This window comes from Bombus vosnesenskii, unplaced genomic scaffold (assembly GCF_011952255.1).
Source record: "Bombus vosnesenskii isolate JDL3184/JDL3185 unplaced genomic scaffold, Bvos_JDL3184-5_v1.1 scf7180000013340, whole genome shotgun sequence".
Classification (NCBI taxonomy): Eukaryota; Metazoa; Arthropoda; class Insecta; order Hymenoptera; family Apidae; genus Bombus; species Bombus vosnesenskii.
This window is the reverse complement of record NW_022882977.1, coordinates 19,932-1,089,604: the sequence shown is the minus strand read 5'-3', so window position 1 is coordinate 1,089,604 and position 1,069,673 is coordinate 19,932. Positions and strand designations below refer to the sequence as shown.

Genomic DNA, 1,069,673 nt, shown 5'->3' with positions numbered 1-1,069,673 from the left:
ATTGCTCTGAAAATGATCGATACGAAAGAAAAAACATAATTCTCACTCTTTGTTGATTATATACACGTATACAATTCTAGGATTATACCTTTAAAAATTGTGCTTCTTTCAATTATTTACTTATTATCTATCACATGCTTTCTAAGCTGATTACTTAAGACTTAAAACCAACCATTAAGATGTATCGATACTTTATTTGTGGTTATAATAGGGTTCGGAAATAATATATATACATGTGCATATATATATCGTAATAATAACAATTTGATTATGTCAAAGTTTCATTGCTTAATAATCTTTAATACAAGCATTAATAATAAAGTAAAAAAATTGGATTCCAACATGTTACTCAAATAATATATATCTACACTTCATTCGAATAGTAAATTATCTTAATATATGTATGTTGAAATTCTCCGTCAATAAATATTTAATCGGTATTGTATTTATAATAGAAGAAAATATATATTATTTAATCTGCAATTTTATATATAATTTTATATATATTATTTCATATGCATGTACACTAAGCGGCCAAGATAAAATAATTTTTACTTACTCATTTCCATACTCGTATCAAAATTATTACACAATCCAAATTTAAGAAATGAAACAAAATACAACATGCATTCTAATCTTTTGCTTCACAAATTACTAGCTATCATTTACATTCTTCAAACAAAAAGTCAACATTGTAGACAATAATAATAATAATAATAATAATAATAATAATAATAATAATAATAATAATAATAATAATAATAATATTAATATTAATAATATTAATAATAACAATAATAATAACAACAATAATAATAATAATAATAATAATAATAATAGTAAGAAGGAGAGCATGATTTCTTTGTCATACCAAAAAAATTTATCTTCCATGATACGTGATATATGCATAATTAATTTGAAACAATTAACTTGCATTCTATAAATGACTAAAACATTTCGACATATGTATGTTAATAATGGAAATACTCATTTTTAATGCGTGTGATGCATCATATATTTAAAAATATTTTATATGTAAGCAAGTTTCTATCTACAGCTTTATTTATAAAAAAATGCATGTTAATACCATACAGGTGTTAGTCCATTTGAAAGATCGTTGTTTTGACGATTAATGTAGTAAATAGTCTATATATAGTCTATAATATTCGTTACTAAAGGAAGACAACGTTTTTCTTTATCAAAGTTATTGTATTTAAGTAATTATTTCGTAACTTGAACATATATTTGACTTAGCTATAATTCAAATCTTCATTTTATCATGGACTTGAAAATAATTATTGTGTGATAATAGAAAAATATTATTAATATTATGCACGAACTTGGAAATTTTTCTTGCTTTCGCTTAGGACTATTATTGTCACATATCGTTAATTTGCAATGATGTATGAAATTTAGATTTGCGAATAGAAGTCTTGTCATTTTGTAAAATTTAAACGTTTTTTTACATAAAAATCTTACATTAATCTTTCAGTTGTGATAATATATAAAAGTATAAAAGGACTTATTAATGATATTTTTTGTATGGAGTCATATCAATTACTGGACATTTCTGAAATGTGGTCAGTATGCTAAGCTGTTTTTAGATCAAATCGATTGTGTAAAATTATAACAAATAACATAACTCTTCCATATCCTTTTAAAAATATTTTTACAGAGATATAAAACAAGATAAAAATTAGCGAATATACAATAAAAATACTAGTTTGAAAATTACTCGTAGCTTGTATAACTGTTGAAATTAAATTTCCAGATCAAACTACCAATTCAATGTTATTTATTTTGCATTGTATTCATTTACTTCACTTGTTCGACTAATGGGTGAAAAATCAAACATATTTAACACAATATCCATATAATACATAAAAATATACATTATCTCCTTATGTACAGTAATAGATATTGCAGACATATGACAACAATTTTATTTAAATATGATCAATGTAAGACGTTAGCTCAATTTATTAAGAAATACGTACATGAAAACAATGTTTTGAATCCTATTATGCAACAAGTTTGTGCTTTTGTATTGAAGTTATGAGATAGACGCTACATGAAAGAAATTTTCAGATAGGGTCTATTGCATTATAAGCATAATCTAAAATTCTTCAATGAATTGTAACACACTGATAATTATAATGTTCATGTAATAATCCATGTAAATATTTTGCAATTTCTTATTTACATGCAAACATTTTCAGAAAAAACTTTTTACTCATGGCATAATTATACAAATTCTTCTACTAGATGAAATTGTTCTTGATATAAATTCTGTAAACAAATACAGATATACATTCTGTATACAATTAACGACAATTAATTATAATAATAATAATAATAATAATAATAATAATAATAATAATAATAATAATATTAATAATAATAATATTGTTCATGATAATAAACAAATTTCATATAAAAATAAACAAACAAAAAAAAGTACGTATAAATCTAAAGCTGCCAAAATTTAACATCTTCTAGTGTCTTTCTTCTCATATGCAAAAGAAGTATTCTATATTTTATAACTATTTCATCCCACTTATTTATAATTACATCCCATTTAAATAAGCTACATTCAGCTGAAATGTGTAAAAATTTTGTACAATACTAATACTCTAATTTATATATTACATTGGATATCATTCAAAATGTAATGATATAATTTGTAGATCAGCTGTAAACTATATAAAAGAAAACTACAAAAGTAGTATCTTCAGGCAATAAAAGTACTAACGTTCTAGATATAATGAAGATATTACAAATAAAAGGATTATAAAGATATTGTAATTAAAACATAATGTTTATTAAGTTTTCATTAAATTAAAATATTTAGAAAAAATTTATATCTATTAAATTTTAGGACAATTTTGTGAAAAAGAAACAGACATAAATTATTATAAATCTGATAAGAAGTACAGTGAAATCATTACTTTTTGAAAGATATACTTATTAACAACGACATTTATAGTGACAGTGTTAGTTTCATTGGCCCTGGCACTTGAATCCTTTAATCACTGCAATCTGTTTGTTTTAGACTAGAATTTTTGTATATTTAGTAGTTCATTTGCAAATTACTATAGGAATTTACTGTTTTCTTCAACTCATTTACGATACTGGGTATTTACATATTTGCACATAGCTAACGTATAATCTGAAATAATGTGATTATAATCGGAGGAAATATTATAAACCTGCTATTTTTTCTTTTTAGATAATACTGATGTAAAAAATTAAATATTGTTTTGCTTGTATTTATTTCATACACGTATCCTTAACCATTTCATTCTATACTTAAAATTTCCTTCATTTAAAAAAATAAAAAGATTTGAAATATTCAACATTTTTGTGATTATATGGAACAAAGTTATTAATATAATTTGTTTTTTAAGTGAGCTTTAACGTATCTTGTCACTCTATTTCATATAGGATAAAAATTATTATTCATAGTTTGCTGCCTCATTTAGTCATATTATAATACGTGATATAAAGTATCACAAGTATTTCATCATGTAGCACCATTTTAAGTTATCTTAAACTTATTTCATTTTAAATAGGTATATTTAATACTTTGTTAATGCATTTTTTCTGGAAACTAAATAGTATTAACGTTTTTATGGTAGAGTTACAAAATTATGCAAGGGAAAATTAAATATATTGGCACTTGAATTATTTAATGGACTTAAAAGTAATTAGTATTACGTTATAAATGCGAGGCAGCTTTTCAACAAAAATATAAAATGCATAGTCTTTACTGATTTAGTAATTTAAGTACAAATATATTCCTATAGTTTTGAAATACAGTTTAAGGAAATATATTAGAAAGATATACATATTAATTTTAAAATGTTTTAAATGTTTTAAAATAAATCTCTATATACGTATACAGGGTGAATAAATAAGTATTACCACCTGACTCGTTATCTATTAACTTTATCGAAAAATGTTTGAAATAAAATTTGGTGTATTTGAGAAGACTGACCAGATGAATGTATTTTGATTTTTTGAAATATTAAAGTGACCTTGAGTTTCTCAAATGAAATGAAAATTTATGAAACGTATCGATGGTCAATTATTCAAATTCTCAAACAGATTAAAACAGGATATTAATAAAAAATGCAGTGTCATTTAAAACATTCTAAAATCGAAAATCAGAAATCGAAATATATTCATCTGGCCGAAATTTTCTCGAATACAAAAATTTTGTTTAAACCATTTTTTTTAATAAAGTCAATAGATAAGTTATTTCAGGTGGTAATTCTTATTGATTCATCCTCTATATCAGGTATCCATTACTAAATATGCTGTATTTTTACTTTAATTAAGTAATGAAGCTAATAATCCTTTAATAGATATAGAAAGATTTGGAAAGTTTATATTACATATGTTTTAGAAACTTTGAGATGTCATTAAAAGTAATATGAAAGTAACAAATAAAATACTTATAGTGAAATAAGATAAACTGACGTAAATTGAAAAAATGCTTCTTCAAGGAAGGAATGATATATGGAATATTTACTTAGTCAAATTAAATAAATACTGTTACCACATTAGCGAAACAAATTAAAAATGCCGCTACTAGAATGAATAATTCTAAAAATTATACAGTAAGTATACACTACTGTTCGACGATATTTATAATGGAAAATGAAATTGAGATTTTAGCAGCATTTTACATGAAAAGACATACTGTAGAATTTGTGTTGATTAATCAGGGCTGTTGATTGAAGAGACAGGAGGTACAAATTGTTCCAAAATTTGTCCCATTGTTTGTTGTAACATTGCTTGCTTTTCTTCTAAAGCAACAACCTGTTTCATGTAATTTTCAATTTAATTAGTAATTATAAATATTATATATATTTGTGGAACAAAATATTACAAATTAATACGAATTAAACATACATGGAAAATATTTAATAACTTTAAGCTAACTCTCTTACTATACTCACCCTTTCTAGTAGTTGATTGTAAAGTGCAAATGGGACATAAGCAGGAGGAGTTCCAGGAGTAGATGAAATTTGTTCAATATGCGAAGATGTGTCACATTTCTGGCTTTGACTTTTATCCTTCAGTCTACTTTCTTCACTTTCCCCTTCTAATTTATTAATACAATCAGCAACATTTGTCGTTGTTAATACTCTATATTAAAGTTGGAAAATTATATACAAATTAAAAACTTAATACTCGTACCATCATAAGCATTTATTGAAAAATGCAATTTTACCGTGAACTGGGGCGTTCTTTTTTTTCTTCGGATTTATCAATACGATCCACCGACACAATCTTTCTCCTTTCCAATTGATTCAATTTCAATTCCTCTACCTAGAAACGATAGTCAGCATAAAATACATTACGTGTTCATACGAGTATAATCATGGAAAATTATTATATTTATTATTACAAAATTTGTATATAGATGAATATGAAAGATACATATGTACATAAATAAAATATATAAATGGAATTACCCAAGGTGCTTTTCTTCTTGCTTTTGCAGCCAATCCTTCAGGTTCTTCTTCCCGTAATTGTTCTAATATAATGTCTGCATTACCGTTTGCTAAGTTATCTTCCTATTGTGAATAGAAAATTACATATTTTAAGTATTAACATTTTAGATATTACCGACACATATACTAAAAATTAAAATAGAGCCAAGAACACTAACAGGTGTCGTAGTGGTTGTGGTAATTGGTGGTCCAGTAACGTGGCGTCTTAAACGTTGTGAAGAAGGTGGACGTCGATGGGGTGCTTTAGCTCGAGAAGCTGTTAAATGCGAAAGCGGTGCACCTTCTCCTCGTTCTACGCCATCTAATTCTTCACCCAGAGCTATATTTGTATTTCCATTACCATTATTAGTTCCAACATCAGCTACAAGACGTTTTAAATTCGAGGTAATTGAATGTCCACTTATATTTTTCCTTTCTCCACCACTTCCTCCAATTCCTGGAGAAGTTGATGTCGTAGAAGATGCCCCTGTTGATATGGTTTTCTTAGTTACATCTGTAGTAAAAATATAACAATTTCAACAATTTATAGCAAAATAAACGATTTTATTTATAGTTTAAAATTTTACATGATTTTTGTTAACTAATTAGAATGAAAAATTAGATACCTGCATGTAGATCTTTTACATCCAAACTTTTTCTAGTGTGCACTTTCCCATTCTTTTTTATTTGATGAGAATGTTTTGTAATGGACTTCATAGATGCCTTAAGTTTTTGTTCATGATCTTGATGATCGGATGGAACATTTATTACTTCAACAAAATTATCAGGAAATAAGCCTACTTGGCCATTTAATTCTCCTATCCACCATCCCTAGAAGTTATTTTTCATACTCATGACATGAATACTCTCAAATTATAGTTTTCAAAACTTATTCATAAGAAACGGATAATACTCGATTTAAGTAATCAATACCTTATCAGAAGCATTTGTAGATAGAAGAGTTATTATATCTCCTTCGTTTAATGTCAATTCATCTATATTAGCAGCTTCATAAGGAAAAAGTACTTTACACAACCTTCTGCTCTCTTGATCTTTGTGTTTATCAGATTCTTCATAAACTGGAGGAGAAACAAAATTTGATGGAAAAACACCAACTCTGCCTTTAAGTCTACCTCTCCACCATCCCTCTTCTACTTCACCCAAAAATTCTATAGAATCTTGGGGTACTAAAGTTAGTTCATCTTTATTACATGGTTCATAATTAAAAAGCACTTTACAAAATCGTCTTTTAGATCCGCCGTTTTTTAAGGAGACATCTTCAGATTTAGTACTACCAGCTCCTTCGCTTCCTCCACTTCCTGTACTTCCAACCGTTCCACTTGATAAAGGTTCCAATACCTATATTTGATTGTAATTATTTATATTAATGTATAAAAATTTTACACCAGCATTTCTTCTACATTGGAAATGTATATAAACCTTATCTTTCAAATATTGTACAATCACCATATAGAAAATATATTAATATTAAAAGAATGAAAAGTTACCTTGACAAAATTATCAGGAAACATGCCCCGCTTATCTCTTAAAGTCCCTTCCCACCAACCACCTAACATCACTTTAATTTCAGTAATAACGTCTCCTTTCTTTAAAGTTAATTCATCAGGTTCTTGTGCTTCATAGTTATATTCTACAATTGCCTCCATATTTTTTATTCTAACAGTAGCTTGAATATTTTAACACATAAATATCACAACCTTATATCTGCAAGAAATACAAACTAATTTACACTAAAAACACCAAGGATACATATAAATTTACATGTAGATGTAGATAAACAGAGCACACGAATGACATATAAATGACAGAATACGAACTCTCGAATTAAGTCACTTTTTCTCGAATAAAAGTTTGATAGGTTAATTTATTTACGTGGGCAGTTAGTGTGAAATCTCTAGTCGTTCTCCTTGTAACGAGTTCTTGTTGCAAATGAACAAATTACTCGTTGTGAAAAAGCAGACTGAACACAGAACGTAGCATACGTATGAGTTAAGACAAACTGCACGTCCGTAAAAGTCATTTGTTCTTCGTGCATCCTCCACCTTTCATATCACTGCACGTATTTATTATATTCATTGTATTATAATGTCTAAGAGATGTGTCGGTGTAAACTGAAAATTTAGGCGTATCCCATATTCGGTTAACAGTTCGATATATCTGTCATCGCGGCCATCTTGGACTCCAAGCTCAAGTGAACTTCAAGATGCAATTTATGTGTGGTATAAGGTGCGCATGCTAACCTATCGCTGACTCAAAGAACGCGCCAAGCAATTTATGATTCATTTTCGCAATGTATAAAGCCCATCAATGAGTAGGCCATTACTCCAAGAGACGTTCAAGATTGTACGAACACGTTGGTGATTCATAAAAGACGCTGTTAACTGAATTATGATCGTTGCTTCATATGTATTTACCATTGATCTAGATATTTCACTTTCTGTAGATGTAGGTTATCTACCGATGCTTATCACATTTCTCGTGAGTATTTACATGTGCAAAGAGAACATTCATCTAGAAAGTTATATACCTTGCTGTATATTTTTAAGCAACTGATTCATATAAATCGGTTACCACTAATAATAAATATCCTCACGTATCAGTCAGATATGCGCAGAGCGCATACAAAGTTTCCTATGTATCTAACATTTTAATCATATGTAACGAGGTCATTTTATAAAACGTTACATAGTAACGTTATCTGATACAATAGGTAAAACAAATTTGATTTGGACGCGTAAGCTAAACTTTATCGTAGAAGCTAATTTCAACTGAAATATTTACGATATTTGGAAAAGGTATTGAAGAAATTCTTAATCGTAGATAAAGGGCATATATGCGCGATTTTATGATCGAATCAGATATTAAGTTGCACAGTTGCTCCTATAAATTCAAAAATTATAAATGTATATATGTACATTTGCATACATACATATATCTATCTGTCTATATATATATATCGTAGACCAATATTATCGATCAAACTGTTCAAACGAAACATATGAGATATTCTTATCGCTAATAATAAGGTGTGTACTGATAAAGGAAACGTGTAATAAATGTTCTCACTGATTATATTTTTAGTGAATGGACAAAATATTTTTTGAAAGCAGTTCTTCTATTTTTTATTATTTTAGTTCCTATTACTATTTTAAAGTGGACATCAATAAAAGAAAGTTTATCTTAGAAAGAAGAATTTTTATGTGACAAGTAAAAATTGTCTTTTTTGTTTTTATTCCTTCTTTAAATAAATATTTCAGCCAATTGGGAAGGAAGATATTTTCGTAAGATGTCGAAGAGGAAGGTTTTCTTTCGGAATATATATTTCCTAACAAAATATGGACATATAAGCGATTGTATTTATCGTAAGTGAAATATTGACTTTGTCCAAACTTTGGATGTTCGGACTAAAAGAAATCAGCGATTTTGTATTTTGCTGAAAAATTATTTACATGCAGATAAAGAAGGAGAGAAGTTTTTATTATTGAAATCGCCACCTAAAATGCATTTTTGCTTGCACGCGTTCAAACGAAGCGCTACAATACATACACCTGACACGACACATGTATTTTTCGTACTCTACTTCCTATACATTATTTCATTGTTAACTCTACGAATCGAATCCGCCACGTATTCTCATAGTGATTATCAAGTCGCATTAATCGAAAGTTGGGAAACAGGTGAACTTTACATGCGGTTAATAAAAGCATGTTCAACTAATGAGCATTTATTCTTTAATTAATCGCGAAAATAAATGACACGGTTTTCATAGTAAAGCTGTACTTTACATTTTGCATTTTGTCAATCACTTTATAGACGCGAAGTCGAAACATGGGAATAACGTTTGAGGTACGTTATCTTGCAAGTAGAAAGAGAAACGACGGCTTGCGAATATTGCGAATATAGTTTCCCGTATTTAGATTTCTCAACGTAACGACATCGATCGAACGCCATGCAACTTAACGCTTGTAGATCTTTTCTTACGGAACATTGTAAAAGGCAGAATCTATGCGAAAAATCAATACTTGATCAGACAAACTTTACCCCCTTTCATGCTCGATAATATGTACATCGTACCTTTTAAAATTATTAATTGACTATTAATTAACTAAATTATATTTGTTTGTTTGCAATAAAACTAACCTCTCAAATTGTAGTGTATTTTAGCTTTCGTCACAAATCATTCGAGAAAAAACATTTGATTCTGTCGTTAATAATTAATAACATACAACTGTTCTTACGATTCAGATCAAAAGGCAATTCAGCGGTGAGACACGAGAAAATGTGATAAGAAATTTCAGTAAAAGAGCAGAGATTGAAAGAAACAGTTTTTAGGGAGATAGTTGAAAGGTATTGTATTTCGAATACAATTCCCATGTTTACACTTTACGTTAAAACGAATAAGGTGATTATTAGTTTGTGAATATTTTATATATTTATGCAGATTCATATTTTCTGGATACAACGAAACAAATGGAATCTAAACAAAGATTTGTTTCACCTAGTAGATATTATAACAGATAATACATTTTAAATATATTAACTTTTATATATTGTTGCATGTTACATGCATCTGATGCATCTTAGATTGTCCCATAAATGCAAGAAATGATAATTGGTAATAATTTTTAAAAGATTCAAAGTGGGACACCTTTTGCAATAATCATGCGACTCAACAAAAACGACTCTTGTCAAACTTTTAGATAATAACGTATTCTAGTAGATAGCAGCGAAACTTACAACGATAATGGTGTATATTGCGATATTGTAAAAAATGCTCAGTGTCGAATGAAGATTAATTTGTTGTTAAAAGTCCTTGCCACGAGGTGCGCAATTCCGCGATTTAATTAAATATGATGTTTCTATGATCTATGTATTTATAAATACATTTATAAAGATTATGTAATATAACGAATATTTTGTCATCAAAAAATTGAGATGTATTAAAGAAAAATTAAAGACTATTATTTTTTTTTGCCTGGGAATAGACAAACTGGAAAATGAGGAACATATGTTTTGTCATAAATCTCTCAATTTTTGAATTGTTCGACTTCATTGTTGCAATATGTTATTAATGTTTAGCTTTGCCAACAAACAAAAAAGGAAACAAATGACTTATTTCCATCAATTTATTTATCGTAAACCGATATTGTTATGAGCCTTTCGATCGTAATCTTAATATATTTCAAGTACAAGAAAGTGACTAGCTTTTTTCCTTGAAATCGAATCCTTAAGTACATCGAACGTCTGTATGTCGGTATGCCCGATTTCGATGCAATTACAAATCACACACGCTTCTTCATTAATGGAAAAGCAATGGTCCTCGGTTAATAGCGTTGGCAATGTCGACATCTTTTTGCATGCGTGCCGTTTTATGGTGGCCATTGTGATATTAAACGCTTAAACGAAGTATCTATGTATGTCTTACGTCTTACGCGAATGAGATCGTGCGAATGCTCGAAGCAACAGGAAGATACTATATCAATAACATCGATATCTGTTTCTTTAGGCCTTGTGTGAACGTTAAGCGAGTTTATCCAAATGTTCGTAAATACATATTATACATATGTATTGCTTGCAGCTTGTAATATCCGATAGTTGCGCATATATGTGACTTTCAAATGTATTATTTGTAATTTGTAAATAAATTCGATTGAACCCTCGTGATTGAGCCATTTCAGATTTGAACTGCGAACGAAATCAAACAATTGTACGTATTTATAATTTTCATTATTCGATATAGTTTGGATAGTTGTATAGCGTCCTTGATTGTTGTTGCATATCGTGATTTATAGTTTTGTAAGTTGCAAAACATTTATGAACGACATTCGCTCTGTTATTTGTGTCTTCCTGTTCTTATCTAGTAAGGAAATTCCTTGAAAAAATTGCGTTACAAATACTATATAATTTAATTTTATATAAGTGTATGTAAATAATGTTAAATATTAATTCCTTTAATAATATATAAATATATAATTTTGCTATCAATAAAACAACGAAAAAAACGGGGGCCAGAAACTATGTATATACGTACGTATGTGTATGAGAGAAAAATGACTGGCTGTGGTGTCGTGTGCTTTGGCATCCGAGGGTTAATCAATCGTTAAATCAGAGAATCAACGACGATAACAAGTTTTCACGTACGATTTTCCGCACAACGCACAACTGAATGTGGCACGAGCGAAGAAAAACAATTCTGGAAACTTTTGAAACTACAACTATAAAAGATCAACAGTTAGTTCGAGTAAAACATATGAGTAAAATTGTGCAAAATTATTGCTAAGAAGCAATTTGTAACATAGTATATTTAATATAATAGGACTGTGTTTAAAATGTTATAAAACGTTTTTCTTGTACAGTTGCACCGTATGTTTCGCTGGTTAGTATGAACGAACGTCATACATATTTTATCGCAAATTTATTAAGTGCTTCAGCCTCTTTAATTTCACATGAACGTTATTGATTATTACAAAAGCTTGATGGGTGTTTCTTATGTTTTCTCCCGTGAGAAACGATCGTGACCGACCCACAGATGTCACAATATTATTTCGTCTTTTATTTAAACAGTCACACGCGAATTTCATTATCAACCATTTTCAAAGTTGCCCTGATGATTCACAACAGCGAACAGCTGTTCGTTATTTACTGCAGTTGGAAACATTGTCATTGCAAATGGATTCCTCTATCGTGCACGTGTATATCAAAGTTAACTTGTGGTTGTTTCAATAATTTGTCAAAAATGAAATAATCATATCGGCTTTTTAGTAGGGCATAAGTTGATATAAAGTACGAGTCTCTCTCTCTTTTCAGTAATAACAATAACGCTTAGCATAGTACATATATAATTGTGCTCTTGTTATGTATACGATTTGCGTTGCTCTACTCGTTAATACGCAGTACGTACAATCGTATATTAACGCGAATATTAGCGCGAACGATATATGCGTCCAACGAATTGTATCACTTGTTCGGCGCTTTAAAACCATTAGAAAAGGAATAGTGCAAAATTCACGATAATATTTGCAATATGGCTTGAAGTATTTGTGACAAGTGACAAGTCATTAGCTACACGGTAGACGTACATGTAATATCTAGCCTTCGATACAAAAATCTCTTTCTATCTCTTGCTTTCTCATCTTCTAGCCTTGCCTCTGCGAGGCTCGCGACTCCTGCCTTTCGTAAAATTTTACTCGACAAATTCGTTCACATCGCTGTAAATCGCATAGTGTGTAAAATAAGCTCTGCTTAGTTCGTGATACTTTTTCACTCGTCGCTAGCACAAAATTTAATTCGTTCGAAATTTAATTAAATTTCAATTTAGTGAAATAAACAATTAACACATAGCGTCGGTGTTCTAGTTTATATCATTCTAAAGATCAATTGACTGAAACCAGCGTGACGAGGTAACAGAGTGTTTCTTTGTCCTAAAAGAGGATTACATATTAGTGTAACTTTTAATATAATTAATGCTACTTGTTTATACATATATATAGCATTTATTTGCTGCTTTAGAAACTAACTAAAATATTAGAAACGTAATAGTAACCAAGTTTTTATTTCTTTTGTAATTACCACGAAACCGATAAGTTTCAGTAAAATGAATCTTACTTTTAGTTGATAGCACGTTCTCGATGCACCGCTACATTGTCAGGAACAAACGATCTTTGCCTATGTAATGTACGCTGTTAGTTACGACAATAAAGCTCAAATAAATATATACACTGTACACAAAATTAAATAGTTGCAAAAACGCTGTTAATAGATTAAATTGGTAGACTGTTACGCCCTTGATTCGGCTACAAAATACGCGAATGTTAACAGCTAATAGAAAAATGTTGAGGTTATCACGAACTTACCAGAGTTTATCCTACACTTACATATATTGAAATAACGCACTTCTTCTCCTTTTATTTTTGTGCGTAACCATAAAAGATAAAATCTTGTCCGGAGCAGATACTTCGCATTTATCGATATTCGAAGTATATCGTGTCTCGATATTATTCTCCATAATTATAGCAACTAACATGCGCACCTCCAAGGTTCAGCGGAAGGGACGGAGACCGAAACCGAGACGTGAGACCGTTCGTCAGACATAACTATATTGTTGGCTCCTTCTCTTTCGGAAGCTTCGAACAAACTAGCCTGAAATTCAACAATTCGTTTATAAATATCGTTTATTTAAATTAAAAACTAACGAATCGTATATATACATATATGATGCATTTTACGCGAATTCCTACCACGATACGATAATTATTATTATTCGGATCATCGCGTTTCTTGTATTTAAAAGCTATGACTCGCAATCATAATAAAAACGTATACTATACTTTTCTCCAATTTCGAAAATAAATTCGACTCACTTTTAATTTCAGTGCATAGTGTAGTACGATGTGAAGAAATGAAATCTAAGAGGAGAATTTAACTCGTATTCATCTAGCCCATCAAATGTGTTCAGCTCGTTTTTTGTAAATGAATTGATATTTAGTTTTTATCGTATGTTCTTTTTTTTTCCTTTATTTTTCTACCGTTTCCCTAACTTTAATATAGTTTCAAACGATATAAATAGGACCACATGCGTTTGTCTGGTATTACTTGCATCATAAAAATGTTTACATTTTAATTAAGAAAAAAGGTAAACAAGATAAAATAGTCCTGAGATTGTGTATGAATTTTGTAAGATTAGGCAAAGAAACTAACGATTGCACAATTCTTCACGCTTTTTTTATCTTCTTTTATGTAACGAATCCTACTAAAATAACGTAAAACGACAGACATTTCGAAATTCCGCGAATCGTCGATAACGGAACACGTTCAATCCTCTCATCGTCAAATAACGATGAAACTTACGTACATTGAATATATTTTATACATATGACAAAAAGCACGTATATAAAGAGCAACAATACCCGACGTCCTCGTTGCTCTCGTATTCTTCTAGCTAAAGTAAGGAAAGCTTCCTCGATGTTTATATTTTCCTTACAAGACACTTCGAAGAAAGGCATATCGAAATTCTCGGCTATTTTCTGCCCCCTTTCCGCATCGACAGCCCTATGCGCGGTAACGTCACATTTGTTTGCTGCAACTACCTTCACTACATCTGGCGAGGCGTTCTGCAAAGAAAAAGCATTCAAGAGTTTTCATCATTTTTATCGAATATCCATCGAAATTCAAGTAAAACTGTGTGGTTTCTATTCTTTTCTTTTCTTTTCTATTTTTTTTCTTTTTTATCTTTTCTTTTTTTACTTTGTATTCCAGCAAACAGGATTATTAACGAAATATTATCTCGTATTCTTACTTCTTGAATATTTCGTAGCCAGTAGGATAAATGATTGAAACTTTCTAAGCTAGTGACGTCATACATCAGAAGGATACCCATGGCACCGCGATAATAAGCTGTTGTTAGCGCTCTAAATCGCTCTTGACCAGCAGTATCCCTTAAGAAGTCGATAGTATATTAATAATAGTGATTGATAGAGACATCGTGTAATAACAATTAATCGTATAATAATAAGTTAGCGTATGCAATGCTTATATTTTGCGGTAGATTATCATTGTTATTAACACATTGTTAAGCAGCGATGAACGATAGAGAATTGATGAACAGTATGGCAAACAGTAATACGTAGAAAGTGGCAAAATACAGGTATGAAGTTCGCGAGGCAAGTAAAACATTATGAGAAGCGATTACATCGATAAAATCTTGTGAAAATCAATGCCAACATACGTAAAGGTGGTTATATGTAACCGTCGTATGGAAACGTTAGAAAATATTAGACGGTACGAACACATATTATGTAAATTATCGTTCATTTCTTTGCAAATTTATAATGCAAAATATCCGCTTCCACGGCCTCGGCCAGAGTATGACCACATCAGTATAATTAAATTGTGTACAAATAAAGTTAATGGAACTTATTATTGGTATATCAATTTATTTTAATACGAAGATAACCGATGACACGTATAATTTTTTGAATAAAATTGTCGCTGATATGCACTGATTTTGGGATAAAGTATAATTATCAATTATTGCGTTAGTTTGTCAGTAAAGTAGCTGGTCAACAATGTGTTAACGTTATGCCATAGAGTACTGTATTCGATGTATCCGTGAATGTGTTACAACCAATTACAGGTTGCCTGAACTTGCAGTCCTTGAAAATGACTATATATTTCTAGATATGTTACTCTAGATTTAGCAGTTGGATTGATTTATACATATGTATATCCAACTCGGATATACATTTTAACGTGTATGTTTTCACGTATATATTTTAACGTGTATATGTAGTACGAGATAGAAGTTTCAAATATGTTGCTTAAAGAAATTTCAAAAATCGTAGAAAATCAAAATGTGATAACAATCTGTCGAGTTCGTCACTTTTTCGACTTGCAATGACGATTGTAAAAGATGGTCCTTTATATCCATTATCGTCCTGAATGAAAGTGACATATTTGAAAAAGATAATCACAGGTATGGAAAAATTTAAGTAGGATCACTTAAGCTTATTAACAATAACAAATAATAGTTGATAAGTTATGGTTGTAGCAGTCGGTATTTAAAAATACCCAATTAATATCATTTTTATAAAAATTCCGATTTATAGATTTTAGTTTAAACCATGCAAATAGTCCAACATAATTTAATAAAATTTCTTTCGAGAGGAGTACCCTTACACATACGTAAAAGATAATTTAATATTATTTAAGCATAATAACAAAACATAATAATCTATCTCAGTTAAAATTTTCAATTTAGAGATTATTAAATTTACAGATTTCCGTATACGAATTTCGATGTTACACTACAAGAATGCTTTCATACCGACACAGAATACTATAATAGTCAGGTAAATAACGAGAGTCGGCTGATAAGTAACACTGATAAGAACGCTCCCCTGTATCTCGAGAACGAGAGGAGTTAGAGCCCCGTGTGAGCACTCATCTTGCAGCTACATTCTTTATTAAACATGCCAAATATCTCGATAAATTTACTTGACATAGTATCGTTGAGAGCGAGACTGAATATAGATGGGAAGTTTTTAACGACGGAAAACATTACGTCGATGGAAATTCATCGCCATGCCATTCATCGTGTCATTACATCAATACAACGAAGGATTTGCGAATTTCAACATTTGCTCTAATTTTAAGAATAACGATAGAGATTAAACAAGATAGCTTAAACAAGATAGGTATCCTTTGAGTCTCTCCTCACACACGGTCCAAAACTATTGTGACCGTGTAAAACAGTTCGAAAGCGGCTCACTTAACCATGATGGCAGGGAAATTATCGGCCGAGCCTTCGTAAGCGACGGTATACCGAGTCAAACTATAAAAACAATGTTAGCCCGACTCTTCGTTGGGACAGTACGAGGCGTCATTCTGCCCGTGGGAAAAATTCTGTTGAGAAAAATATCTAGAACTCTTCAAACCAAAAACAAAACATGTGATACGAGAAAGAGGCGATACGGCATACTGAATTCACACAGATCACCGATCTCTCTAATTACGCAAAACAATATTGGAAAGGACAACAGACTCGTGAATTAAAAATAAATAAATAAAAGAGAAAAAGATATCTAGGTCGAAATACAATTTTACATGGGATACATCACTCGTATTGAAGTATATGCAGGGTCTGCACTCATTAGACGACTTAACGTTGAAAAATCTAGTGTAGAAAACAGCGATACTAATAGTATTGTTATCTATCAAAGTCAATAATATTAGAGATATAATCGAACAGGTTGCTGAAAAAATGCTCTAGTTTCTAGAATTGATAAAATCCTCGGCACCAGGTCGTTTCAATAACCAATACTTAGTCTTCCAATGTTCGCAGAGAAGTCTGAATCATGTGTGGCGTCTACTTTATTCGTGTATTTAGGGAAAACTAAACACTTACAGAATAATTGCTACCTTTATCCAAATCTTTATCCAAACTTTTATCCTCTTTGGATAAGCCTGAGAGGAAGATGAAGTTGATACAAAAATCTTCTCAGCGCACTCGACACGCCACACGGCGATCTCTAGAGCTTAATAGGATAAGAGAAGCTCAAAAAAGAAGTATATATATACATATAATTATTAGACTTGTGATATTCAAATGAGGACTATGACCAAAGAAGAATGCAAAAATTCATAAATAATGATAATAAAAAGAAAGAAAGATCTTAAAATTACTGTCTTTGAACAACTATAATCTAGAGAACGAAACATAGAGGATCAAACGAACTTATTATGTAATACATGTAATAAGAATAAGTCACTTTCGTTTAGGCAATGTTGTGACATCTAGAGAACGGAAACGGAACGACGTGTAATCTTTTCGAACGAAGCTCTTCAGATATATAATTACGATTGGACTTCACCAACAGGTAAGTTCGTTTGATCGTTCAATCATATTGAAAAGGAAATATAATATTTTGTAGCTGATGAATTTCTCCATTTTCCATCTTTCATTTCCTTTTTGTTTCATTTCGGAAGAACTTTCGTTCTTGAGATACAGACGAGTGTGCATTGCTTAACAGTTGACTCTCGTACTTAACATAACTATACTATTTTACGGAGATTAACAAAAGCAAAGTCTTGTATATTATTTACAGAATATCCTTTGATTTTCTTTCCTCTTACCCTTACAATTAATATCAATTATCAATATGTGTTATTGTAGAATATAAAATTACAATAAAATGGAAAATTATACAATTTTAATATATATAAGTGTGCAGAATTCTCGAATGGATATATATATATATATATCATATTTCATTATAATATCAGTGTAAATTCTTTCGTAATTCTTTGTTTTACTGCTGTTTCAATAATTCAAACACTTTTATGTTATTAGCGGTCTTAATAATATTAATCTTTATATATAATTTTATATTTACAGAATAAAAAGTTATATTTATATACTATGTTTATGACTAGGAGTAATACATTTATAATAAAAGATTTAACCTTTATATTATATGTTATAAGGATTAAAAATATCACGATAATGTAATGGAGCACATAAATTCATTGACTTTTATCGATGAATTAATTTTACCAATTGATTTTAATAGAAAGCACGTTATATTTATATTTCGGAACATAAAAATATAAATATACGCGCGTTTCATATAATTCACATGATATTTACATAACAAATAGGAGAAATAAAAATATGAAACTCACCAAATTTGAAGTTTAATTGGCGTTCCATCCAAGTTAATTATTTTTTGCTTGAAATCGATACCTGTTGATTCATTATTCTTAAAAACCACAAAACAGACTTTTACTTTACTAAGTATGTATTAGTCAAACATTGTTTATGAAATTCGCATAACAAAAATGATCTACGTAACTATAAGGAAAATGTCCCGTTAGCAATATTGACAAAAAAAAAAAGATATCAATTTTCAAATTTTAACTTGATACTGTATGTTCTAATAAATCATACAAATTTCACCCCATTATAATAAACGCGATAAAACAACTTCATTCATATTATATATATTAAAGATTCTTATTGGGGAAGACTCGTTTCCCTGCAATCAGCTGATTGATGTCGTTAAACAGTTATTTTCTAAAATATCGCTTTATCGTGATAACTTTTCCAATAAAATTATTTCGCTCATCGTTTGTTTTCTTAAGCAAATGCAAGCAGACGCGAAAATAAATACACAAATATCTAAATTTGAATGTTGAATATCTATGCAAATATAAATAGAATGTGAATGTGAAATAAAACTCCATGGAACCGTTATACGTAAGAACATATCATATTGCTAAAGGTAACCATAAATAGATTTTTCGGCAACAAAATTGTCTAGAAAGTAAGAATATGTACTTGTCAACAAGCTCTACAGCTGAAGGATCGAAATATAACATCAATGCGGTCCATTCTTTCCTCTAACTTGGAATCACTGTATTTTCATTATCATCGGTGTTATGAATACGATTGGTAGTCGCAATAGCTTCATAAAACTACCGTAAACAGCTTGTTTTACAGCGATCCATCAGCTTATTAATTCTTAACCGTCGAAGCATATATCGAACACGAACGTAATACGCGAGGATTTCGACGATGCGTCTCACCTATCGTTGATATATAAGTATCGTAGTAACGTTCGTCACAATAACGATGCACGATGCAAGTTTTTCCAACGTTCGAGTCACCTAGCACCAGAACCTTGTAAGTGGCTGCGAAATCAAGCGCCATGTTTGCTTTCGAACTGAACTGTTGTTGAGTTGACAAGAGAGTCGTCGGCCGGCGGTTGTTCTTTGGATACTTTGGGGGTGGAGGATCGATTCGAAGCCTGCGCTTTTCTTCGTGCCGTTAAGGCTGCTCTCACAATTGCAACATCACGTTGGTCATGCGCGACAACCTTTGACCCAAAGGAAAATGCGTACAATATTACGCTACAATTGAAAAAGATCTTTTCTCCCTGCATTTTCGCTGATCTATAATAACAATATGTGAATCTTAACAACCTAGATAAATTAATAATTACAGGAGCAATACTTTATATATACGTTTCCTATGAAGGCTGACTACGCTATAGTGAAGCCTATAGATTGTAAATATTAATTAACAATATGGCAATAACGAACGCATTGAGACTTACCGTAAGGAACTTTTACTTAAGAAACTATCTACGCTCCTGTTCGTAAACGTTACGACACTCGCTGGTTTTCTAGGAAATGTAACGATCTAATCTTAAACTACCAAGGAAATGATTGAATGTAACGTAAGATTGCGATCCAATATACGTAGAAAACAGAAATTTGTTATAACTATTTAAAATTATCGTAACATAGTAAATTGTAATAATTATACGTTGACACGCACCTTCACGTCTCTAGTTTAATCTAAATCCTATTGAAAAAATTTAATATTAATTATTTCATTTAATTAGATAGGACACTGCAAGAAGTCTGATAAAAAGCTGAATCTGCACTGTAAAACTATCATCTGCAGTATACACAGGGTTAAATAGCCAAAAGTACGATAATAATATGAATATCAAAATTAATCGAAATAATCAAAGTACCAAAATATTGCAATTCTATATGATTTGAAAATTACAGGCAGATACTGATTTTATTATTGCCTATTGATTTTTAAGAACTAATAGTAGTCAGAATATTCCACTATATGTAGCTATGACAATCATAAAGAATAAAATCATTACAGTTGTAATTAAAAATTACAAAATACTTTTCAGCGTTAATGTACGTATCTACAATTCGATAATTCTACACATCACTGGATGTAATTAGTGGAATAAACAATTCATGTTAGTTTATGGTATAATTCTTTTTTGTACGAAAATGATGTTAAAATATTATTAAATAGGGGATGACGATTACAGAGTTCATCATTTTACATACGTTACATTTACTAATGAAAAATGAAAAGCATAATAACTAATACGTAATAAGTTATAAATCTGTTCCTCCGAATACGATATCGATTTGGACATAAAATCTTCCTGCAGTATAAAAATATGTTTTTAATTAATTAAATATATCAATTTATAAAGGTTGTTCGTATGAAACTCCAATTATACTGATTAAAATGTGCCAATGATATACACCTTGGATTTAAAAATTTGTTTAAAGAAACAATATTGTAATTATTAAGATGCTTTTATTAGTTTTTAGTCCTTATAGAAAATACTTTGGTAGAAAATAATTAACCTATCATAATGTTTTTTATAGTCTTATTTATGTCTTTTCACTTGAAGTTAAATTGTAATAATATATATTAAATTAATAAATTTGAATGAACTTAAATGTATACGAGTGAAATGCTTCTACGGTTGAAATCATCTTTTTCATTTGAGGTATAAGTCAAAAGTATTTTGAATCCTTCCGTTATTACGTTATCATGTTTATTCTGAAAATTATGAATAACAAAATCATGAAAAGTTCAATCGTTAAAATAATTATTAATGGTGTAAACTGCGAAAAGGGTCTCATGTTTTTGTTTTAATAAAATACTATTTCGTAGATCGAAGTAAAAAGGATATAAATACAACAAACTTTCGGGTAAATTTTATTTTCTTTATACATGTTCCATCAATCACAATTTCAAATACGATATTACATTTCGTTCATAGTATTCTTAATATGTTTCGAATACAATATAAATGTTGGGTCGATCTAATTTTTACAAAAGGTACACAAGAATAAAATAAATTAGACTCTCGTTTAAAATTAATACAATAAATTAGCAACTATTAGAAATATAATTTCATATTATAGGCCGCATCATTAACAATGATATTACGAGATATGATCACAAATGTTTGATATGACGAGAATAAATAAATACTAACAGGTAATTTCAGTAAGTACTTTCAGTAAGAGTTACTTTTAATCATTAAAAAATCAATTTGTTTCCTTAATTGTATAATACACGCAGAAATATAAAATTATCATTGTAGCAGATATCACTCAGGTTAGTTAGCATAAAGCATTGAACTAATGAATATTTAATTATTACTGAAACAAAGTCAAAGTTGTATATATTCAAAAACAGTTCTACTAAATTCTAGATAATACGATAATAAACGTTTATTGTGTACAATGTTATCATTATACAGAAATAAAATGAAATAAAAGTCTCTGAAGTAATTCAAATATTAATTTGTTTTTGAAATATGAAATATGCAACATACAAGCAGAGAGGATGGTACTGGACTAAATTAAGTTATACCTTTATAGTCCTGAAATATTTCTTCTTCTCTCTAATACAGTAAAACAATGAATAGTGCCAACTATTAAAAGTTTTTACTTTGAAATAAATTCTTAAATTAGTTACTTCATTATTGGTTTCCGTAAAAGATTCTTAAAGTCTTATACAATATCTATTATCACCTGTAGAATCAATTCGTATATTATAACATTAATTCAATGAGATATTAACGAAAATAATTCACATTGTATGTAGGCACTTTGTTGTGGCCTTATTCCTTAACAAGAGCACTGCTCTTCAAAACTGCCAATAATTATATTATACATTCCTTGTTTCTTTTATAATTATTTTTATTTTTAAGAAACGTATCGCGAACGTTGTGTATGATATGTTCCTTTCGTTGATATAATTTATATGTATAATCTTGAATGTTCCTCGTTTGTTTAATCACGATATTTAAATAAATGTGCAAAAAATTGCAAAGCTATAACAGTATTTCGTAATTACCTGGTATACACAATATACACAAACAATAATCACAAAAATATATCGATAAATATTTCGAAAACGAGAAAGTGATCTTATCCTTGCATCTAAACTAAACTTCTATAACTATTCTGACTAATATATCTAAATTAAGAACACATTCGTTAATATCAAAAAGTAGGCAATTTTCAAATGGTAATGTATACTACTACTTACTGTGGAATTTATTCTGATCTAAATAATTCGTTATTAAATTGATTAATTATTATCGATATAGCAAGAAAAAGCAATTTTTGTGACAAAAAAATGTGCACAATTTCATCTTTAGACAACTATCGTTGTTCGCTTATCGTTACAGTATACATTCCACTGATGTCAAAGATTAATAGTTAATCAATATCACTAATTATCTATTAATTATTATCGAAAAAGAATAACTATAAATATATTTATTTCAATGCTAAAAAGATATAAGTGATTAATCATAATTTCTCTACTTACATGTACTACTTTTTTGTTAATACCTAAAGTATATTTTGTTTTAGCAGATAAGATAAATAATTTGCTACTTTGCAAACGTAAAAGACACGAACAGCCTAAAAGGATAGTCTTCCTATTGTAAGCAACTTGTACTTTGTAGGCATTTTCAACTATATATATATACATATATAATATATTAAGAATATATAAAATGAAATAGAACACAGAAAGATAAAAGCTCTTCAAATGTGTAACATTGTTTAAGTAATAATGGAAACCACTCTGTAATGGAATCTATTAAATTAAATTGACTAATTGTAAGTAAATATTCTTTCAGCAAAAGTATCAGCACCACAAAAGGTATTATAAAGGTTTATAAATACAGGATGTATAAGAAAGTTGGAGAAAACTTTAAGAGTATGTATATAGTACTCATCAAAACAAGTAAAAAAAGTCTTACTAAACATGGATCCAAAAACTATTAGTTCTGGAATTATGAGATGTTTAGTGTATAATAGTACAGTTTTATAATAAACCAATGTAAGGGATAAGAAAAATGTCAGTAATTGATGTGATAGGAAAAAATGTGCCCAAGTGTGTGTGTGTTTGCATATGTAAATAAACAGGTGGCATATTGAACATATGCTGTAGAGTTAATATCTTATTGGCAAAAACATCTCGTAATTCCAAAACTAATAGTTTTTGGACCTACACTTATTAAAACCTTTTTGCTTGTTTTGATGAGTGCTATATGCTCCTGAAGTTTTTCCCCAACCTTTTGCACTTCCTGTATATGTGTACATATATATTTTTTCAATAATATTCATTTATAGATGTACATCTTTCAAAACTTGGTATAAGAAAATAAGATAAATTAAACGATCATTTCATCTTTAAGATACTATTTTTAGGCATTATAATGACTGAATTACAATATGGCACAAATGCATAATCCTATACATATCATTCCCAACATATAAGCTAGATCTCTTTTGATACTAGGATCTCGTTTGGCAGAACCAGGAAGATTATAAATATGTTTCCACCTAACTGTCCATAATGGAATAGCAACATGAAGAATATCCGGGATCATAAATCCAAGATCACGTACAACCTATTACATAAAAAATTACTAACTAAACATTATAATTTGTATATACATATTATGTATTGCATATTGTACACATATACATATTCATTCATATATAAATGAATTGATGCAAATGATTGTAATATGTTACATTATAAATTGCATATAGTTATTATGATTATGACACATGATTCCTTAAATACTATTACCTGATGTGCATGTCCTTCTCCTCTGAAAACATTGGCAACAAATTGATCCCAACCACCTGCTAAAATATGTAAAATAGCTATTGCAGCTATACCAAATGCTTTTCTATGAGTTACTGAATTTTTATTATCTGCCAGATGAACAACCAGGAAAGTAGAAATCAGCTCAGTGACAGAGAAAAACAATTGATGGTACCATTGGGAATAGAACTCATCATTCCAATAATTCATATAAACCCACCAAGTATAGTAATGTGAGAAAATAGCAGTTAAAAAAAGGATCATCATAGAAAGTCTAAGGCGATTATGAAAAGCTAGCCATGTTAAATGTTTCACTACTTCATAGAAAGTAATAATTCCAATTACAATCGTAATCCATATTTTTAAAGTATTCGATGTGGCATTAAAATACATATGTTTATAAGAGGCAATGCCAGACTCATATGATCCTGCAATAATATATCAATAGTTTTTGAAAACTAATTGAATGTAGTTCTATAACTAGTCACATAAAATATATAAACAAGATTAACTTACCCTTAAATACTGTGTCCCAACATGAACAAGAACAATACTGTTTGTCTACGTCTCTTGAATATTCTTGCCAAAAGTAGTACAAAAATGCAATATGCAATGGTGGGATTGTTAATGGTGCTAGTATTCCTAATATTTTAGAACTGCACGATGCAAAATTTGCATACAGCATACGTTTTAATATCTTTGAAAAACCCATATGTACAAACTTTTATTCACATTGAAACTCACTTATGTTAAAAGAACATACTTAGCAATCATTTCATAATCGGTTTTTTATTAAATAATTTTTACTTATAATTCGTATTAAGTAAATAAATTATATAACATCTGCATTGTACACAGTATTTTAAAATTATTGTGAAGTGAGATAATGTAAAAACCTTGGCAATAATTCTTTGGTACATATAGAAATAAAATAAACTTATATCTTGATCTCTCACTATTTATTTTAATGTATTTCATTAATAAGATTCTGCTCAAAAATGTATTATAACTTTTTTAATCTTTCGGCTATTCCAAATTTCTTAATGATTGACCCAATTATAAGTCATAATTCTATAAATATCCTCTGCATTATTTATAGATCATGCTAGTATAACATTGCAATTACTTTCACTTATGTCCTTTAATCTCTTTTATAAAACTAGTAGCAAGTAACCGATTGTTTACAATAATACTGTTAATTTCAATAACAATCTTGTCTTGCATTTAGTAATGAAGTAATTACATAAATTAGAGTAATATATTTTGTTTCATAATCAGTCTTGTCGGTGCTCAATTCATATAAATCACATAGAATTCGAATCTATCACTTTCTTATGTTTTAAAGTAAAATATCATAAAAATTAATTTTTGATTGGATCCTTGTAGCATTGTAAATGTCACATACAATATTTAATAAAATTCTACTTTTATATTAACATGACACCACGTAAAAATATTGAAATTGGCACAAATGTGTTAAATGAGAACTACAAAATAATGTTTCCATTCTTACTGTCTATCGGTTTTGTTAGACGAAGGGCTTTGCCCCCTCTGAAGATTTCTCGCGCATGCGCAGATCCTGTTTCCATGCGAGAAACCACATGTAAATATCTTTTGTAGGCTCGAATTGTTCCGATTTAAACAAAAATAATAAGTGCATATTACAGGCTGCTAACCCAATTAAATAAAGATAAAACGTGCTGTAAAAGTTTATTAAGTTTAAATTGTGTAAAACATAATGTATGTAATTCTGTATCGTTTTAAATACTACACAAAAGCTTCTCGTTTAAAGTTTGCTTTAACTTTGTCAAAGTATTTGTTAAAATTGTAATAAATATGAATGTGGCATGATATTGATATTGAAGTTAACAAAAATGGAGAAAAATGGTAAGTATATGAATATTGGCTTATGTGATTTGTACTTGCATAAGAGTTATCTTTCATTGTATAATAGCTTTGCCCAATATTAAATGAATCTATTCTTGTTTGAAAAATTTGAAATATAACATATAGCCAATGAAAGTTTGTTATATTCAATCAAAAAATTATAAAATATTAGAAGAATGATCTTATCTTATCCGAAAACAGTATTTACTCTTTAGAAAGTATTCCTATTGAAAATTATTACATATTCTCTTTCTATTGTTACTTGTAATACATACATATGTAGGGTTATTAGAATTCTATATATATTCAGAATTTATTTTCACATTTGAATGTAGAAGATTCATATTAATAATTATATTAATGAAAACAAATGTATCATTTTGGTTATTATTTTTATTAAAAGCAGTTAATTAATTAATTTAATAATAGCAGTTAATTTCATATATCTATTTAACAATAAGACAAATATATTTTAAGCATTGCCAAAGAGAATAAAAACTGAAACTATAGAATAACCGAACGAAAGTATTTTACAAACAAGATTATACTTTGCGTAGAATAAGAAATGATCACAAGTTTGTTCATTCGTAAATAGACTTAACGATTTCTTGTTTTTGCGATTACTGCCCGAAATTTTTCATAAATCATTCCAAAATTTGCTAGATAAGTCATAATGATGTTACATTAATTAATGCACAAAATATACGTTCTAAATAAATTTAAAAACGTTCATCTAAATAAATGTATTAATGTTAGTGAATCGCACTCTTATTAAGAAGATAAAAATTGAAAAAAGGGAATAAATGACTATCAAAGATTTAAGCGTTAACCAATTTCGGGACAAGATATGACATCACAATATAGCGATGGAAATATAACTTATAAATTCTATCCTTGAGTATTATTATAGATATAATATCAACATCGGCAGATATCAATTTCCAAAATTAAATCTAATAAATATCGTTCTATATTTACTATATTTACTGCAATGTTTATCTTTTTATAGAGTATAATATTTTTGTATGAAGTATATATAAAAAATACATTGTACATATGGTGGAAGTGTCTGAATATTTCGTTGAGATTCTAGAGTTTTTAGGATAAATTTAACAGTTTCTCACATATGTTTAATATCAATGGCAGATTCCTCAGTAGTAAGTGGTACAGTCTTATTTGTAGGGATGATCGAGCGGATGACTATTACGGGAGGTTGAAGTATTGTTTTGTTGCTAGGTAAAAAGAGACATTCTCTCATACTCGTTGTTCCGTTTGTCTGCGCTCGCTGGTCCATATGAAAGTCCGATCTACCAGATTGATATAGACTGTACATGTATTTATCCACAGAAGCAAGATTTTGGTGATTTTTTATTCTTTTTATTGGTTTTTTCTTCTTTCCATTTGGCGTAATTCGTCTATTTAGGTTATCGATAAATTGTATTGCAAGTTTATGAGTCACAGTACCTACACTTGATAATATGTAATTAATAATTGATTTGAGAATGCGAAGATGAAAATAGAAAAGATTAAAAAATTCACATTTTTGTTTCAGATATATGAAGTTACAATTTAATTTGGAACTAGTTAAACGAATCATTAACTATTATTATTTTGATAGTGTGTAACGTATACATATGTGTAGTGTACAGTCTTTTATTTTTTAATGGTGTGTAATACTTTCTGAAGTATTGTAGAAGTATAGAATTCTATACTCCATTGCGATTGTAGGATATCCTATTCTATATTATGGAATATCCTACTCTATATTTTATTTATAATTTCATACGTGCAAGAGTATGTATTTTTAATTCAAACCAGCACTATACCGAATCGGTAAAGTCGCATGCGATACGAAAATGGTATGGGTGATCAGATGATCTCCAAAACGTGGAGCTTGAGAAAGCATTGAATATCATGTCTATTTCTGTATCTCGTTTATGGTAATGGTTTAAATTGAAACTAAATTTTCCTGTGAAATTAAAAATAAGTTATCTGTGATATTTACTGTGTTGGCTGTAGCAAATCGCAGAGGGCGTAGGAAATACTCAAATTTTTTCCAAACTGGTATTTCAGAACCTGGGATACAAAGTCCCACTTAATGTCACGTCTATTCTGTCCTTAATTAATGATATCAACACACCGACAAGGTAGTCAATGATGTCACAATGTCACATCCAATGGTTACGTCCATCGATCATGTCTATCAGTCACATCTACAGAAGTCAATGGTCACGTCTACTCTATATATATCTCATCTGTGGTATAATCGTAGCCGAATATAGGAAATATAGGAAATCTTATAGAATTTTATTCCACAGGAATTAATCATAGATAGTTTAAATTCTGAGTATAGATGGCATCATAATATTATTTTCTACTGTATCGGCAACCGTAGAAACGATACAAAGCTTTGCTGAGTATAATCATTGACTAACGTATCTCGTCTGTCGTACGATAATTTTATTTCATATCAAATTTGATTCATTTACACGAATATTATAAAAACTTTAAAACGTAAAAGGCGCAAAGCATTAAGAAGGCATTGTAATCGAAAGAAGAATGTAATAGTTACGAGTATCAAAGTTCAAAGATTTTAGAGTAGTTTATAACTTTTAAACGAGAAGTTGACATTTTCGACGATACTTCGTAAGAATAGAATTTGTCGTTAGCTGGATTTCTGCGGATACCATTTAAGAAATCAATCTCTGTAATGATTAGGAATACAAGGGTAGTGAGAGAAACAGTGAGAGAAACACGATACTACGTGAAAGTGCTTTATTCCTTTCGGAGATCGTTCATCGCAGACATCGGCGTCGGGAATGCCGCTCTCATTTTTCTTTTTTTCATATATGTGTACATATATGTATACATATACATACACACATGTACGGATGCATATGTGTACATATATATTATATCTTATGTACGTACGTATGTATGCATATATACATACATATATACTCTAATAAGCGATCCTAATTATCGAGTAAATTACCGTCTGATATTAAAAAATACGCATGTATATGTACATGTACAATTACAACACACGCCAGGACGGCAAGAATCCTGGTCCAGTGAGATCTTAATGATGATTTTAAAACGAAGGTTGAATGTACAGTATACACATTTACACTTATCGTTTCAGCAACAACAATTTTATTGTACGTAGATTGCAAAAATTAAATAAATAATGACAGTGGTACATTGCGTATTGGACGGAAAGGCCCAAAACACTGCGCAAAGGTGTGAGAGGAAATTATAGGTTTAAATTCGGTCGAGGTGCGATTGCTTCTTCATCTCTCTCTTGTTTTCTTTCTTCTCTCTCGTCTTATCATTTTTCACACACATTCTGTTTCTCATTCATTTCCTTTCTGTATTCATTTTTTCCTCATCTTTGCTTCTGATCGCACTAATGCACTTTATCTTTCCTCATATTTATTTTCACGCTCTCTTCTTCATATATTACCAATTTTATCACTCTCTCTCTCTCTCTCTCTCTCTCATTCGCCCCGCCTTTCACTCTTTCTGTTTCGTTCACTCTCTCTCTCTCTCTCTCTGTTGCTTTCTCTCACTTTCTCTCTCTCTCTCTCTCTCTCTCCCTCTTTCGTTCGTTCGTTCGTTTTCTCAAGTAAATGCGGTCCACATTGCGAAAAACAGAAACGGAGAGAGTCAAGTCTCGAATATGAGAATATTCAATGAAAAAGGTCGGAAACAGATTTTTGCGATTTATAAAAAATCTATTTTGAGGCATGCCCGGTAATACCAGACAAATAGCGTCGTTATCCGTTTCTCTGTTCTCCTTTAAACACCATCCGTTAATTTTCATTTGAAATGCTCCTACGTAGTAATAATGGTTTGGTTTTATCTTTTTCATCTTGCTCTTTTCTTTATATTACAATAATTAACATCGTCACATACAGACTTATACACTAACGATATGACTACAGCTCCAAACCAGCAGAGCGTTCATCGATGGAGAAGTGAGAATTAATTTATTTACGCGTCTTTCTTTCTTTCTTTCTTTCGTTTTCCTCTCGCTAGCATTCGCTCCCACTTTCGTCCCTTCTCCGACTTTTCTTCCTTTTTATTTCCGGAGGGAAGGTTTCCTCTCTTTCGTTCGTTTCCGATTGATAAAGTCGATATGCCAATTTATTTATAAAACGTTACAAAATTATTCGTGAGCGCAGCCGTGTGACCTTTCGATTCTACATATACGAAAGTCTCGCGTTCCTATAAATATATTCATAATCGCTGTTGCCTTCCTGCTGCGCAACGGACCAAGATTTTTCTATCGTAAACACCTCTCGTACCTCTGTCGAGCCTCCTATGATCTTTCCAACGCTCTCTCCAACTCCATCGCTCTCGCACATTCTCTCCACCTTTCTCTCTTCGTTCATCCCTCTGCCTTTGTTCGCGATTTTAACGTTACGAACGCCAGTCAACCCCTCATGCGAAAAGAAACGCTCCGTACGCGTACATCCGTTCAATTTTCTTCTCCTCTCGCGGAGGGACTTTGTCACGCTTTGTGCATCGCGTTTCCACGACCGGCCAACCCAACGAACCTATTCAGCGATATCAACGCGTATCGAGTAAGGCATAGGAAAGTTCGTCGGTGTTTTAGCGGATCTTCACAATACAGTGAATTTCCTTAATTTTAAATCGCAGCAACAAATGATCGCAGATTTTTCTGCAGACTACAATTTCAAGATCAAATAAATAAGAAACGTTATGCATGAAATTAGATTTAGTTGAAGATCGATGTAACGCAATGGTATACGCGCGATTCGAACAGAAATCGAAATCAAACGATTCCGTAACGATTTAAAGTTTAATCGAATTTCCGATGAATTAAGTTTTACGATCTTTTATTTTATTTTTACATTTTACGATCCGCTAAACTCTTGGCGCCGATCGCGTGAAAAATTGAACGGATAAAGGACGTTGTCGCGTGTTACAATTTTTCTCAAGGAATGTTTCGATGATTTCGAAGATAATGCATGCCAATAGAAAAGTAGTTAGGGGATCTCGTTGACGGGCGCGTTATGGCTAGTATACATTATATACGTAATAAAATATTTCTTGTCCGCTCTTTTCTTCATGGAAATTAGTTCGTTCGCTCGCTATCCTCCCTCCCCCCTCCCTATTCACCTTTTTTTTTTCTATCCTTCCATTATCGTAAATCGGCGCGATTTTTGCATCTCTTGTGTGTACGCGAATTGCCGACTCGATTGTACGAAGGCATCGTGTAGGGAACTATTGAGATGTATAATATAATTATGCGTACGTCTATATACGTAGTTTCAATGATGTTTTTTTTCCTTTGCATTCTTTCATTCTGCTTTCATCTTAACGAACGATTAACCGATCGATCGATATTCGAGTAACGTTTAAGTACATCGGTTGACACGGGTGGAGCATTCTCGTTTGTATTTGCCTTCCTCTTTTAGTTTCATTTTTACGTATCGTCTCTCTCTCTCTCTCTCTCTCTTTCTCTTCTCGGTTCATCTTCTTCTTTTCTTTTTTTTTTTTGCTTTTTTACTTTTCGTTTAAACACTAGATTGCGGGGATTCCGGCACAAACAAGGAATGTCGTAGTACATTATATCAACATTTAATAAAATATCTGAAACATTAACAAATAGACTATATGAGTACTACATATCTGCCCTTAATAATGTTTTATAGCTAATCGATAAGTAGTAATCATTTTTTTCTCTCCTTCATATTGTTTCCGCTTTTTTTTTTCCCTTTTCGACTGGTGAATTTTAATCGACAAATAGATAGTAAATTCTGTTTATCATTGAATGCCTATTTCTCTTCTATCTTCCCTCCTGTCGTTTCCTCCTACTACCGTAACGCCGTTTCCCTTCCTATCTGGCGCGAGCTTCTAAAAATATTACGCGCGATCACCGCCTTTTCCTTCCTCTTCTCTCGTTTCGAGCACCCGATATAATTAATCTTCGCTTACGAGTCACACTCGCAGGTATCTCGATCGTTTCTCAAAGACTTTCCTCGCGTCTGCTTATCTCGCCTTTACCGCGCCTTTATCTCCTCTTCGCGGTTCGCGTCGTCTATTACCTTCTCCCTCCCCACAGCCCATTTCTTCCACGCTTTATCGAGAGAAACCAATTATTGTGATTTTTACTTTCAGTGACAAACGGGCTTCCATTTACTACGGTAGAAACTTGTATATGCAACGACGATAGGGCTGGCTAGTGGACGCGAACACGCTGCAAGACAAATAGCGTCGCATCGAAAGTACGTCGCGTTTAGAAGATTCGCCGATAACGCGAAGCTCGTGTCACGAGATCCAAGCGTTTCGTTTGCATTCCAACGAAAATATTATCGCCAGATTTTCCAACGATACAGGCAATTTCGCGAATGAAAATTAAAATTGCTTTGTAGAAAAGTAACCGAACATCACGCTCTTTTAGCTTCGTAATCGCGCGCAGCAGTCAGCCACGGGGGAAATAAGTTTCCATTTCCACCTATGTACTCCGTAATCTCTATATTTGTATATATATATATATATACATATACATATATATATACATATATATATATATATATATATTTATATACTTATTTTTTTATTCAAAATGTTATATCTCGTTTAGAGAAGGCGACGCGCGTCGCCTTATTTATTTACTTTGCTTTTTTTTTTTTTAATGCCTACAAATGCATCGTTTATATCTTTTCCGGCATCATGGACATACAACGTAAATAGCCTAGATCATCGTACAAATAAGTTGATCGATATTAATCGTTGCCCTGAGTGCCTTGGTACCCGGCTTGCGAACGGAACTCGGTTTCCGTGCCTCGTTAAGCACGTTCGAACCTCAAACCATTCCCGCTATCCTGTTCGTTCTCGCGTAAACGCGCCTCCCGGTTCCTCGCGCTCCTGTCGTCCACCGTTTCCATTATGCCATTGTTTTCCACTTTCGAAGCAGCTAAAGGAAATATTGTTAAGCGTCGCAACGCGTCGATCGGCCGCCGATCTCGCGCCATCCGCCGCTCTATCGAACAAGCGTGTGGCATTTCGTTGGTTCGCGGCGATTAATCGACGGCAATCAATTCGAAATCCGATCGTCGAGCTGAACCACGCCTGTGTCTCGTTCTTTCCTTCCTCCTTCCGTTCCCTTGCCTCTTCCCTTCTTCCCTTTCTTTCTCTCTTTCTTCCCACACGCGAAAAAGTGAACGCGAATTAGTGTATTTGTAAACTGTACAAAGAGGAGGATGCGTCGTGCAAGCGCATCGTCGATTGGCGATTTGAATGAACGAGCGGGATGCGGTTCGGCTGGACGCTCGAGCGCGTTCGCGGAGAAACTGTCAACTCGCGAGTAAAAAGTGGCAGTCGAATCAGACAGCTCGTTGAAGCGAATTCCGGTGCGAGAATGATGCGAGTGTGAGGCGCGTGGGTGTGCGTGGGCGCGCGGGTCGCGCGCTGGACAAAAATTCGGATTAGATGCAGGGGAAAGCGAAGAGGTGGTGTTTTGAGTTCGCGTTCGCGGCCGACGAAATGTCGCCAAGCTTTCAACAACACGTTTGTTTTTCATTCGGCATGTACTCGGTGTGTCGACGCGAGCCACGAGGTTCGTGCGGAGATCGGCCGACGACCGCGGTCTCTGCTGTGCTATCGTATTTTGACCCTTTCGCAGTTGCAATTGCGCGACACCTTACAAAACGCTTGAATGTATAGAAATAGTAGATTAGATTTACAAAACTCTCATCGTCGGCGGAGGACGATTAGGGGGAAAAAAAAAGAAAGAAAAAAAAAAGAGACACCGTTTTGCTGTCGAGGCTTGCGGTATGTTCGTTAGAAAAATTAGCCATTCTTTCTTTCGTTCCCTCCTCGTTAACGATACAGTACAATTTACGTTATAGAATCACTTTGCTCGGGCGAAAAATAGATTATTATGTGTTTCTTTCTCTTCGTTTTTTTTTTTTTTTTTTGGTTTTTCTCTTTTGTCTTTTTTTATCGTTCTATACCCTTTCCGCGTATGTATACGAGTTACTTTTATATGCGTTTCTGTTTCGTACGAGTACGTGTGTGTATATTATATCCTGTGTGAACGTGTGCGTGTGTACGTGTTCGCGCGTGTATGCCGACTGTGTACTGAGACTTTACGGTAGTATTTACGCGTTTAATCGACTTTTTTTTTTTTTTTTTTTAAATATCTTCCTTATGTTGTCTGTTATTATCGTGTCCCACTCTGTAAGGCGATCGGTTTAGCTTTTCTTAGCGCTTATAAACGTAGTATTTTTTTTCTTTTTCTTTTTTGTTTTAATGCAGGCCAGGTGGCTCTTAGCGTAACCCGGGGCAACTCGGCAGGATGTTTATCTGAACTAGTACCGTTAAGAGTATAGTATTTTGTTATTTATACATCTTTTTCTTTGCTCGTTTAAATATATCCTGTAGTAATCCTTGTTTTCATTTGTTAAAATGCGTACAAACGGAGATACGGAATTATAATATGTATAACGTACCGAGGGAGATGTAGCGTTCATTACTTATCGATTATTATTATTTTTATTATTATTATTAGTATTGTTATTATTACTTGTTATTTAATTACACATTAATTATTACTATTGTTAGTATTAGCGTTATTATTACATATTAGTACTAATGTTGTTGTTGTTGTTGTTGTTGTTATTATTATTATTATTATTTCCCATTACTTCTTATTTATTGTTGTTGTTATTATTATTATTATTATTATTATTCATTATTGTTAATCATGGTTTCATCTTTGCTGAATAACACTCTCTGCGCGTGTAGATATATTTTTATTCGGCTTTCGTGTCTAGTATTTTACGGTTTTACTTATGAAGTCATTATCATTATTATTATTATTATTATTATTATTATTATTTCTATTATTATTAATATTGTTATTCATTATTTAGTTTATTTTCCTTGCGTCAGAAAAATTGTCGAGAGTGATTATGCAAAGCCAATACGATAAATTACATCATTTTTTTTGTTTTCTCTCCACCCCTTTGAATTACTTCGGTTGAAGCTTCACACAGCCAAAAAATGAAAAGCACTTAAAACAGTGCTCCACACTATATAAATGAGTTCTCGATTAATTAATTAATTGAGTAATTAATTAATTAATAAAACAAATCCCGATCAACTAGAGTGGCAGAGGCAGCCGCCACCGCATTGCCGCCCTCGTTTCCAATGGACATTTCTTCTCTTCTCTTTCCCTTCTTTCTTTCTCGTCCGTTCAGCTTTCCTGATTTCTCGCGTGGCCTACTATAATATAGCTTAATCAAAGTATCGTTCGTGCCCACTGTGTGTATACATGTTTCGTGTGTGTCTGTGTATGTATGTATGTGTCCCTGTTTGTTCGTGTTGCTATTGGTGTCTGGTTCTTCGTCCGTTCGTCTCTCCACGTATTTACGTATGCGCTCGTAAACGTACGTAGCAACGTTACTTTATCACTTTCTCGTTAAAAACTGATTTCTCAGTTGCTCGTATGTAGTCGCGAGCGAGATTTCTCCTCCAATTAGTTCTTCGGCCTTCGTTCCCATCTCCGTCCAAGTTACGTTTTAGATATACGTGCACATAATTCCTATTTGCTTGTTCCTTCCTCTCATTCTACACGGATAGACGTATATCGCGCGTGTAACGCAGAAACGAATTGCTATCCGGCGTTTTCGTTGGAGCAATTCAGCGCACGATCCGGCTGAAGTCGATGGAACTGTCGCTGACAACGAACGTTAATCTTTCAGTTTCTAAAATTATCACGGCGTATCGGATAGTTGCCTCGTTTAGCGCCAATTGTAATATCTAACTATACCACTGGAAAGCGTGATTCGCTCGATCTACGAGTGGTCTTCTTTCTATATTCTTCTTCCTCTTTAAACTATAATACGCGCCATATGCCATGCGACCATCACTCGACCATCCCCTGTTTTCCTTCAAATTTCCCTGCCGCGAGCTACGCTCCTTTTTACAAACCGTCAAACTCTTTTAAACTTATCGCCGATTATTCGCGTAACCGTGAGCAATTTTATCAAGGAATATGAAATGGAAAAGCGATGGAGATTTGTCCGTGACAAGTGCAGCGTAACAGGGGATGCTCGACGAACCTGTCATCGCTAATAATTCGTACAACTGTTTCGTTAAGTTAGTAAGCTCTAGCCCAGGCTGATCGCGAAACCACGGCTTACTCGGCGTTCTTGCTGCGAAAAGAGAACGTGACGGTGTGCATATCTATCGTTTCTCGCGTTAAGTAGCGTTAAGTTTAATAAGAAATTGTTCGTTCTCTACGGCACGACGCGGCGACAGCGGAATATAGGTAACTAGTAGCTTCATAGCGGACTAGCTCTTTCTCTCTCTCTCTCTCTTTCTCTAGATTAATTTTCAGTTAGTTACATTGGAATGCATGCTGGACTCTTTTGTCTCGATCGTTTCAGTCACCCGTCCTCCTTGTTTCACGCTTCCTTCCTCACAACTCACGCTCCTCCTCACTTTCATCTCACCCTTTCTGAGTCTCTCTCTCTCTCTCTCTTTCTCTCTCAGTCATTCGTTCTCAGTCTCGCTCTGCCTTTTTACATTTTTCCTAGCACCAGCAGCCGGTTGCCAAAGCCGGACGATGCGAAGAGGAACGGTTGGACGAGCGACGATCAGCGATCGATCCGACTAATAGCGATATGCAAGATTTGCCGGAGTGGAGCCATGTGAATTTGGCAGAGCGACAAGTTCAACAGTTGGCATCCCTTTGCAAGCACGCAGGTTCTAGCACGAAGGAACATTATTTTTTCTTGTTTTTTCTTTTTGCTGCTGTTTCTTTTTTTTTTGTTGTTTTTTTTTCGCTCGTTCGTTTCGTTCGCATTTGCCGGCTAGCGATACCATCCATTTATTCTACGCGAGGAAATATACATGGATTGTTGTACAAAATGAACAGCATTCTCGCTAACGACTTTTACGCTTACGCCGAGAAGGTAAAAGAAGGCGAGGTGTCGGCGGCCACCTGCACTCGACATACCGTTCTCGCTGAATCGCTACGTTGCATCGCCACTCTTGTGCAATACTAAATGGAACGCAGTGTAAATATCGTAGGATCTTAATTAACACGGATTTGATTAGCTTCGTTTCTTCTTCTGTTCTGTTTATTGTTGTTAAACGTGGATTGATTGGTTCGATCGGTCTTTCGGCTCTCAAATTAGTTACTAGACACAACGGAATGCAATGGAAGTTCGAAAGATTGTTCGTTTGTTTGTTTGTTCGACTTGTGGCAGGTGGGACGCTTGATGTCGGAGATCGATCAATTTTTCATATCGACCACGTGCCGAAGTGGTTGATCATGCCGAGAGAGAATCGACTCGTTTGCTAGACGCGGTTATCTCGCTTCAAGAGAAACGCAGCCTCGAGCGTATTCAAGCAAAAATGGAGAAAGAGTGTTGGTTAAAAAGCTGAAAATTCTTAAGAAAACGTACAAACGATCGTAGAAAGGTTTGTTTTGGCCCGCGATCTCCGACGACGAAACCCCGATCGAGGTGAAAGCTCATCCTCCCCTTCGTCAAGTTTTAGTTTTACGGACGACAAAAGTCTGCCGATGGCAACCGAACGGAATAACAACGCATTGGCTTCTCGAACTCGTGTATTTGTAAAAGTATGTATGTGTGCGCGTGTGTATATGTGTTGGCATATCACCGATCCAGTCTAACATACAAAACCAGCCTCTTTCGCATATTGATCTAAAAAGGAATCGGGAATTTCATAACGATTACTCGATAATTCCACTTGTAACGATACCATACCTTGATACCGTACCAACTACCTAGCTACCTATCTATGCTCTATTTATACCTCTAACAGCTATGACCGTCTAACAGAGTAGTTTCTCATCTCGTTAACTAAATATCATTTCGCCATATTCATCTTTCTCCTCACGTCGATAGTAACAGTAGTAGTTGTAGTCGTATTTAGTGCTAGTATCAGTAGTAATAGTAATAGTAACAGCGTACAGTATTGGTAGTCGTAGCAGTAGTAGTAGTAGTAGTAGTAGTAGTAGTATCAGCAGTTGCAGCAATAATAGTAGTAATAATAATAACAGACGTAGATAATAATAACAACGGAAATAATGGCCACACTACTGTTGATAGTTAGCAATAATATGCAACAGTAGTAGTGTAACGATGACGGTAGTAATAGTAGTAGCAGCAGCAGCAGTAGTAGTAGTAGTCGTAGTAATAGTAATAGTAGTAGTAGTAATAGTGGTAGTGGTAGTAGTAGTGGTAGTGGTAGTAGTAGTAGTAGTAGTAGTGGTAGTAGCAACAGCAGCAGTAGTAGTAGTAATAGCAATAGTAATAGTAGTAGTAATAGTAATAGTAAGAGTAATAATAGTAGTTACACTAGCAGCAGCAGTAGTAGTGGTGATGTTGGTAGTAACAGTAGTAGTATCAGCAGCAGGAAATGGAAGTGCTAACAGTACCAATAGCGGTAGTTGTCGTAATAGTAATAGTAGCAGTAGCAGTAGTAGTACTAGTAGTAGTAGTAGTAGTGGTAGTAATAGCGGTAGTAGTAGTAGTAGTAGTTGTAGTAGTAGTAGTAGTAGTTGTAGTAGTATAGTAGTAGTAGTGGTAGTAGTAGTAGTAGTAGTACAGTAGTAGTAGTAGTAGTAGTAGTAGTGGTGGTAGTAGTGGTAGTAGTAGTAGTAGTAGTAGTAGTAGTAGTAGTAGTAATATAATAGTAATAGTAGTAATAGTATTAGTTAATAGATTTATAACAGTAGTACTAATTTTAATAATAATAAATTTATCTTCCGCGCAGTTATTTTGCATTTTTTCACTTGTTGGATTTAGCTAGGCTGGTAATTTATAATGCGCGTCTTAAAATTTTCCTTTTTCTAACTAAAGTAGCGAGGCGAAAAGTTCAAGTATCGTAATAAAGGCTCGTAACGTAAATCTCTGTATAATTATTGTTTTTTTTTTTTTTAAATCTGTCTCACTCTTCTCGTTACACACGCTCCTCGATCATTCGCTTTCATCGTCACGCACACGGAACTTCGCTCACACGCATTTCCGATTTTGAATCATCGACACGCGCTCTTCGATTTTCCCTTAAAAACTCACGTGCAATTACACTGTCATTTTCTCATAGCCATTCTCGCGTTCTCTTTCTCCCTTTCGTACACAACGTGAAAGTCTCGCTTCGTCTAGCCTTTGCTCGTTTCGTCTAATAAAAGATAGATGAAATATTCCTCGGTAAAACTCGCATCTAAGATCTAATAAATCGAGTAATGGAATCGCTTTTTTATTTTTTTTTTTCTTTGCTTACTTGCGTCTTATTACTTTGTTCATTTTGTTTTGATAGATCGCGCGTTACGATATATTATTCTTTCCTTTCTTCTTTTTTTAATTAGCTTTTAATTTACATCTAATGTGTTCACTTTTGCGTTGCAACGTCAGACTTCCTCCTTCATCGTAGTCGATTATCCGTAGAGATAAGTGTGGGTCGCGTTCCGACTTCTCGAAGAAATGTCTTTGTTTATCGGTTTAGAATTAACGATATCGCCCCGTCAGCTGGTACGTACAACGGTAGCCGAGATATTTTTTTTTTTTTTTCAACGTAGAGAGAAAATTGCGCGTTGCGATCCACTCGCCGCTAAAGAGAGAATCGTCGAAATTAACCTTTCGATTCGTCCTTTCGTTTAATCGGACACTAATGGCATCGAAACGTCACGCTTCCTTGAACGGCGAACTTACGTAAGTGTATCCGCGCGACGACTTCAACGCGGATAGATTCTGACGAATCGACGGGTTCTATCGCGACTTACAAAAACAATCGTGACCGTTTCTCGAATCGTTCGGTCACGAGGATACGGCCCGTTGTACGACGCGGCAGTTGGAAGGGTCGATCTAAGCGGAAAATGTTCGAGCATGGACGATGTTCTCGAAATAATCGTGGATATCGTTACGCGATGTTCTTTTCTTCTTATTTCGTTTTTACTGAGAATGGTGAAATGGCAGTCTTTGCGATTTTGTGATGCGCTTTTTCCACCGGGAAAGAGGCGAAACATCGAGACGACAGCGAAGAGATAGGGAAAGTGTTGTTGCTTCGTATCGAGCACCGACTGGCCTATCAATTCGTTTTTCACCAACTCGCCCCGCTATTTCCTTCCTACTTGTACCGATTTCTCTCGCACCGCTCTATTTCTCCCCCTCTCTTTTGCGCATTCCTATCCTAGCCACTGTCCTTTAATCCCTTGATCGCTTCATACTTTTGCCACTTTTGTAATAGCAAGATAACGGCGAAACAAGCCAGCAAGAGAAAACAATCTCGATCGTCGAGATTAGATTCTCGTTACTCGTCGTTCTTCGTCCCTTTCGATCGTCTGTTCGTTTCGTAAGTGGAGCGATATTTGTAAAGATAACTTGAAATACTGCTTTGCAATTTGGCATTCATCGAAACTATTCGATATACGTGTAACGACGGACTTTATCACCGTTCTATAATTCTATGTTTTACAGCTGGGCGCTCGACCGAAAGGGCAAGAATTTTAGCGAATTTGCTTGCCGGAACGCAAACGAGAGAGTCGGCAAATCTGCGTGTGCGACAGAAAAAGAAACGAAACCCGGAAATTATCGGCTTTAATCGAACCATTAACGCGCAATTACCACTATCTGCTGTCTCTGTCTTGCGTTTTATTTTCCTCCGCCCCCTAATCTGAACACAAAATCGAATTGGCGACTCGATTACAAAATGTTGGCGAATTAGCCTCGCTAAAACTGAATCTCTGCGTGATACTGCTTTCGATACTACTCCACTTTCTCTCTCTGTCCCTTCACAGTTGGTGACACTCGTCGCGAGATCGGCACCATGAACACGATAGTACGCACCATCGGCAGACACGTTTCCGGCCATTCGTCGCAACTTTCCACCTATTGCTAGTCGCTTTTCTTCGTGCAAGCGCTATCGTTTCGAGCTATCGGTTTCGCAAACTCGTCGCGTCACCGACATCCTACGACAAAGCGGAATCCCTCATTCGCCCATACGAAAATAATTGTTCGCGGAGCTTTTTTAGTCGACTCGTTCTCCGATTCGCGCGTATCCCGAACGTGCACGAAGGTGAACGATTCGTTCGCCGCAAGCTTTAGAGGAACATCGGTGCAACTATCTTTCCATTGTAAATGCTACGACAATTTGATGCAATCGCGTTGGAAAGCGCGGCCACCGATGTAGCGTAAAACTTGAAACGATCCCACCGTTCGAATCTCTTCGTATGGCGCAGTTATTCCGCGTTATCTGTGTGTGTGTCTGTGTTGTTACTCTTAGCCCGTAAATCGTGCACGATCGACGGCTACTTAATGGTTGAACGAGAGCAACGCGCGCCTATTCTCCGAAATTGTACAAACGTGGCTTGTGGTCGCGCTACTAACTTCGTACATGTATATATCTGCGTGTTTGTATGTGTGTGTGTGTGTGTGCACGCGCGCGTGCATGTTCGTGTATGTGTTATCCGTATGCAGGTACGAGTAGAGTGTTACGCTCCGAAAAACGAATTGCATTCCAACGGTCTCTCGGATCGAAGTACGTGCGACTGAATGCCGCTGTACTTTGAATATTTGTCCTCGGTGAAAAATACTGTTTCTCCGCTGTGAAACACACTTTGTTTGCTTAGCTGCTCGCCGTGCAACCACCTACCGATATCGTCTTCAAAAGTCTGTCCTCTCACCGCGAGCACCATCGCCATTTTCCTTCCGTTCTTCTCTCCCCTGTCTTGTTCTCCTCTTCCGCTCGATCGTGGCTTCGTCCGTTTTCGCGCAGTGTTATAATCATTAAAACGAATATCTTTTATTTATTTACTTGTTCTGCTTGTTTAGCGTACCTTCGCCTACGTGTACTCGATATAATTACATCGATAATATAATTAATTAGTATTATCTGGTACGATTCCCCTGGTTTCGTTGCCGGCCGATCCCCCTTCGATCCGCCATGCTGGCATGGCGCGTACGCGAACATCGCAGGAGGCAAGGGCTCGACCACGTTCTCTTATGTATTTTTTTTCTTTTTTTTTCCTTTTTTTTTCTTTTTTCTTTCTTAATTCGCGAAGCCGCCGCGACTTAATTCTCTTCCCTTCGTTTCATTTATACCGTTTATTTGTTACTTTTTATTTATTTGTTACCATTTGTATTGAACACTGGAGTCGGTGGTGTGGGGAGTGGACGCGCGACTGAAATATCCTGCTCCATCCCCTTATTAGCACGTAGGTCCCTACGCGGGGTGCGTGTGTATCGTGAACACCTCCGAAACGGCTGTCCTCTCGTTCTCCACGCACGGTTCCTCCTCAAAACTATCGCCATCAGTTTCCTCGTTCACCGCTTTTCCACCCTTGTCACGGCCTTTCATCGTTACGCCTACAGATACACGTTTAAACTCGCTCCTCCACATTTTCCCTTTCTCTTCCCTCCTTGCCTTGTCACGTTTCTCTCTTATCTTTCTCTTGTTCCGCCGACGGGTATCTTCGATTTTCGCGCTACGCCGATGGAAGAAATTACGTGGCAGCCGTATTAGTCAGCCGATTCTTGGTCGTTAAATTTCTCCGTTATTTCTCGTCCTTTCTTATCTCTCGTTGACACGTGGTAATGGATTGGAAGCACCCCTCGTATTGACAGACTATGGACAGACGGCGGGTTGGCGCGCACGTGCGCGCATGCGCAGCCGCGTGCAATCCAACAGCCAGCGCGCACGCGTACACGCGCTATCGCTAGCGCTCGCAGCTAGCGCGACTACGACGACGTGTGAAGGAGGCCTACGTCAGGCACCGTAGCAAGCTGCAGCTGTTTCTCGATAACCGTTCCAGCATTGGCCACCACGTTGCCACCGTCTCCTTCACTGTAATCACACGAACCTTCTTTTAATATTCTCATCCTTCTTCCAATCGTTTCGATCGTAGATAGCGCGTCTAGCGTGCAACGCGAAATACCGTCAAAGTATCGTTAGGGTATGCAAACTATAGTTAACGTTTATGGTGACCCGTTCCATCGTGTTTTTTTTTCTCAAATCAGACTCTTCAGATTGTTATATGGTTAGGGAAATCTCAAACGGTAGGACGAGACGGAAAACCGATGATCGATCAAAGCACCCACCTAGTAGTCAGACGTCAGTCTCGATGCTCATACAGGCTGGATTAATATTGTTATTATGGCGAGGGTTGCAATTGGGCTTCTTCGTAATCTCAGGATGAGTGAGCAGTATGCCCTCTTCCAGCTCCATTATCTCCGACGACGATTCCGACATCGAGCTCTTCTTCAAGTGTTGACCTGCGAAACACACGAGATACAGTTCGACGAGTTGCATCCTCCGCTAGTTGCGAAAACCGCTGCACCAGCACTGGGTAAACTCTGAAAGTGGAGCTTAAATCGCCTCTGCGTGCTTTCCAGATAATCCTGCTCAAGTGTGTTCTCGGTTAGCTGTAGCGCCGACCGAGCTATTCCCCGACCTATCAATTTCTCTTTCATCGTTTGCGTTCAACGTGCTCGAGACGAATCTCGGTAAATCGTCGTTCGTCGACGAAGGCGCGAAAAATTTACCGGCCAAGCGAGCTTGCTCCTAAGCGGATTAAAGTCACGGTAAACTATCAGCGATAGAACAGACACGCGACGTCGGTACAGACTTTCGTTGGGATTTGCCAGCCTGCCGGCAACTTGAAAGCAGAACCACGGCCGAGAATTCCCAGCAAACGCTGTCCTTTCTTGCTGCGCTTACCGATTGATCTCGAACCATCTCCTCGACCAACGAAATATTACATAAATAAAAAATCTTGCCAGCTTCGCTTCGTAATCGACCAACTTCAGATTTTCTCTTTAAATACCGTTTCGCGTGAATCGTTAGGGTATCGCGTTATCGAGTTCACGAGCAGCACGTACGTTGCGGTAATCGACGAACGCGAACCATTAAATTAGACCGAAAGAAAGATCTGTTGCACACGACAGAACGTTAGGAACCTTCGTGTCTCGTGACCGACACCCGCCTTAACAAATAACACGTCAGGTCGCGTTGTCAGGGAACGATCGCCCCTTTTAAAATTCAAATACCGTCACGGTAACATTAATCGGTGCAGCCTAGCCATCGATCGATAGTGTAGTTAGTCCCTGTGACTCTGTTCGAAAGACGCTCCCTGAGAGACGAAAATCATATCGACAAAGTATGTGACTGGAAGTTTGCTCGGAGGATAAAATAGGAAGCTCGTACCAGGGAGATACGGGCAGCTGGTCACGTGATTGAAGTTCTGCGACTGCATCTCTTCCTGGTCAGTCTCACGATGGTAGAAGTAGTTGAAGTTGGAGACGATGACGGGAACAGGCAGGGCGATTGTCAACACACCAGCGATCGCGCACAGAGAGCCCACAATTTTTCCCCAAACTCCGACGGGCCTGAAGCAGAGGCAAACGAAGAGTTTTATTCGCGGCCAGCCACTGGCTCGAACGTCGATAGCTTCGTTCCTCGTCTAGAAACTCGGTGCTAGGTGTGGTGTTTCTATCTTGTGTGAGTTTTGCCGTGTCGAGTCGAGTGTGGCGCTACTTATGCGGTACTGGAGGCTCCTATAGATATACACGGACCGTCTGCGTGCGTTCTGCCGCGTCGCAAATAGACATTGGCCATGATCGGAAAGAAAAATGTTCGATCGACCTCTCGTTCGTTACACTTTTACACGGCTCTTTTGTATCTTTCCTCGCGTTCTTTGCTGCTTGCTCAAACCACATGAAACCGGCGTACGTTGGTCGAACGCTGCATAACCGCAAAACCGTGTATACTTATAGTGATTCGCGTGTCTAATAAGAAGCGGGCTCTCTAGGCTAGACTAGGGGACTAACGTGACTTTCTAAGAAAAGGCTCTTCTTTCGTGTGCCGATGCACCGTTCCAAACAAGCATCGATGCCATTCCGTTGCTGAGATCCGATCGAATTTTCTAACGGTACGGCATGCAGTTCTCTACGCTTTCGCTCTCATAACAGTCGACTAAAACACATTGTCTGTAATCGAACTCGAGTTCGAAGGTGCGGATAGAATTTCGCGATCGTTTGCATCGCCTTCCGTCGAGATGCTCGCACCACCTCGTGCTGCGTTTCAACGCGGCCGCAATAACACGCGGCTGAGGGACGACTGTAAACGTGTGACTAGAAAATTATCGCGTCGAATCGGAGACATAATGAGCCGAGCGACGATCAGACCGCGTTTCGTCCAATTGAGAGCCGGCCGCTTCGATCTCCTCGTGGTCTTCGAACGTTCCGCATCCTTCGGCAAACCAGCGACGAAACGAAATTTTGAAATTACCGTTCGGCTATTCGATTACCACGCGATAAAGAGAAAAAGAGAAGGAAACGAAAGGAAGGAAAAAACGTCCGACTAGAGTTTCGTTTACGACCTTCGACGACGTTGAAATTCAATACCACGCGTACGCGTCTGTTATGCACACTATCTTTTCTAACGCGTGACAAAAATATTCCAACGAGATACCAATTAATCGTTTAAATGGTAGAACGATAAAAAGCTTTCCTCTCTCAATTACCAGATTATAGAACGTAACGGTGCGGTTATTGCCGGCTAATCTATGGCTGCGAAATGATGCATTCTTTGCGGCCGAGTCTAATTGAATAACTGTCGCTGTATACGCGAACAATACCGGTCGAGCTGAAAGGCGGTAAAGAAGAATTCGCCGCTCGTCACGCTCATTCACGCTCGCCCGATGAATACGTTTTACCACAAATCTTCCTCTCGTCTTCTCTTTCTTCTCTTTCTCTTCTTTTTTTCTTTCTTTTCTCTCTCTCTCTCTCTCTCTCTTTCAAAGCCATCGTACACGAGTCGTTATTGTTTCGGAGCATGCGAATTCTTCGGACCGCGGCTGTTGCCGCGCCGTCAAACGTCGCTTCGCCTAATCGTCGATTGCAATCACGCGGATATGCTCGCGTCTCGCGCGAGCTACGTCCATACGGCAGCGACCTCGGTAAGTCCGAGTGTGATCTCTAGTTTTAGTGAGTCATATAATATCATATCGAATTAGTTGCAAAATAACAAATCATTCTTATGCAGGTGTCACTGTACTATGGGCCTTTGTGATCCATGACTGATGGTAGTAGCAGTAATGATAGCGTTGTGAGCGAAAATAGAGATTCGCCTTCCCGGGCTGGTAACGATGAAAAGAACATGGAGTATGTTTGGTCGTGGACAGCCATGCAAAAACGTATCGGGAGTAATCCGGGAAATCGGAATTCGGGACAAATGTTAGAAAAGAAATAGAAGAGCTGAAACGTCAGCTCTGCCTTGCCTGATGTTCCTAACTAGAAACCGGAATTGTTGCACGTGTTAATTGCTATGAAAATCTGATCAGAGCGTAGAACGTGGTTTCGAGATCGTTTCGGTTTCGAAACGCAGATGGAGCCACGCGTTTCTACCGATATCGATACCTTGGGATGTAGAGCGGGCGCAAGTAGCAACAGGCGAAGGGTTTCAACGAGAAACTGCGATCAATCGCGGTAATGGGAAGCGAGAATCGACGTAACGAGACGCGACGTAGCCGAGGGTGGAACACTGAACGATGCAAGTTGGTTGGACACGAGAAACCAGCTTCGATGTAGAAACGTAGAGGAAGCGAGTGACGCCGGTGTCTCGACAAAGGAGTCGAACTCGATGCGTGTATCGCAATGGGAAACTAGAACGGGCCTCTTGCGTGTGCCGCGCGCGACGAACACTGCTCTTATACCGGGTGCTCTACTCAAATATCAGGATTTTCCTTTGAACATCGTAGTTACACCTTGGCAGGAAGTTGAGCTATGCCGATCGAGTTACTTCGCTTTGCTTGCATTCTTCCGCAGATTTGGCAAACACACCGATCCACGTGCAACGCGGTCTTTGATCAAAGTAAAGAATATTTTAGCTGTCGTTTCTACAAATAGTTTTGGGGTGTGCAACCTGCGAAACGTCAAACGCTGCGTGTTTATCGCCTTACGCTATAGTCAGCGGTATAGGTGGACGAAGCTCCCAACGAGTTTCTTCTTTTACACAGGTTTCCACGTCGCGTTCATTGCACCTGTGCGGTTATTAGCGACGCGAAAAGAAAGATTTACTAGTCGCATTCCCGTAAATAACGATGTGCCTTTCGAAAGGGTGAAGACACTTGCAACTTTATTTTTATCGCACGAATTTAACGTTCCTTTCGCCACGAATGAAACACACGAACATCGTATCTAAGAATCTGCGTATATTTTTCATTTAATATTTGGTACACTGATAATTTAACATTTGATAGACGACAGTTTATCGGAACGCACGCATCCGCTATATTCGTTTCAGAATAACATTGTCAAAAAATAAATAAAAGAAGAAACGATAAACCCTGAAATTGTTGGGTGGGAAATATGTAATTGAATTTCACTCGAACGAGGCATACCAGCAATGACAATGCTAAATAGGACACCCTGTACGCAGACACGGTATTTATATGCGAGAATAATCAGCAGTCGCTTCGGTTTCGTTCCCATTTGTTGAATTTCAATGGGACAAACGTGCCGGCTACCTCGCCGTCAGCGTCAAAGTACAACTAGCTCAACCTTAGACTGCAACTTGCAAAGAACCGAGCGTACACCTAGTCTCTGTAATAGTTGAACAATAGACGTGCCATGTAATCACGATCCTCGGCTCATACGTATAACCAATGGTCGAACCAATCGCTCGTCCTCGAACGCGTCGTACCGATCTCCGCCTCCAGTGTTTCCGGTGAAAACGCCGCGCTACCCTTCGCTGCCGTAACGCGTTTATCGCTGCGAGATCCGAATCGTCGCGATCTGTCGGCCCTTTGGGCCGAGGGCGTTTCCAAGAAACGAACCGTACCGGTTGCCCGAGGACACTTATTGATTTACGGCAGGCAATTGCTGAAGAAGCCCCTTCGGTCGCAACACTACAGATCTCGAGTCTCTCTCGACCGGGGCTCTTCAACCTCGAGAGTCTACCGTGAACCACGAAACTACGCTATCGATGTGATAATCGCGGGCTAAATGCGATCCAGTGCGTTGCCATTTGTTTCCTCCGCTATTTTGTCTCCTCGTTTGGTATTCCAAGTACCAAGTGGAAAAGGCACGCGTCTAGTAGAGCGGCGAGCAACAACACGGTATACGTGTCGGATGAATTATCGATCTGTATCATCGGTAACGTGAAACAGATGCGAATAAAGAGACGGAAGCCTTGGGGGCTGGTGAATGACGCTGGTCCGTATCGTCAACAGATCGTGTTCTATAAAATGTAACGTACAAATTCTTTGACGGGCTGAATGGCGAGGAGAATGGAACCGAACGAGAACTGTATCACAGCATTTTCCTCGGATTCTCCGGTATAATCGAGTTTGCAACGTCGCTTTGACTCGCGCGTACCACCCTCTTCGCATTCTTCAGCCGTCAATTATTCTTGCAAAGGGTAATTTAAGCGCGTTAAACGCGTCACTCGCTTCGATCCACAGACGTTTCAACTCGCAGCTGCCGCTTCTCATCTTTTTCCTCCGCGAGATCGCCCGGAGGCTTCGCGAACGGGAAACAGAAATTTCGGCAGAATTCGGGGCGACGAACGACGAGTCGAGTGATCGTCGGCTATGTGATAACGAGAAGTGGTAAGGTCGTGGCGGAAGGAGAGAAAAATGGGAGTGGAAAGCCGGGCGAGCGACTGAATCAGCGCGAACACGCTCGAGGGATATGAAGTGTTCTAGTAGAGCGAATGATCGCAAGAGGCTGTATTTTAAGACGATTCTCGAGAAAATGAGACAACGAGAGACGTTCCCGTGGCTGCGTTGCTGCTGAGACGGAGAGCGTGTTCGTGGGAGAATCTCGAATTCTTCGTTATGATAATACGAACGGGAAGAAAGCGAACGGACGACGAGGAGGAAATAGACGACGACGAAGAGAAAGGAGAGAGAAAGATGAAGAAAAATAAGAAAAAAGATTGTCGATGTAGGAATAAGTGGGGAAGAGAATGAAAACATTCCGATTGCATGGAGAGAAGTTAGAGCAGCTGTGAAGAAAAGATGCGGTGGTAAAAATCGAAAAGACTGAAAACTAGCGTGTTCAAGTTTATCAAGCGCCAAGTAGGTTGACAAATTTCAAACGAAAAACTAAGAAAGCGATCAAACAGAGTGAGAGGATTGAGAAGGGTAGGGGACGTGGAATGGAGGGGACGTGCTGTAAGGAAGAAGAAGCTGAGAAGGGATACGTAACAGGGAGAAGAATAAATCGAGTAGTTAAAAGTAGTTAAGTAAAGTATCGGAGGAGAGTAAGTAGTATGTGTTCGTTTGTTTGGCGGGCATTAACTAGAGTCTTAAGTGAAAGTGAGTACATCATACGTCATGTCACCATAGCCCACGGTCGTCATCGTGACAACGGCCCACCAGAACGCGTCCGGAATGGACTTGAAGAACGAATTCTCGGAGCCGGCCTCCGCGAAGTATACCGCCGATGAGAATAGCACCACACCTGCAATGCAAGGAAGAAAACACCGGTTCAGTGGGTTTAACGCCCCCGGTGGCTCTGTACCTCATGTCCCCGTAGCCCACGGTCGTCATCGTGACCACCGCCCACCAGAACGCGTCCGGTATCGATTTGAAGAAGCTGTCTTGCGAGCCCGCCTCCGCGAAGTAAACCGCCGACGAGAACAGCACCACACCTGGAACGCACACAAGAGGAACAGACGCTTCAAGACACGCTACTTTGCCGGCCTCTAGCTCTTAGTCCGTTTAGCAGTCCTCTCCATCCGCGTCTACGTCCACTGCCGTGACTCCTTCTCGTGTTCTCGTATCGTCCTCACGACCCTGCATACACGAACCGATCCATCGACCGATCAACCGATGGATCGATTGCCACGCCACGCGCCATTCTCTTCCAACTTTCCTCTTTTTCCGCTCAATCGACCAAGATCCACGTCTTTATGGGTCTGCTTCCATTACGTTGATTGGATTTCCAGTCTTCTTGCAGATACGCCACGATCGGCCATCGTTTTTCGTTACCTAGAGATATCTTCGCGCAGCCTTCCACCGACTGCAGCAATACACTTTCAAAGGATTCGTCTGTTCCCTCGCTCAAACATTGGACGCGAATCTTTCCACACATCCGGGCAACGACTCGTCGAGTGCCAGCGAATCTTTGGCATTCGTGCGATCACGAATATGGAAAACTTACGTAACCGTTTGTCGTCCCTTAAGGAAAACCGACACGTTTCTAGAAAAATCGACGAACACAGAGTTTAGAACTCTTCCGGGACCCGAATTACGAATCGATAGGCGAACGAGCCTGTAAATCTGCTGGTGGCAGGCCACCCTCCGAACACACAGAAATCCTCGTCAGCGGAAACTGAAAAACCTCGGAGAATACGCTTCCGGTTTTCGACGAAACGATACTTTTCACCAGACGATACCAGACTACCGTGTTATTTTCGCGGCGACGAGAAGCATCGAAGATTCGGCCGATTAAATTGCAAATTTCTGGCTGCCGGTCGGCCCCTCAATTTCACGCTCTTAGAATCCACCGTGCAAATAAACGGCTGTGTCGTTGCTGGGACGCTCGGAAATCGACTAAACTTCCATGGACCACGTAAACACGTTCGACGCGAGGGAACCACTACATCGTCGCTCAGAACTTTCTATACGCTTGAAAAAACCACGCATGACTACTTCATTTGCTTGCGACTATCGTGAATCGTTGCTCGATCGAGCATCGATCCTGATCTATCGAAACCGACGTCTAAACGTTCCAGCGACGATGCATTGGTTGGTCGGCAATTAAGCGATCGCGGACTTTGTCAATATGACCTAATGACAAAATCCGCAATCACTTAGTTGCCAACTAAATAGCTACATCTTTTGGAATTACGGAAAGTGAAAGAGTCGTTTAATCGATAGGTTGCTGCTGCCGAGCTGGTCTCCTATAGAAGTCTAGTAAACGAAGAGACAAAGCAAAGAAACATGCAGAGAATGGTAAAAGGATAGAAGATAAGAAAAAGGTAACTCACCGATGAAGAGGAAAAAGATGAGCAAGCCGAGCTCCCTCATGGAGGCCTTGAGCGTACGACCGAGGATCTGAAGGCCTTTACTGTGCCTGGACAGCTTGAATATCCGGAACACCCTGACGAGCCTGATCACCCTGAGTATCGCCAGGGACATCGCCTGGTTCGTACTCTTGTCCTGCGGGCTTACCGGCGCCTTTGGTTCATCAGGCGCCTCCTCCTCCTCGGCCATCACGGTACCGAGCGTGATAAAATACGGAATGATGGCGATGATATCGATGAAATTCATTACGTCACGGAAGAAGTTCAGTTTATTTGGACAGGCGAGGAAGCGCACCGATAACTCGAACGTGAACCAGATGATACAAATAGTCTCTATTAGGAAGAACGGGTCGGTAATGTCCGGCACTTCGTCCTCCTCGATCTTCGTGCCGTTCGTTGTCGTGTTGAAGACCTTGTAGTGTTTGAATTCCGGCAGGGTCTCCAGGCAGAATATCACGATCGACAGGAGGATCACGATCACGGATATTATGGCGACTACCCGGGCGCCTTGCGAGCTTTCCGGGTACTCGAACAACAGCCAAACCTTCCTCTGCAACTCATGCGATGGCAGCGGCTTCTCCTCTTCCTTGATGAAGCCCTCGTCCTCCCTGTTCATTTCATCAACATTATCTTTCGCAGTCTGCTCGCTCGCATGTCTAACGTTTACGGTTGCACGCGTAAACGTAATTGTTTAATGGCGCGCCTTTAAGCACAAGCGTACGTCTACTACGTACGTCGCCTCTTGTCTTGCCACGGAAGATGAAACGCACTGAATGAGAACGAACAACTGTCCTCTTTCCTTTCTGTTTTTCTAACCGAAAAGCTGACTAAGCTCGGCAAGCGAGACATCTTCGAGCAAAGCTGAACTTGCTTCGAGTACGCGGGTCATTCGACGACCTTGCAATTTTTATGTTTTTATTTTGTAATTATTGCGTTTCATCTTGTAGAGAATATGCGCGCTATCGTTTAACGCTAGAACTACCGATAGTTAACACGAAGCTATTTCTACCAAAACCAGTGAAAATGACTGGTCTTTAAAAAATACGTAATTATAAATACGTACTACGTAAATACGTACCTATGTAGTACATTTTTGGTATTATATAATTCATCTGGGACCATCATCCCTAAACGAGGGTTGACACATTTATAAAATTGTAGAACCAGTCATTTTGACTGCTGTGGGATTGCTAGTGTTAGCGATCCAGCGATCTAGCTATCCAGCGATCTAGCTATCTAGCGATCTAGCGATCTAGCTGTCTAGCTATCTAGCTATCTTGCGATCTAGCAATCCAGCATTCTAGCGATCTAGCGATCTAGCAATCCAGCATTCTAGCGATCTAGCGATCTAGCAATCCAGCATTCTAGCGATCTAGCTATCCAGCGATCTAGCTATCCAGCGATCTAGCTATCTAGCTATCCAGCGATCTAGCAATCCAGCATTCTAACGATCTAGTGATCTAGCAATCCAGCATTCTAGCGATCTAGCTATCCAGCGATCTAGCGATCTAGCTATCTAGCGATCTAGCTATCTAGCGATCTAGCAATCCAGCATTCTAGCGATCTAGCGATCTAGCAATCCAGCATTCTAGCGATCTAGCTATTCAGCGATCTAGCTATCTAGGGATCTAGCTATCTAGCGATCTAGCAATCCAGCATTTTAGCGATCCAGCGATCCAGCGATCCAGCGATCTATCGATCTATCGATCTAGCTATCTAGCTATCTAGCTATCTAGCTATTTAGCTATCTAGCGATCTAGCGATCTAGCGACCTAGCGATCTAGCTATCTAGCGATCTAGCAATCCAGCATTCTAGCGATCCAGCGATCCAGCGATCTATCGATCTAGCTATCTAGCGATATATCTATCTAGCGATCTACCTATCTAGCGATCCAGCGATCTAGCTATCTAGCGATCTAGCGATCTATCGATCTAGCTATCTAGCTATCTAGCTATTTAGCTATCTAGCGATCTAGCGACTTAGCGATCTAACTATCTAGCTATCTAGCGATTTAGCTATCTAGCGATCTAGCTATCTAGCGATCTAGCTATCTAGCGATCTAGCAATCCAGCGATCTAGCGATCTAACGATCGATCTGGAATTTTCCTGATAATTGATATCGTCATATCGAATGATACGCAGTAAAAATTTGAAAAACGTGTGGGAAGTTGTAGAAAACGAGGAAACTGGTTAATTGGGGTTCGATAAACAGATCGCAGAATCCTTTTATACTTTGACGAATACCAGACATTTTCACTGGTATTTTTATATAGGTAGCCTTGATACAAAATTATTTTCAGTTTAAATACATAAAAGACAAAATAAGATTCATTATATTATTCTTTTAGTTATCGTTGCGAAAGTCATTACATCATTGCGGAAAAAATATAACATGAAGTAGGAATTTAAAAATAAAATTGTAAAACCAGTCAATTTGACTGTGTGGTAGTTCTAGTGTTAAAAGAGATATTTGCTTCTTTTTAGGCAAGACACTATTTAATTGCAGAATTTCGAATAACATTTTATTAGAATCACGCTATCTTATGAAATATCGTTTACTGATCGACGAGAACGATGTCGATTCGTACCTGAACTTGTTGGTGGCCAGCTCGCCCAGTTCGTAGAACTTGATTTCCTCGGAGAAGACATCGAGAGGAACGTTGACCGGGCGACGCAGCCTGCCACCGCTCTGGTAGTAGTAAAGTATCGCGTCAAAGGAGGGCCGATTCCGGTCGAAGAAGTACTCGTTGCGAAGCGGATCGAAGTATCGGATCCGCCGATGCGGATCGCCAAGCAGCGTGTCCGGAAATTGGTTCAGCGTACGCAGCTGCGTCTCAAACCGTAGCCCGCTCACCTGTCGAGATCGTCAGAATCGATTATTGGTACATTGGTACACCGCAGTCTATCCCTAACCGTAATCCTCATTCGATCATTCGTGCATTGCTAATTACGACGACGCGCCTTGCCGACCAGCTTAACGCTTTACCAACCAATAGCCGATTAATCGGTTTTTTGATGCCGACAATCTTTCTCATTATTTGAACAGTAATTTGTTATTTAGTGCTAAGGTACCTTGCTCAGTTACGTTGCTTTGTAAGATCCCACAGTTTTATACCAATTTGAAAAACTTACCGTTCGCGATGAACGAAAAGAATGATATTTGAGGGTCTAAACCGAAACAGAGCCGATGCCAGGGAAAATCTGCGTCTGAGCTACCGATCGGACGTGCGTATGCTGTTGAACCGCTAACGGTCGGTAAAGAGTTAAGCAGGTCACCGAACTTACCAACCTGTTCATTGCACATCGCTAGTCTTGTACGCGAAACAAAATCCATCTGATTTCGCTTAATCTTGAATAAAGTTTGAATAAGTTTCGCGGTGCACAGCTATTTATAGTAGCCCGGAGAGCGATCAGCTCGCGTGGGAGTCTATGTTTGAAGAATGTTAGGAGAGCGGATAGATAGGATGGGTCAGTGAACCCTCTCGGAATAGTTTGCTTCGTTTGACGAGTGGTTGTTTGAAATCGTACAACTTGGAAGCGTCGGACGAGGCGAGCTAGAAACAGCTCGTTAACGCGATTCAAACACCTTCTTCGAGAAGATTTGCGGAGCGTTCGCGGTGACGACCGGCCGATACTACCACGATTCAACGATGATCGTGGTTAGACAGTGTGCGGCAACGTAATGTCAATTACGAGGGGGAAAAGGACAGCTCGGGTGCGGCTGATTTGTTTTGGCTCAAAAACCAACCACTTTCTTTCGATGCTGCTGGCCGCCGCGGAAAACTAATAAACGAAACTAGGCTAATTGCGTGCTGCCATTAGCACGATTAAGAAGAAAAAGAAGAAGTATCGGTTATAACTGTCGCGGAACGACCAGCTTTATCGATAATGTCGGTCGAAAGACCAGCGTCGCCAGTGCACGGCTACACCGTCGCTGTTCAACGATCGCATCTCGTCCAAGGATTGGCAACTAAGTGATTGCGGATTTTGTCAATACCACTTAATGACAAAATCCGCAATCACTTAGTTGCCAATAGTTCTCTTGGCTTCTGGCGAGGCAAAGGCGTGTGTCTCGCGAAATTATTGAAATTGCACGAACAGACGTTTCGTTAAATATCGAGGAGAACGAGCTGTCGTGATTTCCCTTTCGTATCGGTAATGAGGATCTTTCGTATCGACTGAGAAATTTACCTGCTTTATCGTTATCGATGGAATCGCGAGCTGCATTTGCGCCGGTACACACGGATTCGAGGGAGGAAAGTTGCATGGGCGTAGGGGCTTTAGGCGGGGCATAAAAATCTATTATTTCGAAAGTGCAATTAGTCTTTTTGAAGATGATAGCGTGCGATTGGATTGAAAGGACGGGACCGCGGTGCATCAGGATGACGAGCGGCCCGTCGAGAACAGAAATTGGATTGGATCCGCGAACACACGCGCGTGCATCGTCCACCGACTGCACCGTTCGATATTTAGTCGCGTTATCGAACGTCCGTGAGTGGTCACGATTTTTCACGGCGATCGTTTTCTGTGCTCCGCGCGTGTCTCCAATTTGCAATTACGTGGCGACGAGAACGAAACCCGACGAGGATGAACAAACGGTAAAGATACGATGCACAGTCTGCTGGTAATTTAGAGAACAAAGATCGTAGAATACCCGACGAAACAAAGAGCGATAGTCGATAAATCGGGTTTTCATAATTTCGCACGCGCTGTCAATTCGCGTTCGCAACACGCGACAAGGAGACGAGAAATATGGAAGGAATGGACGAGGCCGGTGAACGATCGGCATGGCGGATTTTTCCACTGACGATCGAACGGTTTTACTGTAATTGGCGCAATGCAGTCGTGTCATCCACGAGGACAGATAATTTCGTTCACACAATACGACCTTGGTACTATATTGCCCCTGATTCCAAGACGAACTTGGACGACTGCCAAAATACGGTCTGTAGGTCACTTCGTGTCTTCAGATAATCTTGCCTAGTCGAAAAGAAAAGAAGTATACGGAGGAACGCGCAGCGAGCAAACGGCGCCAGTCGTTGACTGAAAAACGCGTGGAAATCGATCTGAATGCGGCCCGAGCTGGCTGGTTAACGATCACATCGCAACTAACGATATATCCTATCACGACGATTGTCGAAGCGAATCCAGAAACCATTTACATCGTTCTCTTTCGTTCTTTCTCTCTCGTCTACGCTTTTATTTCTTTCCTTTGACATATCGCGACAAGTACGTTTCGTTATTCCGGACAATTGCGATCAGATACGGGCGGCAAGATTTTTCTGTGAGGCTGACTTGCAGCTCGTAGTTACGAGGCTATGAATTTCGACTGCAATTATCCGATAAACCGGTGAATGGAAGAAACGTGAAAGGTAACTGGCGCCGTTTATCACTGTACGTTGCAAACACAGCGCAGAAGAAAGCGCGACGAAATTTACATTAATTCGATCGGTTCGTTCGAATCTCCGGAGTTTCAGCCGCGTCTTCCATACCTTGCGCTCCTCGGTATAGTTTCATAGTCGCTATGATAGTTAACACTTTGACTGCCACGTCGAAATCACGCGTTTCACTGAGGACGCCACGGGAGTATTTTTATTATTCAAAGCATGTAATGGCAAAAGAATAATAAATTGACGATGTAAGACAACATTATTCCCCAATGGACCGTTTATCTTATTGGTGATCACGGGTGACCACCGTGGCGTCTTGGTAACTATTGATAGCGACATATTACAACAAGGCTTCGTTTATTTCAACAAACCATTCGCATTGGTTATTTCGACGTAAGCAGAACGTGCGGGATATATTGTTGAAACGCGTAGAAGATATTAGTAAACGGTATTATGATTATTTTTATGATTTCGACGAAACATTCGACCGAAATGGTAGAGGTCCGGAAAAAAAATTATGTTTCTGATAAGGCAATGGTAGTGGTAGATTACAAGAGAGGAAAATGTGCTGTAGATTTATCAGATCAAATGATAGTATGTTCTACACCACATAGAAGATCCCTCGAGTGGTATATAAAATTAGCTTTAGAGTTATTGTTAAATACATCAATTTCAAACGCGATGATGCTCTATAAACAAGCAACAAAAACAAAAATCGAGGTATCGGATTTTAGAATGGCACTCGCAACGCACCTTGCACAGTGCCATTCACCAGAGCCGTCAAATATACTTATTCGACAAAGATTGCGACACGAAATGCAGAAGAAAGAAGGGCAAGCGTACCTGGCACGAAAATTTTGCAGAGAGTGGTATAAAAAAATGTTAAACAGTTAGGATGAAAAATTGCTAAGAATCGGACCAAAAAGGTGACCACCTATCGTCCAGATTGTATCGACGAGCCACGTTTATGTTTAAAGTGTTTTAACACAGTGCATCGTTAGATGCGACATTTGTTCTCATTTTTTTTTATTGACGTTCTAGTAAAAATGTTTAATCGTTCAATGGGGCACTTTTTGTTTCAAAGTATCTTCTATTTATCAGTTATATTCAAAATGCCCCAACTGTCAAATTTCGTACAATTTTTACAATTGTAAGAAGTTGAATATGCGTGGGCCATATATGGTCCACGCGGCAGTCAAAGCGTTAATCGTATTGGAGAATGGAAAAGAAATTGGCCAAAATGTAAATCGTTACTCGTCAAGAATCGTTCCTGCTCATCTTTCTTCGTACACTGATATTCCTTTGATCTTCGCGAGGGAAACGCGACAGACGTTCGACACTCGTCGCGGAAACACATTGTAACAGCGTATCCGAGGGGAATCCGAGTGGAATCGTAAGCGAGTGCTACGTGCAGTCGCCACAAGGTGGACAAGAGGCAGTTAAAAGAGTGAAGATGCTCACGTTAATGACGACCCTCTCGCAAAAGTCATGATCGTGCGGTATGGGCTCGAACTGCGTGACGCCTGTGTATTGGGTGTGTGGGTTCGGCCCATCCTCGTCCTGGCTGCTGAGTTTCGGCAGCGATCTGAAAAACAAAGACAGCCGCGTGGTTAAAGTGTCCGCGGATCACGGCCAGCGATAATAAATACATATGTACATACACGAAACACGCTGCTTGTATATAAGACGTACAAACGAAAACTAGGTTGCGCTACCTCTGCACTGCTAACAGCCCCTATACCCAGCTATTCTCTTAATGAGCTACTAGACTGGTAAGCCACTAGGTCGACAGCCTAGTAGACTGCGATAGCTTGATAGATCGGCAAAGTGACAGATCGATCAAGAATTAACACCGATCGAGCTACTCGATCGCTAAAGTGGATCAATGGAATACATAGACACACAGACATAGAGAACAGGAAGCCGGTAACATCGGCTATCGATGGCCTACGTTCGTTAATTAGCCGTCTACTGCAGTGGAAAATCTAGGGGCCAGGGCTAATGCGATTCGACAGATCGTCGACTGAGAGACAGAGAGAGAAAGACGCACGTAATTGCAGTGGTGAACGAAATCCGAACGACTACGTTTACGGGCTCACGCGATGTTCCAGGGAACGTTGACAGGACGCGGGGAATTTTTGCCCCATAAATCGGCCGGATCGTCCGGTTCACCGTCTTTTCTCGAAAGAAGTTCGCGTGACCCACGCCGTGGAAGAAAGCCGCGGATCCATTTCGAGCGGAAGTTCGAGGACCGGTTGTCGTGCGACAGGCAACGCGCCAGTTGGTTACGCAAATCTTAATCAACACTCGCCCATGAGCAATTGAAATAACGAGTGTCAGGCTGCGAGCCAGGAATCCGCGTTACTCGACAATCATTGTTTTTCAGTCGTTCACTGCGACACAGGTGTGACGAATATTCTTTCGCGAGCGAAGTTCCATGTGGCTCGGATACCCCGTTCAAAGTTAAGTCTATCTCGAGCTTCGAAAAGCTTGCGATCGCGTTTCCTTATTTCGCTGCTTCCACGGTGACTTTAATCGTTCGATGATACGATGTTTCACGGATGATCGTTGATTATACGATTACAAAAAAGATCATCTGGAAACCTTTAGCTGAAAATTTTCCTCTTTCCAAGGAACCACCTTCCATTGGGGTGAAATGAAAATGTAAAGATATGGTGAAACTTACGGCTCGATCTACCGCTTCGTACGAGATTCTACGTAGCTTTCGTAGCATCGAGCAGATTGCACTTGTCTCGTTGCATTCGCACAACCATCGTAAGAGAATGCTATATGCGTCGTTGCGATTAAGTTGAAACGAATGTGACGATGTAAGCGAAACGAGCGAACGTTTCGGAAAAGAATCACCGAGCTTTCGCTGAATTTCCTTGTGGAAGGGGAGCGAGGATGGTGAAGAGGCGGCGTCGAGGTGTTGCACGAGCAAAGTGGGAAGGCGCGAGAAGAATAAAAGCGAAAGAAAACGGAAAGTATGAGCGAGATGTGCCGCCAAACAGCATCTCCACGCTCCACTTGACGGGGTCGCGATGGTCCTGGGTCGATTCCCGACATTCTTCTCGCTGTTGCGCACCGCTTTTTCCTTTGAAATGTCTTCTGTTTTAAATCGTTTCGTTGCATTGGAATTCTCCGATTTTTTTTCATTGCCACATTCACGGAACAGCGTTGGTGTTAAACTAACTTGTTTAATTGTTATCGCGCCACGGACGAGTTCTCGAAGACGATGGCGGTGTTCTTATCGCTCGCCACAGGCGAGCATTGTGCTCAAAGACAAATGTTTCTTACTCGCGCTACTCGTCGTAGGTCGGCAGCGATTCCGGCGCGAGATAAAGGACAGATTAGCTGAGGAAACGCAACGATTCTGCGAGTAATGAATCGTCTACGGGCATCGCGCCACGCCGAACAAAGGCGAGCTTGGTCGGACGAATTTTCCGGGTTGAAAGCGCTTTGTTAGTTAGCTGCGGTCGCTGCTCGATGCCAGATGCTGTTCTCGGACCTTTCGTAAATTCCTCCTCAAAGCAGCTTTCGTCCAAGTGTTCCACGCTTTCTATCCACGGTATCGCCTAGCTGTCTCCTCATCGAGATCGACGAGAATATTTCTTCGATGAGGAGATTCGACGAAGAAACCCATTTGCATGAATATCAAACCGGTAAGTTTACGCAATTTCCGGCTAACTATCTCGATGGAACCACAACTATTCCATTAAAATACGATTTTCTCGCCGCTGTCTACGTTGACTTCTCAGAACGTAACGTAGCTACGAGTTGAGAGATGCGAAATTTACAAACTGTACCACACGTAACATACGTCGTGTCAAATATGGAAAATATTAATTATCAGGTGAGACGTGTGTGAGCACGTGAACCTATATGTTAAGTTGTCCGAGAAGTGTCTTTCTTTCGTAAACGTGTTTTTTAGAAGGATTCACCTTCCTTTCGGCATTTTCTACAAGAAACAACTTCAACTTTTATATATAAAAAGGACAAATGTATTAAGTTTTCCGGAAAGTGTCTTTCTTTCGCAAACGCGTTTTTTTACAACAATGCACATTCCTTTCGGCATTTTCTACAAGAAACAACTTCAACTTTTATATAAAACAACTTCAACTTTTATATACAAAAAAGGACAAATGTGTTAAGTTTTCTGGAAAATGTCTTTCCTGTGAAAACGTGTTTTTTACAACGATGCACCTTCCTTTCAACAATTTCTACAAGAAACAACTTCAACTTTTATATAAAACAACTTCAACTTTTATATACAAAAAGGGACAAATGTATTAAGTTTTCCGGATATCTTTCCTTTGAAAACGTGTTTTTTACAACAATGCACCTTCCTTTCGACAATTTCTACAAGAAACAACTTCAACTTTTATATAAAACAACTTTAAATTTTATATACAAAAAAGGACAAATGTATTAAGTTGTCCAGAAAGTGTGTTTTTTTCGCAAATGTGTTTTTTACAACAATGCACCTTCCTTTCGGCAATTTCTACAAGAAACAACTTCAACTTTTATATACAAAAAGGGACAAATGTATTAAGTTTTCCGGATATCTTTCCTTTGAAAACGTGTTTTTTACAACAATGCACCTTCCTTTCGACAATTTCTACAAGAAACAACTTCAACTTTTATATAAAACAACTTTAAATTTTATATACAAAAAAGGACAAATGTATTAAGTTGTCCAGAAAGTGTGTTTTTTTCGCAAATGTGTTTTTTACAACAATGCACCTTCCTTGCGGCAATTTCTACAAGAAACAACATCAACTTTTATATACAAAAAGGGACAAATGTGTTAAGTTTTCCGGAAAATATCTTTCCTTTGAAAACGTGTTTTTTACAACAATGCGCCTTCCTTTCGACAATTTCTACAAGAAACAACTTCAACTTTTATATGAAACAACTTCAAATTTTATATACAAAAAAGACAAATGTATTAGGTTGTCCGGAAAGCGTCTTTCTTTCGCAAACGTGTTTTTTACAACAATGCACCTTCCTTGCGGCGATTTCTACAAGAAACAACTTCAACTTTTATATACAAAAAAGGACAAATGTATTATGTTGTCCGGAAAGTGTCTTTCTTTCGCAAACGTGTTGTTTACAACAACGCAGCTTCATACAAACGTGGAACCAAGTCTGTGAAATGTCGTGGTGTTTATCTCAACAGAACAAAATCGATCGTACGTGATTCGACATAAAACAAAAACCATTTTGCTTCTATTATTCCCTCATAAAACGATAGAAACTTTTCGGACAACCAATACACTGCGTAGCGTGGATGGGTTTTCGAGTAGATTCAGTCAATTGGCATCAGACGCTCGAGCCTGACACTGCTCTGATTACACGACAATGATGAGACACAAAACACGAACGTTTCCTCGAATAAAAAAAGGAAGAGCCTCGTAACGGCGATCGATGTGACGATACATTCGGCCTGCGACCGCATAAAATATCGATATTTCAATTTTGTCGTTTAATTACCTGCCACTACAGCCAACTATTTATCAAAGTTTGTCGATGATGTAAGTGATGGGGAAACTTGACGCTGCGGTTCCACGCAACACAGAAGAAAATATAGAGCCGCACATGTAACGTACGAATTAGTTCATTGCGATGGATATGGTTTATTCCTAGAGCACCGATGACAGTCGATGCACTCTGTGCAGTCGGAGCGTAACTGAGAATAGCTTGATGTGTCGCAAAAATAGATACGCCGTGCCGCCACGATGCATCCACGAGCACGTGTTTCCTCTCGTTCTTCGGTTACCAGAACCGACCGAAAAAACATTTAGTCCGTTCACGTCAGCTGATCCTTTGGAGAACCAAAACCAGTGAATGAACGATGTAGCGTTGCTTGCAATTTTTATTTTCTCATCGAATTACTTTAATTCGAACGATTAACCCTTTGCAGAGGCGATAGTCCCTGTTTATGTTAGATTTCGACATCTTCAATCGATGAGATTGCAACATTGTTTCGTACATTGGTTCCTTAGCTCTTTGTGTTCTTTGTTGGCAAGTGTAAAGTGTTAGACTTTAAAATGGAGATAAAATATTTAATCCCATATCCCTGCGAAACTATGGTTCAACTATGGTGTCGAAACAACGTCTTCGACGTTAGTTCGGATTCGACGATCATGGCAAAAGTATTGTATAGTTTAGAAACCCTAAAGAAGTGGTTTTTGGAAGTGAAATTCGTTCAAACGAAGATGAACTTGATTTTGTACTGTTGAGAAATGTTGAAAAATGATTAATTATATCAAGAATGCATCTTGGTGAATGCTTTATAAGTTATGGTATAAATAAAATGGAAAAAAATATCGTACAAAAATATAATGATTTTGCAAGTTAATTTGTATATGAAGTCAATTCACACTAACTGTAAGACACGCGTCACGTATGCGCTAAATCATCCGGAGTAGCTGCTACGCCCGGGCGAAAAAGTCGTCGAGTGCAAAGGGTTAAAACTGATACGCCTTGTTGGTCACTCGATTTGTAAATACATAAAAAAGCTCCGCTCTCCAGCGGCTTAAACCCAAAAATTGTATTATACAACGAAAAATGTAAAGCGCCGACACATAATACAGCATGGCTACGTCGTACCGCCGCGTATCGGTACAAAAATTCACCGTTTATTGTGAATATGTACCTAAAACTGTATTCTTGGACTCAATAAACAAAAAAAAAAAAAAAACAGACGTTACTCCATTTTTGTAGTTACGCGACTCTTCCTGTCGACAAGGAATTTTCCATTTTCGCGATTCTACACCTATCGACAGGATTTTCTTTAAAAACCTCTCCGATCTCCACTGGCGGGTCCCCGCTATTACAGCGAACATGCTAAATTCGCAAAGCGACCGTAGTCGTTTCGACACTGTGTTCGAAGAATTTCATAGTGCACGCTTTTCACGCGATGTGCAGATATATTTTGCTGAAAGGATTAATTCGGATCCGCTCGTTAATACGCAGCGCGTATACGCAGCACAATGGAGGCATTCTACCGAGCGGTGGATCAACCGAGACAAAAATAAAAATAAAAATCCAGCTCGGCGAATCATTGTTGTCCGCGCTGTTACAACGCTATTGTTCTTGTCAGACGATCGTCCATAGAAGTCAATTAACAAGCACTCGAAGGGACCGCAATTAATATTCTCAACTTTGATGTTCCCTAATTGGGGGAACAACCGTATTCATCGTCCCCTTTCCCATCCACCGGATCGTATTTCCGTTAAGATGCAGCAACAAGGAAGAGTGCAGCGGGTTGAATGAAAAGCCATTCGCATTGTCAGCGTCGCGAAGAACAGTTTATTTCCAGTCGTCAATGGGAACGAGCGAGCGAGAGAGAGAGAGAGAGAGAGAGAGAGAGAGAGAGAGAAAGAGAGACGAGGGAGAGACCGCGGGGAAAAGGACTCGTTTCGAAGCCCACGTATCCGAAGAGCGACTGAAAATAGCGCGTCGCTTCGCGGAAATAACGAGTCGGACGTCTTGTACCGTGACCCAGAAAACATGTGCTCTGTCGTTGTCCAGCGAGCTGAAGCGCGCGTGCAACGACACCACGTCCCACCACGAGAATATGAACGGCTAATTAACAGACACGCACCGTTCTCGTTTCACGATCGGCTGCGCGCTGCGCATTCTGTGCCCGTGAAAATTCCAATTTCTGTCCGTCGCCTTCGTATCGCGAAGTTAATCGCACGTTTCCTCGTTTCCCGATCGCGTCCTCCCACAACGCACGGTGGTCCTCGGAGAGAAAAAAAGATCACACGCTCGTTAGACGTTAAATGGAATCATACGACGTTGATTAAACCGCGCGTTGAAAAATTGGTCGGGGCAAACACTATCGGGTCTGGCAATTAAGTGATTGCGGATCTTGTCATTAGGTAGTAATGATAATACCCGCAATCACTTAGTTGCCAAACTCAATAGATGTTACACGACGAAGGCTTTGCAACTGCACGCGTAACGCGCCCTTCCGATCCGAAACGGTGGTCGGTCGGCTATCATTTATCCGCGACGAAAGCAGAAACTACGTAATGTAGATGAGCAGGTCGTGAAAACAGGCGTCAGTGGCGAAACATCTGGCGAAACGTTGCAGGTATATTTCAAGTGGACGAGCCTCGCATCCGGAAGCCTCGGCATTAATAGAAACACAGCTCGTGAAAATCGAAAGAGCACGGAACGTTGGCAAGTTTGTTTTATTTTCTGCAGCATTGTTGTGTTTCGAAATGCGATATGTTTGCGTACGACTGGATCCTGCTCGGCTGCAGGAAATCCAGCTAGTTTCACTAGGCGGATTTAAAGCTTGTAAATGTCAAGACGTCACTCGGGGTCCTCGCCTTTTATATTTTCGTCCGTTTACTCGGATACGTGTGACTGGATAGAACCGTTTTTAGACGCAACTCGTCGTACGAACGAGGTGCGATCGGTTGGTCAGAAATAGCGCGATATTTAACGAGCGAAGCTTCGCGTGTTTGTTGACGCGTGTTTTGTATTTGAAAGGCAGGGCACGCGGTATAACCGCCAAGGTGCCATAAACGTTTCTATCTTCGAAACTGAAAGGAAAACACCGTTCCGAAGATACACGGCCGATAAAGAGTTACTTTTCGCAACAATTCGCAGATCGATATTAAACAACCAACAGGACGCAGTCATCCCGAACCCGGCTACGCTTTGTTCTCGAAATTACATCGAACGTCTGTCTGAAGGATTCTGAAACGTGGCAGCTCTACCGCTGTCATTTAAAATGACACGATGACCGATGGAAAAATTCAATTACAGCTGAGCGGATTTCTGATAGTTTCGAGATGTTCTTCGACATTCCGAAGTCCTATCGGTTCCTTACTTCGCACTCATACTCCACACCATCGATCGAACGAACACTTAATTAGATGTTGCACTACACGTAACTACGCGATCTCGCAGACGCCAACGAAAGATTGGCCGCGGTCAGTCGATCGGAAATACGGCCGAATTGCCCTTCATCCTCTCCACGATACGCGAATACTATTTCAAAATTACGAGCCGAGTAGTATCTTTGGGAATAGGCGAGCTATCGAGGCGAGTAACGACTCTGTTCGTTAGCCTAACCGGGGCAAAAGTCGCGTGATGGAGAAATCGAATACACGCGGCTTACGACCCACCTAACTGCCATACGTTTTACGTAGATCGTTGCATATCGTTTTGCCCTGTTACATCGACCGAGTCTCTTTCGTCGTTTCTGCTCGCGAGTTCGAATGGTCAGACGACAACACGGCCGAGTTAATCCACGGAGATTCTACCTTTGCCAACTGATATTCTACTTTTCGCTGCAGACGCTGTAATCACTGGGCGAGTCAGCAATGACCCCACGGCAGCGTGTAGGATTACGTGGAACACGGGTCTGTTGGCATCCGGCGAAATGAGAAACGACGAAAGTCTGGATTCTTCTTACACGGGGCTTTTATCAACGAGCATCGTAGCGAAACAGAGAATCGGCTTCTCATATTTGTCCGACTTTCTGCAGCTTTTTGTCCGACGTAATAACGTTACAACCTGGCCTTTCTTTACTCGCCGTGGAAACCGGTACAATTGTTAGGCTACAAATGCCTCAGGAAATCATCGACTGCGAGATACCTGAAACCGCCTTCTTTCCACGGAAGCGTAGTCTCGTTTCAAGTCTGTTGAACATCTGAGAAGAAATCCTCCGAGCAAACCAATGTCGCTCCCGCTTCGGTTATTGTCAATTATTTGCCATTAGGTGGTAATGACAAAATCCGCGATCGCTTAGTTGCCAACCTAATAGTATACACGTACGTACACTTTAATTTCGTGGAAATCAGCCGACAGGTTTCCTATGAAAACCGACGAGACATTCGCGAGGGTCGCAATTCGGATACGGTTTGGCATAGGTCGGGTAGAAAAATTCTAAAAGCCAGCCTCGATAACCATTGGCCTAGCTTCCATTGCAAAGCTACAGCGTACCTACGAAATTGCACTTGTCACCCATATTTGGGTGACAGGAACGTCTTTGGTAAGGCGGCGTCACCCAAATATGGGTGACGCTTATTTCACTACTTGCGAAGGATCGTCGGAAGTATTTGAAAAGATATTTCAGAGGAAGTAATAAAACTATTGAATTGTTATAAAAGATATACGAAAATGGTTTATTAAGAGAATTATTTAGAATGTAAAACTTTAAAGAAGAAAAAACTCGTGCCGTGAAAACGCAAGTTCCCGAGCTTTCTCCGCGCACTTGCAGACGGAGGCCGCAAATAGAATTAACTTGCGGCTGAAGGTGATGGTCGGCTCAGGTATTATCAATTACACGCTGACACGTCTGACGTTTGTCTTCTGCCGGTGACTGCAGTCCGCCTTAATAGGCATCGAACGTTACCATTACACAACGTACAGAACATCAGGAATATCGTCGAGTCGCTATAAATTGGACAGTGACAGGCAAAATTGGTGGCGTTGGACCGCGAGTGCCGACTGTGCCGCAGGATATTTTCCCAGGACGCCTGTCGGTGAAGATATCCGGATGAGAGGGAAACGACGAGTAACAGAGACATCGACTGAGGAAGAAGTTTTAGTGGCGGGGGTTTTCACGAATTCGTGTCGAATTGTGCCATTATTTATTTGCGAGAAATGCCGATCGACGCGATCGCGCTGCTCTTTTTTTCCTTTATGCAGGTGGTTTAGGATTATTTGAAAGAGTAAAAATAATTACGAGAAGAAAATAATTACGAAAAGATACGGTTCGCCACAATACGCGAACAGCGCCACGGTTAACACTTTACAGACCGATAGCCGATTAATCGGTTTTTTGTCACCGACGCTTACCGACCCATAGCCTATTAATCGGCTTTTTGTCGTCGATAATCTCATTATTCGAGCAGTAATTCGTTATTTAGTACTAAGGTATCTTGCTCAGTTGCGTCAGTTGCGTTGCTTTATAAACTCGCACAGTTTTATACCAATTTGAAAAACTTACCGTTCGCGATGAACGAAAAGAATGGTATTGAAGAGTCTAAACCGAAACAGAGCCAGCGCCACGGAGAATCTGCGTCTGAGCTACCGATCGGACGTGCGTACGCCGTTGAATCGCTAGCGGTCGGTAAAGTGTTAAGCACAACGAGGCTTTCGCTGAACGCGTTGAACGGGTTCGATGCTGTTGCGATCTTTAAGACGAAAATCTGAATTTCACTGCTTGGAAGATTAAAAAATGAAGAAGTTAGTAGGTAATATTTTAGTCGCGGTTGCACGAGGAACGTCGACGGACACCTCGTCCGCGAAAATAGGGTGGCGCGTAAATTGCCGGTCATCGGAAGCGTCGATAGTTTCTGCCGCTACAGGCCGCCACGGTCGCCCCGAATGGCCGTCTTATGTAAACGCTCGTTATTTTCTTAGCTGGATGTTGCGTGGTTCTCGTCTGATTCGCTGCACGTCCCAGGCAATTAATGAGCCGCGTTGAATCGCGATTCACGGCCACGTTAAAGAAGCTGCGTACACTGAACGACGTACACGACGTTTGCCTGCGGAATGGTCGTGCCCCTTGGAGCGCGGAAAATGTTAGATGCACGCGAACTGATATTAAGGAATTTATGGTCGGGCGTTCAGAGAAGCTGTCGCCATTGCTGCATCCAATTATAATGCGTTTCTTTGAGAAAATGTACGCGTGATGTGCGTTCCAAGTGCGGAAGCGCTCTCCTTCGTTTACTCATTGGCTGGTAAACAGCTACCCTATCGTTCCGAGCAAAAATAGAATACAAGCGTCCTCGATATTAAAGCGTGCATTCGCTGCTACAATTATATATCCGAAGAAGGAGATGCTGACAAACGTGGCGGACGTTTTTCAGCAACGGAACACGCAAGCGTGACGGACGTTACGGCGAACGTTAAACCTATTCGGTTGGCAACTAAGTGATTGCGGATTTTGTCATTAGGTGGTAATGACAAAATCCGCAATCACTTAGTTGCCAAGACAATAGAAACTCGTAGCTAGCCGCGTTACCACGTCAACCTCTTGCCATACTTTTACGTGTGTGAGCCGTAACGAGAAATTTGAGCGAAACGAGTGAGGCTCGTGGTCTAATCTCATGTCAAACGCGAATATCTCGAGTCTCACCCGTAGTGTTAGCCTCGGGCCAAATATGAACGTATCGAATGTTGCTTTTTTCTAAACTCGGCCGCGGTTATCTACTCAGTCGCACGATCTCACGTTTCAAATTCCGACACTCTGTCTGCGTCGCTTCGACTCTTTTCCTGACCATTCGGCCGTAACGTTCGGGCCCCGATTTTTGCTAGTTTAAAGTTTTACATTCCAAATAATTTTTTTAACAAACCATTTTCCTATTACTTTTGCAACAATCCAATAGTTTTATTATCTCCTCTGGAACATCTTTTCAAATACCTACGACGATCCTTCGCAAGTAGTCAAGTAAGCGTCACGCGAATACGGGTGACGCGGCTCTACCGTAAACTTTGCTGTCACTCGAATACGGGTGACGCGTTAACGCTTTGACCGCCACGCCAAAATCACAAGTTTCGCTCAGCACGCCATAGTGTTTTAACACAGTGCACCGTTAGATGCAAGATTTGTTCTCATTTCTCTTTTATCGATGTTCTAATAAAAATGTTTAATTATTCACTTGTTATTTCAAATTATCTTCTATTCGTCGGTTACATTAAAAATGTCCTAACTGTCAATTTTCATTCAATTTTTACAATTGTAAGAAGTTGAATCAATGACCACCGTGGCGTTCACGAGAAACCGTGGGTCATATATGATCCACGCGGTAGTCTAAGCGTTAATGTTACGGCAATGGGTTAACGTTTCCTCATCGGCTGTTCGCTTTCTGAAGCCCGTGCGACCAATTGCACGCTCGCCGAATTTACAAACGCGCCCCGTGTTCCCGATGACCTTCCGTCGCTGTTGCCGAGTATCCGTGGCGGAGACCTCGTTTTGAAAATCGTGCGCGTGCATTCGTGCTGCAGCATAATCCAGTACAGAGTTGACCCACATTAAGAGAGATCAGCGGCGAAACTGTGAGAACGACGAAGAGAAAAGCTGACATCGCATGCATCCCCTAGGCTCGCTCTAACGTTCCCTAGCGGACGAGATAGATGAATCGAGGTACTAACGACGTCTTCGTCGACCCCTGAGATCGTGCGTTCTCGAGAACCGCGATGGTCATCGAGGGCATACTCTGTCAGCTCGCTTCGAGTCATTAACGGTTCGAGCTAGCTGTTAGACGAAAAGGCGGCCTCCCGCCGCGCGTCGCCTGATTTCCTCGAGCACTGCACTTACTTGGAGCATCGAGCGTTGCCAAGAGCGGCGGAAAATTCGATGCTGCACATTTTTTCCACGCCATCGAGTGATCTGCGCCCTACCAGTGCTTCGATCCATCATCGAACTTGCACTCGTTTCAGCTTTCCAAACGCTAAGAAGTCGTTCCTTTCTTTTTCCCAATTTTCAAACATTTTGCCGAATTCGAACGAGGGAGGACGAGGGTGGAATTTTCGAACAGGCAGAGCGTCGTCATTCGTTCGACGGAGACGCTGGATACGCTGTAGCTTGGTTCGACGTAATTAGCAATGCTGAACTCGGCTAATGCAGAAAGTCAAAGGCTAGGGAATGCAGAACACTTGCTTTTGTTGGAAACCTGTACGAGGATGTAGAATAATTGGTAATCGTAACGAGGTTTACGAGGCAAAACGAACAAACGCGAATGATCGATCCGCCGACAGGATTTTGCATGCGCCACACTTAAATCGCCGAATTCGTTCCATTTCGAACCATTGTCCGGAATGAAATCGCGTTTAACGATGCGTTGTCTGTCTGTCATCTGTCTTTGCGCTTCAATGACAAAATTCGCCGTCTCGTTAACCAAGAATAACATACACGACAGTTTCGGTAGACAGCTTACAGAAAAACCGTACATGAAACGAGCAAAAACGATGTTTGAACCAGCGGCTAATATTTCCATAGTTTTTCGAAAAATTGTAATTGCCATTTCTTTGCGCAACTTTCTCTACGTAAACGTGCCAGCCTCGCTTTCGACGTCAATTGCGCCACTTATTCTCGTTTACCTGAATTAGCTGAAAAGCAGTAGCGTATTGTCGTGGAGCACGAACGCAGCCTAAAATTTATCGCAACCACTTTGCGGTTCGCACGGTCCGCGGAAGCTGAAGACTGGCGAGGCAAGCGAGCATTTTCCAAGAGCTTCAGGGCGGTTGGTTCGGCGAGGGCAGCACACACGTGCCTCCGCAGAAGCACGCGACCACTGGAACAGGCTTGTCACAGGGCAAACATTGGCGAGTGCGGCCCGCCTACGCGCGTTCTAACGCACGACGCGAAAAACCGAGCAAAAAACCGTCACTCGACCGAAGGCGAGAACAGCCGCAGCAGCCACTTTCTGCCGCGTGCATTCCACCGTGATGCCCTCGCAAGTCCGCCATCCACCTTCTCCTTTGAAAAAACTCCCCGCTGCTTCAGCCTTTTCCCCTCCTTTTCGCGGTTCGTCTCACGAATCTCGTTCGAGTAAGCAGATCTCCGTATGCGACATTAGCTTCGTTTCCGGGCCGAACCCTTTCTCACTTCGTGTGTCACACACGAGCGTAACAGACAAAGATAATACGCTGTAATAAATCTGACAATCACAGTCGTTGTCACATTGTCATCGTGCGGCAATTTGGCCCACAGCCATTCGGATAGAAAGTCGTGTAATTTGTTGCTGGAACTTTTTTACTTTCGTACGTTGCATTTCTTACGTTTGTAGAACGTTTGTCGAAGAAATTCGTGGTGACGCGATCGTTTCGAGGAAGCTTGCGCAGGTTCCAAGAGAAAGTCAAAATTACCTCGTAAATTAATTCGATTTAATTCGTCCTGTTACTTGAGAAAGCGTGGACTTTGATCGATTCCGTTAATCGAGTTAGCCTGGTCGATCGTAATTTTCGCTATTGTCTTCTTCTTGCCCCCCCCGCCCATCTGCTCCTTCCGTGTCCGACTTTTCCATTGCGAATTTTCCTTCGAACGCAAAACTCGCGCGAGCTTGAAAAAGTAGTTTCGCGAGTTTCCGTTCGGTTACACGCAAACACCTGGCGTCGCTTTCTCGCTCGTTAGTTCGTCTTCGCGTGAGAGATTCGTAGGCAAATGGCGATCCATCCTACTGCAACGATGTGAATGCAGCGCGATACGCGATCGCGACCAAAATTATCTAGCGAAACAGCCACCGCCCCGGTGTCTATCGAAACGCCATTACACGTACGCGCCCCACCGCTGGGGTTACGTTCATAAATATTTATGCAAGTAGTGGTCGTAATGGACCCATCAGCGAACACGTCGAATAGACGGCAGCTCTCGTTAACATCGTTTGTCCATCGTAATCAATTACAGCGAACGCCACGACGTTCCACGCTCTTCGATATTCAACGTAGGAATCGGCTTCGAGGCTAAAAAATGCTGGCGCGTTGAAAATCCGACAAAGAATAGCCGCCTGGCCACGTAAATTCCAGTCGAGTTTCTCGAATATTACCGTGTTGTCTTTGGAGAAGGACGGAAAGCGAGTTCTCACGTATACGCGACACGCGGAGACTAACGCGCGTTGCGCGTGCAACGGATGCTTTGCGCGGTGTCCGAACGTCGCTGAGCAACGTCCGGTTATTTTTAGAGACAGCCGACCTTTCCAGCAGTCGATAATTTCTGGCGAAAGTATTAGCGTAATTGGTTCGCGCGTCTCGGATCTCGGTGAAGAGGAGTCGAAGGAGCGGCGAGGCGTTGCTACATAGCTGAGGTTTATTTTCTCGAACACGAGTCCGACTCTTGTGTAACTTTCGAGCGCGTTGTACGAAAGGAACGCGTGCGTTTAACGAAAGGATGGACCGTTCGCGAATTTCGATTGGGAAAAGTCGATACGGAAAGTGGAATTGTCTGTCGTTGTTGAAACGAGCTATGACGAAGTACGTGACGTGGACGCGTTGTCGAAAAATATCGCGACGGAGCGTGGAAATTTGTCGCGCAATTACGCGCACCAACGAAGGCAAAGGGAACCGGAAAGAAAAACGGGGTGTAAAAATCGAACGAAATAGAATATCAAGAAATTCTGGCGTGCTACGGAAATGGAAAAGAGAAACGAGGCGACGACAGAAAGCAAATATCGAATGTCAATATGCATTGCCGGGTATAAAATTGTTACATGTATTACGCTTCCGGATCGTTGGTCATTTGTTCGCCTCCCTTCGGCCATCAGCCTTTGCCGTGTGCACGGTAGCGGACACGTACACAGGCAGGAGCGAGAACGCGGGCACAAACGAGGCGTGAAACACGGGCCGTCGATCACGCGAATCATGCCACCAACCGTAAACAGGAATAGATACGGCCACGTTCTCGTAGAAAAACGAAACGAGCGGATGGAGATACGGTTGTCGGTATCGCGGCCGTATCCACCCTTTTTCCTTCTCGCCATCGCCTTCTCCGTCTGTTTGCTTGTGCCGCACTTGAGCCCGAGTCGTAAACGTATTTTAGTGGCGATAGCTGCGCAACGTCCCGTTGCCGAGATAAACTCGAGTTACACGTTAGAACACGCCACGTTCCGGACATTCGGATACCTCGTTTTGTCCGACCGTAGCCATCGCGTGAAAGCGAAACGTTCGATTATTGTGTGGCGATCACGCGCACGTTCCTATTCTTGGATCTGCGGAATCGCGATCGCTACGGCAGGCGCATGGATCTCGGTGTAGTAAGAGAAACTCGCTGAGAAGAAGATCTAAAGAAACCTAGTCTAAGCATTCGCATCTACGTTCGAGCGATCGGTAGTGTCTAAAATAGCAGCTGTGGACTAACGAGCTATCGCTAAGTGGCTACGCGAGCTTAATAACTGAAAGGGATCGCGTACAACGTTTAAACCGTGTCAGTCTAACTGCACTACGCTAGATCATGAACAAATGCACCGTATTGAACGGTGGCGGACGATCGGCGGTTTTTCATACCGCGTGTAACATAGTAACGATATTTAACAGTAACATAGTAACAGTATATAACAGTAGAGAATGGTACAGAATAGTACAAAGTGATAGAAAGAACGTAAGGTGTTGTTTGGAAGTTAATAACGCAGGTCCGCATGCAAAAAAAGGTAACTTCTGACGATCGACCGATCGAAAAGATAGAGAACGAGAGACGTGGATGGCTAGTGGTCGTACCTCGTGTCCCCGTGTTCCTCCGCACTATTCCGGTGGGGGCGTAGGTCCTGCCTCGGTTTGAGGACAGGGGTCAGCCCCCATTTCTCGATGAACTCGGTGCGGGAAATCTTGGCGCTTCGCGGCGGTTACGAGAGGGGGCGGATCCCCCTCCCGAGCCCCATGCCCCCGAAGAGCGGTGCACCCCCGCACAACACGCACCCGATGATGCTTCTCCACTCCTCTCCACTTCGCTCTCCTCCTTCTCCTTTTACTTCTCCTTCAACTTCTCCTACACCTTCTCCTCTTGCTCCTGCTCCTCCTTTTCTCCGCCACCTCCTTCTTCTCCGCACACCACTACCAACTCACGACTCTGCGACTCGCAACCCCGTAGTACGTGTGTTTCGGTACACCGGTAGTTCTTGGCTCCTCTCGAGTTCTCCCTTGCCTTTTTCCACCTCCTCTCCCCTCCCTTTCCACCTCCCTCGCGCTCCTCTACCTTTCCTTTACTCGCCGCCCCCAACCCGCCCTTGCCTTGTCTATCGCATACCCTCCTCTTCTCTTCTTTCTCTTACCCTCCCTCTGTCCCTCTCGTTTCCTCCTTCCCTCCTCCCTTTCGCTTCGGCCTTGTCCAACTTTGTTTGCTCTCTCGCACCAACACCAACGGACACCGACACGAGACCGATCCACCACGAGGAACCAGCACGAGCACTATGAAAAACGATCACTGTGACGCGAACACCAATGATCAGCGACGCTAAGAGGCAGCACCAGCAGCGCAGTCAGTAGCGGCAGCAGCGCACAACACACAGCCACCTATCAAAATGGCTGCTCGCTCTCTCTTTCCTTTCCTTTTCCCTCTTTCTTTTCCTCTTTCCTCAATCCCACCGAAAATCCATTCTCCGCCGTTTTCCCTTCTCTCTTCGTTCTTTTTTTTTCCCTTCTCCTCGACCGTCCTCCTGCGTTTCTCCTTTCTCAACTCGCCGTTCTCCTTCTTCTCTCTCTCTCTCTTTCGCTCTCTCTCTCTCTCGCTCTCTCTCTCTCTTTCTTTCTCTCTCGCTTTCTCCCGTGTTTCCCTTCTATCGTTCCAGTCGTTTAACGTTTACATCTCCATTCGCACTCGGTTCGCTTCTTATCGCCTATCATTCGCTCACACGCTCGTTCCTCTTCGCTATAATAATACCTGGCACCCTTCTTTCAGCAGCGCACTCGCACGCTTGCACACGCACCCTTCTCGCTCGATCCTCCCTTTTACCGTGACGGCGCGTTCTTTTTATCCGCGCACAACAGTTCGCCAGTCTGCTCGCCGCGTTTCGATCGAAAGAGAAAAGAGCAACGGCGGACTGTCCAAGGGAGGAGAAAGAAAAAGAACGAAGAGATACGCGACGTGGCAAACGGATAGGAGAGAATAGACGAGAAGAGATGAGACGAGAAGAGAAGACATACAGGAACCGTTAACTGACGCGGTACGTTCCGTTACTCTGACGCATCGTTCACTCGCGATCACTGACGGTGGTGGTGTCGGTGGACGGGAGAAGCGAGCGGAACGAAAGCGGGGACGACGACGACGACGACGGCGGCGACGACCACGACGACCACGACGACGAACGAAGGTACGAGAGTGGAGAGGCGGGTCGAGCACGGTGGCATCCACGGCGCACGAGCCATCGAGATCCGTTCGACGCGTAACTACGGCCAGGCGAACGAGACCGAGTTGTCAAGGACGACAACGCCTTCGGTCACGGGGACGACCACGACGACGGTCATAAAGAGGACGACGAGCTACGGAAGGACGCGAACGGAGGCCGCGACACGCGTCTCGTCGTCGCAGCAGCGCGGAAAATCTCGATCAAACGGATCGCGGCCGGCCGACTGAAGCGCCTCCACCGGGAGGCACCTATCATCTGAACGCAACGTTCGGTACACTGACACACTGTGCGATCTTTCCGCGGGTCTCCTTCCTTTTCGCTTCCCTCCTCTTTCCTCCCTTCCTTCCTTCCTTCCTTCCGTCCTTCCTTCCTTCCCTCCTCCTTCCTTCTCGCCTCTTTCCTCTTTTCCTTCTCGCTCGCCGTTTCGGATCGCCACGCACGTACCCGTTTCTGTCCGATCGCCCCGCTCGCGCCTGCCCCCTTTCGCTCTCGGCCTCGCTCGCACGCGCGCCTCACACCCGACCACGAGGACCACGGACCGACCGACAGAGTAGTTTTCCGTTCCGTTCCACCTTTGCGCTACGCCGACGAGAACTCGTCTGAGAAACCTACCGCCACCGCTTTACCTTCCGCACACGCTCGCTCCTTCTTTTTCTCCCTCCCTCGCTCCCTTCCTCCTTCCCTCTCTCCCTTCTCACTCTCTCTCGCTCTAGCTCTGTCTGTCCGTCTTTGTCGTATCCGAAGCGCCAGTGGAGGATACGCGGTGGAAGTTGGCGCCGGTGGAGGTGGGCCTCGTTCGTAATACGGTGGTGGCGGTCGCGCCGCTGCTGCTGCTATCGGTGGTGGTGGTGGTGGTGGTGGTGGTGGCAGAGAAGAGATCGCCCTGCTGCTGGCAACTACCCGACAAAGAAATATCGCGAATAGAAGGCGCGGTGTTGCAACAAAAGCTCGCTATAAACGCCAGCCACATCCGTTATGCCTACTTTTCTCTTCACCGCTGTTTTTCTTTTCTCCGTTCACCCTGTACCCGACTCTACGCGTTCTCCCCTTCTATTCCTCCTCCCCTCCACTTGCTTACAAACCTGCGCTCTTCCACAAATACCTCGTTGCCTCTCTTTCCCTCCCCCTAGCGCTCTCTCACTCTCACTTTTTCACCTGCACGACTCTCCTTTCTCGCTCGCTCCAATCGTCCCACCCCACCACGCTCCCCACCTACCGTTTCTCTCCCTCTCGCCTGCCCCTACTACCCGCCTGCTCGCCTTCTTTCTCTCTGTTTCGTCGTTCGTCTCACGAAACCATACGCATCTGCGAGGCAACGAAGTTCGTCGGCGGACTATCGCGCGCCGATTACGCGCTTATCCGCCAACCTCGACGAGCCACCCAACGTGCGACTGACGAGCGCGTGCATTGGCCCGCTGTCGGACCTGTGCTAACGTGCGACGAGAAACGTCTGTCCGATCACACGACGAACAAAGGAAAATTCGCTACGCGATGATCGTTGGACGACCAGCCAGCCTCGCGGCAGCGTGAAATTTAGCGAGTGGAAGCGCGATACGCTGTCCCTGGAGAGGAACGCGACTTAGTCCGGCATCGTGGGGAGCACGAGGTTTCGACTATAGGCACGAGGAGATCAATGGCTGTTGCGTAATCATGCTGGGCAACGAGGTGTACCCTCTGCCACCCTCCCCTCGAGCATCCTCGCGACCCTCCGCAACCCCACCTCGGCCTCCAGCCCCAGTTCACGGTCCTCCTTCTCCCCCCTCTGCGGATAAGGCAGACCGTTGGTCGCGATCGAGCACGCTGGCAAAAAGTACTCGTTTCGAATGGTCTTTCGACGACCATGACAAATCGGGCCGCAGGTCATCCGGCTGCTTGCAGATACGTTCGTAGCCTAACGACGTTCGCAATAACAACGACAACGACGACATCGACAACGATAAAGACGCTCGTCCTCGTGAGTTCTCGTATCCGTTCGTCGGCCATGCGCCATTTGTTCAACGCGCGCGCTCAAACACGACCGCGCGCGCACTCCTCCCGTGCCGACTTAGTCCACCGCCGCGCCGTTCCCTTTCTTCTTTCCTGCTGTCTGACTTTTTTCCCTTTGCACCACTTAATCTTGCGCCCGATCCTTCTCTCCTGCCAGCGATCGCTATTTCTCCAGGGGACTTTTGCTAGCGTTGATCGATAGTAGTCGCGCTTCTCTGTTCGCCCAACCAAACACCGACGATACCCGATCCTGCTCGCTTTCGAATTTCCTCATCGACCATGCAATTCCATGATTTCCTCACGATTGTTGTATCTTTCGGAATTTCAAGGACTTGCGACTATCTTCAAAGCAACGTTAACATACCGATCTCTTAACCTGGTTTCGAGTTGTTGGAAAAAGTTACACGAACGTAGAACAACGATTGTGTATCGTTTAGAACGTATGCCCGTGTCACGTGCTCGATCAGCTTAATCCGTCACGTTGGAAGCACGCATTTTAGCCTACGCTACGAGCAATACTCGGCGAGAAGCGAACGTCTAATCGATATTTCCGTTCATTAAGAGTACTAACGATGAAATACGAAGTTGTATCATTAATGGATACAGGCGTTGTATTAGTTCCCTTAGCGGGCAACGACTGGCTGCGCGAATTCCACACTTTTCGTGATACGAAAGCTCGTGCTTTTGGCGTGGCCGTGGAAATTTGATAATTTTAATGTCAGATGTAAAACTGTACATGTATTGGTCGCTAAACGCATAACCGTAAGCGCGTTCCCAAGGAATATCGATAAGTCACGAATGTAGAAAAGCTGGCTGTGAAAAATGGAATTGCGGAACGAACGTGGCTTACGTAAGAGGACGATCGCGCTCCAGCGCAAAGCATCGGCGAACAGTAACGAATCGCAAGCCGTAATTCGCACGATATTTCCAAGGAAATTGTATAACGCTGACGTCAGCGAAGACATGGCACGTAAGATATTTCGGTTTGCAGGCGCTCCAGCCTCTCGATTCGTCGATTTCTTTCGGCCCGGCGATGCAGCCCGCGATTCCCCTGAAATTACGAAACCCGATCGGGTTTCCCCTTTGGCTCGCAAATCGTGCGAGCAACGCGCGCCTGGAAGGGTTACAAAGCGGCCCGACAATCTGCCAGTTCATCTGCGACTTGGCGCGTTATTTGCCGCGAATAGAGCGACACGAGAACGCGGAGAAAAACGCCAGTGGCGATCGATCGGAAAGCTGCGGAGTCGCGCGGATGAATCTCGCCGTTTCGTTTCCATTGCTTTCTCGGATTTTCCATGCGACAGAAATCGACGACTGAAATCTACAACGCGGCCGCGTTGCTCGATCAATGAAGTCGAACTCGGCCACACTGGCGAATCTACAGGATTCTCTTTTTTTTTCTTTTTTTTTTTTCCGTGTTTCATCCTTGGTTGCCGTGGTCCCTCTACTTTTTCCCGCCTCGCCTGCACGGTCTCGCATCGATTTACAAGATGGAGTACGTCGTAGTGACACCGGATAACGTTGGCCACGTACTCCGCTAGCTTTTCATACGGTTGCCGCACGATATTTCGCAGTTCGCGTTACTCGCTAACGAGTAAGAGGTATTGGTGCTACATATTCATGTCGGATTATGAATGAGTGGCCCACGCGTGCACCACTGCTATATTCTGCCTCGTACTACCTGCTACGCCATCTACATTTCTCCAACAGTGCTACCATTCCGTTGGTTAAAAGTGGCTGAGCCAGATACGTGTTAATACCTGACGATTTCCAGCAGACCTACGCACACGCTTTCGCTGGCTATCCGTTCGTTCGATCGATCGCACCCATTCATTGATCGCCGCTGTTCTTGTATTTTCCTGTCCCTGCGCCTTTCGCTATTTTAACGCGTAAACACGAACTTTAGCCAAACGATCGTTCTTCTTGAATCGGTGGCTGCGACTTGAAGCAACTCGGCCGGACAAGTTCGCAGAGTCTCGAGAGAAGAGACGAGCGAGCATCCGAGGACGAATTGGTTGGTTGGTTTACATGGTCGCGCGAGTTATTCGCCCGACGATTCGAGACAGAGGAGATGGGCCGTAGAGGATCGCGGAACGCGAAGCGAACCTCAGCATCGCTGTGCATCGTGGCTCGCGTCTCTGACAAAAGATATTTTCCAGGTAGTTTGGACTCGAGATTTCTGAGTGAAAAATACGAATAACGAGCGAGTAAACGGTCCGTTGGTGGTTCAGGCAGAGAAAAAAATTGCCTCGTTGGCTGGTTAATATCTGGCACGAAAGGGATACGAATCAACTGGAAAGTTCCGTCGTGAAAATAGAATTCGAGCGTCCCTGAATCATTTCCGGAAAGCCTATTCTCCGAAGGGATTTTCCAATCGATAGCGTAACAAAAACAACTTCGAACTCGGCCTAACGATCGGTGACGCTTAATTAATCCCCGGCAAACGTTTTTCAAGCCGGCGTTCCCCCGTGTAACGAGTTTCTAGTCCGTGCTGCAGGTTCATTCATCGAATAAGAAAAAAAGGCGTGCAGCTGGTCGGGTAAATGGGTGGAAATCAATGTCGGCGGCCCATTGATCGAAGAGGCGGTTCGATCTCGGCTGGTCGGTCATTGGAATTCGCCCGTTCCTCCTTCGTGACTTCCATGACACCATCGTACCGACCTACATCGCTGCGACGCGACGTACCGTTCCATGTAAGTAGACGAACCCTCCGTGAAACTTCGGGTCGCGCTCGACCCGGCCGGAAGGAAATGGAATAGCATGTGGCAGCATTGCAGTGTAACGGCATTGATCTCACTTTCTCTTTCTCTCTCTCTCTTTCCATCTTCCCTCCTCTTCGCGCGCGTTAAGAATCCCAATAACCAGATTATGCGATTGCCAGCTGCGTCACCGGCCACTTCTCGTCTCGTTCTCCTCGCTACGCGTGTCATGCCGCGCCATAACAGATACCAGCAACATCCAACAGCGGTAATCGAAAAGGATTACGTCTTTGAAGAACGTTCTTGCACTCTGTACGATACCTTTTACCACGCTTGGTATCTTCCTCTGTCGTTCTTTCTCTTCGCGCGCTATTATCGCGCTTCCTGCCTTTCGAACGTTTAGCCTACTCGTCCGAACGTTGTTAGCCGGTCTATCTTTCTTTTCGTTACGTTTCCAACGTCTTATCCGTCGCGCGATCATCTCCTATTTTCCGGCCACTTCCGTTTCTCCCTACGTGACCCGGCTCACCGTTTCTTCCGGCTTCTTTATTTCCTCCTCTCGCTTTATGCAAATGCCCCCTGGCTACCACGAGCGTAGTCTGGTTCCTAGTCTTCCCGTCTCTCGTTCTTCCCTTTTTACCTTCGCTGTCCACCTTTCGCCTCGCTCCTTATCTCCGCGTCTGTTTCTTCTGCTATAATTCAAGTCCCCTCCTCATCCCCCTCCTCCGTCTTACCTTACCAGCTCCCTCTCGCACCTGTACGAAACTCCCCGTTGCACCCACCAGCCTGTGTTCGCGCTGTTCGTCTCTCTCGCTCTCTTTCGCTCTCTCCTACAGCCCTTTCTACTCAGCCTGTGTTTGTCTCTGTCCAACACACGAAGAACCCTCCTCGTCGCACTAACCGCACGCAATCAATACATCCCTCTCTGCCGACCCTCGCCCCCCTCTACGAGGGACCAGCCACCCCGCCGTCACCCCAACAGCTACTCTTGATCCTGGCCCTTCACCGGCAACTCCCACTTTCCAGTTTCTCCTTTTTCATTTGCCCCTATCCTCCCTTTCGCCTTGTCTCTTCCTTTCTCTCTCGTTTTTTCATCTTTTTCCTCTGCTTTCGTTTCCACGCGCTTTCTACCTTACCATTGGTAAGCTCCTTCTTTCTCCTTTTCCGCCATGTCCCGTCAGCTGATCCATCTACCGACAGCGTGCTCGACCACCATAAAGCCAAGGTCAGTGCATGTTGCAGCAGCGCGTGCCGGACCATGGAAGGCGCTCTACTACTTACACGAAGCGTAGCGTTTCTCCCACTGAATCATCGCGCGCATTTTCATCTTCCGATCGTTTCTTCCTTCGTCCTGTGAGACTCGTACGAAGAAATCCGCTGCGATACTCGGAGTCGAGGTAGAGTTTCAAGCCAACCTCGAAGCGAGATAACGAACGTAAGAGAGAAGCTACCTTTCGAAAGAAGCAACCGATGCAAAATACGAATAAACTGAAGGTTTCCGTAACCTGAACCCCCTTAACGAGATGCCAAGTTTCGTCAATTCTAATTTTTCGATTCTTTCGTCCTCGAAGGTCCGAGATGTCGAGCGGCCAGACCGCTGCGAACGAACGAAGAAGCGGCAGAAAAAGCCGAATTAAAGAGTTTATCGGTACCTTGGGCGCCCCTCTTACAAATTGGCAAAGTTTCGTTGAAATTCAGGTCGGCCACTTCCCTCGGTCCGAGCTTCTTTCTCTATCCAGGTCGGACCCTACACATGGAGACCTTGCTACTTGCCTCGTGGCTGGCGGCACACCTTGTACAGATCTGCGCTACTTCAATTCGCCGATCAATTCATCAGGCGCATTTGACATTTCAAAATAAATAGAATATCACGACCTTGCCACGAATTTGAAATTATACGTTTGAAACTTTCGCCATGGCGATTGACCATGATTGGACCGAGGATCACAGAGTGGGAATGGGACGAAAGGAAAGAGCGAAGAAAAAATGGCAAATATGGTCCAAGAAAGACGTTTCGTCGTTGTAATAAAATGATCTCCGAAACTTCTTGCACTATGCCTTCATGCTTCATTCCGCGATTCTTCTGCAACATCCTGACCTTTGCACATACGTTCAAACGATACCATAGACTCCATGTCTTCCCATTGTCAGAGATACAAAGTTTGCTGTGAGGTGGACGTTGTTCGTTACGTATTTCTGCGAGCAAAAGAACCGCGCGCAAAAGTTTATCCGAGTTCCGTCGCGTGCGTTACGACAGTTAGTCAGATCGTTGGACAAACCGATCTAATTCAGGCTTCCACCCGGAAACGGGCGTTTTGCGTAACTGCGAATAGATTGATTAGAGTTTCGCGTTACAGAAATCAGAGAATAATTCGGCCAGGTAAATATTTCCGACTGGGTGTATCCTGTTTGTTTGGGGGCGGGATCACTGGAAGCAGCTTCGTTTCGCGGCCGGATACGACGCTACACAATTACTATGCTAAAGGACACGATAAGATTGAAGCGTGGCTGGAAAGCGGCTCGAGTTCTAGCGCGGAGCACAAGCTACGCGCAACACGAGACTGCGTCAACTTTTAACGTTAAACTTTAAACCTTCTAATTACTTCCAGCTAAAGTGTGTTTTAAACGTTAATTATCCGCGATTTCAGCTAATTAATGAACTTTATGAACGCTCGCGGCAACACCAAGTTGAACGCAGCTGTTGATAAAGTCGAGTCGAATGTGGCCGAGCAAGATGCGACATGGAAGAAAAATGTAAAGACAGATAGCGTAAGAAGATCTCGCGAACAGAGACGATGTACCGATCGATGATATCGATCGAATTTCACGTCACGTTGCGTGGGATTCAACGCAGAAAACTTAACACTTTACCGACCGATAGTCGATTAATCGGTATTTTGTCGCCGACGCTTACCGATCGATAACTTATTAATCGGCTTTCTGTCGCTGACAATCTTTCTCATTATTTGAGCAGTAATTTGCTTATTAGTATTAAGGTACCTTGCTCGGTTGTGTTACTTCGTAAGCTGCCACAGTTTTATACCAATTTGAAAAACTTAACGTTCGCGATGAACGAAAAGAATTGGTATTGGAGAGTCTAAACCGAAACAGAGCCTGAGGTGCGTATACTGTTGAAACGCTAGCGGTCGGTAAAGTGTTAACAACGAATCTCTTGTATAGAACGATTTCGGTGGAGAAATTAGAGAGAAAGCAGGGACGAAGCGGACTAATTGGTGGCCACGACGAAAATCGGCAGCTCATAGAAAACGTGGCCGATAGAAGGAAAGTTGCGCGACAAAGGCGACTTTTCTCGTAGTTTCGCGATGAAAGTTGCAGCCGAGTCGATTCGAGGCAAGTTTCCCCTCGCGATCCTGCGAAGTTCCAAGTCGAAAGTTAAGACACGCCAATAAATATCTGTGTATATGGGCCAGCGAAATACAACCGCAACGCGACGTGGAGCTAAGCCAACGACGCGGCTCGCATCCGCAGCCTGGCCGCCCTATTTCCAATTACACCGCACAAGTTTTCATATCGAAATTCGTTCTTTGCGCCGCTGCAATAATTCGGCCAATTGATACACGACGTTCCTATCCGCCACACCGTCTCCCAATATCTTCGATACATCGATTAGCCGCATCGTCGCCATCCGATCGCACCGAAAACCTCTATACACGTTCATCTTCTAGTTTCTGCTTATTCAACGATTGCACGAATTCTCGCCACTTTGCCAACCGTCCACAAATTATCGATCCTCGAGAAACTCGATCGCAGCGCGTGCTACCATCGAATCGACTGAAATTCGATAAACGAAACGCACAGCTTACGAAGAGCGTGAGCCTCTCTGAGAGGAAACGTAAGATGATCTGATGTAAACGTAAGATGAAACGAAGCTACCTCGATCGAAGTTGCGATCGGTAAAGCAGGTTAGCGAGCGCCACGATATCGAGCGAAAAAGAAACACGCGATCACGCAGCTGATCCTGCGGATGGGCAGATAAAGCGAAAAAGTTTGTGCATGTGCCGATGGGGATGTTGGCGACGCCGCACACACCGGCTACGCCACTCGAGAGTCTTGCGGCCGAGGTATTAAACTCATCGTGACAAAGCGTTACCACCAAGGAGACCTCGCGTCAAAGAAGACAATGGGAAGCGTACCAGTGGGTACTCTCAGTGATTGATCTTACCAAGTGCTTCTTTCACCACGAGAACGCCCGCAAGATCCACATTCGGAGCAACAAGAGATTAAACGAGTCGAGATATCGAGGGGTACAACCTGTTAAAAACTTTAGCAACCCGCTAAGGATTCCTTTTGTCGATTACCAGTTAGTTTTAAACAACCGCTCCACCTTCCGATAGTTTCCTCTAACTTTTTCCCTCTGGAAACATCTTCGATGGTCAAATAGAGTTTCTTCTCATTTTGAATTTGCCTACTTACTCGTCGATATTTTATCGCACCAATTATTTCGAAAAAAAAAATCACAGCGTCTGGTTGTTGGATTTCGTGGGGTTTGGAGAAAGACGATCGTCGAGAAGACGGAATAATTTAAAGCGTTGCATCACGTTCGACGTTTCTACTTTCGCGACTATGCCGAGATCTCCTTCCACCGCCATTTGTTCCTCGAATTAACGTTGGCCCGCCTCCCATAGCCCGTCTAATGGAAACCTGCTAGCTAGCGAATTGGAAATCTATTATTGGCCGCGTCTCGCAAATTACATTTGTCGATAATCATGCGTTAGCTCGCGAATTGACTTTTGCCAATTCGCTATTTCCTATTACCTTGTGTCGGGCAATCGGCCGCTGTGCATCGCACGTTCGGAATATCGCGCAGAACGTGTCTATTATCGGTTGGTAAAAAAGTGGTTGACACGGGATCCATATCGCTTTGGAAATTTTATTTCTATTTCTTTAGTTCGAGAAACTTGATCGTTTCACTCGAGAAACTCCTCTGTGAGAGCAAATGGAAGAATTTTGATTTGAATAGAAAGCAGGCAATTGTGTACGTCCGTAAGCTGATGCCAGAGAAAAATATCCGGCCAGCAGAATACCCGAAACTAGAAATAAATCCTTTTATTTGTTACGATCCTGAAGGATATGGCAACGATGGAAGCAGACGTGCCGCGGGATGTAAAACTTTCCTCGTTAACGACACGAGCGAATCTGCCGTGTTGAACGAAAAACCGGTAGAGAAGGTAAAAAAATCTTGCAATTTTTTGTCCACGTTTCCGTCTACGGTAATTGGAAAAAAAATCTCGAGAAATACTCGCGGAGAATCCGCCGTCGCGTACTTGTCGATTTTTCTAGACAACCTCCGTTTCCACGTTTGTCTTCTTGCAGTAGCGTACACGGTCATAAATCTAATGGGTCGAAACTTTCGTCGGTGGCGCAATATTTTCGCCGTACGTTGCAAGATACCAGATCCGAGAATAACTCGCATTGTAACCGTACGACAGAGGACGAGACGCGATTATCGTTAACCGCGACGCGAAAATCGACAAGCTACGCGTTAAACTAATTTTTCGCTCGACCAGCATCAACCCATAATCTCCATACGACTTTCAACAGGAATTTTTAGCTTCCCCTTTTGAAGCTGCTCTCTCGCTTCCTCTCGGTCGTCTTAGTTACTCTCGTGCGTTCTTAACCTGCCAAAGACGTTCACGCGTGATTACCTCGAGACCAGTGCGCCATTAGGCACGGCAGTAAACATAACACACACATGATCGCTGGGCAATATGAAACGTAAAGGACATACAGAGATCGACAGGAATTGGAGATCGCGGAATGGTAAGAGGGCCGCGTTCTCGATGCTCTTACGTGAATCCTGGCCGGTTACGTAAAGGAAATAAGGTTATGGATTGAGAAAAGGAGAGACAGAGACAGAGTGACGGTTAGAGGGGGAGGGAAGGAGAGAGCAGTATGGTGTGTGCGTCATGTCGTTTCCATTCACCGGCTTCGGTGAAGATGGGGCGAATCGGGTCGTGAGCATAGTTATCTAGGTCAGCTTCCCTGCTTCTCATGGCCTCGATGGGAGTGGTTAACTCTGGTTACCCCGTGAATGTAGTGCGAGGCATCAATGAAACGTCCAGAATGACCCTGATCCGACGAATTGCCAGTAACAAGCCCGCAACTGCAGTCGATATGCCCGGCGACTTCTATGTCACCTGGCAAGCAACGTCGATACATCGTTGAGAAATTCTTTTTCCACCTCCACGTCTCTTTCTCGTTTCTGGTTTTTAGCGAACGAAAGAACGAAGGAAAAAGGTGATAATAATTTTCCATGTACGCGCAGTTGTCCGAACGCAATTCTTCTTCCAGCGAATAATCCGATCGCATATCTTCGGTTGTAGATTCGATTTGTCGAAACGTCGTATCGGTAGCAAGTTCGCTGGAAATTCTTCCCGAAAGGGGAAACGATCGGCAGGGAAAAGGAATTGGAGAAGTTTCCGTAGGAAAAATTGAAGTGGAAAGCGTTCGGAGATGGAAATGGTCAGCGGAGCTTCGTGTAACGCGGTTATTACAAGCGGCACGTTCATTTCCGTCGATAAGGAGGAAGCCTAGCCACGTAAACGCGGAAACGAGTGACGTGGACGTGCATCGAATTACTGACCTTACCCATGGGAACGGTTCGCGTCCTCTGGCCGCTTTAACGAGCTTATAAAGTAACCGTCCCAGTTCTCTTGATCCATAAACGGCTCGGTTAAACGGCTCAATTCCACTGGTGTCTGGTTCTCGTTCGGGAAAATACAGGAAGCGGAAAGAAAAAACAGAACGAAATAGCGAGGAAACAAAGATGTTAGAGGGTAAGTGGGGCGCGCTCGAGCGTTAAACGGCTCGTTCGGGGCGGAAACTAGTCGTCTGTTTGGAAGCGTAAGTCGATTCTCGATTCGAGAATCCCTTAGCCGATTACTCCGAGTACGCAACAGCGTACGTAAAGCAGCATTATCCATCGAGCTATTTAAGCTTCAACCCAGTGACCCAACTACTTGTCGAGTTTAAGGCAACCAATCGCGTGTCCATACGATTTCCAATAGAATCGCCGTAATAAACGAAAGCGTACGATCGGAAATCCATTTTTTCCAGTCAGATTCCGAGAGGAAATACTCGTTCGAGATTTCGAACGTTTTACTCGCGTGGAGATTTCATCGGAAAGTCACGACCCGTTAACGAAACTGACGAAAGCTGAAAATCTTCTGGTCCTTCGTTGCCGTGCGATACGCATCGAAGTAAACAAAAGTGAACCGACCATGTCAGCTAATTGGTTCGCGTTTCACGTGTTAGCCGAGCGTCGATTCGAAAATTTGTCGCGACTCGTCTCGTTCGTCGAAGATAAGAAGCTCGCGATACGAACACGAGAATCTTTCGCAAGATCGATCCGGCGAGAGTCGTCCGATAATCGTGCAAATTCTGCGAAGAAAGAAGGAACGAGGAAAGCTTCAGCGAATGGTATCTGAACGCGCGTTCCAATTGCGTCACGTCGCGACGTACGGAAATCGCGACTAACGGACGCGATACTCTAGGCATGCAGACGTTCTAGCGCCACGTGACAATTCGAGTGAAAAGTTAGCGGTGTTACGCAACACGCAATGAATTCACAGCAGCGTGGTTTACGGGAAAACACGTTGCAAAGCATTCGATAAAGCGTCCGACGAAGCGAAAGCATCGGTTGAAACCGATCGGTTGCGCAGATTGCAAATCGTAGCGTGACGACGATCTTGCCGTCGCGTAACACCGTTCCCTTTTCTTTCTTTGGTTTCTCCTCTCTTCGATGTTTATCAAAGCGGCTCCGCGCGAATGTTAGCTCACCGAAAGCGTAGCTGGCGTTCGAAGATATCAACGCCGTTCTATCTACTTCCTTTCTCACCCCATCTTACTCCGACCAGGCAACACCACATCCACATCCGTCAGCAAATCCACATGGTCCTTTCTGACAGCATTTTAAATCGTTGAACCGTAATGAAGCGGCGGCAAGTGGCCGCGTCTTTGGTCGGTTGCCGAGCCGAGCCGAACCCAGCCGAGCAGAGCCGACTCACAGCCGTGCGGAATGCGACGCGTTAGCGAAGAATCGGACGCTATCGTCCGAGTGCCGAAGGATTGGAATTCACTCGCGTAAACAAAGCATCGCACCCTGCACAGCCCTGCGAGCTGGCGCGCTGGCGTGCAGTTTCCCTGCCGAGTCGGACGATGATAATGCCAGGGCAGATTATTAGATGGCGCCAGCCATCGGCATCCTCGCTACCCTTATCGACTCTATTGCGTCAAGCGATCCTGTGCCGACTGCCGAGACTGCCACATGCATACCACTACCCCGACAAACCATACGCGCAGGGCGGAAAATATTTCGGCATGTCAGTCGGCCTGCCAAACAGGTCGACCAGTCGTCATCCAGCACGATTTTCGCCAAGCCGGAAATCCTTTCAGGGTCAAGTTAAAACGCGACCGAATACAATGCGGAAAAAGAGGGTTACGCTTCGTCGCGCGCCAACTGCGTCGATTCCGATTCTCTAGCACGCGCTCGCTTTTGTCGATCGAATTCGTCTTTCTTATCTTCGTCACCTGACATCTACACTTTGTTCCATACTTTAACTTTCTGAACGACCAGGCGTAATATTGGATTGGTAACTAAGTGATTGCGGTTTTTGTCGTTAGGTGGTATTGACAAAACCTGCAATCACTTACTTGCCAACCCAATATTTACACGTTTCGTTAAGCGGACTCGATCGCGTACTGGCCTAACGCGGAAAGACGATCGAAACGCTTGAACCGCGTTGTTGGAACGTTGGTCCTGGCGCAAAATCTATGCAGTGCTGAATTTATGCCAATCGAAATTTTTTTCCAAGCTGCTGTCACGGCTAAAATGCATGGAATGTGAACCGATAACACGACCGTAACACTTATAGTCGTAGCTGCAATTAGGTTAAGCAGAAACTTAGGAAATTTGTAAACCGCCAGAGTACTGGACACATGGAAAGCAGTTTCCATCTTTCTCGGTTGGCGATCCCATCGAACTTGTTCGTTCGTTGTACGGTTAACGCTGCAGATAAAGAAAGTACTCGGAACTGGCGTCGACGATATCGCAGTTAGACTTGTTGGTGCAGCGTTGAAGAAGCCAAAGCGACCGGTACAAATGGAACGACGAAGATGGAAGAAGAAAAAGAAAAGGAGAAACGAAGATTGCGGAAGACAAAGAACGATGGAGGCAAAGAGAAGAGGTTAGCGTCCCACACGACTACTCTGTTCTGGAAGCTTCGAGAGAAGAGCACGCGTTTTCTCATTTATTTCTTCTCCGAAGATTACTTGCCTTCTCGAATCTTCTCCTCCAGCGTATTTCGTGATCTTGCTTAACGAACTTGTTTCCATGCTCGAATCCCATATTCGCGAATAACGTTAGCTTCGATTAAACACCGCGACGTGCAACTATCGAGAATTGTGAGATAAAAAAGAAGGAAAAAATTTGCCGACGACGAACGTGGTTCGACAACTGGAGCAACCGTACGATTGCTTTGATCGACAGAGGAACGTGTTTGCGAAGCTTTTCCGCCAGATACAGGAAATCTCAAATACACAGGTTGAAATGGGAAAAAGCATTTGAACAAAAATGTCGAGGGATTCGGGATAGAAGAAAATTTGACGAAAGAGCAGTCGATTGATCGACGCGAGCAAACAGCAATTCGATAAACGAACAAACAAGCGGATGCGATCTCGATGAACGGAAACAGCGTCGCTATAGGCGAACAGAATGCGCTTTCAACCGCGTTTTCCACGATCGCTAGATCGACAGAGGCGACTGATCGTGAAACATTTTCGCGAAAAATTCGTCTGCCTCGGCAGACCCGATTCGAAGGATTTCGCTTATTCGTTGTCGAATGCTAAAGCGAGATTCGCGGATCTTAGGAATCGATCGTGCGATATTTTACGTCGTTCGCGCTATACCTCGATAATAACCATTCCGCTCGATCGCCATTGAATGGAAATCGTTTCGATGAAGCAGAGATTCGAAGATCCTAAGTGGCTCGTTATTTTTCCCTACGTTCGTGTGGCGCTTATAAAATTTGCATCGAGGGATGTTGGTCGAACGCTCGTGTTTTACGACGCAACGTTAAATTAATATGGCTCCGCGTCTTCGCCTTTTACGGCCGTAACGTGTGGCTACCCTATTACGCTTGCAGATGAAATAAATCGGTCCATGAATATAATCCTACCATTCTCCAGTAAATCCCAACGAAATTTAGAAAATTTCTTCTAACGCAAGACTAACGGTGCGACTATGCAACTTCCTTTCGGCATTTTCTACAAGAAACAATTTCAACTTTTGTGTATGAAAAAAAGCAAATGTAATAGGTTGTCCGGAAAGTGTCTTTCTTTCGCAGACGTGGTTTTTTATAAACATACACCTTCCTTTCGGCATTTTCTACAAGAAACAATTTCAACTTTTTCATATAAAAAAAAAAACAAATTAAGTTGTTCGGAAAATCTTTTTTTCGCAGACGTGTTTTTTTATAATGATACACCTTCCTTTCGGCATTTTCTAGCAGAAACAACTTTAACTTTTTTTATATAAAAAAAAACAAATTGTTGTTCGGAAAACGTCTTTCTTTTGCAAACGTGTTTTTTACAACAATGCACATTCCCTTCGGCATTTTCTACAAGAAACAATTTCAACTTTTATGTATAAAAAAAAACAAATGTATTAGGTTGTCCGGGAAGTGTCTTTCTTTCGCTGACATGTTTTTTATAACGATGTACCTTCCTTTCGACAGTTTCTATCAGAAACAACTTCAACTTTCATATAAAACAACCAACTTTTATATACAAAAAAAACAAATGTATTAGGTTGTCCGGAAAGTGTCTTTCCTTTGGAAACGTGCTTTTTACAACAATGCACCTTCCTTTCGGAATTTTCTACAAGGAACAACTTTAATTTCTATGTATAAAAAGAAACAAATTAGATTGTTCGGGAAGTGTCTTTCTTTCGCAGACGTGTTTTTTACAACGACGAACCTTCCTTTCGGCAATTTCTACAAGAAACAACTTCAATTTTTATATATAAAAAAAAACAAATGTATTAGGTTGTCCGGGAAGTGTCTTTCTTTCGCTGACATGTTTTTTATAACGATGTACCTTCCTTTCGGCAGTTTCTATCAGAAACAACTTCAACTTTTATATAAAACAACCAACTTTTATATACAAAAAAAAACAAATATATTAGGTTGTCCGGAAAGTGTCTTTCCTTTGGAAACGTGCTTTTTACAACCATGCACCTTCCTTTCGACATTTTCTACAAGAAACAACTTCAACTTTTATATATAAAAAAAAAATGTATTAGGTTGTCCGGGAAGTGTCTTTCTTTCACAAAGGTGTTGTTTACAACAATGCACATTCCCTTCAGCATTTTCTACAAGGAAAAATTTTAACTTCTATGTATAAAAAAACAAATTAGGTTGTCCGGGAAGTGTCTTTCTTTTGCAAACGCGTTGTTTACAACAATGTACATTCCTTTCAGCATTTTCTAGAAGAAACAACTTTAACTTCTATGTATAAAAAAAAACAAATTAGATTGTTCGGAAAATGTCTTTCTTTCGCAAACGTGTTGTTTACAACGATGCACCTTCCTTTCTGCAATTTCTACAAGAAACAACTTCAACTTTTATGTATAAAAAAGCAAATTATGTTGTCCGGAAAGTGTCTTTCTTTCGCAAACGTGTTGTTTACAACGATGCACCTTCATACAAACGTGATACCAAGTCTGTGAAATATCGCGATGTTTATCTCAACAGAACAATTCGACAAAATAATATAAAACAAAAAAACGTTGTGCGTCTATTATTTCCTCATAAAACGAAAGAAACATTTCCCAATACATAAAAATACAAGACGAAGCTGATAAAAATTTCTCCAACAGGAGACAGACTAAGTTATCTCGTCTTTTCTCAATGTTACACGTCCGTAAGTCTAAAGATTCAAGTTGAATTGACGGGTCGACACAATGCACCGTATGCGCCACTCCATCGACAGGAAGATCCGTCTCGCGGATCGTCAACCAACGTACGTACACTCGGAACGTTGATCTCCCGGGAATAGAAGGAGAGCGACACGGTCACAGGATCGATGGGTTGGTTTATTAGCCGAACAGTTCCGCCAGTTCCTTTCTTTGTTCCTATTGTTGCGCGATGCTGTGGCTGGCGTACGCACATGCACGACAGCAAGAGTTAACGATGCACGCGTTCATACGTGACACGTATTCACGGCATATGGCGTAACGAGGCGAAACCAGGAAGACAGAAAGGCCCGTGGGAAAAGGCGCGGAAGCCGCAGGGTGCACAGTGCACACGCACATGGAAAAGGTGTCGTGAATTGTCACTCGGATCGATCCACGCTGTGTTCTATTCGCTGGTTTGCGAGCGTCGTCGCACGATACGAATCATGCACGTACTTCAATGCGATGTTCCAACGATCGCCATAATAGCAATATTATTATTTACCTGTTTATCTATTTGCTTTATCGGCCGAGCAAACCTAATCAGATTTTTGGATTAAGCTAATCGCGCGTTCCGAACGTTTGTCGTCGTATTTAACTTGGTAACGAAAGATGTAATCGCTGGACTGCGTATGTTTTACGACTGTTAAAACTACAAATTAGAAACTGCAAGGAGATATTACATATAATAGAAAATAATATAATAAGATAATATAATATAAAAAGATGTAGAAATAAACCGAAGCAATGTACATGCTGTAACATATTACAGCTATAAAAATAGATCTGTTTCTAAGTTTCATTCGTTTATTTAGAAACATGAAGATACTATTAAAGCTGTTAGAAATATTCGTCGTAACGATCAGCTTTGAGATTGAATTATAAGTTGGGATTAAAACAAGGTTGAATTACAAGTTGGAGAAAAATTCTGCAGTAGGTTTCGAGAATGTGGGTAGCTTTAAACATAGTTACCAGAGATATTTTTAACATTACGCTGTATTGTCATCGCATTCTTCGCCATTCTATTTCGCTGTCATAATTATTACGTAACAGTACCTTGGAAATAATAGAAGGTAGAAATTCCCAACGATTGAATTTTAATGAAAATCGTCTGAATCGTCTCTCGACTACATTGAAAGAGAACCCGATTGAAATTCAGATCAAAGGCGGACGATAATTTTCTGCCGCGTCGAGAACCAGATCCCACGCAATCTTGCACGGCAAACGCATTTTCCCTATCCTTTGCGAACAATCCACGCAGATGAATATTTATCGTTTCGAATTATCGATTACGTAAAGGCGTTGGCAGAGAGGCCGACTGACATTTTACGGGATTTCCATGCAGCACGGGATTACCCGAACCTTAATGGAGTTTCCTAAAAGCTTCTTTCGCAAACGTTACACTTGCTGCCAGTTACATCCAATTTTCTTCGCTAATAGGACAAACTATTGGTCGACTACGTGGCCGAGTCACGCGGCGCAATCGTCGTGAAATATTATTATCGTTGTTTGCCGAGCAGCACGCTCCTTTCTTTCTTTTTTTTTTTTTTTTTTTTCTTTTTTCTCGCCCGTTCGCAACCATCGCTATTCTTGGAACAATGAAGCGTTTTTCTTTTTTAACAAGATTTCCGGATAATTCTACCTACAACTACTATACTATTATTAGCCTCTTATTAGCTTATTCTGGTAATTGCATCGTAATTACGAGGCTCGTATTTCCTAATGCTCGTTGGATAGAGCGTTTCAACGTCAGAGAAAATAAAGAGATAAGAAGCTACAGTCTGCTGAATAATCGCGTTCTACGGAGCCCGTTTCTACGCGTATTTTCGCCTTTCTTCGAAAACTAGCGTCGACCGGGTCTGCGCTGTGCGTGAAATTCCACTGAAACACGTCGAGTTCTCAACGGAGAGAATCAGGACCGATGATCAGGAAAAAAAAAAAAAAAAGAAAAAGGAAAATAGAAAAAGACGATAACAGAGAGAAAGATAGACGTACAATATTTTAAGCCGGTTGAAATCCACACGTTATAGGTCAGTCGCCTATTTCCGAGCCGGATCGATGAACGCCCAGTCACATGGGAATCACCATGAATCGTGCGTGCACGTTGCCAAGCTGTCTACAACCGCTGCTCGTATTTTACCATTTATGCGTTCCTCTGGGCTTGTTCACGCTCGTGTAAATTTCGCCAAGCGATGAAAACGATCTGGCGAATTATACGGTCGCTTCGTCCGATGCCACGTCAAGTTTATAAATACACAGATTTCGCGTTTCTCTATCTTTGCGCGGCGATCTTTTCAATTCGGCGAGAATATCAGCGAATGAGTTTCTTACGACCGTTCGCGGAGAGACGCGGTCGCTAGGAGAACGCGTCAGCGAGAGGCGTAAATTCTCGCTACGATTATGTTAACCGACGCCGCGAAATAGTCGTTCCCCTGTTTCGTTTAGGATAACAGAGGTGGTTTAATGAATGTAACACTCTATTAACAGGTTAACATAGAACAATATATTTTACAATAATATGATGAAGATGTTACAGAAATTTGACTCGACTTTGCGATATCTCTAGATAAATTCGTTTGCTCGTCAGATTTGTCGAAGTGTCACGCTTGACTCGTCAGAAGGAACTGCACGCCCTTCGATTATTTTCGTCTTTTCTGGAAGGCGACCCCTTAATGAACCATGCTCATGCCACTACAATGTTTGTTTGCCGGACAGCCGCGACGATCCGTCTGCGACGTTGTAGGACCGCGAGCGACGGTTAGAAAATACAGCCTTTGGTAAACCTCGTGGCGTAACAATAGGTAAATTTAATATATGAACTTTATAAATTGATGAAATTATTTTATTCATTTTTTTATCCTGCTATTATTATTAATTGGATATAGAACGCTGCTATATAATATTGATAGTTCAAGGAAAGTATTAAAGCAGTGAAAATTACAGAGTTGTAAGAAAGACGACGACAGAAGCAGTACAGAATCGCAACAAACGGACATTGCAAAAATAACTGTTGCTCCGCCTCCAAGGGTTTGCACCCCCCCCCCACCTGTTTTCAAAATTTCCTAAGGAATTATACCTGTCTGTATACCCCACCAAATTTTATGAGCGCATGGAAACATACATCTTAGTTTCCTACTTTCTTTCATACTTCCCCATTCCTATTTTCGTTGTTAACGAGTTAAAACTATTATTCTCAATGTACTGTACGTATTAATTTCAATTCAGTGTATCCTACTAATATTATTAATTGGATATAGAACGCTGCTATATAATATTGATAGTTCAAGGAAAGTATTAAAGCAGTGAAAATTATAGAGTTGTAAGAAAGACGACGACAGAAGCAGTACAGAATCGCAACAAACGGACATTGCAAAAATAACTGTTGCTCCGCCTCCAAGGGTTTGCACCCCCCCCCCATCTGTTTTCAAAATTTCCTAAGGAATTATACCGAGCGTTATACACGAGCAAATTTCATGACTGTATGAAAACGTACTTCTTAGTTTCCTACTTTCTTTCATACTTCCCCATTCCTATTTTCGTTGTTAACGAGATAAAACTATTATTCTCAATGTACTGTACGTATTAATTTCAATTCAGTGTATCCTACTAATATTATTAATTGGATATAGAACGCTGCTATATAATATTGATAGTTCAAGGAAAGTATTAAAGCAGTGAAAATTACAGAGTTGTAAGAAAGAGGACGACAGAAGCAGTACAGAATCGCAACAAACAGACATTGCAAAAACAACTTTTGCTCCGCCTCCAAGGGTTTGCACCCCCCCCCCCCACCTGTTTTCAAAATTTCCTAAGGAATTATACCTGTCTGTATACCCCACCAAATTTTATGAGCGCATGGAAACATACATCTTAGTTTCCTACTTTCTTTCATACTTCCCCATTCCTATTTTCGTTGTTAACGAGTTAAAACTATTATTCTCAATGTACTGTACGTATTAATTTCAATTCAGTGTATCCTACTAATATTATTAATTGGATATAGAACGCTGCTATATAATATTGATAGTTCAAGGAAAGTATTAAAGCAGTGAAAATTACAGAGTTGTAAGAAAGACGACGACAGAAGCAGTACAGAATCGCAACAAACGGACATTGCAAAAATAACTGTTGCTCCGCCTCCAAGGGTTTGCACCCCCCCATCTGTTTTCAAAATTTCCTAAGGAATTATACCGCGCGTTATACACGAGCAAATTTCATGACTGTATGAAAACGTACTTCTTAGTTTCCTACTTTCTTTCATACTTCCCCATTCCTATTTTCGTTGTTAACGAGTTAAAACTATTATTCTCAATGTACTGTACGTATTAATTTCAATTCAGTGTATCCTACTAATATTATTAATTGGATATAGAACGCTGCTATATAATATTGATAGTTCAAGGAAAGTATTAAAGCAGTGAAAATTATAGAGTTGTAAGAAAGACGACGACAGAAGCAGTACAGAATCGCAACAAACGGACATTGCAAAAATAACTGTTGCTCCGCCTCCAAGGGTTTGCACCCCCCCACCTGTTTTCAAAATTTCCTAAGGAATTATACCTGTCTGTATACCCCACCAAATTTTATGAGCGCATGGAAACATACATCTTAGTTTCCTACTTTCTTTCATACTTCCCCATTCCTATTTTCGTTGTTAACGAGATAAAACTATTATTCTCAATGTACTGTACGTATTAATTTCAATTCAGTGTATCCTACTAATATTATTAATTGGATATAGCACGCTGCTATATAATATTGATAGTTCAAGGAAAGTATTAAAGCAGTGAAAATTACAGAGTTGTAAGAAAGACGACGACAGAAGCAGTACAGAATCGCAACAAACGGACATTGCAAAAATAACTGTTGCTCCGCCTCCAAGGGTTTGCAACCCCCCCCCCACCTTTTTTGAAAATTTCCTAAGGAATTATACCTGTCTGTATACCCCACCAAATTTTATGAGCGCATGGAAACATACATCTTAGTTTCCTACTTTCTTTCATACTTCCCCATTCCTATTTTCGTTGTTAACGAGTTAAAACTATTATTCTCAATGTACTGTACGTATTAATTTCAATTCAGTGTATCCTACTAATATTATTAATTGGATATAGCACGCTGCTATATAATATTGATAGTTCAAGGAAAGTATTAAAGCAGTGAAAATTATAGAGTTGTAAGAAAGACGACGACAGAAGCAGTACAGAATCGCAACAAACGGACATTGCAAAAATAACTGTTGCTCCGCCTCCAAGGGTTTGCACCCCCCCCCCCCTGTTTTCAAAATTTCCTAAGGAATTATACCTGTCTGTATACCCCACCAAATTTTATGAGCGCATGGAAACATACATCTTAGTTTCCTACTTTCTTTCATACTTCCCCATTCCTATTTTCGTTGTTAACGAGTTAAAACTATTATTCTCAATGTACTGTACGTATTAATTTCAATTCAGTGTATCCTAATATTATTAATTGGATATAGCACGCTGCTATATAATGTTGATAGTTCAAGGAGAGTATTAAGCAGTGAAAATTACAGAGTTAATAAGAAAGACGACGACAGAAGCAGTACAGAATCGCAACAAACGGACATTGCAAAAATAACTGTTGCTCCGCCTCCAAGGGTTTGCCCCCCCCCCCCCCGCCTGTTTTAAAATTTCCTAAGGAATTATACCGCGCGTTATACACGAGCAAATTTCATGACTGTATGAAAACGTACTTCTTAGTTTCCTACTTTCTTTCATACTTCCCCATTCCTATTTTCGTTGTTAACGAGATAAAACTATTATTCTCAATGTACTGTACGTATTAATTTCAATTCAGTGTATCCCTACTAATATTATTAATTGGATATAGCACGCTGCTATATATATTGATAGTTCAAAGGAAAGTATTAAAGCAGTGAAAATTACAGAGTTATGCAAGAAAAGACGACGACAGAAGCAGGACAGAATCGCAACAGACGGACATTGCAAAAATGTCTTTTGCTCCGCCTCCAAGGGATTGCACCCCCCCATCTGTTTTCAAAATTTCCTAAGGAATTATACCTGACTTTATACCCGAGCAAATTTTATGACCGCATGAAAACATACTTCTTAGTTTCTTACTTTCTTTCATACTGCCCCATTCCTATTTTCGTAGTTAATAAGTTAAAACTATTATTCTCAATGTACTGTACGTATTAATTTCAATTCAGAGTATCCTGCTATTATTATTAATTGGATATAGAACGCTGCTATATAATATTGATAGCTCAAGAAAAGTATTAAGGCAGTGAAAATTATAGAGTTGTAAGAAAGAGGCCGACAGAAGCAGGACAAAATCGCAACAGACGGACATTGCAAAAATGTCTTTTGCTCCGCCTCCAAGGGATTGCACCCCCCCATCTGTTTTCAAAATTTCCTAAGGAATTATACCTGACTTTATACCCGAGCAAATTTTATGACCGCATGAAAACATACTTCTTAGTTTCTTACTTTCTTTCATACTGCCCCATTCCTATTTTCGTAGTTAATAAGTTAAAACTATTATTCTCAATGTACTGTACGTATTAATTTCAATTCAGAGTATCCTGCTATTATTATTAATTGGATATAGTGCACTGCTATATAATATTGATAGTTCAAGAAAAGTATTAAAGCAGTGAAAATTATAGAGTTGTAAGAAAGAGAACGACAGAAGCAGGACAGAATCGCAACAGACGGACATTGCAGAAATGTCTTTTGCTCCGCCTCCAAGGGTTTGCACCCCTCCAAATGTTTTCAAAATTTCCTAAGGAATTATACCTGGCTTTATACCCCAGCAAATTTTATGACCGCATGAAAACATACTTCTTAGTTTCCTACTTTCTTTCATACTGCCCCATTCCTATTTTCGTAGTTAATAAGTTAAAACTATTATTCTCAATGTACTGTACGTATTAATTTCAATTCAGTGTATCCTACTATTATTATTAATTGGATATAGAACGCTGCTATATAATATTGATAGTTCAAGAAAAGTATTAAAGCAGTGAAAATTATAGAGTTGTAAGAAAGAGGACGACAGAAGCAGTACAGAATCGCAACAAACAGACATTGCAAAAACAACTTTTGCTCCGCCTCCAAGGGTTTGCACCCCCCCCCCCCACCTTTTTTGAAAATTTCCTAAGGAATTATACCTGTCTGTATACCCCACCAAATTTTATGAGCGCATGGAAACATACATCTTAGTTTCCTACTTTCTTTCATACTTCCCCATTCCTATTTTCGTTGTTAACGAGTTAAAACTATTATTCTCAATGTACTGTACGTATTAATTTCAATTCAGTGTATCCTACTAATATTATTAATTGGATATAGAACGCTGCTATATAATATTGATAGTTCAAGGAAAGTATTAAAGCAGTGAAAATTACAGAGTTGTAAGAAAGACGACGACAGAAGCAGTACAGAATCGCAACAAACGGACATTGCAAAAATAACTGTTGCTCCGCCTCCAAGGGTTTGCAACCCCCCCCCCACCTTTTTTGAAAATTTCCTAAGGAATTATACCTGTCTGTATACCCCACCAAATTTTATGAGCGCATGGAAACATACATCTTAGTTTCCTACTTTCTTTCATACTTCCCCATTCCTATTTTCGTTGTTAACGAGTTAAAACTATTATTCTCAATGTACTGTACGTATTAATTTCAATTCAGTGTATCCTACTAATATTATTAATTGGATATAGAACGCTGCTATATAATATTGATAGTTCAAAGAAAGTATTAAAGCAGTGAAAATTATAGAGTTGTAAGAAAGACGACGACAGAAGCAGTACAGAATCGCAACAAACGGACATTGCAAAAATAACTGTTGCTCCGCCTCCAAGGGTTTGAACCCCCCCCCCACCTGTTTTAAAATTTCCTAAGGAATTATACCTGCTTATACCCGAGCAAATTTTATGAGCGCATGGAAACATACATCTTAGTTTCCTACTTTCTTTCATACTTCCCCATTCCTATTTTCGTTGTTAACGAGTTAAAACTATTATTCTCAATGTACTGTACGTATTAATTTCAATTCAGTGTATCCTACTAATATTATTAATTGGATATAGAACGCTGCTATATAATATTGATAGTTCAAGGAAAGTATTAAAGCAGTGAAAATTACAGAGTTGTAAGAAAGAGGACGACAGAAGCAGTACAGAATCGCAACAAACAGACATTGCAAAAACAACTTTTGCTCCGCCTCCAAGGGTTTGCACCCCCCCCCCCACCTGTTTTCAAAATTTCCTAAGGAATTATACCTGTCTGTATACCCCACCAAATTTTATGAGCGCATGGAAACATACATCTTAGTTTCCTACTTTCTTTCATACTTCCCCATTCCTATTTTCGTTGTTAACGAGTTAAAACTATTATTCTCAATGTACTGTACGTATTAATTTCAATTCAGTGTATCCTACTAATATTATTAATTGGATATAGCACGCTGCTATATAATATTGATAGTTCAAGGAAAGTATTAAAGCAGTGAAAATTACAGAGTTGTAAGAAAGAGGACGACAGAAGCAGTACAGAATCGCAACAAACAGACATTGCAAAAACAACTTTTGCTCCGCCTCCAAGGGTTTGCACCCCCCCCTCTGTTTTCAAAATTTCCTAAGGAATTATACCTGTCTGTATACCCCACCAAATTTTATGAGCGCATGGAAACATACTTCTTAGTTTCCTACTTTCTTTCATACTTCCCCATTCCTATTTTCGTAGTTAATAAGTTGAAACTAATTTGTATTCAATGTATCTCAAATATTATTAATTATAAATGATGAAATTAAGTAAATAAAATATAATGATGTAAATAATATATTTAAATTTGTATATGGGTATTCAATTATTTGTTTTCCTAATCAAGTAAGTATAATAAAGATATTAATAAATCATCAATAAAAAATTTTATTTGTGAAATAAAATTTATTATTTTTTATATTATTTAAATTGATTAAAGGAATTAAATATAAAATAAAAATTGATATGAAAAGTATAATTACTCCTCCTAGTTTATTTGGAATTGTTCGTAAAATTGAGTATGCAAATAAAAAATATCATTCAGGTTTAATATGAATTGGAGTAATTATTGGATTTGCTATTTTAAAATTATCTGGATCACCTAAAATATAAGGTATTTGTAAATTAATAAATATAAATAAAATAAAATAAAATAAAATATGTAAATATATAATGAAAAAAAATGATGCTCCGTTTATATGAATTAATCGAATTAATCATCCTGAGTTTATATCTTTTATAATATTTGAAATTCTATTAAATGCAATATTGATATTTGGACAGTAATTTATTGATAAAAATAATCCTGAGATAATTTGAATTATTAAAAATATTCCAAGTATTGATCCAAAATTTCATAAGTAATTAATATTAATTGTTGTAGGTAAATTAATAAATGATATAGGTGTTACGACCGTTCGCGGAGAGACGCGGTCGCTAGGAGAACGCGTCAGCGAGAGGCGTAAATTCTCGCTACGATCATGTTAATCGACGCCGCGAAATAGTCGTTCACCTGTTTCGTTTAGGATAACAGAGGTGGTTTAATGAATGTAACACTGTATTAACAGGTTAACATAGAACAATATATTTTACAATAATATGATGAAGATGTTACAGAAATTTGACTCGACTTTGCGATATCTCTAGATAAATTGGTTTGCTCGTCAGATTTGTCGAAGTGTCACGTTTGACTCGTCAGAAGGAACTGAACGCCCTTCGATTATTCCTTTGTCTCATTTGGAAGACGACCCCCACCATGCTCGGGTCACGCCACCGCTCGCGCCTATGATCACGTATACCTGTTCTTGTGTGAAAAACGTAACGGTCAAAAATCGACGTTTCTAGAGCTCGCTGCTTGGCGACAACTATGCTCTCGTCGATATATTGTATATGATCCGGCGAGCAGATAAGACGGTCTGCCTGCGACGTTGTAGGACCGCGAGCGACGGTTAGAAAATACAGCCTGTGGTAAACCTCGTGGCGTAACAGAGTTAAATATCGAGATCGGATAGCGACAAAAAGGGAGAAGGAAGCGGAGAATAAAGATAGCTCTTTGGTTATGGCGTTAATCTTACGTGGAACGAAAGTGGATTATAGTTAATGTCAATCTAATTGCGTAATTCGAATCGATATGACGATAATATCGAAGAAGAAGGCAATCTCTTGCCGCGTGAAATAGCAAACCGATACTTTCGTTCATGCGGTTCTTGCACGCGTTTCCGCCACGTTGTAGCGGAACACAATGTGATGGAAACACGCTACTATTAGGTCATCCCATAAGTTCGTGCCGTTTTTCGAGCGGTTATATATGTTATCTTTTTTAAACACCTATGAATCGTTGTCCTAGGTATTTTCAGAACATTTCACATCTCTTGAACTGTCGAACTTCGTGATTTTTCAACAAGATCCCGAATTTTATCTTCGTCTGTCTGAGGAGGACGCCCGCAGCGTTCCTCGTCTTCTAAACAGAAATTCCCAGCTCTAAAACGTTGGAACCACTTCCTACAGGTGCGAGATGAAAGCGCATTTTCTCCGTAAACAGCACATATGTTTTTCGTGGCAATTGTTACAGAACTTCCTTTCCAAAATTCATATAACACGAGATGTCGAAAATGGATACGCATTTCACTCGTGATTTTTTACTGTTAGAAGTCACTCTGTTCGCTATATTACGATCTTATACCCACGAAAATCTGCTCTAGCCTGTTCTCGATCAGCTAAGCTCAAGTGCATTGGTCCCTTATCGCTGTATGTTTATATACAAAAGTCGGCACGAACTTATGGGATGACCTAATACGAATATCGTTCAGCTTCCTCGGAATCTTCAGTGGATAGTTACGCTTAGCAGGTTAGAAGAGGTTTCGTGGAAGGTGCTTGCCAAAGAACAGAAAGTGCCACTTTCCTTCGAGATGAGTGAAAGGGGTGGCAACCGATAATAAGAAGGTGGCATTTTAATTGGCGTCTTCAACCGCATGGAAAATGCTAATTGCCAATTTGTCGTTGGACAATCCTCCCGCTGGTCGTTCCTCTTTTGCTGAGGCAACCGACAAGTTCGACAGATCTTGATCAATCTGCGCTACCAAGCAACTGGTGACAACGTCGCGTTTTATTCGATGCATTCTTCCACTTGAGAATAATTTCCTGCTTCTTTTGGAAAATTCGTTTTAGAAGAAACATATAGGAGATTTTTGAGAAAATATATATATAAGTAACATATAATTTTAATAAGTATAATATATGCAATTTAAAAAATATGCGAAGATTAAAAGTTTCATGTAATACACGTGAACGTTTGAAGAGGAATGACAACGTTCGATGATTATAATCGCGTTTTATTCAACGCGTTCTTCCACGCAGGAATAATTTCCTATTTCTTTTGGAAAGTTCGTTTTAGGAGAAACATATAGGAGATTTTTGAGAAAATATATATATAAGTAACATATAATTTGAATAAGTATAACATATGCAATTTAAAAAATATGCGAAGATTCAAAGTTTCATATAATACACATGAGAGTTTGAAAAGAAGAATGACAGTCTTAAACGATCATAATCGTGTTACATTCGACGTATGTTTCCACGCAGAAATACTTTCCTGCTTCTTTCGGAAAGTTCTAAAAAAGTTTAAAAAAAATATGTATATAAGAAACATATAATTTTAATAAGTTTGTATGTAAGAAACACACAATTTTAATAAGTTTGTACAATTTAAAAAATATTCGAAGCTTCAGAGTTTCATGTAATGCACGTGAAAGTTTAAAAAGAAGAACATCAACGTTCGACGATCATAATCACGTTTTATTCAATTCATTCTTCCACTTAAGAATAATTTCCTATTTCTTTTGGAAAGTTTAAAAAAAATATATATAAGAAAGACATAATTTTAATAAGTTTGTACAATTTAAAAAATATGCGAAGATTCAAAGTTTCATGTAATACACGTGAACGTTTGAAGAGGAATGGCAACGTTTGATGATTATAATCGCGTTTTATTCAACGCGTTCTTCCACTTGAGAATAATTTCCTGCTTCTTTTGGAAAATTCGTTTTAGAAGAAACATATAGGAGATTTTTGAAAAATATATATATAAGAGACATATAATTTGAATAAGTATAACATATGCAATTTAAAAAATATGCGAAGATTCAAAGTTTCTTGTAATACACGTGAAAGTTTAACGACAACGACAACGTTCGACGATCAGAACCGCGTTTCGTCGGAGACGTCCGATCAGTAGGAAGATTTGAATCGCGAGCGTTCATCTCGTGTGCCGTATCGCTGTATCAAACGCGGATATCCAGACGGTCGGTAAAGTCAAACCCGTGTTCCGCACTTGCCACACTGCTGTACCGTATTCAGAGATGCCGCTCCAACAACGACGCGCGGCGTTGCATTATCCCTACCATTGTCTACCATTTTACAGGAAAAACCATTCTTGTATCCGTATCGGATTAACCAACGATAGCAGAAACTTGTTTCTGCCAGCTTTGCAGAGCAACTCTGCATCGCTCGCATTTTGCATCGATGATCGTTCTCGAGCACGTTCGCGCACCATAGCCCAACTTTTTCACGACACTGTCGATTCATCGATACAACCAAACGCCAACAAATCTTTCGATTGCGATCGATCTTTACCACCGAGTCGTTGAAAAATCGACATCGGTTGTGCCTGCTATTTGAAAATTAGGTGTCAAAATTAATTGCAACGAACAGCGTGAAATCGTCATAACGACGCTTAAAACTACTGTTTACGATTAATTATCGATACGGTGCACGATCGCAGTTACCTTCCGTCGCCTCGTTATCGTTTATCAATCTTGGTCGTTGGATCGGCCACACATTAATATCGAATCGAGCGGATTTTTTAGACAAATGGCTGGTGGCGGCTGGCAAGACAATAACAAACGAGGCTCGAAGGCAGCCTGATAATTAATACGTCAAAATCACCGGCGAACAAACGACCAGTCGTTCCATGCACAACGCGCCTAACTGAAATTCATTTGCGCACCTATACGCGTACAGAAAAGCTGCCCGTAGCCATTACACTCGCAGCCTGACAAATTTCAACCGGGACACGCACGTGCAACTGGCAGCTCGGCCATTTCCACACTTTTAATCGATCCGATTCTGACTTCAGTCACTTCCCATCGCGCTCAGTCGAAAGCGGACAAAAGGGAAACGCGACCGGTCCCGTGTAAACCGCCGATCTCTTAACTTTCCGTATACCGTGGCGAAGGTCGCTGTTACGCGCGAGTTCTACCCGAAACTTGCCGATCGTTGGTATCGCGTCTGACAGGAACAGCGCGTAAATGGGAAGCTAGTCGAATGTGTTCGTTGCATTCTGTTCAATCGAAACGTATTGAAGAAACCTGCAAGTGTGAGGAGATCCATTGTCATACTGGGAACGAACGATCGTTTAGCATTTTGCGATCTAGTGATCGATCTGGAATTGTTTTGATATCTGATATCATCGTATCGAATGATACGCAGTAAAAATTGTAAAAACGTGTAGGAAGTTGTAGAAAACGAAGAAACTGGTTAATTGGGGTTCGATAAACAGATCGCAGCATTCTTTTACACTTTGATATGTACCAGCCATTTTGACTGGTGTTGGTATAAGTAGTCTTGATGCGAAATTATTTTTAGTTTGAATACATAAGAAAAGAAAAGAAAATTCATTATATTGTTTTTTTAGTTATCATTGCCAAAGTCACTACATCATTGTAGAAAAAAATATAACGCGAAGTAGGAATTTTAAAATAATATTGTAAAATCAGTCAATTTGACTGGTGTGGCAGTTCTAGACTAGAACTAACCTAACCTCAATCTAGTCTAAAAATACCACACAAGACAGAATGACTGGTTCTACAATTTTATAAATTTGTCAAACCTCGCTTAGGGATCACAATTCATATAATGAATTTTATTTTGTTTTTTATGTATTCAAACTGAAAATAATTTTGTATCAAGGCTACTTATACCAACATCAGTCAAAATGACTGGTTCTACAATTTTACAAATTTGTCAAACCTCGCTTAGGGATCACAATTCATGTAATTCATATAATGAATTTTATTTTGTTTTTTATGTATTCAAATTCAAAATAATTTTGTATCGAGGCTACTTATACCAACATCAGTCAAAATGACTGGTTCTACAATTTTACAAATTTGTCAAACCTCGCTTAGGGATCATAATTCATATAATTCATATAATGAATTTTATTTTGTTTTTTATGCATTCAAACTGAAAATAATTTTGTATCAAGGCTACTTATACCAACATCAGTCAAAATGACTGGTTCTACAATTTTACAAATTTGTCAAACCTCGCTTAGGGATCACAATTCATACAATTCATATAATTAATTTTATTTTGTTTTTTATGTATTCAAATTCAAAATAATTTTGTATCAAGGCTACTTATACCAACACCAGCCAAAATGACTGATACTTGTCAAAGCGTAAAAGGGTCCTGCGAGCAGTTTATCGAACTCCCATTAACCAGTTTCCTCGTTTTCTACAACTTCCCACACGTTTTTACAATTTTTACTGCGTATCATTCGATATAATGATATCAGATACCAGGGAAATTCCGGATCGATCGCTAGATCGCTAGATGCTAACGCTAAAAATACCACAGCAATCAAAAGATCTACAATTGGTTCTACAATTTTATAAATGTGTCCAACCCTCGTTCAGGTCGATCATGGTCCCAGATGGATTAATAATACCAAAAATGTACTAAATAACATGGAATTTATTCCGTAAGAAAGCAATAAATCAATAAATATACAAATATTCTATTATTACGTATTTTTTAAACACCAGTCATTCTCACTGCTTTTAGTAGAAATATCTTCGTGTTAACTATCGGTAGTTCTAGTGTTAAAGAAAACCTAAGGAAAAACGTACAATATCTATCGTCTATTTAACGATTTACAAAAATGGCAAAAACTAACGAACGTTTTGAACGCCTGGTGAGAGTAGCTTCGATCGATACAGGACAGCAGACGGCTGAACGAAATTGCAGTGGAAATCGAATTTTCGTTTCGAGCTTGCACCGCACGGCCTTTTGAATGCGTCGCTCGATTAGCAGAATTAAACGGGCCACCTCATCGGTAACCACGAAATGCAGCTGGCTAAGTGCTCGCGTTAACCGCAGGCAGGACGAAATGCGGCCAAGTAAGTAAAAGAAGAAACGAAACGATAAAGTCAACAGAGGAGAGAAGGTGGTTGCAAAATGCAATTAACTGGCGCCATTCACCGATACGGACCTATGAATTCTCAATCGCCGTTTAATCGGTACAATCTGTTCCGCAGTTAGCATATCGGTAGTTGATTGTGTGGGGGACACAGGATTGCGCTTGTACGCGGCTCCGAAGGCCGGTCAGTCAGCCAGCTATTGGAAATCAATTAACCCACGACCGTGGCACGTCTCAACTCTACTCCTCTGCACTGTCGCGACCGCCCTTCCGTACATATGTGTGCACCGCCGAGATTATCGATATACAAGCGAGCAATAGCTGGAGAAGAAAACATCGACACCGGTGATTAATCCGGTCGCGATTTCCCGATTTACGCGTGCAAACGCTTCTTCCAAGTTGGAATTTTCATGGCTCGCGGAGGTGGATGAGAATCAGCCCGATCTTAATTGCTAAGAGCTTCGGCCTTAATTGCTGACAAAGTCGATGAAATATAGGTGTTTCGGGTGGGTGGGGGGGTCGTGTTGCTGCTTGTTAACGTAGTTGTCAATTCACGATCATAATCGACCATTCTCTTCCCATCGACCGTGACTTTCGCGTATTTATACGTCTAATCGAAATATTACGTAACGGGTGTCCTTGTAAATGAATGTAACATTCCTGGCGGTATTTGCAGAACGAAAGATACAGCGACGGTGGAGAAACGTTCGGAAAGTACGGGAAGAGATAGCCGGACGTTGCGTAGTTTGCCACACGGAGAATGCAAATGCAACGACCAATTTCTACGACTCGTGGCGGTAAAAACTTTGCAACTGGGTCGGTGCTAGTCCATAGCCAATTTTGAGAAAATCAGCGCGCACAGCGGAACAAGTACATCCGCGTTTATATCTCGAAACTGTTCCAGCTTCTTTCTTCCAACGCCAATAAAATATATCGCTCGTAAAGTTAACTCCTGGCCAAATTGACTCTGTCATTTGTACTTTGCGATCCCTCTCGGCCCATGAGAAACCCTACGAATAATAGTTTCGTTGCAAACAGTTAGAAGAGGAAAAAGAAGAAGATAAATCTCTTCTATGCGGAAACATAGCTCGGTTCGATTCGATTAAGAAATACAGGGGAAAAGTGAGGGAAAGTTTATGTTCACAACAATATGCGTTTATATGGTTTCACCGAGTAGGAGGATCGATTGAACGTGTACATAACAAGAAGCGGTGTTTCGTTCTTCGAACGCAGCGAGTATAGGCGCAAAGTGATTGACAAAGGATCAGCGTAACCAAGTGACTCGAACCACGTGTCCTATTGCGCATCTGCATTATTCAATTACCAAGTTGCGAGTAAGCGTTACGGGAAGGCAGCTCGGCTGGAAAATGCGAGTTATACCATGCATCCGCCGACGCCAAAGAACTCTTCTCCCTTTGTAATTCCCCGTTCGACTCGAACGCATTTTACGAGCCAACTCTTTTTTAATCCCATCACCGGTGCCTTGTCTCTCTCGTTTACCACTTTTTTTTTATCGCCTTTAAAATTCCTCCTTCGAAATCAGTTTGAAATGAAATCGTCAAAAAATGTAGCGGTACATGGAGCCAGAGAACAATTCGAATCATGTTGTTGTTTTGCATCGGAGTATCAACATCGTTAGGACGTACACAATGTAATGATAAATAAACTCGACTAAGAAAATAAGAAGAAGACTAATTTGAATTTTCCGGCACCCCCTCGATCAGTATAAATAGATGACCATGTTCTCCAGTTTATCAGCCAGTCGTGCGAATCAATATCAGTATCTATCAGTTATGAATTAGTCTCGAACGATCTTATTAGCGATTTGTACACTGTCTTTAGCGAATCTGTTAGTACGAGCGTTGTAAAGGCACTCGACAGTAAACTTTCTTCTGACAAGATGATTGCCAGATTGCACAGAATATTTTCAGTTAGCCTAAGGAATAGGCTGATCATGATTAAATACTTAGACGCTATAACCGCAACATTTCCAATAGAAGCTGGCATAGCCCAAGGCAGTGTCCTTGGACCTCTGCTGTTCAACATTTACACTGTCGATTTGCCAACTTTAACAGAGATAGCCACAGCGACATTTGCTGATGATACAGCTTTATTAGCATCCCACTGAGACCCGATAATTGCCTCCTCGACTCTCCAGCGAGGTCTCGACTCTATGGAAAAGTGGCCCCACAAATGGCGCTACAAAATAAATGAAAATAAATCAAGTCATATAACCTTCACGCTGCGAAAACAATCCTGCCCACGGGTGACCGTAAATAATATTCCAATTCCAAACAAAGATACAGTCAGACATCTGGGCATGATTCTGGACAGAAGAATGACATGGGAACGGCACACTGTAGATAAATCCAAACAACTGAAATGAAATGAAAACTAAAAAAATTCTGCTGGCTTATTGGCAGACGCTCCGACTTAAACACGCAGAGTAAAGTAATGCTATATAAAGCCATATTAAGACCTGTTTGGATCTATGGGATCCAACTATGGGGAACAGCGAGTAATTCCAACATAGAAATTCTCCAGCGATTCCAATCAAAAACTCTAAGGTCCTTAATAGGTGCACCTTGGTATGTTGCCACAGTCAAAGAGGAAATAGCAAAATATAGCGACAGATATAGCGAAAGAGTCAACAAACATCGAAATCCCCTAATTACTGGATTACTTGATAGTCGGACCAGATCCGCAGGCTGAAGAGACACTACCCGTTAGACCTAAACACTAGATTTAATTAGATATTTATATTAAGTAATATTTACTTATTTACAATACTTACTTATAAATTATACTTATCTATAATAAAGTATTAACTTATTATAAATAATTAGCCATGTCACTGCGCCACGCCAGAGAAAATTACTGAAAATTCTCAATGCGAGAATTGATTGTAAATTTTAATAAATAAAAAAGAAAACCTTGGTTTTTTGCCAACGAAACAATACATCGCGACCTTAAGACACTCACAGTTAAAGAAGAAATATCCAAATTCAGTAACAGATATGGTATAAGAGTTAACAACCACCAAAACCCATTAGTTAGCCAATCACTTGACACGACGGATCAGATCCGCAGACTGAAAAGACGATACCCTTTACATTGAAGCGTTAGATTCAACTAGAATCAAACATACTATAAACTCTTGTAATCCAAGTTACAGTACCACGCCAAAATAACTTACTTGTAATTCCCAATGAGAATTGATTGTAAAAAGTCTACCAAATAAAAACAAAAAAAAGCTAGCCCAAGGACTCGCTATAAATCTGAGGATTTATTTAGCTAAGGTTCTCCAAAGGAACAAATAGTCTCTGTTTTAACAGTCCCTAAATCTATCACCTACTACGAGAAGATACAGAAAATCTGCTTTTCTCACGTACGATGCTTCCCGCTGGCAACTTTCTGTCAAGGGCGGTTAGCATCCTTCTCCAACCATCAACACAGAAATTAACCAATTAACAGCAACGTCAATTTCCCTCACTGTCCGAACCGAGGCTTTTCTCAACTAATCCGATGATCTCGTATCCTTAGACACACCCCATCATAGTTTTCGTCTGCAGCATCATCCTGACGGAAGGTCAGTCGTTAGACGCCTGTCCAAGTCGATAGTTGGTAGTTAGCAGTAATAATTGATTCGAGTTTCTCAACATCTTAAGCAATCATCATCCGAACTTGAACTTGAACCCGAAGTCGAACTTGTAATCGCGAATCCTAAGCAAAGTGTAAGTTGATAAATATATGTCGTTAAATATACTCGAGTGTTTCTTTCGCACCTAACACGACATATCCACCTCAGCATCTTAGCGAATATTGTCCGTTTTTATTTATTTGTTATCTTAAAATAAACTTGACGGTTTCCACAGCAAGTTATCTCGTTATTCAAACAACAAACCATCCTCTACATTGGTAACCCCGACGTGAGTTGAACACGACTAAACATCCTCTACAAATATCCGTGGACCAAACTGCAGCGCAATTAAAACTGCTTCGACCAGCCTCGACGAGATTCCCTTCATCCGTGCTAAGAAGTTTTGCGCTAATAAATTGCACGCCAATCGTCCAGCTTTCGTCCTGAACTCGCGCGAAATATCGTTTACCGTCGACTCGAGTTCGCAAGATTCGCGTTTACGATACGACGGCTATATTTAAATAAAGAACGTTTAAAGGTTGAACGTACTATGGCGAATGTTTGAATTGAAGTAGATGTCAGCGGAAGCGCTATTTTTCCAGGTGGAAGACAGTTCGGATGTTCGTTAACACAGTGCATGCAACGTAACCCGCATTCAAATGATTTACAGCCATGGAAAGTACGAAGGTAGAAAAGCGAGGAAAAAATAGGAAAGAAACCCTGTACGATGCAGCACGTCCCAAAGGAAGTTCTCATCCCGTCCGCTTTTTACGGGTCTTTCGGGAAAAAAAAAACGATCCGTAGAATTTCGCTAGGAATCTGTGCAAAATTTCATCCGCGGCAAATGTTGACGGCGATAACGCGGAATAATTCGTACGGTTCTTGTTCCTTTTCCCAAAAGACACGGCAAAATAGCGCGACAAAAGGATCGCGTGGCGTAACCGTAAGCGAGAAACGTTCAAGCAAAAGTAGTCTAAGATAGTTCGGGGCTATCGATTCGCTTTCGTCTTTCACGTGAAACTCACGGATGCTGCCGATGCTCGGAATATCTGACGTGTCGGTCCTCTGAGAAGCCATAGATGCCGGCTACCGCGGCCATACCTCAATCTCCACGGGCAACAGAGAACTCGATGGCCATTCCAGTTTCATAATACCTCGCCGAAGCTACGAGCGTGGATGATCCGTGTCCGGTGTCATGTCGTATCTCCGTGAAGCCTGGCGCTCTCTATTTTCAGCCCCGCTTCCCGATCGACCGTCTGCCCGTTTCGTTCTCAGCCGTAGGAACCGCTCGTCGTGCCGCTCCATAAGTGGCCTTGTCCCTCTTTTAAAATAATCCTCGAGACCAGCATCGACCAAGGTCGCGCATCCCCTTCGCTTATCGCCGATCGCCTGTACTTTCACACCTTCCCCGACTCAACTTATTTATTTTTTTTTTTTTTTTTTTTTTTAATCTTCTATCACTTTACCGTTTCGTCTTTTCTTTCACACATTCTTCGTTACGATTACACTGAATAGGAATTGGTTCGTACACGAGAAACCGCCAACTGCTCGACAGCACGAACGTCACCTTAGGTTGGCGAATCGCAGATGGTCGTAAGGCAGACGAACGTGCAACATCTATCGTCGATTCGTTTCATCGAATAAAAAGTAATGGTATCTCTTAACGCCGGTGAGTTACAAAGAAACTTTCGTTGCAAGCTTTCTGCAAGAAGGATTTCTTTTTTTTCTTTTTTTTTTTTTTTTGCGAACTAAGCGTAGTAGTCGAGTTGAAAGGAAGTTACTTAAGGGGATTGAGTTCTCCGTTAAGGAAGAAGCAGCACCGCGTGTCCGAGATCCGCTAGTCTCGCATTCTCTGTGTATCTGGCGAAAACTGAAAAACGAGGTCCCATTTTGCGAAAGAGCTCCGATTGATTTATACGCAGCGTGATCGCTAAAATTAATCGAGTGTCTCGCACGTGTTACAAATTCCAACTCTTTGCGTCCCGTGCTTCGTCGAGAGAACCCGCCGTGACCTGTTTACCAATTACGTGTTTCGCGTTACTATTTCAATTTTAACCCAACCGATAATAACCCAACAAGACCGTCGATAAAAGAAATTCCCCTTTGTCGGAGAGAAAAGAATTTCCCTAGTCTAACCGTCTTACGAGCGAATTTTCTGAAAAATTCTAATCGCGATTTCACCAGCAACGACGACGATCGATCGCCCCTTACGTTCCAATTCGATTCGAAACGAAGGAAAAAGCAGCTCGTACGAAACGTACGTTTCCGCACCGACGATTTCAAACGGACGAACGCGAAGAGCAATTCGTTTGCCGAGCTTTGTTCCATTCTCTGTCGAGCGAGTCGCACGATGCAGCATTGCGGTGTTGCAGCCTCCGTTACCGAGCGGATCGCGATAAACGCGACTTTTCGTCCATCGATTTCAGTCACGCGACCCTCGTTCAACGAAATAGAACGTTCGCGTTCCGCACCGCGAGTCAATCTTCCGCCATTGCTTATTCGCTGAATTTACCTTTTCTTTACTTCATTTCCGTTACCATATTTTTCTGCTCTTCCACCGAATGCAAAACGAAGTTACAATATCGGCGAACAACGACTATCGTTTCTCTCCAACGACGTATGCAACTATCCGCACTGGTACAGTTCGAGTAATATTGCCGAGGTTGGTGTACGAAAAATGTCACGATCTTGAACAAATGACGAGAGGTGACGTTTGTTAACCTCTTAGGTACTGAATTTTGCATGGGCCGTTTCTTTGTACGGCAGAGTTTCACCCGTAAACGATACGGCACTGCAACGTGTGACGGATCATGGTGTTGCCTACGCGAGCACATTGGAACGAAGTTTTTGATAATTAAATTATAATTTTTCGTAAAGATACGATGCGTATACTTGAACTTGAATAATTTACTTTAATAATCGATAATACAATCGAGTGTGATATATTTTAAAGCACCACATACACGTCACGCGTAAACGATACGGCACTGCAACGTGTGACGGATCATGGTGTTGCCTACGCGAGCACATTGGAACGAAGTTTTTGATAATTAAATTATAATTTTTCGTAAAGATACGATGCGTATACTTGAACTTGAATAATTTACTTTAATAATCGATAATACAATCGAGTGTGATATATTTTAAAGCACCACATACACGTCACAATTTTCACGCTCATAGCGCGATAGTGTTTTTCAAATTGCTCTTCGTTTTCTATTTCCAAGCGATATTTTCAGCTTGAAGATTCTACGAAATTAGAAGGAGACGGATCGGTATGTTAAAAGGAGCATCTAATAATAGTACGTTTATTTTAACGCAAAAAATTGATATTTGACACTGGCAAAAACAAAGACTATATATTCTGTCTGTATATCGTTAACATTGTCATAGAACGTTGCGAGAGCACAAAAGAGTGCGAAGCGAGACATTTGAAAAAGATCATTTAGTTGAAACGGTGAGCGAATGAGCGAGTAGAGTGAGCCACCATAGTGGCGCGTCGTAATATAAGATGACATTCGCGAAAGCCACTATAGTGGCGCGTTGTACCTAAGAGGTTAACGGGAGTATCCCGCAATAGGAAAGTTCGAGTCGTTGGCGGACCTTCTCTCGTTTTCACGCTTAACGAGTACTCCATTCAAAGCGATGCTCTCGCGACTCTTAACGATCACGACATCCCGTTGTTTATACACAGGTACTCGAGAGTGGAAATTCTATTCCTTTGGAGGCGTAGCTCGAACGTGCCTGATCGTCGGCAAAAAATCAGCCAGGAGCAACTTCCCGACAAAGAAACCACTGAACCGCCACACCACCTCGTTACCGCGACTAGAAACCTAATTATCAATTAATTTGTAATTATTATTTAATTACAAAAAATTAACGTAACGCAATTCAAAACCAAAGCCTTTTTCGCGAAGAAAGTAAAGTAATCGAACGTCAGATCGGATGCAATTGCGTCCAAGCTACAATTCACTAAACACACTCGACCAACCACTTTTCACTGCGTGCGATCGACGATTGACGCGAAAATCTTTGAAAAATTTGTGTAAGGACGACACCGACTCGCTGGACCGGAGAGCGTGACGTCAGAGGCTAAAGCGGCAGACCGCAATGTTCGAGTAATATTTATGCCTCTATTATCGTTCCAGCTACTCCAGAAATGGTAATCGATACTCCGTACGACACTACAGCACACACTTTCGCCGTGGCTCTGACGAATAACATTTCGAACGAACAGCTCATCGTTTCGCAGAAAACTTGTCGCGGAAACGTGATACCCGAACGAAACATATTTCTACTGTTTTTACGGCCACTTGCGTGGCAAACAGTAGGACACGTTGAGCGGTTATTTATCGCTTTCGATGTTTTCAAGATCACCGAATCGAAAGCGAGTAGATTCTAACTCGCGACGATATTCGATCGGAAGTCGCACTGTTCGATGCAAGTTCTTTCCGCGATATAACTCGAAACGACGCGGCCAGCCATGGTCACGAAGAATTGTCGGTTGATTCGCCTCGACTCGACCTCTCACTTTCGATCGTTCCGCTCCTCACTCGGATCCACTACCCGCCTCGTCTAAAGCTGCTGGACAATTCGTCACGTCACTATGAAATCGAACACCGTCTCAGTATTTTTCGGAACCACCAGCGCAAGTGTAAGTTTCCATCTTTCCCGATGGAACTCGGTGCACTTTCCGGCGATGAAACAAACGCACGGTTTAAACGACGAGGGAAAAGAAAACGGAGCACTGTGTCGATTGAAAGTTTTACTTTTTTTGCACACGAACGTGGCGGCAGTGTTTTCGCGGTCGAAGCGTGGAAGAAAATGAGTGGCGTGGCGCGTGCGACGCGCTACGTCTATTGTTGACAGGTCGAAAGGTAACTGCGGCACGTCCAGTTCTTCGAGGCAGCGTACCACGCGCGCCACGTGCTCCGCTCACTTGGCTCCGCCTACCAGTCGCTTGGCGGCCAAAGAAACCGCCGTGAATCCATAACGAAGCAGCTTCTGTTAAAGCCGATCTTTCATCGTTACTCGCGATCCTAATTGGACGTGCGCCGTGAATCAGTGAATTTATAGTCCCTGTTGAAAGTGCAGATCGCGCGAACCATCGGTATTTCCGAACGGAAGCGAGGAATTTCTGCTGAAGAGCAGAAAACAAAAGTTGGAACTGAAAGGAGCGACACGAGCAGCGTGGAAGCCGCAGGGTAAATCCATACTACGTTCCGTGGAAAGAAACGAGTTCCCCCAGAAAGTGCAGGTAATTCCTGGCGGTATCAAGGCCTCAATTAGTCTCGCAATCGCGCACGCCACCTTTAAAAATGTACACGTGACGCGTAACGAATTGTGGCTAGCAATTGCCGCCATGGTTTGACGCGCTGAAGCTTGTGTTCGCGCGGACAGTGTCAGAAGCGCCCTCGATCCTCCGATAATTTCCAGCTTTGTATTTTATGATCGAGCGGAGAAAGAATCGCCGAAGGATCGAGTGAATTTTTTCAACGAATTCCGTATCGAACAGCGTTCACGCGAGAAACGGTGGTAACGGTCGTAGGTTTACACGCCATGCTTATCGACGAGGTTTTTAGCGTGTCCGGGGGAAAAAAACCTAGCGTCAGCCATACCGTGCAACCATGTTCCTTTATCGCTATCTGCAGCGACAACCGGTTCGGTTCAGGATCTAAGTGCAGTATCGATGCGCAACTTCCGCACTGACTTCATTTACAACGCGACTATTATAGTAGCCACGAATATATTACTATGGCACGGATTAAACGTAGCTACTTCGATGTAGTCACACGATTCCGATGACCTCACGCGACCAGACGGTTTCAAGACAGATTGAAAATATTATTCACGATCGAACGATTAGCTTAACACTTTGACTGCCATGTTGGTCATATACGACCGGCCATGGTTTTTCCTGTGGCGCCACGGTGGTCATTAGCGACCGGAACGCCTCAACTTCTTACAATTGTAAAAATTGTATGAAAATTGACAGTTAGGGTATTTTCAATATAACCGATAAATAGAAGATACTTTGAAATTAGAAGTGCCCCGTTGAACAATTAAACATTTTTATTAGAACATCAATAAAAAAAATGAGAACAAATGTCGCATCTAACGGTGCACTGTGTTAAAACACTTTAAACATAAACGTGGCTCGTCGATACAATCTGGACGATAGGTGGTCACCTTTTTGGTCCGATTCTTAGCAATTTTTCATTCTAATTGTTTAACATTTTTTTATAGCACTCTCTGCAAAATTTTCATGCCAGGTGCACTTGCCCTTCTTTCTTCTGCATTTCGTGTCGCAATCTTTATCGAATAAATATATTTGACGGCTCTGGTAAATGGCACTGTGCAAGGTGCGTTGCGAGTGCCATTCTAAAATCCGATACCTCGATTTTTGTTTTTGTTGCTTGTTTATAGAGTATCATCGCGTTTGAAATGGATGTATTTAACGATAACTCGAAAGCTAATTTTATATACCACTCGAGAGTTCTTCTATGTGGTGTAGAACACGCTATCGTTCGATCTGATAAATCTACAGCACATTTTCCTCTCTTGTAATCTACCACTACCATTGCTTTATCAGAAACATCATTTTTTTCCGGACCTCTACTATTTCAGTCGAATGTTTCGTCGAAATCATAACAATAATCATAATACCGTTTACTAATATCTTCTACACGTTTCAACAATATATTCCGCACGTTCTGCTTACGTCGAAATAACCAATGCGAATGGTTTGTTGAAATAAACGAAGCCTTGTTATAATATGTCGCTATCAATAGTTACCAAGGTGCCACGGTGGTCACCCGTTGATTAATAAGATAAACGGTCCATTGGGCAAGAATGTTGTCTTACATCATCAATTTATTATTGTTTTGCCATTATATGCTTTGAATAATAAAAATACTCCCGTGGCGCCCTCAGCGAAACACGTGATTTCAGCGTGGCAGTCAAAGTGTTAAAAGCTCCAGGAACGTTTCTTTCCGCAATATCCCTCTATCGGTAAACTCATCAAGCTTCTTCCTTGGGGACATCTGTGTACATTTTAACATAGACACAATGCGCGCGGCTTGACTCGAGCGATTTGTCGATTTGCAACGGTGATAGGTAATAGATCGTCCGAGAAGTTTCTTTCGTTTTATAAGGAAATAATGGAAAACAGGGTTATGTTCACACCTGCCTGAAACAGCTGACAAACTAGTGTATTGTGGGAAAAAAATAAAAGGGAGAAAATATCGTTCTTTCTTCCTACGTCACGTGAATTTGTGGATGAAAAGCTGTTTCGGAAAAATTGAACTTTTCTTGCTAATTTCGAGAATGAAAGAATCAAATTAAACCTCTTGATGAGCTAAGAAAAAATCCACCTTGGCTTCATTAAAGAATGCAGTTATGTATAAAAGTTAGATTTCTTATCCACCGCGGAGAAGAAACTTAGTTGCAGCGTAAAATTTTCCTGTAGAAATAAACACGTAATTATTAGGTCGCCCGAAACGTTTCTTTCGTTTTGTAAAGAAATAACGGATGCACTACATTTTCTATTTTATATTATTTTATCGAATGATCCATTATGATCCATTTTGTTCTATCAAAATAAAGATCACAACGTTCGACTGATCAGATTTCATGTTTGTATAAAGATGCATCGTTGTAAAAGACGCGTCTGTCAAGAAAGACACTTTTCGGGCAACCCAATACAACGTTAGAGTCTGCAAGCCAGCCATCGTCTGATTGTCAATCAATTTATAATTAAATCAGCGTGTAATTAAAGTCGCCAAATTCCTGCGCTGCACTCGTGAAAACAGCCGATGTACATTCCCTTAAGTTGCAGCAGGCATATCACATCGTCATCGACGTATCGTAAAACCTTCGCATCTGTCTTTACGTCCAAAGCCGTTAACGTAGAGCAAACGAGCGAACAGCTCCATTAGATTTCTCAACCGGTTTATTTAAAAGGCACCTCTTTGCGAGAGCTCGTATTTCCACCGAAAATAAACGCCTTGGTAGAAGCTCGCTGGCAACTTACGGGGGACGATAAAAGCGAAAATGGTGGGGGAGGGGGGGGGGGCAAAAGTTTGCAGCATACAACTCATCGAATATAATTCACAAACCACGTTGGACCGTATTAGATCGATCGCAACGAGTTATCGTCTGTTTTATCGACTCATCGTTAGACGCGAATTTCCAAATTTCTGGCGACGGTTTGTCGCGTGGGTCAGCTCGGCCGTCGATCGCTGCGATCGCTTGCGGCTGTGCCTGGAGGAAAATGCACGGTGCACTGGGCATCGCGTTAGGAAAATTCGACGGACGAGATTTCAGCAGCGACAGCTGACTATAGCTACAGCCGACGATAACGTCATCAATAAATGACGAGAAGTTGGCGGAGTTAAGGACAATTATTGCGCCAGCGTGAAATTCCGTGCCAGGTTCGCTATAACACGCTGGAAAGAGACGGCGATTTTCAGCTCGTAAGGAAACACGCGAAGCTGAAGTCGCCTCTGCTTCACAGATAATTTATTTGCTTTTTGATAGCTTTCTCTGACGTTCTTCGCGAGTATGAAAAAGTGCTCAAAGAAACGACGAAGTATTCTGTATCTCCTCTGATCCGTTGGAAGGAGATGACGCAGTTATTAATTAGTTTTTCACGATATGCTTCTCCTGGATGCGTCATCGACATAATAAATCAACCGTGGCAAATTTCCTTCGTCCTGATTCCAAAATATCTATACAACATGACCTTCCTATAGACGCACATGAAATTGAACAGGTCAACAAGATCTTACAACTGTCTTCATCCAAACTTCATTAAACTATACTATACGCTTCGTGTATATTAAAAAGTGGAAATAAATAACCAAATCGTACTACCACTCGATACATTTAATTTACCTTCAGGTTGAACGTTAACCCTTTGCACTGCTATGTCGAGTGTGACTCGATGTCAGATTTTATCTCAGGAGCTGCTTTGTCTAAAAATTAGAAAATACAACAATAGTGCGAATAAAACTGGTATTTAAGTGAATTTCTATCTTCCTTTATTTATTTAAATTGTCTTATTTTTTAGTCCAAGTAAATTTCAAATAAAACGCTTAAAACCGTCGCGAGCTGCTGCTAACGAAATTGAAGTAAAATTCCAAAGTGCAAAGGGTTGATATTTTTAATTTTACCTATATTTCTTTATACTTTTAATTTGACGTTTCGTACAAACGATGTATGAAATCGTAAAATAAAATTATTCCTGCAAATATAATTAACCACTTAAACAATTTTTAGACTTCTCTATTTTTCAAGTAGTGAATAGTAGTCCTCGATACTTGAAAAATTGCATGATGGAAACGTATAGCTCGCTGTGGCGCGCGCGGTTGGCTAAATGTTAAAGTCTAACACTTTACACTTCCTAACAAAGAACACAAAGAGCTAAGGAACCAATTTACGAACCGATGTTGCACTCTCATCAATTGGACATGTAGAAATCTAACATAAACAGGGAGAGTCGCCTCTCGAGTGCGAAGAGTTCAAACTTGGAATAGATAGCGTGCGGATCGCAGGATGACGGACGTAGTTGAAAGCGTTGCGAGCTGCTGCTAACGAAATTGAAATAAAATTTCGAGTGCGAAGGGTTAATCTCGTCGAAGGTTCGCGATATCAACCTATCGGTTGCAAACTGACTGATCGCTATTTAGTCGACCACTCTTAACGACAGGATCGCCATAAAAATACATCAAGGTCTGTAGAATCATTTATTCGAGCATTAATACAGATCTCCATAAAAATATAATATCGATCATAGTTGGCAATCTCCCTTTTTGGCAACATTTAAGCCACACGTAAGCAACGCTAAAATGATTGCAACGATCCCGCCATTATCGCCTGTATTATCTCTATATACGCGTATAAATTTCCCGACTAACGTTCAGAAATTGCAAACTGGCACCGGCAATTTTCTATCGCTGTAAGCTCGAGCCCCGAAGAAATTGGGCTAAGTATAAAATACAAGGGAAACGAATTCGGTCAACATCGTAGCTGGCGCGCGATACAGAAATTTACGATCGGTTCGTCCTTCTATCTCGATAAGTTGCTACATTTTTACCGCTTTTCGACGAACGTACTTGCAGGATTCGAAATGGGTCGCGGTCGATGCGTCCCTAATTATCATTTACAACAGCTAACGAGTGTTTTTCCATCACGCGAGCGTGTTTTTCGTGCTTTTTACTGTCACGAGCCACCCGACGCAACGTCGTACGTTTATCCGGAAACATTCGCATCGCTATCCGTATCTGTTACGTCCGGTGACTCTCTACACAAACCAGGCCCCACGCAAGATGGCAACTGGATGTCCACACACCTTTACTGCGTACCCTCAATAGTCTTAAGTACCCACCATAAATCAACATCTCTCTACTAGTCGCCTAGTCGTTAAATCGCTCAACCCATCTCTCGGTTCACGTCTTATTTACGATTTATACCTCTCGCGATACTGTAACTCACTACTTGCAAGTCACTTTTACTACAATTAACACTTTACCGACCGCTAGCGATTCAACAGCATACGCACGTTCGAACGGCATCTCAGGCGCAGATTCTCCCTAGCGCCGGCTTTGTTTATGTTTAGACTCTCCAATACCATTCTTTTCGTTCATCGCGAACGGCGAGTTTTTCAAATTGGTATAAAACTGTGGGAGCTTACAAAACAACGCGAATGACGCAACTGAAGAAAGTATCTTAATACTAAATAACAAATTACTGCTCAAATAATGAGAAAGATTGTCGGCGGCAAAAAGCCGATTAATAGATTATCAGTTGGTAAGTGTCGGCGACAATAAACCGATTAATAACTTATCGGTCGGTAAAATGTTACCAACGTGATCTTGCTAATAACTATTCGAGTCGAACACTTCTAACCTTATTGTAAACGACATTACAATTCGACATCGTAACCTTACCCCGCGAGTCTCTCCAAACATTTCTATAATTCTGAGACAAGTTGTTGGAATAAAGTATATATTATAACCTGTTAAACTCAGTGTTATACTAATTCAACCAGCTCTATTATCCTAACCGAAATAGAGGATCGATCAGTTTGTGGTGTCGATAATCTACTCGTAAATTATCGAATTTACGATTCCTGTTGACGCGACACCTCCGCGATCGGACTAAACAGTATCAGTGTCTTTATCGTGGCAATCCGGCGAAGTTTAGTTGGAAAACTCGTAATCTACACGGGAGAAAGCGGAACTATGCGAAAGTCGGATACACCGATGGAAAGTAGCAAGTTGCATAAACAAATAGAATCGGAAGAGTATCGTATTTCGTTGTCGACCTGTGTCCCATTAAACGGAACCAGTGGCACCGATAAATTTCGCGGATTAAACGGTTGCTGATAGAACAGAAGGCGAGGCGTGCATGCGTCGCCGACTCTATTGTTGCGCGTGCGTGCGCGAATTAATGCACGGACGCACATTTCGGCTGCACCCGTTCGTAAGATTAAATTATCATCCGCCTCGTTCACTCTCCGATTTTATCCCAACCGGCAACTATCTCGTCACGTCGATAAAACGCTTAAAATAAAAGGCTAAATTCGTAACAAAAAGAAAAAAGAAGAAAAAACCAGTCTAATCGCAAGGAATAATTAATCTTTGTTTCTCCGTCTATCGAATGACTCGACGAACCAACCTCGAATTCAATTAATGCTAACAGCACGACCAAAGCTTAGCAGAGTGGTGCGACCAAATTCTCGGAAATTTTTCCGGTCACCCGGTACAACGGTCCGGTCACGGGACAGTGGAGGACGCAGAGACGAAAAGAGTGGGCCGAGAGGATGCGGCAGATGCTTTCGGTTATTTGTGTGGAGAAAGAGAAGCCCGACAGGACTAAAAGTCCTCGCGGATAATCTATGTGCTCGCACGTCCCCTAATTCGCCTAATTCGGAAAGATCGGATTAATGCACCGCCACGTATCTCGGTTGAGCTTGAGTCGAGGGTGCAATTAAATTTCGACTACAGACGCTTCCTAACGATGTGATCGACTGTTGGAAAAGGAGATCGCAGCGAGGTCTCGCAAGATTCGTTAAGGATCAGATTAATCGCGTGTCGTCGTGACCAGCATAGATGATCGTTAAGTAGATTTTACAGGTTTTAACGCGTTGACTGCCGCGCTTGTTTTCAATGAAACCTTCTTCAGGCACACACACGAATGAGTTTCAATTTAAGCGTGCAGAGTAAAATAATGCTATATAAAGCCATATTAAAACCTGTTTGGACCTATGGGATCCAACTATAGAGAACAGCGAGTAATTCCAACATAGAAATTCTTCAACGATCCCAATCAAAAGCTCTAAGATCTTTAATAGATGCACCTCGATATGTTACCAACGAAACAGTACATCACGACCTTAGGATACCTACAGTTAAAGAAGAAATATCCAAATTCAGTAACAGATATGATATAAGAGTTAACAACCACCAAAATCCATTAGTTACCCAATTACTTGACACGACGGATCAGATCCGCAGACTAAAAAGACGATACCCTTTACATTGAAGCGTTAGATTCAACTAGAATCAAACATACTATAAACTCTTGTAATCCAAGTTACAGTACCACGCCAAAATAACTTACTTGTAATTCCCAATGAGAATTGATTGTAAATAGTCTTGTAAATAGATTGTAATAAATAGTCAAATAAAAAAAGGCCACGAGTGCCGCTGTACCAAGCGTACTCTGCTAGGTACTCCCACCGATATTTTAGTAACACTTAGTTTTTTAACGCTTATTTTAGTAACAATAACAAAAAATTCCCGCCAAAAGATATTTTTCATTGCAAACTAGGAAAAGGGGAGATGGTATCCAAAGAAGATGATAACGGGATTGTCGTACTCAAATGGAGAAATACACCGGATGTGAGAATCTTATCGACAAAACACGCTCCCATCATGGTACCAAGTACAAAAAAAAAAAAAAAAATCGTAGCATTCGTGCTGTTTCCGCAAGCCAACAGATATCTGCAACATTAAAACAGAATGAGGACCCTTTCCGAGTTATTTTCTTAAAAGGCGTTATAAGGTATGGATATTTTTATACAAATCGTTATATTTCGACGTAATACAGTCGAATTAAACGTTTATTTGATCCCTGGAAAGTTTTAAAAATTTAGTATACTACGGACCGATACGACCGGGATGTAGGGACTTAGAAAAATTTCGCACCGGTTCGAAGAGACCGAAGACCTTTTTCGAGTTATTTTCTTAAAAAGCGTTATAAGGTATCGATATTTTTACACAAATCGTTATATTTCGACTAGCTGTTGTTGAATATTGCGAAGGAAAGCGTGCTATAGATTATTTCGACCAAATGGTTTCTTATGCCATCACAATTGGAAAAGGAATCAAACGGTACCGAAAACTTGGCGTTCAACTCCTTCTGGGAATTTCTATTGTAAACGCTTTGACGGTTTACAAAATTACAACAAGGAAGGATATAAATATTAAAATATTTAGAGAATTATTAACTGGAAAATTATTAGGGCTGTTTGAAAATACAAAAAATTCTCAGCATAATATCAACATGCAAACTATGTTGTGCAGATAAAAGACGTCGAATGGACCGAACAAAGACACAAAGAAATTTAAAGAAAACAACAACTTATTGTCCAAATTGTCCCGATTAAACTCAGCTTTATATAGAATGCTTTAAAGTTCTACGTTCTAAATAATTTTCTTAATAAACCATTTTCGCGTTACTTTTATAACAATTCGATAGTTTCATTACTTCCTGTGGAATATCTTTTCAAATACCTACGACGATCCTTCGCAAATAGTCAAATAACGGGTGACGCAGCCCGATCAGAAACTTCCCCGTCACCCGAATATGGGTGACGCGGCAGTCAACGTGTCAAGGCACAGACTTTATCCTGTCGCGAATTTTCCCCGTCGTTGTTAGCCTTCGTTTCGATAGATTTCCATATCTCGTTCGCGAACTAGGCTGGCAAATTCTATACAAACGGGGAAGAAGAGGAATGAAAGGAAACGATTTGAGATTTAAAAATTTACGACTCGTCAGAAGAAGTTTCATTGTCGTACACCTGACGTGTGCGCGATATTTACAGCCGCGACTTTTCTAACAGCTAAGAATATCTACACCTGCTATTTACTACTCTGCGATAATAAAAAGTTGTTGCGTTTCTGTTTACTCGCTCTCAAGTATCGTTCTTCTGTGTTACTTTTCTTGTATCGTACACTCTATCTCCAGTGTTTCTATTTTAGGAGCTTTTTACGCACGCAAAACAACGTAAAGTGAAATCTCTACGCTCTCGTATGGCGGGAATTCTGCGTCGCAGGAAATAAAAAAGAAAGAAAAAAAAAAAAAGAATAGAAAAGGCGCGTTCTTATTTTCCCTGTTTCGAGCTCGGTTCCTCCACCGAGGAGACAAAAGAGACGTTAAAACAGCACGAAAGGTCAAGCCTGCGGTTTGAAAAAAGCCACTAACCATCGAACGACGTTCGGTCCGACGATCGAATCCTCGTTTTCTCTTTAATAATAGTTAGCCACGTACGCGGCCTGAATATTTAAGGAGCAACGCGGGAATATTTCAAGGGATCCGAAGGAGCAGTTGGCAGTTGCCCCGGATCGATGCGAGTCGCCGTTTAATTCAATCGGCTAGTGAAAAAATATCTGCCGGGATTATCGTGGTCGCGATCCTATTGGCCGATGCTCACCGTCGTCTCCAATAGTTTCTCGGCCGAGTGTCGTTCGCGTAATCGGTCACATTTCGATCACAAAGAATGTTAATTCTACCAAACTCTTCGATCAGTTTCCTCGATCCTGCACAAGTCAATCCTTTCCACGAAACGTCACCGACCGGAATTACCACGGTCTGTTCGAAAAAAATCTCACACTGGCCCGGCCGTAACTCGCACGAGTTCGACGACGATTCTCGATTTCGTAAAGTTTACGATCACGTGCCGCGATACGATGCGAGCTCGTCGTCCCGTGTGATCCGTCACTGTCACCAGGCTGAACGCACGACACTGGTTTTTTGTGCGCGCAACGCGAGCACCGCGGTCGCAGCCGCGAGCAAGGCGCGAGCGCAATAAAAAGAAGAAACGATCGGCAGCGACAAAGATGTAGAAACGAAGAAAGAACGGTCGGAGGACACGGCGGACCGCGTACCGCGTAAGTACGTTTCTGCTGGTCTCGTCCGCTGCTGCAGATATATCATCCTGCACCAAGGTCCGCCCCCAAACTGAGGCACATCCTCGTTCTGGTGCACGTCGCGCTACACGGCCACACCACTAACGATTGTTCCTTCGAGGAATGATTGTGACGAAAATGGGGCGTAAATGTAACTACCCCAGCGTTGCTCCGCCAATCAAGTCTCATGGCCTTTTTGAAATCGCGTCGTCCTCGGCGATAGTTGCGTTGTTAACCAATTAGAAAACGAATCGCGAGAATTCCGTGACGGTTGGAATTCGAATGTGTGCGAGTGGAGGGGAGCGAAGCCGCGTGAAGAGCGAAACTGTCGTTGAATTACAAGTTTCTGCGCGTAGCGAAAAGCCGAGATTTGTTTCCACTGCATCGCATTCATTCTCGCTGTTGTTTTCCATCCGACGTGTCTTTATCGTTCAATTTGGTCGCAAGACTCGGATCGATGCAAAAACGTGGCCACCCAGTGGAAATAGCTTCTGATCTACGAAATTCTTTTGCATTTTCATTTACTTCCGGTGGAGGAAAACAGGGCGTAAATTAATTAGGAAAGTGCTGGACCGCGGTATCGAGATATAGCGAACCGATAAAAGCGAAATTTTTTGCCCGGGAAGAAAACCGTAGCGAAATTCGAACGCGTTTAATTGAAAGCGACTGCTTCAAACTGCGACACGAATGCGCACGTTGCTGCGCAACTACAGAAACCGCATTTTAAACGAGACTCGAGATACGAGGTGCACGCGGTTCCCAATAACCGACAGGCCGAGTTCTTTAAATTTGAAACACTGCGACAGTTACTATAGAGGATTCTCCTACTGGAGACTTGGCAGCCCGCTTCGCCTCGTTACGACTAATTCATTGGCGACGTGATAATTTTGGTGGTCGAAGCGAGGATCACGACTGCGAAATGCAATCAGAAATTCGCCAGGGAAATTCATACATCGAACGACCAAGTGGCTGGTAGACGAGAGCCATTATCGAGCTTCGTAGAAAACAAGACTGCTGATGATCGTGAATTCTTGAAATGCACTGACAACGACCGTCTAATGGCTCGCTTACCAACGTAAATTCGTTGGTTGCGGACCATAACACTAGAACTACCGGTAGTTAACGCGAAGCTACTTGTACCAAAACCAGTGAAAATGACTGGTCTTTAAAAAATATTTAACAATAGAATATTTTTATAGTTTTTATATCGTCATATTGAATGATACGCAGTAAAAATTATAAAAACGCGTGGGAAGTTGTACGAAACGAGGAAACTGATTAATTGGAGTTCGATAAACAGATTGCAGGACCCGTTTACACTTTGACAGGTACCAATCATTTTGACTGGTATTGGTATAAGTAGCCTTGATACAAAATTATTTTCAGTTTGAATACATAAAAAAATTCATTATATTATTCTTTTAGTTACCGTTGCGAAAGTCATTACATCATTGCGGAGAAAAATATAACATGAAGTAGAAATTTTTAAAAAAAATTGCAAAGCCAGTCAATTTGACTGGTATGGTAGTTCTAGTGTTAGTCCAGAGAAGAAATATGTTCCTCGTATGTTCCTCGTATGTTCCTCGATTGTTTCATCGACCGAGTATATCATCGGCGAAATACGAAAGGTGGGTTTGTCGATGAAACTAGAACGCCGAACATGAGACGTAAAAAGACGGTGATCACAACGGATTTGCATATTAAAGTGGTGGAATGTCTCGGATCGACGAATCCAGTTGGCCGCGATCGCTTCTTTTCTACGAATCGCTGTAAAGAAGTTGGCTGGGAAACGGCAGCGAACATGTCAAGGTTAATGAAACCGAGCAATTGTTCGCGAAGACGTGGATTCTTCTTGGCCAATGAGAATACGCAGTTTCCGATCCACAAGCAACAAATTTCCATACTTCACGGGACACACACACACACACACCGACTAGTTTCGAGCAGCGTCGCGTTTAAATTTCATCTGAAAAGAAGCGAACCGTTCCCTTATCTCTCGTACACCAATTTCCTTCGAACAAGTGTCTATTCCAGTGTCGAATGCCGGGTATTATGCAAGGAACACGTGAAAGGAGAAACGAGGAACGGAGGAATACAAAGCTGAATATCAATGTTATCTCTTAGCAGGAAGCACGAGGGGAAAAACAATATCACAGGCAATTGCATCCCGTTTCCTTGCGTTCGTCTTCAACGAGCTACGAATGGTCAATAGACGATCTCGTTTTCTCTACTTCTCACTCCCCTCTTAGCCTGTGTCTCATTCTCTCGCTTTGTCACGCTGAGGATTCAATTAATCGAGAAACCAACAGACCAACAACGTCTACTGGCCGAAATTTTGCAGGAAAGTGAGAATGCAAGCTGCCTTCCGGCATGGTCGCGATTGTTCTCGAGATCAATTGTTCTTTGTAAAGAGTACGCGACACACTTTGTCGTGACGTCATACCGTTACTTGAGATTCGTGGTCGTTTGTCCAAAGAACGAACAACGTGGCGAATTGTGGGAAACGACTCCTCCGGTCGACGAAAAAACGTCCAACGGTTTTTTCCGCTCCAGTCGCGCTCCTTCGCGTTTCTAAACGTGCCTTTTACGCCCCGAGGCTTACTATAGGCGGCCGTGTTCCTAACCGTCTCCCTTGGTACTACAGCGTCACAGACAGATCGTCTTACATGACCGGCGAGATATACACAAAGTAGCGATAAACGCATAGTTGTCGTCAAGCAGCGAGTTTTAAAAAACATCGATTCCCCTTCGGTCCGTTACTTTACCTACACAAAAAAGGTGGCATACGTGATCATAGGCGCGAACGGTCGCGAGACCCGAGCGTGGTGGGGGTCGTCTCCAAGAGAAGACAAAGGAAGAAATCGAAGGGCAATCAGTATTACGCGAGGAGTCAAACCGAATGCATCGAGAGGTTCAAAGAAATAAAATCAAGGTCGCTCAGTCAAACAAATACGTCGAGAAATACTATAAAATTGAGTCGAATTATAATAATAAACCAGTTGTATCATCGTTAAATCATTTGTAACGTGTTAATTATAATTTTAAATATTGTTAAAAATAGAAGCCTATATTAACCCTGTTAATTCAGTGTTACAATCATTTGAACTACCTCTGTTATCCTAATCGAAACAGGTGAACGACTGATCCGCGGCGTCGACTATCAAAGTCGTAGCGAAAATTTACGCCTCTCGCTGACGCGATTCCTCGTGATCGCGTCTCTCTGCGAACGGTCGTAATAGTGCTGTTGACTCCAAATTGCTTGGAATTTTTCAACTATCAAATTCCACTTTAGTGCTATTGGGTTGGTAACTAAGTGATTGCGGATTTTGTCATTAGGTGGTAAAGTTGGCACTCGAAGATGCAGAAAATACATTCGCGTAACGTGACACTCGACGTAGAAGTAAATTTTTATCGATAACATACTTCAAGGATTTTGATCGACTTTCCCGCGAAAGTCTATCGATACGTTTGCAAGATTCTACGGAAATGTTTAATTGAGCCGGATTTGAAAGCTTCGTGCATCGACAAAAGCGCAGGAAGCAGCCCGGATCCTTCATAATCCGACGTGAATATTTATCTTGTAGCTGCTTCGCTTTAGAAACTTTGACAAGTGGAAAGAACACGTAGTCGATTGTCATCGATTCGCGTCGATAAAGGTAGCCGCGTCATCGGCGCGAAAATGCCAGCAAAGAGCAAAAGTCGGAAAGATGAACACGAGCGCGAAAAACGCGGTCCTACGTCGGCGCGATTTAGTCGTTCGATAAAAATCCGTCGCTTACGTCGATTGTCCAGCTACGGCTCCGGGTTATTCTGAAGCGCGAGTTTTCGCAAATATCGTTGGTAGGTTAAGTCGACTGGTTGCGACGAAAGCGCGGAAAACGTACGAGCCGCGCCGCATCGCGAACAGAGGGAAAGTCGGTTGACCGTGAAAGGAAAACTTGTCAAACGACAAGGCAGTTGGAGTGGGGGTGGTTCGAGGACGTTGTGCAGAGGTTGGCGTACGGTCGCGGCAATGGGGATAGCTTGAAATATTTATGATTCGCCGGAGTACAGAAATAATGTATCGCGTGTAAGTTTGAAACTTCCGCTCTCTCGATGTAATTCGTAGATGGTCATCGATTACGCTGTTTAGAGAATCTCGTCCGAACGAATTTGTACGAATCGTATATCCGGTGATGTGTTAAAAAAGTAAGCGTTCATGGAATAACGAAGGTTAGTATAACCTAGCTTCTACCTTACGTTGTTTCCTCGTAGCCGCGCGGTTCTCTTACCGTCCCCTAAATTCGTCTAATTTTGTAAATGAAGGCCATGCAACATGGAAAATAGGAAAAACGATGATTAATTATTAAGTCAGCCACGGTACCGATCGCAACGACCAACGTGTCTTACGGGTGAATTTCAATGGATATTTTGAAATATGTAGCACGCGATACAACGTAGAAATAGCTCGGAGGATCGCGCCTCTTCAATTATTCCTCGCGATATTTTAAACATTGGGGAAAACATTGCTCGTGCACGAGCGTTTCACGCCGAGCGTTTTCGGCGAAAAGAAAAGTTCACTGTTCCAGTTAACCGGAATTTTAGAACGACCCCTGGGGGAGGGGCGGCGCACCACAACATCGAAATAAAATGATTAATTATTAACTGGATGATACTACGACTACGATTACGATCGATGTGACGAAGGCCGAGCCTGGAGGCATCGGCGATACCGACGCGATTATCAGAGCGATGTATCGCTTCGATATCGGTGATTGCCAGGTGACAGAGCCGGAATGCCGAATATAACGAATTCCAGCCACGATTGAACTCCACTTTGACAAGCCAATGACGATGAGAGACGACCTGGAGACATGCTGCTACCGTGTCCACGTTTCGATCTGTCGTTCGTCTCTAGACTGTTCTACTCGCAATGCCTGATACCGTTGCTACTAAACCGAACGAAAACCAACTGTGAATTGCTCGTACGCCTGTGAAAATTACAAATTTTGTTACAAACTAATCCTTTTTTCACTTCGACGAAGAAAACCAAGATACGTAGAGTAACTCGAAATAGCAAGGAATTTTCCCGCAACGATCGGCCGCGCAAATTACAGACGTTGTTTTCCCCATTGAAATTCACGGTATCCGAGACACTCGTTTAATCCTGCAAACACGATGCGTCCTCGTTTCTGCCACATCCACGAAACACTCACTAGCTCGATTCGCAATTTCGTACGAGCGAGACGATCGAGGACAGCGTGGTGTGAACACTCGATGAAATAGCTTCGACGGTCGAGCAATCGGCGCGATTTCTTTTCGATCGAGCGAAAATAATAGAAAATTGAATGCGACAGGAGCTGGAATTAGCGAGACGCGCACATAAATAGATAGCCGATGTTGGTGGAAAATAGAAACGAGGAAACCGTCGTGGTACACTCGCGGACGCGACGTTTGGCGAAAGCGAAGACGAGCGCGGCTACGCGGCGCTTCCGCGGAAGCGGAAAGCTAAGAGCGTGACTCGGTTAGTTTGCGAAGGCGCGTGCCGCGGCATCCTTCGATTCGAAACTCCTCTCTCTTACGCTTAGTTTGTTGAAGCAGCGCGCGCGACAAGGTAGCCCACCCCTCGGTCACCTGCCATCGGCCACCCGCAACCGCCTTTCTGCTCTTCTACTCGCCCTCCCTTTTCCGCTCGCTCGAGACCCCTCGCTACTTTCCATCGCAACCACCACCGGCTCGATATTCTTTCCGCGCTCCTGCACGGAACGCGATCAACCGCTCCGGTGCGCGCCACTCGCTCCACGAGGCAATCTACTCCTCTTGCTCTCCCACCAGCTTCTCCACGACCGAGTCGCGTTTGCCGTAGTCGTCGTCGTTGAACACGTCCCTACCGTCGCGTCGACCAACAAAGTTAACCTACCTAAGCGAACTTACCTTTCCTATGGTTACGTTAACGTGTTAACGACCGTTCCGACCAGTCCCTGCCTCCTATGTTTCTTTTATGTCCTCTGATCGTGCTACTGGCTTGCGTTAATGGCGCCACCTGCACCTGTTCGTAAAACCAACCGATCTGTACAGCCGATCGACGTTTTATCAAGCAACGGTTCTTGCTGGGTTAATGTTATATTTTTGACAAAACAAAGCACTGTGCTTTTATCGAGTATAATCGTAGATATCGTAATTCCGATTTTCTTTTTTATCGATGAAAATCATCGATAAAAATGTGGTTGGTATTCGATCTTGACCTACCCTCAGCCTCTAGAAATTAATTAGATCGCAGTATAGAAAGCAGGAGTTTGCTGGCTTGCGTTAGTGGCGCCATCTGCATCTCTTCGTAAAACCAACCGATGTGTACAGCCGATCGACGTTTTATCAAGCAACGGTTCATTGATTCTTGCTTGTTGAATGTCATATTTTTGACAAAATAAAGCACTGTGCTTTTATCGAGTATAATCGTAGATATCGTAATTCCGATTTTCTTTCTTTATCGATGAAGATCATCGATAGAAATATGATTGGTATTCGATCTTGATCTACCCTCCGCCTCTAGAAATCAGCTGGATCACAGTATAGAAAGCGGAAGTTTGCTGGCTTGCACTGGCATCGATCAAACTTGCTTGTGCATAAAATCAGCAATTCTTTGCGTGAGGTATGTTGCCGGTGAACAGTCGTGCATCCCTGTGCTCGGTATTCCATCCACGATGAACACGATGTTCGGTTGACGTTTAAACGGAAACGGGTGTTTCTTGCAGCAACCAACAGACATCGTAAGATATACGTCGACTCGTAATTGTGAACGGAGAATGTAGAGAGTGTTTCGCGACACGCGAGACTCGATTCGTCTGATAAGCGAGCAGGTGGGCTATCTCGTCTTGCTTTCCAAGCTATTCTCTCCTTCCGGTAATTGCGTCGTGATTCGCTTTGTCTGGCTGGTTGCGAGTAATTGTCCACGTGAAAAGTACACGTCATTCGCGTAACTCCGACTAAATTAATGACAAGCCGTGTCGTCTTACGTCAAGCGTTAAAATCTGGCGTAAAGAGATGCTCGTTTCGTTCTCTTTCGACCCTTCGGGTATCGGGGCAACCGAAAAAAAAGGACTTTTTTTTTAAATGAAAATGGATCATTTTGAGCGCGTTTTACAACATTTCGTGCGGATAGCTGTTCAGACACGAAATATTTTACTTTATAGACGACCAAACGTACATAGGGTTCACCTCAGGGCCGGCGCAAGGCAGATTCGGCGCGTTCCCCGGAACCCGCGATCTACGAAAATTATCCAATTAAAAAACACCGATTTTGATTAACTTTTTACAGAATGATGATACTATTAACAGATGCAAGACATTTTTTTAGTAGCGATGATTCAGTTTAGAGGAGCTTTCAGAAAAATGTACTTTTTAGAGAAATTAAACTACATCAGTAATTTTTTGCAAAAGTCATACACGATTACAGATTTTGTACTTTCATTGAATTTTTTGCCCCTCGAAAGTGAATTATGGATGCGAAAAATTATTACCTGGATATGTTTCAAAAACTGCTTATAAAAATATATAATATGTAACAGTATTTGTAAATAAATAATTCCTCGTTGTAAAATTTAAGTGTAGAATTTGAATGTGTATTCAGGCCCCGCAAAATTTTTGAACCTGGCCCCGCAAAAGGTCACGCCGGCCCTGCTTCACTTTTCCCAGCTTATTTCGATAAGCATCGAAAAATTAACCTTATCGGGACGATCGTTTTCACGAATCAGCGTGGCAGCAAGTTCCGCGTGCGCGCGCATCCACGTTCGAAAATCCGACGCGCGAAACTCGCGGTCGCTCGCGTTTCCAGGCGAACAGCAGCGTGTCGATAAAATTTCGCGGAGGACACTGTAACGATCGTGTTTATTGCGAGTTACGTGATGGGCGCGAATGGCGTGCACGAGGAGGTATCGAGCGCGCCTGTTTCACCGCGGGCAAACGGCGCGCAAAAGAAAACGTCGCGATCGTCTAATGAATTGAATTTGAACGAGCGGAAGCGCAACGTCAACTTACCACGAAACAAGTCGCCGCTTATCGATGGGTTTTTTCGGGGCGTTACGGTGAGGTAACACCGTGACGGAAAGCAGCCGGGGCCGCGTTTCACGCGATCCTCGCCGCGATAAATAAGCAAACGCGGGGATCGACTCGACCCGGCTCGTGAATTAATTAACGTTTCGCGTGCCGTTCATTTTCCAGCGAAGCTCATTACAGTGGCCATCCGCTGTGTAATAATAATGATTACTCGCCGTGGAGTTTGTAACCATTTTATACAGGCGGAATAAACAAAATGCTGTCGGCCGCTGAAAATCAAAAGGGAGAAACGATCGAACGTTTTGTAATGAAATTAACCCGAGATGTTTCTAAGACGATTAATTCGCGGGTAACGCTATTATCATTTTTCCTTTTCTCACTCTGCTTTATTTTTTTGCCAAGATCTATTTATAAAGCCTGTTACGATAATCCTTCTTGTTCTCTGTTAATGTTAATGTTGTGGTGTTAGTTCTCTGAGAAAACAGACGATTAAAATATCAGGGGCGATGTTTACACGATTCGAATTATTATCGCGTTGAATAAAAATTGTAGCGTAAATCGCGTTTTCCTTACGCTCGGCTGACGTACGTACAGTGTACGCGTAAGCGTTCGATGACATGTGGAGTTGTTAGAGCAACAGGAAAATCAAAATAAATGCTTCGCTAGTCGATAAGCGATTTCAGTCGATAAATTGATTCCCTTAGTTTTCATTTCCTCAGAAATCATAACCGACAGTGGTTCTGTCTTTGATTCTGGCGAGACTGCAAGCAGAGTGCAAATGCCGAAATGAAAGATAGTGGAAGTTCGGCGCGTAAATCAAACCTTTCGTGCTTACAGCTATCTGTTTTACACGTACGCGAATACGCCCCCCACCTACGGCGGCTATCGATTCCTACGAACAACTTCAATAATTCGTTGAAATTTGAAATTTAAACCGATGCGATTGCCAAAAAGTAGCCGATCTTCCGTGACAAAGGACCACGTTAAATTTCACAAGTTTTACGAGTTTCCTCGTTCGATATGAGATTTCCTCGCAGACTGATATTAAGACACCGTTGTATTAGGATTTGGGATACCGAAATTTCCATCAATAAACTTCCATTGAAACACATAAAGAAGAATCGTGAAATATTATTATCCGCGTAGATTGTAACACTAGGGGAACGTAGTTTCGAAAATGGAACGTGAGTGGTTGCGGACGCGCAAATTGCAGCGGCAGGAAAATTATCGAGACTCGCGGTCGAGCGAATCGCTTTTGAAAAAACCAGGCACAAAAGACTATTTCGCTTCGTTCCCCACAAACTACACTAATTTTCCTGTACCGCTAGGCCATACTTGCTGCTATTCTATATTTCACCTCTTCGCCAGTTCCATGCAAATGTACCATTTTTTTAACAATATTTTGGAATGGAAAGGAAGAAGCTTCGATAGAACCTTGCTGGATTCAAACCTTACCTTGCATTACATACAATATTCAAATAAAAAATAGAAGATCCGGCGTTTGTAACAAACTGGCTTGCAATACGTTTATTCGCGGTAAACTTTCTGTATAAGCGTAGGGACCTTCAACACGGTCCCTAAGAAGCGTATGCTGCTTTTCATCCACTTTCGGCTGAATAAAACAGCCACTCATCGATGGTAAACGTTAAGCAGCTCGAATCGCATATTAGCGCGATCGACTCGGCTCAGTAACCCTCTTTACCCCCACCCCCTACCAGTGTCGCTATCTGGGAAATTCATCTTGGCTTGGTTACCATTATTACCGTTATCCACTTCCAATAAGCATTATGCCGAGCAAGTCAGGCCACAAGTAGAATGCGAACGTACGAGAAACGGTGCAACCTCGAGCTTTCCAGTCGGGATCTTCTTTCGGTAATCGTCGATAATGCAGTTACCGTACAGTATGCCGCTAGTGGATCGTTTATCGATCGGACTCGTCGTTGACCTATATTCGAATCCGGCTGAGAAAGCTTTCACGAGCGGATCCGTGGTCGTTCTTCGTTTCAACGGGCCGATACTTGGCTTTTGCCCGAGGAACCGGCGGATCCTGCTGCTGCGTTCTCACCGTTCGAACCTGTGTCACACGTTTTTATCGTACGAACGTGGTGTCGCGTCCTATCACGTGAATACGAAATTCTGACGAAACGACGAAAGGCTGTTGAAACGACGTGTTGGACGTTGTGAAGGATAACGCAGGGAGCGGTGAAATCGACCCGGTTCCAGCTGTTCTCCGTCGTCCTGCGGAAACTCTGCCTTGCCGAAATCCTCTTTATTCCGGAAAATCGATCGACCGAATTTCCTGACGTAGGTATACGTGCATCGAGGCGATACTGGAAAATCGGGACACGGACGCGGTGATTTCGCGGTCCGCGTCACGCCGCTCGCATCGATTTCAAAGAGAGTGAGAGAGAGAATACGTGGAAAGAGGCAGCAGAGACGAATTTCCAGAGCAACTTTGTCGATTCGTCCGCACGGCCTGACGAATTAAGCTTCGGCTTCACCAAGTTATCATTTCACCGCGTAATCGTTTCAGCAGCCGAACCAAGCGATTCGTCCGGTTGATTCGTCGAGGCTAACCGGTGACCTTGCAGAAACTCGGCCTGGGAAAACGTCCGATAATTTGAAAACCGATTACCTTCGATACGTTCGACCTGGGCGTAGCGTTTCGCCCGATCCAGCGACCCGACTCGGTCGAATCGTTAGCCGAGTCAACGGAACAACGAAGAGGGCGCGTGTCGCGCTTTTCTTAGTCCCGTTTTGCGTACTAGGCGCGGCAAATGCATGGATAAATAAATAGCGCAGCGGGAACAGTTGGCAGCCCGTGGAAATCGCAGAAAACAGGTGGACGCGCGTTCGTTGCATCCAGAAGTTGGATTAGCGCGAGCGAAACGGAAGTTTCGCGTTCGCAGTGAAAATAAATCGAGTGTACCCAGAACAGGAAAGTCACGCAGCCGACTAAAAATACAGCCTGCCGAAAGTATCACCGCGTCGATACTTCCTTCCTACCCCTAAAAGGATCGCGCAAAACCCATCGTTTTTCTCATCCAAATATTTCCATATGGAGAACGCTGAAAAATCGAAAGAGCTGTCGCGACTGCAACATCGCCTCTTTCCTCTTCTTCGCCGTTGTTTCGTGTTGTACCACGGAACCTGGTCGGTAAAAATAACTCAGCAGAGAGGTTCTGGCAGGAAAATTGGACGAGGAACCCTCACGTGAAAAGCAACGGCAATGAAAATGACGCAGCGGCCATTAATGCCGCATGAAAAATTACTCCCGCCCCCTACCTCCCTCCTACGTGTACTCTGCTTTTACGAATTCAACTGCCACCTCTTCGAGTATCGTTGCACGAATTATTCTAGCAGCGGAGACGTCGCGACCATTAGTTTCGTACAGGGCCAAGGAGAAACGCGACGTGGACGCTCTCAGCCCGCGTACATCACCTTCGCTCTGTAACCTTCGAATCTCGTTCGATCGTTCAAACGCCGATAAATTTACCGGGTCTATCCGAACGAGAAGCTTTATTTTTCCTAGGAAAATTATCCGACTGAATGGCAATGGAAGGGAAAATTGGCGCTGTCCAGGTTCGCGGACAGAAGCCAATGCAGAGAGAAATTTGTTCGTTTGGAGGAATTTCTAACCACTGTACGACCTTGGAAGCGAGAAGGACGCGGTGCAACGAAAGCTGCAAGCTCGTAGGAACGTAGGCTCGTTGCGGGTCCCTGGAGGAGATGCCACGTAAATCAGCGTAAATAGCGAGGAAATTTCCAAAGTTGAGGCGATTTCTCAGCTTGCGAGGCAACGAGAAACCCGCAACTTCCTCCCGCTGGCTATTTTTCCGCTCGCTAGCCGGGTCCCACGGTCTGTCAGAAGAATTTTCCAGCCGCCTACAATCCGTGGGAATATTTTCGTGTAATTTCACGCTAAATAAATTTCCATTCGTCGTCGCAAGCAACTCGCGAGTCGGTTGACAGGGCGGCGTGTAATCGACGCGCGCTGTTCATTCTGTCTGTTCGACCAACAAAAAATAGAACGCGGTCGGAGTCGCGATGACAACAAAAATATTTTCAATGGCGCGGCGAGTAATTGATTCGTCCGCTTAAGCCGGCCGATACCTGTGCCGGTTTCGATCAGACAAGGAGTTTATGTCAACGAACGAATAAGCGGCCGATCGTTTTGACCCGGATCTTATTTCCCTCGTAATTGACGTTCAACCTCGAACGGTAGGTTTGCTTTTGCAGAAGGAATCGCCGGTACCTCGCATTAAAAAAATTACTTACGCGTGAATGCAGAACAAAAGCAAGGGATTGTTTATCGAAGGGATAAAATGGCGTGGATACGATGGCGAGTAATAAACGACCACTTTACGCAGCAATGATATATCAGTCGGTAGCCAATAACGACAGGAAATAACGCGTTGACATACATTCCGGTTGCCTGCAGCATCGACAAGAGGCGAATCGACCGCCCGTTCCGCCTCATTTTCCACCAGAAGATTGGACGGTCTTTTTAACTCGTGCAGCAGCATGGTCGTCGAATGTGTACGTTGCTAAAGACATTTCGCCGTCATTGAACGACCCGGTCAAATGTTTTCTTACCAAAGAGGCAACCTCGCTGTTCCACGCGAATAAACGCAACAACATCGTCTGGTCGAAGTTATCTTTTGTGTGATATCCTTTGTCGAACATTTCCAATGGTTATTTTAAGCTATTAGATACGGTTGAATTTTGTGCAGAGTTTCACGCGAATTACGCGTAAGCGATACGGCACTGCAACGTGTGACGGATCATGGTGTTGCCTACGCGAGCACATTGGAACGAAGTTTTTGGTAATTAAATTATACTTTTTCGTAAAGATACGATGCGTATGCTCGAACTTGAATAATTTACTTTAATAATTGATAGTACAATCGAGTGTGATATATTTTAAAGCACCACATACATGTCACGCGTAAACGATACGGCACTGCAACGTGTGACGAATCATGGTGTTGCCTACGCGAGCACATTGGAACGAAGTTTTTGATAATTAAATTATACTTCTTCGTAAAGATACGATGCGTATGCTCGAACTTGAATAATTTACTTTAATAATTGATAGTACAATCGAGTGTGATATATTTTAAAGCACCACATACACGTCACGCGTAAACGATACGGCACTGCAACGTGTGACGGATAATGGTGTTGCCTGCGCGAGCACATTGCAACAAAGTTTTTGATAATTAAATTATACTTCTTCGTAAAGATACGATGCGTATGCTTGAACTTGAATAATTTACTTTAATAATTGATAGTACAATCGAGTGTAATATATTTTAAAGCACCACATACACGTCACGCGTAAACGATACGGCACTGCAACGTGTGACGGATAATGGTGTTGCCTGCGCGAGCACATTGCAACAAAGTTTTTGATAATTAAATTATAATTTTTCGTAAAGATACGATGCGATGAACTTGAATAATTTACTTTAATAATGCGAGTGTGATATATTTTAAAGCACCACATACACGTCACGCGTAAACGATACGGCACTGCAACGTGTGACGGACTTGCCTACATTAAGTTTTTGATAAAGATACGATGCGTATCTTGAACTTGTGTCGAATATATTTTAAAGCACCACATACACGTCACAATTTTCACGCTCATAGCGCGGTAGTGTTTTTCAAATTGCTCTTCGTTTCTATTTTCAAGCGATATTTTCAGCTTGAAGATTCTACGAAATTAGAAGGAGACGGATCGGTATGTTAAAAGGAGCATCTAATAATAGTACGTTTATTTTAACGCAAAAAATTGATATCTGACACTGGCAAAAAAAAGACTATATATTCTGTCTGTATATCGTTAACATTGTCATAGAACGTTGCGAGAGCACAAAAGAGTGCGAAGCGAAACAATTGAAAAAGATCATTTAGTTGAAACGGTGAGCGAATGAGCGAGTAGAGTGAGCCACCATAGTGGCGCGTTGTACCTGAGAGTTTAACGGAAGATTCCTTCGATCGCGCGTTATCTCGCGAAACACGCGGCTCGTAATTTGACCGCGAATTTCACTTCAGCTCGCGATAGGTCTTTTGTGCGTGTTAACTGATCCGCGCGAAAATTCCCTACACACAGTTCACGGAAGTGGAAACGAGAGGAACAGGTGACGGTCGTTGCTCGAGTATCTCGAGAGGCAGCGCGTACCTCGCTTAAGCTGTCGTTAGACCAACCGGAAGGGACCATTGTCTGCGAGTGGCGGTCCGCGAGGACAATCGAGTCCGAAGAAGCAAAGTACTTTCGCCCCGCAGCTTTCAAAACAATGACGCGCTTGTAGTAGAGCAGGAACGAAAACGTCGACCGAGCTCTTCGCCGAAAGACTATCGCCGTTGCCAGAGAAAAACGTTTTACTTTGTTTTTCACGGCGAAGGGAACCCAAAACGAGCGGAATTTTCGTAGAAACGAACGTTTATTGTGCTCGGTCGAACGGTCTCGAGCATTCGCGTGCAAAAGACGAAAGAACGTTTTCGATGAAATGAAAATAGAACTGCGGTTCGGGAAAAACTTCATTTTTACCAACGGGAATTTCTGAATAATCGAAGCGATCCACGTTGGAATTCGATGCAGCGGTTATACACCGCTTCTACGAAACTTAACGCGTGTTAGGAAACGATATTTACGAAAACAAACAAATCTGGTATCCGTAAGAAGAGAAGAGTATTTCATGCGTCTGAGACTTCTTGCAAAGTTTTTTTTTATTAATTATTTGAGGTGTAATGTGTAGTCAGTGATAATAGTGCTACTAACTGTTGGTGTAAATGGCGCTTGATAGGGTACTGCTACTTTTTTTCTCATTTAGATGTCGTGGAAAGAAAAATCGAACTACAGACGCCGGGATTCGAACTCGGGTCCCGAACGTTCGTAACCAAAGACGCTAACCACTGCGCTATCGTCGTTGCTGTCGAATGCCGCTAAATATTATTTAATTTGTACTTTACAATTTGTCCAGCTGGACATTTGGTAAATTTCTTGCAAAGTGAAACTGAAACTTCCTTTGTCTATAGCCCAGCATTTCTCATGCTGTTTCGCGCTCGACGCGATAGCACGAATCTTTACATCGGAACAGAAACGAGCTTTAAAGCATAAAAATCACAGCGATGAATCAAGATACGAAAGGATCGATTCGAGTACTAAACATGACACCGGCGGAAAGCCAGTGTAATCCGATGTATAAATGAACAGATGAACGAGGATTTTGTCGCTGAAAGAAACATACGACGTATCATCCGGCGTATTTCCACCGGAGTATGTCAAAGTTCGGATTCTTCGACTTGAACCACGAGACCGAACAAATCACCGAGAACGTAAACGCAGACGTCGTTTTATATTGACATTTTTAGGCAAACGATCTGTTTGAAAGAAGTTGAAAAATCGCGGTGACATTATCGATCGTGCACGTTATTAAACAAGAACGAACGAAAGTTGAATCATTGAACTGGAAACGCGGAAGTAAGTGTAATTTCGAACCGGAAATGTGGAAAACGGCCGAGCTTACGTAAGAAGAGATCAACTTTGGTTGCGAGGAGACTCGGGATTACATAACGCGGTTGCATAATATATCGTCTCCGTGGACTTTCAACGGCGCGCAAATTGATTACTGGAATCATCGTTCCAGCGAAAAGAATTCAATTTTCGCGTGTCGCTGGCACACGCGTTCTCGAAAAAACGCGACAAACGTGCGCCATCATTTCTCCACCGAACAACGTCTACGACCTAATTCTCGTTATCCATCGTCTTTCCCTAACGACTGCCACGCGATTGTTTACGGAAACAATGGTAATTACCGACCTTCTGCAGTCGGTGAAAGAGATGGCGTTGCAATCGAGCAGTACGACAAATTACGGGTTCATCGGGTTGTCTCGCGCGCAAAAAGCGGCGATTATTTGCGCTATCATTGTGAAAATGTTCGACTAATTACCAATTGGACGCGAATCGTCAAATTGAAAGAAACGGTCGTACGTTTCAAAAATGCTTGAAAAACGCTGCGAAATAGAAGGTAACGGGGCGGTAAAAATGAAACTGCAGCCGTAAGCTGGAATCGCAAGTAACGGAGGACGAGATCGAACAATCGAACGTTTTTGTTCGGGGATGACCTCGTAAAAGGAGAAAAAAAAAAAAGAAAGAAAAAGAATATCGCGCTCCAGCAATCGGGTAACTCTGAATGGTCACTTGTTAAAAGTTTCGTGTTGTACAACTCGTTTCCACACGAGCCCGAGTAATTCCAATTATATAATAATGCTCCGGCTGTTCGGAAGTTTTAAGGATAATTATAACTTTCTACGACCGGCAATAATGAAACGGTTGGGTATTAAAGCGGCCGCGGCTTCGCGTATGTTCGAACGAGCGCGCGCCGAGACATCGCGTCGCGTCGCGTCGCGTCACGTCGCCTGGGACGCGAATTTATCGGCTGCGAGTTGACGTTTCTCCGCGCGTAGCGCGCCGAGTCAATTGCTTCGTTGCAGCATCAGCGAAAGCTCGGGAACATGCCACGTCGCCTAGCAAGTCAGCTACGCTGAAACCAAACGCGAATCACTGCAACTGCCTACACTGGCAGCAGCTTTTCCAACAGCGAACAGTCGTTCGTTTCGTTATTGGCATTTAGCTTTCGTTATTTCAAAATTATATGCAGTGTGCGTACTTTAGAGACGTTCGATCGATCTCTACGTTACATTCGAAAGCAAATTAATCTTTGGAAACTACTCGAGTAACCTGCAACCTTTGTATTGGGAATTATGTCTCAGCGATGTCCGCATCGATTACCTCTATTTCTCTCGTGAAATCAGTTTGGCCATTTTTATACAGCCCGTTCCATGTATAGTTGTAATTTATTTATTTATTAACGGGTTAAAGAAAGAAGCCTCCGGTGTACAACGTAAATATGCAGCCATCGCAGGTGGCGTGCGAATAAAGAAAGTGTAGAACTTGGGAAAATTCATTAAAATTGAATAAAATGAGCATAAAGCTTATGATGCGATTATTATGGGAGGAAACTTAAAACGCTTTAAGCTGCGTCGAGAAACAATATAATTTGAAACAAGATAAAATTTCGCGATTTCTAACCGTATCGTTTAATATTTCACGTGCAAACAGCAGGATCATCGTAAGATCGTAGATGAGTAGTTATGGTTATCGTAGGGCATGGCGGATACCCAAGCAACTTATTTGAAAAATATTATTTGTGTAATTCAAATATTTCGACAACAGTGTGACCAAACAATAGAACGATACTCCTCGCTATAGCGTTATAGTAATATGTGATCCTTAAAGTATCTGTGCTCTTAGAGTACCTACATGAAACTACCATAAATGAAACTAAGCACTTTGAACGGTGTACCAGCAATTTTGATATAGATCAATATGACAATACAGATTACAATGAGATCAGTATAAATGAAAAATTATAATAAAGATAAAAATGGACTAAGATGTTGAGGTTGACTGATAGAGAAACGAGTGGATGAATTTGTAATAGAAAAATATATTGAAATAAGTATACTGATTCAGATGCTCACTCATACAGTGTTACAATACAATAGGAAGAGGTTATGTTAGGGAGCACGTTCATATATTTATAGCAAAAGAACATTACCAAAAATGTTAACCTTGTAGTTCTATCTGAAGGCTATAGAAATCTATTTATAATTCTTTTGTTTCTAAACCTTGTAATTCAAAATAAAATTTATATTCAACAGCACAATAATATGAACTTCCCATTATTTCCAATTTTTTCTTTCACTAAATTCTATCTTCTCTGCAACAGCAATCTTCAGGTCACGGATACACAAAAGAAAAGGTGTAGAGTTTTCCTTGAAGTGATTACTTCAACGTAAGATAAGCTGATAACCGCAAAGTGTCGAGCAGTGCTAATAGAGGCCACAGTGGTGCCCTTAAGATATAACTATATTATAAGAATTTATAAAAATATTATAAATATTAAAAATATTAAAAATATTATAGAATTTATAAATATATTATAAGAATATGATATATATATGTATATGGAAATATCTCTCAAGTGAGAGAAAAGGATAACCAAACATTTGGATTAATTTTGTCAGTTTGCACATGAGCTGGAAGACAATTTATATCTTGTTATTGTTTTGCCTCGGAGTATCAATATCGTTAGTATACACATAATGTAATAATAAATAAACTCCGGGCAAAACAATGTCGCCGCTACGTGCAACCGTCAAACAAACACGAATTTAAATTTCCCGCCTCTCTCCCTACCAGTAAAAATAGACGAACGGTATAGGTGACCAGTTTTCTCAGTTAGTCTCGAACGATCTTATGAGCAATTTGTACACTGTCTTTATCGAATATTGTCTGTATTTATTTATTTATTATTTTAAAATATACTCGACGGATTTTAACTTCGAATTATCTCGTCATTCTAACCACACTATGAACCATCCTCTAGACACCAGATGGAGATACAACATGGTCCTCCATGACACCAAAGACAAACACAGAAAAAACACAAAAAAATACTGGTGGATACAGAATCCATAATAAAATAAGAGAGAACATTAAACCGACAGAACTCAATTCTGACGCCGCATAACACAGGTGTAAAATGTATATACTGCAAATATTTGTAAATAAACCTATTTGACACCCCCCACCCCCGCCCCCTCACTCTCATCCCACCCCTCTCCAAAGTTACACAGCACCCAAAAAGCAAACTACCGAAGCGTCCTGTTTTGCGACCAAGTTTTCAGGACAGAAAGAAATAAAAAAAAATATGTAAAAAAGCTCCGCTCTCCAGCGGCTTAAACCCAAAAATTGTATTATACAACGAAAAATGTAAAGCGCCGACACATAATACAGCATGGCTACGTCGTACCGCCGCGTATCCGTACCTTTGCCTAACATATCGTTACAAAAATTCACCGTTTATTGTAAATATGTATCTAAAACTGTATTCTTGGACTCAATAAACTTTAAATCTCCTTAAAAAAAATCAACCATCCTCCACAGCACTATGATTCTAAGTTGAACAGATCACGCCGTATAAGTACACGTCTGACAGAGATGAAACAATGTTAAATCATCAGGAAATAAAAGTAAGAAGAACGAAAGTATTCCGATGCGTCGTTAGCGTAATAATAAATTCATTCGCCGAACGACAACAGGAAGAAATAGATGTGTCTGGGAAATAACTTTTCATCAGAGTTATACTGTTTCGGAACAAGTTTCGATACGATCAGGTACGAACGGACCTTGTGGACGGTAAATCGTTCGGCCATCGTCCGTTGCGTGCAAAACAAACAGAGAGAAAAAGAAGGTTGCCATGTCCGAGCTAGCGGAATATGAGGCAGCAGGAGCTGCTGGTCGCGGTGGTTTGGTCGATCGTTGGAAACGATCAATTCCACCCACTCGGCGAGTTTCGAGACTCTCGGGCAAGCAGTTCGAGGATCGAGCGTTTTCAACGGTGCAGCTTCGACTATCATTTGGAGAACGAACTGAGCGATCGCCTGGTTTCTGGCGAGCGTGGATTTAATTACGTCGTAATTAGGTCGACGGTTTCAGACGTCTCCATTTGCAAAGGCTTCGATACGAATTAGAAGAAGGTGTTTCGACGTGGAAACGTTAAAAATCACAGCGAGACGGTAACTGCTCTCGGTTGCCATTATGCTTTGAGCTCGCATCACGTTTCATAGCGGAGATCGTGAGCTGCTCTAAAAGTACACTTACGCGCAGAAACGATGCACTCTGTGGCAGCGTGGCCGTGCGAAGTTTTCGTTCGTCTGAAAGGCAGCATTTGATATTTTAAGCATCGAACGACCCAAGTACGGCGCGCAAAGCGCCTTTAACCCCACCGATTTTAGACGCCAGCCCATCCACGTTTCAGGTAAACACCGATCTTCTCTAAAATGGCATGCTTCGATTTGTGCAACAAGAACGAATAAATAGAATCAATAAACTTCTCACCTGACAGCCGATGCTTACGCGCGTATATCCGTCCGCTCGCTATCTAAATAAAGTGTCGCTGGTGAAACGGTAAACTGTTGCACGAGAAACTCTACAAAAATATATAGCACACTTGACCAACCCTATGTCGACAGAGTGGCGCTCGCGAGCAAGCGTATCATATTCAAACCTATCACACACGATACAGCAGTCTGTTGGTCATGCAACTTCGCAAGACAGAAGCGGTCAGCGTGCGTAAAACATGCGTGTACGCGCGTAAACACGCGTCCACGAGTTCGCGTTCCAACTTTTCCCAACGTAGTACGCGTCGTTGGCGCAAGAAACAGAGGGGCAAGTACGTGGACAGCCGCGAAGAAAACTCGAAGGGAAGCGTCGAGCCGGTCGAACGCGTCGCGTAAACAAATTTCCGAGTAAAAATCGAAGCGTGTGCGAGAGTTGAGCGGAAGTTGTGCGGAAGTACAGCTGCACCGTTGCGGCATCAGAGCCTATCTAGGCACGCGAAACGCGGAAACAAGCGGAAGGCAGCTGCCCGCGATCGATGCGGCATAGTCGAAACGTCTTCTCGGGAAAAACGCCCTTTGCGCTCTTCATACTTCCGAAGGAACGCGTCCGTTCGTGTTCGGCCGTGATTTGTCCTTTGGAAATGCCAAACGATCCTAACATAACAACCCGGCACACTTCCGAATAATCAAGTGGAATCGCCGTCATCGTTCGTAGTATCCCGTTGGTTTGCCTGGCTGATCCGTATTCCACGTTCGAGTCAAATATTTCCAGTCAATTCGACCACTCGTTCGAACACGTATTCTCATCGACCATTAACACGTTCAATGCCATGCCAGTTTCACAAAGTTTGACAGTGGCGTCACGATGAATTTTTTATTATGCGATACATGCAATGTTGAAATATTACCTACAAGAAATATGCTACGGTGTATAACCATCATTGATGAATTTATCTCACTGAGGTCGCCGGTGACCCCCATCGCGCTGTATTCGCTCGATTCACTTATTTTTTCCAATTATAAATTACCTCATATTGTTTGTTCGTGTTGCTAAATAATTATTCTATGTTGTTACGTCGCGGGACCTACCATAAACCATAATCCATCCCTCGATCATACATGTTCGGATCGGCAATAATCCTAAAGAATCGCCACAAGATTTAGCGTGTTTTACTTTACTGTCAAGGTCCTTAATTGCCATCAAACAGGTATCAAATCGAAACATTCCTTACGGTTATTGTTCATTATGGTAAAACACGCAAAAATCTGGTTTTTCCCATGTTTCACAGCCATTGGCCGGAGGAGCACGTAATAGATCTACATTTCATGTATCAAAAAACTATTTTTATATGTTTTATACTTCATTAATTTCGGCATACCATTGTAGTAACGATGGTAATAATAACAAATTTATAACTATTGACATTTGTTCAAATTATGTATTTCTATTAATCTTGGTGCGCCGGTCACCGGTGACCCCCACGGCGCCACGGCCAAGTTAAGCGCCGATCACCAGTGATCCCCATACAGCCACGGCCAAGTTTAGTGCCGGTCACCGGTGACCCCCAACTAGCCACGGCCAAGTTTAGTGCCGGTCACCGGTGACCCCCATACAGTCATGGCCAAATTGAGCGCCGGTCACCGGTGACCCCCAACTAGCCACGGCCAGGTTTAGTGCCGGTCACCGGTGACCCCCATACAGCCATGGCCAAATTGAGCGCCGGTCACCGGTGACCCCCAACCAGCCACGACCACATTGAGCGCCGGTCACCGGTGACCCCCAATCAGCCACGGCCACATTGAGCGCCGGTCACCGGTGACCTCCACGGCGCCGCGGCCAATTTTAGTACCGTCTCCGGTGACCCCCACACAGCCACGGCCAAGTTGAGTGTCGGTCACCGGTGACCCCCATGGCATTCAGCGTGTTAAGCACGCCTTGAATCGTGTGATGCGATTACGAGCGATTAGAGTCCCCTTAGAAACACGCGAAGGCGATATTTAAATCGGTGCAAGGTAATAAGCTTGCATAACACTCCGCTCTGTCAATCCATTTTTCCCCTTCGATCGCGCAGCTTCCCGGTAAACAATTTTCCCGGCGCTTTACCGGCCCCTGGTAAAATAAATCGCATCTCGACCAAACATCCTGCCCGTCGACTTAGAAATAACGAGGGTAGAAAAACGAATTCCCTGTCTGTTCGAACGCCACGTCCTCGCTTCCAGGCTGCCGAATAAATGGCATCCGTTTTCGTTGTCATCGATGCCGGCGCACGAAGGAAATTTTCGCTCTCAAGACGGACGCAGTCGCATACGCTGCGATCGATGCACTGTGTGATTTTTCCCAGTGGCCGAAAACCGAAAAGGAGTACGAACAAACCCTTTCTCGTACGAGCCGAGGTTTCTCATCGCGATATCACGCTCGCGAAGTACCGGAATACCGTGTCGAACGAGCGACTGTAAAATCGTACGATCTCGCAGGAAATCGAGGAGCAAAGTAAACCATGGCTATAACTATGGGGCTAAGGAAGGAATTTTACCGAGACTGAAACATTCGAATATTCAGTCAATACCGCTGACGCGACGCAACGCGTCGGATTACCGCTCGATTCGCTCAGATCGTTTAACCATTCGTCGGACCATCGCTGGAAGCTCAGAGCTAACGTTTAATTCGACTCGTAATTTATTCACGACGTAGCTGTTTGAAACAAAAAAATATAGCATACATCTGAGCGATTGGCAGCGAGATCCACGTGGTTATTAATAACCTTCTTTTCAAAAAATGATCTAATAGTAGCATGTATAATTTGGTGTATTACGTAACGCTCCCTAGATAACCAGGTTGAAAGCATTTTCAGATTCCATCCCAGAACAGCACAATTGCTATATTCAACCTTCGCCAACCTCTATCGCTAGATCGAATTATTTGCTCGACAGACACGAAATATAATTCACCACGATACACCGTACCGATTTATTATCGGAATTTATTATTATGAAGAGTTTCGTCCGGTATCATCGGTGTACTGGAAACACGCGCAAGAACGCGATCCTATTTAATACGAGCACGATACGTTTCACGGGTATAAATATCATTTGCCGGAGGAACAGAATTCCACGACGTTCCTCTCTCCACGGATATAAGCCAGGGAGAGAAAAAAAAAGGGGCGAGGTAGGCTGACGAACGAGCTGCCTGCCCCGTTTCCCCTCTCACGATACACACTATCACACCCCTAATTGCACTCTCACGTTCGAGCCATATCGGATGAGTGTAGCAACCCGTTCACCATACAAGAATAATTCTATGAATTCCCCTTAGACATGTTTGTCACGCGATCCTGCCACGTTAACGCGCGTTCCGTCTCTCAATTACCGCCGCGGATTATACGCCTTTCAACCTATTTTCCACCCTTTAGATCCGGCTGAAACAGTTGGCGATTATACAAGCGCGCGGCTATCACACGCAAATTCGCCTATTCGTCGCACTGCTCCAATCTTTCGGTCTCCTACAAACGAGACGACTCGGTTGGTCAACGAGTGGACGAAGTTCTACGACGAATCAGGCTCGCGATCGAAAATGGTTACGTAAGTTCGTTAATCGCGCGACAAACGGCCGATACTTCGTTCGTAGCAACTTGGTAGAACTTAATTCTTGACGAGTCGCGGTCGTTCAAGCATCGCATCGCCGAGCGAAATTCCTCAAAACGGACCAGGAGGATCAGGTTATCGTTCGATGTATCTTTGTTATCTTTGCACCGTGGCAAAGAAACATTCGAAATATACATCGCGATAAGCGAAATGTCTTTGTAATTGGACTACGCTCGTGAAGAAAATTAGTTTCGGACGAACGACCGAGACTATCGTAAGCGAGCGACTATGCTCGGATTGTCTGCGAAAAAATAGTGTTTCGCTAAAAGCGTTTACCCGTCGGCTAATTGCAAGCACGCAATCGATGTTCCGAATTAGAAGTACGAAAATAGAATCTGTGTATTCGTGCAGAACACGGGAATCGCGTTATCGTAGGTCGATGTACTCGTCTTAATTTCAGTTACGAGGCTCGATTCACAAAACGCTGTCGATAACCTTGAACGCCTGCGAAGAACGTAATCTGAGGAAAATCGTTTCTCCAATGCCGATATTCGATCCCTTTGAAGAGCGAAAGCTGCTACGGTGAACGAACAGCACCGTTGCAAAACAATGGACAAATTTCGAGCAACCAGACGGTAAACGGTGCGCGAGCGCGACGCGACGACTCCGGAAAAATGTACAGTTTCCTCGATGGCTGGTTGAGCAACAAAAGAATCAAACGACCGTTCACCGCGTTAGCTGGCTGCAGCTCGCAGCGCGCATCAGCCTTCGCTTACAAAGGGAAAAAGAATCGTCGTGCCGACCATTGAAATTACGCCAGGCACTGTATACAATTTACGTCGGATAGCGATAATTAACGCGTTGTTACCTTCCGCGTTTCCTCTATACAATTGCTTCTTCTTAATTTACACCGATCCTAGCTTCATCTGTCACGTCGAAAGTTGAAATCGAAATGGAAAAAATATTTCCTTAACTCATGCAATTTTAACGCCAATCGCTTATTTCCATTTTCATCGATCGAAGATCCACGCATTTTTTGTACGGACTGCGATCGAGATGTACGTACGTTCGAGCGATTAATTTCCGCCAAACGTTCATATGCAAAAGTTTCCAATCACCTGGTCGAACCGTCAAGAATTATGAAACAGCGTTGGTGTAACTGGAACGATTGATAGCTTGGTAAGCCAGGTCCTGTCGTATTTGCCGGCGACACGTGCGGCTGTACGAGACAAATTCCTGTACGCGTTACCCCTTGCTGTGCGAGGTGATATTTCAGCGGGCTCTGATCGCATGCCAAGAACAGGCGTTTCGAAGGCGGCAAAACAAAGGCTCGCGAGGAAAACGAGACAGCGATCGAAGACGAGTGTAAGAAAGAAGACGCGATTAAACAACGACAGTTTACACCGATAAACTGGATTCGTGCTCGTTTTGGCAGCGAACTGCGATTAAAAGGAAACGATGGAATGGGCAATGAACGGCGGCACGTGTAACCCGAATTTAACTCGAAGAAAAAGAGAAGAAGACGCGTTTCTAAATTTATTCCGCGATCCCTTGCAATCGATAACGAATGCAACATAAACGTTTCTCGTATATCAAATTCTGGCCTATTTACGATCTGCAGCGACTTAAGAACTTGAACTAGTTAATCTTACTGTGGAATATGTACGATTGCTGATAACTATATGAATTTGGACCTCAACCAAACGTACAAAGTTCTGTTTGCACGCGGCGCTGATTCGCAAACGAATTAGCGATGCCTTTCTCGCCAGAATAACGCGAAACTCGCGTGGATCGTTTCGTCTCAACCTAAAGGAGACGACGTGGCAACAAGACAACTTTCAAGGTCGTGCGAAAGTTGCACGAGTTTGTTAAAAAAAAAAAAAAGGCAAAAGTTACAGCAACAACGATAATCCGATATTCAGTAGATATTGCTCTGTCTCGTGTACTGTTATTCACCGATCTGAATTCGCAGTTCCCAGTGAAATATATACAGAATATCGCTCGAACCTTATCGATCTTCACACGCGATTTACCTAACGAAACGATTAAACCAAACGATAAAAGTACAACTAAATGCGAGAAGAAATTGCTGAAAGATAACGGTGCAAAGATCGCTTGGATTTGACAGTTACGAACGTGACGACGTGCGACGTAAACGACGATATATGGCTTACCGATAAATCGACGCAGGCAATATGCTTCTGCGTGAAAAGAAATAAGGCGACGTGACGTACAAATGACTAAACATGGAAAGGATTCGATCGCTTAACAAATCATACGAGCATCGTGAACGTTCTTCGTCTTGGCGTTATTAGGTCGCGAGCGAGTGCATTTGAAATTCAAATGTAGAAAGTTAGGGGAGTGTCAGCGGACACGCGGCAAACAATTTCCTCAGACGTTATGCAACATTTAACGGCGCAGGGAATTTCGCAAACGGCGCGCCAATTACCCTTCAATTTTTTTAAATCTTTCGTTCCCTTCGTTGTCCTACAGGACACGTATCCTCCGGCAGTTGCGTAATTCCGACGATACGCCGCTTCGTCGACAGTCATCGGGTTCAAGCAGAAAGAATTTTCGCTTTCGCAAGCTTCGCCATTCCCTTTGTCTCTGACTGTCGCGGGTCGTTCGTTGCACGCGCGTCTCGATCGAGCAATTTCTGCCTCTTGCCAGAGATTGCTGTAGGTTGGATGGATGAATTTTAATTAACAGGAACGACCGCAGAGGAATGCAGAATCATCGGTCATTCGATTCGCGGGTAACGCGTTGCACGAGATTCTTGTCGTAAGGAACGCGATCCACTGACCATAGCAAGTTGGTTCACGCATGTTTCAGATATCTGGCCGCTTCTACCTGCAGCCTTTCGAGACGTGGTCGATGACGTTTATAACGCGAAGCTTCGTGGTAGTTGGATCAACGGCCAAAACAGCAGAAACACCAAACAAACATACAAACGTGTAGACAAACGAACGGGCAGACGTACGAATGGACGGACAGACAGATGTACGACACAAACACAGAGAAGCCTGGCGGATCGGAGAGCTCCGATTAAATTGGCGACAGTGAGGGTATTACAGCGCTGGCGATAAAACAGATAGGAGGGAAAGGCAGAGGCAAGGTAAAGGGGTACACGTAGGATGTTGTGCGTGACAGTGCGTTCGTTGGGAGACTATGGTGGACTCACCCGCCAGCAACCAGGATCATCTGCATGTTGCATGGAGGCGGCCTCTTTGTCGCTTTTTCGCAGAGGGGGCAGTCCGCAGCGGTGAGTCCTCTAGTTTCGCATGCGGTGACAGAATATAGCTATAGAGTGGTAACTAGAGACAAACAGACGGACGGAAAAAGAAAAGAAAGTCGATGTCCTGCTTAAAGTATCCGATCTCTTATCGTGTTGCGCGCGATGCATCTCCGTGTCCATCGATGGGACAGCGTGGCGCTCGCGGCCATCAAAAATTCACGGTTGTCGGCGAGATCTTGTGAAACCGAGGAGACAACGTTTACGGAAAGTTTGAAAGCACCGCGGTTACCGTCCCTTGATCTATTTAGTCATTTCTCGCGGGAGAACACCGCCGAGATTCTCCAACTTTCGCCAACTTCCAAGCCATCGTATATTTTAAGCAGGGATAGAAAAGGAAAGAAAGATAGACAAGTATGGAGAAAAAAGTTGAGAAATACTCGCTAAAATATATATATATATATATAGATATATACGTATATGATACACATACTCTTATATATATTATATATTATATTAGGCTGGCAACTAAGTGATTGCGGATTTTGCCATTAGGTGGTAATAACAAAATCCGCAATCACTTAGTTGCCAGCCCAATATGTATACAAATATATAATACATAAATATATATATATATATATATGTATATGTATATGTATATAGGTATATACGGTCTAAGATAGTGGCGAGAGAAAGATATCGAGAGCAATGGAAATGGAAAGAAGTGAAAGTAAACGAGAAACTCTCTACGTAGAGTAATAATTACGTGTGAAGGGATGGTCGTGTCGGTTGTTCCGTGACGGATCAACCTTGAAACCAGAGGCTCGTTGGCCGTCCTCGCGAGTCAACGAGGAAATCGTTCAGAAATGTTGCCAACAAAGTTCTTTCGTCGACGAGATCGACCGTGCACCGAAATAAATACGGCGCGAAACTTTCGCCATTTTTCGTAGAACGAAGCTCGTTTGAGAAACGAAGACCGAGAACCAGATTCGCGGTAACCTTTCGATAAAAGACCGTTTACAGCGAAACGGTAATTCGAGCTAACGGCACAGGAACGCGAAACTCGAATCCGCCGTTATCTTGAAATAACGTTTTTTTCACGGCTCGTTGGTGTCGATACGCGTGCTACGGTCTTCCCACTTCGTCTAACTGTTTCCTTAAAACTTTCAACGATCCGGAAGGTTTACGTATTAATCCTCGATCGAAACGTTTTCGAACGACATGGTTTCATGTTCCAGATTCTCCGTGTTGTGTTTACCGTGCTGTTTATTTATCGCCGGACAAACAGAAATTCCGTTAACTGTACAGGTAGATGCGATCATTTTCCACGCGCTGTTAAATTAGTTCCTGTCTCTGGACGAAATAAACTCCAGTAACAGAGGCAACGCGATAAAACAGAGTTTTCGAATAATAAAAGTGCCGTGGTTCGATTAATGCAGCTGGTAAGCCAAGAATCGGAAGCAAATCGTCCAGGTAAAAGATGCTTGAACAGTGATGTGGAAAGAGAGTTTGCAAGGATAAAGGAAAAGACGATAGAGCACAAGTAGGATCTCGAGATCTTACGTAAAGGTAGCCTGAGCGATTTCTCGTTGCACTCGCGCGACGACCAACGACGAAAGGCTTTCAAATTGACTCGGAACGATCTTTCTGTGTGTAACTATATGCTTCGTGTCACGCAGTGCACGCGCGTGGATGTGTGCCTGTACGTGTGTAAATGTGTGTGTGTGTGTGTGTAAACGCGTAACAGCGTAAAGTAGATAGATAGAGAAGAGAAAAGTACAGTGGCTAACTGGCGATGGCCCAGCAGATCGCCGTGGCAGCCCGCACTATTGTACCTTCCCGCATGTTGCGTTTATTACCACGAACCCCCGTGTGTCCCACGCACGTCCTAGGACAGCCGGTGGTGTGTGTGTTATGTGTGTGCCACTTACGAATATTCTTCAACCACTGTCACACCGTACACTGCCGCACAACGGTCACGAATGGCCCGACGACGATGTTCGATAACGCGCGATCCTTTGGCCTGTTCATCGTCGGCGACCAGGCACAACGTTCATTATGCCGCGACAGGCGAGTCCACAAGATCCACAGAGTCGTTCGTACGGCGGAAACGGTCGGTCTATCGGTTTCAGAGAACTCGTGGCTCGTTTGCTCGATACACGATGGAGTTTCGAGACGAAGGATGGCAAAGGACGCGAGGAGTGAAGAAGCAGGTTGCGAGAAAGAATGACCGTGACTGTCGTCGGTCGTGTTCACTGGCACACGCGTCGGTGGTCGCCACGCAGTCGCGAAACACGGCGGTCCTGTTTCAACGAAAGTGCGAGCGGAACGCGAAAACTCGGCGAGACTGTGGCCGCCGCGCCGTGTCTCTGTGTGTATCGAGCCGAGCGGCGCAATCACTGTTCCCCGCGTCAGCTGATCGGCGACCGACCATCAGCTTCGCACCGCGTTCTCCGCGCCAGCGAACGGATCGTTTCGACGCGGCGTGTCGCGCGCGCTTCGAACTTTCTCCAGCAACACACGCACGCACCACCGCTGCACCACGTTTCAACCAGCGTCCCAGCACCACGGGAACAATTGTTTGGCAGCGTAACCTGACCAACGAGCAGCGACAAAGTGGGAGAAAAACGGTTTCAGTGGATATCGAACCGCGGCGGCATCGTCGGCCAGTCCGTTCGTTTCGTCGCGCTAGACGAGTCCACCTCGACCAAGGACGTTCCAGGAAATCCGAACGCGGTCGTGCAAGGCATTCTCAAGGACGGCGAAAGCATTCGAAGACGTTGGCGACTGACAGCGGGTAGTCGGCGAGGGGTGAACCGTACGGCGGAAGGATGGCATGGGCGAAGGCAAGGGAGCTGCAAAACACCGATAAAGCGCACCGTCACGCAATCATTTAATTTAATCGCGTCCTGGACACGAGTTCGCCTCGTGTAACCGTGTTCGCTTCGTCCTCGTCCTCGATTTCGTCCACTATCCGCTCGGTCGGGTTAACGAACACCGCGAAACCACCGCCTTCTCGATCGAAATTTAAAGCGGAGGGAAATACGGAAAGAAGGCGAACGCGATCCGATGGAAAAAGTGGAAGGGGCGAACAGAGAGAAAGGGCAAGGGCAAAAAGGAACGGACACAAAAACATTTGGCAAGCGCTGGTCACATTCTCCACCGAGAAAACCACTGCCACGCGGTCTGTCGATTCGATTAGCTCCGTTAAACCGTGTTTTTCGCTGTTTCAACACCCGCGAAATTTTCTCGCCTGCTTCCCCCTTGCCCTTCGCCCCCACCCCTTCCCCGTTAGTTTTCCACGAGTCGAACGAAGCACGCTGACGCTCAGACGAAAAACGCCAAGGTACGTTGGCGTCCGAGCGGAGTGTAGGTCACAGCGTGGCGTCACGCGTTCTCTTAATTTGCCCGCGCGAACGCTAGACGGGTCCACTTTAGCGCGTGATCCTGGCCAATCTGGAAAATCGTGGAAATCGGGTCGAACGGTAGCGATAAAGTGTCGCGGCCACCAATATCGTCGAGGTAAGTGTAGGCGTCGCGAGAACACTGACGAAGGTTTGTCGGCACCGAGCCGAGCTGACAACAAAGGGAGGGCAGGAGGGTAGAAACGTGGACGCGCGACACGGAACACAGGTGACACAGGACAAACAGGGAAACGTAAGAGGAAGAAGAGGAGGGACGGTAGAAGCAGCGGGCCGTAGAGTATTCGAGCACCGCGAGACACCACACACTGGCGCACACAGAGAGACGGTTGCTTCGACGACAACGACAACGACGACGACGACGCGACGCGACGACCTGTAGGCAAATTCACCTCGAACAACCACGTTTCCCCGCGTTTCGTAGGTTTCTGAATCGTCGAGCCGGACGTGCGTGTCGCGAGACCCTCGTAGATACCAGAAAAGGATGAAACGACCGACAGGGTAGGGGTGAAGGGGTAGGGATTGAGGGGCGGGCGGGAGATGGGAAAGGGAGGGAGAACAGCGGGAAGATGGTATAAGCCGAGGAGTACGAAAGGAACAACCACGGAGGATGGAGGAATGGAAACGGTGGTGGAAAGATGGTGGAACGACGGAAAGCAGTAGCTGGAACAAGCAGCTGCAATGAGAAAGAGAAAACGGTGAAGAAGCGCGTGAAAAGTGGCGGAACTACGAGGAAGGATGACCGCAGGCGTTTAAGCGGCTACGAGAGGTTCGCGTACGAGAGACAGTCCCGCGCCTCCGTCGAGTTAAAACGGTGAGGTGTTTGTGCGTTTACGGGTACGGACAGACAGAGAGACGTAGTAGGTTGGACCTGGTGGGACAGGGCGGTAAAGGACGGTGGAGGTGCCAGGCTTGCTGCTTGGAACCGCCGTGGCGCGGCGGCGTTGCACGGCGGCGCCACCGCCGCTGCAAAATCTCTCCCTCACGTTTCGCTTTCCTCGCCCCAGCCTCTATCCTATGTTTCTCTGGCTCTATCTTTCAGCCGCCCTATGCCTTCTCGCTATTTTCATCTCTCTCCCTCTCTCTATTTTTCTCCGTTCACCATGCGTTCGTAGTTTTCGAGCAGCGTCTTTGTTACGACGATAGTTGCGTCTCGCTCGATCGTACGGTCAGCTTCCAAAGAGCAAGCGAAGAGAAGTACGAAATGGAGAAGGGTGGGGTTTAGTTGGGCGTGCAACGTGTGGCTGTTGGCGTTCGCGGCACACGCTCACGCTCGATCCCCGTTACGCTCGTAGTCGCTGATTCGTGGCTGTGTTTGAGACCGGGTTTCACCGCGTTTGTATATGCCGAAACGGGTTCGTGCGCACCCGTGGGTGCGCGTGAATGTATGAACGGCGAGGTAGAATGTACGGCCGCGCGCTCACCGTCCCACCCAACCGGCCACCCACTCGACCATCTATCCACCTCGTCCCCGCCACACCGCCTCCGCTGCTGCTCGTGCGTGGAGTTCCAAAGTCGATATCTAGCCACACCGGCGACTCCAGTATTATCCTCGAACACTTTCCAACCGCCCTTCAGGATTTCCGAGTGTCTTGCCACGATTTATTCCGTCGCAATAGCCTTATTTGCTTCGGCCTCTCGATCAAGCTACGCGACACGACGTGACGCAACGCCACAGGGTCAGCCCGCTGCGCGAAACGGACCAATCCTCCCTTCGACGGGATGAAGGGATTTGGAAGGTCGCGCGGCGCTACGGCCAACCCGCAATGAATGGATCGTAAGAAGCAACGGTAGCAGTGTAGCCTTCGTGCAAAATGGTTGCTCCGTGCAATCCACTAGCGACGATACGGAGAACTTAGTCAGAATTCTGCCCGGAGGAGACGCCCGGCAGTTCTCGTAAATCTTCGCTGTCTTACGCATTTTCACATCGATCGCCGAAAAGGACTCGAAAGTCGTGCGAGAAGGAGGCAGTTGAGAAAGTTCGACTGGATAAAAGCATCGGAAGTTTCGATAAGCTACTCGTTCAGAGACGATACTTCTTTCTTCGTGTCGTGTGCTATTTTCAATTCGAATGAGCAGCTGCAAATGTAATTTTTGCGACGTCCTGCGATACAATCGACGAACAGAACGTCGAAAACACGTAATCCGTCTGCTAGGCCCGCGACAAGCTTTGTTTGATAATGCAGAGACGAAAAGAGATAAATCTTGAAATCTGGCGTACGACTGAATATACGTAGAATTCGTAATACGTGGCGACGATTTACTATTTCGCGATAAGCTTGGTCGTTGGGAAGTCGATAATGCAGGAATGACGATATATGGCGATCGATAACGAATAATCAAACGTTTGCCTGTTACGTTTCTCGTTGTTTATTTGACTCGATAGATTCGGTCAAAGCCCCGATGCTCTTCAGACGCAATTGCTTTGCCAACTTTATCGCGAGAATCGTAAGTTTGCCAAGCGCCAAACAACACGTTAAACGACCTCGAATTTCGGAACGATAATTTCTTTTCGCCATCGAAAAGATGGGAGAAAGTTTTCTAACCGTTTGATTTAACTCTCAATCTGCCAAATAACGACCTGTGATCGACTGAATAGATATCAGGCAGAATATTATTCGTATGAGCGGCGGTAACTCCTTGCGAAAGGACGTGACCACGCGATCGTTATGCACGCGTCGCAACTATTCGATATTACTTTCTCGATTGAACCTTAAACGAGGGTACTTTGCGCGAGCGCTGAAGGATGCGACGGTTCGATACGTACGGGCGTAGCAATTTCCCCTCGAATAAACGTTACTCGTTAAAGTGGCGTTCTTTGAAAAATTACCTGACAACGCGATCAACTGTCAAACCATCCCAATTATCTTCCTTTGTTTCGTTTCTGTTTTTCTCTTTCTCGCTGAATAAATCGAACGATCGAGATCGATATGGTGGCCGAAACGAGTCGACTGAAAAGATCGACGCACACCCGCGGAAAAAATATGCACGTTCATCTTGGAGATGGCGCATAATGTATAGATCGGTGCGTCGAAATCTTCGATATCGATGATAACAGGTTCGAACTAGCGTCGGCCACGAGGGAATCTAGGACACGTGAAAATCTTTTATCTGCACTGACCCAGACCTAATTCAGGATCCACGGTAATCAGAGCCCTGCACACGCCGGGTTGGTTCGATAGCGCGGTTTAACGCTAACAGCCCTCTCATCTAGTTCACGGCAGTGATCGATATCTGACTAATCGACAGCTACCAAATCGTTTCTATCATCCTGACCGATGAACTAGCGGCAATTTTCGAGCCCGCTGGCAGTTGCATCCTCGCCACGACCTACACTCTACACTAACGCATGTCGTAATTCCCAACGCAGCTGACCGTGATATCGTTTGACCTAATCGAGTGATCTCGATGCGCGTCAAGCTTGCCTTACAAAGTCCAATGATTAACGACGTTCCACAAGACGTGTAGCCTGTTCGGATAAAAATCTGCCTCCCCTTTCTTTCCTTTCTGTCTCTCCAGTGAGGCGAATAGAATCCGTTGAAAAAGAAATAAGTGTTTTCTTCCTTGAATTATCAGGACTCTCGAAGACCTCGATCCGATCTTCCTCTTTAATGGAAGGTTGAGCCGCCCTTTAATTAAAATCAGACAAAGCACGAAGAAAAAGGTCAGATAGCGCGCAATGATTAACGAATTTTCTAAGGGTCCTGACGATCTTGCAACGATAGCGTCGTAGACAACGAACGTGGAAATTGATTGAGACGCCGCCTGGCGAGAAGCTCCTGAACTGGCACATTCAACCTGAGAGCTCGTGAGCTCTGATTCAAGAAAGCTTTCGTATCGTTCGTCGATACCTGCATTACCAACCTGACGTTGAATTCAAGCAGGTTCGGCAAGAACGTGCGACGCGAATCCGCTGTGCTTGGGTATAAGCTTTCTCGCATCGTTTGGTATCTTTTATCGCATATTGTGATCGATCAGAGAATCGACAGACTACGAGTACAACACAAGCGTCGTAATTCTTCTGCGGAAGATAAACGTATCTACATCTATTCCAAAGTTACCATTTTTATCGATTGATACAACTCGTGTTAAAGCGATACGATACGATATGATTACATTACTCGGTAAAAATGATTCTTTCTAGCTACAGTCGACTACCAATGAAGTTTGCAATAGAAATAACTTATGAAATAACCGATTACTCAAATCAAGGGCTACTTATAATCGATACAGATTTTCCAAATGAGAAACTACTCGCAATCGATGTTTAATTACCGATACAGAATTCTAAACGACGAGCAACAGCTACGTTCTGGACGAATGTTTCAATCGATTTACAACGATAGAAAAATGATACAAATTAAAAGTGACAAAAGAAGGAATTTTCATCGATATTTTCGGTTTCTTCTTCTCTCATTTAAAACTTAGACGAAGCGTTCGTTATAATCTTCCTCGGAAGATAACACGCGCGTAAACCGCGACGACGAGTATTTGCTCACCGATTGCTCGGTGGCATTGTCAATTTGGTCGAGTTTCTTTCGAACGATAAAGTGACACTGATTGGTATATGTTGCTATAGAAAGGTTCACGGCCGCGGTTTACAAGCAGAAGCCCTGGACAACGCGATTCATAGTTTTCCGATGCAATAAAATTCCAGCTTTGCGCAAACTGAAAATAGTGAGCGTCTAATAGAGCGTACAAGGCAAGGGGTAGATAAAGTCGGACAGCGCGCAGCATTAAATTGTCACCGCTTTTTGCGTCGAGGCAACTGATTACGATGGTTGCCCTGTCCACCCGGAAGTATCACCAACGAGAACATTAATCTCTCGATCCACATCGTCATCTTCTGCGGCTCATTCGAATTTTCCCAGTAGTTGCTGTTTGGTAAGACATCGCGTAAAAGTTTTTCGTGCAAACAGCATCTTGCCTCAGAGCCTAGATTAAGAGAGGAATCCTTAGAAACACACCGCCAAATGTACTTCTTCGCCGGAATAAATGCAAACTGTAATTAACCTGTTTACCTACAGTCGCTACATAACCCTTTGCGATTTGATTTACTTCGATACGATCTGGCCGGACAAATAACTTGCTCGTACTACTTTCTGTTTCCTCGTTCACGCTAATATTATACATATTAATAATATGACCGCGTACCTCGAGTCTCCCATTGTTAACCGCGGTCCAACAATACGTTATTGTCCTTGCCCAGCCAATAACCGTGACACGTGCCATTACGAGGAAAGTAGTTACGGTCGTTCGTGTCAGACGCAAGACCAACGAGATTACAGCGATATTTGGTGGCGGCCGGTGACAGAAAGTAGTTTCGCCCGGTTATGGTCAGACCATGCGCGCAGTAACATTCCCTCATCCAAGTACAATGCGAAACAAGAGGCAACTGTTCGCAGATTTTTACAGCGTCGTTCTGTTTACGACGAAAGGCAGGTTAATAAGAGGGAAAGCTAATTAACCCAGGGAATAAACAATAATAAAGGCGCGTAACCAGCGAGCAGATTCGAGTGAAATCGAAAGTAGTCAGACCGCAAAAGGTTAATCTACTCGAATGACGAGACGCCAATCCGGTGCAGCCCATTTCGAGAAATAAGTACATTTGTCCGCGGATCGTAACTGGACGACGGTCGCACGGGACCGCGTCGACTTACGTTCTCGGTTTTAAATCGTACGAAATTCGATCGTCGCTCGCCAATGCTCGCCGCTTAATAAAGAAAAACGTCTGGTGTCGTTTCATTCGATTACGACAGCACGAACCAGAAAATCCAATTTCAATGTCCAATATTTCCATTTCGATTATCGGCTACCATCTAATCTGCATTTTCGTCTGCGTTTTCGTGCAGAGTTGGATCCAGCCAACTCTTTCTTTTTCCACGTCGGTGCATTCGCTTTAAGACTCTGCACTTTCGCCGATGCTTCGCTAATGATCTCGATTTCGATCAATTTACGATCGAAAATACGTCAAGGTCAAGGACTCTTAGGGATCGAAATACGTCGCGGAAAAAGAAAAAATAGAGTCATAGGAACAGAGCTGGTTGATGTTACATGTAACTAACTCTCGACCATGTGGAATTCTAGCCGATATTAGCTGGTGTGTAAAACTACAAGAACGATACTTACAAGTGTAATGTGCTGGCGATGACAACTGTTACAACCAGAGAATATGGCAGGCAGAGGGAACAAATTCCGATAGATCGTAGAACGATGTTGGTAAATATGAACAAAACCATAGAGTGTAAAACGAGGAGTCCCAGACCCATATCACACTAGCGACACATCGTCGCAACACAAAAATCCGCTGTTATGCTCGGAGCTCGCAATCTGTTAAGCACATTTCTGTTTCTTTCTTTTCTTTTTTTTCTTCTTCTTCTTCTTCTTCTTCCTCCTTCGTTAAGAGTAAAAATCGCCGATCGAGATTAAAGATTCATACGGCCGGAATGGCAACGATTTTTAATTCGAAAATGCGAGACTCGATTCCCGGACAAAATGACTCGAAAGATTATTCGAGTGTACGATCGCTTGATTCGATTTAACAGTTCGACGAATCTGTTCGAATTAAAAGTTAACACTAAGTGAAGCGCGAATATCGTTGCAAACTGTTCCACGAATCTTGCGCGTGCTGTCAGTTCCTCTCTACGTACGATGATATTGCGTTGGCAACTAAGTGATTGCGGGTTTTGTCAATACCACCTAATGACAAAATCCGCCAACCCAATAATTCTATTTTGCCGCATAATTTTCTGCCCATTTTCATTGCGCCATAATTTTACCGTGTGCGACGAGGATCGAAATTTCGTCCGATGTAAATAAATTTTTCGAGAAGACTTTCGCAAAAATGCGCTCACACGCCAAGTCAGGCAAAATCGGTCGGACAGGGATGGAAACGAAATATCACGGCCGCGGGCGCATTCTTTTCATATTTAAACTAATAAAGCTGCCATGGAGAGAGAGCGCGTAATTTCTGAAGCGAGGCGAGCTCCGATGCATAAACGCGCGTCACGAACGCGATCGTGAAATTCGCGAAAGACTCATGGTACACGCGAACAGAGACTGATGTTCACCAACGACGGTCTGAAGCCGTGCATACGACTAATCGCTAACTATCGTGCCAGCATTGGCTCGAGATAGCGTTAGCCTGTTCAATGCTACGTCGCTGTATCTTCAGTGACGTAACAATACTACTGACGATTGATTACATATTCCTTATGCGTGCAGCATAGATCCGAACGCGGTTAATTACGATAACAGAGAACACATTTGTTCCAGTAAAATAGATCAAACGATAATTTTTTCCATAAATGTGATAAACATTGGATGCAACAACGAACTAAACCGAGACGATGAATTCGGAGAAAATGTGGTACAGTATCAAGTGACACGTGTCGTACGACGATCGAAGACAAACATAGATCGATGAGAATTTGTTCTTTTCGTAAATATAGGACGATCTTTTGTTGCAGTTGTTGGCTGGAAATGGAGAAAGAAAGAAGGGGCGACTGTAGGAAAGAATGACGAGCCTGGCCCGAAGGCAATAGTTTACAACACAAACGCTTAAAAGGCTTCAGAAAGCTTGTAACCACTGAGAAGAAATACCACGAGTGAATGAAGGATCGTGTTAAAAAAATGGGCTTGTGGAAACGTGTTAGGTAACGCCAAATTAGATCTCGCCTTGACTCGAAATTAGCACCAATTACGATGGGCCACGGGACGCCAGGAATGCGCTATAAATGCAGAAATATGGCCGAATGAATCTCACAATGATACCATTTTAGGTAATCTTCTACCACATTTGTAAAGCCAAGGCATACAAAGCACACGAGTTTCAATATTCTTCGTCAACTACTCGGCTTTCAAAGGAGGACCAAAGACGATTGAACGTTTTCAAGTCACATAATGACAGTATGTCCTTCACATACACTCAGCTCTGATACTTCTTGCTATCTCTCTATCGTTATATCTTGCTATCGTTAACGATAGAACCGAATGTATTTGAACGACACAATCCAGATCTTACCATCAATTGATACATTTCGTAAATGATATCACCGATGCTCGATTCAGCGTAATTAACATTTTACCGACCGAGAGCCGATTAACCGGTTTTTGTTACCGACGCTTATCGACCGATATCCTATTAATCAGGTTTTTGTTGCCGACAATCTTTCTCATTATTCGAGCAGTTATTTATTATTTAGTACTAAGATACCTTGCTCAGTTGCGTTGCTTTGTAAGCTTCCATGGTTTTATACCAATTTGAAAAACGTACCGTTCGCGATGAACAAAAAGAATGGTATTGGAGAGTTTAAACCGAAACAGAGAGAATCTGCGCCTGAGATGCCGGTCGGACGTGTGTATGCTGTTGAATCGCTAGCGGTCGGTAAATTGTTAAAAACGACTGTAACTCGAGTCGATCTCTAAGCGTTTCACAGAACTTTGCACGTGCGTGCTAAGAGAAATATTTCACTTGCCGCGCTATTAATCGTACGCTTGCTTCGTCTTACGATATATCATCCGGTATTCCTTCCTTGCTAATTCTTTCCCCGAAAGAATTAGTTATCGAACGTCCGAAGCAAACGAAAAAGCGAGGAAATAAACGACGACCGAGAGAGACTCGATGTTCTTCGATATCGGAAGCGTTCGCTGCTTTAACGAACCGAGGATTTTCTTCCCGCTATCACTGTCCTTCTTCTATCATTTCCTTCTTTTCGCTAGATCCCGGCCGTTCGAGAGCGGCGCTGTAAATTAAATCTCCAGCACAAGCAGCAAATTAAATCTCCAACGCGAGCTACATACCTTTCTACTTTATCGTTACGGAACAGAAGTCGGCCACCCATCGAACCGACTGCCGTGAATCGCGGGCGACAATACGACTGACTATAGTCGGTAGAGTACGGTTGTTCCACTTCACGCGATGTGTATTATTAATCCCGGGAACGTTTAACTCGTCATCTGTCGCTCACGCGACTCAGCGCGCCCCCTCGTCCCTGCGAACGTCGCGCTATCTCTAACGTTTTTCGAGAAACTCGTCGCTTCGCTCTCGACGAAACGAACTAATACATTTTCGGATAAAACATTACGAAACGTATAGGAAAATTGTTCGGTTTCATTTCGCCACACATTTGGCGAAACATCCGCGATTTCGCGAAATATCTGTATTTGCAGAAACACGTGGGTGGAAGTTGAAAGGCTATTAAAGAGAGAAGAATAGCTCATTCATATTTATCGATCAAGCTGCCCTTACTTCCAATTACCAAACTCTGTAACTGACTGAGAATGCTCGATCGATCGGCCGATTCGAGACTCTCCATTGCGACCACCGGTATCCTATTCTCGTTTGGCGCCACCGTATACGAATAAAGAGCAAGAAGAAGTGGTACACTAGAGATACGACATGCGATATTTAATTGTAGTCGGGAATTCTAGTAGCAAAAATTGTTTGCAATTTTATAACGGGTGTCGAGATCGGGCGATATATATCAACACGATAGAAATTCGCAAAGAATTTTCAACGATGCACAAGTACGCGTGTACTGTCGATAAAAAAGCGATAGGTATTTATTGAAATATTTTCAACAACGGTACACGGATTCAAACGGTAAGAGGATTCTCGTGACGTTCGATGCAAATACACGTAGAAAATCGAACGATCCAGCTTATAGAAAATTCCAGGCCAACTCTTTTCACCGAACCAAGCGTACTCGATCACACGATTCGCTGATTAAAAGTTCGCCACGAACGTCACAACAATGGGCGAGTTGTTACACGGCAAAAAGTATTAATTGTCCATGGGAATATTAACAACGTCTGCCGTGTAGAATTTATAATTCGTAGGCGACATTTGTGACGGGTAGGTGGACGCTTCAGTCGTCATACCGTGCCTACCCTGTTTCAACCCCCATTCTCATGCCTATCCCCATCCGAGTCGACCATCTCCTGTGACAGTTTTCACGCGTAAATTCACACTCGTCCCTCATTTCAAAATCATCCATCTTGAAGCACACGTGCACATTTGATATAAAAAAAAACAACGCATGCAACGGTTCGTGGCAGCGAACGATTAAACATGTACGACCTGGTCGGAGCAACGAACGCAACGAAAAAAATAAAAGAGAAGGTGACATTTTGACGACACGATACTCCAAACGCTTTAAACATAGGGTGAAACATTCCATTGCGCACTGAGAGAGAAACCTAAAAATATATTAGTTTTTTTTTTTTTTTTTTCATTTTTCTCGTGTAACGCAACATACAAAGTTGTCGTGTCTCGTTTCGAAATTTATACGAATCGTGTGAAAAATCGTGCACAGACAACGACGATCTCTCTCTCTCTCGGATGAGGAAAAACCGTGGAGTAACCGTGTTTGCTGGGAGAACTCGTTTTCGTGAAAAATGATGTAAAGCGTAGTTCTTCGTGAAATCGAATTACACAGGCGGTGTGCAAATTTTGAACGTCGCTTTCCTCCAGAGTAGCAAGCTTCCCTTCAAGCAACAGAATTTTACAGCCAATTTTTCGTTAGCGTCGCGTCGTTCGACGCCGAAGACCGGCGCACGATTTTTCCCACGCCCTTGAACGAATCGTGTGACGTTATCCACGTCGAAACGTCTCGACTCTTCGATCCTACGATCGAACGAGTGAAATTACCATCGTGCCGATTTATTTGATTGCATGGAAGTACGATCAAGGGACAATCTACAGATCGCGATGGTTGGAACGGGAGTGGCAAGGTTTCTCTCAGTACACGAGGCGATTAGAACGATGGAAAGGAGGGCGGTTCCGGGACGTTTCGATTCCGATTTCCTGCATTTCCTCGCACATTTCTCGAGAGCAAGTGAATTTCTTTCAGGTCGGCACATCGAACAAAGCATTTCAGATATATTCGCGGCGAGAAACGAGAAGAGGACAGAGACGCGTCATCTCTCCAACGGTCCTCGCCGATAATCGAGTAGTGCGTGAAAGCTTTATCGTCCAAGGTGCAAGACTCTTCATTCCATTTCATTCCATTCCATTGCATCGCATTCCAAGCTTCGAAAGCATCGGGACATTGACGAGACCTGATATTATGCTGGTCGCGTATATTTTTGTTATATATATATATATATATATTCTTTTTTTTTATTTATTCTTTTATTTTTCCTTTACAATAATCGTATAATCTATGCGATCTATCGTGGCGACTCGTTGACGACGCATTCGTTCGTCCGATCGAACGACAGGAACCGTCGACTGAGGATGCAACGCATCGATTTAGCCGCGTTGCGTTACATGCAGCATAGGCCACGCAGCCTTTCGTCTTATCGTGTTACTTTTTGGTTCGTTCGTTTTATAATTTTTTTTATTTTTTATTTTTTTATTTATTTTCAGCGCATTCGTTCGTGACGGGGGTACAACCAGTAAGCGATCCAACATCGAACATCGCAAGCTTGTGTGTGTTTTAATGCCTCGTGCTGACAGATATATGTCGGGAGATGTCGGGGAGGTCTGTGTCCGGCGCCCAAGGTCACGGTGTGGAACATACAAAGCCTCTGTGAACATTGTGCATTCGCTGTCAGTGGAAGCTGTGTGAAAGGCTGGAACGCTGTGTTCCGGAAGGAAATCAGGGATCAAGGTTACGCTGGGATCATGCTTCGTCCAAGTTCCTCGTGTTTTCCGCTTGGCGCCCTCGAGATCGCGTCGCGCCCTACAAATTTCCAACTACCAACGCTATCTCACGCTAAATTTCAACCGGACGAAAAGAACAGTCAGCTACGCTGAACAATGCCGCTACTGTCAGCCAATCGATAACGAATCTATGATGTGCAGCGGAAATAACGTCGGGGAAATTCGTGAGTCATTGTCTTTACGTATCGGGCCACGACGATTTCCTCGAAACGAAATAATTATATCTGTTACACGTACTTCCAGTAAGCTGTTATTTCCATTGCACGTTCATCGGATACGTTGGGATTCTCGAGAGCGGGAAATCAAGAAGCCATCACGCGGATTCGAATCTCGGCACGAGCAGAGACGTCTAAATCATTGAAGATGAACCGGTTCTAGAAAAGAAATGGCAAACACGTTCGGAGACGGTAGACGACGGTCAACGGCCAGGACCGGCCGGTGTCCAACGGAACGGCAATTTGGTCGCGGAGACACGAGGATTCCAGGATTTTTGCAGCACCGGGTTATAAGGCAGAACATGAAAATAAGGTACGGGTGAGTTAAAGACATACGGAACGAGTTACGCAGCTTGCACGGCTTGGATCGTCTTCGTTAAAAGCAGAAAGATCAGCCTTTGACGAGCTCTAACCTTTTTACGATTCCGTTCTGAACGATATGGTCCGAGCGTCGAACGTTCTTCGCGAAGCTTTCATTTTTTGTCTATTCGATCAGTGAAACGAGCCACGTTAAAGCCGCCACTTGGCTCGAACGTAATCGTCTATCCTCTAGAGACAGAAGATACTGGAAGCCGTGGCAAGAACCGTTCTCGTTCCATACACAGAGACAAGGTATATAAACTGTATAAACGGCAAGGTGAACACGTAGCTCCGCTCGAACGGAGAAAATAGAAGAAAGGCAATATGCGAGAGAAACTCACCGTTTCGTCGTTTTAACGCGACGATAACGGCGATAGTCTGTGGCGTTTACGTCGTTGGGGTCGAAGCCCCTTCGATGCTTGGGTGGCGAGGACATGGTCGCAGCAGCCTTGGTACCGTTCGAGATCGCGTCCGGCTTGGCGCTAGTATTGTTGTTGCCAATGGAGGTGCAGTTGTTGACGGTGATGTGCAGCGAGGCGAGTGGCGGCGGCGAAGGCGGCAGCTGGGCGGGGACCAGGTGGCCGGATGCTGAGATCGCGCGTTCCGAACTCGAAGCCGAAGTCGGGTGATACGGACAGGCCGGTGGTGGTGGTGCTGGCTCGCCGATTACGAGGGTCCGATCCCCGTGACCGACGTCGCTCTTTGGCACCGCGTTCAGCTCGTGCCTGCTAACCCTACCGGCTCCCGGCCCACCCATTCAAATCCTCGATTATCGCCCGTTCACTCCACCTCTCTCGCTCTGCCTCCGTGGCTGCTCCTGCCGCGAGCTCCTCTCGCACACACGGCCACGCTTTGTTCCGATTTCCTCTCTCTCTCTCTCTCTGTGTGTGTGTTTTTCTCTCCTTCGCTTCTTTTCTTCCTTCTTCTTCCTCTCGCTTGCTGTTCTTGATCTGGCGAGTCGCTCGTCTATCGTCTTCTCGGCCCTTCGATATCCTACTTTTTCCGATTCCTCTGCTTCCGTCGAACGATACGCTCCTGGTCCAATCGCCGTCCGATGTCCTGCAGACGCGGCACATTCGATAAGGACGAAGATAACTCGGTTGTCTTAACTCCTGCCGACCTCGTGCACGCACGCCACCGATTCCTCGGTTAACCTTCCGCCTATCGACACAGCTCCGCCACTGGCGAGCCGCCCATTCGCGACAGACTCACGCACGTGCAACCCCATTCGCGACTCACACTTACGCGACGAGTGTCTTTCGTCAAGCAACGGAAAGCGTCCGACGAAAACGTGCCAGCGCACGGTAAACGAAGCAGAAAGCGAGCGAAGGGGGATAATTGGCGACAGAACGACGATGAGTAACACGATGAAGAAACAGGAGAATAGAGGCGGGAAGAGGCTGGAAGCCGTGACAACGCGTGTACAATAGCGTACACAGCAACGTCCAAACACGGTCTTCCTTCCGTTCCGCGATCACGCCGACTCACTTCGCGCACCACATCGCACGAATCTCTCGCCCTGTACGACTCGTGCTTTCGCTGAATACCACCTGGTGGCAGCACCGGTGCGCGAGCCGCGAGAAATTGGCAGAATCACGGGGAGGAGGAAGGTCGGAAGGTGGCAAGGCCACCGTGTGCTCCCGATACCGATCGGATCCCGCTAACCGATACGCCGAGCTAGAAAGCGGCCATCGAGCGTATCCGATCGAGCGACCCTTCGACACGGCGCGACCTCGCGCCCCGAACCAATCTCCGGTGTGGCGTGCTACGCTTCACTTGGGAAACGCCAACGGAATTCTAATAGGCATTCCGACCAATGCTCGGCTATGTTCGCGCCCTCGCGAATCCCTGGATCCGTGCCAACTTTCCCCCATTAGTCTGGCTATCGACGACATTCCCTAATTTGTAACGAAAGGGTGGAACGTTCGAAAAGTAGAGCGAAACTTCGCAACTTCTTAAACGATTACGTTTAAGCGGTTTCGCGCCTTTTCCTCTCCCTTACTCGGCTGGTCGTGGAACGCGACCTAAACGGTCGATCGTTAAACGCGAGAAAGAGTGAGCACGAGGCGGAGGACTACTCGAACCAGAACATCCATTTACATTCAATCTCACGCAGTCACACGTCCGACCAATTAACCCGCTATCCACGCCCTCCTCACCGCCAAACCAAAATAGATATAGTTGCAGGGAGTGCCGCGAGGCGGCAGCACCGAAAACGTCCCACGAGACAGATGCATCGGGAGATAAGCGAGGAATTTCGAGTTGAAAAAATTCGAAAGCACGGAAAAAAGGGGAAGAATACACACGACCGAGCCAGACGACGAAAGGAGTCGCGTTTGGCATGGTGCAACGCGGCGAGCAGAACCAGTCGGCGGTTACACCACGTGCTCGACCTACCGTGTCGATCGAGCTGGCGACCATCCAGCCTCGCACGAACTCACTCGCGACGATTACAAACGTCTCCCTTCGTGTGTATGACACCGCGAGACCGATGATCCAACCATCTCGGACATTTGCCTTCACGGAGATCGTTCACCCTCGCGTCGATCAGACGAGTCGTGCGACGTATCCGAGTTCGTTATTGTTTCGATTCGCCCAATCCTCTCCACTCGAGTGCACGGAACACCGTTGTCGCGCCTTCGCCTCGACATTGTCAGCGTTCGTTCACCTCGCGAGATGTCGCGAAATTTCTTTGCACACAATCGGTTGTAGATTACTGGTGCGTGCTTTTCTTCGCTGAAGCGATTACGAAGCCGAGTTCCTCACGATGGGAACGCACATCCCGATCGTCAATCACTCGCGTCAGTCGTGCACCTCCCTCCCGCCCAAACTCATTTTTCCGAACGGTGAGTCGAAGCTCCGAAAGATGGCGACGGCGTAGCACGCCACGAGCGCCCACCCGGTCAATACCAGAAAACGAAGAAAGGATCCAGAGGTTTGGCGGCACGCTAACCTCAATTCCAACGGCGCGCCACTGCCGCAATTCTTTATTGCCGCGTTCTTGCTCCCGATCCAGGGAACCTGCAGATCGATACGCCAAGCCCGTGGCCTTGAGCGCGGCAAACTTTTTAAACCATCTTTACGCGTTTACAAGATTCGTCATCGCGTCGCTTTACATTCGCAACTAAGCAAACTGTCGAAATCGATCTCTCGCCGTCAGTCGTTTTTCAAAATCGCACGGCGTAGTCTTCTCCGTTCGTAGCGACCCGTTTTTCTAATTTAATCGCGATAATGCACGGATACGGAACGGTGTCGGATTATTTTCGGATATCGAACGAAAGAGAGGGTCTGTCACGAAGCCATCGGCACTTGCACGTTTAAATCTCATACGGTACGGTTCGATGGTTGCTAATGACAAGCGTGATCCGATCACCAATTTCACCCGCACTAATCGCGCGTGCATTCAAACGGTAGTCTTCTGTTCGAGCGTTTTGACGGGAGAAAAAATAGAAAAAGGGGAAGAATAAAGAGAAATGAAGCGGGCCGTTAACGTGCTGTTTAATTGGAGGACGAAACGCGTCGAGAACCAGTCGCGTATCGATCCGCGATCGCGCTAACTCGATTCCAGAGGTCGCGTAATAAAAAATAGTTTTCTACTCCTCGTTACTTTTGCCACGAACATAGCAACCCACTTCGAAATCGGTTCCCTTCCAACTATAGACACACTTGCCACTTGCAGAACGAAACTTTCGAAGTGTCCCTCATTTGCCACATTTTCTACCCTAATCGAATTCTTAAACTCGTAGCACATAGCGCACCGACGAGTTTCGCTCGGTCAAAGCGCCGATCCAATTAATTTCGATTCCCCTGCAATACCAGACCCGGTGCGATCATGCGAATCATTCGGCGAAAACTAACGAGGAAACCATACCATCGAAATTAAGAACTGTACCGGAAACTGGTTATTTCCAGTGTCTTCAAGAAGATACGAAGTTGCAAGAATTTTCGCAGATTCCCAAGGGAACAATTTTCAAAACTTTGTCCTACATTCAGTTTCTACGCGGAGATTGAAAATTGACAGCACATTTTAAGAAGGAGATTCGAAGCAATCGACGACTGTTTCTAAGAAACTCCGCACTCTCCTGTTCGAAGATCTCGAGCGAAGCAGAGCGGATTCGAAATTACGCGCAATCTCACACTCGTACCGCCGTGTCACCGAGCTAATTCTCTCGAAACTCGAGTCTTCTCTTTGCAGACGATCGTGTCTCTACCCACCCGTCGTCCCGTGACGGAGAAATCGGCGTTGAAAGTGAGATTCGTGGCTATCATCCACGAAGATGAGAAGCAGAGTAGAATTGCCGAGAAGACGAAGACGAGTTTGCAGACCGATTCTGTGGTAGATCGGGTTTGCGTGGTCGAACGGTGTGTATGTTCGAGAGGAAGCTGTCGTCAGGATTCGGCCAATGAGTGACGCGAATGGTAGCACGGCGTCGGTATAACTGACTCTCTCTCCTGACCCAGCGTACACGACCTGGCTTGTGGCAAGCAAGCAAGTAGCAGGCGTATCCGTGGTTGGTCAGCCGGTAGAGACCGTTTGCTAGCGATGGACTTGATCCGATTACCGACTTTTCCCTGTCGCGATCGATTCGGTCGCGGGGCCAACCCCTCCGTTCACGATTCAAATAAGCCTGAATATTCTTTTGACGTATGCTGATACATGCGAAATATCCCGGTAGGAAGAGATCGTTTCCATAAACTATGGCTTATCCTTTAACCTAAAACTTTTCTCTCTTTTTTTTTTTTTTTTTATCTTACGATCCATTTTATTGGCGGCATAAAGTCACTGGTATACGTACATCGCTTTATTGGTATAAATTCTCCCTAAGCTGGAATAGTAATTTAATTCATTCGGTTGGTAACAACGATATTCTGTGAAATTGTTCTACCATCGGAAATTAAATTCGATTCGAGTTATTATGACGGAGGCAACTTCGCTTCTATGATACTTGGACCCATCGCTGCCCGCAACCCGCTTGACACGTCTGTCGACTTGCGTGCGTTCCATACCATGGGCTCTCGCAATAGCACACGCTGTTCCTTGCAGGATCGGTATCATTAAGAATTTGCTTTCGTCGCTTGCGCCGATGTCGCGTGTTACTCTCGTATCCAGGAAATTAGGTCGGTTGTTCCAAACAGGGGCAACATCGATTCCCGAACAAGGTCGCCAGGAATGCTCTCAAGCAACTCGTTTCAATTACTGCCGTTTCGTTTTCCCATTTCCAGCTAGTTCTTCCGCTTCACAGAATCTCGTGACGAAATCGAACCTGCGAACGCCACTCTCGAGTGCTGGCTAATTCACATTATTTTTACGATTATCAAAGAAGGGGACGCTCTTCGACAGCCTGATTTTTTTTTTTTTCGAGGAACAATTTTTAAAATGCAAATCCGAGGACACGATCTGCCGTAGACAGCAGAGAACTGACGTAACAATGTTCAAACAACGATTCTTCTAAAAAGGTCAATTAGGGGTTTGTTTGTCAAGGCTGTGCAGAGGATCCAGCAGAAAGCGTTCCCGCTATTTTCTTTTCACTTGGAGCAATGTTAAAAAATCTGGGCCGCTGGGTAGCGCACACCGTTGGATTTGAAGCAAAACGGCAAAGGCTCGTACACAGAGAGCGAACAACACGCTATAGACCATCGTCGCCACGTAACAGAAAGTTTACCCTGGGGGCGGTGGTTTGTGGAACGGTGGCCTGCAGGGCGTCGTGACGCTCCGTAACCGTATACCGCATGTCGCCGACCCCCACGTTCACCTGTTTAACGCGCCGTGCCCCAGTAGTCGAGTTTACCGGACATGCACGACACGTTCTGCGCGTCGATGCTGATTCAGCCGGCGATTAAAAAGATTCCGATTAAAAGACGCATGCCACCTCCAACCTAGCCGCAAATATCGTTTTTGCTTCTTCGATCGCCACTATACTCCACGATAGCGTTTAAGAAGATATTCGTTTCGTTCTATTTGCGTCGAGTTCACCATACGTTGGCGTGTAATTCCTGCCCGACTATAAACGTGGAAATAACTCGGCTTCATACGTTCCAATTTCACTGGTCGCAGTGGCGTTTACGGTTTCATAATCGTCAATGGAGGCGAGTGAACAAAAAGCAAAATGTTGGCCGACCTCGTGCCATGTGGAACACGTGCTAACAAGGTGACACGAAACGGTTGACAAGTCGTATACAGTTTCGCGTACGACGACCTATTGGACGGGTTGCTAGTCGGCCCGCAAGCCGTTTCAGTTCTATAGCTTAGTCGGGTTTCAAATGTACAAACATGCCGCTTGGTATTCAAGATCGCCTATCGAAACCTATTACTACAAAGGAACTTGTTCGAATAACCAGTTACCGACAGTAAGCAATGAAAATATATCTTTGGTTCGATTATTCTGACAGATTGTGCGTTCAATTTCCGAAGGTTATCGCGCGATTGTTAAATGATTCTTTTTACGGGAAAGTCGGGTAGCTTAAGCTGGCGTACGTTGATTAAAGCAACGCGCCTTGAACGATTGTCGAAGATATTTTCACAGCAGCGATTAATATAATAAGCAGCAAGAGGGTAAATATGTACGTGACATGCGTAGGGAGAATAAATGCACGGGTATGTTCGTTGCAGCGGTGCACGAGGGGGGAAATATGCGATTACTTGCAGGCGATTCTCGACCTGGGTCAATAGTGCACAGTTCAGTTGCCCCTTTTTTTCCTTAAACGGCATTCGTCAAATTGCCGGCCGCGACTTTGTTCGAACCGACCGGGATAATGTAGAAACCGTGAAATCGCATGCGGCAATGCGTTACTTCGACCGCTAAGATAATAAGAAGAATAGCGAAGGAACAACAAACGTAAAGAAAATATGCTCAACTGAATGGCTGCAAGCATTTCGCGTTATTCTTGGAACGAAGTTAGCAGATTTCGGGCGAAACGCAGCGCCGCGATAGAGGCAAATAACATTGTTTGCGAATGTCAAAGCCTACCTCGTAGCTCGTAAAACTTTTACGGCCGAAGGATATATATCCGTAGGTCGAATCGCGTGGAGTAGTTTAAAAGAACTGCATAGCGATTATGTTAACGGCCACCGTGACGCCGAGGTGTCTGACGCAGGTAATTTTGCGAAACGATCTACACGAAAGCAACGATGTACTCGAGCTTGTCCAGTAGAGCTGCCAGAACGCGAAAGTTGTTTGCCAAATTCTCGGTAAAGCGCATAGAAACTCTCGATCGGTTGGCGTTCGATTCGAATACGCCTTGTTCATCTCGAAGGGCGATCCTCCTCGCCGCTCGTGTACACTCGTACACAGCCTGAACTGACCGCAAACTATCCAATCAATTTCAGCCTGTATGCAAGTTGAACAACCTATATAGCGGTTGTCACGGTGTATCTGGTATACTCGGATCTATTATACGACCTGTGCGATTCTATCGTTTCGATTGCCAAGAGGCGATATGTGCACACAGTTGGACAAAACGTTCCAGCTTGTTTGCCAATCCGGGCGTACGTTTTTCTATGATCCTTTGTATCGACGTATATATCGATTCTTGCAAACGAGATGACGCAACGGTCTCATTTTTTAAGTAAAAATTAGGGTAAGTTATTAACGAGTCGGTCATTGAAAGTCGATCGATTATATTTTTTCTTTGAAATTTTCAATGAAAAACAAGTATCGCCAAGTATCGTCCAAATGCTTGGCGAATGAACACGTTGCAATTGTTATCTGGCACCTGCATTAGTGTCGACAAGGTCGGGCGCGTCCTTTATCGGTTTCCTAAAGTTTGCGTTAGATGGCAGCAGCTTCCCAAGAATAATCGTCGTACCACTTATCTTCCCTGACAATCTATATTTACCCAAACTTTAAAGTATTCTGATAATGAAAATGTAAGTGGGAGGAAACAAGTGTCCTTGAATTCCCTGCTTACGGTACAAAAGATATTTGAATAATATTAGCTAGTACCATTTCATTGAACAGCGGAAAGGGTTCTCGTATAAATCAAGGTTCGAATCTTTTCTAAAATCTCTTCGCTTTTCGGAAGCCATCAATATCTGTCTTGTAATGAATAAACCTTTAAATGATATTTTGGCGTATCTTTGCTCCTACGAAATCAAAGATATTGGCAAACTCGACCGATTGACAATTCACACGATTATTCTCAAACTCTTAGGAAGCGTCATCGCAAAGTGTACACTTTATGGAAACAAAAGCCGATCGTTACCTTTTTTTATTTTCCGAAGATATCCGTCGGTGTCGCGGTAACATCCTCATGCCGATGAAAGCGCCTCTCATGCCAGCATGCATCGTGATTAATCATTTAGTTACACACACCGGAAATTCAACGAAATTTGCACAATTCAACGAGCAAGGAGTGCTAGTAAGACGGGAAAAAATAAGCCTTTGTAGATCTGTGACGTCGCAAAGACATTTCACAGACAAAGCGGCCTGGAATGCCATGAAATATTCTCGGACAATTCGCTGAAAGAATAGAAACGCGACTCGTGAAACACATCTCTACTTCGTGTACTCGTTACTTGCCGAAAACGACCCTTTAAGACCGACCGAGCGAGAAATCGAGAAACCAGCTTTATGATTTCAAAGGGTCAAACTTTCAATATGATTTACCGTCGATCTCTTCACCGTACGATTGTCATCAATGACTCACTAATCCTTCACTCTTTGACCATACGACTTCCGACACCAAGTTCTTTTCTTTTATTCACGAGTATACACTTTGTAGACTACAGTCAGTGTATTCTGTATATCCAATTTTCAACGATGACAAATTTCGAGTAGATTTTTTTTCCATTCCGATTGTTGCGCATTGCCGATCGGGTTTCCTTCGCCGCTTGCTTATTTTTCCATCCTGTCTTTATATATCTCGCTTTCGATTCGTAATCGGCGACACTACTGCACGCGTCAACGAAACACAGGACCTTTCATTTTCAATCGAGCAAAGCCGAGTTCGAAAGGCGATGCTCGCGGCAGCAGCCATTAGGGTCCAGTGAAACGAAGAAATCGTTCGACACTGGATGATAGTTTGAACGACACATCGTCCGAGGTCCAAAGTCGTCCGTTGCTTTCGGCTGCAACTATACGTTGAAAGGGGGGGAAAGAGCAACAGAGTCTCGAAAATATCGCGTGCCCGGTTGCGGGAATCGCACAGTTCAAAATGTAGATTTCGGTGAAAGTAAAGTGCTTCCCTTCGTGTTAAAACGATATCCACGTACTTAATTTACGAGGGAGAGACAAACGGAAAACGAATAACCATCGAAACTGAATAACGATCTTTCTTAGTCGATGACACGATACTGGACGAATATTATGCGAAATAACGCTTCGATTGTTTCGCATTGCCGTGACCCCTCCGATGCACTCGTTTCCGCGCACAAGTTTTATTATTCTAAGCATAGTTACCAATGCAGGTGACGAACTCGCCGTGCATTCGTATCAGCAACAACCATCGCTTTATGTTAATTAACAGATAAGCAACACGATTTAATGGAACGTTGTTTCCAAACGGTCTGCTGCATATTTATGCACGTACGTATATATGGAAATATTTACCAAACGAATAAATATTTGACCGAGTTGATCGTTTACGTTTAATAATCCTCGCAATTTCGAACAAATCGTTCGTGACGTAAAACTCACGGGACCGTTGAGGCACGAACCGTCGGCAAAATATTGATGAAATGTTTTCACCCATTCGAACGTCAGTCATCTGCGCTCTATTATCATTAACCTAATAACTTACGAAATATTATTGGCACGTTTGCTTTCCTACATTCTCAAGTACCGCCAAGTTACAGTGTAAACTATATAGGCTGCAGGTTATACGGCGGTTAAGATTTTAATGGCCAGATAACAATCTTAATGGACTCTGCTAATCTTCCGCGAGAGGAACAGAGGAGTTTAACGTCCCAGGTGTCTATGTAGTAGAGGTCGCGGCGACGGCCTATAAATTACAGTGCCTGCATATACTACGCGTATATACGTAGATAGGTTCGGCCGCCTAGCGGAGCGATCGGAAGCAGCCTGAACGAGCAAGTGCTTTCTTGAAAATGAACGAATCGTCGCATGTAGCGATTTAACGGGACGAATGAAAAATTTTTCTGACCCGGTTTCTGCTCTGATAGATGATTAAACGATGATTAAAATTACTCCTCTGTATAAAACCTCTGCGCGATCTTCTCAAAGACGATAGCTTTTCCAATTTCTTCCCAATTTCTGTATTATTCGTGCAGAGGTTTGAATCGGCGGAAGAGAAAAGGTTGGCGATTCCTTAAAAAGCCGCAGTTCCGAATTAACGGAGAACGAATGAACGTTGAAAGACAGTCGCGTCTATTTCCAGACACTCGCAGGTGTGGTGGCTCATCGAGATTTTTCGTGCGACTTTTATCGTGAGAAGTAGGGGAAAGGAGAGGCATAGAGGGGTGTCGATGTGGCATCGTTACGCTCCTGACATATTTGAATATGTGACAGAGCGTGGGTAGAGTAAGAGCCAGTATATTTTGGAAACGAAGGTAGCGCTCTGCCTGGCAACGACAAGATGGAATGGCCACGGGCGAAACGCCAGAAACTACATTTCCCGTGGTAAATAGGGTAGACACTAGACGCGGCGTAGCCACGGCCGCCATTGATAAACGGGCACGATTCGACCCCGTTTCAAGGTTTTGCGATTCATAAGCATCGTTGGTGAATGGTTTAGATTCCCAGTCTGTTAATCTGTTAAACGCGGACTCACTTGATTCGAGTCGTTTTCCCTGTCTCCGAGTAAAGTAAACCGCTACCAGTTAGGCTCTTTTCAAAAACGATCTAAGCAATGCCGATTGCAATCTAACTTTCGAACAAATGCGATACATCGCGTGAAAATGGGAAGACCTCTTGTACAGGCAAATACGCGTATTTTTCTATTTAAATAATATTTCCTTATTTTAATCCTTTGTCCTACAACGAGTGAGACTCGTGGTAAGAAATTTCGGCGAAAAACAATAAACACGAGCCTGACTCGTATTTCGTTCGGACCAAACGTAAACAACACGAACCTGGCTCGTGACTCAGTTTTTTTTTTTTATTTATTTACATTTTACAATTTGTCCAGTAGGACATTTGGTAAAATATTATAGCTTAGTGGTATAATAATATAACACGTGGATGGCTACCCCCAGTGGGATACCATCTTCGAATTTGATTGATTTATTTCTTTAGTGTGGTGAGTGTTTGTTTGTTAGGTTATGTCCTTTGTGAGATCTGGGTGACTCAGTTGTCCTCAATATTTTCTTACTTTAGTTACGTGTAATTCTTCGTTACGTTCACACGTTTAGGATATAATTCTCTAAAAGAATGAAAAAACTCTTATACTTATCGTGTAAGTGAAAGGAAAATCTAATATTGTTGATAATAGTGCGAAGTATGTTATTATCGCGGACAGTGATTCGATAGATCCTTCCGATAATGTGACGGTAGCGATATTGTGTTTACCATTGTGTTTCATTGTTTCTAAAAATATCATACAGTTGAAGATTACTAATTTTCTCAAAACGCTATTAATTTAAACAAAGTATTAATTTACAAATTCTTACCGATACATCGCCCACTTTTAAATAATAAATCATTTTTGTTCACCGATCAGTCGATCATAATTACTTCCCAGACATCTTCAAAGTATTAATTGTGTCCAAACGTGTTTATCATTTCATAATTCCTTTCGTGTGTCAAAAACGCATACATTTTGCGCAAGATCGAGCACACGACTGAACAGCTAAATGACTCGACGCGTGACCGACCTTCTTGTTTACTGCGGCCGGAGCAATCGGCAGTTAGCGGGTAGGACAAAGGGATAATAACGTAGTATCGTGTGGAAGTTTCACATTCGATACGCGTGCAGAAAAGTTATTCCCATTTAACGTGGCATTCTTTGATAATCCTAAACGGATTAGACAAGGATGGCGATGCACGCGCACCATTTTGATAACTCGGTTCAGCCGCTCGATCGGTTTAGTGGGAAATCATCGCTTTAAGAGAATTTCAGTTTACAAGCTGCCGCGAGGAAGCTTTAAAAACAATTACGTCGCGTTTAATTGCGATCCGTGTAAGCGTTTACGGTATACGGAAGCGATTGGATCCGTTACGCTCGTCTGCGCCCGAAATTCCCCGGTAACGAGAGAAAAAACATAAAGGGAAGAGGCATAAAGTACTTTTACACGGGCGACCGATCAAATTTGTAAATCTATCACGTACGTTCCACGTGTTCCCGTTTGAATTTATGAAGCTGCGTTCCGTGCAACGACCCGCTGCATAAAATAACCCGCTATCACAGAGTGACGTGCTCGTGATTAAGCGTACGCAAACATACGATTCTACCTAGGGCTAATTTAAAAACAACCGTTCTCTCGCCTGCTGGTCTACGGGTTAAGAGAACAACGTGGAAGCCGTGTTTAGCCCTGGCTCTGATCGAAGATTACTTTCCAGCGGAAATGAGACAGAGGGTTCAACGTCTGAAAAAATAAACGACTAAAGACAAAGGATAGATTTCGTAAGATAAAATACAAGAAGGTACATGAATATGGATGAGCAGAAAACGTAGAAAATTAAATTTGTAAGGACTTTAGAAATCCTGGCGCTCTTAGAACCCTCTACGATTCTTTAGTTTTATCCCATTCGAAATATACCAGTGTATAGTCGATGCAAGTAGAGCAATGCTGTCGAAAAAACGTAGCGTAAATCTTTTTGCGTCTGCATTTCGTTCCCTTATTCGTCTTATGCATATTCGTGATCATAATTACGACCCCGTACTACCCGTAGATTGAACATGGTTATCGCTGGAAAACAGGAGACAGATTGCCGACATTTTTATCTTGTTTAAAATTTTATATAATTTCGTCGATCGCACTCAGCTTTCCCGGCTTATAAATTTTAGCGCGTATTCGCGGTCTTTGCGTAATGCTATGGTTTTCCGGGTTACTTTCTTCGCGTACGATATCAGAAACAGCAACTCCATTATCAGGGCACGTACACGTGTTAACGCATTATCGGATCACGTTCATCGCGTTTCTGCATCTTTTCATAATTTTAGACGTTCGGTGTTGACGATACGTAAAATTATTTAGAACGTAACATATTTCTCTATTTAACGACGTAGTCCTACTTCGCTTTGTTTCGCTCGTAACATAACCTTCAAAATTCTGCGACATTGCAACGCCTATTATAAACGTATATTTATATGTAATGAATAAGTATATAAATAAATAAATAAATTTGGTAATAATAAATAATAACAATACTCGTTAACAGCGATCAAAGTTTCCCGATAGACGGTAGTAATAACAGAGCGGAGGTCAGGTAACATTCGACGCGATAATCGAGCATGGCGGCAGCCTAATTAGCTCCGCGGCAGAGAGATACGCAGCCGGAGACCGAGTCTGGTGGACGTTCCATTCTGCGCATTCTCCACGTGCCAAATTCCAAGGTAATTCCCATTCTCTGACACAGGGACGCGTTGCTGGCTGCGTGCTGGCCGTTCCGAAGCCACGCGATTCCTGTTGCTGAACGACGATTGCCAGCGATCCACCGGATAGCTAGCTGAACCTTTCTTCCAACTGTGGGGGACCGAAATTTCGTCAGGTGCGCGCAATGACGTTAACTGGATGCAGTCGTTGCACGATCGATCACGCGGCCAGGCCGCACTGCGAAAATCGCTGCCATTGCCTCGAAACTTTTCGTTTGTTTTAAAAACATCTGCAGCCCGCGAAGAATGCCGCTGTATCGTCGGCGATGCGACGTACAAAACGTCAGCCATTCGCTCGACCGATTCCAGCGCCTTCGTTTCAGCGAATATGTAGTATGTATGTATACATCTAATTAGTCGTGTCATTGACGCGACGTCCACGCCGCAAATCGCTTGCCTCGAACATTGAAAGTGCCACGTGAAAAGTCACGTCGGTATTCTCTGCCGGAAGAGGTCGGTCAACGCTGGGTGACAGGCTAATCGCGGATTCGTAGACAGAGAAGCTGGAGATCGGCGAAAGACCATCTAACTGCAGCGCGAAGCGTAAGACGCTACTGTTGACGGTTATAAAGTATTCATTAGGTAATTTTCTCGACAGCAGTGGAGTTAAAGGATTGGGTGGAGAAAGGAGTGGTGGTACTTTGAATTTGACGAAATACCTTTTAAACTCTTGTTACGTAATCGGACATAATCGCAGCGTTAGAACGACGCCGAGGACGAAACGAATCCTCGCAAGTCAATAGCTACTTGATACCATTTTACGTTCTCCTTGTTATGACGCGTTGACTCGATCAACGAGTAAGACTTTACCTACCGAGAAAACCGATTCTTTCCGAGACCAGTACTATCGGACGATTTTACAATTGGTTTCTACAGAATTCCTGTCTGAATTCGTTTACTTATCGGCAGCCAGATGAAACGGGCTCTTCCGATAACTGCACTGAAAGAACAGTTGGTAATACCCACTTTCCGGTCTGTCTGCGAATTTATCGTTCTTATACGAGTGTTTTATTCGCTCGTGCGGATTTTATTCTCTATTTACCGACAGCTATCCTTTATTTCGATATTTCTCGCCTCAAGAGGCGTCTTTTTCGGGAGATTGTTTGGCATTGGAATTTCAATGGTCTTTCTACGGCGATTTCCATTATTGTTAGTCAAAATTCATGAGACCGAGTGAACGCGGTTTAGTGTCGTCGCACTCTTGAAAGGGGCGTCCTAGGACACGAGCGCGCTGGTGCACGTGCACTCGCGCCGGTGCACTCTGCCTCCCCACGCTAGAAAGGAAAGGGATATTAAAGCGAGAACACATTCAACGGAGCGTTGGTAGGCAAACCGTAATAACAGCAAGTGGAAACGTCAGAACGGAAAACTCGCTCGTTGTCAAGCGTCTATTCGTAAAGCGGTTTCAGCCTAGGCATTACCCGCTTTCTTCCGCGAATCCTCTTCCTCGTGGTTTTTCATCTAAGAACGAAACCGCGTTCAATTCGCATAGTCGCGAGTTACGTTACATTACTTAGAAACGCGTCGCCCTTCTCCAAATTATTCGAAATCTAAATCAAATCTGTATTATCGTATTCCATTTCATGCCGTTTGTATTTGGAGACGAAACTACATTTCCAAAAAAATAAATCATCGACGATCTTTCCTAAAGCACGCCGAATTCTCAATCTTTCCGAGCAGCTTTTTAAAGACACGAGAGGCGTAAAAGCGAATCCATCGATTCCGCGGTAACCACGAAGTCCGTGGTGGACGAGGGGTGCTCGACCACTCGAAAGAGAAGAGAAAAAAGAGCGTGCCGACTGTTTACCGGGGATACGCGCGAGAAGCGAAGCGAGGCGAGGCGAGTGCGAGGCGAGTGCAGGCCAAGCAGGAAAGCGGGGCAGAGGGATATGTCGCAATGCGTCTTGACGTCACCGGTGGGACGTCGTTGGTGGGATTCGCTGGTAGATCGGCCTGCAGCGGGGCGGTACAGGACGAAAGAGGGAGGAACGGATGCACGTGCACCCGATGCATCTACGCCGCTACGAACCCCGCCATCTGTCGAGAACTCTTGACAACCGAGTCACGAGTTCGTTCGCTGATAAGACCGATCCTTTTTATCGATCTGCCGTTTCCTCGCCGCGGTCGTCGCTACCTTTCCCTTTCATTCATCCTATTGCAATCACGAACGCGCCCCAGCCCTTGGTATTAATTTTTAGTAATTTCGGTGAAACGAGGTGATACCAAAATGGAAATCAGATTCCGCGGAAGAAGATCCATGAAATTTTGTCGAATAAACTTCAAGGGGATAGTGGAACGTAATACGTGTTTCTTTGCTGGAGTTTCTTTATGCTCTGTGGCGGAACGCAAATTGATCTATCTATTATTATAGACGATATACGAAATCGGCCGTCTAAATTGTGGTTAGAAGCGTTTAATGACACGAATTAAACGCCTAAGGAGAGTAAGGTCGCCGATTCACAGCCATGAAATAGCAGTGAATTACTTCCACTTTACGTTTACCGCGTACACACGCGCCTCGTCGTAATCTGTCGGTCGGGCCGTGAGTCGAAGTCAAAGGGATAGAAACGAACAGAGCGTGTAACGATATCGGATAAATATAAATTTCACAGGGCTCGGCGCGACGTTAACTGAGCGCCGAACGATTTCGAATTTTCAACTATATTTAGTTAGCCTTTGACACACAAGACAAGAGAGACGATTCGCACGTCCGACATTAATTTACCGGCTCTGGAATCTTTCACCTGAATATTTCGAAGCCGGCCGCTGCCTCGCTTACCGACTATGTAAATTCTTCAACCAGCACGAGATTTACACGAAGATTCTGCTTCAACCGCGTTACTAATTGCAAGCTCGTAATTCTAAGGGACGCGATGTACCATGTAACGGGTGCAACCGAGTAATTTTCGGCGAAACTTGCTAACGAATTTCCTTGGCTCTCCTGGGACAGCGCGTTTCCAGCGAGGCGATAAACATCCAGTAAATCTTCGCGAAGCTCGCGAGCTTGTGATTCCGTTAATCTCATCTTGGGCCTAATATCCTGAACGAGGGCGACCATGTAGGCCGAAAAACTGATCCAAGTGAATTATTATCGTCTCTTATGAAGGACGCTCACTAAAATTACTTGTTCTCTCGAACCTTCCGCTCGAACGATAATGTCTGGCGTATCTGCCTCTCTCTTCTCCTCATTTCCTTCTCCACCCTTCCCTCCACTCTCGGAGAAGATCGATGATCTCGTCGGTTTCTCGTCGCTTAGAAACTTCCGGCGAAGGGAATTTAAGCCGGCGAGGGCGTTCATCGCGACCTTAAAAGACGAGGCTATTTTTGTCCCGTCCTTTCTAGCCGGTATAAACGTCCGAGATGAGAAGTTTGCGAACTTTCCGTGGCGACCTTCTTTCCTCCGAGAATCGGGGTTACTCCTCGTGCGTCGCGGAGAGTTTCCGGCCGCGTGTGTGCGACCGTCGTGGCAGCGCGAGCGCGAGCGCGCCATCGAACGTCATCGAAAATCTGTTCGTGTGCCACGAGTCGGCTCCTAACTACGTTTCCAGATCCAACAAGAACGAAAGCCGAGAACCCTTCAACTTTTTCGCTCGCAAGTTATACGAGCTCGTTTCGATATGCTCGTTTCCCACCAGATGACGGTTATCGACGATCGGTTTCGAAGCACGAGCGGCGTCTCGCGACCAAAAAATCTATTAATTAATTCGTACTTCTTGCTTGAACGCGCGGCAATCGGTAGGAAGGGCCGAGGATTTCTCTGAACTGTCGGTAATTAAATGTTCGCGCTGACAAAAGCCGGACGGTTGCGTTTAAATAATCGAGAGGAAACGAAGCGTTCGTTAGCGAAACGCCTATCGCCTCGATGGAAGATTAAGAAACGATACAATTTCCTGAATATTCCACCCGATTGGCCCATCGTTGCCGTTAATAGCCTGATCGATACCCGACGATTCGTACGATCTCGATTCCACGGAAATAATGAAAGAGCGTACGGTCGAGCGGAAAAAAGTAACCCATTTCCGGCGCAAATTGTCTATGTTCTTTTTAAAGGCCTTTACGTCTTTGTCCGTCGGTAATTGGGCTCTCTCTGGCATGACAATTGCCACTCGCATCCCGGTCTAATTTCAAGAAAGAAAAGCACGTGTGTGTATGTGTAGCGGTGCCAATTAAAGGCAGCGAAACGATGGTTACGTCGGAAAGTAATCACAGACCTTTCGACCGGCTATACGCGTCACCTTTCGAAATTGTGAAAGTCGAGTGCCGGCTCTTGCTTCCACACCGTTCAAACACCGCTGTTATTACCGCGTAATCTTCTACTGAAATTAAGGAGAGCTTCTTCTTAAAATGATTTATTCTTGTCGTTAGCTTAAAAAAAGTTGTACGACGCGACTTCGAATACGTTTTAAAGTAGAATCGGCTGCAACTGTTCGGAGTCGAGGTAACGTTTCTAAAAATAATTTTTTCCACGTCGTTAATCTGAAAAACGTATGTAAGCAGATTTATCTCGTTATCGGAGAAATTTATCTCCGATTCAATTGCCGACGATATTCTCTACTTTTTCTCCTCGTTTTTCCCGCCCTTTTTTATATCACCGATGATACTTTTTAGTTTATAACTTTCATAAGAGAGCATAGATTCACCGGTGCGTGTCGATATCGACGAGCACCGCTTTCAAAGCAGGCACGGAAAAGAGCCTTTAGATCGCATACCAATGACCGCTCGTGTTTCACGCGGCTTTAAAAAGCGCTCCTCCTTTAGTGTCAACAAATGGCTCCGTAACTCGCCGTTGTCACAGTCGCGCGAAATAAAAATAACCAGCGTCGCCCGTAGTCGCGAACTAACTGAAATCTCAAAAATAACTTAGCGCCATTCTCGTCGGTAAGATCCCTAAAAATTCATAGATATGTAATCGACTATCGATCTGTCGTTCTAACGTTGCTGTCCGCGTTGCGATTAAAAAACAAAGCCTGTTAGCACGCCGATCGTCCGATCGAACAACGTCGATATGCCTCGCTGCTTTTTGTTTGGAACGTCGCGTAGAGACAGCAATTTTAAACGAATCTAGAGTTGATTTTCGTTTATTGCCTTTAAAAAAAAAAAAAAAGGGCGGAAAGCTATCACGAAAGAGGAATGCACAAAAGAGGCAGTCACGCTCCCGTATGCGGATAATACAGAATTATAGACAGCCGTGGAGATTAGTTTACCGAATGCATTGCGAAAGTTTCCTATCGAGACCAGTAGATGGCTCCACTCGTATGAGCCACGCCGACTCGATACACGTGTATCCTTAAGCACGACGTGCCGCGCTTTAAACGGACTCATACTACTGCGGCTGCTTAATACGATGCTTGTCTCCTCACGATCCTCGTTATTGAGATACATTATACCTCTCAAGCTAAACACTTGCTCGTGTTCACCGATCCACACCGATAAGGGATACTTGTTTTCGCTGTCGTGTCGCGAATAATACTGCAAATGATGTAGATAATTATCCGCAATTCTTTCTGTATGTTTATTTCCCCCGACAAATTACATATTACTATTCTTCCACTTATTATTATCCTCTTGTGTTATTAGCATCGTTTCCGTATCTTGCCTTTCAATTTTTGCCAAAATGTCTAATACCATGTAGATATAACATATACAATATCCGATATCCTTTACATTGAAAAACATGTAACTAACGATAATCGTGTTTCTAATCAAACAGCGTCGATTGTGCGTACATTACAGAACGAGAGACGAAGAGTGGTTGAGAAAACGAGATAATTTCGAGGAGAAATTCTGCGACGCCTTGGCCAAAGTCCGCATAGAATCATAGAGAGGCGAGCGTGCGCGCGCTCTCGTTTCTCTACACTTGAACCCTAGCGTCTGGAGCGCACGTTCCATCGATTCATCGTGAAAATCATGAATGAACGTAATCCCTTCGACGCGGAGCATGCAGTTTGGTTTCTCGCCCGGCAACAGTATCAGCATTTTGCGAAACGAATAAGGAAACACGAAAAGGTTTAGAAGATAGCGTAGCCTACCAGAAACATTCGTTTGAATTCTCCTAGGAATTTCAGTGCTTTGGCATTGAACATTTTCGTACGACTATTTTTAATCGCATTAAAAGATAAATTAAAGTGTGCACGAGGAAGTATCGTTTGATATTTATAATTAAACGGAATAGGAATGTCAAGAGCAATTTACTGGTTGACAGAATTTGGCGTTTAGAATTTCAGACGGAGACACGAAGTTAGAAGATTTAACGAAGCATAGTTGGACGAAACGATTACGATGAAAAATCATGCCGTCGCTTAAGGAGAAGGTCAGGAGCGTGGCGATGTTTCTGGGACACGGCGAGCTTAATCTATTCAGCCCTGATTTAAATGACCTTCGATTGTGGACGGCAATGAGTTAAATTTAGGTAGCCCTTTGGGATTCTAGTTCACACTCTTGCACCTTTTATCCCGTCGCTAGCTTTGTTCTTTGCATTTCTTTACCGGCATCGTTACCAAACCGAAACAGTTCACTGCCCAATAAATGTCTCCTCTGATGTACAAAAGAGCACGCTATAAATTACCCCGATAATTTTCAAACTAAGGACCTTTCTTCGATTGCAGATCGCTAACGAGTACAAAGTATATTAAGTAACCGTGCGTATCTTTTACTTTTAAACGCATTTTCCATTCAACTTTTAATTCGATAGTTTCAGCGATTCGAACTTTTCGTAGATGGATTTCTGGTACTTGCACGTTCGAAGGAAAATACGAGTTCGTGAACTGAATCCATAGTAACTGAAACTCGTAATCAACAGCCACGGCTGTTCGTTAGAATTTCAATGCTTTGCCAGATCGTTCATGCGTACACTCGGCGAGAAAAGTTATCTGGTTTTGCCTTTGCACGTTGTTCCCGACCAGCGATACGAGCACAAGCTTCGAACTGATTTCCCTTCGCAATTTGCCCTTAGAATCGTTCGACCAAGTAACTGGCCGTAAAGCTCGCAATGTGGCTTGTGTGCAAGAATAAAGATCGACTGGTCAATTAACGTTCCCTCCATTCAGCCTGCAATGCTGAATGAAAGTATCGTATCTGCGATATCTATACTCCAGAGGTGGCTATTACGGTGTCGTCGTTAGACGAACAATTTTTGCTAAAACGTCAGTTCCCAGTCACACGAAATACAACGAACGAGTCGATACTCGTAACCAGGCGTCGGAAGCAGGTATTCATGCAATTATCGGGTCCGACAAGCTCGATGCCAATTTCCGCAATGATATTTCCAAGATTAAGTACGCTCGGATCAATGTCGTCGTCGCCTCTACGACCATCTATAGTTCGTATAATGTATATATATTATACGTATAATACTCGTATAATATATACTCGTATAATACGTACTCTATAGCTCGGATAATATATATATATTATACCTCCCCCATATATAATATATATAATTATAAATGATAATAAACTAATTGTAGTAAAGATCCTACAATATATGTATATACCAATCTCCATGTATAATTTATATAATTATAAATAATAATAAACTAATTGTAGTAAAGATCCTACAATATATATATACCTATCCCCATATATAATATATATAATTATAAATAATAATAAACTAATTGTAGTAAAGATCCTATAAGTATATATATATCACGCATATATATATATATACATACATACATATATACATACATACATATATATATATATATATATATATATATATATATATATATATATATATATATATATATATATACGTCTGACGAGCTATAGATGGTTCATATATATATATACCAATCTCCATATATAATATATATAATTATAAATAATAATAAACTAATTGTAGTAAAGATCCTACAATATATATATACCTATCCCCATATATAATATATATAATTATAAATAATAATAAACTAACTGTAGTAAAGATCGTACAATATATATATATACCAATCTCCATATATAATATATATAATTATAAATAATAATAAACTAATTGTAGTAAAGATCCGTAAGTATATATATATCACGCATATATATATATATATATACACGTCTGACGAGCTATAGATGGTTCATATATATTGTAGGATCTTTATTACAATTAGTTTATTATTATATATAAACCATCTATAGCTCGTATAATATATATATATATAGTAGGATTTTTACTACAATTAGTTTATTTACAATAAACGGATTAAACAGATGTTGATTAAACAGGAAACGACGGTCGTTTAACGCGAACTAATCACGATAACGTATTATGATTAAGACAACTAGATAGTTAATTTGAAACTCTCGTCACCACGGATCCAACGCCTTCTCGATAACGCTAGCAATATTCTGTCCACAACGCAATTCGCACTCTCTGACGTCTCAACTCGCAATGACTGTTAATTCGTTTATGTCCCTTAGCAACCCCTTGTCTTTTATCTTAGCCGCATCACGCACATGCTCAACAACCCCTTGTTTATAATTCGCACGATGTCCCCTCCCAGGCCCCTCGTCCACGATACTACGATATATAGTAATAATAATAATAATAATTATTATTATTATTATATATTACAGATACACGAATCAGCCTGAAACTTTGCAGCCTGAGAATTCTTTTCGCTGTCGCTGTGAAATGACAGTTGGAAGTTGACGGGGAACGCGAAAGTCAAACACGAAGATAGGATCATGAAAAAAGTTGGAAAGCTGAAAGTTCCATCGACTAACTTTATTCCGTGCACGAGCTTCTTTACTCGACCGGGTATCTTTAATCGAATCTTCGAGTCGCATAGAGAAAGCTGGAATGCTGTAAAGATAAAAAAAGATCCCGCTTTCTGCAATACGCTATTATAAATGACGAACCGAGCTATTTATACGGAACGATGCGACTGAGGCCGTTACCACGAAAGCTATCTTAAGGGGCAGCATGGTTGTTGCCGGTATCGTCCAAGACACATCTTATTTTAGATGTTCAACTGCGATCTTGAAAATGCCTATGTTAGAGAGGATCAAAGCCGTGCCGATCGTCCTGGCTGAATTCCTCGAAGAATATCCGATGCGCATGTCGATCGAAGGGGAAGAAAAAGACGAATCGCGAGAAGGCAGATTCAGACTGGAGACTCGGTTTCCCTGACACCCTTCGTCTAACGCAATTAATACGTCCATAACTCAATGGCTCGCGAATTTTAACGAGATCGATGCAGCCTGCGCGGCGAAGAAACGCGGCAACGTATTTGTAAGAATAAAATATTCTTCGTGAAAGTGTAACGCGTAATTTCGATCGATTTAACGTACGTCTAATAATTTTCGCAATTTCGCAAGAAATCTCCGGGCGTGTCTTAACTGTTGAGAATGACTGATAGAGGAACGAGTGGATGAATTTGTAATAGAAAAATATATTGGAATAAGTATAGGTATAATGTATGCTGACCCAGATCCTCACTCTTATAGTGTTACAGTACAATAGGAAGAAGTTATGATAGGGAGAAGAACGTTCATATATTTATAGCAAACGACATTATCAAACATGTTAACCTTGTAGCTGTAGCTGAAGGCTACAAGAAATAGCAATAGAAATCTTCTTATAGCTCTTTTGTTTCTAGACCTTGAAATCCAAAACAAAATTTATATTCGACAATAATATGCACCTCTTCTCTTAATTTCGAATTTTTTCTCTCATTAAATTCTATTCTCTTCGTAACAGCGGTCACGGATATACAAAAGAAAAGGTGTAGAGTATTTCTTGAAGTAATTGCTTCAATATTAACACTTAGCGAACCTATACGCTGTCCACTCGCTGCTTGAAGAAGAAAGAAGTTTAAAAATTATTTAAGTGGCCAATTATATTTCGCGGTGATGATTTTGTTTAACGATTTCACACGTTGTTTATACGAAACATCAAATTGAAGGTTTATATTAAAAGTATAAAAGGTATAGATAAAGTTAAAAACATCAAAGATGACTAAAGATAAATAACACGGCTTGAACGGAATATTAAAAATTCATAAAACATTTACTTAGTCCTAACTGATGGTGTAACAATCAATGTTAACAATGTTAACAAGTTGAATCAATGTTAACACCACTCGATTGGTGTATTTTATTATATCACATGTTGTTTATACGGAACATCAAATTGAAGATTTATATTAAAAGTATAAAAAGTATAGGTAAAGTTAAAAACATCAAAGATGACTAAAGATAAATAACACGGCTTGAACGGAATATTAAAAATTCATAATACATTTACTTAGTCGTAACTGATGGTGTAACTTTTGAGTTAATTTTAATATCACTAAATTGGTGTATTTTATTATATCACACGTTGTTTATACGGAACATGAAATTGAAGATTTATATTAAAAGTATAAAAAGTATAGGTAAAACTAAAAACATCAAAGATGACTAAAGACAAATAACACGGCTTAAACGTGATATTAAAAATTCATAATACATTTCCTTAGTCGTAACTGATGGTGTAACTTTTGAGTTAATTTTAATATCACTAAATTGGTGTATTTTATTATATCACATATTGTTTATACGGGACATCAAATTGAAGATTTATATTAAAAGTATAAAAAGTATAGGTAAAGTTAAAAACATCAAAGATGACTAAAGATAAATAACACGGCTTGAACGTGATATTAAAAATTCATAATACATTTACTTAGTCGTAACTGATGGTTTAACTTAATACCACTAAATTGGTGTATTTTATTATACCACATGTTGTTTAACGAACCTAAACGCTGTCCACTCGCTACTTGCAGAACAAAGAAATGTAAAAATTATTTAAGTGATCAATTATATTTCGCTGTGATGAGTTTCTTTAACGACTTCACATGTTGTTGTATAAAATTAAAGATACACATTAAAAGTATAAAAAGTGTAGGTAAAATTAAAAACATCAATGATGACTAAAGACAAATAACACAGCTTAAACGTGATATTAAAAATTCATAATACATTTACTTAGTCGTAACTGATGGTGTAACTTTTGAATCAATTTTAACACCACTCGATTGGTGTATTTTATTATATTACATGTTGTTTATACGGAACATCGAATTGAAGATATACATTAAAAGTATAAAAAGTGTAGGTAAAATTAAAAACATCAATGATGACTAAAGACAAATAACACGGCTTGAATGTGATATTAAAAATTCATAATACATTTACTTAGTCGTAATCGATGGTGTAATTCTCGAATTAATTTTAACACAACTCGATTGGTGTATTTTTTCATATAGTGTACTTTATAAAAACAGAACAAGTGGCGCAATTAATTGTCAACAATTCCAGGTAAACAATATATAATAACGAATAAGAAACAAAAAAAGAAAGAAAACTTATTGCCAAGGTCAAAAAGGGAGATCTGGCCTTTCGATGACCACTCAATTGGTGTATTTTATCATATAGCGTGGCGCAATTAACTGTCAACAATTCCAGGTAAACAATATATAACAACAAATAAAAAAACAAAAAAGAAAGAAAACTCATTGCTAAAGTCAAAAAGGAAGATCTATCCGCCGTTCGGTGTTAAAGGAATACCAGTCGAGTAAAGTGGCACAAACGAGAAAGGTTTCCGCGTTAGCTGTGAACAGCCTCAGCCGGTGCTGCGTCACGATGCATCTGCATGTCGCATGTAGTCCGCAAAGGCGAAATCCAGTTAATAGTAGTAAACCAGCCCTGGGTAGTTGTTGCGACGATGTTGGTAACGAGGACAATGAAACGGCAATGCCGGTTCATTGTGCCATGATTGAACGACGATCGAATCCCGTCAGTTTTACACGACAGCCTCGTCAGACGTTGATCTCAACCCACCGACAAATTTTCCTAACTTGCTCTTCGTTTCTCGCAAAACGAAATTCAAAAGAAAACGTGTGAAAGGAAAGTTCAACGAACGATTCGAAGGACTGCTATTGCTATTGCTATTGCCATTGCTGAGGAGTGGAGGAAACCATATCCCAGCACTGGGCGGGTCCGAGATCGTTACGTAAACGCGAAACGTAAAATAATTACACGAAACGAAGTGAACAAGGCACGAAAGGCTAGCCCGATTTGCATAATCGTCACATTATTGCTTCGTTAACGTCAACACAGTCGGCGCGCGAGATTAAACGGATTAGAACAAGCCGGGCCGAAAGAGGGATTAAACTTCACGAGGCTCGAGCACGAGCCTATCTATCGTAGAGTAGATAGGGAATTACTATAATTTACAGCCAACGATTCTATTATACGTTTCACGGTTAGATGGGACACGTTGATCGTGCGCGTTCCGTGTCCATCGCTCAGATCCGATCAGACTTTGAACTTGCAACTTGCGGATTCCGGACGCTCCGCCATGTCAATGGCCAATAAATCAAAGCTATGTGTATTTTCCGCGACAAATCTACGTAACGGTACGTAGCATTAGTACAGTAATAGCATAGCTGCCGCTGTCTCGAGAATCAATCAGACGCCGCCGCTTGGAAATTGTTTGCGAAGACAAATTGAAAATGTAACAAAGCCAAGTCGTTCGTCCAAGACGACAGGATCTGGTAACAGATGTAGCAAAATCTAGGCTGTCGCGAGTTCAATGTTTCCACGATGACGAGACAGCGAGGAATGCGAAGGAAAGAGAAATTCGAACGTATCGCCACTTGGCGAAACTTTGCTCGATCATCGACCGATGTTCTCCTACGCAACAACTAGTCGATCAGGGAAAATGAAAGTAGCGTGGGATGTAGGATCGCGATCTAATCCGCCGGACAAGCGAGAAAGTAAGGAAAATTGGTTCGATCTCGCCTCACAGTCGCTTCCTTGGGAGCCATCAAAGGTTCGCGAAATCCGGAACGTTCTGCTCTCTGGAGACAAGGCGACTCGACTCCGAGTAACAAAACGACTCGACTTAGAGCAACAAAGCGACTCGCGGCCATCGACTATGCACGAGGGAACGCGTTTTCCCACGACGATGAAAGTTTCAGTCGGGTAAAGGATAGCTCCAGTTGCGAAAGTCGTTGGAGTAGCGGGCAAAAAAGCGAAACGGAAGAAACAGACAGGAAACTCGATTGGCCGATTTATGGGAGTATCGGGTATATGTGGCGTGTTGCGGTCGAATTTGGCAAGAGTGTCGTTCACGAGTTTGTCCCGCCAGCGAATTCCATTTGGCAACCTTTCAACGCGCGTCATTTTCTCTGAATTCCAACCGATCACCGGTGCGACGGCGCGCGCCCATTGTACCGGTCAAAGGAACGTGACACGCGTCGACCTAAGCGGAACGCTCTATATACGCGTCTCAGGCCAGCAATCTCTTGCTGCTATATCACCGATAAAAGCCATCTTATCGGTTGCCCGACTTTATCGACTTTTAGGGGATTTTGTCGCTGGCGAGGTATTCGGTTTGTCTTCGTCAGCCGAGGCGCTTGTTCCCGCCGTGTACATTGGTTCACGTCCGACCTTACGCGGACCCTTTCCACTTCAATCCGCGTGCCTTTAAACAGCGATCTCTGATGGCTCGGTTCGATGATCGTCCTTGCGGAAATCGTAAGAAATTTACAATCGTACAGATCGTTTACTAAATCGTAAGAAGTTTACGAGATCGTCGTTTTCGACTTGAGGAGTAAAACGATGAGATACGTAGACAAATTTCTGGGAAATCTGCAGACGAATTTGTAAAGTTACAGGAAACATGATGTACCGAGCATTATCTGACGAAAATGCATCGGCAATGTCAGAATTTCGTCGCCAACAAACGATCTTAACCGTCTGAGTCGCAAGCAGCGCAATCGCGCACTTTGGATTTTGTGTGGAAAAGCGCCAGTACGTTTGAACGATACGGACGACTGACGATATTTCGTATTTCAATGTTATCTTCTCAATAATTTTTATCGAACAAAACTTGAACTATTTATAAACTAATAGTCCGCATATATAATAATATAGATGTATTTTATAAAAATAAGAAATACAACGAGCGCTATTGTGCTGCTTGTTTCTCTTCGAAAGCGATTAAGACGAGCGCTATCGCGCTCTTTCGACCCTGTTTTTTCAATGACACCTGGAGCTCAAACTGTTAACATTTTGACTGCCACGTCGGTCATATATGACCCACTACGGTTTCTCCCGTGACGACACAGTGGCCATTAACGACCAGAGCGCTTCAACTTCTTACGATTGTAAAAATTGTATGAAAATTGACAGTTAGGACATTTTGAATATAACTGATAAATAGAAGATACTTTGAAATAAAAAGTATCCCGTTGAACAATTAAACGTTTTTATTAGAACATCGATAAAAAAAAATGAGAACAAATGTCGCATCTAACGGTACACTGTGTTGAAACACTTTAAACATAAATGTGGCTCGTCGATACAATCTGGACGATAGGTGGTCACCTCTTCGGTCCGATTCTTAGCAATTTTTCATTCTAATTGTTTAACATTTTTTTATAGCACTCTCTGCAAAATTTTCGTGCCGGGTACGCTTGCCCTTCTTTCTTCTGCATTTCTTGTCGCGATCTTTGTCGAATAAATATATTTGACGGCTCTGGTGAATGGCACTGTGCAAGGTGCGTTGCGAGTGCCATTCTAAAATCTGATACCTCGATTTTTGTTTTTGTTGCTTGTTTATAGAGCATCATCGCGTTTGAAATTGATGTATTTAACGATAACTCTAAAGCTAATTTTATATACTACTGGAGGGTTCTTCTATGTGGTGTAGAATATACTATCATTGGATCTGATAAATCTACAGCACATTTTCCTCTGTTGTAATCTACCACTACCATTGCTTTATCAGAAACATAATTTTTTTTCCGGACCTCTACCATTTCGGTCGAATGTTTCGTCGAAGTCATAAAAATAACCATACTACCGTTTACTAATATCTTCTACACGTTTCAACAATATATTCCGCACGTTTTGCTTACGACGAAATAACGAATGCGAATGGTTTGTTGAAATAGACGAAGCCCTGTTATAATATGGCGCTATCAACTGTTACCAAGTCGCCACGGTGGTCACCCGTGGCCACCAATAAGATAAACGGTCCATTGGGCAAGAATGTTGTCTTTCATCATCAATTTATTATTATTTTGCCATTATATGCTTCGAATAATGAAAATACTCCCGTGGCGTCCTCAGCGAAACACGCGATTTCGGCGTGGTAGTTGAAGTGTTAAGCGTCGAAGCAAACGACGAATGATCGTGATCTACGTTGCAGTTCGCGCGATGATCGTTTTATTACGCTCGTTCCCCTATCTCGTGAAAAAGCATCCGAAACGAACGAAAACGGTATTTAATTCGCGTTCTCGTTTGACCAGAAGCAACTAGATCCGCGTCGCTGTTTTGGAAAGTATCCAAAACGAAAATTGAAATACTCGGCCGCAGCCAGTCCACGCGAACAGGTCCTTTATATTGGCTTTCAAGAAGAATATTTTCACGCGTCCACCTCTCGCGTCTCAAAGCCACAATCGCCTCGCGAATCAATGTCGTACCGACCAGGTATATGAATATAGGAAATGATCGACGTCCTTCCATTTGCCATCGGCAAATTTCATCTTCCATCTTCCTACTACGCTCGATCGTTTCGCCAAATGCGATCTGATAGAGTTTATTCGACTTGTTCGATCGTTTCTCTCGCGAAAGAGCGACGCAAAGCAGAGAAGAAATATTACATCTGCAAAGCGGACTAGGAACAACGACTCGCTGAGGATCAAGACACTCGAAGTGTTCGACGCGAATAGAACGAACTCGAAACGAAGCATCGATACGACACGAGGCGGAAGGAGACAACGCGACGCGTAGTTACGAGACGCGTTCGTGTCGAGAGCTGCTTAGGAATCGAGCCGGCTGGTCGCAGCGACGTTCACGTCGACGTCGATAGAGCATTTTATTTCACGAGTAGCCATAATCGGCAGGAGAAAAAACCGATAATAACAGAACGCGTGGAAGCGCGTGCACGAGAGCCTGTGTACACGCGAACACGGCAGCAACACGTGGCAGGTTGTAACGTGTACGAGGGTTGGAGTTTGGGTCGAGCAGTGATTTGGCAAGCTCGTTCGACGTCTGGGAACGCTGGCGACGCTGATGGCGCACGATCTAAACTCCGCAGGAGGTTAAGGCCGAGGAATAGACGAACGAGGATAGCGAGTAATTGGATTAACCTGCCAAGGTTCCGGCTACGGTTCCGCCACTCTCGCGGCTCGCCCTAAACTTAAGACTTTGCCAACCAGCTGTTGTCCGCGAACCGCGTTCTACAGAAAAATCTGCATGAACACGTACGTGTGTGTTTCGCGTGTCACGTGCAGGCAAACTCTGTAGTTTGGTAGTTTACCCCATATTACCATAAATCTAATTTTATTTGCACGTTTAACGAATCGATGGTATTTTTATCAGAGTCGAACGCCACCGGGAAATGCCAAGTGTTTTCACAGCTTGCGGCTAATCAAACGGACTGTTCAAGTAACAGAACGCGCGTAATCACTAGCGATCAATTAGTTGGTTAATTGTCGAACGTCATGCTCTGCATCGCCGCGTCTCATTTGCTCAGAAAACAAAGAACATCGACGCGAGCAATGCACTGCTATTACTTGCACAATCTCGATTCCAGTACTTTCGCAGCAGCAATTAACAGGCTAAATATTAATTACACGTTCGTGAATTATCGAGTATCTGCTCTTTGGTATTCTTTTAGCTTCTGCGGAAGCTATATCGGGAAATAGATACGCGTAAGTGTAGAAGACCCATTGGCCGCAGGTTGCGAGCGAACGCTTGTACCTATAATTCAATGGCGACCGACTTGGGCGATAATTTAGCAGAATCGCCGTGCTCCGCGCAGTTCCCCATAAATTTCATTTCCTTTCCGCCGCTGGAGCTTCACGTGAACGGACACTGGCGCGCTTAAATCCATTCTAAGTACCTAGGATCCGGTCACGTCGAGTGTTAGTCAAGAAGCGATCCGATCGGCGCTTAAAATCAATCGATAGAAGCTCGTTAAATCGGCTAGAATAAGTGGCCACTCGTGCGGGTCTAGCTTGTAAAAAGAAGTGGTCGGTGGCGTTTAAGCGGAATCAAAGCTAACCCGATTTGCTTTAAGACGCTGCTCGCGAACTCCACCGGTGTTTGTCAAACCCATCCACGCGTCCGACAGCTTCAATGGATGTCTACATTCAAATCCATTTAAGACCGCTTTGGCGTCTCTTTCTCGGTGTCCACCACGTCGGATGCCCAGGAGACATCTTAATCCGGACCCGCGACTCGCTCTTCCCGTCACGCTCTCCCCACCTATCGCGCGCTATTTCTACCCTTCGATTTATCGGACCTGTCTGCTTCGTCTCGTTCTCGCGTTTCATCGCCACCTTCAGCAATTTACAATTCCGCTTCGACTTTCACTCGAGGGAATGGACGACAGTCGAATGACACTAGCAGGGCCGGCGTGACCTTCTACCGGGCCGGGTTAAGAAATCTTCCTGGGCTTAAATACACATTCAAATGCTACACTTAAATTTTATAGCGAGGAATTATTTATTTACAAATGTTGTTACATGTTATATATTTTTATAAGGAATATTTTTTCGCAGCCATAATTCGCTTTCAAGGAGGAAAAATTCAATGAAAGTACAAAATGATTTTTGAAAAAAATTATTCATGTAGTTTAGTTTCCCTGAAAGCGTCTGGATTTCTCTCTAAAGTATTAGGTTGTCCGAAAAGTGTCTTTCCTTCGCAAACCTATTTTTTAAAACAGTGCACCTTCACATAAACGTGAAACCAAGTCCGTGAAATGCCGCAGTGTTCATCTCAACGGAACAAAATCGATCGTACGGATTCGACAAAATATAAAACCAAAAACGTTGTGCGTTTATTATTTCCTCATAAAAGGAAAGAGACATTTCGGACGACCTAATACGAGCACTTTAACGAGTTACACCGAACTTTGATGATTTTTCTTACTCCTTTAAACCGCACCATCGCTACTAAACAAATGTGTCGCATCTGTTAATGGTATCATCATTCCATAAAAAGTTAATCAAAATTGATGCTTTTTAATTGGGTAATTTTCGTAGAGAGGTGGATGGGGCTCCGGTGAACGCACCGAACCTGGACACTAACTTTGGATGCCGATGCTCCACACGATAGTAATTTTTCATGAAACATCGATCGCGTTTCCTCTCGATCGTAACTTTCAATCTGCCATTGAAAATACGCGCATCGACGTATGCGTGAAATATTCCTGCGATAACTCGACCGATATTTCCCAAGTGGCACGCGTCATTTTCCGTATCATAGTCGATTAAAAATTCCGCAGATTATAAAATAGCAGGTGTCCAGCTCGGTTCGATAGCCGATAGAGCACCGGGTAGACGGCAAAGACGAGACTTGAGAACGTCCCGACCACCTAAACGCGACTCGACGACCAGCAGAGACGTAGGATCAAACGTTTCGTCGCGGTACAACCATCGGATATCCAACAGCTTTTATATTCGTTCGCTTGCAACGTACTTATCGTTGGTTGTGTACTTGCGCGAATAAATATTGACATAAATCCGGCCATCGCCTAGTTACTTGATACGAGCTGTTTAAACGTCCTTTAACACCTGAATGCATTAGAACGTGGTTCTGCTGCTACGATAATCCGTCTCCGCAGCAGCGCGTAAATCGAACTGCATCGGAACGTGGAATATCGAACGTGTCGCAGGAAAATGACTGTTCGACCGTGAACGTTATTACATACGCGTTATTGGACCGCGTTCACGGTCTATTCGAAGATACGAGGGTTCTGCCATTGGTCTTCGAAGCTCTTGCGATTTCATTTCTGTTTCTCAGTTCGAATAAATTTGTTCGTAACGTCGTAAGAACGTGACGCAATGCATCTGTTTATCGCAACAGACTCGATCTCGGCTCGCAATAATCCGCAACGATTACGTTGTACGAGGCTAAACTCGAGCCAACGTAAAATACGTCTAGGAAGATGTTTGAGATACATCGGGGGAAATCAGAGTCAACGTATCGTAGAAATACGGGAGACACGACGTAAGATGGAAAATCGAGGAGAAGCTGGCGAATTCGATCGGTTGAAAGCTTTTTTTTTCCTTCCTCGTGAGAAGGCAGTTTTTTTGGATGAGAAGAGAAGTTGACGTGAATGCAGTTGGCCGTATCGACTCTACAAGAACCTCTTTCCGAGAAGAGATTACATAGGAGCATTTACGGGTGAAAAAGTATTCACCACGCCCCCTTGTGACCCGAAAAATTCTCAGTCGGTACTTGGTGGCCGATAATCGAATGCGCGTCTAGTCGTGGAAACCAGAGCGACGCGACGCTTCGATGGACTTTTATTCGAGCGAAAATTGCTTTAGCGTTCACCGACCATACCGCATTTGCTCGAGCCTTCGAATCTGCCAGTTGCCGAAACACAAGTTGGCAAAAGTGTTCCGATAGAACGTGCACGATTATCGCGTTTCTTCGATTCCCAGTAAAACGAACGATTCTCAGCTCGTTCCGTCTCGTTGTCGTAAGTAAAATACAACCACGTGCCGATTAACGATTTCCTCGAGCAAACGTGGAGAAATGAACGTTTGTAGGTCAGAGAATCCATTGGAACGCGAGTTACGCGCGTTAGTCGGGGATGATAGATCTCTGTCCAATCTTTCTACATTTCGTCCAACTCGATTCTATGTTGGCGCATCGAGCCGTCTATGGGGAATTGTTCTATTGAAATATGTATAATTTTCTGTGCTACACTAAATTGGCCGCGTAGTAGCGACACACGTATGTGAATATGAGAGGGTGGAAGTATGTGTGTGCTCGAAAACAGATGAACGTAATTGTTCCGTTGACAGTGTGCTATGGAAGATGCTGAGACAAAGAAAGTGCTGAGACGCGAGCAAATGTATATCGTCGGAGATCCTGGAAATCGTTTATTAAATAAATCTAAAACTATTTTAATTTGAATTCTAAATGTAACCTTAGTGTTCCTTTACTTTTATTTCGGCAATTAAGATCCACAATTTTCAACATTTTCAAAACTTCGTACACTTTGCGTAGCCGTATTTTCCGTTAATCCAGGTTGGTCCGTGGTACACGTAGATTATTCCGGATGAACGAGGAATTATTTACGAAAGGACGTTCGCACGGAGTACGAGACGATCATGCAAGAATCGTGTTGCAAGCGTAACTATGCGAGCTGGCACGTCGCTGGAATTTCACAATGTATTCTTCTTCCACGTGCCTCAAAGCTGGTAAGACTTGTTAATGCTACACGCGAACAAGTACTTTAGAAAGAGAGGAAAACGAAGGGAAAAGAGGGAAACAGGGCGTACTACGATCGTCGTGTTTCGTTACGTCTACGACCAGATAGCAAGCGTTCTCATCCTTTGGATTATAACGTGCACAGTTTTATTTGGTCGCGTATTCTATAGTCATCTGATCAGCCCTGTCTCTCTTCAACAACGTCACAAAACTTTCCATGTATTTGACATTGAAGAATCAACCGAATGAACGAACGACCGTCTGACCTATGCCGATCCATACTACTAGCGTACTACGTGGAACCGCGAGAACGCGTTTGCTAAAATCGCGTTAAGCAGCGGCAACGCGTTTATAAAAATGCAAACAGCGTTTAATCCCCGTCGAAAGACTAGCGCCGCTACACACTAATCACCGCTGGTAAACAAGCTCTTAAATATTTACAAAGTCTTGCTAACTCGAACCTGGGAACGTTCGTTAGCCCGAGAGTGTAATCGCTGTAACCACCGCTCCTAACGTCGTTCGTCATCGCTCGCGCGAGAAAATATCTTGCAGAGAAATATTGCACCGGAAACTAAGTAATTGCGGACTTTATCAATACCACCTAACGACAAAATCCGCAGTCACTTAGTTGCTAAGCCAATATTTCACTGCAAGATATTTGTTTATTGGCAACTAAGTGATCGCGGAATTTGTCAATACCACCTAATGACAACGACAACAAACAAGGTTTTAAATATTTACAAAGTCTTGCTAGCTCGAACCTTAGCTCGAATAAACAAATACCTTGCAGTGAAATATTGGACTGGCAACTAAGTGATTGCGGATTTTGCCAATACCACCTAATGACAACAACAACAAACAAGGTCTTAAATATTTACAAAGTCTTGCTAGCTCGAACCTTAGCTCGAATAAACAAATATCCTGCAGTGAAATATTGGATTGGTAACTAAGTGATTGCGGACTTTATCAATACCATCTAACGACAAAATCCGCGATCACTTAGTTGCCAAGCCAATATTTCACTGCAAGATATTTGTTTATTGGCAACTAAGTGATCGCGGAATTTGTCAATACCACCTAATGACAACGACAACAAACAAGGTCTTAAATATTTACAAAGTCTTGCTAGCTCGAACCTTAGCTCGAATAAACAAATATCCTGCAGTGAAATATTGGATTGGTAACTAAGTGATTGCGGACTTTATCAATACTACCTAATGACAAAATCCGCAATCACTTAGTTGCCAAGCCAATATTTCACTGCAAGATATTTGTTTATTGGCAACTAAGTGATCGCGGAATTTGTCAATACCACCTAATGACAACGACAACAAACAAGGTCTTAAATATTTACAAAGTCTTGCTAGCTCGAACCTTAGCTCGAATAAACAAATAGCCTGCAGTGAAATATTGGATTGGCAACTAAGTGATTGCGGATTTTATCAATACCATCTAACGATAAAATCCGCGATCACTTAGTTGCCAAGCCAATATCTCGCACGGATGTGACAAAGGGAAGATACAGAAAGAAGAAGATGTTGAGAAGAGGTTAAAAATAATTGAAGAACTAATAAGGGAGTATGCGAAGAAATCGATGAACTGGCGGGAATTGGGAAGCGAGCGTAGCCAGATAACGAGTCCTTACGAGTTGATCCATAGAAAAAGGAAAAGCTGCAAAGGCGGCGCGTTGAAACGACCGACAACGTGCTGCTACCGCCGCCTATGCAGTCTATTAAACATAGATAGGAGTACCGCATTGCCGTGAATCGGCGTGGGGAAGTGTTAGGGGTTTGCTGCGCCGTTCTCTCTCTCTCTCTCTCTCTGTCGGTTTCTCCCTCTACCTCTCGCGTTCTCGCACTCTCTGTGCCTCCACGCGTACTAAGCTACGAACACCGCTATACCAGACACTACAGAACCTGTACTGAACCTGTGCGGGCTATACGAGGGATGAACAAACTGCAGCCCCAGGTCAGATGCGCAAGCTTCTCGCTGCTATATTTACTTTTACCTGTTCGCTTACCTGTGCGACATGGTCGGACGTTGGACGTCGCGTCGTCATGTTTTATTACGCAACGTGGTGGCGTTCGGTAATGTTTTTACGCGAAATTTCCCTGCACCGCGTCGTCTGTGGGCTTTATGGAAATTTTTGCTTTGTCACTTGCCAACACGCGAATTATTTGCCTACACGCTATTTCGCCATCTTAATCGCCGCTTAACTCGATGCGAAAGTTCAATGACGTTGCTTACGAGCCGATGAAGCACTCGAGGAAATGATCGTTGTATGCTTCGATTGTATGATAATTCCGCGATCGTTATAACACACACCTACACGCTCCTGTGGAACGGATAGGAACGCTGAAAGCCATTTTCCCGAAATACAGCAACCCTTTGTGTAAATTTCACGCGGACAGAGCAAGCTTTGAAACAACGAAAGGTGAGCGAATAATGTTCAACGAATTATCAAACACGTTTACGAAATATCAACGGATTAAAAAAAAAAAAAGTATTTGTAGGAGAGGCAGAGGAAGATTTAAAAGGGAAATGGAAATCGGCACATCTATGTATTTACCCATCTGGCAAACCTTTCGTGATCGAATCACCGATTTTCCAGCCCCGCTGTGATTTATAACTATCGTTCTTCGATGGCTTCTCCTTTCTCTTTTTAATTTGTTCTCGTTAAATTAATCCGCCGCGCGACAGGTCGCGCTATAATTGTTTATCCGGTCGCTTACGTCCGTGCCATATTTCCACATTAATGTTTCATTACCCCGTCTATTTTTATAGCATCGCAGCGGCCATGGTCGGCAAACTTTTCTCCTCTCGCGTTCTCCTTCTCGTTCCCGATGAAGAAAAAAAAAAAATACACGCCAGCAATAATCTGCGCTATCTCTTCTTCGTTTAACTCGCCAATCTTCCCAGCCATCCGTCCAATCGTTCCAAAGCGACCTAACGATTACCGAAAGTAGATTCATCGCTTCCCGTTAACGTTTCTTGATAGGCCAGACGCGTCGATACTCAATAACCAAACCCCCTATCGACGTTCCATTGTGCGCTATAATAATCGCTTTTGACAATTACCCAACTAACAGGCTGATCTAGCTAAATCGATCGATTAAACTACCAGCGAAAACGTAGAAAGCTAGCTGAGATCGTTAAACATGTCGCTGGGAATAATCCACGGTCAGTTACCATAAATTCCCTCGGTGGAAATATTTCATAAAACGGTGAAAACTTCGTAATCGAAGCAACGAGAAGGAAACCGTCTACCCCGCGGGCCGCTGAAACTCGGTACACCGCTATTTTCCTCTGGCCGAGGGAAACTCGAGAATCGTTCGAAAATGTACTCGATCTCCGGGCGGAAAGTTTTCAAAAAATACCGAACTAATGATATAACATGTTGACTGCCACGTGTGTTATCAATGAAATCACCTTCAGGCCACGAGTGTCGCTGTACCAAGCGTACTCCGCTAGACTGCCACTGATATTTTAGATAACTTAAAATCTCTGGCCTAATTCGTTAGAATGTCGAAAAGAAAAATGGAAAACTTATTTCTTAGTGAGCGAAATAGCAGTGAAAAAGAAAGCTTTTACGAGGCTTGCAGAAATTCGGATAGTAGCAACGAGGAAGAAATCAGATTTCCTAGAAACAGAAATATAAAAAGAATTACACCGTCTGATTCTGACTCGGATACTGATAAGTGCAAATCGTAGTGATACTGAAAGTAATGAAGGTACTGTTGACGAGATTGGGCAAAAATTGGTCATTGAGGAAGAAAGAAGAACCGATGATACCGAGGAAAGTATAATTCAGTTTGGCGAGTGGAATGAATCCAGTGGTCGGCAGAAGTAATTTTCTTTTCCTGAGACAGACGGCCTCATTAGGCAATTACCTGGCGATGTTAATCCATATGATGTGTTTAAGCTGTTCGTTGACGACGAAATAATAAACTTACTTGTATCAGAAAATTGTAACAAGGAAGTATGTAAATATTAGAAAATTTAGAGAATTGTTACCTGCAAAATTATTAGCGTTGTCTGAAAATACAAAAAATCCTCAAAAAAGCATAATATCGCCGTTGGGAAAAATGATTCGGGAAAAGGCATTAGACGCGCATGCAAACTATGTTAGGTAGATAAAAGACGTCGAACGGACCGATCAAAGACATAAGAGAATTTAAAGAAAACAACAACTTATTGTCCAAATTGTCCCGACAAAACTTAGCTTTGTATAGAATGCTTCAAACTTTTACATTCTGAATAATTTTCTTAATAAACCATTTTCGTATTACTTTTATGACAATTCAATAGTTTTATTATTTCCTGTGGAATATCTTTTCAAATACCTACGACGATCCTTCGCAAGTAGTGAAATAAGCGTCACCCGAATATGGGTGACGAGGCAGTCATCGTGATAGCAGCGCGGTGAAGTTTGGTAAAGTTAACGGTGTGCCGAATGGCGCTAGGCGGAGGGCAAACAGTGTCGGTTCAGTGTCACGTAATTTTTGCTCGGCCGAGAAAGCGTGACGAAACGTTTGAGACGATAATAACGGGACGTCGGGACAACGGAAAACCGGTGCCGGGTTACAACCTCGCTCTTGCCCTCGTCCTCGTTTGTTATTCTTAACGTCGTTGCAACCGCAGTCGAATCTACGCGTACCACTTGCACCCTTCTCCGCCAAACCCTCCCATTTTCCACACTTTTGCATCGCGCGAAATGGCTGTCGCCGTTTCATCTCCCCGCCCCATGTGCTCGTTTTTTTTCCGCCGAATAAAACTTCTATTCCACGACATAGCGTTTTCTGAAAGGCGTTTCATCGTCTGCCTGGCCTCTGCCGTCTCTTTAGTCCGAGATGGCCTTCAATTCCGCCGCGCGATCTTTGCTTCGCGCTGTTATTTCTCCGCGATTACACGCGGAATCTGCGTATCGCGAAACTACTGTATCTCGTTAACGCGCCGCGAAATCCCCTGTTAAAATCGTCGCTCGTTCAGCGACTGCCTTTTCACGCGAATTTCTTTGCTGTTTTGTTAATTATACGCCGTCGAATAGCCTTCTTTCTTGTATCTGTGATGGACGGTGAGACGTGTTGTTGGTTAAAGCAATAAGGAGACGAGTTAATTCAATGGACTATATTTACAGATATTTTAAAATGTAGAATGCAAAGTTAATCGCAAGGGTTGCTCGCTTGATGACATTCATTATGAGATTGCGCGATACCGCGGTACTGATTCTAATTGTTATGCCGATTCGCTGACTGATTCGTTATACTTATTCGCTCGACTGACTGACTGACTGACTCGATACTGATATTCATTCGCACGACTGACTGACTGACTGACTGACTGACTGACTGACTGACTCGATACTGATATTCATTCGCATGACTGACTGACTGACTGACTCGATACTGATATTCCTTCGTATGACTGACTGACTGACTGACTGACTGACTGACTGACTCGATACTGATATTCATTCGCTGGACTGGCTGGCTGACTGACTGACTGACTGACTGACTGACTGACTGACTCGATACTGATATTCATTCGCATGACTGACTGATTGACTGACTCGATACTGATATTCATTCGCATGACTGATTGACTGACTAACTGACTCGATACTGATATCCATACGCATGACTGACTGACTGACTGACTGATTCGATACTGATATTCATTCGCATGGCTGACTGACTGACTGACTGACTAACTGACTAGATATTGATATTCATTCGCACGACTGACTGACTCACTGACTCGATACTGATATTCATTTGCACGACTGACTGACTCACTGACTCGATGACTCGATACTGATATTGACTGGCGCGACTCTTGGAAAACATAGTCGTCTACTTGTACTAGTCGAGAGGAGGTGCCGGGAGGTTTGAACTTGTCGCCGATTGTGGGTTGCACGCAGCAGCGAAATTGCTTTGTCCAGAATTTATTTATTACATTATATGCGTATATATACAGTGTTAATTCTCTGTGGCAAATCAACTACGTGAGGTATCTTTGTATCGAAACGTCTTTTAACGCATAAGCCGCTACATATCTTTACTCGATGCGAATTTGTTTGAACGCATGCGAGCAGCGTACGAGAATGTTAAACGTAGAATAGAGCTAAAAAAATGACCATAAAGCAAGGATCGATCGCCGCGTTATTGAACTTTCTGCCAACGTGAGTTCGCATTTGACGCGTCACGTCGCCCTGACACCAAATCGACCGAAGAAGCGACGTCGTTTCGGCCTTCGCAGACACAAATCCGACTTCGTCGTTCGTATCGCCCATCGAACTTACGCCACTTCTGGATATAAGTATATGTATGTACACGTACTTGTATGTGTATCTGACCACATACATGTGTACATAGCGCGTATAACATGACGCGTGTACATAAGGAAAGCGGTAGGGAGCCTGCATCAGAGATACGTCTAATATCTTTATTTCTACTATCGTAACGAGCACGGTTTACATGCTGATTTATTTAAATGAAAGAGTTTTGCATTTCCAAGGAAAAAAGAAACGCAGATCCGCGCGTGACAATCTGTATAAATAGAATGGGCGTTTCAGTGGTCACTTTAAAAATATACCGTGTAAACGTTGACATGGTTGTAAATCATAAAGCAATAGGATTGTACGGCCAGTGAGAAGGTAGTACGTTTATGCGAGCCAATTTTACCGCGAATAATTACACGTCCGGCGGCTAAAAAAGGTACAGGACGGCACGGAAATATGGATCTCGTTAGAGAGAAAGTGTTACGATTTAACACGGCTGGAAAGGCTAGATAAGCGAGCGTTTCGAGTAATGAAAAGCCACCTATTGACCGGACAGAAATGAAGGAGCAAGGCGTTGCACGGTGAGCCGCGGCAGGGGCGAACGAGTCCGCTGCAAGCGGACAAAGTAGCCGAAACCAGCTACGCCTCGTCCCACGTCTGCTCTTACGTGTTTCTGTGTGGCGCGAGCTTGTAACCAGGCGTCGCTCGCAACAGGTGCTTAGACAAAGGATAGTGTCTAACGGTGCGCTATCAACTTCCGAGGACTTCTTTCTTTCGCATCGGTGATGGACGTAACGAGGGATCGGGTACGGACGGAAGCTTCACCGTCGAGCTGCGCGACAGACTTTCCCTTCCGCGGGATTCTTCTCTTTGCATTGCGTTGAAGCGTAACTTCGAACGCGATCCCAGCAGTCCGAGAACGTGGCCACTCCACGGAGAAACGCTGTGCGCGCAACGTAACGCGCGAGTATTCGTAAAACGTAATAGAAAAAAAAGGGAAGAAAAGGACCGCGGCGCGAATCGATGTTCGACCCGCAAAAAGCGAAGCACTCGTGGAACAATAGCGTGGACGGCGTGAAAGGGTCTAGCGTGAAATATATAGCCACGTTGGGTGTAAAGCCAGCACGCGTGTTCACAATTAAACGTTAAGTGGGACGCTCGATTGATGTCCGATTAATAATAGCACGAAACGAACGAGAGTTGCGTGGCCAACTATTAATCGCTCTATTATTGCGATCAATACGTCACGTCGTACTTGCGATGTATCCTGAGTCCGATAAACACGAGGATGCGCTTACCGGCCGGGGACACATCCTCTAGGCTCGCGGATCCTCCAGTTCGACCTTCGATTCTCGCGTTTCACAACAATCGCTCCGAATTGTTTGTTTCGAAAGAAACGCGTCCTGCGAATTTACGATCGCTTTTGACACACACGCGCGCTATTTCGCCAAAATCGTTGCCATTCGCTGAAACGCTGGTTACAAAGCGGAAAATCGAAGAGAAGGAACGTGAGATTGAGCGTTGAAACGTCACGCTCGCTTCTATTGACACCAAACCTTTCATTTGCAATTATTCTGTTTTTTTTTATCTTATATCGCGCGTTGGAGGAAACATCGTACGACGAGGAAGATCGAAATCTGTTCGCGGACTCGAGCAAACTGCTCGGATGAATCTGAATACGCGAATGGTTCATCGACGGTGGAGCTGTTTGTTTGGAATTGACAATTGCAGCCGAATTCGTGAATTCTGAATTCGCTAAACCTTCGTCCCCGCAGCTCTCACTTTTTCTTCCACGCGCGATTATACAGGGTGGTTGGTAAGTGGCGGTACAAGCGGAAAGGGGGTGATTCTACGTGAAAAAAGAAGTCGAAAATATAGAATAAAAATTTTTTATTTTTTTTTTTAATTTTTCCATCGAGACAACGATCTACAGTGAGACCCGTTATAACGTACAGCACGCGTACCGAGCGAAAATTCAAAGTCGATTTTCTCGAAAACAAAGCCTCAGACGAAAAATTTTTATTCTATATTTTCGACTTCTTTTTTCGCGTAGAATCACCCCCTTTCCGCTTGTACCACCAGTTACCAACCACCCCGTATAGTTTGTCCGAAAAGTTTCTTCCGTTTTGTAAGGAAATAATAGACGCACAATATTTTGTATCAGTTTATTGAATTATGCACGAACATAATAATAAAAATAGAACGAAATGGATGATACCTAATCGAATAAAATAATATAAAACAGAAACCTTATGAAACGACAGAAACTTTTCGGACAACCTAATATAAAACTCCGACGCTGTGGCAAATCTAACGTGGCTAATTCCATTACCGAACCTGATATTTACCTGTAACGGTAATTAGGAGCGTAGAACTCTGCACAGGTTCGCGAGAACTGTTTTGCCACGATCTACTGCCAAGTAGAATTCCTAGAACGTCAGACGAAACGAATTAGTCGCGTTTGAATGTGGCTGCGGCGTTTTTAATCGCTGGCCAGATTCGGATGTTTTCCTTGCGTCTCGTAAATCATCTCGTAAATCATCGATCAAGCAAAACCAGGAATGAAAAAAACGGAACGTAGAACTTATCGAGTTCGCGTTACGAGCTTTCCATCGGACAGATCCTGACCAATCGTTTTATCGTGCAAATCCGCAACCGGCCAACTCGTGTTTCCACGACGGACGAATGGCGCGTGTCAGCACGTTGATAAATGCATCGGCGAACAGCTTGAACGCGCCGCTGAAAAATCGAAGGAAACTGGGATGACCGAGCAAGTAGCAAGTCGAGAGCGAAATAATTTGCTCGCCTTTGCCATCTCTTCGCAATGCAATCGCAATTTTCAATTCGTTTCAGCAGCCTCTCCGTGAGTTTCTCACCTCTCTACCGATCGTATAATTATCACGATAGAATTAGAAGTCTTCTACGTTTCCAAGATATCCTCCATTCATATTCGAAGGAAAAAATAGCGCGCGATATCGACCAAGCAGCGAGCAACATTTGAACTGTAACGATGACGTCGTTTCTGAATCAGTAACGATCGCCAGATGCTGAACAACTCGAGATTCGAAATCAACACTGTTCTCGAAATTCGTCACTGAAAGCGGATTATACAGGGCAGGTGTACGATGGAACAATTATTCGAGCGATTCTGCGTGTGAACTGCAAGAGAATTTGAATGGAACATAAGAATGAAACGCACGGGCTAACGGAGGTCGAACGGTTGCGACTTAAGGGGATGTCCTGAATTAAAACGTTCTAGAACAGCGTCTTTTTGTGATTTTTTTTTAGAAGGGTAAGAAAGAAATGATGTTATTGAATTTTGAAGTATGGTTTATATGTATATTTAACGAATACAAAAAAATTTGTTTTAAAGTAAAAGAGAATATTATAACAGATTTGTGAGCCTATTTCATGGGCTACAGTTTTCAACGAAACTAAAAACCAAAAAAGGATTAAATTATTATATATTTTTCTTCTCGATGAACTAAAAAAGTTCGTCAAAAAGTTTATTTAAATAATCGTTATAGTACCTTAAAGTTAGTTTCTCTTTTTAAAAAACACATCTTGTCTTTAAACTCGACAAAATTTTTAATTTCACACTATTTTCTGCCTTTTTTTTTTCGTTCACCGAGAAGAACAATATATAATAATTTAATCCTTTTTTGGTTTTTCGTTTCAGTCAAGAATTACGAGATGGATCTTTCACGCCGATTGAAAACTGCAGCCCATGAAATAGGCTCGCAAATCTGTTATAATATTCTCTTTTACCATAAAAAAAATTTTTTTGTATTCGTTAAATATATATAAAACCATACCTCAAAATTCAATAACTTCATTTCCTTCTTTCCCTTCTAAAAAAAATCACAAAAAGACGCTGTTTTAGAACATTCTAATTCAGGACATCCCTTTAAACGTCCCAAGACGTCTGACCGAAACTGGGACAAACTACTGCCTAAACAGACGGACTCCGCATTATGTCTCCGCTAATAAATCTGACTAACTAGACACGCTATATATATATACGATGCAAGAATGACGACAGTTGCTGCAGATGTAGCATATTAATACAGAACAGGAGTGAAATCGTTCCTTCGTCTCCGTAGAAAAGCGTTGACAACTTGCTCGCCAAACTAAACTGTACTCGTAAGCGCATCGTCGTACAAACAATTAATTTAGCGTAATGGTCGCAAGCGTCCTAACTTGTCGCGGCTTACCGATGTACTAAATATGCCGATCAACGATGGAATTTTTTAATCCTACCATGAGAGATCGTCCGGGCGAATAGAACGAGTAGCGTGTGGAGTTGAACAGGAAAAAAAGAAAATGTTGTAAAACCAAGTATGGTACAGTGTGCGGCGAAAAACGACCCTAGAAGTAGATGAAAGAGGCTGGGCGACAACGAGAGCGTATACGATGGAGTGAGTGTTGTGAAGGATGAACGGTAGCTACATGATGAGAGGGTGTTTAAAGCGAGAGCCAAAGAAGAGAGGTTTGAAAGAGTATTAAGGAGCAGAACGTGTTAAGAGAGAAAAATTGTCACACGTATGTCTAACTGTTTAGAGAGAGAACTTAGTGAAATATCTTCCTGTAGCTGTGTATTCTGAAAATGTATAGCTTACGCGAGAGTAAAATTTCTCTATCTAATATTCTGTCCTATCGTGCAATACTCGTAATGATAATCACGCGGTAGTATATTTCCAATAATTAAATCATTTTCGTTATCAGCGTTACTGCCAGCTAGCCTAATTGATCGCTGCGATTATTAACGACAACGAAGTTATAATTACCTTCAATCGTTTTAGAGCATTACCGCGCGCTATCTAACGACAAATATTTATTCAATGACGAAACGATCACGCAGAAAATATTGCAAATATTTTTTAAGCGCGTGCTATCGAAGCGCGTGTAACCCTGCCTCGAAACTATCAACCGATTATGAACCGAGCGCGTTCGATATCAATTTTCCCAGCGAAGCTGAAATGTAATTAGCTCGTCAGGATGATTTACGAAACCGCGCACGATGCAGAAGCACGGGCACACTTTCCATCGGTATTTCCGTTTCTCCCATCGAGATTAATTCGCCGCGGCCCAGCCGTCAACGTTATTAGAATAAAAATCAACGGAACGGAAGGGAATTACGTAAAATCTTGGCGGTGCAGTTTGCAGAAGAAAATCTATAAACCAAAGTATCCAAAAATGTATATCTTTTTTTTTACTTGAAATTAATAAAGACGAACAAGTGGAGGCTAATGAGGGTTTTCAAAATTTAATAAAAGGGACGTGCTCGTAATTGAAAGGCAACAGCTTCCAAAATTGAGTGGATATTTCAATATTTTCAAACTTCTCACCGCGAGAAATTTAATCACGAGATAAGTTTAATCTAAGTTTAGTCTTCGTGAAAGAATGGACGAATATGCACACGCTTTCGCATTTTTCCACACAAGTAAAAGTGGCTGCTTCGCAAAAGTTAATTGAGGGTAAACTATGGGAGGACGAACACTCGGGGAATTTGAGCTCGTAGGCACGGACATGTACATTGTGAAAATGAAAAACCCTTCGCCGGTATTTTCTTCTCGCAGTTGAAACATATTTTCCTTCTAACTCGTCCCGCCCCTAATTTTCCCAGCAAATTTCCCTTTTTCCGACTCCTGCATCTCTCCGCAAGATACGCGAACACGTAAGTTGCGTATGGCAACAATTTTCACCTCTCGCGTTATTTTCCCTTCTCGCCGTTGAATTTCACACCTTCCTGAGCGTTCCTCGGCGACGACGCAGCGAGTACCGAAGCACGTGCTACCAAAGCTGTCCCCGCGTCGTTTAGCCGTCAGAGTCACGCGATTAAAATACAACTGTGCAAATTAATTTTCGCTATTTTCTAATATCGACCAGCCAGCATATTTCTTTCCATTTCTTTGCCGCATGTTCGCGGAAAAATACAGCGTGGCAGGCCCCATAAATCACGCCGACTTTCGGCACCAGACGACTATTCATAGTTGATCCGAGCGTGTGTAGGACCGTGCCTTTGTTGGCTCTGTAGCTCGCGTGATCTATAAATACATCGCATATAGGCACGAAACGTCGCGTCGCGTCGAAAAAACTTTCGCATTTCCACGCCGGCCGTGTTTTACGTCGGCCCATCTAACGGCCTTTTCCTCGCAAGAGCATCGTACGCGATTCGATACGCTCGAAGGGAAACAAATTCATTGGTTAGCCATGCGACAGGCTATTTCTTGGAACGCGCCCGGTGTCGCTTAACTACCTTCCAGCTTTCAGACCTGAATTGAATACTTTTTACGATATTTTTCCATTACGTATTCGTTGCTTATGAATGAATACGATGGTCATTCAAGATACATATGTGGTGGCACTCGACCACGGAACTTTGCAACGGCTTCGCGACACAAAGCGCTATACCTTTAAAGCGTAAGGTCGATATGCCTAATGGTACCATCGATATCCCTACGGTTTTTTCGCCGAATATTCGGAGGAATGCATACTGTGGCAGACATCTGATAAACGCGTGCGTAGTAGGGATATCGAAAAAAATCCGCTTGGTTTCGAACAAAAGATTCATTCTGCGCCGAGCTGCGAAGTGCGAAAGGTTTAGCGTCATAGCGAAGCGAACACAATTCAAGATACGTGATTCTTAACACTAGAACTACCACACCAGTCAAATTGACTGGTTTTACAATTTTACTTTAAAATTCCTACCTCGTGTTATATTTTTCCCCCGCAATGGTGTAATGACTTTCGCAACGATAACTAAAAGAATGATATAATGAATTTTATTTCGTTCTTTATGTACTCAAACTGAAAATAATTTTGTATCGAGGCTACTTGTACCAATACCAGTCGAAATGACTGGTACTTGTCAAAGTGTAGAAGAGTTCTGCAATCTGTTTATCGAAGGCCAATTAACCAGTTTCCTCGTTTTCTACAATTTGCCACACGTTTTTCAAATTTTTACCGCGTATCATTCGATACGACGATATCAGTTATCAGGAAAGTTCCGGATCGATCGCTAGATCGCTGGATGATAACACTAGAAATATCACACCAGTCAAAATGACTGGTTCTACAATTTTATAAATGTGTCAACCCTCGCTTAGGGACCATACTACGTAACATGGAATTGCTTCTGTAAGAAAGTAATAAATCAGTAATATTTATTACGTATTTTTTAAAAAAGATAAGTCATTTTGACTGGTTTTGGTAGAAATAGCTTCGTGTTAACTATCGGTAGTTCTAGTGTTAACTCTTGATAGTTAATCGTTAATCGTTAATCGTTAATTGTTGATCGTTAATTGTTGATTGTAAATTGTTGATTGTTAATAGTTTAATAAACCTTTTTCGTTGAACGAGAGTATTTCTTGTGGACACTTCCACCAACCACCTCACATACAACCGATGTTTCTTCGACCAGTCGCGGAGAGACGCGATTGCGAGGAAGCGTGCCAACGGGAGTCGTAAATCCCCGTTACGATGAGACAATCGACGACACGATTTGACCGATCCCCTATTTCGATTAGGATAATAGAGGTAGTTTAATGAGTAGAATGCTTGATTAACAGTTCAAAGATATTAGGTCATCCCATAAGTTCGTGCCGTTTTTCGAGCGGTTATATATGTTATCTTTTTTAAACACCTATGAATCGTTGTCCTAGGTATTTTCAGAACATTTCACATCTCTTGAACTGTCGAACTTCATGATCTTTCAACAAGATCCCGAATTTTATCTTCGTCTGTCTGAGAAGGACGCCCGCAGCGTTCCTCGTCTTCTAAACAGAAATTCCCAGCTCTAAAACGTTGGAACTACTTCCTACAGGTGCGAGATGAAAGCGCATTTTCTCCGTAAACAGCACATATGTTTTTCGTGGCAATTGTTACAGAACTTCCTTTCCGAAATTCATATAACACGAGATGTCGAAAATGGATACGCATTTCACTCGTGATTTTTTACTGTTAGAAGTCACTCTGTTCGCTATATTACGATCTTATACTCACGAAAATCTGCTCTAGCCTGTTCTCGATCAGCTAAGCTCAAGTGCATTGGTCCCTTATCGCCGTATGTTTATAAATCGACACATGAAATGTATACACAAAAGTCGGCACGAACTTATGGGATGACCTAATATTATACAGGGTGGTTGGTAACTGGTGGTACAAGCGCAAAGGGGGTGATTCTACGCGAAAGAAGAAGTCGAAAATATAGAATAAAAATTTGTTTTCTAATTTTCCCATCGAGATAACGATCTACGGTAAGATCCGTTATAACGAGACGCGATAAAGTGCACGCGTACCGAGCGAAAATTCAAAGTCGATTTTCTCGAAAACAAAGCCTCGAACGAAAAATTGTTATTCTATATTTTCGACTTCTTTTTTCGCGTAGAATCACCCCCTTTCCGCTTGTACCACCAGTTACCAACCACCCTGTATATTTCCAACAACTTTGTAAAGAAGATAGTTACGCTGGTGCGTAGATAGCAAAATAGGTGACTGATCTAAGAGTGGAAACCTGGTAAAGAGATATTGACTGTTCTAAAAATGATGAACCAGTGAAGTTCGGTGGCGATACTGTCGCAAAGGAAAACTATTATTCGATGGTGATCGCCCCATCACTGGAATCCCGGGAAAACCTACGTTTCCACAATTTTTACCTGATGGAGCAATAACCATAAGGAAACTCTTGACTCGAAGATGTTTTATGCCAATTAACGGCCTTAACAGTAAATCAAAAAGCCTTCCTTAGGATTATTACGCTCCACTTAATTCTATGTGCACAGCTGGTGGCCGCCTCGAACGTAAAGAGTCACCGACCTTGAGGTGTGTTACGACCGTTCGCGGAGAGACGCGGTCGCTAGGAAAACGCGTCAGCGAGAGGCGTAAATTCTCGCTACGATTCGGTTAATCGACGCCGCGAAATAGTCCTGTTTCGGTTAAGATAACAGAGGTGGTTCAATGAATGTAACACTGTATAGTAAGTTATATATCACCGTTTATTCTAACAACTTGTAAAGAAGACAGTTACGCTGGTGCGTACGTATAAGATGAGTGAGTGACTGATCTACGGGTGTATTCCCGGTCAAAGGATGTTGACTGTTCGGAGGATGGAAAATCAGTGCTGTTCGGAGATGATGTTATAGCGTAGGAAAGCTAAGGATGGGTGTGTCTAGCGCACGGGACCATCGGATTTGTTGGTGACGATTTTGGCTAAGAGAGCGAGGGAAATAGGCTTCGTTGTTGATTGGTTAAACGAAGGTTGGTGGACTAGGAAGGGTCTTAGCCGTCCTCGATAGAAAGTGGTTAGTAGGAGGAAAGTTGCATGGTACGTTAGAAAAACTAACTTTCCCTTGTCAAGCCGTAGTAGGCAATGGTCTTTACAAATGATTCGGAAAACAGATGTTTGTTCAGTTTGAAGGACCTCGACTAGAAAATTCCTGAGATTTATGGAAGATACTTGAGACTATTGAGAGTACGCAGTAAGTATCCGAAGACGTCTAGTTGCCATCTTGCCCGCGGTGTGTGACCTGGTCTAGGTAGAGTGTTACGCGACGTAACAAGGTGAAATATTCGATTCGATTAAGAGGGATATGGTGTAACGCATAATTTCTATAACGAAGCTGGCGGCTTAAATAAATGTATTTGACTCGTCTGGAACGCGAACCTGGAAAATAGTCCGGGTATTGGTGAGTGTTCGACACGCGAGTAGAAAGAACAATGAAAGCAACGCTGCCTCGGCTTCTTCCATTATCATTTATTTCCCTTAACACCAATGTATCGGACGTGCTCGATCAAATTGACCGCAAGCCATTGATTCTTACTCCCTCCACCGGCTCTTCACCTATACAGGTATCGTGTTGGCAGATAATATCGAGAAAGCTCGTCGATCAAAGTTCCTACGACGAAGAACGACGGAGTTTCGTCGAAGGTGCGAAAACGGAACGCCGCGGTATAATATAAAACTAAGTAAGCTACGAGCGACAGATAAGAATCGCAGCAGATACCAAGTATGCAAATGTCGTGGCGAAGGAAACACCAGCTAGAAAGATATTGCATCCGTTTAAACTGGCTACCATTTTTGATACCTCTTATCATCGATAAGGGTGAAACAAAGCCGAGAATCGTTCGATCCTTGAGATCATCTTCGGCCGCAAAGATGCTCCTCGGGCGAACAAAAGGCGGATCGTAATCGCCGATTTTACGTTCTCCGCCGATGGTCGTTTTCAGCAAATAACCTTCTCTTTCTCTTCGGACGCAACGCACGCCGATTTAACCAACGAGGCGATCGGCATCTCTTCAACGATCGCGCTACCAGCGATTTTCTATTCGGCTACGTTCGTAGATATTCGGCGTCTCGTTGCCAAGATTCAATCGGAGTATCGAAATGGGACGTCTGGACGAAAATCTCTTGGATGGATTTCGCAGCTATGGGAACTAGGAAAATCTATTTTGCACAGGTGGGCGAAAATTTCCGATTTACGTCCGGCAAACATGTACTTGCCGCGATGTACGTGGATGTATCGTTCTGGAAGGTTAGAGAGGGGCAGAAGGTGGAGGATAAAGAGAGAAATCGGAGGGAATATCCGCGAAGAGTTTGTTCTATTATTTAAATCGCTACAAACAAGCGCACGAGAATTCTCGAGGCAGGGAAAACAGTCCTCGCCGATTCTTTCGTCGAGGTATAAATTCCTACGAGGAAATAAAGCTCGCTGGCCTTTCCTCGCTCGAAAACCTTTTCTCGCGGAAATTTCAAGTTTATTTTTGCAAAGTAACCAACCGTGCGAATAAACCGCAAACTACCATCTTATGTTTACCAAGCCCCGATGATTCCACGATAAAGCTGTTCGAGTATTATTCAAAATAGTCGAAAACTCGTCCATTAAAAGAGTTAGACTTATATTTCAACGGAATGGTAGAAACCAATTAGACACACGTGCTATATTTCGCGATAACTGATACAACTATCGTGTGGGACAAGATCGCTGGAAATATTAATATCGTTCATTTTTCACGAGCAATACGAGCAATATACGAGATAGCAACGGGGAATTAAAGCACAGGCGATGTATCTGCGCTGCTAAAATACCTGCACCACGAAGATAAAATGTAAGAGGTTTCTCAAAGAAGCGATTAGAGTACCTGATCTTTAGTTCAAGAGCTTTTAGGTTCGAATCTCGTACGAGCTCTTTAATTCGTCTCTGGGAATTAATATTCTAACGTTCCTGGAAGGATCGATCGTCGATAAAAAAAAAAGTGAAATTGTGAAAAATTCTTAGACGATTCTCAGCTAACTTTAATATCTGGTGAATCTGGTAAAAAAATATATGCTTCGTTTCTATAATCGAAAGTGACTATTAAATCGACCGTTTCTTGGACGAGCGAGTGGTATTTAAAATGTTCGACAAATTCTGCAAATGCAGACTGTTTCTCGCGATATTAGTCTGGACGCAATTGGTCCGTAAACGAAACATTAGTTGCACGTATCAATCGTATGGGACATCGAATTATGTACAGGCATTCGTGCAAGGGAGCAGCAATTCGCGATACCAGAAATGAACGAGCTATTCGGTGCGATCACAAGGCGGTAGTTAATTCGGTTAATTTAAGGAAGATTTATGGAAACCTGGCTGCGCGCAGGAAACAGAAGATCGACATCTGTTGCTAACGAATGACCGAATCGCTAACGAATGGCTCCGATACTCGATACAACTTCGTACAGGAGCAACTCGTCGATCGATGTTACGATCAATGAGTAGCCTGCTTTCCGTGTTAGATTCATAATGCATTTAACAAACGATAAACAAAATCTTCCTGGCTATTTTAAATATTAAATCCGTTGTCGTTAATGGCGTACGATACGCATCGAAGAAAATAGGTAAATTTCGACGTGTCAAAACGGATCGTAGTTATTAATTACAAACTTTGTTGCTAGTATGAGTTAGTTAGAGAAGTGTGTACGACCAAGTGGTTGGTATAATAACTAGTCGTGCAATTCTCTATAAAGTGGCATGGTTAATAATGCCACAAGCCATAAGAGACCTATTCCTTTATTAACGTCTACCTTGAATTCGTAGATTCATCGATTTCCCTTTTTCTCTTAATTTTCCTATCGAGGGATTTGATCATTTTTCGAATAGCGAGACTTGTAGATAAGAAAGAAATACACGCTGGCATGGAATCGTCTGGAATAAGTAACCCGTTTCTAAAGTCGAAAAATGAATTTAACTAGGGCAAATAATTCTGACCTTCTCGCCGATGAAGTATCCCGAATCCGACAAACTTGGCCACAAACTCTTGGCCGAGAACGACATAAACGCGCTGACAAAAGCAGAATTATTAGTCGCAAGAACGAGATACGGGTAGAAAAGGAACGAATTTAAGATATAACCAACGAAACGTAACAAAGCGGTACGTAACAGAGATAATAAAAGAAATTTTTGGCACAGCGTGACGCAGCAAATCCCAATCGAGTTGCCTGGGAATAGATTTAGTTGGCACGCGTAACGCCATGTAAAATGTGACCGTGGGCCGAACAGGAAGCAAAAACAGGGTCAGGCCAAGCGAAGTTTGGCCGTTCGTCAGACTTACCAGGGCCACCGCGTCACCGTTAAAAACCTCCCATATCGAATACGATCGCCGCTAAGTGCGCCGACAAAAAGCGTAAGACTTTACGAACGTCAGTCGATTAATTTGTTAATAAAATTAATGCTGCCGCTTGGGAACAGATTGCCGCTTTCGTAGAACGAAAAACCATCTACCGGACGAAAGCGTCGATGCTACGGAACGCCGTAATAGAAAGAAGCAGCACGTTCCAGTTCCGCTTGTGCGGTTTTACTTTCTGTGCTGCTGGCATACGCAGATTGCTGTATCGCGTATTCATGGCCCATTAATCCCTTTACGGTCAACATGTTGTCATGTCCGCGCGATTCACCCTGGCTCCACTCGGCTGTTTTTTTTTTTTATACTAAACCGCGACTTCAGCAATCTGTTGAAACTTATATTAGCGAAAAATTAGCGCGATCGTCAGCAACTATATCTTGCCATATCGCGTAAAACTGTATTTGAAAATATTAATCAGTTGCGACCTCTTCAAATGTGTCGGAAAAGGTAAACGATGACGAGTATGCTCGTCAAGCACAGGCTGTCGTAACGTGGAATTAAATTGTACCGAAATGTCCGTTTCACTTTTCAATTTTATCACTGGGTTTTACCGCAATTGCAAAATCGCAATTTAAACAGCAAATTGCAACTACTTTTTACGCATGACGAGTATACTCGTCATAACGCAAAATATTGGCGTTGCTCCGTAACGAGTATACTCGTCATAACGCAAAATATTTCACTTTCCTCATGACGAGTATACTCGTCATAACGCAAAATATTTCACTTTCTTCATGACGAGTATACTCGTCATAACGAAAAATATTTCACTTTCTTCATGACGAGTATATTCGTCATAACGAAAAATATTTCACTTTCTCCATGACGAGTATACCCGTCATAACGCAAAATATTTCACTTTCCTCATGACGAGTATACTCGTTATAACGCAAAATATTTCACTTTCATCCTGACGAGTATACTCGTCATAACGCTAAATATTGCCGTCTTTTCATGACGAGTATATTCGTCAGAAACAGTTAATAACTGGGTAATGGTTAACGCGTTAAGAAGCGATGCTCCTGAATTACGTTAGATTAATGAGAAAAAGTACGTATCGTTTGGCTAAATCGATCGGGAAAACGAGCAATGTGACGAGCAAACAGTGTCGTAATTAGAAATACAATTATAGCGTGACAGTATACCATAGAATCGACGAGTGTATCCCGGTGGGCTATTACTTCCTGCTGGCACGATGGATTCGAGGTAATCCTCCAGTTTCGCGATTCTCGGTGAAATATTTAAACGACGACGTAACTTGTGCCACGGGACTAGGATTAGTAGGATAAATATAGCCTTAAAGCGAGTGAAAGTTACAAAGACGAGCCATATCGTTGATAACCTTCAATGACAATGCACCTCGACCACCGGCTATCCTATCGTTGACTTCAATCCACAAACAATACACAAAGCTATTACGAGTTAGCCGTAATACAACTGGCTTTTATTTGCGTCTACAGTATCCATGTAAATATATTTAGAGTTAGAAATCGTGCTGTTACACTACTGAAAGATCTATATCTCCATACATCTACCGATATACCTGTCGTTTGTTTAAATATTAAACGTTTGCCTTATCTTGTAGCCTAACGAGATGTCTGTCTTTTGTTTCTACAACCATTATCATCTTTTGTTTTATTTCATCCTGTTATAGAAAACGAGTAGAAAATAAAAAAAAAACAGAAAAAGAAAAGAAAAAAGGGAAGATCTGATTACTCTACCAAAAGTCGAGTTTCCTCTTACATATTCTCTTACGTACGAGATAACGAAAATTTGCAATTTTCCAGCATAACCGAGCTGCTAGCCATAAGGATTAACTGAAATAAACGTCTCAAGTTTTTGAGATATCTAGTTCGGAATTAAAACTCTCGCGGTTGATTGTGCAATCTGCATCGGAAAACATTCACCGGAAAAACGAATATCGCTGGAGGGGAGTTTGCGTTGCGAAATGAGGGGAATGAAAATTCGGATTCAACTTCGGATCGCCTTCACGTCGCCACAATAAGAGAAATTTTACGCGCGATCTTCTCTCGCGTTTCAGCTAGCGATCGATTTAACAAGCAAATAGAAAATCTTCCTTCCTCGCTTGAAACCCTAGCGTTCGTCTGCATATTCGTAACGCCTCTGCCGAACGGTCTTGTATCCCGTCACTTGAATATTTTCAGCAGGGCAAGTGTGATGTCATTAAAAGAAGCGGTTCGCGTCCTGAATCGCAGCGCATCAATATCGCGTAATTAGTAACCGCGGCAGTGCATAATTAACAGCAACGAAAGGTGTTTCGTCGCGTTTGTATGTCACGAACTCTGGCTTCGCGTAAATCGAAACTGCGTTTGCCAGACAAATATTACGCAGCTCTCTGGTCCTCTTTCTCGCGTGCGACAAGATCCTCGCGAATTGTACAATTGCGCGAACTTCTCTTTCCAACGCTCGGATTGATCGCTTCTGCGACGCGATACCGATTTTCTCGATTTCGATGACCAGACGCGCGACCACGCCTGTACCCAAAGAATCCCACTTTCGCTGCGATTTATCCAGCACTCGGTCGATAACGTAGGATTTAGAGCGGGTTAATGCGTTTCTCCGAATCCGGATCGCCATCGCGATAACATTTTCGTTTACAGTTTCGAGGAGCTCGCGGATTCCAGTGGCTCGATTCATCGTGATATCGGGTCGCGACAATTATTTCCAGACGATTTTACTCGGCGTCGGCACACGATATCGGGAACGTGTAATTGGTCGAATAGAACTGTATAAACCCGGCTGCATCAAACGTGTATTTACGCGTCGCCTCTCATACGAACATTCCATCGTTATAAAACGAAATTGCTTATGTCGGTGTTGGCGTGCGTATCAAATACTTTAGTAAACAAAATTTGCCAGTCGATATCGAATTCCAATAAGGAATATCGAGTTTGTAATTAACAGACGGATCAAAATAACAGTCGAAGATGCAAGGAGGGCGCCAGGCTCGCTCTTCCCCCTTAACCTAATTCATTGATCGAGTCATTTGACCAGGATAAATCATATTCGAACATTTCTCGAATTATTAATTACGTTCATTGTCCAAACGTGAGAAAGTAATATACTGTTCCATACGACGTGTACGACAATGCACTCGTGATAGAACGATGGTTTCTTAAATCAAAAGACAGGAGAAAGGAGGAGGATATTGAAATATGTATAATTTCGTGTACTAGACTAGATTGGCCGCGTAGTAGCGACACACGTATGTGAATATGAGTGTGCGGAAGTATGTGTGTGCGCGACGTCCCGAAAAACAGATGAATATGACTGTTCCATTGGCAGTGTGGTATGAAAGATGGCGAGACAAAGAAAGAGCTGAGACGCGTACAAATTTACATCGACGAAGATCCTGGAAATCGTTTATTAAATAAATCTATAACTATTTTAATATGAATCCTAAGTGTAACCTTAGCGTTCCTTTACTTTTATTTCGGCAATTAAGATCCATAATTCTCAACAGAGAGTTTCGCGTAGATTAATATTATCTAAAGTGGTTAACGCGTAGCCTTGTTTGATAAAGGAACGAGTGAATGAATTTGTAATAACAAGATATATTGAGACAAGTATATGTACAGAGATAATGTATGCCGATTTCGAACGTAGCTACAATACCAAAAGAATATCATAGGAAGCACGTTCATACATTTCTATCAACGGATGTTACCACAAGAAGTTAACCTTCCTGTATAACTGCAGTTAAAGTGTTGAAATGGAAAACTCCATACCTTTTTTAATCCAAATTTACCAAATATCCAGCTGAACAAATTGTAAAGTACAAATTAAATAATAAAAAAAAATCTTTTCTAATGTTTAGCTTTCTTAGTCCTCGAAGCCATTGAAAATTGTTTAGCGATAAATCAATTTGAAGGGCCTCTCAGCCTCATAGTTTTTTAGGAACATGCGTTGCACAGATGATAACCATGGATAACTATGGATAACCATAGACCCATGGCTTCGAAGCTCTTTCGTAAAGTAACGCTGCCAGCCTGCGATATGAACTAGCATACACATTGTACTTAAACATAAACTTGCTCAAATATATTTTTCTATTATACATTCATCCACACATTTTCTCTCTATCTCTCTCTCCCTTTCTGTTACGAGATAAAACCTTAAGACGACGATTACAAGAAACAGCAATAACAGTCTTGTAACTGAAAACAACGTCAGTATTAAAAAGCACAATAATATGGGTCTTTGTCAGTTTTGAGTTTTCCGTTTCAACTTGAAACTTTTCCTACGGCAATTGGCCGCTACGTATCAATGCAAAGTAAATGCACGAATAATTGCACTCAGAGAATTACGGGTAACGATAGATAGGGCGTACTGACGTGTTACAATACGATAGCATAAAAATCACCACGTGTTAGTTCGCATCGAATCGGCGAATGTATAATTCGATACTCGACGCGTATTGAATTATCCGCAGGGAGAAGATATTCTCAACTGCATTGAGAGTGAAAAATCAAGTTTCTGTAGGAACGCGTAGGAATCGGTGGATCGAAGAAACTGCAATTTTCAAGCTCCTTTTAATAATAAATACGTGATAAAAGGAATTCGCGAAGAGAATTGACCGCAGTACTCGACTTGGCTAACGATACGGACAGTAAGGCGAGAGAGGAAGGTCGTACGGAAACGGGAAAGAGGATAGCGAAGCTACGGTTACTTCTTCTTTAAAGCGATATTGCTTCTTCCGGAAGATCGTACTAATCGGGAATTCCTAATTAAAGTAGGCAACTGGAGAACATATTTCCCATTTTATACATTTAAATACAGTTCGCATAGTATCGTGAAATAAACGAAGTATTCTTCTAAGCGAAATTTGATAAATATTTCCAGAACAAAGTATTAGAAAAATTAGCCAAAGCGTAGCGGATGTACAGGGTGGAATTTGCATAGGAAACGCAACTGCCACTTGCAGCAAATTCGAAAAAGGAAATTAGCTATCCTTTAATGGCCCGTCCGGAATGAGTTTACCGAGCGTACCTTAGCATCCTTACGAAACAGGTGCTAAACGAAAACAGCCAAGATTTGTATATCGTAAAATGCGAGAAGCTACTCGAACCGGTTAACGACAACCACCTTGAAGAATTATTATTAGAAAAAAATATTAGAATTCTAATCTATCGTGCGGAAAATTGCCATTTCTTCGAAACTCTAGACCAAGCGAACCTGTTATACCTCGTTGGTATTTCTCCGCGTTTAACACCAGAACTATCACACCAGTGAAATTGACTGGTTTTACAATTTTATTTTAAAATTCCTACTTCATGTTATGTTTTTTTCCGCAATGGTGCAATGACTTTCGCAACGATAACTAAAAGAATAATACAATGAATTTTATTTTCATTTTCGTGTATTCAAACTGAAAATAATTTTGTGTAGAGGCTATTTATACCAATACCAGTCAAAATGACTGGTACTTGTTAAAGTGTAAAAGGGTTTTTCTACAATTTGCCACACGTTTTTCAAATTTTTACTGCGCATCATTCGATATCAGTTATCAGGAAAATTCCGGATCGATCGCTGGATCGCTGGATGCTAACACTAGAAATACCAAACCGATCAAAATGACTGGTTCTACAATTTTATAAATGTGTCAACCCTTGTTTAGGGACTATGGACCCAGATGGATTAATAATACGAAAAATATACTGAATTGAAATGACAAATTGCTTTTTTAAGAAAGTAAATCAATAAACATAAAAATATTCTATTATTACGTATTTTTTAAAGACCAGTCATTTTCTCTGGTTTTGATAGAAATAGCTTCGTGGTAACTGTCGGTAGTTCTAGTGTTAAGGAGCATCGAGATCCGCGAGAAGAAGGTCGCGTGCTAACAATGGGTTAGTCTTTCCAAAGGACGTTCAGGTTGGAAGACGAGCCAATGCGGAACACGAGGGAAATTTTTGGCTACGACTCGGTAGACGGCCTCTGCGAATACGATCGGCGTGGACGATCGAATGGAAAGATCGGTCGCAGAGCGACGAAGTCGGAATAACAGGCTCGAAATTCAAAGAGAAAGTATTTATCAGGAAACAAGTAGGTCTGGCGCATGGAGCTGAATGGAAAAAGGGGAGGAAGCATTGTGAATGGCGGAGGAGCGATGCCTGTGTCCCTTTCCCTCCCACGTACCCCTTGCTTGTTGTTTGCTTTGGTGGCAACCTAAACCCTTGGAGAACGAAAAACAGACGAATAGAAAGAAGAAAAGAAAAGCGAAAAAGCGTAGGGGTGGTTTTTAATCGTAGCAACACTCGCTCCGGCACGCGGACTCGCTGCGCCACGATACGACGTTTACGGGCTGCGTTTGTATGCAGCAGCGGTTGCGAAAGTGGTGGAGCAGCAAGCGACGTGGCATTGTTAGAGCGGTGCCGAGGAAAACACTCGGCGTCGTTGAAAACCAGGCGAAAGAGAAACAAAGAGGCCGATGCTTGTCCGCGGATTTTTCAAAATCGACAATGGCCCGATGGGCGTATCGAGGCAGAGGACGTGGAACCATCAAAAGATCCTGCAGGAGTTTTGTCGCTCGGGCAAATAAAGCCAAAGCCATTGTACACGGTTATCAGCTTTGTTCGAGACGCTTCCGATATCGGAGATATCTTTCGCCACCCCTTCCCTGCGCGATTCACCTTTAATCTGCTGTCCGATGCCAGACCACGAGAAATATTTCCGTGCGATCAACGCGGCAGGCTACCGCCGATAAGCTACGTGCATAGAACTCTTCGTCAACGCAAAGAGCAGTGCTTTACCCTCTCGTGTGCTCTTTTTCACTTGACGGTTTCATTACACGGCTGGACCAAGCTCGGTAGCCAGCGACCAAACGTGCAATCGATATTACGAACGCGTGTGAGCAAACGGAAGAGAGATTTGCTCGAGATCGTCGTCTAAAGACGATTCTCTTGAACAAGGACGAAACATGTAGCAGGATGCTGGTTTCTTTGAATCGAACATTGCGCGGCTGTATCGACGAAAGAAGCAGAGGGTGAGAGAAGCTCGATCCCGTAGCAGATGCTGATATCGCGATTGAGTTGTAATTTATTAAATTGCCGCGACAGGCTGTGCAATCCCCGCGAGAGGAGATAAAAAGAGGCCAGTTAAACGAGTGGAAAACTAATGTTAAATTATCCGCATTTGCTTTCGATTAATCATCGCCTGATAGTAAGAAACGTCGAGGTATTCTTCTAGCCGTGAAAGCTATCACCGCGATTTTCCTCGTAATTTCGATTCTCGCTTAAAACCTTTGAGGGGAGAAAGGCCTGGAAACTACGATGGCTAATTTGGAAAACGCGATTTCCCTTCTTCCTTATAAAAATGATTAGCGCCATATGGTCGCGCTTGTGCGGAAGTAAAACGGCTGTTGAATTCGAACTCGTAAAGCGGAGTAAACCAACAAACGCAGCGCATTCGAGTACTCTCCGCTGAAAAAGTATGCTGGACTCTCGTTGAATACGAACTACCTCGGGCGAGAGCCCGCTCCATTCGGTCGTAAACTAGAGTCGGTTCTACGGCGTAAAGTTGATCGCGCGCGCTAAAAACTTGCTCTATAAAAAGGAAACTAAAAGAGGTAAGAAAAAGATAGAAGAAGAAAGAAAAGCGTAGCAGTGGTATGACTCACTGATTGAGCGTCCGGTCGTTGCTGCCAGTAGTCGCAGAGCCCTGAACACCGGAAGCGGCGGCAGCGGCAGAGCCCGAATCGTGATGCCTCCTCTCCTTGTGGACAATGCCCATTAATTTCATCCATGGATTGTTGGCCGCATGGGCGCCCATGCCGCCGCTTTGCCACATTGCGCTCGCCAGTCTCGCTCCTTCCTAAGGAGCCCTTCCTGGGCTCCGCACGATCTTCTGGCCCGGCCGAAACCACTGCTCTCTTCTGCGGCACCACTTTTTCCCACCACCACTTATCCTCCCCCCTTGTCACCTTGTTCTGCTCGCAGCACCTTTTCTCGATCCGTAGCCGATCCGATACGCCACCGCCGCGTTCAGAATTCGAGCGTTCCGCGTGCTCGTATCCGCCGCCGACAACTGCACTCGCGGCGCCACGCGCCTCAACCTCGATCTCCAGCCTCCTCTGCAAGCCGAAGAGGTCCGCGCGACCAATGTCCTCGACGGGTAGTAAATTGGAAGCAAGCTGCGCCGCTTCGCCTGCTTTGGCCTGCTGCCGCGGCGAATAACAATCGGTAAGAAGAGCGAACAGCCTTGAAATTAAGAAATCATGGTGGAAAACAACGTAGGAGAGACGCAGCCGCTGACGCGGTTGCGAGTGTACTCTAGCGAGGACGCGGTTCGCAGGGCTGCCAGGCCCTGGGTAGGTGCGAGGTGCCTTGATCGGCCCCGTAGGCTCCCTAGCCCGCCTCTCCAGCACCTCCACCATCTAATCCTTAGTTTCTTCACAAGGCTTTTTCGGCCCCGCACCACCTTTGCCCGATCCACATTCCACGAACGAAAAAGCTCGTTGCCGAACCACCTGGTCGTTTCTCTCTTCGATTGCTTCTGCTATTGGTGCAGCTTTCCTTCGACGATACCTTCCTCCGTGTTTTACTCCTTTTCTTCTCTTTTTCCACTTGCTAGCTCTCGGCTTCGCCTCGTTCCCTCTTCCCTTCCGCCTCCCTTCCTTTTCCAATCCTACGTTTCTTCGTGGCTCCGTGTCGCCTCAGGTTTTTTCTCACGTGTTTTGCCTGGCCTTCGCTGCGAACACAAACACGCTTTTTAGTTTATCCCTGCGTCCTGCTTTTCTCGAGTCTAGGCAAAGTACGTTGCAGCGAATGCAACAAAGTTTTAACCGTATCGAGTCCGACTTCTGCCTTAGTCGCGCAGCTCGTCTAACTACCAGCCGAGCCTCGCGTCGCCGAAATACACCACTTTCGAACTTTGTTTAACCATCACGCCAAATCGTTCGCCGAGGCTCGTCAAACTTCGTAACGGTCGGCAATTCAATTTTACATACCGTATGCCATCGTATCGCAATCGAAAGTCGACAAACTGCTCTTGGATCTTACGGTTTCTGCAGAGAACACGAGACAAACCCGAGAGGCGAGGAGAACGAAGAGCGAAACAAGACGCCGAACCCGCACTCGATTCCATGAATTTTCATCAGTCGAGAAGCTACTTCGCGACGCGTGTCTCTTGACAAGAGCGTGCGTAATATTTCAGATTTTCCGCAGAGATACAAAAATCGAGGCTGGAGATTATAAGCCGTAAACAATGCAAGTGACGAACTCGAGTTCCAGGCTACAGGCAAAGGTTAGCTATATCTATTTACCTAAGGTCGTTCATTATAAAATAGAAGCCTCGAAGACAAAGAAGCTATTGAGTGACACTCCTACGAGGAGCGTTCATAAAATTTTCAGCCTCTTTGTAAACGGGATCGCCTCGTGTACCATCTCGTGTACCATAATCGACGCTAATTACTTTCGCACGATAGAAATCAGGGATACGATAATTCTCGAAAATTTCTAACGAACTTGCCACAAGATGTGCCAATTAAACAAAAATATTCGCATCGATCAGAAGTGCACGCGTTCGAATACGAAATATTATACGACACGAAGCGGAGTTTGAAACACGCGAAAGGAAAGGCTTCCGAATCAGGCGCGTGTGTTTCGCACTTGGCAAAATATCCAGAGATTCGCGCGATAATAATCAAAATTACAGCTTATGTTGCTTCGCTTATTTTTTGCACTGTAATAGAAATTCTGCTCGGAATATATCGTAACGGGCATTTTGCGTGGACGCGACGCGCTTGTCGCGTCCGACTAACCAGGAAATATTGAAGATTTTCAATTAACAGGCAGCCAGCGTGTCTTGGAATGCGACTCGCTCGATTACATCGATTACATCAGCTCGCGTTGAATTGGCCGCGTAGATGAAATATAGCAAAATCGACGAAGGCGAAAACAAGCAATTGTACCGCGATATAAACGCTAACCAGGTTCCGACGAAATTAATTCGTTTCTCCGTGGAATTAATGTCATTTCTGGCAGTCGTAATTCAGCTGGGACAACGTGGCGGAGGAAATGGCCAGACCGAATTTACGAGCCACCGACCGCTCCTATTTTCACGAACGGGAAAAATCTCGTTATATGCAGAGATTTCTTGTCGCGCGACAAAGGAACGACGATCTGGCCGAAGGGGGAACTATCAATTTGTGGGCGGATGGAAACTACGGTAGCACGGTTGACCAGCCAACGAACCGGCTGAACTTTCGATTTGCCGAGCCGCGACGAATTCCAATTCCATCGACGCTGCTATCGATCGAACGAGCAGAAGACAAAGCGAAGTGTAAGACAATCCCGGGCAAACTATGGTCTAATTCCGGCGGGAAAGTTGTCAAGATCGATGAGATTTCTCGGTGGCAACGGAACGTTTTGGCGATTAGACATCCACGGATCGGTATTCCAGCAAGTTCCGACTCGAGACAGCGCAATTATTTCACATCGCGATCTGCGAAATTTGCCGCAGAATTAGACGCAGAGTTCTCCTCTTCCCAGCAACCAAAAGGACGATACATTTTTCTAGATTAACGCGAAACACGCGACTCGGATGCTCGAAGAAACTGGATCGTGTTATTGAAACAACTGCACGCTATTCAAAGACCGGCAATGCAATCGAAAATACTCAGAACAATAGCAAACGCGCCCTGGTACGTTAGGAACGAGGACATACGGAAAGACCTGGGAATATCAACGGTCAAAGAGGAGATTAACAAAAGTGCAAGAAGGTACGGAGAAAGAATAGCAACGCACCCAAACCGGCTGGCAGCGGAAACGGTCGACACATCAAGCATAAAAAGAAGATTAAAAAGGAAACACCCAACAGATCTCACAAAGGACATAACCTAACAAACACGATGATGGTACCCCGCTGGGGGTAGCCACCCACATGTTATATTAGTATACCGCTATAATATTTTACCAAATGTCCTACTGGATAAATTGTAAAATCCAAATAAATAAATAAAAAAAAAAAAATTCAAAGACCATCGGTTGCTGGGAGAACGAGATGCTCGCGAACGTCTGTTTCTCGCGAACGTTCTAATACTAAAAGAACGGCAACAACTCGAAAGAAACGACACGGGACGAAAATCTACGAACAATGCAAGTATTTCGCGATTTGATTTGTTTCTCACGTGGGATTCTCCTCACCTTTGTCGGGCGGCGAAACGGTGAAGCCGAGGAGATAAGCGACGAAGCGAAGAAGAATACTGAGTGGTGCGGCGTCTCGTTGACGTGGAGAACGAAAAGAAAAAGAGAGTCGGCAGGTGGAATCGAGGGCTGCTGTACGAGCCACTCGGTTTCTTCGTCCTTCAGCCGCCGTCACGGCGTCGCGAGCGCATCTTGCACCGCACACGAGAATATAATCAAAAGCACGAATATTTCACTATGAAACGTCTTCGGTCTTCCTTCCTTACTTCCTCTGTCTGTCTTCCCTTTCTCTGCCTTCTGTTTTTCCACCTTCCACTTCCACCTGGTTTTCACGTTCACCCTTTAGCTAGATTTGTATTGGCCTGAAGCCAGCCACACGGTCGTTGTTCTCCACGACGAAGATCCGTAGCCACGCACAAGCTCGATTTCGATCTTCCTTCGCCTCTCGACTCGGATCGACATTTCCGCGCGAGTTTACTGCCGATTAGTTGCGACGATGCCCGCTGCTCGCCTCGACCGAACCACTGCCATCTGCGGGATCGTGAAGCAAGTTAAAGTAGTCAGTTCGCACGTATCCTACGTTTCAGTTAATTTTCCTCTAACAGGATATCGCTAAATCGTTGCAGAAAAATCGTTTGTAAACGCGTAAACGAATTTCGTGTGTTCGAGGGACAGAAGGAGAGAGAAAACGGCGAATCGACAATACCAGAGAGTCTATCGTTTGTGGGAAGGCGAAACAATAGTCTACTCGTACGAAAATTTTCGCAACGTATGACTCGGAAGAAGGAAACGGAAGAATTATCACGCGTTCCAAAGAATAGGAAGCTTCTTTGCGAAGTGGCGTTCGAAGTGGCGTTCCCGACGCCGCCTCAGTAATTATCGCTTTCACGAAGGAACAACAGCGTGACTGGCATCGCTAGAAACGCCACAGGTCGTTTCCTAACGTCGTCCACGGGCCGAGACACACGGAGACAAATGCAAAGAGACGAAGAAACGCGAAGGGGAAGATGGCAGCCTGTGGAATAAAAAAACCAGCTACTACGTGCCAGGAGGATGATGGATCGTGATTTCTGTCAAGAGTTGGATGCTCGCGATAGAGCCACCCCTACTGAATAATTAATTAATAAACAAAGTGACAAATCCAAACCGAGTAATATCTTTTCCCTAACTGTGGCGGAATTACGTCGTTCGCGTCCAATTGGCAAATTAATGAATTAAGGTCGATTAACCGCGCGATACAGTCAGAGGTGTTACAGAGATCGCGCTACTGTGGCTTGTGCTTAGTAGATAGGCTCTATCGAAGATAACGATTGCTCGGTATGTTGAAAAAGGACGAACGCGAATGTATAAACCTTCGTCTTCTGGCTGAATATATTTCGAAACTCCGTACGAGATACTTAAATGCGAATGGCATTTCGCTATAAACGAACAGCCTAAGTCGTTCCCCCGTCCAAGAACGTATCCAAGCTTCCTCGAACGTACGTGTACGTATGGCCGAGAAATTTCTACGAGATATCGCTCTTTCGGCAATACCGCTATCCAGCGTACGAGACGAACTCGAAAAGTTCTGACTCGAAATTTAAAACGGATAAATATAAAAATTACATAGAGGAAGCGATGGCGAGCATCGTAACAGAGCCCCTTAAATATAAAAAGAAGGAGGTGAACAGAGTGCAGAAAGTGGTCGAAGGGTAAGTAAATAAGCGTAGCGAGCCGAATAGAGCCGTAAAGAGGAATAAAAAATATATGTGTATGTGTGTGTATGTATGTGTGTGCGTGTATGTGTACGTACAATCTCAGCCAAGGTTATTGGCCAGGGTAGTAAAGATTATACGAGAATTTCATTCTTCGCGTTTAAACTGGTCTCGTGACCGCGTAACAGTCCATCTGGTTCGTGACGAGATAAAGCAGAGATAAAGGTAATGTAGAGAATCAAAAAGCGGAAGTATATAGACGGGAGAAAGTAGAGGAGAGACGTAAGCGTTGTGGGAGAATCACACACGACGCGCTTTAACGACACTTAGCAAATAGTCATAACGGTGTATTGATTGTGAAAGCGAGATATACACGTGTGGAAATCGTCAAACGAGAACTATCGGCTCGCGTGGCATGAAAAACTGCCGGTGCAGCGAAGTAAGTGGTCGCGTGAAGCAAAGCAGGAATCAACGACCTTGATTATGCCTTCCCTTTCCTACCCTTTGTTTCCCTTGCCACGTCCTTTTCCCGGCCGAGATAACCACACTCGATTGCTATCACGTATATCTAACGGGTTCACGTTTTAAACGAAAGCTTCGCGACCAGAACAACAAACAGAAATACCGCACTTTTGATTCGTGACGATGAAACGCCGCGTTGGAATTGCTCGATAGATGCTCGGTAACAAGGCTAAGTTTTACCATTAAGCAAACGTCGACATCGTGTATCGATGTTTAAAAGTTCAAACTGTTGGACGGTCGCGTGAGCGGCGATAGTCAACCATGATCGTTCCTTAGGTCGCGACGTCTAGGTTCAACGCGACTCGAGCGTATATTGCTTCCGCGAATAACGATACCCGATACGTCTTGAAACGCTCATAGAGTGGAGTTGCGATGGTCTCTCCGCACACTCGATCGCTATCGTCCGAATGATTTACACAGAGAAATCGTTCTACCGTTCACGCAATCGCACGATACGACACACAGGCACAACACCAACGACGGAGAAATATAAACACGGCGCATTACGCGTTCGTGATCGCGTTCCAACGAAAACTGGGAGGCCGGTTCTCGCGAAACGTATACCGAGAGACGATTACACGAGGAACGCGTTAAATTTGCAGGAGAACATCGAAGGAGAAAAAGAAGAAGAAACGGTCGGCGAAGATTGGGAAAACCTGCAGAAGACAAAGGAACGTTCGTCGAGGAGAAGAACTCGAAGAGAGCGAAAGGAAGAAGCGTGACAGAGAAAATACACGCGTACCCCTCGGTCAAACACGAACATCGAACTTGGACGTACCCATCGCCGACACCACGGCACGATTGCAGCCAATGAGATCGCGCGATCTCAGCCGCATTGGCGGTGCGTGAGAGAGGTCGCGGGCAAGAGAAGCACACGCGGCACCTCTGTTCCTCTGCTTTCAAGAAATCGAATCGTTTCGACCTCTCGATCCTCCTCGATCCACCCGAACTCTTCGATCGCGACCATTCCTCCGAATACCCTAACAAAAGTCCCACTGTTCTCCGCCCTTCGGTGCTACGCTCGTGGCACCTTGTTTTCTTCGTTTTTTACCTCTCACACTCTTTATATCCACTCGTGCAACCGTTCTGTTGTCGAGCCAAGGGAAACACATAGACGTAAATACATGTATGTACAACAGCGATATCACCGTGACCGTCTTCCAAGCACTGTTAACATTGACATTGGCAACGTCGCGGCGCGCTACCGGATCACGTTGCACCTCTCCCTTTCTTCGTTCACTCGGGACATCGAACAGCCACTAAACGAAACGCGATTCTTGCTTTTTTGCCACCGAGCGCCGAATTATATTGCCGCGACAAACGACACCGGCACCGACCCACCGATACCACCAATACGTCGCAATGATCACCAGGGAAACGCACGATATCCTCTTCTTGTTGAAAGAACCGTAACGAGATCGTGCACGCACCGAACACGGTATCATGTGGCTAGAGCCGGAGGTCACGCACCACCGGTCTTCTTGCTACGATCCTTCGGTACCGCAGCGAACTGCCGTTCACGGTGTCTCCGCGAGTATCACCGTCCCGTTTCGAGTATCCCGTCTCTATCCCCTTCTCCGTTTCTCTCTCCTCTTTTTCCCTCTAGTTTCCCTTCTGTGCGTGCTCTTGCAAATGCGATGCAATCAGCCTGCAAATCGCATCCCGGACCATCTCTCCACGGCTAATCTCATGGCGAACCGATGAGATCAAGGCAAAAAAAAAAAAAAGAGATCGGAAGAAAAGAAACGGAACCAGAAGAACGAACCGTGACGAGATCGTACGCGAAACGATCACGGCGATGAGTCGGAGCGAGGTACTCGCGTGCTTTGAAAATAGAGCGACAATGGGTCCGTAGATCTGCGAGGGCGACGAAAAGAGGGCCGGGGGTGGGTGTAAGGAAAAAGGCACCCCGACTTAAAAGAAAAGGCGGGCGGCCACGAGACTCCCGCGCGGAGCCCAACGTTTCGCCTCACTGCCGGGCTCACTGCAGGCTCTGACGCACCACCAGCCTGCCGCCCCCTGTACGCCGCCACCTCCGGCATCCCCTACCGAACACCCCCGACTCCCCTTACTATCCGTTACTACCCCTTCGACCGCCCACCTTGCTTCCTACCCTCGCCATCTGGCTCGCTGCCTGCATCGCTACCTGCCTGCCTGCCTGCCTATCTGCCTGCCTGCCTGCCTGTCTGCCTGCCTGCCTGCCTGCCTGCCTGTCTGCCTGCCTGCCTGCCTATCTATCTATCTACTCGCCTACCTATCTTCTCTCAGTTTCATCCCTACTCTTCGCTATCTCAACACCTACGGCCCACACGGCCCAAACTACACTTTATCCTATGTCGCTAACTCTCTCCTTTTCTCTCCATCCCTATGATTCGTAGTACCAACCCTATCTCCTTTTAGTGTGCCCGTACTGGCGTTCTCTCGTCGCTCTTTCGCGATCAAACTGGAGGGTTTCGTGCCTGTGTGCCGCACAGGCGCACCCACACACGCTTTGATCTTCATACTGTCGTTCTTTCGGCGCACACGCGCACCTAAGGCGTGCGGAATACCATGCCAGCGACCGGGCTACCGGCGCACACCTGCGCCGTGCCGTACCGTGCAGTGCTCTCTCCCCTCTACCACCGAAAACCTCCTGAACACCATACACGTTTTCTCTTTTTCTCTCTCTTTCTCACCCTCGGATCATCTTTCACCGTCTCTCGTGCTGTTATGCTTCTTTTCTATAGTTCTCCTCTTCTTTTCTTCACCCCGCTAGGTGCACCGATTTCTTCCTCACCTTTTGGCTCTCTCTTCGTTTTCACTTGCTCGTTTCACCCCTCTCCGATGCCCACGGCGTATTTCATCCACAAGTGTTCGCTAGCTCTTGATTTCATCTTCCTATCGCTTTTTTTACCCTTCTTCCTTCTTTCCATCGTTATCTTAACGAACATGTTACGTTCTCCGTGCTTCTTTTAGAACAATAAAGTTATTCTCGGTAGGAAGCTCCCTGCACATTCTCCCACGTAGCCGTCTCGGATAATACGAATTCGCGCAATTAAGAAATTGCTTTTAATTATGCCTGACACGTTCAAAGATATTCTCACATATCGTAGCTCTGTTAACACCGTTACCATATCTCTTCCGTTAGCTCTGCTTTTACCATTTTCCTATTTCACGTTTTGTCTCTCCTCGCGCTCCCTCCTGGTACTCCGGTATATCCTATATATATATATATATATATTCGTAGTCGTTACAGAATAGTCAGATTGATCGTAAATGCGAATAATTAATCTTCGTACAGATGCTGATAAAAGATCCGCTATGCTGTTCTGTCGCAGCATCTGTTTAAATATCGTACCCGATAATTCATGAGTGATAATTTGCCCAACCACTGAATTGTGTTCAGGGCGAACCGACGTTCTATCTGCTCGCTGTTTTAGAAACGAAGTAAACTAAGAAGTTTTTCCTTGCTTTGTTCCGGCGCAGACGCGTTGAACGTTCGAAGACAGCGGTTCCTAAAAGAAAATTTTTTGTCTTTGATCAAACAGCAAAACGGACGTCATAATTTTATGCAGCGTTGAATTGAAACAGTATAGAGGGCGCGCTCAAAGCTAGTATGTACCTTTCACAAGAGGTGCTTTATCTTCTCCAAGTAATACCGTTTAGAAAGATTAATCGGCAAGCAATTTTTATCCGAAAAGCTCGATAAGGGGAATAAACTCGCAGTGCAGTGCAATCGAATCGACTTTAAAGTTATATGTAACAGAATTACGGTGGAGCTTCAAGTCGTATTCGGTTTACGATGCCGGATCGTGGATCACGGATACGAGCGATGCGCCAAACGTGTGCTTTGCCCCAGTTCTCAAAAGGACCGAAAAAATTAATGAAATTTAACGGTACCGGAGAAGCAACGGCTATCGCCACATAATCGCGAACGTTTTATTCCGCTTGATGGCGTCGAACATTTTGTGTAGGTATTTTGGCACAAGCGAATAATTCACAATGATAATACAACAAACATATTGTTAATACTATACTGCTTTAGTAGCAAACTACGTAACAAACTGTTTCGACATACCGAAAACGGGAAGTTATTTTTCTACTAAACAATTTCAAAGCAAAATAATTTCATGTACAGAGATATTGTTGGAAAGAGTATTGAAGATCAATATCAAGTTCTTGAATTGAAATTTTTTATCTGACATTTTCGGATTCAATAATTAAAACCAACGAAATGTGCATTGACCGTGATTATAAATAATTTTAATTTCCTTTATACGGCTTAAAGGCAACACAATTTTAGAAATCTATTATTTGGACTAAATAAACTTTTCCCGCGTTGAAACGTTACCACGAAGTTTATTAATAGAACAGCAGCTCCGGTAGAAAAGTGGCATTCGTTAGTGGCGTTATCGCCAACCACAAGAAACCGATCCAAACTCGGAACCGCTAATAATTAAGCACTCTACGGCGGAGGGTAAGAGGCACTGAGTTGAGAAACGAGGCGAACCGCTTTTTAAGTTACTTACGCCTGCGGTTTTCCAATTTATTGGGCCGGAGAAAATATGCGGTTAATTCAACCAACTGTTTCTTGTTAAACTATTTCATTGCGTGCCCCGCTGTCACCGTCATCCTCTGTCGTTCTCGAACAAAATTTTAATTACGAAAAAATAAGCTAACTTTCATGTACATTTCGATCGTTGAAATTTCGTACGTAACGTTTATACATTTTTACATAATTAAAAAAAAGAGAAGAAAAAATACCAGATATTATATAGCTGTCTCCAAGATTTTGTTGGCCCAAGTGGCGAGCGATATTCGATAGGATCGAACCGAAGATCAGGCGTTATTCTGCTTCGAGCTCCTGTAGGTATTCGATTATCGACAGGCTCGAAGAAAGATCGAAAAATCTCGTGCAACTGTCGAATAGAATAACATCATAAAATCGACACAATTTGCCAGGCTGATTTTTAGACTGGTGAACGATAGGCGATGATGTGGAATCAGGAGCAATTCAGAGTTATTGCAGGGGAATTGTAATTTCCGGGTAACGTTCGCTTAATGTGGCGGGGCTAGTTGGCATCAGACTGTGACATCACGCAAATAGGATAAGGAATTTCTACTCTCTCTAGTCCGATGTTTCTGAACAACTACCATATCTGCTTTTGATTAATATTTATTTCAATGAATTACACGTCTCTTTTTGCTTTGTCCTTTATTTTTACATTATCAAATAAATCGCTGTTTTCGAATATGCATTAATTAATTTTCTATAAAGTAGACTTAAATTTGATTTACATTTAACAAAGAAATTTGACCACCGATTAATTTTCTGGACTAAGTATAATTAATTTTCTGATATAAGTATTAAAGTCAGAGTTTCGAAGCCAAGGAAATACAAGATAGATTAAAATAATTTGTGTGAAGGACGTTCTCACAACGATGATCGTTAATATATTTACCTGTACTTGAAGATAAAAAGCTTCCTTCAAAACTGTCAAAAGCGCCATACATCTACGGTAGCGCTATGCATCGAAGTTTGACAATCAACCACTGGCCAATTCTGAATGGCAGATAGTTCCATAAGTTGTAACATTTAACATTTAATAATTGGTATAACGCTTTCTCCAATAAAATACGAGAATAACGGTTACAATGAATACAAAAATAATAAGAAAATGGAGGTGAAGACAAGTAAGCAATAGATAAAGGCGAAATCTGTTTCATTCACACATGTGGTATTTCTTTTACGATTTGATTTTTCCAATTGATGTGAAGTTTAAGAATAACATACTGTTAAAAAAAAGCTATACAATTTTTCGTAATAGAATACCTACAATACAATTACCCTAAACAAATTTATTCAAAGTACAGTAATTTTATCGTTGTAATTGATTTTCTTGGAAGTTTTCACTATTTTTAATCCTGGTATCGACATCGTATACACAGGTAAGAGACCGGAATGATTTGGTCCAGTTAATACGCGATGATCCGGTCACTCACGGTAGATGTAACCAAAGATAACTCTGGTTCGATACCTCAACGTCCGGTACATGCATATATCTACATAGGTACATTAACCAAACGCCATATTTCACCTTTCATAAATCTTTGTAAATGTTCTAAACAACAAGTACAATCTACTACACTTGCTCAACTATCAGTTAAGTTTATCGAAACGTACCAGATATACAAATGTTAAAATCGTGTATATAAATTGTCTTTATACGAATATTTACTTTTCAGTTTCACAAATTATGAAAAGCAGAAATAAATACGGGGATATCCAATAAACGTAAGTGGTAATTCGTTTTATTTGTATATATATATATATAAATATACATGTAGCAGTCGTGAAGGTATGTACACATTTAGAGAATATTGGAATTATCGTAGACACAAAAAAGTTCGGATATCTATAAACCTACCAGTTCCATATTGCGAGGTCTCACACAAACTGCTATAATAATTGAAATTCATAAACTTAATTCTGACAATATTTAATGTGTACCTAAATTCATTTACCGAAATTACCTTGGTACTAATCGTAAATATACAAAAGTCCGAATCAACAAAGTAAAAATAATTGCATATAAATCAATAATCCAAATCTGCTTACCTTGCAATATCCTTACTGAGTATCTGGTCGCTGTAGATTCTACAGAAACTAAATACTCAATGTAGTCGATTCGATGTTACACTAATATCAGTAGGAAATACAATATATTATTGGCAATTGCGCTAATTCATCATGCCGTGCGTGGTAACGAAAAAGAACAATATAAGAGATATCATCGAGATCAATAGTCTTGTACGGAATCATAGTTATTGTAGGGAGGGGGATCTGGACGACCTTCAGGAATTCTGTATTTCTCTTCTACTTCTTGGTCATTATCATCTTCGTATTTTACAGCGGTAAAGTATGATCCAGACGTTGAGAAAGTGTTACTATAGTCAGGGTAATCTGAAAAATTTTCGTATGAAAATTAATATTCCAACGAATTAACTGATTTAAATGAGACTTGGCAATAGATTAAGAAAAATATACCATCCAGAGGTTCCTCTTTGATTCGGATTTCTTTCGTATCTTCATCCTGACGATCACCCCGATCTTTTCTATCTCTACGTTCGCGATCACGATCACGTTTGTCTCTCTTACGGTCTCTATCGCGATCGCGTTCGTTACTCCTGGAACGTCTTCTCTTACGATCTCGATCACGATCACGATCACGATCACGATCTCTTCTGTCACGTGGTCGTTCGTCTCTTTGAATCTCTTCAATATCCGGATCAGGTAAGCGATCACGGCTACGTCTACGTTTCCGATCGCGTGACCTACTTCTTGTCCTTCTTTTACGATCGCGAGACCTTCTACGTTCTCTATCCAAACGATCGCGATCTCTGCACAAAATATAAAGACATAACAGAATTTAGTACATTTCTATTCAAAATATTACAAATGTGTATACAGTATGAACGTTTACCTGTCTCTATCAAGGCGTCCAGAATTCTCCCTCTCTCGTTCCAAACGATACCGTTCTCGTTCTCTTTCATTGTCTTCCCGACCAGAGTGCTTAATATTTACGTCTGGACCACCTCTTCGCGTTCCTCCAAGTCCACCACCCAGCCTTCGCGGAAGCCACCCTTTCACGGTTCTGGCACGTTCGACATCCACCAACACTCTGCGACCATCTATTTTCTTACCATCCGCATGCTTATAAGCAGCTAGAAGTACCGATTGAAAATTACCATTTGCTCGCGATCCCACGTTCACTATTTAGTAAACTATGGGACTTCTATGTCCCAAGGAAATAAATCTGAGGTGGCAGAAAAGATTTTTATTCTAAAAAGACTTCAATCTTTAGACTTGACAGTGCGAATATCGCAACTAAGAAAATATCTTCTTCAAAAGGCTTTTTTCCACGGACCGTGAAATTTCAACAATTCTCGTTTAAGTACAAATGAAAAATATACAGACACGAATACAAGAACAGTCTGAGAATGCGATACTGAAAATACAAAAGAGATAATAAATCGAGTATCGAACGATGCATTCACTATATTACCTATACATGATTCTTTTTTTTTTTCCCGATATTATTTCTATTTCCGTCAGATTTCTTATTATTGCCTCAACGATATTATCCAAACTAATAGTTGTTACTATTTTTTCAGAAATGATTGAGGTCGTAAGGTATCGGCACATATTATTCCTGATTATACACGTACCAATTATAACGTGCGTTCTTTTATAAAGTAAAATGTACGTACCATCACGAAACGAGAATCCTCGAATCTGAGACTGGTTAATTTCTGTATTCACGAGATGTATATGTACATATATATGTATATATATATACAGGAATGATGAGATTGCGTTTCTTTATGTATAAAGCGTACAAAGAGTCGAATATCCCGAGATCATGTTCGCTACGCTTCTAGAAGAAGGTCCGATGCCGTACCGTAATGATCATTTTACCGTATAAAATCACGAGTCTACGTTATATTCGCGGGGCATGAATCAGTAATAAAATGTACGGATTTTTCGGTACCTTAAATCTACATTTGTAAAGTTCAAAAAGTATAGCAGATACAAAAATACCTACCGCGGCTACTTACGTACGGAAGTTAACACAAATCTTAGAAGTACGTTTAATCGTGAAATGAACTTGTAAGAGACTCGCGAGCATAGAGTAGGCCAGCGCGTATGCTATTCATTGGGAAGGTGCCCAGTCTTCATATGTTCGTTCAATCTCCGAAGAAGTTTACTTTGCATTTACCTGGTGCGCTTTTTTTTCTACTTACGACCAAACCGTGCGCAAGTATCGTATGCTTTATACTTTATATATTATACTGTGTTCTAATCATATATTAAATTTAACGTAACGTTAAACGGCTTGTGTTTTTCTCTTGTTTAACAAGGGGAACTTTACCTTCACGAAAAACGTTTGTTTACCTTTTGAACATACACGTATTATTTTCTATGCACGCTTTCCAAGGAATTAACTAATTCGAGATGAAAATCCGAAGCCAGATTTTTCGAATAAATTAGTATTCTATATCGAAATTGATATGTTCAAGGACTTAAATGTAAACAATTGATTGAGAAAGAATGATTAGATGACCTTCCAAATAAGATGATAACTAACTAATTTAAAACTTTAGTAAAACGAAAACAGCGACGAAATAAGATGCTCGAGACAGAACAATCATTTAGTTTGGAACATGCAATTTGGTACTAGACCTAACGAGAAAATATCTTTTGTCATAGAGTCCATTTATGATGCCCGACGTTCGCTTGGTACACGTTTCTACTTAAATTTTAAGAGAGAACAGTTTGACCTACAAGTACTTATGATAATATGCCCATTACAAGAAAAAAAAAAGTAGGTGCTACAACCAAGACACGATGAAGTGTATTGTATTACCCAATGATGCATGATTGTTAATGTATTATTGAGAGAGAATGCGGTTAAATTTTAGTCGAAGAAATTTAAACATTGTCTGTTCATGCCTATATATATATATTATACATATAATTTTTATATAATATATATAGATAGTTTGGTTATCACATTTGCAATCTATCTTTATGTACAGACGCAAAGTCTAACTGCTTGCAGAGCGTGTCCCTGAACCTTTCTCCTAAAAGCCCACCAATCAATTTCAATGTAGAATGCTAACTTTTGCAAACCGTATAGTTAAAAATAAAAGAGTTTCAGCCCAAATGGAAAAGAGTCCTGACTCCCAATATTTTAAAAGTATAACTATCAGCAACCCCCAGAGGGGTGGTACTCAAAAACCGCAAATATAACAAAATCAGATAAATAGGGTAAGCATAGACGCTAACAAACGTTGTTGTATGTTGGATCTTACCACACATACAAACCTATCATATCAGGCAGGTTCAGGGATTTTGCATGGAATAGTGAACGGCACTAGTTGCCGGCAGCGGCCACCACGCTGTACCAAGAACAAGATAAAAACTGCATTAATCAAGACAGCCAATATTTCTTTTTTCAGTTGATCGTTTACCATATATGCATTTACAGAATGGTAATCCTGCATGGATGTATGGCGGGACCCCCCATACCGTCTGGTTTAGTACCAATGAAAATGGGTAGCCTAACTATAGCCCTGCCCCACTATAACTAGCTGGAAGTGACGCTAAGTAAAGTGAAATTCCAGACTATGGACTCACTGAGGTTCTCAACAAGGGATTGATGTTTCTTGCGTTTTACTTACAGTGCATATCTCGTTCGTGCTCATATTCAATGAACGCATATCCCCTAGGTTTGCCATTTATTGTATTATGAATTACCACTATCTGAAATATTGAATAGAAATCTTAGTAATCTGTACAATTCAAAGCGAACTAACTTTTATTTACGTACCTTTTTTACTGGGCCATATACTTCAAATTCTCTTCTAAGTTTAGATTCTGAAGTATCATAGTTCTAGAAACAATGTGATAAGAACGTAAATAGGAAGTAAAACTTTAAGTAAAAGTTTATTGGCATAGTTGTATGAAAATTAGTCTTTACTCATAGGAAATACTTACTATCCGAGCTACGAAAAGAGTTTTAAAAGGATCTGCAGTTACATTTGGAATACCAGCAGGATCCCATACCGCGATTTCTTGCTCTAATTTATAAGCCACTTGCTCGGCGCGTTCTCTTCTTCTGCGTTCAAGGCGTTCTTCCCTCGTTTCCACACGCACTGGTGGTGGTGTATCTTTAGGTTCCTATAAAAAATGTACGTTATAACTTCGTTATTACATTTCATAAATCATTAAATGCTATTGATAGGCTATCTTTGAACAAAAAAAACATTTCCACAATACCCGTATGCATACAATATGAAAGTTTATTTCAATTTTTGTTACCTCGAAATATTTAAGAAAACCTCCAACGCCGATATAGCCTCCATTTTTCTTCTCATGCGGAAGCTTGCTAACCGGTGGTAAATAAGGTATTGGATCACGCGGAGCAAAAAGTGCTAACAAATTTGGAGGCAGAAATTGCGTCATTTTCTCAGGTACACGAAAAGTATGATATTAGTTTTAGTAAAATAGCGAAACAAACAGCATCTTCTCGTCTCAAACAACACCCCAAAATGGCGACAATATTCCTACCGTTCGAGTATGGTTACTACTAAACTTGAACACAGACTACGAATAGACGCCTTCATCAAGTTAGTAATTTTCTAACCAAACGGGAAGGTGAAATTCATATAAATTCCTCGTGCGCGCATGTGCATATTAGAGTATCTGAAAAGAACGTAAAATTGCTTTTTCATCGACATATATGATAAATTGTATTATGTAAAATGATGAACAGAGAAATATTTCAACTTCCATGTGGAAAATAAACATACATATGAAATTCTTTCGCAGACAAAAAGTCCTAGGCAATGTCGAAATAGTAATAGTATAGTATCGATCTTGAAACAGGGTTTTTCTTGTTGCGATATTGTCTGCAGTGATTTCACCACAAATGGTATCACTAATTCTTTTCATTCACTATCATTGATACAATCGATAGTCAGAACTACAACTAATAAGATATTCAGAACTATACAAGAAAAAGCAATAAAATTTCGATTTCCATCAACGCAATTAACTTTCTTACTGGATAAATCTCAAGTGTACAATATATAAGTAAAATAAGTGTTGTTTTCAAAACTTATTATAAGCTGCATGTCATTTGCTAACTAGTGGAACTCGAATGTCACTAGTCGATAGCCGATAGTTGCAGTCGCAGCAATCAAATTTTGTTTACACATATTCTGATTACACATTACTTGATCACACATATTCTGCATAAGCTATGACAAAGACAATAAGACAGTTCATATAGCACAGAGTTATATCAGACATCTCTGGTTCTATACGATGTTAGATTCATGCCATGCTTATATAAATTAAATACAATTAAATACAATTAATTATATAAAAACTATTTTTCACATTATCAACATCATAAAGTACACTTGAGTATATTTTGTATATGATATTCGCCATCATTGATATTGATATTTAAGATTTTAAATGACGGTATTTTCATTATTTAGTTAATATTTACCAGAAATTCCTCCAGATGCCTCTGTTTGTACGTGAAACACTAGATGTTCTGCTGTGATAAACAGTTTACATTTTAAAATCAGCCACAAGATAGCGCCGCCTATAGCTCAAACAGCGTTTGGTACGACATCAAACGGTAGAACAGTGCATTATTATTGTGACATTTACATTTCCGCGGGTTAATTATTAGTCGTTTCGTAAATTTTAGTTAAAATACCTTATTTCTTTCAATAACAAAGTGTTCGATGTTAGAATCATAGAACAACACGTAAGAGGCTTAACAAATGTGAGTACAAGTTTGAAATTTGATTGATCATAATGCATGTGTACAACATGCTGAGGGTACGAAATAAGTTCGATCGTATGGCTGCCATGACGTCATATCCGTTTGTTTAGGATTAGTGCACGTTACGATTAACTTAAATTACTCGTTGAATAACACACTTATGCAGCATTTTAGAACCTGAGTCCTTAAAATTTTTATTTTGAATAATAATATTTAGCCATTATAATACGTTTCAAAAAGAGGGAAAAATGAAATACGTTTCATGGAAAACGGTTTATTTACGTAACTTCTTTTTAAATGTTGTTCAATACGTTTATAAATAACTTAATTACATTCGCATACAGTTATTTAACGTCTAAAGTGGAAGCGTGAAACAAAGCACAAACTCTGAAATAAACGTTTATTTTATGAACAGATAGAAATGGAATTAGAAATAAAATTCTCCGATAAGATATGCGCGTTACATCACCGTAATTGCATCGCAAGTAGGTACACTTCTATGTCTGTAGTATACCAACTCGTACTAGACTTTGTACTTTCCGTCGAACAATTGCCAGGTTCTACCGTCTAAAGAATCTTCGTTGTTACAAACGCAATAGATTTTGTAGGAAAGAAACACTTTTCGTCTTCGCGTTATATTTTATAATTCCTTATAAAATTCCCTATCATACTACGCATACCTGATAACGACCATATACGCGTTACGTACACGTACTTACATAAATACGATTCTTCGTACGTTATACGCCTGGCCGAAACTTGACTTTAAATATATACATATCGAAAATTTCGAAATCGAAAGAGACTAAGCGGTAGGTGGAGCAAGAAAAACTTGCTGTGTGCATCCGCATGAGCTTACATCATCGCAATTAAAATACAAACAGAAATCATAGACGCTCGCACGCACGCTACAGACGAGCTCGTATTTCTGTAATACATCGGCTTGCCGCGGACGCTAAAATAATGTAAGATGAATTTGACTTTCGTCCAATATTCAACGGTGCCATATACCTGCTCACGTTCTCGCGCTCGCACGTTCCGAATAAAGAACGCTATCCGCGGCTGCATCCGTGCACACGCACGACGAATACGCAACGCGACTCCACGCAATGCATACGGACACGGATGGCGCGCGCGCAATGCCTTCGATGTTCGTGATTCCGTGCAACCCGCGATTTTCACGATTCGCTGTCCGTTTCGTTCTAACGTCGTACGATCTGTCTAATCGCTTGCAACGATCACGCTCGGGATTATTCGCCGGTAATAAAGTTTTTGTTTGTCTCGCTATTGTATAACGCGTAATCGTACGACAATTCCCGTCGGCACTGATTATTTCACTCGAACGCGACGATACCAACCGAGTAATTGCGCTCGTCTTTTTTCCTCCTGACAACTTGGGTTTTTTTGGATTCTTTTCTTCTTTTTATTTTCTTTTTTTTTTTTTTTTTGGCGTTCGGTCGTTGAACGAGACGCAACATTCTCATCGAATATCACGAGACGTTATCACGAGACCTTAACAAGGCACGATGTAAAATTTAGCGGAGCAAACTCGTGAAACGTAACGTATTGCTGCTCGAGCGAACGTTTATTAGAAGATGTAGCGGATTTAGCTGGAAACAGTCGGAAAATTTCCAGCTATCGTGACACGTTCGATGCACGCGAGTTGGGAGACGCTGATGCAACTCGGCCGGCAGCTGCATGAAAATTACGCGTTCCGATTTCCGATAGTCACCGCAAACATTGGCACGCATCGAACCGCGATGCTTGAAACGCGACAAGAGCAGAAGACCGATAGGAGGAAGATGGAGAGAGAAGAAGGAAGAGGTCGTGATGAGAGATGGCGTTGAATATCGGAACGCACCCTCGCCCAAGGAAAAGATTCGATTGCACAGGCGTCGGCACGTCTCCGTCGAGTCGTATGCCGAGCATACTTGTGAGAATGTGCCCGTTTCCCGACTGCCATCTTGCTTTTGCGTGATGTCACGGCGTGGCCTACTTCCGAACACTCCACGTGCAAGGGTCATCGACCCTGCTCTCCTCTAGCCCCCTTTTGCCTAGCCGCTACCGTTCAGAACCACGGATACCAAATGCTCTAGCACCACAGGCCCTCCCTTGCCAACCCAACCACCAGCCAGAATTCCCACCTATCCGGCTCTTTCTCTCTCTCTCTCTCTCTATCTCTCTCCCTGTTCACCTCCTGCAACCGTACCTTTTCCTCTTCCTCTTCCACTTCCTCTTCCACTTCTTCTCTTTTTCTACCTTGTCCTCGTTCCCACTTTCCTTCTCCGTTCAAATTCAGCCTAGCTTTCTCTAATTGGCGTTGCTCGTCGTTCTTCGTACATCGATTCACCCTTGATCGTAAACGTCGATATAGGAAAATTAATACGCTCGAACCTCTGCAGGTAAACTAACTCGATGATGTAAGCGAAATTCCATCCTTGAGTTTTACTACAGCCTTACCTTTCAATTTTTCTTTTTTTTTTTTTCTTTTTCGGGGAAGATATTCGAACGTTCGGTTTAACGAACGAACCGTACAGTGTAACGGCAATTTCTGTAGGTTTTTCGAAAAGCTAAAGTGATAAACAAAATAGGGTTCGGTGTTATCGAAAAGAAATGTTGCACTTTGCATATGAGAATTTACCAATCTAGAGCATTGAGGGAGAAACAAGGTTATTGAGCGACGTAGGGCAGTGATGTTTAGTCAACAGAAACAGTATCTGTTTTCATTTTGCGAAATTAGTTTTCAGTCGTATTCTCGTTACCTCATTCTGTCCGCTGCTATTGTCCAGCGAGTTCCAATTAGGCCACGTGCAAGCCGATATACAATTTTCTCTCTGTACGAGAATATCACGTATTTAGCTTACCATTGCTCTTACGTATTTACGGTGCTGCCACTACGACTTATGCGAAACTACGAAGCTTAACGATGTGTTTGTTTTCAGAGAAGGGCGCTCGCTCTGCGTTCCTCGATAGAGCAACCTACGTAGAAAATCGAAGGACGAACCGAAGAGACCGCCGACTCGCGTAAGTTTGTCTTACACTAAATGTTCCTCGTTTGCTAGAATTGCTCATAAGCGGGTAGCTCTGACTCGGGCAAGTATCGTGCGTACGCACCTGCTACTCTTCGCATCTACTAAAACTCCTTACGTAACAAAGGCATCGACCAAAACAACACATAGCAGATCGACTATGTCCATTGTTCGTTCCACGGATCGCCGCTTTCTATTCGAAAAACCATCTCGCTCGGCCTCTCGGTTCGTAACGAATTAGCTTTTTCGATCGAAGTTGCTCGAGTCGTGTTATCGTTAACGTATATAGACGGAAATTTTGGCGACGTAGAACGTTTTCGAACGACCTCTACGAATTTATCGCGCGGTTCACGGTTTCTAGATGGCTCTTTTTTTCCTACGCCTACGTATCAAGAGTTAAAATCACCCTTACCTTTAGACTAAATTTAGTAAGCTAAAAATTACCTGTACACGATGTGGTAATTTTATATAAAGTCGTCAGACCGATGTACGGTTTAAAAAAAGAGCGGAACACTGGCAGATTCATGAAGACGTATCCTGTTCGTGTGCCACAAACCAGGCTCGGGTCAACAGAGTTGGGAAACGCCGAACGTAACGCGGTGCCGTACCTTGGAATCATGTGCACGCACACGTACCGCGCGTACGTGTGTACACGCGTACACGTTGGTCTTCCGAGCTGAGCACGAGCAAGTCCGTACACTTTACGCTCGTCCATCCACTTTTCTCGGTGAGCGGAAGAATCCCAAAAAGGGTCAATGCTCGATTTACTACGCTACTTTCAATCTTACTGGACGTGTCTCTTTTCCGCCGTGATTTCTTACCTGCCATGCGTTTCTTAATCACCTCACCTTCGTTCAGGCTCTTCGTTTCTATTTATTTGTATTTGTACGGGGCTCGTATTACCGTGTTTCTGCGATATTTCTTCCATTCGAATAATAACAGATGCGTTGGTTTATCGTGAGAAAGGAAGAGCAGCTCGTCTCGAGAGATTAGACTTTGTTCAATCAGGTTGCATCGCTTTCTCCGATGCTACAAAACGAAAGGCGAAACGTCGCACGCGTCGCATGGAAATGATAGTGGAAGCTCGTGCATGAAATGAAAGAAATGAAACAAAGGATCGATACGGAGAAGAAGGCGTATTCGCAACGCGACTGATATGGCCTGTTAATCTGTCAGTGTGCGTGCGCGTATACATCGGGTAAAAATAATTTCCGACCAATCTAAATATTTCTAAATGTCACAATTACATTCTATTGGAAATAATACAACGTAGATTTTTTTGTTACCTGTGAAATTGGCAAACCCATGGCAAAATCTTTGTCACAACTGCGATCCACTTTTTCACATATCTCACACTGTTTACGTGGAAACTGCTTTTTTTAAAAAAATTTCGCTTTTTAAAATTGTATGTATAGGTCGCTGGGAAATTTTGCAGCTATTAAAGCTCGATATTTCAGAATATTTCTCCTTTGTTTTATACGTCCCTGTTGAACACCAACGACGCCTCTGATAGTTGTATTAACACTGGAACTACCACACCAGTCAAATTGAGTGGTTTTACTATTTTATTTTAAAACTCCTACTTCGTGTTATATTTTTTTCCGCGATGATGTAATAACTTTCGCAACGATAACTAGAAGAATAATATCATGAATTTTATTTCGATTTTTGTGTATTCAAACTGAAAATGATTTTGTATCGAAGCTACTTATACCAACACCAGTCAAAATGGCTGGTACTTGTCAAAGTACAGAAGTGTTCTGCAATCTGTTTATCGAAGGCCAATGAACCAGTTTCCTCGTTTTCTACAATTTGCCACGCGTTTTTCAAATTTTTACCGCGTATCATTCGATATGACGATATCAGTTATCAGAAAAATTCCGGATCGATCGCTGGATCGTTAGATGCTAACACTAGAATTACTACGGCAGTCAAAATGACTGGTTCTACAGTTTTATAAAGTTGTCAACCCTCGTTTAGGGATCTGGTACCAGATGGATTAATAATACGAAAAATATACTAAATTGAAATGAAAAATTGCCTTTTTAAGAAAGTAGTAAATTAATAAATATAAAAATATTCTATTATTATGTATTTTTTAAATACCAGTCGTTTTAACTGGTTTTTGGTAGAAATAGCTTCGTCTTAACTATCAGTAGTTCTAGTGTCAACACTATAACACTATATTTATTGATTTAATACTCTTACAGAAGAAATTCCATGTTATGTAGTACATTTCTGGTATTATTAATCCATCTGGGACCATGATCCCTAAACGAGGGTTGGCACATTTATAAAATTGTGGAACCAGTCATTTTGACTGGTGTGGTATTTCTAGTGTTAGTATCTAGCGATCGATCCGGAATTTTTCTGATAACTGATTGGCCTTCGATAAACAGATTGCAGAACTCTTCTACATTTTGACAAGTACCAGTTATTTTGACTGGTATTGGTATAAGTAGCTTCGATACAAAATTATTTTCCGTTTGAATACATAAAAAACAAAATAAAATCCATTATATTATTCTTTTAGTTATCGTTGGGAAAGTCATTGCATCATCGTGGAAAAAAATATAACATGAAGTAGGAATTTTAAAATAAGATCGTAAAACCAGTCAATTTGACTGCTGTGGTAGTTCTAGTGTTGATCGTATACGTAAACGCGCTAATTCACTCACACGGTAGCTAGGCTTTTTCCGTAAATCGAATTTGCCTACGTTGGAGAAACTTATCAAACGCGGTTTACGTTCCTTTTCACTTGTGCATCGTGTACGATCAATGTCGTAATTTTGTCATATTTTGATACATGTTCGTTCACGCTGATCACGCTTCAGTCTCAGGCTTCTACCCGTGTGAATAAATAAATAAATAAACTAGTCCGTCGGAATTATCAAACGTTGTAAATATAACTTCCATTTCGATCGCCCGACGTTATAAATATTTACGTGCCGAGCGTCAAAATGAACGAATACATCATAGGCGCGATTGTTAGAAACACTTTGACTGCCACGTTGGTCATATCCGACCCACCACGGTTTTTCCCGTGACGCCATGGTGGTCATATTGGTGACCGGAGCGCTTCAACTTCTTACAATTGCAAAAATTGTATGAAAATTGACAGTTAGGGTATTTTCGATATAACCGATAAATAGAAGATACTTTGAAATAAAAAGTGCCCCGTTGAACAATTAAACGTTTTTATTAGAACATCGATAAAAAAAAATGAGAACAAATGTTGCATCTAACGGTGCACTGTGTTGAAACACTTTAAACATAAACGTGGCTCGTCGATACAATCTGGACGATAGGTGGTCACCTTTTTGGTCCGATTCTTAGCAATTTTTCATCCTAATTGTTTAACATTTTTTTATAGCACTCTCTGCAAAATTTTCGTGCCGGGTACGCTTGCCCTTCTTTCTTCTGCATTCCTTGTCGCGATCTTTGTCGAATAAATATATTTGACGGCTCTGGTGAATGGCACTGTGCAAGGTGCGTTGCGAGTGCCATTCTAAAATCTGATACCTCGATTTTTGTTTTTGTTGCTTGTTTATAGAGTATCATCGCGTTTGAAATGGATGTATTTAACGATAACTCTAAAGCTAATTTTATATACCACTGGAGGTTTCTTCTATGTGGTGTAGAATATACTATCATTTGATCTGATAAATCTACAGCACATTTTCCTCTGTTGTAATCTACCACTACCATTGCTTTATCAGAAACATAATTTTTTTTTCGGACCTCTACCATTTCAGCCGAATGTTTCGTCGAAATCATAAAAATAACCATAATACCGTTTACTAATATCTTCTACATGTTTCAACAATATATTCCGCACGTTTTGCTTACGTCGAAATAACCAATGCGAATGGTTTGTTGAAATAGACGAAGCCTCGTTACAATATGTCGCTATCAACTGTTACCAAGTCGTCACGGTGGTCACCCGTGACCACCAAAAGATAAGCGGTCCATTGGGCAAGAATATTGTCTTTCATCATCAATTTATTATTATTTTGCCATTATATGCTTCGAATAATGAAAATACTCCCGTAGCGTCCTCAGGCAAACACGTGATTTCCGCGTGGCAGTCAAAGTGTTAATATTCCATTAGCCTATCGCGGATTGTCAACAATCGTAAAATCTAACATGGAAACGCGCCTAATTATTACAAGATCCGTAAGAAACGTCGAACACCGTGAAACAATTTCCTACCGAAAGAGCAGAAAATTTGTTCGAAATCGAAAAGTGTCGTGACACGCGGCGATCGTTTAAAACGACAAGTGTGTCGCTCGCTATTTGGCGGTAGACGAAGCAACCCTCGATAAATGTTCGGTGTCAGAGACGCGGAAAATAGTCTACCAAATTTGTACTGGCGGCTGGTACGAAAATATCGGCGGTGTCGGAGGATGAGTTGGCCGCGGTGAGCGACACGTAAATAATTAGTATTGGCCGGCAAAGTGTAAAAAGTAAAAAGAAGAGACAGAGGAGGAGCGAAGGCGTGGTAGTGGGTGTGATGACGCGAAGGTATGACGCGAATATAGGATGAAGAGTGCAGCTTTCAGCGTTGAGGACGAGCGTACCCGAAGCAACTAAATTTTCAATGGTGGGGTTGGATCGATGGAAAGGTTGACCCAGTGACCTGAAACCTGGTGCGCCGGTTAGTTTACGAACTGCAACCTCGATCGATCTGGATGTGCTGGATATCCAATCGCAATTACATTTCCACCAGCTTTCCGGTCAGCGAGCCAACGTTTTCGTATTTGTCGCGTTCCACTTCTAATTAGCAACTATCGGTAAGATTCGCTACGTTATCGTTCGACGGTGTATCGTACAATGCTCTTAAGGCAGCGATGCTCGTTTATCGAGTGGAAATGGCATTGTGTATCGCGTTCGTTTGAAACCAGAAATCGACGAGTTTGCGCTTGAAAAAGAAAGGAAAGAAAAAGGAAGAAAAAGACGAAGAGTAGGCGTTACGAAGAGGTCGATTACCACTTTTAGATATTTTTGATGAGAAGTTAACGATATGCCGCCAATGATTCGATACGATTTCGTTCGTAAGATTTGCATCGCATTCGCGTGTATCGCGCTGGAATATCAAATGAAATATCAAGTTGTTTCGCGATCCTCTTTATCGTATCGTGGTTCGAATTTCAACGTCTTGAAATATACAATCCGACAAATAACGAGCCTCATTATCGGTTGCAGCGAAACTTGTTGACTACGCGATTCCTTGCATTTTACATAAAATCGGCACTCGAGTCACCGCGATAACGTACGGAACGTCAGGTTACGATGGTCTGAAAGCCAGCACGGGCAAATAAAAGTATCGATTGTAAAACGATACAGCGAAATGTCAAGATCGAGGCTTTATCGAGCGGAGAAATTATTCTTGCTAACATATGCAAATCCATTTGTATAGTCGCCATCGAGAAGAAGTCTATCCTCGATAAGAACGTTCGAAGGATAAAAATAGGCAAGTTGCACGGATACTTGCTCATCTGGGTCACATTATTATATATAAAATTGCAGACAAAATGCAGCGGGTGACTAACGAAGAGACTTTGCATCTTTCATTTGGCTATCTCGCGTCAGACGCTTTTCTATGCTGCATTTTTAATAAATTGGAAATACCAAGTCCAATATGTCACAGTGCAATATCTACACACGTACATATTTCATCGATTTTCAAAAGTAAAATTTCCAGGCGAACTTCACGCCAATCCCTCGTGTCGATTTCACGCGCTTTTTAAACGCAATTATTCTCCTCTTTGTGCTCTTTCTGTCTTCACTCGTTGTGTCTAAGGTATAGGTCTGCTAGGTGACAACCTTATCGAAGGGTCCACACTAGCAGATCTTGGACGAAACACTCGCTCTTTCTGTCTTCTCATTGTAGAACAATTTTTACCAAGTTTTCTGACATCGACGCGCGATCATCGAGGCAACGTGAATTATCGATCTTCTCATTTCGCCATCGCGTCGATCTGATACGCAAGGGATCGAACACGAGCATCAAACACGATACATCGAATCTCCAACGAAGAAGAGTAAAAGACACAAAAAGAGGTAAATGAGGTGTACAGGTCGCGACAGTGCGAGATCATTTATCGCGGGCAAGGAACTTGGACGCCAGGTTTTGAAACGCTCTATAAGGAGAATAGAGGAGAGATGCACGTTAGAAGAGTAGGTAGCTGCGGGGTGCGAAGAGAATTTCGGTCGGAAGCATGCGCGCTCGGTTGCGATGAATCCAGGGCTCGATTCCCTTTGCCCCATTGAAATGTTGCTCCCTTTGCCTCCTCATCTCTCTATTGAGCTTCCACCCTGCGCTATTTATCCCCTCGCAGGAGGCAGGTGGCGTCGAGGGAGAGGATACAGCGTAACCGAGGGATACGCTGAAAACAGCAGGAACACAGGCAACAGGGGACGGATAACAGTAAATTGTTATTTTTGCAAACAGAATGATTTTATTTTGCCAATGCAGGAAAACACTGGCCGGTTCAGCGACTCTACCGGCTCGATAGGAAATCAGTCGACGAAATAGAAAGCGGTTCGAGAGTTCCAAATATCCTCAAGTTTACGTCCACATCACGACAATCTGCATTTTATCGAGAAATTTGGAAATAACGTAGCACGGTAGTGACACGCGATACGTTGGAACAGGACGAACGAAACGAGATTCTCCTTCGACGTGATTAAAATTGGTTCGACGAGGAAAAGTTGCGAGGGAAAATCGATGGTAATTTAGCCGACTATCCGTTGATCATATCAGCTTGACGACAGTATCGGCGATTAAAGACGCGTCGCGGAAGCTATATCCCGGTGAAAAGTGAGACGAAACGTTGTAGCTAGAAGCTTTGCAACAGGGGTTGCGAGAGGAGCCGGATCGAGGTGGAAGGTGTAAGAGAGCAAGGGAAGAAGGACGTACGAACGAAGGATCGTGGGTAAGGGTGAGCAAGGAGTGGGGAAACAAGAAGAGGAGAAACCAGGGCGCAAGTATTGATCGCAGCCTGGGTGGTTGACACATTTACCAAAAACTTGGCGTGGTCTAGTTTCGGTCTGAGGTCACGAAAGAAACAGCGAAGAAAATAGCTGTACAGTTTTTTCCCACCGTTGAATTTTCTACGAACGCGGCTGACCCATATTTCCATTAATTAAAGCTGAAACGGCGATTGATTTCTGGCAACAGTGCAACGTGGCTTCGATGCTCCAATTTCATTCGTAGCGTCCTTCGTTAAAGAGGACGCGGATAAGCCGGGTATTTAAGCAACGTTAGAATATTAATTAGAGCCGCTTCTACCGACGTACAGTTGCTGCCTTTTGTCCTTTGACAAAGATATCTCCAAAGTTCGCCAATTTTTTCCATTTACCCGAAATACCACGAATTGGAGGATTTACGTGGACGAGATACCTCGTGGCGCATCGAGTAAACGTTTGCCGTGGCAATGCGGCTTTCTAAATATCCGCTGCCTATTAAGCCGCTATCCAATTACGAAATACCTGGTATATTCGCATAATTCTTGCCTCCTGTGTCGGACTAATTGGAGAGCGAAGCGTGCCAAAAACGTCGTCCCACGCGATGTTCGACAAGAACACGCTGTCTACTATGACGATGATAGCGAACAGACCGCAGCAGCAGTTTGGAAGCTAGCAATTCTGATATTTACAGACGCATCGGTCATAGAGCAACCTACATAGCCTGCAAAAGCCTGCTTGCGTATCAGGCTGTTTCAAAGCGTCTTCGACGTATGGCCACGCACAGGCAGAAGTAGCAGCTCCACGATAACAATACGCGCGATCGTTTTCCCACGATGCTTCATCGTGCGTGAATTATGGGAAAGTAGAAATGGTGTAGGGTGGGCTTGGTGGGGAGTGGGGTAGAATAAAAAATGGAAAAATTAAATTGGTGATCTCATAGAGGGAAATCCCGTGGCCCGAACTCGGGAACTTTGCCAAATGGGTCAGAGCTCGTATCGAGCTGGTACAGCAGCTACATCGTTGTACTGCTGACCTCAGCCCTCCTTGCCCTTCTTCTGCCCGCGTCCTCGTCGCCCTAGATGGCGATCTACAGTGATTCTAGAGCGAGGCCACCGACACAGGCCAACTACATACATATTTTGTCGAGCTGCTCATCTTATGTCAGCCGTTCCTCTCCTATTGTTTCGCGACCGATGCCATCCTATCGAGCCTGCTGTCTCGTAAAAGTAATTCAATGAAAGTTAGCTCGCATGAGAGAGCATCTGCCACAGTCACTGGGCCTCTTTCCTTTCAAATTACCAGCGGAAAAATGTATCGTCGTTTGCTGGTGCATATTTTATCGCTCGCTGGCAATTTCCAATTTTCAAATTCGCATCGGTACACTTTGTCGAACAGATAACGCTTAACACTAGAACTACCGATAGTTAACACGAAGCTGTTCCTAAATCACTGGTCTTTAAAAAACACGTAATCGTAGAATATTTGTATATTTTATATTTCTTACAGAAGCAATTCCATGTTGTGTGGTACATTTTTGGTATTACGAATCCATCTGGGATTATCATACCCAAACGAGGGTCGACAAATTTATGAAACTGTAGAACCGGTCATTTTGACTGCCGTGGTATTTCTAGCGTTAGCATCCAGCGATACAGCGATCGATCGGGAATTTTCCTGATAACCGATATCGTCGTATCGAGTGATACGCAGTAAAAATGTGAAAAACGCGTGGCACGTTGTACGTAATCTGGTATTGTAAACTGGTTAATCGGGGTTCGATAAACAGATCGCAAGATCTTTTTACACTTTGACAACTGCCAGTCATTTTGACTGGTTTTGGTATAAGTAGCCTCTACACAAAATTATTCTCGGTTTGAATACATAAAAATCAAAATAAAATTCATTTTAGTTACCTTTGCGAAAGTCATTACATCATCGCGGAAGAAACATAACATGAAGTAGAAATTCTAAAATAAAATTGTAAAACCAGTCGATTCGACTGGTGCGATAGTTGCAGCGTTAAACGAGCGACTCGTTCCATCGGCGAACGAGCCTTATGTGTCCGTGTTAAATAGCTGGATGATCGATCGATAGACAGTGCCGCTAATTCACTCACTCGCTTTGTATTTATAGATATAGATTGTTCTAAAATCGGTCACATTTAACTGCAATCGTTACGCGTAATGGAAAAGAGGATCGCGTTTGTCCGTAAGAGAAATTCTTGTTATTGGCGATATTAACGGGTCAATGTATTTTAATTGCACGATCAACGCGTGTAAATTGAAACGAAAGAAGAAACGAAATCATCGGATGGACATGCGAAAAGATATAATTCTGGGAAACGTACTACGAATTGCGCGATACGATGGTTGCTGATCTCTAACGATTATCGTTGCTCAAACATAAATCTTGTCCCTTTGCTCTTGCACGCCATTCAGGTCGTTAAAAAGTCCATCTGTCGCTCGAATAATATTCAAACAAGGCGTTATACAACACAAGATAAAAACACATATAGCCATAGGAAAGGATTAATCTTACGTTCATTTTATCAACGATATCAAATAATTGCGCGTCTCCGGCTAAATCGCGATATCGTTCTACGTAACGTATTTGTTTCTTTTTTTTTTCCTTTTGCGCTTATTTTTAAATTTCGAAAACAAACTTGCCTTGGTAGGAGGATTTTTCTTAGCTTCGTTCGTTTCCATTGTTATTTACGTAGGTTGGAAACGTGTCTGTTAGATGGAAAACCGAGCGTAGAAATATTACACCTATGAATTAATCCCTCTCCACGTGTAATTATGTAATGTTAATTGCTTGTATCTTTTATCGCATCGCGAGATTGGAAAATGAGCTATTATCTTTCACGCAACTCACGCCCATATAATCCGCCAGTACATAAAGATAACGATATGAAAAACTTGAGAACTAGTTTCATCGTCTGCAATTTACCATGCACGTCTAGCGCTCGTTAAACGATAACATTCTCCATATTTTAAATTGAAAGCGATTTCCGAGTAGCTGAGATATCGTCGATCCTTTGATCCGCGTTGCACGGAATAAACGGGCCATAAAAGGCTGACCATAAACGCAAAAGCAAAGAAACCGCGAAAAAGCCTGAAAACCATGATTAATCGCGCTTATTGCTAATAACTTGCGATAATTAATAACACTGCGCTTGTCGTAGCATCTTCGTAAGCCTTCGTAAGTTTGCTGTACGCGTATACTACGAACGAAGAGCGGAGTATCGCAGTTTTTCGATTGGCAACGATCTTACGATCGCACGACTCGATTACGCCAATTACGTTCGACCTATCGCAAGACAAATTTTTCCGCTTCTACGTCTCGGTTATCGTTTTTCCTTCGTTTTCTCTTCTATCACAACAAAGAGCAGTGCAGAAATAGTACGCGATAGTATTGCGTACGAAAGAGAGGAACAGAGGGGGGGAAACAAGAGGCAAGGAGATTGTCAGAGTTGACTATTTACAGACTCCGGACGCAGTTTCAACCTCTTTCTTCGATACTGACACGGCCATAAATAGCGAATGCCAGTATCTGGACCGGTCCTGTTTCGTATTACGGTACAGTCGATAAAAGGAAATCGCGACGCGGTCGAGATAACACGGAGCCAGACGAAAATTTTAAGCGAAACGAGGTGAAAACAGAAACGAACAGAGATAAAAAAGGCAAAAGGCCGTTCGACAGTTTGTCGAATGCAGCACGTGGCACGGGGCACGTGCCTAAAGGTCGTTGCCCGCCTATACCGGATTTTGTTTGATCCCCACCTCCTCGCCTCCTCCTCGTTTCTCGCCTACATTCTGCTCTTTGCCTAGTTCTAGCTCGAATAGTACAATGCACATACGAAACACATATATCGATTAAAGATTTATCGAGCAAACGCACATTATCACGTACTCGATGCTTCGCCTTTAATCCCGTCCCTCTCTCTTTTTCCTCGCCCGCCTTTTATCCGCTTTTCGTGCCGCCGTTTAACGCGCTGAATTTCGCCATACGTTTTATACATAGAAACAACATGGACAACTTACTTCCTGACACAGTGTTCGATCGTCAGCCGAACGAGCATCGACATTTACGAAACAGAGATCGAGTGTCAGAGATAGAAAACAGGTGTTTAGGGACCAGTTTTAGAATTTTAGCGAGATTTTATAGGTCCTCGAGTTACCACCCATCGTCGTAAATTATCGTTTCGAAAGCGCTGCCACTGCGTTCCAACGTTTCACGGTTTTTCCCTCCGTACCGTAACCAGTGGACGAGTGAACGGACTGTGTAGTAAGATGTTCGCTAACTCTTTTATACTTGCACGGATATCATTACATAAGTGGATGTAATTTACAGCACGAATGATTTTTAATCTAATGCGAACCGCTGGCGAGTTACGCTAATTGTAAGCCAGTACACTGCAATCGCCGCGTAAACCACCCGCTATTAATAGGAACCAGCCGCACCTATTTATCTTGCATAGGAGAGTCAAGTGCAGCTGGCCAGCCAGCCGCTGTGCACGGCCGACAACCAACCACTCGATTAACAATCGAGTACTAGAATTCTATCGTCGCTCTTTTTTACTATTCTCTTTTTTCTTCTTTTTTCATATAGTTTGCTCTTTCTCCAAGCTCCTGCAGGGTCGAATCTTGCAGCGACGTTCGAAATAACATAGAAAGATTTTCATCAGATTTTGAAGAGCTTAAGCTGCACGCTAAGCTGCATCGATGTTTCGAATGTATAATGGCAAAGCAGGAAACGATGAAAGTGATAACCGCGTAGAACGTTCTTTTCGTAGCTGACGCACGTGTAAACCGATCGCACGCACGAATAAAACTACAACATTTGCTTTTATACTCATACACGTGTTGCCCGTGATAAGATAAAAGGTGACACATTCAAGAGCATGTGACGATCTATCTGGTACGAAATGTACATATCTGTAGAAAAAATTGATATCGGATTGCAAATGTTTAGAAACTCGCTTCTTCCTGGTAGCCTTAAAAGCTACCGAGAATATCTCATAATTCCCGTAAAACGTATTCTTCTTCTTTGAAAATTCAAGCTTAAGCATTCGGCACGCGAGATCGTACAATCGAAGTACGTAGCCCAGGCAGCAGTGTGCTAGCACCATCTCATGTTCCTTTTTTTCGCAATGCGACATTTAAGCTTCGACGTGTTTTTCGGCTGTCGCGTTCCGACTGCATCAACTTTCGTGGAAAATCCCACGTGATCTAGATACGTGTACGTATATACGCGTGTACTTAGGCGAGACGAGGCGGCTGCGCGGCTCCAACAAAGAACACGTTTCCACGCCTATGCATCCGAACGGACATACGTACGTACCACGTGTCCTATCCTCGCGTGACTAGGTACCGGGAGCACGTGGCCCCCCACCACGCGTCCCTTGGGTCCGTCAGACGCTCACGAAAAAAAGACGGACGTAGATTACCGTGAGGGACAGAAAAGCCGACCTAGGGGGAGAGACACGTTCGAGGCCAACGAAGAAAATTCGGGAAGAATGGGTGGCAACTTGACGAAATCGTAAAGAAGAAACTCGATGGAGAGGGACGGAAATAGATAGCGAGGGTAGAGACGCGCAAGATGCAGAGGGTTGGCGAAGGGGAAGCTCGAGCGAATCGCGAAAAAGAATGGAATTTTTCAGCGCGAACGAAGAACACAGAATTCTATATAAGCATGTGGGATTTTTTATATCTCGCGTCTCAGGCAAATATTCGAGTAAATCGGATGATCAATGAAAATTGGAATTTCCATAGAGAAGTGGAAATGTAACGTTAAACGTGTTGCCGGTGTTACGCGCTAATTACAAATTACGCTTTGGTTGCCAGAATAACGGAGATGAATGTATCTTCGTTCTCGGATTTGAAAACTTCCACTTATCGTGGTAATGTCGCAACGAGACAGAAAAATGTCGTATTTCATGTCACTGTCCAACCACGTAACGAGTACACGCTAACCAAGATAACGAGTATTCAAATAATTTAATAATCGAACTCTTCACGCTCCTGCTATAGCGTCCAAGCTATGTACGTACGTACAAAGGTTGACAAATTTCGTGGGATACGACAGCCGCACTGCGGAACACACTTTTTTTAGTCTTGGCTTTTCTTCAATCCGAGTGCCAGAAAATTAAACATTCATGTATTTAAAGATAGCATTTATGTATTTAAAAATATACAGACGATCTTGAAAAGAGAACACGATCTTGATATCTCCTTTGTCACACTGACCTCAAAACGGCACTTCACTTGAACGAATGAAATTTCAATAGAAAATTCTCATTTTTCCTATGCATCGTTTGATCCTAGAGATGATCGATCGAAGGGCACCAAATATTCTTTTAAGCGCAACGTGCAAGCTTTATTTTCATAATTGTCCGTACGCCAGTTTCTTTCAATAACGCCTAACTTTGACAGTGAGTACGTGACACAGGGGAATAGGTTCAGAGAGAAAGGACAGACAACAGAAAGGACGGAGGATGGAGGTTGTCAAAAAAGGAAGGAAGGAATAGAAAGATGGGGTTGGAATAAAAGAGACTGAGGGGAGCACGAGAGAGAAAAGAGCGAGTGTTCACCCAAGAAAGAGGAAGAGAGAGAGAGAGAGAGAGAGACAAAGAGACGGAGAGAGAGAAAGAGAGAGCACTAGAAGACGGAAGAAAAGGGGAGCAGAGCGAGAACAAAGTTGGTGGGGTCGATAGTTGGCCGAGTTGGCGAGAGAGCCGGTTGTGTAACAAAGGAACGAAGCAAGTAACAAGAGCCCCAAGGTTCATTCGTCGATTTACCTCGGCTTCCTCGAATGCGCGGCGTTCCGCTGATAAATCAGCAACGATCGTCACTTTCCAACTTGTATTTACTTGCGCGTGGTTCATTTCCAATCCACCGATAACGGCGAGATCGTGCGACGAGCCATTCCGACCATCTGCTCGGTTACCCTTCTGTCTTTCGCAACGACCATTTTACGCGTCAGAATATTGCAGTTAGAACGGGTCAATCGATATCATGCGCGATAACACGTCGTTTCATTCGACGAAACTGCATCCTTTCGCTTCTATAATATTCGTATTTTTCGAAATTTTCGATTGGATTCGAAGTTAACGATATTTTCAATACTACGTGTAACCTATCTAACCACGAGTAATACGAACGAAGAGAACTACGATCGCCATCGTGAAATATTTTACGTTTTTAACGACAGTATGAATCATGACGCAATTGTCCATGAAAAGATGCAGTTTACCGTTTCGATAAGAACACGCCTTTCGCATCTTCTGGCTGTTTCCAGCACGCGTCAGTCCACGTGACTATTCCGCATCAGAATACACTAACCAAACCTTCGCTATCTAAATCTTCTGAGCTCGGAACCGATTCGATTCCTAACCTCTTTTAAAGTAATGAACTTGTCAAAGACGTAACGCGTACTTTCGCGAACGATCGACTGTCACGAGAGAGAAAAATGGAGGAAAATATTCGAAAGAAAGGAAGCAGTGGAAAGAAATCGTGGGAGAAGGAGCTACGTTTCACAGTGAAATACTATTCTGAAGTGAAGTGTACCGAAGAAGAAGATTGAAACGTGGAGGGTGAAAGGGAACGCGAAAGAGGGAAAGCAGAAAGAAACAAAACGCGAGAGAAACGAAGGAGAAAAAGTTGCAAATGCAGGGAGAGAACGGAAGAAGAAAAAGGGGCGCGAAGCCAAGCAAAGGTTTACACGAGGCGTTGCTTACGTAAGTACGTACGCAGATAAGAATGTGCTTATCTGAAGAACGTTGGCATGCGAGCTACCTCTAACAACAGAAAAGTATGTGCGTTAAATCGGATCGGTACACCGCGACGCGACTTCTCCGAACTTTATTGGCCGTTGTAAATGGCGAACTATTTCGCGCATGTCTCCCGCTCATAAGTATATTTTTATTTGCGTTTCATCGTCAGTAATTCGTCGAAAATGTAAACTCCTCGAAGAAAATTAATTTGTAGAGTATCTCGGAACCGTATTCGATATTCTCTCGAGTTATAGTTGCCTAATTCATCGACCGAGACAATTTTCTTTCTTTAACATAGGTTATTCACAGAGGTTATACACACGATAGATATTTGTCAGTAACATTCGAACATCCTCCGCGTAGGTAGATCACAGCATGCATACACAACGTACATATTTATCAGATGTATATAATTCCTAATTTGTTTCTCCTCGCATTTACTTCATCATAATTGCTTCATTGTAGAGACGATGTATTGTTATTAAAGAATCGTGTTGCGCAATAGCCACGCACGATGGCGTGTCCAGCGTTTATCAAGAGGAGGTCGTGAATTCTTCGCGTCTCTCGCGCTAATTATTTCCATAACGCGGCGAAAAGTGTCGGCAGAAATTACACAAACCCGGTCGTTTGTTGAAAAAATTTGGGTCACTGCTATCGTTTATTTCCCCGTTGAGAAAAATGAACGCCCAAGGTCTTTGTAAGTAACGGCAATCATCGCACTGAAATCCTCGATAAATTTCTGCGAAACGCGCACGCCAAAAATACATCTGACAAGAATGCGTCGCGATTCGGTCGTACACGAGTAAACCAACACTCGATAATTTCCACGTATAAGAACGGAATTAAAATATAAGTGTTTGGTTGACATAGACCACGATGCAACCACCCTCCCCTTCGTTCCCTACCACGAGATAGGTCGATCCAATTGGGGTTCGAATAGCCTAACGTGGTGTCCTCCCCTTTGAGTTCCCGTTGCGATCAATACCCACGATGCCAAAGCTAACGCGGACTACCGACTTCTCACACAGGTCTCATCGTGAAGCGTCACTGTCCTTGGCTATACAGCGAATCACGAAGTCTGCTCTCCCATCAACCGCGCGATACATACCAACTTACCACAGAATGTGCTAGAATTCCTTGTAATCGCCGCACGGTTATGCAATTTCGAAGAAAAAATGATCGTATCGATTAACGCAGCGTTAATAATGCAAGTTACATATCCCATTCGGATCGAATTTCATTGAAATTTCATATACGAAGAATCGAAAGACCTATAGCGAATTCTTATATATATGTAATGCCTTTATTTCCCAGAGGCGATCTATTTTTTGAACCTATAATGCGATAAAAGCTATCGAATATTTTAATTTAAACGAAAGCAGCTGCTGGACGAATTCTTAATTGCATGAAAAACGTAGTTCGTTGTCGTGCAGTACCGTGCTTCCGCCGGCATATCCAGTACTTTATCTACATATGTACACGCACGTAAATGTACACACTCGCAAGCACTACGTGTCCGTGAATGCTCGTATGTACGTGAATTTATACATACAGCTGCGCGTTGCGTCACTCTCCGCAATTTCGGATACCCGCTTACCTACTCGTAATCGCAACGAGGAAGAGGAAGCGAAACTCCATTCCCCCGATGACCTTTCTCTTTCTGTCGATTATCATCGAGCGTGCGCATATGCGTCCACGAACACGCAGGAACGCATGACACGCGTGCTGCTCATTCTCCTTGAAAGTTGCACAACGCGCCGCCTTACCATTGTCTCGACCTCGCACTGTATCGCTCGTCCATCCACAGAATCCTTTACGTGCTTGATCAAAGAGCAAGATTATTGGAGCCTTAACCCTTCTCTCGAGAATCCACGCAGGTATATAATTTCCTTACCTCTATCGTGACACTTTCTTGAACCTTCTATCGCCGCGTTACGTAAGAGGAAATAAATTTTGTATGCGAACAGTCTCGCTAAAGAAACGATGCAAAGAAAGAATCGAACGTTTTAACGTACCTATCTCAGTCGCTGCACTGTATGGTTAACGTCCCTTTTTCAAACGAGTTAACGTATAAAAAGGTAAGAGCTTCTGGAAATAATTAATCGAAACAAATAAATTCATGTGGTAAAAGCATAGTAGAGAACATTGGACGCGATAGATAGATGACGTGAAGCCGCTGGCTCATTTTGCAGAGTGCATAGAGTAGTGCGTGTGAGCAATAGTCACGCACACGGTGTATTCATAAGAGAGCGCGTCTTGGTGTTCCGCGCGAACACACGCGCGCTCGACGAACAAAGAAAAAGCCCTAGCGACCAGCAATGCGGCAACGGTGAGCGCCTGCGCGCCATGCTATGTGAGTCAAGGACGACACGTGCGCTTGAAACGACCTACTTATATCCCCGTTGCTTCGTGCGCGATCGGTTCGCGGCACGAACCTTCCCGAGCGTAGAAATAGGACGACCAAGTCGAGTTCCAATGTTCTACCGAGCCACCACCCCTTCCTCTTCCCTGTGCGCGCGAGTTTCGTTAATCGACTAACCGCTATTCGCGTAGCACCGTTCTCTCGCATTTAATGTTTGGATAGTAAAGATCGACTCAATTTTTAACATGTCTAATCTTCTCTTCTTTGCACTTGCTAACGTCAATTGGCAAATTTTTATTTTCTCCGATTTCTCGTGTTCTCGGATAATATGTGATCATCGACTTTTCCATTCGTATAACGATATTACGCTTTTATGTTTTTAATTGTCGATCTGTTGTGTTTCAAACGAAGAGAAAAAACATTACATTATTTACATAATTCCAGTCGTTTTAAGGAATATCGCGCGTTACGTAACATCAACGATCGTGCGTGCGTCTAATGGTTACGTAGATCTCTGAAATTAGAATTACGCGATTAATGGTTTTACTTTTCGAATAAAAAAGGCGATGGATAATACACGTGATCAATGTGTAGGAGTTGAAATACCTGGAGGAACGAATCTTTGATGATCGGAGGCCATTACGGTGTGTCCTATATGCGAAACATGGAAGATCGATAGAAAAATGGGTCAAAGGTTCGACGGTGTTTTCAGCGTAAGTAGTAATAACAAAACGCGGTAACCTGGTTACTTTTGTTGGAACATCCTCGAGCGAACACTGGTAAGGAAAAAAGACAAATTCGCATAGACGCTATTAGGCTAAATATTTTTCATGATTTTGCGCATAGCAGGAAAAGGGATTGGCTGACGTCCATCTCCGTATTCACGTTTGAGAAGCGTATACTACAACGATGGCCTTTTGGACCTGTAGCATGGAGTCCAAAGGCGGCGGGTATAAAGACTGCCTTGATTCGTCGGTTTTCTTCCCATCGGCAGCATAAGTAGCGCGTTTCCGCGCGGCTTGTAGCCAGTTCCTGTTCGACCATCATACGACCGTAGCGAAGCGCGGGCGTGCGGAATCTTCCAATACATGCGCACGCAAAAATACGTCGGTGCCGTCTATACGTGTGCGTACAAAAGCTCGCAAGTAGTAATATACATGCACGTGTGTACAATATACAAACATGTACAGTTGTGTGTGTTTGTGTATGTGTACGTGGATAGTCGTGTGCGCGGTGTCCTCGCTGAATATCATTCGTGTAAGATCGAGAGTGGCCTCGTGTGCTTCCTACGTGTGTGTTGTGTGTCCCATGGATAGTGAACGCCGCGGGAATTCGTGGTGTGCAATCGACCAATGGCAGGCCAAGTAGCAACGGCTATGCACCAATCAGCGAGCAGAAATGCTTGCGAATGCGCGCCTCAGTTACCACCGGATGCCGATCATAGTTGGTAGTGGGGATAAACTGAGAGTGCGGCACAGGCTACGCGCTCGAGCGCATCCTCGTTCGTCGCTGCTCGCCATCGGAGTCGGTCGTGTTTAACGCTCGAATCTTCTCTCCGGCAGTTTTCCGAACTCGAAGATAGAGACCTCTCGTCATTTGCCAGAGACTCGACGCTATCGTGGTGTTACCACGTTTGCCATCGATAACGACCACGGCATTGTTCCTTCGTCTTTGCTTCTCGTCGTCAGTTCGGATCAAACCGCGGTCTGTGCTACTTTGTCGGCCTTGGTTCTTTGAAATATAAAGCGTTCTGCATCGTCGTGATAATAGAACTCGTGTCGCGTATCCGTTTGATTTTTGCTGTGCCGTGGCGTGGTCCGCAAATTGCGTGCGTGGCGTTTCACCGAGACCGAGCCTAACTGGAAACGAGCACCGAATTCCAAATGATCGACTGTGGAACCAAGTAACTGCCTTGGACCGTCACTGTGCACCACTTTATATCTTTTTTACTATTTGTCTGTATAAGTGATCGCGCGATCTCTAAAGGTCAATTATCGTGGTAATGCGCATTTGTATTCGACAAATGTTTTCCGGATATTTTGTTTAAAAATTTATCAACTAATAATTTAATTCATTATTTAATCCGCATTTCTATATTTCTTTGCTCGCAATTTGCAGTTTTTCACTTTCGTATTTGTATTAAAAAAATCAAATACGCCGTACATAATTTACCGTATAAAACGTTTGAACGCGCGATTGTCCGATTAGATTCGTTCGTGTCCAATCGTTCTACGTATATACATACATACATACATACACACTTACGTACGACGTGTGCAGTGAGCTCCAATAAATGCCAGCGCGGCACATGGAGGGTCCAACAGATCTCTCGCGGACTTAATCGTGAGAGCCTCCGAGGAGAAATAAAAATATGGAACGATGCGAGAAGATATTACTGATTTGGTGAATATTGATCTGACGATCAGAAACTTATCTTCCGTGCATATGACAAAAAAGAAAGAAAGGAAACGTTCATACGTCGACGGTGCTCGTGTCCGTATTCCTCTGGTCTATCAGTGGGTAAAGATGGCGGTCTCGTCGTTCGGTTGGTTCGTTGGTTGAGTGGTGAGAGGGGCAACTGTGACGCAACCTAACGTCACGTGATCAAACCGTGGCTCTGCTCTCGCTGGGCCAGTGTGTGATCTAACGTTTGTTACGGCAGTTGGTGGAAGATAACGTCTGGAGAGTGCAGGGTAGACAAGAAGGAGTACTTTTTTTCGACGTTGCTCTCGATGGTTCGCCCGTTGCCGACGCAACAACACCTTGATCTTTTTCTCGGTCGCTAGGTCAGTGGGGGTGAGAAACTGGCTTGGCTCTCTGTGCTACGATAGTCAGTCTTTTTCTCTCTCCTATCGACCTCGCGACACATCTCTATCAACGTCAATCGAACACGCTCCACTTTTACAAGAAGATATCACGTTACTTTCTCCTTTCGCACCTTTATATACTTTTTAAGATTTCGGAAACGATAGGGTATGCTGCAGGAAAACGACGAAGATTCTGCATACGTGCGTGGGATTATTCATTGGTTTCGTGGGCTCAGCAGTGAAAACCGTGTTCCCCCAGCTGTAATGTACTCTGTTAAAAAGGCTCTGGGATCATGGAAAACACTGTGCGAGTACTGACCATTCTTCAAGTATATCGTCGTTCCTATCCATCGTTCTGTCTTTTTTCAGCTGCGTGTATAGTCGAACGCAGCCGTGAGCGTACGCAAATTAGTCTTCCGCTCGTTTGAAGCGTAAAGTACAGTGCACATCCGTCGGCCGGAAAATTTCATTCGTAAAATCGCGTTCATCCTTACGTAGAAGCGTGGTGGAATTTTTTCAAATATTGTAGCGTTTAAAATCACGCACGTTCTCTTAACGGTAGGATTTAGATGAATATGTAGTAAATCGAATGGGTACACCTGCTTCGTCGAATTGTCTTACGTAGCAGCTGAGTAACGTGGTCTCGATCGTCGTTGCAAAGCCACTTTGTAATTGCTGTGCAATATCCCTGCCGTTAGAGCGCCGTTCACCTCGAGCCTTCTGTACTTTCTAAAACCGCTTACTTTCGTAACTTAGCAAACACCGTCGGCCTCGTACCGCGTACCGTATTGCTGTTGGTGATTATGGGCTTACATTTTTTCTTTCTTCGTAAAGCTCTGCGTTGTCATTTTTCATATACATAATAAGTGGATAAGAGCGTACCTTTTTTAACTCTTTATGGATGCTTCTTCGCAGGTTGAACAAGTTTATTGCTTCCTCGTACCGATTATTTCTTTTATTTTTGAGAAATTCGTTGGATGCATATTTTTAATGGTACGATGCAATAATTGTTTAAAAAGATTTCCAACGTGTAGTTCTCGTATGAAAAATCATAGAAAATAGTTTGAACGTTTAACTGTTTTGCGTAGATATACAAACACTTTGTTTCATTTATACATTTTAAAATGTATTATTTTCTTGAAGATCGTGAAAGAAAAAAGTGTTTACGATGTTTTTATCGGATCAGAGTTGTTAGAAGGGGACTACTGCATATCTTGTCACGATTCTCATGTAAAAAGCGTATGTATATACAAGCGAAAAGTTTGGAAAGTTACCACTCCTTAGGAAGAATGAACAGGTAGGAGACTATGATGGAACGAACGAGATATACCGTGTGCGCACGTACATGCTAGGAGGAAAGGGAAGTGGGACTGGCTTGCCTTGTGCTACTTTGTACACACGTACCGCTATCGAGATTGTAGTATCGATATGTATTTTGTACCGATATCGTAATATTTACCAGATTTGTTCCTTCTTTCAGTACCATCAACATTGAATCATTGCTATTACCGAACAATGTGCATTATAAATCTTTAAATGTTTGCACTTGAACCTTCTTTCCTTCTTTTACAAAACTTTCAAAGAAACTTTTGCTTTCGTTCGATCACTTGGTTATTACCACTTTAGCATAACTCGAGCATGATTGGTTCGTTTCGGACATGGTAGCGGAAGGAGGTACATAATTTCATTGGTCGACTTCGGAGGGTCGTAAAAGGAACTGGAAAATGGCCTTGGGAAAGAAGGATCCTAAGCCGTAAGTATTGGTTAAAACCCATGCAAAAACGCAAGTGGCGGGTGGTCAACAACCGCCATTTTATAGACGCCACCGCATTTCGGCCATCTTTTGTATAGTAACCGAAACGTTTCCATTTCCATTTGGGATTGCTCGATTGGCTCGAATTCCATTCACGCGCTATCTAATTTTACTCGTTGGCCTCGAATCCGCTTCGCCATGGCCTATAGCGTGCTGTTCTACCTGAGTCCGAGGAAACACACTTGGAATCAAAGTCGTTCGAATAGTTGAACTTCCCGATTTATTGCTATTTCTGTTGATTTCTACAATTTTCAATCTAACAACGATTATTTTTATTCACAAACCCGTAGTGCATCTCGATGTTGGCAAAGTACCGAATTTGTCTAATATCATTCGCTTGTTATTAAATATAGCGATTCCACCGGAAGTAATACGACTGTATATACGTGTATGTAATTACTTGTTTATATTTATATCCGTAGGCGTATACAGATTGTTGTTATAAGCAATACGATAAATATATACGTACATGTAAAGTAAGATGTTCTATGCATGCGCATGTAAGATAGAAAACAGTTGTTTTTTGTAATAAAGCGTTAGTTTTATAAACTTGAATCTTCTGCAACAATATTAAGAATAAACACATATATATATATATATAATCAGAAAGCTTCATTTGCTTCTTTTAAAAGACCACACCACTCTAGTTCAATCTGCGGCTAACATTTTTTTAGGTAATTCACGTATCAACATGGTAAAAGGTTATACAGATTTCTAGAACGTTTATACCCTCGCCTTGGTAATCTCGTTAACCGCTTCGGTAAAGGATTAAACCTCTTTACGCGCATCAAATACATAATCCGAAACAATGCCGGCTAGTGACTTGGCTCGTCTTCTTCGGGTTTCGACTTAATCCGCTAAATACGAGTTCCGTCCTTGCTGCATCTTTCGCACGTTCTATAACATCAGCGATGAAAATTCCACGCTACTCATTATGTACGCCAACTGGCTTTAACTGCCACAATTTTTAGGCGAAACATTTACGATAGTCGCACATCTGTTTATCTATATACATATGTGGAATATACATAAAAAGCACTCGTACCATAGCGACATCGTCGAGGCGTCAGACTTCATTTTCTACTTTCCGTCGTTTGAAAATTCTCGTTGCCTGCGCCAATGTTGTGGATGACATCATTGCGAAACGGTTGAACGGCGGGGAAAGGGGCATCCGTAAAGATCGTGGATCATCACGAAGAGCGGGTAAAGACGAAGAGTGTGTTGCGTGGCGGACAGGAGGGGGGTCGAGAATGAAAAGGAAGACATGGCTAGCGATGGCCTCGAGACGCTTCGAATTTTTTCCGCCACGCGGAACGGTACAAGTTCTCGATTAGTTCAAACAGCGACGTGTAGTAAATTTGAAGAAACGTAGTGCGCAACCTTGGTAGAAAGTGATAAATCTATCGAGCTGAAACCACGTGGAAAGAAATTATATAACGCGTCTCGTTCATTGTAGTTTCTTACGGTAAATTACGTTTATTCGTTCGTATATAAGCAGAAAGGGGAACATTTGTACAGTTCTCGATCGATCTTACGAACGATATCAGATGCAAGTTGTTAGAGAAATTAAGAGGCAGAATCGAACGACCAACGCTAGACGCACAGAAGTCCTGGGCGGCTAAAGAGCAAGTGGGAGGAACGGAGAATGGAAGAACAGCGAAGAGAGAACGACCGAGGTCTTTCTACGTAGAAAACTTACAGAGGGGGGAGAGGAGAACGAAACCGTGATGTGATATAAGTATGAGAATTCAGCGGTGGGGTAGACCAGGCAACCAGGCCTTGAACAAGCGAAAAAGAACAGAAAGCTTCGGATCCTTTACAATACGCTACACAAACTACCGCTTCATAAAGTTGCACGAAAATCGACTACCGCATCTTCCGTTACCAAATCGTCGTTTCCAATCCGTTTGCACGTCTCGTCACTGTGATTTTTAACGATATGGACGTTGTCTCGTTACGAGAACTAAAGACATGCCCAGAAATAGAAAGTTACACGTCCAAGTTCCTTTTGACTCGAATCACGCGCATAATTTTAAAACGGCTAAGTCGAGAGTTAAATTCGAACCATCGCTACTTCGAAGTTTGTATAAGCTGTCGCTGTGGGATTATCCGAGGCGATTAAGCCCACGCGAAATTTCTATTTTGATTACCTGAAACGAGCGTTACCCGGAGCGAACTTGAATTTTAATGATCGTGCACGCATCCGTAAAATTGGCGTTACGCAAGAAAGACCGACCTAACCAGCCTCGTTCACAAAAGTGTGCTTTCTAAAAGTGTCGTAACGAGATATAGTCGCTCAAAACTGGGAGATGCTTCTTCTACAAGTAAGCAACCATCGAGAAAAGCAGGCTAAGTTTCTACGACACTGGAACAATGATCGAGCGCATAAAGAATCATAAGGTAAACGTGACGCGTTACATGCGATTTTTCTACAGTTCTTTCTGCTATCGTCCGCCTATCGTTGGATTTTGCATTTCGATAACGTTTCTATCGAAGAAATCGGTTTCCTCGTATTTTACTCATCGAGGAATGTCAGTATACATTTCCATGCTTCTACGTGCGCTGAGGTTCGCCGTGCATCGAGCTTTCGCAGTACGGTTCATCGGAATTTACGTTGCAGGAACTTTTCCGGAAGTGCATCAGTAGAATACCGACAATGCATAGAACGGCAGTGGCAAGAAGAAAAAAAAAGAAGAAGAAAGGATGGCCCGAGGAGAAAGAGAAACAGAAAAATAAGAAGAGTATGGCTATCGTCGGAAATTCGATAACGCGTTGTATAACCACAAGTATATCAAACCGTTGACACGCCATCGGGATTCGTATCCTGTTTTGAGACACTCGACGAACGTTTGCGTTTTCCGTTCATTGGGCGTCATCGTAGCCGCGAAACTTTTTCTACCTATGTCGCGAACAGAAATGAGGAAGAAAAAGGGAGAAGCGAAGGAAAAATGTCTTACCTTTTAGCGTCACGATATTTACGAACGTCGAACGAAACACGTATCGCTACATCAAAGGTTGCTAGGCTCCGTAACGTTTTATCCGGACGATTACATTTATCCTCGTGACCGTGTATCGACCGTGTAACTTTACGATTGTCCGTACCGAAGTTCATACATTTTTCATCGGTCAGCTAAATTTTAAATATCGTCGATATATCGCGATATATAGCTTGTCTCTCGAACTCGGCAGAAATAAAGTCCTTTCCTGCTGTCCCCTTGCGTTTTCCTGGGACTAGATCCTGGCTTTATCGTCAAGCTGCGACTGTGTACGATGCGACACCTATAGAAGCGACAATTCTACGTCGACGGGTAAATTATTTTTCGATGCCGCCTCTGCGAGTACGGGATCCAATCGTATAGAAACATATAAATCTCGATTCGATTTATCCCCAACTTCGTATCTTCGTAAACTCGAGAAAATATGTTGAAAACAGCTGAAACAGAGATCTTCACTTTGATAAAGTGAAAAGTACGATAAACCGGATGGTGTATCGGCAAAGATGTTTCCTCGGAAGGTTGAAAAATCGGCACCATCTTCTAATTGTTTGAACCGATGAAACGTTCCTCAAAACAATAGTCGTACAATGAAAATGGTATCTACGCAGAGGCAAAAGCATTTGAGGAGACGAGATGAGTGATCGAAGCGGCGCGAAACGAAGCAACGGAGGAAAAGGAAAACGAAAGCGAGAACTTCCGGTGGGGAGAGAAAGAACGAGGGAGAAGAGAGCAAAGAGAAGGAAGTATTGCGAGGCGTGGGAGAGGGCGTCTCCTTTGACGGAGCGAGGCCACGCAGTGGAGAGAGGATTTTACGAAGCAGCCTGTTCGTGCTTCTATCCTCACCGAAAACCCACCCCAACTTTCACCCTCGCAGCACGCCCGGACGACTCGATGCTCAAAGATGGCCGCCTAGCTGGCTAGGAGGTCACCGGGTGCCTCGCTAGACCACGCCCTACACTCGCCAAACCCGACGGCTTTCCATCGGCCGATTTAGCTTCCACAGCCAGTATCAAGGGCGCTTCAAGGACGAATGCCATTCTGCTCCTTGAAGAAAAATCGTAGCTCCCTCGCTGCGATTGTTTCTTCCCGGAAATTGCGCAATCACGCCGCTCGTTAGCGTCTTGGTGTAGTCTTTCTTAATCGGCCTTCCTCGTTTTCCGTTACGTGACACGTTATTCTCGCGAAACGATGGAAAGTACCACCTTCTATCCATCTTCGTTAGGTCTACGAAATTCTTCTTTCCGTTTAGACTTCGTTTCCAAGTTTTCAATTCGAAGCGTTCGCGATTTCATATCTTTCTTTGATGTTACTTTCGTTTGGAATACGTAGCCTGTGATGTCCGACGTTCGTTATGTTTATTAGATATGGAAGAAGACGTTTATCAGCGGTATCGATCTCTCGCCTTTCTTTTCACGAGATCCTGTTACAAATATGGGACATGGCAGCCGTTGAAGGAACTCAACGGTCAAACAGATACGTGTGTTACGCGTAACGAATAATTACGGAATTCAAAGGAACACGACTGGTTATCGAAAGAAATACGTGTGCGCAGAGAGGCGGGCTGAGTCACCGAGACGTATCGCGAGCCCCTCCTCACCCTTCTCTTGTCTAGAACTAAATAGGTTTTTGGAGCGTGAGCTTTTTCGGGACAAAATCGATCGACCTGTTTCACTGGCCTAATTACTGGTCGACGTTCTACCGCCGGAGTTCTCGTTCTCGTACGTGTAAACTTGCCGCCTCTGTACATTCTGATACGCTCTGCAAACTCCACTACAGCGGCAAACGTGAGTGTGTCTGTATGTACCAAGTTCTCCACTCTGACAAAAGAGAACAGGATTTACGCTCGCTAATCTCGAAAGATAAGTAATTGGCAAAGTGTATCGCCAAGTCCGAGTACGAAGATAGTGGCGCCAAACGGAAAGATGCAACGCTCGCGTAATCGATGGTCGAACGAATAATGCTCACGCGATCTAGTGGAACGTAGCCTTGTAAAATTTCACGGCGACTATCTCTCTAAACATCATACGAGGAATTTCTCGCAGATACGTCTTAGACAACGTTATTTCCTCTACTAGGTTGCTCGTTCCGCGAAAATGAGACAATAAATGTCGAGCAACTTGATTTCGCGGAACAACGGCACAATTTACTCGCTATAGCCACTAAAATGTTTCCCGATAAACAGTCCCTCCATCTACCATCACGACATGTTAACTGGCTTACAGCGCTATCCGGTATACGCACTACGAATCGAACGATAAATAATATGTATGGATTCATTCATTCAACTGCAACCAACCGGTGTCCTTTTTTTTTTAATGAACGGCAAAAGATATTACTGTTTCTGCCTCGCGTAAGTAACAGGTTACAACCGTGTTTAATAGCAAGTGCATTTCCACACGTGCAAGTTGCACCTGTACATTCGACGTAGATGATACATTCGTTTCTCTTCTCCTTTTTCTATATCGTCCGAGTTTTTTTCGATATTGCTCCCATGGTACGTGGCGAATATTCACGCGCGATATTTTCCAAGTACGATAGTACCCGCGTCATTTATTTCGCAAACAACTTCCCCCGAGCGACACTGCCGAGATATCCCTCATTAGCACCCCTACGAGCTGTGCGTCTTCACCTGTCTTTCAATTATATCTCTGGCTTCCCTCGCCGGGATTGCTCGTTATCCTCGGAAACCGAGGCGGGTTACGTAATGCGTGCTATAATGGCGCGATTATCGTGTGTGTGAGATAGAATTTTTAAGAACCGAGGAGTTGGAAGAGGAAGAAAAGAAAAATAGCGCTGGACTAACGAGCGGCGCTGCTTCATCGTCGGTAAGCAGAAATTTCAAGGATACTTGAACGCTGTTTTCTAAGATTTTCTGAAAAGAAAAGAAAAGAAAAGAAAAGTCATTCGCTGATCGATGTAACTAACGAAATAACCGACCGTTTTGGGATCGACGACGCACGAGTATAATATAGTCTTGAATCGAGCGAAAGGAGGTGGAGCAGGAAACGTAAAAGATAGTAAAGGAGAGGGCGCGCTAGTGTCGGAGGAGGGACAGAGGTATTTCCGTTGTTGCAGAGTCTATCCATTTGGCAGGTTTATCAAAGGGTATGTGGACGCGCACGCGCGCTCGCATGTGCCCACCTACCTACTTACTTACTTACCTACCTGCATCTTAGTTTGCCTGCTTGCCAGCCAGCCTCCTCTCTAGCTGCTCTCTGGTTGCTCGATTCTCCTGGCCTGCCTGGCTGCTTGCCTGCTAGGCTGCCGGCCTACCGGTTTGCCTTGATCCCTTGAATAGCCAGGAGGTGGGTTGGAAGGTAGGTACGGCTTTCTTACGTAAGCGCTCCACTAGAGAGCGAGTTATCGTGGCAGGGTCGAACAGATGAATCGACACAGAGAAACAGATTTCCAGAGATCCATCGACCGAATTCTTTCTCAACGAGGTTAGACGCTCTTCCGAAAGATCGAAGAGAATCGTTTCGCTGTACCATCTGTGATATTCCAGGCGATCGATTTAACTTCGAAAATTCGAATCGACTTGACAGATCTATTTCGAAGGGAAAGCTCGAATTTGTTCATCGACTACGCGTCGGTAGGCAATCCGGTTGATTAGCAGGTCTACCAACGATGAAACGTAACGATGTCTAGTTATTTATTGATCAGCGGCGTGAACGATGAGGCAAACCTAGGGCGATTCATCGTGTACTGTCAAGGCCGAGAACTTCCTCCTTTCGTTCTTCGACTCGATTAATCTTGCGAAAGAAACGCTCAATCCGGAAGAATCGAGGCAGGAACAGCAATATCGAGACGAACGACGCGTATCGTCGATGGTGGAGCATTCCGCCGATGGTCGCGCGGTTCCTAAGCGGGCCAACAACATCGCTATGAATCGTACTCGGCCGGAGTACGGCGCTTGTGCCGTGACACAGATATCACGCCCTCTCTCCAACCCCCTTCGCAATATCCCTTGCTTTCATAGCCGCTGCAAACTGGGCCAGTGCATCTATGAAACGGACGCGTAAATTTACTGGATCAACTTTAACGTTCATCTCCGCAGAGCTAAATATTAGGGTCGTGTTCCTCGCTTCTCGCTAGCCGCGGCGTTTTCTCCACTACCTTTTTCCTCCTCCTCCTCCTCTCAATGTTCCCATCTGCCGTGCTCTGTAGTTTCGAGGCCAAATTCTTCCTTCCACGCGTATTTCTTTACCTTTGACCCTCACATAATGCACGTAACGTATATACAAAATACGAAACGAACGAGCATCTCGATGCACGGAAACGCGGGTAATAAAAGAGGAAGAGATCGCCAAACGTTCCGAAGATCGTTTCGAAGACGAACAGACACATTCATCTGGCCGATCGAGCCATGAAAATTTCAGAGCACGCGGATAGACCTGTTGGGTGTCCGTTGTGGCTAGAGCAGCGTTGCAGCCGTATTTTTCCATAACGAGAGTGCCGTCGCGTCGCATCAGGAGGCGCAATTGTGGAGGTTAGAATCACGCGTGCGCGACCGCTCGCGTTCTCTCGCGTATCCATAATTGCGCCGCTTCCTGCGCGTGAATACCGTTGTCCTACATTTCGGTAAGTACGCCTCCGTCGCGTTATTTTACGAACTAGGTCGAACGACTCGGCCGTCATACCGCGCAAGCCTAATCGTCGCGAGTCTGCTGGCCTACTGCTCGCTCCTTTCTTTTCACCGATCGACCGCCCGCTATTTTATCTCACCCTTATCACCGTGCCTCACCAATCATAAATGGTACACCGATCTAGCTAGAATATTCTTTCGTTCAACGATGCCACGACGGTTGGTGCCTGTCATCGAAACTCTTTCTTCTTCTTCTGCTTCTTCTTTCGTTTCTCCTGCGTGTGCGTATCTCTACACAGTTTAAAGGAAACTTCGTCTCAGAACGCCTAAAACGATACTGTCTGTGGAGATTAGGGTTAGGTTGGGGTTAGGTTTGAGATTCGCTTCGAGAATTAATATCTGAATCACGACAAAACACCTGCGAGAAATTGGGCGATTACGTTATTGCGTCGAAAACACTTTCAGACCCCCTTGACACGGGACTTGAAATCGTAGCGTAGGAAACCTCCTATCGTTATTGCGATCCGGTGTAATTACGGCTTACTCGTACTTCCGAGATTTTCCTCGCAGGAATTGCTGGAAACATTTATTTTCTTCATCCTCGATTGTTCTCTACGTTCTGTTGCTAAGACCAGTGTCTTCGGTCTCGATAGAATCTCGTAGCAAAAAAAGGAACAACGATTTCTACCTTCTGCAAGATGAAACACATCGAATTGAGTTGAAAGACGTGTCGTTAGTTTCGAGTTTCCTAACCTATATACCTGACAGTTTTCGTAAAGGCACGCGTTTGCAAGGTAAAAACGATGCATTACGTCATCGACTGTGAAAACATTCGCGTGTTCTCCGAGAGAATGACAGGTGCAGGGATAGGCCGACTCGCGAGCGTTCGTAACGAACGTTCTAAGCTGCGAATCTGCCGCTACACGGAAGCGCGGACCCTTTCAGAGGAAGCGGACTTTCGCCCTAGTGAATTCGCGCACCGGTAGATCATCGTTAATTTTAGAGGGCAGCAGCGGCCTTCGAGCAACGCAGCTCGGTCTCTCTTTTAACGAGCATCGATGGGAACGAATTTCTCTCGCTGCCTATTCGTCGTAATTATTCCACCTTTCGGTTTTTCTTCCTCCGTCCTTCGACCAACTTCCTAGCCGATATTAAACGCGCATCGACTTCGTTAACCCTGGCTCCCCATTACCGCGGCACTTCCGCTAAAAACGCTTATTTCTTGAAACACGCCTGATTCTAGCCGTCTCTTAAATACCGTGTATGCGTCGGCATTTCGTCGCTTCACGCGAGGAGGTCTGCTCTTTGGTTTTGCATACTATTCGGCGTGTCTGAGAGGAATCTTCGCGTTGGAGGAGTATTCGTCCTTGGTGAAAACTCGTTAAACAATGATTACTCTTGAGGATCTATACTTATCGATAAGGATATTTTGTTTTCTTACAGTAAACAAATATGATACGTTAGGAACTCGTATTATGCGTTAGCGGAATGACGTGGCGCTTAGGTTTTTTAATTTTCAATTTCAATATTTGGAATTCTAAATGTTTCAAAAATACGACGCACGTCGTTCATTTGGTTTTTAAAGGTAGGAATTGCGGCGGAGTGGCGATGAGCATATCTACGGTGAGTATGTTTTCGCAACGAAGATATTTCAACGACCGAGACGCGGTAAGATTTTTGTACGATTTTGCTCCGGCCACGTCGGACCTTTTCGGACTAATTCTCTGCCTGGACGTGAATGCGTACACACATATACACTCGCGTAAATATACACAGACGGTACTCTCTGGCGATTCTTACGTAATCGCAAGATAGACTTAGCGATATTTCGTTCTTTTAACGCCGCTGAACGCTCGAGCTGTTTTTACGTCGTGATCGGAGAAGCGATTCTCAAAATGCTGCGTCTGGCATATAGGTAAGTATACGTGTGTTCGAACGAACTTCCCGTGCGATGAATCGAAAATAACGATGAAATATTACTTACTTGTATAGGTATATTGTCGCTAAATAAATCCAAGTATATAATTTTATCAGATAAATTTCACTGTGCTGAGTTGCTGGTTTGTTTTTGAATCGTTCGTCCGATTAGAACTTGCTTAAGCCACTACCTTACTTCGAGCACGATAAGCAAAAAAGATTCTTATCGCGTTGTAACAGGATACGCGAAGAACATAAGATCAAGATCACCACCGGTTTCTGCTATAAAAAATTTTCCATTCGATCTTCCTGCCCTTTGGTAATAAACATTCTAATTTACTATATTTGTTACTTGTCTCGGTGTACGTATGGGTAATAAATAATCTCGAAACCAAGGAACAAATCATCGACAGAAGAAATTGTTCGCTATTGAAAAAGACAGGTGACCCTGGACAGAAAAATAGTCGAATTGTTCGCACAAAGATGTCCTGACATAGCGCTGCAGCCATGATGCAAGTACATATTTACTACATATCTACTACAAGCACATACCTACATACGCATTAAGTAGATACGAGTTCGTGCGTAAATACATACATTGGAACGACGAGACCACGCTTACAATTACGTTTGCTGATTTTGTGATCATAAATTAATACGATTCCAAATAGATGCGACACGACTACGTGCGCCGTATTCCATGGGAATATATGTATGTATGTATATTGAATACGCGTGTATACACCCGCCTCTGAAGGTAGCGTAACACAGTGGTACTCACCGCGAAAATTATCCGTTGCTACTCTACGTCTTAATCCGTCGCGTTAGTAACAATAAGAGTCAGCGTTTTCTGGGAAATGAGAGACTCGTTGATACTAAAATACGATTTGACGTTCATGGAAGCGGAACGCAAAGACTTTCACGGTGTGCAATTTCCATTGTCTTCGTATTCGAAATTAGACGGTAAACGTACCGAATAAATAATTAAGTATAACATTTTGAATATTCGTTCGACTAACGACGGTACTTTGAAGTATATACGTAATTTAAAATTCAAGTACGCACATCGGAAAGTCATTGGTTTCGTAGGAAGAACCGACTGAGGGAGACGGCGTCGTTACGGAAAGCAATTGGTCGAGCAAGTGGAAATATCCAAGATTCAGCGAGAAAGACGCGCGCGTTCGTTGTCTCGAATGACACCGATTTCCAAGTGGAAAAACCAACTGTTACCAACTGCGGTTAACGCATATTGCGTGCACATTCCATGATCGTTCGTTCGTGCGATGTACACACGGAGGAGAAACGATATTCGAAGAATCCCTTTGACCGTGGCACGAGCAAACTTTCGAGAATTTGATCGGCATGGCAGCGAAAGAGTGAGCATAGCTCGGTGAGTACCACTGTTGTAGGGCGATCATGCGCGCTCTTCCAGCTCTACGGCAACCAACCCCCGCGGCTTGCGTCGCCTATCTAGCCTTCTGTTAGTTGCGTAACGCTGCAGAGTCATGCGATAGGATAGTACTGTCGTGGCGCGACTCACGAACACGGACGAACATGGTCGAACGTGCACGAACGTGGACGAAGAGGAACGAGGAGAAACGAACGGCACAGAGGAAACGAACCGAGCAAGACGAACGGACGTGCGGACGTACCGATAGATCCAGAGAGAGGAAGAAGGAGAGAGAGATGGCGAGCGCGCGAGGTTAGGGGAAAGGAGAAGATGCTTCGTCTTTGGCGAGGACGAAAAGAGTGTAGAACGTAGAACGTAGAGTGTAGGTAGAGTGCAGAGAAGAGACGGTTCAGCCTTGAAACGCGCCGCGAGCGGCTTCGTCGCGAGTTCCGTGCACGAACGCCGACTCGCGGATCGTGTCGAATCGTTTTTTCCGATTTTTTTCCCACGTCTCGGCAGCTCGCCGTTGTTCGTGCCACCTGGTACCGTTACTATTGCCCGTCCTATCAGGATTTTCGTGTTCCCTTGATCGAGCAGCGTTACCTTCTATTTTACACACGTTTTATCTTTTCCCTCGCGCGCCGTTCGACACTTTCGAGACAACGTGAATCGATTTTTAATTCGTATATACCGTGAATTCTATCGTCTGCGATAGCTGCACGAACAATAGCTATTGGATAAACGGTATTGCTCGGTTTTCGTTTCGATGCGAAACGCGTACGAATTAGAAAGCAAGTTAAAAATTAAACGTGACGTTCCGCTATCCTCGATCAAGTCTTAGATCAAACCGAAAGCAACTTTCTGACAACGGTAACCGTAACCATTAACGTACCTGAAATAACGTAATTTATCGTTCCAGACAGTTTTATCTGGTCCATGGTATCGGGAATGAATAGCCCGCCGGTAAATTTATCGAGGAAACCATGAATCGGCTGAATGCGTATATCATCAATTCGATAAGGAGCGTATCGCTTGGGAATCCTCCATAGGCGATCTCTTTCGAGTTTTCCGATTGTCGCGTGCGTTTCGCAATCTTCCAACCTGACTTGTAAGATATTCGCGGTCGCGACTAGGTTTTCTCCGTAGAGCATCGAATGCGAAGTTCCGAGAAGTACCGCGATAGATAAAAATAGATAAAAGCGACGGCATCGGTGGCCCGTTGGCGTTCTGGGAACGCTTTCGTCAATCAGGGTCACGAGTGCACCGATGCGCCTCGTTATGTCTAAAAGCAGTTTCGTGTAACTCCGAGGAAACGAAGGTTTCGTTCAACGAATGAACGGCAACCGTACTGACCTAAACACGTTCTAGATGACAATGCTTTGATGGAAACGCATTAACCAACCGAATTATCGCGTCGGTTACGTGGTTTCCGTATTGTTCTTTGCTATCTCTACCTTGGTACAATGTTACCGAAGTTAAGAGTATTTCCCATTTGTAATCGATAGGTATATATTTAATCATTTCTGTCCCAAGCAGCGTGTCGCATATTTAATTCGTCGAAATAAGAAAGCTGAACTATCATTTATAACGAAGAGGAGAGTTCGTAGGTCGTTTGCAAAAGCCTCAATAACCGTCTCTCTTTCTCGCGTATACGTCGATCGAACGAGCTCGACTATCTTTCGTAACGATGAGGTGAAAAGAAAAGACAGGGTGGTCGCGTTGCGTTGGTGGAAAGATAACAGAGTGCGAGTGTGAAAGAAAACAGTGTGCAATCAACGGTATGCATATACGACACTTTTCGTATAAAGTTGCAAAATCGTGCTGCGCGCAAGCAAAAGCAAAAACTAAGCGACTTTTTTTCAATGCTTCGATAGCAGTTTGCTTTGTCGAACGTGCACGACTTATTTCTTAATCCACAATCGAGGGAACCAATGTTGAAACCAGGCTTTGCTAAGGACGCGCCCTATATTTTTGTATGTACGTACAAGTACGTTGTAAAAATATACGTATATCTGCAAATACGATTCGTTCTGATATAAACAAGATGGTCAATCATCGAACAGTCTTTTCGAAAAAAAAGATTGTAGTTAAAAAGCAGAAGAAAATACAGAACACTCGTCGAGTAAGATGAGCATGAGCGTAAAGAGGTTAGGTCGAAGAAGTCTGGGAAAGTAGAGCACAGGGAAATTGGAGGAAATGCAGTGAGAGGGAGAAAATGGGAGAAAAAAAATTGCGGGAAGAAGGGCTGGGACGACGACAAAGTGGAATGAAAGCGAGCGCGAGGGAGGCGGAAGTCGAAGGGTGAAGGAAGGGGGAGAGGAAAAACGCGGGCGTAAAGAAAAGGAAAGGAAACGAAGGGAAACAGAAAGAAACGCATGGCACGAGAAGGGTAGCTGGTTTCGACTTTGTAGTAGGCCTCGATCGATGCTGTTACCATGGTTACAGGGCAGTACCGCGGTGCTCTACTACTGATTATTTATGTCAAGGATCCCTCCCTGCTTCGAAGCTCGGAGCGCAAACTGAAACGCGAATCACCCTAACCGGAGTGGCGATGGTCTTTCCAGTCTCCCTCTCGCAAGATTTCCAACAATTTTTTCACACCGAGTTTACACGTTGCGAACGTTACTCAATTTTCATCCTAGAAACCCGAATTCGCTTTGTCGAATCAATCTTATTTTCAATTTCGTCTTCGAAAATTTCCTACCGACGAATCAGGCGAACGATAAAGTCTCGTACTTAAAAACTCCAAACTGAATCGAGTACGATGTTATCGAAAACGTAGAATCATTCGTTTAGATGGATCGATAGCTTAGTGATATTACGACTAAATTAAATGCGAATTCTTATACTATTTACACAATTTTTTAGAGTTGCTAACTTTGTGATCTATGTATGTAACTACATATGTATACATGTAGATAGAAAAACGTCTCGCGAAATCTAGCTCGAGAAGCAGAACGGGGTTTCTTCGAGCGATTCAACAGCCACGGGAAACCAATAAAAGTTAATGACTCGATTTAAGTGGTTTCACAGAACTTTTCCTTTCTTTCGTTTTTTTCTTACAATGAAAGAGCTTTAAGAAAGACGTGACTAAAACGGACATATTTATTTTATATGGTCTCTAAGATCGGTGTCTATCAGTTATCGAGCAATTTGTTTCTTTTACGAAATCCCTAAGTTTCCTAAACTTTTGGTAAATCAATTTTCAGTGCTTTAATCGTCCAGATAAATAAAAGTATACGAATTTGTACGTCGTAACCCAAGAGATAGGTTATGTCTATTCAACCATAATTTAAAAGAACTTTAACGTTACAAAAAGTAAAAAAGATAACATAAAGGAATAGGGGTTCTTGTAAGAAATGAGATAATAAGATTATCGGATTGGAGGATCATAAGCCACCGGTAAATTTTTTAATGAATCGTCTTAAATGCGTTGAAGCGAAGATTAGTTGGCATTTAAATGATGGTTATTATTAATGGCAAGTGACGACTGGAGATGGAGCTTCGGTGCTCTTTTTAGAGCGAGCAGGACGGAGTAGAATACGCAGAGGGAAGTATTACTGTTGGGAAGGATGCTTTCGACCCAGTTTCACCCTTCCATGGTGGTGGAACCGTCATGAGCAATCGATACTGCGTCAAGAGCCACGACGTCGTGCTCTATCATTATGAGAGATATTGCTCTACCTTGCGTAGAAACGACAATTAAACGCGAGTAAAATGATGTCATCTTTCTCTTTTAACTTCTCTCTGCTCCTTTTTCGACAAGTTCTTTTTCTAACTCCGCGGCTGCCAATATAACCTAATTTTTAGATTGTAATATTCGACTATTAGTTTAAAAAAATAATTTAACTCTAAAATACTGCCTCTTTCTCTTGCGCTCTCTCTTTTCCTTGCCAAGGTGATATACAGTTTATTAAAGTTAATTATTCGTTACAATCAGTAATATACTCGTTACCTATAACAGGCATCTTCGCCATTTACCGTATAGTTTCTTGAAAGTCGGGTAATTTATAATTTTAGCGTGTTAATAAATGTATGATTGGAGAATAATGTAAAAATTTTGTTACTGCTACTTTGAATATGCTGTACCTTTACATGAAGATGATTATTTGGTACATTATATACGTACATTCACAATGTACCTTTTACGTATTCGTCACGGAGTGTTTATAATGTACCATCATTTGCATCCATTTGAATGCAAAATAACCATATTTTTAAGAATTATGATAAAACCGTCAAAATAGTGCGTCATGAGTTACGATATAAAGACGAATCCGAAAACAATTTGTTACAAAAAATAATAAAGAAATCAATTTTCCTATGAGTTTGCAATCGTTCTAAATTAAATACGTAATTATATAATCAATGGTATGTAAGTGTACGTGTAGTCGTACAATTTCAAAGTGATAGTTAAATTATTTCAACTATGAATTCAATAATGAGATAATTTAATAATTTATTGACTTTGGTAAATTTATTTCAATGTTCTTCAAATGTTGAATTAATGTAAATCTACACAAATATGTTACTACCGTCTATAGAAATGAAAGTTTGATATTTGAATTTTACGTTTCACTCTACAGCTGCTAGTTCTTGTGCGATGTATTTGTTCGAGCTACATCCGGAATAGTAATTAAGAAACAGAGATTTTTAATGGTTACTTTTACATCTGTATGTTCGATGTAAATTGTGCGTAATGGGGACAATTATTCATTATCGAGAATGTGCAATGTTGATAATACACATAGTGGGCGGATGAGGTCATACATACAATAAATTCAACGAGACGTTACAAGCTGTTCTTCCTACTTATCTTAACTTCTCGAGTTTTAAACAAAATTTATTTCAACTTAAAAATGCACCTCCTTTCTCGTTTTATTATAAATTGCATAGAATAATCATATTTTGAATAAAGATAAGAAATTCAAGCAAGTTCTTCGTTCAAGCATTACCTGTATTTTTCTATGTGAAACTCGTATATCAAAAGACTGAGTAAAGAATTTCACAAAGAAAAAATCAATCTTACTAATCGCATATTCATCAGAACACACTCACAACGTAACAGCCACTTTCCTTCGAATTATATTTTTAATCATTTTTTGTTTATTCTATAGGCGTACATCTCAAAGTTTGCTACAGTCAACGTCTTTCGCTACCTCACACATTTCTTTAATCTTAACTTACGCACTATCAAACTAAAGCAATAACTAACAATTACCTTTTTCATATTTACACGTCTATCTCATTAACCAATTGTATATAATACAACTTGCACTCTTTGCTATCAGCGATTTCTAGCAATAACAAATTGGTGTAAGTAATCCGCTCCTGAACCTTTTTTTTTTGTGTTTCAATCTTCTTTTACGAGCCAATCATATTCGAAGTAAACGACGAATATTACTACAATAGCATAAAAAATAATCAAGGGAACATCTTCATATCCTCTTAACATTGTCAACAATCCACGCGTCAGAAACCTTCCAAATAAAGGAAATCGAATAAAAATACTAATACCAACTGCATATTTCACGTTAATAATACAAACGTTCATCAGTATACATACAATTGTGTACTTTATACAATGAAAAAAAAAAAAAGAAATTAGTCTTGTACATAATCCCACTCCAATTCAGGCTACATACGATATTACCACAAAGATGAACGAAAGGTATAAACACCTGACTATGAGAATTGTATTATATATATAAATAAGGTGAAAGATACGATGGCATAACATAATTATTTTTTATGACTCGTATGATACAATCCACAATTTTTTTCTTTCTCTGGGACATCAAATGTTTAATTGAACGTACGCGCATAACGTTATCCTGTGTAATCTAAGCTCGATGATTTATCATACAAAACAGTAAATACCAGAATAAACGGAATTTATATGAAAATTATATTTTTGTGAAATAGATTATCGACCATCTATTTCAAATGCTACGTTTTCGAAAAAGGGGGGAGAGAAAAACAGATGTGGAATTGAAGTTGTATAGATAAAAACATTCGAGAACTATTCTTAAGATGCAGTTGCTAGTAATTTTTGCATCTCAGTTTTGTCTACTGCTGACACATGATCAGGTTTTTCGCCTCTCGCGAAACGTTCCCACATCTTTTTGTACAGCATTTCCATGCCTACTGCATATAGCTTGCAATTGAATAAAGGACTTTCAGATCTTGCTTTCCATACTTTAGCTCGCGTTGCTTTCAAGCTTAAAAAGAAACAGTTGGTTAATTCACGTCGAAACTAATGATAATAAAAACTGAAAACAAGGGATAGAAGAAAACGATTTACTTACTATTCCCTGTCAGTACCCAAACGAATAGCAATATCCTGGTATTCTTGTCGTGTTCGTGCAATCAATTCAGGGCATCCCAAAGTATTCAACTGACTAGCAGCAACGCGAGACGCTAACGTTTCACCTGGTAGTGTAACCACCGGAGTTCCGGTCCATAAAACATCCATGCTAGTAGTGTGACCATTGCAAAGTGGTGTGTCCAAGCATACATCGGCTAACTGCCCTCGTCTAACGTGCTCTTCCTTCGCAGCAACATTACTAAACAGAATTCTACCGGGAGCTAAGCCTAACTGTTGAGCTGTTGCTTGTAAGTTTGGTTCACCAACGGCCGGAAAGCGTAGCAGCCACAATACAGAGTTTGGCACATGTTTTAGGATCTGAAATTTAGTATCGGTTTATAAATATAAAATACGTAATAATTTTAATAAAATAAGTTCGTTACGAAAAAATGAATGAACTTACATGTGCCCACATATGAAGCGTGAGCGGATCAATTTTATACAACTGATTGAAATTGCAATAAACGACTGCATCTTCTGGTAGACCATACTGTTGCCTCGTTGTGATCATAATATTTTGAGGCACTTCTTCACCCGTAGCTGTTTTATTGTTCACTTGTGTAGTGGCCATACCATTTTGAACTACAACACCATTTACGGACATTTGGCATTGTCCAGAAGCAATCATAGTTTCGATTGGAGTAGTGGTTGGTAGTTCTGCAACTTTCAGCGAAATTTCTACTGGTTTATTTTCAGCGTCCGGTACAACTACTTCGCGAATTTCTTTGACACATGTATTTTCAATCATTGGAGAAAGATCGGTGGCATTTATTACAGCTACGTTATCTGCTACCTTGCCCTTCATATTCAATTTGTCCGTTAAGATGAGACGTTCCTTTAAATGTGGGAACATTTGCCTGGAGAAGAAAATATATAAGATAGAAAAAAATGTTAATTAAATTTCATGTATAGTACGTATTTTCTCCATAATTGATCGAAAGTCGGGACTACTCGGCTGTCCTCAGATGAATTTTCATGTATAGGAGTTGATTGAATGTAACAGATACGATCCTCTGTTTTACCCAACTTATAAAAAAAGGGCGAATGAAAGAGGAAGAAGTCCGCGAGTGGATTTGATAAAAGAAAAACGTATTGGTTAGACAATCGTAACGTAGCAATAACAACGGAACTTTTTTATTTTCAATCCTTATTGAATAAAGCTTTAACCAATGTAATTGTGAGGTTTCCCTGATTAAAACAAAACTAAGCACGAAATAATTTGAGATATATTTACTTATTTACTGACATTAACTTATTTTCTTTCTATTATATATACATGTAAATATGATTTGAACTATATCGTGTTTGGTCTTATTTTAATCAGAAAACTCTCATAAATACGTTAGTAAAATTTTAATTAAAAGCAAATTAGAGATAAGAACGTTTCATCATTGAATAATTAGTATTGTTTTATAGAACTGGAATTGAATTTGATTAAGTTACATTACTCAGCTGTCGAACTCCGCGGTATGTCAAAGGGAACACTATAATTTCTTGAGGAGAATTCACTCAATAGTAGGGATGACGACTGATCAATTATGACAAACATAGTGGCAATCAATTATAGAGAAAATACTATATGCAACCGCATATCTTGTAGACTTACTTATGATCTCCAATAAAATACGTGTGTGGCATGTAAGCAAGTTTTTCGCTGTATTGATTAGCAAGTTCCAATGGTGATGTAACTTCATCCGTAATTAAATAATCCATGAAACTAGCTCCTGATGTTCCTGGATATCCAAGCCACATCACCTGAACAGGTGCTGGTCTCAGAGCGAATATTTCATTTCTCGCTCCTTTCGTGTATCCATTCATATTTACTAAAATATGAATTCCATCCGCGTTAATACGATCAGCTGCTTTTCCATTGCACGGAATCTGTGATAGATCTACGAAATGTTCAGCTTCTCTGGCAATCTTTGCTCGGAATGTGGTTCCGTCATCCGCACTGAGGGCGTAGCAAAAGATTTCAACATTCTGTCTCTCGTGCAGTCCTGGGATTGATTGCATAAGATGACTAGTAGGATGATTTCCAAAATCTGACGAGACATATCCAATCTTTAAGCGAGCACCGATCTCACGTGGATACTTGTATGGTTGTTTATGTAACACATGAATCTGTAACAGATATAAAACCGTCGTGAAACAAACGTATTTGCATTTTTATTGCTTCAGATAAACCGTGTACTTAAAAAATATCATTCACCTTCTCGATGCAAAGATTTGCATGCCTAGCAGCAATAGCCTTTCTAAATTCATGAGACAACGGATAGAGCATGGAATGGTGTGGGTGTACGCTAGGCAACCTATTCTTATCCAGTTGTTCAGCAACGATCGAAACTAATTTCTTCATTCGAGCTTCATAATCAGTCCAGTCGCAAACGATCTGAAGGCAATGCGCTAAGTTACAATATGCATCAGGGAAGTCGGGCTTCAGCTTTAACGCAGTTCGGTATGATTGAATAGCCTCAGGAATGTTTCCAGAATCCTTATGAATCGAAGCTAAATTGGAATGGGCGTCAGCGAAAGCAGGGTTAATTTGAATAGCTCTTGTATAGCATTGAAGAGCTCCTTGTATATCTTGCATTTCTTTCAGAGTATTGCCCATGTTCGAGTACGCATCCGCGAAAGTTGGCTGAATACGAATAGCCTCCTTGTAATGCATTAGTGCTTCATTTAATTTTCCTTGTTGCTGTAATACGGAAGCCAGATTGCTATGAGCTGCGGCAAACTCAGGGAATACTTCAAGCGCTTTCAGATATAATCGAGTTGCTTCTTCGATGTATCCTTGTTCACGTTTTATGTTGGCCTAAAATTCGGAATACATCGAATAACAAAGAGAAGAAACGTAATAATAATAAAAAGTGAAGACAGAAACGCGTTACACGTTATTGTCTTGTTCATTAAACTTTCCCACGGAATTTGAATATAAATATAAGTACCAGATTATTAAGGGAATCGGCATGTGAGGGGCAGAGGCGGAGAGCCGTATTATAGCAATCCTCAGCCTCGACCACTTGTCCCTTTTCCTTGAGCGCGTTCGCCAAATTGCAGTAAGCATCTGGGAAATTTGGTTGTAGTTCAATAGCACGACGGTACGTATCAATGGCCAAATCGATAAGCCTGTAAAACAAAATAAGTTAACGCACGATAAAAAATAAACAAAGTATATTCCCTCTGATGCTTACCCTTGTTCATAGTAGACACACGCCAGATTTCCATGTACGACTGCATTGTTAGGACTGAGATTCAAAGCACGCAGATAAGCAGCTACAGCTCTGTTACAAACAGAAAATTCGTATGTCATTAAAATTCATCACACAACGAAAGAAAACATTTAGGTCGTTTTCTGAACGAACGGACGATGAATCACAATATAATCGATTCCAATTGAATCAATAGTGTCGCATCAAAGTATACGTGGAATTGCGTAGAAAGTTCTTTGTTGGTTTCGGTTTTGGTAACAATGGTTGATGATACCACACCCGACGACACACGGTCTTTGGATAAATTGCACACGTGCTGCGCACACCGCCATACGGTGACGTGTCACGCCGGTAACGCTATACAAAAAATAGTTATAAATTAACCTTTTCACGTTATATTTAATCCACGAGATACATCCACGGGTTGAGGATCGTGAGAGAGCTCGTTCTAATTGCACGCGTAACGAGGGTGCGATCGTGGTCGAGGGCGAGATCACTGTATACACGACAACACACTGGTAGTCCATTCCTTCTCCATTTCCATATCTCAATAAATTAATTTGTCTGCGTGTGTGTGTGTGTATGTGTATGCGTGTATGTATCTTTTAAATATCAATAAACAAAATCAACAACTTCCTCGACAGATAGTAGACACGATACCACGAGCAGCTTTCCGCCGTGAAACTCGCCACGAGCTACGCGTTTTTGGCATATCCGTTAAGAACTTATACACCCTCCCACGGAGAATAAAAGGGGTTCTCTCTCCATCGTAGGGGCGGAGCGATCCTTGAAATCGATAGTTGCCCTCCAGTTTCTCCCGCTATTGTGCGTAACTGGAATTTAGATTCCAAGGATTCCGAACACTCGTAAATAAGAAAATGCAGCTCGTATTCCAGTGGTAATTTCGCATCTGTTGCCAAGCAAGCCCCATTCTCTCTCCGTTAAAGAGGCTGTGTGGATACGTACGTATGACAAGAAGGTCAAGATTCTCGGAAGGCGAACAGGACATGAATTCGCGACATGTGTAAATCATCTCTATGCTTGTTTATACATCGATTTTACGTATTATCGTTGTTTCTTTTTCATTAAATTTTTAAATATAAATATCTTACGATAAGAACCGATGATATCTCAAATATCGTAATAAATACGGAAAATCCAGAATAAATGGATCGTTTTTAAATTTACACATGCTGCGTAACATTACCAAAATAATAGAAAATAATGAAAGTCGCTAACACACCTAAGAAATTAGGAATTCGCGTAATGCACGAGTGAAGGTTGCCAGCGGGCATCGCTCTGGAGAAACGAAGGACGATGAACTTCAAAGGACGCTGTATGAATATCGATTCGGTGTTTACACGTCGGCTCATGCGCTTTGCTCGCGAATTCTTGGTAAACGTGTTTCAGAAACGGAAAACGTGTGAAACCTTCCGACCTCGTTCGTCTCTTTTCGCGCGGCAAAAGTAAAAATAGAGCACATTTCTCGTTCGAGCACGAAACATTTTCGTACCGAAAATACAGCAAAGAACTTTCGTGAAAACAGTCCCATTATATTGGCACAAAAATATATTGTTTGACTTGTGACTCTCCAATTAACGTAACAGTATTGAACATTAATGGTATAACTGTAAGTCAGATTTTTTTAGCACAGACTTTATAAACCGTCGTCTATGAGAAATTGAAGAGACGACGATCGATCATACTGTGCATTTTAAAATATTGTAGGAGCCGACGAAAAACGAGAAAGAGGTTTCATGAGAATCGAACCTAGGGCCTCCGGCTGGTAAGCCGGGACTCTATCCCTATCGCTAAGGCGTGTTCTCATGTTTCTCTTTATTATTATACGTCTTACTGTGAAGTTTTGTATTGTCGTATTATAACAACAAAAGAAGAAGATTTTTATATAATTTTTATATAAATCTACTCGCATATCGAATGATTTTTATTTTCTTGCCGAACATTGGCCGTTTCACGTACTATCGACCGAGAAGTTAAACGTTTCAATTGCAAGTTTTGAAAATACTAGTATTTTAAAGCAATATCACAAATTATAAAATTATTGTTACTAACGCAGAATTATGAATAAACATTCTATGTATTGTCAACGGTTGTTGCATTATTTCGCCGTTTAAACCAGTTCAACAAATTGTTGTGAAAATTGTCATGTATGTTAATATCCTATTTGAACATGCAAGTATCTACCTTATTTCAAATAAAATGCCAATTCAAACGTTCTAACGAAATGTACGAATATAGAGCCGCTAGAAATCAATGATTTAATCTCACCTATCAAAGATTCTAGCCTCTTTGAGTACATTGCCAAGATTGATGTAGGCGTCCAGGAAATTTGGGTCCAAAGCTACGGCCTTCTCGAAGTGATGGATCGCCAACCAAATCTCGCCTTGAGCGTTGAATACACAGCCAAGATTACTCCATGCGACTGCGAAGTCTGGCCGCGTTTCAATCGCCTTTAGATAGCAAGCCTATAGACATAAACAGAGGATCAGAGAAGATGTTCCCGTACTGTGAGAGACGCGCCGCGCGCTTTGCCCGGCCTCTCCTCGCCGCGCCGCAGCTTTCACACATTTCACCACCTTCGAGAAATTTCAGAGAATAAAATTATCTCTTCATACATTCGTCCTCCCTGTCTTGCTTCGTTATCTCCTTTTTCCTTGTTCTACATCCCTTTACTTTGAACAATTCTTAATGCAAATCATCCGCGCCAAGTATTTTGTTCGTAACAGAGTTGATATAAATACCTTTAAGAATCAATTGTATTCAATTTTACGTGATGAACTTTATCACATTTATCGATTGCGCGATTATTTCTTTATTACATTCTCAATATTCATTATTAGCGATCGATATTCGATGAAAGAATAGAAACTTCGTTGGTGATGAAGAAAAATTTGATAAACGCTTGGACATTAGATAATTTTACGCGATTTTGTATCTTGGTGCATTTAATGACATGTAAAATGCTAACGCGAGAGATTTATAGAATTTTGTGTAAGATTTGCTTTAGCTTGGGATATGACTTCTTTCGAAGAAAAACGAGAAAGAATCAGAAACAGAGAGAACGAGACCCATTTTGCAAATCATACAATGTGTAAGTGGATTGGAATCTAGTGTGAAAACAGGAGAAAAGGATTTAGGTGCGCGCTAGAAACGTCATCGTAGAAAATAAGCGATACGGGTGTCCTGTCTCGTGTCTATCGATTCTCCGGAATGCGTCCGGTGGACTCGACAGCACGTAGTACGCCCCTCGCCATTGTTACTTCAGTTCTGCTCAATTCACTTGGCCAATTCACCTCCAACATTGTCCATTCTCAGTCGACGAGCTTAAACAAACATTGTTCTTCATTACCCATATGTTCCCTTGATCAACATTTACCATCAATTAAATTTATATTATCGTTTATCCCTAGGAAAATATTTGTCGAAAATCTTCTTTATATGACGACGCTCCTAAGGGTCAAGCAGGGATGTGCATCGCGCGTGCCGAGAGGCGGGCTGCATTGTTATAAAAAACAGAGTAATCCGTACCTAAACAATAAGTAAAAAGGGCATTTACAGTCGGCCGATCTCTATGGGAAGCGGTAAAGAGAGGCTGGATGATAGAAATGAATAGGATTCGTAGCATCGGGATAACCGGATATGGATAGAAACGTTGAAGTTGGATGAGCTTTAACAGAGGATTCTCGTTTCAATGGAGAAACAGAAATGAGTCGTTCATAAGATCTTCATCCGTATTTCCGTGCTTCCGTATCTGCAATCGCATACGAACGTTGTAAACACAGATGCTGCTAAACCTTTCTATCCCGAGTTAAAATGATCCAACTTTCAATCTCTTTCGAAACAGCGGAGCCAATTGGTCTGATGGAATGTTCAGAGATCGGCCTTGGGAATTACTTTACCTGCAGTGTACCCTTTGGTAGGTTGACGGTAGGTACGGCTCGCAAGTTCTCATAATAAACTTAGACCGAGAGACAGTGTGTTACTGAATAACCAGATTCAGGTTCACCCTTTGACGAAGGAACCCATGGTAACCGACCAATCACATTGCTCCGACTTCCCCTCCTAGAGTTGATCATCCCATCCACAACAACAATACAGCTGCGTTAATGTCTCTTCACTGATACTCTTCGCCTCAACTTTGTCTTTTTAATTTTTTTTATCTTTTTTTATATTTTCTTTTCTTTTTTAAATACGTATACAGAGGTACCTAGTTATGCGTGCCGCTGAAAGACACGCTTCGCTGAGCTCGTCAGCCACCATATTATAATCGTGCAATTCTTATCCCAGTTCCTCAATATCGATCGTTAACAATTACATTGAAAATAGATTCCCCAATTAACAAGAAGGAAAGAACAAATTAAATCACCTTATATAAAGTACAACAAACGTCTTAATCTCGATCTCAATACATTAACGATGTTTTAAAAAATTATAAAGACCACGAATGAATGTGTACGTCGCTTTTTATAGCTATGAGCAAGAAAGATAAATTTAAAAAACCATTTTCCTGTTAAAATCAACTTTCATTTTATAGTCCCATAGACCAGTAGTTCGAACCGATATCATTCTGTAAATGTAACATTATTGGTGGCAAAACGTACTAAGCGAAAAACGAACAAGTGAACTAGAGAGCGCTTAAGAACGACAGGAAATTCAACGGAAGGCTTCTCTCTTTGCTGCAGTAAGTTCTGTCGATGAGTTTGATTGCAGAAAGTACAAAATATTAAATGAAGGCACCAATGGGTAATCAATGTAGATAAAGCAAAATTGTCAGCAATTTATACTGTCTGCAATTATTTCTACTCGTCGACTATCGCCGCGCCGCGCTGCTATTATGAAGTAGACCACTTGACTTGTTTATTTTTCTATGTATCATTGCAACAAATGAAACTTGTGGGAGTCAGAAAAGTCCCGTGAGTTTCCAAATTAAAAAATATTTTGATGCACAAACGGCTTACATAGATTCATAAAAAATTATCAACTTTTTATATTAGACATTACGATAGGTGTAGAAATGGTCAAGTGATCTCGCGCAATTATCATTGTACACACAACTTGTTTACTTTTAAAATTGGAAAGAGTAGAGATAGTGGAAAAGAAAGGTCGCATTTGTCCACGTATATGTAACGGATCAGTATACCTAAAGTAAATACACATTCAGAATGAGTTGAATCAAATGAGATGAGCTTAAATGCTACATTCGCGCGCTGCTGATCCTATTGTAGCTTGTAAGAAAAAAATTAATATCTTTTACTTAATCAATAATAAAAAAAGATACTGCTGTAATAGGATCGGCAAGTTAAACTTTGCAATAACACCAAGTAAAGAAATTTTGTTGTTACTCTTATCAGTGTTATTCCAAAACGCGCAATGCGAAGAGGGATTCTATATAGTTTTCAGCTAATTTTAAACTTAAACCCTCATGCTGCGTTTGATGTCTTGAAAAGAACATTATTTTGCTCCGAGCATCTTTGTTGATTCTCAATAAAAAGGCAAATAAAAACAAAGACACCAAACGCAGTGATTAGTTAATTAAATGGAAAAACACGCACAATGGGCAATCTACTACCAAAACTTAAATTTTCTGTTCATGCCTTTTTAAAAGCTAATTCTGATAGTAGGCCACCATGCGTCGCGCACATATCTTTTTTCACCGCAAAGAGAAAGAGCTTTTCGCCTCTAGTATATGGATACCAGTTGTTCCTGGTTGTTCTATAGAGCTGCCAACTAGTACTTGCGCACATTTTACGAAATGCATCTGTACCTTGTCAAAAAAAATTGTCAAAATGAGACTGCAAAAGTCAATATCCTAGTATTTGATTGTGGTATTGATGCATCCGAATATGTGCATGTCACGTTAAATTAAATTAATTTACAACAATGTGTAGCAGATAAAGAAAACCTACCTTGGCTTCATCAAGTCTTGCTAATGCTTTCAAAAGATTACCGAGATCGCTTCTCACACAGTAAAGATCCTGTGAACATATAAGAACATATAAAAACGTAAAATCTATATTGAATAATCCTATAAACAAGCAGTAAACAAGCAATCTTTAGAAAATAAGTCAAAACTATATTTAACATAATGTAATAGCGTTTAAACTATATGTAAAGGACTAGAAAGAAATATGTATTAATAACAGAGTGGATTTCTCACAGGGTTATATTGTAGAGCAGTTACATATGCTTGAACTGCTTGTTCCATATCTCCTGCAGCTACTAATGCAGCTGCTAGATTGATGTAACCATCAATGAAATCTGGTTTCAATCTAACAGCATGTCGATAGTTTTCCAAAGCTTCCTGTAGTTGGCCACGTTCCTTGTAAACATTTCCAAGATTGCTGTAAGCCTCTGCCAATAACGGATTCTGCTTTATTGCTAAGCTACTGTAATGTGCAGATCTGAAATGCAAGAACAGAAATTTATTACTACTGTATTTTATTTAAAAGTTACATAATAAGTGGAACAGGTCGCTTACTTTTCTAGCCTTCTACATTGAAAATGAATAGAAGACAATAATAGAAGAACTCCTGTGTTATTTGTTTCCTGCCTCCAGAGTTGCATACAATGTCTTTCCGCATTCTCATAATCTCCTGCCTGATATTCTCTATGAGCAAGTTCTAGTAGCCCTGAAAAACATTAACTTATGGATATCTAAGTAATCTTAAAAATTATATAAAAATAAAATTTGTCAATATTCACATAAATATAAAATGCAATAATGTGTAAAATAATACTTTTTACAGAATATAATATTTATCAATTTTTCATGTAAATTTAGTTATTTTTGCACATATTTAAATATATATATATATGTATGTATATATTGAACTACAAGTGCTGCTAGTATATCACTACGCCAATAAGAAATATGCATATTGTAGATGATTTACATGGAATATTCCTGTTTGAAAAACGTCTGAGTACTTAATACGATCTATTGTATATAAATAAAAATATAATTTAAGTGTTTTAATTTCAAAGTGCTTACTTCATATCATAAACTTCACAAAAGTTTACATAAATAAAATATACCTATACACGCGCGCAGAATAAAATATATCAATTTGTTTATCCGATTTTTTGGAAACTTAAAATAGCATGAGAAAAGAAAGTAGGAATTAAAAAATACGAACAATAGGAGTCAACTGCAACGTTAATGGTTTGATTATCAGTGATTGCAATTAGCTCTTTGCCTTGCGTATCTTGTGTAACAACTAGAAGATTCTGTCCATTTTGCCACTCGACGGTTCCATTACAAACGTCATCCGAACTATTGACCACGTTTCCAATTATGCCGTTCGAATTTTTTATTATGTTTTCTTTCTTCTCTGCCAGTTTTATACTCATTTTGTCCACGAAATTGTTCCAAACGCGTTATTCTCTTCTTCCCAATTCCGATACGCACACTGTTTTCACACAATCACCTCTGATACAAATTCGAGACTTTTCCACGTTTCAATATTGGTAACTCAATTTTTTTCTTCGGTAGTATCTGCTAGCTAATTCTAAATTAATTTTATCCTTCAGATTCACTTTCTTTGTGTGTACTATTCCTTCGTTATTTCAAGCAACGCAACGGTACCTATTATTTCCTCGTTTCTGTACACACCGTGGCCTCTGTGTTTCTATACAAGTTACGCTTTGGCCAGGTTATCCCCAGTCTCTGATAGACCAAGAAGCAACCTGATTGGTCAACTCAATGACTATGGCGGACTCCTGCATCGCTGGGTAAAATCAAGAGATGGGGGTAAGGAAGACACCCGGCTCAACACCGTAGATATTATGCTCGGTGCCCCATGATTTTCACCTTCTACATTTTGTCTCTTGCGTTTGATAATTTTGCTTTTTTATCATTGCTGATATAACTAATAGACGTTTATAGAGTTAATGTTAAGTTATTTTTAGTAACGAAAACGTAAACTATCTGATCTAACAAATAAATCTATGTTATCGTTGTTTTGCTAATTTTATCCTTGTTACAATCTTTCTATTAATGAAAAAATGTATCGAATATATATGAAAGTATGGTTATAAAAAAAAAACATGTAATACGTTTCAACTTATAACATTTTACTTATCAATAATAACAACTAATAATCAGAAAATCAACGCAAAATCTAATAAAGAGCAGAAAATTTGTATTTTCAATTTATGAACGAAACCAAACATCTTCTTCACATGCAATCAACTTTTACTAAAAATTAATTTCAAAGTGAAAATTATTTTTATAATGACATGGAAGCCGAATTTTTATAATGACATAGCCGAATATAAAAACTAAATTATAACGAATATAAAAAAAAATTCGGTAACTCCTAAGGCGCGTGTACATAGTACGTGGCTGGGGGCACACAAAGAAATTACAATAGTGGTTCTCAACCTGCATAAATAAAACTGACTTTTGAAATCGGTTGCCTATTTTTAATATCAAAATTTACATCTCAAAGGTCGAAGTAACTTTTGTAGTATTGCAATATTGATTCTTGAAACTTCATACAGAAAATTCAACAAAAAGTATAACATATGTTTGTTGAAGTCGAAACATATTATCACCTAATTTAAGATTTAAAATAATATTGATTCTAGAGAGAGAAATAAAATAGAGATATCATGAAATTTTGATATATGAATTGATACAGTAACCAAACGTTTAATTGCAAAATTATTACACTAACTAGCAAAAAAGAACCACTGGCGCTATGCGAAGGGACGGTCATCCCCACTCTTTCGAACGGAAAGCAGATGGTATAGGTACCGATACCGAGTGGAATATTCCACCGTCACTTTGATGAAGCGGAAACAGCGACTGAAGAGTAAGAGGGAAGAGTAGGTAGCTTAAGAAAGCTTCTAAACGGGAGAAAACCACACACAACAACGACAAAATAATAATGCTTCGATTCGTAAAGAAAGTAAAATGAATTCTAAAATTACCGAATAATGTTAAAGACAGCAATAATATATACATACATATATCAATAAATTTCTGATAGATTTGTAGAAAAGGAGAATATATACCTGCCATAGATTTATTAGGTTCCCGCTTATATGACGTTTTCTATTTTTTATTATATACCTATAAATATCATTTGCACATAGTTATGTATATACCTCTGTTTTATGTTATTACGGCACATTGCGATAAATTAAATGATGTATAAAATACATATATCATGCACATAAATTAAACGAAATATTGATGATGATTGTTTCTCTACTAATGTACAATTTTATTCGGTAATATTTTTTTTAAATTAAAATTTAATTCCAGTCAGATTATTAAGATTAACCAAATCGCGGACATATCGTGGAAAATCTTACAAATCATATCAATACATTAAATAAATGGATAAATAAAATACATAACAATAAATAAATCTGTATAATCTTTACTTGCCGATATTAAGCAGAAATTTATATGATATACTTTTAGTAACACGAATCAGAACATTTAAAAATCAATATCTGCAAACTCATTATTCATCTGATCGGACACCTCGCGAATACAATTTTGATTGTGAAAATGGAATGGTACGTAGTTAAAAATCATTTGACTACGTACCAACTGTCGAAAGCTGTTGTATCTCGTTCATCTTGAGAATGACACTGGTGCCTGCGATTTGTTGATGATTCTGCTGCTGTTGCTGCTGTGGCTGCTGCTGTGCTTGCATGATGACGACCACCATAAAAAATGATACATGAACAAGAACGGCGTAAGAAGTTGGTAATCAAGGGCCACTGTTCTTGCCAAAATCCAGTATCAAAATCGAAAGTTGTATATAAATGAAATCTGAAAAGGACTTTTTACTTTCCGGAAAACGGAAATAAAAACGTGCGGCACTTACATTGGTATACACTAGCGCGATCTTGTAGCGTGCGCCATTATGGATTTTCAAGCACTTTACTTAAACCGAGAATTACTAGACAATATGCAAATCACATAAGACACAAATTATATAATGATCAATTATTTTGTTATTCAAAAGTATTTTTTCTATAAGTTTTTATCACGATAGCTGAGTTCTTCACAAACGACGGCTTGTCAATTCTATAATAACTCGAACCACGAACGTAATACAGTCTGATACGAAAAACCAATCGATGAACGTATTCCGAGTCTCTAACTCGTTGCGTTCTACGCGCGGGAAATACGTCATATTAATATAACCGATAATCAACTTGTGCACACGCGGCTATTGTATTTCACGAACCCTGCAAATTCTTAATGTAAAAATCGTTTTTGATTGATGAAACTATTATAATATATGCTTTAAATGTCATATAACGTAAGAAAATTTGATGTATAGCTCAAATTAGAATTAATTAATAATTGTGTGAAATTTTTTAGCATAATAACAGTTCAAATTAAAAATTCTTGTTCGAAAATATAATCAATGAAACAAAATATTTCTTGATTGCATCGATTCTTTTTTCTATCTTTGTGTAACTATTACAATATTTAATCATATTATCGTTTTAAATTACATCCTATTTCACTAATTATAGTATAGTTTAAAATAAAAATATTTGCAACTAGAAATAATATGTTTATTTTACAGAAATATTATAAAAGATTAAGGGGAACTAAAACATTGAGCAGAAATTATTGTTACCACTCCTGAACGATGATACACGAGCGCCGTACGGTAAGAGTTCGAGAATGGCTTCCCCACCACATTGAAAGAATTCGAATAACCGAAGACCTGATTCTCTCCTTCGTTCTCATTCTTCCGGTGCTGGTGCCGGCGTCATATGGTTTTGTGCTCTGTATTAGTTTTACTTCGTTTATTTTGTAGATTAATAATGGCAGGAAATAAGGAACGTACCTTCCTTATGGTTAAACCCGATGGTGTTCAACGTGGACTCATTGGTAAAATAATTCAACGTTTTGAAGACAGAGGTTTTAAACTTGTAGCAATGAAAATGATACAGGTAAGTTCCTCTACATATGCTTACGTATCCGATTCACTCCAGAAAAAATATGCATTTTTTAGTTTCTAACAACCACGTGATTAAAAATTTTCATTTCGTAAGTACTTATCGTATTTTATCGATTGTACAATAAATGATAATTGTCGTGACCTTCATTACTAATCTCTGTGACATTGTATTATCTTGTGTCAAGATAATTAGCAGAAATACTAGTTTACGAGTCTTGTATTATATTCGTTTTATATACCATTGATGTGCAATAGATTTCGTTATTTGCATTAAAATTATGTTATTATTAAAGTTTCTTTTTTTTTTTAGCCAAATGAGGATTTATTAAAGAAACATTATGCAGATTTGGCATCCAAACCATTTTTCCCAGGTTTAATTAAATACATGAGCTCAGGACCAGTTGTGCCAATGGTACATAGTTGTTTTTTGTATAATACAATTAAAAGATATTATTTGTATGTTAATTAAATTTAACAATTGTTTTTCAGGTATGGGAAGGTTTAAACATAGTAAAAACTGGCCGTGTTATGTTAGGACAAACAAATCCAGCGGATTCTGCACCTGGAACAATTCGTGGTGATTATTGTATCCACGTTGGACGCAATATTATTCATGGCTCCGACTCTGTTGAATCTGCCGATAGAGAGATCAAACTCTGGTTTGGAGAAGAAAAGGAAGTTATTGATTGGGCATCTTGGTCAGAAAGCTTGGTATATGAATAAAACATGTGAAATCTTCAATAAAAATATTTATTGCAATACCTATTCTTTCATGTGCTTCATTCTGACTATAACATCAAAGATTTTTTATACATAAGATTGATTGAGAAGCAATAAATCAGATTTATACATAAATGTATGTAATTAAATAATAAAAAGATTTCAGTATATTAATACAAAACTTATTATTGATGGTAGTAGTATAGTCATTTTTAATTTACAATTCTAGATCTTACATTTAAAAAAATTTTCATAAAAATTTATAATATAAATTTTAGAATATTTGTTTATATACAGGGTGGTTGGTAATTGGTGGTACAAGCGGAAAGGGGGTGATTCTACGAGAAAAAAGAAGTCGAAAATATAGAATAAAAATTTTTCGTTTGAGACTTTGTTTTCGAGAAAATCGACTTTGAATTTTCGCTCGGTACGCGTGCGGTACGTTATAACGTATCTCACTGTAGATCGTTGTCTCGATGGAAAAATTAAAAAAAAAATTTTTATTCTATATTTTCGACTTCTTTTTTTGCGTAGAATCACCCCCTTTCCGCTTGTACCACCAGTTACCAACCACCCTGTATATAATATATATAGTATATGTATAATATTAAAATGAACATCTGTACTTGTTTAGCAGTCATATTTAAAATAGTGTTTAAATTTACAATTGAGTGCTAAAAAGTATAAAACGAGATATTAATACAATTACAAAATTGATTTAAAAGTTACCTTTCTATAAATTATATCGACAACTTTAAATTTTTAATCATTAAAATTAAGTTAATTAACCAATTAACTTAAGTTGGAATAAGCATCTACAACCTTATGTAAAAAATCTATGTTTTTTGGTCATATTTTCAAGATTATGAACACTTTAAAAAAAAGTATTTTATAAAATAAATGCGCAAAATATTGTTTATGCCTTATAAAAAGTCAGAATAATATATATTATATTATATATATATTATATTATATAATATATATTATATATATATATATATATATATATATATATAAGGAAATGGTTTTGACAATGTTACCATAGAATTAATTATCACTTTGTCCTAAATATGATCTACAACTAGGACAATAATGTTTTGTTACCAAACAACTATCCATGCAGTAAGGGCAAGGAACACAACACCAGCATCTAGAAATAATTATAAATATAATTACATCTTGTTCTTTTCAAAAATCAATGATCAATCATAATTTATAATTACCCTAAAATACATAGTCCTAATGCGAAGAGATGAGTTTTCATGTTTGCTTCCCTTTCAATTACTGTGAGCACATTTGCATGACAAGAAGGACATATTATATGCTGTTGTTCAGGACCAAAATTTAAATTCCTTATGATAACGGGACCTGTAAAATTATATTCTTGAAAAACAATATTCAATAATAATCACTAACATTTATGTAACAATCAAGATTTATTTTATAATAACAAAACGTATATAGGTGGAAAATATTAATAAATATTAGAACAACTTTTTATATATCTTAATATTTAATAAATGCTTCAAGAAGCAAACAGCATGGTCTGTAGTACTTTGTATGTATGAGAAATCTATTATATATGGTTGGGGTTTAACTGTAATGCATACCGAGCTTTTACTTTAGATTGACTTTGTTTATGAAAATATTCTCTCTAGATTCCATTTTCAGAACAGATGTGCATCACAATTTGCAATGTACACAACATGGAAAAATATTGTTCTGGAATTATTACAAAATGCAGCTACCTATTTGGGAAGCAGCTTGCTTAACAGTCTCCAAGTTGTAAAGCAACTAGCAAATTGTCCTAATAAATTTTGTTACATTTTATTACTGGTAAACCGCAATTTCCATATGAGGGTGGTAGTTGCAGCGGTATTAACGTATACATAAATAGTCAAACACTTCTAAATGTTAGTCATTAAATCACTTTATGCATATTGTTATTTTCTTGGCTTCCAGGGTACCTACTGATGCTATCTAATAATGAAAGTTATTGCATGATCTTATCATTTCAGTACTTATATATTTTTACGTACTTCCTTGTGGTTGCTCATATGACGGTGGTGGGACAGAATGACATGGTGGTGGTGGGATAAAACCAGGTGGTGGTGGTGGTGGTGGTGGCGACATTGTTGCACTTTTTTCCATGACAATATTTTAATTCTTATCTGAAAAACATTGCATCAATCATAAAAATCCATTTTCTTTTAGTTGTTATTCAGGAAATTGATGTGAATCGACTAGAATTGATTCTTTAATAGAATATATTAGAGTTAACTTTATTAATTATAAAAAACACTATCAGTTATCCTCGTAACCAATCAGATTGAGAATTTTTATAAGAAATCAGATATGTCGAATGAGAACATTTGATATTTTAACATTATGTTTCGTATATATCTGACCGTATTGATGTTGGAGGAATTAATATAATATAATAATTTAAAATTAGATATATAATATAAAATTAAATATATACTTAATACTATATAATGTGCCTGATAAACAGAAAAATATTTACTATATAGTGGCCTTTTATTTTCTCGTTGGAGTTACTTAAAATTTCTAAGAATTGTTTAATGACACAACAATTTATATTGTAATAGTTCTACAGCAAATACAGAAGGTTTCGTAACCATAATCTAATGTTGCGCAAGTTATTACCGAATGAGTTGCGGTGTCTAGAATGCGAGTATTCAAGTTATTTTATTTCATTGTATACGTGTCATATTAACAAAAAAAGAAAAAAAAGATTGGATTATCAAACTTGAAGAAATTTCTAAATACCGAAATCGATTAAATCAACTGGGAAAACATATTAAACGCGATTTCTAGCAATTTATTTGCTATACAAATTACATGCCATAAGGCACTGATAAAATAACTAATTATGAAAACGAGTTTCCATATAAACATCCTCACTATATGTTACAAAAAAATGTAATAAAATTGAACCAATGTATTGGTTGATTATATTACCAAAAAATTAAACTACCGACCGATCGATATTATATATTTAGTGTAATAAAATTACGCTAAATCATACATCACGATAAAACGACCACTCCAATGTTTTGTAAATATTCATACTCTTAAGATATTGATTTTTTCGTGACGAAATGTTTTATTTCTCGCTAAACTAAGAGTGTGTAGATATGCTAATTCATTTCTAATTACGTACACACGTACTTACCTCTTGCAACTATTGATATACGCCCAATTTATCACTAATCGATGATCGATATATAACGTTGACACCCAACTACTGAGGTTCAAGTTGGCATTCATAGGCGTTAAATTCACATATATATTACCTATCAGAACAGTAAAGGTGGGAGATTCTACGAAAAACGTCAAAAGATACGTAAGTTATCTATAGTTTTATCAGAATGATAAGTGAGATACTTTAATTAACGTGGTAAAAAAAGACGTACTGCTTTCCGGTTTACTAATTTGTATTTTTATTTCGTAAAAAACGGAAAAGATTGTAGAAAAAGTCGGGTAGTGAAAAAATACACAAGAAAATATATGTTTGCAGTTAATTCATTAAACAGATAATCCTTAAAATTTTTCTATTTTGGTTTCATATTTATTTAACATATAATCGTTCTTGGTTAACAAACGACTTTATCTATCGTTGGTAAAAATTTAAACATGGTCAAATCAATTAAAATCATTGATTTGTTAGTTGATGCAAAAATTTTAAGAATTTGTGTGATAAACAGTAAAACTTTAAACTGGCTATAAATGTCTTCCTGAGAAGCACTGATTCATCTATTGTTTTTCCATTGAATTAGCATTTTTTAATTCGTTATAAACTTCAACGATTTTTGCATTAACGTAACAATGAATCAGATATCTAATTTTACTTATTCCGTGAATTCATAAAAAAACTATAAATTGAAATTCATAAATAGCATATAGAAAATATATATAGAATATGTGATAACTTCATACAAGCAAAATTTAGGAAGAAATTCAGTAATAGTTGCTACTGAATTATTCGTTTAATAATTAAAATGAAGTTTCTAAGAGAAATTTGTTGTTACCCTGAATACGAAGTTGTTACGTGTTTGATAATCGATTATTAATGATATATTATCGGATGCATTTACGTATTATCGATTCCAATCAAATTCATTCAAATGTTCCTATCATGTATACGTTACACAATAGCCCGTAAAAGAAACTCGTTATCCAAGCGAACATTGCCTTTTTGGTTTTGATGTATTATTGTATACAAAAACATATTTAATTTCATAAGTGATGTTTTGCTAGAAACATCTTGAAAATTTCATTGGATACTAAAGTGAGTTGCAGATTTGAACATCTGTAATTCTACGAACTAAGAAATAACATTGCGATCGATCGATTTGGATATACGTATGTTATGCATACATATATTTATATACATTTATGTCTACGATATATACGTTCTTTGACTAGCAGAACAACAATCGCCCTAACAATAACAATGTAAGGATGATACAATGCGTCATAAATAATAACGTTATTTTACTCACAATCCAATAAAAAACAAAATGCCTAGAAATTTCAGACCCAACTCCAATAATCGTAAACAGAGTTCTTTTGCCTAATATCGTACGCTTTAGTTGAATTTGATCGATCGTTCGCAATAATAATCGTTGAAATTTCAATTCCTACATAGTGTGACGAGTATTAACAGCCGAAACTTCAGCCAAGGTATATTAGATATGAGAAAGTGAACTACTAGTAAAATGACCGTAATGATCATTTGCGAGGATAAGTTTCTATATCGATATAATTCGAAATTTGTGGTCTTTAATTTGATGTTATTACTAGGAAGAAATCCAGGATTGTATTACTATCAATATGCTGGCAGTATCGAATTGTTTTTTTAATAGTAAACAAATTCGTTTGGAATGTTTTACCGATCAAGCGAACAATCTCGATAGATCAATGACGGAGCTGAAAAAGGGAGGGAGCACTAAATTTCACGGTGATTTCGCACTACGTGTTCGAAGCACGACAACGTGCTTCTCAGTCTTGGCCTTTTCACGAGGAACGGTCAGGCGTGGGCTTGGTCTTTGGTTTTCGTCCAAGTAACTTGCGAAACGAGGAGGTCCACCTCGATCGACTAATTCCTGTCGTGCTCTGTTCGTCCGGTTCGCTGCAACTAAGCGACTCGCTAATTTTCCTGCTTTTGCCACTGCTGCTGCTGGTGCTACTACCTCCATTTTCATAACATCGTGATCTTCGATCTCCGATTTCCGAAGAAAACCTGAACAACGAGAAAATTCAATGCGAATAATGTTTCGCTATTTCTTACGTAACTAAAAGGTACACGAACTTGGTGAAATATCAAGACGAACCCTGAATCGGATGAAAAGGCTCTAGCCGTAGCTGGAGCGCTCGAGTTAGCCGATGAAAGCGATATTTCAGCAACAAGAGTACTCGGATATGCTTCATCGTCGGACGCGCTGTTACTACTTGTGGTACTGCTGCTGCTAGCATTGCTTCCACCGGGGCTACTGTCGACGCTGGAATCGTCGATGAAACTTATTTCTCGATCGGCTAACGGTGAACTGGTCCTCTGTCCACGCGACATCGATGTCGTGGACGTTGTGCTAGGTCGGAACCAGGTACGTAAATCCTGCAGCGGCGCTTGAAGGCACTTGAAAAGATTTCCACTGAAACGTTTGGAAATTAGATAAGTGTAAAGATAAAAGCCTTTTCTTCGTTATCGACTATCGGGGCTGGTCTGTTTACAGATACTCGTGTTTTTTCTAGGTTCGATTCACTTACTCGTCGCGATAATCATCGATCTCGGCAAAAGTGCGCCTCGCGTATAAACAAACGGAACACCGTCGTCGACGGCGGCAAGACGTAGCGTGTAGAGTCGCTGCACGAAGATGTCTCGCGGCGTGTCTCAATGTAATCGTTTCTCGAGTCAGCGCTGCGACACCTTCCTCTCGTCTACGCCTTTCCTCTCCCAGTTCTCCCTGTTCTATACGCAGCTTCTCTTTTAAAACTTCATTCTAGAGACACAGAATATACACAACATGATATTATAGCATAGATCGTCTTCATCGAAACAGATGCTGTTGCTCGAATTATCATTACCTCTCTTTCAAGAGCATCACGTTCAGCACGAATAACAGTAGCCTGTTTGACAACGTCCTGGCGAGCTCGTTCAAGAGTTTGCCTAGTAATCTCGTTTTGCGCCAGTTGCATCTGCAGACGGCGCAAAGCTACTTCCCGTTGCCTCTCCAGCCGATCCTTAGCAGCTATGCAACTGTCGCGTTCGGTTTTAGCTCTCTCCACCTCTTCCTCCAGACGAAGGCTTCGTTCCAGTTGCAGGAACAGCTCGTCCTCCTTGCCTCGCAGTTCTGCTTCGCAACCCTCCAGTCGCTTCTCCAACGACCGTCGAGTCTCCTCTAACTTGTCCCTTTCAGCCTGAAACAACCGGACAATTTTGTATTACACGAGTTTCTATCGTAATCCGATCTTTCCAATTCGTTTCAATAGTAACTCGAATTCAACTTTTGATTAAGATCGGCTCGTTCAAGAAATTCGTTGATATTTACTCGATAAGTCATCTCGGTAACTCTTATCTTTCGAGTTATATCTTTTTATCGACTGAGTCACGATTGTTTTCGAGTCTGTACAACTAACGTAGATAGATTAGAGAACAATACGAACGAGGTACATTCGTGTAGCAGTGGTTGTCAACCGATAAGGCGAACGAGTCCGCAGGCAAGCGTTAACGGAGATAATAATTCTAATTAAAAAAGAGAATGCAACCGAATGCTTCCAGCACTGCATCTGATTTCACGGTCGTCGCTTTTGGATGCCTCTGTTGCGCCTGCAAACGGCTACATGCAAACATCATCGGTATTTATTACGGAACCAATTTTGCAGCTCCAGATTCGAATCTACCGTGCTCGGGGTAGGATGTACGGATATTGAAAGCGTACATTAGTTCGATAAGACGTGTTTGCCGCTAAAATACGACCGAAATGACGTTCGTGTATCAAGGGTACCATCGACAGAAACGCTATTTATAGATCGAACACGGTACTTAGACTATGCGTTACGTTGCGTTGCTACGCGTGGCAAATCTATTCTCGCCGTTTGGTCGATTGCGTAAGTGCGACTAAATCGTAAATCATCGATTCTCCGTGTTGCTTCGCATACGAACGACCAGTTCGTCATTGAACGTTTCGACGTTGCTGGTCGAGCCGAGTGGAAGATCGGTAACTGAGCCGGCGGTATGACGTGATCCGGCCGATAACGCCGCCTCGGCCGCACCTCCCTCCTACGGCTGAGTCGCATCTAGCATCGCGCTAGATGCCACATTGTAGGTCAGCTTAGGCGGCCAAACTAGACTGTCGATGGTACGAGGTTGATGAACGGTAGTACGAGCCAGCTCAGCACGGGGCAGGCCGTTTCGCGGCTTCTACTGCAACGAAACTAAACGAGGAAAGGTACGAAAAGAGAGGTTACGGAAAAAACAGGCTGGAAAAAGCGAAGAAAGTCAAGAGGAAGGAAGACGAGGGGCGCTGCAGGAACGAGTTGAAAGACAAGATACGAAACCGCAGAGGGAAAAGCGGAGTAACGAAATGTAACCGTTTCTTCTCCACGATGAACTTTTTGCCATTCGCTCGTCGTTGCTCGGCTTTGTCTCCGCGGTTTTGCCACTGTACGGTTTACCACGGTCAATTTTCTCTGGCGGCCAGTGCATAAGCAGACGTACAAGTTGACGCGCATCCACTAGAAGGCCAAGGGGAAACCAGTGCCCACGGGTGAAATCGACCTAAGTACTACTTACACGGCCTTCCTCCGGCTATCCTGCTCTGCGTCTATAGACACGACACGACGCCTCCGCTCTTTCCTAGACCTCTTTTCTCCAAAGGCTTCGCGGATTCGTCTCTTCCTTTTACTTTCTTTCCTATCTTTGTTTCCTGCCCGATATTACAGACTGGTTGGATTCTACAACCGGTCACGGAAAAATCACGCTACGCTGGTTCAGTTTATCGTTTCTTCGTAACTTCTTCTAGAAACGATTTAATCGCAGGTACATATTTAGTCGGACGAAGCCTACATTCCGCTTATTTTTCCTTCGATCGAGGTCAAATCTCGACAGTCGAATTAAACCTTGGCGTGCCAGTTAAAGTTGTAGGCGACGGTTAATTGCATGTCGATATTTCGAGGAACGCGAATCCGGAGCACGTGATTAGATAAAACACTGTACGCACGAAGATGGAACGTCCTCCTTCCGTTCCCCCATCGTTCCCGCGAGAAGGTTTCGTCACAGAGCTGCCGTTAAATTTCTTCGAAAAGTTCAAAGAGCGTGCGAGAGCCATAAACGAACGCCAAACGGACACTCGACATGGGAAATCCTGTCTGTCAATGTCTACGGTTACAGTGACTGCCTGACTGGCATCGGGGCTATTCAAACAGGATTGAGAACGTGTAAAGAATGGAACGCGTCGAGCTGTACCGCGTACGGTTTTTTCAGATCACGACAATCACACGCAAGAACTTTTTTCGTCAGGAATATTCGACCGTCCCAAAGACAGAAAAAAGAAGAAAAGAAAAAGAGAAAGAAAAGGAGCTTGAACAGTCATCGCGGACCAAGATATTCATTGGGAAGTAGAATTTTTATGAACGCAGGAACTCGCTTTATGAACGCAGGAACTCGCTCGAAATGTTTCTCATCCGGCGAACGACGACAGTGACATCTATCGATACATTTTTGTAAATACTAAATAAGCTGCGTAGTACAAGAAGACCGTTTTCTCTCGCGCATTTTTACGGATAATATTGCAACAGGCGAGAGCAAGTTGATTTCACTCGCGGTACAAGCTGCCTGGGGCCACAGATACCATCGAGCACAGACTAACAAGATCGCGGAAGGACTCTGATCTTTGTTACAACCGTCTCGAGAATTAATTATACGTACGCGTTGCTTATCCCAGAGGCTCTCAAAGCTCAAGTCTCGATAGCAGCCCGCTATCGTGCGAAACCATTTTTATTCTCATCGAGATATAGATTACTACAGTATTAGGAAAAAACGAAGGTTACAGTAGATTTTTCTAGAGTTCCGTAATTGTCGAGATTGAGATAAGTAGCGCGAACTCGGATCGAATCTACGAAACTCTGACGTATATTATGCTGCGTACGTTCTTTACGCGATAGAGAAAACCATCGACGGCGTTTCTTTGGCTTCGTTACGTTTCATTGGTTACCAGTTCCGCGTATCCGATATTTAATGTGCTACGCGTTATATTTTTACTAGATTCGCCGACTATTCCAATAAACCGACCTAGATATATATCGTTTTCCGTTACATCCATTTACGATCGTACCGCGTGGAACAGCAAATTTGTCTATTTTTTCGAATTACAATAACACCGACGATTCCTATCGTTTATCATCGGCTGAATCTGCATTTGACAAGGTTCGATTAATTAAAAACGCTTACCTTCACCTCGTGATAACGTTCTTCCAAGTAGTAGGCGGTACCTTTGGCTTCCTCATATTTCGCCGCCAAAGCAACATATTTATCATAGTGACGCTTGAACAGCACGAACCTGAAAGCAGATAGTATATTAAATATTTATTATCTCGAGTAGCTGATTTTTCATTATTTTCCGAGAACAATGATGCGAGTGAAAATAAGTTTAAAGAAATGGAAGAAGACAGAAAAATTTCGTGGAAGAATGCTAGTCGTACGATACAATCGCCTGACATCTGTCCGCGATTTTATTCCCATTTATTCGTATCAAACGAAACTCTATATTTCAGACGTTTCACCCAGCAAGTCTGACTCTATCATTGTCGTGGACGAAGATTCGAATGGCGATTAAAAGCCGACATAATTCACAGGCAGAACAATGATTCCGAGACAGACAGCCTCGTTTCAGTATCACCGAATGCGCAACAATCTTATTGGCCTATCAACCGCAGCGGATTGAGTTCGTCGTCGACGAGATCTCTCGTTAGAGATCTGCCGTTTGGAAACCGGAAGCGTGCTCAGGTCCCACGCGAAGGCTGCACGTGTAACGAGCGATATTCGCCGCGACATCGAGAAGCTAGCGAGCAGGAAGCCGACCTTTCGGTCATAGCGTGGCCTGGTCGGGTCTGATGCGACCCGATGCGCTCGTCGGTTGCAAGCTGCTTGCAGTTGCTTCGCCAATCGATTTCTCTCTCTCTCTTTTTCTCTTTCTCTCTCTCTCTCTCGTTCCCTCTTCTTATTGATCGCTGCGAATCTGTTGCCCTCCACCGAAACTTCCTCTCTCCGGTTCTTTTTATCTTCATTCACTGACACTCGCACTGCCGTGTAACGGCTCGTCCATTCTCTCCGAGACTTTCGCTTTCACGATTGCTCGAGACGCGCGGTGCTCCCGCTTCGAGATCCAACAACGATCTTTGCCTGTCTTCCGGGTTGCCTGCCAACCAGCCCGCAGCCAGTCTCTACTCTGCTCTTCAAGAATCCGCCCGTCACGCCTTTCCGGACCGAATCTCCAGCGTCCTGTGAAACTGAAATATCGCAATGTAATTCTAGCCAGGTGTCGAAGGTACCGATCGCAATACGAGCCACCGATTATCTTCGGTTCTGCCTTTCGAACTCGCACACCTTCGAAGCATATACCGAGCGGAGGACAAAAGTTCAGATTCAGCTGCTGAACCGAGTCAGATTCACTTCAGCAGCTGAACTATACGTCAGTTTCCAGGATATTCGGCAAGACGATTCGATCGTTGACGATAGTCGTCCATTCGGTCGAAAGTTCGAATATCAAATATCGAAGATAACACATACTGAGGGAACATTGTTTTCGACGATTCTTGGTTTCGTTGGTAGAATCGTGGAACGGTCGTTCGTTGCTCTTTGTTAAGTCAGAACCAACAAAATTCGCGGATGTGGCTAAGTAACGGCAGGTAACAATTCAGTTACTGTAAGAGAATTCTGAAAAATGTTCCTGGTAGAAATGATTTTAGAGAAAGTTACTATTGGTGAACCTTCGTCCGGCCACAAAATAGTCCACGATGGCCGCAGAAATATAGTAGTAGTAGTAGTAAATAGTAGTCTGGTCGAATGCATATTTTTTTAAAGACAAATTGATAGTAGAAGTGTTTTTGTATCATATGATTCAGAACGATACGTAGTACAAAATAAGCGACATTTTTCATAAACGAGAAATACACCAATCTTTCTTACATTTCGTTTTATGTCTTGGAAACTATTTGTCATAGGTGAAAAAGTTTTGGTGGGAATTTATTATCTGTAAAATGCGACCTGCTACGTTATTATAAGCTCAATCGTTAGGTTGGAAATTAGTAAAAAGCGCGAAGAAGTCCATTTTCTCTCAGTCGTAAAGCTCCGGTTAGATTTGTGGTACAATGATGCAATCGTACAGTCGCACAAACCGTCGAGGCTCTGTGACAAACGAGTACTACTCATACTAAGACAAACGGAAAATTTTTTATTTGCAATAAAAAGCTTATTTCTCTTATTCTCCGAGCTTACACGCTATATAGGAAGACCTATATTTTGATATATAAGTAAACAAAAATATTGTCACTCAAATGGTAAAATACAACTTTTGCATTTTTCACTATATCGTAGTGGAACTTGTTCTACAGATTGCTGCAGTCAATTTAAAAAAAAAGCGTTTCTCTAAACTATTAAACATCAAGAAATGAAATAGGTCTGTTTACAGTTTATTGTTTGCGTTACATGTGGGTCTTTTTTGATCGGAAAAATATTTACGAAACTAAAAATTGTGACTCATGGAAAAAGTATAAAAATAAAGGAAACGATTGGTATCATCTGTTTCATTGTTGAACATTATTTAAAGTGTGAGATCGTACGATCGTACCATTGTATCGACAATTTTGATTAAAGTTGTAAACGATTGGAGAAAAAAGAATTTCTTCGCGTTTGTTGCTAATTTACAAGCTAACGATTATGCTTATCATAACGTAACAGGTCCCATTTTACAGATAATAAACTTTATTAGCCATAACTTTCTACTGAAACTTCTGCAGTCTTACAGACAGTTTCTGGGACGTAAAACGAAAAATAAGAAAAAGTTGTGTTTTTTCGTCTAATCGATATTTTGTTTATGGAACATCGAAGGAAAATTGTTTCCAAGTTGTTTACTTTCTTTCAAATATCGTCCCTAATCGCATTATGCGAAAACATTTGTATCGTCAATATGTTCCCGGATTTAACCCTCTCTGAGCTTAAGTCGCGTGGACCGTAGTATTAATCAGTCAGCCATCTTCGACGAGTATACTCGTCACGAAGAAATGACGATATTTCGTGTTGATGACGAGCCCTGTCGATAATGAAATGAAAAAATAAAACAGTCATTTCGTTACAATTTAATTCCATATTATAACAGTCCTAGCAGGGACTCAGTCCGATACCTGGGCATGACCCTGGACAGGAGACTAACGTGGAAGAAACACATCTCAGATAAAACGAAGCAACTAAAGGGCAAACTAAAAAAACTCTATTGGCTCACGGGCCGACGCTCCAAACTAAACATACAGAATAAAATTACCCTCTACAAGACCGTAATAAAACCTGTCTGGACCTACGGAATCCAACTATGGGGAACAGCAAGTAACTCCAACATCGAAATACTACAACGCTTCCAATCGAAAACGCTAAGATCCTTAATGGACACACCTTGGTATGTTACCAACGAAACCATCCATCGTGACCTCAAGATACCCACAGTCAAAGAGGAAATAGCAAAATACAGCGACAGATATAGCAAAAGAGTCAACAAACACCGAAACCCCCTAATCACTGGACTACTTGACACGACGGACCAGATTCGCAGGCTGAAGAGGCACTACCCGCTAGACCTAAACGCTAGATTCATTTAGTTATCCAAATTAAGCATATGCACTTACTTATAATACTTATAAATTACACCTATCTATAATAAGTATTAACTTATTGTAAATAAACAGCCATGTCACTGCGCCACGCCAGAAAAATTACTGAAAATTCTCAACGCGAGAATTGATTTTAATTTCAACAAATAAATAAAAAAAAATATTATAACAGTCACACTGTGTTCGACGAGTATACTCGTCATCGCTTACTTTTCCCTATACATTTTAGGTACACACTTTTCAAAGAACATACGGAATAGCACTATGGGGAACAGCAGCAATGAGCCATATAACCAAAATAGAGGCAATGCAATCTAAAATACTCAGAACAATAGCAAACGCGCCATGGTACGTTAGAAACGAGGACATTCGGAAAGACCTGGGAATATCAACGGTCAAGGAAGAGATTAACAGAAGTGCGAGAAGGTACAGAGAAAGAATAGCAACGCACCCGAACCGGCTGGCAGCGGAAACAGTCGGCGCATCAAACATAAAGAGAAGATTAAAAAGGGAACACCCGACAGATCTCACAAAGGACATAACCTAACATACAAACACTCACCACACTAAAGAAATAAATCAATCAAATTCGAAGATGGTATCCCACTGGAGGTAGCCATCCACATGTTATATTATTATACCACTAAGCTATAATATTTTACCGAATGTCCTACTGGACAAATTGTAAAATGTAAATAAATAAATAAAAAAAAAAAACTTTTCAAAGAGGTCGCAACAGCTAACTGGTTAAAGGCCAAGGATCAGTTGGCACACAGTTCAAGACACCTCAGCGCTTGTAACGACCATAGGCGTAAAAATTAAATAAAATTCTCCTGAGATATACCGATCGTGATACGTTCTTCTGTGAACCTTACGATGACGGATGTTTAACACGTTGAATGTGACGCCAGTTTTACAAGGTTTGACTATGTTGAAATACAGGTTGGTTGGTAACTGGTGGTACAAGCTGAAAGGGGGTGATTCTACGCGAAAAAAGAAGTCGAAAATATATGTCAGAGATGAAAAGACACCGGAGCCGTCCCTCTGGAACTTCGTGGAACTACATTGGGCGACCATCAGTCGCCGAATGTAGCCGCGGTCAACGCTTCGCCTAACAAAGGTGTGGAATTATAGTATGACCCTCGTTAAAAGAAATACCAATAGAGGTACTTGACAGTAAAACATTCCAACGGTTCCTTCGGACAATGAATACCTGATATTGAGGCACGTACACAGCACAAGTCCAGTTAGCCCAAGGACCTGCTATAAAACCTGGGTTTTTCCGGCAATTAAGATTTTCCAAACGGACAGACAGTCTTTGTCCCAAACTGACAAATTGACAGCGACGTCAATTTCCCTTACTTTCGGAACGAGGGCTATACCCGAGGAATCCGATGATCTCGTGTCCCCAGACACACCCCATCATACTTTTCCTCTGTGGCATCATTGGGACGAAAATTCATTCTTTCTTGAGATCCCACCGACGAAGGGAGCAGCACCTGACGATCAGTGAGTTTGAGGTAGAGCAAGTATTATCTTTCATCCCGTTGACCGTGGATTCGTCATGGAACCTAAGACCAACGTCACTAACATCGCAAGTGCCCAACCACCGCTGTTGATTGTCGAATCGGTAGTGTCTATACTCGTAGCATCAGGCCGTATCTTCGTTATCACACAACGATAGCCAACTCCAAGGGAGGTCTATCAAACTCCCACAACCCTGTTCCTGACTCTTCTCCGACATATAGAATAAAATTTTTTTTTTAATTTTTCCATCGAGACAACGATCTACAGTGAGATCCGTTACAGCGAGACGCGATAAATTGCACGCGTACCGAGCGAAAATTCAAAGTCGATTTTCTCGAAAACAAAGCCTCAAACGAAAAATTGTTATTCTATATTTTCGACTTCTTTTTTCGCGTAGAATCACCTCCTTCCGCTTGTACCACCAGTTACCAACCATCCTGTATTACATATAAAAGATATGTTACGGTAATCATTATTATAATCATCATTAATGAATTTATCTCACTGAGATGACCGGTGACCCTCATGCCATTCGACGTGTTAACTTGAAATGCCACCAGGTTGCAAAAATATTTTCCCGCGTACCTTCGCATACTCGATTAGCAGAATTTTTATAGATTTCAGGTTTTGAACCGCATGCTCAAAGCATTAATTACTGCAAATGTCGTAACCATCTATTTAATGCCTTAACACATTGTTGACCGGCAATTTTACTGAGAATTATGTCACTGTCTGTGAAGTAAAACAATATAAATTTTATTTATTATTCAACTTTTAATATTTCTTTTTCGTATGATAAACAGTGTAACAATCACCTACGTGTAATGGTACATAACAGCTTTCGCAAATATATCTAGTTTCGCTGCGTTTTCATTTTGAAGAGCATACTCTACACGCTATAATCGGTTTTGTTTCTCTGCCAGTGACTATTGTTTCTAAGACGTGGTCTGACGCTGATGCGAAAAAAAAAAGCGCATCACGAGTTTACGCTCGGCCATGAAACATAACGTTTGGCCATGAAAACACGAGTTAACTCGTGACCGGTCAACAATGTGTTAATATTAAGGGAATATTAGAAACGAGCAACCCACGAAATACATGGCGACTTTTCTACGAGTACCAACACAGAGATACACGTGGAAAAACATAATTCTGGAAAGCATTCGCTTAACTGTTCCGGACGAAACGCACTTTCCCTTCCTTTTCTATTCTTCTCTCTTTTCCTTCTCTCGTCGCAATGACACAGCAAATCTCGGTTCAGTTCTTATCGAAAAGATCAGTGGCCATTACAAAGAACACTGCTCGCTGTACGAGTCTCTGTCTCGTCCATCGATGGATATTACACGAGGTTTTAATTTAGGATCTCGATACATCTTGCGACCAGAGGCTGCCATACAATTGCAAATTTGGCTCACAGCCCAATGTGCCACACGTCTATTTAAATGGAAACTTTCGTCGATACGCAGCTCACAAAAAGAAGCGAGAAATCTGGACGCGTATTCGCGTGGCGACATTCGGCCGACAAGGGAAACTGCACGTATTGTTGGCGAGAACACGCGTGTTGCATAACACGAGAGTAAGCGAAGCGACCCGGTAAAGCTGGGACAACAAAAAATGTTCGACTTGCGTCGCTCGTAAATCGGGTCGTTCGTCGATGGAGAAATTGGCGTACGAATTAGACTACCGTTTATCACGAGCAGCGCTTCGAACAGTTTGCATAATAACGATTTTTCAGCGACTTTCTAAGCCAAGTATTCCAGTGAAAGGGTTAACGACGATGTGTATCGTCGCGACCAAAAATGGCGCAGCAACCACAAAAGGGCGTGTTATGCTCGTTTCTTGTCGTTTTTTGCCCCGAGCGGTGTGTGTTTTTTGCTGGGAGATCGAATATCTACTCTACTTCGCGATGTGCGTTAGCGAAAGAAAGCGAAGAGACGCGTCTTTTCGGGAACTCTGGTGAAATTTGTTTATGAAGCAAGCAGAACGAAACATCGTACTATCGTCACGACATTGGTAAAAAGATTTGTCGAAAGATTTGTTCTCGAGTAATTCGTACTTCCCGTTTATCGATAAAAATAAAATATAAAAATAGAATTAATAAATAAATGATAAACCATGGAACACGACACTAAATGCAGCTCTGTAACGAACTACATTCGTGCCGTTTAATTTCCAACGATTTGTTAATTGCAACTATTCCAATCGTCTACGTGGAACGACTAACTCAACCGGTTAACTGCGTTCGACGTGTATACGCGTCAATCCACAAGTTTATTTCGTTGCGGTTGGCGTGTATACTCGTCGTGCGAAAGAAAAAATTACCACTTATTGTAAGAACTGAAAATTTCGGTGAAAAGTAATACAAAGGACATTTAGTGGTATGTTTCCTTTATGTATTTTATAGATGAAAAATCATTTGATTATTCTCTGCTGTGTACAATGTATCGCTTTTTCTAAATTGAGTTGATTATTTTCCCCAATGTATCCCCATTCGTGTACTTTATTATTTTTTGGCAATTTTTAAGTTCTTAATAGCGATGCCTTTTTCAACATCGTTTGGATCGTTTCTTCGCAAAAATTAATGATAGGAACATTTGCCCTACGTTCGATGTGTGTCCTTGTTTGATTTTAACTACGCAACGCGAATGGGATTTTTTTAGATCAAACTCCGCGGTTTAACAGCTTAACTACGCACGGTTAATTATTTAACCGTAGAAATGTATATGGAATTGGTATTAACGCTAGCCAACTCAGCGAGAGAAACACAACAGCAAGGCGGAATTATTTTCCGACCGTTACCCGCCAAGACCTAGAAGCTAGCCTCGTTCCTTTAAAATACACTAAACTCTAAATGGTACAGTACATTTTCACGGTATGTACCTATTCTGCAACGAATTAAATAACCACGTACATAGTAGTTAGCTAGCCACGTTTTTTTCACGAATAAACAAGTAAATACCGTGATATCAATAAATCTTGCCAAAAAAAAAAAAAAAGAAAGAAAGAAAGAAGAAACCGGATTCCAATGCTTCTTTTCGTTAATCTCGAAGTTAACGAGCAAAGTTTCCAAGCAATTCGCCTGTATATAACGATCGCCGTTGGATATCTCGAAAATCTAAATAAAGATAACCTCACACCGCGTTTCTTTATTTCGCAAGTGACAAGGTTACCCCTTTGCAGACCACAGACTAATTTCTTAAATTGGTCGCTGTGACTTATATATCTTAATTGGTACATTTACAATATAATGACGCAATCGTTTCATCGATGGGAAATCGAAGAGATGGAGAAAAACGGGTTTGCAAAAGCTCGAAGAAAATGGAATTAGAAAGCGAATGCTTTTACTTTATTCGTTTCTCCGGGACTCGATCCTATTTTTATTGTAATACATACGTACGTATGTATTTCGGTTGACGTGGATGATACACAATGGAAGGATAACGAAGACGGAGAAACTGCTCTCAAATATATCGCTATCTTTAGCTCTGTTCTTTTCTGCACAATGCCTGAAGAGCCAACCGATGGCGCTCGACATCGGAGGGGCACGAGTCAACGGTTACGCATCGGAGAACTCGTTGATCGTCGATTCCGATATCTACATATATTTAGCTGATCGAAACGATACCGGTAGAACTGGAACTCGTGCTTTTTCCTTCAATGTTGTCAACTCAATGAGGAAGCCTCTCAAATAAAAATACGTGTGAATTTTATGCGATATTACACGTTCATATCGCTATTAAAATTGTATCGTTATTTGAGAGGTTAGGTCATCGACCAAATATCGATGAGACATGCCAAAGTTTAAAATCATAATGGCTGACAGCTCTCTAATGAAAATACGTGTGAATTTTGTGCGATATTACACGTTAATATTACTATTAAAATCGTATCGTTATTTAAGAGGTTATATCATCGACCAGATATCAATGAGACATGCCAGAGTTTCAAATCATAATGGCTGACAGTACTGTTTTAGTACGTATGCGAATCGCTTAATGCGTGAATATATATTCTGTAGCATATACAAATGACGACTGTGATAGGAGGTTAGCATGGGGCGTCGTGTTGCCAAAAATGAAAGTTATTTTTAACCTATTCACGATTCGTATTTTTACCATTGAACGTGCATTGCGCGTGAAATATTCGGTATCTGTTTCCAAGCATCTTTCGGGAGAATAAATTTCTTTCCGAGCGATAAAAAAAGAAATACCTAACGGAAAAGAAAAAAAGAATTCGTGCTCGCGCTTATGATTAATCATCGCAGTTTGTCTTATAAGTAACGAGGGTAAAAGAAGCGCAGCTATCTCTCTAATTACAGACAAAATTACTGAAGTTGTTGAAACCGAGGCGAGCTGATTAATTGCATTGATTAAATCGCGTTTTAAGTGGACGCCCGCTGGCTCCACTTCGGAGTCGTTCGTAATTTCCTTCGAAGCTGTTTTCATTGAGACCGTCTCGCGCTATTCTACGGAAGCCGCTCCTTCTTCATTAAAAATGAAACGCTCCTCGCTTTCCGTTTTTAAACACGTTGCGTGTCTGCTGCGTGCGCGCGTCTACGAATCAGATAGCTCGAATAGTTTGTCAATGATTCGACGTCATCGACTAAATCGAACTACATGCGACATAACACAACGTGACGCGACGCGACGCGACGATGCGAACCGGAAACGATCTTTCCTCTTCCGCGCGCATTTACGTGTACGCGTTCCGATCGACGATTTAAGATTTATGCTGTTCGTGATAAATCGAACAAATTCGTCGTCGCTACCTTTCGTAAAAGCACGTTCGCAAAATTCACGAGAACGTTTCTAAGTATTTTGATTATTCGCAAAGAGATATGCTTTAATCGTTTCTGTCGTAAAAACATCTAACCGCTTTAACTCGTCTTAATCTTGCCTTAACTAATTCTTCCAAATCGCGTAGATTGAAATCGAAAATATTCAACCAAATTAAATCGGTAATCCCGTGTTTCGAGAATTCGACAAAAGCGTATTAATTACGGGTAGTGGAAAATTACTAACGATGTAGAAATCTGTGCGATTAATTATCGAAAAAGAAATTGAATCGCGCAGCTACATCACTTTTTTCAAGTTTTAAACTCTCTCTTGTCTACCGATAAACAGAGCAATAATTTTATAGTTTGCTGGGGTCGAACATCGGCGTTAACACGAATACGGATGTTACGCATTTAATGTTTTAGGCATCGTTGCGAAGCATAGGATATCTCGTAAAGCTCGTCTACGTTTATAGTTAACATACATATCCCGTAGTCCCGGATCTCGCGCCCGCGGCACTTGCAAATCTAGTAATATCAGCTTCGAAACGAGCTCCTCGGGTCGTAAATTATCGAGAAGCCGGTACACGAGTATTTCATTGGAATCTTTGGTTTCTTCCATTTCGATCGCTTTTATCGGTGCGCTTATTATACGGTTCGAGTATTCGCTCGTACACGACCTCTATCTTTCGGTCGAGGAAAGTAGGAATCGAAGCGACTCGTTTCAGGAAAAGATAGCAAGCTAAAAACATGCGTCCGATATCGAGCAATTTATTTACGACTTTCGACAAAAACCAATTGCTTAAAGATAAAAATCGGTGATATCATTGACTTAAATATACAGCGTGGTACGTCAATAGGTAAAGTCGAGAGATCGATGTTCACGAAACGTATCAATACATGTGGCATAGAAGTATCGACTGACGAAAAAAAAAAAGAAAAAAATGTGCAAACACCGCACCGGCGAGAAAAGCGATATCAAAGTACAGAAAGTGTTCAAAGAAAAATTTGCTTGGGAAGGAACCTCGGAAAGAAGTTGCCTCGTCGACTATCGATCGAATCATTCTGAAACGTTTCTTTTTATTTTAAGTTACGTAAACGAAACAAAGAATGTTCTAGCAGGAAGCTAGCTCTGCATTAATATAAATTGTCACGCACGATAGCGACCAGCAACCTTACCCGATCTAATTGCACAGAATAAAGGATCGAAGGAAGAAAATGAGAAACGTGTACGAACCTGTAGAGATCATTTTCAGTGACGATGTCTCGGATGGAATCCTCTGGATCGATACGATCCGCTGGAAAACCCGCCGGTCTGGCAACCCTCGAGGACAACAAGGGACACGGTGGTTTTATGGTGGAGTCAGTGGCCTCGTGGAGGGCGCTGGCCGCAATAAGGTCGTCTTCAGAAGCGGTACTAGGTAGAGGCACGTTTGGACTCGGAGATCGCGAGCCGGAGATCACACCGAGTAAATCCTCGCTCCTGGAATGTCTCATTTCCATAGCACCGTATCTTCCGGTGGTTGTCGTCATCCTTCTACCGAATCACCGTAACACGCTCGATTTTTCCACGACCGCGACCCGGTTACACGTGGTCGTCCTCTTTTCCTTCGTTCTCGTTGCCACGACGACCTAGACAGCCCGAAGGAACCGACTACGATCTAGTTCTCGCTACTCCTATCCGGACTGGCCTCCTCTTACTACCTTTTAGTCGACTCCCTAGAGAACCGCGATCCACCGATTTTCATCTCCGAGATATTTTCTCTCTTTCGCTCCTGTTTCGCCACCGTTGCTCCTTCCACTTGGCGCGCTTCTCTTCCACTTCCACGAGAGCGCACGTCCTCCGATTCCTTCTTCGTTCGCGGCCAACCAGAATTCCTATCGTCTTCTTTGCGTTCTAGTTCATCGCTCGATCTTTCACACCAAGTGATTTCTCTTCGACGTTCCTTTCTACAATCTTTTCACAAGAGGATAGCATAATCGTCCAAGCAAAAGATAACGCTCGTCTAACTTTAAATCGCCGCTACACACTTTCTCGATCTCCAGTATGAACACGCGCACGTCGGCCAAGCATCAAATACCACTGAGGGTAACGGACTTTTGCGTCAACTATCCGTTACGTATATTCGCACGTTGGTACGCGCATTACCGAACATATCACCGATCGCGCCACTTTTTCGGTTTCTTCTCTTCCTTCGATCAACTTGCATTCGAACGTGTCCCTACGAGTTGCCAGGTATCACGTCGAGATACCATTAACAGGATCAACAGGACGTATCCTCGTCATGGACGAATCCACGTTTCGACGATCGTGCAAAGATCTGTCGGTCACGAAACAATCCACGAATCTAATCGCCGATCAGATTCAAGCCGCCATTTTTACTCGATTCTATGAATATTGTTGTATCGTATCTTTTAAAAAAACACCAGACACACAGTACACGACGATTATTCTGCTCTTTGTAATTAAAGTAATTAGAAAAAGAAGGGTGGTTCTTCTGGACGGACCATGCGCGGTAAACACGATGCACACAAGTACCTGGGAGCGTCCACTTTGCACAATAACAATTTTACTTCACACGATTCTTCCGCACACTGTGCTCGTTCGTAGATTTTTCTGCCGTTCCACCTTTCTTTCGCGAGCTACGACCAAAGTCTGCCGTAACGGGAACCGACGAAGCCGCTTTATCCTTTCGCAAAGAAGGGGCATACGAGAAAGGATATACCTGCGCTCTTGCGCGTTCGTCAGGGATATAAGCTGGCATTGACCAATAAACGTCCCTCTGAGGAAAACAGGTCACATGACGGGTCACAGGTACAAAATCCTTCAACCTTCTCCCTTTAATTTTCTTCCAGGTAGATAACTTGTGATTTTATGATCGTTCTTTTCAAAAATGACGCGCAATTTCATTAAAGCCATTGAAATGATCACGACATGACATCTAGTGTTCTCAATCGTTTTAAACGTTCTATTTCTTCGTTTCCCCGTAATTTTGCATATAATGTGGCCTTAACGAAAGGGAGGTTAGTCTCTGTTTAAATATTGCGTATGCTTTGCATTGTCTCGTGAAAAAAAATATGTTACACTGCGATGAAAATAAAGCATGAGATTGTTGAGTCGTTCAATCATTTGTACAAACAATACTGTAACAATATAATACTATGAATGTTCATCATGATTGCGATTATCAAACTTATAAAAAGTTATACAGGTTACAATACTTCGGTCAACGTCCAAAATTTTGATGTTGCTTTACCGACTTCCATGGTTGGCAAAGTTATGCATGTAATTTCCCTATATATGTATTTCCTAGAATAAGCGTTAGCAATTGGTACTTACAGAGAGGAAATCTCTGGTACTTGCACGGACAGAAGAATCCCTACCGTAAACAGTGGTTTCATGGTAAGGCGATCTATGAACGTAGAAATTCGTAAAAAGTACATCAAATACAAAATATCGTACAAATATCGAAATAATCTAAAGGTGGAGTAAACATTGCTATCTGTTTGTGCTTTTACGAGATTTATAGTACAATACGGTTTTACTTACCTACTTACAAGTTGACAAGTTGATACTAAATTCGAAATTTATGAAAATTCGAAAAGTGAAAAATTCATTCAGGATGTGTGATGGAATATTTCGGTGGTAGATAATCGCAAAAATTCTAACTTAATCAAACGATAGTATACATATAAGACTATCATTTTCTTACTATGATTAACAGATATTATTTGCCTACGCCTACACATGTTCTAGATTTTGGAACATCGATTGTATTGTTGCTTATAGCATAGATGGCACCTCGGTGGTGTTTTCAGGTATTATCTTATTCCCGCTATTTCTCGATGAAATAAAGAATAACTTGTGCTGTTATTTTTATTTTTAATTATCTTATATCTCACTAACGCTTTCACATTATGACGAGTTCTGTCAGTACAAATCCATCAACATTATTGCCTTTAGGTAAGATGCGCCTTGTTTACAAATTTATATTTAACCTCACTTTTTTGTTTTGGTTATCATATTATTAATAATTAATTTTCATTAATTTTCAGAATTAGTTGACAAATGTATCGGTTCTCGGATACATATTATTATGAAAAACGATAAAGAAATTGTCGGCACCTTGTTAGGTTTTGATGATTTTGTAAATATGCTGCTCGAAGATGTGACAGAAAGCGAAGCAACACCCGAGGGACGAAGAGTCACCAAGCTTGATCAAATACTGCTTAACGGAAGCAATATCACAATGGTTAATTTATTTTTGTACTTTTAACGATTTAAAATACCTTCTTGAATACAATTATTATTAAAACTATTTATCAGTTTGCTAGTTTTATATAACAAACCGTTTTTTTGCAGCTTGTACCTGGTGGAGAAATGCCTGACACGTAAAAAAGTAACTTTCTCTGGTATATTTTGTACAATAAAAATTTGATCTGTAATTTACGCGTATCTACTACAGAATATTAAAAATATCTGTCGATTAAGAATAATAATTCAAATAAATATTAAGAACAAAGTAGCATATCGATCTTGGTTATTACTTCGTTGGTTGTAATTCTATCAGTAGCATTTTGTGACCACATTTGTCTATACAATGTTTTATAGACACCTTGAAATTCATCATCGATATTATCATCTGCAGGGCGATGTCCCTTCACAGAAAGATAAATAATCGTATGACTGTGTAATCCAGCAAATGGCAGTTTTCTAAATAACATTTGCCAAGCTACAATTCCTAAAGAGTAAATATCTGCTGCAGGAGTCAGTTTATTTTCTTTTATTACTTCTGGAGCAGCATATCCTGGTGTGCCCTAAGAAAAAAGATCTTTTTCTTAATAAACGATATAAATGATTATATAGTAAAAACATACGTGAAATTTATTAATTCCATTTGACTCTTCTATTAATACGGAACTACCAAAATCTGTAAGTTTTGGTTGACCGTCTGCAGAGAGTAATATATTTTTAGGCTTGACATCTGCATGAATGACACCAGCGTTATGACAAAATTGCAAAGCACAAGTTATGTCCTTTAATACACAAATTCTTTTGGTTTTAGTTAAGACCGTTTCCTCTAGATATTCTTGTAAAGTAGGGCCGCATAACTCCATTGTTATTAAAGATAGAGAAGCACCTTGTTCTATCATTAGCACTTTCACGATATTAGAATGTCTTAACAAAGAAGCATGTTCTTCACCCTTCAATGTATTGAAACATTTTTCTGTTTGCATCACTTTAGCTGCAACTTGATCACCTATCAAGAATTTAGTATTCAAATGTGTTTAGTTCTGATAATAATTAATCAGAGAAAAATACTAATGACATTTTACCTTTATACAATGCTTTATACACAGTACCAAATCCTCCACTTCCTAGACATGTACCAGTTTTAGCGGGTAGACCATTTTTCAATATTTTTTGTCTATTGGGAGTATCGATATTAAAAGGAGACAATTGATTTCTCTTTTCAATACCTTTTCTATATGTCTCTTTTATAGGAGTCTTTGGACTTAGCAAAGTTCTATGATAATGCAACATGAAATGTTTTCTTTAAACAAGTGAATGCTTTATACAAGTGCTGCAAAGAAGTGTTGCTTTAGTATTGTACTACCTTCCATCCACGTTTTTTAATATCTGGGGTGATATGTTACAAAATTTCGTTGCCAATTTTTGAGGTGAAGCCATTTTGTACATCAGAATTACATATAGTCGCCTAGTTTCTTGATACTTGAGAATACAGTAATAAAAGTATATATTTTTTGTTTCCAATGTGTCATGAACTTTAAGTAAACATTAAGAGAATAAACAACAATCAAGTGACAATGAATAAGCATGGAAGTATAGAAATAATGTAGTATCATAACGATTACAAACTTGAATTTGAAATGCAAGGACGTAATTTTAAAAGGCTACAAAATGGAGGGGAAATAAGATGTTTTATTTGTTTGTTTTCTAATATAAGGCATAAACCATCTAATAGGAGCCTATTACTAATTATTACTTTTTAATACTGTATGACAACTAGATTATTTACAATTCTTTTATGAATTCATAACAATTCATACTTATCATGATAATCTTTCAATATAGGTAATATCAGTAGTATGTATATAATAACATGTTAATGTCTAGACATATCTAATGAAATTCTGTGTTATTTCATGCTAATAGTACATGCTCGTAAGTACTACTACCGTGTGTTTTTACAATTCTGGCCCTCTATCACAATTATGCAGCGCAATGTTATTGTTGATTCGTAGCTTTCGTACTTTTGTATAAACAAATAATAAGTAATGCGATTATATATATTTTTTCTTTATGGAAATATTAAGATTAGGTCTGAGTGTTATTTAATAAAGTACTTCAGCGGATTAGCAAAATATTTTAACCGATTAAAATAGAATGTCTTTCTTTTTTTTATAACAGCATCTAAAATATTAATTTTAGTAATTTCTTTTTATTGCATGTATTCAACATACGATGACATTATTATTATTATCATTATTATTATTATTATAGCTTGGTCTTGTTTAAAGTTTAAAAATTATTCATTTGTAACATCAACTATTATTGTAAAATTAACAATCACCACAAAATAATTGCCAATACTGATCAGTTATGAAATAAAGTATATAAGTAAAGGCGAACGTTTAAAGACTTCACCACTGGCGCAGTTAGGTCTCGTCAATGTTAATTTTGCTTATATATTATTTTTAAATAAATATACGACGACAAATTTAAACAAACTCTGTTTGAAATATGTAAAAATGGCTTAAAGTTGATCTAAGCTTTCTCAGAAATATGTAGAGTTCTTTTAACCCTACTCTACTAATCAAAATATTCTTTTCCTGAATCTAACAATGTTACACGATGCTTCTCTAGATGTGTGTTTGGAGTAGTTCTTTGTTTGCTTAAATAAATTTATGCTATTTTTAGAATCAAATATATTCAGCGAACAAGAAATATGAAAAAGATATTAAAAATTTTCAATGTCGTACGACATTATCACTCAAAAATATAGTAAAAAAGAATTATAATAGAACTAATCATGCAATACAGACAAATGTATAAATATTTTTTATTGCGTAAAAATCTACTGCCGCATTTTTACTCTTATTTATAATACGAGGGATTGACTTAAAGTGTTGCCAATGGCATACGAATATAACTTCTACTGTCTAAGAAACTACATATTTATGGAAAGATTTTCACGAAAGAAGAAAATTTTCCATGGGAAAAGAATCGATTTGTAATTGGCAGAACAATAAATTTGACGTTTAAGTACATATAGTCGAAATATAATGAAATCTGTCGTTATTTACGTTTGTAACATCCAAGTTCGTTTTTAAGTTATTTATAAAATATCGTTTTCATCTAGGAATAGTGATTAATATTGGAGCACATATTTAACGGATATTGCTAAATGATTGTAATTCTTCGCACGTCGTGCTAACGAGATACGGTCCTAAACAAATTGTAATGTAAGACTTTTAATATCGGTCGATGAGAGCAACTAATGACAACTATTCGAACATTTCCTTATAAAAGATTTAGTTTTCATTCGTCTACGTTAGCTCTGCATAGACGGACCAGCACCATTTTGTAATTTATGACCTTTTGATTTGGCACTCTCGCATCTCGTGCCTTTACGCCTAAATTTTCCTGAGCAACGTGTCGTTCATCACCGTCCTGTGTAGAGGCATTCAGAGGCACCTTTTTTCCCACCAAGTCGAAAAGAAGATGAAACGAATCTTGAAGTTTCCACTACGATTATGTTAGATAGTATGTAGGTATCGAATGTCGCTTGCATTTTATTTCCTACTCCGTAATAAATGAACTTTCTTCGACAACAAACTATACCGATTCTAATTAGTTTGTATCCAAACTGAAGCAATGACTCTCGATGGTTGTGATTTGATAAAATTTAGTTGTTCAAGTACCTACACATATCCGACGCAGGCGTGATAACACATCTTTTCGTTTCATCTTGTTCACATCATCCTCGATTATTTACAAATTTTGTAGTACAAAATAATCTTTACGAATTTAACGAGTTAACACCACCGTTGGGAATCAGACCCCTCTTATTTATCTCTTATCTACGTTCCCTCTTAATTCATTGGTATACATACATATTTGCTCTTTCACGAAAATAGACTCTTTTTTTTTCAAGAATTCGCGGTAGTATTCAGAGTCGCTCTGATACGTGACAGGAATTGGAAGTAACAGAAAGCACGAATAGATCCTTTGGACAGAAGGGAGAAGAAGAAAACGATGCGGGCGTGGGGATAGAGGAGGAAAGAGGGGAAGTATTTGTTGGACAAGTCGAATAAGGCACTATCTAACCAGGTAACGGAGCTTCCTCGTAGAAATCTGGCTCGTCCTCGGTGCTCTCGTGTTCCGATCCTTTGCTGTCGAGTGCCCTTAGCTCTGCGGCGGTAAAAAAATGCCTCATCTGAGCTCGTAGAGGTATCATGAGAATCAGGAAGAACGGAAGCGCCAAGGCCGCCCTGGTACTTTTCACGATCCACAGTATAGCCAGGCACAGAATTTGTACGAGGGTGAAGATGTGCATCTTGTACGTTTGTACGCGCCGAACGTAATTAGCCGTGCCATGGTGTTTCACCGGCATGAAAAACAATTTCACACGATCGAACAGTTGAACACCGTTCGTCGAGGAGATACCCATGTAGAGAAACACCCCCAGAAGGACGGACATTGGTACGCGTCGTAGAAGCGGCGCCATCAACACGCTTATGCCGATCAACACGGCGACTAATAGGGCGCTCACTCGTTGCTCCTTCACTTCGACGATGTGCGGTTTATCTCCGGGAGCGTGAGTGCGAGACATAACCGTCACCGCCGAGACGTGTGTCAGCGATCGAACCGAGGCAGCGCAACACCACGGGGCGCCCATTAAACCACAGCCGACGTTCATTAAGCACACTACCACTATATCCATGTGGTACCCGTTACCTTTCCGTAATTTACGTTCTTTCTTATCGATGATGAGTCTATAAAAAAGAAACAAGAGGGAATATTTAATAAGGCAAGGGGTTTATAACGGATCTGTTGGAAGAAGACGAAGACGACTACTTACTCGGAGATTTGAGTCTCCATGAAAACAAGAATATAAACCAACAATGCCGGCACGATGCAAGCCATAGCCATCCATAGAGGAATAGGTTTATGTATGCCAGCTGGTGACACGATCCAATCCCTATCGGGCATAGTCGGTGTTAAACCCTCCGGAACCAGTAGCTTCTCCGTCTTCACTTTGGCCAGATAATCGATCAACGCGAATACGACAATACTGATGGGCACGCCGAAGTCACCGAAAGCTCTTCTAGCACTTCGTCCGAGGTAATGACTGTTGCGGAAGATACGCAGGTAATAAGCACCGAGGAAAGTACCGAGACACAAAATAGTGCACATCAAGGCCGTGTTTGGTTGGTTCATTAATAAGCCAGCGGCGTTATGCGATGGTATCAGAGTTTGAGGTTTGTCCGATGAAATGCTAATTATTTCGCCGGTCTTTGGGGAAACGACCTTGATCTCTGTTACGTTCAGCTCTTCGTAAAACGTTTCGTTCGTCTCGGGGATGAAACTGTACTCGTCTAGCAGCGGATTCTTCACGAAGTAATTGTACAATTTGATAAACGTTTCAACGATATAAAGAATAGAGATTAAGCCCGTGAAGATCTCTTCGGTGAACCGGGTGAAGAGTCTGACCAGCACGGATCCCTCCACGCAGGCAATCGCCAAGGCTATGATGCCCATCCATATACCGACGTAGACTCTCACGGTCAGGAATTCTAGTCCGTTCGCGAGACAGAAATTGTACAAGCTTTCGTCGAAGAGCAACAAGGGGCCGGTCGTGCCGATGATGACCAGTGGCTGAGTGGAGAACAAAGCCATCACCACCCCGGTCCACGAGCCAGAAATCAATGTCTCGGAGATGCCGATAACGTTGTGCGTCTTGTCGCTCATCAAGCCACCGAACGTGATGGCCGTGCAGAGGGCCGCGAAGTACATGAAGATAGCCGCTGCGAGGCAAGACGAACTCAAGCCATCGGTGAAATCAGACAGATAGTAAGGATAGCGTCTCTTGATATCGTTGACGAGGCAACCGAACGGACGTCTGGTTCTTCGAAGCGGATCGTCGTCATCGGGAGGTTTCTTCTCTTCTTCGCCGGCAAGAAGAGCTGTGGCAAACAAGACGCGGATAAATCACGCGTGCCTATTCTTTTTCGCTGGATCTCGTTGGTCGAACGTTAAAGTCGTCTTACCTTTCTTCACAGCCATCTCGTTCTGAATCTGTTTGGTCTTGTCCTCGAGCGCTTTGGCCTTCCGCTTCCTTATGGCTTCGCTCTTCGCCTTCAGCTCGTTAAAGGGTAACAACGCCTGTCTCTCCCAATCTCCAGGAGGCAGAACGATCGAGTCGTCTAGGAATTCATTGATCGCGGACAGAAGCTCGCGTCTCTCGTTTGCTTTGTACGCGACTTTATGGAACGACGTATTGGCCATCAGCGTGGCGATCGATCTACCGATTTCGTGATAATCTAGGTCAGCGTTCCTCGGCCCCAGCAACGTGAACATGAATCTTACTGGTATCGTTACTTCCGTGATCGATGGAATGAACACACCCTCGGCGAGCCTGACGAACGCGATCGTCGGTTGGTCCAGAAAGTCGACCGCGCCGACCAGCACGACCGTCGCCTCGGCGCCAGCCGGGATCCTCTTCAGGATGTAGTCGTTGTGACTCTTTTTCAAGTCCTCGTTGCTGCTCGTGTACGTCAGCTCCTCCTTCATATCGACCACCGTGTGGTTGCTGTCCAAGGCCAAGTTCGACGATACGATCTTTGGTTTCGTGTCGTTCAGGTTCTACATAGAACAGGAATACAAGTTACAATCGTTCGAACAACGTCCCGGCCACTTGCAGTGTATGCATACGATGCGTTTGGACCAGGCAGAGGTTTTCAAAAAAGGATTTCCGTCCCTAATCGGACAAGCGAGAGAGAATTTTCCTCGCGCAGAGGCGGATGACGTGTTCTACGCGATCGTCCTTTCCTTATCCAATTAACAAAACGATCTGTCGGATCGCGTACCGAGTTCCATTCCCTCCGCCTCTGTTTTAAGCTCGAGGAAAAATCGCAGACACCCTGACAGACAGTCCGAGATACATACCGCAGGATAAAATGCTACTTAAAGTTCAACAGGTATATGTATTATACTAAGCGAGAATCCGTACAGAAACGAACAAAATCGTAAAAGGGACCATTAAACAGTTCTACGTAATGCAATAACGACACAAAGGAAACACATACCGAACGAAGAAGGCAAGAATTAAAAAAAAAGAAAAAAAACAACAAATAAAGAAAAGATTACTAAAGAGGATGAAAACAGAATAAAGAGAAACAGCATCGATCTGAAAAGTGAAATGCCAATGAATGAAAGTGCAATCGGTACGTAACGACCAAGCGTACGATGGTTACACCGTCCTGGCTCTGTGTGTGTCAACAGTGTATCCACGTTTGGTATTCGAAAATACCAAAAGAAGGATATTGAGAAAGCTCGTTGTGAACGACGAACGTAAGTGTGAAAAAAGAAAAAAAAAAAAAAAAGAAAGAGTCGCAAGCCAATGGTGGGACGACATATATACCCATGGACTTACAGGTGTTGCGCTAAATACAAATCGCACGGAATAAGGTAGAGTTCTACGAGTTAAACGGCGAGATGCCATTCTCCTACGACATCCTCCCTAAAACTAATTCGCGTTACTGCTTATACGCGTAAACAATACGAAACGCTATTTACCACGATCGATACTCTGCTATCTATGAAAATGGACATTGACACGATTTCTCCCGCGTAATGTACATGTGCATCCGCGTGTGAGACGTTTTCCCGATGCACACGATCAGACGGGAGAAGATAGGGAAGCGACGAGAAAAAATTGGGAAGACACACTCATTTCCCCTGTAAGTTCATGCCGAAAGATGTTAATGCGTAAATATCGGTACGTAGAATATAAAGTATAGTATATGTATGTATATATATATATATCATATATATGATCGATGGTGGGCAAGCCGTAAACTAGCGATAAAGGTTGAAAATTCTGCGTTTGTAAGTCGGGAAACGAGAGATTTACATGTTGGGTTACATGGTTCTCAGAGGCTTCCCGTTCAGCGTCCTCTTCCTCCAGACAGACGGACTGTGGAAACAACATTAGGGCACACGGTCAGTCAGGCCTGCCGCTTCTACGAATTTCTATTGATTATTTCTCACGATATAAAGTTTTCTTTAGCATCGTTCAATTATTTATATAGCGGAAACTTTAGTAATATCACAGCTTAAAATTGATCGAGCGAGCACGTTAATATTGCAGCTAGAAGCAGTCTATCGACTTGGAACACGCGTTCGCACGATAACGTTGCCATTAGCATCTTCTCTTTTTTCCTAATAGCTACGATCGTTCGGGTCTCGATCACGGAACGAAACGAACATCGAGAACCGTACACGATATGTTCGATACTAGAGACACGGCGCACGGTTATTGTTACGTATCGTTCGAGAGCGACCGTGTTCGAGCAGCTCGTCTAACGTGAAAAGGAGATTCTGGCGGCAAGAACAATTACCTGTAGACTGGTGTAGCTGGAATAGTTGCGTTTGCCGCCAAATCGGAAGCCACGATCGTGATCGTGAACGTGCCTGTGCCTGAGAAGCAGAGCTCTCATCACTACCGGCCTATCCTCCGCTAGAATCAGCTCCTCGATTACCATTTGCTCGACTACCCTATACGCCAGACCGGGCAGATCCTTCTCCTCGAGATCCAAAAGGACCACGCCGGTCTCCAGGCATCTACGTAGGTTCAGCAGAGAGTGGAAGCTCAAGGAGGCTACGTGGGGCCTGCCCCATCTGTCCGCGCCTTCCTCCACGTCTTCCTCGTATTTGATCCACCGAGCTGTTTCTCTCCATTCTCTCTCCTCGCCCATTCCGTACAGTTCGTCCAACTGAACGAACACCTCGTGAGGCGAATGGTCGTACATCTTCTTGAAAGTATCGTGAGGTATACCGCCTTCCTTTTTGCGGCCGATCTGCACCGTCGAATGGGCGGCCTTGTGCCGCCTCATTCCCCGCGGATCGTCGCTTCTGTGCGACTCCAGGTCGTCGATGTCCAATTCCTGCAGGGTACTCGCCTCTTCCGGTTGCACGCTCACTCTCCTGGTGAAGACGCTCGAGCCATCCGGGAGGCCGGCTCCCGATCGCTTCCTCCATTGCGGGTCCTCTTGGAGCGAGTACTTGCGCGACTTGTGATGGTGTCTTCTGCAACGTACAATTCAACCAATTTGTTACGCGTTCTGCCGCTATCGATGACGACTGCGTCGCATGTGCGCTGCTGTTATATCGCGATCGTCGGTCAGGGTTAGAGCAAATGTGATTTATGTTTCGTCAAGAGACGAGCGCAGCTACGAATAACGTCTATTTCGTTAACTCGGAGTGCGCGTGCCAGAACTGTTTTCGTGCTTTGTGCTGGCAGTTGGTCTATCTCGTCATCGACACAAATCAAGAGCAAGCGTTAGCCGCGGGACAATTATTCATCACCTGATATTTAAAGAGTGGGTGCGTGATTGTGACACGTGTAAACTGCGTTTCTGCGGAGTATTCGAAACGCTGCGAATCTTTAATAGCGCTGCACTATATATACATATATACACATATATATCGATGAGATCTGACTAGAAAATCGATGAGATGTGCCGAAGCGTTCGCACGCACGTCTATCGTATGTTAAGGGAAACTCAAACAAGTACTTTTTCATTTGTTCCACATGACCGATGTGCAGGGTGTAGCGGTCCGGACGATAATCGAAACCCAAGGACATGGCGGAAGAAAGAAGAGATCGTTACATACGTAGCACTGCGGTCACCGTGAGACGGAGACGCGATCGGATTAATTAGAACAGCACGAAGACAGTGGCCTCAAGCAACAGACTGTTGTTGGGCGCTCGCAAAGTCTGCGTGAAACTCTGGCCGAAGGCCATGGCATTAGACAATAATTGCAAATTGGTTCGCGATTCCTTCCGCTAAATATTATGTCATAGAACCGTCTAACGCTGAAAGCGCGCCGAAATGTCCCCACCCTCGCTCGCTTCGCGTCCTCTCTTTCTCGGTACATTAATCAAAGAATCGAATATCCGCTCCTATCAATAGCGTTTAACGTGCGCGGGTTTTTCTCTCGATTCGAAAGACACGTGCGGTACATAGTTAGCGAATATATGCGGCAATTTGCACGCGCCTAGACAACTACGCAACTGTGCCGAAGAATACAGAAATAGGACGGTACGGACAGCGTTTGTTTGGTCGTTGACATCGAGTACATGACACATATGGTCGTTATTAACCGACTAATCCGAGCTTACAAATGCGATATGAAAATCGTCGCGTTTGCGTTCCGACTAATTTCTTTGGCGGTAACGCGGGACCATCGCGGTTGATGCTTTCGTGTACGTAATTGCTGAAATACGATGTACACGACGACGTTGAACCGGCTTTCGTGCCGTATGAAAATTAGCCAGGAACGTCCGGATCGGTCGTTACGAGCAAATTATCGTCAATTCGTCCGACGTTTTAACGGATGATCCCTGTCGATTTTTCTCTCTGTTCGTCTTTCCACAAAATCCAGCCTTTTTACTTTCTACCAGCCTCTTTTACCTGTGTCACAATTGCGACCTTGCAAATTCATCGATATTCCACGCTTACGACTTACTTGTGCTCGTGTTTCTGATGCCTGCGACACTTGCGATCTTCGTCGTGGTTCACAGCTACACCTACGCTCGGTACCTCGTCCCTTTTGAAGGTAGGCACCTCCTCTTCCTTGATTTTTTCGAATTGTACTCGCGGACTGCCAATGGTGGGACTGTCGCTGATACCGGAAGCAGCCCTCTCCGAGATCGGCGCCTCGCTCTCGCTGCTCGCTACGTTCTCCGTTTCTTCGGTCGTCTCTTCATCCACGTTGTGCACACTCGACGAGTACAATCCGTTGTCCATCGTGTCCGTATCTTGTCCACCGCCATTTCCTGTCAACACCTGGCCGTTCTCTTCTTCCGGGCCAACCTCCGTCGTGGATCCTTCGCTGTAGACACGAAACACGCGCCATTTCCTTCACTGTTTTACTTGGCCATTTAATTGCTATTTTAACTCAAAGTGAAATCGCGAAGCTCGCAATATGATTCGTACGTAAACGTAAGACGCCGTCGTTATCAACGAGGCAATTCGATTTCTCTTATCGGAGGATGACTTACGGTGAAAGGTGTCGTCGCATAGACCTGGAATGAAGGCTTTTCAAGGGCATGTGCGGATGGGGATAGCTTCTTTTCCGATGCTCTGCAATAAAACCATCGAACGAATACGCTTTTACGCGAGCAAAGGTGTTGGCAGTTTGGTTAAGCGATTGCCCTAACATCCCACTGTCGCGTAATCCCCGTAAAATATACGTACAACATCTTTGATTTACGACACACGTACGAATTAACCGGGGAATAAAATAGGACTAGAAAGACGCAAGAATCTCGTTGGCAATATTATATAAAAGTATAAATAATGTTGCGGTGTAGCAGTATTGTTTTAACCTTGGACCGCGAGAAAAATTGATTTACGTAACTGTTTTCTGTGTGCCGGAATCGGAAACGATGAATTATTGCCATCGTGAGTTACGTGCAAAAGCTACAAAAGCTGCGTACGTTTCGCTGGTGAAATCGTGGCAGCGTAAAATATTCCGTTGGCAACTAAGTGATTGCGCATTTCGTCATTAGATGGTATCGACAGAATCCGCAATCACTTAGTTGCCAAGCCAATAAATGGAATTTCGACACGAACGAAGGTTTCAGAGGATCACGTACGGTTGAAGTCGCGATCTCCATATCGCGACGATGGTCCTCGTTCTCGATCTCGATCGGATCCAGCCGATTCGGAGGGTGAACCGAGCAGGGCTACGTCGAACTTCTCTCCGGTGTCCATCGCGAAAACCTTCTCCATTTCCTCGTCGAGCTCCGGTCCCGTTTCCGCGCCATGGCCGTCGACCTGGTACAAAAACAACAACAATATTATTTCAAATCCAGCTGTTTCCAATAAATCGTCTGTTCGCCTTTTCACCGTAGCCGAGAAAACACGACCGAGTTCGCTTCTATCCGATACAACGTCGAACGTGATTTCTATTTGAACAGGTAGACGATCGCATTTCGTCAAATTCTCATCAACTTGCTGCCGACGAACTTTCTTTTTAACGAGTTCGCTACGTTCAACGAACGACCAGCCCGTCGTTGCTTTCGTTACAGGTAGTTGCATAATATCGATCTATTCGGAAGGTGAGAATCTCAACACCTTCCAGTAACGACGTTTACTCTCAACGAGCTAATACAGTGACAGCTTTGCAACACGTTAAACGTCGTTACAGCGTGTACGTACGAGGAAAGAAAGGGTCGATCGAAAGGGACGGAGATCGGCACGTTGGACGGATCCAGCCGGCAAAACGATTCCGAGTTTGCGAAAGGGAAACAAGAGAGAAAGAGACTGTGTGGTGTGTAGGAACGAGGTGAAAAAACGATCGATCAAGTTGAAAAACCGGTTTCAGGCGGAACCGTGAAAACTTTGTTTGCAATTTTTCGAGCGAACGCTTCGATAAACGATGCACTCGAGTTCATCCCTCGTCAACGCCGTTACGAAATCGTTTTGTGTCAAAGACCCTGTGACGCGAGGAAAATTTTGATCGTTTCCGATCAAAGCGATCGAACCTACGCGCGTCTAAGAAAAGAATCACGTTGACGATCGGATCGGTCCAACCTAATGTCATCGATCTCGTGTCTCGAAACAGGAATCACCCTTTTACTTTCGATGCATGTTCCTTAAAAAGAAGAACAAGAAAAAAAAAAAAAAGAAAAAAGACGGCTGTTTCTCGCGCGATTCTTCCGAAAACAACACAGCGTCACATCGTTGGAAAACGATAGTCGCGATTACGAAAAGTTTATTCCCGATTACCAGTGAGATACGGAGGAAACTGGCTGGCTGGCGACTCGCGTACCAAGCGATTTACTTTCAGGACGGAACCGAGATATTTGAATGGCAGAGCGAAATTCCCTTTCACTGGTGCACTTGGTTTCCACTCTTCCTCGTCTTCCTTTCGTTTGCTTTATGCTCGAACCCTTTTACGATAATGGGAATTAGAGTGCGAGGAATTAAAGCGGGGAAACGGCGGAATGGCTATTAACGGAGAAACGTGAAATTAATTCCGCCAGCGAGGCAGCGCTCAGCTGTCGTTAACGACCGCCAACATCGGCTAACGTATGGCGAAGAGCCGCAGCTGGCAACGACGTTCGATTCAATGCACGCGTTTCGTGCACTGCGTAAATCACGTAAGCGAAACGGTTGTTTCCGCCGAGGATGCTGCGCCGTTTCTGTCCCAGCCTCTGCCCGGGTCTTGCTACGCTCGAATTACCTCCGATAATCCAGCAACGCAACATAAGAAAAGAAACTCGCCACTCGAGAGCACTAAAACATGGTCGGTGGCGGTTGATCGAGTCGTTGCAACACTCGGAACTATGTTCGTTAGAGGGCAATTCGCAAGCAGCCCGACTGGTCGAGACACGTCACGGAACAGCTCGATCCGACGATTGCTACATGCTGCAACGATGTTCGGCCAGGCATTGGCATCGGGTGGCTGGACGAGGGAAAAATGTATCGGGCGAACGAGTGCACTTACGACGCGTCGATCTCGCGTTCTAACGAACACGTCTGAAAGGAGGGAACGCCGCGATCGAAAAGGCAAACGATTTCACCGACGAGATCTGGTGCACGCCGAGTGTCGGCGATCAGGTGCACCGGTTGGTTCGCGTCCACACGCAGACACTGGCACGACCGTGCCACAGATATCACCTGATGGCTGGTCCGCAGGGAGCGGCGTAACCAACGGAGAACTTTGCCCGATGCCCGTTGAAGGAACGACTTCCCGGAGGAATTAGCGGCGGCCTCGGGCATGGCATTCCGGGCCGAAGTGACACTCGCTCGCTCGGCTCGTGCTTACAGCTCGAAAATCCAAACTGACGGAGAGGGTAGCGCAACCACCGGCCGTCAGACAGAGAGCCGCACATCCTACGTGGAGGGGATGCCCGCGCTGTTAGGGGTGGGCAGCGGGGAGTATCTCCGCCGGTCGATATCTACCCCATACGTCGCGGCCAGACGACGGATCCTTCGAAAGGTTACCCTTCTCCCTGCGACTCGGATCGCGCGCTGCTCCCGGGACGGGACCACGGCGGCTACAACGATCTCGCGATCCTACGTGCAATTCCCACACGCCACGCTGCGAGCCAGTGGCCGCGGGTTGGAAACGGTGTCGTTTCGATCGCCGCTCGAGAACGTCGCGTTAAGAAGGTCGTGGTTTCCGCGGTAAAATGATCTCCGCTTGTTCGTTGCTTAGGCGAGCTACCGTGCGTCCTACAGTTGCAGCGCTGGTCGGACGATGGACGTTTCGTCGTGCTGACCTTGGGAATGAAGGAACTACTGGCTTGGCAACTAAGCGATCGCGGATTTTGTCATTAGGCGGTACTGACAAAACCCGCGATCGCTTAGTTGCCAAGCCAGTAGGTTCGCCACGTCCCCCGGGAGGCGGCGGATTTTTCGGCCAGCTTCGGAGAGGAGCGTACGGAAAAACGACCGGCCATTGGTGGACGCTGTGGATGCAACAAGTGTCAGTCGGCCGTGAAATGTAGCCCTGAAGGGGCTCCTCCGCGAACCGATGAAAGTAGATGGCAAGAAGCAGGAAATGGCGAGAGGGAGGAAGATGGAGGGGTGGTCGAGGAGCGGAGAGCTTCAGCCGATCGGCCAGAGAAAGCAAGAGAGAGGGAGGAGAAGCTGTCAGCTGGCGGTGCAGCTGGCGGAGACGCGAACCGGACCAGCGCAACTTCGCCGAGGCCTAGGTCGTAGCGGCAGCTTATCGACCAACGGGGCATGTCAGCTCGATCTCGTGTGCCACGAGTTTGCCCGACAACCTGCTTCTGCGTGTCGATTCGAGTCGCCTGGAATGGCGCTTCGATTCGAAAGCGTGGTTCGTCGGTCGCGAACCATCCCAAGTATCGAACAAGTTGCGAGTCGCAAGGAGACTCGACGAGAGTTCGTCAGGCGCGTCCATGTCGGCCACCGAAGCTAACGAAAAGCAACGGCTGCATTATTGATCGATCTCATCGGCTACACAGCCACGACCTGATAAATTATCAAGTCGACAGACATCGCGACGTGAATTACGACCGATCAAAGAATCTGCCTCGATGCTCCGCCTCGAAAGGTTCCCGTTATTTCCGGAACGAGCCCACGCTTTTGCAAAATCCGTGCATCGAGCGTCAGCGACGAGGAAACTACCGAGCAATAAATCAACATCGATTTCATCGAACAATTTATATTTAACCACAGAGAATGGCAAAGTGTTACGCGTACAATACGAATTCTCGGTTCGTACGTAGCGCGAAAAATTGCACGCCTCTACCACGAGGACGTAGCAAACGGTAGAAATAATCGGTTATCCAGTGTTCGTCTACGGAGGATTGGAAACGTTGGAATTATAGCGGCGGATCGCTGAGACGAGGCGCCGCGAAGCGAGAAAGGGGTGGCTGGCATGTGGCCGAGGTGGCGCTGCGCCATCGTCGTCGGGAAAAGTGGAAGGAAAGAGGTTTTCCAGCATCGACCGGGCTTCCTCCTCGTCCACCGCTCGCTACGGCCTGTACTCACGTTCGCACGCACACGTATCTTGGTTCCTGCTGCCGCGACCTTGAACCTGAACCTACAAACTCGCACCACTCTGTCTCCCTCTTCTCTGACCTCTCTCCAAGCACAGAGAAAAGCTGCGTGAAAATCGATGCGGCGTTTGTTATTTGTGGCTTCGGGGAACGCGTGTTTCTTCCCCTCCGAAAAATTCTTCCCCTCTGCGAGTAGAAAGAATTCTTGCCATTTCGAGAGAGTCGACTTCGAGACCACTGAGAAAGCCAGAGTCACGTTCGACTCGATAGGATTCGGCGCGAGGAGCCGATCGATGGAAAGTTTAACTCGCTGGCATGATCGAAGCTCGGCTAAGGCGAGTTCAATTTCTCGCCGGACATCGAGCTGCGATCGATAGGTCGCCGTTATCGCGTTCCGATAGGTCAGGTCTGCCGACTGACGTCCTCGACCACGCACTCGATCGTCCACCAGGTTAACCGTGGACGTTACGAGTTACCGATCGTCCACGAGGTTAACCGTGGATAGTGCGAGTTACCGATCGTCAACGATTTAAGCCGCGTTAGCTTGGTGCAGGCGACAGTAGCCGGACGGAGGCGTTTCCTTCCTCGTGGGACGAACGCGAAGGTCGGCCAGAGCAAAGGTACGTTCGGTGGTCGTCGATATTTAAAAATAACTAGCGACTCGATTCGAGAGCTCGTTGACCTATGTCACGCCTGCTTCGCGATTGAACGTTCGCACGGTAACCGTGGCATTCCTTGTATTCCGATACGTGGACGAAAGCTGGCACAGTCAGCGTAATTCCATACGTTTGTTCGACCGATTCAGCGACCAACGTAACGCGTTAATAATTCTAAGCTGCGGCTAATCTCGCGGCTCGGCTTACTCTTGTTTCCTTTGCGGCGCCTTCCCGACTCTCCTCGTGGTCGTCGACTAGACGTTTCCTATCCTACACAAGGAGTATGAAAGAGCCGGCTGGAGCAGCAGTTAAAAATAACGTTTCTCCGACCATCCGTGTTCTCATTTATCGACCTGACCTTCTTAACAATCTTTTGTGCTGCACCTTTATTACATAGAGTCTGTGGCTCGATTATCGCAATCAGTTTCTCACTGATTTCACCGACGTAGTCGTAGCAGAAGGTACGGAACCTCTTTGCGATAAATTTCTTCCAAACATCTAATTGATAAAATAAAAATAAAATGTATATTTTTTAATTTTCCTCGTCTTTCAACGGAACAGAGAAACATTCGTCGACTTCAAATTTCCATTGGAATATTCGATAGCAGGCGAGTATCGTGTTCGTCCGCTTAAGACGACGAGAGGGAAAATATCTGGTAACCGAGAACGTTCGCGGCTTAAAGCGACGAGCCAGCGCAACGTATCGAGCTAACCCTTTAAACCCTGGCGATTGGTTGGCTGCAGGCAATTGTGGCGTTTTAAGATACGCCTTTGCGAAAGGAATTTGGTCCACACACCTAAATCTATGTACGTAGCCTCTAGACCTTGGACTTTACCAAGGCCTGTGACGATAATAGAAGACCCGCGATGACACCAGGAAACCATTCGCAATCGCAAAGAAACATACTCGAGAAATTAAGCAGGATAAATAAATAAATAAACAGAGATGGAAATATCAAGTGTCAGCGAAATTGACGACTAAAGTCCTTGGAGGACGCAGAAAGGACAGGAGGCGCGAAAACAATAACAGAAGAGACGAAGAAGACTGAACAGTTCGATAGAGATTAGCAGTAGAACTACTAACTTCTACTACAGTAGAAGCTATTTCTACCACAATTAACCAAAATGACTGGTCTTTAAAAAATACGTAATAATAGAATATTTTTATATTTATCGATTTATTACTTTCTTACAGAAGGAATTCCATGTTACGTAGTACATTTTAATATTAATCCATCTGGGACTATGATCCCTAAAGGAGGGTTGACACATTTGTAAAATTATAAAACCAGTCATTTTGACTGGTGTGGTATTTCTAGTGTTGCTATTAGGCGAGCTATTCGGAATCTTCCTGACGACAGATATCGGTATATTGAACGATACGCGGTAAAAATGTTAAAAACGTGTGGGAAGTTGTACAAAACGAGGAAACTGGTTAATTGGGGTTCGATAAACAGATTGCAGGACCCTTTTACACTTTGACAAGTACCAGTCATTTCGACTGGTATTGGTACAAGCAGCCTTGATACAAAATTATTTTCACTTTGAATACATAAAGAACTAAATAAAATTCATTATATTATTCTTTTAGTTATCGTTGCAATTGCATCATTGGGGGAAATGTAACATGAAGTAGGAATTTAAAAATAAAATTGTAAAACCAGTCAATTTGACTGGTGTGGTATTGCTAGTGTCAGCATCTAGCAATTTTGCGATCGATCCGGAATATTGAACGATACGCGATAAAAATGTTAAAAACGTGTGGGAAGTTGTACAAAACGAGGAAACTGGTTAATTGGGGTTCGATAAACAGATTGCAGGACCCTTTTATACTTTGACAAGTACCAGTCATTTCGACTGGTGTTGTTATAAGTAGTCTTAGTACAAAATTATTTACAGTTTGAATACATAAAGAACTAAATAAAATTCATTATATTATTCTTTTAGCTATCGTTGCAATTACATCATTGGAGAAAAAAATATAACAAAGTAGGAATTTTAAAATAAAATTGTAGAACCAGTCAATTTGGCGTGGTATTTCTAGTGTTGCGATCTAGTGATATAGCGCGCGATCCGGAATCTTCCTGACAAATGATATTAGTATATTGAACGATACGCGGCAAAAATGTTAAAAACGTGTGGGAAGTTGTACAAAACGAGGAAACTGGTTAATTCGGGTTCGATAAACAGATTGCCAAACCTTTTTACACTTTGACAAGTAGCAATCATTTTGACTGGTGTTGTTATAAGTAGTCTTGGTACAAAATTATTTTCAGTTTGAATACATAAAGAACTAAATAAAATTCATTATATTATTCTTTTAGTTATCGTTGCAATTACATCATTGGGGGAAAAAATGTAACATGAAGTAGGAATTTAAAAATAAAATTGTAGAACCAATCAGTTTTACTGGTATTGGTATAAGTAACCTTGATACAAAATTATTTTAAATTCGAATACATAAAGAACTAAATAAAATTCATTATATTATTCTTTTAGTTATCGTTGCAATTACATCATTGGAGAAAAAAATATAACAAAGTAGGAATTTTAAAATAAAATTGTAGAACCAGTCAATTTGGCGTGGTATTTCTAGTGTTGCGATCTAGTGATATAGCGCGCTATCCGGAATCTTCCTGACAAATGATATCAGTATATTGAACGATACGCGGTAAAAATGTTAAAAACGTGTGGGAAGTTGTACAAAACGAGGAAACTGGTTAATTGGGGTTCGATAAACAGATTTTTACCTTTTTACACTTTGACAAGTAGCAATCATTTTGACTGGTATTGTTATAAGTAGTCTTGGTACAAAATTATTTTCAGTTTGAATACATAAAAAACAAAATAAAATTCATTATATTATTCTTTTAGTTATCGTTGGGAGTCATTGCATCATCGTGGAAAAAAATATAACATAAAGTAGGAATTTAAAAATAAAATTGTAGAACCAGTCAATTTGACTGGTGTGGTAGTTCTAGTGTTAAGCAAAGCGCGAAACCTCGGTACGTTTGCAAACCGTTTCGAATGGCAGGGAAAACGAAGAATAAAAGAGTAGTCACCTTGATGATTGCGGGAGCTGTTACCATCGAATGGATCTTCTTTCGGCAGACAGATACGCAGCAGCATACTGCCATAAAAGCTGACCACCGTTCCGAGGCACGTTGCCGCGTGATCGACCTTTATGACACTGCGCCTACGATTCACACCGGTCTTGTAATCGAATTTACGGCTTCTGGCCTTGCGTAAGTGCTTCTCGGCACCGATCTATCCATCGAGCAATGCGCCGCCTGAGACTTAAAAGGGACGAAAGGGGACCACATGTAACTCGCTCGGTTTATCGTTTACCGCGTTAAAACGATTTTAACGTTCGATCGCCGCACTGCTGCTTATGGAATTTCTTCACTTTCATCGGCTTATCGATTGTCCGTTTCTCAAACTTTACACGCGTTTAAATGTCGCGTTTCGGCAACGTTAAATTCTCTCCCCCTCATCGATTTTCATTTTTCGCTGAAACTAAAAGCTCGCTCGGAGGCGAGCAAACCTTCGCCACTATTCAATTTTGACTTTCATCGGAAAGTCATAATTGTTACTGTAATTTAGGGATTATAAAAAAAACAAAAAAAAAAGAAAGAAAATAGAGTAGTGATTGCTCGCTTACACGGACCAGTGTATGCGATCGATTTGTTTTTCGACCATTGCGTGAAAATACAGGCAAACGATGGTTGAACGACGCCCTCCACGCAATTTCAAACGAAATAAAATGTACATTTTTTTATCTTCCTCGTGTTTCGACGTAACAGAGAAACACTGGTCGACTTCAAATTTCCATAGGAATATCACCAGACTAGCAGGCGAGTATCGGTTAAGATAACGAGAGGGATGTTCGTTTGGGTTTGTTGATCGACTGCTGATAAATTCGACAGCTTAGTTGGTATGTAATTGGAGACGGATCGCGTGAAATCGCTACCTGCCAGCGACCGTTAACGCGAATATCGATTGACGCCGATGGAGTTCCAGCAGAAATTCCAAAGTCGACGTGTCGCATTTCGTCCTTTTCTTTTTTCTTTTCCATCGTCGACGGGTGGCACGTCGCAGATGCAAAATAAACGTGCAGAAATGTTTATCTTAATGCGTAGCAAAACGTTTCTCGGTAGCTACTACGGCCGATCCCATGACTCGGAATTTACGTCCGTGAAACATGGAAATCGTCAGCAGAGATGATGAACGCGCGTCTACATTTAAACTCGCCGGCTTACGCAACGCATCCAACGAACACTCTGTGTCTGTCGCTCGCGTCGAACAACACGTTCCAGAGAAATTAGAGATTTCGCATCGGGCGTGGCTGCGACAGCCAGCAGAGAACCGAGATAGGCGTTTTATTTCCCGAGAAACGACCAAATCCTTGATAACGGACGTCGACTCATTCGATCGCGAATTCTCGCTTCGTAAGCTCCAACGCTTTCCATTCGAAGCAACGAATAAAGTTCAAGACTTTGACTTGCACACGATTTCCATAATTGCCAGTGTTTATCTGAACGAAGGCATTTCCTTTGGAAATACCATTGCACCGCTACAAACGTACAAACGTACAATATACGAATTTAAACCGATTAGGTTCGCAATCGAAGAGATAGAAGCGCGCGGATTATCGTTTCACCGCGGTTTTACGTTGAACTTCGGCATCGATTGGAAAAGCGGGACAAGCTCGTGCCGGCTGATTGGCCTGATTGCTGACGGTCGCAGGTCAATAACCATTTAACACGAGGACGTGGAGCAGTCCGTTGAATCGCACGACACTCGCCTCGAATCGCATGGAAAAACCAAATTTCTTCGTTACCAACCAAAAATTCGTTGCGTTGTTTTATTGCTTTTCTTGGCAAGCGGAAAATGCGCGTTCGCGCAACGCTCGTTCACTTGGCGACCCGTGCTCGAGACACCATCGCATCGACGGCCACGTCCCTCAAAGAGCCGCGCAACGTTTCAAGGACGACGCTTATTGCTCTTTGAAATCGCGCATTTATTTCTGACGCGAGTCACAAGTGTCGTTTTGTTTTTCCTATTTGACTTGCTCGCTCTTCACGACGACCTGCTCGCTACGGACAGATGAGACTCGAGGAACGCAGACGACCGCGTGAACGAGCACGTGGAGCGACGAAAGAAGTATTCCTCGACGATGATTTCAAGTTTTCGTTACCGTTGATCGCCTAAACGATAGACAAACAAGGCGCGTTATGCTATCGTGGGAAATATTAGTCGCAGAGAATGAACAACTCTTTGACTGCCACGTTGAAATTACATGTTTCGCACAGGACACCGCGGGAGTATTTTTATTATTCAAAGCATATAATGGCAAAATAATAATACACTGATGATGCAAGACAACGTTCTTCCCCAATGGACCGTATATCTTATTGGTGGTCACGGGTGGTGACCACCGTGGCGCCTTGGTAACAGAAGACAGCGACATATTGTAACGAGGCTTCGTTTATTTCAACAAACCATTCGCATTTGTTATTTCGTCGTAAGCAAAACGTGCGGAATATATTGTTGAAACGTGTAGAAGATATTAGTAAACGGTATTACGATTATTTTTATGATTTCGACGAAACATTCGACTGAAATGGTAGAGGTCCGGAAAAAGATTATGTTTCTGATAAAGCAACGGTAGTGGTAGATTACAACAGAGGAAAATGTGCTGCAGATTTATCAGATCCAATGATAGTATATTCTACACCACATAGAAGAACCCTCGAGTGGTATATAAAATCAGCTTTAGAGTTATCGTTAAATACATCAATTTCAAACGCGATGGTACTCTATAAACAAGCAACAAAAAACAAAAATCAAGGTATCGGATTTTAGAATGGCACTCGCAACGCACCTTGCACAGTGCCGTTCACCAGAGCCGTCAACTATACTTATTCGACAAAGATCGCGACGCGAAACGCAGAAGAAAAAAGGGCAAGCGTACCTGGTGCGAAAACTCTGCAGAGAGTGCTATAAAAAAATGTTAAACTATTAGAATGAAAAATTGCTAAGAATCGGACCAAAAAGGTGACCACCTATCGTCCAGATTGTATCGACGAGCCACATTTATGTTTGAAGTGTTTCAACACTGTTACGACCGTTCGCGGAGAGACGCGGTCGCGAGGAAAACGCGTCAGCGAGAGGCGTAAATTCTCGCTACGATTCGGTGAATCGACGCCGCGAAGTAGTCGTTCCCCTGTTTCCGTTAAGATAACAGAGGTGGTTAAATGAATATGACACAGTAGAGTAAGTTATATTTCACCGTTTATAACGAAGGCAGTTACGCTGGTGCGTATGTACGAGATGAGCGAGTGACTGATCTACGGGTGTGTATACCCGGTTAAAGGATGTTGACCGTTCGAAGGATGTAAAATCAGTACTGTCTTGGGAGACGATGCTGTGTCGGAGGAAAGCTAAGGATGGGTGTGTGTCTAGCGCACGGGACCATCGGATTTGTTGGTGACGATTTTAGTTAAGAGAGTGAGGGAAGTAGGCTTCGTTGTTAATGGGTTAAACGAAGGGTCTTAACCGCCCTCGAGAGAAAGTGGTTAGTGGGAGGAAAGTTGCGTCATACGTGAGAAAAACTAACTTTCCCTTGTCAAGCCGTGGTAGACAATAGTCTTTAGAAATTCTTCGGAAACAGACGTTTGTTTGGTTTGAAGGACCTTTACTAGGAAATCTATGAGATTTATGGAAGGTACTTGAGGCTATCGAGGGTACACAGTGAGTATCCGAAGACATCTGGTTGCCATCTTGCCCGCGGTGTGTGACCTGGGCTAGGTAGAGTGTTACGCGACGTAACAAACACAGTGCATCGTTAGATACAACATTTGTTCTCTTTTTTTTTATTGATGTTCTAATAAAAACGTTTAATCGTTCAATGGGACACTTTTTATTTCAAGGTATCATCTATTTATCGGTTATATTGAAAATACCCTAAGTGTCAATTTTCATACTATTTTTACAATTGTAAGAAGTTGACGCGTTTCGGTCACCAATGACCACTGTCACGTCCCGCGCTGCGCACGCGCCGTAACGTAGATTGAAACTACCAATAGCGCGAGTGAGCGTTCCAATTTGAAATTTAAATAAATTTTAACAATTTGTATAGAAACCAAATTCGAGCCTCGCAACCCCCACGGAACAACCCGTCACATGACGACCCCTCCACGGTAAACCTAAATATAAATAAGCGTAGGGACATAGAAGAAAGAAAAAAATAATTCCTTAGTTCAGAGTAATTAATTCCTGAGTTTTGTGTGATTAGTTCCTCAGTTCTTGGTGATTAATTCCTTGGTTCTTGGCGATCAGTTGCCCATTTCTTGGCGAGTAATTTCTTGTTCATAGCGATTAATTCTCAATTCCTTTAGCTCTTAATTTCTCAATTCCTTTGCTTTTTAATTCTCTAGTTTCTTAGTTTTTCAGCTCTTAATTCCTTTAGCTCTTAGTTTTTTGCTCTCAGCTTTGAAGTTCTTTGGTCCTTTAGTTATTTAGCTTTTAGTTCTTTGTTTCATTAGTTCCCAGTTCTTGTTAGTCTTGTTAATCGACGTGTTTGTATTTGTCAATTTGTAAACTATCGAAAATCTATCAAAGTTAAAATCTTGGAATTAAGAAGAGTGAAAACGTATTGCGAACGATTGTAACTCCGAGTATTCGAAATTTCAACGACAATTCTGTCAATATCCTCTTAGAATACGAATAAACATTTTTTTAAGAATATTTGTCTAATAATATAATAGGATTAAGCGAACATTTATTTTCACCAACTTTGATCCTCTCTCGTGCCAGTACTCCTGCGCGTAGCAGGTTAGCCGAAACGTGGAGTTTAATTGCCAATCGCATTAAATAACAGACAATACTACAATTTAATGTGAATTCAAAAATTAACGGCAACACAACCAAAACGGGCCAAACAAAACGTAACACCACCATGGCGTCACAGGAAAAACCGTAGCCGCTCGTAATATGACCAACGTGGCAGTCAAAGTGTTAATATCCGCGAGGAGCGAGACTCTAAGATCATGGTCTTTCCTTCGAATTAGTATCATCCATAAAATAATTTTCATGCCGAGGAAAGCTCTTTTGTAGCCAGTATAATTCATAGGCTTAATCTTATCAGCCTTGAAGCTTCAATCCACGGAACTTGGTTCTTTTCCATTGTTTTTCTCAAGAGTTTCCGGCTTATAGTCGTTCCTTTGATCCGAAAATACCGCGATAATACTAGCTGCATTTGACGAATGAAATCGCAACGTTGTTCTATCGTCTCGTTCTCGGAACTATTTCTCGTTCGAAGATAGCCGAAGGGTAATTTCGTCTGAATCTAAGTTTAACCGGCTTAACGCTACACAACGCATCTTCTAAGACAAAACGATTAATTTCGACCCACTCTGCACCAGGAAAGTAGTAATTTTCTATTCCGAATTTCGTCGCGTTGTTTCGTCTCGAGCGACGTTAACGCACGCGATAAAACGTTCAAAAGTGGCCTGTTTGAAAATTTGGACAACATTTGGCGGGAATCGCGCGTCGTAACGCGCCACGTGCCTATCGGCAACGGTCGTACGCGATCGCACTAATTTTAGATGCTAGGAGGAAAATGAAAATCCATCAGGTGTGGACGTGTATCGAGCGAGAGCCGGTTAAACGCGCGATCTCTGCGGCTCGATAACGACCAGTTTAACGACACCGTGAACTTGCACGGTAGGATACGGTGCACGAACGCGTGAGCAATCACGCGCGACGTGTTAATTAATTCCCTTGCGCACGTGGTACGTTGAGTCGCCAGCTTCGTAGCTGTCGTCGGCAACGGCAGACCGCGAGGCGATTGCACCGCGCCATCCTTCGCCAACTTGCGCGCTTCCGTCGCTAAACGCTTAATTCGGAACCTTGAAAAGTCAATCGAAAGTTTGTGATTCTTGCGAGGCAATTTCACCGACGGCCGAACCAAGCGAACTGCCACCGCTGCTGTACCGCGCACGCTGCAACGAGTGGAACGACGCGCGTCAAACTTTTTAATCCATCGAGCAACAACACTCGAAGGAGAGTGAAATCAGTGCTTAACTTTGCAACTGCCCCGCATGGGAATGAAAAGAACGGTCGAACAACTTTCGTCGTTTCGACGATGCGACGGTTGACGTTAAGCGATCTCGTCGCACGTGCCCCGCCAATTTCCTATATTTTGCAGAAACGCGTTCCACTTTCCTCTCGCTGGTCCTCGCCGATTTCACCAAAATCCGCGTTCATCTCGCGCGTCGTAGCAACAACGAGGGGCGCGCAATTCCGCACGCAAAATTCGTGCGTCTGACGGATCCGACGTGCAGTTGTTCGCAAATGGAAAATTGAGCAGCTGTGACGCCAGCAACGAACAATTCGGGCGTCACGCAAAGGCAGGTGGAAGGCGTAGCAGCATCGCGCTTTCACGTCACTGAATTCGCGTTCGTCGAAGCGACAGGAACAACCGAATGCAGCGATATTTTTACGTTTGCAACGTTCCATCGTAATCAGATCATGTCTCATTAGGGGAACGCATTTCAATTGATCGGTGTCAACGATCAACGCGAACATTAATCGTCGTTAATTTAAATCGCAATAAACGTGGTGTAGGCGCCTGCTTCAACACGTCGTTGGCACAAACGAGAGAGACGCGCCTGTTTTCACATCATTTTGTCCAACGAGGGAAAATTGGATAAAAGATGGAAACCGGTAATAAATTAACGAGAAATTACGGCGTGTCGGAAGAACGAGAAGCGGCACGACTTTAATCAATAGAAGAGTTGCTTAAGAGCGCAACAAATAATAATTGGATAAATACGGTAAGTGCGTTTCGTGGAACGTGCACAATACGTATATTGTCAAGGACGATATAGGTATATATAAAAAAAAAAGGAAAAGGAAAAAGAAAAGATGTATTGCAGTATCAACGGATTCCACCAGCAATCTTTCACGAACGATACGATATTTTTTTACTCGTCGTTTAATAAAGTCTACAGACTCGACGCTATAGCAGAAAAATGCTGTTACTTTCATCCGCTATCTATCATCTGCTATGTTTAGAACGTAGCGAGCTCGATGCTGCTACGTAGAAATAAAAATCCTAATCGCCGATTTTTCCCACTGATAAACGTTTAGACGCGAAACTTAAATCAAAGGCAATATGTTGTATGGAATTAAAAAACGCGCTATCGGCAAGTTCGTATTGTTCCACGTCTATCTATCTATCTATCTGTTTTATCGTGGTCGTGGTTGTTGAACGTTTGTTATTTCCGTCGCGTAATCATCGAACGTGCAGAGAATTTGACAAGCGACGCGACGGCTCTGCTTTTCTCCGATAGTATAGATTTTCCATTCCGTTCGAGTATATAATAGCAGCTTGACGACGTCTAATCGACCATGAATTTGTAAAGGACGTAACACGATCCGATCGTATAGCTAGAAGAGCCGTATCGCGCGAAGAAGAATGCAACACTTACCGATACCCTTTTACCAAAGCCAAGGAAAGACAGCTTTCTCTTGGTGTTGTCCATGTTTCACCGGTCGCGGTAGCTGCTGCGGCAGCTATCAGCTTAAGGTGTCGTCTTTTTCCTGGGTGCTCGGCCGATCCTGAGTCGGGACGGCGATGTCCACATGTGGAGGAGTCGCTGAGATGGCAGCTCCGTTCTGCTAGCTGTGCAAACACGAGCATACCTTTAGCCAGAATTTTGCAAATTCCATGTCGGATTATCGGATATCTTTATGCTACATTCTAAATAAACGTCGTCGATCGATCATTACGTGCTACGCTACTCTAACTCATTCGGTCACGCCTTTTTCATAATTCCTACGTCATTTAATATCGTCGGTTTATCGATCAGAAGGTGTCTTCTCTTTCTCTTTTCACCATGTCCAAGAGCGATTAAAACGGATTTATTTATACTACCTCCCTTCGTCAGGGCGATAAAAATACGGAAATACAGCGACCGGCGAAATTACTACGCGGCGATGTCGGAGATATAAAGCAGCAAGGTGCGATTAAGAATACAACGAGGAACAGGAGCGAGGATTTTGCTGAAATTCTTTCTGCTAAGATCCTCCTATCGAGAGAAAAAAAAGAAAAAAAAAAGAATCGAAGATGAAACGGAAATGTTTCGATTGAATTCCACGAGGGATGACATTAACCGCTTTCTTCAATCGAGTTAAAACGCACGGCGAGGGGAATTTAGCGAAGAAGCGAGAAAATGGAAAGTTAATACAATGGCAGAGATTACACGGGCGAGAAGACGAAGGGAGAAGGAAACGGACGAAGAAGGCCGGAGGATCGTGTACACACCGAGCGAGACGATACGGTGTGGCGTGACGAGGACGGAGATCGCGACGATGATGAGAATCGCGAGCGAACTCGAGAACACTTGTTCGCGAACTAAGGATAGTATAGATCAGTGCAGCGGACTGAACTACTATCGAGAAGGAGACGTGACTCGACGACAGTGACCGTCCGACTGACTTCGTTTCAGACTGCCACTGCTACCAGCAACGCGACGACCATCCACAGGCAACGATTCTAATATAACTTGACAAATAAGGTGCCGGCATGGCGTAACCTTGCCGGCATAAACAACCAAATAAACCGAAATACGCCTTCTTCTCGATCGTTTAGCTGCTTTCATATCAACCCTCGTTCGTCGTTGGAACATCTTCCGCAACGTGTATCGAACAACTTTTACGCTTTTCTTTGCTAGCTAATTTGTTCCGTACTCACCGAGCCGAGACACAGTCGGATTAAAGAAAAAAGAAACGTACAAGCGTGCGACCAACCGCGTTGAATCGATCTTCTTCCTCTCGACGACAATTTAAAGAGCGCAGATGGAATTGAAATACGAGGGGCCAGCGTCGCTCGTCTCTAATTACCGGCTCGCTTCCGATAGAATGACGCAACGAAATGCCTGTCGTCTGTTCGATTATCCGCGCGTGATACCTGGTGCCTAGGAAATTTAGTCGCACGTTCCAACTACATTCCCGGTGTATTCTTCCGCCGAGGATCATCTTCCACGTCCGCCATGGATAATGGAAAACTGGCATTAGCGGCGATTTTACCGGCCGATTCGTCGTGGCCGAATTTTTTCTCTATGCCAATTATCCGAAGAGTAAAGTAAAAAAAGACGACTTGGCAAAATCGACTTCTTACGTTTGTATCGGATCGTCACCGAGTTAGCGATCCTCCTCGAAGTTTCCTATAACGTGCTGCATCGTATTTCAACGAATTTTCCGGTTAACGATATTACGAGGTATATGGAGAAAAAGAAAGGTTTCATTCGGACCGCACTTTCTCAGCTACGCGAGTCGATTTACCACGCGACCCAGTGATTTACGACGCTCTTTAATGAACCTTCGATCCTACTCTTTATCTTTACGCTATTCTAATCCACGCTGTCTATCAGATAAATCTTCACCGGGCAATAAAGTGCCTGCATGCAGGGAACCAGCTTCCATCGCTTCTCGAATAAAACGGAGCATTTTTTCTCGTTGGCCGTGCAATTTTTCGTAACGGTCGTGCTATTGCGTCGCGCGTACGCGTCTCCGAACGAGAGAAATGGCTGATCGCTGTGAAACGTTGCCAGATCGAAGCACGTAATTTTCGGCCCTTAGCGGTAACGGCAGCCGAGCGACGCGCTCGCACGCAAGCAAAGCTTGAAAAACGAGTTGAACGGTTTCATTCGCCGTGTTTATCCGACTAAGCGAAGCGACTAGTTGCGACGAAACGTCGGGGAATGTTCTCTTATGACACGAGCAAGTATAGAATTCCTGTATGCCAGGATTACGAGGGAATTTCTAGAAATTGGAAACCAGCAAGTTGAGTAATATAAATACAGTTCGAAGGCAGATAACAGAGAAATCCGATATCGAACGATCGGCATGTTACGCGCACGTTTCGTTTGCTTCGTAAGTCGCCGATGTTTAAACGAACGAAATCTAAAACTACCAGTTGCCAAGGAGAACAGCGAACCAGTCACTCGGAGATTAATTGCCACGGAAACTTTCGATACCTGCTGTCCCATCCACGACTCCTGTTGCACTATTTTAACGCGGTACTTTTCCGATCTTCCACGATCACCGACATACGCGTCTAATTGTTCTTTTGTCGAATAATCGTTGGCGAGAGACTGCGCGACCGCGGAATTATATAGCGCTGATGGTGCGACCGGATCGCACAAGGTAGGAGGTTTCACAATGAAAATTCGTAGCTCGCGATTAAACTACTAGGAAAGAGACTAGCCGGCTAGTCGTTTATCGATCTATTCGACGAATACTTGTTCACGGACGAACGTCACGTCATCCGATAGGCAAGTATCTCGAAGCTGTCGGGATAAAAAGATCTCAGGCAAGTCTCCTCCAAGGCTTCATTCGCGCCTGTTTCACTGTACGGCTGTCCTTTGTCATCGAACCATCTGTCGTCGGTAACAACGCGACAATTGGCCTTTTCAAATGCCGTGTTCTTATGTTACGGCTTGATAACGCGCGATTCTCGCTTCTGCCAACTCGTCGCAGCATCTCTCACCACGTCGCCACGCATTCTTATCGTTCTTCGGTTCGAAATAGTTTGAAATCACTCAACCAGACTCCTGCCGGCCATTGTGTCACGCGTTTTTTCCTTCAGCCGCCATTATTGCCTCTTTGCGCGCCGGTAAAACCTCGCTATCTCTATCTTTCCATAGAAATACGCATCTGGAAATATTCTATGTATTAGGTTGTCCGAAAAGTTTCTTTCCATTTATTAGGAAATAATAGACGCACAATGTTTTTTGTTGTATATTAGTTTATTGAATTATGTACAAACATAATAATAGAAATAGAACGAAATGGATCATACCTAATTCAAGAAAATAATATAAAACAGAAATTCTTGTCCATCTATTATCATCGTATGAAACGAAAGAAACCTTTCAAATAACCTAATACAACATGCTTTACCGGCTAACAGAGATATTCGCGTATCACGCGCGTCGCTGCTTCTCCGATGCTCAAGTTTTCGAACGTAGCAGTGAAAGTATCTCGCGAGCTGACTAGAGATACGAACTCGCTGCTGACATAATTTAACCTTGTTTACATAGCGTGACTCGTTGCGAATTGTCAAATCCTTATTTCACGCCACCAAACCTGTTTCCAGGCTATTCGTGTATACATACGACAGGTATAAAACATAACCTCTCTTCCGTTCGCAGTTACAAGAGAGGTATAATTTGCTTGGAAAGCCTCGTACGCAAACGAGTCTCGAATCGATAATAAATTACGAGGATGATGTGGGAAACGTTAAAGGAAGGTAGGTTGTCAGAATTCACAGACTCTTGTACCTCACACGATCGGATATTCTTGTTTATTCTTTGTTCATTTTTTGGCAAGGTAAAAGACACGATAACCAGACTTTTTCCAACCTCTCCTCTCTCTTACGTAACGATATCCATTCCTTGAACTTTGTTTCGTGTGTGTTGCAGTTCTCGTGACAACGATTAAACGGTTAACGCGTGGATATAGCGTAATGCGGATCGACGTGCAACTTAATATCTAACGCGATATCTCGTTTAATTTCCTAATGGCGAGAATACGTAGCGCCGAGTTGCAGAGGGAAAGAAAAAGAAGAAAATTAGAAGGAACGACGCGTTACGAAGCAGGTTAAATGTTATACAGTGGATCGGGAGAAATTAGATTTCCATATAAACGAAGGAACACTGCGATTACCATTAGATATTAGGAGGAAATTAAAGCGAGCGTAGGACAATACAATATTCGTAAATAATTCAGCACGCGGATAAATATGACCCAGTAAAGGACGATGAATAAGTAAATTCGTATTACGTAGCGACATGACAGTCGGAAGTATGTTTCGTGCGCACCGTCAACTTTCATAGTTCGACTTGTCTGAAATATTCAAATGTCGTGGAACGAATAGTATAGACACGAGTATCAAAATCGAAGCAAAAGCCGCTTCTCTCTTATGGCGAATGTACTTGAAATTTTGTCCGCTAGAATCGCTTCGTGTCTCCTCCCTGTGTCCGGCAATCGACTTTCGTCTTATAGTGAACTGTTTATCATCGCTCGTTCTCTTCGCACGCGATACCGCCTTCTAATCTGAAGATCGAGCCGCTGCGAATACGAAATGGCGCTGTTCTCGTTACGGAAGACGCGACGCGCAGTCTTGCCATCGAAGGAGCAAATAATTTCGGTGAACGTTTCTCATTCATTCTGAGTCATTCGTCATTCGCGTGGTTACGAGTTGGCGCTACGAGATTCAACTCGAACGCGCCCACGAATCTCTGGTGCGCTATCGAACCGGCAGTTTGCTCACCAAACAAGGCAAGATAAATACCACGATGCTGTAGTATTACGAGGATTAAGCAAGTAATGGTAGTCACCTCTCACACGTTTCAGCGGAAGAAAAAGCGCAAATATTCCGCGTCTCGGAGAAGCGTGAGATTTTAAGATGACCGCTAAGCGTTTCGGTACAAAGGATGCGTCCGTGAATTTAGAGCTTATGGTGGTAACGGCTATGGAAAATTTTCGCGTGACTCACGATAAATCGTCGGCCAACAACGGAGAAACCTGTTTCTCTCCCTCTGTAGCGTAAAAGAAGGACAGGGAACAGGAGTCAGAAAGAAGGAGAAGCAAGAAAGAGAGAGAGAGAGAAAGAGAAAGAGAGAATAAAAAAGGTCGCCCGGAGCAGTGCAGCACGTGTACGGAGAAGAAAGGACATACAGACACACGCGTTTGCATGATGCGAGATATCGAAGATTTATAAAATCAGGTCGAAAACCTCGAATCTGCCTGCTTCTTGCATAACCTTGTGCCATAAAAGACACGCTAGAGGAGAAACCAACGTGCTCCTTTCTCTCTGGCCGACTCGAATAGTTTTCTTTCGACGAGACTTATCGATATCCTGGCGCGTCACGGCTCACCAGGCATTGTACAAAATCGACCTAACCTTTTTCTAAAAGATAAGCGAGGCAGCTGCTTGTGCTTTAAGGGAATCCCAACTCGGACCACCATCTATGCGATTACGTTCGACCAACGAACGCTGCAGGATCCGGCGTTTCGTCGTAGTTTGTACTTGTGAAATTTACCAAGCATCGTGCATCGAGACTATATTAACACTATAATATCTAATAACTATAATTAACACTATCGAGAAATATATTAACACTTAGCCAATGGAATAGGGAGATCCCCTTTTTTGACTTTAGTAACGCGTTTTCTTTTTTTTTTTTTTGTTGTTGTTATTATCAGTTATCGTTTACCTGAAATTGTTCACTTTTTCTGTTTTTATAAAGTACAGTATATAATAAAATACAGCAATTCAGTGGTGTTAAAATTAATGAAAAGGTTACACTACCGGTTATGACTAGATAAAATTATAATCGAACGATAGCACACTGTAAAAAAATATTAAAATGCATTATGAATTTTTAATTTCACGTTCGAGTCGTGTTATTTATCTTTAGTTATCTTTAATGCTCTTGACCTATATTTTTTCCTGCTTTTAATATACACATTTAATCTGATGTTTCGTATAAACAATATGCGAAACCGTTAAATAAAATCATTACCGCAAAATATAATTGACCACTCGAATAATCTTTAGAATTCCTTGTTTTTTAAGTAATGAATATTAGTACTCGATACTTGGAAAATTGCGTGGTGAAAAATATAGGAAATATACAGATATAAAGAGGAATATTAGTTTGTCTCAAGAGTTTCTTTCCTTTTATAAGCAGATGCACAACATTTTCTCTTTTATATTATTTCATTGTCTCATTACTACACTATACTACATTCCATTATGTCTGAATCCATTTTGTAATAGTAGAAAAGAATTATTTAACAATCTCGATAAAAGAATTATAAACAAATCTCTAGTTAGGTTCCGCTTCTTTAATCGTGTTGACAAATATAGGAACCTGCACGATCACGTCAGCGACCTATCTGTAGGATTAAAAATATAGGAGAAAGAGCGAGTTGGTGTGTGGTCGATAGGAAAATAAGGGAAAATCGGCGCGGCGAACTTCCCACGAGTGCAAAGCAAACGGAAGATCTAATGAGGCTGAAATTTTCGTCGTAGTGAAGAATCGCTTCGACCGAAGCAACGTCAGAACACGAGACTTAATTGGTTCAATTAACTGTACAGCATGGGCGTGATCAACGTCGTTATTAAACCGAATGAATGCGTGTATTAGCCGCGGCGAGAAATTCCAGTCACGTGGCCACAAGTCTTTCGCGGTTTTCACCCTCAATTGTCGCGAGTGCACGTGCTGCTTCATCTTCGTCGCCGATGACGCTTAATCGTGTCACATGAGACCGCGTTGTCCTACGATCGAGGGCAAACGCGGTGCGTCGATGCACGCGCGTTAAACGGACAAACAGTGGGAACGTTTAAGACGCCAGGCGACGTGACACGTCGCGTCGTAAACGGAACGCAACGATCGTTTATTGCACGCCTATTCGTCTAAAAATGTTGTCCGGTCGGTGCGCGACGGCACGTCTTACCACTCGACGATTACATTGGGTTGGCAACTAATAGCAACTAATGACAAAATCCGCAATCACTTAGTTGTCAACCCAATAGAAACTAAAACGTAGAGCATGGCCGTTTTTTTAACGCGTACAAGAAGGAAAAAGTCGAATATTTTACCTGCGGCGTACGATACGGTTTTCACGCCGAGTTTCCTTCCCCTTTTCCATTCTCTCGTTTAGTGACATTTCGATTTTTTTTTTTTTTTGATTTAACAATTATGTTATATCCAGATAATAAACGTTCGTGCAACGGTAAAGTAAATAACCTTGCAGGAAATTTATGAACTCGTGCTTAACGGTTGTCTAAAAGATTCGGGGAAGTTTCATTTGCATAAGCGGTAAATCAGGTGTGTCATCGAGAAGTAAACGTTTACTGGGAAGAATAAACATCTTTGCTCGCAATCGTAACGTCATAAACAACGTAGTATCTCCGTGAAAATTGGATCGCCGGAGACGTGGCGCGTGCAATGCAAATGATAGCGCTTTTGTGTCTTCGATAACGTCCTTGACGCGTCGCGTGTATGCAGGTGTGCCAGCGCGCCGCTTCCAAGGGATCCAGGGACGCGACGCGACGCGGCGCGTAACGACGCGCGTAATATCGCGCTCCTACTCTAAACAATTTCCTATGTTTTCAGGTCACGAGCCCGACCTATAACCAGCCAGGCAGTAGAGCAGAAATTTCACGATAAAAATTTCATTCCTAGAACTTGACATTCGTATGGTTCTCTGCATCGTTCGCGTCCAACCTTCTACCTACTCTCCTTTTTCCAATCGTTTCCCGATATAGCGTCCTCACCTTCTATCAGCTGTGTATATATACTTTCTCGTTGAACGTCATGCATTCCAGTTCTCACGACGTTGCCCGAGAGCCTAGTTATCCGGTAGAAAGTGTGAAAAAGTTGCGTCCATTGTTTTCCACCCTACCCTTCCATTTGTCGTACGTTACTACCCTAAGCAGCGAGCCACTTGCGGCTTAAAGCGCGTAAACAATTTGATGCAGACGAAGGAATTGCGCGTGGTAAAAATATGGGAAACAAGGATTTACGCAGAAAGTATAAGATGAGAAAGAAGAAGGCGAGATGACGCAGGGATCGTAACGGCGACACAAATAACATCGAGGCACCTAGGTCAGGGCTAATCGGATGATCGTGCACGGTGACGCTCTGCGAACCAAACAATGCTAAGGGCGCTGACAATGCTAAGGCTACCATCGATCCAACGTTGTGCATACACCTTTACTTCCACCTGTCGCTACTCGACCGTTCAATCATTCCCTTCCGACATTGTCCCCACGAGCTTTTCTCTCTATTCTCAGAAACGTTTTCCAGGTAGAAGAGACGTTTCGAATGGAAGCAACGTTTCAACGTGGTGTAGATTCCATCGAAGAAACGGTGCACGCACCTGCCGTCTTTTAACGTCTCTTTAAAGGTAACCTTGCCCTCCTCCTCTCATGGATCACCGATCATCGGCTACATAGAATTTTAAACGATCAGCTAATCGGTCGTCGCCATCATAGGGAAAGCACGTGATCCCGATCACTACTATTACTAAACTGTACTAAACTGTAACCGATTACTAAACTGTAACTTTTACGAAATGTCAGAACGTTTTGAGTCACGGTTAGACGTGGACGTCTAAAAATATCGACCATCTCTATTCAAGGTTGCTGTTCTCGATATTTAACAATAGCGTCAGCGAATAGGTGGATGAAACAGGAAGATAGGAAAACGAGCACGGTTCGATTCCTCCACCGTAATCCGTAAATATTTCTATGTTAAGAACGTAACGCATGCGCCAAGCTTTTCAACGAAACAACATCCACCGTGTTATCCGGATAATTTTGAACTTGTAGCAAGCGCGCTCTCAATCATCGACCCGCCTCGCGTAACCGATTTAAGCAGCCAAACACGACTAGCAGCTTTTTTTTCCAGCTTTTGCTCGGGCGGTTGTGCTCGAGCAAATATCGTAAAAAACTATTCAATTACCTTCTCTTTCCACTGGCATTTTCTTCGATCGACCTGACAACGGCACGCACGACAATCCTCCACTTCATCCACCGAAATTGTTCGTCGGATGGAACGATCGAGCAATGGCAGTCATCGGCAGACCGATAAATCTCCATTAACGCTTTATCGGAAATCGCTTATGGCAATCAGATCGCCACGATTGCACAACCAAGCAATGGCAGCAGCGACGTGTATTTGCATTTTTCGTGCGTGCTGGCAGCGCGAGCGCTGGCTAAAAGAAATCTCGCGCCGTTTAATAAATCACTGGAGATCCGCTCGGAGAAGTTGTCGTGACGATAAATGTAACCAAACTTTTGCACGCGACGAGAAGCGCCGGCGTTTTCATGCATTGAAACGAGACGGTGCACGGGACCGTGATATCGATCGGTGTAATGGCCCCGTCGTGAACGTGAGTCGTGACACGAACAAATTTGCATAAGGCTTTCGCCCCGCGTTTCCTAAAAACGTATACGCGTACCTGTTTGCGCGACTATCTGGTCTATTCGTTCTATTGGCTTGGCAACCAAGCGATCGCGGATTTTGTCATTAGGTGGTAATAACAACTGTAACAATAAAACTGCCCTCCCTTCCTTATCTTCGCTCGAATTCCTTGCGATTAAACCAGCCGAATATTTCGTCCATGAAAATCACTTAACACCTGTTTCAAAAATTTCTTCCTATTCCCAAAGTTGCTCGAGAATCGTAAAAGTAGTTTGATCGTGAATCAGGAAATTCCTGGTACGTAAACGAATTCATCGACGCTGAACGAACATGTCGCTGTTTACCGAGCGAGTCTGCGTTCTATGTAATTTCAATGGGAAACTCAATGGAGAACATACCGATAATTGAGGATTATAAAATCGTTTGTGCATTGTCGTCGATAGCCGCGCGACAAATAAAGTACATACAACGTCCGTTTAACGGCAGTCCGTTCGAATCGAATATTGCGAAAAGCAATACGAACCACCATACTCGAAATAATAGCTGTTATCGACCGATCGGAGATTCGAATTGCAAATACGTTGCATTGCTAACGCTCGAATAACTGTCACGCGTAACGCTCGCGTCGCTTTTACAATTCCACTCTACTCTTTTCTCGTGCTTTGCATTATGCGTTCGAATGGTAAAAAGTTTGCCGTAAGATGAAACATCGTTCGGTTTAAAGATCCATTACGTTCCGTTTCGAATTCGGATATAAATAGCAGTGGACAATAATTCTCTTTCTTTCGCTACTCGCGCTCTCGCCTGCTTTAATCCAAAGCCAAACATTTATTTTCTTTGCAAGCAAACCATTTATCTCATATGGATGCTCTCATTCTTTGATACAAATACATTTGATAGATTAATCGGCTCGTGATAGGTTCGAAAATTTGTGAAATACGTAATAGACGAAGAAGCGCTGACAATTCGGCATCGTAACGATCTAATTTTAGCTATCTTTTCTGTTACATCACGCGCCTCTTTTAACGTTTAACGATGTTCGATTCTCATTCTATCGGCTATGTTTTTCTTTTCGGTTGCCGCCTCTGGTAACCTGTAATCGTTGCCAATGTCGATACACGCGTACACTCGCTCTTTTCGACCCCAAAAAATAATACATAACTAAATATATACGTAATATGTATTCTTAAATAAATTAGAAAATACGAAGAACAGTGAAGCGTTTAGTGATACTTCGATACGACACGTAGCATGTGATGGTTAAAATAAAATTATTGTCATGTATATACAGCCGAATAACACGTACAAGCAGGTGCCAGGTGATACGTTATGAAAAGATAAGAACAAAATATGAAGTAAAATTGTTTCATTTAAAACTCAGTTTGCGAGAAAATCGAGTTTGAAAATTTATCGTGTATACTCGAACTGGACAGGACTAAATACAATAATCGACAGGAGGTCGTTCTAGGTGTGAATATAAGTGGAATATTCGAAATAAAAATTGTTCTCAAGAAGCTTCGTTTCCGAGAAAAATAAATTTGAAAATTGATCCAAAAGTGTTCCAACTTTATTATCTTGGAAACGAAGAGGCGAACGAAAAAATTCTATTCTACGCTTTCGACCTATCTTTACACGTAGAACAAACTCCTGTCAAGTATTCAGTATACTTGACAAATTTTCAAACTCGATTTTCTCGAAGACTAAGCCTTAAATGAGAAAACTTGATCCCACGTTTCCCTCTTATTTCTTCACAAGGAATCGCCTCGTACCCGCTTGTGCGTGTTATTCTGTCCTCTATATATTCGAAAATAACAACTCTGCCTAAATTAAAAGCTTCCGAGTTACGAGTTGCAATTTCAAGCTTCGTCGAGTTCGAGATTTCTCACCGATGACCCGAGCTGATCCTCGAGAATCTGGATCGACCTTTACCTGTCGAAGTACCATCTTCGAAGCGTATTCGTGCGAAAATCAGAGAAAAATCAAAAGTACGGAAGCAAAGAGCGAAAGATGGTGCAGCGAAGCGGACTCCAAAAGATTGTCTTTTCAGCGTAGCTGGAGACCGACCCTTGGCTACGTACCTGGGGAGACACGGCTCTCCGGGTGCGTTTCACTGCTTTTCTCCTATCCACGGTTCGATGTGTAGACCTGCGCAGGAAGAACGCCAGCGCGTAGAACGGCCAATCTATCGGACCTGATACACGACCTCTTCGTGAATCACACGTAGCCGACTACACGACCCGACTAACACAAGGAATGACAGCGCGCGTCAACGGCGATGCTTACGGCGACAGCGACGAAACGCGCGGTTGACTCGCGAGTAGAAAGTACTGTTCTCCCCTTCCTCGGATAGTAAATATGCACTTGGGCAGATACTCGGGCCCATTCTACTTCACGGCTGAATCGACTACCTGTGACCAGTCTGCCGATTATTAGTCGCTCGTACAACGATCGAACATCGCTACACCTTTGTGTTTATGCACCGGCCACACAGTGACTCTCAGCACTCGCCAGTGGTTCTTACCTAAAGCTCGAAGGTTTAGCAATTCCGCTAATGGCTAGGTTCTAGTCTCTGGTCGGCAGATCGATGGTCGAAGGGAAAAGAAGCTTACGGAACAGGGTACGTAATAGCGTTTATGCCGCAGGATTAATTTTAATCGAGTTTCAGTTGCGACGAGGGACAGAATCAATCAATGTCGCGACGATCAGCGATGTTCGTTATTTTGCAATTCGACGATAAGAACGTGCAACCGTCTTGTATACGTATGAAAGGAAGTTGGCGTTTTTGCACGGGTTTGTCCCTCGCGATGATGATAGAGCAGGATCGTTTAGCAAACGGCCGATGAAAGGTGGTTGAAAGGCACGTGCAATTTAAACGGGCTGCCGCCTGTGTATACTTACACCGGCGTGTATTTGATTAATCGATGCGCTGCTTTCTACCGGCCAACTATTTCGCTGTACATGGAAAATGGTTCGCCTAAATGAAAACTGTACAAGAATGCAATATCTTAGCCTTTTTCGTTCAGGTTAACGTTAGTCGGTTGACGAAGGTTGCAGAGAAAGAGGATGTCCAAGGTGACATGGGTCTTGCCCATAATCTTAGTTTACCTTTCTTAGGCCTTGGCAAGAGCCGTAAGCAACAGTATAGCCAGCCGTGTTCTCGTTTCGAAGATAATTTTCACGAAGCCGTTTCTAAATGCACAACGGTCCACTCGCCTTTTACTTTTCGGCAAGCAGACTGCCCTTGAAACGCTGCCCGTCACGCTTTGGTAATTCTCGTTGAAGGATCGACGAGTCCTAGCTACAATGGAAATATACGCAGGCTTTGGGGCCACTGTAAACGTCAATAAACACGAGTCCACTAAATCTTGGCGATCCGGACTTTTAACAACCTGGCGTATTAAACGCGTTGCCTCGGCGGTGATTTACTACGCGATTTCCTATTTAACATTAGAACTACCGATAGTTAACACGAAGCTATTTCTGGTCAAATACCAGTCAAAATGACTGGTCTTTAAAAAATACGTAAAATAGAATATTTTTATATTTATCGATTTATCACTTTCTTACAGAAAGAATTCCACGTTACGTAGTACATTTTAATATTAATCCATCTGGAATTATGATCCCTAAAGGAGGGTTGACACATTTGTAAAATTGTAAAACCAGTCATTTTGTTTGGTGTGGTATTTCTAGTGTTGCGATTTAGCGATCGATTCGGAATCTTTCTGACGACTGATACGCAGTAAAATCGTAAAAACGTGTGGGAAGTTGTACAAACCGAGGAAACTGGTTAATTGGGGTTCGATAAACAGATTGCAGGACCCTTTTACATTTTGACAAGTACCAGTCATTTCGACTGGTATTGGTATAAGTAGTTTTGATATAAAATTATTTTAAATTTGAATGCATAAAGAACTAAATAAAATTCATTATATTATTCTTTTAGTTATCGTTGCAATTACAACATTGGGGGGAAAAATATGTCGGAGATGGAAGGAAAACTTCCCTTTGCAATTTTGAGGAAGCCTTCTAATGATTTAGCCTAGATTTTATCATAACTGTAATTAAGCAATTGTCATTTGTAATTGTTTGATATTTGTGAAAGCGAAAGTGGGTTCGAGGTGACAACTGGTCGCCGAACGTAGCCACGGTCACGGGATAAACGTTTTGCCTGACGAAGGTGTGGATCGGTTGTATCGTTCTCCCTAGAAATCACATAGAATTGTACTTTAGAGATGTCGATATAATGGGACACACGTTGTATTAGGAATCAAACTCCAGACAGAAACTGCCTAGCAACGGCGTTTGGATCTTTCTCGATGTTTCCAAAGAGTATACAACAAACTTTTGACAGAAATTGCCTAGCAACAACGATTGGAACCTTCTCGATGTTTCCAGCGAGCATATAACAAACAAATGCAGTCGTATAGCGAAAAAGATTTTCATCAGATATTCATTCGTGCGATCGCCTTGGAAAGTGATACATCGAGCAATTTACCGAGTGTCTCAGCAATCGTATTTTTGTATTTAAAATTATTCTACGCATAGTAAAGAGTTATCCCGTTGACCATGGATTCGTTTGAACCCCGGAACATTATTAATAGCGTAAATTAAATTCATTATTCATTATTCCTAAAACCTATCAATCGTTAATCTCATTATTCGTTAAATTCATTATTCGTAAAACATATTATTCGTTCCTCTTATTGTTCGTTAAACTTATTATTCTTTAATCTAATTATTAATTAAACTTATCGTTTGTTAATCTTATCATTTATTAAACTCATTATTCATAATATTTTGTAAAATCTTGTTTATTCGCGTAAATATATTCTCTGTTTTGTAAAACAATGGCTAATTCAAACGAAGAATCATTACGCGCCTTAAATCCTAATGATGACCCGACAAATATAACATGAAGTAGGAATTTAAAAATAATATTGTAAAACCAGTCATTTCGACTGGTATTGGTATAAGTAGTCTTGATACAAAATTATTTTTAATTTGAATACGTAAAGAACTAAATAAAATTCATTATATTATTCTTTTAGTTATCGTTGCAATTACATCATTGGGGGAAAAAATATAACATGAAGTAGAAATTTAAAAATAATATTGTAAAACCAGTCATTTCGACTGGTATTGGTATAAATAGTCTTGATACAAAATTATTTTTAATTTGAATACGTAAAGAACTAAATAAAATTCATTATATTATTCTTTTAGTTATCGTTGCAATTACATCATTGGGGGAAAAAATATAACATGAAGTAGAAATTTAAAAATAATATTGTAAAACCAGTCATTTCGACTGGTATTGGTATAAATAGTCTTGATACAAAATTATTTTTAATTTGAATACGTAAAGAACTAAATAAAATTCATTATATTATTCTTTTAGTTATCGTTGCAATTACATCATTGGGGGAAAAAATATAACATGAAGTAGAAATTTAAAAATAATATTGTAAAACCAGTCATTTCGACTGGTATTGGTATAAGTAGTCTTGATACAAAATTATTTTAAATTTGAATACGTAAAGAACTAAATAAAATTCATTACATCATTGCGGAAAAAATATAACACAAAGTAGGAATTTTAAAATAAAATTGTAGAACCAGTCAATTTGACTGGTGTGGTAGTTCTAGTGTTAACAGCTGCCTAGTGCGCACCTCCGATCTGTCCGATGTTCTACGAAATCCGATGCAAAACAAACAGCCGAAGAAAGAAGCAACAGCATTGGTAATAAAATATCTGGTGGATTGACAATGCAGACATTCCAGGAATGAACTCTTATTCCATTCGTAGTCTTTTGTTGTTCCACGCATGATAACGATCTGACAAGGAGGCGATGTAAATACCATAATTAAGCTGTGAATCAACGGAAACGGAAAAAAGCGTAATCGTTCGAAACGACGTGATTGTGCTGTACAAATATACCACAATCTTCGATGGGAAAACTAGGGTACGTTACTCGATAAAGTTCGTTCGATCGATTCAAAAACAACACGCGCGTTCCGATTTACAAAGGAAATTTATGCGCGCAAGAATACACGCTGTCGAGTTTTATTAATACATCTTACGTGACAAGCATTGGCACCTGATTATACTCTGGGTACACGCGACCATGTAAATCAAAACGTAAAGAAGAATTTGAAATCGGTTGAATAGGATAAAATTTCGATATACGCGCTTGTATCGCTCTTCATTTTCTCGAGTAGTAAGTTCGGCGAATAGATCCGCCGGCGAGATGATAATTACAAAAATAGAAATAACGAGAGCAAATGCCGATCGGTCAGTCCACTGAGACTGAGATTATCGCGAGAAGCCAAGCGCGACAATTTTTCCCCCCTGCGATTATTACGAAATTTGTACGATCGGCCGTGTATTATGATAATGATAGATACGCGTACGTAATATCGGCAGTGCAATAAATCCGCCCCGCTATCGGACAGATAAGCGCTCTCATTAAACGCACGGAAACTCCTATAATAACAGGATAAATCAAGTTCACACGTGGTAAAACATCGATCGTGCAAGAAATCAATCAATGTTTCACGAGTTTGAAACAACTCGATAACGCATTGATTTTTACCATACATTTCAAGTTCAGCTCTATCATTACGTTACGGTTACCGTGTCGTTTGATTACCATGTTTACATTTCCAATCACATCTCACGTATATAAAAAGATACACACTGCGAGGTAGGTCGTTTAATTTACAATTCAATCGAACGGACGCGATGCTTCTCGACCAAAACGAATTCCAAAGATTCGCTGCGATGATTCATTCGAACGAGATGTCGCGTGTTGACCCACTCGATTAAGCTCATTGAAAGCGAGTTCGTAACTCGTGACTACGGCCGACTACGCGAACCTATAAAACTCGAATCAAACAAATTATTGTCGATAATCATTCCCTTGACGCGAACGTTAGCTCCGCTCGTGCCTCGGTCGACAAATTGTCGAGAATCGTCGCGCCTCTTTCAACCGACTCCACCGGCTACTTAGCGACGGCAAACATTGCGGGACAGCTTACGGTATATGTGTACATACAAGTATGTACAACTACACAGCCGAAATCGGTTCTCGAACTCGCGTGATTTATCGCTGCGTTCCGAGCTAGCGAAATCGCATTGACCGTAGAAGCTTCTTCGTCTTTCCACTGAGATCCGATTGAATTTTTCGATTTCTGTAAACGATGGAAATCTAATTTGCAGAGAACAGATTGTCGTCGACGCTCGAAACGTATAGTCATTTTTCCATTGATGATTTCTGTTGAGATATGTATAATTTTTTGTGCTGGACTAGGTTAAATGCGTGGTAGAGATGCTTGTATGTGAATATCAGTGTGTGAAAGTATGTGTGTCCGCAGCGTCTCGAAAACAAAAGAATGTAAACTGTTCAGTCGAAAGAAAGTGCTGAGACGCGTGCAAGTGTGTATCGATGAATATATAAGGAATCGTTCATGAAATAAATATTTCATTATTTTAATATTAATCCTCAGTACAGATTTAGCGTTCCTATAACATTATTTCGGCTTCAAAGATCCACAATTCTCAACAATTTCGAGAATGCGCACGAAAATATGAATTTGCTGGCGTAAAGAGAGTAGGACGTCGCTAACCGAAAAGCGATCGGAACGTTCTATTAGCCGTAGTAACTAGGAGAAACTAACGAAATTTCCGGCAATCCGAAGATAATCGAAGTCGTTCGAAGCACGTCGATCGAATACTTCGTTTCGTTCGACGAGATTTGGTCGAAAGAGAAATTTGTATTTACGAACGCCGGCTGCCGTAAATTACTCGACGGTTTCAGGTTTCGCGTGCACGTTTGTATTATGGCCACGAATTCGGCGCTTCGCTGTAACTCAAACAAATTACGACGGATGTGTGTCAAAGAGTCGAGGACTCGACCGAATAAAATCATAATAGACATATGCGCAACAGTGCACCGCGTTCCGAATAACTTACACGGCATATCGAACGTTATGATTATTCTTTGCCGAACAACCACGATTATAGTTGGTTTAACGTTTCGAGAGAAACGAGGGCTGCCCTTATTGTCGTTAATAGATGTTAAACATAGTTCTGTTTTACATCTAACGAAAGCTTTTAAAAGCTTGCAGCAATCTAACATTCCTACGCTACTGCTTGGAAATTTCAATAGCACATCCTGCGCATAGACTTTTGTAAGGACATTCTTCGTTAATTATCTGGCTTACCCTTCCTTTGGCACAGGGAATCTCGGATTCATTGTCGAGAGCAGGTAGAGAACGCAATAAAAGACGGCGGCGGTAAAGCTGCCACCAGCCAATTTGCCCACAAAAACATACTTAATTGTACGATGGCGTTAGGCCACGTGTACTATTTTGTTTGTGCTCGTGCGACGGAAGTAATCGTCCACCGGTGACTTCTTGATTTTTATATAAACAAGAGACAAAGCGTCTGTGATTAAGCGTCATGCAATCGAGCAACGATTCGAACAATGTTTCTTGCCATTGCGAAAGTGCGAACCTTTAACGTTACTTTTTTAACTGCGAGTAACATTTACGCCAACGAATTTTTTCCCAAGGCCATTGGCCACATGGCCAATTTCACTGGCGGAGCATCGATCTAAATCTACCTTAACGCGCGTTCCGGGAATACCGAATGATTTGTCGCAATCGTTTCGTTGCGCGTATCGAATATTCGCCAATAAGCGTGTCATTTATTATTTTCCATTGCGCAGCATGCGAAATGAAAAGGGTACTTCATGGCAGTGGGAGAGATATATTTAGACTACCGATTATTCACTGCCTTTCCACGTGCATCAACCGTCGGGATAGAAAGGTCTCGACAATCGTAAAACTGGAAAACTGTATTTTAATGGACTCGCACACCTGTCGTAGCTAAACTTGTCTAGCGATTAAAGCTCCAAATATTTCAAATGTTTTTGAAGTCTATCAGTCTATGAAACTCGAATTTACCTTGTGTGCGAATTTTGTATTTTGTATCTGGAGTTGTGAATTTTTAATGTCGAGGAACTTTTGTGCTTGAAAATTGCCAAAATATCAGGCTGGGAACATTCACAAGAGACTGGAACATTGACATTTTATCGATGGTTACTTGGTAACTGCGATAAAGAAGGAAATTTCAAATATTTACAATTGCTTCTAGCAGTTGGACGATATATTTTTAGAATTACCATATTGCTAGAAAAAAACGAACATATGTGTGTCTAGATTAAAATGGCGCACAGTCTCTAAGTTGGATCGTTAGATCACAATAATGTTTGTATTATTTTGTTTAATATTTGTTTGTTATACTACTTCTGTTATGTAAATTCGATAAAAAAAGTTAGTCAGTATATTTGTCTAAATATCGTAAGTAGCTTGAATTCTAAGAGTAAAATGTAAAAATAGAAAGCAAGAAATACTTGATTATACGATTCGTTACGAGACCAGTATACATTTCGATGTTTTCGCGCAGTCGATGTAGTGTATCATATATAACTGGACGATTCAGCAAATAAAAGTCTTTCACACAGTATTTCGTCCATACAAAGTCGATTTAATGATCAATTTCAAATCCTCGTGTAAGATAAAACACGTAGATGGAATTGTTTAATATCGTAAGAATGCATTTTGTAACCTACGCGCGGATGAATGTTCAAGAAATTTCTAACAAACGTTAACGACGAATACGGGATAAAATTTAGGTTTGTAAGCATGGAATATATATATTATATATATATTATATATATATATTATATAATCGATTATATATATATATATATAATCGTCGATGTAATTACAGCGATGTAATCGTCGCTGTACAGGTTAGTTTTTCACAGCGCAGGTCATTTTATTCATAACTGTTTAGTCTAGATGTAAAAAAGTATAACGAACCAAACAACACATAGCCACATTCGATATACAGAATTGTAAACGTCGCAGAACGGGAAACGCCTGCCGTTTCAACGGTTAGCTTTAAAATACGTACATATTATTATGTAAATTTCAGTACAGTTACCGGCTCTGTCAACAATACGTTAAATCGACCATTCTGCTTATACTTTCTCGTATACATATTGCCATAGTAAATATGTAATTTGGTGTATCGTTTAATTATGTGCGTATGTTTTTATATGAAAGTGCATATGTTCGCGTGGAAAATGAAAAAAAAATGTAGCATAGAGATTGGATATAGCTGTAGTTATGCACATGTGCACGTCTACGTATATTACAGCGTCGGGTAGACATCAGCGCATGTCACGCTTCAAAGTTTGAAAAATAAGCAAAAGAGCGTCGTCTCTCGACGCTTTCCGACATAGCCTTTCGTAAAGAATATGTTTCATAAAGTGAACGCCACAAAAATCTGACTACGAACGCTCTCTCCTTTTTGGAAAGAAACAACGCGTACAACATCTGTATAACAGTCCTATAACCAACGGAATCAGAGATGCGACAATCAATGAAACCTCGGAAATTGTTAATCGTGCACCGGCATACACATGTTATGTATGTTCGTTCTTAACCGTATTTTCGACTAGTAATTTTAAGCAATTACACGATACGCTCTATAATACGAGATCCCAATCGACAGTTGCTAAAACTAAATAGGAAATGTTTCACAGTAATTAATGTCACCGTACAAATGCAACGAGGTTTATCAACAGACGAAGCGTCGTTAATGATAAAAACTAAAATGGCCACAGAATTAGTCAGTCACCAATACGTATTATCAAATGAGATAAAACAACATATTTTAATGAGATTTAAAAATTAGCGACGACGTTGCACGTGAACGGACGGCTGCCACCGAAACATCAATGGAATTTTCGGAATTTGAAGGAACCCTATATCCGAGAACATACATAATGATCGATCGGGAAAAGAAAAATCGAAATGTTTACATACCCTTGCTCGAGATCGATACACGTCGAGCCGTTCCTAGAGGTAGTGTGGCCGTCTGGCCTCGATCAAGAAAAAAAAACGGTTCGAACGGTTGTCGGTAATTTGCTCGATACTTCTAACCACTGGAACGTGGAGTCATTGTCTTTAGGCGACACCGCGTTGCTAGGAGAGCCAGTAGAGGCTGCGTGTAACAACTTTTTTCAACCGGCGCGCACACGTTTACCAAGCGACTGGTACAATGATCGTGTTCACGAAACCACCGTCACTGACAGACTGTTCGGAACTGCTCGGTTCGAGGCTCTCTGGACTGAAGTCGTTTACGACTTCCCTGGGGAAACGTTACTCGGTCTTTCTTCAACGCGACGACCGGTGGACGCGGCGAAACCAGAAGAGGGATAGAGAGAAAGAAAGGGAAAGAACGAAACGGAATCAAATTTGTACGCCAACCAATCGCAGCGCTCCGTTGTTTATCGCGCGAAAACCTTACAAGTTATGTAGTTTTAAACACTGCCATTCCTCCAGACTTTGTTACACGTGGTAATTCATACGATTCAGACTACATAGTCCAAATGTATATCTTAATCGATGAAACACCACATAATTATTAGGGGATCGTTATCCGTAATTTTATTTCTGATTTACATTCGTCAGATTTCAGTTTACCATGCGTATTATTTGTCCTTGTATGGATGGTTGAATGAATATGTAGTGGTAAATGTTATAGTTCAATCGTAAATACCGAAGCCATTCGGAAGAAACAATTTAAAACTTCGAGTCATTCAATATCATAGTCAAGCAATATAATTGATGTTCAACTTGGAAATATCGTAAATTGTACACGAAATGAAACCTAAGTGACGTTAAAATTATGTACAAATTATGTAAATGCATTTGAATTACATAGTCATAATGCTGTTTGATGCACTGTTAATCTATGATTTTATGTTAGTTTCATGCTCACTGAAATGTGCGTTTATCTATATGCAACTGAACAGGTTGGTATGCACTTACCTTTCGCTCGTTAACATTTAACTCGAGAAGTCGATTATCATTAAGACAATGGTACACGGTGTTTCGATTTAATTTACGAGGTGAGATATTTGCAAGGATTTTCTTCCAATGGGTGAAATTAATGTATAAATAACGCGATAACGTTGTTCTCGAAAAATTTATACAGATGCGCTATTATGTAAGGCGACAGGCGATTATGCATACGTTAGAGTGCAAAAGACATCGAAATAAAAAGCGTGCGAAAAAGTTTCACGTTGGTACGATTGATAACGAAAATGTAAATATATTCGTCATCGATAAAAACTTACTTAGGTAGTAAGATTTCAATTTTTACGTAAATACTTTTTATCTGGACAATTAAATTTAAATAAAATGTAAATAGAGAAAAAAACGGAACAAAAATATAACTTTCAAACGTAACAGAATAGGAGTTCCGCTAGAGAATAATACGCGACACTTTTTTAATGTTTATTCTATATAACGAGGAGAGTAATAGGGGCAGCGTAAAACAGTGCGGCTCGTTGCAAAAAAATGTACATTACGTTTATTGATGGTAGCTCGCGAAGCTCCTCGTGAATATCGAATGGGTTACAAAGAGGCGCTTGGTTTTAAAGGTTCGAGTAATTTACGATGCAACACGTGGTACGATACACGACCGATTGTGTTGTTTCATTGCTTCCTTTTGTTCCCTCCTTCTTTTCCTTCCTTTTTGCTCACTTGAAACAAGGAAAAAGTCCGCTACGGACCATAGAGAAATTGCTATGATGTTCCTATAATTCCTGTGCTTCGATTTCTCGCGTTTATCCCGTTTATTTTTTCTTCTCTTTTCTGTATTTTTTTTTTTATCAATCCTTCCGCGTCTCGATCGAAGAGACGAGAAGGAATGAAAACGGGCTGGTACTTGGTACGAGGGGTGGATACACGAAATATTAATATTCTCGTCCGACTGATATAGGCAAAATGCTACGGCTTGGTAAGGACAGCGACCGTTTATATTATTACTCTGTGTGGTAATATTTATATATATATATATAATATATATATACTTCAACGTACAAACTATATTGTACCTTAGTAACCTCTAAACGCAATGGGTACAAGGGTAGTATTTACACAGCCTAGGACCATTAAACCAGGGTCCAGGATTACGCGATACCGTTTCTCAGAGAGATCCTAAGGTTTCACAATCGATCGACCTATCTTTTTTTTTTTTTTTTTGTTCCGAATCGAACGTGATAATACGCGATCGTTAACGGCGTGACAAGTATCTTCACGTTTCTATCAACTAGTTATCAACATTTATACATAATACAATCGGGTTGCTCGCACGCACGCACTCTCAGCCCCACTCGTAGGATTGCGTAACGTTCCTTCTCTTTTCGTTCGATCCTTCGATGACCCCATTTGCATGGTCCGTGGATTCGTGTGTATACGCATATCAAACAAATCGGCGCGCGACTCTAGCGCGGTACATACTCGTCAATGAAAATACTTTCTCGATAATGAAACTTTCGTGAAAAAACTCTCAATCGCTCTTTTCCTCTCACTCAGTTATAGCTCGGTAGAAACACTCTGAAGATGTACAGATCTGTACAGATCGTTGAATGGACATTACACAGTAAACGAACGAACCAGTCAAAAGTGAGAATACGATTTCGGTTTGTACTTGAAAATTAGACGAACACATTTTCTAAACAGATAGGTTAACAGGAACGAAAAGCGAAAGTATAGCTTTACTGCTATGTAATAAATAAAAAGACGGGGTTCTTCTTTTTCTTCTTTTTTTTTTTGTGTGTGTGTGTTTTTAGTCAAACTCGATAAAAACTTCCTGACGCTGCACATTCCTACCGTGATCGGGGTGCACCGCTGTATTTCCGGATCTTTTACGCACGAAGAAACAGTTTCGTCGCGCGCATCCTCATCTTCGCAAACACAACGCACGCTTCTACGTAGCCTAACGTTCCGAGAAACTCGGCGTACAGCTACTATTTAAATAAAATACCGGTGAATTGATATACGATCCTGTAGAACGGCGACGCGCGATTCTTTATTATTATCATCGGTGTCTCTTCGTGCGTAAAAGCGCGAAAGGATGTAAGATGACATGGCACGATACCTTAATCATTAAAAGAGAGAGAGAGAAAAAAAAAGAAAAAGTAATAAAGAGAGGGTCTATAGAACCGTATTTAACACCCTTTACGCTTGAAACGTTTTACATTTTCCTACTGTTGTACGTATCCGATGATAGTCACTGTTTCGTTGCTACCAACACAAAACAGATGAAACGAACAAGAGCTCGTAATTCGATATTCTCGCGTACGTTGTATCGCAACGAACATAAACATTGTGTCCAATACGATTACAGCAACCGTGAGAAATGTAAGACGTATCGAAGAAAAGGAGCCTAACTCGTCTGTTTCTATACGTATTTACATTTTGGCGCCTGTAAATTGGCGCCCGGAATATGGGATAACTAATTATTATTATAACTTGCGAATTATGCATATCGCGTCAACGAGGTTATCGTCGATGATCGGAGTCGGTTCCCGATAGACTGGGCTTCTTCAATTACGAGGCTCGTATTTAACTCTACTACTTCGTATTTATTATAGACACGCCTTGTGCGATTACTTAGTCTACTCGTATTCATTTCACGTATAACGTAAATAGTTTACGTTCTTACACTTCAACGATTCAATATTCTGAATTAGATCAATATATACGAGTGTTATTGTTGCCGGGAGAAACATTGCGCAAAATATTGTTCCGTTCAAAAATAGGCCTTGATATTCTTTTCTTTCGCGTGAAATTTCATTTTTCTGTAGAAACCGCCAATATTGTTAGCGTAGGTTATATCTCTGTTGTAAACATAACCAAATTGTGGAACAGGTTGCATCGCACTACCTACGTTCTTACAGTGCGCGATACAAGAGAAAATTACAATATGTAAAGCGAAGATAATACGCGCGTCTATTTTCGTACGAAGTTTAATACGAGTCTTCTAACGACGCAAAGAAAAAAGATGAAATTGACAAGTCCGCTTCGTTTAAATTGCAACACGTTTCTGGCAAGAGCCGATGCACGGTACCTCGAGGGTCGGTGCACGCCTCATAGTCGTATGCCATTATATTAAAATAAGAATATAAAATTATAAAACTATCAACAAATGTACACATCGATAGAAAACATCTCAAAAATAATAAAACTCCAATAAGAGGAGAAAGGACGCGATCGACCTTCGGGTTTTAATCGTAATTCTTCCCATCTACTTCTTTGCTTTTTTCTCTACTTCTCCGCAATGTTTGAGCAAAATGGCGTAGACAGTATACGTACATACATGCATGAGTAGATCTCTGCGCTTGCAAATAATTATCGATAGGCCAACAATGATCTATACGTTGCCAATATCTCGCTCGTTGTCATTTGAACCTGTTATGGAAATTGATACAATTTTCCAAGTAATCGAACTTTCAGTTATGACGCTCGATTGAAACTCTGGTCGGTTAACAAATAAAACTAAACGTAAATTTAATCGAATGTAAGAATAAGAAAGAAAATAAGTGATTTTAACCCGAAAGTCGATTATTGTCGTAGCGTTGTTGATATACGTAGATTGAGCTTTGATCAAAAAGACCAATTTCACGAAAAGAACGCATTTGTGCATAAAAAGGTAAGAAGAAAAGGAGAGGAAAGTTGGCGTATATTTAAATTTTTGGCGTATACGTTGACCGATATTTATAGTTCGAGGGTAACTTTTCCATATCGGCTAGAGAGATAAAAACTGCAGGGTCAGACGCATCGGCGCTACTTATTTCGACTACTTTCTTGCTTGAATTCTTTGTGCTATCATATTCCTTGTCTTCCTTTTTAAATGTCATCCAAAAAGAGTTGTTCTAAATAGCTTCTTCTTTTTTTTATATCATATCATTTGTCATAAATGATGTAAAACCCTGAGATGCAAATTTGCGTTAACGTCGTTTTAGTCTTTCTTTTTTATGGAAAAATTGTCTAAGTGATTCGGCTGATTTTCAAAGTGTACCCTCTCAGCACGCAATAAATCATTTTCATTCAAACTTTACAAACTTAAGAATACATATACACTACTTTGTGTTCATTGTTTTCGTCGAAATTGGAAGAGAGTAAACTTTCAATGGACGTGAGTATAAAAAAAGTACACTTTCAGAACATATGTAACACCGTATTCAGGGTTTACTGCGTGCTGTGAAATATAATATAAATACTTTAACGTATAAAAAGAGCGATGTTGTGCGCAACGCAGCTAAATGTAACGAAACCTTTATCGAATTGAAGTTACGACCACTCGGCCATGTCTCCAAATCGATTCATCTAAAAATCGTTGTAAGACACCAACAACGTAGAAACTTCCCCGAACGAAAATTAGATAGTCAGAGCGATAGCGAACTATGTATATATGCCTTTCCAGCAACGATATATTAGAAAAAATGTAGACAGTTAAAACTTTTTACGTTACAATAGTGTGATTACGTTAGCTAACCGTTACTTTATGTAGTAAAAAATTGTCAAGCTACACGAGTCTACGATAAAGTGTATCAAATTCTTTTACTTTTTCTAATAGACATCAGATAATTGTATATACCTGTACCTAGTTCGCGGAACAATCGTCCATTTTTTTTTAATGAAGTGCGATTTCTCAATGAAACTCACTCGTTAAAGTTACATCTTCGTTAAAATAACTTCTTCCATTTTCCTCTTATAAAAAAGCTCACTACCGTTCTGATGTCGTTGATAAATAATGACTGGTACTATTCGTCACTTTAATATTCAGGTAATACAATGTATAAAAGCATAATTTTAGCAAAAACAGCTGAGTCATGTCTGAGCTGTATATACTTGTCCGTGGCAGTCTCAAGTTCGAAGATGTTCAAGATTAATTTTGCATTTTTGCTTCTTCGCTGCGAGTTGAGAATCGTTGATGCTATACGAATGGTTACGTAAATCTCCTTAACTCTGTAAGCATTCATAATGCTTTCAGCATATCCTTCGACATTCTTCATCGTTTTAAGTAGAATTCTCGGTCGACTACTTTTTATAAAGTAATCGTTTGTCGACATTTCCTGTCTACAGCGGTTCTTTTATATTCTTCCTGTTTCTCCTTCTCTCCTAACGAGCGTTCACACTTGCTACTCACAACGCAGAAAGTAATGCTTCCTCTCATAAGTAATAAGTATCGATAACCAAGCGGTTGGAAATTTCAAAGTGTGACGAACTTTCTTACTCCTTTTAATACATCGACGAGATAAAAAATTTGAATACACACGTTATTCTTTCAAACGAAGGATATAAATTGTTTAGGGACGATGTTCGCTTTAAAAATACGTCGAGTCCTCGCAATATATTCCAACTTCTCCGTAGAGAGATCACCTCCTTTAACAAAGGACAAAAATTTGAAATGCAGTTCGCGACTTTGAGTCGAGAATACCTATGCGTCGGCATGGTAGTAAGGACATGACTGGAAAGTACGATACCAGTCTCTTGTTGTTCGTTATGTAATGCATTTTCTGCGTTCTCTGATATCGCTCACATGTTATACGCTACGTAAATCGGATCGAGCTGGTCCGCTAGGAAACCATCACGCAAGTGCATTCGTTGCTTCTCGCCACGCGAATTTATTGGAACTACTCCGGGATCTACTACGACTACCACACCGACTACCAGATGGTGTTCTTCTAGTACAGCGCTGGTAACTAACGCCACGAGATCTAAAGCTTCGCTTTCACTTCCGTCGAGTTCCACCACTACTACTAGGAGGTTGGTCCATGTGAATACGGCACTGTGAATCGTACAAATAATTTTTATCACAACCGAAAAGAGAACTATGTTTGAAAATGTGATGTCCATTTTCACATTGTTATTCTGCTTACCATTCTGCTATCTTCTTGTGACACCTCATTACGCTGTTTTCGATATCGATCGGGTGATATCGCATTCCTCTAAGTAAAATGGCTTCGTCGAGGGCGCCAACCACGAACACAGCATCGTGTAACTCAGAATCACCAGGAACCAGATCCGCCTCGGTAGATGTGTCACCGGGAATGTCACTGATAACCGACTGTTGAACGCTTTCGGTACGTCTTAGGAAACCGAGATAACCAGTTCTGGCGTAAACTTCATTCGTGTTTCCTGTTACGAGGCGAGCATTAAAATGATCCGCGTAGTCGCTCTCGTCGCCATATATCGTGAAATAGCCACTGGCATTGTGAGCAGACTGCACCCAAATTTCGCCTAAATGAGAATCTCCGCATTGACCTTTCGTTTCTGGATTGGCAATGATTACTTTCACTCCTGGTAATAATTTGCCTGATTCCATCAGGCACAAAGAGTGCGGACTACCTCTTTCAACCAGGGATACTCGGTCGTTGCGCAATGCGCGGAGATCAACGTATACCGTAGAAGGTTCTGGGCTCGATGCACCCTGCGTGTCAATCGTATTATTTAACATCGAGTAACAAAAACCTTAGGGAAATGTTAAATAATCTTTGGAAATTTGGAAGCGATCGAACCTGTAAGCAAATAGCGGTGTTTACTCTACATCCGAACGAGGTCGAGACCGCACGGGGACTCAGACCCAAAGCGGAGAAGAGTTTACTGAAGCTCGTAGTAAGTGCGATTCGCGGTCTTTCTTCAGCGACAACGACGCACGTTCTAACACAGGCCAAACTAACGCCTCTCGCTTTCAGAGCATGAACAGAAGAACCGAGACCTTTCGTGCACAATTCCATCACACCGTAAGAACAGAATGTATCTCTTACTCTGGATTGACTAACTGCCGACAGCCACAATGCCGGATTAGCTTCCACCTACAAACAAGAATATTAAAAGCTTCTTTTTCGTTCCCACGTTTACGATATGGAAACGAACCTCCGACGGTGGTATAAGTATGGAATGATGACCGCTGTATATACTGCTCAGACACCAAAGAGCGAATCCTAATCCAGAGTAGGGATCCAAGCATAGAGCGATGTGTCTAGATGGATACAATTCGCAGGCAAGTTTCATGGCACGACAAAGAGACGTCACCGCTGCGTGGGACATTTTAATTCCTGCGAGCATCCCCGTCGTCGAGACGCTGAAGTCCAAATAAGCCAGCATCTCCGCTGTGGGCGCTCGGTACATAACAGGTAGCTTCTTCTTTGGCATGTCGTCCATATCGAGAATCGTCGGCCAACTCTTAATGTCGACAACATTATTCGCTTCCTGTACAATAGCAAGGAAAATAGCCAGATTAATCATTCGTGAGATAGATTTTAACACTTTAACCGCTTTAGTAGAAATCCAAGGATAACTCAGGAAGATATTTGTCGAGCAACGGGGGGTAGAACGTAAAAGTTAATCGTCATGACCCGTTCAAGCTGAGCAGTTAAAGGGTTAAACACAAGATACTGATCGTGTTACGTAGAGTACATTAGAATCATAACGTATCGATGTACCTTTGTTTTCAACAGTTTCAGGATATTTTGATTCGTGAGCACGAGCACAGACTTACTGACGTCCACGATCATGCGAACGGTTGGTAAAGTGGTTTGGAGGTTTTGCGGGTGAGGTGGCCTAATCGTAACTGGCACGGCGCCAACATACAGGCAACCATAAAACGCGCATATCAAGTCAGTACCAGGAGGAAATATTAATGCCACGTGATCTCCGGTATTGATTCTTCCACGATCTAACAACAGATTGCCGATCCGTTCGGCTTTCTTGTGCAACTGAGAGCATGACAAGGAAGTTGCTACGGCTCCTTTTGCATTCAGCGACGTGAAAATAACATGGTCGGAGGTACTGACAGCACGCCATCGAAGTATTTCCGAAATAAATTGATACTGCAAATCAATAATATTAGAATGCAAATGGCAAAACGAGGATATAAAGTTAAATAAACGGAGAAATTTTAGTAACAATTATCTTTGAAAAGAAGAAACAATTTCTAGCAAAGACGAACCTTTTTAGCATTATCACTATCCTCGTCTAGGACACCCATGTCTCGTCCTTGGGCCGAAGCTAGTCTATTACCCTGAACAATGTTGCCCACCATGACACTGGCCGGACCAACGTCTGCAACAGAATCCCCCGCTACACGCCCCCGCACCATTCCGTTAGTAAACCAACACAAACACTCAACCCAATAATGAGTAGCTCACACACTCTCCCCTGACTGAGGCCGGAAAATCAAAGCTAGGTACGTGAACTGGTTCGTTATTGTCGAAAGGTGATTTACGCGCGTCCTTTATATCGACGTGCTCTGAGCATTCCATGGACTGTACATACTTATCAAACAAAAATCAATTCGGTGTTTCTCGGAAACGTGAACGTCTGGTGAGGTAGCGATGTGAAATTACAGGAAAGCATCGTGTAAAAAAGAAAAAAAAACATGGATGCAACCGATCGAAGGTAAAAAGGCAGCATTTTCTTTTCCTGCACGCGTGAAAGTTCAGAGTACTTGTATATACAGAGAATATCAAGAGGAATCTCACATCGCTAGAAACAATTCGTCTATAGGCTTGGACTACTACTAGGGTGTTCGGAACTCAGCCAAAAGAAAGAAGGGCAAAAATAATAGAATAACATGCTAAGCATTAAATATTTTTAGTGTTGGGTGGGTTAACAATACATGATATGTAGCAAGAGACAGTTATATACTTTGTACATTTGTGCTAAGTTATTGAAGCCTACTGATAACTTTGTAAGAAAGCGTAAGTGTTACGTTCCTTCACGTTAATGAGAATTTTTGAACAGAGCGATATTGTGACCGCGAATTAATTATAAAAGAACTGCTCATTCATTCTCCCAATTAATCATTCTCGTGTACATTTAAGCGAAACGATCCGACAAATTGGTAAACCTTCTATCAATACAGCATCGTTGTGCGCCGTTAAATGTTCAGCCTATCGAACCTTGTACCAATTTCTTGGGTCTTCGCTTAAATTATAATAGGCAAAGAAAAAACGAAGTAATGTTACAACAAAAAAGAACGTATATACGTCTTTGTACTTGCTGACATTCATGTAATTCATCGAAGGTCCGTAATTTTAATTGACACCTGGTTCGGGGATAGTACTCACAGGTGAATGTGCAATCTCTTACCTGAATGGACTTCGCGTGGTTTGGGTAGATTGGTAACACAAGTGTGCGGACAAAGAAGAACATTAGCCGGGTGTAGAGTACCCTCTAGGAAACGTCGTTTCGTTTCCGACAAGTGAATACCGCCCAGCGGTGTTTTCGGAAGGTAATTTGGCGGAACCAACGCCAGACAATATATTCCAACAGCGTGAATGGAATCTACCGCTTGAAGTACCCGGGACATCCATTGGAAACTCTGAGGAAATAAACGTCGTACAGATGTGTATCGTACATGTAGAATTCGCGTCGTGCGAATAACGATTCGAGAGTATCGTTAAAAACGTACTTCCTCTTCGCTGCAGTCGGGTCTTTGTTCTGCAACGACGCATATTCGCTCGTCCCTGAGGACGCGTACGCTGAAAACGGCTATTCTTCCACGATAAATGAACTTCATGGGTTCAACGGCTAACACAGTAGCAATGATATCGTCGGCGTTATGTTTCCTTCCCGTGACCGTCATAAGACCATCGCGCGAACCGCAAACGAACACAAGACCACCAGGACCCAGAAAACCCAATAGACCAGAACGGGTGTATTCTACGTCACCCAGCGGACTTCCATCGGCTTGAAGCGGGGAGACTTTAAACGTATTATTCGTCAGTCCCTGTAGTCCCCAATATTGGTTTCCAGTTGCCGAACTATGCACGCAGATCTCGCCTACTTCGTCGGTTTTGCAGATGAACGGTTGTCCTTCCATCTTGATCACAACAACGATACCTAAAGAAAAGCAACGTTTCCAATTTCGTTCTCTACGAATCGCTTAAAGTAGAACGGTTTGGCAATGTTGGCATAGAAACATACTTCCGGGCATCACTTGGCCGCAATCTTGAAGAGTCAAGGAAGTGAGAGAATTCTCTTGATCGACTCTGACAACGCCGTAACTCAGACCAGACATAGAGAGCACGCCTCGTCCAGTGGCGTTTACTCCAGCACGGCCTGGTCTTCTCACCGATACGGTGAGAGCTTCGCTGGAGGACGCGCACGGACACACGGCATCAGGCCGTAGACCTTTAGATTGGAATACCGAAAGGAATTGGTCGCAGGAAGAAAGTGACCAGGGATTGGCACCGTCCGCGACCAACAACAATCTCAGTGACGACAAGGAAATGTCCTTGTGATCTTTCGTGGCAAGAAGACCCCAGTGGAGGTCTCGCGATTTCACCACAGCCACGCTGGCACGATGCTTGGTGATCATTTGCATCCAGCTCGCGGGATTTACTTTCATCAGAGCGTACGGAATAAAGATCACGTGCATCCCGTTTAGAACGCTGGTGAGGGTGCTGTGCCACAGGCCAACCTCTCGTTTGAAGTCTAAAACGCAGACGGCGTTCTCTCCCTCCGTGTAGCCGCAGGCTTGCGTCAGAGCTCGACAATGTGCCAGCATCGCCGATCTCGTCACCGTCACTCCCATCACCGACCCGTCCTTGTCCGTCGTGTACTCAATGTACGCCGGAGTGTCGTCGGTTAATCGCGGCGGTGGCAGCCAATCTTTCGGCGTTTTGCCCAGATGTTCCGTAACGAACCAGTGAAGCTTTGGCCAGCCTTTGAATGCCACTACCTCGCCAGCCGCCGTTTTTGGCAGACCTTTCAGACAAGCTTCGCTGGTTAATGCCACCTAGAAACCATTTTCGATATACTTGGAGAGGAAATTCGGTAGAAATAGCAGAGCGAGATTGTTACTTTGCTCGTTGATTCACCTGAATTCCACAGCTGCCCAAAAGAAAACCAATCTGCTGGGAGCCTGCGTCTCGACGCGTCAAAGGGACTTCGATCGGCACAGGCACAATGCCGGCTTGAAGACAACCGTAAAATGCGCACATGAAGCTAATGGGGTCGTTGTTTGGGTAAACCAGAGCGATCCGATCGCCAGGTTTCAAACAACAATCCCCGCCGCGACTTAGAGCCTTGTTCAACAGCGTGTAGGCTATTTTATGAGAACGACTCAGAAGCTTTCCATAGGTGAGCGTTACGCAAAGCTTGCCGTTTGGATCGAGAACTGTCGCCACTGGCGCCTTATACGATGCCGAGCCATACCTGTGAAATTTACAAAAATGTACGTTTTCTTCAAAACTCTCCATCGTCGAATACTCTATGACCCAAGAAGAAGCAAAAGAAACAAACACAACAAAATTACAACCCTCGTCCGACCTGCTTACCTTTGTATGGCGGCCTCGAGCGACCTGGGCAATCCCGCGGCGACCGACAGTGGCTCGCCAACGGCGGAGGTCATAGAGCCGCCTTCCGGTTTCGGAGCGTTCGGATCTTTGGGATTGGCGGCGATTTCCAGCTCGATGTCATCGTCCTCGTAGAATTCAGGCAACGGTCGTCGTTTCGGTCGTTTCAAAGTATTCAACAACTGTTGAATCTTAGCGGATACTTTCCAGCGGCCGGTAGTGCCGGTGTTGTTCTGATCCTCGACCACGTGATAACGATTCACTCGATCAGCGCCAGGTCGCCTGGTCGACTGCTGTGCAGCCGGAGTGTTGCTGGTGTGCGTCACGTCCGGCGGCTGGATGTTGCAGTACGCGTGAGGCGTGTATTCCGCGATATCTGTGATGTCCGCGCAAGGAGGTCTCCTAGCCGGTGGTCTCGGAGGCGGAGGCGTGTCTCGCGCCGAACCGGTGCTGCTGGTATCCGACAGTCCTGTGCCTAAAATTCCCCCATGCAATCACTCCGACAGCCATGAGAATCACCTCTTCGTCGTTATTTCTCGATGGTACTAAACTGCTGTACCACGAGTCGCTTGTCTCGAGTATCTCGAGTATCACAACGGATTTGCATTAACCGTACGGAACGCAAGCGCTGCGTTCAATTAAAAAGTCGCATAACCTGTTCCATCGTTTGCCGCGTGCAAATAGGTAAACGATCGAGCTAGCTATACAGTGAGCAAGATGAAGGGAATTTATCGTAGCGATAGAAGGAGACAAGCGAAGGAAGACAATAACGATATCTGAGGATATATACCCGTTGGACCACCAGCACCAGGACTCTCTTCGGTGACGACGCTGTCCTCGTCGCTACTCGACTCCCCGCTGTCGCGACGCTCTCGGTCGGGACTCCTAGCCATCACGGAGGTTCTTTTCGATGGCATCGGCAACGACGGCTTCGGACGACCCTGCATCGCTGCCAAAGCTTGTTGCACCGCCTCCTGGCGCACCTCTGGGCATTCAGAGTCGATTAATCAACCGAACGAGCTCGCGAACTTTTCATAACGCATCGGCATTAGCTGCTATAATAAAGAAGACACGCGAAAAAATCTTGCAACGCTCAACACCATAGCCTAAGTCGGTATGCGGCAAAGCTTTTACGCAACTTGCATAACAGTATGCTTTTTCCTTTTTTTTTTTTCTACGATCACGCGTGTCCTTTCAATTCCTAACGAGTGTCTGCTCGGTATAGAGACACACATTGGCATTCGCATGGAAATTTCGACAATTTTCAAACTCGTTCCACGGCGAAAGAATCCAGCAAATTCGAAGTTTCTAGGCTCTCGTAGCTGGCTGCTGGGCTAATCTGTCGAGAATTTGTCAAGAACCAAGCGCGTCGAATTATCTTATTTCTAGCGGTACACGAGCCTGCACTCTCACGTGCAATCGCGCAATTGCTCCGCGTAACGAGTTGTGTCCCGACGTTAGAACGTAATAACGATAGAAGTATAGCTCGGCCGGAAATGCAACGACTTGTTCATCCAATCTACTCGTCTTTATTACGCTTCGTTATGCCTTTCGATAGATTTGAAAAATATCCTTCTTCCATACAATTAAAAATACCTGGAACAGCGTCGACGCGCCGAACAATAAACGCGACAAGAATCAAAGACTCTTCGGTCACCGAAAATAGCTGCTAAACGGGGAAGAGGATGCATACAGCGACTATTGTGATCTTTCGATCGGAGTTTCCGTGTAAACGAGGCGCGCAAATGTTACTCGGATCGACACGGACTTATGTTGCGCGCTCCAAGTTGGTCCTCTTCGAGCGCTAACGGTGCACCAGCTGCGGGATGTGCCGGTCAAGCATCTCTCTTCCTCTGTATAAACCAAGTTTCTACACGGAGTTTAACGCACAGAGAACCGTTCGATTTTCGTTCCGTTCCGACGACTACTACCGATATAGATACACGTACGTGTGTATACGTAAGAGGCTTCGATTCGCCAACATGCGGAAAGCCCGTCCGATTTCCACGTTCCATCGACGACGCTTACTTTCGACGTTAAGCGGTTTTTACTTCGCAACGAATTCGACAAAGGACACTTTCTTTCGACACATTTGCCAACGATCGTACGATACCAGGCTAGTCACATCGTATAGCGTTACGTAGTAGCTACGGGTTTTACAGTTTGCTTAAAAGTAATTGCCCGCATACACGTTCAGACGCAGCGAATGCTTTGTCAGAGTGGAGACCACTGGCACCGAAAGCGCATTCCTTGCACTCGCCAACCATGTTTCCGTGTACCGAGCTAATCGAGCTTTTCATTCATTTACACGCAAGTCACGATTTTCAAGCGTGTCCAGTGCAGCGGATCTTAATTCTTCGATTAATAATACCGTGTGATCGAGCCGCGACGCACCCTCGATCAATACGATTCTCACCGATAAGACAGAGCAGACGGGGATCGCGTGGAATTGCCGCGGCGTAACACGGCGAAACGTCAGCGTGGAATCTTATTGATCGAGAATTCGTCGCGTCCAGTTTCTACGATTGCTGGGTTAACCCTTGCGACGACGGCCTCCTTACTAATTCGTCCATTACGTTTGAATATGTTGGAGTGGCTGGCCGGCGGAGCTGCACTGCACCGAGCACGAATTTCAAGATCCGTCGTGTTCCAGCGAAACGACACGAAGCAGGTGTTATCTCCGGGGAAGAAAGGTAACGCGGATTTTAATTACTTCATCGAGACGTAAAAAGCGTGGACGAAGGAAGAGGAAGGAGAGACAGGGAGAACCAGACGTTTACGATTGGTGGGAAACGCGAAGGAGGAAACGATAGCGGGGAAAAAGGAAGATAAACTAGACGGGAAAGCAAGGTAGGATGAAGCCGGTTTACAAGGGAACGAGTATCGAGGGACGGAGAGAATCGTTCGCCGTTACGCTTTCAATAAATAAACGGTGGCGCATGTATTTCGTATCGCCGTCGTGCGAGGGTTAAGGACTCGTTAACGTTTCTTTTCGTCGCTTTCGATCGTTTAACACTAGAACTACCGATAGTTAACACGAAGTTATTTCTACCAAAGTCAAAATGACTGGTCTTTTAAAAAAAATACGTAGTAATAGAATATTTGTATATTTATCGATTTATTACTTTCTTACGGGAGCAATTCCATGTTCCACGCATGACCATGATCTCCAAACGAGGGTCGACACATTTATAAAATTGTGGAACCAGTCAGTTTTACTGGTGTGGTGTTTCTAGTGTTAACATCCAGCGATCTAGCGATCGATCCGAAATCTTCCTGATAACTGATATCGTCGTATCGAATGATACGCGGTAAAAATTTGAAAAACGCGTGGCAAGCTGTACGAAACGAGGAAACTGGTTAATTGGGGTTCGATAAACAGATTGTAGGACCCTTTTACACTTTGACAAGTACCAGTCATTTTGACTATTGGTATTGGTATAATTAGTCTTGGTACAAAATTATTTTCAGTTTGAATACATAAAGAACTAAATAAAATTCATTATATTATTCTTTTAGTTATCGTTGCGAAAGTCGTTACAGCATTGAGGAAAAAAAATATAACACGAAGTAAGAATTTAAAAATAAAATTGTAAAACCAGTCATTTTGACTGCTATTGGTATAATTAGCCTTGATACAAAATTATTTTCAATTTGAATACATAAAGAACTAAATAAAATTCATTATATTATTCTTTTAGTTATCGTTGCGAAAGTCACTACAGCATTGAGGAAAAAAAAATATAACACGAAGAATTTAAAATTAAAATTGTAAAACCAGTCATTTTGACTGCTATTGGTATAATTAGCCTTGATACAAAATTATTTTCAATTTGAATACATAAAGAACTAAATAAAATTCATTATATTATTCTTTTAGTTATCGTTGCGAAAGTCGTTACAGCATTGAGGAAAAAAAATATAACGCGAAGTAAGAATTTAAAAATAAAATTGTAAAACCAGTCATTTTGACTGCTATTGGTATAATTAGCCTTGATACAAAATTATTTTCAGTTTGAATACATAAAGAACTAAATAAAATTCATTATATTATTCTTTTAGTTATCGTTGCAATTACATTATTGGGGGAAAAAATATAACACGAAGTAAGAATTAAAAAATAAAATTGTAAAACCAGTCAATTTGACTGGTACGGTAGTTCTAGTGTTAATCGTCCAGCTGTGATGTACTCACCGGAATGATAGCGGCTCTCATTGCGCGTGAGTCTGCGATTGCCGCGTCTCGCAGCCGCTGAGTTCGAATTCCCGGTGTTTCCGGTGGAGCCGCCAGATCCCGGGGGACTGGCGATCCCGCCAGGTACTAGCCGGCCTCCTGCATGCAACACAACAACAACAACGCCACATAGACATAGAAAGGAGATCTACCAGGAGTGGCAGGGATCGCTAAATTTCTATCGTGTGTCTTCTACCACCGTACCCAGACGAACCACATTTCACCAACGTTCTTTCGTTTTGCAGGGCAGGCGTCTCGAGTACAGGGCTGTACTTGGACAGGACGAAACGAATGGACCTTTGCGCGCGCTACGATCGCCTCAAGTGTGGCATTTAAATTCCATTGGAATTTATTGGGTTGGCAACTAAGTGATTGCGGATTTTTTCATTAGGTAGTATCGACAAAATCCGCAATCACTTAGTTGCCAACCGAATATCATCGCCTGCTGTTCAACTTGACCGACGGTGGAGCACGACGAAACTGGGCAAAGAAAGGGCGGCATACGAACAAATTCGATCCATTCGTCTCGACGTTATTATTCCATGGTGGGTTTCTCTTCTAAATTGGGTGTGATCTGAACGAAGAAACTGGAAAGGGGTTGAAGAGAGTCGTTTGTTCGGGCAGGTTCTAAACGGCGCCGTCGATGATCGGTCGTTCCACCTTCGCAAGCTGCCACGACGACGATTTCACTTTTATCGATTGTTCGCAGCTGTGCAGTGGCGCAGGGAAGTCGGAAGAGGAGGTGGGCTGTGACGCGATTCGATCTCGCCGGCGGGACCACTTCCACGTAACTTGAATTCCAGTTGGCAGCTTTTAAAGACGCTTGGAATGCAACGCGACGACTAAGCACCAGACCAACGTGTTTCGCGATTTTACTATCGGCGAATATGCGGATAAATCATACCAGTCTCGTCTCGCTCGACTCGTAGATAGAAATCTTTCAACGTTTGCGAAACGATCCGAAAGGTCTGCGTGCAATTTCACATATTAACAGCTACGATAGCGCTAAATTTTCAACCGACTCTACCATAAATCGATAAAGTAGAGCTTCATACCAGATTCACCATTTTCTTTAAATCGTCTCTTTCCTTCGACCAAAGGCATTAAACAAGGATATTGTACGACTGCTGTGTTTTCTCTCTTCGTTGTTTCTTCTTTATCTTTATCTGCCGCGGAACACGAGTTGCTGTTATTACAAATTGTACAGTTTCTAAGGACATTGCTCTGTTCAGGGAAATTAAACAACTCTAAAACGATCGATCATTTTACAACGTCGTTCGGTTAAGTAACAGTCTCTAGAAATTTGGTTTCGTCTGTTTCGTAGGAACAGCGTGTCGGTAACGATTCGATCGAGTTGGTCGTAGCAACTCGCAGTCGCATACGACTTAACGGTCTTAGCAACTTTTCTTCATTATCGATACCGGCGTGTAGAAACTGCTGAACGCGTGTAACAGTGCATTTTAAAGACTGGCTATTAGTTTGAAAAAGAAAAGCAATCGGAAAAAATAATAAAAAAAAAAAAAGAAAAGATAGAAGGGAGGGAAAAATAGAAGAAAAAAGTAGTAGAAGAGCGTCTCGTAAGCCATCTTTGGAACGTTATCACGAATTTCCGGGATTATCATCCGTTTGAATAAGCAAGTATGCGGAAACACGGTTTCGCGATTGTTTACACACAAATTGTCAATGCTCGAGCGAGTCGACTAATAGCCGATACGGAAAAATCGAGATGTTGCGGGCAGATTCGCGAGTGTGTCGAAGCAAGTCGCAAGAATGCCAACGGATGGCTGGCTGCGATCTCGAGTCACCCGAAGGTGGAACAACCGGTCTCGGCTAAGTCGAATTACAAAGGTATCTAAGGTGTAAAAGCATCTCTGCGCGAATCGGTACGTACGAGGGATTACAAGCAAGCGAGCTACATCAAAGAAAGAACGTGATAACCTCTTCAAGTTCTATGCACCTTTAAATCGTTCCACTGTTCTCCCCTTTTTCTCTTTCTTTGTTAAATCCTACGATCCATCGACATTATCTGTCCGTTAGGGTCTGGAAAATAGCAATGGATCGGATAGCAGATGGTAAAATAAGAAACTTTTGCGTGCTTTAAATTTCTAACAATTGAATTAACGTACTTTGGTCGGTCGTTGTGGCAATATTTAACGTTATCTAAATTACATACTTTCAGAGAAGATGAACATGAAGAGGTTGAACCACGTGTATGCCTGTGATCACTACTGATGAGAATGATGATTTACGGATTACTAAGATTAATTACGGATGAATCGTGACACGTGAAATGATGATGGCTCGAGCGATGATTCGATCCGGCGATCCTCTGCGACTCATCTGAACAGATGCCGCGTAGGAACGAGATCGAAATCATCGGCAAAAAAAGAAAAAAAAAAAGAGAAAAAGCAAACGTGATCGATTAGATGAGATCAAAGTAACACGGAATGGGCTAAACGTATTCTCCGTTCGATCGATAAAGCACAATTAGACTGTTACTGTACATCATATCTACGTGCGTGGATAAAGATCTAAATCGTGCACACTTACGACAGACCATCAGCGATCGTGTTGCGGAACAACACGAATTCGCTGAAAATAATCTATGTTATCTACACGCGTCGTTGCACGATACTAAACTCGCTAATTCGTTAACATTGGGAAATTTCATATGTACAATACGATCGACTTTACGATATCTTACGATCTGACTTCCAGTTAAATCGACAAATACGTACTTTGTAACGACGTTTCATTAATCGGCTTGTTTGCACGCGTTCGCGTTACAAATCGACCGAGAACCAAGGGCCTAACGATTAATTCGATCGCGTTCGCGACAACGTGATTTTTTCTACGGTTAGCAATGGCACGGTGCAGAGAGATCGGATTCACGGGAAAAGCCAACGAGTGGTGGAAGCGCAGCCAGTGCCGTGAAGTGCGAAGCCCGAGGGGCTCGTCGCTTAATTAAGACGAGCACCAACGGCATCGCAATTATCCAACGAGTGCTCGACAGCCTGTCAGCTATTCAGCGATCCCTTTCTGATGCTTGCGTTCCTCGTAAATTTTTTTCCGCGTATAAAGACAACTCTTTGGAGGATATCGCGATTCTTGTACCTTCGCGAACTCTATTCTCCTCTCTTCTTTACGGCCCGACAATGCCGCTTTACCAAGCCCTCTGGAAATTTCTATCAAAGACTTTGCTTTACGTTATCTAGCGAACAACGTGGCGTTATATAAAGAAAAAAACGTAAATAAATAAATAAAGGCACACACAAACAAACACAGACGTGGTTGACGCGCACTTTTACACGTTCGATTAACTTCTTAAAAACAGATCGATAACGTTTTAATTGGAAGTCAGATTTCAGTCTTCTTAGCTTTTACCTTGCTCCTTCGTATAACGAACCGCATAGCGGTTAAATCAGACAAAGGGCCAGATAATCGGACGAAACGAAACACAAGTAGCTAGGAAGGAATTAAGAGAACTATTTAATTAATTAGGTCGGTATCGCTAAGTAAAGACAGACGAGGAAACGAAAAATCGGTGAGGAGAGAAAACTACACGAACAGTCGAAAATGCACACTGATTCGGTGAACGTAACAACATCGGATAACTAATGAAAATAATGTTTCCTACCGAAACGACAATCCACACATCACTAACAATGTGGTATCTCTAATGACTAAATGCTGCTCCGCTTAGTAGGTAAGTAGATTCCGCACGAGCCGCTGAGCTAAACTCTAATTCTCTAGGCGTGATACGAGATAAAGAAAATATATATATATATATGTATGTATGTATATAGGTAAATCTATCGTATATGGTATGTATATGTATATACGTTAAATCGTGCAATAGTTGGCGCTACCTGAATGATAGCGCTTCTCGTTGTGCGTGACACGGCGTTGCGTGCGACGTGCACGTGGCTGTGGTCGGCCACCGACGCCGACGCTGACGCCGACGCCGACGCACCCACCGACACCAATACCACCACCACCACCACCACCACCGCCGCTTCCATAACCCGTTCTCTCGACCCCTGCGATACCGAGGACGCCGACACCTCCTCCATCCTTTCCAGCCCCTGTGTGCCACACACACACGTGCATATGCAAAAGCCACCCTCCAGACTCTTCTCTTGTTTTCTCGTTCCGATTCTCAAAGCAGGGGAAACTCGCAGGCTAGTTTTTCACTGCCTCTCTTCTCTCCTACCCCTTTTTCCATCTTTACCATCTTCGCCACCGTTACCATCGGTTAGACGCGAACGCCTACGCTGTGTATAACACGTTCGAGCGGATTTCAACGATTGACAAATAATGGGCCGGCCGACACAAATGTCCACTTTTCTAGAATCCCGTCGCCGTTTGAACGCGTTCCGAGTTTTACGGTTACGGTCACGGTTTCTTCGATTACGATATTCGAGAATATGAGAGTGGAGGGAACGCTTGCGCGTACGGTCACGCTCCATGGAATTTAATAAGATTCGAGCGAACCGTGACAATATCGTAACCAGCGGTGTAAATCCAGCTCGGGTCGTTCGCTGCCGTGTACCATATTTTTCTCTCTAATGGAATCACGCCCATCGATAACCATCGCTGTAAACCAAGGAATCTCCATCCTTCCTTTTTTCCAATTGTCGCGTATTACGACACCGCGGTCCTGCAGCTTCCAAAAGAGTACGCTCGAGCATAGTTCTGCAAACGCGTTGAATATCGAAAACGAGATGCGGCGACATCTACGAACCTGCGACCCGCCGCGCTACATCGTCGCAAGTTATTCGAAAAAGGTAGAACGAGATGTCGCTGTAACCGATGAAGCAGCGAATACAATGGCGTGACAGGATAATCATTGGTTATACGTAATATATAGGTATTGTACGTCCTCAGGCAGAAGCTACCTTTTGTTCGCAGTTGCTAGGATAGTCGTGAATCAAAAGCGACGATAGATCGTTGAATGGGAGGACGAATTGCAACTTGGAAATATTAGGTTGTCCGAAACGTTTCTTCCGTTTTATAAGGAAATAATAGACGCATGATGTTTTCTTGTTGTATATTAGTTTATTGAATTATGCACGAACATAGTAATAGAAATAGAACGAAATGGATCATATCTCAATAAATAAAATAATATAAAAATAAATATTCGATAAAATAATATAAAACAGAAATTGTTGTCCATCTATTATCACCTTATGAAAAGAAAGAAACTTTTCGGACAACCCAATACCTGTTTGCAGACACCTAAGTTCCACGAGTTTTACCACTTATCGAAGTTTCCAACGATCAACCACCTTTATTTCCAAAATTGCTCAACTTCTCGATTTAACTAATATTCAAATATCAAATATCGAACTTTATATAAATCCGTGATATTCGAAGGATTGGTACGCGCGAACCTTCCAATCTCCTCTCTATTTTTCCATTTGAAATAACGCAAGGGAAGAAAGACGCGTGACGAAGCGAGTTAAGAAGAAGGCTCGTGCGAAACATCTGCGTTAGACACATATTTTATGTACTTAGAGACAACGCGGAATTCCTCGTGCCGATTCTTCCGTATAAAACCATAAGTTATTTCAGCTGATCGCCTGTTACTTGCGATTTCGTGTTTCCCTACCGGTATCGAAATTCCCGTGAAGATCTTGTCGATTATCAGCGATTGCTTGCACATCGAGACGTTAACTCACTAAGCGAACTGCTTTCTCTCGCTGCGAACAATTTGTTGGATCTGAACGCGACCAGGCAACTCGCTTCGTCGTGTTCGCCACTGGTACAATGAAAGAGGTTCGCGATAAATGGAATGGATTATAGGCAGCGGTGTGCATCGTGGAGATCGTAATCGAGTTAAAAAACGAAGAAAAAGCGAGAGAGAGAGAGAGAAAAAGAAACGGCGCCGCTGGCAGACACCTAACGAGTTTCCGCGTGCAGGAAAACGGTTGGGAAATCACGAATCAAACGTGACTCGAAGCAGCGAGAAAATTGTCTTTGCTTGGAAGCCTCGTGCGCGACAATAGCACAAGTACCTACGTCGCGTATAACGAGCGGATAACGCGGAAGTGGCTCTTCCGTATGCAAGTACAGTTAAACAGTATGTACATTGCGGCCGATCGCAGCGGACCGACCGATCGCAGCTGCAGCCACGAGCCATTGCCGAAGGCGCGGCCGAGCTCGTGATCGTGGCCAAGCTTTAACCGGTCCACACGTTGCGATCTCGCTGCTACACCTCAACTGGTCGCTCTTTATTTCGCAATTAAAAAGATGAAAAAGGCGTTATCGATAAGCTTGAAATCGAACTCGTCCGAACATCAAACTCACGTATCCCTTCAACGTGTCATTCCAACCAACTTAATTCCACGGTAATTGTAAACGAGTTTGTTGCCGCGTTACAAGGTCACGCGTTCGATTTTGCAACAGGCAATTCCACTTAGCTGTTCGTTCGGATGGAAACGAACGAGGCCCCGGTTGGGTCAGGGCGATTCTCCTATTCGAGAAAACCAGACAAAGTGGAAAGAATGCCGTGGCAAACGCGTTCTTCCATTGCGAAACGCAGATGGCATTGCCGGAAAAACGATACGCTGGTTTAAATCGGTGGAAATATCTTTGACATGGGAGTAGAACCAGCACCGGAGACCCTGAGCGCGCGATAAGGGGATTGCGTAAGAGAGGAAAACCGGTAGAAGACGACGAATGGAAAACGGTGGCCGGGGCGAAGAACACGCGGCCCTGTCCGCTTCGTTCCTTCTTTTATTCCCATTGCGATTGCGTGTGCCGGCATTGTGCGCAAAGCAATGCTCGTGTCTCTTGAGAATCGGAACGTGATTAATATTACGAACGACTAGAGAGAGAATGAGAGACTGGTTGCGTATGGATGTGACGCAATAGGCGCGCGCGAGATTATCGCGCGAGCTGACGCGGACCACGAGGACGAGAAGCTTTCGAACGATGCCGCCGCGATCCAACGAATCGGAATGTAACAACTGGTACGTAAGAAGTTTCCAGTTAATGCATATTATATTTCGACGAGTCTGAACGTGTAACTCGAGAGAAAACAAGCAATTGGTCGCAACTGCTTTCTTTTCGGGCATTCTTTCTTATCGGATTGTTAACGATCCTTTCGAAACGTTGAAACAGAGACCCCTCGCGTGTCGCTTAGCGTCTACTCGAGCAACGTAAAACGTGTTGCAAGTAGCGCCGACATGACGCAGCGAGAAAGCGAGATAGAGTGAAGCGGCTGTCGCTGACTCGCATTCGCGTCTTTTAAACGAGTCGATAAACGCACCAGCAGACGATAAATCACTGGTCGTTGTCCATGGTAAAAATAAAATGTCGGAGAACTCGGGCTAGGGAACAGCGCGTAAATCCGTACACGGAAGTGACGTAGAAAAGAGCCGCGCGGCTGCGATTCCGTCGCGAGCTTCTCGTCCACGCGCGATGTTCGCTAAGGATGAAACCACGATGACCATGACTTGTTCGCTATGATTTTTTCCGACCAGATGAAACGTTCGACTCACCCAACTGCTTCGACGCATACTGCTGCAGTAGACGCGTCCGTTTCTTTTCGTATCCCTTTTGTGTAATGTCCCCTGAAACAAGAAATCGCAACGATCAGTACGAGTTTGTTTACGAGCGATCTCCGCTGATATCGCCGCCTTACGCAAGCAGAACTTCGAACAGCGATTAACACTTTGACTGCCGCGCCGTAATCACATGTTCCGCTGTGGACGCCACGGGACTATTTTTATTATTCAAAGCATATAATGGCAAAATAATAATAAACTGATGACGTAAGACAACATTCTTCCCCAATGCACCGTTTATCTTATTGGTGGTCACGGGTGACCACCGTGGCGCCTTGGTAACAGAAGACAGCGACATATTATAACGAGGCTTCGTTTATTTCAACAAACCATTCGCATTCGTTGTTTCGTCGTAAGAAAAACGTCCAGAATATATTGTTGGAACATGTAGAAGATATTAGTAAACAGTATTTGCTCATTCTACATATAATATAATATAAAGGTATGTTCACACTTCTAACTTCAATTATATGATTATAAAGCAGCATTTACAATTATTTTCTAAGGTATGTTTATAATAATATTCGTAGATTACCCCTCAATGATATGGATGCAAACACAATGCACCGTTAGATGCAAGATTTGTTCTCATTTTTTTTTTTTATTGATGTTCGAATAAAAATGTTTAATCGTTCAATGGGGCACTTTTTATTACAAAGTATCTTCTATTTATCGGTTATATTCAAAATGCCCTAACTGTTAATTTTCATACAATTTTTACAATTGTAAGAAGTTGAAGCGCTCTGATCACTAGTGACCACCGTAGCGTCACAGGAGAAACCATGGCCGGTCATATATGACCAACGTGGCAGTCAAAGCATTAAAACGTTACCGACCGCTAGCGATTCAACAGCATACGCACTTCCGACCGGCATCTCAAGCGCAGATTCTTCCTGGCGCCGACTCTGTTTCGGTTTAGACTCTCCAATACCATTCTTTTTGGTCATCGCGAACGGTACGTTTTTCAAATTGATATAAAACTGTGGGAGCTTACAAAGCAACGCAACTGACGCAACTGAATAAGGTACCTTAGAACTAAATAACAAATTACTGCTCAAATAATGAGAAAGATCGTCGGCGAGAAAAAGTAGCTTAATAAGTTATCGGTCGGTAAGCGTTGGTGACAAAAACCGATTAATCGACTATCGGTCGGTAAAGTGTTAATATATTGAGTTGGCAACTAAATGATTGCGGATTTTATCAATAGGTAGCATTGTCAATACTATTACTTAATACAATCACTTAGTTGCCAACCCAAAGCACGGTTAGTGAAATGGAACGAAGTTGGTTCGACGATGCAACGTTCGTACGTTTGATTACCAATCGCACGTACACGAAAATAGGTAAATAAGAGGATGGCAGATTGCGCGTCGAATCAGTCTACCCTCGAACGAATGGCTAAATAAGAGAGATCAATTTCTCAATGCTCGTTGCATCGAGAGACCGAAAAAGGACGTACTATTTCGATAGCTCGTGGCGCGATCTCGTTTCAGGTAATTTCTTCGTGGCACGCAACCCGTGGAATTTCGAGGACGATCGGTGAATGCGTTCGTTCAAGAAACGGTAGAAATTGGCTGGACAATTCGCGGGGACGAGGTGGAAGCATGGAGACACCTGGTTGAAAGCGACCTCGCCAAACGAGACCAACGAAATCTATCGAGAAATGGAATTCCTAAAACGCTTCGAACACGCAAATTTCCCAGACCTGTTCTAGAACCACGTTCGCCGATTCACGTGGTGCTGTTCTATCGGCCAACCGTAGCTTAACGTAATTACGTAACCTATTGTAAATTAATGAACGCTGAGAACTGGCGAACGTAAATCATTTAATTTTGAATTTAATGAAAGATCGTAGGCAATGTAGTTTACTGCGTTAAAACTGTTGATAGGTGAGCAGCGAGCCGCTTGAGCGGCGCTAACGGCGCATTGTTTTCAGCGACGACGATTAATTTTATAAGGAAGAAGCGGTCTGACGAGTTTTTTCGTCCGCGAAATTCTAGAAAGGGTACGCGTTGTAAATTTCTGCGTCGCAACACAGCTTGCCCACGTGTCCCGCACGATGCGAAACGAGTTGGCATGCTAGCGTCACGCATCGTAACTCGAGAAAATGCATAGAATCGATCGGCTAACGGCCGAGACACGATTTTTCCAGCTACGAGCACCGACACGAAACCAAACTAGGTCATGCAATATTATCACTGAATTTATTTCAACGACCCCGAGTCTTTCGACAAACCCGCGCCGTTCCATTTTCTACCTAATTACCTGCGTGTTTATGGGCTCGCCAGCAGCTCGAAAACGCGGGTGCAGCGAACGATCGTTATCGATCCGGGAGAGACTCGATCCGTTTCTCTCGCGAACGTTTCTTCCAATTTTAATCTCGAACGAATCTCGCCTGCACGAAGCGACTCGTTGAAAATTCACGAAAAATCTTCGAACGATAAAGCGAGCTGAGTCCTGTCGCGTCTAACGAAGCAAATCGCACGATTGTTCGCAAGTAATTCGATCGGACGCGTCTTTCGGACATATCGAAATATTCAGTTTCAAATCTGTAATTGGTGTCCAGAGAACAATATCGAGCTACAATGGAAGGAGAAGGAGAAAGTTGGTGGCTTAATGGAAGAGCGATGTTCGTCCGGAATGATAATGGAATGTCTTATTGTATTGTAATGTATATCTTTTCCGGCTATCCAACCGCTAGTTAAAATTATCAGGACGCGGAACGACTGGTCCTTAGGGCAAAGTGCATATTGCGCACGCACCTATAGACGCGAACAGGTCGAAGGGAATTATTGCACGGTCAAGTTATGGTTAGCACGCGGTTCAAGAATTTCTCTGCTGGGGATACATCCGGCAAATCCTGCGCCTATTAAACACGCACGGCCTGCTTACCCCACAGCTAGAACGTTCACATCGATGATTAACCCTTCAGTCACGACACATACATACATCTATTCGTGTTCGTTTTTTTTTCTTCTTTTTTCTACACGTATCTAATTAACTTCCAACGCACCCTCTGCCTGCTAATTGCTTAAATATCACTTTAGCTTGAAGCAAAATCGCTTGCACGAAATACTTGGCCCGGTCGTGTATCACAATTAGAAAACGACGCTTTCTCGATCGATGGGAAGGTAAACGAGAGGAATGGTAAATAAGAAATTTCAGTAGTGCTGACAATGGTAATCCTTCTCGTTGCAGTCAGAATAAATAAGTACGTATATGGGCAAGGGGCAATCAAGAGCCGGCCGGCTATCGCGGTCGAAAGATTTCAAGAAAGAAATGGGAAAGAGGCGCGATTAGTGGAACGTACGTGCACGGATTCGGATCGAGTTTAACCGGTGTAAAAACAGCGGTGAAACCAAACTTGAACGGCGATTCTGTTACGTGATTAACGTCGATCACGCGGAATGCCAGATGAAAATAAGACAAACGCTAATCGCTGGCAGCTATCGCCCTAAAGTTAAAGTTAAAGTCGAAGAAGGAAGAGCTTGTATCGAACCGTAATTTCGCGCGTGTTATTTTCCAAGCCTATATCACGTCGAATAGCCGCGTCGAGATTATGCGGTGTAAGCTTTAAAGCGAATGTCCTAGGAATATCGATGGCGTAGAAGATGGTCGCTAGTGGAGCCTTACTGGGTCTTTTCCTCAAGGACGAGCACTTTCGCACGAGAAAGACTGGCTGGCCGGAAGCTTTTCGAAGCTGAGACTTTCGCCTGAGTGGCCTTCTTCTGAGTCCCGACCTTTGCCTCTTCAGGTATTGCTGCCTATGCATCGCGTGAGAGCTTTTCCTGCGCTCAAGACCAACACGATCGGACTCGTCCTCGGTTTCGCTGTCGGTAGATGAGAGACACCTGTAGTCGGCCCTCGTCCTCTCTTTGCCGATGAGGTTGCTCGAACCTTTCGACAGGAAGCTGAGAAACTGGTTGCTGGCGAAGTAGTTGGAAGTTATGGGTCGCCATGTGGTTCTTCGCGCGAGAACGCCGCTGGTTCGTAGCTCCTCGGAGAACAGTTTGTCTTCGTTGAAATCGCTGATCTTTGGTGCCCGACAAGCCGACGATGAGGAGGATGTTGCTGAAAAGGAACCCAACGAGGACGAGACCAACGAGTTCAAGCCTCCCTCTCGTCTATCGTTAAAGTCCCCTGAAAGCAACAGCTTCAGATCGTCGAACTGATCGTCCGACAGATTCGACGAACAGTCGTCGATTCTTTCGATCACGGGAATTTCGGTCTCAGGGAAGTATCTGATCTCGCGCCACACTCGTCTCTGACGTCTCGAGCGCCGCCTTTCCGGTGGTACGAACCACACGGGGCTGTTCGATCGTACCGGCTGAACTTGCAGCTGAGACTTCTTCGTCCTCTGAGACGTCCGCCTTCCACGTCGTCGAGAACTAGACCGCCTCGAGCTGTTCGTTCGTTTAAAGTAACCCTCGGCGCTCACGCTTGGCGACGGTTTGCTCGTCCTTCGGTTAAAGAAACCATTCCTCGTAGCCCTGAAGTCAGGCGATTATCGAGTTGCCGTCTACTTCGCAACCTTCGACCGATGAAATTGCCGAAAATCGCTTTGCCAGAAATGTGAAAGGTATCTCGCGTGCGTTCGTCATAATTTCCGAGCACAAACGCGACACGGCGAAACTCGAGATACTCGAAGCGGATTACGCGCTAGTCGAAAGCTATGTCTAGTCGTGAAGCTTTGCCGAACGATCAAACGAAAATTTGTAAATACGACTCTCGGTTTACTCGGACATCCGCAACCGGGTCGTCATTTTATAGTTGAACTTTCTACTACTTTCACGTTCCGCAATTTCATCGTCGACGAAGGCCAATTAACAAATACGAGTGATAGTAACCCTGCACGAAAATCGGCCAGCTTGGCGATTCTCAGAGAAAATCCGAACGCCGACGAGACGTCTTTGCCAGCCACGCTTTTCTCCGGAGCGGACACCGTTCTCGCTACGGTGGGTTGAGGCTTCCTCTCCTTCAGCGCGCTATCTAACGAGTGGTGTATCGACGAACTCGAGGACGAAGGGAAGGGCATCGGCACCGCGTCCCTCCATATTCGACCGAGATTGATGCTGACGCTGGGTGGTCCTTCGATCGACGGTTCCTGAACCTGCAGGATATCCTGATGACTATTCTTCTCTTGGATCGTCTCGTTGCAGACTCTGAACGGTTTCGAGGGCAACACGGGCGACGCGTCCAACTCGAGAACCTTCAGGTCCTCGGCCACGTGGTCGGCTTCGTTTTGCTTTTGAACCTTGGAAACGTTGTTTCTTGCTGGAACGTGTTGTTGCTTGTTTTGTTGCGTATCGCGATGCGCCTCGTCCAGTTTCTCGCGTGAAGACGAGCTAACACCCTGTAGCCATTCGTCGTAGCTGATCGATTCGCGAGTCAACGTGTCGTCCTGTAGCTTTCGCGGTTTCTGTTCCTTTATTATGGTCTGCTTCTCGATCGGCTTCAAGTTGGACTCGATGGCAGTCGGCGCGACTGTCGGCTCCAAGTTTTTCTGAAGCTTGTTACGTCGCTTGCCCCGATCCAAATAACTTTTTCTTATCGATATCCTTTTGAAGGACTCGCTGCGTTTGAAGGATGGCTCGTTGCGGTCCTTCTTGCGGCCGACGAGCCTCCTCAGGTTCTCGAAGGACAACGGCCTCATGAGTTCGGCCCTTCGTCCACTCTCCGCTCAAACAGTCGTCTTACGTTTCATCCTCCACTTTCTATTATCCTTTCGCCGTTTCCTCGACGCGTCTGCGAGACTTCTTCTTCGAATACCGCGATCTCATGTGTACAATTGTTCGGAAATTCTCGTTCGTTAGCTATTTAACATGCCTCGTTATCCACCGCGTTGCTTCATACTTTCTCGAATCGCGTCGCCTGCCCTTGGAAAGAAAATCTAACAAAAACGAGACGATCATTCTCCGTTTACGGCCCTACCCTCTCAACGTGGCTGGTCGTTTCCGCTGTTGTTTCTTGGCGAGGTTACGATCTCGTGCTGCGAGTCGAATATCCTTTGGAACGAGTGGCCGAAGGATTCCTCGCCAACAGAAGGCTCGTTTTGGTTGCAGGAGCGAACCACGCGCGTCCTCCTCGAGTCCTTACATCCTTACAGCTAGCCAGGGAGAAAGAGAGGAGAGGGGAGAGAGAGAAAGGGAAAAAGACAGAGGTTGCGAGGCTGCACTGGTTCTCCCGTTGTCTCTCTCTTTCATCTGTATCGTCGTGGTTCTTCTCCGTTTGGTCCGTGTCGGTCGCCTCGGCGAACGTGCACGCTTGCGCGTTTCTGCGATCTTAAGGTACAACTCCGAGGTCTTCCAGTCGCGAATCAGCGTGGCTTTCCTTTTTCGACCTGCCGTCCCTTCTTCCTCTTTCGCGTCTACCTTCTCTTTCACCCTTTTCGTACGGTCGCCCCTCCGTTCGGTGAGGATCCTGCGGCAAAAATCGATTCGGCACCGCGCGACGCCGTCAGCGAAATAACGTTAAACGGCAGCAGATTAATTCGAGTTAATTCGCGTTGCAGCGTTACCTAGCCAGCGAAACCATCTTCCTGTTACGTTCTGCCTGGAGGAAACTACGCTTCGATAGCGGTAACCGCGATTAATATCGCGAATCAACGTCCGCGCAACGTTTACGCCAAGTTATTCCACGTTTCGAAACAGTACATTTTTCGAGCTTGGTGAATGCTTGTTGCCGAACACGCGTTCCGTTCACAGCGGCCCAACAGCCGATACTGTTCTCCATATATGTGCCTCGTCCGAAAGCATCTACAATCGTTGAAAACACATTGGACGATACTTTCTCCGCCCTCCGACGATTACGACACTGATTTCACCCTTTCCTTCGCTCCACGATCTCGCAGTATTTATTATTTCGTGTCGACGAGCGACGTAGGCGCGCTGCCACACACCGATTCACTCGCTCGGCCAATCGCGCTCTGTTCGATGTTTCTCCAAAGTCGTTACTTGTTCGTCGAACGTCCGAAAACTTTCGAGAAACGTGATCGCGGGAGAAGAACCAAACGACGTAATATGATTCGTCGCACCGATAACGCGCGTCACTACGCGCACACACACTCACGCGCACACACGCACACTATAGTTGCGAATCGGTTTCGAGAAAGGCGATCCTTCGATCTTGTTTAATTGGTAGAGCGCACCGGCTACCGTGTCACGAATTTCGTGATACGCGTATTTCGCTGGAACGGTAAATCACGGTCACGCACCGGCCTCGAAAACACGCTCGACCGACCGCTATCGCTTTTGCAAATAAGGAAAGCGCGAACACGGTGATTTTTCACTCTTCCTCTCGATTTTCGCTGCAACGACGCGCACGACGCTCCTTTCCTTCCCGTTTGCCTTCCTATCGAACAGCGACTCGCGTTCTTCGGCTAGTTAAGCGCAACGGCCACGTAATCGAACACCGGTAAAAATAAATTACCCGCCAGTTTCGAAAGCAACGAACGATAGCGTGAAAGGAGAGAGACAACTCGGAGAATCGTTATTGTTGTTGTTCGAGGAACCTTGATCCGCCAACGCGTCAGCTTTGGATCGTGATACGTATTTAGAAAGATTTAGTTTGTTCGAGCGGAATTTTAAATAAAAGGCAGGCGCCGACCCTATACAATGGCAATGTCTGCCGGTTTGACGGTTGACGACAAGTGAATCTTTCTCGGTTGGCTCGTTGGTTAAAACAGTAAGATCAGCCCTACGAGATCAGGGGGAAACTTAGTCGCCTCTGTTACCGACCAGCTGCTCGCCCACGAGAACCTATTTCACAAGCTTTCCTTCCCTCGACCAGATTCTTTTTGCGACACTGCGCCGCCGGCAAAATAACCGCGACGGGTTACGGAATTCATTCTAAGCTGATAGCCTCGCTCGCCTCTGTCCTTCGATTGCCCAAGGAAACGGAGAAAAATGATCTGCGAAGGAAACGAATCGACATAGAAGGCGCGTTAATCGCGACGCGGTACCACCGTTCACGAACTCGTATCATCGTATCCTCGAAATGCACGCGCCGAAAATTTCCTAGTTTTGCGCGGCGAAACGTCTCGTTTATCGCCAGGCGGAGCGAAAGCAAAAAGAAATAGAAACGATCGCGAGGCGACAGTTGGTAATAGCGATGGTACGTAATGTAGAAACTCCGGCCTCCGATAATACCAATAACGACAAAGAAATAGGGGACTATGAGGGAAAAGAGATGGGAAAAAAGTGGAACAGCGATAGTAGCGGCACTAGTAGTACAAGCAAGAGTAACAGCGTGGCGCGAGTAGAGAAGCAAGGGTAGCGGCCGGTCGTGTTCGTAAAATAATGCGTCGGAGCGTACTCGAGGCGCAGAGCGTCGCGACGCGGGTCCACCCTTATCGCGAAGGGCAGAGGAACGAGCATCGAGAACAGTCCCCCTCGTCTCGCGAGGAGAAAAACTCTCGTAGTGCGCGTAGTTGAAGTCGCGTCGAATCACTGGCATTTCGCGAGCTCTCGACGCTGCACCTCTCCCTGACTCACGAGAGAACCGCCACGGACACGGAGAAAGAGAAAGAGAAAGAGAAAGAGTGAGCGTGTGTATGTGTATGAGAGAGAGAGAGAGAGAGAGGGACCGCGCGGTGGCCAGACGGAGACAGCGACCTCTGGGAAGCGGGCCCCGTGACAGAGACGGAGAAACGGAGAAACATCGAGGGGGGTAAGGAGCGGTAGTGGTGGTATGCCGTCCGTCCACTCTCGTCTGCACACAACTCTGTTCTCTTGCTTCTCTCGCAGCATCCCACTCTCCTTACCCCTTTTCTACCTCCTCTAGCGTTTTCTATCTTCTTCTTTCTCCCTTCGTTCCGAGTCTCCCGCTGCTCTCCTCCTCGCTCCTCCCCCGCGGCAACACGATCTTTCTCCTTTTCTCTCTCCACTGCCCCTTTCTGTCCCTTCTTTCCCTTCTTTCGTGTACGCTCGCCTCGCGTGTTCCGAGCCCAAGACCACGCTGCTGCCTTTCTTTCTCATTTTCGTGTTACACGCCGATCCTGCGGTCTCGCTCGTGCCCGCGAGATTTTCTACCTCCACCCATGCGCGTGTTCTTAAGGCGGACTCACAAAGATCGCGAATCGGATAGAGAATCCTCGAGCGATGCGAACGATGCAGACTCGCAAGCGGTATCGTAGATTTTTACCACAGCCCGTGTACACCTTTCCACGGCGTGGAGAGGAGACCCGTGGCTCGAATGCAAACACATCGCGATCGAACGCGTTCGATTCGTCACCGATACGTTTCGTATTTGACCTCCCTGAAACTTGCCGCGATCGTCCGCTCTTGCGAAACGCTTCGCTATTATTAATAGCATCGAAGGGTGATTCCACGAACGCTTTTGCCGTCAACGTCAGCTACCTACGCTTCATACCACCCTTTCCTCGGGTTATCCGATCTTCGCCGCCTTCATTTCCATCGAATCTTCCACGTCGATCACTGCTCGTATTATAGCTTACAACTATGCGATCCACGAATATGTTATCGAGAGCAACTTTTATTTCTTCCTTTCTTCTTCCTGATAGCCGCGCTGTTTGAAAGATACGTCGTCAGCGGAAGAATATCAGGGATCAAGGATGCCGCGTCGCTTTCGAGCATGGCGTCGATAGACGTATCGTAATACGACGTACATGTACAACTTTGGATACACAGCCTATTGTAAGCCTCAATTCTAGCGCGTAGCAGGTGAGAAGGTACCGCGGAGTCGAGGTTTAACGCTAGACGCGATCATTACGCGTTCTTACTACGAAAATCGTAGAGGGGGTAAGTAACCGGCGTACTTCAAGTTTCTATACATACGCATGTATATATCGTCTAACGTCGTAACTCTGTTCTTTAAGAGACTACTCGCAGAAAATAATAGACGATAAACGAAATATAAAATTATGTCTGTCGTTTCTCCGAATTGAGAATTCACCTTCGATCGCCACGATTAATTAATTTACAATTTTATAAATGTGCCAACTGTGGGTTGATAATATTAAAACTGTACTATATAAGATGAAATCCCTTTTGTAAGAAAGTAATAAATCAATAAATGGAAAAATATTCTCTTATTGCGTATTTTTTAAAGACCGATCATTTTTTCTTTTTTTTTTGCCATGTCATGATTTTGATAGAAACAGTTTCGTCTTAACAGTCGTCTGTTTCTTCTAACGTTAAGAAAGTAATATTTATTTCTGTTGCAAGTGCCGGAGGAACTCTTGTTCCTCGATTGGAATGGAAACGTGGTCCCTGCAGAGAACGCAAGCAACGACCATGGCAGAGAACGGGCAATATCGATGTTCGTTTTACGACGAAAAAAGGTTTAAATTGACGGGTTGATTGCTCGGTACTCTCCGACCTCCCACTCTCTAGCGCTAGCAGCGGCCCTTAACTACCAAAGAACCAAGAGCATCGCCGTGCGTTCGTACTTTCCACGAATACAACTCGAAACACCCACGCTCGATCATCCTGTGTAAGTAGCACGATCCCGACAAAATCAACGCTTCGTATAGAAAGCATGCAAGTCTTTAAATAAAACTTCGTCGCGTTTCGGCTAACCGAAACGTTTAATCGCTGTCGCGAAAGGCGCGCCGGGAAAAAAGCAATTGAATTTATGGAATTTACGAAAGGCTGGGAAACGAGGCGGCGAGTCGTGAATTTCGTGAAACGCAAACAAGCTTCGAAGGAGCTAAAATGCATCGTGTACGACGACGGACGAGGAAATATTAAGCGAATTACGAGAGAATCGCGTTCTCGAACAAAGTCGATAAAGATAAATCTTTATATCGCCGATGACATAGGTCGACTAAACGCCGAATCGACGATACAGAATTATACGATGATTTTCATCGAGCCAGCTGTCATACGCTTATTGCCGAGATAACGGGATCCTTTAATATTGCTGTTGGAAACCAATTTTTCGCAATATTGCTCTGTTGTTTTTCACGCTTACGAGTTATCCGATCTAAATTAATTTACGCTTTGTGCCATTGCGTCTATTTCGATACGTAGAAAACAAAAAGATTTTCAATAAATGGAGATCAAATTTTCCCTATCTCGAAATCCCTAGCAGAGGAGCAACGACTTAAAAAAAAAACGACTAGAGCGGCGTGCGTTCGACGCACAAGACGCGCGAGGAACAATAAAGGCGAGTGAAGAAGAAGAGTAGAAAAATAATCGAGCAAGTTCGAAACGAGATTCGGATCGATAACCGATAAAGATAATTCGAAGGCCCGGCTTGGCCGATCGATAAAGACGACACGTTGGACACGTAGCTTTCTACGATGCATCGGTATCGTCGGAAGGTGCGGAGGAGGGATATAATAGCCGATAAGCGTGTGATCTTTGGTCGTGGAGTATATGCAACGCGGCTCGGTGCAACGTGCAACTCAAGGCGACTTCAGGACGTTTACCCACGAAACCAGCGACCTTGATCTTACAAACGGTCCACGAACGAGCTGCGACAGCAGCTGCACCGACACCGATGGATGCATTCCACTAGAGTGCAGCCGCACCTGCGCCACCTAACCAGAGCTGCCGTTCTTCACTCTTGTCTTCTAGCGGACAATTCCTTCTTCTTCCCGAGAGTTCCTCTTGTTTACCAATTTCGCTGACCTCTCCGTCTTTTTTCTGGTCCGCGCTCGATACCCGGCAATCTCGTTTTATGGCTTGATTAGCCTCGGGATTAAGTTATCGACAATCGTAGTCGATACAATTCTTTCCACCTGCACTTTTTCTCTACAAATTACACTTTCCTTACGGAGGCAACAACGTTCTTGCTGTTCAATTATCTGTCGTACTTTTATCAGTATTGTGTTGTAATCGTGTTTCTCATATTGCTTTACAATTTTCTCATGCTACCGTTTTAGATACACACATATCTCGAATTCGCAGACTGGAAATAGTTAGCGCATTATTCACGGGTGTTTTATCAGCGCCGCTGTTACATAGCTGACCGATAACAAGGTCCCACGCGAAACTAATTAGCCGATTAAAAGCGGCAATGTCGTAAGATTTGTTTTGATTATGTAATAAGCGAATTCCAAGCTGTACATAAATAAAGATAGCGTGTATCTCTGAGCTTCACGAGTAATAAAGAAAGACACAGTTCCTGTTCTTCCTACAAGCGTAACGTAATCTCGATAACCTTGGTGGCTTGAAAACAATATCTGCAGTAATCCTGTATACCGGTCGTATCTCGTTTGACCCCCGATTGATTTATCGAATATTCGCTGGCGAAACGCTGCTCAAACGATGGAAGACGCGCGTTCGAGATCCTCGTTATCGTGAAACGTTCGTTGGGCCACGAAATACACGAAGACGAGAAAGGGCATCGATGAATCGGCCGTAGCGAACGTTGCCGGTGAACGTTGACCGGAAGTGCGCTGACCTCGGAACTACGAATAGAGGTCGAGGAAATCGCGGCAGAGTGCGAAGTCAGGTTGAACGGGAACGTAAATCCTCGTAACGACGTCGTAATCGAGAACTGACGTCAATAGAAAAATCAGAGGGGTGGCTTGATTTGCGCGTACCCTTGTCATTCGCATGAATTCCTGCCGATAGTGTGTCGACTAGTTGTAATCGAGAACCAGTCTGCACGCTCGCAGCGAATCTGACGCGAAATTGGCCTCGACTTCGACCGATACTTCGTCCGTCCGTGTCTGCGCCAGGTATCGATCCTATACGGTGTTCGGTTACGTTACGACTATGCGGTCGATCGACATCGGAAAAACACCATCGTCTACGAGCAATTAATTCACCGATATCGACGTTATCTGGCCGATCGAGACGATAATCAAAGTTAATTCGAACCGTATAAGATGGGCCGACCGGCTTCCGCGAGATAGGAAATTCCTTTTCGAGCAGGTTGCTCGGCCTCGAGAGGGCGGTGATGCCTTTAAAACGGCTTTTCTCTAGCTAGAAACTGGTTCAAGATTTTAGGCTCACGTTCGCTTTCTTAAGTGGAATTACGGTTTCCCAAGAATCTACGGCCGCGGTGGCCCTTCGCGCCGCCAGTTCGATGCCCTCTGGTTCAAGGTCATTCAAGGTCAAACGCCAGACAAATCAAACGATATCTAAAAATAATTTTACGCTCGGTAAATCGAGGGAAACGCGGAGAAAATTATTATTGTTCCGTGTATACCGTGTTTTGGGTTAAGATCAGACGAATATTGCGAAAAATCTCGCCGGATTAATTCGCGCAAGTAAATATTAACGTAAACTGAGAGATTTCGAAAGCATTGGCCGGCGCGTTTACGTTTCATGTAAAAATTACTAGCAAGCGACACGGAGAGAATGTGAGGAGAAGCGGCGATTTAACTTTCAGCCGAAACAACTTGGAGTAGGATTATTAGGTTACTGAACTCGCGTCGTAAAGAACTCCTAAGTAGTTTCATAATCGAGTCATAAATCCAGAAGCTGGTGGTTCCGTACGCGGAGCAACTTTCCGCCGTGGTCTTCTAAAAATACAGTTCAAGTTCGAAGCGAGATTAAAAATATAGACGCGAAGCAGGTCGTTCAGGTTCGTCGATGAAACAACTACGAAAGTGAGCGTTCGAACGATGAAAAATCGATCGGCCAGCTTAACCAAAGAGGTTCCTCCTTTCCTACGGCAGTCCTTCGCTGCCAATTACACGGAACGTTAATCAGTCGTCAGGGATTCGCATTTCGAGCAATCGGTAAAAACAGTTAAACGCAATTAACCTGGCACGAGTCAACGAATTATTCATAAGGCGCGCGAACGTAACGAGGACTTAATTGCTCGTTACTCGAAAAAACTACCGGATAACCTTCCCAGATAAAAGAAAACTTTTCATTTGCGTTCGCCCGTTTTGGGCAGTTTCCGGATTCATCGGCAATCACGGTTCTATCCACAGAAAGAAGCATTAGCTGCCGGGGCATTGAGCAACCACAGGTGCAACGATCCATGAGACTATTGAAATCACACAGATAAAGGTCCACCTTACCTTTAACCACGATAATAACATGGTTATTATGAAATTGTAGGTTAAGATCGCTTTCTATTCTTTTTACCTACGTCCAATTAGCTAACGGGTAATTTCGAACACTACGATCTTTTCACGGATCCGTAACTGATGCGACTGGTTCCTGCTCGTATTCTACAGGCTATCTGTCGTTCGAAAAGTTTCCGAATGTATCGACCAAGTATACGTATCGTCGATAATCGAAGAATCAACCGTTTTACGCTACGAGGTTATTCGTGCAATTGGCGCGTCACGAAAACACGCGTTTCGCAGTAAATGGGCGCGTAACTTCACTTCGTTTACGAGAAACTTTCAAGCAAGCCTATTCCGCAGTGGATTGTCGAAGCCTGTAAATAATCGATGAATCGGCAAACGAGAATAACGGGTCCGTTTGTTCTAGAATTCGACGTTTGGACAACGCATCTCTGGTTATTTGCCCACGGAACTTCGGTAAATAAATCCCTATTTCCTAGTGATAAAATTTCTATCTACTATTTATGGAACGATCGTCGGTAGAACCAGACAGAGTTACTGATGGCATAACCAAATAAATAGAAAGGGACGATGCTTTAGTGAAACATTATATCCCTCGAAACGGTCATCGTTCAAAAGATTCTTTTTAAGAGACGATGCTCTATCGATAAGGCAGGCACTCAGCCAGGTAAACTTAAAGGCGACACCCCGTACGATCCCGTGACGCTTTAATATCATTAAAGTCGAAATTCTCCTACAAATAACCGCTGGGAAACAATTACGGCGATTAAAGTCTAGTTTAAAGGGCTATTTTAATCGAATCAGGTATTCACGGATCGAGTGATTTTCCAAAGTTTCCGCTATATCGTTTAAGTGGAACGTTATACGTCGTTCATTACATCTATGTAAAGAGAATCCAAAGTTCCGCTAGTTGGCACAGCTGGAGAAAATCATTCGGCAATTTCGCATCATCTATGTCTGGTAGAGAAATACGCGTTGATCACGAAACTGATTGAAATATTCCACTGACGAACGAAGCGGTGAACGAAGAAAACAATTAGCGGGAATTAGAAAGAGCGTAAGCCCGATTCGTGCATCGTTCGACCGCTAGATAACAGGTGCTGGGTACGTGCCGACTAGAGCCGGCTTTAATGACTCATGCAGAAATCCTATCGTGGAATAAATGAGCCAACAACGCCTCGTTACATCATATCCATTATATTAACGCTGTCGATTACAGGCTCGATTAATTTCCCCCGAATGAATCGAGCCGTGATCAACAAACGGGCCGATCGAGATAGATCGTGCTAAACGAACAGACGCGTAGAAAAAGGAAGAAGCAAGACGGAGGAACGTTAACGCTTTAGGAAAACCAGAAAATCAGGCGCTCGCGATTTTATTGTCAAAGAAGTTTCCATTGCGATTACGTCAATCGAGCAATTATCGGGTGAAGTAACGCCGCTCTTGGTCAAAGCGAAACAACGTTCTCTAATAACGTCTCTGCTATGCTACGTATACTACGCGCTGTAACAAAAAAAAAAGGAGACTATGAGTGGAACGTGTTTTACTGTGCTTCGAGTGGTCCCACCGTTAATTTGCATGGAATTCGACGCGTGGAAACGATCAGACATCGCGATATTATCTCCAGTACATAGCGACAATTTTTTCTTTCACGTTAGACGCTTTCTTGCGCCGGTGTATACGTGGCCGTTAATCATAGCAGCAAGAAGTCACGCTTAACTCGAGTCTACCGACCGAGGCTGAATCGCTACCGTAAACGTTGAAATCCAACGACGCGCAGCGCATGATTCTGGAAACGAAATACCTTCTATTTAAACGATACTAATCTACCGAATACGCGAAATGAGAACACGCCTGCAAGCTCGGACGATAAACGGAACCGTGTGAATAAGCCACGAGCCGTAATTCGTTACACGCGACTACCACCAACTTCACCGAAACCTCTCTTACGATTACATTGCTCGCCAATTTCTAATTTACGTTACGTCGCTATACATCGCGAAAGGATTTTTCGAAAGGAAGGATCGAAAAACCACGAACAACCGCGTTTCCAAATAAACTCGATCGACTCGTGGCTGACGATTGATTCAACTTTTATATCGTACTAGTCTTAAATAGACTATGGATTATCGGTGACTAAGGTAGATTCAACTTCCGAAATGACCAACGCTCGCGTGTCCGCGTTTTGAATCGCATACCGAGCATACAAATGAAACGGTCAGGACTAATAGTGTCGAGGATTTCTCTCAAGACGGTCGTATAGTCGTGTTCAATTGAAATACGCACGAACGGGTAATCTGCGCAATTACCTCACATGCAAATAAAGCTTCGCGAAGATGGACGGTGACCCATCCAGTTGACGTCACGTTGCTACACGAGGACACCGTGTTATAAATGATATTATACGTCCCTAGTCGTACGTTCCGAATATCGTCGGAATAAGATAGACGGGATTCCACGACTGAGACCGTTTCCCATCGAAAAAGTATCGACCGATGATTCTCTATATTTAATTTGCCTTTGTCGAATATAAATCATAACCCATGCCCGTATCTCGATGTCGTAAGGAAAAGTTCTCGATTGTCGTAGCTGCCAACCAATTACTCCACCGAATTTATCCTACGTTCTATCATACACTGGCTCTCGCAGTTGATCAATTCCTTAACACGACATCGGCTCGCGTTTCGTTAAACCTCAACACGATACGTTGCAGCGAATTACGCTAAAAAACTGACGCGAAATCATGCGCGTATTTGTATCCTGTATTTTTCCAACGTGAAGTGGCTAAATTCACGGCGCGAGAAAGTGAACGGCCATGAGGCTAAGATCCCTTTAAATCGTAAATGGGTGACCAGCTCGTTTGGCAAAGGGGATGCAAAGAAGACCAGTCACAACGAACGCCGCGAAATCTTTCTAACTGCGAACGCAAACAAACCGATGGCCGTCGTTGATCAAAGGGAAGCGCAAAACGGTCGAAACTTCACACCTGTAACGTCGAATCGCGCTGACACTGCCACGAGACACCCGTGCAAACCGTGATCAACTGCTTCCCAACGAATAGCCATGTAAGTAGGTATATACGCACATATATATACACTCGTAACAACTTATAAAAGATATATTAAGGAGTCGTCAGTTCGTTTCGAAACATTCCGCTAGCCTGGCCTCGATCTCTAACTACCGTGTCATATTATTTATTCCTACGAAATTTCAGTCAATGCCTGATTAAATCGAACGTTAACCTCTGTCGTACGAATAGAAAATCATGGATAGCGAGAGGAATCGATCGAGTATGATTTGTCACCCATTGGATTCAGATAAATGTAGACTTCGTAGACCCGCTAATTTCTATACATCCGCGTGATGGATAACACGCTATCTTTGTCTGAAACGGTACGCTTTATTCCACGGTTTCGAACGAATAAAAAGGTCATGGAAAATGTCAAAATTCGGCTAAGAGTTTTGCGAAACGAATGTTTGATTTTATACGAATGACCAAATCGTAAAAAGAGAAACAAGAGATGGCTCATTAAGCGACGAATACAATGACAGATAAAATGTCAAGTATTCGGGGATGATACGAGAAACCGGTCGATAGCTTGTTATGAAAGACAGAACTTTAGATACAAATAAGCTTACGGGATTGCGTTTGCTTGCCAGATGAAATAGCAGAAAAAAGACCGGACGTTGCATCCTCGCAGCTTTCCTTGTAATATCACCGTTCAACGTCGTACGAGGCATCCGCTTTTATCGAGGTTAGAAACGTTTAATCGTACAAGTGGATGGACCATCGAGACATTTTTAAGATATCTAGGAATCCGGATTTTGATACGTGCGCCATGCAAAATGTCAATGACGTGTTCCCTGGATTTCTTCGAAAACGAGGATATCCTTTTAAAACGCCGATGTATTCCTCCAGGATTATTCATTTACGTTCTAATACCTTCTTTTTGCGAAAAAGAATATTCGCGATGTGGAATCCTGTTCCGATGAAATCCACACTAAACTAGGCACGCTTCGAACGGTGTATAAACAGATTTCAGGAGATTCGTTTCAGCGTTTAGGAGAATAGAAGTTTGGATTGTGAGCCAAAAAATGAAAATAAATAAAAAAAGGGGGTAATGTCGGTCATCGATTGTCCAAAACGAAAACGAAAAGTAAAGGACGTTACATAGAATGAGGCGCGGTCGATAGAGATTCGAGTGTCCATCGCGATTGAAGTAGAAGACTCGCTTCGAGGAATTCCAATCGTCTTTCGATTATTAATGTTTGACAGGATCCGAGAAAAAGCGTAGCTCGAGCGGAAGATGATATTTCGAAAGGTAATGTATGTAGTTACGGGGGAGTAAAATGGCAACAGCAAGGCTATTATCGATTTTATCAACGGGGACTAGGGGATTCTTTCTCTCGTATGCACAGGGTGAGTCAGAGAAAGGGTTTGCGTAGCGGCGGCGCATCGAGAAAAGCTACGTCTACTCACCTTCGGATAACTCGAGATCCAGCTCAGCAAGTTTCTCCCGTACGTCCTCTGGGAGCTTGCCGATGTCGATGTTGAACTCGGCCATCACTAAGCCATCCGCGCCGAGATCACCAATTCTCCAGCCGTACATTCCACGACCACCGCTCGGCCATCTTGCCTTACACTGATACTACAAACTCCCGTCAGCTGGCGACACCGTTCGATTAGACACCTATCGGGAAAACAGTCGATCCGCAATTGGCGATTACCTGTGGTCTATGATAACGCGCTCATCCACTACTTATCATGAAAACACTTGATCGAGTATCGTTTGTCGCATATTTTTGTTAATTTTTTGCAATAAACTTTTATAATCGGATTGTAATATTACGAACATTTTATTCGTGACATTTTTGCTTTCCTACATATCAATCTGATTAGATCGTAAAGTATTTCACTGTTTGTGTCATGAAAATAGAGGTATTTATTAATTTTCCGAAAGAATATTAATCATTTTTCTTTCATCGTCAAGTAAATGTTGACAGAATAAGTCAGAGATAAGTAGATTGACAGCGGGGCGGCAAGAGAAATACTCCCCTCTTTCGCTCCCCGTCAACCAATTTTATATATATATATATTATCTTATTTGTAGATGCGAAACTTTCGACCAATATGCGTGCTTATTTTTATGCGTGTATTGGTTTTACCAGAAATAACCAATCAGATCCACGTTCCTTCTTCGAATAGTTCGTCTGATTTAAATACCTACCAGTACCATAGTCTTTTTGTCAGTCACGAATCACGAATTACCGTTATTCTCGACCAATTGTTCGATTAAGTATCGTAACATATTTACCTTTGTGAAATGAACGTTTTAATAAAAATGAATTAAAATGTAAACAAGTTACACCAATTACATTTGCCATGTGCCCATTTTGTGAACAATTATCTTGTTTTCGCGATATTATTTCATATTACAGAAATTGTTTAAGCTAACCTATAGTTTTATAAATAATTATAATTTTTTCAATGTTTATGAAAAAATGGAGATACTATCAGACCCAGTGTTTAAAACACAATATCAAAAATATAAAAATCGTGTCAAATTATGGGAAAGTCATTTTACCGCGAAACATGGACGTAAGCCGAATAAGGTATTACACTTCATTTTTATGAGTCGTGACATAAAATTAATTCAGTTTCAATTATTTTCCCGTTACCAAGCTTTAATGATAATTCCTCTATTTTATTTTGTCATTGAAATAATCGCTTTTAGTTAAAGTTTTTCAGGAATAAGGTTCCTACTTTCATACATAATATCTATTTTTTTTATACGATTTTACAATTTTATATGGTTTTATACGAGTTATATGATTTCTTTCACAATTAGATTTGAGCGTTTGTTTTTATCATTTCTATTTGATGTTTCTTTGGGTACATTTATGGACATACATCATGTAGATATTTAGTTACTATTGTGACAAATGTCACAAGTATTATGAATTATGATAGAATAAAATTTTATATGTTACTATGATATAAATATATTTTTATTATTATAGGATGATATTAAAGAGGCTGACATGAAAATCAAGGAATCTTATAAAATGTATTGGAAGTTAAAAACACGTGCTTTAGAAGAAACTCTTATAGATATTTCATTTTCTGATGAGGCAGAAGATAATGTTACTAAAACTATAACGTGTACATCATCTGAAAAAATTAAAGATGATAATAAACCTCTAAGGAATGAAGAGAAACAAGTTTTAGAAATTATAACTGGACAAGATAAAAAAGATGCAAAAAACATAGATGAAAATAATGAAAGAAATACAGATTTAAAAAGTATAGAAAATATAGGCAAAATAGATGATGAAGATAGAGATCCAAAAGAATGTCAAAGTCAGCATACAGTTAATAGTTTGGCAGCAGAGGAAAATAAATATAAAAATGTAAAAGGTGTATGGGGTGATCATTTAAGTAAAAGTAACGAGCAAATACCCAAAAAGAAACAAACATTAACTATAGCCAGAGCATCTTCTTTTCAACTGTCACAAAATAAATTTACTAGTTCAAACTTTATAAAAAGAAATCCTAGAAAATCCTTGTCTGCGACAAAAGTAAAAAATAAATCTGAAAATCATAATGACGTTAGTACAAATACATTGGAAAAAAACACAAACATAGAACTAAATAGTAAAGATAGTTTTGATATTAATGAAGAAACAAAGTCTATATTTGGTAAGTCTATGAAAGTAACTTACATGGAGTCTAAGCCTGCTACTCAATCGATTGGTACAATACAACAATTAATCGAAGGACATACTGTTAGTAGAAATTTAAATCCTGGATGGTTAGACAGGTGTGCCAAACAAAGTAACTTGGTTTACCCAGCAGTTGAATTACAAAGACTTTCTGGAACAAGCGATTCCGGAACTGAATCACTGGACGCAAGTATTCATTTATCCAAAGAAACACTTGTGTCTGAATCACAAGAAACTCTTCAGATATCGGACGAAGAAGATTTTGTTTGTAACAGTGATTCAGAAGAACATAGAAACAAACGCATTAGAAATTTCAAAAAAAGATTCAGCGATCAAGAAAATCATCCTATCAAAAAAAGGTGTCATGAAAATTATACAAATGGCCTAATACCAAGTAAGACAACTTTCTGTGAAGAAAAATGTAACAACTTAAATATAACTAATATAGATTTAGTTAGGAAAAATTGTATAAATGATAATATAAATATTCAGACAAATTTGTCTAATAATATTGATAAATGTAAGGACAAAATAACAGATGTACTACAGACTGTAGATACAAACACACATAATGAAGAGAATGTAGAAAAATCATCTAAAGAAAAATCAGTAAGTTCTAAAATTCGAAAAAAAGTTAAATGTGTTTCATCCGATGACTCAGATCCTGATTTCAATGAAAGTGATGAAAAGGAGAAAAGAAGCAAAAAGAAAGTATCAAAAACAAAGAGAACAAGTACAACAAGAAAGAGTAAAGTTACCAAAGGATCAACATCAACAAATAAGATAAAACAAGCACCTACAACAAGAAAGTCTTATAGAAAAAAGAAGGGTATACAAGATGAAGAAGATGTCTTAGAAATTTCTAATGTAGATCTTGAAAGTACAGAAGATAAGAAACCTGAAATATATGGAATAGAAACCTTAGAAGCTGTTCCGCGTTTTGCAATGTGCAAAAGTAACCAAGGAGATCTTATTGAACAATTTGCTAAATCTATTTCTTCAAAAGCTGATGATTTAAGTTCTTCTCTTGAACCTAAGGGGACAACTATGAAACTAAAGGGACAATTAACAAGTAGAGAAAAATTGGAAAAGAAAGTAGCAGATGGAAAATTAAATGAAAACTTTGTTAGGATAAATTTAAAGAAAAAAATATTTGTGCGTGGTAAAAAGAATTTTAATTTTTCAAAATATAGGAAGAATCAATGGAAGGAGAAAAAGAAAGAACTTGCATCTAGCGAGGGTAATTTAGTAGTAGCTGATTTTGTAGAAAAGAAAGGTGCATCCAGTTGTTTTAAATGTGGAAATATCGGTCATTCTTCAAGGTATTGTCCAAATACAAAAAGCGATGATTTAATTCCGTTAAACGAGATAGATGAATGTTCGGAATTTCCAACCTTAGAAGAAGCTCAGAAAATGGCCAGTCAAAATGCAATTACAGCACATGCTAATAGAATTGACAGTTTACCGGAGAAACCATCATACTCTCTTGAAACAGAGTCTGAATTGACAGGAAATGAAACGGAGGATAAGACTGATGATAATGATTTATGGGAACCTATTGAAGACGAAGTATGTTCCTATATTCTTAATCTTTATATAACTTCATAATAATTATTTTATGTTGTATAAAATTTCTAGAATATTTTATGTGGCTATAAAATTCCCGAAGATTTAGTACAAAAGTTATTACCACCAGAAATTGGTACAGTACAGCCACTATATAAACTTAAAGAAGATCGGTCGTGCATAGGTAATTAATTTAAGATCTAATTCAATTCATTAATTAATTTTTATACTTATTACATATTATAATTACAGAAACACCATCTGAAGTTTTCAACACCTTGCAAAAATTTGGTCATGAAACATTTAGACCTGGACAAGAAAAAGCTGTAATGAGAATACTTTCTGGTCAATCGACATTGGTAACTTTATCTACTGGCTCTGGAAAGTCTTTATGTTATCAGTTACCTGCATATCTTTATTCTAAATACTCCAATTGTATCACTTTAGTGATATCACCACTGGTCTCCTTAATGGATGACCAAGTAACGGGTGTACCTTCATTTTTATCCGCAGCTTGTCTGCATACTAATCAAACGCAAAAAGTAAAAGATAATGTTATGGAAATGGTGAAACAAGGAAAAGTGAATATTTTATTAATTTCTCCAGAAGCTGTAGTAGCTGGAGAAAAATCAACTGGATTTGGTGCTTTATTAAGGCAGCTTCCACCAATTGCTTTTGCATGTATAGACGAAGCTCATTGTATTTCACAATGGTCTCATAATTTTCGTCCATCTTATCTTATGGTTTGTCGAGTTCTTAAAGAAAAATTAGGTGTCAAAACAGTACTAGCTCTTACTGCTACTGCAACAAAAGCTACTGCAGAAAGCATAGTAAGCCATTTAGATATAGAAGAAGGAATGGCAGGTGTTATCTCTGATATTCCAATACCTAGAAATCTGCTGTTTACAATTTCTAAAGATGAAAATAGAGATCAGGCTTTAATCAAATTATTATTAAGTGAAAGATTTAAAAATTGTAGCTCAATTATTATTTATTGTACTCGTCGAGATGAATGTGTAAGAATTGCGAGTCTTCTAAGAATTGCTTTCTCACAGGTATTTTGATTGTTATTTTAATGATTTAGTACCGTTAGCAGTATCGTTAGTAATGTATTATGATACACTCTGCCTTTTAATAGGATGGAAATAATTTCGAGAAACGAAACACCAAACTATCTTTTATCGCGGAAGCATACCATGCTGGTTTATCGGCTCATCGCCGAAAAATTGTTCAGAAAGCATTTATGGGTGGACAAGTCAAGATCATTGTTGCTACTGTAGCTTTTGGTATGGGTCTTAATAAGGCAGATATTCGTGCTGTTATACATTACAACATGCCTGGCACCTTCGAAGGATATATTCAAGAAGTCGGGAGAGCTGGTCGAGATGGACTTCCAGCCCATTGTCATTTATTTTTAAATCCAATGGTGCTAAAATTTATTCTATAATCAAATTTACTATGCGACTGATTTGTAATCATGTAAACATTTTTCCCCATTATAGGAAGATAAGGATAAAGTAGAATTACGACGGCATATTTATGCAAATGGAATAGACAGGCATACAATCAGACGATTACTTCAAAAAGTTTTTCTTCCGTGTTCATGTGCAAAATTACGTGAAAACAAAGGAGATCATAGGTGTCCTGGTCATGAAGTTGCTATTCCGATTGACGATACAGTTGCGGCTTTAGATATTTCAGAGGAAAAGATTTCAACACTTTTGTGTTATCTCGAATTGCATCCTAAAAGATTTATTACTGTTCTTTCATCTGTATATATCAGAGCTAGAGTTTCAAGTTATAACGGTCCTCAAGCGCTAAAGCAAGCTGCTCAAACGGTAAGTATATATAACACACATTTCCACAGAAATCTACTATACTTATCTAATATAAGATTTTCATGAATTTTTCAGTCACCACCACTTGCAATGGCAATAGCACTAGATTTACAAAACGGTATTTCTCATGAAAAGGATAACGTTATTGAGTTTCCGGTTGTGGATGTTGCATCTGCTATTGGTTGGGATAGTGGTGTAGTAAAAGGTCACCTTAAAAATTTAGAATGGAAAACAGGTTTGTTTTAATCAATAAATTGTAACCTATGTATAAAAATAACATTAAATGTTAATGCACTGTAATATTGTGGTACTCTCTGTACTTCTTTGATTAATATTTTTATCTTTTGCTTAGTCAATGGAGTTCTGAAGCGATCAGCTATTTCAGTAAGATATGATAAACTTGGTTTAAGGGTAAAAGCCCCAGGAGACTTGACAGAAGTGGAACTAGATGAAGCACTAGATGCTTTAGTCAGCCGCGCTCAATCTCAAGAAACTTCATCTTTACAACAACTTGAGACAATTAGTGTTATGCTACACAAGTTTAGTGTACCATCTATAAAAGAGTGCCTTATATTGAACGATGAAATGATTAACAAGTCTGATCAATTAAAAGACGTTATTCGCAATTACTTCGAGGGAAAAGTTCTATTAGATATCGATTTAACACAACAAGTATGAATCTTTTCATGATGTTTAACACCTATATTTTTAAATTAAGTTACATATCTTATAACAGATCTTATGAAAATTCAATACATGCATAATTCGTATTTTTTCAGAATGTAATGGAAAATGAAGCGCAAGTAGCCTGCGATGTACGAAATTTGATTGTAAGTTACCGTGACAACAATTTCACTGGACGTGCAGTCGCACGAATCTTTCATGGGATACAAAGTCCAAATTACCCTGCTTATATATGGAATAAATGTCGTTTCTGGAGGGCTCATATTTCATTTGATTTTAATGCTTTATGTCAAATTGCGACAAGAGAAATTTTAGCTTTACGTTAGAATGATTATTTCCAGATTCTACTATAGATTTAAGAAACTTTTAATGACTTTTTGAACGTTACTGTACTGTAACTGCTATTCTTATAACGTTAAAAGTTACAGACATCTTATATTATTATCTCTATAGTCTCTGAATGTATGAGGTTTGAGTTATGTATTTATAAGTTCTCCTGACATTGAGAATTTTATTTTAAAAAACATAAAAGATTAAAGATTATATAACGCTTTATTGTTTCCATAACAAATGACAAAATTCATATAGATCATAGTATACAAAATATTTACTCGAACGTGCCTTAAAAAGAGTAACTTATTTTTTTTTATATTTATAGAATAAACTTTAAATACTTTTTTAAAGAAAAGGTAATGCGATAATTATTTCCTTCCATCATTGTTGTAATTTTAACGTGTAACAATAATAATTATAAATTTATATGGGTACATTATTAGTTTCAGTATATACTATACATATCTCCAATATAAAACTTTGTTCCTGCACCGTTGTTATATTTAATTTTTGTATTTTTGTTAGTAAATTCAATTAATTTACGACAATAAAATCTAAGTGAAAAGAAATCGCAAATAAATTTGACACCTCTTTAACATAAAAATATAATACGATATGTTCTTGTCAAGGCGGGCTGGAATGTTTTGTTTTTCGCTTTTTTTTTCATTTTTTTCATTTTTTTCATTTTTAAGTTCTATATTCTTCAGTATTCTAAGTCAAAAATTTCACGTTACCACTCTTTTCATATAATTGCATTGTCGCAAAAACTTGTGCATTCGTATTTGCTGCATTTTTCCAACACGGTTCATGCACATTTCATTTTGGCATAGTGCGCAAAATTCAGACGATATTCCGTGAAATGGAGAACGGAAATAAACGTTGGCATCCTTTAACGTTTTATTTTTATGATGAGCCCAAATGTGCAATGACATCTCAAGGAACATTAATACAGGCAAGAACCAGCAGAAACATAGAACAGCAAGGAAGAACAAACAAACTGGGTTTACTTGACCAAACGTTGCTCCAGCTGGAACTGGCTCTAAATCCATTAGATTCCCATTTTTTTTAAAGGTGCGATCCTTAATTGACAACGTTTCCTTCACTTCTTTCGGAATCTAGAGAATTTTTATTAATTAATCTTAATTACATCCTCGGTATCATGCAAGAAACATTTAAAATATAATTAAAAATTTCAATTTCAGGTTTCCACAATTTCCTTCGATTATTTACATAATGCATCAAATTATGTAATTTACATCCATAGACTCATTACGATTTCATAATTCTACCATTTCAACATGTATTTTATGGTAATCATTTATAATCATTACCTGGAAGCGTGTTCTTCGACTTTTAGTAGTTTCTATTCCAACTATGTTGATCTCCGGTTCTCCCGTCTCGGCATTATTTATCGAACTAACGAGTCGTCGAATCTCACAGTCGGAATCTGGAAGACTAATACTCTCACCAGTTTCTTCATCAACGTAGATTCGATCCATTTCCTCGTTAATGTTAGGATATCAAAGAATGCGCGTAAAAACGTATTCGTTGTAGTCCCGTATTCGGTGAGCAGAGTTTAATGTATTCGGATATATGCTCAGGTCCTCGAGGTCACTTCCCGGATACAAAGCTTTGCTCGATTTTTTTATTCTAATGATTAGATAACTTGGTGAAAGTGTTTTCTGAAACAGATTAAATGATCCAATAGCCCGATTAAATGTTTATTATTATTTTTATTAAATAACCAAATTTGATAATAATAATATATAATATTAATAATTAATATGTCAATTTCATTTTTATTACTACTGTCCAATGACCTTGTTAAACGACGAACAAATAAATTAACAACTTTTTAACGTATCAACTGAAACACACATAAAATCTATTGTCCCACTCTAGTATGCTATAAACTGAATGGATTTTATCCTATTAAACTATATTGATATGTATTCACACTTCGCTACGTTTAGAAACATACAATGGTCAAATGAAATATCATCAATTAATTGAGAAGGTATGAACAGTTTTGCAAAAGATATATAATATTTCTCAATTATTAAAACAATTTTATTTTGTTATACTTCGAGATAATTGAAATTATGTATATATTACAAGGAATTCTATTCATAAATGTAGTACCAATTATAGATGGAACGTATGATAAATTGTAAGAACAATACTTAATTAATTGCCTTGAGCGCGCGAAGCATAAACTTTGATTCTTATCGTATATACTGTATTTTCGAAGACATAACATCGCAATTTAATAACATTTGAACAATGAAAACTTTTTTAAAAGCTATTTACTACTCATAAGATATTACACTTATTGTTAATCTCAATTTCTCATTGCATCTAAGGACTTAATTAATACGAACAAGTGCCGAATAAAATCATCATTGAGATAGTGAAGGTTAACGACAATAACACGTCACAGAGTGCACGCGAAGTTTGAAATATTACAAGTAACCTTTCAGAACACCGAGTTAATCGACGTACAACAGTTTAAAAGGTAGAATATTGCAGGGATGACAAGCCACGCTTGGAACTTTTGTATAAAATCGAACAGATTATATATTTATATCATGCTATTTTTGTATGTAATAGTAATTAGGTACTTGTTTAGGAAGACCAGTTATTAGAATTGCTGTCGTCGTCCACGTCTTGAAAACATCTACTCCAAGTAAAACCGCATTTTCTACAAGAATTTGCCACAACTGTACAAAAATACTCAAGCATACAGCACATGTTGCGGTATATTGCATATTATATATATATCATTATTATATATTATATCATTATATATCTCAAATCTCAAATTTGATCTGGAATTTGTAGGTTAATTGATTTGCAATTTTACTCGAATGAAGTTTTTCAATTAGACAAAAATATCGTTATCAATCGTTTGTTATTTAAAATATCACTTTACATACAATAAAACATCACTTATATTTTAAATACTACAACGATAGCGAAAAATGTTATGATTAAAGCCAAAAAATAAAATGCCTAAAGCCATTAAAAATCGAAGCAAACATCTTACATTTCAGTATCTCAAATTTTCGTCAAGGGCTAATCTCCAAATGTAATCTCATGCAATCGCGAATAAAGATTACACATAGGCTTAAAGACAGGATTTTAATACATTGTACAAAGACTCTTTATAAGACTCGTATCAAATTTCTAGTTTCGTTTAATTTGCGGTAAAGTTGCAAAATCTGTAATTAACTCGTAACTTGTTACGAAGTAAGGAATCATTTTATTGTCAAAGGGGAAAAAATCGTGCTTACGAACGAAAGAAACTGTCGGTAACATTGAAAGGTAACACGCAAACCTTTTAGTAACATTGGATTAAAAATACCGAGTGTTTCTTTAGAGAATATTCCAGATATAGAGTATATGGTAGCTATGCATACTAATAGCAGTGAGTTATAATTGCATAGTTGGAATATAGTTGGAATTTACGAACAAGTTTTATTTAAATCTTCAAAATTTACATTTAAGCATTGTATTGTTTGACAATAATATAAATTATAGAATTTTATCGTAATTCCACTTATTACTTATAATGATTTGTGAGTGATAATTGTTCCTCAATTAATATTTGTTGTTCATAATAATCTAAAAGTCGACAATATGATTTATGGATGCTATGATACTGTTAACAACGTATTAACGAGCAAATATATTTTGCATATAAAAAAAATGATCAACTGCAAATCGAACACCCAAAGAAATAAACAAAAGCAATAATATAAAAAATGTTTTAAATGTTTGATTAAATTACTAGAAGTGTGGTATTAATGGATTTGATTTATTAATGAATTCGTCAAATATAAAGCGTAATGAATGTATATATAAATTCCAAATTATATGTATAGTTTTTTAGATAAATAATAATAATACGAAGGTATTAATCTATATATAAAATTCTATTCAAGTAAATAAGATAGTAAAAATGTATTCTTGTACATTACAATTACCAAGAAAAATACATTTTTATTCGCATAAAAAATTAAAAATCCAGAATGTTTAACAATATATCAACCTGAGAAATAGTAATAAAAAAAAAAATAAAATTCAGTAACACATACATATATACAGGTGTTACAACGATCGTAAATGTGTACATTCGTTGCTAACGTAATAGATACATAATTGACTTACGATTTTGTGAGGATTTACGTTCCGCGGAGGAAATTTTACACTTCGACATTACGTGAATTTGCACTATATCGGAAAACAAGAATAAAATTTACGTAAATAGGATCATATTAGCAATAAAATATAACATATTGTAACGATCACAGCACTAACGCACATACAATTCCTCACGCATCTCTGATTCAACTGAAGGTGTTCGCCATGCCATGATAACCTGTAACTATCTAAATTGAAGATGGCCGTGCTTACCAATCACAGAAGAGTCGCTAGCATAATACACACATATTTCAATATTAGTTTTCCATGGTTCTTTTTCATAATAATGAAGGTAATTTCTTTCGTGTTTTATTCTGATAATTAACGATATGTTATTTAAAATTCATAGAAAGTTAACATAAATCTGCAGTGACGTAACAAAAAGATGGCAGATCTATACTTGGAGTTTTTAAAGTGAAAAATTTATTGCAGGGTATACTATATACAGGGTGGGATAGAAATCGTAGTACGACCGGGTAAGAAGTGATTCTGCATAAATAAACAAGAAAATAATTTAATGTTACGTTTCTTCATCCGTGGCTCTGTTTAAGCGAAAATCGAGATTGAAAATTTGATAAGCATACTTAAATTTGGCTAATTCTGGACTGAACAAGAGTAGATGATCAGAAGTTTAAACTACATGTGAAAATCAAGAAGGTAGAGTAAAATTTTTTCATAAGATGCTTCGTTTTCCTATATTAGGCCAATTCGTAATTAAATATGTTCAAATCTTATTTTCTTGAAAACGAGGCCTTAAGCAGAAAAATATTATTTTACATTTTTGATCGATTTTCGCACGTAGAATATTCTCCTGATGGTTGTTTCCTCGTATCGAGTCGGTTCAAACCAAGTTCAAATGTATTTAACAAATTTTTAAAGTAGATTTTCTCAGAAACGAACGATCGTCGTATGAAGAAATTTTATTTCGTATTTTCGACTTCTTTTTCATGTACTCTTTAAATTTGTTTCGATGAAATGTACGATTTTGTCACTACCTGTGAAAATAACGATACATTTTCGAAGTATTTAATATATACATTCCTCGGATATAAAAAACTTGTTAAATATTCATCTTACATTCATATAAGAACTACAAATGTAATGTAATGTCAATAATAAGAAGTTCGTAATGTTTATATAGATAAACTTTCGTCACCGTTAATGTCAAGCATAGATATAGACCGTGTATCTTACACATATAGGATTTTACGTCACGTGAGTTGGAATACTGACCTTGAAAAAATATATAAATTTTGTTGTATCCTCTAGTATTTGTAGAGATAAGTTCGTGCTGTACTTAACGTAACCGCCGACGTACTTAACGTAATATAACGTGTTCGCCCAAGTCAATAAGATCAGTAGACGTAGAACGATTCTTTTCCATGACGTTACATTAACGAGAACATATCACATAGTATGAATCATCCATTAATTAAAACTTAATATACTTTTTTATAACATCTTAACGGAAGTAAATAATATTGTCTTTTAAGAAGTAATAAAAATAACTTCAGTGACATATATATTAAGGAGGAGGATAATTAAAGCTTTGTTAGATTTGTATATTTAATAAATAGTTGATAGTTAATTTATACTTAAGCTCTACTATGTACGATAAATGTAACAGTCAATAAAGCTAATAATATTTTCTAGTATTGATAAGTTATGATACCATTACTACGAAAATATAAACGATTGCAACATAAACGTAAAAATAGAGGGAGTTGGAAATTTTCTCTTATTTAGTTTCCTTTGTTTAATCGATACGTGAACGATGAGAAGTCAGACGTTTTAACTATGATTTTTGCTGGCGAGTAAAAAAATGGATAGAAACGATAAACATAAATCAAGCGAAGAAAATATGCCAGATGTTTCCTCGTTTAAAGAATCGGAGAAGAATTCTGGATTATTTACCGTGTTCCAGTCTTCTGCGAATAAGTTACCCTTTAAATTGTGTCGACAACCTCCACGTAGTTACAAAACGTAATGAGTATTGTATGAATATTTTATGAAAATTTGTTACTCTATATAATAAGATATATTTTGTGGAAATTTTGATACAGAAGGAAAGATGAAATTCCATTTTTTATACCACATAAGAAGTTGCTCGAAAAGATCGAGTACAAACCGGAAATTCGAGAACCGCTGGTAAGGATTTATATAAGTTTTTATATTTAGTTAATCGTTATTCGTAGATATTTACGAACAATATTTCTGTAGACCGGTTTTAGCGCCCATCAAGAAAAAATTAGGAAACAGATCCATAAACCACGTATTTCGTTAACAAAAGTAGAAGAGAAGAAGGTACTAATAAAGGACGTCACTTCGGATACAGGCATAAGTTGCATTACAAATTTTATGGCTTGTCTCCTAACGTTATTTTCAACAAATATTTCTATTAATTTATCATTTTTTGCGAAATAGGTGTTGAATCAAAGGAAACAATTTCGTGGGCTTTTCAAAAATATAAAAAGGAAACAGATTTTGATGCTCCTAAGTTTATTGATCAGTTAGAGTTAATTCGACAATTACGAGAGGATCCCAAAGTAGGATTTTTTTATATGATTTACGCTGTGGGTCGATCATCGAAATATTTTACGCCTTACGCTTTAAAGTGAATAGCTCTATTGTGTTTATGGTCACGGAAAACTTTCAGAAACGCATGGATAATTTCCAATAATATTTTTTAGGGTTGTTCAGTATAAGGATGTAGGTAAAACTTATATGACCATCAGTGCCAGTGGTGTAACTCAGTATAGCCCAGACGAAATGAGTTTTACTCCTATCGAACATTGGGAAAGAGAATATATTTTTTACTTAAAGTTATTGAAAGTATGCATTTGTCTTCTGAATCTTTTTTATTTATTCTATAACCGAACGTTTCTCTCATTTTTCGATATTTTTACGATTTATATTTCTAGATAAGGACATTCATTATGTTTCGAATGTGGAAAGCTTTGTACGTTTGGAAGAAGTCAGTTAGTTATAAGAAATTCGTTATGGCAAAGAATTATTTAAAGGAAAATCTGTTTGTATCGGATTCGATTCTTAGTAAGGCACTGTTAGAAATTAAATCAATGTGCTCGGTTTTCCTTGATTCGAGTTTCTTTGACAACTCTATTCTTGAGAAGATTTTACTTTTTTATTTTGTAGAAAAACAGGTATATATCGGCTGTTTTAAAAAAAGATTTCTTTAAAAAAAGTATCATATACACTAGGATGGTATTAGGTATAGATGATTGATTATTTTGAACAGATAAGATTTTATACAGATGGAAAACGTTAATATCGAAAACGAAAGCCATCCTGATATATGTATACGTATGCGTGTATCTGTAATAAATATCATATAATCTTTAAAATATTTATTTACAGTTTACAAAACTAGAACTGCTTAGAAATAAGTTAGATGAGTTTAGAAGATTAGCAATAGATATTGTAAATAATGCTTGCCTCGGTGCTTTATTAAATGCTGGATATACTCCCGATGATTCCAATATAACAATAGAGCAAACTGCATATGGAAAACTTGGTAGTATTTTGAAAGGGGCATGTAGATGTTTTGTATTTTCTCCCATCACTTAGAATGTATTTTCTAATCTTATCTAATTTGCCGCCGTAACAGGTGAATTCGGCGTTGCGAAATTCAAAATGCCGAAAGATGGTATTCTTAAAATGAGTTACATCGAACAAGCACGAAAGAGAGAAAAGTGTTACAGGTTGTCTTGGTAAGCCATTGTTTAAAAATGATATTAAAGTTTTCATGAATATTTTATCCTTCGTACCTATATATATATATATATATATGTATATATATATATATATATATATATATGGAAAATAAATTTTGGCGATGAAAAACTATTTTATGATCCAGCTTCATTCATTTGGTTGATTATATGCAAACAAATATGATGCACGATCTTTTATTAAATACTTATCGAGAATTTATACAACTCTTAAAGATTTACACGGAATTTTTACCGAATGACGAATCAATAGATAACGATATAATTGATCTTCCATTAAAAGAAAATCGCCCACCATCGCATCGTATTCAGGTATAAAACACGATAGTTATTAAGAGTAACATGTAAGTACTTAAAAATACTGTTTTTTAGTTGCCATATTGGGTCGTGGATTTGCTTATTTTACCAACTTCAGAAATTATAATGGATCCGTCCGAAAGTATTCTCCTTTTCGTAATAAGAACTATACAAACTATGTGGGAGGAGAACTTATATGCTATTAAACCTTTGCTGTCCGATCCCTTCTTCCATTCTTTCACGAGGTACAAACGCTAGCTTTTATAGAAGTAATTTATGAAATAGTTTCTTCAAATCGTAAGGTTTTATATTTCGTACATTTATTCGAGGCCCATGATCAATCATAAGATAGAAGAGCGTATTTGCGGTTACCCTCCAGAAATTCAGAAAGTCTTGGAACAAGATCCGATCACACTAGCTTTTAAGACAGAATTGAAGGAAATTTTTGAGAAGAATTTAACCGCGATAAAACGTTATTGCCAACGATTCAATCAGATCAAACAGTTTTATTACGAAGACACGACGTTTGACGAAGATATTATCCGAGACAATCGAGATGTTAAATTATTTCGAGAATGGAGCATCCGTTACAAGAAAGAAGTAGATCTGATCAATAATGTAGTCGATTTTCAGCCATTCGGTCTCTTTTTCATTCAACTCGAACGATTTAAAGGCGCTGCTGAAACTGCTCCCAGAGGGAAATTAAGTGTTATTGAAGCTGTTATGCCTGGGTAAATGTAAAGAAGATATTTTTACGACATTGTACAGTGTATAGTATTGGTTCTAACACACGCTATTAGACTAGGAAAAAGTCGAGTTGACGCTTTATTAACGCAAGCGATTGACGCTATCAATTATCTGGAAACAGTTCCTGTGACGACTGAAGAATATGTTGCATACATAAAGTTTGTAGACCAAGCTCAACAAAGTGTAGATGATATGGAATCTCAGTTGGATTACGTGAAAGAGCTGTACGATACAATGGAAGAATTTGCTTTTCCTATACCGTCGATGGACATGGCAAATTATTTGGTAACGACCAAATGATTTTACAATCCTCTTACAGATATGTAATATTAACAAAAACTTTGTATTTGCGAAAACAGGGTATTGGAAGTCATTTTACTAGTTTGCGATTAGTCGTAGAAAATAGATTAGAAGAGAGGCCAAAGCTAATAAACAAATTCGATGCTCAACTTCAGAAGGATATCACAGCATTGAACGAAGAAATATCAGAAATTCACGATGAAATAATGGTACGATCTGACCAAATATATCTTTCGCAATCTCTGGTTTACCATTATCTATTTTATCGCTTTTATAGCAACCTTGGCTATTGGATTATGAAAGCGACGTTGACGCCTGTTTGAATACTTTGAAAGAACTCGATAAACGATTAGCTGCCTGTGCAACTAAGGCGGAAGAATACCGTGCCCATCAAAGGACATTCAAGGTACCGCGTCAAGTTACAAAATTTTATTAGCTTCCTGTAGTGCAATACATTATACAATTGATAATATTTTGTTTTTTTTTTCATCTCAAAAAGCTCGAACAAACGAGGTTCGACAGTTTAGACCAGGTAATGAACGAATTGAAGTTACGTACTTTATTATGGGAAAGCTTAACTTCTTGGGAATATGCTATTCATGAATGGTATACCGCCGAGTTCGATACCTTAGACGTCGAAGAGATCACTGCGGTTACAATGCGTACCATGAAACACATAATTCAGTTAGAGAGAGGCTTACCACCGAATAAAATTGTACCGAACTTGAAGGAGAATGTTGAAATAATAAGAAATAAGTTACCGATTCTTGGTTACTTGAGAAATCCAGACTTAAAAGATAGACATTGGGAGAAGATTGAGGAAATATTGAACTATACTTTCAAACCTGATGAGAAGAAAACTTGGACTCGAATGGAAGAGCTCGGTGCTTTCTTGAAACCTCAGGAATTAATGGAAGTTGCTGCCGCGGCAAGCTCCGAAGCTAACTTAGAAAATATGTTAAAGAAAGTCATAGATACATGGGAAGATCTTAAATTTATTATTGTACCCTACAGAGAGGGAAAAGATGTTTTCATCATAGGTAGTCTCGAAGAAATTCAGACCGCAATGGACGAAAGTAACATTAATTTACAAACTATCAACGCATCTCGTCATGTCGGTCCCATTCGACCTGTGGTCGAAGAGTGGGTAGAAAAATTGGATTTATTTATGGTTACCTTGGTACGAATATCTTTTTAAATATGATAGAATTTTCAGATATCTAGCTAATTCATATGTTTGCTATAGGAAGCGTGGCAATACTTGCAACAGCAATGGTTGTATTTGGAAGCAATATTTTCAGCTCCGGACATTCAGCGACAGTTACCTATGGAAGCAAAACTTTTTATCGAGGTTGACAGGTTTTGGAAAGATCTTATGAGACGGACTCATAAGGTTTGTCGCTAATTTCATCAATTCGATTGATAACGTTTGATTGCGACATCGAAAATTTTTAGGCGCCTTTGGCAATGCCAGCTTGCACACAACCAGGATTATTAGAACAATTTGAGGAGAATAACCGAATGTTAGACGAAGTAATGAAATGTTTGGAAGCATATCTTGAGACGAAACGGGTAGCGTTCCCAAGATTCTTCTTCTTATCGAATGACGAACTTTTAGAAATTTTAGCTCAGGTACCGATGAAACAAGGGAAAAGTTAAAAGTATTAATCAACATTATGTTTCACATTGAAACGCTTACTAAAATACCACCTATTGCACGGTAGACAAAGAATCCACATGCGGTACAAAGACATTTGCAGAAATGCTTTGATGCGATATACAGACTGGAATTTGCAATGAAAGAAACTGAATCCGGTGAAATAGTACTAACGACTGATATAGTTGCCATGATCTCACCGGAAGGTGAAAAAGTTTCGCTTGGAAAAGGTTTAAAAGCAAGAGGTAATGTCGAAGATTGGCTAGGTCGAGTCGAGGAAGCTATGTTTTCGATATTAAGGAGAAGAATGAAAGAGGGAATAAAAGACTTGGCTGAGAAAGGGCGAGAGCAATTCCTGTATATGCATCCTTCTCAGGTTACATGCTTTATTTCTACAGTAATTTACAATAAATATTACTTCGAAATATTTTTTACGACACAAACTTCTTACTGAAAATAAAAGTAAAATAAGGCGTAAAATAAAATACGATTAATAAAATTACGTACTTGTTTTCTTCTTACCTTCCCCAGATAATCCTCGCTGTATGCCAAATATTCTGGACCCGAGATATCCACATTATCTTAGATTCTACTGAGAATGTGATTGAGAAGATGAAAGCGTTCGAACAGAAATGTTTCGCAGTTCAGTATACCTATGCGTATCTGTAAAACTTATGTTAAAAATTTCTATGAGACAACCTTCCCTTTTGCTATATTATAGGATTTAAATGAATTGGCGACAATGGTAAGGAAAGAATTGCCACAATTGATACGCGATGTTATAATTAATTTGGTAACGATAGATGTGCACGCCAGAGATATCGTTACGACTTTGGTTGAAAATAGAGTAATGTCAAGGTGAACATTGAAACGTAACAATTTTTTAATTCAAAGAACCATATGTTAGAACCATTTTCCAAGAACCGATTACTTGTATTATAGTACAAGCTTTGATTGGCTAAAAGCGTTACGTTATTACTGGGATGAAGAACTCGACAATTGTTTAACGCGTATGAGTAACTCTAAATATCTTTACGGGTATGAATATCTCGGTGCTCAAAAGAGGCTTGTCATAACTCCTCTAACGGATAAATGTTATTTATGCCTTATGGGCGCTCTTCAGTTAGATTTAGGTATTAATGAATATCAAAGCAGAATTGCACGTTATCTTTTCAAAAAACTGAGAATACGTGTTTACAAATATTATTCAATAGGTGGTGCTCCTGCAGGACCTGCAGGTACTGGGAAAACGGAAACGACGAAGGATTTAGCCAAAGCAGTTGCTGTTCAGTGCGTTGTGTTCAATTGTTCGGAAGGACTCGATTATAGAGTACGCCAAATATTATCGCTTATTCATTTTCGTGGCAGTCGCTTGAAAATTGAAATAGCTAAGGATAATTACAACGGGAAAATTGCGTCCCACAGATGATGGGTAGATTCTTTTCTGGTCTGGCAACTTCTGGAGCCTGGTGCTGTTTCGACGAATTTAATAGAATAGATATAGAAGTGCTTTCCGTAATAGCTCAGCAACTAATTACTATCAGAAATGCTAAAATTGCTAGAGCCAACGAGTAAGTTGTTTCAGCTATAATGTTTAAATAAATCTAAATGTCCTTTTACCTTTTAGATTCATGTTCGAAGGAAGAATGATCAAATTGGTGATGTCTTGCGCAACTTTCATCACTATGAATCCAGGATATGCTGGTCGTACGGAATTACCAGACAATTTAAAAGCACTGTTCCGACCATTCGCTATGATGGTCCCAGATTATAGTATGATTATAGTAGTAATATAGTAAACTCCTGTTGATCTAGATATTTTTAAACGATACTAAATTAGTGTCTTTTCGTAGAACTTATTGCTGAAGTTACGCTGTATTCAGAAGGATTCGAATCGTCAAAATCGTTATCGCAAAAAATGACTCTGATGTATACACTTAGCAGCGAACAACTTTCCCAGCAGGATCATTATGATTTCGGCATGAGGTATCTATTAATGTTGTTGCAATTTCAATAGCTATATACTGTTTAGTATCAATTAACATCCAATTATTTCCCCATTTCTAAAGGGCTGTAAAAAGCGTATTGGTAATGGCAGGTAGTCTTAAACGAAATAATCCTGATAAACCAGAGGACGTAGTTTTAATTAGAGCCTTGCGTGAGAGCAATATACCGAAGTTTTTACGCGATGACGCTGAACTGTTCGAAGGTATCGTAGGAGATCTCTTTCCAGGCATTGAAATTCCAGAGGAAGAATACGGTATCCTACGGGACACAGCTATCGAAGTAATTTATAATTAATGATATTTTTAATCACATCCATATAACAAGCCCCAACTACATAACATAATTTTTACAGATAATGAAGGAAGCCGGTTTACAGCCAGAAGTTTGCATTTTGAAGAAAATTACTCAGCTACATGAATGTTTGCAAGTGAGACATGGAGTGATGTTAGTTGGTCCAACTGGCTCTGGAAAAACGACAGTTCTGAGAGTAGGTTGAATAATAGTTGGCTTCTTTTTATTGTAAACGGTGTAATTTTTGTCAAGATATTATTTTTATTTTTTTATATTATATATTACTTTTTAAACAAACACAAGAGCTATTAAATAACAGCTTTTTATTTCAGACTCTTGCAAATACTTACAGTCGACTGTATGAAATGGGTATACCTGGACCGTGTTATCAGCCAGTTCACGTATATCTAATCAATCCGAAAGCAGTTACGATCGGTGAATTATATGGAAAAGTAGATATAATGACCAACGAATGGCAAGATGGTTTAATCGGTTTTACAGTTCGTCACGCATGTTCCGTTAGTAGGAATCCTGGCCCGAGCAAAAGCAAAGGAATGCTTTTACGAAAAGTTAATAAATCTCATTTTCATTGTTCAGTTTACCACGGAAGACCATCAATGGATTGTGTGCGACGGACCCGTCGATGCCGTATGGATAGAAAATATGAACACCGTGTTAGATGATAATAAAATGTTGTGTCTGGCTAACTCCGAAAGAATTAAATTCACTCCTTATATGCGGATGTTATTCGAAGTTATGGATCTTGCCCAGGCATCGCCTGCTACCGTCAGTCGTTGTGGTTCGAAGACCAGCATTCTATCATTTATTTAATCGCCGATTTTATGTTTACGTGCCCTAACTTTTAATTCTTATATTTTAAGGAATGGTGTATGTCGATCCTACAGAGTTAAAGTGGATGCCTTACGTGAAATCATGGTTAGACACGCTTCCTGATGCTATCGTAAAAAACGAACATCGATTACAGATCATCGAACTCTTCGAAAAATATTTCGAAGAAGGATTAATATTCTGCAGGAAAAATTGTGTCTGCCCAATTCTACAGGTATACAATTTGTCCCGTCTTACACGACGATCGAAACATAATTTTTCCAACATCGTCGTTCCATCTACCAATTAGGTTGATATTAGTAAAGCAAGTATGACTTGTTCGATATTGGAATATATTTTAAACGAACCAGATGCGATAGAAAGAACTACGGAAAAGGCGCGAATTAGAACATTTTTAGCTCAGTCATTCGTCTTTGCCTATCTTTGGGCTGTTGGCGGTAACGTTAACGACGCCTCTCGAAACGTGTTCGAAGCTTTTGTGAGAAAACAATTTGAAGATGATGAAGATGCATTGTACAATCTTAAAATTAAATAGCGTTTGTATTCTTTTGTTTCTATACATATAATAGCGTACTATTCTCCTGTTTTGTTTCGATATGCAGTTTGCCGTCGATAGATTTATGGGAGATTTATGTAAACGTACAACAACATCGATTGGATTCTTGGACGGATATTATGCCACAATTTATATACGACAGTGAAGTGCCATTTTTCGATATTCTAGTACCAACTGTCGATACTGTACGATTTGGTTACTTAATGAAGAAATTAGTCGGAATAAATAAACCGGTATTCTTTACCGGAGATACTGGTTAGCAATATTTAACGACCTTTATGCTTTCTCTTACTTATACTTATACTATACGACCTTTATACTTACTTACTATACGATCTATAACTCTAATTGAAGGAATAATTTATAGGAGTTGGTAAATCGGTAATAACGAAAGTTGTTTTAAATAATTTGGAAGATAGTCAGCTTTGGGTACCGATCAATTTGATCTTCTCTGCTCAAACCAGCAGTGGCAGAACGCAAGAGATTTTAGAACTAAAATTGGAAAGAAGGAAAAGAACCGTGCTGGGGGCACCCATTGGAAAAAGAGTGTGTGTATTTGTCGACGATGTCAATATGCCAAAATTAGATACATACGGATCCCAACCACCGATCGAGCTGTTACGGTACTCTAATTATATTAAACGCCAGATACATTTCTTTCAACACAAAATTATTCATAATTGTCGAATCGCATAGACAATTACTAGATTTCCACGGTATGTACGATAAAGAGAAATTGTTCTGGAAGCATATAGAAGACGTTGTTTTCACTGTTGCGTGCGCTCCTCCTGGAGGAGGTAGAAATCCATTAACACCGAGATTTGTGAGACATTTTGCCATGCTATTTATCCCAGCCCCTATAGAACTGTCACTAAAAGGGATTTTCAAGTAAACCCTTTCCAACAGTAAATTCTTTATATCATATAAAATTGTTTCACGCACGACATAAGGCGAATTCCTTTTAGGGCAATTATGAACGGATTTCTGGAAGATTTTGTAGAGTCTGTTAAACAAATCGGCGATAGAATAGTAAACGCAGCAGTCGATGTTTATCAAAGAATCGCAACGGATCTTTTGCCAACGCCAGAAAAAAGTCATTACATCTTTAATTTGCGGGATTTGTCGAAATGTATACAAGGTATCATGCAAGTTGACGCGGCGGTCATTAAACAACCCATCGAAATGTACAGGTATAATCGTCACACTGTAACAGCCATGATGTCTGTTAGTATTTTGTAATGAAAAGAAGAGGATAAAAATATTTGTATTCTTTAGGCTCTTTTGTCACGAATGTCTTCGTGTTTTCCACGACCGACTGATCAACGTTCAGGATAAGAGCTATTTCCTTAAACTTCTAAACAACATATGTATCAACGCATTCGGTATGGAAGTGATGCGGCTTCCGGATGAAGAAATTATCGAGAAACCACCGATACTGTTATTTGGTGACTTTATGTCGTTCGGAGCAGCAAGAGAACAACGAATTTACGAAGAGCTTACGGAAATTTCAAAAGTTAGAAGAACTTTGGAGGTAATTACTATACCCCGCTCATGTTAATACCAATTTGATTTCCTTACTCATATCTTTAAATATATATCACAGGATTACTTGGAAGATTATCGTTTCTCCGTGGGAAAAGACATGAGAATTATTTTCTTCATGGATGCTATAGAACACATCTGCAGGCTTGCAAGAATTCTTCGTTCTGAAAGAGGCAATGGCCTTTTAATCGGTGTCGGTGGAATGGGAAAGCAAAGTCTGACAAGATTAGCATCTCATTTAAATGGTTACAAGTTTGTATCAACATTAACTATTCAATTACACAAATTACTTCTATCGAAACAATATGATCAAAGAGCCTACCACAACTGTCGAATGTTTTAAGATGTTATCAAATAGAAGTTACGCGTACGTACGATAAAAATTCATGGCACGAAGATCTTCGCCGATTTTATTTCGAGCCAGGTACCGAGGCTAAACATACAACGTTTTTATTCACCGACACTCAGATTGTGTTAGAAGAATTTTTAGAAGACATCAATAATACACTTAATACAGGTAGCTTTAACACAGTTCTGATGCGTTTTCCAAATAATATTACCGTCAAAAAAGTTATTCGACTGTTTGAATAACGTTAATCTGTAATAATCATCGACAGACATTCTTTTCAGGCGAAGTACCAAACTTGTACGAAGCAGATGAACTTGAAAAAGTTATCATAGCTACCAGGCCTGCGGCGAAACAAGCAGGGATTCACGAAGGAAACAGAGACGCAATTTATCAATATTTCATTGGAAGAGTTAGAAATCAACTTCACTTAATGATCTGTATGAGTCCTATAGGCGACTCTTTTAGGTCTGTTCTTTAAAATATCAATTATTCTTTGTATGTATATGATAACTGACCGCTCTCTTTACTTATTACTGAATCCATTGATTATATTTTATAATCTTTTATCATATAGATTGTATTTTATTATCTTCATAGACGTCGCTGTCGTATGTTTCCTTCATTAGTAAATTGTTGCACCATTGATTGGTTTACGAAGTGGCCGAATGATGCCCTTTTATCGGTAGCAGAAAGTTCATTGGCCACAATCGTTCCAAAGGATTCGGGAAAGCTTACTAACCTTAGTATCATGTGCGTCTTGATCCATGAGGTATCGTTTGCCATTATAGTAGATTCACTATAAAATAACATTGGAACGTATGGGGTTTGAAAGAAAATCATGTAAAATTATAGAGCGTGGAAGAAGTAACAGCTCGATTCTTCATAGAAATGCGTCGAAGGTATTATACCACACCGAGCAGCTATTTAGAGCTTTTAAAGCTATTTCAAACAACTTTAGAAAGGAAGAAGAAAGAAATAGAGTTGCTGAAAAGTAAAATTGCCAATGGACTCAACGTAAATACTATATAATCCCACATTCCTTCGAATGTTTAAAACGGTTTCTTTGAAAGAATGTAACTTCGCTAACATTTATAATACAATTCAGTGGATATTAAATTGATTAATACAATTACTTGGATAGAAACTGCGAGAAACCAATGAGATGGTTGGCGTAATGAAGGAACAATTGATAATTCTTGCCCCAAAGCTCAAAGCAAGTACCGACGAAGTATCGAACCTGGTGAGAATCCTTGCGAAGCAGCAAGTCGAATGTGACAAAGTGAAGTATGTCGTAATGGCTGAAGAAGAAGTAGCAAAAGTACGAGTAACAAATAAAGAAAAGAAAGTTTAACGAATAGATGATCTTATTTATCGAGTACATAATTTTATCTGTATCAGGCGAAAGCCGAAGAAACGGCGACTTTAGAAGCTGATGCTAGGCAAGACTTGGAAGCAGCAATGCCGGCTTTGCTGGAAGCTCAGAAGGCATTAGAAGCTTTAAATAAAAGTGATATTAATGAAATTCGCGTATTTCATAAACCACCTCACCTAGTGCGTTTTGTCATGGAAGCAGTAAATTTACTGTTGGGTGAAAAGTGAGTTTCATAGGATCGTTGAAAGTGATACTACTAGTTACGTTACATTTTCATCTTAGGACAGATTGGCCAACCGCAAAATTAGTCTTGGGTGACATACATTTTCTTGACCGCTTAATGGCTTATCCTAAGGACGACATAAGCGATAAACTTTTAGAAAAGTTACAAGAATATGTCCAACATCCAGAATTTCGACCAGATTTAGTGGCTAGACAAAGTAAAGCTTGTAGATCGATGTGCATCTGGGTGAGAGCAATGGATGGATATGCTAAAATCTACAGGGTGGTCGAGCCAAAGCGACAAAGGTAGATTATTTCTTCATAGTTCTTAAGAAAACTAAATAGATAATTCTCATAACGCATGGGACACGAGGAATTGTAATAACGATTAATTACACAGATTGCACAAAGCTGAAGAAGAATTGCGAGAGATAGAAGAAGTTCTTGCTTTGAAACAGCAAGAACTCGTTACGGTGGAGAATAAGATCAAAGAGTTACAGAAACAATACGATACAGCGATAGAAAATTTAAATAAATTAGAGGCTGAAATGGAATTAGCGGAAACAAGATTGAATAGATCTGGACGACTGACATCTGCGTTGGTGGATGAACGAGTTCGATGGGAAGAATTAACGCGCGTACGATAAAAAGTTGGATTCAGAAAACACGACGTGATGAATTATTATCAATTTCCTTTTCATGTTGTAAATATTCAGGGTTTTGACAAGCAAATTGTCAACTTGACTGGCGATACATTGGTAGCTGCTGGAGCCCTTGCTTATCTAGGTGCTTTTACAAATGAGTACAGAGAGGAATTAATACAAACTTGGTTATCCAGTTGCAAAGACTACGATATTAAAACTACAGAGAACTATAGTCTCATTGCAATATTAGTCGATGCTTATGAAATTCGTCTCTGGAATACGTATGGTTTACCACGAGACAAAGTTAGCACAGAAAATGCGATCTTTGTAACACAAGCTAGTCGTTGGCCTTTGATGATTGATCCCCAAGAGCAAGTAACTGCAGCAACTTTTCTAATATGTTTTAAGTTATTCGAATCTAATATCGTTTCCCAGCAATATTCTATTTGCATTCAGGCAAATAGATGGATACGGAACATGGAACAAGAAAACAATTTAAAAATATGCAAGCTGACGGATACACATTTAATGAGGATACTAGAAGCGTCCATAAGGCTTGGAACTCCTGTATTAATTCAAGAAGTAGGAGAAGTATTGGACCCAAGTTTGGAACCTATCCTACTTAAACAAATCTTTACTCTAGTAAATACGATACATCATCTACTTTAAAATAATTCAGATATGGTTTAAGTGATACGAGATAACAATTATAATAATATCATTTGATACGATTATGTAGGGTGGTAGGACATTGATACGATTTGGCGATATAGACGTCGAATATGACAGTAATTTCAAATTATACATTACGACGAAAATCGCGAATCCTCATTATTTACCAGAGATCTGTATTAAAGTAACGATAGTTAACTTTACCGTAACTATGGCAGGCCTCGAAGAACAGATACTCGCGTATGTACACTGTTTCTAGTAGTATTAATCTAGTAACACATATTTAATCGCGTAACACATATATTCAACCTCAAAATCCCCTACCTCGTTAAACTTCACACAGAGATGTGGTACGTCTCGAAAGACCAGACTTGGAAACAATGAGGAATGATTTAATAATAAAAATCAATGCGGACAAAGGTCAATTGCAAAGTATCGAAGACAGAATATTGACTTTGTTATATGGTGCAGGCGATGATATTTTGGACAATGAAGACTTAATAGAAACCTTAAATGACAGTAAAGAAACTTCTGCAATTATTGCAACGAGATTAATTGAAAGTGAAGCGACTGAGAAAAAAATCACAGTTGCGCGCGAAAAATATCGATCTGTTGCGAATCGTGGATCAGTCTTGTATTTCGTAGTTGCAAACCTCGCGAACATAGATCCCATGTACCAATTTTCGTTAAAGTACTTCAGTCAAGTAATTAATTGCACGATATATTTACGAATCTGCAAATATATAATTCGATATTATTGTAACATTCTTCGACATTTTATTAGTTATTTAACACGGTAATCGAAACCACGGAAAAAGAGGCTGATTTGCAGCGGCGTTTGCAGACCTTATTGAATGAAATAACATTAGCTATCTACACAAATGTTTCACGAGGTCTATTTGAGAAACACAAGTTGATATTTAGTTTCATGCTCAATATTGCAGTACATATAAACGAGCAGATCGTGTCTCAGGCGCAATGGAATTTTATGTTGCGGGGGCCAACACGAATTGTCGTGGTAAGTTATGTCTTTCATGATTTATTTACGTAACTCGTAACTGATATTTTTCGGTCGATTTGTAAATGTTTCAAATAGGAAGAAATTCCAAATTATCCATCTTTAACGCCTAAAATGTGGACTTCGATTAATTATTTAGCTAATACGTTTAAAAAATTTAAAAATGTTTTAAACGACGCATTTAAGAAGATTCCGTTAACTCTTGGATATTTTAAGGAGGTAATATATCATTCTTACATTCTGATTTTTATTTCCATTATGTATATAGCTTTACCTCTTCTTTTTGTAGGAAATTAATATAATCCCTACCAATCAAACAATCGCTATGCAAAATTGGAATGAGATGTTAACCGACATTGAAAAATTAATGTTGATAAAATCATTGAAGGAGGAGGTATTAATTTTTGCAATCACAGCCTACGTATCGAACAATTTAGGACCAAAATTTGTAGAATCACCTATGGCAACATTGCAACTTCTGTACGTATAAAGAAGTTATGTTCCACATCGCATTACTTCGTAATTATACAGATTGAATTTTTTATCGAAAATTTTCAGATTTGCAGATACATCAAATAAAATACCATTGATCTTCATACTTACAACTGGATCAGATCCCTTCAGTGCTTTTCAAAAATTCGCACATGATATGGGTTTTTCCGATAGATGTGATTCCATTTCTTTAGGTCAAGGCCAAGGTCCCATTGCAGAAGGACATCTACGAGCAGGCACCATCGAAGGTAGATGGGTGTTTTTACAGAATTGTCATCTAGCTGTATCGTGGATGATCAACATGGAGCAACTTATATTGGAGATTGCTGAGGAACCAGAGGGAATAATTCATAATGACTTTCGATTATTTCTGAGTTCGATGCCGAGTGCTGCTTTTCCAGTTTCCGTTCTTCAAAATTCCGTAAAAGTTACAAATGAGCCACCAAAAGGACTGAAGGCCAATATCAAGAGAGCATTACATGAATTGGACGAAGAATATTTTGAACATCATCGTAAGAAAGAGTTCCTTATATTAATATCCAAAACGCAAAATATATATCTTATTCTAATGAATTTAGGATTTCTTCTTTTCGTGTACAGATTTAGGCGAAAGCTGGCGCCGAATTATATTCGGAATTTGCTTTTTCCACGCAATTATTCAGGAACGAAAAAAATTTGGACCCCTAGGATGGAATATTCTGTATGAATTTAACGACAGCGACAGAGAATGTTGTTTGCTAAATTTGAAATTATTTTGTGTCCAAGATCGTATACATTGGAATGCATTAATATACACTACAGGTGTATAAAACATATTTCAAATTTATTTCTTGTGTTAGAAAGGATCAAATACATTAAACATTCACTATATATTCCATTTAGGTGAAATTACTTATGGGGGTAGGGTTACAGACAGTTGGGACTTAAGATGTATGAAAACCATCTTAGCTATTTTCTTTTCTCCTAAATCTTTGGATATCAGTGAGTAACTTAAAGACAAATTGTAATTAAAAATAACTTACAATATCTATAACTATTAATATATATTATTATTATAAATAATCACAGATTATGTCTATTCGCCATCTGGGAAGTATTATTGTCCTGTTTACAATACCCTACAAGAGTATCAAGATTTTGTAGAAACTTTTCCTATAATTGATGATCCAGAAATTTTTGGAATGCATGAAAATGCAAATATTGCTTATCAGGTAATCAAAGACAGTCAAGTTAGGAACAGGAAAGACTTTACATCCTTGTGATAAATTAAAATATAATTATATTAGTTAAAAGAAGCACAATTTGTACTAAACACCATTTTGGAAGTACAACCACAAGAATCTATCACAGATCAAGATAAATCTAGTTCAGATGTAGCATATGAAATTGCTGACATGATAAAGGATAGAATTCAATTGCAAATAGATATTACAAAATGTAACCCAGAGCACTTGAAAGTAATCGACAATGTTCACTTTATACTACTATTAATTATAAAGCAGATGTCATTATAAAATTATTACAGAGAGATTCGATGGGAAGACTTCCATCCTTAAGTACTGTTCTTGTTCACGAGGTTGATAGGTATAATATACTTCTAAAGAAGATACATATATCAATAGAAAATTTACAACGTGCCATCAAAGGTTTTGTTGTTATGTCTGAGGAATTAGAAAACGTTTTTGTGGCTCTTGTCAATAATCAGGTTTTATAATAATTTTCGACCTATTAAATTTTTGTCAAAGAATATTTTTAATGGTGTAATTGATATCAATATATTTAAATTATTTTTATACAATTTTTTTAATATTATATTATTAATACTTATTATACACAAATTAGGTACCACAAATGTGGCATAATGTAAATGTCTATCCATCATTAAAAACCTTAGGAAGCTGGATAAGGAACTTAGAGCTAAGGATTGACTTCATTCAAGTAAAAAAATTGTAAAATATAAAAAATAACTAGTTTAGTAAGTATTATACATTACAGATTTGGTTGATTGATATAAAGCCAATTTCTTTTTGGATTTCGGGTTTATCCTTTCCGCAAGGATTTTTAACTGGCATGTTACAAACATGTGCTAGAAAGTATAACATTCCTATAGACCACCTAAAGTTGGATTTTATTGCTACCAAAGTTGTTCTTGATCAAGAAGATATTGAAATAGAGCACAAAAAGGCTGAAAAGGAGGTCTGATCATTACAAATATTTTACCACGATTAAATATTACACAACGAAAGAATGATTCATTCAGATAATTGATATAATATCTTAGGTAATACAGGTATATAAAAACTTACAAGTACCTGAAGATGGAGTTTTAATACATGGGTTATTTATTGATGCCGGTAGATGGGATTTTGGATCCATGCTTTTAGTAGACGCAAATATAGGTAAAATATTTGAAAAAAATTTCAGAAAATATTACTCTTTAAATAATATATCATCACAAAAGGCAAATAAATGATCTATTTTAGGTGAAATGAATCCATCTCTTCCAGTTTTACATATAAATCCAGTATTAGAATTACCAAAAGATGATTCAAGATATGTTTGCCCTTTGTATAAAACAGCAGTTCGAGCAGGTGTATTATCCACAACTGGACATAGTACTAATTTTGTTGTTGCAGTTCTACTTGCTTCTGAAAAAGAACAATCATACTGGATTTTAAAAGGAACTGCTCTTTTGATTGAAATTGTAAATTAAATTTCCTATGTTATAACAGATATACTAATTCATGATTGAGATGTAATAATTAAAAACATAAATTTAAGTAATTCTATATATTTATATTTATGTTATATACATACTTCACAATATAAAGCTTTTAAACTAATGTTAGAACGACTGAATATATAACTTAATTGTAATGAACACAAAAGTTGATAACGCAAACTACTATGTATAAGTGAAAATCAGAATAATTCTCTTTGTTTTCTCTTCACAAGATTAGCATGATAATTGTAATCTTCCTTGTCAATAGTCCACATTAAGGTCATGTAAATTGAAAGTATCAAAGCCAATAATAATCGGTCTAATCTATAGAATATTAAAAACCAGTTATTTATTTACTACAAACAGTTTGAGTACTATAATATTGATATCTTGAATATGCCTTACGTCATATGAGGATATACCCATAAAATAATAAGAAATCCTGTAAAACTTGGATGTCTCATGTGTGAGTAATAACGTAACAATTCTTTTGACTTCATTAGCATAGGACTTGGTCTAAATGAAAACTTATAATATACTTGTTTTATTCCAACTAATTCAGATATATCCATCATCAAACATCCACTATAAATTATTGACCAAGCCAATACATGTAAAGCAGTAAATGTAAACCACAAAACATTATTAAAAGATACATTAACATTCCATAATGCAATAGATGAAATAGTTTGCCATTTGTTAAATAATAAATGAAGAGTCATAGCACTAGTAACATTATAAATACTTCTTTCCATATAATCCATATGTAATTTACAAAATAAATGTTTCACAACATTACTTGCCATAAGTGAATGTTGGAACATGAAAATGCTTAATAGAGACATGTTTATTATTAGCAACCATAATACAGACTCTGTATCTTCATCTGTAACATAATTTTGTAAAACAAAGTATGAATTGCAAACATAAATTGTTATGTACCTTATTGTTTGTTTAATCGACAAAGTTAAAATATTACTAATTCTTATTGCTGTTATTTACCCTTTTCTGGCGAAGTAATCGTTTCTTTATTTTTATTCGACACATTCGATAAAAAATATGTCAAATTACATAAAATATAAAAGGTGTATAAAAAACAAATAGTACAAACAACAACACTAATACATTTTACAAACATTTTTATAAATAACTAATAATTACTTAAGATAATGTATAATTATTTTACATTCTAATCATTATAAACCTAACAGTTGCACACGAATAATATGTTAATAATATCTTGATAAAAACTTGCACTTGTTTACAAATATACAGAGTTGTAAGAATCTATAATTATCATTAAATTTATAAAACCTAGATACGAATCTTTGTTCAAACTATCGAAGAGATATCTAGATAGTTTCCTGGCGCGAATTCATATTATTTCAAAATATTTGTCATTTACATTAGACGTGTTATAATATATATGTATGGAATACAGTAAACAGAATAATTTCATAATTATTTTATAAAGTATGATGTAACGATTTCCAAATAATTTTTATTCATTCCATTTTAGTTACTATATCGTAAGTTTTTCTAACTTGATGTAGCATAAAGTTCGGGCAACGCCTGTCGAGACGAATTGTCATCAATGACCGTGGTGTTTCGTATTATCTGTTTCATCAGTTTGGAATGCAACTTTCCGTTGAAAGGAGAGGTCAGGTTAACTTTCAATCTTGTGGTTTAGAGATTTGCACCTCAACCAGCTGGATTTTGAAGAAACTTGGATGGTATTTGTCTATATCTAATTTGTAAGTATGTGAGATATATGTCTTATGCACAAGCATTCTGCAAAGAATGCGAAAATATGGAGTAAGATATTTTATAATTTTATAACAGTAACATGTCCCTTTAATTGTTAATGTAATAAGTATATTTGAAACTTCCTGCAACATCATTATATCTAGTATCAATAAATACTTACAAAATATGCTACTAAATTATAATTTTGGATATTTTATGAATATTATTTATATCTACAAAAATAATAAACAGAAGCCTTAACAATAATTTTTTAAGTATTCGAATTTTCTATATGTTTAATTTAAATTTTATTGCATAATCTTTGTATTATTTAAGTATTTGTATATTTACTGTAGTTCATAATATATATAATTATGAAGATATAGGTAGTTAGAAATGAAATTGAGAAAACACATACAAAGATTTTGTTAATAATGTTTGTAATTAATTCAATAAGTTATTTAATGATAAGGTATACTTTATTAAGTACATGAAGTGTAATACTTTCTGAAAATTAGGTAATTGTTTAAAGATAAGCATAAAATAATTTAGGATTATTTCCTATTATATTTTTACAGCTGGTCCAAGATGTCAAATCCTGCTGAGCGTTTAAATTATGTTCAAGATAGTAGCAGTGATACTGAAACAGATAAAGAAACAGGTGGCAGGGGCAGGCATCGTATTTATAAGAATAGAATGAGGTACTACGTAAAAGATACAAATGAGTATCATGTTTGTCATAAAATAAAATAAAAGCCATAGGTATTTTAGATATTTTGATATTTATAGATATTTTTAATATTTTAGATATTTATAGATATGTTAGATATTTTATATTATTAGCTTAATTTCTTAGTTTGTTAAAACAAATACTTTAGATGAGCAATAGTATGAGAATTTCACTTGTAATCTATTGTATCCTTGAAACTTAACAGTTACATGTGGCATGTATCAAGGGATGTTATGCAGGATGTCATGCATGTCAGTTAATCTTCTTATCAAAATTTACAAGTTTATACTTTTTATAATTTTACACTAGATCAATCAATAAGCAGTGTATTAAAAAATAACATAATTCAATCCATATTTCACACTGATATATATCATAAAATTTAATTTATATTATGTAATTATATTTTGTTTTAGAATCATACCACATAGGCTTCCTGCAATCGTATTTGGTTTCATTCGTTTATTTATTTATTTTATATTAAAAAGAATAATATGTGTGTGTGTGTGTGTGAGAGCGCGCACGCGTGTTTGTATGTTGAGACAATAAAAAAGTTAAATAAACAACTAGAAGCCTCAATATTATATTACTTTGACAATAAAATTTGTATTTATATACACTTGTTCATCATTTAAATTATTTATTACATTAGACTCTGTAGATAATACACTATGCTTGTTGTCGAATGCAAACATTAGAAGGGTAATGTTGTTGTTTTGCATGTAGTTGTGGTGGCTCTTCCAAACCAAAATCTTGTTTGGTACAAAGAGATGGAAGCAATGAAAGGCACTGTCATACCTTCAATTCTGGCAGACAAAACACTAATGTTAATCAACAAAGCAGGTAATATTCACAAATGAATAGGAGACAGTAAACACAATAATGTTGTATCTTGTATCCAAAATATTTAATGATTTTAAGTTAATATCTGATAGTATTTATTAAAGTATTTAATTATCGTATGTTTTGTGAGTTGTATTTTTATTTCTTATATTATTGATACAAAAGTCCAGGCATCGTTATACAACAGGTAGGTGTTACATATACGTCAATTTTGTTTCATACATTGTGTTGCGTTTATTCCTTCATTTGAAGATGAACTCTTATAGTCAGATGACTAAAGTACCGATCCTTGCTGGAACTCCATAGATGTCAAGGAATCAAATCAGGCAGACTTTTTTACCAGAGAATTCAGCTGATGATTGGGACCCACTGGGCCGCCACAATTGAGCATCAACGCTAACATACGAGAGTCTGGAAATCCGGTAGCGGGAAACCGCGGTTGCAAGAAACATCTAAGAGGATAGTTGATCCAGCTGAAATGACAGCTGGTGTGGTAAAAGCTTCTAAAGAAGTAATTGTCAATGAACCCATTTGGCAAGATAGCCCCTTCTTCCAAAATCCACCCCGTGCGAAGGACTTATAGTCAGAATCCCGATTTCTTCACCTTTGCATTACTGCGTGAAAGAGTGTATGCCAATCTGGAAACAGAAAATTTCCGAATCCCCAGCGTGAGATGACACTTGTTGCTTTTCAGCACGTAATGACTAATATCTTGAACGTTGTAATCATCGATCACGTTAGAACAATTAATGCGAAAGACCCCCATGCATAACATTCCAGAGTACGCAATTCCCAATCCAAGGATTGAAGTAACTGAGAACGTATCTGAACAACCAGCTGGTGGATTTGAAGTGTGTGGTGCAATAATCAACGGTTATGAATGCTACGTCTTCCCTCTTGTGACATCAAGATTAATAGAGGCGACAGTACAACAGAATGAAGATAGGCAGCTTGATTCATGGTACCCACTTCCGGACGGAATGTCTCCACCCCATAGTGTGCTACTATGAACTTACTTGGCTATCGCCACCACGTGGAACGATTAACTAACGAAGGACTACAGATTTTGCAAAAAGTCACATCCCTTGATGATAGTGACATGCAGTCGCGATTACGACGAAGTGGCAAACTCACTGCTCGCGTCTTCGGAACACTTCGTGGTATAGAGATAAAATACAAGATGATCATGTGAAAGCCAACGCGAGAAACAAATACCGCTAATACGGTTGGATGAAGGTTGACATGGTGCCATGTAGCAAAACCGGCAACGCCTTTCAACAGTTATTGGATCGGTACAGTCATCCGTCGCACTTGTTATTCAGTGGCAGTTTTTGCCTTGCGTCGTGAGAGAACAAGAACTGCTCGGGGGGTTTGCTAACTGACAGCTCAGGGTCTTGCGCTCCCTAGATAGGTCGATACTATAACAACTTCAATATGATTGAATAACGACATAGTTGCGAAGAAATTATTTAGTTAAGAAAAGCTAGCTGCCCCAAAAAAGAATGATTCTTTCTTAGATTTAGTCTAGAAACCCCTAGCATAGGAATGAATTTTGTTACCTTAGGAATTCCTAAGGTGCCCATTGGAAGTCCGTGGAAGGCCCTTTGTATTAAAGGTGCACCTCTCGCCGTCAGTGCTGCTGAGGGCTATGTTGGCGAGCGAGAGAGGCTGGAGGGCGGTCGCCTCCTTCTGCGAGCAAGTAATGCTACGTAAGGAGGCGACCGAGTGAGAGTGCCAGCTCCAGGCGCAGCTCACGCTGGTCCCGTCCTCCGGTAGGTCCTAGGCGCTGACCAGTCCGACGCCGCGAGGCTGTCAGCTGCCTGGTTGGGGAACTAGGTTGCCTTGCACGGCGACTCCAGGGACAGGGCGCGGTGTGCTATGGCCGCATACCGCGTCATATCCACCCTCCCCTACTTATGGACGGAGATAGCGCCAGGGGACCTGAGATGCATGCTTTCGCGGTTCCAGGGCCCCCCTTTAGGCGGTAGGGACGGCCACCATGGAGGTTATAGCCGGTAGAATCCGGCACTACCCTGCGTCCTCTAGGAAGAGGACGCGGAGTGCCTATAAAGGTTTCCACCACGTAAAAAAAGAAAAAAATAGTGTTACTTATATATTTATTCAGTACTCTGCATTGCTTTATATGTTTATTACCCATAATTCTTTTGTTTTATGTAAGTATTAATATTAAATGATCTTCAGTAGTCACTTAGAACATATCTTTTTTCAGACTTTGCTCTGGAGTTAGTGTTGGAAAAAATCAACAAAGTCAAAATAGAGACAATTTACCATCATCAGGATCTATTAATAGTATAAACAATCCACAAGCTAGTGATGAACGCATTACTCTTATTGTTGATAATACTAGGTAAGTATTATACAATACATTTTTTACTATTAATATGATTATATTAAGTTACAAGATAAATTTTTGTTTTAGATTTATTGTTGATCCTGCACTCTTTACGGCACATCCAAACACAATGTTAGGTAGAATGTTTAGTTCTGGTGTTGAATATGCTCAACCAAATGAACGTGGTGAATATGAAGTTGCAGATGGTATATCTGCCATGGTGTTCAGAGCTATTCTTGATTATTATAAAGGTGGCGTAATTCGATGTCCACCGGCAGTTGCTGTTCAAGAATTACGAGAAGCTTGCGATTATCTTCTTGTACCATTTGACGCTAATACAGTAAAGTGTCAAAATTTAAGTAAGTAAATATAATTGAATTATACGGTAATGTGTATAATTCAGTACAAATAAAATTATCAAATATATTTGTCGGAGAGGGAAAGACAGCGGGATTTCCCGTCCGGAATGTTGGGAAAACCTCCAATGCACTAGTCCAGACTTTTACTATAGCTGCCCTTAAGTAATAAAAATAAGAAATAGTCTTAATGTTCCAATCGGACTTTATGACGATGGGTTTAGGCTCGAAGTGACATGGCAGGTCACCGGACGTAGCCACGGTCACGGGAGGGACATGTACCTGACAGAGGTATGAAATGATTATATGGCTCTCCTTAAAAGAAAGATTAACCCGAGAAGCGGGGACAGGAGTATATAAGGGCAGCCTCTTTTGGATTGACAGAGTTAGAGTGAGAGTTAGAGTCAGTTAGTTAGTTAGTGAGTCGTTGGACGAATTGCCGATTGAGTTATCGGGAAGTTACCCGAAGCGAGTAGCACGTTGATACTAATCCTCCCGTGGACCGTGGATTCGTTATCGAATCTGAATTCGTTGTCACCATCATCTCGACCATCCTATTACCATTACTCGTAGTGTCTGGTAGTGTCCACATTCGTACTGATAGAGATTGGCTACATTCGCGACGGTAAAGTAAGTAAAGGTTCATCGAACGCCCCAAAATGCCAACCTGACTCCGACATATTTATTATGTTAATGTTGCGTAACAAAACGTCCTCTAATTATTCCAAATTTTTTAATCAGGATCATTTGTTACTATATAAAATTATTGACTCGTTTCACAAATAATAGGTCATGATAACTCATAACTATCAAAAAGCACAATGCTTATCGTTAATAAATAATAGAAATTCTAAAAACAAGGTGATTTATTTCATAGGAGGACTATTACATGAATTGTCTAACGAAGGTGCACGATGCCAGTTCGAAGTGTTTCTAGAAGATTTAATACTGCCGCTAATGGTAAACAGCGCACGTAGAGGCGATCGCGAATGTCATATCGTTGTTTTATTGGAAGATGATATCGTTGATTGGGATGAAGAATATCCACCGCAAATGGGAGAAGAATATTCACAAAGTAAGTAAGCAAAGGATACTGCTTTTTACTTCCGCCTTTTTTACAATATCAAGGTTCAAAATATATGACCTTGCTACGGTATATTGGATGTATAAAATAGAAAATCGATAATCATATCGGTCGTAGGCTTGAACATTTTATTAGCTGTATTAAAACTCATTGCCTTCAATAAGAAGTTTGTGATTTATTTCACATTAAAGAAAGCATAATATTAATAGAGTGTCTTTCATTTTCCAACAGCTGTTAACAGTACTGCGATGTATCGGTTCTTCAAATACATTGAAAACAGAGATGTAGCTAAGCAGGTAATGAAGGAACGCGGTTTAAAAAAGATTCGTTTAGGCATCGAAGGATATCCTACTTATAAAGAAAAAATTAAGAAGAGAGCAGGTGGACGTGCTGAAGTGATTTATAATTACGTGCAAAGACCATTTATTCACATGTCCTGGGAGAAAGAAGAAGCGAAAAGTCGACACGTCGATTTTCAGTGCGTGAAATCAAAGTCTGTGACAAATCTTGCGGAAGCTACTGCCGATCCGGTATTAGATGCTGGTGGAAATCCGATAGCAATCGCTCTTTTGCAAGCTGAACCAGCGCCTCAACCAGAAGTCGTATTACCAGTCGGTTCGGATGCCGACGTTGAGGGTGCCATAGGTTTACCAGCTGATCAAGATCTTGGATCTATACCGCCTGACGAGTTACCATGAATGTCGATTGTAGAAGTTAGAACAAACAGACATGAACTTCGATTACCAAGTATTTATGGACTGCTTTCTTCTTGCGTCAATTTTTAAACCTGGTCAGACTTGCTTACCTCACAATATTCGCTTGCTTAAAAAGTTAAGCTTTAAATTATTGGTTTCCGAAGAATGAATTTCGTCGTGTTTTCCATATTTTTATAAGATAATAGCAGACGAGTGAAACTGCTTGAATATGATTACGCTTCGGATAAAATATGTAAGACATATGTATTTCTTGTGGATTGAGCAAGTCTGATTTTGACTCAGTCAAAATGATGTATAGTGAAGTTATCGCATCTTGTGGATGTTAAACTAGTTTAAAAATGTCCGCTGTGACTTTTTCAATTTTGTATGTAATGTTAAATGTTTCTCATAATTACATGTCAAATACAAAATACATAATGATTCATTAGGTATGGATTTGCGAAGAGTATTTCCGTTTTATACAATTAATAAAGTTGAATACTGTTTCCGAGACTGTGGTTCTTTGTTTTTCCATGTTATTTCAATATGTATTTTTACAAATCTTTTCCATGGTGTGAAATTATGCAAAATAAAGTTAACTCAAGCGCTTCGAACAACGTAATAACAAAACTAAAGACATTATAGCCTAAATGAGAGAAGTTTATTTTTAACCACTGTTTATTGAGCATTTCATGTGTAGCGCCTTCGCATTTTCACGGATTAAATAATTAAAAAATTCGAACAAGATATTGAAATATGTAGTAAAACGAATATGTCGAAAAGGGGGGAATTTCGGTTGATGTCAGTCGATAAAACACACGGAAATTCACATAGAAGAAGATGACGCCTCAAAGTATCGTGCGAGATCGGACACATCGGGAAAAGTCGGAAAAAGGAGAATGAGAAATGCCGAAGATGTAGATCAAGAGAACGCAGGCGCGTATGCGATCAATAAATAGGCTAACTCAGTCGAGGACAGGAGATCAGTAGCGTACGAACACGCAAGCAGTGAGGGTGGTAGCGCGTGGTAATATTGTGTCGGGTGAGGCGTACGAAAACAACAAGCACCCCTCCCCGGCGGACGGTGTAAAACGGGCTGCCAGCGGTGAGGCTGCAGAGCAGGCCGCTCGTCCAGCATGCAACCACCACCGAGAAAAGTAAGCCTGATATCTTGACATGCTTGAGAAGCTTGACATCTTCGCTGTCCAATTTTCTTCTATCAACTCCGTACGATCTTTTTTCTCTTGCACCCTCCTTACATCAGATTTTATTTCGTGCAATTGTATCGCAATGCATTTACTGGTATTTCTCCGAGAATTAATAAATCTATTTCCTGTCGTTAAACAAGTTAAAATGATCCAGCGCGATATCGTAAAAGTAGGGTTCATTTCTAAAGTGTCATATGTATCGAAGGAAGGTAACAGTTCTCGATACGATCGAAATGCATGAATTTGACCGCGTATCGATCTTTAGCGATATTTTACGAAAAAATTGACGTAAACGGCGTTCGAACGTTGCCACGATAGGAAAATCGATGCGCACTTCGGTCTTCTCCACGAATCTATATCAAAAGCTGACCTCAAAATGTATAGAACGGGCCAAAGACCCAGGTTAATATCTTCTCAGATCGAAACGAACGTGCATCCTACCGATAATGACTTCTACCCTCCTTCAAATTCCTTGCTTTCACACTGCTACCATTATCATCCTCTTGCGCAGATCTAAATCTCCTTGTCCCTGAAATTTCCGTCTGTCTCCTTTATTATATAACAGTACACTATGTTCTCGCCGAAATCGATCCCGAATTTTGAATGTAGGACGATTTTTAGGAGGCCATGTTTCTTCTCGAGAAACTTTTCGCAAAATTTATTTCGCCTTGCAATTTAAAGTTTACCACGAATTAAGATTAAGCAAGGGACAGTGTGGTGTTCGAAAAAAAAAAAAGAAAAGAAAAATGTTTAACTTTTCGTTCGTAACTGCCTTTTACTATGAAATGTTTAGTGCAATAATGACTCGAGGAATCGATAGATAACGAATGGCAAAGTACTCTTTTATTGTAGTTACAGCTAGTGATTTAATATGCACTTGCAATCTTTCCACGCCCTCAAACAAGACTAATGTGTTCTTCGCAGAATAATAAAATGTCCAAGGCAGACATTGCGTAGTTTTATGATTTGTCTATTAATTAATTGGACATCGATGAGGAAATAGTCGAAAGTCTTCTCGTTATTTAGTTAACTCTATTTCTTTAAAGACAATAGGATTCTTCGATCTATTTATCAAGGTAGCGAATCGGGCTTTCGCTTCGCTTCGTGACAATGAAGTTTCGTAGTTAAAGATCGGGAGATTCCTGACCCACTTCCACCTACCGAAAGCCAGTCAAATGATAAGAATCCAGAGTGATTCGCAAGAAGGGAATGCGTGTTTTACGCCTAAGACTGTTTGAAAAGTATACTTCCTTTCGGCGAAATTTGGTGCAGCTCGCTACGAATGCTCCTCTCTATTTGCTTTTCGCACCGGAAATTTCTCTTCGCGTCTTCCGCACAATTTTATGTTTACCCACTTCTTTGCACTCGACAATTTTCCTTTGACGAGAATAGAGCTAATGCTCGGAGAGCAAGCTTCCTATTTTAAAATTTTAACTACACTAATTATTTATGAGATCGAAGCAGCATAATTTTACACAACTTCGAGGAATTCTTTCCGTTTTCTCTCCTCCGTTTCAAGAATGTTCACCGAGTCGCTCGATCGAGAAGATATCTTTTCTAACAATAAATCGCCCTATTAGGAGTCGCGATTACGATTTTCTGACGACCCACGGATGCAGTTTAGAATTCATTCCCGTCTCATTATTATCGTATCCCGTCAAGTACATCCTAGACGGGTTAAAATCTGACCTTTCTGTCTCACAGGAAGTAAGCTGAATTAGAAGGAACTATAGTTCCCAAGTAATATTAGATAAAGTTCCGTTCTTAGAAAAGACACGGTAATTTACTTGCATGTAAAAAGTGACAAATTGACGGACTTATTGAAAATTCTCCTTTATACACCCTTTATACTTTGGATGCAAACGGATTGAAACAAAGCGGGAAGCTCTGTCCTGTCGTTACTTGATATTTCCATTAACGTGTTTGTCGAATCGCTGGAGCGAAAAAAGACTTGAAAATTTGCATTGTACTCGAACATGATGAAGTAGGTTTTATCATTTAACGATCTGCGTAACAATGCGTGATATTAGTAGTACACTTACACACATACATAACTATATATTTGTCCATAGACTATGAGCTTGATATATTTTTAAAATACTGGTAGGATCGATAAGAAAATCAATAAAATTCCAATGTCTAAAGGAAGCTTCATTGCCCCTGGATATTGAAGATTGTTTATCAGAGTTCATTAAGTCAATATGAGTGACGGCACTTAAAGAAGATATCGATATACAACAAAATTGAACTTAATTTATAGCAATCTTAACACTAATTAATTCATTAATCCTACACGTTTGCCTACCAGCCAATTAGTACCTCGCCAATGTATGAGAAAAGGACAGAAATATTTATTTTATCTTTGTTTTTTTTTGTATCCGAAGCTATGTGCTTTGTTTGAAACATACTCGATTGAAACTATAAAGGAAAATTTGAGGTATACGAACTATCTTATTTTTATTGAATACTTAACTTTACCAGTATTAAACAGATCCAATAGTCGAAGCCTGTAAAATTTTGTACATGGATAACTCTATCAATACTTGTAGCAACATACAAAAATGTACGAACAATCGAGCTATATATTTTTCTTAAAGCGTATATTCACTATCCTCCTATGTATAGTATTCGTTAATGTTATCGTTGCCAAGTCAATTTTTCGGCGCGACATTCTGGCAAAGAACCAAAGGATACGCCTCCATTTATTACAAAGATCTGCTCGTAACAAAATCGGGATATTACTACAGAAATATCGACGTGATTGTGTTTATTAACTGTTAAATCGGATCGCGTTATAACGTTACATTTTATTACTCATATGACATTACATATATGATATTAATTAGATCTAATGATAGAAACAATAAAAAAATACAGATTGACAATGTGAACATTTGCAGGGAAATTACACGAAATTTCTTAAGAATGTACACGCAGAGCAAGCGGCAAAATTACAAGCGAAAAACCAGCATGAATGTGACCTTCTGGAAGATATACGGTAAGTCTAAAACTTATGTAAAGGAGGATTAGATAAAAGCTCTTTAAACAACCTAAGCTCAGGTCATTTTATATCACCGATCTCGATTTTTTTTTTTTTTGACGTTACGCTTTTACCTTCAATAAATTTTATCTTATTCCACTCGTATTACAAATGAGTTAACGCCCCTTGATATTTATTACATATGTATTTTTGCTCTACAACTTTTCTGTAGCGTAGTGTGTCTAACATGCATCTCATTTTATAATTTTGTATTTGCAAATAAATCTTTTATTTAAAAGCATTCATTCACAGTGCAAATATATTTTTCAGCAACTTTACAATAAAAAAGTCTGCGATTGAAAAATCATACTCGGAGGTAAGAGAAATATCATTTTTCGTAGCGAAAACTGTATTTGCGAAATCCACGTTATCAAGTTTACGTTGTTACTGACCAATGATCATTTCAGGCACTTCTTAAAATATCCTCAGCATATTTGAATAAAAAGATACCAAACATTCCGGATTTGAAAGTGGAAGGTGGTGAAGAAAAATGGTACACTTTAATATTATACAGAATGTATTAAAATTATCTTAGCCAAAATTATTCCCGTCCCTCCTCCCAGTCGAAGAAAGTTAAAATATGTTGTGATGTTTTTCCACATCTTGAAACAATTCGGTTGAATTTAAATAATTGTTAATTTCAGGAATATGTGGAACGTTTGGCGAACAGTCTTAGAAGAAAACGAAAAATTGGCTAAAGCGCGACTAGCTGCTGTAGAAGTTTTTCAACAGCAAATTGCTGACGATGCAAAGAGTTTAAAGATGCATAAACTACAAATCTCTAAGAAGGCAATCGACCAATTAATGATAGTACAAAAAGAGTTACAATTGTGTGTACAAGATGTAGACAAAACAAAGAAATTGTACTTCGATGAAGAGCATAGTGCCCATGATGTACGCGATAAAGCAAAAGATATCGAAGAGAAGTATGTGTTTACACAGATTTGATTAGTAGACAGTCCAAGTTTTGCAATGAATTGAAGACTTAAAACCTGGTACTGATTAATTACAGACTAAAGAAAAAGAAGGGATCCTTCTTTCAATCGATAACGTCATTGCAGAAAAATAGTGCAAAGGTAGAGAAATGTTATGAGAGATATTAAATAATTTGTAATAATTCAGATATATTAAACAAAAAATGACTATTTCCAGGTGAGCTCGAAACGCGATGCTTTAGAAGAGAAATCAACAGGAGCTCGAAATGATTATTTACTTAGCCTCGCCGCTGCCAATGCACATCAAAATAGATATTTTGTGGTCGACTTACAAAGCACTATGCAAGTAAGTCACTTTTATTACGATATACATATATATATGTATATGTAAACTCTTTCTTTCATTTAAAATAAATAAAAAAGCCTTTTTCCTCTGTTAACAGTATTTAGAGCAAGATGTTTACGATAAAGTTGCGGAATATTTAACGCTAATGGGTCGTACAGAACTTTTGACCTGCTTAGCTACGCAAAATAGTTATGGCAAAATTCGTGATCAAGCGCAACAAGTGAGCACAAAAATTTTAGAAAAATTACCTTAGAAATTAATATGAATAACATAGATAATATAGATAAATTAATGTAAACTGTTTCGTTCATTTCTTATCTTTTACAGCTCACCAGAGAGTACAATATACAGTGCTGCTGTTTGTATTATCCTGTTTTAAAGCAACATATACAATATGAATTTGAAGCTTGTGACAACGATCCGATAGAGAGGTTTATAAATGATTTATCAGATGGATATACTTTGAAACGTTAATTTTTATGATACTCTAGAAAACAGATTTGTTGCAGGATAACGGCTGATCATTCTGCTGCAGCTACACTTGGAAAAGAAGCTCGACGCTGGTCGACGAGAATAGCTCGTGAAATAGGCAGCGCTCGAGAAAATAGTAGAAAATTACAAGTTCTTCTACAACTAAAAGAGTCTGGACAAAAGGTTAACGAAAGAACACAACTAGTCGCTACAGAAGTCTATTAAATTATCTCTCTTATGTTGTATATCCGGAATTGATTTATTAATACTTATACTTAACAATGATTATAGACTGATCCAAACGATCCACAAGGTCCAGATTTAGATACGAAAATCGATGAACTGAAACATATGATACGACGTGCAGAGGTAAGATATGTGGTCAAACGTGATTTACGTCAATTCCCTTCTTTACCTATTTACTTGTTCATTAGACAGCAAAGCTAAAGGCAGAAGCAAGAATAGAATGCCTTCGAAATGGTGGAGGTTTGTTACATATTTATTTTTCTGTTTACTCGAATGCAATTGTTATAACAAATCGTAACTTAACAATTAGTAATTGTATCGCTTTATATGTGTTATCTTTTTTAGTAAATGTTGATGAATGGCTACAGGAAGCAGAAACTTTGAGTGTCCAAGATATGCCACGTTCAGCTAGCTCTCTTTCTGTTAGAACTGATGCATCGGGAACGGCGGTACTGATATTTAATTTAAAACTAGTCAATCTTTTCTTATATAAAAAATTGTATAAAGTGTCGTAAAAAATCATGTATATGTTATACAGGAACATCCGTCCTCAGATTCATTTTATGATAGCGATGGCGATGGTGGAAGCGACTTGACGACTGTCGAACGACCGGGCAGTGCACGAAATGCTTCTCAACAAGAAGAAGAAACAACTAAGGAGAGGCAAAGACATGATAGTGAAGAAGTTGATGGTATATAAGGATTAATAATATATGACGTAAATCATAATATAAAACAGAACATTCCATTCAAAATCAAATTATTTGTATTGTCAATTGATAGCTTTACTTGAGCAAGAGAAGCAACGAATAGAACAACTTACTGTTGGTTGGGACGATCCGACAACTGTAGATTGGGATAACGAGGAAAAGGAAGAACAAACTGAGATTCGTGAAACATCTGAAATGCCTCCTACGCAGCAAATATACAAGTGTACCGCGCTTTATTCGTATACGGTGTGAACACTATATACTTTATAAACAGTTACTTATTGTAATAGAATTAACGTTTTAGCAAGAAATTTGTATATTAGAGAGACCATTTTTTCTAGGAAAATATTTATATATACCTTACTCTTTTAAGTATCTTTTACTTAAAATTCATTTTCTATAGGCGCAAAACCCTGACGAATTATCGATTGTCGAAAGTGAGCAACTGGAAGTAGTTGGTGAGGGTGATGGTGATGGTTGGCTCCGAGCACGAAACTATCGTGGCGAAGAAGGATTTGTTCCCCAAAATTATCTCGATGTTGAAAGGGATACAACATCCGGTCTAACTTCCCAAGGACCAGGTCTAGTACAACAAATATCCTTCTCCTCGGTAGATTACACAATCGATGATCATGATGCAGTAGATCCAGATGCTAATCTACAAGCTAATTTACCAGCATCAGAAACCATTGTACAAAATCATATAGGAGGTAAGTCTACTTTACATCTCCAGTGTTAAGTAATTTTTATTTTTTTCAAATACGAAACATTATATTAATTGTATAGCTTATGGCACATAATAATTTATGTAATACATATATTTTATAATAATTAACGTTATCAGCATCAAATGCCGGTATTGATCTATTTTTCAGAAGTAGAACAATATTGTATTGCCCTTTATGACTACGATGCCACATGCGATGAAGAACTTAGTTTCCTTGAAGGCGATATTTTAAAGGTTTTAAGAAAAGAACCACACGATGTCGACGATGGATGGTGGGAAGGAGAATTACGTGGACAACGAGGATTATTCCCATCTTTGATCGTAGAACCTTGTGCTGCAGACGGTTCACCTTTGACTCCACAGGTTAAATTTTAATTGATCAAAGATCCTTTCAATTATTAATATATTTATTTTTAACAATCTCTTCTACGTCTTTTATCATTAGGAAAATATAACACCGCCGAGCTCTGCACCACCAGTGTTTACACCACCCGAAGTTCCAGAATTTTTATTAGAAAATGAAATAACACAAAGTATGATGAAAGGTAAAACAAGCTTCTTCTAAAAATCTTCTTAAAAAAAATTATCGTAAAAAAGATGATGCTATTATTATATTAATATGATGTTATATTGTGCTATATTGCATAGAATCACAAGATGGAATCTCTAGTAATGCAAACGTTGAACAACAGCATCGACAAGAGGGTTTCATAATAAATCTTTCAAAGGACCAAAAAAGTCAATATGGCTCGCAGTTTGAAGGCGACAAATCCGAAGGGCCTGATATAGTAGGTAAGTTTCAAATCATTACTGTTATTTATCGCGTTTCTATTTAATTTAAATATCAATATGCACAAAACTGCTGCTTAGTTGTAGAAATATCGGATGAATCGGGAACAAAGGTAAGCAGATCATTAAATTGTAGTACAAAAACATTTATTTAATGATTGATTGTTAGGCAAGATCTAACTATGTATTTTCTATTTTTAGGTAGATGATGAGAAAACAAAGCAGCTGAACATTGACCAGTCTAAAGACGATTTCGGACTTGGGGTTGCGCAAATTGTAATTACTGCGGCAACACCAATGGAAGAAATTGAACATCCATTCCCGGAATTAGAAGAAACCGCTGATGACACAGTAAAATCGACGGAAAGTTCTGATGGTGATTTACCTTCAAGCACTACTACCGAAGTAAATGAAAGTGACTGCAAAGAAGCTACTGTAATAATGGATGAAAGAGAAGAACAAGAAATTACAGAAACGACCGAAGATATTGAAGAGAAATCAACAGTTGATGACTTACCAACTGATTCAGCACCATTTCCGATTAGTAGCAGCTCTGGTAGTGAAGGGGACTCAACATCCGGGCCAAGTACAGCAGATAATTCTCAATCTATACCATCTCGTGGTACCGTAATTGAAGTACAAGAAACAGAAGATATTGAGATCGTGCCAGAAAAAATGGTAATAGGAGGAAGGGCAAGTATTCCAGACGAATTACAACCTGACCAACTAGAGAAGCTACAAAATCTGAAAGAATCGAATGCCTAGGAATGACTAGACCTCGGAGATCCTGATTATCCTGCCTTATCAAATAAACTGGCTCTTCCGAAAAATCATCAAAATAAATTCCAGTATTTACTGAAATTTTGGAAATCTCCAGAGGTTATTGCAAAGAAAGACTAATGAATAACGGGACAACTAAACGATTTTTATGTTGATATCATGTACACAACTTTTTTGCTAGATGATACTCTAGTGAACTATTTAAAGAAAGGTGTTGCGACTTTTGCAACCTATTTACAAGACATTAATGTACAGTCATAAGGTAATAAAGAAAATTGTCGATACCTATAATAGATGAAAACTTTTAGTTGTTTGTGTACATTCTAAGAGAATTATAATGGTGTTGCATGTAAAAAAATTAACGGTTTTATTCATTTTTTATATATTTTTGTCTGATTTTATGTAACTTTTATTTATGACATCCATGTTCTGAAAATCCTTTATCCATGTTCCATGTTCATATAAACAATATAAGTAAGTAAATAAAAAATTGTATTCACGGTTGCATTCTGAGAGCACCATCTAATCTTATCACTTCTCCATTTAAGAGATGATTTTCAACAATATGTTGTGCAAGCTTAGCATATTCATCAGGATCACCCAATCTGTTTGGAAATGGTACTGTTTTCGTTAAATACGCACGTACTTTCTCTGGTAAATTTCCCAACATTGGTGTATCAAATATTCCAGGTGCGATTGTAACAACACGAATACCAAGCTTAGCTACGTCACGAGCTAGTGGCAAAGTCATACCAACAATCGCACCTTTGCTCGCAGAATATGCTACCTGACCGATTTGTCCATCAAATGCTGCAATGCTTGCTGTGTTAATTATCACTCCCCGTTGTCCATCTTTGTCTGGTGTATTCCTATACATCAGTTGTACAGATAATCTAGCAACATTAAATGTTCCAGTAACATTTATTTTAAGCACATTTTCAAAACTGTCCATTTTGTGTGGAAGATCTTTATTAGAATTATATATTTTGTGGGCGCAGGCTATTCCTGCTGCATTTACTGTGACATCCAATCTTTTGAACTTCTTACATATTGTATCTAAAGCAGCATTTACATCATCTGGTGATGTCACCTGTAAAACAAAGTTGCAAACTATCTATTAATGTATAGATTTCTTTTGCAAAAGTTATATATTTATAATATCAAATCATATACAACAAATATTTAATTAATAAGTAATTTAATAACATTCAATGTCAATTCATAATGGTTACTAATACTATTAATTGCAGTATACAATTAATACTATAAAGTTTTACATTCTTAAGAAATTGTTAGTTCTAATATAAATATGTTATAATCTAAGCAAAAATATATTATGTTAATATGTATAATTCTAGATTTCCTTAATTGATGTCTCTTTAATATATTTCGCTATTAATATACAAATTGGAAAATTTTATTTCTATAGATTGTTTATATAATTTTTAATACTATTACTATTAATAGCAATAATAATATTTATGATACCTATTTCATACATACATCCATTGGTGTAAAGACAGCAGACTCTCCAAGTTCATCAGCAATTTCATTTCCTCTAGATCTTGGTAAATCAGCAATAGCTACTTTCGCACCTTCTTTTATAAATTTTCGTACAACACCAAGTCCCAATCCAGATGCACCACCAGTTACAAGAGCAACTAATCCCTAAAATATATACATATAACTATAAATATATAAAAGTTTCTTATTTCTTACATATAAATATTTTTCTCTACCATATAATATTATATGTATAATACATTAATTAATGAATATAAGATATTCATTCAAACAAAAACTAATCATTTTTAAACTAATTATCTTTATTGTATTTTAGGAAATACACGGAATGTTTATTGTAACACATTTTTTAATTATCTAATTTTTTCATCTTTTCAAGATAATGCCTATTATCTCGAAAAGAATAAATTTTATGAAAAAATATAATAAGCTTTTTGAAATTAAACAAAGTCCAGTTTTTATTAGTCATAATCAATGACATTAACATTAGTACAAAATAACAAGTATGCAAAACAATTCAACATTGTACGTAATACGAGCGTTAATACTATTAGAAATGAAAGGATTCCACATGATTTCTTATGCTACACGAATTTATATTCGTAATTATAATTAATATTAATGTATATAGCGATAATATCATTAATACTTACGTTCATTGTTTAGGAAAATGTTAGAAGTATAAACAAATGTGTCATAGAACGATACACGCAAATATTAGCTAAGTCTCAACTAATACGCCTCAGTGGGATTTTGGACTTGCAGTTATGAAATAAAAGTGAAAGCAAACAGGATACAAGAATTGAGATAAGATTAAAACTATAAGACAGAGGGAGCCACCCAAGTTTAGTTTTTTTATCGGCATGAACTTTCGAATAATCATATCAGTATTCCATTCTGCAACTTTTTTATAAGCGACTCAGATAACAATATATAGATCCTATAAAAACAGAATAAACAATAGAAACCAGTTATTATTTAAAAATATTTCATTGTTATATAAAATGTTCATTATAACTACAAAATTTGTACTTAATGCATCTAATCAAGAATTAAGAAATTTTATGCATTCAATGTAATCTCTGATATAATACTATGTTATTTTGAACTACAAATCAACTTTTAATTATGTACCAAACAAATGTGAATTAATACTCTGTTAAATTAACGTTAAATAAAAAATGCTTTTCTCTGTATTTTATGATTTATTATTTTATCTGTGTATTTACATACAATTCATTATTAAGAATGACTATAGTAACAAAATAGGAAATAAAAGATATAGGTGAATATTTAACAAAATATTTTTTATCATTCACGCCAAAAGTTGATATAGTACAAGTCACGATTGTATAAATATACATATATTTACCATTTATACGATTAGTAAAATTTTATTTTAAGGAAACATGTATATAAGTATATTTAAATTTAATTTAAATCTTTTATAAAAATTTGTAGAAGAAACATAATAAGAAAGAAAATTATTTGTACATAATATATAATGCTTCAACAATTAAAAATTAGTTAATTTTCTATTTTTAAAAAAGGATTATTTATTTAATAGTACAATATAATAGCTCATTTGTTAAAAAGAAATTAATGAACAGTATCATATTACTGAAAACTATTAAGGGCAGCCAACGTAATATAAAGCTATTAATTCAAAACAACATAAAAATATCTGAATTTTAAATAAAAATTTACAATAAATCTTATTCTGTAATAAACATAAATCCAATTATATCTAACTAATGACAACCATTAACATTTATGATTACAGTGAATGAATAATTTGATGTTACTTGCATTATTGGTTATGTTTTTTTAAACGCATAAAATAAAAGGAGAAATATATGACATATATTTAATATATAATGAAAGTCATACAATGTAATACTTCATTACGCTTCAAGTCCTATAATAAATATTGCTGCAATAAGTTCTCTACTCAACAGTTATCAGGTATTTACATTTTTTGATCACCAAAATGTTAAAAAAAAGTAGTGTCTATATAAAGTTTATTATTATGATACCTCTTTCTAGATTTTCCAAAAACTTTTAATAGTAAAAAAATTGAACATGAATGGTATCAGATTTGGAAAGACAATAATCATTTTACTATTAAAAATAATGAAAAAGCAGCATTGAAAATGCTTTTACCTCCTCCTAATATAACTGGAACATTGCATTTAGGACATGCATTAACTGTTACAATTCAAGATATATTAGCAAGATGGTATCTTTAGAAAAGTTATTAATTATTTAAATGTTAAATCAAATAACAATTCAAAAGGTAATTTGCATTTAGGTATAGAATGAAAGGACATCCTGTAATATGGATACCAGGTTTTGATCATGCTGGAATTGCAACACAAATGATGATAGAAAAATATCTTTTTAAAGTAAAAGGTATTAGTAAGTCAGATGTAGGAAAAGAACAGTTCCTGTCATTTGTTTGGCAGTGGAAAAATGAAAAACAAAATAATATAAAATCTCAGTTAGAAGCTTTGGGTGCTAGTTTAGATTGGTCTAAAGAATACTTTACAATGAGTAAGGTATAATAGGAATTTTTCCATAAAAGGTATCTGAAGTGTTAAACAAGCAAAGTATTCTTTTATATTTGAAATTTCAGAATCATAATGTTGCTGTGATAGAAGCACTTGTCATATTGAACAATCGAAATTTATTATATAGGAAGAAAGATTTGATAAATTGGTCTCCTACTCTACGTAGTACAATATCGGATATTGAGGTAGAACGTTTATACATTACTAAAAAGACACAGCTCAAAGTTCCAGGATACAAGAAAATGATTACATTTGGTGAAATAGCATATATAGCTTATCCAGTGAAAGATTCAAGTATAATTATTCAAATATAATACTACCATATTGTATGTAATCCATTTGTAAGAAAATTTGTTTCAATTTTTGTTTTCTTAGAACATGAGATAGTAGTAGCAACTACTAGACCAGAGACTCTTTTTGGAGATGTAGCAATTGCTGTTCATCCAGATGATGAAAGGTACACAAAATATATTGGGCATCAAGTTTGGCATACTTTAAGAGAAACATACATTCCTGTTATTTCTGATCCTTTAGTTGATAGACAATATGGCACAGGTAATTACATTTTAATTATTTCAAACGTTTATTAGTCTGAATAGCACATTGTTATAAAAATAATTCTTTTAGGTGCAGTAAAAATAACACCAGCGCATGATCCTTTAGATTACCAAATTGCAATAAATCATCAATTAGAAATTATTGAAGTTATTGATGAATATGGAAATATAACAGGAATAGGCAAACAATTTAAAGTATATTTATTTTTTATTTAAATAATTGCATTTTTTACAAACTTCGTTTCAATATAGTAAATTCCTTTATTGTAACTTTTTTATTATAAATTTTAGGGTTTGCCAAGATTTATTGCTCGAGAGAAAGTTTTAAACGAATTGTCAAATAAAGGTATTCTAAAAAGTATTAGCGATCACGAAATGTACGTGCCATTGTGTTCACGATCTCATGATGTCATAGAATACTTACTCAAAGAACAATGGTTTATTAAATGTGAAAGTATGGCTCAGAAGGCACTACAAGCTGTGGAACAGGGACATTTAAAAATAATACCTAATACTTATGAAAAATCGTGGTATGATTATCTCAATAATAACAGGTACAAAAAAGATATAAACAATATATAGAAAAGATTGATAATATCATTTATTTCTTAATTATATATTTCTTTCAGAGATTGGTGTATTTCAAGACAAATATGGTGGGGACATTCTATTCCTGCATATTATTTTACAGTTGAAGGTAAAACTGAATGGATAATTAGTAGAACTGAAAATGATGCAAAAACTATTGTACAAAATAAATATGGACCAGATGTAAAATTATATAAAGATCAAGATGTATTGGATACTTGGTTTTCTTCTGCAATACTTCCGTTTGCAGTAATGGGATGGCCAAAGATGGTATAAAGCTATAATAATTGAATAATATGATTAGTAAGATATGATTATGTTAGAAGACATATTTTTAGACAGAAGATTTTAAAAGATATTATCCTTTAACATTAATGGAAACAGGAAGTGATATTCTTTTCTTTTGGGTTGCAAGGATGGTAATGCTAGGATTGGAATTGACTAATTGTATACCTTTTAATGTAAGATCTTCTATTCTTTGGCACGTATTTCTTTTAATATATAATAATATATGATATATAATATATAATAATCTATAATTGATATATAATAATCTTATAAGATTCATTTAACATTTTAATAACAATTGTTCATTCAGGAAGTTTTACTGCATGGTCTTGTATGTGATGCTTATGGAAAGAAAATGTCTAAAACAACTGGAAATATTGTTTCTCCAGAAAATATTATCAACGGTATTACCTTAAATGTAAGGATTAGTATGGGTGTTTTATTTGAAAAAAACGTATCTTCTTTATTTTAAATATTGTGATGTAAATAGGACCTGATTGCACAAATGAAAGAAAGTTATAATACAGGTTTAATTAGTGAATCTGTTTTAAAACGAATGTTAAATGCAAATAATAAACAGTTTCCTAATGGTATACCAGAACATGGTGCAGACGCATTACGTATGACATTATGTAGTCACAATATTAAAAGTTAGTACATATCAATTAAGAATATTTGCTCTTATTATTATACAGTTTTAATTATAATACATACAAATATCTTTGTTTAAATAGATCAACATATCAAGTTTGATATTATGGAGTGTCAAACAAACAAATTTTTTTTAAATAAGATTTGGCAAGCAGGCAAATATGTCTTACTGATGACAAGCGAACAAGTGTATCAAGAACCTACAAATATGACAATTATTGATCAATGGATTCTAAGCAGATTATCTCTAATGATAAATATAGTCAGTGATTCATTTATGCAACGAGATTTCCATAAAGCTATTGCATCAATGAAGCAATTCCTATATTATGAGTTTTGTGATTTTTATTTGGTAATACCATGGTTATTAAATTGAAATTACTAATGGAGAAATATAATTTAAAATATAATTAGAGATCTTATTTTATATAGGAAGCAACTAAATGGGGATATAAGAGCAAAGACATAGATGCACATATAAGTCATACATATAGCTTAAGAAAATGTTTAGAAGTATTTTTACGTATATCTGCACCTATAATTCCATATATATCTGATGATTTGTACAAAAGATTATCAAATGAATTTCCAGAATTTTTATCAGTGCCGTCATTAATGCAAGCACAATATCCAGTACCACAACAGGTGAGATAACATATTGACATTTTAATATGTTTCAAAACAATAAATTTATGTACATTGCAGTATAATGAATGGAGAGACGTTTCTCTAGATGAAAAAATAAATGATGTCTTAAATATTATATTAAAAATTAGAAGCATTATCGGTAATGTTAGCAAAAAATTAAATCCAGAAGGTAATTATTTATAAATTATATACTTTCATGGTGATACATGAAGAAATTAAAAAAGATTTTTATTTACAGTTCATATTGTAACTAGCAAATTTGAAAATCTTAAATTTTATAATGATGTCATAAATTTAATTAAAGGTGGAAGTAAAATTTTTAATATTTTTATATTCTTAAAAGATGATTATACAGAAGATAAAAATAGTGTTTTTTATAATTATAGTTCTGATTGTACATTATTTATTATCACTGAGGTAATTTAAGCAATTTTATATATATATATTTTACATTTACAATGATTAATGTTTATTACTTTTTTTATTTATAGAACTCTTCTATTTTGCAACAATTTAAGGAGAACATCTTGAAAGACACAATTACACAGAAGAATTAAAACTAAATTAAAAGAAATGTAATTTAAATAAATTACGTTAAAAAATATTTTAGGATGAAATTTGGTGATTGAAATCAGATTAAATATTAAAAATAATTTTTTGAAACATAATTTATTTAAGGCATTCTATTGTATAATACAATGGAATCATTAATTTTTATCAACATCCATCTGCTTGTCTATAGGATCACTCTCATTTTCATCACTGTCATCTGTGTGTTCACTGTCTGAACTAGAATCACTGGAATCATACCAAATTTGTGAAGACAAATCATCCCTTAATATTGTATTCCACTCATCTAATTTACGATAATCTATAAAAAGAAACGAATTAGAAACAAATTTTATTTTATAAGTTTCTATTGTACGTATTGTGCGTACTAAAATGATGATTAGAGTAAGGAATCTGATTGGATTGGATCTGATTGGTTATCTCGTATAGACTCAGCGCAATCATAAAGATAAGTATCCGCCGATACTTTCGCGTATTGGCCAAAAGCGTTAAATATATAAATGTTACATATATAAACAAAACAACATAGTAATGCGTGACGGTGAACGATCCCTGTACTGTTGTGCTGGTCATCTTTTCAGCAACGCACAATATACACAACATTTATCAAATTAATTACGTATATATAAATTATTACCTAAACTATAAAAATCGTTGAGTGTATATTGTCTGTTTTCATCCTCAAATAAGCCTCCATATAAATATAAGCTATTGTGCTTTACAACTAATCCAGAATTCATTCTTGGGGATGGAACAAACACATCTTTATATATGTTTTCTTTTTTATTAATAGTAGATATTTGTGTTGGTCCTATTGTAACTGTAAAGATTCCATCATCATCAATAACTTTAGATTCAACAGAAGTAGGGAGTGGTTCTTGCGTATCCATATGATTGTCATCTTCCATTTCGATATCATTTTCTTCCCCATCATCTTCCTTCAATTTTCTTCTTCGACGTCGTGTAGTTATATCTCTTTTTCCATTCAGTGTTACTGATGGTAAACAGTAATACATTTATTCTATTATTCTATCAAGAGAAGTTTTATACTAATTAATATATTTACCTATGTGCCATTGAAATTTTTCTAAATCTAAAGCTACTAAGTCATTGTAAAATATTCCACGAAGTTCCTCTTCATTATCTTCTTCATCAAAAACTCCACCAAATAAGTAAGCCAAATTTGGTTGAACCAAAGTGGCAGGTACGCTACATCGTGGTGATATTTTAATTCCTGATTGTTTTATAGGCACCCACTTCCATTTTAAACCTGACTGATCATTTTCTGTGACATAATATTTAATATTATTTAAATTTTAATATATGAAACATTTTATATAAAAAATTGCTTACTCTCAGGAGTCAATAAGAACATGTCACTATGAATGCAGCCTTTATCAACATCTTTTTTTATTCTTTCCTTACTATAACCACCATATACAAGAAGTTTATTGTCAGGTGTTGGCAGCAGTATACATCCAGATCTTGGAAACGGTGGAGTACCTGATTCATATGAGATATGTTAATATAATAATCTGCTTGTAAACTACAATTTTTATTTATTAAGATTTTACCTATTATATCAATTTTGTGCCATACATATGTTTCAAGATTAAATATATGTACATCATTGTAATATTTATAGTCTCTTAAGTTATCATGAAATCCACCAAATACTACCAACTGTTTTTTTATATGAGCCATTCTGTGGCCACTTCTGGCCGATGGCCCACCAGAAGATCTTAAAAGGGAATTAAAGGAGATAAGCAACTGAAAATTTTGACTTGCAAAATATTTAAAAAATATGATCAACATACAAAATTTTTTCCCACTTTTTCTCTCCAAATCGATAAACCCATAAATCTCTATAATGATAAAATTGTGATTCCGAAGGACTTGAAAATTCACCACCAAATACCCATAGTTCTCCCTTATTTGTACTTGTAGTTACAGCTTGATGACCACAACGTGGAGGAGGAGCACCAGGTGCTTTAATGATCATCCACTCATTTTTGTTTAAATTATATATAAACATATCTCCATAAACAAACGTCTGCAGATAAATATAAAACATATAAGAGAAGTAGACATTATTATTTATGAACTCTTATATTAACATATAAAACTTTTTAATTTACTGTTCGTCCATCATGAAATTCTCCACCAAGCATAATAAGTTCATCTTTGGAAGGATGTGCTGTTAAAGTAAAATTTACACGTCTGGATGGTGGATCTACTGCTTTTTCAATAACACGTTGTCTTTTAGTTTCTTCTTTTTCAATTTGAGCAATCACATTCTCTATATCTTCCTGTAATATATGACAATAAATCAATATCATTTCTGCACTATGAATTATGCATTATGAATCACATTTATAATACTTGGATAATAAATTATATTAAGACTATAATTACATGTTAAATAGGGATGACATACAATAAAAATATTTTTCTCTTATACTAAATTAAATATATTTCGGCGCAAAATCTGACTTTTTTAGAAATGTTTAGAAGCTTTATAAATATGCTTTAATTTCTTATATTTATGTATATATTTTCCTAACCTCACCAAGTGTAGCCAATTTTTTTTTTTGTTTAGCATTCAGCTTTTTTTCAGTTTTAAGTGCAGTTTTTGCACCACCACTTATCTTTTTTTTGTTTTTATCTTTTTTACCCATCTTATATGATAAGTTTTTTGAAGAGTAGAAAACACTTATGGCGAGCTACGCGACGTCAATACATTTGTCTGAGCGCCTCAACCTCTACATGCTTTGCGATCAAAATACATATGTACTTGTATAGTACAGTATTTAAAACTTATTTACATTTTGTACCAAGAAGATAGTAGTTTTTTCATTAGCCAGAAAAATTAATCAGATTTTTCTGAAAATGTATATTAAAAAATTATAGCCAATATATATAAGTTAAATTTTACTTTCTTTATAGGCGAATTTTTATTTGCAATCTTATAGTTTTCGGCGTGTAGAATCCGACTTGGGTATGTGGAATTTTTTTCAGATTTTCAGATTTTCAGATTCTACACATCGAAAACTACAAAATTGCAAATAAAAGAGTGAATAATTCTTAAACCCTTAAAGTAAAGTTTAATTTTATTTTTACTTCTATCTTACATATATAAGTACATATATTTATCTAGAATATCACAAAATCATACATTATTTTTTATTAACATTATTTTTATGATTTTTTTTAATATAATTATTCGATTTTTTACCACCACTGTATTTCTACTGTATCTAGATACATGTATATATCTATATAAATATAGAAACTTGTCTTGATTGAAATATAATTTATTTATATTCATTAAATTTTCATTTTTAATACTTAAATTTTAAAAAATATTATAGTATCTATTCGCAATGGAAACCGCGCTTAAATTTTGATCATGAAACTAAATGTTCTGAAATGAGTTACGTTTCTTCGGTTAGAAGTCGATCACAAGTATGTGCTTCTGCAGCAAACGTCAAAGTTGAAACAATTCTTAATAAGAATTTTTACTTTTCGAAGAAAAAGTGATATTTTGAAGATCATATTATTTAAAAAAAATTCTATTACTGTATTCCTCACAGTGACGCTGTGAGATAGTTGTTGCAATTATTCACAGCATTGTTACCGTTCTAATACGTTCATGCAATGTTAGTTGGCTCTCTGTCCCGCGAAGCATTACATTATTTTTTTAGTGGCCACTTCAATGTTGTGATTATTTTCACATCTGATTAATTGTATCGTGGTCGAGTAAGGCGAGGTACGTGGTCGCATCATGTTTTGGGCAAATAATTACGTGTCATCCCCTAATATCGAGGCTCTTCTTAACAAAGAGGTAAAGAAGTCTTTTTTCAGATAAAACTGTTTTTCATCATGATTTAAATTTTGTACATTAAAAAAGATTTGTCGAGAATCCAAGCCACGAATGTAATCTACATTTTACTCTTATATTTCTATCTTATTTCATTGTTTTACTTAACTCAACATTATGTCTATTATTTATTTTCTTGTATGCTATTATTCTTTCATATAGTTTCAGTATTTTTCCTTAATAAAAATTTGTAAAATATATTAATAATTTTTCAGAAATGTTGCAAAACATTAAATTTTTTATGACAGTATGTAATATCTGATGAAGAAAATGATTAGTGCTTTCTTGAAAAGCAATATTATGCTTAATAACTGTCATAAGATTTAAATATTTACTATTATGTTGATAGTATTTATATATTTTCTTTTAACCTTGTTCCTTCTACAATAATTTAGTAAATCATTTCATATAATACTTAAACTATCTTAGTTATGGTTTTGATACTTTTATAGCCTATAAAAGGAATAATGATGTCTTGTAATAATCTACATTTCAGTTTATTAAATATTTATTTTTATGCTAATATTAAAGGAATTAAATTTAATTTTTTCTATAATTTTAGGATGTTACGTTGCATGAATTGATGGATGAAGAGGATATACTACAAGAATGTAAAAGCCAAAATAAGAAACTTATAGATTAGTAAGTAAGATTAAAACACATTTCTATAAATATTAAATGATATACATATCGTAATATAATATTATTTATAGTCTTATAAGATCTGATGTAATGGAAGAGCTAATAACAATTACAACTAGAGAACCATCAACAGATATAGAAGAACGATGGCGCTATAAATATCCAAATGTAGCTTGTGAGCTACTAACGTGTGATGTTCCAGTCTTAAATGAAAAATTAGCAGGTTTGAATAAACCTATTTGAATAAACTTATAACAATTTAATTTTTTTCTCTATAATGTAAGAAATATATAATCTGAAATATGAAAAAGGATTTTAATAAAAATTCATTGTATTTTAGGCAACGAAGCATTGTTGGCAAAACTTTATTCTTTTATTGATACAGACCAACCATTAAATCCTCTGTTGGCATCATTTTTTAGCAAGACTATTGGAGTACTTATTGGTCACAAAACTGTTCAGGTGATTATAAATTAATGTATTAAATTTATTAAAATTGAATATATAAAACAATATAGAAAGTAGTTTTACATAATAACACTTTTTGTAATTAAAGTATAATTGCATTATAAGTATTAAATATCAAATTACCTTTCTTTTATTCCTTGATCATAACCTGAACTTTCAAATCCCATATTTCCATCTTCTCCACCAGAACTGGTATTCGTATCAGTTCACTTGTTTGCAGCTTTTAGAGTTTTTGAAAAGTCGTCAAACATGTGTCGATCTGCTTTTACAACATTTAGAGACATCTGCAATTATGGACTTAGTACTGAAACTTGTTAGTCAAGTTGAAGGAAATATGCGGCAAAATATATTAAATGTAAGAAGTTTGAAATTTTTATCTTTAATATTGTAGTTAATTGTATGCAAAATTTAAGTGTTTTGTTTTGTTTTATTGTATTTGACTATACTGTTGTGTTTCAAATTTTATGTACTTATTTTTTATTGGTTTAACAGTGGTTGGATAGTCAACAATTAGTGCAAAGAGTGGTAAAATTATTGTCCCCAAACTCTGAACCAAGTAAGCATGCAAATGCTGCACAATTACTTTGTGATATGATCACTGCTGCAAGAGAATATCAACGTACATCTACAGCACGTGCTGGTCCGGATCCTATTTTAAATACTCTTGAGTCGTAAGTATAAATAATAGAAATATAAAGACAATTTAAGATATTTAAATTATATTTTTTATTACAGAGCAGATACAGTAAGCCTGTTACTAGAGACTATTTTAACTGGAGAAAAACTAGAAAGTAGTATTCTTGGTGGAATTCAGGTACTTCTTACACTTTTACCAAAAGCTAACAAGTAAGGATGTAAATTATTTAAAAAAATTTTTAACCTCTTGCAAGAAAGTTTACATATCTTATTAACAGCTATGTTTGAAATTTCAGTGGAAGAAATGAGGATAGCGTTCAAGGAAATGGTATTGAAGATGACATCACGGACAGTGAAGAACGAATAAAAATATCAAATGCAACTTTGCCTTACCTAGAACAGCTTCATAAACTTCTACTCGATCCACCTTATGTAAATATTATATTAATATTATACGCTTTCTCTAAACAAATGTATATGGTTTATAATATTGTTTAATATTTTTGTAAAAACTAAATATCTTCGCGATGCATGCAAAAAATTATTTTATTTAATATAATTTTTCACAAACATATCTTTACACTACAGAAACCTCCTGTTAAGACAACTACAGGTGTGTTAGAATGTCCAGTTGGTATTACGCGTTTACATGTTGCAAAGTTGTTTACAACATTAATGGCAACTGAAAATGTAAAGGTTTATGGAGCCTTAGTAGAATTAGGAACATTCCAAACGTTACTTGTAAGTGAATTTAATAATCATTCAAAATTCAATGTTTTATAGTACTAAAGATGAATAAGAGATTAATTTTACTCTTTTTAAGGATTTATTTTTTAAATATATGTGGAACAATTTTCTACATACTCAAGTACAATTTTGCTTGGCTTTAGCTATTAATTGTGATTTTAAAGATACAAATGACATTATTTATGTTAATGTAAGTATTGCAATCAATAAGAATCAAAATATTTATTTTTATAATATATTATAAGTACAAATATTTTTGATTAATGTAATTATATTAATTTTTAGATATTTAACAAATGCAGATTGATAGATCGAATTTTGGAAGCATGGGACAAAAATGACAGTAAACAGTAAGTTAAATAGTAATTGTAAAAGAATATTGCATAAGTTTATATTTTACAGTAATACACCAATTTAAAAAAAAAAACGGACGTTTTTATATTTTAGAAATAAAGAAATTGAAAATAAGCAAGGATACATGGGTCATTTAATAAACATTGCAAATAACATTGTTAATCAACGTGAAAAAAATGAAAATTTAGATAAATTCTTGAAGGATAATTTGTCACCCGAGTGTCTTAATAAATGGGATAATTTTGTGAATGTTGAATTGACAAAAATTAACAAAACACATCAAATTCTTTTAGTACGTATATAAGTTATTAGATAAATATCATTTATCTTTTTATTAATATTAGAATTATCCATCATTGCTTAAGTTATAATTCGAATTTCTAGGGTGGAAAACCTCAAGCGTCCATGACAAGCTCCAGTGAAAATCCAGATGAATATAGTTCTTATCCCCAAGAAGAATTTCTTCAGGTTCAACGAGTCGAACAGGTTAGTATAACATATTTTTATGCAAAGTAAATATAGACAATAAAAAGAAAGGTTGCAGAAAATGTACATAAAATGAATAGATTGTTGTAGACTGAGAAAGTTTATTTGTGAGTTATAATATTTTATTATTTTTCATAATATTATACAACATAAATAGTTTTACACCAACTATCTGGGACAACATATGACAACACAATTTCCTGAAAATTTTGGATTCCACGATGATCAATTTAATGATGGCGATGACGCTCTTCAGTAAGTAAAAATATATACTTTACTACTAACACTTTATTGTTGATAATTATTATAATTGTATTTGTATATATGTCCATGATTACAAAGTTCTATGTTGCAAAACAATTAAAGAAAAATTAGGAAAATAGTACTATAATAAAAGAACATAATATGAAGCTACACATATCTTCACAATATCTCTTCTTTTTTATAAATGTTATTATAGTAATTCAGTTGATCAATTAACAACGATGAGCTTTACTATCAGCGAAGAAGATCTAGACAAAAGGGAAGATATGTTCAATAAGGTACAAGTTACGTTAATAAAATTTGTTCATGAATATTTCAAGCTTTAACTTTTAACGATTTTATATAGATATGTCAGCAAAAGCAAAAGGCCGATCTAGAGGATTGTAATACAGTAGTCGAATGGGGCGATGAAGGAGAACTCACTTTTCAGACGGTTGTAGATAAACGTGACTGGCCAACAAAGCAGCAACATAATGATTCTAATTCATCCGATGAAGACGATGAGGATACACGAGACATGCATATGGAAATTGATTCTACGGAGTGTATGGATTAATTTTCATAATTACTTTCGATACTTTCATAATTACATAAATACAAAAATTCTCAACACTTAATTTTTAAATTTACGACACTGCTGCATTAACATTTGTTATCTCAGCTTGGGGTTCAACAGAACCATTACCTACCAATACTACACTTCCTGAGGTGAATCCATGGGACATTATGCCGTCAGAACCAGTTGAATCTATTGGCTGGGCAAATTTTGATAACTTCGAAAACACTCTTAACATGGGGAATGCTGTGATAATAGATAATAAATTGTGTGATGATGGTAAAAAGGAAACGTCGAATATAACAGTGGAGAATAAAATGGATACTGCATTGGGAAGTAAAGCAACTCTAGAAGCTGTTGGAGCAGGTGACATGAAAATTGAAGATTCAGTTGATAGTACCGCTTCATATATAGAAACAAATATAAATCATCAAAGTAAAGAGAGTAATTTGTATTCTGGTTGTACTGCCGATAAAAATGCAAATCCAAGTGAAATTGTAGATAGCAGGTAAATAAAAAGCATTTATATATTTATAAGTATTGCATATTTAAAAATATAATGTAAAATATATAACATATATTTACGAACTTTAGAGAAATCAAGTGTGAAGGGAACATACAGAATACGGAAGTTGCGACTACTACGGTACAAAATGAAAAGTCTTCGAGCGATTATAAAATCCCATGTAACTTAAAAAATGTATCATCGGAAGCTGTATTATCGTCAACAGATACCAAATGAAAAATTATTTGTTGAGTATGGTATTGCAATAGAACAACAAAAAGTCATATCAAGTATAAATTTGTACGAATGATCAGAATATATATTACGTCCCTATATTTTCATTAGATCACATTAATTGTGCTTCATTGCGTTGGCGCCTGGGTAACAACTCATAGCAGGGTATAAGTATGGATTCAAAAGTAAAAGACTAACCGACGCTCAACTATGAATAGTTTATTACTTGATGTATATGTTTATGTTCTCGGATCGCCAAAGTTTCAATTATAAATACAACTTCGTGAAATACAATTTTCCAGATTTTCTTAATGGACATTGTTATTAAAAATTTCTTTAGGTTGTTATTTGTACGTAATTAATACAAAAATTTGATTAAATTGTCACACATCCTTCGTGTTGCAAATTTGGTATAATATATTAGCATGATGAAGTAGATAAAGTACAATTTGTACAAAATCGACGAATGCCAAGAAAATCTAACTTGGTCGCCCGATACCTGTTCTCACAAAAGTATTACATGCTGATGTGTGTGTATATATGTGAATGTACATACATACATATACACATACATACATATATTGTAATGTTTTAAGTGATACTGATACGAGGCTGCTTAAAAAGAATCACCGTAAATAATAATATTTAATAAAAAAAACTGGTGCTTTTGCTTCTTCGTTCGATAAGGCAAAGGTACTTACGTGCAGTGCCTATTGTTTGATTAAACGTTTGCTCGTGCAACGATGCGATATGAACAAGAAAGAAAATTATGTATTTTTATTACGTTGATGGTAGTGCTCATCCAATGTATACATATGTAATGTAGTGAAGTATTTCAATGACGAATGTACTTTCATTTGCATTCCAGAGAAGAAACTTTAGTAAATCTTAGTAACTATAATGTTTTCTCAAAATGATCTTCCAAAAAAATATAGTATTAAATTGCAAGGATCGAAATTTTAAGTAATTTGTATTTTCAATAATATGTATATAATTTTCTGAAACAAAATTTTGTGATCTGTTTTCTAATTGTCTAAGAAATTTTGTTTGCTTTGAAAATTTTTGGGTATAATAATGTGTTTATAGTACCGTACATGAAATATTGTACATAAGTAATAAATATAAGCAGTGTTCAAAATTAAAAAAAGATATTATTCTTAATACTTTTGTTTCATATTATTATGTAATATTAGAATTATAAACGTACTTCGTGATATCATATATATATCATAATTAAAAACATTGATATAATATCTTAATTCATTGATTTATAAATTATAAAATATTTTTATGGAAAATGCTATAACTCAAATGTACTGCAAACATGATCAAGATATTTCTAAATAAGAAAATAAAATCATAAAATTTCTTTATATTTTACCACATACTAAAAAAACATACAAACAGTATTTTAGTTATTTAATTAAATTACATGTTATCATAATCCAATGATAATGCTAAATGCTTGTCATATTTAAATATAGTATTTGAATACAACAAGAAAATGTTATAGCTTCTAACTTAATGAATTACAAATAATATTGTTCATATTAATAAAAAGAATTTAAAAAGAAACGACAAGGATTTTTATTTTTTAGTTTCTTATATAGAGCATACAACTAAATAGGATCACCTAAATATCTGCTTTATTTATTGTTATATGAAAAGCTTCTCAAGACAAAGTTACACTATTTCAAGGACCGCATGTAACCATAGAACTAGCTTCTTTTCATGATCATTTTTTTTTACAAGATTTCAAGTCATCAGTGTTTTCTTAAACAGAGCTCTAGAATTTGAATTTTCTAATTTTGCCATATACCGATTAAACATAATTAAATATTATATATATATATCTAATGTATATAATATTCAGACGCAATAATTATAATCCAGAGTAATTATAATTTAAAAAATATAATTTTGACGCAAATATCTCAAGATTAAATAACTGTAACAGTATAGTCATTAAGGTCGCCGAGTTTGTTTATTCACGCTCTACAAGGATATCGAAAAATAAATATAAGATTCTATTTAAAAAAATCGGTGATGACCTTGAAATTTCGTAGAAAAATGATCATGGAAGAAAGCTATTTCTATCGTTACATGTGACCCTTGGAATACTGTAACTTTGTTCTAAGAAGTTTCTTAATTGAGCAATAAATAAGGCAGACATTTATGTACAAAACTTTGCGTGTAAAGTTCATAAAATCTATATACTAAATTTACTATATAAAATATTCAAAATACAAATAACATTTGCACTGTTAATTTAATTATGGCAAGTAAAACGGTAGCTTATTATTTATCTTTCAAGAATTTTCATTGTACATTTAATAACTCAACACCAATCACTTTCTTTGAGAGAAATATTTTATCTGAATAGAACAGTTTTGTTTACATAAATTTCAAAATTGAATAAATTCCCGCAAAATTTCTCATAAGATAATAATTATAATAATGCTAACACAAAGTATGAAATATAAGATAGATTAATAGATTTAATAATTCCATGCATTTTAACATTTTCGTATCACACAATCTCGAGACACTAGAGACCTCTTTCTAAATAGTGCCAATACATTACATTATATAACGTGGAATTTTATTATAAATTTACAAGAATCTTTATGCAAGGATTGTTTACATTAGTTACGTAATTTTATAAACAATCTGGTGTTCTGAAACGGTAGCAACGTTTTCTAAAAGCATAATCATTCCTTGAAATTCTATAAAGTCATTAATCTTTTGCATATTTCATCTGTAAATCAAGTTTGTGTTACATCGAAAATGAAGTTGTTGTGTTCATGCTGCTGACGTCTTAAACTTTATTCGTAATCTATTAATCATAAGTATATATTTAAAATATTTATTCGACTGATATACTATTACAATCATATACATTAAAAAAAATATGCTAACATTGATATTTTTTATCGTTAGTGGTAGCTTAGAAGGAAGATTGAAGTCAATACAGTCAACTGTATTTTACGTTATTACATCATACTAGTGTGCATAGTTGCGAAGCATACATATCAATCTCCAAAAAGGTAAAAATTTATTATTACTTTTGTGTTCATATTTTATTCTTTTACATTATTCCATACTCGATTTTAAGAATGTGTGTAGCGATTTTTCTTTCGTCTTTGAAATTTACCATACTTATTAAATTATTCTCAAAATTTGCTTTTTGTTAAGTACTCTTTCTTATTTATTTTTATCATGTCATAAGAGATATTATGAATATAATTATGTTCTATACCTAATTGACAAAATATTATTTTCAATGTTTATCTTTTAGTTTAATGGAGATAGCCAGAGCCTTTCAAGTTTTTAGAAAATACTGGTTTGTGACATTTATTCCGACGTGCACTATATTTGCTATTTGTGCAGATTTGAGACATACATATTTGTGGAAGAAACAATTAGCTGCAGAGAAGCAACTAAAATCAAACATTTAAAATGCCAGCATTATCACCAGTGGCTCAACAAGCTATAGCAACTGTTATGTTTGTGTGTGTAATATACACTGGGCGCCAACTTTACAACTATGGCTCTGGGTTAATGATGAGTGACTATCGTGATAAATCAGCTTTATTTGGAAGAGAATTAAAACCCGGAGAACCTCCATCTTGGCCATAATTTACTTTTATATTATGTTACATTATATATAATATATTAGTTGTCTTCTAAGTACATCTGTATTTTAAAGATAACTATATGTATACAAAATAATAAATTAGTAAGAGGAAATAATAAATCATGTAAGTTATAATGGTTTCATTATTTGCTTATCTATTAAATAATTGATGTACAATTGTTTTCCTTATCAAATAATTCCTTATATTTCTTGTTTTTATTCTTTTTTATTCTTTTCATAAAGAAAGTATATATATTCCATATCTGTAGATATTCATTTGCTTAACGAATTTCCCATTTGACTTATCTTTACACATATTTTTCATTATAAAAGGAAATTAATTCAATAATTGTTAACATAATGTAATGTATCAATATTTATCTTACCACACACATATGTACACTCAATATTATTTAATATTATTTGTAGATCATGTATCTTCATGTAATGAAAACTTCTATCTCATATTTCTATTATTTCATTGTACTGAAATAGATATATTTTGTTAAACAAATTTTTGTTCCTAGAATATTTCATGTATTGAATGTATTTATTTACATTAAATTGTGTTTATAGTTATATATAAACATAATAATTAGATCATCTATTCATAGAATTAAATATCAATGAATTTTTATATTTGAAAATAAATCATCATTCTATTGCAAAAAATATATTTATCTCTTAATCTGATTTTGTTTTATGTTAAAAGGATATCAGATTTCACTAGTGTACTCATTTTTCAACGACATATATGTACTAATATAGGCGTACCTTAATACAAAAATAAAACTAGCAAAGAATATCAAAACGTTTTGAAGTTTTATATTAAAACTGTCCAGTAATTTTAATTAGCAGTAATTTACCTTCTTTGAGGCTATTGGAAGGAGTAAAATAAATTGAATAGAACTTATATAAAATATTGTACAGATTAATTACTAAGTTCTTGAGAATTTTGTAATTTCTGTAGTTTTTGAACCTATTTCAAAGGTTTCCCCTAATTTAGATATTTTCAATTTGCAAGTCTATTGTAAAGAGGGCGCTATTATTGATTCATTAATTCAGGGCCATCTAGATGGCGTTCTAAAGTCTCCATGTAAAATTACTTTTTATTTAATTTCATATTATTTCATTTTAAACGATATGATTTATACAATAAATATATAACAAATATTTTATGGCTCTTTCTTAAGGTGAAGTGTTTGTACATTTTCTATATTTAACCAGATTTAACGAATTAATATCTTTCCCCCTAATATGGAGTACATATCGACATGCGCGCGCATATTGATTTGACCAATGGTTCCGTACATTTTACTGAAACCAGTATCGTAGATAGAAAATGAACACCCAATAATATGCTGCGCGAAGAAATAAAATAATGTATGATAAAATTAGTAATAAAGTTGTAAATGTAATCGAGAAAAAGTACATTCGGGAACGTCATATTTAATTATTACAAAATTAAATATATGTTATTATAATTAATATACATTAAATTATTAAAATAACTGTCTCTTGAAAGTGAGACAACTTCTTATTTCGTTACTTTTTTGTCATTTGAATTCAACGTATTTGAAGTATAATTAATATTTCAATAAAGATGGACGTCGGTTTTGTAATAACAAATACATACATAACAAAAAGTTATTTTAGTCTTACAAAAGTGCATGTTATATGAATTAAAGTAAATATAGTTTAAATATTCATTAGAAACGATCATCGAAATATTTGAAAGACGTAAAATCAAATTTTTATGGTTGAATGAAAAGAAGAGAGGATGGGGGCGCAAGTGCGGTTTATACGGTAGTGTAAGTTGCGCCGTTGGCAGCAAAATGGTGAAGAGCAGAGGGGGTTAGGAGCTTGCATCGTTGCAGCGTTGCAGTTGTCCGCCATTGCTAGGGAGTTAACTTGAATACTAGGCTAGGCGAAGATCTCGGTGCTTACCGCGTGCCCCCCTCTCCCTTGCATCGTGGAAAAAACTATTTAGTGATTTCGTGTTACGATTTTGGGTATTTTGAGATCCGGGCGATTTCGAATCGGTCTTCGTTCGGAAGGAATGGAGAAGAGACAACCGACAATGATTACAACCAGTGAGGCGAGCTTACACGCTAATCTACTAACCACGACGGGCCAGCGTCTTACTCCAACAGGCAAAATCAGCCATGCCAAGACGCGTGTCTACACGCAACGGTACCGTAAAGAATGGGAACAAATGCCCGATTTTAAAGGTACTTTTTGTTATTGTTTATTGCTTATTTTGAAATATCACGTTATCGGCTAAAACGAATACGTTTCTTCAACACTTCAACACATATTCTAACGTATTGTGCTACGGTGAATATCTTCATATGTATTTAATAATCGTAGCTCCGTCGGTTCGTCACAGTATTAAGCAATGATGTTTTTGATTAGTAGCGGTTAATTATTTTTAGAGGAAATTATTGTCATGTGCAATAGTACAATCAACTTTGTTTCCTTTGGATTTCATCAGCGGTAGATACTTATTACGATTTATAACATCTTCAATTCGCCACAATATTCTTCTTGTATCTTATTTTCTTATTATAGTATACTTAGAAGTGTATATAACTGTCGTGTATCACTATTTCGAATTACGCATTATCAATCTTTGTAAAATTTAAATATAATCGTTTATATATATATAGCATAGCTGGTCAAATTCATCCATACTTAAATAACTCTCACTTGACGCAAGATTTTTTTGTAGAAATGGGAAAATTCAATGTGTTACGTACGCGACACATGACTGTAGTCCATTCAACGAGTCGAATCAATCGAGATAAATAAAACCACGTGATCAAACTCTAGGGGAAACATTCTAGGGTCGGTTATACAATTTCAATATATTACAAAATAGAAAATTGCATTTTTAAACATTAATCTTGTAAGTCTTTTCCACGGTCATATAAACAGACCTGGACACTCGCTAGGGGAAATTGCCCATTGAGTGAAGCCTGAAAAATCCACATAGCTGATAGAAGTAAGGGTCATTTTGCGCCCGATCATATAAACAAATCTAGTATAAGTATAATTGTAAAATTTCACTTTTGCGTATAAAAGTTATATACTCTTCTCAATAAATATTTCATTTATAATAGCATTTATTATTTAAGAGAATATTTTTAATATTTTTTTAATAATAATCTCTTTCAACATAAAATTTCTTGCTTATACGTATTTCCTTACTACTATTGTATTAGAGGTTATTACTAAACTTATAATTTTTTATCTTTCTTAATTTAAGAAATATATAACATTTCATTTTACTGCTTTTATTGTCTGGGTTTATTATGATTGTTTCAATAATAAAAGAAATGTGAATAAAAGAATACCTACCTAGTCAATTTTAATTATTCAAAATAAATCGTAATTCCTCGCGCATACACGGAACGCGCCTAGCTAGCTCTGTCGACCATGTTGATTTTTTAGCGGATAGATGCTTTTTTCTATGCTTTCGATATAGTATAAGATATAGTAGAAAAAAAACTGTCACATCCTCTCCGCATATTTAAATTTCATATCTTTCCTTTAGTTTCTGGAATATTTTTTAGCGAAACTTTATTTTCTTTTAGAAAAATTCAGATCTCTATAATTTTTATATTGAGATATATTGGATACATCGATCTATATAAAACACAATACAAAATAAACAGTGCTTTGATTGTGTATTCTGCAAGATATACAATCCTTTTTGCTACTTTCTAATTCTTTCAGATATCGCTAATTGGAAAAAGCAAGTGAAATTATGAGTTCAAATAGAAAGAACGTTATATGAAATATCTATAAGAAAGAACTAAAGAGTAACAGTGTCGAAAGAGTTCTTCCAGAGATAGTAAAAATAACTGCCTCTACCAGGAGTTACCTACCACAGAAGTTTCTGAAATAAGAATTGAATGATTATATTACCCAATTTTAAGAAGACTACATTTTATAATGTACTAAAAGATGAAATTTAAATGTATACAAATTGACCACGATAGTTTTCTACATGATACAGAAGACTTAAGAGTAGTAGCTATATAAATGTACAAGAAAGTGATTTTTCATTTTATAATATATCGAGATTATAAATGCGACTAGACTGTTTTCACTAGAATGTGTTTATGTAGTTATATTTACCTTGATTGACTCGATTCGTTGAGCGAAGCATAGCGTTAATAAGTTACCAGTAAAAGTATTACCAAGTCAACCTTCGATTCGATGTTACCATACAGTTAAAATGTGTTTAGTAACACGGTATATTCGGCAGAATGTTTCGTAGCCTTTCGAAAAAGAGAACAGTGCGCTTAAAATAACAAACAAAGAAATATTTAACATGATATTTTACCATAGGATGGTTGACGTCCGTGCCGTTCCAATCAACACGAGCTTATTGTCTGTATTGCAAGAAAAATCTCCATGCGCACCGACTTTCTTTGTTAAAACATACATGTACGATGAAGCATCAACGATCAGCTTTGTCACACGAAGCGGAAGAAAAAAAGAAGGCTGCAGCTCGAAAGGCGAACGCGGTAGAAGAGGTTGAAATAGAAGAAGTCGAGGAAATTGAGGTTTATATTCGTCCCATTTGTAATTAGCTTTATACTGCTTGAATAAATTAGATAAAATTAAATTATGTTCATGTTATAAAGGGATACATTACGGTAAACAATATTAAACAAATTGATTGAAGCATTTTTTTATTAGGCTATTGAACACACTCAAACTGAAATAGAAGAAAATGAAGATGAAGTGGAATATGTTGTTGAGAGATTAGAAACGGATGATGAGCTGGATGAAGCTCAGATTAAAGATCCAATCGAAGATGTTGGTGCTGAAGCTGAGGATGAAGAAGATGAGGAAGATGATGATGTAGAAGATATGCATATGCCTTCTGATGAAGAAGATGTTAAGCATTCGATAAAAAAGATTAAAATAGGGAGGGTGGTGAGTGATTCCTTTATTTGTATGGAATAAATGTTTTATAAATTAAATTCATGAATATTTCACATTATTGTAAACTAATTACATTAATTTAGGAGAACTGCGAGGATTCCTTGACAGAAGCTATGGATCATATGCAGAGTGAATATTTGGAAGAAAGTGATAATCAAGAAACTGTACAAATGGAAATAGTTGTAGAATCAGAAGATCAAAGTAATTCAGATATGCAAGTCGTATCGATTCTTCCTGATACTGAAGATTCTAGTAAAGAATCGTCAAAGGAATCACGCGAAAATGGAAGAGCGATTCGACGAGGCGATAGTAAATTAGATAGAAAATCTGCAAAATTATTGGTGAATGTATATAACAATATAAAAAATATACTATAAATGATATTTTAACAAAAGGTCCAAATAAAATATAAATGATGTTTTAGCAAGATGAATGCAAACAGCAAGGAGATTCGGGAATAATGGTGGCATGTCCGTTACCTATTTTAGGTACAGCTTATCAAATTAGTTCCTCGGTCGCACCTAGTACTAACACCATCGGTGTGCTTCAGCCAGTGAATACAATCCCCATTGCACCTGCGCAAAGTAAAACGATTACTTTGGCGACGGGTGGAAAAACTCTGACTTTGACAGGTGGTACATTCCAACCTGGTGCTCAGTATGTGCTGAGTAAATTAAAGGGTAAATTTCCTACGTTGGTAATGGCTGATAAAAAAACTACAATTGTAGCTAATCAAGCAGAGGATGCCGCGAAAGGTGCTCAGATAAACAAGGATCAGTTAGATGTAGCAAGTACTAGTTATCAAAGTCCGAAAAGAGTACGTCGATTTTTGGTATTTGCAAATTAATGGCATTTCTTGCCTTATCAATATTTAAACATTATGGTTCTTCTAGCATGTACTTTTAAAAACCGTTAATAATCCAACAATTAAAAAGCCTCGCATTTCAACTCACGTTATGGACACTAGTAAAGGTTTACCAATTGGAGGTTTGCAAGTTAGCCTTTATAAGTTAATGGATGGGAGGTGGACTTTTTTAAATGAAAGGTATAATACTGAAATCAAATATTTTCTGCATTTATCACACCAGAATCTATTAATTCTACAATAAAGTACGCAAGATCTATTTTCCTTTGTTCCAGTAATACGAGCCCGAATGGTCGATGCGTAGATTTGGTGGATAACATGAAAGTTAATTTCACAGCTGGACGTTACAAGATTCACTTCGATGTTGATAAATATTTTACGCTAAGAAGGATAGAAACAATGTATCCGTTTATCGAGATTGTTTTTGATGTAAAAAACCCTGCTGGTCACTATCACATACCAGTGCTTCTGAGTCCATTTGGTTACACCACCTACCGTGGTTCCGAAAGATAAACTTTAATCAAGTCAGTACGTGTTTATCAAGTATTTTATTTCTTTGTAAAGAAATTAAATTTCGTAAAAATAAATACGTTTTACGATTTAACGTGCAGATTAGGATTAATACGCAACAAACGTATTTTTATTATGGCTTATATGGTTGGTCATGTGGCGGTCTCAACAGCAAATACCACTACTCGACACTAACTAGTGTCGGACGACGGCAGCGCAGTGGTTAGCGCCTTAGGTTACGAACGTTCGGGACCTGGGTTCGAATTCCCGCAACCGGAGTTCCGATTTTTCTTCCACGCTTCTAAATTAGAAGAAAAACCGAGTAGTACCCCAGCAGCGACATCCACAACCAGCAGCTGCAATCATCACGGACAACACGCACACCTCAAATTGGTGGTGACCTCGACGTGATCCGACAGCGAAAAGAGGTGTGCGATCGTGATATCGCTATCCGAGACTTCGATCATCGCGAATCTAAGACCGTGGCAATCTGGATCTACCGCTACGACGCACACAGAACGGCCTTTCCTTCCTTCCTGGTGACTGGTGGATAACACGAGACGATGACCAAGCCAGGAGTAATGTAGCCATTGCAAAGTTCATGGACATCACCACCAGCACGTCATAAAAAGAGGAAGAGGGGCTCTATGACTGTACGCGGAAACGCTCCGCGCCGTACCGGCAGGTATCCATCGCCACATCGAAGACAACGTACAACATCTGCACGGGCTTGACAACAATCGGCTGACGCTTTACCACACTAAGAAGAAACGTTATCACTGGTAAAGGGGTACTGTGGCGGCACTCGACAACAAATACCGCCACTCGACATTAACTTCTACCCGACGATGGTAGCGCAGTGGTTACGAACGTTCAGAACCCGAGTTCGAATCTCGGCGCCCGATAGTCCAATTTTTCTTCCATGGCACATAAATGAGAAGAAAGCAGCAATATGTTATAGCAGTGTCTACATCAGCAGGAGCAGCAGCGAGCACTATCGTGATAACTACTTATTACACCTCAATCATGCAGAGGAAGTTAATAGGTGTATACGATGATAATAATAATGCCTTGTTAGTTTTACGTTCATAGTGTACATGCGTTGTTAATTTACAGCTATTATTTCCGCATACACCTAACATTTGTAATCTTGCATTCAACGGCGTAATGCGAATTAGAAGGGACAAAATTCATATTCTTTTATTTATATTTCTGTTAGTTGCATTTTATGAAAGAAATTATTAGTTGTATGTGTGTGTACCCGCATTTGCTATACGTGGAGAGAATGTTATGAAAAAATGGGAGGTGTATAATCATTGGTAGAATTGTTAAATTGTAATATCAACATTTGTGAAAAAATATATTTTATTTCTTAGTTTATAAAAGTTTGATATGTTCGAAAACGAATCAACTAGTTTGTCAACTATTTTGCGATTACTTGAATGATAAATCGAGACCGGGACTACTAAACTGCCTTAATAAGGATACATTCATCGACAAGTTAGACAAATAAAGTTGGAGGAAGCATGCAATTACGATAACTGGATAAAACTTTTATACAAGAGATCACGATGTTGAAGAAATTGTACAAAATATATCTTTTATATTAATTATGATATTAATGTAATATATATAATTATAATGTATATAATTATATATATAATTATAATATAATGTATATAATTATAATATAATGTATATAATTATATATATATATAATTATAATATTAATATTAATATATAGTATAATATTAATAACATAAATTTCCATAAATTATATTACAGGATAATGAGACAATTTTTTACTGAGATAATATTGGAGCATCGAAGATTTGTTAGTAATGTTTGATCGAAAAAAGTTCTGATGTTTCTCTATTGTGGCGGTAGGTAACTTCTGCCGATGCCTTTCGATGGTGGGTAGCCTTTAGATCCGTTCGGTTCCTGACCACCGCCATGTCCATTTTGGCCTCCTGATCCAGAAATACGACCAGCCGGGGACAAACTGCCACTACTTGCGTCGCCGGTACCAAACTTGAAGCTGGCTCTATTTCCGTTTTCGTCAGCCTCATACCTTCAAACGCGTACGAAAGTAAGGATAAATATTGAAGCGAAACAACAAAAACCCGCTACCAAAGAAAAATTGAAAAGTTGCCCCTTACTTGACAGAGATGGGAAGGCCTTCCGGGCTTTGGTAAGAGAAGCTCCCTTTTACAGTTCGCACTAGCTCACCGTCCACCAATTTCAGCATTTCCGTTTCTTCTTTTTGTACGTCGTCCACTGGCGCATTTACATTCAAATTCGGACGATTCCTAGCTTTATTATCCTCGAACGGCGTGTTTAAAGCCAGTCCGCCAGAACCACGAGCGAACAAAGGCGCCTTCTGATCGGGTGATAACTTTTCACCGGTGCAACGCCACGTGCCGAGAATCATTAGCCAGAGAATCTGGGATCAGAGAGGAATGATGTAAAATTCGATTAACGAGGACGGTTTTGGAAATGATTGGAATCATGAGATCAGCGTAACTCTTCACACACGTTACACAAATCACAGTGACATTCTCAGTTCTTTTCAGATGTGATTGTATTGTGTACGGTTTACAGGAATTAGCCGTTTTTCTCTTCGATGTATAACAAATGGACGCTTACCCGAGGTGAACTCGACTTTCGTGTCGAACGATTCGTGATGACCTCTTGACCGATGGGAACGTATAGTAAAAGTACGACTCTCGATTTTACGATCTGTTATCTCTCCTAATACGTATTACGTATTATATGTGCACCCGTATAAAAAGACACTTTCTATTTAATACTTTCCCTCTTAATCGATTTGAATGTAATCTTTTTTATCGAATTTCGTTTATTCGCTTCGAAGGGAAAAATGAAAATCATAAATAGCCGGTGTATTATCCGCGACGCACGTAGATATGTGTTGCGCGGGAATCTCAGATACGCAAGGGGTTAGGATCTCAAATTTCAAATTACTTTACCATGGTTATATTGAATTGAGTCGAATTGAAAACATACCAGCGACTGTGGCACAAATTTCCGGGTGGTCATCATCACCATAGATTAATCACACTGATGACACTTTAAATGGCATCCCCCAAGGCACTCGCGATGATATTGCTGGATTTCAGAAGTCACTAACGTCTGTGCATCTTCGCTCTGTCCGCTTTTATATAGCCGCCACTAGCTCTATGCAAGGACGATGCTTTTTTCCCCCTCTGAGACTGTCGATTGTCGCAGGGAACCACAGGGATCACGAATCTCGTTCGCTCGTACGTCCTTTCAACCAGACTCAGTTTGGTACTCATATTTTTTTCTTCTCTATAACTTCTATTGCATCTCACAGAAATCTAAATCTCCTTCCTTTTCGATCATTCCTCATCAAACTCCTCACCTCTTAATTACGAACTGTTCTTATATAGATTAGATCCTTTTTAAAGATCTTTCAATTCTTTAAATTCACTTCATCCAAAAGTACGCTGTCTTAGAAACGTGGAGCGTGATTTCAAGATTTTGTCCAATTTCTTTTATGATTACGATATGGTTTGCAAACAACCAAGTGTCAACATTTTCATCACTTAGCGACGATTAGTTTAATATAATAAATAGATAAATAAATACAAGGACGAAGTGGTATCAAAGGATGAGAAGAAACGGTGTTTACAAAGCGATACAAGTTACTTGGGAAATTAATCGAGCCTCTAACAGTATTTCGAAACGTAAGCGCCTATTCGACAGGGTGGATGAAGTTTTACAGTTTTTCTACGAGAGATTTGTTATCGAATGACGATAATGCATAGTTTCGAGGTAATAGAGGAATCCCACGGAAGGGACGCTTTGCATTGTAAATCTCTTAGGATACACGGATTGTTGCACGTTCTCGATGAATTGCTCGCATAAGACATATGCGGTCGCGCGTGAGACTCGCGTATTGGTTTGCGCTTATTTTCTCTCGATCGTGTGGGGACGCGGAGACGGCTGGATTTATCGTCATCCGTTTGCCACGCGATTCAAAGGCCAACGTCGTTACGATGGATGAGATTTCGCTCTTTTAAGGGCACGCGGGCAAACAATACGATCTCTGAACCGCTAATAGGATGCGTTTGCTCTTTTGTAGGTAGCAACAGAGTCGCGCTGACATTTTATCCTTTTATTCATTGGTCCTTTCGTACCGAACCCATCGCATTCCGTGTGCCCAGTAGTCAACAGTCGACACGACGTGATCATCATTCCGTTCTGTTCGCGACCGATCTCGATTCCGATCCTCGATCGAAGCAGTGCTAGGTTCAAAGATCGTCAGGTTTGCCCTGAATCTTCTCTCTCCTATCCTGCTCATAATCTACATTACTAGACACGTGGATCGCCATCTCGGTCTCGTTCTTCGAACTCGGATGAACGACAAATCGAACGATATCGAGGGAGGGTCATTGGCCTTTTGTAGTCGATCGCTGGCGAACGGCCAGGTTTCGATCGAGAACCCTGTTTGAAAGTACCCGGAGTTTTTCTAGACTCAACTTGGCTCATCTTATGTACCTCGAAGAGCGTCCCGATGGGACCTTCCGTTCTAATGCGCGACTCTGCACCAATCGTTCGTACCACGTAACGATTTCATAATCCAACAGCTGCTTTTTCTTTGAATGTACGAGAGAGAAAGGACTTTGTCGTTTGTAAATAAGATATACACGCGCGCATCCACGCGCTATCGCGTAATTCCGCGTACGTTATCGTATGAGAACAGATACCCACGCGCGTGTACTTTCTACGATACGACGGATTTATCTCCCGTGATTTACATCTGACTTTTCCCAGTGTTCTTTCATCTTCGAGATTCTTTGTATCTAACCTCTCGCCTGTTATCTCGCGCGTGTCCGATTAAAATGAGAAACGTAGCTAACGAAAGAACGATCAAATTCAATTTCGAGCAACCGTTCGATCGCCAACGGGATTCCAATGAACTATTTCGTGCAACAACGTAAATAAAAACTCGCGTTTTTACCTACTGTACGATCTTTCATGTTGCGCCGTTAGATCGCTGAACTTGGCTGGATCGTCGCCTTACGTAAACGGACGAAGGCTAGAAACCATATACAGGAAGGGGCTCGCAGAGACGATATCCTTCACCCGTATTTTAATTCTATTCTCCCCGAGTAAAAGATGAAACATAGAAGTAGGGAATGAGTGATAGGTTTGCTGGGTTTTGATATCTCTAAAGATGTTTTTACTCCGTTTTCTTTTTGTTCTTTTTTTTTTCTTAACAAGACATTTAATATTCGCTCAGTATCTGTAAGCTCAGCAAAATCAACATTTTGCGTGGGAACAGACGTTAAGAATTTCGGTGGATTCCACTCGTTGGTAACGTCGCATCTTCTCGTGCAACTCGACGACTCGCTCAACTCACCTCGATCGATTCAAAATATTTCGCCAAAGAGATAACCTCGAAGTATACCGCTCGTCTGTAACCAGGCTATTCTTTTTAACATTTATAAAGTGCTATCGGCATAGGTTCAGAGTTTAAAAGAGGCTGACAGGATTTTCGATGAACGCATCCTCGAAATCACGTCGTATCAGGACGATAAAACTCTCGTGCTCGATATTAACCATGGACAACACAGACAGCTATTAACTTGACCCTCTATTACGTAGTAATACTCATTGAGATGTTTGGAATGATTCATGGCCGCGAGAATAAGATTGCTTTCGATATCACAGGCAGTGTTAAATTTAGATTTGCGTTGAAATTAAAGGTGATCTCGCTCTCTAACGTAAACAAGCGATCGTTGAAATGAAAGAATCGGTCCTCTGTCAACATGACTTCGAACGCGTGTTCGCTTTAGGCTCTGAATCTACCCTTATAGTACTTTTTACAAATTAAAAAGATGCCGTACGTTGAGACGCTAATCGAACAAACTTGTGTACGGCGCCTTACATCCTTTTTATTCTTGAACACGAATGTGTACGAATTACCGTTTGCTCGTTTGTGTCACGTACATATGTATTTCTGTGAGCGCACACGCACCTACATTTTTGTTTAGTAAAATAATACCTTTAATCTTCGTTACTCAGCACCCTTCGTACCTCACTTTCTTCAGCATTACGTATAACTCGTATGATTGAACACCCGATTTCTCTCGATACAAAATATATTTAGGTACTCGATGAAACGCGCTAAGGCTTTCAGAGACCAAAACATTGCCGTACGCGATTCCAATCGACCGCGTCCTGTTGTCCCGTAACGGATATGCCCGTTGCTTCGCTCGGATCGCTCCAATTTCCGCCAGTTTTAACACCGAAATGTTTGTCAAATTAGCCTAATGTTCGTATAGAGTTCCTGTAGATATATATTATATAAAACGAGTATTAATAGTTTTGACGCGACACGAGCGTAAATCGGTGCGTTTAATCGTGCCAGATATCTCGGAGGAACTACCGGCACAAGAAAACCAAGCTTCGAGAGTTTCATCATCTTCCCGGTGGTGTTAACATGCCGTGTTTGTTCTTTCGCGACCGATCTTTCGAGGCGGATATTCGTTTATCGGCGAGCATGTCTCGGAGCATAGAATCGAACGAATCGATAAGAAAATATTTGCATTTTGCGGATAATCGGTTGGTTGTGTGTCGAATCGCGCGAAATCCCTACACCCTGGACGCGTCAAGACCATTAACATTCAAAAGATTTCCAGTGTAAAGTTTGAATATTCACGTAGATTTGATATTATTAGCTTGAGAAACACGAATCGGAGCGAAATTCGCGGAAAGGTCCTCGGAATTGTTCAATGTTTCTCCACGTTTCGTGTGCGTGTGCGTGAGCGTGTACACGCAAGTGTGCAAACGCGTAAATATACATGTATGTTTGTTTTAGAGATATACACATAGTATTTAATACTCTTTCCGTTTAGATTTCCTTGCTGGTACGTCACTTTCAATTACAATCTGCGAGGACGCGAGTAAATTATTCAGGATCTTCTGTTACTTACAACTTTATATTACACGCTTTGCCATACATACAATGCAACGGCGTACAATGAACGAAAATAAAGGAAATCTTATTCCGCTGGTGTCGGTCTCGTTCTTTCTTTCGCTCCCTATTTCATCATCCTTCACCATAGGATCGCATATTTTTCATAAATATCTTTTGCTCGGACGATCTAGAAAAAATATGCGGATATGTGTATTAAAAAATACAGGCACTCGTGCAGACACACAGCCACGCACACACGTACAACCATTAACGCGAACCAAGCACCGCTCGACACAGGGCGGATCCTTGCGTTCTTTCTGTATCTGTATACGCAATGGTTGAAGAACCGAGCAGTTTTCCACGATCTGGCGTTTTCTCCCTGTTACATTATTATTAATACGCATAAAACCGATCAACGGTTTTCCTTCCAACGAACATTTTTAGCATATACGTTTCATAAACGTGCCTTTTACTCATTTTAAACGAGTGTCTTTTTAAATCTCTATACTTTCGGAAAGATTCGCCTTGTAAGATACACGTTATACACGTATACATGGTTAAATAAAATGAATGGAACGTAGCGGTGAAAGGACACATCGAAGTAAAAGTAAAACGCATAAAATGAAATAAATAATTTGTAACACGATCATCGAATCGAACAAGTCCCGAGAAAGAAATCGTTCATTCGTGCGCCCTATCGTCTACGAGTTACCGTAGCGTTCTCGACGCTTAATTAATTTGTGCCGCTGCAGCAATCGAGAAACTAGAGTTGGAGCGCGGAGAGCAAGCCACGTCGTCGTCGAATCCGTTCGTCCGCACCAACTCGAATGGAACGTAACGCGTTCTCGCACTCTTCGGATCGCCGACAATCACACTTTGTTTCAAAAAATATCGCGATATTTACACATTTCATGTTTGACGATCCTGAATAGTTACTCACGCGTTTAAACTGGCGAGCGCCAGCTCGCTTAATTACAGCTTTCTCTTTCGATAGGTTTGCGTTTCTTTGATGCGAGGTGTAGAAAAGAATGGCAACAGAATAGAGAAGAAAAGATTGGTGTGTGAAAGTAAAGCGGTTCGATAGACGATATCTTCTTCGCAATAAGAGAAAATACTACGCGTTCTCATGCTTAATCGCGAGAAAAGAAATACGGCCGGCTTGACGTTTCTCTTTTCATCGAGTTGCGTCGTCTCTTTCAACGATCATCGTACGTACAGTTTTCGATAGCGCACATTCTACGCGATGTTAAAAAATTTCGTAAAAGTTTTGCCTATAGAGATTCTGAGTTTTAGTAAAAACGAGAGTCTATGAATAATCTGTGATATTATATCGATGTCCAACGAAGTAATGGCGTTCTTTAAACTCAGTAACTTTGAAACATTCTGTGCAACTGCGACTTTTTCTTTCACGCTCGCGTCTCGCCATTTTCACGCGGCAACGCGCGAAAATATTCCCGAAATCACGATAATTTTGACAGTAATTAACCACAATAATAAAAGCATATAAGCTATACAACTACCATTTCTGTATCTACAATATAGTTTTATGTGTATGTATATATATATATATATATATAATTTTTTTTTATTTATTCTCTTCTTTTATATAGTCTGTTACTTTATAGACACTCCACTGTCTTTCTGAAAGGCTATCAAGAGGCTCGGTGCTTTTCTACGCTCGTTCAGGTATCTTCCTCAGTGTCGCGTCATGTCAATTCGCTCGGTATCATCGTTGTTTCAACCGGTATCGGGATTCTCTTCTCATTCGTATCGACAACCATCGCTCGCGTTCTCTGTACGAATCTTCGATCCTACGAGTAGATTGATCTCGACGATTGACACGACCGATTCTTATCCTCGTCGTAGAAAAATCGTCGATCTCGTTTCGGAAATAGGAATACGACGCGTTCACGCGATCGCACATTTGCCCTGCGTATCTCAGTTCCTCCGTATCTCCGTGAAACTCGTTTCTACGGTAGGATGCAACAGAAGAAATTAAAATGTTTTCCACGGCACTCGTACAGCGACCATTTCGAAAAACGTGAACCGCAAAGTTATCGGCGACCAAGTCCCGATGCACCTTCAACGACGTTGAATCATCCGACTGCTGAGACATCCATGCGGTAGCTTGTATCCTTTCCATTACTGCAGAAGACAACATTTACATTTAGGCTTCTTCTTTAAGGTGACGTGTTCGACCTGCGAAGCGTCGCCTGGTCCCTGTGCCGTCATTCTGGCCACTTCGACGGTAGCTGCTCTCGATGCGACAACCTGCAAAACGTTTAATCACATCTCGTTACTCCGTATTCGAACGTCGTCGTGCATGATTTTTCTCGATGAAAAAATACGTTTACCGATGGGATTCCAGCCAGAACTCTGCTACGATAATATAATTCACCGTTAACGTTTCAGGTGACTGGCAACTTTTACGGAAACCACTCGTTTAACGGTTGAACAGTCGGCGGATTGCGTGACTATTCGACGACACGAAATGTTCGATTAAAAATGCTAATATATCGTTACCTTATCGTTGACAGATTGCTGGTTGTTGGCGGTTGCAGCTTTCATCGGTGTACCATGGGCGTTTCCATTTTCCTGGCCAGGCTTCGGCGACGAATTGGCGTGTCGATTCGTCGAGTTCGCTGAGGATTTCAACAGGGGACTGGAACTGGAGTCGTGGTCGACGGTGGTCTGCGCATTGCTGGTAACAGCGTCGCACCCTGGCAACGGAGGAGCAGTTTGTCCAGGGGTCGGTGTGATGGGTTTTCCACCTTTTATCAATTCAACTATCTCGTCTGCTTCCCTCGAAAGATCGCCGTCTGGTCTGAACGGATTATCCCAACCACTGTCCGTACTGAAAATTCATTTTTTCCCATTAAATTTTTACCATCGTTCGTAGACGAGCGTACAATTCCATTAGACGCTAAATTATACCGAACGACCTCGCGCAGCTAATCGCTTTTACACTGGAAACATCTACCTTCGAGTTTCAATGGTTTGATACTCGTTTCAAGCTCGCCGATAACGACCAACTTAGGTGTGCACGTATTTTTGTTCGTTAGCCTTCTTATTTCGTGCTTGAAACGTAACCATAAATTAGGCTTAATTATAATTGCCACTCCTGGTTAGCCGTGACATTGACCACGATATCGTATTCCATCTAATTGCAGCTTATCTTCCTCCCCCTCTTTGGTGTGCACGTGTAGCGAGTGCACACGCGATCATTCTCGCCAGCAGTTCGTCTAAGGTTCACGATTTTCATTTTATCAATTCGTTGTACTTTCCACATCTTTTATTTACTCGTTCAACGTTCCAAAGAAAATCAGACACAAATATCGGTGTATCTCGTTAAACAACGAAAATAAATCTTGCACGAGTTCGAAATATAATCGACAAAACGAGAGAATGGACGGTAAAGGATGAATAAAAGAGAATAAAAGGAGAGTATTCGTTCGGCAGGAAAAGTAACGTTAAATGGTTAGCGTTGGTAGGCTCGGCGGAACCGTTGGACCACAGCCAACGAGACTAATAATGTTCGATATTGCGAAACTAACAACGAGTGCCGACTCTCCCTCACTTTCCCTGCTGCGATTAATCTTCGCAGATTGCATTCCATCGCGTTTGTCCGCAGTTCCGCCATCGTGCACCGACAACAATGGGAGGAGCCGTGGGGATCCGCGCGGCGACAAACCGACCGCCTTTCACATCAACAGGGAACAAGGAAGCGATCGTGTTATTTAATATCGTTATCAAGAAGTTGATCAACGCGACAGGTAAACCAATGATCGACTACTGTAAATCCGCTTTGAGAGAGGAATCGTTTGTTGCACAAAGAAACTTTTTCTTTCAAGGACGTTGGTGTGCAAATTTCCATTTCAGAAAAATCTTCCTGCGTATAATATACTCAGAGCTAGTAAATATGGTCGAGTGTGTCTTATTTAACCCTTTGCACTCGGAATTTCATTTCAATTTCGTTAGCAGCAGCTGCCAATGATTTTAAGCGTTTTATTTGAAATTTGCTTGAACTAGAAAATAGGACAATTTAAATAAGTAAAGGGAGAAAGAAATTAAATACCAGTTTCTAATCACTCTATTGTTGTATTTTCTAATTTTTAAGTGTATGATATATCTTGAAAGAATTTCCAGGATGCAATGCTACTTCTCTTTCGCGCGTTTCACAAGAAAACGCGCACGTGAAAGAATGTCTGAGAGAAAAACTGACGTCGAGTCACACTCGACATAGCAGTGCAAAGGGTTAAAGCGCGCCGTACGTATTTGCTCTGCACCGAGTGGCTGTAAATCGCGCGGCAAATACGAAACGGACGAACTTGGGAAAGGAACGGCGAATGGAAAATTTAAAATCGAGAGCTGCCACGAGCCAATGGATTACGAATTTATCTTCGATCTGTCGTTGCGGTATCGGCAACGACTGTATGCGCGTACGTACGCGTGCCAACGTACGTAATCGTAACGCGATGTACGCAAAAACGAAACAGTTTATTTTTCGCGCTATTATCCTCTTCGACTCTCGATGGTCCACACGCCCGGTGGACTCCAACGTGTCTGAAAACTCGCGTCTTTCGTTCGATCGGTTTACGCGCGATAGTTCCGTTGGACGAGCGAGAGCTACTCCGGTCGGTTCGTTCCAATTGCGTAAATTTGAGGTGGAAAGGAGCGTGGGTGGAACGTGTTGGTCCGCAGCTCGTTCGCTTTTAAGCCGATTACCTTTCATTGCCATCCGTCTCCTTGGGCACCTTGATCACGTAATACACGTGGCCTCCGTGGGTGGTCGTCATTTTGCTCGCGCTTGCGAATCCACGTCGTTCGATATCAACATCGGAGATACGCGACGAGTTTACTCCGGTTTTCCGCGCTACTTCCCCGAACCAGGCACTTTATTACACCTGGACGTGGTAACGATCGCGATATCGATTCACGGAACTGTCCATTGTCGTTCTTCTCTCGATCGCTCTTCCTCTTCCTCCCCTTTCTCTCTCTCTTTCTCTCTCTCTCCCCCCTCTGTCTCTTCTTTTAACCGAACTCGATCTCCTCGTCGCTCGTCGACGTTTCGCCTAGCGGTTCAAGCGCTTCCTCGACCCTGTCACCGAGAGAACTCTTCTGTGATTTCGCACGGACCAACTCGAACACCGGCGTAAGACTTTATTTTTAAGCGGATTCGTGGCGGGAGATGTTTGCAACTACCGCTCACTGTCTCTCTCGCACGCCCGCCCCTCCCACCAATCGAGCTTCCACCCCTCTCTTCAACTTCCCCTTTCTCTGTTTATCACGGAACGTCGACGCAACCCGTTATTTCAAGCCACGTCCGCGTTCGACAAAGTATCCTTCGATCTTTTCCAACGTGGCTTTCCAAGCTGAACCGCATCCTCGAGTTTTTTTAGACCGCGAGGAGGACGCTCGTTTTCGATATCGCGAACCGCTGGAATTCGATCTCGGAATAAACTCGGGGATGACTCGTCCTCTCGAGAACGGAACTCGAAACCAGAGCGTGTCACCGTACGCTACTTCGCATTTGCACGGACGAAAAGACGGTTCGCGAGAAGTCGGCGTTAGTTTGCACTCGGACGGCAAATAAAGCCGATGGAAAGCCGGCAGTTCGTTTCCACGTCGATCGTAACGAAACGCATAAGCTGTTCATCGATCCGCCTCGCTCGAAGCTGACCTATTTCCTCAAAGTCCTCGACCTATTTACTCCGATTCCCGTGCTGTCTGTCGCCGTCCACCCCCACCCGCCCCCGTCAACGGGTTTATCCCGTTGCGGGTGCCGCAAAAGAGGCTGCTTTGCCTTTGTCGGTTGATTCCTTTTCCTTGGAAAAATTATCTGGCGGATTCCTCTGGGAACGAGGCAGCGGCTCTCACGGCGGGGAAGCACGTCGCGTGGACGGCGACTACCTGGCAGATCACACGACGACCATAGGTTTTCTTGTATTATTTACTCGCAATTATTTGCGCAACCGGCGTACGAAGGTAGCCGCGGCCGGCATCGATCCGATTCTGTTTATAACCGGTGTATCCTACACGTATGGCTTCCAGAGAAGTGAATTCTCAGCGATGCGCGATTCTTACAGACGGCCGCGATAACAAAGTTATCGGTGCCCTGACGATCCCATAGTTTCGTTCGATCGGAGCTCGTGGAAACATCTCGTTATCCCTTGATCGGTTTCCATCGGGCGAAATAATCGCTCGGGTGATACCTTTGCCCCCTTGGCGTTATAAATAGCCGCGAGTTCGATGCACCGAATTAAATATACAACGATGTTTTGCCTACGAGAGGCGAGATATTGCTCGCACGATGACAAGAAAACGCGCTGACAAGCGAAACTCCACACCTACTTCTTTCGAATTATCCAGCAATTTCCACGTGCACAACAAGCGTCGAATTGATTTACTTCAGCGGCTAATAGGTGAGACATGCAGCTCACCCTCGGCAAACGACGAGATTACTCGGCCCTTAAGGGGCTGAATGTCTCGCCAGAAGCAATTTGCTCGGCCGAATTCGTTACATATTTCAAGCGATGACATTTTCAAGATCTCGATTAACGAGCGGCACGACCTCGCGCTACGTGTGTGCTACCATCAGGGACGAGCGACTACGTGTGGTGGCTTCTATACACGCGCCATCCTCTCTCCTCGCATTTGTCTGGTCGCTGATGATTTCACCGATGGGGTTGGCTAAGGGTGACGCGACGAGGGTGAGTATATGGGTCATGGCTAGTGGCGGAGTTCTTGCGCGCACTGTTTTCCGCTCGCCATCCACCACTGGCCCACTACCGTCTTTGTCCACGCGTCTATTATTTCGCAACGGACGCACGTTCCTTTGGTCTTGCAATTTATTCGTGTTGGAGTGTATTACGAGCGAGAAAACGAAAGAAATAAATTACAAGGCTGGCGATTTTCGATCAGCCACGAGCAGATACCATAACGAAAGTGCGGCTAATGAGCGCCAAAATTAGAAAACAGTCTATTTTGCTGTATTCGTGGATGCGTTTACGATTATTTATGCTAATGGAATATACATTAGCGAAATTGGCCAAGGCGAAACATATTACGATAAGCTGTGCGATCGAGCCGAGTCTTTTTTACGCCTTTTAACGCGTGACATTGTTTTAAGGAAATCGAGTCGCTTTCACTCACGTTCCTCGTTACCGGCGTCCCTCTAACGAGCTCCGACTCGACCCATTCTCTCGTTTCATCTTCCGAGATCGTCGAGTCGATTTCGATAGATGCAACGAAAGGGGACTCGTAGTCAGAGTCGCAGGATGGAGCTTGGTGTGAGAGATCATTCCCGAGAAATTCCCAAAATAAAAAAGCACGCCCACGACCGTTAAAGTCTTGGAAAGTGGAGACGTCGGAATACTTGGTTACTTTAGAATTTAGAAAAAAAAAAAAAAAAAAAAGAGAAAAGAAAAAAAGATGATCAGGATGAGCGCGTGTGATCGCGACGACGAGTGTTCGAGTACATGGGATGCGTACAACTGCGCCATCGCGTAAGGCTGCGGTTGGTTTTTCCGCGACTGCGTCGTATACTCTTGTCGGACCAGGAAAATTCAGCCGGAGAAAAGGCGAGAAAACGCGGACGTTAAACGCGAGCATGAACGAGTCGCCAATATACCGACATGTAGGCCAGTGTGTTGGTCGCGACGCGACGCCACGCACCAATTGATTTCCTCCGCGGCAACCCACTGACTCGATCACAGACCACCGGCTCGTTATTCCATCCAATTTGCACCATCTATTTCATAAAACTGCGTACTAACACGCTACATGCTCAACTACGCGGTTCCAGCTTATGTCTACGACTGCATCGAGTACGCGACTTTTCTGCTCTTACGAACGTCGTTGCAAAGCTTACGAACGCTGCAATTTTAGCTGCACGCGACGTAAGCGAAATGGCTGGACGAATGGACCTTCCCGTGACAGTCCTTTCGGCTTCTCCCTTGAGCAACCTTGAGCAACCAGAGAATCTAACGAATTTGCCAGTGTACCGTCGTTAACTATTTATACCAAGTTCAAAGAAAATAGATCGATATAGGTCATGGTTCTCGGGGAACTCTTTCTTCTCTTTATTTTCTATCTTTGGTAGCCACGAAGACGGCGCAACGGTACGCTGGTCCGTTTCTATTTTCAAGGAGCCGCAGCTCCGTATTCGCTAGAGCTTCTGGAGCTTACGACTACCGAAACTATGCGGCCGACCTCTGCTACGAGTCTGTCGGAATTCTAGTTTCGCGCTACGGGAATAGCAAAGCTCGATTTCCATCATTCGCGTCGACTCTCCTCCTCCTCGAGGATGAAAAGACACAGGACTCTTATAGCTTATAATAACAGGATTCTTTTCAAAACAAACTTTTCAAAATGCTATATCGATGAATGACGAAAGCGAGCCGATATATTACAACGCACGCGAGGCTTACGAAGCTTGCGAAGGCGATCGTCGATCGTATTGCGCGATAATTCTGAAACAGCCGCTAAGAAGCGCGTTTCCAAGGTTCGTGTTATTTTCCATGGCCGTGGAATTCCGTGCGCCAGCTATTTTCAAAGGAAACCCGTGACGGCTGAGTTTTGACCGACAGACCTTTTCGAACGTGCAAACAGCATCTAAAGCGATTTCGTCGCTTCCGCAACGACGAGCAAGGGACGTAATCGAGATCGAACGGTGACACGTTCCGGCGCGGCGATTTTAACGGCTATCGCATCGTCATCGTGCGAAAATCCAGCGAACGTTGAAGTAGTGGAGGAAGAAGCTCGTGCGTATCAGCCTGACAGTAATCACCAGGGATCCCCGTGGAAGGAGGTCCGACGCATTCGGGCGCACGCCGTACACCGCACACTGCCGACCACGGACAAAGGAAAACGCGGTGCACTGTGAACCAACCGATTGAGAGCACGGCTCTTCGTTGGTGCAGCCGACAGCACAACTGGCGGCTGTCCTACCGCACCTCTGCACATCCACCCACGCTATATCGATCGTTCCTCCTCTCCCTGGCTCTCCTCTACCCACTTCCTTCTCTTCCTCTCTTCTGCCACTGTACTAGTACCTAGTATTCCTCGTGGTGGCGGTACTGTTAATAGTAGCATCGCAGATGCTATTTGTACATTGGCTATTCGACTACTATCAAGCGCCAACCACGCTTCTAATACGCTGCCTTGGCATCGTCGTGGCCAGACGCACATACGCCCTTTCGCCTTTTCCAACTTGCAGCCTCCGTTACGTTCGATCGCCCTCTTAGCGTTGCAGACGGTTTGGTAGACGATCTAACGCGTCGTGGTCAACGTTTTCTTGGTCGACAACAGGTGCGATCGACGTGAAAACCTAGTTATTGCATTGGCAACTAAGTGATTGCGGACTTGTCAATACCACCCAATGACAAAATCCGCAATCACTTAGTTGCCAACATGGGTAACGATCGTTTCAGACATTGCACGCCATCGATTTGCCTGCACTTGTGCAAAGGTGGAAATTTTTACTTTCAAATTAATACTTTACCGACCGCTATCGGTTCAACAGGATACGCGCGTCCGACCGGCAGCTCAAGCGCAGATTCTCCCTGGCTCCGGTTCTCTTTCGGTTTAGACTTTTCAATACCATTCTTTTCGTTCATCGCGAACGGTAAGTTTTTCAAATTGCTATAAAACTGCGCGAGCTTACAAAACAACGCAATTGAGCAAGGTACCTTGGTACTAAATAACAAATTACTGCTCGAATAATGAGAAAAATTGTCGGCGACAAAGAGCCGATTAATAGGCTGTCGGTCGGCAAACGTTGACGACAAAAAGCCGATTAATAGGCTGTCAGTCGGCAAGCGTTGACGACAAAAAGCCGATTAATAGGCTATCGGTCGGCAAGCGTTGACGACAAAAGCCGATTAATCGGCTATCGGTCGGTAAAGTGTTAAACCGTCGTTCCATTGGGCAAAAGAATTTCGTTAAGCTCGAACCGGCGATTCGATAAGGGCGGAGCGACTTCCGTGTCTGCGTCTCGTGAAGTTCAGCTTCCTGTTATTGCGATTTCATGGCGATTTAATCGCGCTCTGTGAGGAAAACACGTTTACTCGATTACTGGGAGAAGGAAGGAAAACGAGATTTCGTTAAACCGGTAGGAGAGGAGCAGAACTGGAGAGTTACGTAATTGGTCGCGGCGTAGTAGACGGCTGGTGGGACAAGGCGAACAATAGAAAAGGAAACGGCGGATGGAGCGTGGTTCCAAAATGTTTCCTCGTTGGCCGCGCGCTTCGGCTCTCGGTACGCAACGCATGTTTTGCAGGTAATACGCAGAACACTTTAGTTACGCAACACTCGTGCAACGAAAAGGAATCTCGTGACGAAAAGAAACGATTGTGTCATTTCGCGCAACTCTAATCACCTTCTCCAACCTTTCGTCGAATCGTCGGACAAAATTTTTCAGCCATCTACAACTAAATTTACAGAGCCCTGTTGGAATCACGAGCGAATAAATCGTAGCAGCAACGGTCGTTTCTAAAGTATTCTAGCAAACTCGTTTTTCAAACACTTGTTGCCCAGTTCGTTTAACCGCGATCGAACACGTATCAGCGGAACGAACGAGCAATTGCGATCATCAAATACGTAGATCGAAGTCAAGGCAGCGATCGTAACTTCGTAATGACTTGGTAACTTTCGATGCGCTTATTACGCGTGTTCGTCGCTTGCGTAAGAGAATCGTGTTATTTAAAAACGGGATGTTGTGTCGTGCAAAAAGGGTACACGTAAGATACAGCTTCGTATCGCGCGGGTACGTTGCACCCTGAATTATCGATCTCCAGATCCTACCCTCTTTTTTTTTTTTTTTTTTTTTTTAACCCCTATTTACGTTTTTCTTCTCGGCGCGGCGATCAGCTGTGTATCACGCGAGCAATCATTTTTATCGTGCAAACAGATACGCGACGAGCAGTCTCCGGCGTGAAAATGTACACCGAAACGTAAAACGATACGTCGAAGACGGATTACGATTTAAAGTGAAACGAAGTGGCGCGCGAGAGAGAAAGGAAAGAGATAGGGGAGCGAATGATCGGACAGCAAATGATTCATAAAACGATCGCGTCGCAATAAAGGCACGCGTGAATAGCGAATGCGTAACGGTTACTCGATCAACGAGTCTGTTTATAACGAGAGAGCTTCGTTCTGCGTCTGCGTAACAGTCGCAAAGAAACGTAAATTGGTAGCGCGATACCGTTCGATAGAAAAAGATAACGGCAGAAAGACGGAGAAAAGCGGAGAGACCGAGGGGACGGCACGTCACTTCCGGTCCATTAAGAGCAACACCGGGGTCACTGGTGTGTTGCTAGCAGGGAGCTAATTATAATTATAAGAAAGGTAGTGGTTCTCATTTGATCGTGTGCATCCAGATTTTTCGATAATTCTTCCAGATGCTTTAACAGCAGGGGCATCGTATTACAAAGAGATACGCGAGTTCCCAATGCGCAGGCAACAAAGCAAACGAACGAACGTACTGTGATCTACGGCACGTTCTCTTTGTTTACGCCTCGCAGCTAGTAAACTTTCAGATATATTTATATATTTGGTATTTGTCAATGCCACCTAGTGACAAAATCCGCAATCACTTAGTTGCCAATCCAATACACGCAGACTACGCCATGTTTTCCATTCGCTTTCGCAATAGCGTTCTTACACGCGTCCCTCTAAATCAGAGAAAACGATCGCATTCTCGGATGGTGATCAAGGTGACTGAACGAATGTAATACAGCGAGGCGATCGATAACTTGAAGACGTAATCGAGAAGGTGCTAGGTACGAAACCGAAGGAAACCAAGCGAAACGAAACGAAAGCAAAGGGAAGAGAGAGAGGCTTACCTGATTTGCGTGTGATAGGCGGGAGCTGTGTGTTCGGTGTGCGTAGTCAGCAGTTCGGCCGGAACGGTGTCCATGTCGATCGGTTGAGTCCTCGATATCGCGATAGGCTGCACCTGAAATACGCCGGGCGTTGTCGGTGAAGGTTGTGGACCTAACAACGACACGCGTACCATTTCCCTACCTTCGCTGTAAAAACAAACAGAACGAAAGATCGTTAAAATCGTGTCCAAGCGGATATTCAGGTTCGATCATCTTACATTCTAAGGCGAGCTACTCACACAGATCGCGGTGCATCCAGCAGAACGCGATACTTAAAAAAGCAAAACGTAGTCGTACAACGACGCAAGTAACGCGAAAGCAACATACGATTTTTACATCGAAAAGTGCCAGTACGTTTGAACGTTACGGACGACTGACGGTATTTTGTATATCATTGTTATCTCCTCAATAATTTTTATTGAACATTAATAGTACGCATATAGTACATACAGTACAAGCGGAAAAGGGGTGATTCTACGCGAAAAAAGAAGTCGAAAATATAGAATAACAATTTTTCGTTTGAGGCTTTGTTTTCGAGAAAATCGACTTTGAATTTTCGCTCGGTACGCGTGCACTTTATCGCGCCTCGTTATAACGGATCTCACTGTATATCGTTGTTTCGATGGAAAAATTAAAAAAAAAAAAGAAAAAAAAAATTTTTATTCTATATTTTCGACTTCTTTTTTCGCGTAGAATCACCCTCTTTCCGCAACTACCCTGTATAATAATATAGATGTATTTCATAAAAATATTGAGTTGGCAACTAAGTGATTGCGGATTTTGTCAATACAACCTAATGACAAAGTCCGCAATCACTTAGTTGCCAACCAAATAACAAATATGACGAGCGCTGTTGCGTCGCTTGTTTCTCTTCGCAATCGATAAAGACGAGCGATTTTTCGACTCTGTTTTTTCGAAGAATCCCGCGACTCAAACGGTTAAGATGGCGATCCTTCGCAGGGTTAGAACATCCAACATTCGCCATTTCGATTCGATGGCGGCGCGAGGTTCATTCCTTCGGAAAGGAAGAAGACAGAAAATAAGATTACGCTGAATGAAGAGAACGTTTCAACGAACCGACTGCATAATAACCGGTATCCATCGAGCGATTCATTATGTATCATCTACGACACGAGAACCGAATTAGTTAACGGTGATTTATCGCGAAATGCTTTCTTCCTTGGTGATAGTTTTTCGGTCGTTAAATATTTCGTTGGGCTCACGTGTTGCACGAATGGCATCGTGCCAAAGGATACGCTGACACTTGCCAATTTGTGAGATCGCTTGACAATCCAGTATGTAGATATACTAAAACCGGAAACATCAAAATGTCGTTAACTCTGATCGAAAATTGTTGTTTCTCGTTAACGTGGCGAATCGCGATCAGATAGAATCGATAAAAGCTTAGTCGAACGATCGAATTCACCGAAGCCGCTTCTAAAAACGATGCAACGCGTCTTTTGAAAGTAATTCCGTTCTTATCTTGTCATAAATAAAATTATCCACAGGTTATTTCATTTGTCAGGGGGAAAAAAGAACGCGTGTAAAATAACGTGGAGCGACCTTGGTTGGAAGACGGTAAAACGAGGAATTTGCCTCGGGACGGATCGTCGCCCCATTCGTTCAATGGCTGTTTGCCACCACCCTGTGGCGTAAACGGTGACCCTCTCACTTTTCAAGGGGCGCCCCACGGATTGCGGAGAAAGTGTTTAATCGATATTTTTCAACGGCGAAACTTTGCACGCTGGAAAATTCTACGCACGGATCGCTTCCGATTATGTCTCGCAACCGCAACTAACCGCTTTCGCTTCCTCTTCTTATTTCATTATCAATCAACTATCACGCTTTATATAGAAATGCAGCGACTGGTCCCTTTACTACGGAAATTCTAGTTTCCATTTATAGATGGCGAACGGAATTAAATATCGACCGAGCGTTTGTGCTCGCGATAAACGAAAGCGATTGGAATTAGATAAATTATTAATCACTTAACGATCTGGCGGTAAACATCTTATCGAGCGAAGCATTACTACAAATGTTTTGAAATGCATCGAATGGTTGCTGCGCCAGCTATGATCTTTTTGTGCACATTTATTACGGATTACCACGTTTGCCGGAAGTACGCGGTGTTCGTCAACTATCGCGTCAACACATTGTGCATCGATGCGCGGTTAATCGCGCGACAATTTGCGCCAGTATACGTTCCGTTGGTATAAACAACAATCAACGAATACGTTCGTTTTCAAATCGTTTCAAAATGAAGCTATGGTAAATGGAACGTGCTCGAATACTATGCATTACAAAAGCACGATTTTATTATCGAAACCGCGATAACGCGACGTATATCAAAATGACTCTCGATGTTATTGCGGTTACCGACCAACTATACACCCTCTGCTGTTATGACAACAAGACGCGATGGCTCGAAAAAAACCGACCTGTTACCGAGCGTAGCGAGTCATCCTCTTACGCAATCGGCACGTTCTTCCATGTCGACTTTCGCGTCCGAGTGGGGGAGGGGAGCAACGGGGGAAAAAAGAAAAAAAGAAAAAAAGGGAAAGGAAGGGAAAGGTAGAAGAAGAGGGTAAAAAAGAACGAAAGCGGAAAAGAAAAGGAAAAGAACAAGAGGCAGTTTTACGCAAGGGAAACGAAAGAAATCGAAAGGATGGAGAAGCAAAGCCGAGGTCTGGCTTGGAACCGGTTTTACCATTCCACGGTCACGCGACTTTTCATCCCGATGCAGCCGGTTACGAAGAAATCGATCTTACGACGATAATGCACGAATGTTACGCGCGTCCAACGAGAGAAATCGACCTGCGTATATATACGTAGATGCAGGCTATCGAACAGCACGCGAGTACATGCGGCAAATACGATCAGGAAAAAATAGAAATACGGAGAGTACGCGTGTTTACGATTATTTCAACGAGAGCGTCTCGGTCTGCTATACTTTAGCCTCCCATTCCCCGACACCCACGTTTGTCACGTTCGCCACGTTTCCTACGGTAGCATGCGGTCTGACGTCATGGTGCATTTAAACACCTACGCTATACGATTTAAACTTTAGACCTTGAGTTTGTGATATCCCGCGCCGATGATGATCTCGGTATGTCGAAATGTTTTTCGTAACTGTCACCAGACTGTACCCGCGAGCAAATACCCTCCGACCGTGCCTTTTATTTCAGTCGATATATTCAACCGGTCGATCGTCACGCCACTATTTAACACGCGTTAATTGGAAGCTCGACGTTCGATTTTCTTAAGCGATATCGACAGTGTTAATGTCATCTAATTCGTACGATCCATGTGCTACTTCAAACCGAAGCTATATCCAAATACGTGTAAATTATAATTAAGTAGGTACTTATTAAATTTTAACCCAGTTTCGTAGACGGGCGTCTTCTTGGTCGAAAAACACACTGGAGAGTAATGGCATCGACTATTGTACGAATAAGGGGCGGATGGTCGATGAATGATACGTGGGCGCCACTGCGTCTATAACCCTACGAGGTCGACTTCTCTATACCCGTACCCAAACGAGAGCGTCCAGTGATATCGAAGAAAATTGATATTTCCAGAAAATGAAATCAGGGATAGATGCGTTATTTTACCAAGAAACCGTGACAAACTTTACAGTAAACGGTCGACGCGCCAAGATTTAACAATGATTAGATGAGTAAATATTTTAGATTCGTCACGGGACGTGAATTATCGGCTACTGCTTCGATTGAGATTACCCCGTGTTTTCCATTTTCGGGTACGCCCATTTTGTTTCTACTCAGCGGCATATTTTTAACTTCTTACGCTCGCCAGAATCTATGTAACGATATATAGCACATGCGATCGGTTGTGCGCGATGGACGAGTGTGTGAAAAGTTGTACAGGATCGTCGAAAGACTTTGTATGACGCGGCACAAACTCCCACATACGCCGCGTCAATTTATATTCATAACTGAGAGGAATTTCTCGTTGGAAACCGGCTTTATTCAGCTCGATTTACGCGTGCTTCCCGCTCAAATTTTCCAAGCGGCACGGATGAACGAACGAAAGACGGATATCACGTCTTAAACGTTTAACCGTTTTAACCGTTTAATCCGTAAAAGGAGACACGCTTGAAACGCGATTCTTCGTCGTGAGCTCAGTGATATACATTACACAGGCTGATCACGCATGACCGACTAGAGTTGAGCTTCGATATAACGCCTAAAGTTAAATTGTACACACGAAATAAAAACCAGCAAACAAATGTTCCATTTTTTTCTATAGAAACGAATAATTTTCATACTACCGCAATAAATTACGAAATCTAACTTTTACGTCGGTTGCCACGCTTTCTTTATCGAGTTCGCTCGTTAGTGAAATCCGGAAAATAAAAAACTGCAAGTTAATCGTTGGAACGAGTGAACAAAGCACGTGTATACGTATCGTATGTAAAGATATAGAAAAAAATAAATGTTAGAAAAAATAAATGATAGCCAAGCAAAGAGAGATAACGTTATTATCAGAGTGGGCTAAAGATTCGACTGTATGTATTTCAATTTGTATTTCAATTGGCGATAACGACTTGAGCATGTTTTACTTTACGATGTTCTATTTCTTAAACAGAAACTTAAACGAACAAGAAATTTCGTAAGTGAATTTAGCAGCGTATTTCAGAAAGCTGATCTTTAGACGTTCGATAATTAATCTATCGACGATCGTAAAATAAAAATGTGCATTATTGTTAGAGATTGTACTTGCAACGCACTTGAACCGTATACGAACTACGCTTCGCCTCTAGCTTTAGCTTTAGAATATAGTAGTGGTCGGAAAAAGGAGGTAGTGTAGTATGTATAAGATGAACATTAAGTGCAAACTACTAGGTTAACGCGAAAACGTTACCTCCCCGAGTGGCGGTACCGGTTTAACAAAAGGAAGATCCAAAGATTCGAAAGAAAGGGTCCGTAGTGTGTCAAGATGGCTCGTCGCCATGGTAACTAGCCAGAGAGTACTCGGTCTCTTTTGCATTTTCACCCTCAGTAACTACCATGTTTCTCCCATCTCCACCTTCCCCTTTTACTACATTGGTTGGTTCGGTTTATAGACTTTTCAGAGAGAATCGATTGCACGGTAATACGCGTAATCATCGTCAACGAGTAGAACTAGAAGTGTACGCACAACTAGTCTCTATCATTGTGCTTAAAATAGAAACAAATGAACGATTGCAAGAAAACTATCGAGATATCTTCTTTCGATACGACTGCGTTCGAACGAATGGTAATTTGAACAGCGATTAATTTTATCGAAGTCACTGCTTCAATTCGTCATGCTCTACCAAGCAAACGAACGATCGTTCTGTTTACCAACGAATAGCCTAAAAAAAGAATCATACCTGACAGATGAGAATCCGTCAGCTTCCCGTGGCCGTGGCTCGGGAACAATGACGAGAAGCTCCTGTAAATACTCCTGGCATGCAAGTTCTTTCCCCTGAACTTCGATCAAGCTCAACCGGTATCACTCGGTAATGCTAGACACTCGCGAAAAAGGTACACAGGGCTGTCGACCGATGCCCAGGTACGACACGAACTAAACTTCGGCCTCCGGGAAACGAAGCTACGCGTCGCGAAATCGATCGTAAATCTTCCGCACCACGCCTGCGTTTATAGGCTTCCCTTGCTCCACCTTGTCTGGCTTTACACTGAGGACGACCCACGGCACAAGGCACAACCCGACATCGCGTCGAACAACTGCGACGGTGCTATGCTCTCTCGGCGCTTTCGCGAAACATCCCATTATTCGACGCGCGCTCCCGATCGTTCGATTACGTTCGGACCAGTTTTTTTTTACAATTTAGTTCTGTTTCTCACATGATAAAAATAACTCGATCTTTTTGAACGTTTGTCGTCGCGTGCATCGACATTAAGGCATCGTAGGTATCATTAATTCCTTTGCTTCGTTAGATGCGTATGCCTCGTTGGCATTCCTCAGATATGCATATACATATTATGCAACATAACATTAGATCCAATACTATTTCAATTGTATAGTTATTTGTATAGATTTATGTGGCATAACAAGATAGAACACATATAGACGCGCATAAATTCGTATTTGTTCATGTGCAAATTCTAAGGATGACATCATGCCTTACCCCAAGGCAGTTGGAGAATATTTTAAAACCTCGCGAATGATGTCAATATCATTACCTTTTATGTTAACCTACTACAGGTTATTTAAGGAATTACTCACCATACAAATATGTTAAGAGAACTTTTTACCGTAATTCGCAATTTGTCAATCGACATCTGTGTATGCATTATTGTGAGAGGTAACTTCAGATGGCATAGAAAATTAGACGTGGAAGATTCTGCGGAAACCTGTTTATTCAGCCTAAAACGAAATTTAATCCCGACCGTAATGTTGTCGAAAAACGACATTAAGTATTCCGTGCGTGTGCTTTGTCGTTTAACCGGATCAAACACGATAATGATCACACCAGGCAATAAGTAGAAGTCTATTAGGGAGATCGCGCGTGGGCGGAGGTGTCTACGTTACCAAACTACGGCTAGTAACGCTTGACTCCAACCACATCGATGAAATGCAGTCTCAAAGAAAGAAATACAAACTGTTAATTGCTTGTAATGACTATGTGGAAAGAAAAAGGTATGGATTACATAAATCTGTATCGTCGACTTTACATTAATACATACTTGTTATGTATTGTGACGATAAAAGAATTCTAATCGCTAAAAATTATACGCTTATCGAAAGATCTTATGTAAAAAGATAATGTTCCTAAGAACTCTTCATATCGATATTTAATGTTTAACGTATCGGATGACGTGACACATAACGGCACACGACATGTATGTATATATGTATATATATATATATATATATATATATATATATATATATATATATATATATATATACATTTTATATATATATATAAAAGTAAGTACAAGTGCAGCAGCACGGAAGGAGAAAGAATATTTCAATTACTTACTCGGTATCAGGTACAGATGCGATCATAGAGGGTATGCGGCCGTTGTGGTCCATAAACCGATTGATCTCCGGCTCTTCTTGAACAGGAGTCTCGTATACCAAAGTTTCTACCATTGATCCTTTACTCGAACCAAAGGAAACTCTAGAAAACCCAATATACTTTTTTAGTCTCTAATATTTAGAATTATGTTATTCTTATACATGTGACTGCGTGTATTAGCAACAAGATAATGAATATAAACGAGATAAAACAGCAGAGGAAGAACTATTGACATAAAAAACATTATTAGCCGCGCGGAAAGCCGAAAAAAATAGTTGCCGTAAACCTCAATTTCCTATCGCGTGACAGTACTCGAAGCAAGTGAATCGGACACTCGGCAACCGCAGGAGCAGGCGGTCCGATATCAAAATCGAAATCCCACGATCATGGGATCGAATTACAGGGATCGAGAGCAGTCAGGATTAAAACTGCGAGTGTCTATCTTATACAATGTGCAAAACACGGTGGCACCGAATTTTAAAAATATCATCAGAGGATAATTGCTATAATTTGTACACACATATACGTATATCACAGTTCTATCGATTATCGTCGAAATACAAGTATAGAATTTTTAATGACGAAATTTAACATTCTAAACTAAACTAACTAGAAATTAAAATATCCAGTATCTTATCCTGTCTATTTAATTTTCCTATTATGTATATACTCCGATTTTATCTTCTTTTGAAACATGGTTGTGATCTAGGCTGAAGCGGTTGTTAGTACGGTGCTGCCACATGACGACAGTTTTGCTCAACGAAACTATAGTCGAGAGGGTAATACAGAGATACATCTTATAGAAAGATGCTTAAAGTCACATGGTTGCATAGTCGTACAGTAACGTTCTAAATACTATCGTTGTTCTGTTCTCTAACGTACGTAGTTCCTTTCTACTTACTACCTTGTCTGTGTCACTAACCCGAATTTTTCTCGATGATGTAACTGACTCGTAATTGCTCGCCCACGCGTTGCTTTCTTACTTTCTTACTCAGAAAACTAAACGCGTTCACCTCAATTTTTTTATACTCTAGCGCGTTATAATTAATGCACAATATAATTAGTTCTTCCTAGAATTTGCAGAGAAAAGGAAATATACGATACGTTACGCTATTCGTATTTCAATTTTGTGCAGCCACTTTTATATCGTTTTCTAATAGCTCTTTCCGATTATTTTTTTCGTATTCTTTTTTCAATAGAAACTTATTTTGTAAACAACCTTCGGTTAAAAATGATTTTATGGCTGTACTAACGGAAAGAGGTTGGTATGTGTTAAAAGAACTGGATAGTTTCAGCAAACACCTAATTAAAAATACTGTTGAGTGGGAGGTTTCCCCTTTTAACGCTGCGTTATCGCGTGATAGTTGAATTTACCATATGTGACTTATCCGTCCATCCATCGTTACTAAATTAAGAAATTTCAGAATTAAACATTTCGATAATACGTTTTTATCTGCTGAAAATCATTGAATTTAAGACGTTATATCGCGGACTAAATAAATAAAAGCGGAAAAGGAAATACATAGGCAGACAATTTTTTAATGCTATTGTATCTGTAATGTCTGATATAAGGCCTGTATTATACTAAGGTTTGTTCAAACGCGGTCCATGAGACGTGGAACGACCGTGAGCTACCTTAACGTATAAATGTCACAGGAGTTCCAGCGACTTGTTCCGCAAAGCTTGAGTCATGTTTATTCCATTAAGTGGCGTTCAGTTGATAACGTAAATTTCTTAATACCATATATATGCATACGTATACACTCGCAAGGAAATCCTATCGCGAATTCAATCGCGAAAGAAATAAAAAGCTGCGATCGTAGGTATCTTTGTGTTTTTTAAAGCGATAGATACAATTTTAACTCGGTCAACACTTCCAAACGTTCCACCTTGACAGTGAAACGACTCGCTGCGATCTCCTTTTCCGTGTGATGGCGAGCGCCATTGAAACAGCGCTCGCGTGAACGTTACAACCGCCGCATCTTCTGCCTGTTGAATTTTTCTTGCAATTCTCACCGATACGTGTGTACTTCGAGCTTTTTCTCGTAGCAGAGAGAACAATGCGAGAAAACTACGTATATCGCGATCGAACAAAAATATCAATGACGCACGATAGATGCTTTCTATCACTACATCGAACGATAATTTTGATATAATAATAGCGCGTGTTCAAGGGTAAAAAGATAGACAATGACCGTGAATTACCAGAAATAGCAACGAATTCGGGAAAGTCGATCGCTCGTACTAGTTATGATACAGCAAAGGAAAGAGGTTAAAGACCGAATGAACCAATTTAGAAAGGTGATCTCGATATGACCTTTGAACTCTCTCTCTCTCTCTCTCTCTCTGCATCAACTTTATCTCTATCTCTAGCCTGGATATTCGTCGCGTTTGCCCCTACCTCTTTAGACTAGTGTGCTTGGCTCCGTTGAAAATTTTGTTCTTCCGATCGCTTCCGACCGTACTGGCCTCGCTGTTTATGCTGTACAGGCTGTCATCCTTGGTGACCTTGGACGTGTGCAAAGTCGATTTTTTCACCACAGTGCCATTGTGTTTGGGGCTTTCGGCCGACACTCCGTGTTGCTGCTGCTCGTCCTGCCGGTGATGCTGCTGCTGGTCACCAGCGTGCTCCTCGATCTTCGTCGAAACGATCATTGTTTTTCCCGTGTCAACGTACTTTTTCGGAGAAACGGTGATTACTTTGCCTGTCGGCTTCGAAGCGATAGGGGGCCGTTCTCTCAGACTCTTCTGCAACTTACTAGCACGGTAATTGGCCTGATTCGAGTCTCCCGGTGGTGGTTTGTCTTCGGTCGGCAGCATGTACGACAACATTGTCCTTTCTCCGTTCACCTGTGCGAGAAAAAAAAAACCAAGCGATTCTACTTTGCGGAAAAGGGAAACGATGGTAATTGGTAGGACAGATGGCTGGGGTAACCTGGCAACACAAGCGCACAAGTCGATTTCCCTGCGCTGGAAATCATTGGCGTATCCTCATGCTCGTGTCCGGTGCTAATCGAGCCACGAAGGAAAGAGGTTGCGCTTGAATTACCAATTGGAACTAATTACACCATCAGCCGTGAGTTAGTATCCGTTAACGCTTCAACGATCTCTATGAAACGCTTTCTTTTCTCTAACGGATCGACATTGGTGGTATTATAACTGTAGAAACGATGCGATCCGATAGAAACGCTTCTGTCATTGTTGTCGAATCGTAAATGAAAATTTCCGAACCGGCATCGTGGAAAAAGGTGAAACGAACGGTTCTTCGAAATCTATTGGCGGATTAAGACGTTTTTCAGGTTTCCAGTAAGAAGAGGTTTGGAACAAGTTCAAGCGGTTCTTTAACGTGCGGATTTTAAAGTGGAGAGAAAGGTACGGCTAGAACGGAGAAAGAAACGAGAGGATCTCGGGAACCGTGACGGCAATCCAAGACGTTAGATCACGCTTCACCACATTGGATCCCGTTCACTCTCAAAGGATGCGGTGAGCAAGGATATCGTGACTCACCGATTGTCTCTTGTCACTTTAGATTTCCGTATCGTGTATCTTGACGATCATCTCTGGCGAGTTCGTGTATGGATCCATTGGAACGAACAACTATTACTAGCAAAAAGTAAACTATGGTAGCGCACGCGAGTCTACGACCGATGCGTTGGCAACTAAGTGATTGCGGATTTTGCCAATATCACCTAATGACAAAATCCGCAATCGCTTAGTTGCCAACCTAATACATATTATTATACACTTATGCTCTTATTGCTATTATACTATCGCTATTATACACTCGTAATGCTCTTCCGTTTCTAGACGAGAGAAATATACGAAACAAGAAGTTCTACGGGCGAAAGACGGAAGAAAGAAAAAGGCGCGCTCGTCGAAGAAAACGGATAACGCGAACTGACCGACAGAACGTTAGAAACCTACGACGACCGAAAGGTTATGGAAGGAACGAGGATGTCGGACAAACCTCTTCGCTCGCGCTTCGTTCAAACTCCATTCCCGCCCCCTTTCCTTCGATTACGTCATCCTGCAATAGCAGGCTCTCCCTCGTCTATATCGGACCGGGCGCCGCCGCTTTTTTCCTATATCGACTGGCTGTTCCGCCAGCGCGAGCCAGGCGCAGCTTGCAAATCGCGTTTCGTTTCATCTTTGCCCGCCGCTTTGCGATGCGCTCCGGGGCTTGCCGATGCATTTCACGTATACGGCACGTACGCCATATACTCGATCGTTGCTTTTTCTTTGTCTTTCGTCGATTTCATCGAACGTCGTAGACGCAATAACGACGAAAAAAAGAAAAAAAAAAAAGAAAAAAAAGAAAAAAGCAGACAGCTAAAATAAAATCAATATCGGCGGCATTGTTGGAGCGGATTCAATTGACCGAGTAAAAGCCGTATATAGGAGCGCGGTAAATTCGGCGGCGATTAACCGCGAAACATCGTACGTATTCTCGAACGGTTCTGCCAGGGAATTCATGGAAGAGAGGAAGTGCATTGGAAAGTAATAAAAAGACATCGGATAGCATTTCATTCTTAGGATACTTACGCTGTGACCAAGGAGCCTTCGAGTCGGTGACTTTTAAAAGGCTGGCGTGCTGGACTGGCATTTGGGCTACCTGCAACACAAACGCGATATTTCGTGTCAGAGCATCGCCTAGAATTTGAACGAGAAGCCTATTTCGAGTGTCGAAGCTCGCGGTATTTTAACGCGAATGGCATGCATTCCAGCGTATCAGCAGCCTGCTCGGCTGGAATTTAAAGCTACAAGAAGAAAGAAATATCACCGAGGAAATATCAGCAAGAAGCGGCGCTCTGCATTTGCTTTGGCAATTCTAAAAATGCCATTAGTCGCGGAACCTGGAAATCTGTCGGTAAGCTGGGTTAGTTTCAACCCTGGCCGTCGAGCATCGCTCTTTTTCAATGGGCAATGCGTCAACATTGTCAGCAGGCGTGGCACGGGACGAAGCGGGAGCAAGCGATCTCGCTGGCTGAATAGGCACCTGTTTTCGCAGACAGGTGACACAAACGCGTACAACGCGCACTGTATGCAAACGCGTGAGAACCTCGGGATAGACCGAGGGCAATGACTGCTAGAACAGCGCGGGTGCGCCGACAGACGAACGTCTTGAAAAAAAGTACCACCTTCGACCGTCTGCCTGAGCCCTCTCGCTCGAGATTTCCACTGCCAACTGCCACGGACTTGTCTACTCGACAGACAAACCCTCCGGAGAAACCTACCATGTATTCGACGATGCGGGTTTTCCAAGTCGTGCGCGTCTTTCGCTTTTTCCTTCTCACCGCCATTTCCCACGCCGGCCAGAAACATCGTTTTATCAAAGATATGCGCCACTGCCTCGCGCGACATCTTTTCGTATGCAACGTATGAACGCGAAGAACGATAAGAGCGGATCGAATTCTATCGTACGTGGTATTTCGCAGAACGAACGATCTCTGCGACTGCGAGTTTATTTCCGTGGGATTATCGGCCTCCGGTAACTGATACTTGCAGGAACGGAGGTGGAAATTTAAACGAATTGTGCCACGCGTGGATGCGAGAAGTTTCTGAGTCGGCGATTCGTGAAATATGGATTTACAGGAAACAAATCAAGAAATAAAATTTGCCTACAAACACACAGCATATCTGGAAGATGCGGATTTCGTTCGTGGTGTGTAAACTGATCCAAACGGCATTAGAAAGGAAACTGGACGTCGACGAACTTATCAACCGTTTAAACTAGTTTAAAGCGAGCAAAGCGCAAACGAAGTTACGGATACGTGATTGCGTTTTTATCGTACGATTGGGTCGCGCGTCGTGCGTCGTGATCACGGTGCATGACAACTCACTGTAGTTCGGTGCATCGAGCCACTAAATTGATAAATTTGCATGACCCGCTATTCACGGACAACGTCGTTTTACGACGCAGCAATGATTGCAATCACGCTCTCCTTTCCAGTTACGACGATCGTACGCAATTTCTTTCGTCGCAGCGAGCATCCGCTTTCATCACTAAGGCTGAACGATTTAATTGTTGCAAACTAGTCATCCACCGTGGCCAAGGTAAAAGAGAGTCTGCTTTTGTTGGCCGCGAACGTTGCACTATCGCTGTCTGCTTTATCGTCTTTTTTGCAAAAAGCAACTCGCGTGTCATTTCTTCGCTGTAATACGATACCGACTAGTGTCGTAGTAATCGAGTTGCGTGCCTTCCCCAACACTTTCGGTTCGTCCAAAGTTTTCTAACATCCTTCGCGTATGAAATTTTGTCAACCAGCGACAGCTATCGATTATGAATAGCATTAAAATAACGTTTCTGTTTTACGTTCGGTAAGACAAACACGCGATGCTTACATAATTGCGAGACTCCAATGGAATTGTCGTAAACAGGGGGCTCTAACTTGTCACCGTTAACGTTAGCGCGCCTACGTTTCATCTCGTATGACCGCGTTATTTACAAGCTGGTCGCAATGTATGAATATAAAATGCTTTGACCAACCTTGGATACTAATCAATTCTGAGGTTTTACTCGCAATGTTGAATTGTAATTAGAATGGTCGGTGATGCGGGAAATTTGCTCAGTCCTGAAATCGGTCATCCCTGTCAACGCGGAACGATCGATAAAGCGTGTATCGTAAATATCCAGGCAAATTCGAATATATATACATATAAACGTATCCTAGGGAAAACACGATAACAGTTTCATAGAAAAGTCTGTACATGAAACGCACAGGCGTAACGACACGTTCGATGTTTATTTTAACTATGCTAAAATACACGCATCGTAATCGTCGAGCGTAGAAGCTCACGCATCGTTTGCTACTCTTTGACGCCTCCCTCTTACTCCCTTTACGCCAAACGATTATGCTTCGATGATAAAAGCGATTGAAAAATGTTTATTTCCGGCCACGAACTTCTAACGTTATATCGTACGAGATTTCCGGTACCGTGACTTCCTGTTGCTAACAGTTCCAGCGCCTCCTCAACGTTGAAGACGGTCGAGAGGCAGCGAGTGGGAAAATAAAAAACCGATGCTATTAAATATAGCTTTCACGCTTATACGTATACTAGATAGCAAAGTTTGCGATAGGAAAATCTTGTCACAGTAATTCTTGATTGCACGTTGCTGTGAAGATCAAGCTGAATAATTTGTTCTATACGTAAATCATTTGAAAAAGTATCGGCCTCTGCGTCGATCTCGATTTATGTTTAGCGTTTAATTTGCACGTGTGTATCATTGTCGCTAAGTTTCGTGTTTCGACACATTTAGGTAGAATATATTGTACGTACATCGGGGATAAAGTCTCTGTACGCTAAACGCGGGCTTGTCGACAACACGGACGCGAAATAAATGATTCTCACGACTTGTGGGAACTTTGTACGTCCGACGCGATTCACTCGTAAATTCAGCGGAGGATCCAGAAGCCTTTCTTGGGAAGAGCGGCGTATCGAAACGTGGAGAAGTATACGTGGGTACATTTTCGAGCCTTCTTCTATGAGATTTAAAATTTGATTGCAATTTACATTTTGATACCTTGTCCGATTTAATTAATTGATAAAATAACTAATTAAATAAGTTAATTATATACATAATATCTTACACCATCGTGTAAATTGAAAAGCTCGCCTCTGAAAATCTTCCGCTCTTTAAGTCGACGATAGATTTCATAGTTTCTTCTCGTTTTCTTTTGTTTCTCGACGAAACAACAAATTACACCAAATTAGCACTTTGCGAGAAGAAGATGCGAATTCGCGTCTTACATACTTCACGTGGTATCCTATAAAAATGTTAACTACTGTTAAGTAAAACAGAAAAAGAAGCAACGAATGCTATAGATAAAATGTTACGAATGTGTTTTTACATTGCATGCTTGAATAATACGGAACCCCAATTATATAACAGTAATATATAATACGAAAACCTAACCTAACTCTCGGGTAGTTCGTTCCGGTTTTTAAGGAATTTAATAAAATAATACAGTTTATTTAGTACCTCTCCATCGGTAAAATTGTTTCCAAGCATATCACGCTAAAAAAACGTTACCAGAAGTATCTTTAATATGCTCATTGATTTCTAATAAAATATTACACTTATTAAACGCTGCTCGGTATGTTCGTTCCGATTTTTAAGGAATTCTTAACTCTTCTAAGAAGAATTTTTAAGGAGAGATTCTGGAAGGATGGAATGTTGAAGTTGCGTGAAAGACGCAGAAAGGTTGTGGAACAGAACGGCACCTATATAATTCGACAAACGTATATCAAATCGAGATGTAAATCGGAAGAACTTTTCGACATTTCCGATCTTTTTAATCACTCCAAAAAATACGCGAGAATTGAGGTTATACGCTCGTCAGAGCATACCGCCCTCAAAGTGTTAGTAATTTCGTTCCTCCGCCGTTCCCTGTCCAATTTTCGTCCTTCGACGTTTCTCTCTTGCTCCTTTCCTTTAATTTTATCGGTATCGTCGTTCCACTCCACTTATCCTTATTACCGACGCGATTACTTTTAATACGATTCAATCGCTGTCGCTATCGTTACCCATCGATGCGTTTCGAGATCGTGCTCCTCGAACGACCAAACACCTTTTCTCGGGCCAAGTCGTGTCTCAAGAGAGAGTATCAAAGTGTGCATATCTCGACGAGGATGCTCAAAGGGAAAAAGAAGCAGGCTCGAGCCTAGGCTCGTCACGACGCGACGATCCGAATCGTGACGAAGAAAAGAGGAAAAGGTAACGGAACTCGGCCGGTAACATCCGTCCACGCGTGTTGCTTTTAATGGTGTACGCGGTGATCACGGACCAGGAATAGAAGAAGACGATTGGCCAATAAGCTGAACCAGGCTGAGAAGAGCGCGGGAAGTTTGCTCTCCGATAAGGAAGCACGTAATAATCGGTTAAAATATCCGTCCGTTACTCTCCTCTGCTTCGTTTTTCTCATCCTCTTTCTCGGTTCATCGCTTGACCGAACGAGCCAAGCCGAGCCGAGTGTCTCTCTTCTCTCGTTCCTTTTTTTCCTGCTCGACGCGTCTCTGTCACGGGTATTAACGTAACTGTAGTACCGAGCGAACCGTAATACGAGCGCGCGCTTCTTCTCGTATGCGTAAGAATCTTCGGCTACGAGTTAAGTCATCAGGATTACAGATGCCGTGTACATATTTCTTTGCGAATGCGACACACGTCTGTGTTCTGGATGCTCCGCTGCTTGTCGGTGCATGCCTATCTCTACCTACATTCTTCGTATGCACACACGCGCCGCTGTCCGCACGACACGACACTCCGTTCTCAACACAGGTCGGTGAAACGAGTCGTCGGATAATTAGATATCTGATATCGTTCTCCGTGGTTGACTCGCGCGATCTTTTCTTCTCGCCTTGAGCGCTCCAGAGATCGGTCGTGTCTGCGTTTGTCTGTGCGTTTCTGCTTTCTTTGCTCTACCTGATGAACATACAGTACACACGCTGCGAGGATACTTAGCTACTACGATTTAGATAGTAAACTGATTTCTTTTGCCAAAGACAACGTAGCAACGTAGAAACAATGTAACAATGATATCGACAATAGCAGTCGATTTGCTTCGTCATTCTATCAATTATCTTACTTAGTATTGCCTCAAAGTAGTTTCCACGTGATTGTTGAGTCATAGAGGAAATTCTGTTTTTAGCCTGTTAATGTGCAAATTTTTATCACAATGTCTTTTACCGTATGTACACAAATATCGATCGGTGTACCCACCGAACAGCTTATTAATTATTTCAATATACAAGTTCGTCGCCAACGATACTCGCCATATCCTTCCTTTTGTTTCCATCTATATAAACATGTACGTTTCTGCCTCTACATTTTACATTTGGGTTGGCAACTAAGTGATTGCGGATTTTGTCATTAGGTGGTAATGCAAAATCCGCAATCACTTAGTTGCCAACCCAATATCTCTCTCGATGGACGTTTTACAAACGTATCCTTTTTCCGGATCCAACGAAACTCTACGTAGGAAGAGAAATCCAAGTCACGATAACTTTTAATCTTCGAAATTGTTGTTGAAATCGCCAATATGCTCTGCTACTTTCTCCAGCTGGCAGAATTAGCCGACTTAATCCCGGCAGATTTCATAAACGTAGTAGCTTTCAAGCGCCCTTTTATCGCGAAATGCATACAGAAGCGAGAGCCTCGCGCCACCGAGGAAGAGCCGTTCGCTCTTCATTCTCCCTTGTAGCGAATAAGAGAGAAAATGATCGCTAATGTACGTACATGTACTTACACAGAGAGCGATTCATCAAAGGATACAACGGATTCCATGACGCGACGCGATTTTCATTTAATTCCGCGCCCTGCCAAAGAGAGTGCAGTTCTCGTCGTTTACCTTACGTTACGGCACGAACAACGGACTGTTGTTTCGTGGCCGAGGTTTCAACGTTTCCGGAAGCACAGATACGCGAAGCAGAAACGCTTTCTCGCGCAACGACGAACAAAAGGTCTCAACTAAATCGTTCGTGGCGAGGAAAGATCGACCAAGTTTACAGCTACTGGACGCCGTGGATACCGTTCCGAGTTACAAAGTTCAAGATAGAATTACCTGAAAAGTATCGGTAACTTTATATTTCCGTTTGCCGCTTGAAATTCTCCAACGACGAGTCCAATACAAATGAGAAAAATTAAGATACACCGTTGCGAAATCTCGGCAGCCTCGTGGGTCAGCCTGGAACCGCGCTCCGCTTATCTTAACCCGAATACAGTTGATCAGTTGTTATCGCGTTATTAAATAACTCCGGCGATATTCCTTGGCGATATTCGTCGTATCCGCGTCCGACACACAGCGGTTTCATACTGTCAACATCCTGGTCAATGCCTCACGGCGACTCGTTCGCCGCACGAGTTACAGCATCGAGTTCGACGTTAATCTTCTGGAGCCGAGCAAAGTTGCCCGGCAATTGTGAAATATCCGCGCAGATCGTCTACTCGGCGCACTGTACCGTGTTGCGAGGTCGACCTGTACGGATGAACCCGTACGGGTTCTAGCAGCTGGTTGGGTGCCAGCGCTAGCTAACGTCTATGCTTTCCGACGTTGTCCGCTGGTATTATAACCAGGAAGATGCGCGCGCCCGATCGGAGACGTAGTCTCTCTCCCTCTCTCTCCTATCTTATTGTGAAAATCGCTCGAGCCTCGTTACCTCAACCTCTGTCACCTTCCGGCTTATTTTCATTCCTCGGACCAGACTCGGATCGACGATGACGTATTGTATCCTCGTGGAACGTATGCGAGCGACCAAGTACGTGCATCGATCATCTTCTCTTTTCCTCTTTTCCCGATTTCCTCGTTGCACAGCAAGTTGCAAGGGTGGTTCTCGCGGCTGGCCAGAGGAACAGCGGTTAAACGTTCGACGCGTGCCTCGCATTCGCGAATGACGTTTTTCCACAGGCATAGCGAGGAACGAAGGAAGAAACAGAGGGACCAAGTGCGAAGCTGGTATGCGAATCGCGATTACATTCGTCGCGATCGTACGTGTACGTACACACGTACACGTATCTGTGTATATTATCGCACAGTATAATGACGCGTGCACGCGATATTCCAGCTGACCCTCGTTCGCGTAATCAAGCCCTCTGCACTCCTTTTTTTCCCGTGGCAGGCTGTCTTCGTGGCATTTGGTTTTGTCGCCGACTGAAACGCGACGTTTTACGTATGCGTTCACGCGAGAACGAGGGATCGCTTCGCAGATTTATTCGCCACAAAGGCACAGCTTTTCAATCTCGTTATTTATCTGTGCCGAGTCGCAGGTCGCGAAACGCCCCTCGCTACAGCCCTTCGTTCAACTCGCAGCGAGCTCGCAAGATCCGTAAAACGAAGTTACAGAATAAAACACGAAACAAATTGCTGTACATTGGCAACGACTTTTCAAGTATCGAACGAGCTTCACGTCTTGTCGTATTCCAAGCTCATCGTCAACATTTTGTTTGCAGAATAGCCGCTTGTCCGTGGTCATCCGTGGTATCGTCTCGAACCTACCTTTCCCTTTACTCTTCTCCTCTCGTGTGTACCTGCGATACAGCTAAACGTGGCAGCGAAAAAGCCATCGAAATTCCGCGCTTCAATTTGCCGTCGCGTGTCTCGCACGTTGCGAGCGCAGCGTTTCGAACAGCTGGATAATTTGGAATGCGGACAAAGTGCGTTACATAGGTAAGGTTCGTGGAATATCATCGACTGTGGAAGAGCGTAGGCGCGTAAAGAGTCAACCGTTGGAATTGAACGGGTCAAGTTACGACGATGTGCCAAGCGGTGAAGTAATCCAATAAACTCATTGTCAGCTGCCGCGAACCTTGCGTCCAGCTACTCGCGAAAACCCTTTTCTTATTCGATTAGAACTCTGCTTCCCCTTAGCGGACGTTCGCGCGGGAATTGTCGTGCGTGTTCGTAATGTCCTTCTTTTCTTTCATCTACGAACATTTCGATCGAACAACAACACATTCGAGCTTCCACTTTTAACGATTATCTCAACACTAGAACTACCGGCATTTGAGACGCAGCTATTTCTATCAAAGCCAGTCAAAATGACTAGTTTTTAAAAAATACGTAATAGTAGAATATTTTTATATTTATTGATTTATTATTATCTTAGAAAAGAAGTTCCGTGTTCTGAAATCATAAAAACTATGTAATAACAATTTTAATAATAATGATAATAAGTACAATGATGAAGAATATTCAGTACCAAAATCTTTGGTAACAAGAATATTAAAATAAATTTCCATTGGTAAATATAAGGAGTGTAATATAATAATAGGCGTAATAGAATAAATAAAATACGTAAACTTTCTTCTGCATGCATTTTACGCGTACGTATTTTTTACAAAGATCGCAAATGGTGGTGGTATTATTATCATTACAGTACCCTGTCTGACACCATTTGCGTGAATAATCTGAGTTCTTTGACATAATACTTTGTATCTCAGATGCTCTATGTTCTATCCGTGATTTTTCATTGTCAGCGGCAAGTTCATCTACTAATTGAAACACAAAATCCTTTCTGGACATCTGCTCACCTGTGGTTTCCTTATATAAAATCCAGGCATTTATGCCAGCTAAATCTAAAGTATCAAAAAATACTTGAAGTGGCCATCTTCTTCATTCCGACTTCACGCTATATTTTTTTGCCATTTGGTCTGCTATATCTACCCCAAATTTTCTTTTATCATAAAATTCGACCGTCTCAGGTAGGCCTTTTTTCCTGAATAAGCAAATCCAATGAATAAAACAAAATTAAAGTTTATTATATTATTCCCTTAGCTATTCCTGCAAAAGTCATTGCATCATTGCGGAGAAAAAATTTTGTTTTATTATAAAATTCAATCGTTTCAGGTTAACCTTCTTCGCTTTTTCCTGAATAAGGAAGCCCAATGAATAAAACAAAATTAAAGTTTATTATATTATTTTAGCTATTCCTGCAAAAGTCATTGCATCATTGCGGAGAAAAAATTTTGTTTTATTATAAAATTCAACCGTTTCAGGTACACCCTCTTCGCTTTTTCCTGAATAAGGAAATTCAATGAATAAAACAAAATTAAAGTTTATTATATTATTTTAGCTATTCCTGCAAAAGTCATTGCATCATTGCGGAGAAAAAATTTTGTTTTATTATAAAATTCAACCGTTTCAGGTACACCCTCTTCGCTTTTTCCTGAATAAGGAAATTCAATGAATAAAACAAAATTAAAGTTTATTATATTATTTTAGCTATTCCTGCAAAAGTCATTGCATCATTGCGGAGAAAAAATTTTGTTTTATTATAAAATTCAACCGTTTCAGGTACACCCTCTTCGCTTTTTCCTGAATAAGGAAATTCAATGAATAAAACAAAATTAAAGTTTATTATATTATTTTAGCTATTCCTGCAAAAGTCATTGCATCATTGCGGAGAAAAAATTTTGTTTTATTATAAAATTCAACCATTTCAGGTAGACCCTCTTCGCTTTTTCCTGAATAAGGAAGTCCAATGAATAAAACAAAGTTAAAGTTTATTCTATTTTTCCTTTAGCTATTCCTACAAAAGTCATTGCATCATTGCGGAGAAAAAATATAACATGAAGTAGGAATTTTAAAATAAATTGTCAAACCGGTCATTTTAACTGACGTGGTAGTTCTACTGTTAAATGACTTTAACTGAAACGTTCAAAAAAAAAAAAAAAAAAAGAACGTTTGGGAGTTGAACTGCACGGCTCGTGCACAGCTCGGTGTTTACAATGCCCCGAAACGACTGCAGTCACTGAAACGATTAATTAATAGTAGAACGTGGATGGAATAGAGACATCAAGCTCTACGATGATGTTTCGAACGTGGCGCGTAGCACTCGATCATTCAAGCCAAGGCGTATTCGACGTATCGTGTCCTGTGTTCCACAACTGTCGTACGTGAATTGTGTTTAGAAGCGTGGCTTGTAAGAGCGTACGTGTGTGTATATGTACACGTGGTTGGATACGTTTCGTATGGAAGATACGTGAACTGAGTCATCGCGTAGTCGGGATAGCAACGCGTAACGGAATAATCGTAAAAAAGGACGCACGAGAACGCCGACCCATTCACACGAGTCGCAGATCGAAAGGAAAGTTTGGAAAACGTTTACAAAAACTTAGCGTAAAAATTGAGCGAGCGTAATTACGTTACGGTGCATCGACGATACGTTCGTATAAATTGCAGGTTGCGTTCGAAGGGAGGAAACGAACGTTGGAAGATCGCTGCGGCGAATTGTCGATGCTTGAAAAACGACCAACTACGAACGAAAGAATCGCGAATGTGTTAAATAAAAAATCGAGCACGATTCGTCGTAGGATGCTAGCGAATTTAAAGGAACACGCGGCGGTGGTCTATCGAAGGCGAGAATCTCGCAGACAGAAAAGGCTAAAAGAGACAGAGGAATTGTAAAACAACGAAGTAAATTAGTTAAGAAGCGATGGCAAAGACAAAGAGGAATTTCGATGTTTCCAGGAAGCTACACGAGGCAAAGTTATTTCTATCCAACTGCAAACGTAGGTCAGCGCACCGAGACAATTTCCTGAACGGTTCATCCTACATACGAGCTATCCTCGTTAACGCGCTCTCGCTTCAACCGCATCTTTAACTTGTTTCGATGGAGCAACACGAAGCATAACCGTGGAAAATGAAATTTATTCAAAGTTTTAAGAACGTCCGGTTCGAATGGCGAAGTCGTCCGGAGCCGACTACCAGAGGAATTCTTTCGCCGTGTTCGAAGCAAAAAGAACTGAAAAAGGGGGTGACGAGCGCGAAGCATCGACGATTGTCGGCTTCCTCTCACGCGCTGGTAAAAACGCGCGAGAAAGACGAGAGGCAAGGTTTTTCTTTTTCCATTTCTCGAACGATCGTGTCAACAGCAATGTTCGCTCTTCTTTCGATAGCGTCGTTCCCATGCGGCACGACGCATCGAATAACCGAGTTGCAGCGAAAATATGCTTCGCGTGGTTCAGCGATTTAATTCAACTCTCGCGGTGCTTAATTTACGGTTGCGGAAGTGTACGGTACCGCGTGCTTCCCATGGCTACAGTTCTATCTATATACCGTGGATACAGCTCCGTTGCGAGAAAAGGGCCGCGAAATCTCTTTGGAATTGTTTCACGCGACGCGACTGTGTCTTTCCTTTGGAATTCCTAGCCGCAAATACATTTTCGCGTTGGAATAAAAATGAGAAATCGGACGATCGTAAAAAAGTTGCCCTTCGATTCCACCAGCGATACGAAACGAAATGACGCAACGCTGGACGAAGAGAAAAGGTTTGTAATTTAGGGTAGGTCGCGATTCGTCCGTTAAACGATGCCAGTTGCATAGCACGTGGCGCGTCGTTTAAACGTTGACCAGGAACCGTGCAACGGAGTTCGCATCTAACGTGCACGCGGCGGATCTCTGGCGTCAAGGGCAAACATTTTGATCGATACAAACGGTACGAGGAAAACGGTGAACGTGGAGGTACGACGCAAAATGGGTACACAACGTGCACCCACGTACCTACACGAATGTAACATACATCGCCGTGGAGTTAAGTCATTCGCCAGAATTAGAACGTACTGGCAAATGATGGACGTCGGTGTTTCAAATTCGATATACATATATGTATAATGTTAGATATACATCGTAGGCTATTTAGCGCTGGTCGACCGTACGACCGGTTGGTCGCGCTGCTTTCAAAACCCACCGCCTTCTGGCCGTATTCATATTTTATTTTCTCTCTGCCCTTCCCTTATTTTCTTTCCAGTTATTAACGAGATACCTTGCACCGCACTCGACTCTCGTTTTAACGATGCTACCGTGCGCCTCGAGTGGCATTCTCCCTCCTTCCTTTGTTCTCTTTTATTATCGAGCCATCGAAATCGTTTCGTACGATTACTCGTTTGCGCTCGCTTCCGTCTACGTAGCTTATGTAACGCGCGTCATCCGCGTGCACGTCGCACTACTCGCTTTTCAATCTAATTTTGACCGCAGCCTACGTTCTTCGTTCCGCGAGCTTATTCCACGCGCGAGAATTACGACCAACTGTTCGTCCTTTCCCTTCGAATCTTCTTTCCAATAATCTTCGATGATACCACGAAGCAGACAACTTCCTAACGATTCGAAAAGCTGTCGATACGACTTATAATATCGGCACTCGGACGAGAAAATGAATTCGAGAGACGACGCAAGCTTATCGAGAGATCCGAAAGGCTGGCACGCGCGGTGAGCCGAGTGGCTGGAGAAAGTTGCTTAAACTAAAATAGCCAATGATTCCATAGCGAGCCGAGGATTACCAGTTAATGAAAGTTAATGAAGAGTAGCGAGCGAGCGGAATAAATCGGCCGATCGCATTGCACGTAGATACCAAGCGGTTGCGTAGTCGAGAGCGGCAAAACGGCAACGGTAACTGCATCAGCGACAAGGATAACCACATATCCAGGTTTAGTCTCCGAGACGAGACGAGAGACAGGATGGGCAGGATGCATCGAATTTCAAGCACTTAACACAAAGATCGCCACACTTTCCCTCGGCACGACCCTTCCTTCCACTTCTCTCTCTTCATCGACTATCCCTGTCCGGCTTTCGGTATTGTCGTAACATCGCTGACCCGTGAACGCACCGATCCAATAGGTACGAGTTATCCGAGACTATCGAATTTCATTGTCACTGCACCCTCGAAAAGCGGTATCCGATCGGCCTACGGACAGGTGCGGCACGATTTACAGCCAATCTAGCCCGATTCGTCCGGTTAACGAACCGGAAGGATATATCGTCGCGAATGCCTTCAGAGAAATTTAACTTCGCCTACAGTTTCCAATTAGCCACCGAGATAATTTAATTATACAAGTGTATATATATACATATATCGTATGCTTAAGCGTATAATACGATAGGAACGGAAAGGAGATGGACCATAAAGTGGTGCAACCAGGGATGAGGCCAGAAACCGTCTCGCTTCGTCTGGCCAGCCATTTACGGTAGTCGTTATCTGTGCGAGTGGAGCAAAAATAAAATAGCCGGAGGCAGGGAATCGCAGAATTCGCGTAGCTGCGTTACAGTCGATGGTACGTTCGATGTGTATTCCGCGGAGATTAACATCCCTCGCGATAGTGATCGTCTGTTGATAGAAGAGGAAATGCTCGTAGGGCGGTAGGTCGGCCGTTTTACGCGACAAAGAGGTAGAGGAGGATGCAAAGGCAAAGGCAAAAGCAAAGGCAAAGGAAGAAATCGATACGACGCCTGCGCGTCGTGGCACCTAACCCCGCTCGAATCGGCGTCGTTCGTCCTACTCGAAGCTACTACGCTTTTCCCATCCTCCCTTACCGCCGAACTTGCCTTCCAACCGCTTTCGTTATCGAAACGGAGAGCACCCTCCTGGCCAGTAACTCACCACGTTTTATTGCCATCGAGCGACGGCTGCCGCTTCGTAGGGAGGAATCATCGATGCCAGGATATCCTGGTATATACGCTGTAGATACGCTGTGCGTATATGGGGTGGGGGAGAGGTGAGCTTCTGCCCGGCAGACCGCTGCGATCTTTTGCGTTCGCCTAATGTTGTCTAGACGTCCTCGTGACACAGCAAACTTTAACCCACTCGCTGTGTACAGCGACTGACCCGGATATTTTGGCTCGAGATTAAATCACTGCTAGACGTCCGTTCAAGATGTTTAAGAGATGTTAGCTTAGATCTATAGATGTACGTTCGTTTATGTACACCGAACTGCACTAACGCCGACCATCTGCCAGGCTATCTCGAAGGTTTACACGTGTAACCGTGCGACCATCGTTTTCGCAATAATCGCCACGTCTGTTTGTTTCTTCGCAGCTAAAGAAACGCGGAAACAGCGTCGATGGGAATGTCGATTGTCCTTGCAAATGTATCAATTCGATTTCACGGTATACGATCGCGTAATCGCGGTGGTCCACACAACTACGCAATTAGAACTATTGGGTTGGCAACTAAGTGATTAGGTAGTTATCAATTAGCTAGTAGTCATTAGGTAGTAATGACAAAATCCGCAATCACTTAGTTGCCAACCAAATATAACGAAGTTCGGTAACGAACAGGTACAAATACAAAGGACAGTATGGCATGCGATCGTCTAATCGCCTACAGCTTCACCGCAACCAACAACGATATGAAAGCGGTGTGGCTTAAACTCTAACGTAAATCGTGATCGCTTTAAACGCACGAAGCAACTTAAAAGCGATAGATGATTATTTAACCAATGATTATTATTCAAATCCAACATCGTCTCCGCGATAGTTTCGTACGAACCGAAAGATCGTATCCGGCGAATGAGTAAATACGTCACTCGAGGATCATACTTTTATAGATAACGTAATTATACGTCGTGTGGTGGCGATCGACGGTTCCGATAGAGCATACCGAATAGCATCATCGATCCCAGACTTATTTACCGCTCATCTTGGAACACGTTGGACCGGCTTCCACTCAAGGAGGATGTTCGACGAGTGGTCCTCGTTGTTTGTTCGCGTGTAGACTGACACAGTTACAACACACTATTGCTTCTATTCGACAACTTTACCCACACTATCAACCAGCGATTCTTTTCATCTTTTCGCTTGCAATTTCGCCTACATAGCCAGCGAGTAAATGCTTACTTGGGTCGACCCTGCGTTTCCTATCGAGACTCTACACCGTGATATTTGCGAATATCGGTCGAAAAGTTTAATCAACGTCGATGCCTGACGTACGAACGAAGCGAACACACCTCAGGCGATCGAATAGTTTTATAACAATCGTGGCTGTAGGAAAAACGTGACACTGTATCGCGTAAGGTTTCCTAGTATGATCTGGCAAACACCGTGAATTCTGAAAGTTGCAATTTTTGCGATTCAACGTCGCTGACTAGATTTTGCGAAATACCTGATTATACGTATAATTATACGTTTGAGATTCGATAGAATAATTCTATATGATTATATACAGGCACATTCGCAAATCCGTTTTATAGGGTATTAAGCACGATGAATTAGGTTATGTTCTGGTCGAACGAACTTGGAAGAATGTTACGCAATAAGGTGATCAATTTTGTAAAGCTATTAGCAGTATCGAACAGATGTTGGCTTTAGGTGTCTACCGTAGAAGAACAAGGTGACACGAAAGGAAACGGGGATTCGCGACACAGAACGTGAAATCGCGTAACAGATTTAACGTATTACTTACTAGTGTATCTGGAACAACCTGTTCGAAAACATGGCCGCGGATTAGAGACGTCCCTGACTCGTATGTAATTAGCCTGATCATACCGCTTCCATGTCTATTCGTTTCAATGGACACTTGATTTCAGCAAGAACAATCATTTTTGTGACTCGATTTTGTAGCACCTCGCACACATCGGTAATATTTTTATTACGCGCGCTAAAACTTTCGCTTCGCATTTGGCACGCGAAACAATATAGTATTTCGATCTGGTATTTCTATTTTTTGTGTTAAAACATCGTTGACGAATATTTCATAGTCGATCGTTTTAAAAGCGACTGTTTCAAAATAAATTTTTCAAAGTTGCGAGCATACGAGTTTTATTTCCTTATTATATAAAATAACCGAACCGATAAAACTAGCTCGTGAAAGTTCGTCGTCGTCGAACGAGGCAAATTAAATTCGTTCAATTTCAAGACTCGTTACATTTTTGTATTAATATTCTTATGCAGTCGTAGAAGCACGTTATGCAATATTAAAGTGATATGACCAGTTCGAGCATTGGATCGTATTACACCGAGTATATGCAACGCGCACGGTTCTGTATTATTGTGTTTTTATACGTGGTTTGAGAAAACTCATCGCACCGTTTGCCATTCTCAATTGCTCTCAAGCTGCAGTATTTTACCGATGACAAATCGAGTTACCGACGTACCGAGCCACGAAAGAATACCATTGAGTATTGTCTTTTGGAAATTAACGTTTCGAAATAAAGAAGCCCCTTATAATGAGACGCGCGAAGACACCGAGTTTTTCCTTTTGACAGCGCTCTCATCCACGGTCACGTGCTTCGTATGTTTATTGCGACACCGTTTATACCTACATTGTCTTTTTTTATTCGCGTTAAAGTACGAGAAAATTCGCACTCAGAAGTCAATCACGTTTAATTTGAGATACCATACTTATTCTATTTTAAAAGTAATATTTCGCGTCATTTAAAATTAAAATTTCTCAGCGACAAAGGAAGAAAGAAATACGAAGAAGAATTACGTTCCCACGTCGTTCTATGCGTATCTGTTGAACATCTAGTTGAAGCTAGGAAATATCGAAGTGATTCACGCTCGATTTAATCGACGATCGATGAGCGATGGTGTCGCAGAGAAATTCGAATTCGCGATACGTATTCGAAACGAGTGAGAAAACAATTATCAGGATGATTAAGGTGATAACGAAAGGATAACTATTTGAGAAGGGAGCAGACTCACCGAGGGTAGTCGGAGAGGTCGTCCTGGGCAAACAGCTGATCCGGCTGGCTCTGTGGGTGTCGCTTTCGTTCAAGTTTCTTAATCGTGATCGGCTAACCTCCAAAACTAGCTGCGCAATCGAGTGAACGGGGCGGGGATAACTGATCGCATGGAAGGCAGTTGGCGTTTCCTTTTCGCGTGTCTTGCCAGTGAAACTCAAAGTCCTGTTGCAGTTAAAGCGGCACGTAGAGATCACGAGGATCGCGGATACTAACGAAGGGTGGCCGTTGCGTCATATATCGTTGCCAGGCGAACGGGACGTAACCCAATTCGCGGCTGGCAGCTTCAGCTTCTGCTTCTGTCTCTCGTCTCATCTCTCTTGTTGCTGCTTCGATTTCAGGACATTCACTCACAGGGGCGAACTACGATACACGAGACACACCGCGAATCACTCTACATTCACCAAACAGTAAACACTCTGCGTTATACAGTTAGTGAATGATCGGACGATTAATTCAGTCCTTTTCGCGAGGAGATCGGCAAAAGCCGATGCCTCCCCGACTACACTGTCAACCACCGCGGATCCAGTAAATTTCGTCTAGGTATTTACTTCAATGGAACAACCACTGAGCAAAGACGCGACAGGAAAGGCCAACGCGAGCGGTAGGGAAGACGAAACCAAGAGACGAAGCGAAACCCGCACTCGCACCAGTGGAAATGATACTGCGGCTTCCTGAGACTTCATTCCGTATATACTGTACATAAACACCAATGCGCAGACGCGGAATAATCGCGCCTGTCATCTACCGAAATCCTTCTCGTCAATTTTACTTTTCCTTTACAGTCGTCACGAATACATCGATGCATGATTTTTTATTTCTCGCATTCCTGTCTTCGAAAGGTTTCTATTATTCATTTGTCGCATAAAATAAAGTTGATTGAACTTTTAAAATATCTTTGTCTCGCGTCAATTCGAACAAAAGGTCAAATACTTTGTCAATGTTTATTTTTTCCTATCTTGTCTATTAATAGAAGTAGATAATTTTTTTTACGTTTCTTGTGCAGTTGTCTGTTTCTATTTAAATTTCTATTCTTCTGTCTTGTATCGAATTGTGTTCAGTTGTAGTATCTTAAATATTAAATGTTATTGTTTATTTTCGCTGGATATGAAAGTCAAATAGAGTGGATGTAAAGATAAACGTCATGTTTTTAATGTATAATTCATTATTATATTAAAATATAAATACCAACTCTTTAACAACTATATGTTAATGTAGCATATAATATATATTACATATCGAATTTTTTCTATCGATTTTACAGTGATTGTAGTTCGTATTAAGATGTGAATTAATTTTTCTGTTCTTTATCTCCGTTCGCGTAGGTTGTATATATGAACATTTTGATTTGAAATGAATATGACAAATGTTCACGTGTTTTGGGACTTGTACATTTAGGACCTAGAGATAAGGCAGTTGTTCGACAAATAATATAAATCCTAGATTTTCAGTTGTTCTCATTAATAGAGGATATATAAAATACAAGTGATATTTGAAACTTTACAATTTCAACCATATTAAAAAGTGTTACACGCTCAATCAAACAGATATAAAGAACGGGATATTTCAAATTTTTCACTGTTCGTCCTTGTCTTTAGCACCGTGTTTTAAAATTCGGGTAAATTCTATATAGTCGAACATCGATCCTTTGATAGGTGCTTCTCGATACATTTCGTCCACATCGTCATCCGTAAATCTAGATACACAAAAAATGAACGATGAATTTCTTACTCATTTCAGTAGAATAATAAGGCATACTACATGCAGAAATAAAAATTACCTGTCTCCCATTGTAGTAAGTAATTCTCGAAGACGTTCTTCGTTTATGTGTCCAGTATTTTCTTCGTCGAAACAACCAAAGGCATTCTTAATTACATCTTCCGGATCTGTGCCCTGAAGTCTTTCGCCGAATAAAGTTAAAAACATTGTAAAATTGATAGGTCCTGGAGCCTCATTCATCATTCCCTCCAAGTATTCGTCAGTAGGATTTTTACCTGAAACAAAAATCAATTACCTTGTAAAATTTAAAAAATCGTCGCGATACGATAAATACTTGCTTAGCGTCTTACCTAACGAGGCAAGCATGTCGTGAAGGTCTTCTTTATCGATGAAACCATCGTGATTTTGGTCGATCATATTGAAAGCTTCCTTAAATTCAGCGATTTGAGCTTGATCAAACATCGCGAAGACGTTTGATGTTGCGCGTTGTGCACGCTTTTTGGTTGTTGCACGGCGTCCGGCTGTTTTACGCGAAGACATGTTTGTATTCCTAAAATTATGAATAAAAAAGACAATTACATCATTTAATTCATATTTTTTGTAAGTATGTATTAGTTATTATTTGCTGTATTTTTATAAATTGCTTAATTCATAGAGATAGCATCGCAAAGGGAGTAGAGGTTATGTAAATTTGACTACCAGTTAGTTTCTCATGTTGAATTAGAACAGTGTTAAAAAAAAGATAATAGCCACTAGACCTATCTAAAGGATAGTCTTTATTGAGCTACTATTTATTTTTAGACAATTAATTTAGGATATCACGACGTAACCAAAATCAGGATAAAAATAAGATCGTCTACGTGACGGTTCAACAAAGAGGACATTACACTCTACATCTATAGAAATCTATATAAAAGTACATATCCGTCATACAGTTCAATTTGAATTTTAAACTATAATTTAAATAACAAAATTGGGACAGTAAAATCTGCTGCACACTCGTTTGGATAGATGTTATTTGTAAAGTAATATTACACCTTACGTTTTCAGCTCTTCTCAATACGCTTACATTGTTAAGTTTTCTTCAATGAAATATCATGCTACAATTTCTATTTTGTTACTCTTTGTTTCAGAATTTTCGCTCAGCTATATTCGAACAGGCTATATTTGACTTTTCATAAACATTTATTGGTTATAATTGGAACTCTTATAAAATTGCTATACAAAGAATATCATTGTTTTTAAAGGACAAAAGGTATAAAAATAACTTCCTTAAGTTACAGAAATTGACAAAAAACGTATGCATATCATTCGAAGCGATACAATAACAATGGCCGTTCTTATAAGCAAAGTTGGATAGCTGTCAAATATTTTGTATTTTTCAGATTGTTTTCATATCTGCAAATCAGCCATTGGAAGTTTTCACATTGAAACGTTAAAGCAGACAAACGAATTTCTACCAACCTGATTTATAGCAGCTTCGAAACGAGAAGAACTCCAAAAAGCGTACAGCACAGATACTCGTGCACCACTGTGACTCACGTTACGCGTCACTCTATGGTTATTCACCACACCCGGGTAAGTAACGCCATCTAGTGAAGGATCATTTATCCATTACACGAGCCTTTTCTAGACATCCAAAAATTAGGCCACATGCAACGAAAAAAGAAAGAGAATTACGATGACCGAATTTTTCTTCGATATTTAAAATCCGTTAGTGCAATGAATATAATTTCAAATTCCACATATAAAAATTCCTATTACAAGAATAATAATCATTCTTAATTTTTACCTTCGCAAATTACAATGAATGTTATTTGATATTGTTTTGAAAACGGTCGAATTTATTTAAATATTTTATAGAACCGACGTAATAAATTAATAGCGTGTACTAAAAACGTTGCTTTATCCTCGAAAGGATACGCCATTACAGGTACCTTAGTTGGAGTAAATCGTTGACGGTGAAATCATTACCTTATAAGGCAATGAAAGAATCCGATATATATACATGTAGTTGACATTCATTTCGTAATCATATTTACAGTATATGTGATAAATAATGATACTGAAACGCATCGATCTGAATTGAAATTATTTACAAAAACGTCATAACTATATTTTTGGTATGTACTTCCCGTAAAGATATAACAAAATATAAAATAAAACAAGAGAGCATTGGTTTCTTTATTTTCATAACCAATGAACACACGAATTTATGTTACAAATTCATCGCTTGAAACTTACAAGTAATTCTAAATTAGGAGAACACGCTATATACATAATAATACATACATAAATTGAATCGTGGAAGTAATGTAATAAAGTTCGTTAATATTACACACTTTCGTCATTGGTATGGAAAAGATCGAAGTATTTTTTTCATAGACACTTCTTCATCATCACGTTACTTCTCTTTACTTATTTACATACATCGGCGATGCGCCGAATACAATAATATAAATAAAGATAACAAAGCTTCACGTATTTGTATCCTCCTATCTGTACATTGTACATAAATAATACCTGACTTTAAGAAACACACTCGGTTCTAATTGTCGTATTTCAAACTATCGCACGGATACTCCATTAATTGTAATGCCGTTCCTGTTTGAAACTGGTTCTGCTTCATAATGTCCCGATCTACCGTAATGTCTTCTCATATTGGTACCGTACCTTCGATTGAATGAAAACAATTTATCATCTTTTCTTTTTTCTACGAGACAAATTCCTAAAAGAAATACTTGTTTCGACTCACCCGTATGTACTGCCACTTAGACTGTAAGGACTGTCGTAGAGACCGTCCTCTGGAACATTTTCGTACATGGTGTTGGTTGTGCCATCGTTAAGAGTGGCATAAGACATAACAGCGGCATTTTGGTCCTCTTTTCTTTCAGCCGCTTGAACATTTTCCGTGTTCTTTACCGGCGTAGCTTTCCTCCTAAAAAGATACGTCATTTTAGCAAACTTTTTATTTAAAGATTAATCGTCAACGTTCTCGTAAATTCTACGTACAGTCTTAGATAGACGGGTCCAAGAATAATTAATATAAATATTATAACTCCAGCTCCAATACCAACGCTAGTACCCACGCCTTGTGCTTCAGCTACTTCATTTGGCATAACTATCGAATAACGAATATTCATGAGTGAAAATGCATTTCCCTTTTCCTCTTTTCAATATATCTCTGAATGTATTTCTTACATTCGCATTTGGGTTCCTCTCCACTCCATGAACCAGTATCTAAACATTTTCTTAAAAACGGCCCCACTCTTTCGTACTGTGGTAAACAGTGATATTCTGCGGTTCCACCATAAGTAGTACTTCCGTTTACCACTATCACTCTACCATTTTCTATAGGTTCCGGATGTTTGCAATCGACCGCTATAAATACAGATTTGTATTTTAATGTACTAATGTATTCTAGTTGGTTAATTTAAAGGTACTTAAAGAAGATTAAAACGATATGTATAATTACAAAAACAGGCTGGCGTGCTTCCACTCCAGGATCCATTCTGCAAGCATATTCTAGTTTCGTTCCCTTCCATGTAGAATCCACGCGGACAACTGTAATGAGCCACTCCACCTACGCTGTGAGTCGAAACTTGCGTGGATAACACTCCCTCTTTTTCGGGGTCTTTGCACCTAATTTCTGTGTGTACAAAGTGCAAATGAATGTAACGTAAAAAATATTTACTGAACATTTCAAAAGATATGTATCACATTCGTTGATACAGTTTACAATAAGAACACTATCAACACTTATAACGTAATCGCACGCATCACATTTTCTACTATACAGAAATTACCTCGTATAAGACTTTTTTAAAACAGCATTTATAATTTGAAATTAAATTCTAATCTAGACGATTACCCTTACAAACTGGGGTGTCGCTGCTCCAGGTGCCATTCTCGAGACACAGTCTCCTAGCAAATCCATCCAATTCAAAGTTACCGTCACACTCGTAAAGAGCAGCAGCTCCATAATAGGTAGCGTTCGACGTTAAAGTATATCTTCCATGTTGAATGTGTTCCGGTTTTCCACAATCGACATCTGAAAGATGTTTTTATTGAAACCGAATATTTCGCAACGGTTTAAACGCTACAATTTTTCAAGTTCCTTACAGACACATCGCGGAACCTCGCCGCTCCATTTTCCGTTGTCCTCGCAAGTGGATAGAGGTTCCCCGACCACCTTGTACCCTCTCTCACAACGATATTTTGCAAGTGCACCGATCTTGTAGGAAGTCGCACCGGTATTAGAATTCTCCGGAGTTCCTGTCCGAATTAGAGTTCTACCGTACATTCGATCATTGCCAGTCACAGAAAGAATTCCATGCTCTGCGTAAATCGGCTCCGGGCAGCGAATTTCTGCGAGAAAGAGGAAAGAGACATTATCCTTATTGAAATGTGAAATAAACTTTAAACTGTGTTTAAATAAAACGTGCAAGCACCTTCACACTTTGGAGTCGCGTCGCTCCATTGCCCGTTGTCTAAGCAGTATCTTCTTGACACTCCATTTAGCCTATAGTTTCTCGTGCAACTGTAGGTGATTTCGCTTCCGAGATGAGTCGTCCCATTCACGTATTCTGCAGCACCATTCAAGACAGGCAAAACTTTCCCGCAGTCCACATCTACGAAACAGAAAGTCGAGGAGATTGTCATCAGAGACTTTTATCGCCGCGGAATTAATCCAAAGAAATCGAGATTCCTTTGAAGGGAATTCTTAACAAATTTAACAACGGTGAAACTTACACTCGCAGGTCGGTACTTCTCCCGACCATTCACCGTCTTTGCCACAAGTATGTCTTGTTTCTCCTTGAAGTAAGTATCCTGCTTCGCAATGGTATTCAATACCACTGTGAACATTTAAATCGTATCCGACGACGTAGCTTCCAGCCGGTACTTCAGGTTCTTCGCAGGTGATTACTGTATCAATCGAAATAATCGAGACTCTCAAGTTACCTGTCGTTTTATATCGTTTAATGTCGTATGCGTTTTGAGAAAAGATTTAATTTGTTTACATTCGCACGACGGCGTGTCGTGACTCCATTTCCCTTCTTTGGTGCATTCTTGCTTCGCTTCACCAACCAACCAGTAATCTTCCAGACAAGTATACGCGGCCAAACTCTTAACCGTGGTGGTGCCATTAATTAGGGTCACGGAACCGAACTCAATTTGCGCCGGTGCTCCACAATCGACGAATCTGCATTGAGGCGCTTTACCTGACCATTCACCGCCGACGTCGCACGTGAGAACCTTTCGAAATTGATTATCGATGTTTAATATTCTATTCTCTTCTCAGTGTAATCGCTTAAATAAACAGCTTGCGCAAATCTTTCGCAAATCTTCTAAATAATAGCGTTGTAATCGCGGTGAAAGATATACGTAATAGAATATACGTTCGAAATGGTTGTACGCAGCGAGCATAATAAATGAGAGAAAAGCAAGTAGGACAAATTATGCGCAAAGTTAAAAGTCTAAATTGTATTTAAAGTTGCTTACGTTATCTCCGAATAGAATGAAGCCATTTTGGCAAGAATAAGTGGCTGTCGAGCCTGCTCTCTTTCCGGTAGTTGTCACAACTCCGCCGTTAATTTGAGGTGGTTCCGGACACCAGTCAACTGCAAAATAATAAACGATAATCTAAATTATGTAGATGTGTGGCTACGATTTATGATAATATCACTGTAAAATTGATCTCGCACATAAACACTGAGGTTGATGTCCACTCCATATACCGCCGTCTCCGCATCTACGCCTCGCATCACCGAGCAACGTGTAGTTTTCTTTACATGCGTAATCAGCAAGCGCTCCGTGAGTCGTTCTTTTATTGACCAACGTGATCGCGCCGTTTTCCAGTTCAGGCAGGGGGCCGCAGTCGACAACTATGAAGCATTTAAAAGATGACGTTGAGTATACGCAAGATGGTTACCGATCACCAGCTGCATCATTATTATCCGAGCAATTATGCAACGCGCGTAGCGACACGCGTGCGATTAAACTTACATTTGCACATGGCCGGCTCGCCACTCCAAAATCCATTTGGTTGACAGGTTCTACTCTTCGATCCTATTAGCATATATCCATCGGGACAAACGTATTCTATCGTTGATCCTATGGTTCGTTTGGTGCCTATAATTGTCGTGTTTTCGAACTTTTCTGGACTACCGCAAGTAGGTGGCCCTGGATAAATAAATAGAAATATATTTATTTATTTATTTATATATGCATTGCAATTTATAACCGAAATACTTGTACATGGATTACATATTTCCATCGTACTCTCCTTTAAATGTTCGACCGAATTAATTGTGTAGTTTTCCATGCTTATGTGTATATGTTTATGTATATCTACGTATCAATTACTACTCACTGCTTTGGCATATCCAATGCAAATAGTCAAGGTTACAGCCAACGTCATTCCACAGCCAGCTACGACCACCGTCCAGCACTACGCAATTTTGCTCGCCGTTATAATTATTTGGTTGATCTTTTCCCCAGGACGGTTTTTGCACAATCTCGCCTAGAAATAGCGGAAATTAACGCGATATATTTTACACGCCTCAAGGAAACTCGCTTCGCCAAACAGATAAATAAGAAGGTCTTTAACCTCATCGTAGGAAGATCGGCATCTAAAGCAAGCCTTTCGTCTGTTCGATCCAGACGCAACAAACAATTAAGAGAGATTATACGTTGGAACAGACGCTCGCGGGTGTAACTTCCGTTGATTTCCTCATAGCCGTAACTTTCACGTTCTATTTATTAGCACGTGTTATTACGCCGATAATCCCTGTCGAGATGATCTTTGATTTCCGTAGAGCACGATAACTCGTCGAGAGACGAATTTCGGATTAACGAATTCAACTCGTCGACGGAACTATAATTATCGTGTAATTGCGAAGCAAATTGATTGGTTCGTGCCGACGAATCTAACCAGGGTTGCTCAACCTCTCCGACCCGGTTCTCATGGTCGTTGCCGATAAATCGTGAGAATGGAAAAATCTGTTTTGGCTGCAGTCGATGAATAAACGAGATTCGGATACAGATCGAACAGACTAAAGAGCAAAATATTCACCGTCAACCCATCGCCATGTTCTCGCCGTTATCAGCGGTTCCTTCTGAGCACCTATCCAAACTAGTTGCGTTTTCAGTTTGTCCTTCCGCCTTTCGAGATTGTTTAGTATATACACCGAGGCTGCGCCCTGTATCGCAACATATACGAAGATTACAGATACGTAGAGTTCAGGATTGGAACGCATTCAACAACAAGATATCAGAGAGCCCTTGTTATAGAGGCTTGCTATAGAGACCTGGAAACCATGAACGAGATCACCGCCTCTTGTCCGACAATAATTTCTGGCCTCTTGAAAGGAGCCACCCTTTTTCACGATGAACTCGTAACAGGTGGAATTGAAAGCAGCCAGGTCAGCGTCAGCTGGCGTCCCAGTGTAAGCGCATCTGTCAGTTGAGAATTCTACGGAAAAGCAGGTAGAATTTTTGTACAAAAATTTGCCCCGATAGACTGTCGACAGAAATTCCTACTTTTCAGCTTTCGGCTTACCATCAACAGCAAACACTTCCACCTCGCACAAACTCAAGCTTCCCTCGACGCCGACCAGCTGCAGAAACACATATTGGCCGATCAGGGCTCTGGCGCATACGAAAGTCTTCGTGATTCCCTCCTCTGTAAGAATTAAGCGATCGACCAGAAATACGATTACGATCGTATATTTTAATAAGCAAACAACTGTTTACCAATCGTGCCAGGGAACCAGGCGCACAGGGGATTGCGTTGCAGCTCTACGCTGCTATTACCAACGCGTATTTCGATATCCTGAAGCGGTTGATGACCTGTTCACAAGGAGGAATTATTCTCATTTTCGATTCGACGTCTGACGGTCGAATAAAAGCATTTCTCCGAAGAAAGTTCTGCACACGCGTACAACATTATTTGCTCCAGAAGGAAAGTATTAGGTTTCAATGCGAGTTTTTAAATTTCACAAAACGATATCCACTTTATTCCACTTTCTATATATAATGAAGGCAAACATGTGAGAAGTAAGAGGAGACATTTACCGCAGCAACCTCTGGTTGTTACTCTGACCACTTTTACCGAATACGACTTGAGAAGGTCGACCTTCCACCAAGGGCTAGGCTCGCTTTGAGTCTCGGTGCATCTCTTTCCATCGTGTTCCGTACTTGAATCGCCGTCGTTTCCGTGGCTGGCGTCTCCGCCTCGTACGGTGGTCGATTGGTTGGTTGGTTTGCGAAAGGCGACGTTCGTGCCTGCAACAACGCGTATTTCAGCAAACACGACACGGTGACTAACTCGAACAGAGAGTAACGAATTAAAGAAAAAGGGAAGGGAAAGAGTAAACGAGCGGGTCGAAGCAAACCGTTGCAGAGTAAACTGCTTGGAACCGAACAAAGCCGAGAGACGATGTCACCAACTACAAGCGCGTAACAAAACGTCTATTACCGGCAGGATGCGTTTAGTAATAAAGAGAAACGATTATCCGGCGTCGTAGATAGTTTCACCGAGTCGTAGATATTTGAGGTTTAGGAATTTTCCGCATTCTCGATCAAAATAATTTCCACGCGATTCTGTTAACCGGGTGTCGCAGTTTAAGGCAACTGCCACCGAATAAATCGCTGGTTACGTAACACGTTTCCGCCGATACACGTTTTACCGCGCTGCGCAAACTTTCTTTCCATCGGCGTTTCAAACGGATTTTGCCAGTAAAAGTGAAACGTCGCAGCGAATGAAAAAAGCGAGACCAATATCGGGACCAAGGGTCGACGCATTTTAACGAAGCTGCCTCGTAGCATACGAAAAATCGCTTTCTAACGTACGCTCGTCAGAGTAATACCTCCGTGCTGCATTTTAAGAGGAAAGAGTTGAATTTCGTCGATCACTAAGTGCAATCGTCTCTTTTGCGAAACCGTGCCGATATACATATCGAGGAGAAAGCTGCGTACCATCTCGTTGTCAAGAGAAACGCGTAATCGAACGTGGTACGCTTGGTGAAGAATTTTGGATAAGAAAGATCCCGAACGAAGCTGTATATAAGATTAGCAAACTAACGCTTACCGCAGAATGGTAGATCCCCTTGCCATTTTCCACCAGCGTTGCATGTTAGGCTGCCACTGCTGAGCGAGTAATAGTCGAATGAAGTAAATCAGAATTCTCCGTTTCCTTGTAAACAATGCACGGCAAGAAAAGAAAAGGCCAACACGCGAGCAAATATCGTCAACCATACAAATTATAAGAAAACGGAGAAAGTCCGTAATAAGCGTTGCTATCGGCGGATATCGTACTTACTATACAAACGATCGTTTCACTCGCTCGTAACTCGAACACATTCGTACATATTATGCGAATAAAGTAACGTCCATTCTGGCATTCGTTTCTTCCCAATTTCGTTTTGCCGTGATTCCTTCGCCATGCACTGTTTGCTTTACTTTTCAAACAAATTCTTCTAATTTACTCGAGTACGATGCTCGCTGCTTTAAGGGGGTGTCCTGAATTAGAATGTTCTAAAACAGCGTCTTTTTGTGAGTTTTTTTTTAGAAGGGAAAGAAAGAAACGAAGTTATTGAATTTTGAGCTATGGTTTTATATATATTTAACGAATACAAATAAATTTTTTTAAAGTAAAAGAAAGAATTATAACAGATTTCTAAGCCTATTTCATGGGCTGCAGTTTTCTTGACTGAAACAGAAAACCAAAAAAGGATTAGATTATTATATATTTTTCCTCTGGGTGAACTAAGCAAAGGCAGACGAAGGTTTACTTAAATAATTCTTATAGCATCTTAAAGTTTATTTTCTTTTTTTAAGAAACACATTTCTTTTTAAACCCGCCAAAATTTTTAATTTCACATTTTTTTCTGCCGTTGTTTAGTTCACCCAGAAGAAAAATATATAATAGTCTAATCCTTTTTTAGTTTTCTGTTTCAGTCAAGAATTACGAGGTGGATCTTTCCCGCCGATTGAAGACTGCAGCCCATGAAATAGGCTTAGAAATCTGTTATAATTCTCTATTTTACTTTAAAAAAATTTTTTTGTATTCGTTAAATATATACAAAAACATACCTCAAAATTCAATAACTTCGTTTCTTTCTTTTCCTTCTAAAAAAAATCACAAAAAGACGCTGTTCTAGAACATCGTAATTCGGGACACCCCCTTAACATTTCACGAGATGTGAATACTCGCGAAGCCTCACTTACCCGAACAATTCGTATCCGGCGTCGCAAGTGTACGTTGCCAAAGTGCCTGTTGCTAAGGATTCATCGGACAGTGACACCTTGGCATTCATCGGTACAGCCGGATGTCCGCACTTCAATCCTATATTTAAGAAAATTAGATAGTTCAGCGGTGACGTTTTCAAAGTAAAGTTTTAGTAAATTCGTCGATCATTCGAAGGATCAACGTGTTGATGTTAACATCAAATCAAATATTAAATAGAAAGTTGATAGTCTCAACGCTATTATTTACGATAGACGCAAGGTAGCTAATTTCTCAGGAAAATAAGACGATTACTTTTGGTGAAACTGCAATCCTTACCACTTTCGGCTATTAAAGAGAGGAACATTCTGTCGAAGATTATTATCGGAACTTTCATGCTTTTGCCATGAACTTTACGTACGACAGAATTAAAAGAGACGTCGATCATTATCAGGACAGTAGCAATTAAATTTCAGCAACAGGAAATTTCGAATATATGTTGTTCGAATATCTTTGGCTCAAATGCCGCGCGGTAATAGGACAGAGGAATTTCTGATTACGGAATAATTGACACGACTTACTTTCCATTTAATGTGCCGTGATTTTCGTTATGTAAGTATATACCTGTTGTCAATTCGAAAGAACATGTCAAGGACGCATAACGCTCAAGTTTATAAGACCGTCGTGTCTCGCTCTTAAAATGTGACAAACAATAGCTATGACACAGTGATGCAAAGTGAAACTACGATGAAAATCCCACGCGTATCCCATTATTCGAATTCTATGAGCCGGGAAAAAGATTTTCTATCTTCTGCAAAAGGTTATAAAATTAGTAGGACGAACATAAAATAGACACAGTGCCATAAAGTTATGGACGGTTGGAAACGCGAGGTACGAGCGTATGAGAATCGGCAAGACCGTATGCGGCTTGAGGATTCTTGCGATGTAAAACTCAATGGTTGCAAGCTAACGATGGAAATTAACGCACATACATGTACGAACATTCCTCTGAGAATAGAACTTCGATACGTTAACAAAAGCTATCTACGTACGTATCTCTCTGTTCCACGTTCTCTTGAAAAAGCTTAAACCATTAAAAGAGTATTGTAACAAATGTTCGTCGTAGTCTGCGAGTTAATTTATATGTTTTCGTGTCTAGTATCTCTGTGAGTTAATTTACATGTTTTCGCGTCTAGTATCGATAGAGGAAGTTAGAACTAACTTCGAACTAGCCGGTTCAACGACAAGACAAGATTCCGGTCATCGAATCACACCTACGATATACATATTGTGTACGAACAGACGCATATTCGTGGTCGATAAGACGTTTGATCGTTGCAACATCGACATAAAAATGCGAAATGTCAGGATGGAAATAAGCAAGGAGAATAACATAAACTGCGCGAACGGTGCTCGTGTATACGAGCGATACAATCGTAAAAGTGATTAAAGAAGCGCAGTCGTGCGACTCATGGAATAAGTTTCCGGTGATATTTCAAGGCTGATCGCGAGAGATGGCCTTAAATTTTCGAATGGAGAATCTTAACGATTCTAATTTACGATCTCCTCGCCTTTGTGCCGTTGATTCTTTTCAATCGAGCGCCTGTGGGAATCCGTTAATTTAAATTTAAATCTTCGTGTGTACTCGATGGCCGGGTGAAAGCCAGCGTTGTCTCCTTTATTCGGTTCGAACTGCCGGGAACTCGGTGTCTCTCGAGAAACACCGAGTTACCGTTTCGTGCGAACGAGTTAATTAAAGCGAGTACAAACGCGTTCGCGCGTGCTACAGTCCACGATTATTTCGATTTGAAACACACTGTGTTGAGTTCGTACTATGTTGAATGTTTTTTTCATTCCTCACTTTCTATCTAATTACAGTCATTTCACCAAGATTTGAACCTAAACTTCTTAATTAGTCACGCAGGAATACTGTATATTAAAAGTCATCGAATGTTTACTCTGAATGGCCGTTATTCCTTTTTAATTAACTTTTGGTATTTCGAATACATCGACTTTTGGTATTTCGAAATTGATCGACGCGCGTACGCGTATTACTCGTTAAAATTCGGATGTTTTTAGGATAGTGTTGAATCCAAATATTTGGGAAAATCGTTAAAAATATGCGCACACCTTCGAAAGCTTCCAGATCTTCTTTTCTAAATGTAACTGCGGGTCGCAGGAATTCTGCGAAAGAGCGACGCTCGGTTCAGACCTCGAAGAAACGAAGAGGTCGAGAATTCCCGGTTAATTGTCTGCGTGCATACGTGTAAACACGTTGCTAGCTTTAGCTTGGTCTTTGGCATTCGTTGATCGCTTCATGGGTCTGGGTCACGCGGTAACAAAACTTTGAAGCCGAAATAACGGTACGACGTGGAGCTACTTCGAATCGAATCGAGACTACTATCGGTGAAGCGTGTCACGATACAGTTCTTGCTTTACCCATTTTTCTTGACTTTTCTTTAAATGGTTTAACTAACCCGCAGAAATATAGCTTGACGCATTCCCCATCCGAGATCACTTTTCCTTCCCTTGCAAATAATGATGATTCTTAACGAATCTATTCTGTTCCAACATTCTATCTCCACTTCTATTGCAGGTGCCAAAATATGAAGATCATACTTTGTTAAATTATTGAAAAATGGATGGCGTTGTACGAGCCTTTTGCTACACTTGTTTCAATGTCCGTAGGCCGTAGAAGAACAAGAGTGCAGCTTTTAACTGCATACTTCAAATGTTCTCGTACAATATTGCACGTAAGCGATTGTCAGGAAATGGGAAAGTAGGCGTGGCTGTTTACGTAGTAGTGTCTCGTAAAAAAGCAAGAGATCGATCGCCGGCTATTGAAAGATGAATTTGCTTCGAATCATTCTTCGAAGTTTCATTTTGCGTAAAATCTCGAGCTGGTGCTAGATAACAAGCGTATCACCGTGAATGTAATCTGTTCGTTTAGAATTTAAATCTGAAATACAAAGAAATCGTTAACGCATGTTTTAATCGATATTGCTGCGTCTCAGGAAGAAAGACAAAAGTACTTGGTCGTAATAACAGATGTTTCCAGTTATCGCGTTTACGTAAACGGCACATACCGAGAGCGAATTTTACAACTGCCTGGAGGGTATCAGTAGGGCATCGGGAAACCGGTTAACATCGTTATTCGGTTCTACGAAGAAAGATCCACTGGGAGGAACAGATGGTGAGCTGACCACCTTGGAATTCATAGCGCTTAAAATCTCTAATTTCCAATCGACCAACAGCATGGTAAAAAAACACGGATTGTTCGTTCTATCAGTTTCTATCGATACAGAACGATAGAAAGTTCTTTTTCGTGAGTTTCCTAATCTACTGTGCATGGTGGCAGAGCACGTGGCGTATGTGTCATCGCGATCGACGGTGACTTGCGACACCTCGCAACGTCAGGAAATGAAAACCTCGCCGCAGACCGTACACTTTCCTATCCTCGTTTCAGCGTTCGCACGCTTGCGAATCTGAAATAATTCAAAACATTTAAACGCTTGATACAACACCTCGAAAAACGTTCTACTAATTAATATAAAATCGTGTTTCGTAGACGCTGCCACCATCAAAATATGCAGAGTCCGCGTCGCGCATGTTGATCACCAGACAGAGAAAACAATTCGTTGTCGCCTGAAATTTCACCTGTATTGGTCGTCGAAGCATGGTGCCCCACCCAGAGAGGTGCGTTTATGGTAGCACAAGTTATCACGAGTTTCGCATGCCTTAGTTCAGCTAAATCGTCGACAGCTAAATGTTACGTCGGTCTCAGCTTAGAATCGTGCAAATCCACCACGTTCGACACGCTTCCTCTTTCTCGAGAACGAAAGAAAAGCGATCGCCTAGAATCTCGAGGACGCTTTTACTTCCCCACCTTAGCACGAGCTTCAACGCGCTACATTAGCCACACCGCGGTGCACCGGTTCGCTCCCCTGCAGATCGACCTATTATCCTATACTTTTATCGCTAACGATCTCCACGAGCCTCTCGAATTGGATTGGTCAGAATCGTGCGAACTGGTCTCTCTTAAGTATATTCGCTTTATACAACGTTTTATATTAACTTATACCGATCAATTTGTAGACCATTCTATTTATGAGGTAATCATGGGAAAGGCAGCTTCGTGTAATTTAATACAGTTTTTATAGCTTGTCTCGTTTTAATCGCAGATTTGGAACGCCTAAAGAAAATTCTTAATCGGGACAAATTTTTATCGAGGAAACACTTAGAGCGAAGAAACGAGAAAGTGGAAGAAGTCCGTAAGATTGACAAAGATTACGTCCTTCTTATGCGTTTTTGTTTGCGCAAATGAAAGTTCGCGTGAACGCTATCCGCGACGAAAATATTTCTGTACTTGTCGATGACGAAAAACGGACCGAGCGGCTCAACATTTACGAGGCCTTTGCCGCGTCTAATTCAAGTACAAATTCGAATCGAAAGTGTCTTGGGTGCCTCGTGCCGTACGGTAAAATGAAATGACAGAAAGAAGACGGTACGTTAAAAAAGTTCTCGCTGTTAGCACACGTGTTTCTTGTAGAGCTAATGATATATTACAAGTAGTTCTCGAAAAATTGTCGTGCATAGTGATATTATAGAGCCGTTAATATGCGCACACCAGAGGTGTAATGTCTAGCTACATAGATGTTTCATGTAGGTCAACCAGGAGAATGAGTTACAAAAGGCAAAACTCGCTTCGATTGACTGCCTCCACAACGAGTCTTGTTTCTTACGTTGCGCGACCAGTCTCGTTCACATTAAATTTAATCGAATAGAATAAAAAAATGGATCGCGGAGAACGCGTAATTTTAATACGAAATTGCTTGGAATTGGCATAGGGTTGACCAGACAGGAAAACGAATGCAAATTCGTCCTGTTTCCGACCGGCTTGTTCGATGAATATTTTTAAATGGTCCGCTGATTTTACGAATCGCATCTGCTGTTGGAACGAAGCGTTTCAAGGTGGTACCGTACACTATTTTTATCGTTAACTATCTGTGGGCAAAGTGATGGCCGTAATTAAAAACCTGTATGAAAAATTCGCAAGGTTTCAAGAAAACAAAACACGACGCGGTAGGAACCTGTACGTTTTATACGAGGCGGATACACCGGGTGACCTCGAGACACCAGAAAATCCGCGTGGACGAGAATCGAGTGGGCGGTACCTGTTTTGTACGCTTGTATTCCTTTCTTTAGTGCCAGGGACAAAACTCGAGAACAGATGGAAAATATCATATAGTCGCTGAATTTCAAATTTTGAAACGACTGATCAGCGCTCCTTTCTTATCGGTTCTTCGTGGTTCAATGAACTTCGAGATACATCGAATCGCACGTCCTACTGCAAAATGTGTTTTTCGGTCAAAAGGAAACGAACGTTCGATTCCAAATGATTAAAATTAAAAATAACTTGAATAACTAACATCGAAGGTTACCTCATGCAGATTAAACAGTCTTTACATTGGCCATTATACATAAATTGTTACTGAAAAGTTATGTTATAATATCGATTAACTTATGTTAAAAATACTTGCCTTCTGCGCCCACAACGAGGATTCCCAAAAGGGATAGGAGAATTTCTCGTCCCATCCTCGATATATCGTTTTCTGCTGTGGATAAAAGCCGGGATCACATCGAAAGTGCACTAACTTTGGTCGCGATCATTCACAAGTACGAGTATACGCTACAAGAGAACACTTTATCGTGCACCACGGAAACTTTCACAAGAAGTTTCTTTGTTCGATGCGTGGCACCGATGAAAACTAGTTTCGATAACAAAATATGCTTGTTCTTTAATTCACAAAAATTAAACAGCAACGCTACTATCGAACTCGCGCCAAAGTATAGTTCAAAGGTGACTCAGAAGATTCTTCCTGTTTTACCGTTCAATAAGCAGGTTTTTAGTCACCGTATGCGATCCGCAGATCAAATAATTGTTCTTCCATGGTTTCGTTAAGTTTGTTTAACTGTTATTCGCACTGCACGGAATTATTCGCCGTATTCCATATTTGGCCATAACTTTATTTTCGGTTCTTCATATTCTCGGTATTAGTGTCATTTCTTCAGTTACCAATACGGGGCGGAAATCGGCGGAAAAACGATTACGTTCGGAGAATACAATTCGAAGATCACACTACGACTTCGGTTCATTCGCGGCAAATTTAGTTCACGTTTAACCGAACACCGTTAAACGCAACTTTTCGACGGCATTTTCGCTGACCGTTTGGTCGAATGACGACCGAGTATGACGATCCGTTCCCTTCACTAGCTGTCCGTCGAGTGCCAGAGGCTTCGAGTCTCTTGTACTCCTTCGACATTATGAAAGTACAGTGTACTGTGCTGCATGTACCGTGCATCCAACTGACTACTGTAAAGGAACCTATGCTCTATGGAACTATGTTCCTCTCAACTTTTCGCTTTACGATCCACACCTTGCATATAGTATAAACCTAAGTGTCATACAAAGTTTGAATTGTTCATCTTACATGGATAATTCTTGTATGTGCACTGTGCACCTTTGATACTTATTCTTCAAGATCGAGAGGAATACCGGCTTGCCTGCGATTGTCAAGTATATACTTTTATTGAACTGTGTACTTGTACATTTATTCATATCTATAACGTTTCCAAGGTGAAGCAGCCAACGCATGATCGAGCAGCTACAACGACTTTTACCTGCGCATGATTATAAAAGTTATGTATTAGTGGGATAGTTCCGTAAGAGTAACGATTTGATTCAGAAGTAATTGCTTCCGTGTGCGTAGCTGGCGTGTAGGATCAACATATTGTGATAGTTAACTTCGTCAATATGCGAATCAGACTGTAAAACGACATTTTTTAATATTGTTCGGGTAAAATCGTACTTTACCAAAATTAGCAAGTGTTGCCAGAAATCATCAAACCCTGTCTTAGCTGCCCACGATCTTACGACTCGCTCCTTTCGAGAAACCGCGAACAGAAATTACTAGCGATGAAATGAATCTGAAATTACTGTAAATAATTACTTTTCATCCTCAAATTGTCGAACGATGCTCGACGTATTATTCCTGTTCATTAATTAGAACTACATAATTAAAAAATTCACAAGAATATAGAATATAGTTACCTTCCTGTTAATTCTATTGTCTGAATTATGTTTACATTGACATGTACAAGCATTATATACATATAATGTACCATTCATTCTTTCTTCCCTCGACTTTTCTCTTTTTATCCTTCCTCCCTCCACACAGCAATGCTGTTGCAAACGTAAACGGTGCCATAAACTAAGAAAACGAAAGTAAAATAATATCAATCGGTTATGTCCAATTTTGGAGTAGTCATTTACATATAATGAATGCTTCTTTTAGAAGTAAGATAAATTTACGAGTCCAAAAGCAGGTGCTTTCGGACACGCGTTTAAATGGATTTCATTGTTTCCTAGATTCCAAGTTCTATTATTTATCACCGACGGTAGTTCCCATACATTAAGAAACACCCCAGTGTAAAGATCGGGAGACCGCAAAAGGGTATTCATTCGAACATCAGGGTAGTTGTAAGGAAAAGAGGATCGAAAAACACGGCTATAATATTACACTGTTACACCAACTTTACCGTTAAACCCCTCCCTTCTATCCTTCTTACCACATCACCCTCCCCACCTAAGTCACGATGTCCCTCGCGCGCGATCGCGTTTCCACTCCGATCGGCTTCTCTCCTTGCAACCTTTCTCACCTCTTCCTTTCCTTCTTTCGCCTTCCTTCTGACCCATTGCTCTATCCTTTTCTTTTTTTATCAACGTCTACGTCACCACACGCTCGGGCCCCTTTCACCTCGCCAAGCGTCGTGTCTTCTCTCGATTTCTCAAATAAATGAAAGACATAATGCATAATTTGGATGATCAGTAAGAAAATAAGCAACAGGATTTAAGAAAGTTTACATAGACTTACGTGATGCGATTGAACGTTGAAAAATAATACTTGAGAATCCTTCGACTTTTTCTTTATAAAAATTGTATGCTGCCTTAACAACCATTTAATATATGTATATAATTTCAATTCGCATATTGTTAGGTATTGGCATATCAAGTAATTAACTTGTTCTATTTCTTTACATTTGTTTAATGATTTATTCAAATTATTTTCGTAATGTAAAAACAAAATAAGAGTTTTCTGTTACATATAACGAAAATTAGTATATTAATAAAAACAGAATAAAAAATTAATAAGTATAGAAAGTGTGTGCTAAAAACATGATACTACCTGTCCGAACTGCCTTGAATCAAGTTTGATTTACGATAGTGGTGTCCAAAAACTTTTCCAGTTAACATCTTAACTAACTATACCAGAATTATCTCATGTCACTATCATGTCAATATTAGTAAAAACTTTTATATTTTTCTCATAATCATTGTCATTATTTTTATAGAAATGTTTTACTATAGCATATAATATAAAAATTCGACATTATTACTCGCAGTATGTTTCATTATTTCAATGGTACATAAATATAACATTTCTTATAAAAAATATATTGTAGGTATACAAATGGAAATAGGTGATAATAAGAATGAAATAACATTACAAAAATGGTTTAAACTTTTCATTAGAAAATTTTGTAGGTTGCGCGTCACTAAATTCACTATGTTCCCTAGGTTTAGGAGGTTGTTCGATCCTTCGTACGGAACGAGTACAAATGGCGGCATCTAGTCAAGTTATTTCGTATTAAATGTTTTGTTGAAAAATACAACTACAGATGAGTGTAACCGTATTTCGGTTTTTATATCACTGAATCCAAATGATGAGGTATGCACGAGGCAGCTCACAATGGTGCCGGTAACTGTGCTTCAATATCACCGTCAAATTTGTGATTTGTATGTCTTCTACTAATCTAGTATTGATAATACACCGTCTAACGGAAAAAGCATGTAAGTGATCGATTTGAGAAACTTTTTGTTGTAAAATCGTTATCGTTTTAATTCTTACAGTCCTTTCTATTACAATAAAATTATCATTTCAAAACATTACCATTACTGTGTTTATTATTATTCTATCTCTCATTCTTGTTGAATAATTACTATATTTCGAATATCTTACATCATGTAAACATTAGTTTTTAGTAAGATTTTAAAGATAATCTCTAGCAACAAAGATAAAATCATAGATTTTACATTTTATTATATTAATAGGTGATTAAACTTGCTAATACAAGTATAAAACTTAATAGGATGTAAGTATGGCAGAAGGTGGAATAAAACCAAAGCACAGAAACATTCAGGTATCTAAATTTCAATTGGAGGTAAATGAGTGTCTTGGTAATTGGCTAGTGTACTTACAGGTTAGTGTACTTTTTATGAGTTTCATGTTAAAGTACGCAAAAACAAATTACTTTCTTTAATACAGACGCTTAATGGCCTGTGCACAGCGGGTACAAAATTGGCTCAATCATTACAAACACTTTTGTCAGCTCATGATACGTTAACACAATGCAGGTTAACAGGACAGTGTCTTGCCGGTTGGGAGGAGCTTACAAGAGCAACATGCATAGCCAGCAATACTGTGAAAAATCACATTATTTCTGCATTAAGGGATCATGAAACTCGAGAGAATGAAGGGCATAAGCATGTACATATTTATTTTGAGTTATCTTATCTCATAAAAAATTTGTATACGACAGATTTTTATATTAAGCAACATGATTTTCAGGACATACTTAGAGATAATTTATTGTCATTCATAAATCTACAGTATCAATTCTGCGTTGCTTGTTGCGAATGCTTAGGTGAGAATTAAATTAAATCTTATTTAATTTTTTATTTACTTCAATGTGATTTAGGAAATTATTTTTTAGGGGGAATGGCAGAATGCTCCTGTTCTCAGAGTGGTACAACTGAATGTGATATTGCCTCTCTTCAACAATGTTTTGAAAGACTGTACAGTTCACAACCACTAGTATCTTCGTCGTCAATGCAACAATCTGTACAAAATTTTCGTAGATCACCTTTACCATATCCCTTATTTCCTCTGCAGGTACAAACTTTGCAGCTCTTTTGTGACTTTCTTTTTTTCCTAATATTATATAGTGTTTGTATCGTAACATTTATACAATAGGTTCAGAGGAGATGGTCCGAAACCGCAGCCGTGGAAATGTCGGGTGGAGTATTAGGAAATACTATGAGAAGATGGTCTATGCCATGGGATTGTAAAAACATCACAGGCTGGCCGCAACAAGATATTATGTCGCAATTAAGAATACCTCATCAAAACAGAAGTAGATCTACCACACCAGATGCAATATGGAAAGCATCTACTATGGCTAGTCACGATGGCTTGCAGGAGGCAATTCAATTGTTATCTTGTAAACCAGGTATGTACAAGAGAAAGAAAACGTTGTCGGTTATAACGATTTATTACAATCTCGAATTATTTTAATATTTATATAGGAATTAGGCCACTAAATAAATTAACTGCTTACACAAATCAGCATATCCCAGGTGTTACATTAACAGCGTGCAATTTTGAGTCAAACTCCGATTCTATTATGTGGCCACCATCTCGCAAAAGTGGTTTCCCAAGGTATTGGCCACGTGGTTCCCATTCAAGTGACCATTCTGATCAATCAGGACATCGCGAAAGTGATCAGAGTGCACATAGTGGAGAACACAGAGATTCGGGTAGAGATTTGATGTATATTAAAATTTATTCGTCATTATTAATTGCAATAAATTATTTATTGTACGCTGTGCAGAACAAAGTGGAACTAATGGTAGTCACCGAGATAGCAAAGATAGCATTCATTCGCACAGTGATCATAGAGAAATCGAATTTGGTAAGTATACGCGTTAAGTGCAATGAATAAAGTCAATCACGTATAACGTTGGACTTTCCCATTAGGTACCGTAGATACACTACCATTACGTAAGAGCAGTTCTTCGACGGATTCTTGCATATCAGCCTATAGTCGGTCAGGTTCCGAGAGCGCGGGTGGTGGGGTAATGCATGATTACAGTTTAAAACAATTGTTGCTATTATTATTACTTGTGGTTCCTGTATATTAGCTTCGATCCATAAACGATTATCGAATAATTAATAACATTAGTAACATTAATAATTTCAGGAATGCGCGAGATCTCAATTATATTCTATGTGGAGTGGCAGTGATTTGCCTTTCATTAAATTGCCAGAAAGCAATGAAACGCAAGACGAACATCCGCCTGTATAAATACGTGGTATGTAAACATGTTTCATGTTTTTCTTTCAAGTGCTGCAACTTTTGTTGTATTTATAACCGCAATGCAGTAACGCGCGTTAATAATGCGTATATGAATTAATGTATGTGATTGTTGAAAATACGCGTAAAACGCGGCATTCGATGTTCAATATAAACTAGAGTTGAATGGGTGTGTTTGTACAATATATTGCGCGATAAATCGGTACATAATCGTTCAAAGAATGAAATATATTCAAAATAGAATTGTTTATAAAAATTGATTGTAAGATTTTTGATTGTCTGCGCTAGTTTATTTATGGACGATCATTTGATATTGGCTCCGTTTTCTCTGTCTAGTCTATCAATAGTTTTCAAGGAAAAATTGCTCATCGGTATCTTTCCAATGTAATTTCATTTCCGAGTTCCACTCTTAGTTCAATATGTTAAAACTTTAATGGAATCTCCAATTTTTAGTATCAATATTATGCTAATATGTTGTTATTTATATTACATATAACCACATGAATTGGAAATTGAAAACTTGAACATTTTTTCCTACTCGATCCCTTAAACTGTCTTAATATCATACATTGGTATAACCAAATGCAGTATTAAACCATATAGTATAAATTATATTTTCTACAATTTAATTATTCGCGTGTGCATAATATCATCAATCGTACAGATCGTCTCTGCTCCTCTAACGTGCGTAACCTCTATCATCTTGTTAATATCATAGTTATAGTCATAAAACTTCTTATCGTCATAACATTGGTCAAAATTAGTCGTCTCTGCTCTTCTAACATACGTAACTTCTGTCATCTTGTTAATATCGTATAGTCATAGAACTTCTTATCGTCATAATATTGGTTAAAACATTTTAAAATATAGAAAAGTAAACATTAGAGGAACACAGACAATAGGTTTTATTTGAATAATTGACGCATCGGATACGCGTCAATTAATTATGAATGAGTCGATACATGTACAACTTGATTCATATGGCACAGAAAAAATAAAACATTTGACACCACAGAGTTACTTACATGCATATTTAACATTTAAGAATGAGGAATGAGACTACATGCTATGCCGTTGAAGTCACACCATAAGCCAATCAGTTCGAAACATCATTAAATTTGTTTGTTGTTTTCTTGCGTTTGCTTAATTAAATCCAAACGCGATACCATTAGATGTATCGACAATCGATAGCTCTCAGCCTTACAGAACATAATGATTTAAATTATATTTACTAACGAACGGATCCCTTTTAAAGGGAACGATGTCCATCACTTATCGCATATTTTGTAGAAAATCGTTCTAAAAGGACGAGATAGTCGTCAGTCGTAAAGTTAGTTTTCACATAATGTCGAAACGATGAGTATCACAAACAAGTACAAACGACGTCACTGTTTGTAATTCAATTCTTGAAAGTATCATCGTCACTGAGATTGCACTCACCCATGACATTTTTAATTTTTATACATTTTAATACATACAGTCCACTGAAAGAAACAGGCTGAAGAAAGTACCGATAATATTAATCGATCTCATCTTCCACCAAATCATCTTCGTCTTGGCCGTAATCATCGTACTGATCTTTTAAGTCGTCCTCTTCTTTGTCCAAAGGACAATGTATGCATCTGGATTCGTTTATTCCATAATTAATACAGGTGTCTCCTATACATTCGCAACAACCATCGTGAAACCATCTGTAACTTGTAGCACCCATGCTTTGGCAAGACGCCCGACATTTGTTCCAGGAGTTACATTGAGCCATAAATGCAACGGTGCAATTCACTGTCATTACGTTTGGTTTCAATGGATGTATCTGTTCGTCAGCGGTATCTGAAAGGACCACAAATTTCTTCGTTTGAACGGATTTCATGTAAACGTATCTTTACAACAACAACAAAGAAGGGAAGTATAAATACATACGCATATGGTATTTCATTTCTTTGTCGTGTTTTGGTGTAAATAAAGACATGTCGAAATCCACCGGAAATGTGAATGTGAGCCAACGTTCGTGTGGATCCGGTTCTGCAGTTAACGCTTGGAACAAGCCTGGCATCGGTTCGCTAAAGTCCTCTACGTGAGACTTCTTGCTTAATGGATTGTCCGTTATGTTTGGTTTTGGACATAGATCTACAGACAACGAGATATACGATTAAGAAACGCAGCAGATATACTTGTGATTCGTAACGTTCGTTCGCGAACATAGAGAACCGTAGGAAATAGAAGCGACGGCTTACCTACGCATGAACAGCACTCGTCGTAAAGGTAACTAAGACAAGAGAAACACTCCTTGCAGCAGGTACATGTAACGAGATCGCATTTGCAGCTCTGCGTAAGCATACACTTACTGACAACACTGGCGCAAATCGCTTCGTTGCATCCTTCGCAGTGTTTGATGATTGCCGACAGAAATGAAATTTCAATGATAGCGACGACTAGCGTTCTGCTCCAACTCATCATCGTGTTCTAAAAAAAAACAGTACATCGGCGGACATTAATATCACACTGGCTCAACTGGTTTCAACGGTAGGCGAAACTTTTCCTTTGCGCTTGGCGGATCTTTGCGTCGATCGAACGAAATAAAACACGTTCCGAGGTCAAACTTCTAATGTACATAGCGATAGGAACAGCGGTATCAAGTTTACATGTACTGTAAGAAGGTTATCGAGATCAATTAAAAAAGCGATAAATTGGCGCCACTTCCTTCTAATGATGTAACATCGCGAAGGAGCAAGAACACACGCATCTACTATCAAGTCTACGGTGGACCGTGAATCGCGTATGTTGATTACGACCATGAAGCTCGATTAAGGTTATTAAGAATATTCATGAACGTGAGTCAGGATGTCATTAAGAGGGGGTCGTGTGCCGAAACAACGAACTTTTAATCTTCAGTGTTTCTGAAACACCTATCCTTCCTTCCAATAAACGACTAAAATCATCCATGGGAATCCACTGATCGATGCTACCCTATATTCAAGTTTATTTGTATATTTAAAACTGATTTTCTCTCATTCATGAAGATTTATCAATCGATAACTTTCATTCTTAAATATGCAAATAATGATATTAACCAAGCGCGTATGGTAATTAATTACACGTTAACGAAAAGTACGGTATACGAAATACGTAGCAAGATCAAAAAGCTAGCGTATCGAGTACGTGATTCTGCGAGATAGAAGGAGCGAAGGAATGATTGCAAAGACGCAATGCCCGATAATTCGATGCAAAATGATTGCACGCGTAATAATTATAGCTTTCAAAGACCCCAATTAAGTAGCTATTTATATTCTGCATAATCACGTCCTACGATGTTTCAAGTGAATTATTATCGGAAAGGAATTTCATTCCAACGACCTATTACATGCATGGATCCGAGAAAAATTGCGTTTAATTCGAGAATTACCTGGCTACTGTCGCTGTTTACGAGTTTCCAGTTTCAACACTTCGCTAATATCATTATTTACGTACAAGAAATTCTTCGCAAGCTACGAATTTCCTTGCCGTGTCGACAAACGTATTCGAGAGACACGTTCGATATTACACGATAGATTTCCTCACGAATTCCTCAATTTCACTGTATATCCGCACGCGATCCTTCGACGGTGATCGTCTTGGTGAAACGAACTTTAACCGAGTAACAGGATGGATATTAAAGCATTCTTTTTCATATAGGACCCCCCACTTTAATGTTCGAAAGGTAGCAGTTGTAAATGAATATCGAAAGGAGCGGTTTTATGACGACTCCTTTCGGTTATTTGATCGTTGCTTGACGATTCGAGTAACGTCGCACTACTTTTGACAAATGCCACTTCGTTAAAACCTAAGCTTTCTTCCGAGTCGGAACACCGAATGGAATGGCTCGCTGATTCTACAGGCTCATAACAAATATATATAGATAGATCTTTCGAGAAATTCCTTTCCTCAGCGTGTCCATTACGAGTTGCCTTTGCGTAAATATTCACTTTGGATGTTGATTGCTTTGCACAACTGTACACATATACGATACTTAATGCGCAAATACCTGGCGTTCTTAGAATTCGGTAAAGTACATCGTAATGGAATATCGAACTAACGGAAAAGCGCGACTAATTTCGACTTACGAAGCATTTTATTGCCACGGTGAACAATACGATTAAGAAGTTTGATTAAATCGTTTTAACGAAAGATCGAGTGTCCGCGGCACTCGTCAACAGAGCAACGTGAAATACGTTACAGTAGCCTTCGGAAATATTCCGCGTACATTATATTGGAAGAAAAAAATCCTCGTCCTGCTCGTTGCTTCTGCTCGATTGTAAATACACCGATAAACCGTGGAGAAACGGCTGCAAATTTTATTCGTCGAAGTGGCTAATTGAAATGCCGTGGATGTCCTATGCAACGAAGGAATCACGATGGAGGCACCGCGCGCATCGCGACTAGAGACTGAACAATTTTAGAAAAATTCCAACTGTATTGAAATGTAAACGTTCGTCATTCAGGGACAGACGTGCTTACAGCCTCGCCTTGTTCTGGCCCGAGGCAATGGAATAACTTCAATAACAAACAGCAATCGCCTTCGTGGAAGGTATCGTAGCGTTCGCATCGCCATTCAAATTTCTATTTCTTCGTACCGTTCTTTATTTCGGTAGCAGTTGTATCGAAATGATCGCGAATGGCGTAGCACGAGCTTCTTCTTTCTCTTTCCTTTCTGCTTCCTTCTCGCTTCTTTCTTTTCGCTCTGCTTGCACCGTTCCTCTCTTTCTTTAGCAGTTCTTTGACTTGTCTGGCGTTGTCGCTGCCGCGAAAACGCATATCCAATAAGAGGCGACGAATAGCATACGGATGCATCAACAATCGATTCAAACCGCGCGAGTATTTCTAGAAAGAAGCGTAATTTTCTGTGTTTTCTAAATACCGTACGTTAATAGTAGTTTCGTTGAAAAATTCACGAACATCTTCGTCTTTATCGGTACAGTTGTTTCGCGTTTAAACGGTTTTCACGTGTTTCGTCTTTTAGCAGGAATTTCTCGGCTGATTTTTTTTTTCTTTTTTAAGAATCTTGAAGAACGCGCAACGTATGCAAGATCTCATCGGACCAAAGGCTGCTCTGTTCGTATCGATGCTTTTAACCTGTCGTTTCTTCCTCGTTCTAAGAAGCAATAGAAAAGGGGGACTCGATCGATCGTGAAATGGCCGACTATAAATGCGTGCACGCGGCCAAGATAAACGTTTCGCAAGAATCCGATATCGCGTGGCAACGAAATATGTATATAGAATCGAGCATACTCGGTGAAGCAAGCGTCTCGCTAATTTTATAGAATAGCGAAACCGCGACAAGATCGACTCGATATCACCGCAACACGTCGGATGATCGAAGCTATTTGAATCATAGTAACTGCGCGAGTAGATCCATGGCGCCAAGCCTCACGGCTACGACAAACAACACGAGCGTCGATACTTTTTTCTTTCCTATTTTTCATCGCTGCAAGATCCACAGAAACAGAGATTCGCCAGTATGCTTTTACCTGACAATGCTGAAACGTATTCCAACGAGCAAGCGGTGGGTAGAGCGGTAACCTATGCACGGGTAACTATTTTAAGCACGCGCAACCGGTTCGCGTTGCGACTGGTACGAAACATGTTCTCTCCGTCAAACGTATCCTTCTTAACGTAAGAACAGCGTATTTTCTTCAGCAACTAGCAACTTGCAATGTTTTGGCTTTTCGCGTCGGATCCTCGGTGTTTCCAGAGAACAACACGATCTATCGATCTTATCCGTTCGCACGGCCCACTCTTGCTCGCACTAGCTGACACTTTCTCTGAGCACGATGTTTGTCCGTGGTTGGTCGCGTATTCGCGCGGACCGACCGGTTCGTAATATTCCGATCTCGGAATCGATGCGTCGCAAGAGCTCGAGGCAGCGCGGTACACACTACTGGCGAACCAGACGATTCCACCGAACCGAAGGAAGGTGGAGAAGAAAAAGTATCCTGAAAATGAAGACGAGCGGATCTATGACGGGTGCGACGAATCGAAGAGCGACTCTCATTGGACTGAATTAAGGAAGGACGTGGACCGAGAGAAACAGAGAAGCGGAAAGGGAAAGAGGTGTAGGAGGAGGAGGAGGAAAAGGAGGTGTTGGCGATGGTAGCCAAGCGAGTTGGTAGTGGTGGTGGTGCTGCAGCCGCTGCCGTTGTTACCGTAAGTCGTTGCCGAACACATTGGTGGTGGTGGTTACTGATAGCGATGGTGGTGGAAAAGGAGAAGAGAGCAGCGAGTCCGCTCCCGCAGTCTGCTAGACTCCAAACTACCAACCGACCGAGACTGGTTTCAATTTTTTCCCGACTTTTTGTTTTACCTGTTCCACTGCGTCTCTACCTTTCCCTCCGTCTCTTTTCTTCCTCTTTCGCTTCTTGTCCGTCGCTCTCTTATCCTCCTCCCCTCTCTGCTCCCTTCCTACCTTTCTTCTTACTCTTCTTCCTCCTGATCTCCTACATGTTACTTTTCTCTCTTCGCTCTTTTCTCCCCCCCCCCCTACGCTCTTCTCCCCCTTTCTGCCCCCCCCCCTCTTCGCTATGTGATCATCCCTTAACGCGAATGTCATACTCGAGTAGAAAGGTGGAGAGCACATTCGTTATTTGTCACTAGTCGATAGTTATCGTTAGACCCAGGTACCACAGATATCGCAGGTATCTGGAGGAAAAAGCATCTGAGAGTGGAGAACACGAAGGAAATGCTACTCGTAGCTCTCGTTCCTTTGAATCACCTTAACGGAAGCGATTTCTCATAGGAAGCGGAAGCCTCTCGATCGCTTATCCTTTATTTCAGATCCGTCGGAGATACGCTAAATGTCCGTTTACAACACAAGGTGTTCGGTATTTGCTAGTTTATCGTGTCTCGACGTGATTAAAAATTTTCGAACCGGTGTTTGGCCACGCGGTCGACGCTAAAGACTCGAAACGTTCGTTTACGTTCTCTCCGTTTACGCTATCCATCGATTCTTAGTTCGCTACTGATGCTATTTCGTTTCCGAAAAAAACAGCTTGAGAATTTTTTCGGTGAAAAATGATACGCCGCGACGGCTAAAGTAGCTCGGTTCACGAGGCTACGGTGTATTAGAGGGAGCGCGAATGAACGAGCCGAAGCGAGGTTTCGAGTTGGCAATTGGTTTGCGTTTCGATCGAAAGGAGAATGATCGTTCGTTGGCCGATTCGTGGAAGGACTCGCGTCGTTAGCCGCGGTCGTCTTTGGGAACGCTGGTTGCCGCGAGAGATATGAGTCCGTCGTGCAACCTCTCATTTCCCTCCTACTGCAATCAACGGCATTTAAGCCTGCGTTTCGACCGTTTAAGCATTTAGCTGCTTCCGTCATATCTCAACATATAGCGAGAATTTTTTCGCACTCCGAAGACAACGGCTCCTTGCAACCTGCTTCTCTAGCAAAGGAGCACGCTCGTGAAATTGTGTTTCGTCGCGTTCGGCCAACTCGCTAAAACGAACTGTACGCACTTTCGGAGGAGTATCGAGATCCGAAACGATAAAGAGACGTCTGTCGGAGAAAAAGTAAAATATTTGTCGTGACTCTGAAGTTGTGTACTTTAGCAAGGGAGAGACATCAACGCCCACGTAGAGCAGACACGTTCGAAGGAACAAAAGCCAACGTTGAAATTCCGTATTGGCAGGAAATAATTGGTTGCACCTAATGAATGAACGCTGTCAAGCCGAGGCAAAGAAGAACCGTAAAAAGGAGCTGAGTAAGAAATCGAGGATTAGTTCACGGAGTGTTCGCGTAACTGCACGATCTTGCGGATCGTTTCTGGGGGGAGGGGAAGGGGGCGGAGAAGAGACAGAATTGAATAGATAAAGAGGGCGAAGGAGAAAGAGAGACGAATAAGGAAAAGGCGGATACGTCAGGTATACCAAGGTCGTTAACTGGAAGAAAAATTAGCCGTTTGTCGAAGTTCCGTCGAAAGATGGGTCAATCAGATACGAAAACACTTGTCCGGCTAGGCATTGTTCCAAAGTAACAGGTCTCTGGACGATCGTAGACACAGGTATACTTTTGTCCTAATGACCGTTCGAGGAATTCAAAAGTTCACGGTTCCTCGAGTGTTCGACGGGGTGGTCACAATCGTTCACGAGCTCTCCTGCTGCCATTTTCCTCTTGAAAGCCCAGCGCGAGATCACGATTACATGCTATGGTATTTCTGTGGCGCTAGCTCTCTTCGACATACCTTTAACTTTATCTTCTGCCTTCTCTCGGTCTCAAGTATATCTTGCTCAACGTTGTCGAATAAATTATAATTTCTGAATCTTGGTACTACGAGCTTGCTCTAAAGCCACTTTTAAGTTTGTCCAATCTATTTTACCTGCGTAACAGATACCCAAATGCTATTCCTAACGTTTTTCATCTCGATCGTATACATGCATATATCAAATTTCATGCACTCTTCCTTCTTATACCTCAGTTTTGTCTTTATTCTAAAATAATATTTATATATCTCATGGACGGAGATTTACCTTATAAGTGAGTAAGCATCTGCTCTTTCGGTTGATATAATTACTGTTCTCGTTGTAGCAAGAAAAAAATTACCTGCAATTTTCTATTCTTTATATTGTTTGTTATAGAATTTTGTTAAACAAAGCGGACTTCGATCGATACCGGGGCGTGGTCATAATCTGTACAAGCATATGCCATTGATTTAGCACAGGGTGGTTTTAATTCAAACCGGTACTATACTGAATCGATAACGTCGCATGTGTCACGAGAATGGTAAGAGGGTCAAGTGACCCCCAAAACGTGAGCATACATTCTGTACGTCGCTGTGCATATATGTACATATGTACATATTCTATTGCAATGTATGCATTTGATCCTTTCACCGCCTGTTTAGACTGTTCCCACTTGCCAAGGTAAAACTGCTGTAACATCTACTTGATGATAAATTTGTCATTGATAGTGTATATAATGTTTGAACATGTTAAATTTATTTGCTACCTGACGTAAAAAAGCTAATATAGATCTGGCTTGTGAAAATTGAAGTCAATTTAGTATACGGTCATTGTGTTGCATATTTAAACTAACTTTTTCTATTTTTGTTCTATGTATCTATGTATTTTCATTTGTTTCTAATCTCTGTACTTTGATTTTTATTGTCCATACAATTACGTTTGTTATCTAACGAAAAATTGTCGATATACAATATATGCGTGATGAAATTAGGTTGGCGTTTGCATATATAATGAATTTGCTAAGAATTAACATCAGTTGAAAATCAACAGCAAGTTAAAGAAAAAAATACTATTTATTGGTAATTTTGATGTACGTATGTGTATATATTTGTGGGAACACGTGATAATGTAATAAAGTAAATTTTTTTAAATACAACTTCTATCGGTAAAGGCAAGAAAGAAACCCTTATAACGAAATGGATTCGTGTTGCCATCTATCGCACGAACTGTAGACTTCTACAATGTAATATAATTGTAAACGTATGAGACATCGACGGAAAAAAGATAATCTTGAATAAATCAGTACCTTTCGGTACTGACCGGTACTACATTCGATTGCGTTCGTCTGTCTTTCCTCATCTATGTACTGTATATAATGTATGTTTAAATCTTATAACTGTTGTTGCTTGGTGTTATAACTATCAGTATCGTGTTGTGTTTATACAAGAAGCGAATTTTAGTGCATTTTATATCAGTGATAATCCTGCTATCGAGATCACGTCGTTATCTTTATCCATTTACCCGTCGTTGCAACTACGTACCACGGTAATTTTTGTTATTTGCCGAGATTATTATTGGACTTTCAAATAATCGGTATATATTTCACTTTTATATATGTGTGAAGTATATAATGTTCAATATATTCTCACTTTTATCTCAACACTGATAGTTAATTACATATAATTATGATTACTTGTACACGAGGATCCACGGTTATTTATTGGTTAAGTTTTAAGTGAGAATAGAAAATCTTTCGTTGTGTGTCAGGTGAAAATTTACACATTTATACTTTCACCAAGGCGATCAAAGTAACAGTAAACAGCAATATTGAGAAGAATTCTTTGTATATGCACTTTTTTTTTGTATGTGGTCTCATTTAATTAGTGTGATTTCAAGTTTCTGAATATTCTCACTTTTATATTTCTGAAATATTCATTTTTATAGCTTTTTTTTTTGTGAAGAGTATTTTGACGTTGCAATTTTCGCGTGTGCAATTATAATATTAGAAATAAAGAGAATATAGTGTTATTTCGAGCTATCCCAACTGTTAGTGATGCAAGTATGTGACTCGACTTAATCAATATATTTTCCGCGTAAATACCTATTACGACAGCTTTCTCATTGAAACATCTGTTGCGCGTATGCTACATTAGTGGTTCATAGTTTTTCAACGAAACGTGGTAAATCGATAACATATTGTTTAATTGACTATACTATAACATTATTTTCAACTAATTCGTGTATTATTTTCATTCTTATTTTGTCAGTAAATAATCAATCGGTTAATAGTTTTTACCATATTTTCATAATTTTTACTTATGGTCTACAATTCTTTTTGGTAGAAAGATGAAGTACTTCCTGTTATTTCTTCTAATAACTGTGACAGTTTACTGGTCAGTTGCACCACCCGTTAATCAAAAAAGCAAAGATTATGATAATAAAAATGAAGTTGAAGACATAGAACCAATGGTAAGTTTCTTACAATAAAGATAATTTTTTATTTTATAAACAATATTCATAGCAAAAGTCTTTTACATAGGTAGACATGGAATATCGCAGATACCTAATGGAAGTAGTTCAGGTGTTAGAAAGTGATCCTGATTTTCAAAAGAAGTTGGAGAAAGCAGATAAAGCAGATATACGTGTAATTTGAAAGAAATAATATTATATTACAATTGAATTTAAAGAATACAATTCATGTTGCTATATGTATTTGTAACTTATTTTTTCATTAGACAGGAAAGATAGCCGATCAACTACAATTTGTGAACCATAATATTAGATCAAGATTAGATGAAATAAAGAGAGACGAACTAGAAAGATTAAGACATCTTGCGACAAAAGAAAATGAATTAAAGAATGGTTTAGATATTGAACATTTAAAAATACCTGAACATTTAGATCATACTAATACACGTACATTTGAGATCCAGGATCTAAAGAAATTAATTGCTAAGGTAATGCAGCATTAGTATTGTACAAGACAAGTTTATCAGACATAAATATGTTAATTGTTCTTTTATACAGACTACTGAAGATTTAGCAAAAGCTGATAGGATGAGACGTGAGGAATTTAAACAACATGAAATGGAGAAGAAATACGAAGAACAAGAAAAGATAAAACGTAATTATTATAAATTAAATGTGTATTGATTATTTATGATAATAATATATTCTTATGTATTCTGTTTTATTATAGATATGAACGACGCAGAAAAAAAGAAGTATGAACAAGATCTGCAAGCAATGAAGGAAAAGCAGAAAAAACACGAACCTGTAAGTTGTAAATATAAGTGATTTAGTATTCTACTGATATACACGTATTTCCATTGTCTTTTCCATTTTGCACTTTACAGGTACATCATCCAGGAAGTAAACAACAACTAGAGGAAGTATGGGAAAAACAAGATCATATGGAAAGCGAAGACTTTAATCCCAGAACATTTTTTTTCTTTCATGGTATTATATTTTCATTTTATAGTCTTATAAATTATGTGTAATTTATAAAAATTAATACCCTAGATATTGATGGTAATGAAGTATGGGATCAAGATGAAGTTAAAGCTTTATTTTTGAAAGAATTGGATAAACTTTATGCTCAAGGAGCACCTGAGGAGGATTTATTAAAGCGAGCTGAGGAGATGGAGAGAATGAGGGAACATGTATTCAATGAGGCCGATCTTAACAAAGACGGTCTTATTAGGTTTGTATATATATATATACATTTATTTTATATGTTTTGAATAACATCAGTTACTTCATGTTATTGTTGTAGTTATGAAGAATTTTTGGAACAAACAAAGAAACCAAATTTTCAACAAGATGAAGGGTGGCAGGGATTGGATGAACAACAAATTTACACTCAGGAAGAATTTGAAGCTTTTGAAAGATACAAGCAAGAGGAAATACAGAAAATGATTGCCCAAGGAATGGTAAGTATAATATAGTAAAAATCATTGTTATGATCAGCTATTACGTTTTTTGCAATGATTATGCATCTTACGTTGTCAATGCTTATTTATCCTTTTTGATTAACTTGTTTCTTTCTAACGTATATCTTCCATTAATACTATGAATGAATTAATGACCTGAGAAAGTTAAAAATAATTTCAAAAGATATTAATTTATATGGAAAATTTCCGCTTTAAACGAACACCGTTAAAATTTGTATATATTTTTCTTTAAAATAAGAATTATATATATATGTACTTCACCTAATGTGATGCAAGAGCATCTTACATATTGTATATGTATACATTATGTACATGTATGTAAGTTGCGGCAAAAGAAAAATCACTGGGTAGTGAACTGGATCGATTCTTACTTAATTTCGGCACTTAGAGTAATATGGTTGCATTGGTGGTGCCGAAAGCCTTAAAAATTATGGGAATGCCAAGACTATTGTCTTTGGTATATAATGTTACTTAGTCATATGCGGATGTCAAAGTTGTGCTATTGAAGGTTAGGAGGTGTCATTGAAGCATGATTAAAGCACGGTCCATTGAAGTAATGTCGTTGACAAAAGTCAAAAGTCAATTGGAGGTTGTGGGAGCAGTCGCAATCGTGCTATTTGAATTTGTCACTTGGGAATTTTGAAGTGGCATCAAAGTTATTTCGTTATCGCTTCTACATTTTTATACATATATAGGGTGTTCGGCAAAATGGTGTGCACGATTTTTTAAGCATTACCGTTAACAAAAAGAATGTTGTAACAAACATTGATTTGTTTCAAATCGGTTACAAATTGCAATACTTAAAGCCGTTAAAAAATGCTTCTTTCTGTAAAAAAATTAAGACCAGCTTGATTTTCTTAAATGGCATAGTATCAAGACGAGTACAACGATCTATAATATTATGACCTTTAGATGACCTTGAGTCAGAAATTTTAAATTCATTAATTCATAAGAACATTAACATGTGAAATTTGGTTTAATAAGGCGCTAGATCAGATGTTTACAATCACGTTTGTGCTCTCAACACATCTTTTTTATATTTATTTATTATTTATTGTTTATTTTTTATATTAAAAATTTTTTTATAGAAAGAAGCATTTTTTGGCGATTTTAAGTATTGCAATTTGTAGCTGATTAAAAACAAATCAATTTGTGTTCGAAACATTTTTTTATTACATTATCGGAAATGCTTCAAAAACCGTACATACCATTTCACTAAACACCCTATATATAATTTTTTAATGCTCTTCTACATAACATAGTATTTGCAAAAATGTATCTAATGTAATCAAAGAAGAAAGGTTAATTATATATATTTTTGCTTGATCAGAGTAATGAACTTAGAAGCCGCAGCAGTTTATACGTTGATACGTTGATGTGACAAATTGTTTATTGTAAAGAAAGCATTATGTAAGCAATTAATCCGCTTTTATTTGTAGACAAACATTTGTATAATGCGTATAATAGTATTTCCGCTTATTATTTTAACTAAATTTATAGATAGGAAGGAGTACATATATACATATACCGTAGTGTATTACGTTACCAGTGATTAGGTTTTATTCATTCATTTAATCTGTCTGTTTTTTAAAAAGCATATTGTTTGTAGTGTTTTGTAATTGATAATAATTAGCTTGTGCACTTTTTGTTGCTGTTACTAGCGACCACCACACCCAGGTAGTATACCGGCACAGTCCGAGCCGGTAAGTATTCTTAGTTTATCAAAAAAGAAGATATATAGTACATATATATATGTTTTATTTAAAGTAAATATAAAGTATGGTTTTAAAGCTTTTCTTTGACGCTTAATAATCTAATATAATAAAAAGAAACCTAAAAAGATATTATTTTAGCATGTCCAATTAGTAAAAATTAAAATTAGATAATGTAAATATATTGTAAAATTAATTTTATTGATATCTTTTAGTTTCCATCACAATATGGGCAAGGACCAGTTGCTCCTGGATTAGTTCCTCCCCAAGTAGATCCAAATCAAAATATGCTTCATCAACAATTCCAAGACCAAAGTCATCCACAGTATCAACAGCAGCCACAGATTGTAGTTCCTCAGCAACATGGTCAAATTCCTCAACAACAGCAACAACAGTTTCAAGGGCAGCTACCATCGAATCAGCAATATCAGGTACCTCAAAATCAAATCCCTGTTCAGCAAGTACACCCTGGAGCGGTACCGGTTCAACAAGGGCAGCAAAATCAGCCTTTAGTTCAACAGCAACCTCAAGCTCCAAATTTTCAACAACAACCTCAAGCTCCAAATTTTCAACAACAACCTCAAGCTCCAAATTTTCAACAACAACCTCAAGCTCCAAATTTTCAACAACAACCTCAAGTTCCAAATTTTCAACAACAGCAAAACATAGTAAATCAAGTACCACAAAATATTCAGGCGAACGCCGTGCCACAAAAACATAGTTCAAATCAAGCAGATTCACAACCCGCGCAAGCGCCCGCCCAACAAGAACTTAATAGAAATAAAATTTCAGTTCATGAGAAAGTATAATTGCGTCCTCAATTCGGCAAGACTGTAAGATTTACTTTGACAAGAGTACGCCTTCAATTTTTTAAAGAATTGAATTTTGTCATTTTAGAGTATTTTTTGTATCTTTCGCTGTTATTTTACTCACTGATTGTAACATTTGTATGATCGTACACACATTACGTTCATCACGGAAGTCGGATAACTTATCGTGAAATGTAAATAAATTATTTCCAAGAAAAATAGACGTATTAAAAAACATTGTTTATTTGCTGCCTTAGTACTTTACGAAGTAATAATTCATTGTCTTTTTGGTGCAGAACCTTCGTTTTTATCAAGAATATGTAATCGTTGGAACATCGCGTGCATCGAAAGATAAAGAATATAGGAGGGGTTGCTGTGCGATTCAGTGAAAAAGATCATATTTAATTTCTCATATTTATTATTGCATACTGTTTATGTTAGTATATTACTTAGATATATGTGCCAAATAGCAACTTAAATATATGATTGCGTGATTCATCTGTTTGTTTCACCCGTCAAGCACGGATAGGTAGGTAGGTGGGTAGGTAGGTAGGTAGGTAGGTAGGTAATGTAACGCTTACTCCACTATATATAAGGTGTATTTATAATTATAGCATATGTTGGTAGAACGTCATCTTACATGCTAATCGGTAATAAATAAAAGAGGAATTCGTAATTGGTGACGGGTTTTGCTTGCATCCGTGACTAAAGAAAACTATTTCCAAAGCCTCGTATCCGAGGTGTTTGGAAGAAAACGGAAACAAACGTCGCTTCGCGATTCGTCACGGGTACACACACATATTTCGAGCGTTTTCTTAAAGACACGCGCGCAACTATTCGTATAGTGTGTCGGTTTAATCAATTCGACTATCTACTGAAAAAGAAATACTTTGTTTTAATGTAAATAGAAACAATAGTAACTACAAACTATCGCCATCTGCAAAGAAACTTGCGCTTGTCGTCGTTCTTGGACAGCGAGCGTCTTCTACTGTAAGCTGCGCGACGATTTCGAACGAATCGATTGAGATTAGAAACTGAAACGAAGACAGTTAGACAATTCGGTTCGCAGAATCAGGCGATCGAAGCTGAAAGGCGATAGAAACGTGTATGTAACAGCCGTTATAACGATTCGGAGACATTCTAAATTTTGAGGTAAGAGCTGGTCGGAAATTGCTACGATCAACTTCGATCGCGAGATCGCATTACCTGATCCTTTTCGATTTCGCTCCTAATTATCGCGAGACACTGGTCACGTGAAGCCATACGCGCTCCACAACTTTATTTGCAATCGCTTTCAAAAATATTTATCGTACCAAAAGAACGCCTTTCTATCTGTTACTGCATCGACCAATGCCTCGTTAGCGCACTATGGCGGCAAATTCAAATGAAACAGAGGCTCGGATCTTAAATTATATAAAATACCTTTACGACCGAACAAATAAATATATTACAGGTTACGATAATAAAGATGAACTTTGTCGTATAATAATGTTGCATCCTTTCTATTTACAGTGAACGCGCGGTTGTGCATGTTTGTCGCGTAATATACTGTGTGTTCTCCTTTAGTGTACTTGTTCCAAGAATATATTCCTTTGCTTTCAATTTTGTTTTGTCTGTCGCTATTTCTCTTTCGTTCGTACGTGTACATCTTTCTTATACTCTTTTCTCATACTTTCTTCGTCTTTCTTATACCTTCCTTTCTTACTTTCTCTTTATCCTATCATTCAATAACTTAACTCTTTCCGTTTTCCCCCTGTCTACGTTTTCTTAGACGTTTTCTTAGACGTGTACGTAGACGTGTACGTAGACGTGTACGTAGACGTGTATGAGCACATGTACGTGTTTTGTGTCATGTGTGTGCGTGGCCGTGTGTGTCTGTGTGTGCGTGGCCGTGTGTGTCTGTGTGTATGTCTATCTGTGTGCGTGCGCGTGTATGTATGTAAGTGGGTGAAGTGGTGGGGTGCAGTTGTGTTCGCGGACGCGTTGTGTCGGATATTGGCTCACGGCCGGGGATGTATACGATTAAATAATCGGATTCCGAAAAATGTGCGGTTTCTATTGTTCGACTAATAGTTTCTGTAAATTAGGATGCCACTTAGTTTAGTCTCGAATGTTTAGCCGTTACCGCAGCAGAGAAACGCGAATCGAACCGGGCCGTTCCTTGGTGTTTCTCGATCGCGTTCCTTCCGCTGTCGTAACGTCCCTCCGGTAAACGCAGTTACGTGTTACATCCTGTAAACTAGTCGTAAATCGCGGATACGGGGATTACTACGCTTCATTATCGTTTTACTCTTACGGTTTGCTTGAATTCTCTTCGGTGTTTCCTTTTTCCTTTCGTGTACAAGTGTGGCGCGTATGTCGGGTCGATCGTTATTATAATAAGACATTACATCTCGAAGCTAAGGCGAAAATAAAGGAAAGATTCGGCGCGTGCGTAATACATTTCAGATCCTGTTTCGCATATTCTTTAACTCTCATAGAACGAACGTTGAAAATTTGTTTTACAACTGCAGCCGAGTATTGGTTGCCTCGCGGCCAAACGCGTCTCGCTCGCCAACTTTTCCACGCTCTCTTCCGTTCTCGAGACTCGCGTGGATCCTCGCTATATAAGTATTTCTACAGATGCGGATCTGCCGCCACTTTCCACCGTTTCGATCGATTTTACTGGCGGTTACATCGTTCCACACGGATTCGCAAAGCGTACGTTCGCTTAGGAAATCGGGAAACATGTACGCGCAAGACGGATCGAGAAGATGGAAAACTCGGGAGATCGATCGATAAGCGAGTGAAACGTACACAAGCCACGAGGACAAATGGGTGGAGGTTTTTATCGAAAGTAGTATACTAGCGTCACGCCCGTCCGTCCTTATGTTGCCTCGATAAAAATTCTAAGAGCTACTTTGTCTTCGACTCTAAGATCCTTACTTTTGTCTAACTTAATTCTCCCCGTGAACTTTTGTTTCGTCCTCGACGACGTTTGAACGGAAAACTGCATCATCATATCTTCCTTCAACGTAAAACGTATCCAGCAGCAATCTTATAGCGTCAATATATCAATTTATGTATATATATATTTTTTTTTTGTCTCATATATATTTACTTTACTTTGTGTCCTATATCAATAATAGCGTATTAGATGCATTTTTTTTCTTCACTTATACCTTATGTATGTAATATAAGTATCTTTGTTTTTCTTCATCTGTTCACAGATATATCAAAATGCGTAAACGAAAGATTCTCGAAATATCCGTTCCCTCTGATAATTCAGTTACACGCTCTCCCCTCCCCCCCCCCCCCTCCCCCAGCTCCCCACTCTCCGTTTAACCATCCATTTCCGTTCTTTCGTACAAGCGAATCGAAAAGAAACGTTTACGAGAATATGCCATTCAGGGTATTACCGGTGGTGGGTTGATCCAAAACAGAAATTTTGTCGGGTTTGCTTGTAGATTCTGTACATTCGCTCTACACGCACACAAAAGATTCGTAGACACATTGCGTAATCGACAGGAAAAATTTCCGATCCGATCCGATCCGATCCGATCCGATCCGACCCGACCCGATCCGAACTGATCCGATTCGACCCGAATCAATTTTATCGGTCGGCATCGATACGAATCGGTCGAGATCGGATCGATCGTACAGTTTGAAAGTAAAAAGAAAATTTTCGCAAAATATTCGAGTTCCTCCTTTGATTCTATCCTCGACTATAACCGTGCTGTTTAATCTTCGCAGAAATCGCGCAGCGTCGCCAAGACTTCGAGACGAGACGAAGAGAATATGTACGTACTAAGAAGAAATGTTTATTTTACGCAACGTCCCCACAAATAATTCCTTGTATCTTTATCATCTGTACTTTGTTTTCCGGTTTTCTTTGTTCCGTCTTTTTTTTCTCTTTTGCATTTCTTTTCCACTTCTGTCGCAAATGATTCATTTGGTGATGCGAAATTTCGAATGACTTTTCATCACGTACAAGTGGTCACGGTCTACGGGACACGTTAAATTTTTTTTGTTTGGAAGGCACTTGCTACTTTTTTTTTTATACAATATTAATTTTAATCTTTTCCACATTCTCGCCTGTTCACATGCCCCATCCTTTTCTCTCGCACACTCTCTCCCTAACCCCTCTGTCTTTCGGCTAATTCTTTCTCGCAATTTCGTTCGCGGCTCTTTGAATTATATTTCTTCCTTTCTTCTTCCAATCCCATCTCCTCGCTTTGACTCACGAATTTCTTTTGCTCCGCCCTGCCGCTGGTTTCGTTCAAATTTACCTTCTCGTTGAACACATTAAGCCTAAATCGTAATAAAATCTTTTAAATTCGCGATCCTCTTTTCCTTTTCTTTTTCCGTTTCATTTTTTTCCCCCTGAATCGATCGCTCTCTCGCGCGTCGTTCCGATTTTCACGAAAAATAAAACGCGTCCGATCGCACTTTTTCTCGTCGACCGAGCGCTCGAATATTTTCACCCAAAAATCTTTCGTATCAAGAATAACGCGTTTTAGAGTTTTCCCGAATTAATTTTCTAATCGCCGATAATTAACTTGCTAATCGATTCCTCCCGAAACTTTCGTACGAACCGTTTAAAGCTTTCGTAGGGGAGTGGCGCGAGAACAACGTTTTCCAAAAAGTTGCCTAAACAACGTATAACACGATGGACAGCCTATACGCCCCATTCTCTTTTTTTTCGAGCAAAAGCGAAAAGCGATGGTCTTTTCCTTTTACAGAAGGCCACTTCGAATTTTTTTTTTTTTTTTTGTTTTGTTTACTTTTTAATACTTACAAAGAGTCACTCCAGAACCAGTGTGCCAACTTTAAAAAATTTGCTTTTTTTCTTGTTTAGAAAGTTTCGTTCTCTCTGTCACACGCGCTCCTTTCTTTCTCTCTGTCTCTTCCGTTCCATTCGCTCTCTCATTCTTCCCCATCCTGTTCATTTCTCACTTTCTCTCTGTCTTCCCCCTCTTTCTGTTCCTAGGATGACTAGGTTCGATACGAACTCGCTCGTACTTAGACGTCGCACGAAATCTCTGAACGGCGGTTCGTGGCTAGAACGATCGAGGAGTAGACGCGAATCATTTGTGAAAGAAATTCCGAGCTGAATTGGCTTGACAGCGTGCGATCGACCGGCTAGAATTCGAACGATTCCGTAGAGGAATCGGTTCGTTTCGACGACTACTCGACTCGTGTCGTTCTTCGATTGTCGAGGATCGAGGGTGTTCTCGCGAAAAGTCGTACGCGTAACATGTAAAATTTTGAAAAATAGCACGATCTTTCCGAAAAAAACATTCACTCGCACGTATCACGCTCACACGTTCGATTCGCTCAGTCAGATGCTCGCGTTCGTCCGCTTTCAACGTTAACACAGGCGCACACACACGGCGCTCGCGCGTCTATCCACATTTTCTCTTGTTCCAAATTCAATGAATTTCACGGTAGTGTCGTCATTAATTTTTCGTTCCCTAATCTCTAAACCTTATAATTTTTATACTTGGCATACCCCAAATATGGCAGGAAGGCAATCATTACACTTAATAAAGTACAGCAATCGGTTTTGTTTTCCCTTTTGCGTGCTAACGCGTACGCACTAGTCGAACAACTTTTGTTTCTCTTTCGTTCCGTAGAGATTTAGAGCGTCGACGTTGTCTCGATCGACGAACAGTCGCAAAGCGAATTTTGTACATCTCTTTCGCTTTCGTAAGATTATTCACCGTTTTATTCTTCTCTTCTTCCCTTTTCTTTCTTTTTTTCATTATTCTTTTTTCTTTTTTTTTCACTTCGGAAGCGCAACGTTTCTCGAATCGATCGTCCGTTTTACGAACGGCTGTAATTCCACCAGTCTCGTCTTGCTTTGCAGCGTTTCGATGCGATCTACACGTGGAACCGCGTTACGAGAAATCCACGGTATTTTCTCAGTCCGTCTGTACGGACCAAGTTGCTTCCAACGTTCGGCGAGTCCCGACGAGCTGTATATGTCGACCCACGCGAATACTGGCTCGTGCCACGAGATCGCTTCCCAATTACTATACATTTGGCATATTAAACGTACGGTTATCGTATATGCATAGATATATAAATCTCGAGTGTAAGCGCGTGTCCGTGCAGCACACTCGCGTCCACGCTTTCGCGCGCAGTCGGTTGCTTCGTAACGAGCTCCGATCGAACAAAGTTAGCTACGGAACGTTTTCTTAAAATAGGCGGCCTTCGAGACTGCGTCGGAATCGGTCGAGCGATCACGATCGATGCTCGAGGTCGGTAGGGAGGATTTGGCTTGAGATTCGAGGATCGAGGATCGAGAATCATCGAGGATCAGGGGATCGAGCATCGATCGTGGCTGCTCCACTCGGCGTCGCATTTCCCATGGCTCCTTCTCTCTCGATCATTTCCCTTTCCCCTCCCCTCCCTTCCCCTCCCCTCCCTCCCTCCCCGTTTTGATTGTAAAACTCGAACGATCTTCGCGCGAGATCGCTCTGGTATACTGCGGTATCGTCGCGAGGACGAATGGTCGGAATACGGACCGTTCGAGGCTGGAAGCACGGCGCTCGATTCGCCGCCGCCGTGTCGATTACGCGATCGCGCTCCGACGAATCGATCACCGCGGTTATACTTTCGAATAATCCGTACAGCGAGCGTCGCCTCCTCGCAGATTCGCCTCTGCGAGAAGCGTCGACGAGAAGCCTTTTGTTAGGATCCCGATGGAAGTGAGACGCTGTTCTGCCGATCCAACGGGCAACGATCAGCTCGTTCGATTTCGAGCATGTCGCGCTTACTATTCGCAACGCGAGTCGGTTAGCGGCTCCAGCTTAACGGGAATTTTGTCTTTGTCCTTGAGTCCGTGAGGACTCTTTACGAGATCCGCGATGTCCTCCTGGAAGAGATTCTCCGGTCGTGGGCTGACGAAGCTTCGCGCCGGCTTGTACGTCATACCACTCACGCCGATGCCGACTTCCACGCTGCTAGGTATGTGTCCAGGATCCATCAGAGGGCCGAGCGGACTCGCCAGAGGACTCTCCATCGGGCTCTCTGGTGGACCGCCGGAGCCTGGACTGGCCAAGCCCAAATTTAGCGGCGAGTTTCCGTTGTTCCCGCCGCCTCCGCCGCTACCGTTGTTACTCCCGATAACCGGTGTACCGCTGTTGTTGCTGTTGTGGTGATGCTGGCTGGCTTGCATCGCTGCCTGTAGATTCGACGAGAGGCTCGTCGACAGATTCGTAGACAGGTTTGTCGCCATCATATCGTGTTGCTGCGAGTGCGCCGCCGCTACCATGCTGCACATTTGATGTCGCAGTCCTACGTCAACCGACAACCCCGAATATTAATTTTCTTTCATTTTCTTTCTTTCGATGGAAAGCTGCGCCACCAACACAATTAGAAAGATAAATATTAGCTTGTCCGCAAAGTGTCTTTCTTTCGCAAACGTGTCCTTTACGACAATGCAGCTTCGTACAAACGCGAAATGTCGCGCTGTTTGTCTCGACAGAACCAAATCGATCGTACGTAATTCGACGAAATAATATAAAACCAAAAGCCTCGGTGCGTCTATTATTTCCTCGTGAAACGAAAGAAACTTTTCGGACAACCTAACACATATACATGGTAGTCTATCGTTACCTTGAGCGACCGCAGCAACCGCGGCCGCGGCTGCCGCTCCGGGGCTGACCGCGCCTTCGGGACCGTTGCAAGCCGCGTAATTTGCCAAACTCGGATACATCGAAGTCGGCTCCTCCTTCACCATGTGCGGCGAGTGTCCATCGCGGAACACCACTGCTCGAATCACACCGCGAATGTGCTCGTCGGGCCAAACACCCAACAGAATCCTTTGCGGTCTGCCTCTGCCTTTCGGACGAAGATCTGACCAGGCAAAAAAACAAACCAATGGGTATACCGATGTCTCGGTATTTCCGGACAACGTCCGCTTCATCGCGAACTCTAGTTACGCTGATTTTCAAAAATCTAGGCGAGTAGTTTCGCCTTGGCGAGCAAAGGTTTTTTCAAGTTTGTCATCCGAGCGAAAGAATCTTAGAGTATCCGATTAATACTCACCGGCTCCTCCATCGGCACTCGGACCCAGCATATTGTGTACTCGATTCGCGTACAATACGAAGGTCGGGTATGGGATGTCGTATTTCCTGCAACAAAGTATCGGGAAGCGTGTGAAAATGAGAAGAGCTGTTGGATCGATGGTGTATGGTAGGATCGAGAGAATGTTTGTAGCTGAAAGCGGCAGCACGGCGAAATCGATCGATTCTCGTAAAGATTATCGGGTTCGTTCCGCGAAACGTTGCTCGATCGGGCAGCACATGTTCGCACAAAGGGAAACAGCCTTTAACGACTACGCGTTATTACGCGCGTGCGATACGCGCGTTTTACGACTAAGCTGTAAAAGTTCTTAAGTTGATCGCTCGCCGAACCCAACAGCCAATTGTTTTCTCTCTGTTTTAACCCATTTACATCCGACGCAGGTTATCGTTCGATTCTCGCAACTAAATCATTTCCACCGAATCGCTCGAAACTTTCGCCGCAGATTGTTCAGTCGCGACCAAACAAATTGCAACCTTTGTAAATTAATTTCGTTCAACCATTGCGCGAAACATCATCTGGAAAAACCGGTAAACCGATACTTTTCGTCTCGAACGATTAAAAGCGAGCGATATCATCGATGGCCCTCGCGAAACCACAACCGCGATAATCGCAGCCTGTGTAATCGAGTTTATCGAAAATCTCATTAAAAATTCGGCGTTTCGTTAGAACGGTCCGATGAACTTTCTTAGTTTAATTTGTCCCGTCGCGCCACGAATATCCGCCTGATAATGAAATTCTTCTCGCCACTTTCCTCCAGCGAGCAGGGCGAACGTCTGATGCAGATGTAATTCGGACCACCCATCTGGTTGAGCAGCGACGCGACGCCATTCTTTATTTGGTTAACGCGAGAAATTTGGTTTCGGTGATGGCCAGACGGAAGGGGAAAACGAACGACCGTGAACGAAATTTCGCGAACTCGCGACCAACGAGAGCTTGATACGTATATAGTTACCTTGCTGCTTGACTCAAGGACAATCCTTCTTTCAACACGCTGAAGATCGCCTCCGCCATGGTTTCTGGTCGCCAGGACTTGAGCGGGCCGCGTTCTCGAAAGCGCAGATTGTGCACCAGGCTCTGATTGGTGTTCCAGCATTTCTGCCACATCGATTGCAGCTGATACTGGTAGCTGTCTGTTTAGTTTACGCCCCCCGTGGAAAAAGAGAAAACAGAAAAAGCACGGCATTAGTAAGTGTCGGGATTTTCACTGGTCGAAGGAAGATGGGTGAATTTTAACATCGCGAGATCAACCTTTCGATCCATCTCTCTCTCACTCTCTCTCTCTCTCTCTCTCTCTCTCTCTCTTCTATTTCTACTTTTATGCATTTTCGTTGCGTCGTTGCGACGCATCGGTTTCGTTAACGCGATCGATCGATCGATCGATCGAAAAGCTGATTCGCTGTCACGCGAGCGTGTAAACGGACGCTCGTCGATTCGCGTGAACCAATGCAAATGCATCGAAAGAATCGAATTGAATCGAATCGTTTCGAATGCGACGATTCGAATTCGACGAAACGATGCAAGCGTACGACATATAAATAGGGTAAATAACCAGACGTAGGTAAGTCGAGCGAAGGTGCGAGTATCGTGTAGTTAGGTTCCTTTGTAGCTGCTTGGGCGAAGCGTACCTGCGAACAAAGTATTGAAAGGCAAGTTGCGGGCGGGGAAAAGTGGGAACGGGGAATAAACGCTGCGTGTCGTGTACGTTAATCGTATCGATTGTATTATCGTTGGCGTACAATCGTTATAGAATAAAAAAGACAGAAAGAAAGAAAGAAAGGAAGAAAGAAAGAAAGAAAGAGAGAGAGAGAGAGAGAGAAAGAAAGAAAGAAAGAGTTCTTAACGAAACAAGCTCGATCGTCGATAGAAAATATTTTTTTCTTAACTTTAAACGTTAATCGCAGGCTCGCAACCGTTTGCCTTGGAGCGCGCGAGTACCATACGACTCGAATACCGGCTACGCCACGAACGGTTGGCCTCAATTCGCAACGATTATTTAATAGTTAACTTATTGGGTTTAATTGAGCATCCTCCAATTTGACGATTAATACAATTAATTGGAAAGGAAGGCGCGCGTGCGCGCCTCGGTACACGCGCACGCGTGTCCGATCCAGACCGCGAGTCGTCCGGCTTCGTTTTCAAAAGATGCAGCGAGATCGGTGAACAACGAGTAACCTTATGGTAACCGCGATTATGGTATTTTGGTCGATTTTCCGAATCGCCGAGTTCCCATCGTTCGTAACGAAGAGACGACGCCGGTCGTGAATCGCGTTAACGTTAACAAAAAATCAATTAACGTTAGGTAACCGACGCAGAGCGTAGAAAGGGAAAATGAAACGAACATCGTCGTAGCGCTAATAATACGAGCCACGGTTTTTCCTTGAAATCTCGACGGTTCGTCGAGAGAAACGCGGTCTATTCGCGACGAGTATTGTACGAGGATCGGACAACGGGTCCGTGTTACAAAAGTAATCGGCCGAGATCGATTTAACGCTATTTCCGTCGTAATTAAAGCGAAACGATGCACGAACACCAGGTGGAAAATTAGCGCGACGAGTATATTTACCAACGGAGCCACGGCCTGACCGGGCGTTCCGCGATAAACGTTAAAAGGACGTGCCTCGTGTTACGTTACGCTGCAAAGTGTCGCTTATTCGCTAATTACGGCGAATGCTGGTCGAGTACACGGCGCTTTGAGAATTTCCAACATCTTTTTCGAAAATATCTTCAACTTTCTTAAGGCACGCGCCATAGTTTCGAAAGTATATTTAGAACGTGAAGACGCAAGTTGTCCGTCGGGCATAAGGTTGCAACGTTCTCGAGTTGCAGTATTTTTCGTATTCTAGCAATTTTTTTGCATACAAAAATATACAACGCAGGCTAAATGTCATCGAACCGCATTTATTGCGCAACGTTCGCTAATCGCGTCGGAATACCTTAGCAGCGCGGTTAACAAATTCGAACGATTTTCAACGTAGAAAACAATCGACGACGAGACAGGCGCGAGCCTGCGCTCGAGCAAAGTTGCTCGCTTCCAACGCTAAGCAAATTCGTACTAAGCAAATATCAAGCTGTTATAAAAGTTCCGTCGGACCATAGCCGCTATGCCACTCACATCGGCATCCCAAATGTTTGCTTTGTATTATTAGCAGGTGTTCCACTGCAAACACCATGCTATAGTTACTAATTGTTAAAAAAAAAAAAAAAAGAGGCAAACGATTCGACGTCATGGTCGTTTTTTCTTTTTTTCGAAACACCAAAGAAACCATGTGGAAATTAAAACGACCGGAATGAAATTCCGATCGATGGAACGTAGAACAGAAGCGATGCGAACGTTCATGGTCATGGTTTTGCATCGAACGAAACCTCTACGACAGCCTGACGCAATTTCGTCGTAACAAAAGCTCTTAACAAATCGTAACGATCAACTGTCTTTACGAATGGAATGATCGCAAGAAATCCGATTAAACGTTCCCGTCAAGGGTCTATGATTTACAAGCAGGTTTAATAAAATAACTCTTACGCAAATTTCAACGATAATAAATTCGTTGGTATTGCGATCGAACAAGATATTCCATAGAAACATCTTGCGATTTCTAGGATTAAGAGCTCGACGTTTTTATCGATCTATCCGATATTCGTGACGACGAGGCTCGAGTCGCAGCGACTAAACGTAAGAATCGAATTCGTTAAACTACGCGGATTGGAAGACGTGGTGCAGAAGGCACTGGATTATCGCTGGAACAATCGTTAGCCGCGATAACGCAATATATTATTATTGCTCTTGCTAACGTTCTAAACGTTACCGTTATCATTAATTCCTATCGCTTATTATGGTCCCATTGTAAAGGATACGCGTCAGTTCGAGAACGCCAGGCTTGGAAAGAATTTGGTTCGCGAACGAGAAATGGAATGCGCATGGAATGTGAAAAATATCGATCGAAGGGGAATCGCGGAACGCGATAAGACTCGCTGTTTCGTTGTTCGAAACAAACGTTGCAGAGTATTCTAACATCGTCTGTCGTCTGCGTTTCCAGCGATTACGTTCGAGCGTAACGCGCCGAAAGTCGACTCTCGGGGGAAAAAGGCACAGTTTTACAAGGCTTGCACGGTTCGCGTTGCTCGCAATGGCGAGACACAGACGCGGAAAGCAGCACGCTCTTTCGAGGAAGACGGATTTATCGGTTACTGATCGTTTTCGTTCTCGTCGTTGAAGTAAAGCGATACTATCGAGTGCTTTTTACAGAAAGCCCACCACCAACGGAAACCAGAGAGACCATTAAACACAAAGTTAGGGTCGCGTTTTCGCCTCAGCTTTTCCACGAAGTTGAGGATCGCGTTCAGCGACTTTTTCGTCCGACGATTGTACGGACTGACGCTGATGTCGCAGCAGAATTCGAGCACGGCCGTTTCCTCGCTCGAGTTCAGACCCGCTTCCTCCAGGACCATCATTCTCTTCGTCTTTCCCAGGATGTTGTCGTACAATGTGCCTTTCGGTATTCCGTATTTCGTGGACGCCTGGGTGAAGCGCATCTTCTGAGTAACCACAGCCTCGATCGCTTCCTGAAGATCGTGCCGCGTCCACGTGGGCGCCTTCAGCTTCAGCAGGGTGGAATAGTCAGCTAGAAAATAGTCAGGGATTTCGACTTTTTTCGTGATACCCTGTGGCTGCACCTATCCCAGATCGAACGATCTTGGAGGTAGCTGGCCGTCGGACTCGATACATCGTTATATTTTTCGCTTTTTTATTTTTTTTTTTTTTTTTCGCTGCTACACTTTCCCGCAAATACCATCCAAACTTGCCCCTTTCCTCGATCCCCTATTCCCACCCCTACACACAAGCATCGCTTGTGTCTTGTACTCCTTCGTCGTCTCTCTTTGCTCCGTTTGCGCATTATTCGTCGGCCACGTGATCCTTTTTCTGAGAATTTCCGTGAATTGCGAGAACGTTTCGGCGGAAGATGTGAAGATTTATCGCGCGCGCGACCCGCGAACAACAGTGGCGCGCGACGGGTGGAAAAGAAACGGAGACAAAGCGGCGGAACGATGAGACGCGGCACGAATCGCCGATAAAACGTTTAATCGCGGCGGACGTTTCGCGAACGCCACCGTTCCACCACACCTTCCACGAAAGCAGAAAAATCGGAACGAGTACCGAGAAGAAGAACCGGCATGAAATATGCTTGTAAAAGCAACGGAGATCGTCTGCTGTGTCGGCTGTGAAATCATTGGAAGATACTAATGGCGAGCGCATAAAACGTTCCGTTGCAACATCGTCGATATCGCGCGAGACTTACCAACGATACCACTAAAAAGACGAGAAGCACATAAACGAAGAGATTAGGTGGAAATAAAAACGGAGGATGCGAATGCGCGTCGGTAACCGTCGATGAACCGAGCTATGGTTCGCGTTGATTCGCGAGAGAAGAAGATTTTACCAGACACAGTTCGGTGAAGGGATACGTAGCACACAAGTGGGAGAACTGGCTGCAAATCGCGAGTACGTTATTGGTGCCATTAACGGCTGGCCCCTTGCTCCTCTATCTAAATTGCTTTCTATAATATATTAAAGTAACGCGGATTCTTGCGCTTTATTATTGCCAAGATAACGACACAGCCTTTTTCTTCCACCGCTATATCACCCTTCTCCTTCGTCCTCTACCCTCCTCCTCGTATTCTCATTCACTGCTAGAACTTCGCGCCCATTCCTCCGTCTATACTTTCGTTGGGCGTTCTCCTTCACCGACGTGTTCCCGATTTCTTCGAGCCGCGCCGTCTCCCACCGTAATTCTCCGCTTTTCCACTTCCGTTTCTTTCCTCCCTCGTCTTCTCGCCACTTCGTCCAAGTCCATTTCCGTTGTTATCGGCATCCTCGTCGTTTCGTTCGTCGACCATCGACCGAGGACGAAGATGATCGAGTCGGCAAAGGGGAGGAACCGCGATCGCGAGAATATGAAAACTCGCGGCAAAAACGTCATCGCGCGCACCATTTCTTTCTATGTACGTTTTCGTAGAGAATCTCGAAGAACGATCGGTTCGACGTGCAGTTACGTTCTAGTTTCCTGAAATGTGCTGTCGAGACAGCGAGCGGATTAGGTAGACGTGGAATGTGGCGAACAACTTACCTGCTATACTGGACGTGGAGGCTCCGAGCCAAGCGTGGGACGACTCCAACAACTTGGCCTGAAACAGAAGAAACATATCGCGTTAGAATTTTTAGCCATCTTTCGATCTCGATATCTCGATCGCGTTTCGCTAATCAGCCGCCACGATTACTGTTTTTCGACCATTCGCGGAGTCGTAAATTCCCGTTACGATTAAACAATCGAAATGATCGATCCCCTATTTCGGTTGGGATAATAGAAGTCGTTTAATTAGTATGACACTTGATTAACTATTCAAAGATACGTTGCGGCACTCGCCAGTAAACTTTTTTATTTTTCTATTTGGTAAACTGTTTAGAATCGATTCTCATTGAGAATTATAAGTAAACTATTTTGGCGTGGTACTGTAACTTGGATTATAAGAGTTTATAGTATGTTTGATTCTAGTTGAATCTAACGCTTCGATCTAAAGGGTATTGTCTTTTCAGTCCGCGGATCTGATCCGTCGTGTCAATTGATTGGCTAACTAATGGGTTTCGATGGTTGTTAACTCTTGTATTATATCTGTTACTGAATTTAAGTAAACTTTCCAACGGTTTCTGTCCCGTGGCTCGCTACACAAAGACCCTATTCTTCGGACAAGACGATTGCCAGATATCGATACGTCTTTACAGAATATTTTCAGGTAGCCTAAGGAACCGCTATAAATCTTAGGATTTATTTAGCTAAGGTTCTCCAAGGGAGCAAATTGTCCTAGTCTTAACAGTCCCTAAATCTATCACTTACTGTGGGAAGATACGGGAAATCTGCTTTCCTCATGCGCGATGCTTCCCGCTGGCAACTTTCTCTCAAGGACAGTTAGCATCCTTCTCCAACCACCAACACAGAAACTAACCAATCAACAGAAACGTCCATTTCCCTCACTTTCCGAACCAAGGCTTTTCTCAATGATTCTCGTATCCTTAGACAAACCCCATCATAGTTTTCCTCTGCAGTGTCATCGTGACGGAAAGTCAGTCGTTAGACTCCTGTTCGAGTCGATAGTTGGTAGTTTTTTTTTATTTGGTAGACTTTTTACAATCAATTCTCATTGAGAATTATAAGTAAGTTATTTTGGCGTGGTACTGTAACTTGGATTATAAGAGTTTATAGTAGGTTTGATTCTAGTTGAATCTAACGCTTCGATCTAAAGGGTATTGTCTTTTCAGTCCGCGGATCTGATCCGTCGTGTCAAGTGATTGGCTAACTAATGGGTTTCGGTGGTTGTTAACTCTTGTATTATATCTGTTTCTGAATTTGAATATTTCTTCTTTAACTGTGGGTGTCTTAAGGTCGCGATGTATTGTTTCGTTGGCAACATACCAAGGTTTTTTTTTATTTATTTATTAAAATTTACAATCAATTCTCGCATTGAGAATTTTCAGTAATTTTCTCTGGCGTGGCGCAGTGACATAGCTAATTATTTATAATAAGTTAATACTTATTATAGATAAGTATAATTTATAAGTAAGTATTGTAAATAAGTAAATATTACTGTAGTAACTGATGGTTTCTTAGAGTAAGGACAAGTGATTGCTGGTAGAGTTTAAAGTTTGATGTATTTTAACGAGTGATATTCGATAACAAAAGGACAGACTACGATATCGTCGCACGCCGACTCACACTCCGTGTCCGCTCAACTCGCCCTCTGCTTCTCGACTGACTCTCTGGCCATTGTAGCACTCTATTGCCTATTGCTGGGCCCACCGCACACGTGTTCTACAGACGCTCGTAGCCAGGGTCACGTAGGTCTTTTCGGCTATTTACCTATTTACCTGAAGGACCCGGTAATGCATCGATGGAGCCGACAGCGCCTCGGCTCTCGCGACATTGTGGTTAGCTCGACGTTTCTTGGGCCCTTCTTCCCGATACTACATTACTTAATATAAATATCTAATTAAATCTAGTGTTTAGGTCTAACGGGTAGTGTCTCTTCAGCCTGCGGATCTGGTCCGACTATCAAGTAATCCAGTAATTAGGGGGTTTCGATGTTTGTTGACTCTTTTGCTATATCTGTCGCTATATTTTGCTATTTCCTCTTTGACTGTGGCAACATACCAAAGTGCATCTATTAAGGACCTTATAGTTTTTGATTGGAATCGTTGGAGAATTTCTATGTTGGAATTACTCACTGTTCCCTATAGTTGGATCCCATAGGTCCAAACAGATTTTAATATGGCCTTATGTAGCATTATTTTACTCTGCGTGTTTAAGTTGCAGCGTCTGCCAATGAGCCGGTAGAATTTTTTTAGTTTTCATTTCAGTTGTTTGGATTTATCTACGATGTGTCGTTCCCGTGTCATTCTTCTATCCAGAATCATGCCCAGATATCTGACTGTATCTTTGTTTGGAATTGGAATATTATTTAGGGTCACCTGTGGGCAGGATTGTTCTCGCAGCGTGAAAGTCATATGACTGGATTTATTTTCATTTATTTCAAAGCGCCATTGATAGTTGTTGGTAGTTAGCAGTAACAATTGACTCGAGTTTCTCGACATCTTAAGCAATCATCATCCGAACTTGTATCGTGCATCGAAACGCATCGACCAGAAGTCGAACTTGTAATCGCGAGTCCTACGCATAGTGTACACATAGAGTATATGTTAATAAATATACAGGGTGGTTGGTAACTGGTGGTACAAGCGGAAAGGGGATGATATCTAAGTACGCGAAAAAAGAAGTCGAAAATATAGAATAAAAATTTTTTTTTAATTTTTCCATCGAGACAACGATCTACAGTGAGATCCGTTATAACGAGACGGGATAAAGTGCACGCGTACCGAGCGAAAATTCAAAGTCGATTTTCTCGAAAACAAAGCCTCGAACGAAAAATTTGTATTCTATATTTTCGACTTCTTTTTTCGCGTAGAATCACTCCCTTTCCGCTTGTACCACCAGTTACCAACCACTCTGTATATTGTTAAATATATTCAAGTGTTTCTTCAACGCCTATCACGACCTATCCACCTCAGATATTATATATGTCAATTGCAACTTTGCAATTTTTGAGAAGACTCCCAATACTTTGGTTCAGACCTTTCATGATAGCGGTACTTGAATAATAACACTTAGAAGTAGCTGTAATCCGATTATGTGTGCGCGAGAATTATGACAATAAGCTTGAGCACGAAATGACACAACGGGTCGCTGAACGTAGCCACGGTCACGGGATGGACGTTTTTACCTAACAGAGGTATGGAGTAATCGTATAGCTCTTCTTAAAAATATAGTCGACCCGAGGAGTACAGAGAGGTACGGAGAAGAGTACATAAGTGCAGTTCGACTTGGACTGAGGAAGTTAGTTGAGTTCTACTTGTGGACGAGTAAGTTGAGCTACACTTGAATTGTGGACCAGTGAGTTCAGTTCGACTTGCACTTTGGAAGAAAGCACATTTGCTATCCCGTTGACCGTGGATTGGTTATCGAGCCTAAGATCATTGCCATTGGCATCTCGAGTATATAATTGCCACGGTTACTTGTCAAATTCTGTAATAGTCATATTTGTACCAGCAAATATCTTCTCTACTCCATAACAACAACGTCTAATCCAAATGAAGATTCGTTACACGCCCGTAACCCTAATGATAACTCGACATATACTTGCAACAACTTCGTAGAGAAGATAGTTACGCTGGTGCGTAGATATAAATTAAATAAGTGAATGATCGAATGATTGAAAACCCGGTCAAGAGATGTTGACTGTTCTAAAGTCGACGAACCAGTGAAGTCCGGTGACGATGCTGTTGCAAAGGAAAACTACTGTTCCGGTTCCACCACTGGTCCGGGAAACATGGAAAACCCCACGTTTTCCCAATTTTCACCTGATGCAGCGGTAACCACAAGGAACGCGCAGACTCGAAGATGTTTCATGCCACTTAACGGTACATCAAAGATTCTCGTTCTACGACAGTTCCTTAGGGATATTGCGATCCGCTTAATTCAATGTGTACAGCCGGTGGTTTCCTCGAAGGTGAAGAGTCACCGGACGTAACAATTACGGATCGCAAGGTTCGCGAGAGAACGCAGAAGGGTTAACGCGTGGAGGCGGCCGGTGGAAAAAGTGAGACGAGGTCGGAAGATGCTCGGCGGAGACCGAGGGAGCGTACGGGTTCCCTAGAAGCGAAGCCTGCGTCTCTGTCCACAACTTTACTAATATGCGAGTTTTTCCGGGTCTCTATAAAGGGGTTGCGAGACGCGGCAAAAGCGCAAGACACACGCAAAGTTGGCTCATTTGAAAAGTTTCGGTCCGCGATTTCCGCAATACCGAGAGATCGGACCGCGCGGCCTACCGACGCCGGACTTCTCATATACCGAATCACTTGCAGGAGCCACACCACTCGGCTGACTTTGCAAATGAATTTTTAAGGGTCGAAGGGCTTCGCTGCTCGTTTGATACGCGCCTCGATCAAACTCGCAACTCCACCGTGCTTTCTCTCTCTCTTTCTGCGTCCATCGTGGCTATCGCTGTAACGCCGCGAGAATGCTACCGACGAGAGTGAGACTCTAAACTTTAGCCGGCGATAAACCTGCCCTTTTCCGAGACAACGAGCATTCCTTCGAACCATCCGCCGCGTGTTTACCTTGGAGAAAACGAATTTTCGTTGGTACGTTTGCGCGTTCCTCTGCGAACTGACACAATGAAAGCGGAAATAACAACGGTATAATAACGTAACGAGACGACAAAAGGGAAGATAAAGTAGGTTCTATTAAGAGTTCAAATCCGATCTCCGGAGAGACATTGTGTCGAGACGAAACAGTCGGCACAATAATAATAATAATAATGCTTATAATAGCGGTAGGTGCGGCTGGGTAGCGACTCGTAACCTTGAACGAGAAGATAAGACCTGCGATTCGTTCAACGTTGCTGCAAGATGACGGTGTCTAATTTATTCAAAGCGATAGGAGCGTCACAGCGAAACCCGACTAGACGATGCTCTAACACGTAAATCTATATCGTGTCTCGATAGCGGCGGATAAATAATTTGAAGATTCGCTGGTGAAACGATATCCAGCGGTTTGGTAATAAAGAAGAGGACAGCCGGGCGTGCACGCGTCTCGAGGAAACCACAAAACGTGTATCGGTGCGACAGGGAAATCGGGTTTACCACGGGAACAAGTCCATTGCACACTAATGCACACACGCCGCATCCTGTCATGCGTGCATTTTTCATCGTCTCGTGCGGCTGTCGCGGGCTGCGCCTTCAAGAATGCACGTCGCGGTGCACGCGACACGTCGTACCGCACGCTCGACCGCTGCATTAACGAGAAAATTGCTCCTCGCATTCTTCCGACCTTTTCTCTTCCTCTCCTCTGCTCGTCTCGTTTGACTCGTAAGACCGAGCCGACCTTCTTCGGCGCAAAGAATCTCTGCTCGAGACTCGTCCGGCTTGTTACGTCCGTCCGAACGCCGGGACGAAGCTTGTTCTCAACGTGCGTTGCAACAACCTACAGCTTAAGGAAGAAAATCCTGCGTCTGAAACGAAGCCTCCAAGGGATAGCTTTCTTCTAGAAGATTTAAGTTCTTGAACCTTGCAACCGGGTTCGCGTCGTTAATGTCACGACCGACGCACTTCAAAACCGATGGGCTGATGACGGGCACCCACCAGACGGCAAGGGAGTGCACGCGGCAGCAGGAGGTGCAGGGTTCAGACCCAACACCCGGGGGTCCTCCCTACGTCATAAGATAACCATTTGTGTGGGGATGCGACCGAATTGCGAGAGCTTCAGTCTTGGAAAGTCACGGCTGGAGTTCGGAACTAAACTGTCATTAGTGTAATCAAGGTGTTGGCAAATAAATTCTCTCGTTTTTCATTTTCATCGTCATTTTCATCATCGCAAGCGTCGGTGCTTTCGACGCGTGTACGGCCGATCCGTTACGAGTCGCGTCGCTGTTCTTGAAAGAAGATTGAAAGAAGAACTTGAAAAAAGATTTCGTTTTTAGAAATGCGATCGACTTTCGGTGAAACGGTCTGGTCGAATGCCGGCAACGTGATGCTCGGCGACTAGCGAAGCGTCACTTCGATTTCCACGCGTTCAGCAGCGCTTACGTGCGCCGACTTGGCTTGACGGAAGATGGATGGCCTAAATCCAAAGGGACAATGATAAACAAAAGTGAGAACAGACGCGGACGAGCGACGGCGGCCTAATTAAGAAAGGCTTGGAATTTCCGGTTTTCCGGACATCCTCGCGGAAAATCCTGTGAACCTTGCAACGCGAGGGATTTGCCAGCTAGTCGTCTATCGTTGCTAATTCCTGCAAATATTTGCCGGGCAAGGATATAGGCGTGCGCGAAATGAATAGGCGTCGGAAGGACGCGAGGGGAGACCTGATGAGAGAGTATGAAAGAGAGAGAGAGAGAGAGAGAGAGGGAGAGAGAGAGAAAGAGTGAATGTATGCACGGGGATTTGAGTGAATGCGAAGGGACGAGGACGAGGACGAGGACGAGGACGAAGACTAGTCGGTGAGCAGGCTCGTTCTCTCCTTCACCGGTGCCACAGACGCTCTACAGACGCCCCACCGACGCCGTTGACGTCGTCGAGGCTGCCGTCGACCGGCTGGAGTTTCACGCGGCAGAATGCACCGCGCCACGGCAAATTTCTAATCAGATTAGCGCGGATTAGCAAAGTTCGTTTGTTCTAATGAAATTCGTCTAAATTAACGTCGGAAGAGGGAACGCCGCCTGAGGAGGAACACGCCGAGATCGGGAGAAAAGGGTAGCGAGGGAACGAAGGGGAATCGGTGTACAGACTGCACGTTCAAGAACCATCCTTCGATCCCTCTCTCCCTTTTTCTCTCTTTCGCTGCTATTCGATTATCGCGCTCGCGTTACCCGTGACATCAATTTCGCACGGATCCTAAAGAAAAATACAATTTCACCTGTAACCGTTGTTGGCTATGCGCTGCGTTCGTGGCGAGAAATACGGGAAAACGCACGTGACGGCACGGTGCGAGCGAGCGCTGGAACAGCGGCACGGGACGACGAGATAAAGAGGAAAAGAAGGAGAGGGAGTGGAGCACGCGCGTTGATTGTCGTGGAAACGCGTTGCGGCTCGCGCGAAAACACGCGGCACCTGTGAATCTGCGCGCACGTAGGCACCACGCGCGTGTAATCTAGGACACGCGAGCCTCTCCTCCTCTTTCGCACGCACGCGCTGATATTTTATTCAGCGATATCGCGCGCAAACTATTCCACCGATAGTCAGCCGGTTGTCGCGCTTAAGTTTCCCTCTCTGTCGCCGGTCGTGCGTAACCGAACGCAAACAACGCGTATTTTATTCATCTGGTAGGTCGGATACGCGAAAAACATGGGGATCGTTGCGCGTCGCGTCGAATTACACGGAAACGCGAGAAACGCGCGTCGACTGGCCATCTTTCTGTCTCGGAGTTGTACTTCGTGAAAGATCGGTAAGCTTCGCTTTCTTCGGATCGTCAAAAGTGGGAACCGACGCGGGGAGGGCAGGGACAGACGAGGGCGGAGATCAGGTTCGCTTTCCAACGAGAGACGGGCGGCAGAGAGGTCGAGCGCGTAGTTGGAATTGTTTACAATTTACAGAGGCAATCGAAGCGACTAGGTCGGCGAAGAGAACGGTAGGAGGATGGATGGAGTCCTGTTGACGCATTGACTCGTCATTATCGCTCAACGAATCGTCCAGTTCGATCGGAACGACGCTTTTTAGCGAGTGGCTTTATTTGTGTCCGACCCGTGGACAGTCGTCGTTCAACGAGCAAACGTTCCTCCGTCCCTCTCTCTCCCACTTCTCTTCTCTGTGCCAACCCTGCCAGCCGTTTTACTCGTTTTCACGAGTCTCTTGCGCTCTTTGCCGGTCACTGCTTTTTCGTCGTTCCGTTTTATTTCCAGCCAGACTCTACAGGTAGTCACGTACGGGCGACGGTCGATGGAACTGACCGTTCCGATAAATCCTCTCGAATAGTCGCGTGGACGCGGCAAAATATGTTGCCATCCAGCGAAACACCACTCGCTTCCATTCTTCTCCCGCCACCGTGCTACGAATTTAACGCCAACTTTCTCCAAATCGTTTGTCCCCCGATCCGCCGCGTATCCAGTTCCTCTCATCGACTCGACTTATTATTCCGATTCGACGTCGATCGATCTACCCTGATGCTTTTCATCAGCGGGAACAAGATTACAGAACGCTGCGGAATCCTGTCGTACCTGTTAAATGCCTTGCAGTATCGGTTAGCCGCCGAGGGAATCACCGGTGATGCGTTGGCGTTCGTAACGTGGCTACCTTTATTTCCGACTGAACGGTGTTCTTGACTTCTCGCCAGCCAAACATAACGTCTGAATCTAGTCGGTTTAAATACGTTTCCTGTGTATATTATCGTATGGAGGTTGAGTGGCCTGGCGGATCGCGCGGTTCGCGAGAAACGCCGCGTTACCGTTTCCACTGATTGTCGGCGTTCGCTGATGCAGCGCGCGCGAAAGAAGCGCCGAAAGTGGGAAACATCGGCCGCCAGCATTTCGGCTAATTTCGTCCGCCGCGCAGCTCATTCGGCGTTCTCGCGATGGATCGTTCTCGGCCTTTAACACTTTACCGACCGCTAGCGGTTCAACAGCATACACGCGTCCGACCGGCAGCTCAGGCGCAGATTTTCCCCGGCGCCGGCTCTGTTTCGGTTTGGACCCTGCGATACCATTCTTTTTGTTCATCGCGAACGGTAAGTTCTACAAATTGGTATAAAACTGTGCGAGCTTACAAAGCAACGCAACTGACGCAACTGAGCAAGGTACCTTAGTACTAAATAGCAAATTACCGCTCAAATAATGAGAAAGACTGTCGGTGACAAAAAGCCGATTAACAGGCTATCGGTCGGTAAACGTCGGCGACAAAAAACCTATTAATCGGCTATCGGTCGGTGAAGTGATAATATATAAGGAATGGGTTATACGTTGAATAATGTGGCGAGTTGTGCTGAGCTGCAAGCAACGTCGGTGGTCGGCGAACGGGCACGCACACGTGCGTCGAGCTGCAATCGCCGTCGACTCACGGCCCCGTGTATGCGTAACCGTGTACACGCATATAGGCGTATAGGCACGCAATCACGCGTGTTGCGATGAAGCTACCTCTCTTCAGCCGGATCGGGGTGCGTTCGATGCTGCGCCGTTAGGAATAGGGATAGAAACGTGTACCGGCGACGATGGCAAGGGGGATGTGGAACAGTGCAAAGCGGAGTAGATCGGAGTAGAGTAGAATGGCGAAGAGAAAGGAGCGAGAGCGGCGGTAGGCAGCTAGACCGGAGGCAGCAGAAAAGGAGAAACGTAGAGAAAGAGAGAGAGAGAGAGAGAGAGAGAGAGAGAAATGGAGAAGGGGGCGGCGGGGGGAGGAAAGGTAGGTCGAGCTGGCCAGAGAACGGAGTTAGCGCGATGTTAGCTCGCACGTATGTAGATAGAGTACTGAACTATGTATTAGAGTCGTGTACCTTCCACATAGATATACCAGGGTTTGTATAGTACAAGATTTGCCATTGGCGGAGCCGGTCTGAAATCCTGCACAACGGGTGCTCTCGAAATCCGCACGTGTACCTCGCGACATCTAAACGATACTTTACGAGCCGCGAAAGCTGCTCTGTCGCTACGCCGGCTGGCTCCTCTCCACACCTATCGGGGATTAACCGATGCCTGGCGATGCTCGTAAATTTCACAAATTTTCTTGCTTCCGGTTGGAAGTGTGCACCCTCTCTCTGTTTTTCTCTCTCTCTCTCTCTCTCTCTCTCTCTCTGCGACGAAAAGTACACATCGCGGGGACAGCGAACGAACGAACGAGCGAACGAATTTATTTCGTCGGCTCGGATAGCCGGTCGGACGAATCTGCGCAAACAGCGATACGGAAACGGATAAATGGCGAAGAGCGTGGAGAAAGTACTCGTAAACTAAGTGCGTAGTATGAAAATACGGCGGTAAGGAGCGGAAACAAAGGGAACAAAGGCGAAAGGAATAGAAAGAAAGGAAACGGGTGGATGTAAAGAGCGGTGCTTCGCTAACGCGAGAACCTACCGAGGCGGCGCCGCGTCACTCGGCGACGATCATGCTCCGAAAGACGCTCAAAAAGCAGAACGTTCTTCTTCGAGCGGAAACCGAGGGGAACGTGGAAACCGGCCGAGAGAGAACGAACGAGCAACGGCGGCAGCATCTGATCGACTCGGGACACTGATGGAACGAGGCAAGGCCGAAGAATCCGGGAATCGTAGACGGTTCCAACGATAATTAAGATAAATAAAAGAGAGAGAGAGAGAGAGAGAGAGAGAGAAAATCGAGGACACAATGGAGGGTTACGCTCGTAACGCAAGAAAAACAAAGGCGGGAAAGAAGAAATAATACGCTCGGTTCCGCGTATCGGGCAAGCCGCGCTACGTTAAGAAAGAGAAAGCAAAGAGGGAGAAGGAAAAAAAAAGCACGAGCAAAGAGAACGAGAAGACCCATAGAGACGATAGGAAGGTTGAGAAGGATCGAGAAGCGGAACGGGGGAAAAGGGAAGGGAGAAGGAGGGGAGAAGAAGCGAGAACGGCGTAGCGGCGCGAACGACCGTAAACTTTAAATTTACGAAGTGATATACACGCCAAACATCCGGTAGATATTTAAACTCCGGTTTCACTAAACTCAACAATAACGTTCGCGTCTATTTCGGGCATAGCCGGCTCGATCCTCGCCAATCGTGTCATAACCGTTTCAACATTTCAAATATCCTAACCGTTTTTAATCGGATCGACGCGCTACAGGCTCGGGCACAAAAACTTTGACGATCCTTTCGAAAATCCACGTTATATGTCGTCTCGATGGCTGGCCCTTTTTTTTATAGCTTCGTTCGGTCGACCGTTCGCTTTGTTCCGTGTCTATAGTCGGACTTTTTCCCACGGATATCGAGAACGAATCCTGCCGCCTGTTACTTTAAACATCTTAAAGCAGCGCAAATTTACTTATCGCGTGGTCGGTAATCCCCTTGGGTTTCGTTTCTTCGGCGAAAGTTGCGCGATAGAAAGAAAAGAAAGGACACATCGAAGCGAGCAAACGACTCGGTTGAATATGCGCTCGTCTGCTGCAACTTTTTCTCCGCTCGACGATTAGTCGATACTTGGTTGGTCAGCAAACGGGTCACAGACGAGATCTGTTTTTTTATTTACACGAACATATCGCTGAGACGACTGTTTTATAAATTATCCTATTTCTATGTGCCTGTGTACGCGGACACGTCTCCCTCGGTTTCTCGAGTCCCGCGAATCAGATCGTATCGTATCGTGCTATGTTGTAATTGCTTTGTAACCCTTTATCCTGTACATTACCTACCGTACTACCACAATTGATGACGCATCGAAACAGACGGCTGAGCGACTAGCAGCGTTGTTTATGAAAATTTGAAACTCCATTCTGCTCGCAAGTTCTATAACCGTGTCGCGACGATGTAGATTATTCCGTTCGTTTGGAAATCGATCGAAATGGCTGTGCGGTGCTGATCGACACACAGCTTTTTGCTATCCTTTCTTTCCCAAGTTTTTTTTCTCTTGTTTAGGTTCACTGACCACCGCCATGCGGCGGCAACGGCAATATGTGCGACGCGAAATCGCTGTCGAAAGCGAGGAAAAATTTTTTACATTTCGGAAAAAAGGTGGCGTAAAATAAAAACGTAATTTAACAGGCAGTGCAGTTAACAGGCTGAAACGTTCTCAACGAGAAGGAGCCGAACGTCGACGACGAGAGAAACGACAGACGCGTGGAAAATGCGTAAGATCGCGACGTCCTTGTTCGGAAGTTCCGGTCGCGGCCCGCGAATTCCCAGCCAATTAACGTGCCTGATTCTAATTCGAGCCGATTAAAACCGCGACGCCCCGGCAATATCGTTCGAACGATTTAATTTAATGCCGGGGTACCGACTCGATTCAATCCAAATCGATTCCGGTGCCACTCGATTGCATTAATCCGGCCGATTAATTCGACAAAAACTAATTCGTTGGTCGAAATTATTCTAACCTCGTTCTGGGGCCAAGTAACCGTCGTCGGCGACGTCAACGGCCATTGAATTTCATCGCGACGAAATTTTACATTCGCAGTCGACTGTAGGAAGTTTAGAGACGTCGCGAATTCGTCTCGTCCGTCGGGACGACGAGTTGTCATTCGAAAACGATAGGTTCGTTGGTTGTCGAAGATATCCGAAAGAGGCGAAGTAATACGGCAGACAGCGAAGACGTAGAAAAGAGGAAAGGACGAGCGTTTCTCGGTAATTGGGAGCGTGGTTTTGTGCGTAGATTCGCAAAACCGTCGATTCATTATTCATTTCGGCGAGACGGACGCATCTGTTGTACGAACGAGTGGGATCGGAAAGGGCGATGGGTGGAGGGTGGCGAAAAAGGGTAGCGGGCGCGAGGGGTGGATTTCTAAATTCATCAGTGGACGAGGACGTTGCCCTCTGGCGAGTAGCTTTATATATTTTTTAGTGGAGCGAGTACCGCGATTAAAGAGTCGAGAACAAAAGTCACCGTGGAGGCAACGTAATTCCATCCTTATGAATCTTCTATGCTTCTCTTACCGCGTGCCTCGAGCCCAACCGTCATATTCCACGGCTGGGCGCACGATCGATCTCGAATTCTATAAGCCCGCATAATTACGCGCCTATTTTCGAATTCTCTTCGGTACAACCGATACGCATCGTGCTCTCAGCGTTTCCACCGATTTTCGTTCGTTAAAGGGAGAACACTGGCGCAAAGGGAAACGCGCACTCGCCTGTACCGACGTGAAGCGAAGCGAAGCGCGACTGTCCGCGACAAGAAGAGAAAAAGGACAAGGAACGATAGAAGGGAAAAACGTATCGGAAATGGCGTGACGCGTGCCGAGAAAAATTGCGAAAGAAAAAGCATGAAACGAAGAAAAGAAAGGGCAGAGAGCGGTGCGCATCAGTGACGCGGCGACGATGTCTCTGGTCGCGTGCTTTTTTCCTCTAGATCGCGCCAAGTCATCGGAAATAACGCGATTAACTCTCGAGCCCTTGGGGAACAAAACGGGGGAGAGTAGGATTTTTCCCGACCGCGCGTTGTCGTTTCCCGGTGATACCAATCGGTGCCGCATCACTGGCACGGTATTCAAACCCGATTCGCTTATCCCGCTCCATCGACGTTCCAATCGTCCTCGAAGAGCACTCGATGATACCATCCCTTGGAGAAAAGGAGCGCGCGGCGCTCTTCTCCTGCCAACAGTTCGACTCCAACCTATTCGATCCGATTCGATTCGATTCCACTGGATTCGATTTGATCGCGGCCCGCTTTGACCGCATCGCGAGCTCGTTTTCAGTCACGCAAATCAAATTTCTTTGCACGACCATCCACACCGCTCTGCCTTTTCTCCTCCGATAAAGACGCCGATTTTCCATCTTTGCCTGCGCTTTTCATACTTTTCACCTGGCTACGGACGCGCGAGACCAATCGTCCGATAGCTCGATCGTTCCAACCACTGATCGGCAAAGAACGATTATCGGTCACGAGTTCGCGGCTTATCCCTTGGAGGATAGCGGCGCGTGCAGGATAAAGCGTAGAAAACGCGTCGAAATTGGTTTGCACTGGGCGTGCAAAGGCGGAAGAAAGGCGTAGCGAAGGAAAGTGGAACCGCTTTTCCTAGTTGAGCGGGTTGGGTGGGCGAGTTGGCGGAAGAAGCGAGCCAGATTCGGACAGCGAAACGGTTTCGATCGACTTAGCGGTTAGAGGATAGGCTCGAGCATTATTCGTACGTGCCTGTGCCTCGGTTACGCGGGCTATCGATTCCTTGGTCGCTTGCCGGGGGTAGTAACGTTTCCCCTCGAAACACAAACACAGGACCTCGCATGCATGCGCGATGCAACCCCATGGTATGCATTCGATACGCACGTAGGTAGCTACCAAGAGGAAAGAGGTCTCCGCATCGCGCGATCGATGTTTGATTGCACTTTATATCGCGTTCCTCTCTTACCCTGCCCTCCCACTACTTTTCCCTCTCTTCCTGTCGTTTCGTTGCCGTTGCTCTCGCCGACCTCCTCCGTTTTCGTCGATTTCTTTCGATCCCGTTTCCTGCTCGCGATTTCCATCCGCCACGCGATACGTCGCTCGTCCACGTCCGCGACAATGACACGCCCAGCATCGAAGATCGTCGAAACGAACGGGGAGCAAAGAGCGCGCAAGAAGCGTGCAAGGAGCGTGGTGGAACGGTTCGATTTCGTTTTGGCCTTTGGCAGCGCGAGAGTCGGTAATTAATTCGATGGCATTAGACGCAGGCCGAGCAACGGTGTCGGTGATCGTGTCGGTGATGGTATCGCGCTGGTAGACGCGCTGGAGGTGGCAGCGTCGGCGTCGGCGGCAACGGCAAAATCGTTCTTCTTTTCTTTTCCTTGTTTTTTTTTCGCAGTTTCACCGAGACGGCTGATGGATGATCCTCCATATATTTTGCAGGCCGCAAGAAAGGTAAGACAGACTCGGCATCTATCACGTGCGAGTCTATACCTAGCGGTGGTTCGCGGCGAGCATCTGCGGGCTTCGCAGGATTCAGAGAGAAGAGGGAAAAGGGAGCAACGATGAGAGAAAGAAAAACGGCTATTAATAGCGAGAGGCGCGTCGGTGGTTGCTGTATGTCGGTAGATGGTGATATTAACGGCAAGGAATGTTTATAACTTTGATAACGTTCCCAATAATCTATTTCCGCGGGTAATACATTACGCGGCTGGATTTTACCTCGGGACACGGGGTGCGCGCTAATGGCAAAGTTCGGTCGCCCCGTTCGCCGATACGGACGCAAAACAATAGTTTGCAGGCGAATTTGGCCGCGCGCGCTGCTTCTAGCTACGCCGATAATCCGTCAGGATGACCGGTCGAGTAGTTGGACGCGTCGTCGAATCGCGATCGCCCGTCCTACTACGGTTTCACCGTCGCGTCGTCTGGCTGTGTTTTTCAACGAAACAGACCGCTGTTTCGGAATGGATTCGTTGGAAATCGCCTGGCGGTCGGCAACGCCAGGCAAACCAGCAGACATATCGCGCGACACGGACGAGAGGCTGGCGGAAAGGCGGGATTTTCCAGCGAACCGTATAGTCGCAAGGTTGCTCAACGCGGCGGCGTCGTGGTTTAATAAGGAGCTATCTATAGCGGAGCATTATGTTACCTCGATACATCCGTGAGATGAGACGTTGCAATATTAATGCGTCTCATGAAATATTCGTCGCCGTCTTGCCATTCATCTCGCTCGCGCTCCGTACATTATATAGAGGGCGCGGGCGCGGGTACGGGGGTGGCTGGGTAGGAGCGCGGAGGCAGCTGCAGCAGGAGGCTTCGCAGCGAAGGGTGAGGCAGGGCCCGAGGGGAGAGCGAGGAAAGCGAGCAGAGGCCGACCGAGGGGAGCATCGTCCTCCTCGGCCGCCGCTGCCACCGGCACCGCCGACTCTTTCGCCTCGCGGCTCCCAGAGTTTCGCCAACCGACCGGATCGCGATCGACGCATCTCGTCCACTCACCGCTACGTTTCACCGCCGCGTTTCCAACGTCTTTCGTAAGTCGTTAATCGATGGTGAAAAAAGCGCGCTAAGCGAAACCAAGTAGGATCCGATAGAACGTCGAGCGCGTCTTGCGAGTTGTCAGGCTGCTGCATCGGACGCGGTGATGCGCTCGCTGGATCGCGCACTCCGGCACACCGCGACCCTTTGAAATCATCGCTTGATCTTTGCATCTACGGGCGCATGCGTTCCCTTCGCCGACCGGATATTTCGCTTCGTTAAAAGTTTCTGCCACGCGTCGAACGGTTTCCTCGAATCGATTATCCATCGAGAAGTTTCCGCCTTTGTCTCGAAGCGTTTGAAAAATCACCTGGAATATACGCTGGCGACGAACCGGTTGCAGGCGCGAACGACGAATCGATCTTGGAAACGTCGCGATAAATTTTTCATCCGGTTCTTTCGTCGCGTTGTTCCCGTGCGCGTAACTCACGCGTGGTCTGGCAGAAGCTCGCGTCCGAGCAGAGAACGCGGTGTGCAGCCGGCCAATTCGAAAGAAAGAAAAAAGAGAGAAAAAGAGAGAGAGAGAGAGAGACTGGACAGCCAAGGGGAAACGGAACAGAAGGAGCGAAAAGAACGCGATGGTAAGGGCTGTCGAGAGGGGGTTGACGGAGACTGTCGACAGCGGGACCCGGTGAGCACGGGGGTGGGCAGGAAGAGCTGGAGGTGGGAGGAGGCTGTGCGAGAGCGACCTAGAGGAACGGCGAAGGGGCGACGGGTGGCACGGCGGAGGCAGAAGGAGGGGACGGGGTGTAGCAGGGGTAGCGCGAGGGCGAATGCTAATATTAAAAGTAATATTTCTCGGGCCGTCCGCGGCGCTGCGCCGCTCGAATCGGGCTCTCGTTCTCCGTGGTTCTATTTATTTTTAATATAAATTAAACAATTTATTTTCCGGCGGCAGCAGAGGGGGTGGGCCGCGGCAACGGCGGCGAGCAGCCGTGTTAGAGCAGAGGGGCACGGGGAACAGGGAACAGGGGAATGAGGGACCAGGGGACGGGGAACTCGCCGGCTACTGAAATAGAGAAATAATGCCGGGACTGCAATATCGAATGAAATATCGTCCGCGATCTCTCTGCTACGGCTAGAAGGAAAATACAAACGTATTCTTTCTGTACGTACGCGGAGGCTGCGTATGCTTGTAATTTCCGTCTTTCCGAGAGAAACGCTATTTACTTATATTCGTAGTCGTCTGTGCGACGACGTTGAAGTGCAGCCGCGAGAAAAGAAGGAAAAGGGGAGCAAAGAGAGGCGGGGGAAAAAAAAGAAGAAAGACGCGATGTCGCGCCACGCCGAGTTCGCGTCTCAGCGACGATAGCCGCAAAGGAAGAGGCGATTCGTGTCCAGCCGATGCGACCATCTCCACGCACACAGCCTTTCGAAACTTTCGTTGCGCGAAATTACCAGTGCTGGAAACTTTGAAAAATCCTGAGTCGTCCAACCGTCTTCGTACTTGATACATCTCGAGCGTCGCGAAAGTCTCGAGACGTTAAAACGTTGCGCGCTACGGCCGAGGTTATATCGCGTTTGAACGTAAGTAATGGAAGTAACGTAATTACCGCTGTATCACGGCGACTCGCACGGAAATTTAACGGGACGACGGATCCGGCTACAACTCTCTACCGGCCGAAACCATCGCCGCACCTTCCAAACTTCTCGCGTGTCGAAATTCGTCGAGTTCTCTACACGTTTTTACTCGTCGTATTCGAATCAGCTTTGCCTTTTTAAAGCACCAGTTATCGATTACACGAAATCTTTAGGTTCTCGCCGCGCCCTCGCGGTCGCCGCTACTTAAATATATAGACATCTCGCCTTGGCATTGACCCGCTTAAAAGGGAACGCCTGTGACTGTGTGCGAGTAACGGGGCCGCAAACAACGAGCTCGCTAATTCTTGTTAATTGCTACCGCGTCCATATCGATGCATAGCACATTCGCGCAAAGTCCGGTAGCCACGGAATCTTCTACCTGTTTTAAGTCGACGAAACAGCGAGCAAAGAAAGAAAGGAGCAGGTCGCAGAAACAATGGACGTGGAGAACCAGCGTGGAGGTAGTCGAGTCGGGGCGGCGATCTACAAAGCGAACCGTGGCGAGATTGTCCAGTGAGAAGGCTGGCTTGGTAGCAAGGTAGATAGGTTAGCAGTTAGCAGGCAAAGCAGACGAGCAGAGTAAGCTGGTTGGCAGACAACCAGGCAGGCAACCAGGCAACCAGGCAGGCAGACTGGCAGACAGGAGGAAAGGCAATGCACTTTATGATCGAATATAGCGAACAGCCAAGGGGTAGGGCGGACTTCTATGTATAGCGTGGCTGAATCATAAGCGACGCGGTATACCCGCTACCTAGCTGACGGGTCCGTGCGCTTGTGCGCATATATACATATGCTTTGGTTTTGTAGGATCGTGCAAACCTCTTTACTTGGCCCTCGTACGCCAAACAACACCACCGTCCGTCTATCGGTTAGCCTTGCGTCGATTCGAGCGTTCGGCTGCGAGTCGACCGAAGGTATCTCGGTACCCTTTGTTTCACGGTCTCCTCTCTGTTTGTGCACGGTCGGGCGAATCAGCGAGGCGATTAGTCGGGGAGAAGCGCGAATGGAGTAACGTCGGAGCGCGCGACTCGCGTTCCTCTCGTGAACTCGCTAGGTATAAATTTAACGCATTGCCGCGCGTTCTCTGCCGGTGCACGAATTCGATCATTAGCGGAAGCCTTCGAGCGAGACTCTACAGTCCTAATCTCTTCATTCTCGTGTTCTTTCGCTTCCTTTCGACAATGTTGTTAAGCCGTGTGACTTCTTCTCCCGACCTTCAAAGGCATTTCTTTCGCGTGTGCAACCTCACGGCGAAACTTTGTTCACGGACGTAGTTCCGCGATCCTACAAAAGTGTCCGTCGCTTTGTAATTCCGCTTTGAAAGTCGTGCAAGCTGCCTTAAACGGTGCGTGCGATAAACAACGAAAGCGTCTATGAAACCGCCGGAGTTTTGACCTTAAAGCGACGTTGTTTTACTCGGCGGCGTAGGGAAGCAAGAAAGATCGATGTTTGGTTGGAGTCGAACAAGTCCGATAGGAATCTAAAAAAAATCAACCTGGCTTTTGTCACCTAGTTGGAGGCGCGTGCCACGATCGCGCCCCATCGCCAAATGAAAAACGATTTGATCGCGAATCGAGAGCGTGAGCATGCCTTAACGCTTAGCGTGTCGCGTTTCTATTTTTTTCCTCGCCTACCGATAAGCACTCGACGAGCGTGTCGCGGTACACGTCGTAAAAACTCGCCAGGCAAAATACGACGACAGCGTTTTTAACCGGTGCGCTGTATCGCCGAGCGATTAGCGTAACGCGCGTTGCCGCGATCGCTAACCGATAACTTTATCTCGAGCAATTATTTTATTCGCGGATGTTGATCGTTCGTTAATGAGTCACTTCCTCGATTGTACGACTATGCTTGCGAAACAACCAGCAAATCTTCCATCGTTTAACGCGATTCGTATTTCTTATGCTCGTCGTTCTATCCTCCTTTGCCGTGTCTCTCTCTCTCTCTCTCCAATTCTCAACAATTATTCCAACAACCGAATGGCCTAATTATTTACGAAAACCTAACGTTGTAATTTTTCCCATAGAAATGCCGTGCGGAGGGGATGCGCGCGCGCGCGCGCTCGCGCCAACGCACGGTTCAGCTTAATCCGCGTAATTACGATGCGAGAACACGACCCGAGGGGTCGAATCAATTTATCGGCTTAATTCGACTACCGAATCGTTTTCCGCGCGAGATTATACGCGTGGCATTCTTCTACAAGCCGCGCACCACCCGCTTTGCCTTCTCCTCTAGACTCGGCTCTACAGTCAGAGTTCGTCTGCGACTCTCTCTCTCTCTCTCTCGTTCCATCTTTGCTCTCCACCTTCCGCCAGTCTCACTTGTCTCTCCTCTCTGCTGCGCCTCGCTCTCTTCTCGGTCGGTCTACTCTCATGCTAATGGTGTTGTGGCTATTACCGTGACGTGCTCCGCCTTTAATAGGTGTCGAGGCTCGTTTCTGAGCCACGATAATGTCCGCGGGCACCTTTGGCCGTGCGCGCTAATTACTCGACGATCGATCCGTTCCGGGATCGAAGCCAGGATGATCCGACGCTCGGACACGACCGGCCGGGGTTGTGGTCCCGGCGGACGATCGCGCGAACAAGGGAAATTTTATCGCTGTTTATTCGGCGGAATGAAAGAAAAGGACAGAAAGGAGAAGGGGGTAGAAGACGCGTGCAAAAGTTGCTGGCCGAACGGAAGAATCGCGTGTCTCGTTTCTTCCTCGTCTGCTTCTTTCGCTCGCTCCCTCCATCTCTGTCTTCCTCTCTATATCTCTCGTATCCCGGGACACTTGGAACCGTTTTTCGCGCTTATTGTTTTTGACTTCCGGCCGATAAAAGTCGATTCCGCCCACTGGGCAGCCCGTGCACCGTGCGTCCCTATCGGCCGCTTGGATCAGAAGCGAGCCGGAGCGTTCGCAATATCCCGTTCCCATCTGCAAACGACGCGGCGCTCCTTCCCGTCTGCTACAACACGCTGCTTGCGCGGTCTCGCGGTCCCTCGCTACTCGAAGAAATATTATTTAAGCGCTTCCTGCCATATAAATACTCCATACGCGATGATAATTAAAGTCTCCCGGGACGCTATCGGGACCGACGATCTATCTGTTCCGGTATACCGATACGCGTAGCCCTCCCTGCTCCTCTGCTTTTACTCCTCCTCCACGGGTGTTCCGCGCGAGCTGCAACTCATTTAAATATCGGCGGTGGTGCGTGCGAGGCGGCGGAGAACAATGCGCGTGCGACCTCCGATCGCGTATCGAGAGGCGGACGATCGCTCGGCAGCGACGCGGTGTCGCGACGCAACAAGGATCGAATACGGACGAGATCGATTTTCATGGACTCGTCTGGTTGTCGAATGGTCGGCAACACAGCAGGCTCTCGAAGGGATCGCAGGAGGGTGCGAGCAAGTGGACGCGGCCGAGGGGCGCAGGGCCGAACAGCAGAGAGTGGCAGAACGGAGGGTGCAGGAATGGATCGCTGAATTTCTCGAATAATTAAGTTAGACCTCGGTGAGCTAGAGGTGGTCGCTTACCTACCGACACATACTCCCATACATTATGTACAAGTGGTGGTACATGGCGAGCGCGCGCGCGCGCGCGCTCCTTCTCTCTCGTACACGCCAGTGTACGAGTATAAGCGGAATGGTAGAGCGTGGGAAGGAAAGAGAAAGGAAGATGAAGAGACCGAGAGAGATAAAGCGTGCTGCTGTGCGTCTGTATCCATCGACGCGTGGAAACGGAGTTGAACGCGATTCTCGTGTTCGTGTTCGTGTTCCTGGGCCTAGCTGACGCTTTGGGGAACGCGTACTTACGCGTAGGTAAGCGCGTACGCTGCGACGGGATGTTTGCGCACACCGGCACGACAGCACGAACGCTGGTGTATCGGGCTTCGTACGTCCACCCTCTGCGACTCCTCTGCTCTCCTCTTCCTACCTCGTCCCCGGCGTGTCGGTGAAGCTCGTGCGCGCTCCACACTCGCCGCTATTGGATATATACTTAATGAAGCGTAAATAATTGAGTAATGTGCTCCAGGCCGTTCGATCGACGTTCCTATTGGTCGGTATTAATCTATTCCGGCGCATTAGCGGCCGGTATCTCCGCGAACCGGCCTAGGACCGCGCCTAAATACTATCCTGAACTAGCCACCGGCACTGTTTCTCCCATCGACCGATCGCCACGTAAACCCGCGTTAAACACCGTCTAAACTAACCGACCATCTCCCTTCGCCCCGGTCTAATCTCGCCTCCTCCGCTTGTCTCCCGCTTTACACTCTTCATCGATTCCTCCTTCACTCGTCGCCATTTACTCGCCTTCCGATCGTTCGCACGGTCTACGCGTTTCTTTCTCCATCCTTCGGCCAGCTACGACTCGCGATTCCACAGTCTCGTAGCGAGCAATCGACGTCGTTAAGAACCGTCGCGTTCATCCATGGCGCCTTCGCATCGTTTAATTACGTTCCATCCGCTATATTCGGTGTCTTTATTCCGTCTCGCGGCCGTGTTATTCGCAGCGGTGTAACGTGGAAATTCGGGCGAATAACTCGGCAAAGATAGATGCCGATAAGGGCGTAAAATATGCTGGCGCTTACTTATTCCGAGGTATTAGGTGGTCTTGAAACTCGCACGAACACCAAGAGTTCGTCTGGAAATAGATATCGCGGGCGAAGAAGGCGCGATCGCGAGTCGAAGCAAAGATCTCTATTCTTGCGGATCGAGATTCCGTTATAGGATCCGAGCCAACTATTTTCGAGGGCGAAAGAATTTACGAGACTGTCGGGAAAGGAGACGACGGCGCGACGGGTCGAACAGGTAGCTTGTTGGAAACCGAGGGCGGAGGATGGCGGGTGTTGGGGGCGGTGCGACGAAGAGAGAAACCGAGAGCGAGGAGGATAGCTCTTACTATCTTTGGAAAAGTCGCGCGAATCTAACGAGCGGAGCCACAGGTGTTTTCCCCGTGAATATATATGGAGCTAGCGTCCCTCTCTCGTGGCTCGCTCGTTCCTCCGCTCTTCCCCGCTTCAACTTCGGCGTGCAGGATTTCCGATTCTAGCCGTGGTCCGTGAACAACTTCCATGCCGAACGAACTTTCTTTTCTTTTTTTTTTTTTTCTTCCCCTCGTCGTGTCGATCGAAAGCTCCGAATCCTCGTAAGGCAGAGCTTTCGTCTCACCGTCTAGACGCGCAAAGTAGCTTACTCGCCCGGGCAACTTTCAGCGTAGACGAACGCGGACGATCGTCGAGCGACGTCGATTATTCCGCGGACGATTAATATTATCACGAGCAAGATTCCGTTTTGTAGAAGAGTGCGGCGATCAGTTATGCAAGAAATGTGGTGGAATTGGCTGGGCGCCAGCGAAAGTAACGATCGTTCGATCCGCACGATGCCAAACGTCGACTGTTCACCTTCGGGTTCGCGTACATCGCCATTCGGCGTAAGATAAAACGCGATCCTGCCGCGCGTCATCGAATACCCTTGATGGGAAATTTCCAGCAGCGATAATATCTGGACGAACGATAGCGGCGCAGAGAGACGGCTAACTGCAGGATACGTGGTCGCATCGATACGCTTTATCAGAAGGACAGATATTTTCCAGGTATTCCATGCATCCGGTGATCCTAGATCATTGGCAACTGCAGGTGGAAACAGCGTGGACAACGAAGGATGGAAGATCGTGGTAGCTACGAGAGCCAGAGGGGCTGCGGAGTGCGAAGGTTCGACGCACAGAGGACAGAGGGACGCCGGTGCAAAATGCGCGTAGGCAAATGCGATATATTAGCCGGTGATTAATTATTAATAGTATCGAGTGCCTGCTAATAGATATAATAATGATATTGCACCGAAATCAGTTGTCCATGGACGAGGAGATCGAACCGTGAACGGTATCCATCGACCGACCTTCTAACCGTTTGAAAATTATTACGAGCAGCGGTTGGTGCGCGCGTCTTCCTTCCTTGCTTTCGCGTTTGCATCTCTTCACCGTCTCCATCGACGTCGCGTGGATGAACTCATCTCGAGTGCTTATTACGCGAGAAAAAGCAGGCGCGAACAGCCAAGCAACGAAGTTTAGTTCGTAAAGCGGATCCTTGATGACCCGGCGCTGTTTTTCCGGAAGAAACGCCGAATAAACGACGTTACCGGCTCGTTCCGAGCCGAGATACGCTTTCCCTGGAAAACTTTGCTGCTCGGGCTTCGACAAGGTCCCGCGACTTTACGCGTAAATCGCCTCGTTCCCCAGGGAGAGAACGGCAAATCGCATAACGACACCGCGTTTAAGCGACTCGACGAATTCCGAGATGATTTCCGCTTGTCGTTTCGCTTTGGCCACGCGCGTCTCGCTCGGCGTATCGACAGCGAGACGACACGCCAACAGCCAAGAAAATATTTGTCCGGCGAATCAAAGGCCGATCGAAAAGTAATTCGCCAAAGTTTTTGGATTCTCCTGGTCGAGAGAAGTTAACCTCGGGTTTTTCTCCCCTGGCGCGTTCCTTCTTTCCGAGCAAACGTCGGAAAGCCGAAAGGAGAGTCTCTCTGGAAAGAAAGTTAGCTGGCTGTGGCGGTATAATACGGAATACCGGTAGGGTTTTGTAGGAAGGTGCAGGAGAACGGGGTGGTGGCGGGTGGTCCCAAGGCACTTTCTTTGAAGCCGGCTGAGCCACTTGGAAAGGGTGGCACGGACTGCCGAGTTTGGGGCAGGTCGCACATCAAAGAGCGAAATACTTGAAGCCGAGATTCCCGCCCCCTCTCTTCCGTGCCCGTTCCACCGACTCGGCCGCTCCCTCCAACCCGTGACCCCGTGCCAGCAGCAGCAGCAGCAGCAGCAGCAGCCGCCTCCTCTTTACCGCCGGTTCTTCCTCGTAGTCGGCCGAGAGCGAGCGCCACCCACCCTCACCAAGGTATCATCCTCTCTGCGTTTCTCACCGATGACCTCCGTTCTATTGTCCGCTCTCGAGCAAAAACGCTCTCTTATTTTTTGCATGCACCGGAAAAAGTCACCACGCCACCGCGAGTCATTCAGTCGAGAAGGCAATAAGGCAGCCGCCTTAAAGCGACTGTGTCGCGCAACCAACCTTTTTACCTCGAAGGGTTTGTGCGTCGACTACTTTGCCGGCTGATAGACGTAGCACGTGTGTCGACGCTTTTCTTCTTAGCGGGAAAATCGTTGGTTCACGGCCAGAGATCCGCGTTTCCGTCCAGAGACGCGACGAGTTTCTCCGTGAACGGTCGACGAGGCTGGATAAGTCGATGGCCGCGTGACTCGGTTCGACGACGACGCGACGAGTGGGCGGTGGGTGGACGGCTAGCAGCGCTCGAGAACCGTTTTCCAACGTAATAATAAAGAGACCGCGGTTTGTTTATTATATTATATCGCGTTACGCGAACCGCCGTAACGACCGGTATTATTCCGGCTTATACGATGCTGGAACTTCGCTCGGGCAATTTTTATTATTACGCTCGGTGGTTGCAGCTCGATTCTTTTCAAGCGGCGGCTCGCTCGCTCGCTCGTTCGCTCGCTTACGTTCTTTCCGTCCGCGTCCCGTTTCGATTAATAAACTTTTAATTTCGCCGAACGCGCTTTTAAAAGCGGCAGCCTGACGCTTGTGTCGGCGCTCGAATCCGTTTTCGCGATACCAGAGAGGAGCGCGGGCTACACCGGCCGGCCGCCATGGTCCGCCGCTAATTCCAAAGAATAATGTTGTTTTTAAATTCCAATCGGAAACGAGCGAGCTGTACGCCGATGATCACCGGCTGTCTCTATTTTTTTTTCCACCGACCAGGTGCATTAATTCGTAATTGCGCGCCGTTTTTACGCGCCAAGTCCACCGATCGAAAAATAATTGTTTCGAGTTTGCCGATCGCGCGGATTGCCTTGTTTTGCGTTTTAGATGCAGCTACAGTCCGGCAAAAGCTGCAGAGGAAAAGAGTACGCGGACGCGCATTGGAAAACGCCGGGGGTGGGGCGGTGGCAATGGTGCGAGGCAGCGGATCGAGAGGGAAAGAGCGAGGACGCAAAAGCTGGCTTTTTCGTGGCTTAAAATTAATATGCATGGAGTCGACAGCGAAACGTTTATCTTGCCGGCTTGATTTCGTTTTGATACGCCGACAAATTGCTCGAGTCCGTTCCTCTGTCTACTCGGTGTAATCTAGTGTGTGGAAAAACGCGCGAAAACCTAACGGTCCCGTTTCGTTTCGAAAAAGAAGAAGGGAGCATCGACGCGAAGGTGAACCGTGCTACCGCTATGCTGAAATTTACACAGCAATCGCGAGAGAACCGAAGCGAAGGGCGAGGGGGAGGGGGCGGAGAGCGTAACGGGCGCGCGAACGGAAGAGAAGACAAAAACGAGGGGCGGCGGAGGAGGAGGAGGAGGAGGAGGAGGAGGAGAGTACGCCGGCCGTGGAAAAAATACAGCGACTCTTTTTTTCGGCGAATTTTCACCGCGAGACAATATTCGACATCTGGACCGAACGGAACGGCGATTAAAAATTAATAACGAATATCAACAGCGGCGGGGCCGGTGGCGCTTCATTACCCGAAATTAAAAATCGTCGTTCGAATCGCGAATAAAAACTGACCGTGGCAGCTTCGGTTCTGTAATTACAAATATCCACATGGCGCCTGTGGAAAAATCGGTAAACAGACTCGTGATCGATGGCTGCACCCCTCCCCCTCCCCCTCGTTTCAACCTCCATCGCCATTCGTAGTTTTTTTTTCCACGGTGCCACGAATTACCATTGCAAACGTCCGGTGCCTGTGAAAGTCCCGAAACGTATGGGGTTTCGATATGATTTCCAAAATAAAAAAAACATTCTCTCTCGCTGGGATACCGAAAGGGAAAAAGAGAGAGGTCAATCGAACCGGACCCTATTATATTCATGAATCTCCAGTTAGCCGCATCGACGATTCTACGCTCCTTTTTTTTTCCACTTTCCCCAGCCTCGGTTGCTTCAGCCGAACCTGCAGCTGCACCTCCTTCTCGGTCACTTTGTTTCTCGTTGGCAAACGAGCGTGACGATACGACGTTTTTTTCCGCGCGCCATCGTTTTTCCTTTCGCAGAATCGAAGCAAGGAAAGGACGGAACAGGAGGAAGGTGCGAAGATAGGAAGCGGATCGGGCCCGACGCGCAAATTGTCATTCCACATTTAGCGACACAACCACGCGGATTCAGTGGTTGTCGGTGACACCAATACCGTGGCGCGATATTAAAACGACGGCCGGTGCGAAAATAATTACATTTCATAATTGGCTAAAATATCAGAAATGAAAATTAGTTTATCGAGCGCCGCGTTAATAATTTCGCTTAATCGAAGCGACCGACGGTAGGCAGCCCGCCGGATGATATTCATGGCGCCTGAACGGAATCAGGTGTAACCGGAATAAATCATCTGCGAATCGCCGACTGGCTTCGTCTCGCGATTTTTCTCTCCCTCCCTTTTTCTCTCTCTCTCTCTCTCTCTCTTTCTCTCTCTCTCCCTTTCTCTCTCTGTGTGCTCGAACATCGAAGGAAAAGAGGATACTCCGATCTTTATCTCGTTCCATTTCTTTCCTTCTCTAGTCGTCCTGTTCTCGTTCCCTGTCGCTGCCAGGTCGTTTCCTGTCCCTTTCCCTGTTGCCCAGATTTTTCTCCCCTTGCGGACAGACGTTTAAATGTATTTACGAAGATAGGCGGTGAAGCGCGATCGCATAAAACTTGTCATTGCATCGAAACAACGACGCCGCTTCATAGAGAGGAAAAAAAAAAAAGTATTTTTACACAGCCCGGAGCTGTCACGTCGAAAAAGTGTAATTGCGATCTTGCGCGGCTCGCTCTTTCACACGTGTCACCGGCCCTTCGGCTTTTAATCGCGATTATCAATTTCGGTGCAGAAAATAGCGGTCGTTTAATTGGCGTATGACACGCTTACCGATGCGGTAATTTAACGTCAGCCTGGCGTTTACCCGATCCTGCGATCGCTGATCCTACGCTCGATTCGCGGCATGATCAAAGTTTCACGCGTGGTCGCCGTTCACCCAGACCAGATCGTCCCGGTTTAATGAGTTTGTTTAGTAATAATTACCGGCGCATGCCGCGACACGCAACGATCCTGCAATCTAGAGATCGCACCTTTTCAACACGCTCGATTAAATCGTCTCCTTTCTCAAAATCTCGTTTCATTCGTCTTCGCGGTGTTCGCGAAATTCATCGGCCACTCTGCCACCCCTCGACGCTACTTTTCTTTCTCTGTGCGCGCGTTCTTTTCCTTTCTCTTGCCGTTTCTGCCCGCTAGGCTTCTGCTCTCCCCCTCCCCCCTCTGTTCCTCTCTGTTTCTTTCTTTTTTTCCTTTTCAGTTGGATATTCGAACGATCGATAACGCCCCGAAGAAGCTTGGAAAATTGTCTTTGAAAATTTATGGGTTTACGGGTATAATACACTTACGGCGGTATATCATTTAACGCGGGTTTTACGAATACAATGGGGTTCATTATTTTTAATTAAATTTAAAATTATATCGCGCACCACCGGCCGAACGGTATTTCGCCAAACATGTAATTTATATTTATGCATCGCTGATTCATTTGCGCGATTTAAGTTGGCAGAATTTTTATTCCGCCCCTTTAATTACTCAAATACCGGCGCGTTTTGTACGCCAACCAAGGATTTGCAATATAAATTTCCTAAATAAATTAACTTTTATTCCTGAAAATTGAAAATACAACCGCCTCTTAAAACAACTGCAATAATCCGCCGCTCGTTTCCAGCCTCGCCGATCTGTCGCAGTCCACTGTCCCTTCGACGATCTTCCGAAAGAGAAGAGCCGACATCGAATTAACGAAGCTCTCGGCTGTAAGACTTTCGATGGCCACGAGGAACACGCGAGACTCGTACGAGAAAATAGGGGAACCTGGAAGGAAAGCAAGGGCTTGCGGCGACATTGGCGGCGATGGGGGCTGGGCCGAAAAAAAGCTAACGGTGATCAGGGTAAAAGCATTTTTAACGAGACTCGCGTGAAAATCGTTAGTTATTCAATCGGGCGGGCGCGCGGCCCGTAACGAGCGGATTGATTAAGCCTAAGCGATTCTCGTCCGGCCCGTTCTTCCACCCTCGTTTCTTATTTTCCTTTCCTCCTTTTTTCGTTTCCCGCGCCAATTAAACGCGCATCGAAAGTCATTAGCGTACCCGCAGTAGGTGCCCGAGAGAATTTGATCTCGAGAAGGCTGGCTGTAGGGACCGGAGCAAAGACCCGACACGAGGGATACGTTCTTAATTGGAGTAGCCTTCGATGGATTTTTCGTGAATTTATGCTCGCGTTCCGACGATATATTCCAACGTCGTGTTCCTATCTACACGTACACGCGCCACTATACGCTTTGTTAACGGAGGCGCGGCGAAAACGCGAACGCTACGGACCCGCTGGTTCTTCGGATTACCAGAAACACCGGTAGTAGATGGTAATCGGTTGTAACTGTGCCGATCCCTCGACAACAGAAAGCTCGCCGTCGACCGTACGTCCTTTTATACGACACGGTGTACGATCCACCAAGCAATTTCACGTCGCTTCCACGCTACGCAACGAGTCCAGTTTTTCCATTATATCGACGTTTACGAGGCTGCTTTACCGCGCGTGAATTTACATCTTGCGACGTGCTGGCGTTTACCTTTGCAATTCGCGTTCGCGTACATGCGAAAATAAGAACCGGTGGTGGTGCGTTTACGGTTAACGGCAGCAACGAAGAGGCGAGCGCGTGCGTCGCGATATGTTGGAAATTCAGGTTTCAAAGTCGTATTGCCCGGTGCAGAGCGCCAAGTAGGCCGAGAGGCGGCGTCTCGCGCTCTCGCGAAATAAATTCCGGAAGAATATAGACGGCCTGACAAAAATGCGAAAGTGCGAGGCAATTGGTTGGCGCTGGGGAACGCGCTCGAGCGCGCGCGCGCGCGCGCCTACCACGCGCGCTCGCGAGCGCAAATAACGGTCAGTATTTTGCAGTAATATTTCACCGGAGCAGTTGGTATTAATTCGTAATATGTTACCGGCAAACTATACGAAAGCCCACGGCCCACCCCCTTGCTCTCGGCTGCCTCCCCTCCAGCCAGCCCTCCCCTCGTACACCCCTCGGCCACCCCCGGCCACCCTCGCCCGCGATGGACATCGTCCCGCGACCACCCTAATATATGGTCCGGTATTATTGCAATGCAATGGACAGAATACTGTCAAAATTTATCGGCAGCCGTTTTTCATGCGCCGCGTCAAATGAGCCGAGCGATTAAAGCGCGTGAATTAGCCCCGAAATTTTCGAGCGCTGTCGCCCGACAAGGAACAAATGGAAGCGGAGCTCTAATAAACGAGCCAATTCGGAGGATCTCGACCCCTCTCGATCTCAGATAGACGACCCGGCGCGACCTTTCCTGCCTTGTACCGTCGTCGTCCCGCGCGTCTCTCGCCAACTCGTCGCGCGATTCTTCCGTTTAGCAATTTACCTGGACAAAAGTGTTTGACGACTCGAGGATGTTTGACGAGAAGAAACGACGGCCGGGCGACTATCTCGTACGACTGGAAGATCCGGAAACACTGGGATTAAAAAAACACTCGATTAGAAGTCGAAGACGGTTTTGATTTTCAACGTTTCGATCGTCGAAAGTTGACGGCGACGTTCGACACAGAAACTGGCTTACCGTTTATTCTACTTGAAAGCGGGTCTCGCGCACGGTTTCCAGCGTGGCGAGGAGCAACGATAAAGACGGTGAATTAAAATACGCCGTAATCGAGTAAAGCGAATTCAAAGAAACGGGATAGCGTTTAAAAACGGAAGGAGCGGCGATGGCGAGGAAACGGCGCCGATCTTCGTTTCCTCGCTGTTAGCTTGTCGCCATCGCCGTTTGCCCTTCCTTTTTCTCGCTTTCCGTCCCTCCGTTCCTTCTTTCGCTCTTCTCGAGGAGTTTCCCGTCGGTGCAATCTCAGGCTAAATTGCCAATCAACGGGGTATTATTTTCCCGTTAGCCTGCCTGCAGCAAGAGCAACGGTCGGAAGAGCCGGTGGTGGCCGCTGCGAAAGACGAAACGGCCCGTACACAAAATCACCGTAACGGGGCTATCGATCTTTTCGTTTTTCCGAATCGCAGCGAGGCTTCCGTCATCGATCCACGCAACGTTTCACATATTTCCATGTTCTTGGGAAATAGTTGTGGCGACACTCGACCACGGAACTTTCCAACGGCATCGCGACGCAAAGCGCTGTACCTTCAAAGCGTAAGGCCGACGCCTAACGTAAACTTGTGACTCGGATTAGAAAAACAAGAAGATCGAACCGTAACGCAACTATTAACTTTCTTTTTATTACACTTTATTACGCATTTAATAGTCACAATTGAGTGTACACTGAATCGACACGTATAAATTACACTTTACTCTACAACTTTATACAGGGTGGTTGGTAACTGGCGATACAAGCGGGAGGGGGGTGATTCTACGCGAAAAAAGAAGTCGAAATTATAGAATAAAAATTCTTCGTTCGAGGCTTTGTTTTCGAGAAAATCGACTTTGAATTTTCGCTCGGTACGCGTGCACTTTATCCCGTCTCGTTATAACGGATCTCACTGTAGATCGTTGTCTCGATGGAAAAATTAAAAAAAAAATTTTTATTCTATATTTTCGACTTCTTTTTTCGCGCAGAATCACCCCCTTTCCGCTTGTACCACCAGTTACCAACCACCCTGTATATTTGACAGTGAGGTGAGTAGTGATGACGGAGTCTACAACTATTGTACGAAGTGTCCAAAATCACGCGAAATGTGTTTGGAATGTTTTAACAAATACCATGCGACATAGAACAATGTAATATACTGTCCAGAATATAAATTAATAAAAAGTATGGTATAATGTATTTTTAACATTTTTATGCTGTATACCCTATATTTAGTTAACTCGAACAAGAAGAGCGTCGCCCATACTTTGGTGACGGAAGTATACCCGTGTCACATAGATATGTGTGACGTGGCGACGAACGTGTTAAGAGGACGTGGTCCTTATCACCGCGTGCGATCAATCGTAGGTGCAGCAAATGACATACGAATTCTTCATGGAATTTATCGAACAGTTACTGTTCAGAACGATTGGTGGACAATGCTACTTCGCAAACATCGCATCTTACATTCTTTATAACAGAGAAAAAAGGTAAGAATTATTTATTTAAACAAAATTTATTTAGATTAAGATGGAAATATCAAAGAGCAGCCGCAGCGCGCGGATTAATCCGCGCTTGGATGCAAATGGCCGAATCGTCGATCGTTGATAGTTAATCGTTAATCGTTGAGCGTAAATTGTTGATCGTTAATAGTTTAATAAACCTTTTCCGTTGAACATCAAAATTCTTGTGAGCATCTTCGCCAACAACCAGCTCGCAGCTAAGGACCAGTGCGAAAGAAAATCGTCCAGATGATCGACGATCGGCGCGCACCCGCCACGAATTTTCACACACGGATTTCAGCTTCTCTCGCCTTAATTAATCGTAATTACGATACTCGGGCTGAATTGCGCGCAATTCATATATCCGAGCGTAGGTAAATTTGCGGCGAGCCTGTGAAGAGTAGGCTGGCAACGGAAGAAGGTTTGACGGACGAAAGAAAGGGTGGAAAAGACGAGAGGGGAACGGTGGAGAGGATGGTACGACGAGAGGGAAAAGGAGAAGCAAAGGTGGAGGAAGAGAGGTGAGCGCGGAACACGAAACGCGAAACACGAAACGCGAAACACGGCAAACGAAGGATACAGAGACGCGCGCGTACGTTTAAGTATACGTACGTGCCTACGCGTCTTTTTATTCTCGTGGCTGCGCGACGGATAGCGGCAGAGGGACAGGACAGGGTAAACCTGCCTCTAGTGGTCTACAGAAGTCAGTACAGCGTGGTCTAGGGGTTTCGCGTTTCAACTACCCTCTTATATACTAATTATCATCGTCGCGCAGTCTCTTGATGTAAATGCCTGAATGCACCGGGCGTACCGAGAGGAACGGGTGTTGCGGGGCGGCTGCGGATACGATGCTGGCGGTGCTGTTGCCGTTGCTGGCGGCGGTGGTGCGAGAAGAGAAGCAAGGGTAGTAGGAAAGGGACTGGCACCGGTATTTTATATAAAAATACAGACGGCCGCTTCGTTGCTTCGAATACGCCAACTGACTCTCTTTACGACCTTGCTGACTACCTTGCTGCAACGCAACCGGCTCGTCTCCTCTTTCCACCGCCCTTTCGTCCTCCAGCAGCGTTTCACCTTTCGCCGCCCCACTGTCACCGTCTTCGCGCGCATCGCCCCTTCGCGTTTTCCTTTCTCGTTGCGCCAACTGCAAGCGGGTTAAGAGAATCCAACACTCGGCGGTTACGCGTTTAAGGCTAAAGAGGATATCGTCGTTTCTCGTCACACGCTACCGTCCTAAACGAAAACTGATCGTACCTGGATAAGAAAGAACGTATGGGATTTGCAAGCTACGGGGTTAACGCACCGATGAGCTGGAAGAAAAAGAAGAAGCGGAAGGAGAACGAGATTCGCGGTTCTGCGAAACGAATCGGTGAAATCGAACAGGCATCTGGTATACATAGGCGAGTAGAAATAATGGAAACGGAGGCGTCGAGGGATGGTGAGCGGCTGTAAATTACAGCCGATATTAAGATCTCACGATTGCGCGAAATCGTATGCAAAGTAATTCCGCCGGCCACGCACCAACGCTGTATCGCCACGCAACTTTACGGATCACCTCGCGCCTTCCTCACCGTACGCCTCCGGCTTTTGCCGGATACGTCTGTAGAGGATGGTTGGTCGTATGGTTTAACAGACGAGATCAGTCGATATTGAAACCGTTAAATACATTTTAACATTAGAACTACCATACCAGTCACATTGACTGGTTTTACAATTTTGTTTTTAAAATTCCTACTTCGCGTTATATTGTTTTTCCGCAATGATGTAATGACTTATAACTAAAAGAATTATATGATGAATTTTATTTTGATTTTTATGTATTCAAACTGAAAATAATTCTGTGTCAAGGCTACTTATATGAAACCAGTCAAAATGACTTGGTACTTGTCAAAGTGTAAAAAAGGTCCTGCAATCTGTTTATCGAAGCCCAATTAACCAGTTTCCTCGTTTTCTACAACTTGCCACACGTTTTTCAGATTTTTACTGCGTATCATTCGATACGACGATATCGGTTATCAGGAAAACTCCCGATCGATCGCTAGATCTACCACAGCGGTCCAAATGACTGGTTCTATAATTCTATAAATGTGTGAACCTTCGTTTGGGAACGATGGTCCCAGCTGGATTAAAAATACCGAAAATGTGCTACGTAACGTGCAATTGCTTCCATAAGGAAGTAACAAATATAGAAATATTCTATTAACACGTATTTTTTAAAAACCAGTAATTTTCACTGGTTTTGGTAGAAATAGCTTCGTGTTAATTATCGGTAGTTCCAGTGTTAAAATAATTAATAAATACGAAGAATGTTCGCTAAGACGCTCGGTACTAACCGATTCGCTAAACACTGCGTATTGATCGCTAATAAAATCGCTCGAGACTGAGCCTGAAAAACTGGTTACCTTACGATCTCACAAAGGATATAACAAACTGGGGTAGCCACCCACATGTTATATTATTATACCACTAAGCTATAATATTTTACCAAATGTCCTACTGGACAAATTGTACAATTTAAATAAAAAAAAACCTTTGAAAATTGAAATTTCACTTTTGTAGTAACCGATGGATTCTTGGAGTAAGGACAAGTAATGATGGTAGATTTAAAGTTTAATGTATTTTAATAAGCAATATTCGATGACAAAAGGAACATAAATAGAGTTTAGTGTAGTTTAAATAAGCGATATTCAAGAACAAAAGGACCGATTATAATATCGTCGCACGTCGATTCACACTCTGTGTCCGCTCAACTCGCACTCTGCTTCTCAACTAACTCTCTGGCCGTTGTGTAGCATTCTTTTGTCTTTTGCTAGGCCCACCGCACACGTGTTCCGCGGACGCTCGTAGCCAGGGTCACGTAGGTCTTTTCGGCGAAACTATTTATTCGAAGGACCGATAACGCATTGATGGAGCCGACAGCGCCTCGGCTCTCGCGACATTGTCTATAGTTAGCTCGACGTTTCTTAGGCCCTTCTCCCCGATACTACACTTTGTTTCGCGGTTGTAGGTAGCGGCGACATTGTTTTGCCCGCAGTTTATTTATTATTACATTACGTATGTCCTAACGATGTTGATACTCCAAGACGAAACAACGACACGATTGGAATTGTCCTGTAGCTGATGTGCCGCTACACGTCGTCCACGTGACTCTGGCGAGATGTACATTTCGTTTGGGAGGCTCGCGTCGAGTGGAAATTTCGATCCACAGAAGCCGAGAAACCACGTTATCGTCCAAGGTATAATTCGAATCGAGACAATGGTCGTCACGCTAGCTTCTTCGTATTTCAAATTAACCGTACAAAGTTAGCTGGAAGTCGGCTTCGCGAGTTCGCCAGTTACGCCGAGTCACGGATATTTCTCGCTGGTTGCACGCGTTTTAAATATAAAAGGTAGAAAATCGGTGGAAAGTTTAGTCGTGATTGGGTGTGCGCGCGTGACTACGTTCGAGCTTACGGAACGCTTGATTTTCCCAGTCGGTTACGATTTCCATGCGAAACTCGATCGTACCGTTTGGACAAGTGGCGAGCAAGTAGAGTCGCTATAAACGCACGGTCAGTTTTATTTTCGCTGGCCGGCAAGTTAAATGACCAAAGATAAAATTATCGTATGTGTAGTACACGCGCTACGTTTTCCCAACGAAATTCTTTTTCGTTTCGCCGCGGAAAGTTGAAATCGCGCGAGACGCGATTCGATTCCGATAAAATCGATAGAGCGACGCGACGGACTTAAAAGCCCGATCGACAAGTACAGTGAGAGCGCACGATCCGGATCGTTAATAATCGGAAAAGTACAGGCGTATCGCGTCGACGGCGATAGTATTTCCAGGTAATTCGATTCCAGAGAAGCCGACGCGGTATAGGTATTTAACCGTTTTCGAAACGATTCGATCGATATGCGCGATCCCGATCGTAATCGACTGCGCGCCCAGTAACGGACATCCAGGTATCCTTCGTAGAATATTTATCGAATGCCGTGCGCGAAATACTTGCGGAAACCAGGCGATCCGAGTTTACAAACGGTGGCCGATTCGGTCTGCTTTTCATCGAATTAACCCAGACCCAGTTCCAATCCGATTCCCATATTTTCTCGTCGTTTTCTCCTAACTTAGTTTGCCTTCGCGTACGCAGTTCACCACCCTGTGCTTCTACGTGAAATCTCAACCTGGCAATAAGTTCGCAGGTACATCTATTGCAAGTTGTTCGTAGTCTACGAGGCGCCTACTTTCTATCTCCAACGTCCGACAAACCCAAGTGTTACGTCCGGTGACTGTTTGCATAAACCAGAATCCATCAACACGGTCACTGGCTGTGCAAATATAATTAATCGGACAGCGATGATGCTAAGGAGCAGCGATAAAACTAAGCATTTTTATTTTATCGCCCTTAATTGTTATAAAAGATCTTCAAGTTCTAATATCTTAAGACGTTGCTTATGGTGATCGTTCAATTAGATGAAAAATGGGATGGTCGGGTTTTCCCATGTTCGATGTGATTATGGTGGAAACTTCACTGGTTCCTCGTCCGTCGACAAGCGATCGTCTTCACTGGTTTTTCATACGGCGATCGGTTTAACCACTTGCGCTATCAATAAACTCAGGTTGCGCGTGCCGTGCGCTACGATACAACGCGCGTCTGCGAGTGCAATCTTTTAAGCAGCGCCTGGTAGGGTTGGTAGGGTTTGACATAGAGAATTTTACACGCATATGAATAAATACTCAGGGCAATAATAGTATTTTATTTATTAATAATTTACTACAGTATGGTAGATTTGAATACATTTTGGAACCGTAGCTCGACAAACGAACGATCTGATTGTTAGCCGACGTGCAACGCGCGTCATTTTTATTCCTGCGACAAATTTCTATTGACGCGATACACACGTCGTTGGCGATTTTGGAACAAAAGCATCTGGCACGTGCTTCTAGCACAAGTGGTTAACTTACTATTAGGTTGTCCGAAAAGTTTCTTTCGTTTCGTAAGGTGATAATGGACGAACAAGAATTTCTGTTTTGTATTATTTTATTGAATTAGGTATGATCCATTTCGTCCTATTTCTATTATTACGTTCCTGAATAATTCAATAAACCAATATAAAACAGAAAACATTGTGCGTCTATTATTTCCTTATAAAACGAAATAAACTTTCTCGGCAACCTAATATTTACACGTCGTTGAGAATACGTGTGCACGTAAGAGTTGTTGCAATAAAGTGTATATTTTAATTTGTTAACCAAGCGTTAGCATCAGTTCAACCACCTCTATTATCCTAATCGAAATCGGCGTAGATTATCACTTTGACTGCCACGCCGAAATCACGCGTTTCGCTGAGGACGCCACGGGAGTATTTTTATTATTCAAATCGTATAATGGCAAAATAATAATAAATTGACGATGTAAGACAACATTCTTCCTCGATGCACCGTTTTTCTTATTGGTGGTCACGGGTGATCACCGTGGTGCCTTGCTAACAGAAGACAGCGACATATTATAACGAGGCTTCGTTTATTTCAACAAAACGTTCGCGTTCGTCGTTTCGTCGTAAGCAAAACGTGCAGAATATATCGTTGAAACGTGTAGAAGATACTAGTAAACAGTATTATAATTATTTTTATCATTTCGACGAAACATTCGACTGAAATGGCAGAGGTCCGGAAAAAAAATTACGTTTCTGATGAAGCAATGGTAGTGGTAGATTGCAACAGAGGAAAATGTGCTGTAGATTTATCAGATCCAATGATAGTATATTCTACATCACATAGAAGAACCCTCGAGTGGTATGTAAAATCAGCGTTAGAGTTATCGTTAAATACATCAATTTCAAACGCGATGATACTCTATAAACAAGCAACAAGAACAGAAATCGAGGTATCGGATTTTAGAATGGCACTCGCAACGCACCTTGCGCAGTGCCGTTCGCCAGAGCCGTCGAATATACTTATTCGACAAAGATCGCGACGCGAAACGCAGAAGAAAGAAGGGCAAGCGTACCTGGCGCGAAAATTTTGCAGAGAGTGCTATAAGAAAAATGTTAAACAGTTAGGATGAAAAATTGCTAAGAATCGGACCGAAGAGGTGACTACCTATCGTCCAGATCGTATTGACGAGCCACGTTTATGTTTAAAGTGTTTCGACACAGTGTACCGCTAGTTGCAACATTTGTTCTTATTTTTTTATCGACGTTCTAATAAAAACGTTTAATCGGTCAATGGGGCACTTTTTATTTCAAAGTATCTTCCATTTATCGGTTATATTCAAAATGCCCCAACTGTCAATTTCCATTCAATTTCTACAATTGTAAGAAGTTGAAGCGCTCCGGTCACCAACGACCACCGTGGCTTTGCAGGAGAAACCGTGGCCGGTCAAATATGAGCCACGTGGCAGTCACAGTGTTATCAAATCGTACAGGGAATTTGGCTCGAACTACCGTTTCTCCGCGAACGGTTGAAGAATAACCAACGATATCTCCGAGACACTCGACCGATTTGTACGTGGCGATCGTGCGAGTAGCTGACCGAGTGTGCGAAACAGCCGAAGGGAACAGCGCAACGCACGCGTCTTAAACAACGAAGAAACTGAAAAGCGGAGGTGGTACGGTTGCTCGGTCGTTATCCAGATGTTATTATCCGCGCTAGACAATAGCCGATACACATCGATCCGACAATGTCGGACGATAGCGGAAAGGGAGGCCGCGCGTAACAGAGCTGTCTCATTAACAACTTGTAATGGAACGGCCGTATCTATTGGTAGGTTTCTGTGCGTTGCAGGAGAAACGGTGCACACGCCGCACCGCCCTTCGTTCTCACGCGTGTTTCACAAAACGAAACGGCAAAGGATAGGGAGAGCAGCGAGCAGAGAAAACAGGAAAGTGGAAGGGGTGAAAGGAAGAGAGCGAGCGGGTGTGGTGTGTGCGAGACGTGGAAAGCGAAGGTAAACCTTCGAGAACAGACGATACGAAAAGCAGCCGAACGACCGAGCGCACGTTGCGATACGAGTGTGCGAGCAGAGACCGGCGAACGAATGCGCGCACGTCCGATGGATGCAACTTCGCCATCCGCGCATCGGCCCGCATTGTACACGCGCCATTGAAAACAACGAAACAATGCGTACAAGCTAGGTTTTGTCCCGTGACTTCTCGCCCGTTTCCAAGCAGACCGCAGCCTGAGAAGGAGCGTGCCGCTACTCACACCACCCGGTTGCGCGCGATACCCCGCCGATTCGTCTAGCCGAGTGTGTCTGCATTACGCGAAATCCCCAGCGACGAAAGCTCCATCGATACGACCATTGTTGCCTCTATCTTCGATCGTCTTTTCAATTTTCGTGTTCGGTCACTCCCCTCTGCTCCTTGCAGCGGCTACCTTCTCCACCGTTGCATCGCCGAGAAAACGACGGCGACGCGAAATTGCCAGCCTGACCATCGTCGTATCGTTCGCAAAGCTTTCCGCTCGTATGAGACGCCAAACGTACATTTCTGTCTTTCTATTTTCCATCTATTGGCGGATGATTGGCGGATTAGCAGAAGTCGGGGCACGGCGATTTGTCGCGAGGAGGATCGCAGTTGGATAAAACGGCCGGATTATAAGCGGCCGATAAACTTTTTTATTTTGTTCGCGCCTCGCACGAAAAATCGAGCGTCGCGCTATTGCTGCGACCGTTTTTTCTCGCCCGGTCGCATTTTATTTATTTCATTGGCCGCGGCGAACCAGCGATTTCGATGGCTATCGAGAGCAGCGTAATTGGTCGTCATTTGCGGCGAATTGGCCGCAAAAAAGGAACGAAGCGAAAGAACGAATATGGCGATACGCGTGCAAGAAACCGAGGGAAACGTGCGGCCCACGAGACACCACTCGCTTCTCGTCCGTCCGTTAAATCGCGCGTGTTTACAAACGCAGCTTCTTCTCTTCGATCATTTCTCGCAAAAACTTGGTTTCTACGCGCGTCGAATCGAACAGAGGCAAAGACGATCGTAAGAAACGTCGGCGCGGAACGCGTCACGACTGGCGTAGGTGTGAAAATCGGTGGAAATCCGGTTAATCGAGACTCGAGCGGGATGAAAGGACGAGCGCACGACGACGCGACGCGGCACAGGGTTAACGGCGAATTAACGGCGGCGCGTTATCGTGGCAGCTGTGTACATACGCGCCGGTATATAGACCGGAAGCTTCGGCTCCGACTCGTGACGGCAGAACTCGCAAACGGGCTAAAACGCCAAACTGTTTTACCGCGACAACGTGCTAACGATTAACCCACCCGGCACACGTATCGTCATACCGCGCGCGATACTACGTTGTATACGCGCGTACACGCTCCCTTCTCTCTCTCTCTCTCTCTCTCTCTCTTCCACCTTCTCGTTTTCCCTCGCTTTTTCTCTCCCTCTCTATTCGCATGTGATCTCTGCCACTGTCCGGCATAAACGCGCTTCGCGTCTCTGTCTACGGTTCGCGCGACCTCACTCTGCCAGACCAGCGCGCGATCGTTCGTTTTCTCTCCTCCGGTTTGCACGCTCGATTTTCGTCTCTCTTCGGTCTATCGTCTCTTTCGCACCAGCCGAAGCGTGTCGCCCTCGCCCAATCCTCTGTATCTCGCCACTCCTGTGCGCCATCGGTCTCCTCCACCTCCTCCACCAACGCCACCTCATCCTCCTCTTCCTCTCTTCGATTCTCTCTGCCGGCCTCTCTTTCACCCTCCAGCGGATCTCTCTTTCTCTCTCGACGCCCCCGACACCCGATACTCGACACCCGATACCTAATTATGTTAAACGCTTCCGGATTTTGCGGCCGGATTATGCGGCCTCGTTGCCCTCGCGCGGCTCCTCTCTCTCCGCGCTTCTCTTTCTCCATATTCTCTCGCTCTCGCTGCCGTTCGTCACCTCTGCCCGTCATTTTCTCTCGTTCTCGCGCACGCCTGTCTCCAAAAAGGATTTGCAGTTACGAGCGTTCACGCAAAATCCTCGAAAATCGTCGACTCCGGCTCTGTCGCGCCTCTCATTCTCTCTTCGCGTTTCACTGTTTTTCTTGAAAATCGCCAGATTACAACGGACGACGAAGGAAAAAGGGGCGGGGGAAGGTGCGTGGTTGCGGAGAGTAGCAGATGGAAGAAATTGGGAGAAAGAAAACGGAGATGCGACGACGCAGGAAACGCCAGGACAGAGGCGGTGCGAGGCAAACGAGAAACGCGTGACACGCTGTTGCGAAAGAATCCGCGGAAACGAAGGGGTTGGCGCCAGCGTTTTAATTTCTCTGTAATCGCGAGGCAAGTTTGGCGCGTGCCAGATTCCACCCTTTCGACGCGACGCCCGCTCCATTCGTTGGTCCTCGACCGTCGAAACCGACATTCCGCGGAGCTGCGATTTTCCTGCGGAGTTTCCCCACGCATTCCGCGTCCTCGCCGCTCCGGTTCTTCCTTTTCCTCGCATCGGACGAGTCTTCGATTTTCTGCGCTCGCATGCAAGATCGTTCTCGCTGTATTTTTATTCCTTCGGAAAGGATCGAGCCATGGGACGAAGGTTGGCCGAAAATTCAGCTATTCCTTTAATGCCGTCGATGTATTCCAATTTCGTAGGCGATGTTTTAAAAATGAATGGAGCTTTAAAGCGCGCCCGTTACATTTTTCCGAGGAAAGATCCGAGATAAATGTTGCAAGAGGTGTTGGCGAGTAAATCGGCCTCGTCCTTGAAAGTAAAATAACGTATTTAACCGAACCAGTTAATAAATAAGATTTTGCCGGCGTGCCATTTATCTACTGCACTGACCTACATCCGTCAGACGTCGATGCAATCAAATTCTTTAATATTGCATCCTCTAGTCGATTCCACTTTTTTCTCCCCTCGCTGTCTATTCGATTATATTGGCCTGGCAACTAAGTGATTGCGGATTTTAGCATCGGCTGGTATCGACAAAATCCGCAAACACTTAGTTGCCAGGCCGATATAAATATTCCTCGTTCCTCGTGTCATTCTTTCGAGATCGTCGTTGCATACGTTGCATACGTTGGAAAATTGCTCTTTCGACCAAAGCGGTCGCGCTAATTCGGAAACGTCGATCAAAGTTCAGCGACCCGGCGAGAAGAAAACGTTCAAGCGATTGCCAGGACTGGTCGATCTGCGACCTTGCAGGATGAAAGGAAAAGAAAGGACTGGCGTGTTGCCGATAACGAATCGAGAACGCTGGCGAATTTACGCTGCGAATTAGATAATTCCATTGACACGTTGCTGTGCAACGATGATACGCGTATACCGTGCGCGACTCGCGGGATTATCGCCACCGTTTCGGTTTAGTTTCGATGCGGCTTGCGATACGTTTAACTCGCTCGCGTTCCCTATCTTTCGCATTTTGTTCTCTGCTTCTCTATGGCTGTCGATCGGAATGGCGACAAATCTGGCGGAAGATTCACGCGTGTGCGCGTGCAAATGAGAGATCGAGGGAAATGCGACTGGCAAGGCAGCGGCGGTATGTTTGCAGGTGGTGGCGCGGCCGCACTGCTTTTTTAAATATTTCTTCTCGCATTCTGTTATTCGCGACTTAACGTCATAAAGCGAGCGGGCAAAAACGCGTCTACAGTGGCTTGTACTCGCAAAGTGTTGAGGAATAATTAACATTTGTTTTACAGCAGCCGCGTGTAAAAAGTTTCCCGGCAAACGATTCGTCATCCCGATTTCTACTTATTTATTTACCTACTTATTTATTTATTTGTTGCTACACGCTGCGAACTCTTTCCGGAGAATGAATATGTATTTTACAGTAAGGAGAGCAAATCATGGAATCATATTGCAGAATTGGCCTAACGAATAAACAATACAGTAACCCGGGGCCGGCTGTATCCTTCAATAATGCACATGTTGTTTGAATAAGTTGCAAGGATCTAAAGGCACGAAGGATTATATTTTTACAGCGCTGGGCGAAATTTAGGTTAACGGAGGAAAGAATTCCAAGATTCTGCATCGAGTTAAGAGACCGTGCAACGGTACTGTCAAGAGAACGATTAAACGTAATTTTCTTTACGACTAAATCTTATAACTTTGCATCTACCTAAGCTGCGCAATTATTTCTTTGCCGAATGCCTACCTTCTTTGCAGTTTAAAAAACTCATTCGCGATTAAAAGACGAGAGCGTGCAAATAGAACGATCATCAACTGAAAAGCTTGGAACAGTTTGGAGGAAGCTCGAACGTACCGATACGAATTCTCGCCAATTCTGAGCTTCCAAAATCGAGGCGATTGCCGAAGATTTCACTCTTTTCCAACGTCACTGTGCGACCTACGAGTCGAACAGAGCCACGAAGACACGAGAGCAATGTGAAACACCTCGACACGGTTTTCGGTATTTTTCGTGGTGTTGCAGGGAACTGATCAGGACGAATGGAAATTGGTTGATCGGACCGAGGTAAGCGAGCTCCGCGTGGAAAGAACAGGGAAACGGCGATCGACAGGTAGATAGACGGAGGCGACGATGTTTGCGGGAAAACGAAAGCGGTCGGTTTAGTCGTTGGCCGGCGGTGGCACGCGCGCGTGTGAACGAGATCCGTCGTTCTTCGGGTTCGTTTTAATTGTCGACGACCGGTCAACGAGGCGTAAACGTTGGCGCAACACGTGTACGGTCGCGTTAATTGCCCGATAAAAATCACAACACGCCAGCCGAGGCAAAGCACCGGCAGCCTAGGTCGCGTGGTCGTAAAATTAAAAATGCCACGCTTCCGTCGAGGATCGCGTTAGTCGACCATTAATTCATTAATTATAAGGGCACGCGTGTGTCGCGACCATGCAACGCCGCTCAAAGCTGAATCGCAAACGGCACTCCCCTTTTCTCGCCTTTCCCTTTTTCCCCGTATTTTCCATTATTCGACGCCCAGCACGCGTTCTGCCCTACGAGTTTCGTATCGTCGACAACTTTCTGGAAATACATCGTCGAACCTATCCGACGTCTTCGACCTTCCGATCGAAAGAACGCGCTGTGGCGATTTTAGATCGAACGAGCTTTCGTTTCAACTTTGACAGGACCAGTGCGTTCGTTTATTTGCGCGCGAGAGGATCGCGCTGGTGGCGACCGTGCGACAGGATCGTTCGTTAACTCGCCGAATAAAACGAAACGAAGGAGGAGCGTTTGGTTGCGTGGAAGAAACGGCTGGTTCGAAGGTTAAGCGTGAAACGAACGAAGTCGGAACTGCGACGCAGTTTTCTTGGCTGTGTGCGCGTTTCTGGCAACCCTCTCTTTCCCCGTGGATCTTTTCACGGCGGAGGGGACCGAGCCGGGTGGAGGCGTGCAAAGGTAGCTGGGGTGGTTTTACGACGAGCGAAACGCGCCGCTCGTTCCTCACCCTAGCGCCCTGGCGCTCGGCCGCGCTCCTACTACCGAGACATAAACTTTATGGTGTTTATGAATATTTATATTAATCTACATTTTATGCCAGCGTCTACGCGGCTCTGCGGATGGAGTGTGTGCGTGCGAGGCACGAGGAAAAAAGACGAGGAGACAGAGGAAAGCGGGGGAAGAGGGGAGGCTGGGGCGCGGAACGAGCCAGCCTCGGCGGAGAAAAAGGACTAGAGCGAGAGCACGGGTTTTATCCAAGCGACGAAGAAAGTACCGGCGATGAAAAACTTGGATAATAATTTACATCGACGAGCGGCCGAGCGTCTGCGCCGTAATCGTTTCTTTGTCTTCGGCGACAGACAAACGCTGCCGCTCTCCACCGTGTCCGAGGAGAAGGCACGCGTTTCTCGAAATTTTCATCGCCACCCAGACGCACCCTCGCTTCCACCTTTCCACCGATCCTTCTAGCGAAACCGCGAGACTCCCCAGCCGCGACGATAACGATAACGATATCGCGAAGCGAAAGCGAGTGAACGCGCGTCGCTGTCGGTAACGGTAACGGTAACGTCGACGCAACAACAAGGTGGATCGTGGGGGGCGATAGCGCGAGGGCGAAACGACGAGGACCGGCGACAAGGTACCGGGTTCGCGGTGGCCGCCGCCCGCCGCAACAGGAAATCTTCGGTGTTCGGCAACGACGCCAGATCGATATACCTCGAGGAGACTAAGGCTCCGCCAATGGCTATTATCTCACGCGTATATATGCATCGCTCCGTGCATTGCTCGGTACACTGAATTCCCCGTCCACAAATACGTACGTACACGTATGCCTATGCGTTACTTGAGCGCACCGACGCGCATACCTCCGACCCCGCGGCCCCGTCGCCACTCGCTCCTGCACGCCACATCCTCGCGCGCACCTACACGCGTACGAACGCGTACGAACGCGTAGGAGCGCGCGCGTGCACGACGTGAGGACACGCACACCGCGGAAGCGAGTATAACTGGTCGGCCATCTTGGATATTAGCCAACCAGAACAATAGTATACACAATAGTACGCGAGCTAGCGAGCAGTGTTTGGTACCACCCCGACCCTCCGAGTTCTCTCATCCCCTCGTCCTGCCAGCCCCCACCTCCCCCTTCCCCCCCGTCCTCTACACCACGTCCCAGCTCCCCCCGACCGCGTCTCCTCGACTATTCTCCACCGCCACCTTCCACCGCTCGCTCCACCGCCGTCCACGATCGCCAGGATTGCCTCTTTCGCAACCCCTACCAGCCTTAACTCGTTGCCTCCTAACCCACTACCCACCTACCTACACCTACCTATCCACTGCTCTCTGCCTACCCTGTGTGTCCATGTCCATCCTCTGCCACCCTCTATAACCGCCTCTTATCCACCGCTTAACGCGCTCGGTGAAACACGCGTCGTCTTCCTCCTCTTCGATCGTTCCTTTGTCTTCCCGTGCTCTCGTCTTTTCGCTCATCGATCGTCGCGCTACGCTCTCTCTCTCTCTCTCTCTCTCTCTTTCTGTATGTGTGTGTGCGTGTGTGTGTGTGTGTTTCTTTCTCGTGGTTGAAAGTCGAACGTAGCGTAGGAATCGCAGCAGCGATAACGATCACACGCTAATCGCGTTAGCCCGCGGCGAAACAAAAGTACGACGAACGGGGGAAAAACCGTGACTCCGGCGAAGCAGCCGGCAAGTCGCGGCGCAACCCGCGAAACAACTCGGTTAACGATGGGAAAAACGCGAGCAGGAAAAAGTTGGCGAAAATTGGCGCGTGTTCGTTTCGCCGCGAAACTTGCCACCTCGCTATCGATCGAAGGAAGGCGCATCGTTTCGTCGTCGTCCCACGCTGCCAAGAGATACGCGGGCCGGGCGGCGTCTTCACGCTTTCAGGCTGAAACTCGCGTTTCCATCGGCTTCCACGCGTGGAACGTGGAAAGAAGGAACGCAAGAAAGTGGCAACGTGCGATCTCGACGTGTTGCACGACTCGCGGAGGCGCGAGGATAAATAACTCCTACTATTGGCTTGGCAACTAAGTGATCGCGCATTTTGCCATTACTCGGTATTGACAAAATGCGCGATCACTTAGTTGCCGAGCCAACATCCCCCACCGAACTCGTCAAGTTACAGGTGTTGGCCGTAGATGAAAGAAGGCCGAAACAACGAAACATTGTCTGCGATGGCGGTAAAATTTCTTGGCGATGGAGAGAGGGAAGAGCCGGAGGTGAGGACGAAGGGCAAAGGGTGGAAGAGGGAGGAGGCGAGACGGAGCACGAGGAGGATGGCGAGGGCGACGACGACGGCAACGACGATGACGGGAACGGCGACGGCGGCGGATGCATTTTGCACCGACTGTACATCCTATTCGCGCACGTGAATATATTAGGGTGGTTCTGCTCCCCCTTGGAACTCAAACACATACAAATTAACGATATTACTCGTACGTACGCGTGCTTACTGTCTACGTAGATCGGAGAGAGACATAAAACGCGGCTGGTATACGGTGTGCCGTATAACGCGCGCAAAGGGGTGGAGCAGCCTACCCGCGCGCGCGGCCTCGCGCACACAATCGTACACACTTTACCGGTCGGCATGGTGTGCGTAACCGCGCACCACGGGGATGAAATATTATAATACGTCACTTGGCAACTGTGCCGCGCCATCGAGCGGTGTATACCAAGTTTCAAATACGCTAATTCGAAAGCCACCCCTCGTGCGTTCCCTGCACCGCAATCGGAATCGTGCTTCTTCTTTTTCGTTTAACCCCTTCCCTGCCTCAACGACCGCATCGCCCCATTCGTGGTACGGTTACGCGCGTCGCTACGGATCTCCAAGACTTTCGCGTGACGGTGCCACCGTTTCAGCTCGTTCGAAACCGAGCGAACACTCGAAACATCTCGGCTGATAAATAAATTCGTCTTGCGAACTTTCGCCGTTTTAAACGGCGAGTTTTCGCGAGGCTAGAGGACCCGCGGTATTTTACACCCTCTTCGCTCTGCGCTGTCTACCACGGCGCTCGAGCGAGCTGGCCAAAGGGGGATCGCAACCCTACTAGAACCACTGCGACGTGGAACGCGTGCTAAATTTAGCAGCGCGAAGTGCACTGGCGAACAAGTCCGGGGAAAAAGCCATTTGATTCGCGACTCGTCTAATTCACTTGGCAATAAGAATCGTCGTGTGCTTTTGTCTCGCCAGCTTCCAGACGATAGACAAATTCACTTTGCGCAAGGTACGCGTGTACAGCTACTTTATATTCTGCGATAAGAGCGACGATTCCACGTGGAACGTCCAAGTCGACAGGAAATACTTTCCACGGAAGACGCCCGGTATACACAGTGTGCCTATTCGCGAGGGTGTGGTTTGATTAATGACCTATTCGATAGCCCTGCTCTACCCTTCGTGCGAGGATGCCTCGCATCGAGCGTACTATCGAATTCTACGTAAATACACTCGTACGGGAACGTAAGCCTGGCTCGTCGGCGTAAATGCGCCTATCTACTGGTTCTCGTGCGCTTCGGAGACGGGTGGAGAGGCCGAGAAGGGTTGAACCGAGGCAGGCAGAGCATACAGGCGGCAAGAGCGAGAGAATTGACCGACCGAGGGAGATCGCGAGAAACGGAACAGTCACGGCGCACTTACGTAGACGGGGCGCGATGCATTAATTTTACAGCGACGAATATTCGCAACTTTGGCAATTTCGCGTGCGTTCGAACGGCGTCGGACGGCGGATTCGCGATCCGCGCCGCAAAACGCTTTGACAAATTTGCCTCGATATCTGTGGAAACTCGGCTGGCAGGCTGCAGCGCGCTCTAATCGAAAGGAAACATGGCGTCGCATATAAATAAGAATTTATAGACGATGAAAAATGCGGACGAAAGTTGGAGTTTCGCTCGAGTTTCCCATCCACCGTCTCGGTCTCCGCCCTCCTCCACGGCAATCTCTCTCTTCCCTCGCTTCCTAGTGCTCCTTCTCCTTTCTCTGGCGCACCCCTCCCGGCCGTTTCGTTTCGTCCTCCCTCGCCGCACACTTTCGTCATCCTTCTTGCCTCGCGCTCTCGCGGCACCAGCCTCGCCGAGAAAGAAAGGCAGAATTTACGGGACGGAGTAAAAGTTTTGCGCGAAAAGCGAAAACTCTCGCTAATGGCTGTTTTTCTTGAGCGGAATACTTAAAAAAAAAAAAAAAAAAAGAAAAAAAGGAAAGAGAAGAAAAGAGGAAGAAAGAGGGGAGAGGGTGGAAGGACGGTCGAAACGGTGGAAATAAAAACGAGAGAGTTACTCGCCGGCAACCGCCCTACCTGCCACTCTTACCCTCTTCTCCGTTCACGGAAAGAGTAAGAAGGCGTAATTTGCCGCTATTAGGCGACACCCTTCCCTTCTTCCTCGTCCTACTTTACGCGTCGTCTACGTACGGACACTGAAACGTTCGAAATCGGCTCGGCTCTTCCCCCCGTTGAAAGCGTCCCGATCGTCGCGTCTTCTGGACGCCGCGTCGACGTTCAGTGAGAAAGAAGAAGAAGAAGAAGAAGAAGAAGAAGAAGAAGGAAAGAAGAGAAACATTGATACGCAGACCGCTTTGGAAAAAAATATTTGAATCAGAGTGCGCGGCTCGTCGGCGATTCCGCGCCTCTCGTAGGCGAACGCGCGAGTATACGCGCGGCCGCGCGTTTGCTCTCGTCGGCCAGCAACTTTAATTATACGGCTACGGAACGAGGAGAGCGGTTCGATGCTCGGCCAGCATATCAAGATAATGGCTTCCATCGGCCGATGGTTCGTATATACCAATCCGCGGTAAGGGGTTGCGCTTGATTTCCATTGCATCGCGTTATCCCTCGCCGGTCGACCAGCCAACCAGTCGACCAGCCGAGCGGAATGTTCTCTGCCGCTCTCTCTCTCTCTCTGTCTGTCTCTGGCAACCAGTGTCTCTCGTTTTGCCGCTCTGTTCACGCGATAGAAGCTTTTTTCGAGTCCTTTGCCATCAGCAGTCAGGCGAATCTTCGTTTCTTTCGAAGAAATTTTACGTTTGCTTGCGAGCGTCGCAACGTGAATTTCGACGGGAGAATTGCACGTACGCGAGTTTTACTCGGCTCGATGATTTACGCGCTGCCGTCGCTTTGAAGCTGCGAAACTGCTACGAATAGGAAGAAAAATCGTGGACGCGAAATACGATCGCGATCGCCACGAAAACAATTACTTTAAATGTAATTTTCCATATTTAATTCCAACGGCATTGCCGCGAAACTTTTATCATTCCTTTTTTTTAAATCGAAACGAATTAATTTACCGCGATATGATATCGTCGGCACGCGTAGAACAGCAGAAAAATGTAATCGACGAGGAAAACCGAGGATTTTAATTATTTCAACGGTGAATTTTTTAGGGGATCGTTTATAATACGAATGCAAAAGCTTCGGCCATTCTCCGATCATAATTACAAATTCGACATTATTTTAATCGCGCCGCTTTATTTCCATCCGAAACGATCCGACGTCGGCAAAGACGCCGGGTTCCTCCACTTTCGCGATCGGTTTGCGTCGTCACCTGCGGCGCGCTACCCACGCGACTTTAAATCTCCGTTGATTCGTTGTGTTACAAGACACACCACGACTATTCCTCGCATAATTTCAACGAACGATAAAGCTATAATGTTTTCCGGCTCGACGTATGATGCCGTTATAACGCGGTCTGTATTAGAACAAAACGCATTCGGTGGGAGGACCAGAGCGGCACGTTGACGTACGTCAATTTGACGCGCATGCAATACGTCAAATTTGCCGCACCGCGTCGGATTCGCTGCTTCAAACGTATTCTCCCTCTCTGTTCTCTCGTTTACTCCCTCGCTCGTTCCCTCTTTCGCCGTGCAACGGTGAAAGCACCGCGTCGCTCGAAAGCGCAATAGGAAATCTTGGAGAGAGAGAGAGAGAGAGAGGGGGGGGGGAGAGAGAAGGAATAAATTCGTCGCGTATCCAGCCAGGTATTTATTTAATTATATTTAAAAGACGCGCGCGGACGACCGTGCTCGACCGATAAGCGGGTTACCGCGTAACCGAAGAAATAAACGCGGCCGCTTCTTCGAGAAGGAAGCGGAACGTTTCATTTGCGCGGCGGTTAGCTTCTTTCCGGGGAAAGCCGCTTATAATTCTCGGGAAAATAATTAGAGTTCTAGTCATTAGCCGTTTCCGGCTAAGGATTAAATCGTACGAATTCTGCCACCAAAGACGATTAAACGCGCCTGGAATCTCGATTCAGCGTCGATCGCGCATCGCCATCCTCCATTTTTAATCTTATTTTCTATTTTTTCACAGTTACTTCAGTTGGTTTTTGACGAACAAGTAACACGCGGTGCGTGGAAAAGAAAGGCGATCCACCGAAAGAAAGACTCGAATCGAAGCTCCGCTAAGCGAAACTAACCGATTACAGAAGTTATTTTCTAACACAGGCCACGGTATTTCCGTCGCGACGGCTAATAATAACTGGAGGGGAAATTTCGTCCGAGTATTTACCCCAGTGGAAGTCTCGCTTGCGAATATTCGTTCGCGTCTGCGATCCTTCTCGACCATAAAGAAAAATGTTTCGAAGGTTGGAAGGTGGCGAATGCGAACGATTGGCAAGATGGTATAGCACCGTGGAGAATCGAGACAAGCGCAGCAAAAAGGAAACGTATCTGGGAGCAGCGGTGGATGGAGACGTACGACGAGTATAACGCACACGAGTGCCACGGCTCTCTACACGACGAAAAGAATCCGTAGTGTAAATAAAGACCCGTTCGCAGCGCTGGCGAATGTTTGCCGAATGCATTAAGGCGGTAAGAGCAGTGCCCGGCGGATAGCTCGTGACGCGATGTATCGCGCAACACGCGAGTCGAGGTAACAAGGGGAGGCGAGCGAGCAGGGGCTGCGACAGGGTGGCAGAGAAACGGGGCGCAGAGCCGGGCTAAGGGACGGCTGGTTAAAAGGGGCCAGGGGATCGGCGACGATGCGGCTTAAGGCCTGTGTACCGCTGCCAAGCTTAACGTTTCGAGGGGCAAAGGGGTTCAGGACATACAGATGACACGGTCTCGCCTCTGTACACGCGCTTCTATCGAACCTAGCGAACGTAGGCATATCCGAGAAGAGACAGGGGAGAAGTAAAAGAGAGAGAGAGAGAGAGAGAGAGAGAGAGAGAGAGAGGGAAGCATGCTCGAAGCGAAGCTAGTTCCCTCTCTATCTATCCATCGCTCTCTCCTCCCTTTGTCTATGTCTTAGGGCTTACATATAATTCCGTGTTTGCGGAAAAGATCGGCAACCCGTATCCGACAGAGTACGTTCGCGTGCGGAACAGCGGCGCGCGCGGATTTTTAATATGTCGTGCCGTAGGTGGATAAACGCACGAATACGAGAACGCGACCACGGCCAGCTTCGCGACAGAGTCGCTCCGGTCTTTTCTCCACCCCCACCCCCATTTTTCCCTTGCGTCCTCATCTACCTGCGCTCCGCTCCCCGCCGCTTGTATCGCGGATCACCGACGAAGCCGGCATAATTAAAAATAGCTCTATTTTAAAATGCTGATCGCCCAACCAACCCTGCCACCCCTCTTCTCCCTCGCTGTTCCTCCGCCTTCGAAATTTCAGCGTAATATAGCAACGTGGTCGCGCCTCTATGCCCTGGCGAATAATTGCGCGCTCCACCAGACATCCACCGATGTCGTCTCTTTCGCAAGGCCGACTCTCTCTTCGTCCTTCGTAGCAGCTGACCGACGGAAAGAGAGTGCGATTTGTATTTCCAACGTCTTCGATGTGCAAACGTATATTTGTTAGAATGTGATTGCACGGAGAGAGGGAGGAGAGGGTGCGAGCGGAGAGGAAGAACGGACAGGTAAAGGAAAGAGAAGGAGGAGACGAAGCAGTGGATGCGGCAGCATGGGCGTAGACGAGGTGGCGGAGATGGGGGTGAGTTATAAATTATAAGGCATTAGGGGGCCGGGCTGACTCCGGTGGATGTGCTCGTCGGATGTGTAAGGGGATGATTATGCCTAATGGTGAGATATTACCCGACTGGTATTACTTGGACACGGGCGCGGCCGTGTTCTAATCTTTTCGACAGCATTTCCTACTTTTCCGGCATCCTGCGCTACCTATGCTCCTGCAGACGAGTCGACGGAAAAAATAATTCGTGCACGCGTCGGTGACAACGCCGAGAGCTGGTTGCGCTGGTCACAGGTCTGCTTACGAGCATTCCCGAAAGGACGAACCGTGTCTCGGAATAACATGCCCGGCGTCGGCCGATAGTGGCGCGATTCGCCGCTACAAGAATTTTCACGGATTCTCCTCGTCTGCCCATTCGTTCATCTAGCAACGCGTGTCGCTTTCGTCTGGAAAGTAGTCGTCGTCTCGTTCGTCCTTTTTTCCTACCATTAGTTGGTGTTGGCGCGCCTGCAACTTTAAAGGTGCCTGGAGGGGACTAGATTCTGGTTTCGCGATCCCGCGGTTTCACGCGTCTGCTCGTTAAACGCGACGCACGACTCCCTTGTTTCTCGCAACAAATTTTCGACGGCCGCGTCGAAACTACGATCGCGAGAGTTGCGTCGCGCGGATAATTTTCCACGTTACGACGAGCGCGGACGACAGACGCGAGTGGAAAAAGGGCAGCCTCGTTCGCGGTCAATTTATCGTGCACGTTGAGCGACACCGTAGCTGCTTTTTCAGAGGGTTGTCGGGACACGGTAAACCACCTCGTGTCGTCGCCAACGTGTTCTCGCTCGGTCACGCGAGCCGCTCGTTTCGCTCAAAGCTGAGAAATCGACGACGAATCGACGAGAGATTCCGCGCGAATCGACCCACGAGCAAGATCGCAGGTAGAAAAGTAACGTCGAAGACAGCGGAGAAGAGGAAAAAGAACGAACGCAAAGGGTAGAAAAAGGGGGTGAGATGGCGAAAGAAAAGAGCTCGGCTCGTGATCGCCGCACCCTAAACGGGGTGCAGGCTCTCGAGAATCGTTTTACAGCTATATATCCATAACCGTGGGAGGGCAGTTAGACCCGTTAGCTAATATCTATTTCCTCCAGCGCCATTTTTCTTTCGTTCGTAAAACGCGAGGCTTCGCTCGATGGGTGCGGCTGACACGCGCGTAACACGTAATACGTACTTATCGCGGCTCTGCTCTTTCGTGCAGACGTGTTCGCGTTTGCTTAAGAAGAACGAGCAACGGTCTTCGCGTAACGGTATATGGAGACGCGGGTCTAACCACAGCGGAATTCGGCGTGTTTATTTCACCGATTGCCAATTATTTCCTCGAACAGGCTTCTACGAAACTGTCTACGTATGCCGTATTAGCCGTAGGACGCGATTGCCGGACGCTTGGCAGTCGTGTGAAAAGCGCAACGTTTACGATAGGAAACGTTGTTTCTCGAATCGATACGTTACGCCGCACCTAAACGATGCTTTCTGTTCCAAATTCGAGCGACCTCTCGATCGATCAACGTTCCGCGCGAGAAAATTCTCAGTCGCTTGATTCGCCAGCGAGATTTTCATTTACGAGAATTCGTCTGTGACCGGTGGACACGTGGATCGCTTAAAAGTAGCTGTTGGCTCGGCAACTAAGCGATTGCGGATTTTGTCATTACGTGATATTGACGAAATCCGCAATCACTTAATTGCCAAGCTAATATTTCGAACGCGTACTCGTCGAAGTGGAAAAAGTTGGCTGGCGAAGGAACGGCCATGCGGACGAAAGAAACGGCATGGCAAAAATGTCACGTGATTATCGGGTTCGGTTCTCGCGCCTTCGTGAGAATCGCTTAATCACACAAACTCGAGGTTACCGCGGCAGAAGAACGACGTTATTTATAGGCGAGGCAACGACCACCGCCCGACTCCAAGATACCAATCGACCATTTTCTAAATCAGTTCCGTCGTTTTGTCCTCGTAAATCATGAAGGCCACCCTACACACCGTACCCTGCCCCCCAGCGAATCTCCGATTATAATTAACGGTTCTCCAACTAACGGAGGACGCGTCACGCGAAATCTCGTGAACGCGACCATTCAACTCGGTAACTCGATTCCTCGCCTCCTACGAAATCGCGAGAACCGCTGAACGCCACTTACCTCGAACACCGCGCGACGTCCATTCATGGGTCGAGTTGGCAGGATTGTAGCGCGCGCTGGAAATTTCCTCCACCGGTTCAACGATCGTACGCAAATTAGGAAAGAAACCGTGTTCCCACGAAGCTTCAACAACGAGAAAACTTTCGCGGTCTCATTTGGCTCGATAAATTCCATATTTTCGTCCACCATTTACACAGTAACGGCAATTCGTCCTTCGACGTGAAATTAACAAACCTAATATTGGCTTGGCAACTAAGTGATTGCGGGTTTTGTCATTGGGTCGTATTGACAAAATCCGCAATCGCTTAGTTGCCAAGCCAATATACAGGGTAACTGGTGGTACAAGCGGAAAGGGGGTGATTCTACGCGAAAAAAGAAGTCGAGAATAAACATTTTTTTTTAATTTTTTTAAAAATCTACAGTAAGATCCGTTATAACGAGACGCGATAAAGTGCGCGCGTACCGAGCGAAAATTCAAAGTCGATTTTCTCGAAAGCAAAGCCTCAAATAAAAAATGTTTATTCTATATTTTCGACTTCTTTTTTCGCGTAGAATCACCCCCTTTCCGCTTGTACCACCAGTTACCAACCACCTTGTATTACGTTGTCCGAAAACGTGAAACCAAGTCTGTGAAATGTCGCGGTGTTTATCTTAACAGAACAAAATCGATCGTGATTCGACAAAATAATAGAAGACAAAAAACCTTGCGCGTCTATTACTTCCTCATAAAACGAAAGAAATTTTTCGGAGAAGCTAATATTATACGCGATCGGTTGAGTGTCCGACAGACTTCACAGACGACGTTCATTAAGATTACGACAATTATTTTCCAGTTTGCGATCGCTCTATCAACCTCATCGATGACAACGATAAACAAAAATTCTCGGCCCGAGACGAACCGAAAACTTCTCATCGGACGTGGCATCAGCTTCTCGGGACGTTCGACGATTTCGCGGCCGATCGGAATTCCGCTGAAGCGATTTGCCGAGAGTATATCGTAGGAAACGCGAAAGATTCCGTGATTCGCTTGCTTTTGATTTATTAGAGAGCGAAACAACGCATGGACACAAATGGCGAAAGGAAAAAGAAGGACGCGGCCGACGAAAAAGCGAAACGGCGTAAAATTGGCGAGAAGAGTCGAGGGGTGCGAGAACGAGTCGTGGGAAGGAGTCGCGCGAGTCCTAGGTATTTACGTAGCCTGTGTACGTGTATTGGCGGCAGGTGAGACAGTGTAGCACAGTGTATACACGATAAAGCGCGTGCACACATGCAGCAGCCACGCATACGCATACACTAGGCGGCGGAACAAACTTCGACATGAATTACTTAGATTAATTTAGTTGGGCGGCAGGGTGGTTGGTTGCCGTTGTTGCTTACTCTCCGACCTTCTCTATATCGCGCCACGATACACCCCCACGACCACCATCGTCGACAACAACACTACCACTAGCGACTGCCTCCTCCTCTGCTTCCACCACCACCACCACCACCATCACCGCCACCACCATCACCACCCTTACTACCACTAGGTGCTGCTATCGATTCTAGCTCCTGCTTTCGCCTAATTTTAGAAGGCTCGCTCGAAGAATAAATAGAGTTTCTACTTGCAGCGAAAGATTTAAGAGTCGTCCCACGGACCGAGCGATCCGCCCTCTTTTCGCCTTACCACGCACCCTTCCCTTCTCACGTCCAACTGCGCGTTTCTTTCGCTGATCAACGAATCGGCCGATCGAATTTCCATCAGCCACGGAACCTTCACGCGCCCGATTATCGGCAACTTTCTCCTCGCGTTCAACATCCACGAGCTTCGAGAGTTCGTCGTTCGTTGGATCCTCCGAGGATTTTCGTAGGACTCGGTTCTTCTTTTCGCAGCAAAGCGATACCAATGGATCGATGGACGCGGTCGAGGGAGGAATATATTTTCGAAGAAATTCCAACGAACGAAAAAGCGAGATGTACGCGGCGATTCGAGCGCAGAGAAGACCGTGGACGATCAAACTTGCAAGGAGGAAGAAGGGAAGGAGAGAGAAGAGGCCGGACGTTTCGCATGACGCGTCTACTCGGTGTCGCGGAAATAATAGATGAACCGGTTACTCGGACCGGAGCTACCATGGGGCTAAACAATGTTTTTCAGCCACTGAAATCCCCTTGAATTTTTCATCGGCCCCTATGTTTTAACCCTTTCGCCAGGCCGGGAGGAAGGATTTCTCCCGCCGCCTCGTCCCGTTCGTCCGCGCTGGTATGGAGCAGCGCGACGCGTCTCCTTGCTTCGAGCGTGTACCCGTGTACATAGTTGCAGCCAGCACAGTCTGCAAGTTTTACGCGCGCGTTCACGTCCGTGTCAACGATGCTGTTCGAGCGTCGTGGCCGACGATGGACGTTGCGTGGCGACGCGAACAAGATTTGACGACGACCGCGCGAAAGAGGCGACTTTTCAGATAAAACGGAAAGACGTCGGCCGTTAAACGTTTCCTCGATTCTCCTTCATCCGGCATTAAAGAATCGCCGAGGGGATGAACGACTTTTCCGATCAACGAGCACCATCGCCTCTAGAAGAATAATGACAGGTTTTTTTTAACGAGAAGGCTGTTTTTTCCCTTTTCCACTGTTGTTTCCTCCCTCGTGTAAGCAACCGTGCAATATTGATAAACCGCGAGCTACGTATTTCTACCGTTGCACCAAGAAGGGAGAAGGAGGGTGGATGCGTGCGTGCGTACGTACGTACGTATGTGCGTGCGGCCTTTCTGCCTGCCTGACCGTCAGTCCGCTTAGCTGGCTGTTTGCCTGTCTGCGTATATGCGCGCGTACGCGATCATATAGATGGCTACGGTATAAGGGGGAGGACGAAGCAACAGACAGAAAAGCAAATTCTCGGGGTGGGAGAGAACGAAGAGTAGAGAAGGGTGCACGTAAAACCATTATGTAATTACATCTAGAACGGTGGGTCGAATGGACGAGCTGACGAACGAACGAACGTACGAACGGACGTACGAACGAAGAAACGACGAGCGAAGAGAGAGAGAGAGAGAGAGAGAGAAAGACGGAACGGAAGAACCGCGGAACCGATAGAGAACGTAGCAAACGGCACGGCAAGAGGGTGGAAGAGGGTCGAGTTGAATTTGATTTCAGAGAAAAGGGTTGATATACCGCTAGCTACCGCCTGTTCCGATCGCGTGATCCCAAGCTGCCTTTTGTCGGATACGCGTTACGTATCGTGAGCCGGTAAGACACGCGGCGATGCGATGGCCGACTAGCGCGCGCCTCACCACCCTACGATTCACCGACCTAAGCGCTCCGCTAAATACTCTTTCGCTGTTTCCCTCCCCGTGCCTTCTCAACGTATCCACAGGACGCTTGTGGACTCGCGATCCGTTGGCCCACAGGCTCTTCGACCTACACTCGGCCATTTCGACGAAGAAACACCTGTTCCGTTCTCTTGGGCTCGAGCGAATGAATCGCGTTTCGCATCGTCGGCGATCGTTTCATCGGCGACACAGATTCGTTCGTTTATCCTCGGCGGCGTTCCGGTCGCGCGTCGAAAGCGGCCGACGATCTTTCCGCGCGATCGAGCTCAATAAGAGGAGAAACGAGGGATGAAGAGAAGAACGAAAAGCGGGGAGGAAGGGAAGGTTTCGCGTACGAATCGCGTACGGGTCGACGAAGCGTCGGATCCCGGTCTTTGATTTCGTCCTGACGTGTAGGCATTACGGGATACGCTTTGGTCAACCTCCCGTGGAAAAGGCACCCTCCTGGTCCTGGATCTCCATTACGGTAGTCATGGCGACCGCAATTGATTCCACGGGGGTGAGGGCGGCCGAAGAGAACGGAGAGAACGGAGAGAACGACCGAGCGAGGCCGAGGGACGCGGCACAAGGGTATTCGAGATGGTGAGAGCGAGCGAGAGAATCCAGTCAACGGACCGAAATAGGGAATCAACGAGGGGAAAGAGGGCGGAAGAGAGAGAGAGAGAGAGAGAGAGAAAGAGAGAGAGAAGGAGAGCCGGAGAGTGGACCAAGAGAAGGACCGAACAGCAGAGTTACAGAGAGGACCAACGGTGAGATCGACAGAGGGCATGGTGTTACTATGGTGGTGCTACACGGTACTCGCTTTATCCGATACAATTCAGACTAAATAGCACCGGTCAGTTCTATGGCGTTGGATTAGAGATACGTCGGTCGTTTGAGGCCAGGTCAGTCCACCCCTTTTCCAGCTTCCCTTTCCATCCACATCCACATCCAAATCCCCCCCGCCCCCACCCCATCGTCAATGCTCCTGACGCGACTAACTCACCGCCACCGCGATTCACGACTGACCTCTGACCACCGTCACCGCCGCGTCGTCACGTCCGAATTACCTGCGTGCCACTCGCTACTCGCTATTCGCCGCTCGCTGCTGCGGCTCCCATTCTCACGTCAACGATCGGCAATCGATTGGGCGATCGGCTTTCGGAGAACCTGACTCCTCCGTTTCTGTCCACCCATCGTACGTACCACGTTGCCTCTGTTCCGTCGAGGATCGATCGATAAAGACGCGGCGAAAAATCGCAGCGATTTAGTCGTAGCGTACCGTCGCTACGTTGATCGGAACTCTCGTTCGTTAAACGATCGAAAGGCATGGAATTTGAAAAGAAAGAAGCATCGCGTTAGCGGAGAAACGACGAGTTACGTCGTCGTTAACGCAACCATACCCCGCTGGTTACCTGACGTCTGAGATATCGGCACGTTGCGCTCGGTCGGGTTTTCCAAGCGCGCGATACACCGCCGGGTATTTAGTAGTCGTTTGTACCGCTCTCGGCAAAGAATGTTTATAGGAAGCAGCAGGCTGGCTGGAAAGACGAGTAGAACTGCACAGGCGGTATAGAGGCACAGGCAGATGCAGAGAGAAGGAGAGACGCAGCTATTGTCCAAAGTGCCAAAGTTACATGGCGCGTCGTAACTTACATCGTATTATGTAGGTACACGCGAAGCCGCCGCATATACCTAAGGTACACGACCGCTTAAGTTTCGTCGAGGCGCCTGCTATCTCCCTCGCGACGAGCACCGTAAACAGAACGACGCGACGCGCAGCCTGGATCAGGCGAAGGAAGAAGATAGAGACGCGCGCTAAAAGTGGAATTGTCATAGCGTGAGATGGCAATAACGACCGGGACAACGGCAACGACGATAACAATGACACCGATGTTGCGCGCAAATAATCGCCCTGCGGCCCTTCTTCCACGACGCATACGCGTCGAGGGGAGGCGACCGACCGACCGACCGACTATACGCGCTCCTCGTAAAACCGTTTGCTCCGACTCCTCGTCCTTGTCCCGTGTTCTCCATCGACGAGCGATCGAATGGTCGACCGCGGGCAATCGGATTTTCCATCGTTTCGCACGACATCTTTTCTCTCCGTCTGTCGGATGATCGACGCGAGAAGCGAACGTACGTACGAACGAACGAACGGACGAACGAACGGACGGACGGACGGACGGACAAAAGGATGTCAGCGTGTCGAAAGAGCGAAAGAGGTTTAAAGGGAAGAGACTCGTAGGGCGGTGGAGTCGGAGGGTGACGAGCGAGCAACGACGAGGGTACGGGGAGAGAACGGCAGAGTAGGAAACAGCGCGGGTCGTGGAGCGAGCGAAACCGTAACGATTGCGTTCGGGTACGCGCGCGCGAGGGAGCAGCCTCGGACGCGCAAGAGGGCAGCCAGTGGCATTTTGTAAATTAAATTTTAAATATTAAAAATAGCCGGCCGCGCGGTCTTTCTCTCTCGCCGCGAACCGCCGCGTGTCCCCTCTTTCTTTCGCCTTCGCCGCTGCGAGCTTTTTCAAACGCCATACATCGCGAGCCGCCCCTCTGGCCCTTCCGCCGTCACGCTCGCAACCCACCTCCTCCTACCCGATAACCTGCAACCCACTTACTCATTCGTCGATAATAATTTTATTCGAGGGTGAAAAATTGGTGTTTCCTCTCGTCCTCTTTCTCCCACTCGGCCATCTCACCCCCCTTTTGCCACCGCCTCCTCCCCCCGCCGCCACCTGCTCTCAACAGCGGGCCGCGTAGACAGTCGATCTTTGTCAGTAGTTTTGTCGGCGTTTCTCTCTCGGCAAATATCCTCCTCTTGCTCGCTTTTGCCTCTGGTCTCTCGCGGCACAACCGTGCGCGCTACGACCAAGTACCAAAGGTGGATCGGAATCCCCATGCATACTGCAGAGTGCTTTTGATCGGGCTGGACCCCAACGGAATGAAATATAAAAATCGCAATAAAGCGTCGCTACCGGTGCCGGGATGCTTCGATTCCGTATCCGGGATTCACCGTGCTGCTCTCCTTCTGACACGAGCAAATATACCGACGATTTTATTCTACTATCGCAACTCCAGCCTCCGTTTTTTTCCCTCTCGCCAGTCCTACGACCGACGATTCCAATCTTCTCTCCCCCTGCGTGCTCCAGTTTCGTCGTAGTCTTTTTCTTTTCTCCCTTCGAACGGACGTTTCGATCTGCGAATCGTATTGGCTTGGCAACTACCAGTCATTACCATCTAATGACAAAACCCGCGATCACTTAGTTGCCAATTCGAGAGATTCTTCCCGCTGGCGAACACGCATCGACTTTGGCGCGCCGAATTTGTCCCATTCGCTGGCGCAACAAAGTGAGAAGAGGACGAGTCGATTTCGTTAAAGTCGAGGAAAGCGGCGCTTCGTCGTCACAGTGGCAAGGTAAAAAGAAACGACGAGAGAGAAGCGGAATTATCGCGCGTTGGAATAATTTCTGCAGTCTCGCGATTACAATAAGCGACACTTTGCTTAAGGCTGGCGTTCAACGGCGAATATCGTCGAGGCACGCGATAAACGTCGCTTCTTAAATTGCCGACGAAAACCTCGACCCGTAAACCTCGGGCTCGTTGCCTCGCTCCAATGGAACAAGTGGAACGCGTAAGAACCGCAACGGCGAAATCTCCGTCGATTTCTTGCGAGTCGTCGTTTTCCAATTCTGATTAAAACGCGGCTCGTGTTTCGGCGTGGGAAACGCGTGGAAAATCGTTGGTACGCGTGTCGCGTCGATCTTTGTTTCGAGTTTCGAGGGGGAAACGGTTGGCGAATTGCTCGGTAAACGGTACGTACGATCGATGCGAAGAAGATCCGGTCGAATTTCGCGCGAGTGCGAAAACGCCAAGATAAATATGCAGTTAGAGCGAGGTAAAAAAGCAATTTCTTGGCTGTAGATCGCGCGTCTGAGGAACGCGCGAGTGTGTACGGCCAACACAGCGGCATCCACGCCACGCACACCGACCACAGGCGTAGCACACGTACGGCCAGACGCAGCCAGACTGATAAATGATTCATACGATATTTTTCTCCCGCAAACTCTGCCTCGGTCTCGCTATCTCAGCGGGCACAACGTTCGCGAAGAAACTGCCAAGCATTAATATATATTTTGTGTTTTATATTTGTTTCGTTGGCAGCTTGGTACCAGTGTCCGCCTTCGTACGCTGCTACGAACTACTTATGTGTACGAGATGCGTTTGCGTTCGCTCGTGCAAATAGCGTCGGGTCGTTGCTCGTCGCTCGGAAAACCGCGTGCGCGATCGACGCACGTTGTCCGAAATTAAGAGCACGAGAAGCTTGTATTGGCTTGGCAACTAAGTGATTGCGGGTGTTGTCAATAGTTGGTATTGACAAAATTCAACGCGGTACTTCGTTTCGCGAGTTTTCCCGTCGAAGGAAAGGGGTAGAGAGAAGATGTAGGTTGAATCGCGTGGTTGGGAAGGTTCGGGGTAGGCGCGAAACCGGTGGAAACGAGGACGCGACGAAGAAAAGCGGGTTAATATCGCGGAAAGTTGCTCGCGACCTTTGACCGATAGCGCGGCAAGTATAGCATATTTTAGGATTTTCTACCGCGAATTCGAACGTTTCTCGTGAATACTTTAAAACCGTAAGATACAGAAAAGAACGTGGATTAAATATTGAACCGCTTGAAATTTCTCGGTTGTTTCGGTATCGACCGACCGACAAATCTCTGCCTCTTTGTTATTCATCGTTACGGTTTAAACTGGTCCGCAGACGAATCTAGAGTCCCGCTGACGCCATACGATATCACCTACCTAATCGCTCGAATACGCAAGCCGCGGTCACGTTCTTCGAGATAGGCGGCACGCGTTCCGCTTTCCTTCTTGTCGAACCAAAAGTTACTCACCTGAAACAGAAAAGAGAAAAACGTTGAATGAACGAGTCGACCGGAGGACGACGCACGGTACGTGAAAACGGTCGTTCGTACGTGCTTGGAGTTTCGCGGACCACCTTCGCTATCGTCACCAACGAGAAATATAGAGCGGGTGGGGGGGGGGGGGGCGACATCGCTTTATAACGCTGGCCAAAAGAGATTTAGTAGTTTTAATTTCGCGCTGGTGCCACCCCCACCCGCGGCTCCGCCACCCTTCCCTATCCGACCGACCAACTATGGAAAAACAAGCATCGGCACAAACACGCTTTCTCGTTATTCACCGTTATTATTATGTAAGCGGAAGCGTAAGTGGCTGTGGCTTTTAATGGGCTCGCAGTTGGCCGCAAAGACTCGGTGATCTCGGCGGCGGCGACGTTGCTTTTGACTCGCGTTTCGATCGAATGCTCGCCACGGCAGCGGCGTTCATTTGCCGCGAAATCTTTCGACGATTCGCGGCTCCTTCGCTCGAGTTTCGAAGCGATCGCGAGACGCGGCCGGGATACGCGCGATTAGCAGACGGTTTGCCTTCTCGTTGGGAAAAGTAGATGGGAAAAACTGGGAAGACGACTCGGTAGCGCGACGAGAAAACTTTAAAGATGAATGTTGCAATCACGCAGAGACGGAAGGAACTCGGCTGGCTGAGGGGGTGGCAGCGCACGAGGAACCAGGGAACAGTGATATAGGCGGAGGGTGGAAACCGGGTGGAAAGCGAGACCAGGGGGCGAGAGAAGAAGCGGGGTGCGGTACACGGTAGGCACAAACATACGGGTAAGCGCGCGCGAAGGGTACAGCCGCATACTAGGAGGGAGGCCCGTCATAGGGCATGGCGTTCTGGCATAACTCAGAATTGCCTCGCTGCAAGGGTAGAATTGACAGCATAGCACTAACATTGTATGCACCCGCGTTATGTATTTATGTAAATGCATACTCGCCCATCCCACGCCAGTGCAACACATACACGCGCACCGTTTCCCTTGGCCCCGACTCGCCTCTCGCCGCACGTTCCACTACGAACCCACGACCAGGCCCACGTTCTCTCGTTTGCAACCGGCCGATGGCAAGCTCTTGCACAAACTATACCGCCCGTGGACGCAGATATATTATACGCGTGCACATAGCAATACGTACGAGTACACGTGTATGCTTCTCTCTCTCTCTCTCTCGTCTCTGCTCTCTCGGTATATACACGCAGTGCACGTGTGTGCGGAATTTGCGTGAACGTACACGTAGACGCGCGTAAGGCGCGTATAATCGTACGCGCGTACGTCCGACGAGGACAGACGCAGCAGCATCGAACGAAGGAGAGAGCGGACAACGACGAATTCGACCGGTAGAGAAAGATGAGAAGAGACGCGCGCGGGTCGAACCAGAGAGAGAGAGAGAGAGAGAGAGAGAGAGAGAGTGGAGAGAATGAGGATGAGGGGTATTCATGTAAGCGGTACCAGAGCCAAAGGATAGAGCAACGAGCCGCCGACGCCGCCGACGCCACCGACGCCGTCGTGCCACGCTACACGGCATATATCATACACTGATCACATTAATCAGAGGTTATTGCGCGCATTCCTAATCATCCGGGCCTCTAACTATTCCCAGATTCTGATTGGTGCATTACTCGGCATTTCCGGTATGATTCTGCATTCCAATTGGCCGGCCGTGCTGCACCGCATCTACGAATTTCAATTTGCCCGCTGCCGTTGACCGAGACGACCCGCTCCACTTGCTCCTTCGTATCGTCGGTCCGACACTCTTTTCTCTCTTCGGCCATTCCCCCGCAACGCGCCAGTGCCACTACTCGGCAAGGACGACGCGCGTGCCGCGTATCGCACGACGTTGCACCGGAGGAAACGACCTCGGCTTCTGCAACCCCCAAGCGAAACGAGTAGCCGAGGAAGAAACGCGACCGGTCAACGGGACAGACACGGGGCAATGAGAAGGGGCGATGGACTGTGCACGTGTATGAATGTAAAGAGGCAGAGAGAGAGAGAGAGAGAGAGAGAGAGTCGAAGAAGGATCGTGAAAGTAATTTCGATTTCTGCAATTTCGGCGCGACTTCGATTCTGCCTGCGATAATCACCGAGTAATTAACAATCCCAGTTTCAATTCGGCCGCCGCGGAAAATAGCAAATTCGTAATATCCTACGATATTGCGGCCCTCGTATGGCCTCCATCTCGTGCCCCCTACCAGCCCCCTCTGCCGTTGGAAACTCGGTGAGCGAGCGAGTATCCGAGTTACACCACCCCCTTTCCACGGATACTACCACCACGTAGGTTGGCCGTGTCTCGCGTACGAGTGCGATCAACCTGTCTCTGTTTCGCAGCCAGTTCACGCCTCTAACCCTTGCCGTTTCGCCTACTCTCTCTCTCTCTCTCTCTCTCTGGTTCGGCACACGCCACGCGAGAAACCAGTCGTCGCCCATCGCGTGCCTCTCTTTCTCGCTCGAGGTCTCCTCTTTCCGCTCAGGCTGCAGGACCGCGCGCGATTCTGCACATTTTCGAATTTCCTATTTGTAAATAAGCAATCACGGAACGCGAACCGTTCGACCAGGGCCGCCAGAGGTGAGACAATTAATCATTTCAATTAACGGACAATTCGATCTCCAATCGCCGACCGAGAAGAATATTGGAAAGCCGGGGACAAATCGGAAGCTCGCGTACTCCCTCCGCCTCGCTTGTTTCTTCTCCTCTCTGCTCTGCCCCTGTCACCGTTTCGTTTTACCACCCTACACCCTCTACCTATCCCTTGTCGCGCATATTCCCATCGCTCGTTCGTCCAACGTCCTTTCCATCGTAATTTCGTAATGCGTCGTTCGACTCGCGATACGCAACGCTCGCCTAACTTCCATTATCTCCGTAGCTTGGTCGACAAGCAGTTGCTTCGTTGAGAATTGCCGCGTCCTCGTTCGTTCCGACGATTTCCCTTTCCTGTCTCCAACCACCCCCTGTATATCCACTCACCGACGAAGCCGCAATTATTCGGTTTCGTCGGTCGATCCCACTAATATATGTATAACATTAACTGAAACGCGATGCAATTTCTCCGACACCAGTCGGTTTCACTGCACCGACTATTTTTTCCCCCTCCAGCGACCTACCCAATCGCCGTTATAAAATCGAAATTGTCGTTGTTGTTGAATTACTTTGCCACTGTCTCTCCTGCACGGGATCAGACGCAAGAAATCAGACGCGGTGGCGCGTATCGATTTCGCGCGACTCGCTAAACTGGCTAACCACGCTTCTCCCTGTCGCTTCCAGCGAGATCTACCAGGCGGTTAATTTCAACGACGACGAGACAAGCGGCTTAAAACTGTTTCGAGTTCCGTCGGCGACGGTGGCTGACGGAACAACGCGGCGAAAGCGTTAGCCGCGCGATCGGTCGGAAAGCGAAGATTCCTTGGAAGGAAAACATTGGCCGTCTAAAGTGTAAGTGGTTTAAGCGAGGAATCGCCGTTGTACGGAGGTTGGCAAGTTGCGCGCCCGACCACCAGCGTTTAACGAGGTTAGCGCCGCGAATTACTTCGCGGTAACGGCCTGATTGAGAAAACTGCCGGCTGGCTTCGACGTACCGACGTCGCCGAGGAGATGGAGCAGCCACGACGGGGACGACACTCTCGAAGAAAAAAGAAAGGACAAGGGAAACCTAGCGCGAGCCAAGAACGAGTAAGACGCAGCCGGGGGTGGACGGGGCGGCAGGAGATGGAATAAGTCGAACGACTGAAAAATTATAAAGGTCGACGAAGAAACGAGATAATATAATATTAGCGAAGCTTCGGAGGGTGAGCGTGAAAACGAGGAAAAAGGTAAAAGCGCGAACGAGGAGAACGGCTTGAGGGGTGAGGCTGGACGCCGACCGGTTAAACGATAAAAAGGTTAGCGGCCACAATGAGGGCCGCTTCGCCGCAACGAAGAACCGGATGGACGAGAGGAAAGAGAAATCAGAGGCGCGAAAGAAAATAGAAACTGTCGGTAATAATTCGACCAGAGTTCTTCGAAATGAGGATAAAAAGGTCAGCGGGTAACGTCATTCACGTTTGCTTCTCTGTTTCCCGTAAATTATCCGTTCGCCCGGGTTACCGTCTCGTTACGACAAACAACGATACGTCGATCGTTGTTTACAGGCCCAGGAACGTGCAATCCGACATCGTCGTGCACGAGGATCGCGAAGAAATCGCGGCAGCCATCTTACAGCCCGCCATTTTGGTTAAAACACGACAAAAGTTAAGATATCGAGGGGTGATCTACGCGTAAGAGGAAGGGGTGGTTGGCCGTCGTGGGGCCAACATGGAAGCAGAGACGAAGGGTGGTAAATAGGAAATAAGTGACTGCCGGAGGGAGCGAGAACGGATTCCGCGGCAATTTCTCGTCTCCGCTCGTCATTGGCGAGAAATTGTCAAATCCCTGCCGCTTCGTCCCGACACGTTCGTTTCCCTCCCCTGGCTCGCCTAATAAACCCAATCCCACGATCGCATCGCGTACTCTCGCAGAGTTTATCAATTGGCGAGCAAGCGTGCTTCCTAAAGGTAACGAGCTTTCTTGATCGCGGTTCGGAGAATAAAACGGCGCGCCGCTGCGCTCGTTTCTCTCTATTTTCCGTTTTCCTTCCGCGCTCCGTTCCGAAGATAAACACAAAAACATACGTTCGCGTACGTACACGGGCAGCGATAAAATAAAGCGAAAGAAGAGGAAGAAAGAAAGAAAAAGAAGAAAGAGGAGGAAGAACGCGAGAGCTCTTTCAACCTCGGACCGACCATCGGTGATTTTATTTTTTACGCCACCCCCTAACAAATTTTGTAAAATGGAATTTTCAATGCCGCTCCATGACTTTGTAATGGCCCTTTCGGTCGAGACGCTGGCGCGTGTTTGGTCGATTGGTTCGCGCTGAAATAACGACGCTCTGTTTTTCCACTTTGCTCGGCGCTGGTTTCGCAATCGCGGTGCAACGCGCGCCAACTTAACCACGCAATCCGAACGAATGGAAAAGCGACAGATCACCGGCCCAAGATATTCACAGCCGCCAAATAACAGCGAAGGAAATGTATACAACGAACGAGCTTCTCCTTAGGTCGCGCAGGAACGGCGTTCGATCGCATTAGCTAAGGGGACGCTCGGCGAGACTCGACGGGGGCGGAAGAGTCGAAACGAAGCGTTCGAGCGGGCCAAAGATATTTATTTTTAGGGAGGATGTTGCCTGGAAGGTACACAGGGGAACACGAGATTGAAAGCGTAATAGGTCGGCCATCTTGATTTTCCAACCCTGCGTCAATTAGTGGCGCGGTAGGAGGGTGCGAAGAAGAGCGATGGCGTCGTTGCGACGAGAGTGGCGACGAGAGGCGAGAAGAGCGAGCGAGAGCCGGCGGAAGCGCGCGAAATCATTGGAGAACGCGAACGGAACGAATGCGTTACCATCGTTCTCCTTCTTCTGCTTCTCGTCCTCGTCTCCGCTATGCTCAGTAGCTGGGAATTAAAATTCGGTTTCCGCGTCGCCCGGAAATAATGCCACCTTTCGCCGAGCAATCGGGAAATGAAACTCGTATCCTTTCGAGATTCATACTTGACGCGACCCGCCTTCCAAACACTTTTACTTCTCGGTAGCTTTGCGCTTTATTTGCCGGCTGGTCGGCCCCTGTCTCATCGCCAAACCATATTACCCGCGTTTGATGCTTGCGCGAAGAACAAGCAGCTTTCGCGACTCAAACGAGTCTTTCGTTGGAAACGCGGTTCGAGCTTCGACTCTGACACACAACAGTGGGAACCGATAGAATAATTAACTCGGTGTTTAACGAGCAGGCGGAATATTCGCGAGTGCAGGCAAACGAGGAATTCGCGGCGAGGAAAAATGAAAAGCATGCTCGACGTCGTTAGGCTGGACGAAACGAAGCGTGCCACCGTTGCATTTCCAATTGCGCGATTACGCGCCACGAGGTCGCACAGAGTCGTCCTGGAATAAATAACACGCGCGGATGTCTGGACGTGATCCCGTTGCAGCTGATACGAGCAAACAGCCTCGCGGTGCTCTAACGACGCGTTCGCCGAACGGTGACGTCGCCTTCCAGAATCACCGCGCTGCTTCTTCACACAATGGCGAATACGAGAATGCAATTAAGTGGAAAATATGCGGAGTCATTGCATATTTCCGAGTAACACCGGTCGTTAGCATCACAAAGCGAGCAAACTCTATATGATCGCTGCCGCGATCGTCCCATTCAAATGGATGAGAAGAGTCTTTGGAAATTTATCTCCTGCACGACCTACCCCATAGGCCTAGGGGACCAACGCGACGCATTAATGCGCCATACCGCGACACCCGTTTCGTTATCATTCCCCTTCGGGTTACTTTGGCGCGACGCGACACCATCTTCCCCGTTTTGCACACGTCGCGTCCAAACCCTCCTTTTTCCCGCTTTAACCGAAAGTATCTTCTTTAGTATTCAGAGGATTCGAGGAAACGGAAAATCCGGCGCTGGTCACGCGTTTATCGTTCGATTCTCTCGCGTCGTTCTGGTCGAGTACGTTACCGGAATTATTGGCTTGGCAACTAAGCGATTGCGGATTTTATGAATAGGTGGTATTGGCAAAATCCGCAATCACTTAGTTGCCAAGCCAATAGTTCGAAGCGTCAGGTTTCAATTCGAAGGGTCGCGTCCTTAATCTCAATACGTAAATCGATAACAATTACATTTCGAGGTAGTAGAGAAAAAGAGACCAACGAGGCTGCAACGACCGCGAACAATAAACGCCGAGCACGAGAGAATGAAAGCATAAATGATAATTAGAAATGTTAATTTGTTTAATAATTAGCAAGATTAATAGGCCGCTGCTAATCGATGCGAGAGAACAAGTGGAAGAAACCGTGAAGGTCGACCGCGCGTGGGAAGTAGAAAAGCGTTTCCAACTAATCGCAGTGCCGTTCGAACGTTCGATCAATTGGACCGTGCAACCACGCGACTTTCGATGGTCGTTGTTGCACGACGCTGCAGAGGAAACGGTGGCGCTATCGGCTTCAAAAATCGTCCAGCGAATACCACGTGGAGCAACGTTTCCCCGGCTGGAAGGCTGGTCCCGCGTTGATAAATCATCGGTTGTAAAGAGAAACGCGGCTTCCGTGGCCGGTGAAAAAAAGCAGGAGAAAAAGACGCGCCTGCGGCAGACCGGTAAGCGAGTGGAATGGAAGGCCGGCGGAAGGCGAACGCGCGTTCGTCAACGGCGTCTTAATTCCGCAAACCTTTGGCACGCGGCGAAGGGGACCAGAACAGAGATTCCATGCAAATACGATTCCTCTCCTTCCCCTTCGTCCTTCCTCCGGGCAACCGGAGTTGCTCTTTTTCCTCTACTCGTGGCCAAGCCATCGTCCGAGGATGGACGGGAAAAAGGAGAAAAACGGCGACTATCGAGGGTGGATGAGTGGCGAGAGTGCGGCGAGGAAACGCAGGGAGTCGCGGCCCGGGCTGGGCCAGGCTGAGCCGAGCCGGTAAGACAGAGAAGAAAGAGCCCGCGAGGAGGAAAAGACGGCGCGAACGAGAAAAGAGCGCGAAACTAAGTAGAAGAAAGGTGGAATGGACGGCGAGGGGTAGGGCAGGGGAAGGAGGAGGACGAAGAGGGCAAAAACCGAGTATCTTATTTATGAATATGTATGGGAGCCTCGAGCAAGCTCGAGAAGCTGACTACGGGCTACTACTACGAACGGTCGAGCATGCCGAAGCCCTTGCAGCGCCGCGCGCACGTTGCCCTAACCTAGAATCAAAGTGACATTAGCTGGAAGGTAGTCGTGCCGGGGCTACGTACGTACGCCGCGTGGCTTACCTTCCTTTCGGAATTAATGTCCGCGTGGCACGATATACGATCGCGCGTACGCTCTTTTTCACACGGCTTCCGTCCTACGTCGGAACGCTGGAAACGCTAGGCGGCCGCGCTCCTTCCTTTTCTGGCCGACATGTTTCGCTTGGATCTCGTCGATGGGCGAACTCGTTACGATCGAGACGTTTCCGAGCTCGCGATCGCACTTTCCCTTTAAACGCGATCCGTTGGGCGGTCGGACGAGTCGCCAACTCCTCCTCTGTCATCATCGTAGTCGCTGTCGCCGTCGCCATAGCTATCGCCATCGTCGCACGACGTTATATTAATATTTTAATATAAATGCAAATCGCATTAGATCGCGCTTACCGATACGGAGAGTTAAGCTCGGCAGGCAGGGGCGGATAGGACTAAGAGTGGCGGCGGTAGGAGAGCCGACGGTGTTGCGAGAACGAGGAGAGGAGGCCGAGGCCGAGGCCGAGGGCGAGAAAGCTTCTCTCGCGTAAATAGCGTCGTAGGACGCGCGATTTACCGCTTGCATTCGCCGCCGCCGCCGCCGCCGCCGCCACCGCCGCCTCCTCTTTCCACCGATATTAAGGAGCGGTCATAAGATACATAGCTTACGAACCCGCCTTACCAACTTCCCGGAGCAACCCTCTTGTTTCACCGACAAATTCGCGTACCTCGAAACCTGCGCGGCAAACCGGATTAAGGATCCACTCGCGCCCGCGTCCGAAACACGGGACACCTTCGCGATAAATAAACGACAGCGGCTCACAATTCCACCAAGATACCGCCTACCGCGCAGCTTTTTCTTCGTTTGCTCAGACTTTTACGCGACCGCAGGAAAAATCCCTCTTTTAACAACACGGCGACCTGAACTCGAATTTTACTCGCAGCGTCGCGCGTCTCTGTAAGCTTCTCGCTGCGCCAATCGCACTCGAACGTTTGTGCTAATCGACGACAGACGCGTGGTCGTAACGCAGCCTGACGAAGGAAGAAGGAGCGAGCCTTTGTAGTCGACGATCGCGATAATTCTTTATTTGGTTGTACGAGCGTTAATTTGCTCGGGAGCGATGATTTGCTCGTCGGTATAATTGCGGTCGATAATATAAGAACGAGCGTGAAAGGCGAGGATTTCGCGAGACGCGACAAAAGCGTCGTCTCCCGTGGCGAATCTCGCGGAAACGTAGTCGATTAAAATAGAGTAAACCGTGAAAGCCGGTTGAAGAGGATCCGTGGGTTAACGCGATGCGGAACCGGCGCACGGTTACTCGCGCGAGTTATTAATCCCGGCTTGCGTGGTGGATTCGAGGCAGAAATCGCCTACGACCTACGACGAAGCCGTCATCCCTTCGCTGTCCTCGTCGTTGCAGCCCCGACGCCGCTCCATCCGCTGCGTATCGTACACCGCGTCGCTGTCGACGTGCTCGTTGTCGATGCCGCCGTTGTATTCGCGATTGCTGTTGCAGTTTCAACTGCATTCTGCGCGAAACCTTGCAACGCGCCTTCCTATTTACGCGACTCAGCGATGTGCGATGCCATTCACCGGCGAAAATATGAAAACCCCATTATGCGGCAACCCGAGTTGTTGCTTTTTGTAGGCCCCGGACCCTCCTACCGTTAGGGGCTGCTCTACCTCGCCGTGCATTCCCACTCTTCTCCGCCTCGAGCACGCGACACCGCGGATACGCGTATGGATTTATCGTATATTTTCGCGTTACTACGTTTACCTAGGTCGCGGCACGCTTCCCCTCGTCCGTCGTTGCGCCCTCCGCGGAAACGCGCGTCGCCATAATTTCAACGACTCTGCTGTCTCGCGTGGTAGTCGGAGACAGCGCGTGCCAAGAACTCCGTCCTCAGATCGAGACGATCGTCGTTGCCAATCTACGAGAAAACGATTCTAAGCGAAGTTGCGGTTTCTTTGATCGCGCTCACGCTGAGTCTCGCAAACGTAACGAGAAATGGAAAAGAAAGAAGATGGCGAGCGGAGAAGAGAGAAAACGGTTAAACGCGCATATGTAAAGAGCCGGTGGTTGGTTTGATATTTCGGTGGATTTCTAGCAAAGGATCGCTTCGTCAGGGAGAGCACGTCGTTCCATGTTAAACTGCTGCCGATCGTCGTTCGCGACGGTGCTTTATCATAAATTATAATTAACCGCATAAATATGCATTCGACCGTGGCATAATTCGACCAATAACAGTAAATTACTCACGAGGCGGAGCGACTCGTCGCTGGTGCCGCGGTACCACGATCCCACCCCTAATACAGAGGAGGGTTGCCCTCCGCGGCTGCCACCCTCTTTCCAGTAACGGCAACAGGAACGAGAACAGTAACGACGACGGCGGCAACGCCACCGACAACGGCAACACCGGCAATCCCGACAACGAGGCAATAGACCAGCAACGACTATGTAATACGCCGTCTCTATCCGACGATGCATCGTCCACTCGTCCGAGCTGGCAAACGCGTGTCCTCGCTGTAGCCGGGCGCCCGCGCGCCAGCGTACGATAATGCGATTAATTGGTATTGCTAATCGTCGATAATTAATATAAATAGATGAGTGCAATTATTAGTAGAGCGCGGCCCCGATTCGCCCGCATACAGGTGCAATTCGTACTGCACAGACTCGTCGATCTCGTTCCAATCGCCCCCTTCCCCCGCCATCCTCTCTCGCCGCCTGCTCTCGTTGTCCGCAACGGTATACCGTCGAAAAACCACGCGATCTCCACCTCGCACTCGGCGTACTTTGCCGATACACAACGTTGTACTGGGACACAGGGAACGCGGCCGAAACCGGCGAACGAAAGGCGATACGACTGTTCTTCTTAGTTTACCGTGTTCTGGCCTCTTCGATCGATCGATCGAATCGAAACGGCGATGCAGCCGCGTCGTCATAAAAATCACGGCGGAATAAAAGAGAAGGTAAAAAGGGTAGAGACGAAGGTGGAGAGTAAAGGAGAGGAGCGAGAGAGACGGGACAAAGGGGAAAGGGAAAGAATTAGGTAAACCGCAGGGAGACTGCTTCAGGGGTATAATAATGGAGCGAGCGTTGTATATTTTTTTATATTCGATGCGTCATATTTTCCCAGACTCGAGACGCACAGGCTCGAGATGCACGATATTGCAAAAAAGAGTGCCACTTCTGACGGGTGCGCTCCGACCCCGACAGAGGAGAGGGGCAGCGCGTGTGGGTGGTTGCGGAGAATGGAAGACCGCGGAAGTGGTACGCGGTAGGGTGACTCGCCTCGACTCGCCTCGCCTCGCCTCGCCTCGCTTCGCGACCCGACACGACTCGACTCGACTCGGATCGAGAAACCGAGACAGAGAGAGAGAGAGAGAGAAAGAGAAACGGTCGGAGAGAGCTACTCTGGTGTATCGGGGGAACAAGGACCAGGAAAAGAGAGTAGAACGGACTGAGAAATCGAGGAGAGGCAGAAGCTGTGGCAGAGAGTCGGAGCCACAACCACGCGGAAAGCAAGAGGGAAAGGAAGAGAAGGAGAGGCCGTCGAGCAACGGGAAACAGGAAACAGAGACGGAGAGAAAGAGAGAAGAGGGTCGCGTTGGCAGACTTCACGCACAATTAATTTTCTGAATAATTCCTAATCGAAGGCGAAACCGAACGAAGCGTGGATAGTGGTAACGTTAGCGATGAGGCGACAGCTGGCACTTCCAACCTCGCTCTACGCCTTTCGTTACCGCGTTTTCCTTGATAATTATGTGTACGTTAATTAATTCACTAATTATTATTCCTACTACGCCGTGCGGTAATTTCAAGACTCGCTGCTCCAGACTCGGCCCAACCTGATCACCCATACACGCCAAATGAGAAATTCTCCTTATCATTGTACCATTGCGACTCTTGTAACGGTGACGCGGTCGAAGCTTTCCCCCGCCTTTGCTCTCAATCATCGAGGAAAATTCGAAGAATATCCGGAAGAATATTAGGAAGACGCGGTGGTATTTTTCTGTGCCGATGGTTCTTTTCGTTTCTCGTAGTGCTATTTTTGCAGAACGCGTGGCAAGTAGAATTAGATTGGCGAAAGAAACGCGATATCGTTTCCGCGCGTTTATTCCCCCTTTTTCCCCCTTTGCCTCGTCACAAAGCATTTTTTCCACGACGTCCTCGCTGACTATCCCCCCCGTTTGCTTCGTCTCTTGATTCTTCTCGCTCCTCTTTTAGCGAACCGTGCGCGCGTACGCCTATCTATCCAGCTATCTATTCGTCTCTCGTTTCTTCGTTCGGCCTATCGACGGGTGGACGAGCATCGACGACAACCGCCGCATACAGCATCCCTTCCCACGACCGGCCTGTCCCCATTGTCATAACCCATAGATGCGACCGTAAATCGACGGGAAAGCTGCAAGAACGTTCGATATATCAATCTACGTCGGCTCCTATTTGCTGGTAATTAATCACGTTCATATCCGAGGGCGTACTTAGCATCCGAGAGGAGGAAGCATCGAGTAGATGCTAAACGCGTACGAGGCATTGGCTCGAAAGATTCCGAGAATGGCGTCGCGTAAACTATCGAGCATCTCCGAGGAATCGGAACCTAGTTGGTAGGTACACGTCGGGCGTCAGGTGGTATAGGTCATCGTGATAGGTACACACCCCTGCTGGTATTTTTCTCCCTCTTCCAACCATCCGGACCGCTCTCTTTCTTCTGATTTAAAAATCGTAGAAAAACAGAACTATGAGTGCCGGGATTCGAACCTGGGTCTTGAACGTTTGTAACTAGTTACGCTAACCACAGCGCTGCCGTCGTCCAGCGAAGGATAAGGTCTTTGTGTAGCAAGCCACGGGACAGAAATTGTTAGAAAGTTTTGCTGTCGAGTGTCGCTACAGGTGCTTCGCGGCCCATCTATCGTTTCCTTTTCGCGCCACCATAGTGCACCGATCGTTCGAACGAGTCGCGCTTTCGGTCTAACCTCTTCGTCCTTTTCATCCTCTTGTCACCGTTGCGAACACAGTCGCGTGATCATCTACTCGAAGAAGGAAGCGATATCGGCGCGAGAAACCGCGAAATCCGGGGAAACCGTTGAAACGTCGGCCGTGGAACACCGTGGAAAGGCGTGGAGTGGCGTGGAATACGTCGAATGCGTGGAATCGTAGCTCGTTGCTGCGTGCAACATTATCGACGAGAACCTGTACATATCGTGGAAACGGTCGGAATCGTTTCCATCGATTTCCTCCATAGCACCGCGCGATTCCTTTTATTTCTCTCGCAGGTATTCTAACTGTTCCATATCAATTGCGCCTTCCACGGTACAACCGACATACTTGTCCGGCGCTTTGCACCAATTTCAGCCGCTTTATTTCCACGCGTACCAATTTCAAAATTACTCTTTTATTCGTTCATTCGATATAATAAACGGACGGGGCACTTTTCCAACGTTGTTAAAGGTAGGATTCAGGTAAAATCTTCTGCTCCTCCAACTAACAGACAGTGTCCACAAGGGAGAATACATTACGAATTAGCTGCGTTAATGTTTGCGTGTGAACCTACATAGGGCGCTACGAATTCACTGGACGCGACTTGAGCCGACCGCTGAGACGATTAACCCCCTCCCGTACCATTTAGTTCGACGAAACGGACCAGACTGATGCTCATAAGCAGAAACTAACATTCAGTCACGATCGTAACGGGCAAAAAAACAGCCGCGAGCTCGGCTTGTTATGTTTACGTTTGGCTCAAGTATCTCTGGTCGCGAGTCAGTCTCGCGATATTCATGTTTCGACTCGCTAAAGTACGGGAAGGGGTTAACACTTTACCGACTGATAGCCGATTAATCGGGTCGTCATCGCCGACGCTTATCGACCGATAGCCTATTAATCGGCTTTTTGTCGCCGACAATCTTTCTCATTATTCGAGCAGCAATTTGTTATCTAGTACTAAGGTAACTTGCTCAGTTGCGTTGCTTTGCAAGCTCCCACAGTCTTATACCAATTTGGAAAACTTACCGTTCACGATGAACGAAAAGAATGTTATATTGGAAAGTCTGAACCGTGCGTATGCTGTTGAACCGCTAGCGACCGATAAAGCGTTAAGCGCGCCACGCGAGTTAGATAGAAGTCGAGGGAATAGCAGAGCCAAGTATCAGGTAGTCCGAAAAGTTTCTTTCGTCTTATAAGGAAATAATGGACGAGCAAGATTTTTCGTTTTATATTATTTTATCGAATTACGTGTGATCTATTTTGTTCTATCAAAATAAAGATCACAACGTTCGACAGATTAGGATTCATGTTTGTATAAAGATGCGTCGTTGTAAAAGACGCTTTTTGGATAACCTAATAAAAAACACATGGGACGTTTAATTTTATCGATGGGATCAGAGAGAAGATGAAAGCGACTGTGAAATCTGTTGACTGTGTTACAAACCCTGTCGATGGTGTGTAGACGACGGTGTACTGTACGATGACCGTATTTTCATGTGTACGAGAGCTGATAAAATAAATTCGAATGTCCGACAGTCTGACCCGGTACATGTAATTTCCCTCGGATAAGAAGAGCAGGTCAGTCGATCCTATTATTAACGATTTTGTAAAGAAAGATGATCTCAACAGTACGTCTATTGTATAGACTGATATATAGGGGGTGTAGATTGAATCTAGACATTATGCTATTGTAGTCGTGATTATTCCACTCCACGAGTGTATCAATCTGAAATGAGAGGAAACGCAAGAAGTTGCATGGAATTTTTGAAAGTAAAGACATATTGCAGACGTGGGGGAACCAGCGAGAAATAATTTCCTCTAGGAAATAAGCAACTTGTTAAACGAAACAAGCAACGCGTTATACTCTGTTCTTTATTCGAAGTCGCCGACACAGTGAGAGTTCCGAGAAGGCGTAAAAGTTGTAGGAAAGCGAAGAACCGTAAATTTTTCTGTTCGAACGAACAGTGACGTCGTTTAGTAGGAGACGAATAAAATATGTATAATGCTTTCTCAGTTTAATATCAGCGATCCTAATGTGTTACGTGTTTCTCGGTTGATCATTTTCATGATTTGCCGCTATCTCCAGCCTCCGTGTTCCTTCTTGTCCCGTTCGAGGACAAAGCGAAGCCGAATAGCACAGCCGACTCGTAATAGGCAACTGACCGGTGCCGAGCGTGTTCCTACATTCGTAATGGGGCGACTTATTTCCAGACGAAACAGTACAGGCGAGGTGTAACGTATTAGCATTTTTAAATGTGAAACAAGCAGGCTCTGAGCAATCCAAGTGGCTCCCTGGCTGTGTTAGAGGCACGCGTAACATTCGTATCAAAGGATAATGAGTTATCAATAAATACACAGAGATCACGAACACACGCTGAGGCGGTAACATCGAATAATTTATATGGAAAGAAAGCAGAGTTGTTGCTGCGATGAAAACGTATCGACGGCACTGGCAAATGTTGAGATTCGTTAAATTATTAACCTACCGGTGTTCGAGTCTAGGAATGTGAAAGTGTAGCATCGGAAGATACGAAGGGGAGGAAAGACGGATTTCAAGGTTTTGAAATCTGTTGATTGCATTAGGAGCCCTGTCAATGGCGTGTAGATGACAGTGTAGTATTTTCGTGTGTACGAGAACTGATAAAATAAATTCGAACGTCCGACAGTCTGATCCGGTACATGTAATTTCTTTCGGATAAGAGGAGCAGGTCAGTCGATTCTATTATTGACGATTTTGTAATGATAGAACATACTTTTATTAGGTTGTCCGGAAAGTTTCTTTCGTTTTATAAAGAAATAATAGACGCACAATGTTTTTTGTTTTATATTAGTTTATTGAATTATGCGAATGTAATAATAGAAATAGAACGAAATGGATGGTACCTAATTCAATAAAATAATATAAAATAGAGATTCCTGTTCATCTATTATCGCCTTATGAAACGGAAGAAAATTTTAATGTCAAATTTTTATTTTTGGATATGCTTTTTCTATTTCAACGATATAGTAAAATTATACTTTGGATGAAAGCTTCTAGTTGAATAACGTATAGCTTAAATTGTTATTTAAATTACATAATTTAACGATGAACGTAAGACTCTGAGTTTATTATTAATATCGAGCTAATAATTCAAAATTTAATGCAAATTCATTATTGATTTCATATTAAGACAGTCGAATCGCTAAATACAAGCATTCGAATGATATTTAAATCGTTTAATAAAAATATCTAAGAAACTATGTATATGCACATCAACGAGAAGGAGAAGAAATCTTTTTCTAAAGATAAAAGTTTACAATACACGTAACGTAAGTAAACATGAGAAATGGTACTGGCCCTAAACGAAACTATATTATGAATATATTAACATACTAATACTACAATATACTTAAAATATAATACAATATTTATATGATATAAATTCAAATTAATAATATTCAATATTATTATTTTATAAAACCCCTTAAAATAAAATAAAATAATTATATATTTAAATAAAATTACTTTTTTCTTACAAATTAACAAAATACTCATTATATTATAATCAAATAAATAAAAATATATTCAACCCTTCGAGTTACTTCCGAGGTAACATCGATCATTTTTAGATAATTCGTAGCAGAATTTAACAAGTTGAACTATGGCTCCAATTTAGTAAACTCACCGAAATATCGTGACTAGCAGTGACAGTTTATTCGCTACGACGACGACTACGCGAAAGGAAGAAGATCGATCAGTTTCGAGTGATTCGACTCGCAAGTGAAACGAGAAGCGACCTCCTCGTGACAAAATCGGGAGAAAAAATTGGACACGGTGCGAGAGAAAGAAAAGAATGGTTGATCGCGGTATTCGAGAGGTTGGGGGTTGAAGGGGGTTGGCGTAGCTGAAAGCCGACAGCCTCGAAAGCGGCAAACGTTTCCTCTGTTCCGGGCGTATCCGTCTCGGCGATGCGACGAATTTTCTCCGACACTTTTTGCGTGCTGTTCTCGGCGATTTGTTCTGCCGCGTTTATCCGCCAGAGCCTAACCCGGTCGAAAACCACTGGCAAAGCGGCAACGGGAAGAGGAAAGGGAGACGCGGCCACAGAGAAAGGGAGGTAGAGCGAACGGTACGGAGGTAGGGAGTCGGAGGTGCGCGTTTAAAATAATGCGAATCCTCCTTTACTGCTATCTCCCTCCACACTGTACAGAGCTCATCCCCCACGATTCCCGCGCCCATGCGGTCTCGATCCAGCCACTTCGTTCTCCTCGCTTCTTTTTTATTTCGCACTTTCTACCGCGGCCAATGAAAGACCCACTTCGCCTTTTGTCGCGCTTCCACCGCGCCGAGAGTCCTTTCGCACGCGCTTCGAACCACGCGGCAAGCCGTGCTGCTCTGGTCGGCACGCACCGTGCGTCGTTACACGCGCCGCGATAAAAACGTACGTGGCACGCGTTTTGCTCTGGAAGAGCTGACGGGCTCGTTTGGCAACTAAGCGATTGCGGATTTTGTCAATATCACCTAATGACAAAATCCGCAATCACTTAGTTGCCAAGCCAATAGATTCCTTTTCGCGCGAACAATTCGCTATGACGGAGGACGACAACGAATGAAACGCTGTGTACGGCGCTATATTTGGCCACCATACACCGTGCACCGAGGATCGGCCGCGAATGACCGGCTGATCGAACAATCGAGACGGAAACTAATCGCGGCGATTCGAGGAATTCGAAACATTTTTTGCAGCGTAACCGCGGTTCGCAGAGTAGTATGCGAGGCGATGCGATGCGAAGCGAAGCAGAGTGGAGGAGTGCACGGTGGCGGAAGAGAAGGAGGGACGGCAGGAGTGCAGAGGTGGCGGCGGGGGTGGAGCGGCAGCGCTTTCACGATTTTGAAAAAAAATCCATTTCGCGATAGAGCCGTCGCGGAATAGATACGGGACGCGGCGGCGTAGGCCCTATACCGTGCAGGGTATAGGGTAGCCAGGATTGACGATACGAATCGGCTATCTGCAGGTACGCGGCGGATAGGGGGCGGAGGAGGAGGCAGAGCTCACGTGTGTGCCGCGATGCACGCGTGTAGGAATTCGCGCGGAGGCACACAGGCGAGGATCGCGCGTACGTACGCGCGAGACTGCACGTGCGTGAAGTTACACGTGGCTGGGTGGGTATCTCCGATATTTATGGGCAATATTTCCGATTCAGCTGCCGCTATCGAAGCCCTTACCAGTTCAACATGTCCGCAATAAAAAACTGGATAAAATTATATCCACATCTCGCCACGGTTTCGACTCGCTGAAACTCGTCAAAAGTTATGGAGCGGGGATACGAGGAATTCTATTCTACTCCCTCTCTACCCCTTTCTCCTTTTTCTCTTTTTTCCGGTTTTTTCTCTTTCTCTCTCTCTCTCTCTCACTCTGAGTCTCTTTTTTTTTTAATATTTCGCGCGAGGCTGCGATGCGCGAATCGATCGATTTCGAGTCGATAAAGCGGCTATTTCTACCCACCGCGAAACCGATTCTCCCCTTGCTCGTTCCAACAGAATCAACAGCAACGAAATAATTCCGCTAGAAGAGAACCGAAAAGGAAGAAAACTTTTCCTTCCGTCACTTTTGTCCGAAGAAATCGCGGCAACTTTATTTCCGCCAACTACACCGATCGCTGTGAAGCGTTCATGTTCTTAAGAAGAAAGACGCGAGGCAAAAGAACGACCGCGTAAACGATCTGGTTCTAGTCGCGTCGAACGACGCGCGTCTCGGCACTCGCGTTGCTTCCATCGCTAGTCTTTGTATTACGACGAAACGTTAACACTAGAACTACCAAAGCAGTGAAATTGACTGGTTTTACAATTTTATTTTAAAATTCCTGCTTCATGATGATGTAATGACATTCGCAACGATAACTGCAAGAATAACATAATGAATTTTATTTTGTTTTATATGTATTCAAATTGAAAATAATTTTTGATACAAAATTATTTTATCAAAATTAATTAATCAAAATGACTGGTATTTGTCTCAAAGTGCAAAAGGGTTCTGCAATCTGCTTATCGAACCCCAATTAACTAGCTTCTTCGTTTCGTACAACTTGCCACATGTTTTTACAATTTTTACCGCGTATCATTTGATATGACGATATCAGTTATCAGGAAACTTCCCGATCGATCGCTGGATCGCTAGATGCTAACGCTAGAACTACCACAGCAGTCAAATTGACTGGTTTTACAATTTTATTTTAAAATTCCTGTTTCATGATGATGTAATGACATTCACAACGATAACTACAAGAATAATACAATGAATTTTATTTTGTTTTCTATGCATTCAAACTGAAAATAATTTTGTATCAAGGCTACGTATATCAAAATGACTGATATTTGTCAAAGTGTAAAAGGGTTCTGCAATCTGCTTATCGAACCCCAATTAACCAGCTTCCTCGTTTCGTACAACTTGCCACACGCTTTTACAATTTCTACCGCTATCATTCGATATGACGATATCAGTTATCAGGAAAATTCCCGATCGATCGCTGGATCGTTAACGGTAGAAATACCACCGCAGTCAAAATAACTGGTTCTACAATTTTATAATCGTGTCAACCTTCGTTTAGGGATGATAAATCAATAAATATATAAATATCCTATTATCACGTATTTTTCTAAGACCAATCATTTTTCCTTGTTTTGATAGAAATAGCTTCGTGTTAACTATCGGTAGTTGTAGCGTTAAAGGATACGCGACAACGGGGGAACGTCGGATCGGTGGAAACGGGTCGTTTAAGAAGTCGATGAAGAAGCAAGCGCAACGCGACGATCGAGCGTACAACGTGGCGACCGAGTTTCAAACGTAAAAATTCCAATTTGTTGTGGAAGTGTGCGCGCCGTTAAAGCCACGACGAGCCAGAGAAGCGCGTAATATATTACGAAACTTGGCGGCGAAACTCGGATGTGGAGACCGAACGCTATATTATTCGAAAGTTTTCCACTCTGCGAAAAATTCTTAACTTATGGATTTCGGCCTCCAGAGAAACTACTACGCCTGTTTGCCCGCTTCGCGATACAAAACCGCAGGATGTGCGAACGCATATCATCTTGCTTCCTCTTCTTCTTCCTTGCCTCGCGTGCGCGTCTTTTTCTATCGTAACCGATCGATTGCACGGGAAATCAGTTTCACGAAACTTCGTAACCTCTTGTTCCGTCCAACGCTGACCATTCGTTTCCTTCTTCGCGTTCCACTAGCCGTTTACTCCGAGCGTCCAGTGTACGTTCGTTGTTCTTCTCGGATGCACGACGGATGAGAACTATTTGCAAGGCGACGGTTCCGGCCGCGTGCACCTACTCCGATTACCAAGACGAATCGTCGCCAGATACGTGGAAATACGTTAGGAAGCAAACGGAAGGAAGACGGAGATGCGCGCGAAAGAGGGCAGAGGTGGTGCACAGGTGAGGAGAATGTAGGGAGAACCGCGGCGCGGGGGTTGCACGAAGAAGATGAGGGGCAGGAGGAAAAACTTTTTAAATTCGAGACAAAATGCTAAAAGTTCCCCGAGGCCATGCATACGAAGCGGGAACCAGCGAGAAAAAGGAGCGAGGACGAGGCGAGTGGAGGGAGGCAGGCAGCGACCATTAACATAAAACAGAATGTGGGAAAAGCAAATATTGTGATAAAAAATAATAATAATAGGAGGCCGAGCGGAGAGTACGGAAGGAAAGAGAAAGAGACGGAGTGAGTGAGTGAGAGAGAGAGAGAGAGAAAGGGGGAGCACGCGCCCAACCCCTGGGGACGAAGCGGAACGACGGATACTTTGGCTCCGCGAATACCGTCCTTCTCTTTCTCTCCTTCTCCCCCTCCCCCATACTACCTCCTCACCCTCTGTGTGCCCTCTTTCTACGCCCTCCTCCGCTCTGCTGCACCCTCCCGTCTCCGTCTACCTACTCGTATAAATACAAGTATACGCTTGGAGTTTTCCCCGGGCATTTATGAAACTCATTCGGCCAGAACTAACTCTAATAATCGTTGAAACTAATGCTCTCCTTCGAGTACGTGTGCCACCACTACGAATCGCCTCGCTCTCTCGCAACGTCTTCCTCGAGAGGATAGACGCGAGCTTGCAGCCTGCTTCCAGGTGGACTGGTTCGCGAAACCACAACGAATCTTCCGAGCTTTCTCATTGTTTAACCTGCTGCTATCGTTGCTATCGTCACACCGTCAACGCAGCTTTCGGCAAACAGAGAGATCGATAAGTTTCGATCGATCGGGTGAACGGAAAAATTAGACGAACAGAGGCAAGAAATTTGGATAATTTCGCGAAACCACAACGAATCTTCCGAGCTTTTTCACTGTTTAACCTGCTGCTATCGTTGCTATCGTCACACCGTCAACGCAGCTTTCGACAAACAGAGAGATCGATAAGTTCCGATCGATCGGGTGAATGGAAAAATTAGACGAGCAGAGGGAAGAAAGTTAATTTCGCGAAACCACAACTAGTCTTCCGAGCTTTCTCGCTGTTTAACCTGCTGCTATCGTTGCTGTTGACACACGCTCAAGAAAACCACTCAGAAACAGTAACAGAATAGGCTAGACATGCTGCATACCACAGCCATCGAAACAATAAGCAAATAATAACGAAATAGGCGCCCCTGAGGTACACCAGACGACAATCGCCCCTCCAGAGGGACCCAAACCACAGTATACCCTCCAAAATAAGCGCCCGAATCGGTCAGTTAAAATATTTTGACTCAGTCTCTTGCAACACTTCGAATCATTCTGTAACATTTTGGACCGTAACTCTGGATTTGCATAATAAATTCTATTATCATATACAAAGTTCAATTTCGTCACCTTATTCGTGAAACGTTCGAATTGCGACGCGAGGAGATCGCCGGCGATCTATCGGTTTCGCGATTTACTGTGTCTCCGACGTGACACTGTCGTCACACCGCCGACGCAGCTTTCGACAAACAGAGACAGTGAGAAATCACGGTTCGATAAGTTTCGATCGATCGGGTGAATGGAAAGATTAGACGAACAGAGGGCAGAAAGTTTGGATAATTTGGAACGTTGTTGGAATTGGTTGGGTGGAACTGTAGGCGGCACAACGCGAATCCGTGGCGGCAAGATGGAGAGGCAGAGGAGTAAAAAGAAGACGAGGCTGTGGAAAAGAGGGAAGAGACGGGGGAAGATGAGAAGATAGGGAAAAGCAGGAGGAAACACAGCGACGTAAACCGTAACGATAACGATTATAGGCGCAGTTACCCTGGGACGTCGTCCTTTCTTAACGATTACGCCGTTGAAAATTATTACGCGTAATAACGCTCTGTCGTTATTACTGTTATTGTTATTGTTATTGCTATTATTACGAGCGTTATTATTGCCGTTATTATTGCTCCAGCTATTACTATTATTTATATTATTATTATTATTATTATTGTCGTCATTATTATTATTATTTTTATCATTATTGCTATTGTTATTATTATTATTCGCAGCGAGCGAGGAACGAAACGTACGATCGAACGTTTAGAAATTCGCGTGATATTCCCAGCGAGGGAACGAGCGCAACGACTTTCTTGCCTCGCCGTTCGGAATTACTTTTGCTCGTTGCGAACTTAATCGGAGCGGCGGTGGCCATTGCTTTACAAATTGACTTTGCCAGCCGCGGTTCTACGTCAGCAGCCTCGAAATCGAGACAACCAGCGGATCGTTTTAAACGAATTCACGATTTAAATCTGGCGAATCGACAGGCACGCGAGTCTTCGAAGAGGATCTGTCAGTGGGAAGACTGGTACGCGGCGGGGAAATTTTTTGTTTCGCCGATCACCGAAGAGCTTCCACCCGTCGATCTCGCGCAAGGATTTCGCTGGCCGTCGGCTAAACGCGTTGCCCAACGTTTCCGGCTTGCGCGGAAAATACGCGCCGGTTTCAGAGTACAAGCCCCGGTGGCCGGTTATTTTTTAAGAGTTCGATTCGAACGCTACTCGTCTTGTTTCGGCGTTTTCGCGTTTCCCACGTTTGTTCCAGCCAGTTCGACGAAATTGGAAATATCGATGGAAAAAATCCGTCGAGCCTGGCCGTTCGAAGGGAAACGTCGAGACCGGTCCGAGATGCCGGAAACGCGAGGGGCACGATGCGATACCGCGTCAAAAAGAATAATTAAACGCACGGCCACGTCGATCGCCTCGCCTCGCCTCGCTGCGTTCCTCTTCTCTTTCTCTAATTGAGATTTATCGCTACCTCTACCTAAACCCGTTCATTGTTCTACCTATCCTCGCAAGTTACGTCAAGCTGCGCGTTATCTCGCGATAAAGTGCTCATCGATTATTCGTAAAGTAAACGCGAGTCGCGGGAGAGCATCGACTCACGGCTGCGTTTGTAACAAAAAATGCAGAACCGAGGAAACCGAGAGGTTGAAGTTTCTAACACGTCGACTGCCACGCGTGTTTTCAATGAAATCTCCTTCGGGCCACGCGTACCAAGCGCTCTCTGATTGCTACTCCCATCGATATTTTAGTAATGCGAGTCGCTCAAAATTTTCGACAAACTCGAAAGGAAGTATGAAAAAATATTCACGCTTCGAGAACACGTTGCTATCGATGAAACGTTGATTCCATGGCGCGGAAGACTCATCTTCGAACAATATATAGCAAACAAAGCACACAAATACGCGATCAAATTATTCAAATTATGCTCAAACACGGCATATACATGGGCAATGAAAATTTATTCTGGTAGATCAGCTGACGGTGTTAGAGAAACAGCATTGGCACACGATGTACGTCTACAGCTTGCAGAGAAACTTTTCTACCAAGGACGAACATTATACACTGATCATTTTTACACGAGCTATGAATTAGCGATATTATGACTAAACCGCGAGACGCACGTAGTGGCAACACTTAGGAATAACAAAAATTCCTCCCGAAAGATATTTTTCGTTGCGAACTAAGTAAAGGGCAGATGGTATCCGAAGAAGATGATAACGGGATCGTCGTACTCAAATGGAGAGATACACGGGATGTGAGAATTTTATCGACAAAACAGGCTGCCATCGTGGTATCAAGTAGAAAAAAAATCGTAGCATTCGTGCTGTTTCTCCAAGCCAACAGACATCTGCAACGTTAAAACCACTAGCTGTTGTTGAATATAACGAAGGAAAGTGTGGTATAGATTATTCCGACCAAATGGTTTCTTATGCCACCACAATTAGGGAAGGAATCAAATGGTACGGAAAACTTGGCATTCGACTCCTTCTCGCAATTTCTGTTGTAAACGCTTCGACGGGTTACAAAATTGCAACGAAGAAGGATATAAATATTAGAATATTTAGAGAATCGTTAGCTGCAAAATTATTAGGGTTGTCTGAGAATACAAAAAATCCTTGTCTTCCACGCAGTCAACACAGTATCGTCGTTGGGAAAAATGATTCCGGAAGAAGCATTAGACGCGCGTGCAAATTACGTTATGCAAATAAAAGACGTCGAATGGACGGAACAAAGACACGAGAGAATTTAAAGAAAACAACAACTTATTGTCCAAATTGTCTCGACCAACCTCACCTGTGTATAGAATGCTTTAAAGTTTTACATTCTAAATAATTTCTTCAATAAACCATTTTCGTACTACTTTCGTAACAATTCAATATTTTCGTTATTTCCTCTGGAATATCTTTTCAAACACCTACGACGACCCTTCGCCAGTAGTGAAATAAGCGTCACCCGAATACGGGTGTCGTGGCAGTCAACGTGCTAAAGAAGAGCAGATAACGAGAGAACGCGTATTACAGCAGTTGATAATCGAGTTTTCCCTCATCGTACATGTTACGTATACACTTTCTTCTCGTTGGTCGCGTTCCGTCTTGCGGTCGAATCGGCGTTGATCCTTGTAATCGCGCGATCGCGTGTCAGCTGTATTGTACGCAAGGAAAGAGCGAGAGGGAACAAAGCAGAGAGATAAAGAAAGAAGAGGAGGAGGAATGACGCGCGGGTCAGTCACACAGCGTTTGGTAATAACGACGAATCTACGGATCCAAGCGAACAAACGAAAAAGCCCCGATACAACGTAATATTTGGGTCGACGTAAAATTACAGATAATTGGTCGACCGGGCCGGCAGATGAGCGTAATTTAAGCGGCCCTACCGCCTCGTGCGGCGACCCGCTAATCGATTACGAAATGTTTCTCGAGATCCCACTCGAGACTTAACGAGATTTACGATCGCTGGATCGGTCGGTCCTCCTGTTCGCCATGCGTCCGTCACACCGCGCGTCTCAGTATCCGGTGTTTAATACGCTCGTACAACGTTCCGATAATTAATTAGAAACTAATAAATCCGACGAATTGCGGATGGGAAAGACAGGCGAGTAGAAAGGGCAAGGCGAAAGATAAAATGAAAGTGGGAATTCGAGAGCGGAAAAGAGCGACGATCGCGGACGGTTGCCTATTTTCGGCAATTTCCGATTCGTAAATTGCTCGTTCAGAATTGCGAGTGCGCTCGATGTACGCGCGCGAGAAACTAGTTTTGTCGCTGCAATTCGTACGGCCGCGTGTACACCCAGTCGTCCACTATATTTCATCGGATATGATAATCGTAGCTATTATGGTCTGTAAGCAACGATTTCTTCGTAAGCAGAATCGTCGCGTTATTTCGAGGAAAAGTTGAACGACGCGACTCGTGCATCGATCTTGCTTGACGGCCGTAAGTTTCTTTAGCGTCGGACGATGATTGGGCGGGCGGTGGCTCTCCACGGGAATACGGTAAATCCGGTAAAACGGGACGTGTTAGGAAACTATTTCGAGATGCGTATCGTGCGTTGAATCTGGTCACGGCAAAAAGATCTCGGGAGAACGATAGTTCTACTCGCGTGACCCGGTCCTCTACAACGTTGAAACGCGTCTAGTTACGCACGCGTTACGCTACGCACAGGCCCCGAGACCAACGTAATTACACGTAAGTTGCTTCGTACGATAAGTGCTTGCACCCTCGTACGTAATTGCGTATAATGCTGGTCGCAACGTTAACACGATAATCGTTTAACAAATATTTGTATGCGGCTAATTGTCGTTGTTTATCGAGCCACGTATCAACGTTTTATATTAGTTAGCCGGACGTAGAGAAAAATCGGTGCCGAAGTGCGCTGGCTAGTAGTTTCCTATACATTATAACGTATATGTGTATAGCGAAGAACGTATATAGCTAACCAGTTACGCGTCACCAGTTCGCGATTACATGAATATTTATATATTTTGGTGCAATGTCGTAATTTAATGAATCGTAAATGCAACTATCCGGAGCCGTTGTCGCCGCGACGACGAGCCATCGCTGCCTTTATAATCGTGTCGTTCGGTTCGTCGTAAAAATACGACTCGACGCGCAAAACGACACCATGTTAAACAGAATAATTATTATACGAATGTTTACGCACGTGTACCGATATTATTGTTACTCGCTATTTTAATGATACGCAAATGAAACTGTCCAACCAATTTCAGCCGCTCCTTCGCTGCCTTTACTTCACTGTAATTCACCATTACAAAAATATTTATCTTCTTATCGTCTTATCGCGCGATCGCGTATTTATGGAAAGAACGCTACGCTTCTACTCCTTTCGCAATATCAATACAACTACAGTGTACCACTACTACAATGCTACACATATTCGCGTACTTGGCTACAGCGTTCCGCCGTTTTCTCGGTTTCTTTCTCGAACGAGGAAATCGAGGAAAGAGACGCGAGGACTCGTCCGGATGACAAAGAAACTAAATAGGAGCATCGGCGGAGGAGCGAGAAGGAGGCTAAGGCTTCTCCGGCCGCGGTCCACCATCCGGCGAATATCGAATCAATTAGCATAACGTTTTGGGCCAGGCAAAAGGCTGTAATTGTTCGGATGTAAACCGATATCTGCTTTTCGCAGCGCATCACTGCAAATGCATTCTCCCATTCCAACGCGTACTCGTCTGTGTGTGTGTGTGTGTCTCTCCTCCCTTTTCCATGGCATGCAGCGTGTGCACGACAAAGAATACGAGGGTGATTGAGAGAGAGAGAGAGAGAGAATGTATGTATGTTCCAGTTGAGAATATTCCGTAGCAAAGGGGATTCTGCCAGTGGAAAACACAACGAACGCTTAGCGTGTTCTCTCTCACGCAACAGGGCCACCCCATGCCGCGGCGCGTTTCGAGTTAAAACGGCCGAGTACTCGTGTTTAGATATCGTTAAACCGCATTTTCGACACTACCATTATGTAAAGCACGTGGTGGAGGCCGATAAGTCGAACAATGGGTGTGCGCTCGCGCCAAACGGGACGCGGGTTAGCGACTTTTCGACGCTCGTTCTCTGCTCCCGTTCAAATTCCTCGCTTTCTCTTCCCACCGCAATTTCCGATTTAGTCTTCTCCGTATTCCCGTTTCTCTACACGTTCGTTCGTTCGTTCGTTTGTTTCATTTTTTCCCCCTCTTCTCTTCTCTATCTTCTTCGCTACACTTTCTTCCTTTCGTTCGGATTAAACTCTCGCTTAGCCATCGACAAACCGAGAAGGAAAGTTGCCGACGAGGATGACGCGCGATTAAAACGCGTTGCTTTTTAAGGAGATACGCGCTTGGCCGTGCAGGCGACGATGCAACGAGCCACGCGACTCGCCTCGATTTCTACGTCGTCGTGGTCGTCGCCGTCGTCGTCTGGAATAGCCGCGATCCGTTGCTCGTGTCCCCACCGAGCCGTACGGTACAAAATAATACTTTTTACTACCGCGATCTTTACGATCCGCGCTGTATCGAGTATAAAGAAGATAATAAAGGAAGACGCGCGTGGATAATGGCTGGTATCATGCGCGTATTACTTGCTGCATTACCATTTTTATTGCTGACTTTTTTACGATCTACTTCTCTTATGAGTTGGCGCATGCCCGGTTCGCCAACATCGATCAAGGTCGAATTTATTTGCCCGCTAAATACGCACCTTTCGCCGCTGTGTAACCATCTTTCACCGAAGAAGATGCCGGCATTCGAAAACCTCACGTATCCTTCGTCCTTGCCTTGCTGTTGGTCGAGATCCGTCGTTTCATCTTTCGAGCAAACCGTCCGCCTTCTAACGACACGCCGGGTACGAGCTACTCTTCGACCGGATTTTCTCGTTTCAAGGTGCCGGCACGCGCGCAGAACTCGTTTCACACGCGGAATCATTGGAACGTTAACGCGCGGCTAATCATCCTTATCATCGTGTTACCACGTAATTACCGTGTCGTAACGGCCAACGTTCGTCGCTTTCGATTTCGTACGTTCACCCGAAACGCGTTGCTGCTGCACGTCTACCGCGCTACGAACACCTTAGTCGCCAACATCGTCGAGCTTTCACGCTCACTAGGCTACCGCCACCCCACCCACTCGCTGCGATATCGGTCCGCTACCGAAATATCGTAGACACTCGAGGCAACCGATCGACTGGATGTGAAACGCGAGCGAAAGCTTCCTCGTATCGCCGATAGTATCGTCCGATAAAGGAGTCGACCAACCGGAAGTGGTTCTCTCGTGGCGATCCGGCAAAGAAGCGTAAGGTGGATCGCGCAGAGACGTACGTCGATATAAATTGTGGCAGAATCGCGCGGACTCGTTACAAGTATAGTAACGATAAATCAGGCGTATCGACGTGCTGCATAGAATTGCAAATGAGAGGCTGCCATCTTTAAAATAAAAAAAAAAAAAAAAAAGGAAAAAGTTATGACTGTGAGCTCGCGCGCGGCCGCGGTCGTAAGTTTCGACGGTGCGCGTTTAAGCGTGTACATATATACGTATTGGTAGAAGAGTCGGCGGTAGGCGTGCGCGCACGTCCATGAACGCGATCGAGAGAGAAGAGAGGAGACGGAGTCGAAGGAGCCGGAGAAGGAAAAAGAGAGCAGAGGGCACGGGGGAGAAAGGGGGCCGGAAGGGGGTAAAAGGGAGAGAAAGAGGGAGAAAGAGGGAGAGAAAAAGGGAAGGGGAGCGTGAGTGTGCGGGAGCGGCTAGTGTGCGGGTAATACATACGTTCTCCGGACAAGCAAGGAGAAAGAACTTAAAATGAATAATGTATCGTATATTTAATTCTATATATAAGTACACGCGGCGGCGAGCGCGCGCGCGCATACGCACTCACACACGGAGAAACGGAGAAGCAAGAACGCGGCGCGGTGCGGCGCGGTGCGGCGCGGCCGCGTACGTAGCGGCGTAACCGAAGACGTAGGTGTCCCTCGTTGTCTCCGTCCTTCTTTTTTCTCAGCGATCTGGCCGCGTCGGTGTTCGTTCGCGTATTTGCCTCTGTTTCGCGGTCGTTGTAGATTGTAGAGCCGCGTGTGCGAGTGTAGGGGTGTGTGCATCGTTCTGGCCGCGTGTACGTACACGGACTCCCGCGGAGCGGCTCTCTCGTCCCTGTGTTACTCCGACGAGAATGAAGTAGCATATTTTCTAAGCGGAGGTCGTGACGAACCGACTTTCCAGTTGGCGACCAGAACGATACGAAAATATTTTAGCAGGGCCACGACACCACACAACTAACAGCCTGACAGAGAATATCTATCGTTAAATTATTATCGATCGATAAACGCCTCGTTATTGCCGGCCCGACAGTCTCTTTAAGCCACCGGATGAAGTTCTTCGGTGGTGAAAAAGCGTCAGAACTACCAGTCCATCTTTCTTTCTTTTTTATTTACTCGCCGGAAAATTATCCTCGTTAAGACGTTGCTCCGATCGCGTTCACAGCCGACCTTTAATTAGACTAGAATTCGATTGACCGACGACGACGACGACGACGACGACGACCACGACGACGACGGACGACGCGACGCGGTCTCACCACCGACCAGTTCCTGCCAACGGTATGTAACCCTCCTTCCTTCCTCCCACCTCCTTCCTTCTTCCTGCCGATACACACTCATATAACTCCCTCTATCATCTTACTCCAGCCACCGATCCACCCCTCCTGTCCTTTCGCACGCCACCATGCTCCCTCTCTCTCCTCTCTCGTGCTCTCTGTTTCGCACTCTCAACGTGGCGCGCTTATGTACAATCGACACCACGGATCGACCATAGTTACCGCAACGAAACACTATACGTTTGTTAAATAATGCCGCACGGTTCGACGTTTTACGAGCGTCGAGGTATACGGCCATTTTCTCGCACGATATTTTTACCTTTCCGCTGAGAAACGAACGGGGACGACGCGCGTGCTCCTCGATCGTCCCGATAGAACGACGAGCGTCTTGGCGTTGCTCGATCTATACGCGGTACACGGTTGCTGGAAATCGAGAGACAGAGAAGGATCGGCAAGCTCGAGAATAAAATGAGAACCGCTTTGTTTCATTCGATAGAGAGAAGAGCGTGTGTCTCGCCATACGGTCGGCTCGAACTGGCACATGACGTAACAATATAAATACGAGCCGCGCATTAACAAATTCCTTTTAATCTTATCGTTTACAATAAATATTGATACGAAACTTTGGTTGCGCTATCGTCTCCGCGCGATACTACACGTAAAATAATATAATTCGCCTAATCTCCGTCTAGCGAAAACGGCCATGAATCGCGAGTCTTATCTCGACGAAATAACTGCGCAATTAGCGTGTGCCGCGGCTCTACCGAAACTCAACGTCCGCCAGCCTCTTCTACACCGTGGCGCCCCGTCTTCTCGTCCAGTTTTTACGCCGCTCGGTTGAATTTCGCGAACCGACGGAACCGCCGCGCTGCATCGACAACACAAGCATCCGATCGCAGCCACAGACGGCCGGTATTATTTTCAAACGTCTCATTATCCGCCAGCGAAATTATGCCACTGCATGGTAATTACATCGGAAGGGAACATAGGCGGCGGAGAGCGAGCGCCGTTTCACGGCCGAGTCACCTTGACGGATATTTTCCGTTGCTGAGTCGTCGCGGTATAACCGATCATAGCTATCGGCTACGTGGAACGCGATTTCGCGCCATTCGATGGTCACACGTTGGAACGCGGATCGCTAGAAGCTTCGCAGCGCAGTGGCTGCCAAAAGTGGCAAGTGGTCGACGAAAACGGAGCACAGAGCTGCGTGCAGTCACAACGAAGAAACACAGCGGCAACACGGCGAACGCGTTACACGGAACGAAGAGTCTCGAATTGGAGACAATCCCGGTGCAAGAAGAATCGAACGTGATGTCGCGTCCAATCGCATGGAATCGGAAAGAGCGACGAGCGCGCCAACTATTGTAGCTTCAGTGGTGGCGGTAGGTGGCGGTTGAGCGCCGCTGCATTAATAATATACGATACCCGTAATGGCATCGAGCGCGTATACGAACGTATATATTGTATAATAACTTCCAAGGCCTTATAAACGTTTATTATTTACCGCGTAACGTAATGGCAAACGGGTCCCCACTTCTCAGCAGCCGTTATTAAAAATAATACTGTAACGTTCATGCGCGAGCTTCCCCCGACCTCTCTCGCGTGCTCTCGCGTTCTCGCGTGAAATTATTGCCTGCTGGATTTTCGACGCCAGAGTAATTACCCGCGAGAATGCTTTACCCTGGACCAACAACCGGAAACGCCTTCACGACCCATTCTTCTTCGCCGCGTTTCTCGTCCCGCGGAAACCTGTGCTCGAGTCCGCGGACGATGGCCGAACAGAGGAGAGAACAGATCGAACGAAACGGATCGTATTTCTTTCGTGTAACGCGGCTGGCGATTGTGTTGGCTCGGCAAATCGAGCGTGCAACGCAGATCTCGAGACGATCGCTCCCCTCGCATTGGAACGGGAATCGTTGCGAAGGTCGACGACAACGCGCGACATTCCTCAACCGTTTGAATCGGAAGCCGCGCTGAGAAAACGGCACGCGTCAACGTTGCCGCGCGACAGTAGTCGTTTTTTTTTTCTCCACAGAAACGGAAAAGCTAAAGCCTGCGTGGCGGATTCGGACACGACCCGATGAACGTGGAACGGCGCGACGTGGCAGCGAAGCAACCGCGAAGCGCATAGCGTACGATAGAGATTTCTCGTTAGTCCGGATGGTCAAAGTTGGTTGGAGAGGCCGCTTCCGCGGCTCGTCCGTCGCGTATAGAACGTTTGATTTGCAGGAATCAATAAAAATCCGCGAGATAAAAAACTCGCGAATAAAAAATGGTTCGCAGTCGTGGCCAACCGGAAAGCGGAGATCGAGGAGGGGAAGGGAGGGCGCCGCGGCAAGTGGAGGAGGACGAGGAACAGGACGAGCAGGGATAATCTGATTTTCAGCAACTTTATACGTTGCGCTTCGATTAAAATCCAGCCACCGTACAGGGCCAATACAGTTACGCCGCTTGTGCCCTGTTCCGCACCACCTTTTCTGCTTCTCCTCGTGCTATTCTCTCTCCCTCCCCCACAACTTTCGATAAAAGACGCATCTACACGTTCGCAAACCTCTCCCCTGTCTCTCTTCCTTTCTCCGACCCTTTGTTTCTCGCGAGAAAGTCACCTCGCACGGGAAAGCCATCGTCCGCCGGTTCCGTGGATCGACGACGTGGCGATTTAAGAAAAGCGTGAAAATCCGTCGCCCGTTTGCGGATGGCACGCGATTCGGTAGACGAGCGGGAGAAGATCCGCGAGTATCCGAACACAGAGATCGAAGCAGCGTTTGTGGAGGCGGGGGTGGAAGAAGAGGACCCGGGAGACGGGGGAAGTGGAGCGGAGAAGAGTAGGAGGATCGCGGCGAAGGCGGGCAGAGAGGGGGACAGGGAGCGCGAGAGAGACGAAGACGAGGAAGAAGAAAAGTCTGAACAACGAGTACTACGTACGCGCGTTATTGAAACGCAAATCACGTTGCGCAACTCGCAGCCGTAGCGGGACCCGATCGGAATGTCTCGCATTAATAAAATATCAAGTATAAAAAGTTATTAAAAAGAGTAACGAGAAATTCAATGTTTATTCATAGGCGAAAGAAAGGGACGGCCTGGTGAATAGACGGCGCAGGCTGCGATTCTTGGCGACCTAAAAATCGCCAATGAAAAGGCGCGCCGAAATCCGTAGGATCGCGGCAACTGTCGATTCCGCCGCCCTTTGCGAAACTCCCTTAGCTGGCTTCCTACTTACGTGGACGATCGGTCGCCGCGTCACTCGCAACTAACACATTCCATCGTAGCGTACTCACCTGCAACAAAAAACGTAAACGATCGATCGATTAAACGATTATCGATTGACGGCCGCGTCTTATACTACGGGCGTGCCAGTGACATACTAGCGGCGAACGTGCTACAGGCTACGGGACGCGATGCAAAACGCGGACAAACGATTCACCGAGTTGTATAGTTTCGCCTACACGATCGGAACTCGACAGTGGCGATCGACCTCGAGGCTAATATACATAAGTATAATATTGCGCAGAAATAATAAATTACGGTGAGTCGCGAACAGCCGTAAATATGTATTATCGCAATTATGTGTTACACGCGCTGCATTTCTCAACTAGCAGCAACCAGCGTGCAATCATCGGCACATTGAAATCGTTTTCAACGGCCCTCGAAACGTATTCCGTAATCCCGGCAGAGTTTTTCCTCGCGTCTTTTCCCCCGCGCAACTTTATTACGAGTTCCCTCGATGTTTAAACGCAACGATTAGGAAATCGACAGGCGACCAGTAACATTACAGCAAATTACCCGCAGCCTGTATGAATTCTCGTTCGCGTCGAGTCTCGTCGTTGGTGTTCGCTCGATACGCTCGACCGAGAGCTTTCGCCGACGGGAAAGGAGGATCGTCCTAAAATTCCAGGGAACATGATAAAAGGCGCGCGCCGCTCCAAGGCCATCGCGTGGCCGCGATTAATCGACGAAAAACTGACGTCGAACGAACCATAAATTACCGAGCGATCCTTGGCGCCAGCGATTATTTATAGCCGACCTCCGAGTACCGTGTACTGGATCGAACGAAATTCCGTGATCCGTGCAAATACGAGTGACACCCGAATGCTGAAATCGTAATGACACGATGCTTCCATGCAACGTACGTTGCACGGCACGTTGTCACGGTTCCGGGACAACAGGTTCCGCGGATCTTTCGAATGGCAACTCTCCTTAGTCATCGATGGGTAAGTGGAAAATGGAGAATTTTCAGATGTGTGGGGCAATTTGGAAGAAGCGAAGGGAGAGTTTGGAAAGAAAAAAAAAAGAGAGAAAAATAGCGTTGAATGGAACGAGGACAACGAGCCAGAATAGCTAGACGACGTAGAAGGGTGTAAGAGGTGAAGCGGGTCGCGACGAGCCTATCGAAGTGCGATTAAAATATAAAATGGGTTTCGAGGATTCGGACGGTGTTACGCACCGTTTCAATTATTGTCGCCCGGCAACAACACGCAATTTTTGTTGCACGTCCGATCGCGGCTTTTCGTTCATCTGCACCCCGCTCCACCCGAACTACTCCCAGCCGTCCCTGTCGATCGCGTCTCTTCGCCTATCTCTCGATTTTTTGCGAGCGCCGATTTTTCCGCCTTTTTTACCAGAGCCACAAAACGGCGCAAAAATCCGATACCGTTTTGCGGAGCCCGGATTAGCGGCAGATCGCGCTACCGATTTGCCGGGCACCGGCTACGGCTTCGATGAAAAAATATTTGATTTCTCGTTTCCTTTTTTCACCGCGTTCTTCCACCTCGATTTCCACGTAGCGCCGATATCCCGCGTCGACGAAAGTTTCCTTCGAGAACGACGTTTGAGCGGAACGTCCACGAGGCGAGTTATACACACGGCGGTTCTCGTAAGAACGCGCAAATGCGCGCTTTAAAAAATTGACGATGTTCGAAACGGCTGCATTTAGTCGTCCTCAAAGGACAGAGAAGCGCGTTACGCGGGATAATTTTGAGGCATCTGAAACATGGAATCCGGCACAATCGAATCACGTCAAATTGCTTGTGCAACAGAAATTCCTAAAATACGTCGCCTTTGAGATTAATAAACCGATAGCCAAAACTTGCCACAGCCATGAAAATATTCTCAACGCTTCGAATACGACGAATCTCGAACAGCGTGGAACCGTAGCGGATCTGACCTTATTTTTTCAAATCTTCCATCGGTTCGATGACTGTCCAAAAATTCTTATATTTTATATGATCGCTATATGATCCTATGATCATTCGAAGGTGGCAACTTTTGTTCGTATCGCTTCATATCGAACTAGCTTAGGTAATTTCGTGGGTAATTATAATGTTATTAATTATAATGCGGGTAATTGTACCGATAGACGTTGCTCAATTGCGAGCACAATCTATTATGGATATTTATATTGTTATACGATGATATTGATTATGCTCCGATGACTCGAAGTACTTTGCTTCTGTCTCTGATTTTTCTTTTATCTATTGGATTGGCAACTAAGTAATTGCGGGTTTTGTCAATATCACTCAATGACAAAATCCGCAATTATTTAGTTGCCAACCCAATATAACGATTATGCTCCGATGACTCGAAATACTTTGCTTCTGTCTCTGATTTTTCTTTTATCTATTGGATTGGCAACTAAGTAATTGCGGGTTTTGTCAATATCACTCAATGACAAAATCCGCAATTATTTAGTTGCCAACCCAATATAACGATTATGCTCCGATGACTCGAAATACTTTGCTTCTGTCTCTGATTTTTCTTTTATCTATTGGATTGGCAACTAAGTAATTGCGGGTTTTGTCAATATCACTCAATGACAAAATCCGCAATTATTTAGTTGCCAACCCAATATAACGATTATGCTCCGATGACTCGAAATACTTTGCTTCTGTCTCTGATTTTTCTTTTATCTATTGGATTGGCAACTAAGTAATTGCGGGTTTTGTCAATATCACTGAATGACAAAACCCGTAATCACTTAGTTGCCAACTCAATAATTAACTGTTACGCGCTTTTTGCTCTTCAAGTGTACAATTACATAATACTCTCGATAATACTACATTATGCTCGTCAGAAGATATTTGTCACTTAGGTGCTACATTCTAATCCAATTTATCGTTTTTCAAACATTCTACGAGTGTCTTCCTTGTTGCTTGCAGAACTTTGGCTTTTATTAAAACAGAGCATCTACATTTTTTGAGAACGTAAGCGCGTTAAGAATATCGTCTTGTTCTTTATTTCGCTCACATTTCAGACACACTGTTCAGCTTTACGAAAGAAGAAATCGACACATACGCGGGATAATACAATGAAAGAACGGCAACACATTCAAATTAGCTGGCTGCCGAAGCGCGCAAAACTCTCATACAAAGAAGACTAAAAAGAAAACACCACACTGACCTCACTGAACAAATAAAATAGTCAAACTCGAAGATGGTACCCCGCTGGGGGTAACCATCCACGTGTTATTTAGCAATTAAGTTAGAAAAATTTACCAAATGAAGAAGCTGAACAAATTGTAAAGTACAAATTAAACAATAATAATAAAAAAAACTGTTTCACTGTTTGGGCACCGTAACGTACCCACTGAGATAAACAGCGTTCATCATAAATTCCTACCCATAGCTGTCTATGATATAGACTGTGGTATGTTAATCTATGATCTCGACTATACAACGATGCTGTCTCTACTAAACTTATGCCTTTTGTTTGAATTGAATGGTTTACCACAGTGAACACACTGTTCGACACTGTGACAGCGGAAAACCACTTGTTCCAAAATTCTGTCCTTCTGCGGACTCGTGGCGATCTTGGCCAGTTTTAAGACTATTGAGATATGTGTAATCTTGTGTGCAACGTTAGATTAGACGCGTAGTAGTGACACACATATATGAGAATAAGTGTGTGGGAGTATGTACGCGCACAGCGTCTCGTAAAACAGAAGAACGCAACTGTTCCGTTGGTAGTGCGGCAAAAAAGATGGTGAGACATGGAGAGTGCTGATGCGTATCGACGAATATCTTGCAAATCGCATATCAAATAAATCTGAAACTATTTTGATATCAATTCTAAGTGTAATCTAAGTGTTGCTATACATTTATTTCGGCGATTAAGATCCACGACAAAGACACAATTAGCTTTTACGCCAGCGACAGCACAGGCCTCTTTATACCCAGTTTATCTGTTTAAACCGCATATCCATCGATACGAATAATTTCTACAGATTTCTCACAATTTTCTCGCTTTTTACACTAATTTCCTACGTATCCGCATTTTTTCTATCCCGCAAAAAGACTCTTCTCTTTGATCGTATTCTTTCCGCCGCACTGCAAACAGGTTTAGCCGGTTGGTCTCGGAGATTAGATGATCAAAGCAAATGAAATTGCAATAAATCGTAATTTCAAATCAGCGCTCGCTATTTTCTACCTACTTCGTCCCACGTACTCAGCACGCCAAACAGCCTACGTCCGTGAAAAACGTAAACGAATAAATAATTGGAAAGTATCCAGCTCGTTGAAACAGCGAAACGCGAAGAGGACCAGGAGGTGGGAGTTTCGTGGTCGCGCGATTCTCGATTCCGCGTTGGTGAAGTCGAAGAGCGCGGTGCGCGCGCGATACCCGCGGCACTCGCACGGCCGGATAGAAAGGGAAAGAAAGAGGAGAGGCGAAGGATAGGGATGCAAGCTCGTCGACGCGCGGAAAGAATCTCGAGCGAAAAGCTCACTCGAGATGCCGCGAAAACAATGTCGAGGGTGGCCCGAGATATACCTAATTGTTGAGAGTACAGCCGGCGTAGAAGGAAAAAAAAAGGTGCCGGAGAAGAGGAAGAGAAAGGCGGAAGAATGAAAATGACACCGACTTCTCTCCAGCCCTTCCTCTCCAGCCCCCCTGCCCCTTTCCCTGTGGCCACGGGGTCCCTTCCTCCGGTTCTGCCTCTTACCCTTTTCATCGTCTCTCGGTCGCACGCAGCCACCTCGTCTCGTCTCTCCAGCGGCGCCGTCGCCGCTGCACCACCCCGTTTCGTCCCGACCACCGTGGTCCGTCTTCATCGCCCAACCCCCGCTCCCATCCCCGCGCCCCGCCGCCTTGCCGGCACACTTGCTTTTTATCGACGGCGTACTTTAACCCTCGAGCCGCGCGGTGGGTGGGGTGGGTGCCAGTGGAGGTCGGACCGCGAGCGGAGAAAGGGCACGAGAGGAAACGATGGAACAGAGGTGGCGACGATAGGGAGGATGAGAACGGATCGCGAGGGAGAACAGAGGACAGAGCCAGGATGGTTGCCGGCTGGTCGAGGGTACGGTCGGGGCATTAAACCCATTTAAATATAACCAATACCAGGGTGCGCCTTCTACCCTCGGTTATGGATGATTTTTACCGTTCATTTGAATAACCCGTAAGCTGGAACGGCCCCGCGCAGACGAACACGCAGCGAACCAACACGGACGCGAGTTCTTCCCTTTAGCCGCTTTTCTCTTTCCCATCGTGCAGCGTCTGTCGGCCGGTGATCGCCGATTTCTCGCGACCCACGCCAACCTTTGTCCCGTTCGCTCTCGATGTGTTCGTTTGTTTCGCCGCGTGTAACTCACCGGCGAAGAAGGTCGCGCGTACTACGAGCCAAAGATACGGTTGCTCGATAGCAAAGGATAGGGAGATCGAGACAGAGAGAGAGATAGAGAGAGAGAGAGAGAGAGAGCAGAGAAAGCAAGTACTGGTAGTAGCGGAACGGCGGCAGTGGCCGTGGCCGTGGCAGCGTGCACGGCTGTGGCCGCCAGCTGCGACGTAGCAACGCGATATCGCGTCCGCATCTTCGCGTACAAGTGCGACGACGACGATGACGGCGGATCGAAGGACTACGCGAGGCGATAGTTTGGCGAGATAGAGGAGAGCAGGAAGGTTGTACCGGAGAAAAATGCGTACGCTGAGTGGCGGATCCAGCTGGACGGCGAGAATCAACCTGCGGCGGTGCGTGGGTGCGCGCGCGAGAGTACGAGTGGAGTGCAAATATCGGCCGACCGATAATGCGAGGTCGATTCTCTTCCCCCGCGTTCTTTCTCTCCCACCGCATCTTGGTTGTTCAAACCTCTCGACTCGTTCCCTACGGCACGGCGTTACTTGCAATCGACGAGCGATAGACGAACGGCTGGAAATTGGAGCGAAAAGCACGCCGTGTTGGCTCGCGCGCCCTGACTCTCACAAGGAAGCAAAAGCTGGTTAACAGGCACGTTGATCGTTCGGACGTAGCCGCCACCGCATATCCTCCGCCTCTTTCTCTGCCGTGCAGTTTTATCGAGAGGACTCGATCGACTATCCGCTGCAGTCCGACCGCTTCTCTAAGCAAAGAAAAGAGAAACGCTGGTTTCTCGTCCCGCTTCGATTCGAGAAAAAGCGTTTTCCAACGAAATTATGGATCCGGACCGAACCAAAGAAAAACAAAGAGCCGATCGGGCAAGTTCCGCTGGAAAAAAAAATCCAGCTCGTTGGCCGATCGGATCTCGTCCAAACACGAACGATCGGGTCGCACTGCTACGCGACAAAAGTTTTTCTCTTCGTGGCGACCCTCGTCGATTCTCTGCCATTTCCGAGAGGATCCAGCTGCTGCTCTCGTCCAACGCCTCGTTAACCCTAGCGATCGCGCGACCACATTCGTCCGCTTGATTTCTAATTAAGTGCCGCGAGAAGAAAGCTTGCACCAAGCGTCGATCGATATCGAGCTGGACCGCGCGTTATCCACGACGGAGCTCGGTTCTCCGCAACGGTAGATCTCGTTTCCTCCACGCAGACGCGTTCTGTTTCTTCACGCGCGTCGTCGCATCGTCCGAATTGCGATATCGTTCAAGACCACTTGCACGACGTACTAGGTTGTCCGGAAAGTGTCTTTCTTTCGCGATTTTTAACAACAGTGTACCTTCGTACAAACGTGAGACCAAGTCTGTGAAACGTCGCGGTATTTATCCCAGCGGAACAAAATAAATCGTACGAAATAATATAAAAGAAGAAACATTGCGCGTCTATTATATTTCCTCATGAAACGAAAGAAGCTTTCCGGACAACCTGATATTTGCCCAGAATCAGCGAGAAGCCAAGACCACAGATATTCTTGTACGCGGCGAATAAACAGCGTTTCACGCTGCGACCGAGTCCCTTTGGCCAAAAACCTATTCCTCGAATGGAATCGTTGCGAGCTCGCAGCGATCGCGAATCGACGACCGAGTCGTCGACGAGGGACGATAACTCTGTCGGTAAAGTGGGTAGGAGGTTTTAAAAGCGGGCGAAGGGGAGGGGAGGCAGAGATCGGAAAAACGGGATATGCGAGTGACCGGTGAAATCGTAATCGTAACCGTAAACGTAAAGGGTGACGTAAACGTAAAGCCGAAATGATAAACGCAACGGGAATACTTAATGGCGCGAGGCGGAATGAGAGCGAGAGGAACGAGCGCGTGCGTTTATCGCGCGGCTCGCGTGTATTTCGTGGCTACGGACGATAGGGACGCGAGAGGGTCGTACGCTATCGTTTCGGCCCTCGACCGTCGCTTCGATGCTCGAATCGTATTTATCATACGCGTTCGATCCATACCGAGTTCGACATTGGATACGGCCATCGGGCATCGAGCGTAGATACCGCGCGGTATGGGTCGCGTACCTCGCGTTACTCGCGCGGAATCGTCACTTTAATTGGCCGTTGCTCATCGACCGTTTTAACGACCGATCTCGTTCACGCGCCTCGATCGTTTATTTTCGATTTCGTCCTCGTTCCTCGGCTTATCGATACCGCGCTCCGATCTTTGTCGCGTCGTTGCCACGCTACGAAAAAAAAAAACACGTTCGGCTTTTTCGTTGATTTCATCGTCGGCCGACGGAGCAGCGATCGTTAAACGACGATTTGCGATCGTTCGCGATGGGGACGGGGTTCGCGTCGACGGTTCCGGACAAAAGAAACATCGACGAGCGATCGGAGACGGGGCGAAAGGAAGTCCGTGGTGGGTGCGTAGACGAGTCGGCACAGAGAACGACGCGACCATACAGAGATCGGTAGCGAGCAGGAAGGATCGTTTTCCGCGGTACGGTGCCGCAATCGATAACGCCCCAAGTCATTCGACAGTCATCAGAGGCTCCCGTTAGCTCGCCAGGGACTGGCACCCTCGCACACCCGTCATCGTCCTTCGCCAGCTCATCCACAACCTCGTCATCGTGTGCTCGTGCTCGGTGGTCGCGTTTCGCGTCATCGCGCCGCTCCCCCCCTCTCTCTCTCTCTCTCTGTATTCGCAACGGTCGTCATCATCGTCATCGCGACCGCGCGATCCCTGAGAACAGCAGCAACGCCAGAACAGCCGTATCCGTGACACAGGGGTTGCACGGCACTGGGTACACCGTATGGGTAAGCTGAACGGTAGGATAACTGGGAGGAAGAACTAGGCAGAGGGAACGGAAAGTGTAGAGAGGAGGGACGGGGACGATGACGGAAAAGAGGAAGGTGGAGAGGAAGGGAGTGGAATAGGGTGCAGCAAGGGTACAGAGGAGAAGGAGGCGGAGGATGGGGATCGGGGTGAGAGATAGGCGAAGGTTGCAGAGTAGGTGGCGGAGGCGGAGGCAGAGCAGGAGGCAATGGGGGAGGATAAGGGAGGAGGATGGGGGTTTGGCGTTGTAGGGTTCGGTGGATCCCGGTTCTAGAGCCCTCGCCTCTCTCTCGCTTGGCAGGATGTAGGCGTATAACAATGACAAACCGTGAAACAATGCTGGGCGCCACTGGAAAAATTCCAAAAAACGCGAATAATAAAAATGAGAGCTCGCGTGCACCGCGTGTGTGAGTCCCGCGATCGTGGTGGCAGCGGCGGCGCGGCGGCGGCGGTGGCGGTGACGGCGCGATGCTAGTGCGACGCTGATGCGATGCTGCCAGCGGTAGTGGTGGCGGCGGTGAGACAAAAAAAATGGGTAGAAGGGTGGGCGGGGGGGAGGAGGTGGAGGTGGAGGGTGGAAAAAATGTAAAAGCCCCGGCGCGCAGGGCGCTTCGTCGGGGACAATACGCGGCGATGAATGCCTATTATATTTATCTGTAACAGGCGTTCCATAAAGCAAATAACACAGAAGTGTAGCGAGGAAAAAATCGGGCTTTTTTTTCGACGCGGCGCAGTGCCGCGAGGGCTCGCTCGGCGAAAAAAAAGGAAAAAAAAGAAGCAAAAGCAAGGGCGGAAAAGGGGACAAACGAAAATTCCAGTTCTATTCGAGGTTCGACGATCCACTCAGCTCTCGGTGTTGCGCGTTCCGCGCGGTTCCGTCCCCCTACCCCTTTTCGGCGTTCTCGCCCGGTCGCGCGCCAAGGACCTGCCAAAAGCGCCGCTTTCCATACCTTCCCCTATGGACCTACGTTTCGCGTCCTTTTAGCCCAACGGAGACGCTCCGACCCGCCAAATTACACGGCCCTGCGTGTTCTAGATCGTCGCTCGTTCGGTTGGTCTTGCAAACGGATCCAACTTGGCATGCGAAAACGTTTCGATCAGCGTGCGGTACTCGGCGCTCCGCGACTCGATCGTGGCACGTTCAACCCCGTAAACGTGAAACTGGTTGGCAACGAGGCGACGATAGTATCACGCGAGAGACACGAAGACAAGCGTGTGGGTAAACGCGACACGAGGAAGGGAAATTCCGTGAGCGGAATAACGCGGAAAAAGAGAGCGAGGAAAGGATGGGAGGAGAGGGAGCGAGAGAAACGGAAGGAAAGGGCGAAGCGACGGTGTGTACCAAAAACTATAACCTGTTGCACACGGCGTCACGAAGCCCGAAAAACGCCCCTAGCCTCGTCCCTTCGACTCACCCCCTTAACCTTCCGCCCCTGTGTCAAGCCGAACTTTTCGCGGCACCGTGTTAAACCGAAGAATTTCTCGATGTCGGATACTCGATATCCCGATATTCACGATATCGAGCTATCGGCCACGTTCCACCGTACCGGGTTTCGCATTTTCTACTTTTTGCTGGCCGATGCATTTCCCAGATAAAAAGAGCACAACGAAAAAAGCTGAAAAAAACCGAGGTCCGATGTATCGTTGAAAACGGCCTCCGTGTTTTCGGCGAAACGATCGAATAATCGACGCGACATCCGCGCCGAGCTATTTCTTTCCCAAGTGTCCCGTTTCCTTTCGGCTCTATGGCACGCGAAAAAAAAAAAAAAAAAAAGAAAAAAGAAAGAAAAATCACACGACATTTAGGATACTAGCAATTCGGTAAAATCTGTTAGCGACATTCGTCTCGGTATGCGTTCGAGTTGCAACCGTACGACTCCTTCTCTCTTCCTTCTTCTTTTTTCATCCTTTTCTCCCGCGTTCTTCTGTGCCGCGCGCGATCCCACTCCACCTACCTCTCCCTCTCTCTCTCTCTCTCTCTCTCTCACTTTTTCTGTTTCTCGCAGCATCGTGTCTCCAGAGTGGGGCGAATATTTTTCTCGTAAATCGACCGCTCCTCGATCGGTATTCTTGGCTTCCTCTGTGCGCGAGTCGCACATCCCGTGGGTTGCCTCTCTGCCGGCGGCAGTGTAGAGCGCGCACGCACGCACGCATGCACGCAAGAAGGCACGAAACCAGCTATCCAACCAGCCAGCCAGCCAGCCATCCAGCCAGGCATATTCACGTGTATTTTTATGAAATCATTGTTTCGAATGACAATACACCGGGATGAGCAGCGCACAATGACTGCATCGACGGAGATGCAGAGGTGGAGCGTGGTGCGGACCGGAGACGAAGGTGGATAAGCAGCAGAAGGGAAAAAGAGGGCAGGAGAGGGTGCTGGTACGCGTTGCAAGAAATCGGAGGAAGGGGAGGCTTATACGACCGCGTCTACGCATACGTGGACGCACGCGATATATGCGCTTCGTTGTCACGGATCGCTTCTACGCTCGTTCGTCGATCCGTTCGTCCGTCCGTCCGTCCGTTCATACGTTCGTACGTACGTACGTACGTTGGTTCGTTCGTTCGGTTCTTTGTGATGACTGTCGATGAAACGATGACATATTTTTCCGGCTTTCACTCCCGGCGTGCCCCGCGGCTCTTCCATTCACGCTTCCTCGCTTCGTCCCTCTGTTTCTCGGCCGTGGCCGCACGGATGCACGCACGGACGCACGCGCATTCGCGTTGCCTCGGGCGCAATATCGTCTCCTACCCCGCGCCCTCACCATCCACTGCCTCTTTTCTACCTTTTTTCCTCCGCTTACCGCACGCTCTCCTCTACATTTCTTTCTCTTGCCAAACCGTTCGACATTTCCCTCTCGTTCCCTATCTCGTTAAACCGTTCAACGTCCACGGCTTTTCCCCTTCGTTTTTCCAGCATTCGTGGTGACGCGCGCGATCCCCTCGATCGCCGGACGACAACATCGCAGCGTCTGACGATCGAAAGGGAAAAGGAAAGATTCGCGAACGATAGGCGAAAGAGTCGGAAGGAACGGAGCGGTCGGAAAATGAATCCGCGGCGCTGGAAAAGAGGGCGAGAGAGCGGCGCGCGGTATAAATCGACATGGCTGGGGTCGACGCGCGTCACCAGATCCCGTAATCTACAGCGAGAAGATTACGTCGCATCGATTTTGCTCTCGGCGGAAGAGCGATTCCATCGATACGCCGGAAAACCAGGGCCATAGGCACGGGCATATATTTTTTTTTATATACGATAAACGAAATAAAACGTCGATCTCGTAAAGCCGGGCGGCTACAATAAAACGGACACGGGAAATCTGGCGGTACGGTTGCACATTCACAGGATACAGTCTCTGCACGTACATCCGAGAATTATATGTCTGTCGCGCTCTATGGCTCAGCCGACCTCTCGCAGCCTCGCGTATTGTATGTCGATTTTTTATCGTCCCATTTATTTGTACCGACCTTTATTAAACGATGAAAACTTTATTGCTAATTGCCGGGGGCGAAAGGGTTTTTATGGATGCTTGCCCGGCCGCGTTTTCATTTCGATTCCAGGAACATTCCGTATAGGCTCTCCGGCTATGGCCACCCCTCGCACCTTGCCTACCTCGCGCCTTCGATCAGCCGCGCTGCCCCCGACCACCGATATCGACCCCAACGATCCTCGATCCTCCATACGTCGCCAACGCCTGCGAATATACGCCAACAACCACCTACTGTTACGTATCGTCAGCCCGCGTTAAGCAGACGATGATATATCGGTTTTGCGTGGCGTCCAAGCGGCTTCTGTGCCGAGTCATCGAAGGAACAAGATTGGTCGGCGGAGCGTCGTGAGTTTTCCTCTTTTACCTCGGCACGAGCAAACGTCGTTAATCCGCGCGACGACGTAATCTCGAGACGTCGCTAAGAAAACGCCGCTGATAATTTAACATCGTTTAATTCCGACGGCCGGCAAAGAGAGTTTAATTAAATGAAATCGCCGAAGAATTAATCGTTCGATCGGCTAATTCCACCCAATACCGTAACGACGTTTCCATTAACGGCCCGAAGAAACTCGCGAATTTCTGCCCCGTTCTCGACAGACAACACGGCCCCTGCTCGCCGACCGATTTCCCGCTACGACCAGATTTACGACCGTGAACTCCTGGAAAAATAATAATTGTAACAACGCGCCCTTTCGAATCGATTCGCGCGTTTCCGTGTCTTGCGCTTCGCTACGAAGCCACGTAGGATCGTCGTGCGGCATGCTCGGCCAATGTTTTCGAAACGATGGGAAAACTGGATCCCTGGAGGGATGGAATCTGAGTGGCGAAGGCGCAAACAGGCGAAGAAAACCGAGAAGGGACTTAAATCGCTGGATCGCACCATCGTTGCGACGTTAAATCGTTAAACCGCGCGCGTATCTGATACGCGTAGGTACGCGTTTTAATCGCCGTCTCAGTCGTTAAGCGTCTTAAATCTTAAATCCACGAAGCTCGGCCGAAAGAAAGAAGCGCTTCGAGAGAGAATGAAATACGGGGGACGTTGAACCCAATCAAGTGGCTGTCATAAATTTCCATCAAGCCGCACACCCAGTTCTTCGCGCTAATGGTCGATACAAAATTCCCGCTACTAAGCACGAAACAACGAGAAAAAGAAGCTGGTCGGGAAAGGCGAGTAAGGTCGTTCGGCAACGTCAAAGAGATGTTCGTTGCGTCCGACGAGTGCGCTGCTCGACCGGACGCTTCTTCAAAAAATTCCAGTCGCTCGTCTTATCGCGTTTCGCACGATCAAATATTTCTGCTCGGTTTTCGACGAGTCGGACGAGACGGAGAACGTGGACCGTCGCAGCAAGCGCCTTGCCCTAGTCGATGATATTTCGTCGGCGAGCGAAGAAACAGAGTGAGCCTGGAGAGCGCGGAGAGCCGCGAACAGAGTTGCGAGGGACGGTCTGCCGTGCGTATTTATATCCAGATGCGCGCGTATCCATGCGCACACGAGGCGGCCAGAATATTTCTATAGAAACGGTTATACACTCGTAGAACATATTGAAACGCGTCGTTGGGGGCAGATGCGTCCGATGATATATTAACGCCAACTGTGCGGCCCATATACGCGCGTGCACGCGCGCGCGCACCATCCAACCTCGTTCGCACGTACACGCATACTATGCGAATAAATTATAGAATTATCGTTTTATCGCCGTGGCTGGTGTATAGATATACCGGTACCGCGTGTATACATTTTCGAGTGCTGCGCGCCAGTTTTCACCGCTTGCTCTCCAGTGCTACGCCTTCTCTTGCTCCTTTGCCTTGCGAGTCGTTGCTCGTCACCATCCAACTGCCGCGGATCTGCAGCGTCCATTCTCGGGCAAATCGGCGCCGTTCTCTCGGTATTATACGTTCTTTTCCTTTTTCCTTTCTTTTTTTTTTTATTTTTTTTTTTTGCATTCCCTACGATGCCACCGCCACCGCGTAGATAATAAATCGCCAAGGCGGCACGCCAAATTAATATCGTAAATTCGTTACGGACGCGATACCGCTTCCCGAAAGTACCGGGGGTTGGGCGAGCTGAAACATTCGCTACCACGGTGTAATATTAAAAACAGGCGCGAAATGCGCGCCCGTAGAGGCCGGATGAAAAATAAGCACGGTAATATTCCGCGGGGCCGAGCCCCTTCCTATTCGTTCGCAATTAATTGTTTGCCGCGCGAGCAATCCCACTTCGCGGTACCGAATATAATTACCTACCTAAATCATCGCTCGATCGCGGAATATCTACAACGAGGAGAAGCTGCGCGCGCTTTTCGATCAACAACGCGGCGCAGCTCCGCGCGCTTTCGTCTCTTTGATAACACGGCGAGAGAACGTTTCTCGCGGAAATCTTATTGGTCGAACGAGACGGTTATTCCGTAGGCGAAAAAGATTTTACGAATGGAATTATCAGGAGAAAGAAGACTGTTGGAGTTGGTCGGAGGCGGTAGGAGGCAGTACATGGGATAGATTTACGCGCGATATAAATTTAAATAAGTCGTTATAAGTATAATTTGTACGGTTGGCACCGCGACGCTAGAGACGCTAGCGCAACGAGGCTCGTTAAAATATCTACGGCACGCAGTCGGGAATATATTTTAATAATTTCGAATACATTAAAGTTTATCGCCGGCCGGCCAGTGTCGAGTCGTTCCGCTTCTCGAGCGCAAAGTGCCCCAAAACGAGCTGAATTCCAACCGGTGGATCCGAGCGGTTCGCTCGGCTCCCGCAGCTTCGCTCGAATAATTACAAGAACGTGTCTCCATTTCGCGGCCGTGCTTTTCCCTCCACGCTGTCGCGTCTTTCGATCGTATCGATCGCCTACTAAAATCCACAGGAAGAAATCAACGTGGATGTTTGGCTGGTAAAAAGAGCCGCGTCCGGCTACGACCAACCGAGCCAATGAATGGAAATTTCGGGCGTTGCCACGGTCCTCGTCGTCGACGAGAAACTTTGGTTAGAAAATTCGTTGGTGAATTATACCGCGATCGACAGCGATGTCGCGAGAAAAACGCGTAGCGGCGTTGCGATGATTTAAAGTCGCGAAATGGAACGAACGTAAAAGGAGTAGGAGGAGGAGGAGGAGGAGGAGGAGGGGGAGGGGGAGGAGGAAGAGCAGAAGGATGGGTGGCCGTGAACGACTAGGAAGTCGAAAGGAAGCCAGAGCGAAAGAGGAAGAGCGAGGGGCCGCGAACGAGAGTCGAAGAAAGACAGCAGCGGAGACAGACACAAAGACGCAGAAGCTTGCTCGACCGAAAAGTTTGCCTAACGGTAAAGCGATGAGTTAACATTAATATATTCCGTCGGAAAGTTTTTATAATATTCCCGGGCATTGTCTGCAGTGGAACAATAAAACCGCTGTTCCCGTTTACGACGGACGATTTTTCAACGAGTCGGAGAAACGAAGCGAGGCGAGGCGAGCCGAGACGAGCCGAGACGAGACGAGGCACGAGGAGGCGAGAGGAGGCTAGCCAAGGCGACGGCACAGAAAGACAGAGACGGAGTTAAAACGAAGCAGAGGATGGAACACATCGTGAAACGGGGGTAAAAAAGTCGTGGCACTCTCTCGGCGTGGCCGGAACACGGAAAAGATCCGACAGGAGGAAGCGAGAACGCGGAGGTAGGACACGTCATTGCACGCGCGTGATTCGTCGCAAGAAACGCACCGAGATACATCGTCGATACATCATCGTGTACGAGATGCAAAAAAGAAAGGCTTCGGCCACTTGGAATTTTCCGGCCTTCGCTCAACGAGTATCGCGGGAACGAACGGTATCCGCGAGAAGGGACAGAAAGTTGGCGGTTAACCCGACGTTTAACGGATCGAAGTTTCGTTTGATACGTAGCACGTCGAACCGAGAAAAGGCTGCAGCAGTAGCGACTGCGCCGCTAGCAGAAGGAATTAAAAGTAAACACGCAGGCTCACGCGTTCCTCCGGGTTAGAGCAATTACGAGCCACGCCAGCTGCCGCGGAGTTTAAATTATAGAAATTACAAAACGCCCTCGCCCCTCCCGGCTCCTTCTCCTCCGCCTCCACTCGATCCTCGCCCTCTCTCTCTCTCTCTTTCCTTGCTGCTCTTTCGAAACCTCCGTTTCCCCTCTCGTCACCCCGTAGACCAACATTGGCCGTTTCCTTTTCTCCCTAACGCCTGCCAGCGTTTCGTTCCTACGTACCTCTTTCCAGGAAACGTCGGTCCTTTTTACGCCGCTCTACGTACTTGACTCAGCTCGGCTCGAGTCGACTAGACTCGACAAACCGTGGCGAGACTTTACCGCGGCGATTCGATTAGAACGAACGAAACGATGGATTTCCTGTTCGCCGCGAACACCGGAAAATCGTTTCAAGGGCGAAGGTTAGGATAAGACGCGTTGAGAAGAAAATGACGGAGCGTGGCGCTGCGTGGTGGAGTTAAATAGGGAACGACGGCTGGCCGAGAGGGTTGGTGCAGCAGCCCGAGTGGAGAACGAAGTGGCCGCGCAGCGCAGGTGCCCGCGGCACAGAAATATCTCTCGAAGATACGTTTTCAGCCGAATGCAGGCGCAGGTAAGTCAGGTTGCAGGTAACGCAACGGAATAACGCCGTTGGAATTCCTCGAGGCTGCCGCGGCTAATGCCATCGGCCCTCTTTGTCTCGCAATGCCATCATTTTTCTCCGCTAATATATTTTATTGCTATCTCGGTCTTGCTCGCACCATCGCCGACGCTGCCAACGACCGCACCTCCACCCTCGCTTGCACAACACCACCTCCATCTCCACCTTCGCCTCCGCGCTTTTGCGACCACTGGCTTCTCCTCCTTCACCTGTCTCCCGACCGCCGACACTCCTCCTCCCCCTCGCCGTTCCGAGCAAGCGTTTCACCCTGGCCCCTCCGTTTCCTCCGCTGCACGCTCGCTCGCTCGCGCGGCATCTACGAACACCTTCGCTCGAAACTCTCCACCACTACGCAACGCGAATCCGCGCTCCCCTCGCCGTTCCTTCGGCTTTATTATACCTTTCTGTCCCTTTTCTTTTCTCTCTTCCCGCCCTGACACCGCCGTTCTCCGATCCCCCCCTCCCCTCCACCTCCTCCACCTCGCCCATTTTCTACTCTATCCTCGTCGTTGCGCGGCCACCGCGTTCCCACCATCGGTATCGCGCTCTCTGTTTCCTTCGGATCTTCCGTTTCTTTTGCGCGCACGTATAAACGCGTATCGAATCTCGCCGAGCTCTCCTTCTCCCTCTTGCCGCCGCGTCTTCGTTCGATGTTCCGTGTCGTGTTGCACGAGTGGAACGAGGAGAGAGACGAACGTCGAGCAGGATGACCGTCGCAGCTGCGAGCGAGGGAACGAGAGAGACGAGCAATCGGACGGTAGAGACACGGACCGACGGAACGCGACCGAGAAAGAAGAAGGGACGAGGATAGATCGGTTGCGCAGCGAGTGCGACGAGGAGACCGATATAATTGTATCTAAATTATAATATACAAATAATAACAGCCAGACCGGCAGTCTGACGCCAGTACAGTTGCTCGAGAAAGTTTTCGTTGTGGCCGTGCCGTGCAACTCGGATCACCGCACAGAGAAAGCGGCCCCGGCTTCGAATCGCGTTTCGTGACCGAAGCCCGCCAATTCTATATATTCGATTGGTGGAAGGTTGCCGCCGCGATCCGCCGCGAGCTCTTTAATAGAGTCGTAAGAGCACGAGTCCGAGGGTTGACCGGAATTCGAGCCGATGTCGCGTGACGATGTAACGCATACCGCTCGCGCGTCTTTATATTCGTCGTGGTCATCCGATCCTTCGGGCCGCTTTAGGTCCAACGAGCAAACAAAACAAACACGACGGCCGAATTTTGTGGAAGGGAGCGGGGCAATGCGGATTTTTTTCCAACCACGCGATCCTTGTCCCGTATCCGTTGCATAGGAGAATACCGTACGTTAGCCGCCTCTCTCTCTCTCGCATACACGCACACACACTCACGCACAGCATACACTCGCTTCCGTTCTCCGTCCCCCCAATGTGTTCCTCCTTCGTTCGTCCTTGTCGTCGAGTCTTGTCTCTTCCTTGACTAGCAGCGGAGGGATCTCGCCTGCCGGCAGCGCGCGTACAAAAAGGGAACGACGAGTTCGGGGTTAAGTTTTTCTTGTCTAAGAAGGCGAACAGATAAAGAGGGAGAGTAGGCAGGAAGAGAAAGGTGGAAGGAGCGGAGAGAGGAGAGGAGAGGAGGCGAGCCAACCATCTGGAATCCAAGTCGGTGGGTAAGAAAAATAAGCTTGGTGGGAGTAATAATAAAGAAATATGTTTCTCTTCGGTCAGAGCCCCACCGCCTGCCTGGTTTCGTTTCTCCCTTTCTTCCTACCACGCGCGCAGCCGGCTCTCTCCACGCCAAACGGACGCGAGTGCACGCTGCGTTAACAGCGTGCGCGCGCGCCTCCTTCAATTCGATCGAAATCGCATCTGAATCGATCTTCTTCTCTGCGGAGGCACGCGTTCCCAGTAACCACGTGGCGTTTATTCGACGAGTAAGAGCAACCGTGCGCCACGGTAATCGCGCCGGTATCATCGTTTCAGGCGGCCCGGCGCGAAATCATTGCCCGCCGGCAACCAGAACCAGACCAGTACGAGAGCCGTTAAAAATTTTAAACGAACTAAACTTTGACTAACGCGCGGAAAAATCAACGGCTTGTTCTCACGCGAGCTACGATTGCGATTTTTATCGTTCGCAGCGTGTTTATCGCTGGCGTGGTCGGTTTTCCGCCTGCCAATTCGCCGAGATTATCGCGCACCTCGCCCTCTCCTACCCGCCAAACTCATCGAACGCGTCCTCAGATCCTTCCACCCTGTTGTTCCTCCTCCTCTTGCGAACGAGAAACGCGAATTCTAATCCACGTCCGGCCAATCCCCCCTCGAGAAGAAGGGTAAAAGGATGCGGAACAGGTGTAGCCGCGACCGCGTTTTCCAGCGGCTTCGAGAAAGGGGGAGTAACGGGTCGAGTCGACAGAGTTAACAGGTCGTACGCAAAGACAGAAAGAGACAAAGAGCGGCAGGAGGAAGCCATGACAACGGCCGAGGGGAAGAAAATTGGTGGATTTGTTGGAGGAAAAGGGCGATCGGGAAAAACAGCGAAGGTCTATACGTCTCGCATAATCTGCGAAGCACGGCCGCTTCCTAATGTCAGTGTTCTCCGGTTAGCGTGGAAATCGAGAGGAGGCGCGTCGACGGAGCAGAGTAAGAAACGACGGCGTGGCGCGGTGCGGTGCGGTGCGGTGCGGTGTGGCGCGAGGTACCGCGGAGAGGTCGGGAAGGAGGTGGAGACGGAGGCGCAGGCGGAGGCGGAGACAGAGAGGAAAAGGAAGCAAGTTATATTTTATATGACAGCGTGATTGCATTTCCCAGAACAAACATCGCTCTGGCCGAGCGAGCGCAAGAAAACGTCGGCGTTAATCGCAGCTCTCCGTTCTACTCTCGTCCATCCGTTCCTCGCTCTTTCTTCCCCTTCTTCTCTTTCCCTTTCACTTCGTCGCCGTTACATTCCACCCCATCGCCAACGCACGCTTTCCTTCCCCCCTTTTTTCTCCCACTTTTCCTTCTCTTCCCTTGTGCCATCTCCGAGTCGTTCCGCAATTTCTTTCGCAGAACTATCGAGCGGAGAAACCGATTCGCCGAACAATCGTGCGTTTCCTCGTCGCATGAAACAGCGAGTTCGAACATCGTCGACGTCTTTGTCGCGTTTCTCCGTCGTTTTCCTATCCGAAAATGTCTCCACGCTCGAGAAAAAAAAAAAAGAAAAAAAAAGAGAGAGAAAGAGAGAATCGGGAGCAAAGGCAGTCTCGACGACCGAGTTGAGAAATAATTAAAAGTCGGCAGAGGAAAGAATATCGCGCGATCTTCTCCCCTCCCCCTCCACCGAAGCTTTCTTCTTCTTCCGCATGCATAAAAGAAGTTGGTCCGTAAGTAATTTTCACGATTATTCCCCTTTCCGGCTGTGCTCGGCCTTCGCTCGAACCGCCCCGTCGGCCTTCTCCTACCCTACTGCCACGGTCCCGCATTCCTCTTTTTCATTCCCTCCTTCTCCCTCTCTCACTCTCCCTCCCCTCGCTCTGCCCCGTAAAATTCTACGGTCAGGACTATTTGTTCGCGGACTTATCTGTATTTTATTATACCCGAAGTTTTCACGCTCTCCCTTATCTGTTCTCGTGTTTACTATACGATATTTATAGCTGCGCTCGTCTGTACTCGGCGCCGGTTATTACGGAGCCCGCTAGGAGAGGAGGCCGTTGTACGAAATACCGCGGGAACCAGCGAGTTGTTGGCTACGGCCGACCCGAAGAAAGAAGAAAAGCCCTGCAGGAAGCAGGGAAAAAAGCTACCGGAGATAGATAAATCGTTTACTTTCTTGTTCTTGGAACGAGTTGTCTCTCGCGAGAACCAGCACCAACAGAAATATAAACGAGACGCGAGAGGGAAATATAAACGTGCGCGCGTTACGAACTGGCATCGTCGACCAGCTCGACTATACAGGTGTGTCGTATGGATTTCGTCCGCTTTCTTCGTCAGATTCGTAGTCGCGAGAAAGAAAAATGAAGGAGAGGACCGGTGCAACCGAGAACCAAAAGAAGGAAAAAAAGGTACGGCGGACGAGGGAAGGTGGAGAAAGAAGGTGGTAGGTCTGGAAATAACTCGTCGTTTCATGGAAATTGCTTAATCCTCGGCCAAAGTTCTCCAACCAGTCGGTTCGTGCCGTTACCTTCTCCAGTATCCGACGGATCCTAATTATTCGCAATGTAACGTCGCTGTTATTATTCGCGAAATGGTTTTTCCTTCGCGGAATGGCCCGGCCGGATCGACATGGACGGGCGACGGCGGCTCGCCTTTCCAAACGGGAAATTTCTTTTCGGTAAACGCAAGGTTGTAAGCCAGCGGCCCGTTTATCGACATCGAGAGTGGAAGTTTACCGAGACACGAAAGAATCGGGACGAATAGCGGGAGAGTAGGTGCGGGTTTCGGTAAACGATGCCGAGTTTCGAGTTCCTTGGCAAGCGTTTTCGGGTTGGCGGATAATTAGCCGGCGACGCAGGGAACTCGCGGAATGTCCGGCTTGCGATTCTCGCGAGCTCTCCTCGGACGCTTGTAGAAGGGGTCGGCAGAGCGAACGTCGAGTCGCATCGCATCCGGGGACGTAACACGCGGATACGTTGCTACGGCAAGCCAATAATTATTGTTTTTACCCGGCAGCAGCGGGCCGCAATTAAAAACTGTTTATTTATTCAGGTCCGGCTTTTTAGCATTCGCCCTCACCCCAGGTGAGGCTAGGAACGCGTGTGTGCGACCACGTACGTGCCTTTACCATCCGGCACGATTTTTCGGCTTGCCAAACCGTTGTTTCCAATTTCCCCCGAACGTGTCATTTTCCAGTCGCTGTTGAGCCGGACGTTGCCGAAAAAATTGCTAGTCGGTTCGATCGTTCGCGAAACAGACATTAAAAAGCATAATGACAGTCTCGTTGGCTGCCGCGCCCCTGCCTCCACACAACTTTTCCGATCGCGATCCATCAAAATCCTCGTTCCAGCGAAAACCATCCTTCTTTTCTTTCGACACTCGGACACAGGCTCCGTGGCCGCTCGACGAGACACGCAACACCGAACGGTCGTTGGACGTGTGAGTTCGGAGTTAGGCGCGAGCATAGTGTGCGAACGCGATAACGCTAAGCGATTGGGTTTCGGCGAAACGAGAAACGATCGACAGTGACCTAGGCGTGTTTCTCGAAGCGTGAAATTTCCTAGCGAAACTTGGATGCACGGCAGCAAAAGAGACGGACAGAGCCTCGAACGCGTATCGAGAAATCGAGAGATCCGTACGTACAGTACGTAGTCGTCGGACGCTAGCGCGCGCGCTATCTCGCGCCGAGATTTATTATTTAATCTCGCGTCACGATATTTATTATTGCACGTAACCCCGTGGGTCTATAAAAATATCGCGCGTTATCGCGTACCGTCCGGTCAATAACAAGCTGACGATACCTTGCCTGGTGTCGAAATCGTCGCCAACACGCGATTCTTTCACGAATCCAATAGAAAACAGATCGTGGTCTCTAACCAGACTGAGGAACGAACGCGGCGCGGCGTACGTTGGCGATGCTACGTCGAGCTACGTACGTCGAGCTACGCGATGAGCCGAAGCGGACACGGAAGAGGCGAGGAGAGGAACGGCAAAGACAAGAGAATGGAGAAGAGCAAAGGAGAGGAAAGAATGGAGAAGACGAGGGCAGAGTAGCAGAGCGGGGGCAGATGAAAGAAACTCGGTACGATCGAAGCGGTTCGTCGCAACGCGAGAAGGACACGGTGCGAGAGAGGCCGAGGTGGGGCTACGAGGAGAAGTTAGAACAAATAAAGCGATAAAATATATAATATTACGTCGTACCGCCGGCTGGTCGACTCGTGCATTCCAGAGTGCATTGCCCTCGCAAATACTCCCCCGGCCTTTCCGACGAGGCACACGTCACGCCGGCCTTAATACGAAATTACTGCTAAAGCGTGGCAGCGCGTACGCTTTTCGCCGCGAATTTCTTTCACGATGTTTCGCGGCTCGCCTCTTCCATCTGTCCTTTCTTTCTTCTCCTCCTCTCTTCTTTCCTTCCTTCCACGTTCGTTCGTTCGTTCGTTCGTTCCTTTCGTTCGTACCCTGGCGCTCGCACACCGCCGTTTCCTGCGTTCGCCGATTTCCTCTCCTTGCAAACCCTCGGACGCCGCGTTCGCCTGGCTGGCGGTCGCGTTTCTGTCGACGCGTTCCGATCTGCGCGGTAAGAGCGGCGATGTTTTGGTGTGTCGGGCTCGGCCCGGAAACACCTCCGAATCCTGTCCTCGTTTCGAAACGAGAACGAGATACGATAAATATGGCTGGAAGGTGAGGCAGGCCAGGTCAAATCCGATGGAAATTTTTGATGAAACGGGGAACAGCTCGCCGTAGACGGGTAAGCAATCTCGTAGGAAATCGGAAGGATACGCGACTTTATAATAAACAAAGGGCCGGGCGTACCGAAAATATCTTACACGGTGGAGAAGACGCGTGTAGCGGAAAGATGAGTTACGAGCGTGGAAACCGTCTACCGTTTGAAAGAAGGCAGCTGCCAAAGGATTTTAGGGCCAATTACGAGCGTCCACTCAGGGACGAGGTCGTAAATAATTTGCCTGGCGAGAAAGAGAGAGGCAAGTCGGTCGTAAATACTTGAAGTATAAAAATCATGCGGTCGCGCAGAGGAACGGTAGAGCGCGTGTGCGACGCAAAACAACCGGAAACGAAAATTGTCGCGTTTTATGTATTTTACATATTAAAGTAAAATAAATTCCGTCCCAGTGGATTAAGCCAGGCTTCACCGTCCGTTAACGCATTACGCACGGATCGCGTGTTTTTATGCGTTTCTGGCCAGTGCCGCCGCGTTGAAAGCGATATTGATTTTCATTAAAATTTTTATACATTTCATAACGGATCTTTTATTTCATGAATGCGCGGAAACGCGCGCGCGCCCCCTTCTTTTTCCGCACTTTATAATTGATCGAGTAATTCGCGGAAAATTTGCATTTTAATGCCAATGAGAATTTCTGTTTACGCAGAATTTGAAAATGGCCCGTACGTAATGCGCGTTAATAAAAAGTCGGTAAACGAAGCCACGCGATCAAACCGACACCTCTGCAAGCGCAACAAGCACAGCGCCTCGCTTTACCATAACAACCACCCGTCCGACGAATTTCGCCGCTCGGCCCTTTTCCACCGGCTTAACACGCCGGATCAGATGCGACGCGGCGAATCCGCCTCTCCACTCTCCTCTGTTTACTACTTGCGTAAACCACGGTCCGCTTCCACGACGGAGAGCGTCGTGGCTCGAGGTCCAGCACGCGCGCTGCTACCTTCGCTCCGGAATCACCGAGTAAGAGGAAAGGAATTCCGATTAATCCCCCCGCCGCTGTCTCTCAATGGGCGGTGGAGCGAACGCCGCGCGTTGTCCGTTACGTTGGGAAACGTTTTCGTTTGTGTCGCGGTAAATCAACGTTTTCGTAATACCTTCCGTTGAATATCGGTCCCTCGGGCGAACGAAATATTTTTCTAGATATTATCGCGCAACGCCAGGATGCCGCTATCGATGCCGCGCTCGACGTTCGCAACGACTGACTAGCGTAACGCGCGATTCCGTACGTTGCAACCGCGCGCTCGACAATCGTTCGCTCCGTGCGCTCCACTGCCACGGCTAAGGCAAGCGCACTCGATTTCACCGTTCCGCTCTGAAAAACCGCACGGGCGGAATCTCCGTGCGCCACACGTTCCTTCGGATTCGGAATTCGCGATAGGATCGCGCGATCCGTCGAGACGCAAGAGAAATAAATACGCGAAAGGTAGGAGGGTGAACCTGTAACGAGAAAGGAACGAAAGGGCGAGGAGGAAAAGACGCGATTGCAAAGAGAAGACGAGGACGAGGCCGCTGTATGTACACATAATGATATACAAATAAAATATTCGCAATGCCGCGCGAGCTTCGAACACCTACAGTCGATCCTCTACATTCTACGGTGTACGCGGTGTCGCGAAAGTAGGCGCCCTGGCCTTCGCTTCTTCTCCATCGTTTCTAATCGGCGATGCATCGAATTTGTACCATGTTTATCCAAAATTATATTTTGCGCGATTATTTTTCATAAAAAAAACCTGTCTTTTGATATTCATTTAACACTAAAACTACCACACCAGTCAAATTGACAGGTTTTACAATTTTATTTTAAAATTCCTACTTTTTTTCCCCGCAATGATGTAATGAATTTCGCAACGATAACTAAAAGAATAATATAATGAATTTTATCTTGTTTTTACCAGTCAAAATGATTGGTACTTGTCAAAGTGTGAAAGGATCTTGCAATCTGTTTATCGAACCCCAATTAACCAGTTTCCACGTTTCGTACAACTTGCCACGCGTTTTTACAATTTTTACCGCGTATCATTCGATATGACGATATCAGGAAAATTCCCGATCGATCGCTAGATCGCTAGATGCTAACGCTAGAAATACCACAGCAGTCAAAACGACTGGTTCTACAATTTCATAAACGTGTGAACCCTCGTTTAGGGATGATGGTCCCGGCTGGATTAAAAATACCAAAAATGTGCTACGTAACATGGAATTGTTTCCGTAAGAAATTAATAAATCAATAAATATACAAATATTCTATTATTACGTATTTTTTAAAGACCAGTCATTTCGACCGGTTTTGGCAGAAATAACTCCGCGTTAACTATCCGTAGTTCCAGTGTTAAGATTCGCGCACTTTCTCCTAACACACACTCCCTTTCTCCTCGAGGGAGGTTCCATTATCTCGTTTAAAAAACTTCATCGAGATTCGTTCGTCGAACGACCGAATCGGCTTCCACGAAATACGACGCGCAACCTCCTGGAGCTCGTCGAACTCGGCTGTCCGCGAATTGAGAAGAAGGGAGGAATGCAAACGAATAAGAAGGGAAGAAGAATTCGTTCGGTGGGCGGAAACGCACGATCGGTAGAAACACTTGTACGCGCGTGACAACGCTGAAGATCGGCGATGATTGAAGCGTATAGTCGATGTGAGCGAAAGAAAGTTGTCGCGGAGATGAAAGCACGAAAATCGGCGAGCACGCGATGTCGATCAAACAAAATCGCGGCAAATTACCATTTTAACGTATGAAACGCAGGTTTTTTCACGTCTGACTGAGTTCGCGATAACGTCGTTTCGCTTGCATCGACTATACGTCGGGAAAGGAGGAGCAGCGGCGGATAGCGAAATGGAAAGGAAAGCAAAGCCGAGAAAACGGGAATGGAAATGGAAACGCGTTCCGTTCGTTTTCAACGCGTCGTTCGTTGCTGATCGTTTAGCCGCGACTCGAGAAACAACCCCGCGAACGTCGATTCCGCCACTATTCTACGCTTTTTCCTTGTTCCGATCGGTTGCCACGTTGCATCGCGAGTTTGAAAATCTTGGACAGTACGCGCTGGGAATTTCAACGCGGTCGGATAAACGTTGAAATGGCGATGCGTATCGGCGATCGTTATCATCCGTGGAAAATCTGTCAGCCCTAAAACCTGGTCGCTTCGCGGCAACGACCTATAAATCCTGACCAATCGCAAATTCGTTATCAGTCTGTGACAGCGTTTGTCTTTGGTTCATGACGGAAGAAACGTTTCGCATATTTTTCTTTCTTTCCTCTTTCATTCGTCAATTCGCGACAGGATAAATGGAAGAGCGAAAGATGTAAAAGAATCGAAGGGAAACGATGCGACGAGTGCAACGCACCGCGAGAGCACCTCGTAGACGAGGACGAAGACTGCGGCCGCCGCCGCCGCCGCCACCGCCGCCGCTGCCGACGGTGCCGCCATTGTGCACAGCATAGAATAAATAACGCCGTAGTAAGAATGCCGCGGGAGATATTATACGGCGACTACAGTATGGTGCAGAAGTAGGCCACCATTACAATATTTTATTACAAGGCACTAACGTACAATCTAACGTGCTCGTATGCATTCGTAATGAACGTATATGAGTCGTGTCGAACGTACTCTCTCTCCTTCCCCGGCCGTTCTCTCTCCAACTCTGCCTCTCCGACCGCCCCACCCACCGTCTCTCCTCTGCCGCGCTCTCTACGCACACCGAGTGTTTTATTGAAATTTATGACTACTCGCCTTTGTGTGGCTACGTGTGTGCGTGTGCCTGCGTGCGTACGCGTGTACGAGCGCGTACACTGCTAGGCGGCCGTGCCAGTTGCTGCGTGCGAGCACATATGCGCTCCACACGTACCACACATTTCTTTGCTTCTCCACTTCTACATATTATACGCGCGAATAATATATTATGTATAATCTGCATGCCGTATGCGGCTCTCTGTGCTAAATCCAGAAAGCGAACGCGCACCGTTCGCGGATCCGCGTGTCCGATCGGACACCGCCGCTCTCTCTATCTCTGTCTCTATCTATCTTGCGCTTTTCCTTCTGCCTGTTTCTTCTTCTCTCTTCTTTTTCCTTTTTCTTAATCGCACATTCGCGTATATCACGTAGAACGTACGTATGCACGGACGACGGATGGTAGGAGGAAGGCGACGCGACCAAAAACTCCACTATTTTTCCCTCGTTTTCTCTTCTGCGTGGCGAGATTTTCACGCGATCGTTGGTCGCGAGACGTCGCGTATGGAAAGCGTGGCGAAGAACGCGGTGCGCGAGAGCGCGTTCCGGGCTCGTTTTTCCCCGCTTGTTTATTTTTCGCCAATTCCCCGATCAGAGAGCCACACAGCGTATTCCGAGGAGCGTTCATTCGACGGTCAATGACTTCGGAGAATACATTTGGTGGGAACGAAAGCGATTCGAATCCATCGTGCATATCCGGCCGTGTACGATAGGAATCGCGCAAATTCATCTCGGCGACTGGTCGTATAAATAAAAGTTTATTTAAAGACGTACGCTCGTATACACGATGTAGCGTACGTAACAGTGCGCTCGCGATCGCCAGAGAGAAAAGGGACTGAGACGGGGCAAGGAGCGACGAGAAGGAGGGTGAAAGAGACCGAACCGAGCCGTGTAGCGTAGGTAGTCGCAGGGCTACGCGTTTCATAGGTTAGCGACGCGGTGCGGTGCGGTACACGCCAGCCACACACACACGCACACACACACACACACATATACACGAGAGAAACAGAAACGCCGAAAGAAACGCGAAAGCTCGACGCGCGTCGAACGAGTGAAAGAGACGGAGGGAAGGGGTTGGCGAGGAGGCTGCGAGAGGTCGACAAGGGGCCAGGAGAGAGAGATCGCAGCCATGCGGTTTACAGTGAGCTTATAGTTTACGTTATAAATTATTATTATCGTATTTCATACGAAGAATAAGATTTATTAAAACCCTATAGATTACCGTTCGTACCAGGCAATATATTACGCCGCGTGTACCGTGCACCGGTACATTCGTAACCCGAGCTTCGACGCACACGCGTGCACCCACGTACAGTGGCCGCAAGTAACGCACACACGCCGTAACGAATCCGCTGCCTTCGTGTCCCGAGTATTTCGTATCCTGCACCGATCAATCGCCGCTGTTTCTTCGCGTTAATTTCTTTCCCCGAGAATCTCCGATTATCGAGAGAATGGCGCGGAAACAGACGAAACGATCGATCTTTTTTTCGAGCCAGTTGACTCCTGGCGTTTTGCTCTCGTCGATCGAGGTTCCGTTGGCAGCGAGATCGGTTCGTGAAAGTGGCGCGAGAAGGCGAAAAACTGCGAACGTTGTAGACGCCGATCGAAACGACCGAAGGCGGTCGTTGTCTTTGAAATCGATCGATTCGTTCACGAGCTATCGTTTCGCCGCTTTCCGCGTTACCCAGCTACTTGCCGATTCCGATAGAATGTAAATTTGCGAGGGCCACGATCCTTGCAGAAGATACGCGCGATCGTTCGCTAGATCCGGCCGTGGAAGGCCGACGTGAAAGAATAAATATAGCGGAGAGAAGCGAACGGCACGGCCGAGACGTAGGTGCCAGAACCTCGATGCTTTCGCGGATATTGGCCCGAGAAAAACTTACGGCTGGCAGCGGATCTTTACAATTGAAATACGATGGATCTTGTTTCCACGAAGCACGGTAGCGCGTCGCTGCTCCGGCCCCCGCCTGTTTCTTCGTGTATATATTATTTTCTGTGCGCGCCATTTCGATTACATCGAAATTTGCCACGGGCATCCGTTAGATTTCCGCATAACCGTCGCTCTTCTCAAGCTTCGCGAAAACTCGCGGCGGGAAAAATTGCGAAACGCAATTTGCCGGCCGTTGGCCGACGCGTACGCACGGCAACGACGCTGAAAAATAGATCGATCGAGCGGAATGAAAAATATTAGCCAGCGTTTCCAGATTTCCTCGTTTTACGAGTTTAAACGACCGCGGCCCTTTGGGAGAATCGGCTTGACAAATGCGTCGGATTGGTACGCGTCCAATGATTTTTCTTTCATACAATATCTCTTATTTATCGTTTCGGATGCGAACGAATGGACGAACGGCGATTTAAAGAGCGTCGATATGCCGCTGTTGCGGCCACGGTAGCGCGAGGAAGTCGGTGATTCGGCCGAATAGCGACAAAACGAGGTCCTTGTCGGTAAGCCGGCAGGCAGGATAAGTCGGAAGGCTGGCTGTGTGCGCGCAACGAGGGAATTCGTGCGGCACGCACACTCGCGTGAATGCAGACGCGCGCGCCTGCCTGGCCGCCCGGAAACTCGTAGGTGCACAATTCCGACGACGAACGCGCGCTCGCGGAGAAACATCAAAAAAACGCGCGGAGCACAAAGCGACGCGTACAGGGACGAGGAGCATCCGTGACGAGAAGCAGAGGAAGCGAGATGGAGAAGGGCAGCGAGGAGACGAAGAGGGAAACGAAGGGACGCGAAAGCTAGGAAGTTGGAATAGAAGGAGGAAGAGGAACGACGAGGGAGAAGGATGAAGAGCGAGGCGTGTAGACAGCCGGTAAGGGCAGTAGGATTATCGTGCAACAGAGACGGTCCTAGAGAGAAGAAGCAGCAGTGGCGAAAGAAATAGGAATAAGAGAGAACGAAAGGAAGAACGCGTGTGGCAGCGGTGGCGGGATGATGTGTAAGTTGGTGCCGAGGGGGGCGCAACGGGCAAAGAGTAAGCGCGAGAGACAGAGACGCAGGCAAAGGGTAGGGAAGAAGGGGAGCGGGGTGAAGGACGGGGCGAAAGACGGAGAAAGAGGGGACGTATGTACATTAAAATATTATTCTCAGATGAAATACCGGGTGGGGCCCGGCGGCACAGCGCGCGTATATTTTTAGACCTTATATAAATACACGAATCATAATGAACGCGCCTCGTTCTCCCTGTGTATGCCCGTCGTTCGCCCGCTCCTCCGCTCCTCCGCTCGACCGCGCTCGTCACGGCCGCGCCTTGCCGCGCTTCGTCTCACCGCGCCACACCGCTCCACCCGCCGACCGCTTCTATCTCGCCGCGTCTTCTTTGTACAGACTTCTTTCCCTTTCTATGGCACCGCCGACTTCTCTTGTGTGCCGCGCGCGTTTCCACGCTTCGACGCGGCTACGTTTCGACCGACGCGCCGCGCCACGCGCGTCTTCCAATTACTCCAGAACCCGGACGAACCACGTCGACGATCGGCAACGAGCATTTCGCTTCCGATTTCGAGCATTTCCGCCGATCGATTCAAAGGACGAACTTCTTAGCGCGGGCTAGATTACTCGAACGATCGACTCGTGTTTCGTTAGCGGCTCGTACCGCCGACCGTGTGGCAGACGTCGACGCCGGATAAATTTGGACCGACCGCTGACCCTCGCGCTCGAACAGAAGAAAATCGCCGGTTTTGATTTTACGACTTCGCGGTACCGTCCGACGCCACGCAGGCGATCGGAATTTCACATGGACGTTATCGAGTAGCTCGGCAGCATCGGTCTACGGTTTACGGGCGAAACGTTACACGAGCGAACATGAGCAGCGTCGTTTCGGCTACGGAGAAGAGTTTCCACGTTCCGAGCTGGCTTATTCGCGTGCGCCTACGTGACACGGGCAGGGCAAAGTCATCGAGAAAGGGAGAGAAGGGGGCGTGGGAGAGAGCAGCGTGCGAGAAAAGAAGCGAGAGAGCCGGATAGACTCGAACGCCAGTGCGCTCTCTTTTTCGGCCAACGCGGTCCGTCACGCAGCGATTTACGACGAATCGATCGTTCGATCTCGAAACTGCGCCGTTTGCCACGACAAATCTTCCCCTCGTCTTTCGGTTCGAATTCTGTTCGTCGCGATCTCGCTTCTCGTGAGTGCACGTTTCCTCCTTCGGCTCGGACAAAGCACGTCGTCATCGTCCAAGGTCATTGGGATTTCAGCAACGAACCTGATCCTTTTTTCTAGAAATACACTTGGTGTACGTGCGCTAATCTTTACGAACCATCTCGCTTTGATCTCGCGAGCTGCGCACGAGCTGCTCGTCCCGTAATGAGCATCGAGAGTGCGTGGCAGGCGAAACGGCGCGGGCTACCGACGCGCTTCGACTACTCCACCATCCGTGTGCGCTTTATCAAAAAAATCGTGACACAATGACCGTATTGTCCAGAGGGAAAGGGCTAATTATACCGGTGAAGCGAGCTCGAGGTAAAGGCTCGAGGTAAAGGCCCATGGCGGCCCATACGGCGCATACAACACGCCAGCTTAGAATGGGAAAAATCTACGTTAAAGAGGTCGGCGATGACGTCTCGGGGAAAGACGGATACCAAGCGAAGCTGAATTTCTCTCCATTAAATGACCGTTATGCCAGCAAGCTAATTACAATGAATTACACGTGGCATAACGCGCGCGTACGTGCGCTTTCCGCCGTGCACGCCCAAACAACGTATCGCGAGTTACCTGACTTCTAGCAACCGTATCTCGCTAGCGTTCTCGATTCCAGCGATAAAGAATCGACCGCGCTTTTATCGTATCGTCGCCAGGGAACCCGGAACATTTTTCGTTCGTTGAACCGGATTAGTCGAACTGATCGCCCCGGTCTTTTGCCGGCTCGTCGACAACGCTTCATTTTCTCGCTGATTTTAATCGACGACATCTATCTCCGACGAAAATTCTAATCGCACGGTTTCTCTGCACGTGAAACTTTACGGGTAATCGTCGAGTCACTGGGTTGGCAACTAAGTGATTGCGGGTTTTGTCATTAGGTAGTAATGACTAAGCCCGTAATCACTTAGTTGCCAATCCGATAGAATATCAACGCGATGCTCGAAAAAGTTGCCTGTCGCGATCCCAACACGTTTGTATGGTAGCTGCAATATCGAGCAATGATTCACGCTCTGCCATATCTTAAATGGAAGCATCGAGTAGCATCGAGTCGTTGTACACCTCCCATTACATTGCTCGCATTAGCCGGCCTTTGGATTCTCAGGTTTCCGAATGACTGGAACGCGTAATTACCGAGGCTCGGCCGATTTTATTCCGAGCAATCTAGCGATATCGAAATGTGGCGTTGCGCGGTAACGCACGGCAGCGACAATTCGCAACGCGTTGCGTCGTAGGAAAACGAAAGGACAGTCGGATCGGCGCGAATATATCGCTCACTTGCTCTCGTATACGATCTATCGGTTGGCAAGTAAATGATCGCGGATTTTGTCATTAAGTGGCGATGACTCGCGCTGAGATGGTACGCGTCAGATCTGCAGTTAGAATACTCAGAATTTTTTTTATCGTGGTCATCGACGAGGTTAATAGAGCGATCGCAAACTGGCCGCAGGATAATTATCATAATCTTAATAAACGTCGTCTGTGAAGTCTGTCGGACACTCAACCGATCGCGTATAATATTAGCTCGTCCGAAAAGTTTCTTTCGTTTTATGAGGAAATAATAATTTCTGTTTTATATTATTTTGTCGAATTGCGTACGACTCATTTTGTTCTGTTGAGACAAACAACGCGACATCTCACAGACTTGGTTTCACGTTCGTACGAAGGTGCGTTGTTGTAAGAAACACGTTTGCGAAAGAAAGACACTTTTCGGACAACCTGATACGATACGTTGGGTTGGCAACTAAGTGATTGCGGGGATTGTCATTAGGTGGTATTGGCAAGATCCGCAATCACTTAGTTGCCAACCCAATATATTAGGTTGTCCGGAAAGTTTCTTTCGTTCTGTTGAGATAAACATCGCGACATCTCACAGACTTGGTTTCACGTTTGCACGAAGGTGCACTGTTGTAAAAGACACGAAAGGCACTTTCCGGACAACCTAACATATTGGGTTGGCAACTAAGTGATTGCGGATTTTGCCAATACCACCTAATGACAAACCCCGCAATCACTTAGTTGCCAACCCGATATATTAGGTTGTCCGGAAAGTTTCTTTCGTATCATAAGGTGATAACAGAACTACAATTTCTGCTATATATTATTTTATCGAATTAATCATTATTCATTTCGTTCCATTTCCATTGCTATGTTCCTGCATAATTCGACAAACTGATATAAAACAAAAAACATTGTGCGTCTATTATTTCCTTATAAAACGAAAGAAACATTTCGGACAAGCTGATGGATCAACAGATGCGAGACCGACATTTGTCTATTTCGACTATTTGCCGCAAAATAGTATTCCCACTATCTTAGCCTAGTTTCCGCACGAACGACTATGAATCGCGGCGTTTGGATCATCCACGTGGTTCCACATTTTCGTCGCGAATTTGCAAGTAGAAAGGAAACAGCTAACATCCGTCCGATAAGAATAGGACAGACGGTTAGATCTTGCTGGTCGAATCCAGAGACGTCGTGTTATTTTTGACAAAAACGCGGCATTGTTAATTTATTCGGCGTATGTATCCGCGACACGGCTCGCTGCGCGATTTAATAATGATGGAACGAGCGCAGGCGAGTGTACTGGTCGCTGATGGTCGATGGGTGGCAGCGGCGACCACCATCATCCTCGCCCGATCATTCGGCTCTCGAGCAATTTTCATTGGGAAAAAGTGCGAGCAGCGAGGAAGGCGGCAGAGGCGAGAGGCTGGTGGGAGTGTGACACGCGGAGAATGGCAGAGCGACATGCGCGTTTTAGCGCGCGAAACAATATTTACAAAATGATGCGACCGCAGTCATCGCGGCGCTCGCATCGCGGGTAAATACACGAAGGGAAAACGGTAAACAGAGGGAAAATTAAAATAACAAAGTCGGCCGGGGAAATCGCGCGACGCAAGTTCGGTCGGCAGACGACATCTAAATACATATCACACGCTGGCGCGGCTTTCGCTAGTCGGACAGGCTGCTGTCGATGCCTGCAGCCGATTGCGAGTCGTCGTCTTGCGGTACGCGCGACCGGCACACGACCGGTAAACGGCTCTAGTGGAATCAGTGATTTCCGCTGGGCGAGTGGAAGGCGGTGCGACGATGAGCGGCGCGCCACGTATCGGCCTGCTTCGTCCCGGTATTTCAAATAAATTAACAAGCAAAAAGGAAGGAGAGAGCGGCGCGCGACCACTGACTCCGACAAACAGACAATGCGATTCCCCGGCAACGTAGATCGCTCTGACTCGCGTCAATTGCGCAATCGCTCCGATTATTTAAACAACAATAATAATCGTAATAACGAGTAAGCTGACTGCTTCCATTGCTGTTATTTTTCCTGGCTACGCGTGGTAAAATAAAAAAACGCGGAGCAAAAAGAAAGAGCAAAAAACGCTACAACACCGATGAATATTATCGGCTTCTATTCGTACAAAATATACAAAATGCTGGCACGGGACAAGCAACGTCGTCAGCGAACTGTGCCATTGTGTAAACACATTTCCATCGTTATCGCGCACTTACACTCTACGTTATCGTACGGTTAGCATTTTTTTTTCCTCTTCGTTTTAATCGTCTATCGTACAGCCTCTTCTATTGTTTTTACGCGCAGGCCAGATACGGCTGAGAAATCGGCGATACACTCTTGAAATTGGTTCGCTCCAAGATACAGATACAGAGAGAAAGAGAGAGAGAGAGAGAGAGAGAGAGACAGAGAGACAGAGAGAGAGTAGTCAGCAGCGGGTTTGCGAGGTGCGATGGAAACGAGGACGGTTGGGAAAAAATATCGTTGCGCTAGGTCGCGATAAAGCCGAATTTATCTGTTCAGGATGAATAACGTTGACGGATGTTCCGGGGCTTGTCGGTGCTCGCATGCACCCCTAAGTGAGCGCGCCACGCCGCGCCACGCCGCGCCACGCCGCGCCGGCATATTATTCGTTTTACCGTGGCGTGCATATTCCGCGTAACGCGGTCTATAACCGCAGTCATGGAAAAACACGCACACGCGAAGGATAATTACGCGTTAATAGCTCTTAATTTATGAAATAATTTATTATATAACGCGGGACGCGGCCGCGGCCGCGGCCGTCGCCGCCACCGGCCAAGTGCAGAGAGGAGAGGGAAGCAGAGAAGCGAAGCGCAGAGCGCGCGCAAAGCGGAGGCCAGAGAACGGAACGAAATGGGACGGGACACGCCGTTGCTTCGCGGAATTTACGGAGCGTTCGTGAGAGCAAAGGTGGAGAGACGGGGGCGGAGGAGGCGGCGATGAGAAATCGTCGGAAACGAAAGCTGCGAAACGATCGACGGAACGAAAAGAAAAGGCACCGTATCTGCCGGTATTTCTATTTTTCGAATTGCAAATGTTCTCTAAACTATCGGTGAGCAATAGCCCTGTCGCATCGAGAATAATCTTTCGTCGCATCGACGCGTCGTTTCTTTCTTAAGAATATTTTTATTCCACGAATTCGAACGCGTTCTCTTATCTCGTCCGCGTTCCAGACAATAAATAATTCCTTGTTTTACCTGCATTTCTCTACGGCCACCACAGCGAATCCTACATCTGGCGCAATAAAATTGATACTGTTACGAATAACACGCGCATTATGTCGAAAGTTTTACGGGCGGACCGCGCGTACACTACAGTTACGAAGGTTACCGTATTATTGCAGCCTTCGCAATCCGCATTGTTGCCTCTCCGCTTTTAATACTCTTTATTGTCTCTTTTATAACCAGAATGACGCGCTTCTTTCAGCACCGGATAAATTACACGCGGCATTGTACCTCTAATTTTAGAGGGAACGAGAAGGGATACCTCTCGGACGCGCTCGTGTCGTTTCACGAGTTTCGCTCGCGATACGCTTCCACCTCTGTTCCTTCTCCATTCAATTCTACCTTGATGCCCGGCTATAGGCAGTGTGCGGCTACTGAATAAATAAACGCCGATGGTCGATAACATTTTTTTTATACACGGCGCGCACTTGGTCGAATCCACTCAACGCTCGCTAATTCTCCTTTTCTTTCCTTCTTCTATCGTCGATTCGACACAATACGCTTGATCGAATGAGCCGCGCCGCGTCGATGACCAACGCGGCGATGCCTACGACTAGGGCTGCTACTACTACGACCACGGTCAACTCTACTCGGTCGTGTGGAGTATCGAGAAAACGAGAAAACTGGGAAATTACGCAACGGTTACGAAGACGAGCCGCACAGTCACTCGAGGATGCGATATTGTGCAAAACATAACGTATTCAGCGTAAGCGCTAAGTAACGTTAAGTGGGTCGAATTTACTCTTCGCCTTATTATTTCTACTTTATATGCCAGCTTGCCTCTGTGTGTGCGTAGCTGACGAGCCGCGCGTGTTCCAGCCGTGCGTGCGCGGTAGGATGTGACTTATTGCCGCGAATCTAGGTTATATTATTCGCGATGGTAGGAAGTATCTCGACGTATAAGCGTCACACCATCGTCCAACCTTCACCACCTTCCTTCCTTCCTTCGCCGAACCAACAGTCTCCTTGTACTTGCGTATTCCTATCCAACCTATTTCTCGCTGTAAGCTCAGCTCCGATCGTTCTACGCATCGCGCGACAGCTCGACCATCGAAAAATCCTTTGAAACTCCTTCGACGCTACGAACTCGCCGCGTTCGTCGAGGTCCCAAAGGACGAGCCGGCGCAGGAAATTTGTCGAATCGCCGATATACCGTCCGATCGATTGCACCGTATCGATGACTGCAACGATTGGTAAGAGGAAAAGAGCAACCGGAGATGACGACGAAGGATCGATTTAGCGGATACTGGACGAACTAGGGAACGAGAGAAACAGCTAGCTGTACGTACTTATCTACGTATAAAGCAGCACGGTGAAATCTGCATATAATATTGATGCAATTTGCCATTAGAATAGCGACGGCATAGTCTAGGATGTGAGCTCTATTCTGCATGCGGCGGCTGAATGGACCGGTTCAATTAGAGAATCATAAGTTGCCGTGATGGGGCCATCCTGCAGATATTAACTTGGTACGGCCCTGAACCGATACGCGTCGTTTTTATTATCCTCGAGTATCGCACTCGATCAAGTACAATCGACGATTACGTAAAGCAGAAAAATCGATAGGTGTACTCGTGCGCGTAAAACTCAATTTTTATTAATTACGCGAAATTGAACGCATTTAAATTACATAATGCGAGCTTTCGCGTTTCCATCCACCTTAATCGCTGCTTCGCCACCCTGCTGCTCCGCTACTCCCTTTCTATCCTCGTGTTCGCGTTTCGCCCCGTCTCGTTCTGCATCTTCTCTCGGTCCAACCGACCTTCTCGTGCTGCGTACTCGTTACACTTGTGTATTAGGTTGTCCGAGAGGTTTCTTTCGTTCTGTCGAGATAAACAACGCGACATTTCGCGGACTTGGTTCAACGTTCGCACGAAGTTGCACTGTTGTAAGAAACGCGTTTGCGACAGAAAGACAATCTGATACAATATGTTGGCTTTGGCAACTAAGTGATTGCGGGTTTTGTCATTAGGTGGCATCGGCAAATTCCGCAAATTAGTCGCCAAGCCAATTTTATTAGGTTGTCCGAAAAGTGTCTTTCGTTTCGTAAGGTGACAACGGATAAACAAGAATTCCTCTTTTATATTATTTTATCGAATGAGTTGCGATCCATTTCGTTCTATTTCTGCTATTATGTTGCTGAATAATTCAATAAACCGATATAACAGGAAAAACATCGTGCGTCCATTGCTTCCGTATAAAATGGAACTTTTCGGACAACCTAATATTCTGTATTTCTCGCGGCTGATCGTCGGCGCCGCTTTATTTCGCAATCGACGGTTCTCCATTCCGTTTCTTCCCGGTCGAACGAACGACGAGGGACGAAGAAGCCGGCTGCGAAACACGTGGCGCGCTAGACGCATGTAGGCTATGATCTGTACAGACCGTAGGATCCTAATAGGATTTATAATCGTGCGCGGAGCTGCGAGTTCGTGCAACAGCGATGTTAGACGACCCACGTTGTGTCACGACGACTCGCATTATGCGGCATTATATGCGTATTACGATAATAATAACGACAGCGACGACATCGCCTGCGACGACGGCACAGACGACGCCGACCCTCGCCTCGCTACGGTAATGAATTTCATTATCGCTTCTCCTCCTCCCGCCACCCCCTCCGCTCTCTCTCTCTCTCTCTCTCTCTCCAGCTCGCGCGCGCGTACACACACACGTTGAGAAAAGAACGCGCGCTCTTTGCTCTCGCTCTTGCGGCATTCGTGCAACTGCCTGACGCTCTTTTCCTTTCTAATAACGGTGATAGCCGAGGATGGCAACGGGGTCAGCGAGAATCAGGGTGGACAGCGAGGACCACAGATGCTCCGCCGACTACTGCGTACGATTCTAATTACTATCGTTATCGCATTTGCAACTTTAACCCATTTAATAAGTCGTAATCACGCTAGCGTTGCGTTGGTCGGATACGCGGCCTGCCACAGTCGCGCACACTGACACCAGCAGCGATTCGCCTGTATCGCGCGTCTTGCGACCGCGACCGCGACCATGAGATGGAGAAAAGGCGGATGAATGGCCGTGGAAACGGCGGAGGAAAATGCTTGGCCCGCTCGGCCACGTGCCGCCACACGCTGAAACGCGACAGAAAGAAAGGCACTCGGGTTAGGATTCGTGCGCGGATCGATTCGTTTCCTCGCGTCCTTCTGCCTTCGAGTCGAGGAGCAACGAGTGGACGATTTCTCGCATTACTCGTAACTCGTTCCATTTAGTCCATTAAACGCGCAGCGCAGCGTCATAATTTATTCCCCACCTTGTAATTCGAGTGCAGATTCGTTCGAGAGCGTACTACAATACGCTGGCACTCGGACGAAGACATAAAATCCGTGCTCTTGTACGAATGGAACGGAGAGACGGTTAACAGCGGAAAACCGTGCGTACGGCTGTTTCGCCCGACGACCATCACGAAGACGACGATGAAAAGGAAGCAGACGACGCCAGGCAACTCGCATCCTGTCAGCTTTTCCGACCATAGTCTAACGAGGTCCGATATAAATAACGAGACTGTCGTTAGCATCGTTTGAAAAGTTGCGCGTACCAAGAGGCGAGAGGCGGATGGAGAGCGTCGGCGGAGCTGTCTCGAGGTCGGTAGACTCGCGATCCGTTCGTTCCACCGACCAGTCACCGCAATCCTTCGATCGAGTAATTCACGCCAACTTATCGTACACGTTCGAGTGATCTTGATCGCCTTACTAAACGCGTTTTTCACCTTTTGCAAAGCACGTGCTTGGAGAAATGGAAGACGCGCGCGCCAACGTCCGATGAATATTCGTCGATACGAGGCAGATCGATGAAACGCGCGAAACAATCGCAACGTATACCGAGAACGAGACGGCGAAGACGCAAGGCCGCGACCAGGGTTAACGACAAAATGGAATATTTAAAAGCTGCGTGAAATCGATACAGCGTAAAGCAAAAGTCCAACGTCCCGCCCTGTTCCGCCCCGTGGCATCTCGGCCCGCCCAGCCCCCGTCATCTGTCACCAGTTTTTCATCGTTATTAGATCGCGGTAATTTACGTCATAGACGTATAAAGGGACAGAGCGGTTGATCGGACGAACAAAATCCGAGAAGAAATACGCGATCATCGACCGAGTTAACGACGTATGCCGGCGATATTTCATTACCGTTAACGAGTACGTTTTGAAAAGGAAAAGGACGGATAATTGATATTTTGATACGCCAGGTTTCATCGAACCCGGCCAATACGAAATTCCTGCCCGACGTTCAAATTCAATTTCTTCTAATCATATATATTTTTCAGAAGCAAATAAATGTCTGGACGCTCGATCAAAAGTTCACGTACCGAGTGTCCGATGCCGATGCAACGAGTAACTTTCAACGAGAATATCGCGCACGTTGTTAACGGAGGCGGCGAGTCGCCAAACTTAAATTCTCATCGCACCGATCACGTTCCATTCGATCGAACGGATCGCTCGTAAACGAGACTGCGAAGAAGACACCGGCGGATCGTAAAATCGTCGAGAGTTACGCATCACCGAGTATGTTAAAATAGAACGGTACGTGAGCGTAATGAATAATGAAAGTCGTGGCGCATACGCGTATTTACGCTGTCGTTCGTCTCGCGTTTATACATATTTATCCGCGGACAGCCGACCCGACACGTATCCCGTGTTAAAGGTTACTTTCCCTGTCCATCCTTCTTGCTTTTCCCTCCTCTGTTCTGTTCCCCGTTCGAAAATAACCATACTAGACTTTTATCGTATGCAGATGATCCGAAAATCTCTGATGGCATCCGCAACGGTGTATCCAATTAATTTGGCATCGTTTCGACAGATTTAAAGAAAGATTATTCAAATATGTAGAATTTGATGTGTTAGGTTACCTTAGATGCGTAGTAGCGATACCTGTATGGGAATATCAGTGTGTGGAAGTATGTGTCTCGAAAACAAATGAACGTAAACTGTTCAGTCGGTTAACAGTCGGATATGGAAGAAAACGCTGAGACGCGTGCAAGTGTGCATCGATGAATATCTTTGAAATCGTTTATCAAATGAGTATACAGGGTGGTTGGTAACTACGCGAAAAAAGAAGTCGAAAATATGGGATAAAAATTTTTTTTTTTAATTTTTCCATCGAGACAACGATCTACAGTAAGATACGTTATAACGAGACGTGATAAAGTGCGCGCGTACCGAGCGAAAGTTCAAAGTCGATTTTCTCGAACGAACAATTGTTATTCTATATTTTCGACTTCCTTTTTCGCGTAGAATCACCCCCTTTCCGCTTGTACCACCAGTTACCAACCACCCTGTAGAATTATTCCAATCTAAATTCTAAGTGTAAATTTAGTGTTCTTATAGCATTATTTCGACTATTCAGATGGAAAATTCTCAACAAAGATAATTCACTCTTCGATCGTGCTACGTGCTATAAATGGAACACCGTTGTCCACGTTAAGCAACGAAAAGAACGTGCATGTGTCAACTTGCAGTTCCAACTTGTCATTTACGACACAGTGTAACGTCGTCTCTCGTAATCTCTCGACGCCTCCAAGTTTTTTTATTCCTAAAATCTCCGCTGATACCGACCACGCTCTTACGATTGCAGCATTCCATTATCCAGCGATTAGGCTGTTTCATAATACGAACGTACTGATCCGCTCTGCGTATCGTAATTCCTACGTCAACCAAATTCACATAAGAACACAGTGCTGGTCCTATGACGCGTAGCGCCAAATAATCTCAATCTTCTGGCATTGAGTGGCGGAAGAATCGTGGTCGTCATGTTCGTAGGAAAAACAGCCGATCGTTCGATCGTCCGTTCCGTCCTTACGTTTTTCCTACGTCGCTGAGAAACTGCTCTTTTCCACACGCGCACCACCACCTGTCGCCGTTTTGACACTTCGACTGCCACGTTGGTTATTGGTGAGCGTTTCAGAAAATTGAATGAAAATTGACAATTAGGGTACTTTCAATATAACCGATGAATAGACGACACTTCGAAGGATTAAACATTTTCGTGGAAGAACAAATCTTGCGAAACGTGCGATTTCGGCGTGACAGTGAAAGAGTTTTAACCGCGTTCAATCGAATTGCCAATTCACCGTGACGTCTATTCATCTGGCCAGTTCTTCCGAGAATTCCGCTCCATGGAACGTATACTTCGACTTTTACGTATATTGCTGTGTATCTTTTTTTATTTCTTTCCTCTCGTTTTCCTATCAAAAGATTTAGCCAAATAATAATAATAATAATAATAATAATAATAATAATAATAATAATAATAATAATGAGAATAGTCGAAGGAGAGCGAGTCGTCGCGTCGTTAGAAACGTCTTGATTGTGGACAGCACTGTGTTCAGTGCTTACATACGCACACACGTATAACGGCAACCCTCGTTCGATCGATGTCGGCGAACTGCCTGGATTCGCGTTCTCGAGAGTCCGTAACGCGAAGCGAAAAGTCGAACGATATCGACCTCCGGTCGAGTTTCGCCTGCCCCTGTACGCGAAACTCTTTGTTTTCCCGGCGCGGCGAAACTGCAATTAAGTGGCATCGTTACGATGGAAATAGCGCGAGAAGACGACACGAAAGTGTTGTCAGGCGAGGTATTTAACACGTTGGTCGCGCAGCGTAATTCGGCTAAGTTTCCCGCGGGGGCCAAATCCGATCGTATTCCGAGGGATCTCATGGCAGATATCCCAGATCTTTCATTTAGTCGAGAAGCGTACTTCTTGTGAGACGCACATCGGTGATTTTTCATCCTCCAAATGCTCAGTAGACAGCGTGAAAATATATTTGATAGTGAGGAGAGTAGTATAGCATAATGAAAAAAATGGTATCGACACAAGCGACTAGATGGTCTCGTGTGTCACTACGATACGGAAAAGCATCAAGTGGTATCCGAAATTAGCACTACATTTCCTCTTAGAAACAACTATAGCAAATGCTCGTATTGTGTAGCAAACAGCCACAAGCAAAAAAACACGGATAAGACAATTTCGGGAAATTCTCGTTTCCGAATGGTCCGATGTGTCGTGAGAAAATACCGCGCCCGACAACCATCGCAAGAAAACGAAAAAGGTGTCCCGCTATCTGGAGATTCGTAAGAATCAGCAGGTCAAGCCTATAAGAAGTACGTGCACCCTATGTTACGAGAGGAAGAGGCAAACTGTCGCACGCCAAGAGGCGAGAAAAACGTAAAAAAGACCGAAACATATTGTTCGAAGTGTCCAAAATCACTCGAAACGTGTTTGGAATGTTTTAACGAATGCTGCAATATTTCATCCAGAATATAAATGAATAAAAAGTATGGTAAATGTTGAGGTTATTCGATGTGTGAACAGAGAAAACACTTGGATAAATTGTAAGGCAGAAAATATATTTAAATAGAAGTGTAATTATAAGTAAGAATACAATTTCAGCTGGTCCAGATCCGCACGCTGGCTGTATAATAACTGAAAACCCCGAAGCCAACGTCGCCTGTCTACTGTTTATGGTCTGACTTCGCCGCGGTCTTTTGTCTACGCGCTGTCGATGGCTTCGGTGCTTGAGAAAACTAAAAAGACCAAATGTAAAGTTTTCTTAGAAGTGGTGACCACTTCAACAGTACAACGTGTTTTTAATATTTTTATGTTTTGTATATCTTATACAAAATTAACTCGAACAGGAAAAGCGCCGCACATATTAGGGATCCCACGGAAGCATACCCGTCACACAGATATGGGTGACGCGGCGACCGACGTGTTAAGGGAAGACGAAACGAGACTAAGAAGACGATAGATGGCCCGCGTTTTCGCCGGAACCGAGCGTTTTTCGGCCGGCTGCGCCGATTCGTTGACGCGGTAGCGGCCTCGCACTGCTTGCTGTTCCTCCTGAAAGCGCAGTCCCAGCCGTTTCTAGCGAGCTAAGCAAACGAGGAGCTGGCTGCATTCTTTACGGCAGACAGGCGCTTCTCGAGAGCGCCACTTTGCCCTTCTTCTTTCTTTCTCCGCCTCGTTCTCTCGCTCGCTTCTTTCCCTCTCTCGAGATGACACGTCGTTGCGTTTGTACAAGTTGGCGCGCGTAGTGGTGAGAGTGGCCGCGCGTCGCCGATAACACCCGACCCTTTGTAACGTGGCCGTGGCTGCAACCCCGTCTCGACGCGGCCCACCACGTTGCCTTCGCCTTTCCCATATATCATATCTGCCACGACTAAACGGAACAAGCCCTTGTTTGCCGATCGTGCGTAAGCCACGTGGCGCGAGGGAATCGCGCCCAGTCTCGAACCGTCGAAAGGAAACCTCCCGAGGGAGAAGTGGAATTTATTCGGTTGGATTCGCGCCGCTGCAGGATATCCGAACCGTGCGTTATTATGAAAAACGGAAGATATAGAAGAACGAGGAAGAGATGGAAAAAGAGGAGCAAGAAGGAACGTAGGAAAAGAGAGAAAAACTCTTGGCGCTGGAGTATCCAGAGACGATGAGAGCTCGCGGCAAGGCGAGAATCGTTTGAAATCGCAGGTGGTAAGCGTAAAAAGTGGAAAAAGGAAAACAAAGAGGGAGGGGAAAAGAAGAAAAAGGTAGGAATCGCGGGGCCGTGAGTTACTTGCTCTTCTCCGATTTAAACGGTCGGCCGGACGGTAAGCGATCCGAGAACAAGACGGGAGAGCCCTCGTCGAATCGCTGGTAGGAACAATTTCCGGCATTGTCGCGAGCGAAACAAAGTTTCAATTACGCTCTAGTATCGCCCAGTTGCCTCTTTTTAGTTCGACTCTCCACTCTTTGCCGAGTTTCCACCGTCGCATCTGTAAGCGCGCGCTCTTTCGCCTTCCTTTCTCCTGCGCTGCTTTCCCTTCCGCTTTGCCCTGTACCTTTTCTTCAGCCGCCGCTTCAGTCGTTGCTCCGCGCCGGCAACAAACTCGGAAGGGAATAAGAAACGACGCCGAGAAAGAGAACGAGGGACGGTGGCGCGACAGAAAAGAAAGCAGGAAAAAGAAAGCCGAGGCGACAAGGACAGAGGACGCGTGTAAACGCTGAACGAAATGTTTTGCAAGCAGTTTGTTACGAGAGCGTGCGCAGCCACAGTCCCACGCGGACTTCGGCGTCAATTATATCCGCGGAATAACTTAACGGTCCCTTAGAAACGCGTTGAATGGTCTATTCAGCGGTTCGTTGAACGCTCTCCAGTGTTATATAATAAACAGCGTGTTTCGTACGGACATGACGTAAGTTGAAGCTGCGACGTTCGGCACTTCCTTTCTTCCGATCGGTTTACGCACCGACGTTCGCGCTTTCCACCTTTTAATCGAATACGATAAAACGAAAGTGCCAACCAACTATCCTATCTGCTATCGGTTTCACGATCGACTAAACTATCTCGTTTGAACGAAACGATCAGCGAGAAACTGTTTTAAAAAAAGCTTTTTTACTCGTAGTCTATACTTAGCCAAACATGTGCTGAAATGCGCCATGAAATCATCCGATTATTATTGTTCCGTGGAACAGCGCGGCAGACAAACGCTTTCATTCTTCGATTTAGCTACAGCGAACGTTCGTTAGCTTAACTCGATGTTTGTTCGTAAGATGGGAAATAATAAAAAATCCAAGTTTCCTTAAGTCGCAGGCCGTAACTCCCTCGACAATGTTACTTTCTTTTTCGGCGATAGAAGCGAACGTTCGACTGTTCGATATGGCGGAGACGAGGGGAAGACGGAAGCGATGATCGACGAAACGATGGAAGAACGGCGATTACGAGCTCGTTAACCGAGCGCGATAACCCTGTCGCGTGAATCTAGCGCCGCGCGTCCTAACGGACGTAACGTTCGAAATCGACCGTAGTTTCAAGGGCAGGACCTTGCGTCAAGTTGCGCCGATGTCAACGTCCGCGCCACGCGTCTTTCGTTTCGCGTACATTTCGATAGGAATTTCATCGCGTCTTACGGTGGAAAATTCGGAGCGGCGAGCGAGAAGGCACGACGACGAAGATTCGCGAATAAAAACTGTCGGAACGAAGGCAGCGATTTTCATAGCGGTCAACGATTCTCGGAACGATCGTTCGGCCGAGGGGAAAAAATAACGGAGCATAAAAGCGCGCGTAAAACGCTTTCGCCGGTGCGCGATAATTCGGTCTGCGAAACAATATCGTTTTTATCGTTCGTGCCTGGTAATAATATTTATTTCCAAGGCGCGTTCAGTTTTTCCGGAATGCGTCGGCAAGTCCGAGAAACGGCAACCGGTGGTCCGGCGACGAGCAAACGATCGAGTAGTGGCGTTTGTTCGCCATTCTCCCGACAAGCATCGGTTTCGAACGCCAAGCAGAGACGAAAAATCGTACATAGAGGAAACCCGTATTTCGTTATGGGATGGCGAGAAACACGGCCTCTTTCCAGGACTCTGACGGAAGGGCGAAAGCGACGACGAAAGCTGGACGATCGGAAGGCGCCTGGCTGGATGGCGCGCGATCGACTGAAAAAAAGAGGAAGAAAGAGAGAAAGAGAGAGAGAGAGAGAGGCGGTGAAAGGGAGAAGGAAGAGACGCGAGACAAACTAGAGAAGGCGAAAAGACGATAGAAGGAACGCGCGTATTCCAAGCGTATATGCTTTGCTGGGTTTCCACGAGCGAAGAATATGACGGCGGTGACGTCAGTCTGAATATTTGAAGGGGGCGAGACTTCAAAAGAACACGTGTTACCGTGCTAGGACGCCGTTTAAATAATGCAAAGTCAACTTACTCTCCTCTCGTCCCACTCTACGCGTCTTTCTTTCTCTCTGTGTCTTTCATTGCCTTCTCTTTTTGCTCGTTGCCGTTCTCTCCCTTTGCCCATCCCTCGCACACCTTCTTCCAACTTTCTCGCTCCTTGCTTCGCCATCTTCGTCTTCGTTTCGTCTTCACCGTCTCCGTCAGCGTCGCCGTCGGTCCTCCCCCGTTCTACACTCCAGCCGGTCCGTGCCACTCACCGCTCCCATTCTCTCTCGTTCTTTCACTGTACGTCTCGACGCGACGATTCGCCGGACCGTCCCTGTCTAACACGGTGTCGGTGTTCCTCTATCACGGACGCGTCATATCTCTTTTCCACCTTCTCCGTTTCCTTCTTCTTCTTCTTCTTCTACTTCTTCTTCTTCTTCTTCTTGTACTACGTGTTCTCTTTCTGGCGTAAGAGCGCGTCTCTTCGACGCTCGAGTCCGAACTTTGTAACGATCGATGTGCCACCCTGGCGTATGTACCGAGCGCGATGAAACGTTAATGCAGCGAGGATCGGCCGTTCGTGCTAGGAATTTCGGATTTCCCTGCAACTCGTGCGTCGTCGAGCAATCGACGATCCATGGCCACTACTGTTACAAATTAACGGAACCCAACTTTCCTAACTCGATTCTCCTTTTTCTTGGTTAAAGCTCCGCCTGTATCGCCGCTGCTTCTCACGCTGCTTCCAACAAACGACCAGCAAAGATTTCCAATTCGATTACACCCTTTCTACCGCTGCTTTCGTAAAGGGGCCGTAATTTTCAGCGTAAGCAAATGCCGACCGTTCAAAAGGAAACGTTGGACCGGGCTGAAAAATCGACCGATCGATCGGAGCCGAGGAAACAGATCGGCAAACGTTAAACATTTGGCGAATGCCACGTAACGGGATCAAATAGCAAAACGCGATACTCTGAGAGCTACCGGTCGTATACGTATAATCGGATCGGCGAAACAACGTCGCGAGAGAATATCGGAGAGAGGAGCGCGAGAATAAGAAAGAAGGTGAAGAAGAAGAAGAAGAAGAAGAAGAAGAAGAAGAAGAAGAAGAAGAAGAAGAAAGATTAGAAGAAGGCGAAACGGCGTAAGGCGAGCCGTGGAAAGCATTCGGAGGGGGGAGGAGGGACGGGTAGCGCAGGGCAGGGCAGGGCAGAAGAGGGCAGGGACGGGGGGCGGAAGGAGCGAGAGGGGGGGTGGGATTGGCGGAGGAATGGGATGGAATAAAATGGGGTGGAGTGGCGGAGGAGAAGGAGGAGCAGGAGGAACAGGAGGAGGAGGAGACGATGAATGAGTCGTGTGTGCAGTCGATGCGATGCACGTGCAGGTGCATCGAGAGTGGGGCGGCAGGAATTCGCGCTGTCGCACCCGCGCATTTACCCCACCTCCGCGTCGCAGGGCGCAGGATTATGGAACCACCCCTGTGTACGAGGCCCTCTGTTTTTAGTCCCGGTTTTTTTCACCGATTGGCCACCCGTCGTGCAGCCGGCGGTGCGCCGTTCGTGGACCGAATTCGCGTGGGCGTTCGTTGGCCGCTCGAAACCATTCCGTTCGGTTCCGTAGCGCGCGGACGATTTGCCAACCAACGAGGGACTGGACCGCGTTCCTCCAGGCTGCTGTCACCGTCCGCGCGAAACAAAAGATGCGCAGCCGATGATTATCGATCAGCCGGTGAGAAATCATGCCACCGATATTAAACTTCTAAATTACCATTGCCACTGCTCACGCCGCGCGTTCCAACGCCAAATCTCGTTAATCGTCGTCCGGTCGCGATATTAAAAATTTCCTCTGCCGCCAGCACACTTTCGTCCGGCAGTGGGAACACGGCAAACGGATTGATCCGCGAGATGAAACTTCTCCCGGCAGAGACTCGCGAGTACTTTACCTGCCGTTGGTAAGAAGCTCGTGTGCCACGCGACCGTGTCAACCGTGTACGTACGTGGGTTTTACACGTGTACTTGCACGTTTTACGCGCTACGTGGCGAACGCCGCACAGCGCCGCTTTATGCTCCACGACCGAATACATCAACCTCCTGCTGCATCGTCATCGCCGCTGTCTCATCCGCCACCCCCGGGGTCTCTGTCGCTTCTTCTCGCTCTCTCTCTTCGTCTACTTTTCCCAGCTCCTGTCTACGATCAGCTCTCACCTTCGCCAGCGTCTCTATCAACCACCTACGTGTCCCTTTCCTTTTCGTTCGAGGTCTCGCGTGAACGTAACAGACAGACTCGCTTCGAGCATTCGTCGAGGACAAACGACCTCTGCCGCCAAATCGTAACGCGTTTCGAAAATGGATAAAGCGACGACGACTTTGCTCGCAGCGATCGAAAACGCGTTTTCCGAAACGTTTGTTCGCGCGGAACAAGTTTTCACGCAATTATCAGTATCTTCTGACGCCTTTCCGCTACTCCGGCCCTCCTTCGTCGTCTCTCGCTCTCGCACTCGCGGCTTCCTTGCAGTCGCCTCGTCTAGCCCCGCTGCTATCCTCGCGCTCTCGCTTCTCACCCAACGTCTCATCCTCCGACGTCGTCTCTTTCTCGCGCCCCAGCTACTGCACTTCTACCACTACGCTGGAAGCTAACAGCGTGGCAGTCGGGTCGTCCCTCCTTCACCGCCGACTCTTCGCGCGCCTACTTCCTTCACCCCTTCTTACCCTGCTTTCCTTCTCTTTCCTACCCCGATGATCCTGGCTCTCTAGCCGGCACACTCTCGCGAACCTACTTTGCCTCGTACTTTATCTTTATCCGTTTTCCATCCCCTCGTTCAGCCTCGGCTCGGCCCGCTCTCATCCTCCCTCGCCAGCGCGCACGTCATTCCGCATTATTTTCATTTTATCGTCAGCAATCTTGGTTAATGCAATACCCTCCATCGTCCGGGAACCTTTTTTTTTATTTTCTAGCTGAATATTCTAACGCGTTACCGGCTCTCGTGGAAAGTCAGTTGGTGGGGGAAGGATAGGACGAGGTCGACGCGCGTCGGTCCGATCGCGTCTCCAGAGAATTTCCAGTTCGACCTTGCCGTACCGCGTTTCCATCGGCGTTGAAGGTGCAAGAAACCACGAGGAGCGTGCAAGAAACGACGACGAAAGTGGTCGATGGGACACGTTCGGTGAAGCGGCCCGATCGACTTTCGTCTTCGATCGAGCGTAGGTTTGCTCGCGGCCAACCGATTCCGCAGCTCGTTGTATCGCGCAACATAGCGCGTCGTGTCACGTCACGCCGCATACCATAGCACAGCACTGCACGGCCATTCTATCGACTTTGTTTCCGCGAGTCAGCACACCGCGTGTACCCGGCCAAGACGTTGCTACGTATCGATCGCCGGATTAATTTGTAGTCCAGACAATGGGCCGCCATCTCTACAGTTCTAGCCGATATACGCGACAGACACGGAGCATTACGTGGTTTCGTTTACGCTGCACCGGTTCCGCGCTTTCGTCCTGCAAGACGGCGCGAAATTTTCGATCGTCGAAAGGCAGAGCGACAGGTGCGAAAACTCGAAAGAGTCGGCCGACTACTACTCGACGGACGTCGACGATCGACGCGCGGTTTTCTCCTTCGAGACGCAATCTCAACGGTACAATGCAACACGGAATTTTTAACGGCCGGATAGGAATACGAAACGAGGTGCGAGACAATGGGTTTCTCGGGACCGATTCGCTTTTATCTCGACCCGCTATTTTCTTGCAACTCGACTAATCTACCTTCCGCGAAGAAACTTCCTCCGCTGTTAAACGCTTCCTTCTAACCATCCCGATGTCCTTCGTTATATTCGCTCGACTTTCGAAAATCGATCGCTCGTACCGACGAGTATCCGCTTAACAGTAAATTTACCACACCAGTCAAATTCACCGGTTTTACAATTTTATTATAATATTCCTACTTCATGCTATATTATTTTCCGCAATGATGTAACGACTTTCGCGATTACGATTACTAAAAGAATAATATGATGAATTTTATTTTGTTTTCTATGTATTCAAACGGAAAATAATTTTGTATCGAGGCTACTTATACCGAAATGACTGGTATTCGTCGAAGTGTAAAAGGGTCCTGCAATCCGTTTAACGAACCCCAATTAACCAGTTTCCTCGTTTTGTACAACTTCCCACGCGTTTTTACAATTTTCACTGTGTATCATTTAATATGATGATAGTAGTTATCAGGAAAATTCCCGATCGATCGCTATATCACTCGATGTTAGTGCTAGAAATACCACACCAGTCAAATTGACTGCCTTTACAATTTTTTTCTAAAATTCCTACTTCATGTTATATTTTTTTTTACTTTCGCAACGATAACTAAAAGAATAGTATGATAAATTTTATTTTGCTTTTTATGTATTCAAACTGAAAATAATTTTGTATCGAAGCTACTTATACCAATACCAGTCAAAATGATTGGTATTCGTCGAAGTGTAAAAGGGTTCTGCAATCTGTTTAACGAACCCCAATTAACCAGTTTCCTCATTTTGTACAACTTCCCACGCGTTTTTACAATTTTTATTGCGTATCATTTAATATGATGATAGTATTTATCAGGAAAATTCCCGATCGATCGTTAGATCGCTCGATGCTACCGCTAGAAATACCACATCGGTCAAATTGACTGCCTTTACAATTTTAATTGAAAATTCCTACTTCATGTTATATTTTTTTTACTTTCGCAACGATAACTAAAAGAATAGTATGATAAATTTTATTTTGCTTTTTATGTATTCAAACTGAAAATAATTTTGTATCGAAGCTACTTATACCAATACCAGTCAAAATGATTGGTATTTGTCGAAGTGTAAAAGGGTTCTGCAATCTGTTTAACGAACCCCAATTAACCAGTTTCCTCGTTTTGTACAACTTCCCACGAGTTTTTACAATTTTTATTGTGTATCGTTTAATATGACGATATCAGTTGTTAGGAAAATTCCCGATCGATCGCTAGATCGCTAACGCTAGAAATACCATAGCAGTCAAAACGATTGGTCCTACAATTTTGTAAACGTGTGAAGCCTCGTTTAAGGATGATGGTGCCAGCTGGATTAAAACACCAAAAATGTGCTACGAAATAAATCAATAAATATACAAATATTCTATTAGTTTTTAAAGACCATTTTGACTGCTTTCGGTAGAAATAGCTGCGTGTTAACTATCGGTAATTCCAGTGTTAATCTCTTACGGATCATCCTTTCAAGGAAATTCACGGTTATTTGAGAAAATCGGTGAACGACCTGTGCAGCCAATCTGCCTAAATATCTTTCGCATGGAACCGGAGTTGCGTTGGAGCAACGAGGGAGCGGCGATCGTACAAATCGGATCGAATGAATCATATTCGCTGCAAGTATCGCGACGTGAGTCATCGACGTAAATGAGATTATATTCTACCTCCTATTAGTGTAACGCTCGGCATTAACCGACTCGCCACGCCGTTCCGACAAACAAATTTGAGCGCGTGACTCAGCCAGCTCCTATGTAATATGTACAAATATACGCGCGTAAGAGATTCACGCGCGTTTCTCCAAACTCCTTTGATCGATTCGCAAGAGCAAAAGCACGATCGAACGTCGCTGGCTGTTGCTTCGTATAAACGTACGTTGGCAAGCGGAATACGTCGGTGTTTAGCCGAATTTTCCAGCCTGTCGTTGGTTCTGCGTTAGATTCGAAAGGACGAACGAAGAAGATAAAGACAACAGCAGGCGAAAATACAAGAAACAAAATATGACGGAACGACAAAGGGAAAGGAAAGAAAAGAAGAGAAAGCGTAGGCTGCGGCAATCCGAGTAACACCGGTGGTGGAATCGACGCGTAAGCGTAGCGAGTTTCGAGGGAGCGGATTTAAACGCTGCTCGGCGATTCAACGTTCGAGGCATTGAAGCGTAAAACAAGCGGTAGGATGCGCGACGCCGGCAGAAGAGGGAGGAAAACTCGACGAAACGTCGCTCGGCTTTCGTGTCAGAATTAAACGGGCGTCATCGCCGCGTGTCTTATTTCTATAGGTCGCGCGTGCCTATTATACGCGATCGAGGGTTTTTTTCGGTTGCACGTCGACGCCGCTGAAAACTCGGATGTGCAGCAACGAACAGCGATCGTTTTATTGGCTAGAGAGGAGGATAGGACGAACGGGACGCGAAGAGAGCAGGACGAACAGAAACAGGCGAGGAGAGACAGAGAGAGACAGAGGGAGGGGAGAGGGAATGTAATCGAATATCCTAGAATTTAATTCTATCGGTTCGTCCCGCGCGTTCGACTTTCATATCGCGCTTTTTTGCGACAGTCATTAAATCTAATTTATCGCGACGCCCGCGTCGCGTTTCAGGGATGTTGTACCGGCCGAAACGAGGGAGGCTGGATTTCCACGATTCGATTCAAATCGAAAGATCCACTCTTCTCTCCTCTCTCTCTCTCTCTCTTCTCTCTTCTCTCTCGCCCTCGTCCACCACCGTTTCCGTTCTTTCGCGAGACGCCACGAGTTTCCCCTCTGCGTATCCGCGCGCGCCTATCTTGCCCCGCCGTTTCCCTCCTTTCGATTCGCCGCCGAGTAAAACTTAAAAGCGAGGTGTAGCAGTGTTAGTTGTAGTAATTGTGGTGATAGTGCTACTTGCTGATGTAGATAACGCTGGAAGGAACCGCTGCTTTTCTTTCCAATTAGATGCCGTGGAAAGAAAAATCGAAACTACAGTCGCCGGGATTTGAACCCGGATCCCGAACGTTCGTAACCTAAGGCGCTAACCACTGCGCTACCGTCGACCCACCCTAGTTGGTGTCGAATGCCGCTACAAAAGCATCGAAAAACGTTTGCCACGGGCCGGCGAGTAAAAAATGCAAGAAAAAAGGAGTCTCGCAAAGACGAGACACGATCGATCGATGATCGAGCGGAAGCGGAGGAGCCGGAATGTCCGGGCCCGAGTGGCGTTGCGCGGCAGATAACGACGAGAGGTTATAAATCTGCTTCCGGTCGGAATCGGGAGCGAAGCAATCTGCGGAATGGTCCGGTCATCCGTCCATCAAGTCACGCGTACCGCGACGTACAGTCTACGTATTAATATATCTGCGGGCCGGAGCGGAGATTCGCGCGCGCATGCCGCTCAACACACACGCACTCGCGTCGGCTAGGGACGCGCGCCTCCGTCGCAGTCGACGCTGCTTCGGTCGGACCGCGTTGCGGCTGTATCGTGTGTCGTGTATCGTGTATCGTGCACCGTGCATCGTGCGTCGTGTATCGTGTATCGTGTATCGCGTACGATGTATAGTGGACGATACGAATATCGTACGGGGCATAGGGCGGTGCACGGTGCACGGTGCGCGGTATACATCGCAGCGTACGTCGCTGATGCCCGACGCGCGATGCACGGTGAACCACGATGCACGATGCACGATGCGCGGGACGCCACCATCCCTTTCCCTCTCTCTCTCTTTCTCGCACTGGTTCTCCTCTGTTTCCAGTGTTTCCTCGTCGCCCGCCGCTTCGTATATTTATGCGCGTTTCGATGGGAAAAGGCAGCGCGCAACTCGGACGCGACGCAAGATAATTTCTGATTTACCGCGGCTTCGTCGGAGCTGTCGCCTGCCGTACATAGCGCCACCAGATCCATCCTGCGTCGCATTTTCAAAATGGAAACGTTCGTTTCTACCCTCCCTTTCAGCCCCTCCGCCCATTCGGGCCCGGTCTACTTGCTCACCCTTTCCTCCGACGCTTATCGCCGCTGGCTAACAACCGCAAAGCTGCTCCCCTTTCCGTTTTCCGACGAATTGCTTTCGCCTCGGAATCGCCAATCCTTCGAATCGTCAGACGTCGCGATTCGGTGGTCGCGCGTCGCTGCAACGTCGCGCCACGTTTCCAGTAGGAAGACGTCCGTACGCGGCAAGGTTCTTCCGACGATTTTTGTGTCCAGATAAACCATTCGTTCTTGCGCCGTGTCTAACGTTCCACCTTGTTATTGCGCGAGACTCCTTAGGAGAATTTGCAGCTTGCGGTTGGCGGCCACGGACAGGCGTCGCGGCTCAATCTTTCACCTCGGTTTTTCGCGCATAGTCGCCGGCGATTACGCGTTTCGACGTTACTTTACGTCCGTATTTTGCTTCTCGCTTAATCTCGCTTTAATTGTCCTATCGAAGAACCCATCTTTCAGCAAGTAAATTAGGTTAATTCGGTGAATTAAACAAGACCCCGGATTGTAGTCTGGCGATCTATCGAGTCGGTGACTAAGCGAATGCGGGTTTTGTCAGTACCGCCTAATGACAAAATCCGCAATCACTTAGTTGCCAAGCCAATGTTTCTCAAAAACATCGCCAATTTTTTCCTCCTGTTAAAGACACGCGTCGCCGACGAACACGTGGAAAATTCGCGGAAACTCAACGGTTTCGGACGACGTCGCCGATTTGACGAAACGTAAGGGAACGAAACGAGAGGGGAAACCGATCGACCGAGCAACGAAGCTAAGCGAGAAGGCAGCAACGAGGGGACGAAATAGCAACGGGAAAGGACGGGAAGAGGCAAAGTTAAGTGTATGCGGTTCGGTTAGCCTGAGATTACGTTCCAAGTATTGCCATTATACCGAGAGTTTCCTAGGAAGGCAATTTTTGAAATATTTCAAACACATAGCATTATGCCGTCCCTTATTATAAAACAGTGTGTGCGGATGGATGCTACGTAACACAGAACCGACAACGAGTCGAGTCGGCTACTACGCTTCCACTCTGTCCGTTTCAACTCGTCCGAGTTTCCAGTCTGTTCGACTGCGTCCCGGTTTCCCTTCATCGGCCTCGCCTCTTTCTTCCTTTCGTCGAGATCGCACGACGAAATTATAACCGTTGGTCACGCACCAAGGTACCTACCAATTTCTTCAGGTTCATCGTTGCCGCTTTGCCAACCGCCATCGCCAGAAGCTAGCGAGGACAGGACCATCGTGGAATTTCCGTATCGCGGAGAAGTTGGCGCAGGTATCGAGAAAAGGCGAACCAAAGTACCTGAACGTCAGTTTCGTACGACGCGTGTTCGATTTTACGGACGGTTATGCGACAGGACGCGCGTCGGGTTTGGAATTGGACGGACAGCGAAAGGGGCGACTTAAGATGAAAGCGGCGATAGACGAAAACTCTCGATCACTTTTTGACGGGCGGCGTAATCGAGTAGGCGAGAGCGCAGACGGTGAACGCGCGTCGGGGATGGTGCGGCTTTTTTTCTCCACGTTTCGAAGAAGGGGTCGCATTTTAATACATCAAACTTTTCAATTTTGCCGCGGCTCGTATCGCGCGCCACTCTCTGCCCGTCGAAATGACGCTCCTGATATATCGCTTAGCTAGGCCGTTACGCGTTCATCAACGCGGAATCGATACGCGTGCGTACACGTGTACGCGCGTAGACGGTGTCCGCTGCGAAGGTAGACGCGGACGTTGTCGCAGCGCGCGCCGCACGCCCGCGAAAACACAATCAAGACCGTACGGCAAAAACACTAATTTAAACGGAACGAAGGAAATATGTAGTCGCATCCGTTGCGTATCAGGATGAATGGCGCTTGCCCGGTTACTACACGATTCACGATTCACGATTTACCGTTCTGCCACTTTTTTTCCCCACCCATCTTCTCCCTCGTCCTCTCTTTCCGTCGTTCTCTTCGCCTATCCGTCCGTGCGTCTCTCCGTCTCTCGACGCGACAGCGATCGCTCTAACTCGCTCTTACGAACCGCGTACAACGGACGACGCGAAGAGAAAGAGGAGGGGCGAAGCGGTTATTGCCAAAAAGGATAACGCGAGCAAAGATTAAATTTTTTCCAGCCCGACTTTTCAGCCTTCACCGACCGCGTGATCGCAGTTTGCTGCTTTTCCACGTCGTGTACGCGTTTCTGCCGTCCGTTGCCACGCGTTCCGTGCTTCTTGCCGTGGTAAGCGATAACTCGGGTCGGACGATCGCCCAGCGAAATTCCAACGAAAGATCGGATTGCCTCGTATCGCGGTGCGGTACGCGCACGCTGCCGCCGGCGAATTTCCAACCGATCGGCCAGAGTTAAAAGACAATTTATATTTAAATTTCGTTTCATTAAAGCTCTTAATCCGAAGGAAATCCAGCTGCAACGCTGAGAACGATCCTTTGCGGCGACTAAATCTTTAATAATCCATCCTTGAGTGGCGCGCTTCTCGCCAGGGAGTATTTTTCACCATGTTATATACATCGTTGGTTGGCAAGGCAAGTGCAGACACGCGCGCGCTCGCCCATACACAACCACACAGATCGTTCGTACGTACGAGAACTGGAGGAAAAGGTAAGCAGGTGTTGGTTTTATCGCGTGTAATTTTCCATGGTCGGTCGTGAACGACCCTTGGACGGATTTTCACGCAGGCCGCGCGCTCTTGTTGCAAACGCACGCATCTCCTATTAGGCGAACCCGCATCAATTAGGCATTTTAATCGGAGAGGCTTCGCGCCGGTATCGCGGAACAGTCGCGATACACTAGCGTATTACGATACGAGCAGGCATGCCCGGAGAATTGGAACGTGGTTGCGTTAACATAATGGAATTCCGCGGAATGTTATAGCCATTATACATAGCCGATTGCGTCACCACACCGATATACGTATAGCCACGATAGAAAAATAATACTCGGCCTCAATTTTCCGCTGTGCTCGACAAACCACGAATCTCCGTCGAAATTTACCGACCATTTTTTTTCCTTTTCTCTATCATCGATCCGTCTGTATTTTCTCGCCAATCGATCGACAAATCGTTGCTTCTTACGGCTTTCGCACACTATCGATTGTAACTACCTGCTTTTACGATATTCCGATTTATTTGTTCGTCGTCGAACGAGGTAAAAATCTGTTTAACGCGTTGACTGCCACGCGTGTTTTCGACGAAATCTCCTTCGGGCCACGCGTGCCGCGGTACCAAGCGCTCTCTGATTGGTACTCCCATGGATATTTTAGTAATCAAAATTTTCGACAGACTGAAAAGGAAGTATGAAAAAATATTCACGCCTCGAGAACCCGTTGTTATCGATGAAACGTTGATTCCATGGCGCGGAAGACTCATCTTCGAACAATATATAGCAAACAAAGCACACAAATACGCGATCAAATTATTCAAATTATGCTCAAACACGGCATATACATGGGCAATGAAAATTTATTCTGGTAGATCAGCTGACGGTGTTAGAGAAACAGCATTGGCACACGATGTACGTCTACAGCTTGCAGAGAAACTTTTCTACCAAGGACGAACATTATACACTGATCATTTTTACACGAGCTATGAATTAGCGATATTATGACTAAACCGCGAGACGCACGTAGTGGCAACACTTAGGAATAACAAAAATTCCTCCCGAAAGATATTCTTCGTTGCGAACTAAGTAAAGGGCAGATGGTATCCGAAGAAGATGATAACGGGATCGTCGTACTCAAATGGAGAGATACACGGGATGTGAGAATTTTATCGACAAAACAGGCTGCCATCGTGGTATCAAGTAGAAAAAAAATCGTAGCATTCGTGCTGTTTCTCCAAGCCAACAGACATCTGCAACGTTAAAACCACTAGCTGTTGTTGAATATTACGAAGGAAAGTGTGGTATAGATTATTCCGACCAAATGGTTTCTTATGCCACCACAATTAGAGAAGGAATCAAATGGTACGGAAAACTTGGCATTCGACTCCATCTCGCAATTTCTGTTGTAAACGTTTCGACGGGTTACAAAATTGCAACGAGGAAGGATATAAATATTAGAATATTTAGAGAATCGTTAGCTGCAAAATTATTAGGGTTGTCTGAGAATACAAAAAATCCTTGTCTTCCACGCAGTCAGGACAGTATCGCCGTTGGGAAAAATGATTCCGGAAGAAGCATTAGACGCGCGTGCAAATTACGTTATGCAAATAAAAGACGTCGAATGGACGGAACAAAGACACGAGAGAATTTAAAGAAAACAACAACTTATTGTCCAAATTGTCTCGACCAACCTCACCTATGTATAGAATGCTTCAAAGTTTTTCATTCTAAATAATTTTTTCAATAAACCATTTCCGTATTACTTTCGTAACAATTCGATAGCTTCGTTATTTTCTCTGGAATATCTTATCAAACACCTACGACGATCCTCCGCAAATAGTCAAATAAGCGCCACCCGAATACGATCCTACCGGAAACTTTGCCGTCACCCGAACACGAGTGTCGTGGCAGTCAACGCGTTAACACGTTACATCGATAGGAGGTTGAGGTCGGATGGATGGCAAAGATCGATGAAGACGAGCGATTTCACGATCGTGGAAGTTTGCGAAAGGTGGTGGAACGCGGACCTGAACGTTGGAAGCGCGTGGCAGGGTAGACGACACGGACGAGTGGCGAAACGAAGCGCGGCCACTAGCTGTTCGTTTAATAACTTGCGCCGGTGGCGAACGATAAATAATGCAGGAGACACCGTCGTCCCGATGTAATTAACGAGAACAGTCGATACCCGGTGTGTGTCACGTATGCGCGAACGAGCGCGTAGTCAATATTTGTCATTCGTTTTAACAAAAAGAACGTTACAAAACGGTCGAATGCTCCGCGTCCAAATATTGACTATGCTCATTGACGTTCATTGATACTCTCAATTAGTGCACACTGTCGAAGCCGATCGCCGGGTAATTGGACCTCTCCGGCAAAGGCTCGGTCTTCCCGTTAGACGACGTTTCCGGTAAAAACATTCGGCCGTTCGTAATTGGCAGCTTCGTCGACCCTAACCTGCGCGATTCTTCGCTGTGTAGCTGTTGGTCTGTCGAAACTCTGCGGACCAGCATCCTCCAATTATAAACAGGACGCCTTTTCCTCGGGACTTTGTCCAGTCGGCAAACTCGTCGACTGTCGTTTTTCCAAAGTCGTTTCTCGCGAATTCGCTGGAATGCAGGCTGCCACGCGTGCCGACAGTGAGGAAACTTCGCCGCTAAAGCGGCGACCGCCGCGAATCTCGTTAACGTGGCAAAACCTAATTAACAACTTTCAAAAACGCTTTCACGTCCCATCGATTTTTTCCCTGGCCCCCCTCCTCTGTCAACCCTCGTTTCGAAGATTCGCGCGGAACGTCGCGCGTTCCCTGCAACGTCCCGATCGGGCGTCGATAAAACGGTTCGATCGCGCTCGATAAAATGCCCGTTGTGGACGCTCGCGTGCGTCGAGTTTTCGCGCGCTCGCGTTCGACGCGATTCGGCTGCGTACGCGAACGTAAACGATCGTCGTGAACGACACGGTGTCTGCGATAGTGGAACGTCGTCGTGTCGACGACCGTGGACGCGTTGCGTCGCGAAAGACGAGGAGATAGTAGGAAAGGAAAAATAGCGGAAAAATCGTGCTCACTCACCCTTTCCTCCTCGCGAATCATCTCGGCGATGCCAGGCTTTATCTCGAGATCGTCCCCGGGAGTCGGTTGACCGGCAGCGCCTTGCTGATGGTGTTGCTGCTGCTGTTGCTGCTGCTGTTGTTGCTGTTGTTGTTGTTGCTGCTGAACGGAGAGCTGTTGGCCGTGTACGGTCAGGTGGTTGACGGAGGCGTGGGGACCGGAAGTCACGTGGCCAGGCACGTGGTGTGCGGATATCGAGTGCGAGCTCTGCTGGCCGGGCTGAGGGGGCGGCGGTGGCGGTGGCGGCAGGGGCAGCGATACCGGAAGTTCCTGGAGGTTGATCTGCGGCGTGACAGAGACGTTGGGAGTTCCGGGAGATCCGAGGGATCGCGGAGTCGAGCTGCTGGGCAACATGCCGTGAATGTCAGGTGGTACGATCACGCCTCCGCCGCCTTGGCTCGGATCTTGATCATCGGGGATGCTTCCGGAGGCGACCCGGTCTGGGCTGCAGGCCGGCGGCGGCGATCTCTCGTCCGACGTTCGACGTCGTTTCTTTCTGTGCATCGCTGCCGCGTTCGCCGCTTCCTCCAAGCTCGATCTCGACGTCAGCTCTTGCTCGTTGTTTACGTCGGCCAGGCCGCGGATCTTGAGACTCTCCGCGACCTTCAACAGCGGCCCGATTTGCTCCTGCGACACGTTTATCTCTCCTTTGTACATGAACTCTACGGCGGCCTTCAGTTCCGGCCATTTGATGTCCTTCATGATGACGATAGGATGCTGGCAAGGATTGTCGAAGAAAAGCGCCTGAAAGTACGGGCTGCAGGCGGATAGCACCATCTTGTGAGCTTTCACGCTGTGTCCGTCGCAGGCCAACGTCACGTCCACGAAGCTCTCGCTCTGTAGCAGCTGATCGAACACGTTGGTCAGATTCGTCTGGTAGTTGTTCCACCTGAGGCAAAATTGCTGGGGCGACCCAGCGCCGCTTTGCTGTGTCATGTTTTCCACGAAGGATCTGGTCGTAGCGTCTCGATCGTTTCCTCTTCCGTTTCCGTTCCTCTCCTCCTCCCCTTTCTCCACCTTTTTCTCCTCCGCCTGCACCGCGTCCTCCACCACCGCCACCTCCTCCACCTCCTCCACCTCCTCCTCTTCGTTCTCGCTCTCGTGCTCGTTCTTCTCCACCTCTTCTTTCTTCGCCACTGTCGCTTCCTTCTCCGTCTCCTCTTCTTCTTCCTCCTCCTCCTCCTCCTCCTCCGCCTCCTCTTCGCAACTTTCGGCGCGCTCCTCTACGCCCTTCGCGTCTCTTTCCTCCGTTTTTCGATCAACGAAACTCTGTTCGTCGATGCTTTTACCGATCGGTGGTCGCGAACGAATCAACAGCTAGACCGCATCTGGAACACACACGTACACAAGCACGCGCGCAAAATTACGCGCGAACCACGCGTCTGTTTTTCTCGTGGGAACGCACGCGTCTGTACGTCAAACGATCGTGGCCGCCGCGATCTTTCCGCCGAGGATCTCGCGATCGAACATCGCCGTTTTCCTTTCGATTCGTTTCACAGTGTTCTCGGTTTTTCTCACTCTCTCACTCTTTCTCTCTCTCTCTCTCTCTTTCTTCTCTTCTTTCCACCGCCTCTTTCGATCGCGATCACGGACAATCGGAGAGGATCGCGCGTCGCTACGTTCGAACGCGATCCATCGAGCGCATCGTTGCGGAACTCTACGGACCAAAGATTTACGCGTCGCGTCGCGTCGACTCGAACCGAAGAAACGGCTGGCGTGCGCCAGCGCGCGCGTGCACGCGCGCGACTTTCGAAAACAGGGTGACCGTAACGAGTTCCCGCGCGCGCGCGCCACCCAACGAACTCTGCTTAACGTTTCTCGCGTTTACTTCGTTCCGAGTGTCCACTTCCCTCCCCTTTATCGATGGACGTACGGTAGCACGCGGCTATCCTTCGTATTTCGGTTGACAGGTCGTCCCGGCCGGAAGATCGCGATGACAAGAAGAGTACGCAGCAGCGTTGCGATTCCAAGCACCGGTCTCGCGTACTTAATATTTTCTACCAAGTCTCACCGAGTACACACCAGAAAGCACTGAAAACAATCGACGAAGTAGCACTCGGCAGCCTCGAGCTCGATCACGATGACTCTCTCTCTCTCTCTCTCTCTCTTTCTCTCTCTCTGTTGAAACGGGGAGGGAAAAACGTGTACGCGCGATAATGCGTGGCCGCGCGCGTTGCGAGGACCGATGGAGCGACACGACGAAGCGCCCACGATCTGCACCCCGTGACGAGCGCGTCGCAACTGAGAGACTCGCGGCGGCGACGGTTCGCTCGAACGGCAGTAGAGAGGTCCGTGAGGCGGCCGAGCGCCGATACCGTGTGTTTGCAGCGGTGCCAGCGCCGACTCGAGGCTCGAGGGGCGAGAGACGATGGACGAGAGACGCGAGACGCGCGGCAGCCACGGGGAGAGTGGCGCGTGGGTGCGACAGAGAGAGAGAGAGAGAGACGAGGGCGAAAAGAGAACGGGCCAAGGCGGCTAGTCGGAGCGACAGGGACGACCACCGGCGAAACAAAGAACCATCGAGTGGAGCGGCTGGCGAGCGACGAAGAAGGAAGGCGGCGTCGGCGCGAGCGAAACGGTGACGCGGTGCGACGGAGACCGCGTCGAGACCGCGAAGAGAACGGGTGCGGGTGGAGGAAGCAACGTAGCTCGCGCGTCCTCGCGTTCCCCTCGCTCCGCCGTCGCATCGGCCAATCGGGAGGCTCACCTTCCGATCGGACGCGCCGACAGGCGCCGCCCCCGGAGACCGCCTCATACCGCCTCTCCTTCTTTCTTCCTCGCGCGAGCGGCCTCTCGCTTCTCTCGCCGAGAAGAAGAGAAATTCTGCCGTGGCAGATCGGAGAGGAGGCCCACCGCCGCCGCCGCCGATCGGCCTCCCGAAACTCCGATCCACCGATGACGACGAGAGGAGGTCACGCCGCACCGATGCCGCTGGTGGTGGTGGTCGCTATCGCTATCGCTGCCTCTGCCGCTACCGCGCCGCCACCGCCGCCGCTGCCACGCCGCCACCGCCGCCGCCGCCGCCGTGACTCGCGTTCCCGTTCCGGTTCGCGTTCGCGCCCGTTCTCGCGGTCCTACCGTGTCCTTCTCTCTTCCCGCATTCTCCTTCTTTCCCCCTCGATAGCCAATCCTCTTCTCTCTTCTTCCTTTCGACGTGTCGCGCGCTCCATGTCGATCGCGACGTGCACGTTCGCGTCGATGGCGTGTGCCGCTACCGATCCTCGCTTTTTCCCACACGTCAGACTCTCTGTGCTTCGTGTTTAGTGGCGGCAACGCGCACGACAAAGGATCGCGATCCAGAGCTGCGGCGATCGCGCGTTTCGCGCCGACATCCTCTGAGACTTAAACGAGTGGATCGCGCGGTCAAGACGTTGCAAAATTCTGCCGCGTCGCTCTCTCGCCCAACGTTTCGCGGTCTCGATAAACGCTTCGTTGCGAGTTTCCGTGTCGAGCGAACGGGACAGATTGCAATGTTTCGCGTGGATTTCGGTGACGAAGAGGCAATAACGACGCGTGTAAGAATTAAGAAGGAAAGAGAATACGCCGACGTCTCGATCGGTGCACGCTTGCTAACGGGCTAATTGGATCGCGACAGAGCAGATGATTATTTAACGACAAGGACGCGACGAAACCTGGCATTTCCTCGAGACAAGCAAAAATATTAACGGTCGTATTTAGCGAGTCCTGCTTCCCGATAACGGAGTTACGGTTCGTCGGTAGAAAGGAGAGATGGCCGCTCTAATGAAATTAGAAGGGTACAAAGAGACGGTTCGCGTCTGTCCCTCCGACTCCACCAGACACTCCTAAATGGCTATTAACGCGAATTTTGGGACTATCTCGTCTCTGCCCTTACTTTCCTCCTGAAAATCGCTCGATCGCCACGCAATTTCTTCTTCCGTATTCGTTCAACCCGCCTTTAACGACCAATTTTCCGTCTCCTATTCGTACGAACCTTCGACTCGCCGCTAATAACTTCGATACCGGGTCCTAGCTTCTAGAAACACGATTTTCCGCCGTTACTTTCGTCGTCGAGTCGGTCGCTCGAGTACGACCGCCATATCAAAAGCGTAAACCTGGCCTGGCGAGCAACGATACTCGCGGCATTCTCGGAGAAGAATACCGTTCGGTTTTTACGGTTATGCCGCGAGTTTGCGTCGCGATAAAAGCGTAAATACGCGTTAGTTCGTCGTAGCTTCCTTTTGCGCCGGCGACGAACACGCGGCTAATCGTCGACGACCGGTCGATCAATTCTAAACGAGGACTCTAGGCGAGAAAGACGAGATGGACGACGGTGAAATTCGCTGCACGAGAACGAGATATTCGGTAGGAAACGACGAAGCCATTCGAACGAGCGGAGATTTTTGAAAAAACAAAAGGGAACGAGCTGGTTTAGGGTAGTATCCGTTAAGCCGTGGATCATCGTAGGCTGGTAACGCAGGGGTAGCAGCGGCTATAACGCTCGTATTTCTCATATCGTTGATACTTTCAGCCGTGCGCACCGAGAGAGAAAGAGAGAAAGAGAGAGAGAGAGAGAATTGTAAGGGTGTGCGAAGCTGGCTACGGCAAGGGGGCACAGCCATAAATTTTACTACGTAATATTGTTTAACTGCAAACGGTATACTAACGGCCTACGTTCCGGCGGAATGGAAAAATTTCGACTGAAAGAGCGCGAGACGCCAGCGAAGAAAACTCGAATCGTTCGACACGGTTTCCTGGCGATGGGAAACATCGGTCGGAGATTGGCCACCGTACGTCGTTCGCCAACGACTTGCGAATCTTCGGGAAAACCGGACGGCGGCCTTGGGAGAGACGGGATCGCGCGATTCGCAACAGCCGACAGTACTTTCGCGACGGCAACACGCACTCTCGCAGGCCAGTTATGAAAAAATACGAGATGAAAAAAATGGGCGGAAACGGGTGAGCCAGGCCGCAGCGTACTGCGAAATAAACCCGTAAAGTATCGGTGTTGGGATTTCCGCGGTTTCATTCCCCGTTACCTTGCCAGGGCCTCACGCCGCGCCGCGTAAAATCATTCGCGCGATCCTTTTCCACCGCCTTTCCGCCTTTTTCACCTTTTCGTCCGGCTGCCGCGATCTTCTCCACCGTCGGCGAACAAGAACGCGATCTCGCGATCGCGTTCGATCTGCAGCGACGTTTGACGAAAAAACACGCCGGTGGTAAAAAAGCAGCAAGTGTGTGGCGAGTTTTTCCGTGGAAAAGATCGGGACGAGTGGCGCTGCGTACAGGGTGACTCGAAGTTAGCCATTTGCAGGGTAGATAATAGTTGCTTGGTAGGTCTCTGGTCGTTTCTCGCGGAATTACAGGGACGGCAGCAGCAGCCTTGTACGTATTGTACAAGAACTGTGAGCAAAGAGAAATATTGATGATGCTACTACCGTGTGGCTAAGCGTGCGAGCGAACGAGTGGTCGTGCGTGTGCGCGCGTGTACGCACGTGCAACGTGAAAGGACCGTGCGTACACATCGAGCCGTAGACAAACGAGGAAGAAAGAGGCAGACGGAACGCGAGAAGGTACGCAACGACGCGACGGATAGACAGAGAAGCGAGTACGAGGGTAATAACGAAGAGAAAGATGGAGGAGGGGTGGTTGACGAAGGGGACGGGTGCACAGGAAGAACCGGCAAGGGGGAAATGACAGAAGGAGAAGAAGACCAGTTAACGGAAGAAGAGAAACAGAGAGAGAAAGAGTTATGTGCTTAATATTTTAGCATTGCGAAATTCTGCCCCTGAATCATTAATCGCCTACCGTTGCGGTGCCTAGCCGAGTCTCGCCTCCTTTTCCTCCTACCCTTTTCATTTTCCTCTCGTTCTCGCTCTTGCCTTTTACTTTCACCACCCTCTTTATTCCCCCGTACCACTTACACACCATCTCTTCTCTCTTCGCGCCTCTCTCTCTCTCTCTCTCTCCATCTCTTCCTCTCCGCGAGACTAGAAAACCATCCTAACGCCTGGATATTTCGGCTCCTCGCAAGCCTAGTCGTACACTCGACGACTAAGCTGTAATTAATCAGCCGATTAGCTACCCTTTCTCGTTTCTACGATTAAGATCGCGATGTCGTTCGTTTAGCTACACTCCACCGTCGCTGGCTTCTTCTTCGATCGAAACGTTTCCTCTTCCGTACGAAAATCTCGGCGAGTTAAGATTGCGTTTTAAAATTTCCTAGAAGCTCCGTTTTCTCTGGAAAACTGCCTCCGTCGTGTATCTTCTGGACCGTTTCGAGCTTCCTTTCGCGCCCGGTCTCTCGCCATGCGACGTAATAAAACGATATCGATACTTTGCGCAGTTTCAACGTCGTTCGGAGACACGGTGTACCAATTTTTCCATTCGACGCGACGCGTTTCTTCTCGCAAGTTGTTACGTTTCTGCTTCTACTCGCTTCGAAACGCACGCTCTGCGTACGTTTCTTCCTATCATCGTATTGACACTTGGTCGTTGGTGACCGGAGCGCATCGACTTCTTACGATTGTAAAAATTGAGTGGAAATTGACAGTTGGGGCATTTTGAATATAACCGATAAATAGAAGATACTTTGAAATAAGAAGTGCCCCGTTGAACGATTAAACGTTTTTATTAGAACGTGTGCAACTAGCGATGCATTGTGTCGGAACGCTTTAAACATAAACGTGGCTCGCCAATACGATCTGGACGATAGGTGGTCACCTCTTCGGTCCGATTCTTAGCAATTTTTCATCCTAACTGTTTAACATTTTTCTTATAGCACTCTCTGCAAAATTTTCGCGCCAGGTACGCTTGCCCTTCTTTCTTCTGCGTTTCGCGTCGCGATCTTTGTCGAATAAGTATATTTGACGGCTCTGGTGAACGGCACTGTGCAAGGTGCGTTGCGAGTGCCATTCTAGAATCCGATACCTCGATTTTTGTTCTTGTTGCTTGTTTATAGAATATCATCGCGTTTGAAATTGATGTATTTAACGATAACTCTAAAGCTGATTTTATATACCACTCGAGGATTCTTCTATGTGGTGTAGAATATGCTATCGTTCGATCTGATGAATCTACAGCACATTTTCCTCTGTTGCAATCTACCACTACCATTGCTTCATCAAAAACGTAACTTTCTTTCCGGACCTCTGCCACTTCAGCCGAACATTTCGTCGAAATCATAAGAACAATCATAATACTGTCCACTAATATCTTCTACACGTTTCAACGATATATTCTGCACGTTTTGCTTACGACGAAACGACGAATGCGAATGGTTCGTTGAAATAAACGAAGCCTTGTTACAATAGTCGCTGTCAACTGTTGCCAATTCGCCACGGTGGCCACCCGTGACCACCAATAAGATAAACGGTCCATTAGGCAAGAACATTGTCTTACATTTATTATTATTTTGCCATTATAAGCTTCGAATAATAAAAATACTCCCGTGATTTCGGAGTGGCGGTGAAAATGTTAAAAGCGAAGCACGTTCCGTTAATACAAGGCAGCGAGTTGGACGCGAGAGAAAAATACTTCGAACGACGATGAGAGAGAAAAAAGGAGCGCGTGGACGACGCGAACGACGTACGTAAGAAGCAAGAGACGATGCCTGGGCGATAATTGGGCGAGAGACAACGCGTTCTACCAGCAGTTATTAGTCGTAGTCGCGGCAGGGCATACAGGTTGTGGGCGAGGTTAACGTTGCAGAAAGGGGTGGTATAAAAGGGGAGTGGGTGGGTGGTCGGGTGGCTGGCTTGTACCAAACAATGATATCGGGTATTTGATTTGTAACCGACGACAATACCGACTTGCGACCCCGCATTTCATCCCCCGTCTCACTTCTCTCCTCGTCCCCTTCCCTTGCGCCATTCTCTATACCTGTACCGATCCACTATACCTACGCGTCTACGTTCGTTAGGTACGCGTACATAGCCAAACGGCTACACACAGCTATCGATACAAGTACACTTTCGCGCTGTCCAACCAGCCGACCTTTCCTCTCGCGCTTTGCCTGCTCGTTCCAGATACAAACCGCGTTAATACCAAATCGTTGCGCGTGAATTCGCTGAAATGCCAATTTCTCTGGCTTTCCTTCCGGTTTACTTTGCACCGTGCATTCGACGAACGCGCACGATCGTCTGACTGACGGATGTTGGCGCGCGACTCGTCCTGCTCGAGAAACCGAAAGAACGAAGGAAAGGTGGAAAAGAGAAAACGAGATAAGAGCGGGCTACCATTTCACCAACGCACGTACACGCTTACGCATTTGGCGCAACACGGCACCGGCAGCCAGGTGCGACGGACCTATTGACGTGTTAATTGCGCCTGAATAATTGAAGGCGGTCGCCACTCGACAGCGATGTTCCATCCTTTTAAAATGTCTGTCGATCTCGTTAACCCGGTCGGCCGGCGAGCGCAACTCGAACGAATCTTACGCGGATCGAAGCGAACTCGCCGCGACGTTTCCAGTTTCTTACCTGGTTTCCGCTTCTCTCGCGAAGCTGTAACGCGTAAGAACGCGCAATGAACGGAGAGAAACGCGACGACGTACGATCGCCGAGTGAAGATCGCCGAGTGAAAGATGACGATCGATGTTTCGGTGGAAAAGCATTGCGACGAGCGGCGGAGTTTCGTCGTGGACGCACAGCTCGCTACACAAATATCGTATATAGTTGTATGCAATCGGAAACAGGGATAATGCTCGAGCCAAAGACTGAATTATTAACGATTTAGCTGTGTATCGCCGGAAGAGAAGGGTTCTCGGTGATCGTAAGAATATCTAACCTCGACGTGGCTGCTTCTATTATTCAGCGGCTGTCATCCCCGTGTCGGGGTGAAACGCGCTACAAGAAAGCTTGAAAGCCCGATCGTATCACTTATTTCCGATCGCTCGGCCGTCTCCTCTTCTATTCGCGCTGCTTCTCCGCCGCTTCGTTTTTTTCTCTTTCTTATATTGGCCTGGCAACTAAGTGATTGCGCATTTGGCCGATATCACCTAATCGCAAGATCCGCAATCACTTAGTTGCCAAGCGAAATATATTTCTTCACCGCTCGGAGAACGCATTTCCACTTTCGCGCGGCTGCGATACAACGGAGGCAACGGACGACGATTGGCGCGTCGCTAGGAAACAAGCAAACCGTGTGAGGTTAATACGACGAGAAATACCTAGAGAGATTGGTTGTCAGCGACGGTGGAGATGTAACTGCTTGAACAGGGCCTTTGTCTCGGCCGGGACCTTAAATCGTACCCTTTTCCAGCTACACGCTGTTTACTTTTCGTCTGGTCGCCGGTTCCTCGGCCAGCCCCACGCTTACAGGTACAATTACCAGGGATAAGTCGTAGACGTTAGACTGCGAGCGATCGATAGAACGGCGGATCGAGGGTCGAAAGCAGCTGACGCGTCGCGTCGTTGAAAGAAGTCGCGCGACTACGCGCGATATCGAAGGAATTTTCAGATTTCCTGCGACTTTTGATCGACTCGCAAGAAGCACACACGTCGAAATGGCTATTGATATTTAGTCGTGCCACGCTGCACGTAAGAGGATTAAGGGTGGTCACGGAGCTGTATCGGACAGGAGCAGCCACGTCGTCGGTGGGACGTGGTGATCACATCACACGCGACCGAGACCTCGAGATGGCGAACATCGGTCGAATATTGTTGCAAATAACAGAAAGATTCTGTGTCGTCCTGTACTCTGAATTTCATTACAGTCAGATCACTGAATCTCATTCGAAAGTCCGGAAAACGACTACGTATTTATCGTATAATCGTAGCCAGGAACACGCGACACTCGTCGAACGGATTCTCCGATAACCGAAAAATCAAAAGTGCAGAGGAAAATGATCGTCGGCTAGGAGATTAAAATAGCAAGCACGCGATTCGAACGGAACGTTTATCTATTTCTGAAACAGGGCCGTGTTTCAGAACCACCGCAGTTTGCATAGTCGATTTCCACCGTCGTGAAAATAGATCCACGGCAAACCGATCCGCTAGACACAATTCTATACTATATTGATAAATCACCGGCCGTTATACGTCGTTATCGTAATAGCGAACATTGTACTCCGAAAGCTAGTAACCGTTCGATTTCTATTAGAAAGAAGCTCGATGTATTGCGTTACGTAACCGATATCCAGCAGCCAGAGCGACGAAAGTCGAATCCGATGGAAAATAAAAAGTTAGAAAATGAAGAAATTCGCGATACAGTAGCCGGTACGAGCGCGGTGGGATTAGACGATCGGTAAGATCGTTCGGTGTTTTGCCGCGGTATTGCACACGCGTTCTTCAGCGTCGTTGAATCTGTCTGCTGGTATCGGCGTCGCTAACGGAGACACGGGGTGTTAAGGGTTGAGGGCCTACTGGCCTGAACCCCTCCTCCAATCGATAATATACGATCCTGCATGATTCTGCTTCGCGTATCACAATGGCCCTCTGGGCAACCTATTCTACGACCTAGCAACCTCTAGTCGCGTATGTAGCGCCGATCTACCGGTCTCCGAGCTTGCGGTAGATAATGAGTGATTAGGTGATTAGTTGTCCAATATTCGATCCATCCTACTCTGCAAACCTATCTTCCTCTCGCTCGTCCTTGTTTCTCTATGATCTTTGAATGGTCGTGGCGGTGCCGTTTCCGCTCGGCTTCTCGCTCGTCCATCGAACGTTCGTTTCGTGGAATAAATGGAAAAAAATAATAACGTTGTAAAATTAAGGCGAAATGATAGTTGGGTTTGTTAGGCTGTTGCGAAGATTCGGAGCAACCGGAGCACGTTGGATCAAAGGCGAACTCGCGGCTACCTTGGCCATTGTCTGGTATCGAGTACGCGGCAAAATCGAATAATATTCGTTTCGGCTTGATATCGATCTGTAGAACCGAGGGGTTGCGCGTCCTCTCTTGTCCGAAAAACTGTCGTCGGACCGGTGTCCCTTCCACGTATCGCCGTGCACGCCAAGCCTGGCCCCCTTTATAAATATAACAATAATTAAATATGAGGGTCGCGACACGACAGAGACGACAGCGATAGGACAGAGAGGAGACGATCGTGAGAGGAGATGGCACGTAACATCGCTGCGCCGATCCACACGAGAATGGCATCCTAAACATCGGACGAAAGAGAATTGGTCGGGAAAACGCGTTCAAAAGTATTTGTTTACCGCGCGATCGTCGTTTTATAGAGTCGAGTTACGCTTGACGCAAGCAATTTTATTGAAAATTCGAACGTTCATAACTGTTATCCGTCGTTTTATCAGGTTTGTAGCGGCATATGCGTCTCAGGACGTTTCGATACGAAGATGTCTCACATAGTTGTTTTGCTACAGAGAATTAACACTGTACGACGTGATGTAATAAACAAACTCTGGACAAAGCAATTTCGCTGCTATGTGCAATCTACGACCGACGACAAGTTCAAACCTTTCGATACCCGTCGACCGGTATAAATAGACGATCAAGTTCTGTAGAAGTCAGTCAGTCGCGCGAATCGATATCAGTATCGAATCATCGAGTCAGTCAGTCGAGGGAATAAGTAAACGAATCAGCATTACAATTAGTATCAGTACCGCAGTATCATCAAGCTTGCGATTAACTTTGTATTTTACATTTTAAAATATTTGTAAATATAGTTCATTAAATTAACTCGTCTCGTTATTAATTTAACCAACAACACAGGTTGTCCGAAAAGTTGCTTTCGCTTTATAAGAAAGTAGAGTAGAAGCACAATATTTCCTCTTTTATTTTATTTCATTGAATTACGGTTGATCCAATTTAATTCTATTACCACAAAATCGATCATACATAAATCGAGAAAATAATATAAAACAAAAAATCTTGCGCGTCTATTATTTCACTTATGAAACGAAGGAAACTTTTGACACGACCTGACACACACGTTAGGTAATTCTGTTACTCCGCAAAACCAGGACCACGTAGAATTTCCACGTCGAGCTATGCGTAATCAACGGAAAAGTCTAAACACAGAGTTTCGCTTTCGAAGATGCCGAGAAGGGAAAAAATAGGCCGAGTGGGATTAGATGAAACGAAATTAAATTGCACGGAGTTAATAAACTAGATTAAATTAGATTAAAGCGAGTCGAATTGAAGGAAGGAGGGAGGGACACAAACGAGGCAGAGAAGAGGAGCGATCGTCGAAGGTGAAGAAGAATGGAGAGCGTAACGTCGATAATGAGAGAAAAGCGAGGAGAAATGTGGGCGAGTGAGTTAATTCGCGAAAGCGGCGAGACGAATTAAACGCGTGCGAGTTAACGCACGACGGAATCGTCGTTCGGGTCGACTCGGTCGGACGGATAGTTGAGCCGGTTGTAACCATTTAAATGCTCGCGGCTGGATAAATTGTTGTATTAGTCACGGCAAGTTTATATCAATATTCCTGCACGTTTGTACCGGCCGATGGCGAATTTACTTCGTTGCCGAGTCATCCACGGGCTACCGTCCGCTTATTATTATCGTCTGACCGTAGCCGCTTAAACTCTGTTGCGTTGCGCGGACGTTTGCTCGAGGCGAAAGCCTGGAAGAATAACGCGATGGGAACGTGATCGCGATCGTAAAACGGTGGAAAGCGGCGGATGATCGAGCAGAAGGACGCGAATAATCGGTGCGTTTAATCGCGTCACTGCGACAAATCGAGATCGCGTCAGAATCGGAATTGCGACACGTCACGAGAGAACGCACAGCTACGACGCGTGTGTGAACTCGAATGCGTGCGTATGGGTGTGCGCGCGTTACAGCCGTCTGACGTAATATTTTTATGATCGTTGGCTGCAATTTATCGGTGACAACATTTGCTATTTCGGTCGTCGGCTTTGTATATGCAACGGTCGTTACATCGCGAGCTATGGATATCGAGTAACGTCTTCGTTCGCCGATTTTACGATCGATTTTCTCATCGACGCCGGGAATACGCAGATTCTTTCGCCGAAATTGCAACGCACGATCGACTCCGCGACTTACCTGTAGGCGCGTTACGCGATTTCGAGCGTCGTCGATACCGTTGGTAACAGACGTCGCGTTTCCTCCATGACAGGTACATCGCTCTGCTGCAGGTCCATTCGCAGCGCGACGCCTTTTCTCGATCACCTGTTCGAACGTGAAACGACCAATCGTTAGTTTTCGTCTGCGATAGTTCGCCCTGTTTGGAAAAGCGAGTGACGCGAGTTAACGATAGGGATAAATATAGGAGGGATGAAAGTGAAAAAGCAAGGGTGGCGACCGAGGAGCGCGAAACACGAATTCAATAACGGCTTTTACGACGGTCGAAGAGAAAGAAGCTGGCTCATATAGCCGGCGGATGCAATTTCCATCCTTGAATTTTCTCGCATATATTAACGTGGAAAAGGGTCGACCGATCGACGGAGAACGTGAGAATAGAAACGGCGAACTGGAACGCGCGTTATCGCCGCGTTAACGACGCTCTTAAAGAAGCAGAAGCTGCAACCAACCCTTTTCCATTGTCCGCTATTTCGCAGATGTCCGATCGCGCGGACGCTAAGTAGTCGAAGAAACGCCGATTGCCCTCTGATCGATCGATTTCCAGTGAAATACAAATACTTCCTGGATAATCTAGCGATCTAGCGATCTCGAGAAAAAGTCGAGAGAAACGGGGCAGAAGGAGAGGACGTCGGAGGTTCGAGTTGGCAAGATTTTAGGCTGCAAAGAGAAATCGAAGGGAAGAAAGGAGAAGGAAAGACGGGAGGCAGGAGTTAGCGGAAAGAAAGAAGGAGGTACGGGTAGCAATGGTTACAGCAGAATAAACTCCTCAATAATGAGTTCCGCGAGTGAATTCCCTCGGCACGGAGAGGCTCGAGATAATAAAACAGAGCGACTGGGACGCAACCGAGCGACGGTGGTAGTAACGGTAGTTTCGATAGTATTGGTGGACGAGGGATGGCGAGGGTGCGGGGGTTGCACACCGGCAAGAGTAATAGTAAGAGGCAATAAAATATAATGAAATAACATCCAATCCAGGAGAGATATTGTGAAAATATTATTACTAACTTATTACTTGCTGGGCACGGTGCACCACGCTCTCTACGTTTTTCTCCTTTTTCTCCCCTTTTTTCTCTCCTTTTTTCTCCGCTCGGGTCCTCCCGCTTCGTCGGCCCCTTGCGTACGCATATCCTCTCTTTCCCTCTCTATTTTCCCCTTTCGCTCTCTTCACCTTGCCGACCGGTTCGTTCTACCCTTCGACCGGCTTTCCTCCTACCGCAGTCTAGATGAAAATTTCCATTGAACGTGGCGGATATCTACGCGTAGCGCGAAATTTCATACGGCATTATCCTGCCCAATGTTTCTCGGTATTTGCCAGGCGTAAGGGTAACGCGAGGAAAAGCGGCGCGTAATTGCGACCACGCGACCCGACCATCGATCCAAAATAGTCACGCGTGTTCGATGGTTGTGTGGTCGAACGGATGAACAGCCGAAAGAGCGAACGGTGGCGATCGACTCGACCGGGCTATTTGAAATGCAAAGTACACGCTAAGCGGATTATCTGACAGGAAAGATCGGCCAACCGGCGGAGGAAAAAACCTGATTACGAAGCGAGATATCTAGGGAGATCGCAGTCGGTGACGACAGACGGTTATATAAAAGATAGAGAAACGTGTACGCGTACGTATACGACGTACCGTGGCGTATCGTAGCGTGTCGTGGCCGTGGCGCACCATGGCGCATCGTAGCGTACCGCGGTAGGCGGCGGTACCGGTATTCGACCAACAGCAGGAGCAACGAATTGGCGTAAAGGAAGAGCGTATTAGCGGCTAGCGAAAGAGGAAGAGGCGATCGTGAGCGGAAGGGAGATGCGAGCCCGTAACAATCCTATCTGACGGTGTAAATCTCCGGCCGTTGTAACGAAGCGGCAAATCGAAACTAAACGGTAGACCATGAATGGGAAATCAGAAAATAACGTTACGGCGCGCGAGGCCGCGCACTTCCGCCAGGGACAGCTCGTGCACGGGGGGAATGTGCTCGCGAACCGCTCCACCAAGTACTTACATACGTGTTCCACGATGTCGCTCGTGCCTACCGTGTACTATGCGAACCTTCGTCCTACCTTTTCCCTCTCTTTTCTCTCTTTCATCTTCTTTTCCCCAAAATCTATCGTCGAACATGTCCCTGAATATTCGCGATCTCGTCTTTATTTCGATAATTTGTATCTTCCGTGGCGGAAGATAGCCGCGTGATATAGAAAAGTAGACGTTTGATCGAACGTAGCGTGGAATGGTAGAGAGATCGGATCGAACGAAGAAGAAGAGATGGTTTTGGGAAATTTCGATGCGAGCTACAACGATGGCCATTATTCGCGTTAGCGGTTTACGTTGGCGGTAATTTGCAAGAGTAGAACGATTTGCCGGGACAGCTCCGCTTATATAAATAATATATCGTTATGCGAAAGAGCGCATAAGCGAGTAGCGAGAAGAAGAGAGGAGAGGAGGAGAGATGGGGCTCGTCCGTGTCCGATGCACGTGTCTTTGCAGCAAGTTACGTAAGTGCATCCCGTACACTCTACACGATAACCGATATATACGTAGGTGAATACGAGTAGAACGTACACAACTTGGAAGGAAATCGGCACACGATAGCGGTCTCATGATGCACAGCCTGTACGAATAGTAAGTATTATAATGTCTTTATCGTTATGACTGGTATTCCATGCGACGTACGAATTAAATAAGATGGTCTCGTGACGCTTGTCTTCCGTTGTTAAGTAAATCGACGAACGAATCGTTGCGAAAGAGTAATATCTTTATCCGTGGAATCGCGTTTAAATGAAATAAAATTCGCGCGAGGACATTGCATATCCGTTATTAGGAAAATCGGTGCGCGACATTCTCACAATATACATACAATATAATACAGACATAAGAATAGGTTCTATCGACGTAACTACCATTCCTTCGAGCGCATAAATTAACTCTCCTTTTTACGAGGCTACGTTTCCGTCATTAACTCGCCGCGTTCTGCCATCTTACGCATCGCTTCCAGTATCAATCAAAATTTACATTCCTAAATGTTCGTTGGAAAATGTTCAAGACACCGTATGAAATTGTAAAGGTGTGTGCGTGCGTATGAGTGTCCGCACCTGCGTGTACGTTAGCGCGTGGGTGGGATGTTTCCAACGCACGACGCATCGCTCGTAATTCTTTCACTTCCGCGTATCGCGCTCCTTTCTGCTTATTCGTTTACGCTCTAAGTAAACGATACGCGTCGCCGATTCTCGATCGTCGCTGGACAAACGCGTTTCCAAGTTCCGCCTTATTTTCTATTTCAATTGGCGATCTCGTCGCGCGATTTCGTTTCGCCAACGATCCGTATCCTACAACATCGATCTCGCAACGGAAACTCCGCGTATTTGCAATGGTACGCGGCGAATGTTAGCACGCATAATGCCTTTTAATTCTCACGTGTCTGAAAACGTGATCGCTTGGATTCTCTTTCTGCCGATACGTCGCGGCAGTTACGTTCCCGGTTCTGTCCCCTTTCTCCCTTATTCCGTCTTTCTGTCCGTTATATGGTTGGTCTCCTCAACTTCGACGCGATTCTCTTTCGATTCGACAGCCAACGTTTAAATTGTAAATGTATCGTTATCCCGTTGTTGGTTGGGCGGAGGTTGGCGCGCGAAAGGAATCGACTGTTAAGCGTAGGCTCAACTATCGCGTGCAAATGCGTGCAACTATTTTTCCGCAGGTGGACGAACGTATGAATAAAATACAGTTCCTAGCCGAAGATTTGCCGAGTCGCCGAGTCGTTCTTCGCCGCATTTGCATCCGCATTACGAGACCGTGTATACCGCCGACTTGCGTAATATTATAATCAGCCTCGTGAAAATAAATAACTACGGCGTCTACATGGTCACCTCTCTTCGCCCCTCTTACTCTTTTTACCTATTCGCTAGATAACTATCTTTCCGTTTCCTGTTGACGGGTCGCGGTAACTATGCGTATATCCACGTACATCGTGCCACTGCTACGAGGAACAAAGAATCGAGCAAACGATCCCTGGCCTTCTCCCCAAGACGATCAACCGTTCGTGTGTTTGCGATTTTCGAAAATCGACCTGTTCAAAAATAATTATAATCATTGGATTATCTCGGCACGATTTCCGATTTCATTCCACCGACAGGTAACAACCTGTAGGTTACGGCGCCGAACGAACGTACGTACGTTCGTTCCATTTTTCCTTGTTTACAGTTTCCTGGTCGACGTTTCTCTATCAAGTAGCAACGTTCTCGCGAAGACTGTGAACGTGCGTTGAAAAAAAGTTGGCGTCGGATCGTCTAGCGCTACTCGGTTACGCGATTCCGAAGAAGAAGTTTCACGCGTGGCAGCAAAAGTGTCGAAGAATCGGACGATGCTACGGAGAGCGTATATCCTGCGTTTCAGCATTCTAGGCGAGAATTAACGCAAATTATTCGTGCGCGGACGAGCTCGGAAGTCGTAAAAACTGAGAACAGCGACACGGTTCGCGTCCTCGTTCCCGAAAACAAAGTAATCGAGTTCGCGGTCCGACTGGCTGCCAAGCTACTTCCAAGACGTTACACATCGGAAAGCCGTTGCGTCGCATCGCGTTGCATTACGTTGCGTAAGGAGTGCGTTCGGAGTACTCGCCGTTCGACTACCGATTTCAGTCCTTTCCATCCGATTCTCCACGGTTCTCTCTTTCTCCTACCCAATACCTGTCTATTCCGTGTTCTTGCACGCACGGTCTCTCGTGCAGAGAAAGAGAAAGAGAGAGAAAGAGAGATAGAGAGAGAGAGAGAGAGGGAAAGAGAGGATCGGCAGGTAGGTACGTACGAACGCGCAAATGACAAAACACGTATTACGTGTAACTGGAGTCCGTGCTAGAGATCAATACACATAATAGAGGGTATCTATAGCGCGCGCAACCCGTGCTCATTTACTTAATTGTGTTCTATTCGGTATAACCGAGGTATGGTGTGCGACTCGTGTAGGTACGCGGCTGCCTACACCCCTCTTACCGTGCCTCGCCGCTTTGGCCACCCTTCGGAGCATTGCTCTCCCCCGCCCCGCCTTGTCCCACCTCGCCCCCCGGACGCCCACCCTCCTCTACCCTCGCCGCCCTCTCGTCACCACCCCCCGCCTCGTACTCCTGGTGGTGCTGCTGCTGCTGCTGCTCCTCCTCCTCCTCCTCCTCCTCCACCTCTTCCTCTTCCTCCTGTTCCCTGCTACCCTAGTCCCACCCGTTGCCCCCTCGCTACCACCCCTGATGTCCATAGGGCCGAGTGTGCGTAATATTCAGACGTATAACGTATAACGTACCGGGGCCACGTAGGTACATTGGCATCAATTTATGGGGTGGGAGGGTGCAGCAGATATATACGATCCGATAGGGTTGAATATCTCGTGCTTTTGTGCCCATCTACACCTCCTCGTTTCCATCTCTGCTCGTCTTTCTCTCAACGAGCCTCCGCCACTCTCGCTTCGTTTCGCCTCGCCTCGCCTCGCCTCGCCTCGTCTCATCTCGTCACCCCCTTCCCGGCCCTTTCTCCCATTATCTTCTTGCGTATGCTTTCTCTTCCGCGTTTCTCTCCTCCTCTCTTCCCTTCCGTTCTCGTCTTCTTCTGTCTCGCGTTATACCGCTCTCCGCTCTTCTTCAGCGTGTGCCTCGTATCGTTTCGCATCTGGTCGTTCGCCGCGAACCATCTCAAAGAGTGCTTCGACCTCGACCGCGACGCGACGCCGATCCCTCGATCGTTCGATCGAGTCGAGGATCTCCTCGAGCCGAGCGGAAACCTTGCGTTCCGTTGTTACGCGACAAAGGAAATCCTACAACAGGATGGGATCGCGGTGAAATTTCTTTGGGGGAAGGCTGACTTGTATCGTACCGCTACCCTACTGTACCAGGATAGAGGGTAGAGTAGAATTAAAAGAAGAACGCGCGACCGAAGGCTTCGGATGGCGCGAATAATTCGCAAACGAGTGTAATTCGGCGTAACGAGCCGAAATTCGAGCGCACGACGACCAATGCTAATAAGCGCGCGTGATATCGCAAGAATTTTCGAGCGAGAAAATCCGAAAGCGATCCGCGGGTCAGCCGGCCGACAACTGCGACGAACGACCAACAACAAAATGTCGACCGCAATTATGCTGTAATTAACTTGGAAACGTACACATACAGGCGCGCGTACGGGCGCACGCACAATCCCCTCAGCTACGTCGTGGACAGAGCCGCGGAAACGTGTAACCCGTTGGAGTGCGAGCACGAGCGCGCGGCTGCTCGCTCACACCGACAACAAAAACACACCAACGCCCGGGCAAACGCACACATACCGCCGGCACCGGACGGTGCGGCGTGCTTCACAGGTGGTTGGGGATTTTTGTATTTAGCGGTTGGCACCGTCCGGCGTTCACGCGTTTACACGCGCCGCCTGGCTGCATTATGCATGTTTGCGGTAGCAGAAGAGAATTTAAACCAACTATCTCCGATCTATCCTCTACCGTCTGCTTTTCTCTCCCTCTAATTCCCATTTTCTCGCCACTCTCCTTCCAACCAATCGCCATCTTCCCTGCTCTTATCTTCGTTCGCCGCTATTCCGTTCGCGCGATCACCAAACGTCTTTGCCACTCTTGGCCATCGACGAGGAATTCGTTGCATGCTAAACCACGGCGGAACCGTCAACGTGAAAAGGAACACGTTCGCGGCCTGAACGAGAAGAAGTTTCACGTTGAACAACATTTATGTGACAAGAAGAAGTGGCACGTAAAGGAAAAAGGAAGGCGATTTACACGACAAGAGCATCGATCGGGTACGGAATAAACATTTAAGCTGCGAAAGATAACGAGAATAACATCGTCTCTGCGTGAAATTACAATTTAAATTAGTATTATTATGACTTGGGCATTGTCACGTAATTACATTATTATTATACGTTTTAATACTTTATTAAATATTTATTGCTTTGTTATTGCATCAAATACGGTATTAACGACCCCCCGGAGACTCACATTTCACCGGATTTCATCGAACGCGGACGTCCTGGCAGGCGATCGCGACCAATGCAGGGCAACTTTCGAAGAGAATAGCACCAAGACGTTTCTCTACTTTCTCTGCTCTTTCTCCTTCCTCGGTTTTGCGGATTAGACGGAAGAAGGTGAAAGAGAAGAGGGGGCGGAGCAAGGTCGAATGAGAAAGCGATAAACGAGGGGGTAGCGCAGCGTGGTCGACGATCGAGCGAGCGAACGATCGGCATTCTAACACGATGCGGCATACACACGTTGCAGAGCTGTGTGTTACGCGGATGTACGTCAAATCAAAATGCACAATCCCGGCGAATCATTTCGAATATTTCATAATGGGCGCGAAATATCATTACCTGCCGCCTGTGCGACACCCTCCGCCACTCGAGCCCACCCCACACCCCACGTGTCTCCATCCCTGGTGAATTCGCCGCCGGTGACTCCCCGCATCGCGAATATTACCCGCACAGACAGAAGCAGCGACGAACGAAAAGAGAGAGAGAGAGAGAGAGAGAGAGAGAGCCGCGAACAGCAACGAGAACCGACCCGGAGAGATGGATGGAAACACGAGGAAGCCTAGAGAAGGAAAGAGACGAATAACCGACCGGTAGATTCGTGTCGCGCGTGTACGTATAGCGAAAAACACATTGGCGAGCTTGCACACGGACGTGTGCGAACACGGTGTACGACGGGCTATGCAACCGGGACTAAATTACGTTCCCCGTAACGCGTTTAGCCGCGAATCGCATTGCGAGCGATCCGTATAACCCGAATATCGGCCGCACGCCAGAGATAGGACAGGACCGTCCGACCAACCGACCGACCGACCGAGGGATTCGTCCAGGAACGATCATTACACCCATCGATGAGAGACTTCGCACTCCATTTTCATCATCGATCTTGCCCTCCGAGTTCCATCCTATCGAACGTTCGACAAATATTCTTTCGTGCGCAACTGGCAAACTGCGTTTTAACCTGAACGACCGCTGAAAAATATCGCTTTCCGACGTTTCCTGCCGCTTCTCGATTAGTACTTTTCATGTTTGCTTGGTTTTCTCGATTCTGAAATTCCGGCATGGTCGATACGCCGGTATACGGGCAGGGTCACCTTCGATCGACGTGCATCGAAGGTAGGTCCATGGAACGAGCAACGAGACTCACCATCCTAGAGACTTCACCAGTCTACCACGACTAGGCTTCGTTCTCTGTGCGAAATATTGGCCACTAGCTGGCCACGGTTAGCAACCGTATCGAAGAGGGAAACGCTGGAGTAGCAACGTCATCGACGGTAGGAGAAGGCCAGCAGTCCAAGCAGCAGCCAGACAACGGACAGGAGCTACGGGCAACTAGGTAGGCCGTTGGACAGGCAGGCAGGCAGGCAGGCAGGCAAGCGGTAGCAGCAGCAAGGGTGGTAGTAGTAACAGCAACAGCAGCCTGTAGTTAGTAGCTAGTAGTAGCTAGACAGCAGTCAAGCACTAGTAACAGTGGCTAGCTCCTCGTCGTTCTCCATTTGCCTTCCCCTATGTCCCCCGACCTATCTAGCCAGCTGTCTAGCTATCTTTCTCGGTTCCTCTCTGGCCCTCGTTTCCTCCCTTCCTTCGTCCCTCTTCATCGACCTTCTCCACCATCGTCGTTGAAATCACCACCACCATCGTCGGTACCATCAGCAGCAGCACCGTATACACGGTACACTCTGGTACTACTCTGGAATCGCATCGCGGCCACTCCAGTTGCATTGCGGCCAACACCGATCCGCACACAACACAGGGTCCGGCTCGTCGACACATGTACCGGAGAAATACGTACGGCGCACGCATATCCATCCAGCCGGAGCAACTCGCCGAACGATGCGTACATACACGCGCATACGCGAGAGCACAGCGGCCTAGCGTTGCCCTCTGCCTCCGGCCAGAGATATCGTTAGCATGCCTTGCTAATCACGGACTCGATAATAATACCGTGATTGATAGGACGAACCCCGTCCCTTCTCTTCGTTCGCCTCCACCTCCACCTCCACCTCCATCTCTACCTTCTCGTACAACCTCCTACAACCTCCCACCCCCACCCCCGCCACCTCTACCCCTCGGACCCTCTAGCGAATCCCTACCTCTTCCTCTTCCTCTTCCTCTTCCTCTACCTCTACCTATACCTCTGCTTCTGCCTCTGCCTCTGCCTCTGCCTGTGCCTGTGCCTGTGCCTGTACCTCTGCCTCTGCCTCTACCGCCACCGCCACCGCCACCGCCTCCGCATCCATCTCTGCCAGTGCCTCCTCGAAACCTGGAACGTTCCACCCCTCGAGAGTGCGGCCATTGCGCCCCTCTGACTTTCTCTTGTCCATTCTTCCCCCTCCCCCTCCTGCCCGCCGCCATGCCATGCCCTTTCTAACCTCCTTTCGTCTCTTTCGACATACGTTCCTTTCTCGCGGTTTTTCGCGCTCGCCTTCTTCTCGCGCAGGACCAACGAATCACTCTCGCCTCTTCTTGAAATTCGGTTCACGCTTTGCCAGCAGAAAGCGTCAATGGGACCAACGTTTTTCGCGTCCCGTCGCTCGGACGCGCCGGATTCTTTCTCCTGGTCGTCAACGAGGCGACTGCGATAAACTTGCCTTCCTTCCGCGTCGTCGCTGTCGTAACTCACGATCGACGTTTCGTTTGTTTCGAACGGAGTTGATTACGATGGCGAAACCGCGCTGAAGCAGAGCTAAAGCGAACCGGAGCGTGTCGCTTTATTTATGTATCTTCTATCGCCTCTCGCAACCAACCAACGAGTGAGCAACAATTACCGCGGAGCGCGATCGTCTAAAGAAAAGAAGACACGGTACACACATATATATATATATTGCATATATATATATATATATATATATATATATATATATGTTGTAACCGAGAAGATGATAAATGCGAAAAAAAGCGACGCCACTTATCCTCTTGGCTGTTACCATTGAAAGGAATCGCAGCCAGAACACGAAATAATGAAGACGCAACATTCGACTGGCTGCCATTTCGCGTTGCATCTAGCAACTGTTCAAGCTCGCTGGCGCATGTGGAAATCCGTGTGTTTGTGTAGGTGTGCGCGCGAAGGAAAGTTGAGCCGAGAGTCAAGATAGGAAAGCCCGACTGGGCGCATGCACGCGTTTTATATGGGTCGTGCTATCTCCCTTTCTCCTGTTTCCTCTGGAAGCCGGGTGCACGGAATTTGCGTGTGTCCGAGAGTGCGCGCAAGTACGAAACACCTATGCTGGCTATGATACCATTAGCATCAGTGATTAATGTATGCCGCAGCCTGTTCCACGGCAATGCGCGAGGTTCCTGTATACTCCGTGATTGACTCGTAGCCGCGGGAACGACCGACACTGAAAGAAAACACCGAGGCCGAGATCGACCGGCACAACTTACTTCTTCCTGCCTCTGCTCGATCCACGACAAATTAATCCATCGGCCACGCGTATAAAACGCTGCTTGCCAATTGTAGCCAGTTTCTCGCCGAACGATTTTATTCCAATAATTTTATTGAAATTTGGAAGATTTCGAGAGCCGATCGGCTCTTGACGTTCGATCGGACAGCAGGTGAAATTGGAGAAAGTCGAGTGGAGATTAGTTGGGGTGAGATATTAAATTTAATACGTTTAGGAAAGCGTGGTGACGAACCAAGAGGGCCGTTTGTCCGATCGATTTAATCGCGAAACGAGAATGGTAATCGGTAGCTAATGGCACACCCGGTACGTTCAAATTCGGAGATCGTGGATTACACATCGTGTCTGTGCAAGCGTACGCGCGTTCTGTATTTTAGGCTGTCAGAGACGAAACCTTCGAGGTTCCGGCAATGCGTTCGTAGATCGATACCGCAGCTTCGATTCGCGATGGACGGGAAGATCTTTCGTATCGCGTTGCAGCGCGTTACGTGTCCTCAAATGGCTTGCAGCCGAGAAACGGGAATTAATTATCGAGAAACATGCGTTTACATATCGAGCGGCGTACATGTAACCTACGCAGAAATTAATAGCTGCTGCGTGGCGGAGAGAATTAAGGCGGCGCGTCAAGATCGACCGAATGGGCCGATACTTCTTCGATATTTTTGCTCTGGTTCAGGGAAAATTCGTCGAGCACTTTTCTTGGACGAACGACGAAGAAAAGAGAAAAATAGAAAAGAGCGATAGCTGCTGGCGAATCTTCTTCGGACGTGTTTTATCGTTGCGCTATCCAGCTCGTATAACGCAGAAAAAATGTCAATCGATCGAGGGCGACGTTTTTCTTCGTTAGATTATAGCGCACACGATACTCATAGAATATTTATACGGACTTTACATACATTTGTATACTGGAACACAGATTACAGATTTTTTTTTTTTTTTGTCTAGATACTCATAGTTATAAGGTATACCGATGAATTGATATTCATAGATTAAAATCAGCCGAGTGTTACCGGATAACGGCTGCACGTTTACAAGGTTGACGTTGGTTTAACGCGTGGTGCTAAATTAATTATAATGATTACTATCCACGAGGCTCGTATAGTCTTGCTTACAATGTAGATACTATCGAGAGAATGGATGCTGGCTACATGGGAAGAAAAATGTGAAATTTAAGACTGGGAATAATTCTTTGCACTCCTGTTTGCTTCGCCGACAATTTATACCATCGGTATCAACGTTACAGGCAAATTCCTCGTTAACGAGAAGCAACTACGAATTAAAACTGAAAGACGTGCTTTAGCCGCCGGTCTACTCTGTCCAACGCTAGACCTACGTACACATGGATTTTCTATCGGTGATACGCCTAGCATCGAAAAATCAATGAACCGACTCTAGTAGCGATGGTTTACGGTTTACGGGATAATTTGTCACGAAGAAGTTTGATAGTTTGCGGCGAGAAAAAAAAGGGGGGAGAAAAGTGGGTGGGAGAAAACGAAATCGATTCGAAACGAATCAATATTGATTCTGACGATTAATTTCGTGAAACTTTTTAAGAATCGCTGAATAATAAATAGCGAAATTCGACTAACGCGGAGGAAGCGAATCGAGAAGTTTGAAATCTCGAAGGATTTTGTCGTGCGGTTCGGATACGAATACATCGTGTGGGTGGAGGGGAATATGTAAACTGAGAGTCGCATTAATATTCAGGCTCGCGGAGGTCTTAAGGAAGAAGAAACTCGTGGAAGGCAGGCGGGCAGGCAAGTAGGCAAGCAGGCAGGCAGGCAGTCAGGCAGGCAGGCAGGCAGGCAGGCAGGTAGGTAGGTAAGCAGGCAGGCAAGGAAAGAGGGAGCAGGTAGGTAGGCAAGCGGGTGGGCACGGTGCCGCGATCCATAAAAATGTCGGGGCTTCCGAGTGACGGCCGGAAACCAGGAGATGGACAGGGCCAATTGTTTATATTACTCGGTGCAACAATGGAAGTCCAGCGGCGTGTACCGTGTAGTATCGTAATACATGCTACGGTGCTTGCATTCTTTTTCCAGGAATTCGACCGTGCCTCGGTTGTTGCGATAATGCCAACTAATGTTTCTTTTCTTCTTCCATTCGCGCTCGCCTGATTTTTATTGACCCCTCCTCGTTCCGTCGTTACTCGAGACATGGAATTCGTTTGGAAACGGAAACCTTGGCGTGTCTTGCATATTTCCACTTTTTCACAGGCGAGATCGTTCGAGGAAGTGCGACATCGTTGGCCGAGCTGTTGCAACAGACTTTTCAAACCGCGCGGTTGGCCGTCGCGGCGCGATTCGAATCGTCCTCGGGTCGATTCGCCTAGCCAAACGGATTCAGACTGCCAAAAGGTATTCCATGGAAATCGGATTCACGGAACGTCGTCATCGTACGCTGCTGCTTAGATTAACGGGTGACGAAAGACACGCGAAAAGGTCAACGGACAAGCAGCGAGAGACACGCACGGCCGAAATTTCGCTCGTAAAAGTTTTACGACATCGAGAAATCCAACGTTGGGCGAGAAAAGGAGAAACGAAAAAAGGAGGAAACGGCGAAGGAACGACGAAAGGTGAAGCGAAAAGAGACGAGAAACGAGGGAAGCAGAGAGAGAGAGAGACAGAGAGAGGGAGGGAGGGAGGGAGGGAGGGAGCGGGGGAGGGGAATGGGGATGGGTACGAGGAGCGAAGGGGTGGGTGAACCAGGGGTGAGCAGAGGTGGAAGAGACCGCTACCTTTACAGTAAAGTAAAATCTACAGTGCGCTATGCTACAAAGCAGGTCTGGCCATTAGGTATTTATTAAGTTTAGAAATTTATAGATGCCTCCTGGGCGCGGGCCCCGTCGACCCCCTGCGAGTAGATACGCTCCTGCCCCGTGCCCCTTCCCGCCGCCTCAGCCTCTAGGTTTCACCGTCTCCACGGCGCGGCGGCGGCAGTCTCCACCCCCGGCCAGCCGCCAGCCAGTATTAAAATGAATTATTTAATTTTAAACTTGGTAATTTTTAACCGTATTATATCAGAAATTATTTACACGCCTGCTTCAGCGCTGCTACCCGTTCCCGTCACTCCGCTTTGCCTCTTGCCTGCGCTCTCCCCTATCCGTTTTACCATTAAACTCACCGCCACTTACCTCGTATACCAGCCGCGAACGTTTCTTCTTAGCTTATCGCCCCTAATATCCACCTTATATTTTCTTGGTGGCCGAAAAAACGTAGAGTGACTAACCGTACGAGCGTATCGCCGCTTGCTACATGATCTACCAGGCGAACGCCAATAGACGAGGACACCGGACGGTTCTTTGCTTCGGGTGAAATTCGATTTATTTTCGCGCTGAAGCGACACGAAAAAAGGCAGTCCGGGTATCCCGATTAATTTTCGCGTAGGTATTTAGTTAACGAGTTGATCGTCGAAATTACAAGGTATAATTTAATACCGACACCGGTCAAATTTACTTCGTAAATAACGGTAAATAAACGGGCCGTTTAGTGCGCGCGCTGCTGCACGTGCCTCTAAAATTTCGCCCTTGCAGACGACCGCGGCCAAATTTGTCAACGTAAATCGGCACGATACGCGCGCATCGTTGAAATCTAATTGAAATCCTAATTGCCGCCACGAGTCTTTTTTTCCCTGCACACCGGAAATTTGTTACGATGTTCTGTCGATTTATGCTAATTACCGATGCCTCGGCAATATTAATTAATACCGTCGATAATATTGCAACTTCGTCTAGACAAACGACCAAGTAATACGTAGATGCTGCGCTGGTTGATGAGCGTTGGTCGCGCGGTTCGCCTGACGCGCGCGCAAACCACTCGCCCGATAGCGTGCACAAGCCGCTGTAACTTACCGCGTACGTGTTTACGCGCGTCAAGAGAACGCGCCGCTACGAACTCGACGCGTATCCGCGCGTCCACGGTAAAAAGTAGAGAAGCGTGCGCGCGATTAGTGCAACGACGACGGATCGGCAAGCGGGAATAGGACAGGAGCAGTGGCAGAAGCGCGCTCGCGAGCTCTCATAGATAGGAAGTTGGTAGCGTAGTGGTGGCGAGGTATAGTCGTATAACGCGTCTATACCGTCTGGGCACATACGCACGCGATATCGCGTCCAGTCCGCGCGGTATTAATTGTTACGACGAGAAAGGCAAATAATTATTATAATTGTCCGGTATAATAATAGGATTCAGCGCTGGAATACCGCTTATACATCGTTCGTCGTAATAAAGCGGCCATCGATTTCGAGCCGGCGTCCATCGATATCGGTGTAGGCGCGCGGCTATATAACAGGCAAGCGCATGATACGCGTACGCAGCTGGACACGTAGTTCGTACAGGTATTTACGTAGCGGTGTTGTGTGCGTGTACACGGGCAAGTGGTGGGTGTGCGCGTATAACGCATATCGAATGTTTATATTATATGCACACACCTAACGAAAGCCTAAATATACTAGCCACCGTGTGGGATCACGCCTATAGGCGGCTATTTGAGCGATAAACAACCGGGCCCGACGTGTTACGCGGCGAATGGTAAAATGTATGTATACCGGGTGTACGCCTCCATTCTGCCACGTTGTTGGTGTATCAATTGTGATTAGGGACAAAGATCCGACGAATTATTCCCGCTCGGTCTCTAATCTGATAACCGAAGCCAGTACGCGCACACGTCATTGCATCGATTGTTTCTGCATGTGGGAAATCATAAAGGGCAATGAGTGTCCGAGTGTCTTCATTGTGCTCGATAGAACGAAACGCTAATCACTTTTATTCGTACAGTCGCGACGTCACCCGCCGCGCAACTAAACCTGCTCTCGCCGTACGACCTTCTAACTACTTTCATCGTCTTCTATTTTCAACGGTTTATCACGAACAGGTTACAACGTTGACGAATCCGATGGGTCCACGGATGGAACGGCGGGACACTGGTCGAAATTCTTGGACCGGTGGCGAAGCGTTTTATGACTCGATCGAACCGTTCCTCCGCTCGCTACCGCAATAATATTCGAGAGTTTGCTCTCCCCTTTCGAAAGGCCGCACCCCAAGGACCGAGGGATGAAAAACCGAGGGGTAGTCGGTCGAATCAATTCCAAACAGGGGAGGGTTTCGGCGTTTTCAACGGTGGGTCACGGCACTGGGTTACCGGGTGCGTATACCTCGAATTCGCTCCTTCTTTCCTCCTCTCTCTCTCTCTCTCTCTCTGTTACTCTTCACGGCGCGACACTTCTCGGGCTACAAATTTAACCGGCAGAATAGAACGTTGGAACATCGCGGTTGCCTGTTCGCTTTGCGAGAACGTTCGCGGCGAGAACTTTTCAGAAATCGCGATTGCCTGAATTTCGTTCGTTGTTTGTCGCGCCGCAGCTTCGAAACGACACGGCGATAGAACACGGTCGGAACCCGGAAACGAAATCCTGGAAGGCAGTTTCGCGGATATCGGGACGGTGGCGCGATAGCGGTACATCGGGATTGTCCATCTTCGAAATATCATTTCGGATGTAAATTTCGGGTGGCCGGCTCGAATACAAAATGCGTACGAGATTCGAGATCGGTGGATTTGCGATAGGAAGAGGAACTTTTGGATTTCCATTTACAGGGCGTAGCCTGATTGGACGAATCGACATCACCGGTCGCTTCGCTATTCTCCCCGCAGGACACGTCACGCACATTGGCACAGACTTATGGGTATAATTCATCGACATTACTCGCAACGGGGGTCGGCGGACCACCCCAGCGCAACCACCGTAACCCAGCACGCGCGTTTTAATCCATGCCGTGCCCTACCATACTTTTACACGCTTCCGTATTTACGAGCTCGCAACCATTTGTTCAGCTCTGCTCCTTCGACTCTCTATCTCCACAGAGAACCTGATTCGTATCGATCAGCGAATCAAAGTCCATCACTCTGTTCATGCTGATCGACTACACGAGAAACACGATGTTTCTAGTTGCGGGACTAACTGCGGTAAAAGATGCCAGCAAAGCCTTCGAGTCGAAGCTAAGACGAAGAAAGGACACGGCGGAGGGAGTCGTTGGCCGTTGACCGACGAGTGGGTGTCACGGTGAAACTGACTACCACCGGGCGAAAATGGAGGCAACGACGCGTAGGAAACTAGCGGAGGGTCGCCAATCACGAGGTGTCAGTCGGGGCGAACCGTCATTACGCGATTACATTTTTTCCTCTTGCTCCATCTGTCTTCGGTTGGCCGTCGTAAATCTCGATTAGGTTTCGATATTCCGAGTAGAACGTTGTGCTGCACACGGGGACAAAAAACTCTCGAGTTCTCGCAGTTGTTTATCGTGGCAGTTGGCAAAAAGATGGTCGCGACGACGATCATCGGTGGACGTAACGGAGTAACGGCTATTAGCACGAAAACGACGTATCAGCAGCTATGACCGGACAACCTAGCGGTAACAAATAGCGTGCAATTTCAATTTATTCGAAATCGGAAATTACTCGGCAGTTTATCGATATTAGATGTTCATACATATAATGAGCGTGTTTTTAAGTAGTTGATTCACTTTTCCCATCGGGTTACGACCTCCTGACGTATTTCAACATTTATATCGATGCGTTCGCCGTTCAATTAAATATCAACCAGCACCGTAGCCAACGTAACACAATTTCATCGTTGAAAAAACTTTTAGAAGCCCGAGTTCTCCGTCTCAACTTGGCTGTTCGTCCGATCCCGAAAGATTCGTGTGGCGAAATCCATGTTACGGGTCAGACGATTCTCGCTGTCAGTTTCTAACAGAGTTCTCGTTGCAGAAGCTTTCTCCGTATGGTTGGAGAACGCTAGGCGAATTCATCGGTCGTAAAATCTCGTATGGATAATGAGTTTCCGTCGTTTTGCGGTGCAACGCGAGCAACAGGAATCGAGTCGGACGAAGAGTAAGAAAGGTTAACAGAGGGAAGGTACCACCGATAGTCGAGGAAAGAACCCGAGGGGAAAGGCAAAGGCAGATGAGAAGAAGAGGCAGAAAAAAGGTGGAAGGAAAGGACGGGACCAGAGGTGGACCACACACACACACATGCAGCGAACGTGACCGAAGCGATCCAAGTCCATATTGTAATGCGGAGGTATCCATCCTGCCGCATTATCGTACAGTCCGCGGCAGCAGCACGATACTTCCGTGATCATGCTTTCCAGCACGAAATCAACTTACCCACGGAAGCAGCTTCGATCCGCACGGCGACAGCCAACGATATACTACGCCAACTTTGTATCTTCGTTTCCACACCGACAGCCACTTTCCAATCTTCGTGTCCGCGATCTTAACCTGTGCGGGACAAACGTGTGACCTTTCTTCGTTTCCACTCTCTTAGCTTCGCCGGGCGATGACGGACGAGCTGATGACAACGAGAAGAGAGGAAAGCAGCGTCGAATGGTAGGAACGTTTGAGCGATGTAGAAGACAGTGGAAAGATCGCGTGGATGATGATCGAAACGTAGAGACGCGTCGGGTACATTGGACAGAACGGCGCGCCGATTCGACCGAACGAGACTGTACGAAGACGAGATAAACGAATCACGTACTATGATAATAACCAGTTGCTAAATGATTTTTTCCACGACCAACCTTTCTCCTCCCTACTTTCTTCGCCATCCGCTGTTGCACCCGTGTGGCTCGGTCCGTTTCTAGCTACCTCGCCGTTAATGTTTCATTATAACCACGTAATGAAAATAATAAGAACCGTCCTGACCTTCTGCCTACGCTATCTATCCGATATTTTTCTTCCTTTCTTTGCCTTGCTTCTCTAACTGAAACGATTCGTCCGAAATGCACGTAGGTATCGCGGTGTTAGCTTAACGCGTGATTATTATTTCTTCGTGGAAGAGGAAAAAGAGGAAGAAAATGGAATCGAGTCGAGGTAACGTTATCTTGTAAAGGCGAACAACGCGACGAAGAAAGACTTTTCGGTAAGCCAATCTGGCGGTTGATAGTCGCAGAGAATCGAAGGCTTTAGCTAGGATTTTTTCCGTTCGTCCAAAGAACCGGGCAAAGGGGAAGGTACTCGCAAAGGTTGTCATTTGTTAGGAGAGTGAAACGAAGCAGCAAACGACGAGGACCGAGATTCCCGAGTAAGAGCAGCCGGGGGAGAGATGCGAGGCATTTTCATTAGCATAAGATTCTTTTTAGTAATCTCGCGTAATGCCTCCCCCTTCCGCGAGCTGCCCCACTACCCAGAAAACAGCAGCAGCAGCGCCAGAGCCTATCATTATAGAGAAGGAATCATTGGATGATCTTAATCATGCGAACCGCTCTCCGTGCCTTCGTGCCGGCCAATCGCGTCAGCCGATTTCAAATAATGGTTTCCACCGGCACCGCACTAAACTCGGAAATGCATACTGGCACGGAGCCGCTCGAAGAAACTATAACTGCTTTCGACCAGCGATTCGCTACTCGTTCGTATTCGTGGAATTGACGTTAAATAGAAAATTAAAAGAACCGAGCAGATTGGCCGAGCGTAAAAACGCTGCCAATCTTTCAGCGAGAATTTGAATTACTCGGAGAAAATTGCGAGTCTGGAGCAGATCGTTTGCTCGCAAGAACCATCCATCACGATTTCGTTCGCTTCCGCGAAATCGGTTCGCGTATCGTTCGCGTCGTTTCGTTCGCGCGACACGATCAATTCTTCTTCTCGATAAACATAACCTTTATCGCATCTGCGATTTTCTCCTGGTCTGGAATTTTCCTTTAAGGTGGATGGTTCTATCGACGCTCGGTGATCCCCTGATCGCGAGGTAGGTAGGTCGAGTGCAGAGGCTCGATCGTCGCTCGACCTATCTCAACTCGTGACGCGAACAACGAAGGGACCAAGTGCCGTAAGGGTTTCCACCCTTAAATTCCCGACAGGAGCTCTGTGGTCGTTAAGGGGTGGCATAGGTACAGAGGGGGTGCAAGTGTCGGCGGTTTTGCCGTGGAAGTGGAAGTGGAAGTGGAAGTGGAAGTGGAAGTGGCGTGGGACTCCATCCACCACCGGCCCGTTCCGTTTCATCCCCTGGAAAACCCGTGAAAACCGCCACTTGTTGCATTACCTACCCTCCATACCTCCGCTCAACGAATATATATTTATACCTATACATATTTACATACACAGGCGCGCGCGCGGTCGCGCACCCACACCAGCCTATTTAATCGTACAAGCGACTGTACAACTCCGCGTCACGGAATTTATATATCCAGAGGCGCGTTTATATCCGAATGTTTTCAAGGTCGCGTGTGAAACGTGCGAATCGTGCGAAACGCGGCCAACCGGACGAAGCGTGCGCGTCGTAAAACAACGGCACGGCACGGCACGGCACGGCACGCTCGATCTCAAATTTCCAAGAGCAAGAGAAACAGCGAGAACGAAAAAAGTAAAATTCTTGATCGCAGGTTCGACGATGGCTCAACAAAAAGTTAATGACTGTGTTACATCCACGTAGCCGGCTACCTATCGCAATGGGATAGATGCGCCAGATTCCAACGTCTACGCATCCGTGTATCTGCGTCGGAACGATATCGTATCGTCGCTGCGAGCAAAGAAGAACGTGGCGCAACCGTCTCAAACGGATGAGAAGCGCAAGAACGGGGCGCGAGAACGCGCGGCCTAAACCGGCGGACCGACGCGACGCGATGCGACGGCTGAGAAGGAAGACGGGGCCGCTGCTGAGATTTGCATTCGAAACGTGCAATTTCCGACGTTTTCGCCCCTTTTTTCAAGGTTCCGAATTTCTCGACCCAACGATACGTAGCTTCTCGATACTATCCTCCGTCCCCTTACGCTACTCCGCTCTACTCCGCTCTACTGGCGTGTGCAAAGGCACACACCCTGCATTTACTACCGGCTAGACGCAAAAAATGTCGACGTCGACTGTTGGAATAAAACGCGCTCTTTCGCTGTAGCGCGTTGCGATTTTCGATGTAGGCGCTGATCACGGGGCTAGGTAATATCAGTGCCTCGAGGCAACCACCATCCAGACCTTGTGTATAAGCGTTATGCCGATCATGCTACCGGGTACCGAATCACCGAATATCGAAATTACCCCCCTAAACTTCTCCTCTTTGCTCCACGAGCTACTTTCTCTTTCTTCCCTTCTATTCTGCTCTTTCTCCTCGTCTTTCTTTTACTTCCCCTCCTAGCCCGCCCTCTTACCATTCACCCTTCGTATTGCCATCTCCCTCGTACACTTCGATTCTCTGTCTATTTCTTTCGCTTCTCCTTTCAACCTCTAAAGACCTAAGACTCGATCGATATAATCATCGGTCTCTCACCTGCGGCAACGAATCGATACGCGAGTTCGACGTGGTCGCGGAAAAGACGAGGCACGAACGGTGCCCTTTGACGAGGGGTCGACGGAGGGGGAAAGTGATGCTTCGTCCTCGGGATCGCGTACTCCTGCCAGCCATTTGATTCGAAAAGAACGCCCCTTGGACCAAGAACCATCCCGGTTCTTTCCACGAAAATTGCCTTCGATTTCGGTTTTGCTAATTCGACGAAGTCGGATCGCGTTCCAACTCGCTGGCGTCTAAAAAATGTTGTTTGCGAATCGTAAACGATGTGTTGGAAACGAGCGTACGAGAACACGGGAACGCTTAACCCTTTGCACTACGTCGAGTGTGACTCGACGTGAGTTTTTATCTCAGCAGCTTCTTTGTCGAGTCCCAGTTTTTTTTTTTTTTTGAAATCCTGGAAATTGTTCCAAGATATATCGTACACTTAAAAATGACAAAATACGACAATAACGCGAATAAAACTGGTATTCCAGTGAATTTCTGTCTTCCTTTATTTATTTCGATTGTCTTATATTTCGGTTAAAGTAAATTTCAAATAAAACAGTTGAAAGCGTTGGGAGCTGCTGGTAACGAAATTGAAATAAAATTCACAGTGCAAAGGGTTAAACGGAACAGAAATAGGATCAACGATCGCGCATAGAGTTGGAACGAACGGTTGGATGGAATCGGGTCGATTACGACAACGATGCTTTGATATTGGAGAAAGGAGGGTTTTCGCGAGAGTCGAAACGTTTTCTCGATCGAACGGTGGTTACGGCGAACGAGCAACAGCGTGGACAACCTTAATTGCGATCCGAGGAATTTCGCAAGCTGGTCGACGACCAGGAACATTTGCATGTTGCCGCGATTGCGGCTCGATTCGCGAATGCAGATTTCAATAGACACCGGTAGGAATTCTAGGTCAGTCGAGGCGTATTGTTACTTGTAACAAGACAATTGCGACAACAACGGTAGAGTATTATACGGTGTCGCAGGGCCTTGTATCGGGCCCCGCTTCTCTCTTCCTAACGTAACATCGTTTCATTAAATCCCCGGCCAACTACCTCTTCGCAATTTTGTCCACACAAAAAGTCAACCATTAAAATTGCAAATTAACTTTTCGCCCTTTCTCACCCGTCGCTGTGCCAGTAACAAACGAACGGTACGCAAGTGTGTTTTGCGAATCGCGAGACCGCGCCTTTCACCAAACCGTGTTCCGTGGAAATTTCCCGGCTTGTACCTTTAGAAATATCGCGGGGGCCGTGAATTTTACACGATTGTACGGTTTTTTCAACGAAGGAAAACGCCGATTCAACGCGTGTTTAAACGCTCCCGGAATTAATCGGTCCACCGGACGTTCTTTTCACGGTAAATGGTTCGAATGGAAGGAGAGCGCGGCCGACTATTCCGTAGGTCGGTTGGTTAGTTGGTCGGTGGTGGAGAAAAAAAAAAAAAAAGAAATAAAAGAAAGAATCGTACGATCGTATTTCTATTTCGAAGAGGAATTTGGAAGTTAGGAGAAAACCGCGTGTTGTTCCGTCACGGTCGATTCTCGATCCGTGAATCGTTCGTCTTCTAGCTGTAAATTCTCGGTGTACGCGCGAGACGATGCCGCACGATGCGAGATGCACGATAATGATACGGTATTTCTAGCATTCCGATAATTTCTTACGATAAATCACGTCTAAACGGTGCCGCGAGATGGCATAAACACACGTTTCGATCGGGCCTCGGGTATACGTTGCCAGTCCGAACGCTCCAAGATTAATGATATTTTATAAATTCGAGCACGGCTTTGGTCGCGCCTCCCGACCAAACCTTTCCCCCTTCTATATGTCTTGCCCGGACACGTTAGACATCTTCGGAGCTGGAACTCGCTCGTTCCTCGGCCGCGCCGTCCTTCCAGCGATTTCTGCTGGCCGCAGCGTTCGCCGTTACCCTTTTCGCTACGAGTTAACGCAATTTCGATCTACCGAGACCCTTTGAGAACTTGTGCGTTGAGAACAGGGCAAGAACGGGGTCGTGTGCGAGTGTAGGCGCGCGTCGCAAAGACATCGAGTGCCGACGTCAAAAGTCCCGCATTAAATTACATCGTATTTCCATGGCGAATAGACGAGGGACGCGGTGCATATGCATACCGTTCCTTTGTCCGACGCGCTGCGCCAAAACCGCGTAACGGGTGTCCCTTCGCGAACGCGTACTCGCGAATCTACGCTTTGCCTTCTCCTTCGGTCAAACTCGCCCTTCGATTCGCTGTCTTGTCGCCGATCTCCTGCCGACCAAATTTCCATTTGTGCGTCTCTGCGATTTCACCGTGCTGTTCGGGCGAATCGACGATTGGCTCGCGTACGATGTCAGAGATCGCCACGAAGAAGGTTTGAGACGAGCACGGAACGACGGAAAGAAAGACGTTCGAATTCACGCGCACCCTATAGACGCGGAGCGTGTCGTGGGAAGACCGGTGCTCACGCACACCAAGCATTTCTCTGGCCACGTGGTAGTTAAATCGAATTCTCTCGCTGTCCCGTCCGGCGGAGACACAAAGCAAAGGTTGCTCGAGTGGATGGTTCGCCCTGGGCGACCATCTAGCAAATTGTGGTATCTAAGTGCCCGCTGGAAACGGGCCGCTTTATCGCTCGGTTCTCGTCCAGAATTTCGAATTTTGGAAAGTCATTTTACGTTCGCTTCGGGCTCTCCACCACCTTCTCTCTCTTTCTCACAGTCAGTTCTTCGACGACCGGTCGTTTCCCTAACGTTCGTCACGATAACACGCATCGCGGAACAGCTTTCGATGATTTCGCGCGAGATCAGAGGATTCGTCCGATTCCTTCGAAACTAAATGGCACCGCGGTGGCTTGTGACGAAGGCACGATTACACGTGGCACAGATGGACGAATCATGGTCGGACGCAATTCGTAAGTACGTGGCGATAAATATACGTCGATAAACATATAACGTACGTATATTCATGCACGAAGTATCGGTTCTAGAGAAGAATCGAGCAGGCACCGAGCAGACACACCGTGGCGGGACGAACACGGGGACACAAAGATGCGAAGTGGTCGGTCACCAGTCGAACACGACCAGTTGGACGGAAGAAAGCGCGGGACCCGCGTGCTCTGGTCGCGGCAATGCTTGCATTACGTGGCGATGGCGTTCCACCGGTGCTCGAGTAATTCCAGCCTCGAAACGTTCCATTAAAGATTCAGCATGTAATTGCGTATGATCGTAGTAGAGATCGTTCCCTTGGTCCGCAACCGTCTGTTCTGTCCGTTTCCTTCGTGCGTCCCGCTTCGTGCCGCGCTCTCTACGCTCCGACAGACGTGCCACGCCAGACTACCCAAGGGATTATCATCGAAGCAAATGATCGCGCGTAACCGTTGTACGTGAGGCAATCAGGCGACTGCGTGCCGGAAAATCCGTCTTAATGATGCCTCGAGCACCCTGGCCGGTGGTCCGACCCGCGTTTCGTTTCATTCCGTTTCGTATTACCAATGTCGTTTCCATCTCTTCCGTTCTGCTACGCGTTCGCAGAACGCGGCGAACGTCTGCAAATCGATGCGAATCTACGCCGATATTCGCGCTTTCGTTTCTATCCACGCGATTCTTGCTACTTTTTCCTCCTCTATTTTCCTTTCCCAGCGAAACGAGACCTGACGTGTACGGTGTAAACGTAATTAGACGTTTCGTGGGACAAAACGACGAGACGAAAGGAAGAGAATGGAGAAGGTGGAGGAAAAAGTTATCGTAGAAACTCGTGCCGGGGCATCCTTTTTCCAGCTGTATTATTCCACCGCGTTATTCAGAAGATCGGAATGCAGGTACAGTTATGGTTACCAGTAACGCGGTACGTCGCGTCGTCGGCATATGGCCTCGTGGTTGACAATACCGCGAGTTCTCTCCGTGGTCCCCCGAGCGTCTCCTCTTCTTTCGTTCCTTTCTCCGATTCTTTTGCACGCGTGATTCTCTTTTTGTTCAGCCTGCCAGGTACCCCCTTCCCGAAACGCCGACTCGTCGCGAGCGCGTGTCTTTAACCTCGTCGTCTTCATTGTCGGTTCGCGAGTGCGTGTATGCGATACCTGTGCCTGAACCTAGAACTCCACGACAATCGATAACGTCGTCACGATCGCGAAGACACGCACGCTTCTGTCCCCTTATGTTAATCCGTTCTTAATATTCCACGCGCACGCTTTTCTCCTCCTCCGTCCTTGTCGTCTTCGTCTTCGCCTTTTGCTTTTTCCCTTTGCCCGCCGCGCTACTCTTTCTCTCCCTTCCATCGCTCCCTTTCTACCTGTCCACTGGTTGGCCGCTCTCTTTTTTTCGCTACGCTCCGATCGACTCGCTTTTCGCGAATAGACTGCACCGCGACAGGTTACGGTGTTTGGTAACGTTGGCCACTGCGAATCTTTGATGGAAAGCAAAGTGTTCGGGCGGCGATGTTACGAGCGACTTCGGTCGACGATCTCTTTATTCGCAAGGTGTTGGTAATCGCGGCGCTGACACGAGTCACGCGTCCTCACACGAGTTTCGCGTCGTAGCGCGTGCACGTTGCCTCGTTCGTTCGTTCGTCGGCCGAAACGTCTTCTCTCGCATTCTCCGTAGCCCGTTCGTTCGCCCAGTTGCATCACGCACACGCTCTCGATGCCTCGCAAATTGCCTTTCGAAGAAGGTTCGGCTTGCGCCGCCTACTTTCCCGTTGGCCCTGGCCCGTGTCGAAAAAACGTTGCGATAGTGAAAAAAACGCGATGCGTCAGCCGATGCCAATAAATAACAGCGAGGAATTACGTGATTGCCTGTTAGCGAGACGCGTGATATATCGAGGATGCACGGCGCCGCGCCGTTTCCTCGGTAAACCGATCTGTAATTGTAATACCGTCTCGAGAACAGGTAAAAGTCGCTTTGATTCGCTCGCGAAAGATATCGCGGCACGGAGCATCGAATGTCTCTCGGATCGATTCCAGGCGATAATCGTCGCTCGTTGCCGCTGCGCGAGAATCGCAGCGGTCCGGTCGGCGAGGGTAGGCGCGACCGGCAACTCGCGAGGAAAAAGACACAGGCAACAGGAGAAAGACAGAGAGCGCGGTGATAGGAAGAAACGAAACGACTCCTCATAGGGGAGAAAAGAAAGCGTAAGGGAGGCGGAACGAGCAGCAAAGTAAGACGCGAGCAAGTACAAGTATGGCTCGATCGGTACCTCGGCTATGTTGGCGCGTTTAAGCCGGTAAGGGACCCGATATCATTAATAATAATTATACAATTACATGTAGGTACGGCGTATCGAGCGTATAGTTTAGTGCCGTGTTATTATCTCGTTCTCTTCGAGTCCCGCGAGAAGCCGTGGTCAAGAACACGTAGTCTGCTCTCCCTATAGCTATATATGTTATTACTTATAATATTTCATCGTCGGAATTGGCGGTTACGCTTTGTTTATGCCATGGGAACGTCACGGGGTTATAACTAAGAGTGGAAAACGAGCCGACCGGAGCGAAGCGGAGCCGAGCTGAGCGTAGTGCGCGACGAGAGCCGCTAATCGCGCGGCTGTAAACACCGCGGACCGTGCGGTTCGCACCTCGCCTCGCCTCGCCGCCGCTCCACTCGTATCTCGCGAACGTACAGTCGCACTTTGCCGCTCTCCTGTTACAGCGAGCCAAAAGGAACCTTTACCTACCTTTACCCTTACCTTTGCGGTGAATTATACGCGGCATTGTAGCCGCCTTTTCAGTCGTTCGCTCGCTCGGAATTTAATTAAAGCTACAGCGCGCGCACCGCCAGTCTCACGCCGCCCGACTGTCTTTTTCGCGTCCAACTTTTCCTCGCGTATATCCCAGCCGTGTTTCACGGTTACGCGTTTCCAGGCGTCGAACGTTCGCGCTTCCCGCTGCGCTCGTTGTCGTCGCCTTATCGCGAGGTGATAAGGAAACGTGGATCGTACGAGACAAAGTGGACAGAGCGGAGGCCTCGGTGTGCACGACGTGTGTAAGCTGGTTCGATCGAGACGCGTCATTTGACGAACGAGAAGAGAGAAGGATCGATCGGTCGGCAGAGCCACAGCCAGAGCAGAGAAGGTTCAGGAAAAATTTATAACCCGACTGATCGATTATAGGCAGAGGGATTCCGAGAACTACTATGCCTGATTAGAAAGCCAGGCATGCACACGAGTACGCATCTGCAGCCCCGCCTATTCCTGTTCACGCTCGTTCGCACCCCTTTTACACGTGCACGCGTCTACGCGTCTATATTTCTCTATACAAACGTCAGCTTCTATCTTTCGCAAAGGCTGTAATGGAAAATCATGGTTTTTGCGCTTTCCTAGTCCAACTTTGTTTCGCTTGGTGAATTTTCGAAATTGCCTTTCCGGCAACCGGAACGAAACGATCGGCAGGGGAAAATCGGCGACAGTCTGGACGACGGTTTGCCGGCAAAGAAGAATATCTGCGATCGTTTTGGCGGTTCGATAGAACCTGACGCGATACCAGGTCGTCGGTGGAGAGCGCCACATCGATGGCTTTTCGAGAGGTGGTTTCGGGCGTCGCTCGGCCTGCCAATTTCTATCGGCATGCAAAGGTGAAACGCGACGCGGTGAGGTCGATCGAGGCAAATCTATACGAACGATAGGCCGTGGCTTCGACAACGCCACCAGCAGCGGCATTTAATCGATGCGTAGCGAAGTTTACACGATTCGCACGATGTAAACTAATTACCTCGCACGCCTGTGTCAGCCACGCGCGCACCTACACCGCACACGCGTACGCCTATACACGCACACACGACGACGCGTTACGGATCTTTTCCCAAGCCGGACAGACCAAGCTACCTACTTTTGCGCGCCTACGCCACTTCCATTCGTCAATCGTGTAATTATTATCGGCCGTTTCTCGTTACTACGCGATTCAACGGGGATCGGCGACGCATGAAATACGAGGTTCGTCTCGTTCGCCATTGTACGCGATACTGATACTCGTAGCTGTTTCGGTCAGCACGAGGATCCTGTTGACGCCGCCAACGGTTTCGGATAAAAGACGGATCAATGTCGATACCGGCAACGGGTTGCGCGGAAAAGACGAAAGGCGGATCGGGTTGCCGGTCTCGCACTTGTAGCCAAAACGGTATCTGGACACAACTGTCCTTGGCGCTATGGTGGTCGTCGTGCTTGCCCCGTGCACGCGTCTATCATACACACTACGTTCATCGTGGCATCGCTCCAACCAGCCAGTTGATTTCACGCAAGCAATCGGAACCGACGACAGGAATTCTAATCAGCATCGGTTTCGTCTTCCAACGATTCCACGATTTACTTTCTTCTGTTGTATCTGTCAAAGTGGGTCTCATTTGAAGGAAAACTTAGGAAAACTAGTACTCGAAGTCATTGAGTATCGTTGAGCGCTAAATCTATTTGAAGGGCCTCTCAGTCTCGTAGTTTTCTAGGAACGTGCCCTGCGAGGTACAAACAGGCTGTTCTTTTCGAAAATTCGAAACTGTTTCGTAAAGTAACGCTGCCAGCCTACGGATCTGCACTAGCATGCACGTTGTATTAGGTCGTCCGGAAAGTGTCTTTCTTTTGCAGCGTCGTTTACAACTTTACGTTTACGCATCTTTATACAAACATGAGACCTAATCTGTCGAACGTTGTGATCTTTATTTTGATAGAACAAAATGGATCATAATTCGATACAAATTATATAAAACGGGAAATCTTGTGCATCCATTATAAAACGAAAGAAACTTTTCGGACGACCTAATACTTAAACTTACTTAAATATGTTTCTGTTATACATTCATGTTTTGCTTTCTATTACGAGATAAAACCTTAACACGTTGAATACCATCGGGGTGACCGGTGACCGGTGACCGGCACTCGACTTGGCGCCGTGGGGGTCATCGATGATCCGCGCACCAAGTGCAGATTAGTAGAAATACATAATTTGAACAAATGTCAATAGTTATAAATTTATTATTATTACCATCGTTACTACAATGGTACGACGAAACTATTGCAGTATATAACATATAAAAATAGTTTTATTTATACATGGAATATAGATCTATTATGTGCGTCCCCCACCAGTGACTGTCGCACATGGGAAAACCCGCTTTTCCCGTGTTTTACCTGAACAAACAATAGGCAACGTTTCGACTTGAAAGATGTTTGATGGCAATTAATGGCCTTGACAGTAAAGTAAAACATGCCAAATCTTGTGACGGTTCTTTAAGATTATTGCGGGGATCGAATAAGTATGACCAAGGGATGGATTATAGTTTATGGTAGGTCCCAGGATGTAACAACATAGGACAATTATTTGGCAACGCGAACAAACAATACGAGATAATTGATAATCGCAAAAAATAAGTGAATCGAGCGAAATTGCAGTAGAGCGCGATGGGGGTCATCGGTGACCCCAGTGAGATAAATTCATTAATGATGATTATACATCGTAACATATTTCTTGTAGGTAATATTTCAACATTATATGTATCGCACAATAAAAAATTCATCGTGGCTAAACCTTGTAAAACCTTGTAACAGTATGGCTACTATCGAAAATTTACTCGATCTCAACACAACCATGTCGTTTCTAGAAACGTAACGAGAGAATCCTTGTTTATCCTGATAACTACGATATAGGCAACATAGGCGAACTGGTCGAAACTCAAAGAAAAACGCGATGCTCTTTTCGCCGGTAGGTTCGTGAAAGACTTTGGAAACCTTTTTTGCTGATTCGTCGTCAGCCAAGAGGATTCGTTCAAACGTTCGTATCTCGGATTCTCGAAAATCAGACATGTTCAGCCGCCGTCGCTATCGACGTCTTAACACTAGAACTACCGATAGTTAATACAAAGTTATTTCTACCACAACCAGTCAAAATGACTGGTCTTTAAAAAATACGTAATAATAGAATATTTGTAGATTTATTGATTTATTATGTGTATGTAACACATTTTTGGTATTTTTAATCCAGCTGGACCATCATCCCTAAACGAGGGTTCACACGTTTATAAAATTGTAGAACCAGTCGTTTTGACTGCTGTGGTATATCTAGCGATCGGTCGATCATCATATAAAATGAAACGCAGTCAAAACTGTAAAAACGCGTGGAAAGTTGTACGAAACGACGAAACTGGTTAATTGAGGTTCGATAAACAGATCGCAGGACCCCTTCACACCTCGACAAGTACCAGCCATTTTGGCTGGTATTGATATAAGTAGCCTTGATGCAAGATTATTTTGAGTTTGAATGCATAAAAGACAAAATAAAATTCATTATATTATTCTTTTAGTTATCGTTGCGAAAGTAAAAAAAATATAACACGAAGTAGGAATTTTATAATAAAATTGTAAAACCAGTCGACTTGACTGGTGTTAAACCATCCAGTTAGGTAAATAATCGCGTCCCCGTACATTGTTACAACGCTATTAACGTTAACATCAACGTGGAACCGAGCGTGTGGAAGACAGACGATTGTCTTTTCCACAAAGCTTTTGGCCAACGTCGTATTGCAAGCGTGGTCGCGTGGCGTAACACGGCGACCAAGCAGGAGGTGTGTACCTGTACCCTGAAGCTGGGTTCCGCGAGACGCGTAGAAGACGCGTAATTGATCGGGGCGAGAGTGGAGCAAGCATGCGGTCTCTTTCCATCGTCTTTGGTTCTGCGTGGAAAGCGAGCCACGCGTACGCCTTTATCCAGGCGACGCGGCTGCGGAATTAGGTCAGTTTATCCAGCGGGATAAGCTAATGGGAAATATAAAGTTGTAGACAAATAAGCGAGTAAATTAAATTTAACAACCGCGCTGGCAATAGACGCGATTCGTGGGTGTGTTTGCGCTTCACGCAGCGGCGTAAACCGCGCGATAAAATACGGAAGCTCGGTCGAGAGAGGTCGGACCGGACGAGCTTTTCACCGCGGTACGCGTTACGCTACGTCGTGTTGCGTTAATTTACACTTTTGGTCTTTGTGTCTCGTTCGCGCGTCAAAGAGTCGCTGGCGACAAGGGTACGCGGGCACGAGCTCGAGCACGCGAACAAACGAAACAACGATCGTTCGTCTCGTTAACGCCGCAAGCACACCAGGGAAAGGAGAGTCGAAATCCGCGCGAGCCGCTTATTTAACCGCGTCGGAATTTCACCGGCGACGCAACGCGAGCAACCAAATATTTCGCGATAACCGGCGCTTTGCCTCGTCTTCGTCGCTTCGCTCGCGTTCTCGCCACAAGAGCCGAACGATCCTCGACGACGAATCGTCTGAATAGCGGCACAGTGACGAATCGATTCGCGAGGCTCAACAGGATTCATCGGCTGGGTTATTTACGAATTTGCAGCGGAACGATTTCGGGCAATTTTCCGAATCGCGTCGCGCATGCCGCGAAACGTCGATACCTTATAAATCGTTGCGTAATTATTACGTATCGTGGCGCGGTTATTGCCGCACGAACCGAGAACGCGGCCGGGGAACGAGAGGAGACGAAAGACGGCAGACAAAGACCGGAAACGGAAGAGAGTGGGGTAACAAGCCACAGAGTAGACTCGTTTCGTTCGTTCGGTTAGTCCAGGATTATCGCGATAATCATCGTCGGGGAAGCTCCAAGATATAGAAGGAGACTATGCTCGACGAATAAACTAGGATGTCGGGTAACATTGTCGAGAAGCGGCAGCGAGAGATAACGGCGTTCATCTTTCTCGCGTATAAACCGAGGTAAGTACCGAGGGGTGGGCTGCTGGCGCGTTTGCCCCGTCGTAAATCGCGAATGATTCCGCTAAATTTCCATCTCGTCGAATGCGAAAGGGGATAGTAGTAGCAGGGACCAGCGGTGGATAGGGGTTGGGTCGCCGATGGTGGTGGCGGCGGTGGTGGTACCGTTGGATGGATAATGGCCAGGGTGAATGATAATGCCGCGTGCACATTGTAGCTTCCTGCGCATCGCGTTTCTCTAGACTCTAGAGGCTGTTCGCAACAGCGTGCTCGTTGTCCTTCGTATGCTCGCGCTTACGTTTCCTACGAGATGCTGCGACGATTCGCTGCAACTTTAGCCAGAGTGAGAACGCGCGTCCTTGATATTCAGATATCCGAAATCCGATAACGCGAGCAACAAGAAGCGGCGAGCAAAGACTGGTAGCCAGAATACAGCCGGCCGCTTCTCGAAACCCCAGAATTACGAAAATTATGGACACGATGCACCGGTGGCAGGGAGGCGAGGGGCGTATCGCGCTGTTGCTTCTTTTTTCTCTTTACTCGATCACCCCTTACAGACAGAGTTTAAGGGCCACCGCGTATAAAAAAAAAAGAAAAAAGAAAGAACCAGGCCAGCGGTGTCTCGTCCGCTTCGAAATACGAAAACTGTCGCGTTCTCGATGAGAATGGACGGCGCTGGGAAACTATTCTTCTAACTGTCGTTACGCGGTAATGACAAAATCCACAATCGCTTAGTTGCCAACCTGATAGCCACAGGAAAATCGTGCGCCACTCTCGAGTGGAAGAATCGTTCGGTGGAGTCGATGATACGAACAGCGGAGACCGGTTCGCTGGCAGAACTTAGTCGGCGCGTCGAGCCCGTTGATCGCTCTACCGTGGCAGAAGAAAATGGACAAGAAAGGGGGGAAAGGGAAAGATCGTGGTACGTGTAAGTACTTGGTCCGTCCTGTGCACCGTATGGTTCTCGCGATGGCGAGTCGGTCACGAATACCTAATCAATAATTATTACCGCGATACTCTCTATTTTTGCGTCCTGGCCCCCTTCGCCAGTTCTACCGGCGAAACGTTCGTTTGCCGGAGACCGCGAACCCACCGCCGCTCTCTCACCTCCTCCTCCTCCGCCTCCACCCCCTTCTCTCCCTCTCTCCCCTTACACCCCTCCTACTCCTCCTCCTCCTCCTCCACCCTCCATCTCCTCCTCCGTTTCTTCTCCCTACGTGCACCGTGCCGCCATATTTGCATATTTATAAGGGAATGTAATCGCAGAGCTCGGTTTTCGCCGCTCGTCGCTCGCTACCGTGGAAAGAATTCTCGCAAGATGGCGGAAAGATTCGAGGCAGACATGCGATCCGATTTCCTGTGCTCTCCCTACCGATGCCCTGCCGAACAACAACGTATCATCAGCCCTGTCGATCTAGAAGAAACAATCGTTGTTTCGTCCGTTGCCGCGCGTCCCTTGCCATCGCGGAAACACCGGAAAGCACAATCGGCCAACGAATTCTTTCGAAACTCCAGCAACACCTCGACGGACGCGACGGCGCGTTCTTCCAGCGGACGCTGCTGCGTTCTTTTTCCATCCTCCGCGTTGCACGAGAACCGATCGATCGTAGGCATCGTAGGCATCGTTGGCCGACGAGGCGGCCTCTCAGGTTTGCTTTGCAGTGTGTAAACAGGCAGAAAAGAGGACAGAGGGGAACATTGCGTTCGCGCTCGAGGGACGAACCGACAGAGACAGAGAAACAGAGAGAGAAAGAGAGAGAGCGAGTTAGGGAAGAAACGGAAGAAAGGAAACCGGAGAGAAGGGTAATCTGCTTGTTCGCACAGTTCTCCCGCGGCTTCGTTGCGTCTAGATAGCATTAAAACCGTTTCGGTTCTATCGTTCGACCGATTTACCGGCCAACCACTGGATAAGTGGCAGTTGCTGCGCTCGCACAACCAGCCAATACAACTCACCGCATCGCTGCCGCTCGCTCCGCTTGCTATTGCCATTGCAGTTGCAGTTGCTGCAGCAACAAGCCGCGAATAAGGTGCCGCGTAGCGCGAAAGTGGCGAGTCACGATCGACTCGTTACCGACGATGCTCTCAGTGGTATCGCCAATACCACGAAATCACGAAAATCATCCACCGTCGAAGCGGACCGGTTTCGCGTCTTCCTTTCCTTGTCGCCCATTCTTCTTCTTTAGCGCGCTTTCTAGCTGGCGCTTGGTCTTCGTCGTCTCGCGGGATTCGATCGACGGATCTATCGCGACGTTCGACGAGACGTGATGCGTCGTTGAGAGGCGGAGAAACGTGACGATTACAGTGGCAGGATCGGCGGTCCGGCTGGGCGTTTCTCGCCCGGTCGAAGGGGACAACCCCCCGATATTTGCGCTTATTACGCGCACAATGAAATGTACGCGGTTATCTTTGTAAGTTGGTTTGAAAGGAAGAGAAAGCGCGGCGAATGGGGTGGGAGCCCCGGGTGGGCAATTTCGCAGATCGGAAATGAAATTTCGATCGATGAAACAGCCTCGTCACCGCCCGCAGAAATCTAACCTACGATTCGCATTAGGCGGCAATTTTTGCGCCACGGGACACCGCACCAACTCGTCGACGAATCCGACGAAACGCACGCGGCAAGCGTACGTTCGCGAACGCAAACGAAGCAACTAGTTTTCACTTTTGAAAGGCACGTTGTTTCGAGATGAGACGACTGCTCGCGATCGCAGTTGGTATCTACGACTATCGCTACGCGAGTCGCTGCTTCACTCGCTACTCGAGAGAATGAACCTCCCCGGGGAGCAAATCGACGGGTGGTTGGAACCCCGGTGGATAAGAGGAAAACGCGATTATTCGGTTAAGGGATGGATCGCTGGGCCGGTTCTCCGGTCAATCGTCGACCGAAAGCCGAACGAAAGGTTTCGCGTAGCACGAAACGAGCATAAATCGGATTGGCGACGCGACAAAGGCAAATGTGTCTCGATTACGCGAGTAATCGGCCGAAAACCAAACTGGTTGCCGTTGCGACACGCGACATCGTGAAAACCGCGTGATCAAGCAAATAAAAGAAAAGCGATGGAATGTTCGTTGTTGCGCATAGCATCCGAATGCCTATTACTATTTACATACAATCGAATCTATCGCGCATATATTTACATACTACGTAAATAGGTCGTCTATGAGCAAGGCCAACGAATATGTTATACAAAATATTCGCGCGATCGCTCTCTCTTCGCGCTAAGAGATCGCATAGCGTAGAGAGAATCGGCGCAGAGAAGCCAAGCTAATGGAAAACCAACGATAGTCGACTCGAAGAAGTCTACTTTTCCAACAATATCACTGATCGCCAAATGGCTAGGTTTCTACGTCAAACGAGGGGATAGTTACCCTTAAAGTATTCCAAATGTACTTTTGGGTCGTTATCGGTAATTGTTTACAAATAAAAAATAATACTCCTCAGATATCGTCGAAGTTTTAGGATTTTGTCAATATCAATCCTAATGACAAAATCCGCAATCACTTAGTTGTCAACCTGATAATCTTTTTTTTATTTAGATGAATTTTACAATCAATTCTCATTGAGGATTATAAGAAAAACTTAATAATTACTTCAAGGGAAACTCTACACCTTTTATTTTGTATATCCGTGACATGGGGCCACTGTTACGAAGAGAATAGAATTTAGTGAAACAAGAAGTTGGAAATAAACAGAGGTACATATTACTGTGCCGTTGAATATAAATTTTGTTTTGGATTACAGGGTCTAGAAACATAAGAGCTGTAAGTAGATTTCTATCGCTGTTTCTTACAGCCTTCAGCTAGAACTACAAGATTAACTTTTTGGCAATGTTCTTTGCTATAAATATATGAACGTGGTGCCAATCAACCTCTTCTTGGTGCCTCTTCCTCTATTGTATTGTAACACTGTAAGAGCGAGGATTTGGATCATCGTACACTATACTTATACTTCTTTCAATATATTTTTCTATTATTAGGTTGTCCGAAAAGTTTCTTTCCTTTTGTAAGGAGATAATACACGTACGATGTCTTTTGTTTTATATTAGTTTACTGAATTGTGTGCGAACATAATAATAGAAATATAACGAAATGGATCATACCTAATTCAATAAAATAATATAAAAGAGAAATTGTTATTCATCTGTTATCACCTTACGAAACGAAAGAAACTTTTCGGACAATCTAATACAAATTCATCCTCTCGTTCCTCTATCAGTTAACCTCAACAAATATAAATACACGAACGCGCTGCCTGGGACAGTGGAATAGTCGAGTAGTTAAAGAGTAGAAGAGTTGAATTGTTATAGGAGTTTCAAGCGGCATACACTGCCTCTGTACTTGTACTTATAGTGATTTTGATATAATTGACTATTACAATTTATCACTCGTATCTTTGTTAAATACACCAAAACGTTTAACACTTAACGCTCCAAGTGTGCCTCTCGAGCACCATCGATGTGCGGTGCTCTACTCCAAATGTATTTTTGGGTCGTTATCGATAATTGTTTACAAATAAAAAATAATACTCCTCTGTGAGTTACAAGCGATCAGTAAAGACAGTCAGATCTGAACCTGTTTTATCGTAAACCCATCTATTTGAATTATGTCGAGAAGAAAAATGAATTATCTGTGTGAGGAAAACGTAGATAGTGACGATGACAATTTTGATTTTCGTATCTATAACGATGTAGCTGTTGACTTGGATAGCAGTTATAGTGAGAGCAGTGATAGTGATATTCTTGTTGCTGGGAGAAGAAGAAAAATAAGAAAACTTTCATCGAGCGAGGAAAGCGCAGATGATGGAGAACCACAGGAAGAAAATCTACGCAGAAGTATTTGTAACGTAAGATCTTCTGATTGGCAGGAAATTTTTAACGAAGATATCATTCCACAACGATATGAATTTTCGACTGGTAGAAAAACTGCTGGTCCGCGGGTACACAACTTATGCGAACCTATTCGGTACTTTCAATTATTTTTTACTAATGTCGAAAGAAAAAAAGAAAAAGTGCCTTGTTTGTTCACCAAAAGCAAGTAACGCGGTAAAAAAACAATTTTCTACTGTGAGACCAGCGAACGCAAACCCGGTTTGCATCTCGATGAACGTTTTCAAAAATTCCACACGATACTCAATTATAATTAATAGAAATGTTCTAATCAAAATTATGTTACTTCTGAGATGAATAAAGATCGTCTTCAATAACTTCAATATTATTATTTGCGTCATTGTAGCATTTCAAATCTGACGCTTAAAAGCTTGCAAGTCCAAGTATGACGAGAACAAGTTGCAGTTGTGGATATTAAAAAATTCAGGGTTGACATTAGGTCGTCCGAAAAGTGTCTTTCGTTTCATAAGGTGACAATAGATGAACTACAATTTCCCCTTTACATTATCTTAATCCATTTCGTTCTATTTCTATCATTATGTTCCTGCAAATTCGATAAACAAATACAAAACAAGAAACATTCCGCGTCTATTATTTCCTCACAAAACAAAAAAAGAAACTTTCCAACCTAATATAATATCGTTGTTAATTGTAGCAGATCACGGTGGATGCTAAGAAGGAGAAAAACTACAAACGACGCATCGGTAGTGGAGACAGTGGAGAACGAGGGATGATGAGGCGAACGAAGGGCGAACAGGCGCGACCAGAGCTCGTTCTACGTTATGTTACACAGCGACATATCCGAGCGCGACGATTCTAACGCGTGACAGAGAAAAACGAAACGGCAAGCGGAGGAGGAGAAAGAAGCGGAACGGACACGGGACTGTCGGCACGACAGCAAGCAAGACAGGCGAGAGAGAGCGAGCGAAACGGTGAAAGGATAGTACAGAGGGAGGATGGGCAGACAGGCGAGAAAGAGAGGGTGCGAACGCGTTGCATCTCGAGCGTCGGCAGGTTATCCGGGGGCGAGGGTGGCACCACGGGCATTAAATATACACGCTGATTTGTCGTCCGCGGATTGTCACCTCTGATAGCTTTCATTTTGTTGTATATCGGTGGCGGGCGCGCTCGCCCCGCACGCGCTCCGCGCTTTTCCACGTAATTCGGCCCGCTTGATTGACTTTTGAGCTGGCCTTTATGGCGATATTCGTTGCGCCAACGAATGCGCCAGCGCTCGAATCCGTTCCCCATCCCGCCTCCTCCTCCCCCTCCCACCTCCCTAAACGTCTCTAGTAGATTTATCGGACAGCGAACGCGTGTCCTGGCGATTTTTCGTTCGGTCCGGTCATAGCCCGTCATCGAAACCGTGACGCCTGCCCGTCTACCTTTTCGTCGCGCGATCACAGCCGGAGGCCGCGCGCGGTTCCCGCCAACGCGCGACGTCCTTCTTCCGACAGATTTTCAAGCGTTTCGAACGCTCGTGTCAACCGTGTGAACGCGACCGACCGAAGGACACGCGCCAATTGCCGCGGATTGACGCGTTTCCATCGTTTCGTAACGTCTAATTTTTGGCGAGTTGAACGGGGTGGATGGCGGAGATCGCTGCATACGAACGCTGGTTGCCACTCGTCCAACGAGATCGTCGCCGACGACGGCGGACTTTGTTCGACGCCAATGGCGAACGCCTGTGCGCTGTTTCATCAACATCGTCCACCTGTCTTTCAATAATCGGTAATCGCGATCGCGTATTTGTTTAAAGTGGCAGGAATTCCGCTGGTATTGTCCGGTGGCGAAAACAAGGCTCGCGCTGGCCGCGCGCCGCTTGTATTCCGAGCACGACTGGTTGCGTCGCGCGGAGAATAAACGTCTTTCTTCGTTTCGTAGAAATTCTGCCCTCTGCGAGCGTAAATGTCACATTTGTCGCGAGAGATCGATCGGCGATCGCGTCATTTCCATCCTATCCGACGTGGTTCGCTGAATTCTCCGCTTCCTTTCAACCTAATCGCCTCGTTCGCGTAACCGTAGTAGCTTCGAATCCACCGCAACTTGTTTGAACTGGCGATTCCGTCGTTGAGACGAACAAGAGCAGGACGTAAGACTCCTTCGTATCTACATGTGGCTCGTTCCAGTCGAACGTTCAGAGACGATAAAACGAGAAAGAGAAAGAGAGAGAAAGAGAGAGAAAGAGGAGAGGCAGAAGTTTCGGTGATCGCGGTGCTCCCGCGAAGAAAGTAGAATCGAAACGAGGGCAACGAGGGAGGAGGACAGAAACGGAGAACGACACAAAAGGGTTCTCCAGGTCTCGCGATAACGTTACGCGGCGGTTATTGGAAATAGTCTGGTCGATCTACCCCACCGTGAAATACACACAGCTCGGCGAGCCTACGTCATACCTTGGCGTATGTACATTATTCATAGCCATCGGTGAAAAGGGCGCCAGCCGCATTACGTATGCCACGGGTTATTATGCCCTCTAAATGTTTAATGTGTTTGCCTTCCTTCTCTCCGGCCACCAACGTGGCTTTATGTTTTACTAACTAAATTACTATTTTTTTCTTTTTTTTTTTTATTATTAGTTCTTCGGCGTTTACGTTGGTTCGGTCGATTTGTCGTCCCTCTCTTACCGTCTCAGCCGTCTTCTCGCTCTCTCCGTCTCGTTCTCCTTCCTCTTTCGATAACCTCCGCCTTATTCGATAATCTCCCTCTACTTTCTCGCACGTGCCGACTTCTCTGGATATCGTAAATTTTTATACGCCGCCCCTCGAATATTTAATCGTCGTCTTCTGTTTGCTCTCGTTGCACCGTAATTTGCGTTAAACGTTCCATCTAAGAATATCGCGCGGATGGCGGAATGGTCTGCTCGGCGGATAACTGTAGTCGGTTTGGTGCAGTTCGAGCGCTCAATGGCGGAGAGGGAGGGAAGAGTTGTCGTGAGCGAGCGTGGCGCGTGAACGAAAATGCTTTCGAAAAAGCAAGCGATTCCGCGAGCGTGGCAAGAAGCGTGCTTGTTTACAGGATTAATATCCGACGAGCGTTCCTTGAGCCGGAGGATGCGGGACGAAGGATGGACGAGGTCGTTAAAACCGCGAGTGCTAAAACGCGCAACATGGAAACGCGAAACCCGCTGCAAACTTTGGAATTTACTGCTCGACATATTGGCTGCGAAAGCACACGAAATTAAGGCTAGTAAAACACTTTCCTGACATCTCTTGCACCCCTTGCCCTACCCCCTCCCTACCTACCCCACGGATACTCTACCTCCCTCGCAACCCTCTCTCCGACTACGGCTTGACATTCGACATTCAACTTTCCAACGCATTACATATGACTTGCCAACGATATGCTATACGCTAACTTTTCTCGTCGATTCGTACGCTTTCGACAACCGCCTAACGTGCTTTTCTTCTGCACGCTCGATTCGCCGATCCGCCAATTCTTTACTCTCTTCCTTATTTTCGACGATTCTTTGTAACTTCACGACGTTTCTTTATGCGAATGTTAAGTATTCTTCCCGGACAAGATTGGATTAACAGCGCGTCGTTACTTGTGTCGTTAGTCGATATCCTGTTACTTGTCAAAGACGACACTAACCAGGTTTTCGATCTTCAACCGTATTTGAATTTTGTCGTTCTACTACGCTTTCTATACTAATCCTAGAGTAAATCACGGATATCTGTTGTATTTACACACTGAAGATATCCCTGCGAAGCTTTCGACTTCCTTTTCGAACCGATTAGATTCGATAGACGGTTTTACGTTTTGTACCGTTCGACGTTTTTTCTCGAAATTTGCTTAAAAATCACGTATAGTGGAATGCGTTAGAGAGTAACTACTATCGCCACCTGTCGTCTCAAATAATAATTGCAATTTCAACCGCAGCCGATAATGCAGGTAACCGACTAGTGTTTCCTATCGACCATCGTCTATCTTTGTACAAATTAATTGCGTTTTAAAATATGCATACATACATATACAATAGCAAATGAAAAATAATAGGGAAAAATTGGGTAAAAATAAGAACGAAAAAACAAGGAACTTACCGGAACGTTGAATGAAAATAAACAAGGGATACAGAAGTAACTGTAACAAATGAAAAAAAGTGATTCAAATAAAATATAAATGGCAACGTGGATGTGTTTTAATAAATACAACATATTAAATTGTTGTATACAACTTTCTTTATTACCAACATATTTCGCGTAATTATTTACACATCGTATTAGGAAATAATATTATCGATAAAAACACACTTAATTGACGTGATATACAATTTATTTCTGCAAAGAGTATATTTTAAATTGACTCGAAACTGGTTGCAGTTGGCGGTTTCAATGAACGTTACCGAAAATTGTTAAAACTTGGTTTTATTCTACCCAAAAATATTTACAAATTCTCGAATACGTCTTCGTTTATAATACGCTCGTAAATCTACTACAGATTAGGATCGAAATGTACAAACGTATCGGCCAGAATTCAGAAATAATCATCTATCGCTAGGGAATCGAGAATAAATTGGTCATCGTCAAATTTGGAAAGATCGAGTTTATGCACAATTCGCGGTACGCAACCACTTGTGGATCGTAGCCACGAGAGATACATGTGTAAACGTCAGCGAACGCGGTTTCGTTGCACCCGCTGCAAACCGATAAACTTTCGACGTTAACGAATATCATCGTGCAACGATACTTGAAAACAAATACTGAATCGAACGATCTTAAATGGTTGTGAATTTTTATAGAAATTTCGACCGAAATCCGTGTGTCAACGCCATGTCAAATTTTTAACTAGTGTTACTTGCGTAAAGTAAAAAGAAATCAACGATCTTACCAAAACTTTTCAAAGAGAGGATTACAGACTGTTTATAGTAATCTTCGATGAAAATTTCACAAGGGAAAAACGACACAAAATTCACAAAATATTCCGAAGCTAGCGGCGAGATGTTTCGTGTGGACAACTGCATGTATACACAGTTGACGGTGCTGCCGCTTTCGGTACGACGCCAACCACCAGAAACAAATTTACGACCGCGCTTTTTCGAATCGTCTTACGAATATTCCTATCGAAACTCGATACTACAAATTATAAACGATCGTGTTGTAATTATTGTTCCTCTTAATTGCGTACAACAGCTTTTATAATAACTTGTTTTATAAAAACTTGTTACATTCGCCTTTTTCATTTATTTACTACATCAAGACGGCACCCGTTTTATGTAACTCTCTTGTGATAAAACGTTAGAAGTAGAAAATAACTCGTTGGCTAAGATAGAACGGTTAGGATATTTTCTACGTAGCCTCTTCCCTCTCCGCCTCCCTCACCCTATTTCGCTCTTTATGCTTTATCTTTTGTCTCTTTTCTGAACATTGTGACGAAGAAGCGAGGAGATCGAAAAGGAAGGGACTAATAAGGAAAGAATGGAAAAAATAATCGAGAAAAACCAATGAATGTGAGAAAAACGTAGAAGCAATATCTCGAAAAGCAAAGTATGTACTTGGAAAAACAGGGATGGTGAGATAGATACGAAGTACAATGCACAAATGGAAGGGCGAGGGAGAGGGAGAACCTCTAGGTTGGACGGTGGAAGAAACAGTGCTGCCTTTAAAGATGGCCACCCGACGCAACGCGCCGTGTCGCGTCTATGTCGAAAAATGATCGAAAACCCTTATCGAATCACGCATACTGACTAAATCGAATCGTACGGTGATCAGAAAGACGTTTGGTACGATCGTTCGGTGACTGTCGAGAAAGATGTTTGGTGTTGCAGAGTGTTTGGTTAATTGAAAACCGAAAGGTTGACAAGATGCGAGACGAACGGATCAGTCTAGCGGTGGTAGTCATCCTACCCCGTGTCGAGTGACAGTGGCTTACGTAACGATTATTCTCGCTATGATAACGATACTCCAGCCGCGAATGCGAAACAAGAAACTGTTTTACCGGGTTATTCGCGGCGCTGCGCACCAATCCGCTAGAAATACGCATCGCGGCTGACCTGATTACTTATTCTCTGTCGTTCTGATATCGTACCACGCGACTGTTCGAGTATATACACCCTGCTACCTTCTAATCCAGCACGCTGGAAAATAATATTGGATCGCGTTTTGATAAATTATGACAGCGGCGCTCGTCATGGAAAACACAAATTGGGATTCTGGTGAGTAGACTACTTTACGTGTGCTTTGCCACGATCTGCCTGTCCTTTCGTTTATAGTTTATATCGTTCTCTCTTTTCAGTCTTTAAGCATTGTCTTCTAGAATGTCATGAATTACAATAATCACAATAATATTTGCGATTTCGGGATGTACAACTTCACCGGCTTGATAAACGCGATATTTGGGAAAAATAGAATCGTACCGTTTTTGTACCGTTTGCACTACGTCTATTTTTACCTGGCAGCAACTTCTTCGACAAAATGTCCGAGTTGACTTGCTGCTGTGTTATTAAAACGGTAGATTATCGCATGAAGGCGTTTGCAGAAAATTCATTGATCGATCGGAGAATACACGTCTTGTAAATTCGATACTTCCAGAAAAATATCGAAATACATAGATATAGGTACTGGTTGAAAGATCGTGGCGCGATTTCACGAAAGGAACATCTAAACGTGACATTTTTTGCGCAGGCCCTCATATTTGAATTCTGCAAATCTCTCTATGTCACGTCAATAGAAACCTTGCCGGTATTCGTTGAACGATCGTTGTTTCTTTTTTCTTTTCCAGCGTTATCCAAGCTGCTGAATTCTCTACAGGAGAGCAAAAGTGAAATACCAAGTTGTACCGACGAGGAATTCGGATTCTTGAGCGAATTGTTGCAATCGAAGGAATTGAACGCTTTAGTGAATGTTCATAATAAAATTTTGAACAATGTCAAGGACGACAAATTTTTTCCTGTACTCTCCAATTCCATGGATATCGACATCGAAGTTCTCGATCTGTTATCAACAAAAACGCACATTTCCAAGGACTGCAAGGAACTTTTCCATTTGCTTCAAAAACCACACATACAGGTAGCGTACTCGCGGCAATTAAAAAAGCAGTATAGTCAACCGAAAAGAAATCGAGATATTTTGTCATAGGGCTTGTTGTGCGCTCATGACGCGGTCGCCCAGAAAGACTATTATCCCCGATTACCGGAGATTCCTCTGGAAGTCGACGAAGACGAAGAGACGGTCAAGATCGTACAGTTGGTGAAATCGAACGAACCTCTGGTACGTCAGACAGGTCGCACGTGTTCCGTGTTTAATGTTTATATTAAAGTTTTTTGCTCAATTAACACGATAAGAAAAGAGGAAAGCTTGATAACGTAGTTCAAATTGATACTCATATCTAATGGAAAGAGGTTGTGTGTCTCTATATATAGACATACGTATAATTATACAATATATATGTATAATATTTTGTATATATTATACATATAACTATATTCCTCATTCTCAGTTTCCACATACCGGTATAGGGTGACACATCGTAATATTTTCCCACGAATATCTTTCGCGCTATTCGTTATTTCGGGTAGATGTGCAGTCTATCTCAAGACGATATCCATCCTCGTAATACGTTTGACCTCCAAGAAGGATAGTTCTGTTTTCTCGAAAGTTACCTTGTATTTACGCGAAAGTACTATAATGGGTCACTGCCTGTGTATGCAGAAAACAAAGAATGAGTAAGAACATAACTGTTTTGAAGTAATTACAACAATTTGCATGGGACTTGATCTTGATTAATCCTTTGTATCGACTTAGATACCTCGTGTTCCTGTAACAAGTATCGTAGTATCGAATACGTATCGCTCGCGCGATATTCAATACAGTTTCTTAAGTAATCACGTGTTTCTTTCATCGTCAAACTTGCTTCGAAGTGTGGCGCCGGCGTTGAACCGATCGTGGTAAGTCGACTTCAAGCCGAAACATGTACAGGCCTGTAATGCGTTCCATGCGTATCTAGCGATACGCAAAACGATTTCGTAGTGTTTCGTTTAATCTTGTTTCTTTCGTTTCAACTTATCAGACATCTAGTCGCTAGAAAAATTTTTATTTTCTGACTCTGCGATTTCCCCTCTACACCGAAGTGAACAGAGCTCCTGTAAAACTAGGCTGTAAATAGAACGCTGTTCATTTCCTTACACATAATTTATTAATTTTGCTTATACCTTACTTTATACACCGTGCGTCCGTTTTAATCCTTGTTGATTTATGTTTTTTTGTTTGTTATTTTTGCTTGTGAATAAAACAATTTCTCTATCATAACAACTGTACCTTGTGTTATTGTCCCGCATGCCCTTGTGTTGAATGTGGAAAATCTCTCGAGATAAAATTCAACGATACGGCGCGTAGCATACCGTTGAAAGATTAATCTGTATTTTTGCATTTCCATGATCGTGAACGATCTTCCGCTGTCGATTTATCTCGAGATATTTAAAAGACGCAGAGCGTAGCCGTTGAATAACGCTTGAAACGCAGTCATGTACAAGGAACGTACAACGTTATAAGCGTCGACTGCTTCGATCGAATGTGTGTTTATGCCTTCGCGATGAATTCTCTTTGTTTTTATTTATTTTTTTTTAAGAAAAACGAAGGCACTACCTAACACGCTCACCTCGCAACCGCAATCAAAATATTAGTTTACACGTTGACAATAGGGGGCGACCATAAAAACATGCGAGGTCACCGGCAAGATCGTGATAGCGAGAATAATGCATGGCGGTGCAGCTGATAGATCCGGCCTCATTCACGTTGGCGACGAAGTTTGCGAGGTCAACGGCATCAGCGTCGAGGGAAAGACTCCGAATTGTGTTCTTAAAATATTGGTAGGTCGCAGCTTCTATTTTATTCCCGCGACGTGTACTACTTTGCCGATCGATCTGTACGCTGCAGATTCCTCATCGAGATTTATCGCTCTTACCATTTATATCGCACGTAAGATACATATATGTATAACGTCATGTTCTCTTTCAGCAAAATTCAGAGGGTACGATTACTTTTAAGATAGTGCCTGCCGATAGTAAAGGGGGAATTCGTGAGAGCAAGGTACTAAAATTTTCCTAAATGCTAAGTTATTTCCTAAATGCTAAAATGCTAGGTTATTCGATCGATAATCGATTCTGGTCAAATAGGAAGGAATTTATGACCGGCGATTTCCACTTCTAATATCGTTTAATATAGTTGCTGACAATTTTATGTGCATTTAATATCGTTATTGCAATTTTAATAGGTACGAGTTAGAGCGCACTTTTCGTATAAAGCTGCCGAAGATCCGTACATACCTTGCAAGGAGGCTGGACTAGATTTTTCGAAGAACGACGTTCTCCACATCGTCAGTCAGGATGATGCTTATTGGTAGGACTGAAATTCTCATTTGACCATGCAATTCATACGTAGTACATTTAAATTATTTTTTATTGAAATTAGGTGGCAAGCTAGACGAGAGGGTGACCGAAATATGAGAGCTGGCTTGATCCCCAGCAGAGCCTTACAAGAAACACGAATTATACTCGAGAGGCAACAAAAAGAGAAGACCGACGACGACAATATAAGTAAGTGATAGCGTTTGCAACAGAGTATAGATAAAATACAACGCTTTAAAATACGATACTGTCCTTGTTTCCAAAACGCGATCGGATCACGTCATCGATTGTCGATTGTGATCCATGTAAACGCAGTGCAATTGGTGAAAGCGTTTCGGAAATTCTGACGTATGCCGAGCTACTATCGCCATCGTAATTTCATTTCATAATCTCTGTCATCTTATTTGCAATCTTTGATCTCATCGTCGCGTCTGAAAGTTACATCTTATTTTGTTACATCGTAATTAAGACGCACGCCATCTGTTAGCAACACGTGTTTGGTAACCACGTACGATGTAAGATGGCGAAACAACTCGAGACGAGGATAGATTGCAATCCATCGTAGTAGAGCGTTAAATAAGAATCGTCGCCTCTAACACGGAAACAATCCATGATGAATTGATCTCGGCTGCTCTTCTTAACGAATGTTGGCCTGACGACCTAACCGTCGGTTAGGCTTGTGTTCTGTTCCAGTGCCTTTGCCCGCATTGTGCCCCCGTCCCAGTACCTCTTTACACGCCTCGTCAACAAAGTGCAACTTGCAGGGAGTAAAAACTAAAAAAATCATGTATGACGCTGCAGAGAACGACGATTTCGACCGGGAAGAAATACTGACCTATGAAGAGGTCGCAAAGCTCTATCCGAGACCGGGCCACTACCGACCGGTGGTTCTGATCGGGCCACCGGGTGTAGGCAGGAACGAGCTGAAGAGACGGCTTATAGCCACCGATCCCGATAAGTACAAGACACCTGTTCCTTGTAAGTTTCCATTCAGCTTCTCCATTATATCCACGCGTTTCTTGCTTTCCTCGTTTTAAAAGTAACTTTACTCAGCAAACAATCAAGTAGCGTTACTTACTTTAATCGTTCGTTCTTTGATGAAATTCTCGTGACTGGCTTCAGATACCTCGAGACCACGGAAACCAGGTGAAATCAACGGTGTAGAGTATCATTTTGTTACTCGAAAAAAGATGGAAGAGTATATCGAGTTTGGCAAGCTTATAGAATACGGCGAGTATAAAGGCAACTTGTACGGTACCAGTTCCGAGAGCGTTAGCTCGTTGATAAACGCCGGATACGTGTGTCTATTGAATTCTCATTATCAAGCCCTGAAGATGCTTCGAACTCCGCAGACAAAACCATATGTGATATATATAAAGCCGCCAAAGTTCGAGATATTGAAAGAAACGAGGAACGATGTTAGAGCAAGATCGACTTTCGACGAAAGCAACTCTCGGGGCTTCACGGTAAACTAAAAAATCTTATTGGCAATCGTGTGCATCCTACGTTTTCACCGAATCAACATAGGATTATCGTTCTATCGTTTGCAGGACGAGGAATTTCACGAAATCTTGTACAACGCTGCGAGAATCGAATTCCTTTACAATCATCTGTTCGACGAAGTGATCGTAAATGCCGACCTCTCAATGGCGTTCGAGCAACTGGTGAACGCTGTTCATCGAGTCGAGTCGGAACCGCTTTGGGTACCTGCTTCGTGGGTTCAATAAATTTCGCTTCAATCGATGGTTCACGGAGAAACAGAAGAAATCCTTGGGAGCGTTGCACGTTCGATACCACGACGTTCGGCGGATGTTTTTCTCCAAATTTTCCAAGCTGTACTTTTTTAGCGAAGCGCGTCCCCTTCTTCCTCCTCTTCTATAGCATTTCGAATTGACGCGTATTCTCCATGAGACTAATATCGATGCCTTTTTGCCCTTAGATATTTATATACGTGTTTGATACGCGTCGATAGTTGTGAAACTCGGCTCGTCTTGTTTATTACATTGTTTTCTCTCTCCTTTTTCGATCCGGGAATATTACTTGTTCTTCGAATTATACGTACGTATAGATATATGTAGATACACCGCAACCGGTACGTAGCACGTAACTGGAAAGGAGAAAGTCGTTCATATTTTTGCAGCGATCTCGTTTTTAAGCGTTCGAATTAATCATTTTTCCACCTTGTTTTCTAACGTATCATCGGGCACGATGCGCGATCCTAGAATTTTTACTGCCACGAATCGAAAGCATCTCGCGGCGAAGGAGGAAGCATTGCTACGGGGAAATTTAAAAGAAGGCTATTGAAGAGAGAAATGGGTGAAACAGTGTTAAAGTTATTATGTAATTTTGGGATCAACGATTATAAATGGTAAACCTCACTGTGACGAGTCGAAAAATTCCTTCGAAATTTGGTAAATCGAAACTTTGAAATGTTAAGCAATTGTTGCCACCACTCGTGACCTTTGATCCCAGTTGTTGTTGATTATTGCCAAATAAGTATCGTATACCTAGAACATGATGAGAATCACCTTAAAGTTTTATTGTATTTTCCACCTGATCAGCATTGCCACGATATTGCTATTTTTTTCATGATTAAAGGGCTGCCAGAGCATGAGCAAGATTTATGCACGCTATACTCTACTGGCGTTGCATCAAATAGTTCATCCTCGATGTAAACTCTATATGTTATCGAAATACAGCATTACACTTTCAAGTACGTAGTATTGTCTTTTCCCCATTTTTCATCATTTCCAAGATCATTTTGCGCGTATCTTTCGGTCGATGATGTAACGATGACGTAATATATGTATATTAGCTTGCCTGTTTTATGCGACAGACAAAAATCAGAGTACCTTTGTGAAAGATGGCTTTGTCTTTAAAATAAAGAGTTAAGGCATCTGTCCGCTTTGGAATAACGAAAACAAGAACTCTAGTATCGACATTAAAATCCAGGAAAAATCTACGAAATGACGAATTAGGACGTAAACTACGCCGAATAAATTGCATGCGGATAATTCCTTTCTTTTCATCGATAAGACGCGGCGTCACGAATATGCAGTCACAAACGCTCTCCTTTTTGCGCATCGTACTATATAAGTTTCTTTTAAAATGCTGTTTGTTCGTTGGCCATCAGTATCGCCGGTCAATAGCATAATCCTCTCATGAATATTTATATGCAAACTTTTGCGTTTTCGCGCATCGATCTCTGTCGATTCCTGTTTTTCAGCGCGTCTCAATGTATTGGATTGGCGACTAAGTGATTGCGGATTTTGTTATTACCGCCTAATGACCTGTCTATAATCTAAAAAATATTAAGACGAGATGTTTTTATCTCGACATTTTAGGACCACGTATTGCTAGTTAAGCGATTATTTTACATTCGTAGGAAGATATTTGAAAGTGAACGCGCGCGCGTTTCAACCGGAAAACATCGGTTCGCGACAGACCATTTTGGAATTATATCCGTGTAGTACGTAAGGTTTACCGCGAGTCGCCAAACTTCTTATATAGGATATCGTAAATACTATTTTTGGCAGTCTTGGTTTTCTAATTGAACTTGAATCATCCGAAGTTGCGAACACGTGTGTGCGTCCCATCGGATGGCCGCGCGTTACCGTACGTACGAAAATAGATCGAACGAGGAGCTAGGAAACTTTCAACGGACTTTTTTTCGTTTCATCTTGAAAATTTTGCAGCCAGTAACGCTCGGAGGTGGCGACTAATTAATGAAAGACAGGGAAATATTTGGCAAAAATTATTTCACAATTGGTCCATTATATTTCGTTGATTATTCATCGAGGAGTAACACCTGGCCTAAATCCGCGGCTGCGCGGATCAGGCAACGTGCGATACGACTGCCGTGATACTTTCAGGGTGAGGGTGTGAATTAAACTTTGGCCCAGTATCCAATTAACCCTTATGCGAACAGATTAGTTTGAAAAGTTGCTCGATGGGATTAACGGCGCCGCGGATTATCGTTCTTCTTGTACTTTCCATACGCGATCGACCACTACAAACGCGATACTACTCCACGTTCGCCGAACTTTTTCCAAGAAGATGTGCAAATATTTTCCACGGAGTTTAATAGCGAAGACAAGGTATACGGCGAGGGGCTTAAATTTCAAACAGCGAGAAGATCTCCGTTGCTTATACCGTAAATCGATAAGCACGGATGAACACAGGTAGGTGAATATTATTTGAAACGGTTCTTAAAATGGCACAGAGAACCAGTAAATTCGCTGTTACACGAGCGACGTTAGATAACGCAAGATATAGCGCAGCTGAATATATTCTTCTCTTACCATCGATAGATACGATAAAAAATTGGAGTATACGAGAATTCGGGAAATCGAAGTTTACAGATTTATACAGGATTTACCGATCGTACGTTAGAGTTCTCCTGGTTTTTGTAAACAGATACTGAAATTATTCGCCGCGAAATAGCTCGTCTATTTGCTGCACTTCGTCGTGGACCAAAGATCGGTTAACAAATCACAGTTGCGATATCAAGCAAGAAATTTATCGAATGTCGGCAGTTTGATGTCGACCTGGTTTAAAATTAAACCGAAGCCGGTCACTAGAGTATGGAAAAGAATGTTGTTGCGTAGAAAGGAAAACCGATGCATGTAAGCGATACGTTAAGACTCGCACAGGAGAGTTGACAAAGGTTCGTCAGCGAGGTCATTATCGTCTTCGAAATGTGTCAATGACACAATGTCGCGCGTGAATTATCAACGAAACATGATCATAATTTTTGATTATGTCGCGTGCATGCTGTCGACGTTGACAACCTTCGTCGGTTTACCGAGTTCTCCTATGAATTTTCATTAATCGAGCGTTGCACATATTTAGAAAGTTCGATCCTCAACACAGCTGTTTATGAAAACCACTTAGCTGTTTCTAAAATATCTGATAGGTAGGTCGTAGTCGGACGGAGTGTTTCGTTTCACGAATCTTCTGAAATCCTTCGATGAGATGGGCTCGTGTCGCTCTAACATTTATGTGTTATATTTCCGTCGGCGAGATTAAATTACCGAAACTGGCAAGCAACGATCGTTACTCGCCGGTGTATTTTGTTCTAATTAGTATGCATTTTCTTATCGTTGTTAGGCATTCACCTGAATCGTGGTATAAAAGAATCGGCTGAATTATTAACATGCAGGCCAGATACGGACCGTAAATATTCCCTCGATACCATTCCATTTTTCCGATACTTTGTACGTAAAAAAACCTTGTAATCTGGTACTTGTGCTAAAATAACTTGGCCGCCATATGCGCTCTTTCAAACGGCAGATAGGGCAATAATTTTGTAAAATCGATAAACAGTTCGGAGCCGAGCGATTTTTCGACCATCGGATAATCGATAGATTCTCGTGCATAAGAGAATTCAAAATATTGGCTTAACGCCAGAGGCGACGACGATAAGCCTGTCGGGTAAATGTAACGCCGCCAAAATAAGCACGCGGTCTCCTAGCAAAAGAACCAGTGTACACGACTGCGAAAAGTTCGCTCAACGAGAGTGTCGCCGCTTGCCCCTCCGATACAAAACAGCATCTTCGATCGACAGGTCTAAACTTACGAATGCCGCTTTCGAAAACGTAAAAAACGAAACTAACGTGTCGACGAATAGTTGAAGTTTCCATACCAGTTCTTCTCGAAAATTGTTTGCCCGTAGCTTTTGAAATGTTCACCTCGTAAATAATATACACGTAAATATAACAGCTTTCAATACGGAGCATCGTAGCGAGATGTTACGTGGAATCAAAGACCATCGATCGACTTGACGTACCTTCATCGATAACCTGCTTTTACGATGCAGCCTATAACGACGATGACAAAGAACGAAGGAAACAGATCGCCAACGAACAACGCGACTTACTCCGCAAGAGTCTGCCTATCCAGTGGAATGAATTGCATGGTCGGAGACACTATGTTTCATCGTATATCCAATATAGGACGGAACGTCAATCAGGTGAGCGGTTTCTCTTTGTCCTTGCTTCCTTTTTTATGTTTCGCCTTGTTCCACGCAACGAAACTCGAGTGCCACCTAGCATAGGTTTCTGGTGTTTCGGTCTATTCGCACGTCTTCGAAAATCAACCGACTGTAATCAGCGATCGACTGATTTACGAGTCGTTTATAAACGATTCCTCTTTTTTTACGCCCGAATCTCGCCAGACGATTTACGCGAGTTTCGTTCCGAGAGTCATCGTTTCGTTTATACTTTTACACGTTGGAAGTGAACACGAGCGCGACTAAATGCGAAAATATGAAATGCAAACACGTTCGTCCGAGAGATCGCAGCCGGTTAATCGAAGAGAGAAAAAAAGGAGAAGGCGTAATGATGGCCAGAGGCGACAGGTTGACGACATGTGCGCGAACGAACAAAAGTACTACACGCGTATTGCTCTCGCACAGCTCCTTCGATAGTGCGCGTACACGCGTCGACGAGCCACAGACCGACCGACGTAACGACTTAACCGACATATAAATAGCGTTTAGTTGAAACGGACGCGGTAGAACTCGCGTGCACGTCTTACGGGGCGATCCGGAAGGCACGATTCGTTTTTCAAGGAACTTCTCCTACTCCGAGTACTGACACTCGCTGTGCCGTGATCCGCGACACCGTCAGTGATTTCCGAGAGTTTCCGCGGGAACGATCGATTTTCAACACGCCAACTCATTCTCGCCCTCCTTTCTTCCAATGTCGGCTTAAACAGAAACAAAAGTTCTCCATTTTCTCGTAAGTCTTTCAACCTTTCTTATTCTCTCGTTTCCATTCAAACCATTCTCGCTCGTTAGATTTCTCTTTCGGGAAACCACGCTTTTAATTCTCACCGTTTCGTTAACGAATTTTTTTTTCGCGAGTATCGTTACAACGTTTACGTACGTTCGTACGTGTATTCGCTCGGCGAACGATATTCGTAGTATCCGATGAACTACGAACGTTAAGCTGGTAATATTATACCCAAACAAATATCGCCACAATCGCGTCAGTGTTACACGAACGTATACGTGCGTATCGACATTGTCGTTGCACATGTCTACGTGCTGGGCACTCGGCTCGTCTCCTCTTCATTTTCTTGTGGTTTTTATTTACCTGTTAGGACGTGCAGCTAGTTAAGATGAGTTTCAATTTCTTTCCTCGATATATCGCACGTACACTGAATGTTGCATGCTGCGAGCAACGTTCGCGCGGGGTACAAAGACTCGTTTAATGCGCGAATGATCGAAATAGGACGTTGGCCGTATATCGGAAGATCACTGGTAGGCAAACGACGTGCAGACCGCGCGGTTAAAGTTCGATTGTTTGCTAAAGGGCAATACCTGTCCTGTGAACAACTACAGCATCGTCGCATCTAGAGGAGAGCTCGCTCGAAATAACTATGCGGTGAGAGAGACATCGTCGGCGCAGTGCATCGTTGTCAAAAGGAACAAGACGGCCGTGAATGCGGGTAGCGAAACTCGCCCCAAACTTCGGGACGACTTGCTCAAAGAACAGTCCTCGGGCAAACAGTTGTCCAAGGATTTCGCAGGACCCACGGACTTTGGCAAGTCTCAGCGGCCTATTCGCAAATCCTTTTCCGTCCCGGACTATCTCAGAGAAGGTACTTGCGTATCTAATCCATCGGATTTTCTATGTTCTATTATCAATCGGATATTCAGATATCTTAATCCGAGTGTTTAAAAAAGTGTTTAGAAACGCGTGTTTCAAACGATCGACGATGCGCGTATAGTTTCGTTTATTCGAACGTTCCGCTTGATCGAATCGATAATTGTCTATCGTCATCGAACGCGTACAAAGTGGAGGAAATATTTACGAAATTCCTGTCCTTGCAGGTTTTCCAGCGACGCGGCAAGTTGATCGCAGAGGAACCGAGGAGAGCATTTTCAAAAGATCTTCCACTTTCCTGTCGAATCTCGCCCATTCTGCGAATAAATTTAGAGAGAGAAAGCTAAGCGGAAACTATCCCGAAGAGCGCACACTTTGTCCAAATAATCATTGCACCGAGAAAAGCTGTTCGGCCAAGCATCCAACTCTAAGGGGATACTTTTCGATTTTAAGTAGAGTCGCCAACGATCTCGATCCTTTCGAACATTCGTCAGGAGTTCAAACGTTACCGGTGGAACGGAGGAAGAAAGGCGGCGCGCGCGTCAAGAAATCGGTGTCCTTCAGTTCGGATACGAGTTTCGAAGAGAAACGCGAACCTTACAAACGAGCCGCCATACACGAGGCTAAGGTCTATCACAAGGGTGTTCTGCAAGGTACGCGTCTATCTCTTCCTTCTCTTCGTCTTATTCGTTTTATTTCCCTCGAATTTGTTTGCATCCGACCGGTACGAACTTTCCGATTTTCCAATCTTTAGCAGATACGTTCAAAGTTCGAAGCTCGTTCGTCGTAACTATCGCTGTTTTCTTTGGGAATTCGTCAAAAAGAACGCGCACACACGCGCGATACACCGAATAAACGAAAGGAGAAAACAGAAATGCAGACAATACGACGCGATGAAAAATACACCGGATATACGTAGAATCATCGATTTGTTATCGGAACTCTACCTACTATGTAAATGATTATGTTAACAACTAACTCTCTGTTTAGCACTGGTTTCATGAAAATGTTACCGATATTTTCCACTATAGTTTATTACAAATACGTCTGTCGTGGCTGTAAACTATCGAGGCAACGCTTACCCGACAGCCTATTTATTATCTTTTCTATTTTCACATCTTGCGAAACGAGCCGTTTGTACAAGTTTTTCTTACCAGATGTAAAACATTCGACTCGTTTCGCAGATCGTAGCGTGGCCGAGGTGAATATCGTCAGAAAAGTGCCGTCCTCGTGGGAAGTAACGTCCGAGGGCGCATCGGCCCTTCTCAGGGCAGCCAGAGATGCCGACGACGCAGCCCTCGATGAAATCGCTGCCCATGTGCGAAAATTTGGATTCGGAGACATGGACGTCAATATGACTGATAGCAGCGGCAGGGTAAGTTATTAACAGTTACTCGTCTGTAATAAAAAAACAAAAAAGATTCGTCGTATTTGGCTCGTTAACAATTTACAAGAAAAAGTGAAATTTAGTGAAAAAGATTTCAAGTATTTGTAAAGCTTCAGGATTTCTACGTCTATTTCCAATCGGGTTTGATCTCGCTATTTCGCTAGAAATATTACGAAACAGATGATATTCGTGTAATTAAGTAAACATTTTTTTACCTAGTTACATGCTTCAGCTTTTATCAACGTATCTCGTTGAATTTTGGTTATCGGTAATAACAATGTATTTGCAGAGGCACGATAAAAGTTTTGGCACTTTGTTATCTCGTATATGTTCTTTTCCAAATGGCAAAGACGGGATCATTGATTGAAGGTCGCGGAAAAAAGAGCTTCCTCATTAGATATGTGAGACGTGACGCGTTAGAAAGAAGTGACGCTCGTTGCTCTTAAGCATACGTACATATATGTAAATCGTGCGATTTTTTACGATCTCAAGACGTTTAAGTACAATTTAATATACTCAAGTTATGCGGTGCGTTAGATCATAAAGAAAATTCAATTTTTCCTTCAGTGGGAATTATTCGTAGCGAATAGACAGCAAATGAGACATCTACACGATGTAAAACGATACTAAGCTTACGGAACAATAGATTTTTGTCGTAAAGATAGTTTCGAAAAGCAACAGTTTACTTCGGAGGGAACTAAGAACTGTAGATGACTTGTGGAGGATTGAGGTTAGGTTAGAATAACGACAACTTGCTGTTGCGGCCCGTCGAATATATTTAAATTAAAATTAAATTAAAAACGATCGTTGTATCGAGTTGTGATTTCCAATGGCGTGAATCGCGGATTGCTGCTTTTTGTATTCCGTTAGCAAATAATCAAATCGGCCAGTGTTTAACATCGATCTCGATCGCTGTATTTTTAAACTTAGATTTTCATATCGATACGTATCAAGTTTCTAGTTACCAAATGTTCAACGTTGACGCGCTATTGCTAGCAAAACGAAGCTTCATATACCACTAAATCGCTACTGTTTTATAAGGAAATATTTTCTGAACGCGCGTGCGGTAAACAGATCGCACTGTTTTCGCCAGCTCGAGGAGCATCGTACGTTCTTTATACGAAAACACGTGCGAGTGCTGCTTCGCACAGTGTTTGCCATGGTGACGCACACGAAGTAATAGGTAACGCGTCAACGTCAGTAACCATTTAATAAATTGACTGTTACCGCACAGTCCTTTGTGCGCCTCTCCGAGGCAAAGAATACCGCGAGTAGGACAGTCGCCGGGCAAATCTCATTTTCTTCCGGAAAGAAGAACAGTTTTGCAATCCTTTTTCCAACGTGAATAACGTGGATAAGCGCGTTGCGGAAAACGGAAGCCAATATCGGTGAACGTGCGCGATCAGCGAAAAAAGGGAAAGAATGAAAAGTGATAGAACGAGACGTCCGGCGCGGCGAGGATGTTCCACGTCTGCGGTTGAAAAGTAAAATACGCGCGTTTGTGATCGTTCGCGCGAGAAAGAATTTTATGTAAACGGCCACTTCGACAAGTTCAACTTATTCTTCGAATAAATGGATCAGTTTCGATTATTTCTTTACGATGCCAGACTGCCATCAGCTACATGGCGGGAAACGGTGCCGCGACCATGTTGGAGCTAGCTCTGTCGTACGAAAGGGTGGACCCGAATACTCCGGACAACGAGGGTAACACGCCTCTACATTTTGCCGCGCAGGCCGGTAAGTAATTTCGTTATACTTTAAAAAACGAGGGAAGGTGGTCGCGATTTTTCGCTCGTCGCGGTTTTTTATCGAGATCCACACGATGACATTGGCTCGTACGGGAAAATTCAAATTAATCGGCTCTCGTTCAGCGATTTCCTCCACGAACGAGGATATTCGAAGAAGATAAAATAAAATCTGTTACGCTGAAATCTTTCAAGGACAGCATCCTGTCTGTGCTCGTACTGTACGTAATCGGAAAAATGCAGCCACGTGGTGGGCATAAATCTTGTAAATTCACAACACTTCTCCCATCGTTAGAAAATCTCCACTACTATATACATATATATGTATATATATATATCTACATGTAATACAAGTATACATACATAAACGGACGTCAAATTTTATGCTCGTGATGCCGTAAGCCGTAAGGGTTCTACCGCGTCATCGATACCAGAAATAACCCAGTGTTGGAGTACTTGAAACGCGCGTGGTTTACAGTGACGTACGCCGACGGACGTTTCAAGCCAAAACATGGTCGAACGATACGTTACTCGAAATACGCCAACTCTTGCAACGTCGCGAAGGACGCGAGCTTGTTTCGTATTCGACTTAATGACCGTCTCGTTTCGTTTGATCTAGGGCAAACGGAATGTTTGAACATACTGCTGCAGAGGTGTCCGGACATCGAAGTGGACGCGAGAAACGCATCGGGCTTTACTCCGTTGATGAAGGCAGCACTTCAAGGAAGAACCAAATGCGCCAAAATTCTCCTATTCGCCGGTAAACAGAGTCATCTTTCTTCTTTTTTTTTTTTTTTTTCAAAAGGTGACGGGTTAAGAAAAGAGCATACGGATCGACGCTTGGCTTTCAGGTGCGAATCCGACATTGAGAGACCAAGGGAGAGGATTGAGAGCGGAACAGTGGGCCAGATTTTGTGGAAGGTACGTGTGCGCTGAAGTAATCGAGAGGTTCGCGAGACATCGGCTCCTGGAGAGGTCAACTTCTTGTCGGTGGGGTAGTGAACCCGAACTGGCAGCGAAAGTACTCCAAGGAAAGGTAAAGATACTTCTAACGAAGACGTCTCTTACGATCGAGTAGGAACACCATGGAGGATAGCGAAAAATGTTGGTTAATGCGCAGGTGATGCCCATTCCGACCGCACCCCTGTCGCCACCATCTTCGGGATTCAAGTCGAAGATAAGAAAAGTTTTCCGCACGACATCCGGCCCAGACCGAAGTTTTTCATTGGTCTCTCAATTAACTAGCGCCGCTCTTTGTGCAAGTAGTCCAGCTCTACCAAAATCCAGCCAAGTTCCACCCGTGGTTAAAAGTCTTCTTCGACCTTTAAGCGTTCCACAGTTAAGGTGATGGTTCTGGTTCTTTGCAAATTTCACGTTGCATACATTGCAAATGACAGACGCATTTATTTCTCGTATTCCGACTGTTTCAGGGTGACTCTAGTTTCGCCGCAAGATATTCTTGAACAATCAAAGGACAAGTATGGGCCCAATTTTACAGAAAAGATCGAGAATATAGTTGGAAAGCCTTCGCGATCGAAGAATAAAAACAAATAGATGTGTAAATCTCGTTTGCCAATGATTTTGCGGATAAACGTGCGGATAAAGATCGCAGGCGTCTTCCCTCCTCGAAAAAAATACATTTTATCGTATTTTAGATCGTCGTACATCAATAGGATCTTCTTCGATCTTTTTCCGCTCATCCACTGGCTACAGTTCCTATCGATCAACGCTCATTCTAATTCTAATACTATCTATACTGTTAAAATCCTACATGACATTCTCGTTTCTATTAGACCAAAATACAAAGTGCAACTTTTTCACCTTGTAAACTTGTTTATAGAAACCGTATTGCGGAAAAGGGATTGCTACCTTTTGTAGATTATACGTATACATATATATCTTTCTTCTTACGTTACTTTGAACTTATTTTTGGCTTACGATCTGGGTAAACGTTACCAGAGTTTGGAAACATGTGCGGATAGACAAATTTTTTTTAACTGACTGTCACGAACATCAAAAGATCAACAAGAATTATGTACACTCATTCGTCGAATCGATGGGATAATTTTTAAATAATCTTAAATATTCTTCTATAGAGAGAGAGAGAGAGAGAGAGAGAGAAGGAGAGCGATGGAAAGATTCACTTTACGGTTTTTAAATTTATAAGATATAAACGTATCGTAAAGCACAAAGTGACATTTTTTTAATTACGCGATGATCGCCGAAAAGATTTATAAATAAATATATTGAATAAAAAGATTCGTATTATTTGTACGATATTTTTTCACTATTAAGAGCGAAAACAATCTTTCTTATTAAGGCAAATCAATACAGTACAATAGGTACTTACGTAAGTACATATATGTATGTATACAGTATTCGTATTACAAAGATAGAACACATCGTGCAAAATTTTACCTATACATGTACACGTTATGTGTTTCGTATTTGAACGCGTAGTGCCAAATTTTCCGAATCAGCAATGCCTTGGACAAAAGAGCACGCTGCTATAATAAGAGATAACATGGTAAAAGGAACGCTTTACAACGCAGGTTTGTATGATCAATAAATACGGTTTGTCTCGTCGTACCTCGTCTTATTGTTAGTGGAATATTGTAAAAAATGTATCTTTTAGAATAAACATTTACGAGGCGCGCAACATCTTCTTAATACGACAAACCTTCGTTTATCGCTAATCTACGAAGTATCAAAATGATTGTCACAATAATTTCAGTTGATTTACAACGAATCTTCTCGATCTTGAAGTCAAAGTGTACGGTAACGTTAATAAACGAGTCATTCGGATTTTCTATTTCGACGTTGTCTGCGATTCTTAGCCTTTGAAAGAATTTCATACGCTTGCTGTATTTCCATAAACTTCTCCTGAGCTTGTCTCCTTTCCTTCTCAGTGCCCTTTATCTTGTCGGGATGATTGTCCCTCGAGAGAGCTCTCCAACGAGACGTTACCTCTGTTTGCGTAGCCGTTTGGGAAAGTCCTAAAATCTACAAAATTTGCATTCAGATGTAGTAGTTACATATAACGAGCTTCGAGACGTACCTTGTAGGCGTTTATTTCTCCCCGAGGATCTGTGAGATCTATCAGTTGTGCCCATGTTGCCCAAAAGCCTTGATGTACCGCCTGATTCCAGGTTGCTTCAAGACTGGCCTGGAAAATTTCAAATTTTGCAAAACATCCAGTGGGTTGCTTCGATTAAGCACGTTCTACGTGATTTTAATTAACCTTAAGATCCAGCCATATAGGAGACGTTAAGAAGTGTTGGATAGCTTCCGATAGTTTAATCTCTTCACCCTCGCTGTCGGTGACAACGGCATTAAAGTATAAGAACGATCCTAGTAAAGACACGTAAATTGCGACAGCTATAGTGAGATAAAAAATCCTTTGAACGAAGTGTCTTTTCTTTCTTGGCTTTAACCTCCATTGCTTGCTGAACGTATCGAAGCCTAAACTAGCAGCAACGACCATCAAAAATATCCACATGCTGTCGTCTCCGATATAGGATAGCGTTGGATATAATAAATATGCAGAACAAAGAGCAATCCATATGGAACCCTGCTCCCTGCCTATATTCCCAACTATCCAGACACCTGGTTACATACAATTTAAATACAATTAAAGTAACAGAGAAAAGTTGGTTTGATTAGAGAATCGTTAACTACCAATATAATATAAAATACTCTGTTCGTAAAATTATTTCGTTAGATAATAGTGCATCGGTTTAAACATGTTTCCAATGCGATACTCGCATTCGTAAAAAACCTTATCGACTAATTATGCAAAGAAAACAAGGCGAAAAATGTGTGGTGAATGATAAGTCGAACGAAATTTAAATACACCGCAATACTTTTATCGTTGATGTTCTAAAATATTTCAACCGTTTACCTAAAGCAATGACCAATGGTGTCAGAATTAGTAAATGCCTAAAATTTATTCCAAACACTTCGTCCTCTGGAATCGCATTGCGAAATATTTCCGCCCAAAAATATGCAACCGCATTTTCGGTAGCGAATCGCACTGTCGAGAATGGCGGCTGAAATCAAATGACACGTTGCGTTAATATTATGCTTATACAATCGAAAATTTCTTATGCCTCGACTGTTAACAAAAGTATGCATTCTTTTTTGTCCCTACGATTAACCGTACTTCTGAATGCTTATTCAAAGAATCCCTAAAATCGATCGTCGATAGTTTTTAATGTACCTACCCTGCGATTGTTTCGAACTTTCTGCTTAAAATCATTCAGAAAGTTAGGATGATCATTTGCATCTTGGACATACGAGGGAATCCGATAGATATCTCGAAGCCATCCGAGACCAAGATATCCTCCCAAAGTGCTAAAATATATGAAAGCCTGTGCGTCTCGTTCTAGGTATATGTGATGCGCACCAACTAAACCTCCAAACATCCACAGCACGTACGTCCAAAATACCGACTTCTCTTTTTTCTTTAACTTTTTATTTTTTTCCTCTAAGTGTCCACCATTCTTCAGATCCATTTTTATTCCTTGCGTTATAATCTAATTATGCATCGAGTTACACATTATACACGGTTTAACGATTAATACACACCGGTATTAAATAAAATACCTGAGAGTTAGATGCACATTGACGAGCCGGGTAACACTACACTACCGGCTTTGAGTTTCACGATTGCACTAACAGCTACGTGTGTATTATTTGCAACGTATCCTGGTATCATCGGCTATCACGTACTTCCTCATTATTCTCGCAACATGAATAACAAGTATAGTTAAAACAATAGCGATTTTTTACACGTTTACTGTGTCTGTCGATAATTAGTTCAACTTAATTGTTTCTTTTGTAAAAATAAAACAATTGGCTGAAGTGTACTTGTCGATATCGTTTCGAAAAATACCACAGGTGGTTTTACTACACTGATGCGTACCATTTGTAGTTCAACGCTCTGTCAGATATAACGGTACTTTAACAGGACCGTAGCAATGAAAGCAAACCCAAACCTCAAATGGATACAATGAGAATTAGCAATCGTAACAGATGATCGATTGAAATCGATTAGAAATAGAGTGATTACGAATTCAGATACGTACCAATTTGTAATTAATGATTTATTTTCAGAATGATGCAGCTTTGTCGTCTTGTATAAAGTAAATAATAGAAAAACAAATATATAACATATAAATAAAATGTATTTATTAAATTAGATAAGATTCTTATTTATTGCACTTATGTAAAAGGCTCGATTTGATTAAACGAAAGCTTAATGTATCTCCTTTGTTAATATGTCTTTTTTGTATTTCTCGTAGGTGTCAGGAATATATGTACAATATGTATTTTAATTCATATCAAGAATTCATGATACTAAATGTCTACGGTAAATATTAACAAGGATTGCAAAATAGAATGTAACATATAATTGTACGATCAACTTTTGATACAGTAAGCTGGAGAGAGAGAATTCCTTTTATTATGTTATCGAACCTTTTATTTATCGACGGATAGAAACAACTTCTTTTACTTAAAAATGAAACAATCAATCCGAGATATTACTTTCGATACTAATTCTGCTTGTTAAGTGAAATTATGCAAATTAAACGAAGATATTTTTTTATACATGTTCAGTATATTAAGCATACCCCTATATAATTTATTCTTTTCTGATTATTTACATGTAAAATACTCATTACGTACATTCGTAAAATTCCTTTTGTATATGGGTATAACTTAAATAAAACATTTGAAGAAACGGAGTGTGTAATTCACGAGCATTCATGTTCACAAATAAATTCCATCTTTGAATAAACAAACGTGACCATGACATTGAAATAAAAATCCCTAAGAGAAGTGATTCCCTATGTCAGTAATAAATTCCCTATATACCTAATATTTATCTTACAGTCGCAATCATATAAACAGGTCTGACACTCTATACCGAAGTATACGAAAATTTGTTCGAAAATTGAGTCGTGAGAATTAAATGTGGAAGTCAAGGTTTTCGTTCTGCGCATGTGTAACATACTATGAATGTCTCAGATAGAGACAGACATATTCTACTTGTCGGAGATGGAAAAACAGCGGGATTTCCCATCCGGAATGTTGGGAAAACCCCAATACACTAGTCCAGACTTTTACTATAGCCGCCCTTAAGTAATAAAAATAAGAAATAGTCTTAATGTTCCAATCTGATTTTATGACGGTGAGTTTGGGCGCGAAGTGACACGGCAGGTCACTGGACATAGCCACGGTCACCGGAAGGGACACGTATCTGACAGAGGTATGAAATGATTATATATGGCTCTCCTTAAAAACAAAGATTAACCCGAGAAGCGAGGACAGGAGTATATAAGGGCAGCCTCTTTTGGATTAGCGGAGTTAGTTAGTTTGTTAGTGAGTCGTTGGACGAATTGCCGATTGAGTTATCGGGAAGTTACCCGAATCGAGTAGCACGTTGATACTTGTCCCCCCGTGGACCGTGGATTCGTTATCGAACCTGAATTCGTTGTCACCATCATTTCCATATTCGTACTGATAAATATTGGCTACATTCGCGACGGTAAAGTAAGTAAAGGTTCATCGAACGCCCCAAAATTCCAACCTGACTGCGACATCTATCTGTCTCGCACGAACGAGAATTTTGTCGTCGTCCATATTGATTTCTCACGACTCAATTTTCGAACGGTTTCCCCTAGCGACTGTCGAGAATTATATGATTTACTTCACCACACATCAAACTGCATTTTTTCATACGTTCGTTTGTTTAATATTATTATAATGGTAATATAATTCCCGATATAAACGGTGAACTATCTTTTAACAATTCTTCCGAAATGTTTAGTTAGCTTTAGTATAAAATCAAATTATTTTTTCAATTTCATTTATACATATTAAAAATTTTCGCGTCGCCAGTCTATCACTCAATGATGTAAAAATATTAACAAAAATAGTGTTTTATTATATAATTTCGTACATTTTCAACAGATAGGGATAATCCAGATCAGAGCTTCTCGTTCTAAATTCAACATGGCGGCGCATACATGTTGTCTGCATTTCTTCATTGAAAATGGTTGTCAAACGCATGACAAATACGTTTCACAACTCCCAAAAATTTGTGATACTGTAATATCACCGGAAGTAGCATGAGTACAATTTCTTGTGGAAAATGCACAGTAATGGAAGGAAGTCGTTTAACGAAATATAGTCACAAAGAGTGGCGCAATATAGCAAAAAGGGAACGTCGGAGACGTCTGCGTCGCAAAGCGGCCTCTCAGCGAGAAGCGACCGAGGAACAGCTGAGGGCAGCACTTGAAAAAAGTGCGGAATATTTAAAATGGCTGGAACAGTGTGAAATTGAGGACAAAGAAAAAGAAGCTCGGGAAAAAGAAGAACACGATCAACGGGAAAAATTATGGTTAGAGGAAGAGGTAAATATATAATAAAAGCGAAAAATACTATTTATGCAACCTTAGTGAATTTCCTTTTTAAAAGTGTACATTCTATTTCTTTTATTTGGTCGTTTTAATTTATGGAATCTATTAGCAAGCAATTGATTAACGAACGTATATGTCGAAATTACTTTGTTTTCGGAATCGATAGCATACGTTCGATTAATTATAAAGTTACTCGCAAGAATTTTCCACATGAGTTATAACCCTGAAAATAATGTTAAAATGTGGATACCAAAGCCTGCTAGTTACTACATGGTTCCTATAAACTAAACAGTCAAGCCTTAATAGTAAAATATATAGATAATACGTAACACTATGTTTCATCTCCCTAGGTGAAAGCCCAAGAAGAATGGCAAATTTTGCAGGAGAAAAAGCAAAAAGCTCGACAGTTACAATTGGAGCAAGAGGCGAAAATTCGCCAAGAATTTGAAACGAAACAGGAGGCTATTCGCAAAAAACAGGAAGAGGAGAAACGTAGGAGAGAAGAAGAAATTAAAAGGCGGGAAGAGCTACTTAAAGAGATCGACGATTACATCGATAATGGAATCAAAACCCCGGAGGCTTTGCGTGAGGTTATCGATAGTCAACCTGGTAAAGAGCTTTGTCCGTTTTTCACAAAGACAGGTGCTTGCAGGTGAGCAAATAAATCTTAACCTTTCAATCTTTATTAGGTAAGCAGTTAAATAAAAGTATGATATCGAACAACTCATATACGTATATGTTTGCAGATATGGTGACACTTGTTCGAGAAATCATCGCAGGGTATGTTTAAGTAAAGTCATATTAGTACCTGGTTTTTATACGCATTTTTCTCTGGAGAAGAATTCTGCGGAATACGACACTGATATTGCCCTTGAATTCGAAAGCTCGGAAACACGACAACATTTCCGAGAATTTTACAAAGATGTAGTCCCGGAACTGGAATCGTTTGGAAAAATAAAAACCTTAAAATATTGTTGCAACACCGAAGTTCACTTGCGGGGCAACTTATATGTCGAATATTACACCGAAAGGGAAGCTGCTAGGGCTTTGAGGAGACTGAAAGGTCGATGGTATGCCGGCCGACAGCTTAATTGCGAATTTGTCAACCTGAGATCATGGAGGAGTGCTGTCTGTGGGATGTCGAAATGTCCCAAAGGAAGGGCATGTAATTTTTTACATACTTTTAAAAATCCACACGACGAATATGACATCAAAAGCCCGCCGAGATGGGTGAAACAATCGTCTTCGTCTGCTCAGGAAGTTACGAGCAATAAAAAAACCGAACACAGGTATTGTTTATAAATGATAGATTATATCGTTACCATATATTATTGATATATATTGTTTTGATGTCTTTTGTTTAGAAATAAATCGAAATGGGAAGATGTTAGCGACGTGGAAGATAATAAAAATTGGAGGTGGTCCGAATCCCCCGAGCCCGAGATAGGTCATCGTTCGAGGAATGTTGAAACTCGCCATCATTATTTCGACGAAAGGGACTTTCGACAGAAATCGACTCGCGACAAAGGATACGAACAACTCGACAAGAATAGATCTATCGATCATGAGTATTCGCCGCCGGTCAAACGTCATCGAACAAGATCTAGAAAACACATAGATGAAAAGATCAGAGATGATGATGTTTCAAACGATCGCGACTATTCTAGAAGACGCTCAAAGAAATACAAAAAAAGGACAGAAGAGGATGATGATACGTCGCCGAGGCGTTCGCATAAAAGACACTTGAAAAGCAGCGATCGAAATTATCGTTCGAGAAGTTATAAGTTTTCAGATAAACATTCTAAAAGAGACAAAGAGGATGTCGAGAAAGATAGATACAGATTGAAAAGTCATAGTGAGTCGTGTGAAATTTCTTGGGAAAGAAAATCAAAGGGCACGTCCGGAAAGTCGAATATCGAAGAAATAGTCGACGCGATAAATCTGCCTTGCGTAAAATCTAAATGGGACAAAGAAAATTCGGAACAAATTGATTCCGAAAGTACGGGTTCTTCCGATTCTGAGGTCTCTGGCGTTGTCGAAGACAAAGATGTTGACAAATCGGAAACATCGTGGAAACTTCCTAAAAAAATATCCGACGACGAGTGGGCTACGACGGATTCTGAAAACGAAATAAAGATCAAAGAGAATTGACGTAATAGACGTTGAATTTGTGTAAAGTCTCATCGTGACTTTGTTGAAAGCTATATAAGGAAACCAAATATAATGTGAACAATATGTACTTTTTCATACCAAAATATATTTAATAATAAAACGTTACATACTTATCGCAATAGGTCCTTTCTATTTTCTTTTCACTCTTTAATCGTCGTTGAAAATAATTCTAAAGTTCTTTACTCTCGAATTCGAGAGTTACGTAATACAAAGCTGATTTTGAAATATTCAATAAATAAGATAAATATTATTGGAATCAATCAAGCGGTAGATATTATCTTTCTAGCACTAATATCCGTATTTACAATTTGATATTTTTTAATGTATAGAATGTGTACCTTCCGCGGTGATTAGGGACAATTTGTATCAACTTATCAGATAAATTTGTTTAATATGATATAGTATTAAGAGAATTTCGTTCTATATCTCGCTATAAAATGTTATGTACCATTGTCTTGCGAACCAATCTAGTGGAACTCGTTGAACGAATGAAAATTAATAGAACTTGTCTTGGTTCCGAAAACCGAATATGATCTTAAGTTTTCTCGTGTTATTATGTTTTACCTGTCGCCTCGGCCATGGCGTTGGTCTCCATGGATTTCATTTTCACGGTTTGGAAGAGCCACGTTCTTTGGACAAATCGACTTGTGAAAATATAACCGAATTATGGATTCGACAACCCGTCGATCATTTCAATATCCGCGACAATCGCACTTGGTTGATGGTATGTTGCAAGTGGAATTACGCCGTTTAAAAACACAAAATGCTTATTTATATCTCGATCGTATTGTACATCGTATTATGCATCGTATATTTCGACAGCGTTACTATGAAAATTCAAGATATTTCAAGGAAAACGGACCGATTTTGATTATGATCGGAGGAGAATGGGCAATATCTAAAGGCTTCTTAGAGGCTGGTTTAATGTACGAGCTCGCATCCGCTTATAATGCGATCATGTACTATACCGAACATCGGTATTACGGCAAAAGTAAACCGACCGAGTAAGTTAATATCTTCTCAAGCGCTAGTATATTTTTACTTTTGTTTGCCACAACCTTTCTATTATTCTATTACCTTTCGAATCTTTTAGAGACACTAGTTCAAGAAACTTGCAATATCTAAGCGTAGATCAAGCACTGGCGGACTTGGCATATTTCATCGAAACGAGGAAAAAGGACGAGAAACTTTGTAATAGTAAAGTGATTGTTTTCGGTGGATCTTATGCTGGAAATGTGGCAACATGGGTTAGATTGAAATACCCTCACCTCGTTCAGGGTGCGCTAGCTAGTAGCGCGCCAGTTCTCGCCAAAGTTGATTTCTATGGTGAGGAATAAACTCTTTTGCAATTCCATGTAATTCCTATCAATTAAAAAAAAAAAAAATAGATAAATAGAAAAGGAAGCTTCTTTTTTAGAGTATTACGAAGTCGTGACGGAATCGCTCCGTAGACACAGTCAGAAATGCATGGACGAAGTTAAAGCTGCTTTTAACGATGTCGAAGAGTTACTAGCCATTCAAGGAGGCGCACAGAAATTAAAAGAGTATTTCAAGTAATTATCGTTCGTAGGAAATTAACATAATTCGCCGTGTATAATATTTGTTTAAGTTACACTTGAAACTGTCGTAGTTTGTGCGATGTGCCCGATGTACATTCCTTCAAGGATCTGGCTCATTTGGGCAACCTTCTAGCAGAGGTATAGTTTTTCGAAGAATACGCTGTTGCATCTTGAATAAAAGATAAGTAACTGCTTCTAATCATAGTTATCAATATCTTTCTAATCAGGAATTTGCTAGCATCGTTCAATACGATAAAGTGGAGAACAATCGAACAAAAATCGCCGCTTGCTGCGAAAACATGACTGCTTCGTATCTGGGTAGCCCTCTCCAGAGATTGGCGCATCTCGTGTCGAACAAAGATAAATGCTTGAAAAATAATTACAACAAGTTTGTCGAAGTTTACAAAAATGAAATATGGGACTCGCAACCTGATATCAGTACGTTTCCTACTTGCGGCAATTAAAAGGAGGTTTCGCGCTTGTGAATTGTTTATTATTAATCTTCACATATCGGTGTTTCCAGTGAGGTTATGGTTCTACCAGACATGCACGGAATACGGTTATTATCAAACAACAGACTCAAGGAAGTCGGTTTTTGGAAGCTTATTCCCGTTGCCTTATTTTACAGGTCTTTGTACCGACTTATACGGGTACTAGTACGTATTGTAAAATGTATTGTTTGATATTTTCTCGAGAAATAGTACACAAACTCGTTTGTCTATTGTTTGTCTCACAGCTACGGTAACAGATTCTTGTATACCAGAATTGGAAGAACGAACACAATGTACGGAGGTTTACGACCAGATTTGCAAAACGTCATTTTTACTAACGGGGACGTCGATCCGTGGCATGCTCTCTCTGTTCTTCAGGACTTAAATGAATTCTCTCCCGCCATACTCATCAAAGGTATTGTTAAAAAAATCGGAGATTGACAAACGTCGACCGATCTAATAAATCCACATTGTCTCCAGGATCATCGCACTGTCGTGATTTGTACAGCGATTTGGATACGGATGTTGAAGATCTTATTCGAGCTAGAGCAAGAGTACGTAAAATTATTGGGACATGGATTTCTTCTTAATCGTTTGTTAAATTGTTTTTAAATAAAGTATGCGTAAGAAAATATTTATTTCCAATAATATGATTTTATTTACAAATTACGAAAATAAAACGACATATAACTTATACTTTATCGAACGTAAGCCTAAGGTTTGAGGACTACAATTATTTCATTTATATATTGAGATTCATCGAGCACAAAACTTAGTCGCGTCGATCGAGATCGAAATTTCATTGCTGTTTCTTTTACATTTCTGAATAATATCTTAATAAGCTCTTACAGCTACAATAATCGCTAGGATAACGTATCTTGTTGTAGCCCTGATAATTCGCTACAAAAAAGTATCGATGACTTTATCCTATCGATATGGTAAATATCGGTTATGAAGTTTATTATTATCAATAACACGGCTTAATCAATCGACTTCGAGCTTTCTGAAAGAACCCGTGATACCGTACATGGTGGAATCACTGGAACCGATATCGGAACAACCAAAGCCTTGTTTCAAGGCCGATACCGCACCTTCCCGAGCCTTCTCCGAGTATAAATCCAAACACACTCTCATCTTATCGTGGCTCAATAACGTCGGTCTCATTTCTAGCAACTCTTTCTTCCATAATTCTGCGCAAATAAAAGTTTATTTTCTTCGTTTCGCGGTGTAAGCACGTGTCAGTTTCATTTAATTGGAGATAGTCGATTTGTACGTTAAAAGGAACATTGTTACTTAATTTGGAGCACGTTTAATTTCGCAATTTATCAAATTGTACTTACCAATCATTTCTTTCATAGGCATCGTACCGCCATACTCTTTAGGTAACATACTCGTATCCATTTTATGGTTGATAGCATCTTCTAGACTGGTGTAGATCTTGACGCGTTTTTTTATCTTTTCGGAGATCAATGACATACCAAAGTCAAGTGCGAATTTCAAAGAAGGATGTGTGTTAATCGCGTGAACTTCCTTATGCCGCATGGGTATAGTTCGCTAAAACCATCATTTCGCTGGTTTACTATGCGAGATATTAAATTTCGAATATATTATATCATTTTGAGAACATTCTCGGAATTACGCAATATCAGAAATTCTCCGACTGTTTCGTAAGAAGTTGCGTATCCTTACGAGTAAAATGTTATCCAACTTGTTAGAGAACGCGTATATAACTAGACTTTATTAATAATTTGACAAAAATAAAGATAGTCGCACCTTCTGTCTCGCTTGAAGCTGTTGCAACTTGTTATTATTTGTGAATGAAAAACATCGCGCAAGGATATTCAACGAATGTGAGACAAACAGTCGTGAGATTTTCTACGTCCTTCGTCGAACAATTTGAAATTATGGAAAAACATAGGGTTTATAAAACTCGTACCTCGCCGTTCTTCACGATACGGACCGCCTCCTTCGGTGTAAAAAGCGTCAAATGGGGGAAACTGACACCGGCTCCATCGGCGAAATGAACGAAACCCCGTACTTGACTTTCCTCGTCTTCCATCAGACACTCGTATGTTATCGCGTGAATTCTACACATGTCGGCATTGGTATACTTATGAGGATCAAAGACGCCTGAAAGTGCATGTTCCACGCAGTTATAGAAAGTAAATATACATTCATAAACATTTAAACAAACATTCGTAAGATTACGGTTACACGTTTCCGCAACTACTTTTCAAAACCGTATAATAACAGTTGCAACGAAACGACGTGCATGCTGTCTGAAATTGCTCTGAAAGTAGAAGCGACGATTTAATAGCGGAATAAAATTACACGGAATGACAGGTAATCAACACATCCGTTGCAATTGTTTGGATTTGTTAAGAAGTTCGCCTGGAAACATTTGTAACTGGCAAAGATAGCTATTATTATGCGCGTATTTTCACAAATTATCCACGTTCAAATATATAATCAAGTTTCGCAATGACAATCGGCAATGCTGAAATTGACACGTTCTCCGTGTCGCCTGAACGACGCTACAGGACACACGCGGTACCCCGCGTCAGCAGCTATGTTCAGGGTATGTGCATAATATCGGTTCGAATGAGTGGCGCAAACCAAAAATTGCGAAACTGTGAAAGAGGAGTTTCACAATATTTTGCATAAGGCGCGTATGAAAATTATTGTCCAGCATATAATGAAACTCGACTGGGTCAATCAACGTGTTAACACTTAACGCTCCAAGTGTGCCTTTCAAGCACCACTGATGTGCGACGCTCTACTCCAAAAGTATTTTTGGGTCGTTATCGGTATTGTTTACAAATAAAAAATAATACTCCTCAGTGAGTACTGTGAGACCTGTGAACGCAAACCCGGTTTGCATCCCAATGAATGTTTTAAACAATTCCACACATTACTCAATTATAATTAATATAAATATTCTAATCAAAATTATATTACTTCTCAGATGAATAAAGATTGTTTTCAATGACTTTAATATTATTATTTACACGTCATTGTAGCATTTTAAATCTGACACTTAAAAACTTGCGAGTTCAAGTATGATAAGAATAAGTTGCCGGTCGATATTCACAATTAAAAGTCGGAGCGTTAAGGGTAAACCGACATTAATTTACCTGGTCTGGCAATTATAACACGGCGGCCTTTGGCGTCACGTCCAGGTGCAGCGAATATATATCTGGAAAAGCACAAGTTATGCGATCGTTATATCAGGTCGTATCACGCTTAGTTAGTACTTTGTTTAATCTCACCCCAAAGATAATAGCTCGTCCATAGTTGGTTCGGTAATGTCCAAGTTATTGAACGCGGGGTGGTAAACTTGGCGCAGCAGCAAATACCTTTCGATCGCCTCTTCCGCCATCGGAACGTTAAATTTTTTACATCTTAGGAATCTTAATAAAAACTGCGCATCTGTCGAACGAGATCGTGTGTCAGTAGCATCGACGCGCGATAATCTCGCGCGTGACTATACCTACATGTACGTATGTATGTACTAACTGTGCAAACGCTATACTCGAAAATAAAATTTCTCACCGAGGCGACAGTTTTGTATACGCGGATTCAGTTTTATCCAATTACGTATTTGCTCAAGAGCTTGGTCTCTCGTATTTTTATCTTCTCTGAGTTCCTCCTTCGCCAGTTTCTGCGTTTCCGTCGACAGGCTGCATTCGTAGTCATCGCCCTCGGTTACCCATTCGATCGCGCCCATCTCGTTACTTTGATTTGTCTCCAACAACAGGCAGTTTTAAATTTTCGATATCCAAAGTATAACGGATCGGTGGAAATTCTAAAAAATCATTTGTTCCTCTTTACCAACGATCCATCTATCGTCCCATTTTCCATCTTACGTTCCCTAATCGGTAAATATACCGCGATAGTTACAGGTTTGACGCGCGATATTCGAAATAAGTTTGATCGCGATCTTTGTTTTCAGTGAAACGGCATTCTTTTGCATTCACATTTTCGATCGTCGAGCGATTCGTTTCTTTAGTGGACCGCTGACACAGTTCCCTAATATCGTTCAAAGTCACGGCATGAATGAAAGCATCGTGGTGAGAAAGAACACGCCTGAAACACTTTCTTTCGATCGCGTAACGCCACGTCTTGCGTAATTTCGTAAGAACTTAGCCAATTATAAGCTAACAGTGATTTTGTGACATAACAATTTCGTCGTTTTATGATATAATGTTTGACCAAGTATGAATACCGCTAAGTATTACGTGTTCCGTGATAGCAACATGTGCCGTGTTGTGAGCGAGTGACTTGTTTCGCAATCACTTTCTCCGATTACGTAATCGACCAGCTTGTGCGCCCATCTTTGTTCTCGAATTTTGTACGACCGACTAACATCGTTCGCGTAATATCTCACTATCATCATCGTAAACAATCATTTTTGTTTGTCAGCTTTCTAACGGTCCACTCGATTCCATATTCTAAAGCGGATTATTTCTATCAATCATTTATCGTTCATCATCCTCTTATAACCTTACGCGTAAAAGGATTCTGCTGTTATTTGATCGACGTGGAGTTTGTAACGTTCGTTAGGAAACGATCGTTGGTAAACAGAACAAGACTGATGCTTTTATTTTATCGCTTTTAGTGAATCAACAGGTTTGAAACGTGAAACTCGGATAGAAAGGGACGAAACAAAGATAAGTCAATTGAATCATTAAAATCGCCACATTTTTGCCGACTGTGCCTATTCAGCGTCTCTTCGTTGTACTAGCAACAACGTATTGGTCTTATTGGTTGGGAAATTTCAACAGTCAAGGCAAATTTATGGATGCAGAAGGTTTCTTTTACGTCTACGTTAACATGAACTAGCATAATACGAATGGGGTTATCGAGCAACCGGCGGAATAAACCACGTAACTATCTTCCGTGTAGAAAGTGCCACTTATCGTCTTATTATTACTCAAGTTCTTTCTCGAATATCGACTGCCGTTCACCCTATATCTAGCAATCTAAGTATTTTTGCTATAAAGCATTACGTCAGTTATGTCGACAGATTTGTCCGCGTCCTCTTCTTTCTTTTTTCCCTTTATCGTTCTCTTATAGTTACGTTTTTATGTTTCTCACGAGTTCAAGTACCGAAAACTAGACTTCGTATCGAACAGTACCTATGACATATTAGGTTGGCAACTAAGTGATCACTTAGTTGTCAACCCAATAAATTATCAAGGATAAACAGTCTGTGTAATCAAATATAGACAGAAGAATTATCAAATCGAGTAAAGTATACAATTTACTCTACCTTAATGCGCGTCAACTAAACACTGTTTCGTATATTAATTCGGTTATATGCAACATTATTGGCTATTGGTTTCTGTTGATCAAAGTCAGATGACATTGAATTGCAGTAAAGAAAAAAAAAAAAAAAGAAAAATACATCACGTTTAGATATTTACGCTTTTACACATTCAAAATCAAATTAAATCTGTTGTATGCGAGGCCTTGGCCTCCAAAATTCCTGACCTCTGAAAACAAGGTTAGGATACAATTACTGGTACTTAGTATTCACCTGACATCGGTCCGATGAAGTACAACGAGAAGAACAATGTAAGTTCCTTCAGACGCGACTAAAATTTATAATAAGTTTGGTGAATTATCGTACAAACAAGGAGATCCATTTGAAGGTATCCGGAATGAGTTATTGGTATACTGTTGCTACGAGATAAACTAATGTGACGAACAAAATTGATATATTTGAGATAGTAAATTGAGATAGTAAAATTGTGATAAACTAATAAAGTTTCTAATTTTCTAGAATTTAAAAACCAAGTCGATCGTATTAAAATGTTTCTTAAGAAATTAATATAATATGAAATTTAAGCAATACATGATAATGCGATTGATATAATTTGTTTAAAAATTTTTGTTTTCAAGAACTGCTAACTTCTCAATGATATGATTCTGACTTTAGCCGATAGCACACGTTATTCAATTTTTCAACAATATTTCAAGCTTTGATTCTTACTAAATAAATTCTTGCGTCTCCAAACGAAACAATTTTATTAATAACTTATGGAATTAATGGAAAGCCATGTAACATACCCAAGTTGTAGTTGCGCAGGTGAACACTTGGAGGAGACTGTTTCCTCTTGGCTTGCGACCGCTCTTTTATAATTTCCACTTGCACCTTTCTTCTACCTCCGCCTTCGGTACTCACGCGGTAGCTTATGGGCCTTATGGCTTATACCAGCAGACTCAAAGCAAAGAAACAAAGTCCCTTTCAGGGACAAATCTCGCCTTTTTTAAATACTTTTCTTTGTTAAATGGATCGAATAAATTGCCTAACGAAAGATACGTAAAAAACTGTTCCGTCACTTTGCAGCAAACCATCGAATACCATGGTTCACCTAATTGCTTGTCTTTTATAGGTACGTCGGTTGATATCATCGTTCACTTAAACTTAAACGATGCACTGTAGTAGTACATTTCGTAACAACTTTTTCTTTTTTTTTTTCTCTCTACTATGTTACTTTTCTACAATTCTTACAAAACGTCCCGAAAATTGTGGCTCCACATAGAAATGAAAGTTCTACATATTCTCCCTTACAGTTCGTGTCCTAAATTTGGTAATTCATCAAATGATAATTATATTACAAGTCCACGGTCAATATAAATACATAAGTTGGAAGAAATTAATTAATTGGAAATTTAAATAATTCTTATCTTTCAATAATTTAACATTAGTAAAGCAAACACGATGACATCGTATAATATTTCGAACAACAAGTGAATTATTAATCAACAATATTCTTCAAATTTATTAAAAATATATAATCATATCTTATTTTCTAATCAATCAGTGTATTCCAGGTAACTGTTTCTATCTTACATCACCGATCTACGTAACAAATAATTAGGAAATTTCTTTTTTTCCTACTCTTAATCTCGAATATGTCTTACAGTTACGCATCGAGATTAATTATATATATATATATATTTTTAAAAAACCAGGACGAATTATATTGGACGCTATACTACGTTAGTATTACGCACTGACAATTAACAAACGCTACACTTGTCAATTTTATTTTGTCATTTTATTTTCTTGTCGATATCATCACTAATAATTATACTCAAACTTAAAGCTAATTTACAATTCTAAAAAATTCTTAAATATGTAGATATTCCTATAGCAATTAACAAAGATGAAAATATATTGGAAATGTATAGGGAGTTACATGGATTGTTATGGTTTTGCATAACGCTAGCGGTCGTACTCACATGAGTGTACGTAATAGTTGTTTCGATGCTGTTTATTTACCAAGCTATGACATGCAATGGTTCGAGCACTTACTATCAGGAAGTGAAATGTGATCATACGTGAAGAAGCGTCCTGATATAGATAATGTAGCGCGGACATAACATTTTATGGGATATCGTGTCACGTAAAGTGTAAAGTACCGATCTTGGAGAAAAAATCCAAGGTTTTGTTGTGTTCTTCACGATTTAGGATAAGTTTAAGCATTATATCACGAACCATATAACAGACGTAAACATATTATGTAATTTCATAAGAAAAGCGTAAAAAATACTCAACGTGCCACGTTGTGCAGAATAAAATACGTACACTGTAAAAAGTAATAACTAGACTGACGCACATCGAATTTTCATTCTCTAATTACCCCTATATGAATTATTATCAAACATTTTATTTTTACACTTTCGTAATACACTTAAATCAACATTATATTATCTCAAAAAGACATGAATTCGCGTTATCCATCGTATATTAAGATTTGAGCAATAATTGAACGGTATTATCTGCAGCGCCAAGTTATGAAAAAAATAAACAATATTTTATATCATACTATGTACAATATATGTAATGTACTACAAATTTCTACAAAATAAAACACCTATACGTATCGTTGGCGTTCTTAATTGATTAATGAATGAAAAAAGGAATGAATAAAGCAGATTAAATACAAAGGATTACAATAATAACTATATTGGAGATATATCTTTTAAATCACAAATTCTCATCTTATTAACACATATTATTTTCCTCTTCTTATTTTTAATGTTAGTTTCTTTTTGGCAGTGGTTGTGGCAGAGGGATAAACAATTTTTTTAATGAGGCAAGGGGGGGAAAAGTGTAAGAAAGAAATGCAATGAACAAAATCAAGATGGTATTTAAATAAACTAAATAACAGCTTTAGCTAGCAGTTTAAACTGTGTAAACTTGGTGTTTGTGTTAAATGTATTTTGAAAACTAAGGAATGTATATGTGTAATAAAAAGTGATCGAGGGTATTTACTATGATTTATTATTTAAAAATGTATGAAGTATTAAAAAATGTTATAATAAAATATAATGATAAAAATGACAGTTTATTAAAAGTATGAAATGTTTAAATTTGGCTCTGCTTTTCAAATAAAATTGTTCTTATAACATACGTATATTTATGCTATAATTTATAATATTATAGTTACTTTGATGCTCTTTTATTATATTATTTTAATTGTTGATTTACATATATGTATTTAGTGTATCAAAATAATTATTTTTTATGCAATTCGTATAGTATTTCCTTTTTCCAATCAACCATTATAGATGTGATAATGCTACACTTTGTATAAAATTCTAGCGAAAATAGTTGACATAAATGTCACTGATCATATAATAATTAGTTTAAAAAGGTTAATATCTCAATAACATCTGTAATACTTAAGACTAAATCTAAGATCACATTGAAACCTATAATAAGCTTTTAAGATATTATAATTTTGTACATTTATTTTTTCTGAGTAATTAACGCTAATATTTTAGTCTTGAAAATTTTCTATATTTTAAAGAAAAAGGAACATATATGTAAAGATAAATAAATTATTACATTAAATTTAGAGTCTACCAACAACTTGTACCTTAGCATATGCCCCTTTGCAGCCACTGCCAAAAAGTAATAAATTTTGTTTGACTTCATTTACTTGATCCAATGTAAGTGTCAAACCACTGTTTGTTGCCGCCTCAACTATGCACATTTGTAATGCTTCTTCGTTTAAAGGCTCATAAGGAACAATTAAACTATCAATCTTTTTATGGACCAGTGCTTCGCGAATCGTATTTATGCTTTGTGTTAAATCTATTTTTCGTTCTAGATTATTGTTCACTTCTTCTATGTTGAAAATTGCTATTACGGTGACACATTTAGGTTTTGTTTGATTTAATACATCTATTATATTAGAAAAAATATCTAAATTTTGCATTTTTAAATTTTCCAGTATAATTAACTGATACAAATCAAGTGAATTTGACAAATATGCATCGGTATGATGGTTCAACAATATATCATATATAAAAATTTTCTCTTTCAGAGGAAAATGTTTTGCTATGATTTGAGCAGTGTAAGATTTCCCAACACCTGTTCCACCTATAAGACATAAAACTTTTAAATAGAAAATATCCTGATTTAAATGAGTTGTAATTTGTGACATTGCATTTCTTTGTCCATTTATCTTTTGCTGTAATTCTTGAGTAGCATTTAAGAAAAACGTTTCACGATTACAAACTGTAGGTATATTCAAATTTAAAAACATTGCAATTATTACTGCAATTATTGGTAATATGCTCAAAGTTAAACAACCACAGTAACACATATTTATCTTCTTTTTTGGAGAAATTTTGTTTTTTAATACTAGTGGCCTACATTTATTTTTTATGTTTTGATATGTCTTCTTATTTATAATTTTTGTATCACTGTTTGGTTTAATTTCAGCAGTTGTTTTCTCACAATTTCTCAGCTGTACAGAAGGAAAATGATCTTCTTGATTTATTGTATTTGCATTTGCTGCTGGGCAATGCAATGAAAATCGGGATACATTTGTAGGATTTACATTTTCAACTTCATCGAATAGTATCTCATTTAATGGTTTGTTTGGTATAAATTTTGGTGCTTGTAATATATTGCTATTTTTGCAGAATTGCCTATTAAGAGATGTAAACGAGTCGAAACAAGGTTCTGTTATCATCTGATGCTCGTTAAAAGTTTTATTATCGGTTCGCTTAATTTCGGACGTTTCCACTGGTCTAAAATTAAAAAAATAATTATTCATGCTGTCATCAAATCTACACAATAATATCTACCTTGCAGTTACATGTTCATTAAAAATGTGGTCGCAACTGTATTGTCTAATCAAGTTAGGCTGAGTTTCAGATTGATACATCTGTTTTATGGAGATTCGTTGAGAAGATGGTGTTTGCGAATAATTAACATCTTCTGTTATTTTCCAATCAGTGTCCGAATCTAATAATTTTAATGATGCAAAATGTTTTTCCATACCAATACTTATAACTCAAATCACTCTATACAATATCATTGGCAAATGAAACATAACCTGAAATTCAAAACATTTCCGCTAAAGGAACGTAAACAAATTAATACAATTTATGTATTCCACTACGATTTTGAGATTGTCTATTTCGTCGATAATCTTAAATCATTGTTAATCATTATTTTAAAAACAAGTTACATGGAAATTATAAACATTGATAAACTTATATTTGTTATAGATTACATTACTAAGAAAGAAAATAATTTATTTGAGTTTAAGTGATATAAACGACATATATATACATATATTCATATGTATATTATGTTTGTTATAATAATAAGACAATAATCTTACTTCTGCTTTAAAGATACATAAAGAAGATTTAAAAAATCGCGCGTAGTTCAATTCATCCGTTCCGTCTATCACGTTGATATTCCTGCTGTTCCAGCTCAGTTTCTGTTCGTGTATCGATGACCGCAGGTTGTGTGTTGCAGATATGATTATTTTGTATTTTCGTGATGTGACATTTTTCTGGTGAAAAGCAGCAAAGATGCAATCGACGCAACTAGTGATACGATGTTTCTGGGCTATGTCAATATTCGTATTAGCAGCGGGTAGAATTCACAAACTCGAATTACGGGTTAGTTCAAGGAATCTTCAGCTATAACGCGTGTAGTATATATCTGTATATCTACCCATTATTTTATTAGAATTCCTTTGCTACGTCAATCGCATTTCAACCGGCCACTAAAATTAACTTTGTTATTCGGTTTACACGTATAAAGTGATAATCACATTAAACTGAGATAAAATAAGTTAATTATGTAAACGAACGATATATTACATACGATAATATCGTACTGACATTTACGTTCATAGTTACGATTATTTAAATGGTTGCAAACGTAGTAAACAATATAAAAGATTCCCGCAAAGACTTTATTAAAAAGTTGCAGCATATAGGTTATAGCCAGTTGCGTTAATTGTATAAATTATTGTCTTTAGAGAACACTTTCCTTTTGTCGATTAGTCATAGGTTACGGAATTTTGTTATGTTTATACATATGTACTTGTGATATTGTATGTTACAGAAAGACGTACGGCGATACATTGCGTTAAGTACCTTTGGTTTCTACAAAGGAGGTACTCTCGATGTAAATTTAACAAATTTCAAAGTTGACCCATTTGACGAGAATGCCGTGGTAAGTAATCGCAATGTGAATATATTCACGCGTCATTCATTCACGAACACCTGTTTCCATTTCCGTCATTCTCATTGCTGCACTGCCGTCAGTGCTTTATTCACAACGGAGAATGCTTCGCATGTAACTGTCAATAAAAATGCGCACATGTGTGATACGCACTTCATCTAATCAATCAGTTGGTGCGTCCCGATATATGGTATAGGATCATATCGGCTAATTCGTCGAATATTAGGTTGCCGTCGCATAACATTTAAATGCATAGCCATAATCAGACAACAAAATGTGAACGTTCGTAATATGTACATTTTTTCATAAATATTTGATTAAACCCGGTAAACTCAAGTTCTTTAACATGCTCTCGGGGCTACAATCCTGATTACGTTCATGCTCAAGGGTACAATACAGCAGCGCTTATTAACGTATTTTCAGCCTATTTTATAAAGATTACCATTTCTAATTACAAAATGCTTTTTCAAGAAACTCCAAAACCTGTTTTTCTTCTTATAATTGTGCACTCTATACTTTTATGGTTTAGTTTGGGTTCACCTTGGATCGTACCCTAACCGATGCGATGAATCCATATTTAGACAGTCACTGGGAAAGATGTGTACTCGAAGACATTTCGAGCGTCAGGCCCGATTTCGATCAAAGAAATGACAGCGCCGTAATATATTTCACAATGGACCTCAAGAACAACTTGTAAGTATCGATACTTTACATTTATTTCGGAAATTCGATAACATAAATGTATGAGAAAACGTGTTTTAGGTTGAAGATAAACTGTAGTCGAAACCTACACATCGCACATATTTATAAAGATTTCAGCAACGTGTTTCTAATTCGGGAAAGCAGAGATTCTTTTCCACCCAGGTTCAGCGATAACGGTCTTCCGGGTGAGTTGAAATTTTCCAATTATTTTAATTTTATCGATTAATTTATAATAGAATTTTATTGCAATAAACACTGCTTTTACAACCGCTGTAACCATTGCAGCCGTTAATCCAGTATTTTGTCAAACAAAACTCTAAGATATTATATTTGAATTGAAAACAGAATGTCAAGTTATATTTAACTATGTTATAAGAATATTTAAAATAACATTGTAGTTAAAAGTTCAAGATCTTGGAACTGTTCCTCCTATCAAACAAATCTTTCTTTCTTCGGTTTCGGAAAATTAACAAAATTTCGTTGATTTCTTGAAAAAATTTGTATTTTTTTACTTCTTTTCGGAAAAGAGAGGTACATTGTTGTAAAAAATGAACAGTGTTCAAAAGTGGATAAATGGATTTAATATGTCGATCTTGTAGTACACTGTTATTTTTGGCAAGCATCCAAACGTAAGTATGTATGTTTATAGTAGTTGCGGGAAAGATACCATTGAATGGATGAAGTATTACTTCGTAGTATGTCATAATTTTCGCAGATTTCTTATTTGTCTTATCTAATTTTGTTTTCTTATCCGATCGATAAAATATTTGTGTTTAATTTTAATTATCAATCTCACATAATTATCTAAAGATTTTAATTTTACAATAATTATGACGATTCCTTTTATTATTCATTTAAAAATATTCAATTAAAAGATTGTTACATATCAATGAAAGGAAGGATTTAAATTTCTGAATAATCTTAAACAACGTCAACCTACGAACTTAAATAGTATATTATTTTTGTTACAAGTTATTTTTGACACAGTTTGCTACTAATATTAGAAACTTGATTCAATCGTAACGCAGACTAACAGGTGGAAAGTAACAAGTTGGCATGAATTGCATTGATCGCAACCTTAGAATATGTATGTATATGTGGAGGATTGATCGAGGATAGATAGTGCGAAATAACGAGAGCGAGATATTGCTGTCGCAATCCGTCAAATATATTTCGAATAAATAAATTAATTAATTTACAGCCGTTTATACGTTGGTATAAAATACAAGTCGCGGAATAAATACTCGTTAATGTTCATCGCGTAACTCGATAAATACTCTGTAGATAATATTCGATACTCTTCGATACTCTTCGATACTCTTCGATACTCTGCGATACTCTGCGATACTCTCTCGCTCGCGATCGCGTCCATTTATTTATACTGGTCGGGGGAGAGTCGGAAAATTCAAATTCATCTTCATTCGACGGTTGCCTGTAGCGGCGGCATTGTTTTGCCCGGAATCAATTTTGTTCTTACATTACTCGTAACCTAGCGGTCTTGATACTCCGAGGCAAAACAACAACATGATTTGAATTATCCTCTGACTCATGTGCCGCTACATATATATGTATGTAACATTTCTTTTACAAAGAAATTTTTATCGATGTATACGATATATAAATATTTCGTGTGTATCGCATAATTTTATTTATACTGTAGCTTATAGTTGTAACGATCATAAGAACCTATATTATTGCGATAATTTATGAATGACGTAAATCGAATGCCATCTGCCATTAATTGCTATGTTTTTTATTCTTGTTATTTGAATTTTTGTTATGCTGTTTGCATATAATATACGTATACATTCTCTTGATACCAGCATGAGTTCACTCTACATTTTAACCCACTAGATCATTCGCTCCTGTGTATACGCATTTACTCATACTGCATACTATATATGTATGTATTGTATGTGTACATATATACCCAACTAACGGTAAGATGGCACTACGAATCATCAGATATTTTCATTCAGTTGTACTGATACATGCTTAACATTGGACTTGCGTATCTATCTTATCTGACATTTAACATGTTTAATTGGTTGTCGAATTGATTCTACGAATTGATCGCTCGATGATGATAGCGAAATATGACAGCACTTTGTAACGTTTCAATGTTAGATTGATTTCGATCTTAACAAGAGACTTCTGCTTCTTACTCATTATAAGAATTGATAAATAAAAATTTAGATACGAAATTTGAACTTGCATTGCTATCAATGCAAACTTTTAACTTAGTTTCGCATGGTCGTAGAACTAAAAACGAATGTGATCGATATGTTATGGAATGTGGACCTGAAGCGACATCGGTGATCGAGCACCACTAAGATGAGAGTCGCTATAATTAACGTGACTCGTCCTCAATGTTATAAATACCTCGAAACTCAAGTATTTTTGAGGGTTTGGTTAGGTAACTGTCTTCTAGAGTATTACATTTCATGCCAATAATATTTCAACTGGATTATACCAAACTTACGACTAATATTAAATTAAACCGTTTTAATGGATTTCCAAATAAAATAACAATTTCTTTCATATATTCTTCCTTCTGGTAATCTCTGAAACTATTACGTATCACTTATAGCGTAATTTTTCCACAGGCAACGAAAGAACTAATATCGAAGATGAATCTGAGACGGGGTCAGACGGTAACATTTGTTCTGATCAAACGACCCCGTTCGCGATGACCGTACAGACCGTGAAAGGAGAAAAGTATTACAATACAAGTTTTTCTATGTATATTGCCAGTGCGGAAGAAGAAGGTCTCTATTCTCTTTATTTCCATAATTGTCCGAATTATAAATATGATTCCCAGGTAGCATTTGATTTCACGGTAAGAATTTGTTTTTTCTTTTCTTGTAGCAATCTTAATTTACTGAATGTGACATTGTGATAAATACGATGTATAATTTACAGATACAAATATCGGAAATTAACAATGGAAATTTCCTCAGTGCAGGTGAAATGCCTTTACCAGCTCTATATTTCATGATGGCACTTTTATTCTTTCTGTCAGGTTGTTTCTGGGTATTTATTCTTAAGAAGAGCAAGTAAGAGTTTTGTCTACATTTGTACAGCAGAGGTTCACCAATATGACAATGTCCTTCTCTCCTTCGAAACTCATGGATGTTTTTTTTTAGGCACCCTGTTTTTAAGATTCATTACTTAATGGCGGTTTTGGTGTACCTGAAATCCATGTCATTACTCTTCCATGGGATTAATTATCATTTTATTCAAACAAAAGGGGAGCATGTTGCTGCTTGGGCAATTCTATATTATATCACACATTTATTGAAAGGAGCCGTACTTTTTATCACCATTGTATTAATTGGCACTGGATGGACATTTATTAAACATATTTTAGCTGATAAAGATAAGAAGCTCTTTATGATAGCAATACCGTTACAGGTTAGTATTTTTATACGAGACACAGGGAGAAAAAGAGAATCGATATAGGTAGATACATTATGACATATTGTCATCTGTCAGGTATTGGCAAACGTGGCAGAAATAATAATCGAAGAAAGCGAAGAAGGAGATATCGAGTATAGAACGTGGCGAGATGTTTTTATTCTCGTGGACTTGCTTTGTTGCGGTGCTATTATATTTCCAGTAGTTTGGAGTATTAAGCACGTAGAGGAAGCTGCACACATAGATGGCAAGGCAGCTATCAACTTACGCAAGCTCAAGCTTTTTAAGCATTTCTATATTATGATATTTTCTTACATTTACTTTACCAGAATCATAGTGTACTTACTTAAGGTATAGCTTTCGTTACATTACCACTATTTTGACCACTTTGTACAAAAGAGATTTCATTTCTGTTATTCTGTTTTATAGATTACAGTACCTTTCCAATACGAATGGTTAGATGAAATGTTCCGAGAAATGTTTACATACGTCTTTTTTGTTCTTACCGGGTATAAGTTCCGAGCAGCATCTGCGAATCCGTATTTTACATTAACTAACGATGAAACAGCTCAGGCTGACGAGGACGACGAGATGGATGTCGTGTGAGTATTCACGTATTTGATATTTTTCTCCTACTTATGAAAAATCTTACCGTCGTATAAAAGAAGCTATTTTCATTCGTTATTTTCAAATATTTTTAGCAGTTTTTACTCTATTAACTATTTTATACTTTGGCCAGTTCTAATGTGACGATCTCAGTCTTTTTTCCAGTGTTTCCGGAGGTAGCGGTATCACCGAAGGTCTCAGTAAAGTGAGCAAGGTGCCGAAAGTTTTGAAGCCCATTACTTCGGATGTTCCATCCACTCAGGAAGAAAGAGACTGTTTGTTTAATAAGACAGAATCTTCTCACGACTATGATTGAACTATCTACGATGTAGGAGTTGGTCGTAATGCAACGATGATTCAGTATGGATGAACGTAAAAGACTACTTTTCTGTCGTGTGATACTTCAAAGGAGTGCCAGCAGTCAACAATAACACTTATCGTGAATAACATTTGAAAGCTGTCGAACGAAAACAAAAATATGTAGTTAAAGGTAGCATCCTATTGTTTGTTTCATATATTTTTTTTATAGCAGAGAAACCGATATTTTATTTATCAAATGGTTACACATTTTATTCCTCTTTGTCCTAGAATTGCAGAACATATTTTTAATTCATTTTAATTTGTATTTAATATTACACGAGAACCTTTGGGTTCAACAATTAACGAAAAATTGTCTCTTATTCGTCTTTTTTGTTTATTTAACACACAATAGAATTTGTTCTGCGTATACGCAAGTATACAACATTATCTGTTTTCCAATATGTAACTTCAAATTGGAGTTTAAAATTTAACGTAATTCACAAATATTGGTAGAGAAGTATTATAGATATTGGACAGAGCTAATCTAGGTGGTTTTAAAAGTTTAATGTTTTCGATACGCGATATAATGTGATTATACGTTTAGAATCATACTTGAATGCAAGCTCAATGAGAGTAAATTCGTGTTTTGATATGCGTCTTGTTGTAGCTAATTTTTCTTAGGCATTTAGCAAAACGGGAGACATTTCCATTTATGTTTCCCACAATAAACTTAGTTTTCTTCGAAAGAAGGAGTCGCGCTTCAGCGCTTTAGCAATCTTGTGATAATTGATGCATCAAACTCGGTGTATCATGATCCATTTTTGTAAAGCACTTGATAACCTTTTATATAGAAATAATTATTGTGTCAAAAAAAATGTCATATGTTTTAAAACATCTATTGTGTCCCATTACGAAATACTGTGGTTATTATTACTATTCTCCGTAATGTATATTATAGTAATTATCGTTATGTCTGTTACTATTAGTACTTTATTATATGTAACAGAAGGGACACGCAAGAAACGAGGTTTGAGAAATAAAATGGATATTTTTATGAAATGTCTCGTTTCTCTTGATACTATTATACTTTTCCCTATTATTGTGCAATAGTTTAATTTAAATGGTATTTTTAGACTCAGAGAGGTATAAAATAATTATTCCATGAAATGGTTTATTAGGTTCTTTTCTATATATATACATATACCACACAAATTTGTGATTTTGTGATTTTTAATGTCTTATACTACTCTTTGCGTTCTGTTTCGAGTAGCATTTATAAGAACTAGTAAGTACGTACTGTACTAAAAGTTCTAGCGTAATCTTCGTCGGTGATATAAGCAAATATTAGTATACTTCAGTGACGAGCATAGGATTCTCAAAAAATCGGTTAATATGTTCGTATTTTGAGCAGGAAGTTATACTACCGTGAGTTTAATTCAAAGAAAAAAGAACACGGAATTACAAAGTAATTTAAGCAGCAGCAACTAACAAAGCTGAAACTTGATAGTTTATTTCTAATTTTCTAACAACGCGAATATAGTGAATGTTCACGATGAATAATATCTTAATGACGTAATTTTAAGCTATGGATAGCAGCGACACGGACTATCACGCGTCATGCAATATCGAACAATTACACACGCATGGATGTGCCCGATTTACAGAGTAGAACACTGTGGGTTGACGAATTATGACAAGAAATGCATTTACCCCTACGATATCGACCTTAAATTGAATAATAAATTAATTAATGGCATCGAGCCAGTAACATCGACGAATTACTGTGGAACATTTTTCCCGATAACATTAAATCTTTATATAACATTTTTTTACGTTTATAAATTTTGATTATCTTGAACGAGCAAACAAATCCTCCACCAACAATGCGTCTACTATATTGTCGTTAAAAAACGTTAAACAACGCTGTTTAACCATAAAATCGCGTCGTATCAGTCTTGAACACAAACGATTCAAAGTTACGCATTTACAAAAACAAATAACGATAAATACTTTATTAAAAATTCATGATAACAAACACACGAAACAAAGTATCGTTTAGCGCGTTAAAATTGCTGTTACCTAAACGAATGATAAGAAAGTGCGACGAGTAAGTATTCAACTTTGCGGTAATAATAGTTAGGATTAGGATCAAAAGCGAAGGAAAACCAACGATAATTGTAATCGTGTGTGATTCTTCCAAATAATCTCGATAGATTTTTGCCGTAACCTTCGAATAGTTTTAACCATTTTAGACGATAGTGTTAAAATGTTTAAACAGAAATATGTTAGTCTAGGACAGCTTTTTCTTTAATATAAATATCTTTGTATTACATCGACGAAAGTATATCGAATGGATAGGTGATAATTACAAATAAAAATGTGGATTTCTAAAACAAAGTTGTGTTTATTGTAACAACTTTTCGGATAATTCGGCTATTAGACGTACACGTTGCGTTAACTAATCGGTTTGTTAATCTTGAATTACTAAAATGCCATTGAATCACAAACTAATCCAAGTAAGAGTGAGAATAATAAATTGCTCGACATAGCCATTGTCCTAGTCCAGTGTGGCGCAATGGGAGGATCTCTGGAAGATGCGATGAGACTCTCAACGATCTCTAGTTTCTCCGAGTCGCAAAGTGCATTCGTATCATTGAATATTCCTGCGTTTACTCCCATTGGTATCGTTTTCCCGATCTTCTTTACGAAGATATTTCTCAAGTACGCGAGACAACATAGCCGACAATAACTGTCTGATTCGCCTGAAAATATTTACTCAACGTTGCAGAAAAACATTTCTCCTTTAACTTATCATAACCTTTAAGAACGATTCGAGGATTTTGGCCGCGTCACATAGTTCGATAGAACTTCACGCTTCCCTTGAAATCGATCGTATTAACGAACTTGATGTTTATTAAATTCTCGTATTTTTCTAAAGTACATCCGTTTCGTCGTGAACGATATCCTGGAGCATGCGTCGCCCCGACTCAGCGCAGCGCGGCGCGGCGTCCCGGCATCCAAGCGACGTGCCTACGAAACTCGTCGCGGAACTCTTCAGTCAGCGTCGCGACGCGTTGCAAACGTCTTTTCGTTCGTTCGACTGGAAATCGGTACAAGATCGACAATTTGCACAATTTTCAATACGCGTACATTTTTACCTGTATCTGTGCCGTTAACGATTGTTTCCGATCACGTGCTATTAAAGCGTACTATTAAATGTGTCTCCGAAGGTACGTACGATCATATTACAAACATAACGTGCGATCGTTCGCTATAATTGTTTGTTACGTACAAGCTTATTTATTTACCCCTACGATATCAGGTCGTTTTACATCGCACGTTCCACTCGCCTTCATATTAATATCAAAAACGAAGAGAATATTAAACGGGAATATTAAGAATGCAGAGGCTGCAGTTCTACGACGAACAAATACCGGCTACCGTTGATCCGCGCTAACGTATTTCGCTAACGTGCTTCGTTATTCTGCGTCTATCTGTTCTAGCTCTCTCTCGCAAGTGAATGTCAAACGCCACACAAATACCTCAGCTACTTTCGGCGAGAAGCATTTACTCGGTTATGAATCCGCTAGAAATTACATTTTTCAAGCATATTTGCGAACGTCTGTCAACCATATCTGCCTTAGTGTCTAGGATTAGGAAGTTTGGATTTATTTCGCTGATATAATCGAACAAATATATATTTAACATATAACAAATAAATATATATACAATATGTATATATTAGGTTGGCAACTAAGTGATTACAGATTTTATCATTAGGTGGTAATGACGAAATCCATAATCACTTAGTTGCCAACCCAATATATATAAATACGAATCGGTAACTATGAATCGTTAATTGACATAGATTTGCAAAAGTTAAGACGTTGATGAGAACAAGCGGATTGAAAAGCGTTGACGGTAGAAGGAAGATGACGTTATAATTTCATTGTAATTGAGATTAGCGACTGTGTATGCGTGTCACGAAGGAACAAAAATTGACGCTGTCGCGTAACTACCGCGTTGCGATATTTCTAATTTTGTCTGACACGCTGTCGTGTTTTCTATTATACAGAATGGGAAGAACAGGACCCGCGTTTGCTGTTTCCGGGCACGATTCTTCCCTGATCCTCCTGCAATTGTCTGTAAACCCTGTCTCTGAATCCCGTGTTTCCGATCTTCCGAGGAGTAGAACGTTTAGCCATTGCGGAGAGCAGGTCACGGCACCGGCAACTGTAGTGACGCGAGTGAAATTTCGATTTTAATATTCATACGTTATCGACGACGTTCTTTCATTCGACGAAACGACGTGATCTTGTTGCGGCACCGTTATTACCGATGCGTCTCGATCCCATTTGAAATCCATTCACGAGTAACGTGTCTGAGGAAAAACAGTACGGGCACTCGTCGAACTTAAATTAAAAATGTTGCAGGCGCGCGACGTGCAGCGAATAATCCTAATCCAAACGAATCAGACCGTCTACAATGGAAATAACCAGTGAGTAGCGAACTTACGATATCTCGAACATCGCTGACTAGATTACAGTTAATATTTATGGCTACACGAGCACAAAGACCGGCGAAACTTGACAAAACTCGATGCACGCCCGGCCAACTTGCAAACGCATTGGCCAAAGAAATCGAGTAAAAAAGGCTGTATTCTACTGGAAGAGAATTTGCAGTGTAGCTTCGTAAAACTTTCTCCGTAAAGCTTTCTTATCGTACATATACAGTACATAGCTATAATATAAGCGATATCTGTCTGTTGTTGATAACATCTATCAACGTTAATCCAACGACGATTTACTGGAACGAACGTTTTTCCAATCGCAGTGAATATTATCGTGTCCATAACCCGAAAAGATTGCCAAGTATGGAAATTCAAAATTGTACTGTTTCTTTCAAAAGCGAGGAGTTCGTATGCTACTTCGAAAGTTGGAAATAGCAGAATTTCAGACGATCAACTAGATCGGTAACCGTGTTAGACTTTAGCCCGATACTGTTCGATTCGATTGTTCGTTTTCTCTGGAAAATCTGGATGGAAAATAAGGACAGACGACAGAGCTGTGTTAATCTTCTTGCAGTCGGTGCCTGGAAGGAAATTCGCTCGCAATATGGCTGATACGATTGGTGGAACGTGAATGTGCTAATTCGAAATGACCGCGTTCAAAGATCAAATTCAGATGCCGGATGGTCCTGGCGAATCCTTTCATCGGCTATTTCATTCGAATTGCCGCGATCTCTCGCTAGTTTTGCAGAGATTCAACTCGTCCGCCGAGATTCTCGCCACGATTATTCCAGCAACGTCTAACATACTGTGACACGTTTCGTCCGGGCAAAAGAAACAGTTTTTTTTTATTATTTAATTTGTACTTTACAATTTGTCAAGCTGGACATTTGGTAAATTTTTCTAACTTAATTGCTAAATAATATGTGGATGACCACCCCCAGCGGGATACCATCTTCGAGCTTGACTATTTTATTTCTTTAGTGAGGCTAGTAGTGTGTTTTCTTTTTAGTCTTCTTTCTATGAGAGTTTTGCTCGCTTCAGCAACCAGCTGGTTTGGATGTGTTGCCGTTCTTTCCTTATATTTTTCCGCGTACCTGTCGGTTTCTTCTTGACCGTTGGTATTTTTAAGTCTTTGCGTATATCCTCGGTTCTGACATACCATAGGACGTTGACTATTGTTCTTAGTATCTTCGATTGTAGCGCCTCTAGTTTATTTATGTGGCTCATTGCTGCTGTTCCCCATAGTGGCATTCCGTACGTCCAAATTGGTTTTACTATCGTTTTCTAGATTTTTAGTTTATTTTCTATGCTGAGTTTAGAGTCTCGATTAGTTGGTCAGTACATTTTATCTGTATTTTGTCTATAATTGATTTAGTATGTTGTTTTCGTGTAAGTTGTGTGTCTAAGTGGAGTCCTAGGTATTTAACTTGCCTTGTTTGTATTATGTGCGTGCCATTCAATTGAATATTTGGTGGTTTCCGTTTTCTTAGTAAAAAGAAACAGTGCAACTGCCGTAACCAGATTCGAATTTATTTCTCAACGCTCTACGAGCGGCAAATTACCTTGCAAGATGAGATCTCGTACGATTTGCGTATCCGTTTCAAAGCGACACGAAGGAGACGCAGCCTTCTAAATTCCAAAGAGATCAGGAAGATCCCGCCACGTTTGATTTCATCGCTTTAATATCATCCACCAACGATATCTTGCCTCCTTTTTACAGGCTGCACATTTCTCACGTCTCGTTCTTTATCGCTTTGTTTCAATCTCGTTCCTCCTTTAATTAATTTCTCTGCCTTGTTGAATCTCAACGTCGCGTTTTTCAACGCATAAATCTAAATGAAAGGCAGAGCCATTGACAAAAGATGGAACTCGTGCCACAGTTAACCGCCACACGCATCGCGAAGCAAATCTCCAACAATTAATCGGTCTTTGAGATCGTGACGCGCTAAGGATTGGAAAAGCCGAACTGGAAACAGTCGCGATATGGAAGCTTCCTCGCGGTAGTCGCGTTTCATTAGCTACGATCTTGAAAGTAATTTCCAGGGCTGCTTTTCTCGGCTGAACGTCGTTCTCTTTTTTTTCTTTTGCTTTTGAAAGCACCCGAGAAGCGTCGAGTGTAAAAAGAAAAGTGACAAATAGGATCTCGAATCTGTTAGAAATCAGCTTTCAAATGTTTTTTCATCCGATATAGCATGTGCTTGAAGACACAGATAGGTCTATTAGGTTGGCAACTAAGTGATTGCGAATTTTGTCATTAAGTGGTATTGACAAAATCCGCAATCATTTAGTTGCCAACCCAATATAATGATTATGCTCCGATGACTCGAAGTACTTTGCTGTTCTTCCTTTCTCGTAAAGTAACTTGTACCTACTTATTTATCCTGGTTTGTTGGAAATTACGCTGAAATTGATCCTTAACGAATCTGCTCCATTTTTATCTCGAATTTATCACGGACACCGTCTTTCCTTTGTTCGTTCCTTCGCCGTTTCTTTGGATTAACGCTTGTACGAACTGGCGAGAACTGTGCGCGTCTCATTTATTTTTGAAAATAAACTCGTTTTATCTTTAGACCAGGAAGAAGTTTCTAATCGTTCGAACAACTTAAAAAAAATCTTCGACTCTTTACGTTAAGTTCGTGGTATTTCCGCTGTGCAAACGCGATGCAAATACCATCATCGGTAGGACGCACTTTTGCAATCATTTTATCACTGAAACGTCGCGTTCGTTTCGACGTTGCGTCCTCGATAATGTAAAGAGCCTAAGACGAAGTCGTAAATATTTGCTAAATGCATCTGGGACGTGGATGAAAGACAAATGTACGGTGACCAGTGGCGTGGCATCGTCCAAGGGAAGCATTTCCACTTTTAAAACTGCCACATACGTTTGCCCAAGTTTCAACGTTCCAGAAATCCTTTCGATATCTACTCGCGATTCCAACGACCGACGCCGTACAAAGAGCACTAAAAAACGTAGAGACAATCTCTAGATCACGATGATCATGGCGCACAGTACACAGTATAGTAAACTGCTGTTTCGCTAATATATGACGCGCAAGGATGTTGAGAGAGAAAGGAGAAGTAGCTAGCGATATACCGAAGCTTTCAAGGCGAATACTACGAACGTTGGTTTATCGTGGTCGAAGGAATTTACGAGAAATTTCTTCAATTTGATCGGATTAAAATCAAGTAACGCGCGTTTCGTATTACGACCCGCGCACATTTCGCTACTACAAACGAACACGTGTGGTGTTAGTCCACAGAACGAGATTTATTTGGGAAAATACGTGCACGTTACTAAACCTCCCCTTTTCGTCCAGTCAAATTGAATAAACGTTGCGGTTGAATTGAATAAACGTACGAGATGTCGATTATTACATAGGTTTTGCGTTTCGATAAATCCTCGAAAGGGACAGGAATGTATAATGCAGGGTCGGCATTAAGTCACACAGCTGTTGGCTAGACGCAGAAGAAGCGAGATTTGTGGAGAAAACTCGTAAGAATTCGTTAGAGTTTCGGTAGGCATGTTGCACGTGGCTGCAAACTTTCTTTCCTTACTTTCCACAGTGTATCAATTTTTAGCTGCTGACCTCTATAATCGATCAAAGTTGTCGACTCGTTGCAACGTAATTAAGTAACGTGGATATTTCGCCTTTAAATCGAGAGAAATCTTACCGAGAGTATGAGAAACATCACGACCAAGTGGTCGCGTCGCGAAACTAATCAAAATGTAATTCATTCGGTCGTGGCGTCTCCGACAAAATCAAAGCAGAGCCATAACCAATGGAAAAGAGGTACGCGCGTCTTACGATATTTCCACATTTGTACAAATTGTTTCTCACGCCATTTCGAGATAGACAAACGTCCGCGATACTACGGTAATAACTTAACACTTTGACTGTCACGTTGATCATATATGACCGGCCACGGTTTGTCCTGTGACGCCACGGTGGTCATTGGTGACCGGAGCGCTTCAACTTCTTACAATTGTAAAAATTGAATGAAAATTGACAGTTAGGGCATTTTGTATATAACCGATAAATAGAATATACTTTGAAATAAAAAGTGTCCCATTGAACAATGTTATATTTTTATTAGAACGTCAATAAAAAAAAATGAGAACAAATATTCTCGGTGCACTGTGTTGAAACACTTTAAACATAAACGTGGCTCGGCAATACAATCTGCACGATAGGTGGTCACCTTTTCGTCCGATTCTTAGCAATTTTTCATCCTAACTGTTTAACATTTTTTTATAGCACTCTCTGCAAAATTTTCGCGCCAGGTACGCTTTCCCTTCTTTCTTCTGCGTTTCGTGTCGCGATCTTTGTCGAATAAATATATTTGACGACTCTGGTGACGGCACTGTGTAAGGTGCGTTGCGCGTGCCATTCTAAAATCTGATACCTTGATTTTTGTTTTTCTTGCTTGTTTATAGAGTATCATCGCGTTTGAAATTGATGTATTTAATAATAACTCTAAAGCTAATTTTATATACCACTCGATGGTTCTTCTATGTAGTGTGGAATATGTTATTATTCGATCTAACAAACCTACAGCACATTTTCCTCTGTTGTAATCTACCATTGGTTTATCACAAATATAATTTTTTTCCGGGCCTCTATTATCTCAGCCGAATGTTTCGTCGAAATCATAAAAACAATCATAATACTGTTTACTAATATCTTCTACAATATATTCTGCACGTTTTGCTTACGACGAAATAACGAATGCGAATGGTGTTACGACCGTTCGCGGAGAGACGCGATCGCGAGGAAACGCGTCAACGAGAGGCGTAAATTCTCGCTACGATTCTGATAATCGATCGCCGCGAATCAGTCGTTCCCCTGTTTCGATTAGGATAACAGAGGTAGTTCAAATGATTGTAACACTGAATTAACAGGATTAATATAGTCTTGTATTTTTAACAATATTTAAAATTAGAATTAACACGTTACAAATGATTTAACGATGATACCAATTAGTTTGTTATTATAATCCAACTCGACTTTATGATATTCCTCGACCTTGATTTTATTCCTCTGAACCTCTCGATACATTCGGTTTGAATCCTCAAATGATACTGACTGCCCTTTGATTTTTTCCTTTGTCCTCTCTGCGAGACGCGCCCCACCGCGCTCGGCTCTTGCAACCGTTCGCGCCTATGATCACGTATGTCACCTTCTTTGTGTAGATAAAATAACGGACCGAAGGCGTATCGATGTTTCTAGAACTCACTGCTTGACGTCAACTATGTGTTTATCGCTACTTTGTGTATATCTCGACGGCCATGTAAGACGATCTGTCTGCGACATTGTAGTACCAAGGGAGACGTTTGGGAACACGGCCTATAGTGAGCCTCCGGGCGTAACAAATGGTTTGTTGAATTAAACGAAGCCTTGTTATAATATGTCACTATCAACAGTTATCAAGGTGCTACCCGTGACCACAAATAATATAAACGGTCCATTGGGGAAAAATGTTATCTTACATGATCAATTTATTTTGCCATTATATGCTTTGAATAATAAAAATACTCCCGTGTCATGCTGAGCGAAACATGTGATTTTGGCGTGGCAGTCAAAATGTTAACCGTGGATAACAATCTATGGAACACGCATGATCAATGACGGTCGGTTGGTAAGAAAAGCCATGTATTTTACTTTCTCGAAAATTCGTCTATTACGTTACGTATACGTCGTACATTACGTTACATTACGTTACGTTCCTCTTCCAGACAGCTTTATTTTTCCACGTCGTATAATACCGCTATTATCGTCCACTTACCACACTTTTTCTCTTCTGCTCTTCCCTCGGTTAACGATCGTGCGAGATCGGCTCAAAGGAAACATTACCCAACACAGCGGTCGAACGAACTTTCATCGGAATCCCTCTGAAAATTGCGCATTCACCAGGGAAAAACGTATCGATGTCACGGAGATTATTAATGCGGTGCTCGTATATTCGGTTCGATAGAAGCGATTAGATTTCAGGGCATTGGTAAATAAATTATTAGGGTAATTTTCCGAACCTAGGGAATGGAGCAAGTGGAGGAGATGCGAGCGTTTACGGTGGTGTAAAGAGAGAAGCGGAGATCTTGTACAAACGAGAATCTTTATGAAATCTACGAAAGACGTAAAGTTACGGTTGCCTCGTTGCTTTTCATATTTTATCTTTCTAACTCTTTCTACCGTCACGATACATCTCGCGCTTCGCTCGGCTCCTTAGAATCGTTTCTCGCGGAAAATCTCCGCGTTGCAAGGAAAGTTTGTCGACTTACTTGCGTAAACATACTCGTGAAATATTTTTATAACGCGTTGCTCTCTGCATCCGAATCGAACGATCGTACACGCGAACAGATACCAAAATTCCCGCCATGTAGAAATATCTTCAAGCGTAAAGAAAGAACAGCAATAGCGGCGCACGTCCTCGTACAATATACATTTAACTATTTTCCCAGAGTTCGTTTAACCCTTTGCACTCGAGGACTTTTTCGGCTGGACGTAGCGGTTACTCCGGGTGATTCAGCGTATACGCGACGCGTGTCTTACAGCTACTGTGAAATGCTTTTATATGCAAATTAACTTACCAAACCTTTATATTCTAATAATTTATCTATATCTACATCTTTGAAAATAGAATTTTGTAATATTAATTTCTGTATTTTTGCTGTAAAATAATTTATAAAACACTCACCAAGATACATTCTTGAATATAATTAATCTCATTTTTCAACAGTTTAAAATTAAGTTCTTCTTCATTTCAGCTAATTTCACTTGCGAAAATCATTTTCTTAGGGTTTCTAAACTATAACACTTTTGCCATGATCGTCGAATCCGAACTAACGTCGAAGACATTTTAACACTTTGCCAACCGAATAGAGAGATCTCCCTTTTTGACTTTAGCAACGCGTTTTCTTTTTCGTTGTTATTATCAGTTATTGTTTACCTGGAATTGTAGTCAAATAATCGCACTTTTTCTGCATTTATAAAGTACAGTATATAATAAAATACACCAATTTAGTGGTGTTAAAAATAATGAAAAAGTTACACTATAAATAAAGTTATAATCGAATGATACAACACTGTAAACAAATATTAAAATACGCTATGAATTTTGAATTTCACGTTCAAGTCGCGTTACGTATCTTCAGTCATCTTTAACCCTTTGCACTCCCATGTCGAGTGCGACTCGACATCAGTTTTTATCTCAGGAGCTCCTTTGTCGAGTCCCACTCGACATTCTTTCATGTCCAGCTTTTTTAGTGAAACGTGCGAAAGAAAAGCAGGACTGTATCCTGGAAATTGTTTCAAGATGTATCATACATTTAAAAATTGAAAAATACAACAATAGTGTGAATAAAACTAGTATTTAAATGAATTTCTCTCTTGCTTTATTTATTCAAATTGTCTTATTTTTTAGTTCAAGTAAGTTTCAAATAAAACACTTAAAAGCGTTGGGAAAAGCTGCTGGTAACGAAATTGAAATAAAATTCGGAGTGCAAAGGGTTAGTATTTTTAATTTTACCTATATGTCTTTACACTTTTAATTTGATGTTTCGTACAAACAATATATGAAATCGTTAAATAAAATCATTACCGCAAATATAATTAACCACTTAAACAATTTCTAGACTTCTCTGTTTTTTCGAGTAGCGAATATTAGTCCTCGATATTTGAAAAATTGCGCGGTGGAGACGTATAGCTCGCTGTGTTATGTTAAAGTTAAAGTCTAACACTTTACACTTCCTAACAAAGAATACAAAGAGCGGAGGAACCAATTTACGAACCGATGTTGCACTCTTATCAATTGGACATATCAAAATCTAACATAAATAGAGGGAGTCGCCTCTCGAGTGCGAAGAGTTCAAACTTGGAATTGATAGCGCGCGGATCGCAGGATGACGGACGTAGCTGCTTGTAAACCTAAACCGCTGCAAACGTACAATTGCCAGTCGAGATACGAAGCCACCGGTTCTTTTCTTACGCACAGCTTTGTCATTACGGCGAAACGTGAATTATATCCGTTTGCATGTGGTGTGGCCGTTTCTTCTCCCTTTTCTATTACGTCGTTACCCGTTTTCACGAACGCCACTCGTGACGATCTTTTTGCCGCGGCAGGGAACCACCGTCAGACCTTTTCCGGCATCTCATTCCATCACCGTTGGTCCGCTCTTCCCCTCGTTTCCGATTAAGTTGGTGAGAAAATAGACGTTCCACCTAATAAAACAGGAAATATCCCACTGTACAACGATTCTTTGTTTTTAGGTGAGAAGATGAGAGAATTCGGCGGCGGATAGAAAATGGCTGCGTATAAGTTGTCCGGAAGAGCACGTTCGGATTCCTCGGTGAAATAAAGAAGAAAGAGAATTATCGTAGGTGCGAGCAGTGACTAATCACGCGTCCGGATTCCTCCAATGTCCGAGTGCTTATTCGTAATGAATCGCGAGTCACCGTTGCACCTGTTGCATCGCCAACTATTTTCTACGTAATCCAGTTGCACGATAGTTGGCTTGAGATTTGCGAACCCGCAGGAGAACACCCGATGAGACACACGGAAGCCGCGACCAAGCCGGCTAACACGTGCAACGCTCGATGTTCGACGTATAGATTCACCAGATGTAAGATGAAATGAACGATTTGGTTCGAAGTTGGGGCAGCTGTAAATGCGAGAAACAGCGAGGAAAAGAGTGCGTGGCAGAGAGGGGCAGAAGCAAAATGATGGATACAGTGAACGTAACAGGCGCGGGGACACGAATATGCCTAGTGGAAGATTTCGAAGTATCGGAGGATCCTCGAACTCCGTCTTTGAGACGAATCAGCTACGGCATTATCCTGCCTACCATCTGTTGCTTTGGAATCGTCGGCAATATTTTAAACTTGGTAGTGCTTACCAGACGCAATATGCGAGGAACCGCTTACATCTACATGAGAGGTAAGTCGTTCTCCGTGGACGCTCTAACGCTTTGTATTTACGTTTTTACGGCACGTGTTGGCGTGCAAGAGAAGAAACAAAAAAAAAAAAAGAAAAAGACAGAAGGTGATTTATACTTTTGCACGAACGTTTCGAGGAATAATGTGTAAGAGGAGTGTAATTATCGTGGATCGTGACCAAGTTTCAACAGGATAAAGAAAAAGCGCAGACAAGTAAGATCATTAGCCAACCGAGACGCGATATCTTGAAATAAAGTTATTCCATGTTTACGTAATATTGGGGCGAAAGGTACGGCCACGTCGATCTTCGAACGCCTCGTCGACGGCAACCATTCGTACACGAGCGTCACTGTTAAACGAGATCTACGATTTACCTTCCATCCAATATCTTCCGTTGCTCGAGTTTTATCGTAAAGAAACACGTGGCCCGAACATTTGGCGAAATAAATACGATTACCTAATTAAATAACGAAATAACTCGTGGACGTTTAACTAGCTTGATAAAGGACGCCAGACCTTTGCCAAGTGGAACGCCCGGCTTTATCATCTTGATACTAGGCCAAAATAACAGCGACTGTGATAATTCCCGAACAACTTGTAAACTAAATTCTCCGTCGGACATTCGTTTAGCAATTGGCGCGCGATAGAAAACAAGGGAGAAATAGAGCAGAGACAGACTCGCGCACGATTTTCCTACAGTAATTTCATTAATTTTTCTCGTTACAGGCTACAGCTGTAGATAAGAGACCGACTGTCGCGACGTTCTCTCGGAGGAATCCCGCAAAGGGGAATCATAATCGTTTGTTTTATCGGAGACTTTGTGCTGTGACCTATGACTGTGCGACCTGATGCCATGGTGACTCATCGGCCACACAGGTCGTCATTTTTCAAGAAATGTCCTATTTCGTTTGGCGACGCTTCGCAAGATCTGTTTATCGTTTCTCGTTATATTCGCCGGCCGTCTTAGGGCTATCGTTCGCTTCGTAAAGCTAAAATCATGTTTGCGTTAGTAGCTTATCGACTGGATCCAGCCTCGGTCGTTAAGTTTCTTGCTAAAATTTATTCACGACCGTATCTCGAATCGACGATAGAAGTGGAACAAGTCGTTGGTCGTCGTGTAAGTTCGTCTACAGAAAGAATTTCGTACCGAAGGTTTCGGTGGTTTGCGACGTGTATCCTTCGAGTAGACGCTCGTTTCCGATCAGGCGAGGTCGATACATTAGGAGGAAATTACAGGACAATTCAATTTCGATATTTTCCTCGTTTCTCCGGCACTCTGTCCTTTCGGCCACGCTCGAATTCACCAAGCTCCGCGGGATACTTACCATCCATTCCCGGCAAGCCTCTTTCTTAATCTCTAGATATATAGTTGCGCGTATATTTGCGAAATACATTGAGGTGGTTTATTAATACTTAACCCTTTGCACTCCCATGTCGAGTGTGACTCGACATCAGTTTTTACCTCAGGAGCTCCTTTGTCGATTCCCACTCGACATTCTTTCATGTGCACCTTTTTTTGTAAAACGTGCGAAAGAAAAGCAGGATTGCATCCTGGAAATTGTTTCAAGATATATCATACATTTAAAAATTACAAAATACAACAGTAGTGTGAATAAAACTGGTATTTAAGTGAATTTCTTTCTTCCTTTATTTATTTAGATTGTCTTATTTTTTAGTTAAAGTAAATTTCAAATAAAACACTTAAAAGCGTTGGGAACTGCTGGCAACGAAATTGAAATAAAATTCGGAGTGCAGAGGATTAACGGTCCGATTTTTAATTGTGAATATCGATCGGCAACTTCAACTTATTGTCATCATACTTGGACTTGCAAGTTTTTAAGCGTTTGAAATGCTACAATGACGTAAATAATGACATTAAAGTTATTGAAAACAATCTTTACACATCTGAGAAGTAATATAATTTTCATTACAATATTTATATTAATTATAATTGAGTAATTTGTGGAATTTTTTAAAACATTCATCGGGATGCAAACCGGGTTTGCGTTTATAGGTCTCACAGTAGAAAACTGTTTGTTTTTTTACCGCGTTACTTGCTTTTGGTAAACAAACAAGACACTTTTTCTTTTTCCCTTTCGGCATTAGTAAAAAATAATTGAAAGTACTGAGTAGGTTCGCATAAGTTGTGTACCCGCGGACCAGAAGTTTTTCTACCAGTCGAAAATTTATATCGTTGTGGAATGATATCTTCGTTAAAAATTTCCTGCCAATCAGAAGATCTTACGTTACAAATACTCTTGGTTAGATTTTCTTCCTGTGGTTCTCCATCATCTGCACTTTTCTCGCTCGATGAAAGTTTTCTTATTTTTCTTCTTCCTCCAGCAACAAGAATATCACTATCACTGCTCTCACTATAACTGCTATCCAAGTAAACAGCTACATCGTTATAGATACGAAAATCAAAATTGTCATCGTCACTATCTACGTTTTCCTCACACAGATAATTCATTTTTCTTCTCGACATAATTCAAATAGATGGGTTTACGATAAAACAGGTTCAGATCTGACTGTATTTACTGATCGCTTGTAACTCACTGAGGAGTATTATTTTTTATTTGTAAACAATTATCGATAACGACCCAAAAATACATTTGGAGTAGAGCACCGTACATCGATGGTGCTCGAGAGGCACACTTGGAGAGTTAAGTGTTAAACGTTTTGGTGTATTTAACAAAGAGACGAGTGATAAATTGTAATAGTCAATTATATCAAAATCACTATAAGTACAAGCACAGAGACAGTGTAGGCCGCTTGAAACTCCTATAACAATTCAACTCTTCTACTCTTTAACTACTCGACTATTCCACTGTCCTAGGCAGCGGGCTCGTCTATTTATATTTGTTGAGGTTAACTGATAGAGGAACGAGAGGATGAATTTGTATTAATTTGTCCGAAAAAGTTTCTTTCGTTTCATAAGGTGATAACAGATGAATAACAATTTCTGTTTTATATTATTTTATTTCGTTATATTTTTATTATTATGTTCGTGCACAATTCAGTAAACTAATATAAAACAAAAGACATCGTACGTGTATTATCTCCTTACAAAAGGAAAGAAACTTTTCGGACAACCTAATAATAGAAAAATATATTGAAAGAAGTATAAGTATAGTGTACGATGATCCAGATCCTCGCTCTTACAGTGTTACAATACAATAGAGTAAGAGGCACCAAGAAGAGGTTGATTGGCACCACGTTCATATATTTATAGCAAAGAACATTGCCAAAAAGTTAATCTTGTAGTTCTAGCTGAAGGTTGTAAGAAACAGTGATAGAAATCTACTTATAGTTCTTTTGTTTCTAGACCTTGTAGTCCAAAACAAAATTTATATTCAACAGCACAATAATATGGACCTCTCCTTATTTCCAACTTTTTGTTTCACTAAATTCTATTCTCTTCGTAACAGTGGTCTCCATGTGACGGATATACAAAATAAAAGGTGTAGAGTTTTTCTTGAAGTAATTATTAGGTTGGCAACTAAATAATTGGGGATTTTGTCATTAGGTGGTATTGACAAAATCCGCTAACCTAAAACTTCAACAATATCGACAGGTGTTATTATAAAAAGTTCGAATGCAACTTCGGTTGACGATTATAAATAACGGCAAGAATATTTTGTCCGCAGTTCGTTTACCTTTAGACCTAGTAAACCGAAACAACGTTGATATTCCAAGCTACAACAATATCAGTCTCTCCAGATTCAAACCTTCTGTTGACTCATGTACCGCTGCGATATTACCAACGATTTGGTACGCGATCGAACGGAATATCTTCGAATACATAGTAAGGAGATATGCGCGTAGTATCAGAAGGGTAACCGTGGCAAGTTTACGTTTTGCTTTTGGACGTTGACGGATCATTAATTTGCGTCATGTTTACGGAAAGTCGTGCAAACGAGCGTTCGCGACGGATCAATTACCGTGGCTGTATGAAAGCGCGTCCACCTGCAATTCCTCCAATTTACGCTACTCGGAAAATTTGTACAGTGAACGTAGCTTTTGCAAGTTTAATCACCCGATCGAACTTGAATCTAATACCGCGACGAGAAGCGTGTTTAGCTGCCACTAGAACTTTAGGCACCGCGAGAAATTATCTTGCTTGTTCCTCGAGAACACGTGCAAATCAGCCGGAAATCGAGTAAATCAGCAAGAGAGGACCTCCAATCAGATGCGCGACATCGACACCCGGTGGGAGGAATGTCTGCTGCGCTGCTTCCGCATGCGAAAAATTCTATCGAGATTCCTTCGAGGTTTACTCGGTTTCCTCGAGACGTTGAAACTGCGCGCATCGCTTTAACCCAACTGCGAAAAGTAGCAAAGTAGAAAAGAAGAGCCGCGCGTCCAGCGTCCTCGATTTATAGCTTTCGCTACCGTTCCATTTCGAAAAAAGCTGCTCTCTCGTTCTATTCTTCATCACCAATGTCTATTTTCTTACTTGATTTCTGCTTCCCTAGCTTCCAAGTTTCGATAACCAGATGCGGTTAACGAGCGGTTACCTTCGGTTTTCTCCCCCTTTTCTCGTCGCTAAACGATTACGCCCTTGCTGTTCGTAATCGCCTTCTCAGCCTCCCGGTTTCTCATTTATCATTTTTTCCTTGTGCGCATTCATTTTTCATATTCTACTTTTTTCCTCGTCTCCGTCCCCTTTCGCGAGTATCTTTTCTTTCCTCGTCCTGTCCACCTTGTCTTTTCGAAGCTTCGTGGCGGTTTGATCGATCCATCGGCATCCATCGACAAGTTTGCTTCGATCCGTCTTTCCGTTAAGGCGACTAAATCGCTGACTGATTTGTCCGCGAAAAGAACGACCTCACGTTCCACGTCTACCTTCGTCGGGCGCGAGTAATCAACGCGAAACTGCTCGCAAACGTTTTTTTCTTCTCTTCTCTTCTTATTCTCGTTAAGTCGGAGGATATTGAAAAAAGCTTCTCTTTCGATTCGTTTGAAAGAGCAGAGAAAAGTTGGAAAGTATATCGACTGCATATTGCGATGCAGCGCGACGCGCGACCAGACGTGCGATTAAACGGTAGGAATCGGTTAAAGGGCAGAAAGGCAGAGGATGGAGCGAGCAAGAGATTGTGGAATGGGTGGCAGGTGAGAAGGAAAGAGGGAAAGGAAGTGCGGCGGTGGCGGATGGCGCGCATCGCACCAACTCTCGCAAGTCTATCGATATGCACGATGTGGAACACGCGGTGGGTGAGATCGAGGATTAGGATGAGGTCGGACTAAAAGGACGTGCCTTTGAGCGTGGAAATATTGCGAATCCTAGGGTATTGGGGCGCAAGAATTTGTGCGTAAGGAAATGCAATTTGAGACGTGCTCGGAAACGACGAAAGCTACGGCCCAACGCCGTGTATACATATGTAAAACAGACTCGAATACATATCTAGATGGCATATTCGCGTGTACAAAGATACGCGTCCTACCTTCCACCAATCTTTATCCATCGCTCGACTGAATTTCTATCTGCAACGTTCGCCTCGCGACCATCTCGCGCCACTTCTCTGTTTCTGTTTCGCTATCTGTAACCGTATTTTAGGTTACTTCCTTTTACATTTAATTTCAATTTCTGTTAACCTTTTGCACTCGACTAGCAGCAACTCGAGGTGATTTTGCGCGTATGTGACGAGTGTTTTGTAGGTAATGTAAAATGATTTTATACAAAAATTAACTTAAAAAAAGTTATATATATATTATAGGATCCTTTTTTTTATTTATCCTATATAATAAGTTTATTGACCGATAGATCTATTTACAATGGATTAGACAGGAAACGATGGTTACTTAACGTCAACTAAATACAATAATGTGCTATAACTAAATAGTTAATTCACAACTCACAACTAATAGTTTACAACTCATAACAACTCGGCAACTCAACTCTCGACTCCTCACAACTCAACTTATTACCACTCGACTTCCCGGTAAAACTGCCAGGCCTTTTTAGCCTAACGGCACTTTGGCCTTCCCGCAATATTGTTTATAATTCACCCGATATTTCTTCGGCCATTTGTCCATCATACTACAATATTTACATCTTTGAACATATCATTTTTTAATATTATTTTGTACTTTTTTTTACGATAATTTGTAAAACATCTGGCAAGATGCATTCTTGGCTTGTCGGCACAAGTATCGCAATAATAAGTTGCTTCCTGTCTTTCTCCTGCTTTGTTTCGGTAAGAACACGCCTTAATCCTTTTTTCTTCCTATTAAAATGACACGCAGCTTTCCATTTAACCGAATTTCATCGCAATTAGCAGTGGACGTCGAAGCTCGATCTTGCGGTTGTCGAATATCTCCAACTGGTCTACTTTTGAAAAAAAGTTTTTATAAATCATAGGTGGTTAAGTGGCCTTTCGTTCTTTTGCTTTTTTACAGGATATATGAATTAATTAAACAAATTTCCAAATCCATTTTTTGGAACTTCTAAATTTACGAAATTATAATACTTGTACCACGGTCGTCGAGTGTGAACTAACGTTGCCAGCACCATAGTTTCGGAAGAATTTGAGCATAAATATTTCACCTGCATCTTAAACTGTAACGCTTCACACTTCATAACAAACAATATAAAGAGCTAAGGAATCTATTTGATGAACTAATACTGCGCTCTCATAAACAGGGACTGTTGCCTCTCATTCTCCTCTTGATTTACCACACGGTTACGACGTAGCGACTGAGAATCGTCTCTCGAGTGCAAAGGGTTAAATTCTTTTTCAATTTAATTATATCGACGAGTTAAAAACCCTTTAGCGTACGAACTGCTTACGATCATAGGCGATGTGTGTTTCGATGCAAAGTGCGGATGACAGCGCCTAAAAGCGATACGTCGAAACAATCGAGATATTCGCATAATTCTTCACTTACGTATCTTATGATTATGTGATCTGTGCTGTAACAAAAGATTTGTTATAATAATAACAATATCAAGTTGTTCTATTCTTATCATTAAATAAACCGTCACACGTTTCGACGAATTCCTCGGACGTGAGCCTTTCAACGATAAAAATCCACGTACCTACATCATGCGCCGTTACGTTGTCGCAAAATCTCGGCAACTGCACTGTCGATCACAAATTATCGTTAATCGTGTTGGAAGTTCGTTTTCCACGATCCGGCTTTCAAAAGGACAGCTAAATTGCTTCCTTGGCCATTCTACCCGAACACCTGTATATCAGAGCGATAGATCGAGTTAGCGTCTGCGACAGAGAAAAAGTTGTACGCTGGTTGTATGCAGCCTGCGCGATTTCGTCGAAAGAGAATCGAAATAGGAAACGGGCTTCGGTTTTATGCAAATTAGACTAACTCGTAGATAATCTCGGTTATACGGGACGGCATGATCTTCGATTTCGATTTCGATTGCGGCTCTTCGCGCGATATATAGAAAGCGGTCGTATTGAGAATTGCGAACCACTGGCGGATCGAATTCCCAGTCAACGTTTTTATCGCTGCACGTCCTACCAACACGATAAATCAGACGAAGATTATTCCATCGTCACTTTGTTTCGAACGTTAGCTTCCTCAAACATGTCACTGCTTCGTCATCACACCTGTCGCCGACACCATTAGCCACCATTACGAAACTATCGACAACTTGCTCTTAATTTAAAAGGTCGACCAGGTATTATGGCATCGCTCGGTGGACACAACTGTTCAATCATTTCGCCATCTACAGCGAAAGTAGGATAATAGTTAGGACTAAAACTACCACACTAGTCAAATTGACTGGTTTTACGATTTTATTTTAAAATTCCTACTTCATATTATGTAATATAATGAATTTTATTTTGTTCTTCATGTACTCAAACTGAAAATAATTTTGTATCAAGGCTACTTATACCAATACCAAAAATAACTGGTACTTGTTAAAGTGTAAAAGGGTCCTGCAATCTGTTTATCGAAACCCAATTAACTAGTTTCCTCGTTTCGGATAACCTCTCACATATTTTTATAATTTTTACTGCGTATCATTCAATATGATAATATCACCTATCAGGAAAATTTCGGATTAATCGCTAGATGCTAACACTAGAAATACCACACCAGTCAAAATGACTGGTTCTACAATTTTATAAATGTGTCAACCCTCGTTTAGGGATCATGGTCCCAGATGGATTAATAATACCAAAAATATACTACATAACATGGAATTCCTTCTGTAAGAAAGTAATGACTCAATAAATATACAAATATTCTATTATTGCGTATTTTTTAAAGACCAGCCATTTTGATTGTTTTAATAGAAATTGCTTTGTGTTAACTATCGGTAGTTCTAATGTTAAAGGAATAGTCGAAACTTGGTCAAAGTTCGAGCGCATTCGAGTCGCAGTTAAAATGGACATCGTCTTCTGGCAGCATCTGGCAAGGATTCGGGACAGTCGGTTCCTTGACCCAAGGTAGTCGCTTGCACATGACGGTTCAATTGGGCTTGCGAACCAGTGAATTACGATTGTCTGGCAGCTTCTTTTAGCTTGGCCCAACTTACTGTTAGATGGAACTGCGAAACATGTTCGGACGATAAGCTATTCCGGCTAACTTTAGCAGGTGGCACATTATCATTAGAACCGAGCGTTGAACTAAAGAAATTGCGAGGACACTACGTATGCAATTGGATATCTATGTAATTACTCGCGGTCGATGAAAATCTTGCGCGAAGAACGTCAACGAACCGAATATTTGGAAAAATCGGAAGCAGCGAGCGCGCGTTTAATCGAGTTTGCCACCGTCTCGAAACGTCTGCGTCTCGAACACGAGCAACTTGATGCCAGGACACGCGGTAGATTTAACGATCTACTCACTCTCCTACGTAGCTCGTGCTTACGTACAACCGTCCAAGCCAAGATTGAGTAACACGTTGCGGATAATATCGACCTTTACTCCTGAATTTGAGTTTCGAAAATTCTGCGGCGGCTGTCTTTATATATTTTCTTTTCTTTTTTTTTTTTATGACACGATAACAGACATACGAAATTTGCAGAAAAAGACGGAAATATGTGAATTGGCAAACATTCGTTCCAATTACCAGTCAATTATTCTTATCGTTGCTATTTAATCGAATTTGGTATAGCGTCTGTCGGTTTATTAGAACATTACGGATAAATATTCATGAAGGTTGTTCGAGACCCCTGCGTTATTTTGTCGTCGTTCTAAGAAACCGGCCGAGCCTCGTATCCATCGCCACAGTTGGTGTTGGTTATTTTCTCTATAGAATGAAACTCGAATTTGCAAAGGCGGTTGTCGTCTCTCGAGGCGATAGATGCCAAGCAAGAAACGATCCTACATAACACGTTGTTTATCGAAGCTGTTCGAAAAGTTGTTTACTCCGTAGCGTCCGTTTCAGCGACGTATTTTACCGCGCTAGATTTCTTACCCGTATTTACGTATTATAAATAGAGGCGATTTTCGAGTATCTTGACAGATGTACTCGTCTGCCTATCGCGGAAAGCAAAGCGAGCGGAAGGATCAAATGATCTGGGTGGCGCATAGCTGTGGCGAGAAGATGGTTCGAAAGGCACGCAAAGCGCCAGATATCGAAAGCAGTTCGCATTACCAAAGCATTCTCGATAATAAAGGAGCCGCTTTCTGCGCAACTTTGTCGCCAGAAAGTGAGAACGAACGCGCTTAGAATCTCCTCTGCCTTGTTCAGTGACGTTGCTGCCCCGTTACTTCGCGTCGCATCGCGTCTCTACGCTTTGCGACGCGATTCTTCCCTTTCTTCCAATCGACCAGAAAAAAATCGCTTTTTAAAGTGTAACGTCGCGCCGCTCGTAACCACGAATTATCCATTCGAATATTTCTATCCGGTTTTCTCGTAGTATACGTGGAATTAAGGTCGGCTACTTGGGAAACGTGCGCAACGATAAAACGCAAAGAGCTTGGATAGTACGATAAAAGGATGTGGTCCCTAGTCGGCAGTCTGGGAAGCGTCGTTCGATAGTTGGCCGTATCCGAATTGCACGAGAAATTGGTCGTATGATTTTATAGTAATAGGAATCAGGTGGCCATTGCGATAGTTTGAAAAAGTAGGTCGACTGTCCCCAGCTTGTCCCGCGGTGACATTTTGTCACCGGTTTCGCTGATGTTTTCGAAACGAATAATTTTCCGTATTCGCGAACCAAGTTGTCATCGGGTTGTCGAAGGTGTCGTTGTTGGTGCAAACGCGAACAACGACGCCCGAAATCGATCATCAACCCCTTCTCGTCTCGGAATGTCCTTCTCACAATGACAAACATATGCGATATATTCTATCCATACATCTCGATAACGTGGCGCGACGCTCGAAATATTTAAATACATCTGTCTATAAGTACAATTGATTGAAAGAAAATCGCGAATGAACGGACAGGCAAAACCGTGGTTTGCAGCGTTTTCGCCGGATGCAATGGATGTTCATCAGGAGCATGAAGCGGAATTTGCATGACACCGGGAAGGAAGAGGGCGAGACGCAAAGCGGCAGGCGAGAGGAACGAAAGGAGCGAAGGCGGGGCCGTCGTCGTTGCGTTTCCCTTGGTAGCTAAGCAGATTCAGTGGCCCCGATCTTAAGTTTTGTCCTTGGTATCGGAGGATAACGAGAAGAACGTCTCTGCGATTCATCTTCTTTTTCTCCCTTTTCTTATCATCCTCGGTCACCTCTTTTGTCCGAATTATTCGTTCCTCGTGAATTTCCGATTCTTCTACCTGTGCATACGACACCTTTGGATTTTCGCTGTCGAATCTCCACCGAGCGCAGCTATTGTCTTGCTGCGTTTTCCTTGAAACGGTTCGATTTCCTACGGATATATGGCACCGTGTGAAAGGTGAAAAGTCACGGAGGTCGGAGCTACCGGTTTACCTGTTCGTCACGAAGTCCGTCGTCTAAAGCGTGCGTTCGCCCCCGAACCTGGAATACCGTTGTCAATAACTCGGCGAATAACATTCTCACAGTGAATTCGAGTAAGTACGACAAATGGGCGAAACGAGTCGTAAAGAAAGACGCGCGACGTTCCGGTTCGTTGCTGCTTCGACTACCGCCAGAATCTTAAACGCTGCTGGCAAATTCTCTCTCCCCCTCTCTCTCTCTCTCTCTCTCTCTCTGTCTCATTCTCTGTCTGTCCCTTGACAAGTATCCTTCCTAACGCTCGATATGTACGAGCGTCGAATCTAATCGTCCCGGTTCTATTACCTATAGGATTTGCTAGCTTCTTCTTTTTACTAGTCGTTGTACTTGTCATCATCTGTATCCTCACTGCTGTACCTAAAATTTTATTACAAAACTCATAAGCTTAACCATTATCTCAAGTAATGCATAACCATATAAAGATGCATGAAGAATAATATATGTGAAGAATAATATATATATGAAATGGTATAGTGGTATAGTGGTATAGTGGTATGGAAAGTGTATTTTCATTGGAAGAATAATACAGTGAAGGTAAACAAAAGTAATTACAAATTGAAAATATTCTACGTTTATTGATATTATTACATTACGACATTTAAGTCAAAGATAATAGAAAAATTTAATGAAACAAATGATTTAAAGAAACATTAAGATATTGCAAAGATACTAAATAATAATAATAAATGGCAAATAATTGAAGGAATACAATAAAATAAAAGTATCTAGCAGCCAATGAATGTCGTGACTCTATACCGCCTCGAATTTCCATGAGATTTTTTAGCTTTCTAGAATCTTTCTAGTGGTTTGTGTTACCGGGCTCACTGGATATCCGTACTTCATCAGTTTGCTACGCAATTCCGCATCGCTCAGGGCATCCACCGACATTTTGTTTACAGTCAAAAAGCGGTTTTTGTCAAAAGAACCCAGTAGAAAATGTTGCTTCGTGCGCGAAGTTCTTGTTAGCTACTTCTATGAAGCGTAGTGACGAGTTTTGTCCAAAGGCAGTCGTGCAATTGGAAAATTCAGACTATCACTAAACCACACGTGTCTCACATCTCAGGATATCATGAATGTTTCACTATGATATCAAAAAATGTTAGAAAATGATCTTACTTACAACTAAAAAATGGCGCAATTTTCTAACGGTCGTGATCACGCGCATAATCGTTCAACACCATTTCACGCTACTCAATGCTGTCATCCATAGTCATAGAATAAAGTTTATCAAGATAACCTCACTCGAAACTCGCGGTTTGGTATAACTTTTTTCATTCGAATTTCTCTCGTTGAAAATCAATTTAAAGTTAAAGCTCTTTCTTTTTGCAATTTATTGTATAATTATTTTAAATAATAATGTAATGATTTAGTTTTCTATTCATACGATTAATGGAAAAGATATTGAAAATTTATTAATGCAGCAAAATTTTTCAATGATTTACATACATATCATTGATTTGTGATTTTTGGAACAGCATATTTCGGAATGGCAATGCTCATATGCTAATTATAGAATGCACATGTAATCGCGAATTACGCATAGTCTTTATTATGACAAAAGAAAAATAATACTATAAATGTAGTAACTTGTGGATTCTTAGAGTAAGGACAAGTGATTGCTGGTAGAGTTTAAAGTTTAAGGTATTTTAATGAGTGATATTCAATAACAAAGGACAGACTACGATATCTTCGCACGCCGACTCACACCCTGTGTCCACTCAACTCGCACTCTGCTTCTCGACTGACTCTCGGGCCGTTGTAGCACTCTATTGTCTATTGCTGGGCCCACCGCACACGTGTTCTACAGACGCTCGTAGCCAGGGTCACGTAGGTCCTTTCGGCTATTTACCTATTTACCTGAAGGACCCGGTAATGCATCGATGGAGCCGACAGCGTCTCGGCTCTCGCGACATTGTCTGTAGTTAGCTCGACGTTTCTTGGGCCCTTCTTCCCGATACTACATAAATAAATATTAATTGATGTTTATGGAATTTCGTACTTTTAGAAATGTAACCAGAGAAATGAAACTTAAATAGGGCTCCTTATTTTACCTACTAAATCTGTGGTCAGCAGATGAAACAATATAAGTCAGAATTGCAAAAGTGCACTTAAAATATGTAAAGTGCGATGTAACATCAACTGTTGGATTTTGAATATATTATTAGAACCATATTATTAATTATGTTATTAGAACCGCAAGCAAAAGAAAATTATGTAGAATATATAAACGTATTCTGTCTTGACAAAAATTTGACTTATACTTTTTTGTGTGAGAAATATTATAACAAGTATTTTCTTTGGGTATTTCGTATATTTTTGTATCTTTGGTATATTGAGTTGGCAACTCAAATGACAATGAGGGAACATTCTTGTGATCTATTTATTTTCCCTTTTTTCTATCCACTCCCTATAGTTCGCTTTTTGTCACAGGAAACATGGTCTGGAAGAACGGACAATGGAAATTCGGAATCTTCCCTGTCTTTCGCTTTTTATCTGACTTTCCTCTTTCTCGCCGTTATCCTATTTTTCGACGTTCAATCGAGTCAATTGAATCAATCGCGGCCGATTAAAGAAACGAGATCTTGGACAAACCTGTGGACGATGGCGCAGACGAGATCTGTCGAATCGAAATGTCCGAATGACCATGATTTTTATGACGTGATTCTCTTTCATTTTCGAAGGCGAAATTCATTTCGTGCGAATCCACGTAATCGACCACCCTGGTTTGTCTAACAACTGCAGACGAAACCGATTGGCTGAAACGACACGATTACAGCTTCACTCAGATTTGTATAGTGTACGTCATGGAAATTTTCTCGGTAAATGAAATATGAAAATTGCTAGATAGATAGGAAGTTTCAATATTTTTCCTGTTGCTCGGCGAAAGACTCGAGGACGCACGCGAACAAGCGATTTCCCGGAGAAGTCAAGTGTTTTAGCAAATATTTTCATAGCAAACATGCCGTATGCTATATACGGTGGTTCTAAAACGCGATATATACAATGCTTGAAGTGCGTTGACTTCCTTTGAACGAATTAGATAGAAATAATAATTGTCAGTAGAACAATTCTGTTAATTATTGTTAGCGAATAATTGTTATTTCTATATCTGGTTTCAGTGATCGATATATAGTGTACGTATAATACTTTTTTATCACAGTGCTTTTTAAGTAATTTGCACGTATAACTGCGTGTATATCTCAAATCAAATAATGGATCCATGGAAATGTACGTTGTAGGTCATGTACCTACATATGTATGTATGTCATGTATTTTCATTGTTCACCGCTTTAAATCATAGAGGGCATAAGAAAAGCTTTGGTGTTTTTGAACGATCGGTATTTCAGAACGTCGGACGCTAAGTTCCGTAGGGTAATAAGATCATCGCGTATCTTGGCTGTGACGATGTTCATAGATTATCTGACACAGTGCGTGCATAGAATGCGCAGAGTTTGAAGTAATAACGCACATAGATGATAGTCTATCTTTACTTCCAGCTATAGTACTTGTTTGTTTTGTAAAGACGTTGTTACCCTTTTGTTGCAGGTTATTCAGCAGCCGCGCTTCTCGCAATTTTGTTCTGCATCCCTTTCGCACTCAGGGTCCTTATTCATAAAGAAACAGGCCGATGGAGAAATTGGATGCAAGCTTTCTATCATACTCATCTCGAACTTTTCTTAGGGAATGGCTGTTTAGGTAAGAACTTGTAACGTTTTAAATGCTTCGTTGCAGCGATCTAGTCTTTTCGATGTACACATAGTAGATCTATAAACGAATACGATATATACGTAATATCTATAAGCGAAATACGTTGGTGTTTGAAAAAATCGATCGAGTTACCGACAACATATCATTCGATGGTAAACGAAAAATGTCTTATCGCTAAACGTTCGGTTACGAATCGATCGTTCTTCCAGGGGTTGGAGTGATGATGCTGCTAGCACTGACGGTGGAACGTTACGTTAGCGTTTGTCGGCCTGGTCAGCACACTCGTCCGCTCTGTGGGCCTCCGCATTTAACGGTGGCTCTCATTCCCCTTGCAACGTTTCTGGTTTATCTTCCGAGTGTGTTTCGCGAAGAAATTACCACTTGTCTTCTGGCACCGGATGGACCGGTTATTTATCAAAAGAGGGAAAATCAGTCGTATCTCGACTCGATGTTTTATCAGGTATTTAACATTCGCGTAATTTGGCCTTCGCAATCGTAACCTTTCCTAATTTTGTCCATCGTCGTTTCTGCGCAGGTATACAAGGTAATTTTGGAGATCGTTTTCAAAGTAGCGCCGACGATACTTCTGGCTGGCTTCAATCTTCGAATAATGATAGTCTATCGGCGATCCTGCGAACGTCGTCGGCGAATGACACTGTCCAGGACAGCGAGCAACGACGAAGATCCGAGAACGTTCGCGGAAGAGAGAAGACTCGTGCTTCTTCTAGGCAGTACCAGCATATTGTTTCTGGTCTGCGTTAGTCCTATGGTAATTCTGAATGTCACATTGAGGGAGAGCAATCTCAGTCACTATCCTTACCAGGTAATTGTTCCAGGCTACGCTCGCTAACCGTTCACGGTTCCATTCACTTCGCTCGGAAAACGATCTCCATTTTTATGGCAATCCTGTCTTCCAGGTGTTTCGCGCTCTGGCCAATTTGCTAGAGGTAATCAATTACTCGATTACCTTCTACATCTATTGCATGTTCTCGGAGGATTTCCGAAACACCTTGATCCGCACTCTGCAGTGGCCCTGCAGGAAAACCAGCCACGAGGGACGAGGACTTCCGATGAAACGTTCCTCCATACCGAGACCGACCACCACCACCACTACCACTACTACCATCACCACCACCACACTACCGACAACCGCTGTTGCGACTCCTGGTCATTTAACGCGTGCCAGCGTTTACTGGCGTTTAGTCTCTCTCTTCCTATCCTATCCGCATCAAAGTCATCTGAAAGGAGAGAAACCGCGCGAAACCGAATTTTCCCAACCGCAAAACTCTGACGCGGTATATCAGTCTACTTCCTCCGGCAGTGCTTTAACAAGCATCCCGCGGTTGTTAAACATCATAACGCGATATCGGATACATCGGCAGATATTAGTATATCGCGACTCGCGTTTCGCTTATGGAACGAACTCGAACCAACGCGATATCGAACTATCGTTTCTGCCGTCGAAGCTCTCCAACAAGAAGATTCACCAATTTTTCACTGTGATGCATTCCACCCTTATCGGTTCGGCGACCGAACCACAAATTTACAGTTCCGACTGATATTTCCACGATCTTGTCAATCGCTAGCGAGATCGGCTCGTGCTAATATCGACGCGGAACAAAAGGAAACGGAACGAAACAGAACGAGACGGAACGAAACGGAACGAAACGGAACGAAACAGAGCGGAGATATCGCGTTGGTTACAACCGTTACCTTCCCGAATTATATTCGGTTGGCAATAAGTGATTGCGGATGTTGCCATTAGATGGTATTGACAAAATCCGCAATCACTTAGTTGCCAATCTAATATATACACGTGCTACCGATTCATAGATTAAAATTTTGGCGGCCATTTTTTGTCACTGAGATCTTCCCGCATTTCCGAGGAGACTTTCCTACGCTCTGTTATGAAAGCAAACCTATTTTGTCGAGATTCAAATCAAATTTCGTTCCGATCGTTCTACGACGAAGGTGCAGACGATTCTGCGCTTCTATATCTTGTTTTCTATACATGACACGATGGTAAAAAGAGTACGCGCAAAGTGCGACAAGCAAGCTCGATACTTCCGCGATAGAACAGTTCTGAACACAAAGCGATGCGTCAAGAATGGAGCGGAAATGTATTCGAAATGTAAGAGAACGGATTTAATAAAAGGTATTTGCCAACGTTCCGAAAATATCGAAAACGCCGATTTATTTTAAAATAAGAGCGGGATCGATCCTCCCTATTTCAGCGACAGCTCGAATTAAACGCGTGCATTGGTTCCATCTTTAGTTCCTCGAAGGCTGGCTAAAATTCGTTTCCCCTGTTCTCACGTTTCCTAACACTAACGTGTTCACAATCTTCATGCCTTTTGTTATATCGAGAACATGACTCGGATTTGTCTGCGCCGCGTGGGTAAAGTCGAGCGTACGAAGGCTCCGCGTTGATAAATTCGCTTGATAATTTCGAATGTCGGTAAGTTGCGTGACCAAGGATCGAGATATCGCGTCTCTGCTTAGCGAGTCAGCAGATAATTAACGATAAAAGTCAGTCGACGTTACGGGAGAGAAGCAGAGAAAAAAAATAGAAGCGCCACTAGTTCGTTTCTCATCTCGTTCAACGAGCAACGAACAACTGTCGTTGTGATTATCGTAGGAGACAAAAGCGTTTGAAAAGCTAGTGGAAGAGAAGAAAGAGGTAGAAGAGGAGCAGAGGGTTAAAAGCAGCCATTTTTTTAACACGGCAAAACACGACAAAACGCGTACAAAGCTGCAAACATGGCTGTCGAGGACACGCTGTTTACCACGGAACCTGTGTATTACCGAAGTCGAAGCTACAGAAAGCACGGCGGAAGATTAATTCACGAATGGATTCTACGACCATAAATAAAAATATTTGTATATTTCCATTGGAATTGGCTCAGAGAATATACTAAGAAAATAAATCACGCGTTCTTAAGAATGTGCCATATCATCGCGTCAACCTACGCAACGCGGAAGAGCGCCAAACTCGTTCGGTGGACTCGTCCTCGTCGCGACGAAACGATTATTTCCAGCTAAATAATATCTTCTTATTGTTTGCCAGGTATTCGTTTCGTACCTATTCAAGCCATTCCACTCTTCTATTTGCCACCTTCTATTTGATGTTTTCCCTTTGAATCGACCAACAGAAAAAGCGTGCAAACAGAGAACACGTGTCTGTTTGCTACGTTTTCATCCATCCTATTAGGACGATCATGGACCTTAGAATGGATTTCGTTGAAACTGTACGACGAATATACGCAGACGCTAAATTTCGATCGGAAAGCGCATCTGGTTTTAAACGAAATCGCGCGGTCGCGTTTTCCGCGTAAATCTCCTGACTCGCTCGTCTCCTAAGCGCTCGTCATCCAGCGTTTCGACGACTTTTCGGCGGAGTCGATACTCGACGCGTCACGTTCCACGTCCACATCGAATAAACCGTCCCTTTCGAGTTGTGTGCGACGTGGGGCGGACGGACGTATCCTGTCCGAAGCCTCTTTTGTCCGCAGTCGATCAAATTTGGGTGGTCCAAGAAGCCGACAGAAAGAGAAGGGAGTGGAGAGCAAGAAAGGATATCGTGCACCGCGTCGAGAAATTTTTGGAGGACGCGAGATGGCAGCGAGCGATAGTAGACAGGGTCATCTATGGTGGGGGTTACTGTTTGGGTGGGCGTTGCTGGGTCGATACAGGGTGGCTTCGCCGTCGCCGCTCGCAAGGAAAGCGCAACGGGCCGGCGACGGGACCAGCAACGAATACTCGTTCGCCGTTTCTCATTTGCCTTTCCCAAAATTCCGCCAGTCTCGCTGCGTAAAAATCGCGGACAGTATCGACAATCAGCGAGACGGATGAGAGAATGGTCATCGTCTTCACGGCGCGCGAGCTTCGGATGAATAAAATCGTTGCAGATTTAAACGTTCGAATGTTTCGATTTTCGCGTCGCGGAACACGCTCAGCCGATCAATGACGAGCTACGCGCTCTCATTTCGAATAACGTGAGAGACACGGTCGTCTGAAACGAATCAGCGTTGCATTAGGAAATCGATGATCTTAAAGCGATCCAGTCGGATGTAATTTCACTTTGGGAACGTTGAGTCGCAAAGTCAGTTTATTTGAGCTCGTAGCGGCGAGCGGAAAACGAACAGCGCAAAGCGAAAAGTGGAAAGCATCTTCTGGCGTTGCTTTACCGATATTCTCGAGCGATGCTGTGTTCGACGTAACGGGACATGACGAATGGAACTGACTGCGCCCTTCGTGTTGCTCCTCCTCTTTAATTTATCGTGCTAACTACTCGCACTACTGACGCTTTTGGGACTATGCGACAAGCGTGCGGTCGATTATCGGTAAACGTTAATTACTCCAATACCACTGTCTCGTTTTATTCGTGTTCATCCCAATAGATTAGCAACGAAATAACGCGCGGCGCTCGTTAACATGGTTTGTCGTCCGCTTTGTTCGTCGGACCCTCGTCGGCTCCGATAATCCTTTCCGACAGATATACGTAAATAAGTACATACGTTAAGGATAAAGAAGTATCGGACCCCTACGTTACATTCGCGACATTTTAATTTAAATATAGCATCGCTCAAGATACTACGCACGAACAAGACGTCGCATGTGGTGTGCCATTGTTTTGTTCGTAGTATCTTAAGCGATGCCATAAATTATGCGGGAATTGTCGAATCGTTTGGAATCTATGCTCCTTGCAGAGTCTGTGAATCCCATTCGTGGTTTCTGTGCAACAATACGGTACCTCTTAGGGGAAATTTAATCCTATTAACCGAATGTGTATATCAGTCAACATGATAATGCAATTGATATTTTTCATTCGTCGCGTAACATCCTCGAAGCGAGCCATCGCTAGCGGTTGTTAATTGTAGTAAGACAATTAGCTTCGTCAAATATTAGTTTCTTTATCTCGTTTTATTATCTTCGTTCTCCGATTGCTCTGTTCGTCCCGTGTTCTTCGTATTTAACGTACTGAAGGCTGTTTCCCGCTAACGAACGTTTACGATACTCGCAACGTTTAAGACTCGCGTGATTCGATCGCGTCGACGGATAACGATCGTTACTATCCCCAACTCGTCGAGGAAGATTAAACTGCAAAACGTTCGAGTGTAAGCACGTACTCGGAGTTAGCAGTGTTCCGTACTTGCGAGGATGGAGGCCAAATTGGTCGCCTGTTACGACCCTGGATCGCAGTCTTGTCCGCTCGATTTTCAGTCGTTTAGACGTTCAGAAGCAGACGGTAGGAATCGCTTCAGCTTTTTGGGGGAAAAACGTTGCAGCGGAAACCTCGAGCCGAGTCCGATTAGAACCATCGGAACACAGGAAAGTACGTTTCTTTTAAGGCGACAGTCTCGTTGGAATTTGAGCGGAGAGTGCGCGATGCCTTTCCATCGGAGATATCGTTGAAAGCTCGTTAGAAAATCCGTGGAACATGGTCGCCGGCGAGTCGACGTCGTTTGCACAACGTTTCAACGACTCTCGGCCTGTGCTTGAGACAAGCACGCGGTGGTTACGAGCACAGCGAGCAACGCAAGTTTAAATGCAACGACGAAAGACGTAATTTTCCGCGGACACCGCGTCTAACTGTCTGCTGGGAAGAACGAACAAGCTTGTGTGTTCCTTCGCTCGTAATTTCCTCGATAACGTCGATAACGACAGGCATCGCGTGAAACAGCAAATTTTTGCCTTTCCAGCGAATTTTATTGCGTGCGAATAGCGTTACGTCCACGTTACGTCAGAGCTAGGTTACGTTACCGCAAGGAAATGCAATCGCCACGTGTATTTCTTTAAATCGTGCGCACCACAATTGCCGCTATCCAACTTCACCGTGTTCTTCCTTTGGCCTCTTCTATCTTACCCCGTACACTTGCTTTTCCTTTTGCGGCTAATTACGTACTCGCAACCAGACCGTCTGGTTTATTCGCAATCGAATTCACAAGATGGATATTTTTCTGCAAGCTCCGACATAGAAATTGGAACAGCAACGCGTGACACACCGAATATTTTAATCGAATCTCTAAGCACGTTAACTCTGTTCCATTTGGTCGATCTCTTGGTCGAGTCCTTGAAACACTTTTTACCACGCACATGTTACTATTTATTAGTAGTTTATCCTCGCTAGACTATACTGTTCTGCCTTTTTCACACGCGAATATATCGCGTTCTTTCCTCTCACGTTATATCTTCCTATACCAAAGGGTTCGAGTACTGATAAATAACACCAAATCGAATTTTTCGTCGCTTCGTCCAAGCAATCGATCGCGCTCGCGTGCCAGTTTAAGCATTTACAGCGGCGATAAAAAATGAAGCACGTTTCCCTTTTCCATTTGGCGAAGGTCGAACGCACTCCATAATCACAATCAACCGTTGAAAAAGTTGCCGATGTGAGTCATCGGCAGCGATGCGTAGCAATACACCGTAGGTAACGATTTCGTGGTAAACTACGAACAACTGGATAGACATCGTAATTTGTAAGATAGAACACGCGCGACGCTAATTATTCCTTGTTACTAATTCATCGAACACGGGAAAATGCATCAGGAACTCGCGTGCTCCTGTTGTATGTCCGTATGTTCTACTGTATCGTCGTTCTTATTTACCGAAAGAAGCTACGCTCGTCACGATGTCTTTTTCGCAATATCTTTTCGATATCTTTTCGAGAAACAAGGAATACACGCGATGGAAGAAGACGAAGCAATGCAGAAGGAAAATTTCGACGCGACATGTTGGTCGTCGACACGTTGGTCGCCACGTCACCCATATTTATGTGACGGGCATCTTTCCGTGAGGGCCCGTAACCCAAATACGGGTGACGCTCTTTTTGTTCGAGTTAATTAAATGTAGGATATACAACATAAAAATATCAGAAACACATTGTACCATACTTTTTATCAATCTATATTCTGGATGAAATATTACATTATGCTATGTCGCATAGTATTCGTTAAAACATTCCAAACACGTTTCGGGTGATTTTGGACACTTCGAATAATATGTTTCGGGCTTTTTTACGTTTCTTCTCGCCTCTTGGCGTGCGACAGTTTGCCTCTTCTTCTCGTAACATAGGGTGTACATCCTTCTTATAGGCTTGTCCTGCTGATTCTTACGAATCTCCAGATGGCGGGACACCTTCTTCGTTTTCTTGCGATGGTTGTCGGGCGCGGTATTTTCTCACGACACATCCGACCATTCGGAAACGAGAATTTCCCGAAATTTTCTTATCCGTATTTTTTTGTTTGCGACTGTTTGGTACACAATACGAGCATTTACTATAGTTGTTCCTAAGAGGAAATGTAGTGCTAATTTCGGATACCACTTGATGCTTTTCCGTATCGTAGTGGCACACGAGACCATCTGGTCGCTTCTGTCGATACCAGTTTTTCCATTATTCTATACTACTCTTCTCACTATCAAATATATTTTCACGCTGTCTACTGAGCATTTTGAGGATGAAAAAATCACCGATGTGCGTCTCATAAGAAGTACGCTTCTCGACTAAATGAAAGATCTGGGATATCCGCCATGAGATCCCTCGGAATACGATCGGATTTGGACCCCGCGGGGAACTTAGCCGAGTTACTTAGCCAACGTGTTAATTAATTCATTTATTTATTTATCGTCACGCGTACATTCGCGTCGAGCGATACTGCAACGCGAGTGCGCGAAGAGCGTGCAAAATAGAAAAAGCGTATCGAAAGTGGAACACGTGGCGACCCGAGTCTGACGCGATATCGATCGCGCTACTTGATCGTTCATCGACTCGAAAATCTTTCATCTTGCTGCGCGGCCGTAATTTGCATATGGTTAAAGCAGGGCCGGATTTTCTAGCAACTATTGGCGTCGTTTCCTTCACCGCGATAAAGCGAATCTTGCCGCTTTAACGCAAACAGATTTGCTGTCGTTAGAATAACCGAACGCGAACAGCGAAAATCCATTGAACGTAAAATGGGAAAAATCAATTCGGCTGGTAACGCGAGTTCGGTGTGAGCACACCGTGCGAATAAATCATTCGTTCGGTGTCGCCACCGACAGAAATACGCGGTATTTTTATCAATGCCGTTTCTCGTGTACCAACCACGGAATTCCAAATGTGCCGTCAAATTTTCTCGCCGCCTGTACGCACAAGATGTGGAAACCACGTTAACTATTCCGCCACAAGGTTACAGGCAAAGGTTCGTTTCAAAGAAACCAGCGAAACGCGCGCGCTACATTCGATTATCCGTTTACGAAACAGGAAACAAGATAGACGGTGCATTCGCTGCTCGATTGAAACATCGTTCGGCCGATAAGGAAAAATACTCGAGTCAGCAACGCAAGTATCGATATAACGAGAATTGCAAACGATTTCGATAAACGTACATTTGCTAGAACTATTGCGTTGGCAACTAAGTGATTGCGGATTTTGTCAATACCACCTAATGACAAAACCCGCAATCACTTACTTGCCAACCGAATAAATAGAAGAAAAATCGGACAGACAGAAGCAGAGCGACAGACGAGATGAAATATCTGCGGATTCGGATAGACGCAACGTTTGACTGGACTTGACAGTGGAAAATCGTCGATTAGACGGAAAATAAGGAAGCGAAGTGTTTCGCGATAAACGACGACGGTATTTCGACCGCGAGTGAAAAGAAAGACGAAAATACAGCGACAGACGAGAGGAAAGGGAGCAGGAGGGAGGAGAAGGAATACAGAGAGGTGAACAGATCTCGCGATATTCTATCGTGGCTAGAGAAATGAAAGCAAAGAGTGAAGGTGGTATATCTGGGATGAGAAGGAGAGGAAGAGAGGAAGAGTGGAGTCGGAGAAGGAGATGTGGAAGGAAGTGGGAGCAGCGCGAAGGGTTGCGAGGGGAACGAGATGGAAAATGAAACGAGATGGAACGAACGGAGCAGCTCGGAAGGAAAGAAAGAGGGGAACATGGAGAATTCTCCGGTCTGAGCGGTGGCTCGCGCTTGCGCGAATCAGTAGCAACGCACTGGTACGTAATGCCATCGGCGAGCCAGTCTGACGCCAGGCACCGCGACGCTATGACGTCACTGGTCCGCGTTTTTCCACCGATCGTTTCACCACAGCGGTGAGAATTCATGAATGAAAACCGCTAACTTGGAAGCTTCCGTCGAACCTCGCGTGCATCCACGAGCCTGCCGTACGTGGAATCGCCAGGGAAATCGTGGTCCGCTCGTGCCACCGACGATCAACCGCGTCGATCGATTTCTCGATTCGTTGCACGAGAGACCAGATACGCGAAATGGAACGGACCCAGTGCTGCGACCAGTTAAATCTCCGCAACGCCTCCTTCACCGGCCAGCACCTGTGCGGCTGCCAGCCTTTTCGTTAACCTGCCACTTGTTCGTCTTTCCACGCGAGTTTCCACTTCGATCATATACGCGTTGTCCTCTTTGCGCTCTCTTTCTCTCTTCCTGCGGGAAAACGTTCAGCGAACTTCCAATTGCCTCTCCTTCGTTTTTATCTCTGTCTTCTCTGCGACAGCTTGTCCGACTGACACAGTCTGTTCTTCGAAACTTCTTCGAACGAGGGATCGTTTAGTTTCTCGCGCTCGGTATCGCAAATGCGCTAGTATGCGTATAGTAATTTCGCGTCTTGCACCGCAGTTTCCAGCGACGATGGTGCGCGACGGACCTCGTTTTCGATAGATCGGTGTGATCGGCGCAAGAATACTCTTTTCGTTAGATTATACGCGCGTTATACGTCGTAAACGATCATCGTGCAACAATGACAATCGAGTTTTTAACAAAAACGAAAGATCCTTGGTGTCTGTCAGATTCTTCGTGCTGTGGTTTCGACAGCAACCAACTGCGAATGCGATGAACCGCGTTCTTCTCTTCTCCGCTGGTCATCTCATTAGCGGAAACGCGATACTCGATACGCATCGATTAAAATTAGTCGGCGATATCGGCGAAACTCGCAGCACAACGACGTGGCCGAAACAATGCGTGGAGAGCGCGCAGCTAACGTCGCGTCGGCTACTTCTGGCAATACACGGTGATTCGATAACGCTGCAGTCCCGGTGCCGGATCGTTCCAATTTATCAATTTATCTTTTTTCCCATTTTCTTCGCGCACGTTCCTTCTCTTCGATCAGTCGTCCCCTCGGCCAATTTAATTTTCCTAACGCGTCTGCGACTGGTTTTTTGCATCGTAACCGTGCGACCCTTCGCACGCTGGATGCCACTCGTATGCAAATATAACTTTTACGATCCACAGTGGCCAGAAAATTCTGCCGTTTAAATTCCAGGCGAATAGTTGGTCGGCGATCGTATTACCATCGATTCTTTGCAAAGATATATCGCGTCGGAGAAGCAGCCCGCGAGATATCTCGTCCGCGCTTAAGGAAATTAGTCGCGCACTTGATAGAGATTCGAAAATTTAACGATAAACTACGAACCGTAGACGCCACGCTGTTGTCCGATAATCGGATTTCTTCCTCGCAAGAGTATCGTTACGCTTTCATCGAAAGGAAAATTCATTTTCCGATATGAATGGGCTTTGCTCGTGATACGCGAAGCCTTCGTTTATTTCGTTGGACTGACGCGTTCAACGTCGACCTCTGTCTTCCAATGTTTGCTCGAATAATACACTTCGATCTTTGTGATTTCTCATTTACTTTCTAACAAAATCGAAAGTTGCGACTTCGCATAGAGCGACGCGACACGAAGATCGGCGTCTCGATGCTTTCGGTTTCCCGATGCTTCGCGATAAGCGAGTGAAGTGTAGAAAACGAGAGAAAAACGCGCATTCCGAGTGTTGTTCGCGACCACATGACGGTGTGAGCCGAGGCCAAGGGTAGTCGCCGGGTCTTGGTTGACCCTGCAGGTTGAGGTGAATAATTGAAGGCGGCACGGCTATACTTTAAACCTTCTCGCGAAACTCGATAAGCGTGGCAAGAAGCATGCTCGCTTCTGAAAACGTTTCCTAGCGTTTACATGGACACGGTGGCGCCTAGTTGTCACGATACGGCGAAACATCGTGTTCCGCGATCACGAACAACCGTTGCCCCTGTGTCGAGCAACACTTTTTCTTCTTCGTCGAGATTGCGGTATCGATGACTGGAAATAGATCGGTCGTTAGTCGAATCATGCAAATTATCCGGGGATTATATCTTACGTAACGTCGTAAGTCTGTTATCCTTTACCTAAGGAAACGTTGGTGAATAATGCAACAAACAACGAAGCAATTATTCTCAGATAGGATAACGCAATAACGGAAAGCGAATAGGAAAACAACAGTCTGTGCGCGAGCTGTTGTCGCATCAAGTTGGGAATTACGTTGCTCGACGGAACGCATTTGCCGATTCGATGAACTTCAATCGAAATTCATTTGCTCGATGCTTCTCGAACGAACAGAAAAAGGGAAAATTCCTGCGTAGAATCTTGGAACGATGCGACGATCGGGTCAACGATCTACCGAACGCATTAAACGATCGTCGTGCGATTTAATCGTTTCGTTCGATTCGCAAATAATCGTGAACGTCGTTTAACAACCGCAATCGTTTCTCGCTATTTTTCCTATCGTTTCATACGACTTGCGACTATAAACAGCCGCTCAGATCATTCCACTTTCAACACGTACTTTCTCCTTGCACCAGGCACAGTGATTTCATCGGAGTGTTAAACGAAGATCTTCTCGCTATACTTCGTCCAAGCAGTTTAAAAACCATTTTCCTATTTTCATCGCCATTTCTGGGTCACGTACGTATTTTCGACGATCTGCGAGAGAAAAAAAGCCTCGAAACGCGACCTGATATTTCCTCTAACGAGTAGGTTAACGAGTTTGCGGATTTCCCAACATTTCGATCGGTATATAAATTCTCGAAAGCTCGTTGTAACTGAAAAGAAAATCCACTCGCCGGTTGTCCCGACGCGACGCGAAAGAAGCAGAAATCCATTTCGCTCCCGGCTGGTCTGCTCTGTTTTGTCCGCAAAGTAAATTTTTCAAGGACGAACGTAGGAGTCCCTGGCGATTCGCGTCTCGCTTCGAAGAGATGCGACGGCGCGGCGCGGCGGAAGAAAAACGAATATGTAGAACGATATCGCATCGAACCGTTGTCTGCAACGCTACCAACGAAAACCGACTTTTCCAGACATCTACTGGAGCTGGTGTGACGCGCGAGTTCCTTCGGCTATAAACCGAATATAAACCAGGTGAATCCGGAATCAGGAGCCTTTCAACGCGGAACAGAGTTTCGTCCGTGGTGTTCGCTTGCGAACGAATCTGAGCGACTATCAGCTGCTACATTTTCAAAGAGAAAAATCTCGCGGACGAACGCGAGCCGGCAAACTCGAAGCGACCTTGAGACAACGTGGAGGATTTCCCACGAGACCGTTGGTTGCCTGATCCGCAAAAGAGAAAGTGGACAAAGGGACAGACATTCTCGCGCTTTCTTTCCTTTCTATAGACACGTTTAAATTATTTTGGAATAAACTCGGCCGGTTGACCTTCGAACAACGCGAAAGATGCAAAACGGGCGGTGAGACGGTTTCGGTGTTGGAAGATACAGAGGAAAATTAGAAAGCTACAGCGCGAGCAAGGTTGATCGTCGCGAAGCGAAAGAAGTCTGTGGAGAAACATGGGGAAGAAGAACAGCAAGCTGAAACAGGATACCATCGATCGACTCACCAATGACACGTATTGTGAGTATCGTTGTTACTTTTTCGTTGCAAAGACAGACTGTAGCCGCTTATATCATGCTTTTTACAAAATTACCCGTCACAGATCCCCCTTCAACGTTTCGTTTCCGCCACGTCGTTTCTCTTTCGACGTCGCATCCTTTGCATATTTACACGCCCCGAGCACGCCGCCCAGTTGACAGCCGCAGCCCTTTCTAGCGACGCCACGCCACGTATCCACCTGTTTAACGAGAAACGCGACGTTTCATCGCCGGAGGAAACGACGATTTATCGGATCTGAACGTCATTCGTACCGAGTCACTCGCGCTGTTCTTGGAGTTACGAACAACTCGCTAGCTTAGATCTACGTATTTTTCATAATTTGATGATTTAATAATTCTACGTTGCTGGAAGCCGAGATCTTTCTGCAATGCTTTCGTTTGATGCCGTTTAAGCGGGTAGCGATTATCGGAAAAATGAAAAGTCACGGAATCGACAAATCCTTATATCTTCGGGAAACAGTCGTTTCATCGGCGAAACGTTTTTTCGTCAAAGCACGGGTTCGCTTAAATCGTTAAGAAGCGTTCTCTGCTAGATCGTTAAAGAATCTTAATAAAACGAGCGATCAAAGAATGGAGGTTCGTTGATCGCAACGAGCTTTCAATCAACGACGATCAACAACGTTAGAATAGATATGTAAATTGGCCTGCCGATGCAAGGACGACCTCTGAATAAAGGAAATCCTTGATGGAAGTTTCGCTGCTCCGTTGGAATTATCAGCGGACAATGAGAACGATCAGACTGTTGGTGTCGCGTTCCATTTAATGATCCGAGATCGGAGATAATTTCGATCGAAGAAATCGTATTTCGAAAGGGACAACGATAAGATGCACGTGATTAAATGCCTAGAGTTCGTTTGCGAAGCTTTCGCTTGGCTTTCATTCCCCCTTCCTCATAAAAAAAATACACAATATAAATTATCGATGAGATCGAAAGTTTCGACGTTTGATCAGCGATTAAAGTTTTAACTGGTCTGGTCCGGTCGTTAAATTGTATTTTTACGAGGCGAAGAAATCTTCTTGGCGATGGAATATCCAAATAAAACACTCGTGAGCGCACTCATGAGAGAAACAATCGCGATTACGATTTAACAGCATAGGTATTATTATTATTATATTATTATCAATATTGTAGGATTACAGTGTAAGCTATCCTTGATATAATAATATTTAGGAGGATGGAATAATTTTGTGGATAGGATGATCGCGGAAATACCACTACGTATCAGGACTATGACAGAGACGTAATCCAGCGACGACGAATTTCACGTATATACCGTGGACGTGAAAATCCAACGTCAGCTTTCTTATTGTTACCGAGACAACGTCCCTAGTTGGGTTCGTAACAGATACCACACGATCTTCTCCTTCTCCGGTTTGCTCGCGTATATCGAGCTTTTTTTTTAAATTATCAACACTTTGAATGCCACGTTGGTCATATTTGACCGGCCACGGTTTCTTCTGTGACGCCACGGTGGCTTGAACTTCTTACAATTGTAGAAATTGAATGGAAATTGACAGTTAGGGCATTTTGAATATAACCGATAAATAGAATATACTTTGAAATAAAAAGTGCCCTATTGAACGATTAAACGTTTTTATTAGAACATCGATAAAAAAAAATGAGAACAAATGTTGCATCTAACGGTGCACTGTGTCGAAACACTTTAAACATAAATGTGGCTCGTCAATACAAGCTGGACGATAGGTGGTCACCTTTTCAGTCCGATTCTTAGCAATTTTTCGTCCTAACTGTTTAACATTTTTTTATAGCACTCTCTGCAAAATTTTCGTGCCAGGTACGCTTTCCCTTCTTTCTTCTGCGTTTCGTGTCGCGATCTTTGTCGAATAAATATATTTGATGGCTCTGGTGAACGGCACTGTGTAAGGTGCGTTGCGCGTGCCATTCTAAAATCTGATACCTTGATTTTTGTTTTTCTTGCTTGTTTATAGAGTATCATCGCGTTTGAAATTGATGTATTTAATAATAACTCTAAAGCTAATTTTATATACCACTCGAGGGTTCTTCTATATAGTGTGGAATATGCTATCGTTCGATCTGATAAATCTACAGCACATTTTCCTCTATTGTAATCTACCACTACCATTGCTTTATCAGAAACATAATCTTTTTTGCGGACCTCTACCATTTCAGCCGAATGTTTCATCGAAATCATAAAAATAATCATAATACCGTTCACTAATATCTTCTACACGTTTCAACACTATATTCTGCACGTTTTGCTTACGACGAAATAACGAATGCGAATAGTTTGTTGAAATATGTATGTTATAATATGTCGCTATCAAAAGTTACCAAGGCGCCAAGGTGGTCACCCGTGGCCACCAATAAGATAAACGGTTCATTGGGCAAGAATGTTGTCTTACATCATCAATTTATTATTATTGTGCCATTATATGCTTTGAATAATAAAAATACTCTCGTGGCGTCCTGAGCGAAACATCTGATTTCGGGGTGGCAGTTAAAGTGTTTGAACCGTTTGAATCACAAGCAGTGCGATCGCGCTGTTTAAATTTTATGTGAAAAAGTGCGAGTACATTTGAACACTGCGGACGACTCATGGTATTTTGTATTTCATTGTTATATGTTCTTCTCAATAATTTTTATCGAACAAAACTCGAAAAATTTATAAACTGATAGTATGCATATACAGGATGGTTGATAACTAGTGGTACAAGCGGAAAGGGGGTGATTCTACACGAAAAAAGAAGTTGAAAATATAGAATAAAAATTTCTTGTTTGAGGCTTTGTTTTCGAGAAAATCGACTTTGAATTTTCGCTCGGTATGCGTGCGATACGTTATAACGGATCTCACTGTAGATCGTTGTCTCGATGGAAAAATTAAAAAAAAAAATTTTTATTTTATATTTTCGACTTCTTTTTTCGCCTAGAATCACCCCCTTTTCGCTTGTACCACCAGTTACCAACCACCCTGTATAATAACATAGATGTATTTCATAGAAACAACGAATATGACGAGCGCTGTTGCACCGCTTCTTTCTCTTCGCAATCGATTAAGACAAGCGCTATCGCGCTGTTTGCAATTTTTCGTCCCTGTTTTTTCAAACATCCCTGCGACTGAAACGGTTAAGCAACTCGTGAACTACGAGTGCGAGTATCGAGGTAGAACATGCTGGCTCGGTAAATAGCGTTCTCGTAAGATTTCATCAATCTGGAGCGTGTACCAACGCGCAACGCGAGTCCGGGAAACTTTCGAAAAGAAAAGGTCCTGTTAACGGCACCGTTGCAAAAATCGATACCGTTGGCCCAGAATGTTGTCGCCACTAAAAGTCGTCTACTTTCGTTCAAGTGTCGTTAGAAATATCGACGTTTCGAATGGAAAACGGCGTCGCGATAAACCGATCGGTCCACTGAACAGGTCGCAATGTATTTTCGGTGATTCGTTGGAAAACTAAAACGTGGAAATAACCGTAAAAGTATAAAATCGAACGAGCGAGCTGGAAGAAAAACAGAACCGTTCTGATTGATGGATGGTGCCCCATACGTCGAGAACAAGAAGATTCGTAGAATCGGTTACGTGATAGGAATTTATCGCACGATTTCACGATAAACGTCCATCTGATAGACAGTTGCTCGTACAATTATCTTGGTCGGTAGATCGCGGCGCGTAATTAATGTCGCAGTGTATCGCATGGTTTATCAATTTTTGTATATCGAAGCTTCGATACGCATCCCCGCACGAAATCAAGTTAGCTGCGTTCTTTTCTTGCGTCTACGAAACGTAAATTGATTTACGAACGTTGCCGCGACGTAATTATCGCTCGCCATTAACGAGAACGTTATCTATCAGCGCCGTTTTTACGACTTCGTTATCGCCACGTATTGCCTCAAACTTTCCTTTAGTTTAGTATCGCTCGATCCTGAGCTCGTTATAACGTGTAGATTTGTTTAATAAAGAAACGAGTGGATGAATTCGTAATAATCCGATGTATTAAAATCAGTATAAGTACAAGAGATAGTGTATGCCAATTATAATCGTCGCTCGCTCAATGCCACTATACTAATCGAAGAAAGAATAATAATACTAATTGCTCATAGGTAGCACGTTCATAAATTTATATCGATATACGGTAATAACAATCTGTCCAGAATTTATTTACCTTGCAAACCAAACAATTTAGTTTGGTTAGTATTCAAAGGCACGATAATATGAGTCTCTCGCAGATTTGAATTTTCGTTTCAACTTTTTCTACAGCCATGGGCCGCTACGATCCTTACGAAATTTTTTTTTATTATTATTTAATTTGTACTTTACAATTTGTCCAGTTGGACATTCGGTAAATTTTTATGGTTTAATTGCTAAATAACGCGTGGATGGCTACCTCCAACGGAATACGTTTTCGAGTTTGACTATTTTATTTCTTTAGTCAGGTTAGTGGAGTGTTTTCTTTTTAGTCTTCTTTCTATGAGAGTTTTGTTCGCTTCAGCAACCAGCTGGTTTGGATGTGTTGCCGTTCTTTCCTTATATTTTTCCGCGTACCTGTCGGTTTCTTCTTGACCGTTGGTATTTTTAAGTCTTTGCGTATATCCTCGGTTCTGCATACCATGGGGCGTTGACTATTGTTCTTAGTATCTTCGATTGTAGCGCCTCTAGTTTATTTATGTGGCTCATTGCTGCTGTCCCCCATAGTGGCATTCCGTACGTCCAAATTGGTTTTACTATCGCTTTCTAGATTTTTAGTTTATTTTCTATGCTGAGTTTAGAGCCTCGATTAGTTGGTCAGTACATTTTATCCGTATTCTGTCTATAATTGATTTAGTATATTGTTTTCGTGTAAGTTGTGTGTTTAAGTGGAGTCCTAGGTATTTAACTTGCCTTGTTTGTGTTATGTGCGTGCCATTCAATTGAATATTTGTGGTTTCCGTTTTCGTAGTGTAAATCTAATATTGTTCCATTTGTTGGGGTTTGCTTGCCTTTCGAAATGTCCGTAAAATACGAGTGCCTTCGGGCGAAACAAGTTTGGAATTATCGTTATCGAGGCTCGCAAGGAAATGGCTCTCTGATCGCTGCCTTCTTTCGGATCCATGGAAACGTGTATTTTTCAAGACTGCGTTGCTGCCAGTTGCCCGAACATTCAACGCACTCGGTGTGAATTGCGATTATTCGAACGTGGAAACGCGTAAGTACAACACGAGGTAATCGAACCACGTTATATCAACTTCTCCGCGCTATATTCACCGTGACTCGTGTACATATTACTAAAGCCAATATTTATCCATTTCGTGGCCGATTCTCTGCTCTAACGAAGGGGAACGGTGGAAATTAAAACGAAACAGAACAGTGAAAATCAAAACGATATAGAGATAGTTAATTGTAATTGGATCGCCAGTGTTTCATCTTTCATTTAAAATCGAGTATGCCTTTTTTCACACGGTACATCAGTTCGCAAAAATACAAATCCGCGGTTGGTTCCTGGATTTTGTCGACTGGCATTTTACAAGGGTGTAACGGTGCGTTTACACAGCAGGATAATTGTTCTTCGCTGATATCGTCGATATCAACAACGTGCAACGTTGCACGCGATTTTTAAGCCGCACGAACGTGCACATGATCAGTGGAAATAAAGTAAATTGTATTATTTCTACAAGCGTGTCACGTCGGAGACACGGGCGATGGTGAAATTAAGAAAATCACTGGTCGTTTTCTCGCGTCGTTCGAATGATTTCGTGTAAGCTTAAACGTTTCACGAGCAAGGTAAGAAGAAAAGTCAGACTTTAGATATACTGGCAGAGTTTATTACGTGAATCCAACAGAGTGACAGTTAAGAATGTTAGAACATAGAATCTCGAGAGCTGATTTTAGGAGGATTTATATACTGTGGGTTTGCTTCCTATGGAATGTCGCCGGAGCCCAGGTCAGAGGTGGCCGTGCTGTTACTGTCTCCTTTTCTTTTTTTTTTTTTTATTTGGAAGTAGTTTGCAATCAATTCTCATTGAGAATTATAAGTAAATTATTCTGCCAACGAGCCAGTAGAATTTGTTTAATTTTAATTTAAGCTGCTTGGATTTGTCTACCATGTGTCGTTTCCATATCATTCTTCTGTCCAGAATTATGTCCAAATATTTGACTGAATTTTTGTTTGGAATTGTAATTGTGCATTGTTTATGGTCACCTGTGGGCAGGATTGTTTTCACAGCGTGAAGGTTATTTGACTGGATTTATTTTCGTTACTGTTTTCTGACACTGGAACATTCTCTACGTTGTCATTTCGATGGCCTGCGGGATGTTCTTTAGACCCCCTTGGTTTTTCTATCGCTAATTTATCTCGTTCGGTGACACGCGTATAGATGATCCTTATTGTACAAAATAGTCGATAAACGTCGTTTAAAGCCAGCGAAACATTCGCAGGAATACGCTACGAGATCATTCGCCCGTTCTTTCCGCGACGAGAATTGTCGAAGCGTTTTCGAAGCATCCAAGAACGCTCGGTGTAATCTCTGCGAACGTCCGCGCGTCTACGTCCTGAAGCCATTACCTAATACACGTGCGCACATTCAGTTTTTAATTTTACCACGTTGAAGTGGGTCTCGCTTCAAAGAAAACTCTACATCTCCTCTAGTGTTTAGTTTTTGGCACAACGATTCTCTTTACAGCGGCTTCTTTCGTCTCTGTTATATTGGGTTGGCAACTAAGTGATTGCGGACTTTGTCAATGCCACCTAATGAGAAAATCTGCAATCACTTAGTTGTCAATCCAATAGTACCGACAATCTCGACGATAAAGCGCAAACGCCGACGAGTCAAAAGGGTCGGAAAACTTAACGGCCATCAATATATTTCGGCACCGCAGCCGCTTGTCTTCAGTTAGCCGCAGAGTGAAGAGTGAAGAGTCGTTAATCGAGAGTTGTGATATCACACTACTGCATTGAGTTTAAGTTAAATAATCAACGTTTCTCTGTTTAATCCACTGTAATAAATCAATACATTATCACATAGGATAGAAACCACTGGAAATCCTAATTCCTAACATTCCTGAATAAAGAATTTCTATAATACATTCATCCACGCATTTGCTCTCTCTATTCTGAGATAAAGTCTTAATATACCAGAACGCGGAGTAAACGAGGATTCGTCCGCCTGACGTAAATGCACCGTAAGAGGAATCATTCGTTTGATCATCGACATTGGACGCGGTGTCTCGTCGCGCGTTCTACGTTGTAGGTCCAATCGATTTCGATGCTTTTCCGCTTCCCGCGCTTCGCCTTTTTCTTTTTTTTTTTTCTTTGGCCGCTGCACGCACACTTACCGACACGCTCCGTCACGCTTTGCGCGTATTTTCTCCCGGCTGGCAACCCTTCCGCCATTCCTCTCATTCCGATTCTATCTGTCAGCGCTCTCGCGATACGATCTACGTTACTCGGGCCATAGTCTCGTGTGATCTATCGTTTGCACGAGGCATAACTTTTCATTAGACGAACAAACTGGCGAGAATTATCGTTCGATGATATCCGGTGAGATTTTCTCACCGATGGTGTACGTCGGTTTCAGCGGTACGAGTCCATTGGTGCAACGTTTAATTTCTAGGCCAGTGACCTGCAGTTTACTAACGCGTATGTAAGAAGGTTACTATCGTCGATCAATTTATTCTCGTATAAGCTAGACGAGATTATCCACGAGACGCGGAGCACGACAGTTGGCGTCGAGCATCGTCGATCGTTCGCGCCGAGGCGGGACAGACAGTGTAAAAGTAAATTTGAGAAAATAACAGAGCGATCGTTGTAACGCGATAACGTTGCCAGCTTATCGATGGGATTCCATGGAAGTTGGAATTGGTGGAAGTTATCGAGAGAGTTATTAGCGTTCGGTTTATTCGCTACGAATCAACGAGATCGGAATTTGCGGGAATTTCGATGCGGTCTGCTCTTGAAAAACATCTCCGTCCTATTTCCCGTGGCTGGAGCAAGCGAAATCTCGAAATTCAAAGGGATTAGCGGGCATACGGGACCGTGGAATCGCATTTCCTCGTTTCGTTGGTGGCTGTCCTATTAAACGCGCCGCTCCACACACATACACACACACACAAGCGTTCGATATCCGCCGTTTCCGTCGCGACACCACGCGTCGATACAGCTACCTGCTGTACATATAGCACAAGGAAATCGTTAAAATTCACCAAGCAAAGATTTTATCTTCGCGGTGCGCCCTTCGTCTCGACATCGCATTTACCGATCGAACGAAAGTTTTCGTGACACGCGGAACCAGCCGATTGCTTATTCAGAAATCTCCGTTTCGAGGGTACCGTGACACGCAACGCGTTCGAGTAACGTTCACAATCAATTTCCCGGCCCAAATTTCTCACAGTCACGATATCGAAATAACGACAGTAACGGCAATAACCGTAGGAAAATCGCGCAATATCTTTGCTTGCGACACGTCCGAGAACTCGTAGCGCTCCGATCATCGTCGGTAACGCGCGCGAATTATCGATCGACGATCGACGCAGCAACGACGACCGAAAAAGGTTCTAGTCGTCGATGCCACGTATCGTTCGATCATGGAGTGGGCTGACCCGAAAATTCAACGATGTTCTCAATCTCCTCGCCTCGCTATACGAATATCGATTGGAAGTAAGATGGCAATTATCCCGGAGAAAATGAAATATCCGTGGCACGAGGTAACGAGGAGATGCGGACGAGTTGTAAATAGGCGAGCGGAACAAATTAACGAAACACGGCTGGGACGCGCGCATCGTCGAAACTGCAAAACTGTCGGGGTCGATTAATCGACGCTCGATCCGATTAATGGGCTTTAATTGACTCGAGCAATCGGATTTTCGACATTTTCCATGATCAAATCCTCCTCACTCTCTGCCTCGTTTCCTCGCCGTTTCCTATTTCTCTTCTGCACGCGATTACGATCTTTCGATTCGACCGAGTAAGCTACGCTCGCTTTAATTTCCCTCCCCACCCTTTGCCCTAGGCATTGAGACGCTGACATATCGAACGAATAAATTCGTCCAGAATGCTAAATTTTCTACCACTCTCCGGCAAACTGTCCCATCGTTTACGGCATTTACGAAAATATTTGCGCCACCTCTCGGCATTTTTTTTTTTCTTCGAAACTGTTCACGCGGTTGAAAAACGAATGGTCACCGGAACACCGACGACTCTTTCGCTCGCTCGAATTGCGCCGCAGAATGTGCGCGTTTTAAGAACTGTGGGAAGTCGCTGAAGGCTCAAGTCATGCAACGTGAAAAATAACTCACAGCCCTGTTGTGTCCTTGTTCAATCTACGATCATTCGAGTCAAGGAGAATCGGCGCTGACTTGCTTTTCCTTTATAAGCTTATCGATAGCGTTGCTTTTTGCCCACCACTCCGTCAATTTATAAATTTTTATGCCTGTCGTCTAGATTCACAAGGTCTTTTCTCCTACACCGTTACAGATCCTTCCTGGTGAACTCGAATATAATAAATCGCGTATGCGATACAGCCAACTCTTACCGCACCTGCTCCGATTTCCTCGTTGGCATCGATGGTTTCAGAGATTTGCTGCGCTGTATTTTGTAATGGCCGTTACATGTAATGGCCCGTTGTTACTGTAGGTTTGCCACGCGTTCTACGTAGCTTCTTCGGTTCCAGCATCGTACATTATCAATGGGAATTTATCCCATTTATCGTTAAATAAATAATCGCGATGGGGATAATCTCCAACAATGGGGTGGCAGGATTTATTGTTCGCGAAGAACGCGACTAGCATAACTTGCAGGTAATCGCGTTACAACGACGTTACAGTCGGTCCATTAATTCAGTGCAGTGGTACAAAGATCGGTGTGACATGTGAGCGAGGGCATCCGGTTTTCCGCTGAAGCGCAACCACCGAAACCTAAGACCAACCTTCTCCTTCCATCTACACCACAACGCAATTACGCTCATGGAAACTAACGCGAGCGAATGCTAATTCCCGCTAACCAAAAGTTTATTCTGCCAACCGAATTTCCGTTCCACGCGCTTGCTTTTGCTCCTTTCCGTGCCATTTCAAGCCAATCGCTCCGCGTTCGTCTTTGTCGCCGTCCCTCTGATTCCAGCGAATCACTGAAAATTCATTTCGATGATGGCCGCATTATTGTGGCGTTTGGCCACAAACGCGAAAATTTATTACTCGACGATATCCTTTTAACACTTAGTCAACCGAATAGGGAGATCTCCCCTCTGTGAAGAACATCGTTGCGTGACCGAAAGGGGAGATCTCCCTTTTTGACTTTCGCAACGCGTTTCCTTTTTTTTCTTTCTTTTTTTTGTCGTCACCATCAGTTATTGCTTACCTGGCATCACTTTTTCTACTTTTTTAAAGAACGGTATATTGGGTTGGCAATTAAGTGATTGCGGATTTTGTCATTAGGTTGTATTGACAATCACTTAGTTGCCAATCCGATAGAATAAAGTACACCAATTTAGTGATGTTAAAATTAATGAAAAAGTTACACTAACAGTTACGACTAAATAAAGTTATAATCGAACGATATCACACTGTAAAAAAATATTAAAACGCATTATGAATTTTTAATTTCACGTTCAAGTCATCTTATTTATCTTTAGTCGTCTTTGATGTTTTTAATTTTACTTATATTTTTGTATAATTTTAATTTGATGCTTTGTATAAACAATATGTGAAATCGGTAAATAAAATCATTAGCGCAAAATATAATTAATCTTAAGTAATTTTTAGACTTGTTTGTTTGTTGTGCACAGCGTATAGTTCACTTTGGCGAACTAAGTACGCGGTTCATTCACGCGAAAAGGGTACAGTAGAGTTTCAATTTCCGAAGCTATCTCAAATAATCCGATAGTTGGCTGCTAATAAATCGTGCAATAAAACTGTAAAAAACATTTCGATAATACCGTACGCGTACTTCAGTGTAATTCGAAAAATTAATCGAAAGTTCGAGCAACTGTTATCTAACTATTTACATTTTATTATTTTTCCTGCTCTTTCATATTAAACTTTGCAAAGTCTAAAGTATCTCGGATAATACGGAACTTCGGTTAAGCGGCAGTCGAATAGCCAAGACTTCTCTGTGTTACAGACAAAGATATAGTAAAATAAGAATGACATTTTCGACGTATCGTGCAATACGGAAGAACGTGTGCAACAGTAAACAGAAGAAGGAGAGCGACGCTGGTTAGGAGCAAATAACCATAGGAAGCTTTCAAAAGCAAGAAAACTTGGCGAAAATTCTCATCACCGTTGAAGAAGTTGCAATACTCGTGCGCGTGTTTTGCCTAATCGGCTGCGATGCGCAAGAAACACAGCAACGCGACCAAACGTAACCCACACATTCTTATTAGCAACTCTCGCGATATACAGGATGGTTGGTAACTAGTGGTATAAATGGAAAGGGGGTGATTTTACGCGAAAAAAGCAGTCGAAATATAGAATAAAAATTTTCTTTTTTAAATTTTTCCATCGAGACAACGATCTACAGTGAGATCCGTTATAACGAGACGCGATAAAGTGCACACGTACCGATCGAAAATTCAAAGTCGATTTTCTCGAAAACAAAGCCTCAAACGAAAAATTTTTATTCTATATTTTCAACTTCTTTTTTCGCGTAGAATCACCCCCTTTCCGCGTGTACCACCAGTTACCAGCCACCCTGTATATCGATGGGAAATTAAATCGCCAAGTAGCGACATCGATGGATGCGTTGACATTCGGTTTGCTAAAGCGTCGTCGCTACTGTTGCATCGTCGATACCGCTGTTTTTCCAATTCTCGTTTTTCACGTAAAATTCAATCGCGTTCGCTCGATTTTATCGACAAGATGGAAAAAAGCGGTAGAATTCTTTGGCCGCGTAAAGTGGATCGATTTTCGCTAAATCGCGTTTGATCGAAAGCGGTGAGTCGCCGCGCGTTTCGTGACCACCGCGTTTCCCACGTAATCTTCCGGTAGCGTGCAGGCGCGCCTTTCTAATTGTAAATTATTATAAGCGTAATTGTAAATTGTAATTGGACTACCGAGAAGCTACGGTGAGAAGAGGAAATAGGAACGGGCAGAGTAACACGCGCGTCGTCTTCACCGGATACGGCGTTATAAATCGACGATACATCCGAGGCATGTCGGCACTCGAAGATTAAACGACTGCTTACTCACTCGCCATCGTTCGATGCAGCCGGTTGGTTCCGGTGCATACGATGCCGGTATACGTAAATACATAAATACATGGAGAAACAAGGCGCTTTCGAGGGGAAAGCAATTTCACGTTGTATCGAATCTGCTGGTACTTCATTTTCCAATCCATCTTCTCATGTGTAGCGAACCGCGGGAAATGAAAATAATTTGATTATCAGCCATATATCGACGCTATCGACGAAACTGTACGCCCCTATTTATCGATACATCGATACGACGCGTTACATCGCAGTAATGACTGGTACAGTGACTATTGCCATTGACCAGCGTTGCGATAAACGACGGTTCCGCGATACCATCTGATTGAAAATACTCGGTTGTTGCAACGGATAATTAATATCGCTGCATTCAGTCAGTTTGGATCATTTGTCCTTTTAAACGGGCCAGACTTTTTTCGCTGAAAGGTATCGTTGAGCGCGGAAATATCGTGCCAGTGTTGAAGTAGCCCGCACGACTCAAACTTCTCTGCAAAACTCTCCACTTTGCTGCTCTTTCCCCGAGGCGGTGGAAAATTTCGAAGCGCTGTTCGATAAGTTTTCTCGAGCGTTCGTAATCGTTGGCAAAATTTCAGTGCAAATCGTTCGTAGGAATCACATTGTTCCACTGGAATTATCACACAGACCACGTTCGAAAATCCGGAACGCGGCCAATCGGTTTTACGCGTCCACGTTTGTCATCGTTTCATTTGGGACCATGTTACTATCGATTAATTAGTATAATGAATCCGTCTGAACAACGTGTAAAATTACGATGCGATTCCTTGCGGAAGAATGACAAACGCACGTGGAATAAAATTTGTTCGTTCTTGGCTCGGTTTTCGAGAAGATCGAGTTTCGAAATTTGTGTTGGTTGGCAACTAACTAACTAATACCACCTATTGACAAAATCCGCAGTCACTTAGTTGCCAAGCCAGTAGTATGTCAGGTAGATTTGAAAATGGTTGATTCTGGGCTGGACAGGATTAAACGATCGTCAGGAGGTGGTTCTACGTGTGAAAATAAGTCGACGATGTAGAATAACGTCTTTTCACAAGTCGCTTTGCTCCCGAGGAAAGTAAATTTGGTTTATCTCGCGTAGTTAGTCCATTCTTAACCGAAGAGCGCTCGTACGAAACGCTGTAAATACCAGGGCACAAGTTTCTCAGGAGGAAAAGGGAAGATACGCGTTAATGTAGTCCAAATGAATGAGAAAAAAAAGTGTACCTGTAGGGAAGCCTGCACGGGTCGCCTCTTAGTCGAAACGAAAACTGTTCCATTTATTTAGATGGATGGTGTAGGCAAGAACCAAAGGATAATTAATGATGTTTGTTGGAAGTTATATTTTTTTCTATAAAGATGACGTTGCGAAGTCATCGTCTGGCGTTATTAGAAACTATATAGAACGAGAAGTTGCGCTTAAATTCTATGCTACAGCATTCTCGTCGGTACGTAGAACGTTCCCCAACCAAAGCTAAAAGTTTTTCAATTTTGACGTTTTCTATACAACCAGTCTTCAACTAAACGCGTTTAAACTCCATTTTCTTGAAAATGAAGCCCTAAGTGGAAAAATTCTATTCTACATTTTCCACTTATTTTCACACGTACAACAACTTCCTGTCGGTTATTTAGTTCCGTTTACTCCGGAAACTAGCCACGTTCAAGTACACCTGGTACGTTTCCAAATTTGATTTTCTCGAAAACTAAGTCGAGAACGAACAAATTTTACTGCATATCTTTTCCTTCATTTTCTACAAGGATTTACGTCGTGGCCGCTTTCACATTTTACTCGGTCGGACTCTGTAGAAGTTCACCTACTCAGCGCAGTGTGTTAATTTCACACACCGTAGAACCTGCAGCATATATTAGGTTGTCCGAAAAGTTTCTTTCGTTCTATGAAGAAATAATAGATGCACAACGTTTTTTGTTTTATATTATTTCGTCGAATTACGTACGATCCATTTTGTTCTGTTGAGACAAATACTGAGACATTTCACAGACTTGGTTTCACGTTTGTATGAAGGTGCATTGTTGTAAACAACACGTTTGCGAAAGAAAGATATTTTCCGGACAACCTAATGTATTGGATTGGCAACTAAATGATTGCGGATTTTGTCAATATCAATATATACAGGGTGGTTGGTAACTGGTGGTACAAGCGGAAAGGGGGTGATTCTACGCGAAAAAATAAGTCGAAAATATAGAATAAAAATTTTTCGTTCGAGGCTTTGTTTTCGAGAAAATCGACTTTGAATTTTTGGTCGGTACGCGTGCACTTTATCGCGTCTCGTTATAACGGATCTCACTGTAGATCGTTGTCTCGATAGAAAAATAAAAAAAAAAATTTTTTTTAAATTTTTATTCTATATTTTCGACTTCTTTTTTCGCGTAGAATCACCCCCTTTCCACTTGTACCACCAGTTACCACCCACCCTGTATATGTCGAGCCAATATGCAGTTAGAGGCGTTTAACGAACATTCATTTGCATTAGCTGTTTTGTATCATACCATATAGATGATAGTTAATGGTACAAATACGATTATTACAGAATAAAGTTCACTAGCAATAAACCATTTCACTACACAAGAGTAAGTTCTCACTAAAGACTTACATTGTAATAACAATGATTACTTAGTCACTCAGTGAATATAATAATAAATTCACAAGGTTTTGTGAATTTAACAATTACAGAATTTGACAATTAACCGTGACGATTAGATACTCGAGATGTTAATGACAATAATCTTAGGTTCAATAACGAATACACAATCAACAGGATAGCAAATGCGCTTATTTACTTGTCCAAAGTCCAAGTCAAAACTGAACTTATGTACTTTTCTATGTATCTCTCTGTACCCCTTGGTTCAACTATCTTTTTAAGGAGAGCTATGCAATTACGTCATACCTCTTTTTGGCAAAAACATCCATCTCGCGACCGTGGTTACGTTTAGCGACCAGATGTGTCACTTCGAGTCCAAACCTACTGTCATAAATCTCGGGCACACATAATTGGATTAAATCATAAACAACTACTTCTAAGTTTTATTATTTAACCCCTTGGCCTACACGCCATTTGTCGATCGCGCGAGCCATAGTAAGCAAGAAGTTCGGTCGCGTGCCGTGCCATCTGTTCAGCCGTGTGCCCGAACTGGCGCTAGATGTATACTTCTTATGACATATATATTTAGAGGCTACAAAAGGAATTGTGAAATAATAAACAACGTTTGAGAACAAATAGTGTTTTTAGGACGTCTAGGGCGTAATCATGATCAATTGATCAGTTAACAAAAACAATTTATTATTTCAAAGTGGATAATGAATCACTAGCAATTTGTAAATTAATACTTAGTTATTTTAATGAAAATTAGTAGTCTTCAACTGTATGGTATCTTTCAAAACAATTAGGTACATGTAACGCAACTCGACACTTTTTACATTCCCACGTTGTTTCACTCCTTTTCTTATGTTTTGTATATACTTTGCAAGCTCTTGTTGGATTTTTTTTCAATGGCGTGGGATCTATATGTTTCGGAAAGTGACCACAATGTTGCGCCTTTAGCCTCATTGGTATATCCTCGTTCGATAATGATCCTTGTCTGTTATAATTTTGCGATGGTACGGTTTGTAATATTCCTTCAACTATTCGAAGCCTATATTCACTGTCTTCATCATCGGAGTCATCTTCAATTATTAATCTTCGTGGATGTTTTCTTACAGGAAATATAATATCACTCTCCTCACTCACATATTCAAAAGGATCACATCCTATTTACGTGTAGTATTATTCGTATAGTTTACGTTACGTATATTCTACGTTTAACAAAGAGTTACCCCGTTGATCGTGGATTCGTTATTGAACCTAAGATCATTGTCATTAACATCTCGAGTGTTTAATCACCACGGTTATTTGTCAAACTCTGTAAAAATTATATTTAGTCCAGTAAATATAATCTTTATTGTACAACAACGATGGCTAGTTCGAATGAAGATTCGTTACACGCCCGTAAACCTAACGATAACTCGACATATATATGATGTTTTGCGCGATGCAGCAAAGAAAAGCAGGACGGCGCGATCGTCTTTACGAACGTCATTGTGCTGGGCGTCGCGCGTCGTTCCACTTGCATTTTCCAACTTTAGCGCGTGTATTGTTCGACCGTATGCGCTCAACTTTTCCCAGCTATAACCATATTTTCACGAACGTGCGCCTGTCTCGGATTCCTCGCTGCTGGCTTCGAAACAACGCAGCTAAATTGGCCGTGGTCGTTACGCTGTACTCCGCGAAACACGACACTGCGAGCCTTTAAATCTTGCGCCGCGAAATTCGCTCGCATAACGTTACTACGTTACGTTCTCCGGCTCGCGATAAATATCGTGTTCGACGTTTCGATGGCTGTAGCTTTTGAAACTTTCGTTCCGTTGCCGCGTCGGCAAACAATGACCTTCGAAAAGAGGCGAACCGCGTTCGTGCACGAGCGCGTTAACGACACGTTTAAACGTTGCAGGTTGCACGACGACGACGACGACTGCAATACTCGTGGAGTTCGCACGGTTCTCGCGATTGCGTATTCCCCTCGAGGAATTTACCTCATTTCTCCCTCGGCTGCTGCATACAGCCTGAAGAACCGCGTATTATTTCTTCCTTCGTTTCCAGTTTTATGCTCGTGCGCTGCATTTCGCATTTCCGGTTAGAAATTCTTCCGAAAGCTGCAGTCACATCGGCCGTTTTCAATGACGTCCGGCCGGATTTTCGAGCGACCCGGAGCTCTTTCGCGGTACTTTGCAAATCGATAGACCTTCCACGCGACGATTTTTCCTGCCCCGTCCGTTTTACATCTTAGGATGGCGATTGCATCGCTTGCAGTCGAACGAACTAGTCGTTTTCCTCCCTTTTTCAAGGTTACACCGCGCATGTCGAGCCCTGGAAAAACGAGACGAGTTTAAAGACAATTTCCAGTCGCCTTTAGCTGCGATCGATGAAATTTCCTAAATTACTGTAATCAACGACCAATCAGCTGCCTCGTTTCTGCTTCGAAAACTCGAGGTGGTCAATGAACGTTGCAAACGTCACATGGTGCGTCGCATCGACATCGAATTCAATTTATCGAAAGTTTCCTTCTTTCGAACGCCGGCGATCCTCTCGATCAAACACAAAAGAATAAAATAAAATGGTAAAATCACATTCGTTTGATGGTTGGTTTATTCTTCATCCAAGGTGCTCATTGTATTTTGAAAATTATTCTACCACGCTGGAAAACGGAGGAAGACGGTGTTATACCAGTGACGGCAATATCGGTGAATATTCCAAGCGATCCTCTTCATCTTAGGCGGCTTTCTGAGCAAAACCCTTGCCAGTAACGCCCCTTCTTCGTCTTCTTTGCCTCTTGAACAAGCCGAGGCGAGGATTAGAGAAGCCAGTGCTTCTAGTGGTACGGCGTTTGCTCCTCAAACCCAGAGATTTCCAGCTTTATTACCGGAACGACGACGGGATATGTACCGTGTCCAACGACCCTACAAAGCAACACCAACAAGACATTACCAAATGTAAATAACGAGACGAATGGAACATACGTCGTGAAACGACGCGTTTCGCAAAACAAAGAGAAGTCCTTTTAATGAGATAATTCGACTCTTTTAGTATAAACGAGACACGTATGCACTTGTCACGTCGAAGACACAGCGAGTGGTGAGATTAAGAAATCACTGATCGTTCGAATAATTTCGCGTAAGTTTAAAGTCGAAAAACAGACTTTAGATATACTGGCAGAGTTTATTATGGGAATCCAACAGACTGACGTTTAACAACTAGCCAACCGAATAGGGAGATCTGCCTGCCCTGTGTGAAGAACATCGTTGCGTGACCGAACAGGGAGATCGCCCTTTTTCACTTTTTGTTTTTCTTTTTTGTTGTTGTTATTATTAGTTATTGTTTACCTGGAATTGTTGGCAACTAATCACGCCACTTTTTCTGCTTTTATAAAGTACAGTATATTAGGTTGGCAACTAAGTGATTGCGGATTTTGTCAATACCACCTAATGATAATGTAACTTTTTCATTAATTTTAATGAATTGAAACCACTAAATTGGTGTATTTTATTCTATTGGCAACTACCACCTAATGACAAAATCCGTAATTATTTAATTGCCAACCCAATATAATAAAATACACCAATTTAGTGTTGTTAAAATTAATGAAAAAGTTACGCTATCGATTATGACTAAATGAAGTTATAATCGAACTACAGCACACTGTAAAAAAATATTAAAATGTATTATGAATTTTTAATTTCACGTTCAAGTCGTGTTATTTATCCTTAGTCATTTTTAATGTTCTTAATTTTACCTATACTTTGTATACTTTTAATTTGATGTTTTGTCACAATATGTGAAATCGTTAAATAAAATCAGTAGCGCAAAATGTAATTAACCACTTAAATAATTTTTAGACTTCTTTGTTTTTTGTTTTCTCACACTGGGACGCTGTCTACGTTGTTGTTTCGATGGCCTGCGGGATGTTCGTTACGCCCCCTTGGTTTTTCTATTGCTAATTTATGGCTCTGTAGCACGCTCATATGTTCTTGTAAAATATCGAAGAATGTTAGACTTTTACAGCAAATCTTAAGAGTTATCGTCATCGTTGATATAAATCCGGAATATTATAAAATTAATATTTATTTCCTGCTTTAATGAAATTAATTGGCAAATCTTAACGTTTGCTACTGGGCTACGCTAAATGTCAAAAGCTTCGCGTACAAAAGTGTAAGAGACACGGACAAAGTGCTTTCGTTTCTGCTATTATCGACACAAAATGAGTGTAAAGGAAGCATTCTAAACTATATATTGTACTATATGCAACGCGCTTGTACTATTTTTGTTCGTACGTGTGCAACATTGACGCGACAAACGTACATACGCGTTGCTCGCACGAAAAAATCTAGTCCAAATCGATACCAATCCCACACGCGAATAAATTTAAAAAAACTTCGTTTTCACCGAAAATCGCCACCCTCCCTTTAATTTCTATTGGTTTCGACTGTTTCTTTGAGCGAACGACACGGTCGATTCCTTCCACTCGCTTCTATTCGACAACGTGAAATTTGCTGTTTTTAGCTTGCATTGACTCGAATGGTAATTCATAGAATCTTTCCCTTTACGCTCACTTTATTTCGATAGTAGCAGAAAAGAGCAGCGGTAATGTGCAAATCGAAACAGAAAGACTTGTGATACGGTGCGGGTGCGAGTACGGGTCCCTGTGAAACTTATGACATTTACCGCAGCTTAGTAGCAAACTTTAAGACTTGCCAATCAATTTCCGTAAAAGCAGAAAATATTGATTACATAATATCTCCGACTTACACCGACATTGGCCGATAAATCTGACGATTTGCCGGCTAAACCAAACATTTTCATGTACTTGACCAGTCGAGACACACTCTGTGTGTGGTATACTTTTGGCAAGCGCTTTTATTATATTTTATTCAGACACCATAACAGTTATATCAGACAAATTTTTAAATTTTTAATATACGAGTTAATATCTTTAATTAAAAACTTTTGGTTTCAGACGATCATATAAATGATTAAAATTTGTTTGATCATCGATATAAACATTATCGACGAGGGGAATTTTATTTCGCTTGCGAATAAGCAGTATCGACGAGGCAAGTTTAATTTTGGTTAATAGTAAGCAATATAAACGTCCGGAATTTCTTTTGGTTGCCAATAAATATTATGGATAGCCCGAATTTTATTTTAGATATCGACGATTATTCGTTGGCGAATATTTTTCCTGGTTACGTTCGAATATTGATAGTTGTTATCAACATTATCGGTAATTAGTATATGTTCATTGACAACATAAAGGAAATGAATTGTGAAACGTGTATTTTATTAAGCAAAAAAGAAACGCCATGAGAATATATGAAAGAAAAAATAAAATAAAAGATATTGTGGCACGATAAATTAATAAAACTGTTATAATATCGTTTGTTCTATCCTTCCTTTGATATAACGTATTTTTATATCATTTTTTAGCAAAAAATGATAGAACGTACAAGTATCATAAGTAATGAAATTCATCCAATGAATACTAATCACGAGTAATGTTAGTAACAGTTGACAATAATAAAATGCGAACGGAGAAAATTCTTGTCGCTGATATTAGTTAGAGATAAGCAAAAAGAAGGTTTCAGCCATCGATGATTATCGGTAACGAAAATAAAATTCTGGCTGTCGATAATAATGCTCACTAACTAAATTATTTTATTGGTTACTGGTAGCGAAAATGAAATTTCCGCCAGCAATAATGATTACGAAAAAAGGTAGCGAAAAAGAAAAAAATAGTAATCACTCTAATTGTGGTTATCCGTAATCGGAACAATACAAAAATTGATATCTTTTAATCATTTCATTTTCTGACAAATTTCCTTCAAATTCGTCGATAGATGGTACCCCGCTGGGGGTAGCTACCCACATGATAATCAAACAGCTAAAAAATTCTACCAAATGTCCAAATAGCACAAATTGTGAATGTGAAATATTAAATAAACAAAAAAATTCGTCGATAACCGCCTCCCATTTAAATTGAGATGATTATAACGTGTATGTGTATTTAATAAAGTAACGAGTGAATGAATTTCTAATAGTCAGATGTATTAAAATAAATACAAATACAAGTACAGAGATAGCATATGCAGGTTTTAATCATCGCTCGCGCAATGTTACTATACCAACCGAAAAAAGAATAATAATACTAATGTTATAGACAGCACCTTCATGCATTTATATCGACGGACGTTACCACAAAAAGTTAACCTTCTCATGTAACTCTGGCTGAAGATTCCAAGAAACAGCAATAACAATCTATTCAAAGTTCTTTTGCTTCTAGACCTTGCAATCGAAAATAACATTAGTATTCAAAGTCACAATAATATGGGTCTCTCCTAGACTTGAATTTTCCGTTTCAACTTGAAATTTTTCCTACGGCCATGTGCCGCTACAAAATGAATGTTAATTTTTACTCAATGAATGTTTTCCAAGAATTGTTCAAAATAACTCTTACTCTGAATTGTCCGATTTTGTTACGTTACATTTTATACACATCGTACTGTCTCTTGCGTTACGCGAAGAAAGAAGAGACGCGAAAAGCCAGCCGAACCGTTGCCAGAAACTTCAAGGAAACTCGCTCGAAATAATGTAACCAAATGGATAGGATAAAATGTCGGATATGAGATGAGCGAACGTCGGAGAAAATCGGCAGACGGTTGGAGAATCGAAGAATTCGAGTAAAGGAGCGAGCGCGATATTAAAGAAAGGGAGAGAAATGCGAAGACCCTGGGAAATATTCACGAGCGCGGTTATTCGAAAAGCAAAGGTGAAAAATAGCAGAAACGACGAACGCAGGGAAAATGAACATTTAATTGAATTTAATGTAATATACGGAAATAAAGATCGTTGGAGATGATGGAAGGGAAAGGAAGAAGGGGGCCTGGGAAAGGGAAACAAATGGACGCGAAGTTTCTAATTAAGGCTTCTTGGCCTCGAACCAATTACGAAGCCTGGCAGATACGCCGTGAGATACACGACATATCGGCTGGATCGCAACGAAAACCGCCAAGTCCTAACGGTTAGCATGAAACTTCCTCCGAGCACTGTGAAAATTGTTCGCTAAAACGATCGAACTAATAAGCTAATTAGGCATTTGGTTCCAGGCTGTTTTCGTCAATGCGTTATCTACGAAACCATTACGCTATTCCTCTCTCGGATAAATATTTGACGTTGCGGATTCGATAAACAACGCGCGTAGTCGTGCAAACTCGGCTAACAGAAACTCGGCAACAGTCACGTTTGTCATGCTTTCTCTTCCTCACCAACGGTCTTCCAATTTCCGATGCGTATTTATTTATTCTACGTAATCGACCAATTTTTCGTAGATCCCACAGATTCTTCCTTCGTTTCAAACCCGATAAAATCGCGTGGACCAAAGAATCCATCGACCGACCGAAACGTCGAATAGCGGAGATTAGAAAGCGTCGCGTCGAGCAGCGATAACGCGAGCCATCCACGATTGACAACTGCACTAGAATTTCGAGAATATTTCGCACAGAAGGATCCGAATAAATAGGAGGGAAATCGTAGTAGAGCCGAGCAGCGGGCGATTCTACGTGAGAAAATAAGAAATGAATTTGAAGAAAACATGTTTTCCTCTGAGGCTTCGTTTCCCAGAAAATCGACCTGCAAGTTTGACAAGTGGACGTAAATTCGGCTAATTCCAGACCGAATGAGAGTGAATAATCAACAGAGGTTTAAACTACACAAGAAAACAAGTGAAAAACGTAGAATGAAATTTTCTCATAAGATGCTCCGTTTCCGAGAAAATTAAATTTGAAATTGTTTCACGTGCACGGCAGACCAGTTCGTTTTCAATGAAACGCGTTCAAACTTCGTATCTTTGAAAGCGTGGCCTTCACTGGAAAAATTCTATTGTACATTTTTTACTCGTTTCTGCGTATATAACAACCTGCTGCCGATCGTTTATTCATACCTGGTCGATAATTAGCCAAATTGAAATATACTTGACGAATTTTCAGATCCGATTTTCTCAGCAACCAAGCGTGATATACAGAAATGTTATTCCACGTTTTCGACATATTTATTCACGCAGAATCACTCTCCACCAGACTGTGCTGCGATTACTTTTACCCAACCGTGTACAGTTGAACAACGTATGTACTAAAATTGTTAAAAAAAGAGTCGAGCGGATAAACACGCGAACAACATTCGGTAGAAAGCTAGTTGGAAGTTGACCGACACTGTCAGCTGTCGCGTATACGTGGTGGTATAAATTATTCGTTCGGTGTGACGACGCGGTGTACATCGTCGAGCAATAAAGTGGCAGCCACGTGGCTGAAATTATCGTTAGCTCGTAATATCTTTCCCATGCTTTATTCTCCAGCCGCTGATGCTTTTCTAGGTGGCGTTAGCTCGTCGTATCGTCTTTTGCACAGGGATAATCCCTTTTTTTATTCAATACGTCGTGTCGTCGACGTAACTCCCACTTTTCCACTGAATTACGGCCTATCATTTCTTCTGTCGACGGGAGAACTCGACGGGCCGGCCTCTTTTTGCTCCAGTTTTTCTTCAATCAGCCACGAAATCGTATTCCGCAACAAATGCGCCTCTCTTTGTCGATGAAATTTTACCTCGAAGCAGCCGCCATGATACACCTTATTACATCAACGTTATACACTGTGAGACGATTCATGACGCGCGTAATTCACTTTCTCTCCGCCTCATTACACGCTGGTGAGGTTGGAACAACGCTGTTAAAACGTTCAACGTCCTTTTGCTAAAGGCTTTGGTGGTTTTACGCGTCTTAAAAAGCGTTTCAAGCTTCGCCGGACGTTTTCTTCGTAATTAGCTGTCAAGCTGTGCACGCGTCATAATTAATAGTCAACAGGCAAGAAATACGCGCTGCGCCACCTTGCGACAAGAAGTTCCGTAATATTAAATCTTCTTCTAAAACAATTTTTTCACTTGTGCTTCGTCGTAAGATGTCAGCGGAGAAATAAAATTTCCATTTGTCTCGAATTCAACGTCGAATCGTAGTTGGCTAATTTCCGCTACGCGTCAGCCGTTCGTCCAGAAAATCGATAGATTTCGTAGCGTTTCCAACAACGAGTCTCCTGCGCCGGCTGATTACGCTCTTTTTCAAATTTTGTTTATTCGTGTATTTTTTATTTATCTAAAAATAAATGTGACAGGATGAATAAACGATAAATCTCCATTCACGTGCGATGCTAGAACCAAAGGAGCTACGTAGAGTGCATAGGAAAGATACAAATAAAGTACAAAAGACATGTAACAGCATGTAACCTCACAAAATTTCACGAAGCGAATTTCTAAAGCTACCGATGCCAACGCCAAAAACATCGACACACTTTATTGGGTGTGAATTCACAAGTAAGGAGTCACGGCGGTAGAAAAGATCTGGAGAACCTAAACTATCTAAACGATCTGTTGGTGGCATAAAAATTTATAAACTGAAGGAGTCGAGGACAAAAAACAACATTACTGTTAAGTTTGTAAAGGAAAAACAAGTCAGACTTGACCCTTCTTTTCTCAAGCAGTCGTAGATCCGACAAGAACATAATGGGGCTGCAGGGTCGAATTTTTTCCGCTGCAGCTATTAGGTTGGCAACTAAGTGAATGCAGATTTTGTCATCAGGTGGCATTGACAAAATCTCCAATCACTTAGTTGCCAACCTTAAATACCGTTCGAACGTGCTGACACTGCAGAACAGCAGCGCCCCGCTTTGTAAACTCATTCGTTTTTCAGTCTGTGCTCCCTTGCTTTGCTTGTCGCGTGTTCCGTTCACGGACAAACTTCACGTCCATTTGAAAAATCTGCAAGTAAACGAATTTGCAAAAGAGAAAAGTTTGCGAGAGAGAAGAGACGTTGTTCTTCGACTCGTGGAACGTACCACGCTCGTGCATTCGGTTCTCAGAGTTTTAATCGCCTTTTCCCTCGCCGTGTCATTACTTTCCACGCGTAACCAGATTTTACGATATCGAAACTCAACAGGTTTCGGTCGTTTCCTATTCACCGTGAAGATGCAAATTTTCGACGCGTGCCTTCTCTGTACATTTCTATCGTATTCGAGGATACAGCAACAGGCAAACGCGATCGCGCATCTAATCGCTGCCAGCGATCAAGATCGTCACAGCGATAGCGAAACAACGAAATGAAAAATATATTACGTGCATTTTCCCCTCTCGTTACTCCATTTCCTCGTCGATGAACATCGAGCGCATCGGCGAATCACGAAACCACGAAATAGAACGATAATTCATTTCGCGACCAGAAGCAACCGTACCTCGAATTTATTTGATTCGCGTAGCTTGCGTCGATGATATTCACATACGCTCAACCCTCTTACGACACGGTACACTGAAGACTAACGCGATATTCTTATACAACACGGTTTCGTTGCAACGCCAATTTGCAAGCAATTAACCGTGTTATGCGAGGGTCGACTGTATTTGCAGTTCGTCGAACTTTACAGAGCAGGTCGATTCTGGAAAATGGAACGGAACGCGTACGTTGGCGGACGATAACGACGACAGGCGAACATTTTGTAATCGGATATCGAAATGTCAACGCGCTTTTCCTATCGCGTAATTTGTCAATTACGTCTGTTTTGCGCCACGTTCTCATCGCTTTTGGCCAAATCACCCGGTATGTAGCAACTCGGTACTAGCGCTTGGTACGTACGATACGGTGCAACGAAAGGGCATTGCAGCACGAAAGCACCGAAATGAAAGTATTTCTCGAGCCACGTTGCAGGCAACACTCCTTTCCAGTCTTGTGGAAAGATCTCGGCAGTGAGAGGGACGATAGGAATGAAATTCGAGTAATAAATTGCAAGAATCGAGCGAAACTCAAAGGACTAGAATGAAATAAAATTGCGTAGATGGCGTTCCGAGCATAATTGCGAGGCGATCCGTTATACGGTACGGAGAGAAGCGAAGAAAAGGTGGAACGCGAGCCGTGTACGAAAACGTGGGTTGGCCTTGTCTCGGTCACTGCGTGCTACCTCGAAAACCATGCGCAAATTTATCGAAGGTTATAAAAGTCAGTTGCGACCAAACCGACCTACCAGAAACATTATGTATGCGCGATTTATCAAAAGAAAACTTAAATAGTTATCGAAGAAATCGGCGATTTTCGTATGGTACGTTGAGCTAGCCTAGGCCTTCACAGAATTATGTATATTTTTTTGCAAACGAATCGACAACCTTCTTTTTTCACTCTGACGATTGCAACACGCATGAACTACGAGAAATAGTCAAGAGCGTCGTGTCACGCTAAACTGTTTGACTAAATCCGACCGAAAATTGGGAAAACGTCATCCTTTTTCAGGTCATCGATCGTCTTTTAACGCGACAGAAATTTCTCTGAGCCATTGCTGTAACGTACGTGCATCCGATAATGTCCATCCATAAATCTAGGTTAGTTTTTCGGCGGCCTACAAACGAAAGAAGCGGGCCACGCATTCAACTTAACCTTCTCCTTTGAGGCACGTTCATTTTCCTTGAAACAGCGAATCCGATTTACTTATCTTTTATTTCTGCTTCTCCTTCGATCCGATCGACTTCCTTCGATTCCTCTCATCCATAAGAATTTTCATTTATTGGATTATCGATCGAGCGATCGAACTCTCCGCCGTTTCCGAATTCTTTCAATTCGTCGAACTCGGAACGTGAACGTTTCCTTCTCTTCGTGTTGCACTGGCCCGGGCGCGTCATTTGTAAATAGTTCGGTCCTTAATCTCTTAGATGCGAATGAATTTTGTGCGGGGCTGTTTCTCTGTAAAGTTTGACGCGAATTATGCGTAAACGATACAGCACTGCGATGTTGCTCTCTGCGCAAATATATTGTATTTCTCGACCGTTCACGGAGAGACGAGAACTCGAAGAAATACGTCAACGGAATAAAATAGAGAACATGTAATTCGGAATTTCCTAACGGGGGGAATGGGCCTGTCCGTGTCATAAACGGACGGCCACTCAAATTCCGAATTACAGCCCTGGGAGGACCGGTAATTCGGAATTTCCTAATGAGAGAAAGAGGCCTGTCCGTGCCATAAACGGACGGCCAACTAAAATTCCGAATAGGGGCCTTTGTTTTGGAATTTTTGTACATATGTACAAGCTAATCCAAATGAAATTACCGTAAATGGAACCAAGTGGGAGAGAATTCAAAAAGGGTCAGCTTTTGGGAGATTACCCTTGCACAATATATTCAAAGACACATCCGGCTCACAGGATATGCAAAAAAAGTATCATGAAAGATAAAGCAATTAGCACATTTTCCTTACTGATCGACAGGTATATGTTGCAACGTACATCTTGCACCGAATCAGAAGCCTCTCGAGTTTTGGGTAAAAAATGGATCTTTGAACAACAAAATTGAAGAAAAAAAATTGAAAACATTCCTTAAAATATTGTACGGGGAGCATACGAAGCGAAAAATTTGAAACTTTCATATTTGTGGAATGTAAAATGGGGACCAAGCTTCTTTTCCAGTACAATGAGTCGGAATGAGTGTGTTGAAATATTGATATTTATTCGATTTGACAAAAAAGATGATAGAAATCAACGTTTGAAAAATGACAAATTTGTACTAATATCATCCGTATGGGATAAATTTATTGAAAACAGTCAGAATTGCTATAAACCTGCTGCAAATGTTACAATAGACGAGCTACTTTTCCCAATCAAAGCCAGATGCAGGTTTACGCGATATTTACCGAATAAACCCGACAAATTCGGAATTAAATTTTGGCTGGCATCTGATGTTCAAACAAAGTATGTCGCAAATGGATTTCCTTATTTAGGAAAAAGCGAAAAGGGCCTACCTGAAACGGTCTAATTTTATAATAAAACAAAATTTGGGGTAGATATAGCAGACCAAATGACAAAAAAATATAGCGTGAAATCGGGTTCAAGGAGATGGTCACTTCAAATATTTTTTAATATTTTAGATTTAGCTGGCATAATTGCCTGGATTTTATATAAGAAAACCACAGGTCAGCAGATATCCAGAAAAGATTTTATGTTTCAATTAGTAGATGAACTTGCCGCTGACAATGAAAAATCACTGATAGAACATAGAACATATGGGATCCGAAGTACGTCAAAGAACTCACCTTATTCCCGCAAATAGTGTCAGATACGGTACTGTAATAATAATAAGACTACCACCATTTGCAATTTTTGTGAAAAATATGTATGCGGAAAATGCTGGCAGAAGAAAGTTTACGTTTGTAAGAAATGTGATGAATAATAAATTTTGTAGCTAATAATATAAGTCATATTTGTATTTTATTTATTCTATTACGTTTATTACGCTTACTGTTATACAGGGTGGTTGGTAACTGGTGGTACAAGCGGAAAGGGGGTGATTCTACGCGAAAAAATAAGTCGAAAATATAGAATAAAAATTTTTCGTTTGAGGCTTTGTTTTCGAGAAAATCGACTTTGAATTTTCGCTCGGTACGCGTGCACTTTATCGCGTCTCGTTATAACGGATCTCACTGTAGATCGTTGTCTCGATGGAAAAATTAAAAAAAGAAAATTTTTATTCTATATTTCGACTGCTTTTTTCGCGTAAAATCACCCCCTTTCCGCTCGTACCACCAGTTACCAACCACCCTGTATTATTATACTTCTTATATTTACCAATGGAAATTTATTTTAACATTCTTTTTACCAAACGTTTTGATACTGAATATTCTTCATTATTGTACTTACTGTTATTATTAAAGTTGTTATTGTACAGTTTTTATGATCTCAGAACATGGAATTCTTCTTGTAAGATAATAATAGATCGATAAATATAAAAATATTCTACTATTACGTATTTTTTAAAGACCAATCATTTCGACTGGCTTTGGTAGAGATAGCTACGTCTCAAATGCCGATAGTTCTACTGTTAATAAATGAAGATAGGAGAAGGAAATCTCCTGCCAACTTAGCTCGAGGTTGTCATTGTTTATGGGAAAAATCCGCCTTTCCGTTAGACAAATATCCGCTTTGTCCGTAATTTTTAAGAGCGTGCAATAAGTCTAAGGATTGTTCTAAGGACCATTCATAAACCGAAAATAGTTTCAGGATTAGAGATGCATATACTGAATCTTTTAACTTAATGATGGGGCCTGAGGCTTAATGAGGGTCTGAATAACGGTACGCGGACCCTTGGCAGGCAGACAATGAGGGAGGGCGCGAGGACCATCTCACGCGTTGCAACACACTGGAACGAAGTATTTTGATAATTAAATTTATAATAGATATATACAAGATAATAAAAAATATAATTTTTCTTAGAGATATAACGCATATACTTGAACTTGAATAATTTACTTTAATAATATAATTTAATTTAATACAATTTAATTTAATAATACAATTGAGTGTGATATATTTTAAAGCACGCTACGACACATAGGCCCACGTCACAATCGTTGACAGTGTTTTTTAAATTGCTTTTCGTTTTCTATTTTCGTTAAATGCTCGTTAAAGAGAGCATTTAATAATGGTATATTTATTTTAATAAAAAGCAACAATTGATATCTGATACTGGCGTATCAAAAACAAAAACTATATATTCTGTTTGTATATTGTTAACACTGTTATAAAACGTTGCAAGGACAAAAATAGTGTGAAACAAGACAAATTTTTTTTTATTTATTTATTTGAATTTTACAATTTGTCCAGTAGGACATTTGGTAAAATATTATAGCTTAGTGGTATAATAATATAACATGTGGATGGCTACCCCCAATGAGGTACCATTTTCGAATATGATTGACAAATAAGACAAATGAGGAAGGTCGTTTAGTTCAAACGGTAAGCAAATAAGTAGGAGAATGCGTCATTGTAACCCTGCTTTCGTCCCAATAGACAATGACATGCACCCCTTATATAAGAGCGGCCAAGTTCCGGCAAATTCAATCTGTCGTCTCTGCTCGAGGAGAGAGTAAGGTAGCCGCAGTAGTCAAAAACTGATATTTGAGATTTCTGAAGAAACCTGGAAAGATGGAGCTTTTGCTACGAACAAACGAAGCATTTCAAGAAGGCGTTCGTGTCAAAATTGTTCGTGTTGAGTCGCTTTCTACGATGTGGGTACGAATACGTGGGTGGCCAAAAATCACGGAAGTACTCAATTGGGAGATGTTGATCCGTCCTCTGACGTACTTGCCAGAGACCAGAGATTTGACACCAGGGACGTTCGTCGCTGTCGTAGTGAATTTTACAAAAACCAGTTTTTGGGACAGAGGAATTATTTTAGAACGAACGCCGACGGATTACGCCGTATATTTGATAGACTGGGCGGTAGTAACCCACTATACCATCGATTCGATCCGTTTGCTACCAGAAAGATATAGAATGACGCCACCATGGGTGAAAAGGATTCGCCTGCAAGGCGTGCGGGACCAACGGCAACAAACACTAAGACACCGCCTGGCGCGACTTATCACGTTGAAGAAACGGTCAGGACGCCTATTCAACATCAACACTTCTCCAGGAGAAACAATGTCCGCAAGATTGTTGTTGGATTGGAGGGAAGGAGAACCGCCCAGAGACTTGGGAGCACATTGGTTGCGGCTGGGATGCCTCGATCCTGAATAATCGCTACACCTGTGAAACTCTTTTTTTATTTCTTATATGTATGTGATTTTGCGTATACTTTTTCATTTTTATATATATGTATTAGTATTATTATTTAATAAAAGCTTAAAAACATAAACGTTGACTTATTTTTCCTTGCTGTTCATTCAAGTCTTACAATATTAAATTTAAAATATCTTTTAAACTAATCATTTTTCGAATCAGGTACTTGTATACTCTTCTGTAGAGAATTAAAAACTGTATTGAATGGCTTCTAAAAAACGTATCATACCATTTAGAAAAACAAAGACCATCCTCAAGTCTCGGAGGTGCGTCCACCTAGATAAGATTTGCGACCTCTGCCAGGTGTCCCTCTCGAAATAGGACAAGTTCTATCTGAAACACTTTTTTCGAATAATGTACAGTTTATATTTTAGGATATTATTTATCGTAATTCCATGTTATTTCCATACCATGTTATTTTATATTTAGATATTCGGTATAAATTCGGTAAAATTTCAAATGTGAAATATAAAGCTATTAAGATCTGGATTTCGATTAATGAAAAAATCTTTTTCGATTGTTATCGAGTAGTTAATTGTTTGTAACGAGCAAATTTAAACAGATTCATAGCTTTTCATTCAAGCTTTTCCAACGACGATTCACGTAATTTATTGCTTGCTGATTAATATGTTCAGTTTTATCATTTAAACAGATATTCCACTGTCGTGAAACGGTGTTTGTTCGGCAAGTTTTCTTTCTCTATCTATTTATTTATTCATGCGTTCACCTCTCTATAGTACCCATACGAATGGTTACAAAAGAAGTAAAAGCTTATCTCGGAAGAACAGAAACCAAACTGCGCCCGAAGGTGTACGAAGTACGGAAAAAGTTACTTTCTTCGCAGTAAAGATTCACGTTTACGATCAGCAGTCTTATACCTAGTTACGTTGGCCATGCAAAGTGCAGCGCGGTTCCCGTTTTAGAAAAGGGCGACGTCTAACAGAGGGTCGAGATGTGCTTAAGTTGAACAAGCTACAAGACATCGGGGCTTACAACGCCGTTGAAACATAAATAATAGATATTTCATTGAACCTGACAAACAGATAAATAATAATTAGCTAACTGTGTATTCAAATTTCCCGCTATCAACGATCCCAAGGATTTTTCTATCAGCAAGTTAACCGAGTGCGCATCTGTAACGAGAGTAGCGAACGTTGCTGCGAAATTCCTCTCGCTTCGACTCCCTTAGTTTCCAATTTCCACTCGAGCTTTGCCCATTCTGTTTGTCGAACACTTTCCACCAACCTTTGCTCCTCGTTACTGTCTGTAGCCCGCACTCGATTAAAAGCGTTTTCGCTCGTTTCTGTTTCAGTTACCGAGAAGGAGATTCGACAATGGTGAGTCACCGACGATCAAGCGTTTCGACCGGAATCTCGGATCGAACCAGCTCGTCCTGTCGAGACGCTCTATGGAAATCGACGTCACGAGTCAATATGTATAAAACCGCGAAGCTTTCGAGGCGCGACAAGCACGTCCAGTGGACAATGAGAAGAAAAGATTACACGTACACGTTGTGTTCGGTGGTTTACGAAGCCATCGACGAGACGAAAGCTTTCGAAAATTTCTAGTAAATTTCCTCGTCTCCGTTCGATTATGTTTTGCTCGTGTTCGAAGATAATTTACTAGCGTTTGCGTGACCGATATAGGTACTCGGTTGGCAACTAAGTGATTGCGGATTTTGTCATTACAACCTAATAACAAAATCCGCAATCACTTAGTTGCCAACCCAATAGAACGCGTAGTCAGATGGTGAAAAAGTCAGAGTAACGTTACGTTAGTCGGATACGTGGCTTCGTCTATCCGGCTTTCGCGGTAATGTTTTATCAATTTGCTGGTTCGTTCGTGGAAAAGAAAAGTGAGATTGGAAGGGGAGCGAGTAAACGTACATTCGATAACTTTGACGATCGTTTGTTTAGGCACAAAGGATTCCTGAAAGACTGTCCCGATGGCCTGCTGACGGAACAGGTATGACCTGGTTTCAGCTGGCACGTTAATTAAACGAAAATCAATATGTACGCCAAGATAAGAGAAAGTTTGAAGATAAGAGTGCCTGTTGCGTGATTTCAGGGTTTCATAAAGATCTACAAGCAGTTCTTTCCACAAGGCGATCCATCGAAATTTGCCACGCTGGTTTTCAGAGTGTTCGACGAGAACAACGTAAGTTTCGTAACGCCTTTTTAATCCGCGCGCTTTAACGTGTTCGTTCGAGTGCTATCGGTAACTCTACTCTTCTACGAACCCTACTCTGACCACGAAAATCACAAGCGACAAAGAAGCAAACACTTATCGTCTTTATTCGAATATATCGCTAGACGAGGCGAGTTCATTTTTCTCAAGCATTTGTGTAATATCGATTTTCTATAAATGGTTTTGACCTATGCACGGTTCCCGTTTCTCGCTGTTAAATCAGAATAACTAAACTCGGCTTTAAAGAGAAGCGAGCAAGAAATTTCGAACGAAGAATATCCATTAATCATTGGTTTATCGATTGATGGTAATTCGTTTTCTTTTTAGATTTCACTTCTTAGATATTCTCGTTGTTTTAGATTTACCGTTAGCCGAATTTCCATGTTTATCATTTCCATACTAAACGACAGCACGCGACCGTTGTTTCCTTAATTTCGCGCTTGTACTACTTCCCGACGCTACGATCTCGCTTTCTCCGAGGCGAACGTCGCTCCGAAACGACCAACGCGATCGGGCAGATTTCACACGCAAGCAATCGCCTCCACGATTTGGGTAATTCCGTGACAAATTCGCCACATACAGCGTACACATGGCTACGAAATTTGTTCAACGATCGAAAGCCGAACCAACGTATCCCGCTTCCGATCCGCTGTAACGCAAATTGCACGAACGATTGTTTTTCAGGATGGCACGATAGAGTTCGAAGAGTTTATAAGGGCGCTGTCGGTAACGTCGCGCGGCAACCTGGACGAGAAACTTCACTGTAAGTAAGCACAGCCAATTGGCATCTGAAAAAACTTGACGAATACAATGATAGGCAGCTTCGAATTAAAAGCTTCGAGATCGACGTTTTGAATAACTTGCACGACCATGGCAATGGTTTATGGCTGAAATGTCTCTCGGAAAATCTTTGAAAATTTCAAAACTCTAGACGTAGGCACTCGAAACGTTGGAATCGCTGCACCAAATAATCTCGCGGCAGTTACCATATGAGTTTTGTTTCTTATTTTCAGGGGCGTTTCGGCTGTACGACGTGGACAACGACGGTTTCATCACGAGGGAGGAGATGTACAATATCGTCGATGCGATGTACGAGATGGTGGTAGGTACATCACTGTCGCTTTATACCTTCTCGAAGCAGGTACTTGCGTGTTGTTCTATCTTCGCCAGCTGGAAAAACGTACCTGAATCGAGCTGCAAACATTTCCCGTAACGATCGTCGACTATATAAATTTATTTCTTCGCCGCATGCGTTGCGAACGTGGACGTTTGATGTGATTCCGACCGAGAATCGCACTACTTGAACGCAGCGTCGTTTATTACGTGGAACAATTGTTTCGGTTGATTCTATTGCAAGTAGAATACGCGTTACATCCAATATAAATTAAATTTCGTAATTGTCGCGCCATCCCTTGTTTGATCGAATAAACATAGTCGATAATTATTCATTGCGCTAACGCGTTACATAGTACGCGCGTAGTCGTCGATCGAATACGCGCGGTCGAATAATAACGACGTTGGAACCGCCGACGCAACGCGCTTTCGACGTGAAACGCGTGAAACGTCCGCTGAGAAGTTCCACCCATTGGACAGATTGAAGGAGCATATTTTTCTGGCCTGATCCGCGAAACGCGATTAATCGCACGATTAGCTGATCGAAACTGGTGGAAAATATTGGCCGATCGATAGCCGAATTTCCTCGCGGAACACCGACGCCGGCGCTGCGACGCCAACCACTCGACGTTATCGATAACGTCGGCTTCGCATTGGCGGCAATAAAGCGGGAAAATTGCAGCCGCGACGCGGATTACGTCGATCGAGAAAGTCATTTCAGCATGCTTCATCGATCATCTAACTGAGAGGCAGAGATCGTCTCTCGTTTTCTTTGAATTCTACAAATTCATAATATGCAGAATTGTTATATTCTTATTATATATTTTATAATATTATTCTATGAAGGCAGGTATTTTTTCGCACTTTCAGAAAACGGGTATCGTTACGCTTATAATTAAATCCGCTGATAGAAACGCCATCTCTAATTGCGGATCAATCTGTGTGTTCATCGTCGTGGGCAAAATTTCAGGAAAGTTAACCTCTCAGGTTCGGTTGAATTGTACCAATCACATTGGAACGAAGTGTTTGATATCTAAATTGTAATTTTTCCTAAAGATATGATGTATATGCTTGAACCTGAATAATTTACTTTAATAATTAACAATACAAGTGCATGTGATATATTTTAAAGCACGGTACGACACAGACCCACGTCACAATTTTCACACTCATAACGTGACAGTGTTTTTCAAATTGTTCTTCGTTTTCTATTTTCAAGCGACATTTTGAGGCTGAAGATTCTAAAAAATTAGAAAAATACGGATCGGCATGTTAAAAAAAGGCATGTGGTGGACGGTGAGACGTGTTGTTGGTTAAATTAATAACAAGACGAGTTGATTTCGTCAAATGTATTTACAAGTATATTTAAATGTGGAATACGGAGCTAGGCGTAAGCGTCGCTCGCTCGATGCAATTCGTTACAAGCATACTCGATAATACTCGTTATGCTGATTCTTTAGACTGATTCGCTATACCTATTCGCTCGACTGATAATCTCGACGACTCATGACTGGAGAGCATGGTTGTCTATTTATACTGGTCGCGAGTGTACCGAAAATTTTGAACTTGACTCTGGTTGACGATTGCACGTAGCAACAATATTGCTTTGTCCAGAGTTTGTTACATTTTGTGCGTCGTACTGTGTTAATCCTCTGTGGCAAAACAACTACATGAGGCATCTTCGAATCGAAACGTCCTATGACACATGTGCCGCTACAGTTATAAAACGTTGTGAGGGCAAAAGAAGTGTGAAGCAAGACAAATGTAAAAGATCATTTAGTTCAAACGGCAAGCGAATAATGAATAGTACAGTGAGTCACTATAGTGGCGCGTCGTAATCTAAGATGACATCCGCGAAAGCCACTATAGTGGCGCATCGTACTCAAGAGGCTAATACGTAGATCAAATTTCCCCGTTTGCCCATCGAAAATTACATTATACCAAACTGAGCAAAGTGGTTTCGTTTCAGGAAGATTCGTTGTGACAAATCTCCTGATGTATCGTCGCTATTTATCAGAGGAGCTTAACAATGGTTACCAGGTTGATTCGGTGTATACCAAAAGGCTAAATAAACCATGGTATTCTAATTCGTAAACTGAGAGCTATAGGCTTCTCCGGAAGCATCGCCTGGAAAGCTAGCTATCTCTAAGGTCGTCACCTGGTTGTTAAATTCTATTATCATTCTTTTAAATCATTTAAGGTTAAGTTGGTAATTCACGAGAATCCCACTTTGGCGCTCTTCTCTTCATTCTCTTTGTCAATAATATAGTAGTGTTATCTCGGATTATCTCCTTGTTATAAATCTCACATCAGAGATAAACATAATTTTCAAATAACATTTATGTTTCATATTTAGAACAACATAAATTGTTAAGATTGGCTACCAAACATTGCGGCAATTTTACATCGTTTAATCGTCACAATCGCGATGATATTATTAGGAGGTTGAATGTTCAAACTCTATTCGATAGGCGAATCATATGCGATACTACATTCGTATATGAAATTCTTAGAGATTCCATAACTTGTCCCTCGACCGTACGCTTGTGCCCGTGACGATGAAACTGTCCTAAGTCAAGAATGTAGTAAAAACGAGTGTACCTCTTATTTGACATGTTTGCAAATATAACGGTAGAAGTTGAATGGTTGGATTGAGTCGATCATTACGGAGTTATATACAGAATTTAGCTAAGGCGACTGTAAATATTTCGAAACGAAAAATATAATAAGGTAAATGTAATAACGTAAATGTAATCTCCAGAAGAATGCGAAATTACTTGCTGTTAAAGCAACATTTACAACTGCAACCGTTTCGACTGTCGTAACTGTTTTAACAGGACGATGAATTTCACTGACTCTGTCCACCACAAAATTGATGTATTTTAGTCGATCTATGGAATCTCCAAGATTCTCTTCAGAACGGATTTTATAACTTTCTTATCTTAATCCTTAATTTTAGCTTCTTCTTAATTGTTACTTGTTATCTTTTTTTTATTTTTATTATTATTAAAGTAATGATATATAAGGTTTTATTAAATAACAGAATAACTATTTTATATGTAACATAAAAAATTGAAGTATTAACGAACACCGCCCTATTCTCTTATACATCTCAAACAGAAATGAATTTGATTTATTGCACATTCATTCATTCGACACATACGCGATGCACTCGTCTCATGGCGTTTTCCTTTTGTCTTCCCCTTTTTTATTCCTCGCTCGTACAATACAGATGTACACACATCTATTTTCTAACAATTATTTTGCGTTTTACTATCTTTCCTTCACTCCGTACACTGTATCTTTTCATTTTCGCTAAAGGGATTTTTCTTCCCCGTGAAACTAGTAACAAAGATAAAATATCGAAAGTTTTTGCGTCACGGTAACCTCTTTATCGTTTGTTCTTATGATTAAAAAACTCGTAACAGGATGAAATTGTTGAGAATTGTGGATCTTAATCGCCGAAATAAATGTATAGGAACACTCAGATTATACTTAGAATTGATATCAAAATAGTTTCAGATTTATTTAGTATGTGATTTTCAAGATATTTATCGATGCATATTTGCACGCGTCACAGCACTCTCTTTCTCTCGCCATCTTCTATATCGCATTACCAACGAAACAGTTGCATTCGTCTGTTTTACGAGACGCTGTGCACGCACATACTCTCACACACTCATACTCATATACGTGTGTTACTAAATGTGGCTAATCTAGTGTAGCACACAAAATTACACATATCTCAATAGAAATCCTTAATCGATGACTTGGACAATTGAAGTGATTTGTTCCTATCTCGAAATGTCATGCTATATATTTCTCGTGGAAAATGAAGCAATACTCGATCAATGATAACTCCATAAATGGTACACCGCCGGATAAACAAAAAACAAAAACTTATTTTGACGGTATTTTTTCCTCCTCGTTATCTTCTACAAATTTCTAGAAAACGACACCTCAAAATCTCTGGATCTCGTTAAAAAACCACACAATGAAACATTTAGAATGATATGTTTACAACGAAATTTGTAAAATATACTCGTTTCTAATCGTGTCACACCTGGAATACGCATTTGAAAAATAGAATTCAGCGCAGTCGCATATCATGAAATTGCTTGAAAGCGTGCAATAGCAATTTCTCACACACATCGTTCTCAAAATTGATAAACCGATACTCAAAACTTGCTATAATTATGACAATAATGTGAATATGCTCACTCTTCCATATTGCATTCACACTGTGAAAACAGATATCACCAAACAGAGACAAATGCATTGGCTAACAAGTTGAAAATCCAAATTAAGCATAAAAAATAAATTAAAAATATACAAAACGATCATAAAACCAATTTGGACGTACGGAATACCACTATGGGGAACAGCAGCAATGAGCCATATAAGCAAAATAGAGACAATGCAAGCTAAAATTCTTAAAACAATAGTAAATATCCCATGGTACGTTAGAAACAAAGACATTCGGAAAGACCTGAGAATACCAACGGTCAAGGAGGAGATTAGCAGATGCGCAAGAAGGACAGAGAAAGAATAGCAACGCATCCAAACCGGCTAGCAGCGGAAACGATCAACACATCAAGCATAGAAAAAAGACTAGAAAGGAAACACCCAGCAGATCTCATAAAGGATATAACCTAACAAACACGAAGATGGTACCCCGCTGGGGGTAGGCACCCACATGTTATAACATGTTATAACATAATAATATATTATTATACCACTAAGCTATAATATTTTACCAAATGTCGTACTGGACAAATTGTAAAATTTAAATAAATAACTAAAAAAAAAAATTCCTGAATAGCGTGGAACCATAGCGGACCTGACGTTTGTTTTAAGATCCTCGATCAGTTCGTGGATTGTCTAAAAATTGTTGAACTTTTGAAATTATAAAATTTCGATCGTATCGATAGACTGCTCAATTCCGAGCGACGTTAGCGAAAAATCATCGATTTCTTTCACGGGTCCCAGATATTTCTTCTGACAATAATTTGGTTGCATCTCTGATAGATCGAAATAACACTTTAAAAATTTAATTTATTAGACTCTTTTTGTATTTTTGTATTTGCATAGACGAACGGTTAGAGTTTTTCGTTCAAACAAAGTCAAAAATGCTCCTCCTTTGAAACATCTACTTGCAGTGAGATGTGAGAAATTGCACGAATCGTGTCTTAAAGTTAGTGCTCGCTCTTTTATACTTCGTTTCATGCTTCATTAGGTACTCGTTCATCCGACAGTGAAAAGCCTGAGGTGGATAGGTCGTGATAGGTGCGAAGAAACACTTGAATATATTTAACAATATACAGGGTGGTTGGTAACTGGTGGTACAAGCGGAAAGGGGGTGATTCTACGCGAAAAAGAAGTCGAAAATATAGAATACAAATTTTTCGTTTGAGGTTTTGTTTTCGAGAAAATCGACTTTGAATTTTCGCTCGGTACGCGTGCACTTTATCACGTCTCGTTATAACGGAACTCACTGTAGATCGTTGTCTCGATGGAACAATTTGTGGCGGATCGGTATCAATAGGACGCAGACAGGTCGAGGCATCAACGCGGCGCAACACCTCCCGGGCGATTCGCTGGTATCAACCGCCAACACTAGAGGGCTACGACGACAACGAGTCTGTCTAACTCGCTAGCGGTCGAATATACGAACGATTGATACAAATACCGCACCTAGGGAGACTCCCTCTACGTCTAAGGCAGGGACTACCGGCCATAGCCTTACTGACGGGTCCACCGGTAGTCCCGGGACGAAACGCACGACTCTCTTTTCACCTGGCAGCAACTACTCCACTACACTTCCTACAAATTTAAAAAAAAAAATTAAAAAAAAGAAATTTTTATTCTATATTTTCGACTTCCTTTTCCGCGTAGAATCACCCCCTTTTCGCTTGTACCACCAGTTACCAACCACCCTGTATATTTATTAACATATACTCTATGTGTACACTATGCGTAGGACTCGCGATTACAAGTTCGACTTCTGGTCGATGCGTTATGACGCATGATACAAGTGCGGACGATGATTGCTTAAGATGTCAAGAAACTCGGATCAATTATTACTGCTAACTACCAACTATCGACTCGCGTTTAACGACTGATTTTCCGTTACGATGATGCTACAGAGGTGTCGTCGTTACGTATAATTGTCAAACAAAGATGTCTAAGGATACGAGATTATCGGAATCATTGAGGAAAGCCTTGTTTCGGAAAGTGAGGGGAGTGAACGTTGATGTTAATTGGTTAATTTCTGTTTGGGGGTTGGAGAAGGATGCTAACCGTGCTTGAAAGAAAGTCGCATTGTACGGACGCATTGTAAAGTCGGAAGCATTGTACGTGAAAAAGGCAGATTTCCCCTATCTTCCCGTAGCAGGTAATAGATTTAGGGATTGTTAAGACAAAGACTATTTGTTCCTTTGGAAAACCATAGCTAATTAAATCATAAGATGTATAGCGGGTCCTTAGACTACCTGAAAATATTCTGTGCGGATGTATCGACATCTGGTAATTATCTTGTCCGAAGAATAAGGTCTTTGTGTAGCGAGCCACCGGACAGAAACCGTTGGAAAGATTACTATCAAGTACCGCTACAGGTCTATGACCAATAACTAAGTAAATAATTGAAGATAAGATGCTAAGTGTAGAATAATTCAAATGCGTCATAACATTTTCTATCTTCTGCACTAATACAGTCAATATTCATGGAAAAATGAATTATATTTTTAGAAAATCTTGTATGTACCAACTCTTAATTGTAGAGAAAGCTAAATGCGCCATTCGGTTAAACTTGAAAGCACTGAAAGTATCAACTCTGTTTCTCACTAAGTAAATCGTATAAAAACAGAAAATATATTTTTCCAAGATGTTCTTTTCACTTTTATTACAAAAGTGTATTTTACAATGCTCAGAGTAAGAATTGTTTTATAATTGATGATATTTAATATCCATACATTCGCTTGGATATTATATAATTATACATACAAACTTTGGACGTATCAGTATTATCATCATTTAACGCCAGTAGTAATTTTTTACGAATGAAAAATCTCAAATTTTATACCGTTATATTCCATTGTAACTTTTATTCTATCATATTATACTATATATTATTTAATTATAATTCAATATCATTGCCACGTAGGTTTTCCCATTTCAAGTATTGTCTACAAGAATACTGCAATTAGCCTGCGAGACAATCGTCGATGAATACTCGTCGCTTACGAATCGATTAATATTTCGAATCGGTCACCGATCAGCTCGATTCTCGTTCGAGAACCGATCGAGAATTTTCAACGACCATTTGAGCTAAATTTTTTTTTGCACGGACGATATACAAAAGGCGAGGTCGATACAGGCAATCGTTAACCGACAATAAAATAAAAAGGAAAGAAAAGCGTACTATGCCCACTGACCACTGCTATTTTTCTTATCAGAGATATCGAGCATACGGCCGGCCATTATTCACCTTTTATTTCAACCCCAGCTTTAAATTATGCGCGTGGTATCCGTATGCTAAGAGCACATAGCGAGTAAAAACGCCTGCGTACGGCAACCTGCTCATTTTGAACGAAATCGCGTCTGGCATTTACCAGGCGCCCAACTCCGTGCTTTCGGCCCTATCTCGAGCATTTTTGTCGCGAGTCTACGTTAATGACCCTATGTTTCACGGCCTAATTTTATCGTTAAACCACCGAAAGTTCACCAGCAGAAATATTTCACGCATTAATTACTATTAATAACTAGTATTAACAAAGATTAATAACTAGTCGCCTGGAGCGTATGCAACCGGAACAACAGCTGTGCCGCGCGTAAACGCATCCCTTATCGGTGATCAACGAAACTCGTGGAATTTTTATCGCATCGTATCTTAGCTTGCGCTTGTGTTTAGCGCGCCAACCATTTCGCCAACTTTTTCGTCCAACCAACTCGATTCGTTGCGAGTTGATTTTACGAAAGACGGCAGGCAGGCGGACGAACGAAAGTCTCCGGTTTACGTGACGCGGAATGCGTGGAGCGATTTATTAAAACGCGATTATATCTAGGAAACGACGGAAACAAACGAAGTTGAGCGTTCGATAAACGAGTTACGCACGTCGACGAAAGACTATGCACTGCGACCGACGTAATTTTCATTCGCGTTAAACGAAACGGCGAGCCTCGAATCCTCCGCAAATCGGACGCGCGCGAGCTCGAGCTCCGCGAAGAAACTGGGACACCGAAAACAAAGAAACATTTTAATCCGATGATTTCTCTTAGCCGACGCGCAACACCGTGTACTATACACCAGAAATAAACGTTCAGCGCGATACGTTGCGTTTTCTCGTAAAGCACGTTAAATGGCTGCTACGTTAAACTGCTACGGTTAATGTAAATGGTACACGGATCGTTGCAATGCACGTATTTTTCTTCGTCGGGGCAACGTAACGCGAGATCCAAGATAGGTTTGCTCGCAGAATACGTAACGCGTGCATTGTTGTGCAAGCGTTTACCGCTATCGCGATCGGCGCATGAAAAATTTAGCGGAAAAATTTCCACGATCGTCGATGCTACAGCCGACGCGGTTCAAAAAATTTCGTCATCGACAAGTATCGCCTTACAAGCTTCTCGTCGTTCGTGCTTTTTCCTCCCACGGCTCGCTAACGTCGTACGACGCGCGTTAATCGTACGCATCGCTTTGTCCCTTTCTTTCTTCGTTATCCGTTCGAGTCGCAAGCAGCGCGAACGCGCTGTTTAGGTTTCATGTGGAAAAACGCCATTTGAACGCTACGGACGACTCACGGTATTTTGCATTGGGTTGGCAACTAAGTGATTGCGGATTTTGTCATTAGATGGTAATGGTAATGTCATTAGATGGTAAATTTCATTATTATCTTCTCAATAATTTTTATCGAACAGAACTCGAAATATTTATTAACTGATAGTACGCAAATATAATATTACAGATGTATTTCATAAAAGTAAGAAATAAGTACGACGAGCGCTGCTGCGCCGCTTGTTTCTCTTCGCGCTGTTGGGGATTTTTCGAATATCCCTGCGACTCAAACGGTTGCAGATTACGCACGTGCGATATGAAAAAGATGAAATTGCGAGCGACTGTGGAAAAACGTAAGAGAAAGTACACCGAGTTCGTACATTTCGTAGAAAATATTAAAATGGAAAAAGGACGCGACGCTATAGAAACTCGGTGGAAGCAGCGGAAGAGGGAAAAAATCGACCGACTCGATTTGCGTTAAATCCACCGCTCTTTCCAAACGCTTTATCTGAAAACTTGCCGACACGAGAAACTCGAATTAAGCGGCCTTCCGTGACTTTATCTTTTCTCCATTTCCGAGATAAACGCGCGTGCATAACGTGAACTTGGAACAATACTCTTACGACTTGGTAACGTCATACGACGCGTGTTAATCATACGCCGGTTCCTTTCTTCGTAATCCTACGCTGCGTATACGCGCGATAGGAAGCGCGTTGGTTTCAGAGCTCGCGCGACCTGAACATTCCAACGATTCTGCGGAAAGTTTCGCAGTGGAAGCTGGCAGATTCGGAGGAGGCGAAGCGCGGTAGAAATGTCGAGCTTGTTTCTAATAGATCGGTCGCCTGGTGTTTCAGGGGCAACAGCCGCAGGCGGAGGACGAGAACACGCCACAAAAGAGGGTGGACAAGATCTTCGATCAGATGGACAAAAACCACGACGACAAATTAACCCTGGAAGAGTTCCGGGAGGGTAGCAAAGCCGATCCTAGAATCGTGCAAGCGTTGTCGTTAGGCGGCGAGTAACCTCGAGCCCCGTCGAGACCGCACCGTACGTCGTCGATCGTTTCAAGCCGGACGATCGTCTCGTTACTTCGGTCCGGTCGTCGAAACGGATAGAGAGAGAAATCGATCGCTCGAACAGATAAGGAAAACGGGCGGCTCGATAACCATAAGCACGCAGTCCGGCGTACACGCATACGTAGGTAGCACATAATGCGAATCGACATGACGCGATCCTCTCTCTCCCTTCCTCTCTGCACTTTGTTTGTGCGAACGACAACAGGGACGGACGACAAAATCAGGAAAAATCGAGTCCTCGCGAAATTGACTTTAACACGTTGACTGCCGCGCGTGTTTACAATGAAATCTCCTTCGGGCCACGAGTATGTGTTATTTTGACCAAATGGTTTTTTTATGCCACCGCAATTAGAAAAGGAATCAAATGGAAAACTTGGCATTCAACTCCTTTTGGGAATTTCTGTTGTAAACGCTTTGACGGTTTACAAAATTGCAACGAGGAAGCATGTAAATATTAGAAGATTTAGAGAATTATTAGCTGCAAAATTATTACGGTTGCCTGAGAATACAAAAAATCCTTGTCTTCGACGGAATCATTAGATGCGCATGCAAGCTATGTTACGCACATAAAAGACACGAGAGAATTTAAAGAAAACAATAACTTACTGTCCAAAATGTCCCGACAAACCTCAGCTTTGTATAGAATACTTTAAAGTTTTACGTTCTAAATAATTTTCTTAATAAACCATTTCCGTATTATTTTTATAACAATTCAATAGTTTTATTACTTTCTGTGGAATATCTTTTCAAATACCTACGACGATCCTTCGCAAGTAGTCAAATAAGCGTCACCCAAATATGGGTGACGCGGCTCTATTAGAAATTTTGGCGTTATCCGAACACGGGTAACACGGCCCTACGAGAAATTTTTGGTGTCACCCAAATATGGGTGACATGGCTCCGTTGGAGGCCTTGGTGTCGCCCGAATACGGGTGACGCGATTCTGTTGGAAACTTTGCTGTCACCCGAATATGGGTGACGCTGCAGTCAACGTGTTAAAAGGCGGAGATCCGACATTGCCGAGATCCTCCGATCGGTGTACGCTCGACGGAACGCAAAAAGGAAACTAATTTTCCCGTAGACGCTGGCCGTGTTCTCTGCGTGGAACCTACCACGGCAGTAGAAACATTATGGCCACAGGCTGCCAAGCGTATGAAGAACGAGCGAATGATCAATGGAGCAAAGAATACGCGTAGAACGAAGGCGACGATATTCGTGGAAGGTTTCGATATTCGCGAACACGCAGTTTACGTGGCACGAACGAAACGAGAATTCGATGGATTCGCAAACGCGGGGTCGTGGAGAATTTTGCGATACTTTGGAATCGTCGATTCGATACCGCGGCAAGCGAGCGTCGAGTGGAAAGCAACCGGAGAAAAAGGAAGGAAAGGTGAAAGAGAGCGGGCAGGAAATGATTAAAATAAGAGGAAAGCGGAAAGGACGAGCGTTTTATCGACTGGCCGCATTTCCTCGTCAAAGCGATTTCTCGTTTCAATTTTCAAACGCGGTCGGTAGAACGACGCCGCGGAACAGTTCGCCCGGGTTCTCCGATTCTAACGAACCTTCGATCCCTTTCGCTCGTCCGACAATTTCGGATCGTTGAAATTGCTTGGCAGAAAATTTCGCTTGCGGGAATTCCACCCAGACGGACAAACGAAAAAGTAAGATAAATAAAAAGCATTAATTAAGAAGGAGAGCAGAATGTAGGCCGAGATAAGTTCTCGCGTCGTTTCGAGAAACCAGCTGCGATCTAATTAAAACGAAGAATTCGTGGATGTCGGGTCGATATGTTTCTGAAAAAGTCGAAGCAATGGCATGCAACACACGCGACACGACGAAGCGTGAAACGAAGTCTGAAGCACGCGGCTCGTTAGCACGCGTCGACCCTCGTCGTCGAGGTTCGTTACTCTTTACCCTGGAGCCTCCCTAAACACCTGACCCGTTTCAACGTCGTTTCCACGTTAAACGTTCGCCTTCGTGTTTCGACTTGGACGAGCGAACTGGACGCGACCGACGATGAGCGATGATCATTGGAATCAATTTTCTCCGCTGTGTTTCACTGAAATTGACGACGTTGATCGCGGATAGCTGGTTCGCGACCCGCTGCCTACTTTATTTTTCCATTAACCCTTTGCACTCTTATGTCGAGTGTGCCTCGACATGAATTTTCATCTCAGGAGCTCCTTTGTCGAGTCCCACCTCTTTTTGTGAAACGTGCGAAAGAAAAGCAGGATTGGATCCTGGAAATTGTTTCAAGATATATCGTACACTTAAAAATTACAAAATACAACAATAGTGTGAATAAACTGGTATTTAAGCGAATTTCTTTCTTCCTTTATTTATTTAAATTGTCTTATTTTTTGGTTAAAGTAAATTTCAAATGAAATAATTAAAAGCGTGGGAGCTGCTGGCAACGAAATTGAAATAAAATTCGGAGTGCAAAGGGTTAACAAGCGACCTTACGCAACAACGCTGTATGCGAATTCAGTCGATAAATCATATTTATTTTTAACTCAAATTTACATAAACCGGTAGCCCTGACCTTTCTCGTTTCTTGAAACTCTGCAGCGACGAATTTTAATAAGCTTCGCCCGAAGTTACGTATTTCGTTTCACTTTCTTCCAGACGTCTTACGACTATCGTTTCGGCATAAACGCGCGTACAAATCGCCAGATCTGCCTACGTTTTCCTAAACGTTGTGCGATCGATCGTTCACGGGTTACAGATCGGTGCGTCGGTGATAAACGTGAACGCAAAACACGCAAAACTTTCCCGAGAATGAAAATACTCGTTCCACTATGCCTAACATCCGACGAGTGGCGTCGCGACGCCACGGTCTTACATCCTTCGTTTCGTGCTGTTACATAAATTATATCGACGCTATCGTCGCCATCCCGGCGCTTATACCCACACACATATCTACATATACGTACACATATAGCAGCAGCAAAAATTATACGACCGACTAAACGACCACGCCTTTGTACGCGCCCCCAGGATTAAGGTCGTCGAGGAAGTTCAGAGACAAACAACTCCGAAAATAAATCCAAGCCAGTTCCTCTCACGCCTAATTCGCTCGTCTACTTAAGTTACGCGTGTTTTTCTCGTTCCACGATTCCATTGATCTACTTTGGTCGGATTAACTTGCCCTATTTCCTTCTTTTTCCTATTGGCTGTTATGTTACATTATTGTTACATTATTATTGTAATTACATCGTTGTATTATGTTTGGTAATTTGGTACTTCGCTGTAGACCGTAGTTTGGTCGTGCGATAGATTTCGACGTTAACAGATTAACACTTTACCGACCGATAGCCGATTAATCGGCTTCTCATCGTCGACGCTTACCGATCGACAGCCTATTAATCGGCTTTTTGTCTCCGACGCTTACCGATCAATAGCCTATTAATCGACTTTTCGTTGCCGACAATCTTTCTCATTATTTGAGCAGTAATTTGTTATTTAGTACTAAAGTAGCTTGCTCAGTTGCGTCAGTTGCGTTGCTTTGTAAGCTCCCACAGTTTTATACCAATTTGAAAAACTTACCGTTCGCGATGAACGAAAAGAATGATATTGGAAAGTCTAAACCGAAACAGAGCCGGCGCCAGGGAGAATTTGCCCCTGAGCTGCCGGTCGGACGTGCGTATGCTGTTGAATCGCTAGCGGTCGGAAAAGTGTTAACCGAACGTGCGAGCGACGCGCGTCGCATACGTTTTAAAAGACGTTGGCGCGCGATATCCATGACGCACGGCTCGTTCTTTTCTACCTACGTCGATCGTGTTATACAGGGTGGTTAGTAACTGGTGGTACAAGCGGAAAGGGGGTGATTCTACGCGAAAAAAGAAATCGGAAATATAGAATAAAAATTTCTTTTTTCTAATTTTTTTTTTTTTTTTTAAATTTTTCCATCGAGACAACGATCTACAGTGAGATCCGTTATAACGAGACGCGATAAAGTGCACGCGTACCGAGCGCAAATTCAAAGTCGATTTTCTCGAAAACGAAGCCTCAAACGACAAATTTTTATTCTATATTTTCGACTTCTTTTTTCACGTAGAATCACCCCCTTTCCGCTTGTACCGCCAGATACCAACCACCCTGTATTTCTATGGGAAGCACCGATCGTTCGAGTGTAACAAATATTTCGCAAGGAAACTCTCGCGTGGATAAACACGCACGATCTGCGCTCAATTTTCGACGCCGCCTTCGTTCGAGGGTCAATGAGAAGTCTCTGCCAAATTGTGCGTCGACACATTCACCGATTCGATGCTCTTTTCTCCCGTTGCTACGTACGCTACTTGGCTTAAAAACCTTTCCAATTTGCACAGTTGGAGACGAGCGATATAAAACCTGGAGGTGAACGAATAGCAGGAAGATAGCGGCGACAGCGGGGAAACGCGGATTTGCATAGGATCCTCTTCCTGCTTCTTCTCGCTTGCGCCAAAAATTCGAAACTCTTCCGTAGATCGCCTCCTTCCCTTGCAAACCTACCAGCTGCGTCTTTCGATGGGAAGAGGGGCGAGATGGGAGACACTTTGCGAACGTCTGTCGCGTGATGCAACGTATACAACGTACGTAGCTGGTATTTGCCAAAAGTTCAATAGCCGTGACATTTGACAGGTTTTTTTCTAGTTGTCATGGAGCAAGTTCCAGGCTACGAGAACGTTAAAACAGCTAAATCAAAGTGGGAAGAACCGTCCCGTTTGTCGTTCGTATTACCAAAGTTGTTCTTGTTAGAAGGTAACCTTCTCATCTACTTTACGATCCGTAGCGAGAAAGAAAGTTTAAACGATTTTAGATAGAATTAGCGTTTACTCTTGTTCCTTGGAAATTACACGCAATGCATCGTACCGGTTCCACGTGCAATGCACAAGAACAACGGTTTACATTTATAACGAAAACCGGTAGATTGTAGAATGTGGATTCGCGCATGCGACTACAAGGCGATGTACCTGTATGCGTGCTACGTTCGGCAACTCGTCCACCACCTTTTCTTTTTAATCGAAACTGTACGATCGATGACAGCGCGAATCTCAGCTGATCGCCGAGTTTCTCCGATCGAAGGTTCCAAAGGTTCGATCGTTGGACGAACGATCGGAGGAAACACGTGGACGGACGCGAGAAAACGAACGGAGGTTGTTGAACGAACTCGTCGAACCTTGTCAAACAGTAGCAATAATCGAAGAACTATGTTAGCGCTGTCGACAAGACATTTTTTAACCGACGAATAAATGTAAAAAGCCAGCGAATTCGCAGCAGCACTCGCTGTACCAGCAGATCGGCCGCGAGTCAACGCCGATGTTTTCGAGTTTCAACGCTACTTCGGCGATCCTCGCGTTATTCCATCGACTTTAAACCAAGCAGAAGCTTATAAGGAGCGATAAATCTTCGCAAGCAGATTTATTGAATCGAGGTACACCGAGGTGGACCGAACAGGAGAACCACCGGCTCTGTGCTATCATATCGTACGTATACGCCGATCGATCGTTGGCAAGTTAACTCGTGCTGTGTCGTCGGCTCAACTATATCAATTCGATGATTGCGGAACGTTTGCTTTCTTTCATCCGTATGATTGATTCGGATATCCCCGTTGCTCGCGTCGACCGAACGTTAACCATCTTTCTTATCGCAGATTGTTAACCTGTTCGATCGGATCGGACAGAAATCGACGACGCGTATACTCGAAAATCCTGTCGCGATTTAACCGACGCTTTGTTCTTCGCATTACTCGTGCACTTCGTTCAGCGACAATTTCTTATTCTCCGAGATATTCTCGAGTTCGTTTCGTTTCGCTTTTCCGAAGCTTTTCCGAAGCTTTTCCGATCAAGCGTTCCACCGACATGCTACACAGTCGTAGAACGTGAAAATCCAGCGACGTTGATAGCCGACGTACAAGCAACCGTGCGAAGAATAAGAATCGGCAAATTCGTTTTGGATGTTTGCCGGTTACTCGAAATGGATTGTCGAAGCCGCGGCTGTAACAGCGCGTGCATCGGAGAAGTGGCTCGACAAGACGGCGACTTGTTCGTGTACCGGCGAATCATGGACTGGCAATTGGCTCGATTGAGTAATTTTTACATTTCCAAAAGACGTTGTAGGAAAAGGATTTTTGCTTAGCTGAGACTTGTAGATGCTTTCCGTGTAAAGTTCGTGTAGTAAAGCTTCGTCGAGCTACAGTCTCCACCTTTTAACTTGCCAGTGGTACGAAACGAGTGATACGACGAAACTCGAGAAAAAAGAGGAAGGGGAGAGAGAGAGAGAGAGAGAGAGAGAGGAAAGGAAGAAGCACAAGGAAGCGAGTGGAAAAGAGGAAGCAAAAATACGTGGTAACGCGCGTTGAAATATCTTCTTCGAAGTTTTGCATTCCTCCGCAAGATATATCTACTACTACTACTACTACTACTACTTTTCGCGCGTTTATCGTCGCGAAAGCTCGTTTTTATAAATATTTTACGAATTAGTAAATCCGCAGGGAGAAAAAGAGAAAGAGAGAGAGAGAGAGAAGAGAAGAGGAGAGTTCTCCGGCTTCTTGAACAGAACATTTCACGTGGATATTGAAAATTGCGATGAACGCGATGGAAACACGGTCGTGTTCGTTCGTGTCGTATGACGCGGACCAGCTGTTAGGATATCGAGTTCGAATTCCATTCGACGGGCAACTTTATCGCGACAATCAAAACGGCTTTATAAGGTTTACAACGTTCTGCCCTTGGTTTGGGAAACGACAAGTTTTTCCGACGAGTTGTATCGAACCGAAGGAAAATCACTTCTCCAACGTTCGATGATTCGCAAAAATAAGATAAAATACGAGAGAGTTGAACTATCGATCGGTTCCGCTCCCCTCCTCTCTCGCTCTCTCTCTCTCTCTCTCTTTTTCTCTCGCTCGCTCGTTCGCTCTCGCTCGTTCGATGACTCGAATGAAAAGAAAATGAATTTCTTCACGCGTACGATTAAAAAGAATTATTCTACTATAGCGTTACTCGATATTTTGAAATGCTGCAAAGTTAAAAGGGCTATTCTAATGCGTGCCACTATACTCGTATCGCTATTATCGCTAGTTATATACTAAACGCTAATCTACTGTTACTCTACTCTACTTACTCAGCAACGTGACAAACTTCTCCGTCTAGAACGCGTACGGTACTCTCCCGTTCGGCGAGCAAACGCGAACGAAAGAAAGAAAGAAAGGAAGATAGAAATAGGAAGAAAGAAAACGGAGAAAGAGAAGAAAGTACGCGGCGGAAAGGAAGAAAGCGAAAAAGAAACGATTCTCGATGGGTACATACTACACGGACACACGTGACATTCACACGAGAACACGAAACACACAGCAGACACGCGTACACGCCGACATACGTCAAGGTCATTGTTTTACGAACTTTCTGTGATAATTATTAACAATCACTAAATACGAGGAAAATCGTTAGTTGCGAGGTGGCAGGGAACGAACGGACATGCTTGTAAATTGTAAATAAACGCGACGGCGGGTTTGCGATAATCGCGACTGCGGTGAGTAGAGAAAGACAGAAAAGGGGGCAGACAGTTACGATCGGATCGGAAGAAACGTTGTTGTTACGCGATAACACGTTATCCGTGTTCCGTGGTTGATCGAGGATCCACGGCTGGTTCGTCGACGATACGGACGGTCGTACGACGAATGGACGACGGAAGCAACCGAGACGAACATCGTGACCTCGATATACATAGCTAGGTTGCTCGGTTACCACGAAAATCTAAGCGCATTGTTATTTTGTATGGTCCCAGGCGTTTTTTCTAAATAACCACGACATCGTAACACACGATAATGATGGTGATTAATAAAAATAATTTGAAGCACACGTGAACGCACCACCTTGCCCTCCACCTTTTCTTGTCTTTTCAGCAACGGTTTGGCTACTCGAACGTTTGCCGATTTCCAGCTGCAGTGCGCGCTAGACGCAACCGATGCAACTCCTCCGTGCGTCGCATATCCTCGCTCAATGCTTTTATCCTCAGCTGCACCTCTTGAATGGCCATTTCCGCGATTTTGATCTTCAACCGTTTCTCCTCCGCCTGCAACCAACCGAACCGACAAACGTCTTGTACCGCTAACGCTGTTTCTGCGCCCAATTTCCTCGGTTAAAATTGCCATCAACGTACTTCGAGCTGTTGCAGAAGCAACCGGTGCTTCAATCGACTACGATAATCCGTGAGAAAAACGTAGCCCTTTCCGAAGCTCTGGTCCCTTCGAGTTGTCGAGTTTCTCGCGCGGACACCACCGACCTCGTTCTCGTCGCTCTCCGTCGCGATCAGGTCGCCATCCTCCTTCGACGATTTTTCCATTTTCTTATCGCGCGATGAATCGTCGTTCGCGTTGCATTCCAACGAACCGTATACCTCGCTGTCTGCAAAAATATCTCGTTTTCATCGGATCCACAACATCGACGATCCACGCACCGATTCCCCTTCTCTCTGTCTTACTTGCATTCGTTTCCTTCGAACGCGTTCGGTCGTTTTTACTTTCCGCTAAACTGTGATGGTAACCGAATGGCATCGCGCGTGCACCATCGTTCGTGGCGCGCGTTTTTCTCGAATTCAACCAGTCGCCTTGCTGCGCCTGCTGTTCGTTCCACACAGCGTCCGCTAAAATGAAAAAAACGTTGGACGCGTTGACCGTTGTTTCCAAGTAACAAACAACAATCTTTTTGCTTTTTACCTGTCCGCCTGGAAGACAAAGACGTCTGCACCGTGCCGTCGATCGCGTTTGTGGGAAAGTACGAGTTGTCGTTCTCGGGATAAATCACCGACACGGTGACGCTGTTGTTGGAAATACGCGCGTTGGACACAACGATCCGATTCATAGTTTTGCACTCTGTCGCGTTACTCGATAACAACGACGACGATGACGACGACGACGATGACGACAACGACGACGATGTCGATACCACCAGACGATCCTCGTTCGCAAGGATCTCCTTTCTCTCCTCCAAATTGATGTCCTCTTTAAGGCTTACATTCTCCAATGCGTTCGTGCCTTCCGCCTTGGAATCGTCAGACGCTTGGTCGTCGTTCCGCTCCACTTTGACTCGCGACACATCTTAAAATGGCCAACCGTTTATTTGTCCATCGTTTCCTCGACGAGCTTCGATCGCCGTTTTAAACAACTCGAACGAAAGACTATGCAACTGCAAGGACTTTGCACGGGCCACGATATTAGACGGTTTACGCGAGCGAACGATAAACGGGCAGATGGACAACTACCGAGGCAAGAGGTAAAAATATGAGAAGAATACCAATGAAAGCATCCAGGTTGTTGGAATGGTGAGCGGTGGCTGCGTTGTCTTCGTATTTGTCACGAAACCGGCCACCTGATTTCGTCGGCGACCTCTGCAAATGATCGGCCAGCGATCGAACAACGTCAGGAATTTGCGAAAACTTAGCCGGCGACCGATTCTCTACGAAAACTTGGTATCTATTCCACTCGAGGCACTCGCTCGTCTCCGATTCTATGCACTTCTTATTTTCCTACAATGTGTCCATTATATGTCAGAGCTGTTTCAGGAAGAGGAGAAGGTACGCGAAGCTACGGAAGAAGGTGAACGCGTGAGTGCGAGGTTTGGCGCGGACCTTCGATCTCGTTGAAATGTCGATGGGATTTAGATAGCGAGCACGTTTTAACGCGAATTCGATGGATAAAGGGAAAACCTGAAGAGAATACCTTGCCAAACGCCATAGCCTTCTTGCAGTGATACTTGTAGTTTTGCCAATATTTCTTCAATTGAGCGGACGTTTTGCGAGTAAAACCGGCCTTCTTAAACTCGTCCTCGATGGTCGTCCAAATCTTTTTACGGGCCAAGGTAGAAGCGCTCTTGTCCAACAGAGGCGCGTACTGCTTCATTATAGCCAATAGATGAACTCGTTCTTCCTTGTCGAATTGATTCTTCTTTCTGTCGGCTTCCGACAAATTGCGCGGCATTCTCGGCTAGCAACTGTATGAGAAACCGATACGGTGCGGCGTCGATCGATCGCGATGTATCGTTGGCCGGGGCGCGGGGGGCTCGCCGATTGGATCGCTGTTGCTCGAGCAATCGAGAACGAACGCTTAAAGACGTAAGAACGTAGGATCGCAAGAACGCGTACGATCGTAAGAAAGCGTTTAGAGAAACGCAGACTATCTTGGCAGAAGTGCGATCGCTTTTGTTTCGACAAAACAGATCGCCGCGATTCGTCGTTCTTTTCGCGGTGCGTACAGTCCTTAGTAGTTTTGCACGTTGTTTTCTCCGCTTGCTCGCCGCGAGAAACATCGCACTCTCGGTTCCTACTCTGCGCTGTCCTCTTCTCCATTCCACCTTCTTTCACCTTTATTTCGCCGCAATTCATTTTAATTAATTTCAAATTCCACGCAACCGCGCCCTTTTAATGTAACATCGATCGTAGCGAAAATCACGCGAAATTCTTCCATCGATGGAACGGACGTACTCACGCGACGTTAGGCTTCGAATAAATTTTTGATAGCGAACTGACGGCGATTGGACGCGTTACATTTTCCACGCGATGCGATGACCTTCGTTGCGATTGCAAGTCTCCTATTGTCTCAACTTACTTGTATTATTTTATTATATTATTATTATTATTATTATGATACAGCTTCTAATTAATTTTTATCGCGTTAGAAATATCGTGCAGGATGGTCGGTCTGAAGGAAGAAGAAATAAAATATCGCGCGTGGCACTGGTTGCGCTTCTTCTCCTGCGTGTACAAACCGCGGACGTATCTACAGATACATATGGATACATACGTGTACAGATTCTTATTCGGTATATACATTCGTAATGCACGTGTAAACCATTTAACTTTCTATCGTTTAAATTTTGTCGCGCTTGTTTCGCGATTAGCCGTCGGCTATACTTGCGCAATATTTACGAGTGGCAACCCGCGCCAGCCGAGTTTGCGCAATTTACGCAAACCATCCGTGTCGAGATGGAGAACAAGATTCGCTTTGTTTACACGAAACTAAGCAAATATTTCAGTTCGCGGATTAAGACCTCGACAAGTTTTCGTCGATGGGAAATTAAGCGCCTCGTCGACCCGAGAAGGAAACAAATTGCAAGCGCGCGTTCGCTATCGCCACTAATTGTACGAATTTCCAAGTCAACGAACCAACCGACTTCTCCTCGAGACGGCGCGTGTTCGCGCACGGGAGCATTTCACTTTTACGCGTGGAGAGAAACGCTCGCGACGAGTGGTCAGTGATAGTAGGTAGCAGGCCTTTCTTTCAAATATTTACTTATGACAGGGAACGAGATCTCGTATCCGTATCCGTGGATGCAGTCGATAACTATGGTCTTTGGATCTGAGGAAAATTCTCTCTTCTATGGTTTCGGCGTGGCACGAAATCTCGATCGTGAAACCACACGCGACTGTCGAGTAAAATCCCTAAACTCGATAGAAGCGAGGACCGATTCGCTCTCGAGATTACCAGCTGCCAGCCGCAAGATTATGCAAACTCCAGTCAAGTACCGCGAAGAGAAAATACGTAATTAATCAACGAATGTGCTGGTTACAGTTGGAACAACGCAAACGCATTTTACAACCTTTGCTGCTGCACGAACAGCGCCGTCGCTTTCTCACGATGCTTTTCATAACGAAACGCAAACACGCCTGTACACTGGCTGTTCCGCTTGAACAACGTTATGTTACAAATACATGTTACGAGCGAGGCTGTTCTTCTCCGAACACCCTTGCGAGAACAAAGCGAAGCTCGTCTCGCGAGTCGAGTCGAATCGCTGCCTACGTAGCCAGAGGATATTTATTTTTGCTAATTTACGTTGTTTTGGCTAACCGAGTCGTATAAATCATGCGATCGACATTGACGTAGGAAATACGGTCAAAGATATTTTCATTTATATTTGTCAAGGTAAAGACGCGATCGAACAGACACACCAACAACGATATTAATATTAATACAAACGAACAAATTGCCCGATGATCAATGTACATTTCCTTCGAACGTATTCTTCGTGCTTCTCTTTAATTACAACTTAGCAAAGTAACCTTATTTGTCTCTTTCCACGCTACATTTTGCTCGTTTCTTTTTTTGAAATAATAATAAAACATTTGTCAATTTTTATTTTATTCATTTACGTTATATAATATACGTTTTGATGGATGGTAAACGCGATAAACGAAGTAGCGCCGTTTGTTAGTACGTGGAGCCGAAATAAAAAGTCACAGAAGGTGCTGAAGCATGAAACGCATAGATGTGATTTCCGCTTTGACCGATATATCCGCAACTCGTGAACGAGAGATAACTTGCAGTCTCGTATGGGACATGGCTACGCTATCTCGTCGATCTCTTACATACTCTTTTTCTGTCTTTTCTTTCCCCCCACATTCGCCTCGTATTCGATATGATTCAATTATATCGATAGTCAATGTAGGAGATTCCACCTGTACCGTTAGTCTGGTTCGATGCGACGAATATCACACGAAAGAAAAACAATACTCGTGTTTCAGGATTCATACAAAACGATCGAGTTTTCGCGCTCGAACTTCAAGACGCGCGAAATACACAAAGAAACATAGAAAGCTGCTTGTTCGCCGGACACCGAATACATAAAACAGTCGTTAAACGAAAAGTACTGAAAAATTATGACAAGTAAGATTTCCGGAAGAGAGAGAAGGTTATTGAAATCTGTAGATACGGTTACGGTAAAAGTTATCTGTAAGCGAATCTAATTACGCGTGATTCTAGCTGCGTGTTACTAACTTTGCACCAGATCGCTACAACTCCACTTTTAACCGAGTAGTTTCGCCGCTGAATACCTGTCATCTGTGTTTTACTCGCTACCGCTTTGCGCAATCTCGTTGAACTGTTCGATTTCTGTTTAGAACACTGCGCTACTCGCAACAAATTTCCCAAAAGACCGAGAGTATTCATACATACAAATGCGATATATGTGTGTGTGCGCGCGCGCGCGTGTGTGTGTGTGCACATACATTTTCAAACAAGCAAATCGAAAGAAGAGAACGTCGAATCAATCGGTTGCAGCTTAATGGAAATAGTTGGTTTATGATATCTTCTGCGAAGGTGGCACCGGTGTTCCGAAGATCGAAGAAACCGACGGTAAGTCCACGAACGTCAATAAGGTAGGATACCACCTTTACCAACTATTGTGTAAACAGCCGCACTGCCTTCCGTCACAGCCTGCTACGTTCAAATCGTTCCAATTGCTAATTATGTACTTCTGTGTCCTTCTTGTCCGTTAAATTTTTATTCCTTTCTTATCAATCGTTCCTAGCACTTTTTGCCTCGTAATGTGCGCCCAAAGCGAGTTACACGACTATTCAGGGTGCTGCTGCGTCGCAAAACTTTCTCCTTCGTTATCCTTTTGTATTTGCATAAAAAATAGTTCGTTCTGAAACTTGGTCACTCTTTTATGACGAATACCATCCGTTGCTTTAGTCAACAACGAATTTGCATTCTTCGTTGCGTAACGGACAAACTAAAGAAGTATCAAACGGGTCAGTCTGGGTTCGAACATTAAGAGAACCTTTCGCTCGTCTATTCATTCTTACGTTTGCCTCGATGATTCAAACGTTCCAAGGTGCGGAATACATATAATCGTAGTTCTTCTGTGCGTCTAAACCAAATAGCTATATAACTAAGAAACGTCGAACTATATATACTTCCATTTAATCCCAAAATTAATTCGGATTGTAATTAATTATATTGGTAACAGCAACAACAAGAACAATAATAATAATAAGAAGAAGAATAATAATAGTAGTAAAAAGGAGAAGAAAAAGGGAAATTAACTATGGCGTAAGTCGTAAAAATAACGACAGACCGTAACCGTAGATATAAAGCTGAAATTTAAGTTGAAAAGCAGTAAATCGCCGTCCGTTGTTTTCATGCACCGCACGACGTAACAGATTTAATAGCCTGAAATTTTCTCATCGATTCGGCTAATACGACTAACACGGCTAATACGGCTAATCCAGCTAATACGGCTAATCCAGCTAATACGGATCGTAGCTGCCATCAAATTATCGTTGCGCTTAAAATATTCACCGCGCAATCCCCTCGATCCAAATGTCTGTCACTGATCATGCAATTAAACATACCGCGAAATATATCGAAAAATCGTTGCAGTTTCTCATAAGTCCTCATCCAAAAGGACGATTTTCAGCATTCTGGCTACTTTTCCTTCCACCAAACAGTTATATCGATACCGATTAATTAATCATCGCTGATATTCGGAAACTTGACTTTCTTCCGCTTCCTTCTCTTTGCTTTGTCTTTAAACGTGTCTTTAAACGAAAATACTCACGTTGAAAGGAGTACGAAATCGATAGACTTTTTAAAAGCTCGCCATTGTCCATCCCGTTTTCGGTGTTATAATCGTTATCGATAGGTTTGGCGCGCTTCGATTATCGCTTCGCTCTACGGTTGTGACGTAACTCATCTAATAAATCATGAAAGTTTTGAGACGTTAAAATTCTTACGAGCACCGGTAGAAAGCTGGTAATAAAAATAACACGATTACAGCGACCTTTTAAACACGAAAAATCCGGCAAGTACAGTATCTCTCTTTGTCAAACTTTCGCCATTACGCAGCGTATTTTCGTATTTTTTGAAACTGAACGTTTGAACTTTTGACAAATTCTCTTCATTTCCCATAATTTTGCACGCGGTTAGCCTCGATCGTAATTAACAAAAATATTTTCTTTCGTTGGTAATACCGGCGGATGCGGTATGCGTGCATCGGCTGCGACGAAGTTACCATCTGTTCACGCGGACCATGGTTTATGGATTTGCCCGACATCGAGGAGAGTCGGCGAGATAAACACGCGTAAGTGCGTATACGCGTGCCGCGAACCCAGAAAACGTGACTCTCGCGAGTTGCCGGCGTACGTTTGCCAGGCAACCGTAATTTCTTCGATTCGATTTAACCGGAGTACCAGTGGAAACGAGGCGACCAACATTTTTGCCGCTCTATGTGAGGTTAGCGTCGCGAGAAGTGGCCAATGTAATTGTTCGTTGCGTAATAAATGGGAAACACGTGAGACCGAGCACGACGATAATCGATTATTCGATAACCAATTTTACAATTTTAGAAGGAGAAACGTGAATCGTCGCACGCACTCCAACAAAGACCACTAATCGGTGAGCGTTCCAGAGATAAAAGAAAAACTATTTCGACGAATGTATTGGCTTGGCAACTAAGTGATTGCGGATTTTGTCAATACCATCTAATGACAAAACCCGCAATCACTTAGTTGCCAACTCAATAGAACCGTGGACGATGAAACTCGATTGGAAAGACCGCACGAACCAGCTTCGCACCTCGTTCAGCTGTTAAAACGAATACTGGAAATTGGAGGAATTTTCGCATAGCGTAATTTCGTTGATGCATTTTTCTGATTCGTCGCTGCTCCTGTTGACGATACAATTACGCTAGGCTACAGCGATGGCACGCTCTTTCTACAAACCGGCTAGGAAAGGGGGTACAATACCTATATAAAGCTTGAATGAAGATGCTCCCAGCTATTCACTCTCACCTTTCTCACAAGCGTGTGCACGACGCAAATCTTCCGCACGAATCACGAGGGAAGATCGGCTTCGTGTTCGTCTCCCGTCAAAAGGATTTCGCTGCGAGGTGAGTGTCTGAACTTTGCTCGCATTTCGTTTCCGTCCATTTCTTTACAATTTCCTATTTTTATCTTTTTTTATTTTTTCTTTTTTTTCTTTTTCTTTTCTCATCGAAAATTTCAACCCGATCGTCCGCGGTTCGCGCCACCACGAGCAAACTCTGGGGAGAAAGCGTCGTGGTGACAAACGCACGGAGCATCGGCCGCGATATTCGCAAACTCCTCTCGATAGGAATCGCTCGAATCGATCGATGTTTAGAACGAAGACCAGCGAATGCAGCGACGTTTACGAGCACGCGTTGCATTTTCACACGGTAGAAAACGCATGGAACTTGGAAGGAGAGATACAAATTCATTGCACCGCGAAGAAGAAAGCCACGTTTCGTGTGCGGAATGACCGATGTTGCCCGTGACTATAGTCTACACCGAGCGAGACTATTTACGTTAAAACTTGCACGCAACTTTAAACGAAACGCGAGTATATCGATTCGCTTTTTCTTCCTTTTAACGGCTATGTCGTTCGTACAAATTCGACGCCGATGTAACGAAAAACGGTGGGAAAGTTACAAGTCGCAGCACGAGAAATTCGCAGAGGCTGAGATCGAATTCGGTTCGATACTGCGCGGCCTCCACGTTCACAACGCACGAAGCTGTTGCTTTAGTTACGGTTTAGTTGCTTTATTTTACAAAAGGGAGTTCGTGACGCGTGCACGCGATATAAACATACCTTTGAGAATGTGCAAAATTCAGGTTCCACCAAGACCGATATTCGCCGAACGAAAGAAAGCGGTGTCGATAACGATAAGCAAACGCGAGGATCTGACAGACGAGCGAACGCGAGAACGCGGAGCGAGAACGAGAGTGAGAGTAAGAGCGAGAGCGAAAGCGTGAGCGAGAGACAAAACGAAGACGGCTGATTTTGGTAGCTGCATCCCGAAGAAAGCGCGCTGTATGCATACTTACGCTATACATCGGCGATGTGTCCGCGACTCCACGATAATCGTTAGATCAGTGGTACTCAGGCTTTTCCTCCTTCGCCGACCCTTGGCATCTCTCGTTCGAATCCAGGTCGAAGGTAGCAAAACACGTGAAAAAATTCCTCCGCGCGTTCTTTAACCAATAAAATGACGCAACTTCATTGGCTGTAGAAAGAACTCGAAGCGTAGATGCTGCAATCTTCGTTTAACGTTTCTCGTCGCCGGGAGCGAGTCCCAAGTCCTAAGTGTCCACACCTATAGAGAAAGTCATATATCATCGAGAAGAAGCGGAAAGGGAAAGTTTTCCGAAAACGATACGAAGGAGCATGAGATCTTTCGAAATATTTGGGTAATCGAGTGTGTGATTTTGTCGGATCGCAATTGCGTGGATGATCGCCGCCTTCTAACGTGGCCGATGCTTTTGGCGAGTCGAATCCTCTCGGCTTTCTCCGTGACGAAGGTCGCGAGAAGGCCGATTTCTCGGTACTTTTTCCATGTAAAAATCAATGTTCCTCGATATGTGCGATACTCACGGAGAACAATTAAATTCTTCGCGTATAATCCGAACGTGTTTTCTGTTTTACTAGATTCCGTTATATCATCTTTCGTTGGTTTCACGGTACGTCATCTTTTGCCGGTAAGAACCAACAGAAGGTAATTACCCTAATTAGCCGGCAATATCTCGTTTCAACGATTCAACGATTTGACCGTTGTAACACGGCGAACGTGAGACGGTAGAGTTCCCTCTGAAAATCACAGACAATCTTCGAATTGCGAAACACGATTCGAACGTTGTCGCAACTCGGCGAGAAAATTGTTATCGATCGAGAAACCACGGAGCCTATGCTTCCGTAGAACACGAAAACAGTTTCCCTAGTTCCGCTCGACGCCTAACCTATGTTACGCTTTAAACATTTGTCATTTCTAAAGAGACTCGGTCAGATATCTGGAAAATCTTTTTTGCGACATTCGATTAACGCTCAACTTGCCGCAGCGTTTCCGAATTCTATCGAATTACACGATGGCCACACCGCAGCTAGAGACGAATACGCCTTCGCGTACCGGTTTTAGAAAAAGGTTCGAACCGGCTGTTCGACGCGACCTCGTCGTCGATCCGCCTCCGGCTGACATTGCGAAGTAGAAACCACGAGGAACAATTTGCGCGCGCGCATGCACACAAAGACCCGCGCGCATCGCGTTTCACGACTCGTAAGGCAATCGATGTCCTCGTAACCCAGACCTATCGGACGTAACTGCCAGTTTTCACTAGCAGATCTCTCGCAACTCGCAACTACCTCCAAACGCTCTTCTGCTCTCCGCTCTTGTCCCTTCTCGTTAGCATGATTAGCATCCGATAGCGCTACAATAATTTTTTTTCTCTAGATAATCTTCGAAACGTCGTTCGCTTTCACCGCTTGTTTTCGATGCGCCGATGGTTTCCGCTTAGGCGTGCAAACTAAAGCGTTCGGGTATTTTGAAAAGAAGGCTGCTCGGTTTAACGCAACGGGAAGTTGGAGGATTCGCTTTCGAGGATGATTCGGCGATCTCCGTGCACTGTGCGTCGATCAGCTGTATCGTTAACGCGTAAAAAACGGTCGTTGGGTCGATCTCGGTCGGCGCAGCCTGTGTCTAGCGCGAGGCTTGTTACGAAATGCGGATAATGAACGAGCAACGTTCCGTCATCTTATTAAGCTGGCGCATCCAGTCGAAAAGTGGAGGCGCAGAAGCGAAACCACAGCATCTCAAGTGCACGTTACACTTGCTCAATCGCGCTGCCGCAAATGACCACTTTTGCCCCTACCAACTTTGCAAACTCTACAAACCGCTGTTTACAAACCTGACAAATTTCCCTATGATAATCGCGCTACTGCGTTACCAACGTGAACCGCTGCTCGCAATTACCGCGCGCTGCATACCCCGCAGGCTTCTCCTGGTTTCTCGAGCGAGACGAGTTTAGAATTGGACGAATCAGCTTCCGAACGTCAGCTGCGTTGTTCGCGTATCGCTCGTACCGTATATGGCGTCTGAACGATATTGCCAAATTATTTACACACATGCGGAGGATGTGTATGTAAACAGTCGACGCATCGTCATCGATTTTAATCGTTCGCGATAATACGATATTAAGTTTGCACGTTAAAAGAGAAAGGCCGATCAAATATCCCATTACCTTGCTAATAGGTATGACATGAAAGAATCATCAGGCGAGTGTGTACGAGTTTCGTGACGGGTGATGGCGGTCGTAATTTCCTGAAATATTTTGCCTGGGAAACGTGATACCCAGATTGTCCGAATCCGATAACGAGATCCATTAGCCGAATTCTCCATCATCTTGGATGAAAAAAAAAGAGAATATCAGAAAAACTTTCTCCGATCATCTTCTTGTTCCTTTTATTTTCAATGTCAGCGGAACGGGACAAAAACTACCCGGGGATCGGGAAAATGATAGAAATTTCGCTGGACAACGTTGTCAGATGTACTTATATCGGAGATATAAGAATACCGGACAATCGCATCTGTGTATCTGTATCGCCATCGCGCTCGTTGTCGATCAGCTAGTCACGAAATCATGCGCCGCTCTATTCTAATATAATCGCAATCTCATTTGTGCAACACGCTCTTCTTTTAATTTCTATATGAATATTTACAAATTGGGACGTTCCCACACATATCATTACCATATATTTTCCATTTCTTTCCACTCGGCCGCGATAGCTTTAGCGCGCAATGCTGTACAATTATGCGTTCGATATACAGGGTGTCTCGGTGAACCTGTTACAAAGGGATATCTCTGTAATTATTAATAACACGAAAAAATGATAGAGAGACAAATTGATTGGTTCTGTGGCACGCTTATTACGGCGTGACTCGGTTTTTTATCGTGCTCATGTTTCGAGATTTCGTTACTTTCGTAATTTCTTTTTCTTTTGATCGAACCTTATACTTTTATTTCGATACCCTTTCAGAGCTTAAAAAACAAATTCACCGACCTCGTTAACCTGACAAACCTGTACGTATTTCGAACGTACCAAAATCGAATTAATCTTCGAGCGGATTTATTCAAATGCCGGAGACATTATTCCCACACAACAAACGAATTACAGAGAAATAATTTTTGTTCGAAATATGTCAACTACAATAATTTCGGATTAAATGATCGGTATGCTTAACGAAGCCAATGAATTTGCCTTTTTATGATCTAAAACGATATCGAACAAAAATCATAAGGTTCCATTAGAAAAAAAAAGAACGATGAAGAAGCGAATCAGACCAACATCCCACGGAATCAAATAATTTATCCACCTGTCGTTTCCTCTGTATTATTTCCCAATATATTGATTATACTATTAACAATCACCAAGACATCGTTTCGTAAGGAAATTACTGAGAAACCTCGTACAATACGGCCAGTTCAAAATCGATCAAGCACGTGTTTTAACGATCGATTCGTAAACACGGTTGGCTCATCGGTTAGCGCGTATTACTAATTTCGCGTTATGCGACTAATCGTCGGTACAGTCTGTTGTCTCGACGCATCGTTTAGCGAACTTTGAGCGCAATTCCTAACACGTCGTTGAGTCCCCTCCACGCTGTTCCCACGCGGATATTATTTTAATGAATAGGACGCGGGGAAGGCACTGTTTGCACGCGCTACGTCCCCGCGCGTACGTACACACCGCGTTCCACCAATGCGGATGAAAATTGAAATAGAAAATCTGATTTCATCGACGAAAATGGAAGGAAGAAACGGCGCGCGTATCGCATTAACGCGACGCCGTACGACGACCACGCGGACTGTGCAAAAGCATCAGCGGCGTGTTCTATCCTGGAGGCTAGCGCGACTTTCACCTTTCACCTCGGTGAAGCACGACGACGCGCCGCGCGCCGGTTCAATTCTCGAACCTTTGCCCGAACGAGAAACGGGAAACGGCGAACAAGGAACGGCGAACAAGGAACGGTGGACAACGTGCGGGTGTTTGTGAGGGAAGAACAGCGCGTCGTGATCGGAACACGTCCGCTATCAGCGTGACGAGCGCACGATCGATCGACCGAGTATGCACGGTACCGTCACGATTCGGTTTCACCGTCGTGCCGCGACGAATCGAATCCGCATCCGAGAGACATCGATGGAAAGCATCCGGGGATGCAGCCAGGTATTCCTCTCGTAACTCGTGAAAAGCGACAGTGTTTCGAATTTTCCTACCGAGCACGAACTTGTACTAGCGCGATCAAGTCGATTCGAGTCACGAGGAGAAAACGAAACGTCCCGTTAATCTTAATGATTTCGTTTCTTTCGAGATGTCCGGCATACAGAAGCTGTGAACGTCCTCTCTTCGTCACCTTGGCGATCGTAACACGTGCGCGTAATACGGTTCCTGATTTTCTCACAAAAACGATTCCTATCCGAACCGATTATGTTTACTTTCTCTGCGTCGTTGAATACCGTCCAAAATAAGAAAAAAGAGAAAACCGACCTTTTTCAAACGCCGAAATAGGCAAAGTTACGTAGAATCGCTTGACTCGGCAAAACACTGTGTCAGAGTATTGAGATATACCCGGAGGCGAATGGAACAAAGAAGCTTCTTCTCTTCGTATAAAAGCTTCTCCTTTGCTTGCAAACGACAGCGGATTAGCCACGGGTCGAGTCGTGCTCGTGTTCCGACCGAATTTCTCGAATTACAGCACGGATAGGAGATTAGAAGATTGCTGGTTCCTCGTAATCTGATCTGACGAAACGTCGCAAGACCGACACACGTACGTGAGAAGAGCGAAACAATGGTGGAAACGGCCTTTCTCAGGACCAGAAAACTATTTAACGATTGTACCTTGCGAGATGCTCTCGTTAAGCTTTCTGTCGAAACGATGAATTATGTGGAAACGAGCCGAGATACCGTCGATTCGACCAAACGGCATCAGACAAAATTATCGTTCACGTGATATCGTGTCTGCGAAAGTCCTATGCTTCGCGCGATATTCGCGATAAAATGCTACGTACTGTAAATTAGGGCGGCGCTCGTTAGCCTTTCGCGTCACAAAGGCAAGCGAACCGGATAACAACCGGTTGCGCCCTCCATTGTCTTTACTCGTATGGCAGGAAACGAGTTCGCGGCCTTGGAACGTACACGCGAAAGACATAAGATTTCGTGTCTTCGTTAACGACCTCGTTCGATATTTCTCCGATCGGCGAATAGCTATCGATTATACTTGTTCCCATTGAAATATTTCCACGAACGAGAAGAAACGAGTCGTCAAAGAATTGGTTACAGGTTACAGGTAAAGAGGATGAAGAAGATCGCAGCGTTGCTGACCGTTGCTGGTCTCGTGGCCGTAGCCGTGTGCCAGGAATACATGCCAGGTGGACATGCGTTGTTCGTGAGAACGTCACCATCCGCAGTCGGTAAGAAAGATACAGATCGAATCGTCGAGTCTGCCTCGACTACGATCAAGATCGGGAGGAAAGAAAGCGATAACGTAGGATAACAAGTTTGCGAATGTTTTGATCAAAGTAATCGTTTAAAATCCATTAGCACACTCGAGAATCCAGCGAGCTGCCCCGGTATCGGCCGCAGACGTGATGGCGCAAAATATCCTAGAGTGGATTCAAGGGATCTACCGACAGGGCGCACGTAAACGTACGTTCTCCACAAGGAGCTTACTCTCTTGAGAGGCAAACCCTAGAACACAAAGAATGCTATTTCCAAAGCAATGCGTTCTCCAGTAGTCTTTACCCTTTCACCGATCCTCTTTCGACCTCTTCAGTCTTCTGATACGCCAATCATGCTTTTTACCTCCGCGAGGAATCAACTCTACGATTTTGTTAATCGTCGATGATAATTAGGTCACTTTGCTACGGATACCTTCGACATACATATGCATGTGTAAAAGTAGAGAGACGCTGAGGAGGTTAAAACTGTGTTTAAGGGCGAACGAAAACGGTGCTGATATTTGGACGAGTCAGTGACCCGGAAGCTCTGAAAAGATACTTGCGAAACTTTCGACGATCGTAGTAAGATCGTTCGGAAGAATAACCGTCATTTTGAAAATGCAATTAACCACATTTTAACGTGGATCCGCACTAATGCACGCTTATTAGCCGTTTCACAACATATTACCGATAAGAATCACACGGCGAAACTCACATCTAATAGAGGCATTTTAATCGAACTTCCAATATAATAACGAGGAGCGTTGCGCTCGTAAGCACGTGTAACGACGCATCTAGAATTAGAGAATAGGCGCGTGTTACTAGTACGAGAGACTAAACGCAGATATCGAGGTACGCGGTCCGAACATTCATACAGCGACTCGTACCATTTGAACTTAAAGGTTGTCGTTGAACGTCGAATCGCGAGGCTTTTCAAATGCTCTGCGCGACACACCGATGTATCAAGAATTCTCACAGCCGAGATCGTTCGTTTTGCAGCTCGTCAGCAGTCGGATCCTCCAGGATATCTACCGCCGTATAGCACGCAAAGACCACCGGAGAAACCTCGACCTTTCCAAGCGCCCTCGACCAGCCAGCAACCAACCTACACGACTCCTACTCAGAACCAGGCGACGAATTATCCTTACCAGAGACCGTCACCGAACGTCGATTCGTCATCCGGTCAGTCGACCGTACAATCATCGCCGTTCTCCACCCAAAGATCGACGTATCTTCCACCGAACAACAAATCACCCTACGTACCATCCTCTTACAATCCTCGTCCTACCACGACACCGTCCTATTCGAACGCTGGCTCTTCCGCTTTCCCGCCGTATAGCTCCACTCCTCAGCAACCCTCCGCTTCCGCTGGAATCTCGACCAGTTACGGTTACTCGACACCAGGCTTCACCACCAGTGCACCCGGTAGATTCTCCACGCCATCCGGTTTCTCCACTACTTATGGCTATTCGACTCAAAGGCCGAGTCCTACCTACGTGCCATCCGCGCAAGGATCAGCTTTTAACGACGGATATACCATAACCAACGGTTATCCGACCGCTGGCGCCGGGGCCAATTCCTACGATCAAAGTGGCACGGCTGGATATCCTACCTCGCCGAGTAGCTACCCTTCCTCTACTCCTGGCGGAGCGTTTCCTCCTCAAAATACCGGCAGTGCAGCCAGCGGAACCAATGTCGTGAAACCCCCTGGAACCTCTTCGACCGGAGTTGCTATCGGCCCTGGCGGAGAAGGTGAGCTTCTCTTGTTCGGGTTAGCTTTGGCTGTTGCTTTTTGTTCCTCTCGATGAAACTACAGAGACAAGAGCGAAACGCCGAGAGTCACGGAATAACGTGAGCGTAATCGAATTTCATTCGCTGTCGTAGAATCGAGCGCTTCTGGAACGGGCGAGGGAAACGCGGAAGACGATGACTTGAAACACCCGCCGCATATTCACGCTCTCGACGTCGAGTGTAGCAAGACTATGATGACTATCAACATTGAGTTCAACCGCGTCTTTGACGGAGTCATTTATTCTAAGGTGAGCAACGTATGGTTTACTGTAAACTGTAAACAACGGGATGCCTGATATTCATCGTTATGTACGTTTGCAGGGATTCTATACGAATCCAGATTGCAGGTACGTGGCACAGAATTCCGGACAAACTCGATATTCGTTCACGTTGAATCTAAATTCCTGCGGCACCCAATTCATCAACGATTTCGCGGGGCAAGCTGGCCAAGCATACTTGGAGAACGTACTCGTCTTACAGGTAGATCCGTAGACGCAAAGCTTCCTTATCATCGTTTCGATGACGTTCGTGTCACTTACTTCTCCTTCTATGTTTCTTTCTTCGTTTCGTTCCATTCAGAACGAACCAGGTATACAAGAAGTTTGGGACACGGTACGCAGAGTTCGTTGCCTCTGGGAAGGAAACATCAATAAAGCCTTGACGGTTAACTTCTCCGTGGACATGTTGAATCAAGAAACAGTAACGTTCAGCGGTGACACAGCGAGCGCTAAGTTGGACATACAAGTGGGAAGGGGACCGTTCGCGCCTACTGCCGATGGCCTCGTTAAGATCGGAGAGACCATGACTTTGGTCGTTTCCGTAGAAGGAGATCCCGCCTTCGATCTTCAGGTACCGACCAGGTTTCGTAATGCGCACAAAAACGCTTTCTGTTTTTATCTTTCTTAATCGTACTGATGGATGTGTATGCTTTAAGGTTCGTGACTGTATCGCTCGCGACGAATCTTCCACTAACACGTTACAACTGACGGACGAAATGGGATGTATATTGAAACCTAAATTATTCGGTGCATTCCAAAAGACGAACGATACGGGAAATACGGGGGCATCGATTATCGCGTACGCGTACTTTCAAGCTTTTAAATTCCCCGATGTGATGGACCTGTTCATCGAATGCAACGTGGAATTGTGCAAGACCGATTGCGAACCATGTTCAAATACCAATCAGGTAATCCCATTACAACGTAATCGTAATAATTAAACATAATAATCGATTATGTATATTCTCGTAACTTACCTATTTCGTTATCAGTTTAAATCAAAACGTTATGCTGCTTGGTCTTTTCAGCAAATCGAACCGGGTAGACGGCGACGATCGATAATGTCGACATTGACAAACACGACATCGAACAGTTCGGCCGTGCCACTCTCGGATCCGATACGCGTCGCTCGTGGCTTCAAAGTAATCATGGTGGAGGACTTGAGCAAAGCTAGCAACCAAGTTTTGGAACAGCTCGAGGAAACTGCCGTTGAGGAAGTTGCAAGAAGCTCAATGAACATTTGCATGACATACAGTGGCTTTTATACCGCGATCTCGTTTTTCTTGACTACCATTCTCGTCACTACTATCAGTGCAGTTACGCTTTACGTCAAGTTGCAACGAGTATACGGATCGAAAGTCATCTATTCGTAGGAATTTCACTCGGTATCGACAAATGGTCACGGCTGATCGACTGACGTTGCGATCACGACTATCCGTTAGCGTTCGTATCTTTCGTTACAAGCTATCGGCTTCCTAACGTGCCTGTCTTTCGTATTAGGTTTCATCTTCATCGCTTGTAATCTAGAATGACAAGCTGCACACAAGAGAGAATCGATGACGCGAAAAACATTTTATTATCGCAGTATAGCATCCTTGCGACATTTCTCGGGGGGGTAATAACCACGTATTTTCGCTTTATTTATATCGGTTATATCACGTAGTTTCGTTTTAATACTGGTAATGTCAATTTCACGTCATATTTCTCTTGTGCCGAAGTTTCAGATATCCAACTGCCGTACTTTAATAAAACTAAAATTAAGTTTTTTATTTTAAACACGAAGCGACGGCAAATTTCCAACATAGTATTTGTAAATTGTCAAATATGCCTGTTATTTACAACGGTGTTTTGACGATAAACGCCGTTCGACAATGGTACGCAAATACATAAGTATATATATAACAATAGCGAGAAAATCGTCGTACGCTTACAGTATTTTTTGTTTGTTTTCATGTTTCGCTGAACTGTCGTTTTCCTTCGCATTGTTAAAGATACGACCGATCGTTAACAAGTACAACAAACTTTACGATTAAGAATAACTATACAATATGGCAAGTATAATATATGTATGCAAATCATACGTAGTAACAAATAATTCTCTCACTTTATGTTTACATCTTTATCGTCTGTTCAGATTTTAGTTCTTAACCGACGAGTTATATTCATACTTTATAAATTTGTACAAAATTTCATCAATCATGCGTGTTATGTGTCATATAATTATCGACCGTATGAAATAAAAAATGGGACAACGAAAAATGAAACGCTCTTTAACCACTTCTTTCGTTAAAGGAATTCCCTTAATCAATCAGGTACAAACATATACACAAACAAGATATACATATATACACATATACTGCTATTTTATTTTCGTAAAACTTAATATATACAAATGCTCTCCCCTGATTTTTCTTTCTGCTACTATCTTGCCTACCATGTTCAAATCCATAAATGTACGTAAAATGTTTTCGGGATCGTTCTCTTTAATAACTAACAGATAAAATATTCCAGTGTTCGATAGAATATCAGGAATTTTAGGAAACACTCGTTCCATAACTTTTCTACCATTTGTACCACCTGCCCAAGCTTTGAACAAAATCTGCTCGTTAGAAATTTCATCGTCGCTGGTCACCACATACGGTGGATTAAATATCACGATATCAAAAACGCTATCGCTACGTATGCAGTTTAATAAATCCATCTGTATGATATCTATCTCTACCAAATTTTCGGCAGCAGTTTTCTTCGAAATTTTACATGCATCGATATTGATATCGATCGCAAGATGGTAAGACTGGCAGTGTTTCTTCAATGCCATTGCCAGAGCAGTAATTACAATACCAGATCCACTACCTATCTCTAAACACATCACAGGTTTTGTAGCTTTTAGGACCTCTAAATCAGCTTCTAAGGCATCTATCAAGAGGAAGGAATCCTCTGAAGGTTCATAAACTGATTCCAAATCTTTATCCGATAATCTAACTATCGGTGTATTCATGATACATGGAAAATATATAGAAGAATTTTTGTACAATTTGTTCCTTTCTTAGATATTTCTAAATTAAAGACAAAGCTAAAGAGGGACGTATCACAATTGTTTTACACGTACTATCGTGCCTCATTCATATTCTTTAGAAACGTTAGCCCCTTTTTCTATTTCCACTTGCTCTTCTGTACTTAAAATATTAGAGGCATTACCATATGGAGAGCTACGATCCAGTAAAGCTTTCCTTTTTACTGTATTTTTCTCCACTGCTTGGTGAATTTTATTCAATCGCTCTTGCGTACTTTGTAAAATGTTACTAACAATTGTGATTTTATGTTTAGCGTTAATCAACTTTTTAACATAAGAATCTGTTTCCAGTGGACACTGCAATACTTCGTTGATCCTCTGCAATTCTTCCGTCAACGATTCAATTCGTTGTTTTAATTCTATTTGACATATTCTGTGGAAATCAATGAATTTCAAAATAAGTAAAATGTCAAAAGATCGTACACGCCGATGCAATACTCAAGTATTTCGAAAAGCTTTGGAACATTATATCAATAACATGTCGAATGTTTACATCTATACCGAAATACATATTTAAGAGAAAAACGTTACATACCTTGTGGCACGAATTCTTTCGTCTAATTGATCCACCGTAGGTTTCAAAAGACTCATAAGACCTTCTGTTAGAGCATCTCTTGTTGGATTCTCACAAAAATCGTCTATCTTGTCATCGATGGACGTATTATCGCTCGCTGTATCCACATCCATGTTTTACTTCTTTCTATAATACAATACTTTCTAATCTTTCTACCATTTTTCAGATGGCGCCACCTGCTGCATTAGGTCTCTCATCGATTAGATTCTGCGAGTTTTTCGTCCAGCAACTAACTAGAAATCTAGGGGAAATTTGCAATGCGCTTTCAAATGTTCCCAAATGAGAAATATACGTCTCTCGCTAGGGCTTTCATATTTTATTTATGCAGATATGGTCACATTGAGTGGCATCGTACCTTATTACCTTTATCCTGCTCCGAGCATCGAGTTTCGTATCAAATATAGGTTAGAATCGAATCGAATAACACATCAAAAATTTCAACCAAAAGGTTTGTTTATCGATGATACAATTTACATAGTTGTATTACGCAGATTGATGTAAATTTCACATAATATAGTTTTTGTGGAAGATTCGTTTTGACTTGCGCGTTATTTAAATGTTGTTTGTGGAAAAAAACAAACCGTTATTCTATGCATGCAAATGAAAAAATGAATTTATGTATATGCTGCAAGAAATAGATGCTTATCAAGTGTAGTGGTATATACATACCTCCGCCGCAAAGTAATTTTTTACATCATTGTCTATTACATACTTCGTGAAATAGCTGCGATGAAATTCTTAATCGTAACAGACTTTGAATATGATAATGAATATAAATGCGGATAATTAAACGCGTTTATTTGCGATAATATAATACGTATATATCGTGATATATTTAAATTACACAACACACAAATTACAGCGATTTACAAACATTATGAACAAAATTCTAGGAAATCGTGTAGGAAAATGCGTGAAATTTCGTCACAACAGCCTTGAATTTTCTATTTCGGTAAATGAGGTATATCTGTGTTAAGATTAATGTTGGCATAGCAAACGGATTGATCGAAGATCAGACATGGAAGAAGAGTGCCGAAAAAATGAGGTAATGCGGGTTAAAAAGTCGCGAAGCAGATTTAACCCTTTATCTCGAAGAGTGTTAGCATCATTAATAGCATAGATTCGTGAATATTTATATACGTTTGTGAATTTGTTGTTTCTCAAATAGTACTTTCGAATATAAGAGGAGGGCAAAATTGGCTATCGGAAGTAATTGGAAACCGAGACGTGACATTTTTAACTTTTAAACGCAAACATTTATAGTTGTTTCCGTAGCAGAAAATGGTAAATCATAGAATAATTGTTATAATACGTACGTTTTTTGCAACTAGTTGTGCGTTAGCCTTTCACATTTCACTTAAGATAGCCGAATAAGAAGAAAGAAAGGAAAGAAGGAAAAAAGAAAAGAATAAAGAGATCAAAAAAACACGACGAGGAACAAAAGGGAAGATATTACATTGCTTCGCGAAAATCTCTTTTTTTCGTTTTTAACTCACGATTAAGGAAAATCGTAGTTTTGTTATCTATCGTATCTACGTATGTATATATTACGCGTACCATTTTTCGCGAATGTAAATAAGATAAAATCGCAGAATCGACGCGAAAGTTACCGGTTCAAATATTTAAATCGCATATTATACAGATAATATTACACTAACTACATACGTATTGGATATGCATCGCTTTTTTACACGTATACACACATAAAAGTGCATAGACCTTTCAGCCGCAAAGAATGCGGCGTGACAGTTTTCGACGATTATACGTATATTTATATTTATATGCATACACATGTGTATACGTACATACTTATACACGTATACAATATACATATGCATACATATAATATACACATATACGTAGACGAAACGTACCTAAACGAATTTGTACATAAGGCATCACTATAATAAGTCGACTCTTCTCGCGTAAGTCGTATCGAGAGCATGGTTATGGATCTAGCGATCGTTCGACAAAACCTAGATTGACTCTCCTCGTTGCGGAACGGAGGGGATTCGATGCAAACGAATGCGAGCGACGGAAAATAGCGATAAAAGGATCACCAGTGAACAAACCACTTCTCAACTTAACTCGTTATAGACATATCCTCATTATGTACACAAACAAATAAATTAACGCTTTCTTCGGAGCGGAGAATTTTCTATGCGCATTCTTATCGACGTTCGCGTCCTCTTGCAATCGGCTCCCTCGCTACTGTGGTTAGCTTAGTACAAAATAGATGCCATTATACTGCTGGCAGCAGCCGTTCTCGCAAAAAATTTAGCCTTTCTCACGTCTGATTGCTCCGTGTTCGAACGTTTGCTCGATTTACTCGTTCGTCTCGCACGAACGAAATAGATAGAATTTTAATATCTATCACCGACGAACATTCTAACGATACAGTTGCTCAAAATTACTCACATTCTCGAAAAATTACATTTCTGCTGCAATGTCGTCTCGTCGGTTGAACGACGCGCGTTCAATTGACCTTTGCACGAATATCGGATTTCAAGAAGAAGATATTTTACACGTTAACGAGTTCTGTAAATTGTAAATTATACGGCCGAAAGTAGAACGATCTACATAATTATATCGTAGTAAATCGGAACGTGCACGTTAGCGACGGGTGGAATTGCCGAAAACTTTCAACTATAGAACGCAGGCCGAATTAAAATTAGACGATTTTACTCACGAGTCGTCCACACCAATGAACACTACCAATTAAAGATTTACCTTGCATTTCAAGAGAATTTGAGACAGAAATGTTCGCTCCAACGTCGATAAATATACGAATCTGCAAATTACGTACCTGACATTTCGTTTGTTTTTATTACGTCTATGGCGTAGTTCGGGCAACGAACGAAACTTCGCAATGCGACGAAGCTTTCGAAATCTAAAGTCTCAGCGCTAAATGCAATTTATATTTATCGTTAACATTTATTTAAAAACGACTATCTTGAAACAGCAGAAAACACGTAGTAGTACATCGGTAGTGGTCCAGCCACTACGATCGTAACTGCGTGTATGCCTTTCATCGTATCGGGCGAACAAACACGGTAACGTATTCGTAATCACGAGCGGTAAATAAGCTATTATCTCGACGATTATCGTGTATCGAGACAAGCGATTAACATTCGTAAAAAGCAGCGATCGAAACTATCGAAACCCTTCTCGTCGTCTCACGCATCGTTGAAGTCAGCGAAAGATTCAATCAAAGATTCTTCGTTAGCCACGACACTCGTTTGTTTATACGATTACTTTCCAATCACTGTCCATGAAAATGTAACAGAAAGTAACGATGACGATTCGGAATATCGCGAAATCAGTTCAAACGAAAATATAATTAGGAATAAGAGAAACGCGCATAGAGACTCTCCAAGGATTTTCGGCCCAATACTCGAATTCGAGCTGGATTAAAAGAAAGAGTTAAGTTTGCAAATTTCTTCCTGGTAATCTGGGAGAGGCTCGAAGAGATCGGCATAGTTAGGAACGCGTACACTCGAAGAGTCGTTCGACGAAGACGAAGACGAAGACGGAGACGGAGACGGAGACGGAGATGGAATCTCGGAAGGGCGGTATGGTCACTTGGCGTGCTGCTTCGGAAGATGCCGTTTCATGTGGAGTGCTAGGTGATCGCTTCTGGCGAAGGAACGCTCGCACACGGCACACTTGAAGGGCTTCGCACCGGTGTGCTTTCGATAGTGACGAGTTAATTCGTCGCTTCTGGCGAATCGCCATTCGCACTCTGGCCACTGACACTGGTACGGTTTTTCACCTGGAACAAAAACGGATACAATGCGTATCGATGCTTCGTAACTTTTGCTAGAGGCGTAATTTAAGGAATTTTTTGCGTTTGCGTTTGTAACGCGGCACAAAACGACCTTCTATACCGTTGGGCGAATGACCGATTAAAATTTGCTAGATTAACGCGATGAGATTCAAACACTGGACCCTTTAATATGCGAATACCGCGTATGTAATTGGTTAGGTTAGCGTAACTTTCCGGGTTAACGGGGCGAAGCGGGATTTCGTTCGAAGGAAAGCGCGGTTTTCGCGCTGGAGAAAAGTTAACTGGACTCGAAGCGTATGCATCTTGAGACCGTTGCCTCGGTTGCAACCAAGCGAAGCTAGGTGAGGTGAGATAGAACGAACTGTAGCTAGGCGAGGCCAGATGAAGAGAGGTGAAGACAGTTGGGACAGGGCGGGGCGCGGCGCGGCGGTGAGGTGAGGTGAGGTGAGATGAGGAGAGGCGCGGCGCGATGAGGCGAGGCGAGGTGAGGCGCGGTGAGGTGAGGTGAGGTGAGGCGCGGTGAGGTGAGGCGCGGTGAGGTGAGGTGAGGTGAGGCGAGGCGAGGCGAGGCGAGGCGAGGTGGGACGAGACGAGGCGAAGAGCAAAAGCAGGAGCAGGAGCAGAAGCAGGATCGGCGCGGCGCAGCGAGAACGCGAACGGATTGCGCTAGAATACAGGTGAGCGTATTGCGGCATGCGGGTACAGTTAAAGGTCAACGCGGCATCTCCCGTAGCCTAAGGTACTTCGTACATCTATCGCCGTCGCAAAGAGCACCGCTTTGTTCTTTAATAGGTCCCTTTCCTTGGCCCAACTACCGACGAATCGTGCACCACCGCTGCTGTCTCGACCGATCTCGCCCCCTTACCTCGCGCTTCCTCTCTCCGAATCTCTGGAATTCTCTTCGCCGTGCGCTTGCAACCCATCGCGTCGTCTCCCTTTCGCCCCCTTTTCTTCTCTTTCCTTTCAATCGATATCATTCAACGCGCCACGCTTCCTCCTTCGTGTCCTCTTTCACGTACGCCCTACCCTTACTTGCCTTTTCTACATACGATTCTACATTTAATCATCGATCGACCAATTTTTCCCCGATAGTCGTCGAAACGAACAGAAAGCAAGCGAATCCGTCGAGTAAATTGTAAACGTGTAAATGCCGATTGGACGACCGATAATCGTTCTATTTATTCGCATTCCAATTATCCGTGCTAATTAACTTGGCGGAACGTGTCCTTTCACGGCTGACGCGGGAAACGCTATTTAGACGAGTTTCTCCGAGCCGCGTCTGTTGTCAACAAACAGGTATGTGCTCGGAACTCGCAGACAAGGATCCCACGATCGCTCTTGGTCGCTCGAGTATTTTACAGCTTTCGCGCATTCCGGCGATAGTTCTCGCGAGCTATGCCGAACGTTCACGAATTCGGAATTCGACGTTGATAAGTGGACCAAAGAAAAAACCAAACAGGATTGGACGAAAGGCGATAAAAGGCATTTTGGTAAGGCCGTATTGAAAGTGGTCGGAGACACGTGGAATCTCGGCACGGAATCGAGAAAATCGTTTGGGGCGGCAATAGAAGTAAGCATCGGAAAATAACGAGCGAGAAGACTCGATAGCTGAGAAATACGCCCACGCATGCCGGTGACTCGTTCTGCCGTATGGAATACAGCACGGTCTCGCTATGGAGACGACCCCAACCGGTCTTAGCCACACGCACGACTCCCATACAATAATCGGTATTACCACCACGAACGGCATCCATTCACGGTATTGCTCGTTCATGAGAATTCCGCGGCGATTTCTTCGAGACATCGTGTCCGCGTCGGCTGCGTCGAAGAGAAAAGGCCCGAACCAGCTTTCCGGTAATAGCTTTTTTCTCTCGTCGTCTAGCCGCGTCTGTCGCGTGCCGTGTCTTCGTATCGTAGCATCTTCGGCGACACGAGTCTCGTTGCGAGATTCGTGGCAATCGATTTATCGTTTGGTCCTGCGTTCGCGCGTTTATCCTTCTAATGGAGAATTAATCGTACCGTTGAAAATGTACTGGCGATCGAGAGAAACGAAATAGAGCGATCGAAGGACGATGACAACGACGATGACAAGGACGATACGCGTTGCACGCGTGTCGTCATCTAATCGACAAGTTACTCGTATTAAGTCATTCGATCAATTACTCTCGGATCGTGGTTGGGACTGGGTCCAGTTTTTCGCGCTTTCAGCGAATAACACGAGTTTAACGCCAATTCCGTTTTTGTCCGACGATCGTGTTTTTCCCAGCGATGTTCAACGAGACGTGTTCCCGCCTCACTGCATGAGCTCCATCTCGAGAGCAGATACTCGTCGCGTTACTTTATGTGTCTTTTTGCAGCATCGTTGCCGCGACTTTCTACGCAACAAAATGGAAATAGGAAACGAAACAGCGATCGTCTCGAGACTCGATCGGTTCATCGTATCCGTGTGCCTACCCGGTCGGTACGAATTTTTACGATGTTGATAACGTTCCAGATGGAAGGTATCGTTGAATCGCGTGTGCCCGTTGGCTCGACGACGCCTACGAACCTCGAGGCGTCCCCGTTAATTTCGGATCACTTTCACCGCGGTACGGTGTCTGGCATTCGCAGCGTCTCACGATCCCCAACGGTCTCGTTCTCGAAACTCGTACGGTATAACCCGTATATATCCGCGCAGCGGTTCTGCTTCTCTTTCTCTTTATCGTTTCCTCGTAAGTTCGATTTTCGTCGGTCGCTCGTTCACGATCGAGGAACACCGTTAGAAGCGGCGATCGCGAACGTTTCGCTGCAACAGGCCGATCGTCGGGTTTTAGAGGCGGCGAAACGACAGCGGACAAACACGCAGGCTAGAAGGTTGCCAAAGTTGAAAGCATGGATGAGGCAGGAATGTTGCTCGCCTCGTGTTCGCGCACCCTACACCGTGAGACTTAGCCTCGCATACGTGCCAATCGGTTGTCTCTACATACGCGTGAGTGCTTCTACCGTCCACGTATTGGTACTTGATCGGTAAGTATGTATACACGCGCGTAAAGTCGCGTCGCGTTGCCTTGCGTTGGCTTGCGTGTTCCTTCCACGATTCGACGTGCAACCAACACTCTGACCTCCAGCGAACGTATCCACGCGTATAAGTGCAGCGCGCGTCCATATCATTTCGAATATCGTCACACTCTCCTCCAGTTTCTTAGCTAAGAAGATGACCGCATTTGTCGGCAAACTAGGAAATTAACCTTTATCTAACAGATATAACCGATGAGAACGTTATACGAGTAGAATGATCGGCTGCGAATATCGCGGGGAACGGTACGCGCACGTTTCATCCCACGTACTTACTTACGTGTGGCTCGTCTTACGAGAGTTTCTCGAACCTTCCAGAGTTTATGCATACCTCGTCCAATGAGACTAGAATTTTCGTTGCGACAGATGGTATTTTCAAAGAGCGCGATCGAATCGTTTCAGAATGACTTTGAGAACACCTTTGAGAACGTCTCGTTCGCTCGTCCTATAGCGGTACAGAACATTGTAATTTTGATAACACATATTGCAAACGAACGAGAACGAACAATTGTTCAAGGTTGTCTCGCGCGAAACCCTGAAATCGGTGAACGAGCACGAAATTTTCCTATTAACAAGCACGCAACGTGTACAGCTTACACGCGGTATAACGCATTCGAATACATTAGTAGAATACTAATATCGTAATACCTTCGCGTTGATCGAAGAATCGAACGCGACGCGACGCGCTGTTCGTTCACGACCGGTCGAACAATCCTCGAATATAGACGTTCCATCGTGAACGGTATATAATTTACGAGCGATCGGCCGATATTCTTTTCTGGACGCACGGGATAGCACGGGACCAGACGCCACGGGACGAGATGAGACGGTAACGGGACGGGACGGGACGGGACGGGACGGGACGGGACGGGACGAGAGAAACGCATACGCACGTGTACGCGTATTTACACGCACGTGTGTGTCGAGGTGCATCGGACCAGAGGACAAGCGCCCGTGAAAGCCAGGCTCGCCGAGACCTATGCGCGAGCGGTTCGGCGTTGCGTTCGTTCATTCAAGACGAGAGCCACGTGCCCGAGGCTCCCAATCCGACAACTACGCCACTGCTTTACCCCTTGCGATTCACCTTTCGGATTTCAGCGACCGATCGCGTTCTCGCCTTTCCTTTCTTCTGCCTCGTCTCGCGATCTGTTTTTACTTGCTCCGAATTTCAAGCTACCTTTTCCTCCGCTACGCGATCATCGCGATTTCTATGAAATCTCTGTTCTTCCAATCGGAAAATCGACGAACGAACGTCAAGATATACGCGCGGCACTTCGACGAAAGTAAACCAGGATAAACCGTACCTACTGTCTGGAGTCTGTCGGTAAAATTGACGCGCTACAGAAAATTCGACAGGCGGACGAGGGTGGGGAGGAAGGGAGGGGGAAGGTAGAAGTAACCGCGTACTCGGATCGATTTGATCGGGCCGAGATTGTCGAAATTTCGCTGCGTTGGTCGAGTTTCGTGGTTCGAAACGCAATTGAAAGATTCGCGTACTCGATGACGAGTTACCGCAAAACCTCGACGTATCAATTGGAAAGTGGTACATCGTGGTTCGAACGCCTTTGGCAGGCATTCCGCGATAGCTTGTCGAGCAGGCACGCGTGCATTCGCCGTCTCTCTCTCGTCCTTCCTTCTTCGCGCGAGCCTATACGCGTCTCTGTACGCGCGTACATACGTCCGCTTTCGCGTTTGTGTTTACACAGAAGACGAGCGTACCTCGAATTGGCGCGCCAATTTTCCCGCTTCGAACTGATGTTACGTACTTACGCGCCTCTATCGCCGAGATTTTGACTATCCACTGATCGAGCAACGTACTCGAAAGCGGACTTTTTACCATTTAATCGGTATTTTACGACAAATTGTTATGTTGGAACGTCGATTTCTCGGAATTCGCTAATTTAGAAGTCCCTCGATACTCTGATCGATGGTTTCGCGCGACATGCTGCGTTTCGTTCGCGAAAAGGCGTGTTAGCAGAGAAACGATGTAGATATCGGGGTGGATGAAGAAGGATAAAGAAGATTCGATTAGGCGTATTAACCGTTTGGGTTGCAAGCAGCGCGATCGCGCTGTTTAGATTTTGTATGGGAAAATCCGAGTATATTTGAACGGACGACTTACAGTATTTTGTTTTTCATTGTTATCTTCTCAATAATTTTTATCGAACAAAACTCGAAATATTTATAAACTAATAGTACGCATATACAGGGTGGTTGGTAACTGGTGGTACAAGCGGAAAAGGGTTTTTTTAATTTCTTTTTTTTTTATTAATTTTTTCATCGAGACAACGATCTACAGTGAGATCCGTCATAACGAGACGCGATAAAGCGCACGCGTACCGAGCGAAAATTCAAAGTCGATTTTCTCGAAAACAAAGCCTCAAACGAAAACTTTTTATTCTATATTTCCGACTTCCTTTTTCACGTAGAATCACCCCCTTTTCGCTTGTACCACCAATTACCAACCACCCTGTATAATAATATAGATGTATTTCATAAACCTAACAAATATGACGAGCGCTATTGCGCCGTTTGTTTCTCTTCGCTATCGCGCTGTTGTTGATATTTCGATCCTGTTTTTTCAAACAGCCCTGCGACTCAAACGGTTAAGGACAAACGTTACGAAGAAAGCAGCTTCCGGGAAACTGAAACGAGTGCAGATTTCGCTTAGAAAACGGACGAGACTCATCGAACGTGTTTTATTTCGCTATACATTATGCTTTTTCGTTGATACGCGATAAAACAGTTGAACAAACAGACTCGACGTGAGGCGACGGTGATGCAGAAACATCGATGCCCGATCAAGCGACGACGACGGGAGATCACGCAACAACAGCTTTGGAGAAGATTGCGCGTGGCGTGGTTTTAGCAGACAGCCAGAAACCCCTTTCATGCTCGACCATGTACAAATACACGTAGGTGTAGGTACGAGCGCGTTAGCGAGCTGTGTGTTTGGATACGGACAGGATGTGGGTCGCTAGCTCGAGTCTACGAAACGGAGTGTCGCATACCACGCTTCGTGCGTTCCTTATACGTTTACATATGATAGAGATTCCTTTGCGCGACACCGCGCGCACGCACAGAAAGATCGGAGACTCTGCGAAAGCGAATATACACTGTGTACGAGAATAAGATAGATAAGGTAAAACAGAGGGGACAAGAGAGACGAACGAAGACGAAGGTTAAAGGAAGAAAGAGGCTGGAAAGAAGGAGAGGCTGCGAGAACCGCGCCCTGCCCACGCCGAGCGCTCGACCTCGCGCGCTTTCAAACGTTTCGTTTCGCTCCGCGTGGATGAGCTACATATCTAATTTCCACGCTCGTTCCTTTTTTCCATCGGCATGCCGTTTTCCCCTAAAACGCAGCTCGAACCGTTATCCGGCAAGCTCGCACGTTCAGCGAAAGCAGTCGACTTACCTGTGTGTATCCGCTGATGCGCCTTTAAATGCGAACTCTTCGTGTAGACCTTTGTACAACCTGCAAAACGAAATAGTTACCAATACCGTGAGCGTTGCTACCGTTTCTCTGACAATGAAAGCATCGCGTCATCCGATCGTACCCGTAGCTCGCACGCTCGGCGCGTTTAGACTTCTCACAACTATGATATTATACACGTACGCTATGTACCGTATGTGTGCCATTAAGCGCCTTTAGGAGTCGGTTACCAATACATCTGCTGCGGATAAAAAGACTCGACGAAGCGTATACAAGTACGTTGACGATTACCAAAGCAGCGCAACACTTACCTATGAAATCACAGTGATGAACGCGTCTCTTTTCCAGCTCGGGATTGTTTCGCCTGTTGAATTTCGTGGTGATGCTCGGGGCCTGAATTCTATGAGGAGCATTCATAATGGACGGCTGTGGATAGGGTGGAGGCGGCGTCCGCCTCGGTGGAGCCCCTATCGGAGATCCAGGATCGGAAATCGGCGGCGTGAGCGGGGAAATGTACATTAACCTAGTCATCGAGCCGTAGAGCGGTGACGTCGCGCTGCCACCGATCTGATTCCCGCCTCCGTGGTGAGTCGTCGTCGAGTCGTTGTTGTTATTATTGTTGTTGCTGTTCCCGGTACCGTTATTGTTGCTGCTGTTGCTGTTACCGTTCGCATTGGCGTTGTTGTTGCTGTTGTTGTTACCGTTGCCATTGGCGTTGTTGGCGGTACCGGTGCTGTTGTTATTGGCGCTCGTGTTGTTGTTGTTGTTGTTGTTATTGTTGTTATTGTTGTTATTGTTGTTGTTAGGGGGGAAAGTCTTGAAAGCGGCAGGCGCGGTCCGGTGATGAACGACTTGCGGGCCGGTTGGGGGGTTCGGATGACCGTTCGCGTAGCCCGACACCGAGTTCGAAGCGGGTCCTTCGAGGAGGTGCAAGGTCGGTGGCGGAGGTAGCGGTTCGGTTTTGATCTCGACAGGCGACAATACCGGCGACGAGACGTCGTCGGTCTCCATTTTGACGTGCGACTGCGAGCCCAGCATGTCGGCGTTCTCCGGGTCCAGCTTTTGTATACTCGAGGTAATATCCTCCCAGAGCGGCGGCCTGAGGAACACGTCGTCGTCGTTTCCCGCGGGCTGACTCCTCGACGAGACGAAGCTCGCTTGCGGTCGACACACCGGCCCACCAACCTCGAAGAAGTCCTCCATTTGCACCGAGGACTCCCTCGGCTCCTTCTCCGGGTCATCTTCGTCGAGCTTCTGCAGTCGGTCGAGATCCTGTCTACATAGCAAAGTGTCCAGGTCCGATGCCTGCTGGAAATAGAAGACGGACAAAGTGGAGAATACGAGTGGAGAGTTTCAGTTGCGTTTGCGCGCGATTATGCACCATCACGATGCTCCGTCTTCGCCTGGCTATGTCGGATCGTCGCTCGTGCGAATCGAAAGCCGAACAAGCAAATAGCGCGATGGGTCGGGAAGGACGATATTTGGGGCCAGTCGGAGCCGGTGTAGCTTAAGCAAGCAGCAAACAGGTAAACAAGCGGGTGACTTGCGATATGCTGATTCACGAAAGCGCATGCGGCACGTTGTTCTCGGTTAATATGCAACGACCGCATCGAGGGCTGTGCAGCATGAGGTCTCCCACACTGCACGCCTTCGTATGCCAGTTCTATGATGCATATAACGACTGTATAGCACAGCCGAAGGGAGAGAAGAGGAGACGAAAAGAAAGAAAGGGGAGTAGAGACAGCACAGTTTCGTCTCGAAGATGGGAGGGAGCGGGCCAATGCCGCGTCATTCTTTGCATGATTTGTACACGCGCAACGCGCGCCGCCCTCGTGCGCCGTTCTGTGCGGGCCATGCTGTGCCTCGACTTGCCTTTGCCTTGCCTTGCCTTGCCTCGCCGTGCTCTCCACGCTTTCGACGACTACTCGTACTCTGCTCGCTCAGACCGCATAACATTCCGAATATTTTAATGCGTCGCTATACAATCGCTATATGTAACGCCCCTTTCGCGCCTCTATCTCTCTTTCTCCTCTTCCTTTCACCTGGATGCGTGCATGAGCAGTGGCTTTATCATTTTCACGCCGGTTCGATAAAATACGATGCCTCGGAAAGCGGACGAAGGACGAGGCACAAGGTAGGTAGGTACTTACCTATATGTTTCCATAAGCATAGAAACGAGATCGGACGGGCGTACACTTTGAAAGTTCAGCTCGAAGAATTTCGAAGTACCCCGTCAGGCTCCGTTACGACGCGAATCGAAAGAAACGGTATGGAATACGTAAGGTGAATTTTTAAGCGTCATCCTCGTGGGTCGGATTTGTTATCGAGGCGTAAAGAATTCCTATTGCATAGCGTTCGCGGTACACCGATGCGAGATCGCAGATAAAACAGGTTGAACTTGCCCCCGATTCTACCACTTTACCGCGATTAAGTAATTACGAAGAGCGACGTAGAACCGGAAAGATTCGTCGCAAATGACAGAGTATCGCGCGCGCTACACACGGAACAAGAGTATCAACGAGATACGAATTGGCAAATATCGCGGATAAGTGGGAAACTGTTGTTTGGCAAATGGGGAAATTCTGCATGTTTTAACGAAGCAAGATCTATGGTGAAGTTGACGCGATAAACAGCCGAAGCCCTTTTACGACGATATCGAAGGTAGAAGATAAAAGAAGATCTCGATGATGGAAGAATGGATGAAAAAAAATCTCATTGGAAATTTTTGAACGATTCTGGCTCACCGTCCGGCAAGCTTATATAGTGATTTATGAATTATTTACACAATGAATTATTCATCGTCGGAAGATTGGTATACTCGCAACACTCGATCGTACCTGATATGCAATTTGAAAAGGAGTTTGTAGCGAGGTACGATATGCGCGCTTGCGCGCGAAACATTATATTTAAATGCCATATCGTCTCGACCAGGATGGATGCGGGCTCTCGTGCGCGTTCATCGATAAAATAACCAGCAACGATCGCAAACTGCTGCTTTCGTCGTCGTATTGTTATATCGCGTGTAAAAGGAAACGACGACGAAAACGGTAGAAAAGAGAAGAAAAAGAGAGAGGGGAAATTGGTGAAACGGTAGTCGATGGATCCTCGTCAAATTTCCTTCGTCTCGCGTTCTTCGTCGTCTTTGCCTGCACCTAGCGAGACACACGCAGTTAAGAAAAACGTTGGATACAAATTTTGCAGAATCTTCGACAGACAATGCGCCGAGTGCGACGCTGAGCGGCGACGCTGAGCGGCGAAGCTGAGATTGACTATTGATGAGACTATTAGGAGGAATTCGATAGTCGTTGATATTGTTTTTCAAGTGCCGCCCTTCTGCGCTCTCGGTTTTCTCGTCTTTTTCTCTGGTCGTTCAGGTCGGTCCGAGCGTGTCTCTTGACTCACGCCGTCGCGTCGCGTCGGTCTCTTTTTCGCGTTGCGATAATGATAGTGCGGAGCGTGAGCAAAGTTCGTCCATCCGGCTATTAATGCGCGTAATCATAGAGTCAGGGCCGTCGGTGTTAATAATGCGTTTTCGAATCTGTCAGAGCGAGAACGGACACCCACGCAGTCGATAGATAGCGCGTCGTCATCGTAGCTGGCGTGTAAGATGAAAAACCTTTGCATCCGTGTTCGTTCGCTCGTGCCGCCTAGTATTTTTTATTCCGACCAATCGCAGCTTCGCGGCCTCGCGACTCGCAAAGGAACGCGCAAGCGCACGCGCGCCTTCTGCCCCCATTTACCGCGATTCCACGATTAATTATCCAATTCGCGCACTTTCTGTTCCGAGTTTCCCGCAGAGTAACGACTAACTAAACTCAAACATCTGCTCTTCAATCGAACCGCATTAGCCTCGATCTTCTGACATTTTGCAGCTCCTTCACGAGGAAAAACATTGCGCATACGAGATTTTGCAGAATCGGCTCGGTTTCAGAGATCGAAGACGCAAAGATGCGTTGGGTCGGCAACTAAGTGATTGCGGACTTTGTCAATACAACCTAATGACAAGATCCGTAATCACTTAGTTGCCAACCTATGAGATACGACGAAGGCGCGAACGAGGGAAACGCGCGGTTTTCCGGTTTCTCGCGTCGTATATTCTAATTATGGGAAACGAATGATAGAACGAGATCGGCAACGGTGTATCGACAGGTTTATCGTTCGGTGTATTTATCGAGTGCCGAGGCAAATGGAAGGCGAAAGATGAATGAAAAGCCGTGAGCAGGAAAGCGGCCATAGCGTTGGCGGTAACGAAGCGTAGCGCGCAGAAGCGAGCTCGCCGAATCAATCTGGCGAGGCCACACCCTCTGACCTAAAGCCGTATTATCGCGATAAATGCGCGGGCAAATGTCAGCCGTGCGCACTGTCGGCCATTTTTCTCCAAAGCTTTCGACGAACGACCTGCCAAAATCGTTGCATCGACCTCGCGCGATCGTACTCGCGTCCTCGACTATCGCCACGCGGATTACTCGCTCGCTCCGCTGTCTCGTCCTCGCGTCGCTTTCTTAGGAGTCGAAACAGCGAACGAGCAACGCGATGGTCGACCAAGCGCTTAATGGCGTTACGAATCGAACTCGAGGAAGCTTCATTTAGGAGCCAACACGATGGAAATTAAGGGACGCGTAAATATCTGACTTCACAGGGAAAATCCGTGCACGTGGCTGCTACGTTCGACTGGAACAGCTCGTCTGTGACTTCGCTCCGCAGCCAACTTGCCGCTAAGATCGCGTCACCAGGACTCGAGAAAGAGGAATGCGTATGCAAGTTGTACGAAAATAATGGTGACCGTACAACAGTGTCCTTTCTCGTACGGCAAGCCGGTAATTTAGTTAAATGATGGCGCGAGATGGGCGACGCCTGTGGCCCGAACAACCTACCATTCGAGTAAGAAGAAGAAGAAGAAGAAGAGGAGAAAGAAAGTTTTGGGACCAAGGCGAAAAGAAAGAAACTGAGGGGGCGTGGCACAATCAAGGATTAAGTTCAGATGCAAATTTACGTTTCTCGAGAATGCCACTTGCCACGGCTCCTCCCTCGAAAATCGATCAATCCCTCGGCTCCGGTTCGCCAACTTTGCAGTTTCGACAAGCTGCCCGCGTCCTTCTTTCGTCCATCACGCGCACAAATTTCATATGTAGCGGCACATGAGTCGATGGAAGATTCGAATCGGTAGAGACTCATATTCTTGTGCCTCGGAGTGCCAACGTTGTTTCGATTTGCTAGGTTTAAAGGTAGACTCCGGACAAAATATTATCGCCGGAGTTACTCCAACTATGGGGAACAGCAAGTAATTCCAACATAGAAATTCTTCAACGATTCCAATGGAAAACTCTAAGATCCTTAATAGATGCACCTTGGGTATGTTACCAACGAAACAATACATCGCCACCTCAAGATACCCACAGTCAAAGAAGAAATATGCAAATTCAGTAATAGATATAGCATAAGAGTCAACAACCACGAAAACCCACCAGCTACTCAATTACTCGACACGTCGGATCAGATCCGCAGGCTAAAAAGACATCTAGATTCAAGCACTAGATTCAATTCGAATCAAACACACGATAAACACTTATTAAACACGACATAGTACCACGCGAGAAAAACTTACTTGTAAGAGAAATTTTGGTTTTTCCGTCCCTTTTATTAAAAGTTCTTCTTGCCGAGGATTCGAACTCCTCGCGACGCGTCGTCTTCAGTTCTGGGCCTTAACGAGCGTAGCTGGATGCCCCGCCAAAAACTTATAATTCTCAATGAGACTTGATTGTAAAATTCATCCGGAGTTACGTTTGAACTTACGACTGACTATTGCAATTTTATCACTCGTCTCTTTAACAAACCAACGCGTATAATAATCCACCTCAGATATCGTCGCGTGCGATATCGAGACGAGGCGACGTCCATTCGGAAGATAACCAAAGATCGCGACCGTAGAAAAGAACAGGAAGCTGCCAGCCAGACCGATGACCTACATATCGAGTAGCCAACTACTTATTTCGCAAGTTTGAGTAGTTGGAACACGGGAAACGTGAATTTGCTTCGTGCTACGGACAAAGGAGCGGAGTCTGCACGTACAAAGTCGTAAAGGAAGACAGCTACGCGGTTCGAGTGATGGCGGAGCTAGGCGAGGCAAGGTGAGGATTTATCCAAACGACGAAAGAGGAGAAACGATAGCGGTCGACGAAGAACGGTATCGCGAAACGCGGAACAACGGCTAGAGAAGGCTACTACGTTTGGCAAAGAGAGAAGGAAAATACCATTCATTCGCCTATGTAGGAATTTTCGGATTCGATGTTCGTGCAAAAAGGGAAGCGTCTCTCGCCTGGTCTCATCCTGGCTCTCTCCTCTTCCTCTCTTTCTCCTCTTGGCGTTCGGTGTTCGAGGGGGCTGTACTGCCGCGGACACGTAGATTCTATCTTGCCATTCAACCGCCTAGGTAATAAAACTCTCGCGTCCATTATTTACTTGCATTATCGTTACTTTACGCCCACGTGGACGCGCCACGTATTTATGGTGAAATTATTCAGCATTATTCCGCGGATATGAATAACGCGAGAGATACGACCCACCGATAGGCGGTATAATTCGCTAAATTTTCAAAAGTTCAGCAAGAAGAGAAAGAAAGTTGTTTTCTCTGCGAGGGTCTCGCTCGAGTTCCACGCGGTCGCTGGAAACGACGAAGAGACGTACGGACGACAACTGGAAGGAGACGGCGCGCGAGCGAACGAATTGCTTTCCACGAGGGTATCATTGTTCCCCATACATATTTCGTAACTAGATTGGCATTTCTGATGCAAGTCGAGCTACACTGACCTTTAAACAACTTTCTTTAGGCTACGCGTGACTTGATCTCAGAACTCGGCTTCTCGGTTGCCTCGTTCACCTACTTGATACTACGTGTTACGTGTTAGGTGGTGTACGCGCCTGTCTACACGCTCCGTGTTCCAAGTGTAAGAGCATTAAGGCCTGGAACTGCGCGATTTCCGATACCTGCCGATCGACAAATCACCTTCGAATCGAGTTATTCTTTCTTTCCTAGAACCTGCGCCGCCTCAAGATATCGCGTCTCGACAAATCGTCGTCACGCTATCGAAGGCTCCGACTATCTCGCGTGTACGATCCTCGCGGACGCGACTCCACCAGGCGAGCAAAGTTTCCGTTTGCTTGTTGCAGTAAACGGACCAAGCTCTTTCCGAACAAATCACAACGCACGATACGGAAACGAAATACCTCGCTCGATGAGAATCACAAGTGGCTAGTTCGCAAGGGAGCGCACTTGCATCATGCGCGTTACGCTTAGGTTACGCAAGTTAAACGTTAGCGTATCGGCGGTGACGGCGAGTTAATACGTCGGTTAAAATACATCGTGGCGGAGTGAAATTAGTGCGGAAAGCAATACGTGGGATACTTAACTTCACCGACAGTATCGCAGGAAAGATCAAAATGATTGCGCAAATCCGTGTTGCAAATTCTACTAATGGTGTCTGTGTGGCCGTATTTAGGTGTATAGGAGGGTTGATAAATTAGGTTGCAGTGGCCGCGACGATGGTAGAGATCTGTTAATCCAATCGGTTGCAATTTAGCAAAAGAACTCGATTTCCGGAAAAATGCGTCTCTTATTGGAAGAATGTGTGGCGAATCGGTACCAACAGGACGTCGACAGGTCGATGCATCAACGCGGCGCAACACCTACCGGGCGATCCGCGGGTACCAACCGCCAACACCAGGGGGCTACTACGACGACGAGTCTGTCTATCTCGCTAGCGGTCGAATATACGATGTCACGATACAAATACCGCATCTAGCGAGACTCCCTGTACGTCTAAGGCAGGGACTACCGGACATAGCCTTACTGACGAGTCCACCGGTAGTCCCGGGACGAAACCTTTTCACCTAGCTCCAACTACACCTCCTACAAATGCAAAGGAAATTCGAAATACGCGCGTTTTGCGGATTGAACTAGCCCGGTTACCACGCCCCGTAACGCTGACCTGGCGTATACGTGGCGTTACCGTTAGGCCGCCGACAAATTGCCGTGGTCGAAATTATTCGCCGGTGTTTTTGCTTTGAAGGGCGCGAGACAATCGCGTCGAAGAAAATCACGCGACACGACGCGCCGCGTCTCGACGCGCTCGCTCACGATTTCACCGTAACCACAGGGCAGGAAAATTTATGCGCGCAGACCCACTGCGCTCTCCTGCCGTTAAGCGTATCATAAATATGAAACAGAGGAAACGAAAGGACGTTCGGGCGACAATGCGCCGGACGAAATAATACGTCGCACCGAGCGATGTCTCTTCGGCTACTTCTCAGCCTGCACGCTGCGCATACCACACGAATACTCGCGTTATTAGAGAGACGAAGGGAGGAAAAGCGAAGCGGATCGCGATATCCTTGACGTCGGATACGAAACGACGACGATGGTCGACCGGACAGTGACTTTCAGACCAGAAAATTACTTAATGAATATGGACATGCAACGCATTATGGGATATTAAAAGGCACGTGCGCACGTGCGCGCGTGGGCACATCTTCGTTGTTTCGTGCCCTCCCATCGCGCTGCTTGACAGCCGACAGTTTGCGTTGCGTTAGTCAACGCGCGACGAACCAACGCACCCCTCTCTTCCCTTAACCTTTGCATGGAGCGGTGAAGGGTCGCGCGCAAGCCTAACCGCGCAACACAAGATACCATTTCACGCTGTTTACCTACGAGAAAAGGGGGGCCACGTTTGGAATCGACCACGGCCGTCGATACCTGCCTCTGTCAATCATTCGAACGTAATCAAATTCTCGTCGAATTTTCTCCCCTTTCGGCTCGATCGGTCAACTATCCCGCCCCGATTCTCGTTGACGCCTTCTGGTCGTAGGAAACACCCAAATTAAATTGGCCCGGTTTTACGGCTGTTTCAGCCTGGAACGTCTACACGCTGCTTCTTTTTAAAAACGTGGCCCGATCGATGTGGAACGTTTCTATCGATAATTTGCGCAAGTCGCGTGGCTGATCTCCGGTTGGATATATCGTTAGGGCTTACGGCACGGCTGGTAGGCCGGTTGGCTCGCCTGCCGCTTCATCATCGATCTCATTGTTAGACGGTCGTCTCACGCGATTCGCGCATCCTGTGAATCCACTCCCCTCGTTAGGAACCACGCGTCGTATATTACACGAACATGCCGCATACTCGCCAACGCATAAATCTACGCGCAAGGACAAATTGCCATTAAATCGAACCATTAAATCGAAGCGACCGGCTTTCCTTGCTCGGCCACGAAACCTCGCCGCTGCTAAGAAAAACTCGTCTTGTTTCTTTCGAATCGCGTCGATTGCCACGATTCTTACCGTACGGTTTTTCTTTCGGAGACGTACGTCCGCCATAGTAGCAACGAAAGGATCATCGTTTCAAGTTGAAGGGGTTGCGCAGAATCAGGCGGCATTACGCCGATAATTCCGTGGCGATTAAACGGCCGGCATCGTGCGTTTTAAGCGAGTGTGCTTTTTGCGCTGACCGTTTCATTATCGTACCTTATTAAATTTCCAGGTGCAGCGGTCGGATGATTCGCCGTCTCGCTCGTCCCTTGTGATCACGATCGCCGCTGCTCCACGCGCACGATGATCGACGATCATGGTCGCTCGGAGGAGGAAGATTATCGTTATCGAGCCAGAGCAGTTACGCAATGACGCGCATGAGTCACTGAAAAGTCGTTGCAGGGTGATCCCTGTGGCAAAACCGGGATCACTCTTGGCAACGACGTGCCGCATTAGCGTGATTACACGCTTCGCTCGCGGACGAGTCAGCTGGTAGCGCGTTCAACTTCCGTGCTACCTGGCCATCCCCCTTGTAATTTGCACCTGGTGCTTTGATTCTATCTACTCTGTGCGCCGTAATCCCGATAATACCACCCCCGCTTCGAAGCTGTTAACACACAGGGACGCAAGCGGTCGCCAACTTTTTCCATAGTCGCTGTTCCATTCGCGTTGCACGATCGCTGTGGCTACCTTCGTTCGCGTTCTCTTACCGCGGTTTCTCATCGTTCGGTTAAACAGAAGGAAACGCGTTGGCCGGCCAGTCAGGTACGGGTGATGCTATAAATCAAAAAATGGAAGAAACCGTTTAATCATCTTGTCGGCTCGCGGTTCGTCCGTATACGTTACAAGGATCGACTATTACGAAGGCGTTGTTGCGTTGACGAAGGCTATATCGCGGCTTTCCGCTCAGAACATCGTTATGGTCTCCCTCTTTTTATATTTTCTCTCTGTCGCTCGCTCGTTCGCTCGCTCTGTGTGTAGAAACTCACGTAAACTCGGCTGCTAACCCCCGCCGCTAATGCACTTTTAATTAATTAAACGAGCCAATGGGGCGGCCCCTGTTCCTTCGTAGTCTCGTGCCGACCTCGCGTGTCGACTGTCCGCTCTAGGTGCAAACTCATCCCTCCGGAGAGAGAACTCCCTTTCCCACCCTCTTGCCCCATTGATCCGTCCTTTTTCATTCTCTTTCAAACTGTCCTCGCGCTTCCGTTACTGCCCGATATAACCCTAGCTTAAAAGCTTTTAGCCGACAAACGAGCCGCGCGATCCTCTTCCCAATCACGTGGATTCTTTTCTTTCCTAGCTATCGTGTCCGCTCGTGTTCGATTTGGACGCGCGTATCAATATCAATTTCAATCCTCGTTTCTTCGAATTGACTGGGAAAGAGAAAGAAAGAAAGAAAAAGGGAAAGAAAAGAAGGGTACAGGTATACCGATATTTTTCAACACTAGAATTATCACGCCAGTCAAATTGACTGGTTTTACAAGTTTATTTTTAAATTCCTACTTCATGTTATATCTTTTTTCCGCAATGATGTAATGACTTTCGCAATAATTAAATGAATAATATAATGAATTTTTGTTTTGTTTTCTATGCATTCAAACTGAAAATAATTTTGTATCAAGGCTACTTATACCAATACCAGACAAAATGACTGGTGTTTACCGAAGTGTAAAAGGGTACTGTAATCTGTTTATCGAACACCAATTAACCAGTTTCCTCGTTTTGTACAAGTTCCCACGCGTTTTTACCATTTTTATCGTGTATCATTCGATGTGACGATATCAGTTGTCAGGAAAATTTCGGATCGATCGCTAGATCGCTAGATGCTAACGCTAGAAATACCACAGTGATCAAAACGACTGATTCTACAATTTTATAAATGTGTCAACCCTCGTTAAAAACATAACGTACTACATAACATGGAATTCCTTCTGCAAGAAAGTAATAAATCAATAAATATACAAATATTCTATTACTACGTATTTTTTCAGGACCAGTCATTTCGACTGGTTTTGGTAGAAACAGCTTCGTGTTAACACTTTGACTGTTACGTTGGTCATTGGTGGCCGGTGCGTTTGAACTTCTTACAATTGTAAAAATTGTATGAAAATTGACAGTTGGGGTATTTTGAATATAACCGATAAATAGAAGATACTTTGAAATAAAAAGTGCCCCATTGAACGATTAAACGTTTTTATTAGAACATCGATAAAAAAAAAAAATGAGAACAAATGTTGCATCTAACGGTGCACTGTGTTGAAACACTTTAAACATAAATGTGGCTCGTCAATACAATCTGGTCGATAGGTGGTCATCCTTTTGGTCCGATTCTTAGCAATTTTTCGTCCTAACTGTTTAACATTTTTTTACAGCACTCTCTGCAAAATTTTCGCGCCAGGTACGCTTGCCCTTCTTTCTTCTGCGTTTCGTGTCGCCATCTTTGTGGAATAAGTATATTTGACGGCTCTGGTGAACGGCACTGTGTAAGGTGCGTTGCGAGTGCCATTCTAAAATCTGATACCTCGATTTTTGTTTTTTTTTGCTTGTTTATAGAGTATCATCACGTTTGAAATTGATGTATTTAATAATAACTCTAAAGCTAATTTTATATACCACTCGAGGTTTATGTAGTGTGGAATATGCTATCGTTCGATCTGATAAATCTACAGCACATTTTCCTCTGTTGTAATCTACCACTAACTACCATTGCTTTATCACAAACATAATTTTTTTCCGGACCGCTGTCATTTCAGCCGAATGTTTCGTCGAAATCATAAAAATAATCATAATACTGTTTACTAATATCTTCTACACGTTTCGACAATATATTCTGCACGTTTTGCTTACGACGAAATAACGAATGCGAATAGTTTGTTGAAATAAACGAAGCCTTGTTATAATATGTCGCTATCAACTGTTAGCAAGGCGCCACAGTGATCACCCACCAATAAGATAAACGGTCCATTGGGAAGAATGTTGTCTTACGTCATCAATTTATTATTTTGCCATTATATGCTTTGTATGATAAGAATACTCCCGTGGCGCCCTCAGCGAAACATGTGATCTCGGCGTGGCAGTCAAAGTGTTACTATCGGTAGTTCTAGTGTTAACCTATACAAAAGCCTGGAATCTGTTAACGCAATCTTACGTTCGAATATCGATCGTTATCCACCTTGTGCCTAGTTTACGAGCACCGCGATCGCCGCTATTACGATCATTGCCAGTTTAAGGCTATAAACCGGTTATTAAAGTTAATTACATGTATTTCAAGCTGAATTAAACGATGCGATTTAATCCGTTTCGTAGGCCGGTCTCTGCTCGCAACACGATTCGCCAACCATCCTTCCTTTTCCCAACGATTTTCCTCGCTATTTACAAGCCTACTCCACCCACACCACGCTCCAACCGGAAAGACTCGCGGCTGTTAACCGCGACCGTTCACGAAGAAATTGCGTCTTCTTCTTGGAACGAAGGAAACGATGGCGCGACGAACAATCGACAAAGTAGGTATCGAAATCGAAAGACACGACGATATTTACGAGGCTAGAGAACGGCTCAGAGAGAGAGAGAGAGAGAGAGAGAGAGAGAGACAGACAGACAGACAGACAGACAAAGACAGAGAAAGAGAGAGAGAGAGGTGACCGTTACAGTCTCGTTAATTAAATGGTTTATAAGCTTGACTAAATATTCGAATCTTTGCATTCAATTAGTTACGGGTCGCCGAGGGCGATGTCTCGAAAAGCGCGACTATACACGGTAGATAGGGTTGCTTGGGGCTGCGAGATGCAAGACGATTAGAATGAATGGCCGCCATAAATCAGGTTGCTCGTTGGAACGGACGCGACGCGACGCGGCTCGGCGCGACGCAAGGGGGTGTAAGGAGGTGCAAGGAGGCGCGGAATACGTGGACTCGGGTTAGCTCGTCCTACCGCTACCTGGGACCACCGATCCCGTGGACCTCCGCATCCCGTGCATCGTTTCACCATCACAGCTCTCCCTTTCGCTGGTTCTCTCCGATGTGCTCGCGAGCCTCGTTTGCCCCGTTTTCTCCTTTAACCGTGGCTAATCTAAAACCTACTGCTCACGGTCGCGACATCGGCCTATCCGAATAATGCTGATCCAGCGACCGCTTCTTCGTTCGGTTCGTGTTCCTTCGGCCGTGCACGCGCTTGTGCTCGTGCCCGATCCCGCTCGTCGACCCGTGCCGTGCTGCGGCTTTGTTCGTGTCCACCGAAAATAAACGAGCCACGAGCTGACACGGTTCGAACGAGCCTGCTTTTTTCCTCTACCTTTTTGCCCTCCCCCTTCCTCCAGCTCGTCGTCCCTTTTTCTCTCTGCCTGTCTGCCCTTGCACCGCTTTCAGACGGATCTAATTATCGCAGTCGCTTTTATTGATTCGCCTAAGAATTTATTAGCCTGTGACCTCCGCACTCGCGGCCTTCGTTTTGTTCGCCACGACACGGCTAACGACACCGACCCATGAAACTTCACTCGTTCGGCTCTCGATACGAGGAAACTACGTGGCTTCGCATCGGCGAAACGACGTCGATTCCGACCGATCGAATCGCGTGCTGTTTTCGATCATTCGCCACTTTGCAGGCAGCTGCGTGTTCGTCGAATGGCGCGATCGAGTTCGAATACGGCAGTTCCTGGATTCGTAGTTTCGTGGAAAACGTCACCGTATCTCGTATCTCGGCGGAACGTTCGCAAAGCCGTGCGCACGCGCGTCTCTCAAGCTGCCCCGTAACCGTAACGGATGACACACTTTTCGCGGAAATTCGCAACGCGAGCGAAACACGTAGAACGAAGAAAGCCGGTGAAAGCTGGAACATAGTGATTTTCATTGGCCACGGGAAATCGCCACCCCTGATTCGCTACTCGTTTAGCTGGCGACCCAGGGAGCCAGCCATCTGCAGGATCAACATCTCGGTCGAGGCGGTAGCGATCGGAAAGTTTTAATACTACGAAGAATCCGATGATATCTCGGTAAGGCGAAGACGGTGTCGCATCACAATACGTGGAACGTGATCCTTGCGTCAAGCAGCGTATTCATCGATATAAACTGTTCGTTCGCTTCATCCCCCTAACGATCCTGCCGTCGATCAAACTACAAGTTTCAAATATCCAGGTCGTAAACGAAAGCAATCGTATTATATTGTGTATTTCGTGAAAAATTGTCTATTGAAAAACGTCGATAAAGATGATCGATGGAATGCTGGTAAGATACCAGCAGCAAAATTCTACCTTTCGGCCAATTGCTCGGTAGGATTTTTAGTTCACGCAACGGCCACTTTCGCCGATTTCGCAGATCGTACGACGATCGACTTGTATTCGTCGTAACGACGTTTGCTGCGCATGAATTCGTTGCTATTAATGGTTCCTAACGAGCGGATAGCAATTCCATTACGATTAGCCTGACGCGCTTTGTGCGGCTGGAATGTTTGAGCAAGTGCGTGGGCGTGAAACGTGGTCGGGGATGACGATTGTTCGGAGGCAGCAAGGTATATCCACGTGCGTGTGTAGGGATGCGCGTGTGTGCGCGTGTGTGCGCCGGTAAGCGCATACACGAGCCATGGACGAGACGAAAACTCGGCTCCCCCACTACTCCACTCAGCGGTGAGCATGTTTCCTGATGGGGTCATCAGCGCGAATTAACATACTGGGTGGACTCGTATGACACGCACACGTGCGCTTCTTTACCAACCTTTCCATCTGACTCAGTCAGCCTTTCTCTTTCTCGTCTCTGCCTTCTTCCTCTTCCCTTTCCTTTTCGTTTCGTCCCGTCACCCTCCCCCGTTTTCTTTCAATTTTCTTTGCTTTGTCCCCCGTGATCTGGTCTCGTCTTGTATCCTCTCGCCCTTTTCTCATTTCCTGGCTTCGTAGATCCGTCGCTCTGTCGTTCCTCTCACCTTTCCCCCTCTGTTCGCACCGGCGAAAAGGGAAAACAGAGACTCAAACGGTTTCAGACGGTGGATCTATCGGTTTAGACGCGATATGACAGAGCACGCGAAAATGCAAAGCATAGCTACGTATGTTACATTGGGTTGGCAACTAAGTGATTGCGGATTTTGTCATTAGGTGGTATTGACAAAATCCGCAACCACTTAGTTGCCAATCCAATAGATGGTTATCTCCGCTAAAAAAAAGAATAGTTGAAAAACAGAGGAAAAACCGGCAAATGGAGGATTTTCGAGAGGCTACAACGTACAAACGACGTGTTTACGGTGTTTGTCTTACTTCGCTATGGCAAGCATACGCTTGGCCGCCTGCTTTTCGAATAATTATCGGCAAGCTTCTCACTTTGCCAAGAAATTATATCTCGTCTGGTGGTTGTTTTCTTGGGAAAAGCAGAAATTGACTTGCTTCGCCTAATAGGAATTCGTCGGCAGATCGATCTCTTCCTGGCTTAACCGAATACAATGAGACAATTACGGGCAAAAGATAAAGGAAAAGATAGGAAACGGATTAGACGACAGCCCACCGGTAGGCCGGCAGGTTCCAATCAGTGTTTACTCGCAAACGAATATCCAAGGTATTTATCATGGACAGCTTTTTGTCGACCTTCCATTTCATTTTCTCATGCAACGGTGTAGAAGGAGAAAGGCCGAGCAGTGCGTCAAAAAACGTCAAATCGAATCTCTAGCTCTCTTTCGCTGTCTTTCCAAGATTTCATGATATTTTCACCTGCGACAGATTTTACGTCGAATTCGTTGCCGAGCGCTTTACACTCTGCATAGCAAATATACCAGATTTTGTTTCCATTATTTATTTCTAATATACGTAAATCGTATCATAGTATCGCAGTGCATACGGTTCGTACGTCGTTCGGTTCGCGTAAAACGAAGTAAAAGGCGAAGCGAAGGGGCAGCTAAAGAAAAATTGTGTGCATTCGACGCCAATGGGCAACGAATTTTGTCGATGCGTCCCATCGGCAGTCACAGAAATTTGACGCGATGCGTGGCGAGACGAGGCAAGACGAAACGAACAGGAAGAATGGAATCTCAGCAGGACATTAATATCCAAGACTCGTGTTCTCTCGATAAAACGGCCGATTCCTCGCGCGCTTCTGCCGAATCTCACGGTATAGATTAGTCGTTGATAAGATCGACAGAGCAGGTAAAAGGAGCGAGTTCTTTAAAAGGAAATACTCTCGTCACTGCGTGTCACCGCCGCAAAGAACCGCGCGATCCTACGCGAATCCATACGTTTCGCTTGATTTCTCCTTTAATTCTCTCTCAAACCAATGTTCGCCCGATCGAAGAACCACGCGTGATCGATCTTATCGGATCAGATGCTACGACGAAGCGACAAGTATCGTATCGGCAATGGCGACAATGGCAAAGATCGAGGAACGCTGTGTTACAAAAAGCTTGCTCTCGGTTAATTTATTAATGTACACGGTTCGATAAAATTATCGTCAGACTGCGTGTTCCGTGCGCGCTGCTCGGAATATCCCTTTCGCGAAATTTTCGCAAGGACGAATCTTTGCCGCATGGAAAGTACGCGCGCCGATACCTCGTCTTTGTGTCATTGAGATGTCGTTCAACCGGACGTTTTTGCAAAGCCGATACACATTTCACCGCGTCGTTGATTCTGGAAACGGCAACGTGATATTTTATAGCGCCACTATTTTCCAATCCACTTCGTGCCACGCCGCATCCAGCAGAGATGCAAAAACTTGTCCGAATTCCAGCGCAATCTAAACGCGCGCCTCGGAACCTCAACATTCCGGTTAACGTTCAACTTTGGCTTTTCGGCTGGCAACCGCTGGCGAGAAGTCCACCGCAGCAAAATCGACTCCCGTCGAACGTCAAAACGTCGCGTCGCCAAACCATCTACGACGCGATGCGTGTCGAACCACCGTCGCAGATATGGCCGCGGGTCGGTCGTTCTTTAGGTGCGAAACAATCGTGAAATGTCAGAATTTCATAGCCATAACCTTTTCTTTCAAGAATACGCGAGCCGGTTTCACGAACGCTGTCATCGTATACCTACGTACGTCACTGAATCTCGTACGGATGCATGTGCGTCAAGTCGCATGCCAACCACATTGCGCAACTATCGCGCCGCCAGGTCGCCAGAATCCTTCGCCGAGGATTTTAGCAACACCGGGTTTCACTGCTCGTCGTAGCTTTCCGATCTGCCGAGTTTACGCGCCAGTCGAGAAAAGAGCGCATCGAAATAGGAAAGGTCAGAATTTCGGAAGGATCAGATTCCTACGTTCTACCTAGCGCGCACCATGCTGTACAATGGCGGTCGTACGGTGGTTGATTTGTGACCACTAATTTTCTGTTCGGACACCGGCGCAACCTCGAACCACCACGCCTCGACGCCATTAGACGGTCATTCGGAAAACCAGCGACCCGTATCCTGTGATATATCGCGTTTGCCCACCGACCTATCCATAGATGCTGCCCATTCTTCGCGCTTAACACGCTTCTTCCTCGGAATAACTAGCTCTTCAGCTTCACCAGCGTTTACCGAAAATCTGTCCGCCCGATCCGCCCGATCCGCCCGATCCGCCTCCCTTCGTTCGCTCTGCCCACTTCCATCGTCTTCTATCTCCACTGCAACCATTCTGTCCATTAGATCTATTCCGTGCGATGTATTTTTAACGTAAACGGCGTTTACGAGACGCGAACGAACGTTCAATTTGTACGGCAAAAGGCTGGTAACCGTTGGACGGTAAAAATGCTTCAGTCAAGCGAGTCATTTTTAGCGAAAGGTTTCAGCGTCGATTTTTAGCGGCGTATGTTCAACGTATGTCATTAAATAATTATCGTAGCGTCACCACTATTACCGTATTATCGTCATTGTCGTATCATCGCTATTGCGAGACGAGAAAGGAAAGAGCGAAGGTGCCCTCGCCCGCACGCTTTGCGTATTCTATCGCGAATAATTATTTCCTCGCCGACGCTCACGCGCTAATTCTATCGTTTAAGAACTTGCGAATGATTGGAATAATGCGAAGCGAAGCTGGTGAACGCGAAACGAAAGCGAAATTTGGTATATCGATGCGCCACCGGTAATCGGCATCTTGACAAACATCGTTTTATCATCGATTGGTAAAACGTTGCGTGTTTAGGATCGCAATTATTTTACAACTTCCGAAAGAATTCAACACGCTTCGCAAACAGCGGATCGCACGGACCCATGAGCGGAACGTGCCATGATTATTCATCGATAACGTTATTGCTCGATCTAAAGTCTCTGGATGAACGTAGATTCGTCGCTGATACGTGTTTGCTAGGTAAAATAAGCAGTGGCCCCAGAAGGATTTGAGCGCATGGTCCTTTGTTTTCGAGAAATTAATGGAGAAATTACGTTCTTGGTGAAGCAACCAAGAATGCGTTTCGAATGTTTTGATTGCTATCTCGATCCACAAATTTGTAAAAACACGTAGCGGTAGTATAATAAATAAAAATAATCAAAAATTTATGAAAATAAACTGTAAAAATGTAATGTTAAAAGGAACGCAATATTAATTAATTGATTAAAGGAATTTATAAAGTAAAGTATAAAAAAATACTTATTAGTTTCTCGAAAATAAAGGACCATGCGCGCAAATCCATTTGGGGTTGCTTTACCATCGACCTAAAGCATCGAACGTACACACAACCAATTCATTCGAGATTTCGCAGTTCTTGTCATTGCTTTGTTAAATCTTTAAGAAAACCGTTACCATTTCACTGTCATGCTTGTAAATCTAAATATTCCTATCTTGATACCCTGAATCGTATTTGCTATCTAGCTAACAGTTTTTCCAGCCGCGTACATTTCTTCTCCGTGAGTGATGCGTCGTTCAAGCGTGCGATTTATGAGGTGTTATCTTGATCCTAGCTTTACTGTTCAACCATATCTTTTCATCTGTATTGCGCAAAATTTTCATTCAAAATATCCTTTTCTTTTCTCTTCTTCCTACTTTTCTGCGTCCGATAACTACATTCCATAAATAAATTAACAAAAAAAAAGAAGAGTAAAAGACTACTTAGATCGAAATAAATCTTTCGTAAAGGTAGAGTATTAGCGGTTCTTATTATGTGGTTTCTAATATATATATATATATAAATATATGCGTGCTACGTTGCGATCGGTAATCGCGTTATCCCGATATCCCGATCTTCCGAAGCTTCCCTTTGTCCTGGAATTTTGGCAGGTGGACCACCTGTCGACCGATTCATGCATTTCTACCGGACCTGCGATGCTCATGCTTCTAGGAAGAGAATACAATTTCCTTCGAGTGGAAGCTGGGGTCGAGGTTGGCCCGAAGGGATCAGCCGATTATCGTTTTCCTATCGGTAAACTGGTAGTCCTTTAACGACGATCGGTCAATCTTTGACACTTGTCCCTTGCTTGGGTTACGTAAGTTAACGCAATGGTTTAAGAGGTCGTATGAAAACGTTGGTCACATCGACCAGAAAGTATACAACGTGTAATAAAGGGCTGTTCAACCGACTTTTTCACCGATGTTTCCAAGGTGCCACTATCGTGTACAATGTTCTTCGTGGAACATAACGACGACTAAACGATTGTATAGAATTGTATAGAATTTGTTCAAGCGTTAGACGGAGAGACGACGCAAACAACGAGTGATTCGGACGAGTGGTGTCCTAAGAAAGATAGGGATTGTGTGTGTGTGTGTGTATGTGCGTTTAAGAGAGAGGGATGAGAAAGAAATGGTAGAGAGGCAAAGAAAGAGAAGGAAAATAAGGAAGAGTGAGAGGAGTGGTATGGAGAGCGCTCACATCACATTCTAGGCTATTCCGCATTCTGTTCCCCCACTTTCCATCGTCCACAAGCCACCGGCTCACCTCTACGCCTCCGTGACTGCTGGAAAAGTTGTATAACGAACACGTACGCGTGTACCTGACACGTACATTCGCCTCATCGCAGTGTTTCGCGTCTAGATGTATACGTACGTCGCGGACCTCTATACGAACACGGCTACCTATGACACGGGGACTCACCTGCGTGAACACGTTCGCCCGTGTGCCTGTGCGCTGCACCGCTGCAAATTCACCAGCAGCACGGCCACTGGACAAACGACGAAGAACACGCGCACGCTCGGGGAAACACGCGTTCAAAGTTCCTTCTTGCTTGGCGCTGTTGCCAATTCCTTTTCCGATTTTCCTCGCCGATCCGTCGCACCAGGGTACATCTTCTCTTGCCTTCCCCTTTTCTTGCATTCTCACAAGACGTTGTTTCATTCCTTCCACCACGTACGAGCCGTTTAATGCAAAAGTGGTGTAAGTCGAAAAAGTTGATTACTCGTTAACGTAGGATAAACTAAAAATTCCGTAAGAGGACGAGTGGCCGATTCTCGCTTATCACGTTATTATCAGCGACCAACTAATGAAGATATATTTACACGGTTGCCGCGGAAAACGAAAGAACGATGCTTATGCTTTCGAGATGCGCGGTTCGAGCAAATAGACAAAAAGTTGACTTACACCACTTTTGCATTAAACGACTCGTATATTTTTCTTTTTTTTCTTTCCCGCAACGGGACGATTTACTTCGCGCAGTTTCGCCAACGTCCTTTCAAACGTCCCATGCCAACGATCACGTTTTCTTTCGTTTTTTCCTCGCATACCACCTTTCGGGTCGACGCGACCACAGGACGCGACGCTATGCGATAACGTAGTATCGTTTAAAGTCAACTTCACGATCGGCAAACCTCTTGCGGACAAGGAGCTGATGCGAAACCGAGAAAGAGAAAGAACGAGCAAAAAAGGCGGGGGAAATGGCGGAGACACATATTCGAGTAGAGTGGCTGTTGCTGTAGAGAACCACAGCAAAACGTACGAAGATTCCATTACCTTACCTATTTTCCTACGGTTCTTTCTCAATTGCTATAAGAAGCGTGCAAAGTCGCGTCTACCTGTACGTTAAAAGGAGCCTCCCTCCTCTTAAAACGATCATGTTGAAGCTTTCCTCTCGAACGCGCCTCCGCCTTCTAAAAATGTATCGCGAGCAGAACCATCAGTTGAACGTATGAACACTTGAACGTACGTACGTATACTTGGACGTCCGTATATATGCTTGAATATGCGTACATATACTTGGACGTCTGTACATGTCTTGGACATCCGTATATATGTTTGAACGTACGTACGTGTACTTGGACGTACGTGCGTATACTTGGACGTCCGTATATATGCTTGAACGTCCGTATATATGCTTGAACGTCCGTATACATGCTTGAATATGCTTGAACGTCCGTATATATGCTTGAACGTCTGTACGTATACTTGAACGTCCGTACATATACTTGAACGTCCATATATATGCTTGGACGTACGTACATGTACTTGGACGTCCGTATATATGCTTGGACGTACGTACATATATTTGGACGTCCGTGTATATGCTTGAACGTACGTACGTATACTTGGACGTATCTCATTGCAGTATTATCGGAGAATGCGAACGCATTTTGAGTCACAGAACGAAGGAATAACAGAAACGTGTTTATGGAGTATTTGCGAGGAGCAGCGAACAGCAATGCGCTGGCTTGATCGCATGTTATCGCATGAAGACATCTTTGGATGGTAATGAGAGTGACAGCGCGCGGATCTGTACGCACGCGACTGTCCGAGCGCTATGTTCAAATCGATTCGACGAGTTTTGTAGAAGGAGACAACGCGGCTCAACTTGTAATCGAAAACGAATAATTGACGGCAATTTATGAGCGCGGCGAGTCATAGGGAAGAAGGTAGATGTCGTAGGAAGGTAGAGTATAATATCTCTAATACTAATAATAATAATAAGATACTCTGTAATACTAATGTCTCATACAATGAGCGTGACGAATTCAACAGTGTCCGCGCCGAAATTGTAAATTTGGCAACCACGTAATTTTGACAATGTACCCGACGTTTTCATCGAACGATACAAGTTTCTATCATTCGACCAATGCCATCTGCGCGGGTCAGAAATCGCGGCTTTCTCTTCGAAGAATATTCCAGATCCCAATAGAACAAAATGGGTCATACGCGATTCAGTAAAATAACGTAAAGCAAAAAATGTTGTGCGTCTGTTATCTCCGTATGAAACGAAAGAAACTTTTGGCATAACCTAATACGATAAGCGACACGTATACCTGTTCCCGTAAATCACGACCTTGAAACCGAGCATCTATGTAAATTCGCATGCCCATAAATGTATCGGGCTGTAACGTAGATAAGTTCGGGAAGATAAAAAAAATATGAAGTTTAAGCAAACTTACGTAACAACCGAATACAATTTGCGCTGCACTTGGTTCGTGCGACTGCATCAACCGCTACGTGTCTCTTTGCTTCTTCGCGCGGTTTCCATCGCGTCTAAACGTCAGGATAACCATTTCGCTCTCGATGCTGTGACGAACAGCGTCGATGGCCGGTGGAACCGAGCGCGTGTTCTCCAGAAAGCACGCGGGAACGTTGGGAGGCACGCGAGGGCCAAGGCCGTACGCGCAATTTCGTAGTCGCCGTTTTCTTCCCTTCGAGAACGATTCTACGGAAAACGAGGCAAAAGCATTGCTCGGACTCGAAGAAACGGATTTAAAGAATAAGCCGGCGATTCGACTCGTCTAAGGCAAACCGCAAAACCGTAAAAGGAAACCGGCGGTAAATCGTAACAACTATCGTTACAGTTATAAGCGCTGTCGACGCAACAGTGATCAACCTTGACCAACCGCGGCAAGCGTGCAGAGCGCGCGTTCCAAAAATATTCGGCCCAGAGAAGGTACGATAGATCGGACGTCGGCGACAGTGGTCGCCTAAACGTAGCCAAGCGGCGAGCAACATCCACGTTCTTCTCGCTGGCTGTGAAACCGGCGTGGCGCGGCGGTTGGTTCTGCCGGAGGTGGCGCGGCGTGCGCCACGCGCCATGCGCCACGCGCCACGCGCGAATAGCGACAGTGAAAACAGCCGCTCGCAGTCAGACGACATTCTCGATTTCAATGCCACGCCACGTTCGTCGCGTCGTCCTGCGCCGCTCAGACGCCTCCCTGTTCCGTTTATCCTGATTTTCCTCCCTCTCGCTCGTGTTTCCTCGACTACGAGAAATCTGCATCCTCTCTGGGGATAGAACTATAGCCTCTGAACACGACGATAATCCGCTCTAACGCATCGTCTGGCTAATAATCTGTATAAACCGTTGCGCCGAAGAAATCACGAGCGGCCGCGCCTGCTCGACCAGCTGCTCGTGCAATTTGTTCGACACCCGATATATGTCTCTTCTTCGACGGGGATCGCGTGTTCTTCGAGAATTTTGCCAACCGATTCATCGTAATGGTGAACGCTTAGGGTTTAGTTTGCCTGGAATGTTCACCTTGAAATCGTATGTTTCGATTGTCGTTTGAAGGGCAGCGTCGATCCGTTTCGAAGTTTCGCGCCATCAAATTCGAGAAGACGTTTCGCACGTTGCGTAAGAAGATGCGCGGTTCGTTCGAAAGCCGATGCCGTTCGATTTTCGAGACGACTGGTGATAACGACAGGAAAGGATAATCCGTGTAAATACGAAAAGCAAGTAATTGCAAACAATCTAATCTCAATGTGACATTGGCCGCAGTGCCGATCTAACCTGCAACGATGTGTACCTTTTACAAGAATGTGTTTACCGGTGATAAGACGCTCGACGAGCGACGAGGGAAACTGAGAAAACCAACGCAGCCCAGCCAACCGCGTATTTCATAATTCACGCTTCTATATTCGCGGACGCTTCACTCTCTGTAAACGAACGCCGATCATTTCCTACCTTCTTCGTTCCGACCTACTCTCGTTGCCTGACAACGATTCGCGACACCAAAATACCATACGTCGTTCTTCGATTTCACTCTGTTTCCCCATTGCTGTATCATCCTTTGATCGATTGTCGTTTTCTTCTCTTATTATTATTATTATTATTATTATTTATGTAATCGCAGTCTCACCAGCTTAGAAACAGATTTGCTCTACGATTCTTTTCGTTCGTTCTTCCATATTTGTCATAGCTTGCTACCGCTCTACCAGTCAACTAATTGCTTATTTACGTGACCTATTCTACTCTGTTTCTACCTTATTACTATCTAACCCGTCGTTTCGTTGTATTTCGTATTTAACTTTGACGCTGTATGAGCGACGCGTCATTTTTTCTCACGTAACTTGTACGGCTCTACGTACTTTAGTTGCGGAACGTCGCGGTGTGCGTTCGACGGCTTTTGCCTGCGCGCAGAATCGCGAAATATCGCAGCTTGTGCGAAAACCGTGAGAAAAGGGATACAAACCGGTATTCGCGGAGGAAGATAACGGCTACGTTAAACGCCGTATCGGTGTCGAAGCGGTTCGCAAACGTCATCGGAAGTCAAACACGGATCAAGCCGAAAAAAAAGAAGAGAAAAAATGAAAAAGGCCGAGCAAATATCGCGTCCGTTTGCTTTTCAGGTGTCGTTCTCACATTTGCGTCTGCGTCGTTCTAATCGATGCACGCGATCATTTCACCGCAAATAGATATCCACGTTCCGTTCCTCTATCTAAAGATACGACTTGTGTGTTCGTTCAAGAATCCGTCAAAAACTTCTTATCGAAAATAAATTGTCCCACATCGACGATTTCTCTGAATATTACGTAACCAGCCATTAAATTTCCACCTAATAGCTAACGCGTGTTTACTATAGTACAAGACGACGGATTACAGCGCCTTTGCGAAAAACGTAAATCGCGGAAGACGGGTCGTGACCTTTGCCAACGCTCGGCCAATAATTTTATCGATTTGTTATACCTTGCGTAATAAGAACGGTCTTCGATCGACTGTTGCAACTATCTTTCCTAACTATCGAACGTTCTTCGGGTAGTATCACGGTTATAACGTACATAGATCTGGCCGAACTAAGCCTGATATTCCAGATTCTTTTAAAAAAGTCAGCTCCTTCGATAAGAATCGTTGCCGAATTACCGGCCGAGTATCGCGTCACATCCAATACGTCGTTCTAATGCTATCGCTTTATAAGAGACTGGGAACGGAATGGAATGGAATAGAATGGAACACTATCGCGAAAGTCTCCGGTGCTCTCTCCGAACGGCGGCGTTACAAACCGAACGGAGACCGCGGTTTATGCTTGCACGTCGTGCTCCGCAGATACTAATCTTGTTTCTTGACCTATATCCGCCTTTGCGGCGTTGCGCAATACGTTGGAAAGGTGTCTTCGAAAATGCAACGTCTCTGAACGAGAGGCAGCGAACTTTTTACTCGTCCCACGTTCCATGTTCCCTTGTATCCGTCATCTTCCTTGCGTGGTTGGAAAAGTGTGATTCGTTAGCAAGAAGAGGCGGGCGATCGCGTTCGAAAATTCGGTCGAATGTTGACTGAAAGTAGTAGCGTGGTACCTGCTGGTTCGAAAGTACTCTAGCGAACGTGCGTTACATCGACTTTTGTCCCCTGACTGTGCAAAGAGAGGATTTACATGCGTTTCACGGTTCCCGGCATTGCTGACACGATTGCCACGCAGCCGAGAGACACGTAGAATGCGTGTCGGTACGCATCTTAAAAGTCACTGCTGTTCACCGGTCTTCCTGCAGGCCGCACAGTACGCGCCGAAGGCTAAAGACCTCCTTCGGAACTTTTCTACTAGCGAGAAACGCCCCTGGAGCACACGACTCTTCTATTACGTATCCATCTATGTATCGTCCACTAAACGATTTTCGTCGGTTCGTTCGAACGGCCGCTACTATTTTCGAATCGGTCGACTCGCGACACGCTGCGCTCCCCCTTTCGGAACTTCTTAATAACGTATATCACGTATATCACGAATCGACAGACCTTGCGAGCAGCTAGCTTTTCTCGCTAAAACCCTGCCTAGAATGTCAATTCCTGTGTTTTATCCTGCCGCTTCCTCGCCATTCCTTCGGATATATCCAGTGCTCGGTTTACGCGATCGCCAATATCAACGATATCGTTGATATTCCGTGCCAACACCGAAATCTCTCTGGATACTGTGACAGACGGTTGAAAGAGAAACGATTAAAAGCTTCACGCGTCGTGGCATACACGAGAGCTATCGTTTCGTATTCAACGCTGCAAGTGACGCACGATTATAGGTTTATATCGATAAACATCGTTAATACTTCATATTTCATAACGGATTCACTACCGACCCGACCTAAGCGTTGTTGGTTGGTGTTGGTGTTGGCTGGCGATGCACGATGCGTGCAAACGACGACGTAGAGATATACCTACGTTTCCCTGATCTTCAGTACCGCGTAGGTCAACGTTCAGAAAGGATTCCAGTCAGACTCATCATCCAGCGCTCCTCTTTCCTTGTCCTGCCTCTTTCTCTCATTCTCTCTTTCTCCATATATATGTCTGTCTCCTTCTTTCCCTCTGTTTCTCTTGCCAACATGCGACTATACTATGCACGCGATCGGTACCAATGAGAGCGCACGCTCGCGTCAACGCGATTCAACTTTCTATTCCAATTGGATAGCAAACCGCGATCGAATCCTGTCCTTGAACAAAGACGCGCGAACCTTGAGTCACGATGGTATCCTTTTTGTTAACGCGATCTCGATTTCAATTCGGCCGATCGGTCGCAAATTCGGCTACGCTGCGAACGACGCGACACCACAGCCAGACGAGGTGGGACGTTTCGCGGTTTTATCGAAGCGACACGTTCGCGAAAACGAAGCAGCGCGAAACGTTCGGACGGCCGGCAACCTTTACGTAATGACCGACTCGAGAAAGTAGCCCAAAGTCTGCCGGCGATAAATCAGCCGTTCAACAACACCGCCACTGCGCTTCTTTCTTTCCACCGATCCGATCTTTTAATTCTGACTCGTGACGATATTATGCAAATAAGCCAAACTTTCCTATTGCCCGCCCTTTTTTCTTTTTTTTCATTCTCGATCACATCTAACGACGATTTGTTCGACGAGTTTTGAAAAAATAACTAACACGACATAGTTAAAATTACACCGATGTGTCAACGATGAATCAACCGCATATATATGTGTGTGTGTGTGCATGTGTGTTTACATATCGTTCTATTATTCGAAATTTGGTTGCACCGGATAGAAATCTGTTTCCGCGTAGCGCGATTAATCGGGTAGCTGGATAGGGCATGGCAGGGCAGGGCAAGACAGGCCAAGCTAGGCCAGAGTGAGATCCTGAGAAGAGAAGAGAAGGGAGAAGATAACGATAAGGTAAAGTATAGTGAGGTAAAGCAAGGCAGAGAAGAGCAGAGTAGACAGGAGAAAGAAAGGAGGAAAGGAGGAAAGAAGGGATCTTGGAGGCCCCGGGCGCCGCAAGTATAACGGTACTTGGCGAGAGAGCGCAACAGAAACAGATAATCAACTAGCATCCGCCCAACCGAAAACGATTCGCGTCTCTTTCGTCTGCCTTGTCGCCTCTGTTTCACCCTCTGTCGATTGTTTTCCCCGTTAAAACTAACTAGCCGTCGATAACGTTACGAGACATTGGCGTAACGAGACGATTTTTTAAGATACACAGCGATCGAATCGATCGATAACGTTGTCGTCACGACGTTGTCAAATGAGATTGCATAAAATATGCGGGCAAGAAAGTACGAAGGAACACGAAAGTGACAACAGCTACTCCATTCTCGGCTAGAAGAGTCAAATTTTTGCACGCGCTTGAAGTAGGAAGACACGGTCGTGTGTCGAGCCATTAAAATCCATCTCATTGGTATGAGGAGCGCAAAGTCATTTCACAGTTATTACAGCAGATACACCGTTGCTTTACAATCCGTCTCCCGTGTTAGTTCGTAATGCTAATGTGTTATATAGTCGGGAGACTTCCGTACCAGCTACAAAGAGCTTGTTCGCGAACATCAGGTATGCAATGCCACGAGGTTACCTTCTATGAGGTCTTCGTTGCTTCTTACTTACAACACCCTTATTGTACTGCCATCGGTCGATCCGCCACACTCTATACGTTCTATCCTACTCCCCTCCTCTTGTCGCGTTCCATTCTAATCGATCATTCTCGCGTCTTCGATTATCCGTTTTCGTGGATAACCGATCGTCGGTATGGCGGTCGAAGTTCTTCCATTCTCTCGTCGTTCGATCAACGATATTTTTAAAGCGTTGAAACGAACACGCTGTTCGAACTTATCGTTCCGACCGTCCTCACGAATGACGTGTCGTGCAGAGACATTCGCGGATTACGAACTACGATACTCGAACGTAGATACGAGCGTGGATCCTCGTCGATCCTCTTCGCGCCATCTCCCTTCCTCTTTCCAACGATCTCGTAAAACGTAATTCGCCTGCAACCGCGAGCGGACTAAACGGTAGCATGTCAATCGCGGCAGTGAAAGAAAATGATTCTATTTGTGAATTATCATCGAAGCGTTTCGACAGGTAGTAACGGGAAATTTGTTGGTTTCGTGCTGCTTCTAGGGAGTAAATTACCAGAGCGTATGTCGAACGAATAACGGTGTAGCAAGTTTATATTCCTTTTCCACGTGGTCGATGAAACAGCCGGTAAGTGCGAAGCACCTCGGACCTCTCGTAGCGCGTATCGGTAGAAAATCGAACGATTCGCGATACGATTCGCGGCGACTGGCGCGATACGGCTCGTGACGAACCGTACCGGAATACCAGCACCGGCCAGCCAAGCAGCGCCTTCTCGATCGACCTGTTGCCCTCTCGATCCTCTCGACTGGAACGCGTCTCTACGCGGAAACGCCATGCCGCGCCACGCCGCCGCGCCGTCGCCTTCGGCCTACCGCACCGTACACCGCGCCGATCACTGCCGAGTGTATCAACAAATATACGTCCCTCTCTTGCAGTTATACCAATCGCTAATTTCTATCTCTCCTAGAAATGATTTTTCTCGATCGTCGGTCATTCTTGTCGCGACACATCGGTCGCTGACGTGGTCATCGTCGTAATTTCAAGAAAAGATCCACGAGACATTTCCTCCATGTTCGATCGAGATTGACCATCGTCGTCGATAAATACCCAGAAAAGCTGCAACGTTATCGTACGAGTGATCGGACGGCACGTAAATCGTCGGCCGATTGTTCCCACCATTCGGGTTATATGTATCCATTTACGCAGGGATACGTATATCCACGTGCATTTGAACGTAATCGTTGGGTGCGTTCGAGCTTTTCACGCTTCGCGACGCGCGTCATATCTGTTTCCTGGCGATCGTAGCCCGTGACTTGGAGCTACCGAAACGGTGAAACGATATTACGAACGATAGCGAGAAGGAAGACGTTTCTTCGTCGAACGCGAATCGATTCGTTAAGACCTTCTTTTCTCGTCCTGTGCGGCTGGTTTTCTTTATAGTTTCTTTATAGTTGACGCGAAAGAATTGGAAGAAAAAAAGGGAGGGGGAAACGCGAACGGACGTGCAGCCTACGATTCGTGGTGTATGCGTTCGAATGTATTATGGTAACTCGCGAACAATAACTCTTCCTCCACTCTCGGCGTTTAATGGCCGTCCATCTATTTAACGTGAAGGAAGAGGAAGTGACTGATGGGTAGATAGGTCGAGCGTTTTGTAACTAATTTCGCGAGTAAATTGTCCGTAACATTGGTTTGGTGCAGTTCAAACGTAACTAAATATAACGACGACGAATCGAGGTTGCCAAACGAAGGAAGCCAATGTTCCTGACAATGCGTAAATCTCGGCGATCCAACGATCGAAACGCGACTGTCCCCATAGCCAGAGGATAATACCTCTTTCCTTCTAGCTGGCTGTTTCTCGCTAATTATACGCGGAAATAAAAAGAAACAGGACAAGAGAGACGTTTGTTAGGGAAAAAATAAAAACGTTTCTCATCCGACCGTAGTAGTCTTGTGCAGATACATCTAACGCATAAGACGCGAGTAACCGCACGGCCACCCACTCGCGCATTCGTCCGCGATTCGCTGTGACTCACTGCGAGCTGCGAACTGCGAACTACCAGTGGAAGAGAACAGAGCGACTCGATGCTCGTCCGATACGTACTCGCGGTTCGCGATACGTCCGATATCGGACGCGTTTCCCTCTTCCTCTGTTTATTTTCGAACGTGTCCCGACGTTCGACCGTTCAAACGTTCAACCATGTTTCTATAGATCTTTTCCAGGTAGAGATGTGTCGTGATTGGGCGACGTGCGAGCGAACTACGTAACCTACGAAAAGTAATAACGCAGACACGTTGAAGCGTACAATCGGTGAAGGATTGGAACTTCCGTAACCGCCCACGTGTACACGAGTAAAAAAGCACAAGCGAACGAACAATCGGTTCGGTAACGTTAAACGCGTGAGAGAGTTTCCCTTCGAGCAAACACGATCGTCCACATACTACATTTTAGCTGGAGTCGAGCGATCTTCGAGCCTAATGTTAATTGCGTTTGTTTTCTACTCGAACATCGAGCAAAATAATCACTGGAACGATAATCATACGCAGAACTGAAACGAAGGGCGGTGAACCGTGGAAATGGTTCGTCCGGTGCTCGTCGTCGGGATGCCCTTTCTGCCTGACCACGATAATCGTGGATTTCCGTCCGCTTATTATCTTACGCGCGTCACAATACGTTTAGATTGCGTTCCGGTGATGGCTAATTAGAAACGTACAGTCACCCATTCTCTGCACCCGCGACTTTTTGCTCTTTACCACGGTCCGGTCGTTTTTACAGTTTCTTTTCTCCTTGTTTTCTCTGTCTCTGTTTCGAGATCGAACCGTACAATCCGAAGAATATGTACGATACTGATACGTAGAGGTTGCCGATCAGCGGATATGCGGCAGACCGACCTGTGCACGATCGTCGAACGATTGGTCGGTGCAAATTTCGCTTACCAAAACTTAGTATCGATAACGGTACGAAGAACCGGTTTCCTACTGTAGTCAGGACGCGTGTCTATTCTCGTCGTCGCGTAGAAAAAGCGAGGAACGTTTGGCGCTCGAAAGTCAGTCGAAAAAACTGACTTGCTTCCGATCGGTCTTCGTCACTCTTCTCTACGACCGAAAAGAAAAAGCTCCCGAATTTTAATTAGCTTCGTATAGCTTTATTCTAGTCTTATTCGAGCACCGAACACCATCGACGAGCCGTTTCGAAACGAAATCGCCAAACGGTGCAACCCGACCCGGACTCCACCGTCGTTTGTCATTTTATTCTTCGATCGGTCGAATTCCTTTGCCTTGGAAGGTGGACGTTACGTTGGAAACGTAAGTAACGCGCAGCTGGAACGTCGCTGAAAACGTCTGCTCGCTTGCCGAGAATCTGTACGCGGTACGAACAAGCGAGAACGGTTTGCGATCGAACCGCGTCGAATCGAATGGAATCGAATCTAGGCAGGCCGAGCCAATCCCAACGTAGAAATTAATGAGATAGACTAATTCGCGAAACAAGTCGAACCGTAGGTTTATGTAAATAGAGCAGTGAGACGAAGGTCGAAGCAAAGAGCCGGGGAGGGAGCACTCGTACAGTCATCGAGTTCGTCGGTAAGGTGGAAAGGCGTGCGACGCGTGTCCCAGACGGACGGCGTATCAAAGGATATTTGCCCTGTCAACAACGCGCGCGGCTTTATGTGGAAACACCGCTCTGCGTCTAAAAGGGAAAAACGATTACTCGGGCCAAGATAATAGTAATGGCCGTTATTACTTCGCTCTATTATTTTACGATCTAACGCTGGCTCGGAATCGATACGCTATCTCGTACTCCTTCTCCGACACGATCGATCTGCAAACACGCGTCCACGTACTCTTTTACGAGGCAATGCGGCCTGGCGTTCAGTGAAACACAGCGAAAAAACCGTATTCCACGAAAATATCCGATCGCGGTATCCTCATCGCCGCAGTCACATCGCGATGTTGCTTTCTTCGTTAATCACGGGCGAGATCAATTCCGCGAGATTCTTCGTCGTTTGTTGACAGTTTTTTGACAGACAACGAACGGTTACGATCGCCGCGAGTCGGTCATCGATACCATGACTCATCGTCTCGATGAGATAAGGATCGTTAAGCCCTGCGTTTCTTTCAAACGATCGACGAAATAGATCCAGGGAAAAAGAGCTACGAATCGAATTGTAAACGACGCGGGTGATCGAGTAAGAAGCTAGAAAATGATAAAATTGTGAGCCGCGTGGCGATCGAAGCAAAGCATAGCAAAGCGAAGCAAAGGGAAGGAACGAAAAGGAAAGGGGAGGAGAGGGGAAAAAATGATCGTCTCACCTGCATCTGCAACCAGGAGTAATCGATATAGGTGGTGGTGGTGGTGGTGGCGGCGGCAGCGGTGACAGCACCAACGACGTTCGAAGCGGATGAGATCTGCTGCCAGTTATCCTGACCGGTACAACCGAGTACCGGCAATCCGTCGGGTTGACCCCGATCCGGTACTATCTGATCGGCATATTGATAGGGTGGTTGAATCGTCGGCTGTCCGCCGGAAGGCAAACTCGCTGGATGAGGGTGCTGGGCCCCCGAGCCGGCACTGGCGGGCAAGCAGCACACGCTCACGTCCATTCGTGGTGGCGGAGAATCGTAGAAACGTTGCTGCTCCGGCTCTGACTCTAATTCTGACTCTGACTCTGACTCTGACTCTGACTCTGACTCTGACTCCGACTCTAACTTCGAGACTCTGACTCAAGCTTCGTCTCCTCCTGTGGCTTTGGCTCCGACTCTGGTCCTGGTTCTGGTTCCAAACTGTGTCTGTTCCCGAATTGGCGACCTACCGAGGTTTAACCATCCACCTCGTGATCAACGTCCTTTTTCCACTTCTTATTCGTTCTTTCGCTTCCGACAAACACCAACTATTGTCACGCCACGCTTCCCTCGCTATCAGTCGATTTTCCTTTCTTTCTCTTGAAGACAACGACGTTGATTATTCGGTGCCCACGACACTAAAGCGAATCAAGGAACCTCTCGCCCTGACGATCGCGCGGCTTTGCGCCCTGATTCGATCCAACATAGAGAGGAACAGCCACGGGAACAAACCGTCGTGTATGCGCCGGTCAAACGCCTTGTTTCTTTCCTTTGTGCTGATTCCTCTCGTCCGATAACAAACAGCCGATCAACGAAACGTTGCGACTCGCTCTTCTCGTTTATCCCGCAACGTTCCGATTTCTCGACAGAGTTCCTCGTCAGACGTCGTCGACGATGCTCGGAAACTTTTGAAATGCGTTAGCGTAGTTAACCTTGCGTCTTCCTCCTGGACGATCATGCTCCGCGATTAATCTCGGATCGCCTTTCGGTTCACCCTCGATTGCTATACACGCGTGAATCGCGTCTATTCCTACGAAATGCAAACGCAACTCGCACCGCTATTCGAGTCGCATCGGTTCTACATCGAAAACGATCATCCGTTTCTCACCTCTGTCGCGAATCCAACAGTTAGACAATCGCTTCGAATAATCACACGCAACGTCATTTTTCGCGGTACCCTTGGCGAGATCGTGTCCAGTCTATCGTGTTTCTCGATCAACGTCGACTTCAACGTTCCCAAAGAATCATCTCCTTCGTCTTTGTAACCTTTTTTAATTAAAGACAGCGAAGGTATTAATCTTATTTGATTTGAAAGTAGAGAGCAAATGCGGCGCGTTCCAGGAACAACGAGTAATCGTGTCGAGTTGTCCAAAGGAATTCCATGTTTTCGCCGATTGTTTTCTTCGAATTAACTACACGCGACTAATCCCACTTGCTTTCTTTCTCTTCCTTCTGGTTTCTCCGGTCGTAGGTACGGCCTGACCTTTCGTTCTGCTATCGTGTGCACTATGTTGACGAATCGATTCGGCTCGAGTTTCCACAGTTTGCTATATAATATCGCATCATGCTCTCCGAAAGAAACTCAAACGAAAACGACGACGACCTGCCGCTGCTTTTTCCAACGTTAAAGTACAGCGGCAGGTTTCGCGACGACAGCAAAACATCGAACGGCAGTGCACTCGTGGTTCCTCCACTAACTATCGCTAATATTCTTACGATCGTTCGCTGTAGCGTGTTCACGCTGAAACATCGATCAACACCAGCCAGTTGTATTTTCCTTTTCGATCGAAATACACCAAAATTTGACGTCACAGTCACAATTACGGTTACAGTCACGGTCCCGGTCCCGGTCCCGCTCTCGGTCACGGTCACCATACATCAACAGCCGAATCGATCACCCAGGGGTGTCTTCTCACTTTTCGATTTTCCCTTGCTTCCTTCTCAAACCACCTTTTCTCCGTCTTAGTTTTCCGATTCTTCCTATCGCTGTGACAGCGACACACTCGATCGTTGGTCGAAATTTGAGGAACGTACGATGAACGATCGGACGACAGCGTTGCACGAAACGATAAATAGAGCATCGACGTTGCGAATCGATCGGGCAACGCTCGTAGAGTAAATTTCTACGCTGCTTGTCCCGCGAACCAGTCGACTAGCAGAAACTATCGGAGAATTTGCCTCGTGAAAAATTTCACGGTCTCACCGTAAAATCACTGAAATCAAGCGGTTTGATACGAAAGAGTCGACGCAAACCGTGAGCAAACAGAACGTTGACGAGTCGATCACGGATTATCGACAAGAACGGTCCGATACGGTCGCGCCTTATCAGAAGCACCGTCGACGCATGACAGCCAGCCGCTCGTAGTAAGGGTATGCGCGAACCGCGCAGAAGGAACAGGAAGAGGTGGAGAATGCGATAGAATAGGAGAGGGAAAATCGGCAGGAGGAGGAAATGGAGGTGGAGATGAAGCTGGAGGTGGTAGTAACGGAGGTGGTGATGGTGGTGGAAATGGTGGAGGTGACGGAAGTGGTGGTAACGACGAAGGTGATGGTAGTGGTGGCGGCGGCGCAGCTGGGGAAGGAGAAAACGGTGAAATGGAGGAATCGAAGGTCGAGCTATGCAATCACCGGAAGGTAGAGGGTAATCTCGAAATGGAACAGTAGGTACCTAGTAGCTTCTAAACTATCCGTGTCGAACTATTCAAAGAAAACGCAACGACGACCGCGACGACGGTGCGACGTAATAAAACACGCATAGACATGTGTAAACAACGTTCTCTGTTCGGAACGGTACGCATGCCCTTCGGTTAATACGAATAGAGGGTGCTCTCCCTTCGAGTAATATCTTTCTTTGCTCGTGCAATTACGAGAAAAAAAGAACGCTAACGTTGAAAGAGGCTGAGAATGAGAATAGGAAAATCGTAGAATATCGCTGAATGAATTAATTGATCACAGAAGATGCGAATGATAACGAGGAAGATAACGAGAGACCGGGAAACGACGATAACAGCATCAAAAGTGGCAACCTGTAACGCGGTAGAGTGGTGCCAGTGGTGGTGGAGGTGGTGGTGACGCGATGGTGGGTGGTGGTAGCAACAGTAACAACGATGACAACGGAAGGAAGAACAATGACAGCGGGCAAGACAACGAGCAATGGTTGCGAGACACTAGCGGTGTAACGGATATAATGGTAGCGGTGGTTCCAGCGGGCCGGGCGATAACAACAGAGGTGGAGAAAAGTTTGTAATAGCGAGGAAAGTGAGGGTGGCGAACGCAACTGGTGCTCGTGACGCGATCGTGGTGCACCCGTAGCGTTGCATACGCGCATGCGCGGATGCGTGTCGTCAAGGCAACGGTTCCGGAGTAACTGCCCGGTGAACGCAGCCCTCCACAGTCCACAGACCATGCTCCTGGCTCTCTCCTCCTCTCGCTCACGCTCTCTATCTCTACCCCACCCCGCTCCGGCACCAACGACGCTCGATCTCTGTTTTCCTCGTCAACTCGCTCGCTCGCTCGTTTTCCCTGTTTCTTTACCCTCGTATCAACCTCTCTGCCTTTTGCTTATGACTGGCTCACGCCCAAAGCGCGACTGATCCCAGCTGTCTAGCTTAGCTCACTGACTCTCTACACTCTACATCCTTACACGTAACCGCCCTCTTTGCTGTTTCGCGTTTTCTCTCATTCTTCGGTTTGCGCAAAAAATCGCGCGCGCTCTCGTTCTCCGTGTCACCTTGATCAAACGGCACGATTTATTACCAAGAAGTAGCGGAAAACTTCTACTTTCAACGATTTTGATAGTCCTTATCTCGGCGATGACGCGTCGAGACGTTCGATTATGATATATATATAGTATTCTGGTAATATACGAAACGAGACAGAATCAGATTCACTTGTCTTGATCGTAGTTGATATTTTCGTACCGATATGATATCGTGACGATTGCATTTAATCGCCGGTACCTATGTAAATTCTGATTCTTCAGTCTGATTCCTTCGTCAAGGATCTCCGTGTCTTGTTCGAACGCGACTTCGATTTCAAAGTTGGGACAATGCTAGGTCTTTAAGTCGACGCGAATACATGACAAAGAAATTGTTCTTTTATTTGTTCGAGTCCCGTTGCGCTGGTAGTCGCGCGATCCTTCGTCGTCTCCATCTCCTTCTCTCGATCTTCCTCGTTAGAGAACGGGAACGGCCATAGCCATTCCGCCAACGCTCGTCTGACGTCATCGTATTACGACTACTAACGTGTCTCGACGCGACGCGTCGTGTCTCGTCTCTACGTCGTCTTTCGTATATTATCCGTCGCCCGTAAATACGCGGATAATAGATAATCTTCGCCAAACACCATCTCTGCAAAAAATACATATGAATCCGAGTATGATGAATTTCACAACGAACAAAGATGAGAAACGTTCTTTTCCTATCGACCGGCCTGATCCATTCGTTTCTTGGAGAAAAGAGTATCTATGTACCGACATCTTCGGCAATAAAAAGTATCGATCGGTTGGGGGTAATGAAGAAAAATGTTGTATGTTCGACCGGTAAACTTGCAACTCCATCGATTTTGATGAAGAGGACAAGGCGAGATATGTCTGTAGGTGATACTTATATGCAACAACAGGCATCTCGAATCTCTCCCCTCCCACGGAACCAGAGATTCCCTTTCTCTTTAGATTGTGAAACGATTTTCTATCGTGGCGCTTTAGCTTTGCGGATTTATTATATATGCAACGGGTTACGCAAATTACGACAAAGTGCAAATATTTCACATGACCTGCACCTGCATGACTCCCCTTTCTACGCGCGATCATTTAAACCGAGCAGACACGTGAATCACAACCGGGAACCGCGTCTCCTCTGTATCGTAATTCCTTCGTCTTTAAGTCACAATCAACTAGGTAATGTACGAAATCGAACATTCGGTTCAGCTCAACCAACGTGCGACAGAATCTTACCAAATGAAATTTCTCCTTGCTTTTTTTTCGATAATGTCGATATTATTTCTCTTGTATATAATACGTATATGTCAGCGCTCTGTGTATATGTATTTTTGTTAATCACAAATTAACTTCCGTCCCGTTGTTCGTGTTTCATCCCGTTCTTCGTTCTTTCTCCGGTCCTCGGCGAATCACATACGTATTTATACACTAGTTGGTGAAACGCGTGAACTCTACACGAAACGAACAAGTAAATGGATCGCAGATATATAAGACAACAAAGGTATAACTTTTGCGTAGAAATATGTTTCGATGATCTTTCCACGATCTTTCTATGCTATTCAATTGCTCCGATCTTCCAACAAATCATAACGATTCACGGCCATCGTTACATGAGTCTGGTATAATTTTGTCGAAGACAAACTAGCGAGATCCTGTCGAAATAGCTGTTGAAAACGACAAAGTACTTAAGTAAGCAAGTATATAAGTATGTGTATACTTGCTTACGGAGTAAGAAATGTGGCAGCAGGAGAAAAGAAAATATGGTAGGATGAAGGAACGAGCGAGTCGAGAGTCGAGAGTCAAGGGTCAGTCCGCAGGATCATGGAAGCAGCTACGTACTACGTATATTTATACATGTAAGTATGTACATATACATACAGCTAGAATTCGTATTGCATCACAGACAAGACCCCCTACTATCAAGAGTATCAGGACGGAAGCGACGCTACTTATGAATGGGAGTACCCGCCCATTGGTCGCCTTCGATAGCCAATGGCTGGCTGTACGCGCGGCCCTCTTTGCGCGACTCCCCGTGGATTTCTGCAACTTCTCGGTCAGATTAACGCGTATCAAGCGACTACCGATAAACGTTTCGATTCATTGACCCTCACCTATAATGTCTTACGATTTATATCGAAATCTCGAAAGACGATTTTTCTTACTTCCTTTGACAAATATTTTCCACATTTTTTCGAAAAAACATCTTTCTTTCCTTTCCGATTATCGTATCTGCTGAAACGCTCGATGACAACGTTATACATTATCGCGTGATCATGTATTTAGCTTCTGGTAATTAACTGTGTCCTTACTGCTAGAAAAATAGCATTTAGTTATTGTAATATAATCGCTTTATTCCTTATTGCTTATATCGAGTATTGCGAGCTATAAATCCACGTTTCTTATGGTAAATATAATTAATTAACGTAAATAACGTATCACAAAAAGATCTGATTCAATTATCTATATTCTGTCATTTAGTTCTTACCATGTATTAAAGATTTCCTATCGGGTGCTTAATCTCTTGCGAACAAATGAAAAGATCCTAATTTTAGCGACAAATTTTTAAGTCGAATAACCCTCCAACATTACAGATCGAATATATTTAAAAATGTATCATTTTTTTCTTCAACTTCATAACGCAAGTGTATTGCCACTTATAAACCGTACATATAAGAAAGAATTAGTACTAACAGTAAAGATAAAGACGAGATTTCAATTCGTTTATTCGATCGGTCGTTTATTGTTCGTCTGGTAGAGCACATATATATATACATATATATATAACTATCGTTATATGTAATAATCAGCTATATTCTATGCGTTTCACAATAAGAAGGGATAAATATCGTAGATTCGATAATCACTTTACTGTTGTTCGTTTCTGCAACTATGTTGACCATGTTGGAATTGCCATTTATTATGACGTGACCGTCAAATGATTTCATACTAGATAGTTAAATTAGTTCTTGTACTTATCTTTCGTCTTATTTATATCTATTGTCTCGATATGCAAAAGCAACCTACAAAATTTCCAGCTACAGGCGTGGAAAGCGTGATATCCACACTTTATGCCAGGTAATGTTATATTATATATATATACTGAATATACTATATATAGGAATAATATTGCTTTATATATTATTATATAATTATATATATAAAGCAATATTATTCCTAAATTCCCATGCATTATATTTATCTTAGTCAAATACATCGTATGTGTTCAATGATCGTCTTCTGGCATAAAAGAACAACAAACATGTTTTACCTACATTTATCGGGATAATCCAAATACAATTCATCATCCATTACTTATTCTCTTTAATTTCTTTATGCTGTCGGGAAAGATGAAATTTGATAATAGAACAGAAAGCTATAAGTGAATGACAGGTAGTACATGTATAATGTATACATAATATATGTATGTGTACATTCAAGTGTCAGAATATCATTCTCTTTCGGACCGTAAATATTGCGTAAATATGATCTTTTAAGCTAAAACTCATAACAAATGAATAATTCTAGCTAGGAATACGAACGTGTTAAAATTAGAACGTTCATATATGTATATATATATTTTTATATATATGTATGCAACAATACGCTCACAGAGGTATTAATACACTATAATGAAAAGGAAAGGAACTTATGCATGCAAGAAAGTGTAAATGTGATAGGTTTGGTGTCAGTCATTGTCGATAAAAAAGGTAGTAACATCGCGGGCAAAAGACTAGTAAATATTGTATCAAATCCAGTAACGTTAAATGTAAAGAAAGATAACAATAATTTACCAAAGAGATAAGAAAATCATCACGAAATTGTCTTGTTATGGCCTCCAGGAATGCACATGAAACACTTTTTTACTTTCATTGAGTTAAGTACATACTTATATTTATACATAGTACTTTTCACATAATATCATATTTCAAGTATATTTTTATAGCAGATACTATCACATTTTAAGCTTGCAATGTCTTATTTGATTCTCCATATAATCGCTCCACATTGTTTTAATAAATTTTTAGTTTTTATTTCAAGCCTATATGTCACTTTTTAATACCCAAAAAAGGAAAGCGTGCATGATATATTTAAAAAATGTTAGCATTCTAAGAATTTCAACATTTATAACTTTATTGCTATCTTTATTACTATCAAAATTTCTTATTATGCGACAATTGCCCATAACCATATGTATTCGAAAATACGTTTCAATTCTTGGCTTCAATTCCACGTTTCTTTCTCATCGAATTCTGTTTCAGGAACTGCTGATTTTTGTGGATGCCTTATCTGTTGCCTTTGAACTGGCTCTCTCCTTGTGTTATTTGTAGAGAAGTAACTGTAAACGAAATTATATTCCATAAAATGAAACAGTTATTTTTTTATAAAATTGAAGAGAAGTTTATGCATATAGAACCTAAATTTAATGGCTACTAAACAAAGAAAGTTTACTTTTGAATATCACTATACTGGCTCCTCATTTGTTGTTCTCTGTGCTGCATCCATAAGTCATCATATGTCACATGCTTCTTTCCTTGTTGCTCATTTGTTGACTCTTCTTGTAAATTACCACTTATATCATCGAATTCATTTGCTTGAAACATAATTCATAAACTTAATTTAACCATCGAAAGATTATCAATTATTCCCTTAACAAACTTACGATAGCTCTCAAATTGGGTATCAATATTATCCCAGACTGGTTTTTCTTCCTGTAAATTATCAACGGAAGATACAAGATATTTACTCTGCTGTTCTTGTCGATTAACATTGCCACCTTGATGTAATTGCTTCCTAAATATAGTTTATATAACTAGTTTTACTGACCCATTATGAAAAGCCAATATATTATATAATTCTACACAAAACAAAAAAAAGCAACACCTTGGAAATGGATCGATGCTATTACCGAATGCTTTATGATAACATTTTGGTGTATAAAATAGTTTTCCGACGAAGGACATTGTTACACCTATAACAGTTGTTACAATAGGTTTTAGCATTCCTGGTGTCTTAGGGATCAGTATATATGCAGCTGCTGCGGATAAAATCCCATAAGGAAGTGAAGCATTATAAAAAGCATCTCTTTTCATACAGTCTCGAAAAATTCGCAATGATTCTGGTGTGGCGTTAGGAACCTACGATTTATAAGTAAATATTTATCCTGATTTTATATAAAAATTATTAAATTTCTCTTAATAAAATGTAATCTTATCATAAATATTATTTTTAAACAGCAACTAGAAACATAGAATAATGATTAGGTATAATGATTAATAGCTATGTAATTTTTAAACTTAAGTACTTACCAATTCTTGCAACATTTTTAATTCTTCCTCCTCGTTTCCTCTAGACATTCTCATAATTTATACCGAACTACGTATCATTAATAAAATTAATAGATTATTTGTATACTTTCCGTATAACCTAACTGAAGAGTTTAAAAATCATAGCCAATAAAGTAAATGAGTAACCAGGGAAAAGCTTTCATATATTATGTTAATAAAATAATGACTGATTGCCTGTCCAACAATAGTTGATACTATTTAATACAATAAGATAACAATAGACTACTTTCAAACATTATACATCATTCCTTATATACAACTTTGTTTAACGGCATGGGTAATATTTTTCCGGCAAATTAAGCACAATGTGCTTTCACCATTTTAGTATATCATAAGTAGCGGGTAATTTTAAATGATACTCTTCCAAGTTCACTAAACGAACACAACAATGTGATGTTTAGAGGAAATATGTATGGAAGTGGATTTAAATTATAATAACTGCTTACTAATATCAAAAAGGAAATTTCCTCTAATAAAGGAAATTTCCTCTAATAAAGAAAATGTCCGCTAATATCTATGTATATACCTAATTCTAAATGTCTAAAATTCATTATTTAACTTGTCTATCTAATAATTGACAGTTTTTATATCTTTTTATCTATGGCAAGTTAACTGATTAGTTTGATAATGTCAAATCTGAAAAATAAACGCCTAATAAAAATAATTATGTACGTGAACATTTAGTCATTTCATTAAAAGTCATGGTTCTTTTTGTAATATATTTATTTTCATTGCTTCTATTTTAAATATATGTAATTTGTTAGAAAATTCAAACATAATCAAGATGTATAAATGTAATTTGAAATCTGCATATCGATTTTTTCGATATTACTTCGATTTACTACTATTTATATACTATTTATATATTATTATTATATACTATTTACTATTACTATACTATTTATTCGAATATTACTTTGTATTTTATATAAAGCATTTACTAAATGTGATATTTTTAAATCAAATATCTTTGGTTATTTTTTATTTATTTATTTCGGCCTCGCCTGCTGTGAAATGGACTTGGTTTATATTATACTAATTCACGCATTCCACATTCCACTTATTCCTACAACACCTCCGCCTTCTTTCTTTCAATAAAATTTTCTTTTTTTTTTGTCTCTTCTACTCTAAATAGAAATTCATCCCTTTTTCTAATCAAATACTTTGATATATTTCTAAAAGCAAAGAACAGCTAAATATATTTTTTAAATGCTGAATAATGTTACCACATAATGAGTACACATTTATCATCATTTATATTTGAATATGAATAAATCTGAATATTAAAAATTGAGTCTACAATGAAATAAATATTAGAAATTCTACTTTAATTTTATACTTTATTATTTTTAAACAAATTTATTTCTTTGACAATTCAAATATGTATCTATAATATGCACTGCATAAAGCACTTTATTTACATCCAAGTGTTAATTTAATAAGTATGGAAACTTACATTACATTGCAACTTGCTATAAGAATATTCCATATGCTTTGTTCTATTCACATACAATAAATATTCGTTTAATATAATTATGAATGTAAAAATAATTTTTTTTATAATATATATTAAAAAGATAATATATTGAATTAATATTAAAAATTAATAACTAAATGATCATATAATTGCTAAAAATATATTTTTCATCATACATACAAGAAATCCATAACTTGTACAGAAACTACATTTTTAAATATTTAATTAGATTATTATAATTGATAATTTGTGTATAAATTTTTCTTATAATCTATCCTGTAAAGTAATATTTTTATGATTTTATTTAAATTGACCCTTGTTTTCCATTTATTTTCAAATGCACAAATACTAAATATCTGTTATATTTCATGTACATACATGTATATGGTTCAAGTTCATGATTTATGAGGAATTTTGTCTTACAAATTTTCCACTCTTACTTATGAACAAGATGAAAATATATATCATGACGTATCTTGTAGTCATAACTTTAGTAGAGGGGGTGGTGCTAACAAGGCTCTAACATTCACTATAAAAGTTCTTGCTCGAAATACGAAGGTGCTGTTAAAAATGTTGTGTAACAGTGAAACCAATCGAGGCTCTAAAACTTCTCAAATATTGTACTTATCATTGTTTTTATTTTGTATATCTGTACAGTTAACGTCATGTGTGTCTGATACGAGTTATAATGCAACAACTACTATGTTAACGAATATTACATCAAATAATCCAGTTGGTGATGACTTGTAAGAATATTTTACATATAATATTAAGAATTCTTTGCATGTATTTATACTTATTTATTTAATTTCTACTTATTCTCTTCCTTTTATTCTTATACCACAGATATGTCATAAAAGCAATGGTATATGAAATTGGTATATTAACGGATGCGGATAATGCAACTAACGATACTACTGAAAGGTAATATCAAAATGAATACCAGTAGTTCTTAATCTTAAAAGGTCTGAATTAACACCTTAAACCTTGAAAAATGATACAAAACAAGATTATCCTGTTATATTAATTTTAAATTTAATACTATATATCATACATTAATTCTTCTTTTTATTTAACCTACAAAGAACATACATTTATATTATTTTGTTTTATTCATAGGCAAGAAGTTAAACTCTCATTTTATAACTCTCCTATCGAGGACAATGGATCATCATAGAAGGATATTATCTATCATTGATATAAGTTATCTATTGTCATCTATTGTTCATGTATTTTAAAAGTTCAAATTGATATTACATCAACATTTGAATGAAATTTATATCAAAGAATGTAATTGTTGTAGGAAAATTTAATTGTTAATAAAGTTTTACTTTAATATATGTAATGAAGTATAACAAATAAATACTTTTAAAAAGATTACATTTTAATTGTAATTGATTTCACACGTACAGTATTTTTCTTTGTTTGATTTAGTATAGGATATTTGAAAAGAAACTAACACTTTAATTCATAAATGTAAAACAAACTTTCTCCTCTTATATATCATAGAATTCTATACACCGTTACGCGCATTTCATTGTAATAAACAATTTAATGTTAAAGAAATACAATAAGCTTTTACATTCCTAATAGCATATTCAATAAAACAATATTCTGCCACAGAATAAAATATGTATAAGAAATACACTCTTTGTAATTATTTAAATATGGTTTAGTATTATTTAAGAACGAAAAGGAGGCACAAATGTACGCACGCGCAGAAACACACCTCCGCAGACGCACACGACACGCACACGCACACGCACACGATACACAACAAGAAACTGAAATATTTAAAATATCAAACTAAGTATTTCAGATATTAACACGTGATGCATATCCTAATACAAGTAGTAGCAAAGGGTAGAAATATGTATACATATATACGCATATATATTTAAATACATTTTCTTGTTGATGATTATCATACAATGATAAACAAAAATATAACAAACATAAACATAGTTGTCAGATCTTATGTTACCTGAACTGAGACAAATTAGAGGTTGTGTTACATCCTTTATGAATTCAAACAATGGTTTTATACATATTTTATACATATATGTAGTATTTTTCATAGACATTTCGTTATTTTCCCGTTAGATGTCTCTGCATGCTTCAGTAAGCACGTGTATTGTATATTGTCTTGAAATAAACAACAAATTCATAAGTGTATGCAATTTTACACATACGAAAGCATATATAATCATTAAAAAATGAAATACAGATAGAAAGTAAATAAAACAAAAAAATATTAATATAAGAATATGCTAATGTAATATTTAAAAAATATTAAATATTTTATATTCCTCTTTCTCTTATAATCAGAGTTTAAATTTATATTATTCAAATAATAAAGAAATTTCATACATTTTTTACAATCAAAATTTCAAGTTATAAATTTTTATTAATGTTGACAATTACTTAAAATAATTTGTATGATTAATTTTGTTCTTCACAAATATAAATTATAAATTTTATGCACAAATGGACATAATAAAAAAAGCAACTAGTTGATATAAGTTTTACTTTCTATTTCGGGAAATACTTAGTAAGTAGTTAGTTTTGTATGTTTAAAATGTTTAAATTATTGTGTACTTGTATTAGAAAAAGAGAATGTATTAAATATTACAATAAGCAGCATTTACATATAAACAGTGGAAACTCTTTATTGAATATGCCTGTATCACATTTAAAACACTTTCTCAAGCAACAATGTTCAAATATTATAGAAGGATACACATGCATTATAACAGACTGTCCTATATGTAGCAATACAAAAAGAAAGTCAAAGCTTTATGTAAATAAAACAACAGGTATGTGAATTTTAAAGTTATGAAACTAATTTTGTGGTAAAATTCCAAGTAAGTAGTTAAAAAATTTTATCATAGGTCTTTTTATGTGTGACAAATGTAATTCTATGGGTTCTTGGGATATATTAGAGAGATTATTATCAATACAAAAGTCAGATGAAAAGGTCAATGAATTCAATATGTTAAAAGATAGATGTGTGAACGAAAATTTTCAACGGACTTGGAAAAATGTAATAAATGATTGCCAAAGCATTAAAGATTTATCTGCTGAAGAATATAAAACTGTTCTCAACAATTTTTCATTTCCTGTAATAAAATAAAGTAAATTATCAAATATTCCTAGTTATAACGATATTTTAAATAACTTTTTTGTAGCACATTTCACAAGAAGTTCTGTCTCAGCTAAACTGTTTCTACAACAAGGCCACCAATGTATTATATTTTCCATTAGTAGGACTAAACAATTCTATAGTTGGATATAAAACACATTCAATCAATCCAGAAAAAGAAAAAACAGTTCCTGTCTCTGGTGTTAGTGGATGTATACAATACAAACAATACCATAGTAAAAATGATAATAGTGCTGTAGTTGTAGGAACGATAGATGATTTGCTAGCTTTAATATCAAAGAAATCTGCAAGTTTAATTATATGTCTCCCATATAATCTAAGGAATCTACCTCAACAATTATTACCATACATGGAATCTTTTAAAAAATTAATTTTATGGTTTGGGAATGATGAAATAAGTTGGTATACTGCTAAACAGTTTGCAAAAAAATTTAATGAAAAACGATGTTATTTCATCAGACCAACAGACTCACAACCTCGACCAAAATTGGCTGCCGAAATGAATTATAATCTCAACAATATTCTTGGAAATGCTCAACCTCTATGGCACAAAAGTATAATTACCTTTCAAGACCTTAAAGAAGAAATTTTATGCGATTTGCAAAACAATGATAAAGTACAAGGAGTAAAATGGAAGCGATATTCAACTTTAAATCGTATATTGAAAGGTCATAGAAGAGGTGAATTCACTGTATTGACTGGCCCAACTGGTAATATATGTATAATGTAATATTTATAAATCCGATCTTTACTGTAATATTTTTGTATAAGTGAATGTTTTGTCCCTACCAGGATGTGGTAAGACAACCTTTATGAGTGAATATTCCTTAGATTTGGCAATGCAAGGTGTTAATACTTTATGGGGCAGTTTCGAAATAAGAAATGCACGATTAGCAAGAACAATGCTACAACAAATGGCAGGAGTACCTTTAGATGAAAACCTCGAAAATTTTGATTCATATGCAAATGCGTTTGAAAAGTTACCAATTTATTTTATGACATTTCATGGCCAACAAAACATCAAAGTAGTAATGGATGTGAGTATAAATATAATTGTACAAATTGATTTTCTTTATCCAAATTGGAAATTATGATATTTTTTTATTATAGGCAGTTGAACATGCAACATACATACACGACATAGCTCATGTCGTAATTGATAACGTTCAGTTTATGATGGGAACATGTAATGATTCGAAATACATGGATAGGTATTATAGAATAACATCCACGTAAGACATGTTTTTCACTCATTTAAAATAATAAAGTTATACTCTAGGTTTTGGAAACAAGATGAAATAGTAGGGAAGTTTAGAAATTTTGCTACCATGTACAATTGTCATGTAACCATGATAATACATCCGCGAAAAGAACGTTCCGACGAAGAATTAACAACTTCATCAATTTTTGGGAGTGCAAAAGCAAGTCAAGAGGCAGATAACGTGCTTATTATTCAAGATAATAGACTCAACACTCTTCGGGGCAAAAAATATTTGCAAGTATGTATATAAAAACAAAATATGTATAACAAAGAAAATTAATTATCTGAAGGTGTACATATATTTGTAGATAGCTAAAAATAGATACAGCGGTGATTTAGGTGTTATGGTATTAGATTTTGATAAATCAAAGCTTAGTTATACATCAAGATTAAAAGGTAAGGAAAAAAGTAATGAAAAATTAAATATTTGTCAACAAAGGAAACAGTAAATAAAGATTATTGTGGAAGATGCTTTCGTGTGTATGTTTATCAAACATCAACGTTTAATTTAGTATGTCCGTTGAAAATGTTATTATTCTTTTTAATTATATAGCAAAATTATTAAAGAGAAAATTGTGGATTTTAATATGATCAGAAATAATCTCTACTGCAAATAAGTTTCTTGGGTCATATAAAAAATATCTCTCTCAATCTTTTGTTTACGATACATACGTGAATGTTGCAATTAAAGTTTTAGATCAGATTAATATTTACCGTCATCATATCATATCGATATGAATGAAAAATCTAGAGAAAAACATGAGGAAGATAGTGGTACAAAAATTAGTTATCCCACGAATTGGTAAACTTGTAAAAAAGCTACTTCCTCTTCGATATTGATGATTTTGAAATATGTTATAGAAATCAACATTTTTAACAACTTTCTCCTATTTTTTTTTCGGCCTTAGTTTCCGAAATATTTGCAAAATACTGCTGATATCACTATAGTGTATTTCTACCTATAGTTGTGCGTCTGTGCAGTGTATGCGCCAGTTAGATTGCCGGATGCCGGCCGCTTATCTTTTGTTTATAAGCTTAGAGGTCCCGTGTACGATTGCATATAGGAGGCTGCAAGAAATGTCTGTTACAATTCAATTAAATATGAATATCATCAATATATTGGGTTTGGGTTTATGTTAATTTTTTCAATCCAGCCGCCTGATGGCAACGCTTGCATTAAATAATAAGTTAATTAAAAGAATAGAAGGCGATTGAATAATTGATATTATTTTACGAAAAGAATAATTGTTATTGTTTCACGCAAGCGTTGCCGATCGCTACGATGAAAAAATTAACCCAAAACTAGACCAAATACATTGATAATATTCATTTTTAATTGAGTTATAAGTTATAATAGACATTTCTTGTAATCTCGCATATGAACATTGTCACAGGGCCTTTAAGCTTGCCGGAACCTCGTTTATAAACAAAAGATAAGCAGCCGGCATCCGGCAATCTAACTGGCGCATACACTGCCACAGACGCACAACTATAAGTAGAAATACACTATAGTGATATCGGCAGTATTTTGCAAATATCTCGGAAACTAAAGTCGATCACCGGTTATATATAGAAAAAGTTGTTCAAAATGTTGAACTTTACAATATATTTAGAAATCATGGGATCGAAGTAGGTTTTCTACAAATTTTCCTACAAATTAATTTGTACATACTTTCTGTATTCCTACTTGTAAATTTAAAGTATCGTGAACACGTCTAAGTAGTTATATGTATTTGTTTTTTACGGATAATCGGATGTGTATACAAATACAGCAACTCTCTGCTTTGCCGACTACATGTTTTTCACGTGGGCACATGTGGGTAGTAAAATTATATCAGAAGAGATGAACTAATCTAATGAATAACATGGTGAAGACAACGCTTTTAGGAACTGTATCTTTTATTGTATATGTTATCGTGAATAACTAAACAATCAAAGGTAGACGATATTAATAAATTTCGAAACGGAGATGAAATTAGTGAATTTTTTTTGTGTTACCTTGGTGTGTTTTATCGTGTTTATTGAAATTTCTGGGCAAAATTTAAAAAATCCGACAGTTTTAATAACAATTTTAGTACGTAACAAAGCACATACATTACCATATTTCTTAACCTTCTTGGAACAACTGACTTATCCTAAAGAACGAATACATCTCTGGTAAGTATACATATATTCTAACCTTATTATTCCAGCAAAATTGTTAAACGGCAATTGTAGAAATCATAATATATAATTACATAGATAAGGGGAGTAGAATTATATCTTTGATTAACCAAATGAGCAAAATTGAAAGTAAATGCAATTTTTTACAATACCAGAACAGTAACAAAGAATAATTTTTAGTTTCACAAAGAAATAAATGTATATTTATTATATTATTTTCGAGTATAAAGCATTTCAGTTAGACCAAATTTTAAATTAATGGGCAAATACTGCTTAATAGCAATAATGCGTTTGAATGTCATAAATATTTTTAATATCTTTTGATCACTTTATGTAAAATATGTTAATGCAGAAGCAATAATTGAAGTTGAAACATACCGATATATCATATTTAAATTCTTTTTAAATATTATGGATGCTTCACTTATTTAATATATATATATATTTCTTAATACCTTTGAATTATTTTTAAGCTGTAACAACTAAGATTACATACTTTGTTTAAGGATATGTAGTGATAATAATATTGATAACTCAATCGAAATATTATCAGCTTGGCTAAAAAATGAAAGGAGCAAGTATCATGGAGTTGAAATAAATTTTGATGAAAAATCGAACGGATTCGAGGACGAAAATGAAATTTCCCATTGGTCACCACAAAGATTTTTACATGTGATAAATTTACGCGAAGAGGCACTTCATGCTGGAAGAAATATTTGGGCAGATTTCATTTGGGTAAAAACTCATTTTTTCATTTTTATTAAATTTTGATAAGGTTTTACAATTTTCAATTATTGAGTAACGTTTTTAAAAAACTTATCTTTTTGATTGTCTAGTATGAATCTCTCTTTCCCTCTCTTTATATTCAATTTTAGATGCTTGATGCAGATGTTTTTCTAACAAACCCGAATACTCTTAACGAATTAATCTTGAAAAACGAAACTGTAGTTGCCCCGTTATTGAAGTCTGATGGCTTATATAGCAATTTTTGGGCTGGAATGACCAGTGATTTCTACTATTTACGAACAGAAAAGTATGAACCTATCTTATTTCGGGAAATAAAAGGATGTTTCAACGTGCCTATGATTCATAGCGCCGTCCTTATAGATTTAAGAAAACATATTTCGGACCTTTTAACATATGATCCAAAAAATTTGAATCAGTACAGCGGTCCTATCGACGACATTATAACTTTTGCCGTTGGTGCTAATAATTCTGGTAAACTAATGCTTAAGTTTTTATAAAATTTTCTCATTTTTGGGTGCTTTCCATAAGTAATCTTTTCTTCCTTCTATTTATACTAGATATACCATTATTTATTTGTAACGATAATATTTATGGCTTCATCATGGTTCCATTGGAAGAAGAAGAAACGGTCACTGAAGATCTACAAAGATTGACCAATATTAAGACAGAAATATTATGTAAGTTAAACCAATCGTGAAAAAGGAAACTGAATTATACCTTACATTGTGAAATTTTTATTTTTTCTCAGCCGACAATAATTACCTTCCATTGTCAATGCATCTTGAGCGATTTGTACAATATCCTACCGAGGATACGTTGCAAGTGGACAATATTTATATGATAAACCTTTTAAGAAGACCAGAAAGACGCGAGCGAATGCACAAACTTTTTAAAGAACTTGGAATTCGAGTAGAAACACATGATGCTGTTGACGGTAGGTAAGTCGTGAACACGTTAGTAAATTTATATATTTGTATATTTCTTTCATTTTTATATTAGAATATTCTTGTTAATAATGATTGAAAGTCGTCGGTTTTCAATGCCATTATAAATAACTTTATATTATAATTTACGCATTTGTCTATTCAGGATATTAAACCAGTCTGTTATTGAGAAATTGGGAATAGAGATAATGGCAGGATACACTGATCCTTATCATAATCGGTAAGTTACAATGAAAAATAAGGTATTAAAAATACCTTGAAACTAATATAAACAATTAACGATAAGAAAAATAATTATAGACCAATGACTATGGGTGAAATTGGTTGTTTTTTAAGCCATTACAATATCTGGAATAAGGTAATTGCACATCAAATTTGTGTAATCAAGTTATTAGTACGCTAAAATTACATTAAACAATTGGAAAATTATATTAGGTAATAGAAAATGGCTTTAAAAGTATTATTGTCTTAGAAGACGACGTTCGTTTTGAACCGTTCTTCCGTCAAAAAGTAAATTACATTTTAAGAGAATTGGAAGACCTTCAATTTGAGTGGGATTTGGTGTACGTATTTAATATATAGAAAATTTCTTTAATACCAAACTTAATTATAAAATTTGATTTGATTAAATATGAAATTCTATTTTATTATATATTAGTTATCTGGGAAGAAAAAGATTAGCAGAAAGTGCTGAATCTTGGATCGATGGATCAAAATATTTGGTACATGCTGGTTACAGTTACTGGACATTAGGATATATTTTATCTACAAGTGGTGCAAAGAAACTAATAGAAGCAATGCCGTTAAAACAGTTATTACCCGTCGATGAATATCTTCCTATATTATCTGATGTTCATCCTAGGTAAAAGGAGGGAAACTTAAAATATTTTCTCATGCTCCTTTCTTAAATAAGTCTTTTGTAATACTTTAATCATATTTTACTATTATTATTCTTTCTATATATAGGGATGATTGGAAAGTACATTATACAAAACGAAATTTAATATTACTTTCCGCAAATCCTTTATTAATTTATCCGACGCATTACACTGGTGAACAAGGATACATTAGCGATACAGAAAATTCTACGACTATATTTAACGACCAAAATATAAATAAATCGAAACGCGAAGATCTATGAATACCATAAACACTGCCATAAACAAATAGATATAAGAAATATTTAAGTAGCCTCTTCTGCTTTAGCAAAAGTATTTTTACTACATTGCATTTATACTACATTTGCATTTATACTGCAAGAATATTCTTTGTGCAGAAAGTGATACATATAATGTGTGAGATTCAAATAATATTTTGTATTTCTTTTTTATGTAATTTGTTTGTATTTATATATTGATACTACATATATGTTATAATACATAGTGTATATGTATATTTCAGTGTATGTATTCACACACACATTTTCTTTTTTTACATCCAATTCCTCTTTTTCCAGCAATAAATATTCTTCTTTATCTGCAATATTAAATAAGAATGGGCGATTCTTTCAATTGTATTACATTGCAATTTATCATTAATTGAATAAAATTATCATTATGTAACAATTAGCCATTCAATATAACCCACTAATATTGAAAATATATGTCTATTTGATAAACATATGTACACACATTATACCATACATGTAAATATGCAAATCACATGAACTCTATCCATTTGGAATATCTTTGTTGTTTCAAACAATAAGCAGAAATGTTTCTAATGAAAATCATAGAATTTCGAGGAATACATAATATGATAATCGCGGTTTCTTGACAAATGGATGCATAGAGGAGACACGAAGGTTATTTTTGTTTTTTTGCATGGAATCATATATTTTTTAATATGCTAGTCAATCCATCTCAAAATGCAATCCATCAAAAAGTATTAATCTATCTCGAGAAACTATTGGTTTAGTGATATTTTAATTTGTCATATTTAACACATGAGAGACAAGGAAACGCATGAAAACTAATAGTTTTTCAACATATGTAAATAGGTTAGTAATTTTTTGTAGAAAACGCCGAGATTGGTCAGTTAACGTAATAAAAAACATATTTAAAAAAATTTAAAATTTAAAAAAACAAAAATGACTTTTAACCTGTATGCATTATCACTTATCAAGAAACCGCTAACTACCATAATATTATGTATTCCTTTAAATCCTATGTAGACAGAATTCGTGGGTACATTGTATATACACGCATCAATATATCGTTTAAAATTTCTCTTGGGATCAAGAGATGAAGTGTGCAGGGGTTAATTGTTCTTTATTTTATCCAACGGAAAAATCTTTTCGGAATTTCGTTATCTTCTTTTTTCTCATTTTCAAATTTTCTCTTTTTTCAGTTTCATTCTCTCTTACTCGTACCAACACCACATGATCACCCACCACGAGTCAGTTAACTATGTGCCTAAACCGCAGGCTTGCTATTACATATTACAATACGTAATAAATTCTTTAAAAAGATCGGTACGCCCGCCGAGAATCGAATCCGGAACCTTTTGGTAGTAACCAGCTAGACTGTGTACTTCGATACCAGTTCGCGTCGGATCAATATATAATACATTATTTCGTTAAGTATACAAGATTTTTTGTTAATTATAATATTCGATTGTTTTTAAAAAACAAATTTAAAACAAGATATATTTAATAAACTTTACGATAAAATCGGTTATTTATAGATATTGTGATGATCTTCCCTATAAATTCCCATTTTTGACAATCTATCAAAGAAAATTTCGCTCAATGAACACGCCGCTTAAAGTGCACTTCTGCTTTATCTGTAAAGCGAGGTGTGGTTAATTGGAACGGATGAGTGTTCAGTTTGTATTGTAGAGAAGATATTTTTCTTTCGAATAAAAGCAAAAACAGAAACGAAAAGGGCACAATGCTTGGTCGTCTACCTGCATGTGTAATCGATGTGGGTACGGGGTATGTAATTTAAAAAATTAATCTCAACTAAAATAAATGAGTTGAAGCGTGACTTGATGACACATGTCATTCCACGTATTAAATAAATTATACTAAAAAAATGTAACATAATTAACTATTCCTTTTTCTGTCTTATCAATTGATAGTTAGTTGTTAGAAACACAGCTACTAATATTCGTTATTTACATTCAATAATAACAAGCTATAAATTTACATTAGTAAAGCACTATTTCTAACAAAATTTGAATTCAATATGTACATATATAGTAGTTAATGAAACAAACATGTACTAATAGTAGAGTAATTATATATTTTGTTTATTTATTCTATCAAAAAGAAAAAAATATTTTCTCATTATTATTTGTAACTTTACAGATATACAAAGCTAGGGTTTGCAGGCAATAAGGAACCTCAGCTTATAATTCCTTCTGCAATTGCTATTAAAGAAACTGCAAAGGTTGGAGATAATAATGCCAGAAGGGTTACTAAAGGAGTCGAAGATTTGGATGCTTATATTGGAGATGAAGCTTTTGAAGCTACTGGTTATTCTGTGAAAGTATGTAGATACATCAGTATGCGGTTATATTTTTATTAAAATACATATTTTTCAAATTACCTTATAATTTACGCTCAATTTTGCTTAGTATCCAGTTAGACATGGATTAGTGGAAGACTGGGATTTAATGGAAAAATTCCTACAGCAATGTATTTTCAAATATCTTAGGGCAGAACCTGAAGATCATTACTTTTTACTCACAGAACCACCATTAAATACTCCAGAAAATCGGGAATATACAGCAGAGATAATGTTTGAATCATTTAATGTGCCAGGTCTTTATATTGCTGTTCAAGCAGTATTAGCATTAGCTGCCTCTTGGACAGCTAAAACAATAGAGGATAGGACATTAACAGGTGTTGTTGTCGATAGTGGAGATGGCGTAACTCACGTAATACCAGTGGTATGTGTAAAAGAAGAAGAATATAAAATTATAAAATGAACATACAACATAAATTGTAACCTGTTGCAATTAACAAATTTATTTTGTCATTTAGGCAGAAGGTTTTGTTATAGGAAGTTGTATAAAGCATATTCCTATTGCCGGTCGTGATATTACATATTTCATTCAAAGTTTGTTACGAGAACGTGAAATCGGAATTCCACCTGAACAATCATTAGAAACAGCTAAAGCAATAAAAGAAAAATATTGCTATATATGCCCCGATATTTCAAAAGAATTTGCTAAATACGATAGTGACCCTACTAAAATAAAAAAATATGAAGGTGTCAATAGTATTACAAAGCAACCATTTGTAGTAGATGTTGGATATGAAAGGTTTCTTGGACCAGAGATATTCTTTCATCCTGAGGTATGTCCATTTAAATTTAAGCATATAAATTCAGTTATAAAACATGAAAAGTTTGTTACATGTACATTTTATTTTATTATCACATTTTTAGTTCTCTAATCCAGATTTCACGACACCACTAAGCGAAATCGTAGATGATGTAATTCAAAATTGTCCAATAGACGTTAGAAGACCATTATATAGTAATATTGTATTATCGGGTGGTTCTACGATGTTCAAGGACTTTGGCAGACGATTACAACGTGATATAAAACGAATTGTCGATGCACGTCTCAAACTTAGCGAAACATTAAGTGGAAGTCTAATTACGGTAATATGTATTTTTATATATTTCAATATGAAAAAAGAAGAAGAGTAACCTAATATTTATGTTTAATTTTATTTTAGCCAAAACCTATAGATGTTCATGTTATATCGCATCACAAACAACGTTGGGCAGTATGGTACGGAGGTGCGTTATTAGCTAGCGATCCAGAATTTTATACAGTTTGTCATACCAAAAAAGCTTATCAAGAATATGGACCTGGAATTTGTCGTTATAATCCCGTATTCCATAGTATGGTATAAAATAAATAAGAATGCAAGTGGAATTAAAAGGAATTACATTATTATGGACCAATGGTCCCTCTGAACGCTAAATGATGTATCAACAATTTAATGAATTTCTAATTTTTTATCTTAAATGATGATGTACTTGATTAGATGGAATGGGTGTTTTTATTACATAATTGCTAACTGAAATAATTACAGAGGAACGCCCAGTATTGCACTAGTAAACGCACACAAAAGTTTTTATGCTCATTAATTATTACAATAATATATGACGATATTTATATGTAATAAAGATACAGGGAAAATCTCTCAAAAAGATGAAGGTAACACTACATTAGAAACAATGACTAGGAATAGTTAATAAAAATGATAATACAAAATAATTGTATAGATCTGTACATAACATAAGACAACTTGAAAATAATAATTCTTTTTTAATGAATTACATTCACAGAGTATGTGCTTTACATTATCCTATATATAATGAGCTTATGTATCAACAAAATATAAATGATAATTGACAAATAACACTTTGATACAAGTATTTCAACAATATAATTTATTTATTAATATATGTGTATGTATACGTATGTATATGTGTATGTGTATGTATATATATATATATATATTTATTCTTTTTTTATTATTTAAAACTTCGCAAAAATTGGGTATGTAATAATTGCATCAAAAGTACCAAAAAATTACAATACAGCATACAGGATTGTACAATGTATACAACCTCATACTACATATGAATATATAAATATAATCAGAATATATCAAGCTTCAAGTACAGATAATAAAATATTATACAACTATGATAGTGATAATGATGATGATGAAAGTAGTTATAATAATAGAAAAGGACTATAATTTTTGTAGTGTTCATTACTAAATATTATATATATTACCTGCCATGAAATGTATGTTATTTTCATAAAAATAGTTGTTGTTTGAAAAATATTTATACACATATTAACTTCATTTTTATGTTATTTAATTGAAAGCAAACTTCCTGTACTCTGACTTGTTATTCCACGATATAATCAGTAATCAATAGTTGAAATCAATTTTATGTTTCTTCATCATTATCATAGCTAAAAATTTTACGTAACATTATATATTGTAATAATTATCCGCTTATATTAATTTAAACATTATTACTGTTGTTGTTGATGTTGTTGTTGTTATTACTTCTATTACTATCACCATTACTAAAACTGATACTATTAGATACTTACGATAAATTTGTATTTTCAAGAACTTCCGCAACATCTCTACTAATATCTCTGGATAAATATGAAAGAAAGAGAGATAAAAAACCGGCATTATTTCTGTTTGATCTTGTACTTGTGGCAGGTCGTTTGTAAATATCAATACTATCCACAGGTGGTAGAGGATCATGCGAAAGAATGGAACCATCAATTTGTACCTAGTATTTCATACAAGAATGTAGTACAGATGAAAAAATTTGAAAATTATAACATAAAAGTGCTTATACCTCATGAAAGTTCACATTGATATTTCTTATATCAGACAATATAATATATCGCAAAATATTCTTTGGTAATCTCCCTTGGTAACGTTTTCTTCGTTTTACCTCACAATACTTTACGTAATCATCTTGTGAATTAACACGACTTAGTACAGTGTGTACATTTTCACGTAGCCACGGTAAAAGATCTACATCTTTCCATAGGCGAAAGTTACGATCGACATATAAATTTTGTAGCTTCTCTAGAGGTGGTGAAGTTGAAATTACTGCTTTAGTATTAAAGAAATCATAGGATCGTATCTGCAAAACAATTTCGTATAATAGGTTCTAATTTTTCTTTAATTTCATATAAAAATTTATTGAAACATTTGCTCATCACTATAATAACATGAAAATACCATTTCATCAGGTTGTATCCCACATTTTTCTAGTAACTGCATCAAAACACCCGGGAACATTATTAAAGCATTTTGTAATAGTTCGTTAGCAATACTTGTGTTGCCTAAATGAAAATGGGCTAAAGCTAAACTGTATGCTATATTTGGCAACTGTGTTAGGTTTCTTGTACTATCCCAAAGATTGCAAAATTCTATAAACCATTCGTATTCCTTTGCTCTTAAAGCATAGAAATCAAGACAAAGAACCACGGCTAATGGATCACCTTCTGGATCAAGTGACAAAAGTAATTTACAAAACTCCAAGCTTGTTCTGGAATATAAATAAATTTTAAGAAAATTAAGGAAAGCGTTATTAGACGTTTAAAGAAGTTCTGCTTTTTTACCTGTAACATGCACGTCCACCAACAAAATTAATATGTTTAAATAAAGTTATAAATAAAGCACGATTTTGTTGTTTCCTGTAATCTAGTCTGCAAAGAGCAGTTGTATAATTAAACAGTGGGTGAAAAGCACATTCTAAGCAGTACAAAGCTCGTTCCGTCAATTGTGCAGCCATTGCTAAATCATCATTGTGTTTACACAGTTCGGCTAATTGTAATAATGCATCTACATGATAAGAATGCATGTTGATTATACTCTAAAAGAAGACATGAAAATTTGATTTATTTCAAGTACTTTTTATGTATTCATAATAAATATAGTATTTAAATTGAAACATAACATACAAGGATATTTTCATGATTTGAGCTTTCAACAGCTTCTAAAAATTTTAATTGTACTTGTCTGTATGATGGACTGTGGTCATACACAAAGTATTGAACATTATTGGTTGTTTGTATAGTATGATCCAAAGACATTGAAAGGCCAAATTTATTAATTGGTGGCCAATTATCTCTAGCAGAAACCAACCAGGTTTTCTTTAAATGGCCCACACGTCCTCTATTTCTCCTATTGCTGTTGAAAGTAACTATTTATGATACGAGGTCTAATTACACTATTTATCTTATATCTATTTACATAACACATGTTTCATTAAAAACGTACTTTTGTTCTGCTTGCACTGTTTTGCTACCAAAAATTCTCTTAAGTTCATTATACGGATTTAAGTGCTTATGTTGCACTAACAAAATATTTTCTTTAGACTTTTGTTGGCTCCACTGAAAATTATCTGTACTTTGAGAGCTACAACCTGGAAGTGGTTCCCCAAGTAATTTATTCACTTCCCTCACTGTTCTTTCAATTTCATCTATATTTTCTTCTTTTGATTCAACAATTTGGGCTTTACAACCTTCTAATTTTCTTCGTCTTTTCTTTTTTTTCTTGCGCTTAGCTTCATCAACACTATTTTCATCTGCTGCTTGTTCTTCTTCATTTTCTTCCTCATTAATTTCAGAATTTTGATTCAACTAAAAGAAAGGAAAATAAATTTCATAGTAACATTAAGTAATATAATAAATATCCAAAAAATTAGGAAAAAATTTGATTACATTATCATTTAAATGATAATGATACAAAATGGAAGTGCTAAACAGAAAGATACTTATTAAAGTATTTGGACACATACTACATCAAAGAAGTTGAATGTCTTTGGTTTAACGTTGCCAATTATCGAGTTTTCCATCTCACTCTCATTTTCACTACCCTTCTCGAATAATACATCACTCCCATATACTTTTTTCATATACCGTGTAGACATTTTGAATAGAATTAATTTTTAACCTAAAAGTAGACAAATCGAGGTAAAAGCTGTTCAGATTAAATCAGAAATTCTGTGAATCTTAAGAATCAAGTAAATCGTGATTGTTAATTCCCCCTTGCCTGCCAAAAGTTCTCGTTACAATCTGAACTTGTCCTGACTCCTCACTTATCAATTTTTCCCTTCAAGTATAAGCATAACTGCCATAAATGTATAGAAATGAATTCATTACCATTACTGCAAGATTGTTAGACGCGTCACGTTATGAGTCATGTTACGTTCATGATAGTTCTAAACTCACTACAATCGCTAACAAGTTCTGCCAACAGTCGTGTGATTTTAAAAGTTGCTGAATTGTCAGATAAAAGTCGAAAATTGAAAATGACATATGCGTGGTCATTTTGTATTGGTCTTTATTAGCCACGTGTGTGCATACATATTTATTAAAAATTTGTTCATTACTAATAGTATGAAATTTTGTATCATTCAGTTGACAGATCAAAAAATATTTTACCGTTTTAATATGTGATATTAAATTTCCTCAACTTTGAGACAATATGTCCTTTACCAGAAGGTGACGCCACAAAAAATCATAAATACCAGACGTTTGTGTGTAATTAATTTTTTTCCAGTATCAAAATGAATTTAAAGAAAGTTAAAAGTAGATTAAAAGACGAAAAGCTAGATCTTAGTTTATGTGACCTTAAAGAAGTGCCTATTCGAGAAATTGTACGTTCAAAAACTTATACATACATATTTTACCTAATCTAACAAATGTCAGATAAATTATTAAATTTCATTTATATGTTTTATTTGATAACTTTAAATCGTTTTACGCTGTAAAACGTACATCACTGTATACATTAAACTAAAGTATTAAAATGTGTGTCTTATATTTCTCAGGCAACTATTAAAAAAGCAACTCATTTGGATTTATCAAATAATCTTTTAACTTCTTTATCTGTAAGTTTTTTAATTTTGTTACTTTCACTTAGTGTAATATTACTTTTTAAAGTAATTTTATTAATAATTTATTTCAGAGTACTTTTGTTGACCTTAAGCAAATAGTCATACTAGATCTTAGTAGAAATATGTTGACAGAAATCCCTGAAAATTTTGGAGAACTGAAGCGACTGAAACATTTAGATCTTTATGCAAATCAAGTAAATCAAAACTATTACATCATAAATTTTTTAAATAAATCTAGATCATGTAAATAATAAGAGATTTGAGGCTTTCACAGCCTGAATTGTCACACTTGAGACTGTTCCATATATATTGTTTGAAGCTTTTGAATAAAAGCAGTGACAAAAGAAATTTCTTTCTCTAAAACTCAGTTTCAGTTTTTAGACCCTGGAGAAACTAATTGCAATGCTATCAAAACATCGGAAAGAAATTCCTTTAGGACATGGTTTTTATCTGAAAGACTGGAACAGTGTTAAACTGTGTTACAACAATGTTAAGCATGTAAATAATAGTAGAATGATCTTACAGATAAGCAGATTACCACTTAGTTTAAGCGAATTAAAAAGTTTAAGATGGTTAGATTTAAAGGAAAATCCTTTAACTCCTGCTGTGGCTAGTGTTGCTGGTCCTTGTAGTAATTTGAGTGAATGCCAAGCTTGTGCTCGTAACATTGTCACTTATTTGTCAAGTGTGAAACTTACTATCGAAGAAGAAAAATTACGGAGATTAAATGCCATTACAGGTAATGTTCAAAATTAAAATATACCAGTCTCTTAAAATAGCTCCTACATATTACACGCTATTAACACATTTATTTATAGCAGATATGGAAACAGGTACTGTTCCAACAAAAAAAGGAGGGAGGAAAAAGAAGAAGAAGATATTGGATAAGAATAATAAGCAAAATTTAGATGAGAATGGATCTAATCAATCGAGCGAGGTATCACTCGACAAAATAGAACCTCTGATAATCACGCACAATAGAAACCAAGCTGATAAAACACATGAAGCTAAAGGTAACGTACCAAGATGTGTTGTACCGAACAATTTAGAAATGCAAATAGTATTTTATAATATTTTGATTGATGTTCTAGGAAATGCACATCGATTTTTTATGTCCATGATCTCATGGCTTTTTTTGTTTGGTTTAGCACTCACATTGATGATTGTGATTCTTCCATTGTATTCGAAACAGTCAGAATTGTTTATAGAGTACATAGAATCTAAGACAGGTATACATTTAAAAGCATTTCAGAAATATAGTACCGATGTATTTGACTCTTTTATACAAGCAGTGATTAATATTTGCAATAATTTATACCATGCATATGAGAAAAATTTTAAAACAGAGATGGACATTCCAGCGAATAAATAAGCGTTTTATAAGATAAAACGATACGATCAAATGTATTGGGCATAATTACTTTTTGAAGTACAACTTATAAATAACGAATGAAATCTATCATCGTTGAAACTTATAAATTCGATCGTGTATCCGAATATTTACGGTACATCATATTAGGATTACATATGCAAGTTAAAGAATGTTATTTATTTTAAAAAATAAAAGATTCTTATTAATACAGATATATTGAAATATACTACTTACTTTTAAATATACTAACGTATTATTTCTTTGGTCATATATTTGAATACGTGAACTGTGAATACACGTTTCTTTTCGAATTATTATTTATGCTACACATATTTTGTGAGATTTGTTTTATTTAATAATATCGACGATGTTGTCCTAGAGGGTGCTTTGCCAAGAGAGTTTTCCATTCTACTAATCAATTTTTGGAAGGTATTCATTCTCGAAGTATTGTGTTGTTCGCCAAAGTCATCCGATGAATCCTCTGTCTCGTTTAAAACTCGGCTATTCGTTTCGGTAACCGTTGAATCAACCGTTTTTGATCTTTTCCCGCTAACAAATCGATTCCACGCCTTTTTTTCGGGACTGATTTGAGATCTTGTTGCGTTTTCGTTATCTCTGTTATGTAGAACTTCCTTTTGTCGTGCCGTAAATTCTGCGAGTATAGCAACGTCGTCATACAAATCGTCAACTTGTTGATCAACAGGAAGACATCTAGGATAATGCGATTCGGGTCGTGGCATTTTATAATGCTCGTTATCTTCGAATGATTGCTGCGAGACGTCTAAGTTCTCGCAGAAAGCAGGCCGATCAGCATCCGTGCGAACGAGATTGTGAAAGAGATTTGATTTCTTTGTAATTTGCTGTAAATTCATTGAACATGTCTTTAAAAATAATGCTATCGAAGCAAGCGACATTAAAGGAAAAAAAATAAAACGGAAAGATTAAGAGATAGAAAATTCTTACTTGATGTGATTTATCGCGATACGCGACGTCATCATAAAATTCATCCGCATCGGTTACATTTTCGATTATCGGTGGTTTCACATAGATCGGCCTGGGAGGAGGTGGACAAGTATACTCTGATTGTTCTTCTTCGAAACGGTTAATTTCTTGCTCAACATTTATCAACTCAGATACGTCATCGTAGTAACTCGATGATTCGTGATTGTTTGCCAATGACAATGAAAGTTGCGAGAGCGGCGCCGGCGGCTGCGATGGAGAGATCGCAGTTTTATGCTTCGTCTTTTTCTCAATTTTTCTCGGAGATTCCTTTTTACTTCTCACTCTGTCCAAAAACGATTTCTTTTGCGGTGACTTTGCCGATTCCTCCACTTTCTCCGTTGTTCGAACCTTGATCGATTTTGAGTTGCGAATTACAGTCTATATACGGAAGATGATGTAATTGTGAAATGCATACATAAATATAATATAAAAATGTAGATGATAGAGTAAGAAAAAAGAAAGAACGAGTAACAGAGCAGGTAAGAATAAAAAAAACGAATAAAGAAATAAATGTGTGCAAAATATACTATAATCACCTCGCCGTGATCGTACGATAGAAATTTACTTTGTTCATCTACAACTTTATCTTTCAACGCTGCAATGTTATCGATGGTATCGTCATACGTTAATTCGTTTCGCGAGCCAACTGATTTTTTCGTAACAATTTCGAAATTTCCTTTTTTCCCTTTCTCATCAGATTCATGTTTGTTTTTGACGTTTGCGTATTGTATCGTCTCTCTAAAATCTTCGATCTTATGGTAAATATCGTCTTCCTCTTCGTCAGGAAGTTCGTAAGACGAATGTTGAGGGGACGGTATCGGTAATTTTCGGGAGATTCGAGCTGGTAACGGAGGAGGAGTTGAGGAATGTGGGCGAGAAGAAATAGAAACAATAGCTTCGGAAGGGCCAGTGGCAGGCGAAGGAATAGAAATATTGGCCGATTCGTGAGAATCATCCAGTCCTCTTCCTTCATTAGTATCTTCATTGGATCGATCAACGATTGGATCGGTCGAAGATTTATCGGGAAGCTCTTGCCTGCAACTCGAGTCTTCTTGGTCATTCGGTTGCTTGGTAGCACCATTTGCGACGATGTTCGTGTCCATTTGTTTTGTTGTCTCTTTATAATCATTCTTCTCGCCTCCTAATTCACAAATTTTCGTTACCCATTGTTCCATATCCTTCCGAGTTTTTGCAGAAAACTGAAATAACGTTGAACTTTACATTCAATTTATTAACCTTTTCATTTATTTCCATTTCTATATCTATAGTATATTTTATGAGAAATATTTGAGTACCTGGAAAGTTCTATTACCAGGACGGAAAATCTCAAAAGTAGATTCGCTTCGACGTTGGTCTCGAGGAATCGCATTTGGAGCAGCTCGTGCCATGTAGCCCTGAATTGGCAAAATCGTGCACGGCCGATTGTCACGATCGTTTCCGTAAATTAATAGATGCAATCCAACCAAACCTATCGCATTTGCATAGAAATTGCTCCGTTACATGCAATGTTTTGATCACATCGATATCGATCACCGAGAGAATTCAACTTACCAACCCAACAAGCTCGATATTGTTCGAAAACGAACAATTTCTTTCCTTCCTTCCTATAAAGAGGGCCACACATCTTACATTTACTTTTCGTTTCCGTTGCTGAGAAATTCGCGTAAATGTCCATCAGCGTATTTTCAACCTCTTCTCCTTTACTTTGAATATTATCGATCGTTTCATGAGTCGAGAGTACAATAGTATTATTCGTCGATTCGACACCCTGAAAGGTCTCGTAATAATCTTGTTGTTGCTGTGGCTTTTGCATCTCATGGTATTCCTCTGCTCCTACGTATTCTTGAAGCTCGGTTTCCGTTTTCAGTGTAGCTGCCATCAAACCTTTCGATCCGGTTGCGTTCATATTTAAATACGGTTCTGGAGATGCCGGTCTTCCGATTCTCTCTATTACGAACATCGTTAGCGTATCTTTCGAACGTACCAATAGATTGTCTCGAATGTTCTCTAATTTCAATGGGAGTTTTACATCGTGGAGACATTCCAAAAATTGCACTACATCTATCGTGAATAAATATACGTATGTAGTTTCATGTCGATCCGGTCGATGTTGATTAAAACGATTACAGTAATAAATATATATATACATAATATATATGTGACGTCTGTTAACATTTCATTTACCTCGAAGAATAGCAGTAAGCTCCGCGTTGAGCCCCATCGTAATTTCGTTCCTTATTCGATTTTCCTCTCTTTCTCGATCGTTGATCTCTCGGATAAAAAAATATGTTTCCTAGCAACGATTTCGCATCGATCCTTTCAGTATATGTAATAGTTATCGAACCATCACTCCTACTGAAATTCATCAGGAAATGTGGTTAAATAAGATAAGCGATAAGAAAGGAAGAATGAATAATAATTTTGTGTCATGTTCAACGGAATTTGCTTTCATTAATTATGATTTCGAGTTTGACACTTTTGTAGCATAGGACTTCTGATCGATTCGATCTGATTCGATATGATTTGCCGTACCTTCTCCCTTTTAAAGGACTAGTGACGTTAATCCCAATGTCATTGATCGAGCAAACGAAACAACATCGTTTAATGACGTTCTTAAACATTTACGTTTGTTCTAACATTCGAATAAAATACAAATGATAAGCAAATCCTGAGTCGTGGTTATCGTATGACGGAATCGATGGTCAAACAATCTCACCTGTAAGTTCTTTGCTGTGTCTACTGCCGTATCTTAAATCGTTTCAAATCGTCGTATCGAGGAACGGTTGATATTTATCTGATTTTGCTTCATTTTTCGCGATAAACATTACGCAGATTCTCTTAAGTTCTCTCACTTGTGCTGCTCGACTCGATCGCTATTATCAATCGACAACTTTATTGCCCAAACGAAATCTTTTTAAAGAGTATCTTCTGGACGCAGAAAATGTACAATTACCTCTCGATGTAAGCTCGTTAAGATTCAACGAGTTGAACTGCACGTGGGAGCAACCGAAGGCGGCTCCCGCAAAGACTGTCTCGTTGACTGTCGCTGTCGTTCGTTAACGCTACTCGCTGGAATCTTTCCTCCCTCTCTTTCTTTTACTCTCGTTCTGTCATACATATATACATACAATGTTCCTCTGAACGATTGACTCACTCTATTTCAAGTTCCCTTTTGCTGTAATAACCTTCTGTCTTCGTCACGTTTTATTCTCCTTGCTTCATGCTTTCCTTTTCTCGATCGTGACTTGACGCAGCGCGATATGTTTTAATTGATCATTCCAATTGGCGGAGTAAGAAAACCAGTGAGAAACAAACATAGCCACTCGCATAGCATACTCTACGACGTGTTCTTTTTTTTCTCTATGAATTTCGACCAATTTCGTGACGTAAAATGCTTCGATTCGATATTACTTTATTTTACTGATAAATCTAGAACCAGTACAAAAAAGGGTATAGAGGAAAAATTTGATTCCGTTTTTAATGAGTTTCCCAAGGTGCTTTGCCGCGCGTTTTTTCCAATGGTTTCACGTAAAGATCCGTTGCGATTTCTGACATCTCCGGGTACGGGTCGGCTTTAGCTTGTTCCATTTCCTTGTCCACTGCTTTGTACGTGCTTTTCCTAATTTCCTAATGCACAGGGAGTGGGTTGGGATCAAGCGAGAGTGAAAAGAAGAGGAAGGGGTAACGGACGGAAGGTCTTACAAGAATTTCCGCTTCGGTTTTCACACCATTCTCCACGAGCAGTTTGGTCAATAACTCGATAGGATCTCGTTCAGCTTGTATTTTCTTCACTTCGTCTCTGGTACGATAAGAGGTGCCAGGATCGCTCATGCTGTGACCAAAGTATCGATAGGTGACCATCTCAAGAAGAATCGGACCGTTCCTAAGAGCGTAGTCTCTAGCAAATTTCACAGCTTCGCGAACATCCATCACTCTCATGCCATCTACCTGAAATAAGAAAAACACGCGAAAGAAACGAACGCGTTGCTCTTCTTTGTTCTCCACTCTTCCTTACCTTCACCCCTGGAATTAGATCTCCTCGCGTGTAGAAGTTGGTGTTAGCCGAATGCCTCTGCACTACCGTTCCCATCGCGTACTTATTATTTTCGCATACAAATACCACCGGCAGATTCCATAATTTCGACATGTTATATGCTTCGTAGATTTGACCCTGAGACGCAGCACCATCCCCATAAAATGCCCAAGCAACTCCACCCGTGCCATTGTATTTTTGAGCGAATCCCAACCCAGCGCCAACCGGTATCTATCAAGTAGACGCTAATTTGCCGATCAAGAAGGACAAGCGTTACACTTCTCTACCTGACCGCCGACGATCCCGTCGCCTCCGAAAAATTGATTCCCGTACATGTGCATAGATCCACCTTTTCCTTTCGAAATTCCAGTCCTACGACCCATCAGCTCCGCGAATATTTCCCGTGCCGATACACCGAATACCACTGCGAAACCATGACATCGGTAAGCTGTGATCAAACTGTCCTTTTCCATTATCGACATCTTTGTACCAACGGCTACTGCTTCCTGCGCAAACACATAGTTCTCTTTTTTACAGATGGTTCCTCTCTTCCCTCTCTTTCGCTCTCTTCTCCTTTCTTTTTCTGTTATCGTCGCCCTCGCGATGACGCGACGTCCGGTTAATCCGGCTAATCGTAAATTCTACCTGACCAGAATATAAATGAAGGAAACCGTTGATCAAGCGCAATCTATATAATTCCGCCGCCTTGTTTTCCATTCGTCTGATGTAAATCATCGTTTTCAACGCGTAAGTTGCTTCTTCTTCGTTCATTGTCATTTTCTCCGAGGGTCCGCTCTCCAAACGATACAATTCATATTTCTAAGCAACACAAGAAAAGCACGTGTTCGTTCCATTGTTGTCTGAACCGGTGTCTAAATGAAGATCTTTCTTATCGGTTAAAAAAAAACGAATAATTATTAAAAAAGACGCAACAACAAAAGGATCAACTCGAAAGTATTACCGCCATTTTTATACAATTTTTACAGATCGAATCAGAGCTGCTATTTGCCAACTAACCAAACCCCAATCAGGGCACAGAAATTCACCTGAATTCCAGGCGATTTTACTTTTACTTTCATCTATTACTTTGGGTTCCCTTGAACAATCCGTAATATTGTCAATATTCCAATGTTTTCAACAAAGACGTGGTCTGTCAAGAAATATTGACAATATTGTATTGACAATACATATCGATTCGTCTTCTAATTGAGAACATTGAAATATTGACAATATATATTGATAGCCTGACGGCACCTTTATACTATATATATATATATATATATATATATATATATATATATATATACACATATATACACACTATATACTATATTATGTACTATACTATATATATGTATATTATGTAATATATGGATATGTATTTCGTAAGTTTTCTTTTAATCGTTTGTATGCATGTGCATTATTTGACGAATAAAATCAAACGAATGTTATTGTCTTAGGTGAAGTGGAAAACGAGGAGCCCCCAGTAATTCCATCAAATCATCCTAATTGCTGTCTCGTTATTGGCGTTATTCAAGAGTATAGAAACTGGAAATTGCGATTTTTTACCGTTTCCGACACCACATTTTTAGTTACGTTTCTTCGTTGAGAAAAAAAGAGATATCGAAGATTCAGACGACTTCTCAATAATCTCAAGAGATACATTCTTCTTCTATTTAGCTACCATTTAGTTATAACGTCTCGTTGTTTCATATGCCGAAGATTTAATTCGAGATTCATTATTTTTGTCGTTCATCGATTTGCATTAAGATTGCCGTCCGATGTTTCCTGTGTTAAACATCGATGAAAGTTTCAAGCGATGATTTCGTAATTTTCTCAAACATTAATCAAAATTGCAATTTTCGTATCATCGTAAATATCGTTCTACGGATCGAAGAAGATTGGAAACAAATGCGAAACGTAATTGTAACTTTTTCTTTTATTGGTAGTTCTTCTGTTTCAGTTTCATTTTTCCAAACAGGTTACTTTCGAAATCACATTTGCAACACCTTTTCAGCCGTATTCGACGCTAGAAGACGATTCACTGGTGGCAATTTCCTTAACTCGCATCCAAACGTACAAATGCATAGTTCATATATCCACATTTACATCCTTCAATTCCATTCCCATAGATTCCATAAATAACATGGATCTCATAGCAACCAACATTACATATAATTGTACGTATAAATTATACGCTAACAGGCTCTCAATGAAAACGAAACTCTGTTTGCTGTCAACTTTCTCTCCTTTCTCGTTATTCGTATAACAGCACGCCACACGCTATTCTTCTAACTTCTTTTATTTCCATACTGCGAAATTTTCCATTTGATTTGTCATATTCAGAATATCTAAAGAGATTATCGTCACCGATAAATATAATATGTATAATATGCGGAACCATTACTGCGACTTTATTAAACTTTCAATACTACGAATAATTGATTTATTTTGTATGTTTGACCGCAACCGGTGTGCTTTGAACATTTCGTGTTGGATATTTTCGTACAATCTTGATTTTAAATAGCTAGAAATTCGAAAAAAGGTCAGAAACGATATATCTTCGAGCGAACAACGTCTCGAACATGTGTAAGCGTCCCGGTAATTATCTTAAACGATATCAAAGAGCGAGCTGTACACATTGGATGGTGATCCGACAGGATGTAATAGACGAGACGTCTTCCTCGATGCCCAGTATCGGTGACCTGTCTTTGATCGCGTCTGCTTCTTCGCTTCCTCGTAATTCTCGCTATCGATGGAATCCTCCAGACGAATAAGACGCGCCGCTCTAGCAACAATCGGTGACCTCAAAATCGACGAAGTAGCATGGCTCCATTCCTCGCTATATGTCGATAAGTATAAAACAATTTAATGAGAATGATAAAGACATTTAGGTGATTCACGAAAAGAAAAAGAAATCGATCTAAAGAAGAGGAAATCGAATTAACGAGATGAGAATTACCGGGGCAGAGATTCGATGTTGAGCGAGTTAGTCAATGTGGACGAAGATCTCTTTTGCTTCGGCTCTGTATGCAACGTGGACGCTTTGAATTCGGATTGCGGTGAAAAGATCGAGCGTATCGCTTCTAATTCCTGGATGTTTCAAAATAGCGATCATATGTATTGTAATGTAAAATTACAAGTACATATATTAATACTTATAATAGTTAGCTACCTTTTTCCGTGACGAAGTTGCGTATAGAGGTGTGTTCGAAGGATTCGCACTATTCTTTTGCTTTCGCCACGTTTTAACGTCCAACTTTGCATTTTCGAATACCTGTAGATATATGGACGTACAATATCGGTTAAAGTATCGGCTAACGATAAAATCAGGATGTGAAATTGCGTATTAAGCAAAAAGAGTCAACGGAAGATGAGTAGCTGTACATTTAAATAAATTAAGCATATTGAAAAATTGAAATTTCGCTTTCTACCAATACGCGATTACTACTACAAACACGTGCGTGGTTAAAACGCGAACGTAAACGTTTCTGTTTCTATCCATCATCGTGAATGGAGCATGCTTCCTCTACCTGCAATCCAGTCGCTTCCTCCCAACTGGCGCATCGTTTGTGCCGTGGACAAATCTGATTTTCTTGTACGCTTTTCGATAACGAGGAGTACGTATGTGCCATTATACGCTCGATCTCTACCTACAAGTAGAGAAGAGAAACCAAGAGCGCGTGAAGTATTCTTCCAATTCAAATGTTAAGAAGTTCATACGCACAGTTGATTGTATACGTATATTTGTTGCGATGGAGATTCTCGAAATGAAAAGGAAGATATAGTAAGATAGAATAGTCGAGTTAAAAATATTTAAAAAGGCGAAACCAACCTTGACACGCTTTGCTCGTTTTTGTGCGCCTGTTTGCAAAGATTGCCGAATCGACTGATCGATGATGGACTCCTGCTTCGATCGCTGTTGCACTTTCGGATCGCCGAACAAACCCTTCGATTCTGCTACTTTGATCATAAACAGCGAGTCGAATTGCACCATTTCTTTTCGTTTTATTACCACGAGAAAGCATCCTGGATTTAACATATCACTAACGTTCTCTCCGTAAATATCGTCGATGCTGCTCACTTCGAAGAGATCGCTGTCTGGGATCTTATATTTTAAGAAAAATCTTTCAACGAGCTTATGAAAGGAAGCGCGGATAGAACCTATCGTACTGCTATATTACATCAAGATAAACCTTACGGTAATGTTCGCGGACAGTGTCGAGGTATGATCGTCTTTTCGCAATTCCTCATCCATCTTGACCAATTTCGATGATTCCTTCGGCGCTTTCCTCTGCGATAAATAACGAAGCACGTTATAACCGATACGAACTAGCAAGCTAAAAGCAATGAGTTTATGGATATCTTACCGGATGTTCGCGAATGTACTTCTCCATGGCCATCCGATTAACGCAGTCTACCACCTGCCGAACCATCTCCGTTGTCTCTGAAGGTAAAATCGTGTGCACTTCGTATACGACGAATTGTACATTCGGCCTGGTCAAAGTATATTTCAAAGTGGACATTTGATCGGTCAAGAAAGTACGCCACTGTTCATGATCGTTATAATTCTTTTCGTCCTCGCAATTGTTATCCTGTCGTTCGTAGTTGTCGTCAATGTCGTCGTGAAGGCTGTTAGTATGGCCATCCGTTAACGATTCGAGAAGATCCACGTCTCCACCTCGTGCCACTGCAAGATCGACGATATCTCTGACCCCTGTGTAGGTACACGATGGCACCGCTAACACTACGGTGGCCCTCTCTGATTCGCTCGTCGTCAGATGAGACGCGTACCTAAGGAAATATAAATCATTCGTGTCTTAAAACGTTTCGTTTAACAGATCCAATGCGAAGTTTTATACATCGACGAAACGCGTGTATTTGAGTCATGTCCGCATTGAACGAGGCACGTTCGTCGCCACGTTGCACATATTCGTGCGACGGGTATACTTCCGTGGGGACCCCGTTACCAACGAGTTAACACGTTCGTCGCCCAGCGTGTTTCGGCTATGTTTCCTGCGGGGCTCAAATCCGACCGTGGCTTCCTCAATATTCGAACTCGATGAAATTCTATTTATAATTTTTTTTTCTAAAATTCACTACCTCGTCATCGCTACCCTCCTCACTTTCAAATATATCTTCATATATATCTTCACACTGTTTACTGAACATTTTAAGGATGAAAAAATCACTGATGTACGTCTCACAAGTATGCTTCTCGACTAAATCAAAGATCTGAGATATCTGCCATGAGATCCTTCGGAATACTCTAGCTGGAAAGTTTATCGCTTTCTCCATTTCAGAACTAAATATATTTGTCGGAGATGAAAGAACATCGAGATTTCCCATCTGGAATGTTGGGAAAAGACCCAATACCCTAGTCCAGACTTTTACCATAGCTACACTTAAGTAATAAAAATAAGAAATAGTTTTAATGTTCCAATCTGGCCTTATGACGATGGGTTCGGACTCGAAGTGACATAGCGGGTCACTGGACGTAGCCACGGTCGGATTTGGGCCCCGCAGGAAACATAGCCGAAACACGCTGGGCGACGAACGTGTTAACTCGAAAATATCGAGTCTACGAATGAATAAAAAGATACTTTTAACAAAACTCATACTCAATAAAAAGAAATTGGAAAGATACTTTTCGGAGAAGACGCGACACCGTTGCAAGGTGATGCCGAGGTTTTTCAGGTAAGTCTCGTACTCGCAACGACGATCGCCAGCTCCAAAGGCCAGGAGTTTACCAGCGTGCTCGATATCGGCCAAAAGACCAGCCAGATATCCAGTGTGTCGAGGCGCGAGGGAATGCGTTAAAATGACCGGGCCGTAGACTCGACCGACGCGAATCGCCTGTACCAAAGCTGCCGCGCCAATACACAATGATCTTTCCTGTTCATTCGAATGAGCCATCGTTAAAGTTAAAGCATCTTCTTGGTTTCTCGGCTACCTACCAGAAATACGAAACGGTGATCACGAACGATACTGGAAACAGCCAGCATTTCCCGCATGCTTTCGTGTAAATGAACCATCTTCGGACAAATAGGATCGAACGCATACTCATTCTCTTCAAGTTCTACCTTCGCTCCTTTGCTTTCGCAATACGTCAATTTCAGTTTCGACATTTCCTCCAGGAATTCTATCTTGTTGACGATTTTCATGCTGTTTATCCATCCGGAAGCGATCCTAGCTTGTACACCCCAAGCGACGCCTTCGATGACGCGCAATCGGCTCGGCAACAATTCATCTTTCAGATTTGGAATATAACAGTAATAATAAATACATACATAGACGCTGTTTTCTTTAGCTAGATACTCATTGTCAGTCTCTACCAAAGTTCTATCACGTCGGAGGAAAAATATTCACCGAGGTTGAGGGCAGAGCCGCGGATCCGTAGCCTGGAAATACTTGCCGCGAGGCGAGTCTTCACATTCAGAAGAGCGTTCTCGACATCCGCTAAGCCAGCAGCCTGATACGTACAATTTCAACGTGTCGAATACATTTTCAATACACGCGTACATATGCAGGGGTGGAGATCGGTAACAGAGAGACAAGTAGAGTAAAAGGTGAAAAAGCGCGGGAGAATGAAACGAAGCAAAAGGAGAAAAAAGAAATCCTACCTCAAAGATCTTCTCGCGTTCTTCGAAATTGACGGTCTCGAACTGTGGCTTCGCAAATTTTCTTCCTTGTAAATCGTACAGCAACAACCAAACGATCTTTTCTCGATCCTTGATCGCGTTATTGTGCTGCCAAAATCCTATATCCTCCAAGGCACGAACGAATATCTTTTTGTCTAAATTATACGAAAGAACAGAAAATTATGGAATGCGACGAGAGAAAAATTCGAACGTGAAATTCGTAATCGGATGAGAACGCGTGGACTCGTCCCTCGACTTACATCTGAGAACGTCGTAGACAAGTCCAAACACACGACGCATCTCGGCCTCGTCCGAGTACATAGGAGAAGGCTGCACTTTCCGAAGAACTTTCGCGGCTAACAGAATATCATTAACGCGCCAACCTGGTTGAACGCATGATTCTATCATCGAACCGCTGATCCTATCGACGCTCATCAACGATCCTCCCTTCGATTCTTCGCTTCCATATTTTCTAGGCTTAACCATCGTCAAACTGTGTCCATGCTTCTTTGGCTCCCATTCCCAATCGTTCTTCTTTCGATTCCTTTCCGCTTCCAACTTCGTTTCCACTTCCGTCCCCAATCCGGTTTCTTCGACCCTTCGGTTTCATTACTACTTATGTATACACCATTCCCTTATTGTCATTGAATTAGGTTCACGACAGGGTTTCGCGAAACGCGTCTTACTTACTTCTCCATTATTTGTAGTTTTCGTTTGTTTGTACTTTTGTACAAAGATCAAAACGTACTATCGACATGGTCCGATTAATTCGAATCTCTCTACAGTTTCAGCCATACGGAACGAACATGAGCGTGTCAAGATTAATGGTTAAAAAGGAAAATCAAGTCGGATGCGCACAGTCCAAAATTAAATCGACAAAATATAGAAACAGATCGATCGATATTGAACGAATTCAGGTTGGAAAAGAAAAGCGACATTCGTATCGTTATTTGAATTTGCAAAGCGCAGGTTACGTATCTAAGGCCATAAAATGATTAACAACTATTTATAAGTAGAAGCAACCTCTTCGAGTAGGAGTAACTGATCGATGTGCACGCGTTTTTGACGATCCTTTTCAAGTGAAAACTCATTCGTAAACTCATCGTTTACGGCCGTAAAGATAGCTTCATTACCTTCTTTTTACAAAATCGACGTCGCATTCTCTTTGCAGTTCAACCAGTCGATAATAGACTCGGTAACGCCAGTCTTCGTTGCTCGGTAAAATCAGGTCTTCTAAGTTTTCGTTAAATTCATCGTTGCGAAGTTGACCGTAATTTTCTTTCCAACTTGCCAATAAGATACGAAAGATCTTAGAGTATTCCTCGAACATGTTCCTTTTGCGAGAACAGATGTTTAGCTTTAAACAACCGTCTAATTTCGCATCTTCATCGTCCTTTTTATTATTCATACTGTACGAGTCTCTCGTCTTCGTTAGAAACGATCTTTTCCTTTTAACGAGAAAATGTAAACGATGAAAATTAATTTACTTTTTTATGCGAAATATCCCTGCTTTCTTAAGTCTTGGCAGTCTCAAACTGTAATACTTAGAAGTAAAAGGTAAATATGTAATGTGTGACGAATTAAAAAAAAGGACCAAGAGTTTAGAGGAAAAAGATGTAGAAATAGTTAGCAAAGAGGGGGAAGGAATAATAATGACGATTGTAAAAGAGAATAAAACATACATAAAGTAATATAACACAATTGAGAGATTGAAAAATAGAAATAAAGATAATAATAATAACGTCATTTAACTTACCGGAAGATGGAAAAAATATAAGGCGAAAAAGAGCAGAAAACGCAGGTTAAGTGTAGAACGAGAGATATGGTATGGCGGGCACGCGGTCGAATACCACAGGCCTTAAAGAGGAGAACAAAGAAAGTACAAGAACGTCCCGCGCCGCAACGTCGCGTGATTCGGTAATATCTTTCTCGATATCGCGTCTATCAGTTTACATGAGTATAAACGAAAATCGCAATTCGCAATGAGCCGATCACGATAAGTCGACCTCCTCGGCAATTCTTCTCAGCCTGTTTCGTGTCTCTTCCGTGCATCACCCCATTTATTCCGTACATTCTCTATCAAATATCCATGTATACTTAGATATATACTATATACGTGTATGTACATATATGTTTGTAGATAACCGAATGGATAATTGGAGCGTCGCACAACATGTCACAAACAGACCAATAAATGTCAAAACGGTACGTACTTGTTGGTACGAACTTGAACCTATCCTTGCAGATTTCTAGAACGATAATCATAAAGGTGAAATTTGTTAATCATTACGAAAAGAGAGGAAGAAAAAACGGAGAAGGAGGAAAGGAAGATAGCAAGAAAGAAAGAAAGAAAGAAAGAAAGCAAGCAACGAAATGAACGGAAGAAAATATTTTTACTTATTATCTTAATCCATTTAGAATATAAAAAATGGATTAGGTTTGATTGTAAACTTTCAAAGAATAGACTACAAACTTGAAATATATTTGCAATACGCATTATCTTGCTTTTATTTACCATCTACCAAGAAAGAAGAGAAAAAACAGCGTTGACTTGGTAGCTTACTGTTGCTCTACTTATGATTAGGCAAATACACAATTCGTACAAATCGTTTTGCAGCTTAAAGATCGTCGAAAACTGTATTTTACAAAGCTATTATGCTTTTTCTTTTCGATGTCTTTTTCCCCTATTATTATCATCGTAATCATCATTATTAGGTACTCTTACTATCGTGATACTATATCAGTACCAATTTCATTTATATTATTTATCCTTATCAATGGTTTCTAACAAGAAATAGTAGGATACTGCGGTATTCAAAACCTGGAAATATACACGAGACAGGTGTATTGAAAATGATTAAATCGAAAGATAGATTACCTTAACAAAAAGATCCAATGAAACTTGCATCAAGTCACACGCTTTCAGAACTATCGATCTCTGTGCTAATATCAGCGTAAAGCCTTTTGCGAAACTAGTATCCTTGTGTTTGTACCAATCGCTAAAATAAACCTTGTGACGAAAACGATCGCTCTACGAAGGAAACGAAGATTAAGGAGGCTGATTGCAAGTCTACGTATAATCGACGTTCGCTAGTTTAAGGAACAATTTGAGATGACGATAACTCGAGACGACAACAAGCAAGTACATCTACGAACCTCAATAAGAATTACGTCTGCAGGCCAGGCGTACAGGAACGTTTGTAATAATTTCATAAAAATGAAAACAGTACACATTATGATTTTACCCATAATTTGTCCTTTAACCTGTCAAACAACCAACCCGTTAAGTAATCGTTTTAGTTATTATAGATATTTACGCATGCATAGAAAGAAGGCCAAATGAAAATCGATAGAATCTCAAATTTAACTGAGCTTAAATATGTAAATAGTAAACAGATGTTGTGCAAAGTATTTTCTCGATTATCTTTATCGGGACTCTCACCTGCAAAACCTGAAATATTAAAGTACATAGACTCGTTGCGCTCGTTATTGTCGTTAATAGTATGACGGGTCCGTAAGCTTCTTGAACAATGTCTCGACATTTCAGTAACAGAGCGTGCTTGTTGACGCATTCTTGAAAGATCCGTTTACGATTCTCCTCATACTCTTTATTCGCCTTATTCTTCTCGTCAGTTGAAAATCTCATCTCGAACTCAAAACCCAACAAACGTAACATTACCGATATACGAAATAAGCAAAAGCTGAAAAATCCATCTACACCGGTAGATACAGAGATTATATTCCAAACAATATTCAAATCAAAGAGATAATGCAATTGCCAGACTAACATTGAATCAATCGTCCAAGGATAACTTGCAGGAAAGAGTAAAGGATATTGTAGATTTGTTATATTATTCGCGTTGTAAAGTATTCTCGTAATCAACGGTTTAAATGCGTGTATAGTGCTGTTGATTGCCATTAACGTAAACTGTAGATAAATCAATCGATAAAACGTTCGAACCCAGGAAAAAGCTATTGATCCTATATCTGTTTCGCTTAGTGCTTGTTCCAACATAGAACTGAGTATATCATTTGCTTGTTGCAGTTTATTTTGGTAGATGAAAAAGCAGCAAGCCTAAAAAAGCAAAAAGTATCTTGTTGTAAAATGTCGATAAAAAATTTCGATCGTTCATGTTTCAATTACATAAATTGAATCACGTATCTTGAATATCTTTGTTTGCCTACAACTCGGATTCGTTGAATTTGAAGGCAGGATACGTATGACACATTTAAATATTAGAAGTGACAATTCGGTTATATGAATGAAATGGATTCTTTTAAAATATATGTAGATAAACTTACAAACCTTCATAGTTGTATTCAATATGGCACAGAAGAGGGAAAACGAAGCGGTAAGCAAAGCGATATTCTGAACATTCTGTGAGCAAAAATTTCCTACGACGCAGAGTGAAATGAAAGAGGAAAATATCGACCAAATTGATATGCACCGATAAAATACATCCCGCTTCTTCGTAATCGGACACATCCCACTAAGGAGGAGAAAACGTTTTACGAAACTAGCATACTTTCTATATATTTTTAGTTCTTTCGACATCGTTGAAATTGCGACGGCAATTCTACCTGAATCAATGCATAAGCATCATTCCCAAGACAAGTTACATCTGAATAACGATCGATCGATACATATTACGCTGTTCTGCTTTGCCATTATATATCAATCGACCGCTTGATAACAATGTATAATTTATCTTCTGAAGTTGGTAAATTGCTTGAAATTGATCAGCAATGCTAAATATTTTATCCAACAGTTTATGCGCTTGTTCTTTCGCATCCTCTGTCGCGTAAAGCATAGCTAAATTAAACGTTACGAAAGCAATTTTGAAAATGTGCGTTGAAACTTGTAAAATTTCTAAGAATCATTTCCTTGTACGAGCATTAATAATAATAAAAAGGAAAGAAAAAGAATTTAAAATTTGTACTAGGCGCCGATGAAAACAATTTATCAGGGATAATCAGGGATAAAAAATATCAGATAGATTTAAAAAGTAAAATTTTTATATTTCTTAGAATCTTCATAAGAATGTATAAAATTCGTACAACTATATTTAACTTGAGTAAATTTGAATAATAACATAAGGATTATAATTTTGAAGAAATATTAGATTTTAAAGACATGACAACATCCTTTCTATTTCGCTTCTACTACATCTATTATTCCTCACATTTTTTGTCCGTTGTTCATTATCATATGCAAAAGTACATTGCTCGCGTACCAATTATGAAAACCATATTCTTTGGTTAGTAACGTTAGTAACATTAGCAACACTAATTAACTCTCATTAATTTGTTCAAATCTTATTATATTTATCCTCCTTTAAATTATTTATTAACTTAATTCATGCTTTTATATTTTGTGAATAAATTGTACAATACTCGTAGAGTTGATTTTAGATCCAAATTTACAATATCTGCAAACAAAATATAATGTCACCAGTCACATTCATTTAGTTCCGATATTTCATAAGTATTGCAGTTAACAACAATACCAACCTTCTGGGCGAGCCTTGGGTTTTGGTAGACCAATATCTTGCATAATATCAAATGCAAATGAAACATTATGTACCTTATGATCATGTGTTTTAGGTGTCAAATGAAAACTACCTAAAGGTACGAAAAAACCTTCGAGAAGTCCAAGTAGAAGAGTTAAAAAAACACCATCATGAAATTGCGTATCTAAATCTGTCACCTCCAAATGAACTTTACTCAAGTGTTTATTGACGAAAGAAATCAATGACTAGAAAATAGAACTATGTATTGCATTGTAGAGAGCATATAATTTTTTATAACACAAATGAACAACATACCTTTTTAACTACAGCTAATTTATCAGCCGGATGATCAAAAAGACTATCGAAAGCGTCCCGTTCGCAACGCATTCCCAAATCATCGTACGTCGATGTAATTTCTTCTCTAACCGTTCTGTGTATTAGCTGGCCATCCTTCTTACGCACAACGACAACCTGAGCAGCTACTCTTTCTGGCAATCTAACAGGCGCTCGGAATTGCCTTGCCAAACCAACCAATAAATGTAAAATGGCAACAATGTTTTTCGAATGAACAGATTCTACGTTCCACTTGTAAGGAGGATGGCGTCCTAATACTTGATTAGCAGCTGACAACACAACTGCTAATTTCTGTTTCTGACCTTCTTCTGATTGAGTCACTTCAGGTACATCTAACTTCTTTCCCGTCAACTTTTCTAAAATTAATAAAAAAAATATGCCTACTTAGACTCCACGTATTAGAAGAATTCTATTCAATTTTGCTATTATATAACATACCCAATAGTTTCTGTAGTACCTGTCCATCATACAAATCTTCTGCAATATCTTTAACAATAATCCGCTGGTCGGCTAGTTCATCGTTGATCCATTCAATCAGGACAAATATTAATTCTTTGAGTTTAGAATCTTCCAAAGATCTAGGCTCTATCATTGAACGTTCCTCGTTTTCATCTAATGCATATTCTTCTGGTGGCATCTCTGGATTGGCTGCAAATCCTGGTGAATCAATTGCATACTTCCCTTCCTCCTGTACCTCTTGCACTATATCAAACAAATTCAAAATAAACATAAACAGTAACTTTAAGAAAAAACATTTACAAAATACAAATCGAACATCGACATTACCAACAATATCATTTTTTAAAGTTTGAAGCTACTCGTACCATATAAGGAAATATATCCCGTAAATTCTCGTAAAAGAAGCATAAGCAAAGTTAACTTGTCACAACGTAACGTAAACGCAGTATGATACCTTCTTTGATACGCTTTTTTCGACCCAAGGTCCCAATCTTATCCCAGAAACTTTCTTCTTTTTCATCCTTCCTCGTAGAAATAGGAGGTCGTGGAGATTTTGGACGTGGAGACGACATATTCAACACCAACGTTCATCAAAAATAATCCGAAGAATGAAGGATGTCATCTCTCGAAATACCAACCTTTAACCACATTTACAAACATCGATTGTATATGCATACATTATATTATATGCATGTGTACTTCAGATCTTTTTTGAGCATCTATGTTGAAACAAACTTTGCAAGTATCAGTTTTAAGTACATTTACGTCTTTATCGTTGCTTAGATTGCATAGATTCATAATTATCAACTTTTGTAATCTTTAATTATTTTACACATATCTTTAAAAGTAAAACTATTTCGAAAAACATGCTGACATCTTAATTCATAGAAATCATATAGTAACATCTACTGTAGCATATACATACATTTCAATCGCGGTTTTCTTTAGAAATGTTTTAATTCATTTAAAATATGTCATACTTCCTCGGATATTCTTCAGAACTTCAGATCATATAAAAAAAGATATATGTAAATAAAGAAAGATTATTTGTTATAGAGTAGATTATCATTCACACAAAAATGTCGTTTACATTTACTTAAACGGATTTTGTATTTGAAGTTAAATAAAAAATAAATAAAATTAAATTTCTATCTAATTATGTATTATATTATAACAACATTCGTTATACAGTTAAAAACAATATGCACATGCGCATATATGTATATACAGAATTGAGCCGTTTAGGAACTATTTTCTTAGATAGGTCTCTGCGCTGTGTAAACCGTAAAACGTAATTTAAGGTTATTAACAAAGTATCAAGAAATAATTGTTAAAATGTTATCGCTAATAAGACGTTACGAAACCCAAAATATTATAACGTCATTAAAAATCATGAAACTTTCGTTATCATCTTCTGCGAGCATCGATGATGATATAGGTATTATAACGTTCTTCTAACCAAACTTCCTATTAAATATAATCTTTTACAAAAGCATAAACATATTTTTATTATGTAGTGCTCGTGCGCATTTTTAATTTATATATACTTTCTTTCATAGAATTTCGGGTATTGCAATTACTGCCAAGTGAAAAGAAAGTTACAAACAAAAAGTTACAAAGAAACGCAATTGTGGATTTAGTAATTAAAAAAAGAAATGAAATGTCAGCTAATCAAGATTGGCAGACAATTTGGCCTGCTGCACGAACATTTCATCCTGATATCGTACCATTTCCTTTACAACAGGGATATAAAAATACAAAAGGTATACGTCCTAATAAATATGGAAATGCAGAGTTAATGAAAATTCCAAACTTCTTACACCTTACTCCACCTGTTATTAAAAAACATTGCGAAGCATTAAAAAAATTTTGTACGAGATGGCCAGAAGAATTGGAAACAAATGAAGCATGTGTAAAATACTTTCCTGTTGAAATAATTACATCTGATTATTGCTATTCTTCTCCTACAATAAGAGAACCTCTTGCTAGAATAGTTAATTTGAGAGTAAGACTATCCTCTTTGCATTTAAATGCTCATGCTAAAGATAAAATACTTAGGTTACTGGGTGATAGGTATAATCCTAACACAGATATGATAACAATAACTGCAGACAGATGTCCATCTAGAAAACAGAATTTAGATTATGTAAAGTACCTACTAACTGCATTGTTTCATGTATCTTGGGTAAGTCATTTCCCTTTAATTATATCAATTTTCTGATAAATATAGCATACAAGCAAAGCAAATCAAACAAGAATTGTTTTTAGCGTTTTGAACCATGGGAAACAGAAAAATCTGAAGTAGATATGGAATATTATGACTGGGATAAAAGTAAAAGCAGAAAATCTTTAACATCCATGTATAGTTGGCCAAACATGCCAACTGATTCCAACTATGAATACATCCCACATGTAACAGAATATAAAATTGCAGTTTCTGATTTAATAAATAAAGGAGAAGATCAATTTTCAATCAATAAATACAGACAAGCTGTTAAAAATGTGTTAAACCTAAAATCTTATGATTTTAAAAATAAGTAAAGAATAAGTAAATAAAAATATTGAGTTTGTAATGTTTGTCATTCCTAGTTTAACTGTATTAACTGTTATAGAACGTTCATGTGTAAAAAAAACATAAAACTGTGATAATGTGATATAATGTAATTGAAAAGGTAAGTTTTTATACTTTATTATATAAAAAATTAAAGGATTATGGAAGTAGTTGTACAATAATTTTTTATTTCGACAAAATTGTTTACCGCCGGACACTGACTATGGTATATAAAGACATATCGTTAAGTGCTATACCATATATTTGGAATACAGGTTGCATTATGCAATACAAAAAAGAAAAAATAAATTTAGGATATTTACAAATAAAAACCTAAAATTTAAGTTCAATTACGTTTATTTCATTTAAATTAAAAATACTTCTGCATCTTTGATAACTTAAAAAGCAATTAAGTTCATAAATTACAGCATATCTCATTTCTGACCTATGATAGTCATGCATTAAACATACCACAACTAAGAGGCAAGCAATTTTCATTTGCAATATTCATTGATGTAACCATACATTCTTATCCAACAATGTTCCACAAATTAGTTTCTCTCCTGCAGGTGTTTCTGACTATTGCACCACAATATGAAACATTATGTAAATGCTACCTTATAAGATAAATGTAAATTGATGTTATTTTACTTTCCTGTGTTCTTTTTTCGATATTCAGTCTATAAATGATCATCTATTAAAATATCATTAAAAAGCAACATAAATCCACAAATACTTTTACTAAACAAATACAATTGGAAGGTACATTCGCACCTTTATAACATTGCATAATTTTATATAATTTCAATTTTATAACTAACATCTTCAAGATTTTATAATTATTATTTTTCTTATTACAATGTCATTTTTATGCTTATTATAATGTTACTTTATGCTATAAATTTTTTGTACTTATATGTCACTAAAAATATAAAATATTTAGTCAGACCTCCATCTATTGTCTTTCTGGCTCCAACATAAAAGATTACATATACATTTGTTTGTTGTTAAATTACTTTTCATATTATTACTATCGCTATCATGGAATTTTTGACGAAGGTAGAACTGGACAGAATCTGCAACAATGTCATAATTTTTATTCCAAATGAAAAATATTGAATTACTTGTAAAAATTTGGAAATTTATCTCTTTAAACAATGTCAAAAATTTTTTGTTTTAATAATTTAGGATCATTGTCATTATAGTTTAATATACTAACTTAGTAAGATTTATCGAGTCTTTTTTGTTAAACAATGCCAATAATTGTATTGCAATTTATTAAAACCTACACTTACTTTTGTTTTTCTTTTAGTTTTTGATAGGGATGCGTTGACATTAATCTCCTTCTTTCTTTCTCCCTTACTGCTTTCAATCCTCTATTTGATGTATTTATATCAAGATTTTCTTTCTTGAGTTTATCTGCTTTTAACTTATTTAATATGGTTATACTTTTAGCGCTCATTGTTACATGTGGCTTTTGCATATACTTTTTATTTTCTTTATCTTGAATTCCTATTGTACAGATTGTAATATCCTTACATTTAGGGGATATCTTCCTTGCTTGTTTGATAGGAGTTTTTGTTACATTCATATTATTTTTATCTGAAAGGACACGCTTTTTAACTTTTTCTTGTATACAATTTACATTTTGTCCTTCTTCTGTACTTTCCTTTATTACTTTCATATCAGTATTACAATCCATGGTTGATTCTTCTTCCAATGTGATAGTTACATTCTGTGTATCAAACACTTCTTTTTCAGAACAAAATGTATTGAAAGTTGCATCCAATGCATCTTGATCATTTAAAGGTTGTAATACATATATAGGTATCTTACTATTAAGGGGATCCATTAAATGGGGTACACTAAGGCATGTCAAGTTATAAAAACACTCCTCATGTTTAGTTGTTTCCATATCTGACCATTTTATATTTCTCACTCCTTCCAATAATTTGATCAGCTGTTTAAATTCTTCCTTCATTGTATCTGTCATGGTTCCATATCCTCTCATCATGTTATAATAATTTTGTAATGTTGTACTCATCATTTTAATCATTGAATAATAAGACTCTATTTCACATTGTTGAAGATTATTTACTTTCTTTGCATGTTCATACTGTTGTTGTAATCTAGAATTTTCTATTTCACTAGTTTGTAGTGCAAACATATCTTCTAATTTTATAAGTTTCTTTAACTTTGCTTCCGCATACAGTTTTTGTATTTCTGTTTCTACTGAACACAGTTCCTCCCATGCTGCTTCCATCTGTATCTTTAACGAATCTCTTTGTCGTTCAAAGTAATGCAGTGATTTATTAACTCTTGATTTACCACTTGCATTTTGTTCTTCAAGCGTCAAAGTATCAACAGCTGCTGTTAGATTATGCAATCTTTCATCTGCTGCTTTCTTATATTGAATTCTACAGCATAATATCTTGTCTGCGCTTTCTAATGAAAGGACTTTTTCATTCAGAATTCTCTTTTTTTGAAGTAATTCAATTAATTTATTGCTATCAATTAGTGCAGCTTTATCTATTTCCTCATTAATGTTATTACCTTGAGCCTGTGGTAATACATGCTGCGAACTATTTTCAAATGCTAATAGCTTTTGTTTTAGATAATTTATTTCTTTCTTTTGTTCTTCAACCATTTTTATATATGCAGTTACATGCATTTCACAGGATAGAATATTTTTCTTTATATGAGTTTTGATCTTCTTTGCTCTATTTGCATATCTCAATGTATTGTATGTATCCTCATAACTAAAGCTAGAAGGTGCTATGTTAGCTATCATAACTGTCTGACAATTTCCACCTAATGAGTCTTTTAAGAGACGAGTCAATTTAGAATCTCTGTATGTTATATGTTTTGCACCATCTGCTAACTTATTAATGCAGTTGCCTAGAGCCAATAAAGATTTATTAATATTTGCACCTTCTTTAAATCTTGCCCCTTTACAACCTGTAGCAGAAGCTCTTTCAGAACCAGCTAAATCAATCATAGACAGTTTAACTTGTCGTACTTGACCATCCATTTTGTTGGTGATATTAATATAAACTTGAAAAACTGCGTGACTTCTGCTACTTTCCTCATTTGCATCAGTAGGATGTTGAGTGCGATTTTTATTGCCTTTTGCTAAAAGTGTCAATAATTCTTCAGCATTCTGAATAGCAATTATTTTAAGACCAGCAACAATTACTCCATATCTACCATCGTCTCTTAAATGCAAAGGACCAGATTTATGTAAAAGATCTTGCACATTTTCATTATAAATTTCTAAATACGTTACACCTAAATTAAATTCACGTTGATCACTCTGCTGTTCTATTTGATAAAATAATTCTGCGACTGTCCTGTATGTGATACCAGGATCATTGCTACTACCAAGCATAGTATGAGTTTTTCCAGCACCAGTTGCTCCATATGCAAATACAGAACAATTATAACCATCCAAAAGATTGCAAATCAAATCTTTCGTACTTCCTTCAAATACATCACTGTTATTCGACGTCATGTCAAATATTTTGTCAAAGATGAATTGCAGTTCTTTATTTTGTTTCTTAAGCAAATCACGACCTTTCTGAGCAACACCATGATAAAAAAATGGATTCTCCTCTTCTTTAGGATCGAAAATTAGCATTTTATCGTCAACGATCTTCAAAACAGTTTTACAATTGCCCTGCTGTTCGTGCTCATTTTGCGGTCGTATTCTTACGATTACTTTAATACTCGTCTGTGAACCAGATTCAGTTTGTATGGATAAACTTGGGCTTCCACTTGTGCTTGGCTTTGTTGAATTGTTTGAAATTCGTTTCTTTGGCAACTTTTTAACTTTGTTTGGCGAAAATGCTTTCGCCAAATCTCTTTTATTAAACACCATAGTAAACTTTACTAACTTACATACGAACATCCATTACTGGCCGTTGAATGTAAACTAAGTGTTCAAATTTAAATTTCTGCATCCTGAACTCTTCAAAGACAGTTTTGACAATAGTAAACATATTTATAGTGACATTTTAGGGAATTTTTCCAAACAGAAATTCAACTTTGAGTTTGTTTTATTTTTCTTTCAGTATTACTTATATTACTTACTTATAGACTGATGATATCATCGAATAATGAGATCAAAATCGAATAATAATTATTTTGATTTTTGTCCACTTCATGTCACATTATGGGCCGTGCTGAAATCTGCCGATCAAACGTGCCCGAAAATTGGGTCATGAAAAAGCAACATGGAAGGCAACTAAGTTTTCGTTGTTGTTCAAACAGGGACAAATAGAGGGTCTCTGGTTCTGTCTGATAAATTCAGTACATATTATGCATGGACAGAACGATACCTCTTATCTATTATGTCGATTTTTCACGACTCAATTATCGGATGGTTTTTTCTATGCTTTCGGTATATTAGTGTTAAGACCTATTTATGTGGCTGTGTTCAGTATATTAGTGTTAATTTCCCATAAATATCTATCTACATTAATATTACACCAAAAAAAAAATTCAACTTTGAATTGTCATGTTACGTTTGCGGTTTTGGGGAAAAATGGTGAGTGAGTTGGAGCGTGGAGCTCTGAACCGCCCTGCTCTCTGGAGTGCGCGAAAATTGAAAAATCTTTTATTTTAAAGCTAAGATTTATTCAGAAGTTAGCTTGTCAAGAATACAAGAAAATTATCTCTCAAAAATAGATAAAATTGATCCGCTCAAAAAAACTCTCAAAAATAGATAAAATTGATCTGCTCAAAAAAACTCATCTTCGATCGCAATTTCGACGCCTGTCCACTCTTCTCTATTCTTGGATATCCTTCCTTGCTTACCCTGATGGGTGAAATTGCTCGTCGAAGTACTATCTTTGAGATTCATCCGCTCTTGAGCCCATGGACATGGAAGACACTTAAACTTAGAAAAGTTTACATGAATTGGTAAAGAGAAAAGATCTCGAGAAAATCTAGATTCTTCCAAAGATTCTAGGTGACTTGTCCTACAGTTGCTAATTCGATACGGCCCTTAACGGAACGTTACGTGATGCAGTGCTTTCTGTCTATGTGCTATTATTCCACTTGTACTATATATGTCTTGTAACGAAAAACACTAAAAAGTGTAAAATTTGTTAAACTAATAATTAAAACCTGTTCGTTAAACTAATTGTAAATTGTTTAAGAAAGAGAAGTTGTTTACATACATATATGTGGTGGATGCTAATGATATTTCCCGTCTTACAGAAAATAAAATTGTATTTGGTGAATTAATTTCATATGAATATATTTCGGGAAAACCATTGTCGTAAAAAAATTAAATATATTGCTTATGCTTTCATTGTTGTTCATGCACAGAGTACCATTTGTATATATAATATGCACCACTTAACTATACGAAAGATACATATATACGTTTCTTATTCTACCCAAAGTATTATCTTGTTTATAAACTACAGTCGTTCGGTTATTCTATAGTTTCAATTTTTATTCTCTTTGGCAATGCTGAAAATACATTTGTCTTATTGTTAAATTTATGAGATTAACTGCTATTATTAAATTAACCGTTTTAGCGCCACACAGCGCGATCGCGTTATTCGCGTACTGTGGTGAAATGTGTCGCGATGTTTGATCACGATCATCAATTCGCAACACGCTCGGTTCCGAATGTAGCTCCTTGCGAGTCATATCAGAGTTTCCTCTCGTAATTACTTTTTTTTCAAATAATCGTAAACCACCTGCATAAATAAGCTGTTTTTGTTGAATTTATTTTTATTTACATATACTTCTGCATAGTACAAATTTTTGAAAATATAAAAAAACAATATAATATTTTATTTATAGTAGATATAAAACTAGATTACTGATGTTCATTGTCATATTTAGAAGTAAGTCTTTTATTTAGTTCACCCATTAGGATGATAAATGAAACAAATAAACAATATATATTAAATCAGAACACAAAGATGTAAACACACAAAGACATTAAAATTATAGTCATGGTTTTACAGGATCATGACATTCATTATTTTTAAAACAGACATGTTTATGAAGACATAATGGATGAAGCCCTTTTTTGCACTGCATACAAATTAAATTCGATCGTTTTATACCGTTAATTTTACTGCTACAAACTACGCACTGTCTTAAATTTCTGCCTGGTAGTTTCATTAAGCCAAATATTCTGTCATTATCACTTACCATATGTTGTTTTTTGACTTGCATCCATTCATGCTCTATTTCAGATATAATACTTGATGTAAATTCCAATCGAGTCATTGGCTTCTTTTTGCTAACTTCCTTATAAAATAGATAGGAATTTAATACCATACGGGCAATGATGTGAAACGTAATTTTTTTCCAATATTTTACCGTGCGGCGTTCATCAAGATAGACGTATAACATTTTGTCCGATTTGCCAACTCCCCTCATATAACTATCATAACTGTCACCTATGTATGGTTTTGCTCCACTTCTTTCGTTTTCATTTCGTTTTTTAATTACTATGGTATTGTCATTTGAAGCATGCGTCGAAATTAATTTGGATACTCTATTCGCGTGTTCAACTATTGGCATAAATTTTAGGCATGGGTCGTACTTTTCATGGCCTGGTGGGAAACATTCTTTATTATCGACTAAATGAAAACATTGATAAATAAGCTGGAATCTATTTCGCGAAAACATTTTTGAAAACCAGGGTATGCTCCTTGAATTTTCGGTCCAATAAGAAAATATCGTTGGTCGCCTCGTTATCCCCATTTCCAATAAAACTGCTATAAACGCCTTTATTTCGAGCAAAGTAACTGGTTTCCATAGTTTCATTCGAGATCTTTGGGTGATTTTACGTGATTTTATTAATTGTTCGGCGTACTTATTCGTTTCGTGAACCATTAATGTTAGCAGGAATGAATCGATGAACAAATTAAAATAATCGATAGGTTTAGATTTGTTAGTTAGCGATGGCTGTGGCCCAGTGCCTTCAGTAAAGGAAAATAAATTCTCTTGTTCACCTATATCATTAATAGAAGCACTTGCAGATGTAGCAGAACAGATAAAACTGCATGGAATACTATCTTCGCTACTAGATGTATCAAAAACGTCTATTCTCCTTCTTTTTGAAACTGGAACGATCTTACTACTGCTATCGTCAGATTCAGAAGTTGAATTAGGTCTCCAACTTGACTTCGTTCTTTTCTTTTTCGTATCCATTGCCCTACAAGGAATACACGAATAATAAATAATCAAATTAACACTAAACCTACCAGCGTCGGTTAAATTGACCGCTCTCGAACTTCTACACAAATTTAACCATATTTAAACGTTATCATATCGCTTCATAATTTCTGACTTTTCCTAAAACATACATACAATATATTTTTCGATATTTACTTTTAGTTTGCTCTTTTATTTTCTAAGAAAAATTTGTATCCTGCCTTGTAATCAGTACAAAGAAAAGACTATCTCAAAGTCAGATGACAAACAAAATCAGCAATAACAAATAATAATAGCTATTACACCTGTAATCTTGTCATAAAACATAATCGCATCCCTCGATTAAGATGACCACCAGTTGTCAAGACATATCAATTCAGGCCCATAATAATCCTAAGGAACCGCCATAAAATTTAGCATTTTTTACAGTCCATTGTTATAAACATTTTAAAAGTTGAGAAGTTTCTTAGGGTTATTGTTCATTGCGATAAAACAAGGGAAAAGCGGGGTTTTCTCAACTCCACCCTCAAGTAACCGTTGGTGGAGAACGGCCAATATTCATCAATATTTTCGTATAAATATCGCCGTCACAGACCATATTCTTACTTGCTATCATCCTTTCGACCAGAATACATCTCAGTTTGTTAGTCAATCAGTCGACATCTAAACTTGTTATCTCTGAAACTCAAACAGAAAGCATCTCAGAGCATTTTGTGTAAAGCTGTTATAAAGGGAAAAGTAAAGCATATCAAATTTGACAATAATTTTGTATTCCGTACATAGCGTTATTTTGTGATAAATATTTACCCTAAAAATGACAAGACTTCTCAAAATAAAATTGTAAAAAAAAAATAACAGACATAGAAGAAGACTGTTCAGCGTGCGATGAACAAGAAACTTCAACAACTGAAAACGGCATGGAAACACATGAAAACTATTTACAATCGAATCAGAATTGAATATTATTAGTAAATAGGCGTTCACGTCCAGAGAAAAGAGGAAAGAAATTATCGTTGACAGCAAAGAGTGAGACTGATGTAAAGAACCAACGTAACGAAAATGGGCCCGATGGGATAGTTTGGAGAGAAATAGATGCAAGTCCCAAATCTGGCAGGACATCAGTTCATAACATTTCTAGGGATATTTTAAACGGCATATAATGAAAGGACAAGTAAAGATGGCATTTTATCTTATCATCGAGCACCGTATATATTTGGAGTATTGGAGGCTAAGAGGAAGCTAGATGCAACAAAACTAGATGCATTTATTGCTCTGATATATACCCGCGGTGCATATCAGGCAAAGAATTTAGATGTCTCATATTTATGGAATAAAATTTGGAGATCTGCATTTTTTCAAAAACAATGAACAAAAATGATTTTGCTGAAATTATGAGATTTATACGATTTGATAAGAAGAGCGAAAGAAGCCAGCATTTATGAACCAATAAATTTGCAATGGTATGGGGCCGATTTATAGAGATTTCACAAAATTGTTATAAACCTGGTGCACACATTATTTTTGTATAAAAAATCGCGGGAGAATACCATGCAACAAAACTATCAACAAGTTCAGATTCATTACTACAAAAAATTTGTCAAGTAAAAAATTGTAAAGGTTACAAAATTATAAAAATTTGTTTAAGATGCGGGAAGTATGTATGCGGCAAATATACATTTGATAATAAGATAATTTGTAAAAAACGCAACGAAGTTGAATAAGATATATCTCTATATACACAAAAGTGTAATTTTATTTGTCTATAGTTGAAATTAAACAAAAGTAAATTTGGCCGAAATTTTTTGAAAGTTCATCATTTTATATACATTCAGTTATAAATTAACCATTATCTAAGTTAAATCATAAAAACTATTACTTCTTTAATCACTGGTCATTTTGACCGTACACGGCAGGAATAGGTATATACAAAGTGTCGGTAGGTTTAGTGTTAATTAAAAAAAACTAATGTATAAATTACCTCTTGAATTGAAAAACCAAATCCTATATTATAGAATGTTATCACGCAAACAAAACGTAAAGCACGAATATTTCGCAACCTTTTGAATGTTTAGTATAACGTTTCTGATATGACTGATGAAACGAAACGCGAGCGCGTTGAGCGAATATTTTAACGAAAAAAACGAGTAGCGCGATCGCGTCGATCGGCATTTCTCGCAAATAAATAAACGAAACGCTATCGCGCTGCATGGGACAATCCGAACGAATTCTTAAAAACCCCTGACACTAAAACGGTTAATTAATTAACTGCTTTTAATAAAAATAATCACTAAAATGATACATTTGATTTTATTAACATAATTATTGATATAAGTCTTCTACATTAAAATTTGAAAATACTATATATATACTACTATATATATAGTATTACTATATATATATTGAGAAAAATACTATATATATATTGTTGAAATAATTACTTCTAGGAAAACTCCACATCTTTCTCTTTTGTATACCCGTGACCTGGAAACGGCCGTTACGAAGAAAATAAAATTTACTGAAGCAAAAAATTAAAAATGGAGAGGTCCATATTATTGTGCCCTTGAATATGAATGTTGTTTTTGGGTTACAAGGTCTAGAAACAAAAGAGCCATAAGTAAATTTTTATTGCTGTTTTTTGAAACTTTCAGCTAAAGTTACACACCAAGGTTAATTTTTTAGTAATGTCAGTTGTTGTAATGTAACACTGCTAGAATGAGGATTTAGATCAGCATACACTTATACTTATGCTTACTTCAATATATATATTTCTATCATAAATTCATCCACGCGTTCCTCTATCACATAACCTCATCATAACATTGATACAGTGTGGTTCTCTCATAACTGATACAGATAGATAGCGTGTTCTTACAGGTAAGCTGAAGATTATATTGAAGGACAGAAATAGTGCCATACGACATACGACTGTGGTGCCGAGTGTCGAGGTATTGCGCTCTCTCTCAGATTGTGCAAAAAGTAAGGAGAATACAAATAGTGGGGCGATCCGCCATCCACTACACAAGCTCTTCCTCTCTTTTCTCTTTTCTTCCTCTCACTAAACACTCATTAGAGAGAAAAAAGGATAACCTGAATATAACACTTTCACTTTTGTGTTCTCTTTACTGCCTCTTGTATTCTCTTTATTGCCTCTTACGCCTGGGAACGCGCAGTCTACCTGCATTAGTCATAATCACCTCTAGATTCTTAATACCGCAAATATTGACCATAAAGACACATATAAAGATAAAATGTGTAAGCGAGCTGAGAAAGCAATATATGTAAAAAGAAAAAGAAAACACTGCATAGAGGTCTCTTATGTCCTTGTCTATTAACGTATGCAGATTCATATACTAAATACATACATATAAAATAAGCGTAATACTAATCTCGGCTAAATTTTATTTTAGGAAACCAAAAATTATTGGCTTTTTTTGCACTTGTGTAGTTTTCGACGTGTAGAATCCAAGAATAGAAGTTTTAAGACGGGTAATCTATTGGTTCAAAAGTTATGATATTATGAAATTATGAAATTAAAAAATTACAGTTGGTCGGAGTCGCGAAGAAAATACCGAAGAGTCGCTTTTACAATCTTTTTATCTAGGCATATAACTAACATAAATTTAAAAAATGTACTTTTTTAATTTTTATTGCAGCCTCAAATAATAAAATTGTAAAGAGTGACCTTCACTATTTTCTTCGCAATCCTGAATTGCAATTTTAGAAAAACTTCTTTCATCTAAATAAATTAATCCTTCTAACTTCTTCTAAGTCATTTGGTTCCATTTTAAAAAAGTTATTCTGTTTTAAAGAGTGTACTAATACTTTTGTTCATGACCGTATTTGTACGCGTGCGCATATATCGTATATGCGGCTGCTATAACAACAATTATTCTTAGAAAGACATTGCAAAAGATAGGAGCTTAACATAACCTGCGAGTGCGAGGCAGACAAAATGTGCTGTAGAAGTAAAAGCACGAAAATGTGCTAGTACAAATATACTGCAAAACCGCAGAAATAGAATGGTTTTACAAAACGTTGGCAGTAATTTAATTAAAACTGTCAGTAATGTATGCATTAGACATAATGAATGGAGTAGTAACAAATGTGCTCACAGATTATATATGGCATTGCCACGGCTTACACCACAAGAGGTAATATAGTCTTATCAAACTCTTTCCAAACTCTCTTTTTTATAAATATGTTGTAGGTTACAGCAATTTTGCAAGCTAATGAATATACCAAAGAATTTGATGGTGAAAGTTCTATAAAATATTACGATTCAAATCAGTTGGCATCCAATAATCCTATGGAAGATACTCGATCAGAGGCTCAATGTTTACTTACAAAAGGTACAGAAGTTGTATAAAACATTGGAAACAACTTATACATACACAAATTATTCGATATACTTTTATATTTTTACAATTAGTGACACAACGAATTTCATATTATGTACAACAAAAGCACAAATTTATTTTAGGAATATTGTTAGGTGTGTTTGATGGTCATGGAGGTCGTACATGTGCACAAATTATCTCAAAGAGACTTTTTCATTATATATCAGCATGTTTGTTGCCCACAAAATTACTAAAACAGTATCTCAACACAGTTAACTCCAGCAATAAATTAGAACTTCTTCAAATGTTCAATGATAAAGTGGAATTTATTTCTGAAATTAGAGATCTTTATCAAGCAAGTTTTTTAACTTTTGTCAAGGACTTAATAGAAATGGGATGTACAAAAGAATTTCAAATGGAAACAGCTTTAGAGAATGCATTTCTCAGATTAGATAATGATTTGTCGAACGAAGCACTTTTAAATTTAGGTAAAAGCAGTGCTGCTACAACTCTTGCTGTTGCAATGTCTGGTGCTGTAGCAGCTGTTGCGCACATAGATGGTCCACATCTTCATGTCACTGGAGTGGGTGATTGCCAAGCAGTACTCGGCATACTTTCTGGTATGAGATGTAATTATCAGACTTTGTAATTTTATGAGAAATGGATATACAGTTTTCTTATTGTTGTCATTACTACTTAATATCTGCATCATTATCATCACTGTTATTAGTATTACTATCTTACATTATAGAAAATGATGATTGGTCTGCAAAATTAATGACCGTCGAACATAATACCGACAATCGTGCAGAAGTCGAAAGAATTCTATCAGAGCATCCATCGAACGAAAAATCAACTGTAATTAAATTGGAACGACTACTTGGACAATTAGCGCCCCTTCGTTCGTTAGGTGATTTTCGCTACAAATGGAGCAAACAAATCTTAGAGAAAGTAGTGGCGCCATATTTCGGTGAAACAGCAATTCCACCGAATTATTATACTCCTCCATACTTGACAGCGAAACCAGAAGTTAGATATCATAGATTAACACCAAGAGATAAATTTCTTATAATAGCTAGCGATGGTCTATGGGATTTAATGTCACCCTTACAAGCTGTACGTTTAGTAGGTGAGCATATGAGTGGAAAAGTAACATTGAGCCCATTGAAGCTGCCCCGTAAAAATATGAAATTATCAGAAATACATAAAATGTTGTTGCAACGTAAAGAAGGCTTGAAAAAGAAACCTCTTGATAGTAATGCAGCGACACATTTATTGAGAAACGCACTCGGTGGTACGGAATACGGAATCGATCATGTTAAATTGTCACAATTATTGACACTACCAGGAGAAGTTGTACGAATATTTCGTGACGATATTACAATAACAGTGGTTTATATGAACTCTGAATTTTTAAGACACTGCCCTCCGTGAATCAGTAGAAAACTTTCTTGTTACATTTATAAGATCTTTCACAATTCTTATTGTTTCTAGGCTTCTTGAAGGAAAAACTGAAATTCTATTGTGTACAGCTTGTTATTTATTTCATTAACAATAAAAACAATTTACACATGGAAATGGTATTTTGCTTATTTGATATACGTACACATATGTATATCACATACTACATGTAATCGCGTTCACGTAATTTAACGAATCGTTTCAAATTGATTATTAGTATAATTTATACTTACTCAGAAAAATGAATGCAAATGTCATTGATAACGTGTCGCTGATGTTTAAGCAAAATTAAAATTACAAAACATACAAATGAATTGCTAATCTACAATCATAAACATTGTTCAGAAATACTTATTAATCCTATATATGTATTGTACAATTAATTTGTTAGGTACAAGTATAGCAATAATTATATAAGTTAAAAACGCACAGAATTCGTTACATATTACGTTATGGATCGGTAGCATTTTAACTTTTTCTCGCGCTTTTGAATAAAAAATAGTCTATTGTTTTCTTTTTTTTGCAGATTAAAATGTAACTAATTTTCATCACAAAATATATATCGTTCATTCTGCGATTTTTATATTTTAACAAACAGTATTTGTAAATAAGCATCAAGCTCGCAATGTTGGCATTGCTATCGTGTAATGACTGTTGAAGGAAAAGAAAGTTTGAAAATAAAAGCCTGAGTCAATGTATGTTTGAACTTTTTGTATAAATATTACGTATCGCAATGTCGATAATCAAACAAGACATAAGGCAAGTGCATGTATAACAGAAAGATACTTTTGGAAGTATATAGCAACTTGATTAAAAAAATTTTAGTATCAACCTTCTTGACCAAAATCTTCTTTAAATTTTTCTAATTTAGCCATATCTTCTTCATTCACTGTGGGACGGGTAGTCGCTAATGACTTTAACATGTCTTTCTAAATATGAAAAGTAAATTATACCATATAATAGATTACAATTAAAAATTTTATAAGATAAGACTGAAATAATTCAATGGAAATAAAAAACATTCTATATTTACCATAGTTACAGGTGGTTCATACAATTTATCACCCTCAACTTCCATCCAGTTCATTTCAATAGCGGCTGGATCTCCCGGTGAACATGGTGTCAATAAATCATCCACAATAATAGAAGGATCTTTTGGTGATGGTCCTCTTACACGCTTGAAATGTGTTGCAGTTTGAACTAGTCTAACTGGCTGCATAAGAGCATCTCGTACGATAATACTTATATCAGCTCCAGAGTAACCATCAGTAGCAGCTGCTAATTTTTTAAAGTTTTCTTCTGTTAGACAATGAGAAGTACTTCCTAAATGAAGTTTGAACATTATAACACGAGCTTGTTCATCTGGTAAGGCAATGTAAATCCTCTTCTCAAATCTTCTTCTAATAGCAGAATCTAACACCCATGGTATATTAGTAGCTCCCAATACTAATATACCGTCATTATCTGATCCAACACCTAATGAATCAATTTACCATGTCATATTTTATTTATGTACATAACAACGCGTATCCGGAGAAATTAGTACATATGTCAACATATGTACAAATCAACAATTTATTCGAATATTTCGCTTACCTTGCATCTGAACTAAAAATTCTGTTTTTATTCTTCTTGCAGATTCGGATTCATTGTCGGAACGTGACGAGCAGAGTGAATCCACCTCGTCGATAAATATGATACTGGGTTTGTGTTGACGAGCTAATTCAAACAAATTTTTGACAAGTTTTTCAGATTCTCCAAGCCATTTGCTTACCAAGTCCGAGGATGACACAGAGAAGAACGTTGAATTATTAGCTTCAGTTGCAACAGCCTTTGCTAGATAGGATTTACCAGTACCTGGTGGCTGAAAATATCTTGAAATTACTTGAAAAAAATAATTGTAAATTACTTAGACAAAATTGCAAAATCCTGCTACTGATAAGTCATGTTTTATAGTTAATTTTTACCTAAAAGTTATTTTGTACTTATGTAAAAGTTACCCCAAATAATAAGATACCCTTCCATGGTATCCGTTTTCCAGTAAACAGATGGGGAAAACGTATTGGCAAAATAACAGCTTCCTTTAGAGCTTCCTTGGCTCCATCAAGACCGGCAACATCGTTCCACTTAACATCTGGTTTTTCAATAATTATCGCACCTTCCAGTTTGCTTTGAAGTTTCTTCTTTTCAGGATCACTATCTGTATCACTGTCTCCACTATCGCTCTTCTTATCCTCAGTTTTAGAATTATCTTCACCAGCTTTTACAGGTTTCTTCTTACTTTTTTTCAAATATGCCTTTAATTTTTCAGCTCTTTCCAAATACTGCGTACATTTTGCTCTTATACTCTCTTTAGCTCTGTCACCTTGTGCTTCATCTAGAAAATAAAAACAATAGCATAACTTCACATTCATTTTTGTCATAATACTATTATAAAAAAGGGAAAAAAGAAAAATGATATTATAAAAGAAACCTGATAACAATCGTACATTTAATAGAATGTAGAAAATATTCAACAGCATGTTCATACAACCTAAGTGCTTCCTCATAATTTTTATTACGATCTTCTTCAGTAGCTCTAGTCACCAGATCTATAGCTTTCTATAACACACCAAATACATTTGTAATTACAATTGTTAACTTAGTCATGAAACAAAAACAATGAAAATAACATGTTTAAATAGCTCACCTGCAATATTGTACTTGAAGCCATTCTAATATTACTTTAAGCTGTATCTAACCTTTGCTACACGGTAGTTCACCGTCACGATGAGACGCAGCGTCTCAATAAAGAAAAAAGAAACAGCGATCGAGACGGCGACCTACCGCATCAAAAAGATATTCTATTTCGTTTGATAACCTTCAAAATTAGGTTGTCCAACGTCACTGCTTGACATATCACATATCTCACTAACACATTTTTAAACAAATTCTTGAAGGTAGACTATCTTCTACACTCCACACCGTTTAAACCGTCGCACTCTTAATCATACAGAACATTAAATAATGTCCCGTTCACAGAATGTTCTACCGAATCAATTAAAGATATAGTTACGATACTACATAAAATACAATATACGAAACAATATGCTTACGTATTTACTTAAGTACATATGTATATATGTAAAATATGCAAATAATATTATAGAAATTGTTATAAATACCTTCAAACGAATTTTAACGAATTGTTTTGTATAGATATATGAAAATTTTATAAACGAAAGATAAAAGGTCAGTAATTCAAAATAAATAAGTATTTGACTTGATTATTGTTTTGAATTTGAAAGTGCTTTCCTTGATCACTGAAGATTCTGAAGACGAGAAGAAAAGGTACCGGAATTGATTGTTAACTTTACTGTCTAGATTCTGGATTTTTATGTTTGCGAAAAATATGGTATGATTCATACGTATGAACTGAATCACAGGACAGCAATGAATATGCGGCTTATAAACGGGAACGCATGTGCAACAGCTACCTGTCTACGAAGCACCGAGTCCGAAGAGATAAAAACCTCGGAGCTACCGAGAGCTACCGATGGATCTTTTTCTGTGTTTATACCTATTACTTATTTTTGTTTCAACATTTGTGTTGGCCTAAATCTTTAGCCCAAAAATTAACTTTATTCTATTCTAACCTAACAAAATACCGACATACGAAAAATGCGTACCGCCACCATATGATAGAAACAGTAATCGAAACTAAGAAACTTGGATCATCGTCGTATAGTAGTTTTACAATAAGGAAGCCACTGAGGAGAAACGTTTGATCTAAGTATGAATTGTTTGTTCAACCCTAACTTTCTATTTTATTTATTTGCTTCTTGTGAAAATCTAATGAAAATTAAGGGTGTGGCTAACCGGTCCTTCCTTTTATTATTCTAGGCTATGTTCCAAATGTAACTTGGTTTTAGGATTCGTCTAAGGTTAGGAGTTTTGCATACTTTCGAATATTATTTTTTTTTCTCCGTGAACATAATTGATAGTGAAATGCTATTAATACTTTGTTTAAATTTCTTCTTCAATTAAAAAATCTTATGAAAAAGACATTAAAATACCAATATAGTTTCCATTTAATTTCTCTTCCCCCAAGTTTTATAATTTATAATTTCTTGGTAATTTTGTATTTCAAATTTACATTCATTTATATTAGACAATTGATAAAATGTCAATTATAATGTAACATATACTTAGATATATACTGAGACAATCTTTTATTACAAAAATTAATCCATTTTCAGGCTGCTCAAATTCACAGGTCATAATCTATTAAATGGAAATATTTAACATAACTGCTTATACATATAAAGTATTACAAATATAATTTGAGATACTACATACAAGAAAATCATTTTTTATGAAAATATAAATACCACAAATCTTAAGCGATATGCATAATTTGTTTCCATAAATTTTTATATTATACATAATTGATTTTAAATTATTATGTACATTAGAAGTAATACAATTACTTCTGTTATAAAAAGAAGATAAAACAATTTTTTTTATATCCAGATAATATATATTGGACATAAGCCAGTGATGTCTGTCCCTTCTTCATCGTCTAATAAAATAACTGATAATAAACCAGGTGGTACAAGTCCAAGTCCTATAGAGGGCATTGAAGGTGTTCCAGGACCTAGTTCTTTAGAACCTATGCATTCTCTATTAGCACAAGATGAAGAATCAGAAGATTACGGGGAAGATGGTGAGGAAGAAGATGAAGATGACAGTAGTGAAGAAGAAAGTGAAGTGAGTTATTTTATGTGAACTACAGCACATTATAAAAGATTTACACCTCAATACAGCCAGGTTAATTTAATTTTAGATCAGTGATACAGGAATATTTTGCGATGCAGAATGTGAACCGGACCTTGATAGTAATACATGTTCGCTTTCATCATCTCAACCACAGTCGTTTCCACAACGAGTACATAGTCCCATTTTACATACCTGTGTTCCTTTGGATGTTGTTCAGCCACAAAGGAAGCGCAAAAGTGATACTGAATCTAGTTTACCTTGTAAAAAACTTAACCCAGAGGACAAATCCCATTCGATGTAAGTATAAATTAAAAAAGAGCATTGAGAAATGCAATTTGAATTTTCAAAAGGAGATAGCTTGTGGTACATGAGTTTTTTTATTTGCAGGATTGTTAAGAAATTGGATGATAAAAGTAAACATATGAGATGTGTTATTCCAACAAAAGATAATCCTCCGCCAGAAATGAGTAATTGGCTTCTTCAGTTTCAGGTATAAGAAACTTAAGTAGTTTGATCAAGAAAATTCTTTGTTCTTTTTTTTAATTGTTTAAATACTAAAGATATTGCTTCTAATTTCAGAGATGGTCAAATGCAGAGAGAATGCTAGCTATAGATGAATTAATTGAACGGTGTGAACCAACACAGGTACGACATATGATGCAGGTTATTGAACCTCAATTTCAAAGGGACTTCATATCGTTGTTGCCAAAAGAGTTGGCTTTGTCGGTATTAGCTTTCCTAGAACCCAGGGATCTTTTACGTGCTGCTCAAACATGCCGTAATTGGCGATTTCTCGCGGACGATAATCTACTATGGAAAGAGAAATGCAGAGCAGCTGGTATAGAAGATTTGAAGGATCTGCCTCAAATAAAACGTAAGAATGGTAGAAATTCCGGCAATTGTTCATCCCCATGGAAACAAGCATATATGAGACAACATAATATAAAAATGAATTGGAGAACGAAACCTATTCGTACACCAAAGGTTTTAAAAGGACACGATGACCATGTTATTACTTGTCTTCAGTTCTCTGGTAATCGTATAGTAAGTGGTTCTGATGACAATACTCTTAAAGTATGGTCCGCCGTTACAGGCAAGGTAAGTTGAAGAATATAATTATGGAAATAAGATAGAAAATTATCATATAACATTGTTTTGTAATTTATATATTTTGCAGTGTTTAAGAACATTAGTTGGACATACTGGTGGTGTATGGTCTTCTCAAATGTCCGGTACTACTGTAATTAGTGGTAGTACAGATCGTACTTTGAAAGTATGGAATGCTGAAACTGGTCAATGCATTCATACTTTATATGGACATACATCAACAGTAAGGTGTATGCATCTACATGGTAATAAAGTAGTCAGTGGTAGTAGAGATGCGACTTTAAGGGTGTGGCAAGTGGATACTGGCGAATGTTTACACGTGCTTGTGGGCCATTTGGCAGCTGTTAGATGTGTGCAATATGATGGAAAATTAGTAGTCAGTGGCGCCTACGACTATATGGTTAAGGTTTGGAATCCGGAACGCGAGGAGTGCCTTCATACTTTACAAGGACATACAAATCGTGTTTATTCTCTCCAAGTAAGCATTAATTAAATTGTATATACGAATTATATAAAAGTAATAATACAAACTATACAAACTAATGCGATACAATATATTGCAATAATATACAATATATATTAGATTGTCCGAAAAGTTTCTTTCGTTTCATAAGGTAATAATAGATGAACAACAATTTCTGTTTTATATTATTTTATTGAATTAGGTATGATCCATTTCGTTATATTCCTATTATTATGTTCGTGAATAATTGAATAAACTAATATAAAACAAAAAACATTGTGCATATATTATTTCTTTATAAAACGAAAGAAACTTTTCGGGCAATCTAATATTAAGAAAAATATGTAATTTATAATATTTCTTAAATTGATGCTGTTCACAATTGAAATAATTATTTGTAATGAAATTTTGGTTTTCTTTAGATATTGTCATTTCATTGGACAAATAGTTTTACATTGCAAGCATACCTTGGACAGCACTAAATTTATTTAATATAGATATATGAAGAAGTGTTAATACAGTCTTTTCTTTCTTTCTTCTTATTAGTTTGATGGTGTACATGTTGTTAGCGGTTCTCTGGATACAAGCATAAGAGTATGGGAAGTTGAAACTGGTGCATGTAGACATACATTAATGGGACATCAGTCGCTCACTTCGGGAATGGAATTGCGTAATAATATCTTAGTATCTGGAAATGCAGATTCAACTGTTAAAGTATGGGATATTGTTAGTGGTCACTGCCTTCAAACCTTGTCTGGTCCAAATAAGCATCAGTCTGCTGTCACTTGCCTTCAGTTCAACAGCCATTTTGTAATTACTTCATCTGATGATGGTACAGTTAAACTGTGGGATGTTAAAACTGGTGCGTTTTTCCTTACTGCATTACTGCCTTTCTCTTCTTTCTGTTTTCCTGAATTATTCCTTTGACGAATTCCTAAAGTTTTTATCATGTTTTTAGGTGATTTTATTAGAAACTTGGTTGCTTTGGAAAGCGGCGGAAGTGGTGGTGTTGTGTGGAGGATACGTGCAAGTGATACAAAACTGGTGTGTGCAGTAGGTAGCCGTAACGGAACGGAGGAGACCAAACTTCTTGTTCTCGATTTTGATGTAGAGGTAAAATAGTGCACTTTTCAGTGGATAAAACTGCCCTCTTCTACGACCTCTGTACATACTCTAACTAGGTAGCGTAACCAATCTACTGTACAATGATACATGTATTACATGGTGTGATTGTGATAAGAATGTATGTCGAAAATTTGAAGAGAGATCGTAAAAAGTCAGACGCTGAATCGGTAGTTGTTATAAATGATCTCCAAAGTGGTAGAACATTTAAACCGAAGGCATTAATTATATTAATTATGGAGTGTATTAATCGTGGTGTACAAATATGAGATTTTAAAGACTCAACAAATTACGGAGAACGAGGAGCTTATAAATGTATTACTGTATTACTGCTGTTATAAAATTTAAAAGAAATCGCTAGTAATTTACATGGGAGGTAGCCCACTATGAACATTAACTCCACATAACGATTTGTATGGGCGTTTAGGAAAGTATTTTTAAATTACAGAAAAAGAAAAATTTCGTACCATATTTGTCAAGCTTATAGACAAAAAAATTGCTTAAAGAATCTCACATTTTGAAAAAAAAGAGAAACAGAAAAGGAAGAAAAAAATAAATAAAAGATCTAAATAAAAGGAATGAAAAGATGAGAGAAAAAGAAAAGAAAATAATGGTAAAAATATCCTTTGTACAATAAGTTCTTCTTTGCTGTACTTTATATAGCTTATTTAAATTTTCCATTTATGTTAATTAAATTAGTCATGGGAATTGTGCATAATTTATTGGATGATATAATCAATATTTAATGACTTTTTACCGAAATGAACGCTGTTGCTTTTTATTCACTTTGTTTTATTTGTATCAGTTTTTATTCTATCATCTAAATTGTTCGTACAAAATCATACAATTATATAAATCACAATTAATTTTTTAACTCAAAAGTATATTTTGGAGGAATCATAACGATTTCTACTACATTATTAATAATAATGTTATATTACATTGGAACTTGGACCAGTTTCTTATGTTACTCATTAATCGGAATATCAGGGAACGTGTTACGTAGAGGAAACAACTATTCATGTTTTAACTTCAGGTATAAAAGAGAATTTCAGTAATCAGTTATATTATACACGTTACAAGGGTCCTTGAATTGTAAAACATAAGATAGAGATTTCTTAAAGATACACGCAGAATAATATGTTGCATCTCTCTCTCTTTCTCTCTCTTTTGAATCTTATAAATACAATTACATATACGTTGCAAGAAGAAAATAATATATAATTTGTTCATAATGTATAAAGCATACATGCAAGATGAAATTATTGTATAAAAAAATTTTATTAAACTTCTTTTTAGTTTTTCTATATTGTAAAACAATATAGATGTTTTATTATTTCTATAATCATTCTACAAATATAATTAAGAAGAATGATTATAATATAATAATACAAAAAAGTTTACGCGCCTGTATCTGCTCATTGTCAAATACTTACCACTATAGTATTTGATTAATTTTCCATGCGTAACATGTTCAAAAATCATTCGCTATTTATTGTTCGCCGATTAAACAACCAGGGTTAATCGAATATTCGTGATAGTAATTTAATTGGATTGTCTATATTTAAATAAAATATTGATTTCGACATTAGTACCAAGTCTGGTTTTGCCATGGTGCAATAATAAGAGTTGCAAATTTATCCTGTGCAATATGCACGAATCAACTGAATAACATAAAATCAGTTATCATGCAAGAATAAACATAATTAAATTACAAATTTTTCCAAAGCAAGAAATATTAAGAAATTTGTAATAAATTGCAAATTTATAGATTTTTATAGTAAATTAGTTTTTTATACAAACTCTATCATTACAGAAATTACATAAGCTATACAAACAGTTAATTCTGATTGACAATAAGTCTTGTAAATTCAATTATTAATGCAAGACACAATTTGTGTAAATGCAATTTTTATTATTGAACCTAGGATATTTTAAGAATCGTGTTTTTATTTGTATATTGCTCAATAGTTTATATTTGTAATGATGTGTTATCTGTTGTATCATTTTTTATAAGAAATAGAAAATGTTGCTGCATTTTAAATTATATGTTTTTCACCTTGTGTCTGTCCTAATGTCATTAGCTGTTACATACAAGTATTACGTTTCAATGATAGTAAAAAGAGTACACTCTGAACAAGGAACGTGTATCATCTGATTTTTCTTTTGAATATGTTGCTTCTCAATACAATATAATCCCCCACATCTGCATTGATAAGACAACATGTCTTTATTATTATCCATTTCTTCCAATTCATTCACCCATATTTTTGCATATATTAAAATATTTTCCAAATCTAATTCTTCTTGCTTTAGTATGGCATCATACTCTTCTTTCAACTTTGGATCGCGCAGAACATGCCAAGCTTTTAACACATATTGAAATTTTATACTATCAAATTCTGTTGTATTTTTATCTGGATGAAATTTCAAAGCTAATGCACGATATGCACATTTTATATCTTCAAATGTTGATTCCTTGGTACAACCAAGTATGTCATAATAATTCATTAAATCCATCATTTCGGATTATAGCGTCACATATGTATGCACATAAGACATCATCATTGCTGAAGACAATCAAGTACAAAGGACAAATATGAGTAGATTACATAACCTAAAAATATTAAGTTCGTTTAAGTAATGAATTCGCAATCATACGCGTATAACCATCTATTTACATATTTATCTCTATATTACATAAAACGCAACGTCTGTCTGTTATGTTATAACTGGAGATCCGCTGAACCGATTTTTATGCAGTTTTCTTTCCTATGTAGGAATCTGATCATTTTTGTCAAATTTTAGGCTGTTTGGTTAAAATTAGTTTTTATGAAGCTGAGGAATGAACATAAAAGCGCGACAAGTTGGGGAAAAAGTACATAGAAAACTAAATGCACTGCAAAAACTATAAGAAACACATCGAAATTATGTAAGAGTTATGTAGCTCTTTAATAGTTCTACAAAAAAATTCCACTACCTGATTAATAAGATATTTGAAATTGACATCCATAAATTTATCTTTATTTCATTTGTCTGACTTTACTTACTTGTCTTCAAGACGATAATCTCAAATAATATTTATGTTTTGTTAATTCTATGTACATATATAATTCACTTGATCAAAACCCGCGTTCGCGAGAACTTAGGAAATGGCCACATATATCTACACTTCATACCACGGTCATATATAAGTCTGGAAACTCCGGGATGGGGGTAAAGCTCTTAATAATCGGACGATATTGGTCAATTTGTCTGCAGCAAGGCGTTTCAATTGAGAAGGTAGGATTCGTAGTTTAACGTCATCATGTAAAAATAGCCCGGATCTGATTGTTTCTGTCTCTTTTTCTCTTTCCTTAATGCTGTCGTGAACTGGACTCACGGCGGACCAAGTACCAGCGCAAATGGAAGGAAGAAACGGCGGTTTATATGATTATCATAATTATATTATTATTATTTTGTATCTAACTATTGTCTAATGAATATTATATAATATAAAATCTTTCCTCTTATTAAAAAT

At 42.3% G+C, this 1,069,673-nt stretch overlaps 65 protein-coding genes and 11 long non-coding RNA genes across 167 annotated transcripts; 32 read left to right on the top strand and 44 right to left on the bottom strand.

Annotated features, from left to right (window-relative positions):
• Positions 1–4,668: 4,668 nt before the first annotated feature.
• On the bottom strand, positions 4,669–19,823 carry LOC117236092 (CD2-associated protein-like). 2 transcript variants are annotated; one of them, XM_033498749.1, is made up of 13 exons: positions 19,605–19,823; positions 18,702–18,762; positions 14,818–14,956; positions 14,429–14,632; positions 13,552–13,661; positions 7,010–7,178; positions 6,435–6,860; positions 6,128–6,332; positions 5,681–6,015; positions 5,484–5,585; positions 5,240–5,337; positions 4,965–5,154; positions 4,669–4,824 (listed from the first exon to the last, which is right to left on the bottom strand). In XM_033498749.1, exons 1-13 carry the CDS (start codon positions 19,726–19,728, stop codon positions 4,723–4,725), a joined length of 2,265 nt encoding a protein of 754 aa, XP_033354640.1. In that variant the 5' UTR covers positions 19,729–19,823; the 3' UTR covers positions 4,669–4,722. The 2 variants fall into 2 exon arrangements, 1 of the variants encoding a protein (XP_033354640.1); XR_004493786.1 differs by lacking the exons at positions 4,669–4,824; positions 4,965–5,154; positions 5,240–5,337; ... (3 more) ...; positions 6,435–6,860; positions 7,010–7,178 and adding an exon at positions 10,745–12,943 and having other exon boundaries at positions 13,128–13,661; positions 19,605–19,814.
• A 1,719-nt stretch (positions 19,824–21,542) lies between these two features.
• On the bottom strand, positions 21,543–26,055 carry LOC117236164. Its single transcript, XM_033498893.1, has 3 exons — positions 25,009–26,055; positions 24,475–24,920; positions 21,543–24,289 (listed from the first exon to the last, which is right to left on the bottom strand). Exons 1-3 carry the CDS (start codon positions 25,202–25,204, stop codon positions 24,104–24,106), a joined length of 828 nt encoding a protein of 275 aa, XP_033354784.1. The 5' UTR covers positions 25,205–26,055; the 3' UTR covers positions 21,543–24,103.
• Positions 26,056–29,139: 3,084 nt separating this feature from the next.
• LOC117236124 lies at positions 29,140–32,922 on the bottom strand. The gene is made up of 2 exons (XR_004493791.1): positions 29,952–32,922; positions 29,140–29,832 (listed from the first exon to the last, which is right to left on the bottom strand). It is a non-coding gene; the product is annotated as an uncharacterized LOC117236124 (long non-coding RNA).
• A 9,482-nt stretch (positions 32,923–42,404) lies between these two features.
• On the bottom strand, positions 42,405–230,201 carry LOC117236237 (potassium voltage-gated channel protein Shaker). 14 transcript variants are annotated; one of them, XM_033498999.1, is made up of 9 exons: positions 229,132–230,201; positions 153,117–153,206; positions 58,270–58,393; positions 54,007–54,272; positions 51,382–52,025; positions 49,721–49,850; positions 44,590–44,771; positions 43,485–43,658; positions 42,405–43,230 (listed from the first exon to the last, which is right to left on the bottom strand). In XM_033498999.1, exons 1-8 carry the CDS (start codon positions 229,299–229,301, stop codon positions 43,492–43,494), a joined length of 1,773 nt encoding a protein of 590 aa, XP_033354890.1. In that variant the 5' UTR covers positions 229,302–230,201; the 3' UTR covers positions 42,405–43,230; positions 43,485–43,491. The 14 variants fall into 14 exon arrangements, 13 of the variants coding, with proteins under 13 accessions (XP_033354890.1, XP_033354887.1, XP_033354885.1 ...); XM_033498996.1 differs by lacking the exon at positions 153,117–153,206 and adding an exon at positions 169,174–169,891 and having other exon boundaries at positions 229,132–229,237; XM_033498994.1 differs by lacking the exons at positions 153,117–153,206; positions 229,132–230,201 and adding exons at positions 169,174–169,891; positions 173,048–173,267.
• A 10,953-nt stretch (positions 230,202–241,154) lies between these two features.
• LOC117236125 (U1 small nuclear ribonucleoprotein 70 kDa-like) lies at positions 241,155–246,006 on the bottom strand. The gene is given in 9 exon segments (XM_033498813.1): positions 241,155–241,816; positions 241,901–242,253; positions 242,337–242,577; positions 244,742–244,768; positions 244,771–244,815; positions 245,098–245,179; positions 245,247–245,309; positions 245,414–245,596; positions 245,738–246,006. Coding segments are annotated over 9 exon segments (1,302 nt in total). The 5' UTR covers positions 245,882–246,006; the 3' UTR covers positions 241,155–241,652.
• Positions 246,007–259,738: 13,732 nt separating this feature from the next.
• LOC117236195 lies at positions 259,739–270,008 on the bottom strand. Its single transcript, XR_004493807.1, has 3 exons — positions 267,964–270,008; positions 266,890–267,871; positions 259,739–266,815 (listed from the first exon to the last, which is right to left on the bottom strand). It is a non-coding gene; the product is annotated as an uncharacterized LOC117236195 (long non-coding RNA).
• A 2,564-nt stretch (positions 270,009–272,572) lies between these two features.
• LOC117236194 lies at positions 272,573–280,380 on the bottom strand. The gene is made up of 2 exons (XR_004493806.1): positions 278,139–280,380; positions 272,573–277,845 (listed from the first exon to the last, which is right to left on the bottom strand). It is a non-coding gene; the product is annotated as an uncharacterized LOC117236194 (long non-coding RNA).
• Positions 273,448–274,658, top strand: LOC117236193. Its single transcript, XR_004493805.1, has 2 exons — positions 273,448–274,377; positions 274,598–274,658. It is a non-coding gene; the product is annotated as an uncharacterized LOC117236193 (long non-coding RNA).
• A 2,263-nt stretch (positions 280,381–282,643) lies between the features above and the next one.
• On the top strand, positions 282,644–285,881 carry LOC117236197. Its single transcript, XR_004493808.1, has 2 exons — positions 282,644–282,865; positions 283,785–285,881. It is a non-coding gene; the product is annotated as an uncharacterized LOC117236197 (long non-coding RNA).
• A 1,614-nt stretch (positions 285,882–287,495) lies between these two features.
• On the bottom strand, positions 287,496–302,532 carry LOC117236191 (UDP-N-acetylglucosamine--peptide N-acetylglucosaminyltransferase 110 kDa subunit). 4 transcript variants are annotated; one of them, XM_033498920.1, is made up of 14 exons: positions 302,308–302,531; positions 302,025–302,252; positions 301,481–301,538; positions 298,941–299,091; positions 298,620–298,863; positions 298,369–298,437; positions 294,731–294,927; positions 292,424–292,513; positions 292,178–292,358; positions 291,442–292,044; positions 290,839–291,353; positions 289,636–290,089; positions 289,174–289,550; positions 287,496–289,086 (listed from the first exon to the last, which is right to left on the bottom strand). In XM_033498920.1, the coding sequence occupies exons 3-14, from the start codon at positions 301,485–301,487 to the stop codon at positions 288,894–288,896; spliced, it is 3,081 nt and encodes a 1,026-aa protein (XP_033354811.1). In that variant the 5' UTR covers positions 301,488–301,538; positions 302,025–302,252; positions 302,308–302,531; the 3' UTR covers positions 287,496–288,893. The 4 variants fall into 4 exon arrangements, with proteins under 4 accessions (XP_033354811.1, XP_033354809.1, XP_033354810.1 ...); XM_033498918.1 differs by lacking the exon at positions 301,481–301,538 and having other exon boundaries at positions 302,308–302,532; XM_033498919.1 differs by lacking the exon at positions 301,481–301,538 and having other exon boundaries at positions 302,025–302,200; positions 302,308–302,532.
• A 538-nt stretch (positions 302,533–303,070) lies between these two features.
• LOC117236192 (nucleoside diphosphate kinase) lies at positions 303,071–304,290 on the top strand. The gene is made up of 3 exons (XM_033498921.1): positions 303,071–303,394; positions 303,713–303,814; positions 303,892–304,290. Exons 1-3 carry the CDS (start codon positions 303,215–303,217, stop codon positions 304,123–304,125), a joined length of 516 nt encoding a protein of 171 aa, XP_033354812.1. The 5' UTR covers positions 303,071–303,214; the 3' UTR covers positions 304,126–304,290.
• Positions 304,291–305,118: 828 nt separating this feature from the next.
• On the bottom strand, positions 305,119–307,460 carry LOC117236245 (lipopolysaccharide-induced tumor necrosis factor-alpha factor-like). Its single transcript, XM_033499030.1, has 4 exons — positions 307,319–307,460; positions 306,162–306,293; positions 305,346–305,490; positions 305,119–305,272 (listed from the first exon to the last, which is right to left on the bottom strand). The coding sequence occupies exons 2-4, from the start codon at positions 306,271–306,273 to the stop codon at positions 305,170–305,172; spliced, it is 360 nt and encodes a 119-aa protein (XP_033354921.1). The 5' UTR covers positions 306,274–306,293; positions 307,319–307,460; the 3' UTR covers positions 305,119–305,169.
• Positions 307,461–307,652: 192 nt separating this feature from the next.
• On the bottom strand, positions 307,653–325,729 carry LOC117236242 (trichohyalin-like). Of its 3 annotated transcripts, none has more exons than XM_033499023.1 (6): positions 324,564–325,658; positions 313,595–313,703; positions 310,231–310,563; positions 309,913–310,145; positions 309,480–309,797; positions 307,653–309,388 (listed from the first exon to the last, which is right to left on the bottom strand). In XM_033499023.1, the coding sequence occupies exons 1-6, from the start codon at positions 324,857–324,859 to the stop codon at positions 309,163–309,165; spliced, it is 1,515 nt and encodes a 504-aa protein (XP_033354914.1). In that variant the 5' UTR covers positions 324,860–325,658; the 3' UTR covers positions 307,653–309,162. The 3 variants fall into 3 exon arrangements, with proteins under 3 accessions (XP_033354914.1, XP_033354915.1, XP_033354916.1); XM_033499024.1 differs by lacking the exon at positions 324,564–325,658 and adding an exon at positions 314,225–314,640; XM_033499025.1 differs by having other exon boundaries at positions 309,211–309,388; positions 309,458–309,797; positions 324,564–325,729.
• A 1,123-nt stretch (positions 325,730–326,852) lies between these two features.
• LOC117236247 (U6 snRNA-associated Sm-like protein LSm5) lies at positions 326,853–327,855 on the top strand. Its single transcript, XM_033499031.1, has 3 exons — positions 326,853–327,290; positions 327,383–327,579; positions 327,690–327,855. Exons 1-3 carry the CDS (start codon positions 327,245–327,247, stop codon positions 327,720–327,722), a joined length of 276 nt encoding a protein of 91 aa, XP_033354922.1. The 5' UTR covers positions 326,853–327,244; the 3' UTR covers positions 327,723–327,855.
• Positions 327,190–329,123, bottom strand: LOC117236249 (serine/threonine-protein kinase mos). The gene is made up of 4 exons (XM_033499033.1): positions 328,945–329,123; positions 328,664–328,854; positions 328,205–328,587; positions 327,190–328,144 (listed from the first exon to the last, which is right to left on the bottom strand). Exons 1-4 carry the CDS (start codon positions 329,025–329,027, stop codon positions 327,839–327,841), a joined length of 963 nt encoding a protein of 320 aa, XP_033354924.1. The 5' UTR covers positions 329,028–329,123; the 3' UTR covers positions 327,190–327,838.
• Positions 329,124–329,250: 127 nt separating this feature from the next.
• On the bottom strand, positions 329,251–375,009 carry LOC117236241 (band 3 anion transport protein). 3 transcript variants are annotated; one of them, XM_033499020.1, is made up of 10 exons: positions 374,687–375,009; positions 354,272–354,465; positions 339,238–339,418; positions 338,641–338,722; positions 338,106–338,471; positions 335,975–336,662; positions 335,488–335,550; positions 333,623–334,217; positions 332,434–333,538; positions 329,251–332,347 (listed from the first exon to the last, which is right to left on the bottom strand). In XM_033499020.1, the coding sequence occupies exons 2-10, from the start codon at positions 354,323–354,325 to the stop codon at positions 331,675–331,677; spliced, it is 3,807 nt and encodes a 1,268-aa protein (XP_033354911.1). In that variant the 5' UTR covers positions 354,326–354,465; positions 374,687–375,009; the 3' UTR covers positions 329,251–331,674. The 3 variants fall into 3 exon arrangements, with proteins under 3 accessions (XP_033354911.1, XP_033354910.1, XP_033354912.1); XM_033499019.1 differs by lacking the exons at positions 354,272–354,465; positions 374,687–375,009 and adding an exon at positions 341,267–341,440; XM_033499021.1 differs by lacking the exons at positions 335,488–335,550; positions 354,272–354,465; positions 374,687–375,009 and adding an exon at positions 341,267–341,440.
• On the top strand, positions 357,790–359,457 carry LOC117236250. The gene is made up of 2 exons (XR_004493825.1): positions 357,790–358,095; positions 358,268–359,457. It is a non-coding gene; the product is annotated as an uncharacterized LOC117236250 (long non-coding RNA).
• Positions 375,010–376,215: 1,206 nt separating the features above from the next.
• LOC117236238 (disco-interacting protein 2) lies at positions 376,216–417,460 on the bottom strand. 10 transcript variants are annotated; one of them, XM_033499006.1, is made up of 17 exons: positions 403,676–404,755; positions 402,462–403,318; positions 398,763–398,834; positions 395,124–395,339; positions 391,216–391,353; positions 387,812–388,006; positions 387,004–387,496; positions 386,545–386,881; positions 385,649–386,462; positions 385,134–385,564; positions 384,812–385,043; positions 383,670–383,800; positions 383,164–383,550; positions 382,595–382,930; positions 382,237–382,533; positions 381,598–382,148; positions 376,216–381,506 (listed from the first exon to the last, which is right to left on the bottom strand). In XM_033499006.1, exons 1-17 carry the CDS (start codon positions 404,479–404,481, stop codon positions 381,254–381,256), a joined length of 6,546 nt encoding a protein of 2,181 aa, XP_033354897.1. In that variant the 5' UTR covers positions 404,482–404,755; the 3' UTR covers positions 376,216–381,253. The 10 variants fall into 10 exon arrangements, with proteins under 10 accessions (XP_033354897.1, XP_033354898.1, XP_033354902.1 ...); XM_033499007.1 differs by having other exon boundaries at positions 383,670–383,782; XM_033499011.1 differs by lacking the exons at positions 402,462–403,318; positions 403,676–404,755 and adding an exon at positions 417,266–417,460.
• On the top strand, positions 415,485–423,941 carry LOC117236240 (ATP-dependent DNA helicase Q4). Of its 2 annotated transcripts, none has more exons than XM_033499018.1 (9): positions 415,485–415,850; positions 418,807–421,077; positions 421,147–421,258; positions 421,327–422,129; positions 422,213–422,500; positions 422,577–422,912; positions 422,988–423,147; positions 423,265–423,584; positions 423,692–423,941. In XM_033499018.1, the coding sequence occupies exons 2-9, from the start codon at positions 418,828–418,830 to the stop codon at positions 423,920–423,922; spliced, it is 4,500 nt and encodes a 1,499-aa protein (XP_033354909.1). In that variant the 5' UTR covers positions 415,485–415,850; positions 418,807–418,827; the 3' UTR covers positions 423,923–423,941. The 2 variants fall into 2 exon arrangements, with proteins under 2 accessions (XP_033354909.1, XP_033354908.1); XM_033499017.1 differs by lacking the exon at positions 415,485–415,850 and adding an exon at positions 417,895–418,398.
• A 188-nt stretch (positions 423,942–424,129) lies between these two features.
• Positions 424,130–428,320, bottom strand: LOC117236244. 3 transcript variants are annotated; one of them, XM_033499028.1, is made up of 5 exons: positions 428,258–428,275; positions 428,100–428,162; positions 426,551–426,630; positions 425,261–425,611; positions 424,130–425,044 (listed from the first exon to the last, which is right to left on the bottom strand). In XM_033499028.1, the coding sequence occupies exons 4-5, from the start codon at positions 425,426–425,428 to the stop codon at positions 424,655–424,657; spliced, it is 558 nt and encodes a 185-aa protein (XP_033354919.1). In that variant the 5' UTR covers positions 425,429–425,611; positions 426,551–426,630; positions 428,100–428,162; positions 428,258–428,275; the 3' UTR covers positions 424,130–424,654. The 3 variants fall into 3 exon arrangements, with proteins under 3 accessions (XP_033354919.1, XP_033354918.1, XP_033354920.1); XM_033499027.1 differs by lacking the exon at positions 426,551–426,630 and having other exon boundaries at positions 428,258–428,276; XM_033499029.1 differs by lacking the exon at positions 424,130–425,044 and having other exon boundaries at positions 425,290–425,611; positions 428,254–428,320.
• A 1,579-nt stretch (positions 428,321–429,899) lies between these two features.
• Positions 429,900–447,744, top strand: LOC117236248 (dynein heavy chain 6, axonemal). Its single transcript, XM_033499032.1, has 62 exons — positions 429,900–430,115; positions 430,196–430,280; positions 430,353–430,467; positions 430,557–430,746; positions 430,823–430,964; positions 431,054–431,293; positions 431,508–431,664; positions 431,758–431,860; positions 432,010–432,193; positions 432,254–432,423; positions 432,508–432,909; positions 432,979–433,210; positions 433,285–433,434; positions 433,503–433,631; positions 433,725–434,405; positions 434,472–434,618; positions 434,681–434,857; positions 434,950–435,258; positions 435,414–435,524; positions 435,604–435,740; positions 435,825–436,015; positions 436,097–436,212; positions 436,308–436,453; positions 436,510–436,655; positions 436,736–436,868; positions 436,952–437,168; positions 437,242–437,376; positions 437,513–437,698; positions 437,778–437,979; positions 438,062–438,243; positions 438,319–438,542; positions 438,632–438,840; positions 438,953–439,208; positions 439,282–439,473; positions 439,551–439,775; positions 439,861–440,116; positions 440,189–440,379; positions 440,472–440,644; positions 440,758–440,941; positions 441,074–441,245; positions 441,329–441,490; positions 441,618–441,794; positions 441,875–442,071; positions 442,131–442,376; positions 442,471–442,708; positions 442,787–443,089; positions 443,171–443,356; positions 443,454–443,626; positions 443,730–444,090; positions 444,171–444,404; positions 444,483–444,623; positions 444,694–444,884; positions 444,963–445,408; positions 445,497–445,697; positions 445,779–445,877; positions 445,965–446,107; positions 446,183–446,353; positions 446,422–446,601; positions 446,739–446,834; positions 446,892–447,092; positions 447,178–447,295; positions 447,380–447,744. Exons 1-62 carry the CDS (start codon positions 429,955–429,957, stop codon positions 447,607–447,609), a joined length of 12,252 nt encoding a protein of 4,083 aa, XP_033354923.1. The 5' UTR covers positions 429,900–429,954; the 3' UTR covers positions 447,610–447,744.
• Positions 447,717–448,919, bottom strand: LOC117236243 (nurim homolog). Its single transcript, XM_033499026.1, has 3 exons — positions 448,621–448,919; positions 448,024–448,504; positions 447,717–447,942 (listed from the first exon to the last, which is right to left on the bottom strand). The coding sequence occupies exons 1-3, from the start codon at positions 448,754–448,756 to the stop codon at positions 447,819–447,821; spliced, it is 741 nt and encodes a 246-aa protein (XP_033354917.1). The 5' UTR covers positions 448,757–448,919; the 3' UTR covers positions 447,717–447,818.
• A 287-nt stretch (positions 448,920–449,206) lies between these two features.
• On the top strand, positions 449,207–464,968 carry LOC117236102 (protein nervous wreck-like). The gene is given in 26 exon segments (XM_033498773.1): positions 449,207–449,372; positions 449,943–450,065; positions 450,821–450,937; positions 453,168–453,305; positions 453,378–453,649; positions 454,524–454,721; positions 454,962–455,430; positions 459,944–459,989; positions 460,081–460,166; positions 460,318–460,599; positions 460,686–460,749; positions 460,826–460,954; positions 461,052–461,174; positions 461,282–461,385; positions 461,464–461,608; positions 461,717–461,794; positions 461,860–461,911; positions 462,017–462,120; positions 462,210–462,363; positions 462,455–462,627; positions 462,785–463,091; positions 463,257–463,471; positions 463,554–463,653; positions 463,757–463,900; positions 463,979–464,010; positions 464,099–464,968. Coding segments are annotated over 26 exon segments (4,338 nt in total). The 5' UTR covers positions 449,207–449,253; the 3' UTR covers positions 464,663–464,968.
• On the bottom strand, positions 464,911–467,019 carry LOC117236101 (3-hydroxyacyl-CoA dehydrogenase type-2). The gene is made up of 3 exons (XM_033498772.1): positions 466,855–467,019; positions 466,181–466,345; positions 464,911–465,767 (listed from the first exon to the last, which is right to left on the bottom strand). Exons 1-3 carry the CDS (start codon positions 466,858–466,860, stop codon positions 465,174–465,176), a joined length of 765 nt encoding a protein of 254 aa, XP_033354663.1. The 5' UTR covers positions 466,861–467,019; the 3' UTR covers positions 464,911–465,173.
• A 1,059-nt stretch (positions 467,020–468,078) lies between these two features.
• LOC117236151 (valine--tRNA ligase-like) lies at positions 468,079–472,060 on the top strand. The gene is made up of 16 exons (XM_033498872.1): positions 468,079–468,166; positions 468,248–468,440; positions 468,513–468,759; positions 468,837–469,065; positions 469,147–469,326; positions 469,399–469,523; positions 469,620–469,882; positions 469,958–470,186; positions 470,255–470,377; positions 470,515–470,622; positions 470,695–470,854; positions 470,939–471,207; positions 471,288–471,500; positions 471,561–471,672; positions 471,742–471,920; positions 471,995–472,060. The coding sequence occupies exons 1-16, from the start codon at positions 468,079–468,081 to the stop codon at positions 472,058–472,060; spliced, it is 2,784 nt and encodes a 927-aa protein (XP_033354763.1).
• A 93-nt stretch (positions 472,061–472,153) lies between these two features.
• On the bottom strand, positions 472,154–474,934 carry LOC117236152 (kelch domain-containing protein 4-like). 2 transcript variants are annotated; one of them, XM_033498874.1, is made up of 8 exons: positions 474,638–474,934; positions 474,212–474,382; positions 473,891–474,126; positions 473,648–473,814; positions 473,427–473,576; positions 473,140–473,358; positions 472,711–473,067; positions 472,154–472,374 (listed from the first exon to the last, which is right to left on the bottom strand). In XM_033498874.1, the coding sequence occupies exons 1-8, from the start codon at positions 474,749–474,751 to the stop codon at positions 472,211–472,213; spliced, it is 1,578 nt and encodes a 525-aa protein (XP_033354765.1). In that variant the 5' UTR covers positions 474,752–474,934; the 3' UTR covers positions 472,154–472,210. The 2 variants fall into 2 exon arrangements, with proteins under 2 accessions (XP_033354765.1, XP_033354766.1); XM_033498875.1 differs by lacking the exon at positions 474,638–474,934 and adding an exon at positions 474,489–474,631.
• A 572-nt stretch (positions 474,935–475,506) lies between these two features.
• Positions 475,507–481,760, top strand: LOC117236098 (serine/threonine-protein phosphatase 6 regulatory subunit 3). 4 transcript variants are annotated; one of them, XM_033498766.1, is made up of 19 exons: positions 475,507–475,917; positions 476,516–476,595; positions 476,667–476,818; positions 476,936–477,057; positions 477,251–477,418; positions 477,556–477,734; positions 477,799–477,909; positions 477,996–478,131; positions 478,288–478,440; positions 478,523–478,636; positions 478,732–478,796; positions 478,894–479,092; positions 479,185–479,286; positions 479,444–479,541; positions 479,747–479,828; positions 479,897–480,095; positions 480,212–480,614; positions 480,701–480,858; positions 480,957–481,760. In XM_033498766.1, exons 1-18 carry the CDS (start codon positions 475,858–475,860, stop codon positions 480,846–480,848), a joined length of 2,571 nt encoding a protein of 856 aa, XP_033354657.1. In that variant the 5' UTR covers positions 475,507–475,857; the 3' UTR covers positions 480,849–480,858; positions 480,957–481,760. The 4 variants fall into 4 exon arrangements, with proteins under 4 accessions (XP_033354657.1, XP_033354656.1, XP_033354654.1 ...); XM_033498765.1 differs by having other exon boundaries at positions 480,701–480,863; XM_033498763.1 differs by having other exon boundaries at positions 480,701–480,868.
• Positions 481,761–484,186: 2,426 nt separating this feature from the next.
• Positions 484,187–484,625, top strand: LOC117236100. The gene has a single exon (XM_033498771.1). It carries the CDS (start codon positions 484,305–484,307, stop codon positions 484,482–484,484), a length of 180 nt encoding a protein of 59 aa, XP_033354662.1. The 5' UTR covers positions 484,187–484,304; the 3' UTR covers positions 484,485–484,625.
• A 1,712-nt stretch (positions 484,626–486,337) lies between these two features.
• LOC117236099 lies at positions 486,338–492,395 on the top strand. Of its 4 annotated transcripts, XM_033498768.1 has the most exons (9): positions 486,338–486,713; positions 488,839–489,056; positions 489,193–489,432; positions 489,525–489,782; positions 489,866–490,258; positions 490,335–490,486; positions 490,582–490,830; positions 491,449–491,454; positions 491,610–492,395. In XM_033498768.1, the coding sequence occupies exons 1-7, from the start codon at positions 486,542–486,544 to the stop codon at positions 490,817–490,819; spliced, it is 1,671 nt and encodes a 556-aa protein (XP_033354659.1). In that variant the 5' UTR covers positions 486,338–486,541; the 3' UTR covers positions 490,820–490,830; positions 491,449–491,454; positions 491,610–492,395. The 4 variants fall into 4 exon arrangements, with proteins under 4 accessions (XP_033354659.1, XP_033354660.1, XP_033354661.1 ...); XM_033498769.1 differs by lacking the exons at positions 491,449–491,454; positions 491,610–492,395 and adding an exon at positions 490,918–491,036; XM_033498770.1 differs by lacking the exons at positions 491,449–491,454; positions 491,610–492,395 and having other exon boundaries at positions 486,339–486,713; positions 489,866–490,073; positions 490,170–490,258; positions 490,582–490,916.
• Positions 492,396–492,583: 188 nt separating this feature from the next.
• LOC117236177 lies at positions 492,584–495,962 on the bottom strand. The gene is made up of 3 exons (XM_033498901.1): positions 493,841–495,962; positions 492,976–493,259; positions 492,584–492,887 (listed from the first exon to the last, which is right to left on the bottom strand). The coding sequence occupies exons 1-3, from the start codon at positions 493,880–493,882 to the stop codon at positions 492,689–492,691; spliced, it is 525 nt and encodes a 174-aa protein (XP_033354792.1). The 5' UTR covers positions 493,883–495,962; the 3' UTR covers positions 492,584–492,688.
• A 1,740-nt stretch (positions 495,963–497,702) lies between these two features.
• LOC117236175 lies at positions 497,703–538,304 on the bottom strand. Its single transcript, XM_033498899.1, has 7 exons — positions 537,599–538,304; positions 521,232–521,301; positions 519,091–519,539; positions 516,651–516,791; positions 509,624–509,809; positions 500,304–500,634; positions 497,703–500,051 (listed from the first exon to the last, which is right to left on the bottom strand). Exons 3-7 carry the CDS (start codon positions 519,519–519,521, stop codon positions 499,923–499,925), a joined length of 1,218 nt encoding a protein of 405 aa, XP_033354790.1. The 5' UTR covers positions 519,522–519,539; positions 521,232–521,301; positions 537,599–538,304; the 3' UTR covers positions 497,703–499,922.
• Positions 502,505–507,050, bottom strand: LOC117236178. Its single transcript, XR_004493802.1, has 2 exons — positions 506,569–507,050; positions 502,505–502,878 (listed from the first exon to the last, which is right to left on the bottom strand). It is a non-coding gene; the product is annotated as an uncharacterized LOC117236178 (long non-coding RNA).
• Positions 538,305–539,076: 772 nt separating the features above from the next.
• LOC117236176 (myosin regulatory light chain sqh) lies at positions 539,077–540,943 on the bottom strand. Its single transcript, XM_033498900.1, has 4 exons — positions 540,820–540,943; positions 539,706–539,905; positions 539,417–539,630; positions 539,077–539,332 (listed from the first exon to the last, which is right to left on the bottom strand). Exons 2-4 carry the CDS (start codon positions 539,893–539,895, stop codon positions 539,212–539,214), a joined length of 525 nt encoding a protein of 174 aa, XP_033354791.1. The 5' UTR covers positions 539,896–539,905; positions 540,820–540,943; the 3' UTR covers positions 539,077–539,211.
• On the top strand, positions 540,495–541,427 carry LOC117236179. The gene is made up of 3 exons (XR_004493803.1): positions 540,495–540,610; positions 540,741–540,933; positions 541,274–541,427. It is a non-coding gene; the product is annotated as an uncharacterized LOC117236179 (long non-coding RNA).
• Positions 541,428–541,515: 88 nt separating this feature from the next.
• Positions 541,516–555,395, bottom strand: LOC117236174 (sushi, von Willebrand factor type A, EGF and pentraxin domain-containing protein 1). Of its 2 annotated transcripts, none has more exons than XM_033498897.1 (22): positions 555,124–555,395; positions 549,586–549,703; positions 548,447–548,505; positions 547,432–547,641; positions 547,111–547,206; positions 546,917–547,039; positions 546,666–546,829; positions 546,431–546,557; positions 545,729–545,878; positions 545,362–545,538; positions 545,061–545,240; positions 544,858–544,976; positions 544,377–544,611; positions 544,108–544,281; positions 543,807–543,986; positions 543,478–543,723; positions 543,227–543,406; positions 542,831–543,004; positions 542,557–542,736; positions 542,368–542,476; positions 542,111–542,293; positions 541,516–542,028 (listed from the first exon to the last, which is right to left on the bottom strand). In XM_033498897.1, exons 1-22 carry the CDS (start codon positions 555,176–555,178, stop codon positions 541,923–541,925), a joined length of 3,345 nt encoding a protein of 1,114 aa, XP_033354788.1. In that variant the 5' UTR covers positions 555,179–555,395; the 3' UTR covers positions 541,516–541,922. The 2 variants fall into 2 exon arrangements, with proteins under 2 accessions (XP_033354788.1, XP_033354789.1); XM_033498898.1 differs by lacking the exon at positions 555,124–555,395 and adding an exon at positions 554,758–554,956.
• A 1,015-nt stretch (positions 555,396–556,410) lies between these two features.
• On the bottom strand, positions 556,411–557,565 carry LOC117236170. The gene is made up of 3 exons (XR_004493798.1): positions 557,518–557,565; positions 556,695–557,430; positions 556,411–556,570 (listed from the first exon to the last, which is right to left on the bottom strand). It is a non-coding gene; the product is annotated as an uncharacterized LOC117236170 (long non-coding RNA).
• Positions 557,566–558,249: 684 nt separating this feature from the next.
• Positions 558,250–562,727, top strand: LOC117236089. Of its 2 annotated transcripts, XM_033498742.1 has the most exons (11): positions 558,250–558,494; positions 558,794–558,904; positions 558,970–559,191; positions 559,273–559,348; positions 559,418–559,596; positions 559,678–559,933; positions 560,010–560,240; positions 560,315–560,395; positions 560,461–560,558; positions 560,684–560,795; positions 562,540–562,727. In XM_033498742.1, the coding sequence occupies exons 2-10, from the start codon at positions 558,803–558,805 to the stop codon at positions 560,786–560,788; spliced, it is 1,350 nt and encodes a 449-aa protein (XP_033354633.1). In that variant the 5' UTR covers positions 558,250–558,494; positions 558,794–558,802; the 3' UTR covers positions 560,789–560,795; positions 562,540–562,727. The 2 variants fall into 2 exon arrangements, with proteins under 2 accessions (XP_033354633.1, XP_033354632.1); XM_033498741.1 differs by lacking the exon at positions 562,540–562,727 and having other exon boundaries at positions 558,251–558,494; positions 558,756–558,904; positions 560,684–561,316.
• Positions 560,276–566,925, bottom strand: LOC117236091 (twisted gastrulation protein homolog 1-B-like). 4 transcript variants are annotated; one of them, XR_004493785.1, is made up of 5 exons: positions 566,299–566,925; positions 563,029–563,257; positions 562,715–562,921; positions 561,590–562,624; positions 560,276–561,490 (listed from the first exon to the last, which is right to left on the bottom strand). XR_004493785.1 is itself a non-coding variant. In XM_033498746.1 (4 exons), exons 2-4 carry the CDS (start codon positions 563,249–563,251, stop codon positions 562,317–562,319), a joined length of 738 nt encoding a protein of 245 aa, XP_033354637.1. In that variant the 5' UTR covers positions 563,252–563,257; positions 566,299–566,925; the 3' UTR covers positions 560,276–562,316. The 4 variants fall into 4 exon arrangements, 3 of the variants coding, with proteins under 3 accessions (XP_033354637.1, XP_033354638.1, XP_033354639.1); XM_033498746.1 differs by having other exon boundaries at positions 560,276–562,624; XM_033498747.1 differs by lacking the exon at positions 566,299–566,925 and adding an exon at positions 565,035–565,648 and having other exon boundaries at positions 560,276–562,624.
• Positions 566,926–570,748: 3,823 nt separating this feature from the next.
• Positions 570,749–577,080, top strand: LOC117236087 (nucleobindin-2). Its single transcript, XM_033498740.1, has 11 exons — positions 570,749–570,818; positions 571,347–571,473; positions 571,544–571,648; positions 571,740–571,961; positions 572,032–572,128; positions 572,204–572,280; positions 572,361–572,463; positions 572,527–572,707; positions 572,780–572,936; positions 574,619–574,660; positions 574,885–577,080. Exons 2-11 carry the CDS (start codon positions 571,351–571,353, stop codon positions 575,476–575,478), a joined length of 1,701 nt encoding a protein of 566 aa, XP_033354631.1. The 5' UTR covers positions 570,749–570,818; positions 571,347–571,350; the 3' UTR covers positions 575,479–577,080.
• Positions 577,081–581,912: 4,832 nt separating this feature from the next.
• Positions 581,913–797,505, bottom strand: LOC117236083 (protein bric-a-brac 1-like). Of its 2 annotated transcripts, XM_033498730.1 has the most exons (9): positions 797,353–797,505; positions 796,566–796,605; positions 756,272–756,397; positions 743,306–744,672; positions 589,674–589,731; positions 584,504–584,681; positions 583,513–583,598; positions 583,081–583,320; positions 581,913–582,759 (listed from the first exon to the last, which is right to left on the bottom strand). In XM_033498730.1, exons 4-9 carry the CDS (start codon positions 744,278–744,280, stop codon positions 582,239–582,241), a joined length of 2,058 nt encoding a protein of 685 aa, XP_033354621.1. In that variant the 5' UTR covers positions 744,281–744,672; positions 756,272–756,397; positions 796,566–796,605; positions 797,353–797,505; the 3' UTR covers positions 581,913–582,238. The 2 variants fall into 2 exon arrangements, with proteins under 2 accessions (XP_033354621.1, XP_033354622.1); XM_033498731.1 differs by lacking the exons at positions 581,913–582,759; positions 583,081–583,320; positions 583,513–583,598; ... (2 more) ...; positions 796,566–796,605; positions 797,353–797,505 and adding an exon at positions 587,144–588,170 and having other exon boundaries at positions 743,306–745,686.
• Positions 797,506–798,096: 591 nt separating this feature from the next.
• On the top strand, positions 798,097–804,581 carry LOC117236086 (MAGUK p55 subfamily member 7). Of its 4 annotated transcripts, none has more exons than XM_033498736.1 (11): positions 798,098–798,676; positions 799,243–799,529; positions 799,599–799,730; positions 800,381–800,407; positions 801,161–801,328; positions 801,477–801,548; positions 801,733–801,857; positions 801,930–802,054; positions 802,541–802,843; positions 802,988–803,331; positions 803,416–804,581. In XM_033498736.1, exons 1-11 carry the CDS (start codon positions 798,634–798,636, stop codon positions 803,590–803,592), a joined length of 1,803 nt encoding a protein of 600 aa, XP_033354627.1. In that variant the 5' UTR covers positions 798,098–798,633; the 3' UTR covers positions 803,593–804,581. The 4 variants fall into 4 exon arrangements, with proteins under 4 accessions (XP_033354628.1, XP_033354627.1, XP_033354630.1 ...); XM_033498738.1 differs by having other exon boundaries at positions 798,100–798,676; positions 802,667–802,843; XM_033498737.1 differs by lacking the exon at positions 800,381–800,407 and having other exon boundaries at positions 798,097–798,676.
• Positions 804,582–805,727: 1,146 nt separating this feature from the next.
• Positions 805,728–814,866, top strand: LOC117236085. 2 transcript variants are annotated; one of them, XM_033498734.1, is made up of 10 exons: positions 805,728–806,046; positions 807,587–807,836; positions 809,182–809,470; positions 809,703–810,128; positions 810,660–810,850; positions 812,470–812,599; positions 813,227–813,367; positions 813,459–813,643; positions 813,728–813,951; positions 814,038–814,866. In XM_033498734.1, the coding sequence occupies exons 2-10, from the start codon at positions 807,678–807,680 to the stop codon at positions 814,159–814,161; spliced, it is 1,869 nt and encodes a 622-aa protein (XP_033354625.1). In that variant the 5' UTR covers positions 805,728–806,046; positions 807,587–807,677; the 3' UTR covers positions 814,162–814,866. The 2 variants fall into 2 exon arrangements, with proteins under 2 accessions (XP_033354625.1, XP_033354626.1); XM_033498735.1 differs by lacking the exon at positions 805,728–806,046 and having other exon boundaries at positions 807,585–807,836.
• Positions 814,867–814,874: 8 nt separating this feature from the next.
• On the bottom strand, positions 814,875–817,340 carry LOC117236090 (dnaJ homolog subfamily C member 22). 2 transcript variants are annotated; one of them, XM_033498744.1, is made up of 6 exons: positions 817,213–817,340; positions 816,831–817,142; positions 816,509–816,656; positions 815,849–816,213; positions 815,666–815,773; positions 814,875–815,610 (listed from the first exon to the last, which is right to left on the bottom strand). In XM_033498744.1, exons 2-6 carry the CDS (start codon positions 817,119–817,121, stop codon positions 815,404–815,406), a joined length of 1,119 nt encoding a protein of 372 aa, XP_033354635.1. In that variant the 5' UTR covers positions 817,122–817,142; positions 817,213–817,340; the 3' UTR covers positions 814,875–815,403. The 2 variants fall into 2 exon arrangements, with proteins under 2 accessions (XP_033354635.1, XP_033354634.1); XM_033498743.1 differs by having other exon boundaries at positions 816,831–817,284.
• A 2,247-nt stretch (positions 817,341–819,587) lies between these two features.
• Positions 819,588–822,324, top strand: LOC117236084 (U2 small nuclear ribonucleoprotein auxiliary factor 35 kDa subunit-related protein 1). Its single transcript, XM_033498733.1, has 4 exons — positions 819,588–820,025; positions 820,382–820,683; positions 820,778–821,320; positions 821,396–822,324. Exons 1-4 carry the CDS (start codon positions 819,741–819,743, stop codon positions 822,180–822,182), a joined length of 1,917 nt encoding a protein of 638 aa, XP_033354624.1. The 5' UTR covers positions 819,588–819,740; the 3' UTR covers positions 822,183–822,324.
• Positions 822,325–822,704: 380 nt separating this feature from the next.
• On the top strand, positions 822,705–824,889 carry LOC117236161 (putative serine protease K12H4.7). The gene is made up of 9 exons (XM_033498890.1): positions 822,705–822,927; positions 823,026–823,207; positions 823,297–823,529; positions 823,621–823,756; positions 823,834–823,900; positions 823,990–824,200; positions 824,286–824,418; positions 824,499–824,668; positions 824,734–824,889. Exons 1-9 carry the CDS (start codon positions 822,733–822,735, stop codon positions 824,841–824,843), a joined length of 1,437 nt encoding a protein of 478 aa, XP_033354781.1. The 5' UTR covers positions 822,705–822,732; the 3' UTR covers positions 824,844–824,889.
• Positions 824,872–830,516, bottom strand: LOC117236162 (clavesin-2-like). The gene is made up of 7 exons (XM_033498891.1): positions 830,326–830,516; positions 827,806–828,058; positions 827,523–827,682; positions 827,388–827,449; positions 826,190–826,383; positions 825,594–825,807; positions 824,872–825,443 (listed from the first exon to the last, which is right to left on the bottom strand). The coding sequence occupies exons 2-7, from the start codon at positions 827,978–827,980 to the stop codon at positions 825,238–825,240; spliced, it is 1,011 nt and encodes a 336-aa protein (XP_033354782.1). The 5' UTR covers positions 827,981–828,058; positions 830,326–830,516; the 3' UTR covers positions 824,872–825,237.
• Positions 830,517–832,750: 2,234 nt separating this feature from the next.
• LOC117236106 lies at positions 832,751–835,027 on the bottom strand. The gene is made up of 3 exons (XM_033498780.1): positions 834,909–835,027; positions 834,367–834,617; positions 832,751–834,309 (listed from the first exon to the last, which is right to left on the bottom strand). Exons 2-3 carry the CDS (start codon positions 834,558–834,560, stop codon positions 833,124–833,126), a joined length of 1,380 nt encoding a protein of 459 aa, XP_033354671.1. The 5' UTR covers positions 834,561–834,617; positions 834,909–835,027; the 3' UTR covers positions 832,751–833,123.
• A 28-nt stretch (positions 835,028–835,055) lies between these two features.
• Positions 835,056–841,849, top strand: LOC117236104 (protein GPR107). 2 transcript variants are annotated; one of them, XM_033498775.1, is made up of 10 exons: positions 835,056–835,194; positions 835,646–835,756; positions 836,295–836,458; positions 836,528–836,652; positions 839,074–839,306; positions 839,390–839,523; positions 839,614–839,881; positions 839,963–840,235; positions 840,314–840,486; positions 840,656–841,849. In XM_033498775.1, the coding sequence occupies exons 1-10, from the start codon at positions 835,105–835,107 to the stop codon at positions 840,804–840,806; spliced, it is 1,722 nt and encodes a 573-aa protein (XP_033354666.1). In that variant the 5' UTR covers positions 835,056–835,104; the 3' UTR covers positions 840,807–841,849. The 2 variants fall into 2 exon arrangements, with proteins under 2 accessions (XP_033354666.1, XP_033354665.1); XM_033498774.1 differs by having other exon boundaries at positions 840,644–841,849.
• Positions 841,850–843,625: 1,776 nt separating this feature from the next.
• LOC117236105 (probable G-protein coupled receptor B0563.6) lies at positions 843,626–871,113 on the top strand. Of its 3 annotated transcripts, XM_033498778.1 has the most exons (7): positions 843,668–844,020; positions 845,224–845,288; positions 853,565–854,231; positions 868,674–868,823; positions 869,045–869,295; positions 869,371–869,658; positions 869,753–871,113. In XM_033498778.1, the coding sequence occupies exons 3-7, from the start codon at positions 853,928–853,930 to the stop codon at positions 870,392–870,394; spliced, it is 1,635 nt and encodes a 544-aa protein (XP_033354669.1). In that variant the 5' UTR covers positions 843,668–844,020; positions 845,224–845,288; positions 853,565–853,927; the 3' UTR covers positions 870,395–871,113. The 3 variants fall into 3 exon arrangements, with proteins under 3 accessions (XP_033354667.1, XP_033354669.1, XP_033354670.1); XM_033498776.1 differs by lacking the exon at positions 845,224–845,288 and having other exon boundaries at positions 843,626–844,020; XM_033498779.1 differs by lacking the exons at positions 843,668–844,020; positions 845,224–845,288 and adding an exon at positions 853,381–853,495.
• Positions 859,938–861,976, bottom strand: LOC117236107. Its single transcript, XR_004493787.1, has 3 exons — positions 861,558–861,976; positions 861,270–861,418; positions 859,938–861,143 (listed from the first exon to the last, which is right to left on the bottom strand). It is a non-coding gene; the product is annotated as an uncharacterized LOC117236107 (long non-coding RNA).
• Positions 871,114–877,818: 6,705 nt separating the features above from the next.
• On the top strand, positions 877,819–925,361 carry LOC117236153 (frequenin-1). The gene is made up of 8 exons (XM_033498876.1): positions 877,819–877,923; positions 880,950–881,499; positions 913,231–913,255; positions 913,835–913,883; positions 913,986–914,075; positions 914,790–914,868; positions 915,119–915,207; positions 924,846–925,361. Exons 2-8 carry the CDS (start codon positions 881,436–881,438, stop codon positions 925,011–925,013), a joined length of 564 nt encoding a protein of 187 aa, XP_033354767.1. The 5' UTR covers positions 877,819–877,923; positions 880,950–881,435; the 3' UTR covers positions 925,014–925,361.
• LOC117236154 lies at positions 896,814–910,926 on the top strand. Its single transcript, XR_004493794.1, has 3 exons — positions 896,814–896,991; positions 904,657–904,661; positions 910,916–910,926. It is a non-coding gene; the product is annotated as an uncharacterized LOC117236154 (long non-coding RNA).
• A 7,598-nt stretch (positions 925,362–932,959) lies between the features above and the next one.
• On the bottom strand, positions 932,960–934,208 carry LOC117236163. Its single transcript, XM_033498892.1, has 4 exons — positions 933,763–934,208; positions 933,528–933,689; positions 933,207–933,451; positions 932,960–933,119 (listed from the first exon to the last, which is right to left on the bottom strand). Exons 1-4 carry the CDS (start codon positions 933,905–933,907, stop codon positions 932,961–932,963), a joined length of 711 nt encoding a protein of 236 aa, XP_033354783.1. The 5' UTR covers positions 933,908–934,208; the 3' UTR covers position 932,960.
• Positions 934,209–938,040: 3,832 nt separating this feature from the next.
• LOC117236093 lies at positions 938,041–950,725 on the top strand. 6 transcript variants are annotated; one of them, XM_033498751.1, is made up of 10 exons: positions 940,344–940,708; positions 946,945–947,075; positions 947,206–947,310; positions 948,102–948,212; positions 948,291–948,854; positions 948,987–949,141; positions 949,215–949,373; positions 949,473–949,742; positions 949,828–950,079; positions 950,200–950,725. In XM_033498751.1, the coding sequence occupies exons 1-10, from the start codon at positions 940,581–940,583 to the stop codon at positions 950,542–950,544; spliced, it is 2,220 nt and encodes a 739-aa protein (XP_033354642.1). In that variant the 5' UTR covers positions 940,344–940,580; the 3' UTR covers positions 950,545–950,725. The 6 variants fall into 6 exon arrangements, with proteins under 6 accessions (XP_033354647.1, XP_033354642.1, XP_033354641.1 ...); XM_033498756.1 differs by lacking the exon at positions 940,344–940,708 and adding an exon at positions 938,041–938,172 and having other exon boundaries at positions 948,102–948,854; XM_033498750.1 differs by having other exon boundaries at positions 948,102–948,854.
• Positions 950,726–951,104: 379 nt separating this feature from the next.
• On the bottom strand, positions 951,105–952,281 carry LOC117236096 (methyltransferase N6AMT1). The gene has a single exon (XM_033498759.1). The coding sequence runs from the start codon at positions 952,167–952,169 to the stop codon at positions 951,531–951,533; it is 639 nt and encodes a 212-aa protein (XP_033354650.1). The 5' UTR covers positions 952,170–952,281; the 3' UTR covers positions 951,105–951,530.
• Positions 951,920–953,313, bottom strand: LOC117236097 (SNAPIN protein homolog). Of its 2 annotated transcripts, XM_033498761.1 has the most exons (3): positions 953,174–953,313; positions 952,780–953,059; positions 951,920–952,617 (listed from the first exon to the last, which is right to left on the bottom strand). In XM_033498761.1, exons 2-3 carry the CDS (start codon positions 952,929–952,931, stop codon positions 952,290–952,292), a joined length of 480 nt encoding a protein of 159 aa, XP_033354652.1. In that variant the 5' UTR covers positions 952,932–953,059; positions 953,174–953,313; the 3' UTR covers positions 951,920–952,289. The 2 variants fall into 2 exon arrangements, with proteins under 2 accessions (XP_033354652.1, XP_033354651.1); XM_033498760.1 differs by having other exon boundaries at positions 952,780–953,272.
• An 839-nt stretch (positions 953,314–954,152) lies between these two features.
• LOC117236095 (putative uncharacterized protein DDB_G0291608) lies at positions 954,153–998,917 on the bottom strand. 2 transcript variants are annotated; one of them, XM_033498757.1, is made up of 4 exons: positions 995,538–998,917; positions 963,404–964,400; positions 963,075–963,134; positions 954,153–956,590 (listed from the first exon to the last, which is right to left on the bottom strand). In XM_033498757.1, exons 1-4 carry the CDS (start codon positions 995,826–995,828, stop codon positions 956,397–956,399), a joined length of 1,542 nt encoding a protein of 513 aa, XP_033354648.1. In that variant the 5' UTR covers positions 995,829–998,917; the 3' UTR covers positions 954,153–956,396. The 2 variants fall into 2 exon arrangements, with proteins under 2 accessions (XP_033354648.1, XP_033354649.1); XM_033498758.1 differs by lacking the exon at positions 963,075–963,134.
• Positions 998,918–1,003,394: 4,477 nt separating this feature from the next.
• On the bottom strand, positions 1,003,395–1,005,082 carry LOC117236159. 2 transcript variants are annotated; one of them, XM_033498887.1, is made up of 6 exons: positions 1,004,805–1,005,082; positions 1,004,592–1,004,722; positions 1,004,167–1,004,420; positions 1,003,946–1,004,076; positions 1,003,735–1,003,876; positions 1,003,395–1,003,621 (listed from the first exon to the last, which is right to left on the bottom strand). In XM_033498887.1, the coding sequence occupies exons 2-6, from the start codon at positions 1,004,643–1,004,645 to the stop codon at positions 1,003,507–1,003,509; spliced, it is 696 nt and encodes a 231-aa protein (XP_033354778.1). In that variant the 5' UTR covers positions 1,004,646–1,004,722; positions 1,004,805–1,005,082; the 3' UTR covers positions 1,003,395–1,003,506. The 2 variants fall into 2 exon arrangements, with proteins under 2 accessions (XP_033354778.1, XP_033354777.1); XM_033498886.1 differs by having other exon boundaries at positions 1,004,592–1,005,082.
• A 1,492-nt stretch (positions 1,005,083–1,006,574) lies between these two features.
• Positions 1,006,575–1,007,479, top strand: LOC117236160. Its single transcript, XM_033498888.1, has 3 exons — positions 1,006,575–1,006,853; positions 1,006,954–1,007,031; positions 1,007,227–1,007,479. Exons 1-3 carry the CDS (start codon positions 1,006,678–1,006,680, stop codon positions 1,007,282–1,007,284), a joined length of 312 nt encoding a protein of 103 aa, XP_033354779.1. The 5' UTR covers positions 1,006,575–1,006,677; the 3' UTR covers positions 1,007,285–1,007,479.
• Positions 1,007,480–1,008,531: 1,052 nt separating this feature from the next.
• LOC117236158 (twinkle protein, mitochondrial) lies at positions 1,008,532–1,011,003 on the top strand. Its single transcript, XM_033498885.1, has 7 exons — positions 1,008,532–1,008,923; positions 1,008,999–1,009,228; positions 1,009,296–1,009,980; positions 1,010,063–1,010,307; positions 1,010,381–1,010,481; positions 1,010,550–1,010,769; positions 1,010,840–1,011,003. Exons 1-7 carry the CDS (start codon positions 1,008,677–1,008,679, stop codon positions 1,010,978–1,010,980), a joined length of 1,869 nt encoding a protein of 622 aa, XP_033354776.1. The 5' UTR covers positions 1,008,532–1,008,676; the 3' UTR covers positions 1,010,981–1,011,003.
• Positions 1,011,004–1,012,264: 1,261 nt separating this feature from the next.
• On the top strand, positions 1,012,265–1,015,775 carry LOC117236139 (glycosyltransferase 25 family member). Of its 2 annotated transcripts, none has more exons than XM_033498843.1 (10): positions 1,012,265–1,012,688; positions 1,013,201–1,013,429; positions 1,013,570–1,013,912; positions 1,013,999–1,014,118; positions 1,014,190–1,014,379; positions 1,014,531–1,014,605; positions 1,014,686–1,014,743; positions 1,014,821–1,014,948; positions 1,015,044–1,015,247; positions 1,015,352–1,015,775. In XM_033498843.1, exons 1-10 carry the CDS (start codon positions 1,012,501–1,012,503, stop codon positions 1,015,524–1,015,526), a joined length of 1,710 nt encoding a protein of 569 aa, XP_033354734.1. In that variant the 5' UTR covers positions 1,012,265–1,012,500; the 3' UTR covers positions 1,015,527–1,015,775. The 2 variants fall into 2 exon arrangements, with proteins under 2 accessions (XP_033354734.1, XP_033354735.1); XM_033498844.1 differs by lacking the exon at positions 1,012,265–1,012,688 and adding an exon at positions 1,012,801–1,012,823.
• Positions 1,015,776–1,017,039: 1,264 nt separating this feature from the next.
• On the top strand, positions 1,017,040–1,019,685 carry LOC117236142 (actin-related protein 3). Its single transcript, XM_033498847.1, has 6 exons — positions 1,017,040–1,017,320; positions 1,017,696–1,017,876; positions 1,017,965–1,018,279; positions 1,018,374–1,018,688; positions 1,018,780–1,018,998; positions 1,019,076–1,019,685. Exons 1-6 carry the CDS (start codon positions 1,017,277–1,017,279, stop codon positions 1,019,253–1,019,255), a joined length of 1,254 nt encoding a protein of 417 aa, XP_033354738.1. The 5' UTR covers positions 1,017,040–1,017,276; the 3' UTR covers positions 1,019,256–1,019,685.
• On the bottom strand, positions 1,019,655–1,023,106 carry LOC117236138 (transcription factor 25). 2 transcript variants are annotated; one of them, XM_033498842.1, is made up of 9 exons: positions 1,023,062–1,023,106; positions 1,022,698–1,022,852; positions 1,022,178–1,022,539; positions 1,021,859–1,022,087; positions 1,021,517–1,021,770; positions 1,021,134–1,021,443; positions 1,020,742–1,021,035; positions 1,020,482–1,020,672; positions 1,019,655–1,020,337 (listed from the first exon to the last, which is right to left on the bottom strand). In XM_033498842.1, the coding sequence occupies exons 2-9, from the start codon at positions 1,022,827–1,022,829 to the stop codon at positions 1,020,313–1,020,315; spliced, it is 1,797 nt and encodes a 598-aa protein (XP_033354733.1). In that variant the 5' UTR covers positions 1,022,830–1,022,852; positions 1,023,062–1,023,106; the 3' UTR covers positions 1,019,655–1,020,312. The 2 variants fall into 2 exon arrangements, with proteins under 2 accessions (XP_033354733.1, XP_033354731.1); XM_033498840.1 differs by having other exon boundaries at positions 1,022,952–1,023,073.
• A 75-nt stretch (positions 1,023,107–1,023,181) lies between these two features.
• LOC117236146 (leucine-rich repeat-containing protein 59) lies at positions 1,023,182–1,025,411 on the top strand. Of its 3 annotated transcripts, none has more exons than XM_033498861.1 (6): positions 1,023,182–1,023,558; positions 1,023,733–1,023,792; positions 1,023,870–1,023,992; positions 1,024,324–1,024,537; positions 1,024,632–1,024,811; positions 1,024,890–1,025,411. In XM_033498861.1, exons 1-6 carry the CDS (start codon positions 1,023,469–1,023,471, stop codon positions 1,025,168–1,025,170), a joined length of 948 nt encoding a protein of 315 aa, XP_033354752.1. In that variant the 5' UTR covers positions 1,023,182–1,023,468; the 3' UTR covers positions 1,025,171–1,025,411. The 3 variants fall into 3 exon arrangements, with proteins under 3 accessions (XP_033354752.1, XP_033354751.1, XP_033354750.1); XM_033498860.1 differs by having other exon boundaries at positions 1,024,620–1,024,811; XM_033498859.1 differs by having other exon boundaries at positions 1,024,617–1,024,811.
• On the bottom strand, positions 1,025,182–1,029,430 carry LOC117236135. 6 transcript variants are annotated; one of them, XM_033498830.1, is made up of 8 exons: positions 1,029,126–1,029,430; positions 1,028,889–1,029,045; positions 1,028,357–1,028,527; positions 1,027,724–1,028,233; positions 1,027,468–1,027,640; positions 1,026,709–1,027,371; positions 1,026,134–1,026,550; positions 1,025,327–1,026,051 (listed from the first exon to the last, which is right to left on the bottom strand). In XM_033498830.1, exons 3-8 carry the CDS (start codon positions 1,028,391–1,028,393, stop codon positions 1,025,494–1,025,496), a joined length of 2,358 nt encoding a protein of 785 aa, XP_033354721.1. In that variant the 5' UTR covers positions 1,028,394–1,028,527; positions 1,028,889–1,029,045; positions 1,029,126–1,029,430; the 3' UTR covers positions 1,025,327–1,025,493. The 6 variants fall into 6 exon arrangements, with proteins under 6 accessions (XP_033354725.1, XP_033354721.1, XP_033354724.1 ...); XM_033498834.1 differs by having other exon boundaries at positions 1,025,182–1,026,051; positions 1,026,134–1,026,520; positions 1,028,889–1,029,430; XM_033498833.1 differs by having other exon boundaries at positions 1,025,327–1,026,030; positions 1,028,889–1,029,430.
• Positions 1,029,431–1,029,567: 137 nt separating this feature from the next.
• Positions 1,029,568–1,031,030, bottom strand: LOC117236148 (pyruvate dehydrogenase E1 component subunit alpha, somatic form, mitochondrial-like). Its single transcript, XM_033498862.1, has 4 exons — positions 1,030,851–1,031,030; positions 1,030,493–1,030,711; positions 1,030,188–1,030,436; positions 1,029,568–1,030,120 (listed from the first exon to the last, which is right to left on the bottom strand). The coding sequence occupies exons 1-4, from the start codon at positions 1,030,980–1,030,982 to the stop codon at positions 1,029,800–1,029,802; spliced, it is 921 nt and encodes a 306-aa protein (XP_033354753.1). The 5' UTR covers positions 1,030,983–1,031,030; the 3' UTR covers positions 1,029,568–1,029,799.
• Positions 1,031,031–1,032,126: 1,096 nt separating this feature from the next.
• LOC117236133 lies at positions 1,032,127–1,039,199 on the bottom strand. Of its 4 annotated transcripts, none has more exons than XM_033498822.1 (14): positions 1,038,603–1,039,199; positions 1,037,980–1,038,310; positions 1,037,107–1,037,444; positions 1,036,829–1,037,001; positions 1,036,575–1,036,677; positions 1,036,163–1,036,455; positions 1,035,853–1,036,100; positions 1,034,576–1,034,999; positions 1,034,407–1,034,499; positions 1,034,041–1,034,313; positions 1,033,739–1,033,858; positions 1,033,381–1,033,482; positions 1,033,168–1,033,298; positions 1,032,816–1,033,047 (listed from the first exon to the last, which is right to left on the bottom strand). In XM_033498822.1, exons 2-14 carry the CDS (start codon positions 1,038,252–1,038,254, stop codon positions 1,032,816–1,032,818), a joined length of 2,805 nt encoding a protein of 934 aa, XP_033354713.1. In that variant the 5' UTR covers positions 1,038,255–1,038,310; positions 1,038,603–1,039,199. The 4 variants fall into 4 exon arrangements, with proteins under 4 accessions (XP_033354715.1, XP_033354716.1, XP_033354713.1 ...); XM_033498823.1 differs by having other exon boundaries at positions 1,037,980–1,038,294; XM_033498824.1 differs by lacking the exon at positions 1,038,603–1,039,199 and having other exon boundaries at positions 1,032,127–1,033,047; positions 1,037,980–1,038,254.
• A 120-nt stretch (positions 1,039,200–1,039,319) lies between these two features.
• On the bottom strand, positions 1,039,320–1,041,769 carry LOC117236150 (odorant receptor 24a-like). The gene is made up of 5 exons (XM_033498871.1): positions 1,041,153–1,041,769; positions 1,040,289–1,040,921; positions 1,040,003–1,040,110; positions 1,039,725–1,039,877; positions 1,039,320–1,039,667 (listed from the first exon to the last, which is right to left on the bottom strand). Exons 1-5 carry the CDS (start codon positions 1,041,399–1,041,401, stop codon positions 1,039,608–1,039,610), a joined length of 1,203 nt encoding a protein of 400 aa, XP_033354762.1. The 5' UTR covers positions 1,041,402–1,041,769; the 3' UTR covers positions 1,039,320–1,039,607.
• A 75-nt stretch (positions 1,041,770–1,041,844) lies between these two features.
• On the bottom strand, positions 1,041,845–1,044,113 carry LOC117236144 (beta-parvin). The gene is made up of 6 exons (XM_033498857.1): positions 1,044,095–1,044,113; positions 1,043,624–1,043,807; positions 1,043,149–1,043,412; positions 1,042,672–1,043,066; positions 1,042,358–1,042,601; positions 1,041,845–1,042,275 (listed from the first exon to the last, which is right to left on the bottom strand). The coding sequence occupies exons 2-6, from the start codon at positions 1,043,739–1,043,741 to the stop codon at positions 1,042,199–1,042,201; spliced, it is 1,098 nt and encodes a 365-aa protein (XP_033354748.1). The 5' UTR covers positions 1,043,742–1,043,807; positions 1,044,095–1,044,113; the 3' UTR covers positions 1,041,845–1,042,198.
• Positions 1,044,114–1,044,470: 357 nt separating this feature from the next.
• On the top strand, positions 1,044,471–1,045,730 carry LOC117236145 (28S ribosomal protein S35, mitochondrial). The gene is made up of 3 exons (XM_033498858.1): positions 1,044,471–1,044,607; positions 1,044,729–1,045,354; positions 1,045,438–1,045,730. Exons 1-3 carry the CDS (start codon positions 1,044,505–1,044,507, stop codon positions 1,045,708–1,045,710), a joined length of 1,002 nt encoding a protein of 333 aa, XP_033354749.1. The 5' UTR covers positions 1,044,471–1,044,504; the 3' UTR covers positions 1,045,711–1,045,730.
• Positions 1,045,731–1,045,862: 132 nt separating this feature from the next.
• On the bottom strand, positions 1,045,863–1,049,720 carry LOC117236134 (kinesin-like protein KIF18A). Its single transcript, XM_033498827.1, has 2 exons — positions 1,047,016–1,049,720; positions 1,045,863–1,046,796 (listed from the first exon to the last, which is right to left on the bottom strand). The coding sequence occupies exons 1-2, from the start codon at positions 1,049,625–1,049,627 to the stop codon at positions 1,046,760–1,046,762; spliced, it is 2,649 nt and encodes an 882-aa protein (XP_033354718.1). The 5' UTR covers positions 1,049,628–1,049,720; the 3' UTR covers positions 1,045,863–1,046,759.
• A 156-nt stretch (positions 1,049,721–1,049,876) lies between these two features.
• LOC117236143 (piggyBac transposable element-derived protein 4-like) lies at positions 1,049,877–1,056,616 on the bottom strand. Of its 8 annotated transcripts, none has more exons than XM_033498855.1 (6): positions 1,055,658–1,056,616; positions 1,055,344–1,055,498; positions 1,053,512–1,053,583; positions 1,051,895–1,052,906; positions 1,050,901–1,051,431; positions 1,049,877–1,050,809 (listed from the first exon to the last, which is right to left on the bottom strand). In XM_033498855.1, the coding sequence occupies exons 3-5, from the start codon at positions 1,053,538–1,053,540 to the stop codon at positions 1,051,402–1,051,404; spliced, it is 1,071 nt and encodes a 356-aa protein (XP_033354746.1). In that variant the 5' UTR covers positions 1,053,541–1,053,583; positions 1,055,344–1,055,498; positions 1,055,658–1,056,616; the 3' UTR covers positions 1,049,877–1,050,809; positions 1,050,901–1,051,401. The 8 variants fall into 8 exon arrangements, with proteins under 8 accessions (XP_033354746.1, XP_033354745.1, XP_033354747.1 ...); XM_033498854.1 differs by having other exon boundaries at positions 1,050,901–1,051,993; positions 1,052,066–1,052,906; XM_033498856.1 differs by having other exon boundaries at positions 1,050,901–1,052,301; positions 1,052,704–1,052,906.
• Positions 1,056,617–1,056,761: 145 nt separating this feature from the next.
• On the top strand, positions 1,056,762–1,058,820 carry LOC117236140 (pyruvate dehydrogenase [acetyl-transferring]-phosphatase 1, mitochondrial). Its single transcript, XM_033498845.1, has 4 exons — positions 1,056,762–1,057,056; positions 1,057,113–1,057,254; positions 1,057,386–1,057,862; positions 1,057,994–1,058,820. The coding sequence occupies exons 1-4, from the start codon at positions 1,056,925–1,056,927 to the stop codon at positions 1,058,674–1,058,676; spliced, it is 1,434 nt and encodes a 477-aa protein (XP_033354736.1). The 5' UTR covers positions 1,056,762–1,056,924; the 3' UTR covers positions 1,058,677–1,058,820.
• LOC117236141 (vacuolar protein sorting-associated protein 4B) lies at positions 1,058,763–1,061,786 on the bottom strand. Its single transcript, XM_033498846.1, has 6 exons — positions 1,061,393–1,061,786; positions 1,061,193–1,061,304; positions 1,060,704–1,061,080; positions 1,060,300–1,060,567; positions 1,059,737–1,060,179; positions 1,058,763–1,059,632 (listed from the first exon to the last, which is right to left on the bottom strand). Exons 1-6 carry the CDS (start codon positions 1,061,414–1,061,416, stop codon positions 1,059,531–1,059,533), a joined length of 1,326 nt encoding a protein of 441 aa, XP_033354737.1. The 5' UTR covers positions 1,061,417–1,061,786; the 3' UTR covers positions 1,058,763–1,059,530.
• Positions 1,061,787–1,062,136: 350 nt separating this feature from the next.
• Positions 1,062,137–1,067,425, top strand: LOC117236136 (F-box/WD repeat-containing protein 7). 5 transcript variants are annotated; one of them, XM_033498835.1, is made up of 9 exons: positions 1,062,137–1,062,475; positions 1,062,586–1,062,626; positions 1,063,216–1,063,452; positions 1,063,529–1,063,758; positions 1,063,849–1,063,951; positions 1,064,041–1,064,559; positions 1,064,639–1,065,046; positions 1,065,578–1,065,893; positions 1,065,990–1,067,425. In XM_033498835.1, exons 3-9 carry the CDS (start codon positions 1,063,243–1,063,245, stop codon positions 1,066,151–1,066,153), a joined length of 1,950 nt encoding a protein of 649 aa, XP_033354726.1. In that variant the 5' UTR covers positions 1,062,137–1,062,475; positions 1,062,586–1,062,626; positions 1,063,216–1,063,242; the 3' UTR covers positions 1,066,154–1,067,425. The 5 variants fall into 5 exon arrangements, with proteins under 5 accessions (XP_033354726.1, XP_033354730.1, XP_033354728.1 ...); XM_033498839.1 differs by lacking the exon at positions 1,065,990–1,067,425 and having other exon boundaries at positions 1,065,578–1,065,686; positions 1,065,781–1,065,877; XM_033498837.1 differs by having other exon boundaries at positions 1,062,138–1,062,475; positions 1,063,292–1,063,452.
• Positions 1,067,426–1,067,691: 266 nt separating this feature from the next.
• Positions 1,067,692–1,069,404, bottom strand: LOC117236149 (dnaJ homolog subfamily C member 24-like). 7 transcript variants are annotated; one of them, XM_033498870.1, is made up of 2 exons: positions 1,069,333–1,069,404; positions 1,067,692–1,068,770 (listed from the first exon to the last, which is right to left on the bottom strand). In XM_033498870.1, exon 2 carries the CDS (start codon positions 1,068,674–1,068,676, stop codon positions 1,068,254–1,068,256), a length of 423 nt encoding a protein of 140 aa, XP_033354761.1. In that variant the 5' UTR covers positions 1,068,677–1,068,770; positions 1,069,333–1,069,404; the 3' UTR covers positions 1,067,692–1,068,253. The 7 variants fall into 7 exon arrangements, with proteins under 7 accessions (XP_033354761.1, XP_033354759.1, XP_033354755.1 ...); XM_033498868.1 differs by having other exon boundaries at positions 1,069,318–1,069,392; XM_033498864.1 differs by lacking the exon at positions 1,069,333–1,069,404 and adding an exon at positions 1,069,272–1,069,319.
• Between the last annotated feature and the right edge of the window lie 269 nt (positions 1,069,405–1,069,673).

What these genes read in the sequence shown, in the direction of transcription:
- LOC117236153 (XM_033498876.1), top strand. Translation starts at nt 881,436, where the DNA reads ATGGGGAAGAAGAACAGCAAGCTGAAACAGGATACCATCGATCGACTC. An exon ending in ACTCACCAATGACACGTATT is followed by an intron (nt 881,500 to 913,230) that starts GTGAGTATCGTT and finishes TTTCTGTTTCAG; the next exon opens with TTACCGAGAAGGAGATTCGA. An exon ending in CCTGGACGAGAAACTTCACT is followed by an intron (nt 914,869 to 915,118) that starts GTAAGTAAGCAC and finishes TCTTATTTTCAG; the next exon opens with GGGCGTTTCGGCTGTACGAC.
- LOC117236176 (XM_033498900.1), bottom strand. Translation starts at nt 539,895, where the DNA reads ATGTCTTCGCGTAAAACAGCCGGACGCCGTGCAACAACCAAAAAGCGT. An exon ending in CGACATGCTTGCCTCGTTAG is followed by an intron (nt 539,631 to 539,705) that starts GTAAGACGCTAA and finishes TTTTTGTTTCAG; the next exon opens with GTAAAAATCCTACTGACGAA. An exon ending in CTTACTACAATGGGAGACAG is followed by an intron (nt 539,333 to 539,416) that starts GTAATTTTTATT and finishes TTGTGTATCTAG; the next exon opens with ATTTACGGATGACGATGTGG.
- LOC117236141 (XM_033498846.1), bottom strand. Translation starts at nt 1,061,416, where the DNA reads ATGGCTTCAAGTACAATATTGCAG. An exon ending in TTTTCTACATTCTATTAAAT is followed by an intron (nt 1,061,081 to 1,061,192) that starts GTACGATTGTTA and finishes TTTATTTTCTAG; the next exon opens with ATGAAGCACAAGGTGACAGA. An exon ending in ATGAACCACCTGTAACTATG is followed by an intron (nt 1,059,633 to 1,059,736) that starts GTAAATATAGAA and finishes TTTCATATTTAG; the next exon opens with AAAGACATGTTAAAGTCATT.
- LOC117236163 (XM_033498892.1), bottom strand. Translation starts at nt 933,907, where the DNA reads ATGAATCGGATCGTTGTGTCCAACGCGCGTATTTCCAACAACAGCGTC. An exon ending in TTTGTCTTCCAGGCGGACAG is followed by an intron (nt 933,690 to 933,762) that starts GTAAAAAGCAAA and finishes TTTTCATTTTAG; the next exon opens with CGGACGCTGTGTGGAACGAA. An exon ending in TTCGAAGGAAACGAATGCAA is followed by an intron (nt 933,452 to 933,527) that starts GTAAGACAGAGA and finishes ATATTTTTGCAG; the next exon opens with ACAGCGAGGTATACGGTTCG.
- LOC117236160 (XM_033498888.1), top strand. Translation starts at nt 1,006,678, where the DNA reads ATGTTGTGTAACAGTGAAACCAATCGAGGCTCTAAAACTTCTCAAATA. An exon ending in AATCCAGTTGGTGATGACTT is followed by an intron (nt 1,006,854 to 1,006,953) that starts GTAAGAATATTT and finishes CTTATACCACAG; the next exon opens with ATATGTCATAAAAGCAATGG. An exon ending in ACTAACGATACTACTGAAAG is followed by an intron (nt 1,007,032 to 1,007,226) that starts GTAATATCAAAA and finishes TTTTATTCATAG; the next exon opens with GCAAGAAGTTAAACTCTCAT.
- LOC117236152 (XM_033498874.1), bottom strand. Translation starts at nt 474,751, where the DNA reads ATGGGTAAAAAAGATAAAAACAAAAAAAAGATAAGTGGTGGTGCAAAA. An exon ending in AATTGGCTACACTTGGTGAG is followed by an intron (nt 474,383 to 474,637) that starts GTTAGGAAAATA and finishes CATATATTACAG; the next exon opens with GAAGATATAGAGAATGTGAT. An exon ending in CAACGATTTTTATAGTTTAG is followed by an intron (nt 472,375 to 472,710) that starts GTAATAATTTAT and finishes TTCTTTTTATAG; the next exon opens with ATTATCGTAAATTAGATGAG.
- LOC117236100 (XM_033498771.1), top strand. Translation starts at nt 484,305, where the DNA reads ATGCCAGCATTATCACCAGTGGCTCAACAAGCTATAGCAACTGTTATG.
- LOC117236099 (XM_033498768.1), top strand. Translation starts at nt 486,542, where the DNA reads ATGGAGAAGAGACAACCGACAATGATTACAACCAGTGAGGCGAGCTTA. An exon ending in AGATTAAAATAGGGAGGGTG is followed by an intron (nt 489,433 to 489,524) that starts GTGAGTGATTCC and finishes ACATTAATTTAG; the next exon opens with GAGAACTGCGAGGATTCCTT. An exon ending in TGGACTTTTTTAAATGAAAG is followed by an intron (nt 490,487 to 490,581) that starts GTATAATACTGA and finishes CCTTTGTTCCAG; the next exon opens with TAATACGAGCCCGAATGGTC.
- LOC117236139 (XM_033498843.1), top strand. Translation starts at nt 1,012,501, where the DNA reads ATGAAATTAGTGAATTTTTTTTGTGTTACCTTGGTGTGTTTTATCGTG. An exon ending in ATTACAATATCTGGAATAAG is followed by an intron (nt 1,014,744 to 1,014,820) that starts GTAATTGCACAT and finishes AAATTATATTAG; the next exon opens with GTAATAGAAAATGGCTTTAA. An exon ending in TTATCTGATGTTCATCCTAG is followed by an intron (nt 1,015,248 to 1,015,351) that starts GTAAAAGGAGGG and finishes TTCTATATATAG; the next exon opens with GGATGATTGGAAAGTACATT.
- LOC117236144 (XM_033498857.1), bottom strand. Translation starts at nt 1,043,741, where the DNA reads ATGTCGTCTCCACGTCCAAAATCTCCACGACCTCCTATTTCTACGAGG. An exon ending in AATTAGCTGTAGTTAAAAAG is followed by an intron (nt 1,042,602 to 1,042,671) that starts GTATGTTGTTCA and finishes TCTATTTTCTAG; the next exon opens with TCATTGATTTCTTTCGTCAA. An exon ending in ACCCAAGGCTCGCCCAGAAG is followed by an intron (nt 1,042,276 to 1,042,357) that starts GTTGGTATTGTT and finishes TTTTGTTTGCAG; the next exon opens with ATATTGTAAATTTGGATCTA.
- LOC117236243 (XM_033499026.1), bottom strand. Translation starts at nt 448,756, where the DNA reads ATGTTTGTAAAATGTATTAGTGTTGTTGTTTGTACTATTTGTTTTTTA. An exon ending in GATTACTTCGCCAGAAAAGG is followed by an intron (nt 448,505 to 448,620) that starts GTAAATAACAGC and finishes ATTATGTTACAG; the next exon opens with ATGAAGATACAGAGTCTGTA. An exon ending in TGGGTATATCCTCATATGAC is followed by an intron (nt 447,943 to 448,023) that starts GTAAGGCATATT and finishes AATATTCTATAG; the next exon opens with ATTAGACCGATTATTATTGG.
- LOC117236158 (XM_033498885.1), top strand. Translation starts at nt 1,008,677, where the DNA reads ATGTTTAAAATGTTTAAATTATTGTGTACTTGTATTAGAAAAAGAGAA. An exon ending in TCAACAATTTTTCATTTCCT is followed by an intron (nt 1,009,229 to 1,009,295) that starts GTAATAAAATAA and finishes ACTTTTTTGTAG; the next exon opens with CACATTTCACAAGAAGTTCT. An exon ending in GGGGCAAAAAATATTTGCAA is followed by an intron (nt 1,010,770 to 1,010,839) that starts GTATGTATATAA and finishes ATATATTTGTAG; the next exon opens with ATAGCTAAAAATAGATACAG.
- LOC117236150 (XM_033498871.1), bottom strand. Translation starts at nt 1,041,401, where the DNA reads ATGTCGAAAGAACTAAAAATATATAGAAAGTATGCTAGTTTCGTAAAA. An exon ending in TATTGAATACAACTATGAAG is followed by an intron (nt 1,040,922 to 1,041,152) that starts GTTTGTAAGTTT and finishes TTGCTTTTTTAG; the next exon opens with GCTTGCTGCTTTTTCATCTA. An exon ending in TAATATTTCAGGTTTTGCAG is followed by an intron (nt 1,040,111 to 1,040,288) that starts GTGAGAGTCCCG and finishes GTTGTTTGACAG; the next exon opens with GTTAAAGGACAAATTATGGG.
- LOC117236092 (XM_033498749.1), bottom strand. Translation starts at nt 19,728, where the DNA reads ATGGCGCTTGATTTCGCAGCCACTTACAAGGTTCTGGTGCTAGGTGAC. An exon ending in TGTAAAAGATCTACATGCAG is followed by an intron (nt 6,016 to 6,127) that starts GTATCTAATTTT and finishes TTTTTACTACAG; the next exon opens with ATGTAACTAAGAAAACCATA. An exon ending in ACAATCAACTACTAGAAAGG is followed by an intron (nt 4,825 to 4,964) that starts GTGAGTATAGTA and finishes TACATGAAACAG; the next exon opens with GTTGTTGCTTTAGAAGAAAA.
- LOC117236090 (XM_033498744.1), bottom strand. Translation starts at nt 817,121, where the DNA reads ATGGATCTGAAGAATGGTGGACACTTAGAGGAAAAAAATAAAAAGTTA. An exon ending in AAGTTCGAAACAATCGCAGG is followed by an intron (nt 816,657 to 816,830) that starts GTAGGTACATTA and finishes ATTTGATTTCAG; the next exon opens with CCGCCATTCTCGACAGTGCG. An exon ending in GAGAAATAAACGCCTACAAG is followed by an intron (nt 815,611 to 815,665) that starts GTACGTCTCGAA and finishes CAAATTTTGTAG; the next exon opens with ATTTTAGGACTTTCCCAAAC.
- LOC117236105 (XM_033498776.1), top strand. Translation starts at nt 853,928, where the DNA reads ATGAACGATTTGGTTCGAAGTTGGGGCAGCTGTAAATGCGAGAAACAG. An exon ending in CTTAGGGAATGGCTGTTTAG is followed by an intron (nt 868,824 to 869,044) that starts GTAAGAACTTGT and finishes TCGTTCTTCCAG; the next exon opens with GGGTTGGAGTGATGATGCTG. An exon ending in TCGACTCGATGTTTTATCAG is followed by an intron (nt 869,296 to 869,370) that starts GTATTTAACATT and finishes GTTTCTGCGCAG; the next exon opens with GTATACAAGGTAATTTTGGA.
- LOC117236248 (XM_033499032.1), top strand. Translation starts at nt 429,955, where the DNA reads ATGGATAGAAACGATAAACATAAATCAAGCGAAGAAAATATGCCAGAT. An exon ending in AAATTCACGATGAAATAATG is followed by an intron (nt 433,435 to 433,502) that starts GTACGATCTGAC and finishes TCGCTTTTATAG; the next exon opens with CAACCTTGGCTATTGGATTA. An exon ending in TGGCTCTTGTCAATAATCAG is followed by an intron (nt 446,602 to 446,738) that starts GTTTTATAATAA and finishes TACACAAATTAG; the next exon opens with GTACCACAAATGTGGCATAA.
- LOC117236249 (XM_033499033.1), bottom strand. Translation starts at nt 329,027, where the DNA reads ATGTACAAAATGGCTTCACCTCAAAAATTGGCAACGAAATTTTGTAAC. An exon ending in GTATAAAGCATTGTATAAAG is followed by an intron (nt 328,588 to 328,663) that starts GTAAAATGTCAT and finishes AATTCTTGATAG; the next exon opens with GTGATCAAGTTGCAGCTAAA. An exon ending in ATGGAATTAATAAATTTCAC is followed by an intron (nt 328,145 to 328,204) that starts GTATGTTTTTAC and finishes CTTTTTTCTTAG; the next exon opens with GGCACACCAGGATATGCTGC.
- LOC117236177 (XM_033498901.1), bottom strand. Translation starts at nt 493,882, where the DNA reads ATGGTGATGATGACCACCCGGAAATTTGTGCCACAGTCGCTG. An exon ending in AATTTGTGCCACAGTCGCTG is followed by an intron (nt 493,260 to 493,840) that starts GTATGTTTTCAA and finishes CTCTGATCCCAG; the next exon opens with ATTCTCTGGCTAATGATTCT. An exon ending in GGCCTTCCCATCTCTGTCAA is followed by an intron (nt 492,888 to 492,975) that starts GTAAGGGGCAAC and finishes ACGCGTTTGAAG; the next exon opens with GTATGAGGCTGACGAAAACG.
- LOC117236133 (XM_033498822.1), bottom strand. Translation starts at nt 1,038,254, where the DNA reads ATGAATAATAAAAAGGACGATGAAGATGCGAAATTAGACGGTTGTTTA. An exon ending in ATCACCGTTTCGTATTTCTG is followed by an intron (nt 1,036,101 to 1,036,162) that starts GTAGGTAGCCGA and finishes TCGAATGAACAG; the next exon opens with GAAAGATCATTGTGTATTGG. An exon ending in CAACTTCGTCACGGAAAAAG is followed by an intron (nt 1,033,299 to 1,033,380) that starts GTAGCTAACTAT and finishes TGAAACATCCAG; the next exon opens with GAATTAGAAGCGATACGCTC.
- LOC117236084 (XM_033498733.1), top strand. Translation starts at nt 819,741, where the DNA reads ATGAGTACAATTTCTTGTGGAAAATGCACAGTAATGGAAGGAAGTCGT. An exon ending in AATTATGGTTAGAGGAAGAG is followed by an intron (nt 820,026 to 820,381) that starts GTAAATATATAA and finishes TCATCTCCCTAG; the next exon opens with GTGAAAGCCCAAGAAGAATG. An exon ending in ACAAAGACAGGTGCTTGCAG is followed by an intron (nt 820,684 to 820,777) that starts GTGAGCAAATAA and finishes ATATGTTTGCAG; the next exon opens with ATATGGTGACACTTGTTCGA.
- LOC117236161 (XM_033498890.1), top strand. Translation starts at nt 822,733, where the DNA reads ATGATCTTAAGTTTTCTCGTGTTATTATGTTTTACCTGTCGCCTCGGC. An exon ending in GGCAAAAGTAAACCGACCGA is followed by an intron (nt 823,208 to 823,296) that starts GTAAGTTAATAT and finishes CGAATCTTTTAG; the next exon opens with AGACACTAGTTCAAGAAACT. An exon ending in CGCCAAAGTTGATTTCTATG is followed by an intron (nt 823,530 to 823,620) that starts GTGAGGAATAAA and finishes CTTCTTTTTTAG; the next exon opens with AGTATTACGAAGTCGTGACG.
- LOC117236247 (XM_033499031.1), top strand. Translation starts at nt 327,245, where the DNA reads ATGACGAGTTCTGTCAGTACAAATCCATCAACATTATTGCCTTTAG. An exon ending in ATCAACATTATTGCCTTTAG is followed by an intron (nt 327,291 to 327,382) that starts GTAAGATGCGCC and finishes ATTAATTTTCAG; the next exon opens with AATTAGTTGACAAATGTATC. An exon ending in ACGGAAGCAATATCACAATG is followed by an intron (nt 327,580 to 327,689) that starts GTTAATTTATTT and finishes GTTTTTTTGCAG; the next exon opens with CTTGTACCTGGTGGAGAAAT.
- LOC117236162 (XM_033498891.1), bottom strand. Translation starts at nt 827,980, where the DNA reads ATGGGCGCGATCGAATGGGTAACCGAGGGCGATGACTACGAATGCAGC. An exon ending in TGTTATAATTGCCAGACCAG is followed by an intron (nt 826,384 to 827,387) that starts GTAAATTAATGT and finishes ATGCACTTTCAG; the next exon opens with GCGTCTTTGATCCTCATAAG. An exon ending in GTATCGTGAAGAACGGCGAG is followed by an intron (nt 825,808 to 826,189) that starts GTACGAGTTTTA and finishes TGATGGTTTTAG; the next exon opens with CGAACTATACCCATGCGGCA.
- LOC117236143 (XM_033498851.1), bottom strand. Translation starts at nt 1,053,540, where the DNA reads ATGTATTCTGGTCGAAAGGATGATAGCAA. An exon ending in GGTCGAAAGGATGATAGCAA is followed by an intron (nt 1,052,907 to 1,053,511) that starts GTAAGAATATGG and finishes TATTCCTTGTAG; the next exon opens with GGCAATGGATACGAAAAAGA.
- LOC117236086 (XM_033498736.1), top strand. Translation starts at nt 798,634, where the DNA reads ATGACAGCGGCGCTCGTCATGGAAAACACAAATTGGGATTCTG. An exon ending in CCGGCGTTGAACCGATCGTG is followed by an intron (nt 800,408 to 801,160) that starts GTAAGTCGACTT and finishes CGTTGACAATAG; the next exon opens with GGGGCGACCATAAAAACATG. An exon ending in AGTCAGGATGATGCTTATTG is followed by an intron (nt 801,858 to 801,929) that starts GTAGGACTGAAA and finishes TATTGAAATTAG; the next exon opens with GTGGCAAGCTAGACGAGAGG.
- LOC117236135 (XM_033498829.1), bottom strand. Translation starts at nt 1,028,393, where the DNA reads ATGGGGCTCAACGCGGAGCTTACTGCTATTCTTCGAG. An exon ending in ATATCGAGCTTGTTGGGTTG is followed by an intron (nt 1,027,641 to 1,027,723) that starts GTAAGTTGAATT and finishes CAAATGCGATAG; the next exon opens with GTTTGGTTGGATTGCATCTA. An exon ending in ATCGCGATAAATCACATCAA is followed by an intron (nt 1,026,052 to 1,026,133) that starts GTAAGAATTTTC and finishes TTATTTTTAAAG; the next exon opens with ACATGTTCAATGAATTTACA.
- LOC117236097 (XM_033498761.1), bottom strand. Translation starts at nt 952,931, where the DNA reads ATGGATGTGGATACAGCGAGCGATAATACGTCCATCGATGACAAGATA. An exon ending in GAAAGAATTCGTGCCACAAG is followed by an intron (nt 952,618 to 952,779) that starts GTATGTAACGTT and finishes TGATTTCCACAG; the next exon opens with AATATGTCAAATAGAATTAA.
- LOC117236145 (XM_033498858.1), top strand. Translation starts at nt 1,044,505, where the DNA reads ATGTTATCGCTAATAAGACGTTACGAAACCCAAAATATTATAACGTCA. An exon ending in GAGCATCGATGATGATATAG is followed by an intron (nt 1,044,608 to 1,044,728) that starts GTATTATAACGT and finishes TTTCTTTCATAG; the next exon opens with AATTTCGGGTATTGCAATTA. An exon ending in CATTGTTTCATGTATCTTGG is followed by an intron (nt 1,045,355 to 1,045,437) that starts GTAAGTCATTTC and finishes AATTGTTTTTAG; the next exon opens with CGTTTTGAACCATGGGAAAC.
- LOC117236138 (XM_033498842.1), bottom strand. Translation starts at nt 1,022,829, where the DNA reads ATGTCTACACGGTATATGAAAAAAGTATATGGGAGTGATGTATTATTC. An exon ending in CATTCAACTTCTTTGATGTA is followed by an intron (nt 1,022,540 to 1,022,697) that starts GTATGTGTCCAA and finishes CCTTTCTTTTAG; the next exon opens with TTGAATCAAAATTCTGAAAT. An exon ending in TCAATGTGAACTTTCATGAG is followed by an intron (nt 1,020,673 to 1,020,741) that starts GTATAAGCACTT and finishes ATGAAATACTAG; the next exon opens with GTACAAATTGATGGTTCCAT.
- LOC117236151 (XM_033498872.1), top strand. Translation starts at nt 468,079, where the DNA reads ATGAAAGTCATACAATGTAATACTTCATTACGCTTCAAGTCCTATAAT. An exon ending in CTAATTGTATACCTTTTAAT is followed by an intron (nt 470,378 to 470,514) that starts GTAAGATCTTCT and finishes TTGTTCATTCAG; the next exon opens with GAAGTTTTACTGCATGGTCT. An exon ending in TCAACGGTATTACCTTAAAT is followed by an intron (nt 470,623 to 470,694) that starts GTAAGGATTAGT and finishes TGATGTAAATAG; the next exon opens with GACCTGATTGCACAAATGAA.
- LOC117236148 (XM_033498862.1), bottom strand. Translation starts at nt 1,030,982, where the DNA reads ATGACAATGAACGAAGAAGAAGCAACTTACGCGTTGAAAACGATGATT. An exon ending in TTCATTTATATTCTGGTCAG is followed by an intron (nt 1,030,712 to 1,030,850) that starts GTAGAATTTACG and finishes GTGTTTGCGCAG; the next exon opens with GAAGCAGTAGCCGTTGGTAC. An exon ending in ATCTAATTCCAGGGGTGAAG is followed by an intron (nt 1,030,121 to 1,030,187) that starts GTAAGGAAGAGT and finishes TTCTTATTTCAG; the next exon opens with GTAGATGGCATGAGAGTGAT.
- LOC117236085 (XM_033498734.1), top strand. Translation starts at nt 807,678, where the DNA reads ATGCAGCCTATAACGACGATGACAAAGAACGAAGGAAACAGATCGCCA. An exon ending in TAGGACGGAACGTCAATCAG is followed by an intron (nt 807,837 to 809,181) that starts GTGAGCGGTTTC and finishes TGTTTGCTAAAG; the next exon opens with GGCAATACCTGTCCTGTGAA. An exon ending in TTAAGCGTTCCACAGTTAAG is followed by an intron (nt 813,952 to 814,037) that starts GTGATGGTTCTG and finishes CGACTGTTTCAG; the next exon opens with GGTGACTCTAGTTTCGCCGC.
- LOC117236174 (XM_033498898.1), bottom strand. Translation starts at nt 554,827, where the DNA reads ATGATATTTTCCATCTGTTCTCGAGTTTTGTCCCTGGCACTAAAGAAA. An exon ending in ACATCAACCTCAGTGTTTAT is followed by an intron (nt 544,977 to 545,060) that starts GTGCGAGATCAA and finishes ATTATTTTGCAG; the next exon opens with TTGACTGGTGTCCGGAACCA. An exon ending in CTAAGTGGCAGTACATACGG is followed by an intron (nt 542,029 to 542,110) that starts GTGAGTCGAAAC and finishes ATTCAATCGAAG; the next exon opens with GTACGGTACCAATATGAGAA.
- LOC117236095 (XM_033498757.1), bottom strand. Translation starts at nt 995,828, where the DNA reads ATGGACGTGAGCGTGTGCTGCTTGCCCGCCAGTGCCGGCTCGGGGGCC. An exon ending in ACTCCTGGTTGCAGATGCAG is followed by an intron (nt 964,401 to 995,537) that starts GTGAGACGATCA and finishes TTCTATTTCCAG; the next exon opens with CAGGCATCGGACCTGGACAC. An exon ending in TCATCACTGTGATTTCATAG is followed by an intron (nt 963,135 to 963,403) that starts GTAAGTGTTGCG and finishes TTCGTTTTGCAG; the next exon opens with GTTGTACAAAGGTCTACACG.
- LOC117236093 (XM_033498750.1), top strand. Translation starts at nt 940,581, where the DNA reads ATGAAGATGCTCCCAGCTATTCACTCTCACCTTTCTCACAAGCGTGTG. An exon ending in ACGGAGTCATTTATTCTAAG is followed by an intron (nt 949,142 to 949,214) that starts GTGAGCAACGTA and finishes GTACGTTTGCAG; the next exon opens with GGATTCTATACGAATCCAGA. An exon ending in ATCCCGCCTTCGATCTTCAG is followed by an intron (nt 949,743 to 949,827) that starts GTACCGACCAGG and finishes GTATGCTTTAAG; the next exon opens with GTTCGTGACTGTATCGCTCG.
- LOC117236149 (XM_033498870.1), bottom strand. Translation starts at nt 1,068,676, where the DNA reads ATGATGGATTTAATGAATTATTATGACATACTTGGTTGTACCAAGGAA.
- LOC117236104 (XM_033498774.1), top strand. Translation starts at nt 835,105, where the DNA reads ATGCAATCGACGCAACTAGTGATACGATGTTTCTGGGCTATGTCAATA. An exon ending in CAGCGATAACGGTCTTCCGG is followed by an intron (nt 836,653 to 839,073) that starts GTGAGTTGAAAT and finishes ATTTTTCCACAG; the next exon opens with GCAACGAAAGAACTAATATC. An exon ending in AGGTAGCATTTGATTTCACG is followed by an intron (nt 839,307 to 839,389) that starts GTAAGAATTTGT and finishes TATAATTTACAG; the next exon opens with ATACAAATATCGGAAATTAA.
- LOC117236242 (XM_033499023.1), bottom strand. Translation starts at nt 324,859, where the DNA reads ATGACGACAACCACCGGAAGATACGGTGCTATGGAAATGAGACATTCC. An exon ending in ACTGAAAATGATCTCTACAG is followed by an intron (nt 313,704 to 324,563) that starts GTTCGTACACGT and finishes ATCTGCTTTCAG; the next exon opens with GTTCGTGCTGTTCAAGCGTC. An exon ending in GTGATGCTCTTGAAAGAGAG is followed by an intron (nt 310,146 to 310,230) that starts GTAATGATAATT and finishes CTGTGTCTCTAG; the next exon opens with AATGAAGTTTTAAAAGAGAA.
- LOC117236240 (XM_033499017.1), top strand. Translation starts at nt 418,288, where the DNA reads ATGGAGATACTATCAGACCCAGTGTTTAAAACACAATATCAAAAATAT. An exon ending in TAAGAATTGCTTTCTCACAG is followed by an intron (nt 422,130 to 422,212) that starts GTATTTTGATTG and finishes GCCTTTTAATAG; the next exon opens with GATGGAAATAATTTCGAGAA. An exon ending in ATTTATTTTTAAATCCAATG is followed by an intron (nt 422,501 to 422,576) that starts GTGCTAAAATTT and finishes TCCCCATTATAG; the next exon opens with GAAGATAAGGATAAAGTAGA.
- LOC117236192 (XM_033498921.1), top strand. Translation starts at nt 303,215, where the DNA reads ATGGTTTTGTGCTCTGTATTAGTTTTACTTCGTTTATTTTGTAGATTA. An exon ending in TAGCAATGAAAATGATACAG is followed by an intron (nt 303,395 to 303,712) that starts GTAAGTTCCTCT and finishes TTTTTTTTTTAG; the next exon opens with CCAAATGAGGATTTATTAAA. An exon ending in CAGGACCAGTTGTGCCAATG is followed by an intron (nt 303,815 to 303,891) that starts GTACATAGTTGT and finishes ATTGTTTTTCAG; the next exon opens with GTATGGGAAGGTTTAAACAT.
- LOC117236237 (XM_033498996.1), bottom strand. Translation starts at nt 169,589, where the DNA reads ATGGGTGGGCCGGGAGCCGGTAGGGTTAGCAGGCACGAGCTGAACGCG. An exon ending in GCGAGAGGGTCGTCATTAAC is followed by an intron (nt 54,273 to 58,269) that starts GTGAGCATCTTC and finishes CGATCTCGACAG; the next exon opens with GTGAGCGGGCTACGGTTTGA. An exon ending in CATCTTTTTCCTCTTCATCG is followed by an intron (nt 49,851 to 51,381) that starts GTGAGTTACCTT and finishes CTTGCATTGCAG; the next exon opens with GTGTGGTGCTATTCTCATCG.
- LOC117236106 (XM_033498780.1), bottom strand. Translation starts at nt 834,560, where the DNA reads ATGGAAAAACATTTTGCATCATTAAAATTATTAGATTCGGACACTGAT. An exon ending in AATGAACATGTAACTGCAAG is followed by an intron (nt 834,310 to 834,366) that starts GTAGATATTATT and finishes TTTTAATTTTAG; the next exon opens with ACCAGTGGAAACGTCCGAAA.
- LOC117236136 (XM_033498835.1), top strand. Translation starts at nt 1,063,243, where the DNA reads ATGTCTGTCCCTTCTTCATCGTCTAATAAAATAACTGATAATAAACCA. An exon ending in ATTGGCTTCTTCAGTTTCAG is followed by an intron (nt 1,063,952 to 1,064,040) that starts GTATAAGAAACT and finishes TTCTAATTTCAG; the next exon opens with AGATGGTCAAATGCAGAGAG. An exon ending in ATCGTGTTTATTCTCTCCAA is followed by an intron (nt 1,065,047 to 1,065,577) that starts GTAAGCATTAAT and finishes TCTTCTTATTAG; the next exon opens with TTTGATGGTGTACATGTTGT.
- LOC117236245 (XM_033499030.1), bottom strand. Translation starts at nt 306,273, where the DNA reads ATGGAAAAAAGTGCAACAATGTCGCCACCACCACCACCACCACCACCT. An exon ending in ATATGAGCAACCACAAGGAA is followed by an intron (nt 305,491 to 306,161) that starts GTACGTAAAAAT and finishes ATAATTTTACAG; the next exon opens with GTCCCGTTATCATAAGGAAT. An exon ending in TTAGGACTATGTATTTTAGG is followed by an intron (nt 305,273 to 305,345) that starts GTAATTATAAAT and finishes AATTATTTCTAG; the next exon opens with ATGCTGGTGTTGTGTTCCTT.
- LOC117236146 (XM_033498859.1), top strand. Translation starts at nt 1,023,469, where the DNA reads ATGAATTTAAAGAAAGTTAAAAGTAGATTAAAAGACGAAAAGCTAGAT. An exon ending in AAGTGCCTATTCGAGAAATT is followed by an intron (nt 1,023,559 to 1,023,732) that starts GTACGTTCAAAA and finishes TATATTTCTCAG; the next exon opens with GCAACTATTAAAAAAGCAAC. An exon ending in ATCTTTTAACTTCTTTATCT is followed by an intron (nt 1,023,793 to 1,023,869) that starts GTAAGTTTTTTA and finishes AATTTATTTCAG; the next exon opens with AGTACTTTTGTTGACCTTAA.
- LOC117236087 (XM_033498740.1), top strand. Translation starts at nt 571,351, where the DNA reads ATGAAGTACTTCCTGTTATTTCTTCTAATAACTGTGACAGTTTACTGG. An exon ending in AGCAGAAAAAACACGAACCT is followed by an intron (nt 572,281 to 572,360) that starts GTAAGTTGTAAA and finishes TGCACTTTACAG; the next exon opens with GTACATCATCCAGGAAGTAA. An exon ending in AACATTTTTTTTCTTTCATG is followed by an intron (nt 572,464 to 572,526) that starts GTATTATATTTT and finishes TTAATACCCTAG; the next exon opens with ATATTGATGGTAATGAAGTA.
- LOC117236238 (XM_033499006.1), bottom strand. Translation starts at nt 404,481, where the DNA reads ATGAGGCCGTTGTCCTTCGAGAACCTGAGGAGGCTCGTCGGCCGCAAG. An exon ending in GTCCTTGAGGAAAAGACCCA is followed by an intron (nt 398,835 to 402,461) that starts GTAAGGCTCCAC and finishes TTCTTGTTTCAG; the next exon opens with GGGACATTACACAAAAGGGA. An exon ending in TGAAACTGTTGAAAACAAAG is followed by an intron (nt 382,931 to 383,163) that starts GTACATCGATAC and finishes GCTATTGTACAG; the next exon opens with GAAGCGAATAATGTTGTCGA.
- LOC117236191 (XM_033498917.1), bottom strand. Translation starts at nt 299,812, where the DNA reads ATGAGTATAAAACTGGCAGAGAAGAAAGAAAACATAATAAAAAATTCG. An exon ending in GAGGCTAGAATCTTTGATAG is followed by an intron (nt 292,514 to 294,730) that starts GTGAGATTAAAT and finishes TGTTTGTAACAG; the next exon opens with AGCTGTAGCTGCTTATCTGC. An exon ending in TGTGTCTACTATGAACAAGG is followed by an intron (nt 292,359 to 292,423) that starts GTAAGCATCAGA and finishes TTTGTTTTACAG; the next exon opens with GCTTATCGATTTGGCCATTG.
- LOC117236098 (XM_033498766.1), top strand. Translation starts at nt 475,858, where the DNA reads ATGTTTTGGGCAAATAATTACGTGTCATCCCCTAATATCGAGGCTCTT. An exon ending in TGCGGCAAAATATATTAAAT is followed by an intron (nt 477,419 to 477,555) that starts GTAAGAAGTTTG and finishes TTGGTTTAACAG; the next exon opens with TGGTTGGATAGTCAACAATT. An exon ending in GACAAAAATGACAGTAAACA is followed by an intron (nt 478,797 to 478,893) that starts GTAAGTTAAATA and finishes TTTATATTTTAG; the next exon opens with AAATAAAGAAATTGAAAATA.
- LOC117236175 (XM_033498899.1), bottom strand. Translation starts at nt 519,521, where the DNA reads ATGTTGTCGTACATGCTGCCGACCGAAGACAAACCACCACCGGGAGAC. An exon ending in GCATCTGTACCTGATACCGA is followed by an intron (nt 509,810 to 516,650) that starts GTAAGTAATTGA and finishes TTGTTTTTACAG; the next exon opens with CGAAGGTAGGGAAATGGTAC. An exon ending in GCCTATCACACGCAAATCAG is followed by an intron (nt 500,635 to 509,623) that starts GTAAGCCTCTCT and finishes ATGAATTTTCAG; the next exon opens with TACGGACAGTGGTTGGGATA.
- LOC117236159 (XM_033498886.1), bottom strand. Translation starts at nt 1,004,645, where the DNA reads ATGAGAATGTCTAGAGGAAACGAGGAGGAAGAATTAAAAATGTTGCAA. An exon ending in TAAAAATGTTGCAAGAATTG is followed by an intron (nt 1,004,421 to 1,004,591) that starts GTAAGTACTTAA and finishes TATAAATCGTAG; the next exon opens with GTTCCTAACGCCACACCAGA. An exon ending in TACCCAATTTGAGAGCTATC is followed by an intron (nt 1,003,877 to 1,003,945) that starts GTAAGTTTGTTA and finishes TTATGTTTCAAG; the next exon opens with CAAATGAATTCGATGATATA.
- LOC117236089 (XM_033498742.1), top strand. Translation starts at nt 558,803, where the DNA reads ATGGCAGAAGGTGGAATAAAACCAAAGCACAGAAACATTCAGGTATCT. An exon ending in ATTGGCTAGTGTACTTACAG is followed by an intron (nt 558,905 to 558,969) that starts GTTAGTGTACTT and finishes TCTTTAATACAG; the next exon opens with ACGCTTAATGGCCTGTGCAC. An exon ending in TGGAGAACACAGAGATTCGG is followed by an intron (nt 560,241 to 560,314) that starts GTAGAGATTTGA and finishes TACGCTGTGCAG; the next exon opens with AACAAAGTGGAACTAATGGT.
- LOC117236091 (XM_033498746.1), bottom strand. Translation starts at nt 563,251, where the DNA reads ATGATGAGTTGGAGCAGAACGCTAGTCGTCGCTATCATTGAAATTTCA. An exon ending in CGAGTGCTGTTCATGCGTAG is followed by an intron (nt 562,922 to 563,028) that starts GTAAGCCGTCGC and finishes CGTTGTCTGTAG; the next exon opens with ATCTATGTCCAAAACCAAAC. An exon ending in AGAAATGAAATACCATATGC is followed by an intron (nt 562,625 to 562,714) that starts GTATGTATTTAT and finishes TGGTCCTTTCAG; the next exon opens with ATACCGCTGACGAACAGATA.
- LOC117236241 (XM_033499019.1), bottom strand. Translation starts at nt 341,368, where the DNA reads ATGCCCGAGGCCGCCGCTAATTCCTCCGGGAAGTCGTTCCTTCAACGG. An exon ending in CCCTGCGGACCAGCCATCAG is followed by an intron (nt 339,419 to 341,266) that starts GTGATATCTGTG and finishes TTTTTGTACCAG; the next exon opens with GTCGACGGCCATGGCGCGGA. An exon ending in CGAGATGGCTGTGAAGAAAG is followed by an intron (nt 333,539 to 333,622) that starts GTAAGACGACTT and finishes TGTTTGCCACAG; the next exon opens with CTCTTCTTGCCGGCGAAGAA.
- LOC117236101 (XM_033498772.1), bottom strand. An exon ending in CTGTCTTTACACCAATGGAT is followed by an intron (nt 465,768 to 466,180) that starts GTATGTATGAAA and finishes TTTGTTTTACAG; the next exon opens with GTGACATCACCAGATGATGT.
- LOC117236096 (XM_033498759.1), bottom strand. Translation starts at nt 952,169, where the DNA reads ATGAATACACCGATAGTTAGATTATCGGATAAAGATTTGGAATCAGTT.
- LOC117236142 (XM_033498847.1), top strand. Translation starts at nt 1,017,277, where the DNA reads ATGCTTGGTCGTCTACCTGCATGTGTAATCGATGTGGGTACGGG. An exon ending in CTACTGGTTATTCTGTGAAA is followed by an intron (nt 1,017,877 to 1,017,964) that starts GTATGTAGATAC and finishes AATTTTGCTTAG; the next exon opens with TATCCAGTTAGACATGGATT. An exon ending in TAACTCACGTAATACCAGTG is followed by an intron (nt 1,018,280 to 1,018,373) that starts GTATGTGTAAAA and finishes TTTGTCATTTAG; the next exon opens with GCAGAAGGTTTTGTTATAGG.
- LOC117236244 (XM_033499027.1), bottom strand. Translation starts at nt 425,428, where the DNA reads ATGGATCGAATCTACGTTGATGAAGAAACTGGTGAGAGTATTAGTCTT. An exon ending in GTCGAAGAACACGCTTCCAG is followed by an intron (nt 425,045 to 425,260) that starts GTAATGATTATA and finishes AAAATTCTCTAG; the next exon opens with ATTCCGAAAGAAGTGAAGGA.
- LOC117236083 (XM_033498730.1), bottom strand. Translation starts at nt 744,280, where the DNA reads ATGACACAGCAAAGCGGCGCTGGGTCGCCCCAGCAATTTTGCCTCAGG. An exon ending in TGATTCGCGAGGAGGAAAGG is followed by an intron (nt 589,732 to 743,305) that starts GTGAGTGAGCAC and finishes CTTCTGTTTCAG; the next exon opens with GCCAAGTTGTTGGAGTCGTC. An exon ending in GAGTGCCGATGGAGGAGCCG is followed by an intron (nt 583,321 to 583,512) that starts GTGAGTATTAAT and finishes TTGCCTGGTCAG; the next exon opens with ATCTTCGTCCGAAAGGCAGA.
- LOC117236164 (XM_033498893.1), bottom strand. Translation starts at nt 25,204, where the DNA reads ATGGGTTTTTCAAAGATATTAAAACGTATGCTGTATGCAAATTTTGCA. An exon ending in TTGGGACACAGTATTTAAGG is followed by an intron (nt 24,921 to 25,008) that starts GTAAGTTAATCT and finishes ATATTATTGCAG; the next exon opens with GATCATATGAGTCTGGCATT. An exon ending in GAGAAGGACATGCACATCAG is followed by an intron (nt 24,290 to 24,474) that starts GTAATAGTATTT and finishes TTTATGTAATAG; the next exon opens with GTTGTACGTGATCTTGGATT.
- LOC117236140 (XM_033498845.1), top strand. Translation starts at nt 1,056,925, where the DNA reads ATGGTTTTACAAAACGTTGGCAGTAATTTAATTAAAACTGTCAGTAAT. An exon ending in CACGGCTTACACCACAAGAG is followed by an intron (nt 1,057,057 to 1,057,112) that starts GTAATATAGTCT and finishes AATATGTTGTAG; the next exon opens with GTTACAGCAATTTTGCAAGC. An exon ending in AGTACTCGGCATACTTTCTG is followed by an intron (nt 1,057,863 to 1,057,993) that starts GTATGAGATGTA and finishes CTTACATTATAG; the next exon opens with AAAATGATGATTGGTCTGCA.
- LOC117236134 (XM_033498827.1), bottom strand. Translation starts at nt 1,049,627, where the DNA reads ATGTTCGTATGTAAGTTAGTAAAGTTTACTATGGTGTTTAATAAAAGA. An exon ending in AAACTAAAAGAAAAACAAAA is followed by an intron (nt 1,046,797 to 1,047,015) that starts GTAAGTGTAGGT and finishes ACATTGTTGCAG; the next exon opens with ATTCTGTCCAGTTCTACCTT.